This window comes from Dipodomys spectabilis, unplaced genomic scaffold (genome assembly GCF_019054845.1).
Source record: "Dipodomys spectabilis isolate Male_0828 unplaced genomic scaffold, ASM1905484v1 ptg000038l, whole genome shotgun sequence".
Lineage (NCBI taxonomy): Eukaryota > Metazoa > Chordata > Mammalia > Rodentia > Heteromyidae > Dipodomys > Dipodomys spectabilis.
Genome location: NW_024870715.1, coordinates 3,504,226 through 4,657,658, shown reverse-complemented (window position 1 = coordinate 4,657,658; position 1,153,433 = coordinate 3,504,226). Strand labels below are relative to the sequence as shown.

Sequence of the window (1,153,433 nt, the reverse complement as noted above, 5' to 3'; positions counted from 1 at the left end):
AATGATCACAAACAAGACCACACTAAAGCTTCCAGTACAACTATGTTTATTGGAGCATTATTTACCATAGCTAAGATGTGGAACCAACCCAGATGCCCCTCAGTAGATGACTATATAGGGATATATATATATATATGTGTGTGTGTGTGTGTGTGTGTGTGTGTGTGTATGTCACATTTTCTTGATCCATATATATATATATTGAAATTCTATTCCTCCATCAGAAAGAATGACATCGCCCATTTGTTAGGAAATGGAAAGACTTGGAAACTATATTGTTAAATGAAGTAAGCTGCCCAAAGAAACATAGGTCCCATGATTTCCCTTATTTGCAATAACTAGTATATGTCTGGGATAAGCAGAAAAGGTCAAAAGCTATGTACATATGATCACATAAAATGATGTTAAGTGAAATGAACCCCAAGATAGGGACACAAATGTTTTTGATTTCTTGCTTGCTATTGTTCCTAACATATTTATAATGTACCATGTAATTTTTTTGTTGTTTCTTTATATGTTCCTCCCCAACATATAACCCCTGTTTTCACTGTATTTGATGTTGGTGCCCTACATCTTGTATATACACTTCTCTAGCTTGGGGAGGGGAAGGGAAAAATCAAAATGGTTAAATAGGGATACAAGTTCACCCATTGTAACAATGAGATGTACAAAACACTTTGTTGAAAAACAAACAATAATTTAGGAGGGGAATGTAGTGGAGGTGGGAGGGAAGGGAAGGTAGGGGAAAAACAAAGGAGCAGGTAACAATGCTTGACAGGAAATGGACTCATTACCTTGTTCATGCAATTGTAGCTCTTCTGTACAGGGGGGGTCCAGTCGTGGGGCCTGAACTCTGGGCCTGGGCGCTGTCCCTCAGATCCTCAGCTCAAGGCTAGCATTCTACCACTTGAGCCACAGCGCCACTTCCGGCTTTTTTTTTTTTTGCTTATGTGGTGCTGAGGAATCGAACCCAGGGCCTCAGGCATGCAAGGCAAGCGCTCTACCACTGAGCCACCTTCCGAGCCAAGAAATAAAATTTTTAACTGAATCCAGCCACAGTTAACAACTAAACTAATTTTAAAACACAGAAATCTTAAAACATTTAACTTTTAAGTTATTTGATACTTATTTGCAGATATGTAAATACACTGAAGTAATTTCTCTCTCATATATGCAGCACAAAAGTCTAATGTACTATAAATCATAAAAATAGAATTAAATAGATGATTTGCAAATTTACTGATTTAAAATGATTTGTTCTTATCTAGATTTTTTCACTATTCTATTTTACAAACATTATTCTTTGAAAACTATCTGATCCATTACATTCTTTTTTCTGAATTTCAGAAAGAAGGATGGCCAATAGACACATGAAGAAATGCTCAACCTCCCTAGCCACAAAAGAAATGCAAATCAGGAGTTCCGGGAAGATGGCGGAGGAGAAGCTGGAATCTGAACAAGCTCTTGCATAGAAAACAGTTTCAGAGTTCCAGTGAACAGTCCCAAGCCAGAGAATCACACCAAGTGTGCCATCACAGGACAGAGAGTTAGTCAAGAGAGGGGAAGCCAAGCAGACACATCTGAGCGTCTGCCAGCAGCTGCTGCTGCGGCGGCAGGGTCGCAGCGGCGACCGCAGCCGCGGCCATACCTGAGCGCTCACACAGAGAGTCCGGGACGAAGGAGCCAGACGCAGCGGGCAAGCGGATTCTACTCAACACCAGCAAGAACCGACAAGGAGCGGACAACTTCATCCTGCACTTTGCAGACCAGAGACGACCCAGGATACAAGACTCGGCGTGAGTAGAAGCCCCACTTCCTCACTCCTTCCCAGGGAGCAGAGGAGGGAAGGCCACCCCTCCCCCCACCCAGCACCGGTGATCTCCATCTTGGATACCAACAAAGCTCGGAGGAGCGGCTAGCTCCAGCTCAGGCCTTGGAATAAAACGAGTCATTTAGCAGGTCACAAGAACTTAACGGCAAAGTGACCTCACAGACTCAGTTCCATCCAGGGAAAAGTCACCCAGCTCAGGCGCCAGCCATTGGAGTGGCTCTCCTCACCGGGTAACCAGAGCCAGAGGCTGCCCCTCCCTCTAGCAGCCACCACAATCAATTGAAAAACAGAAACCCTGAGAATGGCTCCAGGCTGGGTGCTGTGAGTTTTTTCACAAAATAGCCCCAGGGAAAAGCTTCTGTTTGTAGAAAGGCCTCAACTTTACCCAGAACCTAGCCTCACCACTGCATCCCCCTCTTTTGTGATTCTCAAAGCAGATCACCCTCCCAGTAAACTAACCTGGGAGGGGGAATCTCAAAATCTTGGGTAAAGCAGAGCATTTTTCTGCCTGTTCCAACAAACTGACTTAAGAAACCAATCAAGCCACAGGACCTCAAGCTGACCAGAGACTCCAACCACACTCTGGTTACAGACAAAAGGGAGATACAGGACTCTTCCCACCCCTCCCCCCCCCCCCAAAAAAAAAATCAAAGACCTTTTTTTTTCTTCTTCTTCTTCTTTTCTTTTTTTCTTTTTTTTTCTTTTGTTTTTTTTTTCATTTTTTGTTACCTTATATATATAAAAAATTTTTTTTTGCTTTTCTAAAACATTTATTAATCTTTAATTTTTGCCTCTTCTGAAAAAATAATTGTTTTCCATTAACTTTTTTTTTTCCTTTTTCCTCTTATAATTTTTATTTTAGGAATACATGAATGTGTGTTTTCCTTTCTTTTCTTGTCTTCTTTCTCTTTTTCTTTCATTCTTAATTATATTTTTGTTTTTTTGTCTAGCTCTACTGAACTTCTGATCTTCTCTTCTCACTTTCCTATCCTTTCCATCTTTTCCTCTTTGTTCTTCTTTATGTGACTTAACTCTTGTCCTGCACATCCTCAGATAAACCCGTAGTTAACCAGTAGACCCTACCCCCATTGTGTACACACTTAATCCACAAACTTATTACTCAATTCAAAACCTCTGAGACTTAAATTCATTAATAGCAGTACTACCTCTTTATACCTATATAATATTTTAAGCATTTTTTTAAAGTTTTTCACATCTCCTCTATGTCCCTCCCTTTCTCTCAACATATTCATATTCCTCTATAAATAGATGGTCTTTTAATCTCTAAAATAACATTAATTTTTACGTTTCTATTTTTTTTTCTGATCTCTTTTCATTCCTCTTCCCCTTTCGTTTTTTTCCTCTCTCTCTCTACTTGCATCCTACCCAACCTATTCCCTGCACTGTGATTAGGACATAGTTAACTCTCCCTGTGCCTCCCCACACCAATCTATTCCTATTTTTTACCCACATCTCTCCCTAACCCTAATAATTTCTGGTTTTCCAAATTCTTCTCTGCGGTCCGAAGCCCTTTAACATATAGTTGTTTGATGTCGAATAGATGTATCTGTTGAACTAGATTGTATCTGTAGACTATTGACTGTACAAATGCAAACTTTGGTTGATGGTTGCCTTAAGATAGTGTTCTAGCACAAAACTGGTGCTATCTTCATCTCAAATGGGCAGAGTAAGCCGGAAAAACACAAGAAAAATGGCAAATTCGGGTATCTCAATTCCCAATCTTGATAATCAGGGGTTAGAACAGATAATGAATAATCCAGAGGAGAGTTCCCAAACAGCTCTACAAACACTGCTGGCAAACATGATAAATGAAAAGTTTGACAATGTACAAAGGACTCTGTATGAGCGTGACAGAGAGAGAGAGGAGGCATCCCAGAAGTTTATACAGGAATATCATAAGCGTGAGGAAGCTACTCAAAAACTGATACAGGATTTGCGTGAACAACTTGAGAATACTCAAAGAGAAAGGGAGGAATGGCGTGAGCAGGCTGAGAACACTCAAAGAGATCTGCAGGAATCCCACGAACGGGAGGAAGCTAATCAAAGAGTAATACAGGAATTGAGAGACCAGGTAGAGAACACACAAAGATCACTAAAGGCATTCATGGAATCCATTAACAAAGAGCTGAAGGAAGTCAGGGAGACCACAAAGGGAATGCTGAATGGAACCAAACAGAAGGAATGGGAGCCCAAAGAAACCATAACCAATCAACTAAGTGATTTGAGGACAAACACTGAACACCAAATTAAGGAAGTAAAGAAATTCATACAAGACCTAAAACAGAGCTTCAACAAAGAACTTGAAGCCATCAAAGCTGACCAACTAGAAGGAAAAGAGATAAAAAACAAAGTAGAGAGTCTTGACAGCAGGTTAGACCATGCAGAAGATCGAATCTCAGGGACTGAAGACAGCCTAGATATTATAGAGAAAGAACATACAACCATCCAAGACAAGTCCAAGAAATATGATAGATCTATCCAACACCTGGAAGACACCATCAGAAGGCCTAATCTAAGGATAATGGGTGTAGAGGAGCACCTAGAAACAGAAGTTAATGGTCTAGGAAATTTGTTTAACAGGATCCTAGCAGAGAACTTCCCAAACATGCAAAAAGATAAGCCTGTCCAGATACAAGAAGCCTTTAGAACCCCAAATAGACCAGACCAGAATAGGACATCCCACCGCCACATTATAATCCACACAGGATCAACTCAGAACAAGGAAAAGATCCTTAAAGCTGTCAGAGAGAAAAGGGTAATCACTTATAAAGGGAAACAAATTAGAATCACCTCAGATTTCTCAGCAGAGACAATCAAAGCAAGAAGAGCCTGGAACGATGTATGCCATGCCCTAAAAACAAACAACTATCAACCAAGAATACTGTACCCAGCTAAACTCTCCTTCATAACCGAAGGCCAAATAAAAACCTTCCATAGCAAAGAAAAATTGAAACAATACATCTCCACCAAACCAGCCCTACAAAAGATTCTTAAAGATGTCCTACACATAGAAAACCAACAAGACCGCAATAAAGGCCAAGAAACTGCACCCAAACTGAGAATCCAAGCACCATAGGAAGAACCCAGTTTTCGCAGCCCCCATGAAGGTAGATAACATGGCAGGAACTCCCAAATACCTCTCAGTCCTATCTCTTAATGTTAACGGACTGAACTCTCCAATTAAGCGACATAGACTGTCTAGTTGGATTAAAAAACAAGACCCTTCTATCTGCTGCCTGCAGGAGTCACATCTTGCCCGTAAAAACAAACACATTTTCAATGTTAAAGGCTGGAACAAAATCTACCAAGCAAACGGACCGCATAAACAGGCGGGAGTTGCAATCCTAATATCAGATAAAATAGACTTCAAATTAAAATTCGTAAAAAGAGATAAAGAAGGTCACTACATACTAATTAAAGGATCTCTCTTTCAGGAGGATATTACAATTCTAAATATCTATTCACCAAACAATGGAGCACCCAAATTTATCAAAGAAACACTACTTTCCCTCAAATCCCATAGAGATCCAAAGACATTAATTGTTGGGGATTTTAACACACCACTCTCCCCACTAGATAGATCAACTCGGCAAAAACTCAACAGAGAAACCACAGATCTAAACAGCTGCATAGATCAATTAGACTTAACAGACATTTACCGAACATTTCACCCAGCAGCATCAGAATACACGTTTTTCTCAGCAGCACATGGAACGTTTTCTAAAATAGACCACATTTTAGGCCACAAAGCAAACTTGTCTAAATTCAGAAACATTGAAGTTATACCTTGCATTCTCTCTGACCACAAGGGAATAAAATTAGAACTCAACACCAAAAGCCACCAAAGAAAGTCCGGTATCACATGGAGGCTGAACAACACACTGCTGAATCATGAGGGGGTCATGGAAGAGATTAGAAAGGAAATTCAAATGTTCATGCTATTCAACAATAATGAACACACAAAATACCAGCTCCTCTGGGACACAGCAAAGGCAGTACTCATAGGCAAGTTTATAGCTCTGAGCTCCTACATCAACAAATTGGAGAGATCTGAAACTAGCAATTTAATGACGCATCTAAACCTCCTTGAAAAAGAGCAGCAAGATAACCCTCAATCCAGTAGACGGAAAGAAATAATCAAAATTAAATCAGAATTAAATGAACTAGAATCCAAAAAAACTATAGAAAGAATCAACAAAACAAAGAGTTGGTTCTTTGAAAAACTTAACAAAATTGACAGACCCTTAGCAAATCTTATCAGAAAAAGAAGAGAACACACCCAAATTAATAAACTCAGAGATGAGAATGGAAACATCACCACGGAAACAACCAAGATTCAGAACATTATAAGGGAATACTTCTCAAAACTGTATGCTAATAAGTTTGAGAACTTGACAGAAATGGACCTTTTCCTAGCAAACATTGACATGCCAAAACTAAACCAAGATGAGTTAAACTATCTTAACAGGCCCATATCAAGCATTGAAATAGAAACAGCAATAAGAGACCTCCCAGCTAAGAAAAGTCCAGGACCAGATGGTTTTACAGCGGAATTTTACAAGGCCTTCAAAGCAGAGCTCACACCAATTCTCCTCCAACTCTTCAAAGAAATTGAAAGAGAAAGCTCACTACCGAACACATTCTATGAAGCCATCATAACCCTCATCCCAAAACCAGGCAGGGACTCATCAAAGAAAGAGAACTATACACCCATTTCTTTGATGAATATTGATGCAAAACTTCTCAACAAAATTTTGGCCAACCGACTTCAACAATTCATCCAAAAAATCATACACCACGATCAAACAGGATTCATTCCAGGGATGCAAAGCTGGTTCAATATACGCAAATCAATTAATATTATTCATCACATCAACAGGAGCAAGAATAAGAACCACATGGTTATCTCAATAGACGCAGAAAAAGCATTCGACAAGATCCAACACCCCTTTATGATGAAGGTTTTGGAAAAATTAGGAATCCATGGAACATTCCTCAATACAATAAAGGCTGTATATGACAAACCTACAGCCAGCATTATACTCAATGGTGAAAAACTAAAGCCATTTCCTCTTAACTCAGGAACAAGACAAGGATGCCCACTCTCTCCACTTCTCTTCAATCTAGTATTAGAATGCCTAGCTACAGCAATAAGACAAGATGCAGACATAAAGGGGATCCAAATAAGGAAAGAAGAAATAAAACTCTCCCTCTTTGCAGATGACATGATCTTGTATTTAAAGAATCCCATAGACTCCACTCCCAAATTACTCAAGCTGATTCAAAACTTTGGCAATGTAGCAGGTTATAAAATTAACCCCCAAAAATCCATGGCTTTTCTGTATGCCAACAATGAGAAAAGTGTGGCTGAAATTAGGAAAGCAACTCCATTTGTAATAGCCCCACAAAAAATAAAATACCTAGGAATTAACTTAACTAAAGAAGTGAAGGACCTCTATGATGAAAACTTTAAAATCTTGAAAAAGGAAATCAACACAGAACTTAAAAAATGGCAAAACCTCCCAGGCTCCTGGATTGGAAAGATTAACATTGTGAAAATGGCAATACTTCCCAATTCTATTTACAAATTCAACGCAATACCTATCAAAATTCCACCCTCATTCTTCAAGGAAATAGAAGAGGCAATCCAAAAATTCATATGGAACAATAAAAGACCCCGAATAGCAAAAACGCTCCTCAACGGAAAGAACACTGCTGGAGGAATATCAGTACCAAATTTCAAACTCTATTATAAAGCCATAGTAATCAAAACAGCTTGGTATTGGCATAAGAACAGACCTCAGGACCAATGGAATAGAATTGAAAACCCAGAAATGAACCTACAGACCTATAGCCAGCTAATCTTCAATAAGGGAGCTAAAACAATAGAATGGAAGACAGACAGCCTCTTCAGTAAATGGTGCTGGCAAAACTGGTTAACTACATGTAGAAAACTAAAGCTAGATCCTTATATATCACCCTGTACCAGAATCAACTCCAAATGGATCAAAGACCTTGAACACAAAGCAGACACTCTGAAAACATTACAGGATGGAATAGGAGAAACCCTGGGTCTCCTCGGCTCAGGCCGAAATTTTCTGAATAGAGACCCGGAAACACAACAAATCAACGAAAGGTTGGACAAATGGGATTGTATAAGGTTGCAGAGCTTCTGCAGGGCAAATGACATAGCTAGCAAGATCAATAGAAAGCCCACGGATTGGGAGAAGATCTTTACTAGCCATACAACGGACAAGGGTCTCATATCTAAAATATACTTGGAACTGAAAAAATTAAACCACCCAACAACAAATCCTCAAAGAAACAACTGCCCAATAAGTAAGTGGGCGAAGGACTTAAAGAGAAGCTTCTCTGAAGAAGAAAGAAGGATGGCCAATAGACACATGAAGAAATGTTCAACATCCCTAGCCATAAAAGAAATGCAAATCAAAACAACATTGAGATATCACCTCACTCCAGTTAGAACAGCAAAAATCAAGAACTCTAACAACAACAGATGCTGGAGGGGATGTGGACAGAAAGGAACCTTACTTCATTGTTGGTGGGAATGTAAACTTGTTCAACCACTTTGGAAAGCAGTATGGAGGTTCCTCAAAAGACTCCATATAGAGCTCCCCAATGACCCAGCAATCCCACTTTTGGGCATTTACCCAAATGACCACAAACAAGGCTACACTAAAGCTACCAGCACAACTATGTTTATTGCAGCATTATTTACCATAGCTAAGATATGGAACCAACCCAGATGCCCCTCAGTAGATGAATGGATCAAGAAGATGTGGTATATATACACAATGGAATTCTATGCCTCCACCAGAAAGAATGACATTGCCCCATTTGTTAGGAAATGGAAAGGCTTGGAAAAAATTATATTAAGTGAAGTAAGCCAGGCCCAAAGAAACATAGGTCCCATGGTTTCCCTTATTTGCAATATCTAGTATAGGTATGAGTCAAGCGGAAAAAGTCAGAGAATGTGATGTTAGGAAACGAACCCTCAAATATGTATTTTAATGTTTTTGTTTCTTTCATGCATGTGTTTCTAACGCATTTATAATATTATTTCTTTGTTGCTTTGTATGTCCCTCCCCCACAGTGTAACCCCCGCTTTCACTATATTTGATGTCAGTATAACATGTGGAGGAGACGGGGACAAACAAGTCGTTTAAGGATTCAGGTGGACCTGTTGCAACAACGAGAAGTACAAAATGTCATGTCAAAACCAGCTTTACAATGTCGTTGGGGGGGGGAGGGGGGTATGATTTGGTGGGGGGGAGGGGGGAGGCTGGGAAGGGAGGTGAAGTGTAAACAAAGGAGGAGGCTGCAATGCTTGGTAAGAAATGTATGCATTTTCCTGCCCATGTAATTGTAACCCCTCTGTACAGTATGTTCTCAATTAAAATAAAAAAAAAAAAAAAGAAATGCAAATCAAAATAACATTGAGATACTACCTCACCCCAGTTAGAATGGCAAAAATCAAGAACTCTAATAACAACAGATGCTGGAGGGGATGTGGACAGAAGGGCACCTTCATTGTTGGTGGGAATGTAAACTTGTTCAACCACTTTGGAAAACAATATGGAGGTTCCTTAAAAGACTCCACATAGAGCTCCCCTATGACCCAGCAGTCCCACTTTTGGGCATTTACCCAAATGTTTACAAACAAGACCACACTAAAGCTACCAGCACAACTATGTTTATTGCAGCATTATTTACCATAGCTAAGATCTGGAACCAACCCAGATGCCCCTCAATAGATGAATGGATCAAGAAAATGTGGTATATATACACAATGGAATTCTATGCCTCCATCAGAAAGAATGACATTGCCCCATCTGTTAGGAAATGGAAAGACTTGGAAAAATTATATTAAGTGAAGTAAGCCAAGCCCAAAGAAACATAGGTCCCATGATTTCCCTTATTTGCATTATCTAGTATATGTATGAGTCAAGCAGAAAAGGTCAGATAAGGTGATGTTAGGAAAATGAACCCTAAGGTATGTATTTTAAATGTTTTTTTTCTTTCATGCATTTGTTTCTAACGCAATTATAAGATTATTTCTTTGTTGCTTTGTATGTCCCTCCCTAACAATATAACCCCTGCTTTCACTGTATTTGATGTTGGTATAATTTGTGGAGGGGAAGGGGAAAAACAAGTCATTTAAATAAGGATACAGGTGGACCTGTTGCAACAATGAGAAGTACATGTTGTCATGTGGAAAACGAACTTTACAACTTGGGTGGGGGGGGAGGATTGGGTGGGGGAGGAGGGAGGATGGGAAGGGATGGGAAGGGTAAACAAAAGGAGGAGGCTACAATGCTTGATAAGAAATGTACTCACTATCTTGCCCATGTAATTGTAACCACTCTGTACAGTATTTTCACAATAAAAAAATAAAATAAAATAAAAAGATGTAATTTAAGACACAAGTATTCTGCTTTGTCTTCGTAGTTTTTGTTCCAAAAATAACTGAAGTACATGGAACATAAAAGACTGCTCACCCCCAATAAAGAATTTTTAAACTGAAAAAAGTCTGAGTACTACTAAAAATTTAAAATCTAAAAAATGTCCAGTTTGAATGTGAATTTTTAAAATACACATGTTACTCTTTTTAAACTATATTCATTAATGAAACTGGGATTAAAACTCTATGTTGGAAACTGCTTAAATGAACCAATAGAAATTATTTACAATTACATACTTAATGAAATACAATATTGTAAAATATTGTGGGCACTTAAATGCAGGCTATTTCTTGTCTTTAGTAGGTTGTACTATCAAAACCTTACAAAAGAAAAATCTTAATAATTTTGAGAAATATCTTTTTATTGAATAGTTTTAAATAATTATTAAATAATGAGGTTTTCCTTTTTGTATTTTCATCTTGATGTAAAAAAATCTTGATGTCACTTTAGCAATATATCATGCTTAGTGTATTCAAAATAAAACTGAGAACTTTTAATACAGGGACAACTCTCAACAACTATAGTGAAAGAGAGCAATGTTAGCAATTCTCTTGCTTTTCTCTTTTCTGTTTCAGCCCTTTCCAAACACAGTGTTATAAGATTGTTAAAATGATCATGTGACTTTTTACTTTTGAAACAGGTGGATGAATTACTGAATGAAAAATAAAATCTTCCACTTATTTTAAGGGAACTTTTATGTGTTTTAAAATAAACCTTGGAGGAAAGAGTTTTCAATTTATGGATAATAACAGATGATTTTGAATCAATGCTAGCTCAGAAAAATTATAATGTATCCAAAGTGAACAATGCCTCTCATTCTGGTCCTTTTATTGCTTCTGGCATGTAACTATCAGAAATGTGTATGGCTTTACAACCAAGATGATTGAATTGTGGATTATACTTTGAACTAGAAGGCCTAGGCCAAATGGAAGCTTGAACAGCACTTTTCATATCCCTAAATGTAAATGGTAACATGCAGTAAATGACACTGTTTATCATACACTGTCATGGGATGCTGCTGAAAGATACATTTCTATTTTTTCCCTTATTCTGCTTTGATTTGTAAAATCAGATTTAAATATTGGATGCAATGGTATCTAAATTTCAAGGACAGGTAATCTAATGATATTTTTTATAGCTGGGACAAAGTCTAGAAATCGCTATTCTAATTGAGGTTTTAGGATTCAAAAGAACACAGGGTATTTGTTATTATACTTCAAATAATTAGTATAAGTGGGATGTATTTTTCTAATTATAGACATTAACATTAGAAAATATAATCTCAGCTAAAATGCTTATGTGACTATTTCCATATGTGGGTGTTGACTTACAAAAAATCTCTTTGACCTAATGTTATCACATTCACAATGAAAGGATGAACAGTCTTATCTTCCAGTCACTTAGGTAATATACTTTCCCTGAAATATTAACTAATGGAGCAATGATCATGTATATTTGCCATTGATAGAACTCCACATTGCTAAGTTCTATACTATAGACATAATTAGAGCTTTGGAGAAAAATAGTGGTTTGGAATCAATACTGCTTAATTTGAAAAATAGGAATCAATGTTTTATATGCATAATTTATCAATATAATCATTCTAGTTGAATATATACTTATTGTAAGGAAACAGATGTTTCATATTAGTGGTACTTTTTTGAAATCCACCATTATTTTTTGTCTTTTGAAATTTAGAAATTACAAGCTATTTTGCCACTATGAACATATTTTTATCATACATTTTAAATAAGATGCAGAGCCCTGTAATGCAATTAGACCAGTAGAAAGTGCAAGTTATCCCACAAGATTATATTAAATGTAACCCAAAAATTCTTTAGATTTATTTTTCGGGAAGCTGTAGTTTTTATTTTTGGGAGCATTGAAGATTGAATTCAGGGACTCAAGCTTGCTAGACAAGTGAACTTACTATGGAGCAACAACTTCAGCACTATTGCTTGCTTTTAATTTGGATTTCTTCCCTTGGAAAATAACAGGGCCAGATCAACACATCTACCTCTCCATTAATGAATCTTATGCATTTTTCTATTTGGGTTGCTATCAAAATTCCTCCCAATGTCAGTCTCCATAGTAGTTATATGGATATAAGCTTGAGTCACTAGTTGTTGGCTGGAAGTTAATATTTCCCTGCAACATATAGAATTTTAACATTTTGCTGCAGAATAGTAAATGTAACAATGCTGAAAGGTGAAAGGAAAATATGGAAATTAGAAGACAGGAAAAAATATATGCTTAGAAGAATCCAAAATGATATTGTGTTTGTTGTAAGTAGTTCAAGATGCCATAGGTAAGTGGAAGTTTATGATCCTACGAAAAGAAGTTTGAGTAAAGAACTGAAACTATAAAGATCAGCGTAATTGAGTATGTTTTCTGGGAAAAAGAGCTAAAAAGACATGGGGAAAGCTAGTTAGGCAAAATGGCAAAATATGCAAACTGTTAACTAAACTAAATTTACCCACAGGTTGCCTATCAAATTTGAATTGTTATAAGGTCAATTGTCTTCTTAGTATATTAAGAACCATAAGTGTTTATCTGCTAAGCAGTAGCTGAGTCTTAGCCTAGGAATAGATGCTATTTAACCAGAATATTTACACGTAAGTCTATGCCTCATCACAAGAGACTCTGGAACAAATGACTTCCCACAGATTGATGGAACACTTAGACTCTCCCCATATTCTGAGTGTTACTGGATTCTTGAGTGTACTTTGGTCTACTAAATGTTCTTTGTCCAGAATTTTTTTTAACAAAGTAAAGCACTTAGTGTTTGTAAAAGAAGAGTATTCTATGACAGGAAGGAATATCTATATCTATTTCTATATATTCATATATCTGTTCCCCATATCTCTTAGGAGTGAGGAAAATTGTTCATAGATTATATGCACCAATATAAAAACTAGTATAACATTCTCTTTGGATACACACAGACCTGAACATGTATGAAATGTTCTTACCAAGTTTAGAACACTGGCTATGGAGATGGATGGTTCAGGAAGGCAACAGTAAGGAAGATTACTGTGACATTCAGGGAGGAGGCTCTGACTGCCTGGGTTTTCATGATGGCAGTGGGTTTTCAAAACAATGTATTATTAAATTTCTCGACTCTAATTAACTCACAGACAATTTTTGTGTCTTCCATTTAATATTTGAGGCAGTAATGGTAGAGTCTTGAACATGGTCCATAAATTATCTATTAAAAAATAATCGAAAGATCAGCCAGGCACTGGTGGCTCACTCCTACATTCCTAACTAATTAGGAGACTGAGATCTGAACATAACAATGTTAAACCAGCCTATTCAGGAAATTCTGTAAGACTCTTTATCTGCAGTTGACCAACAATAAGCCAGAAATGGAGTTGAGCCAGTCTTGAGTAAAAAAGCTAAGGCACAGTGTACAGGCCCTAAATTCATGCCCCAATACCAACACCAAAAATAAATAAATAAATAAATAAATTCAAAGGTCAAAATACGATATTGCAATAATGGAATATGTGCATGAGTCTAGGATGGAATAAAACAAAATAATTCTAGCAATAATTTATGACTAAATCAGAATTTACTTTGGAAAACAAAATTTCTAGCAATGCACACATATAGATAGAGAATGAATTAACAATGATGCTAGTGGTTGACATAAGTAGGCATAGGTTTAATGAGTCTATGTGATTCATGTGTGTAAGTTGATCAGGTAGCAATAGCAAACTGTCAATCTTTAGCTCATGAAAGTGAGTAGAGATAATTTAGATTTGGAAGTTAGCAGTTTAGAGCTGATATGTTTAATCACAGTCATGGAAATCAATCACTTTGGGAAAAAGGAGAGTGGACAGAAGGAAATTCAGAAAACAAACTCTTAAGCAAATACCAACATTGAGTCGAGAGATAACAGTGAGAGTGGAGTATGAAGGAGGTCAAAATTGTGAAAAAGAGCTAATATAGAAGAGGAGGAAGGAGTTAAGAAAGATAAAGTATTTATGGACACACAGTGTTAAAATAAAGCATACTGCAATATAAGAAAAATAAAAGATCACTGTTCTAGATAAATAAGAAATGATAAGTTATTTTAAAAAGAACAGCTGTATAAGAAAGTTAAGATTTGGGAACACTCAGAGTTTAATTTGCTGAACTGTCAAAGAGAATGTTGGCTACTGGCAACAAAATAAAAGAATAAAACAGATGTTAGTAGGAGATGGAGGTTAAAAATGTGTTTCATTTTGTTTGTTCCATGTTTGTTTTTCATAAATTAATCCTGCTTTTAAAAGTGAGAACTTGAGATAAATCATAGCTATTAGGAATTCATGGAATAGTAACTCTTGCCATGTGATTAATCTGCTCTAATATAAGTTGATCCATAAGGCTAAGGCAATAAATAGCATATCGAGTTTAAGTCCTACCAAGGTTATGTAGAAGATCACATAAGAGAGCAAGAGAGAGATGAGGAGGAAGAGGAAGAATTGGAGGAAGAAGAAGAGGAGGAAGTGGCAGAAGAGGAGAAAGTCATAAGAAGATATGATATCTAGGAAGAAGACCAAATAAAAAGGCAATGAATCATTTGAGTGCCCCAAACTCATAGGCAACATGACTAGATCAAAGATATAGTCATTACATTATTATATGCTCCTGAAATCTACATAGCCAGAGCAGATCCAGATACAATTTTCTTTGTATGAATGCATGTGGAATAGAATACCATATAAGAGATATCATTAGTTCCTAATGAGAATTTCTACATGATCATCCCACACACTAGAGTATGTACTATTATCAGCACTAATGGGAGTATGGGAAAAAGACAACATGCAAAGCCACTTTGGAACATTCTGTGAAGTAAAATCATTTAGGCAGCCAAAGCTGACACTCATATATTTAATGAGTCTTTTGGTTTCAAGAAAATTAGGAAAAAATATTTCCTTAGTATTATTAATTAGAATCTCTCAGTGGTAATGTTGAAAATGGTTAGGTAAGGTTAGAGGAACATAAATCTTGAAAAATTACTAAAAAATGAAATTTGCACAGGTTTTGGAACTGCTTTTTATGTTATTTTTGAATATACAGGAATTTTAATCAATATGTTAATGGATTGTATATAGATATACTACCCCCATTTTGGTACCTTTGCTTCCCTCTCATCTTATTTTCATTGAAAGCATTTTGTTATCAATGATTATTTTTGGATTCAATTGAAGGGCTCTAAAGAGCAACAAAGAGATCTTGGATTGCAAGAATGTAATGACAGCAAATGTAGATTGGTGAAATGAGAGGTGGGAAATGGAGGTGTGATGGCCCACACACCATTACACCTCCACATCTAGACAGGACAAAAGCTTATAGATTTTTTTTTTTTGGGGGGGGGGTCCGGTCATGGGGCCTGAACTCTGGGCCTGGGCCCTGTCCCTCAGCTCTTCAGCTCAAGGCTAGCCCTCTACCACTTGAGCCACAGCGCCACTTCCAGCTTTTTTCTTTTTGCTTATGTGGTGCTGAGGAATCAAACCCAGGGCCTCATGCATGCAAGGCAAGTGCTCTACCACTGAGCCACCTTCCCAGCCCCAGATTTTTTTTATTAAGGTAATCAGTAGAAAATTTGAGGGAAAAGTATAGAGAAAAAGAGTAATGAATTATCCATTCCATGCAATAGCATCTCTACACATTTTTCACATTATAGATTTGGAAATCTCCTACCCAATAAATCAGTTCCTGACAACTGATTCTCAAATAGAGTATGGCAGCCAAAATGTTCCACTCACTGTTAGAAATAAACAGATATTGAAATACCACCATAAAAATAAAGAAATCTGTCAATATAAATAAATAATCATTCTTCCAAGACTTATAGATTGAGGTTTTCAACACAAAGAAGAGAGAATTAACTATATCTAATTAGTGTACTAGAAACATTTTCAAATTTGTATTTATAGAACTCTTGTGATCCTTTGGCAAGTAGCATAAAATAATAGGAAAAATAAATAGAATATTATGAGTGCTCAACTATAATAGAAAAAACTACAACTTAGAGCAACACTATTAAGAACTTGTAAATTTGGAAACATAAAGCTATACTTTAGGTAGTGAATAGACCATTAAATTGATAGGTCATACTAAGCACAGAAAATTATTAAGCTTACGTCTGTGTGCATACACACATATATACACACATACTTAATAGAAATATAGATATAAGTATATGTATATACATCCACATACTTTTACCTATATGACACAGTAGCTTTTTTCTATGTCCAGAATGAAAAAGTAACAAACATCTGACAGAGAACAAAGACAAGAATCCAAATAAGTAGTAAATTAAGCCAAAAGGTCAATGATACATGCATAAAAGATGATACATGCATAGAGGACATAAAGATTAACAGGTATCTGGAATCAGAAGAAATTATTTATTGATCGTTACATGAATTTCTGGCACTTATTAATACAACATAAATACTGAAAATAACATGTAAAATAATTAGAAACTACAAATGGATAGTTATAAAATTAAATTAAAATATTAAACATAACCCTATAAATTAGTTTTCTTTGTGGTAAGTCATATATACACTGTTATAACACACACACACACACACACACACACACACACACACACAAACTACAACTGAATAAAAACCTTTTTTCCTTACTTCAAGACCTATAGTTGTCATTTAAAAGTTCTTAATATAGCCTTAACCTATGATCAGTGATAGCACTCTTAGGTACTTATCTGAATGTTATAAATCAGGATACAGGAAAACCTCTTGAAAATCCATGTTCACTGCTGCATCATTCACCATCCCAGACGCCCTTCAATAGATGAATAGATCAAGAAAATATGATATACACATATGTATATATATATATATATATATATATATACACACACACACACACATACATATTCCAGATCCACTTATTTATATGCAAATGGTCACATAGTATACAAATATATACAGAATCATATGCATAAATACAAAAGCTTTTTCACTATACAGGTGAGGATGGCAATGTGAAACTCTTTAAGATAACTAATTTACAGTCTAAAATGAATACCAGCAAGCTGGAACTTGAGATGTTGGGGGAAGAGGAAAATGTCAAGGGGAGGAAGTAGTTAAATGAAGAGAAGTTAAATGAAGAAATGACAATATTCAATGTATATATATGAAAATAGATCTAGGAAAATTGGAGGGATGGGTAGGATTGGGAGAAATGCTGAAGAATACAATAATGAAAGTGATGATATTGTTCAAGGTGCCTCTATGCTCATAAACTGACATGTTGAATTCAAACGCCTTTCTACAATAAAATTTAAAAGTTAAATAAATACAAAACAAAAGACAAATACTGAAGACTTTTCACAGTTAGATTGGAAGCTTCTTCCAGAACCTCTGGTTTAATAATTATGTGTTAAAAATTCTTACTTACCAACTATTAGCTAAAGTTATAATTTAATAAATTAATGAAGTCTTTTCAAATTGGACAGCTAAGCCTTCCACCTTTTATTTCAAGCAGTCATTGATATGCTATGAAAAAGCAATTGGAAGTGAAAGTTCTTCTTTCACTTAAAAAAATCAATAAAAATGAAATAAAATCCTTGCCACATTTACTCAGTAGGATGCCACAAAGATTAATGAGGTAATGCAATACAAAATGCTTTGAGCTATTCATATGAAGAGTGTTTTACAGAGGAACTTCATTGTAATTATTCTCTGCATTTCCTTTAATGCCATATCTAAAGGATTGTGTACTAGGCAAGAAAATAACTTTCTAACATAAAAATGTTGTTCCAAAGTCATCTGTTTAAACTTTGATTGCCAACTATCATTTTCCCTGTTAATTAAAATGCTTGCTTCACAATTTGTTTTTTTAATTAATTTAATGCATTAAGTGAAATGATGTTCTTAAAGTGCAGGGTCCTTGGTAAGATCCTATTAAATATTTGTTTTGATATTATTACTTTTTACATAGAAATGGTTATAGAAAAAAATTGCTTTAGAAGCTTTATCAGTATAATCTGTGTGAGTAACTGGAAAAATAAGATTTGGAAAAGATAAAGTCAGAAAACTAGAATACAATAAACCACCCAAGATAGAAAGAAGATCCCATTTCTGGATGAGAGTTCATTTTTGTTTTGATGTCACCTACTTTCCAATGATATTATACTATAAGTTTGAATTTTCAATTTAGTTCCCACTACAATAATAAGCCACTGTTTGTTTTTTGTGGGGATAAACAGAAAACGAAAGAACATACTACTCAATGAAGACTATTATGTGGACATTTTATTTTCTGGAGCACAAAAACCAGCCCAAAGAAAAATATCTTTTCTGTAATAATTAACTAAATCTGCTAATAGTGAATGAAATAGAATACAATGTCTATTCAATCAGTCCTATTGTGAATCGATACATAAGGTACAATCAGTATTCTGAACCTAGATGAAATAGAGATACATTTAAATCCATAATTATGATTGTGTAAGACTTCCAAGGGAAATGCAACTGATCCTTATCTCCTGGTACATACATTTTTGTCTAATCAACATTCATCTCTGGAGTGTGGATGGGACTGGTGACTCAGTTCCCTCATCCAACATAACAAATGAGAAACATGAAATTCCTGCGATTAAGTTATAATAGATCATGGCAGACTATTGCCATCTCAGCTATCTTGATTGAGCAATCAAAGTGCTCGTCAGCTCAAGGCAAGCGCTCTACCGGTTGAGCCACAGTGCCACTTCCGGTTTTCGAGTGGTTTGTTGGAGATAAGAGTCTCATGGACTTTCCTTGCCCAGGCTGGCTTTGAACCATGAAGTGATCCTTTTCTTAATTGAACCAATGTTCCTAGCTAACTACTTGACTATAGCCTTCTGAAAGACTTTAAAATAGTGAATACATCTGAACCATGTTCACATCCCTGAAATATTGAAATGACAAGATAATAAATGAGTGATTTTAATTCATCCATGTATGGTATATTTTTTATGTAGACACATAACTAGTATTCATTTTACATTAATATATTTGATGGTTTCAAACAAAATTTTCTTAAAATGTATAAACACAAGTATTTTGAAGAATGTGTATGTGTGTGTGTGTGTGTGTGTGTGTGTGTGCCAATCCTGGGGCTTAAATTCAGGGCCTGGACAGTGTCCTTGAGCTTTTTGCTCACAGATAGTGTTCTACCACTTCAGCCACAGCTCCAATTTTTGCTTTATTGTGATTAATTGGAGAAAAGAGTATCACAGATTTGCCTTCTGTCCAGTCTGGCCTCAAACCATAGTCCTCACATCTCAACCTCTTGAGTGCTAGGATTATGAGTGTGAGCCACTAGCTCTCAACTTTAAGAATGTTTATAAAAATTCAATGAGAAAAATGAGAGTGATCTATTATCCATGAGTTTTAAATGTTTCTTTTTTTCTAAAGAAAAAAAAGCTATGGAATTTGCAATGTTAAAAATTCAAAACCATCTTAAATTTCAACAGACTTGGACAAGGCTTTCAATGTTTTCACAGAATAGTTACTTTCTTCAATTTGAAAAGAAATCTTAGAATTGATATTCATCTATGCTCTAAACTTGTTTTACAAAACATCCTTGGCATTCATCTGGGATAACTCCAAATCATATGATCAAATCACATGATTGTCCTCTATAATTATAATTAAATTCATCTATAGAAAACTAGTGAAGAGTCATAACTCACACCTACAAAATTATATACTACCTGTCTCATTGAAATGCTTGATCTTAAGGAGGTGTGCTTATCAATAGAATAGAATAGTGCTTTTCTAAGTTTTGGGGGAGCTGTGTTTATGTTGATGCCTTTGATCCTAGTTACCCTGGAGTCTGAGACCTTCAGGACTGCTGTAGTCCAGCAGTTAAACTCATGAAACTGTATTTCTAATTAACCAGCAAAATGCTAAACAAACTGGGGACATGATTCAAGCGGTAGATCACTAGTTGTGAGTGAAAACTCAAGGCCTTGATTTCAAGACCTGATACTAGCATAAGCAAAATGATTTAATAAAGGAAGAAAGAGAGGAAAAGAAGCAGAGAAGTTCTGACTACCAAAGACTGAGTAGTGAGAGCATTAGAGACATTTTGAGTATATAATCATTATAAATCATTAAAGTAACATCTCAGGTTCTTTTTTAAATAGCATGGAATTTCTTTTTCCTCTATGTGTGAATATCTAAATGCATACTTTATAAATCTTAAATAGCCAATGATAATTCATTTTTAGTTTAAGAAGTTTTACCTATAATTTGCAAAGAGAAATGGGTGAAGGCAACACTTTTTGAAGCAATGTTGAAGATATGACTGGATTTCTTCTCTTGGAGTACAATACTTTCTTAACAATTCTCTCATGACATTCTTCCTCCAAAATATTTGAGCCAGGATGTCGCATGATTTGGATTTTAAATGCAGGGCTTCATGACCACAGGTAAGTCCATGGCTTGTTCCTAAGGGAATAGCTCCTGTTTAGGAAATTGTGGGGACACACTCCTCTCTTGAATTCATGAGCATCATGAAAACAAGATAAGGATTAGGCTAGTCAGTGGATACAAATATTTGATGAATACTCTAGGTGATTCAATCACAGCAAAGTTCAGTGGAGAATCACTTTAAAACATGTTGTTCTTCATGGCATAGAATATAACTTCCAAAATTATGAAATAATGAAGTGATTAAAATCTTGTTTATATTTGTATCAATTTTTTTAATCTGGTAGAAAAAGGAAAAATATATGACCAAATAAGAATTAAACTTAAATATACTGTCACACAACTTTTTTCCACAGAAACAAAGTTTATTTGCAATAAAAATTGATTTGAATTAATGGATACAAAGATAATCTGTTGTTATTTTAGCTGGTGATAAAATACCTAATGCATTGCATATATATATACTGCAATAATACAAACATTATGTTTTATTGAGGAAAAATGGCTATTTGGTTTATTATAAATAAAGAAATTCTTATAAACCATTAACATAAAATTTTCAGGTTTATAAATCAAATTGGTGACCTACAATTTTCCTCTTCTCCAACAAGTCAAAAGCCCATACCTTGATGAATGCTTTATGACTATTTCTTAGACTGTTGTACTATAACTGAAAGAAAAAAGTGGCGCTCACTTTCAGCCTGGGCTGCATTCATCAAATGATAACTCAAGGTGAAAGGTCTTATATCCCATTTTCAGTCCTTTGAACCATCCACTAAGCTAATGCATTTTTCTCTTTAAAATGTCCCCAAAGATATAAATTGCCCCTGTGCTTGTAGTATTTTGAAATTTTATTTTAAAGAATCAAAAGAAATTTGCTCTGTGAGCAGGTTTTTGAATTTGGCTTGAGACCTCTGATTCAGGGAATAAGCAATCTATTTCCAAGTCTTTTTTATGAGTGATATTCCCTTCCAACCTGGGCTTTTAGGTCCAATACAAATCAATGAACTTAAGACCCAATATACCATGTCTTAAAAACCCATTTAGAAAACAATTGCTCCACTCAAAGTTCATCTCCTTCCTTTACCAGAAATTGCTGGAAATGTAATTTTGCAAGCAAGCCTTTCATTTCTTGTCTTGAAATAGATCGAGGTAAATGTAAAGTCAATGATTAGATAAATGTGATGTCTTGGGTTGATGCCATGATGCCATATTTAATGGTGTTGGTCAGTATTGATGGATGCTTTGTATAGTTACTTGGCTGTATAATAGTAGAAATTCCCATGACTCTATTTAAAATAGCATGTGGTTTCTCTCAATTAATATTACCAAAAGTACTTTGGCAAAAATACAAAAAGCAAGAGGGAGTAGTGCTGAGCTTGCAAGTACAGTAGTCTTTGCTTTGTGCAGAGATTCTCCTCTATGCAATAAATGATACCTGTGTACAGTTTATTCACTTAGCTGTATCACATGCAGTAAATAACACTATAAAGATTATTCCTCTTTCAAATTCAGTTTTATGATGTAATAAATTGAAAGCCTGTGCTTTGTATTATCCAGTGGTACTTTTAACAATTGAATTCTGATGAAGGAAGCATGCAGGCATGCACACATGTGCACGCACATGCACACACACGTGCACACACATAGTCTGTAGAAACATATTATACATGAAAGTGTCTTTATTTTACTGGCAAAGAAACATATTATTTTTCTCTATTTATTGCTATCAATATTCACATTGATCAGTATTAAAGTGAGGAAAATCAAAGAAATGTCTTTCTTTAAGAAGGGTTCAAGGACAGAATATATGTATCTTTTGTAGAAAATTGTTTGGAAAGGAAAATGCTAAATTTTGGGTACATTGGTGCTCAAATTCATGATGTATAACATCCAAGAGACATCGACATAACCCTCTCCCTTATGACTGCTCTTCATTTAATTAGCAATCTACAAACTGCCAGTCACAGGTGTTTGCTGTAGAGTTAGAGATGACAAATTTCTTCAATTTACGCTATAAAAATATTATTTTTCCCCCCAAATATCAAACTTAACTGATTTTTGCTTTCTTTTCTACTGACATACAACACATAACATTAATGATTAAGAGGTGCAGTATTTTCGTCTTAATTAAAGCAGATTTCCTATTTGTGTGAAACATAAAATATTTTTGTGACTGATACTTTGTTTACAAGTATTCGTTACCATGGCACCTTTGGCAAAGGATGACACACAAATCTGTGGAGAAGATGGAGGAATCAAGATTCAGGCCATATAGCAATTTGATCTTCCAAGAAAAACCCTCTCTTTGCAGCTCAGCATTAAACCCTCCTGAGAATGCTGCCCTACACTTTAGCCAGGTGTAGACATTGACCCATTAATGATTAAGCTTTGGAACAAGAAACCTTCAGGGACACATCAGATACAAAGTGTAACAGACACAATTGTAACTTAAAATATTTTAATTTTAAAATAATTATTTATTTTAAAAAGTATTTTACAGAAATATTTTAAAGTCTACAATTATAGAATTGTATAGGCAGGCAGTTTATATGTTGGTAGTTCTTCTTTTTACTCTTTATGTAACTGATTCCTCCTTCCTGTTTCCATAAAACTGCATGAAGAGGCTGTGTCTCCATTACAATCAGTTAATTCATAAGGCCATGCTTTGCAGGTGCACATTTGATAGCAAATCATTCTGTCCTGTGATTTTAGGGAATCTCAAAAATTATTTCCCTATTCATGTTTTATTTCATTTTCTTTGATATTCTGGATCTTCTCTTAGAAAGATTTTTAGGATGTGTCATTCTTCCACTTTCTCTCTCCTTTCCCTTCTCCCCTTACTTGCTAAATTTGCACTACTTTATACTCTAGTGTTTCTATTAGCTCTTATTCCAATAGCTTACAAATCTACTATATGTGTCATTTTGTTTTTTGTTCTTCTCAATAGCTTGGCGTTTTTTTCCCCTAAACACTTTCTATGTTTTTATATTTTAATTTTCTCACTGGAAGCTTTCATAAGTCTAAAATTAGAAGGAACATTTGATTGCTAAGAAACTCTCACATAACTCAAATTTACGGCAAAGGATTCAAATCTTCATTATGGGGAAAAAAAAACAAAAACACACAATATAAAATAGCACTAAAGGAAGGAAGTGAGTCCCAAGGGATGGTGGCCCAGCAACAATGGGTGTGATGAGACCATGAGCCAGCTCTGATGGCTCCCCATCCATCTTTAGGATGAAGAGGATGACGTCTGTCCCTTTCAAAGTAATAAGTTACAGAATAGGGACAGGAATTTTTGAACTAGGAAGCTCCACATAGAGAGTCTTGCAACATAATCAAACCCCATGGCAAATCCCTCTAGAGGATTCTAACCTATTCTTCTCACACTCATCCATAAATGGTACTCAAAAATGTGCACAAATAGCTGAAATGTGTCTTAAGTCCATAGTTGAAAACAGCACAATAAATCAGTACAATATATAAATTGATTAGGACTCAACACTATGTTGGTTTATCTTTTCAGAAAATATGTCAGGATAAAGTATAGATATCCTAGAATTAACCCTTCCAGAATAGAAGCTTTCCCTAAATAAAATGTGAAGCAAAAATATAGGCTGAAGTAGAGAGCTAGCATAATGCCCTTGAAGTATCTTCTTGTGGCTAGATTTGAAGAATGAATTGTTAATGTCTTGGAGACTATGGGATTATTTACTGGGGTGATGGCAGAGGTGAGCTTAGAAGAGAAGAGTGCTAGGAGAAGATTGACTATCTGTTGACTACCGGTTGTCTGCACTTTGATATATATATATATATATATATATATATATATATATATATATATATATATATGGCCATTTGTGTGTGCATGTGTGTGTGTGTGTGTGTGTGTGTGTGTGTGTGTGTGTTAAGAATTAAAGGATAAGTCCTAATGAACTTAATGGAAAATAATCACTACATAAATGTCCTTTAGCAAGATTTTAGGAACAACTCTTTTCTGGGAATGAACTTAATACTAAGTCCTTAACTCAGAGTTAGTGTCTAGAGTGATGAAGAAGAAGAGGAAGGTGATGGAAGGGTTCTTTGCTAGTATCACCAAGTCTAGAAGATGTTCATTTTTGGTAAATTACTTATAATCATACAAAAAGTTCATTATTTCAGAACATCTAATCTTTATAAATGTCCTGAGTTGACAGTTTATGGTAAAAAAATAGAACTAGTGAATTCACTTTCAAGTATCTGTTATAATCAGCAGAAGATGCAACTTGCATGTGGACTTTTGCCACCTCTGGGCAATGAAGTCAGGATTTATTTAGAGGCTGGCAGCAGAGAGGAGGAAGAGGAAGCTGCAGGGAGAGATATGTGAAAGAAAATGTGCTTTGATTTGCATTTTTATTAGAGCCATTTATGTATGTGATTATGGCTGTATTATAGGAACACATAGATTCAAGAGAAACACTTCCCTGCTAATACTTAAATATTATACTATAGATCTACAAATGAATTTGAAAATGGCATATTATATTTGCTTTATATCACATTTTAAAGCAAGCATAAAGGAAATAAACAATTTTAATTGTATATCTGCCAATATTTGTGTCTGAATGTGTGTTGCTATTTTTGGTCTTCAGTGAAATATTTGTCCCTAAGAAAGTCAGGATAACTTATTTTTTATCCAAACAGATTGAATTGATATCATTTAGGTTCCTTGGCATAGGTCAAAATTTTGTAATAAAGACTCCAAAACACAACAACTCAAAGAAAGGTTGGACAAATGGGATTTCGTGAAACTGCAGAGCTTCTGCATGACAAAGGACATAGCTAACAAGATCAATAGAAAGCCAACAGATTGGGAGAAGATCCTCACCAACCATACAACAGACAATGTCTCATATCTAAAATATACTTAAAACTCTAAAATTAAATCCCCAACAAGAAATCCTCAAAGAAACAACTGCCCAATTTATAAGTGGGCTAAAGACTTAAAGAGAAACTTCCCTGAAGAGGAAATGAGAATGGCCTATAGACACATGAAGAAATGCTCAACCTCCCTAGCCATAAAGAAATGCAAATCAAAACAACATTGAGATAACACCTCACCCCAGTTAGAATGACTATAATCAAGAAATCTAGTAACAACAGATGATGGAGGGGATGTGGCCAAAAGGGAACCTTACTGCATTGTTGGTGGGAGTGTATACTTGTTCAACCACTTTGGAAAGCAGTATGGATGTTATTCAAAAGATTCCACATAGAGCTCTCCCACGACCCAGCAATTTCACTTTTGGGCATTTACCCAAACGATCACAAACAAAGCTATACTAAAGCCACCAGCACAACTATGTTTGTCGCAGCATTATTTACCATAGCTAAGATATGGAACCAACACAGATGCCCCTCAGTAGATGAATGGATCAAGAAAATGTGATATATATATATAAATATATAATGGAATTCTATGCCTCCATCAGAAAGAATCACATCACTCCATTTGTTAGGAAATGTTCTTTGCTTTTTATGTGTTTCCTATAATGTACATGTTAAATCAAGGTTATTTTTTAAACTTGATATGTGTGTGTGTGTGTATATATATAAATATATATATATATATATATACACACACATTTATATATATTTATATATATAAATATATACACACACACACACACACACACACACATATATATATATATATATATATATATATATATATATATATATATATATATATATACTGAATATCTAAATTTAGTGGAATCCTTGTTATCTGGAAAACCTCACTGTGAACAAACCATTTACATGAGGGGAGGGGAGGATTTGGACTGTTTTATTTTTAAAGTGAATTGTTAACATCTCCACAAAAGGTTCTTTGAGTCCCCTGCTAGCATCTACTATCCTTAGTCTTTCCTATACAAGACAACAAAACAGGTCTTGAGTGTGTCACTGTGTAATGTGTAGGTTTTTACACTAACCCTATTTTCTGTCTGTGAATTTATTGCTTCTGTACTTCTTATAAGTGAATGATTGTCTATCTGACTTCCTTTAGTAAACTTACTTAAATAAAAGAATGACATTGCCCCATTTGTTAGGAAACGGAAAGGCTTGGAAAAAATTACATTAAGTGAAGTAAGCCAGGCCCAAACAAACATAGGTCCCATGGTTCCCTTATTTGCAATATCTAGTATATGTCTGAGTCAAGCAGAAAAGGTCAGATAAGGTGATGTTAGGGAAATGAACCTTAAGATATGTATTCAAATGATTTTTTTCCTTTCATGTGATTGTTTCTAACACATTTATAAGATTATTTCTTTGTTGCTTTGTATGTCCCTCCCCCTAACCCCTGCTTTCACTGTAATTGATGTCGGTATAATTTGTGGTGGGGAAGGGGAAAAACAAATCATTTAAATAGGGATACAGGTGGACCCATTGCAATAATGAGATGTACAAGTCGTTATGTCGAAAAATGAACTTTACAACTTTGGTGCGGGAAGGGGGGTGGGGAGGATTGAGTGGGGGAGCGGGAGAGGATGGGAAGGGATGGGAAGGGGAAACAAAGGAGGAGGCTACAATGCTTGATAAGAAATGTATTCATTATCTTGCCCATGTAATTTTAACGCCTCTGTATAGTATTTTCACAAAAAAAAGTTTGGCAAGCTGTTTTCAAGTCTGAAAGTACTGATTTTTATTTATATGTATCTTTTGTATTAAAATAATTACTATTAAAGAGTAGTCTAAATCTTTGCCTATTCTCTTTTGTTGATGGTGGGGTTTGACCTCACAGCTTCATGCTTGATTCGCTACTGCATGAGCCACATCTCCTAATCTTATTTCTTTATTATTTTATTCTGCTTATTTTTGAGATAGTACATGGTTTTGTTTTAGTACTAGTTTAAAACACAATCCTATTCATACTTTACATTTCATCTGGGATGGCAGGAATGTACCATCAAACCTAGCTATTGGTTTAGTTGGATATCTTAGTAACTTTCCCAGTGCTGACTTCAAATTGCAATTTTCTTGCACTCAGCTGCTGACTACCTAAAATTATAGGTACGAGCTTCTTCTTTTCTTCTTCTTCTTCTTCTTCTTCTTCTTCTTCTTCTTCTTCTTCTTCTTCTTCTTCTTCTTCTTCTTCTTCTTCTTCTTCTTCTTCTTCTTCTTCTTCTTCTTCTTCTTCTTCTTCTTCTTCTTCTTCTTCTTCTTCTTCTTCTTCTTCTTCTTCTTCTTCTTCTTCCTCTTCTTCTTCTTCCTCCTCCTCCTCCTCCTCTTCCTCCTCCTCTTCCTCCTCCTCCTCCCCCTCCCCCCTCCCCCTCCTCCCCCCTCCCCCCCTCTTCCTCCTCCTCCTCCTCTTCCTCCCCCTCCCCTCCCACTCCTCCTCCTCCTCCTCCCCCTCCCCCTCCCCCTCCTCCCCCTCCTCCTCCTCATCCACTCCCTCCCCCTCCCCCCCCCCCCCCCCCGCCCCCTTCCCCTCCTCCATCTTCTTCTTCTTCCCAGTCCTGGAGCTTTAACTCAAGTCCTGGGCACTGTCCCTGAGCTTCTTTTGCTCAAGGCTAGTACTCTACTATTTGAGCCAGAGCCCTACCTCTGGCTTTTCCTGTGTATGTGATACTGAGGAATGGAACCAAGGGTTTCATGCATGCTAGGCAAGCACTCAAGCCACATTCCCAGCCCAAGCTTCTACATATATATGTATGTGTACACATATATGTATGTATATACATATCTATGTATATATATATGTATGTATATATATCTTATAAATAAATATGTTGTAATGGTGATCAGCAGAGGGAGGTTACAGCTACATAGGTAAGGTAATGAGGATATTTACTTTTAAACACTGTTACCCCCTTTGCTCATTTGTCTCCCACTTAGCCCTGCCTAGTCCTCTCCTCCCAAATTGTATAGTTCACTCCCATTAGTTCATACCTTGTCTTGCCACTTTTTTCTTTTTTAAATAAATATACAAAAAGTATGTTCTATATTAAAAAACTAGAGTTTGAAGCATGTGTGACTTTCTTCTACTTACTCAAAAAAGAGAAAGATTAGCATATTTATATAACATTTATATTTATTAACATGTTTATATAACATATTTATATAAATGTTTACATTGAGTCAAACTTGACTGGATTTAAAACAATTTTAATAAGCAGGTGGAACATTTTATTCATTTATTTATTTGGCTATATCCACATCACATGCTCTTAATTTTTAAAATTAAATCTTCTTCTTTTCCTTTGATATAATGTGAATGTAATATAGGTTTGGGTGATGATGGTTATATATGGATACATTTGCAAAGTCTGACTATTTGGTTTGTAATATCTTTGCAACTTACTATTTTAACAGTAGAAATTTATTTCAAAAGAAACTTGAATAGCAATTAAAATAGGTTAAGTGTTATTTTACTTCTTTTAATAAAATGCTTAAGCTAATATTTGAGGATATTAATGTATACCAAAGTTTAGCTATTTTGAAGAATATTTATTTCAACATTAGAGCAATGATTTAAATTAGTATAAGAAGAGTGAAAAGTTATTCTCTATGTTTAATGTGTACTTCAGTGGCACAACTTGTCTAGTTTTATTTTATTTAAGCTTATAGGAGAAGAAACAGCATACTTGTACTAAGAAATATTTATGAACTAGATAGAACTTTGCACCACAGCAAACTGTAGGGGCTGATGAGTCCCTGACCAGTCACGGATCAATCTCTCTTCAGTGACAGATTGTCTTCTAGGCAGAAATTAGTTAATGGTTTGTATAGAAACAGGTACAACATAGATGGAATTGAGAAATGGTGAATTCCATGTATAACTACATGATCTAATACCTTTATCATGACTATACACATAGTTTGACAAATAATTCACTAGCCTGAAGTGTAAACTAGACATTGTACCATATTCTTATTCTTTGGATGAAGAAGCCTTAGCCCATGAAATCTTAAAAGTTTTTGTCCTTAATGATATGCTGAGTTTTAGACAACTAATCATGCTATCTCAAACAGTAATGCTACCATGCAAGGAAGTAATTATAGAAAAAACTTCTGAGATACTTGTTAAAATTAAAATATATAACATGAACAAGTTTTAAATATATGTATGACATACTAAATACACTCATAATCTGAAACTGATGACAAGGAATGATGAACTGTTTTATTTTTTGATAGTGGTTTTTGCTAGGTAAGTGCTCTATCACTTGAGCTGCACCCCAGTTATTTTTATTTTAGTTCTCAGACAGAGTCTTATGCTTTGCGCCTGGAGCAGCCTCAGACAATGATCCTTCTACCTATACCTCCTACCTATAGCTGGGATTAGGAATGCACTACCATGCTTATCTTATTGATGAGATGAACGTTCTTTGATTTTTCCCACCAAGCCTGTCCTTTAGCCTCAATCCTCCTGGTCTCTGCCTCCAGATTCAGCCAAATATGTGTTTCTGGTTAGGAAGTCAGACACCTGATGAATATACCCTAAGGACTGGCAAATACGAGAGATGAAACATTTATTTGAATTTCTTGGAAACAATCTGTCTTTATTCTGCAGGAACTCAGCTCTCAGTTCTCAATGGTGGTTGTATTACACTTCAGAAATCTAATTAATTTCACAGGAACAAGTGGTATCAACTTACATGATCTTCATATTTCTGACCATTTTACATTTTGGAAGCACCAAATATCTTTAAATCTTTTCCATGTGAAAGACATGCAGTGGTCTCTGTTTCCTCGAGCAAGCCTAATTAAGCAGAACATTTTCTTAGGTTTTTTTTTCACAATGACAGTCTTGAACTCAGGGCCTTGGTGCTGTCTGTGAGCTGTTTTGCTCAAGGTTAGTGCTCTATCACTTTGAGCCACAGCTCCACTTCCAGTTTTCTAGTGGTTAATTGGAGATAAGAGTCTCATGGGGCTTTTCTTCCAGGCTGGCTTTGAACTATAATCCTCAAGTCTCAGCCACCTGAGTAGTTACAATTACAGGCGTGAGCCACCAGCAACCAGCACAGTTTCTTTTTTTTTTCCCCAGGGCTGAGGACCGAACCCAGGGCCTTGTGCGCGCCTGGCGAGCGCCCTGCCGCTGGGCTAAACCCCCAACCCCCAAGCACAGTTTCTTAATAAACATTGAAATCCCTGACATCACCACTTACGCTTTAGAATCCAAGATTTTCTAACTGAAAGTTCTAGTCACACTTATTTCTTGCTTTTATTTTTAAAGAATACTTTTTATTTTTAAATTTTATACTTTATTTAACTCTATTAGTGATATTTGTTTGATTGTGTTCAAGGTACTAGGGCTCGAACCCAGGGCTTTTCACTCTCTTTTGGGTTTTATTCACTCAGAGCTGGCATTCTACCTCTTGAACCATAGCTCTATTTGCTGCTTTTCACTGGTTTTTGGCAGTAAGGCTCTCACAGACTGTTGGAGGCAGGCTTTGAACTCTGATTTTTCACATCTCATCCTCCTGAGTGGCTAAGATTACAGGTATGGAACACCAGCACCTGGAATTTAATATTTTTTGAATTGGACTATAAATTATTATACCAATAAGTAACAACCATTCAAATAAAGTTGAAAATTATACTGCCCTATGGGAAATGACCTTAGCATAGATAATATGTTTTGAAATCTTTAGGTACTTACTTTAATCAAGTTTTTAAAAATTTCTTATGTTCCATGAAAAGAAAAATAAATGACAATTCATGCTAAGGATTTGAATAGGAGCTGAAAATGGTAAGAAGATGACATCAGATAGAATGTTTTCAGTTAGAAGTACCAGGGATGGTTTACTGCAGGTGAAACTTAACCTGAATCATACTGCATGACTAAGAATCAGTCATGAGTTAAAAAAAAAAAAGAAAGAAACAAAGCCTCACTGGAAAGAGAGCCCTGAGATAAGAAAGACCCTAATGCGTGTTACAATGAAATCATTAGAATATTGGAGAAACTTGGCATGCATATTGTCTAACATGGAACATGAGGCTGAGTCACATAAGGAGAGATTTGTTATCATCATGAAGAGCTGAGACTTATTCCTATAATGTAAAAGTTAAACTAAAAGTTTACCACCTGGAAAAAGGAGTTGAAGGATTTAAGAATCAAATTAAGTGATAGCCTCACAGCTTCACATATAAACATGTCTGCAGGTTGCTACTGTATATATGCTTTTCAAAAATCACCAGCTACAGAACATGTTGGTTGTCTTTTAAAATATTACAGATTCATTTATATATAAGAAAAAGCTCTTTCCAAAGCCATACTATAAATTAAGACCCAACTGTAGTTATGAAATATGATGGCAGCACTTAGATTCTTCATTGGCTAATTAAATTTAAGTTCTATTTTTGAACTTTTGCTCTAGATAGCCATTTGTCATAATTACAGCAAAACTATCAAATGCAGGCAAAAGTTCTCTAATATGAAAGCTCTTATGCGGTTGAAAGTTACATTTTTACGACAGTCTAATTTGATAATACCTAAAATAATTATTAGGATATTCTTGTCACTGAACTATTTATACATCATAAAAATAAGTGTGAACCTTTAATAATTTTTTATTCATTGTAGTCAGTAAAGTATCTAAGGAGTTGCTCTACTGTGGATGATGAGTGTTCCCCAAAGTTCTGTTACATGAAGAGGTTGCTCAAAAGCATAATGCTAATGGCAGCTGGAGAAACTTTCATTGGAAATCCTTTGATCACTATGGCTGTGCTCACAAACGAGAGGGTGGTTCTTCCAGTCTCGATGATTCTCAGTGGACATACTCTTGCTACCATAACCCCAAAGAAATTAGGCCAAGCCATCATACATTAGAACCTATAAAACTTGGATCAATGTATACCTTTTTCTCTTTACAAACTCTATATATCTGGTATTTGATTATACTGACAGAATGCAAAGGTAAAATCAAATGTCCAAGTTTCATTATTTTTCATTTGACATGGGGGATTTTGTACATGAGTTGGAAAAAAACCCTATATATTCAAATTACTTTTACTACTACCATTACTACTACTACTACTACTACTTCTACTCTTATTATTTTGCTATTTTGATGTTGAACTCAGTGCCTAGCACTCTTGCTTGGATTGCTTACTCAGGCTGGCTCTCTACCGATTATTTTGGACATGCAGTTCTACAGACTTTTCTGTCTTCATTGGCTTTGATCTATGATGCTTTAGATTTCAGCCTCCTGAGCCGGGCTCTGGTGGCTCACGCCTATAATCCTAGCTACTCAGGAGGCTGAGATCTGAGGATCGCGGTTCAAAGCCAGCCCGGGCAGGAGAGACCGTGAGACTCCTACCTCCAATAAACCACCAGAAAACCAGAAGTGATGCTGGAGCTCAAGTGGTAGAGCGCTCGCCTTGAGCTGAAGAGCTGAGGGACAGAGCCCAGGCTCAGAGTTCAAGCCCCACAACCGACCAAAAAAAAAAAAAAAAAAAAAAATTTCAGCCTACTGAATAAGTAGGATTAGAAGATGACCCACAGTGTCCTAACTACATTTTCAAGTGTAATTTCACAGGTTTCTAGGAAGAATATTTAAAAATAACTACAGGAAAGTGTTGAAAATGGTAAAAAAAAATTATGTTATCATTATCCAACTAGTTAAAAGTAAATTATATATATTTAGTATATAACAGTTGGCTTAGTTTTATCCCTGAGATTTATTTTATTAAAATCACTGCTTCTAGAAAATTGCTTGTAATTTAGAATTTACACAGTCATATTGATCATTTTACCTTTGCTTGAAGCGGTTATTACATTTTACTTAGTTCCTATAATATTCACATGCAACTTATTAAATCTATTTATTTGGATAGTTGGCTCAATGTGTCAGCAGAAAGCTTCTGGGAGGCAATTGACACCCAGCATCATGTGTGAGAGGTTGTTAATTAAGTTATGTCAAAAATGCAAACATGATTATAATTTTCTAAGAATCTAGTGTCATGCTCCCTTGGAATCAAAGCATGTATTTACTGTCTAGAAAAATAATTGCATTTTGTAGATTGACTGAAGCAAAATAATCCACCTGAGAATGTTTCCATGATGGGAATATATTTTGATTTGAAAACAGAAAGATAAAGCCAAACATCTGATGACTATTATTTTCCTTCCTGTCCTTTGTAAATGTGTCAAGTCAAGGTCTGCAAGTCAAATTGGTAGATGTCAGCCTTTCTAGTAAAATAGAGCTAGCATTAAGAAGGCTCTTACATTAAGAACACTTTTCAAAATTAATTTTTTCAGCCTTTCTTGGCAAGCTCTTATCTTTTCTTGGAAGTAAGCTAAAATGATCCTAAATTAGCATGAGTGTGAAAAATAGAAGGCAGCAATGAAGGGCTTTTTTTTTTTTTTTCAGAGAACAATCAATGGAAACATAGTAACAGAATGAAAATCACAGGTTTGATCTGTCAGTTCATCAGTAGAGCTCCCTGGTGGTCATTCCATGAAGCTTGACCTTTGGTGGGAAGAGATGATATAACAAGTTGTTGCACATTGAGAGTTAAAATTAATTTAAGACTCAATAGGGAAATAGACTATTATATTTCCTCTGTCTTTAAAGCAAATACTTATACAATCTAACAAAAATACTAAGTAGTCAGTTATGCATCTTGGTTATGTATAGTTTTCATTTATTGGTTAAAAAAGTCAGTAAGGGAGGCTCCAAATCTCATTTCAGATTTTTGTTTCATATGGAATAATACTCTATTTTTTGAACTTCAGATCCCACTACAGTATCATCATTAACTCTCATAAGTAAAATATCTGTCTTTCTACCACTAAGTCAAATTACTTCTTCAATTCTCTATATGCAGTTTATCTCATTGTATTCCATATTATTTATACACTAACCTTGGAGGAGTTTCTCTAATTAAATATAGCTTATTGAAATGAATTCCTTTGGGAACATGGTCTTTGTCTGCCTATGGAAGCACCATATTTACTTTAATAGTTTAAATATCTAATGTGTCTCTGAATCCATGGAGTGAAATGGAAGAATAATCTAGCTGTGGCAGTACTAAAATCCCCATGATTTGGCAGAGTAATTCGAGTTAAAACATTACCAACTCTGGTTACGGGAACAACCAAATTATTATGTTATTCTCATCTTGAATGCCTTAAGTTGAGGTCAAAAAAGATCACCAGAGAAAATTATTACCAATAGGAAATCTAGAAATGGACAGTCAGATACATGTACTGGCTCATAGCTCAGAAAAAGGAATGCTTAATGATACCCTTCTGTTTCCTTATTATACTCATTCAATTTCAAAATAGGTGCAAGTAAAATAAAAATAAACTGTATAATTCAATATTGTCCATTAATGTTATTGAATATCCAATTAAAGAAAAGTGTTATAATTCTTAGAGCTTGGTACTGGTGTCTCATATCTATAATCCAAGCTACTTAAGACACTAACAATTGAATATCAAGGTTCAAAGTCAGCCCAGGCAGACAAATGCTGGAGTTGCTTATCTCCGATTAACCAGCAAAAAGTTGGAACTACAGGTATGGTTCAAATGGTAGGATTCCAACAGTGAATGAGAGTGAGGGATCCTAAACTCAAGCCCCACTAGTGGTAATGTAAATGAGATTCAGCTTACTTGTACACACACATTTTGAGAAGAAAATGTAGATTGATAACTCAAAATGCTACTTTATATTTGTGAAAGTAGAAATGAAAATGCAAAGAATTTAGCAAACAAAAAAGAAAACTTTTGGAGATGACAATATGTTTTCTATCACAGTAATTTTACATGGCAAACCTGAAATTCTATAAAACCTAATAAACATAATTATAAATCAAGGTCTTTAGCCATTTATGACTAATGCAATAGTATAGAATACTACTACACATGGCTTAACTCATGCAAGCATAATTATATTTGTAATTACAAATGAGATATAAACTGAATCTGATTTGTATTTCTCAATTTTTATCTTTTTCCTCAAGTTATTTAGAACACTAACATAGGAATGACATAGAAATGGAATTTCTAGATGTTGTCTTTTCTGTTAATCAATTTCCATGAAATATGCTATTATGCATTCATTTCAGAAGTCAACTTTATGCTTGTCTAGGTGATCACAGAGTCCCCTGGGGCCAGATCAAAAAAAAACAACTCTAGAGTAGAGAATTTGATTACAAATATATTTGGGTAAACAAAAACTGGGAATTGGATGCCACTTTACACATCAATAGTTTAATCCAAACATAACTCAATTTTGTGTAATTAAATAAAAATTCTTGCATATCTTATTCTTGTATATAATTTTAATTCCTTTTAATTTCTTCAAAATATGCACAACAATATATTCATTATGTATGGAATGCATTTTTCTGTGTTTTTGCAAGAAATTATATTAGATAAAATAGTTATTAATTTATCCTGATCCTATTCACATATTTTAAGATTTTATATTTTAGAGCAGTTTTAGGTTCGTAGAAAGCTCAAGAGGAAGGGCTTTTCTATATCCTCTTCCCTTTCCTGTGCACAGCGTCTTTATCCACCTCCCCCAGGATGGTGCATAATAACTTGATGGTGCACTGTTATTATTCTGCTAATCACTCAAAGGTAACTTTTAGTATGGGGTCCACTTTTGATATTGTACAACCTAAGACAGTCTGTGGGTTTGAAAAAATGTAAAATAACATGTATACCTCACTGCAATATTGTACAGAGTATGTTCACTGACCTAAATTTTTCTGTGTGGTGATTATGAGTTCATCATTCCTTTATTTCTTCGCACTGATATTTTTATTATCTCATTATGTTTATTTTCTAGAATATCATCATATAGCTAAGTTCATGAGTATGTAACCCATTGAAATTGCCTCCTATTACTTAGTGACATGCTAAATAAAATCTATCAAGTTTTTTCACAGCTTAGTAGTTCATTACGTTTAGTACTTAAGAATATTTAAATTTTTGGATGTACTAAGTTTATGGATCTTTCACTCTATTAAAGACATCTTTGCTGCTTCCAAAGTTTGGCAATTATATAAGGTTGCTGCTATAAATATTTGTGTGTATGTATATAGATAAGCTTTCATCATTTGCTCAAGGCACAAAATTACTTGGAATTATGGTGAAGATGTTTAGTTTTATAAAAATTGTCCAAGTTTTCAGCAAAGTGCCTGTGCCAGTTTACATTCTTATTTACAATGAATAAGAATTCCTATTGCTTCACATCCCAATCAACATTTGATGTTGTCAGACGTAGTATGATTATACTGTAGTTTTAATTTGCATTACTCTGATGATGGTGATTTACAAGATGTTTTATGTGTCATTTACTATCTGTTCATCTTTGATGAGCTTCTGTTCAAATATTTTGTCCATTTTAAAATGTGTTTGTGTGTTTTCTCATGATTTTTAAGATATCTGTGTATAAACATTTTTTTCCATCTGTCTCTTCACATTCTCTTGGCAGTATCTTTTGCAAAACAAATTACAAAGACATTCTAAAAACATATTTTTCCCCATATTATCCTTTTGCTGTTGAAAGAATAGCCATAGCCAAGCGTTCCTTGACTTTCTCCTGTCTATTATGCATTCTTAGAATAAAATGTAAAATTTTCCATTTAGGTTTGTGACCAATTTTGTTTGTTTTGTAAACAGTTCAAGTCTTGGGTCTAGATGATTTCTTTTTTCTTTCTCTTTCTTGTTTCTGTTTTGTTTTTATGTTTGTGCCAGTGGTTGTAGCACCTTTTGCTAAAAAGTCCTTCTTTGCTCAACTGTATTTCCTTGTCTGAGACACAATTGTCAAATACCAGTTAAGTACGTTCATGAAAGTTCATTATTGGAGTCTATCTGTTAGTAAGTCTTCTTTTCCACCAGCATTACAGAATCTATTACTGTACTTCTACATAATGTTTTGTACTCTTCTTCAGTATTATAAGGGCTATAGTGCTTTCAGTATATTTTTCCTCTTCAGGTAAATTTAAAAATATGTTTGACATTATTTATAACATAACTTGCTGAGATGGTCATTGAATCTATAAATTAATTTGGAAAAAAGTGGTGTGCTGGAAATATAAAACTATCTATGCCTTACAATGTAGTTGGGTGCCTATGGCTCATCCCTGTAATTCTACCTACTCAGGAGACTGACAGCTGAAGAAGAGAGGTTGATGGCAGCCTAGGTAGGAATGTTTGTGAAACACCCACTCAAACAAAACAAGCTGGAGTGGGCCCTGGATCAAGTGATAGAACAACAGCTAAAAGCTGTGTGAGTCCCTGAGTTCCAATACTGATACCAGCCAAAAAAATATTTTTTTTAAGCTAAGCACTGCTGGTTCACATCTCTAACCCCAGCTATTAAGGAGGCTGACATCAAGGGTTCACGGTTCTACTCTAACCCTAGATGAAATGTCTGGAAGACTCTTATCCCCAATTAATCACCCCCGAAATGGAAGGTACACTGTGACTCAAAGTGGTAGAGTCCTACCCATGAGTAAAAACCCACTCAAGGACAGTGCCTAAGCCCTGAGTTCAAGCCCCATGAGAGAAAAAAAAATATTAAAAAATTAAAAAAAATAATAAAATGTATAATAGTAACATTTATTTAAGTTTTTATCTTTTCTTTGATTTCTTTCATCAGTGGTTTGCACTTTTCCTCACATATATTTTGTAAGTATGGTATTAACTGTATGTTAAATGATTTCTTTCCTGAGGACATTTGGCATTAAGATTTATTTAAAACTCTACTTGTTCATTGCTGATTTGTAAAACAGAGCTTGGCTTTACCTTTTTGTTTTATTTAGAGAAGCTAGCCAAGATTTTTATTTCTTACTTCTCAACTTGTTTACATTTTATTTCTTTTTTTTTGTGTGTTATTGCATCACTAATACTTCAAATAAAATGTGGTAATGAACTGAAGGGGAAGGATCCTTTGTCCTGTTTATAATCTTATTGAAAAAAACATTCAAAGTTTATTCATTAAATTTTGAATCAGGGATACATTTTTAAATGCTTTTCCTCCATCTACTAATATGACCATGATTAATCTGCTAATTCTGTATTTTTAAACTGCTTTTGATTTAATTGTTTTCTCTATTGATTGCTTATTTTAAATGTTATCATTTTATGTTCCAGTTCTGATTTTATCTCTTATAGCTTTGTCTTTCAGCCTATTTCAGACTTAATTTGTTCTTTTTAATGGTTACTTTGAATTCAAATTTTTTAATGAGGAGGAAATTGAGACTATTGATTTTAGATCTTCATTTTTGTCTAAAATCAGAAATAAGTGCTATAAATTTCTAGGGTCACTTTTATCTTCATCCATAAAAAATAAGTTGTGTTTTCATTTTTGTCTTATTCAAAATAATTTCAAATTTCTCTTATTTACCCATTTGTTATTGGACATGCTCTATTTTGGAATTTTTGTACTATATTTTCTTTTATTGGTTTCTAGTTTTATTTCTAGTTTCATTGCAGGTGAAGGCAAAGTTTGTGATTTTTTTTTAATTGTGAAAATACAGTACAGAGGGATTACAATTACATGGGCAAGGTAATGAGTACATTTCTTATCAAGCATTGTTGCTTCCTCCTTTGTTTCCACTTCCCCACACTTCCCATCTCCCCCCCCACACACAAAATTGTAAAGTTCATTTTTCCACATAACGACTTTTTACATATCATTGTTGCAATGAATTCACCTGTATCCCTAGTTAAACGATTTTTTTCCCTTCCCCTCCACAAATTGAAATTTTTATTGTTTCAAAAATGCAGTTTTGGGATAGGTGCCAGTGGCTCATGCCTTTAATCCTAGCTACTTAGGAAGCTGAGATCTGAGGATCATGGTTCAAAGCCAGCCCAGTCAGGAAACACCACGAGACTCTTATCTCCAATTAACCACCAGAAAACTGTGTAGCACTGTGGCTCAAGAGCTCAGGGACAACACCAGATCCTGAATTCAAGCTGGGAGGTGGGAGGTGGGATTTGAACCCAGAACTTACTGCATGCTAACCCAGAGCTTAGTTCATGCTAATCATTCGTTCTACCACTGAACTACATCTCCAGCTCCAATATTTTCAATTTGCTAGATTATATCTTGTAACATATAATATAATATATGTTGGTGAGTGTTTCATTGGAATCGGAGAAGTATGTTTTTTGGCATGCAATGATGAAGAAGTAAGACCAGGTTTTCAGTAGTGTGGTTACAAGGTGTATGGGAAGGTAAGTATTTTGAAATCCTGGTTTTCTCTTAAGTCTATTAGTGAGCCTCTGCCTCTGAATTCTTTATCTTCTATTCACAATTGTTTTCATTTTCCTCTTCCCTTAGGATAGGATATTCAGAATAGAGTTGGCTTGCTTGGGCAATTTCCTTCTCTACAATGGAACACTAGATTTGACTAAAGTTGAGCATATGTTGTCATTTTTAATCATTTAGATTATAATTATACTTAACTAGATTAGGCTGGACAAACTAGTAGACTTGCTGACCAGGCTTTGTAGGAACAAAATATTCTAGTCTACCTCAGAATGATTTATTTCCCCAAATCTCTTCCAGAAGCATCAGAAGTTTTACTTCAGCATTTAATGCGTAAATTTCTCAGGCTTCTACATTTGGCAAACTCATGATATTGAGGTTCTCCTGGAGCTTTGAAGACCCAAATTTGCCACACTGAGACTCCAGAAAGCCATTGGTTGCAGTTGAGATCACATCCAATAACTAGCAGTGGTTCATAAGCTAATTTGTGCTCATGAGCTTCTGCTCTGGTAAGACATTCATTACAACCTGTGTTTACCATCTGCCTGTCTCATTTAAGAGCAATATTCCACTCTGGGTTTTCACCTCAGTTATGGTCCAGGAAGAGTTCTTTGTTTTCCTTTTTTGTGCTTATTTTCACTTTTTGTTAAATGAAGTGATGACCTTCTAAGATCGTTATACATGCAGGTAGACCCCAGAAAATGTTGGCACATGTATTTGTGGTAGCTTTTAACTGACGACCTCTGACTTGAGTGTACTGGGTCTTGTGCTTCAACATGGTAAGGAATCAATAGTTGTCTGATTATTTTGCTATTGTGTGCTTTTATAAAGAGGACTATCCTGAATATAATCTAGGTGGAAGTGGCTTGAATGCATAATGAAAATATGGATTCTCTCTTGGGGCTGGGAAGGTGGCTCAGTGGTAGAGCACTTGCCTTGCATGCTCGAGGCCCTGGGTTCGATTCCTCAGCACCACATAAGAAAAAAACCGGAAGTGGCGCTGTGGCTCAAGTGGTAGAGTGCTAGCCTTGAGCTGAAGAGCTGAGGGACAGCACCCAGGCCCAGAGTTCAGGCCCCACGACCGGACCCCAAAAAAAAAAAAAAGAAAGAAAATATGGATTCTCTTCTAGTTTGGTCATTGAAGGCAATGGTATTTTGATTTTTTCAGTGTAAAAATATCTATGCTTTTTATGTAGGGAATTAATGCATTAAATCACACCAAAAATATTTATTTTTGTAGCCTGAAATCTTATCTTATGATAACCAGTTCTGTCAGTAACCACTTAGTACTGTAATTGCAATGTGGTACAGGTCCACAGAGTAGCAGTCCATATTACAAACTTTTGGTTCCTTATGGGGGTAGGGAAGTAATTGTGGGGGTGGGAGGAAAGGGATGGTAATGGAAAAACAAAGGAGGAGGCAACAATGCTCAATAGGAATTGTATGCTCATTACCTTGCTCATGTAATTGTAACCCCTCTGTACAGTATTTTTTACAATAAAAAAACATATTGTATAAGGTTGTAGAGCTTCTGCAGGGCAAATGACATAGCTAGCAAGATCAATAGAAAGCCCACGGACTGGGAGAAGATCTTTACTAGCCATACAACGGACAAGGGTCTCATATCTAAAATATACTTGGAACTCAAAAAATTAAACCACCCAACAACAAATCCTCAAAGAAACAACTGCCCAATAAGTAAGTGGGCGAAAGACTTAAAGAGAAGCTTCTCTGAAGAAGAAAGAAGGATGGCCAATAGACACATGAAGAAATGTTCAACATCCCTAGCCATAAAAGAAATGCAAATCAAAACAACATTGAGATATCACCTCACTCCAGTTAGAACAGCAAAAATCAAGAACTCTAACAACAACAGATGCTGGAGGGGATGTGGACAGAAAGGAACCTTACTTCATTGTTGGTGGGAATGTAAACTTGTTCAACCACTTTGGAAAGCAGTATGGAGGTTCCTCAAAAGACTCCACATAGAGCTCCCCAATGACCCAGCAATCCCACTTTTGGGCATTTACCCAAATGATCACAAACAAGGCCACACTAAAGCTACCAGCACAACTATGTTTATTGCAGCATTATTTACCATAGCTAAGACATGGAACCAACCCAGATGCCCCTCAGTAGATGAATGGATCAAGAAGATGTGGTATATATACACAATGGAATTCTATGCCTCCATCAGAAAGAATGACATTTCCCCATTTGTTAGGAAATGGAAAGGCTTGGAAAAAATTATATTAAGTGAAGTAAGCCAGGCCCAAAGAAACATAGGTCCCATGGTTTCCCTTATTTGCAATATCTAGTATAGGTATGAGTCAAGCGGAAAAAGTCAAATAATGTGATGTTAGGAAAACGAAACCTCAAATATGTATTTTAATGTTTTTGTTTCTTTCATGCATGTGTTTCTAACGCATTTATAATATTATCTCTTTGTTGCTTTGTATGTCCCTCCCCCACAGTGTAACCCCCGCTTTCACTATATTTGATGTCAGTATAACATGTGGAGGAGATGGGGACAAACAAGTCGTTTAAGGATTCAGGTGGACCTGTTGCAACAATGAGAAGTACAAAATGTCATGTCAAAACCAGCTTTACAATGTCGGGGGGGGGGGGGGGGGGGAGGGGGGGTATGATTGGGTGGGAGGGAGGGGGGAGGCTGGGAAGGGAGGTGAAAGGTAAACAAAGGAGGAGGCTGCAATGCTTGGTAAGAAATGTATGCATTATCCTGCCCATGTAATTGTAACCCCTCTGTACAGTATGTTCTCAAATAAAATAAAATTAAATTAAAAAAAAAAAAAAAACATATAAAAATACTCTTTCACCTGTTCTTGATAAATAAGTTTAGATTCCATTTGAAGGCAAGGGAAGTATAAAGTATGGTATCCCAAGCTATTCCTGCTTTGTCATTCTATGAAATATCATGGTAGATACAAGGACAATTGTCTATAGAAGCAAATATGACAGTGCTCTACAAATGTATCAGAGTGATTCTATCGCTTTCATATAAATGTTTGCTTTTAAAAATCAGTTTCAATATAAATGTTCATAGAAGCAAAGCAATTTGGATTCATGTGATAGTTTAAAAAGGAAGAATAACAAATCTATCATTCAGTCTTTTAATAATAGTTATTATGTGTTATTAATAGAGAATAAAAACATTCCTTTAAAAATCTGTCTCAATGTCTTATGGAACATATTTAAAAGTGAACTCTACATTTTTAACTTAAATTTTCTGTTCTTATTCTAAAACTACTTTGAAAGAAAATGAGAGTGTATCCTTGACAACCAACTTAGAAAAAAATTCTTTAGCCTTCTATTCTCCTTATATAAATAGGAACAATGGTTAGCAACTTTACCTGATTGGGCTCAAGATTATAATGAACAGCTAATTATCATGTATGAAAATTACAACAGTTTTATATAAAAGTATATAATTCTATATATTAAGAAAACATATGTTCTTACCTAGGTCAATTTTTAACTGTTTGATAGGCATTTGAGTTTAAAATGCCAGAAATAGATATTTGTAGCCTAGTTCCAATACTCAGTGTAACATATTTTGTTAGAATTACATAACATAAACATTCTAAGTTGTTCATTATACTTTCCATACTCTACTTTAGAATATATATTATTTTTCCAGTTATTCAAGTAATTCTCACTCACAATGTGATTAGCAAGACAATATTAAGGCAATATGTATTTTTTTCTTTCACTAAGCATAATGCCCATAAAATATAAAGTATAGTACTCACTAGCTTAAAGTTAAGTCTGTAATTCAGTCATGGTACAAGCATATTAAAATCTGGCACAATGAATATAAGAATTAAGAGGATAGAGTTGGTCATTGTGAACAACAGGACTAAGATAGAAACAAAAACTAACATTTGACTCTGTATGATCTCAGGCAAAAAACAAAGACCTACAGAAGCAAGAATGAATTCAAGTTCTCAAGTTACAGAAATAATGTGTGAGCTCAGAATAAGTACCTGTGTTATCCAATGTCACTTGAATAATGAGTGGCAAAGAAAGATTTGGAAAACAGGGAGTCTGAAACAAGCATTTATGCCTTTAATAGTAACAAAATAAAATTTTATAGTTAAATATTTTTATATAACAGGTTCATGTATTTATATCATAAAACCACAGAAAAGTACAAAGCAAAATTTAGCACATGGTAATGTGGACCAATAAAAAGACTTGTAGATTTAGACTAACTTGATGGATTTAGATATAAAAGACTTGTAGATTTGAGAGTTTTGATCGAAATATTCAGATTGGAATATTCAACATTGGGTAAGTGGAAATGATGTGTGAAATAGTATAAAGTAAATCTTTGAAATCCTTAACCTTTCAATATTGAAATTAGTTATAATGTCATCTAAAATATGTATGAAAATTTATTTATTTTTGTCAGTCACGGGCTGGGAAGTTGGCTCAGTGGTAGAGCGCTTGCCTTGCATGCCTGAGGCCCTGGGTTCGATTCCTCAGCACCACATAAGCAAAAAGAAAAAAAGCCGGAAGTGGCGCTGTGGCTCAAGTGGTAGAGCACTAGCCTTGAGCTGAAGAGCTGAGGGACAGTGCTCAGACCCAGAGTTCAGGCCCCATGACAGGATCCCAAAAAAAAAAAAAAATTTATTTTTGTCAGTCGTGGGGGTTGAACTCTGGGCTTGGGCGCTAACCCTACACTCTTCAGCTCAAGGTGAGAACTCTACTGTTTGAGCCACAGCACCACTTCTGGTTTTCTAGTGGTTTATTAGAGATAAGAGTCTCATGGACTTTCCTGCCCGGGCTGGCTTTGAACCGTGATCCTAAGCAGTCAGACTACTGAGTAGCTAGGATTACAGGCGTGAGCCACTGGCGCTCGGCACTTTTTAATTTTATTTTATTTTAACTGAAGCTCTTTGTTTCATTAAGTTTTTTCACTTTTCTCTTAAGTTTCCATTCCATTTATCATTTTATTAATATTCCTTCCTTCCTTCCTTCTTTCCTTCCTTCCTTTTGTTCTTTCTTTCTTTCTCTCTTTCTTCCTTTCTTTCTCTTTATTTTCTGACAGTGCTGGGGTTTGAACCCAGGGTTTCAAATTTACTAAGCAGTCACTCTACCACTTGAGCCATGTTCCCAGCCCCCCAAAAATATACTTTTTAAAGAAATTTGAATACAAGAATATAAAATTACTCTAAATTACAATGTTTTACATCAATTTTGCAGAGTCATAAAACTACAAAACTGTACATGGTAACTGGGACATTGTGAGATGGTTTGATGCATGCATTGTGTGATCATGATATACATATTTGTGTCCTAAAACATTTGTCATTGCTTCATAAAAGAGAAAAACATCAAAGACCTATAGATAAAGACACCATAAAGTTTTCATCAGCAATAAGAAATATGATTATATAATTTGTGGGAACATGGATGAAACTGAGATCATGTTATTTGAAAAAGCCAGATTTAGCAAAACAAATATGTTTCTTCTAATATGTGGAAGCTAGATCTAACATAAAATTAAGAGTATTAATATAAAAAGATTTGGGAGGGACACCTACGGGAAGTGGGAGATAGAAAAAAGTGTGATAGAGACTACAACTTAGGATATAAAGCTGTATATTTAAATTTTTGTAAGAAATTTATAGTGATTGATTAATGTCCAAAGGTATTTTTTGTTTCCATGTTTTTGGGGGGAGAAAAGGTTTGGGTTTTTTTGTTGTTGTTGTTGTTTTGTTGAGATGTAGTCTAGCAAAGTATCCCAGGCTGGACTTACAATTGCTTTTCTTTGTATTACAGACCTGAGCCACCACACCCAGCTTTTATTGACACAGTTTTATCCTATCATATGCTCTGGACTTTTAAGTGATAAATCGGTGAAATTTAATAAAACTTCCTTAGAATTCTTTATGTACCACCTGTTATTTTTGGCACTTATGTGGAGTTGTTTTATTTTCTCTAAATTATCAAACCAAATTACATAAGCACATCTGTTCATCTAAGATATTTCATAAACAATCAAATCTATTTACAATAGGATGGCTAATTTCCTAACATTAATTGTAAACACTCTCTAATTTTAGAGTACAGTAGCAAGATAATGTTTTCCAGTAGGAATTAGTATAAATACATTTTAGAAGAGTTTTATCCTTGTTTAAGTATTTTAAAAAGCAATATACTTAGTTATAACTCTGATTCTTTTGTTGTTGTTGTTGTTATTGTTGTTATTATTGTTGTTGTTGGTCGTGGGGCTTGAACTTGGCCTGGTTGCTGTCCCTGAGCACCTCAGCTTGAGGCAAGCTCTCTACCACTTAAGGTACAGCATCACTTCCAGTTTCTGAGTTAATTGAAGCCACAGAGCCACATTTTGGTGTTTTGAGTAGTTGATTGGAGATAAAAGTCTCACAGACTTTCCTGTCTCAGCTGGTTTTGAACTGCTATCCTCAGATCTCACCCTCCTGAGTAGCTAGAATTACAGGTGTGAGCTACCAGCGCCTGGCATAACTCTGATTTTTAAGTTAAAATTTATACATGATGAAGTATCTCACATATAAATGTAAAGCCACAATAAGATGAGAAGGTAAATGACATATTAATTACTTAATATTTATAACTAGAATACATGAATACCTATAATATGACCATGTACATGTTTTTATATAACAATAGAATGTTACCAGAATTGTGAGTTTGCTTTTCTTCCTTTGATGGAGCTTTCCCTCATTGGCTTCATGTTACTTTTATTAATGAAGGACAACCTTATCCATATCTTTTAGAGAAACTGTCTTCCAAGCCAACCTCTTAAAGTTGAAAACCTAACTAATCAAAACATTCCACTGCATAAGCAAAACCTAATCATTTTATTGTTACAAGCTTAATGGTTCTAGAGGAATTGCAGTTAATATTCTCTTTGAATCTGATTCTTCAAAATCAATTAATTCTTAATTCTAATTTCAGTTCTTCTGGGCCATTGATTCTTCTTGTCATTTGGCTGTTTTAATCACTTCTCTAAAAAAAGCAATATTTCAAGTTACTGAGAGAAAACATTCGAATGGAAAAAAATTAATAAATATAAACATAATAGGCAAAGTAGTCTCCATCACCAAAGCTTTCTTCATCATCCATAGAAGGTAAAGAACAGCGTACAGGACACAACTAAAATACAAACATCTCTAGTTCCTTTTGCAAGTTTCTTTTCAGCATCCTCTAGCATAGTTTAACGAACATCAAAGTCTATCAGAACATTGGAAGGGATGTTAATTTTGTAACATATCCTGTGTGAAGGTTGATAAGTATTGAGAGAGACTAGAGAGATTATATTTATTCAATGTTGAATACTTTTAAAACCTTTAAACAATTAACATGTACTAAAATGTAAAAATAATTATGGTAATATCAAACAGGTCTGTGAGGGTATATGTACTATTGGGAAGGGTGAATACAAGCATAGATGGTGAAGGAGGGTGAACAAGTTTAAAATATTTGATATATGTTTGTGAAGATAGAATAAAGGTGCTTATTAAAATTGGTTGAAAAAGTGAAGAGGGAGAGTGCAGAGGGGTTGAAACTGATCAAGGTACACAACAGTCATATTATGTATAGGTCAAAATAAAATCCCTTTGTACAGCTAACTGATGCCAATACCATATTAAAAAGAAAAAAATGAATAAATGAAGGAAACTGCAAGATTGACTATTTTATTAAATGGTCAGAGTTGCTTAATTAATTTGGGGGGTGCTGTTGGTAATTTTTTTTTTACCACATTATGGAGTATAAAGTCATTGCTATTATTTTTCTAGATTTCTTAAAACAAAAACAAACAAAAAACTTCCCTTCATAAATGTTTCTGTTTTTGAGAATGTTATCTTTTAAGGTTGTTTCCAGAGCTAGTGTTTTATATTCTAAGTGATTTAATTGAATCAATTAGATTCAAAAGCCTAAGAAAGATCAGGGGGAAGACAATTGTTGATCAGGTTTAGGGATTCAATCAGTAGTGATTGACTCAAAACACAGTGAACAGAGCATGGATATTTGAATGGTATTATGGAGATTTTTGCCTAATGCTAATGACATTAAGAATATGCATAAGCAAGGGCAAAACCAGAGCAACAACAGCATATTCAAGACAATCTGTTGGAAATGATCTGTACAACTTGGGGGAGGGGTGGGTTGGGAGATGGGAAAATAGGAGAAAAATGAGGGAAGGAACAAGTTTGACAAGAAATGTACTTATTTCCTTACTTATATAACTGTAACTCCTCTATACATCACCTTGACAAAAAAAGAAAAGAAAAAGAAAGAAAGAATTTGCAGCAGCAGCTCTTGAATGCCTCATGGCTCAAAGCCTGCAATCCCAGGTACTCAGGAGTCTGAGAGTTGAAGATAATGGTTCAAAGCCAACTTGGAGCAAGGAAGTCTTAGTCTCATATCTCCAGTTAACCCCCAATTACTCAAGAGTGGCTCAAGTTCTAGAGCCTTGAGAAAAATAAATTCTTAAGGTCAAGGCCTTAAGTTCAAGCTCTAGAAGGGACACACACACACATACACACACACACACACACACACACACACACACACACACACACACTAAATGAATTAATTAAATTAAAGGAAAAAAAAAAGTATCTCCAGCAAATGACACAACGTCTTAGCCAAATCTGGTTTCCTACTCTTTGCTGCCACCCTTCCTTGAATCATGACGAGATGGAAATGCATTTCATGTGAGTTTATTCCCTTAGTTATATTGTCATTATCAATAGTTATTTTCTTGTATAGTACATTGTAAAGCTAAAACTGTCATTTAACAAAGCTTCATAATGTTATGTTTTACTACTGTCGATTGTAAGGAAAGATCTCTGAAGACAGTGTGTTAGTCAAATTCATTTTTTAACATTTATTGACATTATGCAAGTGTCTGTGGTGGAAAGAGGTCCGGTGAAAACTAGTATATGTCTGAGTCAAGCAGAAAAGGTCAGATAAGTTGATGTTAGGGGAATGAACCCCAAGATACATATTCAAATGTTTTTTCCTTTCATGCAATTGTTTCTAACATATTTATAAGATGATTTTTTTGTTGCTTTGTATGTCCCTCCCTCACGGTAAAACCCCTGCTTTCACTGCATTTGACGTTGGTATAATTTGTGGAGGAGAAGGGAAAAACAAATCGTTTAAATAGGGATACAGGTGGACCCATTGCAACAATGAGATGTACAAGTCGTTATGTTGAAAAACGAACTTTACAACTTTTGCTGGGGTTGGGGATTTGGGAGTGGGGGAAATGGGAAGGGATGGGAAGGGGAAACAAGGAGGAGCTAACAATGCTTGATAAAGAATGTACTCATTATCTTGCCCATGTAATTGTAACTCATCTGTACAGAATTCTCACAATAAAAAAATTAAAAAACAAAAAAACAACAAAAAAGAAGGAAGAACAGCAAATTCTTGTCAGCTCAAGTATACTGTTTCTCTAGGCTTGGTTTCTATAAATCTATTTTAAATGATAAAGATAAGCTTTATGTATTTCTAAGCCATTTGCCAGGTTTAGTTCCACTTAATCTCTGCTCTGCAGGAGGCTAGTGGCCAAATCCTTTTGCTGTTGTTTCTCTCAATGATTCTTTTCAAAAACGTGTGTTGAGGAGGACATGGAGAAAATGTTAGAAGTAAAAATGTTGAATCAGGAATCATATGCTGCCTTTATAAAATGTGTTTGAATCTCAAACAGTAGAACATCCTTAACAAAATGGATATGCCTCCAGTGTTAGAAATTTCAGCACTGATAAGCTGTCAAATATATTTTTGAAGCACATGGATATTCAGCACCATTGATTTTTATACCAAAATATCTGATTTTATTAAGAAACTTTATAGGAACAAGTGATTGTGGCTTTATTGCAATTATTCCATACAGTCCTAGAGACTCCCAAAAGAATTACATTATCTCAAGTTTTCAGAAGAGAAAATTGACATCAAAGAGATTAAAAATGTACCTGAGGCCACACTGTTAGTGACAGGATAGATATTAGAATATAGATTGATTTACTTGAAAGCTGTGCTATTTTCACTGATTTGCATGTTTACTGTTTTTGGAAAACTTTTTGGTTAAAAAATTCAGTTAGGTGCTATCACACAAATGAAGATGAGTGCTCTGGTATTCATACATACTTGTGTTTTTATTTTTCATATTTCCTCAATTTCATCCTTGTTTTTATAAAATGTATGTAAAAGTTTTTTTCTCCTCAAACTCATAATATTCAAAGATATATGTATCCAAATCAATAAATAACTCTGTCATGCCATGCTTTGTAGAAGTGCTACTTAACTATGACTATAAAATCAAATTCTGTAAGAATTAAACAATTAGATGCCTGTGGCCATAGTGGTATTCTGATTAATTAGTGTGAATTGAAAGGTATACGGAATAATTGGTTTGAATTTGCATATATATGCATATATATCTACATTTATTTATACATACAAATATGTATATATGTATATATAAATGTATATATAAATGTATGTACATTTATATATTAATACATTTATATATATATAAATGTACATACATTTATACAATATATATATATATAGATAGATAGATAGATAGATCTATGTATATATTCCAAGTTGGGAACCACCAATATCCTCACAAGAAATGCAAATATAGACAGAATACAATGCAGAAAGAACTTTCTTGTAAAGAACTTTGATGTTCTATTTCAAGAGCAGCTATTTAAAAATGTTGAGTAGTTGATTATTTGCAATCACAGTATCTGAACACCATATAAATTGAGATTCTGAAATCTAGGAGAGAGTATGTTAAGATATTAAATCTTACTTTGTAGCAATTTCTTAAAATTTTAATTTCCTATTAACTTAGGTTTTAAGCAATTATTCAATGCAGATAGGTGTTGACTTATGCAAAACAACTAGAGAGGGCTTTGTGACACAAGAGCTCTCAATTAATTGAAGATGAAAGCTAATAGGATCACAGTATTGGAGGATGTAAATATTTTATGTGGTAGCATAGAAGCTGATAAGAGAAATTATTGTGATTGATATGTATGATTGATATGTATGTTGACATTCAAGCTGAACTGTGAAGGCTGGTGGGGATTTTTACAAGAGGAGAATGACTATAGCAGGAACACGTTGTACTTGTGAGATAGAAATACATATTTAAAAGGTGGAAAAAGTCAGTAATCCAATTGGGAGTGACCAGGAATATATGTGTCACTGTCTTAGGAAGGTCCCACAATGTTGTTTTGAACATGTAAGCCTTATTCTCTAAGTACCTGATGTTCTTGACATGTGGTAGAGTCATATCAGTCTTCCAGAAAGGTTTATTAAATACAGATGAGGTATTTAACAAGAAAAATATTTTAGAAGGTGAAATATCTTTTAAGAAATGAAGAGAGACCAAACCAATAACCAAAAAGGAGAAATAAAATAGGTATTTATATGTAGAAGATTTTTTTTAATATTTTATTTTATTTGTGAACATACTGTACAGAGGGGTTACAATTACATGGGCAGGATAATGCGTACATTTCTTACCAAGTATTGCAGGCTCCTCCTTTGTTTACCAAAAAGTAAACACAGAGAAAGACTATAGATTGAAATATGTAAATTTCAAGACAAGAAAGCTAACAGCATGAAAAAGTGAGATCGTGCATAAATATGACTAAATATTGTACATTGCTGAATAGAGATTTAGAACATTACTTAAATTCAGTAGTCTGAATCTTCCTTCCCTTGATATTTAGGAAATTTATCTCCAGTGTGATATGCTAAAAATTCTGTACATTTGTGGTCATATTTTACTTGAACAACATTCTTCTAATCCCTTATTGTTATATCTGATTTTTTTGTCCAAAAGTTATCTTAGACCTGAACAAGTTATTCCTGAGTTTCTACATAATTCTTAATGTCTCACTGCTAAGCTGTCTTTGAGTTACACCTCCTTTTTGACTTTAGTATTTTTCAAAACCCTTAAACCGAATTATCAAATTGACTTGTTATTTATTCCAGCCTCATTCTAACAGCTATCTTGATTCTTTTGATTTTGAGTATTTCTCTTTTACCCTAAACTTATTACAGCTTTGATTCTGATACAGAGATTTTTGGCTCACTCAATAATGTGATCATAATAAAGATGCATCAAAGTAGAGATTTAAGATAGAAACAGCCTCTCTAGGTATGTCTATAAAGCCAATTCACTTCTATAATAACTTAAATCTAGATGGAGACCATGAATAACATATCGAGGTAGAAATTGCCAGGAATCAAAGCCCATATAGATGAGTAGTATGTGGATTTGTGGTAAAGTGACCATTAGGGTTTTATTCTATGCTTTAACTACACACTGAGAAGAACTATCTTCCATTTTTCATGGGAATTTTATGCAATCTTAAAAATCAATAAATGATTCCTATTATGCCTAGTTCAGAATATATGAACCCATGTCTTGAGGTTGCAAGCATGCATACTTATGTGTGAGCTAATCTAATAAGTGATTTAAGGATAGAGCTGTCATTTCTATTTTTCCAGTTCTATTGCAGTGTACAGTTTCAAAAAATAATAATAAATTTTGGGGTCACAAGTCTGATTTTAGTGAAATGAATATTATTTCAGCCTAAAGTTTCAGAGTACTTTCTTATGCATTTACTTTTATAAAGAATGATAAAACACACTGAGTCATTTGAAAGATAGCAATGCTTCCCATATAGAACATGCAATTCCCCAACGAATCTATGTTTCTTTGAATGACAGGCAATGCTGTAGAAATTTAGCTAGAAAGATTGTAGGTCAAAGATCTGGTATGTGAGTGACATAGGCAGTATAAAGAAATGATCAGGGAATAAGTTTTTATTGAACTTTGGCAGTCAATTTTTAAAAGTCAGGAATCTCATAAAGAAACCTGAATAATAGTTTGTCAAGTACAGTTATACTCCAACAAAATGAAAACAATGTAAAATAAAGAAGACAGAAAAAAAAGATGAATAGATTTTTGTTGTTATTTCTTTTAATTTTAATTTTTAAAGGATTTTAGGTTCACGGAAAAGTTGTATATGGTTGTATAGACATATATATACACACATATATAGTATAAAGATGTATAGTGATTATAGTTCAAGTAATCAGGTGTGTTTACCAAAACTAGAAATTAGCATTCATATTGTGCCATTAATTAGCAACTATACAGTGCTCTGTGTATGTCCCATTTTTTCCAAAGCATTCTTTGATCCAGCATTCATGATTCTATGATTCTACAAACCACTATATTTTCATGTTCACATCAATCCATGACTTTTTCATTCTTTCCTTTGTATCCTTCACTGAGACTTGCTATGCACTTTTAATATATTAATTATTTTCTGCTTCCTTATGGAGATTACTTCTATCTTGCTTAAATTGAAAACAAAATTCTTGGAGTATATTTAATTCTTCATGGAATACAATCTGTTGGTTTTTAAAAGCTTCTTAGAAGCATACATACTGGACTCTTCCTGGTTAGGGTAAGACCTTACTTAGAGGCTTTAAGTATTCTGAAAGCATCCTGTCACTGTAACAAATTGAATAGAGTATAAACATGCAGAATTAAAATACAAAATCAAAAATTGAATCTTATTTATTGATTCATATTGTCAACATTATTTCATTTTTACTGAAGTCAGGGATCAGGGATCTATAAAGAGATAATCTCTCTGGTCTAATTGGTTTTCTAATAATATATACTCCCTTGCACTTAAGAAATTTCACAAGTTTAATAGCAACAGTGAAATTAAAAACATATCATGTGTTCATGATGGATGACAATTTTATAGAATAATTTTGGAAACTTGAGTAATATAATGGAATAGCTTTCTGAAGTGGGTTGAGTTCTGATCAAAGCTACAAATAAAGCTATCCTTTTCTGAGCCTAAGGAACATAATAAAAGAAAACAAAATTAAATTTAGACTCATGCATGCAAAATTAAACTGAGACTCTCTTTTATTCCTGGGATATGATTTCTCTGTGATATTTCCATTTATTTTGATTAGCATTGGAGTGACAGACTAAATCATATAGAATTTTTCCTTCAATTCTGTAAAACCTTCAGTTGGGAAATGTAATATTTTTAATTAAACTAAGTTTTACATTTCTGGTATTAACCAGTTATTCTTTTTAAAGGTGAATTTTGTATATAGATTTTGGGCTAAACTGCAAGAAATGCTTTGCAAATACAACATGTCTGGAATTAAATTGACCTAACAAGGATCACACTAACTGGTGACAGTACTGAATGTTCTTTAATACAACAATTTCTAAGTTTCAGTGTTCTCACTAACTGAATGAAATAGGGATGGTTATCCTGTATCTATTATCTACTTGATAACTTTAATTTACTAAGAAATTCTAGAAAGTCATTATTGTGACATTATTGTGGCCTGCTTAATAGGTCTATAAGTGATACAGAGCCCTTTACAGTGAAGGAATTAAAATGTCACTGGTAAATCCAACAACCCTCCTTTTATGTGATTATTGTTTCATTTTAAAACAATGGCTTTTTATATGAAACAATAGCCATTTGTTTGTTCAGATTGGCAGTTTTTTATTTTTTAGATGAGGCAGTAAGTCTGACCAGAGAGAAGCCTGGACTCCAAGGTGAAGTTTAAGTTCACTCCAATTACTGTCTATAATGCTTTCATCTATTTTCATCTGAAAACTAAACTACTATTTTCTCGGCAGCTGAACAACCTCTGTTCCTGACATCTGAAGTTTAGTCCACTGAATGTATGATTCCTTTATACGTTTCGACTTTATGAAAGCAGTGTTTCCTTACCATCTACGTTACATCCTTGGAATAAAATAATTTTCATAGGATACAGGGTGGAAAAGTATGACAACATAGCTTTTCATGATTATTATAAATGTGCTTACTGAGAAAGATTTAACAGCTCTATCATGTTCCCTGAAACTACACAGTATTTAGTTTGTAGATTGTGTATCAAATATAAGAGTAAGATTTATGAAATCCTATCCTTGAATTAAGTAAGATTTAGTGATTTTTCCCTTCTAATAAAAATCATGCTGGAATCAATCCTAAAAATAAACATGAAATGCACAGTCCTATTATTATATATAATAAATTATTTGATGAAACAAAAGACAGTTTAGATTCTGAATTTGAAAACTATGTAAACCCCTTGTTTCTTCATTTTTGAGAGTTGTCTACTAGTTTCTTTTTGCTTATGTTCTATTGGCTTTGTTTTGCCAAAGACATAATAAAGAAAATTCAATGAATACATAAATATTTTAAGTAACTGCTAATTCAGTTTCCCAAATTACTATTTGATATATTTTCAACATGATTAAGATGTTTTTATTATTATTATTTTGCAATACTGGACAGTTGCTTGCTAAGGTAGTGCTCCATCACTTGACCGGTGGAGTTTCTCTGACGTTATTTGTCAGATTTTATTTCTGTAGTTATTTTCAATACTTTTATTTGGATTTTGATGATTAAGATTTTTGTTTTCATACTAGTTTTGAACCGCAGGCAGGTAAAACTCATAGAGATATTTCTGAGCTTAATATTATTACTCTTGCTTCTTTTTATGCTCAGAACTGACATATATTCAGTAGAAGTTTAGGAATTATAGAAACTGTCATTTTAGACAATTTCTAAATAGATGAACTTAGGGTTTAATTCTTACTCCTATTCTGATTAATTTTTAGTACTAATTTAGTCAGGTCAAAATAAAAAGAACTGGATTTTCTTTGAAATGTTTCAGTGTCCCCTTTTTTTTTTTTTTTTAAATTTAATTTAATTTTATTTGTGAACATACTGTACAGAGGAGTTACAGTTACATGGGCAGGATAATGCGTACATTTCTTACCAAGCATTGCAGCCTCCTCCTTTGTTTATCCTTCACATCCCTTCCCAGCCTCCCCCCTCCCCCCTAATCCCAATCCTTCTCCTTCCCCTCCTTCCCCCTCTTCCCCTCCCCCCCCGCACCAACGTTGTAAAGCTCGTTTTGGACATGACAACTTGTACTTCTCATTGTTGCAACAGGTCCACCTGTATCCTTAAACAACTGGTTTTTCCCCATCTCCTCCACAAGTTATACTGACATCAAATATAGTGAAAGCAGGGGTTATACTGTGGAGGAGGGACATACAAAGCAACAAAGAGATAATGTTATAAATGTGTTAGAAACACATGCATGTAAGAAAAAAAACATTAGAATACACATCTAAGGGTTCATTTTCCTGACATCACATTATCTGACATTTTCCGCTTGACTCATACATATACTAGATATTTCAAATAAGGGAAACCATGGGACCTACGTTTCTTTGGGCCTGGCTTACTTCACTTAATATAATTTTTTCCAAGTTTTTCCATTTCCTAACAAATGGGGCAATGTCATTCTTTCTGATGGAGGCATAGAATTCCATTGCGTATATATACCACATTTTCTTGATCCACTCATCTACTGAGGGGCATCTGGGTTGGTGCCATATCTTAGCTGCAATAAACATAGTTGTGCTGGTAGCTTTAGTGTGGTCTTGTTTGTAAACATTAGGGTAAATGCCCAAAAGTGGGATTGCTGGGTCATAGGGGAGCTCTATGTGAAGTCTTTTGAGGAACCTCCATACTGCTTTCCAAAGTGGTTGAACAAGTTTACATTCCCACCAACAATGAAGTAAGGTTCCTTTCTGTCCACATCCCCTCCAGCATCTGTTGTTGTTAGAGTTCTTGATTTTTGCCGTTCTAACTGGAGTGAGGTGATATCTCAATGTTGTTTTGATTTGCATTTCTTTTATGGCTAGGGATGTTGAACATTTCTTCATGTGTCTATTGGCCATCCTTCTTTCTTCTTCAGAGAAGCTTCGCTTTAAGTCTTTCGCCCACTTACTTATTGGGCAGTTGTTTCTTTGAGGATTTGTTGTTGGGTGGTTTAATTTTTTGAGTTCCAAGTATATTTTAGATATGAGACCCTTGTCCGTTGTATGGCTAGTAAAGATCTTCTCCCAGTCCGTGGGCTTTCTATTGATCTTGCTAGCTATGTCATTTGCCCTGCAGAAGCTCTGCAACCTTATACAATCCCATTTGTCCAACCTTTCTTTGATTTGTAGTGTTTCCGGGTCTCTATTCAGAAAATTTCGGCCTGAGCCAAGGAGACCCAAGGTTTCTCCTATTCCATCCTGTAATGTTTTCAGAGTGTCTGCTTTGAGTTCAAGGTCTTTGATCCATTTGGAGTTGATTCTGGTGCAGGGTGATATATAAGGATCTAGGTTTAGTTTTCTACATGTAGTTAACCAGTTTTGCCAGCACCATTTACTGAAGAGGCTGTCTGTCTTCCATTCTATTGTTTTAGCTCCCTTATTGAAGATTAGATGGCTATAGGTCTGTAGGTTCATTTCTGACAGTGTCCCCTTTCTTATACAGAGAAGGTCTTGGCAAAGCTCTTCCTATGACCTTGATAAAGTAAGAAAATTCTTTACTTCTATAAAAATTAGTTCAGTGTCTATTATTAATTTATATACTGTGGTAAGTTTTTCAATAAACATTTGTGGACTATTTCCAAGCAGAATAAACCTGGTTTCTATCTTATGAATGTTACATCCTATTTTAGAGAAGCAACCTGATATTTATTATTACACCCTGGCAAAGAAATCTACAATATCGGGAAAGTCAAATAATGCCTCCTTGAGAGAGCAATACTCCACTGACTTCTAAAAGACACAACTTGGTGGGTTTTGTGAATTGAGTTGCTCAGCTCATATCTGATTTTTCTGTGGAAAAGGAAATGGAAAATCATCACAATTTCCTAAGGATTTTTATAGCAGTAAGAGTTTAGATCCAAGTGGCTCCTCCAAGTAAAAGAGGAAAATATGGGAATTGGAGGGTCTGTTTTCCATTGCTCAATTTCTTCAGTCAACGCTCTGTTGTCATGAAAGGTATAGTTGCAAGTTATTCATTCTCATTCTTAAAATATGAATTAGTTTGATCTAAACCAACTTAAAAGAGCAACCCTTTAGAAAAATTCTTAAGGTCTTTTTATAAGGTTGGCCCTGGGAAGACTGAGCAGACCCCTCCCTCCTCTTGGCTAAGTCTCCACCTGTGTCACCTAGGTAACTGACACACCTGGAAGCAGTCACCTCACCTCCTCCCTGAGGTCACATCTGTATCCGGTATGGCCACACCTTCTCCTGTCCTTGGCCTTGATAAGTCCTGGCCTGGCTGTGGTTCGACCTTTTTTCAGCTGCATGGGCAACCTGCAGCTCGAAAAGAAACCTTTCCCTTGACTGAATAGCACTTGCTGTTCTTTCTTTCCTAGGCTGCCCATTTAATTCACATAACACTATTTAGTAGACCTTAAGAAAAAAATAGTTTACTTGATGTCTTGATTTTGTTTTGTGTTCTGAAACCACTGTCCCTCCAACTATTTCTGCTCACAAAAGCCTTCTTGCAGGGACAGCTAGAGAGGTTCCTTTTATAACCTATGTCAAAAAATCGAACTTTACAATTTAGGCGGGGGTAGGAGGGTGGGAGGTAGTGGGGTAGCTGAGGAGATGGGAGGGAAAGGATAGTAGGGGAAAAACAAAAGAGGAGGCAACAATGCTGGATAAGAAATGTACTCATTATCTTCCTCATGTAACTGTAATCCCTCTGTACAGTATTTTCACAATAAAAAACTTAATTAAAAAAAAAGGAGAGGAGTTCCGGGAAGATGGCGGAGGAGAAGCTGAAATCTGAACAAGCTCTCCCATAGAAAGCAGTTTTAGAGTTCCAGTGAACAGTCCTAAGCCAGAGAATCACACCAAGTGTGCCATCACAGGACAGAGAGTTAGGCAAAGAGAGGGGAAGCCAAGGCAAGGAGTCTCATCTGAGCGCTTGCTAGCGGCCGCCGCGGTGGCGGCAGGGCCGCGGCGGCAGAGTCGCAGTGACGACCACAGGGCACCCAAACCTGAGCCACAGTGAGTCCGGGACGAAGGAGCCAGACGCAGCAGGCAAGCGGATTCTACTCAACACCAGCAAGTACCAACAAGGAGTGGACATCTTCATCCTGCAGTCTGCAGACCAGAGAGGACCCAGGAACCAAGACTCGGCGTGAGTAGAAGCCTGACGTCCTCACTCCTTCTCAGGGAGCAGAGGAGGGAAGGCCACCCCTCCCCCCCCCCAGCACTGGTGATCTCCATCTTGGATACCATGAAAGCTCGGAGGAGCTGCTAAATCCAACTCTGGCCTTGGAATAAAACGAGTCATTTAGCAGGTCACAAGAACTTATCGGCGGCGTGACCTGCCAGACTCAGCTCTATCCAGGAAAAAGTCACCCAGCTCAGGCGCCAGCCATAGGTGTGGCTTTCCCCACTGGGTAACCAGAACCAGAGGCTGCCCCTCCCTCTAGTAGCCTCCAAAATCAATTGAAAAACAGAAACCCTGCGAATGGCTCCAGGATGGGCTCTGTAAGTTTTTCACAAAATAGCCCCAGGGAAAAGCTGCTGTTTGTTGAAAGGCCTCAACTCTACCCAGAATTTAGCCACATCACTGCATCCCCCTCTTTTGTGATCCTCAAAGCAGATCACCCTCCCAGTAAACTAACCTGGGAGGGAGATCTCAAAATCTTGGGTAAAGCAGAACATTTTTCTGCCTGTTCGAACAAACTGACTTAAGAAACCAATCAAGCCACAGGACGTCAAGCAGACCAGAGACTCCAACAAGAGGCTGGTAACAGTCACAAGGGAGATACAGGATTCTTCCCACCCCTCCCAAAAAAATAAAAAAAAAACAAAATCAAAGAACTTTTTTTTTTTCTTTTTTCTTCCTCTTCTTTTTTTTTTTTTTTTTTGGTAATTTATATACATAAAAAAATTTTTTTTCTTTTCTAAAACTTTTACTAATCTATAATTTTTGCCTTTTTTGAAAAAAAAATCGTTTTCCAGTAACTTTTTTTTTCCTCTTATAATTTTTATTTTAGGAATACGTGAATGTGCGTTTTCCTTTCTTTTCTTGTCTTCTTTCTCTTTTTCTTTCTTTACTAATTATCTTTTTGTTTTTTGTTTAGCTCTATTGAACTTCTGATCTTTTTTTCTCCCTTTCTTATCCTTTTCACCTTTTCCTCTCTTTTGTTCTTCTTTATGTGACTTAACTCTTTTCCTGCACATCCTCAGATAAACCCATAGTTAATTAGTAGAACTTATCCCCCATTGTGTACACACTTAATCCACAAATTTATTACTCAATTCAAAACCTCTGAGACTTAAATTCCTTAATAGCAGTACTACCTCTTTATACCTATATAATATTTTAAGCCTTTTTTTAAAGTTTTTCACATCTCATCTATGTCCCTCCCCTTCTCTCAATATATTCACATTCCTCTCTAAATAGATTGTAAAAGACAATCTTTTAATCTCCATAATAATATTAATTTTTACGTTTCTATTTTTTCTGGTCTCTTTTCATTTCCCTTTCCCTTTCTTCTTTTTCTCTCTCTCTCTACTTGCATCCTACCCAACCTATTTCCTGCACTGAGATTAAGACATAGTTAACTCTCCCTGTGCCCCCCCACACCAATCTATTCCTATTTTTTACCCACATCACTCCCTAACCCTAATAATTTCTGGTTTTCCAAATTCTTCTCTGTGGTTCAAAGCCCATTAACATATAGTTTTTGATGTTGAATAGATGTATCTGTTGAACTAGGTTGTATCTGTAGACTATTGACTGTACAAATGCAAACTTTGGTTGATGGTTGCCTTAAGATAGTGTTCTAGCACAAAACTGGTGCTATTTTCATCTCAAATGGGCAGAGTAAGCTGGAAAAACACAAGAAAAATGGCAAGTCCAGGTATCTCATTTCCCAATTTTGATAATCAGGGACCGAACAGATAATGAATAATCACGAGGAGAGTTCCCAAATAGCTCTACAAACGTTACTGGCAAACAGAATAAATGAGAAGTTTGACAATGTACAAAGGACTCTGTATGAGCGTGATAGGGAGAGAGAGGAGGCATCACAAAAGTGTATACAGGAATATCACAAGCGTTAGGAAGCTACTCAAAAACTGATGCAGGACTTGCGTGAGCAAATTGAGAATACTCAAAGAGAACTGCAGGAATCCCACGAACGAGAGGAAGCTAATAAAAGAGTAATACAGGAATTGAGAGAGCAGGTAGAGAAAACACAAAGATCGCTAAAGGCATTCATAGAATCCATTAACAAAGAGCTGAAGGAAGTCAGGGAGACCACAAAAGGAATGCTGAATGGAACCCAACAGAAGGAATGGGAGTCCAAAGAAACCATAACCAATCAACTAAGTGATTTCAGAACAAACACTGAACATCAAATTAAGGAAGTAAAGAAATTCATACAAGACCTAAAACAGAGCTACAACAAAGAATTTGAAGTCATCAAAGCCGACAAAATGGAAAGAAAAAAGATAAAAAACAAAGTAGAGAGTCTTGACAGCAGATTAGACCATGCAGAAGATCGAATCTCAAGGATTGAAGACAGCCTAGCTATTATAGAGAAAGAACATACAACCATCCAAGACAAGTCCAAGAAATATGATAGATCTATCCAACACCTGGAAGACACCATCAGAAGGCCTAATCTAAGGATAATGGGTGTAGAGAAGCTCCTAGAAACAGAAGTTAATGGTCTAGGAAATTTGTTTAACAGGATCCTAGCAGAGAACTTCCCAAACATACAAAAAGATAGGCCTATTCAGATACAAGAAGCTTTTAGAACCCCAAATAGACCAGACCAGAATAGGACATCCCACCGTCGCATTATAATCCACACAGGATCAACTCAGACCAAGGAAAAGATCCTTAAAGCTGTCAAGGAGAAAAGGTAAATCACCTATAAAGGGAAACCAATTAAAATCACCTCAGATTTCTCAGCAGAGACAATCAAAGCAAGAAGAGCCTGGAATGATGTATGCCACGCCCTAAAAACAAACAACTATCAACCAAGAATACTGTACCCAGCTAAACTCTCCTTCATAACTGAAGGCCAAATAAAAACCTTCCATAGCAAAGAAAAATTGAAACAATACATCTCCACCAAGCCAGCCCTACAAAAGATTCTTAAAGATGTCCTACACATAGAAAACCAACAAGACCACAATAAAGGCCAAGAAACTGCACCCAAACTGAGAATCTAAGAACCATAGGACGAACCCAGTTTTCGCAGCCCCCAAGAAGGTAGATAACATGGCAGGAACTCCCAAATACCTCTCAGTCGTACCTCTCATCGTTAACGGACTGAACTCTCCAATTAAGTGACATAGACTGTCCAGTTGGATTAAAAAACAAGACCCTTCTATCTGCTGCCTGCAGGAGTCACATCTTGCCCGTAAAAACAAACACATTTTCAATGTTAAAGGCTGGAACAAAATCTACCAAGCAAATGGCCACCATAAGCAGGCAGGAGTTTCAATCCTAATATCAGATAAAATAGACTTCAAATTAAAACTCATGAGAAGAGATAAAGAAGTTCGCTACATACTAATTAAAGCATCTCTCCTTCAGGAGGATATTACAATTCTAAATATCTATTCGCCAAACAATGGAGCACCCAAAGTTATCAAAGAAACACTACTTTCCCTCAAACCCCATATAGATCCAAAGTCATTAATTGTTGGGGATTTTAACACACCACTCTCCCCACTAGATAGATCAACTCGGCAAAAACTCAACAGAGAAACCGCAGATCTAAACAGCTGCATAGATCAACTAGACTTAACAGACATCTACCGAACATTTCACCCAGCAGCATCAGAATACACGTTTTTCTCAGGAGGACATGGAAAGTTTTCTAACATAGACCACATTTTAGGCCACAAAGCAAACTTGTCTAAATTCAGAAACATTGAAGTTATACCTTGCATTCTCTCTGACCACAAGGGAATAAAATTAGAACTCAACACCAAAAGCCACCAAAGAAAGTCTGGTATCACATGGAGGCTGAACAACACATTGCTGAATCATGAGTGGGTCATGGAAGAGATTAGAAAGGAAATTAAAATGTTCATGCTATTCAACAAAAATGAACACACAAATTACCAGCTCTTCTGAGACACAGCAAAGGCAGTACTCAGAGGCAAGTTTATCGCTCTGAGCTCCTACATCAACAAATTGGAGAGATCTGAAACCAACAATTTAATGACACATCTAAACCTCCTTGAAAAAGAGCAGCAAGATAAACCCCAATCCCTTAGATGGAAAGAAATAATTAAAATTAAATCAGAATTAAATGAATTAGAATCCAAAAAAAGTATAGAAAGAATCAACGAAACAAAGAGTTGGTTCTTCGAAAAACTTAACAAAATTGACAGACCCTTAGCAAATCTTATCAGAAAAAGAAGACAACACATCCAAATTAATAAACTCAGAGATGAGAATGGAAACATCACCACGGAAACAACCAAGATTCAGAACATTGTAAGGGAGTACTTCTCAAAACTTTATGCTAATAAGTTTGAGAATTTGACAGAAATGGAGCTTTTCCTAGCAAATATTGACATGCAAAAACTAAACCAAGATGAGTTAAACTATCTTAACAGGCCCATATCAAGCATTGAAATAGAAACAGCAATAAGAGACCTCCCAGCTAAGATAAGTCCAGGACCAGATGGTTTTACAGCGGAAAATTTATAAGGCCTTCAAAGCACAGCTCACACCAATACTCCTCCAACTCTTCAATGAAATTGAAAGAGAAAGCTCACTACCGAACACATTCTATGAAGCCATCATAACCCTCATCCCAAAACCAGGCAGGGACTCATCAAAGAAAGAGAACTATAGACCCATTTCTTTGATGAACATTGATGCAACACTTCTCAACAAAATGTTGGCCAATCGACTTCAACAATTCATCCAAAAAATCATACACCACGATCAAACAGGATTCATTTCAGGGATGCAAAGCTGGTTCAATATACGCAAATCAATTAATATTATTCATCACATCAACAGGAGCAAGAATAAGAACCACATGGTTATCTCAATAGATGCAGAAATAGCATTCGACAAGATCCAACACCCCTTTATGATGAAGGTTTTGGAAAAATTAGGAATCCACGGAACATTCCTCAATACAATAAAGGCTGTATATGACAAACCTACAGCCAGCATTATACTCAATGGTGAAACACTAAAGCCATTTCCTCTTAACTCAGGAACAAAACAAGGATGCCCACTCTCTCCACTTCTCTTCAATCTGGTATTAGAATGCCTAGCTATAGCAATAAGACAAGATGCAGACATAAAGGGGATCCAAATAGGGAAAGAAGAAATAAAACTCTCCCTCTTTGCAGATGACATGATCTTGTATATAAAGAATCCCATAGACTCCACTCCCAAATTACTCAAGCTGATTCAAAACTTTGGCAAAGTAGCAGGTTATAAAATTAACCCCCAAAAATCAATGGCTTTTCTGTATGCCAACAATGAGAAAAGTGTGGCTGAAATTAGGAAAGCAACTCCATTTGTAATAACCCCACAAAAAATAAAATACCTAGGAATTAACTTAACCAAAGAAGTGAAGGACCTCTATGATGAAAACTTTAAAATCTTGAAAAAGGAAATCAACACAGAACTTAAAAAATGGCAAAACCTCCCATGCTCCTGGATTGGAAAGATTAACATCGTGAAAATGGCAATACTTCCCAAGGCTATCTACAAATTCAACGCAATACCTATCAAAATTCCACCCTCATTCTTCAAGGAAATAGAAGAGGCAATCCAAAAATTCATATGGAACAATAAAAGATCCCGAATAGCAAAAACGCTCTTCAACGGAAGGAACACTGCTGGAGGAATATCAATACCAAATTTCAAACTCTACTATAAAGCCATAGTAATCAAAACAGCTTGGTATTGTCATAAGAACAGACCTCAGGAAAATGGAATAGAATTGAAAACCCAGAAATGAACCTATAGACCTATAGCCATCTAATCTTTGATAAGGGTGCTAAAACAATAGAATGGAAGAAAGACAGCCTCTTCAGTAAATGGTGTTGGCAAAATTGGTTAACGACATGTAGAAAAGTAAAGCTAGATCCTTATATTTAACCCTGCACCAGAATCAACTCCAAATGGATCTAAGACCTTGAAGTCAAAGCAGACACTCTGAAAACATTACAGGATGGAATAGGAGAAACCCTAGGTCTCCTTGGCTCAGGCTGAAATTTTCTGAATAGAGACCCGGAAACACAACAAATCAAAGAAAGGTTGGACAAATGAAATTGCATAAAGTTGCAGAACTTCTGCAAGACAAATGACACAGCTAGCAAGATCAATAGAACGCCCACGGATTGGGAGAAGATCTTTACTAGCCATACAACGGACAAGGGTCTCATATCTAAAATATACTTGAAACTGAAAAAATTAAACCCCCCAACAACAAATGCTCAAAGAAACAACTGCCCAATAAATAAGTGGGCAAAAGGCTTAAAGAGAAATTTCTCTGAAGAAGAAAGAAGGATGGCCAATATACACATGAAGAAGTGTTCAACATCCCTAGCCATAAAAGAAATGCAAATCAAAACAACATTGAGATATCACCTCACTCCAGTTAGAACAGCAAAAATCAAGAACTCTAACAACAACAGATGTTGGAGAGGATGTGGACAGAAAGGAACCTTACTTCATTGTTGGTGGGAATGTAAACTTGTTCAACCACTTTGGAAAAGCAGTATGGAGGTTCCTCAAAAGACTTCACATAGAACTCCCCTATGACCCAGCAATCCCACTTTTGGGCATTTACCCAAATGTTTACAAACAAGACCACACTAAAGCTACCAGCACAACTATGTTTATTGCAGCATTATTTACCATAGCTAAGATATGGCACCAACCCAGATGCCCCTCAGTAGATGAATGGATCAAGAAAATGTGGTATATATACACAATGGAATTCTATGCCTCCATCAGAAAGAATGACATTGCCCCATTTGTTAGGAAATGGAAAAACTCGGAAAAAATTATATTAAGTGAACTAAGCCAGGCCCAAAGAAACATAGGTCCCATGGTTTCACTTATTTGCAATATCTAGTATATGTATGAGTCAAGCGGACAAGGTCAGATAATGTGATGTCAGGAAAATGAACCCTTAGATATGTATCTTAATGTTTTTTTCTTTCATGCATGTGTTTCTAACGCATTTATAAGATTATTTCTTTGTTGCTTTGCATCTCCCTCCCCCACAGTATAACCCCTGCTTTCACTATATTTGATGTCAGCATAACTTGTGGAGGAGATGGGGAAAAACCAGTTGTTTAAGGATACAGGTGGACCTGTTGCAACAATGAGAAGTACAAGTTGTCATGTCCAAAACGAGCTTTACAACGTTGGTGGGGGGGGGGGCGGATGGAGGGGGGGTAAGGAGGGGAAGGAGAAGGATTGGGATTGGGGGGGAGGGGGGAGGCTGGGAAGGGATGTGAAGGGTAAACAAAGGAGGAGGCTGCAATGCTTGATAAGAAATGTACGCATTATCTTGCCCATGTAATTGTAACCCCTCTGTTCAGTATGTTCACAAATAAAATAAAATTAAACTGAAAAAAAAAAGAAGGAAGAAAATTGGATAACTACGATTGAGTAAGAAGAAAAGTATCAACCCCAAATAACAAGGACAAGACACAGAGAATGGAATGGAGAGGTCATCAGCTATGAATGTGTTCGTGTCTGGGTTCTTGAGAGATAGGGAAGAGTGCACGCCAGAAAACTGATGAAAGATACTGACATTCATCTAGTTTCACATAAGTGAAATGCCAGACATAAATGTAAAGGATCATCCAAATTCTAGTGTGAAAAATTAAATAGGGATACCTTGGAGTGGTACAGAATAACGATGTAGAGATAAAGACACAGGGACCATTAGTGCTGCAAAAAGGAGAAAGAAAAATCTGTGGAAAAAATATAAATAATTAACAATTTGAAGCTTATAGCTTTAGTGTTAGAGTCATCTTGGAAGTGAGAAGGAGATGGCAGATTTGGTAATGACTACAAGTTTCTAGTTTAAATAGTTGGATGGCACAGTGTTGTTTTTGTTTGTTTGTTTGTTTTTATCTTCTGATACTGGAGCCTCATACTTGCTCAGCTTATTTTCTCATGGTTGGTACTCTACAACTTGAATTATGCCTTCAGCCCAGCGGTTTGATGGCTAATAAGAGTCTTTTAGGCTTTTCTGTTTAGGTTGGCTGGTGCCAAGCCAGGCAAAAGCTTATGAATCATGGAAGTACCAGCCTTGTCAAAAAGGACTAGAATACAGATCCAATTTGAGTTGTGTGACAAACTAGAAAAAGGAGACTTATTTTAAACATTTGCATATCTATATATCAAGGCCATAAAGAAAACATCTAAAAATCATATAACTATAAATAAAAAAGAAATGAGTATCATTTTGAGTGATTGATAAAAATTAACCACAAATAGTAACGCTGAATTAAAGTGAACTCTTATAAACCCCAGGATTTACATTGTTAGAAGATAAAAATCTGAGCAATATAAATAAAAATTCAAATTAATTAACTATATTAGGCTTTATTTCTATCGTCTGCCAGGAAATAATACAGGTTTATCTACCATATTGGCCTAAGAATATTTGTATTCTGAGTAATAACAATAAAAACAACACAGCATTCAAGAGTGCATGAAACAGTAATGTAAAGTGCTTTTAGTGTTATAATTAGATATCAGAACACATTGATTCAATTAGATAAGCTAGTTATGAAATTGATATTTGTTATAACCTAAGGAAAGTATCTATCTTAAAATTGAATATTGCATATTAGTTCAAAAATTCATAGAATCATTCTAAGGTCAAAACTTTAAAAACTATTTAAAGGAAGGCAAAATGTAAATTATTTTTTAAATAGACACAAAGATGATCACTTTTCATTAGTTTAGATAATTTGACCTTTTAATGACTTTCATTCTCTCAGTAGAGCAATAAAATTCCTTGACATCCTTTTGACTTAACAAGATGTATACATCAAAACTCACATTGCCTGTAATATATCTCATCTTTCAGAATGTAATGTTTTAATCATAAAGAAATAATGGAATAAGGGAAGATATGATCTTATATAAGATCTGATTCATTCTCATAGACCAATTATTTGTGTAAATCAAGGTGAATGAATATAAACCTGATAAAATAATTGAGAGGTTTAAGAAAATTTACAGTTACTTTCCTGGAATCTAATGAATTTTTAATTCATGCAAATTTTTATAGAAGGGACACAGAAAAGGCATTTCAAAATTTATGTTGGGATAGACTAGATGTCAATTAATTCACTGCACCACTGGAGCAGAAAACATTTGGGTTTATGAACCTGAGAAATAGAGCTGATTGCCATGCACCAGGTACATTATATCCAGTTTCTGCTATGTTGTATGTCATGATGGTATGGAGAAAAGAAAGATTGAGATCTGACTTAAAATTGCTTTAACTACTTTATTACAGGATATCTGTGCATTTATGTACAGTATTGGAGATATCTGTACATATTTATGCATATATGATATCTGTTGTAATAATGGAAATTTTAACAAATTCATGATGTTAGTTTAGCTATTTTCACACATATGAAACTGTAATGTGTACTTTAATAATATTTATAAAAATATTTACTGTGGTCATAAAGATGAAATAGATCTGATTTAAGAAAAGTCAATAACTTTTCTTGGGAAATATTTCATAGCTTTCATTATTTTTATAAGATGTGGTGATAGACCTACAGATTTTTACTTCTATTTTAAAGGAAAAGTGGATAAAATGTGCATTTGGTTTTCAGAAAAGAAATGAATTACACAGGAAATGAGTAAAATATCATACATAGTGGAATCCAAAAAGTTGAACTCAGTAATAGAAAGTAGAATGATGCTTACCAGGGGATGGGTAAATTTTGGTTAATTGGATACAGAATTTAATTAGAAAGACGAAATATATTCAAGAGATCTATTGCACAGTAGGGTGTCTATATTTAATACTATATCCTTGACATTTTTTTTACAATATTAAGATTTAAACCTCTTTTTTGTTGTTGTTGTTGTTGTTCAGTAGGTACTCTGGGACTTGAGGATGCTTCCAAAGCTTATTGCTTTGTTATCTTTTTATGTCAAGACTCTCTCTCTCTTCTCTCTCTCTCTCCTCTCTCTCTCTCTCCCTTTCTTGATCTCACTCTCCTTTATGACAAAAGTAACTTTAAATTTTACCTTACCTAAACATCCACAGAGAAATTAAAATCCTCCTTAAACACAAATCTTTTAGTGACGGTCCCTGACATCCATTTGGGACAAAGGTTTCATCAACTCTATTATGTTACATAGCCACACTCCCTCAGTCTTGCATATTCTTATTTTCAGTGAGAAATTCCATTCACTTTGATGTCAGTGAATATTTAGAATATCAACCAATTGTAGAAATAGTTTACTTCCTTGGAAAAAAAGAACATTCAATTTTATTCATTAAAGGAAAAAATAATAGAATTCTATCATTTTGTTTTTTTATTCCTGAAATCATAAGTTGGTATGTATGCATGTATGTATGTATGTTCATATATATATATATGATAGACAGATGTATAGATATCTATAGGTATATCTACATATGTGTGTGTGTGTGTTTGACATAACTCTGACCAACAAAATGGTGAGACAATGACAAAGGGTGAATCAATGAAACAGCAGTACTCACAAGACAATATGTTGGAAGTGAACTTAACAATTTTGGGGAGGAGGATTACAGAGGCTGGAAAGAGGGAGAAAAATGAGGGTGGTAATAATGTTTGACATGACTGACAAAAAAAGAAAAAAATTACATACACACACACACACACACAGTGACATAAAATACCAGAAGTGATATTACAGTGATTGTATGCTAATAATCCCAGCTACTTAGGAGACAGAAACATGAAAGATCATTGGTTGAGATGGTTTGAGGCAAGCCTGGGTATAAGTTAAACCCCTAACCAACAGGCTGGTGATAGTAGTGTATGACTGTAATTAAAGCTATGTGGAAAAATACTTGAGTCTCTACCTGACAAAAAAAGGATGCAGGTTATGACTTAAGTGGTAGAGCACTTCAGTAGCAAGAGCAATGCTGTAGGTTCATATACAAATATGGACAAAACAAATAAGTAGCTGAATAGGTAGATAGATAGATAAACAGATAAATGTAATAATAGAGACATGATAGAAAATAAAAATAAGTATACAGTTTAACTCCTAGTATATATGTCCCCTTTATGTAAGAGTATATTACATCAATGTCTCATTCTCTTGTGCCATTGAACACAACAACATAAATAAACATCAATCATTTGCTAAGTATATTATAAAAATGCATAAGATAATATAAGACATAATTGTAAATAACAGTGGAAATGATAGATAAATGATGAATGTTTATATACATATAATTCAAAGCAATATGAAGTTGCCACAGCATGTAGGTGAAGAAATTTATTTTCCTGATTTGTGAAAAATGGTGGTAAGAACTCATTAGCAGTTCTTTAAGTGCCTTTTAAGTGACAAGGAATTTTGATAAGATCAAAATTATAGGATGTTATTTCAGTATTTCAAGAATGTAAGTATAGGTCGGTCACTAAATATGGAAAGATGCTATGGGCTGCAGCAAGTGAATGGTGAAGGTCTATGTGTGGATCAGATGAGATTCTTGGGTTTGTAAACTGTGTCTATGTGTCAAATCACAGAATTAAGGAGCTGGGAAACAACTCAGGAACTAGTGAGAAGAGAGAAGGATTAACTTTCACTTAGCCATTTTTCTTGAACCATATTGTTAATGGAATTTCAGGTTCATACAGAATGATAAACTTCTGCATTCTAGACTAAGAAGAATGCAGAAATTTATTATTCTATATGAACCTGATAAATGTAATGAACTTTAATTTCCTGTACCTGTAGAATGACTTACAAAGGCATATTCTCTTTCACAAATGCAGGAATTATGCCCAAGCCTTCTCAGATGGAGTTCCATAGCTCTTAAGTTAAAGTTGTTTCTACATACCCAAATTGATTTGATATGCCAAAGATTTGTTCCTGCTATATCTTAAGAGTTCTCAGTGAAGACATATGCATGATACTGTTTTATTGATCAATCCTTCCAGGGAACTATGTAAATCATGTCAGGATTGACTATTAATTCCTGTGGTTTAAGAGTAGGAGCTTGCTTATGCTTGTGTCAGCAGATTGGTTATTATAGTAGTTACTTCATGTATTCCTGATTTATATTAATATAAGAATATTACTTCTTAGATATGTCTATGATATTCTTAACAGGGGAGCTCAACAATCCAACTGTTTAGTGCATAGATCCATATGTAATGAAGCATATCAGCATGAATTCCAAGATAGGGAAACAAGAGATTCTTATTATATCTTGTGGGTAGGTGTGGTCTTTTTTTTCATTTTTCTTTCATTCCTTTTAGTTTTCTATACCCTTTGTCTTGTATACAAGTGTTTATCTCCTCCGTAAGTGGAAAAGAGAATTTCAGAAACAGCAGGTCAAAGGATGAACTAATGCAACAATTATACTCACTTGACCCGAGGTTGGATATGAAACTTATAACATGGGGGTAGGAAGGAGAGTAGAGAGGGGTAAGCAGGAGAAAATGAGGGATGGGGCAACAGTATTTAAACACAGTGCACTCATTACCTTACTTATGTAACTGTAACATCCCCATTTATCATCTTTTCAATAAAGATTAAAAAATAACATAAAATAAAATTTAGACTTCAAAAAAATATAACTTCTTAGGAAAGGTTATGGCATTGAAACTCTTCAACTCTATTCGTCTAATTTTTGTTCACTATTTGCCATGCATTTTAATAGTATGCACTTTTTCAATGTTGTGATTATTACAGTCAGTATTAGTATGTAGGAGCTCTGTTTAACTTCTATATTTCTGTACCATTGTAGTTTTGTTTAAAAGATTTTGAATTAGGAAATTTGAGGGATGGGTGGTGTTAGGAAACATGAGGGAAAATATGAAAAGGTGACATTGATCAAAATACATTCTGACATGTTGAGTTGAAAGCTTTTAGTACAATTGCTTAAAGATAATAAACAATTTTTTTACAAAAAAATTTGGTTTAATATCTTTAATTGAGCATGTGTGTGTTTCCTTTTCATGCAGTGAATTACCTTAATTTTTTAGTAACCTGACAATATTTGACTTATTTTATAGTTTTGAAGAATATTTTGGCTATAGAATTCTCTGCTTGTAACAAATTGATCTCAACATGTTAAACCTATTATCCCATTGATTCTAGAAGTAATTTCTCTTAAAAATTATATGATGTGTATGTTTTACCAAGATTTTTAATCTATGACTATGACCTTCAGTGTATTGCTTTGTAAGAAGAATCATTTCAAGATTAGGGGAAGGATCCCAAAAATAATAGCAGATATCACCTTTGGGTTATATGTCTCTATCATCTTGGTTTTTCATATTCCAGTTCTGTCACATATTACTGTTTTTTTATTAGTATTTTTTCTAGGTCATAGTATTGACATAAAGTAAGATAATTCTCCAGAATATTTAAAAATATTTCTGTTTTGTGATAAAGGAACAAAATCTGTCCTCATTTTTTTGCCACTGAATTTTACTATTGCCTGAAGAAGACACTGAATTCCTTGTGTGGTTAATGTTAGTAGTTTTAAATAATGGAATGTTTGCAAAATATTTCAGATAATTCTTATTAGTTCCAAATTGTTTAATTTATGCCTTCAGGATACCCTGTTAGCATATTAAATCTATGGCCTGGTTATGTTCCTTAATGTTTCAAGAGTCTTCTTCTACTCCTATGTAAATTAGAGGTGCTACTAGATTTTGTAACATGAATTTTAATGAGAATTAAATTACTCAATGTATATTGTTATGGTGATGTTACCATAAGTATATTTTAATAGCTGTTGATATTACACATTAAAAACTAGTGCAGGAATGTATTCATTGCTATAATAGTAGTTTAATATAGTTATGGCATAGTTATATCTCTCTGTGAACTCAAATACCAGCAAGTGTAGCAACACAATTCTATGTATTATACTCTAATAAATATTTTCTTCTAATTAAAGCTTAGGTTAAATTTTCCATTGATCTTTTCTATAATTTTTTCTACTGAAGGATTATCTTAATAATTTTACTATTACACTAGATGTTAATTCTACATTCGTTGGAAAAGAAATATATGCACTGTTGGAATTTCTATAATAAACATAAAACATATAATTTCACATTCAGTGGGCATACCATTAACAAAATTTTACTCTTAATCGCATTTCATTTTTCCCCTTCAATCAGTATTAGATGGTCAAGAAGAATTACTAAACTATAAAGTACATTCTTGGTACCATTTTTATGTTCTGTGGTATAAAATATGAATTCAGTGCACTAGTTATGCAATTTCTATGCATTCAGCATAAAGTAGCAGCTTTCATTAGCAGGTTTTCACAGTCAAAACTGTTATTTCTCTACCCACATTTCTAATTCAAATTGCAAGCTGCTTGTTTGCAAACAGTGAAATTGGAACTTGCCAGTTATGTTAATCATTGGTTATAAAAAATCTCTGGAATGAACATCTCATGATCTCAGGCACTATTCAAAACTCACATCTTTATATATTTTCGACAGTATATATACCTGTCCCTCTCTACCAATTTTTATATAATATTATTTAATTATGAACGACTTTCAGAAAGCATTTTCAGTCATTAATTTCATTAATAACTGTTAAAGGAGGATTGAGTTATATTTTTGCCTTTGAATCAAATTACTTTCATCATTTCACAAAAAAGAAGTAGAGAGAAGGGCTGTGCTACAGAGGCTAGGAGATTTTTATCATTACATATACTGTCTAGCCTAGCAATTTATAACATAAAAGAAGCTATATTATGTTGACTTTCAATGATTAATATACACAGGATACACGTTAGGAATACTTGTATTTATAATCTGCAATACAGGTAGGATACTGGCTTGTGATTTGTTGGGAAACATTTTTTCCTTCTCAGTTTAACTCAAGTCATAATCATCTCTATTCTCCAATTCTCAAAAAAAGACACACACCTCAGACTAGGTTAGATAGATAAAGATAACCATTGCTCCTTCATTTCTTTTTCTTTTTTGCTGGTCTTAGAACTCAGGGCCTGGGTGCTGTATCTGAGCCTCTTTGTGCTCTACCACTTGGGCCACAGTGCCACTTTCAGTTTTTCCTGAATAGTTTATTTGCAGTAAGTCTCATTTACTGCCCAAGCTGGCTTTGAACAGTGATCCTCAGATCTCAGCCTCCTGATTAGCTAAGATTACAAGCATGAGCTACCAATGCCAGGCCCTTCATCTACTTTTAAATAAAATTATTTAACATTGTATGTGTAGCATATTCATAAAGATACCTACAAACCCTTGTTAGATTTATATTTCTATAATAGTATTTTTTCTATCTCTCAGATTCCCATTTTTAATTTGGTTGATTGTCTCTTTTGCTTTGTGGAAGTGTTTTCAGTTTGTTGAGGTCCCATTTGCTTATTTGTTGCTGTGTCCTATCCTTCATAACTCATAGCTCCTATCTAAAATGCTATGATAAAGGAAATATAGGAAATATAGAATATCACCCCCCTCACACACACATAGGGTTTCTTTTAGAAATCTTAGTGCCTCTGGAATAATGTGTAAATCTTTAATCTAGTGGATCTTTGTGTCTGTCTAATAGAAAGATGCAATGCCAGTCTTTCACATATATGCAGACATTTTCCTCACACTATTTATTACAAAGCCTTGCTTTCCTTATTATATATGTGTATGTGTTAGCTAAATATCTTTTACTATTACAGAGTATTAGAGATGGCAAATTAAAGAAAAAAGATTCTTTCATTTTTTTTTCCTTTTACTTCAGTTAATGTCCTGAGGCTTTATGTGAGATCCTAGGGTCTGTCCTTGAACCTTTTTTCTTTATCTTGTGTGTGTGTTTGTGTGTGTGTAAGGCTAGTGCTCCACTTGAGCCAAAAGCTCTACTTCCACCTTTTCAGTGGTTAATTAGAGAGAAGAGTCTAACAGACTTTCTTGCTCAGGATGGCACTGACCCACAATCCTCAGATTTCTGCTTCATGAGTAGCTAACATCACAGGTGTGAAACATTGGTGCCTGGCAAAAATGTACATTCTAAAAGGCTTAAAATGGCTCATTGTTTCAGGGTTTTACTCAATGAATAAAGGTCATTTAACTCATTTTTGGTCCTAAAACAAAGTAGGAATATATGGGAAAGCAAAAAATCTCTCACCTATAGCAGCCTAGAAAGAGGGAAGCATCAGGATCTTACTGACCCTTGAAGGAATCCCCCGAATGATCTGAATTCTTGCTTTAGGCCCAACTTCTTCAAGGTAACGCCATGTTTTAATAGTGTCATTATGTAGAATAATCCTTTACTGGACAGGGGACATTCCAGACCTAAACTTAGCACTGAATATTGCTGGTACCCTTGTCAAAGAAATCACTATGTATATATATATATGAGCTTATTCTTACACATGTCCATTATATGATTTGTATGATTTTATGCTAGCAGGATACTATTTTGAATTCTATAGTCTTGTAATATAGTTGGAACTCTGAGATTACATTGAAATTCTTTCTTCTTTTTTTCTTTTTTGTCTGTCATGGGGCTTGAACTTTGGGTTTGGGCACTATCCCTGGGCAAGTGATCTACCACTTGAAGTACAGTGCCACTTCCGCTTTTCTTGTGTTTAATTGGAGATAAGAGTCTTATGGACTTTCCTGCCTAGGCTGCCTTTGAATTGTAATCCTCAGATCTCAGCCTCCTGAGTTGCTAAGATTAAAGGCATGAGCCACCGACACCCAGCCTGAAATTCTTTCTAGCTTTGCTCAAGCTAATTTCTTTGTTTTTTTTTTTTTTTGGGGGGGGGGGGTACGGTCATGGGGCCTGAACTCTGGGCCTGGGCGCTGTCCCTCAGCTCTTCAGCTCAAGGCTAGCGCTCTACCACTTGAGCCACAGCACCACTTCCAGCTTTTTTCTTTTTTCTTATGTGGTGCTGAGGAATCGAACCCAGGGCCTCATGCATGCAAGGCATGCGCTCTACCTCTGAGCCACCTTCCCAACCCCTCAAGCTAATTTCTTAAGGCAATTTTAAGTATCTGGGATATTCTGCAATTTGAGAGTAATTGTTACTAGCAATTGTAAGTAAGCCAGAATTTCTTTGTTATTATTTACAGAATGCATAGCAAGAGAAACAAGGATGGTAGGTGAGATAAAACTCTAAAGAAATAAACCTCCTAAGAAGTACTCCTTTGATATAAAAGACATGACAATTCCTTTTCATCCTTTAAATAATGACGTTTTATAGACTGAGAATTAGGTAGAGATCAAAGTGCAAATCTGAGATATCACATCCTAGCAACTGGGGAAAACATTACTAGAAGTCCATAATCTGGCTTAGTAAACTCTATGTTTGGAATGATGATATTGAATGATGAAAATGTTACTCCTGTACTATGGCAAACTGCCAACTCTGTCGAAGTTCTTTATTACTATTGTGTATCAGTTTCTCCATTTGTAAAATATCCATCATATAAATGAGAACAACTCAGATTTCTATAAGAAATAAAACTTTTTTGAGATTTGTGAAAGAAAGTCAAGAATAAATGAAAAAATAAAAGCTTCTAAGATATTATTGATATTTAGCAACTTAATAATGACTTAAATATCAGCATTTCCACTAATCATAAATAGTATAGCTACCAAAGAAACAAAAATAGTCTTGATAGTGTATTTTTTCTCCTCCTTTTTACTTTCAATTCAGGAATTATTTACTGAGATGAAAAATTATGATACTATATATATAAGTATATATATATATATACATATATTTTCTTTTTTTGCAGTCATAGGGCTTGAACTCTGGGTCTGGCTGCTATCCTTTAGCTCTTTAGCTCAAGGCTAGCACTCTACCACTTGAGCCACAGAGCCACTTCTGGCTTTTTCTGTTTATGTGGTGCCGAGGAATGCGAGGCAAGCACTCTACCACTAAGCCACCTTCCCAGGCCATGATACCATATATTGATAATTGTACATAAACACCAAATTATAGATATTGGTCAAAAATAAGAGTGTCTGGAATCCACCAGTAAAATGGATGCATGAATTAAACTACAATGAGGTAAAGCTGAAGTAAAACTGTATTCAAATTTTTAATGGACCAAAAAACACATCATTAAAAAAAATGTTTGAGACACTATATTGGAAATTAACAACATGGATGGGTGACACTGTTCATAAAGAAATGCATTTATTCCATTACTGGTGTAACTATAACCCCTTTGTACAACACCTTTACAATAACCTTTTTATAAAAATAGATACAAAAAAAAAAAAAGAATTTAACCATGTGGCAAGATGGAAACTGAAAAGGCTTTGCTGAGAGCACCCTTTTAGCTATTGTCCTGGGTTGAGGATTTGTACTCCAAAAGCCAATTATAACTAAGATTAGAAATAAGAATTCCACATGTCTTTGGAATACGAAAACTTGTTGCACTAATATACTAGTTCCCATTCTTGTGGTCTACACTTACCAAGATGTTAGTGAATTATAATCAGGTTCTCTGTGTGTCTTATATACATACTGATAGTGCTTCTTTATTTCAAAGTGCAGGCTTTAAAGTATAAAGGAATGCTTTTCAGTTATATTTCATCATCTACTTATTGTAACTATCAACATGAGTCAATTTTCCACAATCAAACCTGAATCTTATCATTAAGTCTACAGAACACTTGAAATCATTAAAAATATTTTGCACAAAAATATTCATTTGTTGTGGAATCTACAAAAATAATGAAATATAATCGAGAAAACAATGAATTATTTTTGCATCCTGATAGCACTAATTTATGCTTTGAGTCCTGTTAAAATTGAAGTATGCAATAATAAATATATAAATAATACACAACTAATGCTATGTTCTGACCTTTGTATCATTATTCATATTCTTATTGTAGTGTGGAGTGCATTCAAGTAATCCTACCATATGCAATAAGAATTTTTTCAGTGATAGACAGAAGACATGCCACAGATAAAGGAAAATGGCTGACATTATTATTTATGACAAAAAACTTTAATTATTATCTAAAACAGCTCTACAGTTTAAAAGTCATAGTGATTCTTTAGAATATTGACAAAAATAGAAAAAAAATATTTGTGAAACATAGTACCATAATGTGAAAACATATCATTCTATTTTACCAGAAATCAGACACACTGAGCTTCTTCCTCCTTGTTATTTTGTTTGTTTCTGAGGTCTGCATTGACTTAACCCTGTTCAGAAATAAAATCTAAATCCCAATACACTCATAGCAAAGCTGAGTCTATAGAAGCTCTCCAGAGGATTTGAGTGCCCCATTGAATATCAGTACTTTAAAGAAAACATTCCACATACGAATACTTAAAAGCAGCTAACTTACTAAGTTTTCTCATTCATATTAACTTCTATGCTATACAAATTTATATTTTATCTACAAGTCTAGTTTTATTTAAAAATTAAATATAGTCTTCCATTTTATAGTGCTTTCAAAAGTAGACATAATGTCAAAATTAAAAGCAGTATGAAGAATATGTTATTAGCAAATTTGTCTTTGAATCCTTTAATTTTTGTAGTCATTAGAAATATTTAATAATGTGAACAATGCCCTGAGAGACATATAATTTCATATAAGGTCAGAAGTTCAGAGCATAGCTGACTTGGCCTATGTACAGATGCACACTCTACCTCATGATTTATTTTGTATTCTTAGCGAAAACGACACTTGTTATGACTTACAACTGAAAGCACTGCTGGAAGAATAATAACTAGGAGGGAAATTGATAAGATAGTTTTGAGGAAAACCCACTAGGCTAAAGGGGTACATAACTAGTTTGAGGCCAATTAACTCTCTTCTACTTTAGTTCTGTGGGAAATCAGTAATGCCAGACACTTACCTAAGAGACACTATGGTCTCCATGTAATTTCAGAAACTGTAACCCTTTAATATTTATTCAGGGAGTTAGGTATGCTGGGTAGATCCAGGACTGGACAACAGAAAGCCTGATGTTCAGGAATCTGAGAGACACTTGCATGACAATAGGTAGAAACATCCCAACAGTCCAACATGGTGGAAAAGACTGTAACGCCAGATCTTTGAGATGGGAGATCAGATCCAGGTTGGAGGCAAGCTTGAGCTGGCTGGGCAAGCCTTTCGTGCCCAGTGACAAGGGAAGGCTAAGAAGGAAGATCACTGTCTAGGCTGGCTAGGGTATAAAGCAACATCCTACCTCAAAAATAACCAATGCACGAACAAAAGTGCTGGAGACGTGGCCTAAGTGGTCCAGTGCCTGCCCAGAAAATATAAGGTCCTGAGTTCAGTACATAGTACTTGAATAATGAGAGAGATAGAGACAGAGAAAGAGACAAGAAAGAAAGATAGATAGATAGGAAGCATAAGCAAGAGCAGTATCAAGATGGGAGATTCTGGAATTAGGAAGGCAAAGCTACTTGGTAAGAGTTAGCCTGTTACCAGCATTGGAATAAGTGTGCTATCCAGAGTTTGAATACTATTCATACTGAGTAATTAGGGCACTGGATAGGGAGTTAGAACATCATCAAAAGAAAAAAATAAAATGATTGAAGCAACTGGACAAATGTTATTTTTCATAGAATCTGTTCATGAGCTTAATCCTCATGCTTTGACAATAAAGCCTGCAGTTCTCACTTAAAAAATATTTGACTATAAAAGTACTTAAGGGAACTTTGTGTTGATAGGCCAAGAAAAACTGGTGATGATTGTGTGCAGAGACAGTGCATTTTATGATTTTCTAAATAATGTGGCATACAAAGCCAATGGTAAAATAATACCAGTAGATACAAGAAGTTATATCATTAAGATAGTACAGTGGTTCCTTATAAGCCTCATTTCTCATCCAGAATACTGAGATGTGGTGAGCTACTGATTATTAACAGACTTCTACTGTAAAGCACTTAAATAATTGTCATCATAATAGAAATCCCCGGTGACTTCATGTTAGATAATGTACCTAGTTCAGGAAAATGTTACCCATCTATTACAAAATTACTAAATTTGTGCTAGGTAGTCATTTGAAGCTCTGTATTACATAGAAGATACAAAGAAAAAGGAAAAAGAAAAAGGCTGTCTACACCCACTCGCACTAATTTGGTTTAGAATTTATATTAATATTGTAGTTTTTGAATTATGTTCTTGGGAAGATGTTTTTTAAGCAAGGAGACAGCAATTTCAAATAAAGAACAGCTGTGAGGACTAACAATTAAACAATTGTTTCTTTCAGATTAGTTGCTATTTTTTAATCCAGTTTGTTTGCCAATAGTTTATGAATAAAAATATTTTTGAATTATTGGAGGGAAATAAAATTAATTTCATTTAAAATGTTTCTAATGTACTGAGTTTCTTTTTCAAGGAGTACATATCATTTAATTTACTAAAGAAATAATAATTTAAAGGTCACAGGCTACCTTTCCTCTTTCTCTTTGACACCTTTGTACATTCATATCATTGTTTGACTGTTTACCTCATGCATTCAGCAATATAAATTCCTTGGCATTTAGTTGAATCTTTTTCCCCTTGTGGTTTGAAGTTCTTTGCCTTTTTTAATTAGATTGACCTTTTGGTTCACTTGGATGCCCTCAACCTGACAAAGAATGACTGTTCTCTTCTAAGCCTGAGAAACAGAAAGGACCAGAGAAAGAGTGAAAAACACTGACAGAAAAATGGTAATTTTGGGAGCAGTATTCTGAGTCATACATGTATAATTGTTACTTTTCATTGTCAGTAACAGAGAAAATACCTGAATCTATCTACTTCTCAGAAAATGATGAGCTGATTCACATTTTCCCAGGTGATCACTTTTCTAGATCTCTATATGACTAATGTATTTAGAATGACTTCAAACTTTTAATTCTCTTGCCTTTGCCTCTGTTTTCCATGTATCTAATATTTAGATAACACTATGCACAATTTGTTTTACACATAAGGGCTTCCTATTCTTTGCAGAATCTGACCTCCTGCTTTTCACTTCTGAAACAGCTGAAATCAGAGGTATGAGAAACTATTGAATCAAAGAGGAAACAAGAATATTTAATTTTAGGTAAATGAGAGTAACAAAAATAACCCAATATACTAAGTGTATGTAATGAAGAGGAAGTATTTCTCCTAACTACTTAAAGGACTGATATCAAAGGATCACAGTTTGAAGCCAGGGCAAAAAAGTCTATAACACTACATCTCCAAAATGCTAAAGTGCATCTTAGGGTCAGGTAGTAGCACAGTAATCTTGAGCAAAAAAGTCCAAGCAAGAGTGTGAATCTCTGAGTTCAAGCCATTGATTTAAAAATGACAAAGGTTTCATTCTTTGTAAAGGTCAAATTCATAACCCTTTAGAATTACAAGCACTAAACCATGAATCTAGTAATAAAGTTGAATGTATTACTAATGAATTCATCCATTAAAAAAGATAATTAAAAGAACTTAGTTTATGTCAATGGTTTAAATAAACTAAATGGAACAAGTTTCTTAGAAATACACAAAATGTTGAAATGGACAATATTAAATTGAAATTATGAATAGATATGTAACATGTAAGTGGATTACATAAGTAATCATAATCTTCCTAACCCAAAATTAAAAGAACTCAGGAGAAATAACGTCATTGATGAGATCTAGCAAATATTGAATGAAGAATTATTACTCACCTTTTTTAAAAATCTTACTAGAAAATAGAAGTTATTTATTACTTTAATACTGAAGCCAGCTGACTAAAAAGCAAACAACAGAAAAATAGTTCTTATGCATGTAGTGATAGATATCCACAATTGAACACTGAATGTCAAGTGTAGAAGCACACTAAAATGATTATTTGTCAATGGCTCTGGAGAGTAAGTATAAGGAAAAAAAAATCATGATAAAAAATTTGAAAGGAAGATTAACTCCATCTGATTGGAGGAAAAAGAGTTGAGGTTCTAAAAAGAATATAAAAAAGTAAAACTTGGGGGAAAAAAGCCTAGTACGTTATACAAATAGTAATTCCACCTTTCTCATTAATACGTAAGCTAAAAGGTAATACCAAGAGGAAATATCAATTTTAACTGATAGCAATTGTATCAGTTGTAACAGGATATATTATTCTATGTGTGAGCTCTCAGAAACTTATTTTGTCATGCTAAATCTATTGTTATTTATTGATGCCTTTGTTTTTATATAAATAAAAAATTAATCTAGGACTCATACATGTATGATATTTTGGTTTCTCTGCTGCATATAATATTTCTTTTTGTTGTTCTATGGAATTTATGTTAATTTGCTTTTGCAAGAATCAGCAGTTATCAGAATGAGGTACAAATGGTAATGATGATGATTAACTTCTCTGTTTAGATACATTGAGCTTTTATTGTCATGCCAGCATGCTTTCCATAAGATTCTTGACCACAAGGAACACATGTTACTTCAACTTCATATCAAATTCCAACTAAGCACATAAGCAGAACATTATTTTTGTTTAAAAGAAAGAACAAAAAGAAAGAAAAGTCAAGGGAATCACAAGTAGATCCTTCTTTGGAGACATATAAGAAATTTATGATCACATTTGAAGTCATCTCAGAAGAAAAAATATTTTCAAATTTTGTTACTTTTTCATTTCTTTACTTTTTTATTAATGTTTTTTATTGTGAAAATACTATACAGAGGGGTTACAATTACATAAGCTAGGTAATGAGTACATTTCTTATCAATCATTGTTGCCTCCTCCTTTGTTTCCCCTTCCCATCCCTTCCCATCTCCTCCCATCCCGCGCACCTCCCCCACGCCCTGCAAAAGTTGTAAAGTTCGTCTTGTACATCTTGTTGTTGCAATGGGTGCATCTGTATCCCTATTTAAACAATTTGTTTTTTCCCTTCCCCTCAACAAAATATACCAACATCAAATACAGTGAAAACAGCGGTTATACTGTAGGGGAGGGACATACAAAGAAACAAAGAAATCATCTTGAAGCCTCCACATTCTCTAGACAAAAGAATCATTTCTATAGAGGTGTTTCAAATATAAGTTATATGCATAATTGGATGAAATCTTTTCTAAAGTTTATTAACCAAATTACTCGTGTCTTGTACTTGAAATGTGGTTATAGCTAGCAAGGGTGAATTGAATTACAAGCCTTTTTAATACCAGTAGATGTTTTCTATCTAAATATGAATTGTTAGTTGGCAGGGAATTTAGAATGATGAACACTATTAGAGAGGTGAAGTGGATGCTATTTGGTAAGTAGTAACTATGAAGTCTATGTCTCTGTACCTGCCATGAAAAAAGAAGTCTTGAAATCTCTAAACTTTTTATAAATCATGTCTGAATGCTATTTATAACATACTATTTTGTGTGATTCAACAGCATACCTCAATACATTAGTTTCCCTAGTTTGCTAAATCCTGAAATATCAGGATGATATTTGGGGATCTTTCCACTCAGTTAAGTCAGTTAAGAATTAGAAAATCCTCATACGTGTATTTCCAGCACAATATTAAATGTATGTTTTCCATTGGTTTACCTAATCCTTGAAAATCAGATTAAGCAGTGTGAAAAGTTGCCTGATAACCTCTTGAGGGAGAAATAGATTACTATATAACATGAACCGATAAACAGAGAAAAAATAAAATTCAAATTAGTAAGTTTTCAACAGAAAATCAGAAGTCTTCCCAAAATAGCCTAATAGATAAAAGTCTTAATTTATTTGATGAGTGAATCAAAGTTGGATAAAATTGAGAATGCATTCTGCTGTAAAACAATCACTTCAAATAAAGAATTAGCGTGTCTGAAAACATTAGTTTTCTCTTAATTATGTTTGGAATGCAATCACTTGGAAATTTTGCAGAGTGATACCAGAGCAATGATGTTCTATATACTGTGACAGCCTGAACAACCCGCAGGAAACTCAGCAAGAACAATTGCAGAACTGATTTAACTCCCAAATCAATGCAAAATCTACATAAATAGTTCTTTCTTTAATGAGAAAGAACTCAAGGCAAAGTTTTGCTTCCTCCTAAAAGTAGACTTTTTACATCCTTCTCTTTAACTTATCTAATGCTATGAAGAACACAGATGAAGCCCAATGAGATGCACCATTGCTTAGAGTTCATAGAAAATTCATAGAAGAGAATGTAACCAATAGTTGTGATTTCTCCATAAAATGCATTTGTGCAACCACCCAACCGAGGAAAACAGATGCTTTAGATATACTTATGAGAATCATTGAAGTTGAAGTTCTCATTTTTAAACTTTGGCAATTTAATAACAGACATGAACAATCATACGGAGACCTCAGACTCTGTGAATCTGTACATATAAATTTAAATTATTCTTCTGAAAGCATTCTGAAATCTGTAAGCCGTATATGTCTGTGCACTAAACAGTTCAAAGATCTCAGATATTATACAGTGATAACAAAGTTAATGCAGTTTTAATAGAATTCAGTTAGATAAGAATGTTTTGAATAACGCAAAACCAATCAAACAAATCATTTCTCAAGAAGTGAGAAATTTCATAATGTTAGCTCACAAAAGATGAGAATAAGAATTTTAAAAATGAATGAATTTAGTATTGCTTTTAACAACATGTTTGAATATATGGATAATTTTAATTATTATGCTTAAAAAGAATCAGCATTTAAAAGATTAATATCAATGCATCATTACAAAAAAGCATGACAAAGCAAATTGTATGTTAATAAAAATTTTAAGGTATTAGCAATGAAATCCAAGTTATCTAATATGTTCCGATGACACAAGTTGATTTCATAAATACCAATTAAAATAATTATATTAAGATTGTATTTCTTGAATTTTTGTTATTTTTATGTTTTAATCAAGGCTTCAATGAGACACTTTCCTTAGGAATATTGCTTTATATGATTAACATATGCATGAAAACCCCTATCAGGCTAAACTTGAATTGAGTTTTATCTGTTTTATAGTATATAAGCCAGAGAATGAGAACAGAAATGTATGATAATTGAGTTTAAACATAACTCTCTGGTTATGTACAATATTTTAACAAAGCAATCTCCATTAGAGGAGGGAGAAGAAGCAATAAACTAATAATTGTTTATTAAATTTATCATAGCTTTCTCCTTTGACTAGTGAATGGCCTTTGTTGTAGTATTCTTGGAATCTTTCCTGTCATGAATAGCCTTACATTATTTTCTATCTTAATTATCCTTTCCTGGCTTAAAATATAATCAGCATCAAGCCAGCTGTGCAAACTTGAATGCATACCATTTCAATACCACATTAATTTTTTTAAAGCACAAGATAGTTATTAATTTTTCTTGAATCCCTCCCTCCTGACAATTGTTTGTACATACATTTAGAAGTTGTGTCCATTGTGTTTAAATAAGACTGTCATCAGTGCACACACCAGTGGTTTCACTCACTCAGACTCTAAGACTAGTCTAATGATTATTAAGAACAAGGAAAAGAGATGTATCCTGGTTATTTTAATGATCTAGATCCATAAAAATCCTTCTAGAAACACAGTAAATAAATCAATTTCTTGATCCAAACCATTGAAAAGAAATTCTCAAAATTCTTTCCATTAAGAAAGCAGTCCATATATTAAGACAACATGAATGTGAAGAACTCATATGAAAGAGAGGTTTCTATGTTTTTTCCAATCAATAGCAAAGTTAGTTACTGGCAGCAAGGCCTTAAGCTCTCTAAGCAGTAACACATCAGTCATGACTAGCAGTGTTTAGAGGTAAATCCTGGTCACAGAAGAAGCTCAGAATTTATTGTATGTGAATGATTATAAAATTACTATTTTATAGTAGCAAGGAAATTAATAAGTATTAATAGTAGAGTTCAATAGTAAAATATTAATAGTAGGATAGGATTAGGGCTAAATTATTATTAATTTGCTTAATAGATATATGCAATTACCATTAATGCTAAAGATTAAGTACCCTTTGTTTGTTTGTTTGTTTGTTTGTTTTGGTACCAAGAATTGAACCCTCAGTCTCTCACTTACTAGACTTGTTTGTTTGAGTGGTGTTGAGCCATGCTTCCAAGTTGGCTTTTGTGAAATATTTGGGAGCTGGATATCTTTCAGATTTGTTTTTCAGATGTACTGTCTTCTGGTATCTCCATATCCTGAGCACCTAGTTTTGCAGGCATGAGCCACCTTTACCTGTCGTGATTGAATCCAATTTTAATTAGCCAATGTAAAATGAACAGAGATAGTGACTATCAGTAAATGGTGACTACTATACTGATAGTATAATGTTTGGATAAACAACCAGCATTTATCCAAAAATGTAATCCTCAAGTCTGTTTCTAAATACAATTGAGCTTACTTTTAACCTCTCAAAATGTGCATGCATGTATCTGGTCAAATGTTGACCTGGTCATTGAAAAACTAAAGTTATTTTTCTCATTTCCCATCACGTATGAAATGATTTTGAGAGCTTTAGGTCTAGTCTTGACCAACCCAATCTGTTTTTAAAGTATAGTTTTTGTCAAAGGCATTGACCTTTCTAGCAGGCCCACCTACAATCTTCTGACATGAGAACTAATATGCTAAAAATTAATTTTTCTTTCTTTAAGACATTAAATACATGATAAAGAAGAAGGCTATGAAAACACAGAAATTAGTCTTTGTTATTGCAGATACTTTTAATGTTAGACATGCTTTATAAAACCTTATATTTCAGTAGATTTGATCAGACAAATTGATTGGGCTCTGATTCTGCTCCCTCCATTGTTTTCAAGGGTAATAATGCAACAATACTGAAGCTCTTTATATTTGTTATCAATCATCATATCTGCTATGAACAAAGGAGAGTATGCCCTGCCAGTATTCATAGGTTTTGTTGCTGTTCTTGAGCTATTTTTCTCAGGAAATTTTTGTACAAGACCTAGTTTTTAATCTGTATTTCTCACAAAATATACAAGGCTATGAGTCTAGTTCATCCTGTAGATCAATAAACACATACAATCTTTATTCTGAGTAGATTTTACACATACATTATTTTTGAATATTTAACTTTTATTTGTACTCTCTCTCAACTTAATGATAGTAATCTTGAGATTCTTTGAAGCAAAACAATAAAGCCAAGCTCTAGTGGCTAATGCCTATAGGCCTTGCTGCACAGAATGCTGAGTTCTGAGAATAGAGATTCTAAGCAAGCCAGGAAAGAAAGTCTAAGAAAAGTCTTTGACTCTTATCTCCAATTTACCAGGAATAAAAGCTAGAATAGGAGATGGTTTAAGTGGATTAACTATTCTCTTAAGCAAAAACACCAAGCTAGAGTGAAAGGACATGAGCTCATGAACCAGTATTGGTACTAACATTAATCATCATCATCATCATGTCATCATCAACATCATCATCATCTCATCATCATCATCATCATCATCATCATCATAGATTTGTGAAGAAATACCAGTAGAATGAATCACACATTCACGTATGAATACATAGATATATTAAAACTGTAATTTCCATTGGCCTTTTTAATTAAGACATTCTGCTCCTCCTCTAGGGCTTATTTCTTTACAGAATAGAGACTACCATTAGGGTCCTTTCCAGTGCTAAGACTTTTTATTTCTGGTCACGATTCCATTGTTTTAAAACTTTGTAATTCACATTTTCTTGAAATGATCTCCTAAAGACTTCCACTAGTAACCAGCACATTGCTTTTCTCAGTCACTTTCTCTGGGGTCACAGTCTCACGATGAGCCTTCCACGGCATGGCAGATATGTGGGGACATCACACATCTCAACAGAGCTCTCTGGGTTCTATTTATTCATACCATAACTGCTCTATAAAATGCTAACACATTTCTGGTCTTTTTAATGGCAATGTAAAAATTGCTGTTTGAGTTTTTGTAGATTTTAGAGACATTGCTTAGAGTAACAAACCAGATTCAAGTGGATTGTTACAACTGCAGCTTACTTCTTACTCCTATGAAGTTCTCTGTGGATGTCACAGTCCTGAATTCTTGTTATCCTAGGACTTAAGTCCCTTTTAGGTTTCTGTTCTTCTCTTAACCTCATAGTTTTCAGATGGATTGCTTGTTTCTCCATGACAGTTAGAGGGAAAGAGGACATGGAGACTACATGAAGGGGTTCTTGGAATCCTAGCCTAGGAAACTGAAATACATACAGTGAGTATTGCTTCATCATGCAATTAGATGGAAGTGTGCAGAATACTCAGAAATATAGTCTGACTATGTTGGAAATGAACTTTACAACTTGGGATAGGGGGACAGTTCGGGGGAGGGAAAGTGGGACAAAAATGAGAGAGAGGTAACATTGACAAGAAATGTACTCTTTACCTTATTTATATAACTTTAACCCTTGTCTACTACACTTTTACAATAAAATTAAATTAAACTTTTAAAAAAGAAAGCAAAGAAAAAAAAAGAAAAAAATAATTCCAAACAGTACAACAAAAACAACATCTTGCTACTATTTCTTGGAGTTCAATAAGCATCACTTTATATGCTTATATGCGTATAGCTATACAGCCCTTGAGATCCTCCCCTAAGAATAAAGTCCTTTGTTCTCACTGTGTGAGTGTTTAGATTGCTGTTTAATTAATCATGTCCAAGTATAATTATTTGTCTTTTACTATCTATTGTTTTTTTATTTCTGTACCCTTTGTCTTGTAGATAAGTTTATCTGATTTGGGGAAGGGAAAGCGAAGCCCAGAAATGACAGGGCAAAGGATGAACCAATTCAGCAATAAAACCCACTAGACACTATGTTTGGAAAGAACTATATAATTTGGATGGGGTGAGAAGTTGGAAAGGAGAGAAAAAAACGGAGAGGATGACATTGTTCAAAAGGAAAAATACTCATTACCTGACTTATGTAATGATAACCCCTCTCTATCACCTTTACAATAAAATTTTTAAAAAGAAAAAAGAAATATAGTCTAATTTCTCCATAAGGCAATAGAAATGTGTTTTATGAACACGAACTATGTCACTACAGATTCTTACTACCTTTATATTTTTAACTTAGAGAACACTGTAATAAAAATTGAATAATAATATCATCATGTGACATTGTCATTGTTAATGACTTTCTTATTTCCCTAGGGTTGATATTTCTATTCGTCAGCTGTCATATTCTTATACTTCCAAAATAAGCTATGCACTCTATTTAATTAGTTATAAAATACCAAACCAAACAAAACACAAACTATTCTGGGGTTTAGAACAGAAGAAACAATGCATTCACATCCAAATAAAATGACCTTTGGAAAACAACAATTAAGTCTAAGTTATATAGATCAATAAAACAAACTTTCCTTTGTTTCCATTCTCCTGAAATGCACCATATAATTACATCTAATAGTGCTGAAGTAAATATCATGTTAAACAGAGGCATTTGTAAAAGAGAAAAGCAATCACATATTCACACTGTAATGATGGGGTATTTATGTGGCAATTACTAAGCCATTAGGTTGTCTTTCTTTTAATTTAGTCAACTTCATCTCTGAAATCTGGTTCAGAAAAAGTAGTTGTGCTAAATAAGTTTAGCTACCAATGTGCATATACTCTAGAACAGTTGTCACTGACATTATTGTAGTTAGTCTATTTGTTTTCCTCATTATATTAATTAAGGAAAATAATATTTTGTGTGTCAGCTCAACATTTGTGTGAAAAAGCTTTTCAATCTTGGTGACTTTTACCATGATGATAAATATCCACTATGGAAAAACTGAACAATAAACAATAGATTAAAAAATTATATCCAAACACAACCAGTGTGAAAGTAAAACTGATCCTTAACTTGGAATTATCATGTTTAAACATTGTGCTACAGTTTTGGTTGTTTTAGTATTTCTTCTCTTTATTTATTTCACCAGTATATGTTAATTGTGTGAATTAGTGGGTTTTATCCTAGTATTTTCAATATAAATGTAGGATACTTTGTTTTAGGCTTTGCATTACTCCTAATTGTCCTTCCAATTCCTTGCTCTTTTTCTCTCCCATTCCCTTACTTGTTCTAGGCCCACTTTCATAATTATTTTAAGTCATTCCTCATAATAAACAAAATGTGGTACTTTCTGACCGACTTATTTTTCTGACTGACATTCTACTTAATGTGATAATGTGATGATCTCCAGTTCCATTCTTCTTTCTGCATACCACAAACTTTCCTTATTTTTAATAGCTGAATAACACCCCATTGTGCCATTTCTCTGTTTTAAGTAAACTTTTGATTAAAATATCATACTGTACAGAAATACACAATGTTCAGTTTCAAAACTTGAGGAATATGCATGAGCTATATTTAGCCACATAATCATTCCTCATATCACAGAGAGAATATTACCAACATCATAAAAATCTCTTTCATGCCATTTCCCAATTATCTTCCTAAAGTTAACCTTTAGCCTTATATCTACTGTTCCAGATAACCCTTGTGAAGTTGGAGTTGCTGTACACAATGCATACCATAGTAGTTCCTCTGGTTGTGCTATCCTGTTCCCTCTCCTACACTGAAAAGTTTATTTCATACAGTACTTAAATTGTCACTGCCACTTCCCAAAAGTGTCATGTTCAGTGAATTGTCCTTGGTAGAGTGGAACTGTATTATTCAAGATGATACCTTCTCCCTGGAGGCAACTTATATATCAAGATTTATACATTGAGCTAATGTGACTGCAGGTGAGATACAGTGGTTGAGCCACTTTATCTCAACTTGAGACCAAAGGGAAGAAGGATACCAAGTACAGAGTTCCCAGTGAAATAGTTGCCATTAGTCTTGAACAACTTTTTAAGCCTCTTTTTTATTTTATTATTTACCTCAACTGTTTCTGAGACTGTCCTCTGAGAAACTGCTATCATGCAACTCTGTACCTCAGATACTATTCCAGGTAACTCATTGAAGTTAAGGAATAGAAGTGTTGATAGGAAACGGGATATAAAATGTTGTTTTGATCCTGGATTTCTGGTTGCAGGCTCACATTAAGGATATGACTGAGTTCATGGAATAATAATGGTTCTTGGTGTGTGCTAATGTTTTGTCAAAATGCTTATCACTGATGAATTGAGATGTGAGAGTATACACTACTTATGCAAGGCTATAAGTATTGAAAAAGTGATGAAAGACAGATTGAAAGAACAAATGAACTGAACAGCTATTTATAGGTGCAATGCCTGTATTGAAGAATAACAATGAACAACTGAGTTTGGTTTATCACCAATTAAAAGTGAAGTTTCAAAGCCAAAGGCCATTTTGTCAATTTGGAGACTCAGTTCTTGTAGCTGGATACAGAAAGGGATGAAGTTCCAGCATAAGAATTAATAACAATGAAAAGCAGAACTTCTGAAAGAATGACTTCTCCATTCAAATAGACCTCCAAAGTTATGACTGTTTTGTGGAGAGAAAAGGAATCATTTTGCATGAAATCAACTGTGTAATTTTACTTGGGGTATTTCAAACCTTGGATCAGCATTAATGTTTGGGTTGTATTAACTATCACATTAGTTTCTGCTAAGAGGAAGGAAAATGGAAAATAAAGGAGGATAAATCCTCTGAGTGTGAGCTATCAAACACCAAAGCTTAGAGTAAGGTACTTCCTCGTAGATATTGAATTTATTGGTTATTGTGTATTTTGTATTTAATGTTCATTTTAAATAAGATGAGTACCTGTGTCCTCTTATAGTTGATTTTATATTCTGTTGTATTATCTTTAAGTAATTGTACAGAAGAATTTCCATTTAACAAGGCAGTTTACAAATAAAATTCATCTTGTTCAATGTTACCCCTTTCAATCTTCTCATCCTCCCATCTAACCTTTCCTTTTCTTATTTTTATCCTATGTACATTGAATTCTTGACTGCATTCTCTCCATTTGTCTACCCTGCTCCCTTTGATTTATATTCTAACACATCCCTGAATTTATATAATTTCATTGTACATGTTTTACATGTGGAACTAAAATCTTCAACAGCATCTGACTAATCATGTAGCATTTGTCAGAGTGTCTTTCTAAACTCCATTTTTTATTTCTAGTGCTAAGCATTTGCTGGGCTCTCCAGGGCCTTGCCTGCTCAGCAGTTGCTCTATAACTCCAATCACATTCCAGCACAGCTTTTATATCTATTTTTACATGTCTTTATTTTTTATTTATTTTTACCTTTTTTTGTAAAAATAGTTATACAGAGGGGTTACAGCCACATGAGTAAGGTAATGAGCACATTTCCTACCAAGCATTTTTACCTCCTCCTTTGTTTTTCCCCTATCATCCCTTCCCTTCCCACTCCCCAAGTCTCCCCTCCCCCACCCCGGTTGTAAAGTTCGTTTTCAGCATAGTGTCTTGTACATGTCATTGTTATAATAGGTCAATCTGTATCCTTGTTTCAGCATTTTGTTATTTCCCTTCCCCTCCCCAAATTAGAAAAAGTTTATATACAAGATGCAGGGCACCAATGTCAAATACAGTGAAAACACAGGTTATACTGTGGGGGAAGAACATACAAGAGAAGCAAAAAAAATCACATAGTACATTTTCAAAACAATAGCAAGAAAGAAAAAACAAGTTGTGCCCCTATCTTGGGATTCATTTCACTTAACATCATCTTATATGGTCATATGTACATAGCTTTTGACCTTTTCTGCTTGTCCTAAACTTATACTAGTTATTGCAAATAAGGGAAACCATGGGACCTATGTTTCTTTGGGCCTGGTTTATTCACGTAATCACTTAATATAATTTTTTCCAAGTCTTCCATTTCCTAACTATGTCATTCTTTCTGATGGATGCATAGAATTCCATTGTATGTATGTATGTATGTATGTATGTGTGTGTGTGTGTGTATGTATGTGTGTGTGTGTGTGTGTGTGTGTGTATATATATATATATATATATATATATATATATATATATATATACACATACATACATAACACATTTTCTGAGGGGCACCTGGGTTGGTTCCATATCTTAGTTATGGTAAATGATGTGAAAAACATAGTTGTGCTGGTAGCTTTAGCCTTTTAAATGATCACAGCTTTTATACAAGCTTTTTAAGAGATGGAGTCTTAAGTGTTTTGTGGACCTTCTAGCCTGGGTTCTGTGGACCTTTGTGGACTTTTAGGCAACCAGTCCTCCATGTCTCCTCCATTGTCTCAGCCTCCTGAGTAGCTAAGATCACATGAAATTGGAAAATATCCCATGGAGATAAACACCATGATAATAATTGTATGTTTCTATGTCTGTATTCTTTTGGAATATTGGCTTCAAAAATTTCATTAGTTAGCCCAAAACCTCAATATTTTCTTCCAAGTCTTCTAAGGCCTCAAATTTGATGCTGACTTGGTTTTCCTTAGGGTCTATTTCCTAGATTTTCCAAAAACACGTGCATGCCCTTAAAGCAAAGGTGTAAGAAACCTGTAAGAATCATGACTGTACATATTCAAATCTTATTTGCTTATTTCAGTACAGTGTTGGACTTCTTTATAAATTGCTTTATTTTAGCTGGTAATGAAAGTCTCCTCTGATCCTAGTGGCTCACATCTATTAACCTTGCTACTCAGGAAACTGAGATCTGAGACTCTTAGTTTGAAGTCAGGCCAGATATTCATAAAACCAATTAACTAGCAAAAACATGGAACTGAAGACATGCACAAATGGTCAAGTGACATCTATGTATGTAAAAAGATAAGTGAGATTAAAAGGCCTTGAGTTCAAACCTGAGCAGCAGTACATACACTCACAGAGAATAAAAATAACAATTTCTAACTTAAAAATTAAAATATTATACAAAAAGGAAGTTTCTGATTCTTTCATTTACATTTTATTCTTAAAATTTACATTTTCCATCTAGTTCTATTTATAATGATTATTATAAAGGCAAATATTAAGTATGTAATATATTTAGTTAATGACTAAATTCCATTAATAGAAGATGCTATAAGTTTGTGCAATTACATTTTCTATTGCCTGTTCATAAATTATGTGATAGTATGTAATAGAATATATATATTTTTTGTGATTGATGCTAGAGATTGAACATGATAGTACCCCCCTTACCCACTTTTTATTAGTGTACGTTAATAGTACCTATTCTGTTTTGTTTTGTTTGTATAAACCTGGGTTGTGCTATCCTTGATCCATATTTTGCTCCAATGCTAGTACTCTACCACTTGAGCCATAGTTCTACTTCCATCTTATTGGTGGTTAGAGATGAGTCTCACAGAGTTTCCTGCCAAGGTTGGATTCAAATTATAACACTCAGATCTTGCCTTTTGAATAGTTAGAGTTATAGTCATGAGCCTCCAGTTCCTGGCTAATCTTTCAGTTTTCATCATTGTATTAGATATTATAGTCCTATATAATATGTGAATTAACATTCCCAAACCAAGTGATTTTTATATGAGTCAAAGTCATTCTATTTGTTACATTTACCTATAACTTTTCTAGTAAAAGACTTTGCATTTTAGCCTTAGGTTAAATTAGATGTTTTTTAATATGGCATTTTCTAGTGAAAACTTGTTGGTTTTTCTAATTCTACAACTGATATATCCTTACCATTAATGAAGCATTTCAAAATAATAATAATGACACATAAATTTGGAGCCCATGTTAACTTCACAAGCCTAATATATATTACAGACTTTCCTAGCTTTAAGAGTCAAATCAACTTTTTAACAGTTTTAATGCAAGTAAAATTGTTGCCATGGTTTTTTAGAGATTGTTTGATTGTGCCAAATAGAATTGTTCTGTTTTTCTATCAAATTTTCTGCAACATAAATCTCAATATCCTACTGTAATCCTTAGACTCAAACTCTGTGGTGAGTACTTTATGGGTCTTTCCTTGTTTTGTAATGATGCTGAGGCTATGTTTTAAACCTAATAACCCTTTTAGTTTATATACACATATATGCATTAGTATATATAAAGACACACATATATAATATGTAATATATTATGTATTTATAACATGTATTATATGCATATATATTACAGCTTTTTGAATCTATAAGAGCTTTTACATATTTACATCTATATTTCATTTCTTAAGATATTCACACTTCGTAACTTGAAAATATTTACATTCCCAGAACATATAAACTGTAGGAAAGAGAATGAGATGATTTGAGGGGAATAGATAATTTATAAATTTTCTTTCTGGTTATTTTTGTTTAGTTAATTTTCTATTATTTCTTTATTTTTCCATCCAAAAATCAAAGCATAGCTTTCTGGGTAGAGCAATGTAGATACTTCAATCTGAATAGGAAAAAATAAATATATAAAAGGAAAGGAAAGAAAAAATTAAGTAACCACATTGTTCCACCTGGACATTTATGCTTTGCTTTTTGTCTGGAAAATAAAGTGGAAATGAAGTAAATTTAAAAGCTGCAGGGTACCATCAGAAACAAACAGAGGAATTTGAAATGTTGATTAAAGATCAAAGACAAGTAGCAGAATTAATTATCTAGAAGCTGTGAAATCACTTATAAATTACATAAAACCTAGGCAGGGGAATTGAAAACTTATTATTAATTAATTCTTATAATACATTAATAAAACAGACAAGGTACATCTTAATATTTTAGTAGAGATGTGGTAGTCGCATCTAAATTCATCCCTGAAAGATGTATGACTCTAACAGGCTTCAGGATATGTCCAAGTACAAAACAGGTTTTGAATATATAGGTAAATGCTGAGTTCTTAGGTGTATATGTGAAATTATGAGGGAGTTTTCAGAATAAAAATGTAATAATGTAGTTATAATGAAGTCTGCCAATTCCAATAAGTGAAGGGAAAGGAAATTAATTCAATCCCCGCTACTGATTATAGAGTGAATGGCATGGAACAAAGTGAAAAGGACTTTACAAAATGTAGAACCAGTGTAATGTCTTGCATTTAGAGAACTTACACAGTTCATTTCATTTTATAAGTTTAAAAATCTGAACAAGTATTTACAAATCCTATTTTATGCTTAGTGAATTAATTTATACCAGTATAAATTATTTATACAAATCTCTAGAACAGTCTCTGCACTTTCCTCTTGACAAAGCATTATAAAAGTTATTAACATTTATTTTCAATATTGTTTATTTATGGTCTTGAAATGACTCGGAATTTTATAAGAAAAAATGCTTGAGTTTTCTGCAATGTGTTTAGGTTTCATTTCAATTAATGGACCTCAGAGAATTTTATTTTTTTAAAAGACAATCCTTTTTACTTTATAAATATATTTTAGTATATGTGTAAAAAATTCTTTTAAAGGACATTTTTTAAAATTTCATTTTATCGTCAAGGTAAAGGTGCTATACAGAGGGGTTACAGTTACATGAGTAAGCTAATGAGTACATTTCTTTTCAAGCACTGTTACCCCTTCTTCGTTTTTTTTCTACTATCTCTTTCCTCCCCACCTCCACTCTCCACTCCCTCCCACCCAAAAGTTGCAAAGTTCATTTCCAACATAAAGTTTTGTGAGTTTCATTGTTAAAATGGGTCATCCTGTGTCCTTGTTTCAGCATTTTGTTATTCCCCTTCCCCTCCTCAAATTAGATAAATGTATATACAAGATGCAAGGTATCAAAATCAAATACATGACAACAGGGATATACTATAGGAGGAGGAACATACAAAAGAAACGAAATATCACATAGTACATTAAAACAACAATAACAAAAAATTGTCTGTGTCCACATTTTCTTGATCCATTTATCTACTGAGGGACATCTGGGTTGGTTTCATATCTTAGCTATGGTGAATAATGCTGCAATAAACATACTTGTGCTGGTATCTTTAGATTGGCCTTGTTTGTGATCATTTTGGTAAATACACAGAAGTGGGATTGCTGGGTCATAGGGGAACTCTATTTGGAGTCTGTTGAGAAACCTCCATACTGCTTTCCAAAGTGGTTGAACAAGTTTACACTCCCAACAATAATGCAGTAGGGTTCCTTTTTGGTCACATCCCCTCCAGCATCTATTGTTATAAGATTTCTTGATTATAGCCGTTCTAACTGGGGTGAAGTGGAATATCAATGTAGTTTTGATTTGTACTTCTTTTTGGCCAGAGAAATTGAACATTTCTTCTACATGTGTCTATTGTAAAGGTCAACTTTGTTAAAAAAACAGTTCTTAAAAATATTGGGATGCATTTATTTGCACTTCTTATTTTCAATCAACTTTCAATAATGATAATGAAAACTTACTAATGATAATATTACAGGTTCATAAATGTTTAGTAAAGATCAGGACTTGGCTTTGGTAAGTGTACAATAAGTGTACAATAAAAATTAGGATTTCGTACATGTAACACATTATGGATGGAATTTTCTGCCATCCTTAGGTAGTCAAACCAATGTTTCTTCAGTTTCTTTTGGGGGTACATTGAACTGCCAATAGGCCAAGAGATTTTCCCATCCATTTTTGGAAGAGTGACTGCACGGAATTTAAAGTAAGAGTACACCTTAAGATATATACTGGAAAATATAAAAAGAAGAATGGAAATTTATTTTTCTTTGTTTTTCTTTAAAAATATTTTTATTGTCTTTAATTAGTTATACAAAGGAGTTGCCATTCAATAAAGCAATTTAAGAACACAGTGTGTCTTAATGCATGTCACCCCAATCAACATTCTCCATTCTTGAAGGTCTCCTATTTGCTTTGCTACTTTTTTTTTTTTTGTGAACATATTGTACAGAGGGGTTACAATTACATGGGCAGAATAATGCGTACATTTCTTACCAAGCATTGCAACCTCCTCCTTTGTTTACCCTTCACATCCCTTCCCAGCCTCCCCCCTCCCCCCCAGAAATTTATTTTTCAAATAAAATTTATACTGAAGACAGAAAAGTAAAATATTTAAGAAGTAATATTGAATAATCTGCATCACTTTAAGCAGCTTCCAGCTCCAATTGATGAATCTTAACCAATAAAATGACTGTACTCATAGCCATTAAAATCTTCATGTCTTTCCAGAAACACTGGAGATGTCCTATAGGAAAAGGATAAGCAATACTTGTCTTTCTCTCATTTTCTGGATGAAGATGAGTAATATTTTTTTTAATTATTTGAACATTTCTTAAACTTCTCTATATCAAGTATTTTTCCAACTTCTGAGTTACAGTAATGAAAAAATAGTATAAGGATTTTTTTACTCTTATGGACACAACAATTTATTATATCAAGGTAACAAACACTTAAAAATACAAACATAAAAGCTGGGCATTGGTGGCTCATACCTGTAATCCTAGCTACTCAGGAAGCTGAGATCTGAGGATCTTGGTTCAAAGCCAGCCAGGGCAGGAAAAGTTTGTGTGACACTTATCTCCAATAAACCACCAGAAAACCAGAAGTAGCACTGTGACTCAAGTGGTAGAGCACTTGCTTTGAGCTGAAGAGCGCAGGGACAGAGCCCAAGCCCAGAGTTCAAGCTCCATGACTGACAAAAAAAATATTAAAATTTAAATTAAAAAATATATAAACATAATACATCGGATGTAAGTGCAAGCAGAAATTTACATAGGGGTAGATTATGGAGAAGATTTTTGCCCAGAAGAATGATTAAGTAGTGGCATGGATCAAGATTCATGTTATTCATGTTTTATTGAAGATCAAATCCCTTGTACAACTATTTAAAAATAAGAAATATTTTTTAAAAAGACTATATACTAGATGTCTTTTCAAAATATGGTAGCTGGATTTTGTATGACTAATCCTCCTTATTCTTGCCAAAAATGAGATGAGAAAATGCAGAATGGAAAGAGAAAGAAACCAAGAATCACAGAGAGAGACAGAAAGAGAAAGAATGACAGAGACTTCCTCTCTGTAAATAATCTTAGTAGTAATGTGATATAACTACTTTTTTTGTATTTTGCAGGTCTCATGGACCAATTTGGATTGCAGTCTGGCAAGTGGCTACACAAAACTCTGAATGACAACAAAGAGCTGTCATCAGAGTACATATTAGAGAGGAAGCTGCGCCATACAATAAGGTTAAAAAATTACTTATCAAAGGTAATGAAATGTTCAAGAAAAAAATAGAGGTCTTCTGATAACTTACTTTTATTTCTGACATGTAATCCTTCAGTTATATCAGAAATAAGACTAATTAAGAAAGGAGCATATGTGTGATCAAGATATTGAAACTTTAAAAAATGGTGATTTGATTACATTATAGTTTTAAACTTTTACTTGCCAAGTTTTAGTGTAATATTAGTTTCAAACAGTTTGCTTATGGGCTGGGAACGTAGCTTAGTGGTAGAGTTCATGCCTAGCATATATGAAGCCCTGTGTTTTATACCTTAGTACCCCATAAACAGAAAAAGCTGGAAGTGGTGCTGTGGCTCAAGTAGTAGAGTGATACTTTGAGCAAAAGAAGCTCAGGGACAGTGCCGAGGCGATAAGTTCAAGCTCTAGGAATGGCAAAAAAAATTGCTTACATTTATAAGATTGAAGCTCCTAATAATGTTACTGAAAGTTAATGCAAATATTTCTGTACAAATATAATCTCTAATTATAATTAATTCCAACTAAAATTATTATATTAGATTCATGATTTATACTCCCAAGATAATGCCTAATTATAAATATAAAGTCCTTTCTTATACATTCTACTGAAATTTGTTATATTTTGTTCTTTATCATCATAACTCAACTTCATAAGTATTTGTATAACCACTTTTTAAGTACTAGCCCTCTACTTCACCATCAGTGAAGTTCTCACTAACTGGCATTTATTTGGACTATTCTAAAATAGTTGGACTTTCAACCAATAACCTCTCTTCAAACTGGTTTACTGGCTGAATAGACTGTTTGCTTTTTAAAGAAGTGTTTCTTCAACCTTAAGTGTTGAACTTACATAAATATGTATGGTTCATTAAGAATAATCAATTTCTTAGAACAGTTCATGGGCTCTACATCATTTCTTCATTAGCATGCAGCATATTTCTGGCCCTTTCTGTTTCTGGAGCAGATAAAAGTCAGATAAAAATCTGACTTGATTAAGGTTCTTGATCTTGATTTTCCTTCTTGAAGCTAGTTTTCAAATTGAACATTTTTATCTGTCCCAAATTATCACTGAAATATTTTCTCTTCAGGTATTTTAAAAGAAAAAAAATATTTCTGTTACTCTTCACTGCAAGCTTGCCTTGATCTTCTTGTTCTTTTAGAAAATCTGATTGGAAACTAAAAATATGCTTCCTGAGTCCTATAGACTGGTCAGGTCTTACATGTGAGCCTTAGGGCTTTTAAGATTCATTTTGAAGGAAAAGGTTCCACACATTTTCAACAAAAACAGAGTATGTATTTTGACAATCCCACATTATCTTCAGGCCATTGGTCTGCTTATTAATCTGTGCTATAAAATATAAGGTAGTATTTCCTTTTTGTACATTTTTTTTGTTATATCTGTCCCCTAGAAGTTTTTCCCTTCACTCATATCATCTTAGGTAAATAACTGCTAGTAGACTTTGCTGATTTGGATGTTGTTATCAATAAAAATAAATAAATATGCTAAAGTCTACCCATGGATAGGTTAGAGAACAGAATAAATTTGTTGAATAAAAGGAACAAAAATGGAAAAAATAGTATAAACTATTTATATAATAAAGCTAGCTTATCTATTTTTAAATGTTTTTATTGTAAAAATATGGTACAGAGGGGTTACAGTTACATGAACAAGGTCATGAGTACATTTCCCATCAAGGATTTGTTTGTCCCCTATCCTCCCTTCCCTCCCACCTCCACAACTACACTCCCTGCTTCCCCATCCCTAACACTCCCCGCCTAAATTGTAATGTTTGTTTTTCAACATAGTGTCTTGTACATCTCCTTGTTACAAAGGGTCAGCCTGTATCTCTAAATAAACATTTTTGTTTTTTCCTTTCCCCTTCCCAAGCTAGAGAAGTGTATATACAAAATGCAAGGCACCAATATAAAATACAGTGAAAACAGGGGTTATACCGTGTTGGAGGAACATACAAAGAAACAAAATATCGCATTGTACATTATAAATACTTTAGGAACAATAGCAAGAAAAAAAAAAAAAACCTTTGGGTCTCTATCTTGAGGTTCATTTCCCTTAACATCATCTTATCTGGTCATATGTACATAGCTTTTGACCTTTTCTGCTTGTCCCAGACATACACTAGTTATTGCAAATAAGCGAAACCATAGGACCTATGTTTCGTTGGGCATGGCTTACTTCACTTAGTGTAATTTTTCCAAGCCTTTCCATTTCCTAACAAATGGAGAAGTGCCATTATTTCTGATGGAGGCATAGAATTACATTGCATATATAAACCACATTTTCTTGACGCATTCATCTACTAGGAGGCATCTGGGTTGGTTCCATAACTTGGTTATAGTAAATAATGCTGCAATAAATATAGTTATGCTTCAGTATGGAAGCTTCAGTATGGTCTTGTTTATAATCTTTTTGGTAAATGTCCAAAAGTGGAATTATTAGGTCATAGGGGAGCTCTATGTGAGTCTTTTGAGGGACGTCCATACTGCTTCCCAAAGTTTACACTCCAACCAACAATGTAGTAAGGCTCCCTTTTGGCCTCATCCCCTCCAGCATCTGTTATTATTATATTTCTTGATTATAGCCATTCTAACTGGGGAGAGGTGGAATCTCAATGTTGTTTTGATTTGCATTTTTTATGGCTACAGAGGTTGAGCATTTCTTCACATTTCTATTGGCAATTCTTATTTCCTCTTCAGAGAAGTTTCTCTTTAAACCTTTAACGCACTTATTTATCAGGCAGTTGTTTCTTTGAGGATTTGTTGTTGGGGGATATAATTTTTTGAGTTGCAAGTATATTTTAGATATGAGACCCTTATTGGTTGTATGGCTTGTGAAGATCTTCTCCCAATCGGTGGGCTTTCTATTGATCTTGCTAGCTATGTCCTTTGCCATGCAGAAGCTCTGCAGTTTCATGAAATCTCATTTGTCCAACCTTTCTTTGATTTGTTGTATTTCTGGGTCTCTATTGAGAAAATATCAGCCTGTGCATAGGAGACCTAGGGTTTCTCCTATTCTTTTCTTTCCTTTTTTTTTTTTTTTTGGAACATGGGACTTGAACTCTGGGCCTGGGCCCTGTCCCTCAGTTCTTCAGCGCAAGGCGAGCAGTTTACCATTTGAGCCACAGCACCACTTCCGGCTTTTTCTGCTTATGTGGTGCTGAGGAATCGAACCCAGGGCCTCGTGCATGAAAGGCAAGCACTCTACCACTGAGCCACCTTCCCAGCCCCTCTCCTATTCTTTCCTGTATGGTTTCAGGGTGTCTGCTTTGACTTCGAGATCTTTGATCCATTTGGAGTTGATTCTGGTATAGGGTGATATATAAAGATCTCGCTTTAGTTTTCTATAGGTATTTAACCAATTTTGCCAGCACCATTTACTGAAGAGGCTGTCTTTCTTCCATTCTATTTTTTTTTAGGTTCCTTATCAAAGATTAGGTAGCTATAGGTCTGTGGATTCATTTCTGGGTTTTCAATTCTGTTCCATGGGCCCTCAGATCTGTTCTTGTGCTAGTACCAAGCTGTTTTGATTACTATGGCTTTGTAGTAGAGTTTGAAATTTGGTACTGATATTCCTCCAGCACTATACTTTCCATTGAGGATCGTTTTTCTATTTAGGATCTTTTATTGTTCCATATGAATTTTTGGATTGCTTCTATTTCACTGAAGAATGAGGTTGGAATATTGGTAGGTATTGCATTGATTTTGTAGATAGCCTTGGGAAGTATTGCCATTTTCACAATGTCAATCTTTCCGATTCAGGATCATGAGAGGTTTTTCCACTTTCTAAGTTCTGTTCTGATTTCCTTTTTCAAGTTTTTAAAGTTTTCAACAAAGAGCTCATTTACTTCTTTAGTTAAGTTAGTTCCTAGGTATTTTATTTTTTCTGGAGCTATTATGAATGGAGTTGCTTTCCTGACTTCAGCCATGGTTTTCTCATTGTTGACATACAAAAAAGCCATTGATATTTTTTTGAGGCTTAATTTTATACCCTGCTACTTTGCCGAAGTTTTGAATCAGCTCGAGGCCATTTGGGTGTGGAGTCCATGGGATTCTTTAAATACAAGTTCATGCCATTTGCAAAGAGGGAGAGGCTTACTTCATCTTTCCCTATTTGAATCCCCTTTGTGTATGCATCTTGTCTTATGGCTCTAACTAGGCATTTTAATACTAAATTGAAGAGACATGGAGAGAGTGGACATCCTTATCTCCTTTCTGAGTTTAGAGGAAATGGCTTTTGTTGTTTACTAATAAGTATAATGCTGGCTGTAGGTTTCTCATACACAGCCTTCATTATATTGAGGAATGTACAATGGGGTCCTAGTTTTTGCAGAGCCTTCATCATAAAGGGGAGTTCAATCTTGTCAAATGCTTTTCCTGCATCTATTGAGATAACCATGTGGTTCTTATCCTTGCTCTTGTTGATGTGTTGAATTTTATTAATTGATTTGCGTATATTGAACCAGCTTTGCATCCCTGAAATGAATCCTGTTTGATTGTAGTGATTTTTTTTTTGATGAATTGTTGAAGTCGATTGGCCAAAATTTTGTTGAGAAGTTTTACATCGATGTTCATCAAAGAAATGGGTCTATAGTTCTCTTTCTTTGATGAGCCCCTGACCGGTTTTGAGATGAAGGTTATGATGGCTTCATAGAAATAGTTCAGTAGTGAACTTTCTCTTTCAATTTCATTGAAGAGTTGGAGGAGTATTGGTGTGAGTTATGTTTTGAACAGGCCTTGTAGAATTCTGCTCTAAATCCATCTGGTCCTGGGCTTTTCTTAGACAGGAGTTCTCTTATTGTAGTTTCTATCTCAATGCTTGATATGGTTCTGTTAAGTTGGTTTAACTCAACCTGGTATAGTTTTGGCATGTCAAGATTAGCTAGGAAATTGCCCATTTCTTACATATTCTCAAACTTATTATTTGAGAATATGAGATTTGAGAAGTATTCCCTTATAATGTTCTGAATCTTGTTTTTTTTGGAGTGATGTTTCCATTCTCATCTCTGAGTTTGTTTATTTGGGTGTGTTCTCTTCTTTTTTTGGTAAGATTTGCTAAGGGTCTGTCAATTTTGTTATTTTTTTTTCAGAAAACCAACTCTTTGTTTTGTTGATTCTTTCTATTTTTTTGATTCAACTTTATTTAATTCTGATTTGATTTTAATTATTTCTTTCCATCTGCTGGATTGGGGTTTGTCTTGCTGCTCTTTTTCAAAGAAGTTCAGATATCTCATTAAATTGTTTGTTTCAGATCTCTCCAATTTGTTGATGTAGGAACTCAGTGCTATAAGCTTACCTCTGAGTACTGCCTGTGCTGTGTCCCAGAGGAGCTGGTAATTTGTGTGTTTATTTTTGTTGAATACCATGAACATTTGAATTTCCTTTCTAATCTCTTCCATGACCCACTGGTGATTCAACAGTGTGTTTTACACCCTCCACGTGTTACAGGACTTTCTATGATGGCTTTTGCTGTTGCGTTCTAATTTTATTCTCTTGTGGTCTCAGGGAATGCAGGGCATAACATCGCATCAATTTTTCTGAATTTGGACGTTTGCTTTGTGACTTAAAATGTGGTCTATTTTGGAAAGTGTTCTGTGTGCTGCTGGGAAAAACGTGTATTCTGATGTTGCTGGATGTCTGTTAAATCTAGTTGATCTATGCAATTGTTTAGATCTGCGATTTTTTTGTTGAAGTTTTGCCAAGTTGATTTATCCAGTGGGAATAGTGGTGCATTAAAGTCCCCAACAATTAATGGCATTGGATCTATGTGAGATTGATGGAAAATAGAGTTTCTTGGATAAATTTGGATGCTCCGTTCTTTGTTGAATGCATATTTAGATTTGTAATATCCTCCTGAAGAAGAGACCTTTATCTCTTCTCACTAGTTTTAATTTGAAGTCTATTTTATCTGATATTAGGATTGCAACTCCCGCCTGTTTGTGGGGTCTGTTTGCTTGGTAGATTTTATTCCAGCCTTTCACTTTCAGAATATGTTTGCTTTTATGTGCAAGTTGTGACTCTTAAAGGCAACAGATAGAAGGATCTTGCTTTTGATCCAACTAAGCAATCTGTTACTTAATTGGAAAGTTAAGTCTGTTAATATTGAGAGTTAGGACTGAGAGGTTTTTTGTAGTTCCTGCCATGTTATCCACCTTCTTGGGGCCTGTGCCAACTGGGTTCTTCCTATGGTTCTTGGATTTTCAGTTTCGATGATGTTTCTTGGCCTTATTGTGGTCTTGTTGGTTTTCTATGTGTAGGACATCTTTAAGTATCATTTCTAGGGATGGTTTGATGGAGATATATTGTTTCAGTTTTTCTTTGCTATGGAAGGTTTCTTTTGACCTTTGGTTGTGAAGGAGTTTTTAGCTGGGTACAGTATTCTGGGTTGATCGTTGTTTTACTTTAGGGTGTGGCATAAATCATTCCAGGCTCTTCTTGCTTTAATTGTCTTTGCTGAGAAATCTGAGGTGATTCTAATTGGTTCCCTTTATCGGTGATTAATTTTTTCTGCTTGACAATTTTAAGGATCCTTACCTTGGTCTGAATTGATCCTGTGTGGATTATAATGTGATGGTGAGATATCTTGTTCTGGTCTGGTCTATTTAGGGTTCTAAAAGCTTCTTGTATCTGAGTAGGCCTATCTTTTTGCATGTTTGGGAAGTTCTCTGCTAGGATTTTGTTAAATAAATTTCCTATACCATTAACTTCTCTCTCTAGGTGCTCGTCTACAACCATTATCCTCAGATTAGGCCTTCTGATAGTGTCTTCTAAATGTTGAATAGATCTACTATATTGCTTGGATTAGTCTTGGATAGTTGGATGTTCTTTCTCTATAATAATCAGGCTGTCTTCAATCGCAGAGATTTGATCTTCTGCATGGTCTAACCTACGTCAAGACCTTCTACTTTGTTTTTTATTTCCTTTCCTTCTAATTTGTCAGCTCTGATGGCCTCAAATTCTTTGTTGGAGCTTTGCTTTAGATCTTGCATGAACTTCTTTACTTCCTTAATTTGGTGTTCAATATTTATTCTCTAATCCCTTAGTCATTTGGTTATGGTTTCATTGGACTCCCTTTCCTTCTTATGGCTCCATTCAGCATTCCTTGTGTGGTGTCCTTGGATTCCTTCAGCTGTCTGCTCATGTTTTCCATGAATGCCTCTGTTCATCTTTGTCTATACTTGTCCTGCTCATGCAATTCCTGTATTACTCTTTGATTACCTTCCTCATGTTTCCATATTTAGTGTAGTTATGTTTGTTCTCAGCCTATTCATGTAATTCCTGTATTACTCTTTGACTGTTCTCACCCTGTTCATGCAATTCTTGTGTTAATCTTTGAGTCACTTCCTCATGCTCACAAAATTCCTGTATTAATTTTAGTTAGCCTCGTCTCACTTCCTATCACTCTTACACTGAGTCCTTTACAGGTTTTCAAACTTTTCATTCACCATGTTTACCAGTAATCTTTGTGGAGTTTTTTAGGAACTCTCCTCTGGATTATTCATTAAGTGTTCTTTCACCAGATTATCATGAGAAGGAGTTGAGATACCTGGACTTGCCATTTTTCTTGTGTTTCTCCAGCTTGTTCTACCCATTTGGTATGACAGTAACACCAATTTCGTGCTAGAACACCATTTTAAGTCAAGCATCAATCAGAGTCCTGTAGTTGCACAATCAAAATGGCTACAGTTACAATCTAGTGGAGCAGATACTATGTATTCAAAAAGCAAACAACTCTGGATTAATGGGCTAAGAACATCAAAGAGGAATTCAGCAGACCAGAAATTAATAGCTTTAGAGAGAATTGTGGGGAAAAGTAGGATTTGAGGGATGTGTAGAGGTAAAAGGAAAGAGCAAATTTAACCAAGTCCTAATCTCCGAGATGAAATGGATAGGATAAAATGAAAGGAAAGAGATAAAGAAACAAGGAAAAATGAAAAAAAAACAAAATTTGAATTTAATAAAATGAACAAAGAATTAATACTGTTAGAAGAAAAGGATAGGATGAGGTGCAGAGAAATAAAAAGGAAACAAAAAATAAAGAAAAAATTAAAAAATGGAATACTTAAGAATTTTATAGGTATAAAGAAATAATACTACTATTAAAGAAGTTAAGCTTAATAGGTTTTGAATTGAGTAATCAGTGTCTGAATTAAGTGTGTACACAATGAAGGATAAGATATAATAAGCAACGATGGGTATATATCTTGGATGAGCAGAATAGCAATTAAGTCATGCAAACACAGACACACACACACACACACACATACACACACACCTAAATAAAAATTATGAAAGAAAAAAATAGTAAACAATTAAAAAAAATAAAATTAGGTAGAGGTAGAAAAGTGAGTTATTTGCTGTGTGTGTGTGTGTGTGTGTGTGTGTGTGTGTGTGTCTGTAACCAGTCTCTTGGTGGAGTCTCTGGTCTGCTTGTGGTGTTTGGTTTTCATATGGCTTGATTGGTTACTTAAGTTAGTTTGTTTGAGCGGGCAGAAAAAGGCTCTGCCTTACCCAGGACTTTGTGATCCTTCTCCCATGCTAGTTCAGTGGGAGGGAGATCTGCTTTGAGTATCACAAAAGGAGATGGCTATTTCCTCTAAGTTAGAGTTGCTGTGATGAGGCTAGGTTCTGGGTAGGGTTGAGGCCTATCAGCAATCAGTAGCTTTTCCCTGAGTGACTAACTCCTGAAACACTCACAGAGCCCAGCCTGGAGCCATCTATAAGATTTATAGTTACTGAGTTTCAATTGTTTGTCTTTTACCCTTCCTGCTGCTGAATCTGGGGCCTACACTGCAGTGGGGAGGGGCAACTTTGGTTCTGTTTACCCAGTGAAGAAAGTCACTCCTCCGGGGGTAGAGCTTCCTTTGCCAGGGCAGGGTGACTTTCCTGTGGGTGGAGCTAAGCCTGGCAGGTCAGGTCAGGTTCCTGTGACCTGCTAAATGACTCTTTTGTTTCCTTCCAAGGCCTGAGTTGGAGCTAGCTGGTGAGCTGGGCATTTGTCAGTATCAAAGATAGAGGTCTTCTCTGGTGGTTGGGGAAGAGCTACTTCCCACCACTGCTCTGTGAGAAGGGGTAAGGATATCTTGAGAGTCTGTTTCTGGGCCATCCCTGGTCTGCGATCAGCTGGCTGAAGATTTCTGTTCCTTGTCAGTTCTTGCTGGTGGTGAATAGAATGTGCTTGCACACCACATCTGGCACATTTGTCCCAAGTTCTCTCTGTTGGTATGGTGGCCAAGGCAGCAGCTGCCACAGCCACCACTGCCCTAGACACTGTCAAGTGCTCAGATCTGCCTCTTTGACCAAGCTGCCTGGATTTTTCCTCTCTGGCCAAACTTTCTGTATGTGATGGCACACTTGTTGTGATTCCCTGCCTAGGACTGTTCACTGGAACGCTAAACCTTCTTTTATGTGAAAGCTTGTTTAGCCTCCAGCTTCTCCTCCGCCATGTTCCTAGAGGGTCCTTAATTTGTCTATGTTTTTTCAAGACAATCAAGGTAAATTTGTAAAGAGTAACAAAAACATGTACTGTGAATTGACTGGAGAGAAAAATTGAATAATTTTGGGCAGAGAGAATTTTCCAAAATAACTTTTTGAATATTACTAATAGCAAGAAATCTGAAATAAAGAGTTTGAATTTATCCAACAACATTGATTTTATGATGACACAACTACCTTTCTCTACATATTTGTTGAGTTGGTGTCTCTCAATGTATTTATTTCAAATGTTGGGCTCAATTATCTGGTTCATTGCTCATTAATCTGAAATTTTATTTTGCAGATAATTTCTCTCTTCTGTCCTCCTTATGATTATATTGTGTATGAATTCATACTACATAATGCTCAAGACTATCACTGCCTTTTTTTCTTTTCAAGTATTTTACATACTCATAAAAGTAAGAATATTAAATAAGTTAAAATTTTGTTTAAATGAAAAGAAACATGAAATTGCCATCTAAAGATGTAATAAAAGCCATTAATTCTTTTTGTCAAGTTTTATCACTGTCAAGCACCTTTTTTTACAATAAAAAATAATGGAGAGTTGAATAGATACCTATTAAGGGATTTCATGAAAAATGACTTCATTCTCACTATGAAACTCAATGCAGGCCATGACATGGCATTGTTCTAAATAAGTTCCTGTTAGTATGATTATGCCAGGAGGGATATCTTCTCTGCAATGTACAAATATCTCTTAAACTAAAATCCAAACAAGTACATGCAGGAAGGTTCCCTGAGAGCTCTTTCTTGGCACTAGACTCCAACTTTGTCCTTCAGGATGTTCCAAAGTAAATGTTCAACATTTCACCAGTAACAAAAGTCTATTTAGAGTGTCCCGTGTTAGAGAAATGATAGGATAAAGAGTTTCATCACAGCCAAGGAAGCCTGGAAGTCAGGAAGCACAGCTAAGAAAGAGGGAAAAGAACGGAACAACATATATGTTGTTTAAAATTGAGCACTAGACCTTCTAGTGTATTGATCTAGAGGAAACCTTCACAATAGGAAAGGAACATTGTAGGCTAGAAAAATGAAGGCTATGGAACCAAATTAGAACCTTTTAATTGAAAATCAACACCATGCATTTGATTTTGAGAGCAATTATGCATGTGGCATGAAAGGTGATAGTTCAAGTCTCTTTGTGGCCTCTTAATCATGAGTACTGAAATGTTGGTAACCAAAAGAGAACACTTATAGAGGCCAAAAAGAGGTATAATAAGCTATTACATAATAATTAGTATTTTGAAAAAAATATTTCCAAATTTTCATGCATGTAAAATCCATCCATAGAATAATTTAGCTTTTTTGTACACCTTGGGGAACAAAGTGATAGAAAGGCTACTTTCCAGATACATTTGGGGAGAAAGTTACAGACAAATGAAGGACAGAGTTAATTAAATAAGGAGTATAGTGAAAGTGGAGCCCTCTGGCTAGCAGATAGATTTTGGTAGAAATATATGTAAGTGAGTGTATTAATTTAGTGCAGTAGTGAAATCCAAATCTATACACAGAAAACATGGATAGTTTTGGAGAAACTGCATTATATTATTTGTCTTATTAGTGCATAAAGTACATATGATTTATGTATGTGTGTATATATATATATATATTTTTTTTTTTTTTTTTTTTGTCGGTCCTGGGGCTTGAAGTCTAGGCCTGGGCACCGTCCCTGTGCTCTTCAGCTCAAGGCAAGCGCTCTACCACTTGAACCACAGCACCACTTCTGGTTTTCAAGTGGTTTATAGGAGATTAGAGTCTCCTCGGGCTTTCCTCCTCGGGCTGGCTTTGAACCTCAGATTTCAGCCTCCTGAGTAGCTACAATTACAGGGGTAAGCCACCGGCGCCTGGCTAATTTTATTTTTATATAAATTTATTTATCTATAAAATACACAATAGTCATTTATAATTGAATGATTACTGGTGGAATGTAAATAATGTGTTTAGCTGGATGCTGGTGGTTCATACCTGCAGTCCTAGCTACCTAGGCAGCTGAGATCTGAGGAAAGTGGTTCAAAGACAGTTTGGGGAGAAAAGTCCCTGTGAGCCTCTTATCTCCAATTAACCACTCATAAACTGGAAGTGGTGATTTGGCTCAAGTGGTAGAGCACTAGCTTTAAGCCCCAAGAGACTCAAGGACAGCTCCCAGGCCCTAAGTTTAAGCCCCACAACCAACAACAACAACAACAAAAATGTGTACATATGCATTATACACATATCTATAGAGGAAGTTTTGATTATCATTAAGGATGTTTTGTCTATCAATAGTAGTTATCTCTTTTTATTTTTACTTATTTTTGTGTCAGTCCTGTGGCTTGAATGTAAGACCTGGTTGCTGTCCCTGAGCTATTTTGCTTAAGTCTAGATCTCTACCACTTGAGCCACAATTCCATTTCTTGCTTTTTTTGGTGATTAATTGAAGAGAATAGTCTTGAGGACTTTCTTGCCTCGGTTGGCTTCAAACCTCAGTCCTCAGATCTGAGCCTACTGAATAGCTAGAATTACAAGTGTAAGCCACCAGCACCAGGTTGTTTTATTTGATAAAAATGTAAGCTTTTGGTGGTTTCTTAAGCTAATGTTATTTTTAATGTCACATTATTGTTTTTAATAAAAGAAGCATTTTACACTATCTTCTTGCTTTTATATTGGAACTGAATGAATATTTACTGAGAATACTCTCTCTTTCTCTCTGCCTTTCCTTTTCTCCTGTTTTCATAGTTACTCTTTCCTTGACTCACGTCTCTTACTTCCAATTATAAGCAAATCGACTTAAAAGAATTGGATCAGGTGTAGTTTCAAGCAGTTTATTATTCATGCACTTTTTATATAACAAAACATTAATGTACATAAAATAATGTTGTTAGAATGCATCTTTTTTCACAAAACACTTATTTAGTGAGCAATAATTCAAATTGGCAAGAAGGATCCAGAATATCAAAGTATGAATAATTCTTCAGAAAACAAAATGACCTTATCCCCCGAACATATCTAAGTCTATGTACTTCAAATTAACTGAGAAAAAGCAAGCTTATTTTAATTTTATGGGTGATCCTCATTTAGGCTATTTAGCTTTGAGAAATTAGACTTATTCTTACTAGTTAATTTCCTTACTAGTTTCTATTAGTTTTAGTTAATTTTCTTACTAGTTATTACTTACTTCACAAAACTATACATACATACATACACACACACACACACACACACACATACACACACACACACACATACACAAAGTACAATTTTGGACTAATAAATTTTCAAGATTTTCAAGATATTATTTCCAAGACTAGCCTTACTAAATATTTACTATCTTTTCAAGCCTCATACAGGTAAATTTTTAGAAAAAAATACACTCATATACATATATTCATATATATAACTATATACACACATATGCACATATATAATTACATAAATATAAGTTACACATATTATAAATGTGCAATTTTAAAAAGCCAAGGGAATAGAATTATCTCCGTTTTGCATGTTTAAAAATAAGACTTAGATAGTTTGTCTTTGGTCTTAAATCACTTTCATTTAAAATCTCTTGCCCTTATTCTGACTCCATAAATGATAATAACCATGTAGTTATTTTCATGCCATACTTTACAATTCTCTTTATTCAATCTCAAATCACTAGTACCGTTTTCTTTTCAAAAACAAACAGGAAAGTACGAAAGATATGTTAGTAATTTAAAATATTCCTTTGAGTATCTTCTACATATGAGGAACAATGAATTGATTTAAAAACAAAGCAGAGCATAGAAACATAGATAAATAGTGCAGGACATAAATACATACTACAGGTTAGAATGTATTTCAGTAAAACTCATGGCAAAGAGGTCCTTTTGGACATTGCTGTTGTATCAGACTCTATCCCTCTAATGCTCAGTGGATCATAATTTTCAGGGTGTTCAGTTCCTCTTTGAAGGCCTCACCAGTAATAAGCAGCAACAACAGGAGTTATGCTGGTTCAGTTTTAAATTAAACTTTTCTTATAGAGACTCATTTTATCTATTGTTTTGTTTGTTTTATGAATTATTGGTAGCGCATTTCTATGCTTTCAAGTCTTCAAAGTTTAAAACTACATGAACCTATTTTGTATATTTCAGCATTACTCAACTTCTGAGGCTTTTAGTTATGTCATGTTGTCCATGAAACATTTGATAGATGTGCTCTTTCCTTGGGCATTAAATTTACCTCAACAACCACAGCTCAAAGTATAAGGCATTTGTAATTTTCATCATAACTGACAGGACTGGCAGGCACACTTCTCTCAGTTGATTTGGTGCATACTTTTGATGTGCATATATTATGAAAGCAATGTTATTTGTTTACAGTTTTAGATTCTCAGAGCAACAAAATAGGTTACAACATAGCCTTGTTCCACATTAAATGAAAATGGTATTCAAATTTTTTTCTAGTGTATTTTGTTGTAGAAAGTTGAAAGTGTTTGAAGCAACAAATAAGATACAGGGTAGAAGCTGATCAAGGCTGTACATTGAATAAGCAATTTGTGCCAAGAGTTAGTGCCTACACTGCTTTCAGTACACATTGCTAAGCTTCCTTAACATCAAAGCTTGCTGTGCTTTGTAGATCCAAGGTAGGAAATGGCTTTCTATTTCAAATTTTCCTTTGTGCTAATGGAATTGGTCGAGATGTAAAATGAAGTTTAACATTAAAAATGGTAACTGACCACTAACTACCACATAATGTCATAAACATGACTCTACCTTGATACCATAAGAATACCAGTCTGGAATGTAACAAACAGAAAGTCAGAAATGCGTATGCATTTGTCAGTAGAACAAGAGAGACAAAAAGAAAAAATATATCTTACTTTGTTTCACTGTTTGTTTTCCAAGTAAAAAGCATGCAGTATTTTCTTAATGGCAAATGCCTGAAGGTGCGATGCCTTCATTTTAACTCACAGTTATATATATATATATTTAAGAGAGTATCGACATTTCCAAGGAGTTGCTTTGCTATATTAGATATTTTGTTTTAAGTGCAGCAAAAGGCCAAACTCAAATTCATTCCTAATGAGCCATGTGTTAATGTCAAAGTCTCCGCTGTCCACTCAAATGCCAAAGAACACATCTGACTGTATAATGAGCCAAACCATGTTCTCTTCATAATCTCAGTTAGCCTTCTGTTAGGTAGCTGCATCCAAAGTTGATAACACAGTAGTGGAGGTTGTAGCTATGTGGCTGAAATCCAATCAAACACTGAGAACTTCTCTTGTCCTCTCTATACTATTGCCAAGCCTCTATCATTCTATCTCCACATAGAATAAACTTACCCAACAAATGACAGATGGCACGTGGCCTGGTTTTCATCTACTCTGTACCCTGATTGGGGAGAGATCAAACCCAGATGACAGGCATCAAGGCGATCAGTGTGGGCAGGCAGGGGTGGTTGGAATGTGGACAAAAGCTGAAATGCCACTGCAAATCGTTCTTATGCCCAAGGGACAGTATTTCCAATTAATCATCTAACTTCTTCTACTCCTTGGCTCTAATCTTCATATGCTTCCAGATCTGAAACTTACTGACATTCAAAAAGCTGAATGTTTGTCTCTTTTGCTAGGTAATTTGTTACACCTGGTAAACAGAATATTAATGCCTTCACATGGTTATAAATAATTATATGTTTATCTAGAAATAAATGAATTCTAAGTTATTTTGGACAAAGTGTCATATATACACTTTAGAGGTTTTATATACATATATACACTTTTGAGATTTTATAGGTTAAGCTACCATATAAACTTGGAAAACATAATTTTTTGTTATATTTCATGTTTTTGTCTCTTCTAAGTTCTTAGGTATATTTTTTCAAGCATTTGCCCTTAAGAATAATAAAAAAGTATTCCTCAATATTGTTTAAAAAAGTTTGCTTTCATATGTTGCAATTAGATCTAATTTATAAATATATATGTAAACACACATAGATTAAAGGCATATATCCATAAACATATTAACTGACATATGCTGTGTAGAATGGAGAATTTCAATGCTATAACTCTTTCGATCAAGTAATACACAGGCTAACAAAATGAATAAGAAGGACTTTTAAGTTGTTGAGTCATGTTGAGGTAAAGTCAACCAGAGAGGAATTGATGAAGGAAGCGCAGAATGGTAAAAGAAGGCAGTTCTAACATTGAATGTACAAATGTGAAAAGGGAACCAGGAAAATGGAAGGCATGAGTGGATTCAGGAGAGATGAATTAGAATGAAAGGGGTAACATTGATCAAGATGCATTATACTCACAAACTGACATGCTGAATTGAAATGCATTTGAGCAACTCCTTAAAGATAATAAAAAAAGGAAAGCAATAAAACAACAACATTTTACCCTAAGTAATTACATATTACATAAAAATATATCAGAATAAAAATAAAATCGGAGAACCAATGGTTCCTGCCTGAAATCCCAGCTACTCAGCAGGCTGAAATCTGTACAAAGCCAGCCAAGGAAGACAAATCCAGGAGACCTTTATTTCCAACTACCTAACCAGCAAAAATCTGGAAGTGATGGTATGGTTCAAGTGGTAGTCCCTCAGTCTGAACCAACAAAGTTAAACAAGTGCTTGAGGCATTAAATTCAAGCCCCAGTACTTGCATACAATAAAAATGATACCTAGAAGTGGTTACTGTATTTGATTTTGGTACTTTGGTATATGTTTGTTTGAATTAGGGAAGGAAAGAGACAACAGAATGGTGAAACAAAATACAAGGGGGAACCAATGCAGCAGTGATATACACAAGACAATATGTTGGAAATAATCTGTACAACTTGGAGAGCGGTTGGAGGGATGGAAAGTAGGGGAAAATTGATGGAAGGGGTAACAAGGTTGACGAAAAATGTATACATTACCTTACTTATGTAACTGAAAACCCTCTGTACATGACCTTGACAATAAAAAAGTGAAAAAACAAGATACCTAGAAGAAACATAAAAATAGTCATTTGTTTGATGACCACAAATTTACCTACTTTCAATTTTTTCTGACTGTATTTATTAAGGCTGAACTTCAGAAGCAGTTTAAATAAACAGCCATTCAGGTTCATGAGAGAAGCCTTACTCTTTGAGAGAAGAAAGGTGAAGCATATTACATGATGTCACTCATCAAACATCTTTGCTATGTGTTTCAGTCTACATTAGTTTGAATTTAAGTAATGAACATTTTCAGGTAATAAATTCAGCAACAGGAAAAATACCATAAACATGTGCAAATCACTGTAATGCATATATAAATTTATCATCTTAAACATAGGAAGAGGACTTGCATTCCAAGATAACAAACTATTATAAGAAAATACAGTGAAAAAATGTTGTTGGCAGAGAGCATATAAACATAAAATAGATCAAATCCCTTCAAAGCTAAAGTAGCAGTTAAGATGGTAATGCAACTTTAATTGGAGAAGAGAGAAAGGGAGAAGTAGAAGGAGGAGGCAAGAAGTTGAAGAAGAAATGTATGAAATACTATTTAAAATGTCTGAGTTTGGCTTATTCATTTAGCATGGTGATCCTTTGATCCATTCATATTCCTCTACGTAACACAATTTCTTTCTCTTGATAGCTGAAGTTGCTCCTCTATACGCACACATATATCCTATTCTTTATTCATCCATTGATAGACAGCAAATCTGATACCATAGCTTAACCACTTTAAATAGTGGTGTAATCAATATGGAGGTGGAGGTAATTCTATTATACATGGACTTTAATTTCTTTTGGCATATAAGACAGAGTGGTACAGCTGCATCATAGTGTTAGTTCTAATTTTAGATTTAGAGGAACCTCCATACTGGCTTCCAAAGTGACTGTACATTCATACCAACAGTTTCTTCTCCCTCCCTAAGACACATACTCTCGATGGCATACATTACTTTTTGTTTACCCAATCACAGCCATTCTCCCTGAGGTGAGAGAATCTCAATGAAATTTTGATCTGCATTGCCCTGATAGCTAAGAATGTTTTACAATGTTAGGTTCACTCATCAACTATTTATTGTTATATTTGGCCCTGGAATTTGAATTCAGGGCCTCATATTTGCTTGGTTATGCTTGCTTGGACAGTCCAGTACTGGTTGAACCATATCGGCAGCCTAGATTTTTACTGGTTATTTTGGAAGGCTATTTTTTTTAATTTTCATTTTTTGGCCTGGGCTAGCTTTGAACTTCAGTCCTCTGAATCTGTTTTCTGAGTAGCTAGGTTTATAAGTGTGAGTGATTGGTGATGACATTACTTTTTACTTCTCTTTTTGTGAGAACTTTCTCTTCAACTGATTTGCCTATGTATAATTGGAAAAGCACAATTTAATTTTTGTTATGCTATCAAAATCATAGCCAATTTCAGCAATATAGCCTTATTTTATCACTGCTTATATTACTACTATTTAATTGACTAAGAATTGCTGATACAGAGATATTAAAATAATAGAAAAATAAATGTTTTAGTATAAGCATGAGCTTAACTATGGCTCAAAATTATAATTGTTTTGTAAACTAATTTTTTATAGAATCAAAAGTTGTGGTACATTATGACTAGAGCATGAAAATCACATTCAATATGTGGCTTAGATTAATGTTCTAATAATTTCTTCCAGTTAAAGACAATTAGGCACTTAAAAATGCTTAGTTTTACTTAGGAAAATGTAAGAGAGCCTTAGTAGTATCAAGTCCATCCAAGCAGACTTTTTTTGTTTTTTGGTCAGTCGTGAGGTTTGAATTCTGGGCTTGGGTGCTGTCCCTCAGCTCTTCAGCTCAATGCTAGTGCTCTACCATTTGAGCCACAGTGCCAATTCTGGTTTTCTAGTAGTTTATTGAGATAAGAGTTTCAGAGACTTTCCTGCCTTGGGTGGTTTTACTATAAAAAATATGATGACACTAATAGTCATGAAGGATACTATCTAGTACTCTCTTCAGTTTTGTGTATGTATATGTGTTTTTCTGTTTTTGTCTTTTGTGTTGTGGGCTGGCCCCGGGGTTTGAAATTAGGGTCTGGGTGCTGTCCCAAGCCTTTTTTCTCAAGGCTAGTGACCTTTCACTTCAGCCACAGATCCATTTCTACGTCCTTTTTAGAGAGTGTGTGTGTGTGTGTGTGTGTGTGTGTGTGTGTGTGTGTGTCTTTAATTGGAGACAAAATTCTCATAGACTTGCCTGTCTGTACTAGGAGAACTGCAGTCCTTAGCTGTTAGCCTCCCAAGTAGTTAGTATCAAACGAATGAGCCACTGATACATTTCAATGAATCAATACTATTTTATGATTATTTTCTTTTTAAACTAAAAGTCCTTGGGATAACATTATTTTCACACAAATTCTAATGATATAAACTTACACTAAGATTAACAAAGCTGGGTGTAAGTAGCTCATGCCTGTAAAGCTAGCTACTCAGAAGACTGAGATCTAAGGATCTTGGCTCAAACCGAGCCTAGGCAAGAAAGTTTGTGAAACTTTTATCCCCAGTGAACCACCAAAAAAGACGGAAGTGGAGCTGTAGCTCAAGTGGTAGATAGAACACCATCTTTGACCAAAAAAGCTCAGTGCTCAGGACCAGAGCACGCATACACACACACACACTTAATGGCAAAATAATTTTATGTTGACAGTACTTGTCATATTCATTGGTTTCAGTAGTTTATAACTTGCACTTTAAATTGCAGCTATTTTGTAACATAGCTCAAATTTTATATTTGCAAAGCACTAAACTTCAATTCCTCTGTCTTGCAGGATGAATTCATCACTTGAGTACCATGACATGAAGTGTCATCTAAATACTTCCTTAAAGTTAGATACTCATGTCTGGCAGAGACGTTATGTTGGTTTTGAATATATGCAGCACTTCCAGGTGTAGAATTTAAAAGTAGCTCAATTTAGTCAAACTAAATCTCGGTTAAATGTACTCAATATAAGAAATCTGGTTAGTCAGAGATTCCACTTCTGCATTTGACTCCATTCTGCAAATGATCCTTTCATTCACTGAAGAATGCACATTAAATGAAGAAAAGTAAATAACTCCTATGGATTTCCTCCTTCTCTCCAGAGACAGATCAGAACAGTGCTCAGTTTTTTCTTCTGAACTGCCAAGCTGAAACCTTGGACATACTTAGTCCAAATTTCTGTTTGACAATTAGTAACTGATTTACTTTTTGTTGCTTATCTAATTTCTATACATCCGAGCTTTTGTATTTATGTAAGAAAAGTCTGGGGATATGTTTCAAGTAGTAGAGCAACTTCTCAGAAAATTCAAAGTTCTGAGTAAAACCCCAAAACCAACAACAACAAAAGAGTATCATTTTAAAAAATAGATAAGGAAGTGGCGCTGTAGCTCAAGTGGTAGAGTGTGCACCTTGAGCTCAGGGACAGCGCTCAAGCCTAGAGTTCAAGCCCTATGACCAACAACAACAACAAAAATCAAATGTTTTTTTTTTTCCTTTCATACAATTGTTTCTAGCATATTTATAAGATGATTTCTATGTTGCTTTGTATGTCCCTCCCCCATGGTGTAACCCATGCTCTCACTGTATTTGATGTTGGTGTAATTTGTGGAGGGGAAGGGAAAAAACAAATTGTTTAAATAGGGATACAGGTGGACCCATTGCAACAATGAGATGTACAAGTTGTTATGTTGAAAAATGAACTATACAAATTTGGTGGGGGGTGGGGGGAGGATCAGGTGGGGGAGAGGGGGAAAGTATGGGAAGGGATGAGAAAGGGAAACAAAGAGGAGGCAACAATGCTTGATAAGAAATGTACTCGTTTCCTTGCCCATGTAATTGTAACTCCTCTGTATGGTATTCTCACAATAAAAAAAAGAAAAGAAAAGAAAAACAAAGAAAAAAATAGATAATACTGGAATCTAATAAACATGTTGGTTTTAAGCACTAAGTGAGTAAATATATGGAATGGTCTTGGCTCAGGGGCAGTATATGCTAAGCATTCCAAATAACATTACTGTTATTTCTCCCTGCTCCATTTCCAGTTTCATGATGAGTTCCTTGGGCTGTGTAATTGCTACCCTGTGATTGCTCATTTGTATAATATTCTATCTATTTTTTTCATTTCTAGCTGTATATTAAAACATATTTTCTCATCTCATTGACTTGTAAAAAGTTTGAAGGCAGAGATTTTGCTTTATTTATTTTTCATCTTCTAATAAGAAACAGTACTTCATTTTTATTATTTTTTGAATTGAGTATCTAAATGATAGAATTACTTTAAGACAGATGTAGTTGGCAATGTTTAACAGTGAGAAAGTAGAGTAGATACATATCACAGAGCCTGGAGTTGAGATATCAGTATAAACTAATAGTTTTAATCTTAGACTGTTCAAAAGATAGAAATATTGACCTCCTATAGATTATATATGTGAATATATTACTTATCTCTGGGTACTAATGGGGTTTAGAAGCAATAAAACATCAGTAAAAAGAGAACTGCTAGTGTAGAGAATTAATTCCTAAACATTGTTATTCAATAAAAGAAACCAGGCACTTTGGGGGAAAAAGAATAAATTCTATATTTTACAGTGGAGAAAATACTAAGGAAATTTTTTTTAAAAAAATTTGTTTTAGGTCCAGTTGTGGGGCCTGAACTCTGGGCTTGGGTGCTGTCCCTCAGCTCTTCAGCTCAAGGCTAGCGCTGTACCACTTGAGCCACAGGGCCACTTCTGGCTTTTTTCTTTTGGCTTATGTGGTGCTGAGGAATCAAACCCAGGGCCTCATGCATGCAAGGCAAGTGCTCTACCCCTGAGCTACCTTCTCAGCCCCACTAAGAAAAATTTTCAGGAAAGCAACTACTTTTACAATAGCCTTAAAAACAATAAAATACCTAGGAATCAACTTAAAACAAAGAAGTGAAGTACTTCTATAACAAAAACTTCAAAAAATCTGAAAAAGGAAATTAAAGCAGATCTAAGAAAGTGGAAAAACCTTCCAGGCTCTTGAATTGAGAGGATTAACATCATGAAACTGGCAATATTGCCAAAGAATATCTACAAATTCAATGCAATACTCATCAATGTACCAAAAGTGATCCAAAAGTTCATATGGAACAACAAAAGACCTCCAAATAGCAAAAACAATCCTTAGCAGAAAGAACAATACTGGCAGAATATCAATAACAAACTTCAAACTCTATTATAAAGCCATAGTAATCAAAACAGTTTTGTACCAGCATAAGAACAGGCCTGAGGACCAAGGAAATAGAATTGAAGACCCAGAAATGAACCTGCAGACCTATGGTCACCTAATCTTTGATAAGGGAGTCAAAATAAATAGGATGGAAGAGAAACAGCCTCTTCAACAAATAGTGCTGGCAGAATTGGCCAAAAGTTATGCACATATGACTATATAAGATGATGCTAAGAGAAATGAACCCCAAGATAGAGGCACAAGTATTTTTATCTTTTTTGCTGTTGTTTTCAATGTACTTATAATGTACCATATGATTTTTTTGTTTCTTTTGTATGTTCGTTATAACCAATGTTTTCACTGTGTTTGATTCTGGTGCCCTGCATCTTGTATATACATTTTTCTGATTGGGGAGGGGAAGGGAAATAACAAAATACTGAAATAACGATATAGGTTGACCCATTATAACAACTATATGTACAAGACACTATGTTGAAAATGAACTTTACAACTTTGGGGAGGGGGAGGAGGGAATTGGGGAGGTGGGGAGGGGAGGGATAGTAGGGAAAAACAAAGGAAGAGGTAACAAAGCTCAATAGAATATGTATTCATTATCTTACTTATGTAACTGAAACCCCTCTGTACAGTATCTTTACAATAAAAATTTATACAAAACAAAACATGGAAGTGGTACTGTGGCTCAAGTGGTAGAGTACTTGCCTTGAGCTGAAGAGCTCAGAGACAGTGTCCCTGCCCAGATTTTAAGCCCATGACTGACAAAAAAATGTAGAAGAAAACTAAAGTTAGATTCTTATATATGATCCTGCACCAGAATCAACTCAAAATGGATCAAAGACTTCAAGGCAAATCAGATACCTTGAAAATATTGCAGGAAGAAATATGAGAAACACCAGGACTCCTTAGCACAGGTCAAAACTTTCTTAATAAAGACCCAGAAGCCAAACAAAGCAAAGATAGGCTGGATAAATGGGATAGCATTAAATTGCAGAACTTCTGCATGGCAAAGGACATAGCTAGCAAGATACATAGAAAGCCAACAGACTAGGAGAAGATCTTTACTAGTCATACAACAGACAAGGGCCTTATATCTAAAATATACTTACAGCTCAAGAAATTAAATTCCCCCAAAACAAATTCCTAAATAAACAACCATCCCCTTAAAAAGTGGGCTAAAGACTTTCAGAGAGACTTCTCTGAAGAGGAAATACAAAAGGCCAAGAGATACATGAAGAAATGCTCAACATTCTGGCTATAAAAGAAATGCAAGTCAAAACAGCACTGAGATTTCACCTTACACCTGTTAGAACGGCCATTATCAAGAAAACTAATAACAACAGATGCTGGTGGGGATGTGGCCAAAGGGGAAAGCTGCTACACTGTGAGTGGGAATGAAAACTTGTCCAACGACTCTGGAAAGCAGTATGGAGGTTCCTCAAAAGACTAAACATATTGCTCCAGTAAGACCCAGCAACTTGACTCCTGGGCATTTACCCAAATGACCACAAACAAGGTCATATTAAAGCTACCACCACAACCATGTTGATCATAACATTATTTACTATAGCTAAGATATGGAACCAACTCAGATGCCCCTCAGTAGATGAAGGGATCAAAGAGATGTGGTATAAATACACAATAGAGTTCTATGCTTCCATCAGAAAGAGTGATATTGCTCCATTTGTAAGGAAATAGAAAGACTTGGAAAAAAATCTTATTAAGTGAAATAAGCCAGACACAAAGAAAAGTAGGTTGTGTGATTTCCCTCATTTGTTAGAACTAAAATATGTCTACTATATTCTTACAGGGGATCCCAATAACCCAATTGCTTTGTGTGAAGGACCACCTATAATGAAGCATATCAACATGAGCTCCAACATATGGAAATAAGAGGTTATTACTGTGTCCTGTACGTTTTTTCCTTTGTTTCTCATTGTTTTTGGTACCATGTGTTTTGTATGTAAGAGTGTTAGATATATAGAAGGGAAAGGGAAGCACAGAAACATCAGGACAAGGGATGAACTAATGCAATATTGATACTCACTTGACATTATGTGAGATAAAAGCCTTACAACCTGGGGAGGTGTAGGGGAATTGGGAGGGGTAAGTGGGAGATATTGAGGGATGGGTTGACAATGAATAAAAACAAATGTTCTCATTACTTATGCAACAATAACCCTGTCTGCTCATAACACTTTGAACAAAAAATAAGAAGTTTTTAAAATGAAAGGAAAACAATCAAAAGAACAATGGTTAAAGAGAAAATTTTAAACCATGTTCTGGTATTATTGAATTATAATTCATAGTTATAAAATCCCCATTGATACATATTGCCATAAGCAAGAAACATAGTAAGTAAATAGGTGATAAGGGAGACCTCTTTCATGCAGTAGAAATTTAATCAATAAATGTATTATTAAAAAGGAAATTAAAATCATCCTTACACAAATGTCACAGTAATATTTGTTCCAAACAGGCTCTACTTATTGATGCTAAATTTAATGGGAACATTTGTGAAAAGATTTACATAGTGTAACAGCTCCTCCACATTATCCCCACACAAGGTAATTATTAATTTCAAAAGGGAAAATAGCAACTGTGCAATGGATAAAGCTGGCAGCAACCATCTTAGCCAAAAGATTAATGTTAAAACATCACCAATAATAAGACAAATTAGTATCAAATCTTGTAATATGAGACACTAAGAAGGATATAATGTCCTTTCTTTGTTATTTTTGCCAAAAATTTCATAACATTAGTCTAATCACGAGAACACACAAGACAAAATCATAGGGAAGGGATTCTATACAATAACTGAAACATATTTTTCAATAATACTAAACTTTTGGGAAAAAGAAAACATAACAAAATTATTAAGATTGAAGGTATCAAGGAGAAATAGCAAATGACTGTAATTTGGAATTTTGTGTAGATTCTTGAGGAGAAAAAGATATAAGTGGAATATTCTGGTCAAATCTGAATCAATTCTGAAGTTTGAGTATAGATTTGCACTGAATTCAATGTGTTATTTCTTATAATTGTACTATGACCTTGTATTATGTTAATATGAGGGAATTGTGGGAGCAATATGGAGAAAGTAAGTATATTTTATGTGTATAAAAATCAATTAAGAAAGAAAACTGTTAAAAGCAATTTGCTTTTGTTTAAAGGATGAATGGTTATTAATTATATAATACTTGAGATATTGTAAGTTGCATAATGCATTGGGGACAGACAGGCTGGCTTATATGCTTATATGCTTTGCAAATATGCCAATACTCTTAGTACATCTAAAATACACACAAGCCTTGTCACATCTCCATGGAGAAGTCTCCATGGCAATTTTACTAGCGTAAGTATCTATATTCCAAGGAGACTGACAAGAGATTCCACTATTCTTCAGGAGCACATTCAGAATATGTAATATTTTTGTAAATGTTATATGGAACAATGAGCTTTGTGCTTAAAAAAATTAAAAATAAGATTCATGTTTTTCATAGTGATAATTGTCTCATTTCATTGGTGACTTAGTCAGCTCTAATATTAGAAAAGACTTTCAGAGTTCCCTTCATGACTCAGAAAGTAAGAGAATCAAAATATCAGAAATGTTTTCCCCTTTAGGCTCAAATTATTCATGAGTTTGAACTGATTATTCTTCAATGAAGAAAGCCTCCTGCATAAAGAGGGTCTGGCTTCTCTAGGTATCAGCCATGTCATTGAGAAAGTCACTTAACCCTTCCTTGTCCTATATACCATATTCTGGTGATGCTCTCTCCTTGCAGGATTATCACAAAGATTAACTGTCTTCTATGGGTTAATGTATAAACATTTCTAATGTGATTCATCTAATGTTTAGTAAAATTTTGCTTAAACAGAGAAACATTGTAAATATAGGAACATAATGCAGCAGAATTTATAATGATTTAGTTTAAGTTCCTTACTCTTATGTCTCTGGTGTGTGCCAAGAGACACATAACGCTGATATCATAGTATTCCCCTTTGTGTATGTAGGGGTTGGGAGGTGACAATAGGAACTACATAAATTATTTCTGACAGACAACTCTTTCTGTCATTCATTAGAGAAAGGAAAATAATCCTGGTACTATTATGAAAATGAAAACCTGAATTCCCATATAACATTAGAAATTAAAATAGCAATGCCCCTAAAACAGGAAACACAAAAAAGTCCTATAAATGATGGAGTTTCAAATCCTATTTGTTCTGTAATTTTCTGTCCATAAGGAGCTTTTTAAAATCATTATATAAATTATTATATAAATCACAATGATTTATAATCATTATGGAATGAGGTCATAATCAGAGAATCTTCATTTATAAAACTCTTAAAAGCTGAATCAACTGACTTAATATTATGTTAGGATATACATGTATTCTCACTTCCATCATATGTTTCTTTTTCCCCCAACATAAGTCCTTCAACTTTTCTAACACTATCATATAAAATTAGCCTATTAAACAGTTGATCAGGTTGCTGGCCACAAGCTCTTTGTATCTGCTATTACTGTACTCCGGGGAGTACAGGGAACACAGCAAAGTTTCAATAAAAATTTAGTTGTGCTGAAAAAAATGAAAAAATAGCCCTAATTTATATAATTCTGGGATTTTAGGCTCTATAATGAGGGTGTGCGAAGACTTTATATAACAAATGAATCAGTTTGTTGATTTCAGGTTTAACATCCACCCCAACTAGAAGATTCAAGGCTGCAAAGAATATTCCATAGAATACAATTCTTCAAGGTAAAAATAAATAGTCTGCTTAATATGCTACATGGACACAGGAAAGAAAGCAAATAGGGTCAGATAGACAGCCCAAATATACATTTGCTTAACAATTATTTGTTTGATCATCTATTATATCCCAGGCACTTTGAAACTTCAGATATACCTGAAAATAATAAAACCAAGCTTGCTGCGAAAGAAACATATGAAGTCAGATGCCAAAATAAAATCACTTTAGAGTAGCAAAGCTCTAGGAAAGACATCCAATCCATAAAATGGAGAGACAAAGTGGAAAAGGAGATTTACTACCAATAAACTTTAGTCCAGGCTTTTTAGTTCAGACTTCTTCTTTTGTACTAAAAACTGTTTAATGAAATGGTTGAATTATGTGAGGGTCTAGAGAAAATGCCGTGAGCAAAGGAAAGTCTCCATGCAAGTGGAATGAAAACACCTCCTTCTGAAGAGAAGACAAGAGTAGCTTGTGGTTTATTGTAGCTAAAACAAAGAGAATTGACTCAAGATGAAATCAGGCAAGTACAAGGTGCCCTGTCTAATAAAGTCTCCTGAACTGTATTTAGGCATTTGGATTTATTTCTGATTATTAAAATACCTTCAAAGGTGGTGAAGAGAAGGGATAGTGGGAAAACAACAAGAGAAGGGGTAACAATGCTCGACAAGAAATGTACTCATTGCCTTACTCATGTAACTGTAACTCCTCTGTATAGCAATTTACAATAAAATCAAATTTAAAAAAATAAAATACTTTCATTCTCAAGACCTTCCTAAGTATACATATATACAAAATATATGCATAAATACTTAATTTAAATATGGATACCATCCAATAAAACCATTTTTCAAAAATATCTTTCAAAGTCAAATAACTCTGAGGTTATTAATGGCCAATAAATTCTGTTCCTTTGTACTTATAATCTCACCCTGTGCTCTGTCAATAGACTTTCTTTTTTACTAATCCCACTAATATATGCTTCACTGTCTTTTTACTTATTAATAGAATAAAACATCTTGGATATTGGGCACTAGTTATATCCACCATTGAATACCACTGACTGAAAAAGATATAACCTAAAAACCTGCAGTAGATGCCAATAATATCCACATACCATGTACTTAACATGGTTGGTATTTTCTAATCCTTACTTATAATATGTTTGCATCCTGGCTGCCCAAACTGGGTGTGTGGTTTATATAAATGCTATTGTCAGTAGATACTATTATGTCATTGTTTAACTCACCTCATTAGCACTTATTATAATTCAAGCAGAGTTAACATACCATGCCTCTCACCACATAATCATTCACAGAATCAGTCCAGGCAATAACATTCATGTGACTTTCTTCATGTGACTTCCCGCCAAAAGCTGTATGTGACTCAAAAAGTATATATGACTCAAGTGGTACATCACCAGTCTTCAGAAGTACTTTGTGTTTTGCACAGTAGTATTGTTTTGTTTGAGGATCTCATCATATGGAGCTTGGTTCTATGAAGCAGATGATAAGATGTGAGGTGTATCTAAGGATTATTATACAAAATGAACAACTGAAAAATCCATATGATTTTTGATGTATTTATTAAGTATAATGTATCAAAATACAAAAAGTAATACAGAATTTGTTTTGAAAAAGAAAGAATTACTTATATCTTTATATAAAATGAATTCCAGTTTTGGATTTTTTGTCAGTCTTTTTTCAGGCAACTTTTGAAAGATCGATTCTTCCCTATTATAATTAGTTGAATTTTCAAAATGTATATAATGTTGTAAAGAGTATAGTTTTGTAAAATGTGATTTTCTATGTGATCTGAAGAAGAGATCGTTTTGTTTTCCTCTTTAATTTGCCGTTACTTGTGTCATCTACTTTGGTTAACCATATCAAAAACATGGAAGACTTACATTGTATTCTGTTTTAAATCAACATTCATTCCTAGATCAGACACATCTTCATTGATCTTATTATGATAAATCTACTTAGGTCAGTACAGTAGCTTATATTTTCACAGAACACAAAATGTGCTTAATTAATAAATTTCCAAGTCCTAACCAAACATTCAAAACATTCACCGTATCAATGGGTTGTCTGTATGGCTTGATACGCAATGTTCCCTATGGGCTCATGCATTAAAGTTCAGTTCCTAATTGGTGGCATTATTTTGGGAGACAGTGAGAACTTCAAGATGCAGAATTAGCTAGGTTGATTTTGATGGATCTAAATTCTTCTTGGCCTCTTCTCTAGTCTCTTTCTTGTTCCTGTATGCCACAAAGGGATCAGCTCTTAAGACCACCATGTCCTTTCTCAATTGTATTCTGGTTCATCAAAGGTCTGAAAACAATGGAACTATCAGAGCATGAACTGAAACTTCTGGAATTATGCACCCAAATACATCTTTCCCTCCTTTTAAATTATTTCTGTCAGTCTTACAGAACATCAAAGCAATATAGCATTTTATTTTGAAAAACAGGATTATTTATATCTTTATGTAAATGAAGGACTAAAACCTAACCTCTTTCTAAAAATTAAAAATTGTATTATCAACAAATTTTCATAAATACTGGCATTTTTCTCATTTGTTTTCCTTTTTTTTTAATTGCAAAAGTGATGCCGAGAGAGTTTACAGTTATTTTTCAGGTAATGAGTACATTTTTTTTTAAACAGTGTCACTTCTTCCCTCATTTTCTCCCAGTTTTTTCCCTCCCAGTCATCCTCCCCAAGAGGTTCATTTATTTTTTTCATCCTTTGTCACTGTTTATGATTTCTGTACCTTTTGCCTTGTGTATAAGTTCATCTGTTTGGGGGGCGGGTTAAGAGGAGCACAGAAATGGTGGGACAAAAAGTGAATAAATGCAGCAGTGATATTCACTGTTGAAAATAAATCAAACATTGGTGTTTTAAACAATTTATTACTTGTTTTCACCAGTGTCTCTAATTTCTACTTTAATTCATGTAAGATTTTTCTGATAAATATCACCTGCGTTTATTGATTATATTTTAATTCATTCTTTGGCTTTATAATTTATTTCATTGAGAATTTTGATTTTGAGAATAACATGCAGTGATTTAATTCAAAATATGTCTTTGGGTGATTTTTCTGTTTTACGTTTGTTACTATAAAACATGACACATAAATGCATGAAAGAATTTTTTTCTATACCATCACTATTCATTATTCCCTTGATAAACTAGAGAAAAATGTGATAATGAATTAGTTTAAATTTTCAACTTAAGAAAAATTGTCTTCTTACCTCTATGATGAAAACTTTAAAATCTTGAAAAAGGAAATCAACACAGAACTTAAAAAATGTCAAAACCTCCCATGCTCCTGGATTGGAAAGATTAACATCGCGAAAATGGCAATACTTCCCAAGGCTATGTACAAATTCAACGCAATACCTATCAAAATTCCACCCTCATTCTTCAAGGAAATAGAAGAGGCAATCCAAAAATTCATATGGAACAATAAAAGACCCCGAATAGCAAAAACGCTCCTCAACGGAAAGAACACTGCTGGAGGAATATCAATGCCAAATCTCAAACTCTACTATAAAGCCGTAGTAATCAAAACAGCTTGGTATTGGCATAAGAACAGACCTCAGGACCAATGGAATAGAATTGAAAACCCAGAAATGAACCCACAGACCTATAGCCATCTAATCTTCCATAAGGGAGCTAAAACAATAGAATGGAAGACAGACAGCTTCTTCAGTAAATGGTGCTGGCAAAACTGGTTAACTACATGTAGAAAACTAAAGCTAGATCCTTCTATATCACCCTGCACCAGAATCAACTCCAAATGGATCAAAGACCTTGAACTCAAAGCAGACACTCTGAAAACATTACAGGATGGAATAGGAGAAACCCTGGGTCTCCTTGGCTCAGGCCGAAATTTTCTGAATAGAGACCCGGAAACACAACAAATCAAAGAAAGGTTGGACAAATGGGATTGCATAAGGTTGCAGAGCTTCTGCAGGGCAAATGACATAGCTAGCAAGATCAATAGAAAGCCCACGGATTGGGAGAAGATCTTTACTAGCCATACAACGGACAAGGGTCTCATATCTAAAATATACTTGGAACTCAAAAAATTAAACCACCCAACAACAAATCCTCAAAGAAACAACTGCCCAATAAGTAAGTGGGTGAAAGACTTAAAGAGAAGCTTCTCTGAAGAAGAAAGAAGGATGGCCAATAGACACATGAAGAAATGTTCAACATCCCTAACCATAAAAGAAATGCAAATCAAAACAACATTGAGATATCACCTCACTCCAGTTAGAACAGCTAAAATCAAGAACTCTAACAACAACAGATGCTGGAGGGGATGTGGACAGAAAGGAACCTTAACTTCATTGTTGGTGGGAATGTAAACTTGTTCAACCACTTTGGAAAGCAGTATGGAGGTCCCTCAAAAGACTTCACATAGAACTCCCCTATGACCCAGCAATCCCACTTTTGGGCATTTACCCTAATGTTTACAAAAAAGACCACACTAAAGCTACCAGCACAACTATGTTTATTGCAGCATTATTTACCATAGCTAAGATCTGGAACCAACCCAGATGCCCCTCACTAGATGAATGGATCAAGAAAATGTGGTATATATACACAATGGAATTCTATGCCTCCATCAGAAAGAATGACATTCCCCCATTTGTTAGGAAATGGAAAGGCTTGGAAAAAATTATATTAAGTGAAGTAAGCCAGGCCCAAAGAAACATAGGTCCCATGGTTTCCCTTATTTGCAATATCTAGTATAGGTATGAGTCAAGCGGAAAAAGTCAGAGAATGTGATGTTAGGAAAACGAGCCTTCAAATATATATTTTAATGTTTTTGTTTCATGCATGTGTTTCTAACGCATTTATAAGATTATTTCTTTGTTGCTTTGTATGTCCCTCCCCCACAATGTAACCCCCGCTTTCACTATATTTGATGTCAGTATAACATGTGGAGGAGACGGGGACAAACAAGTCGTTTAAGGATTCAGGTGGACCTGTTGTAACAATGAGAAGTACAAAATGTCATGTCAAAACCAGCTTTACAATGTCGGTGTGTGGGGGTGGGGAGGGGGGGTATGATTGGGTGGGGGGGAAGGGGGAGGCTGGGAAGGGAGGTGAAGGGTAAACAAAGGAGGAGGCTGCAATGCTTGGTAAGAAATGTATGCATTATCCTGCCCATGTAATTGTAACCCCTCTGTACAGTATGTTCTCAAATAAAATTAAAATAAATTAAAAAAAAAAGAAAAAAGAAAAATTGTCTTCTTTATAATGTTATTTAGTATATTCTGCTTGTATATTTTTAAAGTATTCATTCTTTGTTTTTTCTTTGTCTTTTGCTTAACTTGGGGCTTGAACTCAGGGCCTGGGCTTTGTTTCTTAGTATTATTTTGCTCAAGGCTAGTGCTTTTAGACTTACGCAATAGTTCCATTTCTGGCTTAATTGCAGATTAAAGTTTCAGGATCTTTCCTGCCCAGGTTAGCTTCAAACTGTCATCTTCAGGTCTTAGCTTCCTAAGTAGCTAGGTGTGAGTCAATGGTGCCTGATATCAATTAAAATTACCATAAATATAGACCTGTTATATTTATTATTTTAATTTTACTAACAAATTATTTTTAATTTTCTTTTTAACTTCTTCACTGACCCATTTGTTGTCATTAGTATGTTGATTAACTTTTACGTGCTTTTAAAGTTTCTGAAGTTCCTTATACATTAACTTCTACAATTATGATCATAAAAACATGCTTAATAAAATTCTTCTTAATTTTGTTAAGATTGATTTTTTTCTGCCTGAATGATTTATTATTCCTATAATTGGAGTGTTGAAATTCCCTACCATTCTTGGATGTCTTTCAGATTATCCCTTGAAAATTGTTAATATTTACCTTATATATTTAAGGGCTCTGATATTGTTTGAATCTATATTTATAGTTATTAAATTTTCTTTCTGAATTGAACCATAAATCAAAAGAAATCTAGTTCATAAAGATCAACATCTACATCTAAAAGAATGCTTTAAAACCAACAGCAATGAACCTCAAGCAATAATAAGAACAAACCAGACCAAGCATTAAACAGAAGGAAATAATAAAGATAAGAAGTGTAATTTATTTAGACATAACAAATAATTGGAATTGTGGTGGTTTTTTTCAGGAAAATAGAAAAAAATAGAAGATAATCATAAGACAAAAAATTAAAAACACAAGTTTGTATGTCATCTGTAATATTTGAAATCTAGACTCAAAATACATGCATGCATGTATTTTTTGGGGTGAGTCTCAATGTAATTGGGAGATTAAAAGTATGAAGGTGGAGAAGGAAAGGAGAACCTGAAAGTCAATTGTATTTCAATACATTCTTCCTATATATGAAGATGGCATAAAAAAATCTACAAAAGCTTTTGAAAAACAAGGGTAGTAAGGGTCAGAAAAAAACAGAGGGGAGTAACTTGATCCAAGTATAATATATGCATGAATGAAATATAACAATGCTGATTATTTGTAATATTAATATATGCTGAGTAAATATATATCCTAAAATATAGACTGAATGTGTAATAGAAAAGATAGCAATATGAAGAATTGGCTTTTGGAATATTGAAATAAAGTAGACTAATAGATTAAGTACAAAGGATTTTAAAATTTAAATCTAAAGGGAAACCAGAGATGAGAAAAGAGATCTTGCAACTCATATCACAAATACAAAATTAAAAATAATAAAGTTATTGTTAACAAGCACATACAAACAGCCTGGATGACCTAGCAGAAAAGTATAAATTACTGGACTCATAAAACTTACCAAGAATGAACCTTGAAGAAATAGAAAACATGCCCAGAGCTGGTAGCCCATGACCATAACTTAGCTGCTCAGAGAGATGAATTCTAAGCATCAAGATTTGAAGCTTATATATCTTCCATAATTCACATTTTAAAAACATGACAGCAAATACCAATGACTTTTTGTGTTGCTCTTCAATGTCCTGGAATCTTGGAGAGCCTGTTTTGCTTCTATAACATTAGGTGACATTATAGGTTTAGTTTTTTTTCCTTCAAATTCAAGGTAACTATGTAAGGAAGGAGAAACCAGAATTTGTTTAACCAGGCCATTCCTGGAGTTATTTATCAAGGATAAAATTTCTCTTTTAAATTTGTTGGCCAGAGTTGATAGATTTCAAATGTTTTACCTGTTGTAGTCATTTTGTCTTATGTTAAAGAGTATTTTCCAGCCGGGCGCTGGTGGCTCACGCCTGTAATCCTAGCTACTCAGGAGGCTGAGATCTGAGGATAGCGGTTCAAAGCCAGCTCGAGCAGGAAAGACCGTGAGACTCCTATCTCCATTAAACCACCAGAAAACCGGAAGTGGCGCTGTAGCTCAAGTGGTAGAGCGCTCGCCTTGAGCTGAAGAGCTGAGGGACAGCGCCCAGGCCTAGAGTTCAAGCCCCACGACCGACAAAAAAAAAAAAAAAAAAAAAGAATATTTTCCTAGAAAATTTTATAAATACTTGTACTAAAAGAATATTTATTTAAAAGACCAGCCCTGTTGATAAGACATAGACATATATTATGAATTTAAAGGTCATATTTTAAACTTAACCTGATTGAAACATGAAAAACACATGTTCATTCACTCCCCAAGTGCAATAAGATTTTAAAATAAAAACCAAAAATTTAAGAAGTATAAAAACCAAGAAAGTGGGGTGCCAGTGGTTCAGGCCTGTAATCCTAGCTACTCAGGAGACTGAGCTCTGAGGGTCGATATTCAAAGCCAGCCCAGACAGGAAAGACCCTGAGACTCTTATCTCCAATAAACCACCAGAAAACCGGAAGTGGCTCCTATAGCTTAAGTGGTAGAGTGCTAGCTTTGAGCTGAAGAAATGAGGGACAGTTCCCAGAGTTCAAGTCTCAATACCGACAAAAAAAAATGAAAACTTTATGAATACATAAGAATATTGTAAAATGTGAACTTATAGGCAAGTAAAAGTTGTAGATAAAACAATTACTGTTCTATATGGAGGCATTTGAAAATTTAAGTTCAATTAACTATCTGGGATATTTTATCATAATTTCATTCTAGATTACATACTTAATATAAAAGATAATATGAGAAAATGTGTTTTCACGTAGAAATTATCAATGTGTAATTACAGTGAAGAGCCTGATGCTTGAGTGATTCCATTTTTAAACCAGTAACCATCTTGTGAGGTATGAGTCATGGAATTGACCATGATCCCGACCCAGGAATGACACAAAGAGAAAAACAATTCTCAGGCAACTACAGATATAAACAATCTTTGGAAAAACCACAGGAATTTCCTCCAGATGCATCAGTCAGGCACTGGGTGGCCATGCAGGACACTGTGACCCAGTAGTCAGATAATTCTTGTCAATAACAGTGTTAACCAATCATGTTTGCACAGCTTAGCTTGCTTTAAATGTCAACCAATCATGTAATTTCTCATGTAAAAGTTCCTTAAAGTTGTTTATTCAATACTATAAAAATGGTCCTGATTCTATGCTCGGGGTCTCTTAGCATCACCGGTTTCTGAATGCACGGAGGACCAAGCTCGAGCTTATAATAAAAGACTCTTTTGTTGCTTACATTGATCTTGGTATTTGGTGGTCTTGGGTGTGGGGTTGCGAGTCCGAGTATATCAACAGAATACTTTATATCGATGAGGCATAAAACATCATTTGTATTGCATCAATTCCATTGCATCTAATTCCAAAGCTGTAAGAGATTGATGTGATTTAGGTGAGCATTTCCCTAATTATTGTTTCTTTGATACCAGTCTTTTTCTAAAAAAAAAAAGTTATTATTATCTTTAAGTAGTTGTACAAAGGAGGTGCCATTTAACAAGGCAGTTTATGAATGCAATATATCTCCTTCAATGTCACCCCCCCTTGACCCACCGCTTCCCTTACTTTTCCTAATTTGTGGTATATATTATAAAATCTTGAGTACATTCCCCCTCTCCCCAACATCACACCTCTAACACCTGTCCCCTTGGTACCAACCTTTCTCTTGTAAGTACCCATTTTTCTGGTGCTTATTTTGTTTGGCTTTGACTTAGTCCTTCTAAAAGCATATCACTACCTGAGCTGTGCATAGAGTCTACTATTTTTCGGTGAATTCATTTGTAACTACTTTCATACCATCCAACATGTTGACTTACAGATTTATAAGCACATTCTAACTACCACAAGTGAGGGAAACCATGTAACCTTTCTTTTTCTGGGTCTCATTTCTTTCACTTAATATTTTTTCCCTTAATCTTTCCATTTATTTACAAATGGTACAATGTCATTCTTTCTGATGGATGAGTTAAATTATTTTGCCAAAATAATATAAACATTATTGAATTGAAATTACATTCGAAATAAAAAATGCTGTTACTTGTCTATATTTCTCCTTGCAATTTATCACAACTCTTTGATATAGTAACTGGATTTAAGTTCATATTTCAATATTTCAAAATTAATACAAGTACCCTTAGCAATACAAAAGACTTAGAAAGCTTTGAAGGAATACTTGCCTGTTGTTTTGTTCATGTTAAGTAATCCCTCTCTCAAAATCTACTTCACTAACATAGTCAATGCTAATTTGGTTTATTTAATTTCATATACTACTTTGAATATATAAAATCTATAAACATTGATGTGTATAAATATTTATTTAATAACACATGCAAGTCTTTAAGAATTAATATCATACTTAATTAAAAATAACTATCTATTGTCATGGCAATAGTCATAATGAAAATCTGTGATTTTAATTCAAAGAATGTAATTTCCCCAGTTGCATTTCCAATAAGCCCTTGTAAACAGCCAGTAAGAATGTTTATGATTGACTGCTTATGCATAAATGATTGCTTCTGTTAGAGAACATAAAAATAATATTTTGAAATGAAAATATGCCAGAGCATGGAAGAAAGTTTTAGGCTAAAACATAAAATCACAAAAGCAGAAAATAGAAAAATTAAAGCTTAGCTACTGAGGTATATAAAATAAAATTTTATCAAAAAAGTTTGACTTTAGAGTAATCGCATAGGCAGTTATTTCAAATTCAGTGTAACTATGCAAGGAAGGAGAAACCGACATTTGTTTAAGAAGGTACATGATTTGTAGCTTAATTATTGTTTGGTACAATGGGTTTATATTCAGTCCATCAGAAAAATGTTGATAACTTTGTATGTATTGGCTTCTAGGGCCATGATACTAACTCAGGTACAAGATTTCTGGTTGAGGGTCTGCAGTTTCCTATTATGAAAATTTTTATTAATGCAGGAAATTGCAGGTTGTTTTTTATACATAAGTTTGTGTTTCTGAATCAAGAAAGAAGTCACACAATTTCTACAAAAATTATTATTTTATCAAATTATTATTTGAATAAAAGTGAAAGGCTGATATCACTCATAGTGTAAAGTGATTTGAGATTATGAAGAATTTCTTTAGATTAAGTTCCATAGACATGCTTGTCACTGAACTGTGTCAACAAACTATGAAATATCTTTATGCAGCTCATAATGAATATATATGTATTATATATACATATATAACACATATATTAATATATTCACATATTTATGTACACACTAACACACACACACACACACATATATATATACATGCATATGCATTCAAATACATATAGTGAAAGGATAATCTAAGTAGAGCACACAAATGGATATTATGTCCTCCTAATGGCTCTTGTATCCCAGGCTTGGTTCCGAATGCAACAGTATTCACAACTGAATTTTGGGCAATGGTGGAAAGTAGAATTAAAGCATGGGAGTATGACAGGGAAAAACATACATACCTCTTGGTCTGTTACTGTCTCTTAGTTTCCCTGTTATGCCAAGGTTTGAGAAGCCTCTACTGGACTTAAATGACCAAGGACTTAAACCTAAGAAACTCTGGACCAAAATAATGTTTTAGTACTTTAACTTAGTTTTGTAACATATTTTGTTACTTAACACAAATCCTACTAACACATCCTCAACCAAAACAACAAAAATCACAAAATTAGCCTTATGTCAGGAGGAAGCTGAAATCTGAGGATCTCTGTTTGAAGCCAGTGTTGCCAGGAAAGTCTGTGAGACTCTTATCTCTAACTATTTAGAAAAAGCTGAGTGTTTCTGTAGCCCAAATGGTAGAGGCTAGCCTTGAGTACAAAGAAGCTTAGGGGTAGTGCCCAGGATAGGCAAAAAATAAAAGAGAATTTCTAAATTATTAGGGGTATGTACACAAAAGATAATGGATAATTACAATAAGAATTGTACGCCCTAAGTACACGATCTTTGCAATAATACAAATCTTTAGTGATGAAATATGTGTATTTTCCCTGGTTCTGGGACTCTATGTTGACTAAAGAAATGACAATGAGAACTTTGGCACCAAAGTAAACTATAGTTTTATAAATATCAGCAAACTCCCTATCCAAAGTGACCACATATGGAAATTAGAAAACAAAACCACCAGAAAAATAGAGAAATAAACTGCTTAATTTATTACATTTTTAAAGCATGTGCTGTCTTCTAGCTGTTGTGAAACTGTAAGGGGGTAATATGGGGACCAAGAGAAATGCCTGTGATTATCTCAGTAAGCTTATAGAGTAAATATAAGGGAAAGTGGAAATGAACAAAGAATCAAGACCTTGTAAGCCATAATAATTTTGAAATAATCCTCAATCTAATTTGAAGTCATTCTTATTACATTGGGTTGTATATGTAGTTTTGTTGTTGCTGTTATTATTACCTATTAAGACCTCTATCATTTGGAGGAAGAGATCATGTCTGAAGAACACAATCCAAAAAATCTCTGATACAGAAATTGCTGTCTGCACATCAGCAGAAACATAGCTGACAGAAATTTGCCTTTATTTTCCAATTCTCCATATTCAGCATCTTTCATCCCCAGGAAACTTTCTATTTCTAATAAACTTATTTTCAATAAGATGTGAGAGATGACATGTGCTACCTATCCTGGGGGCACTTCTACTTTAATAGGAAGACAAACTCAATAGTAATGGATTGTTTCAAACAGCTAAATTTGCAGAGTAAAAGGAACTCCTCAGTTTCCCACTGTCCAGACTGTACAATCTTCTATAGAATAGACTCTCAAGTAAATCTCAGTCACCCAACTGAGTTATCCTACCAAAGAAGCTTAAATGATGCAGGACTAAATCCCTAAGCTGGATTTCCAACTGAAATGCAGTTTAAAAAAATGTGAAGAATTTTTCACAGAACCTAACCACTCTACTGTCTTTAGTTCGTTTTCATTTCTTATAGGAAACAGGTGAGAAAATAGGGGAGGAGGACTTCTAGTCTAATAAAGGAACTTAAATTAGATTGATAGAGCCTAGTCACAATTTCAATCTACAGGATAAGTAGTTAAAGGAAATAGGAGTCAAAGGACAATATGTGTTTAAGACTATATTTCTCCACAGATAGAAGCTGTTTCAGATTTATTTCCTATTTGAATCTGGTTGATTGTCACTTCACTATAATAAGAAATGGTAGACATGCCTCAGTTCATTGTTGAATGTTATTAACATATCTCTTTCTTTATGTGATGAGATTTTAAAAAAATCACAAAAGTTTCCATAAATTATACTAGTGTAAAATACCTTTACCCATTAAGAAAAACAATTCAGAGCTCATCTCTCACACCTGTAATCTTAGCTAATTGGGAAGCTGAGATATAAAGATCATAGATTGAAGCCACCCCTGAGAGAAAAGGGCTTTAAATTCTTATTTCCAATTAACTTCAAGAAAGACAGAAGTGACAGTAAAGTACAAACCTTGAGTGAAAAAGTGAAAGGCTAGTGCTCAAGCCCTAAGATCAAGCAGAAATACTGGTATGCACATACACACATACTTAGACACACGCGTGCACACAATCAAATTAAATACAATTCTACCTCTGAATTGTTTTCTTTTTATAGAAATAGAGATGCTTATGTCATGCTGGAGCTCATGAGTTCCAAGGAAAATGAAACATAGATACTATCATATGCCTACCACGTGAGAATGTTTTGTTCTGTTTGCATTTTTAGAACAACTTCAATTGAATCCAGGGCCTCATTCTTGAGAAACAAGTGTTCTATGACTTTTACATGCCCATTCATCCTTGCTTTTTGTTTCTGTTATGTTTTGTCTTAGGATATCCCAAGCCCACTAGAGTGGGCTTCAAACTGGAGATCGTCCTGTCCCTATCTCCTAAGTAGATGAGATTACAGGCTTGCACCATCCATGGCTCTACAGGTTTAAAATTGGATATACTATCAGAATTTTTAATATAATCTCCATGTAGAGTTCAAGAACTTGAGCTATTATGTAATAAAAATTATAAAATAAGAGAAAAACATAAATATTAAATGTAGGAGGTGGAATTGTCTGGAAATTATTCATTTTCTAAGATGTAATATCAGGTTGGTATTTCACACCATATTCCAGAATAACATCCAGATATGCTAAAAGCAAAATGTCAAAATGAGAAATTAAGTGTAGTAACATAAAAATATGACTGAATAATTTTAATCTAAATAGATTTTGCTAATTATGGAACCTAGGGAAGTAGTATAAAAACAGAAACAAAGTATCAAATTGTATAGTCAAAAACACACATGATCTTATATCCATGCATTTGAACAGGTGAATGCTTGTAAATAACTGCAAGTACTTTGTCCTTATATTCTTTAAACTTAGAAAAGCTCTTACACATTAAAAATGCATAGTAGAGGAGAAAACCTTAATTAAAAATAATTTTTTGTATACAATGAACCTTTAGAAATATATTTGACTTTTTTCAGTTATGGAGACAAATGCCATTTGAGAGATAAAGGTAAAATAACAGTCCAGGGTCTGCTCAGACCAAAGAGGAGCACACTATCTGATAACCCAACTGATAGCATATTTAAAATAAAAAATAACTAGAAATTTCAAAGACTTAGTAGTCAAGTAATTTATAACACTCATTTCTAAATTAAAAATACTTTTTATCTAGTTGCCCTTTAAGAATCATGGAATCCTTGCTCTGGTGATTCATGACAGCAATTCTCCTTACTCAGGAGGCTGTGATCTGAGTCTTGCAGTCAGAAGCCAGCCTGGGCAGACAAATCTGAGAGACTCTGACCTCCAGCTAACCAGCAAAAACCTGGAAATGGAGCTATGACTTAATTTGTTGAGCACTAGCCTCACATAAGAAAAACCAATAATGCTCTAGGACAGCAGACAGGCCCTGAGTTCAAGCACCAGGACTGGCATACACACACACACACACACCATTCTGTTAACATTTTCTGAGCCTATGAAGCAAACGTATGTAAGCAAATATATGTAAAACAATATATGAAGGAAATATATGTAAAGATGGGGAAAAACTTAAATGTTTTAGGAACAAGCACATTTATTTATTAGGAAGAATTACATTACCATTTTAGTTCCATGCAGATTAAAACCTTTCTTTGACATTGTGATTGATTTTTTTATTTTGAAAATACTGTACAGAGGGGTTACAAAGACATGGGCAAGATACCTGTGATTGATTTTTAAGTATTTAACTATTCACACTGAATGCAATTGTGAAAAACACAATGGTTTCTATGTGTTATGACTAATTCATTCATACACAACCAGATGGAAAGAAAAATTTCTTTCTCCCCCCCAAAAAAACTCAAAGAACTCATTTTTCTACCTAATTTTTATTTTTTATTTTATTAACTTGTTTGCTTTTTTTTTCATTATTTTTATTTTAGGGGTGTGTGTGTGTGTGTGTGTGTGTTTGTGTGTGTGTGTGCATGTGTATGTTTTTAAATTCTTTTTACTCTTTGCCCTTTTGCTATTTCTGGTTTTTGTTTTTATGTTTTGCTTTTGTTTTTATTTTTTGCATGATTTAATTGCTATTCTCTTCATCCCCAGATATATACCTGTCTTTGATAATTAGACCCTATCCTTCATTGTATGAATACTCAATTCACAAACTCTCAGCCTTTACTCTTTCAATCGTAGTATTATTTCTTTATACTTATATAATTTTTAAGTATTTCATTTTAAAATTTCTTATCTATTTTTTTTCTTTTTTTCTTTCTCTCTCTCTTCATTTCCTTCAACAGTTTTTCTTCTCCAAATTTAGGTATTGGTTCCTCTCTCCTTTTCCCTATCCATATTCCTCTAATCTTATTTTCTCCCCACAATTATCCCTAAACCGATTAACTTCTGGTCTTCTGACTCCTTCTTTGACTTTCTTAGACCATTGATCCATAGTTGTTTGTTGTTGAACTAGATTGTATATGTTGAATTAGATTGTATCTCTACTTACTTTGACTGTGTTAAACAATCTGTGCAACTACAGGGTTCTGGTTGATGCTTGTCTTAAAATAATGTTCTAGCATAGAATTTGTTTTGCTTTCATATCCAAATGGGCAGAACAAGCCAGAGAAACACAAGAAAAATGGCAAGTCCAGTTATCTCAACACCCACTCATGATAATAAGGCAACAGAGCAGTTAATAAGTAATCCAGAGGAGAGTTCCCAAAATGCTCTACAAACACTACTGGTTAAATATGATGAATGAAAAGATTGAAAGCCTACAAAGGTCTCTGTATGAGCATGATAGGCAAATGAGTGAGTGTGATGAGGCTAACTAAAGATTAATACAGGAATTTAGTGAGAATGAGGAAGCGAATAAAAAATTAATATAGGAATTGCATGAGTGGGATGAGAATAAACAAAGGTTAATAGAAGTATTCATGGATTCCACAAACAGAAAGCTGGAAGAATCCATGGAGGCCACAAAGGGAATGCTGAACTAAGCCCAACAGAAGGAAAGGGAGTCCAATGAAACTATAACCAATCAACTAAGGGATTGGAGAATGAAACTGAAAGCCAAATTAAGGAGGTAAAGAAGTCCATACAAGATCTAAAACAAAGTTCCAACAAAGAAATTGAAGGCATCAAATTAGAAGGAAAAGAAATAAAACAAAGTAAGAAGTCTTGAACGTAGGTTAGACCATGCAGAAGATAAAATCTCTGGGATTGAAGACAGCCTAGACATTATAGAGAAAGAAGGTACAATTATTCAAGACAAATCCAAGAAATGTGATAGATCTACCCAACATTTAGAAGACAACATCAGAAGGCCTAATTTAAGGCCAATGGGTATAGAAGAGAGCCTAGAAACAAAAGTTAAAGGTCTAGGAAATTTATTTAACAGGATAGTAGCAGAGAACATCCCAAAATTGCAAAAACATAGGTCCATTAACATTCAAGAAGCCTTTAAAACTCCAAATAGACCAGAGCAGAACACGACTTCTCACCATCACACTGTAATCTACACAGGATCAAATGAGAGCAAAGAAAAAATATCCTTAGCTGTCAGGGAGAAAAGATTAATCACAAAGGGAAACCAATCAGAATAACTTCAGATTTCTCAGCAGAGACAATGAAAGCAAGAAGAGCATGGAATGATGTAGGCCATGCCCTAAAGACAAACTATCAAACAAGAACACTGTACCAGCTAAAATCTCCTTCATAACAGAAAGAAAAACTTTCCACAGCAAAGAAAAATTGAAACAATATATTTCCACCAAACCAGCCCTACAAAAGATACTTAAAGATGTCCTACACATAGAAAACCAACAAGACCACAATAAAGGCCAAGAAACAGCCCCCAGGCAGAATTCCAAGAATCATAAGAAGAACCCAGTTGGCACAGCCCACAAGAATGTGGATAACATTGAGGAGCTACCAAAAACCTTTCAGTCTTAACTCTAAATATTAACAGACTTAACTCTCCAATTAAGCAACATAGATTGTCTAGTTGGATTAAAAAGCAAGATCCTTCTATCTGCTGTCTTCAAGAGTCACATCTTGCCCATAAAAACAAATATATTCTGAAAGTAAAAGGCTGGAACAAAATCTACCAAGCAAACAGCTCCCATAAACAATTCTAATATCAGATAAAATAGATTTCAAATTAAAATTAGCTAGAAGAGATAAAGTTCACTATATACTAATTAAGGATCTCTCCTTCAGGAGGACATTACAAATCTAAATATTTATTCACCAAAAAATGGAGCACCCAAATTTACCCAAGAAAGACTATTTTCCCTATAACCACACATAAACCAAAGACATTAATTATTGGGGACCTTAACACATCATTATCTTCACTGGATAGATCAACCCAATAAAAACTCAACAGAGAAAGCTCAGACCTAAACAACTGAATAGATCAACTAGACTTAATAGATATCTACCAAATATTTCACCCAGTACCACCAGAATACACATTCTTCTCAGCAGAACACAGAACATTTTAAAAAAGAGACCACAAGTTAGGTCACAAAGTAAACTTGCCCAAATATGTAACATTGAAATTATGCCCTGCATTCTCTCAGCCAACAAAGGAATAAAATTAGAACTCAACACCAAAAGTCACCCAAGAAAATCCTGTAACACATGGAGGCTGAAATACAAACAGTTGGACAACCAGTGGGTCATGGAAGAGATTAGAAAGGAAATTCAAATGTTCATGATATTTAACAAAAATGAACACACAAACTATCAGCTTTTCTGGGACACAGCAAAGTCAGTATTCAGAGGCAAGTTTATAGCTTTGATTTCCTATATCAGTAAATTGGAAAGATCTGAAACCAACAATTTAATGAGGCACCTAAAGCTCCTTGAAAAAGAGCAATAAACAAAATCCAATCTAGTACATGGAAAAAAATAATTAAAATTAAATCAGAATTAAATGAATTAGAGTCCAAAAAACTATAGAAACAATAAAAAAGAGTTCCTGCAAAAACATTAACGAATTTGACAGTCCCTTAGCAAATCTTATTAGAAAAAAAAAGGAGAACACACCCAAATAAACAAACTCAGAGATGAGAATGGAAACATCACCACAGAAACAACCAAGATTCAGAACATTATAAGGGACTACTTCTCAAACTTTTATGATAATAACTTTGAGAATCTGGTAGAAAATGGATGCATTCCTAGTATATATAGACATGCCCAAACTAAACTAAGATGAGTTAAACCAAATGAACAGACCCATACTGAGCATCAAAATAAAAACAACAATAAGAGACCTCTTATCAAAGAAAAGCCCAGGGCCAAATGTATTTACAGCTGAATTCTACAAGGCCTTCAAAGCAGAACTCACACAATGTTCCTCCAACACTTCAACAAAATTGAAAGTGAAAGCTCAATACCAAAGTCTTCTATGAAGCCATCATAACCCTCATCCAAACACCAGGCAGGGACTCATCAAAGAAAGAGAACTATAGACCCATTTCTTTGTTGAACATTGATGCAAAAACTTCTCAACAAAATTTTGGCCAATTGACTTCAACAACTCATCAAAAAAACTCATACACCATGATCAAAGAGGATTCATTCCAGGGATGGAAAGCTGGGTCTATATACACAAATCAATTAATATAATTTGTCACATCAACAAGAACAAGGATAAGAACCACATGGTCAATAGATGCAGAAAAAGCATTTGACATGATACAACACCCCTTTATGATGAAATCTCTGGAAAAATTAGGAATCCATAGAACATTCCTCAATATAATAAAGGCTGTGGATGACAAACCTACAGCCAACATTACACGTAATGGCAAAAAGCTAAAACCATTTCCTCTAAACTCAGGAAGAAGAAAAGGATGTCTACTCTCCACTTCTCTTCAACTTATTATTAGAATGTCTAGTTACAGCAATAAGACAAGATGCAAACATAAAGGGGATCCAAACAGGGAAAGATGAAGTAAAACTCTCCCTCTTTGCAGATGACATGATCTTGTATTTAAAGAACCTCATGGACTCCACTCCCAAGTTACTTGAGTTGATTCAAAACTTTGGCAAGGTAGCAGGGTACAAAATTAGCCTTCAAAAATAAATGGCTTTTCTCTATGCCAACAATGAGAAGAGCACATCTAAAATCATGAAGGCAGCTCCTTTTGTAATAGCCCCACAAAAAATAAAATACCTAGGTGTTAGCTAATGAAGGACCTCTATGATGAAAACTTTAAAAACATGAAAAAGGAAATTAAAGCAGATGTAAGAAAATGGAAAAACCTCCCATGCTCCTGGATTGGGAAAATTAACATCGTGGAAATGGCAATATTGCCAAAGGCTACCTACAATTTCAATGTGATACCTATAAATATTCTAACCTCATTCTTCACTGAAATAGAAGTAACCCAAAAATTGTATGAAACAGTAAAAGACCACAAATAGTAAAAACAATCCTTAGCAGAAACAACAGTGCTAGAAGAATATCAATACCAAATTTCAAACTACTTCAAAGCCATAGTAATCAAAATAGTTTGGTCCTGGCACAAGAACATACCTGAGGACAAATGGAACAGAACTGAAGACCCAAAAATGAACCCACAGATCTATAGCCACCTAATCTTCAATAAGGGAGCTTAAAAATAGAATGGAAGAAAGACAGCTTCTTCAGTAAATGGTGCTAGCAAAATTGGTTAAACACCTGTAGAAAACTAAAGCTAAATCCTTATATATCACCCTGCATCAGAATGAACTCCAAATGGATAAAAGACCTTGAAGTCAACATAGACACCCTGAAAACGTTACAGGAAAGAATAGGAGAAACCATGGGCTCCTTGGCACAGGCCAAAATTTTGTAATAAAGACCCAGAAACACAACAAATGAAAGGAAGTTTAGACAAATGGATTTCACGAAACTGCAGAGCTTCTGCCTGGCAAAGTGCATAGCTAGCAAGATCCATAGAAAGCCAAGGGACTGGGAGAAGATCTTCATTAGCCATAGAATGGACAACATCTAATATCTAAAATATACTTAGAACTAAAAAAAATTAGATCCCCAACAAGAAATCATCAAAGAAACAACTGCCCAATTTATAAGTGGACTAAAGACATAGAGAAACTTCTCTGAAAAGGAAATAAGAATGGCCAATAGACACATGAAGAAATGTTCAACCTCTCTAGGCATAAAAGAAATGCAATCAAAACAACATTGAGATTCCACCTCACCCCAGTTAGAATGGATGTAATCAAGAAATCTAATAACAACAGATGCTGGATAGAATGGAGCCAAAAGGGAATCTTACTGCATTCTTGGTGGGAGTGTAAACTTGTTTGACCACTTTGGAAAGCAGTATGGAGGTCCTCAAAAGACTCCACATAAAACTCCCCTATTTGCCAGCAATCCCTCTTAAGGGCATTTACCCAAATGCTTACAAACAAGGTTATACTAAAGCTACCAGCTTTAGTATAATAAACTACGTTTATTGTAGCATTATTTACCCTAGCTAAGATATGGAACCAACCCAGTAGAACCTACCTTCTGTAGATGAATGGCTCAAGAAAATGTGATATATACATACATACATATATACATATATATATATATGTATAATGAAATTCAATGCCTTAATCAGATAGAATGACACTGCTTCATATGTTAGGAAATGGAACGACTTGGAAAAAATTATATGTAGTGAAGGAAGCCAGGCTCAGAGAAACATGGGTCCCATGGTTCCCCTCATTTGCAATTACTAGTATATGTCTAGGATCAACAGAAAAGGTCAAAAGTTATGTACATATGACCATATAAGATGATGTTAAATGAAATGAAACCCAAGATAGAGACACAAGTGGTTTTATCTTTCTTGCTGTTGTTTTTAATGTACTTATAATGTACCATGTGATTTTTTTTTCTTTTGTATGTTCTTCTCCCATAGTATAACCCTTTTTTTCACTCTATTTGATTCTGGTGCCCTGAAACTTGTATATATTTTTCCAATTTGGGGAGGGGAAAGGAAATAACAAAATGCTGAAATAAGGATATAGATTTACCCATTGTAATAATGAGATGTACAAGACACTATGTTGAAAACAATCTTTACAACTTTGGAGTGGGGAGTGGTGAGAGGAAGGGATGGTAGTTGAAAAACAAAGGAGGAGGTAGCAACACTGGATAGGAAATATTACCTTACTCATGTAACGGTACTCCTCTGTACAGTAATTTTACAATAAAAACACATACAAAAAATGAAAATACTACAGTAGTACTCACTACACACTGTTTTGAAAATGAACTATACAACTTGTGTGGGGGAACAGGAGGGAAAAACTGGGAGAGAACGAGAGAAGAGGTGATATTGCTCAAAAAGGAATGTATTTGTTATATATGACTTATGTAACTAAAATCCCTCTGTATATCACCTTTATTATAACTATAAAGCATGAATGAAAATAAAATATTCACATACAACATCGTAAAAAGTTTATGTGTAGATTGCAGAGCTACATACTGAAGTATAGTTCAGTCCTTAAATTAACAAAATGATGCTTAATGATTACTTTTTCTATTGATGTGTATCATTTCACATCCGTGTAAGTAACTGGGTAGATATGATCAAATGAATAGAATAGTTGTGTGTGGGTGGAGGGAAACCTCAGATTTTCTTTTGAATTCCAAATGAAAAGAAAACATTAATTATACAATTGTAAAAAAATCATCAAGTAGGCATTATCTATAATGAATTAATTGCTTGAATAATGAGTACAGTATTCAGCTTTGATGCATTGGCAAATGGTTTGAATAAGCACTGAGAAAATGAAGTGGAAGGCAAGTTGAAAAGAATTGCAGGACCTCAAAGCCTCAAACACCTGTTAACTCCTCTGAGCATCTCTAAAGCTGATTATGTCACTTGGCTTGGCACCCTTTGAATGCATGGCATTGAAATTGTTTCCTGCCAAGCTATCTTGTTAAATGAGTGTACTGTGTTCTGTATCCCAATTAAAAGCAAAGGCTTCATGGCCTTTTTATATATTTATCAGGCATTTCCTTTTTCATTTTAATATAATTGAACCCCAGTTTTTCTCTTATCAAAACTCATCAAACACAGTATTTTTAGCCAATACCTGTGTGTATGTGTATGTGTGTGTGTGTTCATATTTCTTCTCCAGCCACCTGCCTGACCCATTTTTATTATTATTATTGACTACTTGTTATTCAGCTAAGGAGGATTGTTAACAGTGCAGCCCAGGCACACTTGGCTGTATTTAAAACAAAAGCCTACTGTTGAATTCAATGTTAGAGCTGAGGTTTACAGCATTGAAGAATTGCCTTGATAAATGGCCCTGACATTACAGTTTCCATGACTCCACCTTCAATGTCATCACAGAGTAGTGTAAGTATGAAAGTATGGCCTTCGCTGCCTCCCCAAAACATATTAACTTGATGCTTACTCTATCTCTGGATCCCATAGGCACAATAAATGGAGAAAATAACACATTTACAAACTGATAAAACCCAGCAAAGCTAATAAAATCAGACACTTTATAGCTTGGCTAATCGTGTCCTTTGAAGGGCACCAAATAACACATCATGTACTGCTCAGGGGGAAATCAAATTAGGTGCAGTGATGTCTCTTCAGAACTAGTGCATTTGAATAGACAGAAGCTATTGTAGCTAATCAATTCATAGATGTTATATCATTAATACAATATTTATGTTAACTGTTTGATACAGTTTGTGTTTGAAAAGATAAGAAAGTAGTTCCTTAGCAAGAATCTCGGTTTACATTCTCAATCCTCTTTTATTTCAAATAAGGTGTCACAATATAGTATACAACTTTGAAAAATGACATTTAAAATTTATTTATCACAAAAGGACTTCATTGAGTTAATTATTTTCCAGAATTATCCTTCTTCCAGTTACCCTTCTTCATTTCCTGAACTCTGGATCATTATATTATTGGTTCAGAAAGAACTAACAGGAATGTTCATGTGGTGCTATGAGTTTCAGTTCTCTTAAATTGAATTATATGCATGAAAAACTTGCCTGTTCTTTCCTTTCCAAATTTGTGAACTCGAGGTTAATATTCTTTTCCCTTTTTAATTTAATTTTATTGTAAAGATGCTGTACAGAGGGGTTACAGTTACATAAGTAAGGCAATGAGTACATTACTTGTCAAGTATTGTTATCCCTTCTTATTGTTCTCCAACTATCCCTTACCTCCCCTACCTCCCACATTCCTCCCCACCCCACCAGATTCTGAAGTCGTAAAGTTCATTTCCAATATACTGTCTTGTGGGTATCATAATTGCAATGGGTCATCCTATGTCCTTGTTACAGGATAGAACAAATGTATATACAAGATACAGGGTACCAAAATCAAGTACAGTGACAACAGGGCATATACCATTGGGGTAAGAACATACAATGGAAATGAAAAAATAATCACATAGTACATTTAAAACAACAGCAACAAAAAAAGACCTCTTGGATGTCCATATCTTGGGGTTCATTTCACTTAGCATCATCTTCTATGGTCATTGTAGTTTACTTCTTTATCATCAAAACTTTTGCTTTCCCTCTTATCTCAAACTGGTAGAGACCTAGGGAATGGGAGAAATGTTTCAAAAAGAATTTTAGTCATGACCTGAGTCATGTAAATGTAACCGTTCTGTATATTAACTCTACAATAACATTAAAAAAGTTAAAAAAAAACAAAAACTTTTGCTTTTACTATGGGGTGTTGTGAAACTACAGACACATTATTTTATGGGGTAAAAGTTATGTCTTGATTTTAAATATAACATTTAATAATTAAGTCAATCTAATAACATATCTATCACCTATAATAGGTAACACTTCCAGCAATAGGGTCATTTACAGTTGTCTCTTTAGTCTGGCCCAAGTAGTTCATGGGTGTAATCCTAGCTCAAGTCTAACAATTGATGAGAAAGATAATATTTCAAAAGAACTATGGCCTTCAGTATTCTCACCATAACAATAAACCATGCAAGTGACAAGATTAACTAAATGTTGGATTTATATCTCAGAAAACAGTTGAACTGTGCCCAGATCAATGTCCTGTCTGACTCTGCTATAAGCATGGCAGTCTCTTGTCCTCTTGTCCTACTGGTCTTCTGGATTCACAGGGCTAAAATAATATTGTTTTATTGTTGTTCCTAATTATACTAATCTGTGAGTGACCATAAACTGCTGTTACATCCATTGCTATATCTCGCTGATCCTAGCCTTTTGTTCAGTATGTTTTCATACCAAATTCTCCTTTTAAAACATAAATACTATTGGAAATGACCACTGATGACTAGAACATCTGCTGCTCCATCTACAGAAAGAGCAGGGAGAGACTCCTGATCTAAGCCTATTCCCGAGCCATCAAAAGCAGTTTGATTTCCTAAAACTTTTCAATGTTTGAGTTCCTAAGGAGGGATGATAGGTAGCCATTAGCCTGAGCAATGGAGAAAGGCAAAGAGAATTCCAAATGGAAAATGAAATCACAATGTCTCTGAAAAAGAATGTTGTAATTGAACTTTAAAACTTAAAGGTCACCAACCTATATAGCCCACTAAAGACATAGTATGTCACATGGCAGATTTCCGCCCTCTGCCCCTTAGACTTCATTCACCTAAAGATTAATGAAAGGCTAATTCTAGCCTAAGGTAGGACAGGAAAAGTTCATGAAAATAATAAATGTTTAATTTTTTCTGAGACCAGTAAGCTAAGCCATAAAAGACATATGCAGTTCAGTACACCTCTTGGACCTTAGGGAAGTCCTGGGGAGAGAGATAATACTCCAAACCTTTTATGCTTAAATTAAAAACTTGTGACATAGCCAGATGTTGGTGGCTCACAGCTGTAATCTTAACTACTCAGGAAGCTGAAATCTGAGGATCATGGTTCAAAGCCAGCCTGGTTAGGAATGTCCACGAGACTCTTATCTCGTATTAACTACCAAAAAGCCAGAATTGACTATGGTTCAAAGTGGTAGAGTGTTAGCCTTGAGCACAAAAACTCATGAGTTCAAGCCCCAGTATCAGCACAAAAACAAAACAAAGTGAAAACAGTCATCACTCTTACTCTAGACATGATTCTCTTTAGTCTACTGAGTGTGTATTCCTTTCCTAATAAACTTTTACTGTTTTCAAAATTTAAAAGAAAAAACATCCACAAAAATAAGTTATTAAAACAAGAATTCATTTGTCCCTTTTCTTTTTTGATGAGCATTTTATTGTTACTTTAAATGTGATATACAGAAGGCTGACAGTTAAATAAATCAAGTAATAAGTACATGTCTTTTTGAACAGTGTCACACTAGGTCCAATTAGTCTATGGTCAATAAGATAAATCTACCCCACCTACTTTTTTTCTTTTTTAATTTAATTTTATTGTAAAGGTGCTATACAGAGGGGTTACAGTTGCATGAGTAATGTAATGAGTACATTCCTTGTCAAACATTGTTACCCAGCCCTTCATTTTTGCTCCCACTATCTCTTCCCTCCCCCACACTTCCCCTCATCTGCCCCAAGTTGTAAAGTTCATTTTAAACATAGTATCATTGTGAGTATCATTGTTGCATTGGATTATCCTTTGTCCTTGTTTTAGCATTTTGTTATACCCTTTCCCTTCCCCAAATCAGATAAATGTATATACAAGATGCAAGGTACCAGAACCAAAGACAGTGAATACCAGGGATAATCCAAAGGACAAAGAAAAATGAAATAAAATAAAAAAGAAAGAACTTGATAAAGTACATTGATGACAACAAGGTCAACAACCATAAAAGGATCCAGCAAGGCCATACTAAAGCTACCAGCACAACTATGTTCATTGCAGCATTATTTACCATTGCCAAGATATGGAACCATCCCAGATGCACCTAGATGAATAAATCAAGAAAATGTTGTATATATACACAATGGAATTCTATGCTTCTATCAGAAGCATCATTCATAAGGAAATGAAAAGACGTGGGTATAATCTCATAGTTATGATAGCTTCCAGGTGTCCTCCTAATCCAGAAATATGTAATATTTGACCCTTTACATTAAAAAAATTGCCAGCCTCTATCCTAAGGCTCTAAATGCCTTATTGAAAGAAAAATGTGTAATTGAAGGGTTTTAGAGGCCCAAACACTGGTAATTTTACTTGTCAGGTCCAGACACTTGCTCCTTTCTCTGTGGGCCAAATAAAGAAATATAGTGAGAGGTATAAAATAGGGATTTATTATGCAACATCCATTTGAAGATAGCACTTCAGTATATCTTCAACACTTTTCAGGAGTGTGAAGAATTGTGTTAGGTTAAAGAGGGAGAATTGGGGACAAGGGGTTAGTTATATTCACATAACTAAAACAGTCTCAAATTACAGTTGTATTCAGAAGTGTCACATATAGCACAAGGTTGTCTGACTGTCCAAGATAGTTCAGGAAAAGCCTTGTATAATAAGAGCTATTAACACATGCCAGGTTGTCTGGTCCTACATTCCAAGACACAGGTTTCAACCCACACATCGTGATTCCAAGATGTCTGTACAGTGACTGAAAGAGAGAATGACTCAGGATAAAGTACCCATACTAAATGTAGGAGTTTGGAACACTTAACCTGCATCTTGCTCCTAGTTAATTCATGAGCTCAAAAAGGTGGCTTTTTAATTCACTTGTACATAATAACATTAAAAATACAATTCCCAGAACACAGTCTATTATGTTACCTTTAATTACAAAAAAAGTCCAGAAACCAAGGGTCCATATTATATTAACATAGATAAATGAATTTTTAGGTAAATAACTAGAACAAACAGATCTCCCATGTAGAATAATCCCAACAGGTTATGTAGATATTCTGTCCTCACAGAAGTGGAGTATTTAGTTCTCTTAAGTGTGAGTAACACATAGAAACTCCTCCCCAATAGCACAGATGTAAAGGAAGGGAGGAAAAAATAAAAACAACTTCAGAGTGAGAAGCCAAACACAACTTTTTTTAAGTGATCTAGGTCAACATGGAAAGATAGGACATGGTGAATGTCATATGTTCATGGTAGGTTTTGAGGAAGTGGCATTTTACTTCTATAATTTACCATTCAGAACATTATGTCCCCAGTCTCATCATGAGAAAAATGCCAGAGAAATCTCAATTCTGGACTATTCTCTAAACTACTTAGAATTTGTTTCTCAGAGCTGTCAATTTTGTTATAAGAAAAAACAAGAATGAAACTCTCATAGCCACCTGATGCTTAAGGAGTTTTATCTGGTAACTGATACATGTACCATGTTATCTTGGATGGAATCATAGATCTGAAAAAAACAACTTACAAACAATGAGGAGATGTAAATAGTATAGATTCTATTTTGTAATAAAATATAGACACCAGTTCATCAATTACAACACAAGTTTTATACAGTATAATTGGTAGATAAATATAGCACACATGTATACTCTGTTCTATTGATTCCAGCTTTTGTTGTTATGGTTCAAGCAAGCAGAGCTCATATGTTTTGAAACTCTTAGCTCCACAGCAGGCAATTTCTGATAGGAAAACAGCTCCACAGCAGGATGGCACCAACTCTATCTTGGGATCTGACTTAAGAACTGAAAGAATGAGATCTACAGATGATGAAGTGTGAAGGTGAAATATGGAATTTATATAGGGGAGAAGAAGAGTTCATACCAGGTGAGAGAGGCCTGAGAGAGGGTTGCCAGCAAAGTTGCTGATTCCAGGGGGTTAATATAGAGGGGCTATGCTCTGATTACCTGCAGTATATGCAAATAAGGCACAAGAAAATCAATCAATCAATCAGAGAGAAATTTATGATAACACTGGAACTCTGAAACTGCAGTCCTTAATCAGGTCCATCCCTTGTGTTCTCAACCTAAGGTCATGTAGATTTTTTTTAGGTTAGCAATACTTTTCGCTGCTAAGCTGTTTGCCAGAGGCCTTGGGCTTTAAGTAATTAACAATGTAACTAATTTTACCTATTCACTATCTTTGTATATTAGTAAATAAACAAAAACTCTTTTAAAGGTTTATTTGGGGGGGAGGAAGGTGGGAAATATGTTGTTAGTATTGGAATTTTTCCTTCTAGGTTTTTTATTGCCTTTAAAAACAGTCAAAATTCAAATATTTTGCATGCTAGTAAGACCAAAGTGGGAAGAAATGAATTTAAAAATAGCAAATGTTTCATGCAATAAATAATACATTTTAAATAAAATGTTAACTATTGTGGACATTGTAAACAAAAATGTCTTGCAAGTGAGTATTTGCAAATTATGAAAAAAGGCCTATGAAGTTCAGCAGAGAAAAACAACTTTAACAACATACTTGTTTGTCTTCTGCATCAAGAGTTACTGTTAGGCTCCAATGCTCTAGCCAAGTCATCACAATTTATTTAAATGCTAGATGGTGTTTTTTAATCTTTAGGCTTTGTATATAAGTGATTCAATCTCTCTATTCATTCTTTCCCCTTTCTTGATATTTCCAAAAATTTAGCTTAAAATTCACAACTTCAGTTATATAGGATGAGAAGCACTGTGGGCAAGGTCTCTGTAAGATGTGAGCAGAATGCTAAAATCATTGATCAAAATGCCAAGATTATAACATTCATTTATTAAAGTGTATTCATATCTGTACTCACTCTGAAACATCATCAAGTATAAAAACAACCACAAGCCAGGCGTTGGTGGTTCATGCCTGTAATGCTAGCTGCTCAGGAGGCTGAGATCTGAGGATGACGGTTCAAAGCCAGCCTGGGCAGAAAAGTCCGTGAGACTCTTATCTCGAGTAAACCAGCAGAAAACCAGAAATTGTGCTGTGGCTCACTGGTAGAGTACTTGCCTTGAGCTGAAGAGCTGAGGGATGATACCTAGGCCCAGAGTTCAAGCTCATGACCAACAAAACAAAAAAACTACATTTCTTGTTTTATTTTACACTTTTACGCTGTTTCTTTTTGTTTCTCTGACTGCTTCTTTCTGTGTAGCTTAGGCTTGTTTCTAAATATGATCCCACCTATCTCCTGTGTGCTACATAGGTGTGTAGTACCACAATGATCAGCTATCTTGCTTTTAGGTTTATAATATATTCAGTTTCATATTTCTGGCTAGATGTTCAGTCAAAGTGCACAGCCAGTATAGATTAAGTTTGGTTGTATACCTACTGATCCTAGTGATGACACACTCTTTCAAAAGTTATTTTACTTGGATAATTTTACACTCAGTAGACTCACCGTTAAGTAGATATAAAATTAAGCACATTATTATTATTATTATATAATTATAGTATAATACAAATACTTTAAAAATCCAGACACCTAGTAAGTTACCAATAGAGACTAAATACAAAAATGATCATAAACATTATAGCTATTATTTTTATTATTTTGTGATTCTAGTATATTAAAAATCATTGTTGAATAACAAACAGATTTCTAACATGTTAAATAAAGTCAGTCAAACAACTAGCAAACAGCTTTAAGATTTGAGCTAGTACTTTTAGAATAGTTTTATTCAGACATTTACTTATACATGGAAATTATATTTTTCACCTAGAATCTAGAAGCAACTCTTATAGATCCTAAAGTTTTGATGCAAGTAATAAAGAGAGATAATTCTAAAAAGTAATGAAAAGAAAATATATAGTAATTTAGAAGGTGTTGTGGGACAGATGGGTAATAGAGATTATGGTAAGGAAGTAATAGGAATCAGTTACTATTATATGGGGATGGAACCTTTAACAATAATGAAGGTAAATGAAATCAAAATAAAGAAAATAAGATATAGCACACTTTAACATTAAGGCCTATGTCTTTATATGATTAGTATTTAAACATTTTATTAATGTAATTGCCTTCCTACTTGGGACAACAATTATTGTCTGTGTACTGTACTTTCAGATTTCAGAATGAAGTCACAAGAAATTAGATGATGTTAGAATTCTTTTAACCTAGTTGTCCAGAAATTATGATTAAGAAAAAAACAGTCTTTGAATGATGGTGTGTTTGTGCTTTATACCTATTTTCTGTATAACCTTATCTAGCTGCTAGACAGTAACACAAAATAGCACCTTAAATTATTCAAAATAAGATTGAACATTATTATTTCAAAAATAGTTAATCTTTGGAGAAAGAAGAAGGAAGTATTCCCTTAAATATTTTTAAAAGGAAGTTTTATAATATACAGAAGCTTCCTACAAGTTTCAGCAGCTCTGAAAATATATCAGATTTAGCTCTATTAACAAAAAATTAAAACAAAGAATTAAATGTTGCAGCTGTGATTAATCAGCCATCAGATGTTATGAAGATACAGACATTGCCTGTGCTGAAGACAACCCTAGAGATCTATTTGGAATATCAGTATATTTAACACTAAAATTGATGTACCCAGAATATATTCCAGAAAGAAAAAAGGTTCTTTTAATACCAGTGATGAACTCATTCCATTTAGTTGCATGCATCTCCTGTCACTAGCGGCCTCTTCTCCAATTCTTACCACAGAATACAATAGAAGAAAACATACGAAAAAGCATAGATTGTTGAAGAGCAGATTCCAAGATAATAATTTTTCTTAAAAAACATGGAACTTTTACCACTCCACTGTAATATCACTTGTTTTCATGGGAGTATACTGAAAGTCAACAAAAAGCTCAAGAATTGTTAATACCAACATTTACTCACACATGCTGCTAAGATGAATTAAATTTATTTTCCACACAAACATGTAATGGCATTACTCTTACCCTTGTAACTAAGGCTCTTTGTCATCTCATTTCTCTTAGCAATGCAGTGGACATTGTTTGTGGTTAAAAAAACAATTGAGTCAATTAATCAGAATCTTCAGCTGGTTGCAGGGAATGGAAGCTCTCTTCTTGCCAGGACACCTGCAACTCTCCAACAGCCTGGCACCTAATTGTTTCCAGGTGCAGAAAGCTGCACATGCTGGTTGCAGGCTAACTCAGAAGCATGGTTCCAGAGAACAGTCTAGAGTTAACTACTTAGAGAATTACCCATCAGAAAAGGACTATATTCTCCTAGTTAATAAAATAAAAACATGCAGATTTGAGTTTCCAGTTTAGAATCAATCTTCCATTGTTGAGTTGGAAGATCTTACACTCATAAGCTTGAGAGACACATTTACATGTAATGGTGATCATTTTTTCTACTTTATAAATATTTATCAAGCTCTCTCTATATGTCAGACACTTGAAATACTACCATAATAAAAATGACAATACTTCGTGGAGGTTATAGTCTAGCAGAAGATGTTGCTTTTACCACTCACCCCATTCTTGCCATTATTACACTGTTAAAAAAGACAAATATGTATCTCAGGTATAGTCTACATGAAATAATCATCTAAAGTTTATTTTAGCTTGCAGGATACGAAATTAATATATGGTTTGATCTTAATAGTTTAACACTTTTTTATTCAAGTTAACAGAGATTAATAAATTTGTACTTTGGAAAAATAACCTATATAACATCTCATGTTTTCTTGTTCAGTTTGATAAATATTCTTACTGTACATTAATTCTCTGACTCTGTTTCTATATCTGTCTCTCTGTCTCTCCATGCATGCACACATACACATACACATACAAATTCACACACACACACACACACACACACACACACACACACACACATACACACACACACAATTAGGGTATTGAAAAAACAAAGGTCTACTACTTACTACAATCTTCTCTCTATTAATTACCACATTCTTCTGGGAAATAGTAACCAAATTGTATTTCTATTTCAGATGATCAAGATTTATATTACTGTACAAAGAAGAAGATATAGTTTCTACTCAAAGCAAAATTTTTTGAGAAATATTGGGTTCAGCTCCTCTATTTCTGTTTTGGTACTACCAGATGGATTCCTAGAATTGCATCCACTGAGGGAAAATAAAACATGGAAATAGAATCAGAAATGTTGGGACAAAGAGGGGAACAAATGAAGCAGTGATACTCACTAAACACTATGTTGAAAATGAATTTTGCAACTTGTAGAAGGGAGGCTGGAAGGACGAAAAGGTGAGAAGAGGTAACATTGTTCAAAAACAGATACACTCACAACCTGTACACCCTTCTGAATACCATCTTCACAATAACAAAAGGAATGAAAGAGAAAGAGAGAGGGGGAGGGAGGAAAGAAAGAAGGAAAGAAGGAAGGGAGGAAGGGAGGAAGGAAGGAAGGAAGGAAGGAAGGAAGGAAGGAAGGACACAGAGAGAAATAGAGAGGAAGGGATGGAGGAAAGGAAGGAGGAAGAGAGAGAAAGAAAGGAAACCTCTTTGAATGCTAGTGGCTCACACATGCAATCCCAGCTTGGCGGCTGAGATCCAGATTATTTCTGTTTGAAGCCAGTCAGGGTAGAAAAGTCCATGAGATTCTGTCTCCAAAATAACTAGTGAAAGTCAGGGTTGGACCTGCGGCTCAATTGTGCCAGCAGAGAAAGCAAGCAAAGTGAGTATTAGTTTCCTGAATTCAAAGCCCTAGTACAACCATGATAAAAAAAAAATAAGATAATAAAAATAGGAATCTCATAAATCTAGGCAGTTACAGAGTTCACAGGCTCCTATTTAGTAAGTAGAATACTGATATAACACTGAGCTCTGTTTTCGTCTATTTTTCGTTGTTTTTTGGTAGGTATGTTATCCAGGTTGTTTACTCATGTTGTCAAAAATCTAGTCAGAAACAGGTATTCTAGGATGATGGTACAGCCATGTTACACCCCCTTGCAATGCTAGAAATAACACTACTTTTGAAAATATTGTGTATGGTTATATGAGAAACTTTCTAAAATACTATTATCTAAGAAGTATAATCATTTTAGGTTTTTAGTCTATCAAGTTTCTGTCAAAATATTGCATGACATAATAAACTGATATATTGCTACTTTCTAAAGGACATAGACCTGTTTCTTGGGTTGATTGATTTATGTTTTAAGTAGATAAAAATGTGATCTTTGTTTCCCCTTCCCATCCCTTCTCATCTCCCCCCAAAGGGGAGGCAACAATGCTTGACAAGAAATGTACTCATTTCCTTGCTCATGTAATTGTAACCCCTCTGTACGGTATTTTCACAATAAAAAATATGATTTTTGTTCTTAGTGCATCTTGGATTTTTTTTGTTTGTTTGTTCACTCTTTTTGGTTCTGAAGTATCTTTTTTTTTTTTTTTTTTGTCGGTCCTGGGGCTTGAACTCTGGGCTTGGACGCTGTTCCTGCGCTCTTCAGCTCAAGGCGAGCGCTCTACTGCTTGAGCCACAGTGCCACTTCCAGTTTTCTAGTGGTTTATTGGAGATAAATCATGGACTTTTCTGCCTGGGCTGGCTTTGAATTATGATCCTCAGATCTCAGCCTCCTCAATAGCTAGGATTACAGGCATGAGTCACCGGCACCCAGCTTCTGAAATATCTTTATAGGTAACTTAAATAGATAATATACTAAAGACTTATACAAGTCATTCCTAATTCTTACTCTAAAATTTTGCTTCTTTGTTACTTTTGTGTATAGATGTGTGTGCATGTGTCATGCGTGCACACATGCACGCACGCGCGCACACACACACGAACTCAGTGCTTGAATGTGCGGATATTGGGTTGAGCTCTAGGTCTTGCATTCTTGCCTGCCCTTTTTTGGTCAAGTGTGGCTATACCACTTGAGCAATACTTCCATTTCCAGCTTTTAGCTGGTTAACGGAGATAAAAGCCTCACTGTTTTGTCTGCCCATGCTAGTTTTAACCTCAATCCTCAAACTTCTGGGTAGCTAATATTACAGATGAAACCCACCATTTTATGTCTGCTATGTCACTTCTTATTAGTACTTTCCCAATTGTGTTTCGTGGAATGAGAAGTGATGCCCCATTGAACATATGTGTTATTCAATTCTGGAACTCTGAAAATACCATTGTACCCATTGTGAATTTTTTGTAATTATCTGACAATTAGCTAATTGATTAGATTATTAAAAGGACAATGGGTACAACAACTGTTAGTCTATTCAAGGTCCATCCTTCCTTTTCTGCTAGCATTACTCTTAAATTTTCCAAACATTTTCTCTCTTCTGTTGGCCAATGAATTTCAGGAAAAGCTTACTCTAGATGTTATAATAAAATTATGAAGGTTCAACTGCTAATATATAGTAATCACCCATGGAGTTAAATTCTGGCAATGATTAATAAGGAGGAAACTGTATTTTTCATGGCTTTGAACAATGGCCCAATTGGATATTATTTATACAATTATTGAAACTCATTTTAAAACAAATTTACAAATTTGTATACATACATACAATCTATTCTTTATTAGAAAGAATTATATTACCCTATTCATAAGGAAATGGAGACTCAATAAAAATGATTTTTGTAATTAGCACTTCCTTGTCTCATTTTTCAGACAAGCAACTAGCATTGGATTTAGTTATGGTTTCTTAAGGACTTGATGCCTCACACAATATTAAATAAGTGTCTTAAAAAATAAATTTTTTGCCATTCCTGGAGCTTGAACTCAGGGTCTGGGCACTGAAATCTCTTTGCTAGTTTGAATTTTGAGTGTACTTCAAACATCCAGGTGGTAAATGGTTAGTGTCTATTGGAGATTGTATTGATAATGATGGATCTCTAGGAAGCAAGGGAGGATTCTAGGTCACTGATTGTGTGGACCCTGACTCCAAATGGAGATAGTGGGACCCCAGTCCTCTCCTATTTTTCTCTTTAACTTCCTAGCTATAAGACAAATAGTCTTCCACTAAAATTTCAGAATATTTTGAATATGTTTGCCACAAGCATGATGCAATCCTGTTGATACATCATAGACTAGAATGTCCAAATCTGTGAACCCATGTAAATTTGTTCTCTCAATAACTTAGTGATGTTCAAATCTTTCATTATAGTATCCAAAAATTGACAAACATACCCATCTCAACCTAACGTTACAAGGAGGAAAGGAGAATAATGGGGAAAACCGATGGCAGGGGTGATATTGATCACAATATATTATACTCATAACCTTACTTATGGAATTTTAACTTCTCAGTAGAACTACTTAATAATGAAATTTTTAAAAAAATTTAAGCAAAAAGAAGCTCCACTGCTGTCAGTATGATAGAATTTTCAAAGATATTAATTATGTAACTACTCATGTCATGATTCTGCTCTGTTCTAAGAAATGTAAAGCTACTCGTAAATTTTTAATCAATGTATAAAATAAGTTCTATCATTAAATGCTTAGCAAGGCTGTGCCGCTGGCCATTTAGAAATATTCTTCTTTGATGTATAGCTGGCATAGTATAATTTGAATAGCTTAAAATTAATTTTGTATTCAGTAGAAGGATATATTAGACATAAAATCAAAATTTTAAGTTTAAAAATTGGGATATATGTCTACATATAATTTGTTTTGTTAATGGAAAGTTTTTCTTTATATATATACATAGGATATATAGTTCAATTGTTAGGATTGTAAAAGCATTTCCAATGTTTTGACTGTGATTTATTTACTATGCTTATTTCCAGTTTATTGGCATATAACTGACAAGTAAACAGCATTAATATTTGATGTATAATTGTCTAATAACACTTGTTTATGCTGTATATGATATGGCATTTGATATAAACTTACCTTGTAAAATGAGAGTCACACTAAACTTTATGTCATCATAACTTTGTTATTTTTATTTATATTTTTATTATTATTTTTGTAGGGAGGAATTTAAGATTTATTCTCTTAGTAAATCTCCAGTATAAATGAACAAGAGTTTCTATTCTGTAAGTTAGATTGTCCAGAGTAGCTCAATATTCTTACTCTTGGTTCTCAAGCTCCATATTCCTTCTTTAGGTCAGTCCTTGAAAGCCTCCATTCTATTCTCTGAACCACACACTGATATTTGCAGATTCCACATGAACTTGCATCATGTAGTATTTGTCTTTCTTTGCTTAGTTTGTATACCTTAGTTTAGTCCAGAGCTATTCATTTTTACAAATGTCAAAATTCACTTCTTTGTTATGATATGTAATTTTCTGTTCCATTTTTTTTCTTGATCCATTCAACAGCAGATACTTAGATTGATACTACACATTGGATCTTGTGGACAATATTGTAATAGACTGGAAAGACTATGTCTCCTTACACCAGGGACAGGCTATATCCTTTGAATATAGACACATAGTTGGAATTCCCCAACTAAACACTACTCCTATTTTTAATTTCTTGAAGAACCCCTATAAGTTTTAGATAATTTATTTATTAACTTGAATTTGTAGAAATAATGTTCAAATTCTTGTAATGGTTATATGTTGATAATAATCATTTGAAAAGAATTAAGTGTTATCTTACCATTTAACTGAGATCAACAATATTGAATATATTTTCACATACCTGTTAGCCATTTTTATAACTATTTCTGTGAATGTCCATTAAAATGTTTTGCTCATTTATGGCCAAGTTATTACTATTTTATTGATTTATCATTTTTAACTTATTAATTTATATTTCCCCTATATAATAGTCCATTATTGAGTATATTCTTAATAAACATTTCCTCCAGTTTCTGTATTGTTTCTTCAGTCTGTTCATTGTGTCTTTTGCCTTACAGAGATTTTCAGTTTCATTCAGCTTCATTTGTCTATTCTTAATTTGTTTTCAATGCCTTGGATTTGTATAAAAAATCACTACCATCCAGGTTCCTGTACCTTATGCTTTTAATCCTAGCTAACTCAAGAGGCTGACATCTGAGGACTGACCTAGTTGACAAATCTGAGAGATTCTTATCTCCAATTAAGCAGCAAAAAGTTGAAACCCTGCAGTTCCAACTAGTTCATGTGATAGAATACCAGCCATGAGCAGAAAGTAAAGGAAGAGCATGAGGCCTTGAGTTTGAACCCAAGTACTAATGCACACACACACACACACACACACACACACACACACACACACACTCACATATCACTGTCCTGATTAATGTTCTGAATCTTTCCTTCTAAGTTTTCAAATAGTGATTTTAATGTCTATTATTAGATTTGAGTCTTTAAATCATTTGAATTTGTTTTTTTTCATATAGTGGGAGATGTAACACCAATTTCAAGTTTTTAGAATGATAGATTTATTTTCCTATTGTACAAATATTTGGGGCACTTTTGTCAAAGATTAATTACAGACATAAATATTGCTTTCTTGGCTTTATACACTATTTGGTTTCAGTGGACTGCCTATCTGTTTATGCAAGCTCCATGCAATATTAATTTCTATACCTTTTAGCCTTTTAGTCTATTTTGCAATTGAGGAGTGTGGTTCTACTGTTTTTTCTTTTCTTTTCTGTTTTGATCAAGTTTGCTTTGCTTTGGCTGTTCAGGGTTTTTTGTGTTACCATATTTATGTTTTAATTATTTTTTTATTTTTATTTTTGTTTTATTTTATTGTAAAGATGATATGCAAAGGGGTTACAGTTACATAAGTAAGATAATGAGTACATTTCTTTTTGAGCAGTGTTACTTCTTCCCTCATTTTCTCCCATTCACACCCCTCCCACCCTCGGCCCCCCGACATTCCCTTCCCTCCAAGTCTCAAAGTTCATTACCAACATAGTGTCTATTGAGAATCACTGTTTCATTGATTCACCCTGTGTCCCAATATTTCTGTGGTTCCTCTTTCCTTCCCCAAATCAGATAATCTTGTATACATGGCAAAGTTGTAAAGTTCGTTTTTCAACATAGCGTCTTGTGCAGCTCATTGTTGTAATGGGTCCACCTATATCCATATTTAAAAGATTTGTTTTTTCCCTTCCCCTCCACAAAATACAAAAAACAAAAAACAAAAAAAAAAGTGACAACAGGGGATAAAACAAAGGAAATAAGAAAAAGAAATCACAATGTTCAACAAGAAATGCACTCATTATCTTATGTATGTAACTGGGACCCCTCTGTACATCACTTTAACAATAAAATTATATTTAAAAAAGAAAAGAAGCGGGGCACCAGCGGCTGTAATCCTAGCTACTAAGGAGGCTGAGATCTGAGGATCACTGTTCAAAAGAAGATAGGAAAGAAAAGAAAGAAAGAAAGAAAGAAAGAAAGAAAGAAAGAAGGAAAGAAGGAAAGAAGGAAAGAAAGAAAGAAAGAAAGAAAGAAAGAAAGAAAGAAAGAAAGAAAGAAAGAAAGAAAGAAAGAAAGAAAGAAAGAAAGAAAGAAGGAAAGAAAGAAAGAAAGAAAGAAAGAAAGAAAGAAAGAAAGAAAGAAAGAAAGAAAGAAAGAAAGGAAGGAAGGAAGGAAGGAAGGAAGGAAGGAAGGAAGGAAGGAAGGGAGAGAGAGAAAGAATTATAAACAGTACATTCAAAAAACTTTTGTTTCCATTTCTTGGAGTTCATATCGATAAGCCTCATTTTATATGGGCATATGCCATTGCTATTGAGCTATGTGATCCTGTGCTAAGAATATCCTAGTTATTACAAATGAGGGAAACCATGCAGCCTCTGTGTCTTTGGGTCTGGTTTACTTCACTTAATACAGTATTTTCTAAGTCTTTCTATTTACTTAGGGCATCTGGGTTGACTATATGCATTTTATAACTGATTTTTATATTTCTTCAAAACTTTTTTTAATCATCTTTAAGTAATCTTACAGATGTTTTTCAACTCAACATGAAAATTCATAAATACAGTACCACTTGATCAATGTCAACCTTTCAATTGTTCTCCCCCATCTCTCCCACCTCATTCATAAGCTCACCTTACCTAGCTTCCTTTTCATACATTGAATACATTGAATATTATGCCTGCATTTACCTACCCTTCCTCTACAGTTTAACAAAATGAATGCCAGGAATTGTTCTGTGATGTAAAAAGGAGGTGAGATCCTGAGTGGAGTGGTAGATGAATACAGAGGAAAGTGGCCTTTGCTAATTCTTTTCTTTTTTTTAATTGTGAAAATACCATACGGAGGGGTTACAATTACATGGGTAAGGTAATGAGTACATTTCTTGTCAAACATTGTTGCCTCCTCCTTTGTTTCCCCTTCCCATCCCTTCCCATATCCCCCTTTTCCTCTCCTTCCCTTCTCCCACCCCTCGGCCAAAGTTGTAAAGTCTTGTGCATCTCATTGTTGTAATGGGTCCTCCTGTATCCCTATTTAAAAGATTTGTTTTTTCTCTTCCCCTCCACAAATTATACCAACATCAAATACAGTTAAAACAGGGGTTATACTGTGGGGGAGGACATACAAAGCAACAAAGAAATCATCTTATAAATATGTTAGAAACAATCCTAAGAAAGAAAAAAACATTTGAGTCCTTATCTTGGGGTTCATTTTGCCTTACATCAACTTATCTGACCGTTTCTGCTTGCTTCAGACATATGTTTGAGACAGACCTTTGCTGTTTGTATAGAAGCTACTGTTGGAGCTTTGAAAGAGATTGCATTGGATCTTTAAATTGCTTTGAGTAATATGTGCAATTTATCAAATCTTAACTTTCCAATCTATGAATAGGGAATAACTTTTAGTTGCTTATGTTTTCTTCTGTTTCTTCCATCGATATTTCTTAGTATAGAGCTTTCAAGTCCATGAACATACATAATACTGTTTTGTATGATATTTTTAAAAGTATTAATCACTTAAATTCTTTTCTGAGAGGATTTATTATTAGCATATAGAAACAAACTACTTTTTGTAAATTGACCATGTATTCTTGAACTTTACTTGATCAGTAATCTTTCAATTTTCACTTATGTGTATAATCTGCCTACAAAGATAATTTCATCATTTATGAATTTTTAACTTTTATATCCATTTCTTGCCTAATTTCTCCAGCTGGGACATCCAGTTCTATTTTGACAAGCAGTAACAGGTAATTATTCTTGTCTAACTCCTGATTTTAAAGGATATGTCTTCATTTTTATTATTACATTAAGACTTTTATATATAAATTGATTTTTCAAAGCCTCTTTCTGCATGGGGTGAAAAGATTATTCATATTCTTTACAGGTGTATGTTAATTACATTTATAGATGTACATATGTTAAAATGTCTTTGCATACCATGGAGAAATTCCAGTTGAGTATTCTGTATGAACCTGTTGAGCTCAATTTACTGAAGTTTTCTTGAAGATATTTGCATTTCTGCTCCTTAGGAATACTGGCCTATGGTTTTTGTTGTTGTTGTTTCTTTGTTTTTACCTTTCTTCCATCTCATTCAGCTGTTAAAATGAATTTGAAGTTTTCCCTCTTATTCAGATTTTTTTGAAGGTTGGAGCTTGGCATTGGAGTTGGTTAGAGTAGCTTGCTACTGTGATCCTTTTTTGGTTCCTTCTACTATGTGGGTGAAAGAAGTTCTTTCTCTGCATGTGAACACATCCTGATTTTTTAAAAATGTGTCAAATTGAAAAATAAATAATAGTGCTGTCAATGTGGAAAGAAGTAATATATATGTGTGTTTCTTAATTCTGCAGATCATTTAGATTACTCAGCTGGATGCTATTCTATATGATCTCCTGTTATGAGAGATTATAAGTGAACATTTTAAATAGTTTCTTGTTTTGTTTTGTTTTTCTCCCCCCACAAAATCATCCCAATAAGATAATCAAACAACTTTGGAATAGACTAAATTTAATAAGATGGAAATTTTTATTTGTTTAGAGGTTCCAGTTTGTTTTCTATTTTTTGTTTACTGTAGAAGTTACTAAGCTCCTAATATGCTAAGATAAACATTCAATTCCCTAAGTAAAGAATTGAAGAGGAAACATTTTGTGAAAGTATTTGATCTGGGAAGTTGTTTCCAAAGATGTTGTTTAAATCCCACAAGTACATATTAAAGAGCAAGACCCTACATATGTAATATATGTTAATATAATGTACATATACATTATTTAATATAATAATTAGTATATTATATATTATGTTAATATACACATATAATTATATATAGATTAAACTATATATAATTATATAACTACATTATATAAGAATACAAGTACATTATATATTTATCTATTACCTGCATTTACTTATGTTTCATATCAATATTGGCATATAAATAATACGAATTTTAATTTAAATAATTTAATTCAAATGATAGATTAATATTATATAATAGATATTTATTATACAAAATTATATAAAATGTATGTATGAATAATATATGCACATGTGTATACATTTTATATGCAAGTACATAATACATAAGAAGTATAAGTACATATATAAATATAGACTACATATTTTATATGCAAAATATACATATATAATTATATATGTAAATATGTATGCATTTTATACATATTATATATCATATGCTGTATATTGTATATTACATATATTTTAAAATATGTATTTATACATTAATAATATATCTGTACATGCTTATAAATTTATGTGTGTATATATGCATATGCATTTATATTACATATATTTATGTTCTAATGTATATACATATGTTTATATATACTTATACATATACATTTATGTATTTTAAAATACATATATGTATATGAATTTGCACAAATTAACATGTAAATGAACACATATAGCTTTACAAATGTAAATATATACATATGTATATTTAAAATATATACCTCACATATATTTCTATATCAGTAATTCAGAGGAAATAATAAAGCTTTTAAAATAGATATCTAGGAGCATTTACATGTTGAAAGCTTTTGATTAACAAGCACTAAATCATCAATTAATAAGACCATTCACAGTTATTGTTTTATTATTGTTGCCAATAATGCTCATCACTAAACCTCTGTTCTAACATTATTATGTGTTTCATTTACGGATGCTATCCTTGACCCAAAGCAAGGCCGGAAATGGACCCTGCCATCCTTGATAATTTTTTTGTTTGTGTAACTCATTATAAACCTGTGCTTCAGTGAACCTATGGAAAGGCAGAAGTAAACAATTTAAAAAATATAAAAAGTTCATTTCTGTAAAATTATGCTTGTGCAGAATGAAGCACTCCTCATTTCTTCAGATAAATAGAAGCCGTTTGACCTCATAGGTTATAGGCATCAGTAAGCATTCAGTGCAGAAGGTACATGTTTATTTTCTTGCCTAACAAATGGAAAGGTAGAGTTTAGATGCTGATCTATTTTTATAAAAATGTATATAAAAGTTTGTAGGCTTTTAATAGACTTTTCTCTAATATTATAACTCTGACATCACAGGCCATCAATCCAGTTTGGACAATTTATTTGAATTTACAGGAATATCCTCTGTTATGGACTGGAAAATTGAGCAGAATAATGCATTTCAAGCTAGAATTTTATTAAGTTCCACTTACTATATGATGGTCAGCAGCTTTACTGCTGGACCTCTTGTGATCTGCATGCTCTCATTGTAGCTTGGGAGTTACTGATTGTCTCTGATCATCAAGTATCAATTCAGCTACTTTGGTGTCCTTTAAAGTGTAGACACTTTTGGAAATGGTAAAGAGGTATCTTAGCAACATATACTTGTCAAGAATTTCTCTATCAAATATATGCTGACATAAATATTGTTTCAATCCCAGGGACTGAGCAAGATATTCAGACATTTTCCCATTGAGTGCACACAGCTTCCTTTAAGTTTTACAAAGCACTGATGTTCAAAATACGTGTTCAATAAGAAGTCAAGAGTACTGATACCTACAAATTAATTTTACCAGCCACAAAAGGTAATTGTTCTCTCAACCCACATAAGTCTTACATTATCAATGTGAAATCGAAATTATGAATGTAGAAAGATAATGTATAAGTTAGAGAATTATGTGCATTTTTCCAAGCTTTCAGATTCTTGGTTTTTCAGTGCTGTTTTAACAAATTTTCTGACTTCTGGTGATAAAATTTAATGAGATCATGGTGCTATGTATTGGCGATATATTGTTGTTCAGACAAGCATAGCCCATATGCAATACTTAGGCTTCTGAGCTAATCCGGGAGAAGATAACTCTTAGAAGTTTTCCATTCATCTTTCACTGTATCTTTTATTCAAAGTCTTACTCTAGAGCCTGAAAAAATGAAAAATATATCTGAGTATATTTTATCTTTGCCATAATAAGTTTTTATAAAAATACTTAAGTATCGTCTCATTCTAAACAGAAATCAATCAAAACATGATCCTTTATGTCTCTAAATTTATGTGTGTGTGTTTTGTGTGTGTGTGTGTGTGCGCGCACACATGCGTGTGCACATATGTTAGTCGTGGGTCTTGAACTCTGGGCCTGGGCACTGTCCCTGAGCTCTTCATCTCAAGTCTAGCATTCTACCACTTGAGCCATGTTGCCACTTCCTATTTTTAGGTGGTTAATTGAAATTCTCATGTACGTTCCTACCTGGGCTGTATTGAACCATGATCTTTAGATCTCAGCCTTCTAAGTAGCAAGGATTACAGGCATAAGCCACTGGCTCCTGGCTATGTCTCTAAATTTAAATGGACAATATAGGAAAAAGAGACTGAGTTGATTATTCTAACTTTCCACACTGCATCACAAATGCAAGTACATATTGAAAGAAAAAAATATAGTTGGGAATTGGAGTCTTAGCAATCCTAGCTACCCAGAAGGCTAAGACCTGAGGATCATGGTTCTAATCCAGCCAGGCAGGAAAACTCATGCAACTCTTATCTACAATTAACTAGCAAAAAGTGACACATGGAAGGTTGGCTCAAGTAATAGAATGCTAGTCTTAAGCAAAAAAGTTCAGGGATAGAGCCCAAGTCAAAAGTTCAAGCCTCAGAATTGGCACACACACACACACACACACACACACACACACACACACACACACACACACACACACATAGAGATATGAATATTTCAAATTGTATACTTTCAATTGCTTCACATATTTTAAATTGACACAAAATAGTTATACATTATAAGAGGCACAGTTTAATTTTTTGATAGTTTTGAAATTTATATTAATTAGATTAGGTTAGTTGGAATATGATCTAAAGTATTTATCATTCCTTTGTGTTGAGAACATTCCGAATCCTGTTAGCTGCATTGACATAAACCATTAACTTTTTGACATTCTTGGTTATGCTACACTTCTGTATTTGTTTTGTATTATATTTCCATGAATATTCTTCTGGTATTGTGGTAACCAGAATTCTTTCAGGTATCCTTCCAGCCTCTGTTAACCACTATTCAATAATCTGATACTGTAATATCAATAGTTTTAGCTCCCACCTGTGATACCATGGAATATTTTTTTCAGTGCCAAAAATTGTTTGGTTAATTGACATGTCCTAGAGTCTGATCCATGTTGCTTCCAATGACTTACTTTGATCATTTGGTAAGTGGTCAAATGAAATCCACTGCATATGTATACTGCATTTTTAAAAATCTACTTACCAGTGGACAGACACTTCCATTTACTCTCCATCATGACTACTGTGAATATGATGGTCATAAACGTAGGAGTGTAGATATCTCATTGACACACTCATTTTATTTCCCTTGAATATAATCTCAGTTAAGAACTGGTGGATACTTTGGTAGTTCTATTTTCAGTTTTTGAAGACTTTACACACAGTGTTGAGTAATGGCTGAGCGTGAGAATTATTGATTTTAATTGCATATTTCCTCTTCTTAAATTAATCAGAACTTAATTTTATTTTCATTATTTTTTTCTTATAAAACTAGGGATTGAAGTCATATTTTTACACTTACTAAGCAAGCATTCTACCACATAGGACACATACTTGAGGACGTAGTTAAAAATACTTCATAAAGAAGGAATATGACCATATAAAATTATGATTTAATGAACTCCAAAAAATGGAAAGAAATGTTTTTGTTTGTTTTTGTTGCTGTTGTACTTGTTGTTTTGTCAGTCATGGGGCTTGAACGCTAGACCTGTATGCTATCCCTGAGCTCTTCAGCTCAAGGCAAGCACTACCACTTAAGCCACAGCGCCACTTCTGGTTTTCTGGTGATTAATTGGAGATGAGTCTCTCAGACTTTCCTGCCCAACCTGGCTTTGAATCATGAACCTCAGATCTCAGCCTCCTGAGTAGCTAGGAATACAAGTGAGAGCCTTTGGGTCTGGCTTACTTCACTTGATATAATTTTTTCCAAGTTTTTTTCATTTCCTAACAAGTGGGGCAATGTCATTCTTTCTGATGGAGGCATAGAATTCCATTGTGTATATATACCACATTTTCTTGATCCATTCATCTCCTGAGGGGCATCTGGGTTGGATCCATATCTTAGTTACAGTGAATAATGCTGAAATAAACATAGTTGTGCTGGCAGCGTTAGTATGGCCTTGTTTATGATCACTCGGGTAAATGTCAAAAAATGGGATTGCTGGATCATAGGGGAGCTCTATGTGGAGTCATTTGAGGAACCTCTATCTTGCTTTCCAAAGTGGTTGAACAAGTTTACACTCCCACCAACAATGCAGTAGTGACGCAGTAGTGTCCCTTTTTGGCTACATCCCCTCCAGCATCTGTTGTTATTAGTGAAAGGATCCTGCCAGGGGACCACACAGAGGCAGACAGGCACAGGAGAAAGATTATTACCAGGTTTATTAGAGGAGCCATATTTGCCCCAGAGAAAGAGCACATGGCAGCCTCCGATATCTAGGTAGCAGCAGGGTTTGGGGGTTAGGATTTGTTGGGTTTCTGGGTCTTTATTATTTCCTGTAATGTTTTCAGAGTGTCTGCTTTTACTTCAGAGTCTTTGATCCATTTGGAGTTGATTCTGGTACAAGTTGCTATATAAGGATCTAGCTTTAGTTTTCTATAGGTGTTTAACCAATTTTGCCAGCACCATTTACTGAAGAGGTTGTCTTTCTTCCATTCTATTTTTTAGCTCCCTTATGGAAGATTAGGTTGCTATATGTCTGTGGGTTCATTTCTGGGTCTTCAGTTCTATTCCATTGGTCCTCAGGTCTGTTCTTGTGCCAGTACCAAGCTGTTCTGATTATGATGGCTTTGTAGTAGAGTTTGAAGTTTGGTATTGATATTCCTCCAGCACTTTTCTTTCTGCTAAGGATCGTTTTTGCTATTTGGGGTCTTTTATTGTTCCATATGAATTTTTGGATTGCTTCTTCTATTTCATTGAAGAATGAGGTCGGGGTATTGATAGGTATCACACTGAATATTTAGATAGCCTTTGACAGTATTGCCATTTTCATGACGTAAATTCTCCCAATCCAGCAGCATGGGAGGTTTTTCCACTTCTTTAGTTCTGCATTAATTCCTTTTCTAGGGTTTTTAAAATTTTCATCATAGTGGTCGTTAACTTCTTTTTTTTCAATCTCAGGCTCTGAACTCTGGGCCTGGGCACTGTCCTTCAGCTCTTCAGCTCAAGTCTAGTGCTCTACCACTTGAGCCATAGCACCACTTCTGGCTTTTTCTTTTTATGTAGTGCTGAGGAATCGAACTGAGGACCTCATGCATGCAAGGCAAGCACTCTACCACTGAGCGACCTTCCCAGCCCCATTCTTTAGTTATTTCCTAGGTATTTTATTTTTTTGTGGGGCTATTATAAAAGGAGTTGCTTTTCTGATTTCAGCTACACTCTTTTTGTTATAAGAAGCATTTCATTGTACTGTTCACATCTTTTGTTTTTATCCTTTGTTTATTCCCTTTTGTTTTTGATTTATGTACTCTTTGTCTTGTATATAAGTTTATCTGAGTTGGGAGGGGAAGAGGATGCACAGAAACAGTGGGACAAAAGATGAACCAATTCAGCAGTAATTCTCACTAGACAATATGTTGGAAATGAACTATACTTGGAGGTGGCCAAGGAGATCAGGAGGGGAAAATTGAGAGAAAATGAGGGAAGGAGTGACACTGTTCAAAAAGAAATGTACTCATAGCTGGATGCTGCTGTTTTATGCCTGTAATCCTAGCTACTCAGGAGGCTGAGATCTTAGCATGATGGTCTGAAGCCAGCCTGGGCAGAAAAGTCCCCATTAAGCCCCCATAAACTACTCAAAAAAGTTGGAAGTGGTGCTGTGGCTCAAGTGGTAGAGTGCTAACTTTTAGGACAAAGAGGCTCAGAGACAGTTCCCCGGCCCTGAGTTCAAGCCCCAGGACTGAAAAAAAAAATGTAAAGAAACAAACTCTTTAACTGCTTATATAACTAACCCTCTGTACATCATCTTTATAACAAATTTTTAAAAATGATTCAGAAAAGATTACTGACCCCACTCCCCACTTTTTTGAAGAATAACAGAAATGTTAGCTTATTTCATGTCATGGGGTATGATTTAGCATATTAACATAAAATTAATTCCTATTCTACTCCATTCTGTTATCTTCACACAAAACACTGACAAAGATTCACAGTCTTGTAGTTAATTATAACACTTATCTGCTAAGTATTAATAGTATAATTTAGAATTGGACACTGTATATTGGATGGCACTAACATAAGGCTTGGCAGGGGGTTAGGTTGAGAATGATCAGTTAGTTATTGATAAATACAAATCACATCCTGACTTTGTGATGTTAATGGAATGACTCATGACATTCAGGAAGGTCTTGCTGACCCATAGTGTACACATCCCTCAGAAAATGAAAAGTCTTGGTCTGACAATCTAAGGCTAGAATATCAACTCCGTCTCTGGGAGCTAATAACACATAACTCAAGTCCAAGGTTGACTACATTCATATCAGTAGACTCCAATAAAAGTTTAAGTTCTTTGCAACCAGATCAGCCCTCCTTATTGAGGATGCCTACTGTACCCACTTGAGAGTATTTTTTTCACTTCCCTTTGATTTTGCTTTTCATTAATAAACTTCTTCCTACATGTATCTGTATCTGTCTTTGTATCTGTCTCTGTGTCTCTCTTTGAATACTTTCTCTGACAAACCCATGTGAATTAGGCAACAATGATTATTGTAATGAGCTTCAAAAATGTATTCCTTTGGATTGTTTTTACATTTGGTTCTTATAGTAATTGTTGGAACATTTGTTTCAATGATTTACTTATAAATAGTTTGATATAATAAGGGATTTCTCATAATTTACTGATTTAACATTTTTTTTCTATCAGAGCTATTAAGGTTTGGAAATGAAAAGAACCAGTTAATCGAAGTATGAAGGTTTTAAAAATATGAATCAATCCAAATGCTGTTGTCTCACATCTTAATCATACCTACTCAGAATGTTAAAATCTGAGAATAGAAGTTTGAAGATATCCTGGGTAGAAATATCCATGAGAGAGTCTTATCGTCAACAAACAAGTAGAAAGCCAGACATACCTGTATCTTTCTCTATGTCTATCTATACCAGTATCTACTATGACTTAACAGCTTGCTTAATGTAAAAGATTAATCATATGAGAACAAGAATATAGAATTTGTACTTCATGCATAAATAGATGTAATTTTCAAAATAAGCTTGATAGGGATATCAAAATATGTAGTGGAAAGGGTAGAGAAAAAGTACATATTTTTATGCAATCAGTTTTATCACTCAGTACAAAATAGAGTTGCAACTATAGATGTGTAATTTAAATCTCACTCTAAACACAAGTAAAAAAAATACTACAGTAGATACACAAGACATAAATACTAAGGAAAAAGAGTGTGATATAACATGGTTCCATCTGAAAATGCTCCTTGCTCTTCCTCCCTTCCTTTTGCTTTCTACCCTTCACTAATCTTAATAGCTGGATGAAGCCCCTCCTTGGTTCTAGTTAACTGTCTGCCAGACAGCAAATTGAGCTGAGAGGTTTCCCCAGGGAAGATGACAGAAAGCTTATCTCTGTTTGGAAAAGACCCCACCCAACACAGGAGCTTCCTGCATTCTCTTTCTATCACCCTTATTTTTCTCATAATAACATTTTCCATTGGACTGGAATGGTGGAATATTGCAACTGCATGGGATACAGAGATGGGAAGACCATAGTAGTAGGCCAGCCTAGAATCTAAAATCTAAATATTGATGAGATCCTTTCTTTCTTTCTTTCTTTCTTTCTTTTTTTCTTTCTTTCTTTCTTTTTTCTTTCTTTCTTTCTCTCTCTCTTTCTTTCTCTCTTTCTCTATCTCTCTTTCTCTCTCTTTCTTTCTTTCTTTCCTTTTTGTTGGTTGTGGGGCTTGAACTCTGGGCTTGGACATAATACCTCAGCTCTTCAGCTCAAGGCTAGCACACTACCACTTGAGCTAAAGTGACGAGATCTTTCTTTCTTTCTTTCTTTCTCTCTTTCTTTCTTTCCTTTTCGTTGGTTGTGGGGCCTGAACTCTGGGCTTGGACATAATCCCTCAGCTCTTCAGCTCAAGGCTAGCACACTACCACTTGAGCTAAAGCAACACTTTCTGTCTCCTGGGGGTTTATTGGAGATAAGAGTCTAATGAAGTTTCCTACCCAGGCTGGCTTTGAACCATGATCCTCAGATTTCAGCTTCCTGAATAGCTAGGATTACAGTTGTGAGCCACCAGTGCCTAGCAATGAGATCCTATTTCAAACAACAGTCTGTAGCTGGGTTTCAGTGTCTGACAGCTGCAATCTAGCTACCTCAGCAAGCTGAGATTCAAAGATTGCAGTTTAAAGCCAGTGGGGACAGAAAAGTCTATGAGACTCTTGTCTCCAATTAACCATCAAAAAGCTCAAACTGGAGCTGTGACTCAAATGATAGAGCACCTGCTTTGAATGAAAAAAGCTAGGGACAATCCCTTGGTCCAGAGTACAAGCCTAGTACTAAACAGGAAAACAAGAATGCTGTATGTGGCTGTGCATACTGTAATTTCAGCTGAATCTAAACCAGAATTAGGAGGATCCAGTCTGAAGGTGACCCTGGGCAAAATTACAAACATAAGCAAAAAGGGCTGTGGGAGTAGTTCAAGTGCTAGTATGATTGTTTAGCAAGTGAGAGAGGCTCTGAATTCAATATCCAGCACCTTGCCCTCCCAAACAAAAAAAGATTTTCATGCCCTGAAACTTCTTGAAGTAGAGATATAAGATTCTGAGTCTTCTCTATTGTCTTCATAACTGATCTAAGCATTTCATCCATTAATCAGGAAGGATAAAGAGTTCTGACCTAGAGTGATGCTATCAATTCCTATCAATTCCTATATATGATGGGCTGGTGACATCCAGGAGAAAGGGATTCAACTGCTTATGGTTGAGACTCCAAGGACATCCCAGTAGCTGGTAGGAGATAATTTACATTCCAGGGATTTTCCCTTCTCTCCTATTTTGACATTAGTTACCAATAAATACTTTATTAATGGAAGATAGAGATCCTGGTTAAAGGGAGGCCAATGGGCTGGTGAAGGCTCCAGGTGGCCCAGGAGATTCTCATTTGTTTGCTTTTGTTTGAAGGTCATATCTGAAGGTTAACTGGTGTGGAGATAGATATAGATATACATATACATACAGATAGATATAGATATACATATACATACATATTCTCTGTGTTTTGTTTCATCTTTTCAATAAGTTGTCACATTGATATGGACAGTGTAAAGACAGATGGAGAATTTTTCCTTTCTCAGTTTTAGAGAAAACTGTAAATAAATTCATTTTCCCATATGTATGTGTGTGTTGTTTTTTAATTGTGTGAACATTTGTAACCAAGCCAGGCATTAAGGCAAAGGAATCCTGTAACATAATCTGCAACCATGGAGGGACAGACACTGGTATCTTGTTTCCATGTGACCTAAGAGGTTTTACTCAGGGTTTACTGGCTCTGAAAAAAATGCAAGTTGTCTTGCAGCCATGAAATGAGGATTCTTCCTCTTTTCTCCTTTCAACTAGCATCAGTGGTCCTTTGCTATTTGTGAAAAAATAAGCAAGGGAATATTTTGGAAGATAGGATTTAAAGATTTGCTTCCCTGATGAATGTGCCAGCAATGGGCACTGGCATTGTTTTTCTTTGGTTTCCTTGGTGTCTGCAACTTTACTGATGATCCCTCTGGTCTCTGTGAGCTTTCTAGGCTTTGCTTTTGAACTAATAATATTGATATTGCTCTTAAACTGTGTGACAGAAAGTTTACATATTTGTGCAACAATTTGGGGAGATATTAATTGAGAACAGAGTGTGTGTGGAGATTTCTAGTTATTATTTTCATGAGAAGGAAAAACAACAATTTCATCTTGGAGATCCCATTTTTCATAGGAAAATGATTTTACTTTGGGGGACGCTCAAAGTTCACTCTAATTTTAATGCATTTGTATTGTTATTGTAAAGGTGATGGACAGAGGGGTTACAATTACATAAGCCAGATAAAGAGTTTACTTATTTTGAATAATGTCACCCCTTCTGTCACTCTCTTCCAGTTTCTACCACCCGTTCCTACCCACAAGTTGTATAGCTCATTTTCAAAATAATGTCTAGTGAGTATAACTGCTGCATTTTCTTATCCCTTCTCCCACCATTTCTGTGCCCCTTTGGCCCTCCCAAAGATAAATGAACAAACAATACAAAAATATAATAAAACAGCAACAAAGAAAAATGATATCATTTCCATTTCCTGGAGTTCATTTTATTAAGTATTATTTTGTATGATCAGATGCACATAAGTATTGAGCCTCTGTGTTCTTCTCCTATGAATATACTCTTTTTTTTTTTCACTGTGAGTTCATTCTAATTTGATGCAAGTGCTTTCCTAGCATTAATGGCAATGATCTCCACAGATGCTCCATTTGTCTCTTTTAGTTTACATTTTTTAATTAATTATTTTTTTCTAGTGAATTCACTTTTTTTTAGCTCTGTATACTTAACTTGGCACTTTCTTAGTTTTGTCTTTTTTTTTTTTTCATTGAGGTTTTCTGCCTCTTTAGCTGAGTTTCTTTTGTAATCCCACGTTTGGGCATTTACCCAATGATCACAAACAAGACCATACTAAAGCTACCAGCACAACTATGTTTATTTCAGCATTATTTACCATAGCTAAGATATGGAACCAACCCAGATGCCCCTCAATAGATGAATGGATCAAGAAAATGTGGTATATATACACAATGGAATTCTATGCCTCCATCAGAAAGAATGGCATGCCCCATTTGTTAGGAAATGGAAAGACTTGTAAAAAATTATATTAAGTGAAATAAACCAGGCCCAAAGAAACATAGGTCCCATGGTTTCTCTTATTTGCAATAACTAGTGTATGTCTGAGACAAGCAAAAATGAAATGAACCCCAAGATAAAGATTCAAATGTTTTTTTTTTCTTTCTTGCGATTGTTTCTAACATATTTATAAGATGATTTCTTTGTTGGTTTGTATGTCTCTCCCCCACGGCATAACCTCTCTTTACACTGTATTTGATGTTGGTATAATTTGTGGAGGGGAAGGAAAAAACCAATTATTTAAATAGGGATACAGGTGGATCCATTGCAACAATGAGATGTACAAGCCCTAATGTGGACAAACGACTTTTACAGCTGTGACAGCAACGCGGGGAAGGGTAGGGATGGGAAGGGATGGGAAGGGGAAACAAAGGAGGAGGCAACAATGCTTGTTAAAAAAAGTCGTTTAAGGATACACAATACCTATCAAAAGTCCAACCTCATTCTTCAAGGAAATAGAAGAGGCAATCCAAAAATTCATATGGAACAATAAAAGACCCTGAATAGCAAAAACGCTCCTCAATGGAAAGAACACTGCTGGAGGAATATCAATACCAAATTTCAAACTCTACTATAAAGCCATAGTAATCAAAACAGATTGGTATTGGCATAAGAACAGACCTCAGGACCAATGGAATAGAATTGAAAACCCAGAAATGAACCTACAGACCTATAGCCACCTAATCTTAGATAAGGGAGCTAAAACAATAGAATGGAACAAAGACAGCCTCTTCAGTAAATGGTGCTGGCAAAATTGGTTAACTACATGTAGAAAACTAAAGCTAGATCTTTATATATCACCCTGCACCAGAATCAACTCCAAATGGATCAAAGACCTCTAAGTCAAAGCAGACACTCTGAAAACATTACAGGATGGAATAGGAGAAACCCTAGGTCTCCTTGGCTCAGGCCGAAATTTTCTGAATACAGACCCGGAAACACAACAAATCAAAGAAAGGTTGGACAAATGGGATTGCATAAAGTTGCAGAGCTTCTGCATGGCAAAGGACATAGCTAGCAAGATCAATAGAAAGCTCACGGATTGGGAGAAGATCTTTACTAGCCATACAACGGACAAGGGTCTCATATCTAAAATATACTTGGAACTCAAAAAATTAAACCCCCCAACAACAAATCCTCAAAGAAACAACTGCCCAATAAACAAGTGGGCGAAAGACTTAAAGAGAAACTTCTCTGAAGAAGAAAGAACGATGGCCAATAGACACATGAAGAAATGCTCAACCTCCCTAGCCATAAAAGAAATGCAAATCAAAACAACATTGAGATACCACCTCACTCCAGTTAGAATGGCAAAAATCAAGAACTCTAGCAACAACAGATGCTGGAGGGGATGTGGACAGAAAGGAACCTTACTTCACTGTTGGTGGGAATGTAAACTTGTTCAACCACTTTGGAAAGCAGTATGGAGGTTCCTCAAAAGACTCCACATAGAACTCCCCTATGACCCAGCAATCCCACTTTTGGGCATTTACCCAAATGTTTACAAACAAGACCACACTAAAGCTACCAGCACAACTATGTTTATTGCAGCATTATTTACCATAGCTAAGATCTGGAACCAACCCAGATGCCCCTCAGAAGATGAATGGATCAAGAAAATGTGGTATATATACACAATGGAATTCTATGCCTCCATCAGAAAGAATGATATTGCCCCATTTGTTAGGAAATGGAAAGACTTGTAAAAAATTATATTAAGCGAAGTAAGCCAGGCCCAAAGAAACATAGGCCCCATGGTTTCCCTTATTTGCAATATCTAGTATATATATGAGTCAAGCGGAAAAGGTCAGATAATGTGATATTAGGAAAATGAACCCTTAGATATGTATTTTAATGTTGTTTTCTTTCATGCATGTGTTTCTAATGCATTTATAAGATTTCTTTGTTACTTTGTATGTCCCTCCCCCACAGTATAACCCCTGCTTTCACTATATTTGATGTCAGTATAACTTGTGGAGGAGATGGGGAAAAACAGGTGGTTTAAGGATACAGGTGGACCTGTTGCAACAATGAGAAGTACAAGTTGTCATGTCGAAAACGAGCTTTACAATGTTGGTGGGGGGGAGGATTGGGACTGGGGGGGAGGGGGGAGGCTGGGAAGGGATGTGAAGGATAAACAAAGGAGGAGGCTGCAATGCTTGGTAAGAAATGTACGCATTATCCTGCCCATGTAATTGTAACCCCTCTGTACAATATGTTCACAAATAAAATAAATTTTAAAAATAAAAATAAAAAAAAGGATACAGGTGGACCCGTTGCAACAATGAGAAGTACAAGTTGTCATGTTGAAAACGAACTTTAAAACTTTGGTGGGGGGGGGAGGATCGGGTGGGGGTAAGGTGGGGGAGGCTGGGAAGGGATGTGAAGGGTAAACAAAGGAGGAGGCTGCAATGCTTGATAAGAAATGTACTCATTATCTTGCCCATGTAATTGTAACCCCTCTGTTCAATATATTCACAATAAAAAAAAAGAAATGTACTCATTACCTTGCTCAAGTAATTGTAACTCCTCTGTACGGTATTTTCATAATTTTAAAAAAATGATAAATTGTTATTCAAATGACTTGACTGATTTCTACTCAGCCAGTTCTGACTAGAGCACAGATATTGAAAGAGTTAGGCCAGACTGTTAGAAACTAAAAGAAGATAAAAAGGACAGAGAAGTTACTGCTGTATAAAATTTGATTCAAAGCTTGTGGCTTGTAAGGTAAAGCCATATAACAAAGTGGCCTTAGCTTGTTTCAATTGGCCATAAATATAATTTAGATTTAACAGCCTGTATGTGGACACAGTAAACTTATACTACCATATTCTTTTGTCTCATGACTAAAGCTTTAACACAGGTAGATCTCTGACAAATTGGCTAATTCATATTTGTTTATTTAATGTAAAATAAAATGAAGATGTCAATGGTGCAATCAACATATGCTTTGTTTATATTTATACTTTAGTTTTGGATTTCTCAATTTTAGCAAAGAAATAATGTAAGTGTTGATACTTCTCTGCTGTTTTACCTTCCATGGGTAATCCTAAAAACACAAAAATATCGAAAAATGAAGCAAATAAATACAAAAATATCATAATTTTTTATAAGTGCATATGGTAAAGGAAAAACAGCTGCAAAGTGTGTAAATAATTTTAAATATTAAAACATGCTAAGAATGAGTTCAAATACTCTTGGCTTCTAAAATCTGTGAAAAACATTTATAATTGGGGGACATCAAATGTGTTTCATAAATTGTTGACATATATAAACACTTTAACCATTAGGACGTAATTGATCTGTTATTAGCTTATTTAATCTTGAGCGGGGACAGTAAATATCTGGAAATAAAGATATAAAAACAATGATTTAGAGGAATATATTTTAATCAGCAAAGCTTTATAATGATTAAGAGATATTTGCCTGTCCATTTAAAATGCTCAATTTTACACAATTTATCTGAGTATTGTTTAATATTTTAGCTTTACATGCCCTTTAATAAAGGTAATTCCAAGGAAAGCTTGTAACCCCATCTTCTCTACCATGTTAATGAACTGTATTTTTGTGTCCTAATAACAGACTTCTAACAGAGACTAACAGGACTTTAATGCTTACATGCAAGGTGAGTCGTTGTTTTCCTACTTATTTCTTAGATTAAATTATTTAGATATTTTTAGTCATATGTTCTCCTAGGGAAATTTTGAAAGGTTTGAAAACAAGTGTCTTTGACCTTTTTATACCCCAGGGATGTTGTTTCTTTTCACATTTGCCTATCAGCATTTTTTAACTTCACAGGGCGGGGTTCATTTAGGCGGGTCCATATATGCATAAAATACTCCTTGGTCAGACTCATCTCTCCACCACTCTCCTTCATCCTTCTCACTCCTTCCCAAACCACAATAAAAGAGTTTCACTACTCTACTATACACTATTCACATCTACAAATGACATGCATGATTTGCCTGGAATACAGGCAATATTATAAGCAGTAACTGGTCAACAAATATTTGGAAATACAAATGAGATTATGTATAGTGTGTAGGCACAAACAAAATATGAAATAGCTTATACACACAAGACACTATGTTGGAAAATGAACTTTACAACTTGAGGGAGGGGAGTCTCTGAGGTAGGGGGAAGTGGGAGAAAAAAGGGAGGGGGTAACACAGTTCAAATGGAAATGTATCCATCAACTTCTGTAACTTTTACCCTTCTGTACATCACCTTTATAATAAAAAAGAAAAAAAAGTTGTGAAATAATCTGGGTGAAAACAAAAAAAAAATGTTTATAATTAAGAGAAGAGTTCTATCAGACTTTCTACACTCAATTTTTATTACCTTTAACCTAAATAGTACAAAACAAATGACAGATTATTTTAAAACATATGGAAACCATATAATTTACTTCTGATTCCTAGGATATAATCTGTGCTTGAGCTCAGACCCTTACACTCCTGCATAGCTTTTACATAGGCTATTGTTCTACTACTTGAGTTCTATTTCACTAATGGCTTCATGCTGTTTAACTGTAGATAATAGTCTACCAGATTTTTTTTTTTTCTGTCAGGGTTGATTTCAAACCTTGATTCTCATATCTAAGCCTCCTGAGTAGCTAGGATTACAGTCATGAGCCCACTAGTATCTGGCTTCATTTTATGTTTTTGTTGTAGCTATAAATCTAAATGAGTCACAAACATTTTAAATCACTGAAGCAGACTTATTTAAAATAAGTGCTACAAAACACAGATTTACAATTATGCTGTCTATAAGAAAACTGTTTAAAATATGAATATATAAACATAAAGCCAGACATTTTTCATGTTTAGAAAAACAGGGATTTCCTGAAATACTGGTCTGTTCTTAAATTTAAAAATCAAAATTATTTGTATGTCATGATACTTTCTTGTACTGCTTTCTCCACTGAGACTGTTTTTGGTTGGAGTAGTGTATTAATAAGAATTGGGCTTCATACTTGTTGTGTAAGAATTCTACTACTCAGATAATGGACCCCTTTGAATTTTTTCTGTTTATTTTCCAGGTGGACTCATGAGAATTCATACAGGCTAGTCTTGGATCACAATCTTCCTGTGTCTTCCTCACCCCTCAACTGAAATTCCAGTGTGTACCAACAACCCTACCTTTGTAGTTATGGTAAGGTCTGATACATTTGCTGGTCTGGCCTCAGATAGTGATCCTTCCTCACTCTGCCTCCTGAGTTTCTAGAATTACTAAATAAATTACTAGAATTACAGGTGTATTCACCATTCTGAACCAATTGTTAGATTTCTGATTGCTAAGAAAAATTATAACTTAACATGGTTAAAATGCATTGATGTGTTTTTAAGGTCTTTTGAATGAAGTTTGACATAAAATTTGGCTAAATGAGCTACTATTTCTTTACAATATATGAATTGTTTCAGTAATACACTTTTGAAAAATTATTAAAACCTAGTGGTTCTAAAATAATTCTAATATGATTATTAAACAAGCTATAATAAATAAATACAATTGGATTGCTAAATCACTAAATTTTTACACATTTTATAGTTATTTTAGATAATATTGCAATTGTGCTTTATTCATTCTCTTTCAAAACAATTAAATATAAGATATATATATATACATATATATATAAGTTGCACTATTTTGAAGAGTTTTTCACAAATCTATTGTTTATGAATACCTGAAAAACTATTTGTATTAAAAAGTACAATTAAGACATAACAGTTTATGTATATGTGTTCTTAATTGGTAAACAAAGAGAAATTCTTAGAGTCTGTATTCTAAGTCTTTGCAGTTTTTTGTATGATGAAAGGAGTTCTAAAGATTGACTACACTCAGAATAAAGACAAGTGTGATATAATTATTAGTATGAACTTGATGCTGTATAATTTCAATGATATATTGCTAGGGAATTTATTTGAAACTTTGAGATAATCTATAACATACAATTCTACTTTTAAAAATATGTTAAATATAAAAAAGTGCTTTCTTCCTTAATTGTAATTTCATGTTGGTTTCCAACAAAACTTGGCTTGTTTTACACACAAATTGGTTTTAAATTTTAGCCTGTCAGTTTCTCCAAGTCACATGGTGAGGAGCTAAAGGTATGCCAAGTATTTGTAGTTACAAGAGTATTGAATGAAAATTTGTCACATAAATAGTATTTGTTTGTGATCAGGAAGGCAAATTTCTTCAAATAAGTTTTGCCTTAATGTCTGTTAACTTGTCAGGAAATAGCCTAGACAAAGAGTTTGGACTTTTCGTGTACTCTATTAGTAAATAAACATTCAACTCTGTTATTTGTATGTGTGCATGCATGCACATATTCCTATATGTGTGTGATTAATGCCCTGTGTATCACAAAGACAGTTCAGATTTATAATAATTTCATTTCTACCATTTCTCATTGGCCTATATATATTCCTTTTCACATTGGGTAAAACAAATCACGTTGTTTTTGTTTTTCAAATAGTATCTTTCCTTTACTAGTAAGTAATTATTCCATCATGAAAATGTGAGGAACTTTGTTCTGGAACATAGTTAAGTTTTACAAATTATATTTTCCAGCGTCTTGCTTCTTTATGTTTATAGATAAATACAAAACATCTTTTTTTTTTTTGTCAGTCGTGGGGCCTGGGTGCTGTCCCTCAAGGCTAGTGCTCTACCACTTGAGCCACAGTACCATTTCCGACTTTTTTGCTTATGTGGTACTGATGAATTGAATCCAGGTCCTCATGCATGCAAGGCAAAGCTCTCTACCACTGAGCCACCTTCCCAGCCCATACAAAGCATCTTTTCACTTTGAACAAGTCCTTTAGAAAACTACCCGACACACTTACTGGTCTGAAATCTTTCCAGTATGGTTTGAACTGGCCCTGTAAATGTTTGACATACTTTTCTTTTGTTCTTTCCCAGCTTGTGAAGTTCTACTCTATGTGTATACTGTGTGGAGCAGCTATTCAAACTACTCAACTTAAGTAGGCTCTCTGTGTGTGCTCTTCTTGTACTACTCAACTCTGTAAATCGTAACCATTGCTGTCTCCCTGAATTCTGACCTCTACTTTCTCAATTCAGCTAGGGTCAGAGAGCTTAACTCTATTCCTTGTGCTAACCCATGGTGGTCTGATGCCACAGTTGCAGGCACATCACATTATTTCTCTTCTCTCAGGAAATAGTGTTGTATATTCCTATCCAATGTTTGGAAACCATTGTTGCATATTTCCCTTGGCTTTTCCAGTTTCAGAGAATTTCTCATTAGAGAATAAGTGATAAGCTGATGCTTAAATTTGAGGTAAAAAATCTCATATAGTATTGAAACAAGAAACATACACCTGGATAGTTACCAAAAATAAGTAGTGTAAATCATATATACAGAAAATATCCTACACCTAAATATTCACAGAAGCTCTATTTTACTAGATACACGTGCAAAAATAACTCCAATACTATAAAATTTGAGTAGATTACAGCTTTATACATATTCATAAAATGGAATAACTGCAAATATTTAAGAACAAACCACTGATAAACATAAATTCTCAAAAATTTTACTGAACCAAAGAAGCAATAAAATATAGCATTTATTCGTTGTGACTTAATTTATGTGATTTTCAAAAGCATCACTGATCCACACAATAAAAATTAGATTGGGTGTTGGTAAAGGGAGAGTTCGAAACCTAAAAACTCTGCATATTATTTTTAAGGTTACAGAAAGTTACTTTAATATGAACACACATACATATGGATACATGCACATAAACATAAACACATCAACACACATTCACACACATACAAATGCACACATATGAAAACATGCCTAGACTACTAAACAGACACATACATATTCACATGAACACCCGTGAAAATTATGCATACATAGACTGCTCTGCAAGCTAAATTTAACTGAAATTTTTGTAAAACATGATTAATACTTAGTGTCAAATATGGGAATATATGTATCTATATTCATTTGAAAATTTAAGGTAGGTGAAATATGGGATTTAGTGATGGAAATAATGGTGTGCTTTTGTTTTCATTGGGACCTGCTTTCTCAGAGTGTTCATGAAAATTTAGGCTTGGGAAGTAATATATATATATATATATATACCTTCATTTGCTGAATCAGGAAACCATGCAAAGGAACTAGATTGGGAAAAGCTGAATTATAATACAACTTGACAATAGCACTAAAATTGATCTGGAGGAATTTTTCTATATGCAAATGAAAATGCAATGCTATAAGTGGATAGATAAGATTGAATTTCAAGGGTATGTCAACAAATTTGCATCCCTGAATGTAAGGGCATAGTCTATTGTGGGTATAAATTAAGCACACTGAAACAGAGAAAACAAATTATTTTTGAGGATTATGCAACTTTTACTGATATTATTAAAAGGATGTAGCTAAGGGATGGCACACATTTCTTTAATATTCCAGACATTATGTATTATTAAATACATAATGTCTGGAATATTAAAATAATAAGCAAGATGGAGAAAAAATAAAATACTTTAATTTTTTTTAGTTTGTACACACAACTGCATTCATTAATTAAAAAAAGATTCTTTCACTTATATTGGTTTTGCACCCATATTGTGGTTTTTAACAGCCATATTCTAACAATAAAACAAATTAAGCTGTGGTAACATGGTATTGATGACTTTGAAACTACAGATGGGTAAAAAATTGAAAATAATAAATAAAAATAAAATAAGTCTATGCTATGACTAATAGCAAGACTATTCCTTCTAAAAGAAAGCACATTTGCCAGTTGCTCATGCCTGTAATCCTATCTACTCCAGAGGCTGAGATCTAGAATCACAGTTGAAAGCCAGCCCAGAAAGGAAAGTCCATGGGACTCTTAATTCCAATCAACCATCAAAAACACTGGAAGGGGAGATGTGGCTCAAGTGGTAGAGTGTAAGATTTGAGTGAAAAGGCTAAGGGACAGTGCCTAGGCCCTGAGCTCAAGTCCCTGGACTGGTGTAAAAAAAAGAAAAAGAAAACATAGTAAAGATTAATGAGGATGACTTTTTTGTGGAGGGGGAGGGGTCAGTCGTGGGGCTCGAAGTCTGGGCTTGGATGCTATCCTTGCACTCTTCAGCTCAAGGTGAGTGCTCTACCACTTGAGCCACAGCACCACTTCCGGCTTCCTAGTGGTTTTATTAGAGATAAGAGTCTCATGGACTTTCCTGCCTGGGCTGGTTTTGAACCTCAATCCTCAGGTCTCAGCCTCCTGAGTAGTTAGGATTACAGGTGTGAACCACCAGCTCTGGCTTGAGGATAACTTTTGTTTCACACACATGATTATAATTGTACCATACAATAAACTTTACGTTTCATTCATATGTGAAAAATTTGGTGGGAACTTACCCCTTAACAGAAGATGGGTGAGCATTCCCCTACCTCCACAAGCGCACACACACACACACACACACACACACACACACACACACACACAGGCACAAATGCAGAGAACAAACATTCATGTTAGACCTTTTCTTAGTACACTTTAAATTCTGCATTGCTTAAATAATGGATTTGTAAGTTACCAGCTATTCAATTAAACTCTGTCCATGAAGATTCAATTCTTTGCGGAAAAGTAAAATTGATATTACTCTTGAACCAGTCATAATGTCTTTAAGATTGTAAAAGCTATCTTAGGAAGCAATGTCAGAGGAATGAAAAATGTAATATGAACTTTAGATTATTTAAAAGCAAATAAAAAGATAAAGTGATTATATTCTATGACAAAAGGATTACTGACACACCCAACCAATGGGGTTATCCTTTTATAATGAGCAATTATGTCCCAGGCCAAATATGTATGCCCTGTTCACTGAGACATTACCAGCTTGTGTTTATTAATTATTTTCAAAAATTGATGGAGCAGCTGAGTGACAGTGGCTAATGCCTGCAATCCTAGCTACTCAGGAGGCTGAGGTCTGAGGATTGTGGTTCAAAGCGAGCCCGGGCAGGAAACTCCGTGAGAGACTCAAATCTCCAATTAGTCACCAGAATACTGGAAGTGCCTCAGTGGCTCAAGTGGTAGAGCGCTAGCCTTGAGCTGAAGATTTGAGGGACAACGCCCAAGGCCAACCAAAAAAATAAGTATGTAAATAAAAATTTTAAAAAATGATGGTGCATTCCTTTTTTTTTTTTTTTTGGTCAGTCATGGGGCTTGAACTCTGAGCCTGGGCACTATCCCTGCGTTCTTCAGCTCAAGGCGAGCGCTCTACCACTTAAGCCACTGCACCACTTCCGGTTTTCTGAATGGTTTATTGGAGACAAGAGTCTCACAGACTTTCCTGCCCAGACTGGCTTTGAATAACGAACCTCAGATCTCAGCCTCCTGAGTAGCTAGGATTACAGGCATGACCCACTGGCACGCGGCTTGATGGATCATTCTTAAGTATCAGCTATTCAAGAGGTTGAAGGTGCAAGATCATAGTTTTAGGACCACTTTGTGCAAATTTAGCAAGATCCTATCTCAAAAATGGAATAAAAACAAAAGGCTTTTGAGTTAGCTCAAGTGGTAGACTGCTTCCTTAACAAATGTGAAGCCCTAGATTCACTCCTTACTGCTATACAATGATATCTCACCTCATCCAATGTTTAAGTTTTTATAATAGACTCATTAAAAAATATTTTTGATGATCATCTGAAAACTAGCTTAGTTATATTTGTTCTTTAATAAAATATACCTCACCATGATTATTCTATTTATATAATTTCCATCAACATGCTAATATTGAGATGTTTCTCATACAAACACATCATGTTCTATCATTATTCTCTTAAATAAATGATTGGTTAGTCTTCCTTTCTTTGATGAAAAATTACCAGTCATCTCTTCTCTGAGACTATATCCTGTTCTTTCTTGCAAAGATCATTATTGGCAGTTTATTTCGCCAAATGAAAAACAGGGCCAACAGATGTAAATATAGTAGTCATCAACTATGGTGTTAGATAACCTATACTAAACCCATTATCTCTGTCTTCTAAGTGCATAGTCCTTAGGCTTAGGGTTTAGCTCAGTAGTAGAGGATACTATTCTTGATGTCCTGGGTTCAATCCTTAGCATTGAAACAAAAACAAATAATAACTGATGATCTTTTTAACTCTCATCTCAGTTTTCCTGTCTTTAAAATGAAGAGAATATTAGTAGAGTAAATGTCAGAGCTGAACATGTATAATATTGTGGACAAAGATGTAAATGTTTTTCATCTATTAAATAATCTTAATATATCTATGAGATCATATATATATAGCTTTGATATATATGTGATATATATATACAATAGATATGATAATTGATATATATGATATATGTGACATATAACATATATATCATAAATATATATATATATGGTGGCAAATATGAAAAGCAAGCAAAGATATCATGCGATCCTCATCATACTTTGCAAAACAAGCACTCCTTAGCTATTAGAAAGAACAATATTAAGTCATTTGGAGGGGAATGGATGGAACAAGAAAAAAATCATGTTAAGTGAGGTAAGCCAAGCTCATACAAATGGCACATTTTCTCTTATATGTGAAAACTATATCTAAAATATAATGGGACATGATAAATTATTCAGGACTCAAGAGGCATTCACACACAGTGAGACCAAAGGAGGATACTCTAAGGAGAAGAATACAAAGGTTTAGTGCCTATATGACTCTGATCATATAAAATAATATTTCTTGAAATGGAATCCAGGAAATAAAACCAAGAGGTTTTCTCTTTGTTGCTGGTTTTTGTTTTCTTTTTTTTTCTGTCTTGTTTGTTCATTTATCTGTTTTGGGGAGGGCAAGATGGGGCAAAGAATGGAAGAACAAAGGGTGAACAAATGAAGCAGTGATACTCACTAGTCACTCTATTGAAAATAAACTATGCAAACTCTGCATGGAATGGGAAGGAAAAACTGGGAAAAAGCAAGGAAAAGGGGTGACATATAAAAAGAAACACGATCATTACCTGACATATAATTAGAACCCCTCTGGACAACACCTTTATAATAGCAATAAAAAACGATGTTAAGAACAGGCAATCTTGAATTTATATAATTTTAAAAATCGAGCAACATAATTTCTACCATGAGATTGCATGGGATGTAGAATAGTGAAGGCTTTGATTAAGCCAGAGCTAAGCACATAGTGGATAGGAGGTGTTCCATTTGTTCTTACTTTTGTATGATAACTTTCTTCAACATACATTTGAAATTTCCAACACACAGAATAATAAAGAAAAAACTTCAAAATCTATTTTTCCTCTCCTCCAATTTGTAATCAGGCATTACTATTTATTTATTTATTTTCAATTAATTTTACTTTTATAGTCTCATGCACATAGTAACTTGAAAAGATCTTAATCTCCTTAGATAATTTTCTCATTTTTGAGACATGGAATAATAGTCTGTAGTAGTTTTCACAAGTTTGTCTCTATTAAAAGAAGTTTCTGTCTGATGCAGTGTTATGGTGGGTTTCCTGAAATAGTTCATGAATAATACCAAAATCCAATTTATGTGATTTTTTATTGCTATCTAGTCTCATTTAGAGTTATTTTCTCTGATTTTTACTATGGTAAATGATGTTTTAATTTTTATTTTTTTCCAATTCCGGGCCTTGAACTGAGAGTCCCTGGGCTTCTTTTGCTGAAGGCTAGCATTCTACCACTTGAGTCACAGTGCTATTCCTGGCTTTTTCTCAGTTATTTATAGGAGATAAGAATCTTAATGGACTTTTCTGCCCTGGCTGGCGTGCTTCCATCCAGGATGCTCAGATCAGTCTCTTTTTTTTAAACAAGTTTTTGTTGTAAAAATACTGTATAGAGGGGTTACAGTTACATGAGCAATGTAATGAGTACATTTCTTATCCATCATAGTTGTCTCCTCCTTTGTTCCCCTACCATCCTGTCCCTCCCACCTCCTCAACTATAACCCCCTTCCCCCACATCCTCTCACCCCCACTCCCCTTCCCCTCCTAAATTGTAAAGTTCGTTTTTCGACATAGCATCTTGTACATCTCATTGTTGCAATGGGTCAATCTGTGTCCCTATTTAAACATTTTGTTTTTTCCCTTCCCCTCCTCAAATTATACCAATATCAAATACAGTAAAAACAGGGGTTATTCCATGATGGAAAGACATACAAAGCAACAAAAAAATCACATGGTACCTTATAAATAATTTAGAAACAATAGCATGAAAGAAGAAACCACTTGTGTCCATATCTTCAGGTTCATTTTGCTTAACATCACCTTATCTGACCTTTTCTGTTTGTCCCAGACATATACTAGTTATTGAAAATAAGTGAAATCATGGGACCTATGTTTCTTTGGGCCTGGCTTACTTCACTTAATAGAATTTTCTCCAAGTCTTTCCATTTCCTAACAAATGGAGCGATGTCATCCTTTCTGATGGAGACATAGAATTCCATTGTGAATATACACTACATTTTGTTGATCTATTCATATATTGAGGGACATCTGGGTTGGTTACATATCTTAGCTATGGTAAATAATGCTGTGATAAACATAGTTGTGCTCATAGCTTCAATATGGTTTTGTTTGTGGTCATTTGGGTAAATGTCCAAAAGTGGGATTGCTGGGTCAAAGGGAAGCTCTATGTGGAGTTTTTGAGGAACCTCCATATAGCTTTCCAAAGTGGTGAAAAAAGTTTACATTCCCACCCAGAATGCAATAGGACTCCCTTGTGGCCACATCTCCTCCAGCATCTGTTGATATTAGAATTCTTGATTCTAGCCATTCTAACTGGGGTGAGGTGGTATCTCAATGTTGTTCTGATTTGCATTTCTTTTATGGCTAGAGAGGTTGTCTATTGGCCACTCTTGTTTCTTCTTCAGAGAAGTTTCTCTTTAAGTCTTTAGAATAGAGACCCGGAAACACAACAGATCAAAGAAAGGTTGGACAAATGGGATTGCATGAAGTTGCAGAGCTTCTGCATGGCAAAGGACATAGCTAGCAAGATCAATAGAAAGACCACGGATTGGGAGAAGATCTTCACTAGCCATACAACAGACAAGGGTCTCATATCTAAAATATATCTGGAACTCAAACAATCCTCAAGGACAAGGTATAGTAGAAAGAGCTAATAGAAGCATAAAAGAAATGCTTCAAAAACAAAAAGGGGGAATTGCTGAGTCAGCGTCCCCCAGGGAAAGACTTTCTCTTGCGCTCTTTACCCTTAATTTTTTAATTCTAAATGACAATGATCAGTCTGCCGCAGATCGGCATATGACAAGAGACCCCATGGATACTAAAGACATGGTTATGTGGAAGGATGTTATTAATAATAAATGGTATGGACCGGATCCGGTTATTACGAGATCCAGGGGAGCTGTTTGTGTTTTTCCACAGGATCAAGAAACACCACATTGGGTTCCAAGTCGGCTAATGAGACCTGTCAAAGAAAACCAGGACAAGGAGGAAGATGATCGTGAAAGTGTTGAGTGTGACAATATTGCTGATGGTCAAGATCTGCCCCAGCCAGGGGGAACTTCGATGGGGAATCCTGTCGGTATTCCCGAGGCCGATGCCAGTCAAACATGATGCCAGACTGTTCCCACGGTTATTTGGGACCAACAGGACCATGGATATCCCATATATTTTGCTAGATGCAGAGGAAGCCCCACTGGGGGACAACAGGTCCCTTGATTTGCAGGGAAGCCTGTGCTTTCAACTTGTCCGAAATACGTCCCTTTCTTCTTATTCCTCATGCATTTTGCTTACATCACAGACAGCAGGCTGGTTTGACATTCCTCGTGTGCCACTTTGTTATCAGGCCAATGCCTCCTGGGTCAGTGGGTGGTGGCCAGCAAGGAGGGAGAAAGGCGACTTGCCTAGCTTTCCAAAGTGGGCTCCCTTCTGTGCTGGTCGACATTCGGGAAATGCCTGGCCCTGGACAGGTTGTCAGTCCCGTACTGGGGCTTGGGTTACTAAAGACAAGACCTTTTTCTTCTCCCCTGGTATAAGCACGGGATTTAATCAGACGTATAAGGGACGAAATTATACTGATCAAAATCCCAATCAGGCATATGTTTCTAACCCCTTTGACAATTGGTTGTTGTGTGGTGTGAATGGGAGTTGTATGAACTTGGAGCCCCTGGTTATGATTGGTGGGGGAAAGATCGGGTTAAGCCAGTTTGGGTGGAGTTCCTCCAAACCATGGGCTTCCTGGGACCCACAGGAAAAATTAACTGCAATCTCAGCAGGCGCAGCCACACCACTCAAGTGGAGGACCGATACAGGCTGTTATGACGACAGAGTTAAGCCATATAATAACATCACTTATGGTCCTACCCCAGTTTGTGTGTATCCCCCATTTTCTTTGTTGTTAGCAACATAGATCCTGCTAATTGTACTAATAGTTCTTGCTTCTATGCTCAATGTTGGAATGCTTCTAAATATGAATATGCCGTGATAACCCGTATGCCTCGCTGGGTGCCTGTGCCCGTTAATGCTTCCAATGCGTTGACCTTGTTTAGACAAAAGAGAGATTTTGGCATTTCTGCTGCTATAGTTACAGCTATTTCCTTGGCGGCGGTAGGAGCTGCCACAGCAGCCGTTGCAATGAGCCATACGGTACAAACGGCACAAACCTTAAATAATCTTTCTGCCAACGTAGCCCATGCCCTGGATGTACAGAGGGGCATTAATTCTCAGTTGCGAGGAGGATTAATGGTGGTCAACCAAAGGATTGATCTTGTCCAGGAACAAGTGGACACCCTTTGGCAAATTGCTCAGCTTGGCTGTCAGTGGAAGTATGAGGGGTTATGTGTGACAAGCATTCAGTATGATAACCTTACCCAAGCTGCAAACTTATCTAAACAGTTGTCGAGTTATCTTCTAGGTAACTGGACTGGTGAGTTTGATGATATGCTGGATCAGCTGCGGATCGCCATTGTGACCGTGAACTCAACGCGAGTGGACCCTGGATTGGTGGAGGGACTCCAGTCTTGGATCTCCTCTGCAGTCTCCTGGTTTAAAGAGTGGGTGGGAGTCAGAATGTTTTTAGCCTGCTGCCTGGGAGGATGCGTGGTCTGCCTATGGTTGGTCTGTCGCCTTCGAGCCCAAACCAGAAGGGACAAGGTTGTTATCTCGCAAGCATTAGCTGCTTTGGAGAGTGGATCCTCACCCCAGATCTGGCTGTCGGCCCTGAGAGGCAATTAAGCCTTACCATTCTGCATAGCCTTAGCACCCCGAGGGATCAAGGGATCTCATTGCACCGGGACAGGTATGCAACTTGCAATTTGGGACAGGGTGCGAGGCAAGTGCACTGCACTTGAGGAGGACCATCTCCTCAAGAAGAGCATGCTGGGTTGCAAGTGGGCTGATGCCCAAGATCCCACCTCTGCAAAAAAGGCATCGGACGGGCCTGGTCATCACTGAGGAAGGCGCCCCTCAGGCGAAGGCCAGTGCAAGGTCCTCTCATTAATGTTTTAGACAGAGGCCCAACCTCTACTCTTACCTGTTGCCAAAAAACAAAAAGGGGGAACTGCGGGGAGCCGGGGCGAACGCAATTAGACGCCGCCCACTCCCTTGCAGCTTTGAGGTAAACAACTCCATATTAGGCAGTGCTTGGCGGGACGGTGGGTCCTGGGCTTTGCACATGCGCGAGCCATGTAAAGTCCCCAGCCAATCCCGTGGCATTTGGTGACGGTGAAAGGCAGACGACCAATGATAGAACGACACGTGTCCCTATTCCCTATATAAGCGGCCATGTTTTTTGTGCACGCTCTCTCGCGCTCAAGCTCTCCTACAAACAAGAAGGCTCTCCAATAAAGTGTGATCTGAGAAGACTCCTGGTGTGGTGGTCGTTCTTCCTCGCTGGCCGAGAAGGCGTTCGCCCCAGAACTATAATATCATCCTGAAGGAGCGATCCCTTTAATAGTATGTAGCGACTACCTTTATCTCTTCTTACTAATTTTATTTTGAAGTCTATTTTATCTGATATTAGGATTGTAACTCCTGCCAGTTTATGGGGACTGTTTGCTTGGTAGATTTTATTCTAGCCTTTCACTTTCAAAATATATTTGTTCTTATGGGCAAGGTGTGACTCTTGAATACAGCAGATAAAATGTTCTTGCTTATTAATGCAACTAGACAGTCTATGTTGCTTAATTGTAAAGTTAAGTCCTTTAATGTTGAGGGATAGGACTGAGACGTTTTTGGTAGTTCGTGCCATGTTAACCACCTTCTTGTGGGCTGCGACAGTTGGGTTCTTCTTATGGTTCTTGGATTCTCAGTTTGGGTGTAGTTTCTTGGCCTTTATTTTGGTCTTGTTTTTTCTATGTTTAGGACATCTTTAAGTATCTTTTGTAGAGATGTTTTGATGGAGCTATATTGTTTCAGTTTTTCTTTAGTATGGAAGGTTTTCATTTGACCTTCGGTTAGGAAGGAGAGTTTAGCTGACTTCAGTATTCTTGGTTGATAGCTGTTTCTCTTTAGGGCATGGCATACATCATTCCAGGCTTTACTTACTTTAATTGTCTCTGCTGAGAAATCTGTGGTTTTTCTAATTGGTTTCCCTTTATAGGTGATTGATCTTTTCTCCTTGCCTGCTTTAAGGATCCTTTGTTTGGTCCGAATTGATCCTGTGTGGATTATAGTGTGATGCTGGAGTGTCCTGTTCTGGTCTGATCTATTTGGGGTTCTTAAAGCTTCTTGTATCTGAATAGTCCTATCTTTTTGCATGTTTGGGAAATTCTCTGCTGGGATCCTGTTAAATAAATTTCCTAGACAATTAAACTTCTTTACTTCCTTAATTTGGTGTTAAGTGTTTACTCTCAAATCACTTGGTTGATTGATTATGGTTTCCTTGGACTCCTTTTCCTTCTGATGGGCTCCATTCAGCATTCCCTTTGTGATCTCCCTGACTGTTCTCAGCCTGCTCATGCAGTTCTTGTCTTTCTCTTTGTCTGTTCTTATCCTTCTCACACAATTCCTGTGTTAGTGTTTGAGTAGCTTCCTCACACTCATGAGATTCCTGTATTAATCTTTGGTCTGGCTCCTCTTGCTCCCTATCAAGCTCAAATGCTTACCAGTAGTGTTTATAGAGCTTTTTGGGAACTCTCCTCTGGATTATTCATTAACTGTTCTCTCACCTGATTATTATGAGTGGGAGTTGAGATACCCGGACTTGCCATCTTTCTTTTGTTTCTCCTGCTTGTTCTGCTCATTTGGTATGAAAGTAACACCAATTTTGCTAGACCACTATTCTAAGGCAAGCATCAATCAGAGTCCCGTAGTTGCACAGTCAAAATGGCTGCAGATACAATCTATTTCAACAAATACAATCTATTCAACATCAAACAACTCTGGATTAATGGGCTAAGAACATCAAAGAAGGATCCAGTAGACCCAGAAATTAATAGATTTAGGGAGAATTGTGGGGGAAAATAGGATTAGAATTAATTGGAGAGGCAAAAGGAGGGGGAATTTAACCAGGTCCTAATCTCAGATAGGGAATTGGATAACGGGATGATAGGAGATTAAAAAAAAAAAAACAAGAAAAGATGGAAAAACAAAAATTTAAACTTAGAAAATGAAACACTTAAGTTTATGTAAATATAAAGAAATGATATTGAGAAGAGAAAAGGACAGGATGAGAGGAAGGGAGAGATAAAAATGAAAAATGAAAAATAAAAAAGAGTTCTTAAAATTGGAATACTTGAAAATTATATAGGTATAAAGAAATAATACTACTATTAAAGAAGTTAAGCCTAAGAAGTTGTGAATTGCGTAATAAATTTCTAGATTAAGTATGTACACAAAGAGGGATAAAGCCTAATAATTGATGACGGGTATATATCTGGGTATGAGCAGAACAGCAATTAAGTCACACAAAAAAGAAAGAAGGAGAAACTATGAAAAAAAAGAAAAAAAAGACCAAAAGGTCAAAAGAGATTTAAAAAAATAAGTAAATAAAAAGCACACACACACATAAACTCCTAAAATAAAAATTATGAAAGAGAAAAAATAATAGAAAACAATTTAAAAATTAAAAAAATAATAAAAATATGTATAAAAAAGAGTTCTTTATTGTTGTTGTTGTTGTTGTTTTTGTGGTGGTGGGAAGATCCTGTATCTATCTCCCCTGTGTCCATAACCAGTCTCTTGTTGGAGTCTCTGGTCTGCTTGTGGTGTTTGGTTTTCCTGTGGCTTGATTGGTTTCTTAAGTCAGTTTGTTTGAGCAGGCAGAAAAATCTTTGCATTACCCAGGATTTTGTGATCCTCCTCCCAGGCTAGTTCAGTGGGAGGGAGATCTGCTTTGAGTATCACAAGAGAGGGAAATGTCTGTGTCCTCTAGCTTGGAGTTGCTGTGATGAGGCTAGGTTCTGGGTAGGGTTGAGGCCTATCAGCAATCAATAGCTTTTCCCTGAGGGACTAGCTCCTGAGATACTCACAGACCCCCATCCTGGACCCAGTCTCAGGGTTTATGTTTACTAAGTTTCAATTGTTTGTCTAGGCTGCAGTGGGGATGGACAGCCTCTGGCTCTGTTTACCCTTTGAAGAAAGTCACTCCTCCATGGGCTGAGCCACCTCTGCCTGGGCTGGGTGACTTTCCCCTGGGTGGAGATGAATCTGGAAGGTCATGTCTGGTTCCTCTGACCTGCTAAATGACTCCTGTTTTCTTCCAAGGCCTGAGCTGGAGCTAGCTGCTCAGCCGGGCCTTTGTCAGTATCAAAGATGGAGATCTTCTCCATCTTTGGAGGGGCGGCCTTTGGAGGGAAGGGGCAGCCTTCCCTCCTCTACTCCCTGAGAAGGAGTGAAGATGTCAGGGTTCTACTCACTCCAGACTCTTGGTTCCTGGGCCATCCCTGGTCTGTGATCAACAGGATGAAGATTTCTACTCCTTGTCAGTTCTTGAATCTTCTCACAAGCCACGTCTGATGCCTTTGTCTCTGATTCTCTCTGTTGTTATGGCAGCCACTACTGCCTCTGATTCAGCTGTTGCCACCCCAGTCGTGGCTATTAGCAAGTGCTCAGAGATCTGAGCACTTGATCTCCTTGATCAAGCTGCCTGGATTTTCCCTCTCTGACCAAACTCTCTGTACTGTGCTGGCATACTTGGTGTGATTTGCTAGCATAGGACTCTTCACCAGAACACTAAAATTGCTGTCTATGAGAGCTTGTTTAACCTCCAGCTTCTCCTCTGCCATCTTCCTCCAGTCTCTCAAAGTCTCTTGATTAGCAAGGATTATAGATGTGAGCCACGAGCTACTTGGTCACTGGGTTATTGGTTGCTTTCTGTGAATTTTTATTATTACATTAGGATACTTTTGATTTTAATAATTTTTTGTTAGTTTGTTTTTTGCCATTCCTGGAGCTTGAACTCAGAGCCTGAGTATTGTACTTGAACTTCTTGTTGCTCTATCACTGAGCCACCTCTCTACTTCTACATTTTTTTCCCTCAATTGCATAAAAGTGTCTTGTGGATTTTACTGCCCAGGCTGCCTTTGGACTGCAATCCTCAGCTATCACCCTCGTTGATTAATTAGGATTACAGGCACGAGCCATTAGAGCCCAGCTTCAGTCTTATATTTTGATAGGTGAATGTCCTGTTGAATTCAGTCTGCTAATTCTGGGTTGTCCTCAGCTGAAGTCCTGGTTGTGGGCAGACCAGGATGCAGTTCTGAGGAAATAGGGGAAAGAATGGCTTAGCCTTTCTGAGGTCTGCGTGAGTTGTAGCCACAGGGAGACAAATCTCTCATGCGGGTGGATCTGTCAGTCAATCATGGTAAGTCCCTGCATGGCTTCTATCTTTCTGGTCTCTTGGTTAGGGAGATATGGATTCTCTTCATTCTTTGTTTTCATTTTCTCCTCCCAAATATTTTGACTGGTTACATTCCTACCTATGCTTGCCTTTGTAGAGTTGGAGGGTCCTCAAGACCAGTTGTACATTTGTGATATTGAAAAATAAAACTTAGAGAGCTCACATATTAGTCTCCTATAGCTTTATGGGTCCTATCCTGTCCTTCTTTATGCGTTCAATGTTACAGAATCCTATTACAGGTTTTTAATAAGTGGATTTTGCAGCATTTCATGAAATTTAGAGGGGAATAAAAAAGGAAAAAATGATGCTACAAGATTTTACTCCAGCTTAAGACATCCTTTTGAAATTGTCATTATACAAACCAGAAAGAAGTACAATTCAATCCTACATGTCTTTTGTACATGTGTAGAACTATAGCTCTATTTACAAATCCTGTGAGACACGACTTGCACTGGAATAATTTAAAAGTGTTTGCTTATATGCTAAAGTAAATATTTTAAAGTATTATTTAATTAACTATAAGTAAAGTTAAGTAAATACAGTAAAATATTTTTCAAAAATTTTAGTGCTTCAGAATTATTTTCTAATTGCACTTGAATCTATAAGCTGAATTTTCCACTTTTAAAACTTTGTTGATGGAATCTTTATGTTTCCATAATATCCCCAGTTAAGGTAACTGTATTGGGAAAAGTTAGTAGTGCTTGTAACTAGAGTACAATATAATTTACCTGCTATATAAAGCTGGATGAGCTCTCTGCTCTCTCTCTGCTCTCTCTCTGCTCTTTTCTAGCTCTTCTCTAGCTCTTCTCTTTTCTAGCTATTTTCTCTCTTTTCTAGCTCTCTCTTAGCTCTTTTCCCAGCTCTTTCTCTTTCTCTCTCTCTTTTCCAGCTCTCTCCTTCCCACCTCTCTTTCCCAGCTCTCTCTCTTTCCCAGCTCTTTCCCAGGTCTTTCCCAGGCTTGTGGAGGACCAACATGGACTGGTCCCAGGAGGTCTACTGAATAAACCTACCCCTTACCTCTTTTTAAAAACCTAACATAAATGGTGCCATGACTCGGATAAAGGGCTTAAAGTCAGGATAGGTGGGATTCCTCTCTGGTTTTTTTCCTCTTTTTTCTTTTTTGTTTGTTTTTCCCTTTTTGCTCTGAGGAATAAGGAAAAAAAAGCTGGATGATAGGGCTTTCCATAAGTGTTCTCAAAGACTGATTCCAGAGCTGCCTCCTCCAGAGGATATATGGATATATATATATACATATATATACTTATATATATATATATATACTTTAAATCATCTCTAGATTATGTACAGTGCTTAACATAATATAATGACAAATGGGGCTCTATTGCACTGTTGAAGAAGAAGAAATTCCATGAAAAATGTCTGCCCATGTTCAGTAGTGGTTGAACTTTTCCCCAGTACTTTCCAGCTAAAAATGTTTGAATGAGTAGGTACAAAATACATAGCTGAAGCTGTGTGCTGGTGACTCATGCCTGTAATACTAGCTACTCGAGATCTGACAATCACAGTTCAAAGTCAGCCTGGGTAGGAAAGTCTGTGAAACTCTTATCTCTAATAAACCACTCAGAAAACCATAAATGGTGCTGTGGCTCAAGTGGTAGAGCACTAGCCTTGAGCTAGCCTTGAGCACCCAGGCCCAGAATTTAAACTCCATGACCTACAAACAAACAAACAAACACACAAAAAAACATAACTGAAGAAGGTAATATATATATATATGTGTGTGTGTGTGTGTGTGTGTGAGTGTGTGTGTGATATTGATATTTTATACAAATATATTCATATTTTTCTATTTGTGTTGACTTTCAAGAAAAATGTCAAAATTTCAATTTCAAGTATAAATATTGATTTAATACTTTCAATGTTGTGTGTATATCTCAATCTATCAAATAAACACTTGAAAAGTCATACATAATATATTGAGTGTTTTTATTCTTTATAACATATATGTCTTCCAGTTGTACACTAAATGAACATATGAGAACATGTTCATCTTTATTGTCACATACAACATAATTTTAAAAATAACTAGTAAAGTTTATTTTACATATACACAATATTTGCTCCACTCATTCATCTATCAATGAGCATTTAGGTAGCTTTGATATGTAATGAATATAGGAGATTTCTTACCAAGATCTTGATCTCATTTTTTTTTTTTTTTTGGTCGTAGGGCTTGAACTCTGAGGTCTACAGATCAAGGTGAGTGCTCTACCACTTGAGTTACAGCACCACTTCCAGTTTTCTGGTGGTTTATTGGAGATAAGTATCTCACAGACTTTCCTGCCTGGACTGGCTTTGAACAGAAATCCTCAGATCTCAGCTGCCTGAGTAGCTAGGATTACAGGATTACACCTGCACCCAGCTTCATTTCAATTTTTTAAGTAAATATTTAGAAGTAGGATATTTAAAGTATATGGTGACTTTTTCTTAAGTTGAGGAAAAGCAGCACAAGTTTTTTTTTCTATATTGCCTGTGCCAATCTCAATTTCTACCAACAATGTTTGAAAGTTCCAACTTCTCCTATCTTCTGTGATTTTTAACTATTTTTGTGATAAGTAGCCATTCTAACGGATGTGGCATGATATTTCATTGTAATTTTGATTTGCATTTTTATATCAATCAGTGATGATGAATACCCTTTCATCTGCCTACTATTAATTTGTATGTATTCTTTAGATAAATGTTTACTCAAGTTTTTGCACATTTTTAAAGTTGTTTTCTATTATTAAATGTTAGGGATTATCTATATATTAGCATTTTAAAAGGTTTGATTCACAAATATATTCTCATTTCTCAGTCTCTTGTTTATTCCACTGATTGTTTCTGTAGCTCTGAAGAAGCTTTCTAGTTTAATGTAGGCCTATGTGTGGATATTTGCTTTTATTTAGTGTGCTTTTGGTATCGTAGCCAACAAATAACTACCACAACAAGTCTCAAGCATATACTCTTATTGGTAATTCTTACAGAAGGTTTACAGGTTCATTTCTTAGGTTTATATTTCTATTTTTAAGCAAAGATTCTATTGTCATGTAGAAATTAGTATTGCATACTATTATGTTGTATGTGAATACTGTCTCCGCAATTATTTTTAGAAGACACTAAATTTGCAGAATGGTGTACTCCTATGCTTATTGTCAAAAATTTGTTTTGAGTGCTATTTCAATGCCATAGCCAGACAATTTGTCTACAAGAGAGCTAGACTAGTGTTAGTAATCCTAGCTTCTCAGGTAGCTGAGGAGGGCAGAAAACTCTTCAAAACTCCATTTCCAGTTAACCAGAAAAACGTTATACTGAAAGTATGACTCAACTGATAGAGGACTACCTCTGAGCAATGAGCTTAGTGACAGCACAAAGCCCTGGTTCTGATCCCCAAAAAATGGAGAAGAAAAAGAAAAGATAGCTCTTGACCATTATCTCTGATGGACATAAATGTAAAAGTTTTAAAATAATGCATACAAAGTGAGTAAATGAGCAACATAAGAAAAAGACCAAATGCCATGGCCAAAAAATATTTACTCTTGAAGCTGCAAGAATAATTCAACATATGTAAATCATTTACAATGGTATATCACAAGAACAGACAGAGAATAAAAGAAAATCACATGATCATCTCAATAGATTCTGAATAAAAGCATTTGGAAAAATACAATACAATTTATTATGAAACTTTTCACCAATCCAGAAATGAATACTTCAGTATAAGAAAAGTAATATATTAAAATTTTGAACTAAACACTATTCTCAGGAGTGAAATATTGAAAAATTTCAACAACAATAAGGAAAAAGGTGAGGATATAAGGATTTCTATGTTTATAATTTCCACTTAACATGATACTGGAAACTGTAGACAGAGAATAGGAAAGAAAAATAAGTAAAAGACATGCAAATTAGAGAGAAATAAAGCAAAATATTCTCTGCAAATGACAATCTTACATTTATACACATATTTTTGTTCCCAAATCTAGTTTATTTCATCACTTAATAAAATGATTTGCAGTTTCATTCTTTTTCCTACCAATGGCATGATTTTAGTCTTCTTTATAGTTGGATAATACTAACATGTTTACATACTACATTTTCTTTAGATACTGGAACTTAAGCTTATTCCAAAGTCTGACAATTGTTAATATTGATGTTGTAAATATGATTGTACAAGAATTTCTATTTAGGCTATCCTGATTTTTTAAAAATATATGAACAGGAATAGTATAGTAGGATCATAAGTTTGATCTATTTTTAGTTTAGTGAGAAGCTTCCATTCTGAGTTGCATAGTGGCAGCAAAATTTACATTCTTAGCAGTATCATATAAGGAAACTTTTTGGTTGTTCTTTGTTTAAATGTTCCATTCTGAGAGGAGTGACATAAAATCTCATTGTCATTTTGGTTTTCACTTACTTTATGATTAAGTGTATTAAACATCATTTTATGTATTTATTGGTTATTTGTACTTCTTTAGAGAACTGTAAGCATAATTCATTTGTCCATTTAATAGTTATTTGTCTTTGATATTAAAACATTGAAATTAAGCCCAGAGTTTATTATATATTTTACATAAAGATAAAATATGTGCTATTATTGAATATTAATATTCAATAATTAATAGTAATTGTATATAATACTGCATTATATACATAAATATATTAAATGCATATTTATTATATACTAATATATAATACAAATATTATATACTAATGTATAATAAATATATGCTTTTTATATATTCACTAATAAGATGTGTATATAATCATAATCTACATAATAAGGAAGACTTATTAAGATTCTCTAACTAATATTATAAGCTTTATTATTATGGAACAAAATAATTAAAATAAAATTAACTACTTTCAAAGATATATTCATTATGTAATAATTTATTAAGCTATGATAGTATCACTTTTGTATTAAAATAACTATCACAAAAGATATAAATATACAATATTTTGTTTTATTTCTTTAGCCGAAATTCACATTTCTGGAAATATAAACAAAGAACGATCACATTTACTTCTAGAGGTGTATATGAAAGATCATTTGATGCTTTTTTAAAAAAAAAATCTGGCAAAAATATGTTCAAAATATATGTTGTTAGACAAGAATTGTCCTCAGTGATAAACATATGCTTAGCACTTGCAAAGACCGATGTTCAATTTCCAGCACCAAACAAAGCAAAACATATATTAATGTTGTTATATTATTGCAGAATAACATATTCTCTATAATAATAGCATCCTGAATAGAAGGAATCTCATGTATATTCTACAACACTAAGAAGAGTGTGGGAAAGAGGAGAAATGGGTGATAATTTTGAAAGGGATGACAATCAATATATATATTGTATTCATAAAATGTTTTGGTAAATGGCAACACCTTTGTATAATTACTTAAAGATAATAAAAATAAAATGAAAAAATTGATGAAAAATAAAATTCTGATAGTTTTATTAACTCAAATCTGCTAGTGCAAAATGCTATTGTACAATAATTGCATATCTCTGGATATATTTCTGTTTATTGGAAGACTTTTTCAATGTATTCTTCTTGTCTAAAATAATCTTCTCTGAGGCTATGTTTCAAGTTGTCCAGGTTTTTAATATATTACACTCGGTTAATAGATTTTAAAGCAGCAGTTCACATTGTAAAATATTTTAAAATAATTTTCTAAATATAAAAGTACTTTTTCTCCAGAATACTTATAACATAACACATTTAAATAATTTTAATTCAGCAAGATCTTCTTTATATTTTTTCTGACTATATCAGATACATATTTGTATCTTATATCATAACTATGAAGTCATGGAAGAATAGGTCTTGTTGAAGACCTATAGGTCTTGTTGATCATACAATTATACCTCTGAGCCTCTTTTCACAGTCAAATAATTTGGCAGCATCAACAGACTTAGTTCACTATAATTACCTGGAATATATCAAGTTTCAGCTATATTACAATTATGTTTTGTTTTATATTATAAGCATAGATAAATTCTTCTGTGCTTGTCACAAATCAATTACAATCAAATACTGAAGCAAGTTTAGCTAGAAAATTGTATTTTGGTTTTGTTACCTATAATGTAAATGAATACTACATAATATAAGTTCTAGGAAATGTATCTCAAGGTTTTCTTTTAAATAATGTTATATTTTATATATGATTAATAACTACAGAAAAATTCAGATAATCATACCATATCAAAGCTGTATACTCATTATTGATATAAAAGATGAGATAAAAATACCAGCCTATAGAATTAGGTAAGTTACTTGAATATGTTTGTTTGTTTGTTGCAGTGTCATTTTGATCTCTAGTATTCAGAGACAATACAAATTAACAGAAGTGAAAGACATTTTACATACAAACCAAATATTTTTTATTATAGTGTTTTTCCAGGAAAAATTCCTTGGAGATATAATAGGTCTTCATTTTATGCAATATAAATTGAATGCAACATATACTGCTACAAAATTGACATCATAGTTTCACTTCACAAAAGTTTACATTTCTAAAAGACTTTAGGCAGGCACCAGTGTCTCAAGCCTATAATCCTAGCTTTTCAGAAGGCTGAGATCTGAGGATCAAGGTTCAAAGCCAGTCCTGGCTGGAAAGTCCATGAAACTCTTATCTCCAATTAACCACCAGAAAACTGGAAGTGGTGCTGTGGCTCAAGTGGTAGAGCACTTGCGGTGAGCAGAAGAGCTCAGGGACAGGACCCAAGCCCAGAGTTCAAGCTGCAGGACTGACCAAAAAAAAAAAAAAGGGCCTCAAAGAAGTTATGGCTACACACACCTGATCATCAAATATTATTCTTGCTTTTGCTTATTGAAATATACTATCTCAAGGCATTAAATATGTAAGCAGAATTTATAAACAAAGATTATATTTTGTTTCTGGTATCAATTTTTATAATGTATTTTATGGAGAAATGGAAATAATTTGCTCTCCCATTTCTGTGTCACGTATTTCTATTCCTGATTTTTTTTGTTATAGAAGTAGTATTTAAAGTTTCACACCCTTTTGAATTCCCAAACTCAATCATCATTAAAATTTATGAAAAGAAATATATAAACAAATTGAAATTTCAGAATGAATTAGTGAAGAGTGATTGTATCCTCTACAATCCTCAAATTCTATTGGATGTGAAATTATTTCAATGAATTTTACACTGTCATAATCTTAGAAAAATGCTTACTCTGAGTGGCAACTGTGTTTTTTAATTAAACTTCCCAAACTCATTGTAACATATCCACCCAAACATTTCCCATTATTTTATAGTATTTGCCCTTCCTGTTATCCTCTCTTGTCCTATTATTGCTTGAATTTGCACTGTCCCCAATATGCTTAGCTCTCGAATACTTGGTCCGAAGCTGCTGGTGCTATATTAAGAGGTGGTAGTAACTTTAGTAGGTGAATTCTAGCTGGACAAATAGACCACTGGTTGTGTGCCTTTGAAAGTTATCCCTTGTCCCCAGTCCCTGTCTTTTTTGGTTGCTCTCAGCTTATGTCTACCAAAAAAGAGCTCTTTTCCAGCATATACTCTTACACTGTGATGTGCAGCCCCAGTACACAATACCTAGTGGCCACATTTTCACAGTCTTCTGAAGCCAGGAATTAGAATAAATCTTTGACCCATTAGGTTGCTTCTGTAAGATACTCTGGGTACAGAGAAGGGTACCAGGGAAGAATGGTCACTGCTGTGACTATCTGACTACATGGTCCTTAAGTCTTTAAAACAAGTTTGGGGATTAGAACCAGAAAGCTGTAAGGTATTATATAAGCCCTAGAATTCTATAAACAGAACTTCATGGGTTACTGGTGGGAGCTTGAAGAGCAGAATGCTGACTAGACATGGGTAGAGTAAAGATTGTTCTCTTAAGGTTCATGTGGAAATGAAGACTTGATTGGGAATTGGACTAGAAACCATTCATGTCACATTCAGGTAAGACATTTATTCACATTCTGTCCATTTGAGTGATACTGAGTTTGAAAGTAATGGACTAACTAATTTAGCAGGGAATATATCAAGAATACATGGCATTCATATTCATATTGCTGGTTGCTTTTAACCAGGTTTCAGTGAGAATCAGGAGGAAAAAGCAAAGTGAAAAGATTAAAAACAAGCAAACATGCAGTTGATCTAGTAAAGGAACATATTCAATGTTCTAGACAATGTTGTTAAAGACATAAGTGCTATTAAAAATGAATCAGCTAGATGCCAGTGGCTCACACCTGTAATCAATTCTAGCTACTCAGGAGGCTGAATTATGAAGACCAGGGCTCAGCGTCAGCCCAGGCAGGAAATTCCATGAGACTTATCTCCAATTAAATACCAGAAAGCCAGAGGTGGTGCTGTGGCTCAAAGTGGTAGAGCATTAGCCTTGAGCAGAAAAGCTCATGGACAGCACCCAAGGCCTGAGTTTTCAAGCCATGACCAAAAAAAATCAATCAATCAATTAATTACTTTGCACAACAACAATAGGAAAAATACCCTGAGAATAGCCCAGGAATGAGCCACATTTCACCCATTGCAGGCTCAAAAATATTAGCATAAATATTCTTAAAGGTTTTCCTTTGAGAAGAGCAAGCTCTAAGGGGTGCTTATACAGCAATACCTAGAAAATTATTTTTATAAGATTCATTTCATCGTGCTCTATGGCCCAGGTTCTCAGGGGCTAATGTGTCATGTCCAGGGATTTCCAGCTACTTTTTCAGCTGGTGGTGGACTTGGCCTCCTTCCCATGATGTTGGCTTTGCAGCAACTTAGATATGAAGACTTAGGTTCACAACCCCGCCCTGGTGGCTCATGCCTGTAACCCTAGCTACTCAGATCTGAGGATTATGGTTCAAAGCCAGCCCGGGCAGGAAAGTCCATGAAATTCTTATGTCCAATAAAACCACTTGAAAACCAGAAGTGGTGCTGTGGCTCAAGGAGTAGACCCCTCGCCTTGAGCTGAAGAGTGCAGGGACAGTGCCCAAACCCAGAGTTCAAGCCCCCACGACCAACAAAAATAAATAAATAAATAAATAATAAATACTTAGGTTTACAGAAAATTTCATTGAAAATTAAAGGAATACCTAGGAATCCAAGCAAATTGTGACAGGATTAGAATCCCTGAAGACCTTCCCTGTAAGGTAAATACACAAAGGTGACAGGTGAAGGCTGAAGTGGAATTCCCAGGATGTTGGAGATGTTAGGAATGTACATAATCTGGTTGAGGTAGCAACCGCAATGATGAGAGTCCTTCAAGAAGAAAAGACCACATGGGTTGCAAATAATAAAGCTATAGGACTGTAGGTTACAACATACTGTCACATAGTCTAGATGTCAGACATGGAGCTACAGGACTTTATAGTTACCCTGATGGGTTTCAGTATTGCTTTGATTTGATCCTGGCTATTCCTTATCTTTGCCCCCTTTAAGGGGAATGTTTAATATGATCATACTTACATGAAAAGTTTGTAATTTTCCTGTTATCTTTTATGGTCTCACAGCTAAAACTTTGCTTTGGGTCTCAGAGGAGAATAAATTTGATCTTTTGAATAACACTGGAACCGATGCCAATGATGGTCGCTGGATATGGAATTAATGCATTTTTACATTATTAAATAGCCATAAGATTTGGGAGACCAGCAATCAAATATTTTGGTATAAATATGAAAGATCCCCACAGGACTGTTTCCAATCCTTGGTCCCCAGCAACTGGCATTATTTTTGGAAATGGTAAAAACTTTAGATGGTGACGACTGGATGGAAGAAATAGGTTACTGTATGTTGTGCTTGGTCCTTATTCCCTTCATTTTTCCTTTTCTTCTTTGCTTCCTGTCTACCATGAAGTAAAGAGTTCTGCTGTATCACATGTCTGTGCTGTCATGATATTTATCCCAGCTACACTGGGCTAAGTGACTGTAACCTGTAAATATGAATTCAAATAAATCTTTCACCTCTTAAGTTGTTACTGTCAGATATTTGAATTATACCAATGAGAAAATGATATCATACACCTCCATATCCTCACCCTCCAATATATTCTCCTTCTCCTCTTATAAATTTTTTTTTGTGTTCTGAGAACAATGTTCTAATTTATCTTCTTTCATATGTGAAAAAATGTGATACTTTTCTTCATTTGTGAAGCCTTAATTTCCTGTAAATTGTCATTTGTAGATGGGGACTTGGAAAGTAATTACGTCAAGAGGGTAGGCCCTATGATTGTATTAATGTCCTAAAGAGAGAGAGTCCAGAATTCTGCTTACTACTCTGTATAAACACATTAAGGGATTGGCTAAATACAAGATAAGAAAATCAATCTTCCCAGGAACTAACCTGTTAAACCTCCATCTGAGTGTAACCTGCCTACCAATTATTGACTATTGAATATCATGTTTTTGTTTTAATATAACTATCATTCAATAACAAATATGTATATCTTATATATGTGTATATGACATATGTACTATATATTGCATTATATATTGCGCATATGTAAAACATACATACATAGATATGTATATATAATATTATATATATCCTTTCTGTTTAAGTTAACTTGTTTAAGTATTTATAAAGAATCAATTTTTGGACTCATCAATTCTTCCATTATCAATTTAACTTGATTCTTTCTTTATACTGATTTTTCATTTTTTCTTGTTCTCTAAACACTTGATATGGTGTGTGTATTCATTTTTTATTTAATGTGCTCACTCCTAACTATAAACTTCCCCATTTGAACTGCTTTTAATGTTTTATTTCACAGGTTCTAATATGTTGTCTTTCCATGTTCATTCATGTATAAGAATTCTGAAATTCTCTAATTTCATCAATGTCTTACTGGGTTCAAATATGAATGCTGGGGCACACATTCAGTTTATAAAAATGTTAATATAAAATGTGCATTTATTTGACACATAGTGCATTTATATTAAATGTAGATTATTCATAATTTTACTATGATTTTCTCCTGAAACATAGTGAAACTAATTTACTTTTTTTGTTAAATAAAATACAGTGATTATAACAGAAAATATTTATCTGTTAAGTAAAATAGAATGGCTATAATAGAAAATACTTATTTTTTCATGTGTCTTGGGCATATAAAAAGCCTATTTTCAGGAGATGATAATAAAATACAATTAAACAGCCTATTATTTTAGTCCTCACATGATCAAAGCTTTAGATGATTTTTATATAACATTTTAATTTTGAATATATTTCTGCTTATAAATGTTTATTACTTTGTTTACTCTTTTATATTTCTAGCAGGTTAATAAAATATAAGTTCTTAGAGCAAACCTGTATTTGTCAGATTAAATGTTACATAATGAAAGTAGAAGTAATTTTAAAAAATAAAAAAGTAATTTAAAAAAGAAACCTAACTGGAAACATAGAAGATTAAGAACACATTATAGAAAAAAATATAGAGCTTCCTTAAAATTAAGAAACAAAATTATCAAGATTATATTCTCAAAAGAATCAGGATATAATAACAGTCTTCTGATGTTTATAAAAATATGTTACTTCCAAATGTCTAGCAAGTATAGTAAGTCAGGTCTTTTACTATGTACTTATACTATGTTGGTTAAAATGTTAAAGGTTGTTATTTGCCTAATGTCAAAACTCTATTTTTAGGCTTAAAATTTTTGTTTTATTATCTTTAAGTAGTTTTACAAAAGAGTTGCCATTTAATAAAGTAGCTTATCAATGCAATGCATCTTGATCAATATCAACCCTCTCTACATTCTCACCCATCCCTCTCAACACACCATTTCCTTCATCAATCAGAAAAAAAAATATATCGTATCATGTGTAAAGAAATAGAAGGACCTGGAAAATTTTTAAGTAAGTCAGGGCCTAAGTGATAAAGTATTAGGTAAATTAAATCGGCAGCATGTGGTATTCAGGCAAGGTAAAGGTTTATTTTCAAGATGCAGGTTGCCTCTGGTGGGGTCTAACCACAGCCAGGCCTGCCTCTGGTGGGGTCTAACCACAGCCAGGCCAAGACTTTATCAAGGCCAGGAGAGGGAGAAGGTGTGGTCATACCCTGAATTGGATGTGACCTCAGGGAGGGAGGGAGGTGAAAGCCTCCAAGTGTGCCAGTTACCTAGGTGATGCAGGTACTGAGGGGAGACTTAGCCAAGAGGAGGGAGGAGTCTGCTCAGCCTTCCCAGGGTGGACCTTAGAGGAAGGTTTCCAGTTTTCTCTCTTATGTTGAAGCCAGAATTAGTTATAAGCATATAAGTAAATATTTTGGGTGATAGGAAAGCATATATGTATGTATTAACTGAAACATTGTAGATTCAAGGGAAAACAAATATTGTGGCTCCTTAGAAAGGGAAACAAAAAGTAGAACAAAACTAAAACCAGGAAATGTGTACTTGATATGGGTGGGGTAGGATCCAGGAGAGAGGAAAGGAGGAGAGATGGAGAATGAGTCAACAATCCAATTCATATCCAAAATATTAATTTTAAAAGTAGCTAAGCTACTTTTTTGAGGACTAAAACTTTGCCAACTTTCTGGATTGCTCAGACATTTTTGTCATGGTCAACTGGAATTGTGTGGGTTTGTAAATACATCAAATATATTGAGGTGCAAACTGAAGTCTTAAACATTCTTCCTGTATATGCAAATCTTAAAGTTTCAATACAAAAGAAATTATTAAAATTTCCATGATTTTATAAACATTTTTCTATATGGAAATATTAATGCTAAATTAGCATTTATTTTACAATAGATAAACATCACAAATAGCATACCAAACATGAAAATATGTACAGCCTTTCAAGATAAAGTCAGCTAAGAATGTGAAGAAATTGTTTACTGCAAATGACAAACAACTAATAAAAATAATAAAATGAGACAGAGATAAATGGAAAGGCATTTACAATCATGGATTTTTTGAAAAGTTAATATTGTAAGACATCAATATTATCCTCAGCAATGTACAGATTCAATGTGATTCTTATCAAAATTAAAATGACATTTTAAAAACAGTAATAGAAAAGTCAATGTCAGAATGCATAAGATACCAGAAATGCAAGTAAGTAGATAAATACTGAAAAAGAACAAAACTGAAAGAAAACTGCTAGACTTTAGTCATATTAGTAAAAATGCTGTGAAAAAAATGATATGATTTTTAGTAAAAGCACAGATATAAGCCAATGGAGTCAGATAAAGTCCAGAGTTAAACACCAACAGATATAGTGAATAGCTTACTCTTCAGCAAACATGTTAGGAACCAATGACTAGGAAGAAAAGTCTTGCTAACAAATGGTGCTAGGAACAATTAAAAAAAAGTTGTCCATGTACAAGAAGAAGAAACATGGACCTTATTTTTCACCATACACAAAAGTGTGCTCCAAATGGATTCAAGACTTACATAACATTCTTTTTTTTTTTTTTAATTGTGAGAATACCGTACAGAGGAGTTACAATTACATGGGCAAGATAACGAGTACATTTCTTATCAAGCATTGTTGCCTCCTCTTTGTTTCCCGTTCCCATCCCTTCCCATACTCCCCCCTCACCCTACCCTTACATAACATTCTTGACCTACAAAAACATTAGAGAAAATGGAAACAGTTCAATTAATAATGTTGAGCTTGATTTGAATTTTTCAAATGTGACAGTAAAAATATAAGCAACAAAAGCAAAATTAAACAAGAGATAATGTTTCATACTAAAAGATTTTGTACAAAAAATAAAACAGGCAACAGAGTGAGATAGAAATCTTTAGGACAGAACATAATATTTGGAAAAAATTATGTATCTGTAATAAAAAATATGCAAAGGAATATTTAAGCTAGAAAACAAAACCAGACAAATCAAAGAAAACACTGTGAGAGCCTGAAAAGCTGTGAGACCTGAAAGGATTGGGGGGTTAGAAGACATTCTGCCAACATACTCTCAGAATGCCAGTTTCCTGGAAAAGTCGGTTGGTCCTTAACAGGAATTCAGATATCTATACAGAGTGTGGGTAAATGGAGCCCAAACTGCTTGGGAGCCTGGTAGGTAGACTAAAGTTTACTTATGGAAATTAAAAGTCGTTTTCTGTATAGTTCTTATTCCCAAGATGAGAAAGTTACTACAACTTGTATATAAAACATTGTCACTTGATGCTTATGCTTATACTTTCTGCACATACTTTCCTATACTAAATACAATAAAAACTTTGGTTAATGGAACTTTGGGATCTAAAGCTGGCAAAAGGTAACAGGTCTTCTAGTTCCTCAAACCTCAATTACACTGTCCAGTCTCTATTACTTCCTTTTCTCCTGTCTCAGTGGGTTACTGTGTCTACCTTGGGTTGGGACAAAACACTACATCAAGTCACACAAAACAAACACCAAAACCAAACCAAAGAGAACACAACAAAAATCAGCTTAAAAGTTAAAGACTTGTATGGTCAAAAAAGTTATGTGAATGACCTATAGGTGATCCAGAAGCTGTATTTTCAGTCATCATGAAAATGTAAGTAAAAACTACAACAGATGCTGTCTCCTACCATTATAAATCTCAATCATCATAATATAGCTATTAAGAAGGATACAGATTCCTACATTCTACTAATGGGAATTCGAAATGGTACAGCCATTGTGAACATTTGTTTTATGTTTTCTCAGAAACAAAAAAATTGTGAGAGCAAACAATGATTCTATTTTTGCAATATGTATCCAAAAGTGTTCAAATTGGCATCTCGAAGAGATATCTGCACTCTCATGCTCCTGGCAGCCTGTTATACAGATGACAAGGTACAAAACAATCTAAATAATCACAAATGAATGTACAAATGAAGACACTTGATTTATAATTACTGTAGTTGGGAAACTGAGTCACAGCCATCCTTGTGCCTGGTCAGGTGCTGGAGCTGTTGGTTACACAGTCATCCTGAAACTGGGCCAGGAGATGGGGCTGTCTACCTAGCTCCAAGGCCTATAAGTGAGATAAGTCATCCTTTGAATTATAGATACCTGGCTCTATGAGTAGGGCCTGGAGATCCCTGCCTAAGGGAAATGTAGATTCATCATGTTGTTTACCCCCAAAGAGTTCTGCTTTTTGTGCTGTGTTTACGAATAATACATTGCTGAGATTTGGTCTCCACCCTACTTGTGATCTTTGCTTTTAAAAGCTTGGTGCATGCTCTGTTTGCTGCTGCAGCTCTTTGTAATTGGCCTTCTGCAGTTGGCTAACACTAAACCAAAGACTCCAAAAATCCAACCTCTCAATGTGGCTTCTCTATTTTCTCATGGCTGGTTTTATATCTGACTAAAGGTATATATTTTACCACACAACACAACCTTAAAATTAAATTTTGCCATGTAATAACAATATAGGTGAGCATGGAGGTCCTTATGAAAATGGAAAGAAGCTATTCACAAATGGATAAATACTGTTATTATTTCATATAGGAGGTAACCTAATAGTCAACTTACAGTGAATGAGGATAAAACAGACATCACCAAGGACTGAGTATTTATACAAAAGAAGATTCAATTTTAGAATAAACACCTCAAAAATCAGATTCTATTCACTGGTCAAAAGAGGATATATTTGAAATCTCCATTTAAAGTTTTATTTGTACTACATGTAAGTAACTTGTTATACTATTGAGAAATTTATATGCATTTTATGTCCTCTTGAAGAGCTATCATCACAAATATAAATATGTAGGTTAAAATATTTTTACTTGATGATAAAATACTGATTTTTTTATCATATGATTTTAATGATATTGGATAAAGGAAACATTGAATTGAAAATATTAGATTATATATTTTTTAATTCAAGTGTCAATATCATAAAATATCATGTCCTAAATTTAGAATCTGAGAATACTCAAAACCAAATTACCGTGGATTTATATTGTATCTTTAAAGATTTAAAAATTTCTTGATAGCTAGGTGCTGGTGGCTCACACTTGCAATTTAGCTACTCAATAGGCAGAGATCTGAGCATCATGGTTCAAAGCCAGCCCAGGTAGGAAAGTCCATGAGACTCTTATCTCCAATATACCACTAGAAACCCGGAAGTGGTGCTGTGGCTTAAGAGGTAGACCCCTCGCCTTGAGGTGAAGGGTGCAGGGACAGTGCCCAGGCCCAGGCCCAGAAGCTCTATGACCGACAAAAAAAAAAAAAAGTTGAAAACCAACTTTACAAATGTGTAGGTGGGGAGGGGAGGAGTTTGTGAGGTGGGGAGGGAAAGAAGGGATGGTAGGGGAAAAATAAAGGAGGAAATGTACTCATTACCCTATTCATGTAACTGTAACCCCTCTGTACAGTATTATACACACACACACACACACACACACACACACACACACACACACATAGAGAGAGAGAAAAAGAAAAAGAAAAAAAATCTTTTTTTCACCAGTGAGATCTTGTTTTGAAAATTTTGATGTGGATCTTAATTTCTTGACCAAATGTGACATTTTAGTGTTAAGTATATGAAAATCTATCTTGTAGCTTACTACCAGTCACGCCCTCCCCCACTTCACAATGACTTACCTTATTACAATTCCTCTAGATTTTTAACTTATTGATATACTTTAGAAAATTGAATTAATTTATCATAGGCAATCTTTTCCCTCTTACATTACTTAATATTCTACAAATTCTGTTGAGATGAAGTCTTTTCACTTGACTTGTACAAATACTAACTTCATTTTCATGACATTGTACAGTATAATTTTGCTATTTATTCATATCACTAAAGTATGAAGCAGGAAGATTACTCACATTGAAAAGGATGAATAAATGAATCTCTACTTGATACTATACAATATCAAAAGTCTGGGTGCATCTCATTATGAGAAATGAAATCTATCAATAGTCCAGAATAAAAACAAATTTTATTAATTTTCAAAATAAGAAACATAGGTCAATTCCTGCACAAAACTGAATAAATGTTTCCAAACACTTTTCTGATAAAATAAATATATCTAAAGTTAAGGTAATTAGAAAAATTGAGGTAAATTAGGACAAACAGTGAATGAACAGAAAAACGTTGGTTTCTATGCCCTCATCTTAGGCTAAATTTGCTTAATACTGAAGTTATAAAAGTAGGTCTGGGTATGGTGGCTCCTACCTGTACTTTCAGCTACTAATGGTGGTTGAAGTAGGTTGAAGTGTAAGATGGTACTAACAAAAACAAATAGCAAACAAAAGGACTGGAGGTTCAAGTGTTAGAGTGTCTGCCAAGCAAGTGCAAAGTTCAAAGCCCTGGGTTCAATCACACACACACACACACACACACAAACAATAGTACAGATATTATCTTGGATGTGTTGACTATTTGCCGATGTCTCAGATGCCTTGGATACCTAATTTCTAATGTCTCTAGTGTCTATGCCAATGACACTACAGACATTAGCAAGCAACATCCCTAATAAAGAATCATACACTCAATAACAGTCTGAAAGATAACTGACTTAAATTTCATCAGATGTGTTTCATCATATGACATACAATGTCAAGCTAATAATTATTTATTCTTTTTAAATGTTAACACCATTTGTTGATACCACAGGAATTTTATTATAACAATGATAATTATAATAATAATGATAATTGTAATTACAATGATAATTGTAATAATAAAATTGGGGTTCTTCTTTAAGAAAAATCACACAATGGTTCTTCTTAGAGGTAAGACATAATTGGAAAGTAAAGACAAACCACAATTACCTGAGTCACCCTAAAATGATGATATTCAAATTGCAGGTATCTTTGGTCTTGACAAATACATTTGTTTTAATGAGGACCATCACTGACCTTCAGTAATTTAGAAGTTTACATAATTAACTAACCATTTCTTGTTTTTTTTGTTATTTATTTATTTTTTGTTGGTCGCGGGGCTTGAACTCTGGGCCTGGGCGCTGTCCCTCAACCTTTCAGCTCAAGGCAAGAGCTCTACCGCTTGAGTCACAGTGCCACTTCCGGTTTTCTAGTGGTTTATTGGAGATAAGAGTTTCCTGCCTGGGCTGGTTTTGAACTGTGATCCTCAAGTCACAGCCTCCTGAGTAGCTAGGATGACAAGCATGAGACCCCGGCACCCAGCTTGATTATTGAATTTTTGTACTGAATTTTGCTGAAATTTTTTGTTAGATTTAACAATTTGTGTCTATATATGTGTTTATTGGAATTTCTACATATTAGTCATTTCAAAGTTTTACTTTTCTTTTTCACAATTTTGAGTTCTTTCATTCTTGCTTTTGCTTAATAAATTCTGGCTAGAACTTCCAGTCCTGTGTCTAATAAAATAGGCAGAAAGAAGTAGGTTTTCATGACTTATTTCTCATTTAGAAGAAAACTTTCAGTTATTCACAATCAGCCTATGAGGTTTTTAAGTACGTATTTTATTATGCTGAGATAGTTAACTGCTATTGCTACTGTGTTTTTTATTATTAAAATATATCAATAATTGTCAAATGTTTCTGTGCATTTATTTATATTATAATAGGATTTTAATCCTTCATTTTGTAAATTTTATTACATTTATTAATTTCCATAAGCTGAATCCTCTGGACATTCATGATATAAATATTACTAGATCATGTTGTAATGAATTTCACTTGCCAGTAATATTTTTAGGATATTCTTGTCTACATTTTGCAGAGCCATTGACAGTTCAATGACCTGGAAAAAACAAGAAAAGGAAACAAATAGCTACGATCATAGTGTAAATAAATAAGAGACTAAAAATCTAGAAAAGATCAGTCAAATGAAGAGCTTGTTTTTGAAAAAATTAATAAAATGTATCGAACTTTAGTTGACAAAGGAAAAAGGAGAAAAGCTTCAAATCAATAGAACTAGAGGTTATAAAGCAAATTTTGAAAAGATATCAAAAAAATAAGAAGGATCACAGTGGATTATTATGAACAACTATATGATAATTATATTGAGTAAAATAGAAGATACTAATGAATTATGGATAAGGACAAGTCAGAAAAACCTTTGATTTTATATAATTTTTGCTAAAAATAATATTTTGACATAGTACATATGATATATTATATTATATATTACACACATATTACCTAGAGGAAAGATATAATCCAATAAAATACAGAAAGGGGGAAGTGCTGGTGGCTCATGCCTGTAATCCTAGCTACTCAGGAGGATGAGATCTGATTTCATTTCAAAGCGGAAGAGGAAAGAAAAGAAAGTGAGACTTCTATCTCAAATTAATTACCAAAAAACTGCAAGCAGCACTATGGTTCAAAGTGGTAGAGCAGTAGCCTAGAGCAAAAATGTTCAGGAACAGTGCCCAGGATAAGAGTTCCAGACCCAAGACCAAAAGAAAAAAAAAGATAAGATAAAATAAAAAGGGCAAAGGCAATGAAAAGATTTTTAATTTGTCATTAATGTATATGCTGTGGTTTAATCTATAATGTTCTTCAATGACCCTCAACGAACTCTATCGTTTATTGATATTCATCTGAGACTGGCTGAGACTGATCTTAAAATACCTAGATAAACTATTAAATTAAGCTTCCTTTATTTATGCTGTCAACTTTCTTTCACTTATGATCTGAAAGTACAGAAATAATCTCAGGCTAATAGCCTTTGGTTCCTTTTATTTAACAGCAAAAACAAAGCAGATGTGAGACTAAGAGTGTTGAATTCTTGTCTCTGAATGGTTGGTTTTTTTGTTTGTTTGTTTGTTTCATCCTCAGATGCAATGTTTGAATCTGGATCTATGCCCTGCTTCTCTTCCACATGCTATATAGGGCTGTGGGAAAACTTTGGTCATTCTCCCTCTGCCCCACTAGATCAATTAACTAAACAGGAATTCTAATTAGAGCTAGGAATTGGTGGCTCATGCCTGTACTCCCAACTCTTATCTCCAATTAACATCCCAACTCTGGAAAGTGGATCTGTGGCTCAAGTGGTAGAGCACTAGCCTTCAGAACAAAAGCTTAGGGACAGTGCCCAGGATCTAATTTCAATCCCCATCACATGCATAAAAACCAAATAAAACAAATTGTGCAACCAGTTTCCCATCTGCTTGAGCTTATTACCAATCCCAGAGGAGAAAGTAAGGCAGTGCCACTCTGGTCCAGGACCAGTAAAGTTCATATACTGCATATTATTAAAAAAAAACAACAAAGGGTAGACACTGAATAATGGCTCAGAAATATCTATTTGAGAGAGTAATTTTAAGTCTGTTGAATTTGATATAAAAGATCAGGCTTGTCCTATGTAAAGTAATAGTGTATGTCTATATATCATAACAGAACACTGACATATAATACCTTAGTATGTTTATTTCTCCCTGTTAAGAATTCTCTATGAAACTTTTCTTCATCATTTCTTTTGCAAGGTTGTACTTGTTTACAAAAGTAATTTTTCATAGGTGCCTACTACCGTTTCTCCCTCTTTATGAGATTTTTATTAATTGTTATTGATTTTACTTCTCTCCTTTTTTTTTATTTTCTTCTCCCTATTGATCCCTTCCAAAATTAAATTCTATCTCTGTGTCTCTCTCTTGTCTCTCTTTGTCTCTTTGTCTCTATCACTCTCAGCACACACACACACACACACACACACACACACACACACACACACACACACACACACACACATTTCTCTCAAACAGGATTGGTCAAGAGTTTACCATAATTTTCATACTTTCTCTCTGTTTTATCCTTTCTCAGACATCCGATTTACTGAAACTTCACATTGGCCTGGTGGCATTTGAAGACATTACCAATATGATGATTGATTTAGAAGGTTAATAACATAATTAATAATACTGAGAACAGCATGAGAATGAGTCAAGATTATTACAAAATAAAAATATCCAGACTGGGAGAAAATAGCTGAAGTAAAGCCAATTAAAACGATTGTGAAAGTGAAGTATCTATGTTTGAGAAAGGAACTGCTATTTATTTTATAAGCTACCTTCCAATGTCTAAAAATGGATTTGTGACCTCTGAAGCAAGCAAAGAGCATTGCAACAAATGCATTTACTTATAAAATTCATGGTCTAGTGGTCAGAGGTGATTCTTATGCCTGTACTATTAGCTATTAGAGAGTCAAAGAGTGAGAGGATCAGAATTCAGTAGTAGCCTGAGAAAAACTCTGTGTGGTCATACTTTGCTTTTTTTTTTAACACTTTAATTTTTTTTTATTGTGAAAATACCATAGCAAAGGGTTACAATTACATGGGCAAGGTAATGAGTGCATTTCTTTTTTTTATTGTGAAAATACTGTACAGAGGAGTTACAATTACATGCGCAAGATAATGAGTACATTTCTTATCAAGCATTGTAGCTTCCTCCTTTGTTTCCCCTTCCCATCCCTTCCCATCCTTCCCCCCCCCCACCCCCCACTCCCCGCTCGAAAGTTGTAAAATTCGTTTTCGACATAACAACTTGTACATCTCATTGTTGCAACGGGTCCACCTGTATCCCTATTTAAATGATTTGTTTTTCCCCTTCCCCTCCACAAATTATACTGAAATCAAATACAGTGAAAGCAGGGGTTATACTGTGGGGGAGGAACATACAAAGCAACATTAGAAGGATTGAGGTCCAGGAAGACCTGAGGAAATCATTCTTTGACACTTTATCAGAAAACTGACTCAAGGAAGCAGGATAGAGATGTGATTCCAGTGATTAATACTTTTTCAGGTACCATGATGTATTGAGTTCAAACATAATATGTATTATTTCATTTTATAGGAATTATGTAATGCTATTCATTTAAATTGATTCATTAAAAAGTAGATTTTCACCACTATATTATTTAAATTCTGAAAAATGAGGGAAAAGTTACCCACTTAGAGTTTTTATTGATATGTACTCTTTTACAGAAATTTGCAATGCTACCAATGCTTTGTTGAAAACAATGTTCCTTAGTAATATATACAAGTAGAAGGCGTTCTGCACTTATTCGGACCCATGAAATTCTTAATGAGTAAATTAATATACCAATAAATTAATAAATTTAGGACTATTTTATTGACTTTATAAGCAACCAGAGGCACATTATTATATTATATTTTTAAGATAGTTGTCACTCAAACTTTTACCTCAATTTCTAATTCTTACATTTTTCTACCAAATTTCAATGAAAAAAATTAGTTTTAAAAGCTTTTTTGAAATTATTTGGACAAGTATATGTTAAATTTAAATTTAATAAAACAGCACATAGAATCAGATTCCACATGACAAATTAAAGACTATTAAATTTTATTTTTAAATCAAACTGGTCTTTTGGGTTGTAGAAATAAAAAAAACACATGAAAATTTTTCAAAAATCTGTTATTTACAGATTATTAGCTCTTATTTAAAAGAAACACTTGAAATATTATCATAGAATTAAATCCATATATTCAGTGTGTCTGCTGACACCAAATATGGGTAAAAATTGATCTCCACAAGAACAACATCCTACACTTAAAAATTAACTTATTGTAATGAAATAGAATGAACTGAAACTTCAAAATAAAACAAGTTTGACAAGAAATGCACTTATTACCTCACTTATGTAACTGTAATCCCTCTGTACATCACTTTGATAAAAAAATTAAATAAAAAAATCACTACTCAATCCTGTTCTTCACATTCAATCACCTATTCCATTTGTGAGCCAATGATGTAAATGATCACATAATCTGCCCCTTGGAAATTACTGCAGGTGGCTAGGAAATAATCCCATAAAATGAGTGAGGAATAAGAAAGTTCCTGAAAAGCATTTAGTACTTCCCATGAGCCTACATGGATGGTAAAACATCAAACAATGGTGCAAATGGGAACAGATAACTTTTCCTCTACTACAAATCCTTTTTGTGTAAAATGTAAGAAAATTATTTGCTTTTTGTAGAATTATCCACTCTTAAGTTTATCCTGTTTAAAAGTCTACAGAGAAAACACTCCTTTGGTACTTCCAAATGAATCTCTTTGGATTGACTTTTCTATTTTTATGAATAATGATATTTGAACTTTTATGAGCATTTCATTGAACAATAGATTGCCTCTGCATTATCACCGTTTTCAAGATATTGATTCTGCCAATCGATTGGGTATGGTTTCATTGAAAAAGCCTTTCACTTCTATTACTTGAGTAGGTTTATACTCAAGTGTACAAATACCAATAATTCAATTTATCTTTGCAGGGGTTCACCTAATTTGAACCAGATCTCAGGTGCCCTTTTCACTAGCACATTAGCACTAGGAAGTTTGGTATGGGTAACAAAACATGGAGATTCCGGTATAATCTTATATTGCCTTGTTCAGAATTTTTTTCTTTTTTTTTTTGTTAGCCATGGAGCTTGAACTCAGGGTTTGGGTACTGTCCCTGAGCTTGCTTTGTGCGTAAGGCTAGTGTTCTAACACTTTGCGCCACAGCACCACTTCTGGTTTTCTGGTTTTCTGGTGGTTAATTGGAGATAAATCTTTTGGACTTTCCTGTCCGGGCTGGCTTTGAACAGCAATCCTCAGCCCCCTGAGTAGCAAGGATTATGGGCGTGAGCCACGGATGCCTAGCCTTGTTTAGAATTTTTAACTGAGCTTATAGAGAGATTATTTCATGGTTATTAAGCACTCAGAAGCATATAGAGAATTAGAGTGATAAGAAGATGACTGTAAGAATGATGACTTTTCTTTTGAGGCAGGAATAAAGGAACATGAATGGGACTGAAATACATAAACCAGCCAAAAACAAAGGCACTGTCTCACAGATAGTACCTTAAATATTTACTCATTTATTGTGATTATACTTAAGTAATGGACACATTTCTGTTTTGCCACTTTGATAATTGGAATGCATTCTGTTCCCAAAATATTTGGGAGTTTTAGATTTCAAACTAGGAGGCTACACAAAGAATCGGCATTTTAAACAACTGTCATATCCTTGTTGATGGTATGAGAAAAATAATTCTTTTCATAGTTTTGACCATACTTCTTAGAAGGAATTCAGAAGGAAAGGGTTGAATAATTAACACTGCAGACTATCTAATTCTTTTAGCAAAGCTTATTTCACAGTTTTGCTTCAGTGTTCACCAGCTGTAGAGAAGGCAATTCAAACTCCCTAAATTAATCCCAGCTGCAGTGCTTGCAACACAATTAACACGTTTAAAAGTGATAAATATATGTTAGAAAAACAACAATTTGGGGTCGATTTAAAATGAGCTGTCAGAAAGTCGGATATTGCCTAAATCCTATTCATTTCTTGACTGTTAATTGTAAATTTCAATAATGAATTTGGAATTGTGGAAAGGTTTTAAATTGCTAAAATATCAGAGTTATTTTCAAATATGAGTGTTCTCTTTAAACAAAGTGAAGAATAGGAGGAGAGAAGTGTTTCATATTTTCAAAGAACATAGAAATAAGGTTTTATTCATTTTGACAGTCCAAAGGAAAAGGAGAAGAACAATCATGATATTTCAAGGGCAGAGCTCATGGGAAAATTATTATAAATAATACATATGGCTTCTGTGGTTGATGGTTCCTTAATTATGCAACCATCCTGTGATTTCCATGGACAAGCATCTTTTAGTGAAGGAAATCACAAAGGAGAAATTTTATGATCCACATAAATGGAAATGATTTGGGGGCAATAAACTATTTTTCAACCTAAGCCCCTTATACCTGGAAACAAAATTTCAAGCTACTTCTTCTTTAACTTAGATAGTACCTACCACAAATGATAATGAGTTTCTCTCCAGGCACATTTGGTATATTCAATGAGAAACAGAATTCTGTTTTTTCAATGAAAAAAAAAAAGTTCCAAATGTATTCTGACCCTCCTTTTGAATCTATTTTTATTATTTTCTTCTCACAATAACCAATGAAGTATTAGTATATTCATTATATATTTAAGGAAGGTTAAATTAATCAGATCTTGCATAAGACATAAACTAAGAGGTATTTGTCAATGGAAAACAATATTTTTTACTTTTTTAATTTAGTGATAGTGTTTCTTTTATTATAATCATATCCCTTATATATAATGGAGCATTTGTTTAATATAATAAGAGAAGGCAGAATTAACATAGTAATATCATTAGTATTTCAGATAACTTAGTACCATTATTTTCAGTGGTGGCCATTTATATTAACAAATTTAAAAACATGATAGAGAAAATGATGATCATTCTTGGTGATAAATTAAATATAACTCAACAAAGAACAGTAGATCAACATGACCCCTAAGACTGAGAATTTGCAAGTCTCAAAAAATATCAATCAGACACTAACACTAAGAATAAGTTTATGAAGTGTTTAAATTTTAAAAGCTGATGTTTTACATTTTAAATCACCATTAAAGAAATAATTATCTCAATAATTCTGCATACAATGTATTTATAAAGGTTATTTGATTTGAATTTATTGTATAGGACTGTAAAAAGAAGAAACTAGCAAATGGGAAAACAAGATAGTCAAGGGAAAATTTGTCTAAAAAATTTTGGAAAAATAAATATACCATTGTTGAAAAATTAATTAAAGAGGTTTATGAGGTGTCATTTTCTGCTACAAGTAATAAGAGAATAACACCACATAGAATTGAAATTAACTGGTTCCAATTGATGAAGTATTCTGATGAAAAACAAAATCCCATCATAAACCAGAAAATACTATTTTTATATTAAAATATATTAAATGGAGCTAGCTAATTTCAAAAGAAAAAGTAGATCATTTTACATTTTACTACAACTTTGTGAGCATATATGCTAGGAACTCTATTGTTCTTTAATGTATTTCTAAGACTGCTATACAATCACAAAGAGGATGCTATTAATTTTATATTAGTTCTTATATGAGCCTTGTCCAAAACTACAAAATATATACTTTATCTAATGCACTGAGAATAAAATAGATATAGTAGTGTAATACTTTTTGGAAATAAAATATGTATGAAAGAATAACAAAGATATATTGCCTGTGAAATTCTTTCCCTTAGTTTCTACTTTATTATTTCTATTTATTCTAATCCATCTCCAAGCGTTCCATCTTTTGTCTCAACATCTGTCTGTACATCTTTATTCCCAGTAAGAATTTCACTAGTACTATTAATTTCCATTTGTCTACTACCATAGGATCCTCTTATAAAATGTGTATCCTTAGAAATTTTGAATTTAACATATCATATCAGAAATCCCATGATATATTAATTACATCAGCCATTAGTTTCATGTTGACTTGGTCACTAAAGCTTGAAAAATTGCTCCAGCGAATTTTTTCCTTCACTTCCTACAATAGATTAGTTGAACAATTTAGTTAAATAAAGCTTTCTTTGATTTGTTCTGACTCTAGATTTTTACTTAGGAAGTCTTGATTCATGCTTAGAAACCCGAGAGTTTCCCATATCCCTTCCTGTAAAATGTTCACAGTATCTGGCCTTACATTTAGGTCTTTGATCCACTTAGAATTGATTCTGGTACAGGGTGATATGTGAATATCTAGCTTCAGATTTCTGCACATAGACAGCCAATTTTGCCAGCACCATTTGTTGAAGAGGCTGTTTGTCTTTCAACCTATGCTTTCAGCTCCCTTATCAAATATCAGGTGGTGTATGTTTATGGTTGTACTTCTGGGTCTTCTGTTCCCTTGGTCCTCAGGCTTATTCTTGTGCCAGTACCAAGCTGCCTTTTGTTACTATGGCTTTGGAATAAAGCTTGAAGTTTGGAATTGATATTCCTCCATCACTGTTCTTCCTGCTAAGGATTATTTTTTGCTGTTCTGGGTCTTTTATTATTCCATATGCATTTTTGGATTGATTTCTCTATTTCTTTGAAGAAAGTTGAGATTTTGATGGGTATCAAATTGAATTTGTATATTATAATAGGTAAAATTGACATTTTTAATATGTTAATTTTTCCCACCCAAAATCATGGTTGATTTTTCCATTTCCCTAAGTCTGCTTCAATTTCTTTTTTCAGAATTTTAAACTTGGTAAATTGCATGGCAAAGGACATAGCTAGCAAGATAAATAGCTCACAGAATGGAAGAAAACCTTTACTAGCTATGTACTAGATAATGGTCACATATCTAAAATGTACTTAAGAACTCAAAAACTTAAAGCCTCCAAAAATAAACCCACAAAATTCAACAACCCAAGTAATAAATGGGCTAAAGACTTAAAGAGAGACTTCTCCAAAGAAGAAATAAGAATGGCCAATAGACACATGAAGAGATGTTCAACATCTCTGGCCATAAAGGAAATGCACTGAGATTCTACCTCACCCCAGATAGAAGAGCCATTATCAAGAAAACTAACACTAACAAATGCTAGCAGGAATTGGTTCAAAGAAACTCTATTATACTGTTGATGCGATTGTAAACTTGTTTAACCATTCTAGAAAGTAGTATGGAGGTTCCTCTGGAGACTAAACATAGAATTTCCCTATGACCAGTAGTCCTACAGTATCCATCCTGGGCATCTATCCAATGGACCACAAGCCAGGCCACACTAAAGCCACCAGCACAACCATGTTCAATGCAGTTTTGTTTACCATAGCCCAGATATAGAATCAACCCAGATGTCTCTCAGTGGACAAACAGATGGAGAAAATATGGTAAATATAAACAATGAAATTCTACTCATCCATCAGAAAAAAAGATAATATAGTATTCCTAAGGAAATGGAAAAACTCAGAAAAAGCTATATTAAGCAAAGTAAGCCAGAGTCAAAGAAACATAGGCTATAGTAACTCGAATATATTATAAATCTGCAAGTAAACATGTTAAAAAAAGGTGGAACAAGAGTGAACAAATACAAGAGTGGTACTCATCAGACACGATGTGGAAAATGAACTACACATCTTATGGGTGGGGACAAGGAGGGAAAAACTGGGAGAAAGTGAGGGAAGGAGAGACACATTACAAAAAGAATTGTTATGTTTTCTATCTATCCTATCTATGTATCTATGTATCTATCTATCTATCTATGTTATTGTTATGTTTTCTATCTAGATATTGTGTTTTCTAAGGGGAAATATGTTCATCATTTTGAATTTTCCTTTTGAGTCCTGAGATGCTACATGACCCAGTGTGTGAATGAAAGAGACAGTTGTTGCTATATTATGTCAGGTACTTGATAATTTCCCTATTGTACAAAATGGTGAGACAAAGGACAAGGGCAAGGGGGAACCAATGCAACAATGATACTCACAAAAAATATGTTGGAAATGATCTGTACAACTGATGGGGGGGGGGGAGGTTGAGATGGGGGGAAAGTGGGAGAAAAATGTACTCACTACCTTACTTATATAAGTGTAACCCCTCTGTACATCACCTTGACAATAAAATTTTAAAAAAATGGAACTGACAAAAAAAGAATTGTACTCATTACTCATTACCTGGTTCATGTAACTTTAACCCTTCTGTATAACAAATCTATACTAATAATAGAAAAGAGAAATCTTTCATGTGATCTTCCTTTCTGACCTATAACTGTCATTGTTTACCTTTTTATTTTTTTTCAAGCAATTGATTATAATGTGCAAGATCTCTTTATCTTACCTCTCAGTTCTCTATCTTGGTGTTCATTGGCTCAAAAAAGTGTCTACAGTAGAAAGTCAGCTTAAATGAAATTACTCCCTATAATGACATCATGGTACATTTTAATTATGTTAAGTAGGTTTTGCATGAAAATGTTTTAAGTGGAATTATAGTTTCTGTAATTAAAACGTGTCAACTATGACCTTTGAATTGCCTACAGTGACAATTTTGCTAAGCCAATGCAAAACCTTAAGAAAGTGTTCCTAAATATTCTCAGTTATTTGGAAATATTTTTATTGACACTAAAGATAGATGGTAAACACATGGATAGATGTATAGATATAAAATAATAATTCTTGGCAGTTTTATTTATTGAATTAGGTATAAATAAATAATTAAGCATTTATGTCTTGACACTTAAGCAGCAGTTGGACAGATATTGTATGATCATAACTTTATAAACTACCAAAGCATGATCTAGGAAGAAAGCATTAGTATATCTTTAAAATTAAAAAAAAACTAAAGTAAAATAAATCAAAAGAAGAGAATGAAGGGCCAGTCTACACACTGGTGAAAAAAATTCAAAATAACTACCTAATAAGATATATTAGCCAAAGTATCAAAAGAGTCCTCAACAGTCAATTAAAAAAAATGAAAAACCCAATGAAGAAAATGAGTAAGATACATGAATAGACACTTCGCAGTAGATACAAATGATAAATACACAAAATATGTTTACATATTTCAGGTATATATTAGACAAACAGGTGTCAAAACCAAAAAGAATCAAAACTTGATCAGAAAGGCCCAAAGTTAGAATACAAACATCAAATGCTTACAAAACTATTGAGTATTCCTGCTGGTGGAAAGAAAATAATCACACTTTGAGAAAGAGTTGACCAGTGTCTTACAAAAATACACACATTCTATCTATGTGGTTTTGGCATTCACTCTTCTTGGTATTTACCTAAATAATTTGAAAATAAGCATTCAAGCAAAACTACAAGCACACATTTGAAGAAACTTAATTAGTATCACCAAATTATAGAAGGTAACAAGATGTCTTTCAGTAGGCAATTAGGTAAATTAACTGTATTGTTTCTTGATGGATTGGTATACAGCACTAAAATAAAGGTACGGAGGAAAACAACTCTAAATTAAGAAGTAAAATAATTCAATCTGGGAAGATTGTGTACTATACAGTTCTGAGTATGTGATGCTGTGATAATTACTAATAAAAATAATATCGTGAATAATCTTAAACTTTGATAGAAAATATCTATTTTTGTTTTGTTTTGTTTTGTCAAAAACACAAGCACTGCTAGCTATATTACCTATATTTACAACCTCACAAGATATAAAAAGTAAATATACATGTTGATTTTTTTTCAAACAACTTCTCAGATACTCAGAATTTTACCTTCACCTCATTGGAGACTAATGAAATTAAGTTGATGAAATGGAGGAGAGCTCATGGGATAGTTTCAATATATAATTATTAGCTTTAACTTCTTTCCAGATATTATTTTACAATGTGCAAACTCTGCATATTGCTCATTTTAAACATTGTCCTCATTTTCAGCTGAGTATGCCCATGCCAAAAGTTAATTCTTTTTTATCCCTTAATATATATTTTTATTGTAAAGATAATGTACAGAGGAGTTATATAGTTTCATTAGCAAGATAATAAGCCCATTTCCTATCAAGCATTGTTACACCCTCCTTATTTTTCCCTTACCATCCCTTCCCTCCCTCCCTACCTCTCCAACTCCTCCCTTCCCCCCCTGCAAAATGTAAAGTTTGTTTACAACATACTGTCTAGTACAGCTCATTATTACAATGCTATTACAATGGGTCATCCTGAATCATTATTTCAGCATTTTGTTATTTCCCTTCCCCTCCCCAAATTAGAAAAATGTATATACAAGATACAGGGCACTGACATCAAATACAGTGAAAACAGGGGTTATACAATGGGGGAGGAACATACAAGATGCAGGACGCTGGAATCACATAGGGACAGCAGGGATTGTACCATCAGGGAAGAATATACAAAGAAACAACAACAAAATCAGATAGTACAATACAAGTATAATAAAAAGAACGTCAACTAAGATATAACCTTTTGTGTCCCTACCTTGGGGTTCATTTCGTTTAGCATCAGCTTATATGGTCATATGTACATAGCTTTTAACCTCTTCTGCTTGTTCTAGACATAGAGTAGTTATTGCAGATAAAGGAAACCATGGGACCTATGTTTCTTTGAGTCCGCTTACTTCACTTAATATATTTTTTCCAAGTCTTTCCATTTCCTAACAAATGGTGAGATGTCATTCTTACTGATAGAGGCATAGTATTCCATATATATATATGTATATATATATGATGTGATATATGTGTATGTATATATAGGATGTGATATATATGCATATATATATATCATATTTTCTTGCTCCATTCATCTACTGAAGGACATCTGGGTTGGTTCCATATCTTAGCTATGGTGAATAATGCTGCAATAAACATAGTTGTGCTGGCAGCTAGTATGGCCTTGTTTGTGATTGTTTGGGTAAATGGCCAAAAGTGGATTGCTGGGTCATAAGGGAGTTCTATGTGAAATCTTTTGAGGAATTTCCATACTACTTTCCAAAGTGGCTGAACAAGTTTACACTCCCACCAACAATGCAGCAGTTTTCCCTTTGGCCACATCTCCTCCAACATCTGTTGTTATTAGATTTCTTGATTATAGCCATTCTAACTGGAGTAAGGTGGAATCTCAATGTTGTTTTGATTTTTATTTCTTTTATGGCTAGAGAAGCTGAGCATTTCTTCATGTGTCTATTAGCCATTCTTTTTTTTATTGTGAAAATACTGTACAGAGGGGTTACAATTACATGGACAAGATAATGAGTACATTTCTTATCAAGCATTGTTGCCTAGTAGCCATTCTTATTTCCTCTTCAGAGAAGTTTCTCTTTAAGTCTTTAGCCTACTTAATGGGGCGGTTGTTTCTTTGAGGATTTGTTGTTGGGGGATTTCATTTTTTGAGTTCTAAGTATATTTTAGATATGAGACTCTTGTCCATTGTATGGCTAATGAAGATCTCCCAATCTGTGGGCTTTCTATTAATCTTGCTAGCTGTCTACTTGCCATGCAGAAGCTCTGCAATTTCATGCAATCCCATTTGTCTAACCTTTCTTTGGTTTGTTTGTGTTTCTGGGTCTTTCTTAAGAAAATTTTGCCCTGTGCCAAGGAGCCCTAGAGTTTCTCCTATTCAGTCCTGTAATGTTTTCAGAGTGACTCCGAGGTCCTTGATCCATTTGGAATTGATTCCATTGTAGGGTGATTCATGGGGATCTAGCTTTTGTTTTTCACAGGTGTTTAACGAATTTTGTGAGCACTATTTACTGAAGAGATTGTTTTTCTTTCATTCTATTTTTTAGCTCCCTTATGAAAGATTAGGTGGCTATAGGTCTGTAGATTCATTTCCAGATCTTCAGTTCTATTCCATTGGTCCTCAGGTCTGTTCTTGTGCCAGTACCAAGCTGTTTTGATTACTATGGCTTGGTAGTAGAGTTTGAAGTTTGATATTGATATTCCTCCAGCACTGTTGTTTCTGTTGAGGATCATTTTTGCTATTTGGGTTCTTTTATTGTTCCATATGAATTTCTGGATTGCTTCTTCTATTTCCTTGAAGAATTAGGTTAGGATATTTATAGGTATAGCATTAAATTTGTAGATAGTCTTTGCGAATTTTGCCATTTTCACGATGTAAATCTTCCCAATCCAGTATCATGGGAGGTTTTTTCCACTTCCTTATTCTGCTTTAATTTCCTTTTTCAGGATTTTAAAGTTTCCCTCTTAGATGTTTTCAGTTTTGTTTTTTTTTTTCGGTAGGTCATGGGGCTTGAACTCTGGGTTTGGGCACTGTTGCTGCACTCTTCAGCTCAAGGCGAGCGCTCAACCACTTGAGCCACAGCACCACTTTCGGGTTTATAGTAGTTTATTGGAGATAAGAGTTTCATGGAATTTCCTGCCAATGCTAGCTTTGAACCATGATCCTCAGATATCAGCCTCCTGAGTAGCTAGGATTACAGGTGTGAGCCACTGGTGTGCAGCTTTCTTCGCTTCATCAGTTGAGTTAACGCTTAGGTATTTGTGTGTGGGTGGGGAGGGGCTATTACAAAAAGAGTTACTTTCCTGATTTCAGCCACACTATTGTCATTATTGGCATACAGGAAAGCCATCTTCCTATTTTGCCAAAGTTCAAGAGTACCTTGGGCGTGGAATTCATGGGATTCTTTAAATACAAGAACATGACATCTGCAAAGAGAGTTTTTCTTCATCTTTCCCTATTCGCTTCCCCTTTATGTTTGCATCTTGTCTTATTGCTCTTGCTAGGCATTCTAATACTGAATTGAAGTGGAGAGAGAGGACATCTCATTCCTGAATTTAGATGAAATGGCTTTAGCTTTTCACCATTAAGTATAATGTTGGCTGTACGTTTGTCATACACAACTTTTATTATACTGAATAATGTTCCCTGGATTACTAGTTTTTCCAAACTTTCATCATAAAGAGGTGTTCGGTCTTGTCGAATGCTTTTTCTACATCTATTGAAATAATCATGTGGTTATTGTCCTTGCTGTTGCAGATGTGCTGAATTATATTAATTGATTTGTAATATTGAACCAGCTTTGCATCCCTGAAATCACTCCTGTTCAATCATGGTGTACGATCTTTTTGATGAGTGTTGAAGTCAATTGGCCAAAATTTTCTTGAGAAGTTTTGCATCGATGTTCATCAAATTAATGGGTCTATAGTTCTCTTTCTTTGATGAGTCCCTGCCTGGTTTTGGGATGAGGGTTTTGATGGCTTCATAGAAGGAGTTTGTTAAGGAACTTTCACTTTCTATGTCATTGAAGATTTGGAAGAGTATTGGTGTGAATTCTGATTTGAAGGCCTTGTAGAATTCATATAAATCCATCTGGATCCTGGGCTTTTCTTGGGTGGTAGGACTCTTATTACTGTTTTTATTGTGATGCTTCTCTCATTGCTGTTTGTATTTTGATGCTTGATTTGGGTCTGTTAAGTTGGTTTAACTCATCTTGATTTAATTTGGCCATGTCAATATTTGCTAGAAATTTGTCCATTTCTTCTATATTCTCAAACTTATTAGCATAAAGGTTTGAGAAGCATTCCCTTATAATGTTCTGAATTTTGTTTTTTTCTGTGGTGATGTTACCATTCTCATCTCTGAGTTTGTTATATGGTGTGTTCTCTTCTTTTCCTGATAAGATTTGCTAAGGGTCTGTCAATTTTTTTTTTGAAGAACCAACTCTTTGTTTTGTTGTTTCTTTCTATTCTTTTTTGACTCTAATTCTTTTAATTCTGATTTAATTTTAGTTATTTCTTTCCATCTACTGGATTGGGGTTTAGCTTGTTGCTCTTTTTCAAGGAGCTTCAGGTGCCTTATTAAATTGTTGGTTTCAGATCTCTCCACTTTGTTGATGTAGGATCTCAGCTGTGTAAACTTGCCTCTAAGTACTGCTTTTGCTATGTCCCAGAGGAGCTTGTGATTTGTGTGTTCATTTTTGTTAAATATTTGAATATCCTTTCTAATCTTTTCTGTGATCCACTGGTGTTTTGTTTTTCCACAGCATTTTGTTCAGCCTTCATGTGTTACAGGATTTTCTTTGGTGGCTTTTGGTGTTGAATTCTAGTTTTATTCCTTTGTGTTCTGAGAGAATTCAGGGCATAATTTCAATATTCCTGAATTTGGACAAATTTGCTTTGTTAGCTAAAATGTTGTCTATTTTGGAAAATGTTCATGTGCTTCTGAGAAAAACGTGTATTCTGATCCTGCTGGGTGAAATATTCAGTAGATGTCTGTTAAGTCTAGTTGATCTATGCAGTTGTTTAGGTCTGAGGTCTCGAGTTTTTGCTGGGTTGACCAATCCAACAGGGATTGTGGTGTGTTAAAATCCCCAACAATTAATGTCTTTGTATATATGTGTGATTTTAGGGAAAGTAGTCTTTCTTGGATAAATCTGGATGCTTTATTATTTGGTGAATAGATATTTAGAATTGTAATATCCTCCTGAAGGAGAATTCCCATAATTAGCATGCAATGAGATTCTTTATCTCTTCTTACTAATTTTAATTTGAAATCTATTTTATCTGATATTAGGATTGCAACTCCTTCCTGTTTATGGGGTCATTTTCTTGGTAGATTTTATTCCAGCCATTCAACTTCAGAATATGTTTGATTGTGTGGGCAAGATGTGTCTCTTGATGGCAGCAGATAGAAAGGTCTTACTTTTTCATCCAACTAGACAGTCTTTGTTGCTTAATTGGAGAGTGAAGTCTATTAATATTAAGAGTTAGGACTGAGAGGTGTTTGGTAGTTTCTACCATGTTATCCACCTTCTTGGGGACTGTGCCAAGAATCTAAGTAGCATCAAAAATGAATTCTTGTCTCTTTAAGAAGGTCTTACTGTAAAATACTCTGGTTAAAGAAACACATTATAATTGCTTAAAGGTAATAGTGAGATTTTTATCGTGCTATGATTTTAATGCTCTCCCACTCATAATCCCAAGGCAACTGTTTCATTTTTTAAAATAAATGCAAGATTAAATTGAATAAGAACAGAGGAGTATATAATCATTAAAAACAGATATTGAAGTCAGGTGCCAGTGGCTTACACCTATAATCCTAGCTTCTTAGGAGGATGAGATCTGGGGATTATGAGTCAAAGTTAGACCACATAGAAAATTCAATAAGACTTATGTCTCTGATAAATTTCTGAAAATAACAACAACAACAACAATAACAAAACCAGAATTAGAGTTGTTGCTCAGGTGGTCAGATGGTAGGATGCTATCCATGAGCTCATTTTGAAGCTCTCTCTGAGTGCCATGAGACCTTCACCAAAACAACAACACCAAAAAAAGAAAATAAATAATATATAATAAATAAAATTAGTAGTTTATTGAATATTGCTTCATTGAGTTTAAGAGGAAATACTAAAGTCATTTTTGTATCTGATTTAAGGCTCTTTTGTGTAAAATTGGAATAGATGTGGACTCTTATGTAAAGCAAAAGAAGAGCCTTCTAGAGCTGAGGTTCATACCAACAATACAGTCGGAACTGTTATCCAAGCCATCATTTAGAGAGCTATTCATATCAGTGCTGCATTATGAAAGTCTTCTCCTAAGGACCAGGCTTTCAATGAGCTTCTTTCAGTCTTTCCCCTTCATGCCAGGAATCTTATTTCTAAAGAAGATTTCAATTGCTTTATGTTGGACTTCAATAAATCTGGGCCAACAACTGAACTTCCAGAAAAAAATTATAAAGCTGAATGATATCTAAAAGATATATTATTAGTCAATGTGTAGAGAGAAATTTATTTAACCTTATCTAACCATTAAAGATTATATTTCACACCTCATCTATCCCCCCCCAAAAAAAGGGGAGAAAAAGAATGACGTAAGAATCACTCTTCTATCAACAGATACCTGATGAAATCCAGAGCTGTTAATTTACAGCGGGTCTACACCCTGGGCTGCGTCTCCATCTCATCTCATAGTATCTACTAATCCTCGCCAGCAGATTGAGAGCAACACACATTCAGTGGAATGCATCATCCTTCAAAGTTCACTCACAGGAAAGCAATTCCCACCAGCTTTCACCTGTGAATTATGTCTGAAAAGTACAGTTATTACAATTTTCCGTTTCTGAGGTGTTGGTTAGAGATGCCTAGCTGGCTGTAAAGTCGAATTTCTTGTATGTGAAGCTGAGGGAGAGACAGCATAAAATAACACAGGAAGGAGTAATGTGTCAAGTTATAAAGGATTCGTTTGAGTGTCTTAGGATTGTATAGAACAAAATGCTTATGTGAATATATTTTCCTTGTGTTCTATGTTGTACCTTGAAAAAATTTTACAAAATATTCAGGAAAAGTAGAAATGCTACTTCCTAGATAGAAAATTCAAAACTGTCACTTTATTGATGTCATTATAACTGGTTATATTAATAGGTCAGTGCTGGCAGGTCATGCCTGTAATCTAAAAATGATGAGATATGATAATCACAGTTAAAAGATATCACAGACATGAAAGTCTGTGAGTCTCTTATCTCCAATTAACTTTAGAAAACCTGTAAGTAGAGCTGTGGTTCAAATGGTAAAGGACTAGTTTTCAGTGAAAAAGCTAAGTGGCAACACCAGGTCCCGAATTCAAGACACAAGACACTGTTTCTCTCTCTCTCTCTCTCTCTCTCTCTCTCTCTCTCTCTCTCACACACACACACACACACACACACACACTTGCATGAAGAATCCAATTTTGCTTTTATTTATTTATTTTGTTTGTTTGTTTATTGGTCTAAGCTTTATTTGTAGAAACAGCACAGGACACTAGACCAATAGATAGAGTGGTGGATGCCACACCAGTGTATCTCTCCATGTACCTGTGGGATCCTCAGATGGAAGCTGATTTGATGTGTAGCTGGATTTGAGTTACAGTTGAATACAACTTGATGTCCTTATAACTTTGGAGTGGATGCATACAAGCTGTGGGCATCCTTTCCTGTGTCTTCTGAAGGCCCCTCTTGTATGCTCAATAATTTGCACATTCCTTATTATCTTTAGAATCTTGGAGCTTATGCTATGAGGTTCATACATTGTTTATGTAGGTTTCTTGATATCATTTCTGTGCTGTTTTCAGAAGTAGTTGTCACTTGTCTGGTTCTTGGAATTGACTGTGTCTGCTTTCCAGCTTGCAGCAGGTGATGCACGGGAACAGTAGAACCCAATCTTGACCAGCATTTAAAGATTGCTGACTGTCATGTGATTGTCCAGTTGTCTCCTGAAAACAGATGACAGTTAATACAGTGCTGAATGTGCAAATGTATGTGTAAATTATATAGACTGTCAAAACTTCATTCTTAATCTGAATTATCTATTTGAACTTACTCAAAGTTTAAGTCACCACTAAATATTGACAAGACTTAAGGTTGCATGAATAACTTATAGATGTTAGTACAGTGGAAGGAAAAAGTTTTAATAGTTGCTGATTAAATATTAAATCTAAAATTTTAAATATTACATTTTGTTGAAAAAATATATTTTCTTATTGTGGTCTCAATTTCTTTTATTAATACCTAACTAAATTAGCTCTCTCTTCAATAAGTATTTAAATGAAGATAAATATGAACTATTCCACAATATGGAAAAGAATGGTGAGGTGACAGTGCAGATTAGAATAAAACTATTTCGCTACCTTAAGAGGCAATTAAAGAAAATTTAGAATCAGCTAATAAAATCTGTCAGTTTTTCAGTTTCACATTCATATGTGAATGCTATTTGGATACCAACACATTATCCTTTCTCTATGAAGGAATTTCTTGAAACAAGAATTTAATCATAAACTCAACCTAAAATATAAAATTATTCTAACGTTTGTACATAGTCAAATTAATATCCAAGAAGTTATAAAAAAAGTGGCTAACATGTAATATAAACTCTGTACAACACAGAAACATTAAATGCACAAAGCTGACATACTGTCAAACATTACACATTTGTTGAAATATTTGCTTGCTTTTCTCAAAGAAACTTGGTGGATTTCTGATAGTATACAACTTTCTACAGCTTGTGTATATACCAGATTCTTTCCTTACCAGTTAGTATATACACTGCCCCATTTATTTATAAAGTCCAAGATTATGAAATTTTGATTTTTCTTTTTTCAGTTATTTTTTATTGTGAAAATACTGTACAGAGGGGTTACAATTACATGGGCAAGATAATGAGTACATTTCTTATCAAGCATTGAAGCCTCCTCCTTTATTTTCCCTTCGCGCATCCCTTCCCATTCGCTCCTCCCCCCCACACCAAAGTTGTAAAGTTCGTTTTCAACATAACGACTTATACATCTCATTGTTGCAATGGGTCCACCTGTATCCCTATTTAAACGATTTGTTTTTCCCCTTCCCCTCCACAAATTATACCGACAAATCTTGATTTTTCTTTGCCCCTTTGTTTACTTAAACTTAGTTCTCCACTTCTATTTTAATTTTTCTTCTGTTTTCCTTTAAAATTTATATTTTATTGTCTTTACATAATTGTACACAAAGTTTTCAATCCTAAATATCAGTTTATGGGCACAACACATCCTGATCAATGTTACCCTTCCATATATTGCCTTTTATACTTCAATTTTCCAGGTTTTATTTCTCTATCCTGAATTTTGGAGACATTAGAACAAAAGTATAGAACTCCAAGAAGTATTTTGTGTAGAAATTGGACAAATTGGAAAGTTTGTATTCAAGGGCAGATTTCTCTTTGCTAGTGAATGTAGTTCAATATTGAACTGTAAAAAGTGAGGCAATAATAAAGATAGACCTTTATTATATTATTAATTATATTTCTATTATTCATATACATTTTAGATTTATGAGTATATTAGTTAGCTCAAATGATAAAAAATATTTTATGTGTTTGAGGGAAAAAAGTGTTTGAAATAAAGTAAAATTATGAAGGCCTGCTGTGATTACAATTAGTCTTCTCCCAATGAAATTAAAATAGTATGAACTTTTTCATCAAAAGAATTGAATAGAGTATATAATTATCAGCTATCTGTTCTTCTTATACTTTCCATCATAAATCTATTTTCCCTAAAACATTAGCTAATTTGTTCATATGCCTTTTCCTTGATTGATTAATTTAATATTCTATTAAAAATTATCATTTTCAAACTAATAAAAGAAATATATATTGCATATGTAAACTGGCAAATAACTCTAGTAAAAAATAATTGTTTCTTCTTTTGAATAGACCAAGTTAATGCTTTCCTTGTTGATGCTTTACTTAGGGTATTTTTCAATGTATCTCTGTGGACACAAATACAAGAATTAAACAAAGGAGGAGGCTACAATGCTTGATAAGAAATGTACTCATTATCTTGCTCATGTAATTATAACCCCTCTGTACAGTATTTTCACAATAAAAATAAAAATAAAAATTAAAAAAATTTAAAAAATATATCTCAATTGAATTCTCCTCTATTTGCTATTAGATTAGATTTTTATTAACATTTTTGAAGAAATTTGAAATTGCACAGAAGCTTTATAGAACTAATGTGCCTGAAACTTAGTGATTACAAAAGAGACAAAAAGTAAACAAACAGACAAGAGGATGTGGATCCATGAGGAGTCTTACAAGTTGAGTAGCCTTCATCTAATACAATTGACATGAGTTTAATGGTTAAGTTAATTGATTCTTGAAGAAAATTCTTACAAATATTTTATAATATAATTTTATCTTGATTGCCTCAATATCTTAAAAGAACCATATCCTTAACTTGTGTTTTCCTTATGAATTTGAGGATAGACTTACTAATATAACAAGAAATCAATTAAATAAAATTGGAGTGCTTGCTTCGGCAGCACATATACTATAATTTGGAACGATACAGAGAAGATTAGCATGGACCCTGCTGAAGGATGACACGTAAATTCGTGAAGCGTTCCATATTTTTTTTGGGAGAAGATCTTCACTAGCCATACAACACAAGAATCTTATATCTAAAATATACCTGGAACTCAAAAAATTAAATATCCCAACAACAAATCCTCAAAGAAACAACTGCACAATAAATAAGTGGGCAAAAGAGAAAGAAACTTCTCTGAAAAGGAAAGAAGGATGGCCAATAGACACATGAACAAATGCTCAACCTCTCTAGCCATAAAGAAATGCAAATCAAAACAACATTGAGATACCACCTCACCCCAGTTAGAATGGCTATAATCAAGAACTCTAATAACAACAGATGCTGGAGGGGATGTGGACAGAAGGGAACCTTACTGCACTGTTGGTGGGAGTGTAAACTTGTTCAACCACTTTGGAAAGCAGTATGGAGGTTCCTCAAAAGACTCCACATAGAGCTCCCCTATGACCCAGCAATCCCACATTTGGGCATTTACCCAAATGTTTACAAACAAGACCACACTAAAGCTACCAGCACAACTATGTTTATTGCAGCATTATTTACCATAGCTAAGATCTGGAACCAACCCAGATGCCCCTCAGTAGATGAATGGATCAATAAAATGTGGTATATATACACAATGGAATTCTATGCCTCCATCAGAAAGAATGACATTGCTCCATTTGTTAGGAAATGGAAAGACTTGGAAAAATTATATTAACCAAGTAAGTCAGGCCCAAAGAAACATAGGTCCCATGGTTTCCCTTATTTGCAATAACTAGTATATGTCTGAGTCAAACAGAAAAGATTAGATAATTTGATGTTAGGGAAATGAACCCTATGATATGTATTCAATTTTTTTTTCTTTCATGCCATTGTTTCTAACACATTTATAAGATTATTTCTTTGTTGCTTTGTATGTCCCTCCCCCACGTTATAACCCCTGCTTTCACTGTATGTGATGTCGGTATAATTTGTGGAGTGGAAGGGAAAAAACAAATCGTTTAAATCGGGATACAGGTGGACCCATTGCAACAATGAGATGTACAAGTCGTTATGTCGAAAATGAACTTTAAAACTTTGGTGGAGGTGGGGAGGAGGATTGGGTGGGGGGACGGGGGGGGGGGGGGGGGGGGGGGGGGGGGGAGGATGGGAAGAGATGGGAAGGGGAAACAAAGGAGGAGACCACAATTAAAACAAAAATCATAAAATTGGAAGGGGTGAATCAGTAAAATAAGCTTGGAACATACATGTTCTACCTAAACAATAAATAAAACATTAGATATAGCATATAACAAGCATTAAATAAATAATAAATAAAACATTAGACATAAAAATATAATCATATTTAACTAGGGGAAAACTAACCTTTCAGACATGAATATAATTAGAATATAGTCTTAGAACATAGTTTTAATATGATAGACGAGAAATGACCAAAAAAGAATGACAAATAAGTGAAGATGAATTCAGAAAGTCTAGGTACAAAGTTAAATGAATTAATATTGAGCAATGACTTGTTTTTAATCTAAAAGCAAGCAAAATAAACCCATAAAATGACTTGTTGTTTATGCTCTAATGTCACGTAAAAGGACATATACATTTTGAAAAGGAGAGGATTTCTTATATTAGGAACATATTGATTCTTTACCGTTATCTAGGTTGTTTTATTGTCTCAAAATATTTACCTCAAACAACACAGTTGCTTTGGTCATGATGGAGTTGAGAGTATGTTATTACCCCACTAATTCAATCTCTCCAAATCATGTGTGTGTAAGTTTAAGCAACACTTTCCTTAACAGTAAATATATAGTGTTCCAGGGCAAACGAGAAAGAACTTCTGAGGGATTTGTCTATAAAATTCTAAGGGATAATGACCACAAACAAGGCCATACTAAAGTTAGCAGCAAAACTATGTTTATTGCAGCATTATTCATCATAGCTCAGGTATGGATCTAACCCAGATCCCCCTCAGTAGATGAATGGATAAAGAAAATGTGATACATATGTACATATATATATATATATATATATATATATATACACACATATAAACACACAACACAATAGAATTCTGTGCTTATATCAGAAAGAATGACACACCTCATTTGTAATGAAATGGAAAGACTTGAAATAAAAGTCATATTAACTGAAGTAAGCCAGACCCAATGGTTTTCCTTGTTTGCCATATTTAGTATATGCTAGGATAATCTTAGCAGATGAGCAGAATAGGTCAATAGCTACGTACTTATGACCGTATAAGATAATGCTAAGTGAAATGAACTCCAACACGTGAACATAAGAAGTTTTTCTTTGTTGTTGTTTTTAATGTACTATGTATTTTTTTTGTTTCTTTTATGTTCTTCCTCTTCTGGTATATCCCCTGTCATCATTCTATTTGATTTTGGTACTTTGGTATTGTATATACATTTATATGAATTAGGGAAGGGGAGAAGAACAACATAATGGTGAGACAAAGGACAAGGGAGACCCAATGCAACAGCAGTATTCCCAAGACAGTATATTGGAAATGATCTGTACAACTTCCAGGGTGATTGGGAGGGGCAGGGAAAATAGAGAAAAATGAGGGAAGGGGTAACAAGTTTGACAATACACTTATTACCTTACTTATGTAACTGTAAACCTTCTGTACATTACCTTGACAATAAGAAAAAGAATAACTTACCAAAATTTTTTTTAAAAAGTTCTGAGGGATGCTCATACAATCTGACAAAAATGTGATTTTAAAATTATCTTTGTAGTCTATAATATATAGCTCATCTTTATTAAGTAGAAAGAGAAATTCATTAAATGAATGCATCCAACTATCATGCATCAAATAATAAAATAATAAAAGCAGATCGTCATCTTTGCTGAGTACTTGAGAGAAGTAATGTCATGTTTTCTTTTATACTCACATTTCTTGGGTGACTTTGATGAAAATATCTGATGCATATTGAAACAAATATGAAACACTTAACATGAATACTGCATGGTCTTTTGTGTATAAGAGGGTAAGCCAGAACTTTAGATGAAGTATCAATTTAATTCAGGTTCCCATCTTAAGCAATGGGTGCTCTGGGAGCAAACACTTACCTAAGCAACACAAGGAATGACATAATGTGCAGAGTGTATGCAGCATATGCTGTAAGTCTTCAGGAGAAGAAAGATAGAGAGCTGGGAAAATGAAAGAATTTTTTCCCTCAAAAGTAGAGTATTATAGACATATTAAAGAGTTGGTTTGAAATAGGAATATAAGGGAGCAATACAGGAAAGTCATAAATCAGGGGTACTCTTTCAGATGCAGTAGAACAATATGAACAGAGAGAGGACATATTAAACATTTTAATATAGCAATTGAGCTAAGAGATCAAAACAATAGTTCAAATTCCAAAATATCCTAATTCTTGTATATTGAACTGTCACTTGGTTGTATATCTATAAAGATTTTTAGGAACTATTTATTCACTATGATTTTGTGTCTTAGATCATTGTGTAATAGCAACTTTCCCTTTCCTTCACATTAATGCATTTCTTGCTACTTGACACTTGCTTATTCCCACCTGCACTGCATGAAAACAAATAAATGAATACAGCAGTCATTTAAATTGCCTCAACTATTTTACTTATACCTTGAATAAATGAAGAGATTTAAAATATGAGCTCTAACAGAATTTTGTAACTTTCATTTTAGCAAATGCTTTTTAATGGGGAGCATGCAGTTTAAGGAAGAGTTACCTTGGAGATAATTTGGTATAATCATTGTACTTAATAGAGGGAAAGTTAAGGCTTAGAGATTTTAATAACTTGACCACAATGTCATAATTAATGGGGTGCAGAAGGATTTCCATCCAGGCAAATGCTAAGTATTGGCTTCCCTCTTTATTCTTTTTGCTTCACAAAACGCTAAAGTTAATTTTCAACAAAGGGCATCTGTGAATCTAGTGAGGGCAAAGATAATAAAGGAAGTGATTTTGAATATTCTCATAGAAAAGTACCAAGTAAGATTGGGTTTGAAAGAAAATATGGTGACATTTTCCCTCGGAACTCCAAAGGGTGCCTAGAAAATGTTATGCATGCTATATACATTGTTTGCTTTCGGTCCCCAAAATGAAGTGAATTTCTGCTTTTTCTAACTAGCTGTATGTTTTTTTGCAAGACAATATTACTGTTTCAAATAGCTACATTTCAGGTATACTGAGATTATGATGAAGTTCAATTTACATTTTGACATGGTCACTGGCTAAGAAAGGACTTCAAGTGTGTATTTCACCAGTAGCACTCACCTTGAACTGAAGAGAGCAGGACAGCACCCAAACCCAGAACTTCAAGCACCATGATCGAAGAAAAAAAAAAAAAAGAATAGCATATATATTTCACATTTCTGGTTGTTACTTGTTAGATTTATCATTTTGTGCAAGTTTTATATTTATTAACTAACATTACTTCCAACAACTTAATATTAATGTGAACAAGTCATAAATATTTACTATTGATCATGTTTAACAGGTAGTATACACTGTCCCGAAATATGTATATGTATATATGTATGTATATGGCTGTGTACAGATTGAGGAGGCATATAAGACCATATATACTCATATACACATACACAACATATATACTACATTTATATATAATCTTGCCACATTCATATAGTAATGCTAGTTTAAAATATCAATTATTAGAATTTCTGTTGAAATTCCTAAAACAGTTTTAAAATGTATTATGTGCAAAATTTTGAAACTTGGGAGTATGGTTTTAAGTATGCCTTGAGCCTTACAGGATTCTCTGAGCATACAAAAGAAATAAGATGACCTCTCTACTTTATGAAGTGACTACATTTGTTTTATCTTCAAACTTTGCAATGATGATTTTCTCTTTGGCTCTGTAAGAGCTCCATCTGGTGGCATCCAAGACTTTGAAGACAAGCCACAAACCACACATGCCCAAGATTTGGTAGGGGACAGTGATAAACTTGTCATATCTTTATTCTTTAAGCTTTGTAGTCTATGTCCTAAGAGTAGCAAGCCAATTACTTATAATTTTGAGAGAAACAATATATGTAATCAAAAATCTGTCATCCCTCAGGATAAAAACCTATTTTTTATCTCCAGTTATGCAGGTGTTTACAAAGAGTAGAACAATACCAGAGGAGAATCAATTTAATTTGCATTTGTATGTCTATATTCCTGTTAAGGCTGAATTTGGAGTAAAGAAGCTATAAATAATAGAACAAAATTTGTTGCCAGATATTCTATTTGTTCTAATTCTTTTTAGCTTCAAAAATATCAAATAATTGAAAGAGTTTTCAACTGAAAAGTATTACTAAATGTTGGGGTTATTATAACAACTTTCGAACTATGTTTTATTTATAGCCATGCAAGGACAATCTTTACAAAATAATCTTCTATTATAAAGAAATATTTGGACTAGTGAATGGCTCAACTTGCTTGTAACAAGATAATGTTCCAATAGAATATGATAGCAAATGTAAGAAAAACATAATCTGCATTATATTTAGAATATCTATGTAGAGAAAAATATATATTTGCCACATATACAAAATTTTAGTAACACAAAGACTATGTGAATGGACAATTATCCATTAGTAAAGACAAACTGGTTTTAGTAGGTTTTAATTTTTTCCCTCACTAGAATAAGTAGATATTTTCTTCTATTATGGTTAAATCTAAGCTTGCATATATATAGAAATTAAAATTAAGTATGTAAATCTGTGGGCCAATAAATTTATTCCTAATGTATTGTTTTAGATAAAAATATCATAAGTTAACAGACATTAAATTTAACTCTTTACTCATTAAGAATAATAACTCCATTAAAGTGTCAAAGTTAAACAATTTAAGTTCTGGAACATGGCTGCCTCAGGTTCAAACCTTGCTCCTTTACGACAATGTCCTCTTAGATCAATACTTCTCCAGGAAGTATTTTCCTTGTTTATTAAATGCAGGTAATACTTTCCACTTCATAGAGCCATTATAACCACTAAATTATTCAAGCCAAATAAAAACCTTGGAGAGGTACCTACATTGTTAAGCAAAACATGAATGTTAGCTATAAACTACTGAACTATTTCCAAGAGGTATTCATTTGTAATTCCACTTTATAATTTTCTATAGAAGTACATATATTTAAAATTCACTTTCCTTCTTAAGACAATAGTAAATGTACTTTTTGCATTAAAAAACACACATATTTATGAGAGTTTGTTAGCACAACTGACAAAGGGTTGTACCCACATACTCACTGATGACCACAAACTTAGGTTTTCCTCCATTCTCAGAGAGAATTCTCTCTTCAGTATGTGGAATAAATATTTCCATGACTTACGTGTATGGTGGCATATAGGAGTTTAGTAATCACTGTTTCAAGCTGATGATGTGAAGCAAATTAGGTTGCTAAAATCTTCTAATTGAAGATTAGTCACATATGTTTTTTGTTATACTTTTGGTAAGGATTAAGAGTTCATAATGCAGCAATTTCTACACTAGAATTTATGAAATGGAAATTTAAGTGGACAGATTTTATATAAAAGAATATGCAGTTCGAGTATCTGATTATCACAATGAAAGATTTTGAAACATTTACAATTAATTTACTAATAGTTGGTCTTCTTATTACTTCAAGAAGAATGCTTTGCTTCTCAAGTATAAGCCTGTTTAGGAAAATTGGTTTCAATTCTGTTTTCATTTTAAATGACTTCACTCTGTGTTGACGCTTTATTGATTTTTTTCCCCAGATATGATCTTAACTTAATGCACTTTCAAGCACGTAATTTTTTGGTATGGACTAGTAAATCAAATCAACAATTCATGTTCTAAGTAAGTGGCATTTTTTTCTCATGGGATCAATTGAAAACAATACAAATTGAAAGAATAAACTAAATACATCCATGGATCTGTTTTGATGTATATACATAGTCTAAGCCTGAGTTCAATCTTTTTTTTTCAGAAATATAAAGATAGTTTGAAAAATAGCTTAATACCAAAGTGATTTTACTTATTAAGATCTAAACAAAAACATTTTTATCAGGTTCTATAGTCTTCCACCTAATATATGCACCTATCTATGTTATCTAAGGATAATAATATTTAAATAAGAAAAAATTATAAAGCAAAAGATTACATAAATGAGTTGTATACAAATAAAACACACATAAACTAGGTTTCTCTAAAAGTATAATGAGCTATTGATTAATAATACATTAGCTGTTAACACAAAATTCAAATTAGTCATCTGAAGAAGTTTGCATATATATGTTTAGCTTGTCATTGATCTGGACACAATAGTTTTTATAGTGAGTTTGCCTGCGTGATGAGTTCATTTGGTATTCAGTGTAATAGCAGAGATAATAATGAAGTCATTTACCTTCCATTATACAAACATTAGATAATGGATACCTATATTAAAATGCAACTCATGTTTATACTTGTTTCTATCTTGATTTGTATACAGTACTGCATCTTCAAAGTTGAGCATTTATGCAGATTCTTGACATTTATACCTCTGCATGTTGAGTGGCTTTTATGAACAAAAACATCCCATTATATTGTTTCAGATTCCAAGAAAACAGCAGTTGAATTTGTTGTGAAGTGTTGTCCCTTCCCACATTTTTGCTAGTTTCTTGTATGAAAGCAAGAATTCAGAGTAACAACTTGAGGACATATAACACTATACTTCCACTTTTGGAATGCTTGATTTTAATTTTTATTTCTCAGGTTGATTTTTCTCTCTTTCTTTTGCTGAATATATTGCTTTTATTCAAAGATTATCAGGCAAAAGCAAAATTTATATTCAGAAGGTAGGAAATTTTTCCTTCCCTGTGGCTACCACAGCTAATAGATAATGGCTGAAAAATAAGAATTACATCCAACTCCTATTCCTATTGAATGACATTGACATGACTACCACGAGAGGAAATATAAGTTTTACTTATATTACTTATATTATATATTTACTTTGTAGAAGCTTGTAAGACACTATCATTTCAGAGTTTGAAAGCATCAATTATGTGCTGATTTCCTGAAACACAGAGATAAGCATTGTTTTTGGATATGTTTAATATTGCTTGTAAGTCAATATTTTGTTTAATATAGAACAATATAATGTTCTAAAGAAACTCCATAGTTAATTACAAATATACTAATTATAACACTGAAATATAAATTATACTGGAGAACCACAGAAAATTTTGATGATTATTTTTGTAGCTTTGTTTCTAGAGAAGTCCAACCTAAAGTTTACTTAAATTATCAAGAATATAGAAGGTTGAAATTAGGATTTTTTCCAATATTTTCTGTCTATAATAAGGAAATTCTAAACGCAAAACAGACCTTCAAAGGTGGTAAGAATATACGGATGCAAATGGTAAATCTTCTTGTATCTGATCCCTCCCTGTCATTTCTCTAAATCTTTAGGTATATGATCACTCTTCCTATGGTGTCATAATTGAAGAGGAAGCATTTTCTAGCTATTCTTGGCTGGCTGATCTCTAGTTGGAACCTCTAGTTGGAACAACTATTTTTGCACTTAAACAAATGTGGAGTGTTTTAAAGTTAATTTCAGCCTCATTCTCTCAAACAAAAGCTAGGAAAGAAAAAGATATTTTTGTTTTCACTTCAAATAATAGTGGATATTACTCTCTGATGTAAAATTACATATTGGTATTTTTTAATGTCTTAACAATGAAATGGGAAACAAACAAGCAAAGGTGAATGATGTAAACCAATCTTTTATTTATAATGCCTTGGTCATTTGGAAACATGTTTGCTACATTATAAAGATATTTGTAATGGTTGCTCATTTTACTTATAACTTATCAAAAAATTCATATTGATCATGTCACAACTCTCATGGTGGTGGAGATGTTTTCTCAAATTTTAATTTTCTGTTTCTATCACCATCATGCTGCAGGTAGTTTTTGTTGAAGACTCAGATTTCTTTATTTTTATAGAACCACTACAAATACTGATATGAATAACTCTAGTAACTGATATTACATGAGAAAACAAACATATAGAAACAGAGGTATCAAAGCCAATTTCTCCTTGAGTGTGATTTAAATGCTGGTGGAAACGTCTTATTCTTATTTTACAATATGTGACAATGGTATTTTCACAATAAAAAAACCTATTCATAAAAAAATACAATATGTGACAAGAATGCTAAGTAGACATATTCTAAGATTCCTAAGATTGCATGAAGTTGCTTTTTACTGCCATTTTTTGTGACAAGCACTAGACCCATGTACTTCACACTAATACCTCACACTCAATACCTAACAGATGCCTCTTGAGCCATGACCCTTGTGTTATTTTTAATTGCTTAATAAGGGACTTCTCAAACAAACTGGGTTTTTGTTTGTTCTTACTACAAATCCATAGCTGTACAGTATCTATATCTCCAAAGATAGAATCATAAATAAAGGACAAATACCACTAGATTAATTTTTAACATGATGCATAGATCTTATATCACTTCTATGACTTATTTATAACTTAAACAAAGTCATAAACAAATCCAAATTGGAGAAAATCTGAAAACTAGTTAGCTTGATTACTTTGTAAGTCAAAGTAAAAGGCAAAGAAAGAACAATGATCTCCTTCAACATAAAGATTAAACCACATGACAGCTAAAACACAGATATTATTTAGAAATAGAGTCTGGTGCAAAATAATAGGTTTCTCTTCTACTCCTTTAAAGGGAAAAACACATCACACACACACACACACACACACACACACACACACACACACACACACACACACACATTGCCATCCATTATAAATTTGCAAAGTATCTAAACATTCAAACAGCATATTATTTATGTTATGTAAAAAGCAGTACAATATAAAAGACATATTTGACGTTAAGCACTTAAAATCATAAAATATAAATGAGTAAGACATATTTAAACTTCTCTAAAGAATATTTAGAAACTAAAAGAATTTAACTTACTAATATGTGATTAAGAGTTCATTAATTTCTCAATCTTAATAATTTTTGGAAAATAGAAATGTAGTCAAGTTCTGGGCATTTATGCTAAAGACTGATTTCACATATATAGTGATACATTAAAAACAACCAAGCATTGAACAAAAGCTTGGATGCTCATGGAAGGAAATTCAATTCTGTGTAGTTATCCTTACCCCTCCATTCTAACTCCCTGCAGACATCTCCATGACACAGATTTTAGACAACTTCTATGACTTTGGTTGTTGCAGCTGAATTAAATAATATTGTTTCACTGTGATACTTATTATTTGTCTGCTGGCATTAACACTATACTCTCTGTAGTCAGCAATTCTCACTCAATTTCCTTCACAAACACTAGGTTACCTACTATCCATCTAAAATAATCTAGAAATTCCCAAAGTTGGTTTCAAGTACATCACTTACCCTGAGGGGAAAACAACACCAATAACAGAAAAACAATCATTTCTCTACGAACTTCCCTTGTCCTTTCATACCAAAATGGAATCACAAACAGTCTTCATAGATTCTTTTCCTAATTTAGATGCTGGACTTTGACATTTGTAAGGCAGGTTTTGCTTTCATGTTTCTGTTTATTGGTTTGTAGTATAATTTTCACACTCTTCTATACAAGGACTCCACAATCCTTTCCTTTGTAACTGGTACCTTTCTACTCTGGGTTCCTAAAATACCAACCTCCAAGTATTCTTAAAGCTGATATGTTTTTATTTTATTTATTTATTTTATTATTTTATTTTCTTGAAGTTCTTTCTTTGGTTCACTTTGGCTGGTGCTCATCACCTTAAGAAAGATTTGAAGTAGTCTACATCATTACTGTTAGAAGTGGGTTTTCTTTGAGGTTTACCATGGGCTACATCTTCAGACATCTGAAATCAACTCTGGATAATTAACTAAATTAAAAAAATGTCCAAGGTAAATGTGATCACAGAGGCAGTTAAATTTAAGATGGATTCAAAACACTTACGCATAGTAAACTTTCTTTACACATATATTGTATCATTAGATTTCCAATTTTTCAGTGTTTTAAATATGGTGGCATTTATTTCAGTCAGGGAACAGATTTGGAAATTTGGCCCACTTTGATGTTGATCAGTATATTGTCTTTGGTTATAGAATAGTAGATACATAATTAAATCTTACTTATGTAATAAGAATTTGTATAGAAATGTGGAATTTCAATTTTCAAATTTTCTCTCCTGTTACAATGACAACAGTAGCATAGATGTCTATGAATCTTGACACATTCTTCTATCAATTGTCTCAGTCTAATTTAATTTGAAGTAATGATAATTATTTATAATCATAGCACATGTAATTATATTTTGGATTAAATATTTCTTAGGGGATTATATGAACGTGTACACTTCAAAATGAGAGGACAGAGTTGCTAAATGGATACAAACAACATCCGACTATATGCAGCCTGTAAGCGTCTCAGTTTAAATTGTATACACACTTATGGTGATATCAAATAAATGGAAAATATGCTTTATGCAAAATTCTGCCAAAAGTGAAAAGAAGTACTTTATCACATAAAGGATTATTTAATCACAAAAATCATAATGAGAATTAGAAAATTGAAAGATCATTGGAAGTTAAGCAATACCCACTGACAAATGAGTTAAACAATCTAGATATGAAAGTAAATCATTGGAAAACAGATATAAAATAAATATGATATGAAAAAATTCTAAGTAAAAATTATTTATTTTATATTTATGAAATGAAAATAAATATAAAATAAATTAGAGATAAAACAGAAAAGTTGTTGAAATGGGATATACAATGAAAAGAATTGTGAGAAGAAAATTTACAGCAAAAAATAAATCCATGTGAGAAAAACACTAAGTACTAAAAAAAACTTTCTTCCTGAAGGAACAAGAACAAATAAATCTAATATTAACAGAAGGAACAAAATAAATAATATTTATTGAAATGTACTCCATGAAATGGAAATTAGATTTTCTTCCTTCTTTCTTGTTTTGTTTTTATTTCCTTGTGTGTTGTTTGTTGATCTGTCTTTGGGAGGGTAAGAGGAGGCAAAAACTGGTGGGACAAAGAGTAAACAAATGCAGCAGACACCCTGGATACATTACAGGAAGCAATAGGAGAAACCCTAGATCTTCTTGGCACAGGCTGAAATTTTCTTAATAGAGCCCCAGAAACATGACAAATTAAACAAAGGTTGGACAAATGGGATTGCATAAAGCTGGAGAGCTTCTGCAGGGCAAAGGACATAGTTAGAAAGATCAGTAGAAAGCCCATGAATTTGGAGAAGATCTTCACTAGCCATACAATGGACAAGGGTCTCATATCTAAAATATACTTAGAAATCAAAAAATTAAATCCCCCAACAACAAATCCTCAAAGAAACAACTGCCCAATAAATAAGTGGGCTAAAGACTTAAAGAGAAATTTCTCTGAAGAGGAAATAAGAATGGCCAATAGACACATGAAGAAATGCTCAACCTCTGTAGCCATAAAAGAAATGCAAATCAAATTGACATTGAAATTCCACTTAGAATGGCGATAATAAAGAGTTCTAATAACAACAGACGTGGAAGGGGATGTGGCCAGAAGGGAACCCTATTGCATTGTTGGTGGGAGTGTAAACTTGTTCAACCACTTTGGAAAGCAGTATGGAGATTCCTCAAAATACTCCACATAGAGCTTCCCTTATGACCCAGCAATCCACTTTGGGGCATTTACCAAAACGATCCCAAACAAGGGTATACTAAAGCTATAGCACAACTATGTTTATTGCAGCATTATTTACCATAGCTAAGATACGAAACCAACTCAGATGACCCTCAGTAGATGAATGAATCAAGAAAATGATATATATATATATATATATATATATATTATATATATCACAATGGAATTTTATGCCTCCCTCAGAAAGAATGACATCACCCATTTGTAGGAAATGGAAAGACTTGGAAAAATCATATTAAGTGAAGTAAGCCAGGTGCAAAGAAACATAGGTCCCATGATTTCTTTATTTGCAATAACTAGTACATGTGTATGACAAGCAGAAAAGGCCAAAAACCATGTACATATGACCATATAAGATGATGGTAAACAAAATGAACCCCAAGATAGGGATATAAATATCTTTTTTCTTTTTTCCTGTTGCTTGTAACGTATTCATAATGTACCATGTGATATTTTTGTTTCTTTGTATGTTCCTCCCTCATGGTATGACCCCTATTTTCACTGTATTTGATGTTGGTGTCCTGCATCTTGTATATACACTTTTCTAATTCGAGGAGGGGAATAGAAAAAACAAAATGCTTAAAAAAGGATACAGGTTGACCCATACTAACAATAGATGTACAAAACACTATGTGGAAAACAAACTTTACAACTTCGGGTGGGGGGGGTGGGGGGAGGATAGTTGTGGAGGTCGGAGAGAAGGGATGGTAGGAGGAGGAGGCAACAATGCTCAATAGGAAATGTACTCATGACCTTGCTCATGTAATTGTAACCTCTCCGTACAGCATTTTTACAATAAAAAGTGTAACAAAAATAGAGAAAAGAATTCTAAAATTTCGTTAGAACCATAAAAGACTCTGAAGAGTTAATGCTCCTTGAGGCATCAGAACTCCTAGCTTAAAACTATATTCAGAGCTATAATATTCAACACATTATTGCAGTAGCATAAAACTGTGATAGATAGAAAACAAAGTTGAGAGTCCAGAAGTCAGTCTCCATGTATATGATTCCTGAAGTGAGTCCTATTCAGTTTGTGAAGAAGGATATTGACATAGCTACTGTGTAAAACAGTACCCAGATTGTTCAAAAAAATCAAAAGCACACACAAACGATCCAAAAATGGGCTCCAGGTTAATCCAAAGGGAATAGAACTATTACCTGTATTCTTTTATTAATTGTAGCATTTTTAAAACAGCTAAAATAATAGAAAAATATTGACAAATGAGTAAAGAGCATATTACATATTAAGAATGCACATGAATAGGTGTATACCCTGTATACACGGTATGGAATATTGCTCATTTTTAAGGAACAACCTGATTTGGGCATGTATAATGAAATAGATTAACATGAAGGATTTTACTCCAAATAAAATACATATAATATAGAGAAACAAATGCCACATTGTATCTACAATTATGCATAGAACCTAAAAATTATGCATAGCCACTGAAGAGAAACAGTAGAATAATAATCAACTGGAGATTCAAGTCAGGGTATTGGGAGAGAGGCAATGGGTACAAACCTGCAGTTATCATATGAATAAATTTTTGGAATTTTAATTTCTAATATAATGTTTTTAGATAATAAATTGTTGCTTTATTGAAATTTCTTAAGAAAGTAGATATAATGCTCTTGGCAGATGTACACTGGCAAATGCATGATAACTATGTGAAGCGAAGGATTTGTTAATTGTAGCAAGCACTTCACAGAACAACCAAGTATCACATCATCTTATTACACATGTTGGGTACAGACAACTGTCTGGGAACAGTTTTGCTATTACCATGGCATCACAGTAATTGTCTTTGTTTTGGTATTTTGACTTATAAAATATAGATTTTAGAAAGACATTTAAGCCCTCTAATACTTCACAAGACTGCTGCAAGGAGTGAATAAAATTATATACATATAATATATGTATGTGTTATGTATTATATACATACGTGTTTGTGTGTGTATGAGCAAGGAAGTAAAGGTCAGTAGTAACTGGCTGTGATTATTAACAGTAGTAACAGTGTTGCAAGGTCAGAAAACAGTCAAAGTGCCTTTTTCAGTTCCAAACTCATCCCTTTTTTTAAACAATACTTTCCACTTCATAAGCCCAGTGCAAGATGGTCATATCCAGAGGCTCTTAAATTTTAATCACTGCTGATGAATTATATAGTGCAGGCGCAGCTCTGAAGGCAGCTTTTGGAATGGAGACTAAACTTTCACTAGTGTTTGGAAGTGGATAAATTAATTTATCTTTTCATCTTGGGTGAGCCCTTGGAGGAAATCATTATCATAAAACATTGTAAATCTATAGACTTGGCAGCTTTTGCCCTGCAGAGTCTCAGGACTTGAGTAAATATGGAGATTTAGAGATTTACTGTCTTTTCCTTTGAAGAGGTGATTTCCCTTGGTAGGAAAAGATGGACATGGCCCTAGAAAAAAAATCTTGTTTTAACTTTGAACCTGAACCAGCTTTGAAACACACACATGCACACATGCACAGACGTACACACACACACATATACGTATATACATATATATACGTATATATGTATGCATATATATAAAGACATATATATATATGTATATATATATATATGTCCTTACCAGGCTAGCTTTCACAGCTGCAAAGCCATTTTTATTAAATTACAATATTAAACTTTAGAGCAAAGATGAGCTGAGGGAAAAGATCTTACTCAATATATGCACCTATCATGAATCAACATTAAAGGCAGTGTATCATTACTAACATTTCCTCTGAGGCCCAATGAGAGAGAGAATCATAATTAGTATACATTCTCAAGCCAAAAGCTTGAAAATGGAAAGTTTTATTTTAAAGCAACTCTGCATATGAGGCATTCATTTGCTACAAGTGAAAAAGTTTTCAAGAAAATATTTTGAGTAAGATTCTCACAGTAATTACCAGGATTTTTCTCTAAATCCATCATAAGCTATACACAATTATAACCAGTATGTATCCTATATATGAATGTAGATCTTCACTAATTCAATACAATTATTTTATGAATATTTTGAAGAATGTCTTAAGAGCCACACGGATTTGCCTGAGAGCAGAACTCTTTTTTTTTTTTAAAATTGTGAAAATACCATACAGAGGGATTACAATTACGTGGGCAAGATAATGAGTACATTTCTTATCAAGCATTGTTGCCTCTTCCTTTGTTTCTCCTTCCCCTCTCTTCCCATCCCCCACCCACCTTCTGCACCCTACTCACCAAAGTTGTAAGGTCCGTTTTTCGATATAACGACTTGTACATCTATCTCATTGTTGCAATGGGTCCACTTGTATCCCTATGTAAATGATTTTTTTTGCCCTTCCCCTCCATAAATTATAAACTTACTATATTTTTCTGCCTGAAACCTATTTTAGTGCATAATAGTATATAAAAATGAAAAGGGATGCAGACTTAATTCTGTGTAACCTTAATGTAAATAGAACAGCAAATAAAGTTGGCCAATAGTAGCTCATGCTTATAATCTTAACTACTTAGGAGGCTGAGATCTGAGGACTGTAGTTCCAAACCAGATCAGATAGGAAGGTCCATGAGACTTGTATCTCCCATTAACAACCAAAAGAGCTGGAAGTGAAGCTGTGACACTCAAGTAGTGGAAGAGGGAGGAGGAGGAAAGGGAGAATGGAGGAGGTGGAAGGTGAAGGAGAAACGGGAAGAGGAGATGTTGATTACTCAGATATGAAAAATCTGGAATCATAAGATAGTGTGTGTGTGTGTGTGTGTGTGTGTGTGTGTGTGTGTGTGTGTGTGTGTGTGTGTGTGTGTGCTCATTTGTCTGAGATGTTGGGGAGGGGAAAAGGAGAGATAGAGAATATGTGTTAACTTGATCCATGCTAAACCATTCCACTGCTATTGAGCAGAGAAAACTAAGCCTTCTTGTGGTAAGTGACCCTCCCCTTCCTTTCTTTTGATACTTTTAAATAAACATCAGAAAATGTATATATATATATATATACACACACAAATTGATTTAAACCTATATATGTTTTGCTCTTTGATGTGAGTGTAGTAAGGTAATTTCTAAACCTAATATTGTACTTAAAAAAATACATGGGGATATCAGTAGTAGATACTATACTTTAAACATCAAAAAACTCTCTGAGGACAGCCTTAAAGGACATGTAGACAAAGATATATGTTTACCTTTTTTGAAAATCATCAAGTTACTACTTAAACAGTTGTAATTGGAAAAAAAAAGCAACAACTGATACTGACTGTATCATTTATGTCATTTAGAACAGTTAACAAGGTTAACAGTTAACACTTAACAGGTTGATGAGGATCAGTTGAAGAGAAGAATTAGAGGTCCCATAGGTTGAGATGGTCCCACCTACATTAACATCAGCCTTCTTTCAGCAGGGATTTTTCTCCAAGTATCAAAACATCTGTGTCACCTTCTCATTACTGCTATGTTTATAGCAGCTGGTGCTGGTATCATTTTCCTCAAAATTCCCCACCAAATGAAGGGGTCCTGTGTCTCCTGAAGCTCTTCCTGGAAAAATTTAATTTAGCTAGTGTGTAGTTGTGATTGCAGTCGTCACTGTACTGATTATAAAGCTGAAGAATAGGTGTGCAGAATGCAATCATCTTTCACTTTCCCTGCCTCCTCACTTCTACTACTTTTTCTTTTTCTTTTCATCCTCTGCTTTGACAACTTACTTCAGCTATAGCACAGGAGAGGGGAAAAAAAAACACTCAAAGCTAAACAAAGAGCAAGCTGCCACTGTGAAAAATGGCAGTCACTTTCTACAAATACTCTTGTTCTATCAATTTTTAAAAATATGTTCCTGAAAGCCTGAGTACAAATATGCCCATATCATTGTTTTCAAAGAACAGTCTCCATGTTTTGTGATCATTACTGTGCCATTTTGGAGACAAAGAAATAGTTCAATTTAACATAAATTCATTGAAATAAGAATGTTATGTAACACATACCTTCTATTGTTAAAATAGTGGTACAATTTAAACCTTAGTGATTCTATGGCTTTTTTCCCCCTGTAATGTCATTATAGGGTGTTTTTACTGAAGTGGATGTTGGAAAATGTGTTATTTAGGAGTAAACTCATTTGCCATTTGAATGCACACAGTTTATGTATAACACTTTAAGAAGAAATAAATTGAACTCATAACTAATACATATATTCAAAATGAAGTAGTTGCCTTCTGAAATATTTTCAATATCTATCATAAGCAAAATGTTGGCACAATATCATTAGAATGAACACAAGCTACATTACTATCTTAAACCTTTTTGACAATAACAACAATAATATCATGAACTCCAGAAATAAATATTCTTAGCAAAAAATACTTAACAAAAAATTGCAAAATAATTCACAAATATACTACTTATCAAGCTACTAAATACATAGGGCCCAAAGTGAGAATAGATGTTTACCTGATTGTACTAACTGGCTGTATTTACAGGCTTCATCAAAGAAATTGCTTTGCTAGCTCTGAGTTTGGAGAGACTATCACCTTTTCTTTTTTATTTTTAATTAATAAGTTTTTTATTGTGAAAATACTGTACAGAGGTGTTACAATTACATGAGCAAGGAAATGAGACATTTCTTATCACACATTGTTGCCTCCTCCTTTGTTTCCCCTTACCATCCTTGCCCTCCCATCCCCCACCACCACCCACCTCCACCCCTCCCCTCACCCCCCACCCCAGCCAAAGTTTTAAAGTTCGTTTTTCGACATATCGTCTTGAACATCTCATTGTTGCAATGGGTCCATCTGTATCCCTGAACAATTTGTTTTTTCCCTTTCCCTCCACATTATACCAACATCAAATACAGTGAAAACAAGGGTTATACCATGGGCGAGGGACATACAAAGCAACAAAGAAATCATCTGACATTGCCCCATTTGTTAGCAAATGGAAAGACTTGGAAAAAATTATATTAAGTGAAGTATGCCAGGCCCAAAGAAACATAGGTTTCCCTTATGTGCAATAACTAGGATATGTCTAAGACAAGCAGAAACGGTCAGACAAGTTGATGTTAGGTGAGATGAACCCCAAGATAAGGACTCAAAATGTTTTTCTTTCTTGCTATTGTTTCTAACATCACTTTTTCTTTTAGCTCTGACTATGCAAATAAAAAACCACACCCAGCTGGGCACCCTTGGCTTATGCCTGTAAATCTAGCTACTCAGGAGGCTGAGATTTAAGGATCACGGTTCAAAGCCAGCCCAGGCAGGAAAGTTCGTGAGACTCTTATCTCCAATAAACCACTAGAAACCCAGAAGCAGTACTGTGGCTCAAGTAGTAGAGGGCTCGCCTTGAGCTGAAGAGCACAGGGACAGTGCTCAGGCCCAGAAATAAGAAACCATACTCTTATAATTCCATTTATTTATTCATTTATGTAGTTTTGAAGCAATTTCTCACTCGGTAACAAAGACTGGCCTTGAAGAATATTAGCCTTCTGCTTCATCATCCTGGAACTTAGAATGACAGGCATAGATTCACCATACCTGGCCATATAATTTTATCTTTCCTTACAGTACTTTTGGAAGTCTGTATTTGCTTATGCCTACAGGGAAAATTTTGAAAACTACATACCAGGCTGTTCTCTAGAAATATGTGAAGGGCTGATTGCGTCGAGAGCATAGAGTTCAGAAAGTGGCATCAAGAAGAGTAGAGGGTTGATTTTTCATCTTTGTGTTGTTTATAATATGATACAGTCCTGTAATGATTACATATACACATATATATGTGCATATAATATGTGTATATTTAGCATATATATGTATGTATATAGAGAGAGAGAGAGAGCGTGAGAGTTTTGTAAAATAAATGACATTGACAATTCTTCCAAGTCCTAGCATAGAGATTTTCAAGCAGCAGTAGATTTCTTAAAATTCAAATTCTTAATTTTATTTATTCCTGATGTCTTCCTTTTCTTTCTAACCCTCTATATTTTTTGAAATATAGGTTCTTACATGAAATGTATAAACCATAAAAACTGTCATTAACGATAATAATGCTTGCCTATCTACATTAATCTATTACCAGGTAACTTACAGAACTATTTTCCAGATTCATTTTAGAATATTTAACTGAAAGAAAAATAATGCAGCAATGATATACTTTACAACGCATTTCAGAATTAGGAGAAAGTTACTTTGCCATACATTCTGCCTACAAATCAAAATTGTCCCACTAGGTAATGATAAATTATTCCTATTATCTCTGTATCTGTCAAATTTCATTCTGTGTTCCTGTTGAAATTAAATGCTCCATAGCAGCTTATTGGTATAGAAAAGGTATATTGTTATTTAAAATTTTAATAAACATGTTACTTTCCCTAGTTAATAGAGAATGCTCTAAACATGATATCATTTTGCTGCATTAAGAACTTATTTAGTGTCTCATCCATTACTTAGGTTGGAAAATGAATGGCCTGACAAATATCAAAATACATTGAGAAGGAGATGATGTGTCCACACTGTCTGCTCTTCTCATCTGGCATTTATGGTCTTGCTACAGGTGTTCGCAGGTTCAGCTGTGTGGAAAAAAATTTAAGGTATGAATAAGTCTTAATTTCATATCCATAACATCTCTTGTGGTGATGGCAAACCTCATCTACCATTATCTTTCCATCCAGAGATATCTTACTTTTTCCATCTTCCCTTATTTTTTTCACTTTCTCTCCTTTAGTTCTTTCTTTCCTCATATTCCTTTACTTTTTTGTAGTGAAAGCATTTAGAATTTAAAAAAAATCCCTGTTACCATTTGTAAGTGTGCACTACAGTATTGTTAATTACAATAGTTTCAAATGTACATAATGACTACCTTCAAGAGATTTGGAGAAAGAATATCTAGAGATCTAGATTTAGAAAAAAATTGCTCTAGAGTTCTAGAGAAAGAATTTCCTTGATTTGTTATGTTTCTGGGTCTTTATTAAGAAAGTTTTGGCCTGTGCCAAGGAGCCCTAGAGTTTCTCCCATTCCTTCTTGTAATGCCTTCAGAGTATGTGCTTTTATTTCGAGATCTTTGATCCATTTGGAGTTGATTCTGGTGCATGATAATATATAAGAATCTAACTTTAATTTTCTACAGGTGTTTAACCAATTTTGCCAGCATCATTTATTAAGGAGGCTGTCGTTCTTCCATACTATTTTTTGGCCCCCTTATTGAAGATTAGATGACTATAGGTCTGCGGGTTCATTTTGGGGTCTTCAGTTCTATTCCATTGGTCCTTAGGTCTGTTCTTGTGCCAGTACCAAGTTGGCTTGATTACTATGGCTTTGTAATAGAGTTTGAAGTTTTGTATTGATATTCCTCTAGCACTGTTCTTTCTGCTTAGGATTGTTTATGCTATTCTGGGTCTTTATTATTGTTCCATATGAATTTTTGGGTTGCTTCTATTTCATTAAGGAATGAGATTGGGATATTGATGAGTATAGCACTGAATTTGTTTCTTTTGTGTGTTCTTCCTCCTATAGTATATCCTCTTTTGTCACTGTATTTGATTTTGGCACCCTGGTATTTTATATATGTTTATTTGAATTAGGGAAGGGAAGTTGAATAGCAGAATGGTGAGACAAAGGACAAGGGGGAACCAATTCAACAACAATATACACAAGACAATATGTTGGAAATGATCTGTACAACTTTGGGAGGTTGGGGGAAGGAAAGTAGGAGAAAAATGAGAGAAGGAGTAACAAGTTTGACAAGAAATGTACTTATTACCCTAGTTATGTAACTGTAGCCCCTCAGTACATCAACTTGAAAATTAAAAAAAAAAATTCCTAGTGAACTTCTTTACTCATTTTCATCAATTTGTACATGAGGTTCAAAATATTAGTATTATTATTTGTTGTTGTTGCAGGAATGTGCCATCTCGGGGCTTGAACGTGGGGACTTTGTGCTGTCCTTGAGCTTTTGTTATTCAAGGATACCACTCTACCACTTGAATCACAGTTTCACTTATGGATTTTTTTGTGTGGAGATATGAATCACTTAGACTTTTCTGCTCATGTTGGCTTTGAAAAGCACTCCTCAGGTCTCAGCTCCCCATGTAGCTAAGACTGAAATTGTGAGCCACCAAGTGCCATATTATAAGTTGTTTTTTACTTATTTAAAATTGTAGTTTCTGAGTATGAAAATAGAAAGTTTGCCTGAGCTTTGATATTCAATATCATCAAAATTGGTGCTATTAGGATAATTTTTCTGAAATATATGGGAGAAAAACCTTCTACAGATTGTTTTAATTTTCCATGATTTTTGGTACATTTTTTATTGTAGAAATGTTGTACAGAGGAGTTACAGTTACATGAGCATTGTTATATGAGCATTGTTGCTTCCTCCTTTGTTTTCCTCCTGCCATCCCTTTCCTCCCACCTCCACAAATACCTCTTTTGAAGTTGTAAAGTTTGTTTTCAACATAGTGTTTTGAACATCTTATTTTACAATGGGTCAACCTGTATCCTTATTTAAGCATTTTGTTTTTTCCCTTCCTCTCCCCGAATTAGAGAAGTGTATATGCAAGATGCAGGGCACCGACATCAAATAGAGTGAAAACAGGGGTTATGCCATGGGGGAGGAATATACAAAGAAACAAAAATATCACATGGTACATTTTTATAATCACTGAGATTGTGATTTCATCTGCCAACTATTTATTGGATATATTTTAATTGGGGGGCAAGATTGAGGATATCTATCATTGTAACTAACAAAAATTTAAGTAAACAGAAAAGCAGTGAAAAAGTGCTCTAATAGCACACTTTAAATAAATTCATGTCTGGGCTTCGGTGCCTCACACCTGTAATCCTAGCTACTCAGGAGGCTGAGATAGGAGAATCACAGTTCAAAACAAGCCCGAACAGGAAAGTAAGTGAGACTCTTATCTCCAATTAACCACCAGAAAACCGGAATTGGTGCTGTGGCTCAAGTAGTAGAGCGCTAGGCTTGAGCTGAAGAGCGCAGAGATAGTGCCCAAGCCCAGAATTCAAGCCCCACGACAGACTAAATGAATAAATAAATAAATAAATTCATGAATCTATAGTATCTTGAGAGTAAGAAAAAGAATATTAAAATTAAACTAATGAGAAATGTTATTGCTATCTTTAAATACTGCCCTTTTAAAGAAAGGGCATATTTGGGAAAACAATTTGAAAATTCAAGTTGCAAAAAATACATGACATATGGCTACTCCAGGAGGTTTAGTAGATGATGATCTAAAGTTCCTATAAAGAGAAGAGAAAAATTGGACCATGATAAATCCATGAAATGTTAAAAGGAAATATACTTGAACATAAAAAATTTCAAAATGACAAGAAATGTGCTCATTGCCTTACTCATGTAACTGTAACCCTTCTTTATAACATCTTTTTTTTTCCATATATATTTTTATTGTAAAAATTCTGTACAGAGGGGTTATAGTTACATGAGTATGGTAATGAGTACATTTCCTATCCAATATTGTTACTTCTTCTTCCCTCCCCACCTTCCCAACTCCTCCTCCCCCCCCCCACAGAAGTTGTAAAGTTCGTTTTCAGCATAGTGTCTTGTACAACACCTTTACAATAAAATAAAATTTAAAGAATTCAAAATGAAAATTCCAACAAGAACTTAGGAACAATGGATAAGAATAGTCTCATATTATACTTTTTACTATACAATTTTAGAACACCAAAAATAAAATCTAAAAGCACCTAAGAAGAATCAAGAATGAAGAACTGTCCAAGTCTCTTTGCTTTCAAAGATAAAGCATGTATAGATGATGTCTCAGTAATCCAGTCAAAACCATGAGGGAAAATAAGAGTTTAATTATTCATTCATCATTTTATTATAGACATAAAGACATTTAGCATTGAAAGACCTGGAGACTGACCTTCTACATATTTTGGTTATGGGTGGAGTCTGGGAAATTTGGCTCTAATATTTGTTGAAAATTAATTTTTATATTTTCAATTAGTGAGTAAAAATTTATAAAATCTTGAAACATTTCTGAGATTGTGTAAAAACTTCTTTGAAAACACAAAGATTGAAAACTGATACAAAGAAAAGAAAAAGATAACAACTGTCATTAGTTTGTTTTTGCAGTGACAAAACACTTAATAGAGTTTAGAGAATCATTAAACAGGGCATGAATTACAGTATGTAAAATTTTAAGAGATTAAAATCTGATTTACTCATTACCTTGCTCATGTAACTGTAACCCCTCTGTACAGCATTTTTACAATAAAAAATATACAAAAAAGAAAAAAGTTCCCCCCAACACAAAAAAAATGATTTATTATGGTGTTTAAAATACAATTACCTTCAGAAAGCCAAGATATGATTGCAATTTTGTCAAGGTGAAAGAAAAGTTCTAGAGAATTAGCAAAATGTTGGACTGAATGTGTAACTCAAGTGGCAGAGTACTGATACAAATCAACCAATCAATAAATAATTTAATTAGTCAAACTACTAATTTCCTTACAACTTAAACAGATTTTTAGAGACATATACATGTGGAAAGTACAGTTCTATGACTCTTGTTAATATACACTAATACAGATAGTGTTCTAGACTCATGATGAATGTACAAAACCCTGAGCAATTTGAATAAAAGATAAACATAAAAGCCAAGAAAATGCTATGTTTGATCATTGGCCAAATCAGAGCAAGAAGAAAAATTAGATGCTTTGATTACTATTATGAAAAAATATATAACAGAGAAGGATAAATAAAAGATTGAACAAGGTATGTTCAGAAGAACATGTTCCTATTAGGCAAACCACTGAAATCCAATACCTTTGCTTTGACTTTCTCCTACTAAAATTCTAACATATTAAGTAAGGATATGCCAATTGTTAGTTACCGACAGCTTTATTTTCAGATTGGAAATCTTCTTTTTTGGGGGGTCCCGGTCGTGGGGCCTGAACTCTGGGCCTGGGTGCTGTCCCTCAGCTCTTCAGCTCAAGGGTAGCACTCTATCACTTGAGCCACAGCGCCACTTCCAGCTTTTTTCTTTTTGCTTATGTGGTGCTGAGGAATTGAACCCAGGGCCTCATTCATGCAAGGCAAGCACTCTACCACTGAGCCACCTTCCCAGCCCCAAGAGTGGAAGTCTTGAGAAAGTTTTTGTGAGTCATTTTAGTGAATATTGAATTAGTAAAATAAAAAAAAAACATGTTGACATTACTAAAATATTTACAAAGTCACATATGCTATTATTGCCATTTTTACTCTAAGTAAAAAAGGATGTGTTTTCCTCTATTCTATACTTCTGGGTTATTATTGCTTCATTATGTATTGAATTATTTAAGCTAAAATTTTTACTACTGAAACACAGATGATGTTCCAGTAATCCATCCAGATTAACAACTACATATACTGTTTTAATCATTGCTTTATTCTAAGTATAGTATTTTTGGCTAATCTAGTGATACCTTTTCTTTAATTATATACTACTACTACTACTGCTATTTAAATTGATAATTTTCTCACTTCAAACTGAATTTTAAATCAGTTTCTAAGTTTCTATATAATGCCTTCTAAGGAACTAACCAATATATACCGAAAACAATTTGTCATTATAAACACTCAGATTAAATCCCTAAATAGCTCTAGTGTATCTATATATATATACAAGTAAAGTTTTCACACTTTAATTATAGTTTGCTATTTATAACTAGTTATTAGCCTTCATAATACAACTTTCATTATTTTAAAATAACCAAAGTAATTGATAAAGGAGAGAAAAAAATATAAGTACCAAAGAGCCATACAAGGAAAAATAAATCTAAGAAGAAATGAAGAACAAGAATGGCAAGAAAAATTCCATACACAGTGTAGAGACCCTACAACGAAAACTGATTCAACTAAGAAGCCTTGAATAGAACCCATGGGGAAAACCTATAGAACAAATTCTATTAGGTGGACATGTACTCCCAGAAGGATAGTTTTACTTAAAATTTAGTTGTACTACAAAAGCTCATTCAGACACATCTTACAGGGACAATGACAGCAATAACAAAACTGATTATATGGAATATTCACCTTGAAAGTAAAAGATTTGAAAATTGAAAACCACAAGAGCACTCCAATAGTGTAGAAGTCCACATTTTTTAGACATGTTGAAAATTGAAAAATTTCGATTCTGTAGCAAACTACAAATTTTTAAAACAAATAGTTGTATTCAGAAATGGACAAAAAGCCACAGAGGAACAATTAAATGTGCAGAAGTTACTTGTTTGCTAATTCTTAGGGAAAAAAAGTCTTTGGAGACAGATTGTGATGGATAAAAATGGATAAACCATGGGCATTCCAACGGGAGAGTCTTTCAGCCCTTGTCACCTCTGCTGAGGAAGATGATCAGTGTAGGGATGGGTAACAACAAAAGTTATGTATCTGATAACCTCAAAGACATGTAGTTAGGATCATCCTACTAATGAGAATAGGATGAACACATTCATAACCAGGATCTTTTCCCCTTAGTCAATTCATTTTATTCAAGATTAATCTTTCTCAGACTATGAGAGTAAAGATATATAGTATGCATTTATATGATGTATATTCTTTGTGATAAATTTTACTTTTGTTCCTGATATGAGAGTGATACTACTCTATTTGAAATATGTACAAAAGAATATGTATCATATATGTATCATATAAGCTCCCATTAAAGGAAACAGCATTAACGTTTCAAAGAAAAAGCTTTGTGCTTATCAAATATATCAGTATGAATTAGTAATTATAATTAATATTTAAGGAATTGTAATTATAATAACTTTCTCAAACAGGAACTCAGACACATTGTGGTTTAACACATGGTTAATATCCAGAGAGAAATTCCACAATGTTCCTTAAATTTATTGAAACACACATTTGCAATTTGTAGCTTCCATTCTTCTCATTGTCAGTATTTTTTATCCTTTTTTCTGGTGATATAAACTAATATGCTTGTTTTTATTTCTTTTGAAACAATAGTTTCCTCAGTAAATTGTTTCCATTTTTAATTAAAATACCAAAGACATTGTTAGAACACACAATAAAAAATTTTTACTAATATGCAACTTACTATGATGATTTTCAGAATTGTTCAGGTACACAGACCCTTCTGAGTCCTCATTAGCATCTCTGATAACCCTCTTAAACACAAGTGTTTCCCTCTTCTTGATTAGAAATTTATAATTAGGATATTTTATTCATTTGACTAATTTGAGGCTGTTTTTCTTTGGAATTTGGTCATCATATATCAGTAAAATAAAATATAAAGCATTTGCTGAAACTTTTAGATTTGCTATTAAACAAAATATTCTATATGATAAAATTTATAAAACACTAACTTTGTTGGTAGGTTTTTATTGTTACAGATAATTCTCTGTTATTTGTGACATAGATGTAATCTCTACTGTGGACAGTTTTGAATGATTCCATCGTTTACACGTGTTCTCTTTGGCACTTTAAAATACTGTTGAGTGGTTTGACATAGTAATCTGATGCATTGCCTTGACCTTGTTTATGCATAGTATGAAGTTCCATTGAGTAGGCTGAATTTAGAAAAACTATTTTAACAGATACTTTAAATCAAAATTAATTGAAAAATGTATGTTTATTAATTCTCTTAATTTGCATTATGAAAAATCCTATATTGAGGCTAAGCTCTTTAAATCTGTTCAGTAAGTTTAATACATATAATGTGAAATAATACTTAACATTATTTTAAATGTATGTCAAGGTTGATTGCTTCTTGTTAAATCAATTCAAATTGATTTTTTAAGTTAGGAAAGAATACATGGATTAATAACAAGTTGAAGGTCATAGATAAGGTAATGTAACTGTCATTTATTAATATTAATGGAACATTCTCCAAAAATAATCATAATAGACTCAGAATGGTTCAATATCTTTATTAGCAATCTAGAGCGTAAAGTCTTATAATGTCATAAAGAAAGATTAAGCTATAAGTTCCTGGAATCATCAGGGAGGTGAAAATCAAAGTGAAGCATCCAAGGAAGAATATAGGTAGGACAAAATATAATGAAATATTTACTCTGATTATTTGTATTAATTTCTAGTGAAGGAAGTAAGATAAAAATAAGAGTTCTGCATTCAAATATGAGATCAGTTTCCAACCAGCTAAGTGATCTCAGATTAAAAAATAGACCATGGCTAGAGATAATGGTAACAGTTTTCAAAATAATAGTTGACAATGATTGACTGATGACACTGATCAGTCTGTACTGAGCATGGATTGTATGATTTCTCACAATTCTAAAATTACACTATAGAAGATTAATCCTTTTTAAACTTGAAAGTAACATACTCAAGTTCATACAACCTTATAGTGATAGAACTGGAATGTAAAGTGAGACTGTGTAGACTGTGTGACTATGGAAACTCACCCTAAAGTATGCTATCTCCTAGGCATTCAAATTCTCTAAGGGTAAATTCCATCATCTGTAAATGAGAATCACAAAATAAACTGTGTGGGGCTACTGTGAGAACTCAGTTTTTCAACTAAAAACTTGTAAAGAAAGCATATTATGCGTGAGGTAAATTACAAATTCTGGGGCTATAAGCATTCCCTACTTGAAAGGATTTTGTGGCATACTGATAAATGAACAGGTGTTTATGAAACAGGTGATGGGCCACTCTTATCAGTGCTCATTTCTTCACCCTTGTAACCAAATGTCAGTAATTTTCTTTGGCCCTCCTTCCAAAGTTTTTAATCTAATACTTTATCATTTCTAATACGAAAAGCTTAGGTCATGTAAAAAATGAATATATCCTTCAGGATACAAGAGAGGCTCATAACCTATTTTCTTTCCATGGACTTGGAGATAGGACAGGCTGATGGAGAAATGAGTCAAAGAAATTATTAGTAGAGCAATAGTTCCTGAATACTGTGACATCCTGAGACTAAGACTTAGATGAACAAAGAATTCAGAAAGGTATTTGTTTAAGAGGGATAAATGAAATGTGGAATCTCAAGGCCATAATCCTATTTATTCAGGAGGCTGTGTTTTAAGCATCACAGGTCCTAGCCAGCTCAGGCAAAAATGTCCTGTATGATTCTTATCTTTAATAAACCATACAAAAGCTGGAACTTAAGACATGGTTGAGAAGGTAGAGTTGGTGAAAAGTAAAACAAAAGTGTGAGTTGAAGTCCTAGTACCAAAATCAAATTTAAAAGGAAAAGAAAAAAGGAAGAACACAACAAAACAAAACAAAACTGCAGTGTCAAAGCTTGTAGAAACCATAAGTTTCATAGACCATGATAATGACAATGCGTCTGATGAAGGTTAAAATGTGTGTGTGACCTTAACTGTTTCACTATCTCACAATGCTGTGAATTTTGTGAAATTTATCTATTCACTTAATCTCAATAAAGAAAAAAATAAAAAGAGAGAGAGAGAGACAGGAAGAAAGGAAGAGAATGAAAGAAAGAGAGAAAGATTCATGGAAACTAAGTATGACTAAATTTCAGAAAAAAAAAGTGTCATAAGATAAACAGGTCCAGAGAAATTGTGTGCTATATTTAGCATTACACAATGTTGTATAAAATATTGTTAATTTTGGAAATTAAGTTTAATAATTTATGTAAAAGTTTTAAGCAAAGACCTATATGATAAATATAAAATATTTGTCATAAGAAAAACCTTCATTTAGGAATCCATGGAACATTCCTCAATACAATAAAGGCTGTATATGACAAAGCTACAGCCAGCATTATACTCAATGGTGAAAAACTAAACCCATTTCCTCTTAACTCAGGAACAAGACAAGGATGCCCACTCTCTCCACTTCTCTTCAATCTAGTATTAGAATGCCTAGCTACAGCAATAAGACAAGATGCAGACATAAAGGGGATCCAAATAGGGAAAGAAGAAATAAAACTCTCCCTCTTTGCAGATGACATGATCTTGTATTTAAAGAATCCCATAGACTCCACTCCCAAATTACTCAAGCTGATTCAAAACTTTGGCAAAGTAGCAGGTTATAAAATTAACCCCCCAAAATCAATGGCTTTTCTGTATGCCAACAATGAGAAAAGTGTGGCTGAAATTAGGAAAGCAACTCCATTTGTAATAGCCCCACAAAAAATAAAATACCTAGGAATTAACTTAACTAAAGAAGTGAAGGACCTCTATGATGAAAACTTCAAAATCTTGAAAAAGGAAATCAACACAGAACTTAAAAAATGGCAAAACCTCCCATGCTCCTGGATTGGACAGATTAACATCGTGAAAATGGCAATACTTCCCAAGGCTATCTACAAATTCAACGCAATACCTATCAAAATTCCACCCTCATTCTTCAAGGAAATAGAAGAGGCAATCCAAAAATTCATATGGAACAATAAAAGACCCCGAATAGCAAAAACACTCCTCAACGGAAAGAACACTGCTGGAGGAATATCAACACCAAATTTCAAACTCTTCTATAAAGCCATAGTAATCAAAACAGCTTGGTATTGGCATAAGAACAGACCTCAGGACCAATGGAATAGAATTGAAAACCCAGAAATGAACCCACAGACCTATAGCCATCTAATCTTCGATAAGGGAGCTAAAACAATAGAATGGAAGACAGACAGCCTCTTCAGTAAATGGTGCTGGCAAAATTGATTAACTACATGTAGAAAACTAAAGCTAGATCCTTACATATCACCCTGCACCAGAATCAACTCCAAATGGATCAAAGACATCGAAGTCAAAGCAGACACTCTGAAAACATTACAGGATGGAATAGGAGAAACCCTAGGTCTCCTTGGCTCAGGCCGAAATTTTCTGAATAGAGACCCGGAAACACAACAAATCAAACAAAGGTTGGACAAATGGAATTGCATAAGGTTGCAGAGCTTCTGCAGGGCAAATGACATAGCTAGCAAGATCAATAGAAAGCCCACGGATTGGGAGAAGATCTTTACTAGCCATAGAACGGACAAGGGTCTCATATCTAAAATATACTTGGAACTCAAAAAATTAAACCACCCAACAACAAATCCTCAAAGAAACAACTGCCCAATAAGTAAGTGGGCGAAAGACTTAAAGAGAAGCTTCTCTGAAGAAGAAAGAAGGATGGCCAATAGATACATGAAGAAATGTTCAACATCCCTAGCCATAAAAGAAATGTAAATCAAAACAACATTGAGATATCACCTCACTCCAGTTAGAACAGCAAAAATCAAGAACTCTAACAACAACAGATGCTGGAGGGGATGTGGACAGAAAGGAACCTTACTTCATTGTTGGTGGGAATGTAAACTTGTTCAACCACTTTGGAAAGCAGTATGGAGGTTCCTCAAAAGACTTCACATAGAACTCCCCTATGACCCAGCAATCCCACTTTTGGGCATTTACCCTAATGTTTATAAAAAAGACCACACTAAACCTACCAGCACAACTATGTTTATTGCAGCATTATTTACCATAGCTAAGATATGGAACCAACCCAGATGCCCCTCAGTAGATGAATGGATCAAGAAAATGTGGTATATATACACAATGGAATTGTATGCCTCCATCAGAAAGAATGACATTGCCCCATTTGTTAGGAAATGGAAAGGCTTGGAAAAAATTATATTAAGTGAAGTAAGCCAGGCCCAAAGAAACATAGGTCCCATGGTTTCCCTTATTTGCAATATCTAGTATAGGTATGAGTCAAGCGGAAAAGGTCAGATAATGTGATGTTAGGAAAACGAACCCTCAGATATGTATTTTAATGTTTTTGTTTCTTTCATGCATGTGTTTCTAACGCATTTATAAGATTATTTCTTTGTTGCTTTGTATGTCCCTCCCCCACAGTGTAACCCCCGCTTTCACTATATTTGATGTCAGTATAACATGTGGAAGAGACGGGGACAAACAAGTCGTTTAAGGATTCAGGTGGACCTGTTGCAACAATGAGAAGTACAAAATGTCATGTCAAAACCAACTTTATAATGTCGGTGTGGGGGGGGGTAAGGGGGGGTATGATTGGGTGGGGGGGTAGGGGGGAGGATGGGAAGGGAGGTGAAGGGTAAACAAAGGAGGAGGCTGCAATACTTGGTAAGAAATGTATGCATTATCCTGCCCATGTAATTGTAACCCCTCTGTACAGTATGTTCTCAAATAAAATAAAATAAAATTTAAAAAAAAAAAAAAAGAAAAAAGGAAAAAAAAAACCTTCATATTATAAAATGCTTGTGTATTTTGCATTTCATTTGAATTGTGATACCTGTATATTTATATAGATCATGTATAGTGTATAATATATATCATATATAGTATACATTTTTTCTGTTTTCTCAGTTTATGTTTCCTTCATTCTTTTTTTTTTTTTTTGGCCAGTCCTGTGGCTTGATCTAAGGGCCTGGGGCTCAAGGCCTGCATTTTACCACATGAGCCACAGCACCACTTCTGGCTTTTTCTGTTTATGTGGTACTGAGGAATTGGACCCAGGACTTCATGCATGCTAGGCAAGCATTCTGCCACTAAGCCACATTTCCAGCCCTTCTTTTTTATGCTAATTTTTATTGATAATCTTATAGATACATTTTCTCCTTCGTTAATCTTATTAGCTATAGGTCATTTTTGTCATTTTTGCTTGCTTCAGGTTGAGAAAATGTAATTTTAACCTATGGTCTACCTTCAGGTAATTTCGAAGTACTTACATATTTCCCTCTTTCCATTTTGATGGTACTATTATCATATGTTTTTGTTTTATTTTTGTTTCAAATTCTAGAACATATTACTACATTTTTTTTATTTTTTTTATAGTGAAAATACTGTACAGAGGGGTTACAATTACATGGGCAAGATAATGAGTACATTTCTTATCAAGCATTGCAGCCTCCTCCTTTGTTTAAATAGTCATTTATCTTACAAAGATTAAATAATAACTTCCATTTGTCTCTTATTCCGTATTTCTATCTTGTTGTTTCCTTCTTGTTTTACTTCATCTTGAAGAGAATCTCATTTTTGTAGTGCATCTCTCCTGGGGATATTTCTGAATGTCGTTATTTCACATTTTGGGGGGGGGGGGGGTCCGGTCATGGGGCCTGAACTCTGGGCCTTGGCATTGTCCCTCAGCTCTTCAGCTCAAGGCTAGCGCTCTACCACTTGAACCACAGCACCACTTCTGGCTTTTTTTCTTTTTGCTTATGTGGGTGCTGAGGAATCAAACCCAGGGCCTCAGGCATGCAAGGCAAGTGCTCTACCACTGAGCCACCTTCCCAGCCCCGTTATTTCACATTTGTTTGTGAGAATATTTTTACCAAGTATATAATTCTAGGATGACAACTTTTCCTTCCAGTATATTAAAGTGTCTTAAAATGCGGCCTTTTCAATTGTATACTTTCTACAAGAAATAAATTATCTTTGTTTCTTTATATATTTCTTGTGTATTGTTAAATACATAATTACACTTAAGAATGTATCTTTTTTCCCTTGACTGTTTTAAAGACTTTTCTATCATCCTTCCAGAAATGTATGTCATGCCACAGAGATTTATCCTTTCTTCTCAGAAAATGAGACTCTGATACTATGTTTTTATAATTGTAATAGAGTTTGAAAAAATTTTCCACCATCATTTATTAAATTAAAATGTTTTGGTCTCTCACCCTTGAAATCTCCGCCAGCATTCATATGAAATCATTTAAGGTTGTTCATCAGCTCACTCAAAACCTTCACTTTTCTTTGCTCTCTTATTTTTGTTGTTTAATCTTTCTACTATTATAGTCAAAATTCACTAATGTTTATTTTTTGTGATAAATATATATGTGTGTATGTGTGTATATATATATATATATATTAGATGATATAGAGTTGCTAATGTTGAATTTCTTTAGTGTATTAAAGTAAATGCATTATCAAAATCAGTTCTTTCGCTAAGATTTGAAATGGTAAACCAGATATATACTTTTTAGAGTCTAACATAAACACAAGTAGTTGATAACACTATATTCTTAGATTTCTTCTGGTCTCATTTTCTGTCTTTTCCTAGGCTCCTCTGTAGATTTACCTTTTGTCCCTTTTCTTTAGTTTTAATATTTTCAGAGAAGCAGATAGCAGCCAATTTTGCCATATAATTGAGGAATATGTAGATGTTTTAAATACAATCCTGCTTGTCTTGCCATATAGAATCTAATCTGAGTATCTGGAGATCTGAGGGAGGATTCAATCTATTTCCTTAACCTCCTCACTTGAATCTAAAGTATAGTGAGCCTTAAGAACTTCTATTTCAGAAATAATTTTCCTAGGCATCTAGATTTTTACAGATCAAAAGAGAAGATAGAGAGACACAGCTACGGAGTCCAGTAGTCTACAGAAGACACACTGTAAGTTTCAACAAACACCTAATCAGTACATGTATGTGAGTATAGCACATGGTATGAGGAAATAAACCAACATAAAGAGTTACAGAGTATTCAAGAAGATTGTTTTCATACTGCTCCCAAAACCCAGGTAGAAAATTTTGGGGGTCACAGAGTATTGTGTAAAGCACAAAGCAGGATCTTGCTTCAGCCATGAAGAATGATTAATCTTCTAAGATATGTCACACTGCCCCCGTTTAATGGTTTTAAAAAATTCTTAAAGGACTATATCAAAGTCTATTAAATACCTACAAGGAATTTACTTATGTAACAATTCAAAGCCAAAAATAAGCAAACAAGTTTATCATACAAAATAATTAATAATGCATGGAAGAAGCAAGACAAATCAACCAAAACACAGTAAGCAAACATGGAATAAAATGAAGACCAGATTTAAGAAAGGTGACTCGGGAGAGGAAAATTTGAAGTGAATTTAGATGGAAGAATTTTTTTTTCTTGTGGTATAACTTCATCATTGCTTTAGCTGTTCAGTTAATCATATTTCTGATTAAATTGGCAGTTAAAAACAGAACAAGGCAGTCTTCATAGAAACCTGTTTCTTTATCATTACTAATCTTACAATTAAGGATTGAGAAAATTTCAGCCAGCAAGAACCGTGATTGGTTGTGGCCATGTGCAGTTTCACACTGGACACTTCTGAGATACACTTCTTGAACTTCTTTAGAGTTTAGATGGAGAAAAAGATAAACACACTCTAGGGAAAAATCCTGCCTGGAGCAAAAATTTAAAGGGTGACTAAACAGGTTATTTGCGACTCCAATTTCTGACTCCACTGGAATTGAGAGGAATGGAATGATCTTGACTGCTTTGATTAGAATACTCACAGAGAGTAAGCAATTAAGTCCCAAGTGAATCAATAAATGGATAGTAGTTTAAAGGCAGTAAAGTAGGAGATTATATCACCACCTAAATGCCAGATAGCAAGAAAGAGAGGAAAGAAGCTGCTGAGTCATATCCACATGGCACATACAGAATGTATTCTTTGTGTTCAACTTCCAAACTAGACTCAACAAACTCTGAACCTTTGTTCAGAGAATTCATATCAAGATAAAATAAAATATTTTGATTTTCCCAGGCATCTATAGTGAAGATCAATTTCAGTAGTTATTATTTGATCTCTATTCCATCAAAAAATATATTATCCGATGACTTTATGGAGCTTTATTTGAACACAAGAGGATGCATAAAATTCAAGATCTGATTCCATTTTTTGAGAAAATGGAATATTTGTAAGAAGAAAAATTATACATTTAATACTAAATATAAGACATAAGATGGTACATAAGAATGCACAAATAAAATAAAATGGAAGTGGAATAATATTTATATATCATGCATCTCACAATTGATATCTAGAATAATGAAAAATACTTCTAAAATTCAGTGGTAAAATTCAAATGACTCAGTAAAAGTGGAGAAAAGTTAAGAAAAGATATTTCAATGACATATAGGTAGTACAGACATATAGACAGTGAATATATATAAAGTTATATTCAACAGCTGGGTACTGGAAGCTCATGTGGTCATGCTAGCCACTAGGAAAGCCGAGATCTAAGGATCAAAACTCATGCAGAGTCTGTGAGACATTATCTCAAATAATTATCAGCACAATAGTAAGTTGCAGATGTGACTCGAGTTACAGTGCAAGCAAGCTGAATTCACATCATGCTATTGGCACAAAAATAACATATATGACATAGTTACAATAAAGACATTCACTACCTATGATATCACTACACATCTTTCAGAATGAACTTACTGAAAACCGTAACACACTAATGATCTAGGCAACAAAATACAAAATATTAAGATATAACTTCAACTAGAGGGGATAAAAAAATCTTTAGGAAAAAATATTTTTAAATACTAAAAAGAGGAATTGAAGACTACAAAAAGTAAAAAGAAACAATGTTTATGGAATGGAAGAGCTAAAATTGTAGGAATATGCATAGTATCCAAAGCAATTTTCAGATTCAATGCACTCTCATCAAAATAGCAATGTGATTGTGAAATGAACTAGGAAAAGTAAGACTTTATAGAAAACCACATACACATACATCCAAATATACCCTCAAGAGCCAAAGCCATCTTGATCAAAACAAAAGAACCAGAGATATTCTGCTGCCTGGATTAAAAATATATTGCAAAATTGTCATAATCATAAAGGTTTTGAATTAGCATGAATATAGAACTACAAACCAATGAAATAGAATAGAGACCACAGATAAAACATTTGTCTTCCTGTGATATTTGCACAGCTGCTAATAACATTTACTTTAAAAGCAAATAGTCTAAAATATGTACTTTGGGGAAACTTGAATATTCACATAGAGAAGAATGAACTTAGACTCTTCTTTCACTCGTTACAAAATTAAACTAATATATGGTTGATGACTTAAATGGAAACTCTGAAGCTATGAAATTAATAGACAACTTTGCTAAATGCTACAAGACATTGGAACATGGTCCAGAGATGAAAAAATGAATAAATCAATGATGATTAGGCTTTGTACTTTCAAAGTTTTGGAGAAGAGTGAAATAAACATTCAGTTTTGCACTAGACTTCACACATTGGATTTTCTAGTATTTCAATGTCCTGTAATGACTTGCATGTTTAGGCTCCTTCTAGCATTCATGATAAAGTTGCAACCCCAGTGCAGTGGCATGAAGAGATTGGGGCTTTGGAAAGTAAGACGGTTTTGAAATTCTTGCTCCCACACATAGATCTGTGCTTTAAATAACAGTCTGGTGGGGCAAATTCACCCTTCTGACTTTGCCATGAGAAGACAGGACTTTCCACCTCCCAAAGAATGCAGCCCATTGCATTTTCTTAGAAGCAGAGAGTGAGTAGCCTGTCTAGATACCAGAGGTACCGGTCTTTTAAGCTAGGGCTTGTCAGATGCCAGAATCATGAGAACACCATGTTAGTATATCTAAATTACTAAGTTTGTGGTATATTTATATAGCAACTCACACCAAGTAATAAACTATTTAGGTCATGATCTGTTCCCATTGAAACCAAGAGAATTTGACTTACATACAAAACCAAACCCCTTAAAAAGTTGATAAACTATTTCCTGCCCAATTTTATTATCTTATTAATACTGTATTTATGGAGCTAAAATTAAATTATCTTCTAATATTTCCCCTCTTGAGAATTGTCATAATACAGATTAAACTTTGGAAAGAAATATTAATATTTTGATTTTGAGAGAGGATATTGCAAACTTTGCTTGGCCTGGCATCAAATTCATTTTCCTTTTGCCTCTAGCTATTGAGTAGATAAGATTATAGATGGACCACCATTCCCAGCATTTCTGATATTTTACGACATATAAGTTAAAAACATACTTTTAAGTATTACCATCATCTCCCTCTACTTACCAAAAAGTGATATTTTAGTAACATATTCAAAACTGTACTATGGCAATGTAATTGTAATCCATGCTTAAGAAGTTTTACATATGGGGGCTGGGAAGTTGGTTTACTAGTAGTGTGCTTGCCTCCCATGCACGAGGCCCTGGGTTTGATTCCTCAGCACCACATAAGCAAAAAAAGCCAGAAGTGGCGCTGTGGCTCAAGTGGTAGGGTGCTATCCTTGAGCTGAAGAGCTGAGGGACAGTGCCCAGGCCCAGAGTTCAGGCCCCATGACCTAAAAAAAAGAAGTTTTACATATGAATTCATGAATTTTAGTAGTAGAATTAAATGAGAACAGCTTAGAAAATACATATGACTGAACATCATGAATAGGCAGATGGGTAAAACATAAAAGCTTGAGAAATCTTAGAAAGGAATGAAATCTCTATATGTGTACAACTTTTATGTTTGACATGATTAAATTGACTTGCTTTATTGTTTTCCTTTTTTCTTTTTAGTAACCTTTTATTTACTTATTTTTTAAATACACAAATGCCCAACACAACATTGACTTACAAGGTATTTCTGTGTAGAATTATAATGTTAGTGAAATTGTGTGCACTATTTACAGTTAAGTTTCATTAACATGGCACATCATTATGCTTTGCATACCATAGGGCAATTATAGATGAGGTTATCTAGAAGAAGTGAAATATAGGCGTGTCCACTCATTTGTAAAAGGCTAGGAAGTCTCCCTGGAGATTATGCAGATGATTTTTATTTGTTACACAGTGTCAATTTATAGGGGAAATAATGTATTGCATTGAGCATAAAACTTGTGGATGGTGTGATTTAAAGTACTAATCTACAATATGATGATGTAAAATTAATTAGAAAATCAATGAGTGCACTAATATTTCTGATTTCTTGTACTGAAACATTAACTGAGGTTTTTTTAAAAAATATATTGCGGAAGATGGCTCAGTGGTAGAGCGCTTGCCTTGCATGCCTGAGGCCCTGGGTTCGATTCCTTAGCACCACATAAGCAAAAAGAAAAAAAGCCGGAAGTGGCGCTGTGGCTCAAGTGGTAGAGCGCTAGCCTTGAGCTGAATTGCTGAGGGACAGCACCCAGGCCCAGAGTTCAGGCCCCACGACCGTACCCCCCCCCCAAAAAAGATAAAAAATATATTGCGGATGATAACTTAAAATGATTCTTTGATACCTCAAATCTGATACTGAATAATAATGGTTAATTTGCACTATAAGAGTGTTCTGTGAAGGAATAAAATGTAAGGAGAGGAGAGGAGCAACAATCTATGCCTTTATTAGGGAGCAATTGGGGTAAAACACACCCAGAACCCTGTTAGTACACACATGTAACATATCTCCTAATTGTTACAAAGAAGGTATGTGAGCCAATGGCATAGTCCCTTGAAAACAGAGTCCCTCCTTTTTCTAAGTTCTAGTAAGCTCCTATAAAACTGAAATATTTCCTTGGATTACTAACAGAAAATGGAACATGTTCAGGCATTCAAATAGAAAGATGCTTTACTCATACACAGACATTTTGAATGGAAATCCATTTATACAACTTCTTAAAGGTGGTATTGCTGTTGTTTTTATCCCCAAGGAATTGAAAATAGTTGCTATCTAACAACTTCAGGTAATGCATGTGGTCCAAGGGTAAATAACATAAGGTGTCAAGAGGAACTGTTTTAACTGATTACTGCAATTGCACATATATGGTCTAATGTTATTACCACACATTGAAAATCTTGTCTCTTCTGCTTACACAATCAAAAATTTAGTCACAATATTTGTAATGCCTGTAACAAATGTGTTAAATGCGAATGTAAAGATATAATTTCTTTTGTGAATGAGATGTACAAGTCGTTATGTCGAAAACGAACTTTACAACTTTGGTGGGGGGAGGAGGGGGGGGAGGATGGGAAGGGGAAACAAAGGAGGAGACTACAATGCTTGATAAGAAATGTACTCATTATCTTGCCCATGTAATCGTAACCCCTCTGTACAGTATTTTCACAATAAAAAAATAATTTCTTTTGTGACTAAACAAAATTCAGAATAATTTATATAACAGGTAAGTATTGGTGTATAAGTCTAGGGTGTTAGGAACTTTCAGATTTTTCCAAAGAGCTACAAAGAAACTATCTAACACGTTCCTTTCTGGGAATCAGCTTTGTGTGCTTTACCTCAAATAAGTCAAATACAACAATTACAGAATTGTCTCAAATGCAATAAAAGAAAACATAGTGTTAAGTTTTATTATTAAAAACTTTAGAATTGTATTTAAGAAACGGGAACAGTCACACATCTTGCATCAACTCAAGAAGTTACATAGGAGTGAAATGTAAAACAGATACACCTGTTTATTCAGTTTAAATTTCTGGAATACTCAAATACTTTATACTTAAAATTAGAGAATGTCTGTGTTGACAAGATTGTCAGGCACTCTTTAAACTATGGAATTACTGCTTTTCTTCAAATTCAATAGGAAAAACAGAATATTCATCAAAGCAAGTAGGAAATTTAATGCACAATTTCTCAGTCATTTTAATGGAAATTCTGTCTTTTACTCCCAAAGTTCTCAATAAGCACATCTCTTAAGAAGATGCTTTAATCTATTTAATTGTTTTTGAAGTTTGATAGTTTTTTTCCTTTGAAAATGGCTTTGCTACTAAGTTGTTTTTATTCTTTCTGCAGAAGCAGAGCATAGCATTTTATTCACATATTAAGCAAATGTCTTTAACAAAAACATCAGAAAGACAAATGTCTCCATAGAATAACAATTAGAATTTTAGAAATCCAATAAAATGTAACAAGAAAGTTATTTGCAAGTGTGTGAATACATGTGCATATATACATTTCATATTTACATATTTGTATTACAGACAACTAAATATTACATTTTGTTCGATTTCCTGCAGAATTTTCGTGCTTTGGGGAATTTTAAAGACATCTTCATGGAAAGAGGAAAGTTAGATATGATATGTATTTTGAAATATGACTTATGGACCTCTACTCCAAAAGTACATAGGAGACATACGAATTTGACATAAAATTAAAATATAAACATAGGAATATATATAACTGAGACATGGGCTAAGATTAAATATGCACTATGACTACCAAAATTATTATATAATACATGGTATATAATTAATTTTCTTTATATATTAAAAAAGTCATCAAACATCCTTTACAACAAAATCCTTTAAAATAAAATTATATGATTTTGCAGAATTCAAAAGCCATTTGGTGAACATTATAGTAGGGGAAATAAGTATTATATAACCCTTTCTGTTTTCTTAGATTACAGCATAACATCTTATAAAATAAATCACCATTCATCCCTAATATTTATCCAAGAGAATTATGTTGCCTTAAAGGTGTGTGTCCAGTTGTTTATGACAAATTTATTTAAAATAACCAAATATTGTAGCCATTGGGGCTTAGCACTGTGAACTCTAGTAGTCATGGCACTAGGAACCATTAACCCAGTGGAGAATGGTGCTCTTTAGGGACAACTCCAGATGATACAAGCAGTATGATAAAATGTATTCTCCACTTTATGAAACCACAGAAATACTATGTAAATTGAAAAATCAATTGACTGAATGACATTATGATGCAAAGATCTAGGAGATCAATGATGTTTTTGGAGAAATCAATTCAGCAGTTAGTGCAGAAGATGTAAATACATGAAATGAGAGCAAAATTAGGATTCAGTTTTTCATGGGAATATTTGTTAAAAGATCTTGACTTGATTTTTTTCAAATGGATAGTGATCAGTTCATCCCAATTTGGAAAGTTCTTAACATGGGATAAATAAAAAGGTTGACCACAGATCCTGATCAAATTATTTAAGTGTTTAGATCTTCAGTCATGGTACAAGTTGACAAGAAGGACAGGAAAATGAGAGCAAGTCTTTAGTATTGTGTTTAATTCTCTGAGAAACACCAGTAGAGGAAGTAAAGTCTGTTTATACATGAAGTACTAAGCTTTGAATTTGTAGACTGCAGCAACATGTATGCAGCTCATGTTTCACATGTTTTAGTCAGACACAGATGATTCACAGGTCTTTAAGTATGTAAGAGAACAAGTAAATCATGGTAAGAATTAAAACCATCAATAGTTTTATTTTTCTGATGTTGCTTATCAATTAATGGATTCTAGTATACAGCATCAAGGCTAGTATCTTTAGCAGTCTCTCTGGAGCCTGAATTTAATCCTTGCCAACAGAACTCATATCTAGGGTGGTGCTTCAGTCTATTCCTGACTTTGAACTGCTACTGGCCCCCTTTGAGAGTGAATGAATGAAGTTTTGTGAATGGCTCAGATTCATCAGAATGAAAAAAGTAAATAAATTAAAATTAAAAATATTGCTATTAGTATAAGGTTAAGTCTTTTGATATTTTTGTTGACAATATATATTAACCATGTTAAGTCAATTTTATGGAAAACATAAAGCTCCTAAGAGGATAATATATCTACTGGAGAGATTCTTATAAATTTTTAATATGATATATAGTGGGTTATTTTCTAATTTTTATATTCCCCTGCAGTTTGAAGGCCGTTAATTTAACTTGAGTTTCCTCTTGATATTAATTAGCATCTGTCCAAGGAAGTATCAATGTGTTACATTTAAGAGTCATTTGAAAAGTGAGATTGGAGACTTACACAATTGTTCGTAGACATAGTAGAGCAATGAACAAACAATATACCATTTACAGATTCAGCCCAAGGAAACAAATTAGTTGATAGTAAAATATCAAGCAAACAGGAAGTCACTGAAATTCCTAAGAAACACTTGGAAGTTCTTTCCAATTTTAACTAAAGCTGCAGACTATAGTTTTATGAACACAATAAGCCTTACACAAACTCAATAATTTTGTTTCCAAGATCTCCAGTAAAATTTTCTCCTTTGTTTTTCCTATGAAATCTGTTTGTGCTAGTTGCTGTCAAGTTTTCTTCTGAAATGGAAATATGTAAGTAAAATAGTATAGAGATTAATATGGGCTATATATTCTTTTCTAAACTATAAAATAGAATTTTGAAGGTTTGAGATAAAGTCAAATGGGTAGTGCTCCAGTTTATATTCTCAACAATTAAAGGCAGAAAACAAGTTGTATTTGAAATGTACTTATGGTATTAGAAAATTGACCTCATTGGTTTCATTTCATAGAAACTAAACAAAAAAATTTATCCATTAACTCCAAGAAAAGAAAAACTTGTCTTAAGAATTATAGTACACAGACACCCTGAAAACATTACAGGAGAGAATAGGAGAAACCCTAAGTCTCAGCCAAAATTTTCTTAATAGAGACCCAGAAACACAACAAATCAAAGAAAGGATGGACAAAAGGGATTGCATGAAGTTGCAGAGCTTCTGCATGACAAAGGACATAGCTAGCAAGATCAATAGAAAGCCCGCAGATTGGGAGGAGATCTTCACTAGCCATACAACAGACAAGAATCTCATATCTAAAATATACCTGGAACTCAAAAAATTAAATCCCCCAGCAACAAATCCTCAAAGAAACAAAGGCCCAGTTAATAAATGGGCTAAAGACTGACAGAGAAACTTCTCTGAAGAGGAAAGAAGGATGGCCAATAGACACATGAAGAAATGCTCAACCTCCCTAGGGATAAAAGAAATTCAAATCAAAACAACACTGAGATACCATCTCACCCCAGTTAGAATGGCAATAATCAGGAACTCTAATAACAATAGATGCTGGAGAGTATGTGGACAGAAGGGAACTCTACTGCATTGTTGGTGGGAGTGTAAACTTGTTCAATCACTTTGGAAAGCAATATGGAGGTTCCTCAAAAGACTCCACATAGAGCTCCCCTATGATCCAGCAATTCCATTTTTGGGCATTTACCCAAATGATCACAAACAAGACCATACTAAAGCTCCCAGCACAACTATGTTTATTGCAGCATTATTTACCATAGCTAAGATGCCCCTCAGTAGATGAATGGATCAGGAAAATGTGGTACATATACACAATGGAATTCTATGGCTACATCAGAAAGAATAGCATTGACCCATTTGTTAAGAAATGGAAAGACTTGGAAAAAATATATTAAGTCAGGCCCAAAGAAACATAGGTCCCATCATTTCCCTTATTTGCAATAACTAGTATTTGTCTGAGACAAGCAGAAAAGGTCAGATACGTTGATTTTAGGTGAAATGAACCCCAAGATAAGGACTCAAATGGTTTTTCTTTCTTGCTATTGTTTCTAATGTATTTATAAGATGATTTCTATGTTGCTTTGTATGTCCCTCTCCCATGGTATAACCCCTGCTTTCACTGTATTTGATGTTGGTATAATTTGTGGAGGAGAAGGGAAAAAACAAATTGTTTAAATAGGGATACAGGTAGCCCCATTACAACAATGAGATGCACAATACATTTTGTCGAAAAACGTACTTTACAACTTTAGCTATATATAGTGGGGTAAGAGAAAAATAGTTGTTTATTTTAACAGTGTAGTGTTCCATAAGTAGGCATAAGTATGTGTGATTTTATTTGCTAAAATAAGAACAAGTAATAATTATAAAAAAATTGCAAATACTTTCTAAAAAGAATTACTAGTACAATGGCATATACTCTGTTTTGTGACTTTACCTTGGTAACATATATACTGGTTATTGAAACAAACCTACTACATGGTTAAGTCTTCTTTAAAAAAATTATACTAGGTGAAGTAAGCCAGGACCAAAGAAACATAAGTCCCATGGTTTCTCTTATTTGCAATAACTAGCACATGTCTAGGACAAGCAAAAAGGATAAAAAACTATGTACATACGACAATATAAGATGATGTTAAGTGAAATGAACTCCAAGACAAGGACACAAGTGTTTTTTTCTTGTTATTGTTTTTACCATATTTATAATGCACTATGTGATTCTCTTGTTTCTTTTGTATGTTCTTCCCCTATGGAATAACCCCTGTTTTCACTGTATCTGATTCCAGTGCCCTGCATCTTGTATATACATTTTTATAATTTGGGAAGGGGAAGGGATATAACAAAATGCTTAAATAAGGATACAGGTAATAATTGTAATACATTGTAAAAATTAGATGTACAAGACAGTATGTTGAAAGCAAACTTTACAATTGTGGGGGCAGAGGTGTTGGAAAGGTGGGGAGGGAAGGGATGGTAGGGAAAAAACAAAGAAGGATGAAACAATGCTCAATAGGAAATGTACTCATTACCCTACTCATGTAACTGCAACCCCTCTGTAACAATATTTTTACAATAAAAATATATATGGAAAGAAAAAAAGAAATATGCCGTTAAAAATGCCAAAACGTGTGATGATTCCCTATGTTCATAGATTAGAAGAATTAATATTATTATAATATCCATATTTCCTAAGGCAAGGTACAGATTCAATGCAATATCTAACAAAATTCCAATAACAGCTTGGTGTTTGTGGCTCACACCTATAATCCTAGTTTCTCAGCAGGCTGACATCTGAAGATTGAGGTTTGAAGCTAGCCCAATACTTGAGGACAGCCCTGGCAGGAAAGTCCTTGAGACTCTTACCTCCAATTAACCACCAAAAAGTTGGAAGTAGAGCTGAGGCACAAGAGGTAGAGGACTAGCCTTGAGCATAAAAGCTCATTGATCATGACTAAGCTCTGAGTTCAAGCCCCAGAACCAGAACACCAAAAATTCCAAAGCAAATTTGTGAAATAATGCTTAACAACATCAATCATGCAAACTAAAACCATAGTAAAAGACATCCTTACACCTGTCAGAATGGCGTTTACCAAAACACAGTAAGTGCTGGCACGGATGTGGAACAAGAATCTTGCACACACACTGTTGATGAGAATGTTAATTAGTGCTGCCATTGTGGAAAACCATATGGAGAGAGAAAAACAGCCCCTGTTCCTCTGTTATGCAGAAGTTAGATTTAAAACATGTTGGGATATGACAAATTATACAGAATTCTAGATACTCACACACAGTGAGACCAAAGAGGATATACTCTTAGGAGAGAAACACAAAGGTGCAATACCTAAGTGCCTCTTCATATTTATATAAAATAATTTACATACTGAGACACACTCCAAGATATGGAAACAAAAGATTTTTTTTTAGTTTTTGGTGAATCTGTTTTCTTTAATGTATGTATGATATATTCACATGCACATCTTCAGGAGTGGGGTGAAGGCACAGAACTTGAGGGGAAAGGGTGAAAAAGTGCAATAGTAAAGCTAACTGGACATTGATGAAAATGTACTATGTAATTTGTGGGTGGAGATGGGAGGAAAGGACTGGGAGAGAATGAGGGAACAAAAGACACTTTATGAGAGGAAATGTACTCATTACCTGACTCATGTAGTTGTAATCACTATGTATATCACTTCTATATTAACAATAAAGTAAGTTAATTAAAAATGATATTCATAATTTGAAACTTTTATGGCTTAAGCAGAAAATAAGCATAATAGATTCCATAGTATATTCAAGGCCTCATCCAAAGGATTGAAAAAACTCAATTCCTTCTCTATTTTTAACTTTTTAATAGTTTTATTTATTTCACCTTCATTGGTTCATATTCTTAATATAAAGGGAAGAAAATTTTGGAGTCAACTTAGAATTTTTTAATGAATTTATGATTACTTCTGTCCTTGTATAAATAGAAAAATAAAATGCATTGTTTTCTGAATTATTAATACTAATTTAAATGAATGTTATTAAACTGTGTTTTTAAAAATGTTAAGTAGTTAAACTTCCTTGTGCAATATCTGGCAAATAAGTTAATATTAATTGAAACAGATGATGGTAATGTCTGAATATATACTCAATTTCATCTAATTTATATGTGTAAAATCAAAGCATTGAATTAAAATATGAGTTATAATACAGTGTGCAAATATGTTATAATAGTTTATGTGTACATAAAACATAATTACAGAAGTGGAAAATTAAACAACTCAAGCCATCTAATACTACAGTTGGATAAGTAGGTCAGAAAAGATAAATGACTTACTCAATTAAACATCAATTAATGGCAAAATTGACAGCACACCTCATTTTTCTTTTTGTCCAGTACTCATTTCTTTTTGTCACAAAGACTGATTGGTACAGAAAATATATCAATCTAGAAAATTTTAAACAATCAAAAAGGAAATTTTTCAAGTGGCGCTGTAGCTCAAGTGGTAGAGCGCTCCCCTTGAGCTGAAGAGCTGAGGGACAGCGCCCAGGCCCAGAGTTCAAGCCCCACAACCGACCAAAAAAAAAAAAGGAAATTTTTCATAGGATAGCAAAAGGCAAAATAATCAAAGAAGAGATAGAATTCGAAAAGTGAGATGGTAGATGTAATATAATATGAAAAGCAAACAAATGTGAAGTTTGCTATTAACCCAACAGAATGCAATAACTTATAAACACAAGGGTAAAGGTAAACTGTGTACTCACTTTCAAAAATCCACCTTAACTACAAACATGTAAAACTGAAAAGATAATTCATCATGTTTTAAATTGCTAGAAAAATATGTATCATGAAATCTTTCATAAATGTGTTGTTACTAATATAAAACAAAAAGATGTTACCTAGACTAAGGAAGAATATCTTTTTTAAAAAGACATTACTGGGATTTAAACTCAGGGCCTTGCTTTTGCTAATCAGGTGCTCTAACACCTGAGGCATATCCCAACCCTGTTTTATTTTAGTCATTTTTCAGAAAATGTTGTCGAGTTTGCCTTAAGCCAGACTCAGAGCAGGAAGAATATTCTTTATTTTTGCACTGGAATGCAAGCCTGGACTTTACTTGAGTCATAGATCTCCTTTTGGCCTTTTGTTGTTAATTGGAGATAAGGGTAAAAAAAAAAAAAAAGAAAGAAGTGAAAAACCACAGAATAGAGCTAGACTTGGCCATCAGTAGGCCAACTGAAGAGGATCAACATGGAACAAATTTTTCAACATTTTGATCCTGTATTTCTATTCTTATCTATGAGAAAGTAAATTCCTATTGTTGAGGTCACTGAGTCTGGTATTTTATCATGAAGTCCTTCACAAACTAACAGAGTTGGCTAAAATGTTTTGAATGTGAGTTTATTTACTAGAAAATACCAACATGACCTTTGAAGATGTCTTGATTTTAAAATATTTAAATGGTGTTTCGATTTTTTTGTCTTTCTGTCCCAGGGGGGAAAGTGATAATAGTTACACACACCTGTTACTTTCACTACTCAAAAGGCCTTGAGCTGGAGGAATATGACATGAGTCCAACCTATGCAGAACTTTACTAAACTCCATTTCCAAACTAACCAGACTAAAAGCAGCTTAGAGGCATGGTTCAAGTGGTAGAATACCAGCTTAACAATCCATGGGTCTTGAGTTTAATCATCCTTACAATCAAAGAAAAGAGTGAATTTATGTGAGTAGTAGGGGGTTAGGTCACACTTTATTAAATCAGTGGCAGTTTGTTTTGGTGGACGTACATCAAGAAATTTGTGGCAGAATTTAAGCTCTGTTATAGATTGGGGAAGAATGACTGGAATGGATCTTAAAAACCTAATATAGGTAAGAAACAAAATGAGAATACCTATAGAAAAGTTTAGACAGTTCCATTACAAACATTTAAAATGTAAGCACTGAATATGAATGATTGTTTTAAAATTACATATATCATCATTGTTCCTGTAGTCAATGTAAAAAGTCTTCTTATGTGGAATATGCAACAGGGAAATGGAAATTAAAATAAGCAGGGTAAAATTAAAAAGTTCTTTAAACAGAGTTGTTTTGGCACATACTAATGATGATGATAATGATAAGCATCAACTTACAAGTGCTATGAATTTCACAAGCTGCAGATGGATACTCAGCTTCCCAAATCCAATCATGCTAGATGCTAATAAATTCAAACAGAAAATCCTGACATAGAAACCTTCAATATATTTTTATGGTCACAAACATAATGATGTGTATACATTAAATGATGAGAATTATATTTGGGTGTGGGCTGGGAAGTATAAAAATAGAAGATACACCCAGGTACTTGTAGCTTTCATTTGTAATTTTAGCTGCTCAAGAGGTAGAGATATGAGGATTGTGTTTAGAAACTAGCCCAGGCAGGAAAGTCCACAGACACTTATCTCCAATTAATTATTTTAAAAAAGCCAGAACTGGACCTGTGGGTCAAGTGGTAGAGCATTAGCCTTGAGTACAAAAGCCCAGGGACAGCATCCAGGCACTAATACCAAGCTTCAGGTCCTGGGGCAGGGGTGTGGGGCGGAGATTTACTTATTTATTTATTTATTGGGTCCGGTCGTGGGGCCTGAACTCTGGGCCTGGGTGCTGTCCCTCAGATCTTTAGCTCAACTAGCGCTCTGTCACTTGAGCCACAGCTCCACTTCCGGCTTTTTTTTTCTTTTAGCTTATGTGGTGCTGAGGAATCGAACCCAGGGCCTCATGTACGCAAGGCAAGCGCTCTACCACTGAGTCACCTTCCCAGCTCAAGGGAGATTTATTTAAGTTAAGAAACAACAACTATAAAAAATAAAATGTATTACCATTGATTGCTTCATCAGTAAAAATCAGCACAATTTGTGAACTTTTGTTAAATTAATTTAAACATAGATATAGATATAGATATAGTTATAGATATAGATATAGATTTTTTTTGTTGGTTGTGGGCTTGAGCTCTGGGCCTGGGCGCTGCCCCTCAGCTTTTCAGCTGAAGTCTAGCGCTCTACTACTTGAGCCACAGCACCACTTCTGGATTTCTGAGTGTTTTATTGGAGATATGAGTCTCACAGGCTTTCCTGCCTGAGCTGGCTTTGAACTGTGATCCTCAGATCCCAGCCTCCTGAGTAGCTAGGATTACAGGCATGAGCCACCCATGCCTGGCTAAACATATGTTTGTGTTTGAAAATCTCATAGAAGAGACTTTGAAAGGAAAACAACAATGAAAACACCTCCTCAATATTATACATAAAGATCATGAAAACTGACTTAATATAAGAGAAGTTAGAGACATCATAGGTAAAAAGAAAGACAGGAAAGAATTCTCAGCCAAAAGGAAAGATGGCAAATATCTTTCAGATGCTTACCTAATTACATCTTCGTTTGCAAAGCTATGCATTTTGAGCAGTTTGTTTCAATCACCTTATCACCCAACCATCTAGCTCAAAGTTGAGCTGTGCCTGGAATGTAGCAAGTATTTAATCAATGTGAAAAAAATGTTTTGGTTAAATAATAAACAGAGGAGAGTTTTATCAACTGGCATGAAATTTCAACAAGCAAGTAGAGCTATGGATATTAGAATACCAATGTTCCTTCCCAGACATCTCTTAACTTACTCTTTTCAATGTGACCTAAGGCACTATGGGTATGAAGTGGTTCACGGTTGACTCTCCTCTCTCATGTCCTAAACAGAAAGTATGTTCTCCATTCTTCAGTTTTTCTCAGATGAAAGAAAAGCAGAAATAACCCTACACATTTTCTAAGCCTGTATATCCTTACATGATATGTTCAGATTGCAAGCCTTTTTAAATTCTATTTTCTGCTAACATCTCCCACCACAGGTGCAGATGATAGGTCTGATGTATACACTTCTGTGGGCACATCCCTTCTTCACTTGGAATTAAAGTTCCTTAACAAGTAGATGGTTCCTCCCTGTCTATTTAGGACTGACAAAGACATTTGTCTTTACTCGTGCAGCGATGCCTGATAACTCACTTCTAACTATCACACACTACACAGTCATGAAATTTCAAGATAATAGATCAAATCTATCAGGAATATTTTTCCCTCTTTCCCTCTGATTGCTGCTTGAGGGAAAATAGGAGGAAAGTAGAGAACAGTATTAACTCACAAGATAAAATGAATTATTTTTGGAAAATTTGTATTAGAATGTAAAATAGCCTCCCAGTTACAATGACAAATTCAGCAGTACATGCTGATAAGCCTCTGGCCATCATAGAGTTTTGTTACCATGGTTATAGTTTTCTCTGGTGCACTCTTCATGATTTAGACTAGAAAAAATGATAGATTAACCACTGCAATGAGTACAATAATGCACATACAGATAATGCATGCATATATATCCAAATATAGTACACATGCATGCATCTGCATGCATGTGTACACAACACTCATACATAAAGTAACAGACAACATAATAATTGGTTCAAGATTGGATGCTGAGTCCAGTGTGTTGGAATGTGAAACTGAGCACTAGTGTTTGTTCATTTTGTAGTTTTAGCTCTCATACTTAATATGTCGATGCCTCATTTTTTCTCTTAGAAGAGAATAAAAAAACAGAACCAGGTGAACACCAATGGCTCAACCCTGTTATCTTAGCTGCTTAGAAGGTTGAAATCCACAGGAGATTCCATCTCTACAATGACCAGGAAAAGTTTGGGCTTTAGGTGAGTCTCAAGTGGTAGAGTGCCAGCAGGGCTAAAAAGCAAAGCAAGAGCAGTTTCAAAATAATATACTGTATTATTCATATTTCAATACAGAAATAATGTAATTATAAATATTAAAACAATTAATATATCTTGAGTTCTTAGAATTCTCAGAATAAAGAAAAACTAAGTAAATTTGAGTTAATATCACATATATACAAACACATATAAACATATACCTAATGTGATGGTATTGTATGTTAGTAAACTTAGAAAGATAGCCTTGAATTGAATTTCACTGAGATGGAAAGTGCAGAATTTCTTTCATTGTATTTAACTCTGTACTTTAGCTTATGTTTATGATTTTAATTTTATTATGGAAAATATACAAGTACCAGTATATAATGAGGAAATATTTACATACTTATATAGCCACAGAAGGAAAATCATTCCTTCCCCATTTGTCTTGTAGCCAGAAATGAACAAACAATTTATCATCTGAAGCAGAGTTTGGGTGAGAAGAAGTATATGTTGTTAAAAACTATTCTAATAGACCAGATGTGAAATTAAGACTGAAACCAACCCACTCAAAACATTGGAAATTTCAGTAAAGGAGAAGTAAACATTTTACATTCCAAGAACAAAAATGTTAAAAATGATGTCAATTTTTCTGTCTTGTGTGCGAAACATTTGTCATCTTTGCTGTCTGTGAAGCTTCAGCTGAATTTGTAACTCAAAAAAAATTGTCAATTTTTTATGTTTAGGTTTCTTTCATTTTTTAACTCTCTATAGGGGTTTCTACCTCATAGTTCCAACAATTGTTCCAAACTAAAGTATTGCTAACTTGTAGCAATGAGAATTTAGTGTGGATCGCATTGTTTGAGGTGTTTGTTCAGTTGTCTGTTGAATCCTCTAAAACTAATGTTCAGTCTATATTAATGTCTCAGTCCCGGGAAACTTCAGCCTATTCTCTCCTATAATTAATCTTGCAGGTACTGCCTTGACATTATTGGTTCACCAACAGAGCAGAACTGCCTCAGCCATCAATAATAATTCAAGACATTAAGTTGGAGCCCACGTATAAGTGACAGAGGTAGCCAAATATGCACAGTCCCCTCTACTTCTCTTCAGCAGAAGGGAAACTCTGCAATTGAAACTAGTTGTTTTGGTGGCTCGATAATTTGTAATAGAGGGGTCTTGGTGTTACTAATTGTTTTGCTTTATGCTTTTCTCCAAATGTAGCCTCTGCTTGGCACAATGGGAGTGATTGTCTGTTTACTGAATCTTAATATTGAGGCTGTTACAAATTGTCTTTCACAGATGGTGGGAGCTTTTCAGATGGAGAGAGGCAGGGAATTTATTACTCAATATTTCTGTATTACTGATTGGGACGTGAGGCGCATAGACAATTGGTTCTACTGCAGAGCCTGCTGCACGGTTTTTTCAATCTGTAAAATGATGGCTGGCTCTCGACGTTTTTCTCATTTTGTATAGATAGCAGCTGTGTAATTTCAGGCAGAATGTTTGCTTTGATCCTCCTTCCTTTAATTGAAATTTGCAATTATGAGATTTGTTTCTTTTATGTTTGCGAGTTTATTGGTTTAATCTACAAAATGTGCTGTCTTGCTGTCTTACACAGTTAAAGGCTACAGCACAGTTGGGATTTAAATGACAAACATTGGAGGGAAGGGCTTTTATTATCTCTCTGTCTCTCTGTCTGTCTCTCAGTATCTTTATGTCTGCCTGTCTCCTCTCTCTCTCTCTATTTCTTTAGTCTATAGAAAAAAGACAGGACCTACTCATACATTTGAAAAACAGATTATGACAACCTAGAAGATTTTGAGAGAATTTTCTTTCCATATAATTTTTAAGAGATATGTCAGGTCACACACACACATACACACATATGCATACACAAATGCACACAATACATAGAAATGTTAATTTTTAAAAATGTATAATTTATGTGTGTATGTTCAAACAAAATTTGTGTGTAATTTGTGTGTGTGTGTTCCTACAATAAAAGGGAAAACTACTAACACAGGAGCACAACTTTGATAATAGTAATGTGTTATCATTTACAGATTTTTTTTCTCAGTACATTTTCAAGAAGTAAAGGGAAAGGATGATAAATTAGATACATTTAAGAAAGATTATGAGAGGGAGGAATTAGAAATTATAGAAATGTAAGAAAACATTTCTTGGACTCACCTAGTCTTGTAGCAAATAAATTTGATGATAACAGTCAATATGTACAATATATAGTACAAGCAGACAACTTCCTACCTGGGGGATTCCTAGATATTTGGAGTCATTTTTTTTTTTTTGTCTGTCGGTCGTGGGGCTCGAACTCGAGGCCTGGGCGCTGTCCCTCAGCTCTTCAGCTCATAGGTGAGCGCTCTACCACTTGAGCTACAGCGCCACTTCCGGTTTTCTGGTGGTTTATTGGAAATAGGAGTCTCACGGTCTTTCCTGCCCGGGCTGGCTTTGAACCGCGATCCTCAGATCTCAGCCTCCTGAGTAGCTAGGATTACAGGTGTGAGCCACCAGCGCCCGGCTTTTGGAGTCATTTTGTATCACAATGAAGAAAAAGATTACCCGAGAAATATTACTCCAAATTTACCCTTCTTCTATTCACAATCTATGTTAATGTCTAATTTACATTCAAACAAAATCTCTATTATTTTCCACACCAATAATAACTTTTCTACCATGATAAATTTCAATTGGAAATTTGTGCTTTGTTTTTAAAAAGGAAATTGCATATTAATCACTATTTGCTTCACATTTTCTGTGAAACCCTTTTACCACTAATTTAAGAGCTTTGGTATATGAAAGTATTTTTCATAAATGCTTATGAGTAATTCAAACACTGTTGCCTTATAAATCAAGGATATTTTCATAATATCTATTTCAGTGGGGTTTTTTTGTAGTCAAACACACACACACACAGACACACACCCCAAAAATCAAGTGATCCTATAAAAAAGTATCTCTCAGATTCATTTTTTTTCTTTTTTGGATTCTTAATAAATGTTATTTTTAAGTATTGTCCAAAGGAATTACCTTTTCTTGGGGGGGGGGGGGGTCAGGTTGTGGGGCCTGAACTCTGGGCCTGGGCACTGTCCCTCAGCTCTTCAGCTCAAGGCTAGCACTCTACCACTTGAGCCACAGTGCCACTTCCGACTTTTTCTTTTTGCTTATGTGGTGCTGAGGAATCAAACCCAGGGCTTCAGGCATGCAAGGCAAGCACTCTACCACTGAGCCACCTTCCCACCCCAGGAATTGCCTTTTAACAAAGCAGTTTATAAAAAAATGTCGAACAATTCTAATCTCCTGATTATTCCCCCAAAATTCTAACAACTCTGATGTATATCAATGAGTTATGTATTTTGAGTGAAAAACATATTTGAAGATTTCCTCTCATCTCAGGGTAATAGTTGAATGTGTATATAGAGAAAATATTCTAAAAATAAAAGATTTAATTGATTATTGCTAAATTCTAATATCTACCATTAGATATTTTTAGGTTTTTAACTAATTCTTAGAATTTAACATTTTACTAAATGCCCACTCTTTCTGAATATTTTCAAATGCCGAAATCCTTGGCCCTTTAGAGGTTTCTATTTTATATGTGAAAATTATACTAACAGTGTTTAGTAAGTTTCTGAGTTATATCTTAAGGTAGCTGTGGTGGTATGCTCCTATAATCCAAGAATTTTGAAGGATGAGACAGGAGAATCATAAGTTCAAGGTCCATCTGAACCTCATAGTAAGGACTTGTCTCACAAAAACAAACACAAGCAAGGCAAAAGGACATCTAAAATACTAAGAAAAACAAGTCCATGCAAGATCGTTTACAATCAGTACTCACATGAATTTGACCATACCTGATTTCTAGGATATGCAATAAATTAAAATACTGTCAGCTTTGTATTTGAGATCAACCTTTATCTCAGGAAACTTATCTAGGAAATCTTTATCAAGGAACTATAAGCAAACCAATAACCTGAAATAAAAATAGAACTTTGGAGGGGATTAAAACATAGTGGAATCTGGAAGCAGAAAGGAATAGGAAGAAATGAGCTTGAACGTAAAAAAAAAATGAAAGTGAACTACTGCTTTTGCAATGATTTTATGGGTTATTGTTTTAGCCCATAAATAAATAAATTACCTATACAGAAATAATACTTGTCTAAGCTAAACACGTCTTTTTTGCTTTGCCCCCTACAAGTTAAATTCCACTTACGAAGGCAGATGTCAACTCCTATGAGAAACATTCATTGCATTCTTATGAAGAGATTGATAAGGACACATTGTGTCCTGGCTTGCTTTATTTACCCAAGGGTGGAAGAATAGTTCTCATTTTGAACTGCCATGCACAAAATAAGACATTGATAGTCTTTTCTTTAGAAAGATGACTAGTTTAAGAATCTATCTTTATTACTCTTTCTGCCCACCTCCTTTCTCCCATCTGAAGAAGCACTAAATTATCAGGATAATGGGACTGAGAGAAGGTCCTAATTCATCTTTCAGTTATGGCCTCTTCTGCAAACACTCTGCTTTCAACTCATTTTAACTATTCATCTACTTAGAAAGTTTTAAGGTGTTCCTCACCTACCCCATGAAAACGCTCCTAAGAAATGGTCATTGTTTATAGCAGGAAAAATTTGCTAATATAAATTAATGATCGTGTCATATTAGATTCATCTCCCTGGGTAATTAAAGTATGCACTTTTATGATAGATGCCCTTCAATAGTAGGACTTTTCCTGGTATAATCTTAAATCATACAAAAATATACTAATATGTAGTTCAGTTTTTTACCTGTTATATAACATTTTTGTATACATCAAGTTTCCTGATTGTTTCCAATTTTATGTAAATTGGAAATTGGGGGCTAAAATACAGTGTTACAATGTGTCTTTTTGTTTAAAATTTTACATACTGTTGCAAGTATATTTTGAATTAAATTTTGAGATGAATGGTTGAGTCAAATGATATGAACTTACATTTTGCTCCATATTACTGAATTGTTTTGTAAAACTAACACAAATGCTACACAATAAGGAGTACTTTTTTGCCTCTGCCAAAACTGGTTTTTCTAAAGTCTAAATTGATTTTAGCTGAAAGCCAGGGACACATACATATATTCCTAGATATTCGGGAGGCACATCCAGAGGATTACAGTTTGAGATAAGTTAGGGCAGAACATTCTGTGAGACTATCTCTACTAAACCCAGCAAAACATGAGTTTGTAGGGGCTGGGAAGGTGGCTCAGTGGTAGAGCGCTTGCCTTGCATGCCTGAGGCCCTGGGTTCGATTCCTCAGCACCACATAAGCAAAAAGAAAAAAGCCGGAAGTAGCACTGTGGCTCAAGTGGTAGAGTGCTAGCCTTGAGCTGAAGAGCTGAGGGACAGCACCCAGGCCCAGAGTTCAGGCCCCATGACCGGACCCAAAAAACAAAACAAAAAAACAAACAAACAAACAAAAAAACATGAGTTTGTAGGAGTGGCTCAAGATAGACAATGCAAGCCATCTCAAAGTACTAAGTTCAAACCCCACAGAGAGAGAGAGAGAAAGAGAGGGAGGGGAGAGACAGACAGACACAGAGACAGACATAGAGACAGAGAGATAAAGACAGAAAGAGAGAGAGAGAATGTGGTAAATTTGACAAAAGTATTTCTTGTATCATTTGATCATACTAATTTTATTCTTATTTTTATTGGGTGAGAGATAGATTTCTTTGCACCTATAAGTTTTTAATCTGTTTTCCCTCTTTGATGGGTCCCTACATTTTATATAACCTTTATTATTCTTATCAGTATACATTAATAGTACACAATAATTGGATTTATTCATTTCCATATGTGCATATGATACACTTTGAGCATCTCTGCCTCTTCTATTTACCCTTTCTTTCTATGAGAACTCCATCCTCATCTTCTCCTTCCAAAAATTCCAAATTGCTCCTCTTCCACCTTCATGTACTTTCTTCTCTCCTTAGCTTTCTAACTTGAAAGAAAACATGAATTAATTTTTTATATGAAACCATTATTTCTCTTTTCCAAGTTCCATTCATCCTTTTATCTTGCAAAATGACACATTTTTATCTTTCCTCATGACTGAACAATAATTCAATGATTATGTACACCACGTTTTTTGTCCGTTCATTTGTTAGAGAAAACTTAGGCTGATTCCATAACTTTGTTCTTGTGAAAAGTAATTTCTTATCATCTTTAAGAAGTTGTATAAAGAAGTTGTCATTTATCATTTATCATTATTCTCCCTTGAAATCCATATTTCCATTTTTGGCTTCAACCTATGGTTCTCTTTATTGCCATGTCTCAAGCAGTTTGGATTACATGCATATCTCATTACTGCAGCCTTGTTTTTTTTGTTTTTGTTTGTCTGGGTTTTTTGTTCTTTACTTTAAAAGTAGTTATTCATTTTTATTAGGTAGTTGTATAAAAGGTTTTCAATTCCACAAGTCAGGTTACGAGTACAATGAATTTTACATCTTAATCAATATCACCACTTCCATCTTTTCTGCTTTTTAAATGTAGGACTCATAGCTATAATCCTCCTACTTAAAACTGCCTTCCTATATTCTGCAGACACTGGCCCAGTGTGAATTCAATGGATTTTGATGTGTCACACTGAGTTACAATTTGAAGACTGGGTTTTATGTAGACACCTACTTTCTTCTAGCTTGAATATGTGGTCAATGGGCAAGTGGAGAAATCCTTCTAGTTAGTCTCTTACTTAAAGGCCTACCATCTTTCCTTCCACATCTTAAATATTATCAAGTCCTCTACAATCATTTTTTTCATCTTTCCTGGAGGAAGCTTTATTTTCCAAGGAAACCAGACTTGGCTCCAAATCACTTTCTTAATTCACCAAGGATTTTTTCTTGCATCAGTGAGCCATCGCAGGGTTTTGCTATGGGTCAGATTCAAAAGGATTATGAGGTCTTATTTCAAGTTGCTAAACCATGGTATTTATTGAGAGTTACACATGTTTTCTTTCTTGCCTTTCATTCAGCTGGAGACATAGTTCCTTCCTGTGTTTGCAACAGTGCTTCATTCCTTTCCAGGTCAAAAATGTCAAAATGATAACCTCTAAGGTACTTGCTGTTTGGGATAAGAAATGAAACAATATTTGGGGGGGGGGGGAATTGCCAGGTATTTCTTAGGCTTTCTAAATAGACATAAATCTCTGAATAGAGATATAAATCAAATGTCTTCTGCAGTTTTTAGAAAAGTCAAATGTATATCTCATACCTTCTCAAAGCACAGAGTACTACCTTTTCTAGTGTCACGTGAATTGCATAATGAAAATCATGTTTGAACAGTAACATTACTAAACAGAATTATTTTTATTCCTTTATAACTTACGGTTGCGTCTCTCCTAGCAGTTTTTCAACTGAATTCAAAACTGATAATCCCACACCTCTCTGATAAATCCGCTAATAGGAAGGCATATACACTATAATCTTTGTTGCTGTTGGCTATGAGAAACGTCTATCACTCAGTAAAACATGATTCAACAGAAAGCTAAAATACTGCGCCAAGTACTGACACACCAATGTCTTGTAGATCTTGAGAAAAAAATATTTTCTGAAGCTGAAGCATTTGACACTCAAATAAATTTAATTTGTAATTATTCGTTTAATAAAGCCACGAGTTGTCAAGTTATTATACTATATAATAAATTTTATTATTATATTACATCAAACTGGGTATATATGTACACTGCCTTATATATATTACTCATATATATACATGTATATATGTGTATATATACTCATATATATGTATATATAGATATATATAGCTATATATCTATATATACATATTTATCTATATATACATATATATACATATTTTTTCCAGTCCTGGGGCTTGAACTTAGGGCCTGAGCACTGTCCCTGAGCTTCTTTTGCTCAAGGATAGCAGTCTACCACTTGAACCACAGAGCACTTCCAGCCTTTTCTGTTTATATGGTCCTGAGGAGCCAAACCCAGGGCTTCATGCATGCTAGGCAAGCATTCTCCCACTAAACCACATTCCTAGCCCAGTATAATTTTTTAATCTGTATTATAAGTGTATGTTGTTTCCATCAGAGAAGAAGATGGAAATTTTAATTTTCTTATACAACTTTTCTTCCTTGTATATTAATTTGATTTAAATGGTCTAAATCTAGGTAGAAGAACAAAAAGTAATGTGTGAATTTTATGCTGTTTTTGTTACTTATGATTTTTCTATCTTTAAAATTCTCAAAATAATTTGATTAGTACTAAATGTACTTAGAAGACAATTTAAAAAGTATTAACCTGAAAAACATAGAGATTTCTTCAAGGAAACAACATGCTGCTTACTCTGCTAATAGATTCATGTTTACTCTGGAACACTGTAGCCATGACTTACAAAAATCAAAGAAATGTAACTGGAAAAGATGAGTATTGATATACCAATAATGTGAAATCATTGTACAAATTTAGTTTCTAATTACCTCATGGAAGTACCTTATGTAGGATTTAACATACACACACACACACACATACACACACACACACACACACAAACACACTATACCTATAATTGTTCCTAATGCTGTTGCCACAAAAATATTTTAAACATTTACATTTATTGTCATGAGTTTGCATTTGATTTGGATAGTCTACTCTTCTGTAAGTTTTATTATATTCTTATGGTATTGGATAACTGTTTTTGTCTTTTGTATTTGTCCTGTATTTTACTAATTATTTCATTTGAATTACTTTCAACTATTATACTTTGGACTATTCTATAATTCTACATTATTATTATTTTTTGTGAAAATACCGTACAGAGGGGTTACAATTACATAGGCAAGATAATGAGTACGTTTCTTATCAAGCATTGTTGCCTCCTCCTCTGCTTCCCATTCCTTCCCATGTTCCATCCCCCTTCCCCCATTCCCCTCACCCCAGGACAAAGATATAAAGTTCATTTTTCGACATAAAGCCTTCTATATCTCATTGTTGCAATGGGTCCACCTGTATCCCTATTTAAAGATTTGTTTTTGCCCTTCCCTTCCACAAATTATAGCAACATCAAATACAGTGAAAGCAGGGGTCATACTGTGGGGGAGGGACATACAAAGCAACAAAGAAATAATCTTGTAAATATGTTAGAAAAAATCGCATGAAAGCAAAAACATTTCAGTCCTTATCTTGGGGTTCATTTCACCTAACATCACTTGTCTGACCTTTTCTGCTGTCTCAGACATATACTAGTTATTGCAAATAAGGGAAACCATGGGACCTATGTTTCTTTGAGACTGGCTTACTTCACTTAATAGAACTTTTTCCAAGTCTTTCCATTTCCTAACAAATGGGGTAATGTCATTCTTTCTGATGGAGGCATAGAATTCCATTGTGTATATATACCACATTTTTTTGATCCATTCATCTATTGAGGGGCATGTGGGTTGGTTCCATATCTTCGCTATGGTAAATAATGCTGCAATAAACATAGTTGTGCTGGCAGCTTTAGTATGATCTTGTTTGTGATCATTTGGGTAAATGCCCAGAAGTGGGATTGCTGGGTCACAGAGGAGATCTATGTGGAGTCTTTTGAGGAACCTCCATACTGCTTTCCAAAGTGGTTGAACAAGTTTACATTCCCATTAACAATGCAGTAGGGTTCCCTTCTGTCCACATCCCTCAGCATCTGTTGTTAGTAGAGTTCTTGATTATAGCCATTCTAACTGGGGTTAGGTGGTATCTCAATGTTGTTTTGATTTGAATTTCTTTTATGGCTAGAGAGATTTAGCATTTCTTCATGTGTCTGTTGGCCACCCTTCTTTCCTCTTCAGAGAAGTTTCTCTTTACGAGAAATAAGTACACTTATTTACTGGGCAGGTTTTTCTTTGAGAATTTGTTGTTGGATATTTAATTATTTGTGTTCCAGGTATATTTTAGATATGAGATTCTTGTGTTGTATGGTTAATGAAGATCTTCTCCCAATCCATGGGCTTTCTATTGATCTTACTATCTATGTCCTTTGCCATGCAGAAGCTCTGCAGTTTCATGCAATCCCATTTGTCCAACCTTTCTTTGATTTGTTGTATTTCTGGGTCTCTTTTAAGAAAATTTTGGCCTGTGCCAAGGAGACCTATGGTTTCTCCTATTCTATCCTGTAATGTTTTCAGAGTGTCTGCTTTGACTTCGATGTCTTTGATCCATTTGGAGTTGATTCTGGTGCAGGCTGATATATAAGGATCTAGCTTTAGTTTTCTACAATTTGCCCGCACCATTTACTGAAATCTTTCTTCCATTCTATTTTTTTTAGCTCCCTTATCGAAGATCAGATGATTATAGGTCTGCAGGTTCATTTTCAAGTTTTCAATTCTATTCCATTGGTCCTGAGGTCTGTTCTTGTGCCAGTAGCAAGCTGCTTTGATTACTATGGCTTTATAGTAGAGTTTGAAATTTGGTATTGATATTCCTCCAGCACTGTTCTTTCTGTTTAGGATAATTTTTGCTATTTGGGTTCATTTATTGTTCCATATGAATTTTGAGATTATCTCTGCTATTTCCTTGAAGAATGAGGTTGGAATTTTGATAGGTATCGCATTGAATTTGTAGATAGCCTTGCATAGTATTGCCATTTTCATGATGTTGATCCTTCCAATCCAGGTGCATGGAAGGTTTTTCCACTTTCTAAGTTCTGTTTTGATTTCTGTTTTCAGGTTTTTAAAGTTTTCATCATAGAGGTCCTTCACTTCTTTGGTTAAGTTAATTCCTAGGTATTTTATTTTTTGTGGGGTTATTGCAAATGGAGTTGCTTTCCTGATTTCAGCCATGCTTTTCTCATTGTTGGCATATAGAAAAGCCATTAATTTTTGAGGGTTAATTTTGTACCCTGCTATTTTGTCTTTTGAATCAGCTTGAGTAATTTGGGAGTGTAGTCCCTGGGATTTTTAAATACAAGATCATGTCATCTGCAAAGAGGGAGAGTTTCACATCATCTTTCCTTATTTGGCTCCTTTTTATGTTTGCATCATGTCTTATTGCTGTAGCTAGGCATTCTAATACTAGATTGAAGAGAAGTGGAGAGTGTGGACATCCTTGTCTTGTTCCTGAGTTAAGAGGAAATTGGCTTCAGTTTTTCACCATTAAGTATAATGCTGGCTGTAGGTTTTTCATACACAGCCTTTATTGTATTGAGAAATGTTCCATGGATTCCTAATTTTTCCAGAACCTTCATCATAAAGGGGTTTTAGATCTTGTCAAATGCTTTTTCTACATCTATTGAGATAACCATGTAGTTCTTATCCTTGCTCTTGTTGATGTGATGAATTATATTATCTGATTTGTGTATCTTGAATCAGCTTTGCATCCCTGAAATGAATGTTGTTTGATTATGGTGTATGATTTTTTGGATGAATTGTTGAAGTTGATTGGCCAAAATTTTGTTGAGAAGTTTTGCATGAATGTTCATCAAAGAAATGGGTCTATAGTTCCCTTTCTTTGATGTGTCCTACATTATTATTTTTAAAGCAGTAAACACATGTTGAAATTTAACATCCTAGTATGTAGACATGTTGATAAAATCTTTTCCACTCCATTTTCTTCAATGACTGTTCTCAGCCAGTTTTTAAAATACCTAGTTAAATTTATTTCAACTAATCTATAGAAGCATCAAAATCACACAAAACAAAGGGATTCCCTGTGCTGTTTACGTATACATGATCTTGATATATTAATCACATCTATTCCTTCAAACATTTGTCATTTCTTCAAGAGTGAAACATTCAATTTTCTTATCGTTTTTGTAAAGCATAGTGTACTGAATTTATGTACAGTCAAAATATACTTTTTAAAAAAATAAGCATCAATATTCCTTCTACATTCTTGTTTATTTAAATAGAAGCAAATCAGTTTGAATTTACCTTATCACTGGGAAATTTCTGGAAGAATTCTGCTCTTTCCTACAGAACTACAAATTTCTGTTCTCCTCTGAAAATTATATATGATATTGAAATGATTTCTAATTAAATTCACACCACTTTTCACTGTAATCTCATGTACTCTTTTCTCTTTCATGTAACTATGCTCCACAATGAGGCTGTTTCCTATAGAAAACTTAATTTGTTAAAAAGTTTACTGGAATAATATTTTATGATGAAGCATGTTCATGACTTTGTATAAGTAACATAAATCTAATTGTCACAGTAACATATAGATTATATACATGTATTATATATGTGCGTATGAAGTGAAACAGTGAATATGAAAGAATATGATCAAGCCAGGCGCCGGTGGCTCACGCCTGTAATCCTAGCTACTCAGGAGGCTAAGATCTGAGGATCGCGGTTCAAAGCCAGTCTGGGCAGGAGCGACCATGAAACTCCTATCTCCCATAAACCACTAGAAAACCGGAAGTGGTACTGTAGCTCAAGTGGTAGAGTGCTCGCCTTGAGCTGAAGAGCTGAGGGACAGCGCCCAGGCCCAGAGTTCAAGCCCCACAACCGCCAAAAAAAAAAAAAAAAAAGAAACAATATGATCAAGAACACACTAAGTTTCATGGTGCATAATTAAGACAGAATTTTAGAAATATCTTCTCATATTTAAATTGGCATGTGATTTAGAAGTAAATACAGTTTATACAAAACCAGAGTGCCCAGAACACATTAGCAGTAATATGCTTGATCTCTTCCACTCCAACCATATCAGTTTGTTATCAGAAGTCTAAGATAAATTGCAGTATAATAGATATTTTGGATATGTTGTATACAACATTAACTTTTGCTTTCTGAGATTTGTAACTTGGAATCAGTATTGAGAGTTTCTATTTAAATCATATTTTAAAAATATGTAAGTTTTGGAAAAAATATATTTAGTGAAGTAAGCCAGGTCCAAAGAAACATAGGTCCTATTGGTTTCTCTTATTTGCAATAACTAGTACATGTAGTACATATATGGGACAAGCAGAAAAGGTCAAAAGCTATGTACATATGACCATATAAGATGATGTTAAGCGAAAGGAACCTCAAGATAAGGACACAGATATCTTTTTTTTTTCTTTCTTGCTATTGTTTCTAAGGTATTTATAATGTACCATGTGTTTTGTTGTTGTTGTTGTTGTTGCTGCTTTGTATGTTCCTCCCCCAGGATGTAACTCCTGTTTTCACTGTATTTGATGTCGTGGCCCTCCATTTTGTATATACACTACTCTAATTCAGGGAGGGGAAGAGAAAAAACAAAATGATTAAATAAAGATACAGGTTGACTCATTGTAAAAATGGGTCAACACTATGATGAAAAGGAACTTTACAACTTCGGGGGGTGGGTAGGGGGGTAGGGGGGGTATTTGTGGAGGTGGGAGGGAGGGAAGGGATGGGGCAACAATGCTCAATAGAAAATGTACTCATGACCTTGCTCTTGTAACTGTAACCCCTCTGTTCAGCATTTTTACAATAAAAAATATGTAAGTTTTGGGGTTGGAAAGATGGCTCAGCTTGCCTTGCATGCATGAGGCCCTGGGTTTGATTCTTTAGCACCACATAAGCAGAAAAGGTCGGAAGTGGTACTGTGTCTCAAATGGTAGAATGCTAGCGTTGAGCTGAAGAGCTGAGGGACAGTGTCCAGGCTCAGAGTTCAAGCCCCATAACTGACAAAAAAGTTTTATTATAATTCTAAAATGTTTTCAACAAATTGCTTAAATAAAAAATAGATTATATTATTTAAGATTTCGGTGTGTTCTTAGCCATTTTTTTAGTCTTTATAAATACTTTGTGAAAAGATTGAGATCATTTTTCCAGGTACCTTAACCTAAAACTCTTTGTCATGAAATATTTCTAACTCTTTCATTATTTCGCATTCTATCCTCCATTCCAGTCATTTCCACCAAATCAAATTGATTTTTTTCTATTGTTTGCTGTAAACTTTTATTTAAGCTAGATAATTAACTTACTTTGGTGCATGGCACATAATAATAATATAATAACACACTCCAGTTGCAAAGATTCCTTATTCTATTAGGCTTAACACTACAGGTCTACACAATTCTCAGTTTATGATTAAAAAACAGATCTCTTGGGCATTTATCCAAATGATCACAAGCCAGGATACAGTTAAACCACCTACACAGCCATATTCACTTCTGCATTGTTCACCATAGACAAGGTATGGAAATAGTGCAAGATGCCTGTCAATGGACTAATGGAACAAGGAAATATGGTATATATACCCAGTGGAATTTTACTCATCCATAAGGAAAAATAACTATATGATTTGCAAAGAAATGAAAACATTTATCTTAAGTGAGATATCAGGCCCAAAGAGACAAAAATTCATATTTGCTTTAATCTGTGAAAGTTATAAAGCTATTTTATAAATGCACAAATAAACACATCAGTTTTGTATGCAAATGCACACAAATGTATTAATCAAAATATGGTATTTACAGGGGAGAATTCGAATGGCATAATTCTTAGAAAGACTGACAGGTCAACAAAATGCACACTAAGAAAATGGTACTTGAAATGGGTAGGATGTGGGATCAAGGGAGATGGGTAGGTGAACAAAAAGAGGAAAAAGAAGAGATTCAATTCATACATCCAATGCATATTTAAACAATTGTTTTTCCCCTCCCCTCCACAAATTATACCAACATCAGTGAAAACAGGGGTTATACCGTGGTGGAGGGACATGCAAAGCAACAAAAAAAAATCATCTTATAAATATGTTAGAAATAATCACAAGAAAGAAAAAAAAAACATTTGAGTCCTTATCTTAGTTCATTTTGCACTTAACTGACAGTTTCTGCTTGACTCAGACATATACTAGTAATTGCAAATAAGGGAAACCATGGGACCTATGTTTCTTTGGGCCTGGCTTAATTCACTTAATATAATTTTTTCCAAGTTTTTCCATTTCCAAACAAATAGGGCAATGTCATTCTTTCTGATGGAAGCATAGAATTCCATTGCGTATATATACCACATTTTCTTGATCCATATTGCAACAATGAGATGTACAAGACGTTAGGTTGAAAAACAAACTTTACAACTGTGGCAGGGAGTGGGGTGGGATGGGGGGAAGGAGGGAGCAGAGGGTGTGGGGGAGATGGGAAGGGATGGAAAGGGGGAAACAAAGGAGGAGGCAACAATGCTTGATAAGAAATGTACTCAATGCTTTGCCAATGTAATTGTAACCCGTCTGTACAGCATTTTCACAATTAAAAAAAGGAAGAAAAAATAAAATAAATCCAATGCGTCCCCTACATATTAAGAAAAAAGAAGAGTCAGGCATCTGTGGCTCACACCTGTAAACCTAGCTACTCAGGAGGCTGAGATGTGAGGATCGCAGTTCCAAGCCAGCCCCGGCATGAAAGTTCGTGAGATTCTTATGTTCAATAACCCACCAGAAAACCGCAAGTGGCTCTGTGGCTCAAGCCGTACAGCACTGGCCTTGAGCTGAAAAGCACAGGGACAGGGCCCAAGCCCAGAGTTCAAGCCCCATGACCGACAAAAAAAAAAAAAAAAAGCCTCAGAGGGTTAGGAGGGATGAAGAAATAGTGACATTGAAAAATGCATTGTATTCATAAACTGTTGAATGTTAATATTTTTGTACAACTAAACATAATAAAACTATAATAAACAGAACACACAGAAAGAAATATGCTTGTGACTTCAGGTTGATATAGAAATAAATTCTAAAATAAAAATTAAAAGCTTTTCAAATTATATATATATATATATTTCTTTTTTGGCCAGTTGTGGGGCTTGACCTCTGGGCCTGGGCACTGTCCCTGAGCTATTTATCTCAAGGCTAGCACTGTACCACTTGAACCACATCTCCACTGGAGATAAAATTCTCAGGGACTTTTCTGCCCAGGCTGGCTTTGAACCATGATCCTCAGATCTCAGCCTGCTGAGTAGCTAGGATTACAGTCATAAGCCACTTGCACCTGGCTAATTTAGATTTTTATAAATATAAATACCATGTTCCACATATGTAAAGTATGTTACTTTAGTAATTTTTATTTTATTATTTTGTTAGTACTGAATAAACTGCACTAAAATATCCCTGAATGATTTTTAATGCCGATAGGTAAGTAGGAAAATAAACACACTAATGATTTTATAATTATGTGAAGGAACACAATAGACATTCACTGGAGGAAAATGTTTGTCTTTGAACTGGGCCATGTTTGATAAACATAGGCACAAAATTTTTGAGAAAGCTCTCATTTCCTTTCTCATATATCTTGATTCTTTCATTTTGTTTAATATCTCTTTCACAGATGGCTTATTACAATATGACAAAATATGTAAGAAGTAATAAATCAATCATATTTAAAGTCTAACATAAGAGTGTTTGTTAGTGAGAACCACATGACCAGACACTAGTGAGAATTCCATTATTTTAAATCTTTATATTCACTATTTCAAATATAAAGGTTATTTTTCATTCTTGAGTTGTGGAATTTATTTTTATTTTATTTTTTCAAGTACTTGATTTTACAGTATATATTTAAAATACTTTCTGAAATTAGTGTCTAGAAATGGTCACACACTTAAGTGTGATATATAATGCATACCACATAATAATGTGCCACAAACTCATATTCTGGTACTTTTCTTTCATATGTATGTGAGAATATATTCCTGATTCACATCAGATAAAGTTTTATTTAAAAATCCAAAAAAAATTTCCATAGAGGAAAATAAATTAAGAACTGGGTTTTAATTCAAATCTTCTCTTTAATAAAAGAACACTAAAGACATGAAGAATGTTAACAATGCATTGGGGAAAGATATTTACATGTGTGTAACAAAACAGTTTGATCAGATCACTGGATGTCAGTCAGATTTATACAAGAGGTCAAATTTTAAGCATTTTATACATTAAAAGTTTCAGTAGAGCTCTTAAAAGAACTACTTGAGCTCTCCTGAAAGTAGATCAAAAGTAAGAACATAGATTAAACTGTATAACGAGCAGTTAACTCACTAACTTTTAATGACCATAAAGAACGGATATGTCCAAGGCTGAGCCATAATCTCCTCCAGGGTCATAAAAATCCATTTTATGTGCTGTAAATCTCTTAGTAGCTGTGAAGAACTATCTTCTTCTTCTTTTTTTTCAGTTTAAGACCTTGCGGCTTGTCTGGTTTCTCTTTATGTTGAGTAAGGTGAATCTCTCTTGCATATTTTAAAAGATATGAAGGTATGGAATTTTGTGAACTTATATTTATTAATATAGTGATGGCTATTTAATTCCCTTTATTAAAAATCAGTTTAAAAGATTTGGTTTTACATTTGTTTTATTTTAAATATCAACCTTAATTTTTTAAACATATTTCAAGATAAAGATGTGTTTAAACCCCTGATCTTAGTGTATTCCAATATTACTTATTCCCACTAAAATATCCATACAGATATATAGATTTTTGAAAACCCTGACCACTTCTGTATGTAAACAATTTAGCTAATTAATGGAGTAAAAATGATATTTTCTTTTTGGTAATACCTTTGATTCTTTATTTCACTTTATGTATGTTGGAAGTATTTGTAAAATTAACCTAAAAAAATCAACACCTAAAAAATCATGTGATGAATTTTTAGAGAAAAAAATCAACTTCTTAGTTCTATTTGTGAAACACAATTGATCTGCTATCAGAGGAGAACTCTCTAATGATTTTAAGTTGTATATCCTAAACTTCAAAAGCAGTTTATGTATTTCACATAAAAGATTTAATGGCTCACCATTATGATAATGCCATTGTATGTACTATTACAATCCTGATTTTTTATTAAAATGTCCAATAAATGTATTTTAAATGCATGTTCCCTACATGCTTGAGATAAAATGTTACTGTCATTTTACTGAGTGGTACAGCAAATAAACATAACAATAATAAATTTTTTAAAGTTTCAATGGCACACAGTGTTGGAGGATTTATCTACATCATCTCAACTTTTTCATAAGACCTTTCAAATGAGTCAGATTCATCTGCTCTATTTCAATGGTAAAAGTAGTTCATTTCTTGAAGCGATGTATCAGCACAAAGAGTGGTATGAATTTGCCTTCTACTTTAAAGGTCTGAAAATAGGAAAGGTAACTTTTTAATTTAGTACAGAATATAGCTCTTTATCTATTTTGCTTTCTTTCCAGATCTCAGATTCATCATTGAGTATAGAACTAGATGTGCTAAATGGAAAAAGGGAGTCATTCTGAAATTAATGTTACAAGTGGTGTTTGTTCCAGTGAATTTAAAGCAATTCTCTTAATCAGTATATCTTCTGGTTTTTCTGCCGCAAAGGTGACATGGAACAACCTAGAATTCCTAAGAAATGATATTTACCACATTGCACAGAGATTTCAGGATAAGAAATCATGTCTAGCTCAAAACTTTATTTCAGATATAGCCATATTAGTGGGTAAATTGCTATTTCTTTTCTGATTTAAAAATCATTATGTAATTTCTGCATACTTTTCTTTTTTTCTTTCCAGTGTTTTTTTTTGTTCATTTTTTTAAAATTTTATTTTCTTGTAAAGATGCTGTACAGAGAGGTTACAGTTACATCAATAAGGTAATGAGTACTTTTTTTGTTGGGCATTTTTATCCCCTCTTTTGTTTTTTTCCCACTATCCCTTCCCTCCCCTGCCTCCCCTACTCCCCTCCTTCCCAAGTTGTAAGGCTCATTTCCAACATAGTGTCTTGTGAGTATCATTGTTGCAATATGTCATCCTGTGACTTTGTTTCAGCATTTTGTTATTCCCCTTCCTCTCCCCAAATTAGACAAATGTATATACAAGATGCAAAATATCAAAATCAAATACAGTGACAACAGGGACATATCATAGGAGGAAAAGCATACAAAAGAAACATAATTTCCAACATATTGTCTTGTGAGTATCACTGTTGCATTGGCTCACCTTTTGTCCTTTTATCTCACCATTTTTTGTTCCCCTTCCCTTCCCTAATTCATATAAACATATATACAAAAGATTTTTTAATGATGATGTGTATAGCTTGGATGGGATTGGCTTTGGGGGAGAGAAAGTGGGAGAAAAATGAGGAAAGGGGTAACAAGTTCGACAAGAAGTATACTCACTACCTTACTTATGTAACTGTAACCCTTATGTACATCACCTTGACAATAAAATAAAGTTTAAATAAAATATCTTGATTAGGACATATGTATCACTAACCAAATCATAAAGCCATAACATAATATACTAAAGCAAGCTCTAGATTTTCACTGGAAAAAGGGTGCGTCCAGAGAGATGGAACAGAATGATAAAAATAAGTAGCACTGAGATGTTGAACTGAAACCCCTTTGTATACCTACTCAAAGATAATGAAGTAATAGTAATAAAATAAAAAGAAAAAATTGAAGAAAGAAAGAAAATGTCATATAATACATTAAAAACAACAACAACAAACAAAAAAACCTCTTGTGTCCAAAACTTGGGGCTCATTTCACTTAGCAACATGTTATATGTACATAACTTTTGAGCTTTTCTGCTCATCTGATAAGATTATCCTAGACATATACTAATTATTGCAAATAAGGGAAACCATATATTTCTTTGGGTCTGGTTTACTTCACTTAATATGATTTTTTCCAAAGACTTGGAAAAAATCTACATACTTTTCTAAGAAAATAATTCCATAGATTCTTAAGAACTGACAAAAAGAAATGTTTATATTCTCTAGACATGTCATTTCAAACATTCAAACAAAACTCATATTACATGCTGTTTATGAGGCTTCCTAGTGTTTTAGGAATACCATTAGGAAATTCTTTTGTGAACATTTATTTGTATTAAATGTACTGATCATCAAGTTTCTCACCATTACTCCAGTTCTTCTTCTGTATCTTAGTACTAGGCTAGTAAAGCTAGCCATAGAGTTTGCTTTGAAAACACAAAATATTTAAAAGTGAGCTTCTACTGATGTCCTTCTTCTATTTTTTTTTACCTTAAGATGTGTTTAAATATGTATGAAAATACCATCTTGGATCTTTCAGTTAATATTTCAAACAAAACTCCCCGCATTGCACTTGTAGCCTAAGTCAGAAATAAACATTTGCTATACAAAGCCTCTGAGAATTTTCAGAAGGGAACATCATGCACAATTATTTAATCTATCTTGTCTCTTATTGTGTGCTGTGACATGCTTTATAATGTTGATATCATTACAGATGTATATATTTCTAAAGTAATTATTTTCTCTCCATGGTAACCACAATTGATTCAAGTAAAAACAAAAGAGGATATGATACTATTTGATAATACCAAATTTTAGATAAATTATATATTTTAGAGTGAAATGTAAAATGTGAGATTTGACACATTTCTTAGCATGTAAATCAACATTGTAAGTATCTAGAACCCTGTTATCACATATTTGATGACTATCTTTCAGTCTTCAGTTTTGAAAAGCTTTTGTTCTATGATTTCCAAATCCAAACATAAAATATTATGAACTACAAATTGCATTCAAAATACCTACTCAAAGTTGCTACAAAGGTTATCTAATGAATTGAGAATAAGTGGGAGATTCTAATTTTTGTCAGAAGACCAAAAAAGAACACTAGTTTTAAGGTCTTTGTGGGGAGGCAAATAATCTTCAATACCTCAATGGATCTCTGAGAAATGTCATAGTAAAACAGATAAGATTCTAAAGCTGTTCTTTTGCTATATTAAAACCACTGGATTGAAATTATCATCTTCCACAATTAAATTGCCACTTAAGAAATAATACATCAAAAACACCTACATATTTCCTTGATAAATAACTACAATTTTGATTAGCATTTCTTCCTAGCAAAGCAATTTTACTGTGTTTAATTAAACAACTAGTAAACTATTTTCACTTTGCTGATTTCAATGATCAAGAGGTACAGTACCAAGGGGAGGAAAACTTCTTTGAAACGTTTTATATATATATATATATATATATATATATATATATATATATACATATATATATATGCTTACATATGCATATATGTGTTTAGTTTGTTTACTGATATATTTTGTCAGTTGTAGGCCTTGAACTCAGGAGCCTAGGCCTGAGATTTTAATCAGGCTAATGCTCTGCCACTTTGAGCCACAGTACAACTTCAGTTTCTGAGTGGTTAAATGTAGATAACAGTCTCATGGAGACTTTTCTGCCAAGATTGGCCTCAAAGTGCGGTCCTCAGATTCCAGCCTCTTGAGTAGCTAGAATTACAGTTGTGAGCCACCTGAGCCCAGCTAATGTGTTTTTTTTTTTTTTTTCAAAGAAAGGAAGGTCATCAGATATCGGATCAATGTTCTATTCTTTTTTTTTTTTTTTTTTTTTTTTTTTTTTTTAGGAAAGGGATATTGCCGATCTCATATCACTGATTTCTTCTTCAAGCTTACATTCCTTACTTAGGAGTCTCACACTGCTAGCAGAATTCAACAACACTCTTACCACCCTGCTTTAACCATTTATTTCCTGTTTTTATAGAGTTCATCAGTGCTGCACCCAACCTCTCTTCTCTTGTGGTAGGTAAAGCATTTTGTCTGAGCTCATATAACCAGCAACTCCAAGAACAATATTTTTGATTCCCTTGTCCTGTACAAATTACCTCATTATTTCCTGTTCGCATGGAGACTCTGGAATATGGATGAAAGACTCTTCTCAGACCAAGTTTTCGCATGGCATACCTGGATAAATAATGACAGTCCTTTCCCTCTGTCTATAAATTATTCAATTTCATAAATGGAAATATCTTTCAGTCTGTTGTTTTAGGGAGAGATAATCTAACTTATATACTAAACTCAAGCACTCCAGAATTCCTCCAGAATATTTCCCCAGAACACAACATTCTTGTCTTCACTTTTCACTCAGTTTCTTGAACCCCTTATACCTATACCGTTTTGATACTTTTATTTTGTCCTCTCTCCTCTCTTAATAATCTCTCTTACATACAGCGCAGGACCACTTCTGTAATATTCCTCATAGCATTCTCAAAAATCACTAAATTTATTTTTTGCCTTTGGTAATTCAAGATTTGTTGAACACTACTTGGGCTCTGTAGAGACTGTAGGGAAAAAAAATCTATAATAGTAACTCCACCAAAGAATAGAAGTGCTATTTTAAGCAGGATTTTTTTCATCTAATTATCTACATTTGCACATTCCTTTCCTCTAGTTGACTTTGCCTGCAGTCCCATGTTTCAATGTGTTCCAACTAACATAAAATAAATATGTGCTCGATAGGAAATGTACTCATTACCTTACTCATGTAACTGTAACCCCTCTGTATACTACTTTCTTTTTACAATAAAAACATAAAAATGAATAAATATGTGGAAATCCTATATATCTGCCATTTATAATGCCATTTAATTTTTTTATTTTTTATTGTCTTTAAGTAGTTGTACAAAGAAGTTCCCATTCTACAAAACAGTATGTGAGTACAAAGTGTCTGACAACATTGTCACCCATCTCTCTTAACACATCCCTTCTCTCACTTTTTTTTCTTTAATTGATATTAGGTGATTACATAAATTTCACTTATTTCACAATATTGTGCAATAGTGACACTTAGAGTTATTTTAATTTAAATTTAAATTTTCACAAGGCAAATTGTTATTATCATGGTCTAAACAGTTTGTGAATTCTATGAGCTTTAACATTACAAGTTATTTTTTTCCATATCAGGTGATGTTTACATTTCTTTCCTTTTGCTTATTGTGGGCTGTTCCCACTTATTCTGTGTCCTTCTCCTGGCTTTCCACTGTTGCATGCACATATCTACCATATATATGGTCCAGAACATGGAGTCATTCAGCAATGATATGACAAAATGGGTGGCTGTCCTTTGTTTCTTAGTCCTGTTTGTCATATCTTCTTTTATTTTGGCTTTAGCATCCACATATCAGGGATACCATGTGCTGTTTGTCTGTTTGTTCTTGGCTTACTTCACTCAAAATAATCTGCTCTAATTCCATCCATTTCCCTGCAAATGTCATTATTTTATCCTTTCTAATGGCTGCATAATATTCCATTATACATAGGTACCACAAATTTTGGATCCACTCATCAGTAGTTGGGCATCTGGGTTGTTTCCAAATCTTGGCTATTATGAACAGTGCTGCAATAAACATGGAGATGCCTAGGAATGGTATGGCTGGGTCATAGGGGAGGCTTATATTTAGCTTTCTGAGGTATCTCCAGACTGTTTTCCAAAGTAGTTGTATTAGTATATATTCCCACCAGCAACGCAGAGTTCCTCTTTCTCCGTGTCCCCTCCAGCATTTGTCAATGGCTGATTTTAGGATGTGGGCCATTCTGACTGGGGTAAGGTGCTATCTCAAGGTTGTTTTTATTTGCATTTCCTTTACAGCCAGGGATGATGAACATTTCCTCATGTGTTTCTTTGCCATTTTTATCTCTTCTTCTGAGAAGTCTCTCTTTAGTTCCTTTGCCCATTTCATGATTGGCTTGTTAGATTTGTGAGGGGTTGGTTTCTTGAGTTCCCTGTATATAATGGATATTAGAGCCATCTAATTTTAAAATTAGATCATTGCAAACAGATAGGATGTGGTCACATAAGTGTAAGGTAGGCCCTTAATCTAATCTGATTGGTGAATAGGAACACAAAGAGATGGCCATGGTATGAGAACAGAAAGATATTGAAGCAATTCACCTCTAATCCATAGTGTGCCAACAGTTTCCATAAAGCACTGAGAGATACAACAGTCTGAGAAGGATTCTCTCTGATCACTTTCAGAAGGCTGTGGCTTTGCAGACACCTATGATTATAGACATTTCCTCCTTAGAACTATGAGAGCAATTTATTTTTTAAAAGCCCTCAAAGAACCTCGTTGTGGTACTCTATTATTCTGCCATCTGCTAATGTGAAATTTTTATTTCCTCATTCCAATCAGTATGCCTTTTATTTCCTTTCTTGGCATTAGCAGTGGGCAGAGTTTCCAGTATTATGTTACAAAGCAAAGGTAAAAGTGGTTATCATAATCTTGTATCAGGATAATTCTAATTTCATATAATGACATGAAAGTGCTCCTCCTGCTTCTGTTTGCTAGAAATGATTGTATAGGATCAATGTTAATTTCTAAACTTTTGGTAGAAATTCCCATGGAAATTGTGCTTGAAGAATAATCTGACATGACGTGTTTTTGTTATATATTCAATTTTTGAAATTCTTATAAGGGTATTAAAATGTTTCATATTAGGTTTTGATTTCATATTTCAAGGAACTATTCCATTTCTTCTGATATTTTTAAAATACTATGCCTGGGCTGGGAAGTTGGCTCAGTGGTAGAGCGCTTGCCTTGCATGCCTGAGGCCCTGGGTACGATTCCTCAGCACCACATAAGCAAAAAGGAAAAAGCCAGAAGTGGCACTGTGGCTCAAGTGGTAGGGCACTAGCCTTGAGCTGAAGAGCTGAGGGACAGTGCTCAGGCCCAGAGATCAAGCCCCACAACCGGACCAAAAAAAATAAATAAATAAAATAAATAAAATAAAATACTATGCCTAAATATGGACTTTTCATTATTGCCCTTCTGATGTCTCCAGGGACAGATATGATTATCCCACTTTATTCCTGATGTTAGTAATTTAAATTTTCTGTTTTGTTTTCATCATAGTTAACATTTATTACTTTACTGATCTTTGCAAAGACACTTATCTATTCATTTATCCCAGTTTTATATTGTTGACTTTTTTTTTTTTTTTTGGTCAGTCATAGGGCCTGAACTCAGCCTAGGCCCTGTCCCTGAGCTCTTCAGCTCCAGGCAAGTGTTCTACCACTTGAGCCACAGTGCCACTTCTGGTGTTCTGGTTGTTGATTGAAGAGTCTCACAGACTTTCCCGACTGGGCTGGCTTTGAACCATGATCCTCAGATCTCAGACACCTTAGTAGCTAGGATTATAGTCCTGAGATGCATGTGCCAGTCAATTTTGTTGTTTTGAATTATGTTTTCATTGTTTTCCTATTTCTTGGTTTGGAACTATTCTCAACTTTAGGGGATTTTTTTTTTCCGGTCCTGGGACTTGAACCCTAGTCCACCACTTGAGCCATAGTGCCACTTCCAGTTTTCTGGTGGTTCATTGGAGATAAGAGTCTCACGGACTTTCCTTCCCTAGGCTGACTGGGAACCTTGATCTCAGGTCTCAGCCTCCTGAGTAGGTAGGATTATAGGCGTGAGCCATTGGCTCCCAGCTGGGATATTTTTCAAGGAGGAATTTTAATTGATTTGAAATATATTTCTTTCTTTTTATGAGCATATGGATCGTAAACCTTATCAGCATACATTTATATGAGGTTCACAAATTTTGAAGTTTATTTTTATGTATCTGTACATACATAACTCCTTATTCATATGTTAATGAATAAGTATTTACATGTATGTATACACACATATGTATTCCTTTAATCATATATAAATAAATATCATTAAATATATGTATTTTTTAAAACACTAAATATTTAATAGAACATGCAGCAAATCTTGGATTTTTGGATCAGTATTGACATCTTAATATTAAGTCTTTCTTTATTTGCTAAGTAGATGGTACAAGACTCATCTTTTTAGCCAAAATAAATCAAGAGCTGACTTATGGTAGTTACTGTTTAGATAAGTTTTACTTTTATCTACATTTTTCCCCATTCTGTTACTAAATTTTCCTTGACAGTCTTGGCCTATTCAATTTTACTATCAAGAATACATTTGGAAGATGTCAAGGTAGTAGAGCACTAGCCTTTAGCAAAAAAGCTCAGGGACAGCGCCCTGAGTTCAAGTCCAATGGCTAACTAAACAAACAAACAAAAACCCCAAAACAAAACATTTATTGCTATTCTTAGAGCCATCATCAATGTAGAAATTTATACTTCAAAAAATAACTAAATGGTGTATCCCTACAGGTAAATCCAACATTTTAGTCAACAGTAAGTTTATTAATGATAATTTGTAGGTAATCATGTGTTGAAAAAATCATACAAAAAAATCTGTGGCACAAAACTAAAATTAGAATAGAAATAGTATGACACATGATGGAAATTAAACTAAGATCTAACATTTAATTTTGTCATTATAATATATAATAAATATACAAGCATATATATCCACAGTTTTATACAGTGCATAAGATGTATGGAGGGCATATTATATACCATATATATAGTAGAAATTATACTTGTGAGAAATTATACTTACCACATACTATGTTTTTATCTTTTAATTGGAAACAGTTACTTCTTGGTGTATAATGAACTATACATAATAAGGGATTATGACATGATTATTCCATGTTTCTATATAATGTACTTTGATCATATCCTTTAATCTACATTTAGCAGCTGAAAAAATAAGCACTGAGATATTAAGTAATGGGCCAAAAAAAGCAATAGAACTAATATTCAAATTGAGAAAAAGATATTATACCTTGTAATATCTTCTATTTTGTGTTTGGTATTTCAACTGAAAAAAATTAGGAACTGAAATGTCTCTGTTACACATTGGTTAGTAAACCCAAGTCTATTCATAGTAACAAAAAATTGCAATGGCCAGAAGCTTTGAATAGTGTACTATGTAATTCATCTTTATAAATAAGAGATAGGGGCTGGGGGTGTAGCCCAGTGGAAGGGGGCCTGCCCAGTGCGCACAAGGCCCTGGGTTCGATCCTCAATCCTGGAAAAAAATAAAAATAAATAAATAAATAAGAGATATTTTCAACTATACTAACTATACTGATATAAAATATTTTCCCAAACGATACTTAATTTCATCTTGTGACCAAATGATGCCATCTTTATCTCCTTGATCAGCACCAGGAGACATTAAAATATTCATCCATAATAAATATAAGATAGATTGATCTATTCTGCTAAATTCTCTTGTCTGTGGAGTGTGTGATAAATATAAGTGAGTTATCAGGTATCTCCACATGAGGAAAGATGAATGTCATTCTATTTCCAAACAGACAGCACTCTGCTTGTGAAATAACCTTGATTCCAAGAAATGTAAAAGGTTGCAGAATTATGCATACATATACACACACATATATATATGTATATATATATCTATATCTATATATATAGATATAGATATGTATACATAGATCCACTCCATAAGTGCTCTTATATTGTGTGTTTCATGAAAAGTGGAAAGATGCTGGTAATCTGAATTGTCTCACCTAAATAACATGTCACAAACCTGTTTTCTTTACTCAAGTGTTTTTGTGGCTCTAGGAAAACATATAATGAGAGAAATGGTGTATATTAATATCTAAAGATCAGAAGTTGTTATAATCTTTTCATAGTGGCTTAGGTTAAATTTGAAAAATTAAACTGAAGACCCAGTTTCTTATATCCACATATAATCACCAATTATATAATCACTCACTAATGAGAATAAATGTGGGAATTCAAAAACTAGTCAGTGATCGATGAAAGCAAACTCTTAATCAAGAGAAGGTCACATAAGACTTGGGGAATTTTTAAAATTTTTATTTCTCTTTGTCCTACTTTTATATTAGTGTGGTATGGAAGGTGTAGGAATTTCCCATCAGTCTGGAAAATATTTGTAATGATTTTGTCTGTTTCCAAGTGCTGCGAGAGGTACAAATATTACTCACAGCTCACTGGGAGACCAGATGTGAATGACAGCATTGTTAGAATCTCAGATTAATCATTGGGGTGGATCATAGTACAGGAAAACTGCAAAGGGACTATATACTAATGAACACACATAGATGAGAGATTGGGGAAAAATAAAATAGAATATCTATGGCTCTGTAAAGAAGCTAAAATGATAAACTTTGAAAATTAAGGCATTTAATGGCCACTTGAGGTAATCAGTTAAAAAAAAAAAGCCCACATAGAGGCTCACACAAGAAGTATACCAAAAAACAACTGACAAAAATGTTAAGCTATAATCCCAGGTTCCTAGTAAGGATCCAGGACCTGCTACCTAACAAGGGATTATAATACCAAATTGCAGTCACTAGTAGAACATGTCCTTTGCTCAAATGATTAATACTCAAGAGTAGATTTTAAGTCATACAAAGAAACAGAGATCCATGAACAACTAAAAGGAACAATATAAATCTTCAGAAAATAGACTTTGGAAATAATTCATATATCAGGATTGTTATAAAAAATTAGATAAAAAAATTCTTGTATGCATGATGTTTATAACTTTATGAGCACTAGTAATATTATTAAGTAGGTGTACAAATAAGTTACATTCCATACGTCATGCTTTAAATACAATGCTTGATCAATGTCATCCCCCCATGGCTCTCCTCAGTTTTTCCTGCTTCTGTTCATACCCTCAATGTATGCAGTTCAGATTTTACATGATGACTAATAAAAATGAAAAAAAGTGAACAGATATTACCAGACTTTGAGAATCATTAGGTGGGTGAATAGCATGGTAGGAGAGAAAGAAAGAAAAGGAAGATGTGATTACTTGAAGAAATGATAACTGAAATGCCCCCCAAATGTAGAGAAAATGATAAGCTAATGACTCAAGCAGATACACTAGAAACACTATAGAAAGTTAGATGATGCAAAGGTAAAATTCTGAATGCTAAAAGAAAAGAGACTCACCATTTATAAAGGATCAATCACATTTAGAATTAGAAACTCTAGCTGAGGTGGAAAAGGTGACATATTTAAAATCCTAAAAGTAAGAGATGGAGTAGAATTATAGTGGAGCAAGAACCACAACCAATCATGTCCACACAGACAGAAATTTTAAAAGCTATTCATGAAACAAACTATGATCATCCCCAAGCTAAAGAGGCAATGGTCAAAGATTCTGGTTTCTGAGTCTAGAAAAACTAAAAAAATTAGGAAAAAATGAAGTGCATATATCATCTTTTTATACTTGTGAAAAATGCAACCTGTGAAAGACACTTCAATCTAGCAAAAGAGTGTGAGAAGAAATTAAATCATGTCCTTATACTTGAAACCCAGCATCAGGACTCTCATAATAGTACCTGGTGCCAAGAAGAGCTCTAAATTGTGTAGCTAGGCAAGAAACTACAAAATGGACCACTAGAAATATGATGACCAGACAGAAAGAGACTTTCTCTAGCATCTTTTCACAACATCAAGACCTAGAGCATAAAACAGGAATTCAATCTACTGAGGAAAATAGCATAAGATTTAGTTAAAGAGGTCACTTTCAAATGTCTTGGCGAGGGGCTGGGAAGGTGGCTCAATGGTAGAGCGCTTGCCTTGCATACCTGAGGCCCTGGGTTCGACTCCTCAGCACCACATAAGCAAAAAGAAAAGAGCCGGAAGTGGCGCTGTGGCTCAAGTGGTAGAGTGCTAGCCTTGAGCTGAGAGCTGAGGGACAGCACCCAGGTCCAGAGTTCAGGCCCCACGACTGGACCCAAAAAAAAAAAATGTCTTGGTGACCCAGAAAGAGATAAAAGCAGAGAGCCTTATAGACAGGCCAACACTCAATAGGTCAGATTTTACTCAGGTAAGTTTATCTGAAGATATCAAGTTTTGGAGGATGAGCAATAAAGAGAAGATTCTGCAAGAGAAAATAAACAACACAGAGTGTCACAACACACATCTCAGCAGAAACTTTACAAGTGATATAGGACAACAGCATGAGATTTTCACAGTAATTGAGGAAAAACAAACTGCTGACCAATAATAGAGTACGTGCAAGAGTTTTCTCCTTCAATAAAGGAGATATAAAGACATCTTCAGAGAGACAAAAACTGACAGAATGTATCTCTACATCTTCAACATTACTTCATGCTGAGAGGAAATAAGCATGGAAATATATAAAATTCACTGGTAATATTAATCACAACGATAAATTTAAAAGACTAATATTGAACATCTGGTAATTAAACTTCCCCATTTTGGCGTGAAGGCTATAGCTATAGAACATAAAGAACTACTGTAATACATTAATAGGTTATTAGTTTAAGATACATGTAATGTTACAAGATATGTAATAGAATATCAAAAGTACAAAACATACATGCAGTGTAAATATTGAATTTATTTTAGTATATTTAATCTTATTCATTTCTATTTGTTTTCATTTTAATTACTATTTCAAGTTTTTTTAAAAATCATTAAAAATGTTGAGGTAGAGTTCCGGGAAGATGGCGGAGGAGAAGCTGGAATCTGAACAAGCTCTTGCATAGAAAACAGTTTCAGAGTTCCAGTGAACAGTCCCAAGCCAGAGAATCACACCAAGTGTGCCATCACAGGACAGAGAGTTAGTCAAGAGAGGGGAAGCCAAGCAGACACATCTGAACGCTTGCCAGCAGCTGCTGCTGCGGCGGCAGGGTCGCGGCAGCAACCACTGCCGCGGAGGCATACCTGAGACGCAGTCCGGGACGAAGGAGCCAGACGCAGCGGACGAGCGGATTCTACTCAACACCAGCAAGAACCGACAAGGAGCGGACAATTTCATCCTGCACTTTGCAGACCAGAGACGACCCGGGATCCAAGACTCCGCATGAGTAGAAGCCCCACTTCCTCACTCCTCTGGGAACAGAGGAGGGAAGGCCACCCCTCCCCCCCCAGCACCGGTGATCTCCATCTTGGATACCAACAAAGCTCGGAGGAGCGGCTAGCTCCAGCTCAGGCCTTGGAATAAAACTAGTCATTTAGCAGGTCATAACGGCGAAGTGACCTCACAGACTCAGTTCCATCCAGGGAAAAGTCACCCAGCTCAGGCGCCAGCCATTGGAGTGGCTCTCCTCACCGGGTAACCAGAGCCAGAGGCTGCCCTGCCCTCTAGCAGCCACCACAATCAATTGAAAAACAGAAACCCTGAGAATGGCTCCAGGCTGGGTGCTGTGAGTTTTTTTTCACAAAATAGCCCCAGGGAAAAGCTACTGTTCGTTGAAAGGCCTCAACTCTACCCAGAACCTAGCCTCATCACTGCATCCCCCTCTTTTGTGATTCTCAAAGCAGATCACCCTCCCAGTAAACTAACCTGGGAGGGGGATCTCAAAAACTTGGGTAAAGCAGAGCATTTTTCTGCTTGTTCCAACAAACTGACTTAAGAAACCAATCAAGCCACAGGACCTCAAGCTGACCAGAGACTCCAACCACACTCTGGTTACAGACAAAAGGGAGATACAGGACTCTTCCCACCCCTCCCAAAAAAAAAAAAAAAATCAAAGAACTTTTTTTTTTCTTCTTCTTCTTTTCTTTTTTTTTCTTTTCCTTGTTTTGTTTTTTTTTTTTCATTTTTTGTTACCTTATATATATATAAAAATTTTTTTTTGCTTTTCTAAAACTTTTATTAATCTTTAATTTTTGCCTCTTCTGAAAAAATAATTGTTTTCCATTAACTTTTTTTTTTCTTTTTTTTCTCCTCTTATAATTTTTATTTTAGGAATACGTGAATGTGTGTTTTCTTTTCTTTTCTTGTCTTCTTTCTCATTTTCTTTCATTCTTAATTATCTTTTTGTTTTTTTTTCTAGCTCTACTGAACTTCTGATCTTTTCTTCTCACTTTCCTATCCTTTCCATCTTTTCCTCTTTGTTCATCTGTATGTGACTTAACTCTTGTCCTGCACATCCTCAGATAAACCCGTAGTTAACCAGTAGACCCTATCCCCCATTGTGTACACACTTAATCCACAAACTTATTACTCAATTCAAAACCTCTGAGACTTAAATTCATTAATAGCAGTACTACCTCTTTATACCTATATAATATTTTAAGCATTTTTTTAAAGTTTTTCTCATCTCCTCTATGTCCCTCCCTTTCTCTCAACATATTCATATTCCTCTATAAATAGATGGTCTTTTAATCTCTAAAATAACATTAATTTTTACGTTTCTATTTTTTTTCTGGTCTCTTTTCATTCCCCTTTCCCTTTCTTCTTTTTCTCTCTCTCTCTACTTACATCCTACCCAACCTATTTCCTGCATTGTGATTAGGACATAGTTAACTCTCCCTGTGCCTCCCCACACCAATCTATTCCTATTTTTTACCCACATCTCTCCCTAACCCTAATAATTTCTGGTTTTCCAAATTCTTCTCTGCGGTTCGAAGTCCTTAAACATACAGTTGTTTGATGTCGAATAGATGTATCTGTTGAACTAGATTGTATCTGTAGACTATTGACTGTACAAATGCAAACTTTGGTTGATGGTTGCCTTAAGATAGTGTTCTAGCACAAAACTGGTGCTATCTTCATCTCAAATGGGCAGAGTAAGCCGGAAAAACACAAGAAAAATGGCAAATTCGGGTATCTCAATTCCCAATCCTGATAATCAGGGGTTAGAACAGATAATGAATAATCCAGAGGAGAGTTCCCAAACAGCTCTACAAACACTGCTGGCAAACATGCTAAATGAAAAGTTTGACAACGTACAAAGGACTCTGTAGGAGCGTGACAGGGAGAGAGATGAGGCATCCCAGAAGTTTATACAGGAATATCATAAGCGTGAGGAAGCTACTCAAAAACTGATACAGGATTTGCGTGAACAACTTGAGAATACTCAAAGAGAAAGAGAGGAATGGCGTGAGCAGGCTGAGAACACTCAAAGAGATCTGCAGGAATCCCACGAACGGGAGGAAGCTAATCAAAGAGTAATACAGGAATTGAGAGAACAGGTAGAGAACACACAAAGATCACTAAAGGCATTCATGGAATCCATTAACAAAGAGCTGAAGGAAGTCAGGGAGACCACAAAGGGAATGCTGAATGGAACCCAACAGAAGGAATGGGAGCCCAAAGAAACCATAACCAATCAACTAAGTGATTTGAGGACAAACACTGAACACCAAATTAAGGAAGTAAAGAAATTCATACAAGACCTAAAACAGAGCTTCAACAAAGAACTTGAAGCCATCAAAGCTGACCAACTAGAAGGAAAAGAGATAAAAAACAAAGTAGAGAGTCTTGACAGCAGGTTAGACCATGCAGAAGATCGAATCTCAGGGATTGAAGACAGCCTAGATATTATAGAGAAAGAACATACAACCATCCAAGACAAGTCCAAGAAATATGATAGATCTATCCAACACCTGGAAGACACCATCAGAAGGCCTAATCTAAGGATAATGGGTGTAGAGGAGCACCTAGAAACAGAAGTTAATGGTCTAGGAAATCTGTTTAACAGGATCCTAGCAGAGAACTTCCCAAACATGCAAAAAGATAGGCCTGTCCAGATACAAGAAGCCTTTAGAACCCCAAATAGACCAGACCAGAATAGGACATCCCACCGTCACATTATAAACCACACAGGATCAACTCAGAACAAGGAAAAGATCCTTAAAGCTGTCAGAGAGAAAAGGGTAATCACTTATAAAGGGAAACCAATTAGAATCACCTCAGATTTCTCAGCAGAGACAATCAAAGCAAGAAGAGCCTGGAATGATGTATGCCATGCCCTAAAAACAAACAACTATCAACCAAGAATACTGTACCCAGCTAAACTCTCCTTCATAACTGAAGGCCAAATAAAAACCTTCCATAGCAAAGAAAAATTGAAACAATACATCTCCACCAAACCAGCCCTACAAAAGATCCTTAAAGATGTCCTACACATAGAAAACCAACAAGACCGCAATAAAGGCCAAGAAACTGCACCCAAACTGAGAATCCAAGAACCATAGGAAGAACCCAGTTTTCGCAGCCCCCAAGAAGGTAGATAACATGGCAGGAACTCCCAAATACCTCTCAGTCCTATCTCTTAATGTTAACGGACTGAACTCTCCAATTAAGCGACATAGACTGTCTAGTTGGATTAAAAAACAAGACCCTTCTATCTGCTGCCTACAGGACTCACATCTTGCCCGTAAAAACAAACACATTTTCAATGTTAAAGGCTGGAACAAAATCTACCAAGCAAACGGACCGCATAAACAGGCGGGAGTTGCAATCCTAATATCAGATAAAATAGACTTCAAATTAAAATTCGTGAAAAGAGATAAAGAAAGTCGCTACATACTAATTAAAGGATCTCTCCTTCAGGAGGATATTACAATTCTAAATATCTATTCGCCAAACAATGGAGCACCCAAATTTATCAAAGAAACACTACTTTCCCTCAAATCCCATATAGATCCAAAGACATTAATTGTTGGGGATTTTAACACACCACTCTCCCCACTAGATAGATCAACTCGGCAAAAACTCAACAGAGAAACCGCAGATCTAAACAGCTGCATAGATCAACTAGACTTAACAGACATTTACCGAACATTTCAACCAGCAGCATCAGAATACACGTTTTTCTCAGCAGCACATGGAACGTTTTCTAAAATAGACCACATTTTAGGCCACAAAGCAAACTTGTCTAAATTCAGAAACATTGAAGTTATACCTTGCATTCTCTCTGACCACAAGGGAATAAAGTTAGAACTCAACACCAAAAGCCACCAAAGAAAGTCCGGTATCACATGGAGGCTGAACAACACACTGCTGAATCATGAGTGGGTCATGGAAGAGATTAGAAAGGAAATTCAAATGTTCATGCTATTCAACAAAAATGAACACACAAAATACCAGCTCCTCTGGGACACAGCAAAGGCAGTACTCAGAGGCAAGTTTATAGCTCTGAGCTCCTACATCAACAAATTTGAGAGATCTGAAACTAACAATTTAATGACACATCTAAACCTCCTTGAAAAAGAGCAGCAACATAAACCCCAATCCAGTAGACGGAAAGAAATAATCAAAATTAAATCAGAATTAAATGAATTAGAATCCAAAAAAACTATAGAAAGAATCAACAAAACAAAGAGTTGGTTCTTCGAAAAACTTAACAAAATTGACAGACCCTTAGCAAATCTTATCAGAAAAAGAAGAGAACACACCCAAATTAATAAACTCAGAGATGAGAATGGAAACATCACCACGGAAACAAGCAAGATTCAGAACATTATAAGGGAATACTTCTCAAAACTTTATGCTAATAAGTTTGAGAACTTGACAGAAATGGACCTCTTCCTAGCAAATATTGACATGCCAAAACTAAACCAAGATGAGGCAAACTATCTTAACAGGCCCATATCAAGCATTGAAATAGAAACAGCAATAAGAGACCTCCCAGCTAAGAAAAGTCCAGGACCAAATGGTTTCACAGCGGAATTTTACAAGGCCTTCAAAGCAGACCTCACACCAATTCTCCTCCAACTCTTCAATGAAATTGAAAGAGAAAGCTCACTACCGAACACATTCTATGAAGCCATCATAACCCTCATCCCAAAACCAGGCAGGGACTCATCAAAGAAAGAGAACTATAGACCCATTTCTTTGATGAACATTGATGCAAAACTTCTCAACAAAATTTTGGCCAACCGACTTCAACAATTCATCCAAAAAATCATACACCACGATCAAACAGGATTCATTTCAGGGATGCAAAGCTGGTTCAATATACGCAAATCATTCGACAAGATCCAACACCCCTTTATGATGAAGGTTTTGGAAAAATTAGGAATCCATGGAACATTCCTCAATACAATAAAGGTTGTATATGACAAACCTACAGCCAGCATTATACTCAATGGTGAAAAACTAAAGCCATTTCCTCTTAACTCAGGGACAAGACAAGGATGCCCACTCTCTCCACTTCTCTTCAATCTAGTATTAGAATGCCTAGCTACAGCAATAAGACAAGATGCAGACATAAAGGGGATCCAAATAGGGAAAGAAGAAATAAAACTCTCCCTCTTTGCAGATGACATGATCTTGTATTTAAAGAATATCATAGACTCCACTCCCAAATTACTCAAGCTGATTCAAAACTTTGGCAAAGTAGCAGGTTATAAAATTAACCCCCAAAAATCAATGGCTTTTCTGTATGCCAACAATGAGAAAAGTGTGGCTGAAGTTAGGAAAGCAACTCCATTTGTAATAGCCCCACAAAAAATAAAATACCTAGGAATTAACTTAACTAAAGAAGTGAAGGACCTCTATGATGAAAACTTTAAAATCTTGAAAAAGGAAATCAACACAGAACTTAAAAAATGGCAAAACCTCCCATGCTCCTGGATTGGAAAGATTAACATCGTGAAAATGGCAATACTTCCCAAGGCTATCTACAAATTCAACGCAATACCTATCAAAATTCCACCCTCATTCTTCAAGGAAATAGAAGAGGCAATCCAAAAATTCATATGGAACAATAAAAGACCCCGAATAGCAAAAACGCTCCTCAACGGAAAGAACACGGCTGGAGGAATATCAATACCAAATTTCAAACTCTACTATAAAGCCATAGTAATCAAAACAGCTTGGTAATGGCATAAGAACAGACCTCAGGACCCATGGAATAGAATTGAAAACCCAGAAATGAACCTACAGACCTATAGCCATCTAATCTTCGATAAGGGAGCTAAAACAATAGAATGGAAGACAGACAGCCTCTTCAGTAAATGGTGCTGGCAAAACTGGTTAACTACATGTAGAAAACTAAAGCTAGATCCTTATATATCACCCTGCACCAGAATCAACTCCAAATGGATCAAAGACCTTGAACTCAAAGCAGACACTCTGAAAACATTACAGGATGGAATAGGAGAAACCCTGGGTCTCCTTGGCTCAGGCCGAAATTTTCTGAATAGAGACCCGGAAACACAACAAATCAAAGAAAGGCTGGACAAATGGGATTGTATAAGGTTGCAGAGCTTCTGCAGGGCAAATGACATAGCTAGCAAGATCAATAGAAAGCCCACGGACTGGGAGAAGATCTTTACTAGCCATACAACGGACAAGGGTCTCATATCTAAAATATACTTGGAACTCAAAAAATTAAACCACCCAACAACAAATCCTCAAAGAAACAACTGCCCAATAAGTAAGTGGGCGAAAGACTTAAAGAGAAGCTTCTCTGAAGAAGAAAGAAGGATGGCCAATAGACACATGAAGAAATGTTCAACATCCCTAGCCATAAAAGAAATGCAAATCAAAACAACATTGAGATATCACCTCACTCCAGTTAGAACAGCAAAAATCAAGAACTCTAACAACAACAGATGCTGGAGGGGATGTGGACAGAAAGGAACCTTACTTCATTGTTGGTGGGAATGTAAACTTGTTCAACCACTTTGGAAAGCAGTATGGAGGTTCCTCAAAAGACTCCACATAGAGCTCCCCAATGACCCAGCAATCCCACTTTTGGGCATTTACCCAAATGACCACAAACAAGGCCACACTAAAGCTACCAGCACAACTATGTTTATTGCAGCATTATTTACCATAGCTAAGACATGGAACCACCCCAGATGCCCCTCAGTAGATGAATGGATCAAGAAGATGTGGTATATATACACAATGGAATTCTATGCTTCCATCAGAAAGAATGACATTTCCCCATTTGTTAGGAAATGGAAAGGCTTGGAAAAAATTATATTAAGTGAAGTAAGCCAGGCCCAAAGAAACATAGGTCCCATGGTTTCCCTTATTTGCAATATCTAGTATAGGTATGAGTCAAGCGGAAAAAGTCAGATAATGTGATGTTAGGAAAACGAAACCTCAAATATGTATTTTAATGTTTTTGTTTCTTTCATGCATGTATTTCTAACGCATTTATAAGATTATTTCTTTGTTGCTTTGCATGTCCCTCCCCCACAGTGTAACCCCCGCTTTCACTATATTTGATGTCAGTATAACATGTGGAGGAGATGGGGACAAACAAGTCGTTTAAGGATTTAGGTGGATCTGTTGCAACAATGAGAAGTACAAAATGTCATGTCAAAACCAGCTTTACAATGTCGGTGGCGGGGGGTGGGGGGGTATGATTGGGTGGGAGGAAGGGGGGAGGCTGGGAAGGGAGTGAAGGGTAAACAAAGGAGGAGGCTGCAATGCTTGGTAAGAAATGTATGCATTATCCTGCCCATGTAATTGTAACCCCTCTGTACAGTATGTTCTCAAATAAAATAAAATAAAATTTAAAAAAAAGAAAAAAAAAATGTTGAGGTACTGGGCACTGTTCTCAAGGCCTGGTGCTTGCTAGGCAGGTACTCTACCACTTGAGACAGTTCTCCAATCCTTTTTGGTATGTTTGTGCAAGTACTAGGGCTTAAACTCAGGGCCTGGGTACTGTTTCTTATTAGCTTTTTCACTTAGTGCTGGTGTTGTAATATTAGTTATTTGGAAGTAAGAGTCTCAGGAATAGCTAGGATTACAGAAAGGTTTGAGCTACTGCACTAGGCAAGATGATTTCTAAAAAGTTTTTTTTATAGTGAAATATATTTTTGTGGGCTGGGAAGGTGGCTCAGTGGTAGAGCGCTTGTCTTGCATGCCTGAAGCCCTGGGTTCGATTCCTCAGCACCACATAAGCAAAAAGAAAAAAGCCGGAAGTGGCGCTGTGGCTCAAGTGGTAGAGTGCTAGCCTTGAGCTGAAGAGCTGAAGGACAGCGCCCAGGCCCAGAGTTCAGGCCCCACGACTGGACCCAAAAAAAAAAAAAAAAAGAAATATATTTTTGTGTGACTCAAAAAGCAAAAGGTTTCATAGGTGAACCAAAAATAATAAGGAAGTAATGAAATTATGCTACTATAATAATTCATATCACTGCCATTTATTAAGTAATAAAATGAGTTGCAATTAACAAAATAAAAAAATGATAATATTAAAACATCAGAGAGTCATTGAGTGGATAAAATTAAGACCCAACTACAATTTACTTTTTAAAATTCTCTTTTCAAGTAAAATATCTCATGACAATACAATATAAAAACTGAGAGTAGTATCAGGTAAACTACAGTATAAATCAATGTTTATAAAGGCACACAGGTGATAATTATATAATCATTACGGAAGCAGTTCAGAAAGAAATAATAAGAAAAAATATCTATTCACTCACTATAAGAGTATCAAAGATAGCAATCAAATATCAGTAGAGTTAAAAGAGAGATAGCTGCTGATATAATAATAGTGTCTAAGTTTTAGCAATGAACAGATCATCTCCACATAATGGAAAGAATGAAAATTCTACCTAGTAACACCGTCTTCTCAATAGTGAAAGGAATGGTTCCCAAGATAGTACATATGACAAGCCACAAAAAAATTCTCATGACATTTTTTTTGGAGGGGTCCGGTCGTGGGGCCTGAACTCTGGGCCTGGGCGCTGTCCCTCAGCTCTTCAACTCAAGTCTAGTGCCCTATCGCTTGAGCCACGGAGCCACTTCCAGCTTTTTTCTTTTTGCTTATGTGGTGCTGAGGAATCGAACCCAGGGCCTCAGGCATGCAAGGCAAGTGCTCTACCACTGAGCCACCTTCCCAGCCCCTCTCATGATATTTGATTAGAGTTAAATATGAAATCTTTCCAGCCACAATGCAAAATCTTGAAATACATAAAAGAAGAACTAAGAAAAGTATGCAAATGTATAGAAGTGTTTGGGTAAACAAGTAATGAAGAAAACAAAAAGGGAAATAAAAAGAAATTGTTCAAATGAAAAGTAGAGAGAAATTTTGTTAAAACCTATGGAACAAGGAGGACAGACTTGTACTACTGAGAAGTTTGATAGAAATAAAAAAGAAGACTCAAACACTTTTCATTACCTCTTCAACTAAGCAACACAATGGCAGCAATGGGAGGGAGGAAATGAGTAGGAAAGAGGGAACAGCTGACGCTATGCAAAATGAAAGAAATGTACATATCACCCAATGTGGAAGAAATAACTATATTGTCAAAGCTCATAGAACTCATAACTATTATAGACCATGACAGATAATTTGCCCCATGAAAGAATGTGTTTGTGACTTTAACTAAGCATCACGACCCCACAATACTGTGAAATTCGGGAAATTATGGAATTACTTAATCACAATAAAGAAAAATACATAGACAAGAAAAAATGAAATTCAATTTTAGTAAAAAGAAAATTATGGAAATTATGGAATTACTTAATCACAATAAAGAAAAATACATAGACAAGAAAAAATGAAATTCAATTTTAGTAAAAAGAGATAATAAAAATTCAATGTACAAATAAATGCAAAACTAAACTATATAAAAGTTAAAACCTTTACCTTTAAAAGTAAAACAGAAAGCCCATGCACAAACCTTAACGTAATTAAGAAAAAGAGAGATGACTCAAACAAATATAATCAGAGATGAAAAAAAGATATTGCAACTGACACAATAAACATAAAAGGTAACAGGTTTTGGAGGCATGGTTCAATTGATAGAGCTCTAACTAGTGAGAAAAAAGCATCAGGTACCTAGTTCAAGGCCCCATCTTAGGACAACAACAACAAAAAGTAGTTAAATAATATTTTGAAAACAACAATAATAGTATAAAATAATAGTAACTTAGAAGAATGAGATATTGTCAAGTTTGAATCATGAAAAAAAAAACCATACCAAGAAGATAAAAAGACAATTAGACTGGATCAGTAACAAAAAAAGTCTTTTCAAATATAAGTTCAGAACTAGATACTTTCATTGCTGATTCTATAACACATTCAGAAAAAGATTCAGTACTAAAACTCAGGTGAGTAATATGTTTGACAATACTTTCCCTCAAAACTGAGGGAGAAGTTCAGACATCCAAGAAATAAACCAAAGCTGATTATCACTATACTTGCCTTTAAGAATGCTAACACCACAGAATATTTTGCAAACATAAACAACATAAAATTTTTGTTAATTTAAATATGTCTAATATGTAATTAATTAAATCTTTGTATCAAAGTAACCAATATTTCATGGATTTTTTTCTGCAATGAAATCATTTACAAAAGGTGTTCCTCTTTTCTTATTTTGATGTTCTATTTTCTTTCTCTTACCTCTTTGCTGTATCTAAGACTTCGAGTGACATGTGGAGTAACAAAATAAAACAAATATCTACAATGTACTAGTAAATCTATTACACATGCTACTTCCTGTGGTCTTTTCAAAGGAGAACCTAAGACTTATTATTTTAATATTTAAACTAATTTCTAGACATCAAATTAGTAATTTTTTGTCCATCAAATAAAGCTGGGTCAATTTCTGCACATTTATAGGAAATCTAATGTCTTTTTAAAGTTTGACTTCCTAAGGACTTTTTGTCAATCTCTAATGAGGTAAGCAGAACAACCAGCTAGATTTTCTATCTCCCTAAATGTTTATCATTTGTTCTGGGCTTCAACCTTACCCTCCCCAACAACAGACAAACTTATACAGAAGACAAAAGGTACAGAGAACAAAAACAGCAACAAAGGAGAAAAAAATAACAAAAAAACCCCACTTGTTTCCATTTCTTGGAGATCATTTTATATGATCATATGAACATAGATTTTGAATCTTTGTGGTCTTCTTCTAAAAAATAACCTCCTTTATTCTCATTATGTGGGAATATGTAAAGTCCTAAAGTAAAATTTGTCATGTTCAAACGTAATTTTTTGTCTTTTACCATTTAGTGTGTTTACTTGTAGAGTTATAGACACATTTTAGTTACAACAAATGAAGGAAAACATGCAGCTTACGTTTCTTTGGGTCTGGCTTATTTTGCTTAATATAAGTTTTTCCAAGTCTTTCCATTTCCGTATCAATGGTATAATATCATTCTTTCTGATTGAAGCATAAAATTCCATTATGTATGTATACCACATTTTCTTGATCCATTCATCCATTGAGAGGCATCTGTGATGATTCCACATCTTGGCTATGGTAAACAATGCTGCAGTGAACATTGTTTTTTCTGGCATATGTACATTGAAGACAGGAGTCTTAAAAATTATCTAAAATTGGAAATGATGGAACTTCAATTTGAACATATGTTAATCTATCAGAACCATCAATTTCCAATTTTAGATGTTTTAAGACTCCCGTCTTCAATATAAATATTGTAGTTTTATTTGAATGAAGTTTTAAAGAATTGTATAATTTGCTCATTAAACTCTTCTGGTTCTACATAGAAATCATACTATATTCTAATTTTTATAAACTATAGTTTCCCTATTGTGTTGTAGAGTATCATACTGTATTTGTTCCAGCTATATTTTGATACATTATATCTAATCTCTGTCTATTTATGCTCCACACTTATTCTAGGTTCTACTGACTACTATTTTCCTTTCTACTTTATGTAATCAGTTTTTCTTTCAATTTCTTCCATTAAAATAATGAAACTAGGAGCTTAATTTGAAATATCTCACTTTCCCTAGCCTATACTCATAGATAACTTTTTATATAGAAATAAAAATGAAAATGTCATCTTAGTATTTTAATAATAGTCATGTGTTCTGTCTCAAAATTTGGTTTGCTTTCTTTTTATTAATTCTATCCCACAACTGTTATATGACTAGAATAGTGAGGCATATAAAAATAAGTGGTCTAGCTCTCTGCTCTTGTCTAGCTTTTTCTAGCACTTTTCTCTCTCTTTCCTCTCTCTTTCCCAGCTCTCTCTCTTGCCCAGGCCTTTCCCAGCCACGTGGAGTGCCAACCTTGCTTGGTCCCAGGTCTACTGAATAAACCTACCCCTTACCTGAATACCACATGAGTGGTGTTGTTCTTACTCGGCCACCTCTTTTTAAAAACCTAGCATAAATGGTGCTGTGAACCGGATAAAGGGCTTAAAGTCAGGATAGGTGGGATTCCTCTCTGTTTTTTTTCCCTTTTTTCTTTTTCTGTTTGTTTTTCCCTTTTTGCTCTGAGGAATACCCACAGTTATGATGGCCTTTTGCGAACCCTTCTGTCTGCTGCAGACACATGGTATGGATACCATTACTGGCCTTCACATCCATGTCCACACCACTTCTCTACTCTGGTGAGTAAAACTACTCTCTATGGCTCTCTGTTGATCAGTCTCTGTCCAGACATGGCACCATGCCAGAGAGCTCCTACAGCCTTTAGCTGAAAGGCCGGTCACCTGTGAAGCTGAGGACGCTTGGTTTTGGGGGCTTGGCCATTTCTCTCTAAAGGCCTCTGGGGGAAGTCAGGATGCTGCTTCTGCCTGGTCAGCTCTCCTTCACTCACCAGACTGACTTTCCTACTCATTTAATGGGGTGCTCAGAATCACGCCTGAGCCGTAAAACCCCTTTGAAATGTCTCCTGCGCTCCCTGGAAAGCCAGAGAGTCTAATTTTATGCCATTCTCAGATGTACACAGTTTTTGCTACTGCAATGGTAAATGGTCAAAAGTCTGCTTAATTTCAGGCTCTCTTTGCTCTCTCTCTGCCATTCATGTCCAACTTTCTACCATTTTTTCTATAACTTTTTGGCTTGTGCCTTGAAGAGTGCGATGCAGGCTGGGTCCCAGGGACCCACCTCTAAGTTCCCTCTCAAAGGCTAGCCAATGTAGGCTTGATCTATTTGTTCAGGGTTTCTTTGCATTTTTTTCAGAAATTCGCCATCTTGAATTCGCCATCTTGGCCACATGGTGGGTTAAGGGTTTGGCCCCATCTGACCCTTAACCTTCCACCAAGCTTACTACTCCATCCATCTATTCTAAGGTGCCTTGCTAACAAGTTGCTCTTTTCACAGGCCCTGGTAACTGAGGCCCAACCATTTGATGTGCTTTGTTAGCAAAGATGTCTAAACATTGATGTCAAAATTTTAGGTTTTGAGTTTTGCCTTTTTTTTTTTGTGTTGTATTCTACTGACTACATAGTTCTAAAATACTGGGCATATCTGTGCTAAAATTCTCATCACATCTAATGAGTTTTGTCATTTCAGAATATTTGTTGGCAATTCTTGATAAGGACCAGGTAAGCGCTACTTATTCTATTTGATCTCCGTGTTGCTTTAGTTGGAAATAATAAAGGGTTTTTGTGGCAAAGATTTCAGTTCAAAGCCAGCCCGGGCTGAAAAATCCCTAAGACTCCATCTCCCAGATAACCTGCAAAGAGCCAGGCTGGAAGCATGGCTCAAAACTTTTATCTCTAACCAGCCAAACTCTGCAAGTGGTACTATAACTCAAAGTGGTTCAGTGCTAGCCTTGAGCAGAAGTACTCAGGGAAAGTGCCCAGGCCTTGAGTTCTAACCTCCTGGAATACCAACTGGACAAGCCATCCCAGCAATGAACACCTAGACTCAGCCAGTTTGGAGAAGAAGGGAACATGTAGCGGAGTAAGAGGAGATGATGTCACATCAGCCACTTTGTGCCTACCCTTTCAAAATTAACCAGAGCCAGGAGGTCAGTAGAAGTAGAAGCCTGCCCATCCAATGTCTATACCTGTCTACCTATTAACTGAACAGGAATTTATATTCTTGCCTTTGTCACCTGACTTCTCTACCTAGATGTTAGAGGTAGCTAGGGACATTTCTACCAACATTTTCAGCTCCAAGTCCTTCCTCTTGCCATTTATTTGCTCTCTAGTATTTTTTTTCCAGCCCCTCAATGCTCATGAGACTTCTCCAGACTTCATCTAAGGACTCATGCCACCAAGGGACAGCTGCTGCTCCCTGCCTTCTCTGGGAGGGGACCAAATTCCAGGCATTTAACCCTATTGTCAATGCCCCTTGTTAGAAGGAAGTAGTCAGAGAGAATCCATGCCTTATTTCATGATTATTAAAAGGCTGGAATGTAAGATCCACTCCTGGATGGCTAGCAGACTCCACCCTCCTTGCAGCAAAGTCTCCACCCAGTACCTGTGTTACCTAGGCAACTAGGACACCTGGAAGAGGTCACATCTGCATCCACTGAGGTTACATCTGAATTTGAAATGGCCACACCTTTCTCCACCCATACCCTACATAAGGCCTAGCCCAAGCCCAGAAGCTCTCTCTCTGCTCTTTTCTCGCTTTTTTCTAGCTCTTTTCTCTCTCTTTCCCAACTCTCTCTCTTGCCCAGGCCTTTCCCAGCCACGTGGAGTGCCAACCTTGCCTGGTCCCAGCAGGTCTACTGAATAAACCTACCCCTTTCCTGAAAAAAAAAAAAGTGGTCTAATGTAGCTCTATTTTATGTAATGAAGGTATAACATAAAATGAAGTTCACAGATAAAGAAATACATTTTCTGTTCTGAGAAAATCATTTTATATGCATAAAAACTCAGCAAGTAATTTTGAAAATAAAAATATATGAAAAAAATCATATTTTCAAAATAATGCGTAGGTCCACTGAAAATTCACCTGTTGAATACCTAATCTCCAGTGGGATGGTATTGACAATGTGGATGTGGGTGGTTGAGGGTCATTTGTGAACATTGGTTCCTCAACTGGGACTGGTTCCTATTAAAAAGGGACCGAAAAGAGCTTGGTCTGTCAACCTCTCCAAGCACATAACTAAGGAAAGCCAGTGTGAGTGCATATGAACTGGGAAAAACATCTACAAATCGGGGAGATAGTTCATCATAATTCAAACAAGCTGACACCCTTTGGTTAGACTCCAATTTCCATCATCATGAAAACTGGAAGTGTGTGTGTGTGTGTGTGTGTGTGTTCTTGTACTAAGGGCATCACACTTTTTTTCAGCTTTATCACACATGGCTGACACTACATTCTATGACTTGAGCCATACCTCCTCTTTTGGCTTTTTTTTATAGTGGTTATTTTGAGATAAGAGCCTTAAAGATTGATCTTCCTGGCTAATTTCAAACAACTTTTCTCAGATTTGTGTCTTCAGTAGCTAGTATTATTATAGTCATGAGCCACCTTTGTCCATTGCAAAATTGAATTTTTTATTATTTAAGGTATGCAGTCTCCTGTATTTTAAGGCAATCTGCAGTGAGTAATTCACAAAGTGAATCTAAAAGTATATGATTTTAACAGGACATTTATCTCAGTGTACTTCTGGTTAAATATCAATTTATACTATTTACACTAGTGCTAATCAGAGGCAGAATCTGTTAAGTTAATAATGCATATTTAGTAAACACTATTTATAGAAATATATACATAGTTTTACTGAAACTGCACTCAATGATAAATATGAAAGTCATTTTGGACATTTTCATTTGTGTATTTTCAGTAGATATTAAATAAAATATGCATATGTACCATATACATACATAAATATGAGTTTCAAAAAAGAGTTTTAGGGCTTCAAAGGTGGCTCAGTGGTAGAGTGCTTGCCTAGAGCTGAAGAGCTAAGGGACAGCACCCAGGCCCAGAGTTCACGCCCCTTGAGTGACCAAAAAAAATTTTTAAATTATATGATAGTTGAAAATGTAATCAGTTAACATTTCTTTTATTTATACTTCATTCATTCTGATTGAAATTAATCAGGATGCAAAAATAATATGTATGAAATGAATTTCAAGAGGTATTTTAAGTGTCTGGAAACATGTAAACAAATTCCATAAACCTAAAGAAGGAGTAGTAAGCATTATTTGTAGTCTACCATTTGCAATCTGTCTTGCAATTGTTTAGTAACTCTTTTAAAAACCAGTTTATCTACTCTGTTTGAAGTCCCACTCACCAATACATAAGAAAAGATCCATAAGGAGATATTAAAAATAGCATTGAAATTAATGCTTTGTAGTTGCTTTCATAGCTGTTACTTTCTTTCCTAATAGAAAAATGCAACAAAAACAGAGCACCTAGACTTATTTTAAGTATCTGTTTTATAAGAGTAGTTTCATGATTTGTAACACGAAGGTCATTTAAGCTTTTTCAAATTGATGCTGAATCTTCTAAAATATTTTCTTCAAAACTGAGGAAAAAATACAAATTGCTTGTCAACTTCATTTAAGTAAATTTTTTTCCCCCTGAGCTCCCATTTTATATCAGTTGACCCTGCTTGAATATCTACATTTCATGCTGGGTAAATAGAACCTCTTTTGTGCTATTTTCTTCCACATTTTCTACATGAGTCCAATCTGGAATCCTAGCAACAGGCCACTTTGCTTATGTGCTAGTTTTCTTAATAAGTAATAGGTTTTAATTGTCTGCCTGCAGAAATTCAGACATGTACTGAATACTTGATATATAGAGACCTGCATCATGAAATGTTTGCCCTCCAGAGTCTTAATAGAAACCCTCTTAAGTCACTTAAGTGGCCCAAGTTTATTTCTTTTCAACTTTAAGAAAATAATGCAATTATTGTGTAACTATATTCTGAAAAGGAGCTAAGTTATGTTGACCAAAACTATGTAAATATTCAACTTCAGTCTTCTGCATCACACATTTTTCTGTGTCCAGTCACAGCCACTGAATATGGCTAACAATTTTGTTTGTGTTGACTGTTCTTATACTACTTACTACAGAAGGAAATTCATAAATAAAAGTGTATTTTACACTTATTATTCACGTTACAATTGACTCTGGCTAATTAGGTACCAATGTGAGTTCAATTTGGTTCCAATTTGGTTCTTCAGACAACACTCTACAAATGATTCTTTCCTATACATAATTGTACTGTACATAATTACATATTCCTGAATAAATGTGTACAGTACCTTAAGTTTTATTGTACACCACAATCTATTTTTAAAACTGTTAAAGTTATATACACACATATGGTAAATATAAATATATACTTATAAATATAAATATACACTTTCTATAATGATATGTTTCTATTGCATCATGTTTAGATAAAATAAATGTAGTAGTTATATGATATTTAAGATAATTATGCATTTCACTTGTCTATTCTAATTACAAAATATTTTCATAATATTATCTGGGTATTATTTGCTTGGATTGTAAGATGTATTTTATGAACAGAAAGCCAGAATGTTTTCTAGAAGACTGAGAGAGAAAAGTCTAAACTTCAGAAATACAATTATGCAGCAGTTATAGTATACCATTGAATGCCAAGGGTTCTTTGTTGAAAATATATTTTCTTTTTTTAATTTTATTTTATTGTAAAGATGTTGCACAGAAGTGTTCCATTTACAAGAGTAAGGTAATGAGCACATTTCTTGTCAAATATTGTTATCTACTCATTTGTTTTCTCCTACTATCTCTTCCATCCTCCACTCTTCCTTCCACCCCAAAGTTGTAAAGTTCATTTCTGAAATAGTGTCTTGTAAGTATCATTGATGCAATCAGTCATTCTTTGTCCTTGTTTCAGCATGTTGTTATTCCCCTTCCCTTCCTAAAATTAGATGAATGTATATACAAGACTCAGGGTACCAGAATTAAAGACAGTGATTGTCAGGGATAAACCAACGGAAAAAGAAAAATGAAATAAAATAAAAAGAAAGAACTAGATACAGTACTTTGGCAACAACAAGGTCAACCACCACAAAAAAGACCTGTTGTTTCCATGACTTGGAGTTCATTTCAATTAGCATCATTTTGTATGGTCATATGTACATACCTACTGAGCTAATATGATTTTCTGCCAGGACTATCCTAAACATATATTAATTACTACAAATGAGGGAAACCATGGAGCCTATATTTCTTTGGGTCTGACTTATTTCACTTAATATGATTTGTCCAAGTCTTCCAATTTCCTTATGAAATCTATCCATTTCTGATAGAATCATAAAATTCCACTGTGTATAAATACCACATTTTCTTGATTCATTCATCTATTGTGGGGCATCTGGGTTGGTTCCATATCTTAGCTATGGTAAATAATGCTACAATGAGCATAGTTGTGCTGGTAGCTTTAGGGTGGCCTTGTTTGTGATCCATTGGATAAATGCACAGGAGGGAGGGTTGCTGGGTTTTAAGGGAGTTCTATGTTTAGTCTTTGGGGGAACCTCCATTCTGCTTTCCAGAGTGGCTGAATCAGCTTACATTCCCACCAACAGTGCAGTAGTGTTCCCTTTTGGCCACATCCTAGCCAGCATCTGTGATTATTTGTTTTCTTGATAATGGCCATTCTAACTGGGGCAAAGTGGAATCTTAATGTCGTTTTGATTTGCATTTTTTTATGACCAGAGATGTTGAAAATGTCTCCGTGTGTCTATTGGCCATTCTTATTTCCTCCCCAGAGAAGTCTCTTTTTAATTCTTTAGCTTACTAGTTTATGGGGTGGTTGGTTTTTTTTGTGGCTTTGTTATTGGGTTTTAATTTTTTGAGCTCTAGGTACATTTTTTATATGAGACCCTTGTCTGTTGTAAAGCTAGTGAAAATCTTCTCCCAATCTGTGGGCTTCCTATGTACCTCGGCAAGAAGCTCTGCAATTTAATGTGATTCCGGTTATGGAGCCTTTCTTTGATTTTTTTGTGTTTCAGGATCTTTATATAAGAAGTTTCAACCTGTGCCAAGGAGCCCTAGAGTATCCTCTATCCCTTCCGGTGATATTTTCAGGGTCTCTGCTTTTACCTCGAGATCTTTGATCCATTTGGAGTTGACTCTGGTATAGGGTGATATATAAGGATCTAACTTCAATTTTCTACAAGTGTATAGCTAATTCTGCCAGCACCATTATTGAAGAGGTTATATTTCTTCCACCGGATAATTTTGGCTCCTTTATCGAAGATTAGGTGGCCATAGGTCTGTGGGATCATGTCTGGGTCTTCAATTTTATTACATTGATCCTCAGGACTGTTCCAGTGCCAGTATCAAGCTGTTTTTATAACTACAGCTTTATAATAGAGTTTGAAGTTTAGTATTGATATTCCTCCAGCACTGTTCTTCCTGCTAAGGATTGTTTTTGCTATTTCTAGGTCTTCTATTGGTCCATCTGAATTTTGGGTTGCTTGTTGTATTTCAGTAAAGAATGTTACTGGGATATTGATAGGTATTGCATTGAATTTGTAGACAGCTTTGGGAAATATTGCCATTTTCACGCTGTTAATTCTCCCAATCCAGGAACATGGGAGGTTTTTCCTCTTCCTTAACTCTGCTTTTGCTTCTTTTTATCATTTTCTTTTTTTTTAAGTTTGTAAAGTTTTCATTATACAGATCCTTGACCTCTTTGGTTAAGTTTATTCCTAGGTATTTTATTTTTTTTAGGCTATCACAAAACAAGTTGCTTTTCTTTCCAGGCTCACTCTTCTTGTTGGCATACAGAAAAGCTACTATTATTGTGAGTTAATTTAAAAATATATTTTCTTTTAAGATTTGTTTTTGGGAGATTTAATTTTTTGAGTTCCAGCTATATTTTAGATGTGAGACCCTTGTCTATTGTATGGCTAGTGTAGGTCTTCTCTCAAGCCACGGGCTTTCTATTGATATTGCTAGCTATGTCCTTTGCTATGCAGAAGCTCTGCAATTTCATGCAATCCCATTTGTCCAACCTTTCCTTGATTTGTTGTGTTTCTGGGTCTCTTTTAAGAAAATTTCAGCCTGTGTCAAGGAGACTTAGGGTTTCTCCTATTCCATCCTGTAATGTTTTCAGAATGTCTGCTTTGACTCCGAGGTATTTGAACCATTTGGAGTTGATTCTGGTGCAAGGTGATATATAAGGATCTAGCGTTAGTTTTCTACAAGTAATTAACCAATTTTGCCAGCACCATTTACTGAAGAGGCTGTCTTTCTTCCATTCTATTTGTTTTTTTAGCTCCCTTATCGAAGATTAGATGGCTATAGGTCTTTAGGTTCATTTCTGGTTTTTCAAGTCTATTCCATTGGTCCTGGGGTCTGTTCTTGTGCCAGTACCAAGCTGTTTTGATTATTATGGCTTTGTAGTAGAATTTGAAATTTGGTATTTATACTCCTCCAGCATTGTTCTTTCTATTAAGGATTGTTGTTGTTATTCAGGGTCTTTTATTGTTCCATATGAATTTTTGGATTTCCTCTTCTATCTCCTTGAAGAATGAGGTTGGAATATTGATAAGTACTGCATTGAATTTGTAGATAGCCTTGGGAATTATTGCCATTTTTATGATGTTGATATTTCCAATCCAGGACCATGGGAGTGTTTGCCACTTTCTAAGTTCAGTTTTGATTTCCTTTTTCAGGTTTTTAAAGTTTTCATCATAGAGGTCCTTCACTTCTTTGGTTAAGTTAATTCCTAGTTATTTCATTTTGGGGGGGCTATTACAAATGGAGTTGCTTTCCTGATTTCAGCCATGCTTTTCTCATTGTTGGCATATAGAAAAGCCATTGATTTTTGAGGGTTAATTTAATATCCTGCTATTTTGCCAAAGTTTTGAATCAGCTTGAGTAATTTGGGAGTGAATTTCATAGGATTCTTTAAGTACAAAATCATGTCATCTGCAAAGAGGGAGAGTTTTACTTCTTTCCCTATTTGGATCCCCATTATATTTGCATCTTGTCTTATTGCTGTAGCTAGGCATTCTAATACTAGACTGAAGAGCAGTGGAGAGACTGGGCATCCTTGTCTTGTTCCTGAGTTTAGAGAAAATGGCTTTAGTTTTTCACCATTGAGTATAATACTGGCTGTAGGTTTGTCATATACAGCATTTATTGTATTGAGGAAGATTCCATGGATTCCTAGTATTCCCAGAACCTTCATCATAAAGGGGTGTTGGATCTTGTCAAATACTTTTTCTGCATCTATTGTGATAACTATGTGGTGCTTATCTTGGCTTTTGTTGGTGTGATGAATTATGTTAATTGATTTGTGTATATTAATCCAGCTTTGCATCCCTGAAATGAATCCTGTGTGATCCTGGTGTATGATTTTCTGGATGAATTGTAGAAGTCGATTGTCCAAAATTTTGTTGAGAATTTTTGCGTCAGTGTTCATCAAAGAAATCTGTCTATACTTCTCTTTCTTTGATGAGTCCCTGCCTGGTTTGGGGATGAGGGTTATTATAGCTTCATAGAATGAATTTGGTAGTCAACTTTGTCTAGAGTTAAAAGAGTATTGGTGTGAGTTCTGCTTAGAAGGCCTTGTAGAATTCTGCTCTAAAACCATCTGTTCTTGGGCTTTTCGTAGATGGGAGATCTGTTATTGCTGTTTCTATTTCAATGCTTGATATGGACCTGTTAAGATGGTTTAACTCATCTTGATTTAGTTTTGGCATATCGATATTTGCTAAGAAAAGGTCCATTTCTGCCAAGTTCTCAAACTTATTAGCATAAAGGTTTGAGAAGTATTCTCTTATAATGTTCTGAATCTTGATTGTTTCTGTGGTGATGTTTCCATTCTCATCTCTGAGTTATTTATTTGGGTGTATTCTCTTCTTTTTCTGATAAGATTTGCTAAGAGTCTGTCTATTTTGTTAATTTTTAAAAAGAACCAACGCTTTGTTTTGTTGATTCTTTCTATGTTTTTTTTTGGATTCTAATTCATTTAATTCTGATTTAATTTTAATTATTTCTTTCCATCTACTAGATTGGGGTTTATCTTGCTGCTCTTTTTCAAGAAGGTTCAGCTGTCTCATTAAATTGTTAGTTTCAGATCTCTCCAATTTGTTGATGTAGAAACTCAGAGCTATAAATTTGCCTCTGAGTACTGCCTTTGCTGTGTCCCAGAGAAGCTGGTAGTTTGTGTGCTCAGCTAAAGACTTAAAGAGAAACTTCTCTGAAGAGGAAAGAAGGATGGCCAATAAACACATGAAGAAATGCTCTACCTATCTAGCCATAAAAGAAATGCAAATCAAAATAACATTGAGATACCACCTCACCCCATTTAAAATGGCTATAATTAAGAACTCTAATAACAACAGATGCTGGACTGGATGTGGACAGAAGGGAATCTTACTGCATTGTTGGTTGGAGTGTAAACTTGTTCAACCACTTTGGAAAGCAGTATGGAGGTTCCTCAAAAGATTCCACATATAGCTTCCCTATGACCTGGCAATCCCACTTTTGGGCATTTATGCAAATGATCACAAACACCACACTGAAGCTTCCAGCAGGACTATGTTTATTGCAGCATTACTTACCATAGCTAAGATATGGAACCAACCCAGATGCCCCTCAGTAGATGAATGGATCAAGAAAATGTGGTATATATACATAATAGAATTCTATGTCTCCATCAGAAAGAATGACATTAACCCATTTGTTAGGAAATGGAAAGACTTGGAAAAAATTCTATTAAGTGAAGTAAGCCAGGCCCAAAGAAACATAGGTCCCATGGTTTCCCTTATTTGCAATAATTAGTAAATGTCTGAGTCAAGCAGAAAAGGTCAGATAAGTTGATGTTAGGTGAAATGAACCCTAAGATAAGTATTCAAATTTGTTTTGTTTTTTTTTTCCTTTCATGCAATTGTTTCTATCATATTTATAAGATGATTTCTATGTTGCTTTGTTTGTCCATCCCCCATGGTAAGAACCCATACTTTCACTGTATTTGATGTTGTTATAATTTGTGGAGGGGAAGGAAATAAGCAAATCATTTAACTAGGGTTACAGGTGGACCCATTGCAACAATGAGATCTACAAGTTGTTATGTCGAAAAACAAACTTAACAACTTTGGTGGAGGGTGGGGGGAGGATCAAGTGTGGGGGAGGGGAGGAGTATGGGAAGGGATGGGAAGGGAAAACAAGGAGGAGGCAACAATGCTTGATAAGAAATGTACTTGTTATCTTGCCCATGTAATTGTAACTCCTCTGTACGGTATTCACACAATAAAATAATTAAAATTAAAGAAAAAAAAAGAAAATATGTTTTCTTAATTCTAGTAAACCACCTACTATTTCAAAGACTGAGGAAGTAAAATTCATCTTCTGGACTTACCTTATGAAGTAAATTAAATGAACCTAGTGCTGATGATGATAATACCTTGAAATATGGTATTCTATAATAAAAGAGATACAGTATTGGGCAGATACAAAAATGAGTTGTGGAGTGTCTAAGGATGGGTAGGCTATAGAGGTATGAGGGCTATAGAGGCATGATTGTGAATTGAGTTTCAGAGAGTGAATATGGAATAATTCAGAACCATTAGGATGATTGGCAGTACACAGTCAGATGCAAGGAGGTTTTAAAAGCCAATGTGTCATTTTTCTTAGTCATTTTTAGTGTTCTTAAAGAGTGAAGTTTAATCAGAAAGAGATGAAAATGCTTCTAGACACTTAAGGAAGAACAACAGCATAATGGGTTCTAGCTGGTCTTCCACTGAGGGCTAAAAACTAACCTACCCTGTCTGGAACCAAATCGGTCATAGACTTCTGGGCTATCGATGGTTCTGAAATGAAATTGATGACTGCCATTGACCAAGCGACATTGATGGGAGCTCTGACAAGGATGAGATCACAAGTTAAGTCCTTTGATGGTTTCTGTCTTGGATTCAGTGTAAAAGGGGTGAAACCCAGAGAACATGCTGCTGCCTCAGGGACAACAGCCAGCACCCTTGCAATATTCAAATACTCTGTACTTGTTTTGAGATTTTATTCTATTACTTTATTATTGTTTTATTTATATTACTTATTAATTTTTCTTTTAAAATAGAGTACTTGAGAGGATGCCTGCTTAATCTTCTTGAGAAGACAGCATGTCTAATCTCACAGAATTGTGGGACTAGGGTATGGTTCATAATTGGTAGAGTGCTTGCCTAGGTAGAACAAGGTCTTGAGTTCAAACTCTAGAACTACAAAATAAAACCCCTAGAAGAACTGCAAATCAGAAGCATATCTGAGAAAGGAACATTTACCTCAGCCTTCAGACTACAAAGTGAAAACAGCACACAGTCAGAAAAACTAAATCAAAAGACAATATCATTCAAGTTTTGGAAGCAAATTTTGTTTTAAAGAATGAAGAATAGACAAGCAATAATGGAAAATATTTGCTTTACTATTCAGAGTCACAACCAGTTTCATTTTGGTTTCTGCCTTGGGCAAACTTATTAGTGCATGTTTTTAAACATTCTAAACAGATTTAACATCTATGCTACTTACCATTTCTTCTCAGTATAGACAATCATATTCTTTTTAAAAAACCAAGCAGTATCTGAAAATAGCACTGACACTAAATAAAAACAAAACTAGACAATTTATAACAATGCTGAAATTATTCTTATCTCTTTGAACAGTCCAACTTTTGTGAGTAATACGATGAGTCAGATTATAATGGTTTCTGTGGTGGAATTTCTCAAAGATACTCTGCAAAATGCTATGAAACTATAAATTTTGTTTTAGTAGTTACTAATATTTAAATTAGAATTTCAGTATAGAACAAAAATGTCCTCATACCTTTACAGAAACATCACAACAGGCAAAACAGCCCACAGTTAGTATTTTTATGACCTACATTAACACACTCACTAGCTAATGAGAAAGTAGGACTAAAATCTCCAAATGGACTTTGGTTTTGGCCCTAAACAATCAAGAAACAATATCAGATGAAAGTTACAGGTGACTCAGACACTACATGATTTAACTTCAAGAACCTGTTATGACTATCTCTTTATGGCTATCCAATATCTTTGTGCTTTGATTCTAATTGCTTAAATATTACTCCTTAATTAGAAAAATTGGAGAAATCTCCCACATCTGTGTCTTAGCTCTTTTTTTTTTTCTCTTGCCTCAGCCAGGCTCTACATACCCTCTTTTCTCCTTTGCCAGTTAGTGATGCTCATCGTCTTACACTTATTTCCTCAGGAAAGCATTTGATTACACAATACTATAGAGGTTTTCTTTAAATTGAATTTTAGTAGCTTCATTACTCTATTCATAAAGTCTCCTTTCATATTAAAATTTAAATTTCTCAGAGTAGAGACTGATAGTTTTTTGAACAATTGAATATTACCATTAACTAGCAGACAGACTTGCTGAAAAGCAGTATCCAATAAATATTTGAGTGAATGAATCTATCACTTTATAGAGCCATGTTATCACAAAGAATGTAAATTCCTTCATCAATGCTGTTTAGTTGATTTTTTTGATAGATTTTTGTGTTGATTGAGCTGGGCACATACCTCACTATAAACTGGTGCAAGTCTATGTAATTTTATTGTAGTATTTTTCAGTTGACAAAATGAAATATAATTACGTTGAGACATATTACCTGTATTTTAAGGATCAATAACTGTGTTTTCAGAGAGCATACTATGAAGAAGCAACTATAGTTATTGACATAGATCTGATAGCAAAAATACTAACTAGCCTAACATAATGATTGCTTATAAGATGAAAATAACATTGTTTTTACTCTTAATTTACATAAAATCAAACCAAAAATATCAGTCTTATTTAGTAAATGATGTCCAAGGAATATATGTCATTACAATTAGTGTTATGGTTTATACGAATAAAAAAAGACTTGAAAATTTGATCTAATTCTCTGATAAAGACAAATTAAAGATATATACATATATATTATATATATTATATTCCCTCTGGAAAGTTTGTATACTTGTGTCTTACATTACAGCCATCATTGTTAATTTAATTCATTGGAGTGTCATTAAATCTAGTGAAGGGTGAGTAGTATGAAAGGAGAGCACGTGTATATTCATGAACAGAACATAATGATAAGCATGAAAAGAATGATCACAATGAATCTCACCGAAACCACCGATGTATGCTAATTCAGAGATATAGAAAAGAAAACAGGACATATTTGAAACCACTTAAATACTTACATTTTTGTCCATTTAAAATATTCTTTTTTAAATTAATGTGTACAAATAAAACTATATGTTTTAAAATCATGTCATGTGTTTTTATTCTGACTAAATAATAATATATGCATATGTTAAATACTGTAATGAAACCCATTGGTATAATTAATACATACACAAAAATAAATGAATTAGAGAAGAACAAAACAGGTCCTGTTAGGGGAAGCGTGTTAGCAGGAGTGGGACGATGAAAGAGGGGATAAGAGAAGGTATATATGGTCAAAGCTTTTATTTGGATATATGAAAATTTAAAAATAAATCCAGTAAATTTTTTTAAGAATGTGGAAAGGTAATAAGGTAATACGATAGAAAGGCTGAGGCTGCTGGGGTAAATTGTATACATATGTGCCACAGCATAAATAATGTATGGCAATAATTTTTTGGGGGTGAGGGGCTTGAACTCTGGCCCTGGGCATTGTCCTTCAGCTATTCAGCTCAAGGCTAGCACTCTACAGGTTGAGCCATGGCAATACTTCCAGTTTTCTAGTGTTTTATTGGAGATAAGAGTCTCAGGGAATTTCTTGTCCGGGCTAGCTTTAAACCATGATCCTTATATCTCAGCCCTGAATAGTGAGGATTAGAGGCGTGAGCCACCAGTGCCCAACTGAAATATCTTTTAAAATACACATATACATGGATAAATATGTCTATGTTCTCATATATTTATAAATTCTTTCTGATGAAAACATTCAAAACTCTCTTTTACCTTTTTTTCTAAATAAATAGTATATAATTTCTATTTGTGCTCAATTTACGCTTCAAGAGTATACAGAACTTTTGTTCCTATCTAATAAAACACTTGAATTATTTATTCATTTGTTTGTTTGTGTATTTTTGGATTTAGGCCTTGAATTCAGGGCCTAGGTGCTGTCCTTGAGCCTCTTTGTGCTTACGGCTAGTATTCTATTACTACTTGGATAATTTATTTCCTAGTTCTATAGACTGATACCTCTTTTCCCATATTTACCATGAGACTCTTCTATTGAGATAATTCAACCTTCAAGGGGCACATTTATCCATTGGGCTTTTCTATAATTATAACAATGTCCAGGTCTGAGAAAAGATATTACAGAATATTGTAAACTTTGTATGGGATGAAACTACTCACACTTTCACTGTGATAACATATTCAGAAGGAAAAAAAGACCAAAGTTGAATTCTTCTATTGATATCAAATTCTGGAATGCTTTTCTTTGCTTTCATCTAATCCTACCACTTTCCTGTTAACAAATAGAATATTTTGTACTTTCTGCCTTTTGAGATTCTTATTAAAAGTCACTTAAGGTGAGAAAGAGCATCCATTAATCTATATCTATCTAGCCACAGTAACTTTAATCTATTTGTGCCTTTCTATGTCACTTCTGTCAACTTATAAATGTATGAATCACTGATGCCTGTCTTTATGCTGGCAAATGAGAGAAATGAAACATAGCAAAACACCATTTATAACAAGAACAAAGGTTACCGTTGGAAACACTTCTCTTCAAAGACCTTCATTTTAGACATTAGGCAATACTTGGATTTCAAAATGATGTTTTGTAAACAACCTATTACATCCCCATAGTGAAAAATTATATATATATATATATATGGAGGGGGGGGAGGAGGGAGAGATGTTTTAGAAAAGATTTGTGTTATGGCATGGCATTCTTCCCATCTGAAATGTCCTGTCACTTTCTAAATAGTGATTCTTTCTCAAATAGTGTTTTCACATTTTATATTGTCTTCCACAAAGTGACCCTGAGAGAAGGTATTAGCTGGACCAGACACAAGCATCACACTTCAGTTTGATGAATTCATTTTTAATTCATGTTGTTTGCATTCTGTTGCTTTGTAAAGTTAGGAGATGATATAGAAAGCAACACCAGACCTTACTAAGTGCCCCCTCTGCTGAAAACCCTTTTACTCTATGGATTTAATACAATTTGACACAGTGAGTTCTTGTCAACTTAAACTTCCAATTCAAACCTGAATATGGGAAACTGATTTAATTTTATTCCTTATACTATTTTCTCTAGGTTTTTGGGCTAGACTAAATAAACTATGTACTAAGAATAGTGTAACCCTACTTTAGATGGAAGGAGTATAATGAATCAATTTGAGGAAGAAAGAATTCCTAATTTGTATCATATTTATTATATACATAATCCTAAGTATTTGACTGGCTCCTATGAAATTGGCATAGTTATTAAACTCCTTTTTAGTTACTTGTAGTTCAAGGAAGAATTAAACTCTATTCCCTAATATCTAGTCATTGATTTTCACAATTTAGTTGATGAATACTTGTGTATAGTTGACAAACATTTGGGTAAGTTTCTTAATTCCCCAAAGAAATGTCACTTGGTTCTTGCTAATGAATTATAGATGTGTTTGTTTAGACTGAATCACCTAACCTAAATATATAAAAGTTTTATTATAAACTTTATTTCGATGACCAATAATCAGATTGCCTGCTGCTAAAGGAAATTTAAATGTAATTTTGAATTATGTTGTTCATTATTTTAAAATTAGATTTCAGTATTGCTTCAATTATTTGCTAATTATTTTCAGTATTGTAGAAAAGGCCATAGAGTAGGCTAATACATATTTATTAAGGACAGATAACATTGACAAGTTTAGTAAAGAAACTATTTAATCTTAGGGTTACTGGAGGACACAAAACAATTTAATCTTGACTTTAACCTCCAGAGGGAAATGATAAACAAGTAAAATGAAACACATTTTATTGATTGCAATTAAGCATAAGGGGTATTTTATCAATCAAACAATCCCTATGTAACCTTTGAGTTTTATTTTTAATAAGGTGATTTTTATATCATAAATATTCAACAATTTGTCACAATAATTTAATCCACTGAATTAGAAAAGAAGGCAATGGTATCTATGTACATAGAAATTATCAGAAATAAAATTAAGAATAATGAAATTTATAAAATTTAGTATGAGTCCACATACTATGCAAACACCTTGAACCAATTTTGGTGCAAATATTTCCAAATCTGGATGAAAAACTTTCCAACTTATTAGAAAAGATGAATAGTATTTATGTAAGTGCACCTAAAATCCATAATTCTGGGTAGAAATCAGAACTGAAATGTCCACACAAATGCTTCAAAACTGATAGCATGCAAGAATAAGTTGCAGATTTATGCTTCTGTATCATCTGCCAGACTGCCAGAATAATTCCCAAGTCCCTCAGCAGAAAAGCTTTCATTTGAAGTAAGCTTCTGTTGTGTCATCTTTCTCCCCCTGGCAGATGATGTGTTAAAAATGTACTATCTGGGAGATAGACCAGAGGAAGGAGCACAGGTTTTGATGTGGAAGGCTTGGCAGGTGTGACCCAGAATGGGATATATTCTCCTCAGAGGGTCCAGTTGAGATCAGATGTTCATGAGAAAGACAATGCTCAAATTATTCCAACATGCATCTAATTATTTCTAAATGTGGTATTATGACCTTCGTATAATTTGCACACCAGAAAATACATTTATGCCGTGTTAACAACACCTGAACTATGATGTTTCTAGATCTGAAAAAAAAAGTAATCATGTTTCCAGGCATTTTGGAGTACTTATAAAATTAGACAGAATGAATTTGCTGCCTAGGCTACAATGGGGCATATGCTACTAACCAGAGTTACTGTTAGTTTGTTGCCCAGTGGAAGGCCTCTAAATAGGGGTTTTATGGCATGATCTTACTCTTCATTGCCTCCTTTTCTTGACCATAGCATTTCTTTCTCAACTTATACAGACTGTATAGAACTTCCTTCTTTGTCACATCATCCAGTTTATTCTAACTGCAAATTTCATTATTCTTCTAAAGAGAGAGTTTCAACTTTTAGGATTTTACTCAACTTCTTCCAAGTTTAGCTAGGAGAGGATTTTCTAGATACATTCCAAAACTCATAAAGAAATGTGCAAGTGAAGAAAGATATTTATGTGCTGCTAAACTAATTTTTGTTTCCCTCTTTTTACATTCTGTTAAGCATACTAACATTTGTTTACTATCAAAAATAGGTGGGAAACTACATTATCAAAAATTATTATGACCTTATCTTTCTCCTGACTTCTATTTGGATAAATAATTACAAAGAACTCAAATTATTTTAGTCTGTCTTGCTTAAACTGTAGATTATTCACTATAAAAGACTGTAGGAATAAGTTGTTGAAAAAAGTCTGTTAGAACACAAAAATGTACCTCTGTTCTCATAGGTTATACAGAATATTTGAGGAAGTTATCCAAAGTGACACTAATGTATAATATTTGTGGGTTTTTATAATTTTTTTTCTGTTTATTGATAGGGCAAATGTTTTCCTTGGAGTTGTAAGGGTTTCTTCAATATTTATCTGTGTCCGGAGCAGACTTTTGGAAGATGCTCTACTATATAGGAAAACTTAATCTAGAAGAACATTGTCTATAAAAGACCCAATAACACATTCTTTTTTTATTGTAAGCATAATGAACGAGATGGGTATGGCACATAAGTGAGGTAATAAGTACATTTCCTTTTAAACACTCTTACCCCTTCCCTTATTTTCTCCCTTGCTCCTCACATCTCCCCTTCCCCCAGGTTGTAAAGTTCATTTCCAACATAATGTCTAATGAGTATCATTATTGCATTAGTTCATTCTTTGTCCTGCTGGTTCTATGATTCCCTTTCCCTTCCATGGATCAGATAAGTTTATATACAAGACAAAGGGTACAGAAAACTAAAACAGAAAGAAAAAAATAGAAATAATTGCATATAGGACATAATAAGAACCTCTTATTTCCAGTTCTTGGAGTTTATTTTGATATGCTTCATCATATATGGTCCTGTCTACTTAGCGAATGGGTTATTGTGATACCCTGCTAAGTATATCATAAAAGAAATATAAATTAAAACAACATTGATATTCCACTTTACCTCAGTTAGAATGGCCACGATCAAGAAAACCAATAACAACAGATGGTGTGGTGGCAGGAATGTTGCCAAAAGAGAATGCTACCACACTGTTCATATAAGTACAAATTGGTTCAGAGACTCTGGAAAGCAGTGTGGAGTTTCCTCAAAAGCCTACGCAAGAGCTCCCCTATGACACAGTAATACCACTCCTGGGCATTTACCCAAATAGTCACAAACAAGGACACCCTAATTCTACTAGCATAACACCATGTTCATTGCAGCATTATTCACTATAGCTAAGATATGAAACCAACCCAGATGCACCTCAGTAGATGAAGGGATCAATATGCGGTATGTAGGATGGAGTTCTGTGTCCCTCAGAAAGAATGGCGTTGCCCCATTGTGAGGAAATGGAAAGACCTGGGGGGGCGGTGGGGAACTATACTAAGCAAAGCAAGCCAGATCTTTATTTTTTTTCTTATTGTGAACATACTGTATGTACAGAGGGGTTACAATTACATGGGCAAGATAATGAGTACATTTCTTATCAAGCATTGCAGCCTCCTCCTTTGTTTACTCTTCACATCCCTTCCCAGCCTACCTCCGTCTCCCCATCCAATCCTCCCCCCCCACACAAAGTTGTAAAGTTCGTTTTCGACATGACAACTTGTACTTCTCATTGTTGCAACTGGTCCACCTGTATCCTTAAACGACTTGTTTTTCCCCTTCTCCACAAATTATACTGACATCAAATATAGTGAAAACAGGGTTATACCGTGGGAGAGGGACATACAAAGCAACAAAGAAATAATCTTATAAATGCGTTAGAAACAAATGCATGAAAGAAAAAAAAAACATTTAAATACATATCTAACGGTTCATTTTCCAAACATCACATTATCTGACCTTTTCTGCTTGACTCATACATATACTAGATATTGCAAATAAGGGAAACCATAGGATCTATGTTTCTTTGGGCCTTGCTTACTTCACTTAATATAATTTTTTCCAAGCCTTTCCATTTCCTAACAAATGGGGCAATGTCATTCTTTCTGATGGAGGCATAGAATTCCATTGTGTATATATACCACATTTTCTTGAACCATTCATCTACTGAGGGGCATCTGGGTTGGTTCCATATCTTAGCTATGGTAAATAATGCTGCAATAAACATAGTTGTGCTGGTAGCTTTAGTGTGGTCTTGTTTGTAAACATTTGGGTAAATGCCTAGAAGTGGGATTGCTGGGTCATAGGGGAGCTCTATGTGGAGTCTTTTGAGGAACCTCCATTACTGAGCAAGCCAGATCTTAAAAAAAATGGGTCATGTGGTTTCCTTTATGTAATAACCAATACTGTATTCTTTATGCCTGTATTTAATCTTTGAAACTTTATATTTTGTAGGAAACACATCTTCTAGGATATTTGTTTTGAAGACATTTTTATTTACTTGCATTTATATAATATTATTGTCATAAATGTATAGCTAATGTAGTTAGTATGAAAAACTGTGTATCTACTAAGTTAACAACGTTCACACAGATTTTTGTAAAGTGATTGCAAGTCAAAATTTAACACTTGTCTCTTAAAGATTAAATACAGCCAAACTCTCTTAGGCAATGCACAATTTCTATATTGAGACAAATAATATTAGCTTTTGTGTCTAAAATGGCAGACAGATGCATTCTGTTTCTGGATGACTTAAATCTGCTTTTCTGGGTTTTTTTTGTTATCTTTAGTTTTTCAGAGCAGATTTAATTCAACATGTAGTTTGTGAGTATAACACATGCTAATCAATACCACACATTCCATCATTCTCCCCATTATCAAATATCTGATTTGCATATTGAAGAAAAGCTAAGACTCAAATATGTTAATCCCTAGGGCAATTCTTCCTTTGGCCACTAGTAGTTCACCTTTCTTTATTACCATCAGTTATTAAGTTTCCTGGAATCTGTTGTACATATTGTGCTAGCATCTCTCTTCTTCCCCTTGTCAAATTTTCTCTTCCTTGAAGTTCAATGAAAAAAAAAATAAGAAAGAGAGAACCAACAGTATTATTTTTTTGTTGCTACTTTATTTTGTGATTTTATCATCAAGATTAGACCTTATCACTAAGCCAGAACATAATACCTATTAAATTTAAAAGTTATGGAAATTACCATATACAATTAAGAAAAGCAAGCCACTGTGGCTAATGCCTATAATCCTAGCTACTCAGGAGGCTGAGATCTGAGGATCACGGTTCAAAGCCAGCCAGGGCAGGAAAAGTCCATGAGACTCTTATCTCTAATGAACCACTAGAAAACTGGAAGTGAGGCTGTGGCTCAAGTGGTAGAATGCTAGCCGTGAGCTGAGGGACAGTGTGCCCAGGCCCAAAGTTTAAGCCCCACCACCAACCAAAAGAAAAGAAAAGAAAAAGAAAAGTGAAAATATAATATTGGGAAGGATGGGTAAAATGATGAAAAGGGTAACATAGACCAAGATGCATTTATTCTTCAAGTGCTTTATTGGATGGCAACTCTTTTGTACAATTACTTAAAATAATACAAACAAAATTTTTAGAAAAGAATATATGGGAATTATGACATATGTTGTTTAACTTATTCTAATTATTTACCAAAGCTAAAATATGTTCTAACTCCTACAACCTAAATTTTCTTTAAAGCCCACAAAGTATCTAGGAGTTGGCCACATTGATATAAAATAAAATTTTATACTGCTACTAATTTATCAATAGATCCTCTAACATTGAAAGGAATTAAGTAGTAATTGGATCATAGAACTTCAAAACAAGTAGGTGATTATGGTACTTAATGTTTGAAATGTCTCTCAACAATTCCCATCTTCTGTTGTTCATGCTGTACATAAGTTACAGCCTTGAATGTATGTGAAACTCAATAATTTGATTCTAGCAAGTAGAATATTTTTAAAAGGTGGCAGGATATCACTTAACAAAATTAGATGTCATTTACCTAGATTAGATGTCACTTACCATCACTAGGTTACAAAGACCCTGGTTTTTTTCATGATCTCCTCTCTTGCTCACGTTGATTGAAACCAGTTAAATCCAGTGACATGGAAATATGGAGGTCTCTACCTAAAAGCTACTAAGGAACAGAGGCCATGAGTAATAAATAAGTAGTAATAGAATTCGAAAGTGTCGAATTTAGTTATTTATCAACAAGGAAATTGATTATTTTGTTTGTTTCCTTGTTTTATCTTACAAATAAAACAAGTAGCTTATGTCAGTATTTAGGATTACATTAGTATTTGCTATATTAAAATATCTTACTACTTAAATTATTGTGTATTTGACAACTTTCTAATATATTACTATAAACTACTTCACAGAGATCACAATAATAGAAGTAGCCTCAAAACACTTCAAAGCCTATTTCTCTAATGGATGAAAAGTTTCATGGCATGTGACCTCCTTTCTCTACTACAGAGTAGGTATCACACTGGGTTTTATGTCTTGACATGGAGGACTGTTAATTAAACTGGCACAGGCACTTGGTTGGATCTGAAATCTTCTGAAGTGCCCAGACAAAGAAAATTGTAAGAAAGATAAATGCATTTGCAAACATGCGGGCAACAGAATTTATCCCTACAATAAATAGAAACCAACCCATCTTTAAATATCTACCATCCTTAAAAGGGACAAAACTCTTCTTGGGGTAGAGATCTGGTGATAGTAGTTCATGGCCAGCCTGTGTTTAAAAGATTGAGACATTCCATCTCAGCCAAAGGCTAGGTGAAGTGAAACCTGTTTATTATAACTACAGGAGAAACACAATACCTGGCTGCCACGGTATGCACGTGGACGAAAGGGGAACAGAGCCCAGGCTGAACCAGGTATAAAAATGAGAATAACTAATATATAATGGTGCTAATTATATGGCTCAGGTAGTAGAGTTCCTGCATAACAAGCACAAGGCCCTGAGTTCAATCTCTAGTAAGATGAACAAACAAAAATGGCAAAACCATCTCAGAAAACTTTTAATTCAAGTGAGATCTTCAACTTCCTCTGCCTATTTCATGCTCTCTAAATGTTAGCACTGTAGGGACTTAACAATTGGGTAAAATCAGTACACAAAGAAGAAAAATAAATGATAGAGACTTTTCCAAAACCATGTTTAACTACAGCATGCTCACGGAAGGAAAATTGACATATGTCATTCATGGTAATTTTTGTTTTAATTTTGCTGTAGGATAGGCATTCTAGTTATTTTGGAGACTTTCTGAATTAATGAATGGTCTGCTAAGATTGTCCATTACCTAAGAGTGGACACAAAAGATATTGGTTTGCCTGAGTTAGGATTCAATGGTAGAGTAAGATTATCTCCACAGAATGAAATTGAATGGGATATCAGAACAAAATAAAAATTCATTTTGATGTGATTCCTTTTGTTATATTCATACTGCATTCCAAGTACATATGCTTTTCTATTGTCTTTCTATATTCCCCAGGAGAAAATGTGTCATAGAACTCATTCTAATTTACTTTCTGTCTCACTTAGATGAATGATAAAACAAGACACTCATTTCAAAGAAAAGGTAGTAATAACATAACAGTTGCAGTTTATAGCTAATTTTCTATCAGGAATCAAGCTTGCTTGAAAACAAGAATGGAATCTTCAAACATTTTTATTTGAGGGGGTAGCCTTACTTTTATTCGTCACAATCCACGCATAACAACTGAGAGAAATCTTTTTTTTTTAAATGATGTTATCCTCTTAGTATAAACTTAGCCCCAAGCATTCCTCTAGCAATTGTTCTGCTTCTCTGATGAACATTTTCAGATTAGCTAGGATTTAAGTAGTAGCAATAGAATTACCAGATTAATTTCCTTAGAAAGGATTGTAACAAATGGAGAGGTGAAGGATGGGCTGATACAATTATGACTGTATTCAATATACACATATGAAAATGGAGACAAGTAACTTGAGGGGATAAGTGGGCTTGGGAGAGTTGCCAGGGAGAATGTCAGAAGAGAATGATCAAGATTCATCATATTCAAAAATTGACATGTTGAATTGAAAACCCTTTGTACAACTACTTAAAGATAATAAAAAAGGTTTGAATATTAGAAGCATGTATGTTCATGAGCCCTATTGAACATCTTTGAACTTCAATATTACTGACAACCCTAATTAGGGAAATTTAACAACCAATGATACAATGTAATCAACATTACAACTGTTTTCTAAATCATACCTGAATACTTGAAAGGCAAGATATTTTTTAAGCAAATGCACAAATAAGTCCCTCAAGTACTATTAATATATCTCATGTTGAGATGACTCATCCTATAGGACTACTTCTTAGGATATTTAAAACAATTGTCTATGAAAAGGTTGGCCATTAAGGAATGTTCATGAGTTATAATCTGGATTCTCCAAATTTTCATAAAACCTTGTTGGAAATGAGCAGTATAAGAGGTTTTATGCTGATGAACACTTGTGAAGAGAAGGTAAGAATTAGGATTAGTGAAATAATAAATCACACTGTAATATAGTACCTTTTTAAAAATGGCAATATAATTATTCTTTTTTATGAAACAATTTTTATTTTTATTAATATCTTTAAGTACTTGGGCAAAGGAATGGCCATTTAACAAAGCCATGTCACCAAATCCATGTTATCTCTTTTAACATTCTCAACCCACTCTCTCCTACATACCCTTCCCACACTCTACCCCTTTCTTTTTTTTATTTAATTTTATTGTCAAGATGATGTACTAGGAGTTACATTTATATGTGCAAGGTATTGAGTACCTATCTTATCGAAAATTGTTATCCCCTTCATTTTTCTCCCACTTTCCCTCCCCTCCAATCACCCCACTAAGTTGTAAAGTTAATTTCTAACATATTGTTTTGTGAGGATTGCTGCTACATTGGTTCCCCCTTTGTTTTATTTCTCACCATCATGTTATTCCCCTTCCATTCCCTAATTCAGATAAATGCATATACAATGCATAGGGTACCAAAATCAAATACAGTGACAACAGGAAATAGAAAGAATTTCATTGACCCATTCATAAGGAAATTGAAAGACTTGGAAAAAATAATATTAAGTGAAGTAGGCCAGACCCAAAGATATATACACTTCATGGTTTCCCTCATTTGTAATATTTATATATGTCTAAGATAAGTCTAGAAGAAGACCACAATAGCTCAAGAGCTATGTATATAGGACCATATAAGGTGACGATAATGAACTCCAAGTTATGGAAACAAAAGGTTTTCCTTTGTTGTTGGTTTTAATATATTTATTCTTTTTTTCTTTCTTTCTTTTCTTTCTTTTTTTTTTTTGTCAATCATGGGGCCTGAACTCGGCCTGGGCGCTGTCCCTCAGCTCTTCAGCTCAAGGCTAGTGCTCTACCACTTGAGCTACCATTTCCGGCTTTTTCTGCTTATGTGGTTCTGAGGAACCCAGGGCCTCATGCATGCAAGGCAAGCACTCTATCACTGAGCCACCTCCTTAGCCCAATATATTTATTCTTGATGGTGGCTTTCACTGTATTATTTTCATATGTCCACTACATTTTTTACCAAATTATTGCTGCACAAAGTTTTCTTTTTCTTTTTATCCGTCATAGGGCTTGAACGCTGGGCTTGGACGCTGTCCCTGTGCTCTTCAGCTCAAGACGATCTCTCTACCGCTTGAGCCACAGAGCCACTTCCGGTTTTCTAGTAGTTTATTGGAGATAAGAGTCTCACGGTCTTTCCTGTTTAGGCTGGCTTTGAACTGCTATCCTCAGACCGCAGCCTCCTGAGTAGCTAGGATTACAGGCATGGGCCACCAGCTCTCAACTGCATGAAGTTTTAGAAAATTTATTCACCGTGATTTTGCCTCACATTGGGCCAAAGTGGCCAGAATTTCTCTCACATTGGGCTTCAGTGACCAGGAATTTATATTCTATCTTGCTTATTTATGAAGGCTTGAAGCCAGGGGAAGGATGGGGGAGTTCTTGGCTTGACAGTGTTGTCTGAAGCTTTGGCCCCAGTGAGAATAAAAAACTGGTTACTAATTATCTTTGCCTCAGTAGAAAGTGAGTCTATTAAGCATGTAAATATACTATATTAGTAAACATATAAAATAAAATATGAATATGAAATAATATTACACATTAGGCATGCAAATCTTAAACTATCTACTAGCCAGTATAAAAATTTCTCTGGTAACATTAACTTAAACATTTTAAAAATGATTGTGTTTTGTAAAACAGTACAATGAAAACTATTTTAATTTTATTGTAAAGGTGTTGTACATCAGAGTTACAGTTACATAAATAAGGCAATGAGTACATTTCTTGTTGAACATTGTTATCCACTCTCATTTTTCTCCCACTCTCCCTTTCCCCCAATTCCCCTCCTCCTCAAGTTACAAAGTTCATTTCTAACATAATGTCTTGTGAGTATCACTGTGCATTGATTCACCCATTGTCCTTTGTCTCACCATTTTGTGATTCTCCTTCCCTTCTCCAAATCAGATAAACATATATACAAGACACAGGGTACCCAAATCAAAAACAGTAACAACAGGGGATAAACCAAAGGAAAAGAAAGAAAAAAAATGAAATAACTTCACATAGTACCTTAATAACAACAAAACAACAACAATTAAAAAACTTGTGTTTCTTAACAAAATTCTAGTTAACAGAATCCAGAAACACATAAAAAAATCATACACAACGACCAGGTAGACTTCATCCCAGAGATGCAGGGATGGTTTAACATAAGTAAGTCAATAAATGTAATCCAACACATCAACAGAGCCAAGGTCAAGAATCACATGATTATCTCCACAGATGCGGAAAAGGCCTTTGATAAAATTCAACATTTATTCATGCTAAAAGCTCTGGAGAAAATAGGAATAGAAGGAACATTTCTTAAAACAATAGCCATTTACCACAGACCAATAGCTAATATTATACTTAATGGGGAAAAGCTACAATCAATTCTCTTAAAATCAGGAGCAAGGCAAGATGCCCACTGTCTCCACTCCTCTTCAATATAGTCCTGGAACCCTTAGCCAGGGCAATCAGGCAAGAAAAAGACAATAAAGGGATCCGCATAGGGAAAGAAGAAGTTAATCTATCCCTTTTTGCAGATGACATGATACTATACCTTCATGACCCCAAAAACTCCATCTCCAAACTCTCAGAAATCATAAATCACTTCGGCAAAGTAGAAGGATACAAAATCAACCCACAAAAATCAGTCGCCTTCCTGTACACTGACAATGTACAAGCAGAGAGGAAAATAAAGGAAGTAACCCCATTCACAATAACCTCCCCCAAAATAAAATATTTAGGAATTAACTTAACCAAAGATATAAAAGAACTATTTAATCAAAACTATAAAAAGTTAAAGAAAGAAATTACAGAAGACACTAGGAAATGGAAAGACCTCCCATGCTCTTGGCTAATAGGCAACACTGTCAAAATTAATATACAAATTCAATGCGATTCCTATTAAAATCCCAATGACGTACATCTCTGAAATACAGAAAACAGTCCAAAAATTCATATGGAACAACAAAAGACCTAGAATAGCCAAAACAATTCTAGGGAATAAAGACAACATGGGAAAGATATCCATGCCAAAATTTAAACTCTACTATAGAGCCATAATAACAAAGACAGCACAAAAACAGACCCAAATACCAATGGAATAGAATAGAAGATACAGAAATCAATCCACATGCCTACAGTCAGCTGATATCTGACAAAGGAGCCAAAGACATACAATGAAAGAAACACAGCCACTTCAACCACTAGTGCTAGGAAAACTGGGCAGCCACATGTAGAAGACTAAAAGTGGACCCCAGCCTATCACCATGCACCAACATCAACTGAAAATGGATTAAAGACCTTAACATTAAACCTGAATCTCTGAAACTACTGCAGGACAGAGTAGGAGAGACACTTGAACTTATAGGCACAGGCAGGAACTTCCTGAACAGAGTCCCCGGGTCACAACAAATTGGAGAGAGACTAGACAAATGGTACTACCTTAAAATAAAAAGCTTCTGCACAGCTAAAGCTATTGCAACCAAGCTATAAAGACAACCAACTAACTGGGAAAAAATATTTACCAGCAATATATCAGACAAGGGGTTAATATCCAGTATATACAGGGAACTCAAGAAACTAATCCCTCTCAAACCTAACAAACCAATTACTAAGTGAGCAAGGGAAATAAGGAGAGACTTCTCAGATGAAGAGATAAAAATGGCAAAGAAACACATGAGGAAATGTTCACCATCCCTGGTTGTGAAGGAAATGCAAATAAAGACAACCCTGAGATACCACCTTACCCCAGTCAGAATGGCCCACATCCTCAAGTCAGCCAACAACAAATTCTGGAGGGGATATGGAGAAAGAGGAACCCTATTACACTGCTGGTGGGAAAGTAAACTTATACAATCACTTTGGAAAGCAGTCTGGAGGGTCCTCATACAGCTAAATATTGACCTTCCTTATGACCCAGTCATACCACTTCTAGGCATCTATACTGAACAGGAACCAGTATACAAGGACACATGTACCTCCATGTTTATTGTAGCACTGTTCACAATAGCCAGGATATGGAAACAACCCAGATATCCCACCACAGATGAATGGATCAAAAAATTGTGGTATCTATACACAATGGAATATTATGCAGCCATTAGAAATGACAAAATAATGGCATTTCCAGGGAAATGGATGGAGCTAGAAGAAATCATGTTGAGCGAGATAAGCCAAGAGCAAAGAGAAAAATGGCACATGGTCTCCCTGATAAATGGATGTTAAATCCAAAATGTAAAGTGATATGACAAAATTAACAGGACTTAAGAAACAAAGGACTTCCATTGATCTGGTCGAATCACTACTAAATAACCCCATGCTGCTAATCACATGATGGTATATATGTGTACACTGGAGGGAAACCAGGAGGACAACACAGAACTAGAGGGAATCAGGGAAAAACATATAACAGCGGGACCCATCAGCTGCACTGGACATTGACCAAAATGAACTAAACAACTTAATGGCAGTGATGGGAGGGAGGGAACAAGTGGGAAAGAGGGAACAGCTGATGCTATGCAAAACAAAAGAAATGTACATATCACCCAATGTCGAAGAAATAACTGTATCGCAAAGCTCATAGAACTCATAAATGTTATAGACTGTGATAGACAATTTGCTCCAGGAAAGTTAGAATGTGTTTGTGACTTTAACTGAGCATCACTAGCACACAATACTGTGAAATTTGGGAAATTATGCAACCACAATCACAATAAAAATTTGAAATAAAACATTGTGTTTCCATATCTTAGGGTTCATTTCACTTGGCCATCATTCTATGGTAGTCATATATACATAGTTATTGAACCATTGTGATCCCATGCTAGGACTATCCTAAACATATACTAATTATTACAAATGAGGGAAACCATGGAGCCTATGTTTCTTTGGGTCTGGTTTACTTCACTTAATATGAATTTTTTTCAAGGTCTTTCCATTTCCTAACAAATAGAGTGATGCCATTCTTTCTGGTGGAAGCACAGAATTCATATATATAATATATATATATATATATTATATATATAATATATAATATATATATATATATATATATAATTTTCTTGATCCGTTCATCTACTGAGGGGCATCTGGGCTGGTTCTAGAGCTCCTTGATACTTCCTAAATAATGATCCAGAAACACAAGAAATCAAAGAATGCTTGGACAAATGAGATTGTATTAAAATAAAGAGCTTCTCCATGGCAAAGGACATAGCTTCCAAGATAAATAGAAAGCCCACAGATTGGGAGAAGAGCTTCCCTAGCTATATAACAGACCAGGGCCTCATCAAAAATATATCTACAGTAAAAAATTACTCCCAGAATAACACCCCCCCCCAAACAACCACCCTATTAATAAGTGGAACAAAAAATTAAAAAGAGACTTCTCTGGGGAGGAAATAATAATGGCCAATAGACACATGAAGAAATGTTCAACATTGCTGGCCATAATAAAAGAAATGCAAAATCATATTGAGTTTCCACCTCACCCCAGTTAGAATAGCCATTATCAAGAAAACAAATAGTAGATATTGAGGGTGGTGTGGCCAAAGGGAACACTATTGCATTGTTAGTGGGATTGTAAACTGGTTCAGCCACTCTGGAAAGCAGTATGGAGGTTCCTCAAATGATTAAACAGAACTGCCCTGTGATCCAGCAATTCCACCCTGAGCATTAACCAAACAAATAAAAAAAAAGCCACACTAAAGCTGCCAGAACAATTATGTTCATTGCAGTATTATTTACCATAGAAAAGATTTTTTGAAAGAAGAAAGAAAAGATGGCATCAGATAGGTAAACAATAATCAAAGATTTCATCAGTAACAAATAACAAAACAACATAAAAAAGGCAGTGTTGTATTTTTTATTGTAATATTAATACTTGAGAGCCTCACACTTGTTAGGCAAGCACTCTACTACATGAGTCACACAATCATTCCTTTTGCTTTTAATTTGTCTTTCAGACAAAATAAACTAACTTTACCTGGCCCAGCCCCAACCTATGCACTCCTTTCTCTACTGAGTAAATCACTGGCATTACAGGCATGCACCACCATATCCAGTTTGACAAAGTTTAATGACTCAAATTGTTATGAAATGCAAAGGTACTATAATTAATATAACACTTCATTTTAAGGAGCACCTAAAGTTTGCTCTTGGATGGACCTACAGACAGCAGCTAAGCTTGCAAGCTATTTAAGTAGCATGATAAGATCAGACATATACTCAGAACAACAGATTCAGGCAGCTGTGTTTTATCACAAGCTCATGAAAAAACCTATATTGTGCATTTTTGCCTGGAGATGTGGTCTTCTCTGCAGTCCATTGAACTGGACAAGCAGACTTGATATTTACCTTATTCTCAAGTTATTGCTATCTATCAATTTCATTGGAGTAGATTTACATTTCCAAATAAATTTTTGTAACAGTACAGACTATACTTTTAAGACATGCTGTTTCTTTCTTACTCCTTAATAAGAAAACATAGCTAATAATATATAAAACATCTACATTTATTCCATTATTCATGTTGTTCAAATTCTGAATAGGCTTAAGAGGCTTATGACATCATTCTCATGCTTGGAATTGAAAAGATCAGTTGTCATTGGTTGAAGAAATATCAGATGTATTTACAGCCATTAGTGAAGAGGTAAGAAAAACTCAATGTGTTTGACAATGTGAAATACATGTAAATACATTTATTTGTCCTTACTGCTGGGCTAAGTTTCTGTAACTTAAACAAAGTGTGAAGCAAATGTTAAAAAAAAAAGGTTGGACAAGAAATATACTCATTACTTTACTTATATAACTGAAACCACTCTGTACATCATCATGAGAATAACAAAATCATTATCCAATGCATATATATGTAATTTAATGTATTGTATATTTTCAGATAAAATGAATATTACCATCTGATCATAATTTTCACATTTCTTTATGATCATTCTTAGTTATTTCCAAATAAGCTGTTATTTCTTCAAAAGCATTCCTTAGATTTATGCTGAAAATGCTGTTCCCTATCTACTCAATTTTCATTAAAAGAAAATGCAATAAAAATAAACAATACATATTTTTTAAAAGGAAGAGTTTTGCTCAATTTTAAGTACTAAACATAAATTATATTTTACATTGAAAAAATCCTACAAAGGAAATACTTAAATCCCATTATTAATTCAGCCCGAGTGACTTAACAGCTATCTAAAGTTCTCACTTCTCATAATTTCATTTATAAAAATGTGACAACTAGCACAATATCTTAGGTGCCTAAATTCATAATTTTAAAGCCCTACATTTCATGCAATTTGATTTCATCACTGAATATTTAGGATACAGTTATGTCTACTGCTTTCCACCAAATCCATATTACAATTTGAGTAAACAACCTTTATCTTACCCAGCTAAGAATTAATTATAGTGTATATTCCTGACATAAAATCAACTTTTTTTTTTCTCTAGAAGGGACAGATATAATAACAGAGCAAGGTTTGGGGATTGCAGAGGATATAATATCTAGGGAACAACTGAGATATGTTAAAAATAATTTTCATCAGCTGACAACTCTATTATGTTGACACATCCATCCAAACAAATCCATGATTCTTTTGTTCTTTTGTTTTTTGTTTTTGTTTTTCTCCTGTTGGTCATGGGGCCTGAACTCTGGGCCTGGGCTCAGCCTGAGTTCTTCAGCTCAAGCCAACACTCTACCACTTGAGCCACAGCGCCACTTCCAGCTTTTCTGCTTATGTGGTGCTGAGGAATCAAACAAACCCAGGGCCTTGTGCATGTAAGGCAAGCAATCTACCACTGAGCCACCTTCCTAATCACATGATTCTTTCATAAACAAAATACTTGGTAAATGGCAATATTTCAAGGGAATATATAAATGTATATTTATATATTCCCTTGAAGTCTCTCTCTCTCTCTATATATATATATGCTTGAAGTATATATATGTATATATACATATATATATGTATATATATAGTAACAGTCCTATTTCCCTTGAATTCTGTTCCTGGGCATTTCCCCTGAGATTTTTGTGCTGAAAGCTAGCACTCTAAATGGAGTCACAACTCCAATTCTGGATTTTTGGTGGTTAATTGCAAATAACAGTCTCATGGATTTTCCATCCTGGTTTAACTTTGAATCTGGACTTTAGATCCTCAGCCTTCTGAATAGCTAGGTTTATATTTTTTAGTCACTGGTTCCTGGCATGAATTTATATTTTTAATTAATGTATATGCGTACATTTTACATATACACCAACTTTAAATGTTCTCAATTATAATGCATTATGATGTCATTTATCAGTAAATATATATGCAGCATTATTCTGTTACATAAAAATATAGTTTTTTGCTAGGCGCTGGTGGCTAATGCCTGTAATCTAGCTAGTTGGGAGACTAAGATCTGAGGATCGTGGTTCAAAGCCAGCCAGGGTGGGAAAGGCCATAAAACTCTTATCTCCAATTAACCACCAGAAAACCGGAAGTGGTGATATGGCTCAAGTGGTAAAGCGCTAGCCTTGAGCTGAAAAGCTGAGGGACAGGGTCCAGGCTTGGAGTTCAAGCCCCACGACTGTCAAAAAACAAGTAATTTTTCAACATATTTACATTTTTGACAGCACCTCTAGTTTTAGCCTAAGTCTCAAATTGATGTGCCAATATAAATATTTGTATAAAAGAATCCAGACAAAAGGTACAGAAGAAAAACAGCAACAAAATGTATTGTGATATCTCAGTAATACTCATTAGACACTATGTTGACAATGACTATACAACTTGTGTGTAGATGTGGGAGGGCACTATGGGAAGGAAAAACAGAGAGAATGGGGGAAGGAGTGACATTGTTACAAAACAAATTTACTCATTTCCTGATTTATGTAATTGTAACTCCTCTGTACATCAGTTTTACAATAACAATAAGTAGAACAAACCCAACAATTAGCTAAAAGTATTTGGAGAAAACTGAACACACTGAAAGACATTCTTATCAGCTATATTTATGATGTAAGTTGAATACAGGTTCAAAGTATTTGTCTGCCATTTTAATATTTTGAACTGTATTAAAACTCCCATATTATTATTACTTTCTTAAGACAATAGACATCTCCACACAGTTGGTAATGATTATGTTTGCCTTTGAACTTACCAATGTGAATCCTTTGCAATCTCTTACATTGTGAGTAACAATCTTTATTTCTACCAACAGTGCATAGACTATATTTTCTCTATTATTAACATTTGTCTTTGTTTAATTGATGTTATCTTCTTTTTAATTTTTTTAATCTTTATTGAAAAGGTGATGAGCAGGGAGGTTACAGTCACATAAGTAAGATAATGAGTACATTTGTATTTTTTATATTTTTTATTGTAAAGATACTGCACAGAGGGTCTATAGTAACATGAGAAAGGTAATGAGTCCATTCCCTATCAAGCATTGTTACACCCTCCTTTATACTTCCCCTACCATCCCTTTCTTTCCCACCTCCCCAATTCCACCCCCCTGAAAAATTGTAAAGTTTGTTTTCAACATACTGTCTTATACATCTCATTGTTACAATGGGTCATCTTGTATCCTTATTTCAGCATTTTGTTATTTTGCTTCCCCTCTCCAAATTAGAAAAATGTATAAACAAGATGCAGGGCACCAGAATCAAATACAGTGACAACAGGGGTTGTACCATGGGGGAATAACATACAAAAGAAACAAAAAAATGTTTTTAAACCCTGTTACCCCATCCCTCATTTTCTCCTACTTACTGCTCCAACTTCCCTCCCCCCACACCCTGCCCCAAGTTGTAAGTTGTAAGGTTCATATCCAACATAGTGTCAATAGTTTTCTGTACCTTGTATCTTGTATATAAGATTATTTGATCTGTGGAAGGGAAAAAGAATCACAGAAACAGCATGACAAAGGATGAACTAATGCAATATTGATAATATTATCTTATACATAAATTGGTGCATCATCATCCTGACTTGTATCTGTGTTTCCATATTTTTGTTACTAAGCATCTTTAAAAATGTACATGCTGTCCACTTGTCATTTATTTTAAATAAGTAAGTTTTTTTGTTTTTTAGCACTCTACTACTTGAGCCACAGCACCACTTCCGGTTTTCTGGTGGTTAATTGGAGATAAGAGTCTCATGGATCTTCTTACCCAGGCTTGCTTTGAACTGCAATCCTCACATCTCAGCTTCCTGAGTGGCTAGGATTATAGGGGTGAGCTACTGGCGCCTGGCAATTTTAAATAAGTAATTTAAAATAAAAACATCTTTAAGTAGTTGTACAAAGGAGTTGCTATTCAACAAAACAGCTTATACAAATGTCACCCTTTCTATCCTTCTCCTCAATCCCTCCTAACTCCTTAATTTTAGAGGATACTCATTGAAATTTTTAACTGTATTCCCCTTTTCTCTTGATTCAAAACCTTCCTGTCTGTACATTTCTTAATTTTGTTGTTAGGGCCATTGCTAGTGAGTTAGAAGAGTTTCCTACATATTTTTGGATTGTTTTTCATTTTGTAGGTTGTTCATTGATTGCTGTACAGGATCTATTTTTATTATATGATTCTTTTTCTTTACATATTTCTTTATAAGATAGATTTTTGGACCTAGAAATTTTGGAAATATAATCTATGTGTTCCTATTCAGCATTTAAAGAAACTAGAAGATCACACATACAAAAGAAAAAAAATAATTGTAACTATAATCTTGTAGATTGTGTGTGTGTGTGTGTGTGCGTGTGTGTGTGTGTGTGTGTGTGTGTGTGTGTGTGTGTGAATTCAGGGCCTGGCCACTGTCCATGAATTATTTTTCTCAAAGCTAGCATTCTACCCCATGAGCCAGAGGTCCACTTCCACTTTTCCACTTGTTTGGAAGTTCATGGGTGATACAGTCTCATTGACTTTCCTGCCCATTATGGCTTCAAATAATACGTTTCAGATCTCAGACACGTAAGTTAAGTAGTTAACATTACAGGGGATGCTAGGCTTGTAACTTATCTTGAATTAGGGCCTCATACACTCAGTCAGCTTTTTCAATTTTGGTGAGCTCTCTACTACATGAGCCAAATCAGAGGCAACACAGCCATTTTTGATGGTTGGACATAAAAACTTTTTGTAGTTTTCTGTGCAAGCTGACTGAAGTTTTCAGCAATGTGAGGTAGGCATGATCCATTAGCATCTAGCCCCCAGCACTTCTTACATTTATCATTTCAGATTTTCTTATTGATTCATGTTTTTCCATAGAACTAGGATTTGAACTCTGTGTCTCCCATTCCTGTTTGACTTTCTTGCTGGTGATTCATACTGTACTATTTGAGCCATCAGGACAGTCAGGCATTTTGATTGATAATTGGAGAGGGGAATTTTGTGGACTTTCCTGACAAGGCTAACTTTGAACCATGATTCTCCAGATCTCAACATTTTGAATAGCTAGAATTATAGATGTGAGCTATCAGTGCCAGACAAACAATGTTACGCATTGGCAGTACTATGGTTTTGAACTCAGTGCCTCACAGTCACTAAGAAGGCACACCTGCAATATGATTTATAAATCTTTGTGTATCTTTCAAATATAGTATCTTTTTTTCATCTGCCTTATCTGTTGCGAGCTTTCTATTGGTACAACAAATGAGCACTTAAACAATAGTCCAGTGCTGGAAGGGGAAATCATAAATAGCTAACTCTTGTCATTCAAAGCTCTGACATCAAAACAACTTCTAGAATGGAAAGAGTTCTTCATAGTAATTTCATTTTTCCAATCTGTGCCAAAGTTCTATTCACTGTTTTGCTGTGGAGATGTGGTTTCAATCTTTCACATTCAGGCAGCATTGAGCAGATTCTCTATAAAGATAAGGCACAGTAATTCATTTCTCAGTCCAGTCATAAAAACCCTATCAAACTTGACTGAACTTGAAATCACAGTCACTTGCCTGGTAATCTGTATTTAAAGTTAGGTGATGAATAGAGTTGTTGTTGTTGTTGTTTTTCCTAAGTCTGATAATCGATTTAGGTCAGTAATCTTGGCTTTATATTTGACCACTAATAATGCTGAGAAGTTAGATGAAAATGGATCTTTAGATCTACTCTGAAATAAATAGATGTCAGGAATTTCTGAGTTTCCTTAGGCCTTTAAATCAAAGTTATATTAAAAAATCATCGATATTTTGTGTTATATTAGTAGGTATAAATAAGCTTTGCTATAGTTCCTTTCCTTTTTTTCAAGAGCAAGACTGCAAAATAAATTCAGTTTCCAATATTCTTTAAGGTATTTCTGTATTCATTGTTCATTTTGGATCTATTAGGAGATTGAAACATTGGAAATACAATGTTAATTTTAACCACCTCCAAAGCAATACTAAATTTCTAGTATGTCACAGGAAATACGCTGGGCAAATAAATATACTGCAAATATACCCCTCATAAATTAGTGATAACATATGACCATAGTTACCTGTTGTTGTTCATATTCTCATAACTTTATATCTCAATTACTTACCAGATCAAAAATATGTTGTCCTTTCTGTGATTTGATGTTTTTGGTATTCAGATGTCTCGGCATTGATTGCTAGAATTATAGTCCCATGATTAGGGAATATTTGGAAGATGGGTCCCCTAGGTCCTGCAAAATTATTTGGTTTGTGACAGGACAGACGTAGATGCTTCTCATTAATCGCCTGAGGTGAACAACCTGAACTGACACATTTTGTACAGGCTAAGAATAATGTTTTAAATATCCAAATGGCCTTCGGCAGCAAGGAAGTTTCTCCATTTCAATCCAACTCTTCCCAATTCTTCTTCATTTCAATGAAAAACGTCACTGAAATGCTCAGCAACAAATGTTAAAGAATGTGTACAAAAAACTTAACAAAAATTCCTGCTGTTCACAGGTAATTGTTGCTAACTCATTTTCATTTCAAAATTTGTGCCTTTTAAATGGTGAAGTACAGGCATCATAATCAACTAAGCGTCTTCTTGATCTGATCATTATGTCTTCTCCATATTATCTAGAATGGATCTGAAATATCCTTTCTTCATCTCTACTGTCATTTCATCTTTGTAAATCAGCTATTGACAACTAAGGCAGTTCCCACCTGTGTCTTACTTAACACTTTGCTGCATTTATTGTCTACTCAATAAACACAATGAAAGCAAGCAAATGACTGTTCCTTTTCTCTTGTTACTAAGAAAACAAGCAATAGAAATCATCTCTTATGTTCTCTGGCTTCTATAACCCTGGTCTCATCCCATGTCAGTTTTTGCTCTGTTTCTCACATGAATCTTGCTCATTTGTGTGTGTGTGTTTGTGTGTGTGTGAACTCACACTTATTTCTTCCTAAGTCTTCCCCAAGTTTCTATATGGCCTCTTCCTCCTTCTTAAGGTTTTTGTGGTACTGTCACTAACAAAATAACTGGGCATTTTATTAATTTAAATAACTGGTCATGTCATTTAAGTAGATTCTTGTTTGATTCTCCTCAGTAGTGCTATATCCATTTTTCATTAATCTTATAATTTGGAGGTAAGTTTCTTATTGCCCATTCTCTTTCTTTGAGTTCTCTGAGAATAAATTGCTCACAGTTCACATTCACTTTGAGGAAAGTGTCAGGAACATGGTGATCAGACCTGCAAAAATGTGTATTTTGAGCATGTAATTTCCTAACTGCTCTACTGAGCAATGGTGCATGGTGAAGAAAACCAGTGCAAATTTTACCTAGAATACTTTCAAACTCCAATGCAATAGAAGACAGACCAATCTGCTGAATAGAATTGCCCAACCAAAAACAAAAACAAACACTCCCCCCCAAAATGCCTTCTTCTTTTTCCAGGGAAAGCCTTGACATATAAGTAGTTATTAAACATCTGCTCAATAAGTTCGCAGAAGCTGTACAAAGAGTTCATGGAAAATCTTTAAAGAGCAGGGAACACATATGTAAAGTCCATGAAACCTGAAGAAGCTCAACTATTTAGAAGAAGATGATGACATGAAGAATAATCCATTCAATAATGCACACAATTTAGTATATAATTCTAAATCTGTTCCAGTATACTGGGAACTGGTGCACCAAGAACTGGGGCTATGTTGGTGAACATATCAAGGAAAAATCTCCTTGTAGTTTTAACGAATAAACAATAGTGGTATTTAGTGACAAAATAACTATGTATTTAAAAATCAATTTCCTGTGGAACTCATTATACTCAAAAGTGCATTAGGTTTTATTAATAATGCATCAAACAGACTTCATGGAATATCTTAGTCAGAAGATTCAAGCTTAAAGCATGAGTTCCCTAAGCTCATCAGACATTAGTTTGTTCTGAAGAATAGAACAGTTTCTTATTCTGTAAAGGCAGTATTTTCTGAATGATCAAGCCTAACTCTATGACAACCAGTATGTATACTAACCTCTTCTTCTAGTTTAATGGTCTCATCATTCAAATCATAGATTTGGCGTACTGAGGTGTGTGTTATTTGCCAAAGAATAAATGAATTCCAAGTTCATGTTTATTCAGGGTTTTACCTGCTTCTTATACTTGGGTTCCATATAAGTCTTAAGATTGGAGATATTTTCTGATACGATTTCATTACACGTAAGCTTCTTCTACTTCATCAATTTTTAAGTTTGTTTTCTCAAACATGATTTTGGCTTTTTTGATTATAGTTATGTTTGTTCAGTTTAATTGCAGTCTGAGGTTAATTTCTATCTTCTATCTTGATATTCTTTATTCTGATAGCTCTAGCACAATGGTGATGTTCTCTATGTTTAATACTTAACTTACTGAGCTTTTCAATTCTAGAATTTCCATTTGCTTTCAATTCCTAAATATTGATTTAATGTTTTATCCACAGTGCTGATTTTTTTATCTAGGTCTTGAGTTAATTTCTTTACATCATTCATCTGTTTGTTTGAATTCTGCTTGAAGTTACTGTACTGATCTTTTTTACATATATATTTAGATTTCTTTTTGTCTGGCATTTTGTCTGGACAATAGTGAGGTGTTGTAAACTTTGAAAAGAGAAGTATTCCCTTGCTTAACTGATATTAATCTTGCTTTTTTTTTGGAAATTTGTTCATCTATGAAGTTGGGTATCTTTTTTACTACCAGAACAGAGAACCCATAGCTACAATGAAATAATCAATATAACACCAAATAATTTATATAAATATATTTTTTAAAAGTAAAACTTAGTATGGCTGTGGAAGAAAGGAACTATAGCTCTTATAAAGATAAATTAGGAGTTTAAAATAAAAATATAATTTTAAAGCAATAAAAGGGGAATTGGAGGAGGAAGCAAGAAGATAGGAATACAGAAGAAGTATATGGATGAATATAAATGAAATAATACTGTTGAGAATGGAGTAAATTTATTACAGAGAAAAACAATGAAATCAGGGCAGAGAGAATAAATTAGGATCAAAATAAAGAAGTAGAATAAAATAATGAAAATTCAGTGTTCTTTCCTTGTTGAGGAGAAGGCATCTGGCAGTTGGGGGTCCCTTAAGTTAGCAAGTGCTTCCCTCTGATCTCTAGGTGTCTAGGGCACTCAACATAAATGCTTTTAATTTCCCACAGAATGCGGAATAGCCTATGATTCTCCTCTGGATGCACAGTGAGTACAGTTTACTGAAGCACTGGTTCTGTGGCAATGGTTAAGAGATATGTGATAGGTCCTGTCCATTGGTAACTCTGGTAAATGGGAAGTTCCAGCCTGTGACCAGTAACTTCAAGGTTATGGTATCACTACTGCCACAGCAAACAGAATACAACAACTGGGGTAGAGAGTTTAGCATTTACTCATCACCCAAGATTCCTGTCCCTTGGTGTTTGTCATGTCCTGCCAAATGTGTGCAATCTATGAGATTAGTCTTGGAATGAGGTTCAGAGAACAAGAAAATTCTGGTTCTTCTGAACTGAGGCTTACAGACTCCATTCAATTTTTCCAGGTGATACTCACTGATGGACTAGCTCCTTCTCCTTTCACAAAGTAGTGGGTCCAAATATAATAGGAGTTAGGTATGGCCCTCAAAGTTTTCCCTCTGAATTCTCTACTGGATTATGTAGGGTGGAAGGCTTAAGGTATACGGCAGCCCCAAGTTTATCTAGTTGGGTATTTACCCTTGTTTCTTTTTCGTATCTAAATTTTAATATTGTACCTTTTCCTATGTTTTACAGCTGTTTGCTAGTGTTTTTACTTTCTAAGTGACCTACTTTTTTTGGAGACACTTTCCTGAGATCCTATTGCAGATTAGTGAAGGTACGGGACTATGAAGACTATCTCTTTGAAATCTACCATATCGCCTCTATTTCCAGGTTACATTTCTTTATAAAATGTTCTCAGAAAAAAAAAAAAACAGTTAAATGATGTTAGGCAAAATGAACCCCAAGATAAAAAGAAAAAAATAGTTAAATGATGTTAGGTGAAATGAACTCAAAGATAAGGACTTAAATGTTTTATTCTTTCTTGCTATTGTTTCTAACATATTTATAAGATATTTCTTTGTTGCTTTGTATGTCCTTCCCCCATGGTATAACACCTGTTTTCACTGTATTTGATGTTGGTATAATTTGTGGAGGGGAAGGGAAAAAAGCAAATTGTTTACATAAGGATACAGGTGGAACCATTGCAACAATGACATGTACAAGACATTATGTTGAAAAACAAACTTTACAACTTTGGCTGAGTGGGGGAGGGGGGGGGAGAAGATGGGAAGGGTTGGGAAGGGGAAACAAAGGAGGCTACAATGCATGATAAGAAATGTACTCATTACCTTGCTCATGTAATTGTAACCCCTCTGTATGGTATTTTCACAATAAATAAATAAATAAATACCAAATGGCATATGATTCTCTATTTATTCTCCTCTCAAGAAAAAAATGCAATTTACTTAACAGTTTCTGTCATCAGTAAATTATGTAAAAGTCTCTGCTGATGTGAAGTCAGACACAAGGAAATCATCTTTGCCTCCGACTTTTTTTTTTTTTTTTTCGGTCGTGGGGCTTGAACTCTGGGCCTGAGTGCTGTTCCTCAGCTCTTCAGCTCAAGGCAAACGCTCTTCCACTTGAGCTATAGAGCCACTTCCGGTTTTCTGGTGGTTTATTGGAGATAAGAGTTTCATGGACTTTCTTGCCCGGGCTGGCTTTGAACCACGATCCTCATATCTCAGCCTCCAGAGTAGCTAGGATTACAGGCATGAGCCACCTACGCCTCCTACTTTTTGGTCAACCTTCCTTATTGACAAACATTCCTTGCTAAGTAGATAACCCTACATCAGTTTATTGGTTTTTCATTACACAACTGATGCCTATTCTCTTATCTATTTGTTTTTTTTTAAAAATATATTTATTTATTTATTTATTTATTGTAAAAATGTTGTACAAAGGGGTTACAGTTACATGAGTAAGGTAATGAATACGTTTCATAGTGAGCATTGTTACCTCCTACTTCATTTTCCCCCTACCATCACTTCCCTCCCCAACAACCCAACTCCTCTCAGCCCCCCACCCCAACATTGTAAAGTTCATTTTCAACATAGTGTCCTGTACATCTTGTGGTCACAATGTGTCAGCCTGCATCCCCATTTAAACATTCTGCAATAACCCTTCCCCTCCCCAAATTACAAAAATGTTTATACAAGATACAGAACACTGGCATCGAATCCAGTGAAAACAGGGGTTATATCGTGGGGGAAGAACATACAAAAGAACAAAAGCATCCCATAGTGCATTGTAAGTACATTGAAAACACTAGCAAGAAAGAAAAAAAACAACCAAAACACTTGTTTCCCTGTCTTGGGGTACATTTTGTTTAACATTATCTCATGTGGTCATATGTACATAGCCTTTGACCTTCTCTGCTTGTTCTAGAAATGTACTAGTCATTGCAAACAAGGGAAAAAATTGGACCTATGTTTCTTTGGGCCTGGCTTACTTCACTTAATATAATTTTTTCCAATTCTTTTCATTTCCTAACAAATAAGACAATGTCATTCTTTCTAATGGAGACATAGAATTCTATTGTGTATATATACCACATTTTCTTGATCCATTCATCTACTGAGGGGCATCAGAGTTGGTTCCATATCTTAGCTATGGTAAATAATGCTACAATAAACATAGTTGTGCTGGTAGCTTTAGTATGGTCTTGTTTGTGATCATTTGGGTAAATGCCCAAAAGTGGGATTGCTGGGTCATAGGGGAGCTTTATGTGGAGCCTTTTGAGGAAACTCCATACAAGTTTACACTCCCACCAACAATGCAGCAGGGTTCCCTTTTGGCCACATCCCCTCTAGCATTTGTTTTTACTAGATTTCTTGATTATAGCTATTCTAACTGGGATGAGGTAGAAACAACATTGTTTTGATTTGCATTTCTTTTATGGCTAGAGAAGTTGAGCATTTCTTCATGTGTCTATTGGCCATTCTTCTTTCCTCTTCAGAAAATTCTCTCTTTAAGTTTTTAGCCCATTTACTGATTGAGCAGTTGTTTCTTTGATGATTTGTTTTTGGAGGATTTAGGTTTTTGAGTTATAAATATATTTTAGATATGAGACCCTTGTCCATTGTATTGCTAGTGAAGATCTTCTCCCAGTCTGTGGGCTTTCTATTGATCTTGCTAGCTATGTTCTTTGCCTTGCAGAAGCTCTGCAGTTTCATGCAATCCCATTTGTCCAACCTTTCTTTGATTTGTTGTGCTTCTGGTTCTCTGTTAAGAAAATTTCAGCCTGTGCTAAGGAGCCCTAGAGTTTCTCTTGTTCCTTCCTGTAATGTTTGCAGAGAGTCTGCTTTTATTTTGAGGTCTTTGATCCATTTGGAGTTGATTCTGGTGCAGGGTGATATATAGGTTCCAGTTTACTTTTCTACAAGTGTTTAACCAATTTTGCCAGCACCATTTACTAAAAAGTCTGCCTCTCTTCCTTTCTATTTCTTTAGTTCCCTTGTCAAAGATTGTGCCTATAGGTCTGTGAGTTCATTTCTGGGTCTTCAATTCTATTCCATTGGTCTTCAGGTCTGTTCTTGTGCCAGTAGCCAAATATTTTTATTACTATGGCTTTGTAGTAGAGTTTGAAATTTGGAATTGATAGTCCTCCAGCACTGTTCTTTCTACTAAGGATTGTTTTTGCTATTCAGGGACTTTCATTGTTCCATATGAATTTTTGGATTGCTTCTTCTATTCTTATTCTGTTCTTCTATTTCATTGAAGAATGAAGTTTGGATATTGATAGGTATAGCCTTTGGCAGAATTGCCATTTTCATGATGTTAATTCTCCCAATTCAGGAGCATGGGAGGTTTTTCCATTTCCTTAATTCTGCTTTAATTTCCTTTTTCAGGTTTTCATCATATGGGTCCTTCACCTCTTTTGTTAAGTTAACTCCTAAGTATTTTATTTTTTGTGGGCCTATTCCAAAAGGGGTTCCTTTCCTAATTTCAGCCGTGCTCTTCTCATTATTGGCATACAGGAAAGCCATTGATTTCTGAGGGTTAATTTTATATCCTACTACTTTGCCAAAGTTTCCAATCAGCTCGAGTAACTTGGGAGTGTAGTCTTTAAATACAAGATCATGTCATCTGCAAAGAGGAAGAGTTTTATTCATCTTTTCCTATTTGGATTCCCTTTATGTCTGCATCTTTTCTTATTGCCCTAGCTAGGCATTCTAATACTTGGTTGAAGAGGAGTGGAGAGAGTAGACATCCTTGTCTCATTCCTGAATTTGAGGAAATGGCTTTAACTTTTCACCATTTAGTATAATGCTGGCTGTAGATTTGTCATATATAGCCTTTATTATATTGAGGAATGTTCCATGAATTCCTAATTTTTCCAGAGCCTTTTCATCAGAAATTGGTGTTGGATCTTGTCAAATCCTTTTTCTGCATCTATTGAGATATCCGTGTGGTTCTTATCCTTGCTCTTGTGGATGTGATGAATTATAATGTTTTGTGTATATTGAACCAGTTTTGCATCCCTGAAATTAATCCTCTTTGATCGTGGCGTATGATTTTTTGGATGAATTGTTCAAGTTGATTGGCCAAGATTTTGTTGAGAATTTTGCATCGATATTCAGCAAAGAAATGGGTCTATAGTTCTCTTTCTTTGTTGAGTACATGACTGGTTTTGGGATAAGGTTTATGCTGGCTTTATTAAGAATGTGGTAGTGAATTTTTGCTTTCAATTTCATTGAAGAGTTGGAGGAATATTGGTGAGTTCTGCTTAGAAGGCCTTGTAGAATTCAGCTGTAAATCCATCCAGTCCTGGGCTTTTCTTGTGTGTGAGTTCTTTTATTGCTGCTTCTATTTCAGTGCTTGATATGAGTCTGTTAAGTTGGTTTAAATCATCTTGGTTTAGTTTGGCCATGTCAGTATTTGCTAGAAATTTGTCCATATCTTTCAGATTCTCAAACTTATTAGCATAAAGGTTTGAGAGGTATCCCCTTACTATATTCTGAATCTTGGCTGTTTCTGTAGTGATGTTTCCATTCTCATCTCTGAGTTTATTTATTTGGGTGTGTTTTTTTTTTCTCAAAAGATTTGCTATGGGTCTGTCAATTTTATTAATTTTTTGAAGAACCTACTCTTTGTTTATTAATTCTTTCTATAGTTTTTTTGGACTCTAATTCATTTAATTCGGATTTGTTTCCATCTATTGGATTGGGTTTGAGCTGGTTGTTCTTTTTCAAGGAGCTTTAGGTGCCTCATTAAATTGTTAGTTTCAGATTTTTCCAATTTGTTAATGTAGGAACTCAGAGCTATAAATTTGCCTCTGAGTACTGCCTTTGCTGTGTCCCAGAGGACCTGATAGATTGTGTGTTCATTCTTGTTAAATAGCATGAACATTTGAATTTCTAATCTCTTCCATGACCCACTGGTGATTAAATAATGTGTTGTTCAGCCTCCATGTGTTACAGTATTTCCTTTGATGGCTATTGTTGTTGAATTCTAATTTTATTCCCCTTTGTTCTGAGAGAATGCAGGACATATTTTCAATGTTTCTGAATTTGGACAGATTTGCTTTGTGGCCTAGAATATGCTCTATTTTGAAGAATGTTCCCTGTGCTACTGAGAAGAAGGAGTAATCTGATGCTGCTGGGTGAAATATTTGGTAAATGTCTGTTAAGTCTAGTTGATCTATGCAGATTTTAAGATCCAAGTTTGCTCTGTTGAGTTTTTGCTGGGTTGATCTATCTAGTGGGAATATTGGTGTGTTAAAGTTCCCAACAAAATGTCTTCGGATCTATGTGAGATTTGAAGGAAAGTAGTGTTTATTGGATAAATTTGGGTGCTCTGTTATTTGGTGAATAGATATTTAGAATCATAATATCCTCATGAAGAAGAGCTCCATTAATTAGTATGTAATGACTTTCTTTATCTCTTCCCGCTGATTTTAATTTGAAGTCTATTTTATCTGATATTAGGATTGTTTATGGGGGGGGGCATTTGCTTGATAGATTTTATTCTAACCTTACACTTTCAGAATATGTTTATTTTTTACAGGCTAGGTGTGTCTCATGAAGAAAGCAGATAGATGGATCTTGCTTTTTGATCCATCTGGACAATCTATGTTGCTTAATTGGAGAGTTAAGACTAATAATATTGAAGGATAGGAATGAGAGGTGCTTGTCCCTACCTTTTTTTCCATTTTTTTTTGGGGGGGGAGCTTTGCTTAGGTTGTTCTTGTGATTATGTATTTCTCTATTTGTGGTTGCTTCATTGCCTATATTCTGTTTTGTTGATTTTCTATATGTAGAATATCTTGGAGGATTTTTTGAAGAGCTGGTTTAGTAGTGATATATTACTTCAGATATTCCTTGCTGTGGAAGGTTTTAACATTTTGTCCTTCTGCTGTGAATGAGAGCTTAGCTGGGTAGATTATTCTTGGTTGGTAGTTATTTGACTTTAGCATGTGGCATACCTCTTTCCAGGCCGTTGTTACTTTTATGGTGTCTGCTGAGAAGTCTGAGGTAATTCTGTTTGGGTTACCATTGTATGTGATTGTTCTCTTCTCCCTGGCAGTTTTAAGAATTCTTTCTTTAGTGGCCATGGAACAGGTACGGATTATAATGTGGCTGTGGGATGACCTGTTCTGGTCTGGTCTATTTGGGGTTCTAAAAGCTTCTTGTATCTGGATGGGCCTGTTCTATTGTATATTTGGGAAGTTCTCTGCTAGCATTCTGCTGAATATATTTCCTAATCCATTTGCTTCCCTCTCCAGGTCCTCTTGTATACCTATTATTCTCAAATTAGGCTTTCTAAGGTATCTGTATTTCCTTCAATGATCTGTCATGCTTCCTAGTTTTGTTATGAATAATTGTGTCCTCTTTCTCTATGGAGTCTAAACTGTCTTCAGCCTCTGATAGTCTTTCTTCAGCTCCATTCTACTTTCAACGTTTTTTACTTTAGTGTTTACCACCTTCCTTTTCCTTTTTGCTGGTCTTTCTTAATGGTGGCCAGCTTTTTATTAAGGCTTTCTTTTAAGTCTTGAATAGATTGCCTTACCTCCTGGAGTTAGTTATCAAACTTCTTTCCCCACTCCTTAATCCAGGTTCTTATCTTTTCATTAGATTCTTTCTCCCTTTGCTGGAGTTCATTTATCTTTTTATTTGTGGAGGACATGAAATCATCTATTAGCTTCTTGTTGGCCTCATTATGTTCTATGATAACCTTAGGCAGGGTGTCCAATTTTTCATTCAGCAGGTTTACCAGCCATGCTTTCAATCTATCTTGTCCTCTAGGTCATTCTGGGACTGCTCTGTTGTTTATGTGGAGATGGTGTTGGAGTTTGTTGATTGGCCATGTTTCTTGTATTTTTGCTGTTAGTTCTACCCATTTAGAGACATCTCCCTCTTTTGTGATACTCAAAGCAGATCTCCCTCCACTGAACTAACCTTGGATGAGGGTCATAAAGTCCCTGATAAGGCAGAGCTTCGTTCTGCCTGCTAAAACTGATTTAAGAAACCAATCAAGCTGCAGGAAAACCAAACACCATAAGCAAAGCAGGGACTCCACCAAGAGACTGGTTGTGGGCACAGGGGAGACACAAGATCCCCACACCCCAAAAAATTGAAGAACTCTTTTTTTAACCTAATATTTTAATTTTTTTCAACATTTTAATTTTAGTTTTGTTTTGTTTTTTTTTTAGTTTTCTGCTTACTAGTACTTAAAAGTCCCATGATAAAGAATTGGGAATCCTAATGAAATAGAGATAAATAACACACACACACACACACACACACACACACACACACACACACACAGAATAAGATAGATAAGAGAGATCTTAGGGAGGAGATGGTAGTGCTCTCACAGGTAGCCCTACTATATGTCTTAGATCAAAAGAAGATCTAGGGGATCTATGTTCTTGCTATTGCTTCTAACATATTTATAAGATGATTTCTTTGTTACTTTGTATGTCCCTTCCCCATGGTATTACCCCTGTTTTCAACGTATTTGATGTTGGTATAATTTGTGGAAGGGAAGGAAAAAAAACAAATTGTTTAAATAGGGATACAGGTGGACTCATTGCAACAATGAGATGTACAAGACATTATGTTGAAAAATGAACTTTACAACTTTGGCCAGGGGTGGTGGGAGATGGAATGGCAGGGATGGTAAGGGGAAACAAAGGAGGAGGCAACAATGCTTGATAAGAAATGTACTCATTACCTTGCTCATGTAATTGTAACCCCTCTATATGGTATTTGTACAAAAATACTTAATAAATAAAAGAAGATCTAGGGGCACAGCCACACTTTACTTCAAGAGATCCACTATAATCAAGCCACAGGAAAACCAAACACCACAAGTAAAGCAGGGACTCCACCAAGAGACTGGTTATGGACACAGGGGAGACACAAGATCCCCACACCCACAAAAATTGAAGAACTCAATTTTTAAACTTAATTTTTATTTTTTTATATTTCTATTTTTTCAACATTTTTATTTTTTTCCTTTTTTAATTTTCTTACTCTTTTCCCTTAGGTCCTTTTTGTTGTTTTTGTCATTTGCTTTAGTTAATTGTTGTTCTGTTCATCCCTAGTTATATCCTGTCTTTGATTATTAGACCTTATCCTTCATTGTATGCATATTAATTCAGATATCTATTACTCAATTTTCACAAACTCTCAGCCTTCACTCATTTAATAGTAGAATTATTTCTTTATACTTAGATAATTGTTAAATGTTTCATTTTTAATTGTTTTATTTTTTAATTTTCCTTTTTCTTCTCTTCTCCTTTCCTTCTATCCTTTTCCTTTCTCAGAATTTAGGCTTGGTTATATTGCCCATACCCCTTTCCCTCCCCACATTCCTGTAGTCTTATTTTTCTCCTCATAATTCTCCCTAAATATATTAATTTCTGCTCTGCTGACACCCTCTTTGTTTTTCTTAGTCCATTGATGCCTAGTTATTTGTTGTTGAACTAGATTGTGTCTGTACTAATTTTGACTGAGTCAAACAACATGTGTAACTACAAGCTCTGGTTGATGCTTGCCTTAAAACAGTTCTGTGTTCTACAACAAATCAAAGAAAGGTTGGACAAATGGGATTGCATAAAGTTGCAGAGCTTCTGCAGGGCAAATGACATAGCTAGCAAGATCAATAGAAAGCCCACGGATTGGGAGAAGATCTTTACTAGCCATACAACGGACAAGGGTCTCATATCTAAAATATACTTGGAACTCAAAAAATTAAACCCCCCAACAACAAATCCTCAAAGAAACAACTGCCCAATAAATAAGTGGGCGAAAGACTTAAAGAGAAACTTCTCTGAAGAAGAAAGAAGGATGGCCAATAGACACATGAAGAAATGTTCAACATCCCTAGCCATAAAAGAAATGCAAATCAAAACAACATTGAGATATCACCTCACTCCAGTGAGAACGGCAAAAATCAAGAACTCTAACAACAACAGATGCTGGAGGGGATGTGGACAGAAAGGAACCTTAATTCATTGTTGGTGGGAATGTAAACTTGTTCAACCACTTTGGAAAGCAGTATGGAGGTTCCTCAAAAGACTCCACATAGAGCTCCCCTATGACCCAGCAATCCCACTTTTGGGCATTTACCCTAATGTTTACAAACAAGACCACACTAAAGCTACCAGCACAACTATGTTTATTGCAGCATTATTTACCATAGCTAAGATATGGAACCAACCCAGATGCCCCTCAGTAGATGAATGGATCAAGAAAATGTGGTATATATACACAATGGAATTCTATGCCTCCATCAGAAAGAATGACATTGCCCCATTTGTTAGGAAATGGAAAAACTTGGAAAAAATTATATTAAGTGAAGTAAGCCAGGCCCAAAGAAACGTAGGTCCCATGGTTTCCCTTATTTGTAATATCTAGTATATGTATGAGTCAAGCGGAAAAGGTCAGATAATGTGATGTCAGGAAAATGAACCCTTAGATGTGTATTTTAATGTTTTTTTCTTTCATGCATGTGTTTCTAACACATTTATAAGATTATCTCTTTGTTGCTTTGTATGTCCCTCCCCCATAGTATAACCCTTGCTTTCACTATATTTGATGTCAGTATAACTTGTGGAGGAGATGGGGAAAAACCAGTTGTTTAAGGATACAGGTGGACCTGTTGCAACAATGAGAAGTACAAGTTGTCATGTCCAAAACGAACTTTACAATGTTGGTGGTGGGGGGGGCTGGGGGGAGGGAGGAAGGAGAAGGATTGGGATTAGGGGGGGAGGGGGGAGGCTGGGAAGGGATGTGAAGGATAAACAAAGGAGGAGGCTGCAATGCTTGGTAAGAAATGTACACATTATCCTGCCCATGTAACTGTAACTCCTCTGTACAGTATGTTCACAAATAAAATAAAATTAAATTAAAAAAAAAAAAAAAAACAGTTCTGTGTTCTAGCATTGAATCGGTTTTCCTTTCATACCCAAATGGGCAGAACAAGCCAGAGAAACACAAGAAAAATGGCAAATCCAAGTATCTCAACTCCTGCTCATGATAATCAGGCAATAGAGCAATTAATGAATAATCCTGGGGCAATTCCCAAAATGTTCTATGAACACTACTGATAAACATGCTGAATGAAAATATTGAAAGCCTGCAAAGGACTCTGAGTGTGATAGGGAAATGTGTGAGAGTAATGAGGCTAGCCAAAGACTAATACAGGCATTTCATGAGTGTGAGGATTATCAAATCTTAGAGGAATTGCATGAGCAGGATGAGAATAAACAAAGACTAATCAAGGCATTCAGGGAATGAACAAACAGAAAGCTGGAGGAATCCAAGGATGCCACAAAAGTAATGCTGAACTAAGCCCAACAGAAGGAAGAGGAGTCCAATGAAACCATAACCAATCAAATAAGGGATTTTAGACTGAACACTAAAAACCAAATTAAGAAGGTAAAGAAGGCCATACAAGATCTAAAACAAAGTTCTATCAAATCTGACTAATTAGAAGGAAAGGAAATTAAAAAAAAAAAAAAAAGTAGAAAATCTTGACAGTAGGTTAGACCATGCAAAAGATCAAACCTCTAGACATTATAGAGAAAGAACAGACAAGTGTTCAAGACAAATACAAGAAAGATGAGAGGGGCTGGGAAGGTGGCTCAGTGGTAAAGTACTTGCCTTGCATGCATGAGGCCCTGGGTTTGATTCCTCAGCACCACATAAGCAAAAAGAAAAAAGCCGGAAGTGGCGCTGTGGCTCAAATGTAGAGCGCTAGCCTTGAGCTGAAGAGCTGTGGGACAGTGCCTAGTCCCAGAGTTCAGGCCCTCTACCAGATCTGCCCCCCCCAAAAAAAAGAAATATGAGAGATCTATTCCACATTTAGAAGACACCATCAGAAGGCTTAATTTAAAGCTAATGTGTGTAGAGGAGGGCCTATAGCCAGAAGTGAAAGGTCTAGGAAATTTATTTATCAGGTTGTTAGCAGAAAATTTCCCAAAGATGCAAGACACAAGAAGCCTTTAAAACAACAAATAGACCAGACCAGAACAGGACATCTCACTGTCACACTGTCATCCACACAGGATCAATACAGACCAAGGAAAGGAACCTTAAAGCTGTAAGGGAGAAAAGATCACTCAATCTATAAAAAGAAACCAATCAGAATAACTTCATATTTCTCAGCAGAGACCATTAAAGCAAGAAGAGCATAGAATAATGTATGCCACACCCTGAAGACAAACAACTAACAACCAAGGACACTGTATTCGTAACATGGCAGTATAACATGGCAGGAACTACCAAACATCTCTCAGTCCTAACTCTCAATATTAATGGACTTAACTCTCCAATTAATTAACATAGATTGTCTAGTTGGATTAAAAAGCAAGATCCTTCTATCTGCTGCCTTCAAGAGACACACCCAAATCCAGGAAGGGACTCATCAAAGAAAGAGAATTCTAAACTCATTACTGTGATGAACATCAATGCAAAACTCCTCAATAAAACTTCAACAACTCATTAAAAATAATACACCAGGATCAAACAAGATTCATTTCATGAATGCAAAGCCAGTTCAATATATGCAAATCAATTAACATAATTCATCACATCAAAAGCAATGATAAGAACCACATCTCAATAGATGCAGAAAAAGCATTTGACAAGATCCAACACACCTTTATGATGAAAGCTCTGGAAGAACTAGGAATCCATAGAACCTTCTTCAATATAAGAAATGCTGTATATGACAAACCTAGAGTCAGCATTATACCTAATGACAAAAAGCTAAAATCATTTCCTTTAAATCAAGAATGAGACACTTCTCTTCAACTTATTATTAGAATACCTAGCTAGAGCAATAAGACAAGATGCAAACTTAAAAGGGATCCAAATAGGGAAAGATGAATAAAACTCTCCTTCTTTGCAGATGATATGATCTTGTATTTAAAGAACTCCATGGACTCCACTCTCAAGTTACTGGAGCTGATCTGAAACTGGAAAAGTAGCAGGGTACAAAATTAACCTTCAGAAATCAATGGCTTTTCTGTATGGCAATAATGAGAAGAGTGCAGCTAAAATCAGGAAAGCAACTCCTTTTGTAATAGCCTCACAAAAATAAAATATCTAGGAATTAACTAAAGAAGTGAAGGACCTCTATAATGATAACTTTAAAAAGTGGAAAAGAAATTAAATCAGACCTAAAGGAAATGGAAAAACTGCCCATTGGGAGGATTGGGAGGATTAATATCATGAAAATGGCAATAATGCCAAAAGTATCCACAAATTCAATATCATACCCATCAATATCCCAACATCAGTGAAATAGACTCATCAATCCAAAATTCATATGGAACAATGAAAGATCCCAAATAGTAAAATCAATCCTTAGTAGAAAGAACAGCACTGGAAGAATATCAATACCAAATTTCAAATTGTACTACAAGGCCATAGTATTCAAAACAGTTTTGTACTGGCACAAGAACAGACCTGAGTACAAATGAAATAGAACTGAAGACCCAGAAATGAATCCACAGATTTAGAGCCACCTAATCTTCAATAAGGGAGCTAAAAAAAATAGAAAGGAAGAAAAGCAGACTTTTCAGTAAATGGTGTTGGCAAAATTGTTTAAACATTTGTAGAAAACTAAAGCTAGATCCTTATATATCACACTGCACCAGAATCAACTCCAAATTGATCAAAGTCCTTGGAGTCAAAGCAGACACCCTGAAAACATCAGAGGAAACATCATAGGAAGGAATAAGAGGAACTCTAGGGCTCCTTGGCATAGGAAGAAATTTTCTTAATAGAGACCCAGAAACACAGCAAATCAAAGAACAGTTGGACTAATGGAATTGCATGAAACTGCAGAGCTTTTGCATGTCAAAGGACGTAGCTAACAAGATCAATACAAAGTCCACTGATTAGGAGAAGATCTTCACTAGCCATACATTGGACAAAAGTCTCATATCTAAAATATACTTAAAACTCAAACAAATCCCCCAACAACAAATCCTCAAAGAAACAACCTCCTCCTGATTAATAAGTGGGCTAAAGATTTAGAGACTTTTCTGTAGAGGAAATAAAAATGGCCAATAGACACATGAAAAAATGCTCAATAAAAGATATGCAAATCAACACAACATTGAGATTACATCTCACCCTAATTAGAATGGCTAGAATCAAGAAATCTAATAACAACAGATCATGGAAGGGATGTGGGAAAAGAGAATGCTACTACACTGCTGGTGGCAGGGTAAACTTGTTCAACCACTCTGGAAACAGAAGGAGGTTCCTCAAAAGACTCCACATAGAGCTCCCTTATGACCCAGCAATCCCACTTTTGGGTGTTTACCTATACTATCACAAACAGGACCATACTAAAGCTATCAGCACAACTATATTTAATCGCAGAATTATTCATTATAGCTAAGATATGATACCAACCCAGATGCCCCTCAGTAGATGAATGGATCAAGAAATGTGATATATATATGAATTCTATGCCTCCATCAGAAAGAATGACATGATCCTGTCCCATTTGTTAGGAAATGGAAAGACTTGGAAAAAAAGTTACATTAATTGAAGTAAGCCAGCCCAAAAGAAACATAGGTCTCATGGTTTCCTTTATTTGCAATAACTAGTATATGTCTAGCACAAGCAGAAAAGATCAAAAGCTATGTACATATGGCCATATAAGATGATACTAGTCAGATAAGTTGATGTTAGGGAAATGAACTCTAAGATATGTATTCAAATGTTTTTTTCTTTCATGCGATTGTTTCTAACACATTTATAAGATTATTTCTTTGTTGCTTTGTATGTCCCCACCCCCACGGTATAACCCCTGCTTCCACTGTATTTGATGTCGGTATAATTTGTGGAGGGGAAGGGGAAAAACAAATCGTTTAAATAAGGATACAGGTGGACCCATTGCAACAATGAGATGTACAAGTCTTTATGTAAAACGAACTTTACAACTTTCGTGGGGTGGGGAGAGGATGATTGGGTTGGGGGGAGGAGGGAGGATGGGAAAGGATGGGAAGGGGAAACAAAGGAGGAGCCTACAATGCTTGATCAGAAAGGTACTCATTATCTTGCCCATGTAATTATAACCCCTCTGTACAGTATTTTCACGATAAAAAAAAAGATGATACTAAGCGAAATGAACCCCAAGATAGGGACACAAGAGAGGTTTTATCTTTGTTGCTGTTGTTTTTAATGTACTTACAATGTGTTTGGTGGTTTTTGTTTGTTTGTTTTGTATGTTCTTCCCCCATGGTATAACCCCTGTTTTCACTGTATTCTATTCCAGTGCCCTGCATCTTGTATGTACATTTTTCTAATTTGGGGAGGGGAAGGAAAATAACAAAAAGCTGAGATAAGGATACAGGTTGACCCATTGTATCAATGAGATGTACAAGGTACTGTGTTGAAAATGAACTCACTACCTTACTCATGTAACTGTAACCCCTTTTGTACATTACCTTTACTATACATATATATATATATACTCATGTAACTGTAACCCCTTTTGTACATTACCTTTACTATATATATATATATACTCATGTAACTGTAACCCCTTTTGTACAGTACCTTTACTCTCTCTCTCTCTCTCCATATATATATATACACATATATAATGAGCCGAGGAAGGATCTGTAGTGTTGGAACAGGGATTCTAAAAGCACTACCAGATTCCTATGCATACCCAGGTGAGAACCGTTGTTTTGAATCTTTGAATCTCCAAGTGTGGTCCCTAGACTGGCAACATTAGCATTACCTGGATGTGTGCTAACTCGGCAATAAATCTACACTCGAGGCTGGAAAACTGGTAGCACAGAGGAGCGCACACAGACCCAGGTTGTATGATTTGGGGAACCCTTTATACAAAGAGTATACTGTGCAAATTATAAGCAAGATTTATTTACAACTACATAACAGCTCATAAAAACAAAACAAACAAAACAAAACCACATTTCTAACCCTACAAAAAAATTTAAGACAGGATAGTGAAATAGATTGTGTTGGGAGGCTGGGAAACAGTGGGACAAGGAGGAAGGTCAATGGCTCTTCATATGCGTGTAAGGCATTAGAGCAATGAAACCTGTAGTAATTATTGTTCAAAAGAGGGTAGGGAAGAGAAGGGAGAATGATGGAAGGAAGTGAATTTAACTAAGGTACATTATATGTGTGCATGGAAATATCACAATGAAGCTTCCTTGTATAACTAATATTTGCTCAGAGAAATGTTATTTAAAATACTAATAAAAGTATTTAAAAATAAAAACAAGAAAAGAAGTCATGGAAGAAGAATATAGAAAGTAGTGCTTAGAAATCATTTTTATTCAAAATTTTATAACTCTTACTTCATAGGACTTTTTTGTGATATTAGCTTGAAATTGTCATCGGAATGTGGAAGTGAGTTACCTTATTGAAAGGTGAGGCAAACCAATATCCCTCTAGTCCCATGCATGTGACAATATGCCTGTATATTAACTTTATCAATGGATTACACAGTGGCACAGTACAAATTGCCAATATGATTTCGAACTAATACTAGGGAATACAGAGTACCTAAGCAGCAAATTAAAATATCTGAATGGGCAGGAAACATGCTACTCTGGGCAAATTTGTACTCCCCAAACCTCATACTAGTACTATTTAATTCTTTGTGCTTCATTTTATTCCAAAAAGAGTCTGTGAAATGACTTCAATACTCTGCAACACAGTATACAGTTTATAGTTAGTTTTTACCTGAAAATATTCCCCCTAAAAACTTTAGAATGATGCTTTTTTTCCCCCTGAGGAAATTTGGATTATTCATGAATTTGTTAGTACTAATGGTCTCAAGTTGTTCTCTGTCACCTGCATTATAGACATGCTGTCCTTCATTTATGCCAATGCCACTGATGACCCATTATCAGCAGGATATTGCACCAATTAATGACATATAATTGAGAAATAACAGATTAGGGTTAGGGGTGAGTAGACAACAGAGTTTCCCAGACACAAGCTTATTGGCCTATATGAAAATTAAATATATGACCTTAGCTTTCTTATCACTAGGATCTAATTGAAATAACCACCTTTGTCACACAATGTCGGATAAATAACTAATATTTTTGTCATTATCACCCTATGATACCTATTAATGTAGTAAATCTCTAAGTTTTATATTCAAATAATACTATTTCTAGAGTAACATTTCTGATGATAATTTCTTAAAGACGTGCTGTAGTATTATAAAAGTGTTATTGTCTTAGAGTCCTTAAAACTTTTAAACACCTTAATTACTAAATAAAAAAATACAATATTATTTAAAATGTTAACACTCTCTGAGTTATAGGTTTATGAACTGCTTGATTACAGTTTTGGATTCTCGGCTTTCTGATTCCATTTTCTATATCTTTTGTTTCTGTAACTTAAAGAGAATAATTTATTATTATATAGAGGGAAGAAATTAGGAGCCAATGGTAGAAAATATCTGTATTCCTTTTTAATGATCTATAAGTTCATACATTTAGAAATATATTTTAGGATACTAATAAGAATAAATAATGTAATATCCACCTATTACTCCTTTTTCCTTTACCCATTTTCCACACATTAGATGCTGTGTTAGAGAAAACAAATTCTGTTTCACTACTCAGGATTTCTCTGGATATCTATCTGTTTATCATCTGTCTGTCCATCTGTCTGTTTGCCTAGTTTCTCAACCTATTAATGTATAGCTATTAAAAAGCACTTACATAGGAGCTATATACTGTAAGCTTACCAATATCTATTTTGTCTAGTAATTGAAACATCTCAAATTTCTTCTATAAATTCAGTTTAAAGAATCTGTATTCAAGTAACCTTTCTTTTAGTTATTAAAGTAAAAATATTCATTTTTACAATTTGTATATGGTCAATGGATTAAGTTTTATTATAGAAAAATCTAATTTTAATGCATCAGACCACTTGATTTTCCATGTCTGAAAATCATGTTTATTTCAGATACTACTGAGTCTTTTCCTGGCTCTCTCTGTCTTCAAAATACTTTTCTTTCTTTCTGTGAGTCTAGGACATACTACTTTTTGTTTTTGTTTTTGTTTTTTTGGGTCTGGCCATAGGCCTGAACTCTGGGCCTGGGTGCTGTCCCTCAGCTCTTCAGCTCAAGGCTAGCACTCTACCACTTGAGCCATAGCACCACTTCCGGCTTTTTTTTTCTGGTTATGTGGTGCTGAGGAATCGAACCCAGGGCCTCATGCATGCAAGGCAAGCGCTCTACCACTGAGCCACCTTTCCAGCCCCTAGGACATACTACTTTTAATTAAACTTTTGATTTTTAAGTATCCCTGTAAGGAATTATACATTATTTTCTAATTCCTACTGCATTACTTTTTTAAAGCATTTTATGTAAAATTTTATTTTGTATTTTTTATATTAACTATGTGTTAAATATAAGGGTTTAATGTAATTAGATTGATGGGCTTAATTTCAATTATGTCTATTCCGTACTGGTATTTCATCACATCAAGTAAATACAACATATATTTTCACAATACTATGATATCTTTAAGATAAATCTTTTTATTTATATATTTTTAATAATAATTTATTTATTTATTTTATTGTAAAATAGTGTGCAGAGGGGTTACAATTACATGAGTAAGGTAATGAGTACATTTCCTATCAAGCGTTGTTACCTGCTTCTTTGTTTGTCCCTTACCATCCCTTCCCTCCTCACCACCCCATCAATCATTTATTGAAACATATGGTAATTTACAAATAAAATGCTATACAAAAAGGGATTTAATTTTATACTCTAATTGACACCATATCTGAAGTTCTACTTCAGCTCTTAAATTGTATTCTCTTATCTCTGTGCCATTGATGCAAACTTGTGTATCCAGAAAATTGCTGAGGTTATATCTTTTAAAGTTATTCTTCCTAATCAGCTGAATACCTCTGCATCATTTTCTATCCTTTTATTTTAACAGATGTGCTTTTTATCTGCATTTTATATCACTTTCTTAATACTTTATCACTAATATAACTATTGTTAACCAATGGGGGAAGAAAGCTACTAAATCACACAAGTGTCTTTCCATCTCTTAAAGTTTGAAATGAAAGTTCTCAATAGATGCCTGTTTTTCTTCTGTTCTTCTGTCCTTTATTTTACAACATGTAACCAGTCACTCTCTTTCTCTGTGGGTTTTAATCCTATAACATCCTATTTGTTTCCACTTTGGATTTGCCTAAACACCATACTCAGATTATTTTGATGTTTTGTTTATTCTTTGAATATTTTAAACCATTTTAGTATACACTAGTCAAGTACAACATATTTCCAGTCTTTCGCAGCATAATTACATAGTGACATGCTAGGATAATCTGATTATAATTTATACATTATAATATCCTGAGTTTCCATTGACGACTACAAGTCAATTCAGTGATTCCTGTGTTTTGTGAATTTTTTTTTTTGGTTGGTTGTTGAATGCTGGGCCTGGATACTGTCCCTCAGCTCTTCAGGTGAAGGCTAGAGCTCTACCACTTGAGCCACAGCACCACTTCCGGCTTTTTCTGCTTATGTGGTGCTGAGGAATTGAACCCAGGGCCTCATGCATGCAAGGCAAGCACTCTACCACTGAGCCACCTTCTTAACCCATGTAACTCTTGTTTGTCCATACTGGTCATATTTTTGTCTGATGGTTCTCATGTTTCCTATTAGTGCATTGCAGTTCAGATATTTGATATTTGATTTTGTCTTCTGAAATTTTCTCTTCGCAGAAAACTAGAGTGTTTCAGGATCTCATACATGCAGTATTCATATCTGGAGATATTGTCCATGTAAAATTATAAATCAACCTATGAAAAAAATGCTTACAGAAAATTACAGACTGTATGTTTGTAGCTCCTGTAATTTGGTAATTTATTTTCCACCAAATTAAGATGTTAGAAGCTGCTTCTGTTCCCAAAATACTTTGGTAACCTTCGTCAGAAACACTTCCTTGTTAAAAAGTTACTGCAAATTGAATTCCATTCTATACGGTCTGTGTGACCATGAAATGAGCCTATGAACTGACAGACATGAGAACTGAAATATTTCTCTGGGTGATAGAGGTAGGGTTGTAATATACAATCAATACAAAGACAATATATAATCCACAAGGTAGCAAGAAAGAGTTTATTTTCCATCTAACAAATATATTTGCATGCATATACATCTCTGTGCACACTGCATATATTATTTTCCTTAATGGATAAAGCACATGGCACTACACTATAGCGTAGGAATTAGGGATAAGTACGCTCTCCTACTAGAATCATTATATTTCTCTTTCATTGAGCAAGTAATTTCATGCATCTCCATCATATTTACTTTATCTTAAAATGCACAAAATAATGTGCAGAAAATAGTAACTTCCTCAAATTTTGAGAATATTTCATGAGGTCATAGATTAAAGAAAGCATTCCAAACACTGGTTAATAGTACTCTATGCAGAGGACACAGAGATTGAAGCACACCATTTTTGTTCATGACTTAAAAATCTATGTCTGTTTGAATAAACTGAAAAGACAATCAAAGGTATATCTTATAAAACTGGTATGTCTTTAAATATGTATTTTGTATCATAATATATTTGAGCCAGGAGCCATTGGCTCATGCCTGTAATCCAAGCTACTCAAGAGCCTGAGATCTGAGGATCACAGTTCAAAGCCAGCCAGTAGGAAAGTCCTTGAGACTCTTAATTCCAATTAACCACAAGAAAACCAGAAATGGCACTGTGGTTCCCATAGTAGAATGTTCGCCTTGAGCTGAACAGCTGAGGGACAAGCCCAAGACCAGAGTTCAAGTCCCATGACCGACCAAAAAAAATCTGTATGAAATCATTTCCATGTGCGAGATGCTAGTAGACAACCTCTAAAATCTTTTTGCTTGAAATTCAGTACTTCAACAAAGTCATGTAAACTCAACAAATACAATTCAAAAGCTCCAAGGCTAGTTGTATTAGAATATCAGCATCACTGCCCAAAATGATCACATATAAGCTTTTATGTTTAGATATCAATGTATAACATGTTTGCCATGCTTTCCTATAAGAATTATAATCTGCCCTGCTTAATATTACAATAAACCCTTTCCTAATAGGGTGAGAAAGTCAAAATAAAAGTATCAACTGTTTAGCTGAATAAAGCTATAAGGAACATGGAAATATTCTGGCATTTTCAAATCCCTGTGAATTTAATGTCTGTGAGAATGTTTTTAATCCTTTGGAGGAAACAAGATCTAGGACAGTGGTATATTGTTTATCACTACACTCTGGCCTTTTCCTCTTGTCCTTTAAGTGGAAATTTAAAGCCTGTGTTAAGAAAGCTTACCATACAAAAGAACAACGATTAACAGTAGCAAGTGTTTTACCCACTAGCTTTTAACTATAATTGAAGATTTAGATGTGTGTTTCCAGTGATCATATTCAATTCTAATTAATTTGATTTTTCCACGGACACATTTGGAGTGAATAAGCAAATCTTACTCATTATATCTTTTATATTGTCAGAATGAAAATCTAAGGAACATAATTTCATAGCATTAAGGGAGATGATGATTCTCAATCCCATTACCTTCTTAGTGATAAAAGTGAATCCCTTAAAGGAATTAGAGCCTCTTATCAGACAGTCATATAAAATAAAGTCCAAGAAGTCTTAATGTTTTTCTAAGTGAGGATCTGTTGGTGTTAATATGTAACCATGCTTCTGGGATTCTTCAATGCATTTTTAGGAAGTTAGTAGCACGTAGCTATATTCAAATGAAAATAAAAAGGAAGAGACAGGAAGGTATACCATTTAGTCCATTGTGGGATTGTTTAATTAACTGTGTGTGTTAAATAACAGTCAGGGTATATGACCAGGTAGCCCAAACATTCCAATTTAAAGGTTAGTCAAAGCCTCCACCACAAATTAGGATTTCTCCTAATAAACATGAATTATACCTGGTATTCAAGCAACAAAATGGATAAAAATCTGTGTCTGAAAGGATATCCAGAGCTTTGATGGATTGCCATTTATATTAAGGGACAATTGATGTGAAAAATAAAAAAATGCCATGATTTTTATCATAAACCAAAATATAGCCATCATATTCCAATTATTAAATGGGTAAGTAAATAAAATATTTCTCAAAAGAAATAAAAATACCTGATGAATACATGAAAAAAGTATTTAGTATGTACCATGGTTAGCTATAAAGGAATGACAAAACCCTGAGATTTCATCTCCTCTCAGAATGGTGATCATCAAAGATCACTATTTGCGGCTAAAAAAAAAATGTTGGTGTGTGTGGAGGAAAAGGATTATTTTTTTTTCACTGTTGGTAGGAAGAACACGAATTACTTCAGACATCTTGGAAATCAGTATGAACCAATGCAATAGAAAAACCTGCACAAAATCTGGGCACCACTGGCTCACACCTGTAATCTTAGCTACTCAGGAGGCTGAGATCTGAGGCTCATGGTTCAAAGCCAGCCCAGGCAGGAAAGGCCGTGAAACTGTTATCTCCAAAAAACCACAAGAAACTGGAAGTGGTGCTGTAGCTCCAGTGATGCAGTGTTAGCTTTGAGCTGAAGAGCTGAGGGACAGACCTCAGCCTCAGAGTTCAAGCCCTATGACCAGCAAAAAAACAAAAAGAAAAAAGAAAGAAATTCCTGCACCACCATGTTCACTGCAGCTCTGCTAACAATTACAAGAGAATCAGCCTTCAGTGGAACTTAACACAAAATGAAATATTCTGAATCATAAAGAATAAAATTATACCATTTTATGAAAAGCAGATGGATTAACATATGGCTCATCATTCCATGTTCAGTAAACTAACCCACTAGTCTGAGTTCAAGTCGCAGGACCAGCACACATACACACACAAATATCCAAGGCATGTTTGTTGGGAGGAAACAGCAAGAAGATAGAAGGGAAAGTAAGAGAGTGTAGGACAGTGAGTGTCATTATACAGTAAACCCTTAAAACTGTACAAAAAGGAGGATACAAGTAGGTTGTTAAGAATTAATAATAAAGGGAGTGAATTTGATCAACATAAATTATATGCATGTATGGGAACATCACAAGGAAACTCCTTTGTACAATGAATACACAGTAATAAAAGGAAAGAAAAACTGTTTTATTGATTAAACATGTGGCAAAATTATAAAATTCTACTTTGTATCTAAGTGGAAATATACTATATTAATTGCTTATTTTCTTTGTGGGTCATAGTAAGATTAAGATGAACACTATTATTGAGTTTGAGGAAGAAAGAATACAATCAGCTAGGTACTGGTGTTTCTTTTCTTTTTTCCAGGGCTGAGGATGGAACTCAGGGCCTTGTGCGTGCCAGGCGGGCGCCCTTCCGCTGGGCTAAACTCCCAGCCCCGGTACTGGTGTTTCATGACAGTAATTCTAGCTACTCAGGAGACTGGGATCTGAGGATTGTGGTTCAAAGCTGTAGTAGGCAGAAAAGTCTGTGAGACTCTTATCTCCACTTAATTACCAAAAATGCCATAAGGGAAGCTGTGGCTCAAGTGGTACAGGCAAAAAAGCTCAAGGATACCACTCAGGCTCTGAGTTTAAGCTCCAGAGACTGGGACACAAAAAATAAGAAGAAAGCTATCACTGGAATTCTAGGCTTACTAATTATTAAAAAAATTCAAACACAGAGACACCTTTGGTAAGTAACATAACAAGGAGAAAAATTTTAAAAAGAGAATAATATATTTGCATCAAGTCATTGGTAGGACTTGAATTCTCAAAGAAAACTAGAGCATCGAAGCACATTAACAGAATAAGAAGTAGGGTGGGGAGATTTGATAGAGGTACTAAAGGAGGTATATAGGCATCAAACACTTATGAAAGCCACCCATTCTGATTTGCATCATTTACTTTTGTTTCTAACTTTTGATAAATACTGAACAGAAACTGTTGATCTGCAAAATGGTCGATAATGGTGGATATAGATAAACCTAAATTATACTGCATTTGTCTAATGTGAAATGTTTAAGTCCAATAAATTAGATAGATGTCACCATGATTAAAATCATTAATTTCTAGATAGAGGGTTTAAATACACACAAATACTGTTTTTGTTCACATTTTCCCAGCACCACTCACAAGTTTTTCTGAATGCCTTTGCTAGTCTACCCAGTGATGTTTACCTTTCTATCTACAATAATAGTTGTTTTTGTTATCAGAGCTGGAAGCTTTATTGGTGGATCTCGGTACCCATCGATTTAAAAGACGACACTCTGAAAATACTTATTCTACCCCGAATGAAAATTTTTAGCCTGATTTAGGTACTATGTAGGGTAGATCAGCTCCTTTTTATATTACTTCCTGGTTTAAGCTTTAAACTTGCACAAGAGCGTCTTATAGAATCTGAATCAAAAACAAAACAAAACATGATCAGACCACAAAAAATGCAATTCTGTCTTCTCTCTAACATGTGTTCACTTAGTAATTCTAACTCTTCACAATGCCTTTATCATCACAGAAGAGGAAATGGTGAATGTCTTTCAGTTTTCTCTGTGCCAGAGTTGTAAAGAATCATTCACTAATGGTACTAAGCACTTCCTGCAGCAAACATTATACTCAAAAATAAAACATCAGCTTTGTATTACAGTTTATGCTGTCTACTTGCATTTGGTAACAATGTCCATTTATTTACAAATTTAAAGGGGAATGAAACATAATCGTCACCACCAAACAAATAGTTAAAAGCTTCCACTGGAATATTTATTTTTTATCCATCTGAATACAGACTGAATTCAATAGTCCATACTTGCAGTTAGTGATTTTCATAACATTGACATATAAATGAAAGGAGTTAGAACTCATATCTTGTACATGTTTGACAAGCTCTAACAGAATTGTTTGCAAAATTTTATTGAAATCCCTGCTTTCATTTATCTTTGTTAGCACAAGCTTCAGAAATCAGTGGCGTGGAATTCTTGTATAATTTAACACTAAGAGAATTAAGTGTGCAGGTGTTCAGAGAATAGACCATTTTTCTAAGTAAATAAAATCTTTTGGAAGAAAATCTATTATTTTTATTACCATATGAAAGAATATTCAATTGGTTTGCTTCATTTTCAAAAAATAAACAAAAGTATATTGCAAAGAAGGAGCTGATAAATCAAAAAACAAAAATGCAATTAGTTGCAAGTAATCTCATGAAGTTGAATTTGTAAACAAGCTAAAATTGCTTAAACAACTACATTGCAGTTTCAGATTTGCAGTGTTACTTAAAGTTGCTATATTAAACTAAAACCTGTGCATTCAAACTATAGTATATTTCAAAACATTTTGAACTGTGGACAGCCCCATTCCCTGAAATTCACCACAACATATATATATATATATATTCAAAATTTACAGTGAAGGAAATAGAGAGTATAGAGTTCTTAATGTTGACTATTTCTTTTCCCTTTTCAGGCTGGGCCTCACATGCACTTTTCTAGACAAATGAGTTTCAAGTGCATTTTGAAAGGTCTGTACAAGAAGAAATTAAGTTCTTTCCATTTTAATGCCTTGCAGCCTGGATGGAACTTCTTTCTTTTAGTCAACCTAAACGCTTTATACAGCATTTCAAGCTCACTTATTCTTGTTCTGCCCTCTGTGGCATCAGCAACCGATCAGCACCTTCTATGTAATAATCCTTCATGTAATTGAAAACCAACTTGTTTCCCCAGCCTATTTTCCAACTTAAATAATATTAGTTCCCTTAACCTTTCCTCTGAGATTCTATTTTCCAAGCTATTAATCATGTTTATTGCTTGTCCTTAAACCTTCTTCAAGTTTTCCAAGGTCTTTTTAACTTAGTGAGCCCAGGTCTGCACACAGAACTCTGATTATGTTCAGGGAATTACCTCTTACATTGTATGCATTGTTCTCTTTATATGTCCTGGGAGTTCAAATTGTGAATTTGCTTTTGAAATATAACTCTCAGTCTATGATAATGTTTATTGTTGTTGCCTTACTCCTACCAAATGCATCCTTTCTTGTGCAGTAATCATACTGCTTAATTCTAAATACCTACTATATCTATTTAATCCTAAACTTATCTTAAACATATCTAGCTGTGAAAAATATTATTAATTTTATATTTCCCTTTCATATGGACATCCTATTTAGTTTAATGTTTACTGTTTGTTATGCTCAAATTATAAATGTTTTGGAGAATTTAAAGTACATACAAAATTTTATATGCAAAAATGGCTATCAATGTCAGATGAAAACTAGATGGTAGTATCTCTATTTGGAGATGCCATCCTATTTATAATACAGTTTGTGACATATTTTTAAAAGAAATACATATTCAATGTCAAATGACTAAGTATCAATCTTGCTTCTTTTCTATTGATAAGAGCCTAGTGAGATTCTATTTATCTATTTATTTCTGACATATCTCATTTTACTGAAGAACTATATTAATTAAAACAATTTTATTGAATAATATTCATTTGAGTTTACTCATTCTCACTTGGAATTTACATGAATCAGATTCCTCTAAGTCTCTTTCTCATTCTGCTGAAGTTCAACATCTCTGCTTTGACTTTTCAATGAAAAGTTGATGTCAGCTTTCCATGTCATTTAGAACACTTTATCTTAATTTGATTGTCAAGAATCTGGAAAGAATATGAGAAGTTTCAGACCTATGTAGAAATGAATGAAATTATATACTAGGAGCCACAATTCATGTGTTCTCTTAGTCTTCACAGTAAATAATGAGATCTATTAAGTAGTAAACCATAAAATTTAAATAGATTGTCTCATGGAATACTCACAACATTCTCATTTAGTCACTACTATCATTGTGCTTGTTTTGCTGAGGCAGTAAGTAGTCCTGGCTCTTAATAGTTTATGAGAGTGACAAATAGTCTGGAACTGAAAGGCCAGGTCCCATGTACTTCCAACTAAGCCATCCAGCAGGTCACAACTGGTGTTTCTTAAAATGCAATTGATATCACAAAGCATGACAAATTAGCCAAGAAGCGTCATTCAAAATACTGTTTATTAATCTCTTTGGAGAGAAAACCAATAAAGGGCTTCATGTGTGTTTGTGTATTAGTTGTCAGTTTTCTAAATCATTTATTCTATCATTAGTTTATAAAATATGGTCACAGTGTTTTTATCCCTCTTTAATTGTTTCCACAAGAATAATACATTGACAAATACTGATTTTTATTTAAAAATCTACTATTTGATGGGGCACTGATGATTACTATAATTTTAGCTACTCAGGAGGCTGAGATTGAGAAAATTAAGGTTGTAATCCAGCCTAAGATGAAACATCTATGGAATTCATCTCTCAAATATTCTGCAAGAGTAGATCTGGAGGCATGATTCAAGTGGAAGAATGAATCAAGCAAGCGAGCACTGGACCACAGTTAAACTTTGGTAACAGGAAATAAAAGCCCCTAAATGATTAATTAACACATATGTTTCTAAAGCATATACTATTTTGAAACAAAAAGGTTGCAAAATTTGTAGTTTTAAAATAAAAATACATCTTATACTATCTATAATTGTAATTATCAGGGATTTTAAATAAAAATTGTATGATAAATATTTTTATAAGGCAATTTACAATTAAGAACTTCTGAGAATATTCTAATAATATAATTTTTCTCCAGACTTTCAACTTTGCTTTTATCAAAGTCTGAATTCCTCTATTTTCCAAACTAATCAAAGTATAGGATTAATTAGTACTTACACCAAAATTTAAGTTACTGCTTAGCATCCAGATGATATTTAAACACTTTTTAGGGACAACAACTGACCTTTCAGACAATCATTTAATTTTGAGTATTAATATTGAGACTGCCTGAGTATTTAATATGCATTGGCAAACCTATAGTAAAGCAATCAGAAGTAAATAATATAATCTCAGCAGCATCTGGGTCCTGGGCATGCCAACACTCAACCTAGAGCTTCCTAGGCAGCTGGGGCAGGTGTTAGTGATCTAAATGATGTTGATGGAAAGACTTTTATTACTTTAAAATAGTTCTGGCAACTGGACCTATGTTCCTGCCATGACAGTACTAGTTCCTACTTTGTTATCTACAGTTTTCCAGCAGGTTTTTAAAAGTTTTATATCACCCCCAACAGCTTAACTACTACCTCTCTCTCCAGGACCTATGAGAAGTAATACACAAAGCTGTAGTTCATTTTCCAGTGTACATCTGAAACATAACCATAATTTAAATACCCTGCCAGTAGTTCTTTTATTAACAAAGTGACCTCGGCCAGAAATGAAAACTCCACTCTGTTTTGTAATAAAAGGGATATAATATCTATTCCTACAAGACTAAATCAACAAAATTGATGGAGTGCCTACAATATATAAGACATTTTTATAATAACTCTTTAAAAGTAGTCTCCCTATCTTTAAGGAGGTTAAAGACAGTGGAGGAAAGCAAACTATAAACTATAAAATAACACTAGCAATAGATGTTAGCAATTGACCAGAAACAAATTAATGGTGTAAATATCAAGTGCTATAGGATTTTCAAGGTGAGAGGAAGTATACCAAAAAAAAAGTCATATGACTGGACCCTCTGGAGGCAGTAAAACATAAAGATAGTACAGATTTAGATCAAATGAGAAAAGTAATAGCAGTAAAGAACTTCTATCAATTCAGGTTTGCAGGTAGCAGGGAGCCTGAAAATAAGGAATGGGTGTTGTTGAAGATAATGAAAGAGTTGTAGTGACAGGGAACAATGACCATAACAAAAAGGAAATTACAATAGTTAAAATGCAAAGGCCAGCTATGATAGGAATGCCTTACACTTGTCTTGTGTGCTAAATAACATCCAGTTGAATCCTCACCAAAAAAAAAATCACAGAGTAGGTAATAAGATATTCTAAATTTTGTATCAAGAAAACCAATGTTAGAGAAAGGAGAAATGCTTGTGTATTTGTCCTTAGTGATAAAGTCAGTATTTAAATTCAGATCTCTTTAATGTTAAATGTTTTGCATTTTATCATAGGCTCTCACAGTAACAGCATAAAGCATGGAGACATGAGGACAAAGGATCTTAAGTTGGGAATTTGGTTTGTGTTCTAAATTTATCTACCCAATGTACTGTGCATATGTGTATGTGTATATTTTTATGGGGACTATGCAGACAGAATTTTGAGCTTCTAATAATCTCTGGAATCATCATGTGAACCATCTAATTTAGTTGTCCTTCTTGGAGAAGTCTGGAAGAATTATCTGACAATTGGCTTTGTACCATAATACTCTCATTTATAGTTTCCTAAATATGACAGACATAAAATATTATTTGAAATACCATGGACATTCTTTTTTTTTTCCAGTCGTGGGGCTTGAACTCTGGACCTGGGGCTGTCCCTCAACTCTTCAGCTCAAGGCTAGCACTTTACCACTCAAGCCATAGCACCACTTCTGGTTCTCTGGTGGTTTATTGGAAATAAGAGTCTCACAGACTTTCCTACTCAGGCTGGCTTTGAACCGTGATCCTCAGATCTCAGCCTCCTGAGTAGCTAAGATTACAGGCATGAGCCACCAATGCCCAGCTTCCTTTTTAAGTTCTTATGACACTGTTTCATGCTCATTCTATCTCTTACTTCTTTCCTCTATATGGTAGCCACATATGGGCTACTGTATGTTTGTTTCCTCTATGCAGGAAGGTTCTTTCTTTGAATTAACACAAGGTTTTCAAACACTAGGCCCATGGTGAATTCAAATACCACTTTCAGGGGATCATCAGGAAACACTCCATAATTACAGTAAACAATCTTCCCCATATCTGGCCCTGCTGATCTCCCTTATCTTACTGACTTTCCTGTTCCTTTGTAGCAATGTTAAACTTCAAATAGATAATGTACTTACTGCACGTATGAACCATTATTCCTCACTTTTCTCAAATGTAAACCCCACAAATGCAAAAGATCTTTGTTTAATCTATTTGTTTATCAAGAAACTAGGAGGAATCTTAAGTGGTTGCTTGAAAAATATTAAATGATTATTGCTGAAAATCAAATTTAAATAATTTTTTCAAATATATATACAATGCACATTGAAAACAGGTTAAATAATGATACTGTGATGTCATTACTTATGAAAGGGTTGCCAGTTAGCAAAGAAGTTTATGAACAGAATGTGTTTTGATCAATATCACCTCTTTCAACATTCTTACTTTACACTCTTTCCTCACTTAAATCTTAATTTTGTACGATATACATTGGATTCTTGTCTTCTCCTCTTCATTGGTTTAACCTTTTCTCCTGGAATCTATGTCACTTCCTTGAATACCTGATTCCAAGTGTTTTATTTTGCTGAACTTAGATATGGTTTTGTAAGGAATTACACGATATGAGATCTTCCTTGAATCCACTTTATTTCAGTTAATACATTTGTATATATTTGCATACTATCGCACACATTACTTACAGATTTGTAAGCTGCTTCTGTTTACTACATATAAGGGAAAACATGGATTCTTTGTCTTTCTGGGCCTGATTTACTTTACTTAAGATAATGTTTTCCAAGTCTTTCCATTTCATTAGTGTAGTTTGTATTCTGTATCACTTATATGTCTTTAAATTTAAATGCCGATAATACATAAGATTTTCTCATGAATGAGGAAGGTAATGCTTATAAAATCTACTTAGTGGTTTATGATGTCATTTTTAAATTTCTAAGCATAAACTGTATATTCAATAAGGCAGGCAAGATAGATATATTAATGAGGCTATAATTAAAACATTCTAAGTGTCCAGAGCAATAAACTGTTCAAATAAAAGCCTTTCTATGTCTGCATATTGATATTCATTTACATCTAATAGAACATTCATCACCTTGAGACAATTGATTATTTTATACATGTCTCTTTTTATATTATTTGTCTCTAAATCATTCTACATATTGATAGAAATGATACATGTTAAAATTAAACTGGACTATGTGACATAGCCAACTATATATGTTTATAACCATCTACAATTTAAGCAAGAAGCCTAAACAATAAAAAAGCACAAGATATTTAATTTTATGATGATAAAGCAATATGTTATAAACATTAATACACAGTAGGTAAAAATTATAGAATGAGAAAAATCATTATAATTAACCTATGGAAGAGATCCCCCAGATAATAGACATAAAGACAGAAATTAAGTTGAAATTTTATACTATGAATTTCAATGGGCACATAGGAAACAATAGTAAGAGCAGTGAGAGTTTTATTTTTTGTCATAGAAATGTGAACTCTGAGCCAACTACTAGTGTCTCAAATCTGTAGTCAGTTGACTGAAATGAGGATGATCATAATTTGGAGCTAACCTACATCAGAATCACCTACAAGACTTTGCCTGTAATTGAAAAAAAAAATCAGATTAGTGGTTTAACTCAAGTGGTAGAGTGCCAGTTGTGACCAAACAAAACAAGGGAACATGAGGCCATGAGTTCAACCCTGAGGTACTGGGGAAGAAAAAAAAAAGTTTCACAATGATAAGGATTCATAATCTGTGGTAAAACATCGAAATTCCATTCTCTGGGTGAGCAGAAGTCCTTTGATACCTTTTCAAAGATTTTTATGAACATATATTGGATGTCCTAAATAGTACATACATATATGCAAGATCCTCTGGAAAACTTATCTCTCCTGCCTTTCTGCTTCATACTCTCTTTTTCCTTCTAACACTTGGCCTAGAGAAAGAGAGAATAATGAGAGGAGTGACACTGATTAAGATTCATCATACACATAAACTGACATGGTTTGTTGAAACCTCTTTGTAAAATGATTTAAAGATAATTAAAAGTTTTAACGTAACATAATGTCAACAAGTTTCACTGTGCTATTTTCATACACGCTTTAACTATGCTCACCATCCTTCACCCTGTCTGCTAGCCCTTCCCTGACCCACTGATACCAGTCCCCAGCCTAGGCTGTTTCCTACTATTCCTTTTCAATTCAAAACATGTACTAATTGTGAAAACAGATTTTATCATGTTGTTTCACATGTACAGATATTATAATTTAATAAGATTAATCTTTCATCTTGCTTTTTCTTTCCTTGTTTTACCTTTCTCCTATTATACAACAGCTTTCAATGAGGTTCCTTATGCCATCTTCATATACAGACATAAAATATTTCAATCTTATTCACTGTTCTTCATTCTAGTTTGTTCTATGACTCTTCATCATCCCCTAAAGTATCCCACAGTGACAATTATGTTACCTACACAAAATATGTATATAGTATAAAGTGTTTATTGTATATTATAATAAAATGTAAAATATTATATATCTATGTGTTATGTAATATGTAAATAGTAATGCATATGTTATATGTATAACAATATGTATTATGTTTATATATTATGTAAATTTGTTCTCGATCTAATATATATTTAGGTCTAGGAAATCATATTGAGAAAGATAAGTCAAGCTTGAAAGCTAATACATTTCTGTTTATTTCTTGTATTACATATTCTAATTTTCATGATCAAAATCTCATGCACTTGCAACATATTATCGAAGAACTGGGGTTAGCCATGTGGGAATGGATGGTTAAACATAGACCAGTGGGGAAAGAAAGAGCCAATAAGATATTCTAGTCAAGACTTTAAATATTGATAAGAAAGTGAACTAAATTAGCATGTTTATCTAATTCTGAATCCCTCACTGTATAAAGGAATTGGAAACTGACGGGTTTATATCATATTGTTTCTATTATTTTTTTTTCATTACATGAAAATACAATATTGACACTTACATATAACACAAATGGCAATCTTTGGGATCAATATCAGTATTCTTGTTACTTGTTTGTTTGCTTTTAAGTGCAAGAGATCAAACCATGCCTTTTGTGTGTTAGGCAAGAACTATATATGCCTCATATTAAAATTTTCATAAAATGAACCCCAAGATAAAGACTCAAATAGTTTTTCTTTCTCGCTATTGTTTCTAACATATTTATAAGATGATTTCTTTGTTGCTTTGTATGTCCCTCCCCTCACGGTATAACCCTTGTTTTCACTGTATTTGATGCTGGTATAATTTGGGGAGGGGAAGGGAAAAAACAAATCGTTTAAATAGGGATACAGGTGGACCCATTGCAACAATGAGATGTACAAGACTATTTGTCAAAAAACAAACTTTACAATTTTGGCGCGGGGTCAGAGCAGGGAGGGGGTAGATAGGAACGGATGATAAGGGGAAACAAAGGAGGAGGCAACAATGCTTGATAAGAAATGTACTCATTACCTTGCTCATGTAATTGTAACCCTTCTGTATGGTATTTTCATAATAAAAAAATTCATAAAATGTTCCCTCGGTATGCGAATTAAATAGCTCACTTTTGATAGTCATCTCATGGCCAAATTCAGTCTTTAAAATTATTGTATCTCTTTGAATCATTAAATATTTTAAATTATTTTCTATGTCCTTCACACATACTAATAAAATATATCAGGTAAACAGTTATCAGATACATTCTTTCTTCCACAATTACCTCTCAGTAGAAGAGTTGAAAAGGTGTTGAGAATTGTAAATAATACTAATTATTTGGGTTTTTTTGTAGATGGTTTGTCTGCATAGAAATTTGTAAAGTTACCTTTTGTTTTGACTTGAGGTTTAATAACTTTACAAGGATTTGTCTTATTAACCTTTTTATTGATCAGTGAATTATTTTCTTTGGCAGACTAAAAACTTGCTTCTCTAAGCTTCTTTTATTATGCCACAGAATTTTCGTAAGAGCAAATTTGACTGAAGAAAGTAATTTAAACAAATTATTTCAGTGATTTCCTATTTATCCTCGCTAGTTTTTGCTAAAATGAGAACAACACATCCAAGTATATTTTAATTTTTTCAACATTTTCACTTAGTTTATAAAATGTTAAACTGAAAAATCATCATCAAACTAAAACTGTGAATATTTGTGTGCATATATCAGTCTAGAAAATGGTGGATTATTTTATATTATGTGTTTTCCAAAATATTTTTAAATAAATTTCTATTTTACTTATAATTTAAAAGTAGAAAAATCATACCAAGGGTGTTACAAAACTATCTTTGAAAATGTTTTAATATTTTAGCTTGTTTGTTATAGTTAAATATCTACCTCGAATGCAGAATTTCTATATGTGCAGTTTCAAAACTAATAAATATTTGAGTATTATTTGAGTAGCTTGAATCAAGAATTTACTAATAAATCAAAAGTTTTTTCAGCCTTCTTCCCAGAGTTATCCAATATGCAGATTTTGGTAAATATTGTCTTTGCTATTTATTATTTTAATCATATTTATATGACTATCTGTAATCATATACATATAAAATCATATATATGTATACCTATTTCAGTAACAGGCAAATTGGAATTAAAATTGAAAGTATAAGTCTAATGGGAAAAATATTGGGTCAATTATTTATATAATTTCCAAAGTATCTCATAATGAGATCTTTATTAATTAAATTTCAAAAAACAATAATCTTGCAGTGAAGAAGTTTCATTCATATAACCTGAGCCAAGTGATTAAAGCACATGTCACCAGCCACAGTCATGAATATCCTGACTTCCAGATATGCTCTGATGAGATGCAGCAGTGTGTTTACAAGTTTGCCTAATTTTCAAACCAGCCTGGGGCAGCCAATTTATCTGTAGCTTAATAAATTCTACCTCTAACTCATATAAATTAGTAAAAAAATAAATTCCTCAAAATGAATTGAGTGTTTTTGAATCTTGCTTTTGCATGCTGTAGAAATATGGAAATACCTTCTTTTTATTTCTTTTTCTTTTTTTTTCTTTTTTTCTTTTTTTGTTGTTGCTAGCTCTGGGGCTTGAGCTCAGGGCCTGGGCCTTGTCCTTGAGCTTCTTTTGCTGAAGACTGTATTCTACCCCTTGGATCTTAGTACTACTCTGGCTTTTTCAGAGTGGTTTACCGGAGATGAGTCTCAAATAATTTCCTATCTGGGCTGGCTCCTGATGGCGATCCTCAGATCTCATCTTCTTGAGTACCTAGGATTATGGGCATTGAGCCACCAGTGCCCATGAAAATCTTACTTTTATTGCTTCTAAAATAATCAGTGTCTTCTAATTTACTCTTCATTTTTTATTTTACTAGCATTCATTGTTATATTCTCATACATATTATGTACTATGCATTGTATTGATGAATCCAAATCAAAATCCCTTTTCCAAAACTCTCCCTTACCACTCTTCCCCACTCTTAAAATGTTTCAACAGGTTTCTGGTTCTGTTTTCATACATGCTAATAAAATCCTTCAAACATATTTATCTTCTCATTAGTACCTCTATTAACTTTTCTTATGCCCACTGGTACTCAGCATCCTAACAGTCTAGTTCTAAGAAGAGGCCTAAGTTAAATAAGGGCTCTATGTGATATAACTAGACACACCATCAAATAAATGGGGAAAACCACAATTATTTCCACTAAAGTCAGGAATGATACAATGCCTACTCCCTCGACTCTTATTCAATATGGCACTAGCATTCCTAACCATAACAATAAGGTAGAAAAAGTAAAAATAAAATAAAATAAAATGTAAGTAAAGAAAAAATAAAAAGATCAAAATTTACAGATGATAAGATTCTATATGCAACAGTTGATAAAGACTCTAAGAAAAATTGATCAGGTAAGCTCATTCAGAAATATATTAGGATATAAAATCCATACTCCAAAGGAGTATCATTAATGAGCAGGCTGCAAATGAAACAAGGAGAAAATCCCATTTGCAATGGACTCAGAACAATAAAAATATGTCTGGGACAAATAGAAAAGGTCAAAAGCTATGTACACATGACCAGATAAGATGAAGTTAAGCGAAATGAACCCCAAGATAGGGATGTAAGTGGTTTTTTTTCTTGCTATTGTTTCTAACATATTTATAAAGTACCATGTGAGTTTTTTTGTTGCTTTGTATGTTCCTCCCCTACGGTATAACCCCTGTTTTCACTGTATTTGATGTTGGTATATTTGGGATGGTGGGGAAGGGAAAAAATAAAATGTTAAACAGGGTTACAGGTTGACCCATTGTAACAATGAGATGTACAAGGCACTATGTTGAAAAAAATGAAATTTACAATTAAGATGGGGGGGAGTGTTGTTGTGGAGGTGGGAGGAAAGGAAAGGTATGGGAAAAACAAAGAAGAAGGCAACAATGCTTGATAAGAAATGTATTCATTACCTTGCTCATGTAACTTTAATCCATCTGTACAGTATTTTCCCAATAAAAATACATTTAAAAATACTTAAGTATTTAACCAAAGAAGTGAAATATCTTTACAGTAAAACTTTGAAATCTTAAAAAATTAAAGATGCCAGAAGACAGAAAAAAACTTCCATGTTAATGGATTGGCAGAATTAATACCACAGCCATACTGCCAAAAGCAATCTACAGATTCAATGCATAGTCTTCACAGAGATAGAAAAATCAAATCCCAAATTTCTTGGATGCGTAAAAATTTAAAAAAGCAGTCTTGGTAACACAACACAATTCTGAAGGTATCTTAATACCTGGTATCAAATTATTCTGCAGAGACATAGTGGGAAATATTTTTTTTAAAAAAATCTTAACAAAATAGCTTGGTACTGAAACAAAATATACCTAAGTATAAATGGAACAATGTAGGAGACTCAAAAATCAAACCAACTTGTATCTATAGCTCTTTTTTTGTTTTATTTTATTGTAAAGGTGATGTACAGGAGAGGTTACAGTTACATAAATAAATGAATGAGTACATTTCTTGTCATACATATTACCTCCTCCTTTGTTTTCTGCCACTTTCCAAACCCCAGAACCAGACTCTTCCCCAAGTTGTAAAGCTCATTTCCAACATAGTGTCTTGTAAGTATCACTGTATATTGGTTCACACTTTGTCCTTGGTCTCAGCATTTTTTATTCCCCTTTCCTTCCCCAAATCAGATAAACTTATATAGAAGACACAGGGTACCAAAATCAAAAGCAGCAACAATAGGGGATAAACCAAATGAAAAGAAAAAAAAATAACTTCACAGAGTACAAAAAAAAAAACCAAACCACATTTCCATATCTTGGAGTTCATTACAATTAGCATCATTTTATATGGTCTTATGTACATAGCTATTGAGCTATTGTGATCCTCTGCTAGGACTATCTTAGACATATACAAATTATCACAAATGAGAGAAATTATGGAGCCTATGTTTCTTTGAGTCTAGCTTTCTAAGTCTTTCCATTTCCTTATAAATAGAGCAATGCTATTCTTTCTAATGGAAGCATATAATTCATATATATATATATATATAGGTATATATATATATATATATATATATCACATTTTCTCCATCCATTCCTCTTCTGAGGGTCATCTGGGTTGGATCCATATTTTAGATATGGTAAATAATGCCACAATGTGCTGGTAGTTATAGTTTGGCCTTGGTTTGTGGTCATTTGGGCAAATGCCCAGGAGTGGGATTGCTGAGTTATAGGGGAGCTCTATGTTTATTTAGTCTTTTGAGGAGCCTCCCTACTGACTTCCAGAGTGACTTAACCTGTTTTCATTCCCACCAACAGTGTAATCGATTTCCCTTTTGGCCACACCCTCACTGGCATCTGTTATTATTTGTTTTCAGTATATATATATATGGGGTGAGGTGGAATCTCAAATTGGTTTTGATTTGCATTTTTTTAGGGCCAGAGATGTTGAGCATTTCTCCATGTGTCTAATGGCTATTCTAAGGTCCTCTCCAGAGAAGTTTCTATTTAATTATTTAGCCTACTTATTAATGGGGTGGTTATTTCTTTGAGGATTTGTTATTGGGGCTTTAATTTTTTGAGAACTAGGTATATATATATATTTAATATGTGGCTCTAGTCTGTTTTATAGCTAGTGAAGATCTTCCAGTCTGTGGGCTTTCTATTTATGAATTAGACAATTGTCTATGGTGGTTTTCATGTTGTGCTCTAATTTTATTCCATTGCAGTCTGACAGGATATAGGGAATAATTTCAACATTTTTGAAGTTGTACAGATTTTATGACCTAAAATGTGGTCTATTTTGGAGAATGTTTCATGTGGTGTCAAGAAAAACATATATTCTGAGGTTGCAGGGTGAAATATTTTGCAGATGTCTGGTAAGTCTAGTAGGTTTATGTAATTGTTAAATTCTGAGGTTTCTCTTTTGAGGTTTTGCCAGGTTGATATATCCAGAGGCAATAGTGATGTGCTAAAATCACCAAAATCATTGTGTTTGGATTTATGTGTGATGTTAGGGTAAGTAGTATTTGATAAGTTTGTGTGCTCCAGCATTTGGTTTATAGATATTCAGAATTGCTATATCCTCCTGAAGGAGACATCCTTTATTAGTATGCAATGATCTTATTTGTCTCGTTTCAGTAATTTTAATTTACACTCTATTTTATCTGATATTAGGATTGCAACTATGGCCTGTTTATGGGGGCCATTTGCTTGATAAATTTCATTTCAGCTTTTTACTTTCAGAAAATATTCATTTTTGTGGGCAAGCTGTGTCTCTTGAAGACAGCAGGTAGATAAATCTTGCTTTTTGATCCAACTAGTTGATCCATATCATTAAATTGTAGAGTTAGGATTAAGATGTACTTAGTAGTTCCTGTCCTGTTATCTACCTTCTTAGAGGCTATACCTCCTCAATCTTACTATGATTATGTGATTCTCTGTTTAGGGCAATTTCTCTGCCCATATGGTGTTCTTGTTGGTTTTCTATGTGAAGCATGTCTTCAAGTATTTTTTTGTAATGTTGGTTTGGCGGAGATACATTGTTTCAATTTTTGTTTGCTCTGGAAGGTTTTTATTTGTATTTTGGGTAAGAAGGAGTGATGAGCTAGGTACACTATTTTTGGATGATAGTAGTTTGTCTTTAGGACATGGCATAGTTCATTACAGGCTCTTTTTGTTTTTATTATTTCTGTGGGAAAATCTGTAGTTATTATGATTGGTTTTCCTTTATAAATGATTGATCTTTTCTCCCCCTTTCCTTGGTCTCTATTAATCTTGTGGGGATCACAATGTGATAGTGATATGTCCTGTTCTGCTCTGGTCTATTCCAGTTTCTATTTGAATGGCCTCTCCTTTTGGATGTTAGGAAGTTCTATGCTGAGATTCTGTTAAATATGTTTCCTATTCCTTTAGCTTCCTTCTCTAGTCCTACCTCAACATTTATTACTCTTAATTTAGGCATTCGGATTGTTTCTTATATGTCTTGCAGGCATTTATCTTGTTTCTTGAACTTGTTTTGAATGTTTATTAGTTCTTTCTCTATAAAGTCTAGATTATCTTCAATTCCAGATATTCCATCTGCATCATTTAAGCTATTATCAAGACTTTCTACTTTGTTTTCTCTTTCCCTTCCTTCTAATTGGTCATTTTTTATGGCCTCAATAATTTTGTTATTTTAATATTTTTTATTGTAAAGATACTGAACAGAGGGGTTACAGTTACATGAGCAAGATAAGGGAGTCAATTTTCTATTGCTAAGTGAAATGAACCCCACGATAGGACAAAAGATAGTTTATTTTTCTTGTTCTTCTTTAAAATGTGCTTATAATGTACTATGTATTTTTTTCTTTGTATGTTCTTCCCCCATAGTACAACCCTGTTATCATTTTATTTGATTCCAGTGTCCTGCATCTTGTATATATATTTTTCTAATTTGCTGAAACAAGGATACAAGTTGACCCATTGTAACAAGGAGATGTACAGGACATTATGTTGAAAACAAACTTTACAACTTTGCAGGGGTGGGGGGAGGGAAGAGTTGGGGAGGTAGGGAGGAAAAGTATCAATAATTGTGTTGAAGCTTTGTTTTTAGATCTTGTATGGACTTCTTTACTTCCTTGATTTTTCAGTGTTTCCTCTCAAATCCTTTAGCTCGTGGCTATACTTTCATTGGACTCCCTTTCCTTCTGTTAGAATTTATTCAGCTTTCTGCTTGTGGATTTCATGAATTCCTCTATTAATCTTTTGTTAGCCTTTTCACACTCACACATAGCCATATGCAGGCTTTCAATCTCTTCATTCTCTTTCAATCTCTTCATTCAGCACATTTACCAATAGTGTTTATAGAGCATTTTGAGAACTATCCTTTGGTTTTTCATTGATTGCTCTATTGCCTGTTTATTTTTAGTGGGAGTTGGGGTCCCTTGACTTGCCATTTTTCTTGTCTTCTATAGATTGTTGTGCCCATTTGGAAACAAAAACAAATCCAAAACCACACTAGAACACATTTTTAAGACAAAAACCAACCCAGAGCCCTATAGCTGCACAGACTTTAGAGGTTCATAATCATAGCTAGATAGTTTCACTTTATCTCTAATTTTAGGATACAAAAGCAGTTCCATTACCACCACAGAACACAGTTTTAAGACAAAACAACCCTGAGCCCTGTAACTGCACTGATTTTAGAGGTTCAAAATCATGGATAGCTCTCCTTTTCTTTGTTATGGTAAGGGTATAAGGATTCAGGAGTAGAGATTATATATAGTTGTAATCAGTGAACAAATCTCTCATGAGCTTTAAAGCAACCTGAACAAAAAGGATAACACAATGAAGTACTTTGACACAATCAAAATCGATACAGATACAGTCTAGCTCAATGACAAACAACTAACGACCAATGGACTAAAGAAAATGAAGAGGGAATGAAAGTCTAAAGAACAACTGGTTGAGGTGAAATTACAAGAAAGATTAAGAATATAATGAAAAATAGAAAGAGGAGAAAATAAGAATAGAGGAATGTAGATAAGGAAAGAAACAGAAGGAAAAAAAATCTAAGACCTAAATTCAAAGGCAGAAAAAAGCAAGAAAGCAAATAAATAAAAATATAAAAAATTATATATGTATAACTAATAATACTAAAACTACAAATACTAAGATTGACAAATATAAAATTGAGTAATCAAAATATAGCCTGAATTAAGTATGCACACAATTAAGGAAGGAGCCTAATAATCACCATAGGCTGTGTATCTAAGAATAAACAACAGCAATAAAGAAGAAAAATAATAGAAAAAATAGAAAAAAAATAAATAATAATTAAACTTAAAAAAAGAAAGAACTCTTAAATTTTCCGGTGGATCTTGTGTTCCATGCTATATCCACTATTCGGGCTCTTGATGGTGATTTTGAGTTCCTTGAGGTGGTCAGTTTTCCTTGTGGCTTATTTGGTTTTTTAATCAGTTTGTTTGAGTGGGTATAAGAAATTCTGCATTGCAAACTTGGATTCTTTTGGTCCTCACTTCCAAACTAACTTAGTGGGAGGGGGTTATGTTTCACATGTAGCGCAGGAAGGAGGTTGCTGGTTTCTGTGAGCTGGAGTATCTGCAAATGAGTTTGTGTGGGTTTGTGGCCTGTCTTGTATCAGTGGCTTTTCCTAGAGGGGCTAGCTCCTGGATACGCTCTCCACTTTTATGGCCTATTCTTTTCTCTTTTTTTTTTCCCATTCTTTCTTTCTTTTTTCCATTTGACATACTTTTTCTTTTTACTTCCTGCAGCTGGCTAAGCTGCCGAGTTAGCTGCTATATGACTGGAATACTTTTGTTCACTGAAGAGGAGCCGGACTGCCTCTTCCTGGGTCTACCCTGATAAAGTTATACCTCCTTGGGAGGAGCTACCCTCTTCTGTGTTATGTAGCTTTCCCCTGGGTGGAGCTGACTCTCACTGGTCAGGATCCTTTGTCCTGTTGAAAAATGGCATCACAGTCACTGTTTCTCCAGCCCGAGTTATTTGCTAGCTTCTCTGGCAGGCTCTATGCCAGGATCAAAGGTGGGGGTGAAGGTTCTTCCTGAAGCTGTTCTATGAGAAGGAGTGAAGGAGCGAGGATGTGTGGGGTTTTTCGTTTGTTTTGTTTGTTTATGTGTGAAGTATTCATGCTTTCCCTCGGTTTTATGGGCCATCCACAGTATGTGTCAGTCTGTGGACAGCAGGATGTGGATTTTCGCTCCTAGTTCTCACTGGAGGTGAGTGGAAATCCCCACACACTCTGACTCTGGTGCCTTTTTGTGGCTGTCTGACCACTGCTGCGGTTGCAGCCACAATGGCCACCACAAGCGTGTATTCAATTTGTCTTCTTAAGCAAGCTGTTTGAAATGTTACTCTCTGTCCCAAATCTCTGCACTATGGTGGCTCACTAGGTGTGATTCTCTAGCCATGGATTTTTTTTGCTAGGATGATAAAACTGGTTTCTTGGAGAGAGCTCAGTTAAACCCCAGCTGCACCTCCTTTGTCTTCCTCAGCAGCGAACTATTTTTTGACAAAGGAGACAATAAACAAATATTGGAGAAAGATAGAGTCTTTAACAAATGCTAGGAAAACTGAATACCCACTTTCAGGAATCTGAAACTAAATCTTTAACTCTCATCTTATATAAAAACCATACTCCAAATACAGAACTCAAAGTTCTGAAAAGACCTGAAACTTTAAGTCAGCTCTAGGAACTGGGAAGGTTATAAGCACAAGTAACTATTTTCTTATTAATTTTTCGCTATAAAAATAAATATCAAATGGATAATTAATATTTTGAGTCAGTTTCAATTTCTTTTCAATTGTCAAGGTTAATGTGATATGGCTAAACACTTGATTAATTTCTAATGTTTTGGAGGTTAGATAAAAATAATACTTTATTTGAGATATACATAAAGCTTTTTATTTAGCTTTTATGTAGTGTTTATCAATTAATATTTATCAACTTAGCTTTTATGTAATATTATGCAACGTTTATCAATCAAATAAAACAATGCCATTATTTTAGTTTGTATCCAATAAAATAGTTGTAAATATTATGTCTTGTAATGCTCCAATACAGTTATATTTTCCTAAATTTTATAATAGTTTGCCTTTATTTTTGTTAGCGTGCATGATATTTAGAAATTTAAAATTATTGTATTTTTCTTCAATTTTTGTTAATGTCATTACATATTGCTGTGATTTATCCAGATTCATTTTGTTTACATTAAATTCCATTTGATTAAATATAATTAATAGTACAATGAAATTCTTGGAAATTTCTTTTCCTAGATACCCCATGCAGATTTCATTACTGCATTTTTAAGACTTAAGGGTGTTTTTTTTGGTTATTCTCAGCATATTGCAAAACTTTAATTATTTTTATGTGTAATTGTAATATTTCATTATCTCTTTTTTACTCTATATAAGCTAGTTGCATTGCATTATTTTTCCTTTTTCTTTATTTTTAATATAATTAGAGGAAGATACCATTTTTAGCTTTGTATTCTCCACTTGCTCATATCTAATTCATTAATCAAAATCTCTAAATAACATCTATTCTATCTATTCCCCAAATCAGATATGAATGGAGAACATATTTTATTATGAAATAGGTAGGAATTTGTCATTGCGATAGATTTTTCCTGATCCATGGATCTTTTATTACAGAAGACAAAATGTTTTCTGTGGAACCATTTCACTATCCGCTCATCCAACTATGTTTTCAACCTTTTCCATAACACGATTCAAATAGATTAACTTAACATCTTCCCTCTTCACCTTCATTTTCTAACTTATTTTCTTTCCTGATCATTAGTATTTAGTATTAAAAACTTTCTTCTGACTCTTCTGATACAGAAACTCTACTTTAATATTCATATTGCATATTCTACTATATAGTTGATGTTAGAGTGTATGGATACCAGCTTTCCCTGTCAAATATTTTGCTTTATAGCAAAGACTCTCAATTTCTTCTTTACTTTGGGTGAAGTCTATAACAAAATACAGGAATAATAATGTTTCTCAGGTCTGCATATAGACTCATATGCATCTATTATTCTCTCATGACAGGTATGATGTTCCTGGGTAAAGTATTTTCTTTCATTTGCCAGAGATGATCAGTTATTATTTTTCAACTACATTTTTCGCAGTAATTTTTAAATTCTTTTTATGGCTCATTCAGTTTCAGGCTGGTCTTAAATATCAATGAGCTTGGAATCTTTCATTTGATTTGGATAAAAGCAAAAATAGCAAAAAAGGAAACAATCTGATCTGAGTCTCTGTTGGTTAACAGTACATCTCCTGTAGTATATCTCCTGTAGTAACTTGGGAAATTAAATCCTATCTTAAGCATATTGTATCTCATTATCTACTTCATGTAGCTAGCAAAATCCATCCATTCAGATCTCTCCTGACTCTTGTCAGTCTAAGCACATGTATTCAAACTAAAGTTCTCTTTGCAATTAAGTATTTGGTCTTCCTTCCTTCCTGCCTTCCTTCCTGCCTTCCTTCCTTCCTTCCTTCCTTCCTTCCTTCCTTCCTTCCTTCCTTCCTTCCTTCCTTCCTCTCTTTCTTTCTTCCTCTCTTTCTTTCTTCCTCTCTTTCTTTCTTCCTCTCTTTCTTTCTTCCTCTCTTTCTTTCTTTCTCTCTTTCTTTCTTTCTCTCTTTCTTTCTTTCTTTCTTTCTTTCTTTCTTTCTTTCCTTCTTTCTTTCTTTCTTTCCTTTTCTTTCTCATGTTGCCTGAATTCTGGGCCTGGGCACTGTCCCTCAGCCCTTCAGCTCCAGGCTAGCTCTCTACAACTTGAGCAATAGTACCATTTCTAGCTTTTTCTGCTTATGTGGCACTGAGGAATTGAACCTAGTGCCTCATGCATGCAAGGCAAGAATTCTACCACTGAGCCACGTACCAGTCCATATTTGGACTTTTGACTGCTAAGTTCCTGCTATGTTCTACAACTTTTAGTTGGTCATTATTTTCTACCAGTTCTTCTTGTAAGACTACTGAGGACTGAGCCCTCTGAAAATTGAGTAGTATCAATATCATGTCAAGCTCTTTTTCAGTGTTGGGAATTCCTGACTGCACTAACAAATTGATTGTAGATAGAATTGGAGGTTAAAGAAGATAGACTTATACTGTTATGTTCCCAGAATTCCACAGGCCAAAAAATGGTGGTTAATAGCAGGATGATGGAGTTCAACAAGCTCTGACTTTCTTTCCTCTTGAAGATTTGTACAAAAAACAAACTTATAAACATGTTATATTGAGAATGTTTTTTGTTTCAAGTGATTGGAATTGAAATATCACACAGGGAAATAATTCATGTCTCACAAAACCTTCCTTTCCTTTAAATAATGAAAAGGATGATATTTTATCTAAAGTAAAGATCAGAAAAATAAAAATAGATTTAATTGTTAAATGCTGAGGTAGTACACTGGTGTTATTATAAATCACAATGACTTTTACAAGTGAACTTTTGAGCAAGGAAAGGTTAACCTAATTATTCTGCTCTGGCAAGTTTATTTATTTATTTATTTTGAGATCTGAAAAATAAAGGAGCTTGCTAGGAAATATAATTATGAAAAAATACATGGATTTCATGGAAACAAGTAGCTTAATAATAGACTTCACAATATGCTTTAAAAACATGACCTAATGTTCTAATGATCAAGGAAGACAGAGATGTCTAAAATTATTTCAACATAATTGAAACTAAAAATGGTTTCTTACCATGATATTCAATCTCATGAAATTATGTGCATTAAACCACTTGACCTAAAAAAATGACAATTTTATGTGGATTAACAGTATAAAATAGATTGCTTTATGAAAATTCTTCTATCGACAAAACAGCCTGATCACAGATAATGAAAGAAATTCAAATATAATTAAGAGAGTTGGACATTTTTGTAGGGAGTCGACTAAATTTTATGTGTCATTAGATTTTTCATAACTACTATATTGTAATTTGTGAATTTTAATTAACAAATACATATATATACCATTTTTCATAATTCTTGGTTTTTTGATAATATAATTCTTGTATGTTATTCATACAAATAATTACAACTATTTACCTAAGATAGACATCATTTATTTCTACTTTTTATTTTTCTTCTTCAAAATAACATGAATTCCTATATTTCCCTTTAAAATCTATGCAGGTCATTACATTTCTTGTTTTATACTTTTTTTTACTGTAAAAGTACTATACAGAGTGGTTACAGTTACATGAGCAAGGTAATGAGTACATTTCCTATCAAGCTTTGTTACTTTCTCCTTTGTTTTTCCCCTACCCTCCCTTCCCTCCCACCTCCACAACTACACTCCCCCTCCCTTCTCCCCTCCTGCCCACCTAAATTGTAAAGTTCATTTTTCAGCATAGTGTCTTGTACATCTCATTGTTACAATGGGTCACCCTTTATTCCTACTTGAGCATTTTTTTCCCCTTCCCCTCCCCAAGTTAGAGAAGTGTATATATAAGATGCAGGGCACCAATATCAAATACAGTGAAAACAGGGGTTATACTCTGGGGGAGGAACATACAAAGAAAAAAAAAATCACATGGTACATTGTAAATACGTTAGGAACAATAGCAAGAACTAAAACAAACAAACAAACAAAAAAACACTTGTGTCCCTATCTTGGGGTTCATTTTGCTTAACATCATCTGGTTATATATACATAACGTTTGACCTTTTTTGCTTGTCCCAGGTCAGTACATTTCTTAGAATGTGCTTCAATGATTATTCTGTCTTGCTGCTATTTTTCTTTTTCAAGTCTTGGGGTTTCAATTCAGTGCCTGGGCACTGTCCTTGAGCTTTTTTGCTGGAGGCTATCACTCTATCACTTGAGTCACAGCTCCACTTTTGGCGTTTTGGTGGGTTTTCCTACAGGAACTGCACTCTAGCACTTGATTCTCAAATATCAGCCTCCTGAGTAGCTGTTATTTACTAGCTGTCATTTGATTCTTATATGTAGAATATTTTAAAATCTAAAACATGAGGTATTTTCTTATCTCAGAAAAGTTTTTTTTAATTTTTTTTACCATTTTTTTCTATTTCTTTCTGTGATACTAATTATTTTACAATGAATTTTAACTGTCTCTCTTCCAACTTACAATCTCACCAATTCTATTGTAAACTCATTTAGATTTTCTTGACTTTTCTTGACATTCTTATTTTAGTGTATAACCCCCATTTTAATATATCTGATGTAACAGATTTGATATTATTCAAATAGCAATACCATCACATATTTACTTACAAGCTGAAGAAAAGCACATGGACTTTGAAAAGATTCATGAAAAAGAACTTTGTACATTTCAGACATTGAAATTTGAATATCATTTAATATAATTAGTAAAAAGTAGAGTTTCATACAATGAGGAAACGGAACCGAAGGCTCTGAGGGGAGAAGGACCTTTTCACATGAGCATATTCTATCAGCCAATATAGCTAGGTATAGAGATTGTAGTAGCGAAAAAATGACAATCATAGGAATTGATCCGTTATATTTCCAGGTATCACTTAACCAGTAGTATTATGAGAGTCTTTGACAGGCAGAATTGGCATGCAGAGTATTTCATAATCTACTATAGAAGTGAAGTGAGAATCAGCAGAAAATAGATGTCAATTGTACCACAAAATAGTATTATGTTAATAATATTTTTCTGTCAGTGTTCAGATATCCAGATAAAATCATGAGCCATGAATATATTTTAAATAAGCTAGAGAACTCTGAATCCAAAAACTATTTAACCATCACAATACCATATAAAGTAAGTACTATTCTTTTAGAGATAAAGGAATTAAAATAGAGAAAAAATAATTCTTACTCTTACTCATAGTGATGAAATGTTTGGTGATCATGGAACAAAGACAAGGAAGAAAAATCCCAACTGACATCCCTGGGAGGGAGAAATGGATGGCTCAAAATATGGTGTTCAATTCCATGGTATTCATGTCCACAATAAACACTCTTGAAGAAGTTTTATTTTCCCTTTGTTTTGATTCCCATAGCTTTCCTTTAATCTCATTCTGTTCTGCTATAATTCTCTCTTTTTTTTAATTTTTCTGTTACATATAGCAATTGAAATCCATTCCTTCATACTTCGTGAGAATGTCTCCATCTGTGTTCTAGAGTAAATAATCTTTCAGTGGTCGCATTGTTCTTTTACATAGTGTCGTTTTCTTACTTTTGAATTTATAATGAATATATTATTATTTTCTTTTTTCTTTTTTTATTGTGAAAATACTGTACAGAGGGGTTACAATTACATAGGCAAGATAATGAGTACATTTCTTATCAAGCATTGTAGCCTCCTCCTTTGTTTTCCCTTCCCATCCCTTCCCATCCTCCCCCCAACCCCCACCCAATCCTCCTCCCCACCCCCCCCACCAAAGTTGTAAAGTTCGTTTTTGACATAACCACTTGTACATCTCTTTGTTCTCCTTTGACCTCGGGCTGTTTGGTAGAGAATGAAAGATATTTTGTTCCTTCAGAATTAGTTTAGATAATGAGTACTACAGTACCTCTTAAGCTTTACAAGCAGTAAATCTGCCTTTAGTTTGTCCATTTTCCTAAAAATATTACAGCTGTCTTTTTGCTAACCCAACTAGTTGGTTTACTGAGGGATTCTAAGGGATCCAGTATAATAACTTGAATCAAACTAGTATTATTTTGTAATGGTATTTATTGACTTATGAATAATGAAGGAAATCTTGAATAATAAATTATCACAATGTGTGGCTGCCAAATCATCACATCTTTTTCTTTATTAATCTATTCTTTCATAATTCCATAAATGTGCTTATAGTTTAAATGGCTGCCTCCCACGTAGAAGCCTCCTCCCTTGAAACTTTGCTCCTCACAGAAAAATCTTTGAAATGATTTCAGACTTTTACAAAACCCTTGAGACTCTGATGGAAGGGTCCAGCTAATTCCTGAGATCTGAATTAGTCTAGAGGCATCTATTGTTTTTATGCACAAAAATCCTTTATTAAATGGTGCTAATTTCTTCACCAACCACCTGTTACTTGAGGTAAGTAAGAGAAGGTGGGAAATTAATGAATCAATGCTAATTAGTCCTTTTTAATGTTTTGAGAAACTACTCAGACATATTTTACTTTTATTTCAAGACCACAGTAGAAAAATGGAAACTCCTTGATTTCATTTTAAGAATTATAAATCGCATGCTAACTGTATACCATATGATTAAGTATCCAGATGGATTATTATCTTTAATTGATCAAATCATAGTCAACCATTTCAAAGTTGTTCTTTATTTTATCTTATTTGCCTTACTTTTACATTATGCTTAGATTTTAGTAGCATATTAGGCTGACAATTGGAACAACAGGAGATAAAAAAAACAAAGAATTATTTTTAAGTAATACCAGTTTGGTATATGCCAAATGCAAATCCAAGAAGCTTAGTGGATATGAAAATAGAGAAACATAAAAGTAAAAGTGTACACTTTGGTTTAACGTATCCAAACACCCCATAGACAAAGAAATATCATATAGATAAGAACTACAATAGACTTCTGATAAGCATCTTTATAAGTAGGAGAATAGGACATTTAGTATACTTAAAGGAGAGCATATGTACACACATTTCTAAAGTATGTACCAAGTAAAGGAAAATGTAAGTCAGCCACTAGATGTAAATTAAAGTAATTTAAGGCATCTTACTTCCTTATTCTTAATTGCTCTAAAAGCTAACACTTTGTTTAGCGTAATATAACAACTTACCTGTAAACACAGCCTGGAAATGAATGGAAATATTGAACACAGCACACCATCAATGAAAGAAAGGCAGCAATATCTTAAAAACTGAAGGAATTGAGAGCACCTATGTGTTAGTTCCTTCCAACTTTATAACAAAAATAGCTAATACTGGTCATCAAAGGCCACAAAATTTCAAAATTTTATCTCTCATTGTTCTGGAAACAGCATTCATATGACAAAGAGCTAACCAATTACTCAATGATGTCCATTTTACTTTTTAAATTGTATTTTAAAATCTTTAAGTATTTGTACAAAGTAATTATTATTCAACAAATCAGTTTATAAGTATGATGCATCTTGTTTGATGTCTCTCCATCATTCTCCTTTATCCTTCTCAACCTAATGCTTCTTTTAATTTTCTTAATTTCATAAAATATTCATTAAATATTATGACTGTGTTTTATAATGACATTAATCTCATCCATCCAGACCTTGTCATTATGACTTAATCATTTCCAAAGTGTGTACCTTCAAACATTACAGTGGAGATTAGTTGGGGATAAATATATTCTGGAAAGATATTCTGAAATCTGCAGCAATGTTTTAAGAGGTACTCACACTGAAAATGAAGTGTTATTTGTGTTATGAGAAGGTGAGTTAGTGTTAGCTGAAAGCATATAACCTAAGGAAATGACTTACATTTAAAATTTATAGTTGCCATGTTAACAGAGGATCTATAATCCCATTAGGTAAAGTATCAATCAAAGACAAAGAAGACAGAGAAAGTGTGTGCAAGTGTTGTTGTATTTGGTCTACTCAGACGTGTGCAAGTGGAATGCATGTCTACTTAGATGAGTAGAATGTAATTTCACGCATGATGGACATCATTTTAGAGAATACAATGAGCACATTTGTTGTATATGACCTAAATATAACTCTTTAAGTTATTATGATTAATTTGACTGCTATTGTCATAATAAACATAAACATTAGGCCCAACATACACTTCACCATTTTTTTTAATTTTGTTAATACAATAGATTGAACATACACTAACAGCCCCTCTCCCATTTTATGGACAGGTTCTCTTTATGTGGGTCCAGCCGATCACAGTCTTGCAATATTCCTGTCTCAATCTGCCTAGTATTGAGAATGAAAATCATGTGCCTGCAAGGCAAAGTACAGTTGGTTATATATTTTCTTATATAGCTCAATGATAATTAAGGTAAATATGCCAGGATGATATGCAACTGATCTCTTTTGTTCAATATCCTATATGTCTGAAATAACTGGAGACTTACCTGCTTACAAAGAAGATATAAGGGAGTCTCCCTTTCTTCCCAAGAATCCATAATTTTTAAGGCATTGAAGAAAATGCAAATTTTTACCTTACAACTTAAAAATTTAGCTCTAAAATTTACAAAAACAGTGCTGGGAAGGTGGTTCAGTGGTAGAGCCCTTGCCTTGCATGCCTGAGGCTTTGGGTTCGATTCCTCAGCACCACATAAGCAAAAAGAAAAAAGCCATAAGTGGAGCTGTGGCTCAAGTGGTAGAACACTAGCCTTGAGCTGAAGAGCTGAGGGACAGTGCCCAGGCCCAGAGTTCAGGTCCCATGACCGGACGCCCCCCAAAAAATTACAAAAACAAAATACTTATTTGATATTCAACATCTAACATTCATAATTGATACCATATAAAATAAAAACAGAGGAATCAGATAAAAGAAAATAGGCTTAGGATAGTTTTTCAAAGAGATCTAGAGTGAACATCTACAAAGGATTAGTTCAAACTCAAATCTTAGTTGAATTCTGCCCTCACAAAGTGAATTAGTTAGATGAAGTAGACTTTTAAACAGTAACAATAATGTAGAATAATAGAATGTTCTGGTGTAATGAGAAGACATAATAAAGAATGAAAATTTTATTTTCTTTAATTACAAAATGGCAGCTATAGTGACACATGAATCTACTGGCATATTAGCATGTCCAAGTCACACTGTTGTATAAATTTTACTTTAGTGTCTTTTAGATAGAATGATTATTGAGCCAATGTAATACATGTATGTGCCACTCAAAGACCAAATGTAAGAACTTGAACTTCAAAATGATAGCATTGCATGGAAGCCTTTTGGGGAATATTTAAGTTATGCAGGCTTGACCCCCAGGAAGGAGAATAATGGTTGATAGAAGAAGAATCAGATAACTGTCTAGCCCTTCAACCTCAACACAGGATCCTATAGTCATCCCTTCTCCTCCATGTGATGTGAGAACTGAGCAAAGAAGCACCATAGGAGTAATAGGCCCTTCACAGACAGAAAATCTTTGTCCTGTTCTTGAGCTTCCAATCCTCCAGAACTGTGAAAAATAAAATTCTGCTCTTTGAAATTACCTAGTCTAAGGCATTTTGTTAAGATAAGAACATATAGATTAAAACAATTAAAGGAAATACGGAGAGGGACCCTTAGTAATAAACATGCACTGTGATAAAATGGCCAGAAATTACATATATTCTACTCAGTGCCACTAAAAAGATGGCAACTTTTTTTAAACAAGACCCCATCCTGTCAGATGATGGAGTACAAGATGTGATTCAGTTCCTGAATATCTCCTATTTCTGGTAATTCTATGAAGAAAAGGAACTATTAGATATATTTAATGGTTTGTAAATAATCTCTCCCTCAAAAAAATAGCATGTATTATGTGTCAGTGGCTTGTTCTCCAGCAGGTGAAACTATGTGGAGAGGTTCTAGAAAATTTAGAATATGAGATTTGAGAGTTAGCTGGTAGGTGAGTGAGAAGATTGGCAACATTAGAAGAAGGTCTCTGACAAGGGTATTTCTTTGAGGTATCTTATTCTTGTCTTTCCTCTCCTCTCTTCCTCTATGTTTCTTCTTTCCTTTCTTCCTTCTACACCCTCCCTCTCTCCCTTCCTCTCTCTCTGACTCTTGGTCTCTGTCTTTCTGTCTTTCTGTCTCCGTCTCTCTCTGTTACTGTCTAGCTCTCTTTGCTTCCTGTCATTAGGTAAATGGCCCTAGAAAGATGATCCTATTATTATCATGTTCCCTCTCACCAGAACCCCGAATCAATAGAACCAAGACTATGGATAGAAACAACTGAAAAGGTAGACAAAATGAGTCCATTCTTCCTTAAATTGTGTCTAGTAACTATTTGACCATAGTGACAAATATGTAATATGGAACAATTGTTTTAGGAAGACCATCCTTCTAGGCACAAAACTATCCACTGTCTTGCCTTTGGAAACATATTTCTGAAGAAAAAAAAGATGTTTTGTTACAGAACCACTAAATAACCTACCATTCATATGACTTGTTCTTTTCACAATGTTTGTATTAATCTCCAACTGATCTAAAATCATTGCCTATGACTCATTACAGTCACATAAGTTTCACACTTCATAAATATTCAGTTATATAATTTGGCTGTTAAGCAGTAAATCCACATCAAAACTGGTTGCCAATTCATTCTTCTTTACCTTAGGCCAAATTACTTGAAATAAATATATTATCCACAACAAGAAGATAATAGGCAATTTGAAAGAAAATTGTATCATTTAAATATTTATTATCATGCATATTTTTATTTACTAAATCTAGCAATATGTTTGATGAAAGTATACTATATCCCCTAACAAATCCATACACAAGGCTAATTATGCAAACACAGTAGTGCAGTGGTATGTATATATATATATATATATATATATATATATATATGTAGTCTCAGCTCAAGATTTTAAAGGATGCTATCATGAATTCAAAGCCAACCTGGACTACATAAGGAGTTCTTATCTGAAAAAAATTCATATCTAGGGACAAAGAAAAAGATGATTCTGTCTAGTTCACTCAACTTGTACTTGGATTAACAAGGCTAGAGGAAAGTCCTAAGAAATATTACAGTTACTTTTCACATTTTTGCTGAGATTGTGCTTAGATATGAAAGGAGAAATATCATTAACATCATATTTTCCACCAGGTACCAGTGGCTCATGTTTGCAATCTTAGCTACTCAGAAGGCTGAGATCTGATGATCACAGTTTGAAGCCAGCCCAAGCAGGAAAATCCATGTGACTCTTATCCCCAATAAACTACTCAGAAAAAATAAAATAAAACAGAACAAAACCCCCAAAAGTGGTGCTGTGGTAAAGTACTAGCCTTGAACATGAAGAAGCTCAAGGAAAGTGCAGTGCCCAGGCTTTGAGTTCAAGCCTCAAACCAGAAATTTAATTTTTCCAAGTCTTTCCATATCCTTACAAAGGGGGAGGTGTGATTCTTTTTGATGAGAACCTATACTAGCTATTCAGGAGGTTGAGATCTGAGAATCACTTGTCAGTAAGTCCAGTCAGAGAAGTCCGTAAGACTCTTAGGTCCAGTTAATCACCCAAAAGTCAGAGTAGATTTCTAGCCCAAGTGGTAGAGCTCTAGCCTTGAGCACAAAGGGCCAGCCACAGCATCCACACCTTGAATTCAATCCCAAGGATAGGCATATGCTTGTGTGTGCATGTGCTTGTGTGTGTACATGCATGTGTACATACACAGACACACACTCACACACATGCAAAACCCTTATGTATAAGCATTTTAATGCATTTTGTGCTTAAAAAATGAAGTGTAGTTCACTATTTTGATTCTAAAAGCAAAGTGCACTTGTAAAAGATAAATTGGATTTGATAGAAAGAATGACTTGAAAAATGCAAACAACTTCCCTTCTTCCAATGAATCAGTTTATGCCATTATTGTAAGAGTAAGATCATTGTATCTAACGCTATACAGTAAACACTGTTTTAAAAAGCATATCGACTATAAAATATGCCTGCAATCCTAGCTACTCAGGGTAGCTGAGCACACTGAGATCTGAGAATTGTGGTTCAAAGCCAGCCTGGTCAGGAAAGTCTGTGAGACTGTAATCTCCAATTAACCACCAAATATCCTGGAAATGGAGCTATACTCCAGGAGTGCCCATATTTGGAAGGGCTATATGTACAAATTTCTCTCACTTCAGAAACATATGGGCAAGTAACGATCCATAGACCTGATAGGAATTGGCTTGTTAGCAATTAACTTATTAACAGGACCAGATTCTACTCAAAATACCTCTGTCTTTTGGTATAATTTCCATTACTCTCTTGCTTGCACTGAAATCATTCTTCCAGACAGAGAAGTAGAGTGATATCCCTGTTTATTCTCTAAGACAATAGTTAAAATGGCATATCTAATAAAAAAAATTGGGACTGTAAAGAATCATTTATATTTTCTTTGGTTACCTCAGGCCTCTACGAATCTTTCACTGAGAGATTCTGACCTGCTGGGAAAAAGAACTGTGGAAAAGAAATAAAGGAAGTCAATAACTTGTGGTTGCCTCTGGCAATATGAAAAATAAAAGGCAAAGTTTTCTATTTGAACAACACTTGCTTCTCAAGCTTGATGATGATCCTAAGCAATGAAAGTCTGAATATTTAAAACTTTCTTTATGTTCTGAACCTCCATTCCCTCTGAACCTAGATTTCACAGAGAATACTGACATGATAGGCAAACACTTATCTATGCTAGAGCTGTAATAACAGCTAATTACTCAGAAGTTCAGAGTCACTGTGTTCTTTGTGGAAGCAATATGGTTTCAACAAAGGGAGCCTACTGATAGAGCAGTCTTACAGTTTTGTCCAATATGGGTGAGCAATCCAGCCAGTAAATAGTGTTATGCGCAGGTTTCCAATAAATTAGTTTTCCCTTTCCTTCTGTTACTGCTCACCTACTAGATGCTTCAGCTGGTTTCCCTTTCTCTACCTGTCCCTGATATAAAGAAATTCTAAAGAGGACTTCTTTTACTCATCCTGTTCTATGATAATCTTTTTAACATAGCCTTCAAACTAATTCTCATCTGAGAACATGACTGAGTCCTGTATCTGCATGACAGTTTGTTCTTGCTAGAACTCTGTAAAGAGCACAGGACAGAATGGAAAACACAAAACTCAGTACAATAGGGTCTGTGTGTGTGTGTGTGTGTGTGTGTGTGTGTGTGTGTGTGTGTGTGTGAGTGTGAATTCACTGGCAGCTCTATAGATATCAGCAATTTGTAGTCAACCATCTTGGAGGAATAGAAGAGAATTTAGGAGGATTCTAATGAGACAGTGGAAGAATCTGAGTTATGTAGAAAATGATTTCTCTAAGATCATCTACTCTGAAACGCTCCTGAGTCCTGATGGCCCATTGCTCCCTGGATTGGTTCTGTTGGAGTCAAATTAATAAAGCCTATAATGTACATTATTTTATTGTCCTATTTCCCTGCATTGTCCCTTGGCATAAATATGACCTGAACTAATGTAGATGTTCCTTGTCTTAACATCTGTAGTAAATTAGCTTGAGTTCAATATTGCTTACTGGCTCAATCTGTTTAGTCTACTTGGAGTTTCCAGCCTACTCCAACAGGTCCAGATTAGTACAAATTCACTGAGTAAGGAATTAAAATATCTTTCTTTTTAGCATTCCGTAACTTTCTACTACTTCCCTTTTGATGCTTGTTGTAGCTTGAGTCAGGAGTGTTCCTGAAGTTCCATGTGTTTGTGGATTACTCACAAGTGTGTAATATTACTAGGGAAAAGGATAAATTAAGGTAATGTATCCTGGTGCAGGTGGCCCAAGCCAGTAATCCTAGCTACTCAGGAGGCTGAGATCTGACGATGTCTGTTCAAAGCCTACCCAGGCAGGAAAGCCCATAATATTCTTATTTCGAATAAACCACCAGTAAACTGTGACTCAAGTAGTAGAGGCCTGCCTTGAGCTGAAGAGCTCAGGGACAGTGTACAGGCCAAGAGTTCAAGCCCCACGACTGACAAAAAAAAAAATAGTAATGTTCATGGAGGTGTGGCCTGTAAAGGAATATTGGAAAATGTATACATTCTTGTTTCTCTTTCTTGCTTCCAAGCCTCAGAGAATTAATCAGATTGCCACAACTACATGCTACTGGCTGTGATGCATTGTGCCACCATATTCCCAAACGACAGGGCCATAGCATCTTGGAAGCTGTGACTCCAAGTTAACCTTTCCTCCTCATCTCTAGACATTTTCAGTTGTTTCTTATGGTGACAGAACAATAACATAATTCACAAGCCCTAAGACAACGTTTAGGGAGTTCTTCCCTCTGGATTCGTAAAAGATCCTCAATATATGCAGAGTGAGTGAATACGTGAATATGTGAGAAAATAGGTATTTCTTGAAGGCATTGTTCATTTTATATTTCTATCATGCTTTTGATTATTTTATATCCAAATGTGAAATGCACTATGCTGTAATTTGGATGTTCTTCCTTCAAACAAAGACTAATCAAAACAAACCAAATCAAATTAGTAGTGGTCATTGAGCAAGGAAGACAGAAAGGAAGAACTAAACCAATTTAATACTAGCTTACATTTATTAAAAATAGCATAAATTATACATCTTTATTTAAACCTTTGAAGTAGACCTCAAATTAGTTAATTTTCCAAAATATTCTGGACAAAAGCCATAAACTGAATGATAAATACCTCTAAATTCATTAAGAGTTTTTATGAGTTTAGCATATACACATTCCGCTTTGTAAAATAAGTCCTATGTTCTTCCTAAGAAGAGAACTTCTGTTTGTTTGTTGCTTTCTGTTTTTGTTTTTGGTTATATGTCAATTTTGTAAGATCAGGAAAAAATGCTAAATAAATTTAAGAGAATCATAGATGAATATCTACAGAAGTCTAAAGCTCTATATTATGCTTTGCCATAATCTTGTTACAAGAAGAAGATATTATTAAGATATTGAAAGAAAATAACTTTGATGTAAAATTTTTATCCCAGAAATATTCTTCTAAAACCCCAAAACATTAACATCCCCATCTATACTCTATCTTGAGTTCTTTGCTATATTAAATATTTCTAGACAAAGTATCAATAAGGAAATTATGTACAAGTGGTCAATTATGAAATATTTTGGCAAATAAAATATTTTGGCAAAATTTATTGTTAACTATTGTTTTAAGAATATATTTTATTCATTATTTACATGCACAAAATTGTACAAAAATAATGCATATGTATGATGGATATAACAATAAACATTTCAATGGATATAACAAACTTTTTAAAAAAAGGAGATCCTGACTATCAATAATTTGTTATAATTTTTTCTAGTTATATCTTCTGAGATTCTGTGGTATACAATAATTTAAGAACAATCAATGCTTCTCATAATACTTATAGATACAACGTTCACACAAAATCATTTTCGAAAATTCTGAAAAGCAAAATTCATATTTTATCCTATAAGCATATAGGACATATCTTGATAGAGCTTCTTGATAGTGCCTGTAAGTTTAACCTGAGGATAGCTGAAATAAATTAAATATTGCTATAAAACTACATCCAGTAATGCAACAAACCTAATATTTGTGGTATTAAATTTTATACATAATATTAAATAATAATTTACCTGCTGTGTTCAAAGAGACTTTGGCTTCTGATTGTTTTGTTTGTAATGTCTCTACATATTTTAATGTTTAAGTATAGTAGCTTCATAAAATAGCTAGTAAATATTTTCTTTATATATCTGGACAGTGTGTGTGTGTGTGTGTGTGTGTGTGTACATTCATGTAAATTTAACTCTTATTCCTTGAATGTTTTGAAGGATATTCCAGAAAAATGTCTAGATCTCAAAACTCTGTCTGTAAATGAGAAAAAAAAATAGTATAATTTTAAAAAGTGGTTAAAGTAATTGTGTGAATATTCCAAATTTCTTTTCCTTTTTATCAGTTTTGGTGATATTTACCAGACACATTTTCATTTTTTTTTCCATTTCAATTAAGTCAAATCTACTTATGTAAAGTATCTCATAGATATGCTGAAAACGAACTTTACAACTTGTGGGGGGGGGGAGGAAAGAAGGAGTTGGGAAGAGAGGGAAAGAAAAATGGTAAGGGAAAAATAAAAGAGGAGGTAGCAGTGCTCCATAAGAAATGTACTCATTACCTTACTCATGTAATTGTAACCTCTCTGTACACTATTTTTACAATAAAAATGTAAAAAGAAAAAGATTATGAGTTTCCTAATCCCACAGAATTTATGTTTTCTTTCTTCATTTCTTCCTTCATTTTTTTTAAGTTATGCTGATACTTATGCTTGATCTTGTCAGCCATGTGATCTTAAATTTGCTTCCTCACTGTTGGTGTTCAACCACTTAAGCCATGCCTGACATTTTACTGGTTAATCAAAGATACAGTGACATACACTTTTCTGTACCAGCTGGCTTTGAGCCATGGTCCTCTAGCTCTCAACTTCCTGAATAGGTAGGATGACAGGTGTGAGTCACTTGCAGTATTTTTGTATCACTTGTGGTATTTTTCTATTACTGTGGTCACTTACTTTTTCCCATTACATCTTTCTCTTTGACTTTTTCAGTTCAGCACTTTTAACTTTTCTTTTTCTAAAAGAACAACCTTTGAAGGTTTTTTTTATCCCCTTAACTGTATGATTGTTTTTCAGCTTTTGCTAATACATTTTCATGACTTCTTATGATTTTATGTAGCTTACTGTTTGCTTTTCAGTTTCACAATGTGTGTATCTTATTGCCCAGGTTGGTTTCAGATAATAATTCCTTCTACCTCTGTCTACTGTATAGTTAGGACTGAAGGCATGTACCATCATATGTGGCTATTTATCCCTTTATTTCATACAATTATAAGGCTGTAAATTTTCTTGAGCTTACGTAAATTATCTGTATTTTCCCATAATTGAAAAGATTTTCTAATTTTCATCGAGATTTGGCCAGTCACCTATTATTTAGATATTGTGTGTAATTTGAGAACATTTGGAAAATCTTAAATTGTCATTTTCTGATTGATTTCAAGTTTAGTTAAATTGGTATCAGAAAATTTGCTATTTCAATACTTTAAAATTTGTCCACACTTGTAGGAAAACATATGGCACATTTGAATAAATGTTAAATGTGCCTGTCAAAATAATGCATTTTGTAGTTATTAAGTGCAATGCTCTAGTTGTCCATATGACAGAAATGTTGAATACTTTACAAGGAATTGTTAAAGGTTCTTAATTCGTACTGGTATTTTTCCTGTTTCTTCCAAGCTATGAGAAAATGGATAAAAAAAAATCCCGTTTCAGCATAGATTTTTATATTTCTACATTGAATACAATACAAACTTGTCACATCTTCACGGTATATTGTCTTTCTCAGCATATAGAAAATACTCCTGGGCTGGGAAGGTGGCTCAGTGGTAGAGCGCTTGCCTTGCATGGATAAAGCCCTGGGTTCGATTCCTCAGCACCACATAAGCAAAAAGAAAAAAGCCGGAAGTGGCACTGTGGCTCCAGTGGTAGAGCACTAGCCTTGAGCTGAAGAGCTGAGGGACAGCGCCTAGGCCCAGAGTTCAGGCCCCACGACCGGACCCAAAAACAAAAAGCAACAAAAAAAAAAAAACAAGAAAATACTCCTTTATCACTTCTTCCTTTATCTTTTTAAAGAAAATTGATTTCATCTTTACTTAGTGCTGCTACATGAGATTTCTTTAGTTATTTTGGCATGATGAATATTTTTTTCAAATTTTCATGTAGCCTTTCATTTTTTTTTTGTATAAAATGTTTAATTATTTGATAAATTCTCCATTATATTTTAAAAATTATTTTCTTCAGTTTTTAAACAAACCATTATTTTATAGACAGTGTTTATGAAGATATATATATATATATGTGTGTATATATCTTTATATCTGTATCTCTCTCCCTCTCTATATATTCATATATATTCCCATTTGCCCATATTTTTGCAGAGCTAGAATCCTACTATTCTAAATGGACATATTTTATGTTTAGAATGTCAAAAATTGAGTTTTTTTAAAATCTCATCTGTTTGTATGGTGGTTGCTTCTTCATCCTTGGATTACCAAAGATCACCTGATTTTTGAGTTCTTTCTCCTCATTGAAATATTGGAAATTATGTCACTAGGTTTCTTTAACATCTCAACTGTCTCATGGCTGAGGACAAGCTATGCTATTTTCAATGACCCACATATTTCTGTTATTAATATATATCTGCATTGTTTACATCTTTCTAGATCATAATGAGAAATCCAAAATCATAAAGAGATTTGATGATATTCATCCTATATGTAAAATATTGGCAATTTCCATCTTGGATCTTAGAAGAAAAGATTTCTCTAGAAGTTAATAGAAAAATCTTTAAAACTGTAGAAATTTTGGAGAAATGTCTATCTACTCTTTCAATTACAGCAACTTTAATTTTACTTTCAAGAATAAATCTTTACAACACAAGGTGTAAACATGAACAACAACAAGATCAACTTTAGACTCAACGATATGAGGCTTTGCCAAAGATCACCTCATAGCCACATACATATTTAAAAAAAAAACCAGTTTAACACAAATCATATATATACATATATATATATAAACTTAACCTTGCCTGCTTTAAAATTCATTAACAATTCAAAAGTGTTAAAATATATATAGCGATATAATTTCCTACTGTATTTTTTATTTATTTTATACATCTCAGAAACCTAGATAGAAACTGATGGAACTAAATCAAAAAATAAATTCCAAAAATTCAAATTAACCAAGATAAATTTGAAGATAAATTATAGTTATCAAAAGTAAAATTCCACATGTATATATATATGTATATATATGTATATATGTATACACACACACACATATATATATATATATATATATGTGTTGGGTCTTCTTCTATCCCACAAAAGATGGACAGGGCCGAAGAAAGGTAAGGTAAGTGCAGCGCTTGCCAGTTCCCCAGCCTCCCTCAGCCTAGGAGACAATCAGACACAGCAGGGAGCCAATTCAGGCAGGTAGAAAACTCCTTTATTAACAGAGAGCAGCCCTTTTTAAAGCCAAAAAGGGCTGGTGGCATGGCAAGGGAGGAAGAGGAACCAATCACTGTCAAGATCAAGCACCTTGATGCTTGCACCTAAACTTTCAAGTGCTGGTTAAGCCCTGAAAGTAAGGTGAATTGGGCTCTGCCCACTCTACTCTCTCCCAGCGCCACCTTTGCTGCCCATGTGCTCTACAGTAAATTGAGCTCTGCCCACTCAACCACCTCCCAGTGCCATCTTTGCTGCCCATGTACTCTGCATATATGTGTATATGTATATGTATATGTATATATATATATATATATATATATATATATATATACACACATATATACAGCCAAGGAGTGTCATCAACAGAACTGTGTCTGCTAATTTGGTGAATTGGAGGAATTAGATCAAGTCTATTTTTTTCTGATATTATCGTTGGTTTGCTTTTTCTTAATGATCAGAATTGAACCCAGGGGTGCATGAGGGCAAGTGTTCTATATTTGGGAAATGAGTTCTTGTTCCCCATTTTAGACTAATTCTTCCAATAACACAATGCACCAAAACTTGCAAAAGGAGAAATGCTTTATTCAAATGGGCTTTTATTTTTAAAAAATCAAAACAATACTTAATAGCTTGCTAAAACAGAAAGTACTGGGGTCAGATAGGCCATTGGTAATTTCTCAAATACGTTAGCAACATATCATAATGCTTTTCAATAATTTCTTCCTACAAAAGCTACAAAACAAAAATCTGATTCTAAAAATGGATGACACAAGAAAGGTTTGGCACAACACAGCAGATCCATAGAGACCACAGCTGAGCCATTTTTTCCGTAGATGTGACTGCACCATTGCCTCTTGGCCACATCCCCACAGAATCTGTTGTTAAGTTTTCTTGATAATGGCCATTCTAACCAGAGTGAGGTGGAATCTCAGTGTTGTTTGGATTTGCATTTCTTTCACAGACAGAGATGTTGAATATCTCTTTGTGTACTTATTGGCTATGCTTATTTCTTCTTCTGAGAAGTCTCTCTTTAAGTCTAGCTCATTTATTCATTGTGTTCTTGATTCTTTGAGGATTTGTTTATGGGGGGTTAATTTTTTTTTAGCTAAAAGTATATGTTAGGTTTGACGCCCCTTTCTGATGTACAGCTAGTGAAAATCTCTTATTCTGAGGGCTTTCTATTTATTTTGCTGTCTATTATCTTTGCCATATAGAAACTCTTCAGCTTGATACACTACCATTTACCCAGTCTTTTTTAAAAATTATTATGATTCTAGATTTATACCTCGAAGTTTTGAAGCATGCCAAAGAGCTCTGGTGTTTCCCCTACCCGTTCTTGTAGTATTTCTGTAGGGTTCCCCTATCCTTTCCTGTAGGGTTTCTGGTATTACATTGAGATGTTTGATCCATTTGGAGTTGATTCTGATTCAGGGTGATATATAAGGGTCTAACTTCAGTTTTATGCAAATTTTTAGCCAATTCTGCCAGCAGCATTTGTTGAAGAGGCTGTCTTTCTTCCATCGTGGCTTTGGTCTGTGGGTTTAGTTCTGAGTTTTCAATTCTATGCCATTAGTCCTCAGGTCTATTCTTGTGCCAATACCAAGTTGTTTTTAGTACTAAGGCTTTTTAAAAGAGTTTGAAGTTTTGTATTGGTATTCCTCCAACACTGTTCTTACTGCTAAGGATTATTCTTTTGTTTTTTTGTTTGTTTGTTTCTGAGTCTTCTATTATTCCATAGGATTTTTTAAATTTCTTCTTCTATTTAATGAAAGAATGTTGTTGAGATTTTTATAGGTTTTGCATTGAATTTGTAGCTAACCTTTGGCAGTACTTCCATTTCTACAATATTAATCCTTCCAATCTAAGAGCATGAGGTGTTTTTTTTTTACTTCCTTAAGTTTACTTTAATTTCCTTTTTCATGTTTTTAAAGTTTTCATCATAGAGGTCCTTCACATCTTTAAGTCAAACCAGGCGACACTAAAGCCACCTGCACAACCATGCTCACTGAAGCACTCTATTCCATAGCTATGATATTGAATAAACCTAGACGCTCCTCAGTGGATGAATTGAACAATGTGTGTATATATATATATATATATATATATATATATATATATATACATATATACATATACATATATATATATACATATACACATATGTATATATGTCAGAAAGAATGACATTTCTCCATATATATGGAAATAGAAAGACTTGGAACAAATTATATTAAACAAAGTAAGCCACACAAAAGAAACATGCATTTCATCATTTCCCTAATTTGTATTAATTAAGAATATGCCTATAGTAAAAGACAAAAAATTACACTGGAACATGGTAAATTAAACAGGATTCTACACATTCACACAATGAGACTAAAGGAGGATATTCTTAGGAGAAGATCACAAGGGCTCAATAGCTATGTTCATATGATCATATTAAATGACGTTCATCTAAAAAACACAAAGAAATGAAAACGAAGTATTTTTATTTAACTATTTAGTGTTTTTTCTGTTTTATCCCTTTTGTCAATGTTGTTGATTTCTGTACCTTTTGTCTTGTATGTAAGTTTATCTGATTTGAGAGGATAAGGAAAAGCACAGAAATGGTGGAATGAAGGATGAATTAAGTCAAGAGTGCAACTTACTAGAAATTATGTGGAAAATGAACTATATAACATGGTAGTGGGGGAAAAAGAAAGAAAAATAACTGGGAGAAAATGAGGGAACAGTTGACTTATATAGCTATAAATCACCTCTACAATAAAATTCTAAAAAAAATGAGATGCTGGTTGGGATGTGGCCACAAAGGAATCCTACTGCATAGTTGATGGGAGTGTAAACTTGTTTAACCACTTTGGAAAGTAGGATGGAGGTTCTTCAAAAGACTCTACATAGAGCTCTCCTATGACAAAGCAAGCCCACTTTTGGGCATTTACCTGAATGATCACAAACAAGACCATACTAAAGCTACCAGCACAACTATGTTTATTGCAGCATTATTTACCATAGCTAAGATATGGAACCAACCTCGATGCCCCTCAGTAGATGAATGGATCAAGAAAATGTGGTATATATACACAATGGAATTCTATGCCTCCATCAGAAAGAATTACATTGTCCCATTTGTTAGGAAATGGAAAGACTTGGAAAAAAGTCTATTAAGTGAAGTAAGCCAGGTGTAAAGAAACATAGGTCCCATGGTTTCCCTTATTTGCAATAAGGGAATATGCCTGGGGCAAGCAGAAAAGGTCAGATAAGATGATGTTAAGCAAAATGAACCCCAAGATAGGTCCATGAGTGTTTTTTTCTTCCTTGCTATTGTTTCTAATGTATTTATAAGGTACCATGTGACTTTTTTGTTGCTTTGTTTGTTCCTCCCCCATGGTATAACCCCTGTTTTCATTGTATTTGATGTTGGTATAATTTGGGGAGGGGAAGGGAAAAAACAAATTGTTGTAAATTAGCATACAGATTGACCCATTGCAACAATGAGATGTACAAGACTCTAAGTCAAAAAACAGATACCACCTCACTCCAGTTAGAATGGCTAAAATCAAGAACTCTAAAAACAACAGATGCTGGAGGGGATGTGGACAGAAGGGAACTTTACTGCATTGTTGGTGGTAGTGTAAACTTGTTCAACCACTTTGGAAAGCAGTATGGAGGTTCTTCAAAAGACTCCACATAGAGCTCCCCTATGACCCAGCAATCCCACTTTTGGGCATTTACTCAAATGTTTACAAACAAGACCACACTAAAGCTACCAGCACAACTATGTTTATTGAAGCACTATTTACTATAGCTAAGATATGGAACCAACCCAGATGCCCCTCAGGAGATGAATGGATCAAGAAAATGTGGTATAAATACACAATGGAATTCTATGCCTCCATCAGAAAGAATGACATTGCCCCATTTGTTAGGAAATGGAAAGATTTGGAAAAAATTATATTAAGTGAAGTAAGCTAGGCCCAAAGCAACATAGGTCCCATGGTTTCCCTTATTTGTAATATCTAGTATATGTCTGAGTCAAGCAGAAAAGGTCAGATAAGGTGATGTTAGGGAAATGAATCCTAAGATATGTATTCAAATGTTTTTTTTTTCTTTCATGCAATTGTTTCTAACACATTTATAAGATTATTTCTTTGTTGCTTTGTATGTCCCTCCCCCACAGTATAACCCCTGCTTTCACTGTATTTGATGTCGGTATAATTTGTGGAGGGGAAGGGGAAAAACAAATCGCTTAAATAGGGATACAGGTGGACCCATTGCAACAATGAGATGTACAAGTCATTATGTCAAAAATGAACTTTGCAACTTTGGTGGAGGGGGGTAGCAGGGAAGATTGGGTGGGGGGATGGGGGGAGATTCGGAAGGGATGGGAAGGGGAAACAAAGGAGTAGGCAACAATGCTTGATAAGAAATGTACTCATTATCTTGCCCATGTAATTGTAACCACTCTGTACAGTATTTTCACAATAAAAAGATAAAAATAAATGAACTTTACAATTTAGGCAGTGGGGAAGGGCTTGTAGTTGAGGAGGTGGGAAGGCCGGGATGGTAGGGGAAAAACAAAGGAGGGACAACAATGCTGGATAAGAAATGCACTCATTACCTTGCTCATGTAACTGTAACCCCTCAGTACAGTATTTTCACAATAAATAAAAACTTATTTAAAAAAATACTGGAATGCAATGAGTATATGTCACATTGTAAGGACCAAAAATTACTCCAACTGCTTATCTGCTTAAAGAGGAGTTAGAATAAACTCTGTACACATACCTGTCCTCTTTATGTTGAGAAAGTAATCTTTTATGGAATTATTAAAAAGACCTCATGTTAGAGGATAAAATTTGAAACTTTTAAGAGAGCTTTTCTGCAGGTATTAATTGGATATGTATTGTGAGAGATGTGGGCAAGGCTGATTATAAATCCAAAGCAGTTAGATTTCTGGGAATTAAAGTCATGGACACAAATGTAACAAATTAAAGTATATGCAGATTAAACTATTAAATTTGATAAAAACCAACTCCGTGTATCTTATATTTTGAGAAATGTTTAAGTTTTTCACACTGATATCCAAAAAAAGGATTGATTAACTTTATCCCTGATGCAATAACCAGAGCATGAAGGATTAGTGCTAGTATAATAAAATGATAAAAATCCACTTAGGAAGGCTAACTCACAGTCTAACCAAACAAATACTAGGAAATGGATATGCGAAATGTAGGAAATGGGGTAAAAGGGAGAGAGTAGACGAAAAAAGAGGAGAGTATGGGAAAAGTGCAAACATAAAATTTAATGAATATCCTACAAATTTAAAAAAATTTAGGGAAAGATTAACATTTAGAGGTATGGTGGAGAATGATAAAAGGAGTGATACCAATAAAGGCATTGTATGAATGAATTGATTTGTTGATTGGCCACTCCTCTGTACAACTTTTTAAAGATAATAAAACTATATCTTAAAAATTAAATGAAATTTTAGGAAAAGAAAATAAAATTTGTATGTCAATATATATCAATTTACATTGAAAATGTAAATTTTCCATATAGAAAGGAGAGTTGGACTAACTCAGAATGTATGTGTGAAATAATATTCTGTATAGTAATCAGACAACAGATTTCTCAAAAATTAGGTTGAAGGGATGAGGGAATTATGAGAGGGATTATCCGCTGTTGACATAGATAGAAAACTAAAGGTAAGAACCAACTGCTCAGTAAATAAGTGGGCTAAAGATTTCAAGAGAAACTTCTCTAAAGAGGAAAGAAGGATGGCCAATAGACACATGAAGAAATGCTCAACCTCTCTAGCCATAAAATAAATGCAAATCAAAACAACATTGAGATACCACCTCACCCCAGTTAGAATGGCTATAATCAAGAACTCTACTAACAACAGATGCTGGAGGGGATGTGGACAGAAGGGAACCTTACAGCATTGTTGGTGGTAGTGTAAACTTGTTCAACCACTTTGGAAAGCAGTATGGAGGTTCTTCAAAAGATTCCACATAAAACTCTCCTATGATCCAGCAATCCCACTTTTGGGCATTTACCCAAATGTTCACAAACAAGACCACACTAAAGCTACCAGCACAACTATGTTTATTTCAGCCTTATTTACCATAGCTAAGATATGGAACCAACCCAGATGCCCCTCAGGAGATGAATGGATCAAGAAAATGTGGTATAAATACACAATGGAATTCTATGCCTCCATCAGAAAGAATGACATTGCCCCATTTGTTAGGAAATGGAAAGACTTGGAAAAAAGTCTATTAAGTGAAGTAAGCCAGGCCCAAAGAAACATAGGTCCCATGGTTTCCCTTATTTGCAATAACCAGTGTATGTCTGAGTCAAGGAGAAAAGACCAGATAAGTAGATGTTAGGAAATGAGCCCCAAGATAAGTATTCAAATGTTTTTTTTCTTTCTTATGATTGTTTCTAACATATTTATATGATGATTTCTTTGTTGCTTTGTATGTCCATAACCCCTGCTTTCACTGTATTTGATGTTGGTATAATTTGTGGAGGGGAAGGGAAAAAACAAATCATTTAACTAGGGGTAAAGGTGGACCCATTGCAACAATGAGATGTACAACTCGTTATGTCAAAAAACAAACTTTACAACTTTGGTTGGGGGGGGGAGGATTGGCTTGGGGGGGTGGTGGGGAGCGGTATGGGAAGGAATGGGAAGGGGAAACAAAGGAGGAGGCAACAATGCTTGATAAGAAATGTACTCATTACCTTGCCTATGTAACTGTAACCCCTCTGTACGGTATTTTCACAATAAAAAAAAAAAAAAGAAAAAAAAGAAAACGAAAAGTCTGAAAGAAACATTTGGAGGATAAGAAGTTAAACAGAAGAAGTTTCTAGAGTGGGCCAGGCATCATGATTAACTCTTGTTATTGCAGCTGTTTTACTCCTTTTTAAATATGTTTTTTATTGTAAAAATACTGTACAGAGGGGTTACAGTTACACAAGTAAGGTAATGAATACATTTCCTATCTAACATTGGAATCTACTCCTTTGTTTTTCCTCTACTATCCCTTTACTTCCACCTCAACTACACTCCCCCCTTGCCCCCCACATCCTGGCCATGCATCTGAATTGTAAAGTTCACTTTTCAACATAATGTCTTGTACATCTCATTGTTACAATAGATCAACTGTATTCCTATTTAAGCATTTTGTTTTTTCCCTTCCCCTCCCCAAATTAGAGAAGGGTATATACAAGATGCAGGGCCCCAGCATCAAATACAGTGAAAACAGGGTTTATACTGTGGGGAAGGCACATACAAAGAAACAAAAAACTCACATAATGCATCAAAAACAATAGCAAGAAAGAAAAAACACTTGTGTCCCTATCTCAGATTCATTTTGCTTAAAATCATCTTATCTGGTCATATGTACATACCTTTTGACCTTTTCTACTTGTCCCAGACATATCCTAGTTATTGCAAATAAGGGAAACCATAGGACCTATGTTTCTTTGGGCCTGGTTTACTTCACTTAATATAATTTTTTCCAAGTCTTTCCATTTCCTAACAAATGAGGTGATGTCATTCTTTCTGATGGAAGCATAGAATTCTGTTGTGTGTGTATATATATATATATATGTATATATATATATGTATATATATATATATATACATATATATATATATATATCACATTTTCTTGATCCATTCATCTACTGAGGGGCATCTGGGTTGGTTCCATATCTTAGCTATGGTTAATACTGCTGCAATAAACATAGTTTTGCTGGTAGCTTTAGCTATCCCAGCTCTTTAAGAGAAAGAGATAAGGAAAACACAGTTTCAGGCAAGACAGGATGAAAATTATCCAGTTCTAATCTCAACCAATAATCTGAATATGATAGCATGCTCCTGTCATTACAAATATTTAGGAAGCATAAGTGAGAAGATTCTAGTCTAAAACTAATCCAAAATTTAAGATCCTGTCTGAAAAATATTTATTGCAAAGAAGTGACTGTGATCTAGAAAGACAAGACCCTTGAATTCAAAATTTAGTAAATAAATAACTGCAAGACAGATAAGAATTGAAACAAAACTACATCACTCACTGTTAATGAAGAAGGAAAAATTCCTTTTTCATTCATCACACTTCTAAACTTCAATTCCAAGAGTGGTTAGCACAAGCAGTCCTCTAATAGTTCAAGGGAAAAAAAGGAAGGTAAAAGCTAAGCTGGAGAAAAAATGCAACCAAGAATGACCCTTTCCTCAGCGTTTTGTGCCTGAGTAACGTGTAAGTGAAACTTTCCTTCAGTATTATGTTACTTAAAGCAAATTAATATTTTAATTTCTGAGATATTTATGTAAAATTTTAATCTGTTAAACACCAATTGCTATATGTCATATAATTACATTTTTCAATAGATTGAAAATCTGTATCTTCTTGAGCTCTGTGTGTGTGTGTGTGTGTGTGTGTGTGTGTGTGTGTGTGTGTGTACATATGTGCATATGTAAATATGTATCAATCCTGGGGCTTGAATCAGGGCATGGATGTTGTCTCTGAGGTTTTAGGTCAAAGCTGGTGTTCTACCACTTGAGCCATAGTTTCACTTCGGTGTTTTCTGTGTGTGTGTGTGTGTGTGTGTGTGTGTGTGTGTGTGTGAGAGAGAGAGAGAGAGAGAGAGAGAGAGAGAGAGAGAGAGAGAGAGAGAGAGACAGACAGACAGACAGACAGACAGACAGAGAGACGAGACAGAGACAGAGAGACAGAGAGACAGAGACAGAGACCGAGAGACCGAGAGACAGAGAGAGACAGAAAGAGAGGAAGAAAGAGACAGAGAGACCGAATGACCAAGAGACAGAGAGATAGAGAATCAGAGAGATACACAGAGATTAATTAGAGATAATTGTCTCAAGGACTTTCCTGCCTGGGCTGGCTTCTAAATATAATCCTCAGATCTCAGTAACTAAGATTTCAGGCTTGAAACAGTGACACAAGATTTCTGTGTATATTGTTAAAGACCCATCAAACACAAAATTTTAACTTCCTATTTTTTTCTATTTTTATATGTGAAATAATCTTCAATTTGTCTAAGATATTATGCATATTGAGAAGTAAAATTAATGTCGAATTGCAACCAAGCATTTAGTTGTACTTTTTTCTTTTACAGTAGTTTAAGGATGAATTGTAGTTGGGGCAATAAAGTGGAAACTACATAAGTGGGTTTTTAAAGTAAGATGTGCCACAACTCTTTGAACAATTGTGGGGTTCACATTTTTTTCTCTGTTTTTTTTTTCAGATTTGAGTAACAAGGATGGGTAGTATGTATCAGATTCCTAGTAAGCTGTAAGTTAGGGCTACCATGACCATAGAAGGAAATGGTACAGATAGAAAAACAATAATAATTGAAGCCGGGTGCCAGTGGTTCACGCCCGAAATCCTAGCTACTCAGGAGGCTAAAATCTGAGGATCACAGTTCAAAGCCACCCCAAGCAATAAAGTCCGTGAAACTCTTCTCTCCAATAAATCACTCAGAAAACTGGAAGTGGCACTGTGACTCGAGGCTCTAGCCTCGAGCTGATGAGCTGGGGGACAGCGTCCAGGCCCAGAGTTCAAGCCCCACAACTGGAAAAAAAAATTGAAAATGAACAGGAAATACAGCAAACTTAATAAGAATACTTAAATAAGTAAAACTAGAAGAGGATTACTAACAAAATGTGAGAAATAGTTTGGTCAGCCTTACATCATATTTCATTTAAAATGAAGACACTCCAATTACAATATTGATTGGTGTTCAGAGAATGTGCTTGAAAATGCATCATGAACTTTGCTCTCTGGATCAATTACAAGTAGGCTTGGGAATTGTTTTAAGGACATAAATAACTAAACAATTCAGTATGATAATTATTGTCCGGATTTTCCAAAAACACTCAGATTACTGTCACAAGCAGACATGCATTTATGATGTTGTAATTGTTAAATTTCTCAGAAACAAAGAACCATCCTTAGAAAACTGTGTGCACTGATTTCCTACAAGCTACAGCCATTTCTGAAAGCATCATACTGTCGAAAGCAGACTGTGCAGTTTCACCTTTTATTGCAAGACTCTGTGAATAAAACATATTTGATAGCCTAGCAATAAAGAAAAATTTCTATTTAAATGAGGACAGAAGACATTGGGCTGAAATTGATAGGATTATGCCACAACTGATGAGTCATATCTAATGACACAGTCTAGTGCTCCTGAAGCAAATCTGAGGACAGCAATGAAAGAAATTCAATCAGGACTTGGGGAGAGAGGCAAGGCAGGCAGAATACATCCAGGTATTCTAACCATGCATTGTAGAAAATTGTTTGGTTTCACACAAAACAAAGGTCTATGGGGGTGAGAAAAGATCAAATATGATGAAACTTTAACAAATAAAACTGAGCACAAGAAAATGTAATAGTCTGTGACACAACTAAAAAAAGACAAATAGGAGAGCCAGCAGTTGAAAAGATTTAGTACGCAGATTTTGTTTGATGTTCCTATGTGGAATACTGAGGTAGAAATTAAGTTATGATTTTTTAAAATATAACTACTCCTGCTTCTAATAACATTTAAAATAATTCAATACTGACATTTTATTATTCCTGTTTTTCTTCTTCCTTATTAAAATTAGTTTAGTATATTGTCTAGTAGTTTCCCATTCAGATAATTTACATATGATATCTCAAAACACGAGTTTATTAATTTATTTTCTCTACCTTAAGAGGAAGTAAATTGTTTCTTTTATAGCTTTATCACTGAGTCTGAATAGAGTAACTTGTTTAGTTTGGTTGTGTTGTAATAAATGTGAAATGTCTGGAAAGTGTATGAGAAAGATGAGTGGAGAGTTTCAAGCCTGTAAGGCTTCTTGAGAGGTGGAGATCAGGAATCATGTTTCCAAACTGGTGTAGGCATAAAAGTTTGAGAGACTTCATCTCACTCAAAAGCTGCCCACAGTTACTTGTGTCTGTCCTCCTAGCTACAGGCTCAGCACAATGGCTGGGTATAGTGGTACAATCCTGTCATCTTCAGGGACTGGGAGACACCCAAGTAGGACAAACACAAGGTAGAACAGGATGGCCCAGGCCTAAAGGGAAATGATATCCTGAATATAATCAAAGCAAAAGGGATTGGAGGAGTTGCTAACCTGGTCGAACACCTCCCAAGTAAGTATTAGGTCATGACTTCAGTATCAAGCACCGATTCCCTACCTACCTCAAAGAAAAGAAGTACATGAGAAAAAACGTTAGACATTTTTAAAAGAGTATTTACAATATGAAGATCTGAAGTATTTTTATTCTTAGGGCACAGCAATTACACTTGGACTGAGTTAAGTCAAATTTCCACATGGAGACCAAAACATAACTAGTGGATTGGAAATTTCAACTCACCCGTTTGCCACAGTTTGTCCCATGTGTCTGGTGAAAGGAGTACAGATCAAATACAAAGATTCTGAAATCCTCTAACACCTGTGTCCTGAGCCTTTCTTGGATCCTTGCTGTAAGAACTGTTTTTATGTTACTTGTCTATTCTTACTTAATCTTAGACAACCATAGTCACAGTTGATTTAGACTGCAATGTACAGGTTCTCCTTTTAAATTAGTAGGAACAAAATGATTAAAATTAAATAGAACAACTAGGAAGATCTTTTTTCCCCTCAGTGTTTACCACATCTGGTCTTTTCTTTATATCTCATTCACTTTTAGACGATGGGTCAGGATACCAGATATGATCAAATATACAGAAAGCAAAATTTGTTGAGCAGATCTCCTATAAAATTATAATCAAAAATGAAATTCCTGTAACCTTTATGTTAAACCTCAGGTTAGGTCATATTTGTGATCCACAAGAGAAATTTAACTTTATAGAAAAATACCAGAAGTCCGCAATATTTGTATTTGAGTGACTCATCTTAATGAGTGTTATGTCATTAACAGAAGAAATATATTCCTAAATTATATGTAAATATACTTTTAAAGTATATTTGTACCCTAAAAGGACCAAGACATATACACTCCAAATACACACAACTATTGTTTTCCTGACTTTCAATTTTAACCAATCTTCACATCAGAATATTCTCTTTTATAGCATGTCAGTTTTCTTTGCTGTTTTAATGCAAACATCCTCTGTTTTCTATGAAACCCAAGAAATATCTACATAATTCCTCTGCATCCCTTCCAGTGGGTTAGATTTGACAGTAGCTACACTGGCTTGAATTAAAACAAGGACTAAGTTTTAGGCAGAGAGGAGTAAACTGTCTGCATTTGGAAAAAGAGGTGAGTGAACTGTGAGCTTTTATAAAGATGTAGGATGGTTGCATTTGTTAGTGATCTTCAACAACCTGCCTCTGAAATACTTGGTGTTATAACACAAAGCTATTGACTCTGGACAAAGTCACTTTCAGGAATAGTTTTATTACAATGAATAGATCGCTGACTCTAAAGTGCCATGCTTGCCCTTTATGAGAACAGTAAAGTAGATTAGCTGGCACGCATCCTTCCCCTGCTCATTACAAGCGGTATGTGTTTAGGGATATTTTGAACATTTTAATCTGGATGATGCTATTTTCAGGATTAAAAAAACCCTGGGACAATTTTCATATAAGCAAGGCGAAAGAAAACACTGAACTTGCTTAATAAAAATTCAATCATGAGAACACATTTGAATACATTTGTTTAGCAATAGCAATACTAACTTAATGATCTTCACACATTTCCCAGTGAGGTTTCACATTATGGTAAGCCTTACAAAATGATGAATTCTAGAAAAAAATAGAAAAAAATTTAAAAAGGTTTTAAATGAAGACAATATTGGTTCATTGCAGTTCTGATTGAGTTTTGTAACTCTGTAAGATGCAAATATATTCAAATTAATAGGAAAAAATTTCAAATATAACATGAGATTCATACGTCGAAGGAAGCAGAGAAAAATACAATATGTCTTAACTTGTTTAGATGTTTGGCCATCATTAGTGTTTATATTGTACATTGAATAGGTGAGCTATTGTTAATTTAACTTAAAATGATCAATTTACATGTTACTTGTACTCATATTTATACAGCATTGATACTCTCAGTTCTCTGGCATTGTGTGTAATGCATTATAGGAATTATTGTCATGTTAAAAATTGCACTAATAGAAAGTTGGAAATATGAACAAATATTAATTTTTAAAGAACAAATATTTCTAAATGTTCTTTTGGAAATCTTTTCACGTGTTTAGAATAAATGTTTAAAGGCATTTCCTCCTAATATTTGTATTATAATTACATCTACTTCTGAAAGCTCCAAATAGTACTATTTCAGAATAAAAGAAACTTTAATTCTGTAACTTTCCTTGATAATTTACCTTTAATTTTCATATTAAATATAAAGCTATACACTGGCTTCATTTATTTTATGTATAAGGAGTTCTCTACCAGGAAAGTATTAACCTCAAAATCCATTTCTCATTGAGAAATGGTAGAGGGTGTCATACTCCCATTAATTATAATTTGATTGCTTTTAGGTTTCACTTCACTCTATTGTTAAATGATTTTCTGCTGAAAATTCTATATCAAAACTATAATACCTTTGTAACAGAGAAAGAAGAAAATTATGAAGTACTATCTAACCGTCAGGAAACTACAGACATGTCTTTTCACATTGAAATATATAGCTCATTTCGTTAATCCAAAGGGCAGCTACTTACTTTTTAAGTCTAAAATTTTTAGATCAGCCAAGAGGGAGTGTGTGTGTGTGTGTGTGTGTGTGTGTGTGTGTGTGTGTGCGTGTGTGTGTGTGCTTCTTTTGTCAGTCATGGGGCTTGAACTCAGGTTCTTGGCACTGTTTTTAAGCTTTGTTGCTCAAGGATAGTGCTGTACCACCTTGAGCCACACCTCCACTTCTGGTTTTTGGATAGTTAATTGGAGATAAGGGTTTCAATGACTTTCCTGCCCTGGCTGGCCTTGAACAGCAATCCTCAGATATTAACCTCTTGAATAACAAGTATTATAGGCATGAGCCCAGCACCCAGCAGATCTACCAAAACTGCTGTAAGGACAGGATAAACATATTCCATCAAATAAGTTCACACCTAGGATGAGGACAAATTAATATTTTTATTCAGAGATCTATGGAATCTCTCTCTTGATTCTTGATTTAGTGATTTCCCCAAATTAAGCCACAGGATGCTCAGAATGGTCAGATCTAGGGTAGCAAATACTATAGGTTCTAAAACTATCAATTAATCAATATATCACACTCTCTTTCCAAAGCAGAAGATGTTAAAATAAGGATCTATGTGATAGAGATATGTAAGAAGGAAAATATAAGAACTATTTTCATGAGAGTAAATTTTGAAGTGAAGAAATAATATCAGTTCCTTCATCAGTTTCTTAAAGAGCTGGTAGTATATATTAATATGATTTAAATGAAAATGGTGCTAAAATTCAGTTTTACAGTATTACATTGTTAAATCAGAATATCAACAATTTAGTATAGAAGTCATTTATATTATGAGTTTAAACTTTAAAGCAGCATTATAAAATAAAAGACCCTATAATAGGGGCTGGGAAGGTGGCTCAGTGCTAGAGCACTTGTCTTGCATGCATGAGACGCTGGGTTTGATTCTGTAGCACCACATAAGCAGGAAAAAGACGGAAGTGGCACTGTGGCTCAAGTGGTAGAACACTAGCCTTGCACTGAAGAGCTGAGGGACATCGCCCAGGCCCAGAGTTCAAGCCCAACAATTGACCAAAAAAAAAAAAAAAAGACCCTATAATGATAGGATCTCTTGTATTTCAGTAGTCTTCTGTTTCACAATATATCAAGTTCTTGAAAAGTTGTTAAATAACCAAGAAAATGAAATTTTAATTTAACTTTGATTAAATTTAACTTTGATTAAATATTCATATGTATCAGTTAGCTATCATATTAACAGGGTAGCTCTAGCTCATTAAAAAGACAAAAATGTAAGCCGGGTGCCAGTGGCTCATGCCTGTAATCCTAGCTTCTCAGGATGCTGAGATCTGAGGATCACAGTTCAAAGCCAGCCTGAACAGGAAAGTCCGTGAGAATCTTATCCCCAATAAACCACTGAAAACCGGAAATGGCGCTGTGGGTCAAGTGGTAGAGCGCTAGCCTTGAGCTGAAAAGCGCAAGGAAAGTGCTCAAGCCCCACGACCGACCAAAAAAATAAAAGACAAAAATGTGAATTTACAGCGTTGTAAAAAACTGTTACTAGCACAATTAATAAAAATAGATAAGACTGCAGCTTGCTTTAGACATTTGCAAGAGTCATTACCACATTGGGCAACTATCATTGGTAATTATTCTTACGTGTGTGATAAAGAAATTCTATATATTTTGAAAAAAAGCAGGATATTTATTTTATTAGGAATATTGAGTATCCCGAAATATTTAATGCAATGTGAATTACAAATCAGTTAAGGTAAATATAGATGAAATGAGATCTATGTTAAGGTAAATACAGATGAAATGAGATCTATATTATAGATGTGAGAGGAGAGCTTTTTTTTTCCTATGCCATGTGAAAATAAATAAATTTAAAAGTTTCCTAAAATGAATGGAACTTGTAGACCTCAAAGAATGAAAATAAGAAATATTAACAAAAACAATTATGTAAAGTGTTAGAGGAATGAATTGACACATTACCTTTATGGAACATTGAAAGAGTGATATTTACAATGATGATTAAAACACCTAGAGGTTATGTGTTATGCTTACAAAGTAGAAATTCATCCTGTGAATGAGAGAATCCACAAATATCTTAAGTATGGTGATATGATTTTGTGTAGGTGGCAGGAAAATAAAATATGCAAGGTGGCTACAAAAATTAAGAAATTACAGCCCAGAAAACAAGGCAAAACACTATCTTTCATCTAACACACACCTCAATCCAGTCTATATTTTAGACAGAAGGCAAAGTAAAGCATGTCTTTGTAGAATGACAGCTGTGGAAGTTCTTTAATGGGTAAATCATATCTCATCCAGAGAAGAAGAATAAAAAACAGTTCATATCATCTCATTGAAGGGGTGGGTGAAAAGTGATATCACAAAAAATACCTTGGTTTTTGTTAGTTCATACCTACAGTTTTCTTGTTTTATATTTTATTGTTTCTTTAATTGTTGACATGCTTGTTTTTTGTGAAGTCAAGGAAAAAACATAATTAAGAAGAAAATTATATGAGTAAAATATATGTGCAATATATTATAAAAACTCCCATTAGAGCTATTAATAAGAAAAACACTGTGGAATTAATGAAGATACAATTAAAAATGCAGTCACTGCAAAATGAAAAGCAATATTCAATTTACTTCTACACTTTCTTTTTTTTCTTTTTTTTGGGGGGGGGGATGGTCTGGTTGTGGGGCCTGAACTCTGGGTCTGGGCACTGTCCCTCAGCTTTTCAGCTCAAGGCTAGCACTCTACCACTTGAGCCACAGCGCCACTTCCGGTTTTTTTTTCTTTTTGCTTATGTGGTGCTGGGGAATTGAACCCAGGGCCTCATGCGTGCAAGGCAAGTGCTCTACCACTGAGCCACCTTCCCAGCCCTACTTCTACACTTTCTACCTTAACTAAATGTTTGTATTTTTGATCATTTGCAGGGGATATTCTCACAGTTCTCTATCTAAAACTGCAACTCATTTATATCACTGTATATTTGCATACATAGGTATCTAAAATACATAATAATAGCATTACTGAATTATTGGATATATATATATATATATGTATATATATATAATGTCAAAGCTTTGAAAGCACATAAATAGGATGTTTGTTACCCAATGAAATAATACCTAGTTATAGGTATTACTTCCATCTAAGTATGTATAAGCTTATATTAATATTTCTATGTTTTTCATGGTCCTTCATAGCATGGCTATGTCATCATTTCTTTACAGTAGGCATTTGGCTTAATTCAAATATGCATATTACAATTAAGTATAATTACAGATGTCTATATGAATTTATTTGATGTCACAAACAAAAAAAAACCCAAAGTGAAAAATTTACCATAACATATAGAAAGGATATAAAATTCAAATACTAACAGTCTAGTCAATATTCAAATTATTTTCATTCCAAAGTACATTTTATTTTTATTCTCCTGTAATCAAAGCTGAAATGAACAGCTAGCTCAATAAAGTAAACATTTAAACATTTCTAATGTATTTGTTTGCACAGAAGATGTAGTTTTATTTCTTAATTATTTGAAAACTTTGTTTTCAATCATCTAAATAAAATTGAGAGAATCTCCATTGGAATTGTGGGCAATACAATTTTTACCTTGTGAATATTCAGAATTTGAATCTCAGGGATTTTACTACCTGAGATAGGAATTTCAGAAATATGACTTCAGAAATATCTACTTCAAAATCATGTAATTCTACAAATAGAAACAGAAAGACATTTTGGCTTAATAAGAACTTCAAAGAACTTTGTACTTGAGCAAATGAATTTTTTATGTTGTTATTGTAAAGACAATATGCAGTTACGGAAGTAAGGTAATGAGTACATTTCTTTTTTAACACTGTCACCTCTTCTCTTGCTTTTTCAGTTATTTTCCCTCTTACTTCCCCCTCACACAGGTTGTATAGTTCATTCTCAACATAGAGTCTAGTGAATATCACTGCTGAATTTGTTCACTCTTTGTCCCGCCATTTCTGTGCTCCCTTTACACTCACCCAAACCGATAAACTTACAAGACAAAAGGAAATGAAAGCAAAAGGAACAACAGGGAGAAAAAGAAAATAACAAAAAATGTTTGTTTCCATTTCTTGGAATTCATTTCACTAAACATCATTTTATATGATCACATGTAGATAGCTATTGAGCCTTTGTGATCCTCTCCTAAAAATATCCTCCTTTGAGCTCACTGTTTGACTGTCGAGTCCTGTATCATCCAAATATATTTAATGTAATTTTTCCAAGTCTTTCCATTTTAATGGGGCAATATTATTTTTTTCTGATTGAAGTATAAAATTCTGTTGTGTATATATATACAGCATTTTCTTGATTCATTCATCCACTGATGGGCATCTGTCTTGATTCCATGTCTTGGCTCTGGTAAATAATGCTGCAATGAACATTGTTATGCTGATGGCTTTAGTAAGTCCTGGTTTGTGGTATATGGGATAAATGTCCAGAGTAGGGTTGCTGGGTTATAGGGAAGATCTATATTTAGTCTTTTGAAGAACTTCTATGCTGCTTGTCAAAGTTGTTGAACAAGTTTACATTTCTACCAGCAAAGAAGTAGATTTCCCTTCTGGCAACATTCCTCACAAAGACCTGTTATTGTTAGTTTTCTTGATAATGGTCATTGTAACTGGGTTGTGGTGGAATCTAAATGTTTGGATTTGCATTTCCCATATGGCCAGAGATTGGTTTGTCTATTGGTCATGTCTATTCTTACTCCTTCTGAGAAGTCTCTAAGGTTTGAGCCTATTTATTATCGGGGTTTTTTTGAGGGTTTATTTTTGGAGAGGATAATTTTTTTTTTATTTTTTATTTTATTTTATTTTATTTTATTTGAAAACATACTGTACAGAGGGGTTAAAATTACATGGGCAGGAAAATGCATACATTTCTTACCAAGCATTGCAGCCTCCTCCTTTGTTTACCCTTCACCTCCCTTCCCAGCCTCCCCCCTCCCCCCCCACCCAATCATACCCCCCCTCCCTCCCCCCCACCGACATTGTAAAGCTGGTTTTGACATGACATTTTGTACTTCTCATTGTTGCAACAGGTCCACCTGAATCCTTAAACGACTTGTTTGTCCCCGTCTCCTCCACATGTTATACTGACATCAAATATAGTGAAAGCGGGGGTTACACTGTGGGAGAGGGACATACAAAGCAACAAAGAAATAATATTATAAATGCGTTAGAAACACATGCATGAATGAAACAAAAACATTAAAATACATATTTGAGGGTTCGTTTTCCTAACATCACATTCTCTGACTTTTTCCGCTTGACTCATGCCTATACTAGATATTGCAAATAAGGGAAACCATGGGACCTATGTTTCTTTGGGCCTGGCTTACTTCACTTAATATAATTTTTTCCAAGCCTTTCCATTTCCTAACAAATGGGGCAATGTCATTCTTTCTGATGGAGGCATAGAATTCCATTGTGTATATATACCACATCTTCTTGATCCATTCATCTACTGAGGGGCATCTGGGTTGGTTCCATATCTTAGCTATGGTAAATAATGCTGCAATAAACATAGTTGTGCTGGTAGCTTTAGTGTGGCCTTGTTTGTGGTCATTTGGGTAAATGCCCAAAAGTGGGATTGCTGGGTCACTGGGGAGCTCTATATGGAGTCTTTTGAGGAACCTCCATACTGCTTTCCAAAGTGGTTGAACAAGTTTACATTCCCACCAACAATGAAGTAAGGTTCCTTTCTGTCCACATCCCCTCCAGCATCTGTTGTTGTTAGAGTTCTTGATTTTTGCTGTTCTAACTGGAGTGAGGTGATATCTCAATGTTGTTTTGATTTGCATTTCTTTTATGGCTAGGGATGTTGAACATTTCTTCATGTGTCTATTGGCCATCCTTCTTTCTTCTTCAGAGAAGCTTCTCTTTAAGTCTTTCTCCCACTTACTTATTGGGCAGTTGTTTCTTTGAGGATTTGTTGTTGGGTGGTTTAATTTTTTGAGTTCCAAGTATATTTTAGATATGAGACCCTTGTCCGTTGTATGGCTAGTAAAGAGCTTCTCCCAATCCGTGGGCTTTCTATTGATCTTGCTAGCTATGTCATTTGCCCTGCAGAAGCTCTGCAACCTTATACAATCCCATTTGTCCAACCTTTCTTTGATTTGTTGTGTTTCCGGGTCTCTATTCAGAAAATTTCGGCCTGAGCTGAGGAGACCCAGGGTTTTGGAGAGGATAATTTTTTGAGCTCTATGTATATTTTAGATAGGAGGCCCTTGTCTGATGCATAGCTATTAAATATCTTCTCCCATTCTGTAGGCTTTCTATTTATCTTGGCCAGCTATATCCTTTGCCATGCAAAAACTCTTCAGTTCAAGACAATGCCACTTATCCAAGCTTTTTTTGACTTGTTGTTAAAAACTTAGGCAAATGAAATTCTTCTCAGGCAGAATTTCTTTCTCTTTAACTTCTTTGTGCTTAATTTGTTTGTACTAACCACCCAGGATATTATAATAATAATTCTAATGATAATCAGTTTCTGGAAAACAATAGAGGCAAGACTACAATTAACTGATTTTATCTTACTTGGGAAAGTATATCAAAAATTTTTTATAAATTCAGATCATTTATACTGATTCTATGACTCTGAGCCTAAAATCTCAGCAGTCAGCTTATTTCTCTTATTTTGGGGATCTTAAAAGATTAAAACAAAGCAATACCATGAAGACTCACATTATAAGGAGTAATTTCTTTTAAAACTTAGAAAACAAACTGGTCTCTCTCTGCTTTACTACAGGAGCTGCACCTTTGCATTCTTTTAAGTCAAAGAAGCCCTTTCTATATACATACATGGCAGTGGTCTATCAGAAAGCTTTGCTATGTCAAAGACAACAAATGTTATTTAGTCAGTCTAAGGATTAATGTATATCAGTTTTTCATACCACAGCCCCCTTTTAGGAATATTTTAATATTCTTATTAGATCTGATGCAACTTCTTTATTGCAATTCAGATTTTGAAGCTTTTGGGATGTAATAACTTCAAAAATCTTTCCCTTTTTGAATCATTATCCAAGAGTTTAAATACAAATTTTCAATGTCCTGGTAGTTCTAAAATGTTTTGCTTCAAATTTATAGTACATCTAGGAGGAACTGTAACTTTAATTGAAAGTTCTAGGTAAAATATGAAAACTTATAAGTAATTAGAAAAGTTAATGTATTTTATGGAAGTTTATCAAAAGTTTTAAATCACTAAAGTGTCTTCTAATAAAGGATGGGTATGTAGAATTTGGCATATCATAAACTTAAATATTAAGCAAAGAAGAAAAAGAAGCAAGATATATGGGAATAAGTTGGGGAACAGCAAATTGAGGAGGAGAAAGATTAGAAGAAGGATCTCCAAATGTACATAAACAAAAATAAAGAAAGAGGAGGAAGGGTAAGTAGAAGAGAAAAGAAAGGGACTCAAAAAAAAAGAAAGGATCTCAAGGGAAGAAAGAAGCATATTCCATTTTTATGAAGAACATAGTAAGCTTGCTCAGATAAGTTTGCAAATGCCTACAAAAACATAAGAGGTTGACATAAAAGTCAAAAGCAGTTGGGGACATGATCTGTGTAGACAGAAGCATCCTCTTGAGGTAAAATACCTGGTACTGTGGCTTGGCATGTTTTATAGTGAATGCATTTCACAGTTCCTATCCAAATTTGAATTTTTAAAAAAGAAGTTAATGTATATATATGCACATGTATGTATATGTGCATATATGTATATATTTGCATATACATATATGTATATATGTATGTATGTTTGTATATATTCCATATATATGGAAAGCTTTTGCTACCTTTTAAAGGCACATTAGCAAGACAGGTACATGCACGGGAAATTTTGGCTTTAATCAGAAGAAACCAGATTTGTAACATTAAGACTTCAACATTGCAATACATTGATTTTAATCACTGCTTTTCAAAGAATAATTTTTCTTTTATGTTAAGTGAAGTAACTCAGGTCTAGAGAGGCAAAGGTTACATGTTTTCCCTCATACATGCAAGCTAGAATTAGTTTATGAACATGTAAGTAAGCATGTTGGGATAGTACGCAAGTGCATACAAGTGTATTAACCAAAATTAACTTTCAAAGGAAAACTCAAAAAATGTAATTCTTTAGAAAGACAAAGTCCAAGTTCAACAAAATAAATACCAGGAAATGTGTTCTTGATGGTATCAAGTGGGGATCAGAGAGTGGATGAATGATTTAGGGAAGGGGGTGGAATGCAGTCAAGTGTATATCCTGCAAATTAAGAAGAGGGTGAGTACAGGAGGGATGGATGAGAATGTTGAAAGGGATGACACTGATCAAATTGCATTGAATTCATAAACTGCCTTGTTTAATGGAAACTCATTTGTGTAGTTACTTAAAATAATAAAAATTTAAAAGGGAAAAATAATATTTTCATAGTGATTTTTTACCAACCATAGTTAAGAATTTATCTCCTGTTATTTCTAAATCACTGAAATATTCTCCCCAAATTTCTCCTGACAGCTTAGACTTAACTTGTAATAAGGTTTCATAAGTTAAAGTGAAATAAAAATTTTTGAGTAATATCTTTTTGTCCCTCACTGCATTGCGCGCACGCACACACACACACACACATACACACACACACACACACACATACACACACACTGACATTTCTATGAGGAAGACATTATTATCTCTAATTCATAACAGACTACAGTGAAGCTGATCGTTTAAAAGGAATGACCAACGTTTAAGTCTTAAGGCTAGAATGTAAATGCAATTGGATCTGATGTCAGAGCTCAGCTGCTTCATCACTTAATGGCATCTGTTCCACTTATGCATGGCTTTTCAATGTTCTTCCACTGTCACTAATGTTCAGTTATAATACCAACAAGGACAGGTCATCCAACTTTGAGATTTGTATGTCTGCTTCTGCCAATGTAATACAAAGCCACTAGTCCTGGTACTTACCATGTGTGGTGTGCTGTAGTGAGAAGGTCTCGAACATCAATCATTCTCTTGACTCTGTTGTATCTTAGCCAACAGAATAGCATCAGAGAAAACCAAACATCAGGGTAAGCTGTGCCAGCGCAAACCAACCTCTGGTTCGACTTTGAGCTACTTGAACATTATCTTGAACATTATCTTGATCCTGTCCGTTCCTCACAGAAGGTATTCCAACCCTCTGGCCCTCTCACCAACTCTATCACATAGCCACCACAGACACTTCAACAGGTCAATATCATTAGGAGTATCCCCACACTTCATGTCACCTCTTTAGAAACAAAGAGAAGCACCTCACTCTCACATTTTTTTAAAACCAGGCAAAGATGAGCTCTTCACATCCCCATGTTAGGAGGATCCCTTCACTGGGTTTTTACTCTATATTCTTCCATTTCCTCCATTAGCTGGATTTAATCTCAAGAGTTATCACCTCCAGTTGACACTGCTCTATCTGTCTTGATTCTTACTCTCTGTTCCCTTACTCTGATTCCTTTTGTTGATTCTTGTGGAGCTCAGTCTCCTATAAATAAGATTGCCGGTTCTGTGTCCTTTCACTTCCAAACAAAGTTTTGAACACATTGTTTTGAACCAGGTTATACATGAGAATCACGGGGGGGGCGGGGGTTAGGGGGCGGTGGAGGGGGAGGATGGGGGGTGCGGATGGGAAAGGACGCATTGAACATACTGATCTCCAGTTCCCTCTCAAGAAACTCATTCAAGTTTTCTAGTGTCAAGCACAATCGTTGGTATGTTTAAACCCCTTTGACCTTTACTATGCAACTAGGCTTTAAATCTACGATGTTGCCAACAACGTTTCTCTCCCACTCTTGTAAAACTATTCTTTGAAACTGCAGTTCTCTCCAAGTCTACCTTATAAGTTGCTGGAATGACACGTGTATGCCTGCACATCCAGCAAAGATGGATAGTTTAAAAACAGGATCACAGATGCTTCCAATGTTCTGCTCAAATTAACAAAACACCAGTGTGAGTTCTAGTATCAAGGTCATGAAGTGTGGTTTCACATTATAACCACCAAGGGAACAACGTTTAAATACCACCATAAATGCAAGCCCATTTCAATAGAATAAGAATTTCTGACCTCAGACCTCACAAATTAGTAGTTTTTAAGGTTCTCAAATGATGCTTATGCATAGGAAAGATTGAAATGATCGCTGCAGTATTTCTTGTTCTAAGCCCTCTAGCACTTAAAAAAAAATCCCAGGCCTTTTCACTTTAATTATTTTATAAATAGGGTCTTGTACTTCTGGGATTCTCCTAGTTTTCCCTTCTGTTTTAGCTGGGGTTAGAGATGTGCACATAAATGTCCAGCTTGGTCATTGAGATAGAGCTAACTTTTGTCCGGCTGGCATTGAACTGTGATCTTCTTATCACTGCTTCCCAAGTAGATAGGATTACAGGCAGGAGCCATCATCGTTGGCCACTGCTACTAAAGCAAAAAGAGCTGGGATTTTGTTTAAGTGCTAGAATGCTTGACTACAAAATGCAGGAAAAAAAATGCTGCAGTGATGATGTGCTTTGGGGCTATTTTGTTTATATAATTGGTGGGGATATCTTGTTGTTGTTTTCAATACCAAGATTTGAACTTAGGGTTTGTTCTTTTTCTTTTTTTTTTTTTTAATGTAATTTTATTGTCAAAGTGATGTACAGATGGGTTACAGCTGCATAAATAAGGTAATGAGTAAATTTCTAGTTGAACATTGTTATCCCCTCCCTCATTTTTCTCCCACTTCCCCTCCCTCCAATCCCCTCTTCCCAAGTTGAAAAGTTCATTTCCAACATATTACCTTGTGCATATCGCAGTTGTATTGGTTTCCTCTTATCCTTTGTCTCACCTTTTTGTTGTTCCCCTTTCCTTCCCCAATTCAGATAAACATATATACAAGACACAGGGTACAAAAATCAAATACTGTGACAACAGAGGATAAACCAAAGAGAAAAAAATGAAAGAAATAAGAAATAACTTCACATAGTACATTAAAAACAACAGCATCAAAGAAGAAACTCTTGTTTCCATATCTAGGAATTCTTTTTTCTTTTTTTTCTTTTCTTTGTTTCTTTTCTTTTGAGATGGTGTTGTCTTTTTTGCCAAACGAGCATGTGTAGACCAGGATTGATCTATATTTAGGCTTTCCGGCAATGACAGTACACTCCACCATTTCTGGCTACCCTCTGATATAATAGTGTCTTACAATTTTCTGCCTTGGTTGGCCTGGAACCTCTCAGTCATACCAATTCCAACCTAAAATATAGCTTAGAATGACAGACATGTGTATAGCACCAAGCCGTGGGTGGAATCACATAACTCTATCTGTCCCAGTTGGCTTTGAACTATGATCTTGCTACTATTAGCTAGGGGGGCCACCAACATACAGTTTTCAGTATATGTAATCTCAGTCAATATACTCTTTATTTTTCCACAAAATTGCTCCTGTAAGTCAGTAGATCAGGTGAAACTCTCACTTCATCCTTAATTCCTTCTCACTTCACAAGCAATTAAAAGCTAAAGTCCTCTACACTCTTTGAAACATATTCCTAAATAACATCTCTTGTACATCCTAATAGAATTTTAAGCAGAACATGTACAAAAGAAATCAAATGAAACTGTATTTCTAACTTCAGCTAGGCTGGTACAGTTTAGAATATCATTTTGACATTTCTCTTCTGGACTACACCACAGACAAAAATCAATATTTCCAAGTTGATTGAGCCTAACATATTTGAATAATATAATTTTTTAAAAATGATCTTGTGATTGTTTTTTGAACTGTATCTATCTTTTTACTACCAGGATAAATCATTACATAATAGTTTAGTTGTTTATACTTTGTGTAGGCTTTATACAATTTTTGTTGTTGGAAGAAAAGTATTTATAAAACTATTTTATGTTGCATCATGAGTCAAGAACAGAATTTTTAATGCCTCTGAATTTTAAAGGAAATTGGACTACAAATAAAAAAAAAGAAGGACTATTGTATTGGGAATGGGTCAGAGATTCCTTGAACTTGAGATATTTTAATGCTTCCTTGCACTACTCTTAAGAAATATTTTAAATTTAGAGCAATAACAACGGTATGTTGACTTTTGTTGTAAATGTTGGTTCATATGATTTCTGTTGTAAATGATTTCTAGGGTGATGCTTCCTTTGTTTCGAGAATAATAAAACTACCTGAGTGTCCAAGATTATTATTATCTTTTTTATGTCTCTGGGTCAAAAAATTAGTCTGCTTTCATAATACTGTAGCTCTAACATACATTGTGTTTTAGTCAGTTCAATTAAAAAAAAAACAAGATTGCTAATAAGAAAAATATCTGCATATTTGTACAAATATCAGAATCTTTCACATCCAGGCTTATTTCATAGCAGTAATAGGTAAGATTCTATCTACTTATTCCTCCATAAATATGTAAATGGACAAACAAAATATGAAAAAATAAGAATAATCTTTCAGTCATACAAATGAAAGCCTAATCAATATTAATGCCACAGATTCCCCATAATTCTGGATGTTTACCTTTTAAAAAAATCTGTCTTTAAAAAATATAGTATTTCTCTCAATTTGAAGTTAATCACTTAAAATAGGTTCATCCCTTCCATTTCATCAGCACCACAAAGTGCCTGTCTGGGAGTCTGAGCTCTAATGAGGAAGCCATTCTAAACACGTACAGACAAAGCCGTGGTTTCCCTGGCAACCAGAGCAGGAAAAAGCTCTTAGAATAGTTATTCCCACCCTGACACATGAGTCCTTTTCATTTCAGTAAAGCTTCCTGTCAGAATGCATTCATCAATGTAATTTACCAACAAACTTTGAGAGATTAAATTTCTCTCTTCACAAGAATGTTAAAGTATTAAAAAAAAAATAAAACTTGTAACATCAAATCAAAAAGCTGTGCTGATATTGTGGTTGTGTCAAGTGATGATTCAGAAGATGTAATGGTAAGATTCTGGCATCATAAGATTCCTGGATGCAGTTTACCATCACTTTGAACTGATATTTTTATTTGATTTTTTTCTGAGGAAATAGAAGGCAGGTATTTTAGGAGTAGTGGCAGAAATAATCACTTTCTCTAATTATCCTATATGACCTATAAGCACTTTTTATTAAGGAGTGAAAGTTCTTAAAATCTCAATCACTGCATATATTGATGGTATTCTTATTGAATATTAAACTTGTGTTAGTGATATTTCCCAAGAAAGGCAAATTCTGCAAATATAGTACCTTTCCAGCTGATGGAAGTAAGATCACATTTCTATGAGAATGTGGTACTTGAACCTATTTCTTATCTAAGCATGCAATATGAAAAATCATACAGAGCAGGTAGCATCTTGTGCTATGCAGAATTTCAAAGGAGAGAAATGCATCAAGGTACAAAAGGTATTCAACTGAAAGAATTGTCCATAAATAAAACAACTGCAGCAATGTGCTTGGCCTTCCTACTGGAAATCAAATCCTTCTTGTTTAAAACAAACCCACTAAATGTAAAGCAAAAGTCCAATAACACATTGGTACCCCTTCTCACAATGTTTGCACCCAGCAGATCCAAAGAGAGTTTATAGCTGGAGTGATTTACCTCACTGTTTTCATTCACATACCAGGCCTGCATTTCAGCTTTTGTGCTACTATTGCAAAGGAACATTCATGTTGCCTTTGGCTATTTTTCAAACAATATTAAAATTAATTTTGTCATTGATTAGATTATGTTTAAATGATGAGAAAAGTATATATTGCCTTCCTTTCTGATCCATAGCACATTTAGTTATAAGTAGCATTTAGAATAAAAACTATAGGTTCTGAATAACACACATAACAACATACACAACTCAAAAACATGTAATATCTTTTCATTTTTCTTTTCTTCTTTTTCATAAGTTTTAGCTAACGATACATTGCTAGAAAAAAAAAATTATTCCCACTATTTTTTTCACCTGAAGATTGAAAAGGAAACTCATTTCAGGTTGTAACATTGCAGAGATCCTTCCAGACACAAAATGAATCAAGTCTCCTGTTGGGTTATGTGGGTTGTATTTCTCCTCTCCCTAGTGAGATAATTCCTTGCTTATAGCTGTGGCATGTAAACACAAATATTGTCTTTCTTAGAATACTTCTGAAAAATAAATGCCCATTTTATTATTACTTGTGAATAATAAAATCACACATTTCATTAAGTATCAAAAATAATACAAATGAGAGAGAAATGCTTAAAAAAAGCTCTTAAGATTGACATAATATATTCAATAACTATTATCCAATTCAATAGCATAGCACATATTATTCACAGGATCCCACAAAAATGTAATCTGAAAAAAATGCAGGCTGTTCAAATCACATTTTTTTCTGCAGCTTTTTTCAATATAAGAAATGTTCGTATTAAAAATATATAGAACATGTAAACCTATAAAGAATATATAGAACACATTTTATACATATACTCTATTAATTTACATTAGTCATCAAGCCAGTAAGACAAATTAAAATGTGATGGTTCATGTATTTACATTTTTATTGCAATCCTATTTAGAAAATGGACTTTCACAGTTTTAAGCTTACAAGATGATATGTAGCTCTAGTACTTCCATGAAATAAAAAAGCAAAAAAACCATCATTTTCTATAATTAAACCTGAATTGCCAAACCTTAGCTGCATATTAGTTATAAAATTTCCAATCACAGTTTTAGTAGTTTAGGTATTCTCTTCACAGTTGAGAGGGATAATGCAAATAAAATTCAAGTGTGCTTCTTGGCCTCCAACTACAACATAAAGTTCATCTTCCATGTCATAGTCCTTTAAAGCAACTCTAAAATAAGTTTTTTACAAACCTGCTCAATTATTCTCTTTCCCTAATGGCTCATTGTATTGTTTCTTAACAGAAATGACTTTCAAAAAGCCCTATTGCACTTAATCTAATTAGGAATTTTTGGAAAAAGTCTGGTTATGTAGTAGTTCTCATTAACTGGCTACAAAACTATACCATCTCCTGAAGTATAGAAGGAAAGAAAAAGAAAGAGATGAATCTTTTTAGAGCTTCAGAAATGAATGCAAGTGTTCATATTCTGGTACATTAACAGTTTGTTCCAGTACATTGATATTTTATGTGGAAACCCTACTCTGCAATTAATATGCCTGATGCAAATTGAAAAACCCATAATCCATCCTTCGCTGTTGGAATGTAAGAGTATATTATTACTGAGAAGCTACAGGATACCAGAGCCATTTTTTAAACTTGAGTGCTCATTACCTTAAATCTGCATATAAAACAGTTTTGCATTCAGACGAGGTAATACATAACGGAATATATTGTGGCGCATATAAAAAAAAGTGCTCCAAATAAAAACGACCTGTGGGCTTCCTTTGTAGATGAAATTTATGCAGTTCCAGGCATTAGGGATTAATGATTGCTCACAGTGGAAAGGAAGGAATAAGCATTAAAACACTGTGCCTAACTTTCCTCACTACCCCAAGGCTACAGGACAAACGGAACTGTCTAAATCTCCTTAAAGGTAAAGAAAAGGAATTTATCATTAAGCATATATGGCATTTGAGGATTGTGTCGGATTTTATCATATTATTTCCCTGAAAATTTCTCACAATTTTAAAGGAGAACAGGAAATTTTCATGGGATAAGAGAAAAGAAAGTAAAAGAAGAAACATTTTGTTTCTAACATCCCAGAGAATGTCTTTCCAAATAACATATTTGCAAGATTTTCTATTGTCTGCTTTGATTGAAAAAAAAAAAACACAAAACAAAGCACCAAGGTTTCCTGATGACTGTTTAATGGAGAGGTTAACCACACATTCCCAGGAAAGAGATCAAATGCAATATTCTCATGACGTGAAAGCTCCAGGGATCCAGGTTTACATTTTCCATGGTTTCCTCCTAACTTGCTGTATGCTCATACATCAACATCCGTGCACTGATTTTCATTCACTTTCTAGCATGTCCTTGGACTCTTTGTAACCTCTTCCAGATGCCAACAAGAATATTAGGGTCATACATATATATATATATATATATATATATATATATATATATATATATACCCACATATATAATATATATCTCACATGTATATCATATATATGTTATTTCATATATATATACATAATAACTATAGTTAATTCATGTACTTCATTCCAGGGTTCTTGAGGTAAGAAGCTGTGATAGGACTCGTATCTTCCAAAGCAAGAAATAACATTAATTCATATGCAATAGATTTTTTCTTGAAAAAATAGCTGAAAATTATCTGTGTGGGAAAACAAATATTACTTCTACTATAAGAACAATAACAAAAAATTACTATCCCATATATTATGACAATTACATATCGGACCACCCAACAAACAACTAAATGTGTATTTACACTTATACATACGATAGTGTTGTCTTCAAACATTAAAATTTTCACCTGCTGCTCATGCTTTACACTGCAGAAGGATATACTCTAACCAAAAATTTAGTGATTATAAAAGAGGCAGGTAAAATCTAATGCCTTCATTTTAAAAAATAGACATTAGATAATACCAGTGTATAGATACTACCAGTGGCTAAGATTTCCTTAATTTAGTTAAAATCAAATGCCTATTCTCTTTTTGCAATACATTTTTAAAAATTCTCCAATGCTGCCACTTCCAGGAAAATTAGTTAAGGTACAGAATATATTTGATAAGAAAATCATACATGTTGATATTTTAGAGCAGATTGTGTCTTTGAAATACAATAGTGTATATAAAATTATATATATACACACAAGCTAACTTGTGTTCAACAGAAAGGGATAGAGAATTCACATATTTTCTTATACAAATTATTTTAAGAAGAGTAAATAGATAATTTAGCTAATTTTTATAGAAAGAATAATATTCTTTAATATTCTAAAACTGACAAACATATAATAATTACTCAAAAATGCTTTAGGAAAAAATGAAAAATATAGCATGAAACATTTGAGAAGAAAGAATAAACAGATGAGTAAAAGATATTCCCAGCCCAAATTCATTGTAAACACATTATGTAAGAATAAAATGATTGTTATGTGGTTTGACTCACATTAAAATGTCTCCAATCTTCTTTTTCACTGGACTTTTTTCACTGGAGCATTTTTTTCTTAAACAATGAAATAAAATGTATGTAGACAATTGTAGAAAAGAGATCTAGTTGAACTGGAAACAACTGTCTTGAATGATTGCTACAAATTTAGTTTAGATAGAAAGATATTTTCTGAATGACATGAGTAAACTACATTTCTGTAACTTTAGGGAAAGTTGGGGAACTGCTTGCTTGGGAGAGCTTTTAAGACTATTATACCTTCATAGGCATCTGCAGTGGTTAGGACAGACACATATGCAATATTCTTAACCATATACCCAAACATTAACTCACTGTTTTGTTGCTGTTGACTCCTTTTACATATACTCACTTCATGCATTTCCTTACAGTTTCATCAAAAAGCCTGTAAATGTCACTATAACTTTAAAGGCAAGTAATGTGTGCATGTAGCAACTAGTAATTTTGAAGCATCATGGAAGTATTCATAGAAATAAAGATGGAATATTTCCATTATGAAATATTTTTTTATTTATCATTGAAAGTATATTTGCTCCTTCTTCTTCATCAACCCATTACAGATTCCAAATTCTCAAAAAAATCGTATTCATATTGAACATGTACCATCTTATTTCCCTTGACATTGGTCTACAAACAATGCAATCTTAGCTAGTAATATAGCATTTACATTTTATATTATATTTCTATAAATAATATTGAGATAATTCAAAGAACACAGTAAGGTATATGCAAATGTCAGCAAATTTATTTAGGATGCTTCAGCATCCCCAGATTTCAGTATAGAGGGTATGGAACCAATCTTCTGTAGATATTAGCTAACTAGCTAAATGACAGATAGATAGACAGACAGACAGACAGACAGACAGACAGACAGACAGACAGACAGACAGACAGACAGATAGATAGATAGATAGATAGATAGATAGATAGATAGATAGATAGATAGATAGATAGATGTGAAATTTCCTGTCAGGAAAAGAATTTCTTAAGTTAATAGGGGATATCAAATGGTGAGCAGTAATTCTTTCTGTACACTGAAGACAATAGGGAATATTTTAAAAGGGCTTACACTGAGATTATATGAGTTGTTTTAATTGTTTGGGATGTTAGGCTCTGTGAAATGTTCCTATGGGATTCATTGAATATTACATACGTAATTCTAAGTAATATATTTTAATATGTGTAATCAGAAGCTGTTGAAATAGAAGATCATGTAAATATGATCTCACAAGCTACCCTCCAACACCAAAATCATTTGAAGAGTAAAACGGAACATAGTTTCTTCAATTGATTATATTATAATCTTTATTGGTAGTTTAGCAATATAAAAATTAATGTATTTCCACTTCAGTGGACACTACTAGCAGTGATGTTGATGTTCATTAATAGACTATAATGACTGTCTAACCCCTTTCAATGCCTTAAAAGTTTAGAAAAGTAACTGTTATTCTTTCTGATGGAGGCATAGAATTCATATATATATATATATATATATTCATATATATGTGTATATATATATATATTCATATATATGTGTATATATATATATATATATATATATAATTTTCTTGATCCATTGATCTACTAAAGGGCATCTGCGTTTGTTCCATATCTTAGCTATGGTAAATAATGCTGCAATAAACATAGTTGTGCTGGGAGATTTAGTATGGTCTTGTTTGTGATCATTTGGGTAAATGCCCAAATGTGGGATTGCTGAGTCATAGGGGAGCTCTATGTGGAGTCTTTTGAGGAACCTCCATACTACTTTCCAATTTGATTGAACAAGTTTACACTCCCACCAACAATGCAGTAGGGTTCCCTTCTGTCCATATCCCCTTCAACATGTTGCTATTAGAATTCTTGATTATAGCCATTCCAACTGGGGTGAGGTGGAATCTCAATGTTGTTTTGATTTGCATTTCTTTTATGGCTAGAGAGGTTGAGGATTTCTTTATGTGTCTATTGGCCATTTTTATTTTCTCTTCAGAGAAGTTTCTCAAGACTTTAGCCCACTTATTTATTAGGCAATTGTTTCTTTGAGGATTTGTTGTTGGGGGATTTAAACTTTTTGAGTTCCAGGTATATTTTAGATATGAGACCCTTGTCTGTTGTATGGTTAGTGAAGATCTTCTCCCAATCTGTGGTCTTTCTGTTCATCTTGCTAGCTATGTCCTTTGCCATGCAGAAGCTCTTTAGCTTCATGCAATCACATATGTCCAACCTTTATTTGATTTGTTGTATTTCTGTGTCTCTATTAAGAAATTTTCAGCCTGTGCCAAGGAGACTTGAAAATTCTATGCCTCCATCAGAAAGAATGACATTGCCCCATTTGTTAGGAAATGGGAAGACTTGGAAAATTATATTAAGTGAAATAAGCCAGGTGCAAATAAACATAGGTCCCATGATTTCTCTTATTTGCAATAACTATTTACATGTGTAGGACAAGCAGAAAAGGTCAAAAGCTATGTACATATGACCATATAAGATGAGGTTAAGTGAAATTAATCCTAAGATAGGGACACAAATATCTTTTTACTTTCTTGCTATTGTTCCTAATGTATTTATAATGTACCATGTGTTCTTTGTTGTTGTTGCTTTATATGTTCCTCCCCCACAGTATAACCCCTATTTTCACTGTATTTGATGTTGGTGTTCTACATCTTGTATATACACTTCTCTAATTCAGGGACGGGAAGGGAAAAAAGAAAATGTTTAATAAGGATACAGGTTGACCCATTGCAACAATGAGATGTACAAAACACTATTTTGAAAACGAACTTTACAACTTTGGCTGGGAGTGGGCAGAAAGGAAGGGATTGTAGGAGGAAACAAAGGAGGAGGCAACAATGCTCAATAGGAAGTGTACTCATTACCTTGATCATGTAACTGTAACCATTCTGTACAGCATAAAAAAATACAAGAAAGAATAAAGTGGCTAATATGTTACTTAAAAAAAGAAAAGTAACTGTTCTGTGTATTATTATTAGTGTTAACTGATGGTAACTGAGGGTACATGTTCTCTAAAATAAATTTAACATAGTGTATGTTTAGCCTAATGACCTAGGAATCCACATATACTACATGAAACAGTGATATGCTCAGTGAAATAACACAAATTTAACACATACAAACTGTTTCGTGATATTTTGAGAACATAAAGCTCAGGAAGAAAAGGGAAAAGTTTGGGTTTTCTTTATTTTATTGCATAGGTTCTATTACATAGTTTCACATAAGAGAAAATATCAGTTATTAATCTTTCCTACTTTGTGCTCAAATAGGCACATGAGATCACTGATATTTCTAGGATGTTCTGCCCTATATATCTGTAGATTCTGTTTTTGTTTAACATAAGGACTACTAGCCTAATGACACTTACACATGCTTGACCATTAGCTGGTTTGCTGGGCTGTCTGCATGTAGCACATAGTAAAATATATTTCATCGGATGAGGGTATCATAACAAATAGTACAAAACCGAAAGCTTCCTAACAGAATGCTATTTCCTCATTTTGAGGAATAGTTTTGGAAGCTTAATTTCAAGGTTCTTAAGTTCTCTCCTTGACTTGAAAATCATCACATTCCAGCTCAATCTTCACATATGCTTTTTACCCCAGTGCATAAATATTTCACTGGTGCCTCTTTTTATCAGACACTACAATGGAGGTTTTTGTTTTATATTATTTTGGGTGTGTGTGTGTGTGTGTGTGCGTGTGTGTGCGTGTGTGTGTGTGTGTGTGTGTGTGTGTGTGTGTGTGTGTGTGTGTATTTCAATCCCCTTCCTGGGGCTTGAACTTATGGTCTGGGGTCTGGCCAGATTCACTTAGTGTTTTGCTCAAGTCTAGCACTCTACTTCTTGAGCCTCAGAGCTACTTCTGAGTTTTTGGTGGTTAATTGGAAATAAGTCTTTGCCTAGGCTGATTTGAACCACTATTCTCAGATTTCACCCTCCGGAGTAGCTAGGATTACAGGTGTGAGCCACTGACCCAACTTGGGACATTAGTTTTATAGGGTTTGAGTCCCTTGATTATGATCTCATTTAACTCAATGACCTCTTTAAAGGACAGATTTCTACATGGAATCACATTGGTCACTGAGGCTTCAATCTACGGATTATGAGGTAATGTAATCAAATCCATAACAACAAAAGCAGGACAGCTTTATTTACTAAGATCTTCAATATAAAGGCATATTGTATATAATGAAGCTTCTTTTCATCATTTTCAAAATTCCCTTTTAAGAGTTTTGGCTTACATTTTGATTTCATTTCTTAAAAATCAAAAAACAATCAAAATGCCTCTAAAGCTTGTTAGAACAACATCTTAGAAGTGATGATATAGAATAACAGATAAAATTTATGCTTATAAAGGCTATCTTAAAGATGAAAGGGATTCTTGAGGGATCCTGAGGAGATGGTAAAACACTTAATTTTTTGTAATGCTGAAATTACAGTGTAAATTTCACTTTAGAACTAATGAAAACTTTCTTCCTCCAGGAACAAGTATAATTCTAAGAGTAATTCTTCTGTATTAGGAACATATTGCTCTGATAGCCTTGGATTAAGCAATAACTATGGAAATATGTTATCAGACTATCACATAAAATGAAGATTAATATTTAATCAATTTCACTTTGAGAGCATGTCAGTTTACAAGATTGCAAAGACATTTCTATAATTAGAAGAGGTATCTCACTGGTAATTAATTGTCTTAAGTTAGAGAAAGTTAACAAATAGCTGGTATTTTGAAAGAAACACAAAAATTAGAGGCAGAAGATGAACTTAAACAAGACTACATTTCCAGGAACAAAAATAAATGATCTTCAAATGTGAAGGAGAGCCCCCAATAGAAGCCCATATGATTATCAGGAAAAAAATGAAGAATACACATCCATTTTGTTTTCTTATTAAGAACTCTTTCCATTCAGATACCTGTGTTATCCTATATATATTTCTGACTTAAGAAAGGCTGGTAATTATTTTTTTTTAGAAGGAAGGAGGGAAGGAAAGAAGGGAGGGAGGGAGGGAAAGATGGAAGGAAGGGAGGGAGGGAGGGAGGGAGAGAAGGATAAGTTTATTTTTGGGGGGAGGGTCCGGTCGTGGGGCTTGAACTCTGGGCCTATGCTCTGTCCCTCAGCTCTTCAGCTCAAGGCTAGCGTCTACCACTTGAGCCACAGCGCCACTTCGGCTTTTTTTCTTTTTGCTTATGTGGTGCTGAGGAATCGAACCCAGGGCCTCATGCTTGCAAGGCAAGTGCTCTACCACTGAGCCACCTTCCCAGCCCCTGGTAATTATTTTTAAAGTAAGAAAATACTGGTATTTTTTTCCGACAGCACTCATGGTTGTTTCCCTTCCTTTCTCCATTTTCCAATTTTCTTTACTCCCTTCCATTTCCTATTCTCATTTCCCTTCCCATTCCTTTATCTCTCCCTCTCTCTTTCTTGCTTTCTATTTCTTCTTTTCTCTTCTCTTTTCCTCCTTTCATCTCTCCCTCCCTCCCTCCCTCCATCTCTCCCTTGCTCCCTTACTTCTTTTTTCTTCCTTCCTCCCTCCCTTTTCCTTCCTTTCTTCCTCATTTTCCTTCCTTCCTTCCTTCCTTCCTTCCTTCCTTCCTTCCTTCCTTCCTTCCTTCCTTCCTTCCTTCCTTCCTTCCTTCCTTCCTTCCTTCCCTTCTTCCCTTTCTTCCTTCTGTCTTTTTTAATGCATGCTACCCATGTTCCCAGTGCTTTTATTTGTAATGTATTTTTGAAATAAGGATTAAATTTTCTTAGTATAGCCTCAAATTCATGAACTTACATTCACCTCCTGAACTGCTGCTGCTAGAAGAATGCTAATAGCTGGGATTACAAGTGTTCACAACTGCATCTAGATATTCATTGGATTTGTATACAATATCCTGTAGGACCCATTATTCTTGGCAAACATTGGACATTGCAAGGAGAGCTCAGTGTTGATTGAAGTGTGAGGGTGTATAGAGACTACAGAGGCAGAAAGAACAAAATTTCTTAAGGTCTCTGAATGGCTGGTCCTGCCCCTTGGGTTCTTGCCATATGATTTCTTTTTTGCAGAGGTGGAATTTTTTTCACTTGGTAACATTATTAAATTACAGTGAGTAATGAGTCAAGCTGTTACAAAAAAAGTGATCAAAGACCATAGCAATAAAATGTTGTTGTTGTTGTTTTAAGTAGAACCAGGAGATAATTGTAAAAGATCTTTGAACTTTTCAGAGAACTGAATTTCTTTATCTCTTCAGCCAAAATTCTTCAAGACTAAAGATGATTTTATCTTATGATAATTTTAAACATTTTGGATGAAACTTTACATACTGTATTTCTTCCTGACCTTATCTGTCCTCCATACTCAAACTTGGAAAACTTGAGTTTGTTCATAAAACCACAGTACCAGTAGGAGCAGGGCAGGGAGTAAATTGAGAGAGTGAAAGAGGATGAATATGGTCAAAATACTTTTCTAGAACAAATCATGGGATATTTCCTTTGTGATATTTAAATAGTTAAGATCTACCTGACTATAACAGAAGTTCAAAAACTATAAGATTAAAATATGAGTCTAGGCCAAGCAGAAAAGGTCAAAAGCTATGTACATATGATTATATAAGATGATGTTAAGTGAAATGAACCCCAAGATAGGAACACAACTGTTTTTTTTCTTTCTTGCTATTTTATTTAATGTATTTAAAGTGTACTTTGTGATTTTTTTTTGTTTTTTTTTTTGTATGTTCTTCCCCCACGGTATAACCCTTGTTTATACTGTATTTGATGTCAGTGCCCTGCATCTTGTATATACATTTTTTTCTAATTTGGGGATGGGAAGGGAAATAACAAAATGCTGAAACAAGGATAAAGGTTGACCCATTATAAAAATGAGATATACAAGACACTTTGTTGAAAACAAACTTTACAACTTGTAGGGTGGAGGGAGGAGTTGGGGAGGTGTGGAAGGGAGTGATGGTAGGGGATAAACAAAGGAGGAGGAAACAATGCTTGAAATGTACTCATTACGTTGCCCATGTAATGTAACATCCTTGTATGGTATTTTCACAATAAAAAAATGTGGATGAATATTTCTAATCAAGTACCTTCCAGATAAGTTATACAAATAATTACTGGCATACAAAATGATTCACATATATAAGACTATATTCATTGTGGAAATATTAACAAAATTCTAGGAATCTCAAAACCTTTGATGCAGTATTATTTGAATAAATGATGTTCCATCCTTTGATGACCTATTCTGCAGCTGTAAAAAGTAATGAGAATTTTCTGCATGTGTTAACATGAAAAGCTCTTTAAAATATAAGTAGTGAATAAAGCAAGGCACGGAAAGGATATGTTTGTGCTATAAAAATAAAGGGAATCAATATATTATTTTGAGAAATATGTAGTTTTGAGGAGAGCAAGAACAGATAAAATACGTGGTAAGGAATAGACAGATGAGGATCATGAATAGAATGCTGACAGTTTCTGATGCTGAATTATGTAAAAGTATCACTTTTTAAAGAACTAACATTCTTGTCAAACTTGTTATCTCCTTCCCTCATTTTCTCTACTTTCTTTCCCCTTACCAATCCTTGTATTTATTTTTTTCCTGGTCCTGGAGCTTGAACTTGAGGTAGGCACTATCCCTGAGTTCCCTTTGTTCAAGGCTAGAACTATATCACTTGAGCTGTAGCACTACTTCTGAACTTTTCTGTGATTAATTGGAGATTAGGGTCTCATAGACTTTCCTACCCAGGCTGCTATTGAACCTTGATCTTTAGTTCTCAGCCTCTAAGTAGCTAGGATTAGAGACATGAACCATCAGTGTGGTTGTATATTTATTTTTTATATGTTATCACTGGAACTTAAATCCAGAACATGGACCTGTGACTTGGGTTTTTTGGCTCATGACTGGTGCTCTATGAACTGAGCCATCATTTCCCTTCCTGCTTTTTGTAGGTCAATTGGGGATGAAAAAAATCTCATCCTTTTCTGCTAGGATTGGCATTGAACTTCATTTATTAGATCTCAGTCTCCTGAAGAGGTAGGACTATAGGAGTGAGCCTGTACATCATGAAATTTATGAAAATACAGTAGGTATTATAATATCATATAATATTATAGAAGATTGTATATTATAGTAATTACAAATGACAATGTAGTTTTGCTTATAATTCACTGTGCAATTAGAAAATACTTTGTCAAACACTTTTTGTCATAAATTAAACTATAAAGTCTGTAAAAAAGCATTTAGTGGTTAGAGTATAGATAAATTATTTTTTCTGAAAACTAAAATTGATCCAGACATAATAAAACATGTGGAAATAATTTTAACGCATTATTGAGAAAATAATGAAAATACATCATTGTGATTTTCCTTCCAAAATCCAAATAATTACTTTCTAGTGTATTCTATCATTTATTTGGTTATAAAAATGGCGATATGAACTAAAATAATGTTTGCAATACAAAAAAACAATGAATACTCATGATATGTAAATGTGTATTTTTCATTCAAAGTGAGCTTAGAAGGACCGTGTATAGTTATCTAGTTTTTTCCCAGGAAATATAGTAGTTACACACTAAATATTTATGAGTTGGTGAGTGAGAATCTCTCTGACCCTCAACTTTTCTGTAGTTTGGACAAAAATAACATGAAATGCCACCGACTAGAAATTTTATACGTTCTAGGACTGGTTGTAGATAACCTTGTAAAAGGAGGCAGAGGGAACAAAGTTGGAAGACTACCATACTACATATTCAAATAGGTTTTTAAATTCATTGATACTTGCCTACTAAAATATCGTGAACTGGTCACTGATCTGGATTACAGGCTCACTACTGTAATCTAAGCTACTCAGGTGGCTGATACCTGAAGATTGTGGTTCAACAACAAGCCCAAGCAGACAAATCTTTGAGACTCTTAGACTTTTGTCTCAAATTAACTAACAAAAATTCAGAAGTGGAGAGACTCTGAGATGAAGCTGCAGTATTGAGGCACGCGCACACACACACACACACACACACACACACATATGTATGTACACACATATATAAATATGTAATTATGCACACATATGTGTATACACATACATGTATACACAGACAACATATATTTATATACATATATATTCACATATACATATATATTTGTACATACTCACGTGTATATACATATCTATGGATATATATTTATTCACACACACAAGCACCATCTATGTATATATATGCAATAAAGAAGGGCATTTGTCAAAAAAGCAAAAAGAGAAATAAGTGGACAACAGCATTCCAATTGTGGCCAATATAGAGCTAATAGTTCATCTTAATGTTAAAGTTTCAGTCTCCAGATACTCCTGCAGGTGCACCTTGTTCTAACCTCTTACAATTGTTCTGTCAGTGGATCTGATGCTACTGATTCCATGTGTAATATTTGCAATGGAGGTCAGGCAGGCCACTAAGCCCAGTAAGCCCTCTCACTCATGAATTCCCCTTCTTCTGTAGTTTTCCACTGAGGGTTTCACATGTCACAGCCTTTATATCACACACTGAAGTAAGCAAATTCCAATACTGAAAGAAAAAAGTAAAAGCAAATTATACTTGACTACTGTTGGTTTGTTTGTGTTACAAGTCTAGAGCAAACTGAAAACCAACAGTGTCTAAAGAAAATAAAATCTTTGGCCCATGACACATCCACTGAGACTTTCAGATTTGTAGTTTAAAATATTCTTCTATTTATGAGGAGAACTGCATTGGTATCAAAAGACAGATAGGTCTATAACTATCAGAACAACCACCAGGTCTGATAGTACCTATTAGGGCAATTTTTTTCTATTATTTATTTCATCTATGGCCTGGAAGGTATTTGGGCCGATACTAGATTGCTAAAATAGAAAAGCAGAATCATTCCTGTCCATGATCTGTATAAGTACTTTCATTCTAGATATCTTGCTGTCACTGGTATTAATCAACCTAGAACATAGAGACCTGAAGATGCATAGCACCAATGTCCAATGACTTGGCAAGTTAAAACTCTCTGTTTGCAACTCATTCTGAGAAAAATATCTAGAAAACTCAATGTTAGGCCAAGTTTTCCTTCTTTTTCTATGCTTTCATCTAAAGATGATGACAGTGATACTGGTATTTTGTCTTGTGTATAGCAATGAAAAGAAAAAACACAGAAAAACAAGATATCAAAGCTGAATGATCAATGGCAGCCTCACCATTTGCTGTAGATTTGAGACCATATTGTTATTTTTCTGGGCAAATGTGGTTGCCAACAGTGTCAGTCTGCAGAGGGAAAATTTCATCCCATAGTCATGCCAAAACACATTAACAAAAGTAAAATTAATGGTCTTATCATAGGTGAGATGTCTTTCTAGGGTGTCATTAATATGCCTAAGAATTTTTAAGGAAATGTGTTTTTATTCTTCTCACACATTGGAATTAGAATTAGAGTTGTGTCAAGATGTCCCCAATGTCAAAGACATGAGAAAGTTAAAATGGCTCAGGGTAGGACAGTAATCTCAAGGGAAAAAGAACTATTAGAAAATAAATGGCAAGTGTTTTCTGAATCATTTGTATGGTAAGCTCATAATATACTTGTTTCAATGCAGGAAGCTCAGGGAAAAAATAAATATATGCTCACTGCATTGGTAGACGAAGCACTGAGCACATGTTGTCAGAAATTCAATATCTTGTTCTTAAGTCTATATCCTCTACCAAACAGAAGATTTCACATAAATCTGAGACTTTAAATGTGTATGTGACTGGAGTAAAATTTCCTTTTTGTCTGTGTGTTTCCTTCCTTACTTGTTTCCTCTATTTTTGCTTGAAATTTAGAGAACAAAAATAAAACAGAAAAATCAATTAGTCATTTTTCTGGGTAGCTTAAAATAATATTGTCAATAAAAATAAATAATGATCTGGGCACCGATGACTCATGCCTGTAATGCTAGTTACTCAGGAGGTTGAGATCTGAGGATCACGGTTCAAAGCCAGCCAGGGCAGGAAAGTCCATGAGACTCCTATCTCCAATAAACCACTAGAAAACCAGAAGTAGCACTGTGGCTCAAGCGGTAGAGTGCTCACCTTGAGCTGAAGAGCTGAGGGATAGCACCCAAGTCCAGAGTTCAAACCCCACAACCAACCAAAATAAATAAATAAATAAATAATGAGAAATGTACATGAAGTTAAACATCAGAATATACAGACATGTATATAAACATAAAAGTATATGTATACATACATATATACGTGTGTGTGTGTGTGTGTGTGTGTGTGTGTGTGTTGGTGAGTGGGTGTGCCAATACTGAAGCATCAGTTCAGAGCCTCTTGAGTAGCTGGATTACAGGAGTGAGCCTATGATCAAGATCAGTGCCAAGTTTAAGATATTTTAATAGGCAAGTGTCAAATTTAAAAAAGATTTGAACATGGAGTACGGTAATCTTCCAACTTTGTTCTCGCTGTTTTCTTTTCCAAGACTACCATTCAGTCATAATTTTCAGTTCTAGGAAGTATGAAAATTTCTAGCCAGTGGCAATTTATAATTTTTTTCCCATGTTACAGGGAGGTCAAGGGCAAGAGAAATTCTTACTCATTAACTTCATAAACGTTTAGTGTGCAATTGCTATTCTTACAAGGGAGAAAGTAGATATCTGACATACAGTCCTTTTAAGTTCAAATAGAATGAAAAATACACATTCACATGTAGTGAGAATTTATTGTATTTTGTATTGCAAATATTATTTTAGTTTCTATCTGAAAAATGATTTACTTATGAATGGGAGCAACTAATATGTTTGAATAGAGAGAAAACTGTCTTTAAAATTTATTATAAAGATGCTGTACAGAGGGGTTAAAGTTACATAAGTAAGACAATAAGTACATTACTTGTTGATCATTGTTACCTCTTCCCTTGTTGTTGTTCCACTAACTTCCCTTGTTGTTCCCTCCCCTCAGATTCCTCCCCTACCCAAGTTGTAAAGTTCATTTCAAATATACTCTCCCATGGGTCTCATTGTTTTATGGGTCATCCTGTGTCCTTGTTTCACTGTTTTGTTATTCCCCTTCCCCTCCCCAGATTAGTCAAATGAATACACAAGATGCAAGGTACCAAAATCAAGTACAGTGACAACAGGGGATATACCATAGGGGGAAGAACATACAAAGGAAGCAAACAAAAATCACCTAGTACATTTAAAACAACAACAACAAAGGCAGACCTCTTGTATCCATATTTTGGGATTCATTTCACTTAGCATCACCTTATATGGTCATTTGTACATGGCTTTTGAACTTTTCAGCCCATCTGACAAAATTATCCTATACATATACTAATTATTGCAAATAAGGGAAACCATGGGGCCTAAATTTCTTTGGAATTAGCTTACTTCACTTAATATGAGGTTTTTCCAAGTCTTTCCATTTCCTAACAAATGGAGTGGTGTTATTTTTTTTTCTTACAGAAACATAGAATTCACATATATTTCTATATCTATATCTATATCTATATATATCACATTTCCTTAATCCACTCATCTACTGAGAGGCATCAAAGTTGGTTCCATATCTTAGCTATGGTGAATAATGCTGCGATAAACATAGTTGTGCAGTAAGCTTTAATATGGCCATGTTTGTCTTCATTTGGGTATATGCCCAAAAGTGGGATTGCTGGATAATAGGGGAGCTCTATATGTAGTCTTTTGACGAACTTCTGTACTGCTTTCCAAAGTGGTTGAACAAGATTACACTCCCAGTAGGCTTCCCTTCTGACCACATCCCCTCCAGCATCTATTGTTATTAGAGTTCTTGATTATAGCCTTCTAACTGGGGTGAGATGGAATCTCAATGTTGTTTTAATTTACATTTCTTTTATGGTTAGGGAGGTTGAGCATTTCTTCATGTGTCTATTGGCCATTCTTCTTTTCTCTTCAGAGAAGTTTCTCTTTAAGTCATTAGTCCACTCATTTATTGGGCAGTTGTTACTTTGAGAATTTGTTCTTGGGGGGTTTTAATTTTTTGAGTTCTAAGTATATTTTACATATGAGACCCTTGTCCGTTGTAGGGCTAGTGAAGATTTTCTCCCAATCCATGAGTTTTCTATTGATCTTGCTAGCTATGTCCTTCACCATGCAGAAGCTCTGCAGCTTCATGCAATCGCATTTGTCCAACTATTCTTTGATTTGTTGTATTTCTGGGTCTCTATTAAAATTTCAGCCTGTACCAAGGAGACCTAGGGTTTCTCCTATTCCCTCCTGTAATGTTTTCAGGGTGTATGCTTTAACTCCAAGGTCTTTGATCCATTTGGAGTTGATTGTGATTTAGGGTGATATATAAGGATCTAACATTAGTTTTCTACAGTACTTTAACCAATATTGCAGTACCATTTGCTGAAGAGGTTGTATTTCTTCCATTCTATTTTTTAACTCCCTTATCAAAGATTAGATGAATATATGTCTGTGGGTTCATTTCTGGATTTTTAATTCTATTCCATTGGTCTTGAGGTCTGTTCTTGTGCCAGTACCAAGCTGTTTTGATTACTATGGCTTTGTAGTAGAGTTTGAAATTTGGTATTGATATTCTTCCAGCACTGATATTTCTGTTAAGGATTGTTTTTGCTATTCATGGGTCTTTTCTTTTTCCATATGAATTTTTTGATTGCCTCTTCTATTTCCTTGAAGAATGAGGCTGAAATATTGATAGTTATCGTACTGAATTTGTAGATAGCCTTGGGAAGTATTACCATTTTAACAATGTTGATCCTTCCAATCCAGGAGCATGGAGGTTTTTTCCACTTTCTAAGTTCTGTTTTGATTTCCTTTTTCAGGTTATTAAAGTTTTCATTATAGAGCTCCTTCACTTCTTTGGTTAATTCCTAGATATGGTTTTTGTTTTTTGTGGGGCTATTATGAAAGGAGTTGCTTTCCTGATTTCAGCCAAGCTTTTCTCATTGTTGGCATACAGAAAAACCATTGATTTTTTTTGGGGGGGGGAGTCTGGTTGTGGAGCCTGAACTCTGGGCCTGGGCGCTGGCCCTCAGCTCTTCAGCTCAAGGCTAGCACTCTACTACTTGAGCCACAGTGCCACTTCCGGCTTTTTTCTTTTTGCTAATGTGGTGCTGAGGAATCAAATTCAGGGCCTCAGGCATGCAAGGCAAGCGCTCTACCACTGATCCACCTTCCCAGCCCAAAACGATTGATTTTTGAGGGCTAATTTTATATCCTGCTACTTTGCCAAAGTTTCCCATCAGCTTTAGTAATTTGAGAGCGGAGTCCATGGGATTCTGTAAATACAAGATCATGTCATCTGCAAAGAGGGAGAGGTTTATTTTATCTTTCTCTATTTGAGCCCTTTATGTTAGTACCTTGTCTTATTGCTGAGGCTAGGCATTCCACTACTAAATGGAAGAGAAGTGGAGAGAGTGGACATCCTTGTCTCCTTCCTCAGTTTAGAGGAAATGGTTTTAATTTTTAACCATTAAGTATAATGCTGGCTGTAGGTTTGTCATATACAGCTTTCATTATATTGAGGAATGTTCTATGGAATCCTAATTTTTCCAGAATCTTCATCATAAAGGGGTGTTGGATCTTGTCAAATGCTTTTTCTGCATCTATTGATATTGAGATAATCATGTGGTTCTTATCCTTGCTCTTGTTGGTGTGATAAATTATATTATTTGATTTGCATATATTAAACAAGCTTTTCATCCCTGACTGAAGTGAATCCTGTTTAATCTTAGTGTATGATTTTTTTGATGAATTGTTGAAGTCAGTTGGCCAACATTTTGTTGAGAAGATTTGCATCGATGCTCATCAAAGAAATGGGTCTATAGTCCTCCTTCTTTGATGAGTCCCTGCCTGGTTTTGAGATGAGGGTTATTATGGTTTCATAGAAAGAGTTTGGTAGTGAACTTTCTCTTTCAATTTCATTGAAAAGTATTGAGGAGTATTGGTTTGAGTTCTACTTTGAAGGCCTTGTATAATTGTGTTGTAAATTGATCTGGTCGTGGGCTTTTCTTAGATGGAGGTCTTTTTTTTTTTTTTTTTGCTGTTTAAAAATAGATTTTAATGCTTGATACGGGCCTGTTAAGTTGGTTTAACTTATCTTGGTTTAGTTTTGGCAAGTCAATATTTGATAGAAATTATCCATTTCTTTCAGGTTCTCAAACTTATTAGCATAAAGGTTTGAGATGTATTCCTTTATAATGTTCTGTATCTAGGTTGTTTCTGTGGAGAGGTTTCCATTCTCATCTCTGAGTTTGTTTATTTAGGTGTGTTCTCTTCTTTTTCTGATAAGATTTGCTAAGGGTCTGTCAAATTTGTTAATTTTTTCAAAGAACCAACTCTTTGTTTTATTGATTCCTTCTGCATTTTTTTGAGATTCTAATTCGTTTAATTCTGATTTAATTTTAATTATTTCTTTCCACCTACTGGATTGGGGTTTAGCTTGTTGCTCTTTTTCAAGGAGGTTCAGATGTCTCATTAAATTATTGGCTTCAGATTTCTCCCAATTTGTTGATGTAGAAACTCAGAGCTATAAACTTGCATCTGAGTATTGCCTTTGCTGTGTCCCAGAGGAGCTGGTAATTTGTGTGATCATTTTTGTTGAATATCATGAACATTTGAATTTCCTTTCTAATCTCTTCCATGAACCACTGGTGATTCTGCAGTGTGTTATTCAGTCTCCAAGTGTTAAAGGGCTTTCTTTGGTGGCTTTTGGTGTTGAGTTCTAATTTTATTCCCTTGTGGACTGAGAGAATCCAGGGCATAACTTCATTTTTTCTGAATTTGGACAAGTTTGCTTTGTGACCTAAAATGTGGTCTATTTGGGAAAATGTTCGTGTGCTTCTGAGAAAAACTTGTATTCTGATGCTGCTTGGTGAAATATTCGGTAGATGTTTGTTAAATCTAGTTGATTTATGCAGTTGTTTAGATCCGTGGTTTCTCTGTTGAATTTTTGCTGAATTGATCTATCTAGTGGGGATAGTGGTGTGTTAAAGTCCTCGACAATTAATGTTTTTGGATCTATGTGAGATTTGAGGGAAAGTAGTGTTTCTTGGATGAATTTGGGTGCTCTTTTGTTTGGCAAATAGATATTTAGAATTGTAATATCCTCCTGAAGGAGAGATCCCTTAATTAGTATGTAGCGACCTTCTTTATCTCTTCTCAGTAATTTTAATTTGAAACCTATTTTATCTGATATTAGCATTGCAGCTCCCACCTGTTTATGGGGGCCATTTGCTTGGTGGATTTTATTACAGCCTTTCACTTCCAGAATATGTTTATTTTTGTGGGCAAGGTATGACTCATGAAGGCTGCAGATAGAAGGATCTTGCGTTGTAATCCAACTAGACAGTCTATGTCACTTAATTGGAGTGTCTAGTCCATTAATGTTAAGAGTTAGGACTGAGAGATGTTTGGTAGTTCTTGCCATGTTATCCACCCTCTTGGGGGCTGGGGCCAATGTGTTCTTCCTATGGTTCTTGGATTCTCAGTTTGAATGTGGTTTCTTGGCCTTTATTGTGGTCTTGTTGGTTTTCTATGTGTAGGACAACTTTTTCTTTTTCTTTCTTTTTCTTTTTTTCTTTTGGTCGGTCGTGAGGTTTGAACTCTGGGCTTGGGCACTGCCCCTTCATTCTTCAACTCAAGGTGAGCGCTCTGCCACTTGAGCCACAGTGCCACTTCCAGTTTTCTAGTGGTTTATTGAAGAGTCTCAAGAATTTTCCTGCCCGGGCTGGCTTTGAACCACAATCCTCAGATCTCAGCCTTCTCAGTAGCTAGGATTACAGACATGAGCCACCGGCACACAGCTGTGTAGGACATCTTTAAGTGTCTTTTGCATGGCTGGTTTGATGGAGTTCTATTGTTTCGGTTTTTCTTTGGTTTGGAAAGTTTTTATTTGACCTTCTCTTATGGAGAATTTAGCTTGTTTAATATTTGTTTGTCTTTATGGAGTGTCATACATCATTCCAGGCTCTTCTTGCTTTAATTTTCTCTGCTGAGAAATCTGATGAGATTCTAATTGGTTTCCCTTTATAGGTGATTGAACTTTTCTCTTTGACAGCTTTGAGGAACCTTTCCTTGGTCTGAATTGATCCTGTATGGATTATAATGTGACTGTGAGATGTTCTGTTCTGGTCTGGTCTATTTGGGGTTATAAAATCTTCTTGTTTCTTAATTAGCCTATATTTTTGCATGTTTGGGAAGTTCTCAGCTAGGATCCTGATAAATAAATTTCCTAGACCATTCACTTCTGTCTCTATATACTCCTCTACACCCATTATCCTCAAATTAGGCCTTCTGATGGTGTCTTCCAAATGTTGAATAGATCTATCGTATTTCTTGGATTTGTTTTGAATAGTTGTATGTTCTTTCTCTATAATATCTAGGCTGTCTTCAGTCCCCGAAATTCTATCTTCTGCATGGTCTAAACTACTGCCAAGACTTTGTACTTTGTTTTTAATTTCCTTTCCTTCAATTGGTCGGCTTTGATGGCTTCAAATTCTTTGTTGGAGCTTTGTTTTTGATCTTGTATGAACTTCTTTACTTCCTGTACAAAGAGTTTTGTAGTGAACTTTCCCTTTCAGTTTTACTGAAGAGTTGGAGAAGTATTAATGTGAGTTCTGCTTTGAAGGCCTTGTAGAATCCCACTGTAAATCAATCTGGTAGTGGGATTTTCTTGGGTGGGAGGTCTCATGTTGCTGTTTCTAGTTTGATGCTTGATATGGGCTTGTTAAGTTGGTTTAAATCATCTTGGTTTAGTTTGGGAATATCAATATTTGATAGAAATTCTTCCAGTTCTTCCATTTTAGCCTCAAGGTTTGAAAAGTATTCCCTTTTAATGTTCTGAATCCTGGTTGTTTCTGTGGTATTGTTTTTGTTCTCATCTCTGAGTTCGTTTATTTGGGCATGTTCTCTTCTTTTTCTGGTAAGATTTACTAAGGGTTTGTCAATTTTTTCGAAGAACCAACTCTTTATTTTATTGATTCTTTCTATGTGTTTTTTTGGACTCTAATTCATTTAGTTCTAATTTAATTTTAATTATTTTTTCCATCTATTGGATTGGGTTTGGCTTGTTGCTCTTTTTCAAGGAGCTTCAGGTGAATCATTAAATTGTTGGTTTGAGTTCTCTCCAATTTGTTGATGTAAGAACTCAGAGCAATGAGTTTTCCTCTGAGTACTGCCTTTGCTGTGTCCCAGAGGAGCTAGTATTTTGTATGTTCATTTTTGTTAAATACCATGAACATTTGAAATTCCTTTCTAATCTCCTCCATGACCCACTCATCATTCAACAGGTTGTTATTCAACCTCCATGTGTTACAGGATTTTCTTTGGTGACCTTTGGTGTTGAATTCTAATTTTATTCCCTTTTGGTCTGAGAGAATGTAGGGAGTAATTTCAATGTTTCTGTTTTTGGACAGATTTGCTTTGTGGCCTAAAATGTGGTCTATTTTGGAGAATGTTCTATATGCTGCTGAGAAGAATGTGTATTCTATTGCTGATGAGTGAATTATGCGATACATGTCTGTTAAGTCTAGTTGGTCTATGCAGTTGTTAAAAGCTGCTGTTTTTCTGTTATGTTTTTGCCAAGTTCATCTATCAAGTGGGAAAAAGTGTTGTGTTAAAGTCAATAACAATCAATGTCTTTGGATCTATATTTGATTTTTAGGGACAGTAGTGTTTCTTGGATAAATTTGGATGATCGGGTATTTGGTGAATAGATATTTAGAATTGTTATATTCTCCTGTAGGAGAGATCCTTTTATTAGTATGCACTGTCCTACTATATCTCTTCTCACTAGTTTTAATTTGAAGTCTAGTTTATCTGATTTTAGGATTGCTATTCCAGCCTGTTTGTGGGGGCCATTTGCTTGGTAGATTTTATTCCTAGAAAAATGTCTTAATAAGTAAAGTTTTCTCTCTTTCATTGTCTTTTGTATTCCTAATATTTAATTATTATTATTTGTAGCAATCTAATTTAGAGTACAATTGTCTTTCCTGTACCAGGAATTAAGATGGAGTGCTTTTTTTCCCATCAAGACACTGAATATATTTGTCATTATTCTATGTCCATATGATAGTTTTCAGAAGACATTTATATAAAAATGCCAGTTGTCTAATACTGAGGATCACAAAAAAGTTAAAATATATAAACCTGATATGCACTGGGAAAAGTACTGTAAGGATAAAAAGGAAAAAGCATTCCTTTTATATTTACAAATGTAACACTACAATATTTCCAAAATACTTTCATATTTGTAGCCTTTTGTCTTCACAGTCTCATAAGAATCCTATGAGCGCATTTCTACCAACTTTAGTTTTGTAAAAATGCAGCCCAAGGCTAGGAGCTGATGGCTCATGTTGTAATCTTTGCTAATCAGGAGACTGAGATCTGAGGCAAACTTGAGGCTAGACCAGGCCGGAATGTCAGTGAGACTTATCTCCAATCAACCACCCAAAAGATGGAAATGTAACTATGGCTCTAGTGGTAAAACACCAGCCTTAAATGCAAAAGCTTAGGGAAAGCTTCCAATCTCTGGGTTCAAAGCCATATACCAGCACAAAACAAACAAAACTGAACCTATAAAGGAATATAATCCTCAAACTATGTAATATTTATGAGACAAAGACAGAAACTGTACATGACTGTAACATTTTTTGTTTTATTGTGGTTTAACTATACTCTTACTTTTTTGGATTTATTTTATTTAGCTGTATGGAATCATTATATTTGTATATGTGTGTACATTGAATATACAAATATGTACATGTGTATACACATATCCTAGATATGTTTAGCTAAATATACATTCTAGATCAATCAATGGTTGATTTGGTTATGTTTTATTTTTTGAAATATTAAAGTATTCAAAATCATTAGCCCAAGAAGGAATAGCATAAATAAAAAATATTTATAAGAGATTGGTATGTCATAAAAAATGATGTATAGAGAGCAAGACTTTTTGTGGTAAGATAACACTTTTTTTCTGTGAATAATTTGCTGGAAGTTTTACACAAATAAATAGCAGATCGGTACACCATATCTATTCTTTTTTTCATTTGTCAGAACAGAAACATCTTAAAGGAAGAAGAGTTAATTTTGCTAAGGGTTTCAGTCCATTATGATAGAGAATTCTGCCATAACAGCTCATATTATGGGAAGAACAAAAGAAGGAGCAGATAAGAGGTATCAGATAAGATGTAGTCTGAGAACATGTCCTGAATGACCTGCTTCCTCCAATCAGGACCTGCCTTTCACAATCCCACACCTCCCAATATGTTAGTATATTTATGGTGGCTGTTAATACTGGAATACTGTACAGCATTAAAATACATACCCAAGAATAGTTACATCTCAGTGATATCATGTGAAAGTACAGTAAGAGAAAAAAAAGTAACATATAAGTTCTGAAAGAGTTAATGACATTTTAGACAGGTCTCAAAAAATATACAAATATAAAGACCTATATAAACACATTAGATTGATTGAAGTGGAGGCCCATCATTAATAGAGACTGGAAATTAAGGAAAGAAAAGTTGTTGCAATCCATACATTAAGAAATAGTCATACTATGAAAAAGAATAAACTTTAAGGGTGACTACATTCTCTTCTAAATAAAGAGGCTGGCAAATAGAAAAAAATACATTAATGAAATGGATCAGGGTCACTTAACTTTTCCTTATATCTGTCAGCAGCATCCCAGTATTGTCCCAACCACCTCAGACCCATTATTGAATCAATCCTTTTATTCCTAGCAAGTGAACTCATTTCTACTGCTCTGAAACCATCGATGAACATTTATAAGAGCTCTTTCAAGTACCTATAATTTATCTTCTTTACCTTGTCCTACTTTTTTTTTTTTTTGCAATTTTCAGACTTATTATCCAGGATAAAATTTGAACCAAACTCTAAATTTAATCTCCTTTTTCTCATCTCTAGTGCCAGATTTCTCTGTCTAGCAATTTAAGTTGCTAGTGTTCTGTGATTTCAACTGTACTTCCTAAGGATGGCCACCATTTCAGAATATTGCCAACACTTATCTTAGCCTTCTTATAATACTTTATGTACTATCATTTCTTCTCTTAGCTTCCTTTTAAACTTACCATTGAATTTGCACTAAGAAATAAGTAATACTAGTGTTGCAATATATAATCTGATAATGTCTATGTGTAGGTTATCTCAAATATGGTCTTATAATCTACTTCAAGGACAAGATTCCCCTTTCTCTTTGTCTCTGAAGAGAGGATCTAAACAAACCATGTCAATAGATTTGTGAACTTAAGTTGATCAATAACATCCAAGAAAGGATGAAACACTACTTCAGGTCTTTATATCTATAATGAAGCATGGTAAAATGAGAGACACAAAGGTAAATTTTCATTAGGGTATTCTGATTCTCAGCATATTTAGTGGGAAGGACTCAAAATGAACTTTTTTCTATCATCATCATCATTATTTTAAAAAATCATCAAAGTTTCCTTCTGTGGCTTTCAGGACAGAATCCTGTCCTAAATCATTTTTTGTATCTCTTCGGTATCTCTACTGCTTCTATATCCTTTCAATTAATTAAAAACTAATTTAATCCCTCCCTGTAGTCTTGTCCCTCAAGTAAGCAACACATCCTTTCTCCCTTCATAAAATTACCATATTCCTTCAGAGATTTCATGTGATTTTTATGGGCCTACTCTACATACTCATCTAAATGATTTTACTACATGTATACTGTAATTTCTAACCTGAATTCTCAAGTCCCACATTTTCATAGATGGATAGATAATAGATATAAATATAATAATCTAAATATACATATAGGATATATGAATATACTTACAGATATAAATATACATATAGATAGTTATAAATATGCATATAAATATATAAATACAGAGAGATAATTTTGTGTCATATATATATATATATTAATTGTACATACAATTACCAAAATCCTAAAAATGGTTCCACTTTGGTATCAAATTCTACGGGTAAATTTCCTCATCTCATATCTTCCCTGTTAATGTCAATTTGATTCAGAAGTTTAGGTAGCAGAACTTTTCATTTACTTGTTTTGTTTATATCTTGTATACTTAAATTCTTCCATTCAATGACTTTTCAAAACCATCTCTACTTAAACTATCTAAACACTTAAGTCTCAAGATAAAGAAAGGAATCTTCAGATTTACTTTAAACTTACCATTGAATTTGCACTAAGAAATAAGTAATACTAGTGTTGCAATATATAATCTGATAATGTCTATGTGTAGGTTATCTCAAATATGGTCTACAAATATAATCTGATAATGTCTATGTGTAGGTTATCTCAAATATGGTCTACAATTCAGGTCTAGCTCCATGAATCTCTTTTAATGTGTGATGCAATTACTGTTTCATCTTCCTTTTTATGTTGTTGTTACAATTTTCAATTAGGTTTTCTGTTGGTGTAAATTTTTAATGCTAATCTTCTAAGTGCTCAATGTTTTGAACTAGCCATTCATTTCTAATCACATTAGTCAATCTATGTATTCTATACACCATTAAATATCTTTCCTATAATTTCACCAACTTAAATGTTCATTTACCTTCTTTTCTACAATTGGGGTTTCATGATCCTTTAACTTTCTTGCTCATTCTAACACTCTAATACCTGCCCCATGCCTCCAGCCCAGTTTTTTGGTGGTTAGTCAATTGAAGATAAAGTAGTGAGAAATTTCTGTCTGGGCTGGCTTCAAACCAGGTTTCTCCAGATCTCGGAGTCCTGAGTAGCTAGGATTACAGATGTGAGCTATGTGTATCCAGCTATTTTTTTTTTTTTTGGCCTTTTAAAGCATCTACAGTATATTCACACTTTTCCCCCCAAGCTCCTTACAACTACATCCAACCTTCACTTCTTTAACTTTGCTTGGCTTACCACATCCCACAATGATATTGTTCTCCCTTCAAGATTTGTACCTCATACTACTCTGGATGCTGGCTTCTGTGTTTATATGGCTTGTGTTGAGTCTTGTATGCTAACTGACCTGAGGGCCAAAGGTCTATTTTGGCTACTTCAGATCATGTAGAACAGATAGTAAAGGACTGAACATGTGTAAACTTTAAAAAATATGTAGTTTCTCCTTCCCAGTTTCATAAGAATTTATCATGCTTCTATGTCACCTGCAATTTTATTAGTGCATGTCCATTTAAAATATTTAAAGTGTCTTTTCCTTGTCTTTATATCAGAGCCATGATATAAGAACAGTAGAGTGAGGCAGCTACAGTCCAGAACTTCTTGTTCAAGGACCCCATCTGCCTCATTTCTCTTGCATGGGCACAAGAAGATGATGAGTCAAGAGGATATACTTATATAAAGCAAGAAACGTGCCTGCATGACTTTGTCTTGTTAATGTGCTGCTATTAAGAATGGGGAATTCAAACTGGGTACTGTAGGATAACTAAAGTCTTTTTTTAAATCAAATTGAATTTAATATTTCAGGAAATAATTTTTATAGCTTTCCATTAACAAAGTCAAGTGCATAATTTCTTCTTAGTTCATCCATTAATTTTAATAAAGGACAGTTCTCTATGCTAGTGAAAGAGAAAATTTATTTTTGCTTGACATAAGATCCTCATGAACTACCAAAAGTTATTTATGAGCAAGTACATATGAACTAAAAACTGTAAATCAAAGTTTCTTTTACTCTCTATCCCAAATTGAGTACAACAAAACCAAGTTCTTTGGAAAGCAAGTACATTATACAAAACTTATATTAGTTATTTCTGATGGTAAATATATAATAATATAAACCACAAGTGCTGTGCTTTATGCAGATATATAGGTATATTTTCACTTTATTTTATTCAGCATCACCTACAGTTCTTCAAGTCTATTTATGTACTATTTAGCTCTTTACCACATGTAAAGAAGGAGAAAAATTATATAGTTATTTCATTTTGGTTTGTGATAAAGAATTTTACTTAATACAGTATAAATGATTGAGCAGCAATTCCTGTCATACTACTTTTTCATCCTCTTTCTTTTTAAAAGAAACAATTACAATTTGGTGTAATCCAGGCTTCATTTATTATGGTTCAAACATTTATATGTTTAATACAGCTGTATCTCCTCAGATGCAGCTTGGTTGAATTTGGATTTTAAAAGTCAGTCTAGAAGTTAGGAAGGAAAATTTTAAAGAGCTATATATTGATTGTGAGTGCTAATAGGTTAGTTTTAAAGTAGCATGCCCAGGGTTCTACAAGTAACCCTCATTGTTAAAAATAAAATTATCTATATAAATTTTTGCAATGAACTTGAAGAGTATCCTCTCTTGAAAAAAATTGTTATTATGGTATTTTCACAAAGCAGTAATGTCCATTTATGTCTTTCAGCAACCATTCATGGTATTCAGTAGCCTACATGCATATTGCTATGAATGTTTTCCACAATGCTTTATGTTTACTTCGCAATACTTTCATGATGTCAGTTTAATTCTAGTATTTTACCAAGAAGCTGTCGACATCCTGCCTTTCCCCATATGAAGATAATGTTCTCAGAAAGACTGAACAATCAGAAAAGCAAGAGATAGACCGGATTTCAAAAAGTAGATGTTTTTCTATCCACTCAGAAATCCTATTGAATTGTACAAAAATGTGAAGTTCAAATTGTGAATTTATAATAAAGTTAAATGTATTATGATTATTGAAGACATGATAGACTAACTTCTTATAGACTCCTGAATACTGCCCTCTGCAATATTTTTATTGGAATATACTAGTTGTACAGGGGAATTTCACTATGATATTTACAAAAATGCATAAATATAGCCCTATCAACATCACCCCTTAATATTGCAGGCTTATCTTCCATTCTTCTAAAACAATTCCAGCAGGTTTTTTTTCAATTTTTAAAACCCCATGGAAAATACTTTGACTCCCTTCATCCTCATTCACTCTCTCCTCTCTATCGTCCCTCGTCCTTCCCCTGATACTCATCTCCCAACTTAATCTGAGAAAACAAACATTTGAAACATGTTTTTATTACTCACAGTATAACGACCTCCAGCCAAATCCACTTTCCAGTAAATGTCCTAATTTTATTTTCTTTTGGCTGAAATATATCCACTCACTGGTTGTGGGGCACTGTGACAATAGTTAATACAGTTGTAGTAAGCCTGGGTATAAAGATATATTTATTGTCTTCCATGTGTGGAAGAATGGTGGGATTGTACTTCTGATGGGGTCATACAACATAAATAGTTCTGTTTTTAGTTTTAGATTTTGTTTTGTTTTGTTTGTGAGGAAGCATGTTAGCTGCACTACTTTACATTCCCATCAACATTTGCTGTTTTTTGATTTATTATGACTACCATTCTTACTGGACGGGGATGAAAGGCCTAGTTTTGATTTTCATTTCTTTATGGATAAAGGTGCTGAATATTTTTTCATGCATGTATATATTATCTAATTGTATTTTCTGCTGAGATCCCTCTACTCAATTTATTTTCTTATGCCTTGATATGATTTGCTCTTTTACTTTTTAATTGCTTGAGCGCTTTGTATATTTTGGACATCAACTCTTAACTCTTTACTAACAGGTGAAGATGCTATACCATTTTGTAGGTTGTGGCTTGGTTCTAGTAAGTATTTCCTTTACCGTGCAGAAATGTTTTCATTTTTCGTATTTCTATTTGTAAGCTAGTACTCTTATTTTCTGGACAAGTGGATTGCTATTTGTCTATATTCTACAAAGTTTTCTTGCAGAAGTTTCAAAATTTCAAATGCTCCATTTAAATCTTTGATACATTTGAAATTGATTTTGAGAGAGAGGATCTATTTTCTGTATGTTGCATGTCTTTTCTCTAACATATGTTTACAGCCCTGTTGCCAAAAATTAAATGGCTATAGCTATTTGTTTTTATTTCTGGGTCTTCTCTTCTATTTCTCCACAGTTTTTAAATGACATGGATTTTCTATCTTCTTTTATAAAAATCCTTATTGAAAAGGTAATGAGCAGGAGGTTACAGTAACATAAGTAAAGCAATGAGTACATTTGTTTTTAAACAATATTACCCCATCCCTCATTTCTCCTGCTTACTTTTATTCCTTCCTACTTCCCTTCCTCCCAAGTTGTAAAGTTCTTTTCCAACATAGTTTCAAGTGTGTATCAATGTTGCATTAGTTGATCCTTTGTCCTGCTGTTTCTGTGATTCCTTTTCCATTCCACAGTTCAAATAAATTTATATACAAGACACAAGGTACAGAAAACTAGAAGAGAAAAAGAAAGAACTACATGCTGTACATAATAAGAACCTCTTGTTTGCAATTCTTGGAGTTCATATTGTTATACTTCATTATATATGGTCTTATGCACTCAGTAATTGGGTTATTGAGATCCCCTGTTAAGAATATCATAGACATATTCTAGTAATTACAAATGAAGGAAACCATGCAACCCACTTTTCTTTGGGACTGGTTTAGTTGGCTTAATATAATTTTTTCCAGGTCTTTCCATTTCTTTAGGATTGGGGCAATATCATTCTTTTTGATGGAAGCATAGGACTCCATTTTGTGTGTGTGTGTGTATGTGTATGTGTATACACCCCATCTTGATCCATTCATCTACCGAGGGGCATCTGGGTTAGTTTCATAACTTAAAAATTACCATAAAGCTCATAGTGAGGATAGATACAAATTTGGTACTGTACTGAAGTGACATTTAGTGTTATTTTTATGCTAATATACATTACCACTTATTCAAATAATTACATTTTATTTCATGATTGGGAGAGAACAGAAGGTTGTTGAATGTAAAGTAGTATTAAAATCATTTGGGAACCAGTTCCAGTGGTCACATGTTTATAAATCTAGTTACTCATATTTCTGAGATTTGAGAATTATGGTTGAAAGCCAGACCTGACAGACAAATCCAAAAAATTCTATAACCAATTAAGTAGTAAAAAATTGGAACTGGAGGTGTGTCTCAAGTGGTAGAGTGTTAGCCATGAACAAATAGCCAAAAAAGAATATAAGGCTCCACACTAGCACAAAACAAGTAAAGAAACCTTTAAAAAAAAAATGTGATCATGCAAGAGCGGGATAAGAATAGAGGAAGATCAAAAGAGACATTCATGGAATCCACAAACAGACAGCTGAAAGAATTCAAGACCACAAAGGGATGCTGAATGGAGCTGGACAGAGGAATGGGAGTCCAAGGAAACCATAACCAATCAAATAAGTGATTTGAAAATAAACACTGAACACCAAATTAGGGAAGTAAAGAAGTTCACACAAGTTCCAACAAAGAATTGAAGCCATCAAAGCCAACCAATTAGCAGGAAAGGAAATTAAAAACAAAGTAGAAAGTCTTGACAGTTGTTTAGACCATGCAGAAGATGGAATCTCAGGGACTGAATTCAGCCTAGATAAGAGAAAGAACATACAACTATCCAAGACAAATCCAAGAAATATGATAGTCTATTCAACATTTGGAAGACATCATCAGAAGGACTAAGCTGAGGATAATAGGTTTAGAGGAGCACCTAGAGACAGAAGTTAATGGTCTCAGAAATTTGTTTAACAGGTTCCTAGCAGAGAAATTCCCAAACATGCAAAAAGATAGGCCTATTCAGATGCAAGAAGCTTTTAGAACCCCAAATAGACCAGATCAGTACAGGACATTCTACTGTCACATTATAATCCACACAGAATCAATTCAGACCACGGAAAAGATCCTTAAAGCTGTAGAGGAGAAAAGATCAATCATCTTTTAAGGGAAATCAATTAGAATCACCTCAGATATCTCAGCAGAGACAATTAAAGCAAGAAGAGCCTGGAATGATGTATGCTATGCCCTAATGACAAACAACTATCAACCAAGAATACTGTACACAGCTAAACTCTCCTTCGTAACTGAAGGTCAAATAAAAACTTTCCATAACAAAGAAAAACTGAAACAATATATCTCCAACAAACCAGCCCTACAAAAGGTACTTAAAGATGTCCTACACATAGAAAACCAACAAGACCACAATAACAGCCAAGAAACCACATCCAAACTGAGAATCCAAGAACCATAGGAAGAACCCAGTTGTCCCAGCTACCAAAAAGGTGGATAACATGGCAGGAAATACCAAACACCTCTTAGTCCTAACTCTCAATATTAACGGACTGAACTCTCCAATTAAGCAACTTAGATTGTGTAGTTGGATTAAAAACCAAGATCCTTCTATCTGCTGCCTTCACGAGTCACACCTTTCCCATATAAACAAATATATTTAGAAACTGAAAGGCTGCAATAAAATCTACCAAGCATATGGCCCCCATAAATAGGCAGGAGCTGCAATCCTAATATCATATAAAATAGACTTCTAATTAAAATTAGTGAGAAGAGAGAAAGAAGGTCGCTACATACTAATTAGGGGATCTCTCCTTCAGGAATATATTACAATACTTAATATCTATTCGCCAAACAATGGAGCACCCAAATTCATCCTAGAAACACTACTTTCCCCCAAATCTCATGTAGATCGAAAGACATTAGTTGTTGGGAACTTTAACACACTATCCCCACTAGATAGATCAACTCAGCAAAAACTCAACAGAGAAACCGCAGATTTAAACAGTAGCATAGATGAACTAGATTTAAAGACATCTACCAAATATTTCACCCAGCAGCATTAGAATACACATTTTCTCAGCATCACAGGTAACTTTTTCCAAAATAGACCACATTTTAGGTCACAAAGACAACTTGTCCAAATTCAGAAACATTGAAGTTATACCTTGCATTCTCTCAGACCACAAGGGAATAAAATTAGAACTCAACACCAAAAGCCACCAAAGAAAGTCCTGTAAAACATGGGGGCTGGACAACACATTGATGAATCACCAGTGGGTCATGGAAGAGATTAGAAAAGAAATTCAAATGTTCATGATATTCAACAAAATTGAACATACAAATTACCAGTAAGCTCCTCTGTGACACAGCAAAGGCAGTACTCAGAGGCAAGTTTATAGCTCTGAGTTTCTACATCAACAAATTGGGGAGATCTGAAACCAACAATTTAATGAGACATCTGAACCTTCTTGAAAAAGAGCAGCAAGATAAACTCCAATACAGTAGACAGAAAAAAATAATTAATATTAAATGAGAATTAAATGAATTAGAATTTAAAAAACCATAGAAAGATTTAGCAAAACAAAGAGTTGGTTCTCTGAAAATAATTAACAAAATTGACAGGCCATTAGCAAATCTTATCAGAAAAAGAAGAGAACACACCCAAATAAATAAACTCAGAGATGAAAATGGAAACATCAACACAAAAACAACCAAGATTCAGAACATTGAAAAGGAATACTTCTCAAACCTTTATGCTAATAAGTTTGAGAACTTGGCAGAAATGGGCCTTTTCCTAGCAAATACTGATATGCCGAAACTAAACTAAGATGAGCTAAACGATCTTAACAGGCCCATATCAAGCATTGAAATAGGAACAGCAATAAGAGACCTCCCATCTAATAAAAGCCCAGGACCAGATGGATTTACAGTGGAATTCTACAAGGCCTTCAAACCAGAGCTCATACCAATACTCCTCCAACTCTTCAATGAAATTGAAAGAGAAAGTTCACTACCAAACTCATTCTATGAATCCATCATAACCCTCATCCCCAAACCAGGCAGGGACTCATCAAACAAAGAGAACTATAGACCCATTTCTTTGATGAACATTGATGCAAAACTTCTCAACAAAATTCATTCAAAAATCATACACCACAATCAAACAGGATTCATTTTAGGGTTGCAAAGGTGGTTCAATATATGCAAATCAATTAATATAATTCATCATATCAACAAGAGCAAGGATAAGAACCACATGGTTATCTCAATAGATGCAGAAAAAGCATTTGACAAGACCCAACATCGCTTTTTGATGAAGGGTCTGGAAATACTAGGAATCTACAGAACATTCTTCAGTACAATTAAAGCTGCATATGACAAACCTACAGCCAGCATTATACTTAATGGTGAAAAACTAAAGCCATTTCCTCTTGACAGAGGAAGGAGACAAGGATGTCTACTCTCTCCACTTCTCTTCAATTTAGTATTAAAATGCCTAGCTAGAGCAATAAGACAAGATGCAAACATACAAGGGATCCAAATAGGGAAAGATGAAGTAAAACTCTCCCTCTTTGCAGATGACATGATCTTGTATTTAAAGAATCCCATGAACTCCACTCCCAAATTACCCAAGCTGATTCAAAACTTGAGCAAAGTAGCAGGGTATAAAATTAACCCTCAAAAATCAATTGTTTTTCTGTATGCCAACAATGAGGAAAGTGTGGCTGAAATCAGGAAAGCAACTCCATTTGTAATAGCCCCCCCAAAATAAAATGCCTAGGAATTAACTTAACCAAAGAAGTGAAAGACCTCTAAGATGAAAACATTAAAAACCTGAAAAAGGAAATCAAAACAGAACTTAAGAAAGTGGCAAAACCTCCCATGCTCCTGGATTGGAAGTATCAACATCGTGAAAATGGCAATACTTCCCAAGGCTATCTACAAATTCAATGCAATACCTATCAATATTCCAAACTCATTCTTCAAGGAAATAGAAGATGCAATCCAAAATTCATATGGAACAATAAAAGACCCCGAATAGTAAAAACGATCCCTAAGAGAAAGAACAGTGCTGGAGGAATATCAATACCAAATTTCAAATTCTACTACAAAGCCATAGTAATCAAAACAGCTTGGTACTGGCACAAGAACAGACCTCAGCATCAAAGGAATAGAATTAAAAACCCAGAAATGCACCTAAAGACGTATAGTCATATAATCTTCATAAGGGAGCTAAAAAATAGAATGGAAGAAAGAGAGCCTCTTCATTAAATGGTGCTGGCAAAATTGGTTAATCACTTATAGAAAACTAAAGCTAGATCCTTATATATTATCATACACCAGAAACAGCTCCAAATGGATCAAAGACCACACAGTCAAAGCAGACTTCTGAAAACATTGCAGGATGGAATAGAAGAAACTCTTGGGCTCCTTGGCACAGGCTGAAATTTTCTTAATAGAGACACAAACACAACAAATCAAAGAAAGATTGGACAAATGGGATTGCATGAAGTTGCAGAGCTTCTTTATAACAGGACATAGTAAGCAAGATCAATAGAAAGCCCAAAGATTGGGAGAAGATCTTCACTAGCCATACAGCAGACAAGGATCTCATATCTAAAATATACTTCGAACTCAAAAAATAATTAAATTCCACAACAACGAATCCTCAAAGAAACAACTGCCTGATAAATATGTGAGCTAAAGACTTAAAGAGAAACTTCTCTGAAGAGGAAAAAAGGATGGCCAATAGACACATGAAGAAATGCTCAACCTCTCTAGTCATAAAAGAAACGCAAATCAAAACAACATTGAGATACCACCTCACCCCAGTTACAATGGCTATAATCAAGAAATCTAATAACAACAGATGCTGGAGGGTTTGTGGACAGAAGGGAACCCTACTGTATTGTTGGTGGGCTTGTAAACTTGTTCAACCACTTTGGAAAGTAGTATAGAATTTCCTCAAAAGACTCCACATAGAGCTCCCTTATGACTCAGAAATCCCACTTTTGGGCATTTACCCAAATGTTCACAAACAAGATCATACTAAAGCTACCAGCACAGCTATGTTTATTGCAGCATTATTTACCATAGCTAAGATATGGAACAAATCCAGATGCCCCTCAGTAGATGAATGGATCAAGTAAATGTGGTATATATACACAATGGAATTCTATGCCTCCATCAGAAAGAATGACATTGCCTCATTTGTTAGGAAATGGAAAACCTTGGAAAAAATTATATTAAGTGAAGTAAGCCAGGCCCAAAGAAACATAGGTCCCAAGGTTTCCCTTATTTGAAATAATGAGTATATGTCTGAGACAAGTAGAAATGGTCAGATAAGTTGATGGTAAGCGAAATGAACCTCAAGATAAGGACTCAAATGTTGTTTTTTCTTTCTTGCTATTGTTTCTAACAGATTTATAAGATAATTCTTTGTTGCTTTGTATGTCCCTCCCCCATGGTATAATCCCTGCTTTCACTGTATTTGATGTTGGTATACTTTGTGGAGGGGAAGAGAAAAAAGTAATTGTTTAAATAGGGATACAGGCGGACCCATTGCAACAATGAGATGTACAAGATGTTATCTCAGAAATGAACTTTACAACTTTAGCTTGGGGGGGGGAGAAAGGGTGGTAGGGGGGAGATGGGAAGGGATGGTAAGGGGAAATAAAGGAGGAGGAAACAATGCTTGATAAGAAATGCACTCATTATATTGCCCATGTAATTGTAACCACTCTATAAGGTATTTTCACAATAAAAAAAAAAGTGTTCAGAAACCAACCCTATTATTACTAAGAGAATTTTAACATTTCTGTAGAATTAATAATATCAGTGCAGAAAACATGACTTAGTTAATCTATATCACCTGGCCAAAGAATTTTTTTCAGTCTCATCATTGGAGTATGTTTGCTTAAGGGATATGCTTGCAATAATTCATATTGAAATTATTTTAATACCTTGCTGAATTCTGTCTTATCATCATCTTCTGGCTTACAGTAGATACACAGATTTAACAAATTTAAGAGATTTCTAGTGCAGTATTATCTTTAAGTAGTTGTACAAGGACTTGCCATTCAACAAAGCTATTTATGAATAGAATACATATTAATGTCATACTTCGCAACAAACAACATAGTTAATCACATTTTTCAGTGCAGAGAGATCAACAGTAAAATTTTCACATTAGAATTATATAGTTTGTATTCAGATGAAAAGAATTATAGTAAACTTTACTATGGTTCTGAATCATATTACAGAAATTGTAAAGTAACAGTCTCTAATGTAGTAAAATTCAAATAAATGCTTTCACCCTAATACCAATGCTAGCTGCTGTGAATACCCTACCTAAACCTTGAGGCATCTATATGAAAACCACCATAGCTGCTTGCTGGAAAAGCACAACACTGACACAACACTGACTCTGACACAATTATTTCACATGGCTTTACACCATGACAAGGGTTGTTGAATTTTGTATGACAAAGACACAATTTTCGCTCAGGCCAGAGAAGAAACACTTTTCTGGTGCCCAACAGAAGCTGGCGACTGCTGAAAACATATTCTTCATTTGCATAAAGAGCCACTGTGATTGGCCAACTGTGGTCCTTCATTTGCATGAATGAGAGATATGCCTTGAAAGTCTGCCATGATTGGTGTCAACGTCACTCTTGGCACAGTCTTTTCCTGGGATATATAAAGCCGACTATTAACCTCACTTTTGAAGTAACCTAAGAGGAAGTTTCTATACTGTGCCTTTGGTGTTATAAAATTAGGATAAATAAGAAGCCTATATTTAGTAGATATTTTTGCCTACTTTTGATCTTCACTATTGGTAAAGTTGATGAAGCTGGTAATCCAGGAGATTAAAAGAAAAAGAAAGGGAGCCGTGGTAATAGTATAGGCACACACAACATCAGTGGCACACACAGGCAACAACATTATTAGTAGTGATAAGAGGGCAGTTGAAAAGTTCCAAAGAGCAGCTTGAACAGAAACAATGGGGAACAAGTCTAAGAGCAGAGAGAGAGAACAAAATGTAGGCCCTAATTATTTGAACAATTCCAGAAACTCTGTGTCTCTCTGTCTCTCCGTCTCTCCCCTCCCTCTGTCTTTGTCTCTCTCTCTCTCTCTCTCTCTCTCTCACACACACACACACACACACACACACCACCACCACCACCACCACCACCACCACCACCACCACCACCAGAGGGGAGAAACCCTTGTTACTCTCAAGGTCTGAGAATCTCAACACTCTAGAGAACTAGTATACTGATGCTTGTTGCTCTGTGGCTGGGGACCCCAACATCTGAGACCTGTATGACAGCCATAACACATGAAGGTACCACCTGCTACTTCTCATTGCTGTCACCACTCACTCTTGGTGGAAGCTGAAGATTACAACAGCTACCAAATTCTAGATCTGCAGTCAGCTGAAACCAAGAGCAATAAGCCTCCAGTCTGATTGAGTACATTAAGAGGCTGGCTTCTATAACTGGAGCATTAGGCCCCTTACTCTTAGGATTTGGAGTTGTAAGGTTCTGAGTCTACCAATCTAGAACCAAGTCTGAGCACTGAAAGACAAGGAATTACCACTACTAGAAAATTTTGCTTACCCACGGGTCCTATACGGGTATTGAAAAGGACTCTGGGAAGCTGACTGGTCAGATTCATTCAGTAAAAAAGCAATTCAAACTACAAGAAGAGTTAAAATTCATAGATGAGCCACAGTTAAAATTAGTCCATTTAAAATCCTGGTTCTCTGAGGAAGCTTTGAAAGTTGATTATGATTTTTTCTAATTTCACATATGTATTTTCTTCATCTCCATTTCCCCCATAGATCAATGACTATAAGTGATCATTTCAAGCACTGAATGATGGGAGAAATAATATAATTTTGAGAGTGTGAACACACAGGTTATTTCATGATATAGAATGTATTAAACAGAGATGACTTGGGCTTTTCAAAGTATCTAACATAAACCATATATATAGTGACCTTTTAGCCTAAACCTATGGTAAATCTACTTTTGGTATTAGACTTATTCATTTGCAAATGTTAAAAGTGTATTTTGAATGATTATTTCTACATCTTAAAAGAATATCTTCTTTTTCTACCATTATTTCATTATTATGAAACCATTGCTTTATTATTTCATTAAATAGTTCTAACTTTCAATTTGAAAATAATTACATTTATGGGAAATTGCAAATATAATACAGTGCAGTACCTTAAAAAAATCTTTCCTCAGTGGTTATAATTTTGATAGCTGTAACAAATTAAAACCAGGAAATTGTATGCATAATATGTCTGTAGAGGTCTGTGTCATTTTATTCCATATGTGAATTCCTAAAACATACCAGTACCATAATATACAACATTTTACCAAAATATAAAAATCCTACCTCCTTCAATGTCTCTTTACCAAGTAGCTTCTCAAAATACTTTTAATTTTTTTTTATTATTTTTAATTAGTGTACAAAGTGATCACAATTCTGTAAGTCAGGTTACACGAATTTCACTCCTTCTACTATTCTTCTTCTTTCACCCTTCTATCCTACCCTCAAGTTATGTAGCTTAATTTTTTACATAATGTACATTGATATAATGATTAATGTTGTTCTACCTTCCTCCTTCCATTTGTGTGCCCTCTTTCTTTGCCCTCCTCCAACAAACATATTTCTACTTCCTTGTTTTCGTTTGATAAATAGTACATTCATTGTTCAGAGTTTTATATTTAGATTCTTTCTCTAAGTATACACTAAGTATAGTTGGTTAGTTTGTATGCATGCACATAGAGCTCTACAGAATATACTTTTAAAGAATCTCATTTGTATAATGAAAATTATGTAGGACAGTAAGACAGGTGTTGCTCCACATGTCAAACACAGTTTAGAAGCTCAAAGGAAAAAAAGAATATTTTCTGGAAAGAATAATATTCTGGGAAGAATCTTGAATATTAACATTTATGTTTCTCTGTTGTTCTCTCTCCCTTTCGAATGATTTAGAATTTTTTTTCTGTTTGAAGTTTTTGGTTTGTTTGCTTTGTACTAGGATTTGAACTCAGTGCTTTTGTAATTTCTCTTCTTGCGTAGATGGTGCTCAACAATGTAACACACACACTTAACTGGATTTTCCTTAGTTTTGGGGGAAATGAGTTCTAATGGACTTTCCTGTCTAAGCTGGTTCAAACCACAATCCTCCAGATCTTAGCCTCCTGAGTAGCTAAGATTACAGGTGTGAGCTACAGGTACCTGACCAAAGAGTAACAACTGTAGGGTAAAATTAAATGAAACAAAATTCTTAGTTTTCCTTTATCCAAAAAGGTACTTATTTCCCTTTCAATCCTGAAATACAACTGTCTGATCCATAATTTGGGATGATGAGCTTATCTTGTAAAATTTGAGAAATTTGCTACTTTTCCCAGCCTCCTTTATTTCCAATGAGAAACCTGTATTACTTAAATTGTGTTTCTCTTTAGGTAACTTGTTATATCACTCATGGCATTCAAGATTTTTTTTCATTGGATATGGATTTCTCAAGGAGGTAGGCAAGGAGAGGTACACATTATCACTATTTTATATGAAAGTCCTAGATTCCCATTTGGTCATTGCTTATATAAAACTACTGTTAGTAGAGCACAGGGCCTACAAGATTGCATGGGTTTAAAGACCCATTATCAAATAGGACAGTTTGCATAAATGTATACTAACCTAAAAACTTAGACTCTACTGAAGATGTGTAATTAAAGCCATGATATGTAGTTAAAAGTCTTTTTCACAGATGTGTTCACAGTGTGTGATTTAAAAGGAAAATTAAAAGTTCTCAATGAAATATTATTTTAGAAGAATTCTATATATATATATATATGAATAGAGAAAGTACTGTTTAAAAATTGGATATGGACAATACAACTTGCAGGGGAGGGGTTTGGGAGGAATAAGTGGGATATAAAGAGGGATTGGGTAACAAAGTTTAAAAACAAATGTACTCATTACCTTACTCATGTAACTGCAACCCCCCTGATCAACAACTTTTCAATAAAAATAAAAATACAATTTAAGTTCTTTGGTTATATAACATGAAAGTTTGGAGATCTGTTTTTTTTTCAAGAAATGCTCAGAATTTTTAATATAAATAATGAATATCATTTGCATTGATGGTAATAGTATTTGTATTACTTATATTTAAATAAACTTAAAAACATAAAATTCAAATAATCATCTGTTTTTTCACTGCTTCAGAGAACATTGAAAGCACTATATTATATAATGGAGACGTCACACTTTTCTAAAGCAGCAAGTCAAATCAAATTCACAAATTGGACAAAATAAATAGTTAAAACATGGGTAAAAATATTATCAGGGGCTGGGAAGGTGGCTCAGTGGTAGAGCTCTTGCCTTGCATGCCTGAGGCCCTGGGTTCGATTCCTCAGCACCACATAAGCAAAAAGAAAAAACCCGGAAGTGGCGCTGTGGCTCAAGTGGTAGAGTGCTAGCCTTGAGCTGAAGAGCTGAAGGACAGCACCCAGGCCCAGAGTTCAGGCCCCACAATCGGACCAAAAAAAAAAAAGTATATGTATTATCAGAAGCCATGCCAATCAGGAAGATTCACAATCTTCCTTCTTGATTCATTGAGTAAATTCACTGAGAGTCATATCCTTCTTGATGTAATAAGCCACAATAAAAATATTATAGATGAATAGAATGAAAAGGATTCAAGGGTCAAGTGTTAAGTCATTTCTGCTGGTTCCAGATGGTATTTCCTTTTCTTCCTCAACACAAATGAAGCTACTACAAATTCACCTCATATATCTCAGACATACTAGGTTTAATTGTAATTTATATTTAGTAAAATTTAACCTGATTTCTTGTTATTTTTATAAATAAGAAAATAATATAAAAAGGATAAATCTGGCATTTTGTGTATCATTTGTTCCTTCCTTTGTCTAGATTGTTTTAAACTTTATTAGACCAAACTAAAGTCAACTGTCTTCATGTCTTTAACTGTTTATTGAAGCATCCACACAAAAGAGCAAATGAAGCCTGCACACTTCCCACCACTCTAAGGTACCTATGCAGATCACTTTGTATTCCTCACCATAGGTCAGTTGCTTAGCGACCAGAGAAGTAGAGAACTACTAATTGAAAGTATTTTGTATTGCTGGCAATGCTTGCTGCAGGATGCTGAATTTAGGAATTACAACATTATGTCAGATAAAAATGTTGCAGGAGGAAGAAAGGAAAACAGTTCTTGGATTATCTTACTAGGAATGTTTATTCTTTAATTTATATATAGTAAATTTTGTTGGAAAATATTTTGATCTGTTTCTGACTTATGCAAAAATATAATGGACATTTTACTCTTAAGAATCATTGATACAATTAGTGTAAAAATCAGTTGTAAAATCTATTAAGCTATAGTAAAAATAAGAGACAAAGCAGGGAGACAAGGAGGACAAAGAAGTTAAAGCAGCACTTAGACATAGGTTTCTAAAAATAAGTATCAATGTCTCTGTGCCCTTTTTGAATTATATTTTGTAATAAGGAAAAAGAAGAATAAGAAGAGGAGAAGGAAGAAAAGGAGAAAGTAGAAAAGAAGAAAGAAACAGGTTGAAGGAGTAAGGAGGAAAGAGAAGAGGAGGAGAAAGAAGATGAAAAACAAAACCAAACATATTTAGAAGAAAACTGAAAATCAAGCCAGGGTAACATCCTTCTAACAGAGCAACAGTGTAAATAAATTTATTGATAACATTAATTTTACATTCATTTATTACCTGTAATCGATATATTAATGAAAACATAGATTATTTTCTCTTTCTCTTTTCTGTCCATGTATTATAAAAGTCATGTCCATATAAAGTGATCTATAGGATTTTTAGTTAAGATTAGGTCAGTAGACCAAAGCTAAAATTCTAATTTGGCTTTCTGACCTTGTTAGCTTATTGCTACAGCAATTCTGCTATAATTCTCTATTTGTTGATTTATTTCACTTTATCAATTTAAAACAGGTCCCAGGCATAAATATAAAGATATAAAAATGTATGTGTGAGAAAGATAATGAGGAAGAGAATACAGAGAGAGAGAGAGAGAATGAGAGAAAGAGACAGAAAGATTTGAATAAAATTTTATGTGAATTTATTTGTACCTTTAGTTGTCTTTTGTATACTTAAAAAGAATATATATACTTAAAATAATATATATATGAAATTATTGAAAAGTAATATATGTTAACCAAGTATCTGATCACCTGCTAGTTCACCCTTCATTTTATATGGTTTAAAAATACAAAAAAAAATAAATGAATCACTAATTTTTGTTTATTTGTTTGTTTTGCCAGTTCTAGGGCCTGAATTCAAGGCCTAGGCACTGTCTCTGAGCTACTTTTGCTCAAGGCTAGCAGTCTAACCACATGAGCCACAGTGCCACTTCTGGCTTTTTGTGTTTATGTAGTACTGAGGAATCAAACCCAGAGCTTTATGCATGTTAGGTCAACATTCTATCACTAAGGCACATTCCCCTCCTGTCACTAAATGTTTAAAATCAATGCTGGTGGAACTTCATGTGTTAATATCCACATGTTATATGAGATCATTGAGGGTCACTAGGAACACAAATGGTCAGATCCATGGGTAAAATGGCAAATAAAATGTTCTCAGTCTCAGCTGGACCCAGGAGAAAGCTTCTTAAGCTCTATAGATCAGACAGCCATTTTTCCATTTCTCATAAAATAGAAAGATGCTAAAAATCAAGTTTGGCCCTTTACATTTAATTTTAGTTCTGTTTATTATATCTATATCTAGTTCTTATTATTTCTATTTATTATTACATTCTGTTTTTTATACACCCTACAGTCTTTATTTACTTTCATACGATTTAAAGTTTCCCCTCAGAGACCTAAAGTAAGCAAGAGATAAAGCAAATTAACAGGACTAAAGGATAGTACATGGAGGCTGATCAGTTATTTAAGTAGGGATGGCTGAGAGTGGGGGTTAAGACACTTTTAAAGTAAATCTAGGTGAGACTGGAGTAGACTACGTAGCCCGGTCCGGCCTTAAAATTTTGATCCTCCTATCTCTTCCTCTTCAGCTTGGATTTCTATCATGCCCAATCATACTGGGCCTCAAGATTCACAAATAATTGTCTTTAAATAGAACAGTCTTTACAATAGATGCCAACTGAATCTGGGGATCTGATTTATCTATCCTTATTTTAAAAAAAATACTTACCAATAGTAATAGAAGGGTATTGTTTTCTATTACAGTATAAACAGAAAAAAAAACAACGTTCTAAAATGTAGCAGCTTAGAGTACTGAATATCAAACATTGACTCACTTGTGATTCTGCAGTCTGTACTACACTCTGTGTGGCCAGTCTCTCACCCAGATAAAGTCTGCTGGATTTTTCATTTGATAGTATCCCCAGTCAGCTCCATTTGGCCTAAAGGATCCCTGTAGGCCTGTCAGCTGCAATGGCTAAGAGCTTACTGAATCTTCCTCTCCATCTTCTTAGACTTTTATTCTTCCTGATGTGTTTTTGCTACAGAACACTCTCCAAGCAAGCTAATCTGGACATCTTTGCACGTATCTCAAGGTAAAAAAGAGAGTAAACAAATTACTCAGCCTCCTTGAGCCAAGGATGTATAGAGGGAAATGTGCATTTTCAATTCTGCTGCATTGGCTTGGTTCAAGGAATTCACAAGTCTCACTTGCATTCAGGTTAGAATGGATAGAGAAACACCCCAGTTCAAGAGGCATTCATCCATCAGGGACAAATGTGTAATAATTTATGTTAGCCTTCTAAATTGTTAAGAAACAGCTTTTTCTGTATCCTTGTATTGATTTCTAAGATAGTCATACCAAATTAGCACAAACTTTGTGAATAAAATCAGTAGATATGAATTCTCTCATTGTTCTGGAGGCAAAAAGTCTTAAATCAAAGTATCATTAGAATTGGGTTCTACTGGAGTATCTGAGAAAGAACCAGTCCATTCTATCAAAAATTCTCTTTGTTCCTTAGCTTATAGACACATCGTTTTAACTGCTCAGTTTCTTTACAGGTCCTATTTTTCCGTGTCTCTCTGTTGTTTACAATGAGAAAGAAATTTATCATTAACTTTAGAAATCATCATAGTTATGAATGAGCCCACATTAGATTGTTACTTTAATCAAAGATCCTTATTATAAATTAGACAAATTGTGAGGTTTTAAGTAGAAGTGTCTTTGGGGCAAAAACCATTTAAGCCACTAAACAACATTGAGATTCTACTTCACCCACCCCAGTTAGAATGGCCATTATCTAGAAATCTAATAATAACCGATGCTAGAAGGGATGTGGCCACAAGGGAAGGCTACTACACTGTGGATAGGAATGTAAATGTGTTAAACCACTATGGAGAACAGTGTGGAGGTTCCTCAGAAGACTAAACATAAAGCTCCCCTATGACCCAGCAATCCTACTCCTGGGCATTTACCGAAATGACTACTAAGGCCATATTAAAGCTACCAACATAACGATGTTCATTGTAGCATTATTTGCCATAGCTAAGATATAGAACCAATCCAGATGCTCCTCCGTAGATGAATGGACCACTAAAATTCCATATTATTATTTCCCTTGTACTTCTTCAGTTATCTCAAAAAGAGTGGGATATTTTCATTTTTAAGTACATTTAGAAGAGCAGATCTCAAAACATATTCTTCAGAAAATTTTTCAAAGTGTTAGTCTATAAACAAAGAATTTTACACATATAATTGTAGAAATTAATGTTTCTTATTAAGGTATCCTGGTGATCCAAACTGTATATCAACTAATTAAAGAGAAATTACAGGGAGAAACTTATATTTTTAGTAAATACATTTTTCCAAACACATATAAATACTGGAAACCTTTACTTTCAATCAATTGATAGCTACCAAAAATCTTTGAGAAATAAGTTACAGGTACCAAAGTGTCTGATCTGAACTATGTTATGGCCTAGTTGATATAAGTTCCAAAATGTTAATCACAATCAACTGCTTATATTAATGAACATTTAGCTACTGATTTTGTAATACAAAAGTGTTTAGAATATTCTTTCCTTTTCTTTTTTAAGACGATTCCTCCCAAACAAGTTTTCTAAACTCCACAAGATTTTGTTCGATAATTCAGCATTTTCTGTTTTTCTTTTCTTTTCACAGAGCTAACGTACTGCAAAAAGACTACTACAGTTACTTTACTGTTTGTTCTTCATTTAGTTTCAATCCACAGGCTTGCAAAAGTTTAGAATTGTATTCCTGGGACATAGCTGTAACTATTCCCTTAATATTTGTTGAAGGATCACATGTGAAAACTTCATAATGGGTAGAATAGAAGAACAATGTTAGGTGGCATACATATTCCTGAAAGAACTTAAAATACCCTATATGAAAATTACCTTCTGTTTACAAAATAAGTCCTGTAAATAGTTATTTTACATGGTTTGCAGTAATAATCTTGAGAACTTTGATACTTTTCTTTATAATATCTTGTACTAAACATGGGCAAAAGGGTTGACACTGATCAAGATGCGCTGCATTGCTTCAGTAAAAGGCAATTAATTTGTGCAACTACTTAAAGATAAAAATATGCAAAAGATGCAATAAGAAGTAAAATGTGGAAAAAGACATCAAATATTTCCCATAAATCACTTGATAGCACAATTCAAAAATACTTAAATCTCAACTCAATTAATCATAACTAAATCTATTTATATCCATTCAGATATTAGCATGTCTCAAAGAAACAATGCTAACTTGGCTGGTTAAGCTGCTTATTTTTTAGAAAAAATAGCTGATTTTTAATAATCTAAAAAATAAATAAAGTATATGTCTTTAATATTATAGCTGTGACACTTCATGTGTGCGTGCACACACACACATACACACTAGTATATACTTTTAAACTGAGGGATTCATCCTCTCACTTGACTTTTTGTCTCATGATTAGAGCCCTACAACTTGAACCACTCCTTGACTTCTGTTTTTTACTGATGAACTGTAGATAAGAGTCTCCAACATGTGTAGGATTGGATTGACTCCAAACCTTGATTCTTATACTCAGCCACTTGAGTAGTTAGGCTTATTGACATGAGCCACTGGCACTGGCTGCTTTTTCACTTTCTATGCTTGTTAGGAAATATTCAAATACATGAACAAGTAAGCAACAAAAGTATGGAAAGCCAATTACTTGAATGGTATATGACAGACCAACTTTAGGTACACAACATTCCATTTTAGATGCTTAAGGTCTCCCTACCTTTTTATCACTAAGAATACACACACTCGTAGGAAAGGCAAGTTAAGGGAAGAAGAAAGAGTGGGCAGTCATAATATTCAATGTTGCAAGTGCAATAATGGAATCAGGCAACTTGAGGTGATTTGTGGTGTTAAAAGAGATGGGAAAATGATGGAAGGGGTGATATTGATTAAGATGCATTGTACTCATAAACTGATATGTTGAATTCAAAAAAACCTTTCTACAGCTATTTAGAGATAATCTAAAAAATTAAAAATTAATTGTGCTTGTAATCCTAGCTACTGAGGAGGCTGAGATCTGAGGATCACAGTACAAAGCCAACCTGAGCAGGAAAATCCCCCTGTGATTTTTATCTTCAATTAACAAGGAAATAATCAGAAGTGGAGCGGTGGTTCAAAGTGGTAGAGTGCTAGCCTTGAGAAAAGAACTCAGGGAATATGCCCAGGCCTCAACTGGCAGAAATAAATAAATAAATACGATTAGAAAAACATTTATCTTGTGACTTATTGAGGATACTTTTGTTCATTTTTTTCCAGAATTTTATATGTAAAATAGTTAATAGACTTTCAAGTTTTAGAAAAAACCTGCATGGGAACTGATTCATATAATGTCTGGACTAAAAGTCATTTTCTTAAACTACTTATTCCAGCCATTTAAGTATGTTCCACCTGAAACCTTCAACTATAAAAACTGTAACATTTCTCAACTCACTGAATGTTATCACTCCAAGGGGAGAAAAAAGGCATATTCCCAAAAGTAATTTATTTACTTGATTCTTCTCAAGATACAAGCTGGCAATGTTCTTGGTTATAAATTGAGGGCTAAAATATGCAGTAAGTTCCTGAAAACCAACCAATTTTTTCTTATGCTGAGTAGACCAAAATGAAGTTTTGTGCTCAAGTTCTTTCCTTTTTTAATATCCTTTCTATGTGTTCTTGTTCTCTTGTTGTAATAGCAAAGGCAAATGGACCTCAATGATTTCCCACTTGTCATTTTCAGGAGCTTTTATTTTTCCAAGTAGCTTGATAATAAGCACATGGTAAGCAATTTATATCCAACTTTTAGCCTTTTGATGGGGCTTCGAAGAAAAAACAACATATATTTGGGGGGGTTGACTATATTTTTTAGGTCTTTTTTGTTATATTGTTCTTTAGACCCACCATCTGTGAAAGCCCCACTCTATGAAGCCTCATGAAGCATTTCAATATGCTAGCTTCTATATTTTCTTTTAGGTTAATGATGACTTTCTTGTTTTAATTTGCCAGCAGAAGAAAGGCCAGGTGTTGTTTTATAAGGTAAGAACACATATCTTACCTTGTACCCCTTGTCATAATTGATGCCTTTCATGTGGGGCCCTGAAATTTTCAATAAATCACGAAGGAAAAATACTTGGTTTAACTCACACTGAATCAAAGAAAACACCTACAAAACTAAATAGATTGTGACACTGGATCACATCACTTGCTAATCTGCAAAAATCCCATATCTATTATCCAATCTTGAAATGGTTACAGAGAACTCAACTTGCTTTAACCTCTTCTATTGGGGTTCACATCTATCATACATTGTTAAGACAGTTAGGAGGCCCAGAAGAAATACCTTCAAAATATTTTTGTTTCCTAGAGAAGCTTAGAAATCTGTGGAGTCCCTAGATATTCTGGTTGGAAGTCTTTCATGCATTGTTTTTCCTTTCTTATTTCTCCTCACACACATGCAAGCTATTTCATTGCCTATTGAGGGTACTTGGCTGACTTTCTGGGCACAGTGCCCAGTTGGGTTAATGCATGCTTATTATTGTCTACAGCATTCCTGATTCTCTTTTGGAGCTGGGCACTCTATAAATTATTAAGCATTATTATTGTATTTTAGAAACTACTTTGTTTTGGAATTTAGAAACAAAGAAGAACATTGAGCCCAGTGGGTAATAACCAACAATAATTTGACAGTAGGAAAGGAGAAAAATAAATATTTTGAGCTGAAAAAATTAGACTATTTCTATAAAGTTACAATACACAGAAGCAAACACAAAGGACTAAATTTATCACATATCTAAGTGTTTATAATTCATACTTATTTCACCACCTAAAATTTGCCACTATTTTATTCTTTCTTCCTTATTCTTCCGTATTTCTTCCTTCTTCCCCCACCCCTTTTTTTTTTTTTTTGGGTTAGTCATGGAGCATGAACTCTGGGCCTGGGCCTTGTCCCTCAGTTCTTCAGCTCAAGGCTAGCACTCTACTAGCACTCTACCACTTAACCACAGTGTCACTTCCAGTTTTTTGGTGGTCTATTGGGGATAAGAGTCTCATGAACTTTCCTGTACGGGCTGGCTTAATAGCTAGGACTATAGGCATGAGCCACCAGTGACCAGTGCTCCCTTCTTTCTTATTTTCCTTGTTCTGGACATTTGGGCTTGAACACAGGGCCTCTTGCTCTTGTTTAGGATTTTCTGCTAAAGAGTGTGATCCACCACCTGAACCATGTCACCATGGTTAACTGGAGATGACAATCTGACAGATTTGTCTGTCTGGGCTGACTTTGAACCTAGATCATCATATCTCAACATCCTAATAATTAGAGTTACAAGCACATATAGATTTGTAATTCATATCCATTGTGAACTACATTTTTGTGCACACATGCAATCCGGGGGCTTGAATTCAGGGCCTGTGTGCTGTCCCTGAACTTTTTTTTTTTTTTTATTAAGTTTAGTATTCTACTAGTTGAGCCTCAGCTCTACTGCCTACATTTTGGTGATTAATTGGAAATAAGCATCTCAGACATTTCTGGCCAGGCTCGGTTCATCCTGTGATCTCATATCTCAGCGTCCTGAGTAAGTTAGGATTGTTGGACTGAGCAACCCAGTCCCTGGTTATAACCACATTGTTTTTTAGCACATAAAAACAGGGGAAAAACTCATTTTCCTTTTATTAGGAGAAGTTTATGTACCCAATCTCCTACTGACCCTTAGCACATATTTAAAAGGTTACTGCTGAATATGTCTGCATGTTAAATAAAATAATTTGTATTTAGCTATCTTTTCAAAGAAGAAAAATCACATTTCTTAATTATTTACAGAAACATTTTTAAAGAAAGGAAAGACCAAAGAAGAAAACTAAAGAATATGTGAGGAAATATTTCTTGTTTTGCAAAACAAAAAAATATTGCTAGTGAATGGTGTTATGAATTCATTGCACTCTAGTGAGATTTGGGTCTTTGTCTTATTGCTAAAATGTCTAACATTTTGAAGTTAAATTTAACTAAGGAGCTATACATATTAAGTAAAGTGGAAGATAGCATTTAAGAATTTATAAATACTACTTATTTTTATACTAAAAACAAATGTATGAATTCTCAGTTATTTTCTCATTAACATAAACATGGTAGAATATTGTATTTCCTGAACAATTCCTTATTTACTTCAGATATATATGTATAATGCTGAAGTAATTATTGTATTTCTTATAATAATTCTTGAGATAAATTAATATACAAACATTCAGCATTCAGATTGTTTATATTTTTTATAGATTTAATTCTCTCCTAACAGAAATGTTGAAATCCTAAGGCACGTACTTATAAATGTGACCTTACTTAAAAAGAGGATCTTCATAGATGTGTGTGTGTGTGTGTGTGTGTGTGTGTGTGTGTGTGTGTGTGTGTGTGTGTTTGTGTTTCCATTTGCTGCAACTTGAACTCAGGATCACTATCCCTGAGTTTTTTGGTTTTTTGTTTTTTCCTTTTTTATTGTGAAAATACCGTACAGAGGGGTTACAATTACATAGGCAATGTAATGAGTACATTTCTTATCAAGCATTGTTTCTTCCTCCATTGTTTCCCCTTCCCATCATTCCCCTCCCTCATCTCCCCCTCCCCCCCCCCACTCTTCTCCGTCCCCCGCCCCCACTCCAGGCGCCAAAGTTGTAAAGTTTGTTTTTCTACATACGGTTTTGTACATCTCATTGTTGCCATGGGTCCACCTGTATCCCTATTTAAACAATTTGTTTTTTACCTTCCCCTCCACAAAATATACCAACATCAAATACAATGAAAACAGGGGTCATACCGTGGGGGAGGGCCCTACAAAGCAACAAAGAAGTCATTTTATAAATATGTTAGAAACAATCGCAAGAAAGAAAAAAACATTTGAATCTTTATCTTGGGGTTCATTTCGCCTAACATCAACTTATCTGACCATTTCTGCTTGTCTCAGACATATACTAGTTATTGCAAATAAGGGAAATCATGGGACCTATGTTTCTTTGGGCTTGGCTTACTTTACTTAATATCATTTTTTCCAAGTCTTTCCATTTCCTAACAAATGAGGCAATGTCATTCTTTCTGATGGAGGCATAGAATTCCATTGTGTATATATATATATACCACATTTTCTTGATCAGTTCATCTACTGAGGGCATCAGGGTTGGATCCATATCTTAGCTATGGTAAATAATGCTGCAATAAACATAGTTGTGCTGGTAGCTTTAGCATGGTCTTACCCAATAAATAAATGGGCTAAAGACTTAAAGAGAAACTTCTCTGAAGAGGAAAGAAGGATGGCCAATGTACACATGAAGAAATGCTCAACCTCTCTAGCCATAAGAGAAATGCAAATCAAAACAACATTGAGATACCACCTCACCCCAGTTAGAATGGCTATAATCAAGAACTCCCTGAGTTTTTTCAATCAAGACTGGTGTTCTAGCTCAAGAGTTGTATTAACACACAACAAATCTACTCTGAGTGTGTGTGTGTGTGTGTGTGTGTATGGTGTGTGTGTGTGTGTTGGTAGGTAGCTATGTAATAGAAGCATTGCAGGAAAAAATCTTCAAATATGTTTCTATTTCAAATATGTTTTCTATTTCAATTTTTCAACTACTAACTAAATTCAAGTTCTTGCTATTCTTGTATGAAAATAATAAATTATATCATCAATAAAAGTTAGAGGGACAAGGTGAATCAATCTAATGGGAGACTCTAAATTCTTCTAGGGATCTATGTAAGTCCATAAAAAGAGTACCAGTTGATAGGTAACAGCAGGGGATTAAAGACTGAAGCAGTTTACTGCAGGCTGTGAATGACCTGATCCCTTCATCCATCTGTCTTTTTATATGAGAATGTTATGCTAATTAGCTGCGTAAATTGTTTCCTGATGACATTAATTTTGTGCCTTTTTGTTATTCTAGGCTTTAACTTTCACTGTGATAAAAATATAGTAAGGGACATTTCCAATTTAGATGGTTCTGATACTGATAAATTCCAACACAGAAGACATGTTTGGGGAAATATGCATAAATAGCAAACCTAATCTATCCTGCAGAAAGACATAGAGGACTTCGACTTTCTACATAATCGTTCCCTTTAGCTTCTAAAGCATTACATTAACACACTTGAAATGTTGAAATATAACTCAAGGAGAACTTTTAGCAAATGCAATTTTCATTGCTCCATTTTCTTTGGAGAAAATCAAGACTTGAATATTAACACTGAGGAAGTAATGGAACAGATAGTCGTGATGTGAAATCTTATTAGTAAACAAGAGCTGCATCTGAAAAAATATTGTCATTAAAAACTATGTAGTAGTTAATTGAGTTTGATATGAAATTTAGTGCTGGAAAGTTAATGACTAATGCAGCTATTTCACAGAGCATGGTTGCTGCAGGCTCTGTAATGATCTCCTTTTGCTTTGGAGCAACAATGAAATTAACCTCTCTTTTGTCCTGCAGGTGTTGTGTTCTGATAATGCATATCCTTTACAAGGTTGGGTAAATTATTTGCTTTGCATTTAAATTAACCTCAGAGCTGAATCAATATTAAAGAAAATGTAGAGAATATTTCTATTTTATGGAAACAAAGATGTATAGTGAAATATATCAAAATTCCAGGCTGTAATTTCAAGACGTATCTAAAAATATTTTCAATGATTAGATAGAAAGGAAAAGAAAACCAGACAAGAAATGCATAAATATGTACACATGAGAAAGTAAAATAAACTCATATGTGATGGTAATATTATATTGAGAAAGTAAAAGATTATGTGTTATTTAATGTAATTAAGCTAAAATAAGTAAGATGGTTTACCAATGGAACTGGCAATATCACTTGCCCAGACTCTCTTTTTCAGTCTCAGAACTTAGTCTTCACCCCAAACAGGTGCAAATGTATGCCACAGTGTTTGTGTGTGCACATGATCTCACATGTGATTGTGCATGCTTGTGATCTCAACACTCGGCATTCCCAAATATTGATCATATTCATTTTATTCAGAACTTCAGGTTGGACCAATGAAGGAAATATTTAAAAGTTGGATATGTTCATCTACAATCTGCCAATATTAACCCTTCTCTTTTTGTGACAGATAAACATGGTATTATGTTTTGTTAATTAATACACTTTAATGATACATATATGTTTCAGAAAGCTGCCTACTGTAGAATCACAGACTGGTACTTTTTGTTTCTACACAATTAAATAGAATATATATAGTTATGTGAATATTCATCCACACATTTTTCTTGAAACAACACTCAGCCTCCTAAGTAGCTTGGGTTACCGGTATGAGCCACTGATGCCTGGCTAGTCTCATCTTTTTTAGAAGTGAAAGTAACAAGAAAAACTAGGAGTGAAGATGACTGATATAAAATGGAGAGGTGACAGGTTTTATTCTGTTTTTATTTAAGGGCTTAGCCCAAATAAGGAGTCACTGCTTTCCAGGAAAAGCAGTTTGTAAGTTCCTGTTATAGTACTTTCTGTTGCTTTAGTAAGCAAACAGCAGAAAAATTCAAATAAAACAAGTACTTGAGCTTGAAGAAACTGACATTACTGAAAAAACATTCTTTGAGGTTGATATACATGAATGGGAGAGGGGATGTACCCATATTTTAGAGATGATATAAATTCTATCAGTTCAGATCCACTAGTTTCAATCACTACAAGACTCCATAGAAATAATCTGAAGTATGTTAGGAGGGACAAATATGAGGCTTAAACACATAAAGAAAAAAAGGAGATTAAAACACTCTGAAATGTTAAGTACCATTAGATTTAAAAGCAAGAGAGAATGAAATATACTTATAAAAACCTACGCAATTTAAGATATTAAACTATTTTGTGCAGAAAAGTAGAAAATATATTTAATGTTATGTATTTAAAATTATATGCATAGGTACACACACAGATAGATAGATAGATAGATAGATAGATAGATAGATAGATAGATAGATAGATAGATAGATAGATAGATAATAGATAGAAGGTGGATAGATCAAATGAGGATAATTAGCCTTGGTATTTGTCTGGGCCCTAACCTTGTGTACAAGCCTTTGTAATTTATATTAGAAACTGAAATAAGGATACTGGCAGCACCATCTTGCCCACATGGTGGATGATAGGGTATTGGGTTTAATAGATCCCATCTTGTCTTTATGGTAGAGGTACGGGAAGTTCTGCCCTAAGGTAATGGGTGTGCCTGAATTCCTAGAGATGGGCCATGGAGTTGGATGATAGGTTACTGGACCTGTCATTCTTGTGCTTTGAGGTATTAAGACTTTGGAGTTTCCTGTAACCCTGCCCCTGATCCTGGCCCTATTTAGACCTGGACCAGCTAGGTGCCATTATGCCTCTCCCGTCTCCTATCTTTTGTCTCCTGTCTTGTTTCCTGTCTCTTGGCTCTCCTCCTGTCACCATGACATTCCACTTTTGCTCTCCAATAGAGTTGATCTGGTTCATTGGATGGATTTTCTGCTCTTTCCTTTCTCACCTCCTCTCATGACTTAGTTGTCTAACAGTGCTAATTATATTCAAGGGGCTGCAGGTCTTTGAAGGAGTCCACCTGCAGACTCCTGCTGTCCAACAGAGACTCCACATTCAACTTCTCAAAATGTGGCTTCTCTGTTTTCTCATGACTGAGTTCCAGTACAACAAAACTATGAAGGTTTTCAATAGATCTGTTGGATAATCAATTCTTCTTTATTGGCCAACAGAATTATTTTCTGGGTTAATTATTTTTTAATTCACTCATGTAAATATACATTGATTTGTATTCTTGTTTGACAAAACCCTATAGGTTGAGAATAAGTCATTTTAGTTCCTCTCTATTCCTTTTATTTATTTTTTTCTTTTTTTGTGTGCTGGTATTACTTAAGCCATGCATCTAGGTCTGGATTTTTGCAGAATAATTGGAGGTAAAAATCTCTCCGATTTAGTTTCTTTTTAAATTATGATTTTATTATCTTTAAATAGTTGTGCAAAGAGTTAAAATTCAACGTATCAATTTATGAGTATAATGCATCTTGATCAATGTCACTCTTTTCATCATTCTCCCTCATCCGTACCAATTCCACACATACCTTAATTTTCCTAGCTTCATTTTCACATGTATTCATTGAATATCATGATTTGTACCTGGACTGGCTTGAACATCAGTTTTTAGATTTCAATCTCCTGAGCAGCTAGGGTTATAGGCTTCAAAGGGAATCTAACACTAATGAAGTTTAATTATGTTTAACAAAACACTCAACTTGACTATCAGATTAAGATAGTTGTGCCTTTGGAGGATATATTTCTTAAGGTCCTATCAGATTTATGGGTGGAATGGGACACTGAAGAAGTATAGCCTTCTGAACAAAGGAAGCATTACTGAATGAAAATCAGTTACTATTCCTCAGTGAGAGAGTATTTAATAAAATATTTACATGCATTTTCATTTGAATAAAATAAATTTTACTGAAAACCCAGAGTAGTCCATGATATAATCTGATAATTTTCTTGCCATTGCCAAAAATAAAAAATATAGATATAGATTCTAGTATCCATAATATGTAATATATAATATACAATATCAATTCTTCAATGATTATATATTTTATCTATCATATATGCATATATTTCTATATGTGATTATATTAATCTACATTTAAACAAAACATCATACTGATAAATCCAAGTTAAATGCATTTCCACATGGCTTAGTCTAATGTTCTCAGATTGTTTATCTGTCAACTCTTACTGAAGAAAATGAGAAATTTAGCTTTCAACATGTACAATCTATCTACTTAATTGTTCATTTGCAGCATAATTATATCAGAACTATGGGAATTTGGATTTCTGTTGGGATACATTTATTAACTCTAGCATTTTTGCCTCTAATTTTACAGTTTCCTCCAAAGTCATTTGATTGAATGCTTTCCCCACTTGAGTAGGGCTTCTTCAAATCGTTTAAGAACAATTATTGTGGTTCTGCATTCTGCATTCCATCTTGCTGTCCTCTGACTTTCTTTTTTTTTGGGGGGGGAGTCCGGTCGTGGGGCCTGAACTGTGGGCCTGGGGGCTGCCCCTCAGCTCTTCAGCTCAAGGCTAGCGCTCTACCACTTGAGCCACAGCACCACTTCTGGCTTTTTTCTTTTTGCTTATGTGGTGCTGAGGAATCGAACCCAGGGCCTCATGCATGCAAGGCAAGTGCTATACCACTGAGCCACCTTCCCTGCCCAACTTTCTAAATAATAGTTTTGAAAGATTGAATAAATTAAGATTTACTTGTACTCTGTAATTCAAATAGAGTTATATTTCTAACCTATTTTCTCTCTTCCCTTATCTGGAAACTCTAATCTTTAATATTCAAGTTGACTTTACTTTTTTCACAAGTCATATAGCTAGAAGTATTACTCAAAAAGTATGTAGCATTATCAAAAATTATACGTATTTAGTAGTCATCTTTTACTCTTTGTAGCTTCATGCTTTTTCAATTTTATCTGAATAAACTACAGATTATTAATTCATTTAACTGTTTAAGTTGCTGTCACATGATATTAAGAGAAAAGCACAAGAAACATTAATGCATATCTTTGACTAATAAATAATTTCAAATTATTTAGATAAATATATAGGAGACTGATTGGTGGAGTAGGTAAATGTAGCTATGAACTTCTGAGAACTTGTCAAGCTTTCTTCTGGTATGGTAGTGCCATTTGGAATTCTCAGAATCTCAGGAAGTAAAACATAGAGAGGATAGAAATTTGAGATCATCCCAAACAAACAAACAAAAACTTAGTGAGATCCCAATTCAATCAAGAAATAGGATATCATAGTGCATCTCCGTGAAACAGCTGTGCCGGAGACTACCACAAATAGGAGGATCATGATCTGAGCTTAGTGTGGGCAAAATGCAAGAATTTACCTTAAAAATAGCCACCAGAGTAAGGACTGGGGGTAAGATTCAAATAATAGAATACTTGCCTAGCAAAATTGAAGTCCTGAGTTAAAACCTGAGTTAACATTTCCTTTTGAACTATTCCTAGCTTTTCATCTCTCTTGTTATCTATTTGTGTAGCATGATTTTTACTTTTTTTCATTAGATCCCTTATAATCTTAGTTAATCCTGATTAATATTGTATTCTGTACTATCACTTAGTCTTGTTTGTTGGTTACATTGTGTCATCTTTCAATTCATTTTGACATGCCTTGAAAAATAAAACAGGGACAACAAAACAAAACAAAACAAAAACCCAGACAAGTTGTATCAATATTACGCTCTAAAATAAGTAGACCTTAATATGGGAATATGCATTGAACTATCTAGAAGTTGGGCTGCATTCAATATTTGCTCTAGATTTAGATTTTAGAGGATTTATTTTCTTCTACTGTCTGTGTGTTTGTCTTCTCTCTTGACTTTGGGCTTTCTTAAGTGTTCATCCTGAGTGTCTGCTCCTTATAGGTCTCTGAAGTGTAATCTTGTTCTTTTACTAAAGTACTGTTGATTCATATTTTAAGTAGAGAGATGTGACTGATGGAGAATGTTCTATAATGTTATGATTGAGTCTTGGTATTTCACTGGTCCTGCATTCTAAGGTTATGAGCTTTACAAACACTTGTCTTTCTTCTCACCCCAGCCCCCAACTTTAGTGGAGACATAAACATTACACAAACAACAACCATTCTCCCAGCTATCCTCAGGATCTGGTAAGATACTTTTTTCCTGGGCTACAAATCTTATGAAAGAGTCTGTTATTCTGTTTAATGGTGATGTCTTTTCCTTTTCCACATCTAGAGTCCTGGAAGTAGCTTTCTCACCTCTTTACTCCTAGAACCAGTGGAATCCCCAGAGGTCAGATCCATGAAGATCTAGGGATGCCACTAGCATTGTCTAATAGGAGTTCTTTCTTCATGTTAGTTCATACTTAGTCTTAAAATATTAGTTAAAATTTCCTTTTAAATATTGTTTTCTGTTCTAGAAGTATATAATGACTGCAACTCCCTGACTTGTCTGTTTCAGTTTTTAATAAGTCTCTAGTTCTGGAATCCCAATTTCTCCCATAAGTCCATAGAAAGCACTAATTTTTAATTTCTTTCTTTTTTGTTGTAATGTCAAGAATAATAACTTCCAAAGTTGTACATATCGCACATAAATCTACAGGACCTTCCATATGTATTTTTCTCTCATTTTTAAACAAAATATTTGAAGCAATGGTGTTGTTTTCTCTTCCCTCAAAGAATAAAATATATTAAATATAACCTAGATATTCTACTTTCTTGAGATGACAAGTATTCTGTGTAGTCATATGTGGACTAAATAGCAGTCTTTTACATAACATAGTTTAGCCTGACTAATGATTAAAACAACATTCAAAATCAAAAATAATTTTGATTTATTTGTTCTTCAAATATGCATAATTTCAATTTAGAACATGGATGTAGGTGTAAAAGATAAATAGCTCACAGAATCCTAAAGGCAATTATAGAGTTCATAGTAAAGTAATATGAATATTTTCTGTATTCTTATACTTAATTCATCAGCATTATTTATTTATTAGTATCAGCTAGGAAGTGTGTATAGCTCTTGGTCTGGCATGGTGGCATATACTTCTAATCATAGCTACTTGGAAGGAAATGACTAGAAAGGCCATGGTTTGAGACTAGACAGAAAAAAATTAGGGAAAAAATCCATCTCAATGAATAAAAGGTGCAGGGTAATGTACATGACTATTTTTAGCTGCACAAGAAGTATATGTAACCTGGGCACCAGTGGCTCACGCATGTAATCCTAGCTACTCAGGAGGCTGAGATCTGAGGATCATGGTTCAAAGCCAGCCAGGGCAGGAAAGTCTATGAGACTCTTATCTCCAATAAACTACTAGAAAACAGGAAGTAGTGCGTAGCTCAAGAGGTAGAGCAATAGCCTTGAGTTAAAGGCCACACAGACAGCGCCCAAGCCCAGAGTTCAAGCCCCACAACTGACAAAAATAATAATAATAATTAATTTTTTAAAAAGTATACGTAGGAGAATGTCACTTCAAGGTTGATCAAACAAAAACCAGGCAAACCCTCCCAAAAGAATAAAACAAATAATATGTGGGAGCATGCAAGTTAGAGTGCATGTCTAGCAAGCACAATGCCATGAGTTCAAATGTCTACCATCAAAATATGTAAGTGCTTATTTAAATTATAAAAAGTAGCTAGTGCCCAGTGGCTTATCCCTATACTCCTCAGTAAATCTGGAGTCTGACACTGGGATGTTGTGGTTCAAGCCACTCCAGGCAAAAAAAAAAAATCTCAAAGGCCCCATTTTTAATAAACCACCAATATGGTAGACCTGAGTTGTGGTTCAAGTAGCAGAGCACTAGCCATGAGCAAGAATGCTGAGGAGAAACCCTGATATCAAGCTCCAGTATCTGCACAAAGAAAAGTTGTATAAATTGGTTTATATAGCTTTTTCATAAGAAGGATAACAGTAAGTGATGGAGCCAGAACAGAAGCTCCAGACAGCACCATTTACAGGTCATTCCATCATTCTTCTCAGTTATATTCAACTTGCACATATTTAATTTTTTCACAGTCAGACATATCTATATATACACATATACATCTATATAGGTTTGTGTGCGTTTGTGTGTACATTTATGGGTGCTCTGTGTGTGTGTGTGTGTATGTGTGTGTGTGTGTGTGTGTGTGTGTGTGTGTGTGTGTGTCTTTGCTAGATAGGATACATATATTCTACCAAGCATTGAAAGTTCAATTGATAAGAAACCAACAATAAAATGACTTTTTCTGCTTAGATGGTATTTGGGAATGAACTTGGTGCCTTATTCTAAAAAATACTTTTTTAAAAAGTATCAATGTAAAAATTCACATAAGCTCATAGAACTTGTTGGAACTGCAAGAAGTTTGTGAACGTTTTGTTTTGTTTTGTAATTTTTATAATCATTTATTTTGGTGGAACAAGTTGTACAGGAGCTGGAATAGAATGCAAAGCTTACTCTTATTAAAATTACATCTCTAAAGCTGGGTACCAGTGGTTCACATTTATAATCCATAGGTACTCAGGGAGCTGAGATCTGAGGATCACCATTCCAAGCTACCCAAGGAAAGTCCATGAGACTCATTTCCAATTAACCACCGGAAAATCGGGAGTATAGATGTGACTCAAAGTAGCAAAGCTCAAGCCGTAAGTGAAAAAGCTCAGGGACATCACCCACAACCCGAATTAAAGCTCAACCAAAAATATAAATAAATGAAAGCACCTCTAAACTGGGTGCCAGTGGCTTATGCCAGTAATGCTGGCTACTCAGAAAGCTGGAGATCTGAGGATCATGTAAACTGAAGTATTGCCTTTTCTAACAAGTTTCTACTGTGAAAATGGAGGTCCTTCTAATAGAAAAAATAGAGCAATAAAAATTGTGTCATTCTATAATCACTGTCAGTCACGTCTGCTGCACAGGATACAATAAAATAAAATGCAAAGAGACAAAAACCGTGAGACTCACATTTGAGAAAAGTCAACAGAAAATATTATAGGAAATTGATCATTAGAAGTACAAGTCAAGAGCTCATATGTGGTTTTATAAATTTCCTGTTACTAAAATAAAATAAGCACCAAAAGCATTTTGAATATTAATATTCAATTGAGAATACTTAGAAAGAAATAGAAATCATGGGTATGAAATTTGAAAATAAAACAATTTGAAAATAGTTTTAATTTCTACAACAATAGATCAAATTTGATTTCAAGAGTACATATGAACTATGATATGGTTAGCATAGTTTAATAATATATATAAATATGAGCCATTCTTAGAAAATATAAACTTTTCAGAAATATAAAAATTATTGAAAAGACTAAGCAAAGAATTATTACTATGTGTAATGTAAGTGTACAATGTAAGTGAAATTCTAGAAATAGAGTTATGATACAGAAAAACAAATTTTCTGAAAATATATTTCCAATTTTAAACAAAAATGGGAGAAAAACTGTTGATATCAGAAGAAAAGAGAAAAGTTAATTCCATCTATCAAAGTACAAAAACTGAGACAATACAACAATGAAAAAGTAAAAAAATTTGTTAATTGAGAATTTATGGTCAGTAAAATATCCATCAAATTTAAAGGGAAATAAATGTATTGCACCATTTAAAAATTGTTAGAGAGAGCATTGATTGCAATCCTTTAAAATGAAGAATGAAAAAGAGAATATTTTAAATTGAGAAATAATGCAAGTTAGAAATGTGAATTTATGAAAATGTGAACAGGTAATTTACAATTAAATTGAATTATTTTTAATAATTACTAGGAAAGTAATTTTAACATTTTTTCATGTTCAGCATCTCTTTTTTCTTATCATATTTTTAAGTTTTAATTTTCCATTAAGATATGTTCATAATACATCTCTATAATCATATAATGTATTTTGTTGATACTCAGCTTCTGCGTTACTCTCTCTTATCTTTCCTCTTGTTTTATCTTTTTTTTTTTTTGGGTCCGGTCGTGGGGCCTGAACTCTGGGTCTGGGCGCTGTCCCTCAGCTCTTCAGCTCAAGGCTAGTGCTCTACCACTTGAGCCACAGCGCCACTTCTGGCTTTTTTTCTTTTTGCTTATGTGGTGCTGGGGAATCGAACCAGGGCCTCATGCATGCAAGGCAAGCACTCTACTACTGAGCCACCTTCCCAGCCCCATTGTTTTATCTTTTTTGTGTGTCAGCCCTAGGGCTTGAACTTAGGGCCTGGCACTGTACCAGAGTTTTTTGTTTGTTTGTTTGTTTTGTTTTGTTACTTAAAACTATTTCTTTATGGAGCTACAGCAACACTTCTAGATTTTTCTGTGTAATTTCTTGGAGGTAAGAGTCTCATGGAATTTCTTGCCCAGACAGACTTTGAACCGTGATCCTCATATCTCAGCCTCCTGAGTAGCTAGGATTTGGGGTGTGAGCCACCAGTGGCCAGCAATCCCCTTCCATTAAAAAAATATTTTTATGTACCTCATTATTCAACTTTTAAGCATGAATATAGTATACTTTGCATATGGCTGTTTTATATTCATGTCTGTATTAATGCCTCCCTTTATATTGATTTTTGGTTTTGATTCCCTGTCTCTGCATATGAGAGAGAACATGCAGTATTTGTTTTCCTGTGTCTGCCTTAGAGACCTTAACATTATAATCTCCAATTACATTAATTTTCCTGCAAAGGATCTAATTTTATTCTTCTTCATGACTGAATTAAACACCATTGTGTATATGCACCAAATTTTTCACAAATTAATGGGCATCTGGACTGACTTTTAAAATCTATTAAATGGAGCATATGATTTTATCCTTGATTCTATGTATACACTGTAATATATTTATTGATTTGCATATAATGAACCACCCTTACACACCTGGAATGAAAACTACTTGATTGTGATATGTGACACTTTAACTGTGTTGTTGAGTTTAATTTTCTGTGATTATTGAGTGCTTATTAATGAAATGAATCTATAAAGAGGCTTTTATTGTTGTTATCAATGTTCTTTTTTATAATAAAACACGAAAATGGTGTCCTGTAAGTAAATTGCTTTCAGATTTTTATGTTACATGAACAGTAAAATACTAAACAATGATTAAACCATAATATGCATATTATTTCTAAAATAACCAATAAAACATAAACATAAGCTTACATAATATATAACCTAAAATATTAAAATATACACAAATTTAGCTCTAGAAGGCAAAAGACAGTGTTAAAGAAATATAAATTAAATCACATTATTAGACTTAATATCAATAATGAATTGCATTAGAAAAGATAATCAATTTAAAGAGTCATTGAATATGTACAAAAATTAAAGACTCAAAATGATGTTTTTACAACATGCAATAAGTATAAAACAGAACAAGATTAATAATAAACTTAAGGACAAAGAGCTAGTATTTAAATAATATAGAAAGCTAGGGTGCTTACCCAAATATGAAAAATAGCTTTTGTAGCACAGAATATTAACACATTGTCAAAGGTACACACATATACACACACATATAGTCTATATAACAGTGTGTATACCTACATGGGATAAGTAGCTATTTCTCTCTTATACTACTCAGTTATAAAATTTTTATCATTTTGGAAAGTAGTTTTCAAATATAAAATGCAGCAAAGCATAATCCAATCTTAGAACCTAACACCATTCTGAAATTTTCACTAATTAAAACATATATTCACTGAAAGACCTGAAGGAGAATGCTTATTGTAGTTTTATTTAAAACAGCTGAAATTTGGCAAAAACCTGAATGCCCAGCAATGAAAAAGTGAAGGAGCAAATATATTCTTTTGTCACAGAAACAAACAAGGTACACACACATACACATACACACAAACACACACACACACACACACACACACACACACACACACACACACTTGAATGCTGAAGCATACAAATGAATACATAATTTATGGTAATATATACAAAAAATTTGGTTATATATGTGTGTGTGTGTGTGTGTATATATATATATATACTATATATATATATAGTTCAGTATATATATATATATATATATATATAGTTCAGTAATGGATACACACATAAAGGACAGGAAGAAGATTGTAGGGAAATAAGGAACAGCTTCTGGGAGCAAATAAATTGGTCAGAGATTTAATGAAATCTATGGTATCTTACTCAACCAGAGTATAGGGTATATGGTCATATATTTTATTTTATTTTTTTCACATGCTTTTGCTTTTAGTTTATTTTTCAAATATATGTTCATATATTTGAAAAATTCATGATACTGTACATATTACTGTATGCATTATACCTAAAGTGACATGCTTTTATTTTTAAAACCTATTGTCTTACTTACTTTATGACAGGAAGTTTGCTACTATTTGTTCAGTGTCCTCTCCATTGCTTTTTGATAAATCATGCCTGTAGAGCTAGCTACTCAGGAGGCTAAAACCTGAGGATCATGGTTTGAAGCCAGCCCAGGAAGGAAAGTGCATGCATGTCTTATCTCCAATAAACTACCAAAAAAACTAGAAGTGGTGTGGCTCAAGTGATAGAGTGCTAGAAGTTAATAAAATAAAGTAAAGTAATAATAATTAAAAAAACCCTCAGGAACACTGTGCTCATACTAACTTTGCTAATATAGAAATCCTTTAGCATCCTTTTGTCTTTACAAATTGGCAGAGCAGAATGGTTAGACTGCAGCTAGCTCCCAATGAAGTGGTCATCTTTGTCATCTTCGTAGTTGTTGTCTGTAGTCGTTCTCCTCCTCCTCCTCCTCCTCCTCCCTTCCCCTTCCCTCTCGCCCTCCCCCTTCACCTCCCCCTCCTCCTCACCATCCCACTATAGTAATATTTCAAAAAGGTTGAATTCCTCGTTTATAGCATTCTCAAGTAAACTTAAATCTTCTTCTTTTGAAAAAAAACTCATAAAATAACTTGTTTTTTAATCTCCTAGAAAGTTTTAGCAAAGTAGAAATTTGTTTGTAGTACATAAATTTTTAGGATTGTACTAAAAAAAATCAAGATTCCTTTGACTATTTGATTATAGGAGCAAGCATCTATTTATGTGTTTTTGAAAATGTGTTCATTTTCCAGCATTTACAAGCAGAACAAGCAGAACAGGATGTTAATATGCTTCTGTTCACATACATTTTAACAGGGTCATAAATTGACATTTTATTCTTTATTCTTTGTATCATGTTTATAAGAGGAGCTAGTAAAAAATTTCTTTAAACACCATGTTTTTTTGCAGACTATAGCATTTCTTACTCCGGAAATACTTTAATTTCTGATTAATTTAATGTCTAGTGGATAGTCATGTCTAGATAGTGACAAGTATCATTCATCTTGAAATTTATTATTCAAATATAAATTATGCATATGCACAACTCTGCAACTACTTGGAATACAAATGTATGCATGTTGACTAAGCTAGCAAATTCATAGAGATTTCACTCAACTCAAGAAATATCACATGATGGTGCCTCTGATACTCATTTGTGACCCAGCAGTCACACTCTTGAAGAGATCACTGTTAATGAAGTGAATATGTCTGCCCACACGTTCTTTCGGATTTAGGGTCACATATAATAACTCGTTTCACATTTTATTTATACTATTTCTATAGATTTATTTGTAAGCCATCTAATCTATTTTACTATGTGAAGAAGCATGCTAATTTTTACTAGATTTAATAAGGTAAGTTTACATAGAAGCAAAACTATTAAAATGATGCAGTAATATGCTACTAGAAAGGAAAGGAAAAATAGTAAAACAACTTTGATTAACCTCAAAGGAAAGGAGAGGTAGAAACTATAGAAACCAGATAAAGTGGAAATGCATAAGCCACAAAATCACATGCTTGATTAACATCCTAATATATTAATAAATATATTGACTATATATGTACTAAGCATACCAACTATAACACATAGTTTCCCCCCCTTGGGGTCGCATCTAATACTGACATTTTGTTACTATTGGATGCTGGGATTCTTCACATAATTTTTCAATCACTAAGATTTTTTTTTCCCAAGACTGTCTTTAAAGACATCCAGACTATACTCATCAATCTGCTTAAGACTTCTATCCTTAAAATACCATGAAGTGCCACACACTGGTGCCAGTGGCTCACATTGTAATCCTACTTAGGAGAACTGAGGATCATAGTGTGAAGACAGCCAGGACAGTAAAATCATGAGGCTCTCATTTTCAATTAAAGACCAAAAATAAAAGCCCAAATTAACCCTGTGGCTCAAGTGGTAGAGCACAAAAGCCCAGGGACAGCACCTAACCTGAATTCAAGCCCTAGCAAAGAAAGGCACACACACACACACACACACACACACACACACACACACACACATTCACACACACACACACACACACACACACACACAGAGTTATTTCTTTTAAAAATTCATTGTAAAAATGCACATTTCCCAAAAATGCACATTTCCCAATTCACCAATGTATTGAAAGATTGTTTGTGCAGAGGTTGTTAATTATAGTTTGTTGATTAAGTATATTTTGACCTTTGCTGATTAAGTGTATTCTGACCATGTCAACAATTTTGGAAATAAAATTTTGTGGTTATTATTAGAAAATCTTAAGTTCCATCTTCAGGAGAAAAGCCTTTTATTTTAAAATTTACTTCTAGTAGAATAGTGTGTCTTTGTCATTTTGTTTATTTTCATCTGTCTATCTGTCTTTTCTTTGTGTGACAGTAAATAATATCATTTATAGTATTCTTTTCTGGATGTTTTGTGGTATGAATATATAAAATAGCCACAAATAAAGAACTTTTATTTTAGCTAACAATTTAGCTTGCCTAATTTATAATAATTATTTCTGGCTATGCCATAAATAATTTCATCTTTCATCTTTAATACTACATATACAATATAAAACACATTGAGGGCCATAGCTAACTAACTCCATTGTTCAATCACCCCAAATTTAATATAGATATTAATATGAGAAAACAAAACTATTGGAATGTTGAGGTAAAGGAAGTTCTTCCACAAAGTGAGAACAAAGTTTCACATTAATATGGCAATTTAAATCCTGCCCTCAGGCAGCAGCTGAATATAATGCTTTATTTGCTACCAGCAAATCAGCTGCACTTCAGGCGAATGTAGATTTAGGGATGGCAGTGTGAATAGAAATGTTCCAAGTGTCAGTTTGGAAAAGTGTTAATTGACCTCTTGAGAATGCTAAACTCTAAATGGTGTCTTTTTACTTTGAAATATTTCTGACTGCTTCAAATGCTCTTGATAAACAGATTAGTAACCTAAATGAAGAGTGATTCTTACTCCAGGTTTAATGTAGCAAAGGTTGGATCCCATCAAACACTAAAATGAGGAGAAAATGGAAAAAGTAAGTCTCTTTCCTTCCTCTGCCTTCACACTGGAGATAAGCATTCTGTCCTGGCCAATTTCCTTGAAGATCACTGGCCTGTGTCATTCCATAAATTGAATGAGAAGAAAATGAGCCAGATTATTCTGCAAACTAAAAATCTATCTCCATTTATACCATTTTAAGATTCTGAAGAAAATGGTAATGATTTAATATGTTAAAACTTCAATTTTTAGACATATTCATATTTTTCCCATTTGAGAAGTAAGAATATAAAAATGTAAGAATCTGCAGACATAGTTGTCCTACGTATTTATGAGTTGAGCCAAACTTCCACTTCTGGCAGTTGTTCTTGTTAATGAGAGATGACTCTCTCATATTTATCTGCATTAGGCTGGCATTGAACCTGGATCTTCGGAGTAACCTAGGATCACAGGAATGAGCCACAGGTGTCCAATACAAGCAGCTCTTGAAAATCCCAGTATCTACAGCATAGTTGGATCCAGAGGAAAAAATTGGGAAGAGGGAGTTTTGTATAGAAAAAGAAAAAGTAACTAAAAAAGTTGTTTCTAATGTCTATTGAGCAATAATTGTGTGTGGATCATTGTTAATCTCTTTTTAGCTGCTCAGAATTATAACTCTGAAAGAGAAAAAACTGGTTTAAATTCTGATGATGGTACTGGGGTTTGGACTCAAGAGTCGTACATTTGCAAAGCCAGTGCTATGCCATTTGAGCCACTTTGCTGGTACAGATTTTATGGATTATTTTCAAAAATGGAGCTGGACTCTGGTGGCTCATACCTGTAATCCTAGCTACTCAGGAGGCTGAGATCTGAGGATTACGGTTCAAAGCCAGTCCAGGCAGGAAAGTCCATGAGACTCTTTTCTCCAATAAACCACCACAAAACCAGAAGTTGTGTTGTGGTTCAAGTGGTAGAGAGCTTGCCTTGAGCTGAAGAGCTGAGGGACAGCGCCCAGGCCCAGAGTTCAAGCCCCATGACCGACAAAAAAAAAAAAAAAAAGGATTTTGCTTTCTATCAGTGGCAATCTGGTTTTTCTAGGATGACAGGCTGACAGGCATGTAACATTACATCCAACCATTGCTTGAGTTGGATCTGAAGAACTCTGAAGCCCCAGCAAGCCTCAAACCACCATCCTCCCAAGTAGCTACTGGCTTGAACAACTGTGTGTGGCCAACAATTAAATAAAAACCTGTACATGGTTTTATAATATCCAAAATTTATCCATATAAATTATCCCATTGGTTATCAAGATATTATTTGAGGAGGTCACAGGTATCACTATGTAAATTTCTAAGTCTTATTATAGATTAGATAGGTAATGAACTTAAGCTCAAGAATGTGTGGTTAATAAGGAAATGTCTGAATCTCAAGTAGTTTTTTCAGATTCTAGAAACAATGTTATGAAATCACTTCAGGCAATATAACACCAAATTTTGAAGTTTTATATATATATATATATATATATATATATGTATATATATATATGCACACACTGACACACACACACATATATAGAGAGAAGTGCTTAATGATTCACACACAATTACTGTGCAATAAACATTAGAAAAAAACTTTTTGAGTTTTTTCCTAATACATATATATATATTCTCATGGAACTAGAAACTATGATGTTTAACTTTTATATTCTGCTTTTCTTGTTTATTTTTTTCTACATGTAATTTAACCAATAGGTACACCAGAGTAACTAAACATTTGTTGAAGTAACAGATATTTCATCAGGCTAAAAAACCCATGGGTGAGTTTCATCCCATTCATTTGAGTATTTCTCCAGTATGCCTACATGAGCAAGTTGAACTCTATTGTTTATAACACACTGTATTCTGGGACCATTGTTATTATATATATATATATATATATATATATGAATATAGCATCACTACCTTACCCTGATGATAGGAACACTAACTTGTTCAGTAAATTCAGAGAATTCTTGAGTAATGTACTCATACCAAGTGTCCCATCAATTCCAATTGCAGTATGTAACTCCATTCTTGTATTTAAAGGATATGAAAAATACTGCAAATAGCCTTTTTTTTAGCTAGCATTTAATTGTGAACATTCTTTAAGTTCTTTAACAACTTCTGGAATACTAAATCCATTAAATGAGATATCATGACTTTCACACACACAGAAAAGTATTAGCATATAGTACAAATAAACAGAATGAAAAGTGATATATAAAGCATATACTGTGCTCATAAATTCATGAAGAGTTCAGTCACACACACTCCATCCCTACTTATCCTAAGGACTTTCTGTTTTAAGTTTAATATTCTCTGAAGTTCAAAAGTTCAATAAGGGAGTTACAATTTATTGTGCCCATCTATGTGTCCAGTGCTTCATGTTCAATGTCACTCTGTCCATCATTCTCCCCCACCCTGTCTGTTTCCTCCCCATCAGACTCATTTTATATTTCCCATTTCAACATTCTTCCAATGAATGGCATTTTAGATTGCATACAGGGATCTAAAATAATAATGAAGTACCCTGTAGCATAATAGAATAATTATCTCTATACTAAAGAGGAAAAAATTAACTTTTGAAACATCATTAAATAAGTTTTGACAAATGAAGCTAATTTGAAGGTCTGAAAAGTCTAAGAACCTTTAAATACACACTGCGGTGGACAGAATTAGAATTAGTTTGCTTTGAAAAGATATCGGCACAGAGAAACAGCACCAACCTTAACAGCATTTGAATCAGGTTTATAATAGTGCAATTAGATATTGATGCTGGCTGCTAAAGCCTATGACAAGGCATTTAGAATTTGGTTCCATACAAAACTGGAACTCTGTCAGCTACAGTTCTCAAAAACTACTTTGGCTGCTATGTTCTAAATGAGAGTTACTGCATACCACAGAAATGCTAAGCCAAGAGTTCAAGTACGATACACATAGTTTTAATAACTTCCAAAATGTTTTTCCAACTATAAGCATTGAAAAAATGAGGTATTTTAACAAGGTACCTCTTTCAAATTAATTTTTAATAAATATTTTTATTGTGAAGATTCTGTACGAAGGGGTTACAGTTACATGAGTAAGGTAAGGAGTACACTTTTCCCTCCTTTGTTTTTCCGCTACCATCTCTTCCCTCCCCAACCCACAAAGCTATAAAGATCTTTTTCAACATAGTGTCTTGTACATCTCATTGTTACAATGGGTCAACCCGTATCCTTATTTCAGCTTTTTGTTATTCCCTTCCTCTCCCCAAATTAGAAAAATGTATATACAAGATGTAGGGCACCAGAATCAAATACAGTAAAAACAGAGGCTGTAACATGGGGGAAGAACATACAAAAAAAAAAAACAAAAAAAATTACAAAGTACATTATAAGTACATTAAAAACAACAGCAACAAACATAAAACCTCCTGTGTCCCTATCTTGGGGTTCATTTCATATAGCATCATATAGCTTTTGACCTTTCCTGCTTGTCCTAGACATATACTATTTATTGAAAATAAGGGAAACCATGGGATCTGTGTTTCTTTGGGCCTGGCTTACTTCATCGTTAGTTTTTTAAATAAAACCTTTGTTAAAAGTATTTCATTTTAATTTCCTGTCATCATTGTAGTATCTTTTGGGAGGAGTATAATTGTCTGTTTCCTTTCTTTATTGAATGGAGGGTTGTTTTTACATTTGAGAGTAAAATCTAAAACAAATAAACAAGAAATATAAACCAAGTGTCTACAATCCAATACACAATATTGTGGATGGGGAATGAGGACATACACACCTTTCCTAGAAGTGTCAGTAATATTAGTGTCTAGGATGTAGCATCAACAGATAATGAGACCCTTAGCCCCACTCTCTTCAGTGGTTCTCTCACTTCCATGGCTTTTACTAAATACATTTTACTAGGGTCTAATGTAAGAGACACCAATCAATAGTGATGGAGTACTTTGTGTACTGTGGCTACTAAGTCTTGCTTTTGTAATGTGGCCTATTGCAAAGGAAGCATTTGTATCATCCAGAGAATAAATGGGAATTCACAAATCTAGAACAATAATCAACTTGAACTCCTGCTGTTAGCACAGATATGGAGTTTTAATACAGGCTCATGCAGGGACATGCTTTTAGGCATATTTTCTCAGTAAGGAATGGAAAGGAGCATATGCATAGTGGCAGCACCAGCCACTTGCCTTTGGCTGGCTGAGCAGTAAAGTCATTTAAGCCAAATGGACTGGACAGTGTCTGGATTTATGTTTTAAAAAGACACTGTGGTTGAAAAGAAGGCTGAAAGTCACAGAAGTAGAAAAATTAAATTAGAAAGCTTGCATTAGAGATTATCTTTTCCCTCTGCAACTGATATTTGATATTTATTGCAAATCATAAGCTTTTATTTCAAAAAATGTTTATGTTGAGCAAATAATGAGATTAATCCCTAGGTTTGAATAAGATGAATGAATAAATTAAAATATGAAAGTTAAAAAAGTAACATTCTACATAAAAAATTCAGTTGCTTACTCCTGATTATTATTTTGCGTGAAGTCAATAAAAAAGCACGCCTCTGTTTTATTTTACCAAAACAATTATTTATTAGAAATATATTTTGATTATAGTAATCATCTACACACATGCACATAACCTCACACATACGTGCATGCATACACAGAGCAGAGACAGACTGATGGCTTGAAGTTCATGCTGAGATACATAAGATTTCCATAGAAAACAAGTTTGTCTTAAAAAATATTTGAAACTATGAATAAAATGAAAATCATCTCTTCTGTCCACAACAAAGAGTATCATTTATAAACATACTTGTAGTATAAGAAACATACCAGAAAGCTTGTATATAAATAAGAATATATGTTTGTACATATGTGTATGTGAATTCATTTGAAATTTAATGGTTTAAAATTGTAAAAATTTTATTAAGGATGTAGAACTACTTTATATTTCAGGTTAAGGAAAAAGCACTAAAGTGTTAATTAATAATTTATATAGCAATAATAATAATTTATTTGCTCTTTCTAAAACATTATTCATTATGATTTCTATTCAAATAGAAAAATAGTGATTCTAAAACAAATGGATGGCCAGATACCAGTGGCTTATGCTTATAATCCTAGCTAATCAGGAACTGATATATGGAGGATGCTGGTTTAAAGCCCACATAGCCAAAAAAAAATATTCCTTAAGAGTACATCTGCAAATAACCAGCTAAATGCAAAGCAGAATCATGGCTCTGGTGGTATAGCAAGTAGTGCAAATGCAAAGTCCCAAAGCAAATCCAAGTCTCCATACTGGCATGAATAGATAGATAGGTAGATAGATAGATAGATAGATAGATAGATAGATAGATAGATAGATAGATAGATAGATAGATGATAGATAGATAGACTCTCAATAGTAGATTATTTGCTGAGCATGCACAAGGCATAGGATGACACCCAGAATTGCAAAAAATACATTAAAAAATAACTAGAAAGAAAAAACATGACCATTTGCTCCTACTATAATTAAATTCTAAAGCTGGGTGCTGGTGGCTCATGTGTGTAACCTTAGCTACTCAGGAGGCTGAGATGTGAAGAGTACAGTTAAGTCCCCATGAAACTCTTAACTCCAATTAGCCACCAGAAAGTCAGAGGTGGAACTGTTCCTCAATGTCATAGAGCGCTAGCTTTGAGCAAAATGCTCAGGGATGACATCCAGGACCTGAGTTTAGCCCATGACTGAAAAAAAAAGATTATTTTTATTTTTTATATTTTAATAAGTTTCTTTATTGTGAAAATACTGTACAGAGGGGTTACAGTTACATGAGCAAGTAATGAGTACATTTCTTATCAAGCATTGTTGCCTCCTTTTTTAATTAAAATACTCATGATGACCTCAGTACGGTGGGTCATGCCTCTTATCCTAGCTACTCAAGAGGAGAAGACTCAATAGAAGGTAATTTAAAACTAACGTAGAAAAAAAGTTCATGAGATTTAATCTCAACCAATAAAAACTGGTCATGGTGGTGTGTGCTTGTCATCACAGTTACATAGAAAGTATTAATAGAAGATTATGGTCCAATCCAACCTCACCATAAAACCAAGACATTTTGTCAGAAATAGCTAAACCAAAAAAGGCTGAGTACATGGCTTAAGTAGTAAATCACCTTCTGGAAAATATAAGGCTCTGAGGTCAGGCCCAAGTGCAACCAAATTGTAAAAATTAAATAATTAACAAAGTAAAAATTTCCCTTACAGTGAAAACAATCCATAGCAAAATCAAACATGATGTGAAAAATTACAATTTTTGAAAGAAATTACAATTCTTGAATAGTGTAGCATTATATAATACTAATCTAATTACATCATTAAAAATGTTAGAAACATGTATATAGCAGCCTAAAACTCATTCTTCTAGAATAACAACCTAAAATTCTGATTTCTAGCAATAATGTTCTTTTGGATATGTTTTTGTTGTATCCAACAAAAACATGTGACATTGGTAATCATAGGTACTGGCTATACGTGTATAGATTCCATCCAATGTTTTATCTTCTTATACTACTGTATCAAATCTAGAGTCCCCAAATGCTAGGAATAAGTTCTACAAATGAGCTACACACTCAGATGCTATTTGATTGGTCAAAGTATATCAAAATTTTATCTTATTGTTATCTGAAGAATTTTAAACAATGCTTAGGTTAAAATATGACCCCATAAATATCATACAGTAATGCAGACTATTCAGAATTTTTACAGAAAGCATAATATCTAAAAGTTTTGCCTAATTTAGCTTAGAGTTTGAAATCATGGCTTGCAAATGAGGTCTCCTGGTTTTAGTATTTTATCATTCTATTGTGTATCCCCAAGACTTAGCATATTTTCTCTTGTAAAATCCTCTTTATTCTTCTCTTCAGACTTCTGAAAGAATAGGTTGAATGTCAGGCACTGGTGGATCAAGTCTTTAATAATAGTTTTTCAGCAGGCTGAACTTCGAGGATTATTGTTCCAATCCAGCCTGGGAAGAAAAGTCTAAGAATCTTATCTTCAATTAACCACAATCACAAGGACAAGGGGGAGAAGGAGGAGGGGGAGGAGGAGGAATAGAAGTGGACCTGTGGCTCAAGCAATAGAGCCCTAGCCTTTACGGAAAAAAGTAAAGCAAGAGTGCTAGGCTCAGAGTTCAAGACCCAGAACTAACCAAAAAAAAACCTAAAAGATTGATATATTGCATACATTAATTCCAAATACAATATGTTTATCCTCTGCTTTGCATTACCATGAACCTGGAGAAAGGACTTTCTGTTTGAACCATCTCTGTCTCTAACCTAAGTCCATATAACATTCTGACAAAGTGATGCTTTAGAGAAATTACATATGAAATACAGGATTATATCTTTACCAAGTCTGGCTTTCCACTTTTCAAAGTAGATGAGCAGGTTTTGATACATCTGACAAATCTGATGCTTAAATTAAAATGATATTCTCAATAAATGCATTCTCTCAACTCCCAGATCTCAAATAATTATTCAAAGGTGTCTGCAATATAAGGATACTGGAGCTCTATGAAATACTCCATAGCAATGAGATGCTATAACTTACTTCATCTGTCAGCAGCATCCTTTTATTTCTTAGAGCCTTGCATAAGGGAGGAATAAAATGATGTGCATCGTTAATTTCTATGCCTGAATCAAGCATTTCTCAGTAGGTTGCACATGAGATGTTTAAACCAAAGTAGTGGTGAAATCATCATTAATTATCCAGAAATGAATCTTGAGACTGTGAATTTTGCATAGGTAAAATACATATATATATTCTGAGAGATAACCACTACAATCTGAACAATGGTGTACAGGTATCTAAGTGCAAAAAAATGAATGACAGTTATTTTATACACCAGGAACTTTGAACCATAAGTTGGACCTTAGAGTAAAGGTTTTGAATTGACCTGTATATGGAATTTCATTGTCTATCTGAAAGCCATGAATAGATTGAGCAACATATATACATGGTTTAGTGCAAGATTTAAAATACGTAAGACAAAATAAAAGCAAATTTAATCATCACTTTTCCAAGTTCAGATAGTGTATGCTTTTGTTTCTTTGAAGCTATTATTTCATAAAATAATTATATAAAACAAGATTGTCTGGTTTGTTCGCTTATTAGCACTTAATATAGCCCTTAACTAATTGATTACCCCTTTACAATTATCAAGACGACCATGTGAAGTAGGTATCAAATACTCTTCCTAGCTAGCTGATACGGACACTGAAATAGAAGAATTGTATGTACTATGTTACCATAGGTAAAAATTGGACCCAGATTTTGTTCTTAAAGCCACAGAAGGGTAATCATACCACATTGTTTTCATAGGCCTGCTCTGATTCTCTCTGGGGCTTGGAATCTACCTTTACCAATCTTCCATTTTCAGAAAATCATTATATCTAGGCAATGACCATAATGACTTCTCTAATAAAAATTATAATAGCCAAAAGAAAGTAGAAAGGTATACTTATTGTCTAAGCAAGAGACACTTTATTGTATTTGGGAGCCTTTTATTTGTACTTTATTTTTGGTATATGTATAAAAATATACGCAGAATTTCTATTGTAATTTTTCCTGTTATAACCCAAAATTCTTCTAAGTTTATAAAGTGCTTTATCAACCTGCAATTAAATGTATTTTAGTCTTTCTTTATTTTAAGTTTCCTGACAGAAGTCTTGTGAAGAATATAAGGATGTAATGAATATTTCATAAAGATATGATTTATTTTCCTTCTTTTCCTTCCTTCTTATCCACCTTGAAGAAAGCAAACATACAAAACTACCTGCTGGTATCAGAACTAAACCAAATCCCCTGAAGGCAAGCCTGGATTTCATAATCATTTCCAGGCCTTATAGACCATGCAAAAGATAGTTAGTCAATGTACTATTAATATTTTAGCTGGCAAAGGGACTTAGATCTAAACTACCACATGTGGTTGTCAGAAATGTCAGGTATACTACTATAAATTTATTAATGATTTAATTTTTTATGAGCTTCACACCTTTTTATATGAAAACAAAATTGATTTTCAGTCTAAAGATAAACAAAAAGGTTATAACAATTTCTTAGTGTACCTCAGTCATTCTGCCAATTCCTTTTTAAATATTTGCTTCCGCAGGTTACTTCTCTACCTTTGGTAATTAGATTTCCATGTATTGTTCCTATTCATTTCTGAATAGACTTGCCTCAAATGAGCACCTTTTACTTTGACTACAATATTAGCATTATTGTATAATCTCAGCTATAGATAGTAAATACAGATATAATTTGGCTCCACCATTAATTATTTTTGTAGATTATCTATGAGATGAATCCTCCAAGGGCAATAGAAATTCCAAAAGCACAAATGAAGATGAATAATTGTAATCTATCATATTCTTTTTTGGTGCAACTATGATTTAATAGGTGACTTATTCTCCAGTGGTTCTGCATATCATTCTTAACAAAAATGGAAGATGGAAGACCAAATCTGCAGCTGTCTTCTGAAAGAAAAATGCTTCTAAATATGCATAAGGATGAATTTACATGTTACAAATATATCCTAATATAATCAGTTGATGTTCTAGAAAGGACAATTGTACAATTGGGGATTCTGTTCTGTAAAAACAAGAGACCTACATACGTCATACTTTTAATATCCTTCTCAAAATTTAAGGAAGTCCTGAGGTTAAATATCAATCATTCAAGAGTTGTTTTTCCTCACGAGTTTTAGAAGTCTCCATCCACTTAATTATATGACTCTTAGTAACTTTAAACTCATTAAATGCACATTATTGTCTTTATAATAATAAAAATTTTTTATATGTGTGAGGATATCTGTGCTTTGAACTCAAGGCTTTGTGCTTTCATATTGCTTACTTGAACCACACCTAAATTGCAGCCACTTCTGCTGCTTAATTGGAGATGTAGTCTTTTGGACCATAATCTTCACATCTCCACTTCCTTAGTAGTTAGAATTCAATTATGATGTTTGTCATAATTTACTAAGTTTTTCATCAGAATCAACACAAAAACAGAGTCCGACTGACAAACATCACCCTACAGCTAAACATTTACACAGAGATCTAGACTAAAAAAACATGGTTACATAATTGTTACCATTTTCTTTTTGTTGTTGTTTTTTGTTTTTTTTTATTGTAAAAAATACTGTACAGAGGGGTTACAATTACATGGGCAAGATAATGAGTACATTTCTTATCAAGCATTGTAGCCTCCTCCTTTGTTTACCCTTCCCATCCTTACCCAGCCACCTCCCTCCCCCACCCAATCCTCTCCCCGCTCAAAAAAGTTCATTTTGGACATGACAACTTGTACTTATTGTTGCAACGGGTCCAACTGTATCCATACTTAAACGACTTGTTTTTCCCCTTCCCATCCACAAATTATACCGACATCAAATACAGTGAAAGCAGGGGTTATATTGTGGGGGAGAGACATACAAAGCAACAAAGAAATAATCTTATAAATGCGTTAGAAACAAATGCATGAACGAAAAAAAACATTTAAATACATATCTTAGGGTTCATTTTCCTAACATCACCTTATCTGACCTTTTCTGCTTGACTCATACATATACTAGATATTGCAAATAAGGGAAACCATGGGACCTATGTTTATTTGGGCTAGGCTTACTTCACTTACTATAATTTTTCAAACTCTACTATAAAGTCATAGTAATCATAAAACTTGGTACTGGCACAAGAACAGATCTCAGGACCAATGGAATAGAATTGAAAACCCAGAAATGAACCTACAGAATTATAGCCATCTAATCTTCGATAAGGGAGCTAAAAAAAATAGAATGGAAGAAAGACAGCCTCTTCAGTAAATGGTGCTGGCAAAATTGGTTAACTACTTGTAGAAAACTAAAGCTAGATCCTTATATATCACCCTGCACCAGAATCAACTAGAAATGGATCAAAGACCTCGGAGTCAAAGCAGACACTCTGAAAACATTACAGGATGGAATAAGAGAAACCCTAGGTCTCCATGGCGCAGGCCAAAATTTTCTTAATAGAGATCCGGAAACACAACAAATAAAAGAAAGATTGGACAAATGGCATTGCATGAAGTTGCAGAACTTCTGCATGGCAAAGGACATAGCTAGCAAGATCAATAGAAAGCCCACAGATTGGGAGATCTTCACTAGCCATACAACAGACAAGGGTCTCATATCTAAAATATACTTGGAACTCAAAAAATTAAATCCCCCAACAACAAATCCTCGAAGAAACAACTGCCCAATAAATAAGTGGGCTAAAGACTTAAAGAGAAACTTCTCTGAGGAAGAAAGATGGCCAATAGACACATGAAGAAATGCTCAACCTCCCTAGCCATAAAAGAAATGCAAATCAAAACAACATTGAGATACCATCTCACCCCAGTTAGAATGGTAAAAATCAAGAACTCTAATAACAACAGATGCTGGAGGGCATGTGGACAGAAGGGAACCTTACTTCATTGTTGGTGGGAGTGTAAACTTGTTCAACCACTTTGGAAAGCATTATGGATTTTCCTCAAAAGACTCCACATAGAGCTCCCCTATGACCCAGCAATCTCACTTTTGAGCATTTACCCAAATGTTTACAAACAAGACCACACTAAAGCTACCAGCACAACTATGTTTATTGCAGCATTATTTACCATAGTTAAGATATGAAACCAACCCAGATGCCCCTCAGTAGATGAATGGATCAAGAAAATGTGGTATATATACACAATGGAATTCTATGCCTCCATCAGAAAGAATGACATTGCCCCATTTGTTAGGAAATTGTTACCATTTTCAATAAGATGTTAAAAATTCTAGATTTTATTAATAAAGATTTACACAACTGGCTAAATTATAATGAATATAACATTTCTAAGAAATATAAGAAAATTCACTTCTTTGCCATGCAGAAGCTCTGCAACTTCATGCAATCTCACTTGTCCAAATTTTGTTTCATTTGTTGTGTTTCTCGGTCTCCATTTAGAAAATTTCGGCCTGTGCCAAGGAGACCGAAGGTTACTCCTACTCTGTCTTGTAATGTTTTCAGGATGTCTGCTTTAACTCCAACATCTTTGATCCATTTAGAGTTGATTCTGGTGCAGGGTGATATATCATGATCTAACTTTAGTTTTCTACAGCTGTTCAACCAATTTTGCCAGCACCATTTACTGAAGAGGCTGTCTTTCTTCCATTCTATTTTTTAAGTCCCTTATCAAAGATTAGATGACTATAGGTCTGTGGGTTAATTTCTGGGTTTTCAATTCTATTCCATTGGTCCTGAGGTCTGTTCTTGTGCCAGTACCAAGCTGTTTTGATTACTATGGCTTTGTCGTAGAGTTTGAAATTTGGTATTGATATTCCTCCAGCACTGGTCTCTCTGTTAAGGATTGTTTTTACTATATGGGGGTCTTTTATTTTTCCATATGAATTTTTGGATTGCCTCTTCTATTTCCTTGAAGAATGAGGTTGGAATATTGATCGGTATCGCACTGAATTTGTAGATGGAATTGGGAAGTATTGCCATTTTCACGATGTTGGTCTTTCCAATCCAGGAGCAATAACTACTATATGTTTGAGACAAACACAAAGGGTCAGATAAGTTGATCTCACTAGCCATACAATGGACAAGCATCTCATATCTAAAATATACCTGGAACTCAAATAATTAAATCCCCCAACAACAAATCCTCAAAAAACAACTGCCCAATTAATAAGTGGGCTAAAGACTTACAGAGAAATTTCTCTGAAGAGGAAAGAAAGATGGCCAATAGACACATGAAAAAATGCTCAACCTCTCTTTCCATAAAAGAAATGCGTATCAAAATAACATTGAGATATCACCTCACCCCATTTAGAATGGCTATAATCAATAACTCTAATAACAACAGTTACTGGAGGAGATGTGGACAGAAGGGAACCCTACTGCATTGTTGGTGGGAGTATAAACTTGTACAACCACTTTGGAAAGCAGTATGGAAGTTCCTCAAAAGACTCCACATAGAGCTCCCCTATGACCCAGCAATCCCACTTTTGGGCATTTACCCAAATGTTTACAAACAAGACCACACTAAAGCTACCAGCATGACTGTTTATTGCAGCAGTATTTACTATAGCTAAGATATGGAACCAATCCAGATGTCCCTCAGTAGATGAATGGATCAAGAAAATGTGGTATATATACACAATGGAATTCTATGTCTCCGTCAGAAAGAATGACATTGCCCCATTTGTTAGAAAATGGAAAGACTTGGAAAAAATTATATTAAGTGAAGTAAGCCAGGCCCAAGGAACATTGGTCCCATGGTTTCCCTTATTTGCAATAACTAGTATTTGTTTGAGACTAGCAGAAAGGGACAGATTAGTTGATTTTGAGGAAAATATTTGTAAGATGATTTCTTTGTTGCTTTGTGTGTTCCTCTCCCCATTTTCACTGTATTTGATGTTGGTATACTTTGTGGAGGGGAAGGTAAAAAACAAATTGTTGAAATAGGGATATAGGTGGACCCATTGCAACAATGAGATGTATAAGAGGTTATGTCTGAAAACGAACTTTACAACTTTGTGGGGGAGGGGGGAGGGGGGGGGAGATAGAGATGGGAAGGGATGGGAAGGGGAAACAAAGGAGGAGGCAACCATCCTTAATGAGAAATGTACTCATTACCTTGCTTATGTAACTGTAACCCCTCTGTACATTATTTTCAGAATAAAAAACTTATTAATAACAAAAAAAGAAAATTCACTTCTTCTTAGATACACTTTACTATTGATAATTTAAGTTTTCTAAAAATGAAGAAGCGAAAATGAACTTTAGGTCTAGTAAAATATTCATTTCTCTATTTGTTGTTTATCATTATTATTTGTAAGTTGTGTATATTAGTAAGTATATTAGTAATGGTTTTCATCATGATATCTCTATGTATATACTGGTTCACAGGATTGTTTTAGTGGTTTGTCTTTGTGTGTGTGTGTGTGTATGTCTGTGTGTCTGTGTGTGTAGTCTGTGTGTGAGAGAGTGAGAAAGATGGGGAGAGAGGACAAAGAGGTATAAAATTTAAGATAAATGCTTGACTCATGAAAAAAAATTACATAATTTATACAAGTATTGTTTTTTAATAAAAAAACATAAGTTTAAGCAATTTTAATTTCATTTTATGTTTTTTATTGTATTGTAAAGGTGATGTGCAGAGGAGTTACAGTTACATAATAAAATAATGAGTATATTTTTTTTAGAATTTAATTTAAAATTACTTATTTTTTTTTATCCTAAATATGTTTTGACTGCTGTTTTCTGATGAAATTTCCCATGGACTTTTTCTTGATTGTTTTTTGTGTGTGTCAAAATACCATACAAAGGGGTTATAATTACATGGGCAAGGTAATGAGTACATTTCTCATCAAGCATTGTTGCCTCCTCCTTTGTTTTCCCTTCCCATCCTTTCCCATCTCCCCCCCCCCCACTCCTTCCCCCCACCCCCTCACCAAAGTTGTTTACAGTTAGTTTTCCAACATAAAGTCTTGTACCCATTGTTGCAATGATCCACCTTTATACCTATTTAAACAATTTGTATTTTTTCCCTTCCCCTCCACAAATTCATTTCTTATCGAACATGGTTACCCCATCGTTTGTTTTCTCCCACTTTTCTTCCCTACTGACTGTCCTTCCCCCCCTTTCCAAGTTGTAAAGTTCATTTCTAGTGTTTTGTGAGTATTGTTGTTGCATTGTCTCACCCTTTGTCCTTTGTCTCACCTTTTCATTATTCTTTTCCCTTCCCCAAATCATATAAATGTTTATAGATGACACAGGGTAACAAAATAAAAAAAGAGGGACAACAGGGGGGAAAAAAGGAAAAAAAAATTAAAGAAAAAAAAAACAAATTATTTCACACAGTACATTAAAAAACAACCAAAAAATACCTTTCTTGTTTCCATATATTCAAATTCATTTCAAGTAACATCATTTTCTATGGTCATATGTACATAGCTATTGAGCTATTGTGAACCTCTGCTAGGACTATACTAGATATATACTGAGTATTACAAATGAGGGAAACCATGGAGTCTATGTTTCTTTGGGTCTGGCTTACCTCACTTAATATTTTTTTTCCAAGTCTTTCTATTTCCTTATGAATGAGGTAATGTCACTCTTTCTGATGGAAGCATAGAATTTATATATAGATATATAGATATATATATAACATTTTTGTGATCCATTCATCTACTGAGGGGCCTCTGAGCTGGTTCCATATCTTAGCTGTGGTAAATAATGCTGGAATGAACATGGTTGGGCTGATAGCTTTAGTATGGCCTTGTTTGTCATCATTTGGGTAAATGTCTAGGAATGGGATTTCTGGGTCATAGGGGAGTTCTATGTTTAGTCTTTCAAGGAACCTCCATACTGCTTTCCAGAGTGGTTGAACCAGTTTACATTCCCACCAAAAGTATAGTAGTGTTCCCTTTTGATCACATCCCTGCCAGCATCTGTTATTATTTGCTTAAACCATGTTTTAAGTTCACTCCTCTATCCTAAGAAAACCTATGTGTTTATTTTTTTATCTTTTTTGTTTTTATCCTGGGCAAGATAATGAGTACATTTCTTATCAAGCATTGTAGCTTATGTGTTTAATATACATCAACAAATGTCAATTTCTTCTGGACAATGTTCTACAAAGCATCAAATACCTCATTTTGTTGATATACTAAGTAAGTAGAGAACAACAAATTTACTTTTAGGTTCTGATGATAGTTATGAGTTAGGATCCCTGGATTTTACATGTTTTACAAATAACTGTCCTACAATTACCCATCCCTATTTTTTTAGTAATATAACCCCATTGAATGGATTCTGCCTCTTCTCTCAGCTATAACTAGACATATATATATATATGTCTATATATATATATATATATATATCTGAACTAGACTTACATGCTCTGATTATTTAGATTAAAGTTAGACTTTAATTAGTTCAAAAATAATAAGTAACCCAAGCTGGATAATTTAAAATTTGCCATAGAAGAATTATGGCAAATTCCTTCTTTATTTTCTCTCATTGCATTAGACTGTTTCCAAAAGATTTAGAAATTGACTGGAACCATCAAACAGCCACACAAAAGGACTTCATTGAAATTTAAAATCCAGCCAAGAAGAATAGTCTTAAGAAAAAGAAAGACAAATTTCTTATGTTAGTCGAATCTCTGGATTTAAACTTTAATAAAACCTCTTTGAAATTATGGTTAGATGAGCTCATAAAGTACTCATTTAGCTTAGGGTAATATTAAATGTGTATTTGGCAGACAATATTCTGAATAACAAGCTACTAAAAATAGTTGCTGTTGTAAAGACCTTGTTACAGTGAAGCTACAGATAGCTGTGATGAAGGTGGAAGACTCTAAGAGTTGGCAGCTAGTGAGAGACTTAGGTCACTGAAAGCCTGTGATTGAAAGGGATTGTGTGTAACATGTTTTTTGGTTTTTGGTTTTTATTTTTTTTTTTTTTGGGGGGGGGGGGGCTTGTACTCTGGACCTGGGTGGTATCCCTCAGCTCTTCAGCTCAAGGAGAGTTCTCTACCACTTGAACTACAGTGTCACTTCCTGTTTTCTGAGTGGTTTATTGCAGATAAGTCTCTCACACACTTGGCTGCCCAGGCTGGCTTTGAACCGAAATCCTCAGATCTCAGCTTCCTGAGTAGCTAGGATTACAGGCGTGAACCACCAGTGCCCGGCTTGTAACATATTTTTCTATTCTTCTACTTTTTGTTTGTTGAGCATGAGGTAAGCAGATATGCTCCATTGCTCACTGCTGATTTATCACAGGCCTAAAGCCACCAGGACAGTTGATCATGGATTAAAATCTCCAAAGCTGTGAACCAATATAAACATTTCTCTTTATACGTTTATTACCTCTGATATTTTGATTTAAAAATAGAAATCAAACATAGAGGTTTACAATACACTGTATTCAAATTTATGTTTAAAGGAATATATGACATAGATTTTTATCCACATAATGAATGTATAAATATCTGCTGTGTAATCCTTGAAGCAGAAGCCAAGAGTAATTAAAATTTTCCTTCACAAAGCAGAGAATTTTTTTTAAATTTTTATTTTTATTATTAATTTTCATATATTAATAATGTGAGAATATTTTGTCACAATAATTAAAATGTTGTATACAGGGGACTTTAGAATCTACTTGCTGGGACTCTCAATAAAAAAAGCTATTACTCTAAGGCCACAAGAAAATGAATATTGACCTCAAAATCATGGATATTGACACTAGAGGGGAAGAAAAATGAAAACCAAAATCCAAAATTTGTAGAGAATAACTGTAATTTAATTGGGATTAGCATGCTTCATGTCTTGAAATTGGATAAGGGAAGAAATCAGGTTATAAAGCAAGTAAAGATACTGATTTAATGCAAAGCATATAAGATGCATAAAGTAAGAAAACTCAACAAAGTTGTGAAACACATTTACAGAGATTGAGGCTCTCCGTTGAGATATTAAAAGTGGAATGAGATTTTTTTAGTTTCAGTTGTTTTACATTTTTGATAGAATTTGTATTAAAAAATTGGACAATAAGTGTATTATAAGAATAACAATGAAATAAAGGATGATCATTGGGTAAGAAAGCACATTATTGTGAAAGAAATTACAATCTTATAATTATATATTCACCATGGAGATTTCCTCTGTAGGTAGAAGGACTTACCACCAAAGAAGTGCCATCTGGTACCTCTCTGCAGAGACCCCATCACATCCACAGCAAACGTCTGTGATGTAGTTGTGATAAAGATATTATTGACTATATATGGTAGCCAATTCATTGTCAGCCACAGCAGGTTTCTGAAAACCCACTATATTTCCCACTGACCAAGGGATTCCTTATATTGCCAAGAAAAAAAAGAGTCTCTTTAATGTGTCATTTCTCCAGTTACATGTAACACCCATCTCAATTCCAACCCATTATTCAACATTTTTTCACTCTCAAATTGAAATGTTCTCACTTTTTGTAATTTAGGAAAGCATGTACTGTTAAATATACAAACGAAGGGCTGGGAAGGTGGCTCAGTGGTAGAGCACTTGCCTTGCATGAATGAGGCCCTGGGTTCGATTCCTCAGCACCACATATGCAGAAAAAAAAAAAGCCGGAAGTGGCGCTGTGGCTCAAGTGGTAGAGCGCTAGCCTTGAGCTGAAGAGCTGAGGGACAGAGCCCAGGCCCAAAGTTCAGGCCCATGACTGGACCCAAAATGTACAAACTAAACAAATACTACTTGTGTGTGACATGTTAGGTTTTGAATAGAACACAAAAGTGAAAAAAAAAAAACCCCAAGGTAGTAAACTTCTTATTTCTACCCTGGAAATTCTTTTTCCTAGGGGTTATGATCAATATGTCCACTTTGTGGTATTCATATATTAGTAGATCAAGCTTTTTTATTACATATTTGAATGACCATTTACCCATGAAACTTAGAAGTAGACATAGAAAGACTTGCAGCTTTCAGAAATGCAATGGTTGAGCTTAAGCACCAACGTTGTAACATTTTCATTAACTGGGAGCACTTTCCATCTCACTGAATAGGAAACTTTTATTCTATTTTATTATCATTATTGCTATTTTAGGAAACTGAGATTTTAAACTTAGTACCTCACTTTTACCAGAAAGGTACTCTACTACTTGAACTGCAACTCAAATCACTTTTATTCAAAAAATGATCTTCCATTAGCCACAAGATAACTTGTGAGTAAAGCCAGCCTCAAACTGCAATCTTCCCAATCTACTCTTTCCAGGTGACTGGGATTATAGCATGAACCATCTCACATGTCTAGAAATTGAAATGTGAACATAGTACAATGTACAGAAATCACCACAATCACTGTTTACCCTCCAGAAAAACAGCAATAGTTTACCTGCTGAGACAAGTGGATTTGGATCCTAATACCTGAGCCAAACCTAGATTGATTGACTATTTTATTAATTTCTTCTTAAATTTAAGCAGATAAATTTAATAAATATTTCCATCTGTTGAAATATGAGAAATAAGCTTGCAAGGATGAATTGGACTAAGTTACAATGTAGCTTCTAATGCTAATAACTGCATGGCTTCATAAAGTCAAGGATAAGATTGCAGTATTCCCAAGTTTTTGTGTTGCTTGTCAACAACAGATTACTAATTATGAACATCAAGCAATTCCTAAAGAAGAATTAGATCACATTGGACCTTCCAAATTCATGTTCCAATGCCACTAAAACAAATTATTCTTTGCTACATTTTTTAAATGGTCAAATCAGTTTTACTTTTTGTTGTTTTTTGTTTTGTTTTTGGTTTGCTTTTACAAATTGTATTTGGGAGAAATTTTAACTTTTAAGAATGTATTGTGAAATCTATCTCTACGTTATGCTTAACATTTCCTTTTATCTAGCTAACACTCTATAACTCTACATTGCCCAATAGGTACTTCAATTCATAACAAGTTCTGATATTTCTTCAAAGTCCATGTCTCAAAGTCTATAAAAAGCATAATTATGGCTTCTTTAGATTTCAAAAATTTTACCAGACAGATATATAGACAAAGCATACATAGATAAATGTAAAGATTATATATGTACAGAGATTTTATATTACATATATAATCTATGTATCTATGTAACTATCTATCTACCCATCTATCTATGTTATCTTCACACTACACTCAACATGCAGAGGTGAACTAAAAATATCTGAAACTACTCATACTTGGAATGGAAATAAATCATCAGCACATACTTATTCATAGTAATTTTAAAATATCACTGAACATACATTTTCTAATATATTTATTTTGTAGCATGTGATTGTAGGATTTTTCTTAAATCAGATCTGCCTATCTGATTCTGGCTAGGAATTTCTGCTGGCTAGGAAGAGTACTGTCTTTCATACCAGCACAATGCCCTTCATTAATTCTTGACTTCTTTCAATCAGATAGCCTTTCATTTCTGTTGTTCTTTATGGCAACTTCCACAGGAATTAGTAGAATACAGGAATTATTAAAATACATATATATGCCACTAAATAGCATTCTCAACATTACTTTGTATCTGTTGACTACACAGTGAAAAGTATATACAATTTTTGGAAAAATCTTAGTGTCTGATTTTGGGATGTTAGCTTCTATAGCAAAAAAAAATGTGAAAGTTTTTGTGGAATTTTAATGTATGTGATACTTCAAATAAAATCTATAGTGGTAAGAGGTTTTTCTGCCATTATTCTTTTTGTATTGATTATGTGATATTTTGAACATATCAGGTTGTTTTGGAAAAAATGTACTCGAGATTTCAGAAAGCCCTTTTTTTAAATCAATAAGACTAACATTTTATTTCTTAGCAACATTTAATATGGATAGACCTCCGAATTCACCTGTGAGGCCCAGTTTTGCTGAGAATTTTGTTTGCATTCTCAGAATGTTAATTTGAAAGCATATTACTGAAGAATATATCAGTAAATTGATCACTTTGTAACTCTCTAAATTCTGTTTGTATTGTCCTACTTGATACTGAATTCACATATTCTGTGATCCTATATTTGGCTGCTACCCACTTTCAAAACCACTTTCATACACTTAAGACTTCACTACGAAAACACTAGTGTTGCTATTGTTAGCAATAGATGACTACCAAAACCAGACTCAGCAGAAGCATAGATGCTCTACGATAGACTCAACTGAAAAGTTTATGTATATATTTCTTACTCCTTCCAGCACATTTGTCTCTGGGTGGTATTAGAGTTTCAAGAAATCATGATTCATAGTACAAGTGTTTCTAAAGCTTTTCTCATAGTGTACCTGATATTTCTAAGTAGCAAAAACAAACTGTAATAACCCATGGAGACCTGATAATCAGCGGGGTCCAATAGTCAGCATGGCCCCATGGTCGGGCCTGCTGGAGGGGGCAGAGCATGAAGAGGTGAGCCTCACTGCTTTACAGACCTGGCCATTGGACAGAGCAGGGCATTGAGATGCTGATGTCACTGCCCCACAGGGTGCCACCAGAGGGGCGAGCCACGCCACCGAAAGGGGCAGGGCATGCTAGTGGAGGGGATTGGACAAGGAGCAGCTTGGGGGAGGAGTATGAATGACGACTTGAAACCATTAGTGGGGAGGGGCATAGCCTATCTGGATATACATATACTGAATGCTCAGAGGCCTGAGGAAGCTTAGGGGGAAAATAGTCCAGAGAGAGGAGAGAGGCGTCTGGAGGAGACCTGGAGTCCTGAGGTGAGGAGAGTCCCTGAGAGGAGTCTGGAGGAGACTGCGAGTACCGAGTAGAAGAGAGTAAGCGAAAAACCAGAGTTCTGAGGGGAGTAGTGTAGAGGAGGGAGAAGGGGAAATCCTGCTGGAGCAGAGCAGGGAAGGCCTGTGGAGGGCTGGTCAAGCCTCGAGAGGTCATTTGGAGCCCCTTCCGGCGGTCATTCGGAGCCTTCTCTGGAGGCCATTTAGGGCCTCCCTCTAGAGAAGATTGTGGAGAGGAGCCTCTCAGAGCAGAGCAGGGCAGGCCTGTGGAGAGTGGAGAGGCCTGGAGAGGGGAGGAAGAGAAGAAAGGGAAAAGCCTTACCCTTTGAAGCTTTGGAGCTTTGGAGGTCTGTGGTTGGAGGTTTGTAGATCAACTAATTTGGTCGTTTTCAGACCAACTAATAAAGGGGGGGGCGGGTCAGGACTGCTTATTGGAGATTTGGAGGTTTGGAGGTTGAGGCTGCTCTTGGTTCTGGGTATCTAGCCCAGGACAAGGTAGTCTCAGGCTCCCTTTCTGGTGTAAATAGTGTAAATAAACTTCTTTTGTTCACCTTTTACTGTGCCTCCATGGGTTGTCTCTCTCCGGAGGTCATAAGTAAACAATATGAACAATTCTAAAACCAAAAGACTTTAGAAGCATATGTGAAATAAACATTTCTGAATAAATCTGATTAATTATGCATTGGTACATATATTTTTTTAATAAAAATCTTATGTCTCTTTGTTAATAAGCACATACTATATACAGAGAGCTATAACTGTACCCCATATGTGACTTAGAAAAACAAGTTATCTGTATATAAATATTTACATAGAGCAGATCAAATGAGTGCGGATTGGATCTCCCTTCCTTTTTTATTCATAGATCTTTTGAAGTGGAGTTATGCTAACACAATACACAACTTTTCCAAGTTTAAGTTTAGTTTTGCATTGTTTTCCCAAACAATTTTATTATGTCCAGGTAAAACTTAACATGTGATATTATAGACCACAATTAGATAATAAAATGATTGCTGTAGTGGAGAAAATGTACATATCCATCATCTTGACCACTGAAAGAAATCAAATCAAATATAGATATCTTGAATACATAACATCTAACATCCGAAATTACAAGTACATTCTTAACTTGTCATTTCCTGAAGTTGAGACTTCCTGAACCATATACTTTAAAGTACATTTTTTGTGTCTGAATTACCACATTCAAAATAGGATCTTTTACATGGAAAGATCATTATTCCTTGTTGCTATGGAAACTATCTTCTCATCTGAACAGAATTCTTTTTTCTCTCTCCATGCATGTTTTTACCCCTCAGATTCCTCAGCTGCCACTCTGTGTCTGACATTCTTTGATTGAGTGGAGTTTTATGACCTTCATATTACTAGTATAATCATTTCTTTGATATGAAATGTTGCTTTCTTATACAAAAAAGATAGGAAAAGTTTTCATAATCAGATTCCATTTTATTTCTATTATCTTTTTCAAAAAATTACAAGTTGTATAATCTATATAAATCTTTTAGGGAAATAAATATTTCAGTAAATGAAATAATTGATAGTCACTGAGCAGAGATTATATCATCATTTCCCCTCTATTTAGGGCTCTGATAAAGCATTAATCAGAACCCTAAACTCAGCCAACAAGGCCTTGAAAATCCATGATTTTTCGGAAGACTTTTGTGAGTGAAAGAAATGCTGCCAGAAATTATGCTGATCAACTGCTTAAAGGATTCAAAACACTATTAAACACACTGTTTTGTCTGTAAAATCCCAGCTAACATAAAAGAGGCAAGTGATATGTCCAGCTCGATTTTGAGAAATATCACCAGTCCTCTACTTTCGTACCACATACAGTGTTTCACTGGTGAATTTTTGGAAATAAGCGATCACACTCTGAAATTCCTATGAATTTTTAGATACATAGTTATAAATGATGTACAAATATTGGAATGTTGGGAGGCCAAGACAGAGAGTGGCATCCATTTATGTTTAAATATCAATAAGATAGTCTCACATGTGCTCTTTTGGAGTATGTGATTTATTGTTGATAACACAACCAAATCACTTCAGCACTTTTCATGATCAATATTGTGTGCCAATTTAGCTAGTTTAGGATACCTAGTTATTTGTCGAATCACTACTATATATATATTCCTGTAAAGATTTTTAGATGTAATTAACAGTTACAATCAATACAATTAAAGGAGATAATCCTAAGCGAAGTGGGTGGGGGGAAAATGAATTGGCAGTCTTACTGAATCACACTGAGGTTCCCTGAAGACTCTGGCTCAAGTCTAGAACACAATTTTTAGACTATCAATCTGCCTTATAGATTTGACTTTTCAGCTCTCACAAACTCCTCAATTTCTTAAATTGCCATCCTTTATATAACTATATCTCACTGGTTTGATTTTCTGGAGTATTTTTAGAAAATGTACTGATATTTATTAAAACAATACCTAAGACTTAATTGAAGACCAATACAAGGTATTTGCAGGGTGAGATGGAGATTAAAGCCCTACACTCAACACAACTATGAGAAATGGGAATATACTACCACAAATCAGGGTGAGAGAGGAAAATTACTAAGGAGAAGCATCACTGCTCAAGGGATTCAACCTGTCTACTTAAGACAGTTATTGAAGGTATAGTAAGGATTAGACATCTAGAGTGGGCAGTAAGGTATTTTGTCAGATCAACAGAGATCACATCTGGATGGGCAGATTCTTGCTACACTAAATCATCTGCATTTGTACTAAAACTGAACATTCCACAGAAAAATACAGAAGGCTAGACTTAATGTCTGGGCCCAAACTAGACTCAGTGAAGGCTGACTAAATTTTGACCAAGGATAATCATTGTCAGAGCTTGATTTAAACATTTTTTTTCTCTAAAAAAACCTCAGTTATGACTTATAAAGCAAAAACATATGAGGCCACACTTATTTTTGAATGAACATGAATCTTAACATGAAATATCTGCCCTATTTAAAGAGTTTGCATATGTGTGAACTAAGGTTTGTTAAATACAATTGTACAATAATTGATTTTCTAAGCATAGGACTAATTTAACATTTATGAAAATATCACAATATGAAAATAACAGAAATTTAATATCAATCAGTGTGAATATAAGATTTATTTTATTAATGTTAATGTAAAGAATGTTTTAAGTACATTGAGTTTTAAATGTAGTGTATAAAGATAAACTTTATTCTCATGTCAAATAATAACTTTTTATACTATTAATTTTTTCTTTAAGTAATAATAGCTGGCTTACCATGGAGAAAATGCAGTCTCAGCTACACCTATTACTTTGAAATCACTAGAACTGGAGCAGATAAAAGTTTATTAGCAAATACACAAAAATGTACTCACTTAAATATAGGCACATAATTCTAAAGAGTGGTTTTATTGTATACATGAAGACCAACCCAATAAAGGTTGCAGCTATAAATACTCATTTCTGCACATTTCTACACCACAATCTATAATGATGCAATAATAGTGTCAAGAGATTCTATGTAAATGAATCTCAAAGGCATTTTAACAGCACATAACAGAAATGACTTTTTCACCTGTTCAATGACTTTCTAAAAGGCCAGTGGTGGCTCAAAATTCAATTGTTATGAATCTGTGACTTTCCTCCCTCTCTCCACTTAGGATGTCTTTTGTTTGTTTGTTTCCTTGACAAATGAAAGTGTTTGTAAAGTAGCAATGGTAAAAAAAAATGGATTGTAACATTATTTACCATAGCTAAGATATGGAACCAACCCAGATGCCCCTCAGTAGATGAGTGGATCAAGAAAATATGGTATATATACACAATGGAATTCTATGCCTCCATCAGAAAGAATCGCATTGCCCCATTTGTTAGGAAATGGAGAGACTTGGAAAAATTATATTAAGTGAAGTAAGTCAGGCCCAAAGAAACATAGGTCCCATGGTTTCCCTTATTCACAATAATTAGTATATGTCTGGGACAGCAGAAAAGGTCAAATAAGAGCCACACCTTGCCCACAAAAACAAACATATTCTGAAAATGAAAGGCTAGAATAAAATCTACCAAGCAAACAGCACCCATAAACAGGCAGGAGTTGCAATTATAATATCAGATAAAATAGGCATCAAATTAAAATTATCAAGAAGAGATAAAGAAAGTCATTACATACTAATTAAGGGATCTCTCCTTCAGGAGGATATTACAGTTCTAAATATCTATTCAGCAAATAACAGAGCACCCAAATTTAACCAAGAGACTCTACTTTCCCTAAAATCACATATTGATCCAAAGACATTAATTGTTGAGTACTTTAATATACCACTATCCCCACTGGAGTGGTCAGTCTGGCAAAAACTCAACAGAAAAAACTCATACCTAAACAACTGCACAGATCAAATAGACTTAACAGACATCTGCTGAATATTTCACCCAACAGCATCAGATTATTCCTTCTTCTCAGCAGCACATGGGACATTCTCCAAAATAGACCACAATTTTATGTCACAAAGCAACTTTGTCCAAATTCAGAAACATTGAAATTATGCCCTCCATTCTCTCAGACAACAAAGTAATAAAAAATAGAATTAAACACCAAAATCCACCAAAGGAAACCCTCTAACACATTGAAGCTGAACAATGCACTATTGAATCACCAGTGGTTCATGAATGAGATTAGAAAGGAAATTCAAATGTTCATGATATTTAACAAAAATGAACACACAAAGTATCAAGTTCTCTGGACACAGCAAAAACAGTATTCAGAGGCAAGTTTATAGCTCTGACTTCCTATATCAACAAATTGGAAAGATCTGAAATGAACAATTTAATGAAGCACTTAAAGCTCCTTGAAAAAGAGCAACAAGCTAAACCCAAGCTACTACATGGAAAAAAATAATTAAAATTAAATCAGAATTAAATGAATTAGAGTCCAAAAAAACTATAGAAACAATCAACAAAACAAAGAGTTAGTCTTGGGAAAAATAACAAAATTGACAGACCCTTAGTAAATCTTATTAGAAAAAAAAAGAGAGAACACACCCAATTAAACTCAGAGATGAGAATGGAAACATCACTACAGATACAACCAAGATTTAGAATATACTCAGGGGATACTTCTCAAACCTTTATGCTAATAAGTCTGAGAATCTGAAAGATATGAAAAAATTTCTAGCAAATATTAACATGCCCAAACTAAACCAGGATGAGTTAAACCAAATTAACAGACCCATATCAAGCATTGAAATAGAAACAGCAATATGAGAACTTCCACCCAATAAAAGCCCAGGACTGGATGGATTTACAGCTGAATTCTACAAGGCCATCAAAGAAGAATTCACACCAATATTCCTCCAACTTTTCAATGAAATCAAAAGGGAAAATTCACTATCAAACTCTTTCTATGAAGCCATCATGAGCCTCATCCCAAAACCAGGCAGGGTCTCATCAAAGAAAGAACTATAGACCTATTTCATTGATGAACATATATGCAAAACTTCTCAACAAAATTTTGGCCAATCGACTTCAACAATTCATCCAAAAAAAATCATACACCATAATCAAACAGGATTCATTTCAGGGATGCAAAGCTGTTTAAATAAACGCAACTCACTTAATATAATCTATCACATCAACAAGAGCAAGTTTAAGAACCACATGATTATCTCAATAGATGCAGAAAAAGCATTTGACAAGATCCAACACCCATTATAATGAAAGCTCTGGAAAAACTAGGAATCCATGTCACTCAATATAGTAAAGTCTGTGAATGACAAACTGACAGCCATCATTATACCTAATGGTGAAAAGCTAAAGCTACTTCCTCTAAATTCAGGAATGAGACAAGGACATCTGCTCTCTCCACTACTCTTCAAGTTTGTACTAGAATGCCTAGCTACAGCAATAAAATAAGATTCAAACATACAGGTGATCCAAATTGGGAAAGCTGAAGTAAAACTCTCCCTCTTTGGAGATGGCATGATCTTGTATTTAAAGAACCATATGGACTCCACTCCCAACTTACTTGAGCTGATAGGAAACTTTGGCAAAGTAGCAGGGTATAAAATCAATGGCTTTCCTGTATGTCAATAATGAGAAGATCTCAGCTGAAATTAGTAAAGCAACCATTTTTGTAATAGCCCCACAAAAAATAAAATACCTAGGAGTTAATTTACTAAAAAGGTGAAGGACATCTATGATGAAAACTTTAAACATCTGAAAAAGGAAATTAAAGCAGAACTAAACAAGTGGAAAAACCTCTCATGCTCCTGGATGGGAGCATGATTAACATCGTGAAAATACAATACTGCAAAGGCTATGTACAAATTCACTGCAATACCTATAAATATCCCCACCTCATTCTTCAATGAAATAGAAGAAGCAATCCAAAAATTCGTATGGAACCATACAACAGACAAGGGTCTCATATCTAAAATATACTTGGAACTCAAAAAATTAAATCCCCCAACAACAAATCCTCGAAGAAACAACTGCCCAATAAATAAGTGGGCTAAAGACTTAAAGAGAAACTTCTCTGAAGAAGAAAGAAGGATGGCCAATAGACACATGAAGAAATGCTCAACCTCCCTAGCCATAAAAGAAATGCAAATCAAAATAACATTGAGATACCACCTCACCCCAGTTAGAATGACAAAAATCAAGAACTCTAACAGCAACAGATGCTAGAGGGGATGTGGACAGAAGGGAACCTTACTTCATTGTTGGTGGGAGTGTAAACTTGCTCAACCAATTTGGCAAATGGTATGGAGGTTCCTCAAAAGACTTCACATAGAGCTGCCCTATGACCTAGCAGTCCTACTTTTGGGCATTTACTCAAATGTTTACAAACAAGACCACACTAAAGCTACCAGCACAACTATGTTTATTGCAGCATTATTTACCATAGCTAAGATATGGAACCAACTCAGATGTCCCTCAGTAGATGAATGGATCAAGAAAATGTGGTATCTATACACAATGGAATTCTATGCCTCCATCAGAAAGAATGACATTGCCCCATTTGTTAGGAAATGGAAAGACTTGGAAAAAATTATATTAAGTGAAGTAAGCCAAGCCCAAAGAAACATAGGTCTCATGGTTTCCCTTATTTGCAATATCTAGTATATGTATGAGTCAAGCGGAAAACATCAGATAATGTGATGTTAGGAAAATGAACCCTTAGATATGTATTTAAATGTTTTTTTCTTTCATGCATTTGTTTCTAATGCATTTATAAGATTATTTGTTGCTTTGTATGTCGCTACCCCACAGTATAACCCCTGCTTTCACTATATTTGATGTCGGTATAATTTGTGGAGGAAATGGGGAAGAACAAGTCGTTTAAGGATACAGGTGGACCCGTTGCAACAATGAGAAGTACAAGTTGTCATGTCGAAAGCAAACTTTACAACTTTGGTGTGGGGGGGGGGAAGAATTGGGTGGAGGGCAGGGGGAGGCTGGGAAGGGATGTGAAGGATAAACAAAGGAGGAGGCTGCAATGCTTGATAAGAAATGTACTCATTATCTTGCCCATGTGATTGTAACCCCTCTGTACAGTATGTTCACAAAAAATAAAAATTAAATTAAAAAAATAATTCTATACTAAAAATGATTGAATACTAAACCTATATCTTCAGGTAATCACTAGAGATATATTTGAAAATACACTCTCTTGATCACTAAAAAAAAATTGAAGAATATTTCAATGTAATTGGTAAGGAGAATGCATGTACAAATCATTTCAACTTAAGAAAATATTCTGGGGTAACATCTGAGAAGTCACTATATGACAATGATGTGAAAAGATCAATTACCTTGATTTGATCAGTACCTATTGGTACAGTAATTTCATACTGAACTTCATACATGTGCATAATGATGTCAGTAGAAAACAGTTTTGAGACAGCATCTCATATGGAGCCCATAGTGATTTTAAATTTAATACAGAGCTGAGGGTGGCATCAGACCCCCTATCAGCTCAGCCTCCCAAGTGCTAGGATTACATGAGTATACCATTATACTCAGGTTAAAAAAGATTAATCAGATTAAAATGTTTAATGGCAACTAACCTGGTTTTTTCATCACACTGTTTATATGTATCAGATGACTACATGGTGTCCATAAACATATACAACTAAGATACCTACTTAAGGAAATATATTACATTTTCATTTTCTGAAGTATTAAATATTCTATTTACTTTTCATGATAAACAAATTTTCACTTATTATAATTTTTTCCAAGTCTTATCATTTCCTAAGAAATGGAACAGTTTCATTCTTTCTGATGGAGGCATAGAATTCCATTGTGTATATATACCACATTTTCTTGTTCCATTCATCTACTGAGGGGCATCTGAGTTGGTTCCATATCTTAGCTATGGTAAATAATGCTGCAATAAACATAGTTGTGCTGGTTGCTTTAGTATTGTTTGTGATCGTTTGAATAAATGCCCCCAAAGTGGAATTGCTAGGTCATAGGGAAGCTGTATGTGGAGTCTTTTGAGAAACCTGTATACTACTTTCCAAAGTGGCTGAACAAGTTTACACTACCACCAACAATGCAGGAGAGTTCCCTTTTGGCCACCTCCCCTCCAGCATCTGTTATTAGATTTTCACCTCACTGGGGTGAGGTGGAATCTCAATGCTGTATTGATTTGCATTTCTTTTATGGCTAGAGATGTTAAGCATTTCTTCATGTGTCTATTGGCCATTATTTCCTCTTCAGAGAAGTTTCTCTTTAAGTCTTTAGCCCACTTATTAATTGGGGAGTTGTTTCTTTGAGGATGTGTTGTTGGGGGATTTAATTGTTTACATTCTAAGTATATTTTAGATATAAGATCCATGTCCGTTGTATGTCCCAGTCTGTGGGCTTTCTATTATCTTGCTAGCTATGTCCTTTGCATTGCAGAAGCTCTGCAGTTTCATGCAATCCAATTTGTCCAACCTTTCTTTGATTTGTTGTGTTTCTGGGTCTTAATATTAAGAAAATTTTGGCCTGTGCTAAAGGGCTCTAGAGTTTGTCCTATTCCTTTCTGTAATGTTGTCAGGGTGTTCGTTTGGACCTCGAGGTGGGTCCCATGGTTTGTCTTATTTGCCATAACTAGTATATATTGAGGACAAGCAGAAAAGTTCAAAAGCTTATATGATCATATAAGATGATGCTAAGCCAAATGAACCCCAATATAGAGACACAAGTGGTTTTATCTTTATTGCTGTTGTTTTTAATGCACTTATAATGTACTGTGTGATTTTTTTTTGTTTCTTTTGTATGTTCTTCCCCCATGGTATAACCCCTGCTTTCACTGTATTTGATTGGGGTGCCTTGAATCTTGTCTATACATTTTTCTCATTTGGGGAGGGGAAGGGAAATAAAATGCTGAAATAGGGATACATGTTGACCCATTTTAACACTGAGATGTACAAGACATTTTGTTGAAATTGAACTTTACAACTTGGTGGGGGAGGAGTTAGGGAGTTAGGGAGGGAAGGGATGATAGGGGAAAAACAAAGGAGGAGGTAACATGCTGGATAGGAAATATATTCATTACCTTACTCATTTAACTGTAATCTTCCTGTACAGTATTTATACAATAAAAGCATATACAAAAGAAGAAAAATAAATTTTCTCTATCAGTTATATTCATTAACATGCCTTTAATTTGGTCAAATGGTTCATTGTTCTCAAAACATACTTAGAAAAAGTATTCCTTGCTCTTTCCCTGCCACCTCCAAGCTGCTCAGAGGATGAGACCAAGGTGCGCTCAAGATGCAGCTTCACCTGTAATCCACCTCCATGGTCGAGGAAGGCATTGCTGCTGGAGAAGCAAAGGACGTTAATAGTGCTTTACAAGATGAAAAGTGTATATACAAAATGCAGGACACTGGAATAAAATACAGAGAAAACAGGGGTTGCATCATGGAGGAAGAACATACAAAAGAAACAAAAAAATCACATATTACATTGTAAGTACATTAAAAACAACAGCAAGAAAGATAAAACCTCTTGTGTCCCTATCTTGGGGTTCATTTCGCTTAGCATCATCTTATATGGTCATGTGAACATAGCTTTTGACCTCTTCTGCTTGTCCTAGACATACACATTTTTCTAATTTGGGGAGGGGACGGGAAATACCAAATTGCTGAAATAAGGATACAGGATGATCCATTGTAACAACCAGATGTATAAGACATTATGTTGAAAATGAACTTAACAACTTTGGTGGGGGAGAGAGGAGTTAGGAAGGAGGGGAGGAAAGAGATGGTAGGGGAAAAACAAATGCTCCGTAGGAAATTGACTCATTACCTTACTTATGTAACTGTAACCCCTCCGTACAGTATCTTTACAATAAAAAATTTTTTAAAAAGTGCTGAAGACTACCTTCATCCACGACAGCCTAGCACATGAAATCCGCCAAGCTGCCAAAGCCCTAGATAAGTGCCAGCCACCTCTTTGTGTGCTTGCATCCAACTGCAATGAGCCTATATGTGGCAAGTTGGTGGAGGCCCTTTGTGCTGAGTACCAAATAACGTTATTAAGGTCAATGACAACAACAATAAAAAACAAACATAAAAAAGTAGGGGAGTGGATAAGTCTCTGCAAAACTGATGGAGAGGGAAAACCCCATAAAGTGGCTGGTTGCAGTTATGTAGTGGTTAAGGATTATGGCAAAGAGTCTCAAGCCAAGAATGTCATCAAAGAGGACTTCAAATGCAAGAAATGCAGAAATAAACTTTAAAAAGTATTTCTCTTCAACATACAATAAATTTCAATAGAATTATATGACACTAATCTGAAATTTAAGACTATATGGATTGGTAGCACACAGACAATTTGTTTTTTCAAGTATTAAATCTAATAAATGCCAAAAATGCAAGAGTATTGACATATTGTCATATACAAAAATGTAAATCTGAGAATTATTTTTGGCCTTGTGCATGCACTATTTCCTCTTCTCTCAACAGCAAAATAATCCTCTACAATGTCCTTGGATTTTTTTTCCCTTTGTCTTTTCTCACTGATTTCTCCTCCTTAAACACATTGCTCAGATCAAACCATTTCTGATATCTTAATTTTGGTAAGGCCTCTCTGTTATTTTGTTCTTTAAAGTAATACAGTAACTACAGAATACAGAACTGCAGACTGTAAGAGAAGCACAGAATTAATAAAGCATCACTGCAGGACACACAGCACTATTCTCTTAATTGTAGTAGGAAACATGCTATTTCTCAGCCACAACTGTCTTATAAGCTGACTGGATCTTGTACCTCTGTCATATTTCTGAAACTTTGAAATACCTAGGCTTGCCAGTTTCTAAAAGTATTCTTAGCTTGGAGAATTTCTCATTGTGAGTAATCGAGGAAAGAATAAATGAAGACTCTCAGAAAATTTGAGTGAGAAATGTAGAGAGTAGATAAAGGAGAAAAGATGAAGAAAAATGGCTTACAGTTAGGTTATGCTGTTTGAAATTTTAAAAAAATCATTAATATTTCATTTAATAATAAAATGTTTATTTTAAGGAAGAGAAAAATCTATTGGTTTATATGGTCATTTCTTTTTAACTAAGTGATCAAATGAGTAAATAATACTTAGAGTTAGTATATACACTGATGTAATTAGAAGCCTTCAGTAAATATAAATGTGCTATTAAAATTTCTGTGTTGAACCTGAGAATTGGGAGCTCATGCCTGTGATCCCAGATATACGGGAGACTTGGACCTGCGGATTGTAGTTTGAAGCCACCTTGTGCAGAAAAAGTCTGTAAGACTCCATATTTAATTTATGAGCAAAATGGCAGGTTATAGCTATGGAGCAAATGATAGTATACTAGCTCTGAGCAAGAGTATGTGGCATTGAGCTGAAGTTCTGGTATTCCCTGCCCCCCCCCACACACACACAAAAAAAAAAGTGTATTCCAAACCTATAAGATATTAATAAGATTATTTGATTCCCAAAAAGATCGAGGTTTATTCTTTCTCCAATATTAGAACACAATATGAGACATCAGTTCTACCCAAATAAAATTCAATGATAAAAAGCAATCGCATTTTAAAATTCCAGAAAATAATCTCTTTTCTCTTTTGTTCTCTCCATCTTTGAAAGCAAAATTTGGCTGAAGACTAATAAATTGAAGAAATAATGCTGTAAAGGAACAATGTATTAATTCTACACAATAGCAAACAGTGTGATATTAAGACAAAAGTGAGGATAATAAGCTGAAAACATACTCATACCTACTCTCACATAAACATACTCACCTGTTTGTGCTGCTTTGAGTCCTTGAGGAAATGGAATCACTTCCCGTACACCACACTAGATAAATAAGATAAATTAAAGGAAAATAGGAAATTTGACACTAGCACTACATTCTAAAATTAATTTGTGAGAATCTAATTTACTAGAATAAAACTAGAATATCTCTACAAATAGGGCACATACTCATTTTAGAAATAGGAAACAAAAATTACCTATAAAAGAAAAGAATGACTTAATTAAAATTGGAGCTTCTATACAACAACAAAAAACATAAAAATGAACTCATTGGATACGAAATTTGTTGCATATAAATCTGATAGACCATTTTATTACATACAGGAGAGAAAAAGAACTGGTGTAAATCAGCAATGACATTTTTAAAATTCATAGCATCATGTACATAAGGAAAAATTCAACTTAAACTACAAAAGAAAGCCACCTGACCCACATCTTAGTGATTGCTGTAAAAAGACCAACAAAACTATTTTTCTGTGAGATTATAAAACAAAGATTTAAAAATAATTACTAGAAATATAATACATTTTGGTAAACTAGACAATAATATAAAAGGGAAAGACAGTTTTCTGTAATCACAAAAGAGTATATATTTTCATATACATAAAAATTTCCATAGTAGCTTCATTTGCAACAATATAAATCTAGAAACAACAAAAACATTCATCTAGTTAAAATTGAATGAGTTAAAACCTATTCAAAATATGGTATACTATGAAGTAATAAAGATGAACTAGAGACTTCCTGTGGAAGTCTACTTTTGGGAAAAAGTATTATTTTGATCCAAACATTAGGATGTATGTCTCTGCTTGTGAAAGCCCAAAAGAGACAAAGCTGATTTATGATTATAGAAATCAAGCTACTGATTACTAAGAAGGGGTATGAGGGAACATCTGTGGAGTAATGTCTATGCCACCGTGTTCAGCATCTAATGGTTACAGGACTGTGTGTTCCCGTAGAACATATGCCACTACATGCAGAAATCAGTACATCTTACAACAAATGTAAATTCAACCATTTAAAATGAAATTTTTACTGAAAAAACAATGTATATATATATATATATATATTTATATAATTATGGAGATAATCAACAAAGTATAGTTGTAAATTAAGTTAAATATTCATAGTCTTGGCAAATACAATATTTGGATTTTTTTCATACTCTTTATTAGCACCAATCAGTTGTATAAGGATTTCATTTTATATATCCATATGTGAATAAAATATCACTTGCTAGATCACTTGCCCCACTACATTTTACATTTCCTTATCTCCTCTTTCACCTTCCCAAACCAATCAGAATCACATTTATCATTCCATATTTATAACATACAGTTAAAGTATTTGAACAATATTCAAAACTTTGAAATAGAAAGCCTAAAAAATGGGAGACTTGCTTAGTGAAAGTATTAAATAATTGAATTTTTAAATTAAACTTTTTTTTTCCAATCAGCTTGGGGTCCACATGTCTTTACTGTGAACTCAATAACACATCTAAGATGTAATGAATAGAATCTGAGAGGACATTATATCCTTTGTTAGTCCTGCATTATGTTAATATATTACACAAACATTAAAATTACAAGCTCAATCTAAGCGAAGTTCCCATAAATTTACAAAATAATAATTTACCAAAACTATAAAATACAGCACATTTGAATATTAATATGAAATTTTTAAATATGAAAGTTATTTTTACTTAAGGAGTGACACAGAGAGAAATAGGGAGGCAGAGTAAAGTAGAAAGAATAGGGTGTTAGGTTGTTGTCACTATCCATGTCCAGTGGTTTAAACATGAAAATATCATTTGATATCTCTATTTTTACTTTCACTGTACACATATACATCTTAACTTTACTTGTCAGTGTTTTCCATATTACAACTGTCAGATATTAATACAGAGTTATACCAAGGTGAGTTTGGTCAAGTTTGTTGGATACTCACTTATTCTGGCAACTTATTTATGTCTTGTGTCCTCCATGAAAAATCACATTGCCAAAATGTCTGAAATTTTTTTGTTTTATATTCTCTGAGGCATATTACTTCACACTGACTTTCTTATTAGAGTATATGGACACTTGAAACATTTTTTACATGTACAAAAGCTCTAAAATTTCTGTGCATAACTGGTTGTCTACCTAATCAGTGTGATGGAAAATGCCCACTCCCTTGGATACAAATAAGAAATGTTTTAATTGATAGGGATAAAATGAAGATAAAACTGTAAGATGTAGAGGATGATATATATATATATATATATATATATATATATATATATATATACATATTGTGGACACAAATATTTATTTTGAGATTGATGCTATAAAGGAGGGAGGAGAAATAATAGCGTCCTTTATGTTCATTTTTTTTCTAGTCATTATAAGTTTATCTTTAGTGGAACTTGTAGATTTATGAGAAAGACAGACTTAGTCAAGGAAATACATAGGACAATAACAGGAAAATAATTCATATAGAGGAATGAAATCAAATACAGAAGTAGAGATGGTTGGTAATGGTTTTAAGTGATAAGAAATGAAGACTGGGTTTCCAAAAGAAACATGTAGTACCTTGAAAATAGACAAACTTAATAAGACTTTATTGAGAAAACAAAAGCTCTGTGTAGCATGAATATAGAAGGAACTTGAGTCAGAAATATATTCTAGGGACAAGTAGGAGCAAAAGCACATGTCTTCAAGCAAAGCATGATGGATGTGATCAAGAGATGATGAAAAAAGCCACATTTCAAGAATGTGGGAGCAAATTGTCCTACAAGAACCTTTGTTCTATATTACCCCAAGTATAACTTAAAATATTAATCAGTTGAAAACAATTCTGAATGTATTTTTTCTTCAAGATATATCACACTTGTGCCCTGTGCTGGTGACCTCTACCTGTAATCCCAACTACTGAGATCTGAGAATCAAGGTTCAGAGCCAGCCCAGGTAGGAAAGTCCTCATAAGGTTCATCTCCAATTAACTCCTCAAAAACTGAAAGTGGTGCTGTGGCTCAAGTGGTAAAGCGCTAGCTTTGAACACAAAGACACTTAGTAACAGCGCTCTGAGTTCAATCCCCATACCCGAGGTGGGGGCGGAGCTGGGGAAGAAGATATATCACACTCCAGTCAGTGGAGAATAAACTTTAGAAGAACACAACCAGCCTGGGAACATAGATTTGAGGTTAGAATCTGTTCCTGCAGTTCAGGTGAAAGAGTATAATAAGAAAACTAGAGCAGGAAGAGGTAAACCCGATTAGCATCTGTGATACTTTCTAAAAGACTGGTTGGGGGGGCTGGGAAGGTGGCTCAGTGGTAAAGTGCTTGCCTTGCATGCATGAGGCCCTGGGTTCGATTCCTCAGCACCACATAAGCAAAAAGAATAAAACCTGGAAGTGGCGCTGTGGCTCAAGTGGTAGAGCGCTAGCCTTGAAATGAAGAGCTGAGGGACAGCGCCCAGGCCGAGTTCAGGCCCCACCACCGGGCCACCCCCCCCCCCAAAAAAAAAGACTGGTTGGAAGTGTGGCCTAATTAGAACAATAACAATGACAGCTTTTCCACCTGCCCACACGGAATAAAACAATGATACTCTTGTTGAGAAAAGTCTGGTACAGCCTAGCTTTGCAGCAAAGAAATAAAAGTGTATTTTATATATTAAAGATGAGATTTTTACTAAACTCCAGATAGAAGAATGTTAGATATAATAGTTTGTAAAACAGGGGAGGACTAAGGCTGGAGATAATAATCTTAGGCTATCAATTTACTTAAGCCTATTGGACAAAATGTGATCACTCAGTAGTGAGAATAGGTAGATATGAAAAAAATTATTGCTACAGAAGAAACCAAAACACCACGATGGTGTTCTTAAACTAAGTAAGAATATTGTGATAATTATAATAATATGGTAACAAGGAAAGATCAGTTCCAGAATTGATCCCAAGAGATAAAATAACAGGAGAATGTAGGATCGACTCAGTAGGAAAAAGAAGCAAAAGTTGTCAAAATACTGACACCCTTGACAAAAGCATATTTGTAGATCACTGGAGTATGCAAAAGAGAGACTAACATGAGGAAAGAGAAACAGTGAATACACAGCCCGAGTTTGTTATATCCTATCATCTTGATTTTGATAGCTGTACTGTGAATTATATGAGCTCATCTTCTTTTTATGGAAACAGATATTCAATAACATGAATAAATGAATGCTACAGTTGTAACATTCTTTCAAATGGTTCAGAAAATAATATTTTCCAGAAATATGTATATGATGCATTGTCAAAAATTCATGGTGCAAATAGCACCCTTACACATTAGCCATGGATGAGTTGTTGTGTTTTCTAGTGCAGTTAATTCTAAATGCTTAATTTTCTATATTAGAAGCAGGCCTTAGTCCTTGACCAATTTACCAGTTCTGCACCTCCTTCCGTTTTCTTGCTACAATGGGTCCAGTAGCTGCTGACCTCATGCAGTCACATCTGACAATCCTGTCAAGGGATTCAATCCTTCAAGGGATTCAAGATTTTTTTCCTTTTTTTAAACTGTTGACCTCCAAACTCCTATGGAATATGTAGTGAGATCACAGTGACTAAGTACCAGGCAAATATTACTTCAAAAATTATACATAATGATGTATTTACATTTGTGTTTACTCTTTATATATTTTATATTTGTTATGTTATTTTTCCTTTAATGTATTCCTGTTGGTCAACTTTACATTATTAGAATTAAATATTAGACACATAATATTTGTGAAGTACAGATGTTTATTTTGGCTCATGAGATTCAAGTATAAGATTGGGAGCACTATTAATTTTTGTGGAAGAAATCAATAGCGGGAAATAATGTTGGAGCAATCCTAGCACAAGAATCGAAGTAAGAGGATGGTTGAGTTTCATTCCCTTTAGAAACATGGCTCAAATAAAGTCCTTTTTGAAGTTTCCCAGTACCCTCTAACAGTATCACCCTGAAGATCAGGCCCTCATTCCATAGACTATTGTGAAACACTACCATATTCAAAGCATGCCATCCCTTCATGTTTTTATTTCTCACTAGCCAATAATCTGTAAAAGTCTGCATTAGTGCTTTGCATAATTTTACCCTTGATTTATACTGAATAAATGAAAAGCTAAAAATTACTTTTAGTCACACCATTATGAATAAAGACTGAAATAGTTTGCCAAGATGTTTAGCACATCATGCCTGGGATGTAAGGCAGAGAATGACGGCAGAGTCATTAGAGAGAAGAGTATGGGATAAGAAACCTGACAAGTGTGAAGACAAATTTCAAATGTCTTAAAACTGCTTTTCTCTAAAGCAGGGACTGAGATTCTTAGGTAAAACAGAAGAAAGAGAACAAATACTGAAATTTTAGTTGTTAAAAAACGATGTTGTTGTAGATAACTGGAATTTTTCTGTAAATAATATAACAGAAAAATTACCAGTCAACTCCTTTAAGAGACAGAAACATCTTTCATTTTCCATTTTGTCTTTTCAAAATGTTTCATGGAGTCATTTTATTACATTTTTAAGTATTAAATAACTATACAAGGAAATATCATTTTGATAAGCCCATATATTATACAATGCTCTCTGTCACTCTTTTCCTCCTTCCACTTTCCAAACCAACAAGCTTTAATTTTCATACATGTACCTACAGTAATTTTTTTTTTGTCTGTTGTGGGGCTTGAACTCTGGGCCTGAGCGCTGTCCCTCAGCTCTTCAGCTCACGTCTAGCATGCGAGCTACAGCACCATTTCCTGTTTTCTGGTGGTTTATTGGAGATAAGAGTTTCATGGACTTTTCTGCCTGGGCTGGCTTTGAACCGCAATCCTCAGATCTCAGCCCCCTGAGTAGCTAGGATTACAGGCGTGAGCCACCCACCCCCGCCCCTACAGTATTTTTACCATATTCTCCCTCCTCATTCCCATTATTACCTCCATCCCAGATAAAAACTATTATATATTCTTACTCATTTATTTTTATGCATCCTATTTTTTCAATAAGGTACTTCTCACATGCATATAGAGTATTTTAGTCAAGTTGACTCCTCCTTTCCTCTTGTTTTCCACATTTGGTCTAACCCCTATTATCAACAACTGTCAACAAATGTATATAGAAGACATTATCATTTAATTGTAACATTACTAATGTTAAGACCCTAAGCTATTGTCTAAGTGTCAGTTTCACCATCTGTATTTAGCAAGGAAATTTTATACCTCTCCATTAAGTAAAGATAAAGTAAACTTGTAAAGAATGACTAAAATTAATGAAGAAACTACATGTATTACTATTTCCTGATTTCATTGGGGGTTACATAAATTAAAATATTCTTGTTTTGAAAATGAATTTGTAATTTATTCTTGCAGAACAGCTTCCCAGGGGAACTACCCAGATAAGATCTTGGCCAACGGTAGTTCACAAACCCTTCTTTATGTGACTTGAAATTAATAAGTGGAGTTCAATGACTCTTATTAAGGAAAACCTCATAGTGGGTTGTAAAAATTCTATTATACAATGAATAATCCTCATATTGAGATTTATTTTTAGACTGTGTTTATGATTGCTAGATAGCACCCAGAACAAGCTACAGTTGAAGATTAAAAAAAAGAAAATTGGTACACTTTTATGTTTTTTATAATAGTAGTCTTCTTTTATGTTTGGAACATAAGTTGCCAGACCCTCACTAGTTTCCTGAACCCACCAAATGCATTTTAATTTGTTAATTAGGCACAGTAGGAGATTATTAATAATAATTGTCCATTTTAGCAATATCAGCATACAATACTTTTTTCCTTTCTTTCTTACAGAGAACCTCTTTGAAGGAAGCACTCTTTGGCATATCTAAAATAGCAATCATCATTTCTCTTGGGCTTTGGATCATTAAGTATAAGTCATAAGATTGCTCAAGTACAGGAACTTCAGAATTGTGGCGAGAGACTTGGTAACTGAGATAGCAGCATCTTAGTGACTAGTGGGAAAGTAGCCCAACCTGTGCAAACTCATCAACCAAAGGAAAATTCTCAACATAGACAGGACAGAGTCAGAGAATATGAGATTTCCTCTGGTACTAAGACTAAACATGTAGTTTACAATATATGGGTTTCTCTGGGAGCTGATGTGTTGCCTGTAATACTAGTTAGTCAAGAGGCTGAGATCTAAGGAGCATAATTCAAAGCTTTCAGGGAAGAAAGTCTGTGAGTCTCTTATCTACAATTAACCACTAAAATGCTGGAGGTGGAGGTGTGACTCAAGTGGTTGAGTGCCAGACTTGAGTGAAGAAACTCAAGACCAATGCCTAAACACTGAGCAAAGCCCCAGTAAGTTTACACACACACACACACACACACACACACACACACACACATTTCTTTTTTTGGGGGGGGGGAGGGTCCTGTCATGGGGCCTGAACTCTGGGCTTGGGGGCTGTCCCTCAGCTCTTCAGCTCAAGGCTAGCACTCCACCACTTGAGCCACAGCGCCACTTCCAGTTTTTTTTTTTTCTGCTTATGTGGTGTTGAGAAATCGAGCCCAGGGCCTCATGCATATAAGGCAAGCGCTCTACCACTGAGCCACCTTCCCAGCCTCCACAAACATTTCTTCTTTCTGAAATTTTCTATTAAATATTTTGTCACTGTAGTTTACCAGTTAATTAAAAGCACAAAAAATAGAATGGCAAAGAAGGGACTACTGATTTTTCCAAATATGATAATCATAGCTTCAAATCTTTTATGTTTAAATAAGTGAAGTCAGTACTACAGAAAAGGTATATTAATAAAGAAGAGGACAAGTATGTTTGTTAAATTTTCTATTCCATTCTTTTCACACTAGATTTATTTAAATTATTTTCTTTGCTAATATGAATATGGTAGTTTAAGAAATTCTAGGGGCTCAGAGATACCAATCAACTCAATATCTGGTGATTGCAAGTCTCTGGCTCACAAACTATTCTTCACATACTAGAAAAAGTTAAAGAGATTTCTCAATCACTAAACCACTAAGTTACCAAACATGCTCCAAAAATTATCTCCTAATATGATTGATCACTTTGGGAATATAATTAGGTTATATGAAATTGAAAAATGTCATATATCAGTTACCTAGCCCAACAGTTTTACTTGTAAAATTATTTCTGTCTATTTTTATGGATGTATAAGATAGACTGTGTACTGTATAATTTACCATTCTTGATGTGTTCACAAGGGGGTTCAACTATTACTACTCACTACCTTTAGATATGAAGAACAGAGTCTATTCCCCCTGAGCATTGCTATCACTGGACACTATGGGCAATGGCACCACTTAGGCTCCAGAACTATGAGAAATAAATTATTTTATTGCACTCATTTTGCATTTATTAATTTCACCTTCCAAAACAATAGCTGGTAAAGATTTTTTTCCACTCTGAAGGGTATCTCTTCACTATGTTATTTCCTTTACTGTTCAGAAGTTTTTAACTTGGTGAAATCTCATTTTTTTCAGTCCTTGCTAGTATTTCCTGAGTCCTAAGTTGTATTCAGAAAGCCATTACCTATACCTGTATCTTGTAGTATTTTTTCTTATGTTCTCTTATAGTAGTTTCAAAGTTTCATATCTTACAGAAAGGATCTTTGGTCTATTTTGAGTTACTTTTTGTACCGAGGGCCAGGTTTTGTTGCATGTGGAATTATTTGGTTTTTATATCCTCTTTGTTCAATTTTGATGGGTACTACATATCTAAAAATGTATTCATTTCTTCTAGATTTTCCCAAAATATTAAAATGTAAGTTTTAAAAGTGCTTCCTTCTGTGTTTCAATGGTACCTATTATAATATCTCTTTTACCTCTGATTCCCTTAATTAAGGTATTTTCCCTTTCAGTTGGTTACTTGAAAGATTTGCGTGTCTTATTCATGTTGTTAAGGAGCAAGCTCTTTTTTCCCCATGGAATCTTTGTGTAGTTCTCCATTTCATTATTTTCTGCTTTAATCTTTATTTCTTTGCTTGTAGTAATTCTGAATTGTTCTTGTTCTTGGTTTTCTAGGGCCTTGACTGTATCATTAAACTTTCTCTGACTGAAATGCATAGCTTTGAACTTTACTCGTGGCATTGCCTTCACTCTACTCCATAGTTGTAGTGAAGTCTCCACTCTTTTACAAAATCTAAAATTGAACTTTGAAAGATATAAAATAATTTCTGGCAAAATATTTTCTAGTTTCTTAAAGAAAATTTTCTAACTGTAAATTATTTAAACATAAAAGTGCATGCTCCATCTAGCTTGTAAAATCTCTAATACGTATTTCAGGAGTAGACATTATTTGGCATCTTCCAGAAATAACAAAAACACAATTGACTATGATAATTGGAAAGAAGTAAGCATCATAAACATTTACAAAGTATAAAACACAGCTTTTAAGAAAGCATTGTTAGCATATATGATTAGTTTAAACAGGTACAAAAATAAAATAAACTTAGATGCAGACCTTTCATTTACTACTGAATAAAAAATTGCTACGGAAGAAAAGCAAAATTAGTAATTTTCTATCATCATAAACAGTCAAAAGGATGGAAATCTAAGATTAAGTTATTTCAAAAACCTTTCCAAGATAAAACATATTCATTGACCCAGAATTCAAATTTACACCTTTCCAAATTTTTCTTAGGAGTTACTCTTCCTTTTTCAAAATGTTATTGTTATTGTAAAGGTGATGTACAGAGGAGTTACAGTTACATAAGTCAGGTAAAGAGTATATTTCTTTTAATGTCACTTTTCCCCCCTTTCTTTCCCAGTTTTCCCCTCCTGTTACTCTTCCTTTTAAATAGAAATGGTTTATCCTTTTCTGTTAGGCGGTAGTACATATTTACAAATTATAATTATTTATTTTCCATTTCATTTTAATATTTTTGGTTATTGGTATTTTATATAATTAATTTTATTTCAATAGATACAACAATACAAAACAATTACAGTATATTCATGTGATAACGTTATACGTTTTTGATACATGTAATGGTTAAATCATGCTAAATATATCTATTTCTTCGATCGTCTTATCACTTCATAGTAAAACTTTGAAACTATTTGTTTTCTGTTTAACTATACAAACATTAAAACTATGTGCTCTCATTCAAATATACAACAGCACACTTGAGTGTCCTACTGCAATTTCATACTCATACATGAATCTTTTTCTGTCCCTCCTTTACCTTTGGTTCTTCACAATCCCAGGAAATAATTTCCCTCTCAACTTCTAAGAGATCAACTTTTTTTATATTGATATTTGAATGAGATCATACAGCCTTTTTTCTTACTGTGCCTGTAATATTTAGTTTAATATTCTCCAGTTGCATTCATGTCTATGTGCTTCATTTTCTTTATCCATTCATTAGTCAGTGAACCCATAGTTTGTTTCCACTTCTTGGCTATTGAACCAGCATTATGATGATTGTAAGAGTACAGATGTCTCTCCAACACCCAGATTCCACTTCATTTAGGTATATACCCAGAAGTTTTAATGTTTATGAAGAACTTTCAGTGTGGTTTACATAATGACTGAACTAATTTAATCTTCATCAGCATAATACAAGGGTTTCTTTTTCTCTACATACTTGCCAGCAGTAGCTATCATTTTTAGTCTGTTTAAAAATAACCATTATTGCCTGATACTGGTGGCTCCTACCTGTAATTCTAGCTACTATGGAGACTGAGAAAAGAAAGTGCAGGGACAACACCCAGGCCCTGAGACCAAGCACAAAGTAAAAAAGTCTACAAGAATAACCATTCTTCCTGAGTGAAGGTGATATTTCATTGTGACTTTGTTCTTTTTTTTGTCATTTCTTTTTTAGTACTGGGGACCAAACCTAGGATGTTGCACTTGCTAAGCAAGTGTTTTGCCACTGAGCAACATTCCAGCCCTCATTATGAGTTTTGATTTGCATTTTCCATATAATTAATAGTGAGTATTTTCTTAGATAGCTATTGTCCATGATTATATCTTCTGAGAAATGTCTATTTAGTTCCATAGTCATATACAACTTTGTGTGTACAGTGTGTGTGTGAGAGAGAGAGAGAAAGAGTGAGTGTGTGTGTGTGTAAAGATTTTACCTGTAGTTTGATTTAGGTAGGCTTGACATTATAATAATATTGATTTTTCCAATTCATGAACAGAGTACCTTACCATTTTTATGACCTCTCAATTTTTACCATCATTTTATAACTTTTATTAAAGCTATCTTTTACTAATTCAGTTAAATTTACATATAAATATGTTTGTAAATAATCATTTTCTTGACTTCTTTTTTTGTATAATTCACTATTGTGTTGTATGAATGCTATTGATTTTGTATATGGCCTTTGTATCTTGCCACGTTGCAGTATTCAATTATTAGCCCTAATATTTTTGTTGTGGAATTTTAGGAATTTGTTTAGATAAGAAAAGACAACTTGAATACCATTTATTTATAACTTGAAAGCTTTTTGTTGTATTGTTTTGCCGGATTACTCTGGCTAGGTCTCTCAGCATTATGTCAAAAATACTGGTAAAAATAAACATCTTGTCTTATTCCACATCTTAGAGAGAAACTTCCATCTTTGTCAGTTTAGTATAATTTGTGCTGTTGCTTTATTCTAAATGACCTTTATTATATTAAGATGCATTACTTCTGTAATTAATTGCTCGATTTTTAAAGAAAAATCTGTTTTATCGAATGCCTGTTTTATATATGCTGAAGTTTTATTTTTATTATTTTATGAAGTGTTTCATGTTTATTGGTTTGTATGTATTTTATTCCTACATCACTGCAATGAATTGTACTTGATCAAATTAAATAAACTATTTAATATACTGTGAGGTTTTATGATCTAATATTTTGTTGAGGCTGTTTTTCATCTCTGTCTAGCAATATAATGGCCTTTGATTTTATTTGTTGGGGGGCACATAGGGTCATTAAAAATGAAAACATACATAAAAATGGGGTACCTGGATATATTTTGATATGTGTATTCAATGTTATGCAATGTTAAAGTTTATTAAAGATATCTGTCCCTTTAATCATTAATGATTTCTTCTTGTTGAAAACATACAGTGTATTTTCTACCTTTCTGTAGTGTAAACTCAATAGTTTTTATCTGTGTTGATCCTACTTTAAAATCAGGGTTCCTTGTACATTGTTCAACCTTTTTTCTATCCTTCCCTCAACTATGTTCTTCCCAGCCCCTAATAACAACTCTTACAATCTCAACTTCTTTAAAGTCAACTTTTTATATTCTGTATATCAGAAACAATGTCCTTTTGGTCCAGGTGTATTTATTTAACATATTGACCCCAAGTGTCATCAACATTATTGCAGAAGGCACAATTTTATTATATTTCATGTCTGAATAATATTAATTGTGTATTAGACTTCCATTTCTTTTTCTGTTAATCAATGGATGAATACTGAGATGGATTGCACTTCTAATTGATAATAGTGTTACAATATTAACATAGAAATACAGATGTGTATCTTCACCTTATTGATTTTATTTCCCATGGAAAAATACTCAGTAGAAGGACTACTGGATGGAATGATAGATTATCTTTACAAAGTACAAGTATTCCAATGAGATAGATATGTAATATCATTGCTCAATCACAGAATAATCTAAGTGCAGTATGGATCTTTCTGATGGTATCCTTTTATCCCATCATGAACAAGGGAAAATGTATAACTTCAGAAATGGACAATCATATTAACACAAAATTTAGGCTAATTTTTAAATCAATGAAGCAATATTTTTGTTTTTATTTTCTGATAGTACTTCAAAGTTGACATTATATGTTCTATTTAACACAAAGACAAAATTCTACTACACTTCTTTAAGTAATTATTATCATGCATATGTGATATACCACCTCTTAGGCTAAGAGAGGTCCCATTATACCTATTCAGGCAAGCCATATGATCTTTCAAAGGTACTGCAATGGGAAAGTATATAAAGCAGTGTGAGAATAATTATCTCATGTTTCTGTTATTTCCGTAGTGTTGCGTAGCAAGACTTCTTGTAAGGAGAATATATTTTACTCTGAAGCCTTTAGGAATTGGGTGAGCAAAAATGCCAACAAAACATTTATATGAATCAGTTGTATTTGAGATGATAAAATTAATAATAATATTAAAACAGCATGCAAAAGTTTCTATGAAACATTTCATAGCTGTTACAGTCAAATTAGCAAAAGCTGTTTAGTCAAATCTCACTGGCCTGCTAACAAAGCTGTTTATCCAAAATGGAATTCTCCATGATTTTGCCAATTGATATTTAATATTGTTATATAAGAATATAACCCATGAAGATCATTTTTACCTATATCTTTTCCTTAGAACAATTTGTAAATATTCATTGCATAGTAGAGAAGTTTCTTTCTGCAACTGTACAGAAAAATATATTTTAACCAAAAATGTTTGGTTTCTTATTTTTTCTCTTTGAGTCAGTTTGTCTAAACCTGTTTTTCTCAAATTTGTTTTCTCAAATTAAAAACTTAAGGTAAAACTTTGCTTTGATTTGTATTAGACAAATTTTCTTCATTTCTATTCTGAATTTTTCTGCTTCACTTCATTTATTTACTTTGTTTTGATTGTGTTTATTGGGACTTATGATTCAAACTAATGTAAATGTCTCAAAATTTTTCTGAACAAATTATGGCAATATAAAAATATGTATTTTCTATAATTCAAATGTGAATCGACACATAATGTTAGCTGCTGTTTCCAAATTTCACAATGCTTAAAAATATCTTCACTTTCCATATGTTCTGATCAGATTTTATTATATAATATTTAGAATCCTTTTGAAGATAAAATGGTATAGATATATTCTTCCTAAGCAAAACCAATAAGACAAACCACAGAAGTAAACATTCTTTTTTGCAATAATATCCTTTTTTCCTTATTTATCAATTATTTGACCAAGCTTGCACACTTTCTTATGCATATCAATCTCTTAGAGCCTCATCAAAAGGCAGTTTCTAACAGTAATTAGGAAATATATGAGATTCTATATTGCATGAAGTAATGCTTATGTTACTTGTTTGCAAATCGCATGTGAAAATGACTCCACTAAATTTTCTGGGAAATTATTTGATGTAAACTATAAATGCTAGAAGAATTTTACAGGTGCCTCAAAACATTAAATAATAAAAAGAACTGTGAGCAGTACTCACATCTGCTCTATCTTCAACCTGAAGAAACACTGTATTCAACATATTAGTAATCCACAATTTCCCTATTTTTAATAAAAATGGACATTTTGCATATTATAATCTATAAAAACCAATATAATAAATAGGAAATTAAAAAGTAGTAAAAGGGGGAAAGTCCTCAGCACCAGATCAAAACTACAGTTACCAAAAATTTCAGTATATTGGAAAAGTTATTTCTGGAATTTAGGTAGAACAGTTTGCTAAAGGAAGATGTGATTATTTGTGCATTTTGTTTGGGTTTAAACAAATCTGTTAGCTTTCTGCAAAAAGAACAGAGACAAATGGTTTAAACAGACCTTAGCGCTGTGTTTCACTACACTGCCATAAACAAGTTAGATGAAATTAAGCATGCAGCAGGATGGAAAATTTTGCTGGCATTATCACAAGTGCTTACCATAAATATGTTCTACTACATTCAGAAAATAGGGCTTTCAAACTGTGGATTTATCTCATCTGTACTTTTCATACTGGCTGCACTTGTTTATTTATTTTGGTTTGCTTTGTTTTGTGTGATTATCATATGCAACTGAATTATGCAGAAAATACACCATTAATTTTCTCTATTGTTTGCAAAACATTAACGAGGGATTATGTAAACATTGATATTTTTAATGGAAACAGCATTCATTTTAGTGAATTTATTGGTTGGGAAGGTAGGGAAGTTTCATTTTATTTTGAAAAAATAAGTAGAAATGGTTCTCTGTCTTGACACATGGCTAATATTTATAGGAGATTTTCATACATTTATCTTGGACAATTATCTTGGACTATTGTTGAGTAAATATTTTTGAAATAATTTATGAATTGTACAATTATAGGTATATATGGACATATATATGTATATATTTATACATATATATATATATCTATATATAAAACTAAGTGACCTCAGTGCAGTATTGAACTTAGTTTTCTTAGAACAGATTGTAACCTGAGTAAGAGTAGAATTTTACAGTGATAAAGATGGCCTGTAATTATGTTGGGTCTTCGTCCGTCCCACAAAAGACGGACGGGGTCCGAGGAAAGGTAAGTGCGGCACTCGCCCATTCCCTAGCCTCCCTCAGCCCAGGAGACAATCAGACACAGTGGGGGGCCAAATCCAGCAGGTAGAAAAACTCGTTTATTAACAGAGAGCAGCCCCTTTTAGAGACAACAAGGGTGGGTGCTATGGTAAGGGAGGAAGAGAACCAATCACTGTCAAGGTCACACCCTATCATTCACCTGAGCCTGCACGGGCTGGTTAGGCACTGATCAGAAGATCAATTGGGGTCTGCCCACTCAACCCCCTCCCAGCGCCATCTTTGCTGCCCATGTGCTCCACAGATTCCCCCTTTTTTTTTGTTTTAATGGCAGACCCACCTAGCACAGTAATAAACATCAGTCCCACCAGTTAGAAATGTCCGAAGCAGTTCAATTAATTTCTGGGCACCTGGTGTCTTTTAAGTAAGCCAGTTCCTTGTACGTGCCTTTAAGCTAGCACAGGGGTCAAGATGACCTTTGAGCTTTACTGTCAGCTCCCAATTGCTCCCAACATCATCTCCCCCCCCCCCCCTCGTCTTTGCTTAAAGAAGTGAACCCTCCTGTCTTAGGTTGGGTGGATCGCCTTGTCTGCCTTACCCGTCATCGGGAACTTCTTCAGAGCGAAGCTGAAGGCCCTGTCTTAGGTTGGTCAGACTGACACCCCCTCTTACCCATCTCTGGCTGCGATTCCTCTCAGGGGGGAATTCATTCATTTGGAGCTTGATAACTGGCTGGCTAAGCTCATAATGCAAGGAAGGCATAGAAAAACCATCAGCAAAAGCATTCCCAGGCCAGGAAATGTCACTACTAGTCCTTTAACCTTAGTGAAGGATGGGATAGCAGTCTTTACCACTTCAGAGTCCAGAGGTGGGGATTGTTCTAATCCAGCTATTTGCCTGTGGGGTTGGACAAGATCTAAACTGGAAGCATAACAAAAGGTGGTTGTTTAACAATAAGTATGGATTCAATGCTGCTATACAAGCAATTAGTAGAAGAACAATTAAAGCAGGTAACATTAAAATAATTAACTCCTACAAAAATATTAAACAGTCCATAAGGTGGTGATCAAAATGAAGGTCAGGCCACCAGGTCGAAGGGACAGCTTCTCTTGTGGTGCTCCTGACGATTTCTGCATTGCCAGCGTTGATCAATGCCCAGATCACCCGTTGAGGTTGATGCAGGTTCCATAGGGCCATTCACAGGATTGGGAGTCAGGACAGCCAACAGCTGGAGTATCGCCATCTGCAATTGTTAGAGAACACAAGAGCTTCTCAAGGGCTGGTTGCCCTTGGGGATGGTTAATAATTGTCTTTCTGGCTTTTGTCTTTAAAATACAAGCCTCAGCCATGGCTTTTTTTGTTGTTGTTGTTGGTTAGCTTATTCTTGGGCATCCTCCTGTATAGAGGAAATGGGTAAAAACTTAAGGTTCCTGGCAGGGATCCAAATGGGAGCGGATTCCCCTATGGGGAAAACGCATCCAAATCCCCTGCCCATAGTAACTAGGGGGTCAGGTCCTCTCCATTGTTGTGTCAGGGGGTCCTTCCACCTGACTTTCACTTGGGGCTTAGGGTTTAGTTGTCCCCAGTGCTTCTGAAATCTGGATTTAGTTGCCCCTTTTGAAAAATTTAAAAACAAAGCTATCTGCAACTGTATATGGGGGCTAACTCCCCCTTTTTTGTTTTATAGGCTACCAGAAAACAAATTAAAGGGTTTTTGAATATCCTGAAGGGCCATAATTATGGCCAGCATTTCCTTATATTGTAATTGTAGGGCAATCAATTGGCAACAGCCAACTGATTTCCCCTAAAAGACTCTGAAGTTGGGTTAAGGTTAGAGTGGCCGGAATATCCAGCAAAGGCTTAAGGGGGCTGGCCTGAGTCAAGGTAAGGTGGGTCCCGAACACCTTAAAAGGAGCTACCTTTTGAATTTTATTAAGGGCTATGGTAAAACCCCCCTTTTTTAATATGGCGAGAACCTGGGCCAGAAGGCCCTCCAGGCAGCTTGGGTCTCGGTGCCCCAGAATCATATCATCCATGTAGGCATAGACAAGGGAGGTATCTGAACCCAGGACAGGCCCTAAAAGTGTAGCCAAGTATTGTTGGCAGAAGGCCGGGCTATTGGCCATACCCTGTGGCAGCACTGTCCATTCAAGCCTCCGATCAGGCTGGGAAAAATTAAGAGAAGGTATAGAGAAAGCAAACTTCTCGCAGTCATCTGGATGCAGAGGAATAGAAAAAAAACAATCTTTAATATCAATCACAACCAAAGTATATTCTGAAGGTACAGCAGGAGTCCAGGGCATGCCTCTTAGGGGCGTTCCTACTAGCTCCATCCTTTCATTTACCGTTCGTAGATCTTGGAGCATCCGCCAAGCCCCAGAGGCTTTTTGAATAACAAATACGGGTGTGTTCCAAGGACTTATAGAAGGGCGGATATGCCCAAGGCTTATCTGTTCCTCCACCAGAAGGTGGAGGGCTTCAAGTTTAGCTTTGGTCAATGGCCACTGCTCCACCCAGATTGGGCTTCCTGGCTTCCACCTAATGGGAGGTACCCGGGGGGCAGTGGCCTTTAGGATTGGGGGTGCACCCGAGCGGGTCCCCTATGTTCTTCTCTGTAATTATGAACTCCCTCTAGATCCTGTTTAAGCTTTTGTGCTTCTTCCCCATTCAGGATATCATCATATGATGCTCAATGGTCTGTAGTGACCATGGCATCCATTTGTCTTAGCATATCTTGCCCTAGTAAATTGGCAGTGAGGTTCTTTGCCACAAAAGGGTGTATCTTTCCCTGTTCTCCATCTGGGCTCGTCCATGTCATAAGGGCAACCGTTTCTTTGGTATGGGAGTTGCCCCCTACCCCCAATATCGGGGGCCCAGGTGCAAGCTTCCAGTCCAAGGGCACTTCCTCCTCCCTGAGTATGGTTCGATCTGCCCCAGTGTCAATTAAGCATTGAAACCTCATTCCGCCTATGAGAATACTCATTTTAGGGCGGAGTCCGCCCACCAGGGGGACAGTCCAATGGGCCTGGGTTACCCTGCCACGAGGCTGCCTGGGCCTCACAGCAGAGGGGGTTCCTCCTTGAGTTAAAGGGGCTAGAGGATGCCCCTCCCCAAGTTTAAAGACTTCCCATCTAAATCAAACTTGTATCCCTCCCTGCCCCTGGGGCAGAGTATAGGGGGCGGTTTGCCCGCGGGCCAGTTGGCAGGGGATTGTTGTAAACAATCCCTCTTAAAGTGCCCCTCCTGCCCCCATTTAAAACAAGTCCCTCTCCCCGATGGCCTTGGGGTTCCTTGGCCCTGGGCTGCCAGCGCCTGAGTAATGGCCTTAGTCATTGTAGATGCCTGAGCCTGCAAAGCTAAAGCTAGTGATTGGGACTGATGCTGTTGCGTTCCCACATCCTGTGAGGCCACCACCCATCTGCTCAGGGAACTCTCTCTCAATCCCGCGCAGGCCGTGCGGTGGTCTGCATTCATCCCTTCCCAGACCAGCAGCTTTACAAACTGATCTCAGAGGTTCCCTGTCAGCTGCTTGCGGTGAACGCTCTGTTGGACTCCGTCTATGAAATCAGGTAGAGGCTTACCCAGTTTTTGTCTCACTTCTGCCATGGGGGACTCAGTTGGCCCATCATCTAGTTTGTACCACGCGGCAAGTCCTGCCTGCCTCACCTGGTCATGGTACAGGCCAGGTATTGTGGCCTGTTGGATGCCGGTGGAGTACCCTTCCCCCTTCCCTGCTAGCATGGCATAAGTAATAGGTATTGCTGGTTGGGCCTGCCGGTTACTCTCCGCTCGCACTCTGCATTCCTCCTTAAAGAAAGCACACCATTTAATAAACTGAGAACTAGTGGTCTGGGCCCAGGGAGAGTTTGGGCCATCCTCCGCCACCGCCTTGCGGAGCTCTTTAAGATCCTTAGCTTGTGGCTCAGGCCTGTAATCCTAGCTACTCAGGAGGCTGAGATCTGAGGATCGCGGTTCAAAGCCAGCCAGGGCAGGAGAGACCGTGAGACTCCTATCTCCAATAAACCACCAGAAAACCGGAAGTGGCGCTGTAGCTCAAGTGGTAGAGTGTTCGCCTTGAGCTGAAGAGCTGAGGGACAACGCCAAGGCCCAGAGTTCAAGCTTCCCATGGATACCATTCCAAGGGCCTGTTAGCCACTGATGTCACATTGACCGGATACGCTTGGGGAAGCGAATCCTGTGGCCGAGAGTCTGGGCTCTTGGGTGGCTCTTCCTTTCCAGGGCTCTTGGGTGGCCCTTCCTTTCCAGAGGAGGTCTCTGAGTAAGTTACTCCCCCAGCCCTCGGCCCCTCCATAGAAGGCTGGTAGGGGTCTGGGTTTTGCAAGTCCCTCTCGCAGGTCTCATAGGGCGCCGTACCTCCCTTCCAATCAGGGGAATAGGGAGGGGGCCTAGGACCATCAGTATCAGCTGGGTCAGAGGGGGTAATTTTTACCCTCATTTTGACTTCTACTGTGCACTTCTCAGTGCATTCTCGATCGGATTTGACCCTTTCCTTTTCCTTCTTATTTCCCAAGTCCTCCTGTACTCCTTCGAGGCCTAATGTTGCCTCCTCCTCCTCCATCTATGATATAGCATTACCCATATTTAAGGTTTCACTTACCCCGAGAGACCGCTTAGCCTCGGCCGGTATCTTTTCCTTTCGTGCCCCACGTTGGGTGCCAGATGTTGGGTCTTCGTCCTTCCCACAAAAGACAGATGGGGTCCGAGGAAAGGTAAGTGTGGCGCTCGCCCATTCCCTAGCCTCCCTCAGCCCAGGAGACAATCAGACACAGCGGGGAGCCAAATCCAGCAGGTAGTAAAACTCATTTATTAACAGAGAGCAGCCCCTTTTAAAGACAACAAGGGTGGGTGCTATGGTAAGGGAGGAAGAGAACCAATCATTGTCAAGCTCACACCCTATCATTCACCTGAGCCTTCACGGGCTGGTTAGGCACTGATCAGAAGATCAATTGGGGTCTGCCCACTCAACCCCCTCCCAGCGCCATCTTTGCTGCCCATGTGCTCCACATAATTATATGACTGTTTCTTAAGTTATAGAAATAAGTAAATAAGCTGGGTGCTGGTGACTCACACATGTAATCCTACCTATTCAGAAGGTCAAGTTCAATACCAGCCCCGGCAAGAAAGTCCTAAAGACTCTAATCTTGAATTAACCACCAGAAAACTGAAAGTGGAGATATGGATGAAAGTAGAGCACTAGCCTTAATTTAAGGAGCTTAGGAATACTGTCTAGGCCTGAAGTTCAAAAGCCATAAATGACGAAAGAGACAGACAGACAAAAATGAGTAAATAATGAAAAGGTCAAAGTAAAACACTTTAAATTTCACAAGAGGTAATACTCTTAGAAAATAAAGTATCTTATATCATCCAGATTTGTGTACATATACATATATGTATGTATATGTATAGATATACACACATACACATATACATATATACATTATACAAATCACCTTAAATATAATTATCCTCTCAAATATTTATATTTCCTATATGGTAAAGATTTCTAGTTTTTTTTAATATCTAGTATATTATTGTTATTTGTAGCTACTTCCTCATGTCGCAGCAAGCCAGAACTTATTAGTTATTTCTGACTGTAATTTGGTAGCCTTAAACCTTTCCGCATCTCCCCTTTCCTCCTCCTAGGTCTCTGGGAAGTTTACCTCTTTCTGCTTACAATCATATTGTAGGAGTTTCGTTAGATAAAAACTATGCCATGGTTTGTCTCAGACATATAATAGTTATTGCAAATAAGGGAAACCATGGGACCTATATTTCTTTGGGCCTGGCTTACTTCACTTAATATAATTTTTCCAAGTCTTTCCATTTCCTAACAAATGGGGCAATGTCATTCTTTCTGATGGAGGCATAGAATTCCATTGTGTATACATATCACATTTTCTTGATCCATTCATCTACTGAGGGCATCTGAGTTGGTTCCATATCTTAGCTATGGTAAATAATGCTGCAATAAACATAGTTGTGCTGGTAGCTTTAGTGTGGTCTTGTTTGTGATCATTTGGCTAAATGCCCAAAAGTGGGATTGCTAGGTCATAGAGGAGCTCTATGTGGAGTCTTTTGAGGAACCTACACACTATTTTCCAAAGTGGTTGAACAAGTTTACACTCCCACCAACAATGCAGTAAGGTTCCTTTCTGTCTACATCCCCTCCAGCATCTGTTGTTATTAGATTTCTTGATGGTAGCCATTCTAACTGGGGTGAGGTGGTATCTCAATATTGTTTTGATTTGCATTTCTTTTATGGCTAGAGAAATTGAGCATTTCTTCATGTGTCTATTGGCCATCCTTCTTTCCTCTTCAGAGAAGTTTCTCTTTAAGTCTTTAGCCCACTTATTTATTGGGCAGTTGTTTCTTGGAGGATTTGTTGTTGGGGGATTTAATTTTTTGAGTTCCAGGTATATTTTAGATATGAGACCCTTGTCTGTTGTATGGCTAGTGAAGATCTTTTCCCAATCCGTGAGCTTTCTATTGATCTTGCTAGCTATATCCTTTGCCATGCAGAAGTTTTGCAATTCTTTGATTTGTTATGTTTCTGGGTCTCTATTAAGAGACCTAGGAGACCTAGGGTTTCTCCTAATCCATCCTGTAATGTTTTCAGAGTGTCTGTTTTGACTCCAAGGTCCATTTGGAGTTGATTCTGGCGCATGGTGATATATAATTATCTAGCTTTAGTTTTCTACAAGTGATTAACTAATTTCGTCAGCACCATTTACTGAAGAGGCTGTATTTCTTCCATTCTATATTTTTAGCTCCCTTATTGAAGATTAAATGGCAAACAGAAACTATCAGACAAGTTGATGTTAGGTGAAATGAACCCCAAGGTAAGGATTCAATTGTCTTTTTTTCTTTCTTGTGATTGTTTCCAAAATATTTATAAGATGATTTCTTTGTTGCTTTGTATGTAACTAACTCCCCTAGGGTATAAGCCGTGCTTTCACTCTATTTGATATTGATATAATTTGTGGAGGGGAAGGGAAAAAACAAACTGTTTAAATAGGGTTACAGGTAGTCCCATTACAACAATGAGAAGTACAAGCCATTATTTGGAAAAACGAACTTTACTACTTTAGTGGGGGAGGGTGCAGGGGGGTGTGGGGGGGGGGGTGGGGATGGAGAGGGGAAGGCATGGTATAAGGAAACAAAGGAGGAGGCAACAATGCTTGATAAGAAATGTACTGATTATCTTCTCACTATCTTGCTCATGTAATTGTAACCCCTCTGTATGGTATTTTCACAATAATACATATATATGTATATATATATGTATGCCATGGGATGTACCTCTTTTTTAAAAATTTTGTTTTATTGTGAAAATACCGTACAGAGGGATTACAATTACATGAGTAAGGTAATGAGTACATTTATTATCAAGCATTGTTGCCTGCTCTTTTGTTTCCCCTTCCCATCCCTTCCCATCTTCCCTGCCCGCCCCAGTCCCCTGTCCCTCCCTCGGTACCCTCCCCCCTCCACCAAAGTTGTAAAGTTTGTTTTTCTACATAAAGTCTGTACATCTCATTGTTGCAATGGGTCCACCTGCATCCCTATTTAAACAATTTATTTGTCTTTAAGGCTGCATATTACAGTAGCTTAGTCTTTATCACTGCTGCATAGAGTTTTGTCTTTCCATTAGACTTGATCAAATGACTCATTCTGTAGTTAGTGGACACAGAGCCTGATGTGTGTTGCTTCTAAGAAAATACTGCTAAATAATTTGGTATATTTGGGTTACAAACAAAGGTGCAACATTTTTGGTAAGGAATATAAGTAGTAGTAGAAGTTTGGAGTTCTAGAGTTAAGATATGTACAAATTCTCTAGGAAATGACAAAAATCCATTCTGAAATATGAGCTATACGTACAGACAGTTAAAAACTTCATTTTACTTAACATCTGCAATATGTATTGGTTACTGGCCACGTATTGCTGTAGAGCTAAAATTAAGTTTAATTCAGTTAATTTACCTAACATTGCAAATTCATTTCATTGCTCTCAACAGACACTTTGAAATACCCAGTAGGAACATGTGAAACTGGACAAGAACATTAGTGTTGAAAGGAAAATGGAATATATTTGTCCAGTGCAGCACATTTTACCCCAAACTTCTGTTCTGCTTCTTTGCCATAACTGGGTATGGTTACGTTTTCATTTCATGAAGTGTTAAATTACATTGTTGAGATATATGTTTGTATTTTTCTTTTACTAATAAACACTATCATTTATGTTGAAAAGAATTAAAAGAGAAGCCATGGTGACAAGTATTTCATGTATATTTCAGTTATTTATAAATCTATATAGTATATATAAAATAATTATGTAATATATGTAATATACTTGCATTTATAAATATATATTTGCAATATATTTATAACTAAATATTTAAATAAATAGGTTTAAGATTGCATTTGTATTATAAAATTTTAAATAAATATATATAAATACATTTATAAATATATATAAAGTATGTATGAAATATATAATTATTCTGTACTTATAATAAATGTATGTCTTTATACATATATAATATATTAAATAAATATATGTATATATAATAAGTGTATATTTATTTATAAATATAATTTTACTATATCTAGATATGTGTGTACATATAACTGGGTTTTAAACAGATCATAAATTAGTTTGATATCAACAAAAATAATGTATCAACATAAGTTTTACATATTTTTCATATTTTCTGACAAACAAGGTGTAAATTGAATGCATTTAATCATTTCTTCCTTGTTAAAAAAACAGTGGTATTTTCTTATATTTTCTCTTTAATAATAAAATCATGCTGGGAACTAGTGGCTCATGCCTGTAAGCCTTGCCTCTCAGAAGATCTGAAGATGCCATTTCAAGACTGCTTGGTCAGGAAAGTCTATGAAACTCTTATCACCAATAAACTACCCCCAAAAATCTGAAAGTGGAGCTCTGACTAAAGTGGTAGAGTGTTAGCCTTGAGCAATTGGAGCTCATGGACAGTTTCCAGACCTTAAGTCAAATCACAAGACCCCCATTAAATAAATAAATAAATTATAGTATTACACAAACATCCTATTGATTTTATCTAACCTACTAATAGCACACCTGCTATCCTAAGCTTCTAATTAATTCTGAAATTATTTAGCTAGTCTTTAGGTAGACTATGATTAGTAAAATTTCTACAGGTTTATGAAATTGACACTCAAATATATTAACAACATTTTCTTTGTTAATATTGTAAAATAGTATTCCACTGATTTCTTCTTTCCATTTGTTCCCATTGAGAAATTAATTCATAACTTATCTTTCTCCCATTAACTATTAAATCTTTTTCAGCCCTCTCCTTAATACTCTGTCCATGAAATGCCTAGTAGCTCTGATTTCTCGAGATTATTTCCTCTGCTGACTCTTTTACTTCTATTCACGTAGTATGATGTGTGTGTGTGTGTGTGTGTGTGTGTGTGTTTGTGTTTGTAAAAGAAGAAGCTGTTGTTTCTGGAACTTTATTTTGGAGAATATATTGATGCTTTCATATGATATAAATTTCCAAGAATTTTCCTTGGATTCTCTTTGTTGTCTGCAGATAAAGACCTATATTTTGAATCTCATTTTATTTTTGAGCTAGAAAATTGTGTGAGATAGAATCCAAAGACGACATATGTGACTACAGATAAAGGTATGTGGCTGGTTAACAATTACCAAGATGAATTATAATTAATCTGCATCTGTAGCCAATATCAATATGTTTGTGTATCTATTCTTATGTAAAGGGATGTGAATTTTTCCTTAGTGAGAATTTTGTCCTTCAGATATTCTAGTGTCTTTAGTCACCTCTAATCCAAACTACTCTTCAGTTGGAATTTGTGTTTTGCATTCTCTTTCTTTCCCCATAGTAAATGGTCCAGTAAAACACAATTTATGTGGTCCATTATAAACACAATTTCTATGGCAACCCTTATTAGCAGATGCCTTATTCCTGTTTTCACTTAATTGTTTAGGATTTTTCTTGTGGATGGCTTGGATCATGGATTCTACAACCCTACTCCTGATTCCATTTAGAATGCCACATGTGCAATATCCACTATTTGCATAAAAAGCAAGTAACTATGCTAGTATTGTATAAAATGGACATTTTAAAAAATAAAAGTAAACTTCAAATTTATAATCAAATTATTTAAGTACAATTCTGCAATTATAAATTTGTTTTGAAATCGCCGGTGTACACTGATGCATTATTTTTTTCCTTCAAGAATTTGTAATTCTTTTTTCTGTTTCCAGTGCTTCTTGATTCAGAGACTCACTTTTTAGCAATGGGCCCTCAGATTATGGTCTCTATTTACCATTTCTTTATCGAAGAATCATATTCCTCAGAGGAGTGGTAGAGCGTGTACAATATAAAGCTAGATACTCTCTTTAGCTCATTAGCCCATTTATTAATAAGGTTGGTTTAAGTTTTTAAGTTCTCTGTATATCCTGAATATTAGATTTGTGTCTGTGTGTAGCTCGCAAAAAATCTCCCATTCTGTAGGCTGTCTAGAGTATACACACACAATGTAATTGTACTCATCCATTAGAATGATATTGTACCATTGTAAAGAAATGGAAAGACATGGAAAAAGTTATGTTAAGTGAAGTCAGTCAGGCTCAGAAAGACAGAAGATGGATATTTTCCCATACATCTGGAAGCTAGTTTAGCCTATAAATGTATAAGTAAATATGTTCAGTGGTATACAAATGAATACAAACGTACAAATGTACTGATTGAAACATGGTAGATCCAAGGGAGATCTCAAATAGTGTAATTCCTTAGACAGGCAAAACCAAAGTTTAGCAAAATAAAACACCAAGAAACTGGTTCTTGAAAGGAGTGGGATGGGTTCAAATGGATTGGGGTTGAGGAATAAAGAGAAGAGTAAAATGAATGTAATTGAAGTTCAATGTACATACTATAAAATTAAGAAGAATGAGGTAAAGGGTGGGTAGGGGAGGGATATGTGAGAATGACATTGGTCAAAAGATATTGTATTCATAAACTGCTCTGTTTCATGGAAACGCCTTTGTACAGTACCTAAAGATAATATATATAAAATATTTAAGAAAATGGATTACATGTGATATTCACAAGTTATTTGGCTCTGTTTTTGGCACAGTGGTTCTATAATCCCAGTTACCTGAAAAGAATGGTTGCCATGGCCACAAGGCTCCAGGCCCTAGCTAACAAACAACTAATGCAACCGAACTAATATACTGAAGGTCTGACTTTATGTCCCAGTACCATACACACTTACAAAGGATATTTAATTATATTTAAAAAAAACTGCTAGTTAGAATTTAGATGTGATATGTTTATTGTGGTAATTCTTTACAATATATCTTTCTTAGCAATATTTATTATATCATTTGTGGCTGGATTCACATATTTTAAATTGAAATTGAATGTAAGCTGTTAAAAAGGAGAGAGTTACAATTTTTGCTATATTCAGAACACTAAAATTATTTAAAAGGGACTTCCAGTTTTTAACTGGAGACTATTTGTAACTGAATGGTAACTCCTTTAAATGCAATAGATACGGAGACAAAAAAGCCATTTTATCAAAATAGGGAAAAATATAAAGTTTTTACTGTTATAAAGCACAGCTCCTTTAAAATGCTTATAGAAAATTGGAAATATATAAATGAAAAACCTATCATTCTTGATTATCAATACCTATTTATATAATATCCTAATTAACTGAACAGATTGTCTTAATATTATTCTTTTCATGAACCAAATTAGAAAATTTTCATCTGCACTAATAAATTCTGAACATTCAGAAAATAGAACAAATATATATATATATATATATATATATATATACATATATATATATATATGTATATGCACACACACATGTATATATATTTCTATTCTTATGAGGCTATGGGTGTGTGTGTGTGTGTGTGTGTGTGTGTGTATGACCAGTGAGGCCAAAAGTAAGTCTGCATGGAATTCAATTCATCAATTAAAGGAAAGAGAATCTAAAGAATATAAAGCACACCTGACCATGAACCTCATGGAGTTACATAGAATGAGTTTTCTGCCTCTTGTCATGAAAATTCACAAAGGACTGATGGTGGGTCTGATCTCATCTATATGAAACTCTGAACTACTATTCCACAAAGACACAGAAAAGGATCAACCAAAGAACAGCAGAGAAGCATGCTGACATTCAATGAAGGCACTAACTGCTTTTTTACAGTGTTCTTCAATGTGTTACTTCTCTCATGCTGAGACCTGCATAAAAATGAAATGTCATACTTCACTACCCTTCCAGCCAGTGGTGGAGTTTATTTTCTTGTCTTCTGATGGAGTTCACAAATTTAATAACTGCCTTTTATCCTGGTCTCCATACTCCCTTTCAGCCTCCTATTCAGTCTTCTCTCTCTGCAGGCTTGCAGGAAATGCCTCATTTTAGGTTTTCTGTGAAGGACATAATAGAAAAGAAAAGCAAAAGAGAAGAGGATATTATCTATCATTTAGAAATGGACAAGGGGCAATCAGACTGTTTTAATAGAGGCCGAGTGGAATAAAGGACTCCTTGTTATTGTGTTATTTACCATGTTCTCTTGGGTGAGACAATTTGGGCTGGGATAAATTGAGTAGCTTGTACTGAAAAGTACATTATGATTCCTCTGATCATTGTACTTTTACAAACATAATTTACCCATAATAAAAAATATGGGTATTGTCAGAAAAATACTGATAAAATATGACTTATTTTTCATTTCATTAACAAATACAGTGATGCATTTGAGTGTTTCTGCTTTGATACACGTGGCTATAATTAATAATGATTTTTCAGGTTTCCATATGCTTCCTAAATGACAATGACATTAATGAGGTGCATTATTTTATAGGCTTTTTTGGAAGTTAGATAAAAATAAAATAGAAGACATTGTTTCTAGAGAAATATCATCTGCTGGTACAATCAATAATCTATTTTCTTATTATGGACTGAATCTCCAGCACACTGCCTTCCTTTTTCTTTCTTTCTTTCTTTTTTTTTGAGGTCCTTTTAGATCTACAGTAAAGCAAGCATATTAGAAGCAAATTGCAAGAGCAAGTTGGCTAACTAGTCATCTTTGTTGCTATCCCATGTTCTATACATTTCACCTCTTTGATTAAAAACACAGCATGTGAGAATGAATCATTGTTAATCTCAAAGAAAATAGACGCTCACATTGAATTATTTAAATGCTAATTGCAGTGCTTTGCCTACAAATAACCGAATTTTTAACTAAATGATGTTTAATTCTCTTCTGAAATACGAAGTGGCTCTCAATGTTTCCATAGTTCTTCATACATTCCAATAAGTCAACATCAGACTAGGTGCTTTAAAGGAAGTCTGAGACAGACAAATGTTGAAATTAATTCATTCTTGCTCTATAGCACTAGAAATAGGAATACGTGTTTTTCTATGCATTCACAAAATTTGAATAGTGGACACATGTGTTATGACTCTGCTCTCATTTAATGCTTTACAATTTCATCAAATTATTTTTATTCCATTTCTGTTTTACTCTTCCAAAGCTATAAACATAAAGGGTTTTGTGAACATTATGAATTGTCTCACCATTAAATCATAATCTCAGTGAAAATCTTGAAAGAATTAATAACAGGAGATTTTACAACTTGGATTGTTAAGGAGAACAATTCATTAATTTTAGTGCTAAAAGGTTCATTTGAGGCATCTACCAAAATATATATATTCCTAAAAAATATAGAAATACAATTTCTGTGTATTTGTACCTATATTTGTAACTGAAACACACACATACACAAACACATACATATACACACAGATATTTCTGCCAGGAGCTCAACAAATTTGCATTTTGATTTTCACCCTTTCAGTGACTCCCTTACATTTAGTAAAGCATATTTTGAGAATTTTTTCATTAGTGTTTTTATTGGTGTGTAATAACTCTACAAAATGCTAGATTTCATTATGGCATTTTCATACCTTATAAAAAAAGGCATTTCATATTTTATAGGAGCATTATATTGCTTTATAAAAAAGCAATTTTGATTATATTTATCCTTCCTGTTACATAGGCTCACCCTCCTCCTACCAAATCCCGCTCCTTTTTCTATTCCCCTAAGAGTTCCTTTCCATATTTTGTATATTCCACTTATCAGAGAAATACACTCATTATTCTCAATATCCTTGTCACATTTCCAGTTCTAATTCAGCTCAACAGTTAACTTTATTTTACTATTTCTTCCCCTAATCTTACTCTAAACTAATCTTTCTTTCCTTAAAATAACTTCTGTTTCTGTTTTTTTCTTTGTTCCTATTACTACACCTAAATAATTGTCTCTCATATGCCACTTTGTTATATTACATTATTTTGTAAATATTACCATGAACATAAATCTTAAATTTAACTACATGATTGTCAAGAATGATTATGCATAGATTCTGCCTACATATTCTTGCATCACTTAGTTGCAAAAAGCAGGTTTTATTTTGTCATGCCCACCTATTGCATACATTGTTTCTCCATTCATCCCACCCAGTCTTTTATTTTTATGTTTTTTTATTGGGAAAATATTGTACACAGGGATTACAGTAACATGAACAAGGTAATGAGTATATTTCTTAGCAAGCATTATAGCCTCCTCCTTTGTTTTCCCCTACCATCCCTTCCCTCCCCACCTCCACAACTACACTCCCTCCCCACCCCCCCACCTAAATTGTAAAGTTTGTTTTTCAACATAGTGCCTTGTACATCTCATTGTACAAATGGGTCAACCTGTATCCCTATTTAAACATTTTGTTTCATTTCCCTTCCCCTCCCCAAATTATACCAACATAAAATACAGTGAAAACAGGGGTTATACCGTGGGGGAGGGACATACAAAGCAACAAAAAAATCATATGGTACCTTATAAATGCTTTAAAAACAATAGCAAGCAAGGAAGAAAAAAAACACTTGTGCCCCTATCTTGGGGTTCATTCCCCTTAACTTCATCTTATCTCGTTATATGTATATAGCTTTTGACCTTTTCTATTTGTCCCAGACATATACTAGTTATTTCAAATAGGTCCACCCAGTCTTTTGCTCTCTCTCATTACCCATTCTCCTTTTCAAAAGTCAATGTCAAAAATACACATAGATTAATGTAATAGCTGTTAGTGTCAATGTCAAAAAATACACATAGATTAATGTAATAGCCGTGAGTTAGTTGCAAGAAATGATTTCCACTTTCCATAGTATATATTTGTAACTGAAACACAGACACAAACATATACACATACACACACCTTTTTAAAAAAATATAAGAGTTATTACTAGCATTTGACTCATTTCTGAAACTGCTTTGTTTGTTCTCTAACTTTTAATTGGTGCTAAATACTCACTAAATCTACCCACAGAAGGGGTTATACCTGCGTTGTGACTATGGGCCTATTCCAGGACCCTCAAGTGTCACTCTATGTAATGACTTGCTTGGTAGTGACTTACTGTCTAAAATGCCATCACAGGTAAGATAAATTTGTTAGGTGATAGGAGAGAAGACAAACTTTCATCCTGATTTGTCTGGGGATCAGGACACCACATGCAATATATAATACTAACTTTTACTTCCCGTGAATTTCTTCTGCAAATATAAGATGGGATTATCCAAATAAGTTATGTTTAAATCTTTGAGTATATTAGACTTTCTTATTTACTGGTCACCTTTGTTACTTGGATTACTTGCAATTTCAGCAGTTTACTTTGTTAAGATATTTATAACTCCTGTAAAGGATATAATAAAATATAAAATATAAAAATAATTCTTACCCCTATGAACTCAGTGTCCATAGATGCAATGTAAACTGCATTTCATACAATGCTATAGTTTTGTGGTCCTTGCTTTTTCACATAGTAGCTCATTTATTTTTATTTTTTGGTTAATGTTATTTTTTGTTTAAATATAATCCATTGAAGTAATAGATATCCCATCTCATTTTTAGTTACAGTTGCACCTCTTACATAATAATTACTTGATGCTGTCTTCAGACAGTATAGTAGAGTTTCCATTTCTGACCATTTCAATTTAATAGCTATGGTTTGTTTGCAAATTAACGCTCACTGCTTTTAATTTCTGTGAAAATCTTGAAAATGGTCTCTGGTAATTGATTCTTTGGGTTTCTTGACTCATAAATGTCATTCTGCCTTGCACCTAAAATTTCTAAATCAATAGCTTTTATCTAATTGTTTTCCTAATACAGACCCAGATTTGACAATAGATGGTAGTGATAATGCTACTTCAATCAGAGAACTTAGAGGATGGTGAATTAACTTAGCAATGTCCAGTGTAGTTCTCATTCAACATCTGACAATGAATTATAGGATATAATAGTTTTGACATTTCCAATGGTAGGAAATATAGTTCATTCAATGTTAATTAATTTAGGTAATCCATTGTTGACATTTGCTTCAGTGAACAAAACAAACAATGCCAATGCTATATTGAAGTTACATAACCAACCTATATGTTATAATTTTAATGTATTGTATCGTAACATTTACATGAAAGTTGTTCATGTAATTTACTTTGACCTCATAAAGTAAGCATAATGTGATTCCAATTAAATTAAATCCTAGAATTCTTAGTAATAACAGCACTGTTAAAAAAAAGAATAATGACTAGCTACTAGAGTGCCTAATGAATTGAACTTTCATACACTTCAATAATATAATAGTTTAATATATTCCTTAACAGCAAGACAGTAGTTTTGTCAGGAGATGCTTCAGTGAGTAGTTTCAGAGAGATGAATTCATTTTGGATTTCTACACTGACCAGATATTAAATGTATTCTTCCATTTGGTAAAATATTAACAGCGATTATGAATAACACACATAGCACTGGGTTTTAAGTTGACACAGAAGAATCTCCTCGACATTTTCATACATGCTTCAACACTAAGTAAATTTCTAATAGATCAGTAAAAATTCTTAGCAATATGAAGTTTTTAAATTGTCTCTTTCGGCAAACACATTTGCAATTCATGTCTCCAAAATTTTAGACTCACTCATTATTAAAGTTTCAGAAGACTGAGTAATGTTATGAACTTGTCAGATTAATGCATATGCACATATGATGGATATATATTTTCATGACAACTCTTTCAAGTTAAACTTTTTTGTATAATGGGATGTATGAACTTCAAGCTCAAGAACATTTTGAATGTAAATAAATATAAATCTATTGTAAACCACAGTGCATTCATCACAGGCATTGAGATGATGCTTTCTCACTCAGTTACAAATGTCTGCAATGAAGAATAAACAAACAGGGTAACAAACCACTATGAAATAATTGGAAATTGAATTTTCAGTTACTCAGCTGTTGCACTCACAGATTCTGATTACTTCCTTTGGAAAGTTGATATTTATATGCCTCTGACTTTAGTTAAGGAAAAATAATCAAATCCAAACACAGTTGGCTTTTCAAAGCAATCATTTTTCTTGTTTTCTACAAAAAGGCAAATAATGTAGTTTAGGTCTGATATTTAATTGATTTGGTTGTATCATATTTTCATCACCTCAGTTCTCCTGCAAAATGGGTTGTACACTTCAGTGCCACCCAGACTGATACACAGTATTGTATCACACTGTGACTTACAGTTGACAGAAAGACTGTCATTCAGTGGCTTTAATTATTCTTTAAAAGAGTTTTAAACAAATTTCCCTCATGCACATACTTTAGATAATTCCTTTGTCTCGCCTATTTTGCCTAGGTGTTAAGAATAAATCTCATTTTCATGGTGTTGCCTCTTTTGATTGTGCTGAATTTTCTTTATTTAAAGTAATCCCAGGCATAAGGGCAATGGAAATGGCATTTCTCCTTTAATATCCATATACTTAAAATAAATAATTCAAGATCTTCATTCATTCAATTTCAATTATAAAAGTGGGAGCTTTTTAAATTTTTATTTATTTTTTATTGTGAAAATACTGTACAGAGGGGTTACAATTAGATGGGCAAGATAATAAGTACATTTCTTATCAAGCATTATAGCCTCCTCCTTTGTTTCCCCTTCCCATTCCTTCCTAGCCTCCCCCTGTCCCCCCACCCAATCCTTCCCCCCCCCCCCCCACCAAAGTTGTAAAGTTCGTTTTCAACATGACAACTTGTACTTCTCATTGTTGCAACGGGTCCACCTGTATCCTTATTTAAACGACTTGTTTTTCCCCTTCCCCTCCACAAATTATACCGACATCAAATACAGTGAAAGCAGGGGTTATACTATGGGGGAGTGACATACAAAGCAACAAAGAAATAATCTTATAAATGCCTTAGAAACAAATGCATGAAAGAAAAAAAACATTTGAATAAATATCTTAGGGTTCATTTTCCTAACATCACCTTATCTGACCTTTTCTGCTTGAAAAAGTGGGAGCTTTTATTTCAAACATTGTTTGAAGATGTGTAGAATTAAAACTTATTCTCTAAATCCTTCTTAATCAAAATGGATTTGGCCTAAACATTTCAGATAATTAGCTCTTAAGTTGATTACCTGTTAATCAAGTTAATATTTCAGCCAAAACTTTATTTCATTCCTTTTGCAAATATTCAAAATTTGTTTCACAAAATTTTAAGTATATATGTTACATTATGAAACCAAGTACTATAATACATAAAAGCATACATTTTGATAATTTTGAATACATTAATTGAAATAAAAGTCAAAAATAAAATATGTTGATTTGTTTTGGATACTTTCTATTTCTATTGATTTTTTCAGAGTACAAGTCATGCTCACATATGGAAGATACATATATAATTGGTAGATTGATTTATTACCGACACTGTGGAAACCATTTCATAGACTTACAGGCAATCGAAAACCTTGCTATGCTAAGCACTCAATTAACCATTTATCTATTTAAAATAATGGTATTTTTATCCATTGATAAAAGTTGTTCACATGAATACTGATAAAACTTATTCACACGAATTCTGGACATATCCTCTTACATGTGTGTTTAGTATGTCATCATCAGTTTCAAGCCTTGTATTCTTTCTTTATGTGATGTGATAAGAAACAGAAAATTTTACCAACATGCAGTGCATCTGAAAATATCTTATTTTAGTGTTAATGTTTTAGCATACAAGTAATAAATTTCTTATGAAATTTTCCACACATATCACTTCCCAGAACTCCCCTCCGCCTTGCTCTCTCTTTCTTTTTTCTTTCCTTCCTTCCTTCTGTCTTTTCTTCTTTCTTTCTTTCTTCTTTCTTTTCTTTCTCTCCTCTCTCTTTCTTTCTGTCTTTTCCTTTCTTTCTTTCTCTCCTTTCTCCCTTCCTTCCTTCCTTCCTTCCTTCCTTCCTTCCTTCCTTCCTTCCTTCCTTCCTTCCTTCCTTTCCTTTCTTTCTTTCTTTCTTTTATTTCATTTTTTTTTCTTTCTGTTATTGTTTTGTGCTGATCCTGGGACTTGAACTCAGGGTCTGGCTCTGGTCCTGAGATCTTTGCTCAAAGTTAGCACTCTACCACTTGAGCCACAGCTCCACTTCTGACTTTTTGGTGGTTAACTGGAGATAAGAGTCTTACGGACTTTCTTTCCCAGGCTGGCTTCAATCTATGACCATGTGATCTAAGCCTCCTAAGTAGTAAGATTATAAGTGTAAGTCACCAGTGGCTGGCTCTCTTTCCCTCTCAATCCAATCTCAATAGCTTTGAAAAGTGAGAGTATCATGTGTACTTTTGTTTTATGTTATTTTAGGTTTGGGTTTCAATGCATAGACACATAAATCAAAGTAGACATATATATCTAATGTTAAATATCTTCATGATTCATCCCTGGTTGACTTTTCTTGCATGTTAACATAAAGCCAACTCTGTGAGTTCAACATTAGGTTTGGTAAGGCCTGTTTTGGGTTTTAAAGTGGTCATACCAACTCATACCATAGATAGTAGGTCCTCAGGACTGAATATAAATCTTAATACCCTTCCTCTGAGGGCATGGCATGTTTGTCTATTTTTTTCTATATGAATGTGAGTTTTATCAGTCACACTGAGTCATTCTAAGCATCCAAAATGCAAACTTTATAAAAATTACGGTTCACATGCATAAGGAGAAGTAAGGAACCGGAAATCTTTTTAGAAATGACAGAGAAGCTCCCACCATAAGGTTAGGGGAAGAGATCTAAACACTGCAGAATGACATTGAAGAATGAGTTTGTCAAAAGCTAGCTGGAAACTTTCCTTTTTTAGGAATTTTAGGAACATTTCCTCCACTTATCTCAGTTGGCAGCAACATAGTGGTTGTTCTCAATTCTCACAAAGAAACAGCTGTGAATCTCACATCTGCTCACTTGTCTGCTGGTAACAGCTTCTAGGGAATAACAACCTTCCATTGTCTCCTGAGGATGCTAGGAATTATATTGCCCAGCTTCTCCACTGGTATGTGAGGTGATGTGACTTACTTGCTAACAGATATAGCGTCATTTTATTAATTTGAGGTGAGGTTATCTGGCCATTAGAGGTTAAATTTATATATATATATATATATATATGTGTTTATATAAATATAAATATGTTATATATAAATATATATGTGTATGAGAAATGGTCACATCAGACAACCCATTACTGTAAGGAATTTAAGAAGGACACCTATCTCTACTTTCTATGACTCAGGGAAATTAAAGTACATATCAAAATGAAGTTCCATAAACCTTCTATTGAGATTACACTGAAATTAATTATCTGTCAAACCCATATTGCCCAAGGAGTAGGATCCACACCATCTGGAAATAGCAGTTTGCAATATTTTAATGCCAACATTTTGTTACTGTAACCTAACTAACTTGGCTAACAACAATATCTCTCTCTCTCTTTCTCTTTTTTCTTTCTCTCTCTTTTTCTTTCTCTCTTTATCTGTCTGTCTGTCTCTCTCTCTCTCACACACACACACATGCACGCACACATACTCAAAGCAAAAACATAATTTTTTTGTCACATCAATGTCTGGTTGCTAAGGGCCAATTTGGTCACTTTCACTACAGTTTTCAGATGGATGAAAGGAGCACACATGATATTAAGGGTCACCAATTACAGTGATGATGGGGAAATAATTCTTTCTTATTGGCTGCTCCAAAAATGACTCATAAAACAAAACTAAATTTTGTTAAGCAAAGAAAATGACTAAAATATACTTAATTTCCAGAATGCAGGATTGTGCAAATGAACTGAATATACCTTATTGAAGAACTGAACTAACATATGTATTACTAATCATAATGGTATGATAGTACAACAGAGATAAATGAAAATTGTAAGTTTGAAAAAGACAAAATGAGTTATGAAAATCATGAGGTATACAAACAAAGGTTGACACATGTAGTTTTATTTATTTAAAGCCATAAATATTTAAATTCAAACAATCAGTCAACAAATCAAACACACTAAAGCTTCAGAATTTTAAAATAAAGAAATTAAAATGACTATAAACAAGTGCTACACTATTTTTAAAGAGGAAATATCAGTCCTTAGTCTTAAGTACATGTAGGGTTTGCTTGTCAATTCTGAGCACAACATTGGATAAGACAATTTATTCTTTTTAAAAAATAATTAGAGCATATTTTTGAAAACAAGTTAGAAGTGTTTATTCACTATGCTCAATATCTTACAATTCAATAATTGCTGTTTGAATAAACTTAGAAAAGAATTATACCTATTCTTTATTCTATCAGAGAAAAGCCATATAGAATGTTGGGCAGGATTATAGTCTAATAAGAGATTTAACATGTTTAGTGCAAATGACAAACAGTAACCACAGATAATAATAGTGATAACAACAAAAAAAACATTAAACCAAACAGATTCAGATAGAATATCCTATTGATGAGCAATTTACAAATTATCCAGTGGTTCCTGGTAGATATTACTAAAATTCTTACTGTATGAGGTATTTATTACCTAAAATTATTAGAGATCATGTTTCATTTAGAATCATAAAAGGTCAGGCTGAATAAATAGCCAGAACTCATATTGAATTTCAGATCATTTAAAATTTATTGAATATCGTATTAAATAGGATTTCTTGACTTTTCTGAAATATCATACTAACTAGTTCCTTGCCCAATTTTTATGAAATTCTTGCAGAGACATAATTCATAATTTTTTGTGGAAAGAATCAGGCTAAAGAAAAAAAGATTTTATTTAAAAAATATTTTCAATGATTTGTGTTCACTTTGTTTTATTTTGACATGAAAGTACTTGTAAAAATTAAGTGACTTTTTTGAAATATGCCAATATGTTCTAAAACTGGCATGAAAGGCATCTGTTCTCAAATAAGGTTTTATATTTTATTATACTGAAGTTTGGACTAAGGCACTTTGTTACTTGATCCACTTTCCCAGACCTTTTTGCTTTATTTTTGAGATAGGCCTGGACTGTAATGCTCCAATTACACTGCCCACTGTGACTGAGGGGACCTGAACACATCATTGCTCCAAGCTGTTAGATTTGATGGGAATCTCTTTTTACCTAAGACAAACTTCAATTTACTATTTACTCCTCCAATCTCCACCTCACAAGAAGCTTGGACTATAAGAGTGAATTACTGCACCTAGACTCAAATATGTTCAATACTTCACATTCAATGTTTCTAAAATTAATAATAACCACACACCAATTTTGTATTTTGTATCAAATGTACTTTAAACTTTTAACCCTAACCCTAACCCTAACCCTAACCCTAACCCTATCATTATCATCTATCATCTAATCTATCATTATTGAAATATATTTGTCTTTACAAGAAAGAAAATTATATACATCCTTCTAAAAGTGAGAAAAATAATCATTGGGGGGTGGGTAAGAGAGAGAGTGGTGCCAGTACTGCGGCTTGAATTTAGAGCCTCACACTCTCTTGATTTATTTTCTATACATTGCTACTCTACCACCTGAGTCACACCTCGAGTTCAGACGTTTTGCCGATTAGTAGAGATAAAATCCACATGGACTTTTCTTTTCTTTTCTTTTCTTTTCTTTTTGTCGGTAGTGGCTCTTGAACTCTGGGCCTGGGCACTGTCCCTCAGCTCTTCAGCTCAAAGCTGAAGCACTCTACCACTTAAGCTACAATGGCACTTCCGGTTTTCTGGTGTTTTATTGGAGAAAAGAGTCTCATGGTCTTTCCTGCCCCGGCTGGCTTTAAATAGAGATCCTCAAATCTCAGCTTTCTGAGTAGCTAGGATTATAGGCATGAGCCACTGGTGCCCCGCTCTCATGGACTTTACTACCTGACTGGTTTTGAATCATAATCCTTAGATCTTAGCCTACCAAGTACCTAATATTACAAGCATGAGCCACCAGGGCTATCTCAAGTAAGGGAATCATTGAGTAGAATGACACATGCTTTCATGAATTTTCTTCACAGATTATTTCTTTATAAGATATATGAGGTTTTCTGGACCTATACCACTTAAGAATCCATTAAGCAGAAGTGAAACCACAGAAAAAAAATTCCACACGATCTCAAAGTTAAGAATAATCTATTCTAGTGAATCAAAAAAGGGTTTTGTATTCGGGCTCAAAAGTGTTTATTACTAGGAAGAAGAACATACATCAACACTCATCAAAGCATCACACATCTGAACATGTGTCCTCAAAGCTCAAAGTTTATGAGCAGAAAAATAAGAGAAAACTAAATTTAATCTGTATTTTCCAGCATTCAGGAAGAGTTCAAGACATGTGCCTAATCAATCTAATCATTGACTAATCATTATTGACTGGAGATAATTGCTTTTAAAAATCTTTTGTTCTTTTTACGCTTATCCCAGGACACTTCAAGGAGCCTGTTTGTAACTAGGACAACAACTTGAGACATTGCCTCAAGAAAGATTTATTTAAAATAAACGGATATCATTAATCTCATCTCAGCACTTGGCTAGGCAGGCAATTCTGCTTAAGTGTGCAACTGCACACTGCTGAGCTGTCATGCTGGGATGCACAATAGAGCTCTGACATTTCAGTTTAGTAAAGTATATTCCTCTGGTCCATAGAGATGAGAAGGTGAATTTAATATACTGTATACTTAGCCTTTATAGATAATCAGCACCTTCATCAGCAATAGCCTGAGGGACCAGGAAGTATGCATTAAAAAAATGGTGTCCTTTACTTACAGCAAGATTTTTTTTCTTGTGAAAATATAAGGAACAGTCAACCTTAACATTTTTGAAAAATTACATAAACTCTAACTTGCATTTCATAATAACATATTTCTTTATGTTACATTAAACAAACAATAAATTGAAATGGGTGTGGTCATTTTTGAAAAGAATAACCAATGCACCTCAACTGGTAAACTGATCAAATACATTATTTTCTAAAGTTAAATTTAAAACGGTTCTCTGTTCATAGGGTACTTTATGATCATGTAGAGATTTAGGAAAGACAGAACAGTTAACACCTTATGATTTAGATAAGTGACTAACTCCATTTGTTGTTTTCCTGAATTATCTAGGTCTCTGGGACTGATGCCAAGAGCAGCGGCCAATTACAACTTTAGGTATAGTATCTATAATTAAAGACACAACACTATAAAGAAACTTCTTGTGGCTTTTGCCAGCCCTATCAGGAAGAGGAATTTAATGGGATCCAAAAAGTACATTATTTAAGGAAAATTGTGTGTCTATATCTCAAACTATATCTGAAATTTAAGTACAGAAAGATAATGTAGAATCTCTATATAATATATAGATACATTATTGTATATTCTGATGTATGTATAGTTAAATAAATATACAATTAAATAAAATGCAATTGTCAAAACTTAAAACGACATGTAAAATAAAAGTCTGATATACTGTGTAGTTACATTGGGGAATCAGGAGCAAATAAATAAGAAACTAGCTGATGGACAAAAGCTTAAAGGAAGTAATTGTTATAATTTTGTAGTGCTTAAACAACAAAATTATGTTTGCATAATATGATCAAGGTAATTGATAAATGGATCCTTAAGCTGTCAAGGAGAAAATATCAATTGCCTATAAAGGGAAACCAACCAGAATCACCTCAGATTTCTCAGCAGAGACAATTAAAGCAAGAAGAGCCTGGAATGATCTATGCCATGCCCTAAAGACAAACAACTATGAACCAAGAATACTATACATAGCTAAACTCTCTTTCATAACCGAAGGTCAAATAAAAACCTTCCATAGCAAAGAAAAACTGAAACAATATATCTCCACCAAACCAGCCATACAAAAGATTCTTAAAGATGTCCTACACATAGAAAACCAACAAGATCACAATAAAGGCCAAGAAACAGCACCCAAACTCAGAATCCAAGAACCATAGGAAGAGCCCAGTTACTTCAGCCCCCAAGAAGGTGGATAAAATGGCAGGAACTCCCAAATACCTCTTAGTCCTATATCTCAACATTAACGGTCTTAACTCTCCAATTAAGTGACATAGACTGTCTAGTTGGATTAAACAGTAAGATCCTTCTATCTGCTGCCTTCATCAGTCACATCTTGCCCATATAAACAAATATATTTAGAAAGAAAGGCTGGAATAAAAACTGCCAAGCAAATGGTCCCCATAACTAGACAGGAGCTGCAATCCTAATATAATAAAATAGACTTCTAATTAAAATTAGTGAGAAGAGAGAAAGAAGGTCTCTATATACTAATTAAGGGAAACCACAGATCTAAATAACTGCATAGATCAACTAGATTTAACAGACATCTACTGAATACTTCACCCAGCAGGGTCAGAATACACAATTTTCTCAGCAGCACATGGAACATTTTCCAAAACAGACCACATTTTAGGTCACAAAGCAAACTTGTCCAAATTCAGAAAAATTGAAGCTAAACCTTGCATTCTCTCAGACCACAAAGGAATAAAATTAGAACTCAACACCAAACGCCTCCTGTAACACATGGAGGGTGAACAACACATTGTTGAATTACAAGTGGGTCATGGAAGAGAGTAGAAAAGAAATTCAAATATTCATGATATTCAACAAAAATTAACACACAAAGTACCATCTCCGCTGGGACACAGCAAAGGCAGTAATCAGAGGCAAGTTTAGAGCTCTGAGTTCCTACATCAACAAACTGAAGAAATCTGAAACCAACAATTTAATGAGACATCTGAACCTCCATGAAAAAGAGCAGGAAGAAACAGCAAAAGCTGTTTTTGAGTTTACAAAAAAAAAAAATCGATGTCGCGGGTAACCATGTTCCTTCCATAAGAAATGTACTCATTAACTTACTTATGTAACTGTAACCCTTCTGTACATTACCATTACAATAAAATTAAATTGAAATTAAAATAAACCAAACAGTATACCAAAAAAAAGAAAAAGAGCAGCAAGATAAACCCCAATCCAATAGATGGAAATAAATAAATCAGAATTAAGCGAATTAGAATAAAAAAACATAAAAAACAACAAAATAAAGAGTTGGTTCTTTGAAAAAATTAACAACATTGACAAACTGTTAGCAAATCTTACAAAAAAAGAAGAGAATAAACCCAAATAAAAAAACTCAGAGATGACAATGGAAACATCACCACAGAAACAACCAAGATTCAGGACATTATAAGGGAATACTTCTCAAATCTTTATGCTAATAAGTTTGAGAACCTGGGAGAAATGGACCTTTTCTAATAAATACCAATATGTGGAAACTAAACCTAGATGAGTTAAGCCAAATTAACAGGCCCATATCAAGCATTGAAATAGAAACAGCAATAAGAGAACTCCCCTCTAAGAAAAGCCCAGGAGCAGAAGTATTTACAGAGGAATTCTACAAGGGCTTCAAAGCAGAGCTCACACCAATACTCTGACAACTCTTCAATGAAATTGAAAAAGAAAGTTCACTATGGAACTCTTTCTATGAAGCCATTATAACCCTCATCCCAAAGCCAGGCAGGGACTCATCAAAGAAAGAGAACTGTAGACCCATTTCTTTGATGAACATTGATGCAAAACTTCTCAACAAAATTTTGGCCAATTGACTTCAACAATTCGTCCAAAAAATCATACACCACTATCAAACAGGATTCATTTCAGGGATGCAAAGCTGGTTCAATACACACAAATCAAATAGTATAATTCATCACATCAGCAAGAGCAAGGATAAGAACCACATGGTTATCTTAATAGATGCAGAAAAAGTATTTGACAAAATCTAACATCTCTTTAAGATGAAGGCTCTGGAAAAACTAGGAATCCAGGGAACATTCCTCCATATAATAAAGGCTGTATAAGAGAAACCTACAGCCAGCATTATACTTAATGGTGAAAAAGTAAAGCCATTTCCTCTTAACTCAGGAATGAGAAAAGGATGTCCACTCTCTCCATTTGTCTATTTAGTATCAAAATGTCTAGCTACAGCAATAAGACAAGATGCAAACATAAAAGGGCTCCAAATAGGGGAAGTTGAAGTAAAGCTCTCCCTCTTTGCAGATGACATGATCTTAATTTTTTTTTTTAGATTTTTTTTGTAATTGTGAAAATACTGTACAAAGGGGTTACAATTACATGGGCAAGATAATGAGTACATTTCTTATCAAGCATTGTTGCCTCCTCCTTTGCTTCCCCTTCAGATCCCTGCCCACTCCCCCCCCCCCCCATACCCGCCAAAGTTGTAAAGTTCGTTTTCCAACATAACGACATGTACATCTCATTGTTGCAATGGGTCTACCTGTATCCTTATTTAAACAGTTTGTTTTTTCCCTTCCCCTCCAATAATTATACCAACATCAAATACAGTGAAAGCAGGGGTTATACAGTGGGGGAGGGACATACAAAGCAAAAAAGAAATCATCTTATAAATATAGCTAAGATATGGAATTAACCCAGATACCCCTCAGTAGATGAATGGATCAAGAAAATGTGGTATATATACACAATGGAATTCTATGCCTCCATCAGAAAGAATGACATTGCCCCATTTGTTAGGAAAAGGAAAGACTTGAAAAAATTACATTAAGTGAAGTAAGCCAGGCCCAAAGAAACATAGGTCCCATGGTTTCCCTTATTTGCAATAACTAGTAGATGACATGATCTTGTATTTAAAGAATCCCAGGGAATCCACTCCCAAATTACTCAAGCTGATTCAAAACTTTGACAAGGTAGCAGGGTACAAAATTAACCCTCAAAAATCAATGGCTTTTCTGTATGCCAACAATGAGAATTGCATGGCTGAAATCAGGAGAGCAACTTCATTAGTAATAGCCCCACAAAAAATGAAATACCTAGGAATTAACTAAACCAAAGAAGTGAAGGACCTCTATGATGAAAACTTTAAAAACCTGAAAAAGGAAATCAAAGCAGAACTTAGAAAGTGGATAAACCTCCCATATCATTGATTGAACGGATAGTCATCATAAAAATGGCAATACTTTCCAATGCTATCTACAAATTCAGTGCGATACCTACAAATATTCCAAACTCATTCTTCAAAAATTCATATGGGCCGGGTGCTGGTGGCTCAGGCCTGTAATCCTAGCTACTCAGGAGGCTGAGATCTGAGGATCCCGGTTCAAAGCCAGCCCGGGCAGGAGAGACTGTGAGACTCCTAAATCCAATAAACCACCAGAAAACCGGAAGTGGTGCTGTAGCTCAAGTGGTAGAGCACTTGCCTTGAGCTGAAGAGCTGAGGGACATTGCCCAGGCCCAGAGTTCAAGCCCCACGACCGACCAAAAAAAAAAAAATTCATATGGAACAATAAAAGACCCCAAATAGTAAAAACGATCCTTAACAGAAAGAACAGTGATGGAGGAATATCAATACCAAATTTCAAACTCTCCTACAAAGAAATGGTAATCAAAATAGCTGGACACTGGCACAAGAAGAGACCTCAGGACCAATGGAATAGAATTGAAACCCAGGAATGAAACCATAGCCTATAGCCATCTAATCTTCGATAAGGGAACTAAAAAAATAGAATGGAAGAATGACAGCCTCTTCAGTAAATGGTGCTGGCAAAATTGGTTAATCACTTGTAGAAAACTAAAACTAGATCCTTATATATCATCCTGCACCAGAACCAACTTCAAATGGATAAAAGACCTCGGGGTCAAAACAGACACCCTAAAAACATTGCAGGACGGAATAAGGGAAAACCTATGTCTCCTTGGCACAGGCCGAAATTTTCTTAAAAGAGACCTAGAAAAACAACAAATCAAAGAAAGGTTGGACAAATGGGATTACATGAAGTTACAGAGCTTTTGCATGACAAAGATCTTGCTAGCAAGATCAATAGAAAGCCTATGGATTGGGAGAAGACCTTCACAAGCCATACAACAGACAAAGGTCTCATATCTAAAATATACCTGGACCTCAAAAAATTAAATCCCCCAACAACAAATCCTCAAAGAAACAACTGCCCAATAAATAAATGGGCTTAAGACTTACAGAGGAACTTCTCTGAAGAGGAAATAAGAATGGCCAATAGACACATGAAGCAATGCTCCACCTCTCTGGCCATAAAATAAATGCAAATCAAAACAACATTGAGATACCACCTTACCCCAGTTAGAATGGTTATAAGAACTCTAATAACAACAGATGCTGGAGGGGATGTGGCCAGAACTGAACCCTACTGTATTGTTGGTGGAGATGTAAACTTGTTCAACCACTTTGGAAAGCAGTATGGAAGTTCCTCAAAAGACTCCACATAGAGCTCCCCTATGACCCAGCAATCCCACTTATGGGCCAGATGATCTCAAACAAGACCATACTAAAGCTACCAGCACAACTGTTTATTGCAGCATTATTTACCATAGCTAAGATATGGAATCATCCCAGATTCCCCTAAGTAGATGAATGGATCAAGAAAATGTGGTATATATACACAATGGAATTCTATGCCTCCATCAGAAAGAATGACATTGCCCCATTTGTTAGGAACTGGAAAGACTTGGAAAAAATTAAATTAAGTGAAGTAAGCCAGGCCCCAAGAAACAAAGGTCCCATGGTTTCCCTTATTTGCAATAATTAGTATATACATTAGACAAGCAAAAACGGTCAGATAAGTTGATGTTAGGTGAAATGAACCCCTAGATAAGGACTCAAATGATTTTTCTTTCTTGCTATTGTTTCTAACATATTTGTAAGATGATTATTTTTGTTGCTTTGTGTGTCTCTCCCCCATGGTATAACCGGTGTCTTCACTTTATTTGATGTTGGTATAATTTGGGGAGGGGAAGGGAAAAAACAAATTGTTCAAATAGGGATAAAGGTCGATCCATTGCAACAATGAGATGTACAAGATATTATGTTCAAAAATGAACTGTATAACTTTGGCTGGGCTGGGAGGGAGGGGTAGATGGGAGAGCAGGGATGGTAAGGGGAAACAAAGAAGGAGGCTACAATGCTTGATAAGAAATGTACTAATTACCTTACTCATGTAATCCCTCTGTACGGTATTTTCACAATAAAAAAAAACTTAATAATTTGTTGTGTTTCTAGGTCTCCATTAAGAAAATTTCGGCCTGCACCAAGGAGACCTAGGGTTTCTCCTATTCCATTCTGTAATGTTTTCAGAGTGTCTGCTTTGACTCCAAGGTCTTTGATCCATTTGGAGTCGATTCTGGTGCAGATTGATATATAAGGATCTACCTTTAGTTTTCTACAAGTAGTTAACCAATTTTGCCAGCACCATTTACTGAAGAGGCTGTCTTTCTTCCAATCTATTTCTTTAGCTCCCTTATTGAAAATTAGATGGCTATAGGTCTGTAGGTTCATTTCTGGGTTTTCAATTCTATTCCATTGGTCCTGAGGTCTGTTCTTGAGCCAGTACCAAGCTGTTTTGATTACTATGGCTTTATAGTAGAGTTTGAGATTTGGTATTGATATTCCTCCATCACTGTTCTTTCTGTTGAGGATCATTTTTGCTATTTGGGTTCTTTTATTCCATGTGAATTTTTGGATGGCCTCTTCTATTTCCTTGAAGAATGAGGTTGGAATTTTGATAGGTATTGCATTGAATTTGTAGATAGCCTTGGGAAGTATTGTCATTTTCACGATGTGGATCTTTCCAATCCAGGAGCATGGGAGTTTTTGCCACCTTCTAAGTTCTGTTTTGATTCCCTTTTCTAAGTTTTTAAAGTTTTCATCATAGAGGTCCTTCACGCCGAAATTTTCTTAATAGAGACCCAGAAACACAACAAATCAAAGAAAGGTTGGGCAAATGGGATTGCATGAAGTTGTAGAGCTTCTGCATGGCAAAGGACATAGCTAGCAAGATCAATAGAAAGCCCACTGATTGGGAGAAGACCTTGACTAGCCATACAATGCACAAGGATCTCATATCTAAAATATACTTGGAACTCAAAAAATTAAATCCCCCCAACAACAAATCCTCAAAGAAACAACTGCCCAATAAATAAGTGGGTTTAAGACTTAAAAAGAAACTTATCTGAAGAGCAAAGAAGAATATCCAATAGACACATGAAGAAATGCTCAACCTCCCTAGTCATAAAAGAAATGCAAACCAAAACAACATTGAGATACCACCTCACTCCAGTTAGAATGGCTAAAATCAAGAACTCTGATAACAACAGATGCTAGAGGGGATGTGGACAGAAGGGAACCTTACTTCATTGTTGGTGGGAGTGTAAACTTGTTCAACCACTTTGGAAAGTAGTATGGTGGTTCCTCAAAAGACTCCACATAGAGCTGCCTAAGACCCAGCAATCCCACTTTGGGGCATTTACCCAAATGTTTACAAACAACACCACACTAAAGCTACCAGCACAACTGTGTTTATTGCAGCATTATTTACTATAGCTAAGATATGGAACCAACCCAGATGCCCCTTAGTAGATGAATGGATCAAGAAAATGGAATTCTATGCCTCCATCAGAAAGAATGACATTGCCCCATTTGTTAGGAAGTGGAAAGGCTTGGAAAAAATTATATTAACTGAAGTAAGCCAAGCCCAAAGCAACATAGGTCCCATGGTTTCCCTTATTTGCAATATCTAGTATATGTCTGAGTCAAGCAGCAAAGGTCAGATAAGGTGATGTTAGGGAAATGAACCCTAAGTTTTGTATTCAAATCTTTTTTTTTTCTTTCATGGGATTGTTTCTAACACATTTATAAGATTTTTGCTTTGTATATCCCTCCCCCACAGTATAATCCTTGCTTTCACTGTAATTGATGTCGGTATAATTTGTGGAGGGAAAGGGGAAAAACAAATCTTTAAATCGGGATACAGGTGGACCCATCGCAACAATGAGATGTACAAGTCGCTTTGTCGAAAACGAACTTTACAACTTTCGTGCGGGGGGGGGGTGGGGTGCTGGTGCGGGGAGGATTGGGTGGGGGGACAGGGGGAAGGATGGGAAGGGATGGAAAGGGGAAACAAAGGAGGAGGCTACAATGCTTGATAAGAAATGTACTCATTATCTTGCCCATGTAATTGTAACTCCTCTGTACAGTATTTTCACAATAAAAAAATGTAAGAAGAAAAAAGAAACTTAATAATGAAAAAGGAAATACTACTTTTCAATTTCTTATGTTCAAGATTCTGAGTCCACTAACTTTTAATTTGATTATTTGTCAATTCTACTTAGATAAGCAAATCGAGTCTTAGAAAGTTGAATAATTTACTTAGGGATAGGGAGGCAGTAAGTTTTAGGACTAAAATTTGGCAATTTGAATGGAAATAATTGGACTTTCAAACTATAGAACTAATATTTTAGAGCCAATAATGTCTGTGACAATTTTACAATATTTTTTAACTAGTCAATATATCATGGACAAACAGAAGTTTATTGTTAATTAGGAAAATATATTTTTCTTGAATGTATTTAAAATTTTATTTTAAGCTGTATTTATAAAGTTCAACAAAGAACAATATCTCTATGTAGTATAATATACTATATATGGTGATTTTTCCTTGAATATATTCATAATCGCATCATATATCACATCTTGGGGAGAAAGGAGGGAAAAAGAGGTGAGATGTTCCTTGATTAGAAGTAATGGTTTATGTGACCAAGACAGTGTATAAGACATTTGTACACTGATACATGGTTTTATAGGAGAATTGCATCCAAAGGTAATAAGTGTGTATCCTTGGTATTCATTCCATTAAGAAAATATGTTATTCCTTTCAATGTGGGAGTAGTCTGAAAAAATTAATAACATAAGAAGATTTGCCTTGGCAGGTGGAAGTCCTTGTGGCTGACCTATCCATAGCATCTACCTCTGCCACCATAACCAATTTGTTCATGAATCCATTGGGCAAAGATAGGTTGTGGAAAGAAGCCGGCTGTTTTCTACAGAAAGAAGCAACATATTCAGTTAATGAACATCCTCCTCTGCTGATATCACCATTTGCGCAGTACAAACATGGGATGTAGTTAACATCTTATATTTTTTATATTTTGAGAAATCTGTCTTCTCATATATTTTCCCCCCACATTTCTAATCTTGTGCATTTCAAGTCCATGAGTATCTGGCCAACCTCCTGGCCACAGTCTGTGAATCAATATGTACCAGCACAGAAGGGCTCTTGGTTATTTCCAATTTCAAGCAAAATAAAATAATAAGTTGCAATTTTGGAAGTGCTGCCCTCTAGGAGAATTGTCTCTCTCCATTCTTCATCAGGCATGAGTTAGAAAGGAACAATCAGGCTAGAGACAGTTTTTACTCAATGCCCATTTATTGTACAGACACTTTGAGAAATCAGACCTCAGCTCTTGTTTTCAGGGTCAAATTACCGCAGGTGCCTCTTCATAAGGCCATGGATTCAAAGTGGAAGATGAAAAATAATCTTGCAAAAAAAAAAGAACGAATGGCATTTGAGCCACTTGCTCCCTTGAGTTACTTATTTGTGTTAACTAGTTCTCTTTAATAGTGTACAACCTGAGCATGATAATGAACGGCCTGAGAAGTTTAGATCACATGGTAACTTAGTGACTCTTGAGCCTGTATTAAGGTTTAGGGTTAAGTATGAACAGTTTCTCAAGCAAGGAATAGTTATCTGTCAAAAATGGTAGAACTCTGCTAAAAAAAATAATCCTAATGCTTACACAAGTATTCATCTATAAGATAGAGGTACAAACTGAAAACCACTAACATTTTAAGCATTACCGCGTAAAATTGGATCATAGGATTGATCATTGATCATTGGATCATAGGATTCAGTTTGGAAGGCATCCTACTTGACAGCCTGAATCTGCTACAGAGTTTTCTCTTGTTCTGGGCTCTACTAAAAACTAGCAGCTTTTCAAGTAAATCTGAGAGAGTAACTTGACTAAGGGATATATTCCTTTCAAATTCAAATAAATCTACTTAGATGTTGTACATCCTTTTTATGTAAGCAAAAATGAAACAACTTACCTTTCTCCTGAAAAGTGATACTTCAACCTTGCCCACACTTTGGAATTTCACTGAGTTAAAAATTCTGTGACTTTTAGATAGAATTGTTTCCTGCCCTTTGACGCAAGTGTTATCAACAGGTCTAAAGAAATTGCTAATTGGTCTTCACTAAATTCAATCTTCACAATATAATCAAAGGAATGGAGCAGTTTGATATTTTGTGGAAGGGAACATTGAGCAAAACCCCTATGAATTTAATTGCAACATGAGGTTTGACAATTGCTGTACACCTAAGGTACATAATGTACTGCAACTTGCAAACTGAAAGCAAGTTGCTTCTGAAGGCATTTACCAACAGACAGAGAAAAATATGTGTCATGACAATACTAGGATACAAGGATATATTTAATTTCTCAAGCATCTCAAATACATCTAAAGTAGCAACTGCAACATAATAGGCAGGATAATTTGAATAGGGCAGGAATCACCACTGCTGCATTTTTCTAGTCCATAATGATGTCACTAATTTCTTCACTAATAATTGGGTATTATTTTTGATCTACTCTATTGCTAGGAAGATGAAATTCTAATAGCCTCCATATTTTTGACCTCCATACCATGTTTTTACCATAAATGTCAAGTGGTCAGTGTGAGAATTCTGGAGCTTTTTAATATATTTACTCCAATTAGACATTACAGACTTCCCTTGATTCAAAGTAGTGTGTATTTCTGTAATGAAGCTCATGTTTGGCAATTAGGGAGCCTCCATTCATTTATTTTATGATTTATGTTAGAATTTTTTTCATTGACTTAGAAGTTTTCTGTTTACAGGGTTCAATAACAATTTAATAAACTTAGTGCCTTTTTATTCTTTGTGACAAAAGCTTAACAATGCCATAAGTCTGTAAGATTTAGACCTTTCAGACTTCCTGCTACTTTGATGTTCACAAGAAGAATTATACCTATCTTGGCAATTATCAGTCAGTCCTATCACTCCTAAAATCAAGTGTTATTGTTACATTGAGATTTACTGTTTCAGGAGCCACAGATCCTAATGTTATATCTGGTTTACTAAGACTAACTTTGAGCTCATTTTGTTAATAACTGAGGGCTCATAGGAAAAAGAAAGTTGTGTATCATAGGCTCCTCAGTGTTTGCTAAGTCTCAAATAATCAATACATTCTAATATTCCAATCTCCCAAAATGTTTGAATTCTTCCTTTACATTAAAACAAGACCAAGATGACTTTTCTAAATCACTCATTGCAGGCTACTATTTAACACATCTTTCAGACAAATAATCAAACAGACTGCTTGAGTGCTTATCAATGCTTCAGAATAGTAGCATTAAATAAAAAAGCTGCTTGATGACCACACATTAATAAATTTGGACAGACATAAATTTACATTCAATTGTCCATTATCCCACACTTTTGTAACTCATACTCTCACATATTCCCCTTATTTCTTTCAATATAATTTAAAAAACTGAGCTAGTGCTTTCAGAGTATGCTACATCTCTGCATAGTATATACTTTTGAACTTCACACTTATAGGCCTGCTAGTATTTGAATCTAGGCTCAAGAAAAGAAAAGAGATAGAAATGCATTCTAAAGAGACAGCCTTGTCACACATGGCAACTTTCTCTGAGTGGGCCACTGGAACTTGTTTAGCCAATGGGCATTGAATCCCTTCAGACAGTCATAGAGAAGTAAAAAATAATAATAATGTCACTTGAATTGGCAAAGAAAACTCCAGAGAAATAAAGGGCTTAGTATCATCAAGTCATGAGATTCTTCCTACTCATTCTCATTCAACTTTCAGAATGCCACTTCTCAATTATGAGGACTAACTCACAAACAGTAAGTAGACAACTGTAAATCTATAGTTCCACTTTCATTGTAATCCAGCAAGTCACAGATTGAGGTTCTATGTTTGATTCCAAGAAATTTTCAGCTCTTCAGCATTAGAAGCTCAGGAACTCTCTTAGGGTATATGTGAAGTTCTCAGGTCATTTAGGCAGTACTTATGCTGTATATATCTAAATCCCTGAGATCATCCTTTTTCCCCTCAATATCCAACATCAAGTGGAGCAATTAGTATTTCTTATTATACTTATTTGATTGACAAAAATGTTCAAAAGAAAGTTACATATTATCAATCAGATTTTTGCTTCTTACAAGTAGTTCATTAAGATGAGTTCTGGGAAGATGGTGGAGGAGAAGCTGGAATCTGAACAAGCTCTCCCATAGAAAGCAGTTTTAGAGTTCCAGTGAACAGTCCTAAGCCAGATTATCACACCAAGTGTGCCATCACAGGACAGAGAGATAGGCAAAGAGAGGGGAAGCCAAGGCAAGGAGACTCATCTGAGAGCTTGCCAGCAGCCGCCGCCGCGGCGGCGGCAGGGTCGCGGCGGCAGAGTCCCAGTGGCGACGGCAGGGCACCCAAACCTGAGCACAGTGAGTCCGGGACAAAGGAGCCAGACGCAGAGGGCAAGCGGATTCTACTCAACACCAGCAAGAACCAACAAGGAGCAGACATCTTCATCCAGCAGTCTGCAGACCAGAGACTACCCAGGAACCAAGACTCGGCGTGAGTAGAAGCCTGACCTCCTCACTCCTTCTCAGGGAGCAGAGGAGGGAAGGCCACCCCTACCCCCCCCCCCAGCACCAGTGATCTCCATCTTGGATACCGACAAAGCTCAGAGGAGCTGCTAGCTCCAACTCAGGCCTTGGAATAAAACGAGTCATTTAGCAGGTCACAAGAACTTAACAGCGAAGTGACCTGCCAGACTCAGCTCCATCCAGAGAAAAGTCACCCAGCTCAGGCGCCAGCCATAGGAGTGGCTTTCCCCACTGGGTAACCAGAACCAGAGACTGCCCCTCCCTCTAGCAGCCTCCACAATCAATTGAAAAACAGAAAGCCTGAGAATGGCTCCAGGCTGGGCTCTGAGAGTTTTTCACAAAATAGCCCCAGGGAAAAGCTGCTGTTTGTTGAAAGGCCTCAACTCTACCCAGAACTTAGCCACATCACTGCATCCCCCACTTTTGTGATTCTCAAAGCAGATCACCCTCCCAGTAAAATAACCTGGGAGGGGGAATCTCAAAATCTTGGGTAAAGCAGAGGATTTTTGCCTGTTCGAACAAACTGACTTAAGAAACCAATCAAGCCACAGGACCTCAAGCAGACCAGAGACCCCAACAAGAGGCTGGTTACAGACACAAGGGAGATACAGGATTCTTCCAACCCCTCCCAAAAAAATAAAAAAATAAAAAAATCAAAGAACTTTTTTTTTTTGGTACCTTATATATATAACAAATTTTTTTTTCTTTTCTAAAACTTTTATTAATCTTTAATTTTTGCCTTTTTTGAAAAAAAAATCGTTTTCCAGTAACTTTTTTTTCCTCTTATAATTTTTATTTTAGGAATACGTGAATGTGTGTTTTCCTTTCTTGTGTTCTTTCTCTTTTTCTTTCTTTATTAATTATCTTTTTGCTTTTTGTTTAGCTCTACTGAACTTCTGATCTTTTTTTCTCCCTTTCTTATCCTTTTCACCTTTTCCTCTCTTTTGTTCTTCTTTATGTGACTTAACTCTTGTCCTGCACATCCTCAGACAAACCCGTAGTTAACTAGTAGACCCTATCCCCCATTGTGTACACACTTAATCCACAAATTTATTACTCAATTCAAAACATCTGAGACTTAAATTCCTTAATAGCAGTACTACCTCTTTATACCTATATAATATTTTAAGCATTTTTTTAAAGTTTTTCACATCTCCTCTATGTCCCTCCCCTTCTCTCAATATATTCACATTCCTTTCTAAATAGATTGTAAAAGACAATTTTTTAATCTCCATAATAATATTAATTTTTACGTTTCTATTTTTTTCTGGTCTCTTTTCATTTCCCTTTCCCTTTCTTCTTTTTCTCTCTCTCTCTACTTGCATCCTACCCAACCTATTTCCTGCATTGAGATTAAGACATAGTTAACTCTCCCTGTGCCCCCCCACACCAATCTATTCCTATTTTTTACCCACATCTCTCCTTAACCCTAATAATTTCTGGTTTTCCAAATTCTTCTCTGTGGTTCGAAGCCCATTAACATATAGTTTTTGATGTTGAATAGATGTATCTGTTGAACTAGATTGTAACTGTAGATTATTGACTGTACGAATGCAAACTTTGGTTGATGGTTGCCTTAAGATAGTGTTCTAGCACAAAACTGGTGCTATTTTCATCTCAAATGGGCAGAGTAAGCCAGAAAAACACAAGAAAAATGGCAAATCCAGGTATCTCAATTCCCAATCTTGATAATCAGGGGACAGAACAGATAATGAATAATCCAGAGGAGAGTTCCCAAATAGCTCTACAAACACTGCTGGCAAACATGATGAATGAAAAGTTTGACAACTTACAAAGGACTCTGTATGAACGTGATAGGGAGAGAGAGGAGGCATCCCAAAAGTGTATACAGGAATATTATAAGCATAAGGAAGCTACTCAAAAACTGATACAGGACTTGCGTGAGCAACTTGAGAATACTCAAAGAGAACTGCAGTAATCCCATGAACGAGAGGAAGCTGATCAAAGAGTAATACAGGAATTGAGAGAGCAGGCAGAGAATACACAAAGATCACTAAAGGCATTCATGAAATCCATTACCAAAGAGCTGAAGGAAGACAGGGAGACCACAAAGGGAATGCTGAATGGAACCCAACAGAAGGAATGGGAGCCCAAAGAAACCATAACCAATCAACTAAGTGATTTCAGAACAAACACTGAACATCAAATTAAGGAAGTAAAGAAATTCATACAAGACCTAAGACAGAGCTTCAACAAAGAATTTGTTTTGTTTTGTTTTTTGTCAGTCGTGGGGCTTGATCTCTGGGCCTGGGCGCTGTCCCTCAGCTCTTCAGCTCAAGGCGAGCGCTCTACCACTTGAGCTACAGCGCCACTTCCCCAACAAAGAATTTGAAGACATCAAAGCCGACCAAATGGAAGGAAAAGAGATAAAAAACAAAGTAGAGAGTCTTGACAGCAGGTTAGACCATGCAGAAGATCGAATCTCAGGGATTGAAGACAGCCTAGATATTATAGAGAAAGAACATAAAACAATCCAAGACAAGTCCAAGAAATATGATAGATCTATCCAACACCTGGAAGACACCATCAGAAGGCCTAATCTGAGGATAATGGGTGTAGAGGAGCACCTAGAAACAGAAGTTAATGGTCTAGGAAATTTGTTTAACAGGATCCTAGCAGAGAACTTCCCAAACATACAAAAAGATAGGCCTATTCAGATACAAGAAGCTTTTAGAACCCCAAATAGACCAGACCAGAATAGGACATCCCACCGCCACATTATAATCCACCCAGGATCAACTCAGAACAAGGAAAAGATCCTTAAAGCTGTCAAGGAGAAAAGGTTAATTACCTATAAAGGGAAACCAATTAGAATCACCTCAGATTTCTCAGCAGAGACAATCAAAGCAAGAAGAGCCTGCAATGACGTATGCCACGCCCTAAAAACAAACAACTATCAACCAAGAATACTGTACCCAGCTAAACTCTCCTTCATAACTGAAGGCCAAATAAAAACCTTCCATAGCAAAGAAAAATTGAAACAATACATCTCCACCAAACCAGCCCTACAAAAGATTCTTAGAGATGTCCTACACATAGAAAACCAACAAGACCACAATAAAGGCCAAGAAACTGCACCCAAACTGAGAATCCAAGAACCATAGGAAGAACCCAGTTTTCGCAGCCCCCAAGAAGTTGGATAACATGGCAGGAAATCCCAAATACCTCTCAGTCCTATCTCTTAACGTAAACGGACTGAACTCTCCAATTAAGCGACATAGACTGTCAAGTTGGATTAAAAAACAAGACCCTTCTATCGGCTGCCTGCAGGAGTCACATCTTGCCCGTAAAAACAAACACATTTTCAATGTTAAAGGCTGGAACAAAATCTACCAAGCAAACGGCCCCCCATAAACAGGCGGGAGTTGCAATCCTAATATCAGATAAAATAGACTTCAAATTAAAATTCGTGAGAAGAGATAAAGAAGGTCGCTACATACTAATTAAGGGATCTCTCCTTCAGGAGGATATTACAATTCTAAATATCTATTCGCCAAACAATGGAGCACCCAAATTTATCCAAGAAACACTACTTTCCCTCAAATCCCATATAGATCCAAAGACATTAATTGTTGGGGATTTTAACACATCACTCTCCCCACTAGATAGATCAACTCGGCAAAAACTCAACAGAGAAACTACAGATCTTAAAAGCTGCATAGATCAACTAGATTTAACAGATATCTACCGAACATTTCACCCAGCAGCATCAGAATACACGTTTTTCTCAGCAGCACATGGAACATTTTCTAAAATAGACCACATTTTAGGCCACAAAGCAAACTTGTCCAAATACAGAAACATTGAAGCTATACCTTGCATTCTCTCTGACCACAAGGGAATAAAATTAGAACTCAACACCAAAAGCCACCAAAGAAAGTCCGGTATCTCATGGAGGATGAACAACACACTGCTGAATCTCTAGTGGGTCATGGAAGAGATTAGAAAGGAAATTCAAATGTTCATGCTATTCAACAAAAATGAGCACACAAATTACCAGTAAGCTCCTCTGGGACACAGCAAAGGCAATACTCACAGGCAAGTTTATAGCTCTGAGTTCCTACATCAACAAATTGGAGAGATCTGAAACCAATAATTTAATGACACATCTGAACCTCCTTGAAAAAGAGCAACAAGATACACCCCAATCCAGTAGATGGAAAGATATAATTAAAATTGAATCAGAATTAAATGAATTAGAATCCAAAAAAACTATAGAAAGAATCAACAAAACAAAGAGTTGGTTCTTCCAAAAACGTAACAAAATTGACAGACCCTTAACAAATTTTATCAGAAAAAGAAGAGAACACACCCAAATAAATAAACTCAGAGATGAGAATGGAAACATCACCACAGAAACAACCAAGATTCAGAACATTATAAGGGAATACTTCTCAAAACTTTATGCTAATAAGTTTGAGAACTTGGCAGAAATGGACCTTTTCCTAGCAAATATTGACATGTCAAAACTAAACCAAGATGAATTAAACCATCTTAACAGGCCCATATCAAGCATTGAAATAGAAAGAGCAATAAGAGACCTCCCATCTAAGAAAAGTCCAGGACCAGCTGGTTTTACAGCAGAATTCTACAAGGCCTTCAAAGCAGAGCTCACACCAATACTCCTCCAGCTCTTCAATGAAATGAATAGAGAAAGTTCACTACCAAACACATTCTATGAGGCCATCATAACCCTCATCCCCAAACCGGGCAGGAACTCAACAAAGAAAGAGAGCTATAGACACATTTCGTTGATGAACATTGATGCAAAACTTCTAAATGAAATTTTGGCCAATCGACTTCAACAATTCATCCAAAAAATCATACAACATGATCAAACAGGATTCATTTCAGGGATGCAAAACTGGTTCAATATACACAAATCAATTAATATTATTCATCACATCAACAGGAGCAAGAATAAGAACCACATGGTTATCTCAATAGATGCAGAAAAAGCATTCGACAAGATTCAACACCCCTTTATGATGAAGGTTTTGGAATAATTAGGAATCCACGGAACATTCCTCAATACAATAAAGGCTGTATATGACAAACCTACAGCCAGCATTATACTCAATGGTGAAAAACTAAAGCCATTTCCACTTAACTCAGGAACAAGACAAGGATGCCCACTCTCTCCGCTTCTCTTCAATGTAGTATTAGAATGCCTAGCTACAGCAATAAGACAAGATGCAGACATAAAGGGGATACAAATAGGAAAAGAAGAAATAAAACTCTCCCTCTTTGCAGATGACATGATCTTGTATTTGAAGAATCTCATAGACTCTACTCCCAAATTACTCAAGCAGATTCAAAACTTTGGCAAAGTAGCAGGGTATAAAATTAACCCCCCCAAATCAATGGCTTTTCTGTATGCCAACAATGAGAAAAGTGTGGCTGAAATTAGGAAAGCAACTGCATTTGTAATAGCCCCACAAAAAATAAAATACCTAGGAATTAACTTAACCAAAGAAGTGAAGGACCTCTATGATGAAAACTTTAAAATCTTGAAAAAGGAAATCAACACAGAACTTAAAAAATGGCAAAACCTCCCATGCTCCTGGATTGGAAAGATTAACATCGTGAAAATGGCAATACTTCCCAAGGCTATCTACAAATTCAATGCAATACCTATTAAAATTCCAACCTCATTCTACAAGGAAATAGAAGAGGCAATCCAAAAATTCATATGGAACAATAAAAGACCCCGAATAGCAAAAATGCTCCTCAATGGAAAGAACACTGCTGGAGGAATATCAATACTATATTTCAAACTCTACTATAAAGCCATAGTAATCAAAACAGCTTGGTACTGGCATAAGAACAGACCTCAAGACCAATGGAATAGAACTGAAAACCCAGAATTGAACCTACAGACCTATAGCCATCTAATCTTCAATAAGGGAGCTAAAACAATAGAATGGAAGAAAGACAGCCTCTTCAGTAAATGGTGTTGGCAAAATTGGTTAACTACATGTAGAAAACTAAAGCTAGATCCTTATCTTTCACCCTGCACCAGAATCAACTCCAAATGGATCAAAGACCTTGAACTCAAAGCAGACACTCTGAAAACATTACAGGATGGAATAGGAGAAACCCTAGGTCTCCTTGGCTCAGGCCGAAATTTTCTGAATAGAGACCCGGAAACACAACAAATCAAAGAAAGGTTGGACAAATGGGATTGCATAAAGTTGCAGAGCTTCTGCAGGGCAAATGACATAGCTAGCAAGATCAATAGAAAGCCCACGGATTGGGAGAAGATCTTTACTAGCCATACATTGGACAAGGATCTCATATCTAAAATATACTTGGAACTCAAAAAATTAAATCCCCCAACAACAAATCCTCAAAGAAACAACTGCCCAATAAATAAGTGGGCAAAAGACTTAAAGAGAAATATCTCTGAAGAAGAAAGAAGGATGGCCAATAGACACATGAAGAAATGTTCAACCTCCCTAGCCATAAAAGAAATGCAAATCAAAACAACATTGAAATATCACCTCACTCCAGTTAGAATGGCAAAAATAAAGAACTCTAACAACAACAGATGCTGGAGGGGATGTGGACAGAATGGAACCTTACTTCATTGTTGGTGGGAATGTAAACTTGTTCAACCACTTTGGAAAGCAGTATTGAGGTTCCTCAAAAGACTTCACATAGAATTCCCCTATGACCCAGCAATCCCACTTTTGGGCATTTACCCAAATGTTTACAAACAAGACCACACTAAAGCTATCAGCACAACTATGTGTATTGCAGCATTATTTACCATAGCTAAGATATGGAACCAACCCAGATGCCCTTCAGTAGATGAATGGATCAAGAAAATGTGGTATATATACACAATGGAATTCTATGCCTCCATCAGAAAGAATGACATTGCCCCATTTTTTAGGAAATGGAAAAACTTGGAAAAAATTATATTAAGTGAAGTAAGCCAGGCCCAAAGAAACATAGGTCCCATGGTTTCACTTATTTGTAATATCTAGTATATGTACGAGTCAAGCCGAAAAGGTCAGATAAGGTGATGTCAGGAAAATGAACCCTTAGATATGTATCTTAATGTTTTTTTTCTTTCATGCATGTGTTTCTAACACATTTATAAGATTATTTCTTTGTTGCTTTGCATGTCCCTCCCCCACAGTATAACCCCTGCTTTCACTATATTTGATATCAGCATAACTTGTGGAGGAGATGGGGAAAAACCAGTTGTTTAAGGATACAGGTGGACCTGTTGCAACAATGAGAAGTACAAGTTGTCATGTCTAAAATGAGCTTTACAACGTCGGTGTGGAGGGGGGGAGGGGATGGTGGAAGGGGGGGAAGTAGAAGGATTGGGATTGGGGGGGAGGGGGGAGGCTGGGAAGGGAGGTGAAGGGTAAACAAAGCAGGAGGCTGCAATGCTTGGTAAGAAATGTACGCATTATCCTGCTCATGTAATTGTAACCCCTCTGCACAGTATGTTCACAAATAAAATAAAATTAAACTAAAAAAAACAAAAACAAAAAAAAAAAGCAAGTAGTTCATTAAGAGGATCCAACAGTAATATTTTACAAGGTCACGCTTTGACCAACAGTGCTGTGCTCTCTTTCATACCAGCAAGATGGACATTTGTATCTTTAACTCTACTCAGATCCAATTTAAGAAGAAGTCCAGAACCACATCAGAAAAATTATCTTTAAAAGCATCATTCCTTAAAACAGCTCTAGGGACTAAAATCTGTATATGTGAGGCTCTCCAAATAAACAGAACCAACAGAATATAAATACACACAGAGAAGCATTTATTATAAGCATTTGGCTTATATAATGTTGATTACTCTGGTTCCCCTACAAATTCCTATGTTGAAATATTAATGCTCAGTGTGATAGCATCAGGAGGACTGGAAGTTAGTTAGATCATAAAGGAACCTTCCTCATGATTGTGATTATTGCTCTCAAAAAAATTAGCATAGAAATTCTTAGCCTTTCCACTGTGTGAGTAAAGAGCAAGAGTTTACTTTTTATAAACAAGTGGCTCTCAGCTGATATTGTTTCTGCCAGGGCCTCTATATTGGCCTTTCCAGGTTCTCCAGAACCATGAGAAGAAATAAAAGTTTCAAAAAATATGGTTTACTATCATAGACCAAACTAAAAAAATATTTATTCATGAAATCCTTCAGCAAGGTGAAGACTCAACAGAATCAACTGTACAGTTCTGTCACATCTCAAGAGTGTTATTCTAGCCCTAAAAATGATTGAACAAATGTCTGAGCATTACATGCCTTATTCAAGTTAGCACACAGGATTGACCATTATTGACCATTATGGCTGGATGGGTAAATGGATGGACAAATAGATAACGTATAGATAATAGATGATAAATGATTGCTTGATACATCATTAATAAACATAAAGCATACATACATGTGTACTTATATATATATATATATATATATATATATATATATATGTATGTATAGTTACATTGACATGGAAGGAATAGAGGGAATGAAGCAAGGAAGGAAGGAAAGAAGGAAGGAAAGAAGGAAGGAAGGAAACAAGAAGAAAAATGAAAATTGGCTTCAAAAACAAAAAAAAAAGCAGTATGTACACAAGGAGAAACTCAGGTGAAGAAATTAGCAAAATAGCAATGTTGATTCATTAGAGATCAAAAGTTTAAACCATGCACTATGAGTCAAGCGGAAAAAGTCAGATAATGTGATGTTAGGAAAACGAAACCTCAAATATGTATTTTAATGTTTTTGTTTCTTTCATGCATGTGTTTCTAACGCATTTATAAGATTATTTCTTTGTTGCTTTGTATGTCCCTCCCCCACAGTGTAACCCCCGCTTTCACTATATTTGATGTCAGTATAACATGTGGAGGAGATGGGGACAAACAAGTCGTTTAAGGATTCAGGTGGACCTGTTGCAACAATGAGAAGTACAAAAAGTCATGTCAAAACCAGTTTACAATGTCGGTGGGGGGGGAGGGGGGGTATGATTGGGTGGGAGGGAGGGGGGAGGCTGGGAAGGGAGGTGAAGGGTAAACAAAGGAGGAGGCTGCAATGCTTGGTAAGAAATGTATGCATTATCCTGCCCATGTAATTGTAACCCCTCTGTACAGTATGTTCTCAAATAAAATAAAATAAAATTTAAAAAAAAAAAAAAAAAAGTTTAAACCATGCACAAAGTACAGGTCAGTAAAAGAAATAATGTCTCCAATTGTGCTTGATTTGTAAGCCTGTAACTGAATTTTTACTCTAATTTTAATATTTTTGTGTTTTAGTGTATGATTATAGGAATTTGAAAGACATTTTTCACTAATGAAAGATTTTTTTCATGTGTGCACTGTTAAGTAGATATTTTCAGGGCCAATTCAATTGGAAAGATGAAAGGTCTCATGCATTGAGATTTCATTTCCTTTGACATTAAATTTATTGATTTTTTTCCTTAAAAGATCTTTATATACTTCAATTTCACAATGTTTTAGAGGGGAGTATATAATTAAGTATTGACATTCTGAAATGCATGCATTAAAATAGAAGAATTATAGCTTCTTATTTTGAAAATAGTCAAAATATGAGACTTAAAACATTTCTTGGTATTTTTGATGATGTTCAATTATTCCTATATTCTGCTTCAGAGCAGATCAAGATTAATTCATGGCAAAAAAAGTCCATTGAGGATTTCATACAATTATAATTATATGTTTTTTGTCCTTACTGAATTACACAGAAAAAAAAAAAGATGATTGGTTTTGAAACCAGGAAATTGCCATATGTGTCAAACATCAAGTCACATTTCTTTATTGAAAAAGATACTATTTGCTCCAAGAACACAAAGTCAGAAGTCATTGTTGTGAGTTCTATAAAAACTCAATACAATTGCAAAGAAGATACTTTTTATTTTTATTTATATATTTATTATAAAAAAAATGTTGTACAGAGGAGTTACAGTTACATGAGTAGGGTAATGGGTACATTTAGTAGAAAGCATTGTTACCTACTCCTTTGTTTTCCCCCTACCATCACTTCCCTCCCCTCCTCCCCAAATCCTCCTGCCCCCCCCCACACATTTTAAAGTTCGTTTTCAACATAGTATCCTGTATATCTCCTCATCACAATGGGTCAGCCTGCATCCCCACTTAAGCGTTCCCTAATATTCCTTCCTCTCCCCAAATTACGAAAATGTATATATAAGGTACAGAACACCGGCATCACATCCAGTGAAAACAGGAGTTATACTGTGGGGGAAGAACTCACAGAAGAAACAAAAGAATCACATAGTGCATTGCAAGTCCATTGAAAACACCAGCAAGCAAGAAAAAAACCACTTGTGTCTCAATCTTGGGTTACATTTTGCTTAACATTATTTCATGTGGTCATATGTACATAGACTTTGACCTTCTCTGCTTGTCCTAGACATATAATAGTCATTGCAAACAAGGGAAACCATGGGACCTATGTTTCTTTGGGCCTGGCTTACTTTGCTTAATATAATTTTTTCCAAGTCTTTCCATTTCCTAATAAATGAGGTAATGTCATTTTTTCTGATGGAGGCATAGATTTCCATTGTGTGTGTATATATATATATATATATATATATATATATATATACATATATATATATATATATATATATATATATATATAAAACACATTTTCTTGATCCATTCATCTACTGAGGGGCATCTGGGTTGATTCCATATCTTAGATATGGTAAATAATGCTGTGATAAACATGGTTGTGTTGGTGGCTTTGGTATGACCTTGTTTGTGATCATTCCGGTAAATGCCCAAAGTGGGATTGCTGGATCATAGGGGAGCTCTGTGTGGAGTCTTTTGAGGAACCGCCATACTGCTTTCCAGAATGGTTGAACAAGTTTACACTCCCACCAAAAATACAGTAAGGTTCCCTACTGGCCACATCCCCTCCAGCATCTATTGTTATAAGAGTTCTTGATTATAGCCATCATCCTAACTGGGGTGAGGAGGTAGCTCAATGTTGTTTTGATTTGCATTTCTTTTATGGCTAGAGAGGTTGAACATTTCTTCATGTGTCTATTGGCCATCCTTCTTTCCTCTTCAGAGAAGTTTCTCTTTAAGTCTTTTTTTAATTTTTTATTTATTTTTCATTAAAAATACTGTATAGAGGGGTTACAATTACATGGGCAAGATAATGAGTACATTTCTTATCAAACATTGTAGCCTCCTCCTTTGTTTCCCCTTCCCATCCGTTCCCAGCCTCCTCTCCCCCCTCTCCCCCGCCACCCCACCCCACCTAATCCTTCCCCCACCCCAAAGTTGTAAAGTTCATTTTCGACATGACAACTTGTACTTCTCATTGTTGCAAAGGGGCCCCCTGTATCCTTATTTAAACGACTTGTTTTTCTCCTTCCCCTACACATACTATACTGACATCAAATACAGTGAAAGCAGGGGTTATATTGTGGGGAAGGGACATACAAAGCAACAAAGAAATAATCTTATAAATGCGTTAGAAACAAATACATGAAAAAAAATTTTAATTCATATCTTAGGGTTCATTTTTCTAACATCACCTTATCTGACCTTTTCTGCTTAACTCAGACATATACTAGATATCGCAAATAAGGGAAACCATGGGACCTATGTTTCTTTGGGCATGGCTTACTTCACTTAATATAATTTTTTCCAAGCCTTTCCATTTCCTAACAAATGGGGCAATGTCATTCTTTCTGATGGAGGCATAGAATTCCATTGTGTATAGATACCACATTTTCTTGATCCATTCATCTACTGAGGGGCATCTGGGTTGGTTCCATATCTTAGCTATAGTAAATAATGCTGCAATAAACATAGTTGTGCTGGTAGCTTTTGTGTGGTCTTGTTTGTAAACATTTGGTCCCAAAAGTGGGATTGCTGGGTCTTAGGCGAGCTCTACGTGGAGTCTTTTGAGGAACCTCCATACTATTTTTCAAAGTGGTTGAACAAGTTTACACTCCCACCAACAATAAACTAAGGTTCTTTTCTGTCCACATCCTCTCCAGCATCTGTTGTTATTAGAGTTCTTGATTTTTGCCATTTTAACTGGGGTGATGAGGTATCTTAATGTTGTTTTGATTTGCATTTCTTTTATGGCTAGGGAGGTTGAGCATTTCTTCATGTCTATTGGCCATCCTTCTTTCTTCTTCAGAGACGTTTCTCTTTAAGTCTTTAGCCCACTTATTTATTGGGCAGTTGTTTCTTTGAGGATTTGTTGTTGGGGGATTTAATTTTTTGAGTTCCAACTATGTTTTAGATATGAGAACCTTGTCCAATGTATGGCTAGTAAAGATCTTCTCCAAATCCGTAGGTTTTCTATTGATCTTGCTAGCTATGTCCTTTGCCATTCAGAAGCTCTGCAACTTCATGTAATCCCATTTGTCCAACCTTTCTTTGATTTGTTGTGTTTCTGGGTCTCTCTTAAGAAAATTTCAGACTGGGCCATGGAGACCTAGAGCTTCTCCTATTCCATCCTGTAATGTTTTCAAAGTGTCTGCTTTGACTCCAAGGTCTTTGATCCATTTGGAGTTGATTCTGGTGCAGGGCTATATATAAGAATCTAGCTTTCATTTTCTACAGGTAGTTAACCAATTTTGCCAGCACCATTTACTGAAGAGGGTGTCTTTCTTCCATTCTATTTTTTAGCTAACTTAAGGAAGATTAGATGGCTATAGATATCAGGTTCATTTCTGGGTTTTCAATTCTATTCCATTGGTCCTGAGGTCTGTTCTTGTGCCAGTACCAAGCTGTTTTGATTACTATGGCTTTATAGTAGAGTTTGAAATTTGGTATTGATATTCCTCCAGCACTGTTCTTTCCGTTGAGGAGCATTTTTGCAATTCGGGGTATTTTATTGTATCATATGAATTTTTGGATTGCCTCTTCTATTTCCTTGAAGAATGAGGTTGGAATTTTGACAGGTATTGCATTGAATTTGTAGATAACGTTGGGAAGTATTGCCATTTTCACGATGTTAATCTTTACAATCCAGGAGCATGGGAGTTTTTCCTATTTTCTAAGTTCTGTTTTGATTTCCCTTTTCAAGTTTTTAAAGTTTTCATCATAGAGGTCCTTCACTTCTTTGGTTAAGTTAATTCCTAGGTATTTTATTTTTTGTGGGGCTATTACAAATGCAGTTGCTTTCCTAATTTCAGCCACACTTTTCTCATTGTTGGCATACAGAAAAGCCATTGATTTGGGGGGGTTAATTTTATACCCTGCTACTTTGCCAAAGTTTTGAATCTGCTTGAGTAATTTGGGAGTGGAGTGTATGGAATTCTTTAAATGCAAGATCATGTCATGTGCAAAAAGGGAAAGTTTTATTTCTTCTTTCCCTATTTGGACCCATTTATGCTTGCATCTTGTCTTATTGCTGTAGCTAGGCATTCTAATACTAGATTGAAGAGAAGTGGAGAGAGTGGACATCCTTGTCTTATTCCTGAGTTAAGAGGAAATGTCTTTAGTTTTTCACCATTAAGTTTAATGCTGGCTGTAGGTTTGTCATATACAGCCTTTATTGTATTGAGGAATGTCCCATGGATTCCTAATATTTCCAAAACCTTCATCATAAAGGGGTGTTGGATCTTGTTGAATGCTTTTTCTGCATCTATTGAGATTACCATGTGGTTCTTATCCTTACTCCTTTTAATGTGATGAATAATGTTAATTGATTTGCATATATTGAACCAGATTTACATCCCTGAAATGAAACCTGTTTGATCATGTTGTATGATTTTTTGGATGAATTGTGGAAGTCGATTGGCCAAAATTTCGTTTAGAAGTTTTGCATCAATGTTCATCAACGAAATGTGTCTATAGCTCTCTTTCTTTGTTGAGTTCCTGCCCGGTTTGGGGATGAGGGTTATGATGGCCTCATAGAATGTGTTTGGTAGTGAACTTTCTCTATTCATTTCATTGAAGAGCTGGAGGAGTATTGGTGTGAGCTCTGCTTTGAAGGCCTTGTAGAATTCTGCTGTAAAACCAGCTGGTCCTGGACTTTTCTTAGATGGGAGGTCTCTTATTGCTCTTTCTATTTCAATGCTTGATATGGGCCTGTTAAGATGGTTTAATTCATCTTGGTTTAGTTTTGACATGTCAATATTTGCTAGGAAAAGGTCCATTTCTGCCAAGTTCTCAAACTTATTAGCATAAAGTTTTGAGAAGTATTCCCTTATAATGTTCTGAATCTTGGTTGTTTCTGTGGTGATGTTTCCATTCTCATCTCTGAGTTTATTTATTTGGGTGTGTTCTCTTCTTTTTCTGATAAAATTTGTTAAGGGTCTGTCAATTTTGTTACGTTTTTGGAAGAACCAACTCTTTGTTTTGTTGATTCTTTCTATAGTTTTTTTGGATTCTAATTCATTTAATTCTGATTCAATTTTAATTATATCTTTCCATCTACTGGATTGGGGTGTATCTTGTTGCTCTTTTTCAAGGAGGTTCAGATGTGTCATTAAATTATTGGTTTCAGATCTCTCCAATTTGTTGATGTAGGAACTCAGAGCTATAAACTTGCCTGTGAGTATTGCCTTTGCTGTGTCCCAGAGGAGCTTACTGGTAATTTGTGTGCTCATTTTTGTTGAATAGCATGAACATTTGAATTTCCTTTCTAATCTCTTCCATGACCCACTAGAGATTCAGCAGTGTGTTGTTCATCCTCCATGAGATACCGGACTTTCTTTGGTGGCTTTTGGTGTTGAGTTCTAATTTTATTCCCTTGTGGTCAGAGAGAATGCAAGGTATAGCTTCAATGTTTCTGTATTTGGACAAGTTTGCTTTGTGGCCTAAAATGTGGTCTATTTTAGAAAATGTTCCATGTGCTGCTGAGAAAAACGTGTATTCTGATGCTGCTGGGTGAAATGTTCGGTAGATATCTGTTAAATCTAGTTGATCTATGCAGCTTTTAAGATCTGTAGTTTCTCTGTTGAGTTTTTGCCGAGTTGATCTATCTAGTGGGGAGAGTGATGTGTTAAAATCCCCAACAATTAATGTCTTTGGATCTATATGGGATTTGAGGGAAAGTAGTGTTTCTTGGATAAATTTGGGTGCTCCATTGTTTGGCGAATAGATATTTAGAATTGTAATATCCTCCTGAAGGAGAGATCCCTTAATTAGTATGTAGCGACCTTCTTTATCTCTTCTCACGAATTTTAATTTGAAGTCTATTTTATCTGATATTAGGATTGCAACTCCCGCCTGTTTATGGGGGCCGTTTGCTTGGTAGATTTTGTTCCAGCCTTTAACATTGAAAATGTGTTTGTTTTTACGGGCAAGATGTGACTCCTGAAGGCAGTCGATAGAAGGATCTTGCTTTTTAATCCAACTAGACAGTCTATGTTGCTTAATTGGAGAATTAACTGTTTTAATGTTGATAGATAGGACTTAGAGGTATTTGGGAGTTCCTGCCATGTTATCCTCCTTCTTGGGGGCTGCGAAAACTGGATTCTTCCTATGGTTCTTGGATTCTCAGTTTGGGTGCAGTTTCTTGACCTTTATTGTGGTTTTGTTTCTCTTTAAGTCTTTAGCCAATTTATTAATTGGGCAGTTGTTTCTTTGAGGAATTGTTGTTGGGGATTTAGGTTTTTGAGTTCTAAGTATATTTTAAATATTAGACCCATGTCAGTTGTAGGGCTAGTGAAGATCTTCTCCCAATCCGTGGGCTTTCTATTAATCTTGCTAGCTATGTTCTTTGCCTTGCAGAAACTCTACCGTTTCATGCAATCCCATTTGTCCAACCTTTCTTTGATTTATTGTTTTTCTGGGTCTCTATTGAGAAATTTTTGGCCTGTGCTAAGGAGCTCTAGAGTTTCTCCTATTCCTTCCTGCAATATTTGCATGGAGTCTGCTTTTATTTTGAGGTGTTTGATCCATTTGGAATTCATTCTGTTGCAGGATGATATATACAGATCCAGCTTCAGTTTTCTTCAAGTGTTTAACCAATTTTGCCAGCACCATTTACTAAAAAGGCTGTCTTTCTTCCATTCCATCTTTTTTTTTGCTCCCTTATAAAGATTAGGTGGCTATATGTCTGTGGGTTCATTTCTGGGCCTTCAGTCCTATTCTATTAGTCTTCAGATCTGTTCTTGTGCCAGTACCAAAATTTTTTGATTACTATGGCTGTGTAGTAGAGTTTGAAATTTAGAATTGATATTTTTCCAGTGCTATTATTTCTACTAAGGATTTTTTTTGCTATTCGAGTCTTTTATTGTTCCATGTCAATTTTTTATTGCTTTTTGTATTTATTGAAGAATGGAGGTTGGGATATTGATAGGTATTGCACTGAATTTGTAGATAGACTTTATTAGTATTGCATTTCCACGATGTTAGTCCTACCACTCCAGGAGCATGAGATGTTTTTCCACTTGCTTAGATGTGCTTTAATTTCCCTTTTCAGGTTTTTAAAGTTTTCATCATACAGGACCTTCACCTCTTTTATTAAGTTAACTCCTAAGTATTTTATTTTTTGTGGGGCTATTCCAAAAGGGGTTGTTTTCCTAATTTCAATCCCACTCTTCTCATTGTTGGCATACAGGAAAGCCATTGATTTCTGAAGGTTAATTTTATAACCTGCTACCTTGCCAAAGGGTCTGATCAGCTCAAGTAAGTTGGGATTGGATTCCATGAGGTTCTTTAAATACAGGATCATGACATCTGCACAGAGGGAGAGTTTTACTTCATCTTTTCCTATCAGGATCCCCTTTAAGTCTGCATCTTGTCTTATTGCCCTTGTTTGGCATTCTAATACTAGGCTAAAGAGGAGTGGAGAAAGTGGACATCCTTGAGAGAGGATAATTTTTTAAAAAATTATTTCAAATTGTTACTGTTCCCTTGAGTAGGAGCTGCCTACATCTGATCAGAAATAACTGAGAAATTCTAGTGATTGATAGGAGATGAGGAATGAAGGGGTTTAACCCTATTTGTTACCTTTGTCTACTAAGGAGTGTCAGACTGTTAAGGTGCAGTTAGCTGGGAATGAACCATCCATACACAACTCTTAAATTCAGATCCAGATAAGCTGGACTCTGGTGGCTCATTCTTGTCTATACTCCTAGCTACTCAGGAGGTTGATATCTATGAATTGCAGTTCAAACCTAGCTCAGGCAGAAAAGTCTGTGAGACTCTTATAACCAATTAATCACAGAAATAGCTGGAAGTGGCACTGTGCCTCAGATGGTAGGACTTGATCCTTGCACAAAAGGAGCCCACAGACAGTGCCCAGAGATAGCGTTTAAGCCCCAGGGGGGAAGAAAAGGTACTATCTGCTCTGAATTTGCATAAAATATCATGACTTTTTCCAAAAAGATCTCAAACTTTTCATTATAATCTTCTTCTTCCATTTTTGTCAATCTCCATGAATATTGTCCTTTATTTTTGAAATATACATGAAAATTATTTGATATGCTAAATAAGATTAGTCATTTTACTTACTAATAAGAGGAAAAACAAACTGCTCCCATGTTTGTCACCTTGCAGCAAAGATAATTTGACGTACATATTTATCATTTCATATCATGGAATCAAAGAATAATGAATAATTCTCTCATTCATCTGTCTATAATTTTTTCTCCAACAGCTTCTGCCATGAAACAGGCTATTCTGCTATCAATCCCCAGAGAAGCAGAAATATTTTCATAGTAATATAGTTCATCCTATTTCATAAAGTTAGTAAAATCTACATATATGTATATGAATACAGTGCATTGCAGTGGTGGATAGAAATGGAGACAAATTATCAGAGTTTGAATCCTCATTCTGTTAAGCTTTAGATATATAGTCTTTCTGAAGTTCCTTTTGTCATCTTTAAAAATACAGATAAAGCCATTTACTGGTGGCTCACACCTGTAATCATACCTACTCAGAAGGCTGAGACCCAAGGATTGTAGTTCAATATGAGCCCAGACAAGAAAATCTATAACACTCTTAGCTCCCAGTAACCATTAAAAAATCCAAAGTGGAGCTGTGGCTCAAGTGGTAAAGATCTAGCCTTGAGCAAAAGACATCAGAGACAGTGCTCAGGCTCTGAGTTCAAGCTTAAAAACCAGCACAAAATTAAGTTTTAAAAATTAGACATAAATTATTTACTATAGCAAGATATGGAACCAACGCAGATGCCCCTCAGTAGATGAATGGATCAAGAAAAGGTGGTATATATATACATAATGGAATTCTATGTCTCCATCAGAATGAATGACATTGCCCCATTTGTTAGAATGGAAAAACTTGGAAAAAATTATATTAAGTGAAGTGAGCGAGGCCCAAAGAAACATAAGTCCCATATTTTCCCTTATTTGTAATAACTAGTATATGTCTGGAACAAGTAGAAAAGGTCAAAAGCTATATAAATATGACCAGATAAGTTGAAGTTAAGCATAATGAAGCTCAAGATAGGGACACAAGTGATTGTTTCTTTCTTGTTTCTAACTTATTTATATGGTACCATGTGATTTTTTTATTGTTCCTCCCCCACGGTATAACCCCTGTTTTCACTGATTTGATGTCTGTATAATTTGGGGAGGGGGAGGGAAAAAACAAAATGTTTAAACAGGGGTACAAGTTGAAGCATTGAAATGAGATGTACAAAATACTATGTTGAAAAACGAACTTTACAAGGTGTTGTGGGGGAGTCATTGTGGAGGTGGGAGGGAAGGGATGGTAGGGGAAAAACAAAGTAGGAGGCAACAATGCTTACTAAGAAATGTACTCATGGCCTTGCTCATGTAATTGTAACCCCTCTGATCAGTATTTTCACAATAAAAAAACTTTATAAAAATTAGGCATAAGATAAGCAAATATTTTATTATTGTACAATGATACTATGAATTATGAGTAGAGTGTTATTATAGTGCCTGAACTATAGGAATAAAATTCTGTTTCGACTTTGATATTATATAAGCAAAGCTTTAACTGCTGCACAATATCCATATACAAATGGATTTTATTAAGGATAGGTTTTGGTAGCTATTCATGTGTAAAGAACCCAGAAAAGCATTTTTTTCATGAATTTTCTCACTGAAAGAATATTAAAAAAAGACAGAAATGCCACTTCAATGTCAGATTTAAAATATTATCTCCATTATTTCACTTACCACATTATTTAATTCTGAATTAATGAAAAGAGAAAGTACATTTCCTCTGATTACAAGATTTTTCATAATGTGATGCATAATAATTTCATTGATTTACTGAAATGTGAAAAGTTATTTTAGCCTGGCTGCATTTAGTATAAAGCACATCACTTTATTTATTGATCAATTATACTTTAGTTTGAAATGTATGTTTATGACAGATAGAAAATTAAAATTGCTAGGATGTGTAATTAGCATAAACATTATCAAATTTGTTGCTTTACCATATCAGCAAATTTTTGTATGCTCCTAAAATGATAGGAAGCTTGGAACAGCCACATCAGCAAAATAATTTTAATAAAAATATTAGTGAGTAGAAAAATGTGGTATTTTTTATCTTGTTACATATTTAGCTTACATTGTGAGATGTCTCTTAACACTCCCGATTCAATGTTATTAAGTTCCTCCTTTTTGCATAAATTTCATCAGTTGCTGACAAAATAAGAAAAATTTGGGTGAAATGAACCGAACCTCATTTTTGCTTTTAATCATAGAAACTCTAAAGAGAAAGTTTGCATAAGTATACTGCAAAGGCGAGGTTTCTGTTATCTTTAATTTTTTTAACATTGGGGGAAAAAACTTAATTTACCTATGCTTCAGAAATTGTATTATAATTTCCTTCCATTTTGTGGTATATCATCTAATTTTATTTAAATACAATCAAATTTTTATTTCTGACATGTACTATATTTACCCATTTATTATTCTTTTTTAGTTACAAGTAATTAATAAGGGTATTCTATCAAAACAGGTTAAATATATATATATATACTTATATATATGTATATGAAGTTATAGAAACCAGCAAATATTAAATTACTCATTGGTGAGGCTCCAGTGGCTCATGCCTGAAATCCTAGCTACTCAGGAGGCTGGGATCTGAGAATCACTTTTCAAAGCCAGCCTAGAGAGGAAAATCTGTGAAACTCTTTATCTCCAACAAACTACCCAGAAAAAAAAAAAATCCAGAAGTGACACTGTGGCTCAAGTGGTAGAGCACTAGCCTTGAGCACAAATAGTCTCAGGGACAGTGCCTAGGCCCTGAGTTCAAATTCCAGGACCAAAAAAAAAAAAATCACATGAATTTCACATAAAATAAATGGAAAGCATGTCTTAAATTGTGCTTAATCCAATATAAAAAGGTTCAGATAACTTTGATGCTTGAAAAGATAGGTTAGTCAGAGTCAGACACAGTAGAAGGGAAATCCTGACTTCTCTGTGGAAACACTCTAACATAGAAAACAGCTTATTACTTCAGACATTTCCCTTTGACCCAGACACAGGAAAAAGGGGAACAAGATGGAATTGAATGAGAACTATAGATACATTTCTAACCTAATGACTAAAACAGCAAAGCTAAATGAAATATTGAGTGCTAAAATTAGCATCTCATTATCATAAAATGTAAGCAACACCCAAAGTTATGCAAAACACACACACACACACACACACACACACACACACACACACACACACACACATACACACACCTCCTAGACTCATCTAATTCATGGGCAACTTTCTACTGAGACCCTTTTTGCCTGGTGGGAACTTTGTTTCTTTTCACGTAACTTTTTTCAGGTCATTCCATTTCTTTATACATGATACAATATCTTTCTTTCAAGTGGATGGGTAAGACTTCATTGTGTACATTTACCACATTTTCATGATCTATTTGTCTATTGAAGGTTATCTAGGCTGAGGGTGACTAGTGCTGCAGTAAACACAGCGGCAGGAGGTGGCTTTGCTCTATTCTAGTTTGTAACCTTTTAGATAAATATCTAGAAGTGAAATTGCTAGATCATAGGGTTAATCTATATTATTTCTGATTTTTAAAAATATTTTTATCATCTTCACATAATTGTAAACAGGAGTTCTCATTTAATATGCTCAGCTTTATAAGGAACCTCCATACTGCTTTCCAGGGTGGTTTACTTTCCCATCAACAATGTGTTAGGGTTTTCTTTCGCTCATATCCCTGTCATCATCCGATACTGTTTTTAATCTTTATGATAGCCATTCTAACTGGGGTGAGATGTAATCTCAGTATTATTTTGATTTGTATTTCCTTTATGTCCAGAGATGTTGAGTATTTTGTCATGTGTCTAATGGTCATTTTCACATTTGTGTGTGTGTGTGTGTGTGTGTGTGTGTGTGTGTGTGTGTGTGTGTGTGTGTGTGTGTGTGAATACTCTCTATAGCCCATTTATTAATTGGGTTGTTTATTCTTTGGGGGTTTCATTTTTTAAGTTCTCTGAATATTCTGGATATTAGGGCATTGTCTGATGTATATCTGGCAAAAAGCTCCCATTCTTTAGGCTACATTTTTAGCTTTTTTAGGAATGCCTTTGCTATGTGCTTGCATGCTCACTCTTCATTAACCATGGATTTAGTTCTCTGACTTAAGGAGACAAGAGTAAAAGAAGAACTAGTGGCAATCTGCTTGGGAGATATAAAACCATTGGAGATTTCCTGCTTCAAAACTAAGCTAGGACATAATTGAGTTCCCTCTGCCTTAATCACAACTGTAGAAACACCTCTATCAATCTGATCTGAAAAATCCCATTTCTTACCTATTGTATGGATTTTCTTATCAATAGGGTAAATAGTTGATTATACATCAAAACTAACCATGAAGCTCAACAACTAAAGTTCATTTTTTTTTTTGCTTTTAATGAGAATACACTATTGCATTGGCCAGTAAATAAATCTGTTTCCAGGCCTAGTGAGACAGTAAGACAACTGAAATCTAAGAACAATATCTTCTCATTTCGTGTGAGATTAAAAGTATAAGAACTGGGTGTTTTGTTGACTAGAAATAGACTTGTTTTTATTATTTTTTTGTCTTCTAGCCGTTGTACAGAAGGGTTTCAATTCAAAATGTCATTTATGAGTGAAATGCATTTTGATCAATGTCAGCTCTTTCATAATTCTTTCCTATGGAAATACACTTTTTAAGAAAATAGGAATGACATGACAGCATGAGGTGTGGGTCAACTCAATTCCCTATCCATGTAGTTAATTCTTATCAATAGTATTATTTGTTGAAGTCTTGAATTATTTGGATGAGAAATACACTCACAAAGTGCAGATGAGGATACATGTTGCACATTTTGTATCTCAAGATCTGAAAAATGAGCTAGTCTGGAAAGAAATGATACTGAACTTGTCAGGAATTCAGCTCTTATGATTCAGAAAGCCATAACACCTTTTTTAAAATGTGTTTTTTTTCAGATAAATCCTTGTTTATCAGATGATTTGGGGAATGTTTTTATGTTTCTGAAAAATGAACAGTTTGGCCAGATGATGAACAAAATCTGTGTCACCATCTACAGAAATAAGATCAGGATTGCAAAGCAAATTTGGAATATTTTATTGAAACAATAAGAACTTTTAAAAGAAATGGATTTATACATTTAATTCTGGCACAATTTCTTATTAGTTCTTTACCTCATCTTACAATTTGTTTTAATATAAACAAGAGAAATGATCTCACTTCTCTGTTTTAATTTAATTTTAAAAATATAACAATTTAATATATCATGATATCTTATTGATTTTTAGAACATTTGTATTTAGGCACCACTTCAGTTGTTTTATTACATTTAAAAGCAAAGAAATCAAACTTACTGATGTGAAAAGATGTTAAAAGAGAAGCTAGGAATGTACCTTAGTGCTAGAACCCTTACCTAACATACATAAGGCCTGGAGATTGATCCTTAGAACAACAATAATAATGACAATAATAATAAATAATAATAATCTCAAGTATATGATCAGATCGTTTACCAACAAACAAGTACAAATATTTGAGTAGTTTTATCAGGATAGGGAGATGCAGAAAACACAGTCACTTCCATGTACATGGTGCCTCACTCTATAATGGAAAGCAGAAAATGCATACTTAGGTTGTGAGAAAAATAGGAATAAAAGAAACAAGTGACAAGAAGATTTGCAGTTCTTATGGCCTGGAGTTGCAGCTTTGGTAAGCACAACAGACTGGTTCACTAGTTGGAATCTTAACAGGGAAATGTCTCCAGTCTTCCATGGCCAAAATTTTTATACACATGCCAGAGACCAGACAGGCCTAGAGATAAGCTGACATCCCTGACTGACCAAGGCTGTTTATACAGAAAAGATAACAAAAGAGCCCAGACAAAGGCTTGGTTTAGGGAAAAGGCTACAGTGAAAAGATTTGAAAACTGCCAGATGTTTGAAGGCACTTCCCAGTCTACTGGAACTCAGCATTGAAACAGTTGTTGCCAGACTTCCAAGCAATGAGAAAATAAATAAATAAAATAAACTGTAAGATTCAAGGTTTAAAAACTAAAATGTGAGCAGTGCATCCATGTAGCTCAGTGGCAGAATACTTGCCTAGTGTTAAATCCTTGGTCTAATCCCCAACACTTATAACAAAAAATAAAATACAGAGACAAAGAAAAATCTAAAATGAAAATAAGAACACCCTAAGACTAAAAGTGAAGAGACACGGCTGGCATGACAGATATGATATATTTAACACAAAAAGTAAACAATAAACAAAGATGAGCTGCAATGGCAAATCTCAAGGGGGTGATCTCAAAACCCGAAGTGGCTACATTGACTCAGGGAGTCAATAAAACCTTCTTTAGTGGGCCGAAAGACTACTTTAACAATGACAGCAAATCATACATTTTTCTGTATGTATTTGAAGAGTTAAAGAAAAGAATGTTTCAAAGTAACAATATAGGGTAAATCAATACATAAAAAGGGTATTTCTAGAAAATAATAACAAATTTTAAAATAGAAAAATGGTAATTCTAAAGTAAAAATTACACTTTTGAGGCATATACTTTGCCATAGCTATATTGTTTTAATCTCAAGGCCTTATGGCGCCGGTGGTTCAAGCCTGTAATCCTAGCTACTCAGGAGGCTGAGATCTGAGGATTACGGTTCAAAGCCAGCCCAGGCAGGAAAGTCTGTGAGACTCTTAATTCCAATAAACCATTAGAAAACCACAAGTGGCGCTGTGGCTCAAGCGATAGAGTGCTCGCCTTGAGCTGAAGAGCTGAGGGACAGCTCTCAGGTCCAGAGTTCAAGCCCCATGTCCAAAAAAAAAAAAAAAAAGAATAGTATTGTCCTAGACAAAGAGCTATATTGAAAGTATAAAGGTGGACCCATTGCAACAGGGAGATGTACAAGATGCTATGTCGAAAAAAGAACTTTACAACTTTGGCGCGAGGGAGGCGGGGGTATCGGGGAGGGTCGGGGGAGATGGGAAGGTTTGGTAAGGGGAAGTAAAGAAGGAGGCAACAATGCTTGATAAGAAATGTACTCATTACCTTGCCCATGTAATTGTAACCCCTCTGTACAATATTTTCACAATAAAATAAATAAATAAAAATTAAAAAAAGAAAGCATAAAGTCTAAAAGTAGACCCAGAGTAATTGTAGTTAAAGGCACAATGGCAATACCAAAGAGAAGTTTCCATAAATGTTGCTGAAACATGTAGACTTCTTTCTTCCTTTTCTTTCTTTCTTTCTTTCTTTCTTTCTTGCTTGCTTGCTTGCTTGCTTGCTTGCTTTTTTTCTTTCTTTCTCTCTCTTTCTTTCTTTCCCTCCCTCCTTCCCTCCTTCCCTCTTGCTTTCTCTTTCTTTCTTTTGTTCCTTTCTTTCTTTCCTTCTTTCTTTCTTTCTTGCTTGCTTGCTTGCTTGCTTTTCTTCTTTCTTTCTCTCTCTCTTTCTTTATTTCCTTCCCTCCCTCCTTCCCTCTCTCTCTCTCTCTCTCTCTCTTTCTTTCTTTCCCTTCCTTCCTTCCTTCCTTCCTTCCTTCCTTCCTTCCTTTCTTCCTTCCTTCCTTCCTTTCTTTCTTTCTTTCCTGCTGTGGGGCCTGAACTCTGGGCCTGGGCACTGTCCCTCTGGGCCTGGGCACTGTCTCTGAGCTCTTCAGCTCAAGGCTAGTGCTCTAGCACTTGAGCCACAGTGCCACTTTCAGTTTTCTGGTGGTTAAGTGAAAATAAGAGTCTCACAGAAATAAGAGTCTCCTGTCCAGGCTGGCTTTGAACCGCAATCCTTAGATCTCAGCCTCCTGAGTAGCTAGGATTACAGGGTTGAGCCACCAGTTTCTGGCCACAAGTAGACAAATTTAAAAGGCAGAAAAATAAGCATTAATATTTACTTTGAACCATACACAAAATAACCTGATATGAGCCTTGGATATAGTCATTATTTATTGAAAAATAATGAAAATCTCTTGGACCCTTTGAGAACAAAAACATTTCTATTTATATACATACATGTATATGTATATGCATATATACACATATTTTTGCATACATTATCCATACAAGAAAGTAAAATTAAACATCAATTTATTTTGTATAAACAGGTCAGCTTTTTTTTTTTTTTTGTCGGTCCTGAGGCCTGAACTCTGGGCCTGGGCGCTGTCCCTCATCTCTTCAGCTCAAGGCTCCAGCCCTATCACTTGAGCCATAACACCACTTCTGGCTTTTTTCTGCTTATGTGGTGCTGAGGAATCAAGCAGTCTACCACTGGGCCACCTTCCCAGCCTCATGTAAGCTTTCTTAATGACAGCTTGTAGAAAGTTGAAACATGAATAAGTACCCATCTACCCATTTTGGCTTCCACATCAACCTTTCCACTTATGAGTATATGTATACATGCATACATATGTTTATGTTTACATATACATAAGCATACACATATATACAAATAATATATTATAACATATATTATTTTATAATATATAGTATGAATAATTGTAAAGTCTGTTTTCTATTTATTGGTTACTAGTGTTGTTCTTTAAAGACATGATCATTTTGATCATGCGGTAGGATTGTACTTCCTGATCCTCTTGTTTAGTAGTGTCATGTGCATAGATCTGACTATTTACTTAGAACTTTAGTTGATATGTGTCACTTCTGTACCTGAGTATTGAATTGTCATTTCTTTCTTCCATACCTAGAATGATGACATAAGTATTTATCATTTCTTTCTTATATCCCTAGCATTATGACCACTGACATGTGGTATAGTAGGTGCTCAGATAAGCTTTGGTGCCTAACTGTAAAACACAAGCACAGGTACTTCCTCTTCTCCCAGCCCCCATTGGGAAATATCTATGAAACAATCTTGGCTGTTACATGACACTAAAAATTGGAAGTTGTTTTACTTTATAGCTTCACTTAATTAGTGGAAATCATATTTCCTTTACACTTTTCTTGGGCTATGCAAAAACTTTCTGACATCCATGTTTACTCCTAAAAAGTACTGTTGATTTACTAATATGACATGCATATGTTCATTCATTTTCTTTTAGTTTCCATCATTTTAAAACCAGGAACTATGAGAGAGCAGGTGAAGATGTTACCAGCTACCTTTTTCTCCCATCTCCTGTACTTGCAATTCAAGAGTAGAATTCAGTGAGCAGCACATCTGAGGATGAGCAATGTCCGCCATAACCCAGGCTGTGTCCTCTCACTCTAGCTGGCAGTCAGCACTCCATGTGACATCCAAAGTACAAAGCATCAGCTTTTTTGGCATCTGTCAGCTGTGGCACAACATTCCATGTCCTGTAAAGTTTTTCAGAACACTATGAAAACAACTTAGGTTTCTGTTTACTCTTGCTTCCTATCTGTGAATCCACTTTCCCTGATTCATTGTGGTAGTGCTCTGTTTCACTAAGCTAATACTAAAACTTTTGAAACAATATTTATGTTAATTTTAGCATTTGTACATTTTTTGTGGGAACAGAGCAACAACACTTTATTCACTTAAGGAGTTTAGGTCATTTCCTCTTCCAAGGCACAGAAGACATGAACATCCTTGGATAATTATTTTTGTACATGTATAAGAATTTCAGCAACTAATCAAACTACAGACACAATCTGTAATCTTCCTCAACCATAATAAGGTTTAATTTATTCTACTAGATGTTTGCAAAAGTTTCAAATCCTGGTAGTAAGAAAAGAAATGCTCACATCTTATAAAATGCACACATCTATTCCACATTTATTTGTTTTGTCACTCTGATGGGCTAGAAATAATTCTTTATGGATGTTGTAGTGTATTTTTCCCTCATTTCTAATAATGTTGCTTGCCTGCTCTTTTCAAGTATCTTGCTTACAGTTTATAAGCAGAGCTTATATGTCTTGTTGTATCTAGCACCTCACTCAAGGCCCAATGCTCAGATTTGTTTGATATTTGAATGAATTAACAAAGAATGCTCTTTTGTTCTCGATTGTATCCTTTATATAATTCTCTTTTGTTTTTCTGTTTTATTTAAAATAATGTTTCAGGAGATGAAATGTTAATCTTTGAAAATTTTCTGAACCTTGACAAAAACTGGACTCAAGCATTGTCATTTCATTTTTTAACTAGGTGAGCTTCCTAGTTTCCTCTTTTGGAATTAAAATGGGACAGATTTTCAGATTCCATTTTGTCTATAAAACTAAATGGAGGGGCTGGAAAGATGGCTCAGTAGTACAGTGCTTGCCTTGCATGCATGAGGCCCTGGGTTTGATTCCTCAGCACCACATAAGCAAAAAGAAAAAAGCCGGAAGTGGTGCTGTGGCTCAAGTGGTAGAGCTCTAGCCTTGAGCTGAAGAGCTGAGGGACAGTGCCCAGGCCTAGAGTTCAGGCCCTACGACCGACCCCCCCCCCCCAAAAAAAAAAAAAAAAAACTAAATGGAAATACAACAGGAGAAAGAGGCAATGTTATATTCATCCCTTGTAATGTCCTCCCCCACCCCACACACACCCCTGCTTTGGAACATCTAACAGAAAAGTCGAAAATAAAATTGTGAGGATAATGGATGTGGCTTAGTGTCGGGTCTTCATGGGTCCCACAAAAGACGATGGGGTCTGCCATAACCCGGGAGACAATCAGAGGCAGTAGGGAGTCAAGTCAAGCAAGCCCTTTTTAAAGCAAAAAAGAGTGGGTGGTATGGCAGGGGAGGAAGAGGAACCAATCACTGTAAAGATCACACTCTATCATACACCTAAGCTTCCACAGGCTGGTTATACACTGAATGTAAGGCAAATTGGGCTCTGCCCACTCATATCCCTCTCAGCGCCATCTTTGCTGCCCATGTGCTCTACAAATTCCCCCTTTTTTGTTTTAATGGCAGACCCACCTCCCAGTTAGTTATCCTTTTCCCTCCTCTGTAAAGGTTATTTTAACAGGATTACATTGGTAAGGATAGCATTGGCCACGCAGGGGGTTCGAGGCAAGTCTGGGGCTGGAGATTCACCAGACAAGAATAGAGAGGGCCCTTGTGCATGATCCAAGAGCCTGTCCCAGTTACCTCACATCCCCACCTAGCACAGTAATAAACATCAGTCCCACCACAGTTAGAAATGTCCAAAGCAGTTCAATTAATTCCTGGGCATATATAAAAGTCAGTATCTCCTAAGGTCGTCCTCTTCAGAACATGGGAGCAGCCTGGGTATTGGAGTTGCACACATGCGGCACAGTGCATCCTCGTGGGCCCCCACACTCAGGCCGTTCTACTATAGACCAGAAAAACAAGGAAAATTTTTTTTAATTTATTTTATTTTATTTGTGAACATACTGTACAGAGGGGTTACAATTACATGGGCAGGATAATGCGTACATTTCTTACCAAGCATTGCAGCCTCCTCCTTTGTTTACCCTTCACATCCCTTCCCAGCCTCCCCCCTCCCCTCCCAAAACAAGGAAAATTTAAAACAAGCTGCAACCCTGGGCACCTGGTGTCTTTTAAGTGAGCCAGTTCCTTGTACATGCCTTTAAGTGAACACAGGGATCAAGATGACCTTTGAGCTTTACTGTCAGCTCCCAACAGGCTCCCAACAGCTTAGTTATATTCACTTTGAAAGGCAGAGATCAGACTCTGGCATTCTAAATAATTAAACCTTTAAAGGAAACCAGAAAACATCTTATATTGAAACCAAATATTTAATTATAATTTCTAGAAGTCATTAGTATGAAGTATCAGTCAGGTAAAATGGTGTTATAAGACACTGCACAAATCTGGAGATATTCCTATTAAATTTAAAACAAACCACTTAATTTTCATTGCCAATTAAGAATCATAATACTTGATTGAGGGCTTGGTAACAGCCAAAATCTTCAAAATGTAAAAGGTATCTTGGATCATTCAATGCAAGATACAATTGATAAGATGTAGTTTCTTGATGAAAAGGTGTGATGTCTTATCAGGCAATAATTGGCATTTTTAAGAAAAAAGAAAAACTTAATTACTCCAATATGAAATGTGTAAAAATTTGGTATGATTTACTAATTATATGATTTTTTGCAGTTTAGAAAGTTAACATAGATGTTTCCTTTGAGCCCCTGGATGGATCAAATTATCCAATAAACTCTATTTTTATATTCTTTTTTTTTCTTTTTGTGTGCATCACACTAATCATAATTTTTGTACAAATAAGCAGTCAGTAATTCAGCCAGATATTTATGATATGACTTGACGCTGAATGCCTCAGGTATTTCTAAATTCTATTTGTAGTTTGACACAGGTATGAAGAAGCATATGTTACCATGGGTTGGCTCTGGAAAACTCTAAGTTTAATTGTATGAAGTTAATATAAGCATGATCTCATTGAGCCATCAACCATTTAGCATGGTTGTAAACACCTAGAATCCCAGATTTTTGACACAGAGATCAGGGAGATCATAATTTGAGTCAAGTGGGCAAAAAACAGATGTTTTCTTCTCAACTAAAGGTGGTGTAGTGTGCAGGAGGCATATGCATAAAGAACACAGTTTGAGGCTGACTTAGACTGTTTTGCTCAGGCTGGTTTCAAACTTCAATCTTCAGATCTCAGCGTCTTAAGTAGCTAGACACTTTTGTTCAGCAGAGAGATGCTTAAAGTTATGGTTTAAGACTATGATTAAGTCACAGTAGTCAATTTATTAGCTCTGTGTCTAAACATCATGCCTACTAGTGACAATCTAAGAATGTTTCCTTGGCTTTCATGTATCACCCTCCTGTTTATCTAATCCTGTCTATTGTTGGCTTTCAGGCCTCTTCTTTCCATATTTTTATCAACATTTCTATAACAATGTGTTAGATCTCTTCCAATTTCAATCTTCTATTCCAATCTTGCCTTCTGTGCATTGCTTATTTATTCATGTTTTATTTCCTAATTTGCCCTCAAAATATGTAAAACATGTTCTAGCAATTTTTTTCCCATACTGGGGTACTATATGCACTCTACAGTAGACCAGGAGATACTTGAAGCCATAAGAAACAGAAGACACACAGCCATTGAATATCTATGACAGCTATCTCTTTTCAAGTTGTATGGAAGAAAACATTAGTATAGTATTCAAATTAGAACAATGTACACTGGAGTATCAAATCAAACTCTTTTATTTCTTTTTTTTGTTTGTTTGTTTCGATCCCCAGGAGTAGGGCTTAAGTTTTACGGTGTTAGAAATAAAATCTTTAATTATATGATAAATTTAAAGTGTATTTGTTGTTGTTGTTGTTGTTTTTATCAGTCATAGGGCTTGAACTCTGGGCCTGAACGCTGTCCCTCAACTCTTCAGCTCAAGGCTAGTGTTCTACCACTTGAGCCACTGTGCCCCTTCTGGTTTTCTGAGTGGTTTATCATAGAGATAAGTCTCACGGACTTTCCTGCCAGGCCAGGCTTTGAATCACAATCCTCAGATCTCAGCTTCCTGAGAAGCTAGGATTACAGGCATGAACCACAGGTGCTTGGCTTAAGGTGTAATTTTTTATGTCATTCAATACATACCACTCATTCAGGTCTTCCTGAAGTATATTTTAGGCAGAATTCCATCAGGTCCCTGCAGTGGCTGTTCTTTCCTTTACTGACCTTTCTGTTGACCTTTCTGAGGTTGACTCTTCATCACACAAGTCTTCACCTTTGTGTTGTTTCAATAAGGCCACTGTGAGCAACTATGTTTAAACACAGCCTTGCTCCCCACCACAAACTTTTGGTCCTTTGGAATGACTGTTTCACTTTTTCCTACTGCTGTCTCATTTTACTGCATTATATAACTTGCATTTCGCTGACATTCTTATTTTATTAAATATCCCCTCTCCATTTTATTTTATTTTATTTATTTATTTATTTTTTTGGTCCGGTCGTGGGGCCTGAACTCTGGGCCTGGGCATTGTCCCTCAGCTCTTCAGCTCAAGGCTAGTGCTCTATCACTTGAGCCACAGCGCCACTTCCGGCTTTTTTTTTTCTTTTTGCTTATGTGGTGCTGGGGAATCGAACCCAGGGCCTCACGCATACAAGGCAAGTGCTCTACCACTGAACCACCTTCCCAGCCCTCCCCCCCATTTTAATAGCAATGATTAAATTCCATATAGAGAGTAATTTGTTTTATCCACTAATATATTTTAAGCACATGAAAAAATTCCCGGAAGTATATGAAAACTTAGTAAGTTTTAGATAAATGAACAAGTAGAATGAATGCAAACAAATTTTGTTTTATTTTGCTTGCCCAACTCATAGCCATAATACTTTTAAGTCTACATTGGTGCTAAGTAGAAATTTCCACAGAGATCAAAATATAAGAGGGAATATACATTTAAATTTCAATTTGAAATTTAGTGTGTGTGTGTGTGTGTGTGTGTGTGTGTTTGTGTGTGTACTTATTCATTACGCATTACCCTATGAGCGATTAACCAAAGTTCAAGGTGATAAAGGGGTTTGAAAGCTCAATAGTGTCTCTTCCAATAGGATATTTTGTTTCTTTTTTCCAGGCGAATTTTTATGATGGTACCAATAAAATGTATATTTTTCCTTGTTATGCTCTCAGTGCCTTTAGAAAACAAATTTTAAATGGTCTAGAAAAATTCTTGTCCTTTGATTTAGCAACAAGTGACTCATTAGCTGTACTTTCTTCTTATCTTTTAATGGAGAGAAAGATGGACTTTGAGGATTTTTCCCATAAAAGAAACAATTATTACGGTTAATGGTAAATTTTATTGGCATTTAGATCATAGTTTGGAGAAATAACCTTTTTATACTAATTAGTTATATTAATGAGAATGTCCTTGAGTTCTATGTCTTTACTATATTTTACAAATATCCTGATGCTTTTGATTCTGACATATATCATGGATGGTAAATATCATTGTTTGCATTTTAGTTACAAGAGAAAAATGAAGCTTGTATTATTTACCCAAAGTCATCTTCTTAATTATATGTTCTTTCCTCTGAATATATCTTAGATTGTCTCATTTTTACTGATTTAAGCTACTTGATTGTGATGTTAGTAGTGGAATTTTTTTTAATTCTCCAATTTGGATTACCTATAGCTTATTGAGACTCTGCTACTATATTTTCAACAAGATTCACCACCTCTTTCTACTTGAGATCTCATTGTAAGCACTGACTTTTCTTCCTGCTATGGCTCACACTTTCCTGGTACTACATATGTCATGTAAGGTTTAATTGATGTGCACTTTAGTTTCTGACTGACAGGATATCTGTTTCTCTTTTCTTCTTTTGTTAGATTTTGTTGGAGCATGAAATTAAATTACTCATTCATGTGCTCATTCTCTTTGCAATTCTTTAAAAACCTTGTTTGGGAGAGAGAATATAGCCTTAACTGTTAAAGTATAATCCTCTGGATTATCTAGAAACTTATCCTGTCTGATTATGACTCTACATTCTGTTTTGGATATAACAGAAAAATTTTCCTTTCCTATCAAGCTTAAGAATGAAGCCTCTTGTACTTTTTTACAGATTTTGGGCCTGCCTCAATGCATGAGCTAGTTTCTGGTAATGGACACAACAGAGACATCTTATTCAACATAGTTCTCATATCTTCTCTCTGTGCTTTTCTTCACAAATATATCTCCAGTCTCCAGTCTTCTCTCCAAACTCCAAACTTCATCTCCTCATTTTAGTGAATCTGCTGTGCTGAGCCTAGGATTCCTTGCCTTACCTCATGCTCTTCCAGGTGTCGCTGGATGAAAAAATTTTATGAGAGTAAGGCTCATTGCACCATTGTACTTCTTTTTCCTGCCTTAGAGAACTCCAGTTCTACAATATTTTTCACTATGTATAGCAATTTTCTATAGTTAGGTTTCCTCTGGTACATTATGATTGTAATATAATCCTTTCATTTTCTTATATATATAGATATATTTGGAAGAGTTTTCTGCCTCTGCCTTACATTTTCTCACAATATTAAATTACTTTCTTTTATTTATTTGGAGACAAAACATTAGAAATGAAAAGAAAAGATATAAAAGTACTATTTTTCTATTTTAATTTTTTATTAAAACACATTGAGTTGTGGCCTAGGTCTCAGAAGACTCTACAAAAATGGCATGAGAACACTGAAATGGTTAACCAGACACTAGACTAGGCCTATGGAAAGCAGAAAATTCTAGGACATTCCAGGACTTTGATTTGAGTAGGATGAAATAAAGCCACTCCAACATATATATTATATATAATATAAAATCTGTATTATATACTATGTATTATATATTGGGTATATATGATATGACATATCATATATTTATTACTTGAGTAAGTCTGAAAGTTTTGTACAAGTACTAAAGAAATGACAGTAGCTTTATGCAGACTTAAGGATCAAAGCAAACAAGAAATATGTGGGATGCTACTGGGAAGGAGGAAGTGATCTGGGAAGAGAAGTTAGATGGCTCAATATAGCAAAAATTGCCTGTCATGGACTTTCTGGTGATGGGATGCATTACTGTCTAGAGTCTTGCCAAAGTAATTAAACTGGGGTATGATCAAAGTGCTGGATAGAGCAAATTATTTACAGGTGATAAAGAGAACAGAAAAACAGGTCAAACATTCTTGGAGAATGAAATCATACTGGGGACATATCTGTGGGTCAAATGGTCCAGTTTTTCAACACATGAAGTGGAGCTTATACATTAGAAGAAGCTTAAAATACTTAATGAGTTTAGATGAGACATAATTATCATGTCACATTATTCACATTTCTATGATAGAACCCAAACCTTAATAACTTAGCAATTGCTTCAAGAATAAAGATAATAATTCTAGAAGAAATGAATAGGCTGTGATTGAGAATAGGTGTATGGACGGAATTCACCATATGGTAATCCACCATCAAATATGTGTTTATTTTGGTTCTCTAACTATAGGATACTCTGCATCACTTCTTTTGCAGTCAATGAACTTCAAAATACAAACCACTTAACATGTGGTTCTTACACTCCAAATCTACCATGAACCTGTTCTAATCTAATCACTCAGTGCCAAAGGGGAGTTTTTACTTCCAGATAACAAAGGGGAGTTTTTACTTCCAGAGATTGAAAAACGATTCTTCCGAAAGAGAGTCCATGAAATTTGGTTAACTACCCCTACTCAACGGTATGGTTAACTATCACTACTCAACAGTACCACTGCTGGAGTTAAACTAACTCTCAACAATCCAACACCCTAGTATATCATCTGTCCACATGCAAAACCTCTCATGCATGGTCCTCTGTATCTTTTATTCAAATGCTGTTACTGTGTATCTTGCCGTCAGGAAAGTCTTTATATCCTTAAGTTATATGAAACCTCCCAAAATTGAACTTTGCCCACACTTAATATGTGAAGAATATTAGCCCAACAATGGGGACAAAGCCCTAACAGAAATCATTAGGTGTGAATCCTTTTTTTTTTTTTTGATTTCTCTAAATTGTTATTATTTTTTAAAAGCTCAATCCTCTTGTGAAAAGGAAAGAATTTGAAGATGAAAAATTACACTTTTTCCTCATTACAGAGAACAAACAAAAGATTTGTGGCACATTTATCTTTGGAAATACTTTATACAAATGTTTCCTTGAGAAAAACTTCAATTCATTCACAGATCATGTTTGTGTGTTTCAGAGGACTACACAAGGCTGCTAAATTTTTCCAAAAGCTCCAAGTTGCAGTTCCATTGCTGAAGTACATAAAAATCTGGGGAGTTCCCCTTACTGTGTTGCATATCTTCCCATTGAAAGCATCCCAGTTTCCCTTCCGTATATACAAAATCACTGTTTTGTCAACAATGGCTGGCACATTATTACAGAGTAATCAAAATTCACTCAAGACTAACCAATTATTTTCATTTATCAACTGGACCACTTCTTTTTAAACAATTTTAACAATACCAAGACTTGACTTTCCTCTAACATTGTAAGAGTGAGAAAGGGAGGATGATGAGGTGACATTTATAAAATAAGATTACAAAACAAACTGTCAGGATGGGGAAAGTATCCAGAGTTGTAGGATGTTAGTGTCTACAGTACATATGGTTTTCCATAGTATTTAAAATATTATATGAATGCTTTATAGGTATGATGAAGGAATAAGAAATTGTAAGAGGTAAGAAAAGTAAAACAAATGGAAACTAAATACTTACTAACTGGGAAAAGTAATTTTATCATAAATATGAAAGATCAGGTTATCATTCTTCATTCAATGGCTCTACTATTTATTATAAAAAATGAATGATGCAGTGTAAGTGTGTAACATGCATAGCAGAATTAGGAAAAGTAAAAGGTCAAGTTTTAAAAAATCACAAACATGGAAATATGGATTTAGAAAAAAAATTGAGAAAGCACTATTACATAGAAATGGAGAAGCAAATGCTGGAAGATTCCAATGAAAGAACGGAGAGGATCTGGCTTCACACATGTATAAGAACAAACTGCAAATGACAAAACACTCTCTTTTCATTAAAACAGTCTTAGCATGCAGCAGCATGTCATTATTTCAGTTATATAGTATTCAACTATTTGACACCCCATCTTTCTAAACAATGAATAATTTATATTTACCTTTACTTTTTCAAATGCAATTTTACTTTACCTTTTATGTTTTGTGCCACAAACTTTGTCATGTGTGCCCATACTGAAGCCATGACATAGACTGGTGTAATATGATATAATTGAAGTATCGCAAAGAAAATTGGATGTGACAATTTTACGAGTCTTTCATGTTTCTACTAAAAATTTCTGACTAAAAATGAGGTAAACAGCTGCATGCTAGTAGTTCACACATTAATCCTACCTACTTAGGAGGCTAAGATATGAGGATCATCTTTCACAGCCAGCCCAAGGAAGAGAAACCCAAGAGTCTCTTATTTCCAAGCAATGACCAAAAAGCTACCAAAACGTGGCTCAAGTGGTAAAGTGCCAACCTTGAGTGAAAAAGCTTTTGGATAGCACTTTAACCCTGAGTTCTTGCCCCAGGACGAGCTCAAAATAAAATAAAATAATTTTTTAGAAAAGAGTTAACTATACTTTATTGGAGTGGAATTCGATAAGCCACAAATATTGCATTTTTGAATAGTGAAAATAGATTTAGTCAATTAAGTAAAATGTTTGCATTTAGGTCTAAGATTCACAGTAAATCTTAGGATTAAAAACCAGCACAGATATTTAGAAATGCCCACCCTCTCCTTGTACTGCTCCAAGAATATAGCCCAGGGCTAATTTTTTTTAATTTTATAAATAGGATCCTTGTGCTTGAATTACTGAACTCATATTTTGCTCGTGTAGGTAGAGACTCAAAGGTAATAAGCACATTTTTAAAGTCAAAATAAATAGAAGTATGTTATTTCAAAATAAGAAAACACACTGCCCTTTGCAGAAAAGTTGTAGAAAAGAAGAGTGGAAAGGCAAGAAAGAAAGTGAAAACCATGGACTAAGACCACCCATGGTCTATTGTTCACTTTATTTTTATCTAATGATTCAAAATAGACCTTTAAACTGAGTGGCCTATAATAGTATGGTAATGAAGCAAATATAATTTGAGTGTATAGCACACATAATAAATAGTATGATGTATATCATAGCAGACATTTTTATATGTGCTATTCACTTTAATTCCTTCTGGTAAGTTCAGAATACCTAAATGAGAATATGAATCATTGGAACACATTTGAATCATCCAGTTTCAAATATTCTATGTAGGAGTACTTAAAGTTATAGGTAGCATGTCACATAATTCTCCAAAAGAAAAAAAAATACTTTTGAGTCTGACTTGGACAAAACGGTTAGGAAAATATCATTGCCGAATAATTATCTGGTAGTAATTGCAAAATATGCATGGAGAGGAGAAGTATTAGGGACATCATGGAAAAAGTTCACCAATCCATCAAAAGGTCTTAGAACCTATGTACCTGATTCCAGAGAACCCGAACTCATTTAAGATCATCTGAGGAATACAATGGGAGAACAAAGAAACAGATAAAGGAAATCACAAACACAGAATTGAATTAGAACAGACACCTAGTTAGATGGGCAGGCTAGAAGGCAAAGCCTAGACTTTTATTTTATTTTGTTTTGTTTTATCTCATTTTTATTTATGCTTTTTGCTAGGACTTAACCACATGGCATTAAGTTTGCTAGGTAAGATGTCTATTGCTGAGCTACTCCCTCAGCTCATGGCCAAAGTTTTCCAACTTATATGCAGGAGAAGAATCGAAATGGCTTGTTAAACCTCAATGCCGTGTTGGAGACATGTAGTTTTAAGTCCACAGATTTAGTCTACTTTTGGAAAACACTGAAGCTTAGTTGTATACTTGTGCTCCAACAGGAAATGATAATGTTAAAAAAATGTTTTTGCTTCTCGAACACTTTTCCAGTCTTTGATGCTCCAGGAAATGACTGCCAGACGATGTAACAAGGAGCAAGGTGAAGGCCACATTACTCCTCCAGAAACCACCAAAGCTGTCATCTTCCAAGGATGACTGGAAAATGACTGATAAGGGCTGGTAGATCAGAAGGCAGGAGGAAAGTATGTAAAATAAATACTTGAGTAGGTTCACTAAGAGTGTCCTCAAGTGAATATTAAGACCTGAATTCAGACGGGAGATAAGCCATCTCCCGGTTGTGGTGGGAGATGAAATTCTGAAGAAGGCAACTTAAGCAATTATGTATGCAATGGAAAGAAGTCATCTGAAAAGGAGTGTTACCTTGTAGGGACTGAAGAATAAAGGAGCAATTAGTTGTAGCAAGCAGCCTAAAATGTGTATAACTCAACTTTGTGCCCCTTGTATCACTACTACTTATCATAATATTGCTCTGTCCATTAAGGGATTTGCATGAGACTCTCAAATTTGAAATACATTTCTTCTTCCTCTCTGATGAAAATCAGCAGGAACAATAACAAAAAAGGCTCAAACTATATGAACTTGAAGAAACAATGCCCAAAATGACCTAACAGAAATCACACTTCAAAGAACATTGGGCAATGTTTCAGACTGGTCTCTCTCTGTGTTCTTTTCATGTCAGCAAAGTTAACAGTTTGTAGGCTGTATCTTAGCACAGCAGCGTGGTGTTGCCTTGCATTACAAACCTTGTGGCATGACATTTCTATCTTTGGCCTGGTGGTGTTAATGATGTTCCACTCGACCCTCTTGTGAAAGGCAGAGCTGGAGAGCTCAGCTTTGATAGCAGTGTTTACATGAATGTTTGATAAGCATCTGTCAGCTCCTCACACTCAACAAGCCTAGGAACACAAAAGGAGCCAGGGAACCCTGGAGCTTTTGCCACCTGAAAGCAGAATCTGGTGTGTTTGCTGAATTTCAAATCAGCATCCAGATTGTTCTCTTTGTAGCTCAAATTGTAATTTATGTATTATTTACTCAAAAAGAAATAAACCACAGAAGACAATGACTTTTTTTCAGAATTCTTTGAGTTTATACTTATCTGGTTGCATTTAGTTTTATCCCACTGGACACAGAACAGTAGACAGATAAAGACAGATTTGACAGGTTAAACTCAGTTTTAGAAATACTGTGATCCTTCCCTCCCCTCAAATCATCTTACATTTATTTATACTTTGAAAGAAAAGATAGGATTCAAGAGGATTTGCTGCGTATACTACCAGCCCAGTCTATATTTAGTGTGTCTTAATGTGGGAAAATAAAAGAAACACAATTTGAACACATTCATTGTCTTTAAAGTATCAGCCTAACACCCTTTCCTTGGCAATGTTCTTTATATTCCTTCGTTCAATAATGCATGACCCCTGGAAAAACTGGAGGCAAGATTTTGTTTTTGACAGTTCAGAGCTGTAATAAGTTGTGCTGCCAGAAATATCAACTTCATACTCTTAAAATAATGTCTCTGCAAATTTAGTGGCATTTCTGCCACTAAGAAAACGGCTAAAATAGCCTGCTTGTATCTCACGTTCTGTAAATATCAGATCAGATTATAAAAATACTACGGTTAGTATTATGATGCTCTGCATATTATATTGTCCTGCTAAAACTCTATGTATGACTGAGTTTTCATTAATTTGGAGACCTTCAAAAAGAAAAGGAACGGAAATATTGAAAATAGAGGACAAGGCAAGAAGCCTAATGACCTGCGAGATGCCTTTCATCTTTCCTGCTGACGGCTTATGTTAAATTGACTGAGTTGTGTGATCTTTCTCAGCATGATAAAATTGTTTGAATTTCCAGATCAAGCTATTCTTGAAGCTAGTTCCATCCCTCAGAGTTCTAATTTACATGAGCCAATACATCCTATAAAAACTATAATAAAGAAGCACTTCAGGTAGTTGGAGACTTTTTAATATGTAACTGAAAGAATTTGCCCAGACAAAAGAGAAAACAAAGGTTCATTAGGAAAAGAGAATCCAGGAGCAAAGGGGCTCAGCTTTGTTGTTGCTCCTATATCATTACTGCTCACCACTATGGAGTTAGAGACAAACTTTACGAAGTTAGTAGGACTTTTGTTCATTGGCTATTATCTCTTTTGTGGACCCTATTGGCTGGATATGTTGTTTTCAGTCTGTAGTTTCAGATTTCATTCATGTGGGAATGGACTGACCACTCAGTTTTTATATGTGCAGTCTATCTGGCCATTTCAAGACTTATTCTTTTCCTCAGTCTAACTGTCCTGTTTCTCACACTATATGCACCTACATTCCACATAGACCTTGGTGTCCAAAGTCTGATTAAAGAAGGGAGGGCACTTCACTGTTAGTAGAGATTTTAAATATGAGCATATTTTCAGATTTGTACATAAAGATTATTATTCTGAGAGGCCTCATGTAATTTTATATGCAATGAGTGATTACTTTGTTATATGTTTTCTTTAGATTTTGTTTCCTCTATTTTTCCATATTTTTCAAATAATCTGATGAGCCTCTTTACTGCTAAAACTTTGAAAAGTATTAGCTCTCTACAGAAGGAAGACAAAGACTTACTTTAGAATAGTGAATTCATGAGAAAAGATGAAGGGATAGATACACATAATAAAATAATAGATGGTATTAGAAGAATGACAGAAGAGGAAACACTTCCTACATCTTGTAAATTTATATGAATGCCAAAACATGATTCATATTTAGAGTTGGAAAATGATGGAAGATTCTTTGGATTGGGTAGAGATGGAAATGTGTCACTGCCATCAAAACAATTATTTTGGGGGAAAATAATGCATACACATTCACAATATAATTAAATGCTACACTATAGATAGGAGAAGAAAGAGTTTACAGAAGAGAAGATTAATGTTAAGTATAAAAATCTGAAGATGGAGGTGTAGGAGAGTGCTATGTTTGTAAGGCTTTAGATAAGCAAAGATAAGTGGTAAATGTAACCACATAAAGGTACTGAATTAGTGCAGTGTAGGAAAAGAATGAGAAAGCAGATCTCACAGAGCCTGCGCTATATAAATCAGTGCATGGATCCAGGATGCAGAAAATGCACACCTCAAACACTTTTTTTTCTTTGCTTGGCATAAAGTATCTCAGTTTAATTTTCCCCCTGTAAATTTGACCCATTTTCTATGACATATCACGGATGGAAGTGAAATCATCCTAAATAACTTTCAGGGTTTTCAACTTAGTAGTAACATTTATAGTGGTGTAGAATATTTTATATGATGACACATTTTGAGCAATGCTAGACTTTTTAAAGGAAATTAAGAGTAAATCAACATAGAAGGTGATATTACTAGAGAGACTAGGCAAGATATTAAAGAGAGAGTATAGACTTAGAAAATTCTAAAGTGGTTAAGGCAAAAGCAGCATTTAAACTTATAAACCTGACTGGATGTGGGACTACTACATCTTTGTAGTAGTTCTTTGGACTTGTACTTCCTCTCCTGCTGAGGACATACAGTTTCCTACAGTCATCCAGCAAGTTTAACCTTTGCAAAGTCATTGCCCTTCAGCTAACGTTTTTTCCCCTTAATCTTAAAAGAGGATAAATAAGGAGATACACCTCATCAAGCACCAGACAGATTTAGTTTCTGAACCAAATGATAAATTTAGTCTTTCCTTGTTGTGTTATTGGAAAGAAATCACATAACTTGAGGAAATCTGTGAGAGACCCAGGATTAACAGCTCAGATTTACCTCTGATAGTAAATTGAGGATTTGTGAAGACAGTTTCTAAAAGCAATTAATACTTGGCAAATAAGACCTTCCTGAGCTTCTAGAGAAATACTTTTAGCAAATACTAAAATTATTACTATGAAGGAAAGAATATACTTTTACAGCACAATTGTAATATGGCAAAAGCTTTAATCATCCTAAATTACATCTAATTTGATTTAACTGAGAGAAGGTTACTGTGAAGTATGAATTACATCTAATTTGACTTAACTGAGAAAAGGTTACTGTGAAGTAATAGAAACTCACAGAATATAACCCTTCTTAAAGTTTTAGTACTTTAGTGATCATACAGCTACTCAAAGTAGTAACGAAATTATTATTATACATTATATCACTAAAATCTATTTTCTGAAGTTAGAAAAAATCCTTTTTAATTGGTAAGCAAAACTATTTGCCAACACCTTTTGATTAAATTATTCCTAAAAACATGATTAAAAACAAGTTTATAAAATTCTAATCACCCCCAAATAAATATACAAGTCAATAAAAATCTTGTTTGGCATGAAAAGTAATTGTTATTTTCCAGCCTTGCTCTGAATTAAAACCAGTTTCAAGTCATGGAATTCATATTCCTCAACTATTATGTAAAAATTCATTTAATGGTAAGTTACTGCATTTGCACAATTTAAGAACATTTTTTTCTTAATGAAACCTTTTTTTATCAGATAAAGCTTACAGTATAAATCATTTTTAAACTTGGCGTGAATATCCCAAAGTATTAAAATTAGAAACTCTGTAGACCTTTTATTTGACATATTTCTTTAATACTTTTTAATAAGCTAAAAATATCTTTATTTTCATACCCAAGGGTTATAATTAATTTATACGGTGTATATTTTTCCAATATAAGCTCTATGTTTTATGTGTGCCAGTTCATTAGCATTAACAGAAACAAACCCAAGAGGAAATTTTAAATAGCTTTTATCATATTTTCCTAGAAGACTAAAGAGTACAATGCTAATTAATATTTGTTCCTTTGTTCTTTTAGCTGTGAAATAATTTGGGCATTATATACTATAGCTGTAGCATACAACAACAACATCTAGAGGGGTTAATGTTATATGTAGATACAACTTTTAAAAGCATATTTTTTTATCAACATACACTGATATCAGTTCTATAGTTCCTAAGTCCATACAGTATCTTTCTCCAGAAATCTATCATTTCTATTGGAAACATTTTTTATGAAAACTCAGGTCATTCCAAGGTGCCTATTTACTACTACATAATGCTGAAAAGCAAAACGAATGCATAAATAACATAAATACCTTAAACAAAATGTAGGACGGTACCCTTCCAAAAGCTGCATTTTTTGTATATGATAGTGCTAGCCCCTAAAATCTCCTTGTTTAATCAATCACTGCTTTCACACCTATGTTTGCACCTCAAAAATACTACCTCATAAAATCTCCAGGAACCTGACAGAGATTCTACATTAACTTGAATGATTTCAGTATACCATGGCAGTTCTCTGAACAAACTTAGCTGTTCCATTCTTATCTTCAGAAGCTCCAGGCTTCTTTACAAGGAAGTAAAAGCCCTTTGGAACATAGTCTCTATCAACATCTCCAAGTGCCATTCTCACTGCCCAGATTTTTACCACTCCACCAGAAGCCTAGCTATTGAGACAGTCCCACATACCATCCTTGCTCATAGCATTACCTACTTTATAGGTAAACTGATTTCATTGTTGTAAATAAATTCAGCTACTGTCTCTTCTGGAGATATTTGCTAATGGATCTCACCTAATCTTTCACCCGTATTGGCTGTATCTTCTGCTTCCATATTTTCTTGTTAGATTGCTAGCACTTTACTACACAAAATTCAATGTACATATCTTTTTAAAAATATTATATTCGATTTGAACAGTTCTATTCCGTTTGAAAACTCAGGCTATCCCAGGTTCTCATGCCCTGTGATATTCACTAAATTACAATGATAAAATATAAAAGAAATGCAGAATCCATTAAGCAAAATTCAATGATAACTTTCAAAGGATTCCACTCTTTGTATGAATAGCACTGAAATAAATATTTGCTTCCAGATAGGTAGATTGAAAGTATTTACTTCCCATTCATACCTTCATCTCCCACCCAGATTCTCCTACATTTTATGTGACATTAGACTCTACATTTTTCACAACTTGTGAATTAGTATCTATATATTATTACCAAGTAAAGTTACTACTCTATATTGGGTTTACTATTTGTTTTACATTCTATAGTTTTCACAAAAGTAAATGTATCCATATTATCATTCAGTATAGACTATATACATTTTTTTACTGGAACAGTAAAATGCTAATTGATATTGTTTCTATTGTTCTACTAGCTGTGAAATACATTATACACTATACAAGTTTTCCACAGTAACAATATCCAGAAGGGTTATACTCTAATAGCAACACTCAAATGCAAGTTTGATGGGGTTTTTTGAGATCCTAAAGATTATAAATCTCTCTCTGCTGTGGCTATTCACCGTTCCACTTCTCCCCCCCCCCACACACACACCCTTGGCAACTCCTATTCTTTACTCATCTTATTTTGAATTTTCTAGACTATCATGTACTTGGAATCATAACTAGCCTTTTCAGATTAGCTTCTTTTCCCCTTTCATTTAGCATTTAAGCGCTATTTTTTTTTTTAATTCATGGCACCTAAACTCTACACGCTGTCACTCAGCTCTTCAGCTCCAAGCTAGCGCTCTACCACTTGAGCCTCAGCACCACTTCCAATTTTTTTTGCCTGCATATGTGGTGTTGAAGAATTGAACCCAGAGCTTCATGCATGCAAGGCAAGCACTCTGCCACTGAGTCACCTTCCCAGCCTCTGCTATTTTTTTTAAGTGCTAAATAATATTCCATTGTATTAATTCTGCACAATACACGTATGCATTCCTCTGTTACATGATATTTTCATTGCTTTCAGATTTGGACAATTATAAATAAATAGTGCTTGCTACAATAAATATTTGAGTTCAGGTTCGGTAGATGGATTTTCACTGAAAAAATCAACATGATTGCTGGCTAATTTAGTTATCTAAGACATTCCAAAATGTTTTCTAAAGTGGCCATGCAATTTCTCAATTCCATTTGCAATGAATAAGAATTTCCATTTTTCAACCATCTCCCTAATTCTTGGTGTTATGGGTGTTTCAAATTTTGACCATTCTAGTATGTGTATAATTAATATTCATTAATGTGTAGCATAAACCTGTTAAAAGGACATATTCTAAGGCAGATGCCAGTGGCTCATGCCTCTACTCCTAGCTACTCAAGAGGCTGAGTTCTAAGGAAGCTAGACTGAGCAGGAAAGTCCAGAAAAGTCTTAACTCCAATTAACTACCAGAGAACCATAATTGGTTCTGCAGCACAAAGCAGTAAAGTGTTCATGTTGAGTGGAAAAAAAGCTCAGGGACAGTGCAGAAGCCTGAGTTCAAGTCCCAAGACTGACAAAAAAAAAGGAAGGAAGGAACAAAGGACAGAAGGAAGGGATGGAGGGAGGGAGGGGGAGAGAGAGAGAGAGAGAGAGAGAGAGAGAGAGAGAGAGAGAAGGAAAGAAGGAAGGAAGGAAGGAAGGAAGGAAGGGAGGAAGGAAGGAAGGAAGGAAGGAAGGAAGGAAGGAAGGAAGGAAGGAAGGAAGGGAGGAAGGAAGGAAGGAAGGAAAGGAAAAAAGAATGTATTCTACTCTTGTCAGAATTTAACTGAAAATCGCATCTGATTTGATTAGTGTGCTATTCAATGCTGCTAAGGGCTTACTGCCTTTCTGTTGCCAGAACTATTAGTGATAGAGTAATGCTGACATCTACAACTGCATTTATGCGTCAATCTATTTATTTTTGAAGTTCCACTGATTTTTCCCTATATATTTTGATGTTCTTTTGTTAGGTACATACATATTAATGTTTGCTTAATCCTCTTGTAGAGTTGACCCTTTTATCATTAATAAATGCCTTTCCATTAAATTATTTCTGATGTGAATAATTTAAAGTAGTCGTGCTTAGTTTGAATTTAGCATGGCCACATCCGTTTTCTTTTGACTAGAAAAATAATTTGACATATCTTTCCCTAGCACTCAGAGTCTCTACATATATTTGAAATGGAAATCCTATAATTAGGTCTTATTTGTTCCTAATAGCTTTTATTTATTCTGTCTCAGCTTAATAATGTAAATTAATATCTGTCATATATGTTACTGCTCAATTTTCCTTTCCTTTTTATTTGTTTATATATCTTCTACTTTGCTTTCTCTGATTTTAATCAGAAAATTTAAATTATACTGTTATTTTATGTCTGAACATATACTTCTTTTACATTTTGAGTAGCTTCTGTTGAGGTTTCAGTATATGAAATTTGAGTGTAATAACAGATCAATAACCTAAGTATTTCTCAAACTATGTTGCATAGTTCATGGATTGTAGAGGTATCTTTTAACAGAGTAATCCCAATTCTTCTTATATTAATGTTATCATTTATTTCACTTTACATCAGCTACAACAGAGAAATAAATTACTATTATTCAGAACAAATTGGTATATGTTAGAATAAGATTCAGAAAAACAAAACACATATTTAAACATTTATTCCTTATTTAATGTTCTTCCTTTTTCAAAATAAATTAGTTTTTGATAGAACATTTCTCCTTCTTTTTTGTTAAATGAAGAACTTCAAAATGTCTTGCCATAAATCTATGATAGACAATTCTGTCAATTTTTGTTCTTTTGAAATGCTTTGTTATCCCTTTTATGAAGAATCACTTGGATGAGTGCAGAATTCTAGATTTCCTTTGTAAAGAATTAGTGATATATATATATATATATATATATATATATATATATATATATATAATTTTTGAAGACAATGCCAATGTCATTCTTACCTTTGATCTCCTATAGTTAAGAATTTCCATTGGAACCACACCTTTCCAAGTTTTTTTTTCAATTTTTTTTCTTCAGTTAGGTAAAATGTACCTACATAAAGATTTATTTAGTGTTTTCTCTGGATGGTGTTTTACTTTTTGAGATTTATGCATCTTGGTTTGGTACCATTAATTCTTAGTCAGCTTCAAATCTTGATTTTTTTTTGATCTTCTTGTGCTTCCATCATGTATTGTTTACACCATTGTTGATATATCAGTTTCAAAATATTTGCTCCATTTTTATTATACTTTTTATTTGCAAGTACTTTTTTTACATTCTATTTCTTTAGATTTGCTGTATTTAAGGGTTGGGGATTTAGCCCAGTGGAAGAAAGCTTGCTTTGGCAAGTGTTAGGTACTGAGTTTGGTCCTCAGCTCTGCAACAAAGGAAAAAGAAAAGAAAAAAGAAAAAAAATCTTTCTAGATTCACTGTATTTGTCCTCCCTCCTCCCTTGGCTATGTTCAGTTTTTGTACAGTCCCTTCTTGGCCTTCCTAGGATTGTACAAATTCTTAATTCTATGTGGAATCTGAAGCCATAGTCACTTAGATATTTCTATCATAGTGTTGGCTATTTATTGGAGTTTCTGCTATTGTTATCCTGTGTCTACTTATCTCTTTCACCAATTTTGCAGCAATAATATTGTTTGTAGACTAATGTCTGATTTAAGAAAAAAAGTAGTTGGATTTTAGTTCAACTTTTTCCTTTTCTTTCTTGATTTTTTTACTCCAGCCCTATTCTTGCCATTTTTTGCTGAAAACTATTGGAGATAGATACTCCCAGATTTTTTTTTTAAGTGATTAGCTTTGAAAATTGATCCTCGACATCTCAGCCTCTTTTTTTGGTGTGTGTGTGGGGGTCGGTTGTGGGGCTTGGACTCTGGGCTTGGACGCTGTCTCTGGGCTCTTCAGCTCAAGGCGAGCGCTCTACCTCTTGAGCCACAGCGCCACTTCCAGTTTTCTAGTGGTTTTGGAGATAAGAGTCTCACGGACTTTCCTGCCTGGGCTGGCTTTGAACCATGATCCTTAGATCTCAGCCTCTTGAGAAGCTAGGACTACAGGAGTGAGCCACCGGTGCCCAGCTTCTCAACCTCTTTTGTAGGTTGGATTTCAGATGTGAGCTTTCTCTAGTGTCCATCCCAGCATTATCATAATATGAGGATATAAATGAATGATTTCTTCAGAATACTTTATGTAACAGACAAAAAAGAATTTTTGTATGTATATTTTTGTATATTTCTCTTACAGCTTATTCTTACAAACTTTAATTGTTAATTTTAAAGAATCATGAAGTCATACAATGTATATTCATACAAATGTAAAGGAAATTTTCTGAGATTTAAGGATTATTTTTACATGACCAACATCACAACTACCTAGGAAGGTATTTTCATTGAGTTAGTGATTTCTTTACAAGTACGTGTTTTTGTTCTCAATGTCCAAAGATATGTTCTAATTTCTGATGTAAGACAAGAATACAAGGCACTAAAATAAACACCTCATTTTAATTGAATGCACATGATTCCAAGCAGTAAGATAGTTGCTTACAGAATAATTAATGACCAGCACAAAATTGATGAGACAATAAGCGTGCACCAATAAGCTGTTAACTGTTCGAACCTGAAATTTCCCCCTTATCATTTTGCACACCCATTTGCAAGAAATAATGAAAACCAAACTCATAAACATGAATTAACATTGGTGAAGATCTATTTTGTCAAGAAACAGTGAGATGGCTTTAGTTACTTTGCAATCACTCTTTTGCTGCCTGGTCTCAATCTATAAAGACTGGATTCCTGGGGTACAAAATGTCTCTCTTTATGCTTCCTCCCCATTTAGCATCTTTATGAGGAGATTCACCACAGAGTGCTTCAAAGGGGAGCAATTCAGCACCCCAGGGCCAGTCCAGCAGCAATGCTTCCCAAACCATCATCAGGCACTTTTAAGGATGAACAACAGCTCCCCAGGAGGTATGGTGCAAATCCAGCCCTTTAAACTCATTTACTTTAATTGCGTAACATTTTAAATACTGCACGCCAGTGAGAGGCAGGTGGATCAGCAGGTGCAATGTGGCGATCTGCCAATAATGGCATCAGAAAAACAGTCTCTCACCGAGGCAAGGAGCAAAAGAGACTGAGTGAAGAACTCCTCTGAGTTTAATGTCTATTTCATCTGGTAATTGCAGCAGAGGGGAGGGTTTCCAAGCAATCTAAAGCAAAGCTGTTTTATTCATTTTTAGATATGCCCCTTTTTTTCTTTTCAAAAAAATAAGGAGAAGTTCTCAGAAATAGAATTTTAATCCAAATTGAGCCAAATCCTCTCTGTATTCACTGAAACTTCAAATTGTGAAAGCAAATGTTTTCTTTCTGCAAGTTTTTCATGGAAACTAGGCATGATACCATGCCAAATTTTTGAATTTGGATATTGATTTAGCTCATGTAGAATCTGATAACAAATTAGTAAGGAACTCATGGGATTAGTTATTAAATGATAATAAACGCCACACCACATTAAATTCAATTTCTCCTTTTATTGACACTCTATGTATAAGGAAAAATGTTGTAAACAATTTATCAAAAATCAGAAGTTATCCTATGTATAAATAAGAATATCAAAAGGTAGGCAGTTTTAGAAATATGGAAAAAACATTGGAAATAAATTCATGAACATAATTTTTTAACTCCACTATTGTCTATTTGGTTACGAAGATGGTAAATCTGATACCTTTGGCTGTTTTGTTCATAATCACAGGTGTCACCAATTAATTAACTATTTATACTTTTAGCAAAGCTGAGCTACAATGATGAAGCTGAGAGAAATGAGCTTCATTTATTAGCTACTGCTTTAGTGCTATGTTTCTCTTATATCTAAATGTTACACTTTTGAAATTTGTACAGAATTGTCTGAATATTAATACAATCTACCTTCAGTTAGCTACTTATGATGATCTAGAATAAGGCAGAAAGAAACAGGAGATGGGGTAGTGATTGGCTAACTTTGGAACTATTTTTTTCCAGGCCTTTTTGATAGGTAGTTTATCTGTTTTGTCCATAATTTCTAGAGACATTTTTTTCTACTTTTCATTTACTCTAAGGATCAGAAGTGTTAATTCAGAGGTGAACAAAACACACAGCTACTAGTGGTGCAGAATAATTTCATATCATTTATCATTTGGCCACAGTGAGTTAGTTGGTTGGAACATATGCTTTGCAGGATATATCAATAATTGAATTCTAGAATTACGTCATAAGCAATGAGGTTTTGCTTATGTATGCATTTTATTATGAAGATAATGACTTTAACAAAAACCTAAAGATTACCCAGGTGTGCAAAAGAATGGAAACAATCAAACTGAGTCCCATCTACAAGTAGCATATAAAGAAGCTGTAACTGACAAGCTCTGCTGTCCTTTATCATTTTGGTTACTACAGACACCTGGAGCCATTCACCAGTGGCTTAGGCCTGCAATTCTTGTTGGAAGTTAGCTTGGACGGAAGAGTCCTCATGATTCTATCTCCAAAAGTAACTAGCAAACACAGGGCTGAAGGTATATCTCACATATTAGAACCTCAGTTGATTAAATGCCAGGCTCTGTGGGGGGAGGAAGGAATAGTGGGAGAACAATAAGGGAAGAGGTAACAATGCTCAACAAGAAATGTGCTCATTGCCTTACTCATGTAACTGTAACCGCTTTGTACAGCATATTTAGAATAAAATAAAATTTGAAGAAGAAAAAAAGTACTTGGGCTATCTGGGAAATCAGGAAATCTCTCCCATTTAACAACATATATTCCTGGCCAGGCATTGGTGGCTCATGCCTACAATACTCGCTAGTCCAGAGATTGAGATGTGAGAATTGCATTTAAAGCCAGCTGGGTAGGCTTTTATTTCCAATTAATCTCCAAAAAGCCAGCAGAAGAGCTGTGGCTCAAGTGGTAGAGTGATAACCATGAGCAAATAAAGCTAAAGGACAGTGCCTAGGCCCTGAGTTCAAGTCTAGAACCAGCAAGAAAACAAAACAAAAAGTCTTTCCTTTCGTTGCAGGTTTGTAAAATTATTTTGGTCACTAGGACATCCAGTGTTTTCTTGTTAGGTACAGATACCCTTTCCTAAATCTCAATTGCTATCATCCAGGCTGCACATGTAAGACATGTCAGGACAATGGGAAGAGAGCAAGCAGAACAAAGATTTAAACATATAACTATATCATACCAAAATAATGCTGATGCACAAAGTGAAGTCAGAAAAATGAGTAATGATAAGTTGTGCACTGCATAAATGTGTTCCCCTGAGAAATTCATGAGCAATTCATAATAAGTATCAATCTCTTCACCATGTCTAAGGTAAGTTATTCCTTTGTTTCTGTAGTTGAAAACATCCTCTGGCTATATTAATGTAATTCTCTTGGCCCTGGTGCTTACTGCCTTGACTAACCTTTCCAGGCAGCCCAGGAATTGTCAGGCTATGTCAGGCAAATGCAACAAGAAGCATCAGTGATCACTCATGAGGCCCCCTAGTACCCATAAATCTGTTATAAAGGATTTGACACTTCTTATCAGGTATCTACTGAGAACAAATGACTGGCATAAAATCAGTAATGCTTTTTCATTTGAGAAATAAGAGGTTAGGCAAAAGTTTACCCAGTGTGTGGATTTACCCTGATTCTAATTCTCATCTCAACCTTAGCCAATGGAAAAGTCATTTGATTTCTTCACATTTGATACCTTTTATTAGTAGAAATGCAAGGTTAATAAAAAGGCTAACATTAACAGAAAAAAATCAATTTTGTGAAGTTAGGATTTGATATGTGCAACTAATTGAATAAAATCACAGTTTGCTGAAATATTCAGATGGTAGGAAGGATCAGATACACTGTTGGGGTGTACAAGCAGTACAGTGTGGCCACTGGTTCTGTTTTTGTGTCTAACACAATAACCTCTTATATCACAGGAGATGGAACAGAATGCAGAAAGGGCTGGTGAAAAGTTTCTAGAAATAAGGTCAGTAATTCTCAGCATCTGAAAAGGATAATTGAGACACAGATAATGGAGACAAGGACTTTTGAGAAATTGCAGTGAATTTTAATGGCTCTTAGCTAAGCCAAAGAATTTGCCATTCATAGAGTGTAACTGAAAGAATTACCCCTGACATATCTTTATAAAAATAATATTAATTCCAGAGGGAGGGATTAGAGTAAAGGAATCAATGATAAAATTTTTACTTATCTCAGGGTAAATTAAAGTAGGTACCAAATATAAAATAAAATGTTCTGAAGGTAAAGATAAAGGTAGAATTGAAATTATGTAAAGCAAGCTGGGCGCCAGTAGCTCTCACCTATAATCCTAGCTACTCAAGAGGCTGGTATCTGAGGATCCTGGTTCAAAGCCAGCAGGGGCAGGAAAGTCCTGAAGACTCTTATCTCCAATAAACCACTCAGTAAACCAGAAGTGGTGCAGTGGCTCAAGTGATAGAGCACTAGCCTTGAGCTAAAGAGCTGAGGGACAGCATTCAGGCCCAGAGTTCAAACCGCATGTTGGGCTTCAACTCAGGGCCTAGGCTCTGTCCTTGAACCTCTCAGTGCTCAAAGGTTGTGCTCTGCCACCGTGCTGTCTGCAACTTGAGCCAAAATGTCACCTCCAACTTTTTCTGAGTAATTTATTGGGTATAAGTGTCTCAGGGATTATCCTGCCCACTGGCATCAAATCGGGATTCTCAGATCTCAGCCTCCTGAGTAGCTAGGATTATAGGTGTGAGGCACAAGCACCCAGCTAACATTAACATTTTAGAGAGTGGACTTTTATCAAAATTTTCAGCTATGAGGATTTAGATGTGTGTGTGTGTGTGTGTGTGTGTGTGTGTGTGTGTGTGTGTGTGTTTTAATATGCTCCCAAATTAAAGGTCTAGATTCTTATGCCAATAGCAAAAAGTCTAGTAATATGCAGTTTTCAAGTTAGTAGTTGGGAAGGAAGATTGGTTTAGGAAAATGTATTTATTTCATTGGCAGCTAGAAAAAGAGCACAATGCAAGTCAAAATAACATTGAGATATCACCTCACTCCAGTTAGAATGGCAAAAATCAAGAACTCTAATAACAGCAAATGCTGGAGGGGATGTGGACAGAAAGGAACAATACTGCATTGTTGGGGGGAATGTAAACTTGTTCAACCACTTTGGAAAGCAGTATAGAGGTTCCTCAAAAGACTCCACATAGAGCTCCCCTATGACCCAGCAATCCCACTCTTGGGCATTTACCCAAATGTTCACAAACAAGACCACACAAAAGCTATCAGCACAACTATGTTTATTGCAGCATTATTTACTATAGCTAAGATATGGAACCAACCCAGATGTCCCTCAGTAGATGAATGGATCAAGAAAATGTGGTATCTAAACACAATGGAATTCTATGCCTCCATCAGAAAGAATGACATTGCCCCATTTGTTAGGAAATGGAAAAACTTGGAAAAAATTATATTAAGTGAAGTAAGCCAGGCCCAAAGAGACATAGGTCCCATGGTTTCCCTTATTTGTAAATATCTAGTATATGTCTGAGTCAAGCAGAAAAGGTCAGATAAGGTGATGTTAGGGAAATGAACCTTAAGATATGTATTCAAATGTTTTTTTTTCTTTCATGCGATTGTTTCTAACACATTTATAAGATTATTTCTTTGTTGCTTTGTATGTCTCTCCCCCACAGTATAACCCCTGCTTTCACTGTATTTGATGTTGGTATAATTTGTGGAGGGGAAGTGGAAAAACAAATCGTTTAAATAGGGATACAGGTGGACCCATTGCAACAATGAGATGTACAAGTCATTACGTCGAAAACAAACTTCACAACTTTGGTGCGGGGGGGGGGGGGGGGGGGGGGGGGGGGTCGGGGGGGGGAGTAAGGAGGAGAGGTGTGAAGATTTGGTGCGGGGGGGGGGGGGGGGGGGGAGGGGGGGGGGGAGGATGGGATGGGAAGGGGAAACAAAGGAGGAGGCTACAATGCTTGATAAGAAATGTACTCATTATCTTGCCCATGTATTTGTAACCCCTCTGTACAGTATTTTCACAATTAAAAAAAAATAAAAAGAACACAAAAAAGTAAACAGAATATTAATGTAAATTATAAGCTTAAATAAAGAAAAATACAAAAAAAAAAACCTTAAAAAATGCAGCAGAAATAAATGCAAATTTGTTTCTACAATTCTATTAACTATAAATGGGTTAACATCACTTAAATGATAAAGATCCACTAGTAAAACAGTTGATTTAATAAGCCACACACCAGTGGTTCATGCCTATAATCCTAACTAATTAATAGGTTATAATTTGAAGATCAAATTTCAAAGCCAGCCTGGGAAACACATATCCTGGAAACCCTTATCTCTAATGATTAAAAAGTCAGAACTGGCAGCAGTGTGATAAAGTTAAAGCAGTTTGTGGAAAACCTATTGAGAGTAGGAAGCCCTATGTTTATGATCTAGAACCTGCATGTACACACACATATGTGCTCACACACACATACACAATATTTAACAAAAATTTTTAAATTTACTATAGAAAAGATGTACAGAGGGATTACATTTACATAAGTCAGGTAATGAGGACATTTCCTTTCATACAGTGTTATCTGTTCCCTCATTTTCTACCATTCCCTCCCTCTCATCTCCACCCACAGGTTGTATAGTTGACCTTCATCTATGTCCAGTGTGCTCCAGTGTTGCACATTTTCCAACCTTTGCTTTACTCCCCCCAGTGAAGATATACACATGAATACATCATACATAAGGTAAAGAAAGAAGACAGAATCGTGAGAAAAAGAAAAGCAAAGGCTTTTGCTTCCTTATTTTAGGAGTTTGTTCTTGTTACCAACAAATATTTAAGAAAATATTCAGAAGTAATCTGCTCATAGTTGGTTCAATCAAACCAGAATAACAGTAAAGTTAATAAAAAGGAATGGAAAACATTTATATACTAGAAAAATATGAGTACCAACATTATAATTTCTATTAGACCTTATATATATGCTTACCTACAGATGAAGACAAATAGGATATACTGATAAAAGAAAGGATGTTTTGGAACATGAGACATTTTGACTGAGAAAATGACATGTTCATAGTGGGTAAGGGACTGTCTCATCTCTCTCAGTTACTGCTCCTTATTGAAAGAGTATACACTATATATAAATTTTAGTACAACTGGTAAGTAGAAACATCATATATTTTTAACTTGATAGGTAATCTTACTTATGTAATTGATGAGCTTCATCTCAAATATGTATTTAAAAATGTACCAGAAAAAAGTAAAGACATTTTGTTCAAATATTCATTATTTATAAAGTTTTTCATACACTGGACGAACTAAATGAGAGTTATATTTTTATTTGTATTTGTATATAACAATACAAAGGTGTTTACTATGAAGTTTCTTCACATGCATATGATATACTTTGATTTATTTGTCTTATCCTCTATGTTTTATTTTACAATTTGTGTAGGTCTTATTCTATATTCAATATGCATATAAAATACTTCCATGCTATTTACCCTCCAGTAGCCTGTTCTTTTATCCTTCTCCTCGCTCTGGTCCTACTAAAAAACTCTCATCTCTAATTAAGTAGAATCAGAAAAATATTGAAGTTTATTGTCAAATGTGGCATCTAGACTTAAAAAATGAGTTATATTTTAATATATTCAAAATAAAAGGGTTGAGATTAAATAGCAAATGTGCATTGGACTTGTGATGTGCAGCTTAATTAACAGAGAGAAAGTTGTAAAATATGTCACAATATATTAGGATTCTATGATTCAATAAGCTAGAAAAATTACAATAGAAGAAACAAAAAGAAGGACCTATCACAAAACAAGCAATACAAAAGTGATTGAAAACAGTATTTTGAAACTGCTAAGAAAATAAATAGTCCTCTATCAAGATGCATCATGAAAAATATAAGACTAAATATTATAAGAATAGAGTGGGACATATTTACAGCTACAAGATATTTAAAACTGTGGTTTGTTGGCAAGCATGAAGCTTCCATTTTTTTAGAGAGTCTCAAGGAAAATATATTATGGAAAGAAAATATTAACAGAAAACATATAAGCTAAAGAATTACACTCCCATTAAAATTTCCAGTCCACTGGCCTACAGTTTTATACCAGTCTTCGTGTTTCAAAAGACAAATATTGATAGACTCTATTTGGTGAAAACCATCCCTGGAATCAAGATTAAAGGAGAATTACTTAACAAATTTTATAATTTATTAATTGTGACACTAAAATGAACCTTGCCACTTGGAAGAATGTGGGGCTTAAGGGGGGGAAAAAATGAAGGTGGGGTAATAATGTCAATAAGAAATGTACTCATTACCTTACATCACCTTGACAATAAAATTAAATTAAAAAATAAACAAATAGTAAAAAAAGCACAATAAGAGACAAATAAATAGAAGACAAAATAAAAATAAGCAGTATGAACCAAGCAATGTGTTAAAAAAAATCACACTTTTGTTCTAAGGTTTAGCATTGAAATATGTTTTGATTTCAAGTTATATATGTATTTCACAATGAGTTCAGCGATCATATTCAACTAATTTATACAAATTTAATAAAGTTTGGTTAGTGTATATATAACCAGTCTGATGAATTATTAGATGTGAATAATAATTTTATTTTAATAATAGGTTAGCTACCTTTATATGTAAGTAGAATGTCTCTTTTTTTGTCCCTGCCATTGCACTAAGTAAAAGAATGAAGCAGTAAAAAATAGCATTCCTTAAAATTAAAATAAATTATAAAGTTTTTACAAATAATGATAAAAATTTTAATAATGTAAATTGACCTACAATATGAAACTTTAACATGTGTATCTGTAACATCAATGAAAGCCCAAATAAAGTTGAACAATAAATTATAAAATCTACTTTAGAAAGATTATATTAACATGCAAGCTAATATTGTTAGGAATAAAGACAGCCACAACTGATATGCATAGACATTAAAGCGTGAAAGGATTCATAGTCATGAAGACCTAATACAGACATCAGTGAAGAGTCATTTTGAATTCAATTCCATTACTATGTAACATAAAATAGAGTTTTAGGCAAAAATTCATAAAACTACCTATCTTAAACTTTCCTTGTTGGAGCAATGCTAGATTATTGAGTAAAGGGGGAATGTATCAACTATGCATATGTGAAATAAACCTATCATCACACTATAAACAAACATGTTGGGCAGATTCATGTACTTAGTATGATTTTTTTAATAGAGAAGAATTTTATGGGTGCATCAATATGAATATAACAGCAGTTTTTGTGAAAGCCTTCTAACAAGTCAACACTAAAAAAAGATGAGAAACTCAAGTATATTTAAAATAAATAGTGATGAAAGAGGTTCTCAAAAGTGAAAATAAAATATAGTTTCAAGTTGAAAGGTCAAAAGTGCAGTGCTGACAATAAAAAGAGACTGATATCAAGGTATCTAAATACATTCTGCATGGAAGAAAAGAGAGAAAGGAAACAGTAAATTGCTTAGTATTTCGTAGAAGCTGACCAAGCCAGTAATACTAATTCTCATTTTTAGAAAAGGAAACATATTAAATAGTAAAATATATTATTTTTCCAATTATTTGGACATACATTATATTAATGTTATGCAAATATATAGAAAAAGAAGACAGTGTATTCAATAAAATTTTAGAGTGAAATTCCTACCTTGAAGATCAATTTGATAAATTAAATAAAGTTGAAATATATACTTTAAGATCAGAAATTATGTTTACAGATATATAGCTGAGAGGAATATGTATACACATATAATGTATAATAATAAGAATATGGAAATAAATTATAGAAATTCAACATAATTATCTCACAGGAAATGATAAATGGTTTTACATAGGATTATCCACAAGCAAACTTTATCTCTAATTTAGGAAATATATAAATATGCTTAAATCTGTGAATTTAGTTATACATATTCATTATATTTCTGTTCTCCTGTATTTGAAATATTTCTTTGCTAAAATTAAAAATATAAGAACATGCGTTTTTGTGTAAGTTCCTATTATGTAGAATAATTAACTGATTCTCATTTATAAGAATTTTACAAGCCAGGCACCAGTGGCTTATGCCTGTAATCCTAGCTACACAGGAGGCTGAGATCTGAGGGGATTAAGTCAGCCCAGGTAGGCAGGTTGTGAGACTCTCTCCAATAAACTACTCAGAAAAAGCTGCAAGTGGCACTGTGGCTGGAGTGGTAGAGCACTAGACTTGGGCACAAAGAGGCTCAGGGACAGCACCCAATCCATGAGTTCAAGCCCCAGGACTGGCACACAAAAAACTTCAAAATAGACAATGGAGGATTGGAAATTCATGATATGCAAGAAACAATAAGTTCAAGATAGACTGATTGGATTTACCAATGGAACAAGACAAGCATTTTTATCTTTCCTATCTAGAAGGTCCTACAGAGCCTTTGTGAACACAGGATGCTTGATCTGCCCAGTATGCAGGGACCTGAGGGATGCTAAAAGTCAATGGTAGCACCAAGGATTAGATGTACATCTACTCTTTCCAGAGAACAAGTTGCCAGAGAACAAGTAGATTGACTCATGCTGGCTTCCTTTTCACTGAAAAGAGAAGAGAGTTGGCTGAAAGGAAGAAAAAGAAAAAAATATAAAAGAAACTCTAACCAGTGACAATTATCCTCAACCACTGTCAACAGAAGCTATGGATTATCTGACAATTAATCTCAACTACTATTAAATACCATATATAAAGCAAAATATCTGAGGAAATCAAGCAGTGGGCATTCACACAATAAAATATTTCAGATTAAAAAAAACTAAATGTACTAAACTAGAGAAAGAGAGAAAGGAAGAAAGGGACCATCTTGAAAAGCAATTTAATATAAAGAAATAGATACTTGTGAAAGGAATTTTAGGCAGAGTGCAGAAATTGTATGTGTGCACATTTATGCCTATATCTCTATCATCCTTATCTCTATGTTTATATTTATCTCTATTATCTATATATACTATCTATATATACACATATATCATATATGTCTATCTCTATTTGTCTGTCTCTTCTTCTACCTGCATTTGCATTTATTTATCATCTATATATATTAGTTTCAAAATAACATACTTAGCTAATGAACAGAATCTCAATACAGAATTGGCACAGTTGAAGATTGAATTTACAGTCAAGATGACAAAATTGAAAAATACACCACATATCTATAAAGGGAAGAAATTAAGAAAGAAAACCAAAAGGATAAAAAGACTGATATATTTTCTATTATGAATAGAAGATCTAGAGAGAGCAAATATGATATTAAAAAGGTAGAAAATATTTTCATCAAAATAATCAAGAGTTTTGTTTTTACTGAGATAAAGAATATGAAGAGATTTGATCAAATTGGCTCAATAAAGAAAGCAAGATGAATAAGAAGTGACAAGAAATAAATGCAATTAAATATTTGTGAATGTATGAGTGTGAGTGTGTGTATTGACATTTCATAAGATTAAAAACAAACAGAAATGCCTGAAAAGAAAGTATCTATAAAGAAATAGGTCTCATGATGAAGTCATATTTATAACTGTGAAGAAAGGAAGACCAAGGAGCAAGTGAGAAACTCAGAACAGTATACCTGAAAAAATAAGCCATAACAAGTCCATAGTTATTTTTAATATTGTGTTGGAAGAAACTGATTATTCTGGTTAAAACCACCATGCAAATGCCCTAGATTATGTACTAATCTCCCCTGTATATTAAAGGAAAATCTATATTTTTGCTATAACTATAAACTAAATATATTTTAGTAGAAGAAGATCTTCCATTTTAAACACAATTCTGTAATCTTACTGATCACCCTCAATAAAACTGGAGAGAAATGTCATACATTTCACATGATTACATTCATAACACAATTTGGATAATTGGACCATTCAAAATGATTTAAAGTGGCTTGACAAATCCTGTCCTAAATTTTATAGGAAGAAGCTCTTCCTAATTCATGAAAGACTCTAATTAGAATGTGTCTTAGACATGAAATTATATGGAAATAGTGTTTCTAGATCTGCAAATCAATTTCTAGCATTTCAACTTTAGAACAAAGTAAATAATTTACTATTAATTGTAAAAATAAAATTTGGAAATTTGTATTATTTATTAGTGCTCTAATTTGCATACTTTGGCCAACATTAACAAGTCCCTCATAGGTTTGAAACAAGTGCTCAGTTACACAGAACACTAGCAATGTTTTCTGGTAAAAAATTTGATGTAGCCTTTTTCCTGTATTTGCCATATTAAGCTCATTTATCATATTTGAAATGGACCACTCTGCATAATTTCTTTGCCAAATATAAATCTTAGGACCTTGTGCTTGCACGGTAGTATAGATTTTGTTCATACAGACAAAGACAGGTAAGGAAAAGCTTTTACATTTTCATGTTGAACTATATTTCACTATGTCTGTTCAAAAATATACATCAATAAAAAATGTGTGCCAAGTTACAAAAAGAATATTATATTTTAAATAAGTCATATCTTCTTTGAGTAGACATTAAATTATTTATAGAAATGTATTTTCAATTTTATGTTGACTACACTATAAAAATAAAAACAGAACAGCTTAAAACTAGCTATAATATGGGATGTTTGATATTCTGATGGTCAAGAAATTATACATTTGCATTACAGCATGTGAGTCTACTGATTACAGGACTAATTTCATAATCGTGATTTTGATCTTCATTTTGATATTAGCTTTTAATTAACATACATTAGTTTTACAGGGTGTTTTCATTGTGACATTTGATACAGGCATACAATATATCCTGATCAAATTCACCAACTTCTCACCTCAACCCCTTCTTAATATAATTTCAACAGCTTTCATTGTTCTTTTTATCATACATATAGAAAAACTACTATTTATCCTCATGCATCCTTTCAATAACCCAACCAATTCCCTTACTACCCAATGACCCCAATAAAGCTTGTTTTACTTTTCTTCCATTCATTATTATTAATGTGTATTAATTATACTCATGATTTTCATAAAGGCATTTCAGATGCACATGTATTGTTTTTAAGTCAGAATATCACAATTAATCATTATTTTTGCAAGTAACATAGATAAAATATATGCTTAAGTAGCTGTGATGTCATTTTAAATCATATTGTATTCTTTTCAAAGCTAAATTGATTTGTAAAAATTAGTAAAAATTATTGCATTGTTATTTTATGCCTCAGTGAAATACTTCTATGAGCCATGCCTACTGGGGATTAGTAGGTTGAATCTGACTAGTAGTAACTTTTTTGTGTATATGTCTATTTTTTTCATTAAGTATGATGCCAGTTCATCTCTATATGTAAATTTTATAACCATACTAAAGAATAAGCTGTTTATTCTATTCTTAATGTGTTTTAAGATAAGGTTGGTATGTGAATTTTGTCTCTTACAGGTAATAAAAAGTAATCTAGCAGCTTACAGATTTGAATGATGTACTATTCTGTATCAACAGGTGTTTTAAAAATATAGAACCACTTTTTTAATCTGTAGGCTCCATATATTTACCAAGAGTTTTTTGCACTTTAAAACTATTGCCTTTCAGTTTTAAACAACAAGGGAGATTTATTGGGCTGGTGCTCTACCAATTGAGCTAGCCTACCTTTTGTTGGTTATTTTGAAGAAGGATCCTCTGAATTTTCTGCCTGTGCTATCTTTGAATCACAATCCTCCAGATATTGTCCTCCTTAGTAGATAGGATTAGAGCATGAGCCTCTAGTGCTGGGAAGGTGTACTATATTTCCTAAAGGTCAAAACAATAGAGGAAAGGTATTGAGAAAAAATCAAACCCCATAAAGCAACTAAGGCAGTGCCATCACATGTCTCCTGACTTGGAAGAGTAGCAGTCATAAAGTCATGTAAAACACCTCTTTACAGTGTTCTAGGTTTAAAATAATAATAGTAATAATAATAGTAATAAACCAGAAATAGAAACAGTTGTTTGGGCTCAACATACTTTAGGTGACAATCTAACACAAGAAAAGGAACAATTTGAATACCATAACAGATTGCCAAAGTCAGAACATGAGACACTGTCTTTAAGTGGTTTCAATATCAGATTGTCTAAGATAATGCAATCAAGAAATGGACAAAAGCACTATAAAAAGAAACTTCTTAAATGAAGAAGTACAAACAGTGAGAACAAAACCAAAACACATAAAAAGGTTCCACTTCCTGAACTATCAGGGAAATTCAATCAAAACTACGAACAATCAAAAAATAGTAAGAAATTCTGGTAAGGATGTAAGAAAACAAATAAAAGAAATTCTTATTGCTGTTGGTGGAGCTGTAAAGTAGTCCTAGCACTATGGAACCTTCATATTGAAGGTTCTTCAATAAGTTAAACACAGAACAATGAGATGACCTAACTATATAGCTATATTTCCAATAGGATCAAAGTCACTGTACAATAAAGATACCTTTAAACAGATTTTTATTACAGCACACTTCACAATACCAAGTTATGGACATAGCTATCAACATATAAATAAAGAAAAATATGGTTTATCTACCCAGCAACTTTTTTTTGGTTGGTTGAGGGGCTTGAACTCAGGGCCTGGGCGCTGTCCCTCTGTTCTTCAGCTGAAGGCTAGCGCTTTCCCGCTTGAGCCACAGCACCACTGCCGGTTTTCTGAGTGGTTTATTGGTGATAAAAGTCTCTTGGACTTTTCTGCCCTGGCTGGCTTTGAATGGTGATCCTCAGATCTCAGCCTCCTGAGTAGCTAGGATTACAGACGTGAGCCACCGGCGCAAGCCACTGGCGCCCAGACTACCCAGCAACTTTTATTCAGTAATAGCGACAAACAAAATTATTTTATTTGTAGAATCGAAATAGAATATCATGTTTTTAAAAATAATCCAGTCTCTCCCACCCCCCCCCACACATACAAAAAATACATCGTATATGTTCTCCAGTAGAAGTTACGGGGGAAAAAAAATCAAAGCTAAAAGAATGGTTGTGTTGGCTTTAGTTTGAAAATTTCAGAATAGAAAGAATAATATATATCTTAGAACATGCCAGAAAAGTGTGATATTTATTGGATACTTCGGGGTTCCTTATATTGCTCTCTCAAATGTGACTTGAAATTATTTCAGGATAATATTTGAACATAATCATAAGGTAAAAGTACTCGAGGGGAAAGATTAATAGCTACAATAAAAGAGTAGGGATTCTTCTTTTCATGTTAAAATCATATTTAATTGGGCATTCCTTTGGGACCTGTCTCTACATCCTATGGTAAATGATTAAAAATCACTAGTCACCACCTAAAAATAACCTTTGCAAAGACACGATGCAAATATTATAAAAATATAATCTAAAAGATTTCACTCAAAACTCCTGTCCTATAAAATATCGTTACACTCTATTTCTATAGCCTATGAAGAGAGGGCATTGTTATTGTCCAAATCATTTTCTTTTTAACAATAAATAGAAACAGACTTTATCACTTTATATTTTTCAATAAGGATATGTACAAAATAGCACCTAAACACATTGTGGCTTTTTTTTTAATGGCACAAATAACTTGCATATTTAAATAGTGTAAGTCAAATAGTGAAACTGCCTCTTATTTATAGATACATATTAACTATTAAATTGGATCCAATCATACCTTTAAAAAATAATTTCAGTTGCTATGCCTACAAGAAAAAACAGACCCAGAACCTGTACTAAAGTAAATCAACTTCTATGAAACAATTTTAAAAATATGTACTTCCAAGATTTGTTTCTTACTGTCTAATCAACAAATTCATATTAACTTCTGCTACCATCCAGTGGGGGGAAAAATGGCTATGAACAATTTCCCTGATAGGAACAGAAAAGATTTTCTGCATCATGAATCTTATCTCTGCCATGGAGAAGAAAATTGGAAAGTGTGCTAGAGCCGGGGAATGGCCATCTATTTTGTTTTCTATCCGTTTTTCATGGGAATGTTGGCACTTTGAGGACAGTAAGAGAAGAGGGAGAGGCAGGAAGGAAGGGATAAGAAATAGTCTAACTCATCACAAGAACAAATAAACCAGGCAGGATTTTCCAGATAGATGTTGATGTGCTGTCTGTCGCCCTACTCATGACTAAAAGTGGTAAAAATCAGCTCACATATTTTTGTATTGCTGACTTTTTTCTTTATAATTTTTTTAACTGCAGAAAATATCATGAATTTAGTATTCCTCTGAATAAAAAATTCCAGAAAGAATTACGTAATATTTGAAATTCTTTGTGGCGTATTTTGAGGAGTACAATGAAAGATATTCTAACTGATAATGCTGAATTGTCCTTCCCTGGTTAGCCTTGATAAACCCACCAATGCCTTACAGAAACAAATATGAGTGAACAGAAATAACTTCTATTCCAGCTTCTCCAGTGTACGAGAACAATCTATCTTGTTTTAATCCCCGAAACACAAAATCAAGAGTGAAAAAAGAGTAAAAAAAAAAAAAAAAGAGAGAGAGAGAGAGAGAGAGAGAGAGAGACTTCCATAATTGAAACACCCTTAATAAATCCTCTACCTCCTCCCAGGAAGTGCCTTTTGACCAGGTGAGAGTTCCACCCTCCTAGCCCTCTAGCCTGCAGAGTACAGTTCTGAGCTCTAACAAAGGCAGGGGGAAGGGGAAAGGCCACAGTGCATCCCAGTGCATGAAATTACCCACAGGCAACTGCCCTTCGGTGGGCTGCCTGCAGCTCTGCTTTGTGCTAGCTTCACAGCAGGGCCCAGCACTTCTTCCCTTGAAAAAGAAAACCCACTCCAAAAAAGCACCAGGGAGCAAAGTAGAAATACAGAAGATTCTGTAGGGGAACAGAAAAGAGGATTTATGGCTCATACTAGAAAGCAAAAAGTCTAGCACAACATCTTAATCGAGATTTATATTTTGCCCTCAGACTCCTCTTTCACTAATAGCCAATACTACCCCACTCTGAATACACTTTCCAGAGTATTCCTTTAAGACACTAACCCAGGCTTTCCTCTTTCTAACTAGAGCGATTAGAAGACTCCGAGACCCTGCAGGCCAATTCAGAGCAGACTTATCACTCTTTTAATGAACTGCTCAAACTGCCTAGGGGGAATCTACTGCTAGGAAAACTCAGCTTTGTGTGTCATTATCTTTGCATCCTGGAATGTGAATAAGCAGTTGTTAGGACAGAGGCTGGAAGGCCCTCAAAGATCTTTGATTGTATGCTTGCCTAGTGTGTACTGGGTTCCATTTCCTGCACTAGAAAAAAAATGAAACCTTAAAGGAAAAACAGAGCAACAAAAAGCATGCAAAAATCTGTAAGATGTCATATACTTTGGAAACAATAAGAGAATGATGGCATAGTACCAGGAATTATCCACTGAAATACTAAATAAAAAACTGTGTTGAAGACGGGCTGTATAACATGTGCTTTAAAATCATGTATGTGGAAGAAGAAACGTAGCTCCTGTTATCATAATTCTAATAGTTGCCCAAGATGGTGAGAGTGGAGGTCGCAAGTGTGATGACTGCAATAGAGCAAGAAAAATAGGAAGTCCAGTCATAAAACCTTTCAGAAGGGCTGAGCTAGACTTGGGGTCAAGGAAGGTCTTCTTGTAGAAATTTGTCTAAATCAATATGTGAAGGAGTTAGCAAAAGTCTTAGTAATGAGGTCAGAAGAGTGTTATAGTCAGATGTAAGTTCATGCACTGTGGCCCTTAAAGGAGAGAGAGAGAGAGAAAAAAAATACTTCTTTTCCCTTCTATAATAATGAAAAATTACAAATTTACATTTACAATAGAACGCCCTATGTTAGAAGCTGAAATGAAAATGGAAAAATGACATGAGATGAGATGAATAATGTATTGTTGAAATGTGGTTTTTTTATTTTTTTAAACAAATGACTTTTAGTGCATTGTGTAAAAATGCTTATTTTTTTTTACATAAAAACAAATTACCCAGCTAAGGGTCAGAGGCCCACTTCTATATTCCTAGCTACTAAGGAGGTTGAAATCTGAGGATCATAATTCAAAGCCAGAACAGTCAGGAGAGTCGATGTGATACTTATCTCCAATTAACCACCAAAGAAAAGCTGGCAGTATAGCAATGGCTTAATTGGTAGAACACCATCCTGAACAAAAAAGTTAAAGAAGAACATCTAGGCCCCGAGTTTTCACATCCAAATGCCACATAATACAACCATAACAAAGAAACAATAACTCCCATTGGTTTTCGCACATCTATCATCAGAAACCTGGACTGTTTCTATTTAACTTCATCATTCTAGATACCTGACTTTGCCCTCCTCTAATGCCTCAAAGCCTTAACGTGGCTCCTGCTATTCCAACTATCATTTCCACTGCTAAGGCAAGGAGGAAGTGACAAATTCTTTTTAATTATGAAAGAAGAAAAATTCAAAAGCAGTATATATTAAATGCAAGTGTCCAATTCTGTTTGATATATATATATATATATAGATATAGATATAGATATATAGATATATAGATATATAGATATATACATACATGTGATTACATAAATAAATTATCCACCTTGACGTTTCTAGATTCAAGACAAAGTAGCAAAAAGTTAATAGCTTTCCCAGAAAGGAAGACTTGTGTTGGAAAGTGTTCTTGAGTCATATAAATATTGTCTTCCAGGAGAAGAAGAAAAAGGGAAAAAAAATGAGGCTGAGGATTGATCACACTGGACTTGTATTCCCTGTATACAACATATCTTTATTCTTAAGATAACCTAGGAAGATATCAATAGGTATGGGAATCTGCAAAAATGACATGATTTGGAAGGATGACTGTTGTAATTATGAGTGTTGAGAGAGAGAGTAAGAGAGAAAGAAAGGGATAGAGAGGGGTAGCTTGGGATAGAGAGAGAAAGTAGATAACTGGAGTTAAGAATGCCATCTTCAAGATAAGGTTGACTAGATGACAGAAGTGACAGAGATGAGTGTCAAAATGATTTTCAGGCCTGGCGCCTGTAAACCTAGCTACTCAGGAGACTGAGATCTGAGGATCCCGGTTCAAAGCAGGAAAGTCCATGAGACTCTTACCTACAATAAACCACTAGAAAACCAGAAGTGGTGCTGTGGTTCAAGTGGTAGAGCGCTCACCTTGAGGCGAAGAGTGCAGGGACAGTGCCCAAGCCCCAGAGTTCAAGCCCCACGACCGACAAAAAAAAATGATTTTCAGGTGTTTTACTTGAACATTGGAGTAGACTTGGGTGCTAACTGAATTGAGGGAGGTTCACTGCTGATGAAGTCTAGGCTTGTGAGATAGGAAATACAGACATTTTATGAATAATTGAGTTTGAGGTTTTGAGAGACATCTACCTGCAGGGAATGATTGAACAACTATTTGAAAGTGTAATTCAAAGATGTTTAAAATGTTGCCTTTGAAATGCTTCATACAATGTTACATATAAGGGTGGAACTGCAGAAAGGATCTCCAGAGATGGCATAGTGCCCATGCATATCATTACATATGTAGTTCTATTTATCAGATGAAAAATTATAATGAAAATTGATTTGAAGATAAGAATGTGGGTCACACTTGTAATCATAGCTACTTAGGAGGCTGAGATCTGGAGGATCAAGATTTGAAGCAAGCCAGGACAGAAAAGTCTGTAAGACACCATTTCCAATGTAACCAGCAAAAATCAGTGTCCAAGTGGCAGAGCACCAGTCAAACAAGTAAACTCAGCAAGTGTGAAGCCCTGAATTCAAAATGCAGTAATGCTAAATAAAAAGAAATGAGGATGTATAAAAAGCATCCAGGGAGAGCGAGAAGAACAGGAAGATAGACAGGAAAGGAAGGGAGGGGAAGAGGGAGAAGAAAGAGCAGAGAGAAAAGAGAGATAAAGAGAGAGGAGGGGGATATCAGTCCAAAGAAAGTGTGTTGAGAAGAAGGGAGCAACATGCCCAAGGCTGTATTGGTTTAGAGAAACCATAGCAAAGGAATTTTTGATGTTGTATATTTTCTCTTGAGTTGTAATTTAACTATAGAAGATTACAAACTAAGCTGATGAAAATTTGTAAAGACATATTTTAAATTTATTTTAACTGCAAAAGCAAGAAAAAAGTAGAAAGCAACAAAGAGCTTGTGCAAAATATACATTTGCATGAACAAATTCAAGGAATTAAGTGTGTGTTAATGCGAAAGAAGGTCCACCAGTGGTGAAGGGACAGTTCAGTATAGCCATAGCAAGAGAGAGATGAAAGGCAGTCTGGTTTGCAAGTATAGAACCATTGTGAGTTGCCCATACCTATTCTAACTGTTCTTGTCTCTTGGAAGCAAGATATAATGTCATTCTCTACATGGATATTGGGAGAGGGGAGTGGTGGGAAGGCCCTGAAGAATATAGGGCAGGTTTGAAATGATTTTTTTCAAAGAGAGAAACATCTGCCTACAAAAGATGGAAAAGTTGCCAGAAAGTTTTGGAAACCTGGTTGATATTGGACCATAAATTCACAGTGGCAGCTGGATATAACCACACAGGTGCAGGAAAAGGCAGATAATTAGATATACCCAACTCTAGGGTTTTGCTAGGCAGGTGCTTTTGAAGGACAAAGGGACAGGAGACATTACACATTTAGCAGATTATGGTTAAAATGACGAAGCACTTGTGATCATTGTAAGAGGACCCAGTGAAAGGTAATAATGCATGTTTTATTGTTGTAGTTTTTTAAAGTTCCCCAGTGTTCTGTAGCTCTTCTGTGGGGCTTTAAAGAGAAGTAAGTTGAGGAGTCAACTTTCATTGGTTTGAAATGTTTAGGTAGGCCAAATAATAGCCAAGTTACATCAAATATATCAGCACAGTCCATAGAACTTTGGGTTTCAGAATGTCATCTGTACATACAACACTTTGACTCACTCTCATCTGCAGAAAGATCTGATCACTTCTTGAAGCTGCACTGCCTTTGCTCTCTAGGTCGTATTCTTGCTGATTTTTCTGGGCATCATTTTCAGGTATAACTCACTGTAGCTCTTCCTATGTAGCTGACTTTCCTCTTTTGCTCCAAAAAGCAGTCATCCGCAGAAAAACACTCACAGCCTTCTTCTTATCGATGCATCCTCTACCCCTCTCAAAGGTTTTCTGTTATATCCTGACTACATTTTTGTTGTTGTTGTTGGTCATGAGACTTGAGCTCGGGGCCTGGGCATTGTCCCAGAGCTCTTTTGCTCAAGGCTAGCATGTTACCATTTTGAGCCAAAGCACCACTTCCATGTCCTAACTTCAATGATATGTTTTAACTATATCTTTCTGGGTAAAGTATGCTAGTTCATAGTTACTACCACAATAAACTCAAAGATTAGTTTCTCCAAAAGCATATGAAATCTAATTCATTTAACAACTTCTAATTTGATCTCTTCTTTGTTACCCAGAAAAACTATTCTCCTCCTTTGATTAGAATTAAAAGTCCAAGGATCTTTCTAGCAAGTTCCAAATTGCTAATATTCTCCAGGTCAATTCATGTTTAATAATCTTATTCCATAAATTCAAGTTTTTTCCGTAAAATTAAGATATTCTTCGGTAATTATTTTGCTTACTGATATTTGATCATGCTCATATAAAATGATAATTTGCACTGATAAGATTAAGAAAAAAATTTAAAACAAAGTTGAACAAGATTTAAAATTTTTATATTAATTTACATATGTTCATCTTTAAAGCAAATAACAACTATCTATATCTCTGACAGCAAAGACTAAAAGAAAACATTGTAACAAATATTTTGACAATATTATTACAGAATATCTCTGTATATATTGACAAATGGATGAGACTTCAATTTTCTGTTTTGATTATTAACCAAGAAATTTGAAAACTCCGTTGCATGCACATTTTTTAATGTCAAATTGTGTTTTCATTGAATCTTTGCTTTCTGGAAATCATGCAAGCCATTAGAGCCTTCTAGTATTTCTTTGCATCAGTGAAAGTCACCTGTTCTTGTTTTTGAGAAGATACCTAATGAGCTATGAAGTGAAAGTGTATTAGGATAGTGTTGACAATCTTCTAGACTCAGATTCCTGTTAAATTCAGAATTGATTCCCAGGATTTTCAATATTGGAAAAAGAATTGGAATAATTCACAGGGTAGTTTATTGAATGAAAGGGGACATTAAAAAGATATGTAAATGTACTTTTTATTTTTTTATTTTAATTTTATTGTCAAGGTGATGTACAGAGGGGCTATAGTTACATAAGGTGATAAGTACATTTCTTGTCTAATTTGTTACCCCTCTTTCATTTTTCTCCCTTTCCCCTGGCCCTAATACCCCTTCCCAAGATGTATAGACCATTTCCAACATATTGTCTTGTGAGTATTACTGTTGCGTAGGTTCCCCTTTGTTCTTTGACTCACCATTTTGTTATTCCCTTTCCCTTCTCTAGTTCAGATAAATATATATACAATACCCATGGTACCAAAATTAAATACAGTGACAACAGGGTATAAACCATAGAGGAATAACACACAAAAGAAATCACATAATACATTGAGAACAACAACAAAGAAAAATCTCTTGTGTCTATGTCTTGGAATTCATTTCAATTAGCATCATCTTATATGGTCATATGTATATAGATACTGAGCTTTTCTGCTCAGCTACTAAGAATATTCTTGATGTATAGTAATTATTACAAATAAGGGAAACCATGGGACCTATGTTTCTTTGGGTCTGGCTTACTTCACTTAATATTTGTTTTCAGGTCCTTCCATTTTATTACAATTGAGGCAATGTCATTCTTTCTGATGGAAGCATAGAATTCCACTATATATATATAAAACACTAAACACACATATGTGCATAGTGTGTGTATTTGTGTGGATATATGTGTGTGTCCACACTCATGCACACATGCACAACATAGATATTTTGATGTTACTGGGAACTGAGCCCATGCTTAGCTTGTATATTGGGCTAACACTCCAGTATTAAAGTTGAGACACAAACCAACCCAGCCTTTTCTGGATTACTTTTATTTGGACTAGCTTTGAACCATGATCTCTGGATCTCAGCCACCTGAGTAGCTAGGATTGCAGGCATGAGCTACTGTAATGAAGCTTAAACATATGTCTGACATCCTAATATTTCAGAAGGATCATGACAGGTTTTTTTCCTTTGGTTTGTCAGAAGTGTTTTGTAACTTAGAACATAATTTTCAAGGTTATATAGTATTACACTGTATGCAAACGAAATCTATAACCATCTATTTTTGGATATGTATATTTTACTGATTAAGCATGCTATAATAATTAATATGATTAACAACATATTTGCATAGACCTAAGATAATTTTATTAGAGTCACTTCCCCAAAATAGAACTGCAAGGTCAAATAGGATGTACATAATAAGCACTTTGACCTTCCTTAGGAATGAAAATCTGAAAAACAGTTTCCACATTTTGTTACTTTAAGCAGTGCATGATTCTAGTGGACAATATTATTTTGGGAGAACATGGAAATAGTTACTGTTAAAGGAAAATAAAACTCAGGCACTATGAGGCAAAAATCATTTCTACAATCACCTCATTTGATACACTTCTTCCTGACTCCCTATTTTTCTTTCCGTCTCTCCCTCCCTCCTTCCCTCCCTTTCTTCCTTTCTTCCTTTCTTTCTTCCTTCCTTCCTTCCTTCCTTCCTTCCTTCTTTCCTTCCTTCCTTCCTTCCTTCCTTCTTTCCTTCCTTCCTTCCTTCCTTTCTTCCTTCCTTTTCAATATTTAGCAACTTACTGCTAATCTACTCCAATTTTGTTGTTACATTTTCATTGATATCAGTTATTGGGGGTTTCATTAAAGCAAGTCCATTTATGTGTACAATATTTCTTGGTCACAATCCCCCTTTTATCATTTTTTCCTCCCCGACTTCCCAAATCATTCTCACCAAGTTGCCTTATTTCATTTTTACACATATGTGCAAAGCAGTTTATCTATATTTTACTTTCCTCTTCCTCCTTATTTGCTTGTCCCTCTCCTAAAAATGCCTACAACCCAGACAACAAATGTTTCATCTTTCTAAGATATTTTGGTTAAAATTTATGAATTATTAAAAAATGTTTCATCTTTCTGTCTCACATATTCATATGCTATACTTTAATTAGACTGATCACATACACACATACATATGCAAAATCTTGTGTGTACTTGCCTATGTACTTTAATTTTAGGTGTAACATCCATGTATGAGGAAAAATAATATGTCCCTTCTCCATTGGAGGCTGGGTAAATTCAGTTGTTATGATGTTTTCCAAATCTATCAACTTTTCTGCAAATAATACTCCATTGTGGAGATACACCACAATTCCTTAATCCACCTATCAGTTGTTAGGCATGTGGGTTGATTCCATAACTTGGCTATTGAGAATTGTCTGCAATGAACACAAGAATGCAGCTACTTTTAAAATTTTTACCTACATTTCTTCAGATACATGCCAAAGACTGCAAGGGGTTGAGCATCCTGTGTTAATGATATTGATACTTATAGCATTTTTTATGCAAGAAAATCCTTTTACCTGTATAAAATATGTGAGAGCTTCATCTTTCACATCCATATCCTTAGTTTCCATCTTTGGCCAGAGCTTTTTATTATTTTATTCCCTTCCCTATATAGGATGTTAAAATAACAGAAAACAGTTCTAGAGTCTTATGTATAAATCTCCATCAGATGACAGGCACTGTGTGTTATGCTAAAAATAAAACTAATAAGCCAAGTCAGCAGTGGCTTATTCCTAAAATCCTTACTGAACTAGGCCCTGAGAGGAGACAGGAGCTGGGACAGTTTCTTTACAGGTTTTGTTTTTGTTTTAAGGATTATAGAAAAAAAAAACAACAACAAAATCCTTGGCTTCAACCAGCCCAGTTCTTGGAATGAAAAGAATGCCTCTAGGTCCCTCTCTCTTTAACAACTTGACCCACCTTCATTGTTCTGTTAAGGACTGACAGACTAAACAGATAGCCAGTAATCAGGCTCATGCTGGCCTGCTGGCCACATCCCAGGTTTACTATAAACTCCGCCTTTTTCACATGTATATGTTAATCTCCACCAAACTCCTTTGTGTATGTTTACCTTAAGCCCACTTTACCATTGAATTCCTGAGTCATTTAAACCCAAAAGTGATAGGCTGGTTTAAACAGCCATTATGTGACAAAGTGTAACCTCATTGGCCACCTGCGTGTGGTCTGGTATGACTGTGCAATCTTTTGGGTGTGTGAAAATCTCATTGGTCGCCTACGTGACCAGGCTTCACCTTGTGATTTTTGCCTTTAAAAACCTAAGCACGTGGGCCACTCGAGGTCACAGTATCAGCTCCTGAGCCTGTGCTGCGGCCTTGGCCGATCAGTGTAGGAACCTTCTCAATAAAGTTGCTTCTTTAACAACTTTGTTGCGGTGGGCTCTGTCACTCCGGACGACTACGTGGGCTTGCTGCCTGAGTAGGGGTCTTCCTACTACACTTACTACTCAGGAGCCTGAGATCTGAGGATGGGGATAAGAAGCCACCCTTGACAGGAAAGTCCATGAGGTTCTTGTCTTTAATAAACTACTCAGAAAAGTTGGAAGTGTGGCTCAAGTGCTACCCTTGGGCAAAGAAGCTCAGTGACCGTGCCCAGTCCCAGAGTTCAAGCCCCAGGATAGACCAAAAATAAAAAAATAAAATAAAATAAAATAAAAATAATACTTCCTGGAAACATCTCACACACAAACCTGGCAAAGCTAAGGCAGACTGCATTGATCCTCTTCTCTTACCATGTACAATCTTAAACATGAAAAAACTTAACATGTTATTCTAAGATCTCCTAAAGGATGGCATTTATACTTTCTCCTAAGAGTTTTAGGAAGATTTCCCTATAATTAATCTAAATCATCATCCCTTGAGAGCTCTACGTACCTCTACATTGTATTTTCTTCCAGATTTGATCAAGGCATTATCCTTTCTTTTCTTTTTCTTTTTTTCCCCCCTGTCGGTCATGGGGCCTGAACTCTGGGTCTGAGAGCTGTCCCTCTGCTAATAGGTAGGCTAGTGCTCTAACACTTGAGCCACAGCGTCACTTCCGGTTTTCTAGTGGTTTGTTGGAGATGAGTCTCATGGATTTTCTTGCCGGGCTGGCTTTGAACTTCGACCCTCAGATCTCAGCCTCCTGAGTAGCTGGATTACAGGCGTAAACCCCTGGTGCCTGGCTCATTATCCTTTCTTAACCATAGCTTTCATTTAAGTTATGACATTTATAAAATCCTCTATCAAATGCACAAATATATTTTTATACAAAGAAAAAGTGAGGTAAAATAGTATCAATTGTTTCTTTACAATCATAGTTCTAGTAGATCAGAGAAGATTTACATATTAATCTTGCCTTATACACAGTTTCTCAAAAAGCTTTTCCAAATGAAATTGCATATGCTAATTTTCAGGTTTGATACTTTCTATAATTTTAAATGGTTAATTTTGTGTTGTCTTGAGTATTTCAAATATGATTCAAAACTAATACCTGTGCTTGTCTTATTAAATAAATATGAAGTATCTTTGTGTATAGAACACAAATAACTCATAATGAAACACTTTAATGTATTAAAATAAGTTTAGATCACAGGAGTCAAACTGTATAGATGAATGGGTAAGTTAGTTTACATAAAAACAAAATTAAAATTTAGTTGCTTTAATATTTATATTTTTATTTTATAATTTAAAAAGTTGAATAAAACATACTTTTCCTGAAGCAAACTATTATGCTGAGTCATTTGAAGACTAATATGACATTTTTAATTTAGTCTTCTTATGAAAATCAGAGTATAGTTTTAGGCACTGTTAATATCTTTGCCTTAGGAAATTGTTCACTTGAAATGACTGACTCTTCAGAGTATAAAACTCACAATAAGAAACTTAAGAAAAGTTTCAGTCAGGTGTATTGTGGGATTATTTCCCCAGAAGACTAATAAATATTAATGAAAGACTGACAGTGATAATATTGTTTAAAAAAATACATTTGAGCTGGGTGCCAGTGCCTCACACCTATAATCCTAGCTACTCAGATGGCTGAGATCTGAGGATCATGGTTCAAAGCCAGCCTGGACAAGTAAGTCTATGAGACTCTTTATCTCCAGAAAACCAGAAGTGATGCTTTTGCTTAAGTAGTAGAGTGCTTGCCTTGAGCTGAAGAGCTCAGGCACAACGTCCAGCCTAGAGTTCAAACCCCATGACCAACAACAACAACAACAAAAAGTTTCACAATTTTTCTAAGGTAACAGGAAAGGTAGAACCAAGGGTAGAGCCCAGGCAGGAATGATGTGATAATGTGTTTATTTAGACATTATAGCACATTAAAAATAAAAATCAAAGTACTCACAGAACACCAAAGATTTCAACTTATCTAGACACATATTTAAAATGAAGATAAAATCATAAAAAATATATTTTGCATTAGGCAAAAGAAAAATTAAACAAATGGAAAGCAATAAAAAACATTACTACAGAATTCTTTTTGGAAAACCCAAAAAGGTATTTGAATAGGCAGTACCCACATATTAAAAGAAACACATTATCATGAGTCATTAAGGATACTTAAGCAGAAATTACACATAACAGAATGACCGAGGGACATTGCTCCATTTTCTCTCTGGCCCTCATAAATAACTGGTAAGAATTCAAAATGCAAAACTACTTCAGCATATCTTAGGGTTCATTTCACCTAACATCTTGTATTCAAATGCTTTTTTTTTCTTTCATGCATTTGTTTCCAACGCATTTATAAGATTATTTCTTTGTTGCTTTGTATGTCCCTCCCCCACAGTATAACCCCTGCTTTCACTGTATTTGATGTTGTGGAGGGGAAGGGGAAAAACAAGTCATTTAAATAAGGATACAGGTGGACCCGTTGCAACAAGGAGATGTACAAGTTGTTATGTCAAAAACGAACTTTACAACTTTGGTGGGGGGGGGGGAGGATGGAGGGGGAGGATTGGGGGGGTGGGGGAGGGGCTGAGAAGGGATGGGAAGGGGAAACAAAGGAGGAGGCAACAATGCTTGTTAAGAAATGTACTTGTTATTTTGCCCATCTAATTGTAACCCCTCTGTACAGTATTTTCACAATAAAAAATAAATAAAAATTAAAAAAAAAACTACTTCAGCAAAGTTTGGTTTAATTCACTTTTAAAAATCATTGTTTTGATCATGTTCTATAACATCAAGGGCAAAAGGTACCATAAATAAGCATTCTATTTTTCCTCGAATATGTGTGGATACATCTGAAAATACTATAATAGCAATGAAGAAAAGACAGAATGATGAAGGATTGAAAGTTTGTTTTGTTTTTATTTTTTGTGTTAGTTTTTGCTCTATCAATTCTGTAAAAGATCATGTGTATTTTGAGAGGAGAAGTAGAGAACAGAGAGAATGAGTGATAATGTGAAATCCTGGCAAGAATAAATGGGAGAGAATCAAAGCTCTTTATAGAGGAATGATCTTCCGGAAGAATAAAGGCATGTCTTGCTCTAAAAGTGTGACGAATAAAAGCTAGTACGACAAAAGAAGGGACAAATTTTAAGATAGACATACACAAGTGCAAGTGTGTGCTTGTGCTTAGTGACATAAATTGACTGAATTACACAGAAGGTTTAAGTCCACTCTGGAGTAGAGAAGTGATAAACTTGGAGGTTACAGTGTCGCTTGTATAACCTTTATTAGACAAAGATATATTCCATGACAAAAAACTACTACAGGTTTCTATTGACTGTTCTGGGAAAACCAAGCAATTTACGTGAGTTTATACAGAACCATTTCTTCATGATACCAGCCAAAATACTTTATTCTTTATATATAGATTTAATTTATTCAAACTGGCCTGCTTAGATTGTATATGTCTTTGAATAGTGTAAACGTTGAAAATGAATAGTCAACAGTGGAAACTTCTAAGCAGCTACATCTCATGATGGTGAACTAAAATAGGGTATTAGAGAAGCCTCAGTATCTTGTAACTCAAATTATTTTCTTGATGTAAATATGTACTTTAATCCAAAATATTGAATATATTCATGTGGTGGATTCCTTAAAGAGTACTTAGAGGGCAAATGAGGTCAAGAAAAGAAGGAAACTCATTACTCAATTCACCTCAAAGTCTTCAGAATTAGTCATTTCAAAGTGATATACTGCAGCTAACTGCACTCAAATATTTCAGATTTGGAAAGAGAGGGTGTTCTCTGAAAAACAGTGCCACACCTTGTGGCAGTTATCTAAAGATGTTGGCCACTCAAGGAAGGACAGGTCAAAAATTAGACTCCAGAGCAAAACTTCTTTTTCTCTTTCCTTTTACTTGCTTTCTTTGTTCTTGTAGGTCCAGGGCCTGGGTGCTGTCTCTGATATTTGCTTTGTTTGTTTTCTCTTAAAGCTAGTGATAGAACTCTTGAGCCACAGATCCACTTTGGGCTTTTTGGTAGTTAATTAGAGCTGAGTCTTACAGACTTTCCTACCGGGGCTGGCTTTAAACCATGATCGTAAATTCTCAGTCTCCTGATTAGCAAGGATTACAAGCATGAACTAACAGTACCCAGCTTCCTGAATACTTCTAATTTTTCCCTGTATTAGCATAATAGTTAGAAGTTAAGGTTTACCACACAAGCTTCACCAAGACATTGTTGTGATATTCCCTGTGGAATGAAAAACTAAGCGAAAAACTAAGCCAGGAGTACACTGCTCCAACAACTTGCTTAAGATTGTATATATACCACAGTAGTATTTAAATAATTCTTTTTCATTTTAGTTTTATTTTCTGAATGTTAAGCCTACTTCATTTGAAAATATCTAATTAAGTCCAATTAGAGAGAAGAAAATTTCAGTGTAATCTGTTTAAAGTATCTAATAATTTCATTCAAGATAATGAAGGAACATAAAGTTTATCAATTACAAATCAGTTGCAAAATGATCTTCAAATATTCTGGATTACTTTCATAAACTTTAGTATCTCTAAAATACTATTTATTGAAAATGATTCTTAGAAACAACTTTGTTTCTCAGCAAAACAAATTGACCATCTCATATTCTGACTTTTCAAGAATGCCAGGATGTGTTATATCCTCAGTATATCTCAATATACTTCTTTAACTTCCTGAAAGATGGAAAATCATTTGTTCAAGAACAATCAATGTTTTGAAACTTGTTCTTTAACAAAATTTAAATGCAAGGTTATTAGTGGCATTTTGTTCAAATAGTTGTAAATTATCATAGCTTAATTTTTGTATACATACTTCCATATTTCAGAACTAACAGAAAAAGCAATCACTTGGATATATTTACCTATTATAAACCAAATATTCAAAAATGTTTCTGGATTATTTTCAATACACATGCATATTTGTTTTCTAAAAGCTGAATTTTTTTCTGTGAAAATCAAGCGAATCAGGTCATGCTATCGCTCATCCAGTTTTGAATCAGATAATACTGTTTCCTTCCAAAGAGAGACTCTAAACATCTAGTTTCCTGCCATTTTCTAATGAGTTGCTTTTACTACTTGTCCTAAGTTGTGCTCTGCTTGGAAGCAGATTTTTACATGCGTCCTAAAATATTGATCCAGAAGGTCTTATTAATTCAAAAAGTCCACTAATCTCGTACCCAATACACTCACCAAATCCTGACAGACTGCTGTTCTTGCTCTATTCAAATTAAATAAGGAGAAAATTATCAACAAGATTATCAACATCAAATTAGTTGCAAATGAACTATATGTACTATATTATAACCTAAAAACTCATGCAAGATGAGTAAGAGATAACTAGACCTTGCAAGTAGACTTTTGTTTATTGGGCCCAAAGTGAACATTTTCAGGGAAAGCCTCAAGAATTTACATATTTCTCTATAGCAAGCTTTAAGATTTTTGTAGCTAGTACTTTAAAAAGTGTAAGTCTTCACATGTCTAGCTATAATTTAGTAAGAATAAAACCAAAATTTATTAGTTGTCAAGATTTTCCTTCAAATACTAAAGTTGATAATTATTCTTCAAAGGGAACAAAAGATTAAAATTTTAAGGGCTGTGATTATCTTATCATATTATTTGAAATATATCTCTTATGATTTGCAACAATTATAAAATGGAAGAGTACAGAAAAATTACTATATCATATACATTTTTCTTCCTAAAATACAAATTTCTGTATTACAGAGTACTCTGAGGTGTTATATCACATTTGCAGCAATTAGTTGTCTATGTTAGTTTGAAGATTTTGTTTTCTTTTTTTTATTGTGAAAATACTGTACAGAAGAGTTACAATTACATGGGCAAGATAATGAGTACATTTCTTATAAAGTACATTTCTTATCCCTTCCCATCCTCCACTGGCCCCCCCACCCAATCCTCCCTACCCCACCCCCACCAAAGTTGTAAAGTTCGTTTTCGACATAACGACTTGTACATTTCATTGTTGCAATGGGTCCACATGTATCCCTATTTAAACGATTTGTTTTTCCCCTTCCCCTCCACAAATTATACCAATATCAAATACAGTGAAAGCAAGGGTTATACCGTGCGGGAGGGACATACAAAGCAACAAAGATTTTGTTTTCTATTAACCTGAACTTCAAATAATCACACAAATCACTTTCAAAGTCTAATTCATCTGATTAAAATAAACTTAATATATAATTAACCTGTTCAAAAAAGGGTAGACTTATACTAGTTTATCATTTTATAGAACTATCTTCAAAGTACAGATAGAAACATATAGAACAATTTTATATAAATTGTTTTGTCTGACAAGCTGTGAAGGCCAATCTTGTGACAGATATTTCACTGCTTTTTTAGCTCATTTGCGGAAAATATTTTGAAAGAATTTGTTTTACTATGTACCTGAAATGTGTGTAAAGATCTAGAACAGAGATGTCTATTTCAATGATTTCTTCATTAACATTTTACGATTATTATATTCTTATATAATTCTAGCAAGTTGATATATACAATTAAATTTTTGACAATGCAAGTAATATTTAATTTACTTTGGTATTTTAGAACTTGAAAAAAACTCTATAATACGGTCTGCATATAATTTACTTGTGGCCAATAGAAGCAGTCAAAGACAATCTAAAAATTAATACTTTGCAAAAGGGGAGAAAATGATGCAAAAAATGTTTTGCTTCCTACAATTAATAGTTAAAGTAGTGAAAACATTTCCAAATGTTGAAAAAGAACAGAATCGTGCAGATTTTAAGTAACAACATGATAAAAGTTGCTGACCATGCATACTTACTCTATCAATGCAAATTTGAAGTTTTGACCCTTATTTTTCCATGCTGGACTAGTGAAAAATCATGCACTCATTTTAGTACATGTCTTAGATGGATTTCTTTCCACAGTGTGAGCACTTGAATGTTCAAGGCAGCAACCTGTTAAAGGCATAGGCTCCACAGCAGATCCTTCTTAGATCAATAAAATTTTTTTCTTAATGTTTGGTTTTCTTCTAACAGTCTTCTTGAGTTTATGCTATTTGATAGTTTTCCACCAAAACACTTTTAACCTTTCTTATTATTGAATCTACACAACTTGAAGCCACTCATTACAAAAAATTATAGTGGAAAGGAACCATTACAAATTATTCTCGTCACAGTATTGTTCAGAGAGGCTGGTATAACATCTCTCTCACATGGCACTTTCTTTGTATCAGAACAATTGGAACCAACTGTCATGCTGATGATAGGAAAAGAAAATCACATTTAATAAAAGAAACTATGAGGGGGTCTTTATTGATTACTTAACGTATCTGGGATTCTATTTCCTTGAAGCATTTAGGACTGGTACTTATATACCGAATAAAGAGAGAGTATAATTACTACAACCATAATCACAAGTGTCCATCTTTCTAAAATGATTTACAATTAACTGAGATTTCATCTACCTGCTTGCACTTAAGTAGACATAGTGTTGACCAGACAGACCAATGTCATCCTTGGAAGTTCAGGCTTGACTTCTGTTAATGCCTAAGTAATTTGTCTATGCCTCATGATGTTTTGGTAAATGCCATTTTGTTTCTTTCTCACAATATTAATTTAATCCTTTTTGACATTTTCTTTACTATATTCTGTTTAATTTCACTTCTTTGGTCTGAGGGCCATTTATCGTCTAATTTGTATTTTCATCTCATGTCAGTTTGTCCAGTGTCTCATTGTTATTTATTGAATATTTATTGAATTGAATTTATCTGAATAAATAGCACTTTCTTCAGTGGTAAAATTTCAGATGAAAAAGGATTTCCTTTTAGTTTTCCTTCAAATAATCAGATATCCTTAGGTATGTTTTACTTTTTTATGTAATAAAGATGATTGTCTAAGCCAGCAGAAAACATGGTATCTAAAGAAAATTACTCAGTTCATAAGGGGATTCTTTTTTTTTTTTCAAATTCTTTATTGAGATTAAGTGATTATTTAATTCCCCAAATTTCACAGTATTGTGGGATAGTGATGCTTAGTTAAAGTCACAAACACATTCTAACTTTAATGGGGCAAATTGTCTGTCGTGGTCTATAACATTTATGAGTTCTATGAGCTTTGCGATACAGTTATTTCTTCCACATTGGGTGATATGTACATTTCTTTTGTTTTGCATAGCATCAGCTGTTCCCTCTTTCCCACTTGTTCCCTCCCTCCCATCGCTGCCATTGAGTTGCTTAGTTCATTTTGATCAATGTCCAGTGCAGCTGATGGGTCCCACTGCTGTATGTTTTTCCTGATTCCCTCTAGTTATGTGTCATCCTCCTGATTTCCTTCCGGTATGCACATATATACTATATATGTGATCAATTGCATGGGGTTATTTAGTAGTGATTCAACCAGATGAGTGGAAGTCCTTTGTTTCTTAAGCCTTGTTAATTTTGTTGTATCACTGTACATTTTGGATCTAACATCCACTTATAAGGGAAACCACATGCTGTTTGTCCCTTTGCTCTTTGCTTACCTTACTCAACATGATTTCTTCTAGCTCCATCCATTTCCCTGCAAATGCCATTATTTTGTCCTTTCTAATGGCTGCATAACATTCCATTGTGTATAGATACCACAATTTTTGTATCCATTCATCTGTGGTGGGACATCTGGGTTTTTCCGGATCCTGGCTATTGTGAACAGTGCTGAAATAAACATGGAGGTGCAAGTGTCCTTGTATACAGGTTCCTGTTATTCAGGATAGATGCCTAGAAGTCATAAGGGAGGTCAATATTTAGCTTTCTGAGGACCCTCTAGACTGTTTTCCAAAGTGGTTGTATAAGTGTTCATTCCTACCAGCAGTGTAATAGGGTTCCTCTTTCTCCACATCCCCTCCAGCATTTGTTGTTGGCTGACTTTAGGATGTGGGCCATTCTGACTGGAGTAAGGTGGTATATCAGAGTTGTCTTTATTTGTATTTCCTTCACAACCAGGGATGGTGAACATTTCCTCATGTGTTTCTTTGCCATTTTTCTCTTCTTCTGAGAAGTCTCTCTTTAGTTCCCTTGCCCATTTAGTAATTGGTTTGTTAGGTTTGGGAGGGATTAGTTTCTTGAGTTCCCTGTATATACTGGATATTAACCCCTTGTCTGAAATATTACTGATATATTTTTTCCCACTTAGTTGGTTGTCTTTCTAGCTTGATTGCTATAACTTTAGCTGTGCAGAAACTTTTTATTTTAAGGTAGTCCCATTTGTCAAGTCTCTCTCCAATTAGTTGTGACCCTGGGACTCTATTCAGGAAGTTCCTGACTGTGCCTATAAGCTCAAGTGTCTCTCCTACTCTGTCCTGCAGTAATTTCAGAGATTCATATTTGATGTTAAGGTCTTTAATCCATTTTGAGTTGATGTTGGTGCATGGTGATAGGCTGGTGTCCACTTTTAGTTTTCTACATGTGGCCGCCCAGTTTTCCCAGCATCAGTACTTGAAGAGGCTGTGTTTCTTCCACTGTATGTCTTTGGCTCCTTTGTCAAATATCAGCTGACTGTAGGAATGTGGTTTTATTTCTGGATCTTCTATTCTATTCCATTGGTCTTCTGGTCTGTTTTTGTGCCAGTACCATACTGTCTTTGTTATTATGGCTCTATGGTAGAGTTTCAAGATCCCTCCCATGTTGTCTTTTTTGCCTAGAATTGTTTTGGCTATTCTAGGTCTTTCGTTGTTCCATATGGATTTTTGGACTGTTTCCTTTATGTCACAAATATATGTCATTAGGATTCTAATAGGAATTGCATTGAATTTTTATATTAATTTTGGCAGTATTGCCATTTTCATTATATTAGGTCTGCCTATCCAAGAGCATGGAAGGTCCTTCCGTTTCTGGGTGTTCTCTGTTATTTCTTTCTGTAAGTGTTTATAGTTTTCATTAAATAGTTCTTTTACGTCTTTGGTTAGGTTAATTCCTAAATATTTTATTTTGGGGGTTATTGTGAATGGGATTGCTCCCTTTATTTCCCTCTCTGCTTGTACTTTGTCGGTGTACAGGAAGGTGACTGATTTTTGATGGTTGATTTTGTATCCTGCTACTTTGCTAAAGTGGTTTATAATTTCTAAGTGTTTGGGGTGGAGTTTTGGGGATCATGAAGGTATAGTATAATGTCATCTGCAAAAAAGGATAGTTTAACTTCTTCCTTCCCTATGCAGATCCCTTTAATGTCTTTTGCTTGCTTATTGCCCTGGCTAAGGGTTCCAGGACTATATTGATTGAAGAGGAGTGAAGATAGTGGGCATCTTTGCCTTGTTTCTGATTTTAGGATAATTGGTTGTAGTTTTTCCCCATTAGGTATAATATTGGCTATTGGTCTGTCGTTTATGGCTTTTATTGTTTTAAGGAATGTTCCTTCTATTCCTATTTTCTCCAGAGCTTTTAACATGAATGAATGTTGTATCTTATCACAAGCCTTTTCTGCATCAGTGGAGATAATCATGTGGTTCTTGACCTTGGATCTGTTGGTATGATGAATTACATTTATTGATTTACATATGTTAAACTGTCCCTGCATCTCTGGGATGAAGCCTACCTGGTCGTAGTGTATGATTTTTTTCTATGTGTTTCTGGATTCCGTTCCCCAGAATTTTGTTAAGGATCTTTGTATCTATGTTCATCAAGGAGATTGGTCTGTAGTTCTCTTTTTTTGTTGGGTCTTTGCCTGGTTTGGGGATGAGTGTGATATTGGCATTGTAGAATTTTCTACTTCTTTGAAGAGCTTGAGGAGTATGGGTATTAGTTCTTCTTTTAAGGTCTTATAGAGTTCCATTGTGAATCCATCTGGTCCTGAGTTTTTCCTTATTGGAAGACTTCTGATTGCTTTCTGTATCTCCTTGTAAGATATTGGCTTATTTAGTTGATTTATTTCTTCTTTGCTCAGTTTGGGCAACTTATATTTCTCTAAAACTGCATCCATTTCTGCTAGGTTTTCTTTCTTTAGTGAGTATAAGTTTTGAAAACAGTTCTTTATAATTGTTTTGATGTCTTGGGTATTTGTTGTGATTTTTCCCTTGGCATCCCTGATCTGGTTAATTTGGATTTCCTCTCTTCTTTTCTTCATTAATCTTGCCAAAGGTCCATTAATTTTATTTATTTTTTCAAAGAACCAGTTTTTTGTTTTATTAATTTCATTTATAATTTTTCTATACTCTGTATCTCATTAATTTCTACTCTTAATTTGATTATCTGGCTCCATCTAGTAACTTTGGGTTCCATTTTTTCATGTTTTTCTAGCCGTTTTAATTGCAACATGAGATTAATTACTTGGTCTGTCTCTATTTTCTTGATGTGGCAATGAAGGCAATAAATTTGCCCCTCAGGACTGCTTTTGCTGGGTCCCACAAATTTCTTTGTGATGAGTCTTCATTTTTATTGAATTGTAGGAACTTTTAATTTCTTCTGTTACCCAGGTAGGTGTTACTTAGATGTGTGCTGTTCACTTTCCATGTATTTGAGTAATTTCTGAGATATTTTTTGTTATTAAGAACTAGTTTGATTCCACTGTGGTTGGGTAGGATACAGGGAATTATGTCAATCCCCTTGTATTTGCATGAACTATGATAGGGTATTTTGGAAAAAGTTCCATGAGCTGCTGAGAAGAACATGTACTGTGTTGTTTTGGGGTAAAATACTCGGTAGATGTCAGTTAGTTCCACTTGAAGCATGGCCTCACTTAATTCAGCAGACCTGTCCTTTGGTGAGAGTGGGGTATTAAAGTCTCCCAGTATTATCATATTTGGATCTAATTTATTCTGTAAGTTTGCTTAACATATTTGGGTGCTCCAATGTTTGGGTATAAGTTGATAATGGTAATATCCTCCTCTTGGATTGTTCCCTGTATTAATATGTAGTGTCCTTCCTTGTCTTTTTGTATGCATTTTAATGAAAAGTTTATTTTGTTAGCTATCAGGATAGCTACTCCTGCTTTCTTACTGGTGGCATTTGATTGGTAGATCCTTTTCCAACACTTCACTCTGAGTTTGGTTGTATGTTTGGCTGAGAGGTAGGTCTCCTGAAGGGAACAGATGGATGCATCATGTTTTCTGATCCAATTTCCATTTCTTTTTCTTTTAATTGGTGAATTAAGTCAGTTAATATTTAAGGTTATTATAGAGAGATGCATTGTGGTTCCTGTCATTCTGTTTTCTTATTTTTTTCCTCTTTCCTTTCCTCCTGTGCTTACTAAGTTAGACTTCTATTAACACCTGTCTGGTGTGGGTTCCTGTCCCTGGTTGCTTTCTTCAGGTTGTGTCCCCCCTCTTAGTATTCTTTGTAATGCTGGCTTATTGTTTATGAATTCATTTAGTTTTCTTTACTATTAAAAATTTTCATTTCTCCATCAAATGTGAATGCAGTCTGGGATGGTAGTTACTGTTTCTCAGGCCTCGGATGGTACTTTGCCAGGCCTTTCTTGCATTCAGTGTCTGTGTGGAGAGATCTGCAGTGATTCTATTTTTTTCTCATTGTAGTATATCGTTTTTGCTGCATGTAAGATTGTTTCCTTATTATTCAGATCTATCATTTTTACTATAATGTGCCTAGAAGTGTTTCTCCTGGGATTCTGCTTGTTAAATGTTCGATATGCTTCTGTTATGTAGGTAAGGTGTTCTCTTTTAAGATGGGGGAAATTTTCATTGATAATCTTGTTGAATGGGTCTTGCATTCCCTTGCTTTGATATTCCTTGCTTTTGTTCACTCCAATTATATGAAGGTTAAATTTCTTGGCACTATCCGCTGGCTCTTGGATTTCCCTTTGGCATAATTTAAGTGATTTTTTTTTCCATATCTGTGACTTTTTGGTCCAGTTGGTTTATTCTGTCTTTTGTATCTGACACTCTAAATTCCATTTGTTCACTTTGTTAACTATGGCTTCCATTGTGGTTTGCATGGAGGAAATGGACTCATTTATGGATTCAATGTTGCTTCTCAAAATACTAGTCTCACCTCTTGGTGAGGTGTGCACTGCCTCTATTTTTGTACTAATCTCACCTCTTAGTGAGGTTTGTACTGCATCTATTTTTGTGTGCACTGCCTGTTTGAGATCCTGAATCTCTTTCTATAGTTCATCGCTGTGTTCTTTAAATTTCTGATCTATTTCTCACTTTGATTCTTGAGTCATTGCCTCCAGCATCTCTTGGATGTATCTTTTGTCTGCAATTCCTGCTTTGCTCCCACTGGGGCCCTCCCCTTGGTGGCTGCTGGCTTTTTGGGGTAGCTTGCTATCCTGGGTGTTGATAAACCTTGTAATTTTTCTCTGTGATTTTTGCATGGGTATTCAGGGATTATTGGAGACTGATCTGAAATTTTGTTTTGGTCAATAGGTGTCTGTCTTTGCTTGGTTGCTGTTTCTGGGTTTGCGGAGAGAGTCTGTACCTGACCTCGGTTCTGTTGGGCGCCAACCTCCAGCTGCTGGTTTAAGCCAGGTAGGGCTCTTGGCTGTCTGCTGTAGATCACTGGCATTTCCTGCCTTTAAAAGGACTGAGCAAACTAGACTGTTCCTGTTTACTCCTACAGGTGCTCTTGCTGGATGTACTCTCCCAGTTGCTGGAGTCTGCTATGGGCTCCTGACTTTGTTTTCTTGTTTTGGATGATTGTGGGCCTGAACTCTGGGCCTGGATGCTCTCCCTCAGCTCTTCAGCTCAAGGCTAGTACCCTACCATGTGAGCCACAGCACCACTTCTTGCCCATTCTGCTTATGTGGTGCTGAGGAATCAGATCCAAGGCTTCATGCACATAAGGCATTCTACCACTGAGCCACCTTACCAGCCTGAGCTCCTGACTATTATCAGGTGCTGGCAGCCTGAGTTGTCCAAATCCTGGCCTGGGATATATGGGTCATGTTCTGGTGGGGTTTGGGCTTCTGATTCTCTTGCCCTGGACACCCAGGTCTTTTGCTGTCACAAGTGTGATTCCCAGGAGGTGCAGTTCCCTGTTTTCCCCCCTTTGGTGAGGTGTTGGAGTTGGTTGTGTTGCTCAAGCACCTGATCCCCAGGCCTGGTCCTGGCTCCCAATCCCCGGCCTGGGGCACGCCAATTGGACTTGTGCTGCTGTGTATCCTGTCTGGGTTATGTAGCCTGGAGTACACAGTTCAGGTTTCTTTCACTGTTGGCTGTTGTAACCCAGGGGCATTGTTCCTGGTTTGGGTGTTGGTGTTTAAGCTCCCTTCCAGGGGCACTCTTGATCTATCCTGGCCAGCTGGATGTGCTCCATGAGCTGGTGGAGCTCTCAAACAGTTCCCAGTTTTAATAGGTCCTGTAGTCCAGGTGTTGGGGTAGGGGTCTGGGTCAAGATCTGGGATTTCCCACCAGCTCTGGTCTCCCTTGAGGAGGGATATTCTGTCCCCTGGGGGGTAGTCACCCTGGAACTAGTTGTTTTTTCATGCGATATAGGTCTCTGGTTGCGGCTACAATTAGAGTTTAGTTGGGCTGGGCCGGGCAGTGGTGGCTGTGCATGTTTCTCCTCTGTCTTTGCCTTTGGTGATGCTGTTCCGGTCAGCACTGCAGGATGGGCCATGCCTCTTTTGGCCTGCTTGTCAGCCTCCAGCCATGGGAGTGAGGGAGGGTTCTGAGAGCTGAGGTTTGTCTCTGTTTGCTCTCTCTGGATCAGCACCAGTTCCTTGAAGGGCTTCTGCTCTTGCAGTCTGTGGGTGACCCGTGTAGTTCTGGAGTTCCCACCCGTGGGGCCAAGTGGCTTTGGCAGGATGGAGCCCCTCACCTCAGAGAGTGAGGGGTGGGGATGGGATCTTTGTGCAGGCTCTTGGCTTAGAGGTTTCTCTGTTCGCCAGGATCAGTGGGTCCAACACCGGTACCTCTTCAGGCGTCTTGTGCTTGGGTGATCTACAGATGACCCCCTTTGTCTCTGGGGACTCCAGCGGCCCCTGCTGGCAAGGCTAGCCATGGCTTGGTTCATTGCCACACGGCCAATAAATGTTGGGGGAGGGGTCTTCACGTTTCTCTATTCTGAAATTCTTCCTTTTCTTTCTTTCTTTTTTGATTTTTTCAGCCTTCTGTTTTTTTGGGGGGGTGTTCATCTTTTTGTTGTTGGTTGGTCTCTTGGGGAAATTAAGAGTTGGAACTCAAACTCTCTTTTTGGTCAGAGAGAGCTCTGGCATTTCCCTATTGTCCCATCACCATCTTGGTCCCCCCCTTTCCATAAATGGATTCTAACAATAAATTAGAAAAACAATATTTTTTGCAGATAACCACATGATGTAAACAAGAAGTCTTTAAGTATTTGGATACTTTGAAAAAGTTAGTTTGTAATAATCCTCAGCCAGTGAAGCATTTGTTCAACTCTAGCATCATTCTGCAAGTAATGAAGTATAGCTTTCATGTGTGTTAATAAGATCAGCCAGCTCTTATAACATGTCAAATGAAAGAACTCTTCCAGTTCTTTCAGAAGCCCAGAATTTCATTCTCCTTTAATGTAAAAAGTTAATATAATATCATCTTTAAATTTTATGTAAAAACGTTAGTATATTATCATCTTTAAACTTTGACATTGCTCAAAGATAATAATTTATTGTAATGACCTTTAAATAAAGTCTGCCTTATCTGAAGACAGAAGTCAGTGATATTGATGTTGACATGCTATTTGTACACACACACATAAACACACACAGACACACACAGAGTAAATCTGGATTTTAACAGTATGAGTATGAACTAATACACCTAGATATGAGATGAATTTCAGTGCCCACATGGAGAGTTCAGCAAATGCAGTCTGTGTACATGGGGCAGCCAGGGTACATTTTACTAAAGTGTGATTTAGCTGTATGTGTGCTACTTCAAAGTTAGTTGGAATAAAACTGAAAGATACATGTCTTCTAGATATGCTAGCAATATGCCAAGTAAATTATGAAAATAGAAATTTTAGGAAACATTTTAAAAGGTAAGACCTTAAACACACAAGCATAAGCTTCAGCGTGGTTGTGGATAACTTAATGATTACTTTAGTAGTATAATGCTTGCTTCCACGATCCTAATACATTTTGTTCATTGTGCTCAATTGGATTATTATATTTTACTTGTTACCTGTCAAAAATGTTTCAGAAACTTAAGACATTTCATCCAAGATCTGGAACAAGTCAACATGGCTGTCTTTGCTACCTATATTCAACATATTAATAGAATTAGTAGTCAGAGACATTATGAAAGAAAAAGAAATTTTAAAATATCCAAATAGGAAAGAAAGAAGGAAAATTATCTCTGTTAGCAGAAAGCATGCTCTTCTATGTTGAATATTAGGATACAAAATATAAATCAGTTTGGTTTGGTATACTAACAATAAACAATGTGAAAAAAATAAAATTAGAATAATAACTCTACTCTTAATAACAGAATTATCTAGAATAAAAATAGGAATCAGCCTAACCAAGGAGGCAAAAGAGTTGCACAATGAAGACTACAAAACTTTAACAGAAGTAAAAGAAGATACAAATGAGGGATTTTAAAAATATTGCATGAGCTAAACTGCAATACTTAAAATCACTGCTATCTGAAGCTATCTACAGATTCATCATGAAACTCTGAAAATGTTAATAGTATTCTTCCCAGAGACAGAAAAATACAACTTAAAATTCATATGGAACCTCAAATTATCACCTAAACAAAAACAATCTTAAAAAAAAAAACCAGAATTGACTGCCTTACACCTATTCCTAGGACAAAGCTACAGTAATAAAACAGTATGATGACAGCAAGAAGACAGGCAGGTAGATTCACAAGATAGAAGACAGTTTCCTGAAATATCTTTCTCAGATACAATATAATTAAAGAATTTTTCATAAGAGTCCTGAAACTATTCAACCAAAAAGAGAAATATCTTTTTGCAAATGGTATTGGGAAATCCAGACATGTAATACTAAAAGTGAGATTTTTATACCATGTGTAATTAACTCACAATGACCCAAGACCCAAAGCAAGTTAAAAGTGCAATTCCTAAAAGTACACACGTGGAAAACTATTTTGAATTAGATTTAATAATGATTCTTTTCCCCCATATCTAAACCATAATGGACTTCTACAACTCAACAACAGTACTTAATACTAAAAACAGAACAAAAGACCTGAAATACTATTTCTTTAAACCATATATCCAAATGTTTTAGAAACACATGAGAAAATCCTCAGTATTGTTAATTATTACAGAAATACAAACTAAAACCACAATGAGATATCTGATCTAAAATATTTTTATCAAAAATTCTAAATAAATGGAAAGAAAACCTAAATCATAAACAACTAAATATTTTAAGCATGTAGTCATTGGAATTGCCTGTGCTTTGTTGATGGGAACAAAAAATAATAATAATGCCAACCCTTAAAACAAAGTGGAATTAGCCTATGATCTGATGATTCCATTTCTGGGCATATATTCAAATTAATTGAAAATAAGTCTGGAAAATATATTTGTACACCAAAGTTTGTAGTAACATTATTTGTAACATACAAGATGTGAAAATAAATCTAATTCTCACAAATAGAAATATGCATACAATTTAAATAATAAAATATTATATATGTACATATATGTGCATATTATATATATGTACACATATGCATATATATCTACATATACACATAATGAACCAAGCCATTCAGAAAAAGACAAATACAGTGTGAGTCCACTGATCTGGTGTAACTAGAGAAAAGCGATTCATACATAGAAAGGAGAATGCTTGTCAGGGATTAGGATAATAGAGACCAAACATTATTTTTACTAATTATACATGTAAAGGCTACATGAATGAAAAGATTTCCAGAGATGAGTAGCTCCAAACTATATGAATGGTGAAATTTGAAGTACTTAGGACAGAAATTTTGGTTTATATGTATGCAGTCACAATTTAAATATGTATTTTTACAATCCATAATTTAAATATATATGTATATACTTTTGCAGGGTAGAAAAAATACAATAAAAAATGCCTGGGAGTAAATTTCTTAGTCAAGTCATATGTGTATTTATAATTTTGATAGGTATTTCTAAGTTACTTTACATGTTTTACTTTACAAGTTATGTCAATTTATACATAGACCATAAATGTTCTACAACCAATAAATTGGGTTATATGAACTTTAAGATTCCAGCTAATCCAGAACGTGGAAAACAATAGTTCGTTGCTCTTTTTCTTTTGTTTGTTCTGAGTTTTTTAATGTTTGCTTTTTTATGTGTTTGGCATCAATTAGTTATAAAGGGTGTTTCATTTGAATATATGCATTTATAGATACAATAAATCTTGAACAGAGTCACATCCATTATCCTCCTCCTAAATCTTCCTCCTCTGCTGTTTTTCCTAACGCTGTCATGGAGCTAGCTTTCTCCATTTTCATGCATGTACATAGATTATTATGACCATAAGACCCTCTTCCCTCTTTTCATTTGCCACTTCTCTCCCACTACTACCCACATACCATCAAGTGTAGGACATTTGTGTTGTTTTCATAGCTGGGCTATTGTGGACAGTGCTGCAGTAGACATGAGGGTACAGATGACACAAATACATCCTGATATATATTTTTTCAGAGAAATTTTCAGGATAGTATTTCTGGAATCCAGATTAGTTTGATATTCCATTTATTGAAAAACTTCTAAATTATCTTCCATGGTGAATACACTAGTTTACATTGCCATCAAAATTAAGGTTCTCCCCCGCCCCCCAATATCCTTGCCTGCATTTGTTGTTGCTTATGTTTTTGACGGTGGATATTCTGACTGGAGTGAGATGAAATCTCAATGCTATTTTCTTTTTTTCCTTTCTTTCTTCTTTTCTCCCTTTCTTTCCCTTTCTTTTTGCTTCTTTCTTTCTCCTCCTTTGATTCTTTCTTTCTCCCCTCTTCCTTCCTTCTTTCCTTCCTTCTTCCTTCCTTTTGTCCTGGGACTTGTTGTCTCTGAGCTTTTGGGCTTAAGGCTAGCACTCTACCACTTAAGCCACAGCTCCGTTTCTAGATTTTTGGTAGTTAATTGGAAATAAAAGTCTCACAGACTTCCCTTCACAGAATGGCTTTAAACCACAGATCTCAGCCTCCTGAGTAGCTAGATTTATAGACATGAGCCACTGTCCTAACAAACTTATGTTACAGAGTTATGAAACCAAAATGACCCTAGCATTGGCCAAAAATAAATAAATAAATAAATAAAGACTAATTAATAGAACAGACAAGAAGACACAGAAATTAATCCAGGCACCTACAGCCATCTGATTTTTGAAAGAGCTCATAATATACATTGTAGAATTATAACCTCTAGTAATTCTTATTTTATTACTGAATAAAAGACCAGAAACAAAGTTTTTGCTCTCTAAAGGAATGCATTATGTTAGTATAATGCCTACATATGTAGATGCCTATTTTTTTAACAACAGAAGTGTGATTTTGCACATCTAGATAGGTGTGAATTTGATAATATCTTATATAAATTTCCCTGAAATAGCTAGTAACCTTTGAATAGGTAGAGTCCAATATTTTCTGTATATAAGACTTCCTTGAGAATTGTTTTTCAGCTTGTGTTTTACGGATTATTTTCTCATCTTTCCCTTCAAGATTTTTTCATTCATTCTATTTGATTTTTCACATCAAGTATTCCCAGCTTAATGGGATTGATATTTTGATTGCATTCATTCCAATTTTTTTTTTTTTTTGGTCAATCATGGGGCTTGACTTCTGGGTCTGGGCACTCTCCCTGAGTTCTTCAGCTCAAGGCTAATGCATTACTACTTGAGCCACAGCACCACTTCCTGTTTTCTGAGTGGTTTATTGGAGCTAAGAGTCTCACAGACTTTCCTGCCTGGGCTGGCTTTGAACTGTGATCCTCAGATCTCAGCCTTCTGAGTGCCTAGGATTACAGGCGTGAACCACCTGTGCCGGGCTCATTTACTTTTAAAGTCTTATAATTTCCTGTTTTATTTCATGTAGTTGGGTATTTTTTGTTTTGTTTTCTTTTTTTTGTTTGTTTGTATAAGGATTTGAAATCAGGACTTCAAGTCATCAGCACCTCTGAGCTTTCCTATTTTAATGGGAAGATTTGATTACATAAAACAATAGTTAATAACTTTTCTTCTTTGTCTTTCTTGACTCTGCCAGTTTATATTATATTTCCTGATTATTCTTCAGCATCTCTCAGTTAGTTGGTTGGAATATTTTATTCATTTCATTAATGACACTGTTCATGATAACATACTTGTGAATGTTTTCTATTTACTTAGTGACAATATTTTTTCTGATTAGTGACAATATTTTTCTGATTAGTGTCCCTCATCTGCTTTTTCTTCCCTTGAGCTTTTGCTCTGTTTATTTTATCTGTATTTAATGTCACCTTTGAATTAACCTTGTTCTCTTGTTTTAAATACAGCCAGCAGAAATCTGGATACATTTTTACATCATATTATTTTCCTTATGAAAGAGAAATCTTTCTGAAATATTTTCTCTTTCTGTCTTCTCTATTAAGCTCTATATCATCTATCTATCTATCTATCTATCTATCTATCTATCTATCTATCTATCTATCTATCTATTATCTATGTTGTGTCTCTCTGTATATCTGTGTATGTGTGTGTGTGTACAGCAGTAATTGTAATCCTCTTTACTGCCACATGATCAGCATTTTCCTCTTTTACTATATTTTTTGCCTTCTTTAGGTCTTTGATTTGTTCATTTATTTATTATTGTTAAGGTGGTATTACCTGACTTATGAGTATATTTCTTTTTGAACAGTATTGACTTTTCCCTCATTTTTTTCCCAGGGGGTTCTTTCCAAGCCCACCCCTCCAGGTTGTATGTTTCATTTTCAACATAGTGTCTAGTAAGTGTCACTGCCACATTTGTTCACGTTTGTCCTACCAATTCTATGTTTCTCCTTAGCCTCCCCCAACCATATAAACTCATATACAAAGCAAAAGGTAAGAAAGCAAAAGCAGAGACAAAGGAGAAACAAACAAATCAAAACAAAAAGCAAAATAAACAAAAAACCTCTTGTTTCTATTTCTTAGTTCATTTGAGTAAACATCATTTTATATGATCATATGTACCTAGCTATTGAGTCCTTGGGATCTTCTCTTATGAATACACTTCTCTGGTCTCACTGTATGTATGAATGTTTATAGTCCATTTAATTTATCATGTCCAAGTGTAATTTTAGTCTTTTACTATTCATTGGGTTTACGTGTAGATTTGTAGGCACATTGTAATTACTACAAATGAGGGAAACCATGCAACCTATGTTTCTTTGGGTCTGGCTTACTTTGTGTAATATAGTTTTCTTCAGGTCTTTCCATTTTCTTATGAATGGTGCAATAACATTCTTTCTGATGGAAGCATAGAAATCCATTGCATATATATGCCACTTTTTAATTCTTTTGTCCACTGAGGGACAACTGATTCCATATTTTGATTATGGTAAACAATATTGCAATGAACAGTGTTGTGCTGGTGACTTTAGTGTCATCGGGTTTGTGGTCAATTGGATATATGCCCTGGTGTGGAATTGTTGGGTCATAGAGAAGTTCTGTGTTTAGTCTTTTGAGGAACCTCCATACTGCTTTCCAGAGTGGTTAAATAAATTTACATTCCCACTAATAATGCAGTAGTGTTCCATTTTGGCCACAACCCTGACAGCACCTGTTATTGTTACTTTTCTTGATAATGGGCAATCTTACTGGGTCAGGTTGAATCTTAATGTTGTTCTGACATGCAACTGTTTTATGGTCAGAGATATTGTACATCTCTTTATGTGACTACTGGCCATTCTTATTTCTTCTGAGAAGTCTCTCTTTAAGTCTTTAGTCCACTTATTAATGGGATTGTTGTTACTTGGAAGATTTCTTTTTAAGGAGTTTAAGTTTTTTGAGTGCAAAGTATATTTTAGGTATGAGGATATTGTATGTTGTAAAGCTACTGAAGATCTTCTTCCAATCTTTGGGTTTTCTATTTATCTTGCTAGCTATGTCCTTTACCATGTAGAAACTTTTTTGTTTGATGCAATCCCATTCATCCAGTCTTTCTTTGATTTGTCATGATTCTGGAGCTTTACTTAGAAAGTTTCCATCTGTGCCGATGACCCCTAGTGTTTCCCTTATCCAATTTTATAACATTTTCTATATATTTATTTCTTTTTCTTTTTCTTTTTTATTGGTCATGGGTCTGAACTCTGGGCCTGGATGCTGTCCCTCAGCTCTTCAGCTCAAGGCTAGTGCTCTACCACTTGAGCCACAGCAGCACTTCTGGCTTTTTCTGCTTATGTGGTGATGGCAAACACTCTACCACTGAGCCACCTTCCCAAACCCTCTGTAACATTTGCATGGTATTTGGCTTACATTGAGGTCATTGATCCATTTGGATTTGCTTAAGATGCGGGGTGATATATAAGGATCTAGCATCAGACTCTGTGTGTGTATAGCCAATTCTGCCAGCACCATTTGGAGAAGCTGTTTTTCTTCTATCTGATGTTTTTGGCTCCCTTATCAATTATTAAGTGGCTATATGTCTATGGGTTCATTTCTGGGTCTTCTATTCTGTTTCATTGGTCTTCAGGCCTATTCTTGTGTTAGTACCAAGATCTTTTTATTACTATGGCTTTGTAATTGAGTTTGAAGTTTGGAATTGATATTCCTCCAACACTGTTCTTCCTGATAGGGATTGTTTTGGCCATTCAGAGTCATTTATTATTTCATATGAAATTTTGGATTGCTTTGTCTTTATTGTTGAAGAATGTTGTTGGGATTTTGATGGATATTGCAATGAATTTGTAGATAGGAGTCTTGCCATTAATGTTAATCCTTCCAAACTGGGAACAGGGAAGGTTTTTCCATTTCCTTAAATCTGCTCTAATTTCTAAGAAACCGAACAACATTTCTCAAGCAATAAGGAAGAGTAAAACATAAAGGGGATCCAAATAGGGAAAAAAGAATTAAAAATATCCCTCTTTGCAGATTCTATGATCTTGTATTTAAAGAACCCTATATGTTCCTTCACCAAGTTACTTGAGCTGTTCTGTAACTTTGGTAAAGCAGCATCGTATAAAATTAACTCACAAAAATCAGTAACTTTTTTACATGCCAACAATGTGATGATTGAGACTGAATGCAGGAAATAATCAAAGATGTAAAGGACCTCTATGATGAAAAGTTCAAAGGCTCTTTTAACTCTCTAGTGCCCAACAGGGTCCAGCAAAGTCCCTAGCCCTTTCAGTACAGTTACTTGAGTCTTAATATAATGCATACCTTGGGAAATTAGAGTCTGTTATCTATAGGTGAAATCAACTGCTATATCTCTTTTTTTTGGGCTTCTTCACACAGATTTACCCTGTATTAGACCATATATATATATATATATATATATTTGTTTTTGGGATTGCAGATGGAGTTTCCTCAAAGATCAAGTTTTATTTGTTTTTTGATTCCCATTTCATTGAGCATTATTTTTGGAAGAAAGTACAGCAACCACCACTAATTCCACTATTTTAAAAGAGAAGTGATCAGGAGACTGCAGAATTAAGAGAACTGAGTGAAATGGTCAATTGGGAATGGCTGAGAATGGTGAATGGGGTGATATTGACTAAGATGCAGTATATTCATAAACTCTTTTGTTAAATGGCAACTCCTTTGTATAACTATTTACAGATAATATATACATTTGTATATGTATGTAGGATGATCCCCAAGCTTTCTTAAAGCTCTTTTCATTCTTTTCAAACATATTATTTTCAAATACATTGCTGTACCCAAACTCTTAGAAAAGTACAACTGCAACATTTTCCAAATTATATTTACTGAATTTTCCCCAGTATTCTTTTAATGTACTATTTGAATAGCAATTATTCTTAATGATCTCTTGGTGTTGCTGAATAATGACCATAATGATTTTTAGTTCTCACTAAACATAATAAAGTACCTTAAGCAAGATTTTTTCTGTAACACTAGAAAGCTTTGTTCTTTCCTCCCTTTTTAATCAGAAAATATTTAAGGATTACCTGTAATTAATTCAATTAAGCCACATATTTATCTACCTCAAATTATTATTACATAGAATGTTCATTTGTGTTTCATATACATAATTAGGAAATCAGTTATGAAGTGTTTATCTTGGTCACTGAAAATAAAATTGTAGTGTATCATTAAGAGCAGTAAATGATCAACTGATCATCAACTGTATTTTATAATGGCTTAACAGAGGGAGAAATTTGATACAGAGCAGTTTGGATCACTTTGACCAGTAAGCAATGCTCATTTATTTGATGTGCCACATAAATGAAAATAGTCACCACTGTGAAAGTCTGAACTGGTAACAGATGCCACCAATTTCTGCCTGAATAGTTACATCTGACCCTTCTAAGCATGAGTGGGGCATATATTCACTGGCTCATTAAATAGACGGCCATTTCAGAGTCCTTCATACATTTACTAATAATTCATTCAAAATATACCAAATCCTACTAATCACTTGGAAGATCATAGAAATTATATGTTTTACCTTCCACTTTATTGGAAAAATACTTAATGTCAGTTGTTAATTTTTAGCTTTCTTTTAAATTCAAGGAAACAATTCAATTTATTTAAAATGTGCATGTACTCAACTTCTCTATGAAGCAAAAAATGATTTTTCTTTTACACCAATTTTTATTGTGTTAATCTGTGCAGAATATCTTTCCTCTTTTGTGTACTAGAACTTCGTATTTATTTATTTTTATTTGAAAATGTTAAAAACAGGGTTTGCAGTTGCATAAGTCAGGCAAAGAGTACATTTCCTTTCAGATAATGTAACCTCTTCCATCACTCTCAGATAGAGAATAGAATTTCATAATTAAAGATGATTCTCAGGATACTATGGTATCATGCTTTAAAATTTTATCATTGTGTTCTGATATATAAATATCCACAGATTCTTCAGCTTTCCTTGTAGGACTCAAGTACACAGAACTCTTTATCCTAATTAATTCACTACAGTTTTTTTCAGTTCTTAAAATATGATTATCAAAATATATCATGATGCTCCAAAATATTGTTTACTAAAAACTAAATTTCTAGGTGTTATTAAAGACATTGAGATGATAATGTTTGCATTAAATTTTGTCACATTTTTAACTTGAATAGAGTTGAAGAGAAAAGAAAATTCTTTTCCACACATTGTTTGTTTTTTTAATACTACCTTTCTTCTCTCCTATGTAGCTGATTGTTACTTTGGATTTATGTTGCCTTTTTTTGGGGGGGGGGGGCTTGAACTCTGTGCCTGAGCACTGTCCCTCAGCTCTTCAGCTCAAGGCTAGCACTCTACTACTTGAGCCACAGCGCTACTTCTGGCTTTCTCTGTTTATGTGGTGCTGAGGAATCAAACCCAGGGCCTAGTGCTTGCAAAGCAAGCACTCTACTACTGAGCCACACTCCCAGCCCAATATACTTCTTTTTATGGGCCATACTTACATGTGAAGATCACTCTTTTATATAATATACTAGCATGTCATTGGGTATGCATAATCGAAATTTCAGTAAGCATGGAGAAACTAGAGTGTTATGCTTAATAAATGTGATCCTAGATGTGAAAGCTGTTAACTCTTCCTTTGGTTAGCTGAATGCCCTCAGAAAAGTTGTCTGATCAGCACATCTCCTATCTCCATGCTCTAAAGGTAAGGAAGTTGACAGTTTGTGTTTCCTACTGTTGATTTGAACATTAAGTTAATGCATGTAAGTTGATAACCAGTAAGATTTTTTTTTCTATAAATGCTGTTAACACAAGGAAATCTTTATGGTAGAGGACAGAACTCACTGCTGTGCTGTCACAATCCATCATGTGCTACTTAATCCACTGATCCACTGTGACCAGCGCAACATATTGGAGACCCGACCACGGACCTGAGGTTTGGGTCACCAGGGGACCTCTAGCTTTCCCAAGGTTCCATTAACCAAGTTTTTTATTGCTCTTGTGCAAGGAATTAAGGTTCAAACTTCAACATGCAACAATATTTTGTATATAAAGTGGTATGTGACCTTCTTATTCTGAGGAGAGGCTAAACAGTAAACAATCTACAAGTTACATAAACCTAAGTCTACCCTTAGGCTCTGAGCTTCTGTTAAGCCAGGACTGATTGATCTTTCCAGGAAAACTCTCAGTGCTCTGAGAGTACATCGGGAGAAGGCATTCTAAACTCTCAGTCCTTTGGGACTTTCACAGGTTGGATATTTGGGCTCTCACAGTGTGCTATTGTCAGCTCTTATTAACCCCAAAGAGTCAATGTGAACATCCTTCCTGATTCTTTGTTTACTGATGGCATGTAAGGGTTTGGAAGAATGAGAGTGCCAGAAGAAGAGGACTTACAACAATAATTATCAAATGTTCCACATGTAACAAAAATTATTTTCTTCATGTAGATTTTTAGTTAATTTTTCTTGAATTTTCTTCATTTTTTTATAGTATTCCACAAAAGGAATCTTATGCATAGCTTTAGGGAAACCTTCTCCATTATAATAGCTTAAATCTGGACAAATAGTACAGGTGATGTCTCAAAGTGGACACTGATGCACTAAGTAGTATTATTCACAGCAAATACAATGAAGTAAAACTCAGATTTCCTATACCACCATCCTAGGTACATATGCAATACTTCAAAATAACATGTTAAGAATATCTTCCATATTTTTTTAATCTATACAGAATGTACATTTAGAATAACATATTTCTTGCTTTCCTTGTTTAAATTGCGACCTATATATATATATATCCCAAAATTTACAATAATATTAAACTGCTGAACACTTCATAAGCACATGATGATCCTAATAGTGCTGGCCATAGTCAAAGTGTTTATGTTGGTAGGAAAGCTCCCGTTCCTGAAAATCTACTGCCTTAATTTTTTGTGTTTGCTTTAGAAAATATTAAAGATAACATTGCCCTGTTCTTAATGGGATTTTTTTTCTTTCCTTTTCTTATTACTACCAGAGATCTTTATCTCAACATCACACACACACACACACACACACACACACACACACACACACACACATTGGATCATTCCTCTTTGTCCCTTTCCCATAAGCACCTCTTTTAAAGACCTCTGCTCTACCATCTATTGTTCTGGCCTTAATTTCCTAATAGCAACGCCTCTGTTTTCAGTGTCGTACTCCAATTCTCCATGCACATCTCTAGGTGAAATGCTGCACCTCAAGAGTGGTTTGTGGACTTGTCCAGCCTCTTATTTGTTGATTCTAATGATGTTACTTTTTGTGGTCCTAGTTCTATTCATTGGCCTTTAGCTTTTACTGAATAAAATTTTGTTTTTTTTGTTTTTTGTCAGTTGTGGGGCTTGAACTGTTGGCCTGGGCACTGTCTTTTCCCTCAGTTCTTCAGCTCAAGACAAGAGCTCTACCACTTGCGCTACAGCACTACTTCCAGTTTTCTGACCAGTTTTCTGAGTGGGTTATTGGAGATAAGAGTCTCATGGAGTTTCCTGCCCGGGCTGGCTTTGAACTATGATCCTCATATCTTAGCCTCCTGAGTAGCTAAGATTACAGGTGTGAGCCACCGACTTGTTAGAGGATCTTCAAAAGATTTACACACTCATACTTTTCAACTAAACAATCCTCGCTATTTGCTCATGTTAAGAGATATAACCTCCAAGCATCCGTGGCTCATGCTTGTAATCATAGCTCAAATCTCAGCTGAGATCTGAGGATCAAGGGTCATAATCACTTCAGGCAAGAAAGACGGTGAGACACTTATCTCTAATTAACCTCCAAAAACCTAGAAATGGAGCAGTGGCTCAAGTGATGCAGCACCAGCCATGAGAAAAAAAAATATAATGGACAGGCCACAGACCCTTTGTTCCACTCCAGAAACTGTACATGCTATAAAGATAATAAATAAATCTTCCCTCCTGGATTGGAGAATATAGGCCTTGCTATACCCATAAATCCTCTAGTAAGTTAACATGGTATCAGGATTTAGTATAATTTTATAAACAAGTTTTAGATATTTTCCAGTTTCCAAATATATTTCTCATTATTTTTGTAAAAAAAAATCAGATTAGTGAGTTTTCTTTCTGTTTACCATATCTTAAGAACACAAAATTTCAAGCAGGCACTCATGGTTTACCTCTGTAAAATTATAGCTCTTTATGAGGCTGAGATCCTCAGAATCATGGTTTAAGAACAGCCTGAGGAGAAAAGTTTGCTCAATGCCTCTCTGAAATAACCAGCAAAATGTGGAGCTAGATGATAGTTTCCAATGCTAGACTACCAAGAGTGGGGTCCTGAGTTCAAAACTCTCAGTACCAAACAAAAGAAATAAGTAAAAAAATATAATAAAAGAGAAGTGGAGGGGTGGGGAGGAGATAGAAGGGGAGTGAATAAAGAAATTCCACCAGGGGTAAACTATACTTTATTTTTTACAAAAATAGTAGTTTTCGATAACATTTAGAATTGTCACATTAAAATAATGTCTATACTCCATTGCTTTAAACTTGAAATTTTTCATGTTGATTAGGAAATAATCGCCTATATCTATCATTTCACAAAATTTTATATGTTACATTTCCCCAAACACTTTAGTACTAGTTCAGCTCTCTTTTATTCTAACCCAAGTATTGCCATTAAATATTAATCCAGCTTGCAATATAGGGAGGATATTTTGACATATATAGCTTTTCTGATTGATGTGTTTCATTGGAACATGAAATCCCACAGTCATATAATTTGACCCATAAATCTATCTCACTAAGTCATTGTGATAGTAGAGGATTCTATTTGCTTCTTTACAAAAGGTAATTCTTGATTTATTGCAATATTTCTTTGCTGTGGCTTGTAAGCACTTGAATCTTTAAGTAATTTCCAATCTTTCCTTGTATAATATAATCCTTTCAATCATCAACTCTGGTTGTGTTTCTAAATATTATATTTTTATTCAAATTGCCTAGTTGTAGATTTGGATATGAGCAGTTTTTTCTCAAGTCCAAAAATGAACACTTGGAAAAAAAACACTTTCAATATCCAGGTTGGATAAGATACGTTCCTGTAATGAGTAGCAGATGTGTATATTCTGACATAAAAACACAATTGCTGTATGTGGTTATAAAAGAAGACACAGATCATTAAATAGTATGTCTTAGTCTTTAGAGTAGAAAGAAAATGACTCCAGCAAAGATGATAGAATCAGAGGAGAGTGCTGTCATTGGATTAATCAGGTAGACTAGCAATGTCACCACAACCTCCAGTAGCTTGGCAGCAGTATACGACCCTGTCTCACTATTTCTTTGCTTTACTTGGTCTTCCTGCTTAGTTCTTCTTCCACACCAACTGGCTCTCTTTATGTACTCTATCTACTCCCTTATATCCACTCTTTCTCTATTGTATAATAATTCTTCTTCTGAGTTCTACTTACTCAGAAGCCCGTAGTGTATCAAGTCCAAACTTTCATGAAAGGAATGTGATAGACTCACCTAAAATACATAATTTACTTGAAGAAATCACAAAGTTAACTACAGATTGATACTCCTTAGGGATTGTATCCCAAACTTTAATCAAATCCTATGTGGGTGATGTATTCACAGTAAAAGACATGCCTTTTAAATATGTTAGAAACAATGGCAAGAAAGAAAAACCATTTGTGTCCTTATCTTGGGGTTCATTTCACCTAACATCAACTTATCTGACCATTTCTGCTTGTCTCAGACATATACTAGTTATTGCAAATTAAGGAAACCGTGGGACCTATGTTTCTTTGGGCCTGGCTTACTTCACTTAATATAATTTTTTCCAAGTCTTTCCATTTCCTAACAAATGGGGCAATGTCATTCTTTCTGATGGAGGCATAGACTTCCATTGTGTATATATACCACATTTTCTTGATCCATTCATCTACTAAGTGCATCTGGGTTGGCATAGAAATTATGAATCCACTTAAACATGACATGGGCCTAATCTTAGATCTATTGAGTAAAGAGTAACAATTTGAAGTTAGTGAGTTCCTTAAGTATGAGATACTGCCTCATCCCTGTAGAGATGAAGTTAGTACTTTGTTTAGCAATGCGAATTCCCTTACATTCTACTCTCTTAGAGGACTGAATTCCCTCAAGCAAACTGAAACCAGGAATTACTTTGAAAGCTGTTAGTATCTATCATAACCTGGCAAAGAATTTGGTGTGCATCTAAGATTTGGTGAAGCTTAGTTAACATTCGAGTAAAGATTAGCATCAAACTTTTGGTGTGTTATACCAGGCCTGAAATAACCACACTCAATAGTGAAGTTTAATTGCTTCAGAAGGAGATGAAGTTAACCTATAAATTTGATATTGCTTAGAAATAACTCAGTCCTCAAAACTGCATCTTTATAATAATGGTAAACAATCTAAAGTTCTTAATAGGTATAGGATTTAGAGACAGCATCAAAGAATCTCTGTGTTTACCTGCTGCTTGGTTCTCACTATATCCAAAGCTTCATCTAAGTAATAAGAGTAGATTAAATTGCTTTCATTAGGAATAAATTGGTGTCTAAGAATAGAGAGGGAATAAAAAGGTTTTCCATTCATTATATTCTTCCTCCCTAATACCACCTTTCTAGGAAGCTGAAGTTTTAAGGTAATCTATTTCTTTCTTAAAACTCCTTTAGCAAGATAGCAGTCTTCAATATACCAGGAAGGATATTAGTAGTTCATGCCTGTAATCCTAGCTACTCAAGAAGCTGAGTTCTAAAGATTTCAGTTTGAGGCCAGCCTAGGCAGGAATGTCCAAAGGACACTATTTCCAAAAGACCAGTAGTGGATTTGTACCCAAGTGATACAATCCTAGTCTTAAGCAGTAAAACTCAGGGGCAATTACCAAACCCCAAGTTCAAACTCCAGTGTCAGTACTTGCACAAAAATAAATGAATAAATAAATTAATTAATTAATAAACCAGTGTATGAAGTTGAAGTCTGAAATGCACTTAATTTATTTCTGCTCTGAATTTGTAATGATTTTATTTGCCTGAAAGCAGGAAATGTTTCCAGACACTGGGTCAGAAGCTATTTTTTTTCTCATCTGCTTTCAGAAGCAACATGGGCATTTCATCTCCTTCTTACCTGCATGTGACTAATTCTATTGGAATTTTGATAAAACATCATTGATAGTGGAATGCCCAGTAGCATTGATCTTTGATGGTATGTGAACAGTTACAACCTTTCTATGGGATCATTTCTGTAACTTTCTCAGGTTTTGCCACAGCCCTAGGCTGCCCAGGAGTGCCAGGATATGAAAGAAAGGAGCAATCTAGTCTTCAGTCATCCTGACAAACCAAGGTTCCCACTGTCACTGATGCTCATCTCTTCAGATCTTTTCTTTTTATTGATTACAACTCACTTTGGGGCTCAAAGAGCTTTTTGTTCTCATGGATCCATCAGTAATGATGTACTATATACAATAATATACATACTCTATGTATAGTGTACAGTTTCTTCTCTGGTGCTTTTGCCATTCATTTTCTGATGATTTTGACCTCTTAAAAGACATGTGCTACTTTATTCTAAGGATACATACACATATTCTATTCTAAAGTTACATCTCCTAGTATCAATTACATCATATCTTCCCCAAGCCAATATTCAAAAAAATGATACTATGGAGATATACACTAGCATAGTGATCAACAAAAGATGATCACTGTTCCAGTATGACTCAAATTCTTATGGGGCAAAGGGTGAACAAATGTAACAGTGATACTCACTAGACCCTATGTTGAAAATGAGCTATATAACTTGTGGGCAGGGATGGGAGAGAAAAACTGGAAGAGAGTGAGGGAAAGGGTGACATTGTTGAAAAAGAAATGTACTCTTTATATGACTTATGTTAACTATAATCCCTCTGTATATCATCTTTACAATAACAATAAAGATATTTAAGAAAGATTATCCATAATCATTTGTTTATCTACATTTTTATTTTTTTATGTATTTCTTTCACTGCCATTTACTTTTTAGCTCCTTTATGGCCTGATTGTTCACAATTCTTTTTTGTTGTTGTTGTTGGTAGTGGGGCTTGAACTCTGGGCTTGGGTGCTATCCCTCAGCACTTCAGCACAAGGTGAGTGCTCTACTGCTTGAGCCACAACGCCACTGCCGGTTTTCTAGTGGTTTATTGGAGAAAAGAGTCTAATGGACTTTACTACCCAGGCTGACTTTGAACCGTGATCCTCAGATCTCAGGCTCCTGAGTAGCTAGGATTACAGGCATAAGCCACCGGTACCCGGCTTCATTCACAATTCTATATTGACCACTGGTTGGCTTTCATCTGTATTACCTTTCTTTTTTTTATTTAAAATTTTTTATTGTGAAAATACTGTACAGAGGTGTTAAAATTACATGGGCAAGATAATGAGTACATTTCTTATCAAGCATTGTAGTCTCCTCCTTTGTTTCCCCTTCCCATCCCATCCTACCCCACAACCCAACCCTCCTTCCCGCCCCCTCCCCCACCAAAGTTGTAAAGTTCGTTTTGACATAACGACTTGTACATCTCGTTGTTGCAATGGGTCCACCTGTATCCCTATTTAAATGATTTGTTTTTTCCCTTCCCCTCCACAAATTATAACAACATCAAATACAGCGAAAGCAGGGGTTATACCATGGGGGAGGGACATACAAAGAAACAAAGAAATAATCTTATAGATGTGTTAGAAACAATCGCATGAAAGAAAAAAAAAATTGAATACGTATCTTAGGGTTCATTTCCCTAACATCAACTTAACTGACCTTTTCTGCTTGACTCAGACATATACTAGTTATTGCAAATAAGGGAAACCACGACTATGTTTATTGCAGCCTTGTTTACCATAGCTAAGATACGGAACCAACCCAGATGCCCCTCAGTAGATGAATGGATCAAGAAAATATGGTATATATACAAAATGGAATTCTATGCCTCCATCAGAAAGAATGACATGGCCTCATTTGTTAGGAAATGGAAAGACTTTGAAAAAATTATATTAAGTGAAGTAAGCCAGGCCCAAAGAAACATAGGTCCCATGGTTTCCCTTATTTGCAATAACTTGTATTACCTTTCTTTATGAGTTGTATTCTCATTGTTACCTGAAATTGCCCCAGAATTTAGATGAAATGTTCCAGTATCAATGACAGGAGAATATGAACTTCATATTCAGATTGCCCTTCACCACACTTACAGTAGTTTGTTATATTTTTTAGCAAGGAGAGAGGCACCCAGAAAAATGCAAGATGGTGTGAAGAATGGAATTGATGAACAAATTACAAGACTGACGAAGAATTTCAGATATTATGAAACTCTCATGAGTAATGACTCTGAAGTAAGAAGCTATCTTTGCACATAGTATTTAGGGAATATTCTCTGGAGCACTCAACAACCCATAACAGGGGTTGTTTCGTGGGGAGAGACAATGTACTCATAAAATTCAATATACATCCTACAAAATTAAAAAAATGAAGGGTGGGTAGGTTGAGAGGGATGAGATAGAATGAGGAAAAGGGTGACATAGATCAATATTCATTTTATGCATCAACTGCTTTGTTGAATAGCAACTCCTTATACAACTACTTAAAGATATATTTTCATCTGTTAATATTTTATATTATTCAAGGTACATTTCTGTCAGATATATTTTTCCTCTGAATGTGTTTCTAAATGAGAAAGTTGTTCTTGTGGTTCAGTAGAGTTAGATTTTGTGGAACAGGGACTGTCTTCAGTTAGTATTTAATTTAATAACTCTATGGTAAGAAGTTTAACCTTAGGCTTAAATCTTTGTGTCTATGTAATTGGAAGACTAAACCTAAAACAAAGAATAGGTTCCCTAAATAAGCACAAATATGGGTCTTGCAAATACTGCTGACAAGACACTATGTTGAAAAAGAACTTTACAACTTCTGCAATACGAGGGTAGGAGGGAGGAGTTGGGAGATGGGGAGGGAAGGGATGGTAGGGGAAAAACAAAGGAGTAGGTAAAAATGCTAGATAGGAAATGTACTCATTACCTTACTCAAGGAACTGTAACCCTTCTGTACAGTATTTTTACAATAAAAATATATACAAAAATTTGTTCAAAATACAGTAGCACATAAGTGAGGGTCTAGGTCAAGTGTCAACAGATTCAGGTACCTACATTATTACTACTTAAGACAATAAGTAAATAATTGAAAGACTTTGTGTAATAAGCAATGATGAAATGAGTGAGTAAATTTCCTATTTTTGGCCACAGCTTAAGGGAAATTTTTAGTGAAAATATTTATTGTTTGCTGTGAAGGAAAAAGTTCATATCCATTTTTGACATCTATTCTTAGAACTCCACCAAACAATAATCTGGATTTCCAGATAAATCATTGAATCTTAAATGACGGCAATTAAGCAGATTCATCAAATTTTCAGAAAAAAACTGTAAAATAAATCTGGCCTGAATTATATAGTCCCTGAATTACCAATTTAGAGGCTAAGAACTTTGATACCTCCTATTATTCAGGGGGAAAAAAGCCCACAGAAATAATTTGTTTAGGGTCTTATTTCTACCTTAGGTATACTTGCAAAATGATAGTGAGTGGAATCTATGAGTTAAACTCATGAGGCAGTTCTGTTTTTAGGGAATGAGTGATTTTCAGTTTTATAGTCATTTGGGCAGGGGGTGGATGGAGTGTGGAGGAAACATTAACAACTAAAGTCACAAAATTACTCTTTAATCTATTCAAGGTTTGCTTGAAAGTCTCAGAGAGTCTGAATAAAATTGATATGGGAGAAGTTTATCCTGGACTTGAATTTTACATATTAAAATGGAGCTTTGAAGGCATAACTTATATGTTTCCTATAACTGCTTGAATTTTATGTAATTCTCTATTAGGCATTGAAATGTGAGTGATGGTTGTCATAAATTAATCCATACACTTCTCTAATTAGGGGAGAGGAAAGGAAAAAAGCAAATACAGGTTGACCCATTGTAACAATGAGATGTACAAAACACTATGTTGAAAATGAACTTTACAACTTCGGGGCGGGGGGGGGGGGGGGGGGGGGGGGGAAGGTGGGGGAGGTGGTGTAGTTGTGGAGATGGGAGGGAAGGGATGGTAGAGGGGAAACAAAGGAGGAGGCAACAAGGCTCAATAGGAAATGTACTCATTACCTTGCTCATGTAACTGTAACCCCTCTGCACAACATTTTTACAATAAAAAAACGTACAAAAAAAGTTTCTCAGTCTCTTCTTTAAGTTGTATTTTCCATGTTAACGCAGTGCATGAAGTTAAATATGCAAGTTATCAAGGTTTATTATCCCTGTCTACTCAGCTTTCCAAGTTAGTAGGTAGATTTAAGTAAAAACTACGCTGCAGGAAGAGCTAGGATCCAGGAGAGTCATCTTCAGGCTCCCTAGTCATTAAGATATCTCCCAAGCTCCATCAAAGAAGTGCTTTGTTTTTGTTTGTGTTCACTGAAATATGTGGATGTTGGAATGTTTACACTGTATTTCACATGGTCTGGTCTCCTGAAGAGTGTCTTGTTGCTTTTGCTGAAACCCTGCATGATCTTTGGGCAATTCATTGCTCCTGACCATTCTAGCTTACTAGTGTTAGGTATCCTATCAAGATATGATGTGATACTTTCCTTTCTTAATTATCAGCACCGTCTGTCATTGTCACTTGGATTCCCTTCATTTCACTCCACTGTCATGGCATTAGAGGCACAGAGAAGTAAAGCCACTTCCATGTAAATTCTTTCTTTAGGGGAAACTAAAAAACTCTTATGGTCCTAATCAAAACGTGATAAATTTAGGGGTAATTATAATTCCCTCTGGCATTTCATTAGTCCACTTACCTCACTTCAGTGATTCTATTCTGGAATGGTAACCTGTTTAATAACTTCACTCTTATAAGGTAACATAAAAGCTTCTGTTTTTGAACAAGCTAAAAGCAGGCCTTATAGCTCTTAAAATGTTTAAACATGGTTCATTCAGACAACCTCATTCTCACCATGCTCCTCCACTGTTCTCTGTGCATTGTAGGATCTCAGAAAATATGGGTTACTTCTTGTCTCTATCTGTTGTCTCTTTCATTCCAAAATGTTCCATGTTTTCTCCTGCCAAAGAAATAAATTCCCGTATTACCTTCTGTATCCTAATCCTATGCTCCTTACCTGGTCTGGCCATTGAAATATCATCAAACTTAACCCAATTTATGGTTTTTGATGCTTGAACAAAATTTCAAAGTTTTGGATGCCTTAGAATTTCCATGAAATGAGTTCCGTTTAAGAATTCTATGGATAATTTACCAATATTTTTATGGGATTGTGCAAGTCACACTTTACTCCGTTCTCACATTGTTTTTCATTTTGGCACTTGTTAGTAACTCAATATACACTGCTAAATCATCATTCAATTTGTTTGTTGTAGGTGTCCCTTATTGTAATATAAATTTCACATTAACTTTAAGAGGGTAAAAACATTGTCATTATAATCAGTAATTGACAACAGGATCAGTTTGTGGGTCATGGTATTATTAAATAATCATCTGTGGAGTAAAAGAAAATACATGAATGTATAACCCATTATTCTGGGTGTTCTTTGAAACTCTCAAAAAGAATAATCATCATGGCATAACATCTTGTACATCTCATTGTAAACGAACTTTATAACTCAGATGGGTGGGGGAGAGGGTGGATGGGAGGGCAGGGATGGTAAGGGGAAACAAAGGAGGAGGCAACAATGTTTGATAAGAAATGTACTCATTACCTTGCTCATGTAATTGTAACCCCTCTGTATGGTATTTTCACAATTAAAAAACTTATTAATAATAAAAAAGAATAATCATCATGACTTCAGACTGTAGGAATATTCTCAGAACAAGAATACTGAACGTGTAAGAAAAGTCACTGAAAACTCTTGAGCAACATAAGGTAGAGAGCACAGGTAAAATAGAGAGAGAAATGAGTTTAATCTCAGTTATATGCTTGTGTGAATTTCCATGGTGAAAACCCCTTGCAAAATTAACAGATGCTTAAAAATTGAAAAGAGAATAATAGGAAAGTAAAGCGGGTATTATGATGGGGAGAAGTGGCAAGAAATCAGAAGAGGAGATGAGATTGAATGCATCAAGTATTTTCTATGCTTATATGAAAATAGAATAAGAGAACCATTTAAAAGTGTTGTTTTTAAGAGGTAGGATAGATGAGGCAGAGATGAAGAGGGTGAAGTTGGTGAGATACATTGTGCATATTTATAAAACACCATCCTGAACCCCTTAAACAACTAATACATGTTAACAAACTTTTTTTTTCTTTTGTGTGTGTGTGTGTGTGTGTGTGTGTGTGTGTGTGTGTGTGTGTGTGAAAATACTGGAGCTTGAACTCAGGACCTGGACCCTGTCCCTTAGTGCTTTTACTCAAGGCTGGTGTTCTGTCACTGAACCATGGCTCCACTCATACTTTTTTGATGGTTAACTAGAGATAAGAGTCTCACAGACTTTCCTGCTTAAGCTGGTTTTGAACTGGGATCCTCAGATATCAACCCATGGAGTAGTTAGGATTACTGTTTAGACACAGAAGATTATGGATCAAAAAAAAAAAAACAGGCAGAAAATTCCTTGAGATTATTTTCAAAATAACTGGCAAAAATACAGGTTGGAGGAGTGGCTCAAGTATTAGAAGTCCAGCCAAGTGAGTAAGCCACGCCAGCAAGAGGCCCTGAGTTAAAACAAAAAAGTAAAAAAGATACAAAATGATTTGATAATGATTCATATTAATCAACTGACTTCAATAGCACTTTCAAGTTTTTCCAATGTAAAGCTAATCCTTTGTCTTATTTTCTGATTTTATTCTTTGTAACAAGCCAATAAATGCCATCCACAATTAAGGATTAAGAAGTTATGTACCACTTTAATGGGAGCATTGTATCAACATAAATTACTTGAGATTTTTTTTTTTGGTCAGTCATGGGGCTTGAACTCTGGGCTTGGGCACTGTCCCTCAGCTCTGCAGCTCAAGACAAGCACTCTACCTCTTGAGCCACAATACCACTTCCAGTTTTCTAGTGTTTTTTATTGGAGACAAGAGTGTCACGGACTTTCCTGTCTGGGTTGGCTTCCAACCACGATCCTCCGATCTCAGCCTCCTGAGTAGCTAGGATTACAGGCATGAGCCACCAGTGCCCGGTTTTGAGATTCTTTTGCACATGAAATTGATCTGTTCTAATTTGTTTAATAATTATTAATATATATTTGCTCTCATTAAGAAATATTAAGTTTTGTTTAAAATCTAGTCTTACTGTATTCATTTCTCTCAAAAGAATCCATCTTAATTCAATTAATCAGATTTAAACCAGCTACAAACATTGATGTGCCAAATTTAAGATATGGAAATCTTCAAGCCAATATAAACACCAGTGGATGCGGTAATGTGGCAAGACTACATTTCATTTTCTAAGGAACGTCCCTCTCTTCAGAGAGGCTGATACACTATTGCCACTAGTGTGAGTAAAAGTTCTACAGTTTTATTTGTTTATTCTATTGTATTGTTTATTACATTTGTATTGTTCCTTTAAAAAATAACAATTCTTAAAATGCATTGTACTTCATTATTGACTAGTGAACAAATCCCTAAGAATCAACTATTGTGAATATCTTTTCATTGGATCATTTGCTTCTGTTCATTTTCCATTGTGAGATGTGCAATCAGAAATTTTCTCCATTTCAACTAGTGTTTTCATTCTTTGAGTTTTAAGGGCTCTTTGTGTATTTCCTTTGATGTAAAATCCTCTTTTATATAAGGTTTTGCAAGCATTTTCTCTCATTATGTGCTTGCATTTTCACTTTGTCAGCAGTATTCACAGAATGAGATATATTTAACTTTTTACAAGTTAATTAATGTGTTCTTTATGTGCATTTGTAAGTTCAACAAACCCAACATATAAACCTAATATAAATTGTTTTCTACTTTTTCTTGTGAATATTTATATTTTGTTTTTATATTCAGGTACAGTCTCTTTAGGTTTGCTTTCATTAGATACTATAGGTCTATATCTCAGTTCACTCTTGTAAATCAGTGCCTAATAGTTCAGACTGTTGAAAGGTCCATTACTTCTCTAGGCATTGTCTTTACTCTTTTGTTAGAGATGTGGTTTAATGGAATACTTTCTGCCTCTGTTTTGTTTCTCCCCGTCTTCCAAATCTTTCTTTGAACCAGTGCATTGGTGTGTTGATAAGTGTATCTCTATCTTTAAATATTGTGCAGGATAAAGCCTCCAACTATCTACTTTTACTCTCCTCTTCTTTTTCTTTTTCAATGTTGTGTTGATTATTCTAGACCTTTTTCATTTTCAACTCAAAGATAGTGTGATCTTATATACAATTAATATTTTATTAGAAATCTAACATTTGCTGAATCTTTTACTACAGGAATTGATCAAATTGAGAAGGACTGGCAGTCATAATCTTGAAGCTTCCAGTTCACCGGCATAAAATAGATTTCTTTTATGTAGATTTCAGAAGTATTTTATGTATGTTTCATTGTTTTGAGCTCATAAATCTCATAAATATGTGTAAATTATTATAAATGATATTTAAATTCCAGTTGTTTGATTTTAATTGTATAAAATAAACCAATGGATTTTTGCAACATTTGACTTTGCAGTACCAGTTTGTAACTTCCAGTTTGTAACTTTGACTTTGCAGTACCAGTTTGTAACTTCCAAGAGACTGTGCCATTGATTGGTTGGAACATTACATAGACAATCGTGTCTTACCAGAGTCAGGATATTTTACTTCTTATTCATTTCCCTTGAGTTCCCTTCTCTTGAGTTCAGTAGGTATCATTTCCACTGCAGTGTTGCATATGAATGACAAAAGAGATTTCTTTCCCTTTACTTTACAAAACAACAGCATTCATTCAACCAAAGGGACAATAATTCTCTTATCTTCAAGCATAATGATAGATGTACTTATTATATAATATTCTATGTTAAGTTGAGGAAGACTCTTCTTAGTTTGCTGTGTTATATTATCTTAAGTAAATGTTGAGTTTTAAAAATGTTTGTCTTTTACCAAGGAAAGGACCATATAATGTTCTTTTTTTGCCAACTGATACTGTAGACTACATTTATGGATGAACTTTTTATTTCCCTCCATCACTTGGTTTGAATTCAAGGCTTTATATTCCATTCAACTTACTAGCTCATCTGTTATTGTACTACTTGTGCCATGCATACCTCCAGTTCTGCTTTTTGACAGTTAATTGAAGATGGAATCTTGCAGACTCTCCTCCCTGGAATAGCTTTGAACCAAGATCTCATCCTCTTGATAACAAAGGTAATAGAAATAAGCTACTATTGCCAAGCACTTATTGAAATTGAATGTTGAACTGGTATGTAAATCTAAATTATTTCACCTAAACTTATTTATTATAGTGTATAATTCTCTATGTACATTGTTTCATTTAATTCCTAATATCCACTGATATTTTTGCATCTATATTCTTTCATGTTAAATATTTGTTTGTAGTTTAGCTTTTCAACTATCTTCCATTTCTACTATTTCCAAGTAAAAGAGTACTTTCTGTGTGTTCCTACAAGGTATGTCTCACTTCTGCTTGTAGTATTAGGCTGAAGAATTCAATACAATGAGAAAATACCCCCACTACTTTTAATTTCTGGAACAATTTAAATATGGGTCTTTCAATTAACTAGGTCATATGGAGTCATGAGAGGTATTAGGTTTATTTCACATGGTATATGTGTGTATATACATGCAGACACATATACCAAATCAGTACAGATAGGATACAGTTATTTACGTAGATAAAAATTTAAATTTATTTTTCGGCTTTTATTCTAATTGTTGTATGATGAGCTATAGATATATAATATAATGTTAATAAATAAAAATACTTTTATCAGTAGTTCACTTTTGAAAATTATCTTATTTCATAACTTTAAAAATTACCTGGAACATAAAAACATACAAGTTGTGTATATTAACATGTCAGAACTCAGTACATGTGTAAATTGTGGAATATTTAAATCAGGTAAATGTATTTATTTCCTCGCACATTTTATTTTTGTTACAAAAGCTTTTCAAATCTTTTATTCTAGAGTTTCAAAATGTATAGTATATTATTGCTTTCATTATTGTTATCACCATGGTGTGTTCTACTATTGTAAGGCTACTTGTTCCTAACTATATCTTAGTGATTTCTCCCCAGTCTCTGAAGAGGGGGAAGAGATCAGCATTTTTAGATTCTACCTATGAGTCTCATGGTGCAGTCCTTATCTTTCTGTGCCTGACTTATTTCATTTCATATAATGACCTCTAGTTCCATCCATGCTGCTCCAAATGTCTGAATTTAATTATTTTATGACTGAATGATACACTATTAATTACATGTAGAACATTTGCCTTATCTGTTCATCAGGTAATGTACAGTTAGTCTGTTTGAATTTTGGAGTTACTTAGACTAGTGTTGCAACAAATGCAGAAATACATGCTGCTTTGGCATGTTGAACTTATAGTCTTTGGATATATTCCCAAGAGTGAGATTGTTGGTTCATACCAAAGTTCTATTTTAATTTGCTGGTGAACCTCCATACTGTTTTCAATTATGGATGTATGAAACAAAATTTAAATTTATCTTTAAAATGTCACATTTCTATAATGCTTGCAATTTGTAGGCCTTCCAGATAACATTATACAAACAAGTCAATTTTTCATTGTTTTGATTTTGAAGGCAAAAACCAACACAAAAGTATACAAGTTCAGATTTAATTTTAAAGGGTTTAAATATTTGATTTCATAATTTTATAAGTATCTGTTTTAATTTTAATTTTCAAGTCCTGGCACTTGAACTCAGGGCCTGGGCACTGTCCCTGAGCTGCTTTTTTGCTCAAGGCTAGCACTCTACCACTTGAGCCACAGTGCCACTTCTGGCTTTTTTCTGTGTATGTGGTACTGAGGAATTGATCCAGGGCTTCATGAAGCCTAGGCAAGCACTCTACCACTAAGCCATATTCCCAGCCACTGAGCTCAGTTATATGCACAGTAGATGAGATAGTTGGAGATAAAGAAAATAGTCAATAGGTTGTATTCCTACCTTTTAGACCTAGTGACTTTACTCCTAATCCTGAACAACACACAAAAGCTCATTGCATATGGAATAACAAGCTCCTAATGCAACCTAACAAGTGTTAGGAAAATGAGTCACAAGGATATTAGAATAAAGAAAGAGAAGATCAATATTAATGGAAAATTGAAGAAGGATGTCATAGTAACCTGAGGAAAGTCAGGAGACATGAGTCATAAAACAATGGAAGCAGTGGTGGATGGAGTAAGGAGAGTAATGGTTGAGGGCAGAGTCCGAGGTAGCTGGAGGGTTCAGAGTTTCACAGGTTTATAGAATAGGTCTAACCCAGAGAGCCTATTGTTTGAGCAAGTCTCATACCCTGTTTCTCAACAAGTATGCACCAAATTTTCTTGGGTAGTACAAGTACCAGAAAGTATGTAAGAGCCAGTTAAAAACTGCTTTCCTTTTCCTCTGAGAAACATTCTTATTTGGACGCATAAATTAACAAAGTGTAAGATAAAGGATAGGCATCCAAACTTCTAAATTTTGCATCTGTATCCTTTTTCCGGGCTATGCTATCCTGCAATTACTTCATGGTCACCTTGGAATTCAGGAATAGCCAGTTCACTTGCCAGTTATCAGTGACTTATGAGAAGGCCTCACCTGAGCAATACTGAGACAATCAGCACTCAGACCCCTAGATGCAACCTCTGCCCATCAATGAACACACCAGTGCACACCAGAGACTTTGCAATTTTACCTATGCAGTTCTTATCCATTGCCACCAATTCTCCCTACTTAACCTAAAGCAAATATTTGTACCCTGAAGAAGGTAGAAGATGTACTGAAATGCTGACTTGCCCTGGATGCCATGTAATAAACCTCTTTTCTTTGTTCATTACTAACTTTCTTCAGAGGCTGAACCTGTCAATATTTTCAAAACTAGGCTATGTAACTTTTGTTCTTAGTTCACAGTTATATGATTTATCTGTATGATAGTGATATACTTCAAATATACAAGTAGAGCCAGTATACGGAATTTTAAATATGCTAGTATAGCAGGTATATTGAAATGTACTGAGAAGTTTCCTCCATGTATGCATGTGTTTGTGCACGTGTGTGTGTGTGTGTGTGTGTGTGTGTGTGTGTGTATGTGTGTGTGTGTAAATAATCCCACAGGAACCAGGATAATGAATTTCCTGAAGCTTTTTTTGTATGTAAGCTTCATAGGGAAAAATTATTTATACAGTCTAACAGATTCAATTAACAATTAAAATAGAATGGTTTCCCTTTATAGGTAAAGCAGAAGTTTACGTAAATTGGAAGTATGAATTCTGACAGGCTAATACATTTTCAGCCAAATGCTTAATATGCAGTATTCTTTCATTGCCGTATGTCTTCATGTATAACATAAAAATTCAAATCTATTTCACTGCTATACCTAAATTGCATTCATATAAATTAGGATTAAAAATCAAAATAGGATTTATGGAGAAAAAGAGATAACTTCATTTAGGGCTGAAGGGTCACTTTTTGTAAGTAGTGGAAGGTTATCACAACTTGGGATTTCTACTCCACTCTGACCATACAGGTAAAAGAACTGAGCCTGATGCTGTGCTTATTTCCAGGGGACACTGGGATGGATTCCATTGTGCCTGCCAGTTATCACCACCACCCTGTCACTTTAATGTTCTATACCTTTTGTTTGTTGTCTCCAAAATCTCCCTTCAGTACTATCTCACTGGCCTGTTGTCATAGGCCACCGGTCTCGCAGAAAGCATGCTATCCATCTACACACAGTGACAGAGGACAGATTACAAAAGGAAAGGTAATTGTCACCTGAGGTTTTCCTTAATTTTATCTCTGAAGTCTCTAGACTCAAAGATTCCCCTCATGCATCTACCAAACCCATGTCATAGAGTTCAGACTATCCGCATCTTCATCTAGCTGCAGATGAAAATACTTCCTCTTTGGAGATATGACATATACTGGCTTTATTTCTAATCTTTTTTCCCCCCATTTGTCCCTTATCAGTAAAGGAAGAGTATGTTCAAGTCATTAATTCTCAACCATATAAACAGAAAATTTTTATCAATGGACAGCCTGTGATATATTTTTAATTATTTATTTATTTATTTATTGTTGCTTGTGGGGCCTGAACTCTGGGCCTGGGCACTGTCCCTCAGTTTTTCAGCTCAAAGCTAGTGCTCTACCACATGAGCCATAGTGCCAATTCTGGCTTTTTCTGGTTATGTGGTGCTGAAGAATTAAACCCAGGGCCTTACGCATGCAAGGCAAGCACTTTTCCACTGAGCCACCTTCCCAGCCCCCAGCCTGATATTTTAAGTGAAAGATGTTCCGTTTGGGGAACAGGACATGAGCTATCATTGAGTGCTTTTAACTGCTTTCATATACATTCACTCAACATTGGTTTGTATGAATAGTATAAACTTCTAAAGACAGGATTGATTGCCAATGAGCTGAATTTCCTAAACCTGTCAAAAGAAATTCTGACTGGAAGTTTACTGTAAATTACTGTAAGCAGATTAGTGTCACATTCTAGTTAGTACAGTGTAACAGAATACTTAATATTTGTAATATCTGGGGAAATGCTACTATAAGACACATTACTCCCCTTTGCTTCTGAATTTTTTTTTCAGTTACTGTGTTGGTGAGGGTACACCAACTTTCCCCTAGTGACAGGATTAAAGATGTCATCCTTAATATTTATCTATAAACTAAGCTGGTCTTCTCACTGGCTGGTCTTCAACAGATCTTAAATGAAAAACACTCCATAATTATACAGTTGTGCCATGTTTATTCTTACCTTACTGCCTTGTTTTGTTGAAGATGCATATATTCATTAGTTTATTTGCTTTAGGATGCTCAGTTTGCAGGAGAGGGTTTGGAACTCAAGCCCTCACCCATGCTGAGCATGTGCTTTACCATGGAGTTACATGCCCAGTCCTGAGATTGATGAAACTGATGCAAAAGCTTAGTGAGGTATGACCCAGAAAGACACCAGAGGTGTAAACGATGTCAGAGAGAAAATTTAACATCAGCATCAATGCCAGCTTCCAACTCAGCTCATGTCTCAGCTTGTGAGGCAGAGTGGAAGATAAAAAAGAAGTACTGGTTTGTTTTTTACATTTAACATGTATTTGTGTTTACTTAATTGAATATGAGTTTCTTGAACTCTTATTTGCCCTTAATTAAGCTTGAATAATAAAAGGATAAAGTAACTGTTAGTCAGTGAAGTTCTGAGATCATGTATCTCTGAATCATACAGCACATTTCAAAAAAGTAGAGATACTTGCATAATTTTCAAATCTTCTAAATACTCAAAAATCTCAGAAATTAAGATAGCCACAATGATTCTTTTGCTGGGCACTGCTCTTTTTCTCTTCAGCTTTCATTCACTTAGATTGTAATTGAATTCTAGAGTTGAAAATTGCAACAAATGTTATTATGTAGAAATTTTCATTGTAGTTAATGGAGGAAAGACAATGAGGACTCAGAAAAATGGGAATATGGAATTGTGTGTAATATATCCAGCCATCTTCGAAAAAGTACCCTGCGGTACTTTTTTAAATCAAATTCATATATATAAAAAGAACATAGCATATTGAAAGGTTTGGGATGCCCTTGTTCTGGAGAAGAAATGTGAAATATATAATTGGAACCCCATATTTCAGTGGAGATAAAATGCTCTCAAAGTGGCAAAGGTCAAGTGTTTTCTTTTCACTGTTGGAAGCATGTGAGTCATACTTCTCAAAAGTTAGGCACTAATCAGAATGTTCCGATATATAGACACGGTTGTTACATGGAGATTTTTAACCCTAGAAAAATTTAGCCCAGGTATACGTAAAACCATCAATGGGAGAGAAATGTGCTATTGGCATTTCATAAATACAGATATTTTAGATATTCTTTTAGATATTTTTCAGTATGCTAGAAATCCCACTAACACAATAATTACCTATCCTAAATGTGTACAGCATTGGGATTGAGAAACCCTGACCTAAAATGATGTATAGCAATGAGTATTTGATAATAGTTTACATAGAAATAAAACAGATGGGCAAACAGCTCCTTTTGCAAACAGCATTGGTAATATGAAAACAAATTCTGCTTTCTTTCAATGATGAGTAATTCTAAAAGGGTCCAAATATTATAGAGTCAACTGAGGAATTTAAGGAGAGAATAAATAGGAAGAACAATTGATTAATGAATAATTATTGAAAAGAATAATACAAACAAGTCTTATTTGAAAAAGAATGCTATACATATTCTCATTTTTATTTACAGATCCTATTTATTGAAACTTACATTGCAGGTTAGCATTGTTTGTCTGTTATGTGTGTGTGTGCGGGAGAGGGGGGGGGGTGACAATGGGTGTGTTTGCACGTTCAAGTCCTGCCAGTGGAACTCAGGAACTCAGGGTCTGGGCACTGTCTCTAAGCCATTTTTCTCAAGGCCAGTGAGTGCTCTACCATTTGAGCCACAACTCTGCTTCCGGCTTTTTGGTGGATTGGAGATAAGATCTTCATAAATTTCCTTACAACCACCTGAGTAACTAGGATTATAGGCATGAGCCACTGGTATCTAGCTGATTTTAGGTATTTCTATATTTAGGTCAGTATTTTTTTGGTCTTGTTTTTGATTTTTGACTATAGACACCTTCATTCATCTTGATACCTATATTTTTGTGGGGACGGTGGTGGTGGAAGAAAAAAAGACCTTAAGCTTTGAACTGTGCTTCTTCTTATTTTTCGGCAATAGGGTTATCTTCTAATATAAGTTAGCTTGACAGTCTTGATGACATTGTTGACAGTTCTTTACATCTAAAGATGTATTATTTTTGTGTAAATGTATCTGAATTCTTTTATCTAAGACCAGAGATTAATATCTTTTATTTACTCAATAAATGTGACATGCAAGTAGTATATTAAAATACATATATCATATTGGTAGAGTCTTTAATAACTTCAAAAATAACCCCAAACATAATATAAACAATGGATGAACTTGTTTTTTTTTTAAATTGTAAAAATACTGTACAGAGGGGTTACAATTACACGGGCAAGGTAATGAGTACATTTCTTATCAAGCATTGTTGCCTCCTCCTTTGTTTCCCCTTCCCTTTCCTTCCCTTCCCATTCCCTCCCCACAAAGTTGTAAAGTTAGTTTTTCAACATAATGACTTGTACATCTCATTTGTTGCAATGGGTCTACCTGTATCCAACCTGCTATTCTTCTTCCAATTGGAGATTTGAGTTCATTGATATTTAGGGTTATTATGCAGAGATGTATCATGTTTCCTTGCATTTTTTAAATTTCCTGTACTTTGTATTTTTCCTCTTCCTGTGCTTACTAAATTGACCTTGTAGTGATTTTTGTCTGATGTGTTTCTTTGATTTTGGTTGTTTTCTTCAGATTCTATTCCTCCCTTTAGAATTCTTTGTAATGCTGGTTTAGTGATCATGAGTTCCTTTAATGTGTACTTGCTGTGGAAGGTTTTGGTTTCACCATCTAATGTAAATGAAAATTTCACTGGGTAGATCATTTTGGGTTGACAGTTGTTGATCTTCAGTGCTTTGATTATGCCATTCCAGGCTTTCCTTGCATTGAGGTTTTGTGTGGAGATATCTACAATGATTATTTTCTTTCCACTGTAATATAGCTCCTTCTTTAATTTTGCAACATTTAAAAATCAGTTCCTTGTTATTCATGTCTGATTTATACTGTGATGTGTCTAGAAGTGTTTGTTCTTGGATGTAGTCTACTGGGGGTTCTATATGCGTCTGTTAAGCAGGTAAGATTTTCTCTTTTTTCTCAGTCATGGGGCTTGAAATCTGGGCCTGAGCGCTGTCCCTCAGCTCTTCAGCTCAAGGCGAGTATTCTACCATTTGAGCCACAGCTTCACTTCCAGTTTTCTTAGTGGTTTATTGGAGATAAGAGTCTCATAGACTTTCCAGCCTGGGCTGCCTTTGAACTGCAGTCCTCAGATCTCAGCCTCCTGAGTAGCTAGGATTATAGGCTTGAGCCACCAATGCCTGGCAAGATTTTCTCTCTTAAGTCTGGAGAAACATAGGTCCCATGGTTTCCCTTATTTTCAATAATTAGTATAGATATATGATAATCTTAGCAGAGGAGCAGAATAGCTCAATAGCTATGTACATATGACCATATAAGATGATACTAAGTGAAATGAACTCCAAGACATGGATACAAGAGGTTTTTCTTGGCCAGGCGCTGGTGGCTCCTGCCTGTAATCCTAGCTACTCAGGACTCTGATATCTGAGGATCGCGGTTCAAAGCCAGCGTGGGCAAGAAAGTCCGTGAGACTTATTACCAATAAAAACCACTAGAAAATTGGAAGTGGCGCTGTGGCTCAAGCAGTAGAGCCTGCGCCTTGAGCTGAAGACCACAGGGACAGTGCCCAAGCCCAGAGTTCAAGCCCCACGATCAACCAAAAAAAAAAAAAAAAGGAGGTTTTTCTTTGTTGTTGTTGTTTTCAATGTAGTGTGTGATTTCTTGTTTGTTTGGGTATTCTTCACCCCTATGGTTTATCCTCTGTTGTCACTGTATTTGATTTTGGTACCCTGGGTATTGTATATACGTTTATCTGAATTAGGGAAGGGAAAGGGAACAACAAAATGGTATGACAAAGGACCAGAGGGGAACTAATGCAACAGCGATACTCATAAGAAAATATGTTGGAAATTATCTGTACAAATGAGGGGGTAGGGGAGGAAAGGGAGTGAAAAAATGAGGGAGCAGGTAGCAAGTTCGACAATCTCTTTATTTACCTTATGTAACTGTAACCCCTCTGTACATCATCTTGATAATAAAAATAAATAATTTTTTAAAAAGACTGAGAAATTCTCAGCTGTTTTACTGAATTGGTTTTCAATGTCTTTACTATTAAATTCTTCCCCCTCATCTATCCCAATTATGCATAGATTTGATTTCGTCGCTTAGTCTGACAATTTTTGATCTTCTCTTTGCTAGGTTCTGGAAGTTGTTTGGTTTTTTTCCCCATATTTTGACTTTTTGTTCTAGCGTCTTGGTTTTATCCTCGACTTCTGAGTTCTATTTTCCAATTCACTTATTTTTCTACCTATGGATTGCACTGTGATTTGCTTTGTGGAAATTGAACATTTTATGGATCCGAAATCAGTTCTCATTTCATCTCTTAATGCAGTGTATAATGTGTCTTCGTATATTTCTGGAAGTCTTGGATTTTCTTTGTCATTTCTTCTTAGAGCTCTTGAAGTTATTTTTGCATCACTTCTTTTATTTTATTGACCAATTCTGTCATCGTTTCTTTAATGTTTCTTTTATCATCCACCTTTTTTCTTCATTACCATTGGAGTCCTTCCCTGGAGTGTTGTCTAATGATTTAGTTTGTTGTTTTGATTGCTCACTAATCCTGTAAACTTTCGTTGTGCTTTAGGCATTTGGGTTCAGATTATCAGGGTCGTGGATCCAGATTAGCCTATTTGGCCCTGACTAGTGGCAGTCCTAGATTGGCTTGGACTAGTCCACACTGGGTAGGCTATCCCACACTGGGTCCCAGGGCCTGCAAATGCCTGTGTACATGCTCAGCCCTAAGCTAGCTTGAGGGAGCTCAGTCGGGTTTGCGTCAGGGACTGGAAAGGTAAGATTCAAGTCTCTGAGATGGACTTGCACTGGGCCACTCCTGTTGCCTGCCTGGACGCTGGGCCACTCATGCTGACACCCTGCTCCCACCGTTGGGTTGCTCCAGGCACTGGACCGCCAGGTCACTCCCACCATCAGACTACTGCTGTTCAGCCTCTGGGCTGCTCCTGTTGCTCATCTGCTGGACTGCTCTTGCTGTGGGGTTGCTCCTGGTGCTGGACCACTCCTACTGCTAGCCATTCCTACTGCTAGGAAGCCCCTAGGCCACTCCCACCACCAGACTGTTCCCTTGCTGAGCTTCTGGGGCGATCTCACAGTTCTGCCATGTGGATTTTAAGTTGACTGGTTGGCACCATGGCTGTTCTCCATGTTTGGGTGTCGTGGCAGCTTACCAGTGGTTTCTGTTTCCATCTGCATCCTCTGTTGTGGAGTGTTCTGTGTCAGAATGCTGCAGCCCACTGGTGGATCTTAGAGTCCAAGGCAGCCAGGCTGCTCTTGTGTGCTACAGGAACAGGATCCTGGGAAGGGGAGAGCATTTTGTGATTTTTTCATCCTTATGTGTAGAAGTCATACTCATATTATATAACACATACTGATAATATATTTTTCATTCAGGATGTCCATGAATTTCCAATGTTTGAAATTCTTTATAGGAAATTTGTTTTTAGAATGAGTTAATGTTCAGTTTTCCAATGAAGATGAATAGGCCACCATTGCCCTCTTACTTCTAGGTTTTAGGATATAAATCATAGAGAGAGACTGGTACTAAATAAATTTTGCCCCCCCCTCCAGACCAGGGCTTTAAGCAGAGTTTTTAATATCCCATAGGATGCAAGGCTATTTTTGATAATAGTTCAAAAATGTTTTACATTTCCATTTTAAATGTAACAAAAGTCTAATTAATATTCATGTAATTCTCTTTATATTTATTTTATCCAAAACCTAAATAATAGAATGAAATCTTTAAACAAGCTACCCAGGTATCAATTCATTCTGCAAACAATGAATGTTTCAAATACTTCTGCATTGCTAAATTTACGCCTATCAAGCAATGCTGAGAGACTAAATATCAGAATGGCCTTTTTGCTTCTCTTTTTAATGAAGGTTACAGAGGTAGAAGAGAATTACATTTGCTCATCATGACTTTTTAATAGAAGAAAATGGCCTGCCCTGGGGTAGGGAAGCTCTTTCTCAGGTGTAAGGAGTCATGGATCCTGAGACTGAAGGATCTGCTGTGATGTACCAGCTTTCTGTGAAGAGAGTGGTAAGACCGCCAGTCAGAGGGCAGTGGGGGCTCATCTTCACAATGAGCGTGTTTCACTCCATACCCAGAATCCCTGCAGTGGGTTATGTCACTTTGATCTTTAAATTGAAAAATAGCAGGAAGATTACACTAGCAAAAGATCTCTATGATTAAAATGATGCTGATAAAATCTCCACAGGGTGCTTCACTTCTAAGTTTGTCCTTTTCTAATTTGACAAAGAAAGTGAAGGAAACATAAGTGAATTTACTTATTAGGAGAGTTTAATTTCAATAGCCAATTATATAGCCACAGTTTTCAAATGAATTTAGGAACAAACCACATGATCTTATAATTCTCGGCAGAAAATTTAGTACTGTCCCAAATGAAAAACCAACAAATTAAATGAGAAATTCTAGTGATATTGATGATAGAAAATCAGAGTGACAATATCAATAGTTAATAGCATAAAAACACATATATCGGCTGGGAATGTGGCTCAGTGGTAGAGTACTTGCCTTGCATGCATGTGGCCCTGGGTTCGACAGCACCACATAAGCAGAAAAAGCCATAAGTGGCACTGTGATTCAAGTGGTAGAGCACTAGCCTTGAACTGAAAAGCTGAGGGACAGCGCCCAGGCCCAGAGTTCAGACCCCATGACTGACAAAAACAAACAAACAAACATATATGCTAATTAACTCGATATATTTAATAATATGTGCAAAATATCCCTGCTGTCAACAACAGTGAAATGGACACAACTTCTGACAAGTTGGCAAAGAACACTTACTAATGCAAGTACATAGGTAAAAAGGAAACTGCCAGACACTTATCTGTCTGATTTCTCATGTTATGCAATGGGGTATAATAAGAAACTCTTAAGTATAGGGTGAAAACATTTCCAAGATCACCAGTTCATAGATGTTCATACTATGATCCTATGTTTGCTTCTTGTGCCAACATTTACAAATAATTGATACAAACCAAATGACTGGAAATTTGAGTAAAAATGGACCTATGATGACTAGTTATTGGGTCCTTAATATGTACTTTTATTTATGTTTGTGCTAATTGTTTTCCATTGCTGTCACACCTCAGTCCTCTGCACAACTTATTCAAACCTATGCCAGCATACTGGCACAAATTCCTCAGGTATTAAGGAGGGGAATGGTGCTAAAATATTTTGCTGCATTCATATCAATCACTCTCATGTTTATTTATCCATTATTATGCTCATTGTCTTTTGCAATTGGTAAATAGCTCAAGGAAAAGGGTTGGTTTTGGTTGTTGTTGCTGTTGTTGTTTGAATAAAGAGGCTATGAAAGAACCAAAAGGAATTAACAAAGACAATGTTGTCTTGATACAATACCCTAATCTATTCACTCAGAATATTTCATGTCAATTGTAGATTGTAATAGACTTATTTTCTTTATTCTTTTTTCACACATTTTTTGATATGGAATCACATAGTTAGAAACAGGAGGCAGCTGAATAGATAAATTTATGTAAATCCTGAAAACCTTGCTATTTGTATATCTATCAATTTTCTTTTTTTACTTCAAATACTTTGAGAGCTGATGCCTATAAAGCTAGCTACTCAGCAGTTTAAGATCTATGGAGGATCATGGTTTCAAAGTATCCCACACAGAAAACTCGTAGGGATGCCATCGTCAATCAACCAGCAAAAGGCAAGACTAGAGATGTAGCTTGGGTGGTATAGAAACAGGAAATACTGATTTCAAATCCCAGAGCAAAGAGAATAAAAAGATATAAAAAGGAAAATTTATATGGATACTTTCTCTCTGCATCATAGAACCCAGGAATGAATATTAATACAAAAATTGTGTGAAAGCAGTGAGATTGTGGTCATGGAAAGAGATCTTTAATACATTTTCAGTATACCCATTCTGGTATCTGTATCCAGGAAAAATACTCAAAATGACAAAGAAACGTTCAAGGATCTCTGAGGAACTGGATCTGTGTAAGAATATCAACCTTTTGCTACTTGTATTGCATATCACAAGACTCCACTGAAGGAAAGATTGTGTTCCCTCTCATTATTACTCAGCTGATACTCACACTTTGTGTAATACATTCTTACTTGCCATACAAATATTTTCAATATGTCTCGTGACAAAATCATCTGATACTATCAGTAATGAATAGCCTGAGTGATTTGCTAAGCAAGTTCTGGGTATTACAGGGATTAAAATCAATGATTTGACCAGAACTTGAAATCTGCATGTTAGTTACCACAGTTCAATCACATATGAAGGAAAGAATATGAAATAGGGCTCAGAATTTTGTTAACTTTATTTGAATTGAGCCTATCTAGTGAAGACAAGCGACCATACAGAAGATGATTTGTGAATCAGACTTTTGAAGTTAACATGATGCTTCTTTCAGTTATTACCTCTGAGTTGGAAGTACAAAGATTGTCCAGATCTCAAGCCATTAAAAGGGGATTGGCCCTAGTATTTGTCTCCTGACGGTTGGTCACACAATGGCATGGTATTTGACTTCTGCTGAGTAATGAAAAATCAAGAGACAAAGCAGCTTAAGGTTGGTGGGACAAGAATGAACTGAGGACTGGCCTGTATGCCAGTATGCTTGCCATAGTAAAGAATGTTTGTATTTTATGGGAAATATATGGAACAATAAAGGAGATAGATTTCCTTCTGTTGGGTCAACATTCAGTTTGTCCAAGGAGTTTAGTTGAAGACATTTGGAATTTATCTCTGAGATTAGAAGCAGTATCTTGGAAGGAAAAGCAGATGCACAAGAGGCATCTATATATTTTTCTATTTAGATTGTCCACACATAGCTGACAACACAAGAAAAGAAGATTTAACTTTAAGTCCATTTCAATTCAGAATATTTATTAATACATAGGATTGGACATGCTACTATCTTCATATTATGAATGAAGTGATGACGTGATAATTTGCTATGCAGAAAAATGGTTCTCAATTTTTAATTTTTAAAATTTTTAATTTTTAAAACCTACCCGAGTAGGTTTTAAAATCCAGGTACATAATAACCTGTATCCCAGAAATTCTGACTTGTTTAGTTGGTGGGCTTTGACATTATCACTTTCAGAAATTTCCCCATGTGATTTCATTTTGCAACTAGTATTCAAATCTAGTCATTAAAAATGTTTAAGTAGTTGTACAAAGAGTTTCTGTTCAACATGTCAATTTATAGGAGTACAATTCATCTTGATCAATGCAACTCTTTTTATCCTTCTCTATTACCTCACCCATCACTTTAATTTTCCTAGTTCCATTTTTCACACACATGCTTTAAATATTAGCTATGCATTTTCTCACCCTGTCTTTCTTTGTCTATCCACCCTCCCCTTGAGCTCAGCATGTAAAGGAACAGCAAAACTCTGAGCTCTATCAGAAATTTCACCAAGGGAATCAGAGGATGAAACCTCAGTGAATACATACAAGATTTTTTTTTTTTTTGGGGGGGGGGGGGTCCGGTTGTGGGGCCTGAACTCTGGGCCTTTGTGCTGTCCTTCAGCTCTTCAGCTCAAGGCTAGAGCTCTACCACTTGAGCCACAGCGCCACTTCCGGCTTTTTTCTTTTTTCTTATGTGGTGCTGAGGAATCGAAACCAGGGCCTCATGCATGCAAGGCAAGCGTTCTACCACTGAGCCACCTTCCCAGCCCCCATCCAAGATTTCTTTCTGAAGCCCAATGGGGTATTAGGTGAATGCGTCACAGGAACAACATTTGTTCACCACATAAAACACAACTTACCATTCGATTTTATTCTCACATAAACAGGATGTACACGTGATCGATAACCCCAAGAGGTTACTGAAAAAAAAAAATTGACCTGAGTACACATTTGTGTGCTCTTTTCATTCAACTCTGCCCCATGTCAGTCTAACGGGTACAGAAATAGGAAATGCATTACATGAATTTCAGACTAAGTTAAGAAAAATATCTTGGCGGTGTGAAGATTAAGCTTGTTCTCTTTTCTCCTAGTTTCCTAGAAATAGGACTTCCTCTCAATCACCTTATCTCTTACAATGCCCAGGTTAGGATCTCTTTCAGATCTACCATCTTTCAGCATTGCAATTCTACTCTTTTACCTCTAGAATCCCTTTCTTATTAACACATGGCCTAGAACAGGAAAATGCAGCTAATATATGATTCCTACAGTCTATGAGAGAAAATATCAATGGCCTTAGGCTTTCCTATATGCATTTACTATTTTACAATTACGAATTCCAATTTTTAATTTTACCATTTAAGAAAAAGTTAAGCAAAATGAACCCAAAGATAGGGACACAAGTGGTTTTTTTCTTGCTTGCTATTGTTTCTAACGTATTTATAAGGTACCATGTGAATTTTTGTTGCTTTGTATGTTCTCCCCCCATATAATAACCCCTGTTTTCACTGTATTTGATGTTGGTATAATTGGGGAGGGAAAGGGAAAAAACAAAATGTTTAAATAGGGATACAGATTGACCCACTGCAACAATGAGATATACAAGACACTATGTTGAAAACAAACTTTACAATTTCAGTGGGGGAATGGCGGGGGGTGTAGTTGTGGAGGTAGGAAGGAAGGGATGGTAGGGGAAAAACAAAGGAGGAGGCAACATAGCAAATGTACTCTTGACCTTGTTCATGTAATTGTAACCATCTGTACAGTATTTTCACAATAAAAAACTTATTAAAAAAAGAACAAAACATATGAATACAACTTCTATCTGTTTAAATCAGCAAAAAGCTGATAGCTAATGTTCACAGTCTTATTCTCAAAATTTTATTTCCTAAAATACAATATCAATTTTCTCCAAATTTCTTGTATTGTTAAATTTATTGCAATTAAGTTAGAACTAACCTAAAATTAACCTAATAGTGAAGTGAAGGGAATACATGAGTTAATATTGGGTGGTATTCACATTTAATATTGTGTGATATTCATATTTAAGCATACAATTATTCAATTATTGGAAATGTTCTTTAATTGTAATTCAAATAAATTAATTACATTCTTTCTAAATATTATTCTAGAATGGAATGAAGACTATGTAGATAATGTGTGAGTGTTCAAACACATGCATATCTCAAATACAAACAATGGTTCAAACTTCAATTCATGTTATACCTTTTACCAGACAATTAGGAGATAGCCTTTAGGAGATAACCTCAGTGAAGCTGTGCTGGTGAATTCCAGGTTAGTTGCCATCAATTAGGTATGACTGCAGTAATTTATGAATGTTTCTTCAAATATGTATCATTCTCCTTTTTAATATTAAAATTCAAACATATTCCCCCTCTTTTTAAATTGGAATTGTGAAAGGTATTAAATCTGTGATATTTATTTTATTACTGAATTCATGCCAGTCCCAGGGATTGGGAAAAAGTGGTTAAGATATAAAGAACAGCAGGGTGTAATCCCTGCACTTAATTGGGAAGCTGAGGAGTAAGATGTTTCAAAGTCGGTCTGGCCGACTTTGAATGAATACTAGGAAGCACTTATTGTTTGAGATCACATGAGGGCCAGGACCTCTGTTACCTTCAGGTTATTAATTTTTCAGAGGTGAAATTCTTAAGTAAATGAAATGGACAAACTCTTAGGTATATGCACAATAAATGTAAGAAAGTAGAGTCTCTCTCTCTCTCTTTCTCTCTCTCTCTCTCTCTCTCTTTCTCTGTGTGTGTGTATGTGTGTGTGTGTGCTTACAACAGATTTGCAATTTGGTTACTTGATTTCAGGATGAAGATCTTAATTTGGTTAATTCTTTCTTGGGGAAGCTTGATTCTGAACATATCTTATGGCCTTGTTTCATTCTAAAACAACTCAAACCAGACTACTTTCTAATCATGGGGGCTCTTTAGATTTTATCAAAATCAAACTATTAAATTATATTTTAAACAAAAGCAAAAACATAAAATAAAAGCACCCAATTTCTGAAAGAATATAAAAAGTTCAAAGACATTGCTGCTTTTAATGTATATAGTATTGAAATCATTGTTTGTCCAAAGTACCACAAATGGTTCAGATTAAATATTAATTTGAAACTTTACTAACCTGATGACAGGTGACAGGGTTCTCAAGGGAACCCAGAACTATCTGTAATTTGACTAATTAAGGAAAACAACCCAAAGTGCAATTAAGATCAATGACCACAGCAATTATTCTCTGGAATATTCCTCTTGGTTTCATAAAAGATTAATTCTGAGAAAAACAGAACTTAATATAGGAAATAACAAACAATAGTTTGCTATACTAGTTATTTGCAATAACTAGCAAATATATATAGTATATAGTATATAGCAATATACTAGTTATTTGCAACTAGTATATGTCTGAGACAAGCAGAAAAAGTTAGATATGATGATGTTAGGTGAAATGAACCCCAAGATAAGGACACAAGTGTTTTTTTCTTTCTTGCTATTGTTTCTAACGTATTTATAAGATGATTTTTGGTTGCTTTGTATGTCCCTCCCCCCACGGTATAACCCATTTTCACTGTATTTGATGTTGGTATAATTTGGGGAGGGGAAGGGAAAAACAAATTGTTTAAGTAGAAATCTACAATAGAAGCATGATTTAAATTTTCACCTCTTCTTTTTTTTTTTTTTAACCTCTTCTTTTCAAGGGGATGAGCGCCTAATACACAAGAGTAGTATTGCTCAACATTTGCATTGTCTTAGTTACTGTCCTATATAACTTGTCTCAAATCAGGACTTAAAAATCCTAAACATTTTTCCTAGCAGAGAAATAGTATCTCAAGTGATCATAATACATTAAATCAACACATACTATATATGTATGTGTGTATTTATATATATGTACACATGTGCATACATACACACACACACACACACACACACACACACACACACACAAGCATGCATATGGGTACCTTAGGAGTTAGGAATTCCAGATTCCCATAAGTCTTTAAATATCTCATTTCTACACTTACAAGTCATTCTCCAGTCCTTTCTTTTCTCAGTGGACAGGGAGTCTGCTATGTGACCACATTACATCCTCTAAAAGAGTAACAAAAAATTGTGTCACTCTATCCTCCAGTAGAAGGTTTCTCTTTATTTCCCAAGAAGAGCACTTACCCTCATTTTTTGTCAAACAAGTTCCCTATTTGAAATATAAATATTGTGCCGGGGAGTGGGACTCATGCTTGTGATCCTTGCTACTGAGTAGATTGAGATCTGAGAATTATGGTTCAAAAACAGCCAGGGAAGAAAAGTTCATGAGACTTTTGTTTCCAATTAAACAACAAGAACTAAGAAGTGAAGATGTGGTAGAATATTAACTTCTAGACCACACACACACACACACACACACATACACACACACACACACACACACACACACACACAAGAGAAAGATAGATAGATAGATAGATAGATAGATAGATAGATAGATAGATAGATAGATAGATAGATAGATCTAGCATCTGCTTCTATGAAATGGACAAAATATATTTTGTTTCAGTTTTCCTTAAAAACAAAACATTTTCCAGAGTAAATACACAACCAAGTGTGTATGGGAAATGAATGTGATTTATTAATGTCCATAAGTACAAGTGCATGAACAAATTTGTATATAGAAACATATATATATGTATGTGCATAGGTAAACTAAAGCCAATTAGTATTTATTGTCAAATGAAATGTTCTACAGGACTATCTAATTAGAAATGATAGTGGAAGGGAAAAGAAAGAAATAAAATTGACTGCGTTTTAGTCATTTTGATTAAATACTATAAATTTTACTTCTTCATAAAAGAAACAAGTAAGGTCAATTAGTTACATGCAACTGCACATAACTGCTTTAAAGCTCCATCCATTTTCCCCCTTTTTTGATGTTATAATTCCTTTTCCTTTTCAATGAGAGCTCCTGCATAAAATACTTCTAATGCAGGCAGCACTTTGATTCTGATGGAGATGTTTGCTATTATGCATTGCAGGCCAAACTCTTCTGCATTTTCTCTTGCATGATTTCCCTTAAATGATTGAGCATTGAGAATACGTGAGCACATACCTCAGTGTTTCAGGAGAATATATTGGGATTGGGTATGGCCCGTAGGCTTGCATGAGATGACTGGTATTTCTCACTGCAATTTGGAAAGAGTCAGTGGCTGTTAGAGAAAAGGCTTAGAAAGACCTCTCTGTTCTGTGGGAATATAGCAGCTTTACCTTTGTGCTGGAATCCAGCTGCCTGTAGGGTAGATAACAGTGGTCACAGATAGCCCTATTATCCAAACGGAAGCAATTGCAGCTCTGCCTATCTCCTATTCCTAGTGCACAGAAGGACCTCTCAGTTGCCTCTCTCATTCTCCATCTTCTTCCCCAGGTTTAGCAAAAGAATTACAAGCTAAAATATACACATTACCATTCTACAGGAGTCTATTCTCCAAGCAGTTCTAAATGTTCACTCATTACTGCATGATCCACACAACAAACTAGACAAAACCTCTAAATGTTGTCTAATTGCCCTTTCACTATATTCACTGTGTTTTATGTCCTGTATTTCTGAATTTCTTACAGTGGAGTATCTGTTTTGCTCTCTGACAGCTCTTACGTTTGTCCTTAAAACTGGCATTTCTTTTAAACCACAATATACTGGATGAATTACTTTTGCACTTCAGTGAAGTACTCTTCTGTATTTAAATTTTAATTCAGGCCTCAATTTACCTAAACACTGTAAAATAATTGAAATGAAATTTAAACTTTTCTGAAAGTAAAAGTGATCCTGGCAAATCATTTTATTAAATAAATCTTATTTCTTAAACTAATCATGTTTTTGGAATTGAAAATTACTTAGATCCTTTGGCTTGAGTTCTTGAGAGCATTGATTTTCTACTGAAGGTAAGAAGATGGTTCACAGGGAGAATAATTTAAAAGATTCAGATGAAATTAATCTTATTTTTTTAATTAAAATTGTGTCAGGTGAATGAAAGGGAAATTTTTGTAGATAATGAAAGAATTATGTTTCTACATCAGAAATGGAGATATAGATGAGAATCATTGAGATTTAACTAATAACCAGGATGCTAAATTAATGTGCCTCTCCAAGAAAGCAAGAGACCAAAGACAGCAAATCTCCACATTTAAGGGATAGTAATGAAGCACTAAATAGAAGTAAAAAACAAAAAGAAAGACAAAACTATGACACACACACATGCCCATGTACACACATATGTATATATGTAAAATATTCATATAGAGAGATATATCTATCTCTCTCTATATATAGATATAGATATGTTTATATAAATATAGATATGAATAATTTATGAATAATTTACCCTCACTATTTCACTCAATCTTTCAGAATTTGTAGGCAGCAATTATTTTTGCAAATTTTATAGATCAAAATGAAAGCTTTGTTACCATTAATGGCTTGATCTTGGTCTAATCACAAATAGATGTAAAATGGAAAAGAAAATGTATGAAGGAAATTGGAGGGATATGAAAAGCATAACAAGACAGAAAGGTACAGCAAAGAGAGTTTAAAGAGTCAGGGGAGGAGGAGATCAGAGTGTCAGATGTAATGGCTGGTGACAAAATTTTAAACAGAAGTACAAAATTAGGCTCTGCTTGTTCATTTGCTTTGACACCCTGTCTCAAGCCCAGAGGACTTCATTAAATTTCTCAGAGCTGCTTCCTTTGATTGGCCTAAGATTTTCATCCTGCCTAAATAGATTGCACGTTTATGTTCCCTGGAATTTGAACAGACTTCTGGATATACCTTTTAAATACAAGAACCTAAAGCTCCCAATATTCAGTTCTCTGAAAGGAAACCTACATTAATAATTATGATACAACAATGCTGAAATGGGGATGAATTCCAAGACAAATGCAGTTGCTTTTGTTAATGTAGTATAGAGTTCTTTGAAATTTAGGGTCATTTCAAAGGTTTACATAATCTTAGGACATCACATTACTTGTTCTGGCATAGAAAATGAGAAAGGTTATTAAAACAGTTCAAAGATGATGATGTCAGATTAAATATCCTACCAAACATCCTTGGTAAAATGATTCCATATAAACAGTATCTGTGGAGCCTGGAACCACACTCATCATAAATTACCCACAAGGCATGCCAACAACTGCATAATAGCTATTATCTTCTCATCAACAGTACCATGTGGACTCAGCCACGGTCACTTCAATTATCTCTGTCAATTAATGAGGATTTCCACACTCAAAAATTTTGCTATGATGTCTTAAGGTGATACTCCATCTTGTTCCAGTATGACCATGTCCTAAAATTGTCATTAGCCAATAAATGGATGCAGCTACTCAATAATTTCAAGTTCATAGATTTCTCTTTCATGCTATTACTTCCAACATATAGTTGCACGTCACTCTCTCCCTTCTTATCCCTCAAATTCATTCAATCTTCAAACATGTCTAAAATTATCTCACCTTTCATAAATTTCACCCTCTATATTCTCCATAACTCTTCTTTTCTCCCATAAATGGCAAGGCTAGTACAATCTACACTTTTATTTTCTGTCCTAAATGCCTGAAAAAGAGAAAACATTAAATTCACCTCCACTCACTAGTTTTCTGCCTTTACTCAGCTAAATGGGCTGGAAAAAAAGCACACAGGCAACCCTTGAGTTAAAGTCATGAGCACAAATCTTCAGCAAGCCCTTTAGGCCTCTACCATTTATACTGTACTTTTCCAACATGTTAATCACCCCAAAATCTTCCCACAAAATTGTCTTCCTTTTCTACTCTGTCATCACATAACTAATGGCCTTTTCCACCTTGATTCTCATTGGTGACTGCTTCTCATCTCTGGAGAATTAAGAAATCAATCAAAAAGGAACATTTACAGACTCCATCACCTGATGTCTTAGCTATAAACACCCAAAAACATTGTTGTCTCTCTCCACAAATGAAGCACTCATGTTTATGACTAAAATTAATCTCCTTGTATTGTATTTACCTCCCACTTACTGTAAAGCAATGGTTCAGTAATTCCTTTCCTTTCTATCCTCATCAAATCCACTTTATTTACTAATCATTCCATTTGCATATAGATTTGCTATTAATTGTTCTGTATAAAACATGTAATACAACAGTAACAATGGTAAAACAATGACACTCTACCTCACTGCTCATATCTAAAACTTCCATTTTTCTACTTATTTTAAGCAAACTCTAGGCTTGCCAAAAAACAAAATATTTGATTTTATAGAAAAAAAATTATGCTAAAAACCAATCATTACATTCATTGGAATATTATTGGAAGTAGCTTTGTATGTTATTATTTGGCTATTTATGTTTGTACAGAATTGATTTTAAGAGTTTCAGTCCATGATCAATTAGTGCCACTGCCTCAGGACTGTGTTAAGGGAGCAATACTTGGTAGGAATATGTGGTACAGTGAAACTACTCACTTATCACCAGCAAGCAAAAGAGAAAGGAGTGCAAAGGTCCTATAATCCCACTTCCCACAAGGTCATACCCCTCAACATTTTCACCACATCCTAATAGTTCTAACCTGGAAAATTAACTATCAATGCAAAAGTCTTTGGAGATATGTAAGATCCTAGCTCTAACAAACTCTCATTTAAAATTGTATTCACTTTTACCTCATAAACATTTTTTTCAAATAAATGTAGACTTGCTATATTTACCTGTTGAATGACCATGCTATAATTGTAAAATTATATGTTGTTGGGTGGTAGGAAATATGCTGGTGATTGAATCATGGCTCACAGCTATGAACCAGCTCAACATCCATATTAGTTTTTACAATGAGTCATCCTAAGAATTGGACCAGGGACCCAAAACAAATTACTTCCCAATTATAGGAAAATAGAATTCTACTGTGTACATTTGTGTTTCTTATCTATGCCTTAGTAATTAAGTATTAATGTTTTCCTTTTCACTTAATGTATATAATTGTTATGTATTCTGAAATTGTCATCTCACCGTCAATATATCCATGTATCTAGGTAATAATATTACTTCTCTACATTGTTAGGAATCTATCTTTGAATGACATTGTTACCTTAATAAAATTGAGTGGTGAACAATAATACAGGATATTCTCCATCTGCCTACTTTGCTTACAATTATTTGTATATATATATATATATATATATATATATATTCATCTTATCCAGCAATAAACATAGAACTTTGACTTCAGTGAATTAAGAGAATTGTGATGCTTCATGTCTCAAAGCTTTCATGCATAATGTATACAGGGACTTGACCCAAATTTCAATGAATTTGCTGAATTACTGCTACTTTCTTACCTACCTCAAAACATCATCCAAAATGACATATGCTTTGAAAGAAGAGAACATGAAGACACAGGTAATCTTGAGGAAAACTCAGACAAAGATAATGACAGAAGACAGCTACCTGCAAGACAAGGAGAAATATATATGTGTGTGTGCGTGTGTGTGTGCGTGTGTGTGTGTGTGTGTGTGTGTGTGTGTGTATCTATATCTATATATCAACTCTGGCACCACTTAGATTAAAATCTTGGCTTCTAGTCTTTAGGATGGTGAAAGTGGTAGTATCCATTGTGTTCTTGCTACAAAACAATATAGTTTGCTATACATTTGGTGATGGGTGAGATTTTATATATATATATATATACATATATATATATATATATATGTATATATATATATATAAAATCAGTCATGCATAAAATCTACCAAAATGGCATAATCAGTATTCCAAATTTCAGTGTAATAGCAGTTTAGTTCACTATCAGTTTGGATAAACTTTTAAACTGAGAAACGTTATGATTTATGAAAATTCTTAACAGTGTAATGCAAAGTATTCCTGGATGTCCTATAAACTTTCTTTCTCAACATTTCATTGAGAATATATTTAACACAAATAAACAATATTACTACATCATTCTTTAATGTTCGCTTCTTAATACATCTAAAACTTTCATGGCAAAATCCTATATAGGTATGTATGTATGTATGTACGTATGTTTGTATGTATGTGTCATCTATCTAACATCGTAACATCTATCTGTTATCTGTATATTATTTATTTATCTGTCTGTCTCTCTGTCTATCTATCCACCCATCTATCTATCTACCTGGAAGTTCTACTTACAATGTACTGAGCACTGAGGTCTGAGTTCTGAGCACTGAAGTCTGAAATTTTTGCTTAAAGTTTATCAATTATTTAATGATAGTCATGCATGTTAACTCCTAACATAGGGATAGTTACTTTGCTACCAGTGTCAAAATAACTTCACTTTATTATCTACACATTTTAGATTCCCAATACATCTTCCAGATTTTTATTTTCACAGTTATTTCTTCTCCCAAATTCTTCTTTTCTTTGAATTAACTCAAGTTAGTCATTTCTCATTTATTTTGCATACATTGTCATCTTTCTTGGCTGTGTAAACACAGATATAACATGCAATAATTTTGCATTGTTTCTAAAATACATACTTATAAATATGCATATTAATAAAAAGCATTTGTGTGCTAAAATTGATTGAGATCTTGTAACAAGTAACTTAAATGAATATTAAAAAATTGTCACTTAAAAGAAGCCACTAATAACATGTATCCATCTTAAGGCTGGGCTCTGATACATCAGTTTTAAAGTCTCTTTTCTATCCTCTTTTGATTATTTTCTTGTTTTTGAGTCTATTCTGTATACCATAAATTACCTACCCTTGGTTGATATTTAGCTAGTGATATCACCACTAGGAAACTTAACCAAAATATGATAGAAAGTGTTTAAAAATTAAGTATATGAAACTAGGCATTTAAATCTACATATTCCTTTTCAACCTTCATGAAAGTGCTAAGTTATGTGTGTTTTCTCATTGTGTTCTTTCATTGTACAAAGGAATTTAGTTACTAACAGTTTAGAGGACTAGACTAAAAATCAGTTTGTAGCTGGGCATTAGTAGATTATGTTTGCATCCTATCTACTTGAGAAACTAAGGGGAAGATGAGGGTTTGAGGCCAAGCAAAAATAATCTTTGAGTCTCCATCTCCAAAATAATCAGCAAAAGGTAGGGTTAGAGCCATGGCTCAATACTATTGCTTCAGTCAAGCAAATATGAGGCCCTAAATTCAGTGGGGCCTAATAATGCCAAAAATAAACAATAACAAACATGAAAACTAAAATGTTACTTTGTTACAAATGTAGGACCTAGATTACTTTTATATAATACTTGACTGTCTTTTCTAGCTAGAGCTTCAATGTGATCCTTCGGATACCCATCTCCACTCAGTATGCTCTAGTCTGCTGAGCAGTGAACCTGCTAACCACCTTAGGAAGTCTTCCACAATCTGGAGATAGGAAAACATCAAGATGGAAAAGCTAATAATATCCAAAGGAATGTTGGCTTCCATTTTACCAATTCATCAGTTCCTGGCATTGATTCATCTGTATATAGAGCAGGTATTTCCGCTAGAGGCATTGCTCCCACCCAAAATAGGATTTGTTTATATAGCTAAAATTAAAAATAAGAAAATACTTCAGATCCCATGATAATTGCTTAGACGATTACTGGGTAACTGTCACAGGCCACTATAAATTACAATATATAACATTCACAAGCAGGATTTTCCTTTGTATATAACTGATCCAATGATTTTATTTATAACCAACATGGAGCAGTTCACTTCAGGCAATCAACTACTCAATAATTTTACTGAGATCTGGAGAAGTCTTTGGCTTACTCACAGTTCTAAAAAGAGTTAAATTTAAATGACTTCTTTGCTTCACATTGTTTTTGTCTGGAAGCTGTGAATAATATTATTATGCAAACAAACTAGCAGTTAGTTTGCTAATATGTGCACCAAAATTGGATATGAAGAAGAGATTATCTTTATGTAAATATTGACTTTAAAATAAATGGTTTTTTAGAAACTGTTTTCAATTATGACTCTAATTATAAAGTTTCTATATAGAAATGCTTTTGTAATAATATAAAGCATAGTTACAACAAATTTCTTTTTAATTTGCCACATTCTTATTATCCCTAGAACTTCAGTTTACTTATTTAAGTATACATTTATGTATTTTGTGTTGATCCTGGGGCTTCAGCTCAAGGCATGGGTTTGTGCCTCAGATATTTTTCTCAAAACTAGTGTTCTATCACTTGAGCCACAGCTCCTACAGCTTAATTTTTGGTAGTTAATTAGAGATAAGAGCATGACATTTTGCCCACACTGGCTTTGAACCATGATTTTCAAATCTCTGCTTCCTGAGTAGCTAGGATTACAGGCATAAGGCACCAGTGCCAAGTTTATCTCTATAATTTTTGAAGCTCTTTACAGAACGAAAGGGAGTTTGAAGTTGTTTCTTCATGTTAACAATGGGAACAAAACCATAGAATCTCTTGACTAGCTTAGAGTGACAAAATTCCTAAGTCATTGTCTGATACGCAATAAAACCTAATAGTATTAAATTATGTGCTTTTTATAGATCTCTTTCATGACAGTGAAGAACTAAGAAAACTATATAGCTTTAAGCACGAAGCCATAACATTACATTTAAAATTCTGGGCTCAAATATACAATTTATATCGATTTGTATTTTGTTTCCATCCATCCTCATCTACTTATGGTAGTTATTCAGATATCTACATTAAAAGAATCATCTGATTCTTCTGTTACTGCTGTTCTAAGAAGTGCCACTGATATTATGTTGAAAACGAACTTTACAACTTTGGGGGGTGGGGAGAGTAGTTGTGGAGGTGAGAAGGAAAGGATGGTAGGGGAAAACAAAGGAGGAAGCAACAATGCTCAATAGGAAATGTACTCATTACCTTGCTCATGTAACTGCAACCCATGTACAGCATTTTTACAATAAAAAAACTGGAAAAAAAGAAGTGCCACTGTTCACACTTAGTCATTTATTTAGGAATTGTTTCTTCCAGTGTGCTGTATTCTGGGTTAATTATGCCAATAACACAGATCAAGTTAAAAAGAACAGTGAGATATTTTGACATGAATTTATCACACAGTTTTAAGATGTTCTTCATTTTCATTTTAATATTTGTGTAGAACAGGCATTTTCATTTCAGCAGTGTAGTCGTTTGTTGAATTTCATATCTATTTAATGGACAGACATATAATTATTTTTATAGTTTTGTTAACAAATGTGGAGATGAGAAATGGTCTTGGGAATGTGTGACAGTTGACAATTTCTGCAGCTGGTGACAATGCCTAGTACTACATAGGTTTGCACTGGCTAGGAGCCAATCTGCCTATTGGAATTCAAGGAACCCATCTGGATAAAGCTCCCTTGACACCCACCTGAATTGAGATTACAGACTGGCACTGTATTTAGAGTCTATCCAATTATGCACCTTTTATCAAGGGCAGGCCATAACATTGACCAAAGAAAATTTATATAATCTATATTCACAGGTTTTTTTTCTCTCACCATTTTTATAGATGTAAAGGAAGAAGCAAGAATATAAATCAGAGAGAAGAAAAATACAGCTTATGTGCAATAATAAATCACAATTATGTGTTCATTTTATGTGTTGGCTGATAAAGATGTTTCTCTATGGAATTTTACTTAAATTAGGAATTTAAAGAATATTCTGATTTGAAATAGGATACTTACTTGAAAACTTAATGTTATATCATCTGGGTATTATTATACACGGGTGATCACCAACTTTTGGGAAACATTAACTTAAAAGTTAGAAGTTTTAAGCTGGGTGCTGGTGGCTCACACCTGTAATCCTAGCTACTCAGGAGGCTGGGATCTGAGGATTGTGGTTCAAAGCCAGACTCCAGGAAAGTCCATGAGACTCCTACCTCCAATAAACCACCAGAAAAGAGAAAGTGGCACTATAGCTCAAGTGGTAGAGTGCTAGTCCTGAGGGACAGTTCCCAGGCCCAGAATTCAAGCCTCACTACTGACAAAACAAACAAACAAAAAAAAGAGAAACTTTCTCAATACATAGGAATATTGTAAAAAAAGACTGAGGATCGCAGTTCAAAGCCAGCCCATAGGAAAGTATGTGAGACTCCTATCTCCAATAAATCACTCAGAAAACAAGAAGTGGAGCTGTGGCTCAAGTGGTAAAATACTCGCCTTGAGGTGAAGAGCTGAAGGACAGCACCCAGGCTCATAGTTCAAACTCCACCACCGACAAAAAAAAAAGTTAGAAGTTTTGATTATATATATGTATATATATCTTTTTGTTTGATAGCCACAATAATTGTGTGTGTGTGTTTGTGTGTGTGTGTGTGTGCGCGCGCGCACCAGTATTGGGGCTTGGACTTGGGGAGTAGGCTCTGTCTTTTATTTACATTTTTTGTTCAATGCTATCATTGTACTCCTACCTACAGTTCTATTTCTGACTTCCAACTAGTTATTGTAGAGAAGAGTCTCTTGAATTTATTTTTCTGATTTTGAGCTCCTAACATTATAGGCATGAGCTACTAACATCAAGCCAATTGTTTCCTGCTTTATTTATCTACCAGAAGGAAGGTAGTGGACGACATTTTAGAAGGTTTCTTGAGCTACAGCTTTGTAAGCAGCTTTACTAGATGTAGAGGTCCCTGCAGCCCACCTCTGAGCCTAGAAAATGTTTATTGGATTCTTAGAGTCATATCCTTGAAGCCATATAGTATGACACAACACCCAGACTTGGGGACAATTCCTTTACAGGCAACCAAGCCTGTAGAATGGAAACACTGATCACAGCAAGAGATCTGTTGCTCTCATCTCTCTCATCTCATTGCATCTGCCTGGTGACCTTTGTAACTGCCTGGAGCTGTCAAGACAGGCTAGCATCTTTGACAATAGCATATGAATACCAAATCTGATGGAAAACATTAAGGCAGATGTGTTACCCACACTACAGGGACATTTTAGTTCCCTTGTTACTTGCTTCTAGGTTTTCTACCACCTGGACCCTCCTTTAATTAACCACACTCAATATGAAACCTTGTTGTCTGCTATAATTGGGTAAATAAGGTATTGGAACTGTAATCCTTTCCTAAAGATTTTGCTAGTAAGTAACATGTCACTTTATTTTACATTGTATTGACCAAGTAAGTTTGATGAATCCTCAGTTGACATTTTTTAGGTACTAAAGTAGAAAAAATTAACCTTTGTTGTTGTTACTCTTAACTATAAAGTGTTTCTAAACTAGTGATGTAACCAGGTTGTCTGAGATAAGCAAATACAAATTAGTTCTACAGGATGAACTTTCATTTTAGCTCTAAAACCAGACAAATCTTGACAAGTAATTTGTCAAGAAAAACCATTAGTTCACAGTCAGAAATTTCCAATTCCCTCCACCCCCCCCCCCCCAAAAAAAATACAAAAACCAAAAAGAAGGAGATATGGAGAGCTAACATAACAGTGCTGGAGGAATATCAATACCAAACTTCAAACTCTATTCTAAAGCCATAATTATAAAAACAGTTTGGCACATAACTGGTACATTAACTGGCACATGAACAGGCCTGGAGACCAATGGAATAGAACTGAAGACCCAGACATGATCCCACAGACCTATGGCCACCTGATCTTTGTTAGGGGAGCCAATCACATCAGAAAGAAGAGAGACTGACTCTTCAACAAACGATGCTCCTAGAATTGGCTATGTACAACTGACTGCTCTGGAAAGCCATCTTTGCATTGTTCCTGGGTCCAGCTCACTGCAGCCTCCTCGGCAGCGCTCCTCCTCCGAGTCTCCGAACTCCAGCTTTCTTTTTTTCTCCTCGCTGCTCCGGATTACCGGCGTGCCCCACCATGTCAGACGCGGCTGTGGATACCAGCTCCGAGATCACCACCAAGGACTTGAAGGAGAAGAAGGAAGTTGTGGAGGAGGCAGAGAATGGAAGAGACGCCCCTGCCAACGGGAATGCTAATGAGGAAAATGGGGAGCAGGAGGTTGACAATGAGGTAGATGAAGAAGAAGAAGGTGGGGAGGAAGAGGAGGAGGAGGAAGAAGGTGATGGTGAGGAGGAGGATGGAGATGAAGATGAGGAGGCAGAGGGATCTACAGAAATGATGGGACAGGGAGTGAACTAAAGCAACAGTCATACTCAGTAAATACTATGTTAGAAATGAACTTTACTTAGACCTCAAAAAATTAACCCCTAAAAAAAAATCCTCCAAGAAACAACAACCATATTAATGGGCTAAAGACTTAAAGAGAACTGCCCTATGACCCAGCAATCCCACTTATGGACATCTATCCAATTGACCACAAACCACAAAAACTACACTACATCTACCAGCACGGCTATGTTCATTGCAGCATTGTTTACCATAGCCAAGATATGGAATCACGCCACATGCCCTTCCGTTAGTAAATGGATCAAGAAAACATGGTATATATACAGTAGAACTCTATATTTCCATCAAAAAGAATGAAATTTCCCCATTTTCAAGGAAAAGGAATGACTTGGAAAAAAATCATGGTAAGTAAAGTAAACAAGACCCAAAGAAGCATAGATTACATGGTCTCCCTCATTTGTAATAATTAAAATGTCTGGGATATTCTTAGCCGTGGATCACCATGGCTCAATAGCTTTGTGAATATGACCATATAAAATGATGCTTATTAAAATGAACGCCAAGAAATGCAAACAAGAGTGTTTTTCCATTTTTATTGAACTGTTGGCAGTTATTTTTTTTCTTGCTTATTTTTCCTTTGGTTTGTTCCCTACTGTCACTGTTTTTTAATTCTCTATATTTTGTCTTTTATATAAATTTATCTGATTTGGGGAAGGGAAGAGAAATCACAAAAATGTTGGGACAAAGTATGAACCAATTCAACAATGATACTTATTAGACACTATGTTGGAAGTGAACTTTACAACTTGAAGGGGGAAGGATAGGGAGGATAAGAGAGAGAAAATTGCAGAAGGGTAATATGGTTCAAAAGTAATGTACTCATTACCTGACTTATGTAACTGTGACCACTCTGTATATTAATTTATACTAAAATTTAAATTTAAGAAAAAGCTAGCATAAATATGGTCCATAAAACTTCAGGTATCTAAATAATCCCTACATCATCAAGAATATTAAATGACTAACATTAACTCTGCTTGGAAAAATAAGAAAATACTTATAGAATACACAAACACATTTTTTTTAATTTATTTTATTTTATTTGTGAACATACTGTACAGAGGGGTTACAATTACTTGGGCAGGATAATGCATACATTTCTTACCAAGCATTGCAGGCTCCTCCTTTGTTTACCCTTCACATCCCTTCCCAGCCTTCCCCCTACCCCCCCAGTCCCAATACTTCCCCCCCCCCCACTGACATTGTAAAGCTCTTTATGGACATGACAACTTGTACTTCTCATTGTTGCAACAGGTCCACCTGTATCCTTAAACGACTTGTTTTTCCCCATCTCCTCCACAAGTTATACTGACATCAAATATAGTGAAAGCAGGGGTTATACTGTGGGGGAGGGACATACAAAGCAACAAAGAAATAATCTTATAAATGCGTTAGAAACACATGCATGAAAGAAAAAACCAATAAAATACATATCTAAGGGTTCATTTTCCTAACATCACATTATCTGACCTTTTCAGCTTGACTCATACATATACTAGATATTGCAAATAAGGGAAACCATGGGGCCTATGTTTCTTTGGGCCTGGCTTACTTCGCTTAATATAATTTTTTCCAAGTCTTTCCATTTCCTAACAAATGGGGCAATGTCATTCTTTCTGATGGAGGCATAGAATTGCATTGTATATATATATACCACATTTTCTTGATCCATTCATCTAGTGAGGGGCATATGGGTTGGTTTCATATCTTAGCTATGGTAAATAATGCTGCAATAAACATAGTTGTGCTGGTAGCGTTAGTGTGGTCCTGTTTGTAAACATTTGGGTAAATGCCCAAAAGTGGGATTGCTGGGTCATAGGGGAGTTCTATGTGGAGTCTTTTGAGGAACCTCAATACTGCTTTCCAAAGTGGTTGAACAAGTTTACATTCCCACCAACAATGAAGTAAGGTTCCCTTCTGCCCACATCCCCTCCAGCATCTGTTGTTGTTAGAGTTCTTGATTTTTGCCATTCTAAATGGAGTGAGGTGGTATCTCAATGTTGTTTTGATTTGCATTTCTTTTATGGCTAGGGAGGTTGAGCATTTCTTCATGTGTCTATTGGCCATCCTTCTTTCTTCTTCAGAGAAGTTTCTCTTTAAGTCTTTCGCCCGCTTGTTTATTGGGCAGTTGTTTCTTTGAGGATTTGTTGTTGGGGGATTTAATTTTTTGAGTTCCAAGTATATTTTAGATATGAGACCCTTGTCTGTTGTATGGCTAGTAAAGATCTTCTCCCGATCCGTGGGCTTTCTATTGATCTTGCTAGCTATGTCCTTTGCCATGCAGAAGCTCTGCAACTTTATGCAATCCCATTTGTCCAACCTTTCTTTGATTTGTTGTGTTTCCGGGTCTCTATTCAGAAAATTTCGGCCTGAGCCAAGGAGACCTAGGGTTTCTCCTATTCCATCCTGTAATGTTTTCAGAGTGTCTGCTTTGAGTTCAAGGTCTTTGATCCATTTGGAGTTGATTCTGGTGCAGGGTGATATATAAGGATCTAGCTTCAGTTTCCTACATGTAGTTAACCAATTTTGCCAGCACCATTTACTGAAGAGGCTGTCTTTCTTCCATTCTATTGTTTTAGCTCCCTTATCGAAGATTAGATGGCTATAGGTCTGTAGGTTCATTTCTGGGTTTTCAATTCTATTCCATTGGTCCTGAGCTCTGTTCTTATGCCAATACCAAGCTGTTTTGATTACTATGGCTTTATAGTAGAGTTTGAAATTTGGTATTGATATTCCTCCAGCAGTGTTCTTTCTGTTGAGGAGCATTTTTGCTATTCGGGGTCTTTTATTGTTCCATATGAATTTTTGGATTGCCTCTTCTATTTCCTTGAAGAATGAGGGTGGAATTTTGATAGGTATTGCGTTGAATTTGTAGATAGCCTTGGGAAGTATTGCCATTTTCACGATGTTAATCTTTCCAATCCAGGAGCATGGGAAGTTTTGCCATTTTTTAAGTTCTGTGTTGATTTCCTTTTTCAAGATTTTGAAGTTTTCATCATAGAGGTCCTTCACTTCTTTGGTTAAGTTAATTCCTTGGTATTTTATTTTTTGTGGGGCTATTACAAATTGAGTTGCTTTCCTAATTTCAGCCACACTTTTCTCATTGTTGGCATACAGAAAGGCATAAGTTTGAGAACTTCACAGAAATGGATCTTTTCCTAGCAAATATTGACATGCCCAAACTAAACCAAGATGAGTTAAACCAGCTTAACAGGCCCACATCAAGCGTTGAAATAGAAACAGCAATAAGAGACCTTCCAGCTAAGAAAAGTCCAGGACCAGATGGTTTTACAGCGGAATTCTACAAGGCCTTCAAAGCAGAGCTCACACCAATACTGGTCCAACTCTTCAATGAAATTGAAAGAGAAAGTTCACTACCGAACACATTCTATGAAGCCATCATAACCCTCATCCCAAAACCAGGCAGGGACTCATCAAAGAAAGAGAACTATAGACCCATTTCTTTGATGAACATTGATGCAAAACTTCTCAACAAAATATTGGCCAACCGACTTCAACAATTCATCCAAAAAATTATACACCATGATCAAACAGGATTCATTTCAGGGATGCAAAGCTGGTTCAATATACGCAAATCAATTAATATTATTCATCACATCAACAGGAGCAAGAATAAGAACCACATGGTTATCTCAATAGATGCAGAAAAAGCATTCGACAAGATCCAACACCCCTTTATGATGAAGGTTTTGGAAAAACTAGCAATCCATGGAACATTCCTCAATACAATAAAGGCTGTATATGACAAACCTACAGCCAGCATTATACTTAATGGTGAAAAACTAAAGCCATTTCCTCTTAATTCAGGAACAAGACAAGGATGTCCACTCTCTCCGCTTCTCTTCAATCTAGTATTAGAATGCCTAGCTATAGCAATAAGACAAGATGCAGACATAAAGGGAATCCAAATAGGGAAAGAAGAAATAAAACTCTCCCTCTTTGCAGACCACATGATCTTGTATTTAAAGAATCCCATAGACTCCACTCCCAAATTACTCAAGCTGATTCAAAACTTTGGCAAAGTAGCAGGGTAAAAATTAACCCCACCAAAAAACAAACACATTTTTCATTTTAAGAAAAATAATTTGAGAAAACTATGATTGTAGAACTGGATTTGATGGCTGAATCCTTCTCTGATTCTTCCTGCTTGTAAATGGTTTGCATGCCTTGGCTTGTGGAGCCATTATTTCAAGTTGGCTACACATGATACTCTTTTAATTTTTTTCATCTTCCTATGATGCTCTTCTAAAATGAATCATTTTGCATTTTCAGCTGATCTTATTCCATTTCAGATTCATTTTAAATGTCTCGTCTGCAGTGACTTACACCAAAACTGTAAAAAAAAAAAGGGACTACCACAAAACTTACGATAGTTCTTCACCACACTGAATCCATTCATTTGCTTATGTACTCTGTAGTAAGATCTTTGGATCATGTAGCAGTTCTATTTTCTGGCCAAAACTATTGCCCAGGGTCTGCACATCAGCATCTTTTTGATACAGTCCAAAAATGCATCATGTAGACACTTTCAAGCAGTTTTCATATACATGCAAAGCTGAGACTAACTAATAAAAGTATCTGCCTTCTCACATAAATATCAATCCAAAAGTAAAAACACAGGTTCTAAGTAGAAGTTAATTAGGTAACTAACCTATAAAATGACACATGGAACAAAATTGTCACAAAAAGGTAAGTATCAAAAGTTTTCTTGGCAGTTTCATTTGAAAATCCTACTGTGCAGTATTTTTACCACTGCCTAACAGTGACCAAAAGATTATAGTTATAAGGAAATTTACAGATTTTAAAAATGTCTTAAACTCAAAAAATATATTTGACCTGGCCTGTGTTGAAATTGTGCTATAAGTCAAATCTCTAGTGCGTTTTGTACTTAAATTTATGTCAATATATCTAAACCAAGACATGTGCAGATATTTGGCTAAGCATTAGTTTTGGAGGAAGTTTCTGAATTAGATTAGTGTTTGAATTAGTAAACAGAGTAAAGCATGCTGACTTTTCCAGTGAGGGTGGTCATTTCCACAGAAGGTTTCTGTAGAACTAAATAGTAGAGAAAGAGATAATTTTGTTTGTCTTTGAGCTCGAACATTGGTCTTCTCTTGTATTCAGCTTTGGACCCATACTGGATCTTCCAGTATAGTTCTCTTGGTTCTTAGTTCTTAAATAGGGACTGTAACTAGTATCCTCAGCCTTCTTGGGTGTCCAGCTAACTGCCTGCATATCTCAGAAGATATTTCAGCCATCATAATAACATGAGCCAATTCCTCATAACAATTCCCCTCCCCCTCTTTTTCCCATACCCCTTCTTTTTCTTCCTTGTCTTGCTTTCCTATATTATTTCTTCCTCAACCTCCTTCTCTCCTTCCTCCTTGTTCTACTCCTCCCCATCCTTCTTTCTTCCTCCTCATTCTTTCTCCCTTCCTTCTCTGTACTCTCTCTCTCTCTCTCTCTCTCTCACACACACACACACACACACACACACACACACACAGGTTCTATTTCTTGGGTTAATCCTGTCTAACACATCTCTAATCTCAAATTTTGAATTAAGGTTACATTTAAGGCAGTTCTTTAAACAAAAGAATTAAATGGGGAAAACTAATCCTCTGAAATAAAAATAAAATTTCCACATAATAATTAAGTATTGAAACATCAAGTGTTACACAAATGTTTCAAATTATGTTGCAAGTAGTATAATAATATACACTTGTTTCTCATAAAAAAGAATCCAAATCTTTATCAAAAATTGTTTTCACATAACTGGTAACAATTTAACTAGTCTTATCAAAAATGACTACTTTTTTAAATCCTCATTTAATTGGGAAATGGCTCTCTTTTTTTGGGGGGGGGTCCGGTCGTGGGGCCTGAACTCTGGGCCTGCGCGATGTCCCTCAGCTCTTCAGCTCAAGGCTAGCGCTCTACCACTTGAGCCAGAACACCATTTCTGGCTTTTTTTTCTGCTTACGTGGTGCTGAGGAATCGAACCCAGGGCCTCATACATATAAGGCAAGTGCTCTACCACTGAGCCACCTTCCCAGCACAAGGAAGTGGCTCTCTCTTGCTCCCACCTTCACTCTCATCGCTTACACTGTTTTTTAGCTCTATCATCCCAGAGATGTTCTTCTGTCTTATGTACTAATGGCTCACACCTATAATCCCAGCTACTCAGGAGGCTAAGATCTGAAGGTTGTGGTTCAAAGTCAGTCCAAGTAGGAAAGTCCTGAGTGAGAATCATCTCCAACTAACCACCAGAAAACTAGAAATAGCACTGTGGCACAAAGTGGTAGACTGCTAATCCTGAGTGGAAAAAGCTCTGAACAGTGCCTAGGTCCTGAGGCAAGCCTCATAACTGACAAAAAAAGAAGTGACTACCAGCTTAATGAAAACTGTAACATATAGGAGAGTATCAGTTAAGCCTCTTTCATTATCTGAAAACGATAAAAATCCATGCATACTTGCTTATTGGCAATAAGCTAATTCAAACCACAAAATAGTTGAAACAGCTTTATACAAAGTTTCAAATGAGCTCCTAAGGACATGGTAATGCACAATTTTCTTAGTTGTAAATTCTACTGTAGTGACTTTATATCTTCTAAATATAGTAGCTTAAATTAGCTTCCCCATGAACAGCACATTCATTTGCCATCTTGGTGAAAACAGACAAGGAACATATTTCCTATCCTAGAATATTCTCTGCATCTATTTTGTCCCACCTCTATGTGGATCTCATGCTCATCAATGAAACAATCATAACACCACATACTGATTGATCATGCCAAAATATAGGCTGTTCTGAATCCTGACACATAGTTAACTCCATTTAGTAGTCATCCATCAAAGGAAAATCACAATTAGTAGAAATATGTGTGGTTGGACATCAAAGATATAAAAATATTTTTCACATTAATAAGTAAATATGAATTTTTTTCATGATTGGAAACAATTATATTCCACATCAGGTAATGTTCAGAAATAAAAATAAAGTAAAAATATTTTCTGTGTTTCATAAATATATATAAATTCAAATAGTTATATGTAGGTAAAATAAATAATTTTGATGCTTAAGTGTCATGTGAATTTCTTGTGATCTTAAACCATTGTTCCAGTATTTAAATGACATATGTTTGCAAGACAACTGTAAAACATTCAGAAATTCAGAATGGGAAAGAAAAGTGAAGCAATTGTCTAAGATATTGCAAGTTTAAGAAGTAGGCAGGTCAATGTCATAAATATGGAAGACAAGGTTCCCAATTATATGGAGAAAAAAGTCCATATCTGCTGCAATTAGTAAGTTAAGCTATATGTATCCAAATGTATTTCTTTCCATATCATATATTGTTGATACTTCCTTGTACCTTTAGAGATCTTTAGAACAGTCTTCCAAAAGAAGCAATGCCAAAATTACTTTTATTTTAGCCTTACTCTCCTATATCAACTTTTTTTTCAAGAAAACTGACCATGAAGTAATAGTTTTTCAATCCCATGTTTCTCTCATTCTCTTGTCAAACAGGTGAGATCTCATGCCCACTGAAGAACATAAGCACTGTTAGCAAACACATGAAGTTAAAAATTGAAAAAATATCACTCTAAAAAATATAATTGTAGGAGGTGGTAAGGCGGCTCAGTGGTAGAGTGCTTGCCTTGCATGCGTGAGACCCTGGATTCAATTCCTCAGTACCACATAAGCAGGCAAAAAAAAAAAAAAAAAAGTGGAAATGGTGCTGTGGTTCAAGTAGTAGAGTGCTAGCCTTGAGTTGAAGAGCTGAGGGATAGTGCCCAGGCCCAGAGTTCAGGCCCTACAACTGACTAAAACAAAACAAAAAAAAATCACTCTCTTAAGGTCTTAAATATCAATATTGTTTTGCTATGGTTGCAGTTACAAAGCATTGCATGCTGGGTAGCTTTATCAATGAGAATAGACATCTGACCCATAGCTCTTCAAGTCAGAAGTTCAAGAACAGGTGCTGACACATTAGGGCCATGAGAGAGAGAACTTCCTTGATTCAGACTGCACTGCTGGTTGGTCACTGGGTGACAATATTTCACATCCTGTCACTAGCAGGTGCATCACTGAAATCTGTCTTCATAGTCACGTGGTAGTCCCTCAGGTTGCATGCTTGTCTCTAAATTTCCTTTCATAAGGATACTACATATTTTTTAGCAGAGCCAGTGGCAATGATGTTTTATTATTAATATTTAAAATTGCTTGGATAGCTATGTTCCTGCATGTTGCTACACTTCATTTTTATTTTATTTTAATTTCTCTGTAGAGATTAAGTGATTAGATAAACTTCACAATATTGTGGGATAGTGAGATGAAGCTAACGTCACAGACACATTTTAACCTTCACAAGGTACATTGTCAATATCATCAGCTATAAAGCTTATGAACTCTACAAACTTTGACAATACAACTATTTCTTCCAAATAGGATGATTTGTACATTTCTTTCCTTTTGCTTAGTGTAAGGTGTTCCCTCTTTCTCTCTCAATCTCTCCCTCCCATCATTGCCCTTGAATTGCTTAGTTCACTTTCATCAACTTGCTATATTTTTTCACCTGTTCCCTCTGATTCTGTGCCCACTTCTATTTTCCATCATATGTGCACAAGTATGTACCACATGGGGGATAAAGAACATAGGGTCATCTGAAAATAATATGACAAATTAAGAAGAGGTCCTCTGTTTCTTGAGTCTTCTTTACTTTGTTTTATTTCATTGCAATTTGAATTTAACATCCACATATCAGGGAGACCATGTGCCATTTGTTTTTCTGATTTGGGCTTATTTTGCTCAACATGATTTGTTCTAGTTCCATGTATTTCCCTGCAAATGCCATTATTTTGTCCTTTCTAATGGCTGTGTAATATTCCATTGTATATAGGTACCATGATTTATGGACCCATTTATCTGTAGTGGAGCTTCTGGATTGTTTCCTTATTCTGGCTATTGTGAACAGTGCAGAAATGAACATGGAAAGTGCATGTGTCCTTGTACCCTGGTTCCTGTTGCTCAGGGTAAATGCCTAGGAGTGGTATGGCTGGGTCATAGGGAAGGTCTACGTTTAGTTTTCTGAGGACCCTCCAGACTGCTTTCCAAAGTGGTTGGATTAGTGCACATTCCGACTAGCAATGCAGTAGGGTTCCTCTTTCTCTGCATCCCCATCAGCATTTGTTGTTGGCTGAATTTAGGATGTGGGCCATTCTGCCTGGGGTAAGGTGGTATCTCAGGGTTGTTTTTATTTGCATGTCCTTTACGTCCAAAGATAATGAACATTTCCACCTGTGTTTGTTTGCCATTTTTATCTCTTCTTCTGAGAAGTCTCCCTTTAGCTCCCTTTCCCATTTAATGATTGGCATGTTAGATTTGGGAGGGATTCATTCCTTGAGCTCCTTGTGTATAATGGATATAATATTGCTGGTAAATATCTTTTCTCAATTGGTTGACTATCTTTCTAGTTTGGCAGCTATGTCTTTAGATGTGCAGAAACTTTATTTTAAGGTAGTCCCATTTGTCAAGTCTCTCTACAATTTGTTGTGACCCTAGGACTCTCTTTAGGAAGTTCCTGCCTGTCCCTATAAGTGCTAGTGTCTCTCCTACTCTGTCCTGTAGGTGTTTCAGTTTCAGTTTTGATGTTGAGGTCTTTAATCCATTTTGAGTTGATATTAGTGCATGGTGACAGACTGGGATCCACTTTTAGTTTTCTGTATGTGGCTGTCCATTTTCTCAACACTAGCAATTGAGGAGGCTATGTTTATTCCATTGTATGTCTTTGGCTCCTTTGTTGAATATTAACTGACTGTAAGTATGTGGTTTTATTTTGGGTCTTCCAATCTATTCCATTGGTCTTTGAGTCTATTTTTATGACAATACCAAGCTGTTTTTCTTATTATGGCTCTGTAGTAGAACTTAAAATCTGGTATTGTGCTACCTCTTGCACTGCTTCTTTTGCCTAGAATTGCTTAGACTATTGTAGGTGTTTTGTTGTTCCATATGAATTTTTGGATTGTTTCCTCTATTTCAGTAAAGAATGTCATTGGAATTTTGATGGGAATTGCACTGGAATTGTATATCATTTTTGGCAGTATGGCCATTTTCACAATATTGATTCTGCCTATCCAAGAACATGGAAAGTCTTTTGATTTCCTGGTGACCTCTTTGGTTTCTTTTTTAGGCTTTTATAGTTTTTACTAAACACGTCCTTTACATCCTTGGTTAGGTTAATTCCCAGATTTTTTTAAAGTTATTGCAAATGGGTTGTTTTCCTGATTACCCTTTCTGCTTGTACATTGTTGGTGTATAGAAAGGGAACTGATTTTTGTGGATTAATTATGTACCCTGCTACTTTGTGAAAGTGCTTTATTAGTTCTAGAAGCTTGGGAGTGGAGTTTTGGGGGTCATTTAAGCATAAGATCATGTTATCTGCAAATAGGAATAGTTTAATTTCTTTCTTCCCTATGTGGATTCATTTAATGTTGTTTTCCTCCCTTATTGCTTTGGCTAAGGATTCTAGAACTGTATTGAAGAGGAGTGCAGAGAGTGGGCATCCTTGCATTGTTCCTGATTTTAGGGGAATTGGTTTTAGTTTTTCCCCATTTAGCATGATATTGGCTGTTGTTTTGTCATACATGGCTTTTATTGTTTGAAAAAATGTTCCTGCTGTTTCTATTTTCTCCAGAGCTTTTAACATGAATGGGTGTTGTATTTTTGTCAAAAGTCTTTTCTCCATCAATAGAGATAATCATGTGCTTCTTGATCTTGGCTCTGTTGGTGTGGTGAGTTACGTTTATTGATTTACACATGTTAAACCAGACTTGCATCTGTGGGATGAAGCCTACTTGGTCACATTATATTTTTTAATATGTTTCTGGATTCTGTTGGCTAAAATTTTATTGAAAAGCTTTGAATCTGTGTTCATCAAAGACATTGGTTTGTAGTTCTCTTTTTTGTTGAGTCTTTGCCTGGTTTGGGGATGAGTGTGATATTGGCTTCATAGAATGTGTTTGGGATTTCTCCCTCAGTTTTTATTTCTCAGAAGAGCTGGAGGAGTATGGGTATTAGTTCCTCTTTAAAACTGTTATAGACTCCCATGGTGAATCCCTGTGGGCCTGGGCTTTTCTTTATTGAAGATTTCTGATTGCTTCCTCTATCTCATTGTAAGTTATTGGAAAATTAGTTGATTTATAACTTCTTGGTTCAGTTTGGGCAATTTGTATCTCTCTAGAAATGTGTTCATTTCTGGTAGGTTTTCTTTTTCTTCTGTATCTCATTAATTTCTGCCCTTATCTTGCTTATCTTGTTCCATTCAGTAACTTTAGGTTCATTTTTTTCTTGCTTTTCTAACAGTTTCAGTTGCTTCATGAGATTATTTACCTGAGCTGCTTCTATTTGCTTGATGGGTGTATTCACAGCAATGAATTTAGGTCTGCTTTGCTGTGTCCCAGAAGTTCCATTGTGATGTGTTTTCATTTTCATTGAATTATAGGAACTTATTAATTTCTTCTTTAATGTGTTCTGTGACTCAGGTATTATTCGCTAGTGTGGTGTTCAGCTTCCATGAGTAATTTCTGAGGTATGCTTTGTTGTTGAGACCTAGTTTGATTCCACTATGGTTGGATAGAATACAAAGGATTATGTCAATCCTTTTACATTATTTAAAATTCTTTGTGTAAACTACGATATGATCTATTTTGGAGAAAATTCCATGGGCTGCTGAGAAGAATGTGTTGGGTTGTGGTTGGGTAAAAAGCTCTGTAGATGTCTTTAATGTCCATTTGGGATATGGGGTCATTTAGTTAAGAGGCTTCTTAGCTAATTCTCTAGTTGATAGAACTGTCCTTTGGTGAGAGTATAGTATTAAAGTCTCCTAATATTACTGTATTTGGGTTTATTTTTTCCTGAAAGTCAGAGTATTTGGTTAATGTACTTGGGTGCTCCAATGCTTGGTGAGCCTAAGTTGATGATGGTGATATCTTCTTCTTGGATTGTTCTCTGTATTAATATATAGTGATCTTCTTTGTCTTTTTGTATTGATTTTAATGAAAAGTTTTTATTTTCAGATATCAGGATGGCAACTCCTGCCTTCTTGCTGGGAGTATTTGCATGGAAGATCTTCTTCCATCCCTTCACTCAGAGTTTGCTTTTATCTTTGGCTGTGAGATGTGTCTCTTGGAGACAACAGGATGGATCTTGTTTTCTGATCCAGTCTTTTTCTTTTGATTGACGAATTGAGTCCATTAATGTCTATGGTTATTATAGAGAGATATGTTGTGTTTCCTACCATATTCTTGTTTGCCTTCATTTTGCTTCTTTCCTTTTCCTGTGCTTACTAAATTGATCTGCTGCTTTCTATCTGATGTCATTCCTGCTTCTTCTTCATGAATTCATTTTTTTAAATTAAAAGTTTTAGTTACTTTGTCAAATGTGAATGCTAGCTTCTCAGAATATATGTCTGGGTAAGCAGTTGTTGATTTTCAGGGCTTGGATGGTACTTTTCCAGGCTCTCCTTGCTTTGAGGGTTTGTGTGGAGAAGTCTGCAGAGATTCTGATTTTCTTCCCAATGAAAAGTATAGCTCCTTCTTTGATTTTACAGCATTTAAAATCAGCTCTTGGCAATTCAGGTCTAGAGTCTTTACTCTGATGTGTCTAGAACTGTTTCTCTAGGATCCTGTCTACTAGGTCTTCTGTATGCTTCTGTTATGTGAGTGAGGTATTTTCTTTTGAGATTGGGGACATTTTCTGTAAAAATCTTATTGAATAATTGATACGTCCCTGTATTCTTCACCAATCCCAATTATATGAAGATTAAATTTCTTGGCATTGCCTACCAGTTTTTGTACTTCCCTTTGGTAAGTTCTTTTTTTATTGTGAAAGTACTGTACAGAGGGGTTACAATTACATGGGCAAGATAATGAGTACATTTCTTATCAAGTATTGTAGCCTCCTCCTTTGTTTCCCCTTCCCATCCTTTCCCATCCTCCTCCCACCCTCCACCCAATCCTCCTCCCCCCCACAAAAATTGTAAAGTTCGCTTTCGACATAAGGACTTGTACATCTCATTATTGCAATGGTTCCCCCCCCCCCCATATCAAATACTTTCTTTTCTAGCTTCTCTGTTTTATCTCCAACTCCTGATATTCTATTTTCCATCTTATACATTCTGTTACCTATGGCTTCTATTGTGGGTTGCATTATGGAAATTGATGCATTTATGATTTTTATATTGGGTCTCAAAGTGTTAATTTCACCTTTTAATGAGGCATATACTGCATCTATTTTTGACTGATCTCTTTTTTTTTTTTTAGTTCTTGGAGTTCCTTTGATATTTTTTCTTTGTGTTCTTGAAGTGCTGTTGTATCTCAGTTAATATTTCTTTGGCTAATTCTGCCATCATCTCTTTAATCTTTTGTCCTTCATTTCTTCTTTGCTCTCAATGGAGTCCTTTCTTGGGTTGCTGCTGGCTTTTGGGTTTAGTTTGTTGTCTTGAATGCTCATGAATCTTGTAATCTTTCATTGTGATTTATGCATTTGGGTTCAGGATTTGTGAGGTCTGTGGCCCAATCTCTGCCTGTTGGTGTCCAAAAGATGAGAACCTTTGCTTGGCCTGGGCTGGTTTCCAGTGGGTCGCTTAACCTTAGAGCCCCTGTGCGTACTCTTGGCAGCTCCCGGGATTGGTGGGTACTCTTATAGTGGCGGGGAGCACATCCAAGTTTGGAGGTACCAGTCAGGATCCAGGCCTATGCATCTTGGGATTCTGGTTGGGGCGCACTTGCTTGTCAGTTCCCATCAGGCTGGGGACACTACTCCAGTTGCTGGCTCCTGCATGCAATTCTGGGCCCCATTCAGAGGCCAGTGACCCTGGTGGCTTGGGTTTCCACCTACGGCACACTATCTTTGCAATTCCCTGCAGGTGGGGGACACTCCACAGGCTTCCGGGGCTTGCATGTGATTCCCTGCTTCCGACAGGCTAATGGCCCAGGCAGTTGGGGCTACCACCTAGAGCATACTCTTGGTAGATCCTGGTGGGCAGGAAAGCTCCATTGGTTGTGTAGCCCTAACCTGATTCCCAGCTTCAGTCAGGGACCAGTGGCTCAGGTGGCAGGAATTCCCACTTAGGGTGCACTCTTGGCAGATCCCCATGGGTGGGGTCCACTCCCCAGCTGCGAGGCACCCACACAATTCCCAGATTCAATTGGCCCGCTGTAGTTCCCACCTAAGGTGCTCTCTTGGCAGACTCCTGTGGGTGGGGGATGCTCCATGGGCTGCTGGGGCATAATACAAATCTGGAGTTCATTCCGGGGTTGGTGACCTAGGCATCCTGAGCTTCCACCCAGGACACAGGGCTGTGACACACTCTACTGTCTGCTGGTGTGTGCACACAGTTCCTGATTTTAGTTTGCAGCTGGGGCTCCTCTCTAGTGCACACTCTTGATAGCTTCTGGTGGGTAGACACACTCCACCTGCTGCTGAGGCATGTGTGCAGTTCCTGGTTGCAGTCAGGGATGGGTGACTTAAGCTGCTCAGGCTCCTTCCTAGAGCACCGCAGGTGGGGCTTGTTCCACCACTTGCTGGAGCCCATGGGCAGTTCCCAACTTGAGCCAGGGACCAGCAGCCTAGGCCGCTTTATCCCCCACCTGGAACACACATGTGGGGCTTGTTTCACAGGCTGTGGGAGCCCACACACAGTCCAGTTCTAGACTTCAGCCAGGGACCAGCAGCCTAAGAGCTCAATATCCTAACCTGGGGTATGCAGGTGGGGCTCTTTCCTCTGCTGGCTGTTGGAGCCCGCAAGCATTTACTGACTTTAGGCAGGGACCAGCAGCCTAGGCTGCTTGAGTTCCCTCCCAGGGGTACTATTGGCAAAACCTGGCAGGCTAAGTGTACTCTACCGGCTGCTGGGGCATGTACACATCTCCCAGCTTCAGTGGGACCAGTAGCCCAGGCAGGGGGAGGGGTTTGGGTCAAATTCTGGGGGTCACTGCCAGCGCTGGTCTCCAGTGGGAGCAGGGGGGGAGGTGTCCCCCGTGAGGAACTTCCTTATCCTGGAACTGGTTAAGGGCTGTCCAGAGGTGCTGTGGCAGATTACTGTATCTGTGTGCTAGATCGCTCATCGCCCGTCGGTACCTCACTCTGCTGTGATGATTGTGGGCTGAGCAGTATGGTGATGGGAGCCTGGGTCTGGGTTTCACGGCACCTTGTCTCCAGTCTCTGCCTCTGTCTACACTGTCTGGGTCTGTTTCTCTGTGGAATTTCTGCGTGTGGTTTCTATGTATCATTTGTGGTTCTGAGGTTCCAGGCAGCCGAAGGCCCAACTGCTTTTGCGGCTTGATGCAGAGTAGAGCTGCCAGAGAGCGGTAGGGGAGGGATCTTTATGCTTTTCCATCTTTCTGCAGGTCCTGTTTTTTTTGTTTTGTTTTTTTTTGTTTTTTGTTTCCTTTTCTTTTTTCAGTTCCTGTATTTCTCTGGTTGTCCCGCCTTTTTGCTGTTGTTGATCTCTTGGGGGAACTGAGTGTTGGAACTCTAACTCACTATTTGCTTGGAGAGAGCTGCGGTGTTTCCCTACTGTTTTGTCTCCATCTTGGATCCTCCTTCAGTTTTTATTTACTTTAAGGGCCAGGCACAATGACTAATGCCAACTACTCAAGAAGTAGAAATCAGGAGATGTGTGGTTTGAGGCCAGTCTGGGAAAAATGTTAATGAGACCTCCATCTCAATAAGCCAGCAAGGCAGAACACATCTGTAATTCCAAAGGATACTATATTGAAATAAAGGTCACTCTTTCCCAATATAATCTCATCATAACATTAAATCAGCAACAACTCTATTGTCGTCAAATGAGGTTATATTCCAAAGTATTGGGAGTTAAGACTTCAATGTAGGACTATATGGGGGCAATAGGGCTTAGTACTTTATTATATAACTTTTAAGATTTCAGGCCAACACTGCAGCATTTAAAGAATTCTTTTAATTTTTTTATCTCATTCAATATACTAAGGTTTATTGTTAATATATAAATCTAGTGAGTAGAGTTAGTATTTAAAAGTGAATTTTCCATGCCCAAAGCTCTATTTTTCCAAACTGCTCTCAGTTACACGCTATAAAAAATAATCAGAAAGATATAGTATGAGTCTCAAACAATAAAGGCAGTGATTTAAAAACAAAACAAAATGAAAAACCTTTACTGACTCACCACAGATAATGAGGTCAAAGAGGAATCTAAAGCACTGTTTTACTGCCATTAAATAATAATTTGTGTCAACCTACCATCTGGAAGACATAAATGAGCAGTTTGTTGTTTTGTGTGGTATTGGAATTTCACGAACCAGATAAGTAAGTGAATTATTGAGAGATTATTTTAATAAAGCATTTTCAAAACTTTATATGTAATCTTGCAATTTGATTATTTTTAGCTGCTAGGTTAAAAACAATAACCAAATGATATCAAAGTAACAAAAGTAAATAAACTGTTAAAACATGAACTTTAAAAATAAAGTTATATTTTTAAGTAAGACTTTTGAATATACATAACATATTAATGGTTTACCATTTAGCTTCACATTTATCTGAAAAATAAAATTCAACAGCATTCATTCATCCACCCACCCTATCCTAATCAGAATGAATCTTGTTGTCATCTGTCTTCACAGCTTTACTTCATCTCTACAAACCAATTACCTTGCCATTTATCTATTTTATGAATATTATTATAATTGTTTTGCACAGAGTTTTGAGACTTATTTATATTGATTACTGATTCATATTTGTAAACAAGCCTACCTTTTGTAATCATCTGTATTTGCAGTAGGAAACCTTAGGACCTAATTTTATGATACTGTCAAATACAATTTCTAAAACTATATGACATTAACCAATTTATTTAAAGAATGAACACAACCTAAGACTAATAATTGTAAACATCATTTTTATGACTGTTGAAAACCTAATGAAAGTTTTTTCTACTTCAACTTGACACCTTTGTTTTCTGCCATAGGGATTATATTCTAATCAATGTGATTTCAGAAACTTTTGAAATACCTTTTAAAACACAAAATGCTTTCAACTTCTTCATCATTCTTAATTGATGGGAAATATTGAGGCCTTGAAGACAGTTTATATAATCTTGATGACAACGTCTGACAGCCTTTGCAGCTTATAGCATTTTCTTAAGAAATATAACTTACTATATGTTTTATGACATTTCACAACCAATTATTTTAACTTTGGAAATTATTTGATCAACAAAGTTTTCTGTAGTTTTCTATTAGTCATCTTACATATAAGAAAATTCTGATTTGCATGTGATTATTTTTCTGCCTACAGCTATAGGAATTTGCAAATTAAAATTAATATTTTGAGCATATGTATGTGTATGCATGCACAAATATGTTTTCAGGTTGTTGTGTTTTCAGAAGAGGTATAAAGGTATGGCCAAGACCAATGAGGAAGACAAAACAGATTAAATACATGACAACCATTTCATTTTGAATGTTAGATGTTCAATGAGCATTCTTTTTATTCTGACTTTGTCAACTGCTATTTTGCCATTTGATATTTGATGCAGATAAAATATGAAAACTCGGGGCTGGGAAGGTGGCTCAGTGGTAGAGTGCTTGCCTTGCATGCATGAGGCCCTTGGTTCAATTCCTCAGCACCACATAAGCAAAAAGGAAAAAGCCGGAAGTGGTGCTGTGGCTCAAGTGGTAGAGCGCTAGCCTTGAGCTGAAGAGCTAAGGGACAGCGCCCAGGCATAGAGTTCAGGCCCCACAAACGGACCCCCCCAAAAAAAAATATATGAAAACTCCTCACTTAAAACGCTCTGAAATATCTTTGTCAATTGGAGTAGGGAAATTTGATGCTGAGCTAAGTATCTTTGTAAATGAATGATTTTGTAAGAATCACTGCAGAAAGTTAAACAAAGAAACACAGCACTCCAGTATAGTACTCTAATTGGTAAGGTTGTTTTCCATAAGGAAATGCATTAATGATCTGATTTTACTCCATCTCTATCTGTCTGTCTGTCTATCTATGTATGTATCTATCACTTATCTATCACCTATCTATTTATATCTACATCTGTATTGGAATGGAATAGTTAAATTAGCGACTGGTTAATATTGAAAGCTAGATATCTCTACTGGACTGGGAGGTAGTAAGAGGAATTGATCAAAAGATCAAGTATGAAGAGTTATGTTTTAATATCTTAACTTGAAGACATCAATCCAAACTCATGTTCACCTTAATAGAGACACAAATGTTTACAAAGATATCATTGTAAATAAGTATAAATATAAGTCACTAATATGCACATGCAGAGCACATTACTTTTTTGTATGAGGGAGTGGTAGAAGCAAAAACTCTCAGTAGCAACAGGCCTGTCTACCTCCTATGATGCAATTTCTAATAAAAAAGAGATCCAGGCTCATTGAAAAGTGCCTGATAATGATTCATTCTACTAATGAACCTGAAATATATCAAATCCCTGACTCAATAAAGACAACATACACTCACACACAGACACACAAACTCTCTCTCTTTCTCTCTCTCTCTCACACACACACACACACACACACTCATACCCACACACATACAATTATATCAAATTATGTCAAAGATACAAATGAAGTTGTGTGTGTGTGTGTGTGTGTGTGTGTGTGTGTGTGTGTGTGTGTGTGTGTTTCGTTTGTGCCAGGCCTGGGGCTTGAACTCAGGGCCTGGACAATGTCATGAGCTTCTTCTGCTTAATGCTACCACTTGAGCTTCAGTGCCACTTCTGGCTTTTTCTGTTTATATGGTACTGAGGAATAGAACCCAGAGCTTCATGCATGTTAGGTAAACAATAAACCACATTCCTAGCCCAACAAATGAGTTTCTAATGAATAAAACTAAAACAATTTCCCAAACAAATTCAATTAAAATGTTGGTATACATCCTACAATTACAATAATTCATAAACTTCACAGTCTTGTAAGTCAAAAAAGGAAGAGATGACACAATTATCCAACAGAGAAAACATCCAAATAGTTACAAAATAATATGGCTTTCCTACAGCTTCACAAGATGGAAGAAAATAAAGTTGTAGGTATGCTTGCATTTCATTTTCTGAATTCTATGGGTGAGTTCTTTTCTATGCCTTTACCAGCTCCAAGAAGGTGCCCATATACATTAATTCATAGCTTTTTTCTCCATCATTAAAGCAAGCATTATTTTCTCTCAATGTTCAACAGGAAATCCAATCCAGGAAGCAACTTGATAAAGCATGGAATCATTAAGAAATGAGATTTTAGCTGTGTGCCAGAGGCTCACATCTGTAATCATAGCTACCCATCAGGCTGAGATTTAAAGATCATGGCTTGAAGCCAGCTTGGGTAGGAAAGTTGATGAGATTCTTATCTTTAGTTAAGCATCACAAAGACAGAAGTGGCACTGTGGCTCAAGTAATAGAGTGTTAGTCTTGAACCAAAAAACTCAGGGACAGTACCCAGGACCTGAGTTCAAGCCCAAGGAATGGCAGATAGAAACAAGCAAGAGAGAGAGAGAGAGAGAGGGGTAGGAGGGGGAAGGTAAGAAGGAAGGAAGGAAGAAAAAGAGTGAAAGAGAAAGAGTGAGAAAGAGAAAGAAATAAGTAAACAAATGAGATTTTCCATAAATATATTTATTTCTTTGACTATTGGTCAAACAGCCCTGGAATGGCCTACTTGAATCATAGGTGTTTGCTGTCTGGCCTTTTAAGGAAGAGTTTATGATCCTGGGCTAGAGACCATTATTTTCCTTCATCAAAAAGATGACAAATCATTCAATATAGTAAAAATTATTTTAGAATTCAAGTTGCTTCATTGATATAAAACCAAGAAAATGTGGAATATATACACAATGGAATTCTATGCTTCCATCAGAAAGAATGACATTGCCCCATTTGTTAGGAAATGGAAAGACTTGGAGAAAGACTTGGAAATAAGCCAGGCCCAAAGAAACATAGGTCCCATAGTTTCTCTTATTTGCAATAACTAGTATAAGTCTGAGACAAGCAGAAAAGTTAAGATAAGTTGATGTTAGGTGAAATGAACCCCAAGATAAGTATTCAAATGTTTTTTTTTTCTTTCTTGTGATTGTTTCTAACATATTTACAAGATGATTTCTTTTTTGCTTTGTATGTCCCTCCCCCACAGTATAACCCCTGCTTTCACTGTATTTGATGTTGGTATAATTTGTGGAGGGGAAGGGAAATAACAAACCGTTTAAATAGGTATACAAGTGGACCCATTGCAACAATGAGATGTACAAGTCCTTATGTTGAAAAACAACCTTTACAACTTTGACCAGAGGAGGGGGAGGGTTATGGGATGGGATGGGAAAGGGAAACAAAGGAGGAGCCAGCAGTGCTTGATAAGAAATGTACTCATTACCTTGCCCATGTAATTCTACCCTTTGTACTGTATTTTCACAATAAAAAATTAAAAAAAATATAAACCATATGAAAATAATTTCACTTATGTGGGTTTGTGCCTTGTGTTTTCTGAGATGGGGTCTTAAATTTCTACACATGCGTTAACCTTAATGTTATTATAGAAAAATCAATGTTCATTAGTTACAGAAATTATTATTTTAGGTAACTGAACAAATGATAAGGACAAGAAAAAAGGAATGAGGACAGAAGCAGTTAAACTTACATAGAAGACAGTCTTTTGAAACATTGGATCACCATCATTGCTTTGTTTGTCTTGAAGAATTTCCATGTTGTGTCATTCTATAGGAATAGGTGGGCATTTATTTCCATTTTTATATACGGAAATGAAAGCATTTAAATTGTAAAACATATGAACTTACAACCAATACTGGCTATTAATGTTTTAAATGCTCATGAAGATATGCCCCACCGAAGTCACTCCCTCTTTTTTGTTCAGCAAAATATTTATTTGAATAATGTGAGTGGCTTTTTAGTTTTGCTTACTTAAATTTAGAAGCTTCTGTATGGGTTTTCTTTCTGTTCATTTTATGCCTGTAGCCCTCTGTTTGTTTAATCACAATGTGTTTTGTTTAATATTTCAGTCAGTGCTGTTTATCAAGACACCTTAATTTGATTGTTTCCTTTCAAATTTGTCTTCACCAGGTGTTTCTTGACTGGAGCACATTTCCCACATGATAAAATTAAAGGTCTAATTAATGCCTTTAAGGATATTGGTGCATAATCCAGCACCTAATTTCCTGCAGGGGGGCATATTTAAGTGTTTAACTAGGTGGAACTCTGCAATGAAGATTTCATTTGCATACAAAGCCCCTTTTGTTTCTCTGGAAACACTGCAATACAGAAACAAAGGACGCATTCACATTACTTTGTATGCACTTTTCTAGCAAGCACTGGGATATAGAAAATAAATATATCTAAGCCACATTTCATCAGAGCAGAAACAAAAATTCTATTAGATGAGGTGTTGAAATATGAGGTCCATTTCTTTGGAACAATGCGGATAATGCCCTGCATTTGAAAATGGCAGGGAGGGGGAGGGTGGCAAAACGCTGCATGAAAAAATGAATGCTTTGAAAAATCACATCTGAGATGTAGAGGATGTTAAGAAAAATATGGCATCCTATCAAGCACAAAAAGGAAAGCTAAATCACCACCAGGCAGAGTGCTGGCCAGGAAACAAAACTCATTGATCTCTCTTAAGGCTACAAGGACTGGGAAAGGGACCATCTGTACAAATGCTGGGACAATGTTTCTCATCTCACTTTGTTTCATTTCCAATCTACTTTCAGACAGATATTGTAGATATCTTAGACATTGTGACTAATAAAATGTTTTCTTTATTATTAGGATATGTAATCTACTCCAATTTCATTTTATCCCTGTGTCCTTAAAGAAACTGATTAGTCAGAGAATTACAATTTTATAACCATTTCTAATGCTCTCCCAAACCATAATCCTGATCAGAACATTTTTTTGACAAAGACAACAGAGATTTTTCTCTGAATTTGTAGATTCTTGGAACAAGCATTTGTTCTAGATCAAGTTAAATAGACAAGAATGACTTTAGCGAAGGATGTTATACACAGTGGTGGAGGGGATAATTTTGTCTGCCAAGGGCCATTGGATAGTTGTAACATCTTTCATGGGCCATACAAAATTATCAATAGATAAGCACATTGCTGAAGGCAGACAACGAAAGCATTCAGGAAAAATATATGTTTATCCTACCTTGTACTATACATTTTTGAAGGCCTTATATAAACATTTAGCCTTATATAAACATTCATTACTTTTGGGAGGCCAGAATTCATCTGAGTGCAGCTATACTGAAACACAAGGGTAGAGAGGGTTTTTTGTGTTTTTGTTTGTTTGTTTTATTTTGTTTTGCTCTTTTCTTTCTTCAAGTAACTAGCGTTTGAACTCAGAGCTTTGCTTTTTCTGGGCAGATGCTCTGCCACCTGAGGCATCCCCACTGCCCATTTTTGCAATCATTCCTTTTCTGACAGGATCTCATACTTTGGCTTGGGCTTCTCTGTATCTGTGATCCTCTTTCCTACTCCTATGTAGCTGGGTTTACAGAAATGTTCCTCACATGTTGCTTGCTGTTTGAGAAGTTGACTCATTAGCTTAACATGTGGGCAAGCCTCCAATCATGATCATCTCATTCTCTGCTCACTGAGTAAATGGAATAGAAAACATGAGTCATCTCACCAGCCAAACTATAATTCTTCAAGAGGAATTTAGGGCTCAATGACCATCTATGTTTGTTAATTGGCTTTCATCAAAGAAGTTTTCTTTCAGCTTCATGGTGGAAATCAGGTTTAGAACTTGTAGCAAAGCACTCCAGTTAAGTTAGGCTCCTACTTTCCTAAAGAAACTGGGAAACAGAGCTTCCTTTATGATTAGAGTTGGGAAGAACCTGTCCCAGGTCTCGAGAAAGACTTTCTTGGTCGTTTCAAAGGAGCAGAGAACAAAAAGTGATGATCATCTATGTCCTGAGCACAATGTATCAAGAAAAGGAAAGTCAGAAATCTGGAGGAAGGAAGATGCTTGCCTGAAGTTCAGTCAAGCTGAAGAGAACTTTAAGGCCAGACAATCCTTGAAAATCCAGGACATTGGCTTCTAAAATCATTGTTCCCTTTCATATCTCCTACACTGAAATCTTGGAGTCTGTTTTATAGTCTCTATTGTTAAATTAACAATGTCCTCTCAGAGGTGCATTTATAATCCTTGGCTCCATCATATGTATTGCATGATATACACTAGATAGTCACCAAAGAATTAAATATTAAAATGAAGGTCACAGAACTCAGGATATTGAAGTACTTTTTTATGTTAGAAAATATATTTTTTTATTGTAAAGATACTGTACAGAGGAGTTACAGTAACATGAGTAAGGTAATGAGTACATTTCCTATGGAACATTGTTACTCCCTCCTTTGTTTTCCCCCTACCATCACTTCCTTCCCCACCTCCTCAACTCCTCCTCCCCTTCCCCTCCCCCCAAGTTGTAAAGTTAGTTTTCAACATAGTGTCTTGTATATCTCATTGTTACAGTGGGTCAACCTGTATCCTTATTTCAGTATGTTGTTATTTCCTTTCCCCTCCCCAAGATGCAGGGCACCAGAATCAAATACAGTCTAATGTGTTTATATAATGAAGTACTTTTAAGCACAGTATTCCAAGACTTGTTTTTCTATCAGAACTATGCATCAATTTCAATATTTTTCAGTGACTAAGGATTCAGAAGGTCACAATGACCTTCAAAATCTTACCTTTACTCCCTGACTGATTTCACAATTTGTGGTTCCCAGTGAACAAGAAAATAATGGATCCCCTTTGTTCAATTTTGTTTAAAGGTTTTAAGATAACTATAATGGTTCTTTAAATCATGAATGGGACCCTTCTTCTATCCGGTGCTTCAGCTATGTACAAGAACAAGGACTTGCATCAATGGGCTGGCCTTCTAAAGTACTAATTTTCCTTTTAGAAAAACAAATGTTTATGTTTCCTACCTAGAGATTACTACCATCCCATGACATCTCATAACAAATTCCATTGTTTCCCCAAGTATGACACTTCGTAATTGCTTCCTCTTATTCTTGTTAGATGACATTAGAGAGTCGAGTCCATATCGTATGGTCATATGTTCCTTAACAATTGGATACCTTTTGAGAAGTGCATTATTGAGAATTTCATCATGGGGATAGCATGACAGTGCATAGTTACACAAACTAAGACAATGAGGAAAGTCCCTGAGGCAATGTACTCTATGGGACCACAACTCTCCATGTGGTATATTGACTAAAATGTCCTTGTGTGGCACAAGATTATATTATTATTCGTACTCAAAAACTGTTTTTGCTTTTGCTTTTGTTTATATGAATTTCAATAGAGTAGTAGATTACATGGTTGAAGGGGCACAATCTCACCCTCTTTGATCCCCTTTTCCTAATTCATCCTCTACTTTCATTAGGGACTGAATCCATTACTCTGATTGTAGCTTTCTCAAGCATTTTTAAGCAAATGTCAACATACATAAATGTGCTACTGTTCCCTACTTTCTTACATAAAAATTAATAAATTGTATGCATTCACACATATATAAACACACTACTTCAACTTGCCTTTTTGGTAACTATACATATTACACAACGTTTCATACCCTATAGAAAGAATTTCTTCTGTGCTATGGATTATTTAACCAGCTCCATATGGATGGATAGATTATTTCCAAACTCTCCTTATGATAATGTACCAATGAATAAACTCACACAGAATCCATTTCATGTATGCATGCATATTTCTAAGATAAATTCTTCCTATACTTGGCAAAGACTCTACTTTCTATCATAGTTCTTCATATTTAGGCTTAATTTATTAAATAGCTTGCCTCTGTTATTTTCCAATATAGTAAAGTTTGCTTCTTCTTCTATCTAATTGTATCATTCTTGGGAGTTTATGTTTCTGTTCTGATGACTGACATCTTAGAAATGATTTTGTTAAGGTATTAGAATATTTACCTTCTGTATTTGTACACCTTCAAGTGCACTTGAAACTCTATTGAACTCTGCTTTTATTTATTAGCATTTTGTGTACTTGCCCATTATTATCTTATTTCCTTTGTGCTACTGCTATAATTATTCGTATACTTTTTTGCATTGTAAATTATGTTAGTTGTCATTGGAAAGTTGGATGGTAGATTTCAACTCAACCCCCCTCTTCTTTTGCTATACACACAGATTTATCTTCAAAAGATGTTTATCTTTGTAATCAATGTCAACTTTACCTATTACTTAGGACAACTATTTTCAATCTCCAAGACAACATATAGACTAGATTTCTTTTGTCAATGCTCCCATATTGCTAAAGGAAAATTTTCCTTCCATTAATGAAATTTTAGACCACAAATCAAATATGAATAAAACAAAATGAGTATTAAAAATGAAGCTGCCATATTTGTGTATTTATTATGCTCCTATGTGAGTTTGAAGGGCTCTATTTTAATGATAAGAAATTATAAATTCCAAATGTTCTTCCACAACTACACAACAACAAAAAAATGAAAATGAAAAGACAGAAAAAGAAAATTCAGCAGAGACTTGGATTCAGCTTCAGTGATATTATAAGCCTCAAAATGCAAGCTATCCTAAGCAACTTCCATTGTATGTGATATTTTGTAAGAAAAAAAAAAAAACAATCACATGTAGTGCAGGAAACTTAAATAGATAGGCCTAATTGGTTAGTTGTGGGATTTGAAATCACTTGTCTAAAACTGAAAGTAATAGATTTTCCCAAACTTTTCCATATTATTGTTCTTCCTTCCTCAGTGATCTGCATTGTCAGCTGCCCTATGTTAGAAATAAAAATCTATGAGGACACCCCTAACTTATAACTCATGGTATAATGCATTATGCATATCTTATACCCTATAGACTTCCTTAATAAAGCTCAAGCCTATTCATCTAATAATCATCATTCCACTAGTAAATTAAGATGAATTACTTCTGGATTACTACAGCAGCATCACAGAGGATCTCTCCCTATTTAAAATCTTCCTCAGTTCTAAATATAACTCTGTGTGGTATAACAAATATGAATGAAGCTAGGAGGCAGTGGTTCATGTCTGTAACTTGAGGTACTCAGGATGCTGAAATCAGAAGATCAAGCTTTGAAGCAAGCTAAAGCAGAAAAGTTCATGAGACTCTTAGCACCAACAAACCAAAAAAAGCCAGAATTAGAGGTTTGGCTCAAGTGGTAGAATGCCAGCATTGAATGAAAAAGCCAAGCAAGAGCACAAAGTCCAAAATTCAATCTCCAATACCAATACAGAAAGAAAGAAGAAAAGAAAGACAGAAAGATGAAAGAAAGAAAGAAAGAAAGAAAGGAACGAAGGAAGGAACGAAGGAAGGAAGGAAGGAAGGAAGAAAGAAAGAAAGAAAGAAAGAAAGAAAGAAAGAAAGAAAGAAAGAAAGAAAGAAGGAAGGAAGGAATGAAGGAACGAAGGAACGAAGGAAGGAAAGAGAAAGCCAAGAGAAAGTGAATAAGAGAGAAAGAAGAAAGGAAAGAGAGAGAGAATCTCACAATCTCAGATGCAGGAAGAAAAGTAAACACAATGGTCAAGGTATATGGTGCTAACCAATACAAACCTATAAATTCCCAATAGGAGATCTCCTGCTGGCATTTGTGTGTGCTGTGTATATGTGCATATGTGGAGCTGTATGTGTGAGTTTGTGTGTATCCAGAAAAATATACACATACATAAGTATCTTCACTGATTTAACTTCTCCAGAGGAAAGAAACTAAAATTTACTCACAGCAAAATTCTAGCAATACTCTTTTTGCTCATCCCAGGACCAAATTTTTTCTTTGCATTTAAAAACCAGAAGACAATATTAATTCATCCATAGATATGGAAATCACTTTCAGAACATAGGCCCTCCAGCAGAATAGAATGAAGTTGGAAAGGTATTATAGAGGGTGAGTGTTGGCCTTTCAAATCATGCTGCTTGTGTATTTTCTACTTGATGCAGAGGCACCAGGTTCAGAGAACCCCTGCAAAATTCACCCTGGCTGGAACATGCAAATCAGCACAGTGTTTGCTGCAGGGTAAGTCAGAGGAATGCCACTGAAGTAGCCTGTGTATGCATATCTCATTGGTGACATCTTGAGCTCTGTTAATCAATTCCTATTTGAGATAAATGCATCTGCTTGTATCTCAGAAGACTGGATTCAAAGAACCGTGACTAAGATATTGCAGAGACGCTCTCCAAGGACTTTAAAAGACAAAACGACAAGAAATGTATTAAATCCATACAGCTAACCTCAAGAGAAGGTTAAGTAAAACTCAGAAGCTTCTCAATCTTCTGGTATAGTCTTCACATTTAAATAAACAACGTCCTGAATTTGTCCACCAATTTCTAAGGATATAATCCATGAGAATGACACCTGTATTAAAGCAGACTTCTAAGAAAATAATGTATCTCGGAATTTTATTCCCATGCTGAATAGTACCCTCTAAATATTTAAGAAGCAGAGCTGCTCTGCTTGTGAAAAAAAATGAACAGAATTTCCTGACAAGATAACAGAGAACACTAGGATTTTTCTATTTAGAAGGAAACACTCTTCAGACTGGTTCACAGTTCTCTGCAAAACTCCAAAGGGCTGTGATGACATCTATCCTGCAGATTGTTTCTGCCCTAAATCATGGATAATAGAGGCCTGAAGCACTGTGGTGCGAACCCCTGAAGCCACACTCTCTAAGGGGTATCACTTCTATGGTTCACTTAACAAGAGAAGTGAAACTCCCACTATTATTTGACTTGCTTAAAATATATCATTTAGTGTCTTAAGCTCTCCTATCCCATATATTTGCAATTATTTGGCCCTAAGCATTCTCCTTGAAACTATCCTCCTCTGCCTATTCTGCCTATTTCTCTTCTTGTTCCGTTGACATTTTTTTCCCCTCCATAGCTCCCAGCTATCCCTGAACCACAAAGGTAGTTGAAGTAACATCCAAAAATACCAGCTCCCAGGAGCTGTTAGTTCTGTGCTTAGAGTATAAAACGGGTCTCAAGCCTGGGTAATAACTGAATTCATGAATCTCAATTCCCACATGACATTAATAGCAGCCTAGAGCAGGAAGCAGAGTTATGTTAATTTCTGCAGGTAATACGTGAAAGCAGATAGGGAGAGCTTGAAAGGTCAACATCTGCTGTCATGCAGCCGTGTTGCAAAATGTGATTGGCCAGTAAATGTCAACACCATGTTCTAAAATCTACATGCCACCCTTTCAATTTATCTTAGCGAGCAGTTCAGCTAACAATCATGCAGCATGTTTCAAAAGCCCTTGAATTCTAAAATGGAATTGTATGATTGCATTCCCATGGCAATAAGACACCTGTAAATTACAAACTTGTCATTTAATCAAGCATAAATGTAGGGAGTTTGTGCAACCACTGTGAATATACCCTTTTTTTATATCTATTTTCCAGGGAGGCTGAAGACCTCTTAATGATTATATACCATAACGGACTGCAGGTTTAACGTTGCCATGGTATTATGCACTTCTTTTCTTTTTAAAGAAGTGACTGGAATGTAGAGCAGATAATAAATCTAATTGATTGTTCTCTGTGCCACAGAGATAGGCTTTCTATTCTCTTCCTTTGTGTTCTGCCTCCCTTTCAATCCAGATAGGATTCGCAGGTATATACTTGTACAGTAGCAAGAATGCCTCTCAGCCAGAACAACCCCTACTTGATGAGAAGGAATAAACTCAAAATGATCCGCCTTGAAAAATGTCTATGTATAAAGAGCAGAGAAGAAAAAAAATACATTCACCACAGTCTGTCATAAGACATCAATGTGGAGGAAGACAATTGTTCTTTCCTGGGATATGAAGTATAGTCTGTAGGTTCAGAGCACCCAGAATTACAGATATAGTTATTTTAATTAAATGTGAGTTCAGGGAGTGAGTCTCAGATCCTCCAAATATTCAAGATAAGTGCATTCACAACACGTTTGATTGTAACTGGGATCTAAATTAATCATTAATTATTATTCAGAGTTTTTCTTTTTACCGACTGGAAGCCATTGATAACACAAACCACCCGATTTAATATCAGTGACTTTCATTTTCTTCTGCTGTACAAATTGATGAAAAATAATTTTTTTTTTTTTTGGGTCCGGTCGTGGGGCTTGAACTCTGGGCCTGGGCGCTGTCCCTCAGCTCTTCAGCTCAAGGCTAGCACTCTACCACTCAAGCCACAGCGCCACTTCCGGCTTTTTTTCTTTTTGCTTTTGTGGTGCTGAGGAACCGAACCCAGGGCCTCTGACTTGCAAGGCAAGCACTCTACCACTGAGCCACCTTCCCAGCCCGAAAAATAATTTTTTTATGGTAAGGTTTAACTTTGGTAATTATTTTTTACAAAAATCTTAAATAGTTGCCCTCTAGGTTGTTCCCTGTATGAAATATTTATATTTATAGATTGGAGGTAGTAGAAAAGTCATCATAATACTTCATCCTAATACTTCTCTAGCAGATTAATTCTTTGATAAACTCTGTCGGTGAATGAATTTAACTAAATTGGAGGGACTTGACTGCTCACACCGGACATGGAGGAATCTGACTGGAGCTGAGGCCTTCCTGGTTCCGTCAGGAATACTTCCTATGACTGCAAGCTTATTATTTTAGATATCTCAAAATGGCAGTAAGGAAATAAAGTTTTAAACAAGCATTTCCTATCTCCTCATAATAGGAATGTATACAGACACACCTCACTCATTGCTGCTTCAAATTTATAAATTATGGTAATACTCAAATGGTGTATTTTCACTTGGTATGTTAGACACAACTATTTTTCAAAGTTTAAATTAAAAATTCTAATTTTAAGCTGGTTGTTAGTAGCTCATGCTTGTAAAACCCTAGCTAATCAAGAGACTGACATCTAAGAATCACAGTTCAAAGCCAGCCTGGGAAAAAATGCACATGAGACTTTGATCTCCAATTAACCAGCAAGAAGCTAGATTCCTGGAGCTAGATTCAAGTAGTAGAGCACCACCCTTGAGTGAAAAAGCTAAGAATGCAAGGCCTTGAGTTCCAGCCCCAGTCCTGGCACTCATACAAAAGAAAATCTAACTTCATCTTAAAGGAAATGAATAAATCTACAAAATAAAAATAATATTGTTTTAAAGAGTAGTAACTGATTACAAACTATTGTGCTATTGGTTACAATGACAGTTTATTAACTTATTTATTTTCATTTTTATTTTTTGTCAATTGTGGGGCTTGAACTCAGGGCCTGGGCTTGTCTCCGAGCTTTTTCAGTCAAGGCTAGCACTCTAACAGTTTGAGCCACAGCACCACTTCTGGTTTTCCAGTAATTAATTGGAGATTAGAATATCAGGGACTTTCCTGCTTAGTCTGGATTGAACCATGCTCCTCAAATCTCAGCCACCTGAGTAGTTAGGATCACAAGCATGAGCCCACTAGCACATGGCTATAATGACAATTTAAAGCTACCTAACAGAGAGTCTCCGAAAATTCATATTATGTATGGTTCTTCTGTTACACTGCATAGTACTAAGTAAGAAGAAAAACTAGACATAGTTGAGAAGGTGCAATAGTTTAGGCTGTCCAGCCAGAGGACTAAGCACAGTTTCCATATCTTTTCTAGATAAGCATTTGAAACTTAGATTTACAGTAGTTGGCAGCTGATTTTTAAAAAATCTACTTATTTGTAATTGCTTTATACAAATTTTCTCAGTCTATGCAGAAAAAATAATGACAGTAGCTAGCACTGAAGATGATAGCAGAGATTAAGGTAAATTTACTACCTTTTAATTATATCATTTAAATGACCAAGAAAATAATTAAAATTTGTAATCTGACAGGCAGGCTCTCCTATTCAAAAATCAAAAAGGCTGATCATTTCTCATAAAGTATTAAATTTATTTTAAAGCTAAATTTGAATATGGATGACTTTTATTAAATCAATTTTCTCTCTCTCTGTCTCTTCTGTCTCTTTCTTTCTCTCTTTCTCTCTCTCTCTCTCTCAAACACACACACACACACACACATACATACACAGACCAACCACCAAGATAGACACACACTTGCCTAAATATGAAAACAAATATGATCACAGATGAAAACTGTCGTGATTCTATGAGCTATCTTTTTAATCTTCTTGGGTTTAGAAAAAAATTCAAGAATCCAGCCCCCTTCCTCGTAAAGACAAGAAGATTGAACGAGTCTCCTAACTCTACTGATGATAAGAAGGAAAAGATAAACCAGAGAAGTCATTCTTGCCTTTGGGGATTCACCTGGCAAATTGCTACTTAAAGAGTCCTGTCAATAAGTTCACTTCCTTACTGTCAGGAGCAATTCTCTACTGGCAGGAGATGGACAAGATGACCTAATAGATCTTTCTTTATCTCCTGGTCCAACGTTTCTTTTCAAGGAATTGGAACTGGAGCAAACAGGAACAATGTTTAGGGCTTTGCTCACCAATTTTGAACTTCAGAATTGTTAGTTGTATCTTGTACTCTGCTTTTTAGTGAATGTTTTTAACTTCTCTAAAATTCATCTTCCTTTTCTCACATATTGCATTGTTGTATTTATTTTTTTTAAACAATGTTAGTGAGTCCGCATTACTCCAGGACTTAACAATAAAGGATAGAAATTTCCTCTGGAAAAATTGTTTATGCTGTCCTAACATCTAAGTTACCTTAAGTTTTCTCATTTCATACATGCATCTTTTATTCAGTAAACAGGGTGAAAGATTAGAAGCAAAGACTTTTCAGCCAGGTTGGTATTTTATGTCTGGCTCTTCTAGCTTTGACCTGCAACAAGTCCACTAATCTCTCTTGAGATAATATTGGCTCCTCCCATAGGTGATTCGGTTATGTGAAACATCTAGAAGACAATCTGACATATTCCAAATATTCTTTTGCTACTTTTGTGTTGTTGATAATGATGAAGTTGATGTGGTGGTAACAGTGAAGTTACACTTCTGAAAAATATCAAATTATTCTCCAATAATAATGCCAACCCTCTTGTAAAGCTTTTTAAAGATCATAAAAATATAAGTAAATATGATTTATGACTAGAAGAAAAAATATTCTCCAATTACATACATTTTTTTCCTTGCCAATCCTGGGGCTTGAACTCAGGGCCTGGGCACTGTCCCTGAGCTTCTTTGCTCAAGGCTAACATTCTACCACTTGAGCCACAGCGCCACTTCTGCTTTTTCTGTTTATGGAATGCTGAGGAATATAACCCAGGTCTTCATGTATATGAGGCAAGCACTCTATCACTAAGCCACATTCCCAACCCTTACATACATTAAAAAATTCACTTTCAGAACTCAGGCCACTTCAGGGTTCCACAGTATATTAGAGCAGTAATGTTTACATTAAAGTAAGGAAATTATAAATTACAGAAGCCTCTTTAGAATTTATGTATTGTTTCTACCTTGCACTAGTAAGGCAAATGATATTAGTGTGCCCTCATTGCTCCACTTCTATTGTTGTATAAGATACAATAGTACTTGTGTAGCACAAGATAATCACAAAAGTACATGACCAGAAATATTTATGTAGCTATGGAGAGAACAAGCAAAGACCAGTTGTTTTTTAGAAAGGGCCATACGTTGTAGAGTTTCAGAAGTACCTTTTCATGAAATTCCTATTATTATTAATAATAAATTAACAAAACTTTCTACATCTCTAGTAACTTAAATTCAGAACAAAATCTTCTATAAGATCTTCCTCATTGGCTTTAATAGGAATGCAAATTCCACTGTGAATCCCCCCTGAACACATAATTTATTTGTGATATTATCATTCTTGAGGTCTGAGCATGTCATTAATTAGACTTTGAATTATTGATATGTTGCATCACCATTTCCTTATTTATGGCACTTCTCCATATCTAAGACAATGCTAACAGTGTGACTGGATAAAGAAATGCTGTTATTCAAAACTGATTTTCAAAACCACTTAATCTCCCAGAATTAGGGGACAGAAAAAGTGAGTGGTAGCACCAAAATTAGTTAAATTGAATTTATATTATAGAATTTAAATTGCCTTTCATTTTTTTCAAATTTCACAGCTCCAATATATAGTTACATTTCTAGGGTATAAAAATGTCTACTTAATCCTGGAAATAAAATCTGTTATTCCTATATAATTTGACATTAAAATTTTCTTTTTGAAAGGACTAAAACAGAGATCTGAGTACATCTTAGCAAAGTCAAACTGCTACTAAATACAGTTCATAAAAATATAGTAAATGCATAATTTTAATTTTTCACTGCTTCCTATATTCCAGATTAACAAGAGTTTACTATAGCCTGTAATTGTTTTGCCTATGAACTTGGAACCTAACATTATAAGAAAGATTCAACTAAGCTGCTGCCTCACTCCTGTAATTTTAGCTACTCAAAGCTGAAATCTGAGGATCACTGTTGAACAGACCTAACAAGAAAGTCCTTGAGATTTATCTAATTAATCACCAAAAAGCCAGAAGTAGAACTAAAGTTCAAGTGGTAGAGTACTAACCCCCCAAGCAAAAAAGCTCAGAGAGAGTGCCCAGTTGTTGAGTTCAAGCCCCAGGACTGGTTCACACACAGAAAAAGATTATTTATATTCCTCTAGTACTTCATTTCTTTTACTTTCAAACATTTGGAGAGTGGTCTTGTGAATGAGCTGATAACATACCTTTCCATAGTCAGTCTTCTTTGACATGAAAGTAAATTTCAAAAAAGACTTAGATGAGATCCCTATGGAGTGAGATTTCTAAACATGAAATTCTTTCCAGTTCAAATTTTTCAGAGGGAAAAAAATGCTTGGGAATAAGTCTTCATATTTCGATACCTTTGGAAATAAAGTTATAGCAACAATCACTTAATATAATAACTTTTCATGTTCCTGTCACAGATTCTTCTTACAGTATACCAGTTTTCCTCATTTTAAGGTTTTTTTTTTTTCAGTGATTTGTTGTTAGCCCTGTTTCCTGTTGGTATCTATTGAAAACTCCACAGTTACAATTTTAGCATTAAACTTTTCTCCAATACTGCTTGTCTCATTTTCTTTCATTGATCCAAAGTGACATGCCAAGTTAATGGAAAAAAGTGAGTTTATTTCTTTCCTTGGTTTGGTTACCTGCCTTCTTCATCAAGTAGCAGCAAATAAAAAGCACAACACCTCAATAACTTTTTCACATAATTAGATGAGTGAATTTTATGATGTTTCTTATAATTCTGCCAAACTTTTTCATCTTTCTCTTACCTTCTCTCTATCCTACTCCACACCCTCCAAAGTTAACCACAGCAGAAGTTGGACATCTGCTCACAAAAACATTTAGATTGCTAATGATTCTTCATAACATCTGTTATACTGCTACCGAACAGTTGTTGTTTCTTTAAGGAGACACGAGAGACAGGACCTATGTCACCTTAATAGTGGGTACCTTTTGAAAGTGAGCCCTATGCCTCTGGGAGCCATCCAAATGTGCTATTGTGTTCACACATAAACTTAATGCTTATGATGCACTGCAGTCTTTCTGATCAGAGTACTTTGTGACTGCTTATTGCAATGTTTGATAGATTTCTTTTTGTCTTCTCATTCCCATTGTTCATTATAGTTTCACTTTAAAAGAGGAAAGCTATTAAGAACAAAATGTATCTCATATCTCCTATTGAATTGAATGTGAATCTTTTATCAAAAACATTCAAATAGGCTTTGATCCCAACAACTCAATCTGTATGATAATTCACAATAAAGAAGTAAATCGAGAATATGGATGGGATCAAGTTTTTATTTGCTTTTTAGCAAACGAATTCACATCTATTCACAAATACAAATATTTTGCATGAAAATAAATAGAAAAGAATTTATTTTTAATATGTCTTCCCAGGGTATCCTGGAAATACCCTCCTGTCCCTTGCTACGAAAAGAAAAATAAGCTTTAAAAATTATATATTCAGACTATAAAAGTGAGGACTTATTGGTGAGACAAGATGTGAAACGCATAAAAAAACTAGTCCTCTGATAACCCAACAAGGAACTTCAAAAAACAAACTGGGCCACAGGAAAATGGTTTCAGAGAGCAGCTGATAGAAAAGTGCAAGACTGTTGTGTTTTGTTTTGTTTTGTTTTTCATTCACTTTCCATTCAGTTTTAGATTTAGTGAAATCTCGAGTTTGAATGAGGGTCACTTAACTTTTGTTCATCAGTGAATTGTTTTTATGTAGATTACACATTTCATACAAAATGTGTATATAGAGGTTATATATACATACATATATACATATTAATCTGGTAACATAAAGATGGTCAGCTTTCCACATTCTGAATAGTTTTATGAATTCCCATTGTCTTCAATCTGCAAAAAAGCCTTATTGCAACCTCTGGTGGATGAATCAATTATAATCCTAGTTTAAAAAAAAACAGAATTTAAAGTCTTCATAAGAATTTGAAAATCTGTATAAAGAAATTATTTTAAATTGCCTAACCAATCAAAACATTAAAATCAAGATGCAAATTGGAGATTATTTTTCCTCTGACTCATGGAGTCAAATGTATTCTTTTATTTTATTCACCTTATGAATATTCAAGTTTTATACCTGAACAATGACTGTCATACAAATTAAATCCTTGGCTTCTACTACTTTTGATTATTTACTTATAGTTAACCAATATAAGTGCTCTTGATATTCTGGATATTATTTTAAGCTGCTTTTTCTTATAAGTCATTTGTAGCTTATCAAACCAAAATAAATGACAGGTATACTGGTAACGAACTTTCTCTGGGATAAATGTGCAACTTGATGTTAAGCCACAAAATTTAAATTTTTTGCTTGTATTTTTTTTTCCTAAATGTTTACTAAGAACTATAACTTGAGAAATCATTAGGATTGATTTTTTGTAGAAAACAGATATTAATTGGCCCCAAAGAAATATTATTGCTTAAATAGATCATGTACTCACATATTGTAAAATAGAACATAAAATATACCTATACATATAACTGTAACTAAATTAATATCAGTATGCAAACTTTCCTCATCATTTTGAACATGTTTCCATTCAACTGTGGTTTCCATTAATTGTAGTGTTTCAAATCGAATAGGAGACAACTAGCCAAAGAAGTATGAGTCTACATCAGGCCCTGTTAGGCAGGAAGCCTTTAGAGTATAACTTTATTTCATTTTGTTTCTAAAGCTTACTTATATCCTTCCAATTCTCCCTCCTTCTCTTCCATCCTTCCATCTATTTTTTCTTCCTTCCTTCAATCAATCCTTCCATCTTACAATGCTTTCCTTTCTTCTTTCTTCCTTCCTCCCTTCTTTTTCTTCTTTCTTTCTTGCTTGCTTTCGCTTTTCTTCCTTTTTTCTGTGTAATGTAATATTTTAACAACTCTATGTTGTACATGTATCTTACACTTAAAAACAATTCAAGTGAAAAGGATGAACCTAGAACAAAACATGTTAGGTGAAGTAGGCCAAGTTAAGAGAGACAAACAGTGCATGTTTTCCTCATATGTGGAAGATAGACATAAAATATAACTGGACTTTTACAGGACTCTAGGCATTCTCACACAGTCAGTCAGGCCAAAGGAGGGTAGCAGTAATTTTCTGGAATATTAAAAATACTATATTATTGAAATGAATTCCAGGAAACACATCATGGGTTATTTAAATGTTGTTGTTGATGATGATTGTTGTTGTGGTGGTGTTTGTGTGTGATTTCTTTCAGTTATTTTTATTTATTTTCTGACTTTTTGATGGGCACAGGAAGGGAAGAAGGAAATATGAACAAATGCATTCATGATATTCAGTCTGCAGTATGTTGAAAATGAACTATACAACTTGTAGGCAGGGAAGGAAGAGAGAAACTTAGGGAAAATGAAGGAAGGTGTGACATGGTCCCAAGATAAATGGATAAGTTACTTGAATTATGAAATTGTAACCCATTTGTACATACATTAATAATAATAATAACTCATATAAAACAACACAGTATAATGGATAATACATTTCAAAGTGAACTGACAATACTATATCTCACTAATAATGGAACATTAAATACAATAAATGTGCACCAAAATACATTGGATTTAGGAATCATATATTGGTTGGATTACTACTACTCTTACTATTTCCTTTGAAGCAACAATTATGATTAATCCAAACTACTCCCTAACTTTTTTTATTGTTATCATAAAGGTGATGTACAGAGGGGTTACAGTTACATTAGTCAGGTAAAGAGTACATTTCCTATTGGACAATACCACCTCTTCCATTTTTTTCCAAGTTTTGCCCTCCTATCTCCATCCACAAGTTGGATAGTTCATTTTCAACAGTGTCCAGTGCTGCATTTGTTCACTATTTGTCCTTCATTATTAAACTGATTATTTTTCTCTTTTATTTTCTTTTTAGCCAGTTCTCCAACTTACATATTTCAGAGAAACAGTGATCCTGAAATTCAGGAGGTAGAGATCATATGGACTAGATCATGAGATCAACTATGTGGTGATTCATCAGATATTAAATATGAAATAGTGCACTATTTTGATGCAATATCTAAATTAATCTAATAGCTATCCAAGTGGTAAATCATTAGAAAATTTTTCTCCATTCATTTTAAACTAAAAAATACCCATCCAGTCAGAAAACTTTCTTATGTACAAATGTAATAGTCTCTCTGCTTTAGGATACATAAATTTACTCTTGAGACATTATGTGATTTTACTTGAGTATCTGTACATTCATCCAGCTTAGCATCAATTCCTTGGCCCTAGGCACTGGTTTTTCTTTCTTGCCATTGTAATCCTTGGGAAAAACATGGAGAAAAAAATGTGTAAGGAACTGGATGCTATGTTTGTTTTATGTTCAGAATTGAGTCAAATAAAGACATGTTTGAGCTGAAATCCTAGCTACTCAGGAAGCAGAGATCGAGGACTGCATTTTGAAGTCAGACTGGAGCAGAAAGTCTGAGACTTTTATATCCAATTAAACTTATCTCGAATTAACCACATCAAAAAGCCAGAAGCAGAGTCTGTGGCTCAAGTGGTAGAGTGCCAGCCTAGAGCAGAAAAGTCTAGGGACAGTGCCCAGAGTTTAAGAGCCCCAGCACCAGCACACATGCAGTTAGCTGTGATTGAGTAAATATTTCCAGAAAATTAAACAACAGTGCTATCCATTATCTAGTTTTTCCTTCATTTGCAGGAGAAGACAAGGACTTTAAAACTGCAAAATAATTTATATCTTCTTCCTTTCTTGATGTCATTGTTTTTGAAGGTGATGACAGCCTTTCCCACTTAGCACTACTTAGACCTCCTGAGTGGGTGGTGTCACTCTGGGAATCTCAGAACCTTGCAAAGTCATGTCTTTCCAGCTTAAGTATCATTACTTCATCCCCAAAGTCAAGAATGTATTTACATGGTTTTCCAGCCCCAACATAAACATGTTGTCAACTTTGATGGTAATAAGCCCTTACTGCATAAAGCAAAGCTGATTCAGCGATTAAACACAAGGCAAGAAAAAAAATCGAGTTGTGCACAGTGACTGCATTATGTTTATTTTAGAATAAGTGATATTTTAAAACTCATTTTAATCTTCTAACTCCTTAGAAAGGTCAAGATCATTATATTTTCCCCATTCACAAGGCTGTCTTCATTACCATGTAGATAGAAAATGATAGAAAAATAATGTATGGAGTGAAGCTGTCTTCAAAAAATCAGTGCAGAGACTTAGAAATATTCATTATCATAATAAGTTGGGGACTGTTCTTGCAGAACTAATGTTTGTGTAGTTTACTCATAGTCTTACAATATAGCTTGAAAGGTATACTAAATGGACAAAAAAAGGAAACAAGGTAAAAATAATTTAAAATAACCCTTTTTCTTTTTCCATCAGTATTAATTTAATTCTGAAAATTAAGTGAAAATCCAATTTACTTCTCAAGAAATGCATATTCTCAACAAGGAATAAATAATCCATTTTATTTCATTCAAGTTTAAAGTTATTCTGGTTTTTGTCTTGATTCCAAGGGAGCTGGGGGAGGAGGGAGCAAAGGCCAGTTCTTAAGCCAATCAAACGTTTTACTACCACCTTGTGGCAGTGTGGCTGCATGGCTAGTTTTTTTTGTTTGTTTTTGTTTTGTTTTTTAATTTTATTTTTAAATATGAGGCCTCTGAATCAAAATGAGCTTAGGCAAGGTGTTACTTTGTGATTCCCCAAATACAGAGTTCTGAGATGCAGTGTAAATGAGCAAGGAAGGATATGAACAGTGCTACATAATCACTCAGCTCTTTTGTCTTGAACTGAGGCATAAAACTTTTGAAGAAAACTATAGATATCCCTTTTAATCAGCTATATCAACTAGCTCTGAGCAACAAAATTCAAGATGATGTTAAATGTCAAAATTATCTTATAAGCTAATTTAGAGCAGTAAACAATAGCACTTTTTAATGGTTTTCTTTTATAATAAAGAATATAAGGAAGGACATGAGATAGCTCCATAAATATACTACCTAGATTAGATTTTCTACAGTTTGAGGAAAACTATATTTGATCACTTATAGGAGATTCTCTTTCTCTCTCTCTCTCTCTTTACTTTTTCACAGAAATATATAGAAAAAGTATATAAGTATATGCCATTGGCTGGTTAGTTGGAAAAATAAATCTGGGTATTTTTTAAAAGACATTTTAGTCTAAGAAAAGACTACTCGTTACATATTATTACCCCAATCTAAACCTTCCTCCTCCTGATTCTTCTTATCCAGACTCATTTTACTATCACACTAATTGAATTTAGCAATCAGTTTTATTTGTCTCTGGTAGAAAAACATAGAGATATTGTAGTTTCAGGACAAACAAATTTAGAGTCAGAGAGTCTTTCTCCTTTGCTCCAATCCAGGGGCTTCTTCAAAGTCACCTGTGAGTCTTGACCCTTTGTGTTTCCCCAATGTCTGGAGACAAACAGTCTTCTATTTTCTAAATGTACTCCCCATCAAAAGCTGTGCTATTCCCAATGCAATTTAACTTATTATTAGTAAGTTCTGCCTGAGGCTGGAGTTGCCTTTACATTCAAACTTCTCACATTGAGTCCAGGGACATACAGCTGGATATGTTTTGTTGGGCTACAAAGAATGTAAGAATGTACGAATGAGGAGTTACCATAATTTAACAGAACTTATAATTGATTTGCAATTAGATATCCCCTTCTCTTAAGAAGTGCTAAGCAAAACCTATTCATATTCTGTTTTAAGAATATGAGTGAAATAGAAAGGTCAAATACAGTGTTTATGCTCTTCAGGTTTTGATAATCACAGCTAATAAAGGTATTGCCCTTTCAGAGTATCTAGATAATGTTAAAAGGGTTTTCACTTAATTGTCTATATTTGTTTGATTCTGAAAAAGAAATCATTAGAAAGATGAAATTAAATTATGTTCCTCACTATCATGTTATTAAGTTGTAAAAATCTTCATTTGCATCAACATGATTAGATTAACATTCTTTTCTTTTGGTATATTTGAAGCATTTTAAAATGGTTGAAAAGAGATGAAATCCCTTCAATGTTTAGAGGTTTTGTTAGCTTTAAAATACAAGTCACATGGACAAAGACATAAAATATGCATACTAGAGTTTCCAACATGTATTTTATCTCACCTGTGACACTAAATGCTACAGAAATCCTTTCTCCATTCCAAAAATTCGCATAGAACTTTCCAATACACTATCTGCAGAGGCAGAAGGAAAAGTCAATAGTTCCTATTTTCTTTCTAACACTTGTTTCTTTTTTTTTATTGTGAAAATACTATACAGAGGGGTTACAATTACATGGGCAGGATAATGAGTACATTTCTTACCAAGCATTGTAGCCTCCTCCTTTGTTTCCCCTTCTTATCTCTTCCCATCTCCCACCCCCCTCCCCTCACTCCTCCCCTCTTCCCCTCACCCCTCACCTCCTCCCTGCCAGAGGTGTAAAGTTCATTTTTCGACATAAGGACTTGTATATCTCATTGTTGCAATGGGTTCATCTGAATCCGTATTTAAACAATTTCTTTTTGCCCTTCCCCTCCACAAATTATACCAACATCAAATACAGTGAGAGCAGGGGTTATACCGTGGAGGAGGGACATACAAAGCAACAAAGAAATAATCTTATAAATATGTTAGAAACAATCATGAGAAACAAAAAAAAACATTTGAGTACTTATCTTGGGGTTCATTCCCCTAATATCAACTTATCTGACCTTTTTTGCTTGTCTCAGACGTATACTAGTTATTGCAAATAAAGGAAACCATGGGATCTATGTTTCTTTGGGCCTGGCTTACTTCACTTAATATAATTTTTTCCAAGTCTTTCCATTTCCTAACAAATGGGGCAATGTCATTCTTTCTGTTGGAGGCATAGAACTCCATTGTGTATATATACCACATTTTCTTGATCCATTCATCTAGTGAGGGGCATATGGGTTCGTTTCATATCTTAGTTATGGTAAATAATGCTTCAATAAACATAGTTGTGCTGGTAGCTTTAGTATGGTCTTGTTTGTGATCATTTGTGATCATAAAAGCCCCAAAGTGGGATTGCTGGGTCATAGGGGTGCTCTATGTGGAGTCTTTTGAGGAACCTCCATACTACTTTCCAAAGTGATTAACTACTTGTAGAAAACTAAAGTTAGATCCTTATATATCACCCTGCACCAGAATCAACTCCAAATGAATCAAAGACCTCGGAGTCAAAGCAAACACTCTGAAAACATTACAGGATGGAATAGGAGAAACCTTAGGTCTCCTTGGCACAGGCCAAAATTTTCTTAACAGAGACCCGGAAACACAACAAATCAAAGAAAGGTTGGACAAATGGGATTGCATGAAATTGCAGGGCAAAAATCAGTAGAAAGCCCACCGATTGGGAGAAGATCTTCACTAGCCATACAATGGACAAGAGTCTCATATCTAAAATATACCTGGAACTCAAAAAATTAAATCCCCCAACAACAAATCCTCAAAGAAACAACTGCCCAATAAATAAATGGGCTAAAGACTTAAAGAGAAACTTATCTGAAGAGGAGAGAAGGATGGCCAATTGACACATGAAGAAATGCTCAACCTCCCTAGCCATAAAAGAAATGCAAATCAAAAGAACATTTGAGATACCACCTCACCACAGTTAGAATGTCTATAATCAAGAACTCTAATTATAACAGATGCTGGAGGGGATGTGGACAGAAGGGAACCTTACTGCATTGTTGGTGGGAGTGTAAACTTGTTCAACCACTTGTTTCTTTTTTATATGGAGAAGATGGTTCTCTTTGCAAAGCCATTGCTTTGAGTTAGGTGTAAATCAGTTCTATTTCCTCAAACCTTCCACCTCAACTTTATCTGGATTTGCTACCTAGAGGAATTTGAGAGTTGTATGTGGATGCTTTATTCCCAGCTGACTGCATGTTATCAGTTTGCCACCTCTTTAGTAGGCGAAGGGTAGTAACAGAGTTAAACACCTTTATTCCTCATTTCCTACTAACAATGAGTATTTCTTAGTTATTTCTGATCAGAAGTAGCCAGTGCCTACTCAAGAAAACATAGACAGCTTGAAATATATATATATTTAATTATCCTCTATAGTTGACAGTTTTTATAAAACTTATAACAATGATTCTAACTTGGTATTCTTCAATTACTTGCATTCCTTATAAATGAAGAGTAAATCTCTTTAGAAGAATGAGTATAAGGAAGTACTATTGGTGCTTATAGAGTATCTACTGAAATCTTAAGTAAGTCCAAATTAAAAATTGTTCATAGGCTGCTTAGCTTATGATTTATCATTGTATATTTGAGTTATTTGTAAATTTATTCAATGAGAAATTGACTACACAGTGATTGCACATACTTCTACAAATATCTGACTTCTCCCAAAGTATGTTCCTAAACTTTCATTGTTGAACTACAGGTGTTTAGATTGCGTTTAGACTGAAAACAAGCCATTGGTGAAAAATATGGTTTGTTTTGATATCAGCAGAAATTAAAGATCATTACCTCATACATTTGCCAACACTGGATAATATGTTTATTATCATTCTTCCAAGTTTGCTAGGAGAAAATGTCATATGATTGTGATTTATAAAGACATAATACACATAAATTTAGAATGGGAAGGCTATTTGGGAATTCATAAAAGGGGGAAACAACCTTAGAACATCATCAGGAGAAAGATGGAAACTTAAATTTTATGTTCCAGTACCTCTACATTGCAAATCTGGTTATTATAGTTTGTCCATCCTATCTCGTATTTGGACAATGAGACTTCTTTCTCAGTAATTTCTACATTTTCTAGCTTCTTAAAAATGTTTTTATATTTTATACATTACTTCTTTGACACTATCATAGCTTGAAGTAAGCCTTGTACTCACTCGCCTGGCACTCTACCACTTGAGTCACACCTCCAGGTTCTTTTGCCAATGATGTTTCAAAGATTTTTTTTGTATAATGGTCTTGATCCTCTGGACCTTGATCTTCTGTAGCAACTACTCCTGAGTAGTTTGGGTCACAGCTGTAAGCTACCAGCACCTGGCCTTGACTTTTTTTAATTTAAATTTTATTTTAAATAAAAAATTAAAACTAAAATTGTAAAGAGATATACTCTTCATTTATGTACAGAGGGGTTACAGTTATATAAGCAAGGTAATGACTATATTTCTTTTCCAACAGTGTTATACCCTCCCTCGTTTTTCTCCTACTTTCCCCCACACAAGTTGCAAAGCTCATTTCCAACATGTTTTGTGAGTATCGCTGTTGCATTGGTTCACCCTTTGTCTCATCATTTTGTTATTCTCCCTCCCTTCTCCAAATCCAACACATACACACACACACACACACAAATACAAAAATACACATGTATGTATGTGTGTGTGTGTATATGTATATATATATGAGATACGATGTACTGAAAAAAAAACTGTGACAACATGGGAAATGGGATAAACCAAAGGGAGGAAACTGAAAGAAAAAAAGAAAGAACTTCACACAGTACATTAAAAAACAAATTTTTTTTAAAAATCTTGTTTTCATGTCTTAGAGTTCATTTCACTTAGCATCATCTTATATGGTCCTATGTACATAGTTATTGAGCTATTGTGATCCTCTGCTAGGATTATCCTGGACATATACTAATTATTACAAATAAGGAAAACCATGGAGCCTATGTTTCTTTGGGTTTGGCTTATTTAACTTATATTAATTTTTCTAAGTCTTTCCATTTTCTTACTTTTTTAAAGAGCACTCACCTAAGCATTTTTATTTCAAGCCAGTTTCATCAAATATTCTCGTCTAAAAATAAAATCCAACACAAGAAATATAACTTATTAGTTTTAATGAATATATATAATGGAACAATAGGGAATATTAAGTAATCTATCTTCTCTTGAATTTCCTGAAAAGAATGGAACTACTATTCTTTGAATCTATAGCATTACAAAGCATGTTCTTAAAAATATATAGAAATAGATTCTAAATATCTGCAGTTCCAAGCTTTGTCTATATAAATCAAGTTGAGTAAAGATGTAAGTATAGTCTAGGTAATTTGATCAAGGTAGGACTCTGCCTCTGATTACTCAACTATAAGCACATGACATTTTGGCTCACTGAAGCCCAGAACTATCTGCATGATCTCAGACAGAAACACAAGCCTGTGGGAGATCTGAAAAAGCAATTGAAACCACAGTGGGAACTCTTGTTACTGCATTAAAAAAAGAAAGTCTCATGCCTTGTGATATACTGGTAACTGAGAAGGTCAGCCTTGCTGAAGAATGGATACTTTCATAACAAGGATCTCTTCATAACAAACGGTACCTAATACAGTAATTGACTTCACATCTGTGAAAATTTGACTACTGTAGATTTTTTACCTGTCAGTCTAATTTGCCACTGAATAATCCCAGGAAGTGTCATAGAACCTGAGATTGCAAAATGGGCCATGGGGTTGATGGCCATGCTTAGGGATTCATTGCCAATGAATAAATATGGTGACAAAATTTGGGAGATGCTGATATATGATTCTGTCAATAGCTATCAGTTACTTTCACAGAGAGACTTGAAAAGCTTCCCTCCTTTTTCCAAGGCGCCTTCATGATCTCCTCAGAATTGGTATAAGACCACCTTTCTGTATAACTGCTCGGAAAACAAAATTGCCTCTGACAGCCAGTGAAAACCAGTTTTGATCAGTTCTAATCACAATGTTGTTTAAAAGCACACAAGTTAGAAAGCAAATCATCACTCTTAGATGAGATTAGAAAGAATAACAAATTACTAACAGAGTTGAGTTCTACCGTAAAATGTATTTTTTTATTAATAAGTTATTTTTATTGTGAAAATACGGTACAGAGAGGTTACTATTACATGAGCAAGGTAATGAGTACATTTCTTTTCAAGCATTGTTGCTTCCTCCTTTGTTTTCCCCTTACCATCTCTTCCCTCCCATCTCCATGACTCCCTCCCCGCCATGCCAAAGTTGTAAAGTTCTGTTTTCGACATTTCATTGTTGCAGTGGGTCCACCTGTATCCCTATTTAAACAATTTGATTTTTTTCCTTCCCCTCCCCAAATGATACCAACATCAAATGCAGTGAAAACAGGGGTTATACCATGGGGGAGGGACATATAAAGCAACAAAAAAAATCACCTTATAAATATGTTAGAAACAATAGCAAGAAAGAAAAACCACTTGAGTCCTTATCTTTGGGTTCATTTCGCTTCTTAATGAAGTGTCTGTCATGCAGATTCCCCAAGGAATTCAGGAGACTGGGGACCCTCACTCTTCAGAAACCTCACCAGGTCAGGGAGCAAAATGCCGGACAGAATCTTTTCTCGTAGACTATTAATGAAAGAATATGCAATAAATCTTCTCAAAGAGTAGGAAGAGGAGCCACACATCAGTTTGTACTAAGGTACCTTTGACACTATACCTACAAGGGTAGGCATGGGTTTAGTGCATTTTACTTCAAGCATTTTAAAGATAAAAAGGCTAAAATCTGTCTATAATTGGTAATGCAAAATTAAAATCAATAGAAACAAAATGGAAAAATATCTTTGGCTCACTGGAGGAATGATGAAAACTAGACAAAAAATTTGTTTTTTTTCTCTTTCAACATTCCATATCTTTTGTTAATATTTACTATGCTTTGAAGTTTGATTTGTGAAAAGGTAAACCTTATATTTGCTTTTCATTGTGGTACTTCTTCCTTGTGAAAGTCTAAGTCTCTATTCATGACAGCTCCTTACACTACTCAAATGATGCAACAGAATGAATAATAATGTCATTTATTAGGAATCTACCATGTGCATAGACTTCAATGATAAATAATTTAAATCTTCAGGGCTATTTATGATATGTTTATGATATTCTTAACAGATGAAAGATTAAAGAATACATCTGTTCATGCATATATATACATATACCTATACATGTATATACATACATAATATCTATCTATCTATCTATATATATATAAACAGAGAAAGCGAGTATGTAAGAGAGAAAAAGAGGGGAGAGAGAGAAAGGGAAACAGAGGGAGAGATTGTGTTCAGGTTCAAACAATTTATTGGGTTAATTCAACATTTGACTACAGTTTAATTTGACACTAAAGTCCATACTTTTTCACTTTATCTCCCACTTCTGACATTGTGGGTAACAAAGATTGCTGACCGAACAAGACAAGCCATTTAATTAATATTGTAGGTGAACTAATTGATTTTTGGTCAGTGAATGCTAATGATAATTTCTCTTCATCCCTTGATGGTTCTAGTTATAGTTAATGAATCAAGAATGTGCTGATTCTTCTGAAACACTAAAGAATAGCTGTAAAAAAGGAACAGATAAGGGTGTGATATTCCTATGAATTACACAGAAATTATGTAATTGTTTTATCATTATGGTCACAATCCTTCTTGAATGACATGCTAATATTATATTCTCTTAGTAATGAACAGAAACTATCCTCCTATCTCATGTAAATATACTGAGCAAAGTGCATATTGAGCAAGAAGGAGAAGCTAAGGTTGTAAAAATATGAAAATCTTGTTAAAAGTGTATTTAAATTATCTGTATAAATATGTAGATTAAAATATGATTCAAATAAAATTAATCACAAAACTACTAGTATGCATGATAAATTACTGTAAACATTGTATTATATAGGTTGGATCTTACCCATAAAAAATGTCTCCTGAAATATCTTATTTACTTCCCACAAATCTACCTGGCCTCTTCCGACCTTCAGCTTCTCCTTTCCTGTTCTCCATCTGCCTGCCTTTTTCTCTCAATTCTGTGACTTGTGTTTACTCCTTCTTTGGATTTCTAAAATGTTGAGTGTCCTGTTTCTTCTTCTTTTGTTACTCTATACAGCATTTTTCTCTGCCTTATTTTGTTTTAATATTTTGTACAAATCTGTTACATCTCCCATATTTTTTCTTGCTCATTTCTTTGCTGTCAAATGATCTTCAACAAGTTTCCTTTTATGTTATCACTTCTTTTTTATATAATGATGGCACTTAAACCTATGCGTTTTCAGCTGAGCATAGACTTTTGTCTGTCATAAATTTCAGTAGGAAATTCTTCTTTGTTTCACTGATTTTTAAAGAGATGCTAATTTCTCATTTGATTTTTGCTTTGACCTAAGTGCTATAGAAGAGGATGGTTTTAATTTTCAATCAGTAAGGATGTCTGTGTCTTTCTATATTATGCATTTGTAATTGTGTTTGATTATATTTTGAAAATGGGGCTATAAAGTCTCTACTTTAAAATGATGAAAGCATTTTTATTATCTTTAAATAGTTATACAAAGGGGTTTTAATTCAACATGTCAATTTATATGTACAATGCATCTTGATTGTATCATCCCTTCTATCATTCTACCCTCCCCAGTGGCATTTTTATAAATGTTTCTATAAAAATGTAGCCAGAAAGATATTTTAAGCAATTCATGTATAACAATTAACCAGACTGTTAATTGAGTTGTTCTATTGGCTATTGAGATGAAGGGTTCTTTAGCATTATGATTGTATTTTCACCATTTGGGGTTTATAAGGGAAGTCATTTCCGTGTCATTTGTAATCTTGGGTGAGAGATGTTACCTTCAACAAAAACATCACATTTAATCACCGAACACTTCCTAACTGACACCAAATTTGCTTAGGTATGGTATGAAATCTGGAAAGCTGGACTTAGTCCTAGATTTTGATGGACTCGTGACTCATTTTGGTTGATATGTTTTATGTACACAATGTAAGAGAGATGGGCACAAATTGCCAACTCCTCTTGGATATTTCCATTCAATGCCATAACATGAACACATCAGCTTAGAGTCACTACAGCTATAAACAACATATCAAGAGAATAACTGTAAATTCATTTCATCCCTACCTTCCTTCATGGTGTGTGTGTGTGTGTGTGTGTGTGTGTGTGTGTGTGTGTATGTATGTGTGTGTGTGTAAATTAAACTCTATTTCATCTTCTTACGATATTGCTTTCGATGAAGACAGGAATTTATGGGCTATTTGAACTTCTTTAATGGATGTATCCCTAGTGGAAAAACTTAGACTAGGCCAATGTGGATCCTCACTTAATATTTATTAAATGTATGAGTCAATATTATGTTTGCTGATAAAGACTTAGCTATTATTTTGTCACATTTAGCTTTAAACTCCATCTAAAGTAATATTACTATCATAATAGCTTGTTTTGTTTAATTTTTTTAAAAACGTTTCAACAACTTCTCAACCTTTACATTTCACTTAAATCCGAGTTTCTTATTTTTTTCTATTTTTTTTAATTTTTATGATATTAGAGTTTGAGCTCAGAGCATTATGCTTATTAAGGAGGCATTCTCTCTCTTGAGCCATTCTGCTCTAGATATATTGAGATAATATCATGGGTTTTTGTTTGTTTGTTTGTTGTTATTTTTTCCCAGTCTGGCTTGGACTGTGGTCTTCTTATATGTTTCCTGCCATAGCTGGGATGACAGGTGTCTGCCGCCACACCCAGCTTTTTCTGAAATAGACCCTTTTGAACATTCTGGTCCAAGCTGATCTAGAACCTCAGTATTTCTCAAGACTAACAGGAGTGAGTCACTGCACCAAGCATGAATTGTTTGTTTATTTTGTTTTGTTTTTAACTGAAGCTAATACATTCTAAGTTTTAATCCAAGAATTCAACTTATTCTAATTTAGTTTAAGGAAATAACTTTTTTTCTTCATTCCTTTCTCCTCCCTCCCTCTTCCTCCTTTTCTCCTTCTCCCTCCCTCTTCCTCCTTTTCTCCTTCTCCCTCCCTCCTTCTCTCCTCTGTCCTTTTCCCTCCCACCCTTTCTCCTCCCTCCCTCTCTCCTCCCTCCCTCTCTCCTTCAACCTCCCTCTCTCCTTCTCCCTCCCTTTCTCCTTCTCCCTCCCTCCCTCCCTCCCTCCCTATCTCCTCTCTCTCTTTCATCCATCTTTCCTCCTTCTCTTCTCCATTCCTCCCTCACTCTCTCTTTCTTGTCTTTCTACTCCTCCTCCTCCTTCTTCTGTGCTTTTTTTTTTTTTTAAGAAACAGCACCAGACTTTGAGTTCAGACTCAATACTGTGCCACCTGAGCCATATGCACCATTCTTTCTTTCTGACTTGTGAATATTGAACCAGTTTTGCATTCCTGGAATGAATCCCATTTTTTCATCGTGTATGAGATTTTTGAATAGTTGTTGAAGTTGTTTGGCCAGAATTTTATTGAGAAGTTTTGTATTGATGTTCATTAAATAAATGAATCTATAGTTTGCTTTCTTTGATGGGTCCCTATCTGGTTTTAGGATGAAGGTTATGAGGGCCTCATAGAATGAGTTTGGTAGTGATCTTTCATTTTAGTTTCATTGAAGAGTTTGAGAAGTTTGGGAGTAAACTCTCCTTTGAAAGACTAAATAGATCTTTTTGATCCAGCAAACCCATCCCTGAGCATTTGCCCAAATGATCTCACACAGGATCACATTAAAGCTACCAGCACAACTATGTTCATTGCAGCATTATTTACCATAGCTGAGATATGGAAACCACCCACATGTCCCTCAGTAGATGAATGAATCAAGAAAATATATCTATATATAATGGAATTCTATGCTTTCATCAGAAAGTATGACATCTCCCATTTATAAAGAAATGGAAAAAATTGGAAAAAAATGTTATTACATGAAGTAAGCCAGACCCAAAGAAACATAAGCTCCATGTTTTCCCTCATTTGTAATAATTAGTAGATGCATAGGATAGTCCTAGCAGAGGTTCACAGTAGCTCAATAGCAATGTATATATGACCACATAAAATGATACTAATCAAAATGATCTTCATGGTATGGAAACAAAAGGATTTTTTGTAGTTGTTTTATTTACTCTTTTTCTTTTTCTTTAATTTACTGTTTGCAGTTATTTCTTTCATATTTCATTTTTTTCCTCTCTGGTTTATTCCCCATGGTCACTGTTTCTGATTTTGGTACTCTTTGTCTTGTATATAAGTTTATTGAGGAAAAGAAGGGAAATCACAGAAATGGTGGGACAATGGGTGAACCAATGAAACAGCTATAATCACTAGACACTATGTTGGAAATTAACTTAACAACTTGCAGCAGAGGGGAGTGGGGGAAGGGAAAACAGTAGAAAATGGGGGAGAGGATAACACTGTTCTAAAAGAAATATACTCATTACCTTATTTATGTAACTGTAACCCCTCTGTACATCACCTTTACAATTAAAAAAAAAATCTCACAGAGTTTCCTGCTCAGGCTGGCTTTGAACAATAATCCTCAGATCTCAGCCTCTTGAGTAGCTAGGATTACAGGCATAAGCCATGGGTACTTGGCTATAAAGACTTTTAAATTATCTCAATAGAAACCACCTTTTAACATTGAGAATAGCAAGAAATAAGAAGTAGTTGATGAAACCTAATAATCTACTCAAACAATGTCACAAAAAAGGGTACATTTAATGAAAATGGAGAAAGAATGTGTCTGGCACTATCATAACAAGGACAAGAAAAAGTGTGGAACAAAATAATTTGTGGAAATCCAAAGAAATTGTTCCCACGGGTGTCAAGGGACTTATATATTATATAGTTTCTATAATTTATTTTGAATAGTTCTAAAAGTGGTATTATCACTCTTCTATTAATCAGATATGACAGCAAAATGAGAAGATAAATGAAGCTTGTAAATGGAAAATTGGCTCTATTGTTCAAGATATATATATATATATATATATGTATATATATATATATATAATACTGAGTGCATAGTATACAGATATAGAATTAGTTTTATTCAGATGTGGTAAATGTGTCAGGGTTAGATTTTTTCTACAACAGTGAAATTCAGATAGTTATACAAGTATTAGAGATTAGGAAAAATATAAATTTATAAACTTTGCATTTTAATATTTTGATAGGACAAAAATCAGTTGGACATTGACACAATGAAGCAGAGTTCAGTCAGTGGTAGATTAAAAAGTGGTAGATTAGAAAGACCTTACTTCCTTGGTAATCTGCCTTCTACAATAATGATCAAACAGTAATAATAAAGTATATGGAATTATGAAATCAGGTAACAATTTTTAAGGTCTCCTTCAGGAAAACCTACATGGGAAGATTTGAAGAGACATTGGTGGGAAGGTAGGGATTATAAATTGCAGAGACAAGCTAAAACCGTAATTCGATATCTGAGTAAAGTTGATAAATCTACCCTGCAAGCCTGACACCATGCAGAATGAACAGTCTCTGTTTTCTTCTTAGATATACAATATCTGTTTAATGTCTGTTTCATATTGTACCTCTACCTCTACCCATCAGTTTCACTGTCTGGAGGTATCCAGAAAGAGTTGGAAGTCTTTTCCTCTGGTCCTTATGATCAAATGACTGGAAACAGCAATATCAGAAGCGTTATTCTGCTTATCTTTTTTTTTTGTTTTTCATCTTGTATGAGTCATAGAGTTCACAGTTAACCATATTACTTGATGAGAAACTACTTTGAAAAAAAACCGGACACAAATTTCCTAGTCTTTCTTCTTTCCTTTCTCTGGTTTTCTCTCCCTACTCAACTAATGTCAAGTATTTGTGAGGGATTTTTAGGGACACATTATGTTTGCATTTGATAAACCTCCAAATGTGAAAACCTTTAAATAGTAGATACTAAGTGTATAGTCTAAAAACTATATAGCATGAATATTATGTAAAATGACATTAGTATTGCTCATAAAATTCTGTTACTTGAATGAACATTAGAAACCATCTAGTAAGATGAGTATGGTAGTGATTTTTAATGCCAGTTGAAGGGAGACTGGGGAAGGAAGATTACAAGTTGAAGGCCAGCAAGGATTACACATGGAGACACAAAGGAAGAAAAGAAGAAAGGAAGAAAAAGAAAGAAAGAAAGAAAGAAAGAAAGAAAGAAAGAAAGAAAGAAAGAAAGAAAGAAAGAAAGAAAGAAAGAAAGAAAGAAAGGAAGGAAGGAAGGAAGGAAGGAAGGAAGGAAGAAGGGAGGGAGGGAGGGAGGGAAGTAAGAAGGAAGGAAGGAAAGAAGGAAGGAAGGAAGGAGGAAAGAAGGAAGGAAAGAAAAAAGAAAAGAAAGAAAGAAAGACAGAAAGAAAGAAAGAAAGAAGGAAGGAAAGAAAGAAAGAAGGAAAGAAAGAAAGAAAGAAAGTCATCTAGATTTTAATTCTTTAAATGGCCTGGGGTCTTCAGCTCAAGGCAAGCACTCTACAGCTTGAAACACAGCACCACTTCTGGTTTTCTTGTGGTTTATTGGAGATAAGAGTCTCATGGACTTTCCTGACCCGGCTGGCTTTGAACCACTATCCTCAAATCTCAGTCTCCTGAGTAGCTAGGATTATAGGCATGAGCCACCAGCACCTGGCTTCACAAACATTTTACAGACTCCCTAGATCACTTTTTACTAACCAGTCATATTAGTTGACTGGATTTTGTCCATGTTTGCCTAGCTATGATTGTACTATTTTGACTTTTTAAGTATTTTCTAATATCACTACTAGTTTTAGATTTTTTTAGATTCCCCCCCCCCAGGGATTATAAAATCACTATTTTATGGTATATAGGTGGGTCTACATTCATCAAAGAGCAGATGCCAAATAGGATTGCATTTATGTAAATTTGACTAGGAAGGAATGCCTGTGAAATAAAATGAAAGGAAGCTGAGAAGACAGGCTGCCATTTAGCACTTCCTACCAGCTCACTCCCTCTCACTTAATATAAATAAGAACTGAAATAATCCCTGTATATGTGGGCTAATGCAGTGACTCAAATGGTAAAGCACCTGTCTAGCAAGTATAAGGCTTTTAGTTTAACTTCTAGAACTGCCAATATAAATATATAAAAAGCATAACTTCTGGTGCTCCCCATTATCCATTTTGCCATGGTGATTAACAATTATTTCAAAACTAGGTACTTTAGGGTTGATTTTCTTTATCTATAAAGAAGGGCATTTCTTTAACTAATAGAAATCTATTTCTCTTTCCTCAAAAAATTATAATAAAAGGACTAAAGTAATGCAAAAACCCTCCATATTAACATAATAATACCATTCTAAACATGGAAATTTTGCTATTTATTATTAATATAAAATAAATGAGTAGCTTTACTTCTTACTAAAGTTTGGTTCTTAAGGATCGATTAGAGAGATAAAGCATGCAGTTTAAAATAAGTAGTACTTTCTGGTGGTAATATTTAGAAATTCTAAAAGAATTTATTAAATGCTTTGATCTACATCACTAAACAACAAAGGACAAACAAGGGAACATTTTTAAGGCTATCAGTTTTCCATTATCATTTCACTTGATAATGGGATAATACCTTCTTTCAAATTGAGATTAGAGAGTAAGTGAAGCAGCAAAAGACAATTAAGTTGAGCTACACTTGCTATCTCAAGTGCTCAGCAATATGAAAGCAGGCAAGATGCTGTTTATATTCACCAAGCACACAAACAAATCAAACTATAATGTCAATAAAGTCAGAGAAATTTCATCACTAAAATATAACTAAGCAATAATGACCAGGACAAAGGCAAAGTAACAACAACAGAAGCGATTTCTTTTTTTTTCCTCCTGGGTGAAGTCAAGGGCAACGGGAAAAGACTGGCGTTTTTCCTGCTATTATTAACTCGTTACGTTACAAAGCAGTTTTTTGTTTTATTCCTAAATGGGATTCTCCATTATTTTTGGGGCTACATAGCCTAACATCAACACAACTTAAATTCTTTTTCCAATTAGCTTTCCAACAATGCTTACATGTAGAGATCAAGCCTATTTACTGAGCATATCTTATTATATCAGTTTGGGCAGATATTTACACTCTCAATTCACTATTTCAGTGTCACTAGATAAAGAAATTCACAATTTTCATTTTCATTTTTAAGCAACCAAAAATGATAGGCAATGGACAATTATGAAATTAAAAAATTTAGATAGGCAATCTTTGCTATTCAAGAGGCTAAATCTGAGATTGAAGTTCAAAGCCAGCCCAGGCAGAAAAGTCCTTAAGTTTCTCATCCCATTTAATCAGTAGTAAGCAAGATGTGGAGGTGTGGCTTAACAAGTAAAGCACCAGTCTTGAGGGAAAAAAAAGAAAAAGAAAAGCATGAGGCCTTGAGTTCAAACCCTAGTACTGGTAGAAACACAGACACACACACACACACACACACACACACACACACACACAGACACACACACACAAATTTCTGGAAAATACATTTTAGAAAACTGTAAAAAAGTAATGCAAAAGTAAGGAAATGACAAGGACAGGGGAGTGCAAAAAAAAAAAAAAAACTCGTATGAATTAACTAAAGCTACTAATTGAGGAAAGATGAAATTATAATTCACTCAAACCCTGTCATAAAGCAACAGACTAAGGATTGTGGTTTTGTGTAGGGAAAATTGATCTGTGAGGAACTTGGTCTTTAGCACTTAGTGGCCATATTTTAGTATCTTTAGCTAACAACCAAGCAATGTTGAGTGGCTAATACTACATTGAGCTAAGGGAGCTCACCCATCTGTCCACGCATCTGGCTTTCCTTTGGAAAACTCTTTTTAAAGCCGAAGCTTTTCTCCTAACTTCTCCATGGTCACTGTGATCATTTTTAATGAGAAGGTAAATCATTTCCATACTTACAATGTGATAAGCTTGAATTTGCAAAAACAAAGTTTTAAAAGGTTTCCAATCTTAAATAAAAATTAACTGACCAATTACTTTCCCTAATAATGATTTTAAACCATAAAATTCAGCCTCAGTTTCAGAAATGCTGATTTTTTTAATAAAATAGTTTTCAATTTGCTAATGAAGCTTAGTCACTTACATACAAATAGAGTATATCATTCATTTGTTTAATCTTTATTCATATTCATTGTTGTAAAATTAGGAATAATTTATTCCATAACTGGAGAGTTCAATGACATTTGTTGGTATATAATTTAAAAATTATATATTGGATGAAATAATTATTGAAAATAATCTGTTCTCTATATTTTCTTGATGCAGATGCACTGAATAACTGTAAAACAAATAAAATATCTTGAGAACTTTTATACATCATAATGAACATTCCAGAATTTTATTTATTCTATTATTATTATTATTATTAGCTGGTCCTGAGGCTTGACTTTAGAGTTTAGACTCTGTCCCTGAACCTTTCTGTGCTCAAGTCTCTGTGGTTCAGGCACAGAGCTACTTCTTGCTGTTTTGAGTAGTACATTGGAGATAAGAATCCTGTGGAATTTCCTGTCTAGGCTGGCTTCGACCCCTGATCCTTAGATCTCAGCATCCTGAGTAGCTAGAAATACAAGGGTGAGTTACCAACAAAATTGCAACATTTTAATATGGAAAGGTACAGTAAAAATATTGCCCTTCTAGGTACATCATTATGTAAGTCTAATTCAGCTTATTTTGTGATTTATATAAACTCAACTTTATGAAATATCTAAATTGCAGTCTCCTTATGATGCTTAGTCCTAGAACTTACTATTAAGCTACTATGGTAAAGATGAGAATTACAATGGTTGTCAAAGAGATATATGTAGATAAATACCATACATATAAGAAATATATTTTTGTAAACCCAGTTGAAAATATTAGTACACAGATTTTTTTATTCTATACCTATAGTAGATACAAAAAGTCAACAAATTTACATATTTTGTAAAGACATTTAAAAATTACCATTTACCAAAGATGACTTTTAAAATTCCTAGAATTCAGTTTCTACTATTATGTATTCCTGTCAGAATACATACTCCTTTCCCAGAAGGAAATTAGTCTAGAAAACAATACAAAATAAAACCTCATTAAGTTTTAGGAGATGAGAAAAAAATGTAGGTAGAAGATTGAGTACAGTCACCTGCCTGCAACCCTTGCATTTCTGAGGCTGAGATAAAAGAATCCAGAACAGACTGGGATACATTCAATGAAATAGATAGATGATAAATAGACAGACAGACAGACAGACAGACAGACAGACAGACAGACAGACAGACAGACAGACAGACAGATAGATAGATAGATAGATAGATAGATAGATAGATAGATAGATAGATAGATAGATAGATAGATAATAAGCAAGCAGACTGAATGAAATCTAAACTTTTGAAATAGGGACTGATAGATGGTGATCTGCCAAGCATAATATGTTTGTCCTGCAAATAAAACACAACAGTACAGAATACTAAGACCAGAAAACTAACCTTACATATCTCACATCTGAAAAACAAAAACAAAAAACAAGCAAACAAGGAACCATCCAGACAATAGGGTTTATTGCAACTAGATTCAATAAAAGGTAAAGAAGAAACTTGAAAAGAAAAACATTAAGAAGAAAAACTCCATTCACTATATATGAAAGTCTCCTAAATATCCATGAATGAAGTTGAAGCTGACTTCTTATCTTAACATAAAAGAATGACAGAATCAGATTTGAACTGCTGGTCAACAGAATCCAAGCAAGTTAAGAAAAGAAAAAGGGAAAAATTAAAAAAAAAAAAAACTAACATTAAATACAGTGAAAACAGGGATGATACCGTGGAGAAGGGACATACAAAGCAACAAAAAAATCACCTTATAAGTATGTTAGAAACAATAGCAAGAAAGAAAAAAAAAAAAAGAAAACACATGTGTCCTTATCTTGGGGTTCATTTTGCCTAGCATCATCTTATCTGACCTTTTCTGCTTGTCTCAGACATGTACTAGTTACTTGGGGAGAGGATTGGAAAAAATTGTTTAAGTAGGGATACAGATGGACCCATTGCAACAATGATATGTACAAAATGCTATGTTGAAAAACGAACTTTACAACTTTGGCGAGGAGGAGAGGGAGAGGGGTAGTGTAGTCATAGAGATGGGAGGGCAGGGATAAGAAGAGAAAAACAAAGGAGGAGTCAACAACTCTTGATAAGAAATGTACTTATTACCTTGCTCATGTAAATATAACCCCTCTTTAGTATTTTCACAATAAAAAACTTATTAATAAAAAAACTACAGCTGTGGATGAATGAGAAGCCAAAGAACTGACAAACAAACTTCAGAAACCTCAATAACACAATTCAAAAAATACTTTTTTTTGAGTTCTAAATATATTGTAGATATGAGACCATTGTCTGTTGTATGGCTAGTGAAGATCTCCTAATTCGTGGGCTTTCTATTGATCTTGCTAGCTATGTCCTTTGCCATGCAGAAACTCTGAAATCATGCAATCCCATTTATCCAACCTTTCTTTGATTTCTTGTGTTTCTGGGTCTTTATTAAGAAAATTTTGGCCTGTGCCAAGGAACCCTAGAGTTTCTCCTATTCCATCCTGTAATGTTTTCAGAGTGTCTGCTTTGACTCCGAGGTCTTTGATTCATTTGGAGTTGATTCTGGTGCAGGGTGATATATAAGGATCTAGCTTTAGTTTTCTACAAGTAGTTAACCAATTTTGCCAGCACCACTTACTGAAGAGGCTGTCTTTCTTCCATTCTATTTTTTAAGCTTCCTCATTAAAGATTAGGTGAATATAGGTCTGTGCGTTAATTTCTGGGTCTTCAGTTCTATTTCATTGGTCCTCAGTTCTGTTCTTATGCCAATACCAAGCTGTTTTGATTACTGTGGCTTTGTAGTAGAGTTTGAAATTTGGTATTGATATTCCTCCAGTACTGTTCTTTCTGCTTAGGATTGATTTTGCTATTCGGGGTCTTTTATTGATCCATATGAATTTTGGGGTTGCTCCTTCTATTTCATTGAAGAAAGAGGTTGGAATATTGATAGGTATCGCATTGAATTTGTAGATAGCTTTTGAAAGTATTGCCATTTTCACGATGTCAGTCCTCCCAATCCTGAAACATGGGAGGCTTTTCCACTTCCTAAGTTCTGCCTTAATTTCCTTTTTTGGTTTCCAAAGTTTTCATCGTGGAGATCCTTCACTTCTTTAGTTAACACCTAAGTATTTTATTTTTTGTGTGGCTATTACAAAAGGAGTTGCTTTCCTGATTTCAGCTGTTCTCTTCTTATTGTTGGCATACAGAAAAGCCATTGATTTTTGAGAGTTAATTTTATACTCTGTTACTTGCCAAAATTTTGCATCAGCTCAAGTAATTTGGGAGTGGAATCCAAGGGATTCTTTAAATACAAGATCATTTCATCTGCAAAGAGGGAGAGTTTTACTCCATCTTTCCCTGTTTGGATCCCCTTTATGTTTGCATCTTTTCTTACTGTTGTAGCTAGACATTCTAATACTAAATTGAAGAGAAGTGGAAGAGTGGACATCCTTGTCTCATTCTTGAGTTTAGAGGAAATGGCTGTAGCTTTTCACCATTAAGTATAATGTTGGCTGTAGGCTTGTCAATCACACCCTTTATTATATTGAGGAATGTTCCATGGATTCCTAGTTTTTCCATATACTTAGAACTCAAAAATCTAAATCCTCCAACAAGAAATCCTCAAAGAAACAACTGCCCGATAAATAAGTGGGCTAAAGACTTGAAGAGAAACTTCTCTGAAGAGGAAAGAAGGATGGCCAGTAGACACAAGAAGAAATGCTCAATTTCTCTTGCCATAAAAAACATACAAATCAAAACAACATTGAGATTCCACTTCACCCAGTAAAAATGACTATAATAAAGTAATCTAATAACAGATGCTGGAGGGGATGTGGCCAAAAGGGAACCCTACTGCATTGTTGGTAGCAGTGTAAACTTGTTCAACCACTTGGAAAGCAGTATGGAGGTTCCTCAAAAGACTCCACATAGAGCTTTCCTATGACCCAGCAATCCCATTTTTGGGCATTGACTCAAACGATGACAAACAAGGCTATATTAAAGCTACCAGCCAGCACAACTACAACTATGTTTATCTCAGCATTATTCACCATAGCTAAGATATTATGGAACCACTCCAGATGCCCCTCAGTAGATGAATGTATCAAGAAAATGTGATATATATATATATATATATATATATGTGATATATATATATATATATGTATATGTGATATATATATGAATATATATATCACATCTATCTATCTATCTCTCTCTCTCTCTATATATATATATAGAGAGAGAGAGAGAGAGAGAATGGAATTCTATGCCTCCATCAGAAAGAATGGTATCGCCCCATTTGTTAGGAAATAGAAAGACTTAGAAAAAATTATATTAAGTGAAGTAAGCCAGGCCCAAAGAAACGTAAGTCCCATGGTTTCCCTTACTTGCAATAACTAGTATAAGTTTAGGACAAGCAGAAAAGGTTAAAAGCTATGTACATATGACCATATAAGATAATTGTTAAGTGAAATGAGCCCCAAGATAGGGACACAACTTGTTTTTTTCTTGCTTGCTAGTTTTTTTTTAATGTATCTAAAATGTATTATCTGATTTTTTTTGTTTCTCTTTTATGTTCTTCCCCCATGGTATAACCTTTATTTTCACTGTATTTGAAGTGGGTGCCCTGCATCTTATATATACATTTTTCTAATTTGAGGAGGGGAAGGGAAATAACAAAATGCTAAAACAAGGATACAGGTTGACCTATTGTAACAATGACATGTACAAGACACTGTTAAAAATGAACTTTACAACTTGGGGTGGGGGAGGGGTGTTGGGGAGGTGGGGAGGGAAGTGATGGTAGAGGAAAACAAAGGAGGAGGTAACAATACTCAATAGGAAATATACTCATTACATTACTCATGTAACTGTAAGCCCTCTGTATACTATTTAGTACAATAAAAAACAAAACAAAAAAATACTTACTATATAATGCAAAGAACAGTAGGAGTAACTCTCAAGGGAAAAAGTAGATAATGTGGGACAGAGTCAAGTGATCAGACAAATACTGAATAAACTATACTCAATGATCACATGCCTTATTGCTTATATTAGGAAAGAAACATCTCTAATATGACCTGAAAATCTAATCTAATAGAGACAAACATAGAAACACAATGCTAGAGAAGAAATAAATTGCTAAAGTTAAGAGTAGAAATCCATAAAAAACAAAGCATAGGAAAATTAGAAAGATTAAAGTTAATTATAAGATAATGCCAACAAAATTGAGAAGTAAGATGACAAAAAGGAGAGAAATAAAAAACAAATCTCTACTAATTAAAACTACACCAAAAATAAAAATATTTATGAATTGAGCACATTTCATTAAGATGTACATACGTTTTCTATTCACCTATTTAGTAAATTCATTTTATTTTTCACTTAATAAATTTTATTCTACATTTTATATATTTTTACATATTTATGTTTTCTTTGCCAAAATTTATACTGTTTTATTGAGATTTATATTTTGTGTAACTAGTTTAGTCATTAAAAATCTGGTAGAATTAGTATTTAACTGGGTGCTGGTGGCTCATGCCTGTAATCTTAGCTACTCAGGAGGCTGAGTTCTGAGAATTGCCATTCAAAGCCAGCCTGGGCAAGAAAGTCACTGAGACTCTTATCTCCAAATAATCACCAGAAAACCAGAAGTAGTGCGGTGGCTCAAGTGGTAAAGTGCTAGGCTTGAGCTGAAAAGCTGAGGGACAGAGCCCAAACCCAGAGTTCAAGCCCTACAACTGTTAAAAATAAATAAACACAAACAAATAAATTAAAAAAGAAATTTTAGTATTTAAATTGCTTCTATCTTTCTATTTCTGTCTTGCACCAAACTCATCACCGGGTAACCCATGTGAGTCAAGAGATTGTCTTCATGTTTTCCACAGAAGATGTACAAAATCTCTTTCAACTTTTTCTACATAAGATGAAACCAAATAGGAAGCCTTTTCTGAGAATTGTGTCGCTAGACGAAACTACTACGGATCAAAATCAATGATACAGCATTGTCTATTCTTTGGTGTGGATATTCCATGATATCATCAAATCGGGACTCATGCAATTTTTTCAGCTGTTATGTTTATCAAATATATTGCACAGAATAAGATTAGCAAAGCTAAAGTTTGTGTCTCTTTATTTGACAATTTTTACTATTTTAAATGTTTTTTGCATTTTGCTTTTTACCTTAATGAACTTCTTCTGATTTTCAATAAAAAAATCAAAAATGCCCAAAGTGGTGTAATGACAAAACTATATTTACTACTACCATAATATCACATGGTTGTTTTATTCATATTGTCTTAAACTTCCTAGTTGTGTTTCAATGATTCAGTAAAAATCTAATTGTTTGATTCCCCTTTTTGAGGTATATTCTCCTATTATTTTGTTTTTTATTATCCTGATGATAAAAATGCATTCCTCTATCACTCTATAAATACAATATATGTTACTACTTCACAATTATTTAAATTCTGTTTAGTATATCTTGCAGGAGGGATTTCCTACATTGATTTAATTCCTTCTTGACATCGGAGACACTGAAGATGCCAGCACCCTTCAACATGCCTATGTTAACTTCCAAAGGTATTGTGAGGGAAGTTCTTCTCAGGAAGAACCTGGTTTCTGCTTGGCCCTGTCCTCTCAGACACTAAGGCTCTGGCCCAGTTCTCCAGAGAGAAAACCTCACACTAGTTCTGCAAGCAGGATTCAAACAGAATCTAACATTTTACTTTCTGACAGTAAGGAGAACATGAAATTCTGTTTAGAAGTAAGGAAAATGGGCAAAAAATTGTTTTTCCCCTTTCTCAAATTATAGTTCTGCTCATTTTACATAAATAGATTTTTCTCTACATATGCTTGATTAATTGATTTGATTGTGAGTGTATATATATGCTTTATATATATTTGTTTGCATATGTATATATTACATATACATATGGAAGTATATATTATGTATATACTGCTATAGCAATTTGACAATATGTGATAGACACTTATAACTATATTTATAACTATTCAACTAACATGGTTTTTCATTGATAAGAAATTAAAGATGAGTTATTTTGCATAAGCTGACAAATTAAAACATCCATGTATTGATAGTTTAGTTGATGTTACTCTACAGAAATGCCTGACTGCACAATAGATATAACCCTATTTCATCATCATTAGCCTACATGTCAGTCTTTATTAGGTGAAGGGCATTATGTGTTGAGATTGTCTAAACCAATCAGAAGTTTGTCTCTTTATAATCACCCTGGGCTTACTATACAAAATGAAAGGTGCATTATTTACATTGATAGCCTAAGAATAATTCTCAATGTATAATGTTTGTACAAAAGGTATTTCATTATTCATCCAGATAAAGGCCTGGGTTAAATGTTAGTTCAAATTTATCACAAAATACACTTCTTACAAAATAAATGAATTCCTGGAAAAGATAGACAGTCTCATTATATCTAAAATGAAAGATATTATTATTTTCATGTCATATGACCTTGCAAAAGATAATCGCCAAATCATGTCTCAATGTTTGGTGATAACTTGTTTCAATTACATAAATTCAAATTGCATATGAATTAGATTTGGGGGATTTTTTTTTACAGAATCCTTTATATTTAGTTAACACATAAATGGTTGGAACTGATGATATAATTACAAAGATGATTCTAGTTACACTTCATAATACATAAAGCCTTGGAGGAGAAGTGTGTGGTATCTCTTCTCTCTCGTTTTAATTTCAATTAGCTCATGTTTACAATTAGCCTTTAAAAATTTTATATGAATTAAAAATCAAAATGACAACAGCTGGAATAAATCAAAGACACATTTCTTGGAAACACATTCCCTCCCAAAGTAGTTTAAATGAAAAGGCAGTATTATTCACCATAGCTAAGATATGGAACCAACACAGATGCTCCTAAGTAGATGAATGGATCAAGAAAATGTGGCATCTATCTATCTATCTATCTATCTATCTATCTATCTATCTATGCAATGGAATTTTATGCTTCCCTCAGAAAGAATGACACTGCTCCATTTGTTAGGACATGGAAAGACTTGGAAAAAATCATATTAAGTGAAGTAAGCCAGACTGAAAGAAATATAGGTCCCATGGTTTCCCTCATTCGCAATAATTAGTATATGGCTAGTATAATTTTATCAGATGAGTAGAAAAGCTCAAAAACTATATATACATATAAATATATATATATAGCCATATAAGAAGATGCTAAGTGAAATGAACCCCAAGATATGGACACAAGGGGTCTTTTTTGTGGTTGTTTTTAATGTACTATATGATTTTTTTAGTTATCTTTTGTATGTTCTTCCCCCTTTGGTATATCCCCTGTTGTCACTGTACTTGATTTTGGTACCCTGCATCTTGTATATACATTTGTCTAATTTGGATAAGGGAAAGGAAATAACAAAAAGCTGGAACAAGGACAGAGGATGACTCATTGCAACAATGATACCCACAAGAAAATATATTGCAAATGAACCTTACAACTTCCGGGGGGCGGGCAAGAGGAGTAAGGTAGGTGGGAGAGGGAAAGGATAGTGGGAGAACAACAAGGGAGGGGGTAAAGGAGTACCAATGCTCGACAAGAAATGCACTCGTTCATTGCCTTACTCAAGTAACTCTAACTCTTGTATACAGTATCTTTACAATAAAATTTAAAAAAAAATTTAAACCAAAGAAAAAGAAAAAAAGGAAGATACACTATTCAAAATGTTGTGTCCAAAAATTGAATTGCATCTTTAAATTGCATGTTTATTCTTTATTCAATTATTTCTAAACTGAAACATTTTTGTTATCTTGAGGGATGGATACTCAAACACATGCCAAAAAGCAGAGCTCTACTTGAAAATACTGAGAAAGCTCTAGAGAAGACATGTAATATGAATACTTAACTATACATAAAAGTTTTCAGGAAAAACTTGCAGTAAGTAATTAAAGAAATTAATTACAAGTTGGGTGTTGGTGGTTCATACCTATAATTCCAGCAACTTGGGAGGCTAAGATCTTAAAATCACAGTTCAGAGCTTTCTCTTTTTCTCTCTCTCTCTTTCTCTCTTATGTCACATATTATGAATGATTATATATACTACATTATATATTATATTGTATATAATATAATGCATAAAATAAGTACATATATATGCTTGTATGTACCTCTGAACAGTGAGAATATACTTTACAAAAGGGAATATTAGGAAGTTCTTATTTTTATGTGCTTATTTTCCAGTCCTGGTGCTTGAACTTAGGGCCTGCATGTTGTCTCTCAGCCTCTTTGTACTCAAGGCTAGCACTCTACCACTTGAGCCACAGCACCACTTCAAACATTTTCTTAGTAATTTATCGGAGATAAGAGTCCCATGAAACGGGCTGGGAAGGTGGCTTAGAGGTAGAGTGCTTGCCTCGCATGCATGAGGCCCTGGGTTCAACTTCTCAGCACCACATAAGCAGAAAAAGCCAGAAGTGGCACTGTGGCTCAAGTGGTAAAGCACTAGCCTTGATCTGAAGAGCTGAGGGATGGTGCCCAGCCCAGAGTTCAGGCCCCATGACCAACAAAAACAAACAAACAAACAAACAAAAAGAGTCCCATGAACTTTTTTGCTCAGGCTGGCTTTGAACTATGATCCTCAGATCTCAGCCTCCTCAGTAAAAAGGATGACAGTCATTGAGCCACCAACACTCAGCATATTAGGAAGTTTAAACATAACTTGTCTTCAGTGTAAGCACTAATGAGATGGACCAAACAAAAATAAGTTGAAGAAGGGCCAATATACTCAAAATATTTTATGTACATGCATGAAAATTGAAAAACAAAACTTGTTTGGGACCATTTGGAAAAAGTGGAGAAGAGAGGAGAAGGAATGATCTAATGGCTGATTCTGATCTAAATGTTTGTATACATAAAAGGACATATTAATATGAAAACCTTTGTACAAACAATCAATACTAACAAAACAAAAGCAAGATAGATTTGAGATATCTAATTTTAACACTAAATGAAGAAATAAAGATGCGTTTAGTGAATGCTAGAGCCAATTTAAACTCTTTACCACTGGACAAAGTTAAGGAAATCAGAAAAAGTTTAAATCTATTTCAATATTAATTAAGCAACAGCAGGAAATAAGTTTCTTCTAGTAGAAAAAATAATGAAGCAAACAGAAAAATAAACAATAGCACAACTAATAATACAACTGAAAATCACTGATTGTTTAAATTTTCTTTTTTTCTTGTTTTGCTGTCCTTAGTTGAACAAAGGGGTTTGTTTCTTTATCATGTCAGTTTTTTAGTACAATGGATCATGATCAATGTGAGAACAATCAGTGGCTACAATTAGAAGGCAGAATTTTAAGGATTAATGATATTGTACAGTCTCAAGATATCATCACAAAAGATAACAATTTTAAATACTAAAAATAGCAAATTTATGTTGGAGAACTTTATCAGGTATGGCCTTAGTCAAAAATCAAGTTTGTCTTTAATGCTAATGAGACTAATCAATAGCAAGTGCTATAATAGTAATAATTCAATTTCACATGGTATATGTACGCAGAAGCTGATTCTAACTAGGAAGAAACATTAATATACCTACATTAAGAGCAACAATGAGATTTACAAGTTGTTATGTCGAAAACGAACTTTACAACTTTGGTGCAGTTGTGGGGGGGAATGATTGGGGAGGGGGGCAGGGGAGGATGGAAGGGATGGGAAAGGGAAACAAAGGAGGAGGCTACAATGCTTGATAAGAAATGTACTCATTATCTTGCCCAAGTAATTGTAACCCCTCTGTACAGTATTTTCACAATTAAAAAAAAGAACAATTCTATTCTTCCAGCAATGCAATATAAAATAATGTAATGAACTGAGTGCCAGTGACTCACTCTTCTAATTCTAGCTACTCAGGAAGCTGAGATCAAGGATTGTGGTGTGAAGCCAGACCAGGCAGAAAATTTCATGAAACTGTTATTTAATTATCCTCAAAAAAGCCAGAAATGAAGCTGTGTCTCACTTGGCTGAGTGCCAGCCCTGAGCAAAAGAGCTAAGGGACAGAGCCTAGACCTTGAGTTCAAACCATCGTACTGTCACATTAAAAAAAAAAAAAAGGAAAATGTAAACAAAAACCCATGAAAATGAAATACAACATATTTTCTTTAGTTGTCAAGGACATTATTAGTGGAATTGGCAATTTCTCTGCTAAGTCTCATATTGAATAATAGTACAATAGTACAATATCAGCATAAAATATTACAATATCAATATAAATTTCCAGATTTTAATACTTATATTCTGATTATATAGAATTTCTCAATTTTAAGAGCTACACATTGAGACATGTAGAAATACACAAGTTTCATTTCTACAACTTTCCCTGAAATTATTTCAGGGAAAAAAAACTTTCTATATCCACAGGCACTGAACAGATAATGAAAGAGAAAGAACAAAATAAATTATATAACATAAAAGTAAAAAATGTGTGAGAACTCCATTTACTGCTCATACTATTAAGAGCTCTCTCATAATTTCAAGTTAAAATAATAATTTAAAGAAAAGTAAATAATTTAATAGGTTTTGCATTTAAGTTTAGTAAAAACATTAAAAATTTTTTTATTAGTATGAATGAAAGAAGAGACATCCCAACATAGCTGGAATTAGAAATTTGTTGAATAAGGCATTAAAACTATGGCAAAAATGCCTTATAACTCCCATTCATTAGATGAAAAGACATAGACCTTTTAATTGTCAACCTCACAACCTGAAAATATTTCAGAACTGAAAATGGAAAAGAAGAGTGCAAATTTTACATACTACATTTCAATTTGAAATGAAATTGTATGAAAGTAAATGTTAAAAGTAAATGTTATGGAATTATAGCTTACTAATGTTGTAATTCCAAAGAAATACTTCAACAAGTAAAAATGTGTGGTAATGTGGATATATTAATGTGTACTCCTGTGTGCATGTGACAGCATGTTTTTTTTAAGAATTTTGAATGGCGGGCTGGGAAGGTGGCTCAGTGGTAGAGTGTTTGCCTTGCTTGCATGAGGCCCTGGGTTCGATTCTTCAGCACCACAGAAGCAGAAAAATCTGGAAGTGGTGCTGTGGCTCAAGTGGTAGAGCGTTAGCCTTGAGCTAAAGAGCTGAGGAACAGTGTGCAGGCCCAGAGTTCAGGCCACATGACTGGCAAAAAAAAAGAATATTGAATGGCATGGAAAATCTTCACAATATAACAAAGTGTAAAAATAGTTTAAGCAACATCATTTTTCAGAAGCATTCCAATTTAATATGTAATATTTTGTATGGCTAGATAATAAATAATTTACATTTTCATTGTGTGTGTGTGTGTGTATGTGTGTGTGTGTGTGTGTGTGTGTGTGTGTGCTGGTTCTAGGCTCAGATTTAGTGTCTCATGTGCCTTCCTTAATTTTTCATTCAAAGCTGAAGTTCTACTACTTAAGCCACATATTCACTTTTGATTTTTAAATTGTTACAGTAAAAGTGATGTGCTGAGGGATTACGGTTGTATGAGTTAGATAAGGAGTATATTTGTTTTTGAATAATGTCACCCTTACCCTCAGGTTTTTCCCAGTTTCCCTTCCTGTCTCCACCAGAATGTTGTATAGCTCAGAGAGTATCATTGCTGCATTCATTTATCCTTTGTCTCACCAAAAAAACAAACTTACAAACAAGACAAAAGGTATAGAAAACAAAAATAGCAACAAAGGAGAAGGGAAAAAATAAAAGAAAGAAAACTTCTCATTTCCACTTTGATTTTTTGGGATGGTTATTTCTCTTGGATTTGTCTGCCTGGACTACTTCTGAAGCATGGTCTTCACATCTCAGCCTTTTAAGTAGAAGAGTACTTTTAAAATGAACATTTTTGTCAAATTTACCAGTTATTGGGTCCTTCTATGCTAATTTTCAACAATAATTCCTAAACTTATTTCCTCTATTTTGTGAAGAATTTAGTCTACAAGTAAGAAAATATTGTAGAGTAAGATAAGGAAAAATAAATCATTATAACTCAAAAAACTATGAAGTTATTTTTAAAAAGTAGTAGAAAAAATAAAAGAAATCTATGAAACAATTGATCAGTGGATCTTGATATGTGTAATGTACACTATGTGTATCTCTTCTATACTTAATGAAATTATATCTGTAGGTATTTGATATAAATTACAATTTTATCTGCATATCTAGTTTTTTACTGATTTAGCTCTTGTTTATATTTGGTAGTTATTTGAGTTTATCGGTGCTGGATATAGAATCAAGAGCTGTGCATATGCAAGCTAAAAACACTAGCACTATCCTGAGACATTAGTTTTGATATTAAACCTTGACTGATACATCTCTCAGATTGGAAAATCTACAGCCAATGGTATCTCTAAGAATAATTTTTACAATGTGACTTTATAAAAGGTAGTCTCTTGGAATGGCAGACAACACATATGCAAACAAGCATATGCAAGCTAGTATATGCAAATATAAATCTAGATATACTGCTGCTTAGTTTATCAACAGCACACATAGAAACATAAAAGCCACTTTCTAAAAAATGTTCACACACAATTTGTTTATAGTTTAAAACTGATATAGACCAAGTACCATTAGCAAGGTATATGTAACAATGTGAACATGTTGATCCTATTTCTGTGCACAATGATATATCCTTAACTTTTCTTATAGTCTATTTAAACTTTGTAATTTTTCCAGTAGATGAAGTTCTTACAATATCTACCTTCTTCGTTTACCTAAATCTGAAGTAGTGATATTTTGCAAAGACATCTGGTATAAGGTCATTAATTGTCTCATTCATTAGGAATTAATTTACAATAAAATTGCTACAAAATTGACTGTGCTATTAACTGCTACAGAAAGAGCAATTTTGTGCTTGATAAATGAGATTTGCAAATTGTAGACTGCAATATTACATATAGATAAAATAGTAGTTTTGAAACAATTGACTAGAAATTTTGTTTGCTAACATTACATCTTATACAAATGTTCTAATTATTTTACTATGAAAGCATTCACACATAAATATGATTGATTTTAGTTGTTATTGACAGAATAAACTTTGAAAGTCTCATTTTTCTAAATAACACTAGGTGTGTTTTCCAGTTATGATATTATTATCCAAATATGAAGCTAATACACTGAAATATTTTAGAATTATATCTATTACTTAATACATTCTTCAAGTTAATCACACATATCTAAACATACTGGTATTTTTCATATTATAAGTGAACATGATATCACAAAAAGAGACCATCCTCTTATGTACATTTTCCATTTGAAATACATATCATGAATAATGCTGGAAGAGGGAGAGAGTAGAATGATACAAAGGGAAAATAAGACCCTGTGTTCTGAATGCCTGTGACTTCTAATAAAGTTTGAACAACATAGGAGAATATATTTTAGTATGTTTAAAAATAAAAGAAAGCTGGAGCTAAAAGTAAATAAAAGCCCGAAGAGAGAAATCCAGATTTTTACTCTACTCTTTCCCACTGCTGATTTAAACTGTAATGCTTAGGGACTGAGAAACTATGTAGTTTTATTTAGTTCACAGTGATAAGGGATCATACAGGACCCTGAATTCTTCATTCTAGAGAAAAGGAAAATTCAGATGATTCCTAGGGAAACAAGTCACTTTAGGATTTAAAGCAAAGGAAAGAATCTGACAAATTCCAGTTTGTTTTGAGACCTTTGAAATGCTATAGACTAAGAAACTTAGTTGAAGCAAAGGAAGGCGAAAAGCCTATCTTTAAAACCAGATAATGATGATTGTATTAAAGTGATCCAGAACAGTTATTTTTCTAGGCTAATGTAATGAATAAGAGCAGTGATTGATTTTTGAAATTAATTCAGCACATCACCACAGTTGGTGTTGCAATGTCACTCATTGAACCAAAAAGCTAATACATTTTTTGCAGATGAGGAGAAAATTACTCATGAAATACTGGAAATAAAGAAAACTAAGAAAGAATAGAAATAAATGCTCAGGAAAATGAGAAACATTGGAAGTAGATTTAATTAAAAATTGAATTTGTTCCCAATGTTATGCACAGGGACAGATTTGGTACAGTGGCTTATTCTATAATTTCAGCTATTTAGGAAGTGGAGTTATACTATTCCAGGACAGCACTGTGGGAAAAATTAGCCAGACGCTATCCAAACAAACAAGCCTGTTGTGGTGCATGCCTGTCATCCAGCTTGTTCTAAATCATTGGCAAGAAGATCACAGTCTGAGGAATTCCAAGGCACAAAGTGCAAGACATTATTGGAAAACTAAAATAGAAAAGGCTGGTGACATGAATCAAGTGGTGGAGTACCTGCCTAGACAGCACAGGGGCCTGGATTCCAAAATCAGTGTCACCAATTGTTTTTAAATAAGGAATGAATGTAGACATGTAATATATATTTCTAATTAAAATATTACATTGTTACTGTGTGAAGAAAGATGAAATATGTGAGAGTTCAAGTTAAAGTTGGAAAAACAAATTTTACAAAAGATATATATATATATATATATATATATATATATATAATTCTGAGACAAGTAGCTATACTCTCACACAAAAGAAAATGACAGAATGTGAAGGAAATTTTATTAATTTAGGACATGGATGCAAATGTGTAAGAAACCATATGGTGTAACAACATGTTGGAATATTACCTCCTATGTAATACTCCGAAAGGAACTAAACAAGAACATTATTTGCCATTCATCTATCTACTCTGGGTTGCACTTAAGGTCAAAGTCAAAAAGCTACAAGAACTGAGACAAAACTAAAAATCTATAAGGATTTGAAGTAAGCAATAAATCTTCCATTGTTTACAAACTAACAGATTAGTTTTTGTCAAAAACCCAAATAAATCTACAAGGAATTCGGTAAAGTTACTGAATACAAAGCTCACATTGAAAAATCAATATTGGTAGACTTCAGAGAGAATAATAGAAAAAAATAAAGATTTTTAAAGTGCTCATCTATCCTCAAAACTATGAAATATAAATAAATGAACACGGCCAACATTAAATACAGAAAACTTTATAATGTATTTAAATGTAACAAAAGCAAGACATCAGGGCTCAGGACCGTAATCCTAACTACTGAAGAGGCTGAGATCTGAGAATCATGGTTCAAAGCCAGCCTGGGCAGGCAAATACCAAAAAGCAAGAAGTGGTGGTGTGGCTCAAGTAGTAGAGCATCAGCTCAGAGATGTTTCCCAGGCTGTGAATTCAGGTGGCAGGATTGGCACACATACAGACAAAAAGAGTAACAACAACCTAGAGTAAATGTACATTGTTTGTCAATTAAATTAGTGAAAAAGTGAAGGTATGGATGGTCTTTTATTGATATGCAGGTGTGCTGGAAGATTCTTTAAAATACTGTAGATAAATGCAGGAATGCTAGGAAATGAAAATGCAGAATCCAGACTAGGTAATCTTTACAAAAAAGAACAAAGTCTATAGTATGGTCTATCATTCATCAAGACTGTAAAATCTACAATGACTAAGCAGTGTGGTTTACAACAATGTTACAAAATGACCAAAGAGGAGCGCTCAGACCCATACTCTATGAGGTGAGGATATGGGTTCAAGACAGGGGGACCATTTCGGAACAGGAGAGATGAAAATATCTTGCCAATTTGTAGTACTGGGTTAGTTTTGTAAATAAAGGCATAGAACATTTATCATATGGCATAAGATATTGACAAAACAAAAAGATTAGCCACTAATGAGGAGAAGTTATAGGCATACTAAGGAATAGACCAATATTTGAAAAACCTAATTATATTTTACACCTCCATAGATAAATGAAAATAAACATTTTAGAAAATGGGACAAAAATAATAGATGGGAATCTTACAGTAGAAAAAGGAGAAAAATGGAAATATAGTGATAAGGGTGAATTTGTTCTCAGAACATGATATGACTATGGAAATACTTGAAAAAAATCTGTTTGCATATTACAAAGGCATGTAAAATAAAAAAATGAGCTTAAAATAAATAAAAGAAGAATATGAGAAAATATACAATTTATTGACTAACATGTGGGAAAGTATTTAAATTGTACTACAAATTACTTCATCAAAATGAATATTTTTAAAAGACAATTCTAGTGATTTGCAAGGATGTGATCCATCGTACAATGTTTGCAAAAATATAATTCAATGCAAATGTACTGAAGACCTTTTTGGAATTTTCTGGTAAATATAAACATGTATAACAACAACCCAGTATTTGTACTCTTGATTGTGTAACCAACAGAAACAAATGTATTTATATATGAAATTAAATGTTCTAAATGTGTTCATTGAAGAAATATCATAGCCAAAATTTGAGAAAATTCAAATCTCCCCTGAGATTATATTACATCCAATGATACATCGTTGATATATAACTAATAGCTATAGACATGCACAAACATAATATTTATGATACATAGCAAATACAATAACTAAAATGCATTAAAATAATTCCATTGAATTTGATTTTTGTAGACTTGAAAAAGAAGAAAACTAATTACAGTTAGAAGTTATGATGCAGTTCTTCCACTCCAGGTTCTATATCCAAAGGAGATGAAATCATCATATGTCAGTATATCTATATCTATATTGATATATTATATCAATATATATTATATATATATACATGTGTGTAACACTGATAATTCATGAATAAAGAAAAATAAAATAATGAAATGTCATTTTTGGAAAAAGGGATGGAATTATGTAAATGTAGTAGGACAGACATAGAAAGATATCTATTGCAGGTTCTCTCTTATATGTGGACATTAAAAAGTATCTTTGAAGGTAGAATTGTAATTATTAGTGGACTGGAAAGACTAGGCAAGAGAAGTGATTAGCATAGACACTATACATGTGTAGAAATATAAGAACCAAGCCCTACTACTATAAACATTGAATATGTGCTGATATCAAAATAAAACACTGAAGTATTAAAATGAGTATATTTTGGAAGAACAAAAACATAGGCGAAGGTAATTAGGAAGTTTAGTGGTGCTGGAATTTTTGTTTTAATCTGACGATGGTAAACTCAGTTTTTGATAATTCATTGCTAGGCACATAGATTTTGAGCAATCTTGTATGTATGTTATCATTCAACAAAAGTATTTCATTTAATAGTCCTACCAACCAGCCCCTATTTATATTCTGAACAACCTGTCTAGTTCTAGCAGATAAAGCATGGTGCTGTTTAATATATTTATAGTCATTTAGCCTTAATATATCCATAAGAATTGTTATTACACCTTCTTTATTTTTTAATTCCTTATTTTTTCATTTTTGGTAGCTTATATAGTTGTACACAGAATTTTAATTATATTTTGCAGATGCATAAAATGTATTCTAATCAAATTATCATTTCCATCATTCCCTTCATCTCTCCTCACCTTTTTTGAAACAATTTCAACAGATTTTCTTTTCTTCTGTCATGTACATGTATGAAGCACTTTGAATATTTACTCTCTATATCTTTTCTTTTCTCACCTCTCTTGTTGGAACTCTCCACAATACAAATATGTCTTAAATTCCTGTATTCATTTTTAAAGGAGTACATTTGACACATGAAAGAGAATGTGATATATTCCTATGTTGGTCTGGTTTTTTAATGCAATATCCCTAATTCTATCCATACTCCTGCCAACAACATAATTTCACTCTTTAGGGCTGAATAATACTCTGTTATGCATATGTACTACACTGTATTTACTTATTTGATTGTTATAGGCACCTAGGGTGATACCATAGCTGTGAATAGAGCTGATATAAATAGGAGTTGGCTTGTCTCAACACTGTATGTATATTCCTAGGAGTGGCACAGCAGGATCATATCATCATTCTTTCCTTAGATTTTTCAAAGACGCTCCATATGAATTTCTGTCATGGCTGTACCAATCATGTATGGGGGTTTCAATTTTTGACATCATCACCAGCATTTGTTGTGAGTTTTCTTGATCACAGCCGTTCTGGCTAGAGTGAAGTGTAATTGCATTTCCTGCATAGCTAAGGATGTAAGTTAATATTTTAGTCATTGTTCTCAGTTTGAAATTAGGCCGACATTATAACAAGTCCCAAAGCACTCTTCTTTTGATAGATTCTCTAAAAAAATGCACTTAATCTTTCATCTGGCATTCCTTTAAGAAAACTGTACATCAGTTTATTCAATAACTGGAAATGTATATCCATGTATTAAGGTTAAAAGAATATATCTAATATACATATACTAAGTCTAGAACTCTTCCTAAATATATGCCATTTATCATGGTCTTAATTGGTTTACATAAGTTTATTTACTTGCTTAAATTGACATTACTTACAATCAAAATCTCTACAACAGCATATTATTTATTTAGAATGATCTAATTCTTGGTCTTAAACATTGGAAATATCATCAGTGTCTCACACCTTGGGGCATCAGTACCTCTTGCCTGTAATCCTAGCTACTCAGGAAGTTGAGATCTGAGGATCATGATTCCAAGCCAGTTGGGCAGGAAGACTATGAGATTCTCATCTCCAGTTAACCACCAAAACCTAGAAGGGGAGATATGGCTCAAGTAGAAGGCTAGTTTGGAGAAAAAAACAGCTCAAGGACAGTGTCCAGGCCCTGAGTTCAAGATCCAGGACTAGGATACACTCACAAAATAATCGCCCCAAAACTCTAAGATATATGTAAATAATATGTTCAGTCATACATACTTATTAGTCATATGTATCCCAATATATTTGGTAGAGAATCAATTTGGTACAGCAGAATTGAATAAGTAAAAAAGAAAACTGCAATCATTTGGACTGTAATCATTCTAAACTGTTAAACTGTTTGATTACAAATTTCCAAAGTAAAATAGGAAATGGCACTGTGACTCAAAGTGGTAGAGTACTAGCGTTGAGAAAAAAAAAAAGCACACAATCAAGAAATAAAGAAAAATTTAAAAATAAAGTAGAATGAACAGAAGTATATTAAAATAAGAGTGATTCATAATATAGGTATCAAGTTTTCATAAACATTTATTTGTCAAATGTATTTTGTTTGAAGAAAAAACTACCCAGCTTACCTAACTAAAAATACCTATCTTATCTTATCTTCAAAATTAACAACCATGCTGGGCACCTGTAATGCTGGCTACCCAGGAGACTGAGATCTGAAGTTCCGGGTTTGAAGCCAGCCCTGAGACTTTTTTCTTGCTTGCTTGCTTTGTATCTTTCTCTCTTTCTTCCTTTCTTTCTCTTCCTTTCTTTCTTTCTTCCTTTCTTCCTTCCTTTCTTTCCTTCTTCCTTCCTTCCTTCCTTCCTTTCCTTCTTCCTTCCTTCCTTCCTTTCTTTCTTTCTTTCTTTCTTTCTTTCTTTCTTTTCTTCTTCTTTCTTTCTTTCTTTCTTTCTTTCTTTCTTTCTTCTTTCTCTTTCTTTCTTTTCTCTTTCTTTCTCTTTTCTTCCTTTCTCTTCTCTTTCTTTCTTTCTTTCTTTCTTTCTTTCTTTCTTTCTTTCTTTCTTTCTTTCTTTCTTTCTTTCTCTTCTGTCATAAGGTTTGAACTCAAGGCCTAGGCACTGTCCCTGAGCTTCTTTTTGCTCAAGGCTAGCACTCTACCACTTCAGTCATAGCACCAGGTCCTGCTTTATCTGTTTATGTGGTACTGAGAAATAAAACCCAGGGCTTCATGCATGCTAGGCAAGCACTCTAACACTAAGCCACATTCCCAGCTCTCTCCCTGCCTTGAGACATATCCAGTTAACTACTGTGCAGTGGAACTGTGGCTCAAAGTGGCGGATCACTAACCTTGGGCAAAAGAGATCAGGGACAGAGTACCAGACTTAAGTTCAAACCCCATGACTGACCAAAGAACAAAACAAAACATCCACATTCATCATTGTGTTCTTTTAGACTAATAAAGTTGTATCACAGTAATTTTTACATGAATATCTTCAAGAAATGTTTACTATCTTTAATGGAATTTAAAGTAAACAAACCTCAAACTAGCAAATAAGATTATTGATCTACAATTATACAAAATTGTAAATAAATGTGGTATATATATTAACATAAATTTATTTAAAACTAAAGAAAAATTTCATTTTATTAATATTAAATTAAGCATGTCATTAGGAAGTAACATTTCAAATGCCTTTATAAAATACTGATAGAAAATGAAATTTTACATTAGCAAAATTTTTATTTTCTTATAGCTAGAATTTCAAGAAAGATTATTTTTCTGTTCTGTACTTTATAAAAGTTAAAAATTTGAAGATGAATCACAATAGATCATGTTAGTTTAGCTAGGTCTAATGGTACATGCCTATAATCTCAGAATTCAAGAGACTAAGACAAGAATATCTCAAAATTGGTGCTACATAAATACATTCTCTAGGATGGACACATAATGATCTGTCTAAAAACAATCATGTCCCTTTATATATATATACACACACACACATACACACATATACACACACATACCACAGAAATACAATGAAAAAATGATGAGAAATCATCCACACAGTAGCATTGATAAGACAGAATGAGAAGTTTTGCTAAATACAGATATTTATTTAAATTATAATTTAATTATACATTTACTAAAGAATTTAAGATTAAGACAAAATTTATATGTTTTTAATTATGTTTATTCTTAACTATACTCTGAGTTACATGGTCGAAGATGTCCATATGTTATGCCATGAGCCTAATACTGTTATTTAATGTTTGCATCGCTATGTGAGATCTGAGGGAAAGAAGAAAAGAAAGATGACTTCAATTAGTTCTTTCAACTCTGTCTGATCCAGCTTTTGTACTTGGCCTAATGGTTTCCACATGTCATATGCTTCATCTGATGGTTTCTACAGGATTTTATCTGCCACACAGCTAAAATTCGTTGATTTGTCTTCCTATATGGAGAACATGATACAAGATTATAAATTTACCTATGTTTCTTTTCCACAAATAATATTCAAAACCTAAAACTGAGCTGTGGAAAACTCTTAAAATCTACAGGTGCCACAGCCTTATTCTCTTTCTTTTACAGACCTACATACCCACATGAGCATGTATAAATGTAATGTGAATTGTTTATGGAATTGAAATATTATGCCTTACTTGTGAGAAAGAGGTGAAATCTTTTATCATGTTCCATTTTCCCCCTATATTTCCCTTAAATCTTTTTTCTTTCCTGCATTTCTCTTGGGCCATTCCTCTAGTTATTATTTTTTTCTTAAATTGCCTATTACTATAGATATTTTTTGGACAATACGAGAAAAAAATATCTTCAAGGCAATGAGAACTCATATCAATGGTCAATAAATTGCAGAATTTCAAAAGATTTTTAATAAGAATATTCATCAAAGATTATGCTTTGGTCTGTTCACGATTTCTGAAATATACTTACATAGACAAAAGCTAAAATAATGTGTGATGTTTGCAATTTTGATACCTGCTTTCTGGTCTATTACTTCCTCTCTACACATTATATAGCTCAGAAATAACTGAACTATAACCGTGGCTGTAATTAAAAGAAGCTGAGAAATATACCAAGGAAATCGTGAGAAACCTCCCACACAATAGCATTGATAAGACAGAATGAGAAGTTTTGATAAACACTATATAAAATAATGGCTAAAGTGTCTATGTACCACATAATAAATGCTTCTCATTACAAGCACTGAGCTTCTGAGATAGCCAAGGCCACTGACGGGGGTCACATTTGGTTCTTACAGTTATAGTCCAACATAGCAACATTCTGGATACACTGCCCTCAATTATCTGGGTGGACATTACTTATGACAGATTGTCCAGGTATGTTTCAAATTTCAGCCATTGCAATTTGACCCAGAAATAATTGCACAAATGTTTCTCCTTCTTCTGGACAAACTGCCTTCAAAGATGTCCATTTCAGTACATTGCTTTACCATGATGCCTCATTGCAAAATTGTATTCATATATTTAATAATCTTTCTTTTAATATCTTTTCTTAAATCTCTTTAAGATTTCCCCAATTGAAATACTTTGCAGACCTTAAGATCTTGATCATGCATCCGGAAACATTTTTTATGCACTGGTCAAGCATGGTGGCCAGAACTGAAAATGACACTCCAGATAGTGTATGACTCTTGCAGAAAAGAGAAGAAGAACTCCTTCCTCTTTCGTTCTGAGCACTCATGTTTCTAATAATAGCACCCAATAATGCATTGGCTGGCTTTTGACAGCCATGTCACACTGTTGACTCTCATTGAAATCAAGGTTATTAAGACTTCTAGGTAGTTTACATATGAAAAGTGGTTAAATCAAATGAAGGCAAGACATTTTAAGCTGAAGGCAAAAAATAAAGCAAGAACAATGTGTGAATTTCTCAGATGCAATTCAGACCACCAACTGTGAGTAATCCTGATGATGTTAGAAAAGAAAAGAAAAAATGAAATGATAATAACTTTGATAATGATGCTTCATATATCAGTTGCTTTTTCCTGACATCTATGGAAGAAAAGCAAAGACAGATTTCTGGACAAGGTAACAACAAGCATTTTTCTCTTTTGAGAAGTGCTGTATTAATAATAATCCCTTCATCTGCAATTTACTTTTAACCTAGCCGAAATTTTCTAGTTTTTTTCTTCTTGCTTTCTTTCTGAGATTTTTACCAACATTTTTTTTAATTTTTATTTTTTTATTGTGAAAATACTGTACAGAGGGGTTACAATTACATGGGCAAGATAATGAGTACATTTCTTATCAAGCATTGTACCCTCCTCCTTTGTTTCTCCTTCCCATCCCTGCCCATCCTCCCCCTCCACCTCCATCCAATCCTCCCCGCCCTCCCCCACCAAAGTTGTAAAGTTCGTTTTCGACATAATGACTTGTACTTCTCATTGTTGCAATGGGTCCACCTGTATTCTTATTTAAACGACTTGTTTTTCCCCTTCCCCTCCACAAATTATATCCATATCAAATACAGTGAAAGCAGGGGTTATACTGTGGGGGAGAGACATAAAAAGCAACAAAGAAATAATCTTATAAATGCGTTAGAAGCAATCACTTGAAAGAAAAAAACATTTAAATACATATATTCGGGTTCATTTCCCTAACATCACCTTATCTGTCCTTTTCTGCTTGACTCAGACATATACTAGATATTGCAAATAAAGGAAACCATGGGACCTATGTTTCTTCGGGCTTGGCTTACTTCACTTAATAAAATTTTTCCAAGTCTTTCCATTTCTTAAAAAATGGGGCAAAGTCATTCTTTCTGATGGAGGCATAGAATTCCATTGTGAATATATACCATATTTTCTTGATCCATTCATCTACTGAGGGGCATCTGGGTTGGTTCTATATCTTAGCTATAATAAATAATGCTGCAATAAACATAGTTGTGCTGGTAGCTTTAATGTGGTCTTGTTTGTAAACATTTGGGTAAATGTCCAAAAGTGTGATTGCTGAGTCATAGGGGAGCTCTATGTGGAGTCTTTTGAGGAACCTCCGTACTACTTTCCAAAGTGATTGAACAAGTTTACATTCCCACCAACAATGCAGTAAGGTTCCCTTCTGTAGTTGGACTAATATTTTGTAATATCTGCCACCTTAAAATTATTTTTCATTTCACATTTATTCCTTATTTAATTTAATTAATTCCTTATTTAATTCAATTTAATTAATCTGATTCAATCATATCTCCTTATTAAGCATCCCACCAACATTTATTTCTGTAGTTTATTTCTTGAGTATATACTATACATTTTAAAAAGTGCAATCAACCTTCAAATGCACAATAGAATTCATTTATAGTACAGATACTTTAATTTTTACTATTTTCAAGTGGTTGTACAAAGGGATTTAATTTAACATGTCCATTTATGTGTATAATACATCATTATAAGAATTATCCTTTCCATCTACTACTTACTACTGCCCCTTCTCTAAGCAGTCAAATAAGGCTTTTTACTGCTATTTTCACATATAGTACACATACTTTATAACAGAGTACGTATTCCAATTCAACATACTGTTTCTTCTTTCACTGGCACCACTCATTTCATTATCTATATATAGTTATGCAAAGCATAGCTCTCACTTTTGTTTTTGCATTGTGGATAAATTTATAATATCACCAGTAAGGTGTTATGTTTTACCTTTACACTTCTCCATTATGCTTCCTTTCTATATAGATCTATATCTCTGTCCCTGTCCCTTCTCTGTCTCTGTCTCTGTCTCTCTGTCTCTGTCTCTGTCTCTGTCTCTTTCACTCTCTCTCTCTCTCTCTCTCTCTCTCTCTCTCTCTGTCTTCTTTTTGGCCAGGCCTGGGGCTTGAACTCAGCACCTGGGCACTGTTCCTGAGCTTCTTTTGCTCAAGGCTAGCACTCTACCACTTGAGCCCCAGCACCACTTGGAGCTTTTTCGATTTTATGTGGAACTGAGGAATCGAACCCAGGGCTTCATTCATACTAGGGGAGCACTCTTACCACTAAGCCACATTTCCAACCCAAGATCTCAATTTCTTATTGTTATAATTATACTTCCCTTGGCACTTCTTTCAGAAATAAGGCTAGTAAAGATAATTTTCCCATTTTCTTAAAGAAAGACTGCAATCTTTTGCAGTTTCAGTAGAGATAAAATTATAGAGATATTTTTGAATTTTTCAACAATTTTAGCATTTCCATTCACTCTGTTTCTTTTCATTGGCATGTATGCATTTTTTTTACTCTTCTTTTTATTGTGAAAATACTGTACAGAGGGGTTACAATTACATGGGTAAGATAATGAGTACATTTCTTATCAAGCATTGTAGCCTCCTCCTTTGTTTCCCCTTCCCATCCCTTCCCATCCTCCCCCTGTCCCCCCACCCAATCCTCCCTCTCCCCTCCCCCACCAAAGTTGTAAAGTTCGTTTTGGACATAAGGACTTGTACATCTCATTGTTGCAATGGGTCCACCTGTATCCCTATTTAAACAATTTATTTTTCCCCTTCCCCTCCACAAATTATACCGACATCAAATACAGTGAAAGCAGGGGTTATACTGTGGGGGAGGGATATACAAAGCAACAAAGAAATAACCTTATAAATGTGTTAGAAACAATCGCATGAAAGAACAAAAAAATTTGAATATATATCTTGGGGTTCATTTCCCTAACATCAACTTATCTGACCTTTTCTGGCATGTATTAATTTTAAACATTAATTGTAGCTTTTTGTAAATATATATAAGGTACTTTGATGATGTTTATTCTGTTCTTCCTTGCAATATTTTCTAGTTTATGAAATGTGATGTCATTTTATCCTTGTTAATCTATAAAATATTTTAATTTTCCCTTTATACCTACAAGATTTTCTTTGGGATTTTTTTCTTTAATATATATTTTTTATTGTAAAGATATTGTACAGGGGGGTTACAGTTACATGTGTAAGGTAATGAATATATTTCCTATTGAGTATTGTTACCCCCTCCTTTGTTTTCTCCCTACCATCCCGGGTTTTGTTTCTCTATAACCAGGCAATGATATGCCTTGGTAATATCTGTATACTGTTATGATGAATTGACACAGAAAGACACTGGTCATATAATAATTGCCCACAAATTTCACTGTCTCATTGTTATTATTCTTACACTATTATGAGTCTTTTATAGCCATCAATAAAAAAGAAGAAAACTTATTAAAACACTCCATATGTGCTTTTCCACAGATAATGGTATGAAAATAGAAGTTAGACCACTGCACTTCCAAGTCCTGATGCAACATTTACAAAGTCTATCCCAAATTAGAAACACTAGTTAAATTTAAAATTAATCAATGAGGCCACATGTGCTAATCCAGATGTTATAAATTATTAATTTATTAATAAAATGTTTATTGCCAAAATATAAAGAATTGAAAATTTAACAATAAAATATTGAAATGATTAAATCAATTTGACAAAACTAAATTCTCAGATCAAAATTTACAACCCAAACAGTAATTTTTAGCTATAAGTGGAGAATAACAAAAATTTTCAGAGAAAAATTTACTAAATATTTCATTGTAACTAGGATAAATAATACAGATATACAGATACACATAAAATACAGAAAGCAAAATTGAAAGAATTAATATCAAAATTAAAGGAAATGTCCATAAGTAATGGAAATATTAATAAAATAAAAATTATAGAACTAAATCTGTATTTGGCACATAAAATTACAAAACACCTTAAATATAATCAAGAGCAAAATAAAAGATAGTACCTTCATAGATACCACAATAGAAATAATGGAAATTGCCTTAGATAAAGAGAAAAAAATAGCTGGGCATTGGTGGCTCATGTCTATAATCCTAGCTACTCAGGAGGCTGAGATCTGAGGATCGTGGTTCAAAGCCAGCCCAATCAGGAAACTCTGTGAGATTGTTATCTCCAATAAACCACCAGAAAACTGGAAGTGGTGCTGTGGCTCAAGTGGTAGAGTGCTTGCTTTAAGCTAAAGAGTTGAGGGATAGTGCCCAGGCCCAGAGTTCAAGCCCCACAAAAGCAAAAAGAAAAAGTGTAAATAATTTACTAATCATAAAATTAATTGACATTTTTCTGAATAGTAAATTCTAAAAAAAAATAGAGCTTTTTTTCAAGTTCACTGAGTACTGTGTCTCCAGTGTTTGATAGAAAATAGTAAGATATATAAGATATACCCAAGAATCAGTGAATCAATGAACAAATATTCTCATATTAATCCTGATTGGGAAATACAAATGAAAGTAACCATTATATGTGTTTTCATACATCTGAACAAAACTTAAAAACTTAATTTGTTTTCATCTTTACAGGAAAATAAACAGTTCACACAGCTCACCATCATATCATCTCTCTCAGGAGTTTAAATTTTTGCAGCCAACTTGCAGTAAGAGTTAGATACATTAATATTCAACACTGTCTAATTAAATACTACCTACTCTGTCATAGTAAAATCCTTTTGAGAACATATTAAAATAGAAACACAAGAATCACAAAATAGCCTTGCCACATTGACAATAATTGCAAAAGGAAGATAAAGTTCTGAAGAAAAATCATCACTTCATTCACAGGCTTGGTGATATTAAATATATTCTTCCCATTCAATGGCGGCTGCAATCAGATCAGTTCAAAAGAATAAAGTTAAAACTCAATGTGCTGAGAAGACTGTCAAAAATATGAACAGATTTCAAAAGCTGCATTGTAACATAGCCATTTACAAAATCAATGAAAAGTACAGTTTTATAACATTTGGAGGTTTGGGAGCACAGACATGTAACATATGACACCCATAGACCATAATGGCCCTACTTTAGTGAATTTACTTAATGTTTTATTTTTGGAAGTTCTGGAGTTTGAACTCAAGGTCTTGAACTTCTTTACTTGCTCACCACTCTCCCATTGGAAAGACACCTTCAACCTGGTTTTTTGCTGGCTATATTGGGGAATAGAGTCTTGAGGACTTTTCTGCCCAGCCTGGCTTTGATCATCCATGAGTAAGTGGCACCAAGCATCAATAGATATGTATTTTTTAATGTGGTTGTCCAATATGCAGGATTGATAAATTGTTATTGTTCACTTTTTATATTTTTGAGTTTTGACTTTTAAATACCATTTGTTTGAGAAAAGTATGTAAATTATCCTGTAGTTTCTGGCACTTAGTTGTGAATCTTTTCAGTGAGTAATAGTTTAGGACAATATTATAAAAAGGGAAATCTATGGGCAATGGGGAAAATTTACTCTTTGTCAAGTTGTAAGACCTACTCCATGATAACTATCTGATTCTGCACATATGCATGTTATGTAAAATACTTGGACATATTTTTCTCCAAATAAACTGAGAAATCTTCATGAAACATGAATTTGAAAAGCTGGTTCATTTGAATTTTTACTCATTTTCCTAAAATTTCCCGTTTTGTCTTATTTAATTAAAGGCACTTTTTGGTGGGAATCTGCTTTGTTCTCATAAGTCAATGTTATGAGAACTCCCATGGCATTGCCAACTGACCATCCTCCCCATGGGGACTTTCCCAGAATTGTCCTCCCCAGAATCTTATCATCTCATCCAATCCACGCTCCATCTCAGCCTTATACCCCAAACAGAATAGCCTGCCTCAAATACCTTCCAAGAAACTCTCATTCCCAAACTATACTTAAAGCCTGTTCTACCCCCATGTCCTTGTCTCCCTGACCCTATTGGGGGACACTAGGAGTCCCTCTACAACAATAAATAAGGACTGCTCTGATCTGTTGAATTCTTTCTTCCCTTTTGTCTGCTTGATCTTTCCTAACATTTCTAAACTTTAAATTACTTGCAGAGTTTTAATCTAGTCACTTTCCCCACTGCACACATATGTTTTAACAACTACCTATGTGAAATGGTACACTTGCCTGAACAGAGAAGGCTATGCTGTTGAATCTTGCCTTAATCTTATGATAGCAGAGTTGGAAAAAGTGAAGAACAAGACAAACTTAATAGCTAGGGGCTGTTGACTGCTTCAATTTACCTGCAGCTAACCCACCAAGTGGGACACCCTGTTTGCTGAGAAATGCTGTGCCAAGGATATAGCATTTAATGGCTTTGGCAAGAAGAGTCATTTTCATCAGCCGTAACAAACAAGTTCCTCATCTCCAACCCTACCATCTGTCCTCCTGGTTCCTACCCAGAACTTTATATATGGGCGCAGTTGAACAGGTTGCAGACTGCCTAAGGTCACTACACAATCAACCTTAACAGATGGCATCACAGTGAACATCTAAACTGTAGCAGTGGCCAAATGCAGAGGATGATCCTCTTTGCTGAGGAAGAATGCCCTGTGTGCACACAGCCCTGATGTTCTGATTCTACTAAGCATTGCTTGTGAAAATAAAGCTCATAGTCTCTACATTAATAGCTACAGCCTACTGACTTGGCATTCATTTGCCAGTGCATTTTTCTACCATCAACCTTATTTTCTAGTATTACCATCATTTTGATATTATTATATTAATGGAGCACTCTTAGATAGTGTCTACCATTAATGGCCAAGAACATATTACATGAGAACGTAAGATGTAGGCTAGTACACATTGTTTTGTTTGTTCTATTTTTTAATATTTCCTATCAGATATATTTGTATGCTGAAAATACTATTTACTCTAAAAAGATAAAATGGTAACACATTGCCTAAGAAATCATATTTAATAAAACACCTAACATCTGTTTTTGTCAGGCATGGGATTTGAACTCAGGGCCTGGACACTGTCCCTGAGTTCTTTTGCTCAAGGCTAGCATTCTACCACTTTGAACCACAGTTCCTCTTCTGGTTTTTGAGTGGTTATTTGGAGATAAGAGACTTACAGACTTTCTTGCCCGGGCTGGCTTTGAACTGTGAGCCTCAGAACTCAGTCTCCTGGAGATATAATTTGCCTCGATGTATCACAACTTAAAGCTGTCAAGAGAATATAGTACAATAATTCTGTTTGATCCTTATTCATAGCTAGCAAGTGGTTTTTCCTAAATGGAACTGACAGAATCAGTTTAATATATACCTGTTGAAAATAATGTGTTGGAAAAATGAAAAGTGTCAATTTCTTCATAAGAAATATGCATGTCTAAATTATTTCCATATAATTAAAAATTGACTTACATTAATATAAATACCCATCAAGTGATATATGCATATATATTCCATAAAATAAGCAGAGAAAAGTCTCCATATACTTAAAAATTCTGAATATAACTGCACGTGTCTATAGTAATGACACTTGTACTTTTTCAAAAGAAAGTAAGCATTTCTTATTCTATGTATGTCTTTCTTTGTTTTACTTAATGGATTTCTTATTCTTCTTATGTTGTAGTATGCAAGATTTAAAATGTGATGTTAGTCCATAAGTAAGTACATTGCTTCTTGGTCAATGACAACGCTTCCTTCCTTCACCTCCATTATCCCATTCCTGTCCTATCTGCAGGTTACATAGTTCAACCAGGGCTGTCTTCAAACCACTATCCTCTAGGGCTCAGCATCCAGAGTAGCTACATTTACAGGTATAAGCCACTGGTGCCAGGCTAATGTGCTATTTTTAATATAGTCAGCTCAAGTGGCTTTATGTGTGTTTTGTGTTTTTGCTTAGAAGATTAAAAAAACGCTCTCTATAACATACACATATCACATTATACTTACATATATACATAGGTATGAACAGATATCTAAACATATATATGAATGTATGTTATATATTTGAATATATCTCTGTGTATTTCAGTAGTTGTCTTTCAATAAGTTTCTTTGAGATTTTTATATTGTTTTCAACTTGCATTGTTCTTAAATATTTAATTTTTTCAACATCATTAAACCAACCATTTAATTTCCCTCCATATGCACTAATATTTTAGTCTCATGCCACCTATTTTTCTACAATAAATAAATTAGCCAGTCATTATTACCACATATAATAGAGTTATCAACATAATTCAGACTGACTGTCTCTCACATGAGTTTTTGCCATTCATTATCAAGCTATGGCATCAACTAAGAGCAGTGGAAGCCTCCAATGCAGCTAAATCCTGTGCCAGGCAGGAACATGTACTGCTAATCTCATGTCCTCATTTTGGCTCAATTTTGTCATTACTCTGTCTTGCTGGTGAAGCGCTTTCCAGTTTTAGCACATTCGGTTCCTATGTGTAAAAATTAGAAGATTTGTTTCTTATATAGTTCTTACATAGAAAATAGGTTCTCTCCAACAGGTATGCTCGTGTGAGGCTTGAATTTCTTCCTGCTCTCAATGTCTATGGGCAAGGTTACAGATGTGGGGAAATTGGAAGGTAATCTCACTAGCTGCAGCTGTCCAGATCCAAAATTAAGTCTTTGGTAAGGTTGTTTGGAAGGGATTGTGGGGACTAGCTGCTGCTGCTGCTGCTGCTGCTGCTGTTTCCTCTCCCTCTCCCTCCCTCTCCTCCTCCCTTTCCCCCTCCCACTCCTTTTCCCCCCTCCCTTTCCCTTTCCCACTCCCCCTTCCCCCTTCCTCCTTCTTTTTTCCAGTCCTGGGCTTGAACTCAGGACTTGCGCACTGTCCCTAAGCATCTTTTTTGATTAAGGCTAGCACTCTCACTTGAACCACAGTGCCACTTCTGGCTTTTTCTGTTCATGTTGTACTGAGGAATCAAACCCAGGATTTCATGAATGCTAGGCAACCATTCTACCAGTGAGCTACATTTTCAGCCTGAAGTTTTGAATTTCATTTATGAAACAGAATTCTTTTTGTTTATTTACTTATTTTTATTGTGAAAATACCGTACAGAGGAGGTACAATTACATGGGCAAGGTAATGAGTACATTTCTTATCAAGCATTGTTGCCTCCTCCGTTGTTTCCCCTTACCATCCCTTCCCATCTCCCCCGCCCTCTCCCCGCCAGAGTTCTAAAGTTAGTTTTTCAACATAACGTCTTATATATCGCATTGTTGCAATAAGTGCACCTGTATCCCTATTTAAACCATTTGTTTTTTCCCTTCCCCTCCACAAATTATACCAACATCAAATACAGTGAAAACAGGGGTTATACCGTGGGGGAGAGACATACAAAGCAACAAAGAAATCATCTTATAAATATGTTAGAAACAATAGCAAGAAACAAAAAAAATTTGAATCCTTATCTTGGGGTTCATTTCTCCTAACATCAACTTATCTGACCTTTTCTGCTTGTTTCAGACATATACTAGCTATTGCAAATAAAGGAAACCATGGAATCTATGTTTCTTTGGGCCTGGCTTACTGCACTTAATATAATTTTGTCCAACTCTTTCCATTTCCTAACAAATGGGACAAAGTCATTCTTTCTGATGGAGGCATAGAATTCCATTGTGTACATATACCAAATTTTCTTGATCCATTCATCTACTGAGGGGCCTCTGGGTTGGTTCCATATCTTAGCTATGGTAAATAATGCTGCAATAAACATAGTTGTGCTGGAAGCTTTAGTATGGTCTTGTTTGTGATCATTTGGATAAATGCCCAAAAGTGAGATTGCTGGGTCATAGGAGAGCTCTATGTGGAGTCTTTTGAGTAACCTCTATACTGCTTTCCAAAGTAGTTGAGCAAGTTTACATCCTCACCAACAATGCAGTAAGGTTCCCTTCTGTCCCCATCCCCTCCAGCATCTGTTGTTATTAGAGTTCTTGATTATAGCCATTCTAACTGGGGTGAGGTGGTATCTCAATGTTGTTTTGATTTGCATTTCTTTTATGGCTGGGGAGATTGAGCATTTCTGCATGTGTCTATTGGCCATCCTTCTTTCCTCTTCAGAGAAGTTTCTCTGTGAGTCTTTAGCCCACTTATTTATTAGGTAGTTGTCTCTTTGAGGATTTGTTGTTAGGAGATTTAATTTTTTGAGTTTCAGGTATATTTTAGATATGAGACCCTTGTCTGTTGTGTGGCTAGTGAAGATCTTCTCCCAATCTGTGGGCTTTCTATTGATCTTGCTAGCTATGTCCTTTGCCATGCAGAAGCTCTGTAATTTCATGCAATTCCATTTGTCCAACCTTTCTTTGATTTGTTGTGATTCTGGGTCTCTATTAAGAAAATTTCGGCCTGTGCCAAGGAGACCTAGGGTTATGAAACAGTATTCTATGGTGATGTATCATGACTTCTGCTCCTTATCCCAAATTTTAGAATAACTGAAAACTTTGCATTATTAATAATAATATTGCTTCATATATCTAATATTTTGATGCAATAATTGTGAAGAGAGAGAGAGAAGAAAGAGAGGAAGGAAGGGAGGCAGGAAGGGAAGAAGGAAGGAAGGAAGGAAGGAGGGAAGGAAGGAAGGAAGGAAAGAAGGAAGGAAGGAAGGAAAGAAGGAAGGAAGGAAGGAAGGAAGGGAGGGAGGGAGGGAGGGAGGGGAAGGAAAAGTTTATTATGCAAACAGACTTGAAAGATTAGAAACTAAGAAGTCCTAAAATTGGTTGTCTGCAAGTTCCAGAGAGATCATTAGACTACCATAGTGCTTTAGGACTCCAAACCAGGAAGCTGATACTATGTCAGCCCAAAGAACCAGGAGTATGCTAGTGCAAGTTTTACAATCTAAACTATTGAAGACCAAGGGCAGGACAAACAGTATGTTCTTCCTCATTCCCAGATGCATAGCAAGAAAGTTCTCTTTTCTTCTACTTTTTGGAACTACCTAGGACTTCATATGATGGGAAGTCATCTTCTCACTGAGGGCAGGTCTTCCCCACTCAACTCATTGACACAATGCCAACTTCATGAAGAAACACCCTCACAGCATATTCAGAAAGAATGCTTCACGGGTTGTCCATGCTCACCTTAATCCAATAAACTCAACACCTAAAATAAAGCATCACAATGAGTCAATGTCCTAAGCCCATAAAGAATATGAGACATTGATTACTTCAGCATGGAGGAAGTTAATTGAAAGTTTAATCATTATGTTGGAATACATGAAAGATTATTATTGTGATCATAATAATAATCACTGAATAAAGAAGAAATGATAAAGTGAGAAAGATGCCTTAAGTCACTAAGGAATAAATTACTAATTGCCTACAGATATAGGTAATAAAATTTTAGTCCCTTAAGAGTATAAAATTGTCTCTAACAATATGCCATTAATCACTAGACTCTGTCTTAAATTATTAGGGGGGAGAGTATAGAACTAGTGTATCTAGAAAGACTTTGGATTTCTATAGTCTAAACATGGAGAATAAAATTCATACTGGAAATGTATGATTTACATATTATTTTAAATATATTTATCATTTTTATCTATAAAACATTCATGTAAGGTTTGTGTTGTAGGAAGACATGGTTCATTATTTGTCTTGAAAAAAATCATTAGGGAAGAGATTTAAATCACCAAAGAAAATATTCCAAAAATTGTCATTTCATATTTTGAAGATGCTTATTATCTTATTTCAGTAATGATTGTTGATTGTGGTAATTGATCATTTCAATAATTTCTTATATATGTAATTGGTAAGAGTAATTTAAGTGCACTCCTATTTTAAATATTCTTAATTAGCAAAACACATTTAAATAAATTACCATATTATTGAAGGTCACACATAAGCTTCACTAAATTTTATACAGTTATAACAAACTATATTTTTGAATTTTATCTTAGAGATTAGTTCAATAAAGTCTAAATTACATACTTCAAGAATAAACATTATAAAACACACCTGTGATACAACAACATATAGAAAATTGATCACCAAATCTTTCTTATTCTTGCTTTTGACCAATGAATGTTCAATTTACAGAAAATAAGAAATATGTTTTCTAAGTGTTTAATAATAGGAGCATAAGTTTGGAGAGGAAAAAGATGTAATTTCCAAGAAATAGTTACCTATCCAATGTATAATTAGAATCATATAGTTTTAACTAATCAAATTCCATTATCTATATTTTTAGTCAGCATTTTGATAAAAATGTTGTAATTTTGGTATGATTAAGGGTTAGAGTCCAGAAATATAACTAATAATGTTGTTTTACAATGTTGAATTCACATAATTTACAGTATAATATAAGATATACTATGGTTAAAAAATTATTAACATCATAAGGCCACTCAAACATCTCCCAGGGCCTACAATGCATCACTTAGCAATATGATGTCACAGGGCTTTTGAACTTCCAGTGTTGCCCAGGGATGAAAAAGTCTCTAAGAACAGACTTCTATATGCCTCATCTTTCCTGGAGATAAGATCATTTCAAAACAAATCCAACTTTCCAGAGCATATCATATATCTCTATTAAAAAAAAAACCTGTCCTAAATTCATGTATTAAAGAAAACAATGTATGTCTCAACTCTGCATTGGAATTTGAAGCAAGGACTGATGAGATTTAAGCAAGGACTCTTATCTCCAATTAACTACCAGAAGTGGAGCTGTGACTTGGATGGTAGAGTGTTAGCCTTGTGCACAATAGCTCAGCATACAGGCCCTGAGTTCAAGCTCCAGGACTTGTACAATAATAATAATAAATGCTTAATGAAGTCAGAAGAAGTTAATTGTAAGAATTAAACTCATTTTACAACATGAATTTTTTTTTTACTTTTTGATAAAATAAAGGAATATGTCATATTTATGTCTTAGAGGAATTAACCTTCCCTTTAACTTATGGCTTATTTTATTTAATCAAAATAATCTCCACAAGAAGCATACAATTGATGTATCCAAACTTAGTCAAAACCAACATAAAATAACAAGAATATAATTTACAAATTGAATTTTTTTGCTCAAATGTGATTTTTAATATACAAAATGTTATATGTTGAAATGTTATATGTTAAAATGTTGAACATTTTCATTATTATGAACTATTCTTTGATTCATATATCATTAGCTTCTAGTTAAAATATGTGAACTGTCTTAAAATAATACAATAAATCTCATACTCCACATGTAACTTCAAATTTTTTTGAAGAGTAAATGAAGTACTACTAGATCTTGTTAAAATGCAATTCAGGGTTTAGAGAAACTGTAATGATATTTAATGAAAAAAATAAAGAAAACAGCTTGGTGGTCCCAAAGGAAATCAGTGATAGCAATGACTAAATAATTAGAACTGGGATTTTTCTGAACGTCTTTCTTAACCTTATATTAATTTGCAAAGAGAGGGTAGTAAGAAAAGCCTGATTCCCAAGTTAGCTTGAACTACACATAAAATAGAGAATACAATAAAGTTGATGCTCATCTCATGTACATCCAAATTAAACTTTGTAGTTCCTTTGAATAAAACTTCTAAAATCGAATTGTTTTTCATTAAGAATAGTGATTTCTGAAACCATTCACTAGTGGCTTGTGCCGGTAATCGTAGTTACTCAGGAGGCCTGAAGTAAGAACAGAAGTAAGAAGCTAGCCTGAGCAGGAAAGTCAATGAGACTCTTATCTCCAATTAATCACCAGAAAGTCAGAAGTGAAGCTGTGTCTCAAGTGGTAGAGCACTAGCCTTGAGCAAAAAAAAGCTAAGTTACAGCACCTAGACCATGAGTTCAAGCCCCTGTACAACAAAAGAAAATAATAGAATATTGATTTCTATGATTGATCTTTTGTAAATTGAATATGCTTATATTTAATAGACATAATTATTGAAAACATGGGGATGGAAAGCAAGCATATGTGTATGAATATGCATATATAAGATTATATTTGAATGTATCAAAGTACTTATACCTTGTGTGGGAAAGTATAAGAGTTACCTAAACTAATGTTACTATTCTAATTTTTTTCAGATCTGTAAGTAGAAGTAAATGTGGTTTCATGTCCAACAAATTAACTCAATCATAATACAGGCTTGTGACAATAATCAATGGAGATAAGATAGAAAAGATTGTTAAGATACCTAGAAAATTTAGTGTGAAATAGTTGTGCATTCCACAGGAATAAGATCTTTTTTCCCCAAAATATCATTGGTCAATTTCATTAGTGCGCATAAAGAAAGGATAGAATGATTTGATGTACCCTTATCAGAAAAATCTAAGCTGGTAATTTGATTATTTGTATGAATATCTAGACATTCCCCTAAAATATGCAGCAGTTTAGATAAGTGGTAATAACTATTTTTTAGGTCCTTATGAAAGTATTTTTCTAAAAATAATTAGTTCCAAAAACATATGCATTAGAAATGAGAAATTTAAAATGTTAATTATTAACTTAGTATTCAAGGAGTCACAATATGAAGCTCATTATTATCATGCTTACTAAAAATAGAGTAATTGTCCAACATTCTATGCTATCTGTAATTTGTCAACTTCATTTGCTTTTGGCAAAGCTTAATGAATGTGTATTTTCCAGTTTATTTTTCATATGTGATTGACAGAATATTGATAAAGGTTCTCACCTTTGGCATCAGTGCAATGTCATTATCATAAAGGATATTTAAAAAATATTCCTTAAGTTCCACAAACTTTTAATTGCTTTATATTCATTAATTACTCTTTAATAAGCCTATAAAACAAGTATTATTACTCACATTTCACAAATAAAGGCTTAAGTTTCTATCTAAAATCAATTTCCCAAGATTACTTGAACTTGGAATATTATATCTCTTCAACTTATCTCAGGCTCCAAATGATTATATATGGCAATAATAAAAGAAACCATGGAATTATCACACTACAGATAAGAAGGTTGACTCCCATTTTTTATAAGTTGTCTAAAGAAACATAAAAAGGTGAACTAAAAGTATATTACACGGCAGGTAATTTCACAATCTTTGGTTATTTTAATAATGCCATATGGGTTTTTTTTTTTTTTTTTTTGGGTCTGGTTGTGGGGCCTGAACTCTGGGCCTGGGCACTGTCCCTCAGCTCTTGAGCTCAAGGCTAGCACTCTACCACTTGAGCCACAGCGCCACTTCTGGTTTTTTCTTTTTGCTTATATGGTGCTGAGGAATTGAACCCAGGGCCTCATGCATGCAAGGCAAGCATTCTACCACTGAGCCACCTTCCCAGCCCCATGGGTTTGTTTATGAAGTGACTTATTTTGAGAGACTAATTTGGTCATCAAGATAGTTTTATTAGACAAGCAAATTTCAAAGGAAGTTTATTTGGGAATATAGTAGATCAATTAAATGTAACCTACTTTTGACCTTTAAGGCGAAAGAAAGAATGTTTTTCAATATTAAATATATTCATTCATAATCCCAAATTGAATGTATGCTACTAGTAAAATTATCAGACACTTAAATTTAATCCAATAGAAACTATGGAAGAAAGAAAATTTCTAAGCTAAATATCAGCATTCCCACTATTGTATGAGGTAGGTAAAAAAATCTCTGGAGTCTGGAGATACTTACTATTCTTCCTTACCCATACGAAGAAAAAGGTTAAAAGAGGTAATATTCTAAGACCTTTATAGTCTATTTGTGAATCTTCCACACTCCTTACAAAAATTTAACCTCCTTGTACAGAAAGGTGACTGGAAGTTCAGGGAAGCTTAATTTATGTACCGAATTGTTTGCAGATAAATCAGATATACTAACGTGTGAGATCAGGAAAATCAAGGTTTGAGGCCAGCCTGGTCATTTTGTTAATCTTCTCTCCGGCTGAAAACACTAACAACCAGCAAAATGTAGGGAGGGAGTACATGGATCAAGTAATAAGAGTGACAACAAGCAAGTATAAGGCCCTAAGCTCAAATGCCAGTGAAAAATAGAAAAGAAAAGAGACATGAACCTTAATTAAACTCAAACTTGTTTTCTTTAAGAATATTTTCATATGACCAATTTCTTACCTCAAGAGGAGTGAGGCAAAGAATATAAATTATTTTGATAATAGTACTATAATATCTCAGCCTTTAAAAAGATTGTTGGCTAAACTACCACGAAAACACATATTTAATTAATTATCAAAACAGGACTTAATTATGTTAGCTCATTAATGACTTACAAAAGGTTAATTAGGTGCCACTACTTATTATATACCAAGATGACACTTCAAACTATAATAGTATTTTAGCATAGTAAAAATATGCTGAATATGGAAACCAGAAGTTTTCTTTAATTTAAATATACTTTAATTCTTTAGGGTTTGCTTTTATGTTTCAATTATACACACTAAGTAAAAGTTGAGTTATTTGGAATAGCTCAGTATTGACTTATGTGATGGCTAGAGAGGAGCAGCTGTTGTATTGGATTTGGAAAAATCAATCTCATCATTACTCTTTCTGATTGTTGCCAGAAAGAAAATTCCTAAAATTGTCATATAATTTCATTATCTCTGTTAATAATGACTTCAATTATTTATAAAATATGGCATTCTTCTTCTAAGGACAATTTATTTATTTTTATTATTTAATATATAGTAAAGATGATGAACAGGGGGGTTACAGTTAAAAAGTCAGTTTAAAAACAAGTAAAGGAAACCTATTTCTATTCAAAAAAAAAAAGATTTACAAAAAAATGTGCAGAAGGGAAGTTTAAATGCAGGATATAATCTTGGAATGTAACTTCTTCAAAACCTACAATACTCATTCTGCTATGTAAATTTTCCTGTATAGATTTTGTATGTGTGTATATCTTGTAGTGGGGCAGTATTAGGAATTGAACTCAAGAGCTTGCTAGGCAGAAATGCTTGTGAATTAGGCCCAATCCTTCTTTACTATTTGAATAGGATCTTGTTTTGTGCCTGAGATAGCCTCAAACTAGGGTCTTCCAGATTTCTGACTCCTGTATAGTAGCTAAGGTTACAATCATGAGCCAATATTATACATAGTTTTTCTTTTAAAAGTCAGAAATTAGCCAGACACCAGTGACTCACGATTGTAATCTTAGCTTACCAAGAGGCTGAGATCTGCAAATTGTGTTTTGAAGCCTATCTGGGAAGGAAAGTCCCAGAGACTCTTATCTTAATTAACCATCTAGAAACCTTAAGTGACGTTGTGGCTCAAGTGTTAGAGCACTAGCCTTAAACACAAAAGTTCAGATAGAGTGTCCATGCCATGAATTCAAACCCCAGGACTAGCACTCGCGCGTAGGCCCCCTCCCCTCTCCCACACAGAGTCATAAATCAAAATTAAAGTCCTGTCATAATTGGCTAATAAGCCATTATTGGTCTCTCAGAAAGAGTGAGTCTCGCTCTTCTTGGTTTACACACATTCTCTCTCCCTCCCTTACTCTGTCTGTCTCTGTCTCTGTCTCTGTTTCTCTCTCGCTGTCTCGCTCTCTCTCTCTCTCTCTCTCTCTCTCGCTCTCTCTCTCTTTCTCTTTCTCATTGCTTTACCATCATTGTGAATTAGAAAATTATTATCACCCAAACTGAATCACTGGTTAAGCTCAACCCCTGGAGAAAACTCCAGTGAGCTGTAGGAGGTTAGGTTAGCATATTTTCATATTCTGCCCCCAAACATGCCTGGGTGTACCTAACACTCTTATAGATTCTTATCCATACCTTTGGCTTGTTGGATTTGTCTCTAGATTTCTACCAGTCGTAGATAACCGCTTTCCAGTGCTGTTAATCTCTGCATTCTTCCCCATCCCTCACTAGTTCTCCCAGAGTGGTTCACTCACCATAAATGTTCTTATCATGAATATCTGAATTGTAATCTTTCTGGCACATGGCTCATTTATGAGCATACACAAAATATGACAGAAAATTGTATCTCCTGCAACTGTTATTTGAAAATGAAGAATCCCACAAAATACCTTCCCTTTTAGAGTTTCTATTCTGGCTGGAAAGTCATCAAAATATATTTTACACAAGGTTGTTTGTACATACCAACCATAAATGGAGTGGAAGAGCTGCAGGGAATGTTGGAATTCAAGGACTATAACTTCGATGGGGTTTTCCAAGCATGACCTCACAGAAAATGTAATAGAAAGAAAATAATCTCACAGATGTGTGGACTAAGGACATTTTATAGAAGGAACTTTGGTATTTTGGCAAATTGAGAGATTGTATATACAAAATTACCTCATTGATTGTTTAACCAAGTATCTGTTTCTTGAGACTTTTTGAAGGTGTGCTTTTCTTTTGTTTTTTAAATTTTATTGTCAAGGTGATGTATAAAGGGGTTACAGTTACATAAATTAGTGAGTACATTTCTTGTTAAAATTGTTACCCCCTCCCTTATTTTTCTCCCACTTTTCCTCCTCCCCAACCCTCCAAGTTGTACAGATCATTTCAAACATATTCTCTTGTGAGTGCTTTACTTAGATAGAGAAATCCTAAACTGAAAGCATCCTGTTAAAAATGTGGCAGAGAGGGACTAAAAATGTTGTCTTCCTTATGGTATATCTATGCCAGGTGCTCTTTTTCTGCTATATTTTTTCCTAATAAATGATTCCATTGTCTTAAAAGAATATATAGTCAGCCACTACACTTAGTATTGTTTATCCCTGCTTGTTTTCTTTTTGTGGTAATCATGATCTTACCTCTCTCTTTTCTTCAACAGGTTGCATATGCTGTATGTGTGGGTCATCTTTTTACATTGCCCTCTATTGAGTTTGTTGTACTATTGATATCTGTTGATTAATGCTTTTCAACAAATTTTGGGACATTTTTCGTTATTGCTGATAAAAATGATATAACAGTGGGGTAATCAGGATAGTGGACCTTCAAAAAAATTAAGGCCAAAATTTCCATTTTATCTGTCAGTTCCACTTCTGGGCCAGCCTTAAACAGAGACAATAAGGACTGTAAGTGAGGTTCTTTGCAGCATTATTCACAATAGTCACCTGGTGGAACAACCAGATGCTAAGCCTTACTGGACTTCAACTTCATTAAGATTAGGAAGAACGTGATTTGCTCCTTGTGTTAGTCGGAGGTAGTGATATACTTTGGAAAGACATTGGATAGTAAGATTTGTTTTTTCGTTGTTTTTTTGTCAGTTGTGGGGGCCTGAACTCGGGGTCTGGGTGCTGTTCTCAGCTATTCAGCTCAAGGATAGTGCACTACTACTACCCCAGCACCACTTCTGGCTTTTTCTGCTTATGTGGTGCTGAGGAATTGAACTCAAGGCCTCATGTATGCAACGCAAATACTCTACCACTGAGCCACCTTCCCAGCCTAAGAATTTTTTTTTTAATGACCATTTAGGAATCTGGAGATAAACTATTAGGTGTCTGGGGTGGAGCTGAGTCAATCCTGCTGAGCTTTACATATTGTTACCAGTCATTATGCTTTGTCATTGTGCTTTGACATTTTTATTTACTAGATTCCAGTACTACAGGTATAGTCAACATACAGCAGAACTATGAATCAAAGGAAATATTAATAAAAGGTAGTGTTTGAAAAGTATATGCAACTTGCCTCCATAATTATATTTCCCATTTCACTTCCCTTACTTATTACTTAGGAAATGCATTTAGCAGTGTCTGGATAGCAGGCTTAACTTAACAGGGAGAACATAAGTCTTTTTGAGAGATTCATCTCAACTAAATTAAAAGATAGTGCAATTATCTGAATTCACCAAAGGAGGGAATTTCAAGTGACTTTTTAGTTGAATCCCTTTTTCCCATCCCCCAACTTTGATGGAAATGGCACTTAAAAATAAACACATAATAACAAACTAAAATCACAAGATGTCTTTATTAACTGCATTACACAGGAGTAGCACTCTGATAGGTTCATGCTGGATTCATGTCCATTAAAGAACAATTTGAGTTGTACATGTTCCTGTAGAGTTCTCTTGCCAGAAAACTCCAGTCCTGTTTATAGGAGGATTAAAAAAATAGTGCCTAGGAGGACTATTTGCCATTCTATGTTATGATGCTTCTTGAAGACAAATATCTTCATTTATAGTCTGTTACTCATACTGCTATTTCAAACACAAAGTTTACAAAGATGTCTTAAATCAGAAGTGCTTGGAGACTTCAAGTTGTTTACCTTACAAACTAAATAAAAATTAAAACAATTAAGTTATGTGTAATATTACAGAGATAATTTAAATTTCAATAATAGAGAAAAGTTGAAAATTGACTTTTTTGAGCTTTGTTCTAAATTGAATTTTCAACAATAACTTTTTTGCTTTCTTTCTTTCTTTCTTTGTTCCTTCCTTCCTTCCTTCCTTCTTTCCTTCCTTCCTTCCTTTCTTTCTTCCACTCTTTCTATGCTTATTTATCATTTTATTTTACTTCGTTTTGCCAATCCTGGGGCTTGAACTCAGGGCCTAAAACTCTCACTGAGTTTTTTTTGCTCAAGGCCAAAGCTCTATCCCTTGAGTCACAGCTCCACTTTCAGCTTTTTGTTGGGTAATTCTAGATAAGAGTCTATGGGCTACCCTGCCTGGTCTGCTTTCTAAAAGTGATGCTCAGATCTTAGCTTCTTCAGTAGCTAAGATAACAGGCATGAGCCACTGGTGCCCAGCTCTAACAGTTTTATTTATTTATTTTTCTGTTGATTCAGGATCTGGGTGCTGTTCTTGAGGTTTTTGCTCAAGACTAGCACTCTACCACTTTGAGCTTCACCACCATTTATGGTTTTTAGGTGGATAATTGGAGATAAGAGACTCATGGACTTTCCTGCCTGGACTGGCTTCTGTTATCTTCAGATCTGAGGCTTCTGAGTAGCTAACAGGAATGAGTGACTGACACCTTGTTCTAGCCCTTTTTTCTTTTTGTTGACTGTGGGGCTTGAACTCAGATTGGGTTCTGTTCCTGCGATTTTTGCTCAAGACTAGCACTCTACCACTTTGAAACACACCACCTCCACTTCCAGTGTTTAGGTGGCTAATTGGAGATAAGAATCTCATGACCTTTCCTTCCTGGATGACTTCAAACCCAGATCTCAGCCTCCTGAGTACGTAAGAGTATAGGCATGAGCCACCATTGCCTGGGAAACCCTTTCTATTTAACACACAACTAAATTCTAAACATATTTATATTAAGGACAAATCTTTATGTTGATCCTTTAAGGGAAATAAGCAAGACTAGTTTTATAACAAAAGATTACAAGACTACAACTAGCTGAAGTAAAATTTTCTCAGCTCAGTGAGACAATATATGCATTTTTTTACCAATCATAGTTTTTGCTAACTAGACCATTAGCATTTTTATAATATTAAAGCAAGTGTAATTATGTGAGTCAAAACTTCAAGCTAGAGGGAAAGAGACGAATGCCTTTAGGATAGAACAGTAAGTTAATCCTACTGAGAATATTTGTTTAACTTGAAATTAAATTGAGGACTGAAATTCCAAAGAGCCAGTAAATTATATTAAAGACTAACATTTTAACTTTATAGTATTTAAAAGTATTTAAATAAACTGGGCGCTGGTGGCTTGTATCTGTACTCCTAGCTATTCATGAGGTTGAGTATAGATGTTCAAAGCCACCCAAGCCATGAGTCCATGATACTCATATCTCCAGTTAACTACCAAAAAGTTTTGGACAATACCCAGGCCAATAGCCAGTCTCAGTCTCAGTACTCTTTCTCTCTCTCTCTCTCTCTCTCTCTCTCTCTCTCACACACACACACACACACACACACACACAAACCCTGTGTAAATATGCATACATATATCTCTATATGCTCACACAAACATAATACATGCAAATATATATACCATAGAATATTTAAAGCATCTAAATAATATATAAATGTAATATATTTAAATATGCATACAAAGTTACATATCATTACAAATCATTGATCTTCTATACATGAGAGAAACCTTCAATATGCTTTTAGAAGCTTGAAGTCAGTTGTGAAAAGGAATCGGCACCTGAGACTCCAAACTAAACAAAGTTGATGAGCTCTAGCCACAAAACTTGTGTTCTTAACATGAAAAAAATTTGTTATCATCTTCACTTCTTAAATTACTCTTTTCTGAAATTTCAATGCCTATTAAAGTGTTACTATTATATTCCTATTAACAACATACATGACTTCAGGACTATGATTTTGTCTTTCATATTTCACTTATATGAATCTAAACCATCTAAAGTCATATTGGCTGTTTTCACTCTATGTTTAAGAAGACAAATTCCTTTCAGCAATCTTTAAACTGATTTTTAACATACTCTTGTTATTTGATCACACTAGGAAAAACTTCAATCATCATTCTATTCATATTGTGGGAGCAATGAGATTACTGATTTCAAGAGAACTTGTTAGCCTATGCTGGTCTTAAAACACCTGTCAATATTATTTTTTGGAATTATTTAGAACTCTGAGAATCCTTTGTATTTACAACACACTGAACATTGTGCTTTTTTTTATTAAAACAATACTTACTCTTCTTCTAATGTTGTTTCTGGCATTCATTGTACATTTTATTCAGCTTATTTTTACTTTGTTTAATGCATTGAAAACAAACTGATAAGTTAATACACTATTTTAGAGTAAAAACTCCAAAATAGTTTTCAGTAAATTCAGATACATTATCTTAATGCTAAATATGTATTTTATTGATAAATCAAATACTATATATCTTTATATTATATATCTTTAAAAGTTAACTCCTTTTTTTTAAATATGTGCCTAGCAGGAAGCTTAATCCAACAAAATAAATAGTGTACAAATTTTAAATCAAAAACTTGAGGGAATTCCCAATGTAATGTTTTATGTACTTGCTTATGAACTTGCTCTACTCTATCTGGAATAATCTAAACAAATTAAATCAGGTAGCCGAAAGGTTCCTCTGCTCTAATGTTTGACTTCCATTCTGGCACAGCGACACTAGATTCTCTGCTGACTTCTAAATTGCTTTATCGTGTAATTTGGGAGGAATAGAGGAATAAAATCTACAATCAGAGGCAGCTGGTCGAAACAGGTGTTGCAGAAAATTATAATCCTATTTTGATTAATCCTGTTTTTTACAGCCGCCCTCTAGTTATGCATGACAGGTATCCAAATAATCAAACATACAGTCTTTATTGCAACAATCTGAGCTAGTGTCAGGAGAAACATCAGGAATTACTGAAGCATTGAGGCCAAAATAATGTGTGTTTCATGAAACAAGCTTTTGTTATTTTATTATTTCTTCAGCTTTCTAGAGGGAAATGTGTGTGTGTGTGTGTGTGTGTGTGTGTGTGTGTGTGTGTGTGTGTGTGTGTGTTTGTAATCTTCATCACAAAGCTCTGTTTTGCTTCAGTTCATAATGGTGGTTTACAATGACCCACACATTAAAAATTTTCCTTTGCACAGTGATTTTTGAATGTAGCTTTGACAACATCTGGAATGACAAGGACCTTTATAACAAGGCACACACAACATCAGCAATAACTGTGCTGTTACTGAAGTGCTGTCGTGGTCTCACTCCTGTGTCTATGTGCTCTTACATCATTACTGCTCAGTATCTGCTGATTTCTTCCTAAGCAGACAGCAATCACCATCATAAGTAACACACAGTACAGGAGAGCTATCTAGCACATGCTCTTTTTTATCACATTTTAAAATTATCATCATTTAGCTGCATGAGAGGATTTGACTTTGACATGTCCAGACGAGTGTGCAAAGTAATCTTGATTAGACTTACCCACACTATCACTCTCTCCCTCTTCCCCTTTCCCTAATCCACTTTCACAAGCTTCATTATTCTATTTTCACACACATGCACAAAGTACTTGCCACTTTTGTATTTCTACTCCCACTTTGTTCTTCCTCAGCCTTTTTGAGAATGGTTCTGTGGATATATTTGGTATAGCTTGCTTGTGCTTCTGTGAGACCTGAAAATAGTCCACTGAGAACAGACAAGACATGAAAATATTTTTCTTTCTCATTTTTCAAATCAAGAGAAACAAATATTTGAATAGGCACAAACAAGTGTGAATTTAATATACTTAGGAAGAACATACGTGATTCATTTACCTTTGTCTCAGTTCTTTGTTCCGACCATATGATACCCTGTGATAAAAGTCCTTCAATAGTTATCTCTTACAAAATCCAAAGGAATAAATATGATCTACATGACTTTATATGATCTTCTTCCCATTACTGCTTCTTCCTAATTATTTTAACCTGTGATTGACTCTCTTACTAGTTTCTTAAAAAATCATGGAATGATGTGGTTTGAAAAGAAGTTCATTTCTGGAATCATCATTGCCACGTTCTACAAGTTGATTGCAAATAGATTAGAACTGTACTGTCTGTCAGGTAGATTAACTTCTGTTTCATTTTTATATACCATTCTTTAATATTATTTTGTCTTTCTTGAAAGACAAAGAAAGTTAAGATTTTTTTTTCAGTTGTGGGGCTTGAACTCTGGGCCTGGGCACTGTCCCTCCACTCTTTAGCTCTAGCACTCTACCACTTGAGCCACAGCACCACTTCTGGTATTCTAGTGGTTTATTGGAGATAAGAGTCTCACAGACTTTCCTGCTGGGGCTGGCTTTGAACCACGATCCTCAGATTTCACCCTCCTGAATAGGTAGGATTACAGACATGAGCCACAAGCACCCAGTTTAAGATTTTTATTAGTTATTGAATCTAGAATATAAGTAGTTGACCACTTTGGAATAATGTTAGAGTTTTTGTAAGTATATGGAGGTTTACCTGTGGATTTTATGTCTTTTTTTTTTTTTTTTTTTGGTCTGTCATCGGGCTTGAACTCTGGGCTTGGATGCTGCTCTTGTGCTCTTCAGCTCTACCACTTAAGCCACAGCACCACTTCTGGTTTTCTAGTGGTTTATTGGAGATAAGAGTCTCACAGACTTTCCTGCCTGGGCTGGCTTTGAACCGTGATCTTCAGCTCTCAGCCTCCTGAGTACCTAGGATTACAGGCATGAGCCATGGATGCTCGGCATGTCTTCATTTTTGTGTTATACTCTAGTGCTCATTTCTTTTCATTTTTTAGTATTTTGATTATAGCATCCTTCTCTCATTATGCCTTAAAGAGCTCTGCTGAGAAGTTTGCTATTAGCTTTAGTTGTGACTCCTTTGTATGTAATATAGCTCTTATTTCCTGGTGCTCTTAGAAATTTTTTTCTTTGTCTTGCATGTTATTGGGTTGGATATTATGGGTTGGATTTGCTCACAGATCTCTGGTTGAGGTTTCCTTTTGGGATTAGGAAAGGTTTTTTTCTGCTCTCATTGTATAATTTCAAATATCCTGACTTCCATCTCACTCTTTGTTGAATATGGAGTCACTTTGTTTTCTCATCTCCAGAATTTCCAATTTCTTTTTATGGTTCTATTTTATAGGCTTCTTTGTTAATCATGTATTATGTTTCAACTGCATTAATTTTATCTATATATCCTAGAAATTTCCCATTAAAGAGGATGAACTTTGTTTATTCCTGTCATAGTTCTCACTTTCTTTGGGATTCATCTAGCTTTGTTTAGGAATTCTTAGCAAATGTCATGACTTCGTGCTTCTTTGTATCTTTAAATTGTGAACAGAGGGCAGGGAATGTGGCTTAATGGTAAAGTCCTTGTCTACTATGCATGAAGCCCTGGGTTCAATTCTTCAATTCCACATAAACAGAAAAAACTCGAAGTAGCACTGTGGGTTCAAGCAGTAGTGTGCTAGCCTTGAGCAAAAGAAGCTCAGGGCAGTGCCGAGGCCCTGAGTTCAAGCCCCAGGACTGGCAAATAAATAAATAAATAGTGAATAGATTCACAAAACAACTGTATTTTCTGACTTTTCCAATTGACCAGATTCTTTTTTATTTGGTTGGGTGGCACTTTCATTTTTAATCTAATATATGGTTCAGTGTGGGGCTGAATTCCTTGGGCAAATAGAAATTAGTTTCATAGTCTTTAGATGGCTGAGATGCTGTCTTTTCTGTGAATTCAGGTATGGGACTGGCTATTGTTCTGTTAACTGGCTAGACCACTAGTTGACCTCTACAATTATATCAAGCTGATGAATGGACAGTGCAAGTGCCTCTGAACTAGAGATGCTCCTCACTGGAAACACAGGCTACTGTTGTAAGGTGAATCATCCCAGAAGCCACATTTTGGAATATGGAATATTGGAGTCTTTATTATACAGTTAGCAGGCTGCCGGCAGCCCATTGTGACAAAGACCTGCAGCCCTCCAAAATCCATAATACAGCTAGGAAACAGGCGAGAAAGGAAAGAAAGAACAAAAACAATACCAACAAACCAATTCAGCTCCAATAGAAAGCTGAATTAGGATACATGATGACCAGAGATGAGCCAGAAGACAGAAAACAGGAGATGATCACAAAGCACACATGTCATGGCTTTCTGGTGGCTGGGCTGACCTGGACCAGAGGGCAGATCCACAGGAAAATCCCAGTCCCAAGCACTGGACTGACAGATTCAATAACCCATTAGCCTCCAGGGTTCCAGACATGCCCATTACTTGGGAGGTAGGTGATGGGCAAGAAGCATTTTCCTCACCCATCATGAGACAACAGGCCAGATGCTACCATCCAACCATGTGGCCAATATGGCTCCAGCCAGACCTAACCTCCTTACTTCAACACCACTAGGGTAGCAGATCCAGTGCCCTCTATTTTTGTTATAATTTACTTCTTTGATCATATATTGCACTGGATAAGGTCTAAAAATGATCTTTGAGACTGTAGTATTGATTGTTTCAACTCTTAAGATTTGTCCAAGATAGTTCTTAGTTGATGGAATTTCGGGCTTTGATAGTCTCCCTCCCTAAGTGGGAGCTAGGAATTGGCTGTGAAGTTATACAGAGAAATGTTTAGATTCCAGGTATGGTCTATTCCTTGTTAGAATACAGATGGAGCTCTTACTCTTTTCTTTAATACCTCCAGGTATTAAAGTTTGTTGAATGAGGCTAGATTTAGTAACTGATCAACTATGGATTTCAAACCAAACAACATTTTCTGCTTAATCTCTTAGTGGTCAGTTGAGTTTTGCTGAAGTTAGATGATTGCTGTGACAGAGTTTTGTGTTGACAGGTAAATTATATTAGGCTCTTCAGGACCCAGATGGAGTATGTTATGAAGAAATTATAGATTTTATTTCAGACGCCTCATCCATTCATCTAATTTTTAACCTACATCCTTATTTTCAAGTATTCTGAATCATTACACTGAAGTTTGAATCCAAAAAGAAAGTGCCTTGTGCCGGTGGCTCACACCTGTAATCCTAGCTATTCAGGAGGCTGAGATCCGAGGATAGGGTTCAAAGCCAGCCCCAGCAGGAAAGTCTGTGAGACTCTTATCGCCAATAAACCACTAGAAAACTGGAAGTGGTGCTGTGGCTCAAGCAGTAGAGCACTCACCTTGAGCTGAAGAGAGCAGGGACAGTGCTCAGGCCCAGAGTTCAAGCCCATGACCGACCAAAAAAAAAATCAACAATAAAAAAAGTGCATCGTTGGAGTTCTTCTATTTTCTATTATCCTGAAGATATAAATGGTAATTCCATTATACATCCCAAATTTTCCATCATTGAAAAGAGTGTATGAGCTCTCACTAAACTGTTAGTACCAGTAGTCATATTTGTTCTTATTGTTTGTTGTTACTAAGATTTCCTAGAATTTAATTCAGAACAAAAACTCCAGGAATATGCTCAATGTGTTATGGCAAAAGCCACACCCCCGGCACCAACGTTGTAAAGCTTGTTTTTGACATGACAACTTGTACTTCTCATTGTTGCAACAGGTCCACCTGTATCCTTAAACAACTGATTTTTCCACATCTCCTTGACAAGTTATACTGACATCAAATATAGTGAAGGCAGGGGTTATACTGTGGGGGAGGGACATACAAAGCAACAAAGAAATAATCCTATAAATGTGTTAGAAACAAATGCATGAAAGAAAAAAACATTAAAATACATATCTCAGGGTTCATTTTCCTAACATCACATTATCTGACCTTTTCTGCTTGACTCATACATATACTAGATATTGCAAATAAGGGAAACCATGGGACCTATTTTTCTTTTTTTCAAAACAAAACAAGTTTATTTTCTACAATTATTTCTGTAAATTACAAAGATGAAAGACATATACAGCATATAACTTTTCAATATTTAATCAGAGTACTTGTAATAAATATGCATCCTGAAACAAGATAAAGGGCTACATACACTTTGTCAGGCATCCTACAAAATGTCTCAAGTTTTGTGCTCTGTAGCATTTCTGTGCAGGGGTCGGGGAGGGGTGGCAGAATGAGGGTGGAGGTGATTGTTTTATATTTTCTTAACTATTGTGACAAAAAGTCCTTTCACATTTCTTCAGAGCATATTTGGAATTGCTGCACTATAATTAAAACAACTTAAGTAACACCACCAAGCTTAAAGCCATTTTGCTGTCATTGGTTCTCATCCACCAACAATGCAGTAGGGTTCCCTTCTGTCCACATCCCCTCCAGCATCTGTTGTTATTAGAGTTCTTGATTATAGCCATTCTAACTGGGGTGAGGTGTTGTATCAGTGTTGTTTTGATTAGTATTTCTTTTATGGCTTGGGAGGTTGAGCATTTTTTCTTGTGTCTATTGGCCATCCTTCTTTCCTCTTCAGAGAAGTTTCTCTTTAAGCCTTTAGCCCTCTTATTTATTGGGAAGTTGTTTCTTTGAGGATTTGTTGTTGGGGGATTTAATGTTTTGAGTTCTAGGTATATTTTAGATATGAGACCCTTGTCTGTTGTAGAGCTAGTGAAGATCTTCTCCCATTTGTTAGGAAATGGGAAGACTTGGAAAAAATTATATTAAGTGAAGTAAGCCAGGCTCAAAGAAACGTAAGTCCCATGGTTTGCCTCATTTGCAATAACTAGTATATGTCTGAGATAAGCAGAAATGGTCAGATGTTAGCCGAAATGAACCCCAAGATAAGGATTCAAATGATTTTTCTTTCTTGCGATTGTTTCTAACATATTTATAAGATGATTTCTTTGTTGCTTTGTATGTCCCTCCCCTCCCCACCATCCCCCACGCCTTGTATAACCCCTGTTTTCACTGTATTTGATGTTGGTATAATTTGCGGAGGGGAAAGGAAAAAACAAATTGTTTAAATAGGGATACAGGTGGACCCACTGCAAGAATGAGATGTACAAGACGTTATGTCGAAAACGAACTTTAAAACTTTGGCGGGGGGGGGGGGGGGGGTGCAAGGGAGGGTGGGGAAGAGATGGTAAGGGATATGAAGGGGAAACAAAGGAGGCGACAATGCTTGATAAGAAATGCACTCATTACCTTGCCCATGTAATTGTAACCCCTCTCTATGATATTTTCACAATAAAAAAAAAAGAAAAAAGAAAAAAACAAATTAAAAGAAGTTCACTCTAATAATATATTTGGTTATTTTTTTTAATTTACAAAGTTAAATACATTAATATTTAAATAAAGACAGAGAGCATATTAATGCCAATCATAAAATTGTTTGTAACTTTGGCATAGTTCAATCTCCTATAGTTTAAAAGTAAAATTAACCAGTATAAAATTGTCTCAATTATTAGTAATGTAATACCTAATGATTATATATGAAGGATAAAACACAAATTTTTAGACTATTTAATATTAGATGAAGTGATAAATCAGAGCTCTAGCTTACTATCTCTATTGTTCAACTACTTTTCAACATATAACATGGAAAAATGTGACACACACAAACACCACTTTCAGATATTTTCATCATTAAAGAATAATTTTGTTATGATAACACATAATAATATATGATAATATGTGATATATTCTAGTATAATATATAATAACATATGAAAAGAAAGCTCAAAATCCATATACACATAACTCTTCCCAGATAGAAAACTAATTTGTCATAAGTTTTAAAACTTTATCCTCTTAAGCAATTTATCTGCTATTATGTGGAATGAAAACAAATATCACACAGGCCTGACACATTTAGATTTCTTCTAGTAATTATATAGTACATATAAAACACATAAATCCATTATTTTTATGGCTATAGCTAGTAATGTTTCTTTGTCAAAGACCAGGTGGCAGATCTGTTCACATCCCAAAAGTTTGCTTTTGAAGCTTTGTACAAAGGGGCCCTTGGTATTCGTCAACAGCAGAGTGTGCCTGCTTTAATGTGAAGACTTGGCTTCAACATCTGTCATTTCTTCATTGCCCATGGCCTGAATCCTGGCTTTTTTCTTTGTTTCCAAATGTTTGCTATCTGTATTAGGCTACTTTACTTTTATGCTCCTGTTTTATCTTTTGAAGGATGCACATTTTAATGGGAAAAATCTAACTTTGCCTACCATAAATTTAATCAATGCTGATTAAAACATTTAAGATGCCAACATTTATACAGTTGAACATAAATGGCTCTTGCATAGGTTTTTTTTTTTTTACTACAACCTCTGGATGAGCATATTATATGCTATGCATAAAATATTCATTTTTAAATCAATGACTCACACAAGTTGAAATTTAGAAAAATGGAAAAGGATTTCCCATGCAACCAGAAATTCGTAGAAAGTTGGCATGAATGTGCAAAAATAGGCTTTAAGACAAGAATTGGTATTGGAAGCAATTAAGTGTTACATAATAATAGCAAGGTGACTAAATCAATAATATATAAGAAGCTTATGCATATATGTTAGCAACAGATTCCAAAAATATAATAAGCAAAACTGCATATCGGAGTATATAAATAATAAATTAAAAACCAATGGCTGCAGAGATAGCGCTTCATTTTCAATCATGTGATGAAGAAATAGAAGATCAGCATGAAATTAGATGACTGTAATAAAACTGGAAGTCAAACAAAACCAACCTACCTATAGAATACTTTCCTCCAATAGCAAAATATATTTTTTCTCCATCACACATGGAGAAAGTTCCAAGACAGAGTGTATGGCATATTGTTAAACTAAGGTCAATATATTTAAAATAATTCAAATAATTGAAAGCATAGTCTCCAAGCAACTATGGCAATATTAGAAAACAAGTAAAAATAAAATTTTGAAAAAGAATTGTAGAAATTTATCAAAACAGTCTCTGTTTGTCTCAGGGCTGTTTTTACAGTGTCACAAACACAAAACAACAGAAATTGACTTTATCATAAATGTAGAAGTCATAATCGGAAGCGATATTGGCAGGGCTGTAAGTCCTCTGGTGTGAAAGCCTAGGGATCTCTCCTTAACCTGTTCCTAACCATTCATAACACCTTAACTATGTTTGGTATTTACTATGTTGAATCATTGTCAAGTATGTAAGAAACAGAAAACACACAGGGAACTAAGAAAATACAAGGGAAATGTGGATAGCACAGTCACACATAGGGACAACAGACTATCATAGCCACGGAAACCCATGATTCTTGAGAGCCTGAAATCAATTGGATATTTAGTTTGACAATAACTTTTGCCAGGTTGAATGCACTGAAGAAGAAATCCATTGCATCACTCACCTTACCTTGGAGTGCTGTAACAAGTACTTATAACTAATTGTTCACCTGGGACCACAAATTAACTCAAAGCCAAGGAAAAACTTGACATTCCTACAGAATTTTGCACATAACTCTTCTCCTGAGTTACATGCAGTAACCTGATATTCCAGGAAGAACAGGACTGACAGATCCTGTGACAAGGATTGAACATGGCCTCCAAGCAACAGTACTTTTTCATCTACAAGGCCATTTATCACTGATTCTGAAATAATGAGAAACAAGATCACTCTTTGACCACTAGACCACACTTTGACTAGAAAAGCTTAATAATTATATAAATCCTTAGACTCTGCCTCAATTATTCTCTTTAGACCAAAACATATATGTACCCCAAACTTAGGCTACAAAAGATTTTTGTTTGTTTGTTTTTTTGCTTGTTTTCCTCCGTGATGAAGACTTGAACTCAGAGTCTTCTGCTTCAAGTTGAGCTTTTTTGCTCATGACTGTTGCTCTATCATTGGAGCCATGCCTCTAGTCTTGCTGGGTAGTTACAAATGGAGTCTTGTTGACATTTTTGCAGGGGCTGGCTTTGAAACACTATTTTCCAGGTTTTAGCTTCCTTAGTATATCAGATTTCAGGCATGGACTACAAATTCCCACTTCAAGGGGCTTTATTACATTTTTATACCTACTTTGCTGTAGTAGTATCACTGTTACAGTGACTTGCTTTCTTCTTTCTGAGCTATACTATAGCTTGAGCCATCAAGAGCAGTGTGCTCCCTAACACCTTCACATAAAACTGACAGGGGCATCCATTCCAACAGATGTACGAATTACAACATACAAATAGGAAAACAGAAAACTGAGGCAAAATCAAATCTAAAGATATTGAAATAATTGAAATTCTGGACAAACAAATCTAAACTTTGATTTTTAAAATGGCAAGGATTGAAGTGAACAGATGAATGACACAGATGAAAACTTCAACAACTTGTTTAAAAACCTTAGTAGAGAAATAGATCCTGGAAAAAAATTAAAAATTTAAAAGAAATGCTCCATAAATAAAATAAAAGTCTCAGTAGCAAGCATCACTAATAGATTGCAGCAGGAGGAAGAAAGTATATCAAGGATCCAGAACTAAACTAAATGAAAAAATTATTGCATCAACAGCAATAAAGGAGGAAAAATAATTAGGGCACAATTTTCAAGACATGATTAAGTGGCCAGAGCTATGAATTTTTGGTACAGAAACCACTGAGACACAAACAAAAGGCATAAAAAAGCTATTAAGAATTTATTGCAGAAAAATCCCTAAATCTATAGGAAAATATAAATAATCAAGTTTAACAGGCCTTAAAGCCCCAACTACACATAACTAGGGGAAAAGCTTCCCATGTAACAGTATCACTAAAATTCCCGGAGTACAGAACAATGAAAAAACATGAAATGCTACAAGAACGAAGAGCCAGGTTATTTACAAACTCATACCTATGGGAACAACAGAATAGTTCTCAAGAGAAATCCCAAAGGACAGAGAAAACTGCCTAATGAAGTTTAAGCCTTGAAAGAACATAAATGCCAAGCAGGATTATAACACTCAGCAAAATTATCAATTAAAACTGAAGAAAAGATGTTGCGGGCATGATTCAGGTGATAGGGCACTTACCAATGAACATAGTGTCAGATACTAAGTTCAAGTCTCAGCCAAAAAAAATGAAGAAAAGAAAATTTAAGAATAACTTTCAGGCCAAACATTAGCAAAGCAATTTGTGATCATTAAGTCAACACTACATAATTACTTAGAGGAATGGTATCTGCAGAAGATAAAGCACAATAGAGATAATACAGAAGAGTAAAGAAAAATATAAATTTCATTAGATGAAAAGATAATAAGTGAGCATCAGGAAAAAATATGACAGAATTAATAGATAAAATAACAAACCCTCTTAATAAATAGATTAGGAAGAAAATTTGATACATACCTTTCAATAATGAACCGAGTTGTAAATAGTTTTAACTCTCTGATTAAAACATGTAGACTGACTGAATAGATTTTTTTTAAAAAATCACACTGAAACTGTGCGGTCTACATAAACTATGCAGTCCACCTGAACCTTTCCTTACTCTCAAAGTCACACACAGACTGATCATAGCAAAAAGTAGAAAATAATATTCTAAGCAAATGGAATCCTAAACCAAGCAAGAGTAGTCATACTTACGTCAGACAAAGCCGACTTCAAGCCATTGTTCACTCAGGTAATAAAGTCAGTCACTATATATTAATACAAAGGAATGACAAAGCATTTTAAAACAAATGTACTTAATGTGCAAAGTATGGAAAGAGCTTGGTAACTGGTAAGTCACACCTGTAATCTCAGCTAGTTAGGAAGCTGAGATGTGAAATTTTTGGTTCAAAACCAGCCCTGAGAGAAAAGTCTGTGAGAATCTTATCTCCGTCTACCCAGCAAAAAGTGTGAAGTGGAAGTATGGCTCAGGTGGTAGAGTGCCAGCCTTGAGTGAAAATGAGTGAGAGCACAAAATCCTGAGTTCCAACCCCAATATCATTGTACACACACACACACACACACACACACACACAGAGTAAGAAAAAAGTACATGTTCCTAAGGATATAGATAAAATTCTCATCATCATGATTAGTGGAAATGGAAAAGACTGCGGCTGCTGTGAAAATCATGTGGCAGTTATCCCCACCCCAACCAGCTTTACTCCACACTGGCTGGCTACCTATGCTCAAATGTGATCCAAAAATAGCCAATGGAGAAACAAGTCATACTTATAAAATGTGTGCTACTCTGAGTAACAGGATACAATCTCATATCATCCCACTCTCCCACCTGGGCCATGAATCATTTCTTTCCTGGCACATGGATGCTGCATGTACCTGCTTATCACTTAGAGGCCATCTGGATCATCTGATTCACTTTTGCAATACTGCAATGCTGATCTCTGAATTGTCCTTATTATACTGAATAAAAGCCATAGGTGCTGGTGGCTCATTCCTTTAATCCTAGCTACTCAGGAGATTGGATTTGCTTTAAACCATGATCACCAGATCTCAGCCCAGGCAAAAAAGGCCATGAGACTCTTATCCCCAATTAACTACCAAAAAGAAACAAACTAAAAGTGGAGCTTTGGCTCAAATGGTAGACTGCCAATTTTAAGTGAATAGCTCAGGGACAGCACCCAGGCCCTGAGTTCAAGTCCCCGGACTGGCACCAAAAAAAAAAAAAAAGAAAAGAAAAGAAAAGAGAAAAAGAAAAAAAGTACAGCAATAATAATTGTGGATGTACCAAAGAAAAGCTGTTGTAAAATGCCTTTATCTTTATTTTGTGTGTTTGTGTGAATAGGTAATGTTGCCAATGGGGAAAGAAAAAAACAAAAACAAAAACAAAAAAAACCCTCACATCCTGATGATGCAGAGCTCTCTAATAAGAACTGTATTTCTATTTGTGAAATTTCAGAGAAAGCAAGCCCTGTTAGTCTTGTTCACATACCTCAGGCTGAACCATTTTAGCCACTATGGGTGATACTTCTGCTTGGCAAGTAGAGAGGAAAGGGTACTGCCTGTGTTTCCATATGTGGGAATGAACTATAAGCAAGTACAGGGCTCAATCTTATGAGTGTGGACAAGCATCTACTGGGGGCTTGGGCTATATCTTCAATGGGTAAGGCAGGACTAATACAAACAAAACTATTACATAACCAGTACACATAAACAAGAGGATTTAAACATGTGAAACAAAGTTTGGAAATGAATATTCTTAACAGCATTATTCATAATAGCCTCAGTAGAAATAAGCCAAATGTCCCCTAACTAAAAACTACATCAAATATGCTAAATTCATACAGTAGATTTTCCCTGCTGTAAAAACACAATAATCCTCAGAAACATACCACAGGGTAGAAAGTCTTTGAAAACATGTTAAGTAAATGAAATAAGATGGGAAGACACATGTTGTTTGATTCTGGTCCTTACAGAAGTTCAGAAGAGGGTAAATCATAGACACAGGAAATCAATAATGACAACCAAGAAATGGAGGCAGACACAAAATAGGTTTGAGTTTTATTTGGGGAAATTAATGGAAATGATCGAAAATTAGTGATTATTTATAGCATCTTTGAAAGCACAAAATGTCACTTAATTGTATATTATAAAATTTTAAATGGTGAACTTTATGATCCATTTCAATTCAATAAACATTATACCAAATCACACAAAGAAGGCAGCAACAGATATTCCTTTCATTTCAGAATTCCTAAGCAAATACATAAAATTTCTCTAAAATAAAATTAATTTTAGACATGTTGCCAAACTTGCTATTTGAAAGTAAGACCTAGTTTATCAATATTATTGATATTTTTAATTTGCAAGTCACTAATGTACTCTTGCTTTTTTGTTTCAATTACACTTAATTAATTTTAGTGATGACTAATTCCCAATGTATTCATTTTGTGTGCTTTTGTGAATGGCCTGTTCAGGTGTTAGGTATTTTTTATTAAAATTCCCATTATTAGAACTGGGAGATGGCTCAGTGGTAGAGTGCTTGTCTTGTATGAGGCCCTGGGTTCGATCTGTAGTACCACATACGCAGAAAAAGCCAGAAGTGGTTCTGTGGCTCTAGTGGTAGAGCTCTGACATTTATTTATTTATTTGTTATTATTATTTTTATTTATTTATTTTTTGTCGGACGTGAGGTCTGAACTCTGGGCCTGGGCGCTGTTCCTCAGCTCTTTAGCTCAAGGCTAGCGCTCTACCACTAGAGCCACAGCACCACCCGAGTTTTCTGGTGGTTTACTGGAGATAAGATTCAGTCTCACGGTTTTTCCTGCCTGGGCTGACTTTGAACCTCAATCTTCAGATCTCAGCCTCCTGAGTAGCTAGGATTACAGGCGTGAGCCACTGGCACCCGATTTAAATATTGAATTTTTAGTATTTAAAATTCCTTGTTTTTTGTTTTGTTTTGGTTTGGATTTTTACCAGTACTGGGATTTGAACTCAGTTCCTCTTGCTCTCACATAGCTGTCTGTCTCAAGTTCAAGCACTACTACTTGAGCCACACCATCACTTCCCATTTTTTGCTGGTTGATTAGAGACAAGTCTCATATACTTTTATGCTTGGGCTGGCTTCAAACCCATATCCTCAGTTGTAAACCTTCTGATTAGCTAGGACTGCAGACCTGAAACATCAGTACTGATTTTAAAATTCTTTCCAAAGTACCCAAATATGCAAATGTATATAAAAAAATGAATAATTGGGTTTCAGACCTATCTCAGCTTCAAAACCATTCTAGTAAGTAAATTTATGACCATTTGTTTTGTACAAAGTGATTGAGTATACTCTGTTAAAAACTTTCAAGAGAAATACTTTGGTTTTTCAGACTTGGGGTTGTTTGTGTATGTTAATAAGATAGCTTAGCATAGCTTCAGACAACCATGTCTGAATCTGAAATTTATTTATTTATCATGGATACCTTCTATACTAGAATAAAGGTAGTTTCCACAATATTTTAGTGAGCCTCTACTTTGAGTGTTACAATCATGTAAGGTCAGGAATGAAATTATCCACTTGTGGTCAGACATCATCATTCAATAAAATTTCAGATTTTTGATTGTCAGATTGTAGATGCCCAGCCTGTAATAAACTCGGGAGCCCTACATTAGGACAGCTGTTATCATCAACATTTCCAGTTTTATTCAAATGGAGAGCATACTAATTTTTTTAGTGAAATTATATTTGATTAGCTTGGCATATATTTTCTAGCATTTGTGAAGCACATCCTTTGTACATTTATTCTAATCTTCAGGATCTTTCTAAGATCCAACTTCTTAGTATTTTTCATACATAGGTAGATTATCCCTTGAAGTTTTTTTTGTTTTATTATTAATTTGCTCATATTTTTATTCAGTGAATAAATTATTCTTCATTTGCAGAAATGTCATACAGTATGGTAGTAATTTTCTATTTATACATGGAAAATGTTATTAAAATTTCCATTTTAGTTTTGCTATGTTTATTACTGTTTAACCTAAATATTTTAATGACTTTATTAAAATTTGATATTTTTCCATGATTTGCAAATTTCATGTTTGTCTGCTGATACCAGCAATTCCCAATGTTAACAAGGTTATCATCCATATTTTTATTAGTATTCTTTTAGATTTTAAATATATTTTGAAATCTATTCCCTTTTGAACTTGTATGATATGTGCTCTGAATTATATACTTAACTCAAAATTTCCCCAAAAAAGAAAATTCTAAAACTTTAGCCTAGTGTACATCTTATTTCAGCCTCATTTGTGCAATTTTGAATGTAAAGTGTACAGAAATAACCTTTTTCTAAACTATAGGTTGTCTTAAATTATAATTTTCATGATTTGATGATATTGGTGAAGTGAGGCACTTATATAATTTTCTTCTAGAGGTTAAAATTGAAACAGATTTTAATGTTTAAAATATTCTCCTCTGAAACACATAAAATAAACTTGTTTACCTTTGCTGTTACATAAATCACACTTTATGGCATGCCAGCATTTCCACAAGGATTCAAAATGTCATCCTTCCCACACAACAAGTTTTTTAAATTGCATGCTTGAGTTTGGTCCTTCTGTTTCATTTTTAAGCTGAATTTTGACACTAAAGCTTTTCATATGTTATTATGTTTAAGCTTTCCTTTCATTTCATTACTGCTATGTGTCATTATTTCACTGGTTTTCTTCAACTGATTTTTTGTAATTTATCATATTTTAATAAATCACAGATAAACTTTGCATTAATTTATTTTATTACATGGGAAATTCCTAAATATGATGGACCATGTATGTTCATCAATCACAAGTTGATGTTTTCATACTTTTGATTTTATACAATTTATTTTGTAAAATGACACCTCGTTCTGTGATTCCTATAACAAACTTTATTGATAAACATTTTATTATATTTCTTATAAAGTTGATGTCTAATTGTGTTATGGAGCTCCTTTTAACATCATTTTCTTCCCACTAAACTGTTTTGGGGTGTGTGTGAGTGTGTGTGTGTGTGTGTGTGTGTGTGTGTGTATGTGTGGTGTGTGTGTGTGTGTTTCCATAAATGAATTGGAAAATTTTTAGTCTGTCCATCTCTATATGTTTATACCACAGTACCATTTATGGTGATCTTAATACTCATTTCTAATATCTTTTCAGTTCATTCTCATTAACAAAATCTTTTATTAACAAAACAATTGGCTGTTTATTTTTCTGTAATCAGAGACAATTTTGTTTTCCTTTTGTCAGAATAAACAAGGTTATCCAGGAAAAACCTGAACCATAATAATGATGATAATGAAAAGCATGCTTATCTCTTTTCTAATTTGAATGCAAATAACTGCTTTTATTTCTCATCACTGTGAATATTTACATTTTAAAATCTCATTGCTTCTTTCAACAAATAATATTCTATGCACAGTTTTAGCAAATTCGTGGTGTCTCTTCAATTTTTGCATCCTTTATATAATGAAAGTATGTTTTGATCTGAAAATGTTTCCAGTAGTAAGCCATTGACTTTAAAAATTACGACCAGATAAGATGAAGTTAAGCCAAATGAACCCCAAGATAGGGACACAAGTGGATATTTTTTTCTTTCTTGTTATTGTTTCTAACGCATTTATATGGGACCATGTGGGTATTTTTGTTGCTTAATATGTCCTTCTCCCACAGTATAACACCCGTTGTCACTTGATATTGGTATAATTTGAGGAGGGGAAGGGAAAAAACAAATTGTTTAAATAGGGATACAGGTTGACCCATTGCAACAATGAGATGTACAAAACACTTTATAATTTAGGCACGGGGGGGGGGGGGGGGGGGGGAGGCGGTTGTGGAGGGGGGGGTGTAGTTGTGGAGGTGGGAGGGAAGGGATGGTAAGAGAAAAACAAAGGAGGAGGCAACAATGCTTGATAAGAAATGTACTCATTACCTTGTTCATGTAACTGTAACCCCTCTGTACAGTATTTTTGCAATAAAAACCTAAAAAAAATATTTCTTAATGCTAGACACTGGTGGTTCACACTTTAATCCTAGCTACTTAGGAAGCTGAGATCTATGTAGTGCAGTTGGGTAGAAAAATCCTTGACACTATTGTTTTGTGAAAATAGTGTACAGAGGGGTTACAATTACATGGGCAAGGTAATGAGTACATTTCTTATCAAACATTGTTGCCTCCTCCTCCTCCTTTGTTTCCCCTTCCCATCCCTTCCCACCCTCACACCCTCCGTGCCAAAGTGATAAAGTTCATTTTTCGACATAACGACTTGTACATCTCATTGTTGCAATGGGTCCACCTGTAATCCTATTTAAATGATTTGTTTTATCCCTTCCCCTTCACAAATTATACCAACATCAAATACAATGAAAACAGGGGTTATACCGTGGGGGAGGGACATACAAGGCAACAAAGAAATATCTTATAGATATGTTAGACACAATAGCAAGCAAGAAATAAGAAAACATTTGAGTCCTTAACTTGAGGCTCATTTCACTTAACATCAACTTATCTGACCTTTTCTGCTTGTCTCAAACATATACTGGTTATTGCAAATAAGGGAAACCATGGGACCTATATTTCTTTGGGCTTACTTCATTTAATATAAATTTTTTTCCAAGTCTTTCCATTTCCTAACAAATGGGGCAATGTCATTCTTTCTGATGGAGGCATAGAACTCCATTGTGTATATATACCACATTTTCTTGATCCATTCATCTACTGAGGGGCATCTGGGTTGGTTCCATATCTTAGCTATGGTAAATAATGCTGCAATAAACATAGTTGTGCTGGTAGCTTTAGTGTGGTCCTGTTTGTGATCATTTGGGTAAATGCCCAAAAGTGGGATTGCTGGGTTATAGGGGAGCTCTATGTGGAATCTTTTGAGGAACCTCCATAGTACTTTCCAAAGTGGTTTTACACTCCCACCAACAATGCATTAAGGTTCCCTTTTGTCTACATCCCCTCCAGCATCTGTTGTTATTAGAAAGCCTACGGATTGGAAGAGGATCTTCACTTACCGTAAAACTGACAAGGGTCTCATATGTAAAATATACCTTGAATTCAAAACATTAAAACCCCAACAACAAATTCTCAAAGAAACAACTGTCCAATAAATAAGTGAGCTAAAGACTTAAATTGGAACTTCTCTGAATAGGAAAGACGGATGGCCAATAGACACATGAAGTAATGCTCAACCTCCCAAGCCATAAAAGAAATGCAAATCAAAACGTCATTTAAATACCACCTCACCCCAGTTAGAATGGCTATAATCAAGAACTCTAATAACAACAGATGCTGGAGGGAATGTGGACAGAAGGGAAACTTGACACTCTTAATCTCCAATTAACTACACAAAAGCCAGAAATGGCTACAGCTTAAAGTGATAGAGCTGTAGCCTGGAGCAGGGACAGGGCCCAAGTACTGAGTTCAAGTCCAAGGACCGGCACACACACACACACACACAATTATCTTTTAAGGAGTAGAACTTTGGCTCAAGTAATAGAGTAATTGACTGTAAAAAAGATCTCTTATCACTTACGTTTTCTTTACATTTGAAAATACTACATTAATTTTGTGTCTTGACAGTTTTACTGCTCATTTAATCTTTTGCATGTTTTTATTTGAATATTTCATTTTTTTCTCTTATTCATTCAAATGAGTATGTCCTTATTTTTTCATCTCAGTAGCAATACATATATATAGTTTTTCTGTGTTTTGTGTATTAATAAAATATTGTCTATACTTTCAAAGTCAAATGGGCATATAATTTTATGATCATAATTCAGCTTTCTCAAAGAACTATTTTTCAAATATTTGTACTGTTGTTGAACCATGTCTCTGGGTCCATTGGCCACTCATTGTCTAATAACAGTAGCAAATTGTTACATCTATATTTCAAAAACTGAACTAAAGAACATAGAGTAACAATTTCTGGCAGCCTAATGTTTCTGTCTTCAAGAAGAAATCATGTGAACTCAAAGCAAACATGCTACTGCAAGGCCGAGAAATGTGAAATAAACTGGAATCTTTGTTTGTTGTTGGGAATATTTGAGAATTCTGAACCAAGGGCAACTGAGTAAGAACCCAAATTTAGACCAATATAGTAAGTGACTTTCACAAGAGAGAAATCTGGATTAAATTTTTGTAAACTAATGGAGATGAAGACAAAACCTCATTTGAGTCCTCTGATCTCAAATTCATAGATATTTTCCTCTGGGAGTCAATTCCTGAATTGTAAAGACACAATACATAGAAAATTTGAAAGATAAACTAGGGCACGCTGATAAAAAGAGGTAGGCTTTGGGCAATCTTTTTAGGGCTACAAGATAAAGATATGAGTTCAGGATCAGGTAGAGGAAGGACAATTTTGAGCATACCATGCTTTCACTTGACAGTCTGGGTATGGAAGGACTATATATTTGGAAATATTTTAGCTAGAAAAATTAAGTTTTACCAAAAACTACAAGTCAGTCTCGAATCTCTTGTATTTCTAATTAATAAGGTAATCAGTCCCTATGTTCATCCCTGAGTAACAGATGAATAGTCTCTAGTAAAATAAAAAAAAATCATCGGAAGCCTTCTATTTACATTTTCTTATATAGAACACTTGGCAGTCTAGGAAAAAAAATTAGGTATAAAGAAAAAAGACCATACAAAGAGAATTATGTAAATAGTAAAGACAAACTTGTGCTCCAGACTTCATTATTAAATAATTCCTTAACCCAATCATTCAAGAAAATAGAGACAAACACAGTTCAAGACCAGTTCTGGAAAGAAATGTCCAAATACAGGGGAGGCTGAGATTGGGAAGATCATGGTGCTAGACTAACTCCAAGAGAAAAGGCCCACACCTTATCCCAGGATTCGAGGTATGGTTTAAGAGTAGTGTCATAAGTACAGGGTCTTGAGTTCGAATTCAGTACAACCAAAATATATATGTCTTGGGTGCTGTCCTTGAGATATTTTGATCAATGTCAGCATTCTACAAATTGAGACACAATTCCATTTTCAGCCCTGAGTTCAATCCACAGTGAAACAAGTCAAAGAAAGTAAAATGAAATAAAACGGTTGATAAATCCACCATTGAAAAACAGGGCTGGAGGCATGGCCCAGCATAGTTGAATGCCTGTGTAGCATTCATGAGTACCTGAGCTTTTCCCTAGTACTGCATAATAATTAAAGTAAAAAAGTTAATCAATTAAATTAAAAAGTAAAAACACAAAGCTATATTTACATGTTTGTATAGGAAAAGCTAGATAGGAGTGTAGATTTAACTGGATTTTTTTTCTTTTTTTTCTTTTTTTCTCTCTCTTTTTTTTATTGTGAGAATACCGTACAGAGGAGTTACAATTACATGGGTAAGATAACGAGTACATTTCTTATCAAGCATTGTTGCCTCCTCTTTGTTTCCCCTTTCCATCCCTTGCCATAATCCTCCCCTCCCCGGCACCGGATCCTCCCCCCCACTCCCCACCAAAGTTGTAAAGTTCGTTTTCAACATAACAACTTGTACATCTCATTGTTGCAATGGGTCCACATGTACCCCTAGTTAAAGGATTTGTTTTTGCCCTTCCCCTCCACAAATTATACCAACATCAAATACAGTGAAAGCAGGGGTTATACCGTGGGGGAGGGGCATACAAAGCAACATAGAAATCATCTTATAAATGTGTTAGAATCAATTGCATGAAAGAAAAAAAGCATTTGAATACTTATCTTGGGGTTCATTCTCCTAACATCAACTTATCTGACCTTTTCTGCTTGACTCAGACATATACTAGTTATTGCAAAGAAGGGAAACCATGGGACCTATGCCTGGTCATTGTCTCTGAGCAATTCACTTCCAGGTGAGCTCTCTACCACTTGAGCCACAGCACTACTTCCAGTTTTCTGGTGTTAATTGAAGATAAGAGTCTCATGGACTTTCTTGACAGGGCTGCCTTTGAGCCCCAATGCTCAGATCTCAACCTCCTACTGTATAGCTAGGGTTACAGGCGTGAGCCACAGGTGCTCAACTTCAACTGGATTTTAATGAAAGCTTTGATTTTACCAATGCACTCCAACACAGGAAGGGTGACACTAACCAATCTTGTTCACAAATTAGCTATGAAGCAGCTAGGATGTAGTTGCCTGACTTTCTGGTTAATAAAGACACTAAGTTGAGCTACAGTAAAGAGAACAGGAGTCTGATATTCCATATTTTCTCAGGTGGTCTAAAATTGTTTGACTTAATCTGGCTTCACTTATCCTCAATGCATTTTATATTTCTTCTGGATTTTCGCCTAAGGTAAACTGTCAGTCTTAGCTGTTTGAATACTCATCTCCTTTCTATTTCTGTGTATTTGAAGGGAAAGCCCGGGGAGCTGGCATCAGGAGTGATAAGCCAGATATCACATTAAATCAGAAGTTGAATCAAATATTTATAAGCTATATTTGAATTTGTTGAAATATCCCAACTCCAGAATTCATTCTGAGATCCTTTTTTTTATACTCGGCAAGCACAAAAATATTAAACAAAACCCAAATTCCTCTTCAGCAAGAAACAGTACGAAGCATGTTGGAAGTCAAACGCGCTGTTAGGATGGGGACACGTGCGGAACAGATGCTTTAGGACCAATGCCTGAACTGCCAATCAAAGCACAAACTGTCTCATGTCAAGAACAGCATGCCACTAGAAAAGTGAGCTTCTTCCTCCAGGAAAGGCTACAGAAAATATTTATCAAATCAAGCTGCTAAATCAAGAAAAGCTCAAGTATGTCTCAGGCCCACATTTTTTTCTGATTGTAAATGAGCTCTCCTTTCTTATTACCAAGAGAGCAATGTTTAGACATGCTATTATCTTACTTTTCATTTGGATGTGACATATTTAAAAAGACTATCAAATATGGAAACTTGACATCACCCCTTAAATTGTATTCAGAATTATATTTGTCCCATATAAATTTTAATCTCCCTCCTAGTCCCTCATGGACCAACTTAAAAACCAATCTCCAGATGTGCTGTGACTGTGAAATCTCTTCTCGGATCAACATAATGACCAGTAAAGCTCCATTATTTTCTTTGTTCCTTTACTCTACACTGTGATTAGCTTTTCTTTTTCTAGCAAATGGTGAACCAAGTCCCCTAGCAACGGGCCGAGATCCTTGAAGAGCTACAACTCATCATAAACTGGGAAATCTCTAGTTCACATCAGATATTAGTAGTATCCAGTGGATAATGTAGTGTGCATTTAACACAGAGCAAGGATATTCTTAATGTGAAGTGGTTTCATGATAACAAGCTGCTGAATTATTTACACAATAAAAATTTATCTGCTGGAGTTTCCTGAAAAAAAAAATTATCCTCTTGGTACAAACAATTGTTGTCTGCAGTGAAATAAATATGCTCAGCCCTGTGATCCTACAGGCACCACAGGAACATTTGAGCTATTCTCCTTTCTCTCCTCCTTTTTTTGTGTTTGGAAAAGGGAATTGGAGGAAATTAATGCTTAGTTAGACTGAAAGTAATGAATACGATGCAGTATTCTTGTGGCAGGAAGATTTTGCTTATTATATGATTTTAATTTGCATATTACTTAGGTTTCTTTTCCTGGGAACACCAACACACCTAAGAGACATTTACACACACATGAATTACAGTACTAATCAAAAAAGCTAAGCCAACTCTTGAAATCACCTAGATACTCCAAAATTGATAAATAGCCAAAGAAAATGTAGCATATGTATACATAGTATTGTTCACTCATAAAGGAAAATGGACAAATATTATTTGCAGGAAAATAAATGGATGATGGCTGGAGTTGATCAGGTTGGGCAAGATAATCCAGGCTCAAAAATCCAATATTGCATATTGTTGCTCATAGTTAGAATCTAGACTTAACTAATAACCATTATTATTACTATTACTGATACAGGGTGTGATCAAACTGTTGAACTGATGGGAACAATTCAGTGAAAGGGGAGAGGCACACATTCTAGGGTAAACAGGATCTGAAATACATTACATAAATGTGAAATTATGAAATTAGTCAACAGTTTTTTTAAAAGAGAGAGAAAAACTGATATAGGCTACTGAGTTAGAAAGAAATATTCAAAACTCCCAAGTCTCCTATACCACTTATACCAAAAAGTTTAAAATGACTATGTCAATGCATGACCATCACAGTTATGACAAATTCACTACATCTGTATACAAATTGCTATGTTATAGAGATCATGTTTAGCTGTCAATTAAATTCAAATTTTTGTTTTATGAAGGCAGCAAGTCATTATTTTGTCAAAAGTTTATGGATATGCTGCTTTACATATGTAGAATATCTTATATACTGCTTTACATATGAAAAATATCTTTGCTATATATTAGTTAAAAATAGGCTTGGCAAAAAAATAACAAATATTCTTCATTATGAGAATCACAAACTCATCATAAAATTGTTGAAATTTTCTGATAATGTTAATCCACATTTTTTAAAGAAATAAATGAGCAGTTAAGTGATTTGACTAGTTTATGACTAGAAATTTAAAGGACTATTTAAAATAGGATATATTCAGAATATGAATGTTTTGGGGCAATGTTATTATGTCATTTTTTATGAATCTTTTATTATTTTATCTTTATTACCTTTAAGTATTACCATTCAGCAGTTCATGAATATAATGCATTTTGATCAATGTCACCCATTTCCATATTCTCAACCATCCCTTCCCTATCTACCCCTTTCCTCTTTCTTCACTTTTAATTTTATAGGATATACACTGAATTTGTGGCTGCATTTTTCCCTCTTCTACACTTCATTTATCTAAGATTTTTTCCTTGACCCCACACAACTCCTTTCAAGCACCAGCTTCTTGGTGTTTGTTTTGTTGAACTTTGACTTTACTTTTCTAAGGATTACCTATTTAAGTTCTCTTTTGAATCTTCCATATTTCAGGTAATAAATTGTATACACTTGCATACTACCCAGTGTATTTCATTATAAATTTATAAGCTAAATCTAGCTTCCATATACAAAAGAAAACATGCAGTCTTTTTCTCTCTGGGCCTGACTCTTCACTTAATTTTTCCAGGTCTTTCTATTTCTTTATAAATGGTACAATATCATTTTTTTCTAATAAATGTGTAAATTTTCATTGTATAACACACACACATAATCACATTTTTTTGTTCTTGATCCATTTGTCTATTGAAGTCAATGTCACATTCTAAAGACAAAAATATGACAGTCTGCCTTTGTAAATGTACAGAGAAACTATTAAAAACTAGAATGCTAAGAGTGTTATTAAGTTGGCAAATATCCATTTGTTTATACCAAGGAGTCACAGGCACATTCAAAGGAATATAATGTTGAGGCTGGTTTTGTAAACTGAAATAAGTTCTTTACCGGGAAAGAAAAAGAATGGTTCTACAAACTACCTATTTGATGTGTGATTCTGACAGTTTATATTTTTTTCACTACCTATTATGTTTTGATCAATCTGAATGTCAGGAGAAATTAGCCAGATGAAGCTTTGAGAGTGGCTGGTAAAAGAAAGTGTCAAAGTTTTCCTAGTGGAAATTAAATTACTTAGTTGGTGTCTAATGCAATTGATCAATTATGTAGAGGTCTGGTATTACAAATGTTACTCTTTCTCATCATTATTGTGTGTGTTTGTGTGTGCGTGTGCACATGGTGTGTGCATGTGCCAGTACAGAGGCTTGAACTCACAGTCTGCATACTGTCCCTTAGATTTTCCACTCTAGAATAGAGCTCTTCCACTTAATCCACAGCTCTACTTCCAGCTTACTCATTATTAACTGGAAATAAGAATCTCAAGGACATTCCTGCCTGGGCTGGCTTTGAACTTTGATTGTCAGACCTCAAGCTCTTAAATATTTTATGAAAAGCTTTAGCTAACTCACTAAGACAGTAACAGAAAGTAAAAAGAGACACAGATTACAAAAAAAGAAATACAACTCCTTATGCACACAAAAAAATGATTATCTGGATAGAAATTCCAAAAGGTACACCAAGGTTAAGCTTAGTTAATTAAAAAAAAAAAAAAGGTCAATTGTTTTCCTATACAAAAGAAATAAATAAGCAGAATTTAAAACTAAATACATAATATATTTACATTAGAAATACTTAAGTCCATAACTCATAGCAATAATCTTAGCTACTCAGGAGGCTGATAACTAAAGATCTTTGCTTGAAGCTAGCTTAGGTAGACCAATCTGAGAGCTTTAACATGATTTAAGAAACAAAAAGAGGGCTGGGAAGTTGGTTCAGTGGTAGAGTGCTTGCCTTGCATGCCTGAGGCCCTGGGTTCAATTCCTCAGCACCACATAAGCAAAAAGAAAAAGAGCCGGAAGTGGTGCTGTGGCTCAAGTGGTAGAGCGCTAGCCTTGAGCTGAAGAGCTGAGGGACAGCGCTCAGGCCCAGAGTTCAGGCCCCACGACTGGACTCCCCTCCCCCCCACCCCGTAAAAAAAAAAAGAAACAAAAAGAAATGAAGGCATGACTCAAGTGGTAGCATGCCAACCTTGAACAAAAAATGATAGTCCAAACTTCTGAGGACAAGGTACACTATAGGCACCAAAAGAGAGAATTTTTTTATAAATCTGACAAAATGTGCCTAAGATATATATGAGGAAAATTATAAAAATCTGATAAATTCATGTCAAAAATTGCTAAACAAATGGAAAGAATCCAATAATCACAGACAGGTCATCTCAATATGGCAAAATGTTAGTTCTTCTCAAATTTATACTTCAAGCCAATAAATCCCAGTTGAATCCCTACGAAGTATTTTTAACATTAACAAGTTCACTCTAAAATTTAGATGAAGGGGCAAAATATCTGGTAGAGCCATTACATTATTGAGGAAGAAGAAAGTTATAAGAATGACAGTATCTGACCTCGTGGTTGACTTCAAAGTTGCTGTAATCAAAGCAGGTGATGCTGGCCAAGAATAAGCAGATCAAAGGAACAGAACAGAAAGGCCAGAAATAGACCCACACAAACATAGTTTATCTTTGATAAAGTTTCAAAAGGATTACAATAGGGAGAAAAAGTTCTCATTTAAATAAATGGTGCTAGTAGAACAGGATAGCCATGTGCCAAAATTAATACATAATAATTAAAAATGGACTTTGACCCTTTTACAAAAATTAACTTAAAATTCATGACAGACCTAAATGTAAAGTATAAGACTATATTATTCCAGAGATAGATAACTTTGAGTTTGATAATAACTCAAGACATGATTCACCATAGAAAAATGAATAAGATGTCAAAACCATTACTAAACAAGCTCTGAGTTAACAGAAAATATTTGTAAAATATAATATCTGATCAAGGACTAGCTATTATCCAATGTATGCAAAGGGCTCTTAGAATGAAATAGTAAAAAATGAGCCTGATTTTTTTTTTAAAAAAAGCCTGAACAGATATTTCAGGAACAAAGATATACTGATGACAAGTAAACAGGTGAAAACATTTAACATCATATATCGAAGACAAATGCAAATGGAAACAAGAAATACCACTACCCTTATAAGACTAACAACAGTACAAATCACTGCCAATATAAAATGCTGGCAAGGATGTGGAACAACAGGGACTCTCATTCATTGCTTGTGGGAATTTAAAGTAATTCAACTCCTTGGAAGGTAGTTTTTATCAGTATTTCGCAAAAATAAATACATTTTACACTAATATCCAGCAGTTATACACTTTGGCATGTTACATTAATGACCTGAGAATGTATGCCCATGCAAATGCTAGAGAAGCTTTATTTATAATTGCCAAAACTTGAAAGCAATTAAGATCCTCATCAGTAGGTAAATTAACAAATCATGATAAACTTCAACAATGCAATATTATTCAAAGCTAAAAATATATAAACTACCCACCATGAAAAAGCATAAAGAATACTTAAATGTATATTTTACCTACAGAAAATTAGTATGCAAGTTCTATGTCAATGTGATCATGCCTTAAAACTGAGTCACCAAATTTTTCCCTCCTATTGCTGTGCCATGTTATATCTCAGCATCCACCTTCTTCTTCTGTCCCTATATTAAAGATTAAAGAAATACTTTTTGTCCATGGAGCTGATATCCAAACTAACAAGGAAATTTAAAATATTCAGAACCAATAGAAACCATTATGAAATCTTCGTTGGTCAAAGTGTTTGAATTTAAGTCTGACATAGGAGTCAATGGAGATTGCTCAGAAGACATTGTGATTATTCAGAGGAGAAGTACTGATAGTCTCAGTCAAGACTAGAATAATGGGAACCAAGAATAGAATTCAGATATCAGTGAAATCTCCTGTACATGGCTGGAAAACCTGGATCGAACACAACCTATTTGCCATTAATCATAACACATTGTGTGTATACCTTTTAACCACAAACTTAATGCTTTTTGCACTCAAATTAAACCTTTATATACTGTGGCTGTAACTTACAGTTTAACATATGATAATGAAACTAGCATGCTAGTAAAACTAGCCTGAAATTCTTTTTCCTTATTCTAAATTTCATAGATATAATTTATAGGTTACTGTAAATCAAAGTTACCTCAATATATTTTATTTCTTTATTAAGCTTAATTTTTTAATCTTTTACTTAAGTAGTCATTTTATGGCTTCTTTTTTATTTATCCCATTACCAACAAAACTAGTCTCTTGGTTTTTAGAGCTATTAGGAGTTAAGCTAAGTTTATTTAAACACAAACTTTTTAGTACCTCATGATAATCATGAAGGCTACTATGTGAGTAACAGCGTTTGGTATTTATACCATGAAAACTACATAGGGTATGATTCATGTCTTAAGTGAGATAAAGCTGTGAAACATGAGGCTGCATTACACTCCTTAAAACGCCAAAGAATTTAAAAGTTGCATTTTATTTCATTATTTTTGCAATATTGGGATTGAATTCAGGGCCTTGTGCTTACTCAACTTGCTTGCTCAGCTGGGGCACTAGCACTTGAACTATTTCCCCAGCCCTCCATTTCTAATTAATTAATTAATTATATTTATGATGGGGCTTGAATTCAGGGCCTGGGCTTTGTCCTTGAACATTTTCACTCAAGGCTACTGCCGTACCACTTTAAGCCACAGCACCATTTCTGCACCATTTCTGGTTTTCTCATGGATTCCCTGCCTGAGTTGGCTTCACACCATGAACCTCAGAGTAGCTAGGATGATAGTCATGAACCACCAGGAGTGGTACCAGCCCCAATTTTGGGTGGTTATTTTGGAAAGAGAATCTCACTGCCTCAAACCCCCAACCACTTGATCTCAGCCTTCTCAGATAATAGCTAGAATTCCAGATGTAAGCCTCTGTTCTGCTCACTACTAAATTGTGGATTGTCTACTTCTGAAATTTTCCATGTAATATTTTTAGAATGATAGCTGATCAACATTGGCTATGGTAACTAGAACTAAAGGAAGAGAATCTGGATATAATGGAGGAAAACCAATGGAATAACACATGACACTTGATGGAATATAGGGAATTAAGTAATACAGAAAAATAAATAGTTCCCTATTTCTGGTGTATTTGTATAATGCAATCATTAGTTTCCAAAATTAGTTTGTCGAGGGTGATATGTGAATTCCAGACATTTTAGTGTGCATATGCAATATCCTAAAAGATAGATTAAAAATGTGGCCAGTAGAGAAATAACTGGTGAAAATCTATTTATAATTAATAACTTTGAAATTGTTGCTAAGATCCCGTGTTTGTATGATACAATATGAAAAGAATAGATAAAGTGCATCAAACAGATAAAGAAAGATACTGATCTGAGAAATTTGCTCAATGACTAAATGATTGAAAGTTTGAAGAAAATATTAGAAGGGAAATTAAAAAAGCAGCAGAGAAACAGTAAAAAAGAAATCTGGGCATCAAAGTTTACATATTTAAACTACTGCCACCAGACTAAAGATTGTAGTCTTCTCTGACATTTTGATCGATCCAGTAGAAATGTTAGTGTTATTTAATATTTGAAAAGTCAGTCTGTGTGATGTTATGTTTGCATGTATATATCTTTCCAAAAATTTTTAAATAATAAATTAAAAACATGCTCAGTGCTTGCAACCACTTCATGTGATGGTGCCCTATTTTATGTGTGAGGATTAAGTGGCTTGTGTTCAAACTTGTGTATGCTCCAGCCTGAAGAATCTTCCCACTTCATCCTTATGGAGAAACATACATGAAGTTAGGTGTCAGTGGCTCACACCTCTAATCCCAGCTACTTTGCAGGCTGAGATCTGATTATCACACTTTGAAGCCAGTCCACAAAGTGATCATTACTGATCATTTCATGAATTCTCAGTGAAATTAAAAATGCCATATATATTTTTCTCTAGGCTGTATCACATATGTATTCCCTTGAGACTAAACCTTCTCTGCATTTCTTTTTCCAAACTCTCAGGACCTTAATTCACTCACAATGTTTTCACTTCGTTTTAAATATTTTTTAAATAAATCCATAACATTTTATACATGAGAGAATCACTCCTTCACAACATTACTGCTAATAACTAATTTGCAAAGAGTATAAAGGATAAATATGCCCCACTCTGATGATACAAAGATGGTGATTAAAAATGGAAGAAACATGGGTAATAACATATACTTCTATTTTCCCAAGGCAGAGACCTAGTTGGCCATCTAGTTTTTCTAAATTTAGATGCTCATATGGTGATCAATACATCTAAAAATGAAATAATGATATAATACACTCACAATTTGACTCCCCATGTAGTCAGTCATTTGAATGTTTCCTAATACTACATTTTGTAGATAAAACGAGAACTGGAAGAGTGAAAGAGAAAGAACAAGGAAGAGGATCTAAAGGAGGATGGAATGAAGGAAGACTGAAAGATCTTGGATAGAATATAAAACTGGGAAAGTAACCAGTTAGTTTACAGACATACCATAGTGTTCCACACAAGTTAATTAAGTAATCAAATAATCCTAAAAAATAGAAATGATATATTGTGAAAGGAAATCTAGTTCTCATAATTCTGTGCATAGTTAAAACTTCATTTCACAGTGAATTAAAAACATCTTCAACATTGCAGGATAAACTAACTTACGTTGGCATTTAACCCAATTAGAAATAATATATTGTTGATTATGTATTGCAGTTTATTCATTTAAATGTCTTGCACTCACAACTGATTAAACCAAGCTATGCATTCTGAATATCAAACATCTTAGATAATATTTCTAAATTTTACTTCTTCAAATTGAATAATGAAATAATACTCAAAAGAAGATTACAGTTAAAGTTTTGAAAAAGTATCATGCTACATTCAAAATTGTTTTTTACAGATTTTATTCTGATAATTTCTTTAGCTCTCAACTCTACTTTAAAGTCATAAAATGTATTAGAAAAAAATCCAGGAGGGAAATAAAGATTCAATGGAGTCAGTATAATGTAATAATATTGACCCAGTCAAGAATTCAATTTGGTGAGATTACACACCCTTTCCCTCAATTCTCAAATTCTTCTGCCTAAGCTGCTTTGAGATTGACAGTTGAAAATAATAAAAGTCCAATTATTTTGATGAGTGCCGCTTACTCTGGTGACTGGAGCCAAGTTTTAAAAAATAATATTGATCCCTATTCCCTAATATCCCAAAATTCAGATGATTCATATCAGTAGGACTCTGAGATGAGACAATAAAAGGGAATTGAAATATTACAATATTTCATGAAGTACAAATTCAACACTGTCAGAGGATCTGAGTTAAAATCAAGGCCCTAAGGCATACTATTTTTATGAATAAAAGTTTATTCTGTATATTCTCTAAGCTCCTTATTCATTCAGCACAAAATGTCAAGATTAATACCCTCCTCTTCAGCTTCTTCACAGAGTTGTTGCACAGTTAAATTAAATAATTTCTGTGAAAGTGATTTTTAAAATATTAGCTTTCAGTAATATTAAGCTTCAATATTAACAATAGTATAAACTTCAATAAAAAACAAGATGACAATAACGAAGAAGTAGGAAAAGGAGAAATGAGGTTTTCTGGATTTCAGTCAAGCAAATACTTCAGTTTGGAAAATTTAAGAAAGAATATTTTTCCATAACAATTAGGGAACTATGTATCCTCTTTATGTAAACTTATAGCTCCTTTTAGAGTAGAAACTGCTTTTCTTTATTATCACTGATTTCTGAATTCTTTTCTGGTCTATATACTTTTAGTAGGTAATGATTAACCTATCCTACTACTCAACAGTTACTTCACAAAAGAAACTTTCTCTGATATTCCAGGTTTGCGTAGGAACCCCTCAAGTGTTCTAATGGAATAATATATTTAAGCCTTTCAAGACTTCACCAATGTAGTATAATCATGAATTTATTTGTTCTCAAGACAGTATTCTCTGATTCTTTGGGCGTATTGAGCTCAAAGTTAACAATATGCCAAGTACTTCAAAGGCTATTAGTCAAATATCATGGATAAATAAGCTCAGTACTACCCTATTTAGCAATTAAGAAAAACCACCACAATGTCCACTGCAGTTAGAATTCCAGATACATATAGCACAAAGTTTTACTACTAATTGATTAATTATGTATGTGAAATGTAAGTGTGGTTGAGTGTTTTTCATTTTATTTGAGCATGTTAAGGGAGGAAAGACTCCAGAACTTCATCAAGAAACCAAGTAAATTTGATTCTGAGTTTGAAATAATACATGTAAGAACTAACACAACATATAAGTAAAAGAAATTTACATGTCAATTAAGTATGTAACTTCCTAATATAATAATCTCCCATAAAGAATAGATAATTCTCATTTAATAAAATATCTATTTTTCTAATATCTCTTACGAATTTTTGAAGGTTTGAATTCAAGAGATAACCTCCTTTGTCCAGTGCATTATACATGGAAGTAATTGTGTGCCAATATCAAACCAAAAATAGTCTAAAGGAACCTGGGCGACATGGCATATTTGTGTAATCTTGACACATCATAGGTAGAGACAGAAGGATCTCAAGTTCAAGACAACAGAGATCCAGTCTCCAAAAGAATAATAATAATAATAATAAATAGAGCCTAGGGTTTGAGAGTAGCTCAGTAGCAGAACATTTGTTAGGAATGCACAAAGTCCTTAGTTTAGCTTACAGCATTGAAAGACAATTGATTGTGTATAGCACATTGATTTTGGAGAGTCCAACTTTTACTACAAAAAGAACAAATGAACAAAGGTCTACATTTCCTCTTTAGCCTACACTCCAGATTGAAATATATAGAACCAAATCCATCAAGATATAGCTTGAGGCACAGGCTACTACTGCCCACAGACCCATATTCCCAGGAATCTTTCTATTATCAAATGCTGCTAAGATGTTGTTACTGTTTGTTCTGGAGAAACACTGAAATGATAGACAATTGATCAAATGATCATTTTTTGCCAAACAAATTTTCCTGTTTTCTTTTAATTTGGTAATTTTTCATAGTTATATTGCTGTACATTTTCTGAATCTTGCATAACAGAATCCCCCTAATGATAAAATATATTTGAGGATGACTAGTCATCTCAATTTGCCCAGGATTGATCCAGCTGTAAAATGAAAGACAATTTTGCTAGAATTCTCAACTCCAGTTGAGAACAGTTCGTATTCAAAACAATTAAATTTATCTGTTTTGGGGAACACAAGGGGGAACACAGAAATGGTGAGACCAGGGGTGAACAAATGCAACAGTGATACTAGACATTGTTGAAAATGAACTGTTCAACTATTATGAGGGAAAAAACTGGAGAAAATGAGGAAAGTGGTGATACAGTTCAAAAAGAAATGTACCCATTACCTGACTTGTGTAACTGTAACCCCTCTGTACATCAACTTTACAATAACAATTTAAAAAATTATCCAGGTTTTCTTTGATTTGTTTTGTTTCTTGATCTTTATTTGTGAAGTTTTGACCTGTGCTAAGGAGCCCTAGTGTATTACCTTTCCCTTACTGTAATATTTACAGGGTATCTGCTCTTACATTGAGGTCTTTGATACATTTGGAGTTGCTTTTGGTGCAGGGTGATATATAAGGTTCTAGGTGCAGGGTGATATATAAGGTTCTAACTTCAGTTTTCTACACATGTATTGCCAATTCTGACAGCACTATTTGTTGAAGAGGCTGTCTCTCTTCCATTCTGATAGCTTTGACTCCCTTATCAAAGATGAGGCCATAGGTCTGTGGGATCCAGTCTGGGTCTTCAATTCTATTCCATTGGTCTTGAGGCATTCATTTGCCAGTACCAAGCTGTTTATATAACAACAGTTTTATAATAGAGTTAAAAGTGTGGTATTGATATATTCCTCTAGCACTATTTTTCTTGCTTAGGATTATTTTTTCTATTCGGGGTCTTCTATTATTCCATATAAATTTTTGGATTGCTTCTTCTATTTTATTAAAGAATTTTGTTGGGATATTTATGGGTATTGCATTGAATTTGTAGATAGCTTTGGGCAGTATTGCCATTTTCACAATGTTAATTCTCCCAATCCAGGAGTATGGGAGGTTTTCCACTTCCTTAAATCTGCTTTAATTACTTTGGGGGGAGGCAGTTAAAGTTTTCACAATAGAGGTTAAGTTAATTCCTAGATATTTTTTTAGATTATTGCAAAAGGAGTTGCTTTTCTGATTTCAGCTTGCTCTTTTCATTGTTGGCTATGTTTTTTTTTTATCCTGCTACTTTGTCAAAGTCATAGCTAGCAAGACTGGGAGAATTTCTTCAATAGCTTTACAACAGATAAGGGTCACATATCAAAAATATACCTAGAGCTCAAAACACTAAACCTGGGGCTGGGAAGGTGGCTCAGTGGTAGAGCGCTTGCCTTGCATACATGAGGCCCTGGGTTTGATTCCTCAGCACCACATAAGCAAAAAGAAAAAAGCCAGAAGTGGCGCTGGACTCAAGTGCTAGAGCGCTAGCTTGAGCTGAAGAGCTGAGGGACAGTGCCCAGGCTCAAAATTCAGCCTCCACGAGCGAACTTCCCCCCCCCCCAAAAAAAAACACTAAACTTCCCAATTACAAATCCTCAAAGATACAACCACCTTATAATAAGTGGGCTAAAGAATTAAACAAAAGACTTCTCTGAAGAGAAAATAAGAATGGTCAATAGATACATGAAGAAATGCTCAACTTCTCTGGCCACAAAAGAAATGCAAATTAAAACTACATTGAGATTCCACCTCACCCCAGTTAGAATGGCCATTACAACAGATAATAGTGGAAATGTGGCCAAAAAGGAATGACACTGTTGGTGGGAATGTAAACTTCTCTGGAAACTAGTATAGATGTTCCTCAAAAGACTAAACTTAGAGCTCTCCTATGACCCAGCAATCCCACTCCTGGACATTTACCCACACCAATGCTACCAGCACAACTATGTTTTTTTTTTTTTTTTTTAATTTTATTTTATTTTATTTGAGAACATACTGTACAGAGGGGTTAAAATTACATGGGCAGGATAATGCATACATTTCTTACCAAGCATTGCAGCCTCCTCCTTTGTTTACCCTTCACCTCCCTTCCCAGCCTCCCCCCTCCCTCCCACCCAATCATACCCCCCCCCCACCGACATTGTAAAGCTGGTTTTGACATGACATTTTGTACTTCTCATTGTTGCAACAGGTCCACCTGAATCCTTAAACGACTTGTTTGTCCCCATCTCCTCCACATGTTATACTGACATCAAATATAGTGAAAGCGGGGGTTACACTGTGGGGGAGGGACATACAAAGCAACAAAGAAATAATCTTATAAATGCGTTAGAAACACATGCATGAAAGAAACAAAAACATTAAAATACATATTTGAGGTTTCGTTTACCTAACATCACATTATCTGACTTTTTCCGCTTGACTCATACTGTGGTATATATACACAATGGAATTCTATGCCTCCATCAGAAAGAATGACATTTCCCCATTTGTTAGGAAATGGAAAGGCTTGGAAAAAATTATATTAAGTGAAGTAAGCCAGGCCCAAAGAAACATAGGTCCCATGGTTTCCCTTATTTGCAATATCTAGTATAGGTATGAGTCAAGCGGAAAAAGTCAGCACAACTATGTTTATTGCAGTATGATTTACCATAGCTAAGTTATGGAATCAACACAGATGCTCCTCAGCATATAAATGGATCAAGAAAATGTAGTATGTGGTCAGGTGCCCATGGCTCACACCTGTAATCCTAGCTACTCTGAGATCTAAGTGTAACAATTCAAAGCCAGCCTAGGCAGGAACCTTTGTGTGATTCTTATCTTCAACAAACCACCAGAAAACCAGAAGTAACGCCATGGCTCAAGGGGTAGAGTGCCCGCCTAGAGCTGAAGAGCTCAGGGACAGTACCCAGGCCCAGAGTTCAAGACTCACAAGATTAACAACAGCAACAACAAAAAATGTGGTATGTATACACAATGGAATTCTATGGTTCCATCAGAAAGAATGGTACTGCCCCATATGTAAAGAAATGGAAAAACTTGGAAAAATTATGTAAAGTGTAGTAAGTCAGACCCAAAGAAACATATGCTCCATGGTTTCCTTCTTTTGTAATAGTATATATCTAGGATACCTAGCAGAGGATCACAATAGCTCAATTGCTATGTATATATGACTCAATAAAATGATATTAATCGAAATGAACTTGAAGATATGGAAACAAGAGGAGTTTTTGTTTGTTTGTTTTGTTTTCTAATGTACTGTGGGAGGTTATTTCTGTTTTCTTACTTTCTTTTTCGCTTTGGTTTATCCGTTGTTGTCACTGTTTTGTTTTTTGTTTTATTTTTTGTTTCTGGTACCCTGTGTCTTATAATACATACATTTATTTGATTTAGGGAACAGAAGGGAAATAACAAAATGCTAAGACAATGGATAAAGGGTCAACCAATGTAACAGTGATACTCACAAGACACTTCCTTGGAAATGAACTTTACAACTTGAGGGGGGGTGCAGAGTCAGGGGGAGGGAAGATAGGAACAAAGGAGAGTAAGAATAGCAATGTTAAACAAGAAATGTACTCATTATCTTACTTAAGTAACTGTAACTCCTCTGTATATCACCTTTACAATAAAATTAAACTAAATTAAAAATATAAAGACCATATTTAAGGCAATTTTTTTCTTTTTTCTGTACCTGGGGAAAACATTACTTTTTCTTGTCCATTTCTAGCCTAAGTATATTTTGTTACTTAGTAGAAGCCTATTAATCCTGTGAAAAAATTTAAGATTGTAATTGTTTAGATTCTGAATTAAATTCTGAATTAACTCTTTAAAAAGTAATCCTATACATTGCACACATTTTTTCTTTTTTCAATAAGTTTTTTTAATTGCGAAAATACTGTACAGAGGGGTTACAGTTACATGAGCAGGGTGATGAGTATATTTCAAGAATTGTTGTCTCTTTGAACAATGAGAAGTACAAGTTGTCATGTCGAAAAGGAGCTTTACAATGTTGGTGGCGGGGAGGGGGGAAGGATTGGGTGGGGAGGTGGGGGGGAAGGCTGGGAAGGGATATGAAGGGTAAATGGAGGAGGCTGCAATGCTGGACCTGTTGCAACAATGAGAAGTACAAAATGTCATGTCAAAACCAGCTTTACAATGTCGGTGGGGGGGGGGGTATGATTGGGTGGGGGGAAGGGGGGAGGCTGGGAAGGGAGGTGAAGGGTAAACAAAGGAGGAGGCTGCAATGCTTGGTAAGAAATGCATGCATTATCCTGCCCATGTAATTGTAACCCCTCTGTACAGTATGTTCTCAAATAAAATAAAATAAAATTAAAAAAAAAAAAAAGAAATGTACGCATTATCCTGCCCATGTAATTGTAACTTCTCTGTACAGTATGTTCACAAAAAAATAAAATTAAATTAAAAAAAAGAAAAAAAAGAATTGTTGCCTTTTTGTTTTTCCCCTACCATCCCTTCCCTCCCATCTCCTCAACTACACTCTCCCCCACTTTCTGCCCTCTTCCCCACATACCCCTCCCCCGCCCCCACCTAAATTGCAAAGTTTGTTTTTCAACCTAGTGTTTTGTATATCTCATTGTTGCAATGGGTCAATCTGTATCCCTATTTTTTTTCCCTTTCCCTCACCAAATTATACCAACATCAAATAAAGTGAAAACAGGGCTTCTACTGTGGGGGAGGGACATGGTATTGTATACATGTACATGATACCATAGTATCACATAGTACATGATCTTCTTAAAGACAATCTTTTTTCTTTTATTTTCTTCCTAAATATTTGAAATTGTGTAAATGTTACAAAATTACTCAGGATCCATTATGCACAACAGATGTATATTACTGAGAATATCACTGACTATGAAAGCCACACTTAGATACTTTATAGAACATATGAAAATGGAAAGCATATTAGCTACTCTGTCAAAGAACAGAAGACATATAAAACATCTCCCCAAAATGGAGAGCTAACAATTAACACCAGATCTGGGAATTAGTAAAAGGAGAACATCTAATCTATAGACTGAAGTGAGTCTTTTCATACTTTGTGGTACATAAGGCCTACATCAACTTTACAAGTTTCTGATAGTAACCAGGTTACACATAAAAACTGATTGCTGCATGAAATTTAACATGTTTATGATTTATTAAAAGTTGACTTGAAGAGTGCTGTTAAAATTGCTTCATTTCTGCATCTTTTTAATTTTTATTTTATTGTAAGATGATGTACAGAGGGATTAGAGTTACATGAGTAAGGTAATGAGTACATTTCTTGTTGAACATTGCTACCCACTCCCACTCCTCCCCCTGTCCTGAAGTTGTGAAGTTCATTTCTGACATAGTGTCTTGTAAGTATAGTTGTTGCAATGGGTGATCCTTTGTCCTTCTTTCAGCATTTTTGTTATTCCCCTATCTTTCCCCAAATCAGATAAGTGTGTATACAATATAGAGCATACCAGAATCAAAGACAGGGCTGGGAAGGTGGCTCAGTGGTAGAGCGCTTGCCTTGCATGCTCGAGGCCCTGGGTTCGATTCCTCAGCATCACATAAGCAAAAAGAAAAAAGCCAAAAGTGGCGCTGTGGCTCAAGTGGTAGAGTGCTAGCCTTGAGCTGAAGAGCTGAGGGACAGCGCCCAGACCCAGAGTTCAGGCCCCACAACCGGACCCAAAAAAAAAAAAACAGAATCAAAGACAGTGATTGCCAGGGATAAACCAATGGTAAAAGAAAAATGAAATAAAATAAGAAGAACGAAATAGATACAGTACATTGGCTCCCCTATGATCCAGCAATCCCACTCCTGGGCATTTATCCAAATAATTTCAAGTAAGGCCATGCTAAAGCTACCAGCACAACTATGTTCATTGTAGCATTATTTACCATAGTTAAGCTATGCAACCAACCCAGATACCCTTCAAAAGATGAATGGATGTGTGTGTGTGTGTGTGTGTGTGTGTGTGTGTGTGTGTGTGGTATATATACACAATGGAATTTTATGCTTCTATCAGAAAGAATGACATCACCCTTTTTGTAAGGAAATGGAAGGACTTGGGAAAAATCATATTAAGTGGAGTAAGCCAGACCCAAAGAAACATAAGCTCTATGGTTTCCCTCATTTGTAATAATTAGTATATACTTAGGATATTCCTTGCAGAAAATTATAATAGCTCAATAGCTACATACATAAGACCAAACACAATGATGCTAATTTAAATAACTCTAAGACATGGAAACAACATGAGTTTTTTTGGTTGTTGACCTTGTTGTTGCCAATGTACTGTATCATTTCTGCATCTTTAACATCAAGTTGATTGCGAAACAAGCTTACCTCTGGTGTTGTCAGTGAAAGAATCACAATGGCACTGACCGGCTGAATGATTTCGTCCATATGTGGATTTAAGATTTGAATAAAATAGGGATACAGGTAGACCCATTGCAACAATGAGATGTACAAGTCGTTATGTCGAAAACGAACTTTATAACTTTGGTGTGGGGGGGGAGGACTTGGGGGGGGGAAGGATGGGAAGGGATGGGAAGGGGAAACAAAGGAGGCTACAATGCTTGATAAGAAATGTACTCATTATCTTGCCCATATAATTGTAACCCCTCTGTACAATATTTTCACAATTAAAAAAAATTTGAATAGATAATTGAAAATTAGTAGAACTTTCTGCCTATTGGAGAAAGTACAGCATGGGTGGTATTCCTTGGCAAGGCAAGCGCTCTACCACTGAGCCACCTTCCCAGCCCAGTGGGTGATATTCCTTGGCAACTGCATTTCCCTTTCCCTGCTTCTTGGTGGTTATAATTTGAACAACTCTTGTTAAAATAATAATGCTAAGTGAGAGTACAGATCTTGATATAATCTTTAAGTACTCATGTTCCTATTTGTTTTGATTTCATCTTTATATTATAAACTTTAAATATATACAATAAATATTGATTTTAAGTAGTAAATTAAGCACTTAATTATACAAATAAATAATAAGTCCACTTCCACTTTCAGCACCGGTTATAGTACATATAACCCACTTATACAATTTGATTAATTTGTTGTCTCATTTTTTGACTAGGATTCCTGTTTCTAAGGGCCATATGTTAAAACAGACCTCTGAGATTCTTCCTAATTTCTTTCTAAGGAATAAGAAATTCATCTCTGGACCCAGATCTGGTATTTTATATTCTTATTTTCTTATAACCTTATCTCCTGTTTAACTCTTTTCTAAAGTGGGTGACCCAGTGTAACAATTGTCCTGCTTTTGTTCCATTTTGCAGTAAGCCACTGTCTTATTATGTACTGCATTATTAAAACATGCCTGACTGATTCTACCACTATCATTTCAATTTGGATAATAAACTCTGCCTGTCAAAGACACACTTTTTACATCTGCTAAATATGGTGAATTTCACGTTGCAGATGCCTCCAGCTTTGCCTGACAAACTTAAAATATTTTCCCGTGTCATGTTTTATTAGTATTTCTCACGTGTAAACAAACATTTGTGAATAATTTATTAGCTTTCAAACCTAGATTTAGTCATGACATGATATCTAAGAAAACTTTCTTGTAGTAGGTTTGTTACATGTAAGCTAATTTAGTATAAATGTTATATGAAATTTGGGAAAGGTATTAAATAAACTAAATTTGATGTTTATTTCTGTAATTTAGAGGAGTTGTCTTTGAGTGAGAGTATAGATTTACTCATTTCATCATTTCCAAAGAAAACAGAAAAATTAGGTTTTTGAGACATTGAAGGAAGATTGTTCATTGATAATGAATACCCTAACATTTGTTTCCTGCCATTGTCTTGATTTGCTTGTCTTCAAATATGATTGCATTTTGTTTTATTCTGTCTTTGCAAAAGAAAATCTATATTCTATCCAACAATTTTCAAATTTACTCTTTAATCTTTTCTTACTGAATCAAGATATTATCCTTTATAACTAACTCATTTCCAAATCATTACTTTTAAGATATTAGACAAAATACATTACCTCCTTGAGACACTTTCTAATTAAATTAGAAATATATTATTTGACTTCTCCGAAGTAACTTTTCAAACTTCTTACATACAGCACACAGAGACATTAGTTCTGGTTCATAGTCACTGTATATGCCCCTTACCCTGCCAGCCTCACATGATATCCCTTCTTTACTACGAATGTCTTAAGGAAGTTTCACCTTCTCATTTTCTTTTAAATCAGTCATTTGTTTCCTCACATCTTAGAACTGTCTGCTTCACTAGAAGGTACCTTTTATGAGGACAAGTAACATTCTTTTTTCTTCCATTTTGCATTGTCCTGTTTGTGCTAGTCTGTGTCTAGTAAATACCAATTCAGTGAAATGTGGACAGAAATGAGCAAGAATTCTTCTTCTTTACATTCTTCATATCCTGTGGGTGTAACACAAATTTCACATGAGAAATTTCCAAAAGTCAAATAATTAGTCTTTTCTGTCTATGTGTATATGTGTGTGTATAAAATCTGTGTAGAGATAGATTTTTTCATCAAGTGGTTTCCACTGAAGAATATAATTCTTCTACAAGCAACATATTAAGGTTGGCCTTTATGTTAACCAAATATCACTGCTTTTCATATAGCACATACTTAAAATATTTCTTTTCATGAAAAGTAATAAAAATATGAGAATATTTAATTAAGCTGACATACTGATTAAAAATTATTTTTTGGAGAGTATAGCATTATCTGTTAAATATCTTATACAATTGAAATGAAAAAAATAAAATGCATATATTTTCTTTAATAGTACCTTGCAACAATAACTTGGGACACGGAATAAATCTTACTATGCAAATAAATTGATCCTAACGATTTATATGCAAGTAAAAATCTTTATAGGTCTAGTATTTAAACCAGTGGGTATAGATCAGTTACCTGCTCATCGATGGATGAGTAAAGTCCATGAGAGCCAGTCTCCAGAGAAAGAACATGTGCACCCATATCTGTGCTTGTCAGAAAGACTACTTAACATTTATAATTTGTAATTGCAACAACAGACAGCTGGTTGGAGGTTTCCCAGATGCTAACATGATTTAATGCAAAAAAGATGATTGAGTTACTGTTCTTTCACATATTGAGATGCTTCAGCGTAAGAGTGACAATTTAGACACTGTGCATTCCACAGAATATGAGATGAGAAGGAATTTCATTGTTAAATCCTTACTACATGTAGTCTTGTCATCTGGTTGTATGAATTAGTTAGAAATTTGTTAGCAAAACAAAATTACAAAAGCTTAAAATTCGTTATTTTGTGCCTAATTTACACTTTTGTGAAGTAAAACTGGCTATAAAAAGTTTATTTTGCAGTGTAATTAAGATAAAAATATTATTGTTCATAAAAATCCACACCATTTAGACAGGACATTTTCAATGTGAAATTCTTTTTGATTATGAGATATATTATCCAAAATGATACCCAGTAGATAATGCTTAAAGTACTAAAAATACACAAGAAGATAATTTTGTCCATTAAGAAAAGTAGGTCTGGGACTTGAGGACACTTCACTAGACAAAATCTTTAAAATAAACATGGAAAAGAAATCTGCTATTTTTGCTTTTAATTTCATCATATCATTACTAAAGTTCTTCATGCTTTTCAAAATTTTCTTCAGCACTTCAAATGTTATAAAACATGAATGTGTGATTTGTTCCCCAGGATTTATATGGGTGCAGCACAAAAAATTTCTTTTGAAAAATGTAAGAATGGAGAGAAGGAAGAAAATGGTAGAAGGAAGAAGGGAGAGAAGGAAGAATGGAGATAGAAAGGATGAAGTGAATGAGGAAAGGGAAGGAAAAGGGAAAAAGTGAAAGAAGGAGGAAGGAAGGAAGGAAGGAAGGAAGGAAGGAAGGAAGGAAGGAAGGAAGGAAGGAAGGAAGGAAGGAAGAAAGAGAGGGAGGGAGGGAGGGAGGGAGGGAGGGAGGGAGGGAGGGAGGGAGGGAGGGAAAGGAGAGAATTTGCCATAAGTTTTATGACAGAATTCCCTTAAAACACACTGAATAAAATAATTTTGAGATTTTTTTATTGTGAATATGTTGTTCTCATTGAAGCCAAGTTTTTTATTTGGGAATAATCTAGTATATGAGGTAAACAACTATGCAGTGGAGTAGTGTGACATATTTGACAAAATGTTAAAATTGCTACCATGTCCAATATATAGAATAAATTCTACACAGAGAACACTTCACTGATACCATGTAGTACTTTAATGCAAGATTCTTTAAACCATTTTACATGTTTAAAATAGCTAGTGATGGGAGGGCACATAAATAAATGGGATGTCTGTGCTAAATGAAATGGAGTTTTTGTTCCATTAAATTAGAATATTGTCTTCTGACCCATTGTTCTCTATATTAAAGTTTATTGTGATGAAAATTAAGTCTTGAAATTTTACAATACTTTCAGCTTTCATAATAGAGAAAATCGGTTCATGCAGAGAAATAATATTCAGGTGGGACACCAGTGGTTCATGCCTGTAAAGCCAGCTACTTAGAAGGCTGAGATGTGAGGCCCATGGTTCAAAGACAGCCCACATAGGAAAGTGTGGGAGACTCTTATCTCCAATTAGCCACAAAACCAAAAGAAAAGACAGGAAGGAAGGAAGGAAGGAAGGAAGAAAGGAAGGAAAGAAGGAAGGAAGGAAGGAAGGAGAGAGGGAGTGAGGGAGGCAGGGAGGCAGGGAAGGAAGGAAAGAAAGAGCAAATGGAGCTGTGCCTGCATTTGAGCAGAAATGCTAAGAGAAAAACTTCTCCACCCCTGAATTCAAGCCCCAGAAGCATCACAGAAAGAAGAAGAAGAAGAGAGAGAGAAACAGAGAGAGGAAAGAAAGAAGGAAGGAAGGAAAGAAAGAAGAAATGAAGTTGTGCCTCAAATGATAGAGCACCAATTTTGAGTAGAAATGCTAAGGGAAAAACCCTCATCCCCTGAGTTCAAGCCCCAGAAGCAGTACAGAAAGAAAGAAAGAGAGAAAGCAAGAGACAGAGAAACAGAGAGAGGAAGAAAGGAAGAAAGAAAAGAAGGGAAGGAGAGAGAGGGGGCAGGGAGGAGGATAGGAGGGAGGGAGGGAGGGAGGGAGGGAGGGAGGGAGGGAGGGAGAGAAAGGAAAGGAGGGAAAGAGGAAGGGAGAGGGAATAGGGAGAGAGGAAAAAAGGGAAAGACAAAGGAAAGGAAGATATTCATAGACTCTTAAACTACTTGTCTATCAGTAAATCTACTCACTGCCTCTCCTAACAAGTTTCCATGGTATGAAAATTTTGAAGCAATATGAGCAACTAATTCAATTCTCCAGTCTCTATTTATATAAATGTTAACCTTTGCAGTGGAAATGTTCAACCAAACCATCTGTCAGGATAAGTGGGATACGGTTTTAATCACTTTCAGCAATGCAATTACATCATTAATGGTTAGCTAAAATTGTTCCCATTCAAGTTCATTAGCAATGCAGCTTTGAGTGGAAAGCTGTGAGAGCTATACTTTCAGTTGGCCAACACAAGAAGTTAAATTATATAATGGTTTTGTTTTCATCATTGACCAGACATCATTCTGGCTTAATTCCTACTCTTCCTTGCTATTCTGACAGGGAGAGACAGAAAGAGAGATTGAGAGAGAGAACAGAGAGAGATGACACAGAGTAAGAGAAAGAAGAAAAAAACATATGTGTGCATATATATACATATATGTATATATACATTTTCATAGATACATATGGGTGTACACACAGCCATTGGAAAAAGCAAATCTCCATATTTGTGGTATGAGATGGCTTAGAATTGGGATTATTCCACCTCATTGGCAGGTTGTCTTCCTTTTGATGATCATAATGTCTTGGTGAATGTATCCTGAAGCAACTACACTGGTCTTGGGATAAAAAGAAGATCGAATACAATCTGGAAATTGTCTGATGATGTGAAATTTTCTACAGTCTCTTTGGAGGTATAAAGCATTTCAAAAGAAGTTAAATGGAAGTTAAATGAAAACGCAAGAAGGGTGTTTGTAGGAGACCATGTAAGTGAATAAAATATATATCATCTATCTTCATATTTTGAAGGAGAAAGGTAATGTAGGCTTCAGAATGGGAAGTATTCCCAAGGAGTTTTACCTTTTTTGGAACTTCATAAAGTAGTTTAAGTATTCACTAGCATATAAATGAGGGGAGGGCCATCTCAGGCTAGAGTGCTTGTGAAGTGTCTTATTGGTGGCACAGAGACCTAGTTAAATGTGCTGAGTGCAAAGGGCCCTCCTGGCCTCATAGCAGGGTAGTGGTGACATCCTAGAAGAGAGTATGTGAAAGCTTTTGAGCAGTATTATGAAGTTTCCTTCTTGTGAAGCTGTTGCATAATGAACAAACTCCTGACAATGGCAGCTCCTAATTATTTTTCTTTGATCCTGCTAACACTTAAGTTTTCCAAATGGAAATATTTTTTAAATGTTAATACGGTGAACATAAGGAAGGGATTAGCAGTGTCAGGTCTGTGAGACTTCTCCTCTCACTTTCCTCTCAGTTGCTATAGCAATGTTTTCACAAGCAGAGACATGGAGAGAAATCTGGCATGTTTGGAAAATCGATCAAGATTGCTCTAACTTGAGAATATGAAATAGCATGAAGAGGCAGCAGGATGAATTTTCTGGCATCAAGGACTCTGGATAGCATGACTGGGTTCAAGTGCTCCTTAGTATCCATGTCAGCAGAAAACTAAGATCTCTATATAACATACTGCTTGTATGTAAGGAATATAGTAGTAAGCTATCGTAGGAAGAAGTAAGTGAATATTTTGGGTGAAGCTCTTAGTGGCTGACACAATGTAAATCATGTTGTAAATCAACAGAAAACTGCTTTGGAAGGAAGAGCAATGGAGGGACACAGGAATGGAATAAGAAAGGGTGAACCAAAGATGCATTGTATTCATGGTCTGACTTTGAATTATTATTATTATTATTATTATTTTGTCAATCATGGGACTTGAACTGAGCCCTGGATGTTGTCCCTGAGCTTTTGTGCTCAAAGTCTTGAGCCACAGCTCCACTTCCAGTTTTCAGGTGGTTAACTGGAAACAAAAGTCTCATGGACTTTCCTGCTTGGACTGGCTTCAAAGCATGATCCTCAGATCTCAGCCTCCTAAATAGCTCGGATTACAGTTGTAAACCAATAATGCATGACTTCTGGAATTTTAACCTCTTTGTACAAATAATAAATAATAAAATGTAAAAAAAAATAAAATTATATCCAAGTGACACCTGTTATAACCACAAACAAATCAAGTACACTATTCATATCCAAGAAAAAAATAAGTCTCCAGCAGTTATTCTAATAAGCAGATATCAATAACTTCAAATATCATAAATATCACTCCATTTCTGATTCTTATGACAGTTTCATGGCAATTATACCTTAATGTTCACATTGAGACATATGTAATAATTCGAATTCACTTTTTAAAAATGATACCTGAGTTTTGAGGTCTTCTAATTTCACATTTTTCTGAACAAAACAATTATTTTAGGCATTAGTAAAAAAAAATCAAATGCTTTTTGCACCAGATACAGAAATACGCAAAAGGTATATTAATATAAAATCAGCAGAAATGTAACCCATTTCTAGCCTGATTCATACAAATGTTCCTGACAGCTTTTTGTTATTTTTTCCTTCCTGTTTGAAGATAGCACCTTACCTAAACTTTCCTCAAGAAAGGAAGGATGCATTACATTTAGACATGTGCTTGTATTCCTTTTTTAAAAAGTAGAAATGTTGCCAATATTTAGGGAAAATATACTTTCCTTTTCAACATTCATCTTCTGTTTTAGGAAATTAAAAATGGGGGAAACATTTTATTAACAAGCATCCATGCAAATCTGATCATGACAAAATAAAAATGCCTAACAAACTCTGAAGCCTTTGATTTCTCTATTAATCACCCAACACATATATCAAATATAAAAATGTAAACTCACACAAGATTTACAGAAAAAAACCCTTTGAAAAATTTGATACCCATCACCTAAACTTGATGAAGTACATTACCCCTTTATACATTAGAGACACCCTCATTCAACCATTGCCTTAACAAACAACTGGGTATATTTTGAGTTAAGAAAATCATACTTAAAAATTGCTGGAATAATCATATAATTATAGGAAAAGACCAAAAGCAACAGGAAGACTCATGAATACAATGTTAATCAAATATACTGTGAAAATTCACACATGAAGTATTTTTTGCAGGTGTCAAAAAACATAAGAAACATCCCTGGTTACTGCAATATAAATTCTCCTGTGATATTAAGGTACAAAGTATCAAGGTGGAAGAAGCTGTGTTTAAGATGCTAGAGAAAGATGCAATTTGTCCAAGAATATAGTGCTAATTTTCCAATAGTGGTGGGAAGAAGTATGAGTAGGCAATTGCTGGGTCATAGGAGAGCTCTAAACAATCACAAATAAGGCCATACTAAGGCTACCAGCACAACTATTTTTATCATAGCATTATTCACCATAAATAAGATATGGAACCAACCCAGATGCCCCTCAGTAGATGAATGGATCAAGAAAATGTAATATTATACACACACACACACACACACACACACACACACACACATATACACACACACAATGGAATTCTATAGAAAGAATGACATTGCCCCATTTGTTAGGAAATGGAAAGTCTTGGAAAAAAATTATAGTGAAGTAAGCCAGGCCCAAAGAAACTAGGTCCCATGGTCTCCCTTATTTGCAATAACTAGTACATGTGTAGGACAAGCAGAAAAGGCCAAAAGCTATGGACATATGACTACATAAGATGATGTCAGGTGAAATGGACCCCAAGATAAGGACACAAATAGTTTATAACGTATTTATAATGTACCGTATGATCTTTTGTTTCTTAGTATGTTCCTCCCCCAATGTATAACTCCTGTTTTCACTGTATTTGATGTCCGTGCCCTGCATCTTCTCTAATTCGGGGAGGGGAAGGAAAAAAAACCCAAAATATTTAAATAAGGATACAGATTGTCCCATTATAACAATGAGATGTACAAAACACTATGTTGAAAACAAACTTTACAACTTCAGAGGGAGGTGCTGGGAGAGAGGGATTGTGGGGGTGGAAGGGCAGGGATGGTAGGGAGAAAACAAAGGAGGAGGAAACAATGATCAATAAGAAATGTACTCATTACCTTGCTCATGTGACTATAACTCCTCTGTACAGCATTTTTACATTAAAGTATAAAAATATAAGTATGACAAAAAATGAGTAGGCATATTTTGAAAAACAGATTTTAAGTGTTTAATTTTATTTTTTAGTATTTTTTGGGGGGGTTGTACTTATTGTTATTTTGAGACATGTCTTGTTATGGAGCCCAGGCATGTCTGAAATTTGGAATCTTCTCTCTCCACCTCCCAAATGCTGGGATTACAGTTATACACTACCATGTGTAGATTTTGCTTCCTCCTTCCTTCTTTTTTCTTTTTTTTTACTTTCTCCTTTCGTTCTCACCCTTTCTTCCTTCCTTCCTTCCTTTCTTCCTTCCCTTCTTCCTTCCCCATTCTCTTTCTCTTTCTCGTCTCTCTCTCTCTCTCTCTCTCTCTCTCTCTCTCTCTCTCTCTCTCTCTCTGTCTCCTTTCTGTCTCTGTCTCTCAGGATTTTAATTTACATTGTAGATATAAACTTATAACCCATAATGTGTACATATTTACAAAATACAAAATGAGAGTAGATGTGCACAAACACACATACACAGAGAGAGAGAACATGTGTACGGAATTAAACAAAAGAACACATTTTTATATGGGTTGCAAAATCAAGTTGTACATAGAGAAGTTGAAGATGATGGTGAAATTTTTTGTTGGTGTTGCTGGTTTAGGTGTTTTGTTCCTTGTGTGTGTGTGGCGGGGGAGGGGGTGGGGGGCCGCGCAGGGCAATGAACCTAATGCCTGTACCTACTAAGCAAGCACCTCATCATTTGAGCTAACACAACAAATCTTTTTTTGTGTTTTGTTTTGGAGATAAGGTCTTTCCAGCTTTGAAATTACCCTATTTAGCTCAATTGCAGATATATTACCATCATGTTCAGCAGGTAGTACGGATCTAAAATTAAAATATTAAAAATTAAAAATGATGTAAATTATTTTGGGGAAAAATTTTATTTTAGATTAATATGGATGTTGTATTTTGATAATTAATTATGTAACACTGCTAGGACCAAGATAGATGAAAAGAAATAAAGCTGAACAAACAAAAATAAAATGGCCATAATGTCTAAATTGAAAATATTTCTATGAACTCACTAAACCTCTTGAAAAATTGAAGATTTTTAATCATTGTCCACCAAATCGGTCAAGAAATAAAAACGAATTACTAGCAATGATTATGTTTATTATCCTCCTTGTAATGTGATTTCCAAACACATTCTCCACTTGGAGAATGCATGGGTACTTCAAGAAAATAGCTGAAGTCATGTCTAAAGATGAACCTGAACTCTGTTTTATAAAAGAAACCAAGCAAATTATGAAAGATTAATGTGTTTATAATGTGTTTATGATCTAACTTGAGGAAACAAAGTTAGAAAATTTAGAGCAATAATTAAAGTATAACTATAATGGATTGAAATTTAATCAAATAATCAATCTCTGAACATACAACCATATTTTAAATTAATGAAATCATTTAGTATTGTAAAATTGTGAACAATTTACTATTTCAAAGTGGTAAACACGAAATACTACTATCTATAGTACTCCCATAGTAAAATGTTCAAGAACTTTTCTAGCTTTAAACAAACAGTGTTACAAAGAACATAAGCACTGACCTTCCAAACTGCTTCTATTCCAAGATCATGAAACCTGATTTTGATAGCTCTGTAATGAATATTCAAAATATGAAATACCAGTGAAACTCTACTCTAATCTAATCAATCATACTCTTTCTTTTTTTGTGAGTGATACTGGGATTTGAACTCTGGTATTCACACTTGATAGCTAGATAGATACTCTACCACTTAAGTTACATCATTAGCTCATTTTTGCTTAGTTATTTTTCAAGTAAGATCTTATTTGTTTGAGTGTTGTTTTGAGGTGTTGTTTGTCTTGTTTTGTTTTTTGCCCAGGGTAACCCTGAACCATAATCTTCCTGATCTGTGTCTTTCAACTAGCCAAGAATTCAGGTGTGAGCCACCCTCAATACTCTGAGTAGAGGAATAGAGAGAAGCATTAGAAGCAGTATAATCCCACAACAAATTTGAGAAAATAAAGCTTTTCACACTGTAACACATTTACACATTTGTATTAAAACTAAATATACTGTATTGTTTCTATAATTTGTAGTGCATTTTTATGTATGTATGTATGTACGTACGTTTGTATGTATGTATGTATGTATTATTGGTCGTGGGGATTGAACACAGGCCCTGGGTGCTGTCCCTGAGCTCTTTTGCTCATGGCTAGCACTTTGCCACTTTGAGCCAAAGTTCCAGTTCCAGTTTTGAGTGATTAATTGGAGCTAAGAGTCTCATGGGATCTTGTTGCTTGGGCTGGCTTTGAACTGTGATCCTCAGATCTCAGCCTCCTGAGTAACTAGGACTATAGTTGTGAGCCACCAGCACCAAGCCATAGTATAATTTTATTATGAATAGGACTTAAACTTTTGTAACTTAAAGGAAAGTAGTCAAGTATGGTTTTACTTTACAATGTAGAATACTGGATACCCATAGGCATTGACATTTAATTCAGCTTCCCATACTTCCTGACATGGAAAATACTTTAAGTTAGATATGCCTCCCTTTACTCTGGAAGTAAAGTTTCAAGTTTCTTAATTCAGAGAAGTTTTTTCATAAAGAAATCATCTAGATTTTAACTTTCTTGCAAAGCTGGACAGTGATCACCTGATGGCTCTCACTCCATTCATAATCTATTTCCCATGTTCGCAAAAACAATGGTGTGAAGAGTAACAGAAGTAGCTGGACAGGTAATACTTAACTTTAAATTGGAAGGATTAAATTATGCAGTCAACTATATTTCACTCACACTGCATTTTCTGGAAACACTTTGGAAAGCCAAAATAGAGAGCAAAGTCCACATGACAGGCTGGTTTTTTTTTTTATAAGAATATGCCAACTCTTTTGCTGTCATTTCATTTGTTATTTGCATATCTGGAGCCATTGACATTTATGAAGTGACCTTTATTCTTTTTCTTACACACACACATACACACACACACACACACACACACACACACACACACACACACATACACAGAGTTCAGGGAGCTGAACAACCATACATGTGATGAACACAGTATTTATGGTTAATGTACCATCCTTTATGAGAATATGCTAGCATAATGACAGAAGGCTGAAGCATGTAATCTATAATTAATACCAAGCGAGTGTCATGTAGGGGAAAATGGCCCTTTCTGCAAAAGTGTAAGTGCAGTCATGGAAACAGCTATAGCTCCTTGATTGTAATTATTCAGCCTCACTGGGGGGTCTGCAGCTAGCTATTAAAGTGCTAGTAGTCCCTCGTGGAGTGGTCTCCTATCCAATTAAACTTTCACAGGTCTATTCAGGAGGTACACTTCAGGTTGTCAAAGACTTTGTGGGACACCACTGTGTTCCATTAAATAGTGTCAAACACCTGCATTTCTAATAGAACATAATGCTACGGGGTACATTTTGCATATAGAATTTGATCAGAGAATTTTCTTTGTCCAGACTGAAGAATTTGAATCTCTAGACAGAAAAAAAAATCTGTAAATAGTACAGAAAAAGCTCTTCTTCATTGTTGATACTTTTTAGAACACTACCAGTCTAGTATTTTCTCTCCTATACCAAAGCCAAGCATATACAGAAGTCAGTGAGAAACAAATAAATATCAAATGTTTGGAATTATGAACAAAGTAAATCTATAAAAATTAAATTCAATAAACAAAAAAGTTATATTGTGTTTTTATGGTTTGTACAAATTTTGAAATCAAAACTTTTCGAAGATGATGTCCAAATATTGTCATTCCATGTATAGAAAAATTCAGGCAAAAATATTGAAGATTGGGGACCTGGCTTAAATGGTCTAGTACGGCCTAGCAAGTACTTAATTTTGATCCCTGTGACAATTAATAAATATATTTGCATATGTACATGTATGTACATATGTGTGTGTGTGCATATGTGAATATGTACATCCTATGTGTATGTATTTTTATGCATATGCATGAAAGCATGTATGTGCATCTATACAATACATAATTTAAAATAAAAACAGGCTCAGTTCTCAATGTGCAAAATAGAAATGCTTCTAGGAAGTCAGCAATGCAATGCAAGGTCAAACCTCTGAGAGTTTTGTATTCTATGACAGTGATCAAACCTTATACACCATTTAAAAGTTTGTGTATCCACCCCAGTACTGCAAGAAAGTAATACCTTCTGGGTGGACAATAACTCCGACTTAAAACCCTGTCACTATTATGCACAAATTTTAATCAACTTCTAAGAGATCAATTTCATCTTACTTCTCTTTCTGAGCTACCTACTTTTCATGTTCTCTTCAGAAATCTTTCTGACTTGCTGGTGTAAAAATCAGAGAGATGAATAAATTTTCATTGTGCTAATATATACTATTTTTTGATCCATTAATTCATAGGTCCATTCATTTACTTGCTGTTTTCATGTTTTGGTTATGGTGAACTGTGAAACAAGTAACATGGTTGGATTTACTGTGTCCTGATTTGTAATCTTTTTGATAAATGTCCAAGAGTGGCACTGCTAGGCCATAGGGTACTTCCATGCTCAGTTTTCAAAACTGTTTTCTAGAGAGTTTGAACAAGTTTACATTCCCAATAGTGTGTTAGGGTTTCCTTTGTCCTGTATCCAACCCAACATCTGTTGTTGATGATTCTTCATGATGACCATTCTAACTGGGGTGAGATGATAGACCTGGATTATTAACTGAATTATATCAGGCCCAGAGAAACAAAGTACATACATTCTCTCATATGTGGGAGCTAGATCCAAATTATGAATGTACAAGTAAATACATACAGTGCACACACAGTTATATGTGTATATATAAATGTATTAACAGAAGAATGTTATTTGCAGGGGATAATTCAAATAGCACAATTCCTCAGAAAAGCTAACTCATAATCCAGTGAAATGAATACCAGGAAATTGGTGCTTTAAAGGTTTGGGAAGAAAGTCGAGTGGAGGGAGGTTACTAACAAATGAATAGAGAAAGTGAGGAAGAATGCAGTCATAATATTCAATGAATACCCTCTGAAACTAAGAAAATTGAGAGGAGGAATTGGGCTGGGAGGGATGGGGAGAATGATGACAGATGTATCAATCAAAATGCATTGCACCAATAAACATTTGTGAATGGTAACTTTTTGATACAGCTCATGAAAGATAATAAAAACATAATTGAAAAATATATTGAAAGGAAAGAAACTGGTTTTCATAAAATACACTACAAAAAACATGAGGAAACTTAGTTCTTATGTTCACAATCGATTACTGAGGTAATGATGCCAGTGGATAAATAAATATTGGCCCAATTTTCTAGTGGATAGAAAGTTCATAGGCCCAAGAGAGATATTTCCAACAGTAGCCAACTGGGAATGATCTGATCCATTTTATTACTTTTGTTCTTCAGTCTTTTGCTTCCCACCCTCATACTCCTTCTCTCAAATCATCTGCAAAACAAGCTTCCATCACTCCAACACCATTTTAAATTCTGCAACCTATGTTCACATCTCTATACCTTCATGTCTTAATCTATAAACCAAGGTACTTAGATAAGAAAACTTGCCAGGCATCAGTGGCTAACGCCTGTAATCCTAGCTACTGAGAAGGCTGAGATCTGAGGATCAGGGTTCAAAGCCAGCCCGGGCAGGAACGTCTGTGAGACTCTTATTTCCAATAAACCACGAGGAAACCAGAAGTGGTGCTATGGCTCAAGGGTAGAGTGCTCTCCTTGAGCTGAAGAGCACAGGGACAGCACCCAAGCCCAGAGTTCAAACCCCACAACCGACAAAAAGAAAAAAGAAAAAAAAGAAAACTTTAAACCATAAAAACAAGGAATATTTTCATATTTATAACATTATTTGAAACCAATACAAAATTATCAGTACAGAATGCTGAGGGCAGCCAATGAGAAATGTGTCTGTCCCATTATATATTAAATTACTTCTTGGTCCTTCTGTGGCTTGAGAGTTGGACATTCCCATCCCTTAATAAAGCAGATTTTTTAAATTAAATTTTAATTTTATTATCAAGGTGATATACATAGAAGTTACAGTTACATAAGTAATGTAGTGAGTACATTTGTTGTTGAGCTTGTTACCCCCCACCCTCATTTTTCTCCCGCTTTCTCTCCTCCCAATTTGTACAGATCATTTCCAACATAGTGTCTTGTATCACTGTTGCACTGGTTCCCCCCCTTTGTCCTTTTCCTCACCATTTTTCTTCCTTTTATTCAATTAAATGTTTATATAATGCCAAAATCAAATACAATGACAACAGGGGATAAATCCTAGGGGGAAAAACACAAAAGAAAAAAGAAATCATGTAGAACATTGAAAACAACAACAAAGAAAGTCCTCTTGTGTCCATGTCTTAGGGTTCATTTCACTGATTCAACCAATATAGTCACTTTTTAAAATGCATCCTCTTAGTTCCATATCTGAAAATACAAGAGTGTGAAAATATGTAAACATTCCAACTGCAAAAGACAGATGTTATGTTTTTCTTTCACTAAGACCAGATTTCCAGATCACAAATAGAAAATTCTTTCCCTTTGTGGAATTGAAACTCTTGACACTGCAAATAAAATATATTGTCTGGTGAATATATTCTTCTAACCTATGATTTATAGGCGCTATATAAAAATTGAATTTCTGAAATGCAAGCATAGGGGCTTTTTAAAAAATTTTTTAATGTATGAGATAGGTAGAACAAATCAGGATAGAAGATTTCTTTCCATATTTGTTAAATATTAATATTTCCTGATCTGTGTGATTCACACATCAGTTTACTAGTCCTTCTAATCATTTAACTGAATCAAACTATCCACCATAACTGAAAACTTAATATTTTACAGCCTGCTCAGTTTCCAACTTGAAGTCAGCAATAATTTCCTCAACAATACTACTTGATAATGTATTAGCACTACATATTACTTTTCATTTATTTAACATAATAAACATAGCCTTATTTAATGACCAACATATTCCAAGACTTCGTTCCAGATGCTTGGAAGCATTTAGTTCATATGCTATCTTTGTGAACTACAAAATGGAATTTCATTTAGAATGAGTAGTGTTATTTTTTTTAAAAAAAATCTCTCTCTGTCTGTCTGTCTGCCTGTCTGTCTCCCTGTCTCTTTTTCTCTCTGATACTGAGTTTTGAACTTGCAGACTCACTCTTACTAGACAGGTTCTCTCCCACAGGAACCACACACAATTTGAGCCATCTAAACAATTTTGTCATTGTGATTTTAAAATGCAATCTTTCTCAAAAACCAGGTAATATTCAAAGCCAAATACACAGAACAATTCCACTGAATCTTTAACCATTTCACAAAACAATAACAAAGAATTTCACATGATATCTAACCTCTGAAGTCATTTCTTTTAATAAGTTCTATCCTTACTTCTATGAAATTTGTATATATGCATTTAGCATCTATATTTTTTTCTTGCCCTCATCCTTCCCTTGTTCCTATACTTCAGCATCCTCTTCCTATGATCTAAGGAGAAGATAATCTAAGCTTTCCTAGTACAGGTCAACTTAGTCTATGGACACACTGCCAATAACGGAAGAAAGCTAGCTGGGTGTTGGTGGTTTATGCCTATAATCCTAGCTTTCCAGGAGGCTGAGATTTGAGGATTGTGGTTCCAAGCCAGATGGGGCAGAAAAGTCCATGATACTCTTCTCTCCAATAGACTACCAGAAAACTGGAAGTGGCGCTGTTGCTCAAGAGTACTAGCCTTGAGATGAAGAGCTGAGGGACAGCACCCAGGTCCAGAGTTCAAGCTCCATGACCAACAACAACAAAAGAGGAGGAGTGGGAGGAGGAAGGGGAGGAGCGGGGGGAGGAGGAGGAAGAAGAAGCAGCAGCTGACATCTGTAATATTTTACTTCCAGTGACATTTTTCATTTCATTGATAAAGTGTTCAATAGATTGTTTGTATCTTAAAATTTCCCCACTAGAATATGAGGCGCTGTTTGCTCACTCCTAGCTACTTGGGAGGCTGAGATCTGAAGAACTTGATTTGAAGCCAGCCTGGGCAGTAAAGTTCATGATACTTTTATCTCCAACTAACCACCAAAAAGCCAGAAGTGGAAATGTGGCACCAACAAAAGAACCAACTATCAGTGAAAAAGGTGGATAAGGCCCAGGCTCTGAGTTCAAGTCTCAGGTCTCAGAATACACACACACACACACACACACACACACACACACACACACATACACACACACATACACACACACAAAATACAAATTCCTACCAGAGAGGATATAATTTTTCCAATATATAGCTTGATGCTAAAAATTATAATTTTCCAAAGCAGATATGACTTTGTTCTGGTATTAAGCAGAAAATGATTCTTTAGTTTTTATACAGTTTAAAATCATATTTTAGATCATTACACTTAGTATCTAATTTAACATATAACTCAGTTACTTCTCCCAGAAGGACCCTTTTCCCGAGCATTCCTGCAACCAACAAAAATAATAGACACACGACTTCTTTTCTTTCAAGTTCCACTCAAAGTTTTTTTTGTTTGTTTTCTTAGTTTTTTATTAATAAGTTTTTTAATTGTGAAAATACCATATAGAGGGGTTACAATTATATGAGCAAGGTAGTGAGTACATTTCCTATCAAGCATTGTTGCTTCTACCTTTGTTTTTTCCCTTACCATCCCTGCCCTCCCATCTCCATGACTATACTTCTGCCCCTCAACCCCCACCCCAAAGTTGTAATAAATAGGGATTCAGTTGGACACACTGCAACAATTAAATGTACAAGATGCTATGTCAAAATTTTATCTTTAAAAAATTAATAAGTGAGGAAGAATGGCATTGCTCTATTTCTAAGGAAATGGAACGACTTGAAAAAAATCATATTAAGCAAAGTAAGCCAGACTCAAAGAAACATAGGCTGCATGATTCCACTCATTTGTAATAACTACAGTGTGCCTATAAATCTACAAGTAAACACAATGAATAAAAAACAAAAATTTACACTTGGACATGATTAATTAAAGAGGACTCTAAACACTCACACAGTAAGACCAAAGGAGGATATTCTTTTTTTCTTTTTTTCTTTCTTTTTTTTTTTTTTTGTGGGTTGTGGGGCCTGAACTCTAGGCCTGGGCACTGTCCCTTGGCTCTTCAGCTCAAGGCTAGCACTCTACCACTTGAGCCACACAGCCACTTTTGGATTTTTCTGCTTATGTGGTGCTGAGGAATCGAATTCAGGACTTCATGCATGCAAGGCAACCACTCTACCACTGAACCACCTTTCCAGCCCCCAAAGGAGGATATTCTTAAGAGAGGATCACAAAGAATCAATAGCTATGTGTATATCATCATATAAAATGATGTTTATTGAAAGGAACTCCAAGAAATGGAAACAAGCGAATTTTTTTATCGTACTGTTTGCAGTTCTTTTTTTAATGTTTTATTTTCCTTTTTGTTTCTGTTTTTTTTAAATTTCTGTACCTTTTGTTTTGTATATAAGTTTATCAGATTTGGAGAGGGGAAGGAGAAGCACCCAAACTGTGGGACAAAGGATGAACTAATTCATCAATGAAACCCACTAGACATTATGTTGGAAATATGTATATATATATTATATATTTTATACATGTAGTATATATATATATATATATATATATATATATATATAAAACTTGTGGGGGATGGGGATTGGGAGAGAAAAAACTGGGACAAAACAAGGGAGTGGGTGACACTGCTCTAAAGGAAATGTACTCATTACCTGACTTATATAACTGTCACCCCTCTGTACATCACCTTTACAATAAAATTTATTTAAAATATTAATAAGTACAAGCAAGTACATTTTTACATTCAATTTACACCGTGTAGAAGTTGAACTGTGTAACTAGAAGGAGTGTAACTTGACTCATGTAATTGTAATCCCTTTGTATGTAACATTCATAATGACAATAAAGTAAATTTAAAAAATAAAGAAATGAGGGGGAGGTAGACACTGATGGAAGAAGTGATTTTTATCAAGGTGCCTTGTACACATAATCTGACTTATGGAATTATAACCTCTTTGTACAACTACTGAACAAGAAAGCTAATACAGTCTCCAGTAGTTTTTTTTTGAACTCTGGGTTTGGGCACTGTCTCTGAGCTTCATTTTTTTTAACCCCCCTCAAGGACGGTACTTCATTTGGGTCTGAGCCACAGCGCCTCTTCCAGCTTTTTTTTTTTTTTTTTTTGGTCCATCATGGGGCTTGAACTTTGGGCCTAGACCCGCTGTCCCTGAGTTCTTCAGCTCTAGGCCAGTGCTCTACCACTTGAGCCACAGGCCACTTCCAGCTTTCTGGTGGATTATTGGAGATAAGAGTCTCATGGACTTTCCTAACCAGGCTGGCTTTGAACCGTGATCCTCAGATCTCAGCCTTCTGAGTACCTATTATTACAGGTGTGAGTAACAAGCTTCCAGCCTGGCATTTATTTATTTTTTTGAGTATCTTATTAGAGATAAGATTCTCACTATATTAGAAATTAACTTTACAACTTCAGGCGGGGAGGAGGAGTGAGGGAAATGGGGGAGGGAAAGGCTAATGGGAGAACAATAAAGGAGGGAGTAACAATTCTCAAAAAAGAAATGTACTCATTACTTCCTCATGTAACCATAACCCCTCTGTACAGCATCTTTACAATAAAACAAAATTTATAAAAGAAAAGAAGAGATAAAGAGTCTTAAGGAGTTTTCTTTCCTGGCTGACTTCAAACCATGACCCTCAGCCTCCTAAGTAGCTAGGGTTACTAGTGTGAGCCACTGACACCAGGCTCTCCAGTAATAAACACTGGAGTTTTTATAACTAAATATGAATTTATGAGCAAAGTTTAGTCCCAGAAATTATTTTTTAACTGATTTCACCTTACCAAATAAGATAATTCCAGATCTCTGCAATAAACGTTTTAAAATAACCCTTCCCATGTTTCTTTAAGATTGATATTAATTTTTTTAAATAGAATTTAATGTGTTAGAGCTGTTTTAGGCTCCCATAGAAATTGAGTGGGAATACAGAGATTTTCCATGTACCTCTCACAGCCACAGACAGAAATCTTTCAAATTATAACATATTTTTCATCATTCATTGCTATAATTGGTGGGCATTATCAGTTATCTAACTAAAATTTGAAGTCTATATTATGGTTCACTATGTTGCATGTTTGAAAAATTGTACAAGTTTATCAAATATGTTCTGACATGGCAGTAGTATGGTAAACATTTTTACTCACTAAAATAACCAGTCTCACTCTAGATATCCCAATAATGTTTCCTTGAACTTCTGGTTATCATATTGTCAGCATAATTTTGACTCTCTGAAAGGTCACACAGAACAAAAGGCTCTATAGCTTTTGCTGAATGACTTAGTAGTATTCATTTAAGTTTCCTCTGTGTCTTTTAAGCTAGGTATCTCTTTTTCTTGGGTCATGGAATTAAAATTCTATTGCAATTTCTCTTATGTCTCACCTATTGGGAAATGTCTTAGATGCTTCCACATCTGGGCCATTACAAATTAAGTTATTATAAATTTGTTTTTAATGTAGGCCTTTTTTCTGGCAACAAACAGGCCACAAATAATTTTGGATATGTTGTTTATGCCTTATTTTAGCAGTATAATGATTTTAGGTAAGACATAATATGTATTGTACTTAATTTGTAATTGTTTTGTGTATTAGTTCTTGTTCAACTCTCATGACAGGCAGAGGGATTATGGACTCTTTACATAATGCCACAGTTACTGAGGTGGTATCTTTCCCTTTTCACACTTGTACCATAAGGAAGTAGCTGTGACCTCCTGTTATAAACAGTAAAAGAAAATCAGAGTCTTCACTTCAGAGGGTAGGAGTGTGGGGAGACCACACAAATGTCCTGTAACTTAAAGTAGATCATTTTGTGCCTTTTAATGTCATCCTTATTCAAGCTGCTAAATCAATAATAAAAGAAACCATAAATATATGATAAAGTGTGTTTTCAAGTATCTCATTTAATAGATAAGGATCTCCTATTCATTGAAGTGTATTATTCTTTAATCATACCTGTTACCTAAACCAGCATATCAAAGAAATTAAGTCAGTCTAGGGCAAATGTTCAAACACAAGAATATCCACATGTTAGAATTATTCTTAATAAAGAGCTTAAAATATTAGATAACCTGCATTTTTATATTAAGATAATTATACACTGCATTTGTGGCTTTTGTAAACATAACTGTAATTACCCCTGGCATTGTATTGCTTCATGTCTTTTTTCTCACTTATTAAAGCTATTTATTTACAACAAATGCTTGGTATGCAAACATTCATCTGCTGTTAACAAAAGTGAAGCCCAAATTTGTAATTAGCTGCAGCTGTACATGCTGCTTCCTTTATTCAAAAGTCTTCTGTCATTGTGTAGCTAGTTAGCTCATTTTATTCTTTGTGGGAACCAATCTAAGATTGGTTCTCAGATAAAGTCCTCATTCTCCATATGCTGTGTTTAAATCAACTCTTTCATGTTCTAATTGGGACAAAAGTACAGTCTAGAGCAATAGCTAGAATGAAGTGTAGGGAGGGGGAAAAAGTCCCAGAAAAGCTGAATACACTTTGCGTTCAGTGTGTTTAAATATTGTACATCAGTTACTAACTTAAACACAAATTCAAATTTCAATGGCCAGATTATTTATCCTCAAATGGTAATGCTTAAGAATCAAATAAGTCTCCCACATCATAGAATCAAAATTTATCTTGACGTCTTTATCATGCAATCCTATTGAATGTGTAGTAAATGTGATAGAATATAAAAATAACCTGCACCCAGAGATCATGGGAAAGTTGTTTAATTTCATTAGTTTTCAGTCAGCATTTCTGTAATGTAGATAAGAAGAGTAGGAACTTTACATATCTTAGTGATGATAGAATGATGGTATGAATAGTATGTTAAATGATATGTTAGGATAAGCTATTATTATAAGATATAGTACAAGTTAGTAGATAAAAATTCCTTTCCTACTGTTTTTGTTGATTAAAGGATAAGGAAATAATGGTAAGCCTATGGAATCCATCTCACTGATATATTATACAGGGGAAATCTTGAGCAAGGAAGCTTTTTGTGTCAATTCGTTTGTTGATATGTGGTTAAATATTTTTTCAGAGAAAAATGCCCTACCATTACTGTATAGAATTTTGGTATTCTAGTACAGCACTGACAAGAGTGTGATTTTTGACTACTCATTTTTCTGCCTCACAATTTCAGAAAACATTGGTATGCTTTCCTTCCCAATTACTACTCCACACATAACAAAACCTAGTGAAGAGAGACTGCCTCAAATGCAGTTAAAATTTTCCTGAGATACCTCTGACACTTGATAGATGAAACGTCAAAAAAAAAGAAACCAACATTTAGGAAAATGAAAATTTATATATATATATATATATATATATATATAATATACATATATACAGTGTGTGTATGTATGTGTGTGTGTGTGTGTGTGTGTGTGTGTGTGTAATCCACTCCAGAATACTGCCTTTAAAAGATTAATGCTTAAAACTTCAAGTTTCCGATGGATTTTGTTTAGATTAAAAGAGTATTCATTCTAGAAAGTAAACTCACATGGGAAATGCTATTTTAATCCAAATATTTCTAAATTACAGTGATCTAAATTATTATATGTTTGCTTGTTAGGGGGTAAAATTCTGAAGGCTAACAGCTCAATTAAGGCAAATAATGTGTGAATGCCAAGTCGTTTTCTTAAGATAACCAAGTTATAAAGACTAAAAATATACAAAGTTTAATCTCATTAATAACTATAAAAGTAAATCCTGTATTCATCAATGAAAATGAAAGTACTAACCAAGTATTATAAACACTGGATCTTCAGGACTAGGTATGATGGCTCCCACATCAGTGACCTAGGAGGAAGAGACTGGGAGAATTGCAATTTAAGTCCAGTCTGGATAAAATATTACTGAGGTCCAGTCTCCACAAATAACACAAGTATTATGGTTTATGTCTATTATACTACTATGTCTACTATATTCTTAATATAAAAATGTATATAAAATGATTGGATTGTGGTATGAAACCTGGGCAAAAACTCAAGACATTATCTCCAAAATAACTAAAGATTAAAAACAAGGCCTGTAGCATGGCTCAAGTGGTAGAGCAACCAACAAGTAAGTGTAAGGGCCTGAGTTTAGTTCTAGCACCTAGTACTACCAATGGAAATTTAAATATACCTAGTATCACCAAAAAAATAGGTAATTAAAATATAAAATAATAATAAAAAGGATGAATTTAGTTATTCATCACATGCATTTTGGGGAATATCACTGTAGGACCCCTTTGTGCAGTTAATACTCACTAATGAAAAAACAGAGAAAAGAAAAGTGAGTAACTAGAATATTTGATGTTTTTCATTTGTTTCAAGAAAAAGTATCTGTGTGCTTGTGGAGGCATGTTTCTAAGATAAGATGAAAGAAAGGATGAAATATGGGTAGACAGGAGAGGGACTTTGATTTGTTTGCATTCTGAAGTATAAAGCTACCTAAGAGTGTGCTTACAAACTATATTTCAGATTATTATTAATGTGATCAGAAAGTCCACACTCAAAAGAGAAATCATAAATGATTAAATGCAAACATAAATGTGGCAGGCATTCACAAACAAGAATTTGGAGCAGGAAGTAAATTCTAAATACCTATTCCAAAATACATCTTTTGAAAGTTTCATTGGCTTCTGCAATACATGTGTATGTGTGTATGACATGTATGTTTTGTGTGTATGTGTGTCTGTGTGTGTGCCAATACCAGTGCTTAGACTCAGGGTCTTGTACTTGCTCTCAGTCTTCTTCAGCATAGGTGCTACTCTAAATCTTGGGCCATGTCTCCAAGCATGTTTTTGCTAGTTAATTGGAGATAGAGCACCATGTACTTTTCTGCCTGGCCTCAAACCACAAATTCCAGCTCAATCCATGATGATTTAGGTATCAAATTAAGTAGTGATAGTAATATTAACTGATAATAAATTAGAGAAAGAAAATAAAAATAGAGCCAAGGAAGAATGGGAGAGTGCAATATAGGAAAGAGAAGAGAGAGAAGAGAGTTAGCTTTTCCTATAGTAGATGGTTAGGTCATTACCCATTACCCATTGAGGAAGAAATTTCTGAATTTGAAAATTACCATTTGCCAGCCATCATAACAATGTAACAATAATTTATTAATTAAAAATATAAATTTCAACTAAGTCTTATGTAAGATTCTGTTTGGGTTGCTTTCAATTGTAAGAAAATAGACAGTAAAAAATCAACAGGCCAGGTATCAGTAGCTCACACCTGTAATTCCAGCTATACACATAGCCAAGTTCCATAGGATTACAGTTTGAAGCCAGCCCAAACAGAAAAATCTGTGAGACTCCTATTGCCAATTAACAAGTGAAAAGCTGAAATGGAATTATGGTTTAAGGGGTAGAGAGATTGTCACAAGAAAGTAAGCTGAGCAAGAGCATAAAACCTGTAGTTGAAGCCCTTTTACCAGCATATATATAATATATAAATAAATATAATATATATAAATAGAAAAGTAAAATTAATAAGCTACAAATGAATAAGCAAAATATTTAGTTGTTCATATGCAGGTAAAGATAGTTCTCAGATAACTGGATATTAGAATTTTAACAATGGATACCAGGGAAGAGGGATGATAGTTAGCATGTGATGAAGAAAAGAAAGAATGGAAGAAATGTTGGATGCCAGAGATTCACCGTACACATTTCAGTTGTCACTGGAAGGATGAAATATACTCCACTTCCGAAGAATTTACTAACTGTCATCTGTTATTCAAATGGTAAATAACTACTTTGGAAATAAAACCAAGTAGGCACAGCCATCTCAGCATCCTCCTGTAGATATTCAATTACAGCTAGAAATAAAACATGTCTAGCATTGTTGCCAAATTGAAATCTTAGAATTAAACTAATGCTTTCCACATTTAAATGCATTGGCTGGGGACAAAGAGAGTGATATAAAGAGGGTTAGTGGGTCTCTCTGGAATAAAGCATTTAAATTAGAGAATAAATGCTGGCAACAAAGGCTTGAGAGCCAGAAAAAATCCAGGCAAATGCAAAGTTTAAACATTTTGAGAAGGTGGGTACTTGGAAAGCTATTCACTAGTCCAAATGTTCTAGCCTGGAAAGGTGAAAAATAAAATGCTATTTACAAGTTTTTTTCTGGTTTGTTATATAAAATGTGTTGTGCATGTGATATCTAAATTTAAAGTAACATGATTTAAACTGCAGTATGTGATGAAGAGTCCTTTGGGGTCACTAAAGCTTTGATTTTCCAGTTAGCTTGTTTTATAGCTAGTGCTTTGGAAACCATCAAGTCCATAACGAGATAGATCAATCAGATTGTTTTTATTGGTCTACTGCGTACCATACACTCCACAGATCAGTATTCATTGAATCTGACTGCTTGTGAACAGCCGCAGTAACCTTGAGACTTGAGCAGAGAAAATAACAGCTTCAAAATTAAAGCTCCATGAATTATATATTCTTATATAAAATTGAATTTTTAAACAGTGTCAATTGAAATCCTTTGGTAATGAACCAAATGCAGTTATTTCAGAAAAGAATCATGGTCAAAAACATCACGTTTACTGATTTTAAAATAGCTTAGTAAGCTCTCTACTCAAACATCAGCCTTTGCAATGATTCCAAGACAATATTTTAAATGGTTTGGATAATATTTTAAAGGAGAAATAAAAAAGAAAAAATGACCTTCAAGTGTTGGTTCTAGTATCTACACTGAGTATATTGGTTAACATTTGCTTTTCTGCCCTTTAAAGAAAATCATTTGAAGTACATAAGATGGAATTCAAGTCAATCTCATAGTAAATGGTACTTACTAGTGGTCTTCAACAATTTATATTTTCCAAGACTCTTCAAAGATTAGTATATATATAAACTACCCAACTTATAGATTTCTAGGTCCAGGTCCTTAATTTGATCAGTGCTCAGAGCCCACCCCCAAAAAAGTCAAGGTCATTTTGGACTTTGAGTTACCAGGAAAAACAGATGGAATTGGTATAGAAATCACTCACTAGGCAGGACATGTGTTTCCTCAAGGTCATGGACAAATGCTGACAAAATAATGACCAAATAAGTGAAGTATATGCCCTGGGGTAGAATCCATATCAAAGTGTGTCATCTGCAGATGGGAGCAAGGAAAACACTTCACTACAAAGTGAAGGTTCACAGATGTTTTTGATTGTTTCTTGGGATTTCCAGTTCCTGTAAGCTAAACCACACCCCAAACCGGCCACTTACAAAACCAAAAGAAGCCAGGCGCTGGTGGCTACTCAGGAGGCTGAGTTATGAGGACCTTGGTTCAAAGCCAGCCCGGACAGGAAAGTCCGTGAGATTCTTGTCTCCAATAAACGACCAGAAAACCAGAAGTGGCACTGTGACTCAAGCGGTAGAGCACTCACCTTGAGCTGAAGAGCACAGGGACAGCACCCAAGCCCAGAGTTCAAGCCCTATAACAGACAACAAAAAAAAAAAAATCCCATTATTCAACTAGAAACAATTTCAATGTTACTAAAAAGACTTTAGTTCCTGACATGGCTCCGATCTTAGCAAGAAACTAGATGCAAATCCTAAATTAGGAGATGAGTACTGACTCAGAGAAACCTGAATGTAACTTACTGCTTAAATAGGAAACCAAATTTCCCTAAGGGATATAATTCATAAAAATGCTATATGAGGCTACAAATATAGTTTAAATTTGGTTAACATTTGCTCAGACACTGAGTAGGTTGAGATCTCCTAAAGAGCAATTTTAGTACCTACACCTGAACAAGACTAAGATATGTAGAAGGCTAACATCCAGCTGACCAGTGCATTCTCAACTCTTTATGTACCACTTACTCAATTCTCCATTTCATGTGATAACGTCCATACTCCCCAAAATATAAGCCCTCATCTTCTTTCAGATAAAAAGAAGAACTATCTGGTATTATTTCCAAGGCATAAATTAAAATATTACAGCTAAATTTTTGATGAATAAACTTAACAAAGGAGTAAAAAATAATATTCAACATGGAGATAATTCCTCTGTTTTCTCTTGCTCTGCTCTTTCTCAGCAGTGAATTATAAAATTCCATGAGTGCATAGCCAAGACTATTAGATCTAGCATTATGTACTCATCACCTACTAGACTTTAATCCAATATTTATAGATTGGTAAGTACTTTAAGGGAAAGATAAATGTTACTTCTTCTGTTGAATTTAAAAGAAACTCTGTTATTATCTTCCTGAATTTTCTAGGATGATTTTGACTTTTTTCTTATAACAATTTCTTAAAATGGTTCTTCATAACTTGGCACCAATTTATCTTCCCAGTGTTATCTTTTGCACCAATATTTTATTTATACTATTTGGCATATGCTGAAAATATTCTATTTTTTTTTAAAAAACCTCTCTTACATTAAACCTAGCAATAAACAGATACTTGTGAAGAGATTTTGCATACATGCTATTTATGATATGGACTGAAGTATCGAAGTACCTTTCTCAATCTCTTCCTATTGTGATTCTCTTGGGTGAGGATTTTCAATTAGTCTATACCTTTCACTAAGCTTAACATTTTGAGTATTTCTGGGTTAATAGTAGTGTTTAAAAGCATAGAGATCACTAGATATTAATGTAAAATAATTAATAGTTTGACCAAATACAAATCTCAGGTTTTACTCAAGAGAACAGAGCTACAGACTTTGCCTCACTGAGACATTCAGATTTTGTAGAATTCAAAACCTGGTGGCAGAACATCTGGCCAAAGATAAGAGTGACAGTGTTCAAGAACCTTCTTTTCTTTACAAAGTATATGCTTGACATGTCCTTGAAGGTTCTTGAACATTCTCTAAATCTGTAAAAGTTGATGTTAATATAGCTATGTTATTTAATTGAGTAAAAGTAAATATCAGGTAGAATTTAAGAATTAAAGGAAAGCAATCTTGACAAAGCTTTACTTTTTTAAAAATAAGTCAAAATTGTATGAATTCAGGCTCTTGTACTTTCCAGGCAAGTGCTCTTCCACTGAGCTAAATCCCCAAACCCTTAACTATGTTTTATAACAAATACTTTACAAAACTTATGTCAACTTCATGGTAGAAGAAAATGTTCCATGGATTTGCTGGAAACCAGACATTCATTTTTGCTCTCACATATGGGGTTATACATTTTTTTGACAGAAAATGGAACTCAAACATTGTCCTGCTCATCAGAGCAAAACACTGTACTGAGGAGTATGCCCTCCATTATGCTCACCTGGGATGAAAAGAGCTGCAGCAGAATAACTCATTCAGCTGGTGCCTCTATGACACTGGTGTGTCAATCCAGGTGCGGGAATACTCATTGGGCCTTCATCATGTAGCACACTCTGAAGTAGCTTGTATTGTAGTAATATTGGTACAAGAGGTATGCAGATTAAGACTTTGGCTTCAGTCTGTGTTCTAACCATGAAGCTGTTGGTATGAACTCTTCTAATAATAATAATAATAGTAACGCCAATGAGAAAACATTTATTGAATAACTGTCAATTGCTAGATGCTGTGCTAAAGGCTATATCTTTACATATGTTTACATATTGTTTATATGAAGATTGTATGTGGTAATCTTCCTAATAAATGAATAAGATAAAGTTCATGATTATGACACTGCTGCATAAACAAGAAAATTACAGCCCAAACAGGTAAAATAACTTCCCCAAAGTGACATAATTAATGTATTACAATGCTGGAACATCAATCCAGGCAATCTGATTGTGGAGTTGATATATCATGATACATTACATCCCAATTCATTTAAAACTTAACTATCCCAACTCATTTTATATCCCAATTCATTTTGAATTTAGTGTTTCCTTACCTAAAAATCCAGATAGGAAAAGTTACTTTTTATATTGCCATGAGAATTAAAAATAATTTAATTTTAATAACAAGAAAGTAATTATAATCCAATATTGCTTATTGATTTTGGCTTTCTTGAAATTTTATGTATTTTGTGATCTATACAATTTAAATTTTACTTTTATACTGTATTCTCTTAGTTAATTTATTTCCTATACACTATAGCCTCTATCACTAAACAATGTAATTAATACATGGAAGGATGAAAAACATGTTCCATGAAGTGAATTTCTCACTTATTTAGACACATGTGTGGCTTATATGTCTTTTCTTCCTTTAGAACCAGAAGATTGTGGGCCATCAGGAAGTATGATTTCACTGTAGACTCAAGTTTTCTATTTGGAACCATTTTAAGGTCTAAATTTATGCAACAAGAATTAGAAAAATTTAACCCCATAGTTAAATCACACTCATCTAAATAAGTTTTGTTCATAAAAGTATATTTGGTCTCCATCTGTCCTATTTCTACTTTGCACCCTGATCCTAAATTCTAGGTATGTTTGAAGGGCATTAGGTCCCAAATCTGTAATCATTACCCACAAATTCAGATTTAACTAGAAATCTTATTCGTATTCTTATGACTTCAAGAAAATCTACTTCAAAATGTGCATTTATGTTTCTATAACTGCAATATTATACATGTAATCAATTCTATTTTGTCTATTTTGAAATCTGTGATTCAGTGTACTAAAAATAACTTAGGCAAAAATCTCCTAAAGTTTCTGATAAATAGCTGAAATTAAATAAATCGAATTTTCTTTTTCCACTCTGACTAAAACACATATAGTTTTTAGTTCAGAAAACAGACTATTTTATTGAGCTAATTAATCAAGTTCTGCATGAGTATTGCATTTTTTTCTTTTATTCTCATAATTAACTTGGCATTAAAAAAATCGATCAGCATGTATTGAGCTGAAAGCTCACTTGTAATAGTAAGATTTGTTGCAGATTGTATTAGTAAGATCCTCTCAGCTGCTTCTCATTACTCTTTCTGAAACTCAGATATGTGTATTTCTTTGCTATGTTTTCATCTTAGGTTTCTTCTCTTTTGAATTTCTGTAGTTAAAAAATTAGAAAACTGGGGGCAGGAAGGTGGCTCAGTGGTAGAGCGCTTGCCTTGCATACATGGGGCCCTGGGTTTGATTCCTCAGCACCACATAAGCAGAAAAAGCCGGAAGTGGTGTTGTGGCTCAATTGGTAGAGCCCTAGCCTTGAGCTCAAAATCTGAGAGACAGTGCCCAGGCCCACAGTTCAGGCCCCATCATCGACTAGGAAAAAAAAAGAAAAGAAAAAAGAAAACTTGGGGTTAGAAAGATGGCTCCGTGGTAGAGTGTTTGCCTTGCATGCATGAAGCACTGGGTTCAATTCTTCAGCACCACTAAGGAGAAAAAGCCTAAAGTGGCATTGTGACTCAAGTGGTAGAGCACCAGCCTTAAGCTGAAGAGCTGAGAGACAGTGCCCAGGCCCAGAGTTCAGGCCCCATGACCGACCAAAAAAAAAAAAAAAAAAAAATTAGAAAACTTCCTAGTGCTGGTGTCTTATACATGTAATCCAAACTACCCAGGAGGCTGAACTCTGAGAATTAGGATTCCAAGTCAAGCTGAAAAGGAAGGTCCCTGAGGCTCTTACCTCCAATAGATCTTCACAAAGCAGGAAGTGGAGCTGGGGCTCAAGTTGTAGAGCATTATCCTAAGCAAACATGGTAATGGCTAGTGCCCAGGCCTTAGTTCAATCCCCTGGACTACCAACCAAAGAGAAGAAAAAAAAAGGAAAAAAAATGAGAACCAAAAGGAAGTTTAGAATTGTAATCCTGAGAGCTCCCAGTAGTGAGGTTTCTGGATTCTACTTATTCCTCATCAATGAAATAACTGAGTAAGAAATGTAGAGGGTAGAAGTAAATTAACTTTTTGTCATGCTGTTGCTGCTAGTAAGACACTTACTGTAGCTGTGGAAAAACATTTAGGAAAAATGCATTTGTGAACACATTTGCTAGGTTCGACATTTAGGACATGGCTGGGAGCTGCATATTTCTGCTTCAGTGCTGTAGTCTTTAGCTTCATGAGGAAGCAAAGATCCTTACATCAGTTACAATGATGAAAGGATTCAACCCTTTAATGAGCAGTCAGTGGCCCTGTGTCTCACTAGGGAATTTCAGCAGTTGTCAAGCTACCTCCCCCATACCTGGACTGTAGCTGCAATGGTGTGTTACTAAACTGATCATTGCTCCTACTGCCCTCAGAGTCAGTCCATCTCCCTGTGATAGATGTAGCAAACAACTCTGATTGTTCTTGGAGGATCAATTGAGAGTGTCTTCTCACTCCTCCAGTTATTTTTAAATCATTCAACCCTTCCTTCATATTAAATTACTTCTTGTTGGAAATGGCAATTTGTGCTTGCCATTTTTCTGAAATGATCTCTGATGGCTACAAAGCATCTCAAGTTTAATTCTTGTATTTATGCTGATTTGGCAGAATTAAAAACTTATTTTCTGAAGTAATCCATTTTTAATATATTTTAGCTCTATTCTGAGAGGTCTGAAGGGACTATTTTCATTCATCTTCAGATTAGAAAATGAAGTGATATTGGTAGATTATTATAGTAAGAAATTACCTTATATTTTATCTCTGTCATCACAGGTGACATGGAATTTGATGTTAGGCATTATTAATATACCCACTGTAAATGATTTAACCGACATTAAATATGAATTAATACGATGGGAAAATCTTGTATAATAATTCATAATGTTTTAAATGTTGATAACATTAAATAAATACTTGTGAATATGTCTTGTCGGTTTTTCACTGTTTTAAGGAACTTTACTCCTTCCATTTTCATCAGTAAAAGATCTTTATTAAAAAAGGACTAGTAGAAAGGTTAGTTAGCTTTAGAAAGGATCAGTACCTAACCTTTACAAAACAGAAAATGCTCCTACTTTGTTTTCTAATAGCTATGTTTTCTGGGCCATTTCCAAATATACTGAGAGTACCAGATGTCAGCTGTAGCAAAGTCAAGCTAAAATAATGGAATTTTTTTTTAATTCAGACCAGAAAAGCAAAACAAGACAATATGTAAAAAAAATCTTCTTAAAGAGACGATAGTTATTGAATGTGTGAAAAGTAAATGGGATAAATTTAATAAATATGGAACAACTGTCTTTACTTAAGAGATGCAGATTGAAGTTTTATAATTTTATTGAATCTATACTATATGAAAAACAGGAAAAACTGTGGACAGGTAGGTTGAAAAGTTAGATTGTATTTGTTGACCAATATTCCAAAAAGGAAAAATACAGATACAATAAAATTTCACCAAATGTTATTGGATTTGTTACAGAATGACTAGCATGTGGTGAGATTGTTATCTACTGGTTGCTTTCTTTGTATTTTTCATTACAAAAATGTTAGGAAATATAATTCCAAATTTTATGTTGGTGGGTAAATTACAATCTGGTTAAAACAGATGATTCTGTAATACAAATTTTAAGATTCTGCAAATAGTATATTTAGTATTACTTCAGAAACAAGATTACTGAGTTTAGGCAGAGTAAAATGGGGGTTCTACTGCAGAACAAAATCGAATCTGAGGTAGCCAATCACCTTGTCATTCTTCAAAGATATTTTGTTTCAGTTAATGGTTTTCGGTGTACATAGTAGTATATAGTTTTTAAGTATAGGCTTCAGTAAATAATTAGAGGTGATTGGAACTTTGTGGAATAGAGGAAAGACAAGATAATGGGTAATCTGTACTAGAGACTTGAACCATTGATTTGACTTTGTTTTATGTAAAATATAGTCTTCTGGCTACAGGTCTATGTTGTTGAGTTTTCTAAAATACTTAAAGTATAAGCATATAATTTGAATCAAACTTTTTAAAGTGACAAATAATAGGAGGAAAAAAGTGCCTTCTTGAAAATGGGAATAGCACAGGTCAAATGTTGAACTACATTGATTTAATTCTAGAGTACACATATGTGACATTTGAATAACAGCTCAAGGCAGGCCCAGAAAGCCACAGCAGTTCTTGTCAAAGCTTTACTTCCCTGGCAAGATAGCCTCCTACCACATTCTCTGAGAAGGATGTACATGTAGTTACATTTTCAATTCAATACAAGGGGCTTCCTATATTCAGGAGTCCTGAAAAACTATAGAAACCAGTAATGCACTGCCCTCTCATCAATTAAGAAAGTAAAAGGAAGCATGTTGCTCTTTTCTGTTGACACAGTCATAGCAGCATTGTCCTACTGGAGAATGAGAATGCTGGGGACACATCTGTGAAAAACCTGAAGGCAGCTGAGAAAGCCTACAGGTTAGAGTCAGGTTAGAGTCTGCTTGGTTCTCTGATAAGCAGCCTCCAATACTTAGGCTACTAAATATTGCCAGTTAGTTTTCATTTCCTGATTGTGCTGACCTTGCGTAGTTATTAGCGGGAATAATTTTACATGTGTGCTTCTGTGCTTACATAACTGCTGTCTTTACTTCTTTATATTTTTCTTATATTTCTCATCCATTGTGTAATAAGCCTCCTTTATAGTTTAAATCTTTTTTTTTTTTTTTAGAGTCATGTCACTTGGCACCAATGGTTCATATGTGTAATCTGGGGATACTGGTTAAAAGCCAGTCCAAGCATGAAAGTCTGTGAAACTCTTATCTCCAATTAACCACCAATAACGAAAGAAAGAAAGAAAGAAAGAAAGAAAGAAAGAAAGAAAGAAAGAAAGAAAGAAAGAAAGAAAGAAAGAAAGAAAGAAAGAAAGAAAGAAAGAAAGAAAGAAAGAAAGAAAGAAAGAGAAAGAAAGAAAGAAGGAAAGGGAAGGGGGAAGGAAGAAAGAAAGAAGGAAAGGGAAGGGGGAAGGAAGAAAGAAACAGAAGGGGGAAGGAAGAAAGAAAGGGAAGGGGGAAGGAAGGAAGGAAGGAAAAGAAAGAAAAAAGAGAAAGAAAGAAAGAAAGAAAGAAAGAAAGAAAGAAAGAAAGAAAGAAAGAAAGAAAGAAAGAAAGAGATGCTATGGCCAAAGTATTAGAGTACTATCCTTAGGCACAAAAGCTCAGGAATAACTCTCAGGCCATGAGTTGATGCTCCAGGATCAGCATAAAACAAAAATAAAAAGAAAGTCATGTATCAAATTTAAATTTTCAAAAGATGTATCTTGTTCTGTATGCCATTTACTTTGTATAATGCTTTGTTCTTGTTTATGAATGATGTGTTTTCTCTTAGCTCTTTGATGATTGAAAGTATCTTTCTTTAATGTACTATTATGTTTTGGGTTCTTCTTCCCCTTTGTTCATTTTATTTGAATTTTCATAGTGAAGCTATCTCTAAAATGTTTGACTATCAATATTTTCTGTTGTAAGAATTTTACGACCTCAAAGATTATTTTGTAGCCATAAATGTCAACTAAGGATAATATTTCAACTTTTAAGAATTACTGTTCGATTTGTCAGTTGTATAATTTTTTTGGGGGCTGGGGGGATCCGGTCATGGGGCCTGAACTGTGAGCCTGCGTGCTGTCCCTCAGCTCTTCAGCTCAAGGCTAGCGCTCTACCACTTGAATCACAGCACCACTTCCGGCTTTTTTCTTTTTGCTTATGTGGTGCTGAGGAATGGAACCCAGGGCCTCAGTCATGCAAGGCAAGCGCTCTACCACTGAGTAACCTTCCCAGCCCAGTTGTATAATTTTAATTTCTTTTTTATGCAATAATTTTAAGTATAAAGGGAGACTTTTCATAACATTTGATTTCAAATGTAATTAATTGCAAACTTTACATTCATTTGCACATGTAATAAATTCAATTACCCTTTAAATTACTCCAATTGTCTGTTTCAAATAAAACCTTGCTGTGTATATGAATGACTCATAAATCTAATAAAGTAAACTTATGAATGATTAATCTAAAGTTCTCAGTCTGATATTAAATATAAACTTAATTAGATTACATCTTTAAATTAAAAATTAATCAATTCCTTGATACTAATTAGATAGCTGTCAGTCTAATTTGCCAAACTCTCATAATGATTACAAGTTCATAGACTATCATAAAGGTAGCAATAAATCCACACAGTCTATGAGGAGCATTTCCTACCTTATTTCTATATCTTGACAAAATATAACTCATCAGATTAAAAGCAGAACAATAGGAGAACCATAAGCCTCAGAATGATCACCATCCAAACAAGGATATTTCTTCTATCAAGTGGTTTTTATTGTTGAATAGACAGTTTTACCTAGTTCTTTTGACTAGTTTTTCTGCTTCCTTTTGATTATAATATATACAGGAACAATCAAACAGGGGCCTCAATTCTTTCTCTGACTTGCCTATGCAAGATTTTCCATGGGGGTGAAAGCTAAAGCATCACATTATTATCAACTTACTGTGTCCCCAGAAGTTCCTGTGTCCAGATAATTAATTACCAATATATCAGTGTAGAAGGTCATGCCTATTTAGTGGTGACTAAGTAATGAGAGCTCTCCTTGAATGCTTGAATGTGGTTCCTGTTGCAGTATTGCTGTCACAATGTGTTTTTTATCATAAAAGCAGGCTTACTGTGGAGCTTAATCCCTTCATCTCTTGCTTTGTTGCTATATTCTTTATTTCATTCCATAGGATGATGGAGCAACAGAACCAACATCAGACCCATATCGTAGACTTCGCAGATATCAGAATCAATCAATACTCTAATTAAAGATAGAAAATATGAGATTTAACTATAAAGGAGGCTTATTACACAATGGATGAGAAATATAAGAAAAATATAAAAATTCATATTGAACAATAAAAGACACCGAATAGCAAAAACACTCCTCAATGGAAAGAACATTGCTGGTGGAATATCAATACCAAATTTCAAACTGTACTATAAAGCCATAGTAATCAAAACAGTTTGGTAATGGCATAAGAAGAGATGTCAGGACCAATGGAATAGAATTGAAAACCCAGAAATGAACCTACAGACCTATAGCCAACTAACCTTCGATAAGGGACCTAAAATAATAGAATGGAAGAAAGACAGCCTCTGCAGTAAATGGTGCTGGCAAAATTGGTTAACTACTTGTAGAAAACTAAAACTAGACCTTATATATCACCCTGCACCAGAATCAACTCCAAATGAATCAAAGACCTCGGAGTCAAAGCAGACAATCTGAAAACATTACAGGATGGAATAGGAGAAACCCTAGGCCTCCTTGGCTCAGGCCAAAATATTCTTAATAGAGACCCAGAAACACAACAAATCAAAGAAAGGTTGGACAAATGGGATTGCATGAAGTTGCAAAGCTTCTGCATGGCAAAGGACACAGCTAGCAAGCTCAATAGAAAGCCCACAGATTGAGAGAAGATCTTCACTAGCCATACAACAGACAAGGGTCTCATATTTAAAATATACTTGGAACTCAAAAAATTAAATCCCCCAACAACAAATCCCCAAAGAAACAACTGCCCAATAAATAAATGGGCTAAAGACTTAAAGAGAAACTTCTCTGAAGAAGAAAGAAGGATGGCCAATAGACACATGAAGAAATGCTCAACCTCCCTAGACATAAAAGGAATGCAAATCAAAACAACATTGAGATACCACCTCACCCCAGTTAGAACAGCAAAAATCAAGAACTCTAACAACAACAGATGCTGGAGGGGATGGGGACAGAAGGGAACCTTACTTCATTGTTGGTGGGAGTGTAAACTTGTTCAACCACTTTGGAAAGCAGTATGGAGGTTCCTGAAAAGACTTCACATAGAACTCTCCTATGATACAGCAATCCCACTTTTGGGCATTTACCCAAATGTTTTCAAACAAGACGACACTAAAGCTACCAGCACAACTATGTTTATTGCAGCATTATTTACCATAGCTAAGATATGGAACCAATCCAGATAACCCTCAGTGGATGAATGGATCAAGAAAATGTGGTATATATACACAATGGAATTCTATGCCTCCATCAGAAAGAATGACATTTCCCCATTTGTTAGGAAACAGAAAGGCTTGGAAAAAATTATATTAAGTGAAGTAAGCCAAGGCCAAAGAAACATAGGTCCCATGGTTTCTCTTATTTGCAATATCTAGTATATGTATGAGTCAAGCAGAAAAGGTCAAATAATGTGATGTTAGGAAAATGAACCCTTAGATATGTATTTAAATGTTTTTTTCTTTCATGCATTTGTTTCTATCTCATTTATAAGATTATTTCTTTGTTGCTTCGTATGTCCCTCCCCCACAGTATAACCCGTGCTTTCACTATATTTGATGTAGGTATAATTTGTGGAGGAGATGGGGAAAAACAAGTGTTTAAGGGTACAGGTGGACCCGTTGCAACTATGAGAAGTACAAGTTATGTCGAAAACGAACTTTACATCTTTGGTGGGGGGGATTGGGTTCAGGGGTGGGGGGAAGCTGGGAAGGGATGTGAAGGGTAAACAAAAGAGGAGCCTTCAATGTTTGATAAGAAATGTACTCATTATCTTGCCCATGTAATTGTAACCCCTCTGTACAGTATGTTCACAAAAAATTAAAATTAAAAAAAATCATACACCACAATCAAACAGGATTCAATTCAGGGATGCAAAGCTGGTTCAATATATGCAAATCAATCAATGTAATTCATCACATCCACAAGAGCAAAGATAAGAACCACACGGTTATCTCAATAGATGGAGAAAAAGCATTCGACAAGATCCGTTACCCTTTTATGATGAAGGTTCTGGAAAAATTAGGAATCCATGGAACATTCCTCAATACAATAAAGGCTGTATATGACAAACCTACAGCCAGCATTATACTTAATGGTGAAAAAATAAAGACATTTCCCTTAACTCAGGAATGAGACAAGGATGTCCACTCTCTCCACTTCTCTTCAAACTAGTATTAGAATGCCTAACTACAGCAATAAGACAAGATGCAAGCATAAAGGGATCCAAATAGGGAAAGAAGAAGTAAAACTCTGTCCCTTTGCAGATGACATGATCTTTTATTTAAAGAATCCCATAGACTCCACTCCCAAATTACTCAAGCTGATTCAAAACTTTGGCAAAGTAGCAGGTTATAAAATTAACCCTCAAAAATCAATGGCTTTTCTGTATGCCAACAATGAGAAAAGTGTGGCTGAAATTAGGAAAATAACTCTATTCATAATAGCCCCACAAAAAACTAAAGTACCTAGGAATTAACTTAAGCAAAGAAGTGAAGGACCTCTATGATGAAAACTTTAAAATCTTGAAAAAGGAAATCAAAACAGAATTTAGAAAGTTGCAAAAATTCCCATGCTCTTGGATTGGAAAGATTAACATCATGAAAATGGCAATACTTCCCAAGGCTATCTACAAATTCAATGCGATACCTATCAAAATTCCAACCTCATTCTTCAAGGAAAGAGAAGAGGCAATCAAAAATTCATATGGAACAATAAAAGACCCCGAATAGCAAAAATGATCCTCAACAGAAAGAACACTGCTGGAGGAATTTCAGTACCAAATTTCAAACTCTATTATAAAGCCATAGTAATCAAAACAGCTTGGTACTGCACAAGAACAGACCTCAGGACCAATGGAATAGAATTGAAAACCCAGAAATTAACCTACAGATCTATAGCCATCTAATCTTCAATAAAGGAGCTAAAAAAAATAGAATGGAAGAAAGACAGCCTCTTCAGTAAATGGTGCTGGCAAAATTGGTTAACTACTTGTAGAAAACTAAAGCTAGATCCTTATATATCACCCTGCACCAAAATCAACTCCAAATGGATCAAAGACCTTGGAGTCAAAGCAGACACTCTGAAAACATTACAGGATGGAATAGGAGAAACCCTAGGCCTCCTTGGCTCAGGCCAAAATTTTCTTAATAGAGACCCAGAAACACAACAAATCAAAGAAAGGTTGGACAAATGGAATTGCATGAAGTTGCAGAGCTTCTGCATGGCAAAGGACATAGCTAGCAAGATCAATAGAAAGCCCATTGATTGGGAGAAGATCTTCACTAGCCATATAACGGACAAGTGTCTCGTATCCAAAATATACTTGGAACTCAAAAAATTAAATCCCCCAACAACAAATCTTCAAAGAAACAACTGCCCAATAAGTGGGCTAAAGACTTGAAGAGAAACTTCTCTGAAGAAGAAAGAAGGATGGCCAATAGACACATGAAGAAATGCTCAGCCTCTCTAGCCATAAAAGAAATGCAAATCAAAACAACATTGAGATACCACCTCACCCCAATTAGAATGGCTACAATCAAGAACTCTAATAACAACAGATGCTGGAGGGGATGGGGACAGAAGGGAACCTTACTTCATTGTTGGTGGGAGTGTAAACTTGTTCAACCACTTTGGAAAGCAGTATGGAGGTTCTTCAAAAGACTCCACAAAGAGCTCCCCTATGGCCCAGCAATCCCACTTTTGGACATTTACCCAAATGTTTACAAACAAGACCACACTAAATCTATCAGCACGAGTATGTTTATTGTAGCATTATTTACTATAGGTAAGATATGGAACCAACCCAGATGCCCCTCAGTAGATTAATGGATCAAGAAAATGTGGTATATATACACAATGGAATTCTATGCCTCCATCAGAAAGAATGACATTGCCTATTTGTTAGGAAATGAAAAGAGTTGGACAAAATTATATTAAGTGATGTAAGCCAGGCCCAAAGAAACATAGGTCCCATGGTTTTCCTTATTTGCAATATCTAGTATATGTCTGAGTCAAGCAGAAAAGGTCAGATAAGTTGATGTTAGGGAAATGAACCCGAATATATGTATTCAAATGTTTTTTTTTCTTTCATGCAATTGTTTCTAACACATTTATAAGATGATTTCGTTGTTGCTTTGTATGTCCCTCCCCCATGGTATAACCCCTGCTTTCACTGTATTTGATGTTGGTATAATTTGTGGAGGGGAAGGGGAAAAACAAATCGTTTAACTAGGGATACATGTGGACCCATTGCAACAATGAGATGTACAAGTCATTATGTCGAAAACAAACTTTACAACTTTGGTGTGGGGGGTGGGGCGGGTAAAGGTGGGGGGGGCAATGTGGGTAAATATTGTGTGGGGGGCCGGGGGAGGATGGGAAGAGATGGGAAAGGGAAACAAAGGAGGAGGCTACAATGCTTGATAAGAAATGTACTCATTATGTTACCCATGGAATTGTAACCCCTCTGTACAGTATTTTCACAATAAAAAAAAGGAGGTACTAGTATGGAAACTATCACTCTATGACACCATCGCTTATCTACATTCTATCTTTATTCTTAAGTTTTGATGAATTTTTGTAGCCACTCTACCTCCCAATCTAGCTCTTTTGTTAATGAATTTCATTACAGTCATCTCAATGTTTCTGGAAGAAAGGCACTTTAAATATGCATAATCTCTTTATTAAACATGTAGTTTAAGACAAGTCCAACTGAGCAAATCATAGATATAATTTTATGTTTACACAAATATATACATATATAATTTTAAGTACAATAATATTATGTCTGTGATGTTTAAGACTTTTCAGAATATAAGGATCATATATAATGACAATTAGGTTTTTTTTTTTGTTGTTGTTGTTGTTGTTTTCTTTTTCCTGAAATTTAAGCTTTTTTTTTTTTAATTTAATTTAATTTTATTTGTGAACATACTGTACAGAGGAGTTACAGTTACATGGGCAGGATAATGCGTACATTTCTTACCAAGCATTGCAGCCTCCTCCTTTGTTTACCCTTCACATCCCTTCCCAGCCTCCCCCGACCCCCCAATCCCAATCCTTCTCCTTCTCCTTCCCCCTCCCTTCCCTCCCCCCCCCCCCACCAACGTTGTAAAGCTCGTTTTGGACATGACAACTTGTACTTCTCATTGTTGCAACAGGTCTACCTGTATCCTTAAACAACGTCTGATCTCGGAAGCTAAGCAGGGTCGGGCCTGGTTAGTACTTGGATGGGAGACAATTAGGTTATAGACACCATATAGTTTAAATGAAGTAGTCTGCATCCCATAGTAAATAGAATTTAAAAAGTGGTTTGTTCTCTTAAATAAAACTGTGATGAAAGGAAGTTCAAGAGGATCTATTGAGCAGAACAGGATTACAATCCACTTCTAATGTTTATACATGAATAGTCATGTTTAGTAACTTTTGTAAATAATAGATTATGAGAAAGATACTTTAATTTATGGGAAAGTGATTACCTTTGTCCGTTAACCATCAGCTATACTTAAACACTTTTAGGAAAGAAATTGTACCATGTTTTTAGGAGTTAGACATACCTGGGTCATATTTTGATAATCACAAAATGAGTGGGAAGCCATTTAAAGTGAGATCCATATGATGATAAAACAAAATACCTGTTTTCCCTCAAGTTCTACATCTTCAGTTTTTAACTAGTCACTTATTATTTAACCAGTCACCCCTGTATTATATTTGGCTAGGTTGAACTATTGGAACTCTTGAATATTAAACCCAGAGAACTCATAATTTTATTGATTTACAAAATTAACAGAAATATTTCTTATCTGTTTGGAAGACATGGGACTTGAGCCTGGGCTATTTGCATAATGTTTTCAAAATGGCAGACAATAATGTATCTTATGGACTTCATTTACAGCATTTTGTATGTGTTTTAACTAGACTGAGCTTCTGGAAGGCAGTGTCTATGATTATGTTTTGCATTATTTGGCTAATAACAACGTGAAATAGGATATATGATTTGTGACATCAACTTTTGTAGATGTACTGATAAGACATTCTTATCATTTGTAAAGTCAAGGTCAATTGCCACATGTTAAGCTTGTCACTGCCTTCTGGGAGAAAGTATATTATTTGAGGAACTATGAGAAATAATATCAAATCATTATACATTTTGGGTAATCTTTAAAGGGAAATGGAATAAAAGATTGGTGAGAACATCAAAAAACAAAATTAATTGATGAAAGTATGTCTGAGTATTTTTACAACTGACTCATTTCAAAACATTGTGACTCTGGTAATATGAACAGAAGTTGATAGAATTCAAAATAATAGGTTTCTTATAGCAAATACCTCTGTATTAATAGTAATTAACCATCTGCAGCTTTCACATCAAAAGCAGAAACTCACAATAATACTGTTCACTAAAGCATGCCAAAGCTATTACTTACCCATTACCACATTCGTTTAGTATTGTTCTTTTAATTTCCAAATTCTAAGTTACAAATCATCAGAAGTTTTCTTTTCAAGTATAGAATATATATTTGCTCATGGATTTATTACTTATTTTCAAATTTCTATCAAATACTTATCACAGTGAAATAAAATTAAGGAGACCACTAGACCATTCAAGTTTTCCTGCCAGGGGTAGATTTACTGTCAATGGTTAGGTGGCATCACACACTCTAGAAGACAATGAAAATATGTTTTTCTTATCGGAGATGCCTGGCGCAGATCTTTCTGAAAGGCAGAAAGCATGTAAAATCTAAATCCTCCAGGAAAAGTGCTAAATGCTATAATCCAACCTGTCATAACTGTATTGCTGCTTAAAGATATTGCCTGAAAAGAACATTTAGAAAACTCCTGGCTTGGTAAATCAAAATGCTTCACTTTTCTCCGTGGGCAACTGAAATGATGCAATTTCAGTCCTAAGTATAGTGCTATGCCTGTGTAGGAGGAGATGTGAGAGATGAATTTTTCTGATTTTTACTTATCTCCACTTCTTTCCTTGGAAAATTTGCTTTTCTATATGGTAAAGAAGAGTAGCAATATTTTTTTTTAAAAAATTAAAAAGAAAAACAAGCTATGGGCTACAGAACTCACCAGCTCACATGAACATAAAAGTGATAATTATTTTTATGCAGAACCAAATTTTAGGAACCAGTGCAAAATCAAAAAATAAATAGCCTTACTCAAAATTATCAATAATTTCAAAATGGCTTTGTTTTAAGTGTGTGTGGGACTACTTAAAGCATAGGCACTGAGTAAAAATACAGATTTCCACAGAGATAAATGAAGCATTTTAAAAGATTGTTGATAATAACTAACAAGTACATTAGAACTAATTAGTCAATTAATTAGTATTTATGTTTACACAAGTAAAGGATGTTTAGTGCCCCTGAATTTTACATTTAAAATGGTAAGAATGAAAACTTTTTTGCTATATATCTATTATCATAGTAAAAAAAAATAGGCTGAAATCTCCCTATTTGTACAAAGAAGGAAAACCCATTTTCAAGATTATTAAACAATTGCTTCTGTCTTATAAGATTTATCATTACCTTATACTGATTTTATGTGGTGCTACCAAATATACTTTATGCCCCTAGAGCTATATTCTCAAATAACCTATCTGTAACTTACCTTTACATGACTAATCTGAAATCTTTTCTTTTTTCGTATTCTGTATATTTCATACCAATTTTGCCCTCTCTTCACAAATGACTATACTCTCATTGGTAATATTTAAAATCTACCTTATCCTTCAAAGTTTAAACCAAAGCTCATTTCTTAGCTGTACAAGCTTGATCAACCCTGGGCTCCCCTGCCATAACTTCAGAGCCTCTGAAAATAACAGTACTTTCACACTTTAGATATTTATTTGTTTGTTTGTTTGTTTGGCCCCCGGCTAGCCCTGACAGAAGATCCATGCAAGAATACCTTCATGACAACAAAATCTTTAAAGTGGGTAGAATAGTCTCAAGCAGGAAGCAAGACTTATCCTAAAAATAATTAGTAAAAAAAACAAGACTGAAAGTGTGGCTCTGTGGTAGAACTCTAGTCTAGCAAGTGTTAATATATTGTCAGGAATTCACCTGCAGTATACAAGTAACTGTTCTTTGTAAGGTTACCTGTATATGCAATAGGCAAAAGATAGACTTTCAGTTCATGATTATGAGAAAAGTGAATATGCAGAAGAAAAAGATTAAAAATGGCCCCTTACACAATGCAATTTTTAAACACTGTATTTGAAATTGAAACAAGAAAACTTAAAACAAGAAAATGATCAGACGAAGCTTCTTGGATTTGTTCTCAATGATTTTTGCCAAGTGACAGAAAAGCAAAAGAATCAAAACCAGACAAGTAGGATATATCAAAACATAAAGCTTCTACCCAAGAAGGTAAACAGTAGAGTAAGAAGGCAAAGTTGAGAATAGGAGAAAATTTGAGGAGTTCGTTTCACACAGAGAATATGTAAAATTCAATAGCAGAAAAATTTGAGATTGACAGTGGGTTTGAATAAATATTTCTCCAAAGAAGACAAGTAGATATCTAATTGGTATATGAATACATTGTTATTAATAAGGAAAATGAAAATTTGCCACAAAGATAAGTTACCTCATATCTATTAGCATAGCTACATTTAAAAGTTAAAGGGATTTGAAGGTTATAGGGAAAATGGAGCTCTTGTGCAGTATGTGGGAATGTAAAAGATGTCATTACTATGGTAAACAGTATGAAGATTCATCAAACACAAAATAGTGTTACCATAAGGGGCTAGAGTTTAACCCAAAGAAAAAAATAAACCTAGGAACAAACCTAACTAAATATGTAAAGATTTCTATATCAAAATTATACAACCAAGGAAAAGAAATTAAAGAGGACACTAGAAGTTGGAAAGAACTCCCATGATTATGGATTGGAAAAAATCAACATTGTGAAAATTACTGTACTTCCAAAAGCAAGCTATGGATTCAGAGAAATGTCATTCAACACAGAGATGGAAAAAAATCAATTCTAATCCTTGATAGGGAAAGATTGTAGAGCCCAAACTACCAAAAAGAATCCTGAAGGTGAAGGAAGAGCCATGCTGAGGTTATCACAACATTCAATTTGAAATTATATTGCATACTAGCAACACCAGCATGGTAGACATGGGAACCGGAAGGTTGATAAATATAAATCCCCACGGATATATATATATATATATATATATATATATATATATATATATGTAACATATATATATATATGTAACATATATATTTATATATATGTTGCAGAAAGACAGCGTCTTTAACAAATGGTGCTAGTGAAACTAGATGTCTGTATAAGAAAAGATCTGCTTTATGATCCAACATTACAGTCAAAACATCATATTGTATCTTAAGATGTATGTGGAAAATATCTCACTGTATGCATTTATTTACTTATTTTAATACTACTGAAAGAAGTAAGGAAAATGAACTTTGAATGAACTTTGAATATGAAAATTGAGTTCTAATATTTTTCTATTCATTTGCATTTCAGAAATGAGGATCTACTGCTTTTGTGACATTTTTGTGCAGGTAAAAAGGCTTGAACATGGAACTTATTGCTTGTTCTACTAGCATCTATCACTTAAGCTATTCTCTAGCTTGGTCTTGGGAAAGTTAATAGGAGATGGAGTTTCACAGTTTTCTTTCTGGGCTGATTTCAAAATATTATCTTCTGGATTTTAGCCTCCTAAGTAGGATATAGGTATTCACTACCAGCTGGGCATTTGTAACTTTTAATTTCCCAACTTATTCAGAAATGAAGATGATGATACCACGGCAAAACTAGTTTCCAAGAATTTATAAGATGTGAGTGCCCATTATATATTACAATTTGAGAATTTATAAGCCAGACCCAAAGAAACATAGGTCCCATGGTTTCCCTTATTTGCAATAAATACGTCTGAGACAAGCAAAAAAGGTCAGATAAGGTGATGTTAATTGAAATGAACCCAAGATAAGGACACAAGTGTTTTTTTTTTCTTTCTTGCTATTGTTTCTAACATACTTATAATATACCACGTGATTTTTTGTTGCTTTGTCCCTCCCCCACTGTATAACCCCACTGTACTTGATGTTGGCATAATTTGGGGAGGGGAAGGGAAAAAACAAACTGTTTAAATACGGATACAGGTGGACCCATTGCAACAATGAGATGTACAAGACGTTATGTCGAGAAACAAAATTTACAATTTAGGTGGGGTGAAGGGGGAGTGTAGTTGTCATGGTGGGAAAGAAAGGATGGTAGGGGAAAAACAAAGGAGGAAGCAACAATGCTTGATAAGAAATGTACTCATTATCTTGGTCATGTAACTGTAACCTCTCTGTACAGTATTTTCACGATAAAAAACTTATTTTAAAAAAGAATTTATATAAATACTTTAAAACACATACAAATACTGAAAACCTTGTATTACTGATCAGATAATTCTGGCCTCCCCAAAAGCCGAACTTACTTTTCTCTAAATTCCTTAATATCATATCAAAGACAGCAGAATAGAAGTGAAATGAACAGTCCAGGTCTTTTCAAACTGGGGACTTTCTCTGTATTACACATTTGAATTTTTTATCAGTTTTTTATTGTGAACATACTGTACAGAGGGGTTACAGTTACATGAGCAAGGTAATGAGTACATTTCCTATCAAGCATTGTTGCCTCCTTCTTTGTTTTTCCCCTACCATCCATTCCTTCTCACCTCCACAACTACACTTCCCCCCCTCCCCACCTGCCTAAATTGTAAAGTTTGTTTTTCAACATAGTGTCTTTTACATCTCATTGTTGAATGCTTTTTCCTTTGAGTGTTTATTACTGAACATATGGACAGTGATTTTGATTCTTATAGATTCTTTCACAGGTTTTACATAGAGGACTATAGAAGAGCCTACCTGTCTTGTATTGTGACTCCCTAACATCTCTGGTGTTCTCCAGAGCAATAAAGTAACTGTGATTGTCACATTGTCTCTTTAGCATCCAGATTTGTGTATGGCCAAGAAGAGGGATTGAATTTATGAATCTAAAATAAAATATTAAATAATGAACAAGAAAGGATCTGAAAGGAACAATGAATATCAATACATGCACAAAATATTTTGATCAACATCTGAATATCATGTTTGCTCTAAAGTTTAGAGTCTCTGTGTTTATCAGAGTTAATTAGAGTACCTGATATCAAACATTAGAGTACCTGATATCTAACACTCCTTAAGTTGAGACAGCGTTCTTTTATTTAAAGAGCTCTGCAAAGAGTAATTTGCAATAACCATAGATAGACTCAAGCATACAATTTGATAAATCTATGTCATTAACCTTGTATTAATGACAGAGGTTTATTTGGTTTATCACTTTAATAAACATCACATTTACACTACTAAATATTTAAACAGTTTATTGTTAAACATCTTAAGATTCACATAAACACTTCATTATGATGCTGATCATGACATATATTCAACACTCAAGTCAATTTTGATGTAATAGTAAATATATGAATGTATGCTTAACCAAAGATGCACATATATTCATATACACATGTATAATGACACATGCATACACTTAACCACATATGGCATACTCACACAAATATTCTCACATATAATCTCACATACAAACACACACATTCACATACACCTTACAGCCACACATTCACACACATGCATATTCATATGCACTCACAGTCACATACATGCATATACATGAACACAAGTACATGAGTATGTAATTACCAATTCAATTAAAAAGCTATGAGCCAATCTTTAATAATTGATAATGGATAATTCAATCCAAAATAGCATGTCTCCATCTCTATATTTCTTTTCTTTTATACTTTTCCCAAATTTATTTTCCAATGTATGATGTTACACTACTGAAATCCACAATTCCTTGTAGCTTGCTTATAATCTAATAGTAATATCAACTAGATGGAAAGCAGTCCTTAATTTCTTATTATTATAAGCAAATTAAGATGAATGTAGGACTTGGCTGGCATCTGTCAGTAAGAATTTAACTAGGGTAGGTAATATCCTGCTATGTACATGCTGTAACAACGTGAACACTGTATTAGGTTGCATCTATTCTTTGCCAAACCTACTTGAAATTCTTTCATAGTATGTATTCTTATTTTCCTTTAAATTTTGACCCAAATTATACCCTCTCCTTAATCTGACATTTGCCTCTTTTCTACTCTATATAATTTGGCATGAACATTTCTCCATCTTATTGGACAGAATCTATACAGCCTTACAGCATGGTATTCTTCTTTAAGTTTTAAGTATTTACCATAATGTGTGGCTTGTAGCCATTTTTTCTCTTTCTCTCTATTTTGTTTTTCTCCTTCTCTCTTCCTCATTCTTTCTTCCTTTTTTTCTTTCCTTCTTTCTTTCCTTCTTTCTTTCTTTCTTTTTTCTTTCTTTCTTCCTTCCTTCCTTTTTTCCTTCCTTCCTTCTTTCTTTCTAATTTTTTCTCTCTTTCTCTCTTTCTCTACTTCTTTCTCTTTCTTTCTCCCCCTCCCTCTTCTTTCCATTGGTCCTTGGGCTTGAACTTAGGGCCTTAGCACTGTATCTGAATCTTTTTTTTCCTCCAATACTAGCTCTGTACCACTAGCAGCAGCTCCACTTTAGCATTTTTTTTTCTTTCCTTCCCTTTCCTTTCCTTTCTTCTTTTCTATTCTTTTCTTCACTTCTTTTTCTTGTAACTGGAAATAAACAGTTTTCATGAACTTTCTTGCCTGAACTGGCTTCAAATCATGATCTTCAGATTTCTACCTCCAAAGTAGCTAGGATTACAGACATGGGTCACTGGAACTCAGCAGCCATTTCTTATTAAGTACTTTCTGCATGAAGGTAAAAATAAGCTTGTAATATGACAATAGTTAGATACTTTATATAGAAGTTAGGGGAAAACTGAAAATCAAATTTATAAATAATTACTTGACTCACATACATTTGGAGAGAAAGATAGTTACTAGTTAGGTAATATTACATATATTTTCACCATCCTCTTAAGTATTTCCAAACATTTCATCAAAGGTATCTTCCTCATTTTAATCAGTGATTTTCAGCTATCAAAAGCCTATCTTGAAAGCTGTATAGAGTGCTTCAGAACTATAATTAAAAGGCATTTGGGAGGTAGCAGTGGATAGAATTGAGCTTCAAGGCCAGGTCAGGCAAAGAGGTTGTAACCAACAAACCAGGCCTGAAAAGTTTTCATATTTGTCATGCCAGTTGTGTGGTTGTCATAGGCAATAAGATGGTTGTCAGAGACTAGCCCTGGCAAAAATTTCAAAACCTATGTTGAAAATGATTACATATAAAAGGTCTGGGTATGCGACGCAAATGTGTCTCCCTAACAAGTGCAAGATACTGAGCTCAGACCCCAGCACTGCCAAAATAAAATTTAAAAAAATAAAATAAAATACCTATTTTAGCACCACTTGAATGTGCCAAATCGTGGTTTGATTTCCAACAATAAAAAGTGGAAAAAAAGAAATGCAGTGGTGGGTAGTATTTTCTGCTACTAAGAAAATAAGAAGGAGGCATTTTAAAGTAGGTAATATCATTAAAATATCTTCAACAGTAACAAGAGCCAAACAGGAAATGGTTAATAGCAATGGCATCTTCTTCCCTATCAGGGCAAGATTCTGATTTCCCTCACAGCTCTTCAATCATAACTATGTGTCATCCTGTGACCAGGAGAAGTTCATGAAAATGCAAAAGCTTAAATCATTTGGCTCTAAATCATAATGTGATATGGCCCTGTCAATCTTTGCAAAGAAATTTATATTCTTTGGGAATTTTCAGCAGATTTTGCAGCGTTTCCAAAAGGATTAATGGTATCTGGCACTGAAAAAGCTTTGCAAGAAAGGGAAAACTACAGGACTAGAGTGATAATTGGTCTTAATACCATAGTGTTCTTCTCCAGGCTGTAAACATCTTACTTCTCTCAGCCTCCAGGTTTTCTCCAGTATTTGATTGGGCCGCAGGGAACAACATACCATGTTCTCCTTGTAACTGCTGTTCTCAACATCTCTGTCACTCTCAAATACCTTTGAAGTACTCTGGCACTCTGGGTTTTGCAAACGAGTTCTGCACTGTAAGCTTCATAAATGAGTTGGAAGGAGTGAAGTCTAAATATTCTGAGCAAGCCAAATTGGGTTCCTTGATGCTAAACATACTGAAGTTAGACATAAAGATTTCAGAATATACAGACTCAATGTGCTAGACAGTTCAATAGACACTGTTTTTCATTGTTCTTTTTTTGCAGGTCCTGTGGCATGAACTCTAGGCTTGCACACTATTCGTGAGCTATTTTTGCTCAAGGCTAGCGCTCTGTCATTCGAGCCACAGTGCCGCATCCGGCTTTTTCTGTGTTTTATTTGGAGATAAGAGTCTCGGGCTTTCCTGCCCAGGCTGGCTTTAAACCAAGATCCTCAAACCTCAGCTTACTGAGTAGCTAGGATTATAGGCATGATCCAGACACTGTTTTTAATATTGATTTGTTAGGCTTTAAAAGTATATTCCAGGGGATATTCTTAAAGTACAGTAAACTTGTCCTGTGGATTGATGTCTCAACTTGAACTACATTAAGAATAATTGTATTATAAGATTAAACTATTCCAATTTTTGTTCTATTTGGAAAGCCTATATGTACTTGATACAGACATTATCACCACTTTTTCTACTAACAGTCTGGAAATATTATATTCTGAATAGAACTAGGGAGAATTTACATTTTAATTAGTTTTGCAATGCTAATTTCTTTTCCAACTAGGTTCTTTATTTCCCCCTGCTTATAATGTTCTTCTAGTTGTTCTAAACTTCAAAATTTCTGAAACCCATTATCACCTGGCTATTTTCTATATTATCGTTTGATTAAAAATTCTTAAGGAAAAAAATATTTTTCTTATGCAGTTATTGGATATGATTGCTAATATTAAAACATTATACAGTATGCTACAAAGATTATTACATATGAATTACATTACAGTGTATATAACTTTACTTATATTGAAATATGTTATAAATTTGTGCAATACATTATAATTAATATACATTTTCTAAAAAGTACACACTTTCTACATTGTATTTCTCTATGAATGATTATGCTTTAATATGTGACAAATGAACATGGAAAATTTATTTTATTTTAAATTTATAAGAATATAAAGAGGTACACTTTTATAAGAAAGCTAAATATACTTACTGATGCTTCACAAACTATCCACACATAATCAGCTATGTATGTTAAAGCTTGGTTGGGGATACTGTGTGTTTGTGTGTGTATTTTTATGGTAAATATATGTACTTTTACTCTATATATAAATGTATGCACATGTGAAGTCCAGATTTTGAATTTTCATTTATATTCCTTTTTCTTCTGCCAAGATTTTTATAAAGCCATCTTTCAATTCAAATATCAATAGTTCAACTGGTCCCCAACTTCTAATGTTAAAAGTTGACAGGGTCATTAGTTATGTTGCTCTACAATCTGAAACCTGTCTTAATAATCAAATGTTGTAAACATCTGTGGCTCAATACTAAAATACGTGAAGTACGAGTAATAGCTGTACTTTAAGGTAAAACTGAAAGGATTAAAGTAATTTAAAAATAAATTGTGCTATAGAGTAGGAGGGGGAGGGGGAGGGGTATGGGAAGGGATAGGAAGGGGAAACAAAGGAGGAGGCTACAATGCTTGATAAGAAATGTACTCATTATCTTGCCCATGTAATTGTAACCCCTCTGGACTGTATTTTCACAATAAAAAAATAAAAAATAAATAAATAAAAAGAAATGTTCACTGTATTTGATGTTGTTATAATTTGTGGAGGGGAAGGGAAAAAACAAATCGTTTAAATAGGGATACAGGTGGACCCATTGCAACAATGAGACGTACAAGTCGTTATGTCGAAAATGAACTTTACAACTTTGGTGGAGGGGGAGGAGAATTGTGAGGATGGGATGGGAAGGGGAAACAAAGGAGGAGGCTACAACGCTTGATAAGAAATGTACTCATTATCTTGCCCATGTATTTGTAACCCCTCTGTTCAGTATTTTCACAATAAAAAATTTAAAAAATAAAATTAAATAAATTGTGCTCTCCCTTAGAATGTAAACATCCCAAAATAAAATTCTTATAATGAAAAAAAGAATATGAAAATAAGCTAGCAAATATTTAATAAGGGCCAGTACTTTCCACTGATCTATAAATAATTATTAAAATTTTAAATTTGATTGATTCATTAACTCTATAAAAGTATGAAAAGATTATAGTTTATCATGATATTCACTAGAAAACAGGAATTCAAAATTTTGACCAATATACAACTAAAATTTTTCAGCAGTGTTCAAGAATACTGTGGATTCTGGATTCCCACTCTTAGTAGGTAGTCCCTGGATCCACTTTAAAACACAAATGACTAAGAAAGATGTAAATATAAAATCTATCATATATTCAATGAAGTTATTAAGACCTTACAAGATGTAGCTGAAAAAAATCTTCAGTATTGACATAAATATAGAATGTACTTTCCAATAGTTATAATTCAGACGGGTATAATTCAAGTCTCTTAATGAAGACAGTAAATTATTAATACCAGAATTATACATTAGTCCCTATAAATGCATTTCTCATCATAATTCAGATTTAAAGCAAAAGTAAGAAAGCAAGCAAGCTTTAACAATTAAATTTCATTTAAGAAGTTTCTAACAAATATGTGATGGAGAGAGAAATTAGTTGAATGATAACTGTTTCAATGATAGCACAGTCAAACATTAACAATTTTCAATGCTTTTATGAGCATATTTCACATTTTAATGGAGTTCTAAAATGAAAGTATCCATGAATATTCTTTATAAGAAACTATGATCTCATGTTTCTAGAAATGGCTGCCAGAGCTCTAAGAATTAAAGATTTTTACAAAACTAGCTAAGCTTTTTTTTAAGAATAACTGTGCCAAAGAACAGATAACTCTGTATAAATAATTGTTTGCACAATAAATATATCAAAATATAAAGTTGATATTTGATTTACTTTCTGTCTTGAATTATGAAATTCTTTCTTTAGGAAATGTTATTACCTGTAAAAGAATTATCCATTTTTCAGAGATCCAAATATCCTGTTTCATAAATTTTATTTATTTATTTTCCATATTTTTAACTTATTTCTGACCTTTAAGTAGTTATAAAAAGGAGCTCCCAATTCATCAAAGCAGTATATTTGAATTATGAGATACTTGAAATAGAACATGCATAGTACCTGGCATTAGTGATTTTTTAAAATTTTATTTCTTTTTATATATAAATATTTTTTTTTTGGTCAGTTTTAGGGATTGAACTCAGGACCTCAGAGTTGTCCTTAAGCTCTTTTTGTTCAAAGCTAGCTCTCTACCACTTTTAGCCACAGTGCCATTTCTGATTTTATGGTGGTTAATTGGAGATAAGTCTCACTGACTTTCCTGCCCCTTCTGGCTTCAAACTGTGATCCTCAGATCTCAGCCTGCTGAGGAGCTAGATTGCAGGCATCAGCCACCAGTACACATTATTTAATTTTCTTTTCTTTAGATAGTTGTACAAAGGAGTTGCCATTTAACAGAGCAATTTGTGAATACAGTGCCTCTTGATCAATGTGCCACCCCTTTGTACATTCTCACCCACCCCTCCACCCCATCCTTTCCCTCCTATTAACTAATTTTAGGTTATGTATTGATTTTGGCCATTTATCAAAGCAATTTATGTATACAATGCATCTTGTCATCTCCTCAACATTCCCCCCGCCATTATTTCCCTGCCCTTAGTTTTCTCAGTCCTGCAGTATATACAATGCCTTCATGCATGCTTTCTACTCATTTCTTCCATTCATTCTTCTATCCCTTTCCTCTTGACCTTCCCACACACAAGTATTCATTTCCTAGCTCTCATTTTGTTGGACTCTGACTTAATCTCTGAGGATCTCTATTCTTTGTTGTGAACATCCATATTTCCATTGAGAATCATGGTTGTTTTCTTTTCATAAAAGTTCCTAAGTATACTTCCTATATATACTTCCTAATATATACTTCCTAAGTATGTATTATAGTCTGTGACCGGTGGGTTCTTTTATTCTTTTTTTTTTCTTTTTTTTTTTTTTTTTGGTGGTCTGTTCGTGGGGCCTGAATTCTGGGTCTGGGCGCTGTCCCTCAGCATTTCAGCTCAAGGCTAGCTCTCTACCACTTGAGCTACAGCGCCACTTCCGGCTTTTTTTCTTTTTGCTTATGTGGTGCTGAGGAATTGAACCCAGGGCCTCATGCATGCAAGGCAAGCGCTCTACTACTGAGCCACCTTCCCAGCCCCGACTGGTGGGTTCTTAAAACTTTTGTCTACTTAGTAAAATCTTTATGTCTTCAATTTTTATTTTTGATCAGTCATGGGGCTTGAACTCTGAGCCTTGGTGCTGTCCCAACTCTTCAGCTCAAGGCTAGAGCTCTACCATTTGAGCCACAGCACACTTCCGGTTTTTTGGTGGTTTATTGGAGATAAGAGTCTCACAGACTTTCCTGCTCAGGCTGGCTTTGAACCACAATCCTCAGATCTCAGCTTCCTGTGTAGCTAGGATTACAGGTGTGAGCCACTGGCACCTGGCCCTATGTCTTCAATTTTGAAATTTTTTGTGACTAAAGAACTCTAACCTGGAAATTTTTCTTTTATTGTTTTTCTTTTACTTTTTTCTTTTTAAATATATTGCTTGACTATTCCATTACTTCCAATAAGATATTGCTGACATACCTACCTTTATTCTTTAAAAAAACAAAGACAAGCTGGGCGCCAGTGGCTCACGCCTGGAATTCTACCTACTCAGGAGGCTGAGATCTGAGGATCACGGTTCAAAGCCAGACTGGGCAGAAAAGTCCATGAGACTCTTATTTCCAATAAACCACTAGAAAACCAAAAGTGGCTCTGTGGCTCAAGCGGTAGAGCACTTGCCTTGAGCTGAAGAGCTAAGGGACAGTGCCTAAGCCCAGAGTTCAAGCCCCAAGGCCAACAAAAAAAAAAAAAACAAAAAACAAAATAAACAATGACAATGCTGGATTTTGAATTTAGATTCTGAGCTTCAAATCTTCCTTGTATAAAGCTTTCAATTTCACCTTCTGTAGGAGATCTTTATTATGAAAATACAGTTACAGTGTAATAAATATTACAGTTCTCATGGTAACCCAGGAAATAGCCATTATTAACTCATTACATCCAGTCTTCTCCATTTTGCTTTCCCTAACACTGCATGTATCTCTAATCAGCTCTGTGTGTGTGTGTGTGTGTGTGTGTGTGTGTGTGTGTGTGTTTCTGATCCTGAGACTTGAACTCAAGGCCTAGGCACTACCATGAGATTTTTTTCTCAAGGCTAATGCTCTACCACTTGAGCCACAGTCCCATTTCTGTCTATTTAATGATTAATTGAAGATAAGAATCTTCTGGACTTTCCTGCCTTAGCTGGCTTTGAACTGACTCACAAATTTCAGCTTGCTGAGTTGCTAGGATTACAGGCATCAGCCACTGGCACCCAGATTCTTAATGGCCTTTTGCTATTTATTATATTATATCAACAAAAAATGGGATATAAATAGTTACCTCTCACTTTCTGCATTGTATCAGTACTAAGAATAAATGAAAGATCGCTTGTAGAAATACTAGAATGAAAGATATCTCGTCCAAGGGCATATAACTAGTTGGTCAAACGACTAACATGGTCAATTTTCCTGCTAACTTGTTTTTATATTCAATATGACTACATGATAAAATGACTTTTTGAGTATCGTTTTGTGAATTACTCGGCCTGAATCCTTGATTTTGAAAGTTCTGTGAGCCTTAACATTAAGAATATTTAGAAATTTTTCAAATGTTGCTTCTCAGCACTCCTAAATGCTCAAGGCAATTTGTGTGTGTGCATGCTTTGATCTCTGCCTAGGTTTAGTGTATCAGCTTCTCTCAATGTTGTTTCTCTGTCACCAAGTTCATCAGACATGAGTGGCAGAGGTCAGTTAGCAGCAGATGGAAAGCTGTGATTAATTTACAGCCCCATTTACTACTTTAATGCTCTCTATGATTATTTTCTGTTATTGGAAGAGAACAAATAGCAAGTTTATTTTCTGTATATTAAAAAATAAGGAAAGATTAAATGAGAAAGGAAGATAATGGGCAAAGTGTATAACATTCAATTAATTCTACAAACGGTATTATCTCTTCTTATCTCTATATTGACTCTTGTTAGTTTAAAGGAATAAAATCACTGCTGCAAACAGTGTGCTTAGGATTCATAACATCATTGGTGATAAGAAAATATAGTAGAAGAAATGTGTAGCTTCAGTATTTTCAAGAAGAAGGAGGAGGAGGAGGAGGAGGAGGAAAACACGAAGGAGAAGAAGGAGGAGGAGGAGGAAGAAGAGGAGGAGGAGGGGAGAGGAGGGGGGAGAAGAGCGCAGGGGAGGAGGGGGGAGAAAGAGAGAGGAAGGAAGGAAGAAAGTAAAGAAAGAATGAATGAGAGAGGAGGAAAGAAAGAAAGAAAGAAAGAAAGAAAGAAAGAAAGAAAGAAAGAAAGAAAGAAAGAAAGAAAGGAAAGAGAGAAAGAAGATAAACAGAAAGAGGAGAAAGAGGAACAAGAAGAAAGCAGAAAGAAGAACTTATTAAGAGTCTAAGTATAAGGTTCTCTTCTTGGATTGAAGTATGTATCAAGTTGGATAAAACAGGCATAAGCCCCATCCTCACTGTGCTTCTGGGTTAATCACACAAATGTGTATTCTGAAGCTTTATATTAAGTTTTCCATGAAGCTGCTCACAATGTCTCTGTTTGGATGCTCTCTACTGTAGTTCCATTGATAGAACTACTTTGTCAGAGCTCAGACGTTTCCACACGGAGTGGGGATTTATTAGCCAGTGGAGAAGTTATAAACAGTACTGAGCTATCATCGCTCATCAATCATTCCTAATTCAGCTTCCTGATCCCATAGAAAGTTCAGAGATCCAATGGCTTCTTGAATCCAATAGAAGTTCTGAATTTTCTGCCCAGTCTGACAACATCAACTTAGTCATTCCTGCATCTGCCTGTTTATATATTTTCCAATCTATTGGGCTTCTTAGAACTATGATAAATCTTTCACTAATCACCTAACAGTACACTCAAGATTTAAAATGCAGCAAGGAGTTGCTTGTTTGATCATTATTATGAAACAAATTTTAAATGTGTTTCTTCTCTTCCACCTTAAACACAGAGCATATAAATTATTTTTCTTCATAACCCAATGTATAATACAGCATACCTTGCTTCATATTGTCTTTTTTTGCCATCCCTGTTACTTGAACTCAGGACCTGGTTGCTTCCCGGCGCCTGTCTGAGTTCAAGGCTAGCACTCTACCACTTGAGCCACAGTGTCAGTTCTGGCTTTTTCTGAGTAGTTTATTGGAGATAAGAATCTCATGAATTTTCCTGCCAGGACTGGGTTTTAATTATAATCCTCAGGTGTCAGCCTCCTGAGTAGCTAAGATTCCAGGCATGAGTTACAAGTGCCTAGTTAAGATGCCATTTTTAGCCTATCTCTAACCAACTCATCTCCATTGCTCTACTTTTTGGTATTATGTACATATGTTCTCCAAATATTTTTAAGTTACTGATATTAAATGAAAGTAAATTTAGCTCTGGAAAAATTTAAGTCATAAAGTATATGGAGGTAGCAAGAAAACAGTTTCCTGTTAGATGTTCCTGAGAATTACTCAAACCCAACTTAAGGGTAAGTCAGAAGTTGCTGTGGTTGGAAAAGACTTAGTGTTTTAAAATTGTACTCGGGCTATATAGATTTGCTTGTGTCTGTAACCCTAGCTATATGAATGGCATAGATAGGAGGATACTAGTCCAAGGCAAGCTTGAGCAAAAAGAGAGTGCCTATCTGAAGATGATCACAATGTATCTGTTTGGATGCTCTCTACTGTAGTTCCATTGATAGAACTACTTTGTCAGAGCTCAGACGTTTCCACATGGAGTGGGGATTTATTAGCCAGTGGAAAAGTTATAAACAGTACTGAACTATCATCGCTCATCAATCATTCCTAATTCAGCTTCCTGATCCCATAGAAAGTTCAGAGGCTTGGGTGTGGGTCAAGTGTCAGATTGCCTAGTAAACATAGGCCTTGAGTTCAAATCCTAGTTCCAAAAATTATAAACAACCAAGGAAACTTGTACTATGGAAAGAAAATGTCTACATATATGTCTAGGATGGATATCACTTATATATTTACTCCTTTATTTAGCCAGATTTGCTTTTAGATTCTGCTATTGAACTGAATTTTTCAAGACTCCTGGTGGATTCACAAATTTAAAGATACATTGCCTAATGCTGGTAGTTCATACTTGTAATCTTACCTCTACCCAGAGGTTGCGATCCAGAGGATTGAAATTTATACATCAACCAGCACAGAAAAGTTCTTGAGATTCCATCTTCACAGTAATCAGTGAAGAGCCTGACTAGAAGTTTGACACAAGTGGCAGAGCACTAGCCCTAACAAACACATGGCCCTGTTAAATAAGAAGAGATACGATATTTCTTTTTTCTTTTTAATTTTTATTTTTTATTGTGAACATACTGTACAGAGGGGTTACAATTACATGGGCAAGATAATGAGTACATTTCTGATCAAGCATTGCAGCCTCCTCCTTTGTTTACCCTTCACATCGCATCCTCTCCCTGCCTCCCCACCCCATCCTCCCCACCCCCCAAAGTTGTAAAGTTCGTTTTCAACATGACAACTTGTACTTCTCATTGTTGTAACGGGTCCACAGTTAAACGACATTTTTTTCCCCTTCTCCTCCACAAATTTTACCGACATCAAATATAATGAAAGCAGGGGTTATACTGTGGGGGAGGGACATACAGAGCAACAAAGAAATCATCTTATAAATGCGTTAGAAACAAATGCATGAAAGAAGAAAACATTTAAATACATATCTAAGGGTTCATTTTCCTAACATCACATTATCTGACCTTTTCTGCTTGACTCAGATAATATACTAGATATTACAAATAAGGGAAACCATGGGACCTATGTTTCTTTGGGCTTGGCTTACTTCACTTAATATAATTTTTTCCAAGCCTTTCCATTTCCTAACAAATGGGGCAATGCCATTCTTTCTGATGGAGGCATAGAATTCCATTGTGTATATATACCACATTTTCTTGATCCATTCATCTACTGAGGGGCATCTGGGTTGGTTCCATAGAAGAGATACAATATTTCAATGGAATGTAAAACTCATAGTTGAAGAGGTGGATTAAATGGCTGTGTCTACATTTTCTTTGTCAGTTTTAAACCATCAATATAAAGAGAAAGTCTAGATAATACCAAAAGAAGTCACTATGGGAAAAGTTACATTAAAAACTACATCATATTTTGTACTTTAAAGTATATAGCAAGTGACACACAAGATATGAAAAATAAAGCTTGGAAATAGATTGGGGCTAGAACATGAAGAATTACATGCTAACACATGGATATTAAAAATCTTCCTACAGTTAATTGGCTTTTAATCAGAGATTTTATAATATCACATTTATGGCTAGAATTGCAACCAACTATATTACATTGTTTGTTATTTCAGTGGATTTATATATTTTAACTTAGCAGAAATGATACATTTCCAAATTCTTTTTTTTATAATTATCTAGTATTTCTTTGTGTGTAGTGCTGCTTTGACAAGCAGCAACATGAGAACTCTTTAATAGCTCTTGGCATAGTTTCCCAAAATCACTAACAAAAGCCAGGCATCCAGAAAATTCATGTCTTCTTTGATTTGCCTAAGTCTCAGGTAGGTGGTAATCTCATATTATTTCTCAAAAAATCCTACTCACCCAAAGTGCTTGTGAATTTACCATATGGTGTTTGAAATGTCAAGTCAGCGTACTGTAGAAAATTGTATGGACAGAACCATGGCATGCTGGTTAATATTGTTCTCCATTCAGGTACCATGGAGATTTCCTTGTGTGTCAAAAACCGTAGCCAAGGCATCTTAATATTTGACTTTTACTCTATTTTCTTAATCAAATGTATGAACCAATAATTACATAAAGAACTTGTAGGATTTTTTAACCTTTCCTCAGATAAAAGTTACACAAAGAAATATAATTTTTCCAAACTCATTCCATAATATAAAGCCTGCATACTATACTTGTTCCATACTATAAAGTCTGATTGTGTGTCTCATTATCTTCACTGATTATTTGCAGGTGTCAATGAATGAGAAGCCAGGGAATGGGTCCATCGCTTTAGAGTCACTATTAAAATGACTTATAAGTGAATGTGCAACATGATTTTTTTAAATGAATAAATAAATATTTGTGCAATTGCCCCCCAAAATATCATCCTACAAGAGAGATTATAAATGCAAGAACTACAGAACCTATTTGGATCATTGGATAAAACTAAATCTGCAATGGAAGATGGTCTGAGATTATGGGGGCTTGCTTTCTTCCCTCATGAATAGGAAATACATTTACATTATGTCATGTGAAATTATTGAACAGCTGCTCGCAAAGAGAGAAAAACAAGAACACCAGCCTGCCAAGGGGCTGTGGTGGCGACATGAGATCAGATGCATAGAGTAAATAGAAATGGCATTCCGGAAAGGTGATAAGCAATCAAGTAAAGACCAAAGTGAGATGCTCTGACCTTATATTTAGCATCCGTGCCAAATTAGCATAGATGTGCAGTGTACTAGAAAATTAAGTGGAAAAAAAGGACAAAGTAAGTGTAAAATCAAAGCAGAAGTTGCACATGTTTGGAATATCTAAAATAATTATTGCTCTATTTCATATCCAGAGGGCTACACTCTGGTCAGCTCATTTTATTTTTTACTGAGGAGCCACAGGTTCAAAAGAAAATACTATGAGCTTGACCTATACTAATTAAACAGAAGCAGTTTACTCTCTCTGGGTCTTGGCCTAGATGAGTCTGAGTGGTCACAGGGTAAAGAGGTGACTTAGACAGAAGAACAAAGAAATCTTGGCTTCATTCATTATGCTATTCTCGTTTTCTTTCCTGCTCAGATTCAGTTCATTAACTCGGCAGGCTTACTTTACACATAACACCAGAGACCAGTGTATCCAGTTTACCATGCATAGACTCTTGTGGCTTGTCAGATAGCAGCAAAGACAGAACAGTGAGATAAATCAGTCTTCTGTGCTCTACTCCACTAGGACCTTAATCATTTCTTAAGAGTATGTAAATGAATTTACTGCATGTCCTACAGCTTTCTGAAGTAAGTTATTTCAGCAGAGGTAATTGATTCCAAGATAGAGAGAAAGAAGATTCATTCAATTTGTCTTTTAGGCTCAACATTAAATCATAGCTATTCAGACAGGTGAAAAGAAAATCAGGATCCTGTTCTACTTGAGTGGTGGGAAGCAAGTACAAACAGCACACAGTATGTCTTGAAGAACTGATCACTAACTCTCTTCTGAAAAACACAGAAAGTTGTGTTGGAAATCCCTTAGCAGACTGCCACCTGTTCCCTTGCACCTGGCTTGTATAGAAAATAACAAATCTATAATGAGTATAATCAGTCCATTTTCCCAGAATCTTAACACCTAGGGAAGCCTGCAAAATGCCACCTACCAAGACTACATGAACTTATCCTGCTGTACTTAATATTTTTTTTAAGAGTTCAGCTAATCACAGTCAGATTTTTTTCTCAGCAGGAATCATGGGATGATTTATGTTTGGAAAGAAAAAGGGAGCAACATCCTGTAAGCCAAATATCCTAGAGGTCCACATTCCAGGGTCCCACTTGGCTGATACAACATGGAGCAGTAACTAGTATCTCAGTGGGTCCAGTTGTATTCTGCCTGGTGCTTCCTCATTGAAGTTCAAGAGAAAAAAAAGAAGAAAATCAAATCGTTTAAACAGGGATACAGGTGGACCCATTGCAACAATGAGATGTACAATTCGTTACGTCAAAAACGAACTTTACAACTTTGGTGGGCGGGGGAGGAGGATTGGGTGGCGGGGGGGGGGGGGGGGCGGGGGGATGGGAAGGAAAAACAAAGGAGGAGGCTACAATGCTTGATAAGAAATGTACTCATTATCTTGCCCATGTAATTGTAACCTTCTGTACAATATTTTCACAATAAAAAGAAGGAAGGAAGGAAAGAAGGAAGGAAGGAAGGAAGGAAGGAAGGAAGGAAGGGAGGGAGGGAGGGAAGGAGGGAGGGAGGGAGGGAGGGAGGGAGGGAGGAGGGAAGAGAGAAGGAAAGAGAAAGGAAAAGAAAGGAAAGGAAAGGAGAGGAAAGGAAAGGGAAAAGGAATAGAAAAAAAGGAAAGAAAAGAGAACAGAGGCAGATTCCAAGGGTATCTCTGGATTCTAACATCATTCTAACATGACATGTGTCATTGCCATGAGTAGGAAATGTCATATAATTGAATGCCTTTTATTTTGTTATTGTTTTCCAGAAACTGGGATACTTATTTTCAGACTTGGATCCTGATGAATTAGATAGAGGACTTCCTACTTCCTTTCCTTTCTTCCTCCCTTAAATCTGAATTTTTAGAAAGATGCAATTGGACATGTCATTCCTTTCCAGGTATCCACCTCCCAGGGAACCTGGTCATGGAACACGTGCTGGGTAAACCTCTATGTTTGGTGGAACATTGACTGGATGGATCAGATGTACTTACCAGCCCACACCTGATGTGGCCTGTAGGAAGGTTCTCTCCAGGATGTTGATGATAATATCCCTCTTGGAATTAGATTGGAGCTCACAAAGTTAGAGGGACATTTGGAAGGGAAGATGAATCAAGGAAAAAAAAATACAGAATAGATTTTTAAGGGGAAAAAAAGAGTAAGAGAGAAGAGGGAAGGCCAGTTTCTGGGGCTGCATTGAATTTTCATTCCTGTTCTAATTTAAGTAATAAAACTTTGTATAAACATTCTTTTTTTAAAGACATGCACATTACTATTCCTTTTGCTCTCATGAACAGAAGCATTTAACCCAGAAAACCTATGAATGGTACCTATAAAGCAAATGTGGAAAATAATGTCATTCAAATTCCTTTTTATTTTTCATTTTTTGCAAACAACTCTATGGATGTTCTTAGAGAAATAGTTTTCAGAGCATAGCCCCAGGAACAAGTACCTGAATATGCATGTTAGAAATGCAAATCCTGAAGTCAAACTGTGTACTTACTGAATCAGAAACTCTGAATAGAACCTAGACACCTGTCTTTGAATAAGCTTTTCAAGACATTCCAATGCCATCTAAAATTTGAAAGTGAGACTACCAGGAAAATACCAGACATTGGTGGCTCACTTCTGTATTCCTAGCTATTCAGGAGGCTTATATCATGGTTCAAAGTCAGCCCAGTTAAGAAATTCGGAGACTTTTATCTCCAAAAAAAACACCAAAAAGCTTAAAATGGATCATGGTTTAGGTGGTAGAATGTCAGTCTTGACAAAAATGCTCAGACAGAGCTCAGCACCTAAGTTCAAGCCCCAGGACTGGCACAATACTCTACTCCTTCCCCCGACACACACATCTCAAGGCACTGAAAATCATAGGAATCCTAATTTTTAAGGATAAATTTTATACTAAATATATCAACAGACCAAAAATTGCTTCAGTCACAAATGTACTGAGTATTACCTAATACAAATTAGTGGATATGAGTCAAGAGATCATAAAAGTGAATAAGATTTAATCATGGGCAGATATGCAGCTGTGGTATTCTCTAGACACTATGCTAAAAATGATCTATGCAACTTATGGGTAGAGATGGAAGGGAAAACCTGGGAAAAAGCAAGGGAAGGGTTGACATTGTCATTGTATTAATTATTGTCATTGTAGTAATTATTGCCATTGTATTAATTATCTGACTTGGGTAACTGTAACCCTTATGCATGTCATCTTTTTGATAACAATAAAAAATTAAAAAGAAATCACAGTCAAAATACAAAAATATTAATAAATAACTACAATACTATGAGTGATATATAGGCAAAACAGAGGAATGTACAAAATTTTAGTTCATGCCGAAGAAGCCATCACTGATCTTAAAAAATCAGAATCATAGAAGAGAAACAGCAATTTCTGTACAGAAAGTAAGTGTTTATATTTCTTTGTTTTTTCCCATTTTCTCTAGGTAGTTTTCCCCCTTCTATATAGCTCCTAGACACTTCTTTTATTTGTTGACCTATATTCCACATATAGAGCATATGTAATTATTCTTCTAACTCAATAACCATCTCAGTAATTTTTCAGTCAATGTCACTTCAAATTTTTTTTTAATTTTTGATTCTCTTACAAACTCATGATTTCTCTTACAAAAGAAAAATGCATGTGAAGATGATATATGGGTTAAAGACAAGCCTACATTTTAAATCTGAATACTTAATAGGATACTTAATAAATACCACTGTGGGCAAGTACCTTAACACAACCCTGTGCTTTAGTTTCTTCATCTATCTATCTGGTAATCATAATATCTTCCACAATGAGTTGTTGTAATTAAAGGATTGAACCTATGTAAAATCCTTAGACTGTACATGATAATAATATGTCAAAATTAGCTATTATCTCTTGTGCATGCAAAGAGTTACAAGCTCAAACCTTGGTTAGCCGCTCTAGAGTATAAAAATGTACCACAGGTTGACCTATGGCAACAATGAAAGGTACAGATGCTATGTCAAAAAACAAACTTTACAATTTAGACAGGGGAGGGGATGTTGATGTGAAGGTGGGAGGGAAGGGATGGTAGGGGAAAAACAAAAGAGGAGGCAACAATGCTTGATAAGAAATGTACTCATTACCTTGCTCATGTAACTATAACCCCTCTGTATAGTATTTTCACAATAAATACTTATTTAAAAAAAAAAGAAGTGCAATAGTGTCCTGATTAAGAGGCTGGACTCTGAAGTCTGAAATAACTATATTGCCATCCCAGTTCTATCACTTCCTATTCTTATGCCCCAGGCAAATTTTAGTTTCTTCATTAACTAAAATAATAATAGAAAATTTGAAGCTTATACTAATCTGAAAACAAAGCAGCCATTTTTATTATTTTTAATGGACTGTATAACTTTACTTTTGGCCACCCAAGAAATGGAATTGTTATTATCAAGTCTTTTATGGAGAATATGTGAAATTGTGCATGTGAAATACCTTTGTACAAACTCCAAACTATTATTAATTTTAAGAAATAAGTATGGGGTTAGGAAAGGTGAGCAAACGCAGTCATTGTAATCAATGTATACACTGTAAAAAATGAATTATATAACTTAAGGCTAGGGATTGGAGGAAGAAATGGGGAAAAACTAGGGAAGGGGTGATATTAACTAAGAAACTTTGTACTTATAATCTGACATTAAATTGCAACAACTTTGTACAACTACTTAATAGCGATACAAATTTTAAAAAGAATTTTAGACAGAATAATAGGAGTCCACAAGTGAAAGAGGCTTTGTATATTTTATCAAATCTATAAGATCATTAAATGTTATGATACCATCTTATATCATCATAGGTTTTTCTAGTGATTGCTCAAATAATTATAGAATTTTATAGTTTATTACACTAACTCTTCTAATTTGTTTTTTTTTTAGAATTATTCTTACTAGTATGAACCATTAGGGAATATTATAAAAACACTTTTTACGTTCATTGAAATAATAATATTGCTTTAATTTTGTTAGTGTGATAAATTATTTTGACTGGTCTTCATGTATTAACTAATTTTATTTAACCAGGTAATGCTTACAATATCTATAAAATAAGTAATTGTTGAATTGTTCTCACTCTTACGATTTACCCTTTAGAATATTCATTAAAAGCAGGTTAATTTACTTGAGTTATCCTTTTTTGGTGGTCCCTGAACTAAATTCTATTTTTTCCAGGGCATGAAGACAAATCTGCTCAACTTCCCAGGCTCTCAACTATATATTCAGTTATCTAGCATGAACTTCAGGTTTATATGCTACCCCCAGAAGAGAGCTTTACTCTAGATTCTTTTTCGATCTTAAATACCAAAATGTCATCTACATAAAATTGGTGCCTGGTTACTTTCTGTCATAAGAATGGAAATACAGTGTCTAGATCCAATGAGACAAGTGAAAATTCTAAAGTATGTTTAAAAGGATATGATATTTTACATGCAATAATGATGACTCTTTTATTCTTCCTTCCTTCCTTCCTTCCTTCCTTCCTTCCTTCCTTCCTTCCTTCCTTCCTTCCTTCCTTCCTTCCTTCCTTCCTTCTTTCTTCCCCTCACTCTCTTTCTTTCTTCATTTATTTTTCTACTGTTGTTCCTGGGGCTAAAACTCAGGGTCTGGGTACTGTTTTTGAGCTTTTTCACTCAAGGCTACCTAGCACTCTACCATTTAAGCCACAGTTTGACTTTTGGCTGTTTTATTGGAAATAAGAGTGTTATAGACTTTCCTCAGATCCTCAGACCTCAACCACTTAAGTAGCTACAATTATAGGCATGCACCACTGGAGCCAGAATTTCTTAAAGAATTTTTTCCAGACTTAACTTTAAAAGCTTGACTTAAAAGTAAGACATATAACCTAAAATTAAACATAAAATTTTGGAAGATAGAAAAGTGGAGGCTTAGATTGAGTATTCCATGCTACATGAATATGTTGAAATACCACACTGTATTCTATAAATAGGTTGATTCATGTATATATTACTCAAAAGTAAATTTAAACATAATAAAGAAGAGTATTCCATTCTTGTTTTTTTTTTAATTCAAGATGATATCATTCATCCTATAATTTTGATCTGATACTTTCTATTTTTAAAATTCTGGCATTTTTCTTTTATAGTATATATGTATATACATATGTATATATACACATATAAATGCATATATGCAAATTGATATATATACATATATATGTCACCTCTAATTTTAGCCAAATACATATACATATATGTATACACACAAACACACACACACACACACACACACAAAATCACCTCTCATCTAAGCCACTTCAGATGGAGACAAGGAAAATGCAGGAGAATGGCAATTGGAGGCCAGCATACATAAAAAGTTAATAAGATACTCAACCATTAATTTGGGTATGATCACTTTTTGCTCTAGTTATAGATATATGGGAGTCCATAGGTAAGAGGATCATGTTTGAGGCTGATCCTGTGAGCTAAAATTAACCTCAACAGAAAGAGCTAAAGATATGGCTCAAGAGATAGAGCACCATCCTTGCAAATGTAAGACTCAGAGTGCAAAACCTAGTACTAAATAAATAAATAAATAAATAATATGCCTTTATATTAGCTGCTTCAATTCTAAACCTATAAAAGATGATCAATTAACCTATGACATATAATTACAGACTTATAGCATACATGAATTAGACACCAAATTATGGTAGATGTGAAAAAAGAACTTTCAGTTTTCGCCACATAAACAATTATAACTCAGATGAAATGATGAGCCAATAAATGGCTCAGATCAAATTTGAGTATATGTAGTTAAAGCCAAGTGTGTTTCTACTGTTGCCTAGTAAACAATGATTAAAATTTTCTGATACTAGGTAAATTAATTTTAAAAATTATACCTAGAATCTTTCTACATTGCGTCTCACAATATCCACTGTGAAAATCTTTGTCATTGTACATTTAATTATTTACTCCTTAAAAAAAAACCACCTATAATGAGCTAAGAAGAAGCATAGCTTTTAGGACATAAAAAAATGATGACTTTAGCTAAGCAGTTTTTGATCCTTAGCTTTATCATTAAGATACTGATATTTTTGTGTTAAGAGTCAGTGATTTATATTGAACAAAGTACTGCCTGGCCCAGGTGGCTCAAACTTGTAATCCTACCTACTCAGGAGGCTAAGATCTGAGGATCACGGTTCAAAGCCAGCCCGGCCAGGAAAGTCCATGAGACTCTTATCTCCAATAAGCCAAAAGAAAACTGGAAGTGGTGCTGTGGCTCAAATGGTAGGGCACTAAACTTGAGCTGAAGAGCTGAGGGACAGCATCTAGGCCCAGAGTTCAAGCCCCATGACCGACAAAAAAATACTGAGGAAGAATAACTTAGAAATTTGTTGTACTCGAATCTCAATGAGGGATGATGCTTTGGCCTAATTTTGGTTTCATGTGCATCGTTATAACATAGCAAAGCCTGAGGACCATGTCTTTGCCTGTGCTATCCAGCTAATCCTCTTATGCTACCCTTTGGGCACTGAATAAATTACAGCTAATCCACAAACAACAAGATCTATGTAACTCCAGCATTTCAAAACAAAGACAATTTTTTTTCCAAAAGAATGATGAGTGAAGAACAAGGAACAACAGTCCACAATTGCTACTTTTTATTTTAAATAAAGACAAATCTTTATATGTACTCTATGGCAAATATATTTTCAGGGCAGGAACTCCACAAAAAAGTTTACTTTGCAATTCTACTACACAGAATATTTGAGAAAGTAAACAATAGCACCCCCCTTAATAAGAATCATGCAGTTACCACTGAGAGGGTGCTATCAGAGTTCTCTCTGAATACCAAAGAGAGGTCTGAATTGAGAACATACGAGATTGAACAAATGTCCTAGAAACTTTTCCAAGCCCAAGGAATATATAGATTACATAAAAAAGTTGTGATTACTGTTTGACTATCTAAGTTTTGGATAGATCCCACACCCAATTATGGCTCAAAGATTGCTGAACTAGCTACAAGAGGGCAGTCAAAGAACTAATGACAAATCCCTTTATCAGGATCTGAGGGTTTAGGAACTGCCTTTTTTTTAATATTAAACCTTTCTCATGTGTTACTCATCTCTATTTTCTTATCCTGACTCAATTGGTGATATCTACTTTTTGCTTACTTAATAAAAATATGTCTCATTTCCTTTTCTTGGAGTTAATTTAATAAAATATCATTTTATATGACCGTATGCACATAGCTCTAGAGCTTTTGTCAACCACTCATACTCATACCCTCCTTTGGTCTCAGTGTGTGTATATCTAGAGTCCTAGATAATTAATCATGTCCCAGTGTGTGTTTGTGTGTGTGTTAAATATATATTAATCATCCACTTTGTTTACTTATAGATTTATAGGTGCATTCTAGTTACACAAGTAAGTGAGACCAATACAGCCTACATTTTTTGGCTTTGGCTTATTTCACTTAATACAATTTTTTCCAAGTCTTTCCATTTCCTTAGCAATGGTACAATATCATTTTTATTAATGAGTAAAAATCCATTTTCTTGATCCACACATCCACTGACAGACATCTGACTTGATTCCATTCCTTGGCTATGGTAAACAATGCTGCAATAAATGCAGTTGGGGTGGTAGCTTTAGTATGGCATTATTTGTGTTCTGTTGGATTTTGTTTTCTTTTCTTTTTATCTTCTTCATTAGTTTGTATTTGGGAGTGTAAGGGAAACACAGAAAATGTGGAACAAAGGTGAACAAATACAACAGTAGTACTCACTAGACACTATGTGGAAAAGTAACTGTATATCTTGTGGGTGGGGACAGGAGGGAAAAATTAGGAGATAGCGAGGGAAGGAGAGACAGGGTTCAAAAAAAATTGTACTCATTACCTGACTCATGTAACTGTGAGCCCTCTGTATATTAACTCTACAATAACAATAAATTAAAAAGATAAAAATGAGCCACAAAAAAGAATGACCTTTTAATTGTTTATTCACACTAGATACTCTATATTCTGAAGATAATAAATAGATGTTTGGTATGAAGTTATAATTTTCTTTCATGTACAGTTAGCTTTTCATTAGTGCTAATGATTGTATTCATAATATAATTTATAAGTCCTCATTTGGTATCTCCATAGTTACTAATCACTTTCTTCACAATTTTTGCCTTTGATGCCTCTTAAAGGTATTTTCTTACCTATCATACTATAAAAACACTCATCTAAATTTTTCTACAGATAAATATTAATCTCAATTTCTAAAAGAGTGGTTTCTCATCAAAATGCATTGCACTTATAACTGACATGTTGAATTGAAGCCTCTTGTTGAACTACTTAAAGAAAACAATAAAGAAAAGTGGTTGAGAAATAGCATTACATCAAATTGAAAAGCTTCTGCACATCAAAGGAAACAATTACAGGAATGAAGAGAAAACCTAAAAATTAGGGAAAAAAAGTCTTGGCAAGTTATTCATCAAATAAAAAGTTCATATTTAGAAAGTTCATATTTAGAATATTCACAGTTCATAATTTTAATCACTGAAAAGACATTCAAACAGGCTTCAAATGAAAAAGTACAAATTACTGGTAAATATGTGAAGCAATGTTTGACATTCTCAGCCAATGGGAAATAGAAATCAAAATGACGCTGAGGTTCACTGTCAGTTCAGGTTTCAGTCAGAAAATCATCAAGAAAACAAACAACAAACACAAGCAGGAATGTTAGGAAAAAGTAATAGTTATTACCTGTTCTTGGGAAGGGACACTAGTACGACCACTAAGTAAATCAGTATGGACTCCCCCCTCAAGGAACTCAAAATATAACTACCTTGTGATCATCTTATGCATCATTCTTGGTATATATTTAAAGAAGAGTAAGTCAACTGCAATAGGATACTGGCACACCCATCTTTGGCACAACATTATTTAAGCCCAGCTATGGAATATGACTAAATGCTAAACAACCCGGGACTAGATAAAGAAAATGTAGTTCATATATATACAACAAAGTGATATTCAACCACAAAAAAAGGAATGAAATTGTGTCATTTGCAGGGAAATGGATCATATTGAATATAATCATGTTGAGTGAGATAAGGCCAAAGAGCTAAATGTCATATGTTCTCACTCATACACAGAAGCTAGACCTAAAGTGGTGGTAATGATGATGATGATGATTGATGATAATACTGATGATGGTGGTGGGATCTGAGCAGAAAAGAAAAACTTGAGGGGAATTTGTAGGAGGGAAAAGAGAGAAAGGAAATGTTGAGAGGGTAAATATGACCTTATTAATATACAAAATATCCTAATTAAGTCCACAGTACTGTTTGACATGTCTGGAGGAAAGAGAGGTTAAAACAGAATTTGATCCAAGAACATAGTATGCATCTCTGGAAATATCAAAATGAAACCCCTTGCACAATTAATTAATGCTAATATAATGATAAAAGCAAAGCCCTAAAAACATCTTCAAAAGCAAATGATGGAAAAGGGACAGAAATCCATAACTCTTGATTTTCTGTCATTATTCTATGATCATTATTCTATGGTCCTACCTCACACAACCACAACAACTTCAATCTAGCTGTTATTTTTTTAATGAAAAGTATTGAGGTGTCATTATTCCCATGGTATTTGGATTTATAAAGCACTCTATATTGTACCTTGTAAATAAGAAAGCATAAGGGCATGTTTTATAAAGCATGTCAGGAAAGTTAAGATCAACATATATTACTACATATTTTCTAGAGGTAGCTCAAAATAATATAAAGAAAGTTGACATATGTCATTGGGTCTTTGGAAATTCAGATAAAAGAGAGAAACTGGAATAAGAATGCAAATTATCTTTAAGATTGTGTGTGTGTGATTGTTAACACTTGTGATATGATTGTTAGATCTATTTTTTAAAAATTGAGTTTCCAAAAATATTTTTCCTTTATTTTTCCAAGAAAAATTCTATGTAAGATGAGGGGGAAAATCTCCAATTTGTCTGCTTTTTAATTTTTATTTAGGAGGCTTTTTAAAATTTATAATTATTATGACTCAAAATGCTTTATAACAGCATTGTAATTTACAGTCTAATAGAATAACTCCAAATCAAAAAGGTTGATTTCAGTTTTCAGAAGTTATTATGGGTTTAACACAGATAATTTGAAGGAAACAAATACAAAAACAAATTATTTTAACCTCCCTAAGAAAATGGATATTTTCTTACTTTTTTTCACAGTCATTAAATTTTCTTACAACTACATAAAATTGTATACATCATTTCTCTCATGTTTGTTTTCTCCCATAACATTCTAATATATGTATTTCCTATATAGGCATAATCCCCTTAAATATTTTCATTTAGAACTTTATGACAAATATACAGAATACATATAGTTATATATTCAGTTTCTATTGCTAGACATTTAACACTTGATCCCTTCCAATCAGGTGATAATTCAGTCTTTTTTTTCTTGTAATGACCATTTCTTCATGATAGAGTGAGGTCAAAGTATAAATTATTTAGATGCCTGTTTTCAAAAAATTATATCAGTTTAAGGCTGGGAATGTGGCTTATTGTACAGTGCTTCCTAGTATGCATGAAGCCCTGGGTTCGATTCTTCAGTACCACATACACCAGAAAAAGCTGGAATTGATGCTCTGGCTCAAGTGGTACAGTGCTAGTCTTGAGCAAAAGAAGCTCAGGGACAGTGCCCAGACCCTGAGTTCAAGCCCCAGGACTAGCAAAATAAAACACTACACAACAAAATTGTATCAGTTTAAAGCCAAATCAGTAAGTAATATATGAGATTTCATATCACCCCATATTCTCTACTATATTAAATATGATCTTCTTTGATCACCTAGTTTGGTAGTTGAAATGATGAATAGATCTTTTTGAACACTAATGAGTAGAAATGTCTTTTCCCCTATTAAGTGATTATTTCTTGTGTTAATTCTTTTCTTGGTCTTTGTCTAACATCTCTGGAGTCATTTGTTAATTGTATTTTCAATTCCAATAGCACAATATTCTGGCTAATACTTAACTATTCTAACTGAATAATAAGTTCAACTTACATTTCAAACTATATTTATGGAGTAAATAGGCACAATGAACAACGTGTAATGTGCAATCATAAGGTAACTTTAGTCCCCAAACTTGGCTCCAAAAATACCTATTAAACACTATTAGTAGGATCAACTTTTACCTGCCATTTGGGTAAATGTATAGATAGGCTACTGACATTTCTGGTCATTCTTTGTCAATATAAAAGTCCTATGGCTTATAAAAAAAAAACAATGTCACATAAATGATTGGTATTCCTAAGTGTGTGTAAGAGTCAAAGTTCCAAATTGCCTTCAGGCCAATACTTCTCTGTGCCGGCTCTGACCTGATTCAGATGGAAAGATGACAAAGGAAAGGGATACAGATCAATTTGTTCTCCATAGGAGTGGAATGGAAAGACTAAGTAGAATCTTTTAGCAATGGGCTGGCTTGAAGAAGATCTTCCTGAAGGAATCTTAGGGCTGAGATTACCAACTCTGTGCCCTTTCATTGGAAGTACTTGTTGTCTGAGTTAAGTGAATTAAAATATATAAAGATAAAGTACTTATCTGCAATAACTAGTATAAGTCTAGAACAAGCAGAGAAGGTCAAAAATTATATACAGGGCTGGGAAGGTGGCTCAGTGGTAGAGCTCTTGCCTTGCATGAATGAGGCCCTTCATTTGAGTCCGCAGCACCACATAAGCAGAAAAATCCTGAAGTGGTTTTGTGGCTCAAGTGGTAGAACACTAGCTTTTAGCTGAAGAGCTGAGAGACAGCGCCCAGGTCTAGTGTTCAGGCCCCACGACCAACAACAACAACAACAAAAAGCTATGTACATATGACGATATAAGATGATGTTAAATGAAATGAACCCCAAGATAGAGACACAAGTGTTTTGGGGTTTTTTTTGCTTGCTTGCTATTGTTTTTTAATGTATTGAAAATGTACTATGTTATTTTTTTGTTTCTCTTGTATATTCTTCCCCCATGGTATAACCCCTATTTTCACTGTATTTGATATTGGTGCACTGCATCTTATATATACATTTTTATAATTTGGGGAGAGGAAGGGAAATAACAAAATGCTGAAATAAGGATACAGGTTGACCCATTGTAACAATGAGATGTACAAGACACTATGTTGAAAACGAACTTTATAACTTGATGGGTAAGAGGTTGGGGAGGTGGGGAGGGAAGGGATTGTAGGGGAAAAACAAAGGAGGAGGTAACAATGCTCAATAGGAAATGTACTCATTACCTTACTCATGTAACTGTAACCCCTCTGTACAGTATTTTTACAATAAAAAAACATATAAAAATAGTGCCTATATTCCTAGAAGTGTTACTTATGGAACATCGATTTCCTAGACATTGCCCTTGCAGAAGTCACATCAATTGCTAGCAAATTATGACCCTTCCCTGCCTTTAGTGCTGTAGTTGACCATTGGGAGGAGGGAAAGAAATAATGGGATTGGAAATTCATGTGTTGTAACACAGTTCAGTGTCCATTTCTTTTGTCCATGGTATATGTAAAAAGATCAGTTTTATTTTCATGGGGTATATGGTAGATCTAAGAGAAAAATCACTTTAACGGTTCTGTTTTTCTTCTATCTCTTAATGTTTTGTACAAGGGACTTACATTCCCGGCTAAAGGACATAGGCTTTTTTGAATTACTATGGTTTGAGCTTAATGTTTCATACTTGGTCAGCTGGCACTCCACTACTTGAGCCATAACTACAGTCCTGTTTACTGCTCATTATTTTGGAGATGGAGTCTATATTTTCTTCCTGGGCTGTCCACAAACACAATCTTCTGGATTGTAGCATATTGAGTAGCTAAAACTGACACCCAGCTAAGTCATGATTTTGAAAGAACCTTTCTGCTACTACTCTTGTGTATATGATCTAGAACCTCATTGAGAATATAGAGAGAGGAAACCTCTGTTTTCATGGGGCTGTAGCAAAAAATCAGGCAGTAGTGTTACTTATTATATACACACACAAATATAGGTATATATACATATATTCTTCCAAACTTACAAATTATTAGGCATGTTATTAAATTATATTTGTGGAGAATTTAATAAATATTGTAAAATGTTCTACCCTTTAAGTTACTCCCTCAGTCCACATACCTTCTATCTTCTTTGTAATTTTTAATGTAAAGGTGACATGCAAAGGAATTACAATTACATAAGTCAGGTAATTAAACATTTTTAACAGTATCATTAGCTTCCCTCATTTTCTCCCAGATTTTGCCCTCCTGAACCCTCCCAAATTATAAAGTTCATTTCCAACACAATGTCTAGTAAGTATTACTGCCGAATTAGTTCAGCCTTTGTTATTTCCTATGTGCTCTTAGTAGCCAAAAATCCTGCTCATCTACAACAGAATTATAACTATTACCATTGCTGGAGCTACTTGTGACTCATAATGTTGAGATTTTGTATGTTCTTCTAAAGTTCATGTGATAAAAGCTCCACTGAGTGACATGAATTGGAGTTGTTGGAACCTCTAAGAATGTACCCTTCATGCCAGCAGACCTAGCTCTGTGAGGTGCTGAGTGAGGCAATCTGGGAGAAGAGTTCAGGAAAACCATTATAAAGTAAAACTCGGCATGGCAGCAGAGCACCTGACATCCTAGATAAGGTGAGAAAGAAACTTTTAATAGGTGATCATGTCCTGGGAATTCACTTGGGTGGAAGCACGATCTCATCTCAAAAATGACCAGTGTGATAAAGAGCTGGACATGTGGCCAATGGCACAGCACTGCTTAGGGAATATGAAGCCTCGAGTTCAAACCCCAGCATGGCTAAAGAGATGGAACCTAATGATAGGTTTGTCAGCATACTGGGTATGTTAGTCAGACTTCGTGATGTTCTCATTGTGTACCTGACAGGAAAAAAAACTGATGGAGAAGGATTTACTTTGTTCATGGCTTCAGAAATGTGGTTTAGTTGATTCTAGGCTCCTTGTAAAGCAGAATATCTAGTGGTCAGGGGTGTGTGTGTGTGTGTGTGTGTGTGTGTGTGTGTGTGTGCGTGAGAGAGAGAGAGAGAAAGAGAGAGAGAGAGAAGGAGAGAGAGGGAGAGAGAAGGAGAGAGAGGGAGAGAGAAGGAAGAGAGAAGGAAGAGAGAAATAGAGAGAGAGAGAGAGAAGGGAGAGAGTGTATTCAGATACAAGAAACCTCCAAGAACCTGTCCCAAATGACCTACATTCTCCTACATTGGAAGCACCTTCCAAATCAGCACCACCATTTCATCACCTGGGACCAATTGTTCCATACAGCAGCCTGTGCTGTGCATGTAATTCCAAAAGCTTAATATTAGAAAGAGCACCTTGAAAGACACTGTGGAACCCTTAGCCATTTGCTTTCTTTTCTTTTGTTTCCTAGACCTAAGGTGATTGTTTTTGCACTGCTACATGCTTTTGTTAGCTATGATATACTCTGCAGCTATAGTCATAAAAGCAATAAGGATCTACAAGCTGTGAACTGGAAACTCCAAAACTATGAAATAAAGGTTTTTCTCTTTATAATTTGACTAAGACATTTTGTTATAGCAATAGAGAACTGATTGAGTCAATATTTTATTCTACAGAGCACTGTAGAGTTTTCATCAATGGGCATTCCTAGCAGTTTGGAGGTTCCTCAAAAGACTACACATAAAGCTTCCCTATGACCCAGTAATCCCATTTCTGGGATTTACCCAAGCGATCACAAACAAGGCCACACTAAAGCTACCAGCACAACTATGTTTATCACAGCATTACTCACCACAGCTAAGATATGAAACCAACAGAGATGCCCCTCAATAGGTGAATGTATCAAGAAAATGTGGTATACATATATATGTATGCATGTATATATACACACACATATAATGGAAGTCTATGCTTCCATCAAAAAGAATTACAATGCTCCATTTGTAAGGAAATGGAAGGACTTGGGGAAAATCATATTAAGTAAAGTAAACCAGACCCAAAGAAACACAGATCCTATGGTTTCCCTTATTTACAGTAATTAGTATATCTAAGATAATCTTAGCAGATGAGCAGAACAGCTCAATAGCTGTGTACATATTACTATATAAGATGATGCTAAGCGAAATAAACTCCGAGACATGGACACAAGAGGTTTTACCTTGTTGTTGTTATTATTGTGCTGAGTGATTTTTTTTCTTTTGTATGTTCTTCCCATCTATGGTATATCCCCTGTTGTCACTGTATTTGATTTTGGTACACTGGGATTGTATATATGTTTATTTGAAGTAGGGAAAGGAAGGGTAACAACAGAATAGTGATACAAAGGTCAATGGGGGGAAAATGCAACAGCAATATATACAAGACAGTATGTTAGGAATGATTTGTACAACTTCAGGAGGCTAAGGGGAGGGAAAGTAGGAGAAAAATGAAAGAGGGGTAACAAGTTTAACAAAAAAATGTACTTATTACCTTACTTATGTAACTGTAACCCCTCTACATCACCTTAACAATAAAAAATGGGGCATTTCTGTGTTCCTAATATAGACCTATTACTTTTCCAGGGCTATAAGCTTTAACAGCAGCAATGCTACCACTCGACACATTAACTTGTGGTGGTGTATATCCATACAAAGGAACAAACAAATAGCAATGTTAGGCACATGCTTCTTTGCAGGTAACCATGAAATTAAGATTTGGATATGACGTGTTGAAATAGAACTGAGACTCATACAACTGCTTTGCTGCTATAGAAAGGCACAGATGTGGTTTGTTTAGTACATTAAGCTTTCACAGAAATTCCATATGTCAATCGTGTTGAGAAGTATGACTGGAGAAAAAAAAAATAACAGAGTCAAAACTCACAATTCAACTTAAATACCATCTTACGAGCAACTGTTTGTAGTTACTTGAATAAAAATATTTAAAATAAAATATGTAAACTCAACATTAATGTTGTACATTCAGTGTCTCCTGCTTCTAGTAATGTGCGAATGCCACAGAGCTATAAAGAAAGTTTATTCATGTTTCAACCTTGAACTAAACTAAATCAAGAATTCAAAAAGAAAGAAAATTTTATTTCATCATTAACAAATCACTGCTCCCAAGTGATAAACAATGAAGGCTAAACATCCATAATCATTAACTACTCATGAATTAATGAACTAAATTCTTCTAGCATTCTCCATTTATAGTGCTCTACTAATTCTCTGAACAAGACTCAAATGTCTTTCCTGAGCTATGTGTATTTTCCATGATTTTACTTAAACATATAGAATAGCCATACTTTTATTCAAATGAACTCAACACTTAAGGAATTATCATCCATTCATCTCTCATCTTTCCTTTGCCCTGGTTGACAATGTAACTTTACACTGAGACTTTCTCCAGTCCCAGAATCTACCACTTCCCCAAGGAATAGCTAGCTACATGAATTTCAAGATATATGTCTACTGAAATACAAAAATAATAATAATCAGGAGCTTGAATAATAATTAATATCCCTTTCTATTATTTTGCTTAACTGAGGTTTAAACTTAGAACCTTGTACTTAGTAGGAAGACACTTAAGCAGACTTTTTATTTTTGTGTCAGTTATTTTTAGGTAAGGTCTCATGATATTGGTCCCAGAAAGCCTCAGACCACAAGTCCATCTTGAAAACTAAGCAATGATCATAAAATGTTTCATAATTTGTCAGAGAAATGGTTTATTGTAGAGAATTGATAGCTAAAAAAAGAAAATTTCATTATTGTCAGTTGATTCTGATTCAAACTCTAGCAAGTTAGCTGGGATAAAGTTTAAGTTTGGGTTTGCTTGCTTCATATAGATTTTTTTCCATAAATGTAGATATATTTTTAATTTAAGAGCCACATTGTTGCTTTTGTTTTTCTACAAAATCTTTGAATATATGTAAATTAATTAACTTTCCATACAGAACTAAAATATTAATTTTTGGTATGCTGTATAAGAATATTTGTATTTTCAACATAGTGTCTTGTGTATACAAGATGCAGGGCACCGATATCAAATACAGTGAAAACAAGGGTTATACCATGGGGGAAGACCATGCAAAAGAAACAAAAAAAAATCACATAGTACATTTTAAGTACATTAAAAACAAAAGCAAGAAAGAAAAAGCCAGTTTTGTCCCTATCTTGGGGTTCATTTCACTTAACATCATCTTATATGGTTATACTTACATAGCTTTTGACCTTTTCTACTTGTGCTAGACTTATATTAGTTATTGCAAATAAGGAAAACCATGGGACCTATGAACTTTGCAACTTGCGGCGGGGGGAAGGAGGAGTTGGGAAGGTGGGGAGGGAAGAGATGGTAGGGGAAAAACAAAGGAGGAGAACAATCCTCAATAGGAAATGTACTCATTACCTTGCTCGTATAACTGTAACCCCTCCATATAGTATTTCTACAATAAAAAACATATAAAAAGAATATTTGTATTTATTGCAGTATTTAATTTTCTTCCAAGTCAGAAAAATGCCCAAATAACTTAAGATTGGAAGTCGACCTGTGGCTCAAATGGTAGAGTGGTAGTCTTGAGCTACAAGAGGTCAGGGAATGCCCAGGCCCTAAGTTCAAGATGAGGACCAGCACCACCGCAACTGTGAACAACAACAGTAAGATTAACAGAATTAAGATTGACCTTAGGTGATATAAGACAAATAGCTGCTTTTATTCTCTCACAGCAAGGATAGTTTAATAGTTTCATAGTTTCATCTATAGATGAAAGTGATATTGTAGGATCTTAGAGACCCATGTAAGAGGTTTCAAAACCCTAGTGGAGTCCAACACCAAAGAAGAGTATTTAGAGAAGGTAGGTTCCATGTCTAGGGGCAGGCTCAATGATATTCATCATGGATAGAGACTGAAACTGTCACATCTAACTATAGACTCATTTCTGACCATGTTTGACTATATTCTGCAACTAACCCAACTGCTATGGAACCTACATGGAGCCAGATTCTTTATGTGCAGCCCTGTTCTCATTCCTCCCTACCCAGTTAAGTGCAGCAAGTCTCTCTCTAGGTACTCAGTGTAAGCCAAACTCACCTGTGCCCTTACTAATAGGTCCATACCCTGAAGACTATATTATACAATCTGAGTATTCTTCAGCTCGTGTTTCAGGCCTGCTTAGCTATGGTCTCTGAGACAGATACTTCCATTTCAGTATTTCAAGACCCATAGTATCCCTCCCAACGAATGATAGTCCTGTCATCCAGAATCAACTCAAGGCCAGCTATAGCCACATTATCCTGTTCTAGCATGCTAACTATGATTCTAAAGGTAAATTGATTAAAATCCTCCAATTGAAAGACTCAAAGAAACTGAAGAATAAGAACAAGGCAACCCCAAGCTAATAAATGAAATATACACCCTAAAGATTAGAGCAGAAATACGTGAAATACGGGAGACTAGAAAAATAATTCAAGAAATCAATAAGAGGGTTTATCGAGAAGATAAAATGTAACAAATCTTCAATTTCATCAGCTGAGAAGAGAAAAAACATAAAAAAGAAACCAAAAGCTGAGTAATTACAATGGATATCTTGTAAATGCTAAGAGGTACACAATACTGCTATGAATATCCCCACATTTTGACAGTTGTAGCAGCTTCTCTAGGGCAGTGAAGTGGATTGCCAAGAGACTGTGGGTCAAGCACTGGCCTAGCTACTCAGGAGCTGAGATCTGAGAATCAAGATTTGAAACCACTCTAGGCAGATCAATCCATGAGACTCTTATCTCCAAATAACCAGCAAAAAGCCAGAAGTAGAGGCATTGCTCAAGCAGTGGCGTATGAGCAGTGATCAAAGACCTGAATGACAGTGCAAGGCCCTAAACTCAATCCCGATTTCTGACATATGAAAATAAAACAGAAAAGGCTGGAAGGTATAATGTTTATTGAAATTAAGTAACAGGGGCAGATAAACTTGCCATAAGGCTGAAAGTCTAGTAGCAATCTCAAGGCACATGGGGGCCAAAAGTACCACTCCCTGGTCCACAGGTAGCATGCATGGGCCAACATTGCTGCTGTTATCCAGTAAACACTGGCTGGACCAGGAACACTAGTTCTCTCCCCACTATCTGGTGCCATACCTGATTACTATAGGTTGAAGGGATTTAAAACAGCAATATCATTACTTTAGCTTGTTTATATGATCAGCATTCTAAAGAATAGCTGAATAGTTTTAAGCAGAAAAGCAAGATTTGTTCTTGATAATACTAGTTTGCCCTAGTTCCCAGCATACATACTCTCCAAGTAGTCCTTATCCCAACATTTCAATCTCACCCTGATTTCATTGTCTCCTTGACTTGATGTGGGTCTTGATCATGAAAAGGAGCATTGTAGGGACATGGTTTTCTCAATAATTGTGCACAGATACAGTCCTAGATAGGTATAGCCTACCATGAATGAGTCACAGAAAAAAATTGGCAGAGCTCACTAATAAAATAATTTTGTAAGTAATCAAATATCTCTAAATGAAGCAAGGCCTAGGACTAGATGGTGTCAACAGTGAATTCTATCAAACATTTCAAACACATTTTCAAAGTTAACATTAGCCTAATATGAGATAAATAAGGACAGGGCCCAACTATCAAAATTAAGGCCTAATATCCATGATGAACGTAAGTTAAAATCATTAACAATATTAGTAAACTAAATTTAATAGCATATTAAAAGCATTATACATCACAATCAGGAAGAATTTATCTCGTGATGAAAGAATGGTTTGACCAGTAAACGTGATTCTCCATGTTATCAGAATGAAACATAATAACCATGATTATCTCAGTCAATACAATCAAATGAAACAATTCAACACACTTTCTCTGAAAGAAGCTTTTCAGCAATTAAAGGTTGTATACAACGAACCTATACTCAACATCAGCCTAAAGATCAAGTATACCTTTGTCTCCACAATCATCAATCAAAAAGGAAGTTTGCTTTTGCTGTATCTAGTCAATATAGTATTAGATAGGTTTTTCAGGGAAATTAGGCAAATTGAAAGGAAAAAAAGTAAAGTAAGAAAGGCCTCTAAATCAGAAAGAAATTCATTTCTGTTAGCAGATCATACCATCTTATTCAGCCTATCCACCAAGCCTCTCTATGCGTTTAAGGCTGCAAACTATCTATGTGTGATTCTTCATGGACAATGATAGAATTGTTTCTGGTCTTTTTCATGTTACACAGACTTGTTCCTTTTGAGAAAGAATGAGGCTCAGGCTTCACAGGGATCTCTGGAGAATAAAACTAATCAGACATACACTGAATAGCCAGCCATTCAGTATAGCTGGAAGGAGAATTGATGCTAGCAACTAAGTACAAATGGATGGGTTTTCAGAAGTAACAAACCTCGAGAATAAATAATGGATTCATGTATGTGAAATAATTTCCACTGGTGTAGTGTGGGGCTCATACTTGGAAGTTGGGAGTCATCATATTCTTGCTGTTTTGTGACTGCTTTTTTGTTGTTGTTAATGTTGGGTGTTGTATGTCTTTTAACTGACTTGCTCCCAGAATTATTCATGCAAAATAGGGTTTATTTTTTTCACCCCAGGATACTTGGCATTGTCTGGAGATCTTTTGCTCATCACAAACCAGAATGTGTCTGGTATATTGAAGTCATGAGTGGAAGCCATTGATTAATTTGGTGGATATTTGAAATCTTGGGTAAGTTGGTGCTATGATTACTGGATAATTAGGACATGTTTCACACATGCATTTATTTATGTATTAAGAGTAACATGCATTTATTTACTTAATATTAGTGTTTCAAGTTTTCTATATATTTACTTCTAAAAACAATGGCTTAAAACTCACTGTAAAACTCATTGGCAAAGAAAGCATTCAGTCATTATATCAATGTAAGAATACTATTACATTAATGCAAGCAAACAAATAAATCTTAAGATTGATCATTTTTACCTTCAGAGATAATAAATTTATCTTAAAGATAACATGTATCATTAGAAACTTTAGAATAATGTTCAAAATAATACTAATTATCTGTATCTCAGCATTCAACTAAAAAAGATCCTATTTGATAACCTGGGAAGCCATTCAAGTATCAGTTGCTTTTGTAGTTGTTACAAGCTTCCAGCTGGTAGAACAGCAGCCCCAAATAGACAGATGTTCTGAATTTCTCATTGGGGAATAATGATCTTAATATGCACCTCACAGCTGTTTGGAGTGGAGCAAGTGCTTCCTTGGCTGGGGCTTCTCATGTCCATCTGTGGGGCTGGCCAGTTGCCTGCTCAAATTGGTCAAATGTTTGCAATGAGGCATTGGTTTGAAACTTTGAAAGACTTACATGGATAGTCTGAATTTGATTAAAAAGTGAACATCATCCCAATTTTTTCTCAGTAGTGTCATTTAATGCTTTCATCCTCTAATCATAGATTCTATGGCCTAGGTACTTTCTTCTTATTCAAAGAAAATGATCAGGATATATTTTAATTTAGAGTCTCTGCACATTTTGTTAATAAACAACTTGCAAATGGAATAAATTACCTACTTGGAGAATATTGCTTTCATTCACGAAGTCATTTAAAGAAACTGTGTTGATAAAATTTACTAGTTCACCCACAAACTACATCAACAATAACAACTTTCTGTTCCTAATGTCATTAATTTAACGATACCAAAGGTTTATTAGATATTAAACTAACAAGGAACCATGCCTTTCTGAAGCCGAGAAAGACACTACTGCAAATCTCACGAATCTCTCTCCTTCTTATTAACCTAATTACTTAAGGTGATATTTGAAAAAAACTGGATTAGCTGATTTGCATTGAAAGTGGATTACAACCAATGAATTGGAAAGAGAATAAAAGATAGCATAGAAAAAGGTTGTGCTTCTACTGAAGGCTCCATAGGAAGGATATGAAGAGCGGTTGAAGGTTTCCTAGCCATGTGATCTGTAAGTACTGTTCTCCTCTCTGTCTCTCTGTCTCTGTCTCTCTGACTCTCTGTCTCTCTCTGTCTCTCTCTGTCTGTCTCTCTCTCGGGTTTCAACTCAGGACCTCATGTTCTCCCTTTTTTTTTTTTTTTAACTCAAGGCTGTCACTCTAATACTTGAGCCATACCTTCACTTAAGGCTTTTTATTTTTTTGAAAGCTTTGGTGCCAGTGCTGGGTCCTGTCCCTGAGTTGTTTTTGCTCAAAGCATTCTATTACTTAAGCCACAGCTCTGCTTCTGACTATTTATTTATTTAATTATGGTGGTTAATTAGAGATAAGAATCTCACTGACTCTCTTGTCTGGGCTGACTTGAACTGAGATCCTCAGATCCCAGCCTCCGGAGTAGCTAGGATTACAGATATCAGCCACTCAGGCCAGCCTACTTATGGTTGATTCTTTGGAGATAAGAATGGGCATCCTTCTATTCAACAACAACAATAAAATAATCTATTTCCCAAAGTCTCATGGACTTACGTTCTTGGGCTGACTTTGAACTACAGTCCTCAGATCTCAGCTTCTTGAGGAAATAAGATTGAGGTATATTTCTAGATCAACTCAATTTCTGATGGTCCAGTGGCCATGGGCCTGTTTTAAGCTCATTAAAAAGATTGTTGGTCACTTTTCTCAGGCTTGAACAAAAATTTTAAAAAAATGAAAATATCTGTGAAATATACATGGAAAGGAAATAATATTTGAGAATCAAGAGCCAAGACTTTTTTCTTACAGTGGGAGTAAAAATTATAACTTTGATTATTTAAAGCTAAACTCTGCTACAATATAGTGTTTATTGATCCAAAAACCTCAAGGGACAGTGGTTTGAGAGGGCTTTCTATCTATATATTCTTTAAATTAATGATCCAAAATTTTATTAATTTAATTTCTACTTTAATAACAGTAATAAAGACAATATCATATAAAAAATATTTAATTTTGGAAGTGATGATATTGAAGTTTTTGTAAGTAGCAATTGTAATTATACTGTTTTGGAATATATATATATATATATGCATGTATTTTTTCTCTCTTTTTATATACATATATGTGTATATATGTAGAGAATGAATATATATAGATATATAAATATATCTATATCTACCTATCTATCTATCTATCTATCTATCTATCTATCTATCTATCTATCTATATATATATATATATATATATCTGAGATAGATTTTCTTTTTGGCTAAGCTGGAGATAGAACCTGAATCCTGCATATGCTAGGTAAATACTCTACCAGTGACCTCAAGCTTCAGCCCTATATGTGATACAATATAATATAATTTAAACTAAGCCTTAAATCATTACATATTTCAGGTGAGTGCTGGTGGCTTACACCTGTAATCCTAGCTACTCAGGAGGGTGAGATCTGAGGACCCCAGTTTGAAGCTATTAGACTCTTGTCTCCAATTATTTGCCAAAAAAGCTGGAAATGGACTTGTGGTTCAAGTGGTAGAGAATTAGCCTTGATCTGAAAAAGTTTGAGGATATCACCCAGGACTTGAGTTCAAGCCCAGGACCACCAAAAATAAATAAGTAAACATAAACATAAATAAAAATTGCATGCTTTCGATTTTTAGTAGACTTTAAACTTACATTATATCTCCTTTCTCTTCATTTCAAAAATTTCCCTACAGGAGTCAACATTCTATTTACTTGATCAGAGTATCCCTGATGTTTTTAGAAAATGCTTAGAGAATTTTAAATTGAAACAGATTATTCTATGTAATATTTCAAAATATTTTTAAAATGTAACAGTAATTTAATTTTACTTTCATGATCTTTTTTTGGGGGGGGAGGGGGTCCAGTCGTGGGGCCTGAACTCTGGGCCTAGGCACTGTCCCTCAGCTTTTCAGCTCAAGGTTAGCGCTCTACCACTTGAGCCACAGCACCACTTTCGGCTTTCTTTTTTTTTATGCTTATCTGGTGCTGAGGAATCAAACCAAGGGCCTCATGCATGCAAGGCAAGCACTCTACCCCTGAGCTATCTTCCCAGCCCTACTTTCATGATCTTAATAAATGTTAATACCCAAAGTAGAATATTATCAAATTGATAGACTTTGGAGGGTCATATATGATTTAGTTGAACATGAAAAGAAAACAACTTAGGCCATGTAGTGTAGGTCAGTGATAGAGCATTTGATTAGCCTGTGTGAATTTCTAATACAGTAATAAAGACTGAAGTTAAGGAAACTTGGATTTGAGATGATTTAACAAAAATGAATTTTCAAGAATTTTATTTTTAGGCATATATTCTATTTTGTGCTTGTGGTCATATGTGCCCACAGAAAATATTTTCTTCCCACCAAATGGCAAATACTTTGATGATTTATAGTGCAAACATGAAAAGGAAATGTCACCACTCTAGTTTAGCAGTTGACGGTTTTCCATGACATCCCCCATTGTCCTGTGTGGAAAATTCACCACTGAACTATTTCAGCATTGAAGATGTATTTACAGAATCCTCATCAAAACCTCTGTCTGGCATTAACATGCTATTAATAGGAGGTAGGAGAAAACAAAAGTAGAAAATATAATGCCCTTTCCTCTGAAATAAAATCAAGAGTATAAGTATTTATGAATGACATTGAAGTCAGTGGTAGGATCTGAGTGCCAGTGGCTCATTCCTGTAATCCTAGCTACTCAGGAGGCTGAGATCTGAGGATGAAGGTTCAAAGCCAGCCATGGCAGGAAAATTCAAGATAAGACTGTTATATCCAATCAACCACTCAAAAACCAGAAGCAGCACTGTGGCTCCAGTGGTAGATCACTAGCCTTGAACACAGAGGTTCAGAGACAGAGTCTAAGGCACTGAGTTCAAACCACACAATCAATAACAATAACAAAAAAAGTCTGTGATTGGTTCATAATTGAGAGTAATGAGACTCACAAGAGCCCTGAAGATCCTTTGTAGATGAGTATTTCTAGACTAAGGAGAGAATCTTTGAATGAGACATTGCAAAAGCTGGTTAATAAAATAGTATAGGCAATGATTTCTTAAATGTAGATACTTATCTGCTTTACTGGGTGGAAGAGCTAGTCTCTCAGAGCAGATCACATATTTTATCCATATTGATGAGATTGTCTGAGAGGAAAGAAGGTGAGATTTCACTGAGATAAAGACTATTGAAGAACAGTGCTTGAGGACTATCGATACCAAATTTCAAACTCTACTACAAAGCCATAGTAATCAAAACAGCTTGGTACTGGCACAAGAACAGACCCCAGGACCAATGGAATAGAATTGAAAACCCAGAAATGAACCCAAAGACCTATAGCCATCTAATCTTCCATAAGGGAGCTAAAAAAATACAATGGAAGAACACAGTCTCTTCAGTAAATGTTGCTGGCAAAATTGGTTAATCACTTGTAGAAAACTAAAGCTAGAACCTTATATATCACCCTGCACCAGAATCAACTCCAAATGGATCAAAGACCTCGAAGTCAAAGCAGACACCCTGAAAACATTACAGGATGGAATAGGAGAAATCCTAGGTCTCCTTGGCTCAGGCCAAAATTTTCTTAATAGAGACCCAGAAGCACAACAAATCAAAGAAAGGTTGGACAAATGGGATTGCATGAAGCTGCAGAGCTCCTGCATGGCAAAAGACATAGCTAGCAAGATCAATAGAAAGCCCACGGATTGAGAGAAGATCTTTACTAGCCATACAATGGACAAGGGTCTCATATCTAAAATATACCTGGAACTCAAACAATTAAATTCCCTAACAACAAATCCTCAAAGAAACAACTTCCCAATAAATAAGTTGGCTAAAGACTTACAGAGAAAATTCTCTGAAGAGGAAAGCATGATGGCCAATAGACACATGAAGAAATGCTCAACCTCCCCAGCCATAAAAGAAATGCAAATCAAAACAACATTGAGATACCACCTCACCCCAGTTAGAATGGCAAAAATCAAGAAGTCTAATAACAACAGATGCTGGAGGGGATGGGGACAGAAGGGAACCCTACTGCATTGTTGGTGGGAGTGTAAACTTGTTCAACCACTTTGGAAAGTAGTATGGAGGTTCCTCAAAAGACTCCACATAGAGCTTCCCTTTGACCCAGCAATCTCACTTTTGGGCATTTACCCAAATGATCACCAATAAGACCATACTAAAGCTACCAGCACAATTATGTTTATTGCAGCATTATTTACCATAGCTAAGATATGGAACCAACCCAGATGCCCCTCAGTAGATGAATCAGGAAAATGTGCTATATGTACACAATGGAATTCTATGCCTCCATCAGAAAGATTGACATTGACCTGTTTGTTAGGAAATGGGAAGACTTGGAAAAAAATTATATTAAGTGAAGTAAGCCAGGCTCAAAGAAACATAGGTCCCATGGTTTCCCTTATTTGCAATAACTAGTATATGTCTGAGTCGAGCAGAAAAGGTCAGATAAGTTGATGTTAGGCGAAATGAACCCCAAGATAAGGACTCAAATGGTTTTTCTTTCTTGCTATTGTTTCTAACATATTTATAAGATGATTTCTTTGTTGCTTTGTATGTCCCTCCCCCCACGGTATAACCCCTGTTTTCATTGTATTTGATGTTTGTATATGTTGTGGAGGGGAAGGAAAAAACAAATCGTTTAAATAGGGATACAGGTGGACCCATCGCAACAATGAGAGGTACAAGATGTTATGTCGAAAAACGAACTTTACAACTTGGGCAGGGGGGAGGGGGAGGCTGAGGTCAAGATACAAAGTTGGAGGCAACAATGCTTGATAATAAATGTACTCATTAGGTCAGAGTCACTTCTTAGGAAGGTGGATAATGGGTCCTCTGGAAGATCCCTATTGCCAGTCAAGTCCTGCACACAATCTCAAAAGGCACATCGTGGATGCCAAAGTTTGCTGCTTTGTCCTCTCGACTAAACCCTTCTGGGAAAGTGTGAGATGGGAGGTTTTCTCTCTTTGACTCTTTCTCTGCCCAGAGGTGCAGGAGGGGTCTTCGGAACTGTCTTTACCCATAAGACTCCCAAGGCAGATATGCTCCAAGAGAGCAAGGGTAGAAATGAAACTGCCCAAGGCAGGATTGGGAGCCTATTGTTTTCACACTTCCAGGTGTGAACCAGTGATCACCTCATTCACCAATCATCTCTGTTATTTATGATCTATTCATCCTGAGACTGCCCATCTTGGAAAGCAAGTTGACTGCCATGATAAAGGCTAAGCTTGACTTCAAGGTGAAGACCTTATTTCTTCCTGAGTATTGGAGAAACCCAGACCCATCAGTCCTGCAGCTTCTATGATGGACGGCTGGAAAAAAATGAGAAACTTTGAGCTAGAGATCAAGATCATTGGCCCTTCAATATTTCAAAATCAGAAGCTGCTTTTGGCTTGTCTGGGGGATCACATGATGCTCTTCACGTTGACATTTCAGTCTCTTGAGTGAGACCCATCAACTCCTACTTCTGCAGTAGAACATTGTTGGTTTGTTTTTCTTTTTTGAATTTTCTTATACTACTGAGGATAGAACTCAGGGCTTCACACTTGCACCCTTCCACTTGAGCTATATTCTTACTCATTTTGCTTCTAGTTTTTGCTTGTTTGTTTGTTTTTTCTGATAGGATCTTGTGCTTTTGCCCAGACTGGTCTCAGAATGGGATCCTCTGACATCATCTCCTGAGTAGCTGGGATTAAAAGTATACTTCACCATTCCTGGCTTGCTTTTGAGACAGAATTTCACTAACATTTTCCTCAGCTGTTCTCAAATTATAGTGTTATTATCTCTACCATGGGAGCAGCTGGGGTTACAGTTATGCACCATCATGCTCAGTCTGATATTTTGTTTTACTGTAAAATTGCAATAGCGTCTTCTTAGGGTATCTTTGTGTTATTTCTGTCACCCCCTGCCATGTCTGGCACAGCCTCACAGCAGCACTCCACATTTATTTTCACCATTATTTTCTTAGCGTGGCCTTTCTACATTGCTAGTTCATTGCTGACCGATTCTTTGAGCATTTCCAGAACCTTAGAACTCAAATGTAACTATGTTTGATATTTCGTCTTTAAGAAGAGACAACACTACTGTCCATGATGAGCATATTTGATTGTGTTTAGTCTGCATGAACATTTCTTTCAAAAATGAAATTAAATTAGTGGTTTTAAATAATATCATGTATATATAAATGAGAAACTCTTGCTCCTAAACAACAATGATTTTTAAATCAAACATGACCTTAACATTTTTGAAATTGCTGGGTTTTTTCCCTTTACCTGTCAACAGTATAAAATTCCTATATTAGTGAAATATTGTGAAATACCTCACAGCTGTTGGAGTTGGCTTCAGCTATTGGTTTTGAACATGGAGAAGAATAATGAAAGGGATGACATCAAGATATGGTGTACTTATAAAGTGATTTGTTAAATGGTAACTCCTTTGTACAACTACTTAAAGATAATTAAAACATAATTTTTCATTAAAAAAAAGAAATGTACTTATTACCTTGCTCATGTAATTGTAACCCCTCTGTATGGTATTTTCACAATAAAAAAAGTATTAGTAATAATAAAAAAGACTATTCAGGATGTGAAAATCTACTACAGTTGGAGTGGCTGTAAGATCTCTGTCAGATCTAGACATTTAGCCCCTGATTTGCAATCCTTGCTTACAAATAGTTGCCTTCCTCAAAATTCATACTTAATAACAGCTTTTAAGTTCTAGGTGGAAGACTCAGCTATTCTGACAGGAATCCAACTAGGAATAAATAAGTTAACATTTAATTCAAATCTCAAATTATATTGGGAATGAGGGGATTACCTCAGGATAGAGATAGATTCAACCATGATTCTTACAAGTAAAAAGAAATAACTAGCTGATTAAAACACCTGAAATGACACTCTGCTGGCAAGATCAAATTTGGAAGCAGCAAAAGTCAGTTTTGATCCTAGGCCTTCTGGCCAGTCAGCACAGCTTACTTCCTGGAAAGTTTAAACAAATCATGGTGGTTTTCTTTTTGTTTGTTTTGTTGTTTTGTTGGTGCTTAATTCAAGATAAGAGTCTCTTGGACTTTTCTGCCAAGCTGTCTTCAAATTGTGATCCCCATATCTCAGCCTCCTTGAGTAGTTAAGATTACAGTTGTGAGCCACAAGCACCAGCAGAAATCACATTTTGGACAAAGAGAATCCCAAACAGATCTTGAAGGAGTCAGCTATAGGCCATCGTGTATTTAAGGAAAAAATTTTGTTTACAAATTGATATGTATTAATGTCAGCATAAAATATTTACTTGGTAAATGACAATGGTCCAATTATTAGGCTGAGGTTCAAGAGCAGGATTTATTCCTTGCAAAGTAACTCCAACAGGGGAAAATACAGGATATCAGTTCCTGGAACACTGGCTTGACTTTCAGTGGGAATGAAGACAAAGATAACAATAGAGGGCCCCAGAACAACAATAGAAGACATTCAACAGAGAACCAAGCATATGGTAATACTGTTTCTTTGTTTCCTTTTACCATACTGGGCATTGAACTGAGGTCTGCAAGTATTCTGTTAATTGATGCATGCCTCCAATCTTTTTGCTTTCAGTTGGTTTTTCAGGTAAGTCTCATGTTCACTTTGCCCAGGCTAACCTCAAGTGATGAGGCTTCATGAGTAGCTGGGATAGATTAGTTACAGGCATATGCCACCACATCCAGCTTGTTTTGTTTGTTTTTGTGCTGGTCCTGGGGCTTGAACTCAGGGCCTGGACACTGTCCCTCAGCTTTTGTGCTCAAGGTTAGTGTCCTACCATTTTGAGCAACAGTGCCATTTCTGTTTTTTTGATAGGTAATTGGAGGTATGAGTCTCGTGGAATTTCCTGCCTCCACTAACTTTAAACCAAGATCCTCAGCTCTCAGCTAGGATTAGAAGCATGAACCCCCAAGTTCCATCCCCAGCTTGTTTGTAGACACAAATTTTTCCTAACTTTGCCTGGGTGTGGCCTCAAATACTATCGTCCTTTGTCTGACTGTCCAGTAAGAATCTCAGGGGCTGGGAAGGTGACTCAGTGGTAGACCACTTCCTTGCATGCATGAGGCCCTGGGTTCAATTCCTCAGCACCACATAAGCAAAAAAAAAAAAAAAAAAAAATCCAGAAGTGGCACTGTGGCTCAAGTGGTAGAGTGCTAGCCTTGAACTGAAAAGCTGAGGGACGGTGCCCAAGCCCAGAGTTCAGACCCCACGACCAGACCCAAAAATAAAAATAAATAAATAAATAAATTCAAATCCCAACCAGGTGAATTCTTCATAAACCACTTTAATAGCTTTAGGAACTTGGTATTGAATTGTATTAAAAAATGAAACAAGTCCACAGATTTCAGTAGTCAAATTATAAAGACTTTAGGCAGATCACCATAATTGCTATGAATAATTAAAACTATAAGCATTTTTCATCATTTTTTTCCATCCACGGAGTTCCAAAGCTACCCTTCAGTGCTTTCTATCTTCGATACATGACACTAAAGTACTGTGGGTGCTGCAATCAGTTATGGGTTTCTCAAACTATTTTAATTTGAAAACTCAGGAGATTGGAAGAAAATAATGAAATATTTTATAGCAGAACATCTGGCACATTTCCATTTTAAATGTTTAAACAATTTAATATAACAAAAATGAATGTATGACCAAATGGAACAGAAGACCTAGAAATAAACCCACAACCTTTGCAATCAGCCATCAGCGGTGGGACCACCACTAGGATAAAGATTTTTATCAAAACCCTTACGGGGAAAACCATCACACTCAATGTTGAACCCTCGGATACTATAGAAAATGTAAAGGCCAAGATCCAGGATAAGGAAGGAATTCCTCCTGATCAGCAAAGACTAAACTTTGCTGGTAAGCTGCTGGAAGATGGATGTACTTTATCTGACTGCAACATTCAAAACGAGCCCATTCTTCATCTAGTATTGAGACTTCAGGGTGGTGCTAAGAAAAGGAAGAAGAAGCCTTACACCACTCCTAAGAGGAACAAGCATAAGAGAAAGAATTGGATTTCCTAAAATACTGTATGAAAATGGCAAATTCTCTGTCTTCACTGAGAGTGCCCTTCAGATGAATGTTGTGCTGGAGTTTTTATGGCTAGCCACTTTGACAGACATTACTGTGGCAAGTGTTATCTAACTTAGTATTTCAACAAGCCAGAAGACAAGTGATTGTGTATGAATTAATAAAAGGCATAATCTTAAAAAAAGAAAAAAAGAAATAAATCCACAAATACCTACCTGAGGATAAGCGAGCCAAAACCAGGCTGAAAGAAAGACAGCCTCTTCAACAAATGATTTCTGACAAAACTGGATTTTCATATGCAGAAAAGTGAAACTAGCCCCTTACGTATCACTTGCAACAGCATCGATTCAACTTGGATTGAAGACCTCAGTGTAAAACCAGAAACCATGAAACTATTGCAGGAAGGAGTAGGGGTCACATTAGTGCTCCTTGGAATGAGAAGAAACTTTCTAAGGAAAAATTCAGACACACAACAAGTCAAACTGGATAATTTAAATATTAAGCTATACTTAAATAGTGACAATGATGGGAATAAATGAAAAGTTGATGGAATTACATATTTTTCAAAATTCTTCTTCCTGGAAAATTATTTATTATTCTTATGCTCACCAAATGTTATGAGAGTTTCCAGCAAATTACACAAGATAAGATGTTCTCATTCTTATCTTCTTCACCTTCTCAGACTTCAACCAAATCACAATCTTTTAAGGTCAATATATTTAAGATAGAGCTTATAGAAAATATACAAGTTTATTTTTACACAATTTAATGTTGCACAATTTAAAATATTCCAATAAAGATTGTTATCTTGACTCTTCAAAAATGGTTGAATCGGCTTTAAATGTATGGAAAACTGAAGTTAGATTCGTATATATGACCCTGAACCAGAATCAGTTGCAAATAGATCAAAGACCTCAATGTAAGGCCAAATATACCATGAAAATATCCTGGGAAGGAATAGGGGAAATGCTAGGGCTCCTTGGTATAGGTTGAAATTTCCTAAGTGAAGATCCAGAATCACAACAAATTAAAGGATGGATGGATTAATGGCATTACATCAACTTGAAGAGTTCCTGCATGGCAGAGGACATAGCTCTCAAGATAAATAGCCCACAAAATTGGAGAAGATATTTACTAGCTAGGCGTCAGAGAAGGTCCTCATGTCTAAAATATACTTAGAGCTCAAAAAAATTACCCTCTCCCCCAAAAAAACAAATCCTCAAAGAAATAACAACTTAAATAATTAATGGGCTAAAGACTTAAAAAGCGACTTCTCAGAAGAAGTAAGAATGGCCAATAGACACATGAAGAGATGTGCAGCATCTCTGGCCATGAAAGAAATACAAATCAAAACAACATTGAGATTCCACCTCACCCCAGTTAGAATGGCCATTATCAAGAAAACTAACAATAACAAATGCTGTGGCATTATAGCAAAAGGGAATGCTACTACACTGTTGGTGAGAATGTAAACTTATTCAGTCATTCTAAAAACAGTATGGTGTTTTCTTAGAAGACTAAACATATAGCTACCCTATGACCCAACAATCCCACTCCTGGGCATTTATCCAACTGATCACAAAACAGGCCACATTAAAGCTACCATCACAGCTATGTTCATTGCAGCATTGTTTACCATAGCCAAAATGCCTCTAAGTGGACAAATGGGTCAAAAAATGTAGTGTTTATAACAATGTTGTTCTATGCTTTTATCAAGAAGGAATGATACTACAACATTCATAAGGAAAAAAATATATTATGCAAAGTAAGTCAGACCCTAATAAACATAAGTTGCATGTTTTCCCTCATTTTCAATAATTAGCATATGCCTATAAATTTATAAATAAACACAATAGATAATAAAAGACAAAAATTGGGCTGGGAAGGTAGCTCAGTGGTAGAGCACTTGCCTTGCATGCATGAGGCCCTGGGTTCAATTCCTCAGCACCACATAAGCAGAAAGAAAAAAGCCGGAAGTGGTGCTGTGGCTCAAGTGGTAGAGTGCTAGCGTTGAGCTGAAGAGTTGAGGGACAGCGCCCAAGCCCAGAGTTCAGGCCCCACGACCAGACCCAAAAAAAAAAAAATTACATTTGGACATGATAAGTTAAAAAGGACTCTAAACATTCACAAAATAAGACTAATAGAAGATATCCTCAGGAGAGAATCACAAAGGCTCAATAGTTACATGCATATGATCATATAAAATGATGATTGTAGAAATGAACTCCAAGACATGGAAATAAGATAATTTTTATTTTACTTTTGGAGTTTGTTTATTCCTTCTTTTGGTTTTCCCCTTTCTGTCCCTGTTTTGTTTTGTTTTCTTAATTTCTACACCTTTTGTCTTGTATAAGAGGATTTTTGTATGTTTTTATTATAGAATTATTGTACAGAGGGGTTACAGTTACATGAACAAGGTAATAAGTACATTTCCTATCAAGCATTGTTGCCTGCTCCTTTGTTTTTCCCCTACCATCCCTTCCCTCCCACTTCCACAACAGCTCCTCCGCAAGTTGTAAAGTTTGTTTTCAACTTAGTGTCTTGTACAATTCATTATTACAATGGGTCAACCTGTATCCCTATTTAACCATTTTGTTGTTTCCCTTCTCCTCCCCCAATTAGAGAAGTGCATATACAAGATTCAAGGCACCGGAATCAAATATAGTGAAAACAGGGATTATACCGTGGGGGTGGAACATACAAAGAAACAAAAAAAAGTCACATAGTACATTATAAATAAATTAGAAATAATAGCAAGAAAGAAAAAAATTGTGTCCCTATCTTAGGGTTCATTTCACTTAACATCATCTTCTATGGTCATGTGTACATAGCTTTTGACCATTTTGATTATCCTAGACATGTACTAGTTATTGCAAATAAGAGAAACCATGGAACCTATGTTTCTTTGGGCCTGGCTTGTATGTATGAAAGTTTATCTGATTTGGAGTGGGGAAGGGGAAAGCACAGAAATGATGAGACAACGGGTGAACAAATGCAGCAGTGATACTCACTAGACACTATGTTGAAAATAAACTATACAACTTGTTGGGGAGAAGGATCAGGAAGGAAAAAACTGGGAAAAAATGAGGGAAGAGGTAACACTGTTCAAAAAGAAATGTACTCATTACTTGATCTATGTAAGTCTCTGTACATCACCTTTACAATATTTTTTAAAAATAAAGATTATTGTCTTGATACTATTGAAAAGCAAACTTCTCTCTAATTAGTGCTGGCTAGAAATAGTCATAATATTACTCATGCAGATTTAATTAGGTCATATCTAAAAATAGTGTTTTTGTACACTCTAGCATTGACTTTATAAATTAATTCACATATGAAACTTTTTGACTTTTTTATTTCCTATTTAATAAATCATTTAACAATCGTATTCATTGACTATTTGATTCTGTAGTCTCAGTTTTGAATTCTAACATTCCACTCTTTTTTATATGTGATAGGCTTCTATCACATATCCTAAAGAAGAAAGTTCAGTTTCCTGATGATAGAATTACCATGCATATACCCTAAAATAGAACATGCACAACATATATAATGTATAGTTGCATGAGATATATAAAGTTATACATTTCATTTAATAACTGTTTCATCTCTACAAAGTGAAGAGGAATCTGTTCTTATAATCTCAGTGTGATTGTGCCCTTGTGTGCTCTTGTGTGCCATTAGTGACAAGCCTCCATATAGAAAAATGTTTTGGGCACAAGCTGTGATAACAAAGAATCGCATTTCTTCACATAGAATTGCTTGTACCCATCAATGACAAAATCTGTAGGAAATTCATTTCATAGCTCAGAGAATTTCTATGTCATCTTGACTTTTCTGTCTCCTGGTTCTTTAGTTCTGCTTTTGAGATTGCTTTGCTTATTCTTGTAAGTTTACTGCAGCCCAATAAATGTATTTGGTTTTGCAGTTAGACTCAAGAGATCTATTCTTATACCCCTTCCTCTCTTTATCCTAATTCCTTAGGGGATGACTACACATATTCATTGCTAAGTTAATGTCAGAGAATATTCACTTTTTCGGGGAATATCAAGATGGAGGTGTCAACAATAGTAATTTATTACTTCAGAGCTTTCATAAAGATTACATTGTTTTGATTATTATTGAATGTAACTTTTGATTCAGATATTTCCTTTTTAATTCACAGTGTTTCTTTTTTTTTTTTTTTTTGCCGGTCATGGAGCCTGAACTCTGGGCCTGGACCCTGTCCCTCAGCTCTTCAGCTCAAGGCTAGCGCTCTACCACTTGAGCCACAGCACCACTTCCGGCTTTTTCTGCTTATGTGGTGCTGAAGAATCAAACCCAGGGCCTCAGGCATGCAAGGCAAGCAGTCTACCACTGAGCCACCTTCCCAGCCCCACAGTGTTTCTTTAGATATATAAATTGGGATAGTTTCTGTTCTACAAAAATCAGACTTCAATTAGTGACAATGATGTACTGTCTTCTTCCTTTCTCATCCTATATCTTCCCTTTGGTTACTTTTCTGTACTTTGAAGATTGGGATGGTGAAGAAGATAAGAATGAAAACTTTTTATCTTGTGTAATTCATGGAAACTCTGATAACATTTGGTGAGCATAAATAATTATCCAAGGAGAAAGACTTTGAAATTTATGTGGTAAAATTCCATTGATTGCTCAAGTTTACTTTCATCATTGTCGCTTTTAAGTATAGTTTAAATTTTAAGTTATTTTTGTTTTTAATTATCATTGTAATAAATTGTGTTTGGATACATAGCACTTTCAATTGCATAAATTCTGAACATTGAAAAATGTTAAAGTTCAAAGAAAACATGAAATTTCATATATAATTGCAATTTGTATTCATTTCTTTCAAACTGATGCTTGAATAGATATTATGCTAATTAAATATAATTTTTCAAGCCACTTTCTAAGTTAATATGATTTTATCAAAACAGTTATGTTATATTTGCTATGTAATTTTAATGATGATATATGTTATGTACTGTAAAACACACATGCCACGTCCAAAAAAATTGACTAGAAGATATAAAAGATACATTTCATAAAAATCTATTACTTGAGATATATAAACATCTGTTTTTTTATTTGATTTTTATGGTAAAAATGAAATATATAAGGATTACAGTTACAAAAGTAAGAAAATGGGTACAATTCTTTTTGAACATTGTTACCCCCTCCCTCATTTTCTCCCACTATCCCTCACCCTGGCTTCTCTCTCCCCCTCCAAGTAAGGCTCAAAATAAGAAAACAGTAGCATAATTTAAGAAATGGAAAACACTTGAATAGGTACTTTGCTAAATGAGATGTACACATGGCATGTAAGCGTGTGGAAGATTTTCCACATGGGAGGTAATGACACTGCAAGTGCCTCATAGAATGGAAACATTCCAATATAAAAATAGAAAATGCTGAGAAAAAGTGGAGAAATAGGAAGTCAACTGCATTACTAATTGGTGGGAGTCCTAATGGTGTAACTCACTTTGGAATGGAGTTTTACATTTAATTTTCCCCAATATAATTAAATAGAGCCTTGCAATATGATGTTGTACTTTCCTTCCTTGGTAATACTTAGAGTTGAAAATGAGTTCATACAATAAATTATACATGGTTGATTATAGTAGCTTTATTCATAGTTTTCAAAACTTGGAACCTGCCTCTAATCTCCTAATAGGTATTTGGATAAACAAGTGTGGGAAAGCAGACAGTAGAATGCTATGCAACTATATATAGATATAGATATATAGAGAGATATATAGATATGCTGTTAAACCATAAAGAAACAGTCAGGAAGCCAAAACTATATTACAAAATAAAACAAGTCAATCTCAAAAAGTCATAATACTGCATAATTTCAAGTGGATGACATCTTCAAAAGACAAAACTCAGAGTAAAGCTCAGTGGTTGCCAGGAAGGAGGTTGGAGAGATTAGTAAGTCACCAGAGTGAAGGACTTTTAGGACATTGCCACCAACGTGAGTATTAATTTATAGTGAATGTATGCCATTATATCCTCTAAAAGACACATGGAGGTATAGAGTGAAATTTGTGGTAGACTATGAATGATAATGATGTGTAATGAAGGTTCATTGATTACAACACTTGTTACTCCCTGGTCCAGTATGTTAAGAGTGAAGGAAATTTTTGACTATGAGGAATAGAGGTATGTGAGAATTTTCTGGACTGTCTGCTCAATTTTACTGTTAATCTGAAGCCACTCTAATTCAATTTACTAATTTAAAAAAGCAAAAACCTTTGTTACACAATTAGAGATTATTATTTTGACTGTTTCTATCACAACCATCTCCTGAATTTAAACTTGGTGAAAACACAGAGAGACAAGAAATGTTGCTATACCCCCCATGAATAGAAGGAACAACACACAATTGTATTTTAAATTGTTTATAATAAAAACACTTTTCATAAGAGAACAACTATCATAAAACAGCACAGATAAAGTGTCATTGAAGATTAAAAAGAAAGATTGGCTTGTTTCGAATTTGTCAGCTTATATATATTTATTTTGATAATATTTAAAATATTTAATATTTAAAATAATATTTAAAATATTATTTTATTGTGAGGGTAATGTCATAGGGGTTATACCTTATATAAATAAGGTAATACATACATTTCTTGTCAAATATTGTTATCCCCTCTCTTGTCTCCTCCCACTTTCTCTCCCTCCCACTCTCCCTTTACCCATGTTGTAAAGTTCATTTCCATCAGAGTGTCTTGTGAATATCACTGTTGCATTGTTTCACCCTTTGTCCTTTGTCTCACCATTTTGTGATTCCCTTTTCCTTCCCCAAATCAGGTAGACATATATACAAGACACAGACATATATACAAGACAAAATAAAAAACAGTGACAATAGGGGTTAAATCAAAGGGAAAAAAATATCAAAAGAAAAAAATTCAAATAGTACATTAAAAAAAACAAAAACAAAAACACAAACCTCTTGTTCCCATATCTTGGAGTTCATTTCGATTAGCATCATTTTTGTGGTCATATGTACATAGCTATTGAGCTATTGTGATTGTCTGCTAGGACTATCCTAGACATATACTAATTTTTACAAATGAGGAAAACCATGGAGCCTTTGTTTGTGTCTGGCTTATTTCACTTAATATGATTTTTCCCAAGTCTTTTCCATTTCCTAATGAGGTGATACCATTCTTACTGATGGAAGCATGGAATTCCATTGTGTCTATATAGCACATTCTCTTGATCCATTCATCTACTGAGTTGGTTTGTTGCCATATCTTAGCTATGGCAAATAGTGCTGTAATAAGCACAGTTGTGCCAGTAGCTTTAGAGTAACCTTGTTTGTAATTGTCTGGGTAAATGCCCAGGAGTGGGATTGCTGCATCCTAGTGGAGCTCTATGTTTACTCTTTTGAGGAACCTACATACTGGCTTCCAGAGTAGTTAAACCAGTTTACATTCCTTTTGCATGACAAAGGAAATAACTAGCAAGATAAATAAAAAGCCCACAGATTGGGACAAGGGCCTCATATCAAAATACCTAGAGCTCAAAAAATTAACCCCCCCCCCACACACACACAAATTCTCAAAGAAACAATCACCCTATTAGTAAGTGGGCTAAAGAATTAAAAAGAGACTTCTCTGGAGAATAGCAAATAGACACATGAAGAAATGCTCTTGCCATAAAAGAAATGCAAATCAAATTAACATTGAGATTTCCACCTCACCCCAGTTAGAATGGCCATTGTCAAGAAAAAAATGTCAGCTTATATATGAAGATTCCAAAAACTTGTCTTTGAGCTTGGTCGTAGATTGGACCTTTCTCTCTTTCACAAAGTAAATTAATAAATAAACCTGGTGCCAGTGGCTCACACCTATAATCCTAGCTACTCAGGAGGCTGAGATCTGAAGATCAAGGTTCAAAGCCAGCCCAGGCAGAAAAGTCCATCAGCCTCTTATCTCCAATAAACCACTAAAAAACTGGAAGCGGAGCTGTGGCTCAAGCAGTAGAGACCTCACCTTGAGCTGAAGAGCACAGGGACAGTGCCCAGACCCCAGAGTTCAAGCCCCACAACCAACAACAAAAAAAAAAGCAAGTGACATATTGAAAGTTTGAAAGTCTAATTCTTAGATTGACATTTTTTTTGAACAGGTTTACTACAGATGTAATTAAGATGAGGTAATAAATAAATTATGAAATAAATTCTAGGAATTTAATCATAACTAAGCAAAGTAAATTTAAACAAGGTAAATGCTTAGATCTCCTTGATCAAAAATAAAACATAGACCTTAATGGGTTGGTATGGTAGAAACAGATCTCTCACACTATCTGCTTTTATACTGCTTGTTGCCCTAGAAGCTTGTTTTCAATGCAGCAATATAGTCCCAGAGACTATTGATTTGCAAAAATGCTGTCTGGTTGCTGAGCACACATTGCAAGAAATGATGGTAAACAACTTGTGATGGTAATTCTACAGCCACCTCTTTAATACACTTCCTTTAGAATTCCACCCCAAAGTTTGCAATTGTATCTCAGTGCCCATATTAAAGTATAAGAGCAGCTGGTTTACTTTAATTAAACTAGGAACAGTGCTCTCTAGAATAACTTTGAAATCACATTATCAATGATAGTATTGGTCTCACAAGATTAATAAGAAAACTCTTCTGGAAGGGACCAGTTTTTATTTATTTTGATATTGAGCTATGAAGAGACTTGAAATGTGTCATGAGAAGCTCCTATAAAATAACATTAGGAGAAATGGTTGACATCTACCACTCCCATCAGCCAAATTGGGTGCTGTAGTTCAATGGTTCAGTCTTTCCTATCTTCCCTGAATTGTCACGATTCATTATTCACCACTGCTTAAGGATCTTTAATGAAATTGACATGAAAACTTCATTAACTTCCATTTAATTAACCTTATCTGATTATTCATAAAAATTATTTCTCCTTTCATTTATAATTTAATTACAGTTAGACAATAAAATTCAGTCTCATCCATATCAATGAAGAATTCAGTTCATTAAATAATCTATATTTGAAATCAAGCTACAATTTTTAACAGTTCTGTACCTTAAATTAATCATGTGAAATTTGTTTCCCTGTCTGATCCTTAGTACATCACTCACTAGTCTTTCAGACATTCAGATCATATATATGTGTCAAGATGTGTACCTAAATTCACATGCAGTCATCTTCCAAAGATGGAGCCTAGTAAGAGGTTATAGGCCACAAAAGTAGATTTGTCATGAGTGGACATATGCATACATCTTGAGAGTGGTTCTGTTACCTGGATATCAGGTTGCTATAGAAGATGGCTTTGCCCTTGTGCTTCTTCCTTTGTCCTTCTGACTGCCATGATACAATTCAACATCAAGAATCTCTAGATGTCAGCATGCTGCTTTATCCAGGCTTCAAAACTGTGGGCCAAATGTATTACATTTCCTTATGATTTGCCAAATCTGTGGTAATTAATTATAGTAATACAAAATGGAAAAAGGCACATAACTAATTTTTAAAAATCAATAGTAGGGCTGGGAAGGTGGCTCAGTGGTAGAGTTCTTGCCTTGCATGCATGAGGCCCTGGGTTTGATTCCTCAGCACCATACAAGCAGAAAAAGCCAGAAGTGGCATTGTAGCTCAAGTGGTAGAGCACTAGCCTTGAGCTGAAGAGCTGAGGGACAGCACCCAAGTCCAGAGGTCAGGCCCCACAGCCAGATAAAAAAGTCAATAGTAATATTTTATATCTCTATTTTGCTACTTGATTGCTTGATTTCAGATATTTTATGCTTAAACTTTATGAAAATTAAAAAAAATTATCTTCATTGTGCAAAGAAACCAGTTTAGAGAGATTAGGTAATCTGCTATAAACCACACATTCAGAGATGGGGATAAGTTCTGAATGCAGGAAGATGTTCACCTTCTAATACAATGTTTAACCTTGAATTCTAGCATTATTGAACCCCAAATACAAGTCTATCATCTCTATTTCCAGGTTTCTTGTAACTACAGAAAAAGTCACTATGATCTAGGCTACATTGTTATGATATCTTGTCCAATGTAGCATGCTACTACATGCAATCTCTATAAACAAAATTTATTATTCAAAATAAAGAAGGTAAAATGTACAGTCAAAGAATGGTATAAGGCCAAATACTTTTAGTCATAAATGCATTAAGAACAAATGTATTAGGTTTCTAAATATTTTTCTTACAAAATTGTGGTTAATATGTTTATTGGTACATTTGTAATTAGAGATTAATGATGTGTTTGTGCTTTTATTAATGTTAATAGGCATCACCAGTTCTCTTCCATCTTTGCTTCTTTCATTCTTGACTTGTTTTGATTTGTGAATCAATCACTTCAACTTAAATATCTTGCAGGCATTTTTTTAATTAAATAAAATGTCTGGCTAAAACTAAGCTGGATAGAAAACAAATTCTTGCATCTTAATCTTTTTTAGCTCACACTTGGGAAATTATTGTTTACCTTTGTCATTTATTATATAAAATAATATGTCTGTTTTTTTAGTCATGAAATAAACTTGCTTTTCATGAAAGATTTTCAAATTTTTCATAAGTCTTTACTGATTTTTCAGTGCCTGGCACTTGACAGGCAAGTGTTTTACCCCTTCAGCCATCTCTAGCCCCATTTCTCTTTGGTTATTTCCAAAGCAGGGTGTTGATTTATACTGCAAACCAAGGCTACAGTATTCCTACTTGTGCTTCTTCATGTCTCCTGGAATAACAGGTACCCTTCACTGTACTGAGCTATGTGTTTCCTCATAGCTGTGAAAGCAGGTGAGAACCCTATAACCAGCCATTTGTTGAGATGGAGTTTCTCAAACTTTTATGCTCTGGCTGGCCTTGAGTCATGATCCCTAATCTCTACTTCTTATGTAGCTAGGATTACAGGTTTCAGTAGGTGTATCTGACTGAGTCTTTACTTTTGATTTTGTATGTATGCCTTATTATTTTTAACACAATAAGTATATCCAGAATCTATGTACTTGTTTTTTATTATCTTTAAGTAGTTGAACAAAAGAGTTGATATTATATAAGCATTTTTATGAATACAATGACCCTTGATCAAAGTTACCCTTATAATATTCTCACCCATCCCTCCAAAACTACCACTTCCCTTGCTTTTCTTAATTTTGTGGATTATATATATTGAATTACTGACTTTATTTTCCACCACCCTTCTCCTCTTCATTAGTATACTCCTCTCTCTCAATAGTATACTCACCCCACCCCTTTCAAGTACATGCTTCCTGGTGTTTATTTTCTTGAACTTTGACTTCATTTTTCTAAGGATTTACACTATTTGAGTTCTTCCTTGAATCTGTCATATTTCAGTTAATACATTTGTAAATACTTGTATATCAACCAACATATTTACTTATATCTTTATATGCCAATTCAAGCATACATACAACATTCATTTTTTGTCTCTTTAAGCCTGACTTACTTCACATAACATAAATTTTCCCATGCCTTTTCTTTTTTAAATTTTGTTATTTTATTGTTAAAATAGTATACAGAGGGGTTACATGAGTAAGGCAATGAGTACATTATTTGTCAATCATTTTTACCCCTTCCCTTCCTTCTTTCTTGTCATTTCTTTACATATGATACAAAATCATTATTTTCTATCGGTTTAAAGCTCCATTGTGTGTGTATGTGTATGTATGAGAGAGAAACAGAGAGAGAGAGAGAAAGAGAGAGAGATTTTCTTGATGCATTCATCTATTGAGGAGCATCTGGGTTGATTCTATAACTTAGTTATGGTGAAGAGAGCTGTAGTGAATATAGTTGTGTGAGTGGCTTTACTGTATCCTGGCTTGTAATCTTGTAGATAAATGCACAGAAGTGGATTGCTGTGTTAGAGGGTTGTACTGTTTTTAGTTTATTTTGGAACTTCCATACTGCTTTTCAGTGATTGTATTGTGCCCAGGTAGCAGGACCCCCACCAAGAAGACCACCAAGAGTCAGACTTTGCAGCTGTTTTAAGGTTTTATTTAAATGGGCTGCAGCTCAGGCCTCATCCTACACTCTGACACAGTGGAGCCTGGGAGGAGAGCCCTGAGCTAAAGATTTGCAGGGTTTATAAAGGCACACAACCACCACGTGTTGCTCTGCTAGACAGAATTTGCTCATCTTAGGTTTAGTTTAAACAAGCAACAAGTGGTCACTGCCTCAAAATTTTAACACTTCATTCTCTCCCCCCCCCCCTTGACTTATGGTCCTGAGACTCAATCTTGTGGCGCCAGCCCTAAACTAAACTACAACGGCTCTTGATCTTGAATGAGTATAGTCCCTCTCTGACCTTAGCCATACTATTAAACAACAATACCAATAACAACCAGTCCATTTTTCTTTTCTTGAGGCGTATGCGGGGTGGTTGGGTAGGATGCTTGGAGACTTCCCATGTTTCCCCACGGCCAGTCAGCCATGGGAGCAGTGGATCCAAGCAGCAATGCTGTCCACCTTAAGGGCAGTGGGTGTAGCAAGTAGCACCATGTAAGGTCCCTTCCACTATGGTTCCAGAGATCTCAAGTTGTGCCTTCGAACAAACACCCAGTCCCCTGGTTTAAACAAATTGGGGGGGGGGGGTAGAAATAGAAGCAGTATCATATAATGCTCTAAGCTGGGGCCACATACTCTTATGCACCAGCTCTCAATAGTCAAGCTTACACAGAAATTCAGTAACATCCAAATCAGCAAGCAATTCAGTCTGAAGGCTAGGGATAATGGGTGGAGGGTGTCCATACATCATTTCAAAAGGAGTAAAGCCAAGCTGATAGGGTGAATTTCTTCTAAACAGGGCAAAAGGAAGGAGCAATACCCAGTCTGCACCAATCTCCAAGGACAATTTAGTTAAGGTCTCTTTCAGAGTCCAATTCATTCTTTCTACTTGCCCTGAACTTGGGGGTCTATAAGTACAGTGCAATTTCCAATCCGTCCCCAGTGCCGCGGCTATTCCCTGACTTACTTTTGAGACGAAGGCCGGTCCATTTTCAGACCTGATGGTGGATGAGAAGCCATACTTGGGTAGGATTTCTTCCAGGATCTTCTTAGCCATGACGCTCGAGGTCTTATGATTTGTTGGGCAGGCATCAACCCATCCTGAAAAGGTGTCTACAAAAACTAGCAAAAATTTATATCCAAATTTTCCAGTTTTAATTTCTGTGAAGTCTACTTCCCAATACACACCTGGCCTATCTCCATGGAGGCGAGCTCCTCTTTAACCGGTTGATTGGGGGCATTAGTGAGCTGACAGGCTTTACAATTTTTAACAATGTCTTCAATGAGTTGATTTCCTTGTCTAATTTTTACTTCTGAGTGTCAGAGCAAGTTCTGCATTCTTTGGGTTCCCATGTGAGAGGCCCGATGGATTCTCTTAAGAATCCCCTTGCCCAATCTTTGTGGCAAGATAAGTTTTCCCTCACCAGTTTTCCACCAGTCTTTATTTTCTTCTCTGCCTGGGGGTTTACAGGCCATGGGAATTTTCTTTATCCACTACACATCTTCTTGGGAGTACTGAGACTCAGGAGGCAAAGCTTGTTTGGCTCTGGGTCTACTAGAGTCAGTACTTCCACTCTGGGTTGGAGGGCTGCCTCCTTAGCTGCCTGATCGGCCAAGTTATTTCCTTTGGTTATAGAATCAGTTCCCTTTTGATGGCCAGGGCAGTGCATAATGGCAATATTTGCTGGTTCCCATATGGCCAGGATGAGGCTTAAAATTTCTTGTTTGTTTTCAATAGTCTTTCCCTCAGCTGTCAGCAGCCCCTTCTCTTGGTAAATAGCTCCATGGACATGCACAGTGGCAAAAGCATACTGACTGTAAGTATAAATGTTTAGTCTCTTCCCTTTTCCCATCTGTAGGGCTTTTGTTACTGCCACTAGTTCTGCTCTTTGTGCAGATGTTCCCTAGGGGAGTGGTTCTGCCCACATTATCTCAGTGTCCGTGGTGACTGCTGCACCCATGTACTTTTTCCATCTCGAATGAAACTGCTGCCATCTGTATGTTCAGTATATGATAGTGGTGAGTCGAACAAGTCTGGCCTCTTTTCTTTGGCCAGGTCTCTCTTTTCACACTCAATTTCACGTTCTCTGTCCTTCTTTCCTGTCTTTGCTCCTATGTCTCTCTCTTAAAAACCTTTTCAACTGCAGCTACTAGATCCCTAATAGACTTTTCACCAAATCTTTCTAGAACCTGCAACTTTCACTTTATGTCTGGTGCAGCTTGATTTATATAGGCAAACATAATCATCTGAGCCAACTCCTGGGTCTCAAGATCATATAGGGTATATTGCCTAAAAGCTTCCATGAGCTGCTCAAGATATGCTGCCGGACATTCACTTCCTCCCTGTCTAACATCATAAACTTTGGCTATATTAGTAGGTCAGCTAGCAGCTGCCTTGAGACCTGCCAACAGAGCCTGGCGATAGACGAGGAGTCGCTCCCTACCTTCAACTGTATTGTAGTCCCATGTTGGTTGGATCTCAGGAAAATAGGCAGCAATCAGGACAGGATCCATGATGGGTGCTCCTGTGAGGCCAAGGATATGTTTCCAGGCCGCCTCTTGGATACAGTATCTCTCTTCGGTGGTAAAAAGGACCGGTAAAAGCTGACTACAATCATTCCAAGTGGGCTGATGAGTAAAGAGAATTCAAGCAAATGAATTAAATCCTGGGGTTTCTCAGAAAAGGGGGCATTTTGGGTGTGCCAATTGTATAGATCCCTGGTAGAAAATGGCAATATTGGAGTTGCTGTAGACCATCTGCATCCACAGGACCTACGGTGTGTAAGGGAAAAAGAGCTGCATTAGAAGGAGGGCTGATCCCATGGCATTGTGGAGTGACTGGCCCTTCAGAAACTTTAAGGGCAGGTGCCGAGGATTCTATTGCTCCCTCCTCCTCTTGATCTTTCTCAGGTTCTGCAAAAGGAACCTGGGAAGGAGAGAATGGAGAAGGAAACATTTCTTCTTCCAAGTTATCTCCTTGAAAATTGGGGGGGGGTACAATTTCTTTTCCTCTTTCTTAGCTTCTTTTTGTAAGTCTAGGGGGCTAGATGGAGTGGTGCCCATGGTTTCCAGTCCCGTTAGTCGTACAGTCCAAAAAAAACAATAAACAGTACAAACAAATCACACGCAGGCCTGACAGTAATAAAAAGCTTACGAAGTGGAGATCTCCCGAATCGGTCCGCTGACTCCTGTTATGGCGGGGTTCTACACCCACGCCCCACAGCAGAAGGAGCGGACCCACAGTTGGCGAGTTGGGCCTCAGTTAGGAGGCCCTCTTGGTCAGTTCTGGCACAACACTGAACCGACCCCCACCCCACAATTCACACGGCGGGGTTCCAAGGAGCCCCGCCCCACAAGAGGATCTGGGACATCTCCCAGTTCCTCCAGGTTTGTAGTGCAAGCGCATCCCACTTGGACAACCCTTTATGCAATAGGAATAGGAGCGGCCATCCTCACAAAGGGAAACGAAAGTAAAACAGACAAATGACAGGACAAGACAAATTAACAAAGACAGCGCTGTTTTACCTTTGGAGTCTGAGATCTCGGGGGTCTTTGGGGGGATCCCAGATGAGCCCCCACTAATATGTTGTTCCCAGGTCACAGGACCCCCACCAAGAAGACCACAGTGAGTCAGACTTTACAGCTGTTTTAGGTTTTATTTAAACGGGCTGCAGCTCAGGCCTAGTCCTACACTTCAACACAGCGGAGCCTAGGAAGAGAGCCCCAAGCTAAAGATTTGCAGGGTTTATAAAGGCACTCAGCCAACCAGGTGTTTGGATTACCACCACGTGTTGCTCTGCTAGACAGAATTTCCTGATCTTAGGTTTAGTTTAAACAAGCAACAAGTGGTCACTGCCTCAAAACTTTAACCCTTCAGTTGAATAAGTTTATGTTCTGGGAATATTTTAACTTTTTTAAAATATTTAATTTAACAATTCCTCTTATAGCTGTTTACTACATAATAAATATTTTGATTCTACCTTTATGTATATTATTATTGCCTATTCTCTACTGTAATCCTTTTCACTAACTTTCTTTTCACTTTCTTCACTAACTTCATATTTTAGAAGTTTTCCAACTTTATTTGCATATTGCAAACATGATATGCATTGCCTTAGATTTTGTTTTCTGAATTGTTGGATTTCTTGGTCTGATGCATTACTTAATTCTGTTTTCTTTTTACATTAGATTCCTGTGTTAGGAATGAGAGGAAAACTTGCAGTAGCTAAGTATACATATTCAAAAGCAATGTGCATTTACTATTTTATTTCCAGGGCAACTTATTGAATATCTCTGAATATCATTTGCTCATGTATAAAACAGAAGAGGAACAGAAATTTCCCTCAGAGTGTTTCAGTTCAATTAGTTTATCAAAAGCCTGGCACAAGAGGTTCATGTCTATAATCCTAGTTACTCTGAAGGCTGATATTGAGGCTTACAGTTTGAATCAGCCTAGGCAAACAAATTTGAGAGATTCTTATCTCCAACAAGAGTCAGCAAGAAGTCCAGGCATATCCCAAATGATAGAGCACTAGCATTGAGTGAAAAAGATAAGCCAATACCAACACACATACATACAATATTGCATATTATATAATATATAACTATATAATTTTATATTACTATTATATAATCATATATTATTAATATTTTATAATTGTATATTACATATTTTAAAATTAAATGTATTGTATTTTATATAACTGTTATATAATTATAGAAAATATTATATTACATAAAAATATTACATGTAATTATATATCTTACATATTATAGATAGACAGTATAGTGATATAAAGTTGCTAGAAAGTTTGGAACATCGTAACAGTATTATTAATAAATATTGTATATCTAATACCCAAGTGAATACATTAAATTATTCATATTTAGTAATTTAATATTTCCTGAAGTAACTGTTCTTGATATATTTCCACAGAATATTTAGGAATTACTTATATTCTTAAAGTTCAGGAGGGATATCACTTGGTCATGTCAGTCATAAAATTCACCATAAAGAGACTGCTATCAATTTAAATTTGGAAAACATGAGGAAATCTACTAACTCCTTCTACAACATAATTAGGAATAAGTGGAGCTAGGCACAGGTGGATAATACCAATAATCCTAGCTACTCAAGGGAAATGCTGAATGAAATAATTTGCCTTCACCTGATTCCTACATTTCAAATATTGTTCTAAGCTATGACAGCATCATTTCCTGCAGATTAAACCTTTATGTTTTGATAAATATAGGAGATGATTTTACAAATCAAGAAAATGAATAATGAATCTGGGGCAGGGGTTGAGTAATTTAGAAAAGATGGTCATTAAAATTGGCTTAAAGAGTTCTCAGTTTAACTGAAAACTGGAGAACAAAAAGGTCATTGACACATCTCAAGAAATGAAGTTTCAGATTCTAACAGAAAAAAAGTCTTTTAGACTGAAAAGAGCAAAAAGAAGTTGTCTGGCTAAAATAATGATCAAAGGATTATGGTTTGAGAAGAGATCAAACTAATGTAGAAAGGGGGAAATTGAGTATCCATTGTAGAGAGGGCAAAGTATATATTTAATTTTTAAAAGTTTGTGGGAAGTTTTGAACAGCAGTATACATTTATAATATAGTATAGTATAGTATTGGACTATTGTATTGAAAATTTACTTTAATGGCCAACATATGTAATATGGTATCCGCCTGTACAAAGTAGACTATTTTGGCATAATGATTATTTTGGGCAAAAAGCATTTGAGAAGCAGCAGATACAAAAATATAATTTTTCTCTGCCTTCTATTTGCCTAAAAGTGGGACAAGAAATTACTTAAATAATAACCAAGAAACAACTCTGACATCCTCTGCAAACAAACTTTACTAATTAACCATTACCTGTCATTACTTGCCTACATGCTCACCTTTCTACAAGTTGTTACCCCTAAAAACCCAAAGTCCTTTCCTCATGTCTTGTTCCTATCATAAAAGTTGTTCCCTTTGTAACTATGTTATACTTATAATTAAGTATATGTAATTAAGTCATACTTATATAAGCATATGTCATAGTTATAGTTAAAGTAATATATCTCTGGACATTCCCACATAAAAATCAAATGGATATGCTAATATATTTCTATATTCCTGTTAACTTATCTTTCATCTACACCCTAAAGATTCACAGCCATAGTATTTGTGAGGATGAGAGAAGGAAAAAGAGAAATCTACCTAAAATGGAAGCACATGGAAAACTATCAAGAAGAATATAAACTGAGTATCAATGATTCAGTTCTTAAGCTTAAGGCTAGCACTCTACCACTTGAGCCACAATGCCACTTCCTGAAATTCTTATGTCAGTAGAGGAGGTATGGTTCAATGTAGAGTGTCATCCTTGATTTTTTTAAAGCAGAAATGAGGGAGAGGATAAGACAGTTCACAAAGCAATGTACTCATGACCTTACCTATGTAACTGTAACCCTTACATAAATCATCTTTACAACAAAATAATTTTTTTTTTTTGGTCGGCCGTGGGGCTTGAACTCTGGGCCTGGGCGCTGTCCTTTAGCTCTTCAGCTCAAGGTGAGCGCTCTACCACTTGAGCTACAGTGCCACTTCCGGTTTTCTGGTGGTTTATTGGAGATTAGGAGTCTCACGGTCTCTCCTGCCCGGGCTGGCTTTGAACCGCGATCCTCAGATCTCAGCCTCCTGAGTAGCTAGGATTACAGGCGTGAGCCACCAGCGCCCGGCTAATAAAATAAATTTTTAAAGGCCGAGCATGAGTACAAGGCTGAGTTTAAACCATGGCCTGCACTAAAATAAATAGCTGACAGACTATGATCATATAATTAGATGATAATTAAAAACAGCAAAAATGTTAGATGAACCAATAATATGAAGCCTGTAGGAACTCAAAAGAGACCTGATATTCATTGTCAAGGAGAAAGGTGAAAATTACTCATGTAAAAGCTCATATACCTAACAAAGATATACATATATATAGACATATATATGTATATACATATACATATATTTCCATATTCTCACGTATACATTCATATAGGTATTTTATTAGTAAATATTCATACAGCTTTCTGAAATTGTCATCAATCTCTATATTTTATGTGTTTTAATATAACTTTTATGATTTTTCCAAATGTTTGAAGTATATCATTATTGAGAATTTATATTGTGATATTCTTTGAAGATTATATTAAAAAGGAATTCTTAGGCTATTAGTATCCTAAAATGTAATTTTTTATCTGCCATCACATTTTAGTATGTAAAAGTACTCTCTAATTTATTCATCCAATTCCTTCTGAACACATAAATTGCTGACTTTTTTTTCCATTACAAGCATCAGTGCAAAACATTCTTGTACTTAAACTTTTGGGAATATAGCTGATTAAATCATTAAAGAGGTATAGGGATTCTGATTTATCATGACTTTTAACATATTCTGCCAAATTCATTTTTAAAGAGGTTGAATTATTTTATACTTGAACTAACAGCATCTCAAAGCTGTAAACCTAGAACATTTATGTAGCTCATGTCAGTTATCCTAGCACTCAGAAGACTAAGACTAACATTTGGTTTGAAGCCAGCCCAGGTAGCAAAGTCTGTGAGACTCTTATCTCCAATTAGCCATGGAAACAAACACACACACAAACACACACACACACACACACACACATACACAATTACATGGTTGTTAACACAAGTCTGATTTACAAATCCCTCCAAATACAGAGTTTCCTAAACAAGAACTAAGCATGTTAGTTTAGTTCCATTAAACTTTCCAGGCCTTTTTTTTTCTATTGTGTAAAACTCAGCAAGCTTAAAACTACAAGTTACTCTACAGATCTCTGTGCTACTAACCCATAAACATAAATGTGCCTAAATTTAAAATTATATTTCACCCAAAAATTTAGTGTTCTTTTATTACCATAGTCCTAAGAATGTGGATTATGATTTCTGAATATATTGAATTCCAAGTAATACATTGTAACTGTGATGTTTAATCTTGATTGTAAATTTGATTGGATTGTGGTTTGCCTAGCAAATTAATAAGTTGCACTAATGAACTGAAAGACAAAGACACTCCCCAAATGTGGTGGCACCATCCTATAACCAGAAGCCTAGGTGAAATAAAATCAGAAAGCACAGGAATTCAAACCTTCTCTCTATGCACCCTGGCCACCATGACATCAGCTGTTCTTGTCTGCTATGCAGTTTCTGCCAGGAGGCACAGAAATCTCAAAAGCTATGAGTCAATGTCAACCTTTCCTACTTTTGTTTATTGCAGGCATTGTGGATGCAGATAAGAAAACCAACTATCACGATATTGCTATTTAAATATCAGTAACTTTGTAAGTAAAGGTGAGATAGTTCCATGCTATCCATACAATTGTATATATAAAATGTGGAGTACTACAGTAGAAAGATGAACAAAAGCTCAGCTTTCAGGAAGCAGGTATAGAAAAAAAAAAGGCAGAGAGATGAAGGGCAGAATTAGGAAAGAGTACAAGTAATAGAACTCTCAGAAAAGCCAGAGTCCCAAATGCCAAAAAGGCTTAAGGGAAACTACTGAGCCTTGAGGGCAGGGACAGGGAATGGTAGAAACCTGCAACAGCTAAAGACATAACTGAGTGCTGAGACTTAGAAAAGCTTAGTGAAATCTGCTTTTCATTTGTACATTGACAAATATAAAAGAAAGCACACATATTTTTGGTGATTAAAAAATAATAAATTTATTGTCCATGATAGAGGTATTTCTATATGAGAGTTGGTAGAAGACAGAATGGGGAGAACAGGGACATATTATAAAAAGCTTTCTTGAAAGAGAAGGGAAAAATGAGAAACTGAAAACTTTCGATAAGACATGATTTATTAGACACAGTGATACTTCCTAATATAAATTTTGACAGCAATGAATTTTACAGGTGAAATAGGGAAACACTGGGGGTTATTGAAACCAGATATAAAACTATTAGAAATAGTCCAGACCAAGGTTTCCTAACCTCCCATAAACCAAATATATACAAAATATCATTCCACCTCTAGGAAAAGCTCTAATGTAGATATAGGGTATTTAAGATATAATTCATTGTATCAATGAGTAGTGATGTTAAAATAGCTAGAGTTTAAACTGAAATCTAAAGTTAGGAAGATTACTGAGAGCTAGGTAGAGGTAGATAATGAAGATCATAGGAACTATATTTACTGAAGTTAAACTTTATTCAAGAGATAATGTAAGATTTAGTTACTCAAAAGTAATTGGTTTATGCATCTTATTTGCAAAACAAAAGATGAAAAGGGCTAGGAGATCAGGAATAGAAGAAAGAAAGTATAAAGATCTTTGAGTGAAAGAGCAGAAAATGATATGAAAGTGAATTCCAAAAGACTTCTCATATAGCAGAGTAAATCTGGTAGATCTGGAGCTGAATTCAAGGAAACAAGTTAAAAGAATGACTATCTGAATCAGAGATGACAGATTCCAGAAATGCGACAGAAAGGTAGAATACACCTGCTAGAGGACTATGAGAAAAATTTCTAGGAAAGAGTGAACAATTTTATTAAGGATTGGTAAATTAATCACACAGTAGAACAAATCAAAGCTTAGCTTAAGATTTAAGAGCTGTATGCTTAGAAGAACATTGCTATCATTAAGAGAAATAGTACTAAATTAGGTTTTGCCTGAGGCTTTCCCTGTATTTTGAACTGCAACCAAATTTAGTATGTAAATAAGTGAAAAGTTAATTTAGGAATATATTTTCTTTAAGAGGTAACCAGATCTCAGCCAGTCACAAGTGAAACTCTAGCCTACCACAAGCATTCATTCAGTCTGTAAGACCTTGTTCAAATAGGCAAATGTCTCAAGTTTTTTCTTTACTTTTTGTTCTGTGTATAATTCTTCCCTACTTTTCAGAACCGGTGTTATTGAATCTTCTGGTTCTTACTACTTCCCAATTCGTGAATCTTTACCTCAAGCTTTTCTGTGGACATAAGCAAGTCAAACGTGGGTGTCATTTTGTAGAAGAGGACCATGATTGTGGTCTTAAATCTATTGAAGTTGAAAAATAAAATAAGTAATTTGAGAAACCAAGTTATTCTCAGATGAGCGGTATTTTGTCTATGATATATAGATGTAAACTAGAGAGACTACTGAATCTGGGGAAACTACTAAATCTCTAAAACAATAGAAAAAAATGATTAGAGAACAAAGGGAACATTTATAAAATTTGTTTGAAACCTTCCTTGCCATGTTTTCTAATTTTTTGTCTATATTTACTTTGATATGTTGGGGATTGAACTCAGAATGTTGTCCATGCTAAGTAAGTGTTCTACCACCAAATAGAATTTCCAGACCTACATCACCTAAAAGCTGACAAAAATGTAAATATGATATGGATGAGCCATTTTTTTAATTCTTGTTGCTAATTTCTACTTACACTATAACTACCAGATTCACATTGATTATATGGAAGGCACCACAGAGTGTATAAATTGATTTTGCATGAAATTTTCAATATGGGCAGTGTGTGTTTCAGATTCCTTTATTCAGGGCTTTTGTATTTTTTATATGCCTTCTCTAAAGTCTACTACTCTAACACCAACTTGGAAAGTGGGAACCAAATTGATATACATAATTTCATACCCAATTGCTTGGGAAGGATGAAAGAAAGTGTTGAGAGGAGTCCGGGAAGATGGTGGAGGAGAAGCTGGAGTCTAAGTAAGCTCTCGCATAGAAAGCAGTTTTAGAGTTCCAGTGAACAGTCCTAAGCCAGAGAATTACACCAAATGTGCCATCACAGGACAGAGAGTTAGGCAAGAGAAGGAAACCCAGGCAAGGAGACACTTCTGAGCCCTTGCCAGCAGCTGCTGCGGCGGCGGCAGCTGTGGCGGCGGCGGGCGAGCACAGGCACCATAGCTGAGCCACAGAGAGTCCGGGACGAAGGAGCAAGACGCAGCAGGCGAGCGGATTCTACTCAACACCAGCAAGAACCTACAAGGAGCAGACATCTTCATCCTGCAGTTCACAGACCAGAGACAACCCAGGAACTAAGACTCAGCGTGAGTAGAAGCCTGACGTCCTCACTCCTTCTCAGGGAGCAGAGGAGGGAAGGCCACCCCTCCCCCCACCCAGCACCAGTGATCTCCATCTTGGATACCAACAAAGCTCGGAGGAGCTGCTAGCTCCAACTCAGGCCTTGGAATAAAACGAGTCAGTTAGCACGTCACAAGAACTTAACGGTGGCGTGACCTGCCAGACTCAGCTCCACCCAGGGAAAAGTCACCCAGCTCGGGCACCAGCCCAAGGAGTGGGTTTCTTCACTGGGTAATCAGAGCCAGAGGCTGCCCCTCCCTCTAGCAGCCTCGACAATCAATTGAAAATCAGTAAACAGAAACCCTGAGAATGGCTCCAGGCTGGGCTCTGTGAGGTTTTCACAAACTAGCCCCAGAAAAGCTACCAGAACCTAGCCTCCTCACTGCATCCCCCTCTTTTGTGATACTCAAAGCAGATCTGCCTCCCAATGAACTAGCCTGGGAGGAGGATCGCCAAATCCTGGGTAAAGCAGAGCATTTTACTGCTCGTTAGAACAAACTGACTTAAGAAACCAACCAAGCCACAGGACCACAAGCAGACCAGAGACTCCAACAAGAGGCTGGTTACGGACACAAGGGAGATACAGGATTTTTCCCAGTCCTCCCAAAATTATCAAAGAAGTTTTTTTTTTTTGTTTTTTTCTTTTTTCTCTTCTTCTTCTTCGACTTCTTTTTTTTTTAGTTTTTATTTTTGGTACCGTATATAAAAAAAATTTTTTTTCTTTTCTAAAACTTTTTTCAATCTTTAATCTTTGCCTTTTTGGATAAAAAAAAAATTGTTTTCCAGAAACTTTTTTTTCCTCTTATAATTTTTATTTTGGGGATACAGGAGTGTGCGTTTTTCTTTTTTTTTGGTCTTCTTTCTCTTTTTTTTTCTTCTTTTTAAATTATCTTTTTGTTTTTTGTTTAGCTCTACTGAACTTCTCATCTCTTTCTTCTTCCTTTCTTATCCTTTTCACTTTCTCCTCTCTTTCGTTCTTCTTTATGTGACTTAATTCTTGTCCTGCATATCCTCAGATAAACCCGTAGTTGACTATTAGACCCTATCCTCCATTGTGTACACACTTAATCCACAAATTTATTACTCAAGTCAAAACCTCTAAGACTTAAATTCCTTAATAGCAGTCCTACCTCTTTATACCTATATAATATTTTAAGCATTTTTATTTTTAAGTTTTTCACATCTCCTTTATATCCCTCCCCTTCTCTCAATAAATTCACGTTCTTATCTAAATAGATTGTTATCGATTCTACATAATTTTATTAATTTTTACCTTTACATTTTTTCTGGTCTCTTTTCATTTCCCGTTCCCTTTCTTTTTTTTTTTCTCTCTTTCCCTACTTTCATCTTACCCAACCTATTTCCTGCTTTGAGATTAGGAATTAGTTAACTCTCCCTGTGACTCCCCACATCAATCTATTCCTATTTTTGACCCACATCTCTCCCTAACCCTAATAATTTCTGGTCTTCCAAATTCTTCTTTGCAGTTCGTAGCCCATTAACGTATAGTTGTTTGATGTTGAATAGATGTATCTGTTGAACTAGATTGTATCTGTAGACTATAGACTGTGCAAATTCAGACTTGGGTTGATGCTTGCCTTAAGATAGTGTTCTAGCACAAAACTGGTGCTATTTTCATCTCAAATGGGCAGAGTAAGCCAGAAAAACACAAGAAAAATGTCAAATCGGGATATCTCAATTCCCAATCTTGATAATCAGGGGACAGAACAGATAATGAATAATCCAGAAGAGAATTCCCAAATAGCTCTACAAACACTGCTGGCAAACATGATAAATCAAAAGATTGAAAGAATACAAAGGACTCTGAATGAGCGTGATTTAGGGAGAAAGAGGAGGCAATACAAAAGTTTATACAGGAATATCATAAGCATGAGGAAGCTACTCAAAAACTGATACAGGATTTTCATGAGCACCTTGAGAATACTCAAAGAGAAAGGCAGGAATGGCGTGAACAGGCTGAGAACACTCAAAGAGAACTACAGGAATCCCATGAACAGGAGGAAGCTAATCAAAGAGTAATACAGGAATTGAGAGAGCAGGAAGAGAATACACAAAGATCACTAAAGGCATTCATGGAATCCATTAACAAAGAGCTGAAGGAAGTCAGGGAGACCACAAAGGGAATGCTGAATGGAACCCAACAGAAGGAATGGGAGTCCAAGGAAACCATAAGCAATCAACTAAGTGATCTGAGAATAAACACTGAACATCAAATTAAGGAAGTAAAGAAGTTCATACAAGATCTAAAACAAAGCTTCAACAAAGAATTTGAAAACATCAAAGCTGACCAATTAGAAGGAAAAGAGATAAAAAAAACAAAGTAGAAAGTCTTGACAGCAGGTTAGACCATGCAGAAGATCGAATCTCAGGGATTGAAGACAGCCTAGATATTATAGAGAAAGAACATACAACCATCCAAGACAAGTCCAAGAAATATGATAGATCTATCCAACACTTGGAAGACACCATCAGAAGGCCTAATCTAAGGATAATGGGTGTAGAGGAGCACCTAGAAACAGAAGTTAATGGCCTAGGAAATTTGTTTAAGAGGATCCTAGCAGAGAACTTCCCAAACATGCAAAAAGATAGGCCTATTCAGATACAAGAAGCTTTTAGAACTCCAAACAGACCAGACCAGAATAGGACATCCCACCGTCACATTATAATCCACACAGGATCAACTCAGACCAAGGAAAAGATCCTTAAAGCTGTCAAGGAGAAAAGATTAATCACCTATAAAGGAAAACTAATTAGAATCACCTCAGATTTCTCAGCAGAGACAATCAAAGCAAGAAGAGCTTGGAATGATGTATGCCATGCCCTAAAAACAAACAATTATCAACCAAGAATACTGTACCCAGCTAAACTCTCCTTCATAACTGAAGGCCAAATAAAAACCTTCCATAGCAAAGAAAAATTGAAACAATACATCTCCACCAAACCAGCCCTACGAAAGATTCTTAAAGATGTCCTACACATAGAAAACCAACAAGACCACAATAAAGGCCAAGAAACTGCACCCAAACTGAGAATCCAAGAACCATAGGAAGAAACCAGTTTTCACAACCCCCAAGAAGGTGGATAACATGGCAGGAACTCCCAAATACCTCTCGGTCCTTTCTCTTAACGTTAACGGACTGAACTCTCCACTTAAGCGACATAGATTGTCTAGTTGGATTAAAAAACAAGACCCTTCTATCTGCTGCCTTCAGAGTCACATCTTGCCCTTAAAAACAAACACATTTTCAATGTTAAAGGTTGGAACAAAATCTACAAAGCAAACGGCCCCCATAAACAGGTGGGAGTTGCAATCCTAATATCAGATAAAATAGACTTCAAATTAAAATTCGTGAGAAGAGATAAAGAAGATCGCTACATACAAATTAAGGGATCTTTTTTTCAGGAGGATATTACAATTCTAAATATCTACTCGCCAAACAATGGAGCACCCAAATTTATCCAAGAAATACTACTTTCCATCAAATCCCATATAGATCCAAAGACATTAATTGTTGGGGATTTTAACACATCACTCTCCCCACTATATAGATCAACTCGGCAAAAACTCAACAGAGAAAATGTAGATCTAAACAGCTGCATAGATCAACTAGATTTAACAGATATCTACCAAACATTTCACCCAGCAGCATCAGAATACACGTTTTTCTCAGCAGCACATGGAACATTTTCTAAAATAGACCACATTTTAGGCCAAAAAGCAAACTTGTCTAAATTCAGGAACATTGAAGTTATACTTTGCATTTTCTCTGACCACAGGGAATAAAATTAGAACTCAACACCAAAAGCCACCAAAGAAAGTCCAGTAACACATGGAGGCTGAACAACACACTGCTAAATCACGAGTGGGTCATGGAAGAGATTAGAAAGGAAATTCAAATGTTCATGCTATTCAACAAAAATGAACACACAAATTACCAGCTCCTCTGGGACACAGCAAAGGCAGTACTCAGAGGCAAGTTTATAGCTCTGAGCTCCTACATCAACAAATTGGAGAGCTCTGAAACCAACAATTTAATGAGACATCTGAACCTCCTTGAAAAAGAGCAGCAAGATAAACCACAATCCAGTAGATGGAAAGAAATAATTAAAATTAAATCAGAATTAAATGAATTAGAATCCAAAAAAAACTATAGAAAGAATCAACAAAACAAAGAGTTGGTTCTTCGAAAATATTAACAAAATTGACAGACCCTTAGCAAATCTTATCAGAAAAAGAAGAGAACACACCCAAATAAATAAACTCAGAGATGAGAATGGAAACAACACCACGGAAACAACCAAGATTCAACACATTATAAGGGAATACTTCTCAAAACTTTATGCTAATAAGTTTGAGAACTTGACAGAAATGGACCTTTTCCTAGCAAATATTGACATGCCAAAACTAAACCAAGATGAGTTAAATCAGCCTAACAGGCCCATATCAAGCATTGAAATAGAAACAGCAATAAGAGACCTCCCAGCTAAGAAAAGTCCAGGACCAGATGGTTTTACAGCAGAATTCTACAAGGCCTTCAAAGCAGAGCTCACACCAATTCTCCTCCAACTCTTCAATGAAATTGAAAGAGAAAGTTCACTACCGAACACATTCTATGAAGCCATCATAACCCTCATCCCAAAACCAGGCAGGGACTCATCAAAGAAAGAGAACTATAGACCCATCTCTTTGATGAACATTGATGCAAAACTTCTCAACAAAATTTTGGCCAACCAACTTCAACAATTCATCCAAAAAATCATACACCATGATCAAACAGGATTCATTTCAGGGATGCAAAGCTGGTTCAATATACGCAAATCAATTAATATTATTCATCACATCAACAGGAGCAAGAATAAGAACCACATGGTTATCTCAATAGATGCAGAAAAAGCATTTGACATAATCCAACACCCCTTTATGATGAAGGTTTTGGAAAAATTAGGAATCCATGGAACATTCCTCAGTACAATAAAGGCTGTATATGACAAACCTACAGCCAGCATTATACTTAATGGTGAAAAACTAGAGCCATTTCCTCTTAACTCAGGAACAAGACAAAGATTTCCACTCTCTCCACTTCTCTTCAATCTAGTATTAAAATGCCTAGCTACAGCAATAAGACAAGATGCAGACATAAAAGGGATCCAAATAGGGAAAAAAGAAATAAAACTCTCCCTCTTTGCAGACGGCATGATTTTGTATTTAAAGAATCCCATAGACTCCACTCCCAAATTACTCAAGCTGATTCAAAACTTCGGCAAAGTATCTGGGTATAAAATTAACCCCCCAAAATCAATGGCTTTTCTGTATGCCAACAATGAGAAAAGTGTGGCTGAAATTAGGAAAGCAACTCCATTTGTAATAGCACCACAAAAAAGAAAATACCTAGGAATTAACTTAACCAAAGAAGAGAAGGACCTCTATGATGAAAATTTTAAAATCTTGAAAAAGGAAATCAACACAGAACTTAAAACATGGCAAAACCTCCCATGCCCTTGGATTGTAAAGATTAACATCTTCCCAAGGCTATCTACAAATTCAAAGCGATGCCTATCAAAATTACAACCTCATTCTTCAAGGAAATAGAACAGGCAATCCAAAAATTCATATGGAACAATAAAAGACCCCGAATAGCAAAAACGCTCCTCAACGGAAAGAACACTGCTGGAGGAATATCAATACCAAATTTCAAACTCTACTATAAAGCCATAGTAATCAAAACAGCTTGGTATTGGCATAAGAACAGACCTCAGGACCAATGGAATAGAATTGAAAACCAAGAAATGAACCTACAGACCTATAGCCAACTAATCTTCCATAAGGGAGCTAAAATAATAGAATGGAAGAAAGGCAGCCTCTTCAGTAAATGGTGCTGGCAAAATTGGTTAACTACTTGTAGAAAACTGAAGCTAGATCCTTACATATCACCCTGCACCAGAATCAACTCCAAATGGATCAAAGACCTCGGAGTCAAAGCAGACACTCTGAAAATATTACAGGATGGAATAGGAGAAACCCTAGGTCTCCTTGGCTCAGGCCGAAATTTTCTGAATAGAGACCCGGAAACACAACAAATCAAAGAAAGGTTGGACAAATGGGATTGCATAAAGAGCTTCTGCATGGCAAAGGATATAGCTAGCAAGATCAATAGAAAGCCCACAGATTGGGAGAAGATCTTTACTAGCCATACAACGGACAAGGGTCTCATATCTAAAATATACTTGGAACTCAAAAAATTAAATCCCCCAACAACAAATCCTCAAAGAAACAACTGCCCAATAAATAAGTGGGCGAAAGACTTAAAGAGAAACTTCTCTGAAGAAGAAAGAAGGATGGCCAATAGGCACATGAAGAAATGCTCATCATCCCTAGCCATAAAAGAAATGCAAATCAAAACAACATTGAGATAACACCTCACTCCAGTTAGAATGGCAAAAATCAAGAACTCTAACAACAACAGATGCTGGAGAGGATGTGGACAGAAGGGAACCTTACTTCATTGTTGGTGGGAATGTAAACTTGTTCAACCACTTTGGAAAGCAGTATGGAGGTTCCTCAAAAGACTTCACATAGAACTCCCCTTATGACCCAGCAATCCCACTTTTGGGCATTTACCCAAATGTTTACAAACAAGACCACACTAAAGCTACCAGCACAACTATGTTTATTGCAGCATTATTTACCATAGCTAAGATATGGAACCAACCCAGATGCTCCTCAGTAGATGAATGGATCAAGAAAATGTGGTATATATACACAATGGAATTCTATGCCTCCATCAGAAAGAATGACATTGCCCCATTTGTTGGGAAATGGAAAGACTTGGAAAAAATTATATTAAGTGAAGTAAGCCAGGCCCAAAGAAACATAGGTCCCATGGTTTCCCTTATTTGCAATATCTAGTATATGTATGAGGCAAGCAGAAAAGGTCAGATAATGTGATGTTAGGAAAATGAACCCTTAGGTATGTATTTTAATGTTATTTTTTTCTTTCATGCATGTGTTTCTAACGCATTTATAAGATTATTTCTTTGTTGCTTTGTATGTCCCTCCCCCACAGTATAACCCCTGCTTTCACTTTATTTGATGTCAGTATAACTTGTGGAGGAGATGGGGAAAAACAAGTCGTTTAAGGATACAGGTGGACCTGTTGCAACAATGAGAAGTACAAGTTGTCATGGCCAAAACGAGCTTTACAACATTGGTGCGGGGGGGGGGGGGGGGGGGGGGGGGGGGGGGGGGGGGCGGAGAAGTATTGGGACTGGCGGGGGTAGCGGGGAGGCTGGGAAGGGAGGTGAAGGGTAAACAAAGGGGGAGGCTGCAATGCTTGGTAAGAAATGTACGCATTATCCTGCCCATGTAATTGTAACCCCTCTGTACAGTATGTTCACAAATAAAATAAAATAAAATAAAATAATTTAAGAAAAAGTGTTGAAAAGAATTAAATTGATCAAGATATACTCATAAACTGCTTCATTATAAATGGCAACTCCTTTGTATAACTACTTAAAGATAATAATAAAAAGAAAAATATTGTAAAAGATAAAAACATTGGGAGAAATAGACTACTGTGATTTTTTTGTATATCAAAAAGAATTAATATACATAATTTTTCTTTGTTTGAGATTGAACTCACAGAATCATATGCACTGAGGAAGTACTCTGCCACTAAGCCACAAACAAAATCCCCAAAATATGTACTCTTTATTGGAGTAAATTGTATGTTGATATATCTACTTCAGGGACATTAAAAAAAACTATCAACCATTCCTTATCTTGTGGTTTTCAATAGTAAAGTCATCTAACCTTGAAGAATTGTAGTTCTGGAAGGAATCAATGGACGTTACTTATTCAATAATTTAACCTTCCAAACTGAACTGTCTTCAATAGTATGAATTTATTATGAGGACCCCAAAATTTAAAGTATCTAAGAATAATTCAGTTTTCCTTAAAAAATAAGGCTTCAGTCCCCTCTCCCTGGAAATCTTGACTCAGAAGCTAAAGTTAATACAAGAATCTGAATTTATGAAAATTGATGTTTATTCATTTGGTGACCCATAGTTATGAAAGACTTAGTTGTTGATCTTTCACAGGATACCTAGTATTGCATCCAACGACATAACAAATATCTAAATAAGTAATTTTGCATATGCAGGAATTTTGAAAATGTTTTCTGCTTAGGATAAATGAAAGCTCTGAAATGAGAACATTTTATGGACTAGGATAAGTCAGGCCAGCATCTAGCTATGTTCTATCCTCCACACAGGTTGTAAATTGCCTTCTCCTTCCACTTATTTGAATTTCTTCTCAATGAGACTCTTTTCTCAATTATATACTAAACTTAACAAATTTTCCCCTTTTGTGATTAACACTATAGTTGCATGATTTTTCTGCCTGAAACTCTCTTCTATTCTTTTATGATAAATGTATATTAATTGTATAAAATAATGGATCTTATTATGGCATTTTCAAATAGTATATTATGAGCATATTTGTCATCTACCATTACCTTTTTTGTCCTGCTTTTCTCTCCCACTGATTTCTTTCCTGTTCCCAAACAGTAACTCTTCTCTTCCATGCCTTTTTTTCTGTAAATGAGAGAAAGTTTACAATACTAGTGTAGCTTAATCTAGCTTAGTTTGCTTAATATGATAATCTCCATTTCCTTCCATTTTCTTTCAAATGACATAATTTTACTCTCCTTTATGAGTGAGTGAAATTCCATTGTACATATACACATTTTCTTCATGCATTCATTAGTTGATGGTTACCAGGCTGATGTCAGACATAGCAATTTTGATTTACATCACAAAAATGTGGGTAGTCGGGTATCTATTATGTACTGACTTAAATTCCTTTAGGAAGATACCTAGGAATGGTATAGCATACCCTACAAGATTTCTGCCTTTAGTTTTTCAAAGTGACTTTAGACTGATTCTCACAAATGTGTTTAATTTTTTATTTCACTTACATGGTTGTACAATGGGTTACAATTTACATAGTCATCAAAGTGGCCAGTGCTTCTTGATCTGACTCACCCCTTCTTTCTTTTCTTTTCTTTTCTTTTTGTTGTTGTTGTTACTGATGGTGGTCGTGGGTCTTGACCTCTGGGCCTGGGCACTGTCCCTAAGCTCTTCAGCTCAAGGCTAGTGCTCTACCACTTGAGCAACAGTACCACTTCCAGTTTTCTGATGATTAATTGGAGATAAGAGTCTCATGGATTTTCCTGCCTGAGCCAGCTTCAAATTGCAATCCTTGATCTCAGCCTCCTGGGTAGCTAGGATTAAAGCATGAGCCAGCCAGGTACCAGGCTGAGTCACCACTTCTATCATACTCCCCAATCCCATCACTTATATATACTCTTTTTTTTTTTTTTTGGTCCGGTCATGGGGCCTGGACTCTGGGCCTGGGCGCTGTCCCTCAGCTCTTCAGCTCAAGGCTAGCACTCTACCACTTGACCCGCAGTGCCACTTCTGGCTTTTTTCTTTTTGCTTATGTGGTGCTGAGGAATTGAACCCAGGGCCTTAGGCATGCAATGCAAGTGCTCTACCACTGATCCACCTTCCCAGCCTCCACTTATATATGCTCTTTACATCACTACAACACTACTTTCCAAAACTGATTATATGACTGCTCTTAAATTTTAATATCTAGATAGTTTCAAACAAATATTATTAAACTACATAACTTGTATATAGGTTTTGCCGGGTCAGAATAATGTATAATATTTATATAATATTATATATGATAATATATATAATATGTATATAATATATAAATAAAAATAAAAGTATTATTTCTAAATATATGTATATGTATGAGTATATATATACATATCTACATTTATACCTATATGTGTGTAAGTATATATGTACCTACAAACAGAATTACTAGTAATAAGTCTGTTATACTCATTATTCATAAACTTAATATCAAATCTTTAGCCCTGGCTAAGATTAACGTATTACTTTAAAATATTACTTAATTACAGTAAGTGGGTTGGAAAGTCTTCTTGTCTAAGAGTTTTCCTTAAGGTTATTTACATATTTTTTTAAAAATCCATTCTTTCAAAATCATACCTCTCACAATGAAAATCAAATTGAAACCATCTCCAGCAGCTCTCTGAAATGGTTAAGCAAGTAAAGTGAGGTAAAGTGTGATTTTGGAGAAATCAGAAGAAGCTGTACCTGACAAAACCCAAATTCACTTAGGCATGCTCTCTGAGTGCATAGTCAAAATTAAATGGAATTGGAAATTGGAAAAGAAGATATTGACTTTGAATTAAGTTTTTGAAGAATCTAATTCACAGCTTCTCTTTGCAGAGTGTGAATTTCACTGCAAATTGAAGCAGCCCTATAAATTTCTAAAATACATGAACAATGCACTGAAATGTAGACAATAGATGGGTTGTGCTTGACTTCTTTCAGAGGACATGATACAGTCTCTGAAGATCCTAGCACAGTGGTTGCACAGCCGATGTAGTTAGGGATAATTTACATGGGCCTAAAATCAGTTCAAAGATTTTTGAAGATTTATATAGAAATGTGATCTCACAGTTCCTCCTCAATTGGAGTATAGAAGTTGCTGTTAATGTTCATAAGACCAGTGTACTTCAAAGAGACAGAAAGATGATACAGGCATAGATACTACCATACGTGCTATTGTTATTTTTAGGCTGTTGACCGAGGTTTTGTCATAGAAGAATAGAGGCCAACTGAAACAGGAAGTGTTACTTTAGAATGCTTTTCAGTGTTGTGCTTCTGAATACCTGGAGGATACTACTTTTATTTTGCCTGAAACTCTTTTCCAAATAATGCAAGAAAAAAAAAAACAAAAATTTATGCATGAAATGTTGTTAGAATATTTCTTTCAGGATGTAATTGGATGACATGAAGAACAATCTGCAAGGGTAAACCATAAACATATATTATCCAGGAATTCCATACTAGTTTGAAACATTTTACCTCATTGTAGCTATAAAATGTTAAGAGATAAACAAACAATATGGAATAGTTACTTTCAAATTTAAGAATGGTAAGAAATAATCATTTCAAGATTATTCTTATAATTTGGCCCAAATATTTAATCCCAAACAAAACACATTAATGTAGATTATCTCATAGCTAGTGTAAAATGCGATATAACTATAAAGCCATGGAACTAATTTTATAGTACATTGGAATAACTGTCACCATGGAAAAATAAAGTATTTTTACTTGGTGGTTTGTACTTTCTTGTCTTAGAATAGTGGAGTGCAAATCTCTTCTGGATATGTTTTGTAATAAATGTCCAGACTGACAAACTATCTCTTGTTCATAAGGTACTGCCTTGCAACTATGCACGCTAATTAATCAAGGTCATTTAAATACATTTTGCATGAAGTACCTAAAGCTTAATGTGCCATTTTGTGTATTTATCAAATCACTAATCAATATGCTACCCCACAGCTACCAGCAGACCTTCAGTTACCAGAGAATGCCACAGGAATTAAAATGGTTCAAACTGTAATCTGCATGCACAAAATTAGTGTATTTCATTGTGTTTCATAGGACAGAGCAACTGGATGTGTTCTAAATCAAAAAATGAACCATCAGTATTTTTCTGGAGTTTAGAATACTTTATTTTAAACCTTAACAAACCTTTTATTAAACTGGTTTCGATTTCACTTTCTTTTTCCAACATATTGCCTCCACTCTATTGGTAAAGTAATTTATTCCATCCTCAGTGGAGAGCTGGGATCTTATTTGCCTGCATATTTATCTTCCCTGCCACTGCACTGTCATTCACCTGCAATCTCCACCGAGGACCAGACCTGTGCAGAATTGCAATTAGGATTGATTCAACTAAATCCTGGCCACCGAACTGATACTGACAGGGTGACCTCAAGAGAATATAGAGAGACACTAGACTAGAAAACACAGGCATATGTGTGTATAAACATACACACACACACACACACACACACACACACACACACACACACACACAGAGTCTTTAAATCCAGGTTTCCTTAGGTTTTCTGTATATATGTTATAATTTAGACAAGAATGAGTGGGTTCTTTTCATGTTTAATACAAAAGCTAAGTAGCTTTTGGACAATTTTGGACAAGAAACTCCACACACATCTTTAAGCTGAGGTTTAAGCAGCTTATAAAGAACAAAAACCTGATTTCCACTGAGGTTGTGTAGCTTAAGATTCTCTTTTCCATATAGAAGGGAAATAAAATACAGAGAACTCCAGATAAAGTTGCTTTGCTTTTACATCCTTACTGTGACAGATACTCAACAGTGCCATTGTAATCACCAAAAACAACATCACCTGTGTGTCAGTTAAATGTTCTAATCGAATTTCCTAAATAATTCTTGGCCTAGTGGGATTGTTCTGTGGTATCCAAAGGCAGAAGCTACAAGCACAGGCAATAACCAGAGAGTTTTTCTAACCTGTCATATATAACATTTCCTATCAATCCTGAGTTTCTGCACTTTACACTCTGAGCCATCTATTATAGATGACCTGTCCTCGTCCTAGTTACATTGGCAGAAGAGAGGAATAAGTCAAACTTACTCTGTAAAGTAAAAAAGGAAATTGGAAATGGATAATAACAGGAGCTGAGTAATCTTCTTTGAGTAGATTTCTTCTACGTTTTTCTCTCAGGACACAGAATTTTTTTCTCCCAAAGGGATAATGTTGGATGGATTAGAACAATTTGGTTTAATCTAATAAGGGAAATGAGGACATCACAGAAAGCCAAAGTTCAACAAAGTGAAGTCAAATTGAGCAAAAGGAAGGATCATGTAGTTTGGTGAATAAAATACTTGATGGGCATCAAAATTCCATGTTCTGTTTTCTACTTAAACATTTCTTCATGGAAAAAGGATCCCAAAAGATCTCTACTCTTCCTCATTATAGTGCTCTCCTGTCAAAAAGTGTCATAATGATCATTGGGATTTTTAGGAATTTTTTAAGTGCACTGCAATTAATTTTGCAAGCCAAAGAATGAATTCAACTTTTCTCTCATTAAAAAAAAAACACTAAGTCAAGCGGAAAAAGTCAGAGAATGTGATGTTAGGAAAACGAACCCTCAAATATGTATTTTAATGTTTTTGTTTCTTTCATGCATGTGTTTCTAACGCATTTATAAGATTATTTCTTTGTTGCTTTGTATGTCCCTCCCCCACAGTGTAACCCCCGCTTTCACTATATTTGATGTCAGTATAACATGTGGAGGAGACGGGGACAAACAAGTCGTTTAAGGATTCAGGTGGACCTGTTGCAACAATGAGAAGTATAAAATGTCATGTCAAAACCAGCTTTACAATGTCGGTGTGGGGGGGGGGGTAATGATTGGGGGGGGGGGAGGGGGGAGGCTGGGAAGGGAGGTCAAGGGTAAACAAAGGAGGAGGCTGCAATGCTTGGTAAGAAATGTATGCATTATCCTGCCCATGTAATTGTAACCCCTATGTACAGTATGTTCTCAAATAAAATAAAATAAAATTAAAAAAAAAAACAAAAAAAAAACAAACACTATTTTTCCCTGTAATAAAAGAGACTATGATAAGTAAGCTATACTAGATCCTTATTGCAGGTCAAGATAGCCACTAAAATGGAAGCTAATGTTCTAAATGGAATTTTCAGAACTGTTCCCATGACTTCAGGGAAAGGATATGAATCCATCCAATATCTCTGAACCTTTCATTTAATGTGGGTATGCTGAAATTTAATTTTCATAACATGACAAGCAAACTCCATAATACATATCTCCCATACTCAGAAGAGTATCTCCAGCATAAACTCTCTGGAGAAGAATAAGCGGAATTGTTTTTATACTCTCTACCCATAGTAATTGAAAAACATGATACTATTATTCTACCACCTTCTCTATTTTCTCACCAAGAACCATAAAAATGGCCTGCTAAACATGCCAAAGGTTTTGTTCATGCAATTTATACCTGAGTTAGCAATAAGAAAAGGAAAGGTACAAAATATTTAGTACCCTTAAATTTTAGAAAAGCAGATAAAAAGGTAACTACAATTGTACTTACAAAAGGAAATTGTTTCTTATTTCTGTTTACAACTACTAAACTATTCTTCTAAAGTATTCAGTAATTCTTCCAGAAATGGGATCATAGGCATTTACAACAGAGACAGAGAACTCTACAAAAAATATCATGCATCAATGAATTAAAAGTTAATTAATAATTAAAAACATTTGTTTTTATTTGAGTAGGCAAGACAAATCACTATAGCAATTGAAATATTTTCATCAGCAAATATACAGAAATAAACTGCTAAAATTAATTTATACAATAACGATGTTTATTATTTCATATAATTTGAAATCCAGAGCAAGTACCATGTGAAATCCAGTTCTCCTATGGCTCAATACTGTCACAGAGAAACTATTTGCAAACATTCACTGAACCAACCTCTACACATAACCAGTGTTATGCAGTGAGATGGTTACAGCTACTCTCAGAATTATGTAAAACACAAAAATTATGAAAAGGATTGATTTCATCATGTGTGTGTGTGTGTGTGTGTGTGTGTGTGTGTGTGTGTGCTTGCCCACACGCACACATGTGCATGCCAGTCCTGGAACTTGAACTCAGATCCCAGGTGTTGTCCCTGAGCACTTTTGCTCAAGTGCTCTACCACTTGAGCCACTGCTTTATTTACAGTTTTTTCTTTGGGAGTTTGTTTTTGTTTTTTTTTGTTTGGTGGTTAATTGGAGATGAGAGTCTCACTGACCTTCCTGCCTTTGAACTATGGCTGGCTTTGAACCATGATCCTGAGATCTCAGCCCCTTGAGTAGCTGGGATTACAGGAGTAAGCCAACACCATCAAGCTTCTTCTTTTGATTTTTGGAAGCGCAAACTGTATGTTTCTGTTTTGTTTTGTTTTTGACGGTCATGGGGTTTGAACTCTGGGCCCAGGCGCTGTCCCTTAGCTCTTCATCTCAAGGCAAGCGCTTTACCACTTGAACCACAAAGCCACTTCTGGTTTTCTGGTGGTTTATTGGAGATAAGAGTCTCACGGACTTTCCTGCCCGGGCTGGCTTTGAACTGGGATCCTCAGATCTCAGCCTCCTCAGTAGCTTGGATTACAGGCGTGAGCCGGCGGCGCCCAGCCCAAACTGTATGTTTCTAAGAAGTTTCCTCTCAAATCCCAATGCCTGGTACTAGATATAGTACCCACACCTCAACTAAGTACTAGCAAGTTAAAGTCAGAGTAATAGTTTCAAACAGATTAAATCACATCATAATCCATCCTACATGGATTGTGAAAATACAAATCATGGAGTTTAAGACTCCTCCTCCAAAACATGTTCAGTACATCATCTTTGATGGGGGGGGGGGGGAGGGGAGGCTATACTTGGAGCTTGAACTCAGGTCCTGAGGAGAATGCTGCCCCAGAGCTCTTTTGCTCAAGACTAGTGATCTGCCACTTGAACCATAGCTCCATTTTCAGCTTTACTTTTGAATGGAGATAAGAGTCTCGCAGCTTTTCTGCCCATGCTGGCTTTGAGCTACAGTTTTCAGATCTCAACCTCCTGAGTGGCTAGCATTTCGGGTATGAACCACTGGAGTCTGGCTTTTAATACATCTTTGATGGGGTGACATCATGTATGCTTTCATAAGATATCAGGAATTATTGTTATTTCTCCTATCACTGCATCATAGGAACCATTAGTCTAGTGTTCCTTAGTCATTCCCTTTATATAACCAGAGGTTTGTTTTACATTAGAAAAATAGAATTCAGTAACATAACAAGATAGTCACAAAATTTTCAAGTTAAAATATACAAACAAAGAATTGGTCACCAGTGGCTCATGACTATAATCCTAGCTACTCAGAAGTTTGAGATGTCTGAAGACTATGGTTCAAAGTCAGCCAGGGCAGGAAAGTTCATGAGATTCTTATCTCCAATTAATCACAGAAAAGGCTGGAAGTGGAGCTGTGGCTCAACTGGAAAGCAAAAGTTGCTCAGGGACAGCACCCAGGCCCAGATATAAACCCCAAGACTAGCATATTAAAAAAAAAAAAAGTTTAAAAAAATGTTAAAAAAAAAAAAAAAAGAACGACAAAAAAACCCTAAATTTGTTCCAAGTTTATTTTATGGGAATAGTTTTTTGTTGGAGACAATCGTTTCAATTTATTGATTGTATATTAAGAAAATACATTGTATTTAGAGTGTTCACAATCAAACTTGGACCTTTTGAAGTCCTAGTTTTATGATAAAACAATCAAATATCATTTAAAAGCGTTTAGTCCTTTTCCTTGTTTACAAAAATAGAAGAATAGGTTGCAGATCAATAGTTCATCTGGGGAAACAACAAGCTTAATGGATCAGAGGTAGAAGGTAGAATTAGCAATGCAAATAAGATGAAATAAGGCAGAATGGAGACAAAAGGAATGGAGGTTGTTTTTGTTTTTGTTTTTCTTGACTCTACAGAATTGATAGGATACCTAGGTATACTGAGAGCTTGTAACATCTCCATATTGACAAAGCTTGTAGCAGAGCCATCAAACAGTACTTAGTAAGAATTAAAGTGCTGTGTAGTCATTGGAGAATATTTGAACAGATATTATGGTTTAAAATGTTTGGAGTAGGCTATGAGAATTTCTACTTTTAACAAACTCCTCCCATGTTGTCACAGTTGTTAGTAACAGAGTTCATTTTGAGAAAAATGAAAGAGTTGTACAATTTATTTCAAACACACACCTATGTAGACTTTGCTACAATTGGCTATATAAGAATTTTCATAGAAGTGGTAAAATTGCAAAGAGAAACTGAAAACTGATGGTATGAAGGTAATTAAAGAATGAGTTAAGGAGAGTAGCAAGCATGAAGGTAACCCAAGAGAATTCTTCAGTAGGCCACAAGAAAAGCTGATGGATTTCTGCACAAAATAATACAAAGTTGAAGAGGAAGAATCTTTTTTTTATCCAGTGCTGGCAATAAACACAGAGATTTTTGCACGTTAAGCGGGTGCTATAAAACTGAATGAATGAGCCGGGCGCTGGTGGCTCACGCCTGTAATCCTAGCTACTCAGGAGGCTGAGATCTGAGGATCGCAGTTCAAAGCCAGCCCGGGCAGGAGAGACCGTGAGACTCTTATCTCCAATAAACCACCAGAAAACCGGAAGTGGCATTGTAGCTCAAGTGGTACAGCGTTCACCTTGAGCTGAAGAGCTGAGGGACAGTGCCCATGCCCAGAGTTCAAGCCCCACGACCGACAAAAAAATAAATAAATAAATAAAACTGAATGAATGGAGATGAGTTATTTTATTTAGTTTATTTGAAGTGTTGGAGAACAAACCTAGGGCATTGGGCATCTAGGAAGGTGTTCTGCTAAGAACCATTTTTCAAGACATTTATGATATAGAATAAACAGAAACTAGTAGATATAATTTATAAATTTATATAATTTCTTGTGCATGTATCTGTGAATCTATGAATCTATGTCTAGTGTGTGTGTGTGTGTGTGTGTGTGTGTGTGTGTATCTGTGTACAAGACAAGAACTTGAAGAGCTGAACATTTGCTTCATTCAATATTGGTCTTCACTGAGATAAGGCATAAAGAGAAAGAAGAAAGTTAGAAGAGAGAGAGAATTTCCACTCTACAACAATTTCATTACTAGATCTTAGCCAGATTGAAAATCAACACTTTTAGTGTCCATCTAGAGCTGGTAGCTGACACCATTGTGGAAAGACTGTCAAAGTAAGAAGAAACAAAGAACAAAATACTAATAAATATTAATACTTAAGGGACCTATTAAAAATAATCTCACAAAAATAAAGAACTAACAATCTCATTCTTTTTCTTTTTTTTCTTGAACTCTGTGTCTGAGCCTGGGCACTGTCCCTCAGCTCTTCAGCTCTAGGCTAGTGCCCTACCACTTGAGCCACAGTGCCACTTCCAGTTTTCTGAGTGGTTTATTGGAAATAAGAATGTCACAGACTTTCTTGCCTGGGCTGGCTTTGAACCACAATCCTCAGATCTCAGCCTCCTGAGTAGCTAGGGTTATAGGCATGAGCGCACCGCAACATTCTCATTCTTAAAGAATGACCACTGACCTTGGTAGAGGACAGGTAGAGGAAGAAATAGGATTAGAAAAAGATAAACCTTTTGAAAGAATAATATAATAGTATTAATATGAAAGAATATGGTGAGTTTCTGCATAAAATATTATGGCATCTACTGAGGAAAGCACTATTTGGTGGAAACCTAACAGACAAGCTAAAGGAAAACACAAAATCAGTTCAAATTCCCAAGAGCAGGAAGGTAGTTTACAAATCCTGCTTAGATTTACATTTGCAAGTGGTTCTAATGCAAAACAGAACTAAAGTGTTAAAGAGAAATGTTGATAAGGTCTCTAGCCAAAAATATAGTTTAAAACTAATGTCGAAAGCACAACACATAGTCCTTGACTTGGTTAGAATGAAACTATGACCAGGTACTGATAGCTCATGCCTGTAATCCTAACTACTGAGGTGGCTGATATTCTCAAAAGATAACACTTTGTAACTAGCTCAAGTATAAAAGTCAACGAGATTCCAAGATTTCATCTCCAAAACATTGGGCTAGAAGTCAATGTATAATATAATTACACACACATGCACACATGCATGCACACACCCACACACAAAAATGAATGATTAAGAGTCTCCAAAAGGTCACAGATTGGTTTGGCTTTCCTGCGAGAGACAGAGCAAGAGAGCAGGAAAGAAGTACTCCAATTTGGAAAGTATATGAAAGGGTTAAGTTCCTGTGAAATAATTTTGACTAGAAGAAGAGTAGCAAAAAGGGACAGGTTTGCTTATAAATGTGCCTCAAGAGTCCCACAAGATGAAGATTGTATGGCCAGAAAGCTTAGGATGTTACCTGAGCAATGTTATTCTGTCATCATGGGTTAGACAGCAAGCAAATATATATAACAGAAGTCTCTAAGAACAAGAAGATATAAACTATAGACAATTAGAAACAAACCCAACTAAAAGACATACTTTAAATAGAAAATGGAAACTCTGAACACATATCATTAGATGAGTAACCCAAAAGTTAGTAGAAGCAGTTCAAAAGCAGGATAAGAGGAGGAAGAAGGGAAAACAATATGGTGGTGCTCCCAATGAAAATGGTACTGGGATTCTAAAGCTGTAACAAAGGAAATGAAATGAGTAGATTAGCTCAAGGCAGTGTAAGCTTGCCTGAGGAAATATAATTGCATACCCCATTTACAAAGAATTGTTCTGCACTAACCATAAAACAGACAAGGGCCTCATATCTCAAATATATTTAGAACTCAAAAAATTAAATCCTCCAAAAACAAATCCTCAAAAAAACAACTGCCCAATAAATAAGTGGGCTAAAGACTTAAAGAGAAGTTTCTCTGAAGAGGAAAGAAGGATGGACATTAGACATATGAAGAAATGCTCTACTTCTCTAGCCACAAAAGAAATACAAATCAAAACAACATTGAGATACTACCTCACCCCAGTTAGAATGGTTATAGTCAAGAACTCTAATAACAACAGATACTGGAAGGGATATGGCCAAAAGAGAACCCTACTGCATTGTTGGTGGGAGTGAAATCTTGTTCAACCACTTGGAAAGTAGTATGGAAGGTCCTCAAAAGACTTCATAGAGCTTCCTTATGACGCAGCAATCCCTTTTTTGGGTATTTACCCAAAAAAATCACAAATAAGGTCATACCAAAGCTACCAGCACAACCATGCTTATCACAGCATTATTCACGATAGCTAAAATATGGAAGCAACACAGATGCCCCTCAGTAGATGAATGGATCAAATATAGATCAAATACACACACACACACACACACACACACACACACACACACACACACACACACACACAGACACACCCACCCACACACACACACACATTAGAATCCTATGCCTCCATCAGAAAGAATGACATTGCCCCATTTTTTAGGAAATGGAAAGACTTGGAAAAAATTATACTAAGTGAAGTAAGCCATGCCCAATGAAACATAGGTCCCATGGTTTCCCTTATTTGCAATAACTAGTATACATCTAGCATAATCTTACCAGAGAAGGAAAAAAAGGTCAAAAGCTATGTACATATGACCATATAAGATGATGCTAAGCTAAATGAACCATAAGATAGGGACACAAGTGTTTGTTTGTTTGTTTGTTTTTATCACTGTTGTTTTTAATGTACTATGAGATATTTTTGTTTCTTTTGTATGTTCTCCCCCCCACAATATAACCCCTGTTGTCACTGTATTTGATTCATTGTCCTGCATCTTGCATATACATTTTTCTAATTTGGGGAAGGGAAGGGAAATAACAAAATGCTGAAACAAGGATACAGGTTTACCCATTGTAACAATGAGATGTACAAGACATTATGTTGAAAATGAACTTTACAACCTGGGGGGGGGAGAGGAAGGAGTTGGGGAAATGGGGAGGGATGGTATGGTAGGGTAAAACAAAGGCGGAGGTAACACTGCTCTATAGGAAATGTACTTGTTACCTTCCTCATGTAACTGTAACCCTTCTGTACAGTATCTTTACAATAAAAATAATTTAAAAAAAAAACTAAAGTTCTGTCTGGGGGAAACATAAGAAAATTGATGAGGTGCTCCTGGATTGGAAAGATTAACATCGTGAAAATGGCAATACTTCCCAAGGCTATCTACAAATTCAACGCGATACCTATCAAAATTTCAACCTCATTCTTCAAGGAAATAGAACAGGCAATCCAAAAATTCATATGGAACAATAAAAGACCCCAAACAGCAAAAACGCTCCTCAACGGAAAGAACACTGCTGGAGGAATATCAATACCAAATTTCAAACTCTACTATAAAGCCATAGTAATCAAAACAGCTTGGTATTGGCATAAGAACAAACCTCAGGACCAATGGAATAGAATTGAAAAACCAGAAATGAACCTGCAGACCTATAGCCATCTAATCTTCGATAAGGGAGCTAAAACAATAGAATGGAAGAAAGACAGCCTCTTCAGTAAATGGTGCTGGCAAAATTGGTTAACTACTTGTAGAAAACTGAAGCTAGATCCTTATATATCACCCTGCACCAGAATCAACTCCAAATGGTTCAAAGACCTCGAAGTCAAAGCAGACACTCTGAAAACATTACAGGATGGAATAGGAGAAACCCTAGGTCTCCTTGTCTCAGGACGAAATTTTCTGAGTAGAGACCCGGAAACACAAGAAATCAAAGAAAGGTTGGACAAATGGGATTGCATGAAGTTGTAGAGCTTCTGCATGGCAAAGGACATAGCTAGCAAGATCAATAGAAAGCCCACAGATTGGGAGAAGACCTTCACTAGCCATACAACGGACAAGGGTCTCATATCTAAAATATACTTGGAACTCAAAAAATTAAATCCCCCAACAACAAATCCTCAAAGAAACAACTGCCCAATAAATAAGTGGGCTAAAGACTTGAAGAGAAACTTCTCTGAAGAAGAAAGAAGGATGGCCAATAGACACATGAAGAAATGCTCAACCTCCCTAGCCATAAAAGAAATGCAAATCAAAACAACATTGAGATACCACCTCACCCCAGTTAGAATGGCTATAATCAGGAACTCTAACAACAACAGATGCTGGAGGGGATGTGGACAGAAGGGAACCTTACTTCATTGTTGGTGGGAATGTAAACTTGTTCAACCACTTTGGAAAGCAGTATGGAGGTTCCTCAAAAGACACCACATAGAGCTCCCCTATGACCCAGCAATCCCAATTTTGGGCATTTACCCAAATGTTTACAAACAAGACCACACTAAAGCTACCAGCACAACTATGTTTATTGCAGCATTATTTACCATAGCTAAGATATGGAACCAACCCAGATGCCCCTCAGTAGATGAATGGATCAAGAAAATGTGGTATATATACACAATGGAATTCTATGCCTCCATCAGAAAGAATGACACTGCCCCATTTGTTAGGAAATGGAAAAACTTGGAAAAAATTATATTAAGTGAAGTAAGCCAGGTCCAAAGAAACATAGGTCCCATGGCTTCCCTTATTTGCAATATCTAGTATGAGTCAAACAGAAAAGGTCAGATAATGTGATGTTAGGAAAATGAACCCTTAGATATGTATTTTAATGCTTTTTTATTTCATTCATTTGTTTCTAACGCATTTATAAGATTATCTCTTTGTTGCTTTGTATGTCCCTCTCCCACAGTATAATCCCTGCTTTCACTATATTTGATGTCAGTATAACTTGTGGAGGAGATGGGGAAAAACAAGTCGTTTAAGGATACAGGTGGACCTGTTGCAACAATGAGAAGTACAAGGTCATGTCGAAAACGAGCTTTACAACGTTGGTGGGGGGAGGGGGGAAGATTGGGTGGGGAGGTGTAGGGGGAGGTAGGGAAGGGATGTGAAGGGTAAACAAAGGAGGAGGCTGCAATGCTTGATAAGAAAAGAAATGTACGCATTATCCTGCCCATGTAATTGTAACCCCTCTGTACAGTATGTTCACAAAAAAAATAAATAAAATTTTAAAAAAAATTAAAAAAAAAAAAATTGATCAGAGAAGCTTAAATAAAAAAAAGTGAACTTATACCTTTCCACAAATTCCTAGTTTAAAAAGAAAGTAGAAAATTGCAATAGAAATGAAAGAGTTAAAGAAAGAGCACCTAAATTTAAAAAGATCCTACAGCTTATGTGCCAAAAGGAAGAGATTTAAAATAGTTTTAATACTAAGAAGGCTAGGAAACAGCCTATGTGATTAAAGGAAGAACTGGAGAAATAGGAAGAAATGGTTGGAATTAAGTCTATTGTTGTCATGAACCACCGTGATATGATTGAATGCACAGGTAAATTTGTTTTGCTTGTACAATGTCAGTCTTTAGAAAGAATTGTAAATGACTTACATAAAAATGACATCTTATTTTTTAAAAACAGAGTGGTGAGAATCAAAGGAGATAATGCAAGTGAAAGCACACTGATGAACTTGGTGGAAGAGGTTCTTATTATCTCTATCTTGTGATTCCAGGGCTGATTTCTATCCTTATAAACCTGCTCATAGCCAAGCAATTTTAATTCATTCTATGGCTAAGATGTCATTATCTTGTATCTAATCCTCTACTGCATTCTAAATATATTTCATCAAAGAGTGTGCCTTCTGTCAACTCATTTACAGTGCTATCAAGAAAATACATCAATCATTTTTTTCCAGCTTAACTTATTTTTGATGAAAAGAAACCTGATGTTTCCCTGTATTGTTTCTTTTGGGGACACTTATTTTGTAATATTTGTATTCCCATTTCAATGAGAGAAAAAGAAACGACATCCATGAGAGGCATTATTTAGTAGGTTTAAAATAAGAAGTAAAACAAGTGAAATAAAGTAGCACCCTGTGTCTTAGACTTCTATGTTGTAAGTTAATTCCTGCTAAAATTCAATCTCATTCCCCAGTGGTGATATAATGGCAATTACTTCACAAAAACATAAGAAAAAAAATTTCTCTTTTCCATATAATTTCTTCTAAATGAATAAAAATTCATTTAGAAAATTGTCAAGTTACCAACACAAGAAAAAACACATAGTAGTTGAACACTATGAAATTGATTGAGGAAGGGCACACAAAAGGAGAGGGGAAGGGTGAACAAATGCGGTCATTATATTTGTTATAAATTATGTAAAATTTGAACAATGTAACTTGAGGTAGGGATGGGTACAGGAAAAACAGGGGTGAATGATGGAAGGTCTGACATTGATAAAGATTCATTGTACTAATAACCTGAATTATGGAAGTGTAACCCCTTTATACAACCACTCAATATTTTTAATTAATGAAATGAACACCCATAAAGCAAAAGAAACACAAAATAATACTGACTATATTTCATTTTGGCTACAAAATGTCAAATTTTTATTCACAAACCTATATTAAATATCTGTGGGGTTTTTTTTTTTGTTTTTTCAGCATCTGGAGTCATACTCCAGTGAATCATTTTTATAAAGGCTGTCATCTCACTCACAAAAGAGAAGCCTATATGACCAAAGCTGCCTAAAAGGTCTAATAACCTAGTGGAGATTAAGTCCCAACATGAGATTCACCAAGACCATAATTCAAACCATAGCATTCCACCCACTGGATCCAAATATTCATATCCTTTTCACATATAAAATGGATTCATTCCATCCCAACAGCTGCAAAATCCATAACCCCTTCCAGCTTCAGCTTTAAAAATACTACTTCAGGGACTGGAAGAGGATGAAGGAACTACAGACCCTGTATGAAGGGAAATGTACTCATTACCTTACTCATGTAATTACAATCCCTCTGTTTATCACCCCTATAACAACAATAAAGTAAATTAATCATAAAATAATACTAGTGCAATAAATCCTCTAAATATCTCAATCAGATGTAAATGATTCATTTATTTGTCCTGTAGAGAATCTCTCCAGCTGTGAGCCTATGGAATGAACCAGTCTATGTGTGTCCCAAGGCATAGGATAGATATCCCTATTGCAAAAAGCAGATGGGAAAAAAGAAAAAGATACCATATCCCTACCAAACCTAAAACCTAATAGGGAAAACTAAATCTTGACTCTGAAGAATAATCTTTGACTCCATAGCCTCTCTTTCAGAAACACTAGGATGAGAGTTGGATTCTAGGAAGAATCTATGGATTCTAAGAGGAATCTGTGTCTTGGCTCTCCTGTGTTCAACCCACATAGCAGGTTTCATTTTTCTTTTCTCCACCTCCCCACGATACTGGAGATTATGCTCAGGATTTTGTGAATGATAGACAAGCTACTACCGAGCTACATCCCAGCCTCTGTCATGAGTTGAACTCAAGTGACTGAAGGCTGAGACTACACTAGTGGATCTGTAGTCCAGTTTAGCTTTTTTCCTAAGACAGATGGGAGTGACTGTCTCTAGCTCACCATTAGATGTTTCATTGACAGGTACTCTGTGGTGTCTCTGACCCTGCAGTATTTTTCTCTCTGGATCCCAGGACTTTCAGAGTCATCCTTTGAAATCAGTTGGAAGTAGCCACATCTCCACAGTTTCTCTACTCTGCATACCTTCTGAGTTATCATCACATGGACACTGCCAAGACTTAGGGCACATGACCCCTGAAGGGGCAATATGGGTGCTACTGGGCCTACTTAAGCCACAATCAGGAAGACCAGGATGCACTGCACTGGAAGACAAGGAAAATATCTGAAACACCCCTGGGTATCAAGCTCCCTAGGATTCTCCCTTAAATCTATTCAAGGCCTTGAACTCCAGGCCTGGATGGCAGTGGCAACCTTGAAGATCATTGATCCCTTCCAAGTCACTCCCATTGTTTCCTATGATTTTATCAATCTCTTTATCAAATTATTTCTTGGATATACTCCTGTTACTATTTTATAGCACTTTTGAGCCTAGTCAGGCTAAGCTTTTCTTATTTTTTTTTCTTTTTTGATTCTCCTTTGATTACAAATTCCATGTTAACCTTTCTTTTCATTCATATTTAACTATAAGTAGTTAAAACAAGCCATGAGGCACCTCAAACACATTTGTTTAGCTTTTTCTTCTGCCAAATAACTCATATCTGTAAAATTTTGCTTTTCACAAAGGGCAAAGACCTAGACAAAATTCAATTATTTAACATTTTACAACAAGCTTTCTTAAGCTGCTCCACATTTCTTTCTAAGATTTTAGCAGAAGAGTTTTTAGTGTCCATGGGTCTGTCTATATTTTGGTCATTGCTATTTAAATAATTTCCACAAAGATTGAATCTCTCTCTTAAACATCTCTACTCTCCTGAGCTCACACCAGAAATACCTTTAATGCTCTCTTCAAGAAAATGTTGACTTGTTAATCTGTTCAATATACATCAAAAAAAGGTGAAGGGCAGAAAAAGATTTATGAGGCAGCCAAAGAAAGACAGAACTTCTGTAAATGTTTAGCTGTCTTTAGATGTTGTCAGGGACACAGACATTCACTCTAGGTTAAATTGAGACAATGAGGAAGTGGAGTGAAAAGAATGTATAGTTAAAAGAGTCTAAGCTACAGGTATTACCTGGTTGAACATTATCTCAGTCCTTGTCTCTGAAGGCATTCTAGGAAGCATCCTCATTTAAAGAAAGTGTTTTTTGTTTAGCTTTTGTCTCTTCTCTTTGAGGCATTCTCATCTTTTGTCACAGGATGCTTATGGTTAAGTGCCTTCTGGAGTTGATTGCAGAGTAACTGTAAGGGAGAATAGGATCAGATGAAAGGTAAGGGGTAGGAGGTGCCTGAGTTTTATCTTGCTTTCAGTTAACTCATGAGTGCAACAAAATTAGCTTCTAACTGGGCCTTATAGAATCCAAACTCTTGCCAACTTCAACCATTTCTCAAAGCCTCTTCTATATGTTTAAGTATTAGTAATCGCAACATTTCATTTATTGGTACCTATATATGTCTTAGGTTGCTCAGACTTCTGTAACAGAATACCTGGGGCTGGTAACTAAAACAGCTTAACAGAGCTTAGTATCTGAGATTGGACATTTCTAAGGAGCCTAACCTATCTCATGGTCTTAAATCAGATAATTTCAATATCACAGTACTTGCAGACTGATGTCTACTGAGAGCTTCTTACGGCTTCCATGATGGTACCTGAGTCATTCAGAGTGGAGAATTAATTTGTTCCCTCTTGGCTGAAGGAACTGAAGAGCAAGAAAGGCCTAAACACTGTGAGAAAGTTCTCTTACAAAGTGCTAATCTCATTTGAAAGGGAGAAACCCCATAACCTCAATATCCCCTAAAATCTCCTCTTCTTAATCCCACCATGATGCAAACTAAATTGCAATGTGAATAAGAGAGATTGAACTGCAGGCTCTGTGATTGGCAGGCATCCTACCACTCCCAGCCTCTTGTATGAATTGTGAAAGGAATGCAATTCTATAACCATAGAGTTTTTACTCAGGAGGAATCTGCACACCCATGTCTGCTGTAGCACTATTTACAATAACCAAGCTTTGGAAACAGTTCAGAGGCCCCACAACTGACAAGATAGATCAAGGAATTATATATGCATACATATATGGAATATTATTCAGTCACAAAAAAGAATGAAATTCTTTTATTTGCAGGGAAATAGGTAGATATATAAGGCATCCTGAAAGATTAAATAGACTTATTAGACTCTGCCAGAGAACCATGCAGACATCTACAGAGAACAAAGCAAGGTTTATTGCTGGGAAAGGGGGCAGACAAGACTCCTTCTCACCAGGGAGAAGTGAGTCAAAGCATCGGCTATTGTCTGAGGTGAGTTATATAACCTAGGAGGTTTAGGAGGGCTAGAAGGGGCTAAGAGGCAGAGAACCTGGTGTACACATATGAGCCAGGGGCTTCATCATGGTGGACTAGGATTTATGGCTTCTGCCAAATAGTAGATAATGGATCCTGCAGCTGCCCAGACCTGAAGGTCAGTCTAAGGGACTCTTGTTGCCTTATATGATGGTAGCCACCTCAGAGAAGTTCCATCCCAAGGTAAAGGGGACTGGAGGCTGATTATTTACTGCCTTTACTGCATGGGCCTCCAGTTGCCTAGGAAGGGAGCATGCTAAGCTGTGGAGAAGAGAAGGAGTGGACTAAGCTATGGGAAGGGAGCTCATTTCACTAACACATCTTATAGAGCAAAGTAAGCTAGGCTCAGATGTACAAAGGTCACATATTACTCTCATATGTGAATATTAGACCATAAAAATTAAGCATAAAAATAATAGCACTTTTGCACAAAATAAAGTGTGTACCTTGGTCTCATATATATTTGCTTGAGAAATAACATTGTATAGGCTTGCCCTCTAATCATAATCAGCAAAAAGTAGGACTAGAAGCATGGCTCAGTTGGTAGAGTGTCCAGCTGACCAAGCAAGTACAATTCTTTGAGTTAAAACCCAATAACAAAAAAAGACCCAGATTTATCTATAAACTATAAAATTATAAAAGTCATAATTTTTTAGGAAAAATAGCATAGAAGGAAAATTTAGGTATTTAGGCATAACACTAAAAACATTTTTATTAAAGAAAATCCAATAATGTCATTTATCAAATCAAAACCAATTTTGTTCTTTAAAATCCATTGTGAAGAAAATGAAAGGATAAACTATTCATTAGGAAAAAATTCTTTAAAACCACATTTCCAACAAAATTTTCTAAAATACATTAAGAATTTAAAATTCAGCAGAAGAAAACAACTGAAATAATACTTAAAATAGAAACAGAGAGAGTTTACAGAAGATGCACAAATGTCAAACAAGCAGACAAAAATCTGTTTGGCATTAGGACTGAAAATGAAAATCTCAGTGACAAATTACTACATGCCTATCAAGTAAGTAAAATGAAAACTGAGAAAGCTAAACACAAGCTTCAAGGAACCTGGACTATTCCTGCATTGTTGGTGGGAAGACAAAATGGTTCTGCCACTCCAAATAAATTTACATATTTTTTGCAAATTCTTTATTGTAACTAAGTGATTACATAATTTCACAAATTTCACAGTATTGTGGGATAGTGATGCTTAGTTTAAGTCACAAACACATTCTAACTTTCATGTGACAAATTCACTATCGTGGTATATAAAGTTTATGAGTTCTATGAGCTTTGACAATACAGTTATTTCTTCCACATCGGGTGATATGTAGAAACCTTTCCTTTTGCATAGTTATCAGTAGTTCCCTCTTTCCCACTCGTTCCCTCCCTCCTATTGCTGCCACTGAGTTTCATAGCTCATTTCAATCAGTGTCCAGTACAGCTGATGGGTCCCACTTTTGTATGTTTTTGTGTCCTCCTGCTAGTTTCCTTCCACTGTGCACATATATACCATACACGTTATCAGCAGCATGGGGTTATTTAGTAGTAATTCGATCAGATGAATGGAGGTCCTTTGTTTCTCAAGTTTTGTTAACTTTGTCATATCATCTTACATTTTGGATTTAACATCCACTTATAAGGGAGACCAGGTACTGTTTGTCCCTTTGCTCCTGGCTTACCTCACTCAACATGATTTCTTCTAGCTCCATCCATTTCCCTGTGAATGCCATTATTTTGTTCTTTCTAATGGCCTTTCCATTGTGTATAGATACCACAATTTTTGGATCTATTCATCTGTGGTGAGGCATCTGGGTTGTTTCCATATCTTAGCTATTGTGAACAGTGCTGCAATAAACATGGAGGTATATGTGTCCTTTTATCCTGGTTACTGTTGTTCAGGAAAGATGTCTAGGTGTAGTATGGTTGAGTCGTAGGGGAGGTCAATATTTAGCTTTCTGAGGACCCTCCAGACTGCTTTCCAGAGTGTTTGTATAAGTGGACATTCCCATCAGCAGTGTAATAGGTAGAGTTCCTCTTTCTCTGCACCCCCTCCAGCATTTGTCATTGGCTGACTTTAGGATGTGGGCCATTTTGACTGGAGTAAGGTGATATCTCAGGGTTGTCTTTGTTTGCATTTCCTTTACAACCAGGGATGGTGAACATTTCCTCATGTGTTTCTTTGCCATTTTTATCTCTTCTTCTGAGAAGTCTCTCTTTAGTTCCCTTGCCCATTTAGTGATTGGTTTGTTAGGTTTGGGAGGGATTCATTTCTTGAGTCCCCTGTATATACTGGATATTAGCCCCTTGTCTGATATATTTCTGGTAAATATTTTTCCCAGTTAGTTGATTGTCTTCTAGATTGGTTGCTATGTCTTTAACTCTGCAGAAACTTTTTATTTTAAGGCAGTCCTATTTGTCAAGTCTCTCTCAAATTTGTTGCGACCCTGGAACTCTGTTCAGGAAGTTCCTGCCTGTGCCTATATGTTCAAGTGTCTCTCCTACTCTATCTTGCAGTTTCAGAATTTCAGGTTTGATGTTAAGGTCTTTAATCCACTTTGAGTTGATGTTAGTGCGTGGTGACAGGCTGGGGTCCACTTTTTGCATATGGCTGTCCAGGTTTCCCAGCACCAGTACTTGAAGAGTCTGTGCTTCTTTCACTGTATGTCTTTGGCTCCTTTGTCGAATATCAGCTGACTGTAGGCATGTGTTTTATTTCTGGATCTTCTATTCTATTCCATTTGTCTTTGGGTCTGTTTTGTTCAGTACCATGCTGTCTTTGTTATTATGGCTCTATAATAGAGTTTGAAGTCCGGCAATGAGATCCCTCCCATGTTGTCTTTTTTGCCTAAAATTGTTTGGCTATTCTAGGTTTTGTTGTTCCATATGAATATTTGGACTATATCCTGTATTTCAGTAATATATGTCATTGGGATTTTAATAGGAATTGCATCGAATTTGTATATTAATTTTGGCAGTATGACCATTTTCACTATATTAAGTCTGCCTATCCAAGAGCTTAGAAGGTGTTTCCATTTCCTGGTGTCCTGTGTAATTTCCTTCTTTAAGTATTTTTAGTTTTCATTAAATAGTTCTTTTACATCTTTGGTTAGGTTAATTCCTAAATATTTTATTTTTTGGCAGGGGTTATTGTGAATGGGGTTGTTTCCCTTATTTCCCTTTCTGCTTGTACATTGTTGGTTTACAGGAAGGTGACTGATTTTTGTGGGTTGATTTTGTATCCTGCTACTTTGCCAAAGTGATTTATAAGTAAGAATAAGTAAGTTTTTGGGATCATGGAGGTATAGTATCATATCATCTGCCAAAAGGAATAGTTTAACTTCTTTCTTCCCTCTGTTGATCCCTTTAATGTCTTTTTCTTGCCTTCTTGCTCTGGCTAAGGATTCCAGGACTATATTGAAGAGGAGTGGAGAAAGTGGGAATCCTTGCCTTGTTCCTGATTTTAGGAGGTTTGGCTATTGGTCTGTTGTATATGGCTTTTAATGTTTTAAGGAATGTTCCTTCTATTCCTATTTTCTCCAGAGCTTTTAACATGAATGAATGTTGTATCTTATCAAAAGCCTTTTCTACATCAATGAAGATAATCATGTGGGTCTGGACCTTGTATCTGTTGATGTGTTGGATTACATTTATTGATTTACATATGTTAAACCATCCCTGCATTCCTGGGATGAATCCTACTTGGTCGTAACGTATGGTTTTTTTTTTTTTTTTTTATGTTTCTGGATTCTGTTAGCTAGAATTTTGTTAAGGATCTTTGCATCTCTGTTCATTAAGTAGATTGGTCTGTAGTTCCCTTTTTTTCTTGGGTCTTTGCCTGGTTTGGGGATGAGTGTGATATTGGCATCGTAGAATGTGTTTGGGATAGTGCCCTCTTTTTCAATTTCTCTGAAGAGCTTGGAGAGTATAGGTATTAGTTCCTCTTTAAAGGTCTTATAGAATCCCATTGTGAATCTATCTGGTCCTGGGCTTTTCCTTGTTGGAAGACTTCTGATTGCTTCCTGTATCTCATTGTAAGGTATTGGCTTGTTTAATTGATTTATTTCTTCTTTGCTCAGTTTTGAAACTTGTATTTCTCTAGAAATGCATTCATTTCTGTTAGGTTTTATATCTTTAGTGAGTATAAATTTGAAAATAGTTCTTTATAATTGTTTGGATGTCTTGGGTATTTGTTGTGATTTTTCCTGTGGCATCCCTAATCTTGTTGACTTGGGTTTCCTCTCTTCTTTTCTTAATTAATCTTCCAAAGGTCCATCAATTTTATTTATTTTTTCAAAGAACCAGCTTTTTGTTTTATTAATTTTATTTATAATTTTCATATTCTCTATCTCATTAATTTCCACTCTTAATTTGATTATCTGGCTCGGTCTAGTAAATTTAGGTTCAATTTTTCATATTTTTCTAGCTGTTTTAATTGCCACATGAGAATATTTACTTGGTCTGTCTCTATTTTCTTGATGTAGGCACTGAGGGTGATAAATTTGCCCCTCAGGGCTGCTTTTCTTGTGTCCCACAAGTTTCTTTGTGATGTGTCTTCATTTTCATTGAGTTGTAAGAACTTTTAAATTTCTGTTACCCAGGTGTTGCTTAGAAATGCGCTGAATTTTTCATTGATAATCTTGCTTAATAGGTGTTGCAGTCCCTTGCTTTGATATTCCTCACCTTCATCAACTCCAGTTATATGAAGGTTAAATTTCTTGGTATTGTCTGCTTGCTCTTGGATTTCCCTTTGGCATAATTTAAGTGATTTTTCTATATCTTTGACTGTTTTTCCAGTTGCTGCATTTTTTATTCAGTATCTGACACTCTAAATTCCATATTGTTCACTCTGTTAACTTTGGCTTCCATTGTGGTTTGCGTGGCGGACGTTGATCCATTCACAGATTCTATGTTGGTTCTTAGAATATTAATCTCACCTCTTAGTGAGGTGTGTATTGCATCTATTTTTGCATCCATCTCCAGTTTGAAATCCTGCATTTCTTTTGACGTTTCATTTTTGTGTTCTTTAAATTTTCTGATCTATTTCTTGCTTTAATTCTTGAGTCATTGCCTCCAGCATCTCTGGGATGTAGCATTCGTCTTCCCTTCCTACTTTGATTCCACTGGGGCTCTCCACTGGGTGGCTGCTGGCTTTTGGGGTTAGCTTGCTATCCTGTGTGTTGATAAACCTTGCAATTTTTCTCTGTGATTTTCACATTGGACATCAGGGATTATTGGAGACTAATCTGAAATTTTGTTTTGGTCAATAGGTGGCTGTCTTTGCTTGGTTCTGGGTTGGTTCCTGGATCCATTGATGAAGCTCATTCTTAGCCTTGGGTTGGCTGAGCAAGTCTGGTTCTGTTGGGGGAAACCTCCAGCTGCTAGTCTGACCCACGTAGGGCTCTCAGCTGTCTGCTGTAGATCACAGGCAGTTCCCACCTTTAGAAGGACTGAGCAGCCTATACAGTTCCTGTTTAATCCTACAGGTGCTCTTGGTGAGATCAGGTGTACTGCATGTACTCTCCCAGTTGCTGGGGTGTGCTATGAGCTCCTGTTTTGTTTTGTTTTGTTTTTTTTTGGTCAGTCATGAGCCTCTACTCTGGGCCTGGGTGCTGTCCCTCAGCTCTTCAGCTCAAGACTAGCACCTTACCGTTTGAGCCACAGCCACACTTCTGGCCCTTTCTGCTTATGTGGTGCTGAGGAATCAGACCCAGTGCCTCATGCACAAAAAGCAAGCACTCTACCACTGAGCCACCTTACCAGACTGAGCTCCTATTATCAGGTGCTGGTGAAATACAGGTCAGTTTCTGGTGGGGTTTGGGCTTCTGGTTCTTCTGCCCTGGACATCCAGGGCTTTTGCTGTCACAGGTGCAATTCCCAGGGGGTGCAGTGCCCTACTTTATCCCCCTCTGCTGAGGCGTGTGCTCAGCTTCTACTTTCAATTGGGAGGAGATGGTTGTGTTGCTCAGGCCTGATCCCCAGGACTGGTCCTGGCTCCCAGCCCCCTGCCTGGGTATCCCACCTGGGTTACACAGCCTGAAGTACACACTTTGGGTTTCTTCTGCTGTTGGTTGTTGTGACCCATGGGCACTGTTCCCAGCTTGGATATTTAAGCTCCCTTCCAGGGACACTTTTGATCTAGCCTGGCCATCTGGATGTGCTCTACAGGCTGTTGGAACTCTCAAACAGTTCCCAGTTTTAGTGGGACCTGTAGTCCAGGTGTTTGGGCAGGGGTCTCGGTCAAAATCTGGGGGTTCTTACCAGCTCTGGTCTCCCTTGAGCGGGGATACACTGTCCCCTCTGGGGTACTTACCCTGGAGCTAGTTGGGAACTCTCCAGCTGTTGTTTCTGTGCAATGTAGGTCACTGGTTGCAGCTGCGATCTGCATTCGGTTGAGATGCTGTGGGCTGGGTTGGGCAGTGGCAGTTTTGTGTCAGTGTTTCTCCCATCGTGGCCTCTGTTGCTGCTGTCCAGGTTGGCTCCTGTGGCGGCACTGGCCTCTCGCCTAGGGTGGGGGAAGAGTCTCCATGCAGGTTCTGAGTGCTGAGGTTTGTCTCTGTTTATGCCCTCTGGATCAGCACCAGTACCTTGAGGGTCTTCTGCCCTGGCATTCTTTAAGCAGACCCCTGTAGTTCTGGGGTTCTCTCTCTGTAGTACTGGGGTTCTCTCCAGACAGAGAACCCCAGAACTTTGGGGCTGAGTGGCTTTGGTGGGATGGAGCCATTCACCTCTGAGGGTGACAGGTGGGGGAGGGGTCTTTGTGCAGGCTCCCAGCTCTGAGGTTGCTCTGTTCTCTGTAATCAATGGTCTGGCACCTGTACTTCAGGCATCTTCTGAGTGGGCAATCTGCAGATGACCCCTGGTTCTCTGGGGACTCCAACAGCCCCCAGCCAGGTTGGCTGTGGCTTGTTGTGTTGCTGCTTAGCCAGCAAGAGTTGGAGGAAGGGTCTTTGCGATAACTGTACATTTTTTTTAAATAGAAGTGAATATGTTGCTGGTTGCTAGTGACTCATGCCTAAAATCCTAGCCAAACCTATAATTCTAGGCTTCTATGGGAGCATCACAGTTTGCTGACAATCCAGGTAGGAAAGCCACAGCACTCTTAGCCTGTGGTTCAGGAGTCAGAACTCTAGCATGAGCGCTAAAGCTCAGAACAAGACCCCTCTACAGGCCCCACTACCAGCCCACAGTACCACACAGACACACAGACACATTCATGCAAAGAATATGCAAGTATCATGCTCCAATTTATCACGGAGAAAGAAACATTTGCCTAGTATTCAGAGCAGCCAGAATCTGCCTTGCCAAATACTGGTCATATCAGTGATATCCTACAATAAATGAACACATAAACAAGATGTGAATTATTAATGCAGCAGACAAGGTCAGTAACAAAAAGGAGCAAACCATATCTGCAACAGCAGTATTTAATCCTAAAAGATTTACATGTTATATAGCTTCACTTATAGAATATATTCAAACAATAAGCCCTGAGTTCAAGACCCTGTACTGACAACCATATGAAAAAGGTAAGACCTCCAGGAACCAAGAGCTGAGGCCTGAAATCCTAGTTACTCTGGAGGCTGAGATCGACTCAGAAAAAGAAAATAGTGGCACTGTGGTTCAAGTGATAGAGCCCTGACCTTGAGCACAGAGAAGCTCAGAGACAGATCTCAGGCCCTGAGTTCAAGCCCAAGACAAACAAACAAGAAAAAGGAAAAAAAAGAAAAGAAAACCTACAAAAAATATGCTTATGGAAATGGAGGGCTCTGCTCTTAACTGTGCTGGTAAACACATTAATCTATACCTGTGTGGTATTGCATAAACTCAAAGCATGCATACAAACTCGCAAGTAGTACTGGAAAAACTGGAGAAAGTTGAATAAGAACAGTAGATTTCAACAATATGAGTACTTGATGTAGTGCTAAGTTAAGTTCTTCAAAATGTTACTATTGCGGCATTCTAAGTAACAGGAATGAAGAGATAGCTCTATTTTTTGCATATGATTTTTGCAATTATCTCAAATTTGTCAATTGAAAAGAATTATTTTTTTCTATCTTATTTTGTGTGTGTGTGAAAATACTGTACAGAGGGGTTACAACTACATGAGCAAGGTAATGAGTATATTTCTTATCAAGCATTGTTGTCTCCTCCTTTGTCTGCCTTTCCTATCCCTTACTATTCCTTCCCATCTCCTCCCACCACTCCCCCACAGGGCTAAAGTTATAAAGTTTGTTTTTCAACAACGACTTGTACAACTCATTGTTGCAATGGGTCCACCTATTTAAACGATATAGCTAGCAAGATCAATAGAAAGCCCACGGATTGAGAGATCTTCACTAGACATACAACGGACAAGGTCTCATATCTAAAATATACCTGGGACTCAAAAAATTAAATCCCCCAACAACAAATCCTCAAAGAAACAACTGCCCAATAAATGAGTGGGCTAAAGACTTAAAGAGAAACTTCTCTGAAGAGGAAAGAAAAATGGCCAATAGACACATGAAGAAATGCTCAACCTCTCTAGCCATAAAAGAAATGCAAACAATATTGAGATACCACCTCACCCCAGTTAGAATGGCTATAATCAAGAACTCTAATAACAACAGATGCTGGAGGGGATGTGGACAGAAGGAAACCTTACTTCATTGTTGGTGGGAATGTAAACTTGTTCAGCCACTTTGCAAAGTAGTATAGAGGTACCTCAAAAGACTCCACATGGAGCTCCCCTATGACCCAGCAATCCCACTTTTGGGCATTTACCCAAATGATCACAAACAAGACCATACTAAAGCTACCAACACAACTATGTTTATTGCAGCATTATTTACTATAGCTAAGATATGCAACCAACCCAGATGCCCTTCAGTAGATGAATGGATCAAGAAAATGTGGTATATGTACACAATGGAATTCTATGCCTCCATCAGAAAGAATGACATTGCCCCATTTGTTAGGAATGGAAAGACTTGGAAAAAATTAAGTGAAGTAAGCCAGGCCCAAAGAAACATAGGTCCCATGGTTTCCCTTATTTGCAATAACTAGTATATGTCTCAGACAAGCAGAAAAGATCAGGTAAAAAGAATTATTGTTTAAGAAGAAATATTTTCCCATTGCAACAATGAGCTGTACAAGTCATTTTGTGGAAAAACGAATTTTACAACTTTGGTGGGGGGAGAGGATTGAGGTGGGAGGGGTGGGGGGAGGATGGGAAGGGATGGGAAGGAGAAACAAAGGAGGAGGTTACAATGCTTGATAAGAAATGTACTCATTATCTTGCCCATGTAATTGTAACCCTTCTGTACAGTATTTTCACAGTAAAGCAAGAAATATGAAAAAGAAGAAATATTTCACTTTTTTGACAAAAGAAAAACCTCAATTGTTTTTGCATATTGACATTTTTTCTTTCAGATTTAAGTATAAGACAATTTCTTATATCTTAACAAAATAATTGAATACCAGGTCATTTTCATTATGAGAAAAACACTTATGTTCAGGTCCATACAATGTCACTGCATAAGGTAACAAATCATTGAACAAATCATTGATACCGTGTTAACAAAAAAATATTTACAGTACTTACAATAAGTGATGATATCAATCAGCTGTCAAGAATAAGGAATACTTTATCTACTGGATCATAACTTATTTACTATGTTATTGGCATTCTTAAATATTTGATATGGAGACAATCCTGAAAGGTCAGATAGTGCAGTCAGATCATGAGCTAGTCTCTCCTGACAGGTGAAAGGGCTATTTGGAGTGAGTGTATAAATGAGTTGCAGGTTCCTTGAAGGCTGTACAATCAATTTCACTTTTAAATGAATAGATTGCCTTGATGATAGTTTTGTGTGTGTGTGTGTGTGTGTGTGTGTGTGTGTGTATGTGTGTGTGTATGTGTGTGTACTCAGCGGAATCCCTAAGGATGTTGGACTCCGAAGTAGAAACTGGATCTCTTTTGTCTTGGGCAATCAAACATCTTGCAGATGAACTGCTTTTTTGAAGTGAATTTCATCTATTTACTGTATCAGCATCAAACTTATAAGTCATAGAGAAGAACAAAAATATTTAAGAACTCTGCTCCTTTTACCTTAAGCTAATGTTAAGTTATATATAGGTAATGTGAGCATAAATCAAATTATGCATATTTCTAAAATCACCTCCTGTAAATTCTAAGACCTTTCCAACTAATATTCGTGTAAGAGAGTACCAGGCCATCTACAGCCTTTAATTATCTGTGTCACTTCTACACCTTTATCATGATTGCAGTAATAATCAGTCATGTGGGAAAATCTATATTCATACTGAATGAGATAGTCTCTATCTCTGGGGGTGAGGTGAGTGAGGAAACTGTGAGCCAATTAACTGATTGGAGGTGAAGGCCCAGGCACAATTAAACAATCTTAGTTAACCTCTTCACAAATGCACGAGAACCACACACATAAGTTTCTGCTGATGTCACAAGCTCCAACCAAAATTAAGTGGATATTAATAGCTTCAAACTAGCTGAAGGACCATAACTGATAATTTGAAATACAAAATATTTTAATCAGCTAATTCAGAAGAACTAAAATAATGAGAAATAAAGCCATACTATAAATGTCTGAATATTTCATACAGAGTTTTTATTTTACCTCACATTGGCTAATTGGATCATTTCCACATGAATGAAATACATGCTCAATTATTTACAGATAATTACATGGCTGTGCTGTTGCTAAAATATTAAGACACAGTTATCCCACAGGAAATGTGATAACAGACACAGGCTCATCAGAAAGTGAACAGTTAAGGGGGTAATGAAGAGAAGTTATTAGATGAGCATAAAACAAAGCACCATAGTTTCTGTTATTAAAATTAATTTATTTTTAGAATATTACAGCCACTTTTAAATTTTGTTTTTATTCTCCTAATTTTCAAAAATAGTGCCTCAAGTATTTCAGAATTAAATTTGGTTCACCTGAAACTTGTTTCAGAAATTAAATAATATCTATATCAGACTATATATAAAGTGTGATAGACATGTGTTTGTATTATGCCTGAATTGGGGCTTAAACTCAGGGGCTCATGTTCTCACTTAGCTTATTTGCTGAAGCCTGGCCCTCTATGATGTGAGCCACACTTCCACGTTTTACTTTTTGCTTGTCAATTGGAGATGAAGTGTCTTGGGGACTTTTCTGCCTGGGCTTGGCGCAAACTGTGATGTTCAGATCTCAGCCTCCTGAGTAGATAGAATAACAGATATGAGCCATAAGCATCCTGTCCTTTTGTATATCTTGTGTTACTTCTGATACTCTCTCTCTCTTGTCAATTTTGTGATTTTTAACATTTTTTGCAGGATTTGGGCTCCTTTTTAAATTACCTTTTATATATCATCCATGCATATTCCCTTATTCTCTACTACTGGAGTCACTCCCCAGGCATTTTACTTTTAGTTTGTTTTTCAGATATAGTCTCATGATAACTTTGCCCTGGCAGGCCTCAAGCCCAAATCCTCCTATCTGAACCTCCTGAGTAGTGAGGGCCTTAGGTGACCACCACGACATCCTTCTTTTATGTACAGGATCTCTCTAACTTTTGCCTAGCCAGGCCTTGACTTATGAAACTCTTATTTCTGTCTCCTGGCAACAGCTACAAAATCATGCTTAACAATGTTTTAATAATTATGACAAAAAATGTCATATTAGTGAGTATAGGAGTTAAGAGGAGAAACAACCCAAGCATGAAATATATGTCAACTCTGCATTCAAATCTTCACAATTTTTCTTTAAATATTCTTTTAATTTTTATTTTATTGTCAAGGTCATGTACAGAGGGGTTACAGTTACATAAATAAGGTTGTGAGCACATTTCTTGTCAAACTTGTTACCCCCTCCCTCATTTTATCCCTCTTTCCTTCCCCCATCCCCCACAAGAAGTTATACAGATCATTTCCAATATATTGTCTTGTGAATACCATTGTTGCATTGGTTCTACCTTCATCCTTTGTCTCACCGTTTTTTTTGTTCCCTTTCTCTTCCCCTAATCAAAATGAATTCCAAGACATGGACACAAGAGGTTTTGCTTTATTTTTGTTTTTAATGTATTATGTGATTTCTTTTTTCTTTTGTGTTTCCCCCCTATGGTTTATCCCCTGTTGTCACTATATTTGATTTTGGTACCCTGGGTATTGTATATATATATTATTAAACCTTAAATTCCTAAAATTTAGAAGTTTATTTTAAAAGTCATATTACAAAATGGGCGTAGTGATACATGCCCACGACCCAAGATGCTGAAGTAAGAGGTTCACAAGTTCAAGGCTAGCTTGGATTACATAGTAAGACTCTACAAAGAAAGAAAAAGAGAGAGAGGGAGAGAGAGAGAGAAGGAAGGAAAGAAAGAGGAAAGACAGAAAAAGAAACAAAAGAGAGAAACAGAAACAGAAAGAAAAAAGAAGGAAGAAAGAAGGAAGAAAGGAAGGAGGAGAGAAAGAAAGAAAGAAAGAAAGAAAGGAAGAAAGAAAGAAAGAAAGAAAGAAAGAAAGAAAGAAAGAAAGAAAGAAAGAAAGAAAGAAAGAAAGAAAGAAGAGAAAGAAAGGGAAGGAAGGAAGGAAGGAAGGAAGGAAGGAAGGAAGGAAGGAAGGAAGGAAGGAAGGAAGGAAGGAAACAGAGACAAGGAAAAATGTGAGGTGAAGGGGGAGTAAAAGAAAGGAGAGGAGAACAACAAATGCAGTCATGGTGCTCACACACACAATGTGAAAACTATGCAACTTGAGGAACCTAGGGGAAAGTAAAGAGGTGATACTGTCCCAGAAGTATACTCATTACCTGTCTTAGGATATGATAACTCCTCTGCTGTACAACACCTTAATAATAACAATCATATTATATTTACAAAAAAGAATAGGGAAAAAGAAAAGGAACAAAAAATGAAAAGAATAAAAAAGGTTGGGAATTTAGCTCAATGTTGGAGCTTTTGCCTAGAATGTACACGGCCTTCGGTCAGTTCCAGCATTGGGGGAGAAAAGACACATCATAAAACTTTGTAATGTATTTCCTATTCTGTTTAACTGAATCAGCATATAAATAAATATATCCTCATTGCAATCTGTATTGTTGTTTCTTTCATTTATCTGCTAATCTTGTGGTATGACATCTCTCTTGCCACTTAGTTCAAGTGTGCATGTTCATATGTACAAGAATTCAGGAGAAGAACCTGGATTCTTGATTTATGGGTGTTGTTTTTTTTTTTTTACAAATTTCAGCAGCAATTAAACATCTTGACATGCCCATGTATGTACACCTTGTACCTTGATCAGACTCAGTCTCTATCTCTCCAACTCTCTCCTTCCCTTTTCTCAAAGACATCTCCACAAGCTTTTTTGTTATATTTTCACACTTGTGAACAAAGCACTTTGACTACATTCTTCTTCACCCTTTCTGTTCAGCCTCCCATTCATTTTTTTCGTGAAATGCCCTTTAAAGTTTTGAGCTACCTGCCTTCCAATTTTGTTGCATCAGATAAGTATTTGCTCATTATTTTGGTCTCAAATACCCTAATATTTTATGAGAGCCTCATGTGAATCACAAACAAAGATGCTTTTCTATAACATTTATCAAACAATGTAGTGCCATTTTCCTCTCTTTCCTCTGCTACCCTACCTCATATCCTTTGCATGTAGCAGAAAGCTATAGTAAAGGTCTTACAAAGGAGACAGCATATGTTTTGTACTTTCTTGAAGGCATACAATTGAGTAGCAGGCCTGTGGGAAAGGAGATGGTGAAAATATATTTGCTTAAATGTCCAAACATTTTATATTCTAACATACAGACTAGAGTTATATTCTCCTGGACTAGGTGTTCCTTATCTCAGAACGAAGTGTGTTCTAGAAACAACAACAAGATTGAAATCCCATTAAGCACTACATTTTCTCCATGATGCTTGATATGTTTCTGGGATCTTAATCCATCGCTGTGTGTTTTCCTCTGTGATTCTGAGTGAGGCAGGTTGTTCAGAGTTGGTTCATGTTCTCTATTTTCCTGAGATGCAATCTGATGTGACCTTATGAAGAGTGAATGCTTGTCACTTGTTATTAAAGGTGAGTATAAATGAGTAAACATCCATGTAACTAGAATGCTTTTCCATGACTCATTATTGGCAGGGATTAGGCTTAACAGCACAGTCCTCCATCAGCAAAGCATCCATGTTGGAAAAACTCTGGTTCCTCAACAAAAAACAGAATATGAAATTCAAAAGAACCCCTGCATTCTCAAGAGTTTCTTGAATTTCCATACACTCTTTCTGAGTCTAGCCTGGTAATTATTTCTAAAGTGAATGATCAGAATATACATGTAGTTTGAGATAGAATAGTTAACAGGAATAGTTGGATTAAATGCCAATATTCCCTTTGGTGGATAGTGTATCTAGTGAAAAGAACAAGAAATAGTGCAGACAAGTGTATGATATATGGCCAGATTTATTTTCCTTATTAGAATTCTTCTCTGACACATCCAGGAGGCATTATACTTTAAAACCATGTTCTTAGTGATGCAGAGAATTTCTACTTATAATGCCATATGAATTCTATCTTCCACTGTTATGAAAATGAGGAATAATAGAAAGATCCTCCATTTTCTGTCAGTATGAAAAAAAAACATTAAGTTGAAAATATGAAAAAGCATTTATCTAAATGGCTATCTTTTAAAAAGTCAATGTAAGTCAAGAAATGGGCCAATGCAATTTGATTTAATTTATATATGGCTAACAAAAGATAACACATGGTTGAAAGAATGTATTTTATCCAGGAAGAGCAAAACTAGAAATCATTTCAAGGAGACTGAATATTCTAGATTTACCTTTAACTGTCACAGATAAAAAGGATTAATTAATGAAGTCTGCACTCAAGAGATAAAGGGCTTCATTGGTACTCTGCTAATTTTCTCGGAAGAGAAAGATTGTCCAGGTTGAATTTCTTTTTCAACTTGAAATGGATTCCAGCTCTTCTTTCATAATGTCAAGAAAAGGCTGTGTATGAAGGTGAAATTTTGCTGCAATCCTTAGACAGTTAACCTAAATTTGTAAATATGTATAGTTAAAGTTATGGGCACTACAAGAATTCCTCCAGAATATTTTTAAGAATCTAAGAATCTGATATATATCATACTTCATATGATTTATGATACATTAAATACTAAGACTGCCTAGAGCTGCATTAATCAAATTAGGTTCTATGCATGTGATAATGTAATATGATCCCTCAGATTATTTATTCATTATTCATTTTATTTATGGTTATAAATAATGGAAAATTGCCATGGAATGTAAATGCCTTCTTAACATTCTGTCAATCTTTTTTTTGTAATTAGGATACAAAGAGAGTGCAGTGTATAGCAACCTTTATTAAAGAGAGAAAAAAATAGCAAAGTCTCAGAGTGTAGGTAAATATTTAACATAGAGCCAAAAGGCATAGAAGTACACTGTAGACACTAAAATATGTGCATTAGAAACATGCCCTGAATGCTACTGCTAGAGCAATGACAAACAAACATCGTCACCAATGTGCTGGATGTGCTGATAGCCAAACAGCACATTTTCATATTGCCATCTTTTGTCTTATGTAAGTAAGAATGAAGCCAGTTCTCTGGGAGAAGACAGACTAGAATGTGCAAGTAAAAATGAAAAACAACAATCAACTAGCCTTTTCCTACTTATTATCAAACAAATATTTTTCTTGTTAATTTTAATGTTATTTTATTAGTCATGCAGATATACTACATATGTAGATTTTCTTCCATTTTTAAAGTTGAGCACAAGTGGACATCAGGAAGTTTATTCTATTTTTAAAGGAAAAATAATTACATATAGATTAACAATACCCAATGAAACTGATTGTCCAAAGGAAAATATTTTTCTTTACAAAGAAACACTGTTTGAAAGCTGAATGCCCATGTCTCATATCTGTAATTCTACCCATTCAGGAGGCTGAAGTCTGAGAATCATAGTTTGAAGCAAGCTGAGGCAGATAAATCCCTGAAGCTCTTATCTCCAATGGAGTAGCAGAATGCTGTGACTAGATGCATGGCTCAATTGGTAAAATTCTTGCCTTAAAGGAAAGCTTGGCCCTGAGGTCAAGTCCCAATAACAGCACAAATTTTTATCATATAATTCTGTAAGAAAAAGCAAAAGCATTTTCTTTATATAGTTGTACAATTGGGTTTCTGTTCAACATATTGATTTATGGGCACAATAGATCTTGATCAATGTCACCCCTTCCATTGTTTTGCTCCCTCAAACAATCTTAATAATGCCTACAAGGCAGATGGCACACACATAAAAATGAAATCATTACAGTTATAGAAAGATAAAACATACTACTTTGGAAAGATTCACTAGGAAAGAGTTTTACAGGTGTTATGAAAATGTCAAAACCAACAATATTCAGTAACAACCTACAGTAATAAATTTAAGATTTAGTGGCAAAATTTATGAGTAAACAGATTGTAGAGAAAAAGTGGACTCTACTTGCCCAGGGTAAAAATTGTTTTCATTTATTTTCTTCTTTGAATCAATACATATGGGCCATAATAAGCAATGCAGAGTTAGGGTCTGCAAACTCAGACCGTCAATGTGGTAAGAGTTACAAGTAGCTATTAACAAATGAATGTAAAAGTTGTATAGATGTGTACAGATGTGAGAAAATTACCTTTTCAAAGAAGCTTTTTCTCAAAGAATACTTCCACGTGGTAAAATCCAGGCTCTGAAACTACCCTTCACAACAATTTCTTGAGATTAAGAAAATTCTTTTTGGTTGGGTATACATTGGATAGATGGCAGAAGGGGAATGGTTACAGAAATAGCAAAAGGAGAAAAGGGGGATAATAAAGCTCCAAAGGAGAGTAAAAGCATACACCCATGCAAAAGAGACCAAAAGAAATACAAATTCAAGGCCTGATTCCATTTATAGCTTGTCCATCTAGAATAGCATTGAAACTAGGACAATAATGAAAGTAAAAAAAAAAAGTCATTAATGTATATATGGTAAGACAGAAGAAATAAGCCATAATAAATGATAACGTTGACCTGATACAAGTTTAAAGAGTTTTAGGCCAAGGGTGATGGTATTGATCTGTAATTTCAACTATTTAGGGGATAGAATTGGAGTCTGGTTCCAAAACCAGCCCATGTAAAAGTGTGAGACTTTACCTGAAACAAAACTAAAACAAAAAGGGATGGGGATGTGGCTAGAGTGGTAGAGTGATTAGCAAGCTTGAACCCTTGAGTTTTATTCCCAGTACCACCAGATAAAAATGAAAATAAAAGTCTTAGAGAAGGTAAAGCTGAGTTGGCAAGCAGGAGAAACTAGCTTGTTTTTATTATGAACCAGAATGCAAAAATCAGGAAGGAGAGAACTTTCTCTCATTGATTATCTAGCTCATTGTAATTGAAGACCAGACCTTAACCGAGATAAAAAGTTCAACTTTAAGAGAAATTTAATTGGAAATATCATAGGTAAAATGCTACAAACAGCAATGACATACAAAAAGAAAGGTGCTTTTTTTCCAACTGGAAAACAGACTGAAAAAGAGAGTGCACACTTGGTAAAGGTCTGAGATGGCAGATCATGTAACACACATAGAAGTTATGGTTGATTGAGAAGGTTGCATCTACAAGATTTTAAATTCCATTCAAGAAAATTATGTAGAGGGAGATCAATGATTGGACATTTTTGAAAGAACCATAGCAATACTAAGTAGAACAAATTACATTAAAAGAGATTAGGCACAAGATAAATAATTAACTGAATTCTTCAAAGTCATTTTATTAAGGGACGCTTTTCTGGCAAAAAGAGATGTAGTTTGTCAAATGACCAATTCAATTAAGGAACAAGTAAACAGACAACCCAATCTACCAAAATGCTTTACTCCCTCAAAAAAAAAAAGAAAGAAAGAAAAGAAAAAAGAAAGAAACCTAGATTACTGGCTACTTATACAATTAGCTTTGTTCATTAAAAGGTTTCTATACCACATTGTACTGAACTCATAAACTGACATGTTGATTGAAAGTTTTGCATAATGCCTAATAAATAAAAAAGAAAACTTACAAAGTAAACAAATAAAAAATTTGAAAAATCTTTGCAATTTTTTTTCATCTTGTTTGCCTGCACTGTCTCTGCTTTGCATCAGAAAGTCAATATATATCCTCTCCATATTTCGAGATTAGAAAGTCTACAAAAGCACATGTGCCACTTTATTTCCTAATTTCCCAAATTCTTTACCTAAAGAACTGGTACCTAAATAAGAGATACAGTTTTATGTAGATATAAACCTATATAGATATAAATTCACAAATTAGAGAAAATTGGTAAAGCTCACCTAAGAGAAAACTTAGGAAAAAGAGGAGAGGGAAAGAGTAATATAGAGAATGGTTGTCACTGGAATACATTGTGTTTATTTATACAAGTGCAATACGGAATCTCAGTGAAAACTGTTGTGCAATCAGAATAGGGAGGATGGGGAAAGACAGAGCAATAGAAAAAAATATCTAATTAAATTATAAGAATGTAATATCATGATAAAACTGTGTGTAATTAATGTGCAGAAACTTTTTTTTTAATGAAGGATAGGAAGAAAAACAGGTGGGAGGGCAGGAGATAACACCAGAAGCAGAGAGGGACAACAGAAAAGGTATGTGAGAATGAGTAAGGTCAAAGTACTTTACATGAATGAATAAAAATAAAACAACAAACCTACCGAAATTGTTTTAAGAAGTGAGTAAGGGATATGAGAGAGTGATGGAGTGGTAAGTTTGATTGAGTATCCTTAGAATCCATTGTTTATCCTACAAAATTAAGATAAGGAAGCAGGTTAAGGAAAGAATGGGTGAGAATGTTGAGTGAGGTGACATTGATAAAGATATATTCATAAACTGTTAAATGGCAAAGAATAACAAATTTTAAAAATCTAGTGAAACTTCCCTTGTACAACTAATAAATGTCAATTTAAAGAAGCCTTTTTTAAAAAGTGATTAGTTTATGCAGGTACTGGTGGCTCACGCCTGTAATCCTAACTACTCAGGAAGCTGAGATTTGAGGATTTCAGTTCAAAGCCAGCCCCAGCAGGAAAGTCCGTGAGACTCTTAATTACAATTATCCAACAAAAAAACAGAAGTAGATCAATAGCTTAAGTAATAGAGCACCAGCCTTGAGCCAAAAAGCTAAGGGACAGTGTCCAGGCCCTGAGTTCAAGCCCCAGTACTACCAGTACTAGCACACACACACACACACACACACACACACACACACACACACACATTAAGTATTTCTCTTCTATGGTCACATTATTGCAGCAGTGACCAGAATATTTAGCAATCAAGTGTATGGAAATGATTCCTGGCTTAGCAATTTACAGGTATTTAGTAGCATATTAAATGTGCTGAGACTCAAGAGACCTCTTTTTTAATCTCAAATTTATTAAATTTGCTAAGTTACTTTAGGCAAATTATTTTATTTATTCTGGCTCATCTTTCTGATTAACAACTGAAGGTAATAATATAATATTATTCGCCTCATATAACATATAGAAAACAACCTTTTGGAGATAGAGAACTTTACTTTGGGAAATACAAATAAATTGGATGTTACAAATTTTTAGTCATTTTCGAGTTAGCCATAAAATAAAATATTACTCAAACACTAAACTTTTATTAATGAACTAGAGTTTTGAATCTGGATAAAACTCTTTAACTTAAAAGAAAAAAGTTTTGCTAACTAACTTCCATTTCTAGCTATAGTGTAAAAACAAATCAAACAATCTGAAATATATCTATTCCTTGAAAAATGAAGAAATAATCATACTCATCATATAACTTCCACACTTTATAACTGGCTACACTCAAATATCTTGAATTTAAAAAAAGCAAAGAGTTATTATTTGTGTCACTAAATGTGAAGATGATATTATTTTTATGTAAAAATAGAAAAATAAAAGGTACAGTACTGACCTGACTAAAACAAAACCAAAATGAAATTTCATTATATTCATCTAGTTTTTCTTTCTTCTTGTTGTTTTATTAAATGTAGTACATAATTTCTTTTGCTTTTGTGTTTTCTCCTCCATGGTTTACCTCCTTGTCACTGTATTTGATTTTTGTCTCCTGGGTATTTTATATATATATATATAAATATATATATATATAAATATATATATAAACATATATATATATGTTTATATATATAAATATATATATAAACATATATATATATATATATATGTTTATCTGAATCAGGAAAGGGAAAGAGAACAGCAAAACAGAGAGACAAAGGACAAAGGGTAAACCAATGCAACAACAACTCAAGACAATATGTTGGAAATGATCTATACAAATTGTGAGGGGATATTGGGGGGAGGAAAAGTGGGAGGAAAATGAGGGAAGAGGTAACAAGAAATGTATGTATTACTTTATTTATGTAACTGTAATACCTCTGTACATCACCTTGACAATAAAATTAAAATTTAAAAAAAGATGAAAAAATGCCCATCTCAGAACCTTAGAAAAATAAACAAAAATAAAAGTTAGATAATTGGATTCACTTATTCAAAAATAAAGGAACAGATGTATACAAAATTTTAAATTAACCAAAACTAAACATAAAACCTTTATAATAATTTCCTCATCTCTTCTTCATAAATTGGAAATCTCAGACTTCTTGGTTGTCCTTTTGCAAATGTTGGGTTATATGTCTTAGAATCAGCTTCCCAAACTTTGATGGTCACCATAATCTGAAATCTTTTTTCAATCAGAAAAGCTTAAATTAAAAATATATCATTCAAAGACAACAAATAAATGTGTACATGTGGTGAAATATTTTAAGTATTTATTTAAAACATTTGTTTCATATAATAAAGTTCTTTATTCTTAGGTATGGTAGTAAGAACTTGTATCCACAATCATCTGCCTTTCTGTGCTTAACGTCACCTGGGAGGTTATCAGCTCATGAATTATGACAGCAATTATACATCTCCATGCTTCCTTATTCTCAATTTCATATAACCCTCCTACCCCCAAAGCTGTGTTGTACCAGAGGAAAATAGTATTTTGCTGCACAGAGCATAGCCTAGTGCCCAGAGAGAAAATAGGAGACTAGTAATCACTAAATCCTCCTTAAAAAGGAAAATATGAGTTAAGTTGAACAAAGGATAGTGGGAAACTACTTGAGGTTGAAGGAAATAAAATATTTCCAATACACTTTCCAATAAAATATTTCCAATGTATTTCCAATAATTTTCATAAATTATTATTTTAAGTGAAGTAAATACACATATTACTAATTCAAATAGTTGTCTTTATAATGCTTTAATAAAAGACAGTACTCATAAATCAAGATCTGTGCTCAAACTAAATGCATAGTAAAAATCTAGTTGATATAGGACACTCAAAGTGTTCACTATCCTTATTCCCTTGTTAAAGGGCCTTGAGCTAAGAGATTTTTTTTAATTTGCATTTTATTGTAAAGGTGATGTACAGAGGGGTTACAGTTACATAAGTCTGGTAATGAGTATATATCTTTTTAAATTTAATTTTGTTGTCAAGGTAATATACAGAGGAGTTAGAGTTACAAACAAAGTATTGAGGGCATTTCTTATAGAAATTGTTACTCCCACTTTCTCTCACTTTTTTCTCCCATTTTCCCTCCCCTGAAAGCCACACCCATAAGTTGTACAGTTCATTTCCAACATACTGTCTTGTGAGTGTCTCTGTATTGATTCACACTTTGTCCTTTGTCTCATCATTTTGTTGCTCTCTTCCCTTCCCTAATTCAGATAAACAGGTATACAATACCCATGGGACCAAAATCAAATACAGTGACAACAGGGGATAAACCACATTTCCCCCTCCCTCATTTCCTCGCACTTTTTTCCCTTCCTGGCCCTCCTCCCCTCCTTCCTAAGTTGTAAAGTTCATTTCCAACATACTGTCTAATGAGTATCTCTGTTGAACTGACTGACCCTTTGTCCCACCATTTATGTGATTCCCCTTGTCTTTCCTAGATCAGATAAACAAGACAAAGGATACAGAAATAAAATGTGACAGCTGGGAATAAACCAAAGGGGAAAAAATATAGTATAAAAAAAAAAGAGAGAGCGACTGGGAACTTGGCTCAATGGTAGAGCGCTTGCCTTGCATGCATGAGGCCCTGAGTTCAATTCCTCAGCACCACATAAGCAAAGATAAAAAAGCCAGAAGTGGCACTGTGGCTCAAGTGGTTGAGCACGAGCCTTGAGCTGAAGAGCTGAGGGACAGCACCCAGGCCCAGAGTTCAGGCCCCACGACCGGACCATCCCCCCCAAAAAAAAACCTACAAACAGTGCAATAAAAGTCTTCTTGATTTCATTTCTTGGAGTTCATTTCAATAAACATCATTTTATATGGTCATATGCACATAGCTATTGAGCCACTGTGATCCTCTCCTAAGAATATCCTAGACAGATTCTAGTTATTACAAATGAGAGGGGAAAAAAAATCATATTCAGTGAAATAAGCCAGACCCAAAGCAACATAGGTTGCCTAGTTTCCCTCATTTGTAATAATTAGTATATGTCTAGGGTAGTTCTAGCAAAGGATCACAATAGCTTAACAGTTATGTATAAAAGACCTTACAAAATGATGCTAATCGAGATGAACTACAAAATATGAAAACAAGAAGTTTTCTTTTTTCTTACTGTACTGTATGCAGTTGTTTATTTTTACTTTCATTTTTTTCCCTTTGGTTTACCCCCTGTTGTCACTGTTTTGATTTATGTACACTTTGTATTATATATGTTTATCTGATTTGAGGATGAAAAAGAGAATCAAAGAAACAGTGAAACAAATGACAAAGGGTGAACCAGTGCACCTGAAACTCACATGACACTATCTTGAAAATGAACTTTACAAATTAGAGGAGAAGGGGAGTCCAAGCTGGGTGGGGGGATAGCAGGAGAAAATAAGGAAGGGGGTAACAATGTTCAATAAGAGTTTTACTTATTTCCTTACTTATGTAACTGTAACCCCTCTGTGCAACACCTTCATGATATTAAAAAAAAAAAAATGAGGGCAACCATGAAACTTATGTTTCTTTGGGTCTGGAACAACAGCTCTATTAGTAAGTGAGCTAAAGACTTAAAGAGAGACTTCTCCAAAAAAGAATTAAGAATGAGCAATAGACACTTGAAGAAACGTTCAACCTCTTTGGCCATAAAAGAAATGCAAATTAAAACAACATTGAGATTCCACTTAATCCAGTTAGAATGGATATTATCAAGAAAATAAATAAGAACAGATGCTGGTGAGGGTGTGACCAAAGAGAATGTTACTACATTGTTGGTGGAAATGTAAACTTCTTCAACCACTCTAGAAAGCAGTATGGAGGTTCCTCAAAAGACAAAACATAGAGCTTTGGTAGTGAAAGACCCCAGCCCGTGCTTGCCCACTAGGTACCCCAAGAAAGTTGCTGCCCCTTACCCTGCATACCTAAGGGGGTGGTGGGGCAGGATAAGTGCAGGCCGCTAACCAGGAAACGAAACCTCGAGCCTCTGAGTCACCGCCTGCAGACCCTAGCCTGACCCTAGTACATGCCTTAAAGCCAGACATTCCTAGAAAATAGCCGACCCACCTGTCCCTTCCTGTAAAACTTAACCCTAATGGCAGGGTAGGGCAGGATGTAATAAATCACTTGTCAAAATTAGGGAACAAACAGTTTCGGTGCATAACGACCCGCACAGACTTGTCCGGGCAAGTACCGACACGTCAGCTTTCCCCCCAACCCCACCTACCCCATCTGGCTAGCTTAACCTGACCAATCCTCACCCTGAGCGTAATTTGAAATTAACCAATCATCCCCCTGTAACCACGCATCTCACTTCTGTAACCTCGCTTCTGCTGTCCATAAAAAGAGGGTGCTTTCAAGCACTTGGCGCGCAAGTCTCCCGATAGACTTTGTCGCCCCCGGTACCCGTGTAACCGGTTCTCAGACACTTGACTCGAACCTTGTGGATCTCGTGGTTAAGTGCACCTGGGAGCCGAGGCATGCCCGAATAAACCTCTTGCTGATTGCATCCGCACAAGTGGTCTCGTTGTTCCTTGGGGAAGGGTCTCTTCTGATTGAAGGACACCCCAAGTCTTCGGGGGTCTTTCAGGTAGCACTATTCATGATAGCCAAGATATGGAATCAATCCAGACACCCCTCAGTGGATGAATGGATCAAAAAAATGTGGTCTATATGCACAATGGAATTCTACACTTCCATCAAAAAGAATGGCATTGTCCCATTCATAAGGAAATGCAAAGCCTTGGAAAAAATAGATTAAGGAATGTTAGAACCAAGTTAATTTAAACAAGTAAGGTATTAATTAGACTAAGAAAAAATGAAATTTAACTGGGTCAAATAAGTCCCAGTTATTCTGTGACACATAGGTACAGACCCTGGGAATGGAACAAAATGAGGCCTGGCATTTACTGAAATTTGCTAAGTGAGTAAGAATAGGACTTAACTTGAAAGGCAGAATCTCCTTGTAGAAACTCTAGGTTAGTCATTAAAGGGAAAATTCCAAAGATAAAGACTTGAAGTAAATTGGTGAGTTAAACACCAGGTTACTGGAATTCGATAAATAACAGAGAAACTCAGATGAGCCAGAAAACCTGGAATGTGGTTTGATTTTGGAGTGTGATAAGTAGGAAATGTGGAATGTAGTTTTTGCTTTATCACTTTGCTTATAGAGACTGTAATTGCTATTTCACTGACTTGTTTCTTTGATGGGAAGATTTGGGACAAGGACTTTGCCCTGTGACTCATGGCCTTGGTTATTGGAATGACTGGAATTGTAATCTCCACTTTGTAATCACTAACTGCTAGCTCTGCTTCTGTAACTTGCTTCTTTGTGGTCACCTGCCTGTGGTGCCTCCCTCCCCCATGGATCTTGCCTTTAAATACCCTGAGCTATTTGACTTCAGCGCTGGCCTTCTCTGTCTTGGTACTGTGGAGGTTAGCCACCATGGCTAATAAATGATTCCTAGCCCTATTGACTGAGTGTTGGTGACTCCTTTCATTGACTGTGAGTTCAAGTGTTACCTAGGGAAGCTGGGATATTTCAGGAAGTAAGCCAGACCAAAAGAGAATCTTAATCTTTGAAATCAGCCAGTCAAGGTAGATAGTACTTAGCAGTTTGATGTTACCATTTAAGAGATTTCTAAAAACATCCATATAAATGTTAGTTTCTAAAATTAATAATTTATCTGGATATTAGTGGTTCGTGGCTAAAATTTTAGCAACTTTGGAGGCAGAGATATGATCACAGTTCAAAGCCAATCTAAGCAGAAAAGTCCACAAGATCCTTATTGCCAAAAGCCAGAAGTGGAGGTATGGTTTAAATGGTCAAATGCTGGCCTTTTGTAAAAAAGAAACAGACATGAGTGAAAATTTGAAGTCTTGAGTTCAAGACCCACTATCAGTGAAAAAATAATAGTTTATAAAGTTAAAATGATCTTTATGACTCAACACTACATTTTAACTTTGAAATTAATTCAATGTAGTTCTGCAAAACAGTAACACACAGTTACACACCCACTCAACTAATCTTTGAATATATTTACTGGTATACAGACTGACAAATGATACTTTGTCAAAATTTATTCTATGAAAAATGCATCCTCATAGGGAGACAGGTGGACCCATTGTAACAATGAGATGTACAAGACGTTATATCAAAAATGAACTTTACAACTTTGGCCGGGGGTGGTAAAAGGGGCATGTGGGGAGTTGGGGAATTGGAGGGCAGGGATGGTAAGGGGAAACAAAAGAGGAACCAACAATTCTTGGTAAGAAATGTACTCATTACCTTGCTCATGTAATTGTAACCCCTCCGTATGGTATTTACACAATAAAAAAAGCCTTATTAATAATTAAAAAAAGAAAATGCAACACAATGGGGTGGGGTGGTGAGGAGTGTGGGAGGTCGGGGAGTGAAGGAATAGTGGGACAACAACAAGGGAAGGAGTAACAATGATCAACAAGTAATGGTTTTATTGCCTTACTGATGTAACTGCAATCCCTCTGTACAGCATCTTTAGAATAAAAGAAAAGAAAAGAAAAATGCAACACATATTTACTGTCAAATATCAATGGTTTTTGTTAGTCATAGGCAAAACACTGCTAATCATTTACAAAACACTGAATTATTTTGATAATCACCAGAAAGTAATAAAATTTTCTATATATGCTACACAAAGATATTTTACCCAATAATAGGTATTCATTTAGGCTCAATCTAAAATTTAATATGGAATGAAAAGTCAACACATACTCCCTTAATCTGTCTCAAGAAAATCAACACTGTGTCTAAAATTATGATTAGAATTTGCTCCAATAAATAAGTGGGCTAAAGACTCAAAGAGAAACTTCTCTGAAGAGGAAAGAAGGATGGCCAATAGACACATGAAGAAATGCTCAACCTCTCTAGTCATAAAAGAAATGCAACATTGAGACACCACCTCACCCCAGTTAGAATGGCTATAATCAAGAACTCTAATAACAACAGATGCTGGAGGGGATGCAGACAGAAGGGAACCTTACTGCATTGTTGGTGGGAGTGTAAACTTGTTCAACCACTTTGGAAAGCAGTATGAAGGTTCCTCAAAAGACTCCACATAGAACTCCCCTATGACTCAGCAATCCCAGTTTGGGGCTTTTACCCAAATGTTCACAAATAAGACCATACAAAACCTACCAGCACAACTATATTTATTGCAGCCTTATTTACCATAGCTAAGATATGGAACCAACCCAGATGCCCCTCAGTAGATGAATGGATCAAGAAAATGAGGTATATATACACGATGGAATTCTATGCCTCCATCAGAAAGAATGACATTGCTCCATTTGTTAGGAAATGGAAAGACTTGGAAAAAATTATATTAAGTGAAGTAAGCCAGACCCAAAGAAACATAGGCCTCATGGTTTCCCTTATTTGCAATAACTAGTATATGTCTAAGACAAGCAGAAAAGGTCAGATAAGTTGATGTTAGGGAAATGAACCCTAAGATAAGTATTCAAATTTTTTTTCTTTCATGTGATTGTTTCTAACATATTTATAAGATGATTTCTTTGTTGCTTTGTATATCCCTCCCCCATGATATAACCCCTGCTTTCACTGTATTTGATGTTGGTGTAATTTGTGGAGCGGTAGGGAAAAAACAAATCGTTTAAGTAGGGATACAGATGGACCCATTGCAATAATGAGATGTACAAGTCGTTATGTTGAAAACAAACTTTACAACTTTGGTGGGGGGGGGGGGGGGGAGGATCAGGTGGGGGGATTGTGGGGGGTAATGGGAAGGGATGGGAAGGGGAAACAAAAGAGGAGGCAACAATGCTTGATAAGAAATGTACACATTATCTTGCTCATGTAATTGTAACCCCTCTGTACGGTATTTTGCACAATAAAAAAAATAGAAAAAACAAGAATTTGCTCTAAGCAAAGAGCTTATCAGATTCCCTCAAATAGAGGAATGAGTATGTGTTCACCACTTATTTCATTGTTGTGGTGTTTAACCAAACTTCTTAGCTGCAACATTTCTTGATTCCTTTGTCTCTTAATGCTCTCCTGCATGAAAATGCCTATTTGAAATTTTATCCAGGGTTGGGAAGGTGGCTCAGTGGTAGAGTGCTTGCGTTGCATGCATGAGGCCCTGGGTTCGATTCCTCAGCACCACATAAGCAAAAAGAAAAAAGCCGGAAGTGGTGCTGTGGCTCAAGTGGTAGAGTGCTAGCCTTGAGCTGAAGAGCTGAGGGACAGGGCCCAAGCCCAGAGTTCAGCCCCACGACTGGACACCCCCCCCCAAAAAAAGAAAGAAATTTTATCCAAATTAATTTCTGGATTTCCTCTCCAGTCCCCTAATTGAGCTCTGTGTTTGCATCCATGCCATATACTTTCAATACAGAGTGAGCTGATGCATAGACACTTTTCAGTGTAAGGTAACTTTTTTTTTAACTTTTTTTTTTTTTTTGGTCAGGCGTGGGGCCTGAACTCTGGGCCTGGGAGTTTTCCCTTAGCTTTTCAGTTCAAGGCTAGTGCTCTACCATTTGAGCCACAGTTCCATTTCCAACTTTTTCAGCTTAAGTGGTTCTGAGGAAAACCCAGGGCCTTATGCATGCAAGGCAAGCAGTCAACCACTGAACCACCTTCCCAGCCCTCAATGTAAGGAAACATTTTAAGAGCACACAATCTGGAAGTATTTAAATTGAAGATCAGCAAACTTGGCCACACAGGTTGAGTGCAATAAGCAAGCTACTCATAACTATAAATGATGTTTTTATTATATTTCCAGGCAAGAATTGTCTACACCTGCCATTACACTATAAGAGCAGAGTTAAGTAGTAGAGACATAATAGCAGTTTGCTAGTTAAATCCATTATATTTACTACTTATACTTTCAATAAACACAAAAACATACACAATTCTACTATAAAGAACCTAGTATAGTACTTGTATGGAATAATAGTCCAATAAGCTGAAAGAACTACTGGAAAGAAAACAGATAATACATGCAAAAGAAGTCTCAAGAAACAAATGAAGGAAATGAATCAAGCAAAGGAAAGGAGAACCTTGTATCAGTGATGGTATCTTAAAGAAAACATATGACAATGGAAGTGCAGATGCTTAGAATAGTGTTGGTATACAACACAGATAAAATATGTGCTTATTTTTAAAACAAATAACATAGAAAAAGACTTCATGAGGTTTAATAGTTATGACTATGTGAACAGTAATCAAATGGCTAAAAATCATGTACACCTTCTTGCCCAGGTTTCTTTATATGCCCAAGAACTATATTTCAAATGTAGGTGGGTTCTATACTGCAAATGGCCAAGCATGGGTCATAGTGGTAGCATTCTCCTCTCCTTGTGATTTTTGCTTTGTTTTATTAGATTTTATAAGCTATTAAAAGATAATAAGCATTATTTTTTTAGAGAAAGCTCCAACCATCTTGACCTCCAAATTTTACACCTCTGTCCCTTAATCTCAAGGTGACCCCAGAATTATATATGAGTTTTTTCTCCTGCATTATATCCAGATGGAAACTCATATGATAACTTAAGCAATGTTAAGCAATGTTAGGGAACGTTCCCTTAGTCTTCATTTTTTTCAAGAGATTTTTGTACTGTGCTACCTATTGTTCAATGGCTAAAACAAGTTTGCAATTATTGTTTTGCTCTTTTTTCTCCCCTTAAAAGAGCAGAACAAATCTAGTCTCTTTTATTCCCCCATGAAAGAAAAAGAAATTTGTTTTTCTAAAATGGAAAATCTTATATGAACAGCCTTTCAAATTCTTCTTAAAAATATATTTTTAGCTTTTAATATTTTTCTGCTTTTGCCACAAAATTGTTTTTCCATTTTCTCCTTTTCTGTACTTGTTTAAATTTCAATGTTTAAAGTATTTTTTGGTTGGCACTACTATAAATGAAAATGTTTTCCATGCATATTGGTTAGTCAATTGACTTTCTAAAACAATGTATCAATTGCTATCTTCATCTGGACAAACTGCTAAACTTACTTAATTATTCTAAAAGTCTGTAGTTCATCTCCTCTTTGTTTGTTTTTTTTTTTTTCCTTACTGACTTTGCTTCCTTAGGGAGCTCTGTAAAACCCCAGTGTTGGTGATTTTGGTAAATTTGTTGTCCTACTGCTTGATGATGCCAAATATATCTCTTTTATTTTGGGTGTTCCTGAGTTATTAGCTTTTTTTTTTCTTTATACTTTTTTATTGTAAAAATACTGTACAGAGGGGTTACAGTTACATGAGCAAGGTAATGAGTACATTTCCTCTCAAGCATTGTTGCCTCCTCCTTTGTTTTCCCTATCATCCCTTCCCTCCCACCTGACAACTACACTCTTCTCCCAGCCTCTCCCCACACACCTAAAGTGTAAAGTTTGTTTTTCAACATAGTGTCTTATACATCTCATTGTTACAATGGGTCAACCTGTATCCCTATTTAAGCACTTTGTTTTTTCCCTTCCTCTCTCCAAATTAGAAAAGTATATATACAAATGCAGGGCACCTACAACAAATACAGTGAAAACGGGGGTTATACTGTGGGGGAAAAACATACAAAGCAACAAAAAAAATCACATGGTACATTAGTAATACATTAGAAACAATAGCAAGAAAGAAAAAAATCACTTATGTCCCTATCTTGGGGTTCATTTCGCTTAACATCATCTTATCTGGTCATACATACATAGCTTTTGAACTTTTTTGCTTGTCCTAGACATATAATAGTTATTGCAAAAAAGAGTACCTAGGTTTGGTAAGTATCTTTCTTTGGGCCTGGCTTAATTCACTTACTATAAATTTTTCCAAGTCTTTCCATTTCCTAACAAATTGGAGGCTGTCATTCTTTCTAATGGAACCATAGAATTTCATTAGATAGATAGATAGATAGATAGATAGATAGATAGATAGATAGATAGATAGATAGATAGATATAGATATCTATATATATATAGATAGATAGATATATATCACATTTTCTTGAAGCATTCATATACTGAGGGGCATCTGGGTTGGTTCCATATCTTAGCTATGGTAAATAAGGCTGCAATAAACATAGTCATGCAGGTAGATATTTCAGGTAAATACACAAAAATGGGTCATAGGGGAGCTCTATGTAGAGTCTTTTGAGGAACCTCCATACTACTTTCCAAAGCGGTTGAACAAGTTCACACTCCCACCAACAATGCAGTAGGGTTCCCTTTTGATCACATTCACTCCAGGATCTGTTGTTATTAAATTTCTTGATTATAGCCATTCTAACTGGGGTGAAGTGGAATCTCAAGGTTATTTTGATTTGCATTTCTTTTATGGCTAGAGAGGTTGAGCATTTCTTCATGTGTCTACTGGACATTCTTACTTCCTCTTCAGAGAAGTTTCTCTTTAAGTCTTTAGCTTACTTATTTATCTGGCAATTGTTTGTTCGAGGATTTGTTGTTAGGGGATTTAATTTTTTGAATTCCAAGTATATTTTAGACCCTTATCCATTGTATGGCAGTGAAGATCTTCGCCCAATCCGTGGGCTTTCTATTGATATTACTAGCTATGTCCTTTGCCATGCAGAAGCTCTGCAGCTTCATGCAATCCCATTTGTCCAACCTTTCTTTGATTTGTTGTGTTTCTGGGTCTCTATTAAGAAAATTCTGCAACTGGGACACCTGGAAGAGGTCACATCTGCATCCGCTGAGGTCACATCTGAATTTGATGTGGCAACACCTTTCTCCGCCCATCCCCTAGATAAGGCCTTAGCCCAGGCCCAGAGGCTCTCTCTCTCGATGCTCTTTTTTAGCTCTCTGCTCTCTCAATGCTCGTTTCTAGCTCTCTCTGCTCTCTGCTCTTTTCTCTCTCTTTCCCAGGCCTTTCCCAGCTATGTGGAGTGCCAACCTTGCCTGGTCCCAGCAGGTCTACTGAATAAACCTCCCCCTTACCTGAAAAAAATTTTTTTTAAATTAAAAAAAAAAAAAAAAGGAAAATTCTGGCCAGTGCCAAGGAGACCTAGAGTTTCTCCTATTCCTTGCTGTAATGTTTTCAGAGTGTCTGCTTTGACTTGGAGGTCTTTGATCCATTTGGAGTTGATTCTGGTGCAGGGTGATATATAAAGATCTAGTTTAGTTTTCTACAAGTAGTTAACCAATGCCAGTACCATTTACTGAAGAGGCTGTCTTTCTTCCATTCTATATTTTTAGTTCCCTTACGGAAGATTAGATGGCTATAGGTCTGTAGGTTCATTTGTGGGTTTTCAATTCTATTCCATTGGTCCTGAGGTCTGTTCTTGTGCCAGTACCAAGCTGTTTTGATTACTATGGTTTTGTAGTAAAGTTTGAAATTTGGTATTGATATTCCTCCAGCACTTTTTTTTCTGTTAAGGATCATTTTTGCTATTCGGGGTCTTTTATTGTTTCATATGAATTTTTGGATTGCTTCTTCTATTTCCTTGAAGAATGAGGCTGGAATATTGATAGGTACCTAGTTGAATTTGTAGATAGCGATGGGAAGTATTGCTATTTTCACGATGTTGATCCTTCCAATCCAGGAGGATGGGAGGTTTTTCCACTTTCTAAGTTCTGTTTTGATTTTCTTTTTCAGGTTTTTAAAACTTTCATCATAGAGGTCCTTCACTCCTTAATTAAATTAATTCTTAGGTACTTTATTTTTTGTGGGGCTATACAAAATAAGTTGTGTTCCTGATTTCAGCAGAGCTCTTCTCGTTGTTTGCACACAGAAAAGCCATTGATTTTTGAGGGTTAATATTATGTCCTTTACTTTGGCAAAGTTTCAAATCAGCTCGAGTAATTTGGGAGTGGAGTCCGCAGGTTTCTTTAAATACAAAATCATGTCATCTGCAAAGAGGGAGAGCTTTACTTTATCTATCATAATTGGATGCCTTTTATGTTTGCATCTTTTCTTATTGCTGTAGCTAGTCATTCTAATACTAATTGAAGAGAAGTGGAAAGAGTAGATATCCTTGTCTAGTTCCTGAGTTAAGAGGAAATGGCTTTAGTCTTTCATCATTAAGAATAATGCTGGCTGTAGGTTTGTCATATACAGCCTTTATTGTATTGAGGAATGTTCCATGGATTTCTAATTTTTCCAGAACCTTCATCATAAAGGGGTGTTGCATCTTGTCAAACGTTTTTCTGCATCTATTGAGATAACCATGTGGTTCTTATCCTTGCTCTTGTTGATGTGATGAATTATATAAATTTATTTGAGTATATTGAACTAGTTTTGCATCCCTGAAATGAATCCTGTTTAATTGTAGTGTATGATTTTTTGGATGAATTGTTGAAGTCTGGTGGTCTGCGAGAATGAAGGGCATAATTTCAATGTTTCTGAATTTGGACAAGTTTGCTTTGTGACCTAAAATGTGGTCTATTTTGGAAAATGTTCCATTTGCTGTTGAGAAAAACATGTAGGTTCCGATGCTGCTGGGTGAAATATTGGGTAATTGTCTGTTAAATCTAGTTGATCTATGCAGTTGTTTAGATCTGCAATTTCTCTGTTGAGTTTTTGTCAGGTTGATCTATCTAGAGGGGACAGTGGTGTGTTAAAGTCCCCAACAATTAATTTCTTTGGATATATGTGAGATTTGAGGGAAAGTAGTGTTTCTTGGATAAATTTGGGTGCTCCGTAGTTTGGTGAATAGATATTTACAATTGTAGTATCCTCCTGAAGGAGAGATCCTTTAATTAGTATGTAGTGACCTTCTTTATCTCTTTTCACTAATTTTATTTTGAAGTATATTTTATCTGATATTAGGATTGCAAATCCCACCTGTTTATGGTGGCAGTTTGCTTTGTAGATTTTATTCCCCCCTTTCACTTTCAGAATATGTTTATTTTTATGGACAAATTGTGACTCTTGAAGGCAGCAGATAGAAGAGTCTTGCTTTTAAATCCAACTAGACAGTCTATGTCACTTAATTGGAGAGTTAAGTCCATTAATGTTGAGAGTTAGGACTGAGAGGTGTTTTGTAGTTCCTGCCATGTTATCCACCTACTTGGGGGCTGTGCCAACTGGGTTCTTCCTATGGTTCTTGGATTCTCCGTTTGGGTGAGGTTTCTTGGCCTTTATTGTGATCTTGTTGGTTTTCTATGTGTAGGACACCTTTAAGTATCTTTTGTAGGGCCGGTTTGGTGGAGATGTATTGTTTCCGTTTTTCTTTGCTGTGGAAGGTTGTTATTTGACCTTCGGTTATGAAGGAGAGTTTAGGTGGGAACAGTATTCTTGGTTGATAGTTGTTTGTCTTTAGGGCATGGCATACATCATTCCAGGCTCTTCTTGCTTTAATTGTCTCTGCTGAGAAATCTGAGGTGATTCTAATTGGTTTCCCATTGATCTTTTCTCCTTGACAGCTTTAAGGAACCTTTCCTTGGTCTGAATTGATCCTGTGCAGATTATAATGTGACAGTGGGATATCCTGTTCTGGTCTGGTCTATTTGGGATTTTAAAAGCTTCTTGTATCTGAATAGACCTATCTTTTTTCATATTTGGGAAATTCTCTGCTAGGATCCTGTTAAATAAAGTTCCTAGACCATTAACTTCTGTCTCTAGTGCTCCTCTACACTAATTATCCTCAGATCAGGCCTTCTGATGGTGTCTTCCAAATGTTGAATAGATCTATCATATTTCTTGGATTTGTCTTGGCTAGTAGTATGTTCTTTCTCTATAATATGTAGGCTTTCTTCAATCTCCGAGATTCGATCTTCTGCATGGTCTAACCTACTGTCGAGACTTTCTACTTTGTTTTTTATTTCCTTTTCTTCTAATTGGTCAGCTTTGATGGCTTCTGTGTTGGAGCTTTGTTTTAGATCTTGTATGGACTTCTTTACTTCCTTAATTTGGTGTTCAGTGTTTATTCTCAAATCACTTAGTTGATTGGTTATGGTTTCTTTGGACTCCCTTTCCTTCTGACAGGCTCCATTCAGCATTCCCTTTATGGTCTTCCTGGATTCCTTCAGCTATCTGTTTATGGATTCCATGAATGCTTCCATTGATCTTTGTATATTCTCATCCTGCTCACACAATCCCTGTATTACTCTTTGATTAGCTTCCTCATGCTCATGGTATTCCTGTATTTCTATTTGACTGTTCTCAACCTGCTCATGTAATTCCTGTATTAATCTTTGAATAGCCTTCTCACATTCACGAGATGCTTGTATTAATTTTTGGTTAGCCTCATCATGCTCACGAAGTTCCTGTATTAATCTTTGGTTTGCCTCCTCTTGCTCCCAATCACACTCACACTGAGTTCTTTGCAGGCTTTCAGTCTTTTCATTCACCATGTTTACATTAGTGTTTGTAGAGTTTTGGGGGAACTCTCCTCGGATTTTTCATTAATTGTTTTGTTGCCTAATTATCATGAGTGGGAGTTGAGATACCTGGATTTACCATTTTTCTTGTGTTTCTCTAGCTTTTTTTGCCCATTTGGTATGAAAGTGAAGGGTTAAAGTACTTAAGGCAGAGACCATTTGTTGCTTGGTTTAGAGCAGAGCAACACATGGTGCTAAAACACCTGGTTGTGTGCCTTTATAAGCCCTGCAAATCCTTAGCTCAGGGCTCTCCTCCTAGGCTCCGCTGTGTTGGAGTTTAGGATGAGGCCCAAGCTGCAGCCCATCTAAATAAAACCTTAATACAGCTGTAAAGCCTGACTCTTGGTGGTCTTCTTGGTGGGGGTCCTGTGACCTGGGCACAATGTACTTGTGGGAGCTTGCCCGGATCCCCCCAAAGACCCCCAAGACCTCAGACTCCAAAGGCAAAACAGTGCTGTCTTTGTTAATTTGTCTTGCCCTGTAGTTGTCTGTTTGTGCTTTCATTTTCCTTTGTGAGGACGGCCACTCCAATTTGTATTGTGTAAAGGGTTGTTGAAGCGGACGCACTTGCACGACAACCCAGGAGGAACTGGGAGACGTCCAAGATCCTCTTGTGGGAGTGGGGGGGGTGTCCTTGGAACCCCACCGTGAGAACTGTGGGGCAGGGGTGGTTCGGTGTTGGGCTGGAACTGACCAAGAGAGCCTCCTAACCAGAGGCCCAACTTTCCCACTGTGGGTCTGCTCCTTCTGCTGTGGGGTGTGGGTCGGTGTGGAACCCTGCCGTGACAGGAGTCAGCAGGCCAATTCGGGAGATCTCCACTTCGTAACTGTCAGGGCTGCCTGTGTTTTGTTTGTGCTGTTTATTTATTTTTGGACTGTACGAGTGATGGGACTGGAAACCATGGGCACCACTCCATCTAGCCCCCTAGACTTACAAAAAGAAACTAAGAAAGAGGAAAATAAATTGTACCCCCCGGTTTTTCAGGGAGATAACTTGGAAGAAGAAATGTTTCTTCCCCCGTACTCAGGTTCCTTTTGCAGAACCTGAGAATGATCAAGAGGAGGAAGGAGCTATAGAACTAGCAGCCGAACCCTCAGCACCTGCCCTTAAAGTTTCTGAGGGGCCAGTCACTCGACGACACCATGGGATCAACCCCCCTTCTAATACAGCTCTTTTTCCCTTATGCGCCATAGGTCCTGTGGATGCAGATGGTCAGCAGCAACTCCACTACTGACCATTTTCTACCAGTGATCTGTACAATTGGTGCACCCAAAATACCCCCTTTTCTGAGAAACCCCAGGATTTAATTCATTTGTTTGAAACTATTTTCTTTACTAGTCAGCCCACTTGGGATGATTGTAGTCAGCTTTTACAGGTCCTTTTTATCACTGAACAGAGAGACCGTATCTGAGAGGTGGCCCAGAAACATATCCCTGGCCCCACACAGGAGTGCCCATCATGGATCCTTCCCTGATCGCTGCCTATTTTCCTGAGATCTGACCAACATGGGACTACAATACAGTTGAAGGTAGGGAGCGACTCCACGTCTACCGCCAGGCTCTGTTGGCAGGTCTCAAGGCAGCGGCTCTCCGACCTACTAATATGGCCAAAGTTTATGATGTTAGACAGGAAGGAAGTGAAGGTCCGGCAGCATATCTTGAGCAGCTCATGGAAGCTTTTAGGCAATATACCCCGTATGATCTTGAGACCCAGGAGTTGGGTCAGATGATTATGTTTGCCTATATAAATCAAGCTGCACCAGACATAAAGCAAAAGTTGCAGGCTCTAGACAGACTTGGTGAAAAGTCTATTAGGGATCTAGTAGCCGCGGCAGAAAAGGTTTACAATAAGAGAGAGACAGAAGAGCAAAGACAGGAAAGGAAGGACAGAGAATGTGAAATTGAGCGTGAAAAAAGAAACTGGGCCAAGGAAAAGAGGCCAGACTTGTTGGACTCGTCACTATCGCATGTTGAGCATACCTGGTTCACAGACGGCAGCAGTTTCATTCGAGATGGAAAAAGGTACATGGGCGCAGCAGTCACCATGGACACTGAGATAGTGTGGGCAGAAGCACTCCCCCAGGGAATGTCTGCACAAAGAGCAGAACTACTGGCACTAACAAAAGCCCTACAAATGGGAAAAGGGAAGAGTCTTAACATTTACATAGACAGTCGGTATGCTTTTGACACCTTACATGTCCATGGAGCCATTTACCAAGAGAGGGGGCCGCTGACAGCTGAGGGAAAGACTGTCAAAACAAACAAGAAATTTTGAGCCTCATCCAGACCTTATGGGAACCAGCAAATATCGCCATTATGCATTGGCCTGGCCATCAAAATGCAACTGATTCTATAGCCAAAGGAAATAACTTGGCCGATCAGGCAGCTAAAGAGGCAGCCCTCCAGCCCAGAGTGGAAGTACTGACTCTAGTAGACCCAGGACCATGAGCTTTGCCTCCTGAGCCTCAACTCCCAAGAAGACTCGGAGTGGATAAAGAAAATTCCCCTGTCCTGTAAACCCCCGGGCAGAGAAGAAAATAAAGACTGGTGGAAAACTGGTGAGGGAAAACTTATCTTGCCACAAGACTGGGCAAGGAGATTCTTAAGAGAATCCATTGGGCCTCTCACATGGGAACCCAAAGAATGCAGGACTTGCTCTGACACTCAGAAGTAAAAATTAGGCAAGGAAATCAACTCACTGAGGACATTATTAAAAACTGTAAAGCCTGTCAGCTCATCAATGCCCCCAATCAACCGGTTACAAAAGGAGCTCACCTCCATGGAGATAGGCAAGATGTGTATTGAGAAGTAGACTTCACAGAAATTAGTTTTTGTAGACACCTTTTCAGGATGGGTTGAAGCCTACTCAACAAAGCATGAGATGGCGAACATCGTGACTAAGATGATTCTGGAAGAAATCCTACCCAGGTATGGCTTCCCATCCACCATCGAGTCTGACAATGGAACGGCCTTCATCTCAAAAATAAGTCAGGGAATAGCCACAGCACTGGGGACGGATTGGAAATTGCACTGTGCTTATAGACCCCAGAGTTCAGGGCAGGTAGAAAGAATGAATTGGACTCTAAAAGAGACCCTAACTAAATTGGCCTTGGAGACTGGTGCAGACTGGGTATCACTCCTTCCTTTTGCCCTGTTTAGAGTAAGAAATTCACCCTATCAGCTTGGCTTTACTACTTTTGAAATAATGTATGGACATTCTCCACCCATTATCCCTAGCCTTCAGACTGAATTGCTTGCTGATTTGAGTGATACTGAATTTCTATGTAAACTTGACTATCTGCAGCTTGTCCACAAAAATGTGTGGCCCCAGCTTAGAGTATTATATGATTCTGCTTCTATTTCTACCCCTCATTTGTTTAAACCAGGGGACTGGGTGTTTGTTGGAAGGCACAACTTGAGATCTCTGGAACCAGGGGGGAAGGGACCTTACATGATGCTACTGGCTACACCCACTGCCCTTAAGGTGGACGGCATTGCTGCTTGGATCCACTGTTCCCATGCCAGACCGGCTGACCCCTTTGCCCTGGATGACCATGGGGAAACATCTCCAAGCATCCTACCCAACCACTCCACATACGCTTCAAGAAAAAATAATGGACTGAATGTCATTAGTATTGTTGTTTATGGCTAAGGTCAGAGAGGGACTAGAAGAACCCATTCAAGATCAAGAGCTGTTGGAGTTTAGTTTGAGGCCAGAGCCACAAGATTGTGTCTCAGGACCATAAGTCAAGGAGGGGAATGAAGGGTTAAAGTACTTGAGGCAGAGACCATTTGTTGCTTGTTTCAGAGAAGAGCAACACGGGGTGCTAAAACACCTGGTTTTGTGCCTTTATATGCCTTGCAAATCCTTAGCTCGGGGCTCTGCTCCTAGGCTCCACTGTTCTGAGTGTAGGACAAGGTGGGAGCTGCAGCCTGCCTAAATAAAACCTTAAAACAGCTGTAAAGTCTGACTCTTGGTGGTCTTGGTGGGGGTCCTGCAACCTCGGCATAACAAAAGTAGCACCAATTTCTTCTAGAACACTATTTTAAGGCAAGCATCCAGAGTCCTGTAGTTGCACAGTCAGAATGCCTGCAGATACAATCTAGTTCAACAGATACATTCTATTCAACATCAAACAAGTATGGATAACGGGCTAAGTACACCAAAGGAGAGTCAACAGACCAGAAATTAAAAGGTTTGGGGGGAATTTTGTGGAAAAATAGGATTAGAGAGATGTGGAGAGGTAAAAGGAAAGAGTGAATTTAACCAAATCCTAATCTCAGAGAGGAAGTGGATAGAACAGAATGAAAGGAGAGAGGAACAGAAAAAAATGAAAAATAAATAAATAAATAATAAATAAATAAACACTGAAAAATTATATAAGTATCAAGAAATAATATTGGGAGAAGAAAAGGATAGGATGAGAGAAGGAGAGAGATAAAAGGAAAAGTGAAAAAAATAAAAAAATTTTAAAATGGAATACTTAAAAATTATATAAGTATAAAAATAATACTACTATTAAAGAAGTTAAGTCCAAGAGGTTGTGAATTGAGTAATACATTTCTGAATTAAGTATGTACACAATGAAGGATAAGATCTAATAATCGATGACAGGTGTATATCTGGGGATGAGCAGAACAGCAAGAAAGTCACGCAAAAAAAAAAAAGACCAAAAGATATGGTTTCCCTTATTTGCAATATCTAGTATATGTATAAGTCAAGCAGAAAAGGTCAGATAATGTGATGTTAGGAAAATGAACATTAGGTATGTATTTAAAGGTATTTTTCTCTCGCATTTGTTTCTAATGCATTTATAAGATTATTTCTTTGTTGCTTTGTATGTCCCTCCCCCACAGTATAACCTCTGCTTTCACTATATTTGATGTCGGTATAATTTGTGGAGGAGATGGGGAAAAACAAGTCGTTTAAGGATACAGGTGGACCCGTTGCAACAATGAGAAGGACAAGTTGTCATGTCGAAAACGAACTTTACAACTTTGGTGCTGGGGGGGGGGGGAGCCGGGGAGAGGGGAAGGATTGGGTGGGGGGGGTGGGGGGGTGGGGGGAGAGGCTGGGAAGGGATGTGAAGGGTAAACAAAGGAGGAGGCTGCAATGCTTGATAAGAAATGTACTCATTATCTTGCCCATGTAATTGCAACCCCTCTGTACAGTATGTTCACAAAAAATTAAAAAATAAAATAAATAAATAAATAAAAGAGATTTAAAAAAAACAACATACGCTCACACCTAAAATAAAAATTATGAAAGAAAAAAATAGGAAACAATCTTTTTAAAAATTAGGTAGATAAAAGAGTTCTTTGATTTTTTTTTTTTTTTTTTGGTGGGGAAGATCTTATATCTGTCCTGTGTCCATAACCAGTCTCTTGGTGGAGTCTCTGGTTTGCTTGTGCTGTTTGGTTTTCTTGTGGCTCAATTGGTTTCTTAAGTCAGTTTGTTTGAGCAAGCAGAAAAAAAGCTCTGCCTTACCCAAGACTTTATGATCCTCCTCCTAGGCTAGTTTAGTGGGAGGGAGATTTGCTTTGAGTATTACAGTAGAGGGAGATGGCTGTTTCTGCTAGCTTGGAGTTGCTGTGAGGAGGCTAGATTCTGGGTAGGGTTGAGGCCTATCAGCTATCAGTAGCTTTTCCCTGAGGAGCTAGCTTCTGAGACCCTCACAGAGCCCAGCCTGGAGCCATTCTCAGGATTTATGTTTACTTAGTTTCAATTGTTTGTGTTTTACCCCTCCTGCTACTGAGTCCGTGGGCTTAGGTTACAGTGGGGAGGGGCAGGCTCTGACTCTGTTTACCCAATGAAGAAAATCATTCCTCTAGGGAAGAAGATTCCTTTGCCTGGGAAGGGTGACTTTCCCCTGGGTGGAGTTGAGCCTGGCAAGTCAGGTCAAGTTTCTGTGACCTGTTGAATGGCTTCTATTATTCTTCCAAGGACTGTGTTGGAGCTAGCTGCTCTACTGGACCTTTCTCAGTATCAAAGATGGAGATCTTCTCTGGTTGTGGGGAAGGAGCTACCTTTCCATCCATGCTCTGTGAGAAGGAGTGAGGATGTCTTGGGGCTACGCACGCCATCCTCTTGGCTTCTGGACAATCCATGTTCTATGATCAGCAGGGTGAAGATTTCTGCTCCTTGTGAATTCTTGCTAGTGGTAAGTAGAATCCATGCATGTGGTGGCTTGGTCCTGGACTCTCTCTGTTGATATGGCAGGGGCCGCAGCAGCAACAGCCACTGCTTCCACTGCCACCACGGCTTCCAGCAAGTGATCAGATCTGTCTCATTGACCAAGCTGCCTAGATTTTCCCTCTCTAGCCAAACTCTCTGTACTGTGATGGCACACTTGGTGTGATTCTCTAGCCTTGGCCTGTTCACTGAACACTAAAACTCCTTTCTATCTGAGAACTTGTTTAGCCTCCAGCTTCTCCTCTGCCATCTTCCTCCAGACTCCCTCCTTGTTTTTATGGTTTGCAGTTTTTCTCATATAAATCTTAGATATATTTTGTCAGATTTATACTTAGTTTTAGTGCTGAAGTAAATGTTACTCGTTTTCCAATTTCCAGTCTCCAAGCATGTTTGTTTTTGTGCTGAAAAGCATTTCATTTTTGTATGTTAACTTTACATAATATCTTGCCATTGTGTATTATCACTGTATAATTTTTATAGTTACTTCTTACCATAAGTTTTTGCTGATAACAAAGGCAATATTGCACAGATGGTCATGGCATCTATCCATGTCTCAGATCAATTCTATTATAATATTCATCAAGCATGGCACTAGGAAGCTAGCTCAGTGGTAGAGTGCTTGCCTTGAATGCATAATGCCCTAGGTTCGATTCCTCAGCACCACTTAAGCAGAAAAAGCTGGAAGTGGTGTTGTGACTCAAGTGGTAGAGTGCTAGTCTTGAGCTGAAGAGCTGAGGGACAGTGCCCAGGCCCAGAGTTCAGGCCCCACAACTGAATAAAAAATAAAAAAAATAAAAAATCATCAGAGCAAACACTAGTCTGGGTATGGAATATGTTTGCAAATTGACCTTTCATGTTCTCTTTATGTCTATTGAATCTGGAGTTGTGTGTGTGTGTGTTTTCTGAATGTGGATTTTAACAGCTCCTACATTCAAAAATGTATGCAGATTTTTCCTATGTTTCTCCTTGGCAAATTTCTTTGAAAATCTAGGAATAAAAAGAAACATCAAGAAATAAATCTCCTCCTCTCCTGTAGAGTTCTATAGTCTCTTAAAACCTGGGAGTTATGTGAGAAGACACAGAAGACAGAAACTAACATATTACAGCTTCAGATTTGATTCTGTTCACTTTTCTATGTACAATAGATCCCATGTAGTAGCTTTAAAAATAAGATCAACATCTATGACTAGGCATGATTTTACATGTTACTCTAAATTCATTTGCAAAAAAACTCCAAAAATCAGCTGTTGCAAATTATTTTCCATGTGAGTTTTAAGGCAATATTTTTATAAAATATGTTCACAATAATAGAAGCTACTATAAGTCTTAATCTTCCTGAAGGCAACAACAAAAATCTGGCTTATATTTGAGTCTTACAGAAAAAGAAAGGATATAAAAATATGTGAAGTAGAAACAAATTTAGGTAAAATGCTTATGTATCATTTGGAAAAAAATGGAATTTTATAAACTGAAAATATTTTAATCATTTTTCATTTAAGGTTGTTTTATTTAAATTTGAAATCTTAATGAATACATACAAATATAAAATAATTCATATTAATCAGGTAACATGGTATTTTAATATATAAATATCTTGTGTTTCAGTCAAGTTAAACATATTTATCACTTCCAATATTTATCATTTTATAGTAAAATCATATAAAATAATTCAGTTTTCCATATACGTATATATATACATATATATATATATACATTTCTGTTGTATATATTTACTAGGAGATATCATAGCAGGACTTCCTGTGAATATTAAACTGTAAGTTAGAACTATAGTACCCACTGATCAGCTCTTCCCATCATCCTCACTCTCTACAGCCTTCTCTTCATACCCTCCTGTAGCCTACATCTCACTCCCAACTCAAATATTTTACACTGCAGATTCATTCAGAATATGGATGTTCAATGGCCAGTATAAACCCTGAACCTTCCAGCTTGTATAGATTCATGGTTGTCTCTAAAATATGCAAAATTTAAGAAACAGAACTACATAAAACAACAGGAAAAATGAGTAAGACAATATTGATAAACTCTATTGTGGCCACTAAAACATCAATACAATGTCCAAATTTTTCACACTTACATAAAGCAGATGTTAATATTTTTGTTCCCGCATTTACAAATTAAAATCACGAATATTATTTTTTCCATGAATTTTGCCAGAAGATTATCTAATACTGAATTAATATAGTTTAAATGCTATCCCTGGAGTCATTTGTCAGACTCTCCTTTACAAAGTCATGTTTTTGTGTGGTGACATGTTTGTTTCAACACTTTTATTGAAAATGTAAAGTAAAACTTTCCCAGCATGAAAATGGCTGCTACCTTTCCAAGCAAGTTTCAGATACTATGTCTAAGGGACATAGTCCCTTGTAGCAGTCCTGGGGCCTGACACTGTCCCTTAGCTTTATCTTTTCAAGGCCAGTACTCTAACACTAGAACCACATATCCACTTCTGGCTTTTTTGTGATGATTGGAGATAAGAGGCTGAAAGAACTTCCTGCCTGGGCTGGCTTTGAACTATGATCCTTATATCTCATCCTCCTGGGTAACTAGGATTACAGGCATGAGCCTAGGCTCACAGTTTAATCTTTATATTCTTAAAAGATTCAAAAGTAAGTTATTTGGAAAACTTTCATTATAGATTCAGTAGCTGCAAATGTAAAATGTTGTATATAAACCAAAAGTGAATATAGCTATGATGACTATATAATAAGACTGTATGTGCTCCATATAACTGAACTTATGTGTACACTAAGAATTTGATATAGTACTGAAGAGAATTACACAGGAGATACCAACAGCATAATAAATTAGATTCATATTTTGTAGGGGAAAAAACATAAATGGTTATGAGTACAAGTTAGTGAGCTCTAATCTCTATTTCATAATAAAAATGAAAATATGGCAAAGTCTTTTTCTAGCTGTGGATACAGAAGACTATTTGGCCTTTTTAACAGGCATGTGATGTTGTTGCTAAAGTTGGTAAGTTTTCAGGACTGCCAATCGATAACTTCAAAGCAGTTAGAAACTTAAGTATGGCAAACATGTATTGTAAGATTGATTTTTGCAGCAGAAATCTATATATCAAGCACGTTCATTGGAAGTAAATGATAAAATGAATATAGCCGTAGAAAGAGCATTCTCAGTTGGTGTGGTATCAGCCAAGATGATGTACATTACAAAAGACAACTTAGAAGCAAAGCAATGGATGGACAATCCATTTTTCTGATGAGGTACAATGACTAGCCTGTTTCTTCTTACTATATTGTCAAATAAGCAATAAATATTTGTTAGTTAATGACATTTTAAACAAATAAGAGTATTACAAGTGGAATAATTATATCTGCTTCCATAAGTAATAATTAATATAAAGCTATTATGTTTTTTGTGAGCCCTATTATCTTTTTTCCTAAATGAAAGAAGATGGGATTTTCTTAAGATATACCCTAAGGACCTTAACTTTTTACATTAAGCCTGGACCTAAAATGTCTTATGTTTCATAATTAAAACAAGTTAAAATTTTCACAAGACATCAATACATGTATTTGGAATCTTTGGTCATCATACTTTTGAAAAGGATCCATCTTAAGGATCAAAAGGAGTAACTCTTAAATTTATTATAGTAAGTTCTAGGGTACCCTATAATTGTGGGGTTTTTCCTACTTTTAAATAACTCATAGAGATAAAATATTCATAAATCAGAAAAAAGTATACTGTATACTGATGGAAGAGCAAAGACTTTTTTTTCTTTTGTAATTTACTACTGGAAACTGAAAATTACATTGTGGGTTCAGCAGTTGAGAAATGTAAATGCCATTACAGCATTAAACACTCATTGTCTCCCCAGCTAGCAGTTCATATGAAATGTTCATTATTTACTACAGAAGTCCCTAAGCCCTCTGACTTGTCAATAAGTCAGTGTTATGAGAATGTTTTTTTTCATCTCAAGCCTAGAAAATCATTACAGTTTTTTTCAGTATGTTGAATTATTTCCATTTTTATGAAGAATATTGTGACAAGCTTTTCTTACATCCTACACTCACCACTAATCAGAAGGCACACATTGAATTTGGGATAAATAACTGAAACAATAGATCTGTGTTTTAATTAGATGGATCTAGGGTACTTGTAGACATTAAATTTATTTACAAGAGGCCATTACTCTTAGGTGGCAATCTTATTGTGAAGCAGTCATACAAAATTGATTGTTTAAATTTAATTCATGACTACAGTGCCAAAGTAATGAAGACTTTCAGGAATTCCATAGATTCAGGAGAGGAACTCACTTTATGGATATGTATACATATAAATGTATAATGTATAATGAATACATACATATGCATAACGTATTTTCCTTTTCAAATTTCAATGGTCAAAGAATTAGTTCATATCTTGAGAAAGCTGTAAAGTGTTTAGGTATTAAATTCTGGCTAAGTATTATGAGTTACAGTTCATTGAAGAACTGAAATGGGATCATAATTTCTCCAAATACATTAGCCATAATTTCTTTTGATGTTGATTTTTATTAAAACATGGCATTATAAATTTCACAAATGGTAGTGATGTTTTAAAAAATGAGTACTTCCCTTTGGTTCAACGAATTAAAAAAATGTCCTGTAGAACTGAGAAAAAAGTAAGAAACAGATCACTGAAGTTAATAAAGCTGATATTGAACAAGTGCAGAATTTTCCCTTATTTGTTATTCAGTCTTTATACACATTGGTATCAGACCTCAAACATCACAATAAAAGGAGAAAAATTAAGATTTTATTGTCACATTGAGAATTTATGTTTGTCTTCTGTCGGTCTGAAACATCTGTGCCAATCACTGCTACTACACTCCATCTGGTGTATCCATCACCTCAATTGGAAATCAGCAGAATGCCTTCAGTCAATGTTAAATAAATAAAGCAAACTGGCATTTATTTTAACTCATCACAAATCCAATGTCTATTACCAAGAATTCTCAATCATCTTTTTTGCTAGATTATATATTCTATATATTTCCAAAGTAAAAATAAGAAAACAATTGTTGTAAACTAAAGGCCATGGAAATACTCCCCATGGACACACTGTGGTGGGATGTTTGCAAATTTGGTTATGGATCCCTCTATGAGAATTTTGCTACTGCATTCAGTATTTTGTCCTCAATAACTCTAATGAGTCATCTCCTATCTTAATTATCTCTATATTGATACACATATGACTGAATGACTGAATTTGTGTGTTTTCTATAAATTTGACATAGTTCTGAAGAGAATTACACAGGAAATACCAACAGCATAATAGATGAGATTCATATTTTGTAGTAGAAAAAAATGGCTATGAGTGCAAGTTAGTGAGCACTAATCTCTATTTCATAATAAAAATGAAAATCTGACAAAGCTTTTTTCTAGAAGTGGATATAGAAGATTATTTGGACCTTTTATATAGCAATATAGCAATATCAATCACTATAGATATAGATTGTAAACAAGAAGAATGTATAAAAGATAGTTATATTCATATAGATATTGATAGATATCTGTATATATGTATATGTTCACAGATAGGTATAGATGTATAGATACATCTAGATAGGCAAATAGATATAGATAGATGGATAGATAGTAGTGTGTGTATATATGTGTGTGTTTACATGCCAATAATGTGTGTGGGTTTGTGTTTTTGTTATGTTACTGGGGCTTGAACTCAGAGGTAGAGCACTGTCCCTTAGCTTTTTCTCTCAAGGCTGGCATTCAACCACTTGAGCCTTGGCTCACTTCCTGTTTCTTGGTCAGTAATTGGATATAAAACTCTCACAAACTTTCTTTTCCTGTTTGCCTAATAACATTCCTTTTAATTATGAAGATATAAATATTTCCAAATGAATGAATTTTTACTCAGCATTCATGAAAAAATAATTATTGAGTCATTCATTAGTTGCATAAATGCACAAATAGCATATTACTTCACCATCAGAATTTTGTACTATTACACCAAAACCATTGTAAGTTTAAATTATTTGACATTGTATTCAGTGGGCTCTGTGTACTAAATAAACAGCTGGCATCCAATAAATTGTATCACAACAAAAAGTCATCTGTAGATGGCTAAATCTGAGACATGCAATTCCCTGTTCACCTCAGTAGGATGAAGCACCATCTTCCACGAGGTGATATAGTACACCAAACCTCTCGCCTGCAACACATCTGTTTTCCAGCTGACAATGGGCCTGAACAACACTTCAGAACTTGGGGAAAAAAATGCCTTGTTTCTAGAATGGTGCTGACATAAATCCTAATGAGCTGATGCTTCTAACTACATACTTTAACAACCTCTTTTACTATTCTCCAGCAGGGTCTTAAAATAAGCTGAAAAGGAAATGTTACCCACACACTTAAATCAGACCTGAGTTTTAATGACATGTTTTTTTTTTCTCTCTCAAGCACTATTTTTTCTTCCCTGTCCTCTTAATTATTGTCATCAGTGTGCACTCTCCTTTTCTTCTTGAAAGGAAATATTGACATTTGGGGGTGAAATATTGAAATAGTACATTTATTTTATTGACGATACTGCAACATTCAACATTCAGAGAACTAAATGCTGCAAGTCTTTGTTGGTGAGGCCAAAAATTAAATTGAAGAGTGAAACAGCACTTCGTAATTAATTAGTAGATTTTTCTCTAGTCTTCTCTGCATGACAATCAAGTGACAAAAAAATACTGATTTAACTTCCAAGTTATTTCTTTTATTGTCAAGATGATGGAGAGGAGTTATAGTTACATAAGTAAGATAATAAGTACATTTCTTGTCAAACTTGTTTTTCTCATTTTCTCCTAATTTCCTTTCCCCAACACCCCCCCAAGTTGTACAGATCATTTCAACATAGTATCTTGTGTATATCGCTGTTGCATTGGTTCCCCCTTGTCCTTTGTCTCACCATTCTGTTGTTCTCTTTCCCTTCCCTAATTCTAATAAATGTATATATAATACCATGGTACTAAAATCAAATACAGTAACAACAGAGTATATACCAAAGGGGAAGAACATAAAAAAGAAACAAAAAGAATCACATAGTACATTAAAAACAACAAAGAAAAAACTCTTGTGTCCATGTCTTGGAGTTCATTTCTCTTGGCATCATCTTATATGGTCATATATGCATCATTATTGAACTATTCTGCTCATCTGCTAAGATTATCCTAGATGTATACTAGAAATAAGGGAAACCATAGGACCTATGTTTCTTTGGGCCTGGCTTGTTAAGGGGAAACAAAGGAGGAGGCTCCAATGCTTGATAAGAAATGTACTCATTATCTTGCCCATGTAATTGTAACACCTCTGTACAGTATTTTCACAATAAAAAATAAATAAAAATTTAAAAATTTAAAAATTTTTTTAAAAATTAAAAAAAAAGAAAAATGATAGTGATTTACTTGTACTTATTCAATGTCGTTTAAGAAACTTCTGGTGCAAAAAAATCAATCTTTGCATATAGAAATAAACACTTAAACAATAAATCTACTTCTTTGGCCTAGTTAATAAGCATGCATGTATGTATGATACATATGTGTGTATGATACATATGTGTGTCATATATTTCATGTGTATGATACATAAGGATATTTATTATATATCATAGATATGTGTGGTATATACATGTCTATATAGTATATATCATATAGAGACATATATGTATGTTCATTAATCAGTCCCATTATCAATATATAACATATAATATATAAATATATCACATATAGGCATCATATATCATATGTTGATATTAATGAACACATACATGAGATATATTACATAAGTTATACATCAATATATATTATATACATATATCATATATATGATAAAATGTGATCTACAGCACATTTTCTTGACCTAGTCATCAATTGTAAGCCACCTAGGCTTCTTCCACAGCTTACCTGTGGTGAATGGTGAGGCAGTGAACATGGGTATACAAGTGTCTTCATTGTAAGTTGAATCACGATCTTTTGGGAAAATGTCCAAGAGTGCTATTTCTGGATTATGGAGCATGAATATTTTTTAGTGTTTTAAGGAATCTCCCAACCACATTCTATGATGGTTTCAGTAACTTACACTGCCATTAACAGGGAATTACTTTGGCAAATTTGGGATAGTGAGAACAGGGAAAAGTAACAGTAAACAAGGGAATCAAACTCATTAAAACAATGAATATGTCTGTATATAATACCAAAGTTAAATCTCTGTGAAAAATTAACCTATACTAAAGAAATAAATTACATAAATGCAAAACAGCTCATCTCTTGGGGACAGGTACTTGAGACTGTGGCTAGGGTGAACAGAAAGGGTGAGGAGGATAAATACAATCAAAATTCTTAACAGACCAAATGCACTCCAAATGATGAATGGATCAAGAAAATGTGGTATCTACAATGGATTTTATTCATCCATGAAGAAAAATAAAATTATGTCATTCACAGGAACAGAAAAAGAAGTCGAAAATTTATGCCATTTACATGGAAATGAAAGAAACTGAAGATTATGTTCAACAAAGTAAGCCAGGTTCAGAACAAAGGGCTCAAGTATTGTCATATATGTGTATGCTAGACCTAAAGGATAGACATATGAAACATATATTAATATATTTGGAATTGTGATACTATTGAAGTTGATTAGTGAGGAGCAAGATAAAGAGAATATAAGAGGATGAACATAACCAAATTTTATTTGATCTAAATGAATATTTGTTACTATGAAGAGATAGAATAGTTTGAAGGCAGGTTATACTACTTCCAGCATTGATTAATTTGTTCAAGATTTCTTTGAATATTTTGGGTCTTTCATGCTTCTATTAAAATTTTACAAGTAATTTTTCTATCTCTGGGATGAATTACATTGAATTTTTGACACCAATTGCATTGAATCTGTAGATTGTGTTCATTAGTCTAGCCGTTTCCATATTATTTCTGCTAATCTGAAAAAAAAAATCCATTTTCTAATGACTTTCTTTAGTTTTCTTCTTCAAGCTTTTACAAGTTTCATTGCAAATGTCTCTCATTCTCTTGGGTAGGTTTATTCCTATAATTTTAATTATATGATATTGTTAACTTATTGTTAATTTAATGATATTGTTAATTGAATTATATGATATTGTTCTCCTTACTTGTTTTTCAGTCTGTTCATTGTTGTACATAATATGCTGATTTTTCAATGCTTATTTTGTATTCAACTACTTTGTTATAGATGTTTATACAATCAACATGTTTTGGGAGAGAATCTTTAGGGTCCTTTAGGTATAAAAGTATATCATCTGCAAATAGGGACAGTTTGATTTGTTCTTCCATATACGGATCCTTTTCTTTCTTTTTCTGTCTCTATGACTATACTAATTGAATAGGTTGGCAAAATGGACGCATTCTTTTTATCTTATTCTGTTTTTTATATCAGAGGAACTAATTAAAGGATTGCTACATTGAGCATGTTGGCTATAGGTTTGCCATATTATTATTTGGAGGTTAATTTCCTTCCAGTCTAGTTGCTTTGAATTTTGCAGAAGACTTTTCTGTATCAGTTGAGTTAGTCATATACATTTTTAAATTTCTGTATGATTTATTGTGTTTACTGATGAGTATGGTTGTGTTCTTTTTCATTGTAGTTCATGGACAAGTTTGAAGCACACTGGTATTACTTCTAAAAGTCTCATAGAATTCCTCAGTAAATTCACTGGGAACTGGACTATATTGGAAGAGTCTTTGCTAATACCTAAATTTCATTGGTTGTTATATATCTACTCATGTGGTTTATATACTCTCATCAGTTTCAGTAGGTCAATTGCAAGAAATCTGTATTTCTCTTCTTAATTTTCTAGATTATTTAATATTACTTTTCAAAGTATTCCTTCATTACTTTCTGTATTTCAGTATTTGTAGTGATGCCTACATTTCATCTACAATGTTATTTATTTTCTTTTTCTCTGGTTTTTAATTATACTGCCTAAGACTTTGTCAGCTTATTTATCTTTTCAAAAAGTAGTTTTTGTTTCATTGATTCCTTTTATGATCTATTTTATTAACTTCTGCTCTAATTTTCAATATTTTCTCCATCTGCTAATTTTTTTTTTTTCATGGTGCGGCATGAGGGGTTTATTTCCTGCCAGTGTGATCTTGGCTTTCTCACTGTTCCATTTCCAACACCCAGTTCACAGACCTTTTTTTTTTTTTTTTTAATTTTATTTTATTTTATTTGAGAACATACTGTACAGAGGGGTTACAATTACATGGGCAGGATAATGCATACATTTCTTACCAAGCATTGCAGCCTCCTCCTTTTTTTACCCTTCACCTCCCTTCCCAGCCTCCCCCCTCCCTCCCCAATTCTTCCCCCCCCACACCGACATTGTAAAGCTCATTTTTGACATGACATTTTGTACTTCTCATTGTTGCAACAGGTCCACCTGAATCCTTAAACGACTTGTTTGTCCCCATCTCCTCCACAAGTTATACTGACATCAAATATAGTGAAAGCAGGGGTTACACTGTGGGGGAGGGACATACAAAGCAACAAAGAGATAATCTTATAAATGCGTTAGAAACACATGCATGAAAGAAAAAAAACATTAAAATACATATTTAAGGGTTCGTTTTCCTAACATCATATTATCTGACCTTTTCCGCTTGACTCATACATATACTAGATATTGCAAATAAGGGAAACCATGGGACCTATGTTTCTTTGGGCCTGGCTTACTTCACTTAATATTTTTTCCAAGCCTTTCCATTTCCTAACAAATGGGGCAATTCATTCTTTCTGATGGAGGCATAGAATTCCATTGTGTATATATACCACATTTTCTTGATCCATTCATCTACTGAGGGGCATTTGGGTTGGTTCCATATCTTAGCTATGGTAAATAATGCTGCAATAAACATAGTTGTGCTGGTAGCTTTAGTGTCGTCTTGTTTGTAAACATTTGGGTAAATGCCCAAAAGTGGGATTGCTGGGTCATAGGGGAGCTCTATGTGGTGTCTTTTGAGGAACCTCCATACTGCTTTCCAAAGTGGTTGAACAAGTTTACATTCCCACCAATTTCTGTCCACATCCCCTCCAGCATCTGTTGTTGTTAGAGTTCTTGATTTTTGCCGTTCTAACTGGAGTGAGGTGATATCTCAATGTTGTTTTGATTTGCATTTCTTTTATGGCTAGGGATGTTGAACATTTCTTCATGTGTCTATTGGCCATCCTTCTTTCTTCTTCAGAGAAGTTTCTCTTTAAGTCTTTCGCCCACTTATTTATTGGGCAGTTGTTTCTTTGAGGATTTGTTGTTGGGGGGTTTAATTTTTTGAGTTCCAAGTATATTTTAGATATGAGACCCTTGTCCGTTGTATGGCTAGTAAAGATCTTCTCCCAATCCGTGGGCTTTCTATTGATCTTGCTAGCTATGTCATTTGCCCTACAGAAGCTCTGCAACTTTATGCAATCCCATTTGTCCAACCTTTCTTTGATTTGTTGTGTTTCCGGGTCTCTATTCAGAAAATTTCAGCTTGAGCCAAGGAGACCTAGGGTTTCCCTATTCCATCCTGTAATGTTTTCAGAGTGTCTGCTTTGAGTTCAAGGTCTTTGATCCATTTGGAGTTGATTCTGGTGCAGGGTGATATATAAGGATCTAGCTTTAGTTTCCTACATGTAGTTAACCAATTTTGCCAGCACCATTTACTGAAGAGGCTGTCTTTTTTCCATCTGCTAATTTTTGGTTTGGCTAGTTCCTCAATTTTCTAAGAGCAAGTGAATCATGACTCTGTGAGATCTCTAGGGGATTTTGGTTGTTGTTTTGTTTAGTTTTGCTTTTTGTAAGTTGTAGGGTTTGAACTCTGGGCCTGGGTGTTGTCCCTGAGCTCTTTTGTACAAAGCTAGTGCTCTACCACTTTGAACCACAGCTCTACTTCCAGTTTTCTGGTGATTAATTTGAGATAAATCTCATGTACTTTCCTGCTTGTCTGGCTTTGAAACATAATGCTCAGTTTTCAGACTCCTGAATAGCTAGGATTACAGATTTGAGCCATCAGTACCCATTTCTTTTGTTCTGTTTTAATGTAAGTATTCTTACCTGTAAACCTTTCTCTTAGCATTGAATTTTCTATGTCTGAAAGGTTCTCATTTTTGTTAAATTCACAGACATTTTAATTTTTCCTTATTTCTTCAGTGAGCACTCATTATTCAAAATGTGTTGTTGTTCAGTCTCCACATATTTGCATATTTTCTGTAGTTTGTTCAATCTCCATATATCGAACATGGAGATTGTATTTGCATATTTTCTGTAGTCTCTTTTACTATTGAGTTCTACTTTTATTCAACTTTGGTCTAATAAAGGGAGTTATTTTACTTTTAGTATATTTGCTAAGACTTGCTTTATACCCTAAAACATGATCTATTTTGGGAAAAGTAACAAGAGCTGCTGAGAAGAATGTGCATTAGGCATCTGATGGATAAAAGACTGTAGATATCTGTCATCTATCTGGTTTATAGTTCCATTTAATTTTGAAGGTCTTTTTGCTGAGTTTTTGTCTGTGTGACATACATGTTAGTGGATTGAGGGAATCAGACTCCCATTTTCACTATGTTTTGGTCTGTCTGTGCTTTTTGTTGTTGTTGTTGTTTGTTGTTTATTTGTCTTTGTTTTGGGGGTTTTTTTTGTCTGTGCTTTTTAATTGTAGTAATGTCTGTTTAATGATGTTGGATACATCATCATTATTGCATAGATGTTAGCAATTGTTATTTTCTCTTAGCAGTTGTTTCTTTTCTTAATATAAAATGAGCTTCTTGGTCTCTTCTGCATGGTTTTTGTTTGAACACTGCTTTCTGAGAGAGAAATATATGCCTATTCCTGCCTTCTTTCAAGGTCTATTTGTTTGGTAGATCCATTTGTAATCTCTTTCCAATGCTTGTTTTTTGTCAGGGTAAGATATCATACTACACTTTTTGATTGGAAAATTGAGACCATTGACATTCAATGGCATTATTGAAAGGTATGTAGCAATTTTTGTCTTTTTATGTTTTTATCATGTGTGCTTATTTCTTGTTCTTCATTTGCTTTTATGCTCATGTGATGGGATTTATTTTTCTCCTCTGTTTTTCTATTTCAGTTCTATGCCCCTTCTATATGTTAGATTCATTTCAGTAACTTCTCTAGTTCTGGTTTTGTGGTTATAAATTATTTTCATTTTTGTTTATCATGGGAGGTTTTATTTTCCTCTCATGTATGAATGATAACTTTACTGGGTAAATTAATCTACATTGACAGTTGTTTACATTCAGTGCTTCAAATAAATTACTTTTTATCCTGCTTAGTTTTAAAGTTTCTTGTGGAAAATCTCCTGCTGTTCTGATTGGCTTATCATCATGTGACTTGGAACTTCTCTCTTAGAGCTTTCAGTATTCTTTCTTTTTTCTACATGCTGAATGTATTAGCCTTCATGTCTCTTGGAATGATTCTTTTTGGTCTGGTCTTCTGGGTATCCTGAAGATCTCCTATACATAATTGGTTGCTTCTTTCTCAATATTTGGGGAATTCTCTTGTATTATTTTATTGAGTATGTTTTCTATGGCTTTAGCTTGCAATTCTTCCCTTTCTATGCCCATAATTTTTTTTTCTGGTAACAAGGCTTGAATTCAGTACCTCACAATATCATCTAATTTTCTACCATTTGAACCAAACTTCTAGTCTGTAATTTTTCTGGTTAATTGGAGATGGAATCTTATAGGCTTTTCTGCCCAGGTTGGCTTCTAACCACAATCCTCTAGGTCTTACCCCCTTAAGTAGCTAGGATAACAAGTATGAATCCCAATATAGCCACAGTATTCTTTTCAGTTTCTTGATAGTTTACCAGATAATTTGCATGTTCCATTCATAGTTCCTTATTTTTTTCTAATTTTTCATTTGTCTTTTCTAATGTATTTACATTGTGACATTATTTTCAATTGAACAAGACAATGTTTCTGCTTTGCAAAGCATACTGTTAAAAATGGCAAGTCAAGCTATAGACATCTTTGCACACACATCTCTAAAGAAACTAGCATCCAAAATACTCAAATACCTTCCAAAACACACAAAGCACAGTTATGATATATGCTTGTATTAAAATAGTATACTGAACATTATTATTATGTACATGTAGGAAAATCATTCAACAATACTTCAACAAAGAAAATATACAATTAGATGGAGCCTGGCACAAATGACTCACACATGTAATTCTAGCTATTTGGGAGTGTGAGATTGTGGTTTAAGTGCAACCCCAGAAAAAAATTGTGATACCTTCTACCTTAAATAACTAGCAGAAACAGAGCTAAAGATATGGCTAAGTAGTAAAACACCTGCTAAGCAAGTGCTAGGACCTGAATTCCAACCACAGTACTGCCAAAAGCATACTTGGCAAATAAAAATATGAATATTTTTTCAACACATTTTTCATTAGAGAATTTCAAATGAAAACAACAAAAACATACTATACCTATTCAATGCATAAATTTTTAAGTGACAATTCCAAATGCTAGAGTATAAGCAGAATGTCAGGAAATATCACAGATTTCTGCGGGGAATACAAGAACATACAGTCACTTCAAGACTGAGAGTTGCTCACAAGCTAGATACAGTCTGTCCTATCATAAAATCCATCTCTCATACCCCTAAGTATGTACCTTCTTGAGCTGAAAGTTTGTGACCAAAAAACAACCTGCATGTTCATGTTCACTGCAAAAATTATTTATAATTGTCAAAACTAGAAACACCTAAAGTGTTCTTTAATAGAATGTATATACAATTTATTTTATGTACCGAGTGAAGTTATTTCTTTTTCCTTTTGTTTTCTCCCCTTTGGTTTATCCCTTGTTGTCACTCTTTTGGATTTTGATACCCTGTGTCTTGTTATACATTTATCTGATTTGGGGAAAGGAAGGGGAGTCACAAAATGGTGAGACAAAGAACAAAGGGTAAACAAATGCAACAGCAATACTAACAAGACACTGTGTTGGAAATAAATTGTACAAATAGGAGAAGGGGAGTCAGGGGAGAGGGAAAGATGTAGACCCAAATTGAAGACCACTGGACAAGAAAAGTACTCATTATCTTATTTATGTAACTATAACCCCTCTGGTATATCATCTTTATAATAAAATTAAACTAAAAATAAATAAAATAAAATAAAAGGATGCATAAACAAATTATGGCACCACTTTTTCCCAGTATCTACAGGTAACTGGTTCTTGATTCACACACACACATGTGCACACACACACACACACACACACACACATACGCACATGAAAATCTATAGATTTTCAAGTCCCTTAAGTAAAATAAGAGTATTTGTATACAGACATTGATACACATACTCCTATATGCAGTCTCCTCTAGATCAATTATAACACTAACTACAAAACAAATGCTATGTAAATAGTCATTTTATTATATTTCTTAGGGAATAATGACAAGAAAATTATCTTGCATATCTTCAGTATAGATGTAATTTTCTGAATAATCTTTGTCCAAAACTAGTTGCATCTGCAGATGTGGAACTCACAGAGAGTTTACAGTATATCCATATAATCAATTATTCTTTGGTGATATAAACAAGTATGTTATCAGGTAACAAATAATCATAGAGAAAACTTAAATTATTGTGTTGCTTGAAAGGAGTTAGTATGTACAGGCCATAAGCATTTCAATTTTATGATATTTTTGCAAAAGCAGAACTCTAGATACAGTCAGAAAAAAAAATTACAGATTCTGAGGGTCTAGAAAATAAGGGAAGGATGGCAGAGGATGCAAAAAAAGCAATAAAACTGTTATATGCAATACTGCAATGTGATATGAGATTTGTTTGAAAACGTACAGAATTCTGCAATACTAACAATGAACCTTCACATATGAAAATTTAAAAAGAATTTGAATGCCAGTTCATTCAAAGATGGAATGTAGACCCTGATAACAGAAGCAATTTGTTTTAAAGGAGGTAGATTACTTTAATTTCTGGCACAGAAGAAATTCAGCCCTGAGAGTACACTGGCTGACTCCATGTATTTTAAGTTGTAAATTTTGAACTGGGTGTCAAGAATTTAGGGGAACCATATTAATACATTTTTATCTTTTCAGCAAGAAAAGTATTTGTTATTATCATTATCGTTGTCCTCCGCTTGTCATCATCCACATCATCATTTCTACCATTATTCAAATGATGAAGGTGAACTTCTTAGTGTACACAAATATTCTCCAGAGTATGCAGAGCTGACATTCAACCCTGAATTATGTCAAAGCAGTGCCCACCACTCTATTCAGTCTCAATGACAAAGTCACAAAAGCTAACTCTAAAGCTGTCTGCTCCTTTCAAGAAACTTTTCTGAAGAATGTAGAACAATAACCCTGAGAATTCCAGAATCAATCTAAAAAGTAATGTGTCCCGTCTTATGGTCGTACCGAGTGGCTGCTTTCACAGCCTATAGCTAATGGTGCCCATTACCCATGAAGAGACAGAGACGGGCAGCAGTAAATCTCTCGCTTTTACAGTTAGCTCTGGTTGAGGAAGATTTACTTTTATAACAGTTGTGGAGACTTCTACCTTATCAACCTCTTCTCCTTTAATATCTTTCTTCCAAACCTATTTTATAGCCTCTCGCGGTAATGACAGGTCCTAAGGGTCAGACTCCAAGTACTGTCTTTGTTACTATCAATGTGTTTGGTTTTGACAAATCACTTTTATTGTCTTAGCTGTTGTGGAATATCCTTGATTTTTACTTTGGAAAGTTTTCTCCATTAGAAATTTTTCTCTAGGCTGTAAATGCAATTACCTGATCAGTTCCTTTATTTACATCAGCGCCTGTATGTCACTCAAAGATATTTCCAGAATTTAACATGAATCAGATGATTTTCCTTCTTGTCACGTTGCATAGAGACAAAGGTAAGTAAGAAAATCCCTGCCAGAATAAATCAAACATCCAAAAATAAGGGGAATAATTAATGGTTTTAATTGCTCATCCAGTCAAGTAGTTCTTTGCCACAGAAAAGGAGAGCGAAGAGATAAATACCAACCACAAGAAACAAGAAGAGGGGCTGGGAATGTGACTCAGTGGTAGAGCGCTTGCCTAATATGCATGAAGCCCTATTTGTTCAATTCCTTAGTACCATATAAATAGAAAAATCCGAAAGTGGTGCTGTGGTTCAAGTGGTAGAATGCTAGCTTTGAGCAAAAGAATCTCAGGGACAAGTGTCCCTGAGTTCAAGCCCTAGGATTGGCAAAAAGAAAAGAAAGAAAGAAGAGAGTCCTCACTTTTTCCTAATAACCAAGCATGAAGACTGAAGTTAGGAGATGCTCATTGGCCCTGGTGTCCTGGTAGGACAATGAGCCTTCTCAATGGGGCTTAAGAGTACAGAACTTAAAGTTTGTACTAATTATGTTTAACATAATTAGTTAACATACCAGCCAAATCAGATACGCAAACACTTTATTTCTATAGCAAAAATAAACCAGTTAACCTGCCCTAGTGTATTTGGTGAAACTCTTCATCTATATATATTTTAATACTTTTATTATCCCTAAGAAGTTGTACAAAGGAGTTTCTACTCAATGAGTCAATTTATTAATACAATTGATCTGGATCAATGTCATCCCAAATAACTCTATGGATAATTTTATGTTTGTGCCAGTCCTGAGACTTGAACTCAGGGCCTAGGCATTGTCCCTGAGATTTTTCCCTCAAGGCTAGTACTCTACCACTTGAACCATAGCTTCACTTCTTGCTTTTTTGGTTAGTGCTTAATTGGAGATAACCTCACAGACTTTCCTGCTGAGGCTGAATATGAATCATGATCCTTAGATCTCAGTCTCCTGAGTAGTTTGGGATTACAAGTATGAACAACCAGGACCAAGCTTGTTCCCTAATAGCTACATTAAATAACCAAGTTGTTTTGTATCTTTGGCCAATACTTTAGGTAACGAACAAATTTCTCATTATGGAATGCTATGTTCTAGGGGGGAAGTAAAAGTGCCCCAATGATACTTTAACAAGTCTCCAAGAAGTAACAAAAAAGAGCTTGATTATCATTAGTATTTATTTTCTATTCCTCTTAACTGAGAGATTAAAAATACTCAGTGAATATTTGTATTTTTATTTAAAATATGAAAAAAAATTTAGAATAACTTAATAAAATTTACCAGGAGATTCTGAGTAATGCCTAGTGGTTGCATTGAATACAGTTAATTTTATTATGGCCAGAATAAATAACATTATAAACTTAGAAATTATTAACATTTTATAAAACAATAAAATAAATGTAAAGATGTCATGAATAAAATATTTACACAGTACTTAATTTAGGAATAGGCCATATTTGTAAAATAGGCCAAATTTGAAAAGTTTCAAATGTATTGACATTTTGGAATTAAATGACTACATGTTATCCTTTTTTGTTCAGGCTTCCAATTATTAAAGTTAATGTGAATGCCTACCTACATAGCCTGAAACTTCAATATGTGCATTAGTCAGTATTCATAAAAAGTTTTGAAGACTTTGTTGAATTTTTTAGCTTATAATTATACTTAAGAAGCTGGTAGTCAGTATTGAATAGGAAATCCTTTCTTCTGATTAAAGAGCAGAAAGAAAACTAAAAATGCCATGTTTCAGGCAATGATGTATCATCAACAATATTCACTATCAGTAGATTTTCTCCAAAGAGACTCATCTGCCTGGATGGAGTTCACCTAGAATCAAACACTTGCATGTATCTCAGAATGTGTCATCTGTTTTATCAAAGGCTGCTTTAGCATGCACACACTATTCCTATTGCCTGGTGGGGGGAGGGGCTTCTCTGCCCCCAAGAAGAGGGAGATGTCAATCTTCCTTCTTTATTTAGGAGACCCTGGCATGCCTAACATAATCTTACCCAGACATTGCTTCTGAATCCTTCTCTGCCTTCATGGCAACATGGAGGATTCCGCTACTCTATACTAACTCAATTCATTATATGAAAATTTTCTCAGGTACTTTCTTAGTAATAAATGATTTAAAGTTTTGTGTTGTTCTGTTTTGTCTTCCTGGTTTTTTTTTGGCAGTACTGGGGCTGGAACTCAGGGCCTTTTGCGAAGGTGCATATCACTTCAGCCACAGCCCAGTCCCAGTCACTTTGTGTTTGGTTTGTTTTTCAGATAGGATCACCTGCTAATCTAGTGCAGGCTGGCCTCACATAACAATCATCCCTCCTCTGCCTTCTGAATAGGTGAAATTACAGGGAGTACCACTATGGCTAACTCTAATACTATGCATTAATATGATCTGCCTTAGTATAGCATCTAGACTTAATAATTTAATTTGGACCTTTGATAACAAGTTCTGAGAGGTAGATAGATAGATAGATAGATAGATAGATAGATAGATAGATAGATAGATAGATAGATAGGAGATTGGAATTGAGTTTTCTATGAACCATGTAAGTCAAGTACTTCATAATTATTACCTTATTTAATCTTCATAGAAATGCATGACATGAATTACAGGATTTGTACATAGATACACAAACAAATTTACACAACATGCATCAGGGCTTCTTAGGTATTCCTGACTGAACACTCCTTACACTTCATCCAATAATATGATAGAAAGTGTCCCATACTACATCTGAGAAGATAGAGAAAAAGGAAAGAACTCTTTAGTGAAGTTTTCTTACTTTCACCACACTCACACTTCCCCCAAGTCACATGGCAAGCTACCATCTGGATGTTACTAAACAAGAGTAAGTTCATCGAAGATGCTCTTTGTGACAGCATAAACTATCTGAATCACATGTACCTTGCTTCTTACTTCTCTTTCTACTTCTGCTATGCCTAAAATCAGGATGGTGATCAAAAACGACTTTTAAAGAAAGAAATACATTTATACTTATAAATTAACCCGACTGTGGCTAGTCTACAAATATCATAATAAAATAATGATTCAGATTTTCTATATTTAGGATTTTGTTTTGTTTGCTAATGCTAGGGCTTGAACTCAGGACCTGAGTGCTGTCTTTTAGCTTTGTGACACAAAGCTCATGTTCTACCACTTGAGCCACAGCTCCAACTCTGACTTTTTAGTGGTTAGTTGGAGATAAGAATATTTCATTAGTTCACTCTTTGTCTAACCATTTCTGTGCTTCCCTTTCCTTTCCCCAGATCAGATAAATGTACATACAAGACAAAGATACAGAAATCAAAGATAGTGACAAAAGGGAAAAACAGAAAAAAAAACATACAAACAGGCAAACAAAAAAACACAAAAAGTAAGATAAAGCTCTTGTTTCCATTTCTTGAAGTTCATTTTGATAAGTATTTTTATATGATCGTATGCACATAGCTATTTAGCCCTTGTGATCCTCTTCTAAGAATATACTCCTTTGGTCTCACTGTGCAAGTGTTTAGACTCCTGTTTGATTTTCCATGTCCAAGTGTAATTTTTTTGTCTTTTACTATCCATTGGGTTTACTTGTAGATTTACAGGTACATTCTAATTACTATAAATGTTTCTTTGGATCTAACTTACTTCATTCAATATATATTTTCCAAGTCTTTTCAGAATGGACAATATCATTTTTTTCTAATGGAAACATAGAATTCTGTATACTGCATTTTCTACTACATCATCTACTGAGGAGCCTCTGGGTTGCTTCCATATGTTAGCTATGGTAAACAATTCCACAGTGACTATGGTTGTGCTAGTGGCTTTAGTGTGTCTGGTTTATGGTCAATTGGATAAATGTCCAGGAGTGGGATTGCTGGGTAATAGAGAAGCTCTCTGTTTAGTCCTTTAAGGAACCTCCAACTACTTTCCAGAATGGTTGAGCAAGTTTACATTCCCACTAACAGTGTAGTAGCATTCCCTTTAGGTCACATCCTTGCCAGCATCTGTTATTGTTAGTTTTCTTGATATGGCAATTCTAACAGGGGTGAGATGGAATCTCAATGTTGGGGATTTTTGTTTTTGTTTTGTCAATGTGGGACTTGAGTTCTGGGCTTAGGTGCTCTCCCTCAGCTCTTCAGCTTAAGGCGAGAACTCTACCACTTGGGCCACAGGCCACTTCTGGTTTTCTGGTGGGTTGTTGGAGATAAGAGTCTCATGGACTTTCCTACCTGGCCTGGCTTTGAATTGTGATCTTCAGTTCTCTGCCTCCTAAGTTGCTAGGATTACAGGCATCCTCAAAGTTGTTTTGAATTGAATTTCTTTTATGGCCAGAGATGTTGAACATCTCTACATGTGTCTTTTGGCCATTCTTACTTCTCCTGAGAAATCTCTCTTCAAGTCTTCAGCCCATTTATTAATTGGGTTGTTTTTTTGTGGAGGAAGGGGGTTGGGGGAAAATAACTGTGAGAAAATGAGAAAAGAGATGATGCTATTCAAAAAGAAATGTACAATACCTGACTTATGTTGCTTTAACCCTTCTGTACATCACCTTTATAATTTAAAAAAAACCCACAAGAATATTACAGACATTACTGCCTGGCTGACTTTGAACTGAGAATCTCAGCTCTCAGCCTCCTGTTTGGCTCAGATTATACACATGAGCCACTCTCTTCCAGCCATTCTCTATTCTCTAAAATAGGATTTCTAATGATCATTTCATAGTATAAACAACTAATATTTTAGAATTTTAAAAAGAGCAATAAATATTCTGGTTAAACAATACCACTTCAGTCATGTCTTTAGCTTGTAATATACACTCAAAATGATGATTATTTTTAAAACATTGAGGACTTCTTCCTCTCAGTTGTATGCATTTAAAGAAAATTAAGACTCACACAATCAGATAGTTTAATAAATTTTGAATGATAATATGCACATATTAGTTTAAAATTCTCTAGTCTTCCTCATCTTCAGATTACGGAAATTTTGCCAATGAAACATATGCAGTAAATCCATTATAAAATCAAAAGATTTTCTTTAACACCTGAATTATTTAAGTTCAAATGCCTATAAAAAGCATTCACTACATCTAATCCAAGCTATTTTGGAAGCAAAGGCTGGAAAACTCAGAGTTTGAAGCCAGCCTGAGGAAAGTTTGTAAGACTGTATTTCAAAAATAATTTTTAATTTTAAAAAATCTAGGGACATGGCTCAAGTGGTAAATCACTTGCCTAGTACTCAGTGATTTATATAGACCAAGCTGCTGCTTCTAAGGGCAAACTAATACCATCAGTATAAGCTCTATATTCATGAGGGAAAGCATCTAAAGTTAAAAAGTTCCATAAAGTTTGATTTAAACTTATGAGAATTTTTTAAAAGTATTCTTCTATTCAGGCGTTTTAACATTTACTTGATTCAAAACTAAATCACTTGATTACTTTTTTATTAAATAGAATATGTCACCATACTTTCCTGCTCCTCCACTCTTGTTATAGAAAATCCCTATACACTCAAAGCTTAGAACTGAAATTTCCTTAGTATTTTTACCTAAAAAAATGATTGATGAGCTTTAAGATGCACTTTATTATAGAGTTGTTTTTGTTTTTTGGGTTTTTTCCTGTTGGTTGTGGCCTTGAACTCTAGGCCTGGGTACTGTCCCTGATCTCATCAGCTCAACACAAGTGCTCTACCACTTGAAACACAGTGCCACTTCTTAATCTGCACTTTAGATGGGGGAAAAAAGTGTCAGAAAATATTCAAAACTTAGAGAAGGAGGGTGTTCTATGTCTTAAAACAATTGTTTACTAACAATGAAAGTCATATTTTTCTTCCTTTTTTATTTACTCTTTTAATTTATGTCAATTCTTTGGCTCAACATTTTATTTGTTTCCCTGAAGATAATTCCACAACACTCACTACTTCATTTTCTTGTAATAAAAGATGATCTAAAACAGTGGCAGTCTTAATCCAAAAAAATCATCTAATAGTAGAAGATTCATTGCCTTTGAGGGAATTCTATCATTTTAACCTGAGTGCAATATTAATTAGAATCAAAATTTATAGTGTGACCATGGCATTGACTTCAAGAAACAATCACAGTGAAATAATGGACAGTATGACCTGCTAACTCTGTTCTTTGACTAAGCTGTAAGATCCCATGGAATGACACTATAATTACATGGAAAGTAATTGGCATATATTTGCCAAGAAATTACATGGTTGATAGTACTCTCTGAAAATTGTTCTACATTTCCAGTGCCAACAGCTATGTTAGCAGAAAATGAAATTAGCAACAACCACAGGAGGTGTTTTCCCCTCATTTAGAAAACTATTTCATTTAAGAAGTAAAATTTAATTTACAAGTAAATATTATAGAACTAAAAATAAAATGGAATGACTTAGAAATGTTCCTAAGAGTTATTGTTATTCAGTATAATGTTGGCTTTATGGAATAAACAAAGTCATTTACTACATCTCAAGCTAATTATATATCCTATTTTGTGAATGCCAGTACTATAAAGCCACCCTTCCTGGGTTGTTCCATGCAAACAAATGAATGTAACAGAATCCAACAGGCCAAAATAGGAATAACTATATTTTTACAACTTACAACTTTTCCAAAATAAAAGCTATTGCTTATGAATTCCAGGAAGAGCTAAAATTATAAGACAAGGTTTTTTTCCCCAACACAAATGTAGGTCCAAATTACCGAATATGTGGTTTTATGTTCTCATAGGCTATGACATAAAAGTTGAAATCACCATCAACTCATTATTATGCTGAAATTCTTACTTGGAAAGAAAATTAAGTTATTGGTCAAACACTTTATAAATAAATTTCAACAGAATTGATATTATTTACTAAGTCTATAGACCCTCCTAATAACATTTCAACTCATTCTAAAATATGATATCCCTGACAAAATTTAAAACCAGAAATGATTCATTTAAATACATTGGGGAAAGAGAAAATAATGGAAGGGGTGACGTTGATCAAGATGCATTATATTCACAAATTGTCATGGTAAATTGAAACCCCTTTGTACAACTACTTAAAGATAATTTTAAAAATGAAATAAAATAAACATGCTCTTTTGGGGTTGTTTTTTTTTTTTTTTGGTCAGTCATGGGGCTTGAACTCTGAGCTTGGGCGCTATCCCTCAGCTCTTCAGCTCAAGGCGAGTGCTCTACCAGTTGAGCCACAGCGCCACTTCCAATAAATGTACTTTGGAAATGTATTTCCCACATAAATAATTAACTACATTCACTGGTCAGCATATTTAATCTACACAATAATCTGTTATATGATCTACATATATACACATATCTTATTCATTAGAAGTTAAGATTTATAAAATTGTGGCAGCCAGAAAAGATATTTAATACTAAATTTTTTTCTTGTTTTTGACTTTACACTTCACTAAGGAAAATTTTGGGGTTGTAGAAAGTAAGATTAACATGCAATACAGAATGGGGCAGATAGTATATAAAATATTATTTATAGTAACTAATATTTGTCTAGAAGATAAAATATAAGTATTTTACATATTTGAAAGTCTTCGAAAGAAGTTATAATGCTTTGTCATACAAAGAGAACTGCTGGCTAGTTAGGATAAGGGGAGAGAGAGAAGCTTACATTTTATGAGTTATTTTTGTGTAACTTTTAAATTTTTATCCTGTGCTGATAAACTGTCTAAATAAAGGTGAATTTAACATAGAAAGCTTATAAATATACCCTCCTTTATAGTGAAAAGGCTAAAGAGCGATAATCAAAGTTTAAAACTGTAAGACTGCTTAAGAAAAGAAATAGGAGAATATTATTCTTGAATTACAAGGAAGTTGATATTTCTCCTTTTGTAAAGCATAATGAAAGGCAAATCTAAGGGTACTGCTGTGGCTTGCTGTGTCTCTCCCAAAAGCATGCATTGTAAATTCAATTCTAGGCAATCATGTTACAATGTGAGATCTAATGGCAAGTGTTTAAATCATGAGGACTTCAGCCTTATGAATGGATCAATGTCAATTATAAAAGTTCAATTATAAAACTTTAATTATAAAATTTCAAGTTCAATCTCTGTTTCAGTGTCTTTGTCTCTCTCTGTCAGTGTCTCTCTCTTTCATATTTTCTCTATCTTTCTCTCTCACCCCTCCACAATGGATGACAAAATAAAACCCTCCTTAGACATAGATGTCTTAGTATTTGACTTCCCAGCTTCCAGAGCCGTGAGAAATAAATCCTTGTCCTTTATATGTCACTCAGTCTGTGGTATTCTGTTTTAGCAGCAGATAACAGACAAGAATTATATGTGGTTTGAAAATGGGAGCATACTGTAAATCCAGAGCCATCTAAGACAAAGATGTAACTCATCAAAAAGAAATGACAGGAGTAGCCCTCTTCTACCTCACACTCAAATTCACACACACATGCACACATTCTATATGGTCTTCTAGGATATTGGTTAGTTTACCATGATCTTAACAATTCACACTGATAACTTAAAAAAAGTCCCACCAAGCACCGATGGCTCATGCCTGTAACCTAGATATTCAGGAAGCTGACAAGATCTGAGGACTGTGATTCAAAACCAGCCCAGGCAGAAAAGTCTCTAAGATACATTTTTTTTGGCAGTCCTAGGGCTTAAACTCAGGGCCTGGACAGTGTCCCCAAACAACATTTACTCAAAGCTAGCATTCTGCCACTTGAGCCACAACACCATTTCCAGCCTTTTCTGTTTATGTGGTACTATACTAAGGAACCCAGTGCTTCATGTATGCTAGGCAAGCACTCTACTACTAAGCCACATTCTCAGCTCCCTCTAAGACACTTATTATATTCAATTAAGTACGAAAATCCAGAAGTGGGACTATGACTCAAATGGTAGAGTGCTAGTCTTAAACTCAGGGACAGCATCCAGATCCTGAATTCAAGCCCCAGTATCTGTACAGAAAAAAAAAGAAAGAAAGAAAGAAAAAGAAAGTGAGACCCCAGTAGATGACTTGAATCACAGGTAACCAAGTCTGAAATAGCACAATTAGAATGTAATAAATATGATCAGTGAAATAAGCCAGTGAAAGGCAAATACAGTTCATTTAAATGTAGAATCTTAAAAGACCAACCTCATAGCAAAAGAGAGTAGAGAGGTGGTTACCAGGAGGTGGTAAGAGGAAATTCCTAAATAAGTTTTATGGTGACCAAAATTAATAGCAATATATATTCAAGATTGTTGCAAGAATAACTTTTTAACATGCTCACCAAAAAAAATTGCTAAGTTGATGAGGTGAATGATGAGTTACTTACACATCTGAATCTGTATATATACATAGATCAAAATCTAGAAAGTATCCAATTCCAAAAGTCTGGCTACACGGTGTCCTTAGTTTCTGGAAAGGAATCCTACATAAAGCTAGTATTTTGTCTCCAGGTTTACCTTAAAAGATTGACCTGGAAAAAATTAAGTCCCAGCCAATGCAATGAGGCCTTCATTTTATGTCTGAATTAACTAGTCTTCATATGAGTCTTGTATGGAAGGAAATAGTCACAGATTATTTTCTGTTTTCTAGAACTCAGAGGGGAAGAATATAATTTACTGTATTACCCAAAAAGAGATTTTTTCATACCAAAGATGAACAACGCGGCTATTTCAAGATGACTCTCCAAAGGATCTAGCTATCACAATATTTTTTAAAATAAGTTTTCTATTGTGAAAATACTGTACACAGGAGTTACAATTGCATGAGCAAGATAATGAGGACTTTTTTAAAATTTTTATTTATTTTTATTGTGAAAATACTGTACAGAGGGGTTACAATTAGATGGGCAAGATAATGAGTACATTTCTTTTCGAGCATTGTTGCCTCCTCCTTTATTTTTCCCCTACCATCCCTTCCCTCCCACCTCCACCTCCACAACTACATTCCGCCGCCCCCTCCCACCGCCTAAGTTATAAGTTTGTTTTTCGAATTAGCATCTTGTACATCTCATTGTTGCAATGGGCCCACCTGTATCCCTATTTAAATGATTTGTTTTTTCCCCACCGCTCCCCAAATTATACCAACATCAAATACAGTAAAAACAGGGGTTACACTGTGGGGGAGGGACATACAAAGCAGCAAAAAAAAAAAAAAATCGCCTTATAAATACGTTAGAAACAATAGCAAGAAAGAAAAAAAACACTTGTGTCCTTATCTTGGGGTTCATTTGTCTTTAACATCATCTTATCTGAACTTTTCTGCTTGTCTCAAACATACACTAGTTATTGCAAATAAAGGAAACCATGGGACCTATGTTTCTTTGGGCCTGGCTTACTTCACTTAATTTTTTCCAAGTCTTTCCAGTTCCTAACAAATAAGGCAATGTCATTCTTTCTGATGGAGGCATAGAATTGTGTATATACACCACATTTTCTTGATCCATTCTTTTACTGAGGGGCATCTGGGTTGGTTCCATATCTTAGCTATGGTAAATAATGTTGCAATGAATATAGTTGTGCTGGTAGGTTTAGTATGGTCTTGTTTGTGATCATTTGCATAAATGCCAAAAAGTGGGATTGCTGGGTTATAGGGGAGCTCTATGTGGAATCTTTTGAGGAACCTCCATACTGCTTTCCAAAGTGGTTGAACAAGTTTACACTCCACCACCAACAATGCAGTAGGGTTCCTTTTGACCACATCCCCTCCCGCATCTGTTGTTATTAGAGTTCTTGATAATAGCCATTCTAACTGGGGTGAGGTGGTATCTCAATGTTGTTTTGATTTGCAGTTGTTTTATGGCATTTCTTCATGTGTCTATTGGCCATCCTTCTTTCCTCTTCAGAAAAGTTTCTCTTTAAGTTGTTAGCCCACTTATTTATTGGGCAGTTGTTTCTCTGAGGATTTGTTGTTGGGGGGATTTAATTTATTGAGTTCTAAGTACATTTTAGATATGAGACCCTTGTCCCTTTTATGGCTAGTGAAAATCTTCTCCCAATCGGTGGGCTTTCTATTGATCTTTGCCTTGCAGAAGCTCTGGAGCTTCATGTAATCCCATTTGTCCAATCTTTCTTTGAGTTGTTGTGTTTCTGTCTCTATTAAGAAAATGTCAGCCTGTGCCAAGGAGACCTAGAGTTTCTCCTATTCCATCCTGTAATGTTTTCAGAATGTCTTTGACTCCAAGGTCTTTGATCCATTTGGAGTTGATTCTGATGCAGGATGATATATAAGGATCTAGCTTTAGTTTTCTACAGGTGATTAACCAATTTTGCCAGCACCATTTACTGAAGAGGCTCTCTTTCTTCTATTCTATTTTTTTAGCTCCCTTATCAAAGATTAGATGGTCATAGGTCTGTGGGTTCATTTCTGGGTTTTCAATTCTATTCCATTGGTCCTGAGGTCTGTTCTTGTGCCGGTACCAAGCTATTTTGATTTCTATGGTTTTGTAGTAAAGTTTGAAATTTGGTATTGATATTCCTCCAGCACTGTTCTTTCTGTTAAGGATCGTTTTTGCTATTTGCAGTCTTTTATTTTTCCATATGAATTTTTGGATTGCATCTTCTATTTCATTGAAGAATGAGGTTGGAATATTGATAGGTATTGCATTGAATTTGTAGATAGCCTTGGGAAGTATTGCCATTTTCACGATGTTGATTCTTCCAATCCAGGAGCATGGGAGGTTTTTCCACTTTCTAAGTTCTGTTTTGATTTCCTTTTTCAGGTTTTTAAAGTTTTCATCATAGAGGTCCTTCACTACTTTGGTTAATTCCTAGGTATTTTATTTTTTGTGGGGCTATTATGAATGGAATTGCTTTCCTGATTTCAGCCATGCTCTTGTTTTAAACTGTTTTATTCCCACATACACCCTTCTGCTTTCACATCATACTTGCCTCACAGTCTTTGATAACAACACATCTGATCATATTCCTCTCCTCTTCATAGAGTGCCAATTATTTCCTATATGGAAAATGGATAATGTAATGCCCCACCTTGCCATGCTTCCATTAGAACACAGGAGGACCAGGGAATGTGGCCATAGAAATTGTGCTCAATGTGTTCCTGAAGATATTTAGTCATAAGAATCTGGGAATGCGTTTAGTTCTTTCTCCCATCTATTTCTCCCTCTCTGCTCAGATCCTGTATCTTTTCTATTAGTATCAATTACTTGTACAAGGTTGGTTTGGTTTTAACATGTCTAATTATATGCATGAAAAGCCTTGGTTAGTGTCACCCCACAGCTAAATTTCTCTCTTCTTTCCTCATGTTCAAAAAACCTGTCTCAGTAAGTCTCCTTATTCCATTTTCATACATTGTATGTAAAGTATTTTAACTGTATTCACCTTTCTTCCCTCTCTCTTATATCTACCACCCTCCAATTAAGACCTATATCCCAGAAAAGACATGTTTCAAGTTTTTAATATTCTTTTTGTTAAAGTACATGTTAATTATTCAAAGGAGTTTCACCATGATATCTCACACATATATGTATTTTAATTTAGTCAGATTTCTCATATGTATACTCCTGTATGCTTATATTTTAGGGCTAAGTTTGCCATGCTTTGCTTAATATGGTGCTTTCTAGATTCTTGAATGTTCCTGAGAATGACAGAATTTCATTCTCCTTTATGGATGAATAATAATCTCATTGGTGATAATTGATTCAATAGATGATAGTTACATGGATAATCAGATAATTAGATAAAGAGATAAATCGATTTCTGTATAGATTTCTCTTCACTAACTTTGGATCTTTTGATATTTTCAATCAGGAAGAATTATGTTCTTTTTTAAATTATGCTGTTTTTAAAATTATCTAAATAATTATTTTTGAAATAAGGTAATTATTTTGTGTGTGTGTGAATTCAAATTAAGAGCCTAATTCCTTAGCTTTCATTTTGATGAGCTTCTTGTTCATCAAACATTCTTATAAGACATGACATTTGGCAACAAATTCTAGGAGTTTTATTTTTTATTTTCTTTCTTATCTTTCTTTTTCTTTCCTTTCTTAGTACGTATTCATTTTACTTTCAGGTTTGAAAGATGGTTTTCCTGATAAAAGATTCTTGGTTTTCTATTTGTAGCATTTGATGTTACCTCTCTGCCTCCTGGCCTTCGCTATTTTGATGAAAAGGCAGCTATTAATCTTACTGTGATATTTCTTGTATGCATTGAGTCATTTTTCTCTTACAGCTTTAAAAATATTCTCTTTTTTTACCCTTTGGCTTTCAACATGTTGAATGCAATGTGTCAGAATGTGTATTTCTTTGTTCTTATTCTACTTGGAGGTATTTAATTTCTTAGATGTATAGATTAGTAGATTTCATCATATTTGTGGAAAGTTTTACCCATTATTTGTTCAAATTATTTTTTCTGTCCTTTCTCTTCCATTCTCATTATACGTCTGGAGGTATTGAATAGTTTAACAGCAGTGCCAGGTAACTATATTTCTCTGAATCTCTGTTGATAGTGTTTTCATTCGTTCTTTTCTCTGTTATTCATATTGGGTCATCTCTAACTATTCATCCTCAATTTTATGGACACTTTTGCTGCCTCAAATCTATCTTTGAGGCCCCCTGAGGTTTTTGCCATTGATTATACTTCTCAATTTTCAGCATTGTGTTGGTTTTATTTATAATGTCTTATTGATGCTTATTTGCTAATAGGTTATCCTTACACTTCCCAGTAGTTAATAAGAGGAGTTGTTTAATGGGTGTAGAGTTTCTGTTTTGCGAGCTATTAGAAAAGTCCTGAAGTTCAGTTTCCCAAAAATGTGAATATATTTTACAAAATTGAAATGTACGTTTTGAAATATGTATAATGGTAAAATTATGTCTATTTTACAATAAAATATAGAGGCTCCCTTATTATATGTCTTCAGTTCTATTTCTAATCTGTCGGGGACCTTTTCCCTGAGCCTCATGTGCCAGCCATCTCCACTTGCTGCAACTTACCAAATTCATGGCACTAACAGCTTCAGATCTTTGCCTCTTGTATAGCAAGGATGAGACAGCAGCATCTAGATAAAAGCAACTTTCAAAGATATATAGCAAAGGCTATGCAATTTGATGGTGTCAAATGTCATTAAATATACTAATAGATAAATTCAACCATAACCATTGTCAATGTTAAAGCATTTTCTTCATTAAGAGTGAAGCCCTATGCCCTTCAGCTAGCTCATATCTACTAATGACACCATATTGTCCTCAACCCAGTCCTAGCAAGCACTAATTCAAACTTCTAAAGACTTGCTTATTTGGGACATTTCGTTTCAATGTCAATTTATTCTTGTGGGATAATCATAATGAATAGTATGGGACCATAAAAATTGAGGAAGTCCTATTAAATGCTAGGTACATGGAGAGAGAGAGAGACAGACAGACAGACAGACAGACAGACAGATTCATAGATTCATAGATACAGATATGGATATAGATTAGCTCTGTAAGTCTGCTTAAGCCTCATTACAAAAACTTGTTGAGTATTTCTTCATGTGTCTATTGGCCATCCTTCCTTCCTCTTCAGAGAAGTTTTCCTGTAAGTCTTTAACCCACTTATTTATTGGGAAGTTGTTTCTTTGAGGATTTGTTGTTGGGGAAATTAATTTTTTGAGTTCCAGGTATATTTTAGATATGAGACCCTTGTCCATTGTATGGCTAGTGAAGATTTCTCCCAATACATGGTCTTTCTATTGATCTTGCTAGCTATGTCCTTTGCCATGCAGAAGCTCTTCAATTTCACGCAATCCCATTTGTCCAACCTTTCTTTGATTTGTTGTGTTTCTGAGTCTCTATTAAGAAAATTTCTGCCTGTGCCAAAAAGACCTAGGGTTTCTCTTATTCCGTCCTGTAATGTTTTCTGGGTGTCTGCTTTGACTCCGAGGTCTTTGATCAATTTGGAGTTGATTCTGGTGCAGGGTAATATATAATGAAGAAATGCTCAACCTCTCTAGCCATAAAAGAAATACAAATCAATGGTGGGGGGGATATGGGAGGGCAGGGATGGTAAGGGGAAACAAAGGAGGAGGCAACAATGCTTGATAAGAAATGTACTCATTACCTTGCTCATGTAATTATAACCCCTCTGTATGGTATTTTCACAATAAAAAATAACTTATTAACAAAAAATGAAAATCAAAACAACTCTGAGATACCACCTCACCTCAGTTAGAATGGCTATAATCAAGAACTCTAATAACAACAGATTCTGGAGGGGATGCGGACAGAAGGGAAGCCTACTGCATTGTTGGTGGGAGTGTAAACTTGTTCAGCCACTTTGGAAAGTAGTATGGAGGTTCCTCAAAAGACTCCACATAGAGCTCCCCTATGACTCAGCAATCCCACATTTTGGCATTTACACAAATGATCACAAACAAGACTATACTAAAGCTATCAACACAGCTATGTTTATTGCAGCATTATTTACCATAGCTAAGATATGGAACCAACCCAGATGCCCCTCAGTAGATGAATGGATCAAGAAAACGTGGTATATATACACAATGGAATTCTATGCCCGCATCAGAAAGAATGACATTGCCCCATTTGTTAGGAATTGAAAAGACTTGGAAAAAATTATATTAATTGTAGTAAGCCTGGTGCAAAGAAACATAGGTCCCATGGTTTCCCTTATTTGCAATAATAGTATAGATCTGAGACAAACAGAAAAGTTCAGATAAGATAATGTTAAGATAAATGAACCCCAAGATAAGGACACAATTGTTTTTTTTTCTTTTTTGCTATTGTTTCTAATGTATTTATAAGGTACCACATGATTTTTTGTTGCCTTGTATGTCCCTCCCCCACAGTATTACCCCTGTTTTCAGTGTATTTGATGTTGGTATAATTTGGGGAGTGGAGGGGAAAAAACAAATTGTTTAAATAGGGGTACAGGTGGACCCATTGCAACAATGAGATATACAAGACGCTATGTCAAAAAATGAACTTTACAATTTAGGGGGGAGAGGGGGTGGGAGGGGGACAGCTGAATGTAGTTGTGGAGGTGGAGGTGGGAGGGAAAGGATGGTAGGGGAAAAATAAAGGAGGAGGCAACAATGCTTGATAAGAAAAGTCCTCATTACCTTGCTCATGTGATTGTAACTCCTCTGTACAGTATTTTCACAATAAAAAAAACTTATTAAAAAAACTTGTTGAGTCATGTCGAAAACGAACTTTATAACTTGGTGTGGGGGAGGGGAGGATTGGGTGCGGGGCGGGGGGAGGCTGGGAAGGGATGGGAAGAGGAAACAAAGGAGGAGGCTACAATGCTTGATAAGAAATGTACTCATTATCTTGCCCATCTAATTGTAACCCCTCTGTACAGTATGTTCACAATAAAAAATAAATAAAAGTTAAAAAAAACTTGTTGAGAAGAAAGTAAGGAGAATATTGCCATAATATTCAATGTATATCCCATGAAATTAAGAAAGTTGAGGAGAGGGATTGGGTTAGAAGGGATGGGGGAGAATGATGAACATGCATTGTACTCATAAACTGATTTGCTGAATGGTAGTCCTTATACAACTACTTAAGGATAATGAAAGCATAAAAATAACTTGGGTAAGTGATTCCTCCAAAAATTCTATTAATCTGTACTTTTCAATACAACTCCAGTAGATTTCAAAATCTTTAACCAGAATAAATATTTCACATTGTGAAGATACCATTTTAATTACTATTTTTGGCATATAAGAACTCACTGAATCATAATTCAAAGCCAGCAGTGCAGGAAAAATCTGTGATAGGCTTATCTACAATTAGTTGGCCAAAAGCAAGAAGTAGAGCTATGGCTGAACTGGTAGAGTGCCAGCCTTGAGCATAAAAGTTCAGGGACAGCCAGGCACTGGTGGTTCATGCCTACAATATTAACTACTCAGGAGATTGAAACCAGAAGATCTTGGTTTGAAATCAGCCCAGGAAGGAAAGGCTGTGACTCCAATTAACTCAGTTTGGAAACAGATAAGAATTGTGTTTCTCAACACTAACTTCACAATGTTCTGACCTGAAGAGGTTTTGAAATCCCATACACAGACCTATCTCAGTTCAATTGTAACACAATTCCAGGAAAGTGTAAAAGTTAGTTACCCAGTTGATGTATAGAGGGAATTGAAAACTACATACATGAACAATCAAACTGAGTAAAGTATGGTATACCACACGTGGGTACATGCCAAAGGTACAATACTTTTCAAGAATGACATTACAGTTGACAAAATTAATTCCAGAAAGCTGTAATATATTTTGTATGATAGAGGTGAAGTTTAAAGGCAATAGTTCTGACAAATGGAGAAAGGAATGCTGGGCAAATACAGTCATCATTTCAGTATACATATGCAAAAATGAAACAGGTAGCATGAGGGGATGGGTGGGGTTAAATAGAAGAGAGAAGGAGTTACATTGACCAATATACATTGTTCCATAAATTAACAACTACTTATAACTTGTCCATAAATTGTACAACTACTTAAGATAATAAAAAGTAAATGTAAAAAGTCAGTCAAAAAATTAAAAATTAAATCATATTTAATCATTTTCAACTATAATATACATGCAATTTAAGTCTATAAACTTTAGATTTGATTTTAGATTTTTACTTCAATATAATTAATCTTTAAATATTACAAAATATCATACTCATTAAATAAACCGTACTGTGTGCAGAATTACCTAAGACATTATTTTTTCTGAACACTTTTGATTTTTGACCTTAAAAAAAGATGTCTAGTAAATAGTTAACGACTCTGAAATCAACCATTCTGTTATTTCTCCAAATTAAACACTTGCATGGATCCTTTATTTAAATTAGTTGTCTTTTTTCCTATACTCATTAAATTTTATACACCTCCTCAAGTACAAGAAGTATATAAAGCTATTATCTATAAAACCCCATACTGCTATTTAGCCACTGGAATCTTCGGATTATTAAAAGTTCTGTCAAATATGGTAATAAATCATTGAAAGGATCTTTCTCTAGCTCTCCCTTCCATGTGTAGGAAAGGGCAGTTAGGGAAAGTACAACTTCAAAAGCTTCAGGGATATTTCTGATAGGTTTTTATGCAATTGATGACCTTTTGCCAAGTATATTATGAAATTTGAAAACTCTATATAAGAATATGCTTATACTAAAACTGAGGTCAATTTCTCGACACAAAACATCTTCAACAAATGCATTTGAAAATTATAAATGGGCTTAACATACTTCTTTCCATACAATAATATATGATAAAATGATGGTTTGTTCTTGAATAAAAACTGTTAAGGTTAAAATTGCTCAGATTGGGTCTGGGATTGTGGGTTAGTGGTGGAGTGCTTGCCTAGCATGCATGAAGCCCTAGGTTCAATTCCTCAGTACCACATAAACGGAAAAAGCCAGAAATGGAACTGTGGCTCAAGTGGAAGCGTACTAGCCTTGAGTAAAAGGAGCTCAGGGACCGTGCCCAGTCCCTGAGTTCAAGCCCCAGGACTGGCAAAAAAAAAAAAAAAAAAATGATTGCTCAGATGCTTAGAAGATAACAGAGACAAAAAAGAGAAGGGCCTAGGACACATATACTCAACTGGGTTAACAAGTTTAAGGAGCACAGAGGAAGTAGGTATTTTTTAATAGTACCATCCACAATAACCTGTCTTTAAAATGACCAGTGTTTATGACCAGCTATTAAACTTTTCAAATAACAAAAAGACAGACTTGCTGGGGGCTGGGAAGGTGGCTCAGTGGTAGAGCGCTTGCCTTGCATGCATGAGGCCCTGGGTTCGATTCCTCAGCACCACATAAGCAGAAAAAAATAGCCAGAAGTGGCGCTGTGGCTCAAGTGGTAGAGTGCTAGCCTTGAGCTGAAGAGCTGAGGAATAGCGCCCAGGCCTAGAGTTTAGGCCCCATGAACAGACCCCCCCCCCAAAAAAAAGACAGACTTTAGATATTTCCTTCTACCCTAAGAAAAAATTTACACACACACACACACACACACACACACACACACAGAGTGATATATGGTATCATCTTTAGACTTAGGACATGCCTATCATTAAAAAACAAAACTTCTCCCAATGATTTCACAAGGTAGTCACAACAGCTTACTTTTACTTGATATTAGGTATACTGAGTACCTGTAGGCATGAACAATGAAATAATAGAGTCTCATACCATCTTTTACCTCTTGCCTTCACATTGAAAAATATGTTCATTGAGTTAATTTACACAAGATTTATTGGTTTTAGTAAAATGAATACTGGAGCTACTCCACACTCGTTCATTGGAATGTCCTTGATGAAGATTTCCAAATCTGCTCCAGCAAAACACACATAACAGTATTTATAACTCCTCTGAACTTTCCCTTGTATTTTGGCCTCTGGGTTGTTCATGTATGACCTTAGTAGTTGCATTGGAGAACAAAGCATAATCCAGAATGCAACAGGTCTTCCTGTCCTTACCTATATATCTTTGCAAATAACAAATGTACCAGGCTTCAATCACACTATTCATTCCAAGTGAGGACAAGGTGGACCCCAATAGGTAGACACATCTGTTTTTGCCCATCAGACCTGACTTACATTCACTGTGCCCTGTAATCATTATGGTTGTTATCCCAAATTACAGTTCCAATCTGTTCATAATTAATATGCATTATGCTACCACGTGTTACAAAAATTTCAGTTCATTTATTGAACCAAATCCTGTCCTAATCAGCTAGGCATAATGCCCACTGAAACCCTGAATGTGCATCCAGAGGTGATATTTGCATCGCACATCATAAGGAATTTTTGTGTAAGTGAATGTTATTGCTACACCTAATGAATCATTTTTCGTGTGGATAGTGAAAACTTACTTAAATATTAGTCCAGTCATTTGGATCATTTTTAATCATTCACTCTTTCTAATGTATGTTAAATTTCAGTATTATATCCCACTATGAAAAGACATGACAGATTATTTACTTCACTCAAAATGAAGCTTATATTTTTAATACTTAGGAAATTATAGTTTTAAGTCGTTCTTTTTTACATGTCTGGCAGTTTTAAAAGACTATAGTTCCTTGAAGCCACTACTTTGTTTTATTAAATATGATGAATCACTATACTGGTATTTTATTTCTTTCTCCTATTTTCCCTGAAGCTAATCAAATACATGAATTTTTGTTGAAGAAAAAAGTTATAAATTCATAATTATTATGTAAAGGTTAATTAGCTAATATCCTCCAAATGAGTTTCTTATCAGCCAAGTTTCTTCTTTATTTTCTCTCCCTCCTAGTTGAGATGGAGAAAATTAAGGCTCAGAAGTTGGTTAAAATTAATAGCAAAATATTTTTTTAATGATAATATGCCAAGTGTTCACACCTGTAATCCTAGTTACTTAGGAGGCTAAGATCTGAGAGGATTGTAGTTTAAAGCTAGACTGGGCAGAAAATCATGTCAGACACTTATCTTCAATTAACCAGCAAAAAGCTGGAAGTGGAGGTGTGGCTCAAATGGTAGAGAACTACCCTTCAGAGAAAGAGAGAGAGAGAGAAAAAAGCCAAGTGAGAACATGAATTCTTGAATTCAAACCTTAGTACTGGCACCAAAAAAAAAAAGAGAGAAAAAAGAAAAAGGAAAAGGGAAAGGAAAAAGGAAAGAGAAAGGGAAGGAGAAAAAGGAAAGGATTGAGTCTAGAAATCTGAAGGGAGGACATAAAGTGTTGTGTAATTTAAGTTTACCAAAAATGTGGAAAAGGAGATACAAGCAACAGAGATTATGGTAGCTGGGAGAGATTTTGGTATATGAATATCTGAAATAGGGAAGGGAAGGGAAACAACAAAATGGTGAGACAAAAGACAAAGAGTGAAGCAATGCAACAGGGATACTCACAAGACACTATGCTGGAAATGAACTGTACAATTTGGGGGAGGGTATTAGAGGGGAGGGAAAATGGGAGAAAAATGAGGGAGGGGGTAACAAGTTCGTCAAGAAATGTACTCACTACCTTATGTATATAACTGTAACTCTGCTTGACAATAAAATTAAATTTAAAAATAATAAATATTTTAAAATTTAATGCATGAAATGTGTATCTCCATAGCAATTAAAATTTAAATTCAAAAGGGAATGATTTATTTAATTTGTTAGATTCAAAATCACAATGGTACGATGTATGTAGTATGAAATATCTTTGTAACATAAATTATATTTCAATTTTGTTATATATATATAAAGTTATATATATATATAACTTTATCCTTTTCCTTCCTTTCTTCCTTCCTTTCTTTCTTCCTTCCTTCCTTCTTCCCTCTCTCCCTCCCTTTCTATCTCCAATCTTTCCTTTTTCTTCCTTCCTTCCTTCTTTCTTTCTTCTCTTTCTTTCCTTCTTTTCTTGCTTCTCTTTCTTTTTTCCTTACTTCTCTTTCTTTCTGTCTTTTTCTTTCTTCTCCCTCTTTCTGTCCTTCCCTTCTTTCCTTCTTTCTTTCTTTCTTTCTTTTCTTTTTTTTTTTTTTTTTGAGTCCGGTCGTGGGGCCTGAACTCTGGGCCTGGACGCTGTCCCTCAGCTCTTCAGCTCAAGGCTAGCGCTCTACCACTTGAGCCACAGTGCCACTTCCGGCTTTTTTCTTATGTGGTGCTGAGGAATCGAACCCAGGGCCTCAGGCATGCAAGGCAAGCACTCTACCACTGAGCCACCTTCCCAGCCCTCTTTCTTTCTTTTCTTTCTTTCTTCATTTCTTTGTTTCTTTCTTCATTTTTTGAGTACTGTGTCTCATTACTTCTCCTAAGCTACCTTGGAATTCACTAGATGGTAAATGTTGACCATGAGCTATTGATCCTCCTATTTCAGTCTTACAAATGCAGGAATTAAAGAGAATACATAAATTTCTAGCACAGAGTAATATATAATATTTTAAACTACATTTAAACCTAGAGAACATCCCTTAGATTATATTCCAAAAAGTTTACTTATCTTCTGTAACAATTACAATAATTTTTGTACTATCCAACTAACTATAATATTTTATCAATAGAGCTCTTATCTTAATCTCTAGTGTCCAGTATATAGTCCTTTGAGTCAGTCTTACGTTTATTTCTCCATGAACTTCTTTATTTCACATTCTTAATTTTAGCTTATTTTATTGAAAGGAATTGTGAACATTTCATATATAGCATTTTTGGGTTGGAAAAATTGTCAATGTTTAAGTATATATATATATGAAATCTAATCTGATTAGTTATTGTTAACTGTGAAATGATCAGCAAATAATAAGTAGTATGTGCAATATATAAAAAAATGAAAGCATCTCTCCCCCTAGGTCAGATGAAGTGGGGAGAGGGAGAGAGCTGCCCATGATCTTCAACAGTGGGTCCCCTTGCAGACCACTGCGTGTGAAGTGGCAATAGAGCCTCAGGCAATACAAGTCCTCTTCACTTGATGCATCAAACATGAGGAGTTATGACCTAAGCTGAAATGAGATCAGAGAAGTCCGGTCAAAAGGTTGCCCTACACACACAAACATACACACACACACACACACACACACACACACACCTCATAGTCTATGCCTCCTGTAACTTCTCAGCTGTCACAGGATGTGCAAAGGGGCTGTTATCCCCAGGTGCTATGGATTGATTGCCCCGTCTGCCCAATAACTCATCTCAGAGTCTGTCATAATAGCTTTACACCGCCTGACTAAATTATTTGAACAAACTGCTTTGCAATTATTAGACATGTTATGAGAAAACGTGAACAGCTTGACCAGCAAATTTTCAATATATTTCCCCCCTCAGGCAAGAATAAAACCTACAATGAAACTCCAGAGACTCTGACATTCTTCTCCTCACCTAACACATACCGGCAGAGAATAAAAAGAAAGAAAAGACATGAATATTTGAAAAGGCCTTTTGAATCCTACAGGCATAAAGTAGAAGTGTATATCATTCTCTCAGTCCTGGAGTCCATGCAGTTACACATTGAAAGATACGCTTTGTACCACCAGCCTTGGCCGATATGTCAAAGGAAAGAGATTCATTTCCACCTTTTCAGGGTGCCTGTCATTAGGTACATTAATATGGATGAACTGCCAGAAAAATCAAAAAAGCAGTCCGAGGTGAGCTTAAAGAGATAAAGGCTTTAAACTATATTTTAGTCGGGCTTTAATTTCCAGGACTGAACTTTGAGTTTCTATAATTACCTTCCTCTCTCCACTTATCTAGAAGGGAAAAAAAAAGATACTAATTAGATCCCTCTGAAGTCCACTTGTCAACAATGTACTAAACATTCTTCAAGCTTTCCTATAAATGAAGGAATGGACAGATTCACTGACAGGAGTGGAACAAGATTTCTTCTCTCTGTCATAACATCTCTTCCTTTGATGTATTGCATTTGAATGTAGAACGCTGAAGTATTTGCTTTGCAGTGCATCCTATCCCCAAAAATAGTGTTAATTCACAATCAGTTAAGAAGCAACTCAAATATATATTATCCATTAAAAAACTACAAAAACAAAAATGACAATAATCAGCACAGACCTTTCACTGTGAACACTGAATATCCAAAAAATAAACTTTTCATACATTTCCCCCTTCATTTCTACATGCTGTCATCATGGCACATAGAAAAAATATTCAAGTCACACTCTTTTGTGGTTACTACACCTAGCATAACATCACTTGAGGCTTTAATATTCTAAGGACTTCTTTTCCACTAGAGAATGAATTAGGTACCAATTTTGAAAAGGAAGGAAATGAGAAAACAAGGTTAGGTTACTAATCGGGTAATGACCTCTCTTTCTCTCTCTGTCTTTCTCTTTCTCTCTCTCTCTCTCTCTTCCCATCTGTCTTCTCTCTCACTTGCTCTCTCTGTTTCTCACTCTTTCTTTGGAATTTGTAAGGAAAAATTGTTTCATCAACGTACAATAGAATAACTTATGTTTGTTTGACCTCAAAAATACTAAAAGAAAAAAGAAAATAGAAAGTTATTTTTGTTCACTTTTTGGTAGCTTATGAATTTGCTTTTCATAATTAACATTATTCACTACTACTGATCTCAGAATTTTAGTCAAAAAAGAAATGAGTCTGTTCACTATCTGATTAGACCAGGTAATTTTACCAGCACCTATAACATTATCCATAAATGTCTAAAAAATCATATTTATTTACATATTGGTATCTGATAACACTATAAAATGATGTACCACTAATGTTACATTTTGCAATACTGTGGTGTACTTAACAAAATGAAGAAATCAAAGTCAATTCAATGCCACTAAATTATAGCCTTTGCCACATATCCCCAGGAATGTCCCTAGTCTGTCTCAGGGCCTAAACCAGGAAACTAAAGTATATTCAGCCATTATGTCAGGAAGCCTCCTCCACTCTCTCACAGATTCATCTTTCCTTAAATTTTGCAACCTTGACACTTTTGGAGAATTCAAGCCAGATATTTTGTAAAACTGTCACTCAAGTTGAGTGTGTCTGATGATTTCTTATGATTCAACTGGGCTTATCAGTTTTGAGGACTCATAGCACAGAGGTGAACCTTCCTGTCCTTGCATTACATTAAGGGATACATAATCTCAAGATGGATTATAACCAGAATCTTTAGCCTTGACACTGGGTTACCATCATGTTTCATAGGCTCCTATACTATAAAGACATCGTTTGTCACCCTTTTAAACTTTGTATTTTGTGATTCTTTAATATATACCCTGTAGGTATATATATCCTGTGTGTGTGTATTGTGTATTTTATGAGTATATATCTGTATTATGGGGATAGACATTCCTGTAAGGAAGATGGGTTCCTTTTATTTATTCATTGATTGATTATGTAAGTATGCATCTTTATTATATTCTTGAGTTATAATCTAGTGCAATCATTATTTGTTGCAAAAATTATTCTACATTTTGGCCACTGGACTAATTTTTATAATTTTCTTCTGTTAATTAAAATGGTAACAAAATGTTTTCACATCGCTCATAATATTCCTGAAAATTTCTAATGGCCTTAATTATTATGAGGATCATTTTTTCCCCTAAATTCTCCAGAATCTCTTTCACACAAAGTATGGTACTTAGTTCATCTTTGTTGAGGCTTACATAGTAGAGACAATCGATATTACACTGGTAGTCTCAAGTAGCTGCCACAGCCAATGTGATCATTTTCTCGTCTACAGCTCTCTTGATGTTTTGCACCTTCCAGTGGCCTCTTGATCATTGCAAATCCTTGTGCATGTCACCACCCCCAAATATCCAACACAGTTTATAAGCAGCCCATTTAACTCCCTCATTGTTTGCAGTGACCTTAAAAATAACTCCATGGTACTTTGTCTTTAACCACAATGACTACTATATTTTATACAGATATTTTGCACAGAATTTAATTTTCTTCCTGGAGAAAGAATGTACTGGGGCTAGGTGCAGGCTGAAATTATTTTTCCTATCTGTAATCCCTACAATTTGAAATATTCAGAGAAAACAATAGTTTAAGGAGCCTCCAGCAAGAAGTAAAGCCCTTGCCCATCTGAAAATGATTTTTGAAAAAGAAATAATGTCTCTTCATTTTTGTTAACTATAGTGTGAAAGATACATTAGGCAAAGAGAGTAGAAAAGTGTCTTAGAAATTCATTGTTAGAGTAATTTCATAGGATATAAAAAAGATTTCCATGGGATTTTACATGGTTCTGACCTTTCAGTAATTTTCAGTTCTGAACACTACTGCAAAGCAGCATGGGAAGGGAGCCCACATCTACCTAAGGCCTAAATTCTTGCAAATGACACTTCCTATTTAATTCAGTGCCAGTTTTTCTTCCTTGTAAGGTGCACTGAACGCACAGCCTAGTGGGGAAGAGCAGTGGGACTGGCTCGGGGGAAAAGTGCAAACAGAGCAAGTTTCAAAGATTGATGGACGAGTGCTTGGATTGGATTAAAAGATCTATGGCAAGCCAAAGTGGCAAAAGGAAAATCGGTCTGGGAGAGAAGCCAAGCAGAGTATTAAGGTGAAGAGAGGGTCAACTCACCAATCAGGGAAGTGCAGGCTGCAACTTAAAGTCTTTGTGTTTATTAACTATTTGGCAAGGATATGGGGTTGAATTTGGAGTTAGATTTCCTCCATCATCTATCTTGGAATGACTTCAGGGAGACCATCCATAATCCACTAAAACTACTTAGGCAGAGCAATCCAGTTGCTATCAGCATCTGGCCAGCAGTGCGTAAGGCTGCATATCCAGCTTCCTCCCAAAGTGCCTGTGAAGAATGACACACAAGCAAACCCACACTCAAATCAAAAAGTAATATGGAGGAATAGACTAGGGATAAGATAAAGATGGGACCTTCCCTAAACATAAACTATTTGATTCTGGTTGAAAAAAAATACCCAGGGCTGGGAAGGTGGCTCAGTGGTAGAGTGCTTGCCTTGCATGTATGAGGCCCTGAGTTCCATTCCTCAGCACCACATAAGCAAAAAAAGCTGGAAGTGGTGCTGTGGCTCTAGTGGTAGAGCGTTAGCCTTGAGCTGACGAGCTGAGGGACAGCGCCCAGGCCCAGAGTTCAGGCCCCACGACCGGCAAAAAAAAAAAAAAAAATACCCAACCAGGTTTTATCTCATGAAAAGTCAAAGGAAGAAAGCCAGGCTGTACATCTCCAATGATATGCCCTTGAAATGAAAAGCAAAGACTGCAATCCAAAGAAATCTCTCAGAAGCCAAGAGAGCAGAAGGTGTCAGTGACTGGGGTGATAGCAGTGCATGCTGAGCTGTGCAGCTCACACGGAAGCATCTTTAAATTAGGTTGAGCATGCAGTGCAAGTTCCATATCAAGAGCTGAACAAGAGATAAACAATGACAATCAGTACATTATAAGAGCTTCACCCTCAGCAAATGGATGGGAGCCTTGTACAACTTCCTGAGGGGTGAGTTTATGCCCTTGCTTCTTTCTTGTAAAAAAAATGTGTCTCCTAGAAGACAAATTGCAGAGAGCAACTCTCTAGTAACGCTGATCCTGCCAGACCCTCCACATTGGACTCCTGGGCCTTTAGCATATTGAGACCTAAGCATGGTAAGTTACCCAGGCTCGGGTATTTTGTGATAGCAGCACAGAAGGACAAGGAGATACCTCTGTACTCTGAGAGTTTATTATGGAGAATCTAAATATTCATTCCCTTTACTATATAACTTAGAATAAGATAATTATAAATAGGTATGTTTAGTCTATTTGAATTATTGTGTAATGAACATGTGTTAAAACATCATGAGATCCCAATATCATCGGCAAGATGTATGTTGATTTTTTTAATCTACCAGTGATATAAAGAGAAAAATAATAATATAAAGAGAAAAATAATAATAAAATGAAACTGTACCTACAAAAAATAATCATAAATTTAGGAACCTGACTTCTGATTCCACACATTTCCTAAGAAAAAAATTTAAATGTTGATCTTGAATAAAGGTTTGTTATTAAATAATCCCTTCACTTCAACATACTACTAGGGTTAAGATGTTGCTACACAGCCTCCGAGAGTTCTGACTTTCTGAATACCCTCCACTTATTTTGCTCAATCACTATTATCTTACATTTGCATGCTGCAATTTGTTACAATTTAATGAAATGAAAGAAAGATTTATTTCAATAGCTTTGTTTTGTATATGTCCTTCTTCCATCACAGGACACTTTCATAGCGTCACATGACAATCATCATGACCCCTTCTGCTCCCTCTACCTGGGAGAGTATCTAAGGTTTGTTGTTTTTCTTTTTGATGACCTTGGTTTATGGTGTTCTGCCCAGCCTTCTCCCTCCCTCCCTCCCTTCCTCCCTCTGTTCGTTTGTTCTTTTTTCTTCCTTCCTCTCTTTCTTTCTTTCTTTCTTTCTTCCTTCCTTCCTTCCTTCCTTCCTTCCTTTCTTCTTTCCTTCCTTCCTTCCTCCTTTCCTTTCTCCTCTCTTTTCCTTTCTTTCATATGCCAGTAGTGGGCTTGAACTCAGGACCTTGCCCTCTCACTTGGCTTTTCCTATTCTAAGCTGGCACTCTGCCAATTGAACCACACATTCAACTCCAGGATTTTGTTGATTACTTGAAAATAAGAGTCTTTCAGATTTTCTGTCCAAGTTGGCTTTGATGCACAATCCTCAGATCTCAGCTTCCTGACTAGCAAGAGTTATAGGCTTGAGCCACCAGCATCTGACTAAGAAAAAGTCATTTACTGTTGTCTCTAGCTCTGATCCCTCACACAGAGATCATTTGAGACTTCTCTCTTAGCTTGCCTATGACCACATACTTTAAGTACTGATTGCCTAGCCCCAGCTAGAAATATCTGTTACCTAATTTTTCAGCTCCAATGTACAAGTATGAGGTTCAGAATCATCAGTCTAACCCTGATAGAGAACTGCAGTATCAGTTCTGGTATATATGCATCTAGTGCTGATAGGCCTTTCTCCATCAGCCTTCATCTCCCAAAATTTTTCAATTTTTCTACACAAATTTATAATATCTCTCTGGGCTCTGGTGGTTTATACCAGTAATCCTAGCTACTCAGGAGGTTGAGATCTGAGGATCATGGTTCAAAGCCAGCCCTAGGCAGAAAAATTACCATGAGACTCTTATCTCTAATTAACCACTCAAAAAACTAGAAGTAGAGCTGTGGCTCAATTGGTAGAGTGTTAGCCTAGAGCACAAAGAGGTTCAGGGATAGCACACAGGCCCTGAGTTCAAGCCTCATAACAACAACAACAAAACAATAGCTAGAAAAACATGCATTCTTCATTGTATTAGTTCTAGCATCTTTGTTGTATCAGTGCAAACATCTTTGAAATAACTTTATCAGAAAAAAACTAAATGCCTTCCTCATTTTGTAAACTAGAGCTTAATACAGAATCTCCTAGAATAATTAATTCATTCTATAGTGCCCAGTAGTAGCTTTACACTGCCTTTTAAAATTAATTTTAGGGCTGAGAAGATGGCTCAGTGGTAGAGCACTTGCCTTGCATGCATGAGCCCCTGAGTTCGATTCCTCAACACCACATAAGCAGAAAAAGGCAGAAGTGGCTCAAGGGGTAGAATGCTAGCCTTGAGCTAAAAAGCTGAAAGACAACATCCAAGCCCAGAGTTCAAGCCCCATGACTGGAAAAAAATAAAATTAAATTAGTTTTAATTTGTCTACAGTTATTTTTTTCCATCATCCTGTTAATCTCTCTTTTTAGTTCTCTGTTATAGTAGGATTTGCTAGACAAATACTCTACCACTTGAGCCACAACCCAACCCTTTATACTTTAGTTTATTTCAGGTAGCATTGGCTTTTACGGGGTTAGCTTTGAATTGCAGTCCTCCTATCTCTGCTTCTCAGGTAGGTGAGATTACAGGCATATGCCACCAAACCATCTTTTTCTCTATTTTTGAAGATATAAACTATTTTCATGAATTATCAGCTTTGAAAATGTAAATGAATAGGTAAATATGTTAATGTAGATTACTGAGTCTCTCAAGTACTAAATGCATTGTTTTCATATGCATATATGAAATAAATAATACTTCAAAAATAATTTTCTATTTTTATTATCTTTAAGTAGTGGGACAAAGGAGTTGCCATTCAACAATGCAGTTAATATTCTAACTTTTAAGGAGACAATAAACATATGTTTTCCTTTTCACCAATTAATACACATGATGTGGAAGTATTTCTAATATAGTGTGTTATTTAATAAAAACAAATTATTTCCTGGTAACTTCCCTTTAGATATGCTTGTACATTTACTTAGGCTGTCAAGATTCTGGGTCTTAAATTTCTGCCCCTTTTGCTAGGCAAAAAAGTACATGTTTTCAAATCCAGTGACAACAGGGGATATACCACCACTGGAGGGAAGAACACACAAAAGAAACATGAACTGTATATACATTTATCTGAATTAAAAAAGGGAAGGAGAACAACAGAATAGTGAGACAAAGGAAAAAGGGGGGAACCAACACAACAGCAATATTCACAAGACAATATGTTGTAAATGATCTGTACAACTTGAGGTGGTTGGGGAGGGAAAGTAGGAGAAAAATGAGGGAGGGGGGTAACAAGTTCAACTGAGAAAATGTACTTATTGCCTTATTTATGTAACTTTAATCCCTCTGTATATCACCTTGACACTAAAAATAAAAGAGTACTTGTTTAAAAAAAAAATTTTCTCCAACCTAGTTATCGTATACCTATTCTGTTAATTGCATATACTATGTGACATTTAATTTACCAGTATTCAAGTTCCAATAGGTAGTTAAGAAAACAATATTTAATTTAAAATATCTGATTCTGTGTGACTGTATTTCTTGAAAGCTAAAAAGGTCACATCATCATGAAAAATTGATATATGGAATGGGAAGAAAGCATGATTGGCTTATTCTGGAAGGCTTCATCATGAAGATCCACTGGGTTATTTATTCTACAAATATTTACTAGTGGTCTAAAGATTAAAGTATCAGTCCGTCATATATGTTTTCCCTCCACACTATTCCTTCATCAATGCTCTTACAATCGTAGTGGACTAACATAGGCAGAAAAGTTGGAAGAAAAGCAAGGGAAATACAAGAGACACCTTAATTACACTACAGAAAGACAGCAGGTAATCCAATCAGCATAATTCAAAAGTGTCAGCTGAATACAGAAAGAGTTCAAATCTGAGCTAGACTTTAGAGAAACTCTTGATTGGGAAAGGTGTTGGGATAACTTATAAGGGGAAAATAATAGTACAAAGGTAAATATGAGAGCAAAATGCATGAATGAAGTGAGACACTCTCTGGAGTAAAGAGTTTGACAACTATTTGAGGACCAGGGAAAGAGGCTGGAGGCAAAGCCAGGAAAACATTGAATGCCCCAATGAAAGTTACAGGGAAAACTTTTGGGCATTTACACAAATGATCACAAACAAGACCACACTAAAGCTACCAGCACGACTATGTTTATTGCAGCATTATTTACCATAGCTACGACATGGAACCAACCCAGATGGCCCTCAATAGATGAATGGATCAAGAAAATGTATATATACACAATGGAATTCTATGCCTGCATCAGAAAGAATGACATTGTCCCATTTGTTAGGAAATGGAAAGGCTTGGAAAAAATTATATTAAGTGAAGTAAGCCAGGCCCAAAGAAACATAGGTCCCATGGTTTCCCTTATTTGCAATATCTAGTATATGTCTAAGTCAAACAGAAAAGGTCAGACAAGGTGATGTTAGGGAAATGAACCCTAAGATATGTATTCAAATGTTTTTTTTTTCTTTCACGCGATGGTTTCTAACACATTTATAAGATTATTTCTTTGTTGCTTTGTATGTCCCTACCGCACAGTATAACTCCTGCTTTCACTGTATTTGATGTGGGTATAATTTGTGGAGGGGAAGGGGAAAAACAAATCATTTAAATAGGGATACAGGTGGACCCATTACAACAATGAGATGTACAAGTCATTATGTCGAAAATGAACTTTACAACTTTGGTGGGGGGGGCGGGGGAGGGGCCGTGGGGAGGATTGAGTAGGGGGAAGTGGGGGGGGGTGCAGGAGGATGGGAAGGGATGGGAAGGGGAAACAAAGGAGGAGGCTACAATGCTTGATAAGAAATGTACTCATTATCTTGCCCATGTAATTGTAACTCCTCTGTACAGTATTTTCACAATAAAAAAAAAGAAATGCACTCATTACATTGCTCATGTAATTGTAACCCCTCTGTATGGTGTTTTCACAATAAAATAACTTATTATTTAAAAAAATATATAAATAAATAAATAAAAATAAATCACTAACAGTTCTAATATAAAAAAGAAAGATACAGGGAAAGCAGTTGTCTATGACTCACATAATATTATTTGACATGAGTAAATTTGGGGCACAAGTTCAGTAGATTTTATCAACCAACACCCAAAGTAGCAAACTTAAGACTCAAAGAACAAAATGGTCAATAATACAGATCCAGTGAAGCCAAATATAGACCAGAGGTATGCTTGGTGAAATTAGAAAAGTTGGATATGAGAGATTTGGGTTCAAACATGAATTATAGGTTAGAATAGTGATCTACATCTATGTAAGAGACTGACGCATGAATTTCACTTGGGCTCAGGTGCTGAGATAAGCTAGTGTTGTAAGGTGAGAAATCAGAGAAACCACATTTTGAGAGGCTGAATCTTGGAATCTTTATTGGAGCACTAGTGGTCTGCAGGCAGCCTATTGTTACAAAGGCCTGCCAGCCCACAAACACACTTAACACCATTAGGAAACAATCTAGAGAAAAAAAGAAAGAACAAAAACAATACCAACAAACCAATTCATCTCCAATAGAGAGCTGAAGTGTGAAACCATGGTGACCAAGGAACAGCCAGGAGACAGGAAAGGAAGACAGAGACACGGTGCCATGGCATAAAGGTGCCTGAGCTGGTTCACACCTAAATAGGGTTAGGTCAGGGGGCAGGGTCACAGGAAACTTCCAGTCCAGGCACTGGACTGACAGGTTTAGTAACCTATCAGCCAAGTGCCCCCTGCCTCCAGGGATTCAGGCATGCCTATCAGCTGGGGTTGTGGGAAGGGAAGCCGGGCTTCACCTTCTCCCATCATGAAGACAAAATGCCAGACCCTACCATTAACCATGTGGCCAAGCCCAGACCTGTCTCTCTATTTCACTATAAGTCCTGGTCTCCAATAAAACAATCAAGAATTATACTTATAGACATTTCAATTTTATATCCTTGTAGTAGCAAGCTAAACAAGGAAATAGAAAGGATAGATTTGAAAGACAGATTCAGAAGCCAGCTGTGTAGAGATGATGCTTGAGGCTCTGAGAAGAAATCTAAAGAGACAAAGACAGCAGTACCTGGTCTGAGGCTAAGATGCCAACTTCCACAGTGGCAAGAAGTAGAAGAAGGAACTAAGACCATAAGGCAAGAATCTTAGGGATCTGTAGGTCAATTCCTCCTGCTCTGTGCTTCCCAGTCTACATCTGAGGATATGAAAAAATCCTGAAATGAAAATTAAATACAATTGTTTGTGTTAGTTTGAAGAATATGCTCAAAGTATGTGGGATTTGTTGTTGTCTAGTTCTGTATAGGTGTCTTCTGTTTCTCCCAGGCTGACCTTACAGATTACCCTTCCAAAATGCTGGGAATAAAGGTAGGGGATTACCATACCCAGCACTTGTCAGGTTTTCTCTGATCTGATATTTTAATAGAGATGCTCAGGAATTCTTATGTCACCATGTGTGTGTGTGTGTGTGTGTGTGTGTGTGTGTGTGTGTGTGTGTGTGTGTGTGTGTGTGTGTGTGTTATTCCAACGACATAAAAGGTGGATTAACATAAACTAAGAACTTCACAAGTTATGTGGTGGGTTGTTCCTCCCAAGTGATAATAATTATTGAAATTGTTAACTGTCTTTTTCCGTGAAGGCAATTTCTCCTCCTGTGAGTACCTATGGAATACCATCTGAGCTCAGTTTATAAAGATGCAGACATTTCATTCCTGATTTTCACTTGGCCACTGACCATCACTGCATCACACTAAATTTTCACCTATTTCAGAAAGCCAAAAAGAACCCCTTCCAGCTTGCCTACCATTCTGCCTCACATTCTTTCCTTCCTTTTCTTTCCTTTCTCTTTCTGTTGTCCTGTATTAGCTCATGTCTCATCTCTGATAAAATTAGCTGTTAGTGACACGATCACTTTCAATCTGTTCCTTCACCTCAAAATCTGAGTAAAATCACTTTAATAACTTTAAATGCAATCAGTCCAAGAACATGCACTCACTACCTACTAGCATGACAGGCACAAAATTAAGTTATAGAAAGACAAAGTTACAATGCTGACTGCAAGCTACCCCATTTTCTTCTAAATTCTAGTTGATTACCAGACAGCTTTGGCATTTCACGCTGGTGGGGTTTGGAAGTGTGGGACAGAGAACATCTCTTCAAATCTTAGCATCAGATGTCATCCGTCATGCCTAATTGCATTTATTAATCAACTAACTATACAAGAAATATATGTAATGAGGTAAATGCTGGAAGTCTCTGTGAGTTAGAAGCCTAAAATTCCATCTCCTTGCTTCATCCCCTCCAGCAACAAAGAAAGGCATCTGGGCAAGTTCAGTCCTTTCAGAAGGTCTAGCATTGGGTGAAGTCCATGGTCAATGCCAAAATGTAAGGCTGCATTATCTATCCCTTAGAACTGCAAACACGAGAAGTACTTCCTTGTGAATCTTGTCACTGCCAACCATACAATAAAAAGTTAATAGTTCCTAAGTGAAAAAATATTTCCACAAAATCAACATTGATCTAACACAAACTTTTGCTAATACTTCTTACTTTCTGATTTTCTGTTGACTTATGAGAGAGGGTAATTAGAGTACCAGTTATTAGAGAAACTATATTATAATGGTTTATCTCATTGTCAGTGGACCATTTCAGTGTTTACAAGGTCAGTTCAATGTTAGATGTCTTGCCAATATTTCAAATTACTTTTAATATTTCCATTGCTAAAGAAAATTGTACCTAAGTGATTAAGTTGCTGATAGAATTTTTGCTCTTTGGGCTAGAGGTACAGCTCAGTGGTAAAGTAAGCACTTAGTCATCATTAGTGAAGCCTTAAGCTTGAATCCCAGCTCTGCAAACAAAGAAAATAAAATGACTAAGTGATCTTTACCAATTCTGAGGTATATAATCTATATTTAATACTTTCTTATAAGAAAAAATTTTAATAACTTCCCGTTCTTTTGTTATTGTTTTATATAATCTAAGGGTAAATATTTCATCTGACTATTTTAATCCTATTTTTACTACTAAAATTTTAAGCAGTTGATAATGCAGGTATAGTGGTTGTAATTGCTGTGGTCTGTAATTATGCATATTGAGATTAAACAAGACAAATGGCAGAGCTGGTAATGGTATCATATTAAGAATGTAAATATATTAAAAAGTCAATTTAAAAGTATAATTATAATAGGGGAATGAGAGCTATTTGAAATCTTTTCTAGGTATGAACAGTCACATTTACTAAAGCACATTACAGAAAAGGCATAAGCAAAAGATATTACAAAGTATTATTTAGAGAAACAATTGGAGCTCAGACTTCTTAATAACTACTTGCTACTGCTGGCCAAATACAAAATGAGTGTAATCTACCATGATTAATTGCTTGTGTTTTTTTCCCAAGCTGTATAATTGAGAAACAGTGTAATAAACAATACAAATGTAACTCTAATGTAGCTTTCATACACAGCCTTAAAGGATTTTATTCTTGCCAAAGTTTCCTCTATGTAAAAGAATGCCACCTTTACAATCTATGATCTTACATTATTGACCTCTCCCAGAAGTCTTATAAGTGAATATTTTATCACCTCAATCACGGTAATATGTATAAAAGAACATTTTTTCCCATTTTTACAACCTCATTGGATTAATGTAGCAAGTGAGCTTTAAATAGCACATTAAACAAACGCCAGCTATTGTCTTCATATCTGAACAAAATCACAGGATAAGGAAATGGTTTGATTGCCCGTTGATTGAGCAGTTCTGAATGGCTGCAAGAGAAGCTGGACCTGGGAGGGGACTTGTGGCCTCTGATGTGCGTGCCTGGGGTCCTGTCCCTCGAGCAAACCTCGGCGATCACTGACATTCAACTCAATGACCCTCCCTGGCGTCAGTCCCTTCTTAAAACCGCCCTTACTGGAGGTCAGTGCTGCCTCGAGCTGGGACCAGCTCTCCCTTGAAAGTCACCTATTTTCATGTCGTCTTTGCTGTGAGTCGTTTATGAGAGAGACTACCTCGCTGCTCCTGCTGCACGCCTCGGCCTCCAGAGTCTGCCCACCGCCTCAGCGATGTCCTCTGGTTGGAAAAGCTAATTTGATTCTGGGAACATTTAATTCACTCCCACCTTCATCCATATATATATATATAGAGAGAGAGAGAGAGAGCTATAGTAAAGGTGATATACAGAGGGATTAGAGTTATGTAAGACAGGTAATGAGTACATTGCTTTTTGAACTGTGTCACCTCTTCCCTCATCCTCTCCCAGTTTGCATCTTGCAACCGCCTTCCCCTCACAAGTTGGGTAGTTCATTTTTAATAGTGTCTTGTGAGTTTCACTACTGCAGGTGTCCACCCTTCGTCCCACCATTTCTACATTCTCCCTTTCCCCTCCCCCAAACAGATAAACTTACATACAAGACAAAAGGTACAGAAATAAAAAACAGCAACAAAGGAGAAAAAGTAACAACAACAACAAAAGCAAAAGAACAAAAAAAAAACGGTTGTTTCCATTTCTTGGAGTTCATTTCGATAAATATCATTTTATATGATCATATGTACATAGCTATTGAGTCTTTGTGATCTTCTCCTAACAATACCCTCCTCTGGTGTCACTGAGTCTTGTATAATTTATCATTTCCAGGTGTATTGTTTTTACCATCCATTGTGTTTACTTGTAGATCTTTTTTTTGCTAGCTGATAGGTGATGATGCAGTTTTTCCAACAACTACAAAACTCCCTTTTCTCTGAGTGAGACATATCATCCCAAAAATATCTGTTTAATTTTAACAAGTTAACAAGAATCTGTGTTATCCGGAAAGATCTCTCAAATCACGCACACACTCACATACAGTTCCCAAATAAACCTGTGTAATTTCTTCTCCTATAATCTAATTGACACAAACATAGATTCTACTTCAGAGAATTGCTTAGAAATATTCCTGCTTTCTTATTTCAACCAAGTAGGAAAAGCCAGAAGTTCATTCAAACAGTGACTGATAGATAAATTATTATTACAACCAATTTTTCACCTGATGTGAGACTCATTACCAAAGTACCTAACTTAAAATGTTTACAAGATGAAAGAGCCACTTCTCTATATAAAAGTGATTTCTGTGGCTTTCATAGCAAAGATAAGGCTCATGATGACTCTCAATTGTAAGCCTCTGGAACTGGCACTTACAGTCAATGATCTCCAAGGGCTCTACCAATAACGATTATTGAAAGTGGTTCACACAAGTGCAAATATAAATGACTGATGAAAGTCATGGACCAAATGCAAAGTAGCTCAGACAAGAGATACTATATATTGATTGACCTACCCATCTATTTTCTCTTTCTCTTTCTCTCCTCCCTGTGTGTCTCTTTCTCCATATGCATATGAGTCAGTTTTCTCTCATACAGGAAAGCTAGATGATAAAATATATAAACATATGGAAACATAAAAGGCACATACAAAGACGTCTGTATATATACACACCACAATCAAACCCACAAGGGTGGGTTTACATGGTGTAACTCTTTTGAATAGTTAATTGACAGTTTAACAAAATGAATACTAGGAGACTGAACTGTGTCTTCTCTGAAGGAAACAGGACTTAAGGGGAGGTGGGTAGATGAACAGAAAGAGAAATCATAGGTGAATACACCCCTAATACTCAGTGAACATTCATGGAAAGAGAACTAAGGAACTTGAAAACATCAGTGGGATGGATAGTGGGGTGTGAGTCTGACAGCAGAGGTGACATTGATTAAGATGCATTGTGCTCATAAAATGACATGTTGAATTGAAACTCCTTTGTACAACTCTTCAAATACAATAAAAATAAGTTGAAAATCCCTTACATTTAAGTAAACATAAGCAATGGAAAGATGATAAAAATAAATTTAATAAAACGAACAAGAGTCTCTTTGTGTTTTAAAGGCACAATAAACTATAGCAGAGGAATACTTCTTCATTTTAAAGAACACAGATAACAGCCATTGTTTCAGATTAGCATGTTATTAAAACACATGTGATTCTGTTTCCAGATATGAGAGATGGAAAATCAGCTGTGACACATAGTGAATTATTTAGAGAGAGAGAGGTACATATGTTGGTCAAACTAAAAATATTTTCAAGATTATTTTCTCTAAATATATATTGGGTTTTTGATGTGAATATCTTTACATTCTGGGGGTACAGAGGTACCCCTTTCAAGAAATGTGACTGGCTCTGATGGATCACACCCATAATTGTAGTTACCAAAGAGGCTGAAATCTGAATACACTCTGAAGCCAGTCCTGGCAGGAAAGTCCATGAGACTCTTACCACCAGAAAGTCAGAAGTGGACCTGTGGCTCAAGTAGTAGAATAAGTGAGCAAAAAAGCTCCGGGACAATGTCCACCCTCTAAGTTTAAGCCACAGTACTGGCAATAAAATAACAAAAAAAATCACCATTTATAACCTGAAATGAGGAGAGAATTAGTCAATGTCTTTATGTCCTCCTCCATCTTAATTTCTTCCTAGTCCAGTGCTGGCCAGAAGGAAATTATTATCCAGACAAAAGGAAAACTTTTTTCTAAGTTTGCATTTTCCCTGGCCTACACTTTCCCTACAAAGGAAATGATTTTTACATATTTTGAGTAAGTTTATCTTGAATCCAAATCCTTAGGACTCTACTTAGTGAGCTAAAGACCATTGTTCCAGATATATTACACTATACATTACACGGTACCTACTAACATTGGTCTGCATCCTTGTGAGAAAAAGCAGTTAGTTTTTCTTACAGAAGCCTCAGTGTCTACAGTAAGTAAGATGGCCCTCTGTGACAGCTTAAAGATAGTATGGAAGCAAGTAGAATAAGGTAAAAAACAAGATTTACATTAGCTCATCACGTCTACTTTGCTTCTATTTTCCACAATTACACCTCCAAACATCACAAACAATAGAGGCACATTTTGTCAAGCTACCTTGGATGTCTCGTCTACATATATTAGAAGAAGCAGCTGGAATGGAGAGCCCATTGTTTTAGACAGTCTCCACAACCGGATGCCAAGCTAAAACACAGAGTAGAGCTGCAACCTCTATAGGTATTTTTCTAATGCATTGTCTGAGAAAGAGAAAGACAGAGAGCACTCTATTCTCAGCTATAAAAATCTAGCATGCAGGATACTCAGGGTTTCATTGCATTTGACTACAAACAAATGTATGGTTTGCTCTCACTGCATGATGACCCCATCCCATTCCATCAGCCCACTCCAGGTACCTGGGGGGGGTGGGGGAGGAGGGACCCTGCCTTCACTGTTATTAGTCTCAAGACCTCAGGGATATTAATTCATCATTGTACTCTCCAAAAACCTTATTGATTATGTCCATCTAAAGCTCCCATACAGCAAAGAAGTAGGTATATGCCTTCAAAAACCATAGCATGAGATTACCAACACAATTCCTTACTGTGTGGGTAGAGAATTTTCCCAGAATGGTTGACAACCTGCTTTAGAAATACCCTGGTTGCTTCCGCCTTTTAAAGCTGCTACATAGAGGAGATTGGTAATATGAATCTATTTTTCAGCCAGAAAGGAGATTGTGTGTGGAAAATTAAGTAGGATCCTTCATGTTAGAATGAGAATGATAACCTAAACCATCCTTTTGCAGCCTCTTCTGGGTCCGGGACTGTGCTATACACCCTTGCTAGTTTCCTTTGTTTGCATCAGGTTTTACAAACAACCGAAGTATCCATTTTCTCACCTTCAAAATCTGTGAACAAGCAAAGCCGAGAACAGCCATTTTAGTCCTCCTTCAAAATGCATGAAAATACCAACTGCCATATCCGGGCTTCCAATAAAACAATGATGATAAACGAGAACCTAGGGATAATCAATCAATGGAAGAGATTTACTTTTCCTGTTTCTGTGAGTTAGCTTTAAAAAAAATTAGAGATTATCAATTCGCCTTTGAATGAACTAAAAAACATAATTTTGTCCCTCACAAATTCAGTCTTTGTGCTAACAAAGATTTTTCTCTAGACACTGCTTTTCACCCTTTAAAATGAATGGGGATAGACGAAGGCCAGGGAACATGTAACTCACTAATTTTTGACAGAGTCCCAGCGCCATCTGCTGGTCATTTTAGGCCACCACAGTCAAAAGTCAGGTAATTCAGAATACAGAATGAAAGGGTTGAAATGCCCTTAGGTGCTCTTCTTAGCAGCAAAGACCAGTCGTGACCTCGGTAAAAAGAACTTTCTAAACACTCACATAATATTGAAGGAAGGTAACATATTAATGCACTGATCCTTGAGAAAGCACACATGCAGGTCATTGCATTTATGGTGATAGCAGTTAGGCATTTAGTTGTTTTTGTCTAGAGTTCCCCATATTTCCTTTGAAACAAGTGTCTCTGGGCGTAGAGTACTTCTTTAGCATGTATAAGGCCCTTGGTTTGAGCTCCAGTATGAGGGGAGGAGCAAGGGAAAAGGTGTAGACAATGAAGGGAGAAAGATGAGGAAAATGCAGTCAAGAATTGATCAAACATACCACAAAAACTTAAAGAATGTAAGAGAAGGGGTGGATCAAAGGGAGATGCAATTGTTGAAGGGAGTGACACAGATCAGCATGCATTTTATTCACACACGGCCTTGTTACATGACACCTCCTTTGCACAACTACTTAAAGATAATAAATACACAAAAATTACTGAGCTTTCACCCTATGTAAATGGATAATAAAAACACTCAAAAGTCTAGTCTTCACAAATGCTTTATTTCAAAGCATCAACACACAAAAAATAAAAAATATTAGTCAGGCACAGGTGGCTCTCACCTGTAATCCTAGCTAGTCAAGAGGTTGCAACACCAACCCTCACAAGAGAGTCTTGAATGAGACTTATCTCCAATTAATCACCAAAAAGCTTGAGCTGTGGCTCATGTTGTAGAGCTCTAGCCTTGAGAACACAACCTCAGTAACAGTGCCCAGTATCTGAGTTTGAGCCGCAGGACTGGCACCAAAAAGTAGCCAATGTGTAGCTGTGGCTCAAGTAGTAGAACACCAGCATTGAATTAATGTGCTAAGAGCAGTGCCCAGACCCTGAGTTCTAGTCCCAGTACCAACACATACACACACACACACACACACACACACACACACTAGAAGTTTACTACAGCGCAGAAGAAAAAATACTGTGTTCTTACACAGTCTGTTGATAATATGCATTGGTACTTCCTGGACACTTCAAAATATGACATTTTATGTCTGTGTCTCTGTAATCAATTGAAGACTGGGACTCCAGCTATGATTTTGAGCAGTGAATTAGCATTCTCCATATTTTTTCCCACAATAAACTTATGCTCTTCACCTCTAGCAAAGCAGTTGCACAGCCTAACTTACCCTATATTCCTCTCCTAGGCATGTGATAACAAAAATGGTTTGTAAATTGAAAGTTTATTGTTGGTTCATGCACACACACACACACACACACACACACACACATACACAAATCCATACTGCCCTTAGTATATTAAAGATTGGAGGGAGTAACAATGACAAGAAATGAATTCATTACCTTACTCCTATAACTGTAACCCCTCTGTAGAGCATCTTTACAATAAAATAAAATTTTAAAAAAGAAAGAAAATGATGGGCATATTTTTAAAACAAATATTGAAAATAAAAATCAGATGGACCCATTGCAACAATGAGACATACAAGTTGCTATGTCAAAAAACGAACTTTACAACTTTGGTGGTGGGGCGGGGGCGGGGGGAGTATGGGAAGAGATGGGAAGGGATGGGAAAGGGAAACAAAGAGGAGGCAACAATGCTTGATAAGAAATGTACTTGTTATCTTTCCCATGTAATTGTCATTCCTCTGTATGGTATTCTCACAATTAAAAAAAAGAAGAAGAAATTGGAGGCATGGCTCACATGGTAGAGAGCTAGTCAATGAGCAAAAATATCAGGTACCAAGTTCAAGTTCCAACGCTAGACTTAAAAATAATTAGCCATGTGCCAGTGGCTCATGCCTGTAATTCTAGCTACTTGGGAGGCTGAGATTTGAGGGTCTCAAATTGGAACTAGTCTGGGCAGTCAAGTCCCATGGACTCTTAATCTTGAATTAGCCAGCAAAAAGCCAGAAATGGAGCTGTGGCTCATGTTGTAGAACATCAGCTTTGAACAAAACAGCTGCAGGACAGTGCCCAGTCCTTGAGTTCAGTCCTACTACTGAGATACACAAACACACACACACACACACACATAAGAAAATAAAAAAATATATAAATTGTTTTCTGTTGTTTTCCCAAAGGAAAGTTCTACAGAAATAAAAACAAATATCTGAAGTTTGGATCTCAGCAACCACAGAAGCTCAGTCTTGCAGTGGATTGAGCTAAGTATCACTGAACAGCCCAAGCCTGTCACAATAAAGACAGTCATAAATCCATGGCCAGTGGCTCTGAACCCATCAGCTGCACGGGGAAGAATTTCCTAACCATAAATACAAGCTGATTGAAAAGCAAGGTCATGTCTTCCCGATGATTTATACAGCTATTTAAGGAAACTGTCTAGGACTTAATCCAAATGAACAGGGACAATTCCCACAAATGCGAAGGCATCCTTCACAGAAATATTTAAATAAATGCATGCATGCATGCTGAAGCTACATTTTCTCCTTTTTCTGGAAAAAAAATAAAGTGAGGAGAGAGATAAATAAGTAAAAATAAATGAATTATTTAAAATGACAATACAAGTGATGAATGAAGAATAGAGCATGAGCCACATAGGAAGGAGTCTCAGCTTGTTTCTGTGAAGATGCAATCATGCTGTGTGTGCTCAGCAGCCCTGCCTGTGAAGACATGGTCACACTGGGTGTGCTCGGTCAGCTCTGTTCATTTTGACTGCTGACTTCACTCTCAAATTAACTCCATCAGTAGTTCTCCACGGAGGTTTCCTTATTCCCTGACTCATTCAAAACATCTCATAATATGCTTCAGGATATGTGTATCCCAACTCTATCACAAATACAGTGTGATGGAATTATTTGATAGAGCTCTGTCTTTCTTTTTGCAACAGTTGGTTTCATACAGATGTTCAACGCATAATGCTCAGTATTTGGAATAAAGAATGGTCTCCGTGGATATATGCTCAAAATATGAGTCAAAAAAATTAACAAAAACCAGGAAGAGTAGTATATGTCTACACTCCCAGCGACTCAGGGTTTGAGGCCAGGCCAGGCAAAAAGTTAATGAAACATCATCCCAACAACTAAGCAAGCACAGTGGTCTGCACTCAATATTTCAGGAATTTGGATATATTGGAAGCAGGATGAGCAAGTCTCAGAGTGGCCCCTGGTAAAAATATGATATTATTCTAAAATGTACTAAAACAAAAATGGTTGGAGGTATAACTCATGTGATGGAGCACCTGCCTAGCAAATGCAAAGTCCCAGCAACACCAGAGAAATGTAAGTAAATAAAAGAAAAACAGTGAAAAATTTGACACAGCCAGTGAAAGGTCTGTATCTATTTATGGATTTGTGTCATTCTGTGTGCAACTCCTGTCCAATTTAGCAATGAAAGACATAACAGTAACCAATGCAGCTGAGCCAAATTCTCAAGAACATAGAATATTAGGCAAAATCAATTCACTTCTTGAGCAGAACTTGGGACCAACTTTAGGTGATTAATTTAGTGGCAGTCTAAGGTTCTCTTATAGGTTGCTGATAACTTCTCCAGTCTTTTCCCCATGTCCTGCATCAGTGGTCCACTTCCATTGTTGCTAATATTGACAAAGACAATAGTATTTCTCACTTTATGGAATATATACTGTTAAACTAAACTCAATACCCTACACAGAAGGGAGGTGGTGATATTTGAAGAAAGTATTACTTTCATAATCTTGAGGAAGTATTTAAAAAAATAATAACCTTTTGTAGAGTGGTCACCTTGAAGAGCTCAGGGACAGCGCCCAGACCCAAAGTTCAAGCCCCACAACCAACAAAGAAAAATTAATAACCTTTTTAAACTTCAGAACTGAAGGGAAATGGAGTATACTAAATAAAATTATTTCATAGAATTTCTTCCTAGGATATGTTTTTGGTCATGTGTGTTTACTCTCTTGTAATTGACAATGGAAAAGTATAAAGCTGCTGAGTTTGAACACAAGTGGGTAAACTTGTCTTCTACAAGATCAGATAACAAAACTTTTAGGATTCCTGGATTGTATGGTATCTGTTGTAACAACTAAGCTTAGCTTTTCTGGTACAAAACCAGCAGCAGACATGTAAATAAGTAGATGCAGCCCCGTTCCAATAAACTATCTTATTTAAAATAAGAAAAGCAATCAGTGGATTTGTCCTACACTCTAGAGGATCAAAACAAGTCAAGCCTTTCCATTTAAAAACACTTCAAATGAGAAACGAAAAACAAAATTTATGAACATGACCCCCAAACCTCACCAGATCAGTTGTAAAATATTCACATTGGGACACATCTTTATCAGTCTCCAAAGTATGTTTCTATTTTCCAGCTTTCATTTCTCATACAATGTTTCATTCCACCCTCCAAAAGTTTGGCAGTATAATTTCTATTTTTATTTTGGAAAGTCTTTAACTCTATTGATTTTCAGTTGATTTCTTTAATGTCTTCCCTAGATTCGGGGAAGGTCTAATATGCCTGCCTGGCTTCCCTTAAAAGAGTGGGCAGCATGGTATTTCATCTTTGATTGTGTGGCTTCTACTGGGCCTTCAGAACACAGGAGCCACATTGAATACCTTGGCTGCATACTGAATCCAGTCTGGAGCTGATTGTGTAGCTGCTCAGCACACTCTGGAAAGAAAGAACGTCCCAATAAATCCACTTATGTGCACCCTTGGCTTTCAGTTTTTCTCTCTTGCAGTTGAGATCTTAGGAGTTAAAATCCTCTTGGGAAGGACTGATGGGTATGGGATCTTGATCCTAGAAAAAAAAACAGAAATTAAACAAAGAGTTCCTCCTGGAAACCCTTTAGAAAACAACTGTTTTGAAAACGTGTTATAAATTCTTGTAGAGAATCCCAATAGTCTTCATGCTCCGATTCAAAGGGGAGCTGGAAGACACTTAGACATCAAAGAATGAATTGTAGACCACTTTCAAGACTTTGGTTCTTAGAACAAAGAACAAATTTTAAGAAGGAATATGAAAAAGTCTATAAGTCAATAGGTGAGCCTCCAAAAAATCTATACAGAAAAGTCTTAATCAAAATGTACTTTGGAGTTGGGAAAAAACTTAATTTCTGTTTAATTAATTTCTATTAATTTCTACCACTCAATGATATAATTTCTACTAGACAGTTTCCACTAGCCGAAATCCTATTAAAAACTCAAGTACATGTCTCCCAAAGCAAACATGAAATTATTTTCATATTTAACAAGATACTCCCAATTTTCCAACATATAAAACTATCATTATTATTACTATCATCGATCACTTCTACAAGAAATTGAGCCCAAAGTCCAATTCAGCCAGGAAGCAAACAGACATCAGGATTGTGCTTCTACACTTGGTTAGCAGATGCATATGGTCATATATGAATATATATATATATACACATATGTACATATACATGCACGTCCACAAACACAAATATATATGCACATACACAATGCATAGAATGGCCAAGTGTGTGTGTGTGTGTGTGTGTGTATGTGTGTGTGTGTGTATGTGTATGTCTTATCTGCAAATGTGCTTCTAGAGATGAATTCCAAGGCTTTTCCAAGAGTCCCTTATTCCAGTTGATCAAAGGAGCATGCTAGGTTAGTCATGTTTTTCTCATAGTATAGAACAGGAGCAGAGAACAACAGGAAGAAACACTCCAGGCCTGATGGAGTCCCCACTCAATGCCAGAACACTGCTCTTGGTGGGCAGACAACGTCAGACAATCACCAAGATGGAAGTCAATGGGTATAGGCGGAGGCTCCACCCAGAGGATTCTCAGCAAGGGAGTAGGGTAAGCATTCCAAGAGCAAAAAGTAGAGTGTATTCTTTGCAGAAAAATTTAGTTCTGAAAAATGATTTTGAGAAAGAAAATTAAACATGTTATTCTTGACAAAGGGACTGAGTAATCAAGCTCCAGCATGACTGAAAGAGATTACGGGATTGACAGTGTAGTACAGTCTAGAGTAATGATGAAAAGCTATACAGACAGCCAAAGGTTGGAGAAAGAGAGGTGATTGCTTTCTCTTTGTGTGTGTGTGTGTGTGTGTGTGTGTGTGTGAAAATGCCTTACAGAGGGGTTACTATTATGTGGGCAAGATAATGAATGCATTTCTTATCAAGCATTGTTGCCTCCTCCTTTGTTTCCCCTTCCAATTCCTTCCCATCTCCCACCCCGCCCACCTCCATCAAAGTTGTAAAGTTCGTTTTTCGACATAACGACTTGTACATCTTATTGTTGCAATGGGTCCACCTGTATCCCTATTTAAATGATTTGTTTTTTTCCCTTCCCCCCCACAAATTATACCCACATCAAATACAGTGAAAGCAGCGGTTATACCGTGGGGGAGGGACATACAAAGCAACAAAGAAATAACCTTATAAATTTATTAGAAACAATCGTGTGAAAGAAAAGACATTTGAGTACTTATTTTGGGGTTCATTTCACCTAACATCAACTTATCTGACCTTTTCTGCTTGTCTCAGACATTTACTAGTTATTGCAAGTAAGGGAAACCATGGGACCTATGTTTCTTTGGGCTTGGTTTACTTCACTTAATATAATTTTTTCCAAGTCTTTCCATTTCCTAACAAATGGGCCAATGTCATTCTTTCTGATGGAGGCATAGAATTCCATTGTGTATATATACCACATTTTCTTGATCCATTCATCTACTGAGGGGCATCTGGGTTGGTTCCATATCTTAGCTATAGTAAATAATGCTGCATTAAACATAGGTGTCCTGGTAGTTTTAGTGTGGTCTTGTTTGTAAACATTTGGGTAAATGCCCAAAAGTAGGATTGCTGGGTCATAGGGGAGCTCTATGTGGAGTCTTTTGAGGAACCTCCATACTACTTTCCAAAGTGGTTGAACAAGTTTACACTCCCAACAACAATGCAGTAAGGTTCCCTTCTGTCCACATCCCCTCCAGCAGCTGTTGTTATTAAATTTCTTGATTATAGTCATTCTAACTGGGGTAAGGTGGTATCTTAATGTTGTTTTGATTTGCATTTCTTTTATGGCTAGGGAGGTTGAGCATTTCTTCATGTGTCTATTGGCCATCCTTCTTTCTTCTTCAAAGAAGTTTCTCTTTAAGTCTTTAGCCCACTTGTTTATTGGGCAGTTGCTTCTTTGAGGATTTGTTGCTGGGGGATTTAATTTGAGTACCAAGTATATTTTAGATATGAGACCCTTGTCTGTTGTATGGCTAGTGAAGATCTTCTCCCAATCTTTGGGCTTTCTATTGATCTTGCTAGCTATGTCCTTTGCCATTCAGAAACTCTGCAACTTCATGCAATCCCATTTGTCTAACCTTTCTTTGATTTGTTGTGTTTCCGGGTCTCTATTAAAATTTCGGCCTACGCCAAGGAGACCTAGGGTTTCTCCTATTCCATTCTGTAATGTTTTCAGAGTGTCTGCTTTGACTCTGAGGTCTTTGATCCATTTGGAGTTGATTCTGGTGCAGGATAACATATAAGTATCTAGTTTTAGTTTTCTACAAGTAGTTACCCAATTTTGCCAGCACCATTTACTGAAGAGGCTGTCTTTCTTCCATTCTATTTTTTTAGCTCCATTATCAAAGATTAGATGGCTATAGATCTGTAGGTTCATTTCTGGGTTTTCAATTCTATTCCATTGGTCCTGAGGTTTGTTCTTATGCCAGTACCAAGCTGTTTTGATTACTATGGCTTTATAGTACAGTTTGAAATTTATACCACATTTTCTTGATCCATGCATCTACTGAGGGGCGTCTGGGTTGGTTTCATATCTTAGCTATAGTAAATAATGCTGCAATAAACATAGTCGTGCTGGTAGCTTTAGTGTGGTCTTGTTTGTGATCATTTGGGTGAATGCCTAAAAGTGGGATTGCTGGGTCATGGGGAAGCTCTATGTGGAGTCTTTTGAGGAGCCTCCATACTGCTTTCCAAATTGGTTGAACAAGTTTACATTCCCACCAACAATGCAGTAAGGTTCCCTTCTGTCCACATCCCCTCCAGCATCTGTTGTTATTAAATTTCTTGATTTTTGCCATTCTAACTGGGGTGAGGTGGTATCTCAATGTTGTTTTGATTTGCATTTCTTTTATGGCTAGAGAGTTTGAGCGTTTCTTCATGTGTCTATTGGCCATCCTTCTTTCCTCTTTAGAGAAGTTTCTCTTTAAATCTTTAGCTCACTTATTTATTGGGCAGTTGTTTCTTTGAGGATTTGTTGCTGGGAGATTTAATTTTTGATCTTCACTAGTCATACAACAGACAAGGGTCTCATATCTAAAATATACCTGGAGGTGATTGCTTTCTGAGACACATTGCTGAGCATCAGGCAAGGCTTCCCAAAGGATAAACTTCAAAATGTAACAGTAGGAACTTATTTGTAGATTTTCAAATCCCTGAGCAGGAAATGGAAGAAATGCTGTTAAAAAGTAGAGAGCAAATTAAGGTATTCTAAAGGATAAGAGTTACATTCAGTTCAAACAAGCAACAGTGAAACACTGAAATCACTGAAGATTAATACTGTCCCTTCTATGGATATCTACAAGAGCAGAGATAGGAGCCAGAATGGACTCCTGAAATTCCTCATAGATTTCCAGCCCTAAATTGTACTTTCTGCTTGAGTTCTGCTTCCTATCTGTATATATTATATGAAATCATGTATCATTAAATAAAATTTCATTTTTGATTTAAAAAAAGAGAATACTCTCTCTGACAAACTGCATAGGAAACCTATTCAACTAGACATTGTGTGAACTTTTGGAAGGAGCATCTATTTTCCTGAAGATTTTGTAGCAAGGTAATATACAAACAAGTGACCACCATCAACTCAAGGGATTTCCATGAAAGCAGGCACAGATTGCTGTATATGATAGGGACAACTGTCAGGGAAACAGGGCTACTGCAGCAGATGATTCCCTCAGCCCGAGTTAGGATGGAGAGAAAGAAAAGGTAGTATGATTTCCATTTCACTGGCACAGTGGATGACAGATTTGTTTAAAAAAAAAACAAGAAAGAAACAAAAGTGGTTTGAAGACATGTAGAGTAATGACAAGGTATAAGAGCTATTTGATTTGAGGATACAAAATGATGGCCTGTCCAACCTGGAGTGATAGCAGATCATTTTCTTGGATTTTTCAGTAAACATCTGTAGAAAGGCATAATGAAGGGTTTCTGTATGTTTCTCTCTCTCGTGTGTGTGTGTGTGTGTGTGTGTGTGTGTGTGTGTGTGTGTGTGTGTGTGTGTGTGTGTGTATGTGTACATGAACATATGCATGCCAATACTGGGGCTTGAACAAAGGGCCTGGGAAATGTCAGACGTTTATTAATTTTTTTATTCAGGGCTGGCACTCAACCACTTGAGTCATGACTCCACTGGTGGGCTTCTGATAGTTAATTAGAGATAAGAGACTTATGGATTTTTTTTTGCCCTGGCTGGCTTTGAACCATGATCTTTATTTCTCAGCCTCCTGAGTAGCTAGGCATAGGCCACAGGCATCTGACTCATAACTCAAGTGTCAGATGAAAGGATAATGACCAGGAGGTAAGATGTGATGGTTAAAAGTTTGTGGAAGGTGGGGGAAGGAAGGGACAGTAGGAGAAAAACAAAGGAGGGGGTAAAACACTTGGCAAGAAATGTTCTCATTCCCTTACTCATGTAATTGTAACCCCCTGTACAGCATCTTTACAACAAAATTAAATTAAATTTAAAAGTTTGTGGACATAAGAGATATCATTGAAGGGATAAACACAAGGACAGAGCTAGGCACGGAGGTCTGCATAGCTCGACCTTTGAAGGAGACACATGGAGCACAGTGCAGATGGGAAAGGGCTGGGCTCACCAATTGGGTAGCCCAGATCCAAGTGCTCATGAGGAAGCCTAGGAAACAGGATCAAGTGCACACCGTGGTTTCACAAAGACCTGGACATGGAATCTCAACATTGCCTAATCCTGGGAATTTGGTGTCAGACCCTCAATGAGCCTTCCATTTCCACATGAGCTAGACCTAACCACATTCAATGACAGTGACTTCTCAAGATGGATTTTCTTTCAACAACCATATATATCAGCTCTACATGTGAGAGTGAACCATGCAAGTAAGGCTTTGTCACCCACTATCAGTAATTTAAAAAACAAAAGAATGCCAGAAAAGTAATTTTTTTCTTTTTTTTTATTGTGAAAATACTGTACAGAGGGGTTACAATTACATGGGCAAGATAATGAGTACATTTCTTATCAAGCATTGTAGCCTCCTCCTTTGTTTCCCCTTCCCATCCCTTCCCATCCTCCCCCTGCCCCCCTACCCAATCCTCCCCATCCCCCCAGAAAAGTAATTCTTAATAAGCCAATATCATAATTGCTGCCTGTAGTATAATATGCTCTCTTTCTCATCATTTTAGCAAATCTGTGCTGATCTCTTAGGAATCTCAATAACATAACTGGTTGTGCTGTCAAAGGAACTTTTTTTCTCCTCATTTATTTACTTGTGCTTCTAAAATGTCTGTATCGGTATTTGTCGGTTAATAGTGAAGACAACATTTTTTGTGCCATTTCTCTTACCTCCAAGAATCCCCCACCTCATTTCTTCATGTTATTTACATTTGTACCTTGTTCCTCTTGTAGAAAGAAGCGATTTTCCTTCTAACCTGTTAATTCCTCACACTCTTTCTTTTAGCTGTGAAAGACTACTCAGTTCTCTCTCTCTCTCTCTCTCTCTCTCTCTCTCTCTCTCTCTCTCCTTCTCTCTCTCTTTCTCTCTCTCTCTCTCTCTCTCTCTCTCACACACACACACACACAAACATTTTAAACTTCTTGTCTAGAGCTTTCAATAAAGCATTTCAAGATCTGGTCTTTACTTCATTGTAATATTTTCTCCTTCCAATTTCTTCCAGCCAGTTCAGCAGTTAATTGTGCTCCTTCTGTGATTTCTGAAGCTCCATTCCTCCCTAAAGCCTTCTGGGAATACTGTTTTATCTTCTGACTACCAACTGCTCTTCAGTATGCTACTGTAAGAGTCTATCTATAACCTCTTAAGAATACTAATCTAGAAAATATCAAAATAATTTTTGTGGCTGAATGTGATAACCTCAGATACTCAGGAGGTAGAGATGAGGAGGATCTTAGTGCTAGGTCAGTTCTGGTAAAAAGCTAGCAAGACCTCATCTCAACCATAACACCAAGTGGACCATAGTAGACACATACCTGCAGTCAAGTGATGTGGGAAGGATAAGTTGGGGGGGGAGGGGAATAACAAACTGAGGCCAGTCCCAGACAAAACCATGAGATCTCATCTAAAAATATAACTAATGTAAAAACAAAAAGGTCTAGTGTCAGTCTCAAGTATTAGTTTCGCTAGCAAGCAGGAGATCCTGATCTTTAATACAGTGAAAAAATAAATACTACTTTTCCATGTAAGTTTCTAGATCTCACAGTAGCATTTAACTGTTGACAGCCTCATTGTTAAAACTCTTTCACTTGACTCCTGAGAATTTATCCTTCCCTTCTATCCCCCAGATCTCTGACAGTGGCTACTCAATGCCCTTGGTTCATTTGTCTTCTTATATTTACACTTTAATATCAGTAATCACCAGAATTATTTTTGCTTTAAAATATTCTTTTTGGGTGGCACTGTGCTTTCCAAAAACACAAAAGTATACATGGACTTGCCAGACAATTTCTTGCTGTCAAGAAATTGAACACAAATTAAACATTTTTCCTATCTAGGGACTTGTTATTTGCAATATGAAAACCTTTCCATTTCACAACATTAACTTTGTTACTATAACCTAAATCTGATCTAAAATCTGTATTTTCAATGCCTACAAAATATATACAATATAATTATCTCAAAAACAATATGTCAAAAAAGCAATATGTCCACATTAAACTTATCAAATATTCTGCCAAATCCATTCTTTTCTCTCTGTGCTCTATCTCAATAAATGGACCACACCAGATGCAAAAAGCTAAGGTTAAAAAACTTGTCAAAATAAAGTACTATTTTCCTTCTCCTCTATTGTTTTAAACAATCAGAAATTGAATTAAAGCCAGGTGCCAGTGACTGATGCCAATAATCTTAGCTACTCAGATCTGAAGACTGAAGTTTGAAGTTCACCCAGGTAAATAAATCAATCAGACTCTTTTTTCCAGTTAACCAGGGAAAAAAAAGCCAACAGTAGAGTTCAGGCTCAAGTGTTAATGCCAAACTTGAGTTAAAAAGTCAGGCAAGAGCCAGGCTCTGAGTTTAAAACCCTGGTACAGAAGGAAGGAAGGAAGGAAGGAAGGAAGGAAGGAAGGAAGGAAGGAAGGAAGGAAGGAAGGAAGGAAGGAAGGAAGGAAGGAAGGAAGGAAGGAGGGAGAGAGGGAGGGAGGGAGGGAGGGAGGGAGGGAGGGAGGGAGGGGTGAAGGAGAGAGGGAAGGAAGGAAGGAGGAAAGGAAGGAAGGAAGGAGGGAAGGAAGGAAGGAAGGAAGGAAGGGAGGGAGGGAGGGAGGGAGGGAGGGAGGAAGGAAGGAAGGAAGGAAGGAAGGAAGGAAGGAAGGAAGGAAGGAAGGAAGGGAGGGAGGGAGGGAGGGAGGGAGGGAGGGAGGGAGGGAGGGAGGGAGGGAAGAAGGGAGAGAGGAAGGGAGGGAGGGAGGGAGAAAGGGAGGGAGAAAGGAAAGAAGGAAGGAAGGAAGGAAGGAAATAAGGGAGGGAGGCAGGGAGGGAGGAAGCAAACTGATTACATTTGGATAGTGAATGCATTGGGCACTGACCATGCTTCTAGGATATTTAGAATTTGGGGGAATAAAGAAATTTGGGAGTTCCAAAAGAAGGATGAAATGAAAAATGACTACATATCACTTTGTACAAAAGAACTAACTAGTAATGCTGTTGAGCCTCTTTTAGTCTTTTAAAAACTTATTACAAATGCTTTTGTGAGATTAAACTTGCATATAAATAAATCTGTGAGTGCTACTTGCTTCAGATTTGGAACATATGGTAATTGTCATTAAATTCAAACTGCATTTTTGGTTGCTATAGTCTTTCTGAGACTATTAGTATTTATGAATAAGTGTAAACCACTCCTTCACTGCTGTGGTTTGCTCCAGAACTCAGTCAGGCATTTTGTTACACAACATCCACAGATTACTTTTCTTGCTCCCAATAAGAGTCAGTTGGTTATTGCTTTGTTACAATTGCCCAGTCATAAAGATAAGGAAACACAAAGTCAAGACTTAGCCCAACATACCTTCAGTCTGAAGTTCTAACAAATCTGCATCTAGAAAAATGTTCACAACTATTTTGATCTTTTCATTTATCTAATTCATTGTATATTGGCATTTCCATTTGAGTATAATAAAACAGCATTGATTTTTAACCTTTTTATACTTCATGTTTTGATTAAAACAGACTAGCTTTTATCTTTTTAATTGCTTTCTTTATGTCTTGGTTATTGTTGAAATAAGTTCCATTTTACTATAGGTAATACCTTTTTGATATCTAGAGTTCAAGTTTCATGTAGTATAAGCCTCCAAATAAGAAGAAATTTAGTTTCCTGAGTGTACCCTACCAAAGCTGGCCTTACCCTCCACAAGGTGTTAATATTTACAATTCCTTGAGTAATTAACTGATTTTTGTATTATATATATGTATATATGATTGTATTACATATAGATTTGAATACATTTACATAGATAAGGAAACATACATTTTTTTTCAAATCACAGTAATATACTTTATCTGAACTATTTAAGATAACTTTAGTATCCATTTTGCTCATCTCAAATAGAATATCGAAAGTCATAATTAGTGCATTCCTACAGACCTTCAAACAATGGAGCAACCAAAAATGTTATCAAGGATAGTTTCTCATGTGGAGTGACAGGCAAGACCATTCTACAACAAAGCCAGTCCTCAGTCACAGGCTGGTCCATTTTGAGAACCATCTCATTCCCAAACACCATTTTCTCTACTCTCCCATCTTTCTTCCCACTTCAGGGAAATATCCACCTTCTGATCATTTTTACTTGTTTACTCCTGGAAGGAGAGAACCTCCTGGAGAGGAGTTAACATACGCAAAGTGGTGCAGAGTGAACCGCCATTTCTCTTGCAGGTGTCAGAGGCAGAGAGATTTGGGGCGCTCCACTAGCTGGAGGCAAGATGTCAATCACAGCAAATAGCCTGCACCGCAGTGACTACAGTGTGCTCTGTGTTTTTTCTCTGTGCGTTGTGTCGGTTGGGATTTTTCATTTCATACTTCATTTGCACCTGCTGAGTGATACCACAGAATGGCAATACTTTCCATCTCCTCCTAGTCAGGAAGCAGTGGAGACGTGCCTAACGGTAGTACCCATGCCACTCAGCAAGGCGCTGGCCTCAGCCTTGTTGGGGGACTTACGTGAATGAATAGCATGTACTGCTGACATGATAAAAGAAAAAAAAGGGCTGTAAATTTGACTAATAAGGGTACAAAACAAAAATTCATGCAGTTGTAGTATCCTTATGTGTATGTGTGCATGTGTGTGCATGTGTATTTGTGTGTAGATGGAGCTAGAGGCATTGAGGGGATGAGCAGGGCTGTGAGAGATGGGGAAAATATTGAAAAGGGTGACATTGATCAAGATGCATTGTACTCAGTCTGAAATGTTGAATTGAAACGCCGTTGTACAACCATTTAAAGTTACTAAAAATACAAATAAAATTTTAAAATGTAGCCTGCAATTTACTCGCCCTTTGTAAAAATCATATCTGCTCTTGAAAGCTGCAGATGTCATCCATTGCTTTCTTCTGAAAAGAAAGATAAAGAAGGAAGGAAGGAAGGAAGGAAGGAAGGAAGGAAGGAAGGAAGGAAGGAAGGAAGGAAGGAAGGAAGGAAGACAGGCTTATACTTGTAGACAGTAATTAACTGATGTTAACACAGTGAAGCATGTGAAACACATTTTTTTAATTTGAAGGATACCCAGATTTTGATTTGTATGATAAATATTTTAATCTAAATATTTATCAATCATGTCAACATGATTTGACAAGCTGAATGTAGTACTTGAGCAACCTGACTGTATTTTGAAACCCTACCTCTCACTGAGGAAGCGTGCACATTTGCTAGTAGAAAATTGCCCAGAATACCAAATGCTGATGTAGACATAAGCTTGGTGGAAAATCCCGAGTTGAACTTAAGTTCTGAAAGAAAGGGAGACAAATAACCTGCTTTATGAATCATGAATTCAAAGAGATTAAAAGTCATGCTAGTCTTTTAGGACAAAACCAATTAAACCAACTCAGCAGTGATACTCACTAGACACTATGCTGGAAATGAACTATACAAATTGATAGGAAGGAGGCACCAGGAGGGGGAAAAGTGGGAGAAAATGGAGGAGGGTTAACATTGTTCAAAAACTAATGTACTCATTACCTGATTTATGTAACTGGAACCCCTCTGTACATCACCTTTACAATAAAATTTAAATTTAAAAACACTTATGTATATGTTAAGGGAGAGAAATAAATTGAAAAAGCTACTAGCACAACTATGTTTATTGCAGTATTATTTACCATAGCTAAGATATGGAACCAACCCAGATGCCCTTCAGTAGATGAGTGGATCAAGAAAATGTGGTATATATACACAATAGAATTCTTTGCCTCCATCAGAAAGAATGACATTGCCCTATTTGTTAGGAAATGGAAAGATTTGGAAAAAATTATATTAAGTGAAGTAAACCAGGCCCAAAGAAACATAGTTCCCATGGTTTCCCTTATTTGCAATAACTAGTATATGTCTGGGACAAGCAGAAAATGTCAGATAAGATGATGTTAAGTGAAATGAACCCCAAGATAGGGACACAAGTATTGTTTTCTTTCTTGCTATTGTTTCTAACATATTTATAAGGTAGCGTGTGATTTTTTTTTTTTGCTTTGTATGTCTCTCCGCCATGGTATAACCTTTGTTTTCACTGTATTTGGTGTTGGTATAATTTGGGGAGTGGAAGGGAAAAAACAAAATGTTTAAATAGATTGACCCATTGCAGCAATGAGATGTACAAAATGCTATATCGATAAATGAACTTTACAATTTAGGCTGGGAGTAGGGGGGGGGGAGGTGAGACAAGGTGGGGAAATGTAGTTATGGAGGTGAGAGGGAAGGGATGGTAGGGGAAAAACAAAGGATGAGGCAACAATGCAGATAAGAAATGTACTCATTACCTTGCTCACGTAACTGTAACCACTCTGTTCAGTATTTTCACAATAAAATCTTATTTAAAAAAAGAAAAATTTTTAAAAATAGTAAGAATACACATAACAAGAAAATGTCCTATTCTGAACATTCAATGTATCTATAGCATGTTAGCAGAATTAAAAATTCTATTAAGGCCAGTTCAGCATATGAATAATTGTATGAAGAATGTGTTGGTGGAGAGTAAATAGAATATAAGATCATATACGTGCTCACAGGTATATAAGAGATCATTTCATAATCATAACCACTCTTTGTGATTTGGAGAGCAAGGGTTTTACATAGAGTAAACTTAGATCTTCTCCGGGACCAGCAAACAAGTCAAGAAGTTAGTAAATATAATAGATTTGAAAATTTAAGTTAACTATGTTGATGTTTAGCGATTATCCTGAAGCCAATTTGTTTATAATCACAATATTTATAACAAACTTGGAAAGAAATACAAATAGGGATGCTACTACAAATATCATTTATACTAACAAATGTAATAACATCTCTGATGCAATTTAATAGTTTCAATCTCACTGAGTTTCAAGCATTTGTGCATGCAAATTCCATTAGAACAACAGAGTAAGGGTTAACTAAAAATGAATGGAATAGTTTGGTAACTCTACATAAAACTTCACCAAATGCCAGTTATTAATGAATTAAAATTAAACACAATGTATATACAAGTTGTAAAACATTTAGCCTCCTTGAAACTTTCTTTGGTCATTCAGAAATGACCTCTTCATGTTGGGTTTACTCTTATAATATTAGCTACCCAGGAAGCTGAGATCTGAGGATCACAGTTTGAATCCAACCTAGGCAGGAAGGTCTATGACACCCTTATCTGCAGTTAACCACATAGATAGATAGATAGATAGATAGATAGATAGATAGATAGATAGATAGATAGATAGATAGATAGATAGGAATTGTTAAAGCATCAGTTTTGAACCAAAAAGATAAGGGATAGTGCCCAGGCCCTGAGTTCAAGCACGAGTGCCAACATGGAAAAAAAGACCTAACCATCTTGAAAATGTTTTGTGCTAAGAAATAATGTTGGTAGATTTCTTTACCTTAGTCCATGCATTCATCTGTTCTTCCAAAGGAGTTCATTAGTGTATTGCACTGTCTCAGACATTGGATTTGTGGCTGTTATATAGATAGCTGTACTGACTCTTCTCTAGCCCTGGCCTCAAGGGTTCTGTGTACAGAAGGTCTGAAAGCTCCAATCCATGCCTGCAGTTTTCTAGACTTCAGAGGAAATGAACAAACCATTCACTTGCCTCACATCGGTCTTATGAAAATAGCACAACCATCCCTTCCTTTGATAAATGCCCAATTGTGCTTCAAAACAAGTTGATTAGGGATTTCTTCAGATGTAATTAAACATTCTAGATATAATTATGACAAGATAATTTATTACAACATTAAATTGGATTTGCTCTTCTGATAGATTTTTTTTCCTCCATCCCCTTGGAATAAGTTGTTCTTTTATCCTTAGGTATTTTTGCTAGCTTGAAAACCAGAGTTTCTCAGAATAAACATTTCTCACTGCTTCTGTAAAAGTCTAAACTCCTCCAAGAGATTATCCCAAGTGTGCTAGACAGGGAAGGAAGAAAATTGATTCTTTTCAGAGCAGCTAGGGGAAAAAAAGGAAAAGAGAGCCCTGAAATTGGGAACTAGTAAAAAATGCATAGTCCTCTGGAAAACGTATACATCAGACAGGACAGTTTCCGAAGGTGAAAGCTGTGCCTGGCATGTGTTCACTCCCCTGCCTGCTATGGCTGTGACACTGGAAGAATAACTAAATTGGAAAGTCATAAGAAAAGGCCTTGCAGGCTGCTGTGAGTGGCAGCTCAGAGAGATCGATGAGGCCTACATCTGAAGGAGGTTTGATCAACACTGAAGTATTTCAAGAAGGCAGAGCCCTCATCAGACTTTGCAAGGGATAGGAAATCTCAACAATAATTGCTATACAAATGCCCCCTCAAAAGAGAATATGAATATCATAGTATACTTGTTGCATACCTAAGTTTGTAGCCTGAGCTTCATTCTTTCTATAGAGTTATGACCTGTTTATCCAAAAAAGGAATAGTGTACTAGTCATATGGTGTTAAGGTTTTTAATTCTATTTTCAGTAGCTAATGCTAATGCTAACACATGCAAATAGCATAATATTTAAGATTTGGCATTTATATTTTCTCTCACATGTACAAAGTAGACCTAAAATATAAACATCTACATAAAAACATCCAGGAAAATATGCACAGATACACCATCAAACTGATTAAATTATACTATATGCAGAAGTGAAATTACATGGTACAACTCTTTGAATAATTAACAGGTAATTTAATAAAAAGAATATTAGGAAGCTGAAACATGTTTTCACTGAGGTGGGGCTAGTGAGAAAGAGCAGAGGGATGGAGGGAGGATGGGCACAAATATTCATAATACTCAAAGAATCAAGGCAAAAATAGAAC

The 1,153,433-nt window shown here is 35.0% G+C and overlaps 2 protein-coding genes, 1 long non-coding RNA gene and 1 other non-coding gene across 4 annotated transcripts; 3 read left to right on the top strand and 1 right to left on the bottom strand.

The window, feature by feature from the left end:
• Nucleotides 1-238,005: 238,005 nt before the first annotated feature.
• On the top strand, nucleotides 238,006-238,113 carry LOC122106143. The gene has a single exon (XR_006147129.1). It is a non-coding gene; the product is annotated as a U6 spliceosomal RNA (small nuclear RNA).
• Nucleotides 238,114-556,701: 318,588 nt separating this feature from the next.
• LOC122106133 (40S ribosomal protein S12-like) lies at nucleotides 556,702-557,703 on the top strand. Its single transcript, XM_042677417.1, has 2 exons — nucleotides 556,702-556,827; nucleotides 557,333-557,703. Exons 1-2 carry the CDS (start codon nucleotides 556,761-556,763, stop codon nucleotides 557,701-557,703), a joined length of 438 nt encoding a protein of 145 aa, XP_042533351.1. The 5' UTR covers nucleotides 556,702-556,760.
• A 196,241-nt stretch (nucleotides 557,704-753,944) lies between these two features.
• LOC122106132 (prothymosin alpha-like) lies at nucleotides 753,945-754,294 on the top strand. The gene has a single exon (XM_042677416.1). It carries the CDS (start codon nucleotides 754,013-754,015, stop codon nucleotides 754,292-754,294), a length of 282 nt encoding a protein of 93 aa, XP_042533350.1. The 5' UTR covers nucleotides 753,945-754,012.
• Nucleotides 754,295-973,701: 219,407 nt separating this feature from the next.
• Nucleotides 973,702-986,458, bottom strand: LOC122106126. The gene is made up of 3 exons (XR_006147124.1): nucleotides 986,221-986,458; nucleotides 981,158-981,163; nucleotides 973,702-973,712 (listed from the first exon to the last, which is right to left on the bottom strand). It is a non-coding gene; the product is annotated as an uncharacterized LOC122106126 (long non-coding RNA).
• Nucleotides 986,459-1,153,433: the final 166,975 nt, after the last annotated feature.

Excerpts from the sequence above, each read along its gene's own strand:
- LOC122106133 (XM_042677417.1), top strand. The coding sequence starts at position 556,761 with ATGGTCGAGGAAGGCATTGCTGCTGGAGAAGCAAAGGACGTTAATAGT. Across the intron at positions 556,828-557,332 it reads TGCTTTACAAGATGAAAAGT|TGCTGAAGACTACCTTCATC; the intron begins GTATATACAAAA and ends TTTTTTAAAAAG.
- LOC122106132 (XM_042677416.1), top strand. The coding sequence starts at position 754,013 with ATGTCAGACGCGGCTGTGGATACCAGCTCCGAGATCACCACCAAGGAC.